Raw genomic sequence first — 1,153,433 nt, 5'->3', positions numbered from 1 at the left:
AGAATGTGCTTGTTTAATGTTGACATGACATACATAAATCACTTTTTAAAAGAAAATACAGGCCAAACTGTTTTTTCTGGTTAGATATAACGATACTTATTGTGTTCATTTTCACACAGATACCTAGAATGATCTTTTAGCTAGCAGCTATGTCATACTGGTGGTATTGTCCAAAGCCAGAAAGCAAACAAATAGGTCTGAATGTGCTATCTGTAGGCACTGAATCCTTTACTAGAGGGCATTTCTCCCCTTCTTCCTCCCCACATTTTGTGTGTGTGTGTGTGTGTGTGTGTGTGTGTGTGTATAAATATTTAGTACCACTTTGACATTGAACGAGGATGTAAACAATTAAAAACTAAGTAGATATGGCTCTTGAATGGCTTAGTAATATGGGGGCAGGGGATCAATATTTGCTAAACAGGAAAATCAGAACATTAGGTAGCAAAGAAGTTTTATCTTCAAACATCTAAAATGGTATGCAGCAATTCTGCTCTTGAATGCACACGGGGAATCTCTCTGCATTCAATGGAAACCCTGTGCATATCACGAAGAGCAGAATTTCACTGTAAACATTTAAGAACCATTTTCAAAAGTACTTAAGTTTGTCTGTTTAAAAGCTTTATTGTCTCTAAAGTGTCTTGGGTTTTTTTGTGTTTTTTGGGGGTTTTATTTTTTTGTTTTTACAGCAAGTGAAACAATTTCCTCCTATACTTTATATTTAATGTAAATACATTTCAAGGTTTCTTGACTGTGACTACAAATTTTCTCAGCCATTGATTTATTTGCTGCTTTAATTATCCTTTAACTAACTTGCTCTCTTTATATTTATAGTTTTCCCAATGCTCCTTTTCAAAAGTTCTTTCCTACTAACACCTTTTATTACTTTAATATTGTGTTTGAAAACTATAAAGGCTTTAATGTACTAGTTTTCAGAATGGTGCTGTCTAGTGGTTGGTTTGATTTACTCTTATTTTTTTTCAATTTGTTGCCTATTGCTAGACAATCCTCTACAATGGCCTCATATCTCTTTACCTGTGTTTACAGAACAAGGGCAAATTTCAGTCTGTGTCCTGTCCGCTACCCATAAAATATTTCCCACTATTCTAGATTAGATTCATGCAGCCCTGCTTGTATTAGCAATTCAGCAAATTGTAAAAAAGGAAAAAAGCAATCCTGTACTATTGTATCTTCCTTGAGAAACATGCTCCCCCTAGATTGTGCATAAATGTAATCCCAATCAATAACCAAGTAATTAAAGTCACCAATGTTTTGGCCTTTTTACAAGCCTCCCTTTATCTGTAAAATCGTTTCTTGCTCTACTTTCTCGAACTGTCTTGGAGGTAGAAACAAGAATTGTTGACCACCTTTTTGCCCTTAACCTCTGCATTAGCTACTTCTGTCGTGCCCGTGAAAGTTGTTTTGTTTCTCTCAGCAGACACAGTATTATTCTTTCCAAGTATTGCTACTCTCCTGCCTTCCTTATTTTGCCAGTTTATTACTGCATGCATTCCAATTCTGGAAATATCCCAACAGGTTTTATTGGGTTTATTGGAAGGAAGGAGGAAGAGAAGGTTTGTTCCACTAAATATATTTATCAAATAAGGACACACATGAAGTGATTAAGACAGTAGAGCCTTCGAAAGCAAACATCTGAGTCTGATATACATGCAATTCCCTACTACTCCGCCATGAGAGTAGATCAAGGGTGACATTCTGGCTCCACTGAAGTAAATTGGAGTTTTGCCATTAGCATCAAATTGAGGAATTTGAATTTATATAGATTTGAACTTTACTTTCTAACAAAACCAAAAGCATTAGTTTAAATGTATATTAAGAGTCAATTGTAGATGCTTCTCTACAGCTTACTTTTAAATTTTCTTGTGGATAGAAGTAAATAGGAGTTGAGTGCTAATGAAAATATGGTGCTAATATACTTACACTCACACACTCCACATTAAGCTATAACTCACATGATTTCAAATGCTTCTATACAATGTTTAACTACAAAGAGCATAAACTGTCAATGACAGCTGCATGTGCTTATCTATCTAAATAGGTACTTAGATAGCCAATATGCCCCATGTGATTAAGGGAATACTGTATATGGCCTACAATTTTAATTTTGAAGTTTAAGGAGCCTCACACATTATCCAACAAGAAAACAAAAAGCTCCTCTTCTCTGTTCCATTTAACACAGAAAAATGTTTAAGAAGTCTCTCTTTATTAAAAAGACAATATTTACTTAGCTTCTCAGTCTCTGACCCTGAATACATTTGTGCACGTGAGTAACTTTACATACATTTGTAGTATTTCATTACCATTCACTTTCAGCCAGGGACTAATAACATGATGAGTGTTTCCAGGATCAGGGCCTAAAACGTTAAACTCTTTGGTTCAGGATTATTTCCCTTTACATTTGTACAACTCCAAGCACAGTGATGCCAGATCCTACCACGCACCTCCTTCTAGGCAAAACTGCTATTAAAATAAATGAACACATTTCATCTCATTGAATCTATTTCTTACAATGACATGTGACATCAAAAAGTTTCTAAAAATGCTTTCTTCCAGAGAAGAAATCTCACTTTAATTATAGGACAAGTATCTCAGAATGCAAGCTGCTTCAAGCCAGAAACTGCTTCTCTATCACTGGTAGAGCATTGAGCTTGAAGGTCACATTCGATTTGTAACTTTTTTAGAAGTACTGGTCCTGTATGTATATTTTCATAACAGAAAAAAGAAAAGGAGTACTTGTGGCACCTTAGAGACTAACCAATTTATTTGAGAATAAGCTTTCGTGAGCTACAGCTCACTTCATCAGATGCATACTGTGGAAAATACAGAAGATGTTTTTATACACACAGACCATGGAAAAAATGGGTGTTTATCACTACAAAAGGTTTTCTCTCCCCTCACCCTACTCTCCTGCTGGTAATAGCTTATCTAAAGTGATTATCATAGAATATCAGGGTTGGAATGGACCACAGGAGGTCATCTGGTCCAACCCCCTGCTCAAAGCAGGACCAATCCCCAATTAAATCATCCCAGCCAGGGCTTTGTCAAGCCTGACCTTAAAAAATTCTAAGGAAGGAGATTCTACCACCTCCCTAGGTAACACATTCCAGTGTTTCACCACCCTCCTCGTGAAAAAGTTTTTCCTAAGGAGAGTAATCTCCTTACAATGTGTATGATAATCAAGGTGGGTCATTTCCAGCACAAATCCAGGTTTTCTTCCCTCCCCCCCCGCCCCCAAAACCCACTCTCCTGTTGGTAATAGCTTATCCTCAGCTCTCGTCCCCTAACGCCCCTACTCTACTTGCGCTATATTGATGACATCTTCATCATCTGGACCCATGGAAAAGAAGCCCTTGAGGAATTCCACCATGATTTCAACAATTTCCATGCCACCATCAACCTCAGCCTGGTCCAGTCCACACAAGAGATCCACTTCCTGGACACTACAGTGCTAATAAACGATGGTCACATAAACACCACCCTATACTGGAAACCTACTGACCGCTATTCCTACCTACATGCCTCCAGCTTTCACCCTGACCACACCACATGATCCATTGTCTACAGCCAAGCTCTGCGATACAACCGCATTTGCTCCAACCCCTCAGACAAACACCTACAAGATCTCTATCAAGCATTCTTACAACTACAACACCCACCTGCAGAAGTGAAGAAACAGATTGATAGAGCCAGAAGAGTTCCCAGAAGTCACCTACTACAGGACAGGCCCAACAAAGAAAATAACAGAACGCCACTAGCAGTCACCTTCAGCCCCCAACTAAAACCCCTCCAACGCATTATCAAGGATCTACAACCTATCCTGAAGGATGACCCAACACTCTCACAAATCTTGGGAGACAGGCCAGTCCTTGCCTATAGACAGCCCCCCAACCCAAAGCGAATACTCACCAGCAACCACATACCACACAACAGAACCACTAACCCAGGAACCTATCCTTGTAACAAAGCCCGTTGCCAACTGTGCCCACATATCTATTCAGGGAACACCATCACAGGGCCTAATAACATCTACCAATGTGATATGTGCCAGCAATGCCCCTCTGCCATGTACATTGGGCAAACTGGACAGTCTCTACGTAAAAGAATAAATGGACACAAATCAGATGTCAAGAATTATAACATTCAAAAACCAGTCGGAGAACACTTCAATCTCTCTGGTCACTCGATTTCTGATCTCAAAGTGACTATCCTTCAACAAAAAAACTTCGAAAACAGACTCCAACGAGAGACTGCTGAATTGGAATTAATTTGCAAATTGGATACAATTAACTTAGGTTACTTTTTATAATGAATCAACCATTCCCAGGCTCTATTCAAGCCTATTTCCCCTTGTTTATTCCTCCCCACCCCCCCCCCCCCGTTCCTCAGACGTTCTTGTTAAACCCTGGATTTGTGCTGGAAATGGCCCACCTTGATTATCATACACATTGTAAGGAGAGTGATCACTTTAGAGAAGCTATTACCAGCAGGAGAGTGGGGTTGGGGGAGAGAGAACCTTTTGTAGTGATAATCACCCATTTTTTCATGGTCTGTGTATATAAAAAGATCTTCCACACTTTCCACAGTATGCATCTGATGAAGTGAGCTGTAGCTCACAAAAGCTTATGCTCAAATAAATTGGTTAGTCTCTAAGGTGCCACAAGTATTCCTTTTCTTTTTGCGAATACAGACTAACACAGCTGTTACTCTGAAACCTTTCATAACAGAAAGAGGTTTATGGTGCCTCCATTGCTATTTATGTACATAGCAAATACATGATATTTGTTGCACAGTGGGCAGCTGTAAATTCCCCAGGATTAGCAGAATCCTCAGGTGGTGTAAAACCAGCACCTCCTCCAAACTGCTCTAAATTATGTTTAGGGACTGTTCTTTCTATCTGTTTCACACATTCATTTTCTTGGACTCCTTGCTAAGACAGCTGTGCTCAGAACCTATCAAGCCTGATTCTCCACTGCCTCTGTACCTTGTAAAGTCATTTAAACCTATGCAGTATGGGTGGGAAACATACCAAATCAGAATGGAGGTATGAATGGCTACAAAGTGCAAGACAACCAAGAAGCTGGCCCACGCGCTTCTAAACAAGGATCCCTGAACACCTAAAGACAGGTTTCAGAGTAACAGCCATGTTAGTCTGTATTCGCAAAAAGAAAAGGAGGACTTGTGGCACCTTAGAGACTAACCAATTTATTTGAGCATAAGCTTTCGTGAGCTACAGCTCACTTCATCAGATGCGTACTGTAATGAAGATTGCCAGCATTCCTGTGTGTCACATCTTCATTACAGTACGCATCTGATGAAGTGAGCCGTAGCTCACGAAAGCTTATGCTCAGATAAATTGGTTAGTCTCTAAGGTGCCACAAGTACTCCTTTTCTTTTTGTGAACACCTAAAAAGTCTCTGGTTCTCCTGTTACAGGGGCATTCCCTATTGTGATTGTCCCTTCCTCACTGCTGCAGATTCTTTAGTCGAAGGTACAATAGCCATAGCAATGAAATTAGAATAAAACAAACCATCTCTTTCTGGAGCTGAAGCAACCCTTAAGAAGCTCCACCGTTGAAAACCTGCCATCTTTCACCTGATAACTACTATATTCACAACTGTAAAAACTTAACACATTGCATGCACTTTCCATTAATACTTAGAAGAATGCTAGTTTCAAATATTCATCCACATTAGTATAAAGTTTGGAAAAGGAGAACAAAGGTATGTTATATCCTAATAAGATACTTGGATTGTCAATTTTAGAGACTGGTCATCTGAGCACCCATTTCCCAGTGAGCAAAAAGAAAATGGAAACACACATCATAAAATCATTCCATTATTAATACATGAAAGCATGTGTAATCCACACAGGGTGTGGTGCTCTGTTCCATCTAGTGGCACCGAGACCACTTATAGAGAGATTAATGAGTCTGCTCTGCAGCCTTAGCTAAGGGTCATATGGTTTTTGGCTCATGCATTTAGCTTCAGAGGTCCCAGGTTCGATCCCGCCCGCCAATGACCAGGGTCTTTCAACATTACAAGTGGCTGTACAACAGACTCATTAATCTCTAAGTGGTCTCGGTGCCATTAGATGGGACAGAGCACCCACACCAAGGAGGTCTGTGGGTTACACATGCAACAGATATGACTCACTGACAAATTGAGGCACCACTGCAGCATTGTCACACAAAAGGAACTTTCTGCAGAAAACATACCATTTTAAGCATTCTGTAAGCTGCTCACATGAACACATTTGTTGCCGAGCACCTATGCCCAAAGGGAAGGTATAACCAACTTTTAAGCAGGCACCATGCCATTCTAACAGATGGACTTGAGTGCTGACAGTCAAGAGACCACATATATGCATTAACTGTATTTGTGGAGGACATGACTCCCAGCCAAGAGTGGCAAAGCAGCTGTCCATTCTAAGTGTATGCACCTATGATTAAAAGGATGTGACTACGAATCCAACTCTGAATATTAATCCATCTTTCCAATTCAACCAACAACAACAAAAATAAACTCCAGTGGCTACATAAAACAGTCATTTAGCACTGCTTAATCAGGTGGAGATGACTCAGTTGGGAAAATCTGTACAGTTAGTTTGAGTGCAGAGGGGCTGTCAAACTTTTATGGAGAGAAGAGACAAAATAAACTAGAGAATATGATGACCTTTAATAAGTAAATTGGTTGCTGTAGCTCAGCATTTTAAATTGAATCAGGATTTGAATTTATATGTGCATCTAGTACAGTGGTTTTCAACCTGCGGTCCACAGAACCCTCATGGGTCCGCAAACTATGTCTAAGATTTCCAAAGGGATCTGCACCTCCATTGAAAAAAATTTTAGGGGGTCCGCAAATGAAAAAAAGGTTGAAAAACACTGGTCTAATACTTGGTGGGAAAACTGATGAAAGAAATAGCACTGAAATGCCTGTTAGTCCATTCCAAACCAACAGTAATTTGGAAAATGTACTCGAGCAAAGCCTGTCCTTTATTCTTCAGAGCGATTACTCCATATTAATATCCCATAATAAAACTAAACAACATATTTGCATAGTGGGTTGATCCTTCATTTGGATCCATGTGGATAGATACTACCTACTCTTATTATTGGCATCAGGCCTTGGAGAGGGTTATAGTTTGCAGCTGCCTTGGAGCCTAGCTTTCCTGTTTCACAAAAAGGAGGACTTGTGGCACCTTAGAGACTAACCAATTTATTTGAGCATAAGCTTTGGTGAGCTACAGCTCACTTCATAGGATGCATTCATTGGCTGTAGGGGAAGCAGCACCTGAAGAGGGAGACAGGCGCTCATCCACCCAGCCGGGAAGGGCTCTGTAGGAGCAGGTGTCAGGTCCTGCCAAGGCGATGCCTGGTTGCAGATTTGGCCGGGCGAGTGAATCCCCCTCCCCCAGATGTGTCCAGGCCCCGCTGTTCACCCCCAAGAGCAGAGCACACGTTAAGGGCCCAGGAAGCCCCTCGCTCGCTGCCCCCTCTCCCCTGAGCCGCTCTGGGCTCCGGACGAGGCCGTCCCGGGGGCGTTCCACTCCTCGCAGCCCCGAGCCAGCCTGCTGAAGCGCTCCCGGGAGAGCGCCCCGCGGACCGAGGCGGGGGGCCGGCCTGCCCCGGTGGCCGCGCTCCCCCCGAGGAATGCCCCCGGGGCGCCTTGCCCGAGCCGCGCGGAGCCGGGGGAACAGGTGCAAGGCTGCCGGGCCGGAGCACTGAGGCCGCAGCTCCACCTTCCTCGCCTTATTTACGGCGCGGCCACATGCCCGAGCTAAAAGCAGCAGCCATTCAAAGCACGGCCCCGCCGCTGGAGGGGACCCGGGGCCGCGGCGGCCAGCCGGCAGCTGCCGTGCATAAAAGTCATGGGGCTGGGGGGCCGGCGGGAGCGCCATGAAGGCCGGCGGGGGTGCCGCATCCGACCCGGAGAGCGGCGGCGGCAGCAGCAGCGAGAGCAGCTCGGACAAGACCCTGCCCCCCGCCGGGGGCCCGGGCAAGCGCAAGCGGAAGAGCCCCCGGCTGAGCGGGCTGAGCAAGCAGCGGCAGGCGGCCAACGCCCGGGAGAGGGACCGGACCCACAGCGTCAACTCCGCCTTCAGCGCGCTCCGCACGCTCATCCCCACCGAGCCCGCCGACCGCAAACTCTCCAAGATCGAGACGCTGCGCCTGGCCGCCAGCTACATCGCGCACCTGGCCAACGTGCTGCTCCTGCAGCAGGGCGAGGGGGCGGAGCAGCCTTGCCTGCAGTACCAGCCCCGCCTGCAGGGCGGCAGCACCGCCGCGGCTCCCCGGCCCATCTGCACCTTCTGCCTCAGTAACCAGAGGAAGCTGGTAAGGCTGGCACGCAGCAGGGGCTGAGTGCTGCCCCGGCCATCCCAGGGGCGGCTGGTAGAATGGAGGTTCCTCCCTGCCGCCAAGGGGCTGGCGTTGGTTTGCATCCTGGCACTGCCCCAGCGAGGCCTGTGTGTGTGGCAAGGAGAGTCCCCGTCTCACCCACCCCATACACCTTTAAAACTAATCTCCCAGCCACAGCAAGCACCTAGACTCCACTCTTCTGCTGCCCATATGTGCCCGGAGCCCATCTCCTGTTGGCTTCCTTGGGATAGCAGGGTAGACAAGGAGACCTGATATTATATGCTTAGCATCTACAGCGTGTTCAGTACTGTAAACATACCCGCTGCAAAGACTGTCCCTTCAGTGAAAAGCTGACAGCCTCACACATATCCACAAGCAGAACATTCTAAATCCCTCTGGGTACAGCTTTGATGCTTGTGTTAATTTATGATGAACTCACTTCTTGTAAGCATTGCTTATATGAGTAGAAATCTACTGTAAGCAAAAATTGTGCTCTATGACCTGTACATTCCAAGCTCCACAAAGTATATAAATCGGGGGAGGGGGGACACGCAAGAAAATCAGTTAACTATGACAAACTATTTACCTTGGTCTACCGTTTAGAGACTTGTGTGTCTTCACTTCACTCCCTAAATACAGTAGCAGTTTCAGAAATCTGTTCTACCCCAGCTATTTTCATTTAACTCCACTGTTGTATTTCCTGGTATATTTCATAGTTTGTAACAATTTAAATAGTTAAAATGTGATGTTCACTGTTTAATGACATAATTGCTAGGAAGGTAAAGGGTTAAATGTTTATGTTTAGTGTGACTGTGTGTGTGTTAAATTGGGTATAATATTAATAGATGCCAAGTTAAGGGAGAAAGTGATTTTCCTTCTTCTGTGTTCATGTTTCTAATATATATTTTCTGTCCCCTCTTACAGAACAGAGAAGGGGAGAAAAACTTGTCTATTTAAAGTTTAAGTGGACATTGAATCAGATGAGAAGCTTGCACAAATCTTGCACTGACTGTAGAACTGTTTTAGATAACATCTCTATTCACAATGTTTACACTGAAATTATGCAACAGTAAAAACTGCTTTTTAAACTATAAAAAACCCACTGCTGTGCACTTTGTTTTACATTGTGACAGGTTGGTTCATGGTGTTTTGCCAATGAAACTGAACACTGTGGGGACAGTTGCACCTGGTGTGGCTGCTATTTTAATGCAAGAAATGTTAACCTAAGCAGCCAAGCCCTGATCTTGATGGCTCCTCAACTTATGTCACATGATGAAACTTGAGCTTTGAAACCACACAGCATCTCCTGTCAATGGAAGCTGTCATAACATGCCATCCTCTATGCCTTGAACCAGTATTGGGCTGTACAGTTGTACACTCATCTGTGTGAGAGAAAGTGGCAGCTGACATGTTGAGGGTCTTTGAAATTACACTGAGATTATTTTAAGGTGCTCACCCAAAAGCCAGGATAATCACAATTAAAAGGGACATGTGCCTAGGTGTAGGGTGAGCTGCAGTACAACAGAATGCCTCTTAAAGAGACAGCTATGATGGGAGGAAGTCACTATCTCAGTCAGTACCCAGGAAAGCTGAGAAGTGCTGTGCCAGGGATGTATTTTTCATAATACACAGTGTGTGCTGTGCCAGTCCTCTAAATAGTGTGGGATCTTTCTAAATTTGTTCTTGTTAAGCCCACAGAATAGGGAGGGTTTCCCCCGGGCTCTCTAAATTTGTCAGCTAGGTTATTCCCAAGTTGTGCCTTTACATCACTGATGTCATTTATCACTGTTAGTTTATGAACTTGAAAACTTTATTTTAAATGGAGTCTAAAAAGCACAGGTCTGTCATGGTTCCCAATTTGGGCACAATGAGACCTGAAAAAGCAGCTAAAATATTAAATCTCCATATCCAGGTCAATTTACAATGGATGGTTTAGAAAACGGTAAGTTTTACCCACTTTTTGAATTTGGATACAAGTTTTAGCACCCAGTCTCTGTGGGACTTATTAAGCTTTTTTTAAAAAAAAAAAAAAAATCAGACATTGCTAGTGAAGCACAGAATGACTCCAAGGAGTTGGGGTTAACAGTCCCTAAATAAGCGTCTCCTGCCCTCCTAAACATTGTATGTACCTTAAAAATATCAACTGTGTGTGTGTTATATACCTCCCCTATGGAATTTTAAAGCAATAGAGTAATTTATGCCATCATGAGAAAGGCTTATGTTTGCTGCACAGAATAATTGTCTTCCCACCACTACCAGGTCACCACTTCTCCTGGTTGGTTACACCCTCTTGTAGCACTCTGCTGTTATGTCAAAGCCAATATGGTGGGATAAGGAAAGGTAGGCTGTAGCTGTTGAGATGTTTATCGTGTAGTTGACTTTCCTTCACCTCACTCCCCACCCAACACATACAGAGCAAATTCTGCAGATTTTTCCAATAGACACACCAAAAAACATATAGGAGACCTCATTACTTTGGTCTTGGAACTTTGAATTCCTGATGCTCCCCCCACCGGGCATTTTTCAGTGCCACTTTAAGACACGTTCTGTTGTACCTACAGGAGCTGTAGGAAATTTCTCCTCAAAGAGGCTGATCCACAAAATACTGATTCCAATGGGACTATTCATGTTCTTCAAGTTGCACACGTGCTTCAGTGCTTTCCGGAGTGAGGTCTGAATTTCCTGCTTTTAGTACGCTGTTATCTTTACTGCATCCTTAGCACTCTTTCAGTGTAGTAATTCAAACCGCTGCCAGATTAACTTTTTTGCTTTGATGTTGATCAATGTTTTCTGTAAAATGGGACTTATTCACATTTTTAGACTGTACATTTATTTTTGAGTGCAGATTTCTACAAATATGCCCTCTAAAGTTTTGCTTTGTTTTTCAAATGGTTTTGTAATTGCTTAAACTGGATGTGTAAATTTTTTAAAATTTACATTTTTATAGTTTTGAAAGCAGATCTTTATTTTAGATTGTACTGTAGATTATCTTGAAACATGATAAAACTATACCAAATGTTAGCTCCTTTAACAGAAATAAACAGATTCACTTATATAACAGTTGTATCTTCCATTAGGATACTGTAAGTGATAAAATGTTTAAAAAACTGCAATTTCAAACACTCTTTTTTACGGTTTGTTTTATATTACAAATATTTTCTAATTGCAGAAATTCATAAAGAAGTTGAACAAAATAGTAATTTTGGACTTTCATAAACATCTTAACTAATGTTCATTTAATTTTTAATAGAATCTCCTGGCAAATGTAGCATATTTACATTTAGTATGATTGCATTTCAAGTTTTTAAAGGCAATCAACATTGAAAGGTGTGGTCCACTATTTTTAATGTAGTGTTAACTTAAAGCTTATTACTTGAAGAAACTCATGAACAAGTGATTTGCTCAGTGCTACAGTATTTTTTAAAATGGGATCCCACATCCATGGTATTTATGTGCTATGTGTCAAACTTATACAGGATGGTTTTGCTCCTGCTTCCATTTAAGTCAATGACAAAATGGGAGCCCTCTGCTTAAAAAAAAAAAGGGGGGGAGGGGGCGTGGAAGGGACATACTCCACACTGAATAGGACTTAATGTGGCATTAAATGCTGCAGTCCTTGAAGTGAACAGTTTTAGTGAGTAAGAGGACTGGGCCAAGGGTTTAGATTATTAAATATTATTTGCATTGTTGCAACACCTATAGGTTCCAATCTGACCCCCAGTGCATTAGGCTCTGTTACATAAACAGTACCTGCCCTCTAAAGCCTATTCTGGTAAGATTTCATAGACACAGGCCCCGATTCTGCAGACAGGTGTGAATAACTTTATGCATGTGAGTACCATTGAACTCAGTGGGGCAGATGCTCAGCTGGTATAAACTGTCATAGTTCCATTAAAGTTCTTTGACAATTTGTTAACTGAGGATCTTCCCCAGTGTCTCTACTCATGTGCATACATGCATGCAGAACTGAGTTGTTATTGATAAACAGGTTCTCCGATCAGCATGAAAGATCTGGATGGTGGACAACGTAATGACACTTAGTTTTCAAGAGACATGTATGAATTTAACAATTCGGAGTCACAACTGAGGAGTGAAAATAATTAATTAGGATGCTTACTGTATTTACTCCATATGAACTTGTCTGTGTGCCTTATCAATTCTGTTTAAGTCAGTCACACATTGTTTGTAGCATGCACAGACTTGGATGTCTAAAACTGAATACTTTAAACTCACATTTAGGCACCTACATTAAATTTTTTTCAAGGGGTGCTGAACACCCTCACTCCCACTGAAAATATTGATTTTCTATATATATATTTGAGTATATTATTCATAATTTATTTAAGTGTACCTAATTTAAACCCCGATAATTATTTTCCCTGTGTCGACTTGGCTATTCAAGTTTAGATACATCTGTTTTATCCAGAGGCTCATTGGTAAGACACAGAAGCCGATCTCAATCAGATTTTATTAAATGACCATTTTAAAAATTAAACCCCCATACTCCACATTATCATAGCCACTGAATCTGTTGCAAACATACAAAAAGTGCCCGCAAAAAGGACAAATCAAAATATGATTTGACTAGGTTTATTAAACAAGTATTTGACCATACTATTTGATTACTTATAAACTAATCGGAATGTATGTCTGAATGTTCTTTAAGGTGTTTGTTACTATATTTTAAAGTAGTTGTTCTTCAAGGAGAAGTGTTTCCTTTCTAATTTGTACTTGAAAAAAATCTAGCTTCTGTATAAAATCCACATTTGTTTGCAAAATGTGCTATTTTGCTAAAATAAACTTTTTATAACTTGTATAAACAATAAAATGTTAAAATTCTGGAGGTATGCATCTTTTCTTTCTCTCTAGCAATCTCATTGTTGAAAATATGCACTGTTGAATACTGTATGTTAAAAGCAGATATTTCTTTGTACCTTTTAAAAGATTCTGTATGATAAACCTTGTATATTTATTGCAAATAGGATTTTAAAAAAAAAATAAAAATTCTACATTAGGGCCGGTAGAGGATTTTCATTAATCAGTGTTTCTCAGACTTGCCATGAGTCAATAGTGGTATGGTGCAGTCTCCCTTTACTTCCAACTGCTTAAAGTCATATTAAAAGATTTTTTTTTAAATATTTTGTTAATATTTTTTTCACATAAGCAATTGCTTTTGTTGCCACAGGAATGTTATGCAATCATGAATGGGAAGGTATATGCTTCATGTGACAGCAAATGAGATGGCGATCTCTTAACAAAAGAGATAAAGCATTCTCAGCCTAAGGGAGCTGAGCAGCTACGCAACAAATGTCCAGAGGAGACCAGGCAAATCTAGTCTTATTGTGTTTAGTGAATGCTGCAAAACCTTTGGAAGACCCTGTCCGCCATAGGAGTGACATATCACTAACATCCCTTCTGCTCTAAACCCCACCCAATCAAAAAGAAAATAAAAAACCCTACCCCCTAGCAGAGTTTTACATTGAAAAGGGAGAAGTACAATAGCTTCCTTGAAGTCCACTAGGGACTTCGCTTTGCTTTCATGTGGAAGATGCTCAGATCCTTAGGTCATGGGAAGCATTACAAAACTCTAAGGAGTTAGTCCTTGAGACAATTACCGCCTTCATCCCCCTCCCCACAAAACAAAACAAAAAAACGCTGAGACTCTCCTCCCCCTGCATTAAACAATTTCAAACTCAATCAGACTTCATGGATTTGAAGTTTATTCACAAATCTCAGTCTTTCCAAAATCACTGAGGTGGGCACCACTACTTTAATTTTTTCAGTAATAATAAAAATAACTATACACGTTTGCTAAGTTCATCTAACAGCGTCTGCTCTCATTGTGGGTTCTGGTGTCAGAATGAAGACAGGAAGGATGGTCCAAGTACTTAAAATGCTACCATGGGCCAAAGGAGGCCCTGTTCTACCGCAGATATCCTGTGTGACCATGGGAAAGTCACAGCCTCTCTATGTCCTGATTCCCTATCTGTAAAATGGGGAGAATAGCATTTACCTACCACCTCACAAGGGTGTTGAGAGGGTAAATACATTAAAGGTTAGGAACAGAGCTGGGAGGAAGCCAAATATTTGTTGTTTCAGTTCTTCTGAAACAGATTTTTAGACTTTCCATCTCATGAAAATTATGAGTTTTCAGCCTTTTTATCCCTATTCAGAATGATTTTCCCACCCCCCCAATTTTTTTTGAAGTTTTTCATGAGGGGAATTCAGTTTTCCAGCTAGTTCTAATTATGAGGTACTGAGATACAATGTGATGGGATCCTTAAGTAGACAGCTTAGCATGTACCATAAGAGCAGCAAAGTCTTAATTAGTAATAAGAGCGTAAAGGATCATGGAAGGATGTTGAGACAGACAGACAGAGACAAATGAAATAATACAGATGGCCTAGTGCCAGGGAAGAGACTTATACGGAGACAGAATATGCGTGGGAGCTTGCAGGAATGAAGAAAAATGTGTTTTGTAGTTTAAGTAAAATAAAAGGTTAAATTAGATTTAAAATAATATATGTTTGTGGAGGTCTTGCAAACTGCAGGTCCATTAACAGTTGTAGGAAGACCTTGAAAGAATATGGCTTATTCAAAAAACTGGATCTGAAAGGTAACTGACAAAACAGAAGAAAGAAGAAATCCCGGTTATCAGGGCTACTTAATAATAAAGGATTGTGGGCATTGAACCAGCAATGACTCCAAATCAAGCAAATTCTGGATTTTAGCTAAATGTAGCAATTGGCAATGGCATCTCTTTGTTAATGGGCATAAAAAGGGCAAACACTTAAAGGGTTCATTGATAATACCTGCCTGATCAAGATGGAACCAACCAACATGAGACTAAGCACCTCTAGGTTTAGTCCATTCATATCTTAAACACTTAAGAATGTCTGTTACTCTTTGGATGTAGTGATTGCTTATTATTTAGGCTTTTTAGACATGTTTAGAGCAATTGTAGAAATGCCATTTGGCCTTTGGATTTAATAAAGGAATTTATAGTTAGTATCTGGTGGTACCCTATATTACTACTAATTCTAACAGAACCTTTGAAGGTTGAGGAAATGGAGACTGGACTGTAGAACCAACAAGGAGGTTAGGAGAGAGAAACTTCCCATTGGGACAAGAGCATTTTGGGTATTACAAAATCTAAGAAAAAAGGAAATTCAAGATTCAGAGAGCATGCACCTAGGGCCCATTTATTAATAGGTGCTCAGCATATAGTGCTATCAAATGTTTTTAAAAGTGGTAGTGAATGTCTAGCCAAATCCAGTAACAGTTATAGCATATTATAGACTTAGCAATAGACTGTAGGTTTCCTATCTCTGCCACTACCTTTCAGAATCTGGATCTAAACTTCTGTCTCACTTTCCCCATCACACAGCATCGTGAGTCTTACTTAGTGTTTGTGAAGTGCTTTGAGATCCTCAAAGGAAAAATTCAATAGAAATAAAAACAACTTATTGATATGGGTGGTGACATTAATGATGGAAGTAATGTTACTTGTTAACAACAAACCTACATTCCTACCTCTCCAACCCATTTCCTCCCACCCCAACAGAATAAAAAAAGCTTAAGTGTACAAACATACACATGTTATTTACCAGTAGTTGATAGTAGATGATATAGAATCATAGAATCCTAGAATATCAGAGTTGGAAAGGACCTCAGGACGTCATCTACTCCAACCCCCTGCTCAAAGCAGGGCCAATCCCCAACTAAATCATCCCAGCCAGGGCTTTGTCAAGCCTGACCTTAAAAACTTCTAAGGAAGGAGATTCCACCACCTCCCTAGGTAACGCATTCCAGTGTGTCACCATCCTCCTAGTGAAAAAGTTTTTCCTAATATCCAACCTAAACCTCCCTCAATAGGAAAAGACAAATAGGATAGGAAAATAATTATGTCTGGCAGAAAGGTCAGGCATCTGTCAGGTCTAGATGGGATCAGGCAGCTGTGTTCTAACCTGAAAGGGTGTTTGAAGTTGAGCCTTTCTAGGAAAGCGACAACATGTTCAGTATGAAAAGCAGCAAAGTGGGCTCAAGGTCTCCAGCCAATAAAGTAAATCCTGAAAGAGGAAGCTCTTAAGCTCATACTTTTCTCATGAAATAGGTTTAGTAGTTGCCCTAAGGTATGGATATTCTTTAAACATATCATTGCTGTGGCAGATGATATGAAACAGCTGGTTTCAGACTAGATTGTCAGCTGGTGTAAATTGGTGTAACTCCAGTGAGTCAAGAGCCACGTCAGTTTATACCAGCTGAGAATCTAGCCCTTGCCTAGTAAATTGTAATCAGATGAAAATCAAAAGATTCTTCATATAGCTGAACCTAGTGATGTACAGTGGTGGTCTGAATCATGATGAAAACTTACATACTATCCATGCAGTTAAGCGTAAATTTTACCACCACTTTGTTATGTTGACCTATTCTTTCCAAAGGTTGACAATTTTCTAATTAATTTATTGAGGCATTTTCTCTATTTATATGACAAGCATGCTTCCTACCCACCTCCCTGCAACATTAAATAACTAGATGGCCTCACTGTGAAAAGTGCAAGTTCTACTAGATTTGTAGTGTAGTGTACGCACATTTAAAATGGATAGCACTAGAGTTTCCCTCACTAATCATGAGTGGCAGCACAGGCTGTGACTCACCCAAGCTTTGCCTCTCTTTAGTTCTGTGATCCAGCCTATCATAAACATAAGGACTGCTTGCCACCAGTTTTGTATAAAGTCCTCAGGGCTTGGCTACACTTACATTTTATAGCGCTCTGACTTGCTGGCTCAGGGGGGTGAAAGATCACCCCCCTGAGCGCAGCAAGTCAGAGCGCTTTAAAGCGCTAGTGTAAACAGGCTCCCAGCTAATCCCCTCGTGGAGGTGGATTACCAGGAGTGCTGGGAGAGCTCTCTCCCAGAGCTCGCGCGCGACCACACTGCCACTTCAAAGCGCTGCCATGGGAGCGCTTCGAAGTTTCCAGGGTAGCCATGCCCTCAAATATTTAGCCTTGTTGAGCATTCCATGGAACCTGATGCTCATACCTGAGCAGAGAACTTTGGATGTGACACACACAAAACATACAGCCCTTTTCAGAATCTCAAGGCTGCTGCTCCTGCTAGCTCTCTGCTGAGTGTTTCTAAATTGAATGTTACCCACTCAGTCTCACACGGTGAAATTCACCTCTGTGCTGAGTGCCAGAATACAGTCTAAAGCAGGGGTCGACAACCTTTCAGAAGTGGTGGGCCGAGTCTTCATTTATTCACTTTAAGGTTTCGCATGCCAGGAATACATTTTAACATTTTTTAGAAGGTCTCTCTCTCTAAGTCTATATATTATATAACTAAATTATTGTCATATGTAAACAAGGTTTTCAAAATGTTTAAGAAGCTTCATTTAAAATTAAATTAAAATGCTGATCTTACGCCGCCAGCCCACTCAGCCTGTCATCAGCATGGGGTTCCGTTCACCTAGGCCGGCAGCGGGCTGAGGGGGCCTGCGGCCGGGACCCCGGCTGGCAAGGGGCAGGCAGCCAGAACCCCAGACAGGCAGTGGGCTGAGTGGGGCTGGTGGCCGGGACCCCAGACTGGCAGTGGGCTGAGCGGCTCAGCCCACTGTCGGTCTGGGGTTCCATCCGCCGGCTCCTGCAAGCCAGGGTCCTGGCTGCCGGCCCCGCTCAGCCCGCTGCCGGTCTGGGATCCCAGCCCTGTCCACATAGAGTAGGTACCTACCTTCTCCCTGGTTCTAGCCATTCTCTTCCTCTCTCTGCACTGAGATGAGGGTGGGAGTGTGCTGAGAACAGGGCTGGGGGTGAAGGAACAGGCGGGGGGCTGGGGTGCAGGGGCTGGCCAGGAGCTAGAATGAGGGAGGGGGCTCAGGGTTGGAGCAGGAGGTTTGGGTGTGGAGCACTTACCTGGGAAGCTCCCATTTGGTGCAAGGGGTGCAGGTGGGAATGTGGGGGGAGAGGTGCAGGAGCTCCTGTTTGGTGCTCAGGGTGGGAGTGGGGATGTGGGGGGTGCAGGAGTCAGGGCAGAGGGCTAGGGGGGCTGGGTGTGTGGGGGGTGCTGGAGTCAGGGCTGGGGTTGTGGGGGGGTGCAGGGGTGAGGGCAGAGTGTGTGTGAGGGGGTGTAGGGGTCAGGGCAGTGGGCTGGGGGTGTGGGCTGGGGTTGTGGGGGTGCTCCCAGCCCCCTGCCCTGAGCAGCTCACAGCAGGGGGCTGGAGGGGATATGCCCTGATTCCACCCCTTCCCCAGGTTCCCCGGAGCAGAGAGCGCGCTGCGGCTCCGGTTTTTCCTCTCCCACTCCGTAGCAAGGGCTGTCAGCAGGAACCCAGCACGCCGGGGGAAGAGGCAGGGGGAGGGGGAAGCTTGCCTGCCCTGCAAAGAGAGAGCAGTGGGCGGAAAAGCATAGGCCGGGCAAGATTTTTAGTGCCCGGGTCCGACAGACAGCAGCGTGCCATTAAAAACTGGCTCGTGTGCCGACCCCTGGTCTAAAGAATGATGAGTACTTGTGGCACCTTAAGAGACTAAAAAATTCCACTCTGAAACCAGAATACAGTCTATGCACCACTTCAGTTACTATTTAAGTTCTCAAGATACAGCCTAAATTTTCCCAGCTACAGCTGAAAATTAACTGAGGCTGAAATTCACCCTTAGTGTCAAAAACTCAGAAGGTGGCCCTGTGTGCCACTTAATGCCTTTAGGACACGTACTACGCCCATTGACTTCAGTGACAGCAGGACTGGGCTTTTGATATGGGATTTAAATTATGCTCTGTGAGGGCCCCTGCTGTGTGACAAACTTCACCCTAACAGAACAATTGCATAATGGAACAAATTACCAAAGCAGGTTGTGGGAATCACCATCACTGGAGATAGTCAAGACACGACTTTTCGGAGAGAACACTAGTAATCCTAATGCCCGTGTAAAGAGGATGTTCTATAGGTCTCTTGCAACCCAAACTATGTTATGGTTTGTGAAGTGTGGGAACAGTTTTACATCATTTTAAAAGACGACAAGATTTTAAATAGTAAGATTTGTTCATTATCTTGATAATTAGAACATTACTTCTTTGACCTCATTGGCTAACAGACAATTATACAACCACTTAAATGGTATGATAGCATAAACAGATTTTTGCCTAGGTGTTTTGTAGCAGCTCTGAGGAATTAATATCACCAGAGAGAGAGAGAGAGTCCGTTTCCTAAAGGACAGATGCCTAAGAACACTATTTCACAAAAAGCCACCAACCAGTCATCAGACAACAATCCAAAACAATCCCCTTCTCTATAGTACCACATTCCAATTGGAAATTTAGAGGTATCTGTCATTACCAGTCCAAGAAAAAGTAGTTATAGTCTATGGCATATCTGGTGAGACAGGCAAACTCTCTGTAAAAGGGTCCACATTGTCCATGCTAATTCTATGCAGTATGTAGCTGGATCCAACTAGAATCAGAATGAAATCATAGACTACTTTTCTGCTACATAAAACATATTACTGCTTATTTTAGCTTCTGTAAAGAAATAATAGAAATAAAATGCATATGCTATGATCTGCCTCCATATTAAAAAAAAAGTGCCATAATATTGCAGTATACTTCTGTTAAATGAGATGATCCATTGGTTGGCACATTTTAGTTTCCACTGGTGTGTTGCAAATGAGTGGATTCTATTCTGTGCATAAAATAAATAGACTTCTAGATAAATATAAGTATGGTTGGTGCATATAATTGTCACCATCTCTGCTAGTTTGCAAACACTGATCTGTCACAACATTCCACAGGGAAAAAAGAAAAGGAGGGCTTGTGGCACCTTAGAGACTAACAAATTTATTTGAGCATAAGCTTTCGTGAGCTACAGCTACAGCTGCATGAGCTACAGCTGAATGCATCCGATGAAGTGAGCTGTAGCTCACAAAAGCTTATGCTGAAATAAACTTGTTAGTCTCTAAGGTGCCACAAGTACTCCTTTTCTTTTTGCGAATACAGACTAACACGGCTGCTACTCTGAACCCCATCTGGGAAGAGTACTTGAAAAACTGGTTTACACATCAATAAAAAAAACCCTCTTTAAATGTTTAATTTAGTCTTTTGAAGGAAGTTACAGGGCCTGATTCCTGTTTACACTGGGGCCTAGTCTACACCTAAAACTTCAGGTCAGCCTAGCTACATCACTCAAGGCTGTAAAAAGTTTCACACCCTGCGCAATTCAGAGAGCTCAGACTAGCCCCTGTTGTAGGGCACATGAAAGAATTCTTCCGTCAACCTAGCTACTACCTCTTGAGAGGGTAGATTTACTACAGCAATGGAACAGCCCCTTCTGTCGCTACAGTAAATGTCTACACTACAGAACTACAGTGGCATATCTGCAGCAGTGAAGCTGCAGCACTTGTAGTATAGACATACACTGGGTCCCTTTCATATTGCTCTGGGAATGTTAAAGAACCTTACAGGGATTTACGTTATATTTACAGCCACTTTACACCACTTAAGCCATGAAAAAGGTCCTCAAAGTAAATGAGAATTAAGCCCACTGACTTTATTTTCAAATTAGTGACATAGGCACTTCATGCTCTACTCACCAGTGGAGCTTCTTTCTGGCCATGTCTGGGGATTAGCTGGGGATTAACTCCTTCCTGAAGTTGCACTCCACCACTCTCTTAGTCTCTCTCTCTGAGGACTTGACTGCTACTGCTTTGTGGCTTGGCCCCCTGGCCAGGTCAGTGTAATTTTCCCCTTCCAGGGGCAGGGGACATTGCATGCCCCAAAGTCTCACAGCACCCACTATTCCATTACCAGTGCCATTTTCCCAGGGGCTGGTAGGGGAACCTAGGCCTGCCCTCTACACTGGGTTTCAGCCCAGGGACCCTACAACAAACAGTCATGGTCTGCACAGTCCTCAACCTTACTGCTGTACCCCAGGACTACTTTCTACCGTGCCTTTGGTCACCCTGAAAGGGACTACAGTTTTTCTCTCTCTACGGTGCCTCTTCTGCTCTCAAATGCTGGGCTTCATACAGATCACTCTGTCCTGTTCCTATCCAGCTGAGCCTCATTTCTAATTAGTCCTTGCTCCCCTGGCTCCTCCTCTAGGTGTAGCCTAGGTGGTTAATTGGCTCACCTGGCCACCTTAACCCCTTCAGGCCTTGTGTGGGGTAGATACTCCATCATAGGCATCCATTGAGTTTCAATAAAACGTAGGCTTCGAACTCACTTTTAAAGGGAAAAAACGTGGGTTCTTTTGAAAATGTTACCCAGATTCCATTTTTACATGTGTCGTGAAAAATGGCAACATCTCTGTAATGGCTACCAGCAGCATAACACAAGTATTTTTGTTTCTATGCTTCTAGGCTGAACTATGCTAACAGTGATGTTACAGACTGTGTCCCCTCTGTTCCCCTTCATTGCGCATCTCAGAAGGAGGGAAAACACCATGGCAATATTAGGTCACTTTGTGAGGGAAAGGCAGGTGAACAGAACGTTGCCTCTCTTCCTGTTACCACCAGCTCTTCGACATAATCTCCATGCAGCACAGCATTGAGGAGAAACAGGAGATGAGGCCAGGCCACAGGGAGAAGGAAACAGGAAATGAGCACCCTGCACAGTATGTTTGCTCCTTTCTGCCACTCAAAGATCGTGTAGACTGAAAGAAGAAAAAGTCTGGTTAATGCAGTTCAAAACACTCTCTCCTTCCCATGCCCAGTGAACCCACTGAAGAGGTCACAGAACACATAGTTGGTGTCTAAGAGCCAAATGTCAGCAGAGCAGCTGGGCCACCAACAATACCATGGCTGTGGGGTGAGAGGAAGAGGTCTGACAGCCTCCCAGAAGGAAAAACCTTCCTGGTGGCTATTTAAGGACCTATGGCAGTTGGCCCAGGTTTTCTGGATCCTTGACCTTGGATACAAATCAGGCTCTGATGCTGTGCAGAAGGAGGATAATGCATCAGAAACAGCATAAGTGTTTCCCTACACTCTGATTTTTTGCAGAGGGGAACCTTCAGCCCGGTTTACTTTAATATTTAAGGTGAAATTTCAGTCTTTAATGGTTAATACATATCATCATGTACCTTATTGAAAATATTTGGTATTCTGCTTTCATGTGAAAGCACATTAGAGAGTTCTTATATGGTAGTCAGTAAATGTTCCAGACATTAGAGCTTAGAATCCAGTCCTAAGCATTTTTCACTGTATCCCAATGTGAATCTGCCTCCACTGGTGTCTGTGCAGCAAGGGTCAGATCTGGGAAGTATAGAGGCATTGGACTTAGGCAGTTAGGAGTCCTTAAATGTCACAACATAACTAATGGGAAACTCCTGTCCTCAATATTCTGAGGGGCCTGATTCCTGTTTGACTTGTTGCTAATCTATCCAAAAGCAAGTACCACCAGCTTTTTCTGCCCTGCAATAGAGATCATTTGTATGCACATAATCTGAATAATATGGGCATTAACTTGCAACTACTACTTTAGGGGTTCAGCTGTAGACTGAATTAATCTAAGATTTAGCATAAAAATGCCATTTTATAGGAACTGACTTTCAAGTGCATGAGGTTCCTATACATTTCTGTGTTAATTAGGAGCTTTGCCTAATTTAATTCAAGGCTGCTGACAGAAAGACTTGTGATCAAGAGTATTTTAAACTTGTGACTGACAGTAACAGCAGTGCTACAATCTTCTGTCTCAGTTGGACTAAGTGTTCTGCTCATCTTCATACCCAAACCTTTTATTAAACAAGATTTACTGATTAACAACTAAGTTTAATATGTACATATCATATCTACATATGTTCCTATTAGTATAAATTTGCATTATAATTGACTATACAATTAAAGATATTACTATGTCCATTTATTTCTGTTTCTCTCTCCGGCAGGTACAGTTATGGAATAAGATGTATTTACGTCATCTGTAAGAGAGGACTGGACATATCCATACACTGTATAATCCATTTAAACTTTCACTTTCAAGAAATGAAGACAATATCAGAGGGTAACTGATCATTAGATTAAATTGGCATATGCACAAAGATAAACTTTAATCTGTTCCACTGCATGGGAAATACAGAGGTTCACTGTTTTAATTTAACTGCCCTGATTTTGGTTTAAATATGCACAGAGGTACTGCAATGCTGAAATAAAGTCTGAAGTTAAAGGAAGTCCCCATAGAATTGTATAGCTATATTTATTTCAGAGTTTGAAAGTCACATGGAAGTCATAGCAAGACATTCCTGGCTCTTTAACACAGAGAGCTTCCTGTCTTCAACAATACATCCTTCTGTTTGTGTGTTTTAAATAAAATGATCCTAAAATATATGGATTGTAGGTCTAACCATTCTAAAGTGCCAGCATTACTGTGTTAGAACAACAAATTGGCTATTACTCAGTAATCTACACAGGTGTCACCCAGCAAAGGTCAGTAGTCAAACACTTTGTTCAAGCATGGGAAGTTAAAAATAGATGTTGTAATGATATTTTTATAGTTTTTCAATTTGTAAAATGGATTACAAGTTCCTAAAATTGGATCAACATGTGTATGGAGAGACATGCAAAATACAAACAGCACTCTGTCTTTATGAAAGAAGTGAAATGATCATTTCCAAGGTTATTTCTGATTTTTGCGAATGTTATATTGTTTAGTTGTAAGATTACGTTTTTATTAATCTAAAGTGATCGAGGTTACTAGTCCATCACTGTCTGTCCCTTTTTAAAAAATGAAATGTAGTTTATCTATTTGAACACAATCTGGACACATCCTTAAATGAAATGATGTAATTCTTCATGGTAGCTTGACAAAGCAGGGGCAGATCCTGCATGCAGAGCTCATGCACATAGGCTGCCTCTCACTGTGTGCTGCACAGCTAGGCTCTGCTACATCTCTCAGTGCGGTGCATGTGTTAGAGATGTGATGGGGGCATAGCCAATGGCTTCTTGTACAGTGTGAATCCACGGGCCGCAAAACTGCAGAGGGTGAGATCAATTAGTTGTTTCCCTTAGTCTTCCCCTATTCTCAAGGAGGGACAAATGAAGGTAATATAGGGGCCTTTGGCACACTCCCACACTGGGCCCCCCGTCACCCCACTCATGTCCTGGTCCTGCCCATGCGAAAGCTGTCTGCTGGGCTAAAGAGAGTATACCACCAACCCTCTTTGGGAACTCCTTCTCCAGACCACTGCATCTTGTTTCACAAGTGGGCTGGGTCCATTCTGGAGAAATGATTCTGCCCTACCACTTGACAAGAGCTATAATAGGGTGACAGTAGCAAGAGCCCCTCCCCGCCAGGTCTTGCTGGGGTAGTGTTGGCTAGGACAGCCCACAGCAGGAGGATTCATAACAAGCCAGGGTACAATTCACAACTCTGAATGATGGTTTCAGACTGTCTGCAGGTTCGGGCAGATGTCAGTGTCTCCATTACACTTCAGTCAAATTTCAAGCTTTTCTTCACAACTATTAGGGTGAGATGCTTTTATTTTAATGAAAGCTTAGATGCAGATGTTATCACATTGCTCCAAGATCTGTGGCCCCAGGTGTGTACCTGTGCCCTAAACTGACCATGATCTCTGGAGGCAATGTCCTTTTACTCTGCCTTCGTTCATGGGATCAGGATTGGGCCCTTTATCTGGCTAGGAAAATAGATTAAGAAAGCCTCAGATCTATGCTGCTAAGAATCCAGTTTCCCTTCCCTATTAACAATAGGAATGAATTAGGGGATTTATTGTGATGGGGTTTGGGGTTACGGTTTGTTTTGTAATTTCCCTAACTCAAACAAGTGGATGTTACCCTTTTGCGAAATGTTAGTGCTATCTCATTTGTTTATCTTATTACTCAGATACAGCAAAACCTACTGTCATATTCTGTTCAAAATATATATACTGTTCAAAATGCCCCATTAACTATTTTACAAATATAAAAAACAGATATTTCTCCTTTAGTCCTGAAGCACAGTGGTTAATATGTATGTCTCTCCAAGCATTTAGAATAAAACATTCATTAAAAAGTGTTCCAATACATTCAGTCCTCCTGCAACTGAATGCTAGAATGTGTCATCATGGCTTTGCCTTTGCAGCTCAGCTTGTCTTGTTGTCATGAAGAGACACCTTTTGTGCATTTTGTAAATTGAAGTTTAACCTACCAGCAAAACTGAGCTACAAATTTAACATTTGCTTCTCATTAGAACCAGATTTTGGACTTTTTCTTTCACTTTACCCTGAGGCACAGACAGGAGCAAATAAGAAGTAAACTAGGTCAGAAAGGCCCCAACAGTAATGAAGGGATTGTAGCAAAACCAGTATGGTATGATATGTCCTTTCCTCTGAGCCAGTCAAGCCTTTCTTTGCCTGTTGTGCATGACTGGGACTCTATATGGTTCAGGAGGGTCTTGGGAAAGGGAGGGAATGGGGCAAGATAGCCACTCTCTATGGCATGCTTCCCTTCCAAACCAGTGATTATGTGCGCAGAAGAATATAATGGTATTCTGAGCAGTGTTAACTGAACTCTGCAGCTGTACCTCCCTAGAAGAGGTTGATTCTTCACAGGCCTGGACGGAGGGATCAATTGCAGTTCAGCCACGAGGGAGGAAAAGGAAGGTGGGCAGTATTATGAACGGTCCAGCACATCATGAGGCCTAGTGTGGCATTTGAAAGCCACACAGTGCTGCCTTCTTCACAGCCTCAAACTCTTTCCTCACAGAAGCAGTCACGAGATGCTTCATGAGGTCACCTTCTTGCAGGTTTTAACCCCAGGAGGGGTTCCTGTGGCCCTTAGTTCTGATAGTCCCACTATTGCAACCAATATCTCACAAGGGCATCAGCTTGTGATTCTCTGTACCACCATTCAAAAGTGAGAGAATGGCTCTTTGAAGGTTGAATATTATGACTAGAGCTAGACCAGAACCAAAATACTGTATCCAAACCCCACTAAATCTAGTTTCAGAATCCCAAACAGGACCTGAATTTTGTAGATGACCTGCCTCACAGTTCTATAATGGGTCGAACCAGAACAATGAATTGGAGAAGTGCAAACTTTGGGATGTTCAAAATCAGGGGTCAGATCTAAATTTCTGTGGTCCAGCTTCATTTCTAATTACTGTTCTAAATCTTGGCACCAATTCTGTGCAGCTAAATAATTTTAAAATACTAATTACCTTTCTCTCATTCGCTCTCTCTTTGACACCTTTCATATACTTGCAATTGTGGGACGCTCTCATTGTGTTGTACTCTACTGGAATTTTAATAGTGCTTTTTCTATTCTGAAAAAAATATTTGTAGTTGAGTGAACAAATGCAAGGAAAACATGGCCACCATTATGTTTCCTGTAATATTCCATGTGCAGCTGTGAATATTTTTATTAATGCCAATTAATCTGTAGTGCCATGAACTCAAAGAAGGAGTGTTGGCTAGCTGCAGTTTTCCACTACTTTTTTCAAATATTGCAACAAGATCTTTAACATCTTCCTATACACTACCAGAAATGAGCAGATGGGACTTCAGTAAGCTGTCTTATTCACACAAAAAAACCATAATGAGGCAGTAAACATTAGTGGTTTGACATACTCCCAATCACAGTTGCCAACTTTCACGGGGTAAATAAGCACCCCGACTTTCACAATAAACCAAAAATCAAGCTAATCCCATTTCAAAACAAGGCCAAAACAAGACAATCCCTATGAACCCTAACACTCTGTGTGACTAGATCCCCCCGGCATGCAGGACTGTGGTGGGCCCACTGTGCACCCCTGACTCTCTCCCCCCTTGCCCCTGTTTGTCCCCCATTGTCCCTGCTTGCCGGGAGCCAATAAAAAAAAAGAAGCAACAAGCTACGAGAAGCTACAGGCCAAATAAGCAAAAAGCTACAAGCCAAAAACTAGCCAACAGGCAACTCAAAAGCCAATTAAGCCAAAACCAAGCCCAATTTCTGCGTTTTTTTTTTTTTTTGCAGGTTTGGCATGTCTGCTACCAATACAGAGTTACATGAACAGTTTAACTTTTTTCACTTGTATCTTTGCTGTGTGGTATGTCCAATGGCGTGAAGAGTTCAAGGTTTAATGCAAGGCTGTGACTCCAGAGGTAATATATGTATATTTTCCATCCACACTGATCAGCACATTTAGTCTGAATGACTTATTTTCACTTAAGGGAAACAAACAAAAATAAAGTCTCCATGAGTCTGACTCCCTCCTAACATACTGCATCAACTCTGTCTCACAAAACAGCTTTCTACAAACAGCAGACTCTGAAATATTTAAAGATTCAGTACACAGAGAAAAATCATAAGAATCACATAGCCTTCTAGCCCACACTGAGCATGCTCTTTGATTGAATATGTTCCTTCATTGGACATTGCATTCTTGGGTTCTTGGAGGGATATATTTTATTTAATTGTTTGCATCCATATACAGACCATATATTACATTTTATAGTAATTATACCTTCTGAATTATGCACCAAATCTTTTAAGTCAATGAGACTTTTTCTAGTAACTTTCTTCTAACACATTTAGGAAAGTTCCAACTTCTACATCATTTGAGGCAGTTTCTGGAATCCAAGACTCAACAAGATAAATAGTAAGTAAAACATCCCCTACTCCCTAACTCCACATAGTTCTCCTTCACAAAGATGAGAAAACGGGGTTTGTGCCAGAGATCTACATGGAGAAAGAGAATATTTCCCTTCCTCTGAAACCACTTGATTCATTCTTACTCCATTTTTTTCCTGAAAAAACATCAGAAACCCTTTATTCTTGTGGGACAAGCAAGCTCAGACAAAACGCTCCTTTGTTTCCTGTGCTATGATTGACAAGAAATTGCTTGCACCACTGGATTATGACACTATTAAGAATGTCAATTTCAGATGAATGGAGAGTAAGAGACAGACAAGCTACGTAGAGATAGATGAAAAAGAGAAAAATTACAAAAGAAAGATGAATTTCTACAGACTTTTCTCCTAATTACCAGATGCTATATTCTAAACATGACATCCACCTCCTCCTTTTACAGCAATTCAACTTTGTAACCTTTTCCAAAGCAACCATGTTGGGTTTAGAAACACTTTTCAAGGATTATGCCCTCTGATGCATGTTTATTTGGAGTGTTGCATTCCATTATAAATGATTATATTGTGCTCCCCTCTCCTTTTCTTAGGCACCCAGGAGGGCAATATTAGCTGCAACAGAGTGAAGTTAGAAATAGGATCTGAGCTGCAGTCTTATTTCTGAATTCCCTGGCCAACCATGTCATTCAAACAGAAGGAAAGAGCGTGGGAGGAAACAAAACAGGAGAAGGAAATTGCAGCTTCCCGTGTTTATCCAAAGGATAAAGGCAACCCAAGGGAGCCAGCACATGAAAATGAAAGCTGTATAAAGGATGCCCTTAATAGGCCTAGTAAAGCTTCCTGAAGAAAAGAAAAAAAAAAAGGATGATAAGTAATGAATGCTAGGGACAAGTGCAACTTGCTAGAAGCAGTCCTGTTGAACTGAGTACACTGTTCACTCAATGCTGAGATCTGCAAATCCCTATCCATGACCCAGTTTGAAGTTCAGCAGAGATATTTAACCAGAATACACCTCTCCCATTGTGCACGCTGTGCTTACACTGATTATCAAGGAAATGGAAAACACAGCATACGTCTTCAAAGTGCATTTTAAGATATAACATTAGTTCATAACAGGATAATTTCTGCACTCTTTCCACTGTCATTGAGTTAGAATATCTGCAGTCTGGACGTTAAAGCAAAAGTTTCTCTTTTCTGTTATTTTCATTTCCAATTGCCCAGATGAGGCTATTGATATAAAGGGAGGTTGCTTTTTACTTTTTAAGAAGAAAAACAAAACAAAATAATAAGAGTCCAATCCCTGCTTGAGAAGAAAGAGAAATAAATTAGATCAGAATAACCACACTTCGCATGTGTACTCGACTACACAAGATGGAAGACAGTGGAGAGTCATGCCAGAGATCAGCAAGTCAAGTCTGAAATTTCACCTTAGTTGTCTGAACGCAATATGTATGATTGGAACAAATGAGGGTGAAGGGGAATGTTCCACACGCTGCTAATTTATAAATTGGTGATCTGATTTTGCTCAATTTACCACAACAGTTGCCCCTTTGCTGAGAGTGACCAAACATGGTACATACAGTCCCAATGGGATTTGGAAAAGTTATGAAAGAAAATGGGGGGGGAGGGTGCGAGGGAGGGCTAGTGAGTGAGTTAGAATGGAAGCTGGAGTTCAATTTAAGTATAGCACATTTTCTTCGGATGTGCTATTATATATAACAGAATATATATATATATTCATAGCACAGCAGTCTCATACATACAACAACCTACCTGCACTGGCAGTACAGCTCAAGTCTCATATTACACATGGATGTAGGTAGATTTTCAAGGACAAGTCTGAAAGTATTGAACAAGTTCCTTTGATCTGTACAAGCTGAGAGCTGTACACTTGAATGGTACTTATGTTTTCAAATATTTGCAGGTAATCCATATTTAATTTCAAGGATGCAGCCCTGCATAAGCAAGTGATTTGCATTTCAAGTGGCCATTCTTTTAATTTGTTAGTGTAATCAGATAAATCTTATAAATTTCAGCAGATGTCTATTATTAGCATATTTGAGTTAGTAAGTCAGTACTGGGGCCTCCAGTGCATCTGTACCAACAAAGTGTTACAAGCAATCAGAGGCTTTGAGTGAAATTCACCTCAGTACTGAGACCCTAAACAAGGCCTTCTATACCCCTCAGTGTTGTGTTAAGGATTTAAGTAGGTAATAATCCGGCAATGACATTTATTTTTACAGGAATTCTTGAATGACCACAGAGATAACTCTGAAATGCCTGATTTGCAAAGGAACTGCCCCCAGAAATCTAGGTCTTTTACGTAAGTAAGTAAGTAAGTAAGAAAGAAAGAAAGAGCCTTAATTTTTTCTGAATTTTTGTTCTATAGTGTTTGTTGATTTTATAGTTTAGGGGATTTTGCTTAGTATCAAAGTTTTAGACACTGACAGTTTAATTTTTACACAAATGGATTCTTTGTTTTTTTCCTCTGTCGATGTGCTCTGACACATGAATGTGCTGGTAGCAGAGGATGGTTTGATAGGCCTCTTCCATCTCTACAGGTTTTGAGGCCTATGGCAGCTGGACCAAGGAGTCCCACTTCCAAGGAGAACTAGATAGGGAGTCTGTATCCTGGGAGAAAGCCTAGGAGGCCAGAGACAGGGCCTGGTTGCTGCTCAGTGGACTTAGAAGTGTCATAAATATAAAGGGAAGGGTAACCACCTTTCTGTATACAGTGCTATAAAATCCCTCCTGGCCAGAGGCAAAACCCTTTCACCTGTAAAGGGTTAAGAAGCTAAGGTAACCTTGCTGGCACCTGACCCAAAATGACCAATGAGGGGACAAGATACTTTCAAATCTGGGGGACGGAGGACGGGGACAAAGGGTTTGGGCTGTCTGTGTGATGCTTTTGCCGGGAACAGATGAGGAATGCAAGCCTTCCAACTCCTGTAAAATTAGTAAATAATCTAGCTAGAAAATGCGTTAGATTTTCTTTTGTTTAATGGCTTGTAAAATAAGCTGTGCTGGAGGGAATGTGTATTCCTGTTTTTGTGTCTTTTTGTAACTTAAGGTTTTGCCTAGAGGGATTCTCTTTGTTTTGAATCTGATTACCCTGTAAAGTATTTACCATCCTGATTTTATAGAGGTGATTCTTTTACCTTTTCTTTAAATAAAATTCTTCTTTTAAGAACCTGATTGATTTTTCATTGTTCTTAAGATCCAAGGGTTTGGGTCTGTGTTCACCTGTACCAATTGGTGAGGATATTATCAAGCCTTCCCCAGGAAAGGGGGTGTAGGGTTTGGGGGGATATTTCGGGAGAAGAAGTCTCCAAGTGGTATCTTTCCCTGTTCTTTGTTTAAAACGCTTGGTGATGGCAGCATACTGTTCAAGGACAAGGCAAAGTTGTACCTTGGGGAAGTTTTTAACCTCAGCTGCTAAGAATAAGCTTAGGGGGTCTTTCATGCAGGTCCCCACATCTGTACCCTAGAGTTCAGAGTGGGGAAGGAACCTTGACAGAAGCATGCAGGATCCAGTGTTTGGATCCAAGCACAATAGCCAGGTGCATGTCTAGCCAATCATGCATTTTAAAAATACTTTACATAATGATTTCTTAAAAGTACTAAAGGCTACTTAAGGTCATGTGTTTTCCCTATATGATGATTTGTCAACTACATGTATCCAAACCCCAGTTCCTTAGGGACTGGTTCTACGGATTGAGTGATAGAGTTAAAAGCAGTAAAAAACATTACTCGTTCCAAGTATGTGAAGTTAGATCAGTTCATAGGGGTTTGACAATATCATTTATTCACTGAATCCCTTTCACACCGAGCACTGCTTACCACCTACATACATACAACTTTTCCCCATTGGCTACATATTGTTAGCTTTCAGAGCTGTAGAACCATTTCAACTTTATGTTTTGTATGTGAAATGCTGCAGATTGCTCTCTTTTTCAATGTGCTGGCAAAGAAATGTGGCTCGGTCATGAGAAGAGATTTAATTTTATTCCAGAATTCCACTCTAGCATGGAATGAAATCTTTATATACTGTGTTTTGATAGCACTTAGGTACAGTGATTTACAGCACTTCTTTATTAGTCTTCTTTGCAATTTGGGATTCTGTTCCAAAATATCCAAAATATTTCCCCCTTGTTACTTTTACCTTTTACTGACTGAGACTGAGAGATGTTCTGCAATGCCCTGCTTTTAAATACCCCTATTTTACTGTACAGTTAAATACATGTTATAACACCAGTGAACAATAGATGGCAGCATAGAGCTGCTTAGATAGTAAGTAATACTGTCTGTGCTGTGTGCAAAACAGTCCTAAGGAGGAAAAATAACTTCAGAGGCAACAAGAGAATTGTATGTTTAAACCCACAACCATCTCTGTTCTCCAACATAACAGCACAAGTGGTGATATACCTTACTATAATATTTCAGGGGGCCTCTAGAAGAATTTTTTTAATGAATTATGGAAAATAAAGACTCCTATATATATAGGTGGTCTGAACAACAACTATTGGTCCAAATGCCCCTGAAGTTTGGGAAACTTTCAGATCCAAACCCTATCTTTGCAACTGAGGCCCATCTCTACAATTAATAAATCAGCTAGTCCATTTCCCCACCACTTCAGAGTTCTTGACTACATTGTATATTTTCCTGGCCAACTAGCATAGGTGCTGGAACTAGGGGTGCTCCTGCACCCCCCGGCTTGAAGTGGTTTCAATTATATACAAGGTTTACAGTTTGGTTCAATGGCTCTCAGCACCCCCACTATAAAAACTGTTCCAGAGCCCTTGTACAATTTCCCAACCAATTTTTAGAGATCCCCCCCTATTATTGCTGGTATCAACATTTCCATGGTTGTAGACCAGTGGTTCTCAACCAGAGATATACTTACCTCTGTGGGTACACAGAGGTCTTCCAGGGGATACATCAACTCACCTAGATGTTTGCCTAGTTTTACAACAGGCTACATAAAAATCACTAGCAAAGTCATTACAAACTAAAATTTCATACAGACAATGACTTGTTTATACTGCTCTCTATACTATACACTGAAATGTAGGTACAATATTTATATTCCAATTGATTTATTTTATAATTGTATAGTAAAAATGAGAAAGTACGCAATTTTTCAGTAGTAGTGTGCTGTGACACTTTCGTATTTTTACATCTGATTTTGTAAGCAAGTAGTTTTTAAATGAGGAGAAACTTGGGGGTACGCAAGACAAGTCAGACTCCTAAAAGGAATAAAGTTGTCTGGAAAGGTTGAGAGCCACTGTTGTAGACCATATACATTCCAAAGACCAAGACACTGCAATTTTTCTATTCCCTCTTCTAACTGGTATAAATGTGATATTCTTTTGATAGCTTAGGTAAGTGTTTCCCAAGTTTGGGACGCCACTTGTTCAGGGAAAGTCCCTGGCAGGCCCGGCCGCTTTGTTTACCTGCCGCGTCCGCAGGTTCGGCCAATCACGGCTCCCACTGTCCGCGGTTCGTTGTGCCCGGCCAACGGGGGCTGTGGGAAGTGGCGGCCAGTACATCCCTCGGCCCGCACCACTTCCCACAGCCCCCATTGGCCAGGCACAGTGAACCACAGCCAATGGGAGCCGTGATTGACTGAACCTGAGGATGCGGCAGGTAAACAAACCGGACGGGCCCGCCAGGGGCTTTCCCTGAAGATGTGGCGTCCCAAGTTTGGGAAACACTGGCTTAGATGAAATCAAATGACTAAGTAGAAGCTAAAATTTGAAGTCACTCCAATTCCATAGTCCCCTGCTCTTTCAAAAAAAAAAAAAAAAAAGGCAGAAATGAAGTCAACATGGGAATTTTCAAATCTCACACAACAATCAACAGCTTACGAATATCAATACGGCAGCTGTAATAAATACCAAGGCCAATGTTACGAAATACCCAAGAATGCCTCCTGGGTGTGCAGGGTTTATTAAACTACGTGGGGGGCTCTTCAAAGTAACGAAATTTTAGGAAAATTTCTATAAGTAAGTTTTGATCTTGTATAGATGTCAGTCTTCCTGATAAAGCCTTTTATGGGCTTATTTATCAAATATTTTCAGCCCTTCTCTTATAGCTCCTCCTATTCCACTATAAAAGATAGCTAAATCATTTAATTTGTGGCCATATGGTATTAGGATGCTGAAAGGTGTGTGTGACAAGTAGCTGTATAGCGATGCAGAAATCAATACACAAGTTTCACAGTCTCTATGTCATATTGATACTGGGGTTGAAAACATTGCCAGAAAGCAGTAAATATGTTCAGTAGCCCAGTTCAAAATAGATGTTTAGAGAACCAAGTATCTAATGTTGATTGTTGATAAGGGGGTTTTATGCCTCAAAGAGCCTCTCCATCAATGTATGTCTAGTTCCCTCAGTCTACATCTTCAAGAAGTGGCTAACGTGCCTTTTCCATGAAGCAGATGGAAACTGATTTTTCTTCATCAGTGCCTCCCTACTAAAGACCTTAGTAGTAGGAACCAGCTGTACCAGTGTTCCTCGCAGAGTCCAGCTGTGAGCCTAAAAACCCCTGAATGCCAGCTGGCAAAGCGTTCTCTGTTCTGTAACAACTCTTATCAGGCCTGACAAACTCACTACACCTAACATACTGCTTTCATAGCATTTATCCAAAAAGGGTCATGTACGGTGTCTAATAAAAGTTTATGCCATATTACTCCTGGGGGGATTCTGCGTGACTGCACGCCTGCAGAAAATGGCCCCCCCAAAGAATTACTATGCTTCCCTGCAGAAAACGGCAGGGAAGCCACGCGAGGGGACGGGGAGTTCATGGGTGCAGTATTTTGGGGGGGATTGCTCCCCCCTAAACAGAGGTGAGGCATGGGGGGGCATATGGGGTTACGTGCCACTGCCCCCCCGACCCCCATTTCTGCAAGCACAGAGCTGCCCAGCTGAAGGAGGCTGCATCTGTCCTCTGCTGATTCTGCAGCTGAACACTGCCTCCTGGATCCTAGTGCCAGTCGTGCTCCTCTTCTGCGTGCTGGAAGCCTTTCTGTTTTCTGTGCAACAGTGAGCGCCCACGGTGGGGCTGGGTAAGGGTGGGGGGAATGAGGGAAGCAAGGGTGAGGGGTAGAATAGGGCGGGGGGAGGACTGTGGGAGTGAGAGGAGGGGGATGGAGAAGAAAAGGGGATAGGGGAATCATGGGAGGAAGCAGGAGCCCAGCATGTGGTGTTCCCCCGGCAGCATCTGGGGCTCCCCGTTAAGCAGGCCCATCAAACCCTTACCCTGACAAGCCCTACCCTACACCTGGATCCCTCCAATGAGCCCCCCACACACCCAACCCCCCCTGCTGAACCCCATCTCCCCACATCCAGACCCACCTGCTGAACCCCTACCATCTTCACCCGGATCCCCTGCAGAGTCCCATTGCCCCTGCACCCAGAGCCCCCCAAAGAGCCCCTGTCCAGATCTCCCACTGAGCCGTCCACACCCAGATTGCACCACACAAAAACCTCTCACCCCACACCTGGATCTCCCCACACTTGGATCCTGCTGGGCTGAGCCTGCCCACTCACACCTGATGCAGAGGGGCAGGGCCCCGGGGTGTTTCTGGGGCAGGCCCAACCCTTGCACTGTGTCAGGTATAGCCTCACTGCCAAGTCCCTATACCGGGAGAGGTGGGGGCTTTAGGGTGATCTCCCATCTCAATGCAGCCAGTGGCCTTTGCTCCCCACTGCCATGCTGGAGCCACATTTATTTGACAATTGACAAATAAAATTTGCAGAATTTTAAAATATCGTGCACATAATTTTTAAATTTTTGGAGCAGAATTCCCTCAGGAGTAGTCATATTGATCCTCATAATTGTTGAGAGATGTATGTATAGATTATATTTAAGGAGTTGTGTATACGTACTGAAATTATATTTTACAGTCTGTGTCCCAGGCTGGACTGACAAACAGGTTTCTCCAGAAAAAGGGATATATATTCACCTGTCTGCCTAGGTTCATATGTAGATTAAGCATTGTAAGCCAACACAGTGGAAGCTAATTCTGTATATGCAGTCAACACAAGTATGTGACGACAATTTGGAGCCATCCTGACTCTTGTTACCCAGCACTGAGGGAGCAAAAAGGACAGTGCTTTCTGCATTCACAAAAGTGGATCCCAGCCATGTTGGCTGGTGACACTGGGAAATTGCTTTAGGTAAGAAAATATTTTAGACGGGGATTTTAGTCTGTTAATATTAATTTCAAACTCTAAAAAGCATGTTGTATTTTTCTTTGATATGTAATCACTTCTGTTTCCATTATCCTTACTCAGTACCTCTCAAATCTCTGCCTTTCATAATAAAATTTATGATTGTCTCACTATCACTATTTCTCAGTGCTGTGATGTTATAAAGGACCTGATCCTTAGTTGTACCAGTCAAGCTGCGTGGATAGTTTTCCCCTCGGGACAGCAAACCTGGTCATTTCTATGAGTGTCCAGTGTCAGGGGCTGCTGGATACTGCAGTGGGATACTTTCAGAGAGGTTCGGGGGCTGGAATACACCTATTGCTACCTGCAAGACAAAGTAAGGGCTGGCAAAGCCCAGAGATTGTTTGAGTGGCTAACAGACTGGTGGTGTGTTGTAGCAACCAGGCAAGGTACTAACAAACTTCAACAGAACTTTATTGTTAAAGTGGAAACCTTTTTACCAAGCTGCTGCTGCACCCTCGATAGCTCTCACTCAGCCTCCTCAACTCCTCCCCCCTCCTTCCTGTTTCCTGTCCTTTCAGACTCCCAACAGCCAGTGCTCCCAGTTCTAATAATTACAAGCAGCATCTAAACACCACATGGTGTCAGGGAGCGGACATTCAGTTAAGGACAAACAAGTCTCTCTTGCACTGGCAGGGGTGTAACCAGCTGTCTCACAGTCCTGGGCACCCCAAGATAGCATCACAGCAGCATACTACAGTACCATGTACATTTATGGAAGCACATACACATGATTAATAGTAAAGGCCCCAGGAATGGTTTCTGATATGTAAAAATATAACACATTTGGCATGGACTTGCAACAGTCACGTAGGTGATTGGAACATCAGAGATAGCACCATTTTCTGCTCACCAGGCATGGCAGCACTAGTATCATGTGTTCTTAGGCCATAGTTCTACAGTGAACTCATACGCCTGAAACTGAGCCCACAGTCCAGAATTTCTGAATCTCTGTCACCGCTATTTCAATAGTGGCAGCTCCAGCTTCTTGTTCTTCCTGGATCATGGCTCTTCCCATAGTCAGTGATGGTTACTGCTTGGCAGATATCAAGTCATCTGGCAGAAAGAGCAACATTCCCTGAGGCTTTCCCTTGCAGTTCATTGGATTATTTCGTTTCTAAAAAGTCCATCTGTCAAGGAGCAGACGTCGGACGCAGCTGCTTGGTCACGAAGAGTGACGGTGAACTGCAACATAAAGTCACCAGGCAGTTATTGCTATTGTCTGTCTCGAAGAGTCAAATCTCAAAGTGCCTTAGAAGTTCACTGTGTTTTGAGTTGAAATGGGCAGCCAACTGGGTCAGTAATCTTTGACAAGAATCAACTGGACTGAAAGCTTGAAAATACTTTATCCTGCTAGGCAGAGGTAGCAGAGTAAAATGGTGGGGTTTCCAGAGAGCAAGATCCTGTGGAAAGGTTTTAGACACATCCAAGGAAGGGACAGACTGTGAGAGCAGCAATGCAGAGAACTCCAACATCTGTGCTAACCTAATGTTGTGAATGGGTTCAAACAAGTAGTTTTCCCCCCATCCATAATATAATCATAATCATGCACAATGCCTACTAGCTTCTTGAACTGCATCTCAAAATCTCTTGTAGGTGCTATATAATATCTTTGAATATTCAGTCTGGTAGCTGATCTCAACAGTTCTCTGGTCTCCTCAATCAATATCTCTTCTCCCCCGCTCCCACATTTTCTTTCCTCCGACCACTTCCTCTTTTCTTTCTTACATCTAATTTCCTTTCCGTCTCCTCTAAGCCTCCCTTTTAAAATCTCGTCTCTTAAAGCTCTTAATAAACTACTCATATCTCAATATCAAAAAAGCTTTCCAAAGTGAGCTTTCTATTTGACAGTTAAAAAGAAATAAAATAAAAAAATAAAAAAGGAGGTGCATCAGGCTGCATATATTTAAATACTACAAATAGTCAAAGTGCAGGAATGCCAGAACCTACCAGCTGTTACTAAGGTATAAACCTGATTTCTGTCTCCCCAGATTATACCCCATCTTAAACCTCAGTAATAATGTACTTCAGGACAAAAGTTTCAGAGTTTGTAATCTATCACTGGAGCTCTGCTTTCAAAAATATATTTGGTCCCCTGGAAATAGCTAAAAAGATACAAATTGGGCTCAGAGACCTAGCTAGCTAACAAAGCAAAAATCTAAAACCATTTGTCAATGAAGAATGGTTCAATTTTCATCACAGGATAAGATTGTGAAGAGATGCTATGTATGTGGATGAATCTGTAGTGCTATTTAAAAAAAACACAGATTTGGCTTAACTTTCAATCATCTGGGAGATAGCCCAGGACGAAGAACAGAAATATGCAAGAAATTAAACCATGGCTTAACCCAGGCAAAAGGATAATTGCACTGTCTCCAGCTAATATCACAGCCATTGAGCTGCAGTTAATATCTGATCTAGACAACACCAAATGGCCTAAATCAAGGCCTAAATGCAGCTAGAAAACATACAGCTGAAAATATATACACAGCCAAGATTGATTTTCACTGTTTAGAAGGAAAAACGGGCTCTGCACACTAGTACTTGGCAAATGGACCTGAACGTGTTTCCAAAACAGTGGGTGGCTATAAAGAATGTTGGTATTTATTTATAGTTATCTGCATTTGGCTTCGTGCAAGGGATGAGATTAGATGGCCTATGATTCCTCATGTATGCCTTCATCTTTTTCAGGCCATCACAGACCACATTTTACTTGATTTGATTATATATCTATAGAAGATCTAGGCTAGCCATGACTGCCCAACTGGGACAATATGTCCTCTGGCAGCCTGTTATGGCTATGGCGCTGCATCTTTGCTGCAGACCTTCAGCAAAAGCAGTTTTACATTGCAAATGAGAACTGCAAAAATCTTCTGAGGCAAGCAGTTGACAAGCTACTGGCAAACAGATTATGCGATTGTTGTTTCTGACAAAGCTTCAATTACGCTATGCTGGTGAATTTAACAGTATATACTGTACTGTATCTTAGGCAAAGCTTCTACACCTGTAGCAAATGCCCATCGGTGGAAGAATCTGGTAACATAACAAACCTCAGTGCAGCAATCAAACCAGCCTCAGTAATGAATGATGTTCTGCTGAAGTCATTGTCTGTTATAACCACAGAATCCTCTGGCAAACATTAATTGTGGCAAGTTATTGGAAACCTCATTTATGTGACAAGCTGCTGGAAGTAAAACATTTCAGACAATACACAATAAATAACACATCACCCCATCACCACAGCTAATACTTTAAAACTGTTACACAGGAACAGAAATTACTTCAATGATCTATTTAATTCTTCATGGTGGCAAATAAAGAACCTGGGACTTTATCGGACACTTTATATTATCCTGCATTTTACATGCCCTTTCTACTTCACACTTTTCTTTACTTGTAAAACCATTTCCTGTTGAAGGGACATACACAACTAGTTTTGTATAATTTTCCTTTCCATTGTTTGTAACACTGCCACAAGCTGTAGAATAACAGATTTCTCATTCTTTCCTTCTATGAACCCAATGCTATGATGGAAAATGAAGAAAGTATGTCCAGCAAACTTCTTTTTAACTCTCATAAAACTGCAGCTGTGTGTGTGTGTGTCACATTTTACTCCAGTGATGCCAAGTCACTAATTTCCCTCACAAGGCTCCCTCTCTCCCACCCCTAGCAGTGGAAGCAGGCATAGTGCCAACTCCACTGATCAGTTGTTTGGCAGCTGTGGGAGGGCGGAGACCAGCGGGCAGGCAGGAACCTCGGGGAGCAGGCAGAGCAGGGGCGGGAACAGGGGGAGCAAGGGCAGGGCCTCAGGGGAGGGGGCGGAGTAGGCTGGGGTCTCAGGGTGGAGTGGGGGTGGAAAAATAAAAGTCAGCACCTATGGAAGAAGGACTTTACTTCTTGAACGCCTCAAAAATGTGTGACAGGTCTTGGAGAGATTCAAGAAAACTTGGGTGTAACCAAGGTGTGACATTGCCTAGGGTATAATCTGGACTGTTGAACAGCTGTGTCCCCAACAGTTCTCCAACCTATGGTGCCTCTTTCACCACTTTATTGTGAGAACAGCCACTCCTGGCCAGTTAAAACACAGTCTCCAGCATGTAACTTGCTCCCAGTTCCACAGAACTGAGTGCTACTAGCTAGCCACCTGTGAATTAAACTACAAAGCAACACCAGCAAGCTCTCTAGTTCCAGACTTTCCCCCAGAAAGGTGCATCTTGTACTGTCCAACACACTGCTGAACGATGCAAGCTCATATAAAGTCTGTCATTTCATCAATGGAAAATGATATGCTCCAGCTTTGTTATCCCAAATGGAGTTTCCCCACATACTTTAATCCAAACATACTGGTTAGATAAAACAGTGAAACCCATTTGTTAACTACAGAAAGAAAAAGATTTTAAGTCGCTATAGGCAATGAAGCATAAAAATCAGGGTTGGTTACAAAAGAAATAAAATTATAAAACTCAAGCTAATTGCCTCACTTAATAAACTAAGTGAACTTAAAAGCAAAAGGTTTTTCTTACCATAAGCTTACAGCAGTCTATACTGGCTGAAGAGCCTCCCCAAATTCAGTTCTTTAGGAGTTGTTGATGTCATGAGCAGAGATGAAGAAGGAGAGTGAGGACAAGCGTTTTTATAACTTATAATATATATAATAATATAAACCTCTTTATAATTCAATTTCTTGTGCTAGAAAGATCCTTGCTGAGTCATGGTGACAAAATAATCTAGTGTGGACGTGAGGTTTGAACCGTCCTTGTGATGAACTGTAAATTTCTTGTTCACTCCTTCCCCCTGCCTGAGAACAGCCGCTTAACTAAGTGACAGCCCATTTGCCTTTGCTGATACCTGTCAGGGCGTGCCAGTATCTTTGTCTCTGAAGAACTGGTTTGGGCCCGCCTTTCTAACTTTGGAACATGTTACAGCAATGTTATACAATAGAATCTTATAACTTTACATACAACGTTGCCACATATATTTTACCAGGACAATAATGTTCAGCAGATTATGAGTTTTCAAATGATACCTCACAGGGCATATTGTGTACAAAATTTATAATAGTCTTGTAAAAAGGGTGAACATGGGGTACAGACAGTCACATAAGGGAAACTGGAGGACTCTGCAGGGTGGGGGTGGGGCAGGAGGGAATGTGCCTGGAGGGACACTGGAGTGAAAAAGGGGTGCAGGTGGAGTTGCTATGGGAAGGTTGTTCAAGGTAGGGGGAATGGGAATAGGAATAGGAGCTGATGGGAGGTGGGGGAGAGTTAGGAAACCTCCCTCATTCTGCCCTTGTTTCCCATTTGCTTCCCCTATTCAGTCAGACATGTTCTGCCCCTGCCCATATCAGCACCTAATCCCCACCTCCTCCCATTTTCACTATGTGGTTGCAACCAGATGCACTGAAATGCTGCTTTATAATGTAAATTAACTAGATGGCCAGGTCATCTCTTCTCCTTTCTCCTGTCCCCTCCCCACTTGCTTCTGCCCCACTCATCTAAATCACTCTCCTCCAGTCCATCCAAAACACAACTACTAAAATGACTTTCCTGGCCTGCCAAACCAGTCAAATCATTCTGTCTTCAAATCCCTCCATTGGTAGTTAAGCTGCACTTGTGTGCCGAGAAGCCAGAAGGTGTAAGAGAGCACAATCTGGCCCTATGTTAATCACTTCTTTGGGATCTCCCAGTGCATTTTGTCATGTTCCCTTTTAGCTCCTATGGGCAAGGTTTATTATATTATATTTATGCTTTGCACAGTGCCAAGCACATTGTCTGTGCTTACCACAACAACAGGCTGTTTGCTTGAATATTGGCTGCCCCAGCGAGTGAGATATTGTTATTGTCAGTCATGATGATTGTGGGGAACAAATGGCAATTTGTGTAAATTTCAGTTTACCACGGAGTTGTTATAAACTTCAGAAATTTATGGCAACTGCGATTAGCACAAAGTACTCCAAGTTTACAGCAATTAGAAGAAAAAAATATTTTTTATGAGGTAAAACTAGGAGCACGTAGAGATCCTGAGGAGGTACCCTGATGAGGTCAAATTACAAATGCTATTCAGAAGAGAAACATCAAAAACACTTTTTTTTAGTAAATTATTAAAATATGATAGATTTTTTAAAATATGTAATAGCTGAAAATATGTTGCCACTCACAGTGCTTGATCTCAGACTTCCTGTTGTCATAGAATCAAATATGAACTTTAAGGCTAATAAACAAAGAAACTCGGTAACATAATGGGTCAAATTCATCCCCAGTGTAATGCCACATGACTGTAATTGATGAAATTTAACCAGAGTATTTAAGTTTAGAAATTACAGACACCTTTAACATTCTAAAACAATATATCTGAAAGTCACCATCTACTTCACTTATCATCCAAGTTCTAAATTCATGTTCTGTATTTCTTTTAACAGATAATGATGGCATCACTGCCTAAAATAGTGCAGATAGTAATATCTGTTTGAATCTCTTTTCTTACCTACAGATTAACTCTAAAAGCACTAGTTCTGATGCAACATACTTCAAAATTATATTTCTACTTGCTGTATCCCTTTCTTGTATTATAATATAACATTGATGATCAGATGAAAAGTATGTTTAGTATTCTTGCTAGCTGGAACATATCTGCATAATTTAACATGCTATACCTGGATTCCAGACTACCTCTTACTTGAAAACCAACTGTCATTGACGTGATTTGTTTTAGACCTACAGGAGATATATATGGTATTAACCTTTTAGTGTATTCTGTTACTTTACTCACGATATCAGATGATGCACCAACTACCTGCCACTGCTCAGCTACTACATCAAAGGAATTTGTTAAGATGTTACAAGAAGAATCTTTTGTAGTTCTGACACCTAAGTCAGAAGCCTCATTTCCCAATCAATCCAGCTGGACAAAGCCTCACTCCATCTTCCCCAATCAAACTCACAAACAACTCCACCCACAAAACCTTGTGCTTTAATTCCTGGATTTTTGTAGATGGGGTGGATCTTCACAATCTGAATTTACAACAGCGAAACGCTACACAGAATTCCCTCAGGCAAGGTCCTTTCTTTTAAGATAGGATCAGGACAAGGCATAATTACCAGCCCCGCTAGAATGTGGCTATGCTTCCAATCCCTCCTTATAACCACAGACCAGAGAACTATTTTGGAGACCCCACCCAGAATCCTCCCTTGATCTCCCACTCACATCAGGTTTATGGCTGTCTCCACCCGTGGAGATGAGGATGGGATCTGTGATTTGTAGAAAGTCCAGCAATATCAGATAGACTCTAACTATGATTTGGGGACAACCCAAGTCTACCAGGCTAGACATTATTTTGCAGCAATGTGGAGACACCATGTAACCCCAGAAGTCCTGTCCATTGCACCCACCATAGGGCCTCTAATGAATGTATAACCTGAATAAATATCCCGTTCTTTGTGTCCAAGTCTTCCTCAAGTTGCAGGATGGTACTTTGTTAGTCTACCTCAAAGAGATATAGATATAAAGTCCTGACAGAGCATCCCCCCTACTAGCCACGCATAGGGAAGCTCTTCATAAGAGGCACGTTCAAGTTCTCCTCCTCAATTATCATCTCCAGGAGACCTTTAATATGTTTCTGCACCAGCAGCCAGACTAAATGTTCAGACCCACCTTTCCTATTCCTCCAGGACTATGGAACAGAATACGACAATTTCGTCAGTTACTTGGATGGCTGTATAGCCTCTATTAAGGTGCTTGTTCTCATAGGAAAAGTCTCCTCAAAGATCCCTATTCCAGTCTAGGATGCCTTATTTCTCCCCAGAGGTCAAAATTCTGGGCCAAATCTTAGTTCACACCCAGACAAGCCATCTGAGCTATTTGTTTCAGGAACAAAGCAAATCCCCATAGGCTACTATGGCAATCCTCTCAGAGGGAGCCAAATATACCTCAATATTATATAGTCAGATTGGCTCTAACTTCCAAACTGGCCAGCAGATTTAGATCTGTGAGTAGCCCAGAAATAGCAAGCTGTTGTCTGAGCTGCTCTAGGAGCTGTTCAAGGGCCTCTTGGCTGCTCTCATAAATTGTTGCTATTGTTCTTGCTTAGCCAACTGTCTCACTGCTACTCTTCTTGGTTGCTCCTGTTGAACCAGGGATTTTAGAACCTCCTCCATGTTTCCTTTTACTTAACAAGGGTTCGAGCTAAATTGTGCTGACTGTACTTGTTGTGGCAGACCAGACCAAACCAAACAAAGGTCCATACCTGTGGAGTTCTTTTCCAAAACAAACAAGACACTTCTCCTATCAGGGCTCTCTTGCCCTCAGTCTTTGTGAAGGTAGCCCAGCCTCTCCCCAGATAGGTCAGCCTCAAAGACTTTTCAAATAAAAGCTCAGTATATACAAAATGAAAAACAAACAAACAAGAATGAGTTACTTACCCCTTTTTCTGGAAGAGGCTCCTTTGCCCCTCTGGCTTCCTCTGCATCTCTTCCTGTTCTGAAAGACCCAACCCCTTTCTCAAAAGGCCTTGCCAGTGCCCTGGACTGTAGTCCTAACTGTCCTAGGGACTAAAATGCCCAACCTTCCCTTCTTGGTTCAGAGAGAGAGAAAGAGGCTGGCTGGAAGCACATAGCTCATTGACTCATGGCAGTTCAGAAAAATTGAAAAATATTTTTGATTCAATATGAAACAAATCCGAAAGCTGTGAAAAGATTTCATCAAAATGTTTGACCCAAAATGGAATTTTTTATCATTTTTATAGAGCTAGATTCACAAAACAGCCAGAGGATGAGGTAGTTAGCAGGTAGTTACATGGGCAGTTTATAAATCACAGTGGCAATTCAGAGTCATTCATAATGACAATGAATAGACATTGCACCAAGGAACTAAGAGCAATTCTACAGCATAGTGGGTTAGGCATTTGCCTGGAGTGTGGAAGATCTATGTTCAAATCCTTAGTCCAATGTATATTTATTTATACAAAGTGGAACAGCTTTAATAGGAGAGATTGAAAGTCATCTACCTGGGATTACCCCATGGTGCAATGACTGGGCCACTCTTTAGCCCAGTAGGATAATCAAGTTAAAATCAAAAAGAAAAGGAGTATTTGTGGCACCTTAGAGACTAACCAATTTATTTGAGCATAAACTTTTGTCTTTACATCAGGCAAAGGAGGGAATTTAACATCACGCTCCCTGTCCCAAGCCAGGGAAGCTAATGATCCAAACAGTGGACCAAATTTGGTGATGAATCCTGGTCCCGTGCCACCTGTGGCCAGTTGCGCATACGCTAAGAAGACTGGGTTAAAAATTATAAGGCAGTCTCCTCCTCTGACCGTTTTCTGACTAGTAGCAAAGTCCTGGAAAAGAAAAACAAAAGCAGGGAAGGCAAAAGTATTTGACAAATTTGTGAGTAGTTGTGGGTCAACTAAAGCTGCATTTTTCCATGAATAAACTATTTGTCAAAAAAAGTTTCACTCGGCTCTACTTTTCATAATTTCAAGTCAATTTTATTAACACAGTTAAGGATTTTTAATACATTTTACTTTTAACCCTGTGTCCCTTTAAATTACAAAACATTAGAGTCAACACAAAAGAAAATCTTAGATCTATGAAGTAAAAAAATCAATTAAAAAGTTGACACTAGTGAGTGAGTAACTACAAGCCTTAATGGCCTACAACTGCTATACCAAATTTAGCAGCTGCAAGGCTGTATTATTGACTATACTTTCATCTTATAATGGTAGCACTGAATATAGGAAATCAGTAGAACATATTATGCGGACTATCTATCTCAGCTTTCTCATGACAAGCCTACAGACAATAAGTGTAAAATACAGTATCTTTTATAGTCCAAGTTAAATTGTCATTAATAGCTCATGGAACTGAAAAGTAGACTTAGATTATATGCTTCCCTCACATGTAAAAAATATCTGTAAATAGTTGTTTTGGTATTGTAGGGAATGGAGAATTCTGTTTTCTTTACAGGAGAGACCAATTACTAGCTGAGCCCAGTGGTGTACATTTATTTTCCAGTTTAGAATAATTATCCTCAAAATGTAGAGGAAGCCCAAGAACTTGCATGTAGTCCATTATGTCATATGGCATAAAGAGGCATAGAACTATCAGCAAGTTAGAGGTTTGGGTATTATGAAAAACTTACCGTTCATCTACAGGTGATGGATGGAGTAATAAAATCTGACAGCTGATGATGATGCAGAAGATGAACAATTTGAAAACAGATACATAATACAAGTACCTGCATCTGTGACTCCAACCACCACTTATCCTGGAAAAGATACATTAATAAAGAAGTTTCTACTTTTGCCAACTTTTCACTTTATTAACCTCGATCAAGAAATAGTGCCTGTTATAAGACCACTTATGGGTTTTTTATACTCTGTAAATGATAATTATACTAGTTTTACTATACTGTATTTTTGGCAAAGTTTGTCTGTGTACCTTATTGTATCTACCTATTACTTTTACTCCTGACCAACTTGAAAGAATAAAGGAAAATATTACATTTGTATATCTGTTTATAACCATTCTAAAGACTGATCTTTATACCCCTCACTATTCTGTATTCAAATACAACAGATTTCTTTATCACTGCTAATGTCAGGTAGTTCACAATAAAAAATCATATTTGTTTTATCTGATAAATGCGTGGGTGATTCATTCTCAGCTGAGCTGGAAGTGGAGCCACTAGTGGAATCTAGGATTTTATTTTATGTATTTATTTAGTTTTAAGCAATGTCTGAAAGCAATCTTATTCTAATGTTGGCCTCTCAGACCACTGCTAAGGATTGTTTTGGTACAATGTGAAACCATTGGTATGATGTTATATGGAAATGTATTAGAAATATTTGCAGATCTCTTCAAAAAACAATTTCAGAACTTTCTTCTTTCAGTGTCTCCATCCTCGCCTCTTTCTAATTTCATTTGCCAGTTCTGCTTTTAACATTCCTTTTCTGAACTGAAGGCACACAGCCAGTCTGCATGACTCTCTGAACTGAAATGGTTTAGAACTGGACTCAGTACATCACTAATCTGCTTAGGACTTTATCTTTTCTTTCAAGCTGCATATTGCTTCCAGGACCCTTGTCTGTCAGACTTCTAATTGACTTTTATATTCAAAAATACAAGCTACTGGATCATCAGGCCTTGCTTGTTTATAGACATTTATACCCATGCAGAGTATAAAATGCTACTAGCTCAGAATGGAACTTGCACACAAAAAGGAGTGTAGCAATGAAAAACCAGCTCATCACGTTTTCTTTTAACTTAGGACTTTTAAAACAATTTAGTGCAGGACCCATGAAGGAATTTCATTTTGAGTCACTGAAACACCCCCAACATGAGTCTATTTTATAAAACTGAAATGGTCATTCTAAAACTTATCTAATACTCAAGTAGTTATAAACTCTCTCAGTGTATGTTTATAGAGTTATCATAAAGGCTGCAAAAACAGCCCATTCAGGGTACACAGCACAGGTATTCATGTAATATCAAGGTACATATTATAAACAGGTTCAAATACAGAATTAGATACACGTGACCGCATTAACATACAACAGTATCCAAGTAGTATGGATCAAACAGATACAGTGGCTGTAACGATATGTAAAGTAAAGGTATGTGTAAATATAGAGACACACAAATACCTCATAATGAACATGCAGAGTGGATCATTTCAAATCCAGGTAACAAGAACTGCATCAGCCCCACAGAGATTAAGAAAAAGGAAGTTTACAGACATAAGCAGAACCAGGTAGAGGGGGTCCCATTGCCCCTTATCAAGGAAGTGGACCAGCCATCCAGCCCATAAAAAGATTCCTCACTGGAAACGAGGAAAACAAGCTACACAGCCAATGGCCATCTCTGAAGGAAGCCCAAATGCCAAAGCAGGAGAGTGAACCGCTTGGTCACATATGAAGAAGAGACAGGTTGCTAAGGAAGGACAGCAGGTCACAAGGTCTCTGCCCACAGAAGTCCACAGTTAAGGGATAGGGCGATAGAGTAGAGGCTTTGTGATGGAAAGGCCATGCTGACACCTCCTCACTACCTTTCTTAACCAAACTATTCTGAGCCTCATAATGGCTTTGGTTACAGAGGTAAATTAATTTTTGCATAGGGAAGGACTTCTGTCAATCAAACAAGCTTTTCCCTGCATATATGGTCATTCCACTGTGATTCTTGTGCTAGTCTGAGGTCCCCTCCCTGTTTTCCCTTTCACAGCATCCAGCAATCTCTTAACAAAGAGTAACTGGAACTGCCTTATTAGTTTCCTATAATCCTGGTGAAAGGTGATAGTAACCCAGATGCTCCAGATCCAAGTTCTATAGAAATCTGTATTACAGGGGATGGCATGCAGTTGTTCTCTTTTACAGTTAAAGTGTGGCTCACGGAGCCCCCCGTGCCCCCCTGCCATTCTCTACCTACCAGACTGGGGGAGGGGAAGCTCAGAGCTTCTTCCCTGTGGCAGGGCTAGGGGCTTCTGCCAAGCGCGGAAGGAGTTCTCAGAGCTTCAGTCCTGCAGGAGGTGTCTGCAGTAGGAGCACGGCTGAAGCCCCGAGCCCTGGCAGGTGCCTCCAGCAGGGCTGAAGCCCTGAGTCCCAGCAGGCCTGCCCAGCTCTTGAACTTCTGAAGATTATCATATGCATCTCAGATGCTCAGTAAGTTTGGTCACCCCTGTTCTATTATAATAATAATGATTAACTATTAATATCAGTGCAATGGGGTCCCATGCTTTAATCCTTGATCCATATTGGGGTGAAAAGTAAACTTACGCATCTGGCAAAGTCCTATTCCTTCTCTCCCTTCCCCCATTTCTTGTCCTGGACCTTATAAGTAGAGTTCCACAGTTCAGAGATCCATGCAAGAGGAGGCAGGGTGTGAAAGGCTTGGCATGGAGCCACTGGACACATACATTATTTCCTCCACTTCCCACCAGCTCTTTTGTGTGGAATCTGCACTACAATCAGCTTCACTCAGATGAGTCCTTGACAGCACCTCTCCTGTTTGCTCCCACCGACCTCAAGGGGACTACTTGCTTATAAGTAAGCAAGGCAAGCTGGATTTGGCCTTCAGCATCCTGCCATATACTGTGTGCATTCCCCTGAAATATGCTGGAGCATTATATGACTGACATCTCTTTGAGACCTGCATAAACACAAGGGGCTAGGTTCTGCTGTCTGTTACACCATTATAAATCTGAAGTATTCACTGACTTCTGATAACTCTGGACGTACATTGGTGTTACTGAGGTCAGAACATAGCTCAAGCTGTATTATCTCATTAGTCTATTCCAGAAAACAAACTTTTAAATAAATACATAAATAACTACAAGGTCTCTGAGTCCATATGAATCGTTACAGCTTTTTAAAAGAACTACAAAGACTTCAGCTGCAGAAAATTTGTACTTAAATAATGAATGATATTGTGACAGCACAAAAATACAAAACTCCAAGGAGCTAATCCTTCTCCTTTTACGCAAATGGATGATGTGCCCTTTTTTCCTTAAACGTGTGTGTTAACAGTAGGGTGCCAGTCAGTTTCCTCACTTTTGTCAGTTTGTGTCTCAATTTTTATCCTATTTCAATATATATTTTTCTGCATTTAGTGTATCAAAGCGCTTACCTAGGTTTGATAAGTCGTAAAGATGTATGTTACAGGGAAAGTGTAGGCTCAGCAGGAATCAGTAAAGACCATGTCATTTTAAGATATCTTCTTCATTTCTGTAGCCAGGCCTATCTGGTAATTTGTTACATCCCCTGCTGGTAAAATACATCTTATAAACTTGCATGCTTCTGGGGTGAATGAAAGCTTAATTGGCTCCCAGTATGACAGCTAAGGAGGAACATAGGCTTTGTCTCCTATGATGAAAGAGGAACACCTTACCTCGGCATGCAAGACAAAGATGTACAGATGAACCAAAAATGGGAGTGGGGAAAACAAGGCATCCTCCATGGTGTGACAGTTGTTCCCGAAACTATCCCACGAAGAAATGTAATCTGGTGTCACTCCACCTGTGACCTGCATCAGAGGAAATAGGAGGAATGCTCGAGTGCAATAATTTTCTTAACTCTCCAGCCAAATGAAGAAAACAGAAACAGGAGAAAAGAAAAATACAATTAAAGTATAAATTGGGTAGCTGAAGCGCTAAAAGGATTCATATGAGGAATCCATTTTAGATTATAAAATTCACCTTTTCTAAGTAACTAACTGATGAGGAAGTCTCTCCCTTGTGGTTTATGCCTACGAATAAGTATAAGTTTGAGAAGAAGAGCTCTGTGCAGACATGCCAACTCTCGTGAATTGATCGCGAGAGATGCGATTTCTGGGTAAAATTAAGCCTCACTAAATTAAGCTGCGGCTGAAAAAAAAACAAACCCTGACATTTGAGAGTTCTAAAAGTGAGGCTTAAATTTACACAGAAATCTGTCAGCCTCAATACATGGAACATCCCTCATGTTAAAACCCCTTTTACCTCTGTACTAAATAAACCTGATATCTAACTTTTATTGCTATTACATGCAGAAACTACTTGAAAAGAACGTTATTGCGGTTGCAAAGTCAAGCACTTGAAAGTTAGGAAATGCCAGATTTATGGTTGCCTTTCCAACCTTAATTCTGCCCCCTCTTGTGCATCTGTCCTGTGCATTAAATGAGACAGGTGTCCTGTGGGGAAAAAAGTACATGATTACATAACCAAAGACTGTATTATAATGCATATGCACAAGGATAGAACTAAGATTACAAAGGCAACTATTGGTCTAGCATTTCCTAACTTCTGAGTGCTTGACTTCGCAACCTAAATAACATTTTTTTCATCATAGGGTTTTATATTAATGGAATTCCCCTTTTTTTAAAAAGGAAAAGGGTAAAAATAAGTTATTTTATGAACAACTAAAACAAACCACCCCTACATCAACAGCACTTGAACACTAAACCTTCAACACTGCAGCACAGACTCTATCATTAGAGCCATAGGACTGGCTATATTAGGGACAGCAGGAGAAGGCTGTTATTCCAAAAGGAGGGGAAATGGCAGGGAGGGGGAGAGAATAGGCCACTAGGGTCTTGTGCTGGGTCTGGGTGCCAGTGGTGGTCATGAGGAGCCTGGTTTGTCTCCCTCCTGCCCCCCTGAAAGGATGTCTCCTGTCACCCTCTGAGTTATCTATTGTCTGATGTCTATTTTATATCAACAGGTCCCAAACTATACACAATATTCTGAATTTGGCCTTATCCCCTATATACTTTTTTCTTTCTTACAACATCACATTGCAAGATCAAATTTACTTTGGCATCCATTATCATTTCAAACCCTTCTCAGCATGACGGTTATCAATAACAACAATCTTAGATTTTATATGTCTTTTCTCTAAATTAAAGCATATCCTATATGGATATTTTTCTAATCTCTCTAAATCATTTGGGAATTTCTTTCTCTCCTCCACTGTTGATTTATTCCCTCTAATGAGGTATTGCATGCAAATTTGATTGATGTTCAATATTCAGGTCATTTATGATGTTGTGAAATAGTACTAGTCCCAATATTGAAGTCATGGAATTTTGATATCTCTATACAATCTGGTTTATTGTTCTGTTTATGGTCTAACAGCCAATTTTGTACCCACCCTTCAGTATTTTTATTCTAATGACATTATCATAAAGTCTAAGTGCTGGTTTACACAGTTTTTGTACCAACAGTACAACACTGTGTGTAGAACAGCCCTTAGATTTGGACACATGGTAACATGCCACAATTATAGGCAAGATACTAAATCAGAAAGATCATGGTTATGACTTTATGTGGTAATTTCTAAATCCTCAATTCAGGAAGGCATCTGTATTCAGGAAAGCACTTAAATATGTGCTTAACTTGAAGCATATACATAAGTCCTACTGAAGCCAATAAAGGTAAGCACATACTTAACTGTTTTCTTGAATATGAAAGGACTTAAGCACATGCTTAAGTGCCTTCCCGAATTGGGGACTAAATTACTAAAATCCAGATACATTAGGGCCACTACTAAAATACACATAATACATAATAAATTTGGTTTGCCTGCAAATCCTTACTCACATGAGTAACCTCATTGATTTCAATAGTACTGATGAGGTGAATGAGGATTGCTCACATGAGTAAGGCTTTCAGGACTAGACTCTTGAAGCTATATTTGTAACAAAGACAACTATCAGGTTTCAGAATAACAGCCGTGTTAGTCTGTATTCGCAAAAAGAAAAGGAGTACTTGTGGCACCTTAGAGACTAACCAATTTATTTGAGCATGAGCTTTCGTGAGCTACAGCTCAATTCATCGGATGCATACCGTGGAAACTGCAGCAGACTTTATATACACACAGAGAATATGAAACAATACCTCCTCCCACCCCACTGTCCTGCTGGTAATAGCATTGTAGGGAGAATGGTCACTTTGGATGAGCTATTACCAGCAGGATAGTGAGTTTGTGTGTGTGGTTTTTGGGAGGGGGGTGAGGGGGTGAGAGAACCTGGATTTGTGCAGGAAATGGCCCAACTTGATTATCATGCACATTGTGTAAAGAGTTGTCACTTTGGATGGGCTATCACCAGCAGGAGAGTGAATTTGTGTGTGGGGGGTGGAGGGTGAGAAAATCTGGATTTGTGCTGGAAATGGCCCAACCTGATGATCACTTTAGATAAGCTATTACCAGCAGGACAGTGGGGTGGGAGGAGGTATTGTTTCATATTCTCTGTGTGTATATAAAGTCTGCTGCAGTTTCCACGGTATGCATCCGATGAAGTGAGCTGTAGCTCACGAAAGCTCATGCTCAAATAAATTGGTTAGTCTCTAAGGTGCCACAAGTACTCTTTTTCTTTCTAAAGACAACTATGAGACTAATCTGGCATGGTATGTTCTTTATTAAACTAGGCTGCATATTGGTCATCAGATTGTCTTTTAAGATCTTACATATCAATTCCTTTATTATTTGCTCAAGTGTTTTACTTGGTACTAAGCTTTGACTAACTAGTCACTAATTTCTTTGTTCCCCCTTTTTATTTTTCTTTCATGTTCATAAAAAGGCTTTAACTGTATTGATTACCATTATTGCAGGCATCCCACTTTTAACTAGCAAACTATTGTTACCACTCTACATAGAGCTGTGCCAGCACATCTATTATAAAGCTTGTTTTTTCAAAGGTTTTTATCTGCCATAAAAATTGACCTGGCTTGAATATTTTATTTACTCATAGATACCAGCTCACAGGTAAGTTTGATTTGCTTGCTTTAAAAAAAATCTTCGAACATATAAAAATTGTAGGAATGCAGAGTTAGAGATTTATATTTTATTTAAAGTATTTCTCAACTTCAAATTTGAAATTTTATACAAATTAAAGACTAAAGGTGCTAAGTACCCTCATCTCATGCTGAAGTAAAAGGGAGAAAAGGACATTTAATACCATCCAGGTGCCACTCAATACCTCAGGCTTTAAATTTGTAAGTGTAATGAACTCCTGCATTGGTCATCAGCAGGGTCTGAACCTGGTATCAGTATTACTGCAACAGCAACCTCTACTACTTGAGCCAAAACAGTGATTCTGTTAGCTCAGTAGGTCTCAACCGTGGTACACATACCCCTGGGGGGTACACAGCAGTCTTCAGGGGGTATATCAACTCATCTAGATATTTGCCTAGTTTTACAGCAGGCTACATAAAAAGCATTAGTGAAGCCAGTACAAACTAAAATTTCATATGGACAATGACTTGTTTATAGTGCTCTATATACTATGCATTGAAATGTAAGTACAATATTTATATTCCAATTGATTTATTTTATAATTATATGGAAAAATGAGAAATGAAGCAATTTTTCAATATATAGTGTGTTATGACACTTTTGTATTTTTATGACTGATTTTGTAAGCAAGTAGTTTTTAAGTGAAGTTAAACTTGGGGGTAAGCAAAACAAATCAGACTCCTGAAAGAGGGCCAGTACTCTAGAAAGGTTGAGAGCCACTGCATTAGCTGATAGCAGTAGACTGCTATTCTCTATTTGGACTAGCCACTAGAGGGAAACAACGCACACCCTCTAAGTCTTCACTAGATAAAATAAAACTGTGTTCTTAATTCAAGTGAGCTAACCCAATGTAAAATCCTAGGAAAGACAAGTCCGTTTCCACACGAGTTAGCAGGCTGAACTAAAGGCAGACTACTCTTTAATTTGACCTGCTAACACTTGTGAAAACTACAAACTATCTTCAGCAGGATTTTACCTAAAGTAAGCAAACTTGAGTTAAGCTTACATTGTTTTATTCCACTGAAGAGAAGGCCATGATGTAACTGAGTTACATAAACACTTGAGATCTGAATCCGTAAAGAAATGAGCCCAGTCCAGTACCCATTAAAGTAAATGGCAAAACACCCACTGATTTCAATGAATCAGGCTCATGTGTCCTGTTTTTTTCCTACAGAATCCCCCACAAATTGTTGGAAGCCCAGCTGTGAAACGTTCAAACTCAGGAATCTACAGCAAGAGCCCCACGGCAGCTCTTAACTGTCACACTGGGGTATAGGATGAGAGGTGATCCCCAGATACTTAAATCCCAAAACAATACAGACTTTTAAAGATCAACACCAACATCTTTAATTTCACTTGGAAAGTGGACTTCAAAGTACAATGCACTGTGGTTATCGATCCTTGAATCACAAAGTCACTGATGATCATTACAATGTCTACATGAGAGAGAAATGGCAGCAGCCTTACAGTCAGCCACAGAGAATGAAAGGTACACATCCCTATGTTTACCTACTTACTAATCCAGGACAAAAATGGATTCAGTAACACTCAGGAGACAAACCATTTTGATAAAAGGTGGGCACATACCCTCAACCAATTATATAAATGCCTCCACAGCCACACTTCTAACTAAACACGTTAAATCAGTTCATTTTCATCTAGTTTATTCATCCCATCCTCTATTCTTGTCAGACAGTGGGAAAATAATAAATATGTAGTGTGTGCAGTCACTAAAAATGAGATGTAGAACTGAGTAACATCAAAGTGTTAAGCAACCAGCAGGCTAAGTCACCCAAAATCCACCTGTAAGCACATATTAGAAAAGTATTGAAATGGTAATCAGGGCCATTCCTTGTAGATAGTTAGCAAAGCCATGTTAAATGACTGGAGTTCTTGAAATATAAGCCAGTATTTTCAGAGAATTAGAAGTAGATACTAATTGTATTTGTCTCTGTTAAACTTCTAATAAGATACAGGTAAACAATGTGATAAACTTCAGTTCCTGGCTGTTATGTTTCATTAAAATATTCTTTTAATTCAACGATCAACAGGGGATGTAAACATTTAGATTAAACTTGTGGTGTAATGATATCATTGTTTTTATTCCTCTTTGAAGTTTGTAGTAAACTTCCTATGAGCCATTTGAATGGTTAATTGTCTTATGCTAATGAAGGCAACTAGTTACTGGTGTGTGACTAAGAATAGAGATTTACTTCGAAGCCATTCTTCATCCAAAGAATACCTGCTGTGATCACTTGCTGCCAAGAGCTTTAACAGTTGAGCTTCAACTATAAAAGAACTTTGGGACCTGATCCTTACTAAGGAAGAACCTCAACGTTAAGAACACCAGAATTACAAGCTGACCAGTCAATCAGACACCTCATTTAGAACTGGAAATATGCAAACAGACAGCAGCAGAGACACACACACAAAAAAGCAAGTACAGTACAGTACCGTTTAAACATAAACTACTAAAAATATAAAGGGAAAGTTTTTTTTTAAAAAAAAGATTTGACAAGGTAAGGAAATATTTTCTGTGCTTGTTTCATTTAAATTAAGATGGTTAAAAGCAGCATTTTTCTTCTGCATAGTGAGGTTTCAAAGCTGTGTTAAGTCAATGTTCAGTTGTAAACTTTTGAAATAACAGGTTTCAGAGTAACAGCCGTGTCAGTCTGTATTCGCAAAAAGAAAAGGAGTACTTGTGGCACCTTAGAGACTAACTAATTTATTTGAGCATGAGCTTTCGTGAGCTACAGCTCACTTCATCGGATGCATACCGTGGAAACTGCAGCAGACTTTATATATACACAGAGAATATGAAACAATACCTCCTCCCACCCCACTGTCCTGCTGGTAATCACATCACAGGGCCTAATAACATCAGCCACACTATCAGAGGCTCGTTCACCTGCACATCCACCAATGTGATATATGCCATCATGTGCCAGCAATGCCCCTCTGCCATGTACATTGGTCAAACTGGACAGTCTCTACGTAAAAGAATAAATGGACACAAATCAGATGTCAAGAATTATAACATTCATAAACCAGTCGGAGAACACTTCAATCTCTCTGGTCACGCAATCACAGACATGAAGGTCGCTACCTTAAAACAAAAAAACTTCAAATCCAGACTCCAGTGAGAAACTGCTGAATTGGAATTCATTTGCAAATTGGATACTATTAATTTAGGCTTAAATAGAGACTGGGAGTGGCTAAGTCATTATGCAAGGTAGCCTGTTTCCTCTTGTTTTTTCCTACCCCCCCCCCCCCCGATGTTCTGGTTTAACTTGGATTTAAACTTGGAGAGTGGTCAGTTTGGGGTGAGCTATTACCAGCAGGAGAGTGAGTTTGTGTGTGTATGGGGGTGGGGGGGATGTGAGAAAACCTGGATTTGTGCAGGAAATAGCCAGACTTGATTATCATGCACATTGTGTAAAGAGTTGTCACTTTGGATGGGCTAACACCAGCAGGAGAGTGAATTTGTGTGGGGGGGTGGAGGGTGAGAAAACCTGGATTTGTGCTGGAAATGGCCCACCTGATGATCACTTTAGATAAGCTATTACCAGCAGGACAGTGGGGTGGGAGGAGGTATTGTTTCATATTCTCTGTGTATATATAAAGTCTGCTGCAGTTTCCACGGTATGCATCCGATGAAGTGAGCTGTAGCTCACGAAAGCTCATGCTCAAATAAATTGGTTAGTCTCTAAGGTGCCACAAGTACTCCTTTTCTTTTTTTGAAATAACAGCCATGTTTGTTCAGAGTTACGAACAATCTCCATTCCTGGGGTATTCGTAACTCTGAGGTTCTCAGATCTGCTTAAACTTTGTCAAGAAAAGTTCAAGTCTCAAGACTGTCTCCAAGTGTACCCTGGATTATCCCTGCAAATTCTCTCAAACTCTACACATGGACTGCCTATTGGACTATCACCTATTGAACTGATTCCGAAAGGACTTTTACAAATCAGCAGTCTTGCCATCTCTACTATTGAATTGATATAAGAACTTTACTCAGATCTGTATGTATAATGATCTTTAACCAGAGTAACTCTTTTCTTTTTTAATAAATCTTAGATTTAGTTAATAAGAATTGCCTGTGAGCATATATTTGAGTAAGATCTGAAATATTCATTGACCTGGTGAATAATGTGTCCAATCTCTTGAGATTGGTAGAACTTTATATATGGTTGTCATAAATATAAAGGGAAGGGTAAACCCCTTTGAAATCCTTCCTGGCCAGGGGAAAGCTCCTCTCACCTGTAAAGGGTTAAGAAGCTAAAGGTAACCTCGCTGGCACCTGACCAAAATGACCAATGAGGAGACAAGATACTTTCAAAAGCTGGGAGGAGGGAGAGAAACAAAGGGTCTGTGTGTCTGTCTATATGCTGGTCTTTACCGGGGATAGACCAGGAATGGAGTCTTAGAACTTTTAGTAAGTAATCTAGCTAGGTATGTGTTAGATCATGATTTCTTTAAATGGCTGAGAAAAGAATTTTGCTGAATAGAATAACTATTTCTGTCTGTGTATCTTTTTTGTAACTTAAGGTTTTGCCTAGAGGGGTTCTCTATGTTTTTGAATCTAATTACCCTGCAAGATATCTACCATCCTGATTTTACAGGGGGGATTTCTTTATTTCTATTTACTTCTATTTTTATTAAAAGTCTTCTTGTAAGAAAACTGAATGCTTTTTCATTGTTCTCAGATCCAAGGATTTGGGTCTGTGGTCACCTATGCAAATTGGTGAGGCTTTTTATCCAACATTTCCCAGGAAAGGGGGGGTGCAAGTGTTGGGAGGATTGTTCATTGTTCTTAAGATCCAAGGGTCTGGGTCTGTAGTCACCTAGGCAAATTGGTGAGGCTTTTTACCAAACCTTGTCCAGAAAGTGGGGTGCAAGGTTTTGGGAAGTATTTTGGGGGGAAGGACGCGTCCAAACAGCTCTTCCCCAGTAACCAGTATTAGTTTGGTGGTGGTAGCGGCCAGTCCAAGGACAACAGGTGGAATATTTTGTACCTTGGGGAAGTTTTGACCTAAGCTGGTAAAGATAAGCTTAGGAGGTTTTTCATGCAGGTCCCCACATCTGTACCCTAGAGTTCAGAGTGGGGGAGGAACCTTGACAATGGTGAATAAGCTTTAAATAACCCTCACTATATAGACCTGGCTGTCTGGGTGGGAGCCAAAAGCTGGATTGCTAACCAGTAAGGTATTACAGAAGCAGTTTTGTTACCGGCATGGTGAATCTAATTATAAGAGTAAATCACCAGTTTGGGGGATCATCTGACCTATTCTTTGCAGTTTGCCCCGATTAAGCAGTCTCTGTGACCCCTCCAGCGACCACGGTCACATGGGGATACTGCAGTCCAAAGTCTCAACCTCTCCCCTAATTACAGTTTTTCATAATGAATATAAGGGGTCACAAGATGGATGCTTGTTGAACCCCAGATGTAAGGGCCTTTGCCCAGCACTGCTGGAACCTCTTGGAAAAGAAAGTGAACCCATTTAACAGCTACTCCATCCATTATTGTTTTCTTTCTGGTGTGAGCCCCAGTTCTTCCCTCTACACTCAGTGGTGACCCTTGATATGTTCATTGTTGGGTATGTGCCTATTTTGTTCCTGTTAATTTGCTCTTTTAAAATTAGAGGACAGAATGGGGAGAAGGGTGAGGTGGAGGACACTCTTTAAGATTAACCAAAAGAAATGAGTTTGAACAGCAATTTGAAGAGTGAGACTGAATGCCACACTGGCACATGGATCAATAAAAGTTTTATTTGCTTGTGCTTGTATGTTATTTGATAGAGGAACAGAAGTTGCTGTTGACTGGATTCCCTAGCATTAAAAATCTGCTGTTAATCATCTTTGTCCTTAGTCTGTAGTTACAGGTAGTGATGATTTGGGACCATATTTGGCACTGAGGCCATACTGTGGGCATCCCAGTACTGGATCATCTAGTCCATCCCCCAGCCAGGGCAGCACTGTTCCTGCAGTTTATGTATTTTATAACCTTCGAGGGAAAGATTTTTTATTTTCTTAAAATTAAACCAGAAAATTAACACACCCAGATTCAAACAACATTTTAGGTTGACACCAACACAGCAAAATAAGGGAATGCAAAGTTTAGGCCTAACATTTCGTTCTTAATTGTGAATTCTCTAGGATGGAATACAACTAATAATACTTACCATTTACTGTACATAGCGCTTTTCATCTTCAAAGCGCTTTACAAACATTTTACTCTTAGTTAATCTGGGAAAAGTATGATTTAAGGCCAACTTTTGATAGTTTGTGTGACAACGTTAATGTCATTTAAATTGAGTCTGTTTGTATTTAATAGGATAGAACTAAAGTACTTTAGTTTAAATGCTATTGTTCCATTAAAAGCCAATTACAGAAATTCAGCTTTCCTGGAATTTATAGCATACAGCTTTTCATTTTAGAAAGATCTATCTAAATACTTCATCCGAATTTAGTCTTTATAATTATGACTAATTGCATAACAGTCTTTTCAAACTACTGCATAATCTAGCCCTGATTTGGAAATAAAATCTTTGCAGTGTGCTTGCATACGTCTCTATTTCTATGTTGGTAGTACTGCCTTTGTACAGCAGATAGCGCTCAAGATGTTTCCATTTATTAGAGGGAAGAGAGATTGTGTTGTTGCTACTGTGCTTAGTTTACCATTGAACAAATGCATTCCTATGTAGCTCAGCACAGAATAGGATGGTGTGTAGATGTCGCTGCCTTCATAGAAATGGGCACTCTCTCATTAATATATTAGCCGATTAAATAATTGTTTAACTTATATGTGGATAAATATAATTTCTTTTAATTGAAATTAACATACGTAATCCCCAAACAAATATGTTTGTAGAAGGCACCATTTATTTTTAACTCAGGATATGGAAGTAGCATTTAGATTCAAATTCTATTAGGTAAGTGTAAATCCATATGTCATTGAAATTGATTATTCTCTATTTTAAAAAAAAAAGTAAAAATGCAGCACTAAGCAAATCTGCTAAAAAGCACATAAGTGGGGCAAACTTTCAAAATATTAAATATTATAAAAATATCTGCACCAGTGCAGATTGAATTGTAATGGATGGTCTCAATGAGCATGTGTGTTTGTTCAAGGTATTTTCTGTATCTTCGGAGTGTGATGAAAATGAACTCATTTTAGAGTTTGCCTAGTTGAATTTTGTTTATTGTTATGGACCAAGTGTAATTTTTCAGACCCATATGAATACCTGAGATTTAAGACTATATCCCATGCACAGAATACAATTCCATATATAACACATACAGAAGAGGAACCTCAGTGGGAAACTAATGGATACGACTACATTATTGCAATCATCTGGTAAAATTGTGCCAGTTTTTCTGGACAGTTAAAGGATTTTTAAACATTTTTTTACTAGTGAGGCTTTGAGAAGTTTAAAATGAAATTGGAACATAGAGTTAGTAATGAGATGAGACATGGCAAGAGAAAACTAGAGGGAAACTAATCTGCAAATGACAGGCATGGTTTTGAAAAATGAAACAACTGCTGCTATCCCAATTTCAGCCTGGTGGTAGAGAGGTTGCATATCACTCACATGCAAATTACAGATTAGAAAGATGTGGCACTGCCAAGCTCAAAACAGTCACATCAATTAAAAATAAAAGCACTACCCTTTCACTTCCACAGAAAGCAGTAGGTGTGTGTGTTCAACGCAGCTATCTGCTCTATGAGCACATTGGAACTTCAGCTGAACAGTTTGCCTCATGAACACACCATGTTTTCAAAACTTTACTTCTCCTTTTTCAGGGTTTAACTAATCATCTGGCATTTAGGGGAAGGGGGGACAGAGAGTGAAAAGCATCAAGCTTCTTATCCTTTTCTCAAAAATTGGTCCAGGTGTGTGTGTTTTTGTTGTTTTTTTTTTTCTAGCCACTAAAAGAAAATCATTTCATCCTGGTTTGTTTTGCTTGGACTCGCCCCCCCACCCCTTCCCTGCATCTTTTCAAACATGTGTATCAACTGACTTGCCATGCCTGTATCTCATTACCTATGTGCTAGATTCTACTCTCTTCTGTAACATGAGCAATAACACTCTTTTTCCTGAATGTGAAAACAATCTGCTCTGAACTAAGAACTTTCCCTCCCCTTGTAGACACTGTTCTAACTCAGAGGGGTGAGTTAATTAATAGGGTCTGTGTGCTCTGATCCTCTGGAGAAAGTTGTAAGTGCCTCCAGAGTTATGGTGATGATGGACCCTGGCTTTGATGAAACAGCTGGTGCAGCCACCTGCATTCATGTCTCCCGGAAGAATCAATGGCCCTTGTTAAGGTATGTAACATGGAAAAGTGCATTTTATAAAGGATAGTCAGTCTTTCTGGCAACATTCTCGAGTCACATGGGAAGAAAGTGAAATCTCATTGTGTTGAACTCTAAATAGTTTCCTGTAACTAGCTCTAAATGCCTAAACCCTGTAACATAAACTGACTTTTGCAAGTCCTGTAGCTGGGTAGCCCTGCTTCTGCCATGCATCATTCTCCTATAGAACATCGCTGAAAACAAAACACACGCTTTCCCATACAGTGCTGGAGAGGGTATCTGAGTGCAAATAGAGATTTATAAGGGAACTATAAATGAGGCACTATAAATACAATGGGCTTTCCTAAAAATCAGGATAAAATGGGTAAATTAAGCCAAACCATCCTCCCTTTCCTTTTAGAGGGGAAAGCAGTGAGAACAGGGAGATTGTGGGGGCGGCAGGGGTTAAATAGTTGATCATTTTACATACTTTTCTTTAACCAGCAGGCCAAAGGAGATGGAAATGATGTTCAAGGTGATCCCCAGTGTGTCCTGTCCGGAGGTGAAAAATGCAAACTTGCTTTACTTGGTCAGCCCTGAACCTGCAGCGGAGCCGTGCATACCGGGCACGGACTAAGGGTTAGCAATAAAGGACAGTCCTGCTACCGCCAATCCTTAACCCGCCCTATGAATCCCCCCTTCCTCAAAGCGCAGAACGGGACGTTTCTCTCTCCCCCCCCCCCCCCGCCTGGTTACAGCAGCCCCACTCCCAGCGAGCTGCCTTTCTCCCCTTCCCGGCTGGTGGCTGGCGGGGGGGGCACCCAGGACACCGGCGCAGGAGCACCCGCGCTGGGGGGGGGGGTTGGTCCAGACCCCCGTGGCCCGCGCACATGATTACAACCCCCCCCCCCCGCTCCCGCGGGCCTGGAGAGAGCCCCCAGGCGGCGCGCGGCGCCCGCCCCCCTCAGCGTTACCCCCGGGGCCGCGGACTCGAAGCTCCTGCCTCAGTCAGAGCGATGCCGCCCGACGTGCCCCCGGGGACAGGCCGCCTCCCCGGCCGCGGCTCCCCCTCCTGCCTCAGCGCCTCCCCGGCCGTGGCGCCCCTGCCCGTCCTGTCTGCCCGGCGGAGCCCGCCCCGAGCGCCGCTCCCCCGGGCACGCCCCGGCCCCGCCACCGCACTTCCCCCCTCAAGCGCGCCTGGCTCCTCCGCCCCCCCCCCAGACCCCGGCTCCTCACTGCCACGCCACCCCCCCCCCCAACTCCCCGGCGGGACCCCGCGCTCCCAAGCTCCTCCCCGCCCGGCCTCGCGCAGCCCGCGAGCGGGGCGGGCAGCTGGAGAGCCGGCTGGCGTGCGCAGCGGGGACGCTGCCGCTGCGGCGGCGGCTGCTCGGCCCCCGGGGGGGCGGGGGGAGGTGACGGCCCCCCTGGATCTCAGGTCCGGTCCTGCAGCGGCGCGGCAGGGCTCTGCCGTGGCCAGTTCAGGTCGCCCCGCTGCCTGAGGAGCGGAGCGCTGCGCTGAGGATGTGTTGGGGGTTTGATTCTCCCGGTTTGCGTTTTGCTTAAGGTGATCACAGTGGTATGTCCCTGTACTCAGTCCTGCCCCCCAAAGTGGAGATGTGCAAGATCCAAGTAAGGGAAATCATCTCCTAGACTCCAAGCCAGAATGATGTACCTGCAGCCCCTGCCTCTTATTGTGGTACAGAGCTTCCTTCAGCTTGTAAGTCTGCTTCTTCTTCTTCTTCTTTTTTTTTTTTTTAAATAAATCTTTATGCTAGAAGTAACTGCAGAGCCCTTGGAAAGCTATAGCCAAGGCGCTTCTGAAAGGCGTTTGCATCTATCTCTGTGTCAAAGCAGCAGGCATTCCTTTGCAGGTTGTTATGTAGGCTAGAAATACCTGAAACCAGAGTCTTTGCAGAGGGTTTATTTAATTATCCAGGATGAGTTTAGTTTTTTGTAACCAGTTTCAGATATCCAAAGTAATGGAGCACATGCCCCTTCATCAAACATTTGTGCTCGGTGGTGATTATGCTGGATTGTGGTGCCTTTTTGCTGGGAGCATGGCATTTAACACTCTTTTTTCTCCCTGCTTGTTTCGTGCAACTTTAAGAGCAACTAAATACGAGTTCTTAACACACAATCTGTATATTCTCTCCCATTAAACTGCTGTCATGTTACTTGGGAAAGGTAATGATTGTTGTCTACCTGCATACTGTCTTTTGGAGATAAAATAGGGAGTAGACTTTAATCCAGTAAAGGCAGCCACAACTTGCAGCAAAACAACTGATTGTTACAGACCCATAAATTAAGATTCTCTTTTAAGAGTGCCATAGTTTTCTCTGTATTTTTTGTAATATTTTTCAGTAAGTTTAATTGGGATTTCAGATTTCTAAGGCCTGTATTTTAAATAATGCTCTCTAACAATAGAAGCTGTAACTGCCTGTAGGACATATCTGTGACTGTGGACATGTTGAATATCCTGAGCTACGCGGTGCTTCAGAGTACCACAATTCCACTTCTGAACCTTACTCTAGATCCACAGTTAGCATTGCGCAGTACCAATTTAGTTAACTATTTTAAGGAAGTGAATGACAAACACTGGCTTAAAATTATTATCCTTATGAACTTTTCTGTTTTCCTAACTGCATATTAAACAGTTATTGTAGAGTTTATGATTCTTTGTTGGACTCCACACAAGGATTTCTGTCCATTTGGATTCGATACAGGAACATGTGTCTGTGTAGTACTGTTTAATTATACGTTAAATGCAAAAGAATTTGAGTGACTGAAGTAGTAGGTTTCGGCAATATAGATTTAAAAAGCTGGAGCTACAAAATGAAATTAAAATGAGATGTTTATTTGAAATAGGTGTGTAAAGAGTGTAATCTTTAGCACACCTCTTTTAATGAGAAAATAAAATTGGGATATTCTTGGGATATTAGTGAAAAATAAACTGAATTTGAGGGGGGGGGATAAAGAACCTTAAAATGAGTTTGCCAGCCTTACCTGAAAGCAAAGAAAACGTAATTTTATTTCAAAATGCCTTTTTCCAGGAGCATGTTAATTATGTGAGCAGTTATCTCTGATTTATGCTGCAAAAGTTCTGCCTCTTTTCCTAGCTGTCTTGTATCTGAAAGTTTGTCACCATAGTCAATAGGGAATGTGTAATAACCCTTGAAAGGATTATTAAACACCCTCCTTAAGAACTGGATTCTAATATTAAAGCATGAGTTGATTGATTAGTTTTTGAGGAAGCTTATGTCAAATTCTAATCCGTTTTTGGATTGTGCTTGTCTTCTAATGTTTTTTGCTTCAGCACTTTATCATGGCAATGAAGTACGGAGCTGCAGTCTTGCGATAAGGCACACATTTCTTTCACACTGCTATCCTTTTGGACAATAAAAGGCTGTTTACATTCTTCACATTCTTACAACACGGTTTCTAGCTAACCAACACACAGGGGTTAGGGATGTGAATGGAAAGCAGTAAATGGATTACAAAGTTGCTGAGGAGAAGAGAACTAAATGGAAACGCTTTTTCTTTTTCTTTTTTTACTACCAGATATCAAAGGGACTGATTAAAACTTGTCCCAACAGGCATCAGTTGTGTTCCACATTTTTTATGGATGATGATGTGAACTTACTTGCTGTGGTCTTTAAAACTGTTTAGTGTGAACGCTGATCACTTTGAAGAACCAAAATATGTTTTCTTTGATGCTACAAAAATCACATGCAGTCAATACCTGTTCTCAGATGATACAAGCTGTATAACTCTCAGAGGGGGAGTCGTGATTATTCTGCCTTTTAACTATTTACATCATAAACAATTAAAGCTTTGGAGGCACTTAGTCCTGCAATGCTTATCATGAATTTAATCAAAAATAATTTGAAACAAAGCAACAGTGTCTTAGATTGTAGGGGTAGCTTTGTGGTACCAAGTAATGCTAATATTTTAAAAAGTTGTGTTTATACTTTTGTGGTGTACTGGATTATATCAGGACATTTATTTATCATTTGCCTTCTGTTAACCAAAGTTAAGCTATAGTTTTATTGTTATTTTGTTCTAAACAGAGAATACTAAATTGAATTTTGAACACTTGGTATCTATGGTGGTATATAGATTAGATTTTTCAAAGGAATAATTGCTTCTTGGAATCTAATTAGTAGAATTTTAGCAAGCTGATATTAGTGATATTTAAATATCAATTCTTGTCTTATCTTTTTAAACCATCAAAAATAAACATAGAAAATCTTAATATACTACAAGGGGTTCCGCATTTCAGCCAATTAAGAGAAAATTACCATTTTTAGAGTTGTGATAGAGCAAAATGCTTGTAACCCAGCAAACTTTGTATAATCAACAAGCCTTCATCTCAAAATTTCTTACAGGAATTGGGATGATGATTCTTTTAGGTTAATTTCTTCTTAAGTATATAATTTTCATGTTTAATGAAAAAAAGATGCTAAAATGCAAAAAATAAATACATCAGTAAGTGTGCCATATTTCTTAAGGCATTTAGAACTAAAAATAAAAAATACACTTTATCCAGTTTCAGTTCAAAATCAGTATATGCTTTTCAAATACAAATGAAAGTCTGTATAGACGTACACACTTTTTTACACTACTTTATATATTCAAGTATATTATACAATGAGAATGCATGCCATTATATTAGATTACAGAGGTGTGCTAACTCACTTTTCTAGGAGTATCTTCAATTTATAAATCAGTTTACTCCATACATCCCTAGTCAGTATACGTCAGAATGATAATTTGTGCACAGTCAATACTGATCTGGGCAGTTATTGGCTAAATGGCAACAAGACAAAATAAAAAGCTGCTACAATATTATAACCAGTAGTTACAATTGCTTGACATTTAATATTAGTTAAGATGTTCAATTGTCATTTAATTACTCAGTGTTGCATTAGTAATTATATTTTATGAATAATGGAATCACCCCCATTAGCAGTGGAAAAGAACTAAAGTACTAGGGTCATCTACTACATCCTCCATCAATACTGGATTATTTTCTACAGTACATTTGCCAGTGTTTTGTCAAATCTAATATTAAGAGTCTGAAGAGTTAGGGCTTCCTCCGCTCTCCTTGGGAGATTATTCCCCATTCTAATAAATCTTACTGTTAGCAAGTTTTCCTGATATTTAGCCTGCTTTTTTCTTAACTTCATTGTATTTCCCCTATTTATATTTTGCTGATGAAAAATGTCATGTTATTTACATAGGTCCCTAATTTAAAATGTGGGGAACTACTTAAACAAATAAACAAAAACAAACAACGCACCTTCACTTTCTTAATTCCAGGTAATATCAATGGTCATGTATTTTTGCATTTGATTCATGGGTGCAAGTCGGATTTTCCTTTAGCTCTGTAAGAATGGGCCAGTAGTTCTTTATCTCAGTGTTTTACATTATAGAAAATTGCTAGTGCAGTGCATTGTAATGGTTCTGTAACAGGGTAGTTTAACTGCTTGTTTGTTCTTCAAATTCTACTTCCTGAAGCTTTGCAGCATAAGATTTGAAATAAATAAATAAATAAATATATATATATATCAGCACTTTCTAGTGCCTATAGTTCAAGTTATGTCAGCATTCTCATGAAACTCAATTCTAACTTAGCCATCAACTTTCTCACTTGGCAAAGAGTTGTCAAACATGCTGTTCATCTAAGAGCCACTTGTTTTATAAATACTTTTTAAAAGCAGATGAGTTATTTTTAAGTTGCTTGTGATTGTGTGTGTGCGTGCACATGCAATGGAGAAGTTTATTTAAGAACTTTTCTCTCAGTAAGACTGGTTAATGTAGCTTTGGTTTAAGGGAAAATCAGTAAGAAATTAGTCCATTTGTGTTTAATTTTTTTAAAATAGCTGAAATAGTTACCTTTATTAAAAATTAGATTTGACAAAAAATCCAAAATTCTCATAGTCTTTGTTAAAACAGACAAGTCATTGATAAGAAGGGGAAAAGAACCTTACTGGAACACTGTAATATTAGAAGAAACACAAACATCTTGAAAGTTGGCATATCAACATATATCAAAGTTTGCAATTAATAGAAGTATGTGTTGAAAAGTCTGAAATGCAGTGCTAAGGTCCCCTCAAACCTGAATTGTGTCTCCTTATCCCTGCTAACCTGGGCCTCCTCTATGTAAGGATAATTTTGCCTGAAATAATCACAGCTGGTTGATATGGCAAATCCTGTATATTTTGCATTTCAAATAGAAAACCAAGACTCTCCAGTCACCTTAAATCCTGTGGGTGAAATCCTGTTCTTATTGAATTCAGTAGGAGTTGTGCTGCTGACTTTAATAGGGCCAAGATTTCACCTTGTTTATTTTGGTGTTTTGCTTGATGCTGCAGAAAATGTAAAACCAAATCTGTCTTGGCTTAATACAGCAGAGTATAGATAGTTTAAGGAGGATGGAAAGAGACTGAAGTTTAAAAGAGACCAACTGTTGTGGGTAATAGGATTAACAAAGTTGTGAAATTTCCATTGCATGACATGAAAGATGTATATTAAGAAGGTGGAATGAGAATTATATTTCAGTTTGTATTAATGAAATATAATGGTGATACTTTGCACCTTCCACATAAGGATCTAAACATGATTTTCAAACATCGGTGATCTAGTCCTGTGTGGTAGGTAAATATTAGTCACGTTTTACATGTAGCATAACTGAGGTATAGAGAAGTTAAGGATATTGTTAAAAAAAATCACACAGCAAGACAGTGTAGAAAACTGACACCTGGGTCTCCTGATGGTGATGCCCAGGCCTAATGTATTAGATCACAACACATCTCCCATCTTCCCAAGCAAGTCACTCAACCTCTGCATCTCAGTTTCCCAATCTGTAGAATGGGGATGATAATGTTTGCCTCACAGCCCCTGCTGAAATACACAATAAATATGTGCAATAATTTTTGCTAATTACTAGTAGCCTAATTTAACGGATGGGAAAAATGGAGATAGAGAGTCGATAATAGAGACAAGATCCCATTTTTAGAAGTGACTACGGTTATGTCTACAATACAGTAAAAGACCTGCGGCTGGCCCAGGTCAGTTGACTCAGGCTTGCGGGGCTTGGGTTAGAGGGCTATAAAATTGTAGCATAGATGTTTGGGCTTGGGCTGGAGCCTGAATGTCTACACTACAGTTTTATAGCCTCTCAGCCTGAGACCCACTAGCCTGAGTCAACTGACCTGGACCAGCTCTGGCTGTGCCGTGAGTCTTTTATCGCAGTGTAGATGTACCCGTAGGCACTTAGGAACCTAAGTCTTGTTGAAAGTAAATGGGACCTATGACTTAGGGCAAGATTTTTAAATGTATTTTGCTACCTAGAGATATAGCCAGAGAGATTTTATAAAGCACTTAAATAGGTGCCTAACTCTACCTAGATGCTTAAAGCTCTGTAGGCACCTGTCTGTATCTTTAGGCACCAAAATACCTTTGAAAATCTGTCCCTAAACAGCTAGGTCCCACTGACTTTCTCCTAAGTCACTTAGGTGCTCTTGAAAATTTTACTCTAAATGCTTGGCAGGGGTTTGGCAGCAGGAGATGCTGTGGTCTAGTGGCTTGGACGTGGGCCTAGAACTCATGAGATCCAGGCACTATTTCTGGTAACATTTATTCATGCATCATGAGCCCCTTAGACATAATAGGAAGTTGGTGCATACAGATTTTAAAATTGTGTCTAAATACTCATATATACTGAACACCAAGCCATAAAGGCTCCAGATAAGTCAGTATCTCTACTAGTTGAACAACAAGCTTTTTAAAAGATTTTTATTGTTGTTTTTATCAATATTACATGCTGACAAGATAAACTTTTATGGCTGCAGTTCAACTATCTTGGTCCATCAGATCAATAATACACATTTTTAAACAATTCCTTGTGTGTATGTATTTACAGCATAGATCTTAACATCTCAAGAATCATTAGGATATAGAGGGTCATTAAACTAACATTTTACATTTTCTTAAATATATTTTCACAGACCATTTTTTAAAAAAAGTCTTAGATTTGTATTTACACACTAGATGGGACCATTAAAGTCAATTATACCAATTCATTCTTGAGTACTTGTGAGAAGCATTGCCCTTTTCTTTTTTGCCAATCTAAGCTTCTTGATTTTAAGTATTGGTAAAAGTAAAGGCACTTCTACTGAACAGATACGGGGCAGGCTTCTTCCAGGTGCACGGGATGTATTTTTACATATCTTTTTATTTCTGTCTATCAAATTGCCATGTGGCCAAATTCTGCTACAGCGATGAGGTGTTTGCCTGGGAATTTCTAGTGGACCAATAAGTGGGAGATGTAAAAAAGAGGAGAAGGTTTGAAAGTTATCATCCCAACGTGGCCAACATATATCAAACATAGGTTTGACTTCAAACATCATATTCTCCTTCAACTCTTCTTCTCCTGAGTTCAAAGCCAAAGTGACCTATTTATGTTTTAGAATATTTCCCAAAATTCCTAAATTATGTCCTTTAGTTGTCTTTACATTTAATTTATACTCTCTTGATTTCCAATGAAGTCTAGTAGCTTAAATTACTGTCGAGCATCTTTAGGAAATTTATAGAATCATGCAACTTAAAGAAAAAGACCTGTTAGGTTATCTAATCTATACCCCTGACAGCACCGGATTGGTTCCTATGGTATATTTTCTATCATGGTGTCTAGTCTAATTTTTAATAACTCATGCAACATAGCTTTCACCACTTTCATTAGAAACCTATCCCAGTTCCACAATTTAACGGATCATACCATTTGCAAGTTTTAGTCTACCTTTTAGATATTTAGTCTACCTTTTTCTAATTTCATCTCATTGCTTTGTTCCACCCTGAATCATGCAAACAATTTCTCACCCTCTTTTGACCTTTATTTCAAGCACTGTTGTTATTTATATTGTAGTAGCACCCAAAATGCGCTAGACTCTGTGCAGATGTAACCCTTCTGCCAGAGTCGGCAGCAACAACGGCCAGGTTCAGTATATCGGAGTTTCTCAAAACAATGCAAAACAGAACCGGCTTGAGCACCCACCCAGTGATCTGGGAAAACTAACCACCACCTTTAACAGATCCTGGGTACCCAGGCCCGCCGACAGCAATTCTGGGTCCCAGGGCAGAACAGTCAATAGGCCCCCACACATGCACAAGCCGCGCGGATGCGGTCTGCCCAACATTTGGGCAGTGCTGCACCTGCGCTGGCTGGTGCCCAGCAAGCTGCTGGTTGCACTGCTGAGCGCACTCTTCCAGCACGGCCAGGGCTTCCACATGCCCGCCCAGTAGGGTTGCCAACTTTCTAATTACGCAAACCCAAAGACCCTTGCCCCGCTCCCTACTCCACCGCTTCCCTGAGGCCACGCCCTGTTCTGCCTCTTCTCAGACACCCCGCCCCCTGCTCACTCATCCCCCATCCCTCTGTTGCTTGCTGTCCCCCACCTTCACTCACTTTCACCAGGCTGGGGCAGGGGGCTGGGGTACAGGAGTGGTTGAGGGGTTCTGCTCTGGGAGGGAGTTTGGGTGCAGTAGGGAGTTTGGGTGTGGGAAGGGGTTCGGGGTCGGGCTCTGGGAGGGAGTTTGGCTGCGGGCTCTAGGCTGGGGCAGAGGGTTGGGGTGCAGGAGGTGGTCAGGGGGTCAGCGCATACATCGGGCAGCTCCTGAAAGTGACCAGCACACCCTCTGGCAGCGGCTCCTAGGCAGAGGGCCCTGGGGGTCTCCGTGTGCCGCTGTCCACAGGCACCACCCCGCAGCTCCCACTGGCCACAGTTCCCAGCCAATGGGAGCTGTGGAGTCGGCACTGGGGACAGAGGTCCCCCCAGGGGCTGTAGGGCCGTTCTGGCCGCTTCCAGAAGCAGTGCGGAGTGAGTACGGGCAGGAAGCCTGCCTTAGCTCTGCAGTGCTGCCAGTGGCGGCCAGGAGGCCCAGGGCCCTTTTACATCGCCCTGAGCCCTTGGCAATTACCCCCTTCCCCTCCTCGGCGGACCTGTGGGTACCTCTAAGAGGCAATACTTTCCCCCTTGCAAGCACCAAGTCTGTGTATAACAAAAGAAAACTTTTAACAGGGAAAGGAAACCAAGCATTAATTTGTGAAAACAACACAACCATGGTTCAAATGCATGTGACCACAAGCAAACACCCAACCCACAGTACATATGGGCAATGTCCTTTGCCTCATTTTCTCACCCTGCAGTGTGAAAGTCCAACAAATGAATGTCCCTTTAACATGTCACTCCCCTTTCCTTTCACTATACCCCATTGATAGTTGGTTGTCCTTAGTCAGCAAAGACCCAGAGCTCAAAGGTGGGTTCACCTTCCACCCTGGAAGTGGGGGTGCAGGTGTAGGGGGGCGCGCACGCAATGCCTCTGCTGCTGCTGAGCCACTCTGCAATTGGCTTATTGCAGCTGCAAACTCTGCTGCTGGTTGCTTGCCGCTGCTCTTTGCTGCTCACTACCGCTTCTGTGATGCCATGTGCTGAGGTTCCACCACTAAGGGCTTGGCTACACTTACATTTTATAGCGCTCTAACTTGCTGGCTCTGGGGTGTGAAAAATCACCCCCCTCCCCTGAGTGCAGCCAGTCAGAGCGCTTTAAAGCGCTAGTGTAAACAGGCTCCCAGCGCTCAGAGCAAATCCCCTCATGGAGGTGGATTACCAGGAATGCTGGGAGACCTCTCTCCCAGCACTCATGGGTGACCACACTCGCACTTCAAAGCGCTGCCCCAGGAGCACTCCCGCGACAGCACTTTGAAGTTTCCAGTGTAGCCATGCCCTCAGCCCAGCTCTCGGTGATTTCACTGTGTAGCAGGGAACCTCGCTGCTAGCATAGCCTCCACATTGCCTTTTTCTGCAACACTGTCCACACACAAGGTCAAAGGCTTAGCCCCTAGATCTGCTATCAGTGATTCAGCTCTGATAATCACTGAACAGAAACATTGGACTCTCAGCTGAATTTAATTAGCTCTGTCTGTAAACACTGGGGAGAAGAGCAGGTCAGATTGTGTCTAGGACTGTTTAAGCAAAGTCTATAAAGGTGGATAGAAACAACTATCCCTATCTCCTTAACTGGGCGTTGGCATCCCTACCTCTGCTTTGCAAGTGAGATTTCAGCTAGGGTGACCCCCCTCAGTCAAGACATACCAAGTAAAGTTTTGCTGTCCTTTACTCATGCAATAAGAATAATATTTCATTATCCCAGCCTTAAATGCAAAAATGAATGTTAACCCCAAACCAGCCAGAATTGATTACTTTGGCAACGTAGCTCCATCTGCGGAGTACCTAGGCAGAGTAGGTGTGTCTATGCAAATACAGTCCACTTCTGAAGTCTTTTTCTCCCAGTTCATCACTAGATACCAGGGGAGAGCTCACTTAGACTCTGCTTACTCAGACATAATCATGTTCTGAAAGGCATGCCATCAAAGGCTCTGATCCTGCAAGGAGCTCTGTGTGGGTGGATATTCTGTGCCTATGTAGTCCATTGCAATAAACACAGAGCTTCTTGCAGGACTGGGCCTAAAAAATCCAAAACAAATGAAGGGTGGAAGAGAGAGAGAGAACATTATGGAAGTGTTAGTCACAGATCCATAGTTAACAATGAATTGAGTTTTGCACATAAAGTAAGAGTTCAAGTACTTTTATGTACAAAGGTATCTATTGTTTATCCTTCCTAGAATTACAGCACTTTTGAGTATAGAATACAGTTTGAGAATTTACAAGTAATTAGTTAGATTTAGAATTAATTTTAAAAGGATCTTTCTGCTTCACCTCTACAAGCCCAGAGCGGTAGCATACTATCTGTAGGAGAATGGAGCCACACTGCCCTGGAGGAGGCTGACTTCCTCACTATATCTGGATCTGTGGTGTTAGGGGAAGTTATCCAGGCCAGTGAACACTGTGCCACCCCCTCTTGACAAATGTCCATTAACTTAATATGCTACTGTTTAACGCTACCTGTTTATAATCCAGTTTCTAGTTCATGTGATACTTTTCATATACTGTTTGAATTTACTTTTCTAGTAGAATTTGATGAGATGCTGAATCATTGGGTTTCCTAAAGCCAAGCTGTATTACAGCTACAGTGCATTCAAAACAACCCAAATGTTTTGATGTCATATTTTGAAGACAAAAAAATGTCATGGTTGAGAGTACATAGCAGTAATTTAGAGTAAAATACACTGTAGGAAGTTTGTAATTATTCCAAAATCAAGCACTAGAAACCCAGAAAGTTCAGAGTTATGGTTACACTTCAACAAAATTGAAATATTCTAAGCTATGGAAATGCACAGCAAAGGCACTCAAACAATCTTAAGTCTGCCTCTTAGTGACACCATGAAGAGAAAAATATAGAAAAAAACAAACTAAGCGTCTTTAAATATCCATTTAATCTTATGTGGGACCACAGATACTAAAATGCCTTAATTATATGTTTATGCATAGCATCACGACAGGGCAGAGTTAAGGTTGTTTGAGTGCTTTAACCGTGCATTTCCAAACCCCAACATGTTCTACATTTTTTTAAAGTGTAACCTTAATTCTTAATATCCTGGCTTTCTAATGCTTGGTTTTGGGATAATTACAACAGTTCTGTAATGTATCTTACTCTAAATTACTGATATGTCCTCTCAATCCCCATCTTAATTTTTCCCTCTTGGAATGTCCTTGTTTTTTTAAGAAAACTCTTAAAAATTTCATACACAGACACTAAGTAAGAAACTCAAAGACAATGGTGCTTGTGATATTTCTGAGTTGAAGATGTGATGTAGCAACCTTAAAACTTTTTTTTTTAAGGGCAGATATTCCAGAACATCATTTCAGCTGCTTTGTGCTGCTCCGTACTGATGAATCTGGCCGCTAGTTTGCAATTTACATAGAGGGTTACAGGGCTGTGCTATGGAGACTGGCACCATGTGAAAGGATGGGTAGGAGAAGCCCAGTTCATGAATTTCAATGTTTCTGCACTTTAAAATCAGCCCTTCTATTCCTGCCTCAGTTTCCCCAGCAATACTGCTACAGTGCTCAGTAGAACTGAGGCAGCAAAACCATGGGGAGCATTTCAGCCACTTTGTATGTGGTCAAACTCAGCTTGTGGAGAGAGGCTATCCAGTGAACCCTTTTAGTGTGTGAATCCCAGGTACACTTGGATGTTGCTTTCATTTATTTGCCCAGTTTGTTAATCAACTATAAGGATGCAGAAAACTTTCTGGCTTGTTTTCTACACAAAGGGTTTTTTTTACAAAAACCTCTTAGTGAGGCTATCCCCTATTGAGGCAAAAGTCCCATTGGCTTAAATGTGGATTTTGTTTTGTTCTGCGGTTTTGTTTAGCACTCAGCCAAGCATTCCAAAAACGCGGATGCCATAGAGATTGCACTATTTGTGTATACAGTATTTTTTTCTTCTGACACCTTCTCCCTGTCAAGGTCTCCTTGCTGTAGCAATGAGCTCTGGTGTGTAAAATTCACATCAAGACCAAACAGTACAGCAAGCTGCGCTTCCACTGCAGTGCACACATTAGCATTTTGGGGGCAGAGAAAGTTGGTTTTTTTGCCTCTCAAAACCCAGCTTTAGTTACAGCAAAAATACTACTGCTGACAGATTTTCCCACCAAGTTCCAAAAACAGTTAAATCCATTTTCATGTAATTCTTTCCCAATTTTTTTGTATTTTCCACTAGTTCAACTGTGAAAACTGAATGCACAATTGAAAGTGCACAAATCAAAATCAGCTTAAAATAATACTCATACATTTTGATTGTGTGTAATTATTATAGCTTTCAAAAATAAAATCTGTTTCCCCCGTTAGGACAGGAAAGCAAATTCACCAGTGTGCATCCATCTCCCAGCCCATTCTATTTAAAATAAAATGTGTTAGAAAGGAACACCAGTAAATATATGGGGGGAAAAGAAAAAAATTGACGTGTTTCATACTCAAATCCATTTTATTATACTAATTTCTTAAACCTTTTATGCAGATTTTCATGATGTGATATCCATTATCAGCAATGGAGAGCCTGAAATTGTTATGACTAGGGAATTTAAACCTGGTATCTTATTTAGGGATACTCTAGTATTTTGGAAGGGGAGTGGCTCTGTTACTATATACTTGCTTATTTTACTCAAGACTCATTTTATTGTTTTTAATCATCGCAATGTTCTATGTTGTTAACCATCAGGAAAAGAGAGAGAGAAATTCTGATGTAACCCACATAATAATCATGAAGATCAAGAATACTAGTGTACTGTTAAATTCAGCCTTTGATAACATTTTAATGCAATTCTAAATGAATGTAATAGTTTAATTTTTTGGTGGAGTAAAAAGATTAATGTGGTGAAAGCTACATATATAATAGTCAATATCTTAGTTTGGGTTTGATGGATTGGGTTGTCTTGTCCAGTTCAGACTCGCTACTAGATTTTTTAATTGGTGTTAATAAAGCTGATAACTGAGGAGACAACTTTAAATGGTATGTGAATTTTAAATATATAGTCCCCTGGGTGCAAACCAGTATCTGCTTTAATTAAACTCTCCTTTAATAATGGTTTAGATTTGGACCCAGACTTAACCAAAAAGTGGAATAGTCAGATCTGGGGTTTTGGTTCAGGCACATCTTCAACATAATATTCATTGGAAGAGGAATATAAGAACCTCTAATGGCATAACAAAGTACACACACGTAAATGGGCAAAATACCAAACAATTTACTGTTGAACTGTTCAATGAGTAGTTCAGTCAGTTGCGGAATAACATCCTCATATCACTGGTGCATGTTCTGCTCATAAGTCATTGAAATGCTAAGCCTGTCTTTTTATGTTCTCTCCTATACGCCCTGAGACATGAAAGCATGAATATTTTCATCAGTGAAAAAATGTCTCCCATTTCCCATTGTGACACAGAGGATGTGGCCTGGCCAAAAAGATCTGGCTGCTGCTACTGCTTTGGTGCCCTGGGCAACTGGGTGTAAAGTAGAGACCACACTGATTTATGCTGGGGACACCTTTACCCCGAGCCTTGGGCTGTGCTGATGCTGACGCAGTTCAGGATCTGGGCAAAGAGGTTTGTCACGTGCAAGACTTGTCTCTGAAGTGTATGGCGAATTCACTTAGGAGTGGATGGAGAGAGTGGTAGTGGTGACTTTTAATTACATTTTTATACCGTCAAAAGCTCTAGCGTAGATGCAGTTACACTGTCACAAGAATGCTTTTGTTGTTATGGCTTATTTTGTCCAGGGAACTGGTATAAGGTGTACTGGGAAAAAGCAGTCTTTTGCTGGTATAGTAGTATAGGCAGGTTTGTGAAGCAGGACCCAGGGAAGGAAGCGCTGGTAGATACCTTCCCTGAATGCAGACCTGCAAATCTGCCTGTGTGCAGGGCAGCAGCAGGGAGGGGGTCCGCAGCCCAGTTACCAGGGCTTTTCATGGGGACTGTCTGGGAATCAGGGTTCAGCATATCCCAGCACTTCCTTCCGTACATGCAATCCCATGGCAGTGCAGCCCCCAGAGAGCACAGGGAGAGTTACCCTGCAACTCCCCCCACCCCAGCCCATTACCTTTTATGTGGCCCCTGTCCACAGGCAGGTATGCAGGGCTGCAGCCCCAGCAGGAACTGCTAGGATGGTCTGAGCACTAGCTGCAGGCAGGTGTGCACAGCTGCAGCTAGGATAGGCAGGTCCCAGCACTTCCTGCCCTGCCTGCAGGGGGTGCTTGGCATGTCCCAGTGCTTCTCTCTGAGGCTGCAGCCCCACATACCTGCCTGCAGGTGGTGACTTTCTTCCAAAAATATTGCTAATAAGAAGCATGCTATTGCCAATATCCGAATCTCATTAACATTAAAGTCTTAGGGGATTGGTTCCCAGCAAAATGTTGCTATTAAACAGAAGTTGTTAATATCTGGGTTTCTATTAAGTGGGCTGTACTATAGGCTGTGTCTACCCTGTGTGGGGGTTGCTGCTATAAGTATACCAACATACCTTTTCTAATGTAAACTGGGCCCTAGTTACAGTCAGAAGAATGGAGGAATGATGTGGTGAATGCTTCCCTTTAATCTGTCCGTGCTTTGGTAGTGAAACAAACCAACATTATACCTAACAATGATGATGGTGGATCTCTCCTATTTCCATCTCCGAGCCTTCTTCCACATTGACCTAGGCTGGAATGCCCTTGCTATTTCAGTCTGGCACACCCGCACCATTCTTATCTTTCATATCCTTTCTTCAAGCAGGAGTCTTCTATGCAGCCTATTAGTCTTAATTCACCAATAGACATTGCTGCTGTTCTGCCCAACAAAACAAGACAAGACACTGTGCCACTGTTGTCTATTAGTTTGTCTTCTTCAATTGTGAGTTCTTCAGGGCAAAGCTGTCTTCTACACCGTGCTCTGCATAGGGGCTGAGCCCATGGGCAGTGCTCAGGAAGTGATTAAACACAATAATACAAAAGTGGCCCATCTAAAAGACCAATAATTCCAAGAATTATACATAAGCACCCTCAAACACCCAAACTGTTTATCTCACAGCTTCAGCAAATTTCTTAATCAAGAAGTGTCCCATCAGCTCCTGGGAGCTGTATTTCGTTGCAAATAATGACACCTCTGACAGCTGTCAATGTTATAAATGTAAAATCAATTAAAAGTCTTTTTTTTAGAGGTGCACTTGAAAGAGGCCATGTTTTCTGTTAGTATTAGTCAGATATTATTTCAGATATCCCATTCCTGAAGGAAATAAAGTTAGACAAGTCTGTAAAATAATCCTACTAGCTGGTGCTTCAACCAGCTTCCTTACAAATCATCACTGCTAAAAAGATAAACTTCCCATATAGAGCTTGGATAAAGCTGTTTTTCTGGTGTCGCTGGTAGTAACCAGAAATTAGAACAATAAATGTGTATGAGAGATTCATTAGTTTGGTTAGAAACATCAAATTTTATACCTACCTGGAACATACAGTATATGGAAGTGCAAATCCTTTGAAAGAAATAAAAGCATAAATGTAAAATGACTAACCCTGGAGGAGAAAGTACAGTAGGACCGTGGTAATGTGCACTTTGTTAAACTATACACTTTATAAATGGCATTAAAAATTGACAGTCTCTTCCCCCTTCCCAGCAAAGATTTAATAGCAGATTCTGTAGCAAGATCTATGACTAAATTAATTTCATAAAATATTCTTCAGTATATTACAGTTCATTTACTAATGTACCACAAACTGTTACAATTAAATACTAACCTACAATTGACATAAGTGATTAAAGTACGTTTTATAATGCATCATCTTTTCCCCCAGTTTCTTTACTCACTTTCTCGCTTTGGCTCCAGTTCTGCAGCACCTACTAGTGCAGACACTTGCGCCCATTCAGGGTGACACTACAGCCCCTGGAATCCATGTAGGACTGGGGGATCTGCACTAGCCGATCCCAGTGCAGGATCATGGTCTAATTCAGTAATTCACAACGGGTCTCTCTCCACCTCCATTGAGACAATGAAATTCTATTGTGTTTCTCCAAAAGCATCATTCTTCATGGCAAATTATTCTTCCTTCTTCATGATTCTGTCTATAGCTTTGAGCTCTGAATATAGGCACCAAAATCTTTCTCTCCTCCTGGAGACATAAAAAAGTAGAGTTCCCTGCTTTGTCTTCACTGTTGTTTCCAACATATGTCATCTATCTTTAATGTTACAGAAAGATCACCCGAATAGCAGATATAAATACCTTGCTCCCCAAAGGAAATGATCTAGATTCAAATGATTATATAAAATTTCCACTAGAATTAGTGTCTTAAAATTGCCCTAATTTTATTAGGGTCTTTTAAATTCCAGCTAGGCAAAGGAAGATCCCATATCTAAGATACTGCAGTTTAGACAGTGATTGAAGTCTGTCTCTCCAAGCGCTGTACTGTCCTCCGTACAACCCCAATATGATTTTTTTTAGATATATTAACAATTAACCAATGTCTAAATGGACAGATTACAATGTGAGGAAGAAGCATCACATTGCATGACACACTGTGTATCCACAAAACAGCTCCCTTGGAACTTAGCACCTGAAATCTATCCCAAAATTGAAGATGTTTGCTACAAATTCTGCAAACAGCTTTCATTTCAAGGAAAGACACATAAAATAAAAGGGTTATTTGCCTAAAAGGTTGTTGCCACTTTCACTCTCTGAATAAAATGGCCAACTTGGAGTCAGCCAGAGTTTTATACCAGGTCCAGAAGGGAACATCTCAGATGCTAAAGTGTTCAGTGATTTGAATGGACTTGCTATCCTGCCCAGTAGTAACTGCATCTCTAACTTATCACCTGGGCCTTAAAATTGTTGAACCCAAGTTTCTAAACATAAACAATCTTTAGAGACCCCATCTAAGATTTTAAAAAATTGGTGAGATCTTTACATTAAAACTGCACTTTCATCTGCTTTAGCCAAAACGAAATCATCATATTTGCCTTCGCTAAGGGTGTCATAGGCTTTGTTGACCTGAGGTCATTTTATGGGTCTTGAAGGGTGCACACAAAGATCCAGATACTGAGACCAAGATGGTAAAGTGCTCAGTACTCTTCATGTCAGTACAGCTTTGTTATTTTATCCCCTGGAATTGCATTTTACTAAGTTAAACTTTAATTAATGTAAAATCTCCCTGGTTTTGCAGAGTCCCTGATTAAGGTTCTTCAAAACCTGATACTAAGAACTTGTAGCTAAATACTTTGAAAGCAATTTCTTTAACGGCTTCAGAAATATTTTCCAAAGAAAATTACACTGTTTGAATATATTTCTTGGAATGATTCATTCCAATATTAATTTTGTATTTGTACATCATGCTTTTCATCCAACAGTCTTAAAGCATTTGATCAATAATAATTATTTAAGGTATTATTACATCAGTGTTATAGAATGACTGAATCCCTTAAGGGGAGATAGGGCCAGCTATACCTGTACCATAATTCATTAGCTGCTTCCCAGACTGTGAGGGTGAGACTAAGGAAATCAGGTGACAGCTTAAAGGGCTGAGGGAGGTCAGTCTCCCCGGTGGGTAGGCTCCTGTGGAAGGCCCTGAACCAGAGATTGCTGGAGGCTGAGTACTCCAGGGGAACCGGCCCAGGGGCCTAGTGCTCTATACTAGAGCAGTGAAGGATGCCAGGAACAGAGCCAGCGGGGGCTGGGAATGAGCCAAAAGTAGCCCAGAAAGGGGCTGGGAACAAATTCCAGAGGATGAGCTGAAGAGGTGCCCTGAAAGGCCAGGAAAAACGTTTTTGTTTGTTGGGAGTTTTTAGTTTGGCCTGTTGCTATCCTGTAAGGGGTTAAGTTTGCTTGTGATGTGGCTGGAGGGCTGAGTCACATCACTAGCACAGACTGGTGTGTGGAGAGCTGAGGAAATTGAGGCAGGAAGCACTGGCAGGAAGCACATCCTTGAGCAGCATGGGGCATTATGGAGTTTGCATGACCGTCAGTCTTGCAGAGAGGTTGGGTGAGGTTCTGTGGCCAGCAATGTACAGGTCAGACTAGATCAGCGATTCTCAAACTGGGGTCGCCAGGGCCAGCATTAGATTTGCTGGGACCCATGGCTGAAGCTGAAGCCCAAGCTTCACCCCCACCCAGGGTGGGGGTGGGGGGCTTGGGCTCCAGCCCTCTCTTCCGCCACCTGGGGTGGTGGGGCTTGGGCTCCCCCTCCCCCGGGTCATGTAATAACTTTGTTATCTGAAGGGGGTCGCAGTGCAATGAAGTTTGAGAACCCCTAGACTAGATCACAATGGTTCCTTCTGGCCTTAAAGTCCATGAGTCTATGAGAAGGGTAAACTGGGGCATAGAGAGGTTCAGTGACAACTCCGGTCTTACAGTAAGGCCCAGATCCTCAGAGGTATGTAAGTGCCTAACTTCCATTACAATCATAAGAGCTAGATGCCTAAATACCTTTGTGAATCTGGGCTGAAGTCAGTGATAGAAACAGGAATGGGATCTACGACCCCAAGCACTTCAAAAGAGTTGCACTGTCTTATACAAAGACCAGATTCCTCCCCCTGTTTATTACTGTACCAGTGAGCTAGATGTTTGGCTCAGTGGCAGATGGTATATAACCCTGGTCTTTGCAAAGCTAATTGTAAAGCTGAAGTTAACCTAGCCTGCTGCATAATGAAAAGTCATTATCTGCAAGTCTTGCTCTAAATGAGCTAAAAGTGCACAGTGATCCACAAAAGGTAGATCTCTAATAAGGTCTGGCACCTTTGCTGATGCACACTAAAAAGAAAGAAACATTTTGTTCCTTTAGAGAAATCTAATCTATACTTTCAGCAGTAGGTGATAAGTTTGGTCATTTAACATTGATGCAGAGAACAGCCCAAAGAGTGCTGGTCACACTGCCAGTGCTTCCTGCTCTAGTTGTCATGGGGTAAGAGGGAAGATCCTTTCGTGGATTGAGAACTGGTTAAAAGACAGGGAACAACAGGTAGGAATAAATGGTAAATTTTCAGAATGGAGAGGGGTATCTAGTGGTGTTCCCCAAGGGTCAGTCCCAGGACCAATCCTATTCAACCTGTTCATAAATGATCTGGAGAAAGGGGTAAACAGCGAGGTGGCAAAGTTTGCAGATGATACTAAACTGCTCAAGATAGTTAAAACCAAAGCAGACTGTGAAGAACTTCAAAAAGATCTCACAAAACTAAGTGATTGGGCAACAAATTGGCAAATGAAATTTAATGTGGATAAATGTAAAATAATGCACATTGGAAAAAATAACCCCAACTATACATACAATATGATGTGGCTAATTTAGCTACAACTAATCAGGAGAAAGATCTTGGAGTCGTCATGGATAGTTCTCTGAAGACGTCCATACAGTGTGCAGCGGCAGTCAAAAAAGCAAACGGGATGTTAGGAATCATTAAAAAAGGGATAGAGAATAAGACGGAGAATATCTTATTGCCCTTATATAAATCCATGGTACGCCCACATCTTAAATATTGCAAACAGATGTGGTCTCCGCATCTCAAAAAAGATATACTGGCATTAAAAAAGGTTCAGAAAAGGGCAACTAAAATGATTAGGGGTTTGGAACAGGTCCCATATGAGGAGAGATTAAAGAGGGTAGAACTTTTCAGCTTGGAAAAGAGGACACTAAGGGAGAATGTGATAGAGGTATATAAAATCATGAGTAGTGTGGAGAAAGTGAATAAGGAAAAGTTATTTACAGTACTTGTTCCCATAACATAAGAACTAGGGGACACCAAATGAAATTAATGGGTAGCAGGTTTAAAACAAATAAAAGGAAGTTCTTCTTCACTCAGTGCACAGTCAACCTGTGGAACTCCTTGCCTGAGGAGGTGGTGAAGGCTAGGACTATAACAGGGTTTAAAAGAGAACTGGATAAATTCATGGAGATTAAGTCCATTAATGGCTATTAGCCAGGATGGGTAAGGAATGGTGTCCCTAGCCTCTGTTTGTCAGAGGGTGGAGATGAATGGCAGCAGAGAGATCACTAGATCATTACCTGTTAGGTTCACTCCTTCTGGGGCACCAGGCATTGGCCACTGTCAGAAGACAGGATGCTGGACTGGATGGACATTTGGTCTGACCCACTATGGCCGTTCTTATGTTATGGTATGGTGTATTGACACAAGCTGCTTGGTAGCATGAAAAGGATTGGTTGAGCTAGTGGGGCACAGAGGGCATTCCCTGAGTAGGTGGTACCTTTGGAAGTAGGGCAGGCGGAGTGGCTTTGCAATAATGGCCCTGTAAGAATTGTTCCACTCTCGCTTGTCTCTCCAAGTCAGCATGTATATATCACTGGCCACACACCTTCCCAGGGACATGTCATGAATGTGTAAGATCTCCCCAGAAATTTCACAGCGTACCATGAATATGGGTTTCTGGTCCAAAAATGAACTAAAATGTTAAACAAAAAACTAATTTTTACTTCAGATACTGATTATTATATTCTTATCTACATTAGCTGCAGACATAGTGATGTAAACTTATTGAGTGCTTAGACCAGCCATAGGAAAAAGGTTTTGTAATTCTCAGTAACCTATTCAAGATCACACTGACTTTAACTGGTGGTTTGTTTACAGTGAACTCAAAAGTTAAACAAAGTAGCCAGCCTATCCTTCAGTCAGACAGCTGATTTTTATTTTCAAAAACAATGTCATTTTGACTTATGTATTAGTTTGCATTTGGTGTATCAAGGGGTTTTAGATTAAATTGAGAAATTCAAACAATAGACAGATTAGTCTCAACAGCTCAAAATTGATCTGGTATTGTAATATTTTGCAGATTTGGAAGAAAACTGTTGAGTAGCCATGTTTTCCTACTTAGCTTGACCTACTGTTTATTAACATATGTAGTGACGAGCTGGTTAGATAGAGGACAGCTTTACCAAAAGATTTGGCGTTTGAATACCTGTGAGATGATGTGCATTTTAAAAACAGAATGTTATAGCAAATGTAGTGTTCCTCAAATTTCCAAACAAACTGCTGTTGCTTTTTCTTGGTTACTATCCCAGAAGATGCCCCTCAATCATAATCCAAAGTAAATATATAAAGTAATGGTGTTTAGACAGAGTCCCAAAGTGAACATTATAAAGCAAGGTTTCAGAGTAACAGCCGTGTTAGTCTGTCTTCACAAAAAGAAAAGGAGTACTTGTGGCACCTTAGAGACTAACCAATTTATTTGAGCATAAGCTTTCGTGAGCTACAGCTCACTTCAGCGGATGAATACTGTGGAAAGTACAGAAGATCTTTTTATACTCACAAACCATGAAAAAATGGGTGTTTACCACTACAAAAGGTTTTCTCTCCCCACACCCCACTCTCCTGCTGGTAATAGCTTATCTAAAGTGATCACTCTCCTTACAATGTTTTCTTGTTAAACCCTGGATTTGTGCTGGAAATGGCCCACCTTGATTATCATACACATTGTAAGGAGAGAGATCACTTTAGAGAAGCTATTACCAGCAGGAGAGTGGGGTGGGGGGGAGAGAAAACCTTTTGTAGTGGTAAACACCCATTTTTTCATGGTTTGTGTGTATAAAAAGATCATCTGTACTTTCCACAGTATGCATCCGATGAAGTGAGATGCAGCTCACGAAAGCTCATGCTCAAATAAATTGGTTAGTCTCTAAGGTGCCACAAGTACTCCTTTTCTTATTATAAAGCAAGTCAGGCTTTAGTCACCCTGGCTGTAGCAACAGCAAGAAGAAATCCCTGCTTCTTTCTTAGTCTTCAGTATTTCCTCTCTCTGTCTCCTCCAGCTTAGTCCCTGATCGTCTGAATCCCTGAAGGGTGAAGGATATTAGTGTTTACTGACAATTTCTCTAAGAAACATTTGCCTTCCCATCCATGCTGTTTAACAGAGTGCAGAGCTGATTGTCTGAAGAAGGTTTTTAACTCCGTCCCTCCCAGACCTTGCGTAGGGCCTTTCCTTTATACTGAAGCCCCAGTAGTACTGCATTGGGATTTGCTAGCACAGATCTTTGTGCCACGGTCTGTATGAGTGGATCTTGATTAAATACCAGGTCCATTTCTGGTATAGTTGAAGAACTGTATTGCGAAGAAACAAATGCCTGAATCCACAAAGATTTCTTGCTCCAAGTTTTAAAATGCTCCTTATTCCACTCCACTGTGTCTCAGTATCGATTCACATACTGGTATAAGGACTATGCAAGATAAATGTTTTATGACACTATAAGTAGTACTCTGAATACTGAAATTATCTAAGTACAAATACTTAGTTACCTATGGCAAGTGGACTGATAGCAATTTGAAAGCTTTATAAGCCATGACTGTACAGGATGCAGCAAATATTTATTTCTCAGCTGCAAAAATATTTTTTTTAAAATAGTAATCTTTACATTAGGGATCAAACAACTCATTTTGCCTAATCTCAGGCGCACACAAATATCCTGAAAGTGTGAGAATAGCCTGAATAGTGTTGTTGTTATTGATAAGACAGTGGGTTTTTTTAAAAAGCAGGGAAAACAATGGAATTATGGAGTAAAAGATGAGCAGAGAGTGGCAGAGTCAAAAATACATACAGAAAGAATGGGAAAAGGAACAGAATGGTGTGGTGAAATTCTGAGTATACTCAGTATGTACCAAACAATAGATAGAGTTCGTCCCCTTGTGTTACCTTATCCTTGCATATTAAGGGATGATTCAGTTCCTAATATGTATCACAAAATTTCTTCATGTAAAAACCATGCTTGTTTTAATCTAAATCACCTTTAAACACACACCAGCTTATGCAAAAAAAAAAAAAAAAAAAGGCTGCAAACTACAATTTATTTTGCAGCCCCAAAAACAGTGAGATTTGCAAAACTGGAATTCTTCATGGTTCACCCATCCCCTTTATAAAGCTCTTCATAAACACTTTATCTTTTATTGTACAATCTTCACTTTGGTAGACAAAAGCTAAAAGCAAGGACAAAAACGGTAAAAACAACCCCTACTAGACTACTGTTTAATTCTGTGTTATATTTTCCTCCTAAGGAGTCCACATCACAGACACCCCAACTTTAAATTTCCTCCTCCTGTACCCAGTGAGACCTGAGTCTGAACTGCAGAACAGTTATCCTGTTTCCTAAAAGGGAGTAAGTGGAGATCCCTTTCCAGCCTCTAAATGCCACTGCTTATTCAGCCAGAGGAGTCACAGGTGACTGAGAGAGAGCACTCCCCTCTAGGGCTGAGTGCATTACTTGATAACTCCCCCAGCCTTGCGACTGTGACTAGGAAATGAACCTAGGTGAACCCCCATGCAGCAGTGTGAAGCACTAACCTCTAGCTAACATCTGGTCTTTCTTTAAACACATTTGTTTTCACGTATTGCATGTTGTGCCTTTATAGTAGGTGTAGTTAATTAGACATTATTTTACCTCTGTTGTTTTCTGTTACAATTTTTATCTCATAGATTTAAAAAAAAAAATCCTGGCAAAGCCCTGAATCAAATTCAGTTTTTCATGGCAATATTTATTTGTTTGAGTGGGTGGCAGGGAGCAGAGTGGGAGCAACATTTCAGCTCTTCTGCAACTTTCCCTCCCTACATGTTTGAGAAAGACAGAAAGCTACTTTTCATTGAGATAAGAACTAACATTTTAGATGCTAAAAGATATTACACATGAGTGGGTTGGTTCTTGAAATCAATGAAATAAATTAGGCTCCCTGCTTAGGAGCATCTGGCACCTTATAACCTCGTTCATATAATTGTAACTCTGTTTATTAAAAAGAATTATGTAAGAATATGGTTGGTTTATGCTGGTGTGATTGACTTAGCAACTTAATTGGACTATGCTACATACTAGAGCAAAAAAATTTAATGTAATTAACAGATTCATTTGAGGATGACTGGAAGCACTACACGTTATGCTTCACTTCTTTAAAGGTGTGCAATGGTTTGATCCTGCAAGGCGCTGAGCTTCTTCAAGTCTCAGAGAAGCACACCCAGCATCTCACAAAGATTGCTCAGCACCATGCAGAATCAAGCTCTTGGGCTCTGATCCAAAGATCACTGAAGCTAGTGAGAGTCTTCCCATTGACTTCAAAGTGCATTGAATCAATTCCCAAATGAGTGATGGGTCAAAAGAAACTAGATACTTCATGGATTCATACAATAATGGGACAAAACATAGGGAATACTTAGGTAGAAAACACTTAGGTGTTTCTCCTCTGAGCTAGCCCCCACAATATTTCCCTCTTTCAAACATGCCTTCCCTGCCAACATGCCAGAAAAGAAGCGTGTTTCATCCACATTTTAATTTGGGACTGCACTGATTTCAATGAAAGGTAGGAGCCTAAATCCCTCCAAGTATCTGGGCCTTAGTTCCTGTTTGAGAGAGACATTGGTTTCTCTTGTACTGCCTCTGTATGTTTACTTCCTGACTAAACAGAAGCTGTGTAAACTCCTTAATGCCTTACCATGGCTGCTGTATTTGGCAGTGGCTTGAATGGACTTTCTGGTTCTCTTCACTTTATGGGCCAGTTTAAAAGGCCGTTTATGGCACTGGCCAAGAGACTATTGCCTGCTGGCCAGATCCTCATGCTGTTTATGCTGGTATAACTAACTCCACTGAAGTTGGATGTACACCAATTTAAAAGAGATCAGAATCTGGCCACGGTTTCTCAAATTTTGCAGAATTACCAAAATCTCCCAGTTAGCCATTGCTGGTACTGTCTCCATTTCTCTAATGAAATGGAGGAAAAAACCCCTCAAAAACCTAAATTAAAGTCACTTTAGGATCCAATTTAAAACACAAAAGCAGAAATAAGGCTGAAACTCCAAATTTATTGAACCTAGATATTGCAGCACATCTGGTATAGGAGATAATGCCCTGTTTTGCAGCATTAGTGACAAGGCAGAAAAAGGGAAATGAAGGACAGAGTTCCAAATCTCAGTGTTATATTACTTTACTGCTGGGAGCAAACTCAGACCCTGTTTATCATGTTATTGTAGGATTTGTGGTTTGATTTCCTTTGTTTGTTATAAGAATATAATAATATACAGGAGATTAAAAAAAGAGTGGCTCTGTAATAAATATTTTACAAGTGTCACTCTCAGCTGTGCTTCACAAACTCCTGGTGTATGTCCTGAGTGTCTGATTGTAATATTCAGCCAAATATCAAAAAATGAAAATGGTATTCAGTTGAGGCAATGGATAAAGCAGTACGTGACAACCACATGTATTCTGTTTGATCATTTATCACAGCAGGATATTAGTAATTGAAAACGAAACCAATACTTACCCATTCTCATAACAGAATATAGTCACTAGATATTACCTCTCTGGTTCTGTTCTAATTTCTATGGTCACGGTCACACATCAGTTATTATTTACATGTCTGACTGGTATTTTACAGACATGAGGACAAGACAGGTTCCATGTCCTGAGGAATTTATAGTCTATATGGGCATGAGCCATCTCTTACTGAAGTCAATGGGAGTCCTAATGGGCCTGCTTCTGACGTCCTTAACTTGTGGTATGGGACATTTCCTCATGTATTCTGGTTGCAAATGCAGGCCTATTTTATTATGAAGACAGCACCACAAGGTGGACTTTTGTAATATTTAAAATGAACTGTAGTAGCTCTGAAAGCAGAATTAACTTTTTAAGTGTGCCCATTGCACTTCTGATTTAAAGAAGTGTATGGGAATTCCAGTATATCCCTGATAATCATTATTAGAGATTCTTATCTTAGTTTTTTACATTTGAGATTTTGGCAGTTAAAACTTTTCCAGAAAGAATTACTTTTTTGGGGGTAAACCAAGAAATTTGTGCCTCTAAAAATGAAAGCAGACTAATTCTCTGGGAAGGTTAGAGCCCTTCTTGTGAATGCTCCTTTGCGGGCTCTCTAGAACCAGAAAGCTGCAGTGACAAGCCAGTTTCCTTGACAGTAGTGGCAAAATGATGATTTTAAAGTGGAGATTGCAGAAGTGAAGCATGAGACAGGCAGGGTAGCCCGAGGCACACATCAAACCTTCAGTATGCCAGGTTTCTGAGTTTATTCCGGAGCAGGAGGAGATCTGATGCTGCAGAGGTGCCAGAAGGGAAACAGCAGTTGGAGGATCATGGTCTGGCCATGGGGAGGAGAGAAGCAGCAGCCACTGCCACAGAGGAGCAAGAAGGCAGCAAAGCCTCCTTTTAACCTCTCTTCCTCCCCACAATCTGTGCTGGGTCACAGTGTGTACTGACCTTGAAGAATAAGGGAGAAAAAGCAGCTAAGCCAATTATGCTGCAGGCACCATGGAGAAAGAACAACGCTTCCTCCCAAGTTTCAGAGTAACAGCCGTGTTAGTCTGTATTCACAAAAAGAAAAGGAGTACTTGTGGCACCTTAGAGACTAACCAATTTATTTGAGCATGAGCTTTTGTGAGCTACAGCTCACTTCATCGGATGCATACCGTGGAAACTGCAGAAGACATTATATACACAGAGAGACCATGAAACAATACCTCCTCCCACCCCACTGTCCTGCTGGTAATAGCTACCAATAGTCTCTGTGTATATAATGTCTTCTGCAGTTTCCACGGTATGCATCCGATGAAGTGAGCTGTAGCTCACGAAAGCTCATGCTCAAATAAATTGGTTAGTCTCTAAGGTGCCATAAGTACTCCTTTTCTTTTTGCTTCCTCCCAACTATTCAGCTGCAAACAGGTGCACTTGAAATAGTGTTCAAATAATTTTCAGCTATCAGAACTTTTGCTGAAATTCACTCAATATCTATGCAAAGTCAAACATGGGCCTTGGGTTCCTTGTGGACAGCAACTAGGTAGTGCCTCTTTGCAGACTGGAAAATTACTTTGGCGCTTTGTAGATCAGTTTCTGGGACTGCCAAGTGTCCAGTTTTCTACTGGAACGCCAGGTTGAAAAAGGACCCGAGCAGCTCTGGTCGGTACTGCTGACGAGGCCATTGAAAGTCCGGTCGGCGGCGCAGTGGGGCTAAGGCTCTTAGGCATGGGGCAACCAGAAGTCTCCGTGTGCTGCCTCTACCCCAAGTGCCAGCCCCACAGCTCCCATTGGCTGGGAACCATGGCCAATGAGAGCTGCGGGGACGGCACCCATGGACGGGGCAGCACACAGAGCCACCTGGCCGTGCCTCCGCAGAGGAGCCAGAGGGGGGACATGCCACTGCTTCTAGGAGCTGCCTGAGGTAAGTGCCACGCATAGCCTTCACCTCAACCCCCTGTCCCAGCCCTGGTCTCTCTCTCACCCTCCAAACCCCTTGATCCCAGCCCGGAACACCCCAAAACCCTCATCTCCAGCCCCAACCTTAGCCCACACCCCCAGCCGGAGCTTTAATCTTCTGCCGGGTATCTGGATGTAGCCCTTACCTCAGGGCCTTGTCCCAGCAGCTAGCCTAGAGTACCATCCACTCTCCTGCAGCTCTAGCAAGAAGCTGACCTCACGCTGGCCCTGCACCTCCTCTTATACTAGCCTGCTGGGCCCTGATTGGTTGCTTCCCATACAGCTGCTCTAGGCAACTTGGAGGACCTCTCTACTTCCCTTTTCTGGGGTGGGGTGTAGCAAGGCCACACAGCCTCCAGCAGGGGCATCCACACCTAGTGCACCCTGTCACACTTACCATCAGTTCTTCTTCCTGCCCACCAAATCTTTCATAACTCCTTCCTCCAAAATACCACCACCTTTCTCATCTATTCACAAGCCATGGCTTGTTTGGGTTTCTGTGTGTGTGTGTGTTTGTTTTTAAAAAACATAAAACCAAAGAAACCTCATGCCACTTCCTGTCGTATTGGTGCTGAGTCCCTTGTCATAAATTCAGTCCACTCTCTTGCCTGTATTGCTTGTGTAGTCACACCAGAAGTGTAGGTTGGTGAGCTAACCCATCTGATGAACGGTGAAGCAGCTGAGGCCCAAAAGGTAGAGTTAGACCACCTGAAGAGTGGACCACCAACAAAGTTCCCATCCAAAAAAATAATCCAAACATTCTATGTCAATACATACTTTCACCTATGAGCCAGAGTGGTGTGTGTATCCAGAGGAGGAATCAGAGTGTAGTAGAATCATGATAAAAATAATTAATGCTGCCATAGAATTCAGAGGATGTTGCTGCAGAAGTTGGTCCCAGTATGCTGTGATCTATGTGGGCCCTGCCTCTAGCACACTCACTCTGTTGCCAACTCTGGAGATTTTATTGTTACATTTCACATTTTCCTTAAAGCCTCAGCTCCTGGAGTCAAGTGGTGATGTGAAAATCTCAGTTTTCATTAAAAAAAAATAAAGGAAGTCTCTAGCCTTCATGGGTGTGGGGGAAAGCTTGGAAACTTGAACGGAGTGCACCCGTAAAGGCTAAGAGACGGCAAGGCACATAAAAAGAACCCAGTTTTTTTAATCATGATTTTTAAGACCTCATTTAATATTTTTAACTTAAAATGTTTAATTGAGACTCATTATACTAAATTATTAATTTTAATATATAGACATTGTATTTAATACTACATATGATATAATAAATATTTTATATTACAGTGTTTCAAGTTCAACATTATCAAAATGAAACAATTCAATGGTTCTGAATTGAAGTTTTCAGAATTTTCATTGTGCTGGAAATTTCTAAATGTTATCTTGTCATTCCAATTTGGAATGAAAACACATTTTGAAATGTCAGAATTTCCTGTGGAATAAAAATGTCATTGTCTGACCAGCTCTAACAGGGAGACTTTTGTCTCTCATGCAGCATGCTGTGGAGGTGATCTCCACAGCTCATGGCAGAGGGGAAGAGAATCCAGGCATATGCTGGAGGCTTGCTAGGGATTTGGCCAGTGGCTCCATAAGTGTATTTTTGGAGGGCAGTGGGGGAGGGAGGACATAGGAATAGGACTGAATCAGAGCTGGCCCAAGACCAAATGGGGCCCCAGGCAAGGAGCGTTTTCAGCGTCCTCCCCTCAATTTGTTAAGCTTTTGAATACCTTATTTTTTATTGCATTTGTAGCCCATTTCATGATTTTGATGCACAATCTGCATGCATGGTTCATCCCTGTTATATAAGATGATACATTTCCATGCTAGGATCTGTACATCTGTATTTATTCATGCCATACATAAGCAAATTAAAAAAAAAATTGTTTCCTTTAAACTTACAGGAACTTTTTAATTTTAAGAACTGAAATGTATTAAAGTAATTGAATTGTGCACCAGCATTGGGTGGACCAGTATTAAATAGTGTTACATTTGGTGACAGCCTTAGAATGTTAACCCTCGTCCTTTAGTTCAAAAGGTCCTTTTCTCACCTTTGCCCTTACTAACTGAAGCAGTGTCAGAGAGAGCCAAAGACTGGCCAACGGCATTTTCAAGCATCGGCCATAGAATCATAGAATCTCAGGGTTGGAAGGGACCTCAGAGGTCATCTAGTCCAACCCCCTGCTCAAAGCAGGGCCAATCCCCAATTTTTGCCCCATCCCTAAATGGCCCCCTCAAGGATTGAACTCACAACCCTGGGTTTAGCAGGCCAATGCTCAAACCACTGAGGGATAGCTCAAACCACTGAGCTATCCCTCCCCCCATCATCAATCAAAGCTGTGTTTTAATGAGCCTGGGCTTCAAAAACCTGCACTCACCACTCACAACTGAGACCGGCAGAGTGAGCAGAATCCTCAAAGCTATCCATACATTAGGAAAAGTGTCCTTCAACTCTACATCATGAGTAAATTGGAGAACTGGAGTGGAGAGTGCTTCCCGTGTTGCAGAATGTGACAATATTGTCCAATTCAACATAGAGGTCTTTATCATTGACATCCAAACATTCCCCATGTGTCAGCATCCAGTGAAGCCCCATACAATTGTTCAAGAGTGTCTTCCTGTCTGCCTACTGAAAACAGGACATATATTCTTTTCAGTACTCCAAAGAGAGATACTGAATCTAAAGAAGATGGCGCTGCATCTAAGACAACCAGGTGGAAGGGATTGGCAGCCACAAAGCACGAAGAAAGCTCTTGGATTCAGTGCAAGAATCCTTTCCTGGACACCAGTTTCTTCCCCTCATGTTCACTCTGTTGTTGTAGCCTTGGCCACAGCAATTCTGAAGCTTTATTTTATTCTCATTCAAAATGTTCATAAACAGTTCTGTTAGGCTTTTTTCAGTAAAGTCGTCCACAGACCGGAAACAGATAAAGTGTTCCTTTACTTGGATACAGCCATTCTCGTTGTCAACAAATCTTACTGTAAATGACATCTTTTCACTGTGACTAATGTCAGGAATTCAGTCCATTATTATAGAGTAGTGCTTCGCTTTGCTGAGGCACTTCAATACGTTATCAAGCACCTTCCTTGCCATAAGGACAATCAATTCATTTTGAATTGTTTTGCTTTACGAACTACTCGATGTATTTCCCAAGGAGCTCTACCAAATTGAGGAAATTACCATTATGTTCAGTGAACAACTTATTGGACGAGCCCCGGAAAGCCAAATTATTCTTTGCAGTGAAGAGGGTAATTGAGATCAGACTCTCTTCAGCTTGAGCCTGGACTAAACCTTCAACCATTTGGAGTAGGCCGTAAAATGGCCGGGTGACTTTTCATGTTGCTTCAGCGCATCTGCTAAGTTATGCCTGTAATTGTACCCAGAAAGCACAAGCAAGAATTTAGCATTCTTTTCAAATATTTTGCAACAAAAACAGAACACTTTGTCAATGATTCAGTTTCTCAGTATTCTTGAGCATTCTTTCACAGTGTGACTTTGAGAAGTGTCGCTTCTGCTCATTGACTGGAAATGTCATATCCTTGATTTTGTCTGGCCCATTCAAAATTGTATGACCAATATCAGCAGAATTTAGGATCACCAGCCAGGAAGCGGGATCTGATGTATCTATTTGGGTGTGCAATTTTTCTCACGGCTGTTTCCTGTGTGATGCGAAGCTAATTCTTCATTATCATTTCTTTCCTTTTCATGTAAACCAGATTTTTCTTTGTTCTTTATGCCACCAGGAAAACTGCACGATTCTCCATTACTTTCCTCACATTTTCATTCCTTATCTTCAGGTAAATCTTCTAATTCCTTAGTAATAGGACTTCCATTATTTACACTTTGCTCCTCAATTTCTCCTGCACTGGGATGATCACTACTGCCTAATACCATGTTGTTCTGTTTCAGATATTTTCCCATCAAATTTGTCCTTTGTGGCAAACTAGATTGCAATTGAGCTTTTTGTTTTCTACATTAAGCCCCTGAAGGCTTCTTTGGGGGCATCTTTTATTTTCTACAAAGGAAAACAGTATGAGGGAGAGCAAAAGTCTATGTTTCGCAGTCTAAGAAAGTCATCAAACATTACGTGTTAATCGTGGCAAAAGTAGTAACAGTATTGTTGCATAGATAGTGGTTTGATAGATCTCTCTGGTGTCTCTTTAAATAGATCCTTTATTAGTCACCGCTTACTCTCTTCAGGTCTTAAAACACAAGTACACTTTCACAATTACACAATAAAACAAGATTCACAATATCGCAGCTGGGCTTTCACTTCATTTTGTTCTTACCTCTCTCTGACTGACTGGCAATGCTCCACCCCTTATATACCCGCGAGGTCATGGTGGACAACATTCTAGGAAGTTCAAGGAAAACGTAGTTCTCAGAAAGTCTGGAAGGTTCCATGAGATCCTACAAAGATCCAGAACATTCTAGGAGGTTAGTGAAAAATGAATCCACATATGGAATACCTGAAACATTTTACTTCAAACTTCTATTTTCCCTTTTGTCTCTAACAACCAGCAACTCGGGTGCCCCCCCAAGCCGGCACCCCAGGCAGACGCCTGCCCCTAAATCCAGCCCTGGACTGAGTAGCATGCCTCATCCACTACTCCTCATGCCCAACGATAGCAGCAATGACCCTGCGGCACATGTGGCTCAGACCCTACTTTTGAATGGGAACTGACGATTCTTTCTCCCCTAGCTCCTTATAGTTCATATATACAAAGCTATTTTACTTTGGTTTGGCTTGTGGCTTAGGATTTGGCCATTTGAAAAAGAAAGCCCTTCCTCCTATCACCAACCTAATGGTAGTAAGTGGCATGTACTGAAGGTGGTCCATTAGGCAGTGAAATATAAATCTTGCTTGCAGCTATGGATTCCTCCAAACTGGTTCAATCTGTTTTTAAAAACACAAAACTTATTACTGCACAAGCAGCAGCTGCTTTTCAGATTAGCAAATTCCATGTCTGAAACAAGTACAGTACTTGCAAGAGAGCTCTACATGATGTTTGATAGAAAAAATCCAAAAGGAGACAGGAACCCCACATTGCTAGAGGGATCAAACTTCTTTTGTCATCAGAAAGCAGACAGGACTGGAACCTGTGGGAAGGTCATAGGAGCTATTGAAGGAGGAGAATTTGGATAATTCAGACAAGCATCTAAACTTTTGTGCTGAAAGCCTGACCCTATTGACTTCATTGGAACCAGGATTTCATCTTTTATGCGTATACAAAATGAACTCAAATTTGAGCCTTTGCAGGGTATGCAGTTATTAGTATAGATAGCACAGACACAGAGGTTATTGACCCACTAATGTGAGAATTTGTAGTCTATGTTGATACAGTAATGTTATTTGCAGTGCCCTAGCAGAGGGTTTGTGTATTTTACTTTTTTCTAGCCTTTTCTTTTAAACTTCTTTTTTCAGTACAAAATCTCAAATGATTGCTTCCTGCATTCTTGTGTCCAGGGTTACGCAATTTTTTCATTAAAACATAAATTTTAGTTCCCTGTGAGGTTAAAGCAACATGGTGGAGGATCTACCCTTTCTGATGTCTATCTGTTGTCTTTGACGCTTGTTTAACAAACTATAAACATATTGCTAATGTGGCTCTTCCACAGTTTGAAAGTGTTGTGCTCAATAGAAATAGTCCAGTAAAAACATGCCAATTGGAACAGAAATTAGTCCCTGGAAGAGATCAAATCAGTATCTGGGGAGTTAACAGTAATTCACACTAAAAATAGGAAGGTGTGATGATTAACCTCCTGGAGTCCCTTTTCTAGTTTGAGGCAGTTTATGCAGAACAACTAGATTTGAAATTATCTTCATGTAGTGCAGTACTGGTGTTTTGTCTCTGAATACTCTTGCAAGTTGAAAGTTATTCAAAGTGACCAAATTGTGTATGTATCTGATATATCATTCTCCTGGCTTAAGCCGGATGCCTATGCCATCTCTCCCCATCCCTTTCTTAAAGCAAAGTAATATGTTTGCTCCATCCGGCTACCCGATAGATGGTGAAAGGATTCTCATTCAAACCCTGATAAAATATGCACAGATTGGAATTTAAGTTTTGGGCCCACCACTTTGAAAATTACTTACTTTGTTGTTTGGGGATTAGCTCTAGCTGGCCCTGGTCCTAAACAAAAATCATCAAAGATTTGTGAACGTGCCAAAATTAAAAATTAGGTATAAGCACTAGTTTTTAATGGGACTAACAGTGTGTAATATTTGTTGTTTTTTAATCCAGAAACTGAGTTATGTTTAAATTGATAAGTGGGTCAAAAAATGTCTCCTTCAATTTTAGGAAACCGATCTAATTTCAAAATGCCTTACCCAATTTATCTCTAACCCCACTCCCCACATCCTCCTGGGACATAAGACTACAAATTTTCAGGCTTAAAGGAAGGGTTTTCCCCCATTTCAGTGGAATATGGGAGGGGGTGAACAAATTAAAAGGGATTAAAATTGGGTTTATAAGAGAAGCTCTCATACAGACTTAAGTACAGAGTCACTACTGCTGCTCCAGAACTCGGTTGAGAAAGATCAGCACATTGAGCAGTGCACAGGAGGTGCCAATGTAGCTGGCTGCTCCTAGTCAGAGGGTAATAGTGTTGCCTTTAAAAAAATAATAATAATAATAATCTCGATCAGTGGTTTCTCTTTTTTTTTTTTTTTTTTTTTTAAAAAAGCAATTTGTGTAAGAAGACAGCATGCATGCACATAGGTAGGCAGTCAATAAGAGTGCAAGAAGTGCCCCAGCATGCTACTTTATGCTAGTTGGTTTGAATGGGAAAGGATTTAAATTAAATTTTGAAAACTGTCATGGTCTTTCATGCATAACATGAGGAGAATAGTAACAGACACCACGCCATGCTGTTGCATGTGACGTCAGCATGAGAACACAAACAACATGTGTGCACATCGAATCATAGACTATTAGAGTAGAAAGAGACCTCAGGAGGTCATCTAGTCCAACCCCCTGCTCAAAGCAAGACCAATCCCCAACTAAATCATCCCAGCCAGGGCTTTATCAAGCCTGACCTTAAAAACCTCTAAGGAAGGAGATTCCACCACCTCCCTAGGTAACCCATTCCAGTGTTTCACCACCCTCCTAGGGAAAAAGTTTTTCCTAACATCCAACCTAAACCTCCCCCACTGCAACTTGAGACCATTACTCCTTGTTCTGTCATCTGGTACCACTGAGAACAGTCTAGATCCATCCTCTTTGGAACCCCCTTTCAGGTAATTGAAAGCTGGTATCAAATCCCCCCTCACTCTTCTCTTCTGCAGACTAAACTGCAAACAAAGGTAATAGTGTCTAGGTTGTTGCAAGTACTCCAGCGTGCCACCTCTTTAGACTCAACAGAAGGGGCAAGTGAAAGAGAAGTAGCATTTTTCAGCCCTTCCCTACTCCCAAGTAAATACAGCCGGTGCCATCTGCACTGGGGAGGATGAGAAAGGAGGGAAGTAGAACTCTGATTTTGTATGCCTAAGGAAAAAAGTGTGTATGACCATAGAATCATATAAATGTAGGGCTGGAAGGGACCTCGAGAGATCAAATCCAGCCTCCTGTGCTGAGGCAGGATCACACTCCATAATAATAATACATTGTTATTAAGAAGGAAGCATGTCTCACTCTCGTTTACAAGAGGACCCATGACCTAGCACTGGAGTTGAGCAAAACACTGCCAAAAATTCCCTCTACTTCCTTTTTTACATTTTTCAATAAATTGGCTGTGTCTCTGTTTACACCCTTTGGTGTTTCCTTTCAGTACATATTCTACTGAAGGTATTTGCTGGCAGCAGTGTTCCCTGGAACAGCAAATTTTATACAAACATTGGAGACTATTTGTTGAAAGTACATTTTGAATTTGGGAACAGCAGTAGACCCCCTCCCCACTACCACCACCTTTTCAGAAAGTTGGCACTATAGGTTAAAAACAGCACCAGGAGTAATTCAGTATTGAATAGCCCTAAGTTAACCTTAGTTAGCCCTAAGGAAACCTACTGACCGCTATTCCTACCTACATGCCTCCAGCTTTCACCCTGACCACACCACACGATCCATTGTCTACAGCCAAGCTCTGCGATACAACCACATTTGCTCCAACCCCTCAGACAGAGACAAACACCTACAAGATAGGTTTCAGAGTAACAGCCGTGTTAGTCTGTATTCGCAAAAAGAAAAGGAGTACTTGTGGCACCTTAGAGACTAACCAATTTATTTGAGCATAAGCTTCCGTGAGCTACAGCTCAAGATCTCTATGAAGCATTTTTACAACTACAATACACACCTGCGGAAGTGAAGAAACAGATTGATAGAGCCAGAAGAGTTCCCAGAAGTCACCTACTACAGGACAGGCCTAACAAAGAAAATAACAGAACACCACTAGCCGTCACCTTCAGCCCCCAACTAAAACCCCTCCAACGCATTATCAAGGATCTACAACCTATCCCGAAGGATGACCCAACACTCTCACAAATCTTGGGAGACAGGCCAGTCCTTGCCTACAGACAGCCCCCCAACCTGAAGCAAATACTCACCAGCAACCACATACCACACAACAGAACCACTAACCCAGGAACCTATCCTTGCAACAAAGCCTGTTGCCAACTGTGCCCACATATCTATTCAGGGGACACCATCACAGGGCCTAATAACATCAGGCACACTATCAAAGGCTCGTTCACCTGCACATCCACCAATGTGATATATGCCATCATGTGCCAGCAATGCCCCTCTGCCATGTACATTGGGCAAACTGGACAGTCTCTACGTAAAAGAATAAATGGACACAAATCAGATGTCAAGAATTATAACATTCATAAACCAGTCGGAGAACACTTCAATCTCTCTGGTCACTCGATTTCTGATCTCAAAGTTACTATCCTTCAACAAAAAAAAATTTGAAAACAGACTCCAACGAGAGGCTGCTGAATTGGAATTAATTTGCAAATTGGATACAATTAATTTAGGCTTGAATAGAGACTGGGAATGGTTGAGTCATTATAAAAAGTAACTTATTTCCCCTTTCTTATTCCTTCCCTCCCCCCCTCCCCACAGTTCCTCAGACGTTCTTGTTAAATCCTAGATTTGTGCTGGAAATGGCTCACCTTGATTATCATACACATTGTAAGGAGAGTGATCACTTTAGATAAGCTATTACCAGCAGGAGATTAGGACTGGGGGGGAGAGGGAGAGAAAACCTTTTGTAGTGATAAACACCTATTTTTTCATGGTTTGTGTATATAAAAAGATCTTCTGTATTTTCCACAGTATGCATCCGATGAAGTGAGCTGTAGCTTACGAAAGCTTATGCTCAAATAAATTGGTTAGTCTCTAAGGTGCCACAAGTACTCCTTTTCTTTTTGCGAATACAGACTAACAGGGCTGTTACTCTGAAACCTAAGTTAACAGATCCTCAGATGGTGTAAATTAGCTTAGTCCCAGCTGCTTGGATGACCAAAGTGTGGCCCATGGATTAAATGCAGAAAGTGCCTGGGACAGTTCAGCTCAAGATAAGCATTGCATGCTGGATTCTCTAGTGTTCCTAGCATAGTATAGCTACCTATTGTGTTACCTTAAGATGATGAATAAGAGTAATGCAAATTGAGCAGCACTGTTCTGCCATGGACACTACAGGGCCCAGCATGTTCCATCTTGATCCATTTTCCTAGGTGGATTCCAGTAATGGGAGTTGAAGACACTTAATACCTCATAGGACCAGATCCGTATGACCTTCTGTTTGAATCAGGAGTAAAATGCATAGGCTTTGAGGTTGTAAACATCTGCATTTTTATTTCATGTACATAATACTTATCCTCATACTGAACTATAAAGGTTACCCACTATCTAGTAAGACGCATGAATGCAAGTTGAAGCAAAGTGCAAGAAGTCTGTATTTCATGTTAGAGGTCTCTTGTCACCACCCTTATTGCCCAGTAGAGCCAACAGAGCTTGAAAGCACCCAGTACCTCATAGGAATGGGCTCTTAATTATCTCTCTCACTTTGGTAATGTGTTATGAGGCTCAGCCACCAATGAAGCAACAAAAAAAGCTTATGACTTAGTTAAATAATGGTGTTCGAAGCCTATTAAGATATAACTGCTTGTCTTAAAATAGGATTAATTAAAATGTACAAGAAAAATGCAATTCGCTTTCATTTTATACATCATCCCACTGTGAACTTTTCATAACACATCCCCAGAAGTAATATTCTGGGCAGCATGGTGTTCTCAATACTGCCATCAAAAGCAAAAATGAATATAAAACTTTTTCAAAATTTGGCTCAGGTACTATCACTGTTAGATATATCATAATCTATAACTCTGGTCATTGCTGTTTTGCAATATAATTGCATCAGTGATCTAAACTTTTGACAGTATCTAAAGTGCCTGGAAATAGTTTGCTCTAGCACCTTTGTCTTTTAAAGACCATTTGGGGCTTGTTATTTTAAATCCTTGTGCAGACTGATTTATCACTTCAAACATCTGTCAGCTGTGCTTTGTCTTGAAACTGATAGTAATAGTGTTGCTGATTTTTCAACAGCAGCTGTTAGAGGTTCATTAGTTAGACTCTCAGAGGGTGTAGATAACTAATATTTTTCTTTGTTAATGATCTCTTACGTGTTATAATACACATTCTGAAATCCACTCAAAATTTGCAGCTTCTCTCTGTACTTGTAGCTTGCTAAAATGATTAGGTTTTTTATATTAAAATTTTCTCCCATAAAGCAGTAAAATAAAAAGAGATGTCATGGTGCAGAGTTAAATAGGCATTCAAAGCAATCTTTGGTATTGTGTATTTATGGGCAAGGTGGACCACAGATTCCAAAATTCTAAGGGGCTCAGTCTGGATCCATGTACATTCAGGCCCATTTCTAGTTTAAATTTTTTAAGCTATGCAGACTTTAGCTGACTTCACTAATATCAGAAGATTTATTTATTGTGGATGCTACTGATTTCCATGAAAGTATCCCCCCCACACTCTATAAACTATTCTTAATTGTTAGCTTTGCTATTATTCTTAAAATACATTCTCAAATAGAAGCAACCTTGGAAGAGATTTAAAGTGCTATAGTTACTCTTGCTAGAAACTCCTGGGGACTGGAACATCTGTGAACTCTCCTGCAGTTAGGAGCATATTGGCACTACTGCTGGTTCAACCAGCAATGCTAACCAACAGATAATTACAGTTTGAAATTGGTATTTTAATTAACTGATCTTAGCAAATGTAAAGTGAAATCCCTCAGGCATTAAAGAAAGAAGCAGGAGAGAAAATTATTATCTATAAAGTTCAGCAGACGGATGGTCAGCAGGTGATAGCTTGGCAAAGAGTGTTACGTGTTCCCATTTTAATCTGCAATAAGAGAAAGCTAATTTAGGGCCTGGCTCTGTGAGGTGCTGAGCAGCTTCTGCAAGTTGCATTGTGACTTCAGTGTGGGATGAAGGCATCTCAGCATCTTGCAGGATTGAGCCATAAGAAAAGTGAGGTGGAACTTTTTCTAAAATTCAGCTAAATACGTTTAAGAAGTTGGTTTAGGCCCAAGTTTCTTCTGAAGCCACCAGTTCTGCCATCTGAACCACATGGGCTGATACGTAGAAGTCCCAGGCAGAACAGGTAGCAGGATCATGATATTAATCTGTAAGAGATGCAGCTGTGATGATGTAGGCTGACCTTCTGTATAACATAGGCCACAGAACATCCCCAAAATAACTCAGAGAGCAGATCTTTTAGAAAATATCCACTCTTGATTTGAAAATTGTCAGTGATGGAGACTCTCAACATGACCTTTGGTAACTCGTTCCAGTGGTTAATTACTTTCCAAATGTACACTTTATTCCCAGTCTGAATTTGTCTAGTTTCAGCTTCCAGCCATTGCATTGTGTTATACCTCTTTCTCTGCTAGAGCAAAGAACCCATTTTTAAACATTTGTTCCCTATGTAGCTATTTATAGAATGTAATCAGTTCACCCCATAACCTTCTCTTTGTTAAACTAAAGAAGTTTACACCTGGGGTTGCAAATTTTGGTTGGGCTTATTCTTGGAGGTTTCTTCACATGACAATCTTTAATTGAAGGTTAATTGTTAATTCCTGGAGACTCCAGGTCAATCCTGGAGGGTTGGCAACCGTATCACACTATCTAGAGCTATTGTTCCAGGTATTCTGCAGGCTCAGGCAGATATCACTGCATCTGTTACACTCACATCACGTTTTCAAGCTTTGTAGTTAGGAGGACTGAACACTTGCTTAAAAAGTAAGCTTGGGCCCAAGAGATGGACCCTTAGGCCTGGGCCCATGGTGCCTATGCCTTACCTGTCCCTGCCTTTGGGCAGGTTACACCTAGAACTGCCTAATACAGGATTTCTTTCTCTGAAGTAGCTGGTACTGGCCTCTGACAGATTGCCAGAGTAGATGGATTGCTGGTCTGATCTAGTATGCCAATTCCTATCCCAAATGGATTTTTTAAATTGTATTAAGGAATCATTTCAGTTCATATTTAAATTCTTTTCACAGAAAAATAAGATTTGACTGAACTAAAATTTCCATAATGGCCTCTAATTGCAAGAAACAATATGCAAAAAAGTGACTTCCTGAACAATATTTTGCATAGCACTTTTTATTCAGAAAGATCACAGGACATTTTATAACAATATAGAAATTGCTTTCCAGTGGTAGAGAAAGTAATCTCCACTGGCATGTTTTACGGAGCACAGCAACACTACACAAGAGTTTAGGACAAGAGTGTGAAGAACTGTTTTTATACTAAAAAGAAAAGGAGTACTTGTGGCACCTTAGAGACTAACCAGTTTATTTGAGCATGAGCTTTCGTGAGCTACAGCATCCGATGCTGTAGGATCCGATGCATCCGATGAAGTGAGCTGTAGCTCACGAAAGCTCATGCTCAAATAAATTGGTTAGTCTCTAAGGTGCCACAAGTACTCCTTTTCTTTTTGCGAATACAGACTAACACGGCTGTTACTCTGAAACCTGTTTTTATACTGACAAATGAGTAAAGCATGTACTTTAAATCCAAAGAGATTTATGTTAGATTAAGAAAAATAATAAGAACAAAAGTAAAGTCTCCCTGAGAAACTACAGTATGTGTTTTCTTTGAGAATAGGTGGGAGCAATTCAGAAAACAAAATGGCTGTTCTCAGCGAACAGGTAGATTAATTCAAAATATAGATCATACTATACATAGTATGCAAGCAGTTAAACATTTAGGATAGGCAAAACGCAATTACTAGAGCAGGTTGGGAAATACAAAGCATTTTTCACTAACAAATTTTGAAAGAAAACAATTTTTGTTTAATTTTTTCCCCAGAAATTTTCTTTTTTTTTTTTTAGAAAAGTTTGTGAAAAACCCATTTTTCACCAAAAAATAGACAATTTAAACAAAGTTAACATTTTTGCAAAAATGTTCATTTAGCGAAAAAAAGCCATTTTTCATTGAAAAAAGGTTTTGTTGGAAAAATGTTGACCATCTGTAATAATTATAGGGATCTAGATAGCACACTAAAGGTAATAAAAGATGCCATTAAATCTTTAATGACCCCTGACACTGGGATCTTCCATTTTCATGACATCTAAAAGGCAGTACCTCCAAAAGCAGCATCCCTTCTGCAACACTGATTCACTAATGACCCATAAGGGGAAAGAATGCTCTGTACCGAATAACTAACCCAGGTTCCTGAGACACATTGCATTTCCTTTGAGGTCTTTCATCCAAGCACTGAACAGGCCCAAATCTGCTTAGTTTAGAAGATATAGTGAGCTCACAGCCTAAATCGGAACATTTGCAAACATGGAGCCAGTATGTTTCTAAAAAGAAAAGGAGTACTTGTGGCACCTTAGAGACTAACCAATTTATTTGAGCATAAGCTTTCGTGAGCTACAGCTCACTTCATCGGATGCATACTGTGGAAAGTGTAGAAAATCTTTATATACACGCAAAGCATGAAAAAATACCTCCCCGCACCCCACTCTCCTGCTGGTAATAGCTTAGCTAAAGTGATCACTCTCCTTACAATGTGTATGATAATCAAGTTGGGCCATTTCCAGCACAAATCCAGGTTTTCTCACACACACACACACCCCACACACAAACCCACTCTCCTGCTGGTAATAGCTTATCTAAAGTGACCACTCTCCTTACAATGTGTGAGTTTTTTATGGTTATTTTGTTTGAAAATTACTTTGTGCTTTCAAAAATTTTCTATTTGATTCCTTAACCCTTTCCTGTATATTTCTTCTCTTAGAGCTTTGCATGAAAAAAAATGGCAACGTGTCTTTCAAAGTGCTCATGTTGTTCCCACATTACCAGCACCAACTTAAAGGAGGAATTTGCCATATTCAACATTAGCAGCAAAAACAGTGCTGAACCCATATATTTTCTTTTATATTTCCAATTTATATTTTGTGTGTCAGTCTGGCAACTTTTAAAAGGTATCTGAAAAAGGCTAAAAAGTTAAATAAATCTTCAGGCAAGCTGAGCAAAGTTTGCAATTGTTTTCATGCCTTCCTTCAGATGTTTGAGTTCCTATTCGTACTTATCGGTATTAATAGCTTTTCAGACAATGATGTATGATGTCAGGAAATATTAATATCCACAATTAATATACTGATATATAGTTTGAGTCTGTCATTCCTCATTCCCTTTCTGTCACTTTCCTATTAGACTGCTCTGACAATTCCCTAAAGATTCAGAAGAGATATGGTTTTGGGAGAACTCATACCACTAATCATTGATAGCAATATGTTGTGCTGCAGAGATTGTTTTCAGTTTTGTCAGCAGGGATGATACTATTGTGTGTCTTCTCTACAGGGAGGGAAGTTCTTTGTAAGATTCATTTACAAGCAGAAAATTTAAGGGGCTGCAAAGTTCGATCATGAGGGCGTTTTTTTTTTGCTGAAGCAGCTTGTCATTTTAGTTTTAACTACAGGAGACAAGACAGAATTGTTAAAGCAATCCAATTATATAATCTATTGAACAGGGGATTTCTGGCCACCTTTCATTAGTGCAGCAAAGTTGCAGTAGCTGTAGATGCTTTAAAACTCCCCAGCTGCAAAGCAATTTGCAAATCTCAAATATAGTAAAGGGCTGATTTTTAGAGGTGTTATGCACCCACAGTTTTCACAGACTTTTGATGGGATTCTGGATGCTCAGTGCTTCTGAATAATGAGGCCCTGTATTGCAATGTTCTGCTTTTGAATGTGTATCTTTGCTGAAATGGGAATATCCTAAAAAAGAGTGAAAATATTTTTAATATCTTTTAAAATGAGACTACTGATCAAGAAAATGAAAACCAAATTAGTGACTACTATTGGTTTTTAACTGGGCAAGAGCAGTAACACAAAGATTCCATAATCTCTAAATAGAGGTAGAAGGGCTGCCAGAGTGGCTGGCTGTTATTTACAATTTAAGAGGGTGAATTGCAAAATGAAAACTGCTTCAGTTTAGAAATGGGTGTTCAATGCCCTTGATAACCAGACTGTGAAGCAAAGGGCATTCCAAGGTATGTGTTTTAACCTCTCTTTTTAACTCCCACCTCCCATATCTCACTCTGATTAGCATGGTTGAACTGTGGCAGCAATGTGTGTGTGATCTTTTCATTTACACTGAGGAATAATTAATTCAAAGTTTTGGACAAATGTCTAACAAAACTCAGATTGCTCTGTTAATCAAAGTAAATAGGGAGGGTCTTTAGTATTGTTGGGGTATTATCGTTATCCGCTGTATTAGCCATAATTCTTCTCTCTTTAGTGTAGTTCTAGCAAATATAGGGCCTAATCCTGACATTACAGATTCTAGTTTGGGCCCCCGTTTTAATCCTAAACAACTCTTCCCACATTCAAACCACAGGTGTTTTGCATTTTACAGTGAAAATCTTCTCTCACAATGAATGGCAAGGTACTAGGAAACAGAGCATCAGGAAATAAGTGGCTGTGGATCACATTTTTATGGTTAGAACTGGGACTGGTATTGCTAAGTGGATAATAATAGCTTTGCCATAGCCAATGAGCAGTACACCTGAATTTTTTCTTTGTAAAATATACTTTAAACAGGAGAGCCTGAAACAAAGAAACATGCAGTTAAAAAGACAGATAAAGTGAGCACAAAATTGCTGAAAGTGAGATGCAGTGAAAGCGCGTGGCCAGTGAAACCTCTGTCCCTGTCCTGGCCACAGAACCAAACCTTATTCAACATTCAGAGTGCTTTCATAAGTGACCTCTTCCCTTCTCAGTCAACCCAACCCTCTGCAGCCTCTCAGGAGGCTCCCTTGGTAGAATTCTGAGGCCATGTCTACACTACCCGCTGGATCGGCGGGTAGTGATCATTCTATCGGGGATTGATTTATTGCGTCTAGTGTAGATGCAATAAATCGATCTCTGATCGCTCTGCTGTCAACTCCGGAGCTCCACCACGGTGAGAGGCGGAAGCGGAGTCGATGGGGGAGCGGCGGCCGTCAATCCCACGCCGTGAGGACACGAAGTAAGTGATTCTAAGTCGATCTAAGAAACGTCGACTTCAGCTATGCTGTTGTCGTATCTGAAGTTGCCTATCTTAGATCGATCTTCCCCCCTCCCCACCCCACAGTGTAGATGAGGCCTGAGTCAAAGCTCTGGAGCTCAAGCCACCCCTTCCCTGAGTTTCCCATCATTGCCAGCACAACTATTGGTAACTGTGCTCTGATTTGCTACTCAGGTAACAGCTGTGCTCTGTGACCACTCCACAGCATGCACAGGGGGACAAAATGCTGCCCAAACACTGGAGTCCACCCTGCCCAAGTCAAGCATAGGAGATAGAAAGATAAGTTAAAGCCAAGTTGCCGTGTTATCAATGATGTTTCAACCCGAGTTAAAAACACACTTGTTTTTATTGTGTCATACCATGTGTGTACTGCACTCCACTTTCCACAGGTTCTCCAGGCACAGCAGGGAGTTGGGTCTCCAGAACTTAGGAACTGAAGAATAAAGCACAAGAGGAAACAAAGGGGGAAACTGGGACTCCTGAAAGGGGGGAAGGAGGGAGGGAGGGAGAGAGAGAGAGAGAGAGAGTTTGGAGCCACCTCTCTGTGTTAGTAAGTTTTAAAAAAAATAGTAACCCCAGAAAGTGTCAGAGGTTGGAGAAAGTCATATAGGCTGAGGGTCCCTGAACTTTGTCTCTGGTGAAGAGGTGTTTGGTAAAATGTTGAAGCCCTGGAAAATTTATATCCATGTTTATTTCACTCCTATCTACTAATTTAGTACTCAGAGAATTCAAATAAGAGAGTTGGATGAGAGCGTCCATTTGAGAGTTTATGCTGACTGGCCCTTACGTCGCAAAACTGTCTCATTTTAGTCATTCTAATAGGTTCCCCACAACTTAAATCAAATTCAGAAGCCTGTTGTATTTTCCTAAAGCTTCCTCTTTTTTCCTAAGTATGGGAGCTACGTGATATTTACACGCCCCATTGACCTTTCAAAAATAATTTCCAGTAATCATCCGACATAATTGTCATTAAATAATCTGCATCTGTTTCACACAAAATGGACGAAGGGAGGGAAACACAGGGCACAATCCTGGCAAAAGGGTAAGTGCCTTCTGCAAGTCATTGCACACACTCAACTTCCACTGACTTCAGCTAAAGTTGTTTAGCTCACATTTGCCCGTGGTATATTATGCCCTTATACTCCAGTTCACCAGGTTTTTGTGGAAAACAACTTTAAGCACAGTAGTAGTTGTTTTTTCCACCAACGTTAGGAAAACAGCCCTTTATCAGTATCTTCTATAGCACATGCATAAAAAATACTGCTTAATTCTCCGAATATATCTTGCAAAATTGTCCTCTCTTTCATTAAATTGGAAATGGTTCATATTGCCATATATAGCCATTTTAGCTTTACATTTCTATTTTTAATACATCCTCATCACCAGTTTTCTCTATTATGTTTCACAGTGTGCACACAGAGTAGTTACATAAAAACAACTATTGTTGCTGGAAGGCTATAATGTAACACTTCTTGATTTCTTAGAATCCAGAGTTAACACACAACCACCCCAAATCAAAAAGAAACAAAACAGGCTGCTCCATAAAGAGAGAGCCACAACTCAGCCCCCATGCCTTATTCTAGGCTGGCTGCTGGCAAGCCCAGATTGCATGCTTCCCTACAGAGCCCCATACCTACAAGCAGGACAGGAAAGCCCATGAGAATCTAAAGTGACAGATCATAACTTTAACACAATTTTCAGAACACCACAGTATAAGTGTCTGGGAATCAAAGATGGTCAAAAATCAGAATGTCCATCACTTGGAAAATTCAGATATTTTAATATTTGCTTTTATCCAGAATTGGGGTGAAAAGTAGAAATACTGATTTTTTTCTTCGACCAACAAAGTTCTGAAAAATTTCCATTAAAAAATTAAAAAGCATTTCATTTTTGCTCTGTTCAACATTGAACTGCATCTGTTTGAGCTACTGCAATGCCTCATGGGAGTTTGTCGTTCAGGTTCTTCATGCCCCATTCTTCTCTTTAGGCTGGATGAGGACATCTCCCCACGATGTCACAGCAGTTCAACCAGAGGGGAGACCCCTGTGCATCCTGGGAAATGTAGTCCAGCCAGGAAGCCCCGCTTATAAAGGAGAACAAAGGCATAAGGCACCTGAACTGCACCCCCATGAAGCACTGGGTAGCTCAGACAGATCTGGTTCAATGATGAACCAAGCCAAAATGCAGTGTTTTATTCTGTTCAACAAACCAAAATGTTCTGATTCAGATTGACCCAAATTATATTTCATTTAGATTTTCCCAATGGAAAATGGAATCAGAAAAATCAAAGTTTTCCCCAGGTAAACTTTGATTTTATGGAAGCTGCATTGTCCACCAGAAACATTTAGATAGAAAATTTTTCATCAGCTGTATTGGTAACTACTCATTTAATCAATGTAAATGCTAGACACTTAAATTTGGTAATCTGTGTAATCCAGCAGCCTCATATTTGCCAGTTACCCAGTTGATGGGTCAGTTTTGGCAAAGTAGCCTCTTCTTTTAACTGGACAACACAGAAGAGCCATTAGTGATTTCACTCAGTCACTTGACATGTTTAACAGTTTAGGCTTTGATTCAACAAAGCACTTAATTATCCATTCATATGCTTTGCAGAATAGGGATGGACTTAAGCATGTCCTTAAGTGCTTTCCTGAATCAGGGCCTTCATTCCCAGCCAGTAATGCCCCTGGAATGTGAATTAAATCTTTATCATAATGAAAGCATATGGGCGCACAACAAATTCTGAAAAACATGTCTGTGACTAGATAGCATCAAATATGGCTCTTCTGTGTAGTCTGGTTAATAGAAGATGGTCCTTAATTCCTAAATTCCTTACAGCATTCCTGACAGCAATCACATCTGCTACCATAAAACCCATCACAGTCTCGGCCTTTGGGAGAAACACATTTAATTATCAATAAAATTCAAGCTCAGCCTGTTGTGATGAATTATTAGAATCTGTCATAATTTTCATACCAAAAAGGCTGTAATGGAATACAATTTTATATTTTTCTGTTTAATTGATGAAGGTCTGAGTTTTTATTAATCTTGTTGAGCTCAAGTGTAAGATGCTGAAAAAGCAGATATGATAGCATTGTATCTAGCTAATGTGTGTGCTTTGCAAAATTGATAAGCCCTGTCAAGGCATAAATTATTTAAAATTTGATAAATGTGTTGAAATCATTGAATGTTCAAACAGATAAAGCAGAGCAATTTCTCTCCCTCTCCCCTTTTTTCAAGCTCAGGTTTTTGTTCCACCAGTTCAGTGATTTTGCATTATTATTGCAATACACAGTATAAAAGACTGCAGACATACTGAAATTAGCATGAAGAAGCCAGAGAAGTACCATAAGAAGTTATAGTGTGAACATGAATATCTATTTTTCAAAATAAAACCATGGTACTGGTACAGCATTCGGAGGCCTGGGCTACAGCAGAAAATTCATTCAGCTTAACTGTGTTGCTCAGGGTGTGTGAAAAAGCCTGAGCAACGTAGTTAAGCTGACCTAGGTCCTCCTTTAGACAGCACTAGGTTGATGAAAGAATTCTTCCATTGACATAGCTACCGCCTCTCGGGGAGAACCGCTTTCCTAAGGCTATATCTATGCTAGCACTTTTGTCGGCAAAACTTGTCTGTCAGGTGAAACAAAAGTTTCACTGACAAAAGCACAGGTGTGAACAGCGCTATGTCGGCAGGAGAGCATCACTCGCCAGCATAGCTACTGCTACTCAGGGGTGGCTTAATTATGCCGGTGGGAGAGAGAGCTCTTCTGCCGGCATAGAGCAGCTACACAGGAGACCTTACCGCGGTGCAGCTGCAGCATTACAGCTGTGCTGCTGTAAGGTCCGTAGTACTGACATAGCCTAAGTAGCGCCCACACTGAATCGCTACAGAGGTGCAGCTGCAGTGATGTTGCTATAGCATTTCAAATGTAGACAAGTCCTGAGTGAGTTAGGAGCTACCTCCAGACTCTAGCTTCCCACGCAAGTGGAGCTCTGATAAGATACATTCAGGCAGCTGGAAGAGGTTGACAACAATCTTGGCCCTCTTAGGACCCCTCCCCCCCGCCCCGCCAGCTCAGTGATACGCTAGAAGGATCACAGCAGCATCACTAGTGGATGGAATAATGGTTCAGATCCATTTTATTCCGATAACTATTTCTTCCCCTTCCCCGATTCATCTGCACTCATTTCTGAGAGACTTGAAATGACCCTGGCAGGGATGAAGTTGGTGCCTCTCTCACTGATCAGCTGTAAAAACCATGTCCCAAGATTGACTGATAACTTGGAGCAAAACCCTGGAAACATCAGAACAATTCGACCCTTACAAGGATACAATTCTTATCATCTTCTGTTTATTTAATATGACATTTTAAAAAGTCACCCACATGAAAAGCTCTGGTGGCTGGGAGGATGTGCAAAACAAATGAAGTAAAAATATAAATAGGACCAGTGTCCAAAATATGGAATCAGCTTAAAACTCACCCAGACTAGGGCATTCTGCAGTTTAGCCTTCTTTCGCAGACAAAGCCTGGGAGGAAGAAAACCATGAGCAAGGGATGGACTTCATGGGGAGCTGCATAAGCGAGACCAGGCATGAAATCCTGTCTTCACTGAAGTCAGTGACAAAACTCTCATTGACTTAAATCGGGCAAGAATTTTACCCCATGTCTCTAATCAAGTAAACTTGGTTATGGTGTATAAGTGCCATCATGGGGAGAAAATAGCAGGTATGAAAGGGCTCCTCAATCTAGTGTAGAAGAAAGGCATCGCAGAAAGCAGTGACTAGAAATTAGAGCCACACAAATTCAAATTAGAAATAAGTCACATATGGAACAAACTACCAAGAGAAGTAGTGGATTCTCCATCTCTTGATACCTTCAGATCAAGACAAGGTGCGTTTCTGGAGGATATGCTGCGGTCAAACAAGCATATGGGCTCAAGACAGAGGTAACAGTGAATTCTAAGGTCTGTGTCAAACTAGAATGATCTAATGATCCTTTCCAGCCTCAAAATCTATGACTGGCTTTAGGGGAATGAGCAAAAGCAGGTGCAACGAGCGGGACCTACTGCTGAAGGCAAACAAATTAAAAGACACAAGTTCTCTCACTTTACTAAACAAGAGTTTTCAACTATTCAGACAACAATGATCTTCACTACAAGGAAGGCTACACAGCAAAATGTAGCTAGAATCTGGAGGTGAGATGCTGAGGAATTCAGTTTTCCAGCATGTGCTGCATTCTTTTAATACCGATTTTTTTATTTCCTGTAAATTGCTAACCAAAGTGAATAAACAACTTAACAAAAGGCACTGGGCTGTGCTCACTAATAACAAAAAGCTGTCATCAAATACGGAGCCTTTGAAATGTGGAGAGGAAAATGAACCCTTGGAGAGTTCTGTTCTTCTATTCTGTAAAACCTTTTGACTTGAAAATAAAAGAATCTGCACAAATAAAATAAAGTTATAGATAGAAAAGCACAGATAGAAATTCATATTTCTAACAATCTCACCATATTCCTCTCCCGGGTTCCTGTGGTACATTGCCCTGGCAGGTCCAAAGTCAAGTCTTTCTTTGTTAGCAACATTTTTAAACTAAACATTTTCAAAACAAAGCATTTCCCTAGTAAGAGCTGGTGTAGCCTCCTTTCAAGCAACTGATTCACCTCAACTTTTGCAGCTGCTGAGCCTTGTTCTCTCAATGGAATTAGTGTGACAAGATAACAATAGGAATGGAAGTGGAGTCCGATATTAAAAGTTTACGGTTTTATTCACCACTTCCAGCAATGTTTATTTCTTCCTTCTCCCCCTGAGTAAAATATTCCTTGCACCAGAATATTCATTCCCATAGCTCAATGATTTGTATAACCGGCTATTTGGATATTGTGCAAAAATAGACAGAAAATTGTCAGATGCAGTCATCTGTGTCACCTTTGTTACAGGAACATGTCAGATTATCCTTTGTGAATACAATCATGGGGGGTTTAATATACCGCATGCTCTTACGTAATGTGATGTGATCAGATGCCACTGGTTTAACACAATACGGTGTTGTGATCCCAGCACCTTGATTAATGATAGCTCACCCTCTAAAGCCCCATTGATGCCACAAATAGAGTTGTGTTTTTGTTAGCAGTTTGTGTCACGCATTTGACCCTGTTGCAGCACAAACAGCTGAGCGGTGTCCATACAGTTACATTTTTCACATCATAACCATGCAGTTTGTGTATCCACACCCACCATGCTGTAGCAGTGAATTCTGGGACAATGTGGTCAGCAGCCCCGTACTGTCTCATTGTGAGATAGAGCACCTTAACAAAATGCACAGAGCATCACCAGCAGTATGTTAGGCAACCCTTCTAGGATTTCTTACTACAAAGAGAACTGGGAGAAAAAAAGTCTGGTCAAACAGATGTCACAAGCACAGTTAGAGACTCCAATATAAGGTGCGCAAAAAAAAAGGGGGTGGGGGTGCTGAACTAGGCAGAGAAAGACAATTGTGTGCAAGCCTACACCCCTGGCAAAAGGCAAAACACTATGAGCTGCCCTGTTACTTTCCCAGTTTGAGTGTAGACACACAACATGTTCACGGCCAACCTCATCAATTTCTGTTCTACGCTTTGTTTCTTAGTTTCCTCCATTGCTCCCACCAGTGCAGCTGCCATTAAGAGTAGAGGCACAAGTGCAGACTGGGCACCTGCATTTTAACCAGGGAGTCATCAAACCTTGCTCAGAACAGTCCCAGAGATGAGTTTCCGGGAGCCCTCCTGTTTCCAGGCAGGCAGGAAACATGGTTTTAACAGCCTCCATCATGGTATTTCAACATTGCTACTTCTGGGCCCCAGTTGGAATCTGTAAGTGCAGCAAAAGAGTTACCTTTTTTCATTTTTCAGAAAAGGTTCGTGGCAGGTTTTGGACTGAGGGTTGGGTGAAAGTGTGGATCCATTCTTGTTTCATCCGAGCAATATGGCGTTTCTGTAACAAGGCAGCTGATAGTTATTTGCTTAGCAGTGGTTATGGCAAGTTGTGCTGGGAAAGTGCTATTCCCCAAACCATCCCGCTGCTCTTTAACTTGTGAGCAAGGTTGCGAGTGGCTAAAGAGCCATACATAAACATGCCATTTCTTCACCCAGGCCCTTTCATCATATTGACAGGTTTCCATCGTATCATTACAGCAGTCCTTTTCATGCTATTATAGATAACCATCTGTCAGTGTTTCCATTAGAATCCCCTATATTTATGAGTTGATAACTCAGCCATAAAAAATTAGTCCAGAGGCAGAAACTTGACATACAAGGTCTCTGCCTAGGAGTGATCTTTATTGTTTTTTTTTCCCCTTTCCTAACTGGAGTCTTAATGAAATGTGCTTATTCATTTTTAATTAGAGATAGGGTCTAGCTGGTAAATTTGGATCTAGATTTCAAAGCTGACAAGTTTTGGGCTAGTATGTTGTACAGAGAGGGAGTCAGCTGTAGATGTAAACGGAGATGCAGACTCGTATTCTGAACCCCCTTCAACATTCGACTGAAGGTTTTGATTCAGGTTCATCTCAATTTTTACATTATAAAAAGACTGTAAAAAGTAACTGTGTATGTTCAGATGCTGTTTTAGAGTCTTATTACTAGAAAACATGAGTGTTTGTAAAGAGAACATAACAGACTAGGGCCTTTTAGTTTTCTGTGTTTTGCAAGGTGAGAAGATGGGAGAAGTGAAACATTGAGAAGGATGGATTTCATTATACATTCAAGAAAGTGGATCCTGAAAAGTGCTAAAGATATGGCATGCCTATACAGTATCACTATAGAACATTTTTGTTTATACTGAGGCCTGCCCCAGAATTGTACAAAAATAACACATATTTCTATATTTTTGAAGGAAGTGTCATCTAAGCTATTCTGAAAGAGCACACACACTCACCGTATTTTATCAGCTTCAGATCAATGAGATTCACATATTTCTGAAGTTTGCACCCCTACTTTTTATACAATGAATGAGAGAGAGGCATCTCAGAATAGGATTCACAAAAGCCAGCATGCTAGCTTCTCACCTAACCTAGCCAGTAGCAGGTGCCAAACTAAGGGGTGTGTCCTAAACCCTGCCCCTCCAGGGAACTTGGTATCTAAACCCAGGATAAAGGGAGGTGCCGCCCTCTGCTTGGTATTCTCAGCTGCAAATATCTTCTTGGAGGTAGACACCTATGCCATTTTTGCAGGCAGCAGCAGTGTGGAGGACCTCTCTCATAACTTTTATCCCAATGGTTACATTATTCACCTGGAATGTGGGAGACTCACCATTCGTGTGCCCCTGCCTTGTTCAAATCCCTTCTCCCTCTCACATGGAATCTACCAGCCCTCAGGTGAGAGTCCTAGTCCCTTGGGTTCTGGACTAGTCTCATGTAGAGCTCCACCACAGCTTGTCTACACGCAGGATAATGCACTATTTGGGGGAGTGTGATTTCTGAAGCTCATTAATGTGCTATGCACTGATTGGCCCCATGTAGACCCTGCTGGTGTCCACTAATGCTTTCCTTGTGCACTTTAATATAGTACTATTTCAAACAGCACTACATTGAAGCGTACCAATAGAGTCTACACAGACCAATTTATGTCTAACACATGAATCTGCTTTAGAAATCATACCCCACCCCTCCATAGACATATTACCACACCATGTAGAAAAGTCCTCAGTCTTTCCTGTTGAAGCTCTGGCACTGTGGATAACTAATGAAAGAGTCATTGGGCCAGAGAGACAGAGTACGAGCACACATGTAAGCAAGCATGAGAATTGCTCTATAACCTGATTGCTAGAGCTCATACCTGGGAGACCTAGAATCCAGTCCCCCTGCTCCAATAACTTTTTAAAATTATTTATGCATAGTAGGAGAGACTGAAGGAGCCCCACATCAAAATACACTATAGTCCATATCCTGTGGCTAGGGCATTCAAAGGAACAGCCATACTGGGTCAGACCAAAGGTCCATTCTAGCCCAGTATCCTGTCTTCCGACAGTGACCAATGCCAGATGCCCCAGAGGGAATGAACAGAACAGGTAATCATCAAGTGATCCATCCCTTGTTGCCCATTCCCAGCTTCTGGCAAAACCGAGACTAGGGACACCATTCCTGCCCATCCTGGCTAATAGCCATTGATGGACCTATTCTCCATGAACCCATCTAGTTCTTTTTTGAACCCTAACTCAGAGGTGTCAGATCCCTGCTGAAATCCTTTATCCCTCTCAAGTGGAGTGAGGTACATGAACTGGGGTGTCCCACATCCCAGGTTAGTACCTAGCCACTGACCTAACAATTATGGAAGAGGTGGTCCTCCTCCTCCACACCCAGCTGTGTTGTGTGAGCTCATCTTGATCTGGTAGGCAAGGTCTGAGTACACTTACTGGATTGAGCCCTGCAGGCAAGTTAGGCGAAGGAACACCTATCTTCCCCTTGCTTTGTGCATCGCGTTAGGGCATAGGCATCCAGATACCTAGAGGGAGGCAGCAATATGCATGTGCAGAGACAGAAATGTAGGTGCCTAGAGAATGTTTACAGCAAAAATTTAGGTGCCGAGTGAGTGAGGTCAGTAGCAGGAGAGTGTGGATTTTAGGAATCACTTGGCCTCATTCTGGGATTTAGGTAGCTAAAATGTCAGTTAGATACCCATGTCTTTTTGTGAGTAGAGTGCTAACTTTACATGATGTTTGTGGTCAGATGTTGGCTGAGTGTGTGTTCTCTCTGCGTGCTGTACTGACTCTGGCCAGATAGCCTGTACAGCAGGCTCTGATCGAACTATCCAATAACCACAGACTAAGTTCTTAGCGATGGAACTTGATTAGGTTTATTGTCAACAGAGCACAGTATTGGTGCCTTATACTTGCTACTAAGAATGTAAATACCATTTTAAAAGTTAACTGTTTAAATGGTTAAAATATGTCATTTAAACGGTTAACCGATTAAGTGGCTGGGGCCAATCCAGCCAGTTGGCCCAGGATTAACTGTTAAGGCGGGTTAACCTGTAAGACTAAAGCATTAGTCTTACTAGTTAACCTTTTACATCCTTACTTGCTACAAGTACACTCAATGCGTGTATGCCCGGGACAATCGACGCAGCTTATTTAGTGGCAGGACTTTCCACTATCCTTCGGCTAGCCAAAGACACTCCCTCTTAGACTCCATTTTATACATCAAGACAAACAAGTTACATACTGCCCCTCTGACATAGTTAGTCGACACCCTCTGATGTAGCCGGTTATCATCCATCACCTTGTACATCTCTGTCCATCACACTGACCTTATTTTTAGGATGGGTCAGTGTGTTCCTGTTATCTTTAGGGAATGTGTTGGTATCAAGGTGTTCTGGTACCATCCTTCTGGAATGCGTTTGCGTGAGTGCTCTGTGCCTAGCACCTCTTAGGAATATGTGTTTTTGCAGTATCACCCCTATTCTTGACAGATTCTGTGAGCAGGGCCTGCCTCTCGTTCACAGCCTGATTTTGCTTTATATTAGCAAAGTTTTGACCACTACTTTAGCCGAGGCCTCAGGCCTCATACCAGGCCTCTGATACAAGGGCTTATGTTTCAGGGCCTCTTCCTACTACAGTGTATTGCACAAGGTAAGTTACTAGGCACAGACCAATATAAAAGGCATTAACAGGTACAGCACAACTAAAAGAAAGTTACGTATGGACATTATAAACAGACAGTCTTTAGAGAACAGGGTCTGAAGGGGATGGTGGGGAAGAGACACTAGGCAAATGAAAATAGTAACAGAAAATTCTGCTTTGCCATTTCACTCTACCTCTAAGACACTAATCTCTTGAGGTTAAGAAATCGGTCTTTTCCCTTTGAGCCCTAGTCCTGGAAATCCTTATTCATAGCAGTAGTATTTACTCAGAGTAGTCCTCTGAAATGGGATTACATGTAAAGGCTAGTCATGCAATTAAGGGCTTGGACCCTATTTATGTACAACTAAATATTAATAACCACCCCATCATCTTCACATTTTTATTTTCACTTTTTCTCTTTTGAAACAGATATTTTGTGACACTAAACAAATAGTCCATGCCACAGAAGTGCTGGATTGGGAAGACAAAGATGCTGCAGAGACATTGGTCAACAACGTTGTCCATTCCAGAATCATCAACCCTTTACGCCTATTTGTTAAGCCATCTCCAGTGTTGAAACATGGCCAGATGTCATACTCAGACAGCATAGAAAACTTTTGGGATTGGTTAGCCAACATCACTGAGGTTCAAGAATCTCTTGCACGGACTAAGCGCAGACCAATAGTAAAAACTGGGAAATTCAAGAAAATGTTTGGGTGGGGCGACTTCCATTCCAACATCAAAACTGTTAAACTAAACCTCCTCATCACAGGGAAAATTGTTGATCATGGCAATGGAACCTTCAGTGTTTATTTCCGACATAACTCAACAGGTCTTGGAAATGTTTCTGTAAGCCTGGTGCCGCCTTCCAAGGTGGTGGAATTTGAATCTTCTCCACAGTCAACGCTGGAGACCAAGGAATCCAAGTCCTTCAACTGCCGAATTGAGTATGAAAAAACAGATCGGGCTAAGAAAACTGCCTTGTGCAATTTTGACCCTTCAAAGATCTGCTACCAAGAGCAGACACAAAGCCATGTTTCTTGGTTGTGTTCTAAACCATTTAAAGTTATCTGCATTTACATCGCTTTTTACAGTGTAGATTACAAACTGGTGCAAAAGGTCTGCCCCGATTATAATTACCATAGTGAGACGCCCTATTTGTCCTCTGGCTGATGTAATTCATATTCTGAGTAACTGTAGAAATACAGCACTGGTCATAAATATGAGTTTCCTTTAATCGTCTGCAGAGGACAGTGCTTCCCTATCAGGTTAAATATGTCTTTAAAAAAATTGTAGATGTTTGTGCTGTTTCATAAATATTCAGCCTGTTTATGTAACAATCCTTTTCGTTTAACACAATTACATTCTGGCTATGTTGTTAATAAGAGAAATATCAGACATGAGCAAAATGTGGCAAAGAGGAACCAAATTATGTATGTGCTAAACACTGATCTGGAAAGTTATCTTTATTGAAGTAGGTTTAAAGGGCTGCTTTAGATAGCAGATGCAGCGAGATAGTTTACTTGGTATATACAGCACCTCGCATCCTAGGGTCCCAATCCTGATTGTATTTTGTTAGCACCTACAGTTCCCAAACAACAAACAATAAGAGGAAGACAACTGGGCCAGGCCTGCAAGCTCTCCACATGCAAAACTCAATTTCAACAACTCTTCAATTGATGTCAACAGGACTGTCACACACAGAGGATTTGATGAATTGAGTCCTAATATTTAAATAAAATGCTATTTCTATTAAAGAAATGAAAGAGAATTGAATTCCTACTCTGGGTTTCGGCAGTAATGCATAGTCACTGGAATGGAAGAGCAGTTTCTTCAAATTCTTACCTGTGAAAATGCAATGATCCTTAGTTTGTTAGACCCACCAAGTATACAGGTTTGGTGTACATTTTTCCCTATTGTGGTCACTATTGTTTTGATTTATACTCGGATGTTTACATCTATATTGGTACTAGTTTTAAGGTGGTAATAGAATATAAGTGTACCCTGGAAAAACATGGTCCATGTTCAATAAGTCCCAGAATAAATAAGAGTGTGGTTTCCATTTAAAGGAAAGTATTTGCCTTAACATCTTGCTATCCAGCACATCCTGATTTATTACCTTCCTGGAAATGGAAAAGTATCACAAGAGAAGGCCAATACCCCAATAACACATGCTTTTCTTTTTCATGAAACCCAGTTAAACTAGTTAGTATCTTTTAAGACAAGAAAACCACAATCCCTGAAAAATGAAAGGTCAACAAAAATCTAGACACCACATATAAGATTACAAACCACTGCCATTAGTACAGCACATTTCAACATATGGCCAGATCCTCAACTGGTATAAATGTATACCACCAGAGGATCTGGCCCTGTATGCTGCTTACGTAGGGACTGATACTGTTCCCCTGAAGTCAATGGCAAAATCAGTTTCAACAGTTCAGGATCAAGCAAAAATGACTTTTTTTTTTTTTGTTTGTTATTGTTTTTACCACCATTGCTGATTACCAAGACACGTGTGTAAAAAGAAGCAAACTTCTGCTTCTCTTTTCTGATGTCAAAGTTTAGTGTCTGATGTCACAGCTCTTTGCCAAGGTTTGGAAAGGGATTGGCTGGAAAGGAGAGAGCTGTTTGTTACATACGAACTGATGAGCACTGACAGAAAGGTACATGAATATAAGAAGTTTTGCTAAAGCATCTGTGCTTCTGGACCAACAACTAGATAGACTATATGTCAAATCAGAAAGGATGTCACTCACTAGATTATTTCTTTATTCTTATTTATTGCAAAGCCTCATACAGAAAAATCCTTTGTTAAAGAAAATGTTTAATTTGTTTTTGTCTTAAAGTTACAAGTTTAGAAATGTGGATTTGTTTATAAAAATCTAAAAGTTTCCTGTCACAGTTTATTCCATACAAATGGTCTTTGGGTTTCAGATGAGTTTTGGTTTGCTTACTGATACCTACATAATGTTCTGTTTTGTGTTCTGTATAGCGTGTCTTAGATTTAGCTGTATATATGCTAGTATTTATTCTATATTCTATATGTTCAGTGTTTGGTGCTTTTGTAACTTAGCTGTAAGCCACAATTTTATTGCCATGTAGTTTTACCCAGCTCTATAAACTATTTAAAAAACTACAAAGTATTTATTGTAGAGTATGTGGAAATCATATATGTATATATATAGTACTTAAATCTATGTGTACATATACAGAATATATGTGTATATGTATTTCCCTGTAAATAAAGAGAGTTTGCTAAATCTGTCACTTGTTTGTGGTATATTTAATTTTAAAAATGTTTTTGTTCTTCTTCTTACATATTTACTGGCTTAGTGATTCACTTGTATGAAAGTTTTTTCCTGTTCAGTACTGATTCTTATTCCAGATGTACAGTTGTCCATCAGAACTCATTGTGCTGCAGCACTCAGCAGAACAGAGCACTGTAAGATTCTATAGCATTTAAGTCTATAGGGCACAGATGACTGAGAAAAGAAATCTAAGTTTTGCATGAGAGGCAGAGTTCTTACCATGGGCTGTTTATTAAACGACTTGATTACTGAATAAGGATTTAAAAATAAAATAAAATAAAATGTTAGGTAAATTTTAAAAGATGTTTATAACACAGGAGCCAAATCCTAAGGTGATAACTCAGGCTACAATCCTGGAATGAAGTCCTCACAGGTAGACCTCCCAAGCATAAATCATTGAAGGATCAGGGGCCTCATTGATGCTTCTTCAATTGATGGTCCCTATTGCATTCCACTGAGGTTGTATGCATATGCCATGTGCCCAGAGCTGGAGCTTTTCAAAGTAGTAATGTCCATCATTCCATGCATGCACCCTAGCATTGCCTCATGGTTTAGCCCGAACCAATAAAGGGTGGGGCGGACCGACCATGTCTTCAGTCCCTTTTCATCAGCGCATGTTCCAAGTCAGAACTTCTGCTGTCCTCTCATCCTTGTTGGCAGATTTTCCAAACTTCCCAGAAAAACTCTTTTTATTTTCATACATAGGATTCTTGCTGTTTTTATAATAGTTGTCTTGTTTCTAGAAGTTTTGTAGGTTTAAGGGCTGGGGATGCCGCTTTGATGGTTTCCTGCCAAACAGTCCCCAACATCACCTATCCTCCAAACCCCTAGCACCCAGGTCTGGGTACTGTATATAGTCAAGATTTTTGCTCTCTTTGTAGTAATTATCTTGTTTCTAGAAGCTTTTTGTTCAGTTAAGGACTTGGGATGCCACTTCTGCAGATTCCCGCCAAACAGTCCCCCACCCTCCAGCACCCAGGTCTGGGTACTGGGTTACGTTGAAGAGGCCAGGATTCGAAGTCTGAGCTTCCTGCCCTTGCTTGTTTTTCCTCAGCGATGAGCACCAATGCTGTCTATCCTGTTTGGGGGAAGCCCACATCACGTTCAGGTGCAGTATCTGCCTCTCCTTCCCTGCTCACGTATGGGAAGGCAGAGCCTTCGGTCTTAAGTACCACCTCATGGAGGTTGCCAGGGGTCCTCCATCAGATCCTGGCCAGGGAACACCCCCCGAACAGCCCAAGAGTGCGCCTCCTACCGTGGAGCCGATACTACTGCTACAGATCGTGCACCGGGTCCTAGCCATGAGTCACAGAAGCCTGGCAATAAGTCTTCCTCCAGGTCCAAGAAAGTTGTCACGCCATCCATGAGTTCCGTCCACAGGGCAGTGCCACACTTCAAGGCCTACAAAAGAGACAAGATGTCACATCACTCGCCGGATCTCCTGGTCCCAGTTCCGGACACACATACCCCTTCTGCATTGGCTCTGCCAGCGTCCCATGAATCATCAGTTCAGAGACTGATCCCTGACTGGCCCTGGTTCCGTTGACTCCAGGGAGACTTGAAAGTGCCCCTTGAAAGGATGAGATCTCCATGTGTTCCCATACTTTCGCCTACAAAGAGCCCCATCCACTGTCTTGGAAGCGCCACCTTTTGGCCATGTTTCTACAGTACACCCCGTTCCATCGGCACTGCCATTTGTATTGGACTCCGGTTCCTCTGAGTCTGAGGATCTGGATGTTATGCATGGTCCGCTGCTTCCATTCCAAAGACATGACTATCAGAGGTTTATGACGGCACTGTGGCAATACCCTACTTTAGCTCAGCCCAGGAACCACTGGTATTTGACTCTTTGGGCACCACCACTGCAACAGCAGGATCAACCAGGTTGGCCATATTGGAGCTCGTGGCCCCAATATTCACCTTCAGAACTGTCCCGTTCAATGCAGGAGGGCTCCCCTGTATCACTGCCCCATTCTTCGTTGAGTAGATGTTCGGAACCAAAACTAGACAATGTGCTGATCAGCCTGGCCCCAACTATACCAATGGATCCAGAGAGATTTCCTTCGTAGTCCCCAGACATGGCTGTGTTGACGATGCCCTTCTCTCCTCCGGACTATTGTCAGTTTCAGGAGCTGTTACGAAGGATAGCACCTGCTCTCCAGCTCCCATTGAATGAGGTACAGGACAGTCAGCACCAATTACTAGACATTTTACGTGCATCGGTACTGGCCAAGGTGGTCTACTGATCAATGATGACTTTCTCCAACTGGCTCGCACTGCGTGGCATACACTGGCCACATACGCCCCCACCCCAGTAGGGACAGAAAGAGGTACTTTGACCCCCCCACACACAAGGGGTCTGCGTTTCTGTTCTCTCATCCTCTGCCCAATTCCCTGGTGATTCAGGCTGCTGCAGAACAGGCTAAACAGCAGCATACACTCCTTCACCCCCACTGACGAGGAGGGCAAGAGGCTAGACCTTATGGGTCACAAGGTTTTCTCTGACAGCCTCCAGTTCAGGATCTTGAACTACTTGGCACTGATAGCCAAATATGACTTTTTAAACTATGGACAGATGGCAGAATTTGTGGATAAGCTACCTCAACAGGATCATGCCCAATTTCAAGCTATTTTAGAGGAAGGCAAGTTGGTCGCTAGGTCCATACGTCAGACTGCAGTTGATTCAGCAGACATATCTTTGGGCATATTGGTGACTGGAATTGTCATGAGGAGCAAATCCTGATCACATACCTCAGGTTTCCCTAGGGAGGTATGGAAGAGTTGAGGACCTCCTTTTGATAAATCACACCTCTTCAATCAGAAGACGAATGATTCCTTGCACTCACTGAAAGACTCGAGTGCCACTTTGCAATCCTTAGGTCTATATACGCCAACACCAAAGCGAAAATTTTAACGCCCGCCACATATGCAATGCTACAGAACTCCCCAGTTCTACCACCTACAAGCCTTCACAGAACCGCCCAAAGGTCCCCAGATACTGTCTGCCTGCTCCAACAGTACTGTCCTCTTCCCAACACACTCAATGTTTGCATAAGCGATATGTCCAAATGCAACTAGAAAGCCATCAATCACTTTGCACCTCAATGCACTTGCCAGCCATCCCTTTCAGGGGCCATCTCAAACTCTTTCTGCCAGCATGGAGAGCAATAGCAATGGACAAGAAGATCCTGAATGTCATTCAACAAGGCTCTACCGTCGAGTTTGTGATGTTACCTCCTCCACATCCCCCGCCCTGATCCAATCCCAAGGATCACTCTCACAACACTATTCTTACTCTAGAGGTGGACTACCTCCTGCAGAGAGGAGCAGTGGAGCCAGTCCCTATAGCAGAGACTCTCAAACTAGGGGTCATGACCCCTCTGGTGGTTGCAAGGTGGTTAAATGGGGGTTGCGAGTTCTGGCTGAGCGCTCATTAAATTACCTTCCCCCATTTTTAATTTATAAGGGGGGGGGGTACACTCAGAGCTTGCTGTGTGAAAGAGGTCGTCAGTGGAGAAAGTTTGAAAACCACTGCCCTACTGCCTTTTAGAGCACAGGGTTCTATTCCAATTATTTTCTGATGCCCAAGAAAAACGGGGGATGGAGACCAATCTTGGATCTCCAACACCTCAACTGTTCTATTCGCAAGCCAAAGTTCAGCATAATCATGCTTTCGGTCATTATTCCCTCACTAAAAAAAAGGCATGTGGTTCACAGCTCTCAATATGCAAGATGCCTACTTCCATATCGACATTCACATGGCCCACAGGGGGTTCCTGAGATTCATGGTGGAGCCTCAGCACTTCCAATACAGGATACTCCTGTTTGGACTTACCACTGCCCCAGGGGTCTTCACAAATGTTTTGTTCATGGTAGCAGCAAACTTCTAATTACAAGGAGTCCTTGTCTTCTCTTACCTAGATGACTGGCTGCTGGTGGCACAGTCCAGAAAGGAAACTTGGAAGTTGATGTCCCAGCTCCTTCTACTCTTCTCCTCCCTAGGAGTGAGCGTCAACATAAAAAAAAAAATCAACTTTGCACACTACACAGTTCCTGGAATTCATAGGAGCACAGCCTCCACACACACTTATCTTCCAGTCACTCAGTCCCTGCCAGAACTTTCCTTTCCCTCTTCAGTCACATGGCAGAATGCATGTATGTCACAGTGTTTTCTTGCCTGCACTTCCACTGCCTGCAGCTATGGCTGCAGGGAGTCTATTCCTCTATGCACCAGCCCATGGACACCATTCTTACTATTCCACCAGAAGTCATCTCTTCCTTTTAATGGTGGACAGACCCGCTCCAAGTTTGCTCTGGAATGCTCTTCTTTCCATCCTCTCTGAGCATGACAATCATAACAAATGCGTCACTTGATGGCTGGGGTGCTTACATGGGAGATCACATGACACAAGGCACTTAGACTGCTCAGGAAGCCATGCTGCATATCAACATCCTGGAACTTCAGGCAGTATGCAAGGCATGCCATACATTTTTACCAGCTATCCATTCTCATCATGTTCTTGCCATGGAGGGCACCACCATTATGGTTTACTACATAAACAAGCAAGGGGACACAAGGTCCCCAATGCTGTGTGCAGAATTGGTACACCTCTGGAAATGGTGCATTGCATATCATATCCTTTTGTTGACAGCCTACCTACCAGGAACCCAGAACACGATTGCAAAATTTCTGCAGAGAACATTGACAATCAACCATGAATTAGAGTTGCACGACACGGTAGTCAGACATTTTTGGTCCCTGGAGAACTCTGATCAGGGGCCTCTTTGCATCTCATGCCAACACCAAGTGCATTCAGTACTGCTCAAGGGACGGACTAGGGTGACACGCTGGTCGTCGACTGCTCGGACCGAATCAAGTATGCCTTTCCTCCCCTCCTGCTCTTGCATCGCATCCTTCAAAAACTCCAGTGGGAGAGGGTGACAGTCATCCTGATCACTTCATTCTGGCCTTGCCAGTTATGGTTTCCTCTTCTTTGCCACACGTCGAAGCATCCTCCTCTCCCACTCCCAACTTTTCCAGAACTACTCACGCAACACAACGGCAGACGCTGGCACCCTAATCCGTGGACACTTCACCTGACAAGCTTGGTTTTTGGATGGACTCCTCCACTAGCATGGGAGTGTTCATTGGGAGTACAAGATGTCCTCTCCAATAGCAGAAAGGACTCCACAAGGTGATTGTACCAAGCAAAATGGGCATGTTTCTCTTCTTGGGCCCAACAGAACGGTTTTGCCCCTGAGGCTGTGGGCATTCCAATGCTTGTAGACTATTTCCTCCATCTGAAGGCCTTGGAGCTCACTCTTAACTCCAACAGGGTGCACACAGTGGCTATTAGTGCTTTCCACCCTCCAGTGGAGGGGCATTTGGTTTTTACCCATCCTTTGACTGCCCGATTCTGGAAGGGCCTAGTATGTAAATACAAACCCATTCAGACTGTCGCTTCCCAGTGGGACCTCAACCTACTCCTCACATCATTAATGAACTCTCCCTTTGAACCTCTGGCCTCCTGCTCTTTCCCTTTTTTCTATGAAGTTTGTTTTCCTGATTGCTATTGCCTCTGCAAGGAGGGTTGGCGAAATGGGGGCCATGATGGCAAACCCACCTTTCACCACGTTCAATAAGGACAAAGTTTCACTGTGTCACATCCCAAATTTCTACCAAAAGTGGTTTTCCACTTCCACCTCAACCAATCCATACATCTACCCACTTTCTTTCCTAAACCACATACCTCAGAGGATGAAGAGCAACTTCACTCCCTTGATGTACGTAGCCTTTTAACGACAAAAGACGAAGCCATTCAGGAAGTCTCCCAGCTATTTGTTGCCCTAGCAGAGAGACTTAAAGGGCAGGCCATCTCCACCCAAAGAATATCAAAATGGGTTTCAGGGAGCATTGCTCTCCGCTATCAATCATCAGGATGGTCCCCACCAGGTGGGATGTGGACCCATTCCCTGTGAGCACAACTACCTCACAACTACCTCTGCGCTCCATGATGTGCCCTTTGCAGGTGTATGTAAGATGGCCCTTTGGAGTTCGGTTGTTACCAGATGTGCCCGTTACTTTGGGGTATGTTCATTTATTAGGATTACTCTTCCTTGTCAGTGGAGGGGGGGGAAGGTTCTGTAATTCTATTAATGTACTGCTTATGTCACTTGTGTGTTCATATGGAGCTCTACTCCTTCCTTCTGCAAGTCCTCTCCCAATGGAGCTATCCTGCAGTACTTAGGTTCCCCAACCTGGGTTCCTCCAGCCCTAGAACCAGATGAACACGTGTACACACACACACACACACACACACAAAAAGAGCAAGTCTGAGCGGACTGGGTCAATCAGTACTCACAAGCTGATCCCCTTATATGCCCCTATACTCAATGGGCTGGTCAAGCAGCACCTTCAAGCTGTCACCTTTAAGTGCCCCTGGTCTCAATAGGCTGGGTCAAGCAGCACTTTCAGCTGCCCCCCTTCCCCCCACCCTTATATACCACAGGTTTAACACGTCCCTATCCCCACTTTCACGTCACAATTGTACTGGTAGTAACCCACTTGATGAGCAACCCCACGGTAATATTGGGCACTACAGGGCTCTTTAGCTTAGGTAAAAGAAGCTTTGCTGCAGAGTAACTGCGGGAAGCTAAAAATACAAAAAAGTAAAGTTCAGAGAGAGAGAGAGAGAGAGAGAGAGGCAACCAACTTAACCATAAAAGTTATTTATTGAATAATAGTGATAATTACTCAAGGAGGGCTAAACAAACATGACAGTTACATTTTTAAAGGTTAATACCTGAGGTAGAAAAGAAAAGAGAGAGAGATGGATCTCACCCATTCTATGAGGCTTGAGCTGGTCGGGGTTCCCAGGTGATGCTAGTAGCTCAGGGTCCTGAGTGCTGGAGACAGGCAAAGCCCCCAGCACGATCAGGCAGGAGACGGAGTCCCAGTGAACTGATACAGAGTTTGGATCCATGCATCAGAACACTGACTGGAGGGTGAGTTGGGATTTTTGTGGAGAAAATTCAGTGGTTCAAGGGAGAACACTAGATTTGTTTATAGATAAACTGATGACTCAAGGGTTTTCTTTAGGCTAGACAATGGGAGCTGATCACTCTTGGCTATGGGTGGTGTTTTCTTCCAGGGAGCTCACAATGTAACTAGGCTGCTTCAGTATTTTGGATATCAATCAAGGATTCATTACTAGAATTGGTCTGATAATTGCTGAGCTGGGTGTGTGCAGGTGTAGGTTCGTTAACATCTGGAGCAGAGATCCCCCATGATGCCGTTCTTCCCTGATTTTCTGGTCCCAGAGTTCAGTGCGGTTCTCTGTTCTCCATTTTGTATACAAATTGAGATGTCTCCCTGTCCCATCTTTCATGCAGGGGAGTTGTCTCTGTTTTCCATTGTGTATGCTAATGGAGATGTCTTAATCTTGTCACCCTTGTCAAGAGGGGTCTAGGTGTGTCTCCCATCCATCCCTCATCGCTCTCTGCAAGTTTTTTTCTCTGATGCATTTTGGTTTAAGGAGAGGCTGGTGGGGGGGGTGGTGTCTTTCATGAGTCAGACAGGCTGGATACTGCTCCCTGGTTCCCCAAGAACACAGAGCAGACTGGTATCACGGTACATACCTTTTCTTCTCATTATGCTCTAGTCCATGATTCTGCAACAGACACCTCATTCAGTGCAGCAGTTTGCCATGCCATGATCCTGTCATCTTCCTCGCATCCTCCTCCTAGCTAGATACTGCTTGTTAATCATTCTCAGTGGAATACAATAGGGACCATCACTTGAAGAAAAAGGGCAGGTCACTTACCTTTAACTGGAGGTTCTTCGAGATGTGTGGTCTCTATCTGTAGTCCAATCCCACCTTCCTTCCTCTCTGTTGCAAATCCAGTAGGTCTGCGATGGAGAAAGAACTAAAGATGTGGTCGGTCCAACCCGCCCTTTAATGCCTCGGGAGGAACCACAAGGCAGTACACAAGGATCCATGTGCATACCCATGGACATTATTACTTTGAAAAGCTCCAGGTCTGGGCGCATACACATAACCCCCAGTGGAATACAGATAGGGACCACACATCTTGAAGAACCTCCAGTTACAGGTAAGTCACTTCCCCGTATTCAGTTCTTCCTCGGGTACACTCCCATTAATGTCTGGATCACCTTCTCACACAAAACATCCTCATAACTGCCCTCCAGGCTGTGAATTCCAAATGGCACAGAAGAGACTACACAGGGACTGGGGCAGAAGAGCATTGCTACAGAAGCAGCTAAGCCTCTTTCAAACCTTGGCTGTGACATGTGAGGACCCACAATGAACATCCCTTCCACACAAATAATATTGGCCAGAGTATTCTGTTAAGACCTCAGTATCTGGCCCACATTTAGAAAATATCTCCCAGGTATTGGTCTAGATTATGACGACTTCCTATAATATCTAGAGGATGCTTTGTATGACACAGCACATTTAGTACTGTGCAAATGGTACTTCTTTCTTTCAAACGTTTCAGTTATTTACTGCCAGGGACATGCTGGGTTAGCGTGCTCCTGCTTTATCCTTTTTCCCTTGAGAAGTGAAGTTTTCAGCCACTGAAAATAGATTCTGCAACACAAAGAAAATAAAGTACATGTGCTTGTGAAGATAAGATTCCAAGCAGCACAGAAATGGATAACTGAAAGGAGAACTCCAGAAAAAGTTGCCCAACCAACATTAACTGCACAAGAGCTTTTGCCGTTGATGATGGAGATTGACAACGATGAGAACAATAGTAAAGGATGTTCTGTTAACGAAACAAATGCTGAAAGAATACTGGATTTATAAAAGGTTTGTTATATCAAAAAAACATTCAGCTAAAGAAACATTTAGAAGCATTATAATTATCCCCCGCCCATTACTGTGGCCTAGAGCTATTTGCCTTATGTGAGAAATCCGACATCTACGGGAACATTCACATAAAGCGAGCAGGATTTGACACATGGATCATTTTCCAATTAGTTAACTTTTACTCCATCTTCCCCCATTTGCGATGCATCATCATTCATAAAACTTTTCGTTTACAGTTTAAACAATCTCTAAGTCATATGCCTAGAACTTAAGGGCTTTTCTATGTGGGAAAATAGACTGGAATAGCTATTGCAGAAAGCTCCCTAAACAGACATGCAGGGAGCTATTCCAGAATGGCCATAGTGGAATAGCTATTCCAGTTATTTCCTCATGTAGACAAGCCCTAAGGATTACTAGAAGTGAGCTACAATTCTTATTTACTAGCTATATTCTAACAGTGTGCTAAGATAACTTGCAGATATATTTTGGCATTTCAGATATTTGCAGGACAAGCATTTAACCTGTATAGTGTGGGGGCAAGAACTCTGAGCTTGGCAATAACCACCATTTGGATCAAGACAAAGCGTTTGTTGCATACTGAAAACTGGACTGTACATGCTGCACACCTGCATTGCCAGATGAGGTCAGCTATGGGCTGCACAATTCAGTGAGATACATTTAGCCTGTGGAGCACCAGTTGACCATCTTGCTTTCAAATTGGTTACTTTTTTTTTGTAAAAATGTAACGAGAGAAAATACTTTACTCTTATTTTTTAAAATATTTTAAAATGGAATGAAAAGAAACATGTCTTTCTTAAACCCAGAAATGCAAACTGACTGCTGAGCCCCCTCCAATACCTACTTAACAGGGCAGCTCAATGACAGAGCTTCAAGCTTAACTCTGTATTTTCAGACTACGAGTGTAAACAATAGGAATTAATTCAATTATGATTATGTACTGGATCTGATAGCTTTGTAGGCTCAAATATACTGGTCACTCGCTACACTAGCAGATGTTTTAAAATTAATTTTGAGGCACGTTAGGGACTAATAATGGTCACTTTGTGTGAATTTGAATTATATTTAGAAATTGAAAGCAATTTACACCTTCACTTAAAATATGTTAACAAATGACATTTGGTAACAAAATAAATATGCAGGAAGTTGCAAATGTTTGTAGCAAACAGCTTTTACGTTAACCTTTTATTTTAAAACAATCCTAAAATGTACTTTTATTTTAACCAAAACACGTCTAACAAATCTTTTTTCTAGTTATATCATTACAATACTTTTTTTTTTTTTGCGTAATTGCCTTTGTTCTTCATTTTAAATTCTGTGGTTCAGATTCTACCTTTAGATGCATGGAAAAAGATGAATAATTGAAAAAACATCAGGATCCTAATGTGTGCATATGAGGATAGAATTATATTTTTCTTTAGCTAACAAAAAATCCTTTTGCTCTAGACAATAGGGCTCATTCAGTGGATTGGTTGATCTGTTTTAGCTTTTCTTCTATAAGAACTTTGATCATTTGGATCCAGAGAATTCTGTTTTATATTGATAGATATAACCGGCCTGAGCCTGTAGAGTGCAAAGTGCTGAAAAGGTGCTCAGCAGCTGGCAGGGTCACAATCATAATGTTGAAGATAAGGAAGGATAGCTTTGTATTCAAGGTATTAGACTAGACTCAGGAGATCAAGGTTCTGTGGCAGATTTCCAGTGTGACCTTGGATAAATTGCGTAATGTGTGCGCCTCGATTCCCTAACGTAACTAAGATACTATTTTTTTTCTCATAAGAGCATTGTGAGAACAGTTAGGCTGGGAGTGTGCAGAGACCACTGCTTATCATGCTAACCAATATTGTCCCTTTATTTACAAGTATTCTTGTACTTCCACATCTGTCTAGATCTTTCTGTTGTCTTTTGTCTTATACTTAGATTATAAACTCCTGGGGCAGGGACAATCCAGGTTTGTACAGCCTCTAGCACAATGGGGTCGTGGTTAGGGTGACCAGATAGCAAGTGTGAAAAACCGGGATGGGGGTGGAGGGTAATAGGTGCCTATATAAGAAAAAGCCCCAAATATCGGGACTGTCCCAATAAAATCGGGACATCTGGTCACCCTAGTCATGGTCCATGCCTAGGGCTACTAGGTGCTATCACAATACAAATAATAAATAAAGTGTGAGACGCTTGGGTACTAACGCGGTGAGTGCTATAGAAAAATCTATAAGGCCGGCAGAGCACCTTTCACTTGTGAGTTTATTGGGATTTGCTAGGTATGCACACTCTCCTTTAGTATGTGAATTCACCTACCAGAGTGATAAAAAGTGAACCCAAAAATGTAACCTCTATTCCAACTGTAAGAGCTGCCACAGCACCTGAGTGAAAGCGTTCAGCATGGGATCAGTGCATCATTGGCGCCCTGTGAATGGAATTTTATTATTATTAATTAAGGGGGGAGAGATAGCTCAGTGGTTTGAGCATTGACCTGCTAAACCCAGGGTTGTGAGTTCAATCCTTGAGGGGGCCATTTAGGGATCTGGGCCAAAAATTGGGGATTGGTCCTGCTTTGAGCAGGGGATTGGACTAGATGACCTCCTGAGGTCCCTTCCAACCCTGATATTCTATGATTCTATGTACAATGCAAGAATGTTAGACTTCTGTTCATCAGTGAGCTGCTGTTTTAGCCTTTCATTTAGTAGGTTTACTGTAGACCGGAATAATCTGGCTAATTTCTTATTTATATAATAATAATAATGTGGTTCCCCACCATTACTCTCCATATTCAGATATACGGAAAGATCTGCAATGACAAGTAATATATATCCCAGGCAGCTCAATGACAGGCATATCATCAAGTGGGTTTTTAGCTGTGGGATGCCTCATTCAAAAATCTAGACGATGTCATTCCCATCTCTATCTCTTCAGTGATCATCATCTCTTACATATATTTAGTATAAGTAGTTTCCATTCCATATTAAATAAAATGACATTTATATAATATATTGGCAAGCTTGCTTTGAATTATAATTGGAGAACATTGCCTGCACTGTACTTGTCACTGATAAAAATCTAGGGATTAGTGTAATCCATTCATGGGTTTATGGAAACACAGTCATTCAAGGAATGCCACAGATTCATATAATGTCCCTGAGTACTGGATTTAGGTCTCTGGAGTTAGCTGAAAGGGGTTAAATCCCATGTCACCAGACAGCTCCCTGTTGATTGTGCACCTGAAGCTGTTCAAGTGCATGGAATACACTGAGTTCATGAAATACGTTTCTGATATACTAGTTTTAGATAGAAGAACGTGAATTGCAAGGGGCTGAAACATCCCACTTTTGGTCAAACCACACCTTATTTTGGAAAGCTTCCAACACAGGCCTACTAGACCTGACTTGAAGACCTATACCTAGAGAGAACGTATTGGCCGCTACGTAGCAGTGTAGCATAGAAACATCATAGTGCAGAGACTGATGCTAGCTTCTCAGTCTCTCAGATTTTTGGCCCCTATATTTGCTACTCATCTGTACATTAAAAAAATCAGGATTAAATCCCAAATTCTAGCACCTCTTGTTGCGATTCCCAGCGTAACCTGGACTCAACATAAAAGCTTCAAGGGAAAAGCCAAGAAGAATAAACTATGCAAAGACATAAACCAGACACTAACTTGGCACAAATCCAGCACCAGCTGTAGCCCAATTAAAAAACAATAAGTTCACAGGAAAACAGTTTACTCAGAACAGATCTACCTACTTACCATTTGGAGTAATTTGACACAAGGGCTTAGTGGAATATCCTTTTGGGGTGCAGATCTTATAAAAAGGTACATGACATAAGCTTCTTTTCAATCTATCAAAAAACAGCAACAGTCAAACAGATCAAATGGAATAGTTTAAGAAAATTAAATATACTTTATATATAGAAGAAGAGGGCTTTAATTACAAGATGTTTAAGAAGTTGACCAATGGTATTTTATTTCCTGCAATTTATTGAAAGTCTTTATCCATGACTCCAGGGTGCTTTTACAATAGTTAAAATATGCAATAAAATACAAAATACCTGTAAATAAATTGGCCATAAAGTACTATCCAATCTAGATGGTCATATTCACCTGATGACTGAATAAATACGCACATGTGCAGCTAAACTGTCAGTGCGATGCTTAAAACCTGCAGTCAGGACTAACTGCTGAGATGCTCTGGGAGCAAAAGCAGATCATTTGGGGGCATGTGGAAACTAGAAGTGCCTGTTGCAAATTGACTGTGCATGAAACAGGGGCACCCTTTTGAAGAGTGAACAGATTTCCTGAGGTGAAGAAAGGTTTGGGTCCCATGTTGATGAGAGCATACAGGGGCCTTAATGCTTAGTCTGGTGTCCTGTTAAGGGCAACCCTGGTGGACAACTACTTAGGTTATGCCTGATTAGTTCATTTTCTTTATTAAAAATCTTTCAGATGATTTGAAATCAACTTCACCCATGTCAATCCTATCTAGTCTTTGAGACTCACCCTCTCTCCTCCCTGTCCCCTCCTATTGTTGCCACCAGGGCTGTCCCTAAAGGGCTGCGGGGTCCAGGGTGGAAGTGACATCACTTCCGGGACCAACTGCTCTGGGGCCGGGTACGGGAGTATAGTGGGGGCTGTGTGTTCCCAAACAGCCAGGCGTGGCCCTGCCCACACTCTGCCCCCTTAGGGCTCCAGGGGGCTGGGCTCACACCACCCGCCTTCCCGGGGCTGGGGAGGCTGCGGTGGTGTTCTCTCCCTCCCGGCGCGCTCTCCCACAGGTGGAAGGGGCGGGGCTGGGGGTAGCCTCTCCCAGCCAGTGGTTCACCCACTGCCCATGTGTTGCTGGCCAATCACACCAGCCCACGGGGCCCCACAAAGCGCGGGGCCCGGAATGGTCACCCCAATTCGCTGTCCCCTAGGGACGGCTCTGGTTGCCACACATCTTATTTCAAGTTATGTTGTAAACTCATCTGGGGTAGGTGTCTGTACAAAGTCCCACAAGATGAGGTCCTTGCTCAGAATTGGAACTTTGAGCCATACCACAATACAAATAATGCCTAAGGCTTCTCTTTCTGTTGTCGTTTCTGACGTCTTTTTTTTTTTTTTTTTTTTGGGTAGACATTCCATTATTTTCCCTACATTTGTTAGGTCAGCCACCTGAGAAAGCTGGGATAGATGCCTGTTTATTAGCATCCTGATCTGAGGCGACTGTACTGCACCCTTCAGTTCATCAACAGACCCTTCAATTCACTGACAACAATGTTTCAATCAGCATTTGAGTTACCTTATCTTAACAGCTCCAAATAAGCTGGTGATCTTCCTGAAAGGTGATACGTTGTAATTAGTTCCAAATTGGAAATAAAGAGAAAAGTGAAATATGAGATGCGGAGGCCATTGGCAGTTAGCCCTAGATTTAAAAATAGGCACAGAAGAAGTTAGCAGGTTATATGCCAAGATTTCAGTATTAGTCAGTTTGGATATAACAAATTATCACACTAATTACTTACCAAAAAGAAAAGGAGTACTTGTGGCACCTTAGAGACCCCTAGTGCTCCTTTTCTTTTTGCGAATACAGACTAACATGGCCGCTACTCGGAAACCTCTAATTACTTACCAGCGATCTTTTCTTTTTGAGATTTCATTAATAAGGCAGAAGCTGCCAGTTTCCAAAGTAGGTAACTTGCAACCAGATGCCTTGAACAACAGTGATTATGTTATCCAGAACTTTGTCTAAGAATTTGTTTTCATGTATTGTGGGAGTAGCAGTAGGAACTGCTGTAGTTACGGTTGCATAATGTTCTCTTTCCTAATCCCCTTTCTTTTCAGTGACCAAGCTTTTGGGATGTTTTTCAAACTTGGTCTCTGTCACGATCTTAGGGTTCATTAAACAGCAAACCAGTGAATGAGAAAGAAATAAAACAAACTGGAGAACGTTTCTGGTGAACTGCTGCACACAGCCAGGCAGTGTTTCCAAGCTCCGGCTTCAGGGCACACATCTCCAAACTCCCACACTCACAACACAGTCCCTTATGGGAGCATCAATCTTTCGTAAACATCTCTCTACATCTTCCCTGCTAAAGAAAAAAGAATTAACTCTTATATAAAGGAACAGTTAACTTGTTATACCCATAAAATAAAAATCAGCAGGGTCTTATTAAAAGGGTTACGGCAAAATGCCACGTTCATTGTGAATACAGAAAGAATCACAGTAAGCAGTCAGTTATAGCTATAACATTCTATTCAATTTCACATTCCTTCACACATTGATTTATACACACAAAGGTTCTGCAGGGTTATCATCATAGTTACCAGCCTAAGAGTTGCTCATGCCAAGCCACTGGCCAGGTGGCCTGGACACAAGGAGGGAGCAGAGCCTTGTCAGATGCGCATCTGATGCTCCTGAAACTTGGTTTGAAGAGTCAGACCCAAAGTCTTCAGGGTTTGTTCTGATAGGGATTTATCCTCATACAAGTTTATAGGGTTTGCTTCATCATGCTATTTTCATGTCTGAAGTGATCATCAATCACTGTTCTCATGTTTGAGGTAATAGTCAATCATGCAGATGGCACAGCAATGACGAAATGATGCTATGTTGTTATCTTGTTCTTCGGCCCTCCTGTCCTTGGGGCACGTATGCCCTCAGGGTTATTGGGCTATCTTGTCCACTGCTTTCTTCAGCCAGACGATCTTATTTTAAGGCTGGCATCTCAACCTTTAATCTTTCATTCCTCATTCAATCATAATACAATCACACTCCGCCATCTATCCTGTCACATCTGCATTTTAATCACCTTTAACATAACCATTCTAAAATCAGTGGGACATGGCAGACTTCAATAAGTCTATTCATCCCACTTGTTATATCTAAAAGGAAACAAACAAGATAAGCACACAAGAGTGGGGGGTTCACAAATCTTATTCTGGAGTTTAGGAAAACAAAGTTGTACCATCCATAAAGGACAGATGTTATCTTGTTGCTTTTAGAACAATCTCTTTGTCTCTGCATGTGCTTCTACAATTAACACTGACCTTGTAAAACTGACAGGCAATTTCAATCAACACAGACTCAGCAGGGTGGCTGAGAAACATTTTTTTTTCCTAATGGTCAGGCCAAATTCTGGGGTCTGCTGTGGAATCACTCTTTCTTATATTTCCCATAGCCGAAATATACCAGTTCTCAATCTAGTCCAGCAAACTATCTAACACCACACATTAAACTCTCAACCCATCTAGTACATTTCTATAAACCCGGTGTGTCAGAGGTTACCAACACACCACTCTGGAGTGAGTCTTTACTACTCACTTTCTTCAAATACTCCTTCTCGAGACAGATTAAGAAGTATCTATGAGTCTTTTGGGATGTTGAATCTCCAGCTCTGATCTTCTTAGTATCAGCCTTTCATTAGAGTCAGTTGTTCTCTTGATCTTTGACAGGTTTCTCCTTTGTGCATTAATGATAAAGGGTCAGATGGGAAATCCCTTCAATGAATTGAAATGTGTCACCCTGGTCTGTCTGGACTACAGAAGATCTTGGATGTAGCTGTTCTTTAATGGTACCCCTTTGGCCCCAAGTATTAGTGGTGTGATTCCTCAGGCACACTGTCACTTGGGTTAAGAGATGGGAGATCATTGGCCCTTTTGTTGAAATATTTCTGCTTCCACTTCTGATTTTCTTCCATCTTCCTCATGGTGTCATTGTTATGAGATTACAGGAGGTTATCAGTAATTGGTAAACTAGATCTGATCCTTCTTCCCATTAACAGCTGAGCTGGAGGAAAGCCATTCTTCAGGGTGTACTTTAGTTAATCAATAAAGGTTTATACAAATCACCCCCCCCCCCCAAATGTCTTTTCATAAGGCTCCTTACTGTCCGTATAGACTTCTCCACAAGTCCATTTGATTGGGCATCATTTGGACTGGAATTCCATGTCCGGAGAAGATTCCCTTCATTCGAGCTCTCACTGACTTACCATTAGTACTGTGCAGTGTGCACCTTTCTGGATACAGAGAATACTAATCTGTGACTATTAAATGATCCTTTGATTGCCAGGTAAATAAATTAGTGCTGACCTTCTCATAAGGTCTTTGTGGAACTGGATGAGGTCTCAGTGGTTCTGCTTGTTGGCATAGCTTGTGTTTCAAGCAGGAAAAGCAGTTTCCCATGACATTAGTGATGTCGTGATTGATCTGCAGCCAATACAGCACCTCTCATGCTTGTTGTTTGCACTTCTCAATTCCTAAATGAACCTCATAGAAAAGCTAAGGAAAATCCTTTTGGAGGTTTATTGGAATTACAACCTTACTGCCCTGGAAAAATCACCCCATCTATCACAGTAAATTCATGTCTGCAGTTCCAATAGTCTCTTATACTTGGACAGAAACTACTTATTTCTTCAGACCACCCTTTAATTGTCACTTCTTTAAGTATTTCCAATGATTCACCTTTCTCCATTTCCTCTCTTATTTGTCGTAGTTTCCTGTTAGTTATGGGAATTGACTTTACAGTCAGATCTACATAAGCTTGCATCTCTGTCTCTAAAGTCTTCTCTGGTTTCTTGGCAGCCACTGCTCTGGAAAATGCATCTGCAGTGAACATTAATTTACCAGGCATGTAGGTCACAACCAAATAATATTTTTGCAGCTTTGTCGTCATTCTTTGAATCCTTAAGGTACAGTCATTTAGCAATTTGCTAAATAACACAATTAGGGGCTTGTGGTCCATTTCAACTTCCACTGTCTGTCCATAGATATACTAATTGAATCTCTCACAGGCAAACAATATTCCTAAATGCTCCTTTTTGATTTGTGCATATCTGGTTTCTGCCTCAGTCAGTGATTTGGATGCCACTGGTTGCCAACAATCCTCATGCTTCTGTAAAATCACTGCCTCTAACCCAGACTGTGTAGTATCTCCTGAGATTTTAATAGGCCTTCTTGGTGCATAGAACTTCAACACTGGTTCTTGCACCAGTTATTTTAAACCTTCCTATGGTTCCTCCTGTTCTGCACCGCAATACCATTCATTTTTATTCTCTAGGAGTTTTCTCAGAGCTGCTGCTTTGGTAGATAGATTCGGTATGAATTTTCCAAGATAATTAATCATTCCCAGGAACTGTTGGACATCTTTCTTTGGGGATGTGGCATCATTTCAGTGGCTGAAATCTTCCTCTTATAGGGTTTTACTCCTTCGCTGGAAATAATGTCCCCGACAAAAATCAGTTCTGTAACCCCTAAAACACATTTCTCCCTGTTTAGTTTATTTGCAGTTCTAGTTGCATCCAGGACTTCCCAAAGTCTACAATGATGCTCCTTTTCACTGAGCCCGAGTTGATGTCATCCATTGAGGTGTCAACACCATTAATGTATTCATAGATCATTTGTATGGTTTGTGGTACACTTCTGGTGCTGAACCTATCCTGAAGGGTAAGCATGAGAATCTTCCAAATGTGGTATTAAATGAGCATAGTTTTGAGCATTCTTCCACTAATTTTAGCTCCCAAAAACCTGAGAATGCATCCAATTTACTGAAATATTGAGCATCTGCAAATTGAGCCATAATGTCTTATCTGGTTGGTAGTTTGAAATGTTCTCTTTTTATGCCCTTGTTGAGGTCTCTGCGATCTAAGCATATGCATAGCTGGCCATTACTTTTCTCCACAGTGACTAGGGAGCTCACCCATTCGGCTGGCTCCTCAATTTTTTGCATCACTTGCATTGGTTTCATCCTTGCAAGCTCAGCTTTGAGTTCAGCATGGAGTGCGAATGGTACCTTTGTATATGGATGGATAGCTGGAGGAACCTGCTTGTTTATCTAGATTGTATGTTCACCCTGCAAGCAATCCAATCCTTGAAACAGGTCATGATACACCTGAAAGAGTGCCTCAGAGCCAGGTTCAGTATGATCTTGTAGTGAGAGCACCTGTTCTACCAGATCGAGCTTCTCGCATGCAGCCACACCCAAAATTGGTGTCACCTCTTTTGGCACTACAATGAGCAGGAGCCGGTACGTGTTTTTATGGTTGACGCTAGGAACGCACCTCCCCTTCACTGGTATATTTGTTCCAGAATAACCAGTTACTTTTATTTTTTGTCACTCTCAGTTTTGGTCTTAATTTTTAGTCTCTCTCAAGCTTGTTCAGACAGAATATTAACCTGAGGTCTGGTGTCCCATTTCAGTGGAATAATAGTTCCATTCACTGTCATAGGCAGTATCCAGTCCCTCTTAACAGGCTTGCTAGATCCCAGTAATCTATGAAAAATTTCTCAACCAGATTGTCTTTAACTGAATGCACCTGACTTCTGCATTTGGGATTTGCAGCATTTTACAAAAAGTGATTATTTTCCCCACAGTTATGACAGATTTTCCCCATAGGCAATACACTGTTTGGGGCAATGCTATGATCTACACCTTCCACATGACTGTAGCCAGTCTTCCCCCTAGCAGTGGTTTTCATAGTGAGTGGTTCCACTCTTTGATTTGACCTGTTCTGGTTATATCCTTTTGTACTAAGTAAAAGGATAAACCCTCCTGGTGAATTCAGCTCTTTGGCTTATGCTTTCACACATTCTGCTGCCCTGCATATTTGGAGAGCTTTTTCTAAAGTTAAGTCTCCTTCACGAAGCAGTCTGTCTCTTAACACATTGTCTTTAAAGCCACAAATGATTCCATCTCTGACCACAGACTGTCAGCTCACCAAAGTCACAGGTTTTAATGAGTTTCCTTAATTCTGTGACGTATTGCTCTACAGCGTTATCCGGCTTTTTGCATGCATGTAAAAAATGTCTCTCTCTCTCAAGGGTTTCATTACTTTTTGGCCTGCAAAGTTCCTCAGATGTAGTCAGTATTTTACTTAACTTCATGCTTTCACCTTCTTCAGATTTGAAGTTGTTAATGCTTCCTCCCCACCAACATTCAAAAAGATTGATGATTTCACTTTATCATTTTTCTCCTCTGCCCCCCTGGCTGCTCAATATGATTCAGATCTGTGTCTACATTTTTTCCCAGTTCCCTGCAACTTTGCCTGACAATTGCAGACTGGATGGAGGTTGTAACACGTCCATTTTGGGCTTTTTTCCCCTTCTTAAGCTGGTCAAGCTACTACTGTGCTCAAATACATGCCAAAGCCTCTGTGCCTGGTACTCCACATGCTTTTCCGGTGACTCCCTTTGTCTCTGCTCTCAGATGTAAACACAGGAATTAATTTCAAAATGACGGCAGTTTGCTTCTCATTCAGTACTTCTGATACCATGCAACAATCTTGGGGTTCATTAAATAACAAATAAATAAATAAATAATAAATAATAAATAAATAATAATAATAAAATAAAAATAAATAAATAAATAAATAAATAAATTTCTGGTCAACTGCTGCACACAGCCATGCAGTGTTCCCAAACCCAGCCTCCATCTCCAAATTCCCACACTCACACCGCAGTCCCTTATGAGGGAGCATCTCCAAGTCTTTCGTAAACATATCTTTACATGGCAAAGTGGATTTATTTTTTATTTTCTTTTATTTCTGAGTTTGAGCAAAATCATTTCATCCATTTTTGAGTACTGAGAGAGTGTCTTTGCCTCCACACTTTCTCTTTCTCTCTCTCACTCTTTTTTTAAAGGAACTTAATTTTGAACATCTTTACAGCTGAAACAGTTGGGAGTAGAAAGCTGAAATTTGATGTGCACCTCATCTAGGAGAAGGCCTGCATTCCTAAGAAGCTGGCTTTGATTTGAATAGCTTGTGACCATCTGGAAAATTGTCTGTATGGTCGATTTTCAGCCAAAACAACTTGTGCTCCTAAATCCCATAGCACTTTTGGAAGTCTCCACCCCAAAGGTTTTTGTTTTTTTTTAAAGGGGTATTTGAAAAATATTCAATTAAGGAAGGCCAGACTGTGCATGCATGCTCTGCTAGTGTTGTGGTCTAGTGAGGAGTGTACTGAAGACACAAATTTGTTAGAGAAGGCAAATAGAAAAGGATGAAAAATATTGCAAGAAGCTACACTTGTGTATTTAAGATTATAGGACAAGACTGCATATTATATTGTATTTGTCGTCAGATGTTTAGCTGTGTGTATGTTCTCTCTGCACGCTGTACTGACTTGGGCCAGATAGCCCATACAGCAGGCTCCAGTCGAACTGCCCAAGAAATCCACAGACTCAGTTTTCGGCAAAGGAACTTGGTCAGGTTTATTGCCAACGAAGCACGATGCTAATGCTCTGGTTCAATGTTTACAGGTACACTAACACATGTATGCCCGTGACAATGGACCGGCTCAGTGAATGGCGGAACTTTCCATTCTCCCCTCTGCCAAACAAAGACATTGCCTCCGCAATACATCTTTATACACAGACACAAACAAATTACATATTACCCCGATGTATCAGGGTGCCACCCATTGCCTTGTACATGTTGGTTTGATCAAAACATCTCTATCCATCATGTTGTCATCCTGACCTTATCTTTAGGATGGGTCAGCGTGTTCCTGTTATGTTTGGGGAATGTGCTGGTATCAAGGCATTCTGGTACCACCTTTCTGGAATGTGTTTGCATATATATTCTTATGCCTAGTACTGCTTAGAAATGTGTGTTTTTGCAATATCAGCCCTGTTCTTGCCAGACTCTGTGAGTAGGGCCTGCCTCTTGCTCACAATTTAATATTGCTTTGTATTAGCAAGTTTTTACCATTACTTTAGCCCAGGCCTCATACCAGGCCTCTAATACAAGGCCTGATGTTTCAGGCCCTCATTTTACTACAGTATTATTTCATAAATGTGATGGTGTAATTAGTCTTAACACTTAACTGTGGCATTCCTGACTTGAGTGCTTAACTCCTGCAACCATTCCCTTAATACAGGATTTTTTAAATTTTATTTTAATTAACACAGTATCAATTCAGTGTTAGACACATGCAAGTTTTATTATTTCATTTTAAACTACTTTCTTTTTGACACTCAGGCATTATGTATTCAGTAAACTATAGGACTAGAATCCTCTTCCCTTTGAAATTCTTTTAAAATGTAAATATCAGAGTTTGAGGATGCCATCATCATCATCTCATACACGATACACAATTTGGTAAAAGATTCTGTTGTAAATCACAAGATGCTCAGATTAGCCAAATTATCCTGTATTACCATTCTTCACTCCTGAAAAATCTAGACTGCTGCTCACTTCAAGGGCTTGGTATTGACTGTCCTATAGTGGTGATAGCTCCAGCCTCAAAGAAAGTTCTTTTCATCTGGTTTTAAGATTAAGAGGGGGGAAAGTGGCCTCTAGAGTGAAGAAATTGGATATTGCAGGAATCCTGTTTCGACCATAGCTTTTGAGACATACTCAGGCACAATATAGCTATTCAGAAAGTAAAAGTGCCATCAGATTAAAATGGAGCACTAGGCAGTCTAGATTGATAAAGTCAGCAAAGCTGGTTGATGCTGTCAGGAAATTCAGGGAATCCTCACTCTGCTGGAGGAAGGGAATGGGAAGAAAAGATATTTGGTATCTAATGCTGTAAAGCACCTTTAAAAGCATACAGCCCATTATTAAAATACAAGTACTGCATCATCTTGCCAAAAGTAGATTAATTGGAGCTTCCAGTTTAGGAAAGAACTCAGAGCTTATTTCACATCCACTTTTATTCCCACTTGCATTAAGTTCCTTATGCTACACCGTCTCATTTGAATTTTTTGAATTGGTTTTATATAGTATCATTTACTGATGTACTATCTTTAATTACATAACACATATACACTCTCCAACTGCATTGTTAATGAAAGGGTTTTTAATTAAATGGCTCTCTGCATAATATTCAGTCATTAATTCCACATGCTCAGAATGTTCAGCTTCTATTCTTATGGTCTGGGAAAAGTTTTTTACTTTAGTTGAGGGATAATTCTAAAGTGATAGTTTTAAAATTGAAGTTGAAAATCATTATGAGTATTGAAATTACCCTCTCAGCAGCTGGCACCGCAGTTCCTTCCTACCATGCATTATTAATTCTTCAGCTCAGATACTCCTGCTCTTCCATGTGTAATAGGGTGGCTTGTCCCTTACAGACTAGGAGGCCTGGGGCCAGCCAACCCTGATTACGAAAGAGGCACCCCTGAGCAGGAATCCCCTGATTCCCCTTAGAACAACAGGAGGAAGTCAAGCTGCTGGCCTTCCAAAGAGAGAGATTATTCTCAGGGAGAACAGAGCAGAATATAGCTATTGCCGGGAGCGAGTAGGCTCCAGCAGAAAAACCTGGAAGTTGGGGAGTGAGAGACAGACAGGGAAGTCCTGGAAGTGACCTGATAAGGAGGTAAACGTATGGGCTTGAGGAAAGACGTGAGAACTTTATTTTGAATGTTTTGTTAATGTAATGATACATGTCTATTCCACAGCTAATACTGTGCTCATGTTCGTTATTTTTTAAGAAAATGAATGCTTTGAAAATCCCTGTGCGATGACATCCCTGATTGTATCATCGGTAGGGAGTGAACCAAGTACCTCTGGATAGAATAGCATGAACAGGGCAGGGGAAACTGGTATGTGGAATAGTGTGACGGGATAGGACTCACCCCTGCGGCACCTCCTGCTGGCCGTCCTGGGGATTAGCTCTATTTGCCAGTGCGCCCTCTTCTGGTGGTGCCTCACCACCGTAACTTCTGCTCCTGGACCCATGTCACTCCAAGGACTGCGACATCCTCTTCAGGACACAGCCTCCAGCTGTGTCACATTTGGTTCTCCCCCGTTCTGGGGGAACAGCAGTCCACTGTCCAGCCACTTCCTCAGTGGCGAGTTCGGGAGAGGGGGACCCAGGTCTACCCACTACTCCGGGTCCTGGCCCAAGGACCCTGTAGATGGCAGCCACGTGCTGCACCCCCTCCAACCCTCAGTCTACTTCCCTGGGCCACTTCCCCGTAGCCCCAGCACCTTCTCAGTCTTTGTCTCAGGGCCTCAGCATGCCAGTAGTCAGCGGGGAGCTCACTCTCACTTCCCTGATCCTGCCCAGCACTGCTCTGTCCAAGATGCTAGTTTTCTTCCTCCTACAAGGCAGTCAGGCCTCCCTCCTCAAGCTCTAGGGAGCCACTGAAGCTGCTCTGTTCTGCAGCCCTTCTTATATGGGCCAGCCTAGCCCTGATTGGCTGCCTCCTGTGTAGCCTCCCAAGGGCTCTATTGACCCCTTATGGGCCAGTGTGGGGCAGATGCCCCATCACAAAGAGCAATGGCAGTTTGGTTCTGCTGTGTATTTTTGAAAGTCTCTTTATAATATTACCACAGTATGTCAATTTTTTGGGTGTGAAAAACAGGCTGAGCAAACAGCGAGATAAGAAAACAATAACGTTTAATAAATTCAGCCATCTGAAAAAGATACTGTTCAGAGAGATCAGAGGCCTCAAATGCTTTTAATATGGATTTCATCAGAGAAGTGAAATAACTTGTATTTTTATACAACAAACCTAATTACAATATATGCCCATACTCCAAGCATTTAATGTCGACATAAAACATTGCACCATAATGAAGATAATTGAAAGTATGACTTTCATTACTATTTAATTAGCATTTGGTTCTAACTCATTATTTCGGTACAATTAATTTGACATCTTGCTGTGTGTCCTCCACAGATTTCATTCCAGAGGGCTGTTTTATTGGTGGGATATAACTAAAGCCAGACATATGCACCTTCCCTGAGGCTTCTGGAGGATACACTATGAAATATGGATAATATGATTGACATTGTAATCTATTCCAGAATATTAAAAGCATTATATATTGAAGACTAACATAAGCGGGTATATTTGTTTAATACATTTTTGAAATAAAAAATATTTTTACTAAAAAAACAAACATTCTCAGAGAAGAGATTGCACCATCATCCCTGACTAAAATCCCTGATTTTACACTGATGGTACTGGTGCGTTTATACTTGCGGTTATAACTCAATGAAGTAAAACAAGCAAAGATTTGGTAGTCATCCCAAATAATTAAATTTAAATATTCCTTTTCAACTAGCAGTTTTAAGATGGCTGCCAATAAACCTGATGACTCCTCCATGCCAGAAAGTAATGGAGAAAGGTATTTTTAAAAGCTATCACGGGACAATAAAACATCACTAATTCAAAGTAATGATTGGGAGACTGAGATATAGTGAGCAAGTGAATGGGAATGATAATCCATCTCAAAATGTACTTTCCTCATTTTGTCAGTTGTAGTTTAGTTTTAATGATTTATTATAGTATTTTATTACTATTGTTGCTTTCTACATATATAGAACGCCATTCCTTACTCAGAAGAGTTTGCATTCTGATGGTAAACAAGGCATTACAACAGCAAGGAATAGACGGAGATGTAGTTAGTGAGGAGAGTTATGTCGGTTTGATGAAAAACTTGGAAAATGCATCCTTCAGGTTCTCACATGCTAAGTACAGAGGGGCACACTTGGTAGCAGGTGGATGATTTCTCAGGAAAATCCAGAGTGCTACAAGTAATTAGGACCCTACCAAATTCACCTCCATGAAAAATGCATCACGGACTGTGAAATCTGTATGGTATAGGGTAAAAGCACACACGACCAGATTTCACAGGGGAGACCAGCATTTCTCAAATTGGGAGTCCTGACCCAAAAGGGATTTGCGAGGGGATCACAAAGTTATTTGTGGGGGGGCAGTCATGGTAGTGCCACCCTTATGTCTGTGCTGAGCAGCTGGAGAGAGGTGGCTCTTGGCCAGGCGCCCAACTCTGAAGGCAGCACAATGCCAGCAGCAGCGCAGAAGTACGGGTGGCAATACCATCCCAGGCCATCCTTACTTCTGCGCTGCTGCTGGCAGCAGCTCGGCCTTCAGAGCTGGGCTCCTGGCCAGCAGCTGCCGCTCTCTCTTCGCCCAGCTCTGAAGGCCGTGCCACCCGCAGCAATAGCACAGAAGTAAGGGTAGAAGTACCATAACCTTCCCTATAAATAACCTGTGACCCCCCCATTCCTTTTTGGGGTCATGAACCCTACAATTACACCACCCGGAAAATTCAGATTTAAATATCTAAAATCTTGAAATTTATGATTTTTAAAATCCTGCGACCGTGAAATTGACCAAAATGGATGTGAATTTGGTAGGGCCCTTCACATAACATTCTGAAGTCAGTAGCTACAAATCTACTTTCTGAGAGAATACTGAGGTAGTGCCCAGCGATACAAAGGACACAACCAGTGGAAGTGTTGCTTTTTAGATGGGAGATAAAACTAAGGCCCTGAATGTTTGCTGTACTTGGAGATTCCACTGCACTTTTCTCAGCACTATGAATAGATTAGTCCCAGCAAAGAAAATACCTACTTGGGTAATTATATTTTTATCTAAAATCCATCAGCTCCTCATCATACAGTTTAAAGCAGATATATTATTCTCCGGTCCATATCCTAAATTGTTGTGTAGCACAGACTTGTGCTGTTAAGCTGCTTTAAGCCCATCAGGGCACAGACCATCTTTTCTGTCTGTGTTTATACAATGCCTAGGGTCCGGTCCATGGCGGGCACTCCCACATGCTACTGTAATACAAATAATAAATGTTCCACACAACTGGCACCTGCATTTCATTGGTGGGGACGTACACGGAAGGCACACCAAATACTACAGCTTGCAGTGAGTTTTTAAAGTTATCTACCATTAAACTTAAGAGTATCTCAACAGGCCCTTTCCTTCCATCACACCTTTGTTGATGTTGTCTGGGTTAGTCCACGTAGTGCAGGCTCTCTTGTCAATTCTGAACCAGAGGGTCCAATACTGGGTAGTGAAATATTGCTGCCTTCTCTGCACTCTTACTAGCAAACACTGTTTTTGGAAGGGCATGGGGGTGGCAAGTGTTGTGCTAAATATAACATTCTGAATTCATAAAGGTGGCATTCAATGGCAGTCATTTCTCTTCAGAAAACACCTCCATCTTGCCTTGTGTCTTCTAAAAATGCATGATCACCATTCTGCAGCTTAAATACCAAGTATTAAAAAATTTCAACATTCTGTATTAAATACTTTTCACCTGTCTTCTGTAGATGTCAGAGCACTTCGCAAACACTAATAAGGGCCCACTGCCTTCAACATGACTCTGAAGTACACTACTGCTGTGGTACAACAGTGGCCAAAGGTCCCTCCCGCACACACACCAGCCCATCAGCATTAGGATCCCTGTGTGCTAGGAGTCAGATGAGCACATGAAAAGACACTGTCCTTATCACCAAAAGATCAGCCTATAAAAGAGTAGGAGCAACATACTGAGGGTGCTGAGGGAAGAAGTGCAAATTAACTATATACAGATTTATATACAAGTAAACATCAAACATATGTATTTTTCAATATACACATAGGCCACAGTTTTCAAGTGACCAGTGATTTTGGGTACTCAACCCAGGACACCCTGAAGTGACTGATTATCCGAAATTGCTGGGCAATTGCCATCTGAAAGGTAGAACTCCTAAAAGCAGTCTCAAACTGAGTATCCAAAAAATGGGGGCACCTAACATCACTAGACATTTTTAAAATATTTGTCCATATACTTTGGTAAACATTAGTAGAGTCAATAATTCTTATGTGACTTAGGTGTTATGAATGGCACTCCAACAGATACAACCTGGAAGTTTAAGATCTGCTGTACGAGCTGGTTTTTCTTTACTTTGTACATATTCACTTTTCCATAAAAGAAATCCCCTCTGCCTGATTGATTCTTGGAAATTTCCTCACTTCCAAAGATACTTTGAATAGTGTATTACTGCAATATTTAAGAAATGAAAATCTCTTCCGTTTCTTTAATGATGTTAAGTGAAGTCCAATAGCCCAATATGGATGGGATCTATAGCTTTCAAAAAGTGACAGAATGTATAAAGTTTAAATTAAATTCATGTATAGCAGTACATCTAAAGAAAAAACTAAATATATTGAGCTAGCTCTCCTTCAAATAGCATCTGTTGTTTTTCATTGATTGAAATAAGCATGTTGCTTAAACGGCTGTGGCCACTGTCATTTTTAACATTACAGATGCATGTGTATATTTTTTCAAATCCCATTCCAGGGATCCAAAGGGCTGGATTTACATTACAACAACAGGTATTACATTACCTGTCTCAAGTCCAAAGATAAATTGCTATTCCTATCCAGGACTCACCACTAAATGCATCCTTCTGATCCTCCTAAGGGTACTCCTACTCCCAATCCAAGCCCAGAGAAGAACAGCTATACGCTCGTTCTCTCATATCACATTTATGTGCATGATTACTACTCAGTTGTCCAATTCAGTGATTTACATTTGCCAAGGCACAATGGAAGCTGTTTGTACAATGTGCTAAACAAAATGACAAACTTGTGACTATGTTGTTGGTGTCTACTCTCTACCCTTTGGCTTTTTTTGCCCTCAAAAGAAATATGTACACAGCCACATGCAAATTAATATCAGAATTAAAACAGACCAAGGACAGAGTAGGCCTGTTATTCAATGAGGGGTGAAAGACAATAACAGAAAATGTGGAAATGTCAGAGGTGCTTAATGACTTCTTTATTTCGGTTTTCACCAAGGTTTGTGGTGATTGGACATCTAAAATAGTGGACGACAGTGAAAATAAGGTAGGATCAGAGTCTAAAATAGGGAAAGAACAAGTCAAAAATTACTTAGGCAAGTTAGATATCTTCAAATCACCAGGGCCTGATTAAATGCATCCTAAAATACTCAAGGAGCTGACTGAAGAGATATCTGAGCTATTAGCGATTACCTTCAAAAAGTCATGGAAGACGGGAGACATTCCAGAAGGACTGGAAAAGGGCAAATATCGTGCCTATCTATAAAAAGGGAAATAAGGACAACCCGGGGAATTACAGACCAGTCAGCTTAACTTCTGTACTCAGAAGGATAATGGAGCAAATTAAGAAATCAATTTACAAACACCTAGAAGATAATGAGGTGATAAGTAACAGTCAGCATGGATTTGTCAAGAACAAATCACGTCAAACCAACCAGACAGCTTTCTCTGACAGGGTAACAAGCCTTGTAGATGGGGGGAGAAGTGGTAGATGTGGTATATCTTGACTTTAGTAAGGCTTTTGATATTGTCTCGCATGACCTTCTTATAGAACAAACTAGGGAAATACAACCTAGATGGCGCTACTATTAGGTGGGTGCATAACTGGTTGGAAAATCGTTCCCAGAGAGTAATCATCAGTGGTTCACAGTCATGCTGGAAAGGCATAGCGAGAGGGGTCCTGCAGGAATCCGTTCTGGGTCTGGTTCTGTTCAGTATCTTCCATCAATGATTTAGATAATGGCATAGAGAGTACACTTATAAAGTTTGCGGACAATACCAAGCTGGGAGGGGTTGCAAGTGCTTTGGAGGATAGGATTAAAATTCAAAATGATCTGGACAAACTGGAGAAATGATCTGAAGTAAATAGGATGAAATTCAATAAGGACAAATGCAAAGTACTCCACTTAGGAACAATCAGTTGCACACATACAAAATGGGAAATGACTGCCTAGGAAGGAGTACTGCGGAAAGGGATCTGGGGGTCATAGTGGATCACAAGCTAAATACGAGTGAACAGTGTAACGCTGTTGCAAAAAAAGCAAACATCATTCTGGGATGTATTAGCAGGAGTGTTGTAAGCAAGACATGAGATTTAATTCTTCCGCTGTACTCCGTGCTGATTAGGCCTCAACTGGAGTACTGTGTCCAGTTCTGGGCACCACATTTCAGGAAAGATGTGGACAAATCGGAGAAAGTCCAGAGAAGAGCAACAAAAATCATTAAAGTTCTGGAAAACATGACAGATGAGAGAAGATTGAAAAAATTGGGTTTGTTTAGTCTGGAGAAGAGAAGACTGAGAGGGGACATAACCGTTTTCAAGTTCATAAAAGGTTGTTACAAGGAGGAGGGAGAAAAATTGTTCTTAATCTCCGAGGATAAGACAAGAAACAATGGGCTTAAAATTGCAGCAAGGGCAGTTTAGGTTGGACATTAGGAAAAACTTCCTAACTGCCAGAGTGGTTAAGCACTGGAATAAATTGCCTAGGGAGGTTGTGGAACCTCCATCATTGGTGATTTTTAAGAGCAGGTTGGACAAACCCCTGTCAGGGATGGTCTAGATAATACTTAGTCCAGCTGTGAGTGCAGGGGACTGGACTAGATGACCTTTTGAGGTCCCTTCCAGTTCTAGGATTCTGTCTCTCAATTCTATTACACAGCCATAGGAACATCCATTCATTCAATTCTTGCTTTGCATACGGCATAATTCAGAGACATTAACTCAATATTGGCGCACAAGCCAACAGTAGGCTAAACTAGAACTTTAATGACTTTTTACACAAATCTTTTCCTCCTGGTGCACACCAGAATGGTTTATCTTACAGCTTTTTTAAATTGTAAGCCAGTGTTATACCATTGGTGAAAGGTGCCACCATGACAGTTCTGGAGACTGAAGTCCATTCTTCTACTCAACAGGCACAGTGCAAAAGCTGCAGAAATACAATTTCCCCCTTATCTTATCAGTGTAAATTAAGCTCCCCTACCCCCGAAGAGTGAAAAGTGATTCAGTCTTTGTGACCATTCATAGTTTTTGGCTTGTAAAATGCCAACAAGGATGCTAACCAGTGCCAACTGTGATGATGCTTCTGTGGCAGGCATACTGTATATGACTAGATCATCAACGTATTTCACGTATTTGAAGCCTGACTTCAAATGGCATTGAATGTTAAGTTAATGAGCTGCCACAGATCTGAACAAATTATTTTTATTCTTTAATGAGTCAATTGAGAGGGAAAAATCGGTTCATCTCAGGAAAAGTTTGCTTTCTTCTTTGTTAAATTCCATTAAAAAAGAAGAATTATATTTTAAAGATAACTTCCGTGCACTAAGATTTACCTCTTTATACACTTTTATGAAGCAGCACCAGGAGGACGAGATTAGTGAGAACTCTGCAAACAAGTAAAGGGGGAATGTCACCGTTTTGCTGATAGCACCAACTTAAAGATAAGACAGTCTATGTCCTAAAAGGAATCAGAATGCAAAGATAATTATTTTTCCTCTAATTTACACAATACAGGCAACTGGCTTGGACTCACACTTGATCTTATCCCAAGCGGGCTATCTTAAACAGCTGATTGATCCACCAGTTTTCACAGCACTACCTTTACAATTCTTAAGAAGCAGTACATGACATTTAAGCTAGCACCAATTCCTAAATGGAACAGTCATCAGGATGAATCAATATTACCTCTTCATTTCTTTCCTAAACACCCAAAATATAACCTAACAGCCAGTGGACAGTGGTCTAGAACAGTAATATCAAGCTTTGTATTTCATGGTTAACTTAGCTGAAGCTATGCTTTTAATTCTCACAGTAACTCTGCCATTCAGGACTACAAAGAATATATTTACCCCAACCATATTTTAAATGGCTCTTAACACCAAAAGTTTCCAAAGTATAGGCTTCAAAACGTGAGACAAGAATGGACTAGCAAAGGGAATTCGAGAAAGAACAAGGCATTCAATATCAGCACTTCGGCTTCTAGAAATGTAAGTCACTCAAATGGAGAGCTACAATAATGGAAGACGGGAAAATATTACCAGATTTTCTTTGAGTTCACTCAGGCTGTGATTTTCAAAGTACCGTAAGGAATTAGGCACTTAGTTTCAGTTGCCTTTTCATGGAATATGGACAGGTAACTCCTTTAGTCTACTTTGAAAATCCCAACAGCACATTCGACTTATTCACATTCACCCCCTCTTTGTGTCTCCCCAAACATCCATATGAACAAATATTCCCCCTGCATAAATGTTTTTAGAAAGCAAATTTTAGCCTTTAAAAAAAATTGCACAAAGCATTCATGGAAGTAGTTGTACACTCACCCGTTCAGAGCACTGAAACTATAGCATGTGACTTAACTGACCAACCAAACGATCAACAGAACTGTAATGCGAACACTTGCAGAGATAAATTAGCTGAAAAATTAACAAAAATTGAAAATGAATGAATACATTGAAATCTGCTGGTAGAAATTCTAGGAGCAGAGAGGCTAAATTTGGATACATGATTCTTTCACAAGTCTTCGTGATTTTTACAAATTTCCTGAGCTCTCATAATGGTGGTCACAGACTCTCAACCTCCTGCCCATTCCCACGTCACCTTTTACCTTTTAGCAGTAGAGCCTCTTCCAGTCCACTCACCTCCTCCAGTGCAGCTAAGAGATCAGTCATCTCTACTTCAGTCTGGGGGCCAGATCCTTGGCTATGCAGAGGTGCACATACCAAGGGATGGGGGTTGGATGCAAAAAGAGATAAATATTTCACCTAGGTGCTTATGTGATCCTCAATACCATAATATCAAAGTGCTTCACGAGCTTTAGTGTATATCACCTCACAACACCCCATGAGGTAGGGGATTACTATTATCCCCATTTTACGGATGGGAACCGAGACACAGTGACTTGCGCAAAGTCACACAGGAAGTCTGTGGTGGAGCAGGAAATTGAACCAAGGTGCCAGCAACCAGGACATGGGGGTCTGAAGATAATGTTGGAGATGGGGTCAGGAACAAGCAGTCAGAGTCGAGGGTCAAAGCCAGATTCAGGAATTGAGAAGGGGAGCATGCCCAGAAGCAGGAACAAGGCTGGAGTAGGATTGAGCACAAGTCAAGCACAGGAGTGATCATGGGGGCTGGCATAAGCATTGAGCAGCCAGGGACCCGCTGCTGGGCTTAAGAGCACCCCTGCTGACTTCCTTCAGCCGAACAGGTGTGTTGGCGAATCAGGTGGTTCTGCTGTAGCTCATGTGCATTCATTAGTCTGTCTGGAGACTGAGTTAGTTAGTCCCAGGCTTACCTGCAGGCCTTGGTTTCTGATACCAGATCTCCCAAGTCCCAGGGTAGTGTCCTATCCACTGGACCATTCTTCCTCTCACACGAAGCTCACTTTCGCACTACCCAGATGCTGGGCCAGCTATAGACAGAACCTACTCCTCAGGCACAAGAATGGCCTGTTTCACCAGCCCTGAACAAACCTAGGTGATTGACAGGGAATACTGGAGCTGCAATTCTGCTCCCTATGCAGGCAGCAGGAAAAGTGAAGCAAAGGAGCCTCTGGAGAAGCCCCTCTGCACTGCAGTGATCCTCCCAAAACTACTTATGACAGCTTTACAGCCAGACCCGAATGATGGTATGGCACCACCCACAAGAATCTGGGCCAATGTCATCAAGTTTAGATCTTCTACACTCTGACTTCCTGGTCCTGTTTTTACTAGGATTACTGGTCTTTTTGCACCCTTTTCCTCCAGGGTTGTGCCAGAGGTTCTTTATTGCTATATATAGATTATGTAAGCAATAAGGATTCCCTTTACAACTTCCTGACGTTCTGTAGTTTCCCAGCTTATTGTTAACTACTGAAAAAGTGATAAAAATAATAACGATCCATTTGCTGCACTGATATATGGCATCTTGTTAGCTCTGTTTTTCTCCTGTGTTCATGTCACAGCACCGTAAATATTAGCTAAGACCAACTGGTAAGTTTTTGGCTTTACCATCATTTAACTTCCTAGTGAGCTAGGGTCTCTCTCTGGTGAGCTTCCAGCAAAAAGGAGCTAGCAAGTCCCAATGTCTGGGCACTGTGAAAGAGTACAAACATTTCTGGGAAAATACAGTTATCTACATTTTGTAACTGTTGTTCTTTGAGATGTGTTGCTCATGTCCATTCCAATTAGGTGTGTGCGTGCTGCGTGAAAAGTAGCCAGAAGGTTTTTCCCCAACAGTACCTGTCGGGTCGGGTCGGCTCAGACGCCCCCTCGAGTCACGCCTCCATGGTGCCATACATAGGACCCTGCCAACCCACCGCCACTTCAGTTCCTTCTTGCCGGCATTACTCCAACAAAGGGGTTGGGAGGGGGTAGGTCTTGGAATGGACATGAGCAAGACATCTCGAAGAACAGGTATGAAAGGTAGGTAACCGTTTTTTCTTCTTTGAGTGCTTGCTCATGTCAATTCCAATCAGGTGGCTTCCAAGCAGGAACTCTGAGGCGGGGTCAGAGCTCATGGGTTTGCTAATTGGAGCACCGCTCTGCCAAAGGTTGCATCATCTCTTGCCTGCTGGGTAATGGTGTAGGGTGAGGTACAAGTGTGGATTGGGGACCACATCACAGCCCAGAAAATTTCCTGGGTCAGACCTTGGGCCAGGAATGTCACTGAAGATGCCTGCAACCGAATGGAGTGCGCTGTCAGCGCAGGGACAGGTATTTTTGCCATATCGTAGCACGTCTGGACATGCCCTCAGCTCCCTGACATTGATGTGATGTAAAAGCTCTGCTTGGGACCAGAGACCCTGAGCTCCCCCAGATGTGCGCCTCATCCCATCACTGACGCATTTCTGACTAGGGAAAGAGAATGTTGAGGTCTGGAGAAGGGAATCCCCGCATGCATGGCTTGTGAGTTGAGCCACCATAGGAGAGATTCGAGAGCTGGCTGGGAACGAGTGACTACCTTGTCTAGACTGTCCCGGTTTGGTCGATACACTGAGGCTAGCCACACCTGAAGGGGCTGGAGCCTCAGTCTGGTATGCTGCACTACATAAGTACAGGCAGCCATTTGGCCGAGGAGCTTCAGGCAATTCCTCACTGTGGTGGTAGGGAATCATAGGAGATCTTTTATGGTATCATAAAAGGTCTGAAACCGTGACTCTGGTAAAAATGCTCTCACCTGTTTTGAGTCCAACACTGCCCCTATGAACTCTATCCGCTGAATGGGGGACAGGGTTGATTTCTACACATTTAGTAGAAGGCCAAGGTCATCAAAAGTTGCTCTTATCAGGCTTACATGCGCCTCCACTTGTGTTTTGGAGCGGCCCTTGATCAGCCAGTCGTTGAGGTATGGAAACACCCTCATTGGTGCTTCCATATGAAAGCGGACATAGCTGCCATGCACTTGGTGAACACCTGAGGTGCTGCTGACAGGCTGAAGGGGAGGACTGTGAAATGATAGTGATTGTGGTTTATCAATTCCTGCAGGGCTAAGAATCACCTGGTGGTTTGAAATCCAAAGCTGGAGCCCCCCGTTAGAATAGACTTTTCTCATGAAGAGGTTCAGCTTCTTCACATCTTGGGCTTTAGGTGATGGACCTTGGTGCCCTTGATGTTCTTGTTTGTTCGCCGCTGCCGCCATCACTAAAGAGTTTGGTGGCGGGTGTCAATAAAAGTATTCAAACCGTTTAGCAGGGACAAAATACTTCCTCTCTGTCCATTCGCCGGCAGGGGTCTGCCACAGAGTTTTGTCACCCTTATCTGAATCCTGCTATTCCTCCTGCTCCCCCATGCCCAAGGCAACAACATTTTGATACTGACGTGGTCTGGAAAAGACTGACAGACTTGCCTAAGTCGAGAGCTGAATCAGAGGGAATGTCACCTCCTCAGACTTTGGTGTGATGCCTCCATGTCTCATTGAATTGCATTGTCTTTTTTGCAAACTTTCATCTTGTGTTGTTCATTATCTCCTCTTGGCATTTTTCCTGCATTATTGGAATTGAAGTATCTCCCTTCCATTGAATCCATTTCAGTGAGCCATTCTGCCAAATATTAAGTAAGTTGAATCTCATTTTAATTTCGTCCATTACTCAGTCCCAGCTTTAATGTTGCCTTCCTGATCTTTTTGCTACAGGCTTTAACAGATTGTGGTTTTTTGTCTCAGTTTAGTTCAGCTGCAAGTATACGTGTCCGTATCAGAAAAGGCTCTCTTGATGACCATATCAGTAGAGATGGCAAGATTGAGTAGACACACAAACCAGACTACTTCACTAGATCTAGTGGGAATTTTTTAACAACTATCTTTTAATAAGAAAATTCAGATTTGTCAAAAGGAAACTTTTTTTTCTAGGAAGTTACCAGTTTCAACAAAACCTTTTGCTAAGAAAGGTTTCCCAGGTCCAAGATAGACTCTGGTCAAAACCGTATGGAGAGAGTGCTATCCCACCTGGTTATTCTAGGGGGCATATAAAACTGAAGGTCTGCCTCATTCAGACCCGGAACTTGAACTTGGATCTTCCACATGCAGGATAAAAATCCTAACCACGAAAGTGTTGGCTGTTCTGGGATGGCGGGGGGGGTTGGGGGGGGTGGGAGAGAGGGAGAGCAGTGTCTTTCAACATCTCCTGTTGGACCCATTGCACTTAAATATTCACTGGAGCAGGGTCTCAAACCAAGGTCTCCCATATCCTAGGTGAGTGCCCTAACCACCGGGCTGTTGGGTATTCTGGGATCTGTCTGGCTCTGGTTTTTCACAAACTTCATACAGTCTTGGTTTTGTCCTGATGCAGGACAGGAAAATCATTTCTGCCCAGCTGTACTACCCACTCCTAAAAGGTGGCCCTTCAGAGTCACAGTTGAGGCACACTGTCAGAGCCAACATAAAGAAGCTTGCACTCGTATTGACTTTTCTGTAACTTATGTGGACAGTTTTCTTCTGAATCTTGAACAAACTATTTTTGAACACTAAATTTAGCCTTCCTCTTGTGGGTGCACTAAATGGCCAAGTTGGTAGAGAGAGCCCTTCCCCTCTGCCCAAACAAAGTAAAGGGCAGCACCCAAGAGACAACAGATGCTTTACAGACCAAAAAACCCCCACCAAAAACACAAATGGGTCCATGCCTATACGCAATCTATTTCCCAGGAAAAAATAGGTTAAACTCATTCTAATCTAACTACTAGATTCCTGTTCATTTGAAAATATACTGCAGCAGTGCATTTAAAGTGTTTTGATCTCCCAAGAAAATACTTGGCTTGTCCTCACAACAAATCTGCATTTTTTCAGAAATACTGGAGCCTGAATATGCAAATGATAAGAATGTATTAATTATCATTAGTCATTCCTTCACAAAGACTAGAAGTAATTGGAGAAATAATTTGAGAAAATTGAAGTACGTGACAGAACGCATTAAGATTCATCAAGTTTCAATTCTCTTGTTCTGTCAGCTTGTCAAAAGTAGATGTCTGCTACTCCGGCATTATTGGTTTAAACATTTTGTTTCCCACCCCCTAAATGGGTGTACCATTTAGCTCTCCTTATAATTTGCTTTGAAGTTAACTAGATCTGGCATGGTACATTTTCTATTTAATGGGCAATATAACAAGATTAAGTTTCTTAAAGACAATGCTTTACAAGCCTCTCTGTTAATTAGGTGTGATCCTCACTCTTCCGGAGCTTTGAGGGACAAGGGGAGTGATACCTTTATTGGTGAGAGAGACAAGCTCTTGCTCACCAACAGAAGTTGGTCCAATAAAAGATATTGCCTCATCCACTTTGCCTCTCTAATATCCTGGGACCAACACTGCTACAAACACTGCATATTCGTTAACTTAACGAGTTTGCTAGATTAAGTATCCTGTATTGTTACAATTGACTTGGAAGGTGACATCATATAAATATGCCACATATGCAAGTGGAATAATTGGCCCATAAGGTCCATAACAAAGCATTTATGTTGCTCTATATCTACACCCTACACCAATTCACCTTGAATAGAGAGGTCTGTGAATATGCAGCACCTTTCAAATACCATTTACTCAAACAGCTAAGGAGAATTTGGATAACATCACTTCAATATTTAAAATTACAATAAAAAATTAGTTTACAAGCCTGCTCCTGCATATAATTAAAACAGTTCTGATAGCTTCTCAATATGGGACTTCAAAATCAGCACCACCAATTAAAACGGCCACTTAGTCAGGTCAGCAAATATTACACAACACCACCTAAATAGAACCCAAGGACATAATCCCCGAAGAAGCTCATTGGGCACTTTAAACTGTTCCAAGTATCATTAATGGTCTTTTAGAGTTGTGGTCTCAGACTTTTGCCTGAATTGGCAGGGGCTGTAATCTGCAAAGGCAGCATACTTATTTCCTGACATGGGATCTGACTCTCTTATTAAACAATAATAAAGGATTGGTGACTGATCTGATGGGAGTCTCATCCATTACTCCTCCTATAGTGTAAGGGTAAAGGTGATGTTATGAAAGCTTTTCTATAGTAGAGGACTTGCAGGAGGGGAGAGTAGAATTTTTAGATCTATTCTATACTATCCCTTCACAGCCTAATTCACAGACTTGTTTACGTTGAGCCTAGAATTTAATTTTGGACTTTCATTCCAATTCTCCTACTTCACATGCTTGTACCACCCAAAGCTCTTCCCCCTTTTCCCCCCACACCACACACTTTTCTGGCATTTGTATCTTCTCCCTATCCTCACGATAGCTTAGCCAAGCTCTACACACATTTACGTGCAGATCACCAGCTTCAGCCAAGAAACGCACAACACAACTCACGAGATGGCTATTCAAAATTACACTAGTTGTCAATGAACCTCCAGGAGCAGTTATGGCAGTCAGGGTCATGTTCCCTCTTTCTCCCAGCTGTGGGCCCTTATGCCAGTTGTAGGCAAAGGAATAAGAGGAGCCACTACTCCAGGCATATGCCACTGAAAGAGGCCCCCCTACACTTGGGTGATACTCTCATGGTTGGCTATCCTGGTTCTAAGGGCCAGTTTGAGCCAGCATAATCCATAGCAGGCCAAAGACAGGAGAGAATTGAGCCTCAGTACTTTCCATCTTTCCTCACAGGTTATTTCCTTCAGGCTTTTATTTTGTGTGCGAAGACATACAGACAACATAGCAGCATGAGATTAGCAACAATTAATGTACATCTTACTTTCTACAACGCATTGCATGGTGTGTCTGGAAACATCACTCAGGTCTTAAATTTGGTAGTGGTAGGGTGGTGGTGGCACAATGATGCTACAGACTAGTTCTTGTTGCCTGCTGTGGGCAGGCACTTAAATTGCATGCTTCAGTAGCAGGTAATTTGTTTTTGAATTTCAAGGTCCGATAAATATAACTGAACTGGGTTGGAAAATTATGTGCACCTAATACATACAAATTAACCTTAAAGCTTTCAGAGTTACCATTTTAAAAGTCAAAATGATTTACTTGGGAAAAAGGTCAAAATATCCTGGCTCCCAAAAACTTTTAGTTGTCAAGACATCTTAAACACACCAGTCTTCGCAAATACTTCTAAAATGTGCTTTTAGCTGTTATTAGTAATCAGTTAGCTACATGGAGTGATACGGTATTGCAAAAACATTTAGCAATGAAGTTACACAATATTCATATATGTAAATACACACAAGGAAAGAACTTCAAGTTCCAGGCCACAAGGTGCTGCATTGGGACATATGGGTGCTACTCCCAGTGCTGCCACCGACTTACTATGTGACCTTGGGAAAGTTTTTAGATATATCAGGATGAAAGATTTTGCAAGGGAACTTGCACAGTATCTGTCTATCCCATTACAGTCTAGACAGAACTATCAACAATGTGTTTTTGTGAGCCTAAAAATTATTCAACAATTGAAATTTAAAAATAACTGAACAATGATGTCGTCATGTCAGACGGCAAAATAACTGAGAATTTTAAACTCATCTTACACTATAGTTACCCTTTGAAGAAGGACTAAAAATGGCCTAGGTCCATATTCTCCAGAGTTACATATTTGCTTAACTTTATGAACTGTGAGTAGTCATATTAACTTCCCTGGGGCTGCTCTCGGTGCATAAAGTTAAGCACGTGCATATGTTTTTGCAGGATCAAGGCCATAAAAAGTGTGTGTGTCTTTCAAGGACTTCCACAAAATGTTCTAACTGCTGGGACAGCAAATTAAAAGTCAAGCTGTTTTTTTGGCTTGTTCTTCATCACTAGTAATAAGTAAATTCTGTTAGAGCAATCTAACAATTTTGTTGATTCACAATGCATAACAGAATCCAGCTCCCACACTTGTATGAGTGTGGACTCTGCAGAGTCAGTAGGAAGAAAGAGTAGTAACATACTTAAACTGCCACTGACTTAATTGACTGCCACCATTCTGATCAGTTGGTGCCATATTACAATTCATAGTTTATTGCAATAAAAATTAGCTACATAAAAATAGTTTGTTTCACTGTGTTCCAAAAGTCTAGCCAGAATCCAAAACAAATACCAGTGTCAGGCCCCTATACCTTATTTTGGAATAGAATCTTTCAAAGCAAGGTAAATTCTCTTTACTCCACAGGATTTAGAATGTATTTTGAAGGATACTAACCTAATCTGCAGTGGAATACTTTAGTACTGACTCAAAACCAAAAAGCCTTTCTACTCTTTGTATAAAGTCTTGCCAAAACAGAAATTTTGCAGTCTTGTTTTTCCCTCCCAGGAGTTCCAAATTGCAAAGTCACTTATCTGTCATTTTTAATATTTAAACAATGAAAAATTCAGTGGTACATTGTGCATTGGGTTGTCAACCCTCCAGGATTGTCCTGGAGTATCCAGGAATTAAAAATTAATCTTTAATTAAAGATTGTCATGTGAGAAAACCTCCAGAATATGTCCAACCAAAACTGGCAACCTTAATTGTGCATAACTGAAAACATGGCTTCACATAAACCTGTCAATTTAAAATATTGGATTGAGATAACTTGTTTGCCTGTAGTTGCAATGCCATCCCCTCTTTTCCAGAACACTCAGGAATATCGTCAGCAGAATCTGTCTTTTGTGGTAGCAGTAGAAAAGGAAGTCCCTTGCACAATAGATCTGAACTGCTTTATTCCATTTCTGTGCTTGTATTTCTTCCAGCTTTCTCTAGCAGAAGAATGAATCTTCAAAATAGATGATGCAACAATAAAATAAGCTACTCAGGGTAGACAGTGGAAAATTACAAAAGAGCCTACAAAAATCTGGTACAATTTGAGCAGTCTCCTCAATTCCTGCACGATCATAATTTTAAATATAAAGTCATTTCTGCATGATGCACAGTCAGTTTTATCTTTAATACAATCTGTTAGAAATAAACTCATCCAGTAATATTTGTATTGGAATTTAATTGTCCAATAACCTTGTGACATGCACTGCAAACAACTCCATCCTTTGTAATGGAAGTTCAGACTGACAGATAGAAAACCTCAAAATTAAATGTTTTCAATAAAGAGCATAACCGAGTGCACTGTATACTTGGTTTAAAATAAAGGCTACAATAAGTTACATTACAATCTAAAAACAAATCAACATTTTAGATAGTTAAATTAAGCTTCTAAAACCAGTGTAGGTTATCATGGCTATTAAACAACTACAAGAGCAAGTTATAAAATCCAAGGGAGTAGCATCAAAATATACTGCCACTTCCCATATCTAGCCAATTGTCTAGACTGTTGCACGCTTGGCATTCTGTGTAGTAGGGAAAGTGTCTTATTTCCATGACTTATCCTACCAGCCCCATCAAGATTTGCTACTCTATTTTTTCTCTGAAATTATGAAGTTGAAATAAACATGTTGAAACAAGTAAACTGTTCCCCAAAAGTTGCTGAAGACAATAAATGTTGCTAATGAGACTTGCACAGAGATAAGATCCTGTTATATCTTTACTGTAGAATATTTATGACCTAAAGTATTCGGTGAGGAAAAGCTTTCTTAGATGCCCATCAGTTTCCCAATATGAAACAGGAAGTGACTCACTAGACTTTAGAACAAGAAGAAAACAATTTTGTCTCAATGCTAAATTTAAATCTAGTAAGCTGCACAAAGCAAGGAATTATTGTGAGATGACAAAATAAATGCCTCATCTCCACAGAAGGAAAGATGACTTATAAGGTGCTCCTTGATAAAAATACAGTACGTCTCAAGCAGGCAGAGTCAGACGACTTAACCAGAAGAAAGAGTTTTCTTTATCAACTAAAATGTACTGCCTAGTTAAAGAATTTTTTTGTAATGACCTGCATAGTATAAGCTAAATTTCATGGTACGTTTGTTTTCTGTGCCAGATCAATAAGGGTTGCTTTGAAGTTAACTGGGTGGGGACATTGTTATTAACTGTTGGCATGGACCTCAGAAAGAAGGAAGTTAATTGAGCTCACTAGGTTGACTCCAGAGTGAGGTAACTGCTTAAGACCCTAGTCATAAGCAAAGGGGGTAAAAAGGGCATTCGGTGCTGACTGGTGTCAGGAAAACAGATGTATTTTAAGTTGCCTAGGCATTGCTACACAGGATCTTTCTTTTTGTTACACTGGTTTACTAGATTACCTTTTGGTCCTTGTTAATTGATGTAGTAACTTAGCTCAATAGTGTCCATTTCTGAAAGTTTATCTTTTTTTAAAAGTTTTATGTTTTCCTCCAGATCCAATGTGATTTATTTTCTTTAAATCAGCAATCCAAATAGTTGTATGCATTTTTGCAAATATTAAAAAAAAAAAAACAGGATACAAAATATCTACAATACATTAAATAAACAAGCTATCAATACAGGTTAAAACCAAACATTTTCTTGAAACAAACGTTAATGATGTCACCAGCACATCTGCCCCTCATATATCTATGTCCACTCATTAATTTTCTTAGGCTTTCAATGAGTCTCGTACTATTCTTTTAAGGTCTTGGTTCTGTGGTGGAAATGGAAGACACACAAGGGTATTTTATAGAGCCTCCACTACCCCCTCATTTTTAAACCAAAGGATTTTAGCTTGGATACCTCCCCCAATGATCACCACTTTGGAGGTATTGCATGGGGAGAAGTTGGTCTCTCAGGTAGGCAGGTATCAAAATATTTAGAGTTTTATAGGTCAAAACATTTAAACACCAGCCTGAAGACTAATCAAAAGCCAGTGAAGGTTGTGGAACAAGTTTGCAATATGCTCTCTACTGGAAAAGCCACCAACAACATTCTACACCATTTTAAATTTCTTAATCGTCTTATGTATATATGTCATTAAAATATTCTTATCTCAAGAGAAGAAGCATTGGTAACTACAGTGAGTTCCAAATCCAAAAGAAAATACAACTGGCACAGAAGAATTCTGTATAAGTAACAACTTTATTGTAACTTGATGTGCTGAAATGCAAAAAATATTTTCAGCAACAAGATACAAAAAGTATTTCACCATTAACATCAGCTGATAAAAATGCTGGATGGTTTGATGCAAGTGTTCACATATCTGAATTCTCTTAATCATTTCCACTTCAAAACAGGTCTAAATCATTTCATTTGTTTCATTTCTAAAATAGGACTCATTTATGTTAAGCCTTCTTTTTTGAAGTCTCAAAAACCAGGATTAGCTAGGTTACAGAGAATGATGAAGTCTACCAATGCAGACACTTAAAAAAATGAATTCCCCTTCCAAACTAAGTCCATTTACTGCAAACAAAAGCCAAGTTGCGAGACTAATTAAAATAGACTATAAACTACACACCTACCGTGAGATTAATGCCATTTGAGAGAAAAGTTAATAGTGAATTTTAGTGTAAATTAAAATTAAGAATATTTAATTTGGGCAAACTAGATTTTAACGTTAGTTTTGATAGCCATTAGTTGTATCTCAGCTTGCACGCTAGTATCTTCTATAACAGTAGTCTTATTCCATGAGGGTGGATTATTCTATGAGGGTAGGTGGTACGTAAGCCTTACACTGTCCCTAAACACAGTGGTGAGTTTCACTCTAAATATTTAAATCACTATGAGAATCAAATACTTGAAGTGTAAGACCCAAATCACCCTAGATAACTTAAACCTTCCTTTGTGTTTGCAATTTCCACATTTAAGAAATTACAAACAAAACAAAACAAAAAAATCAGTCTGTAATCATACAACCAGTATTATATTTTTGCAGGAGACCATTATCTAATACACAAGTCTGTAAACCTTGTTAAAAGTTTTAATATTTATTATCCAGACAGTAATCTGAATTTAAGAACCAAATAAGAACCAAGCAAAACATGGTGGAGTTCAAATCAGTATTCCATAACTTGTATCTACTCAACTCTAGTTATTTTTTGTACCAAACAGCATTCTCCTTAAGAGCTTGTGAAATACCTTTTTAAAAGATTTAATATCCTATTAATCTTGTATTCATTGCAAAGGTATACTAGAAAAGGCACGCTGTGTTCATACTTCAGAATGCAGTAAATGGACTATAAAACAAGGATTTTTTTAAAACTTCATTCAAAACACCTCCCCAGAAAAGGTCCAAATGGAAAAGTGATGTAATCAGCTCTACCATCATTCCAACAGTGAACTGAGTGCTTATTTTTAGAAAGTCATTTAAAAAAAAAAAAAGCACCACACACAATTGCAGATACACACACACACACACACATGCAGGGTTCTCCCTAAAAAAGTTTGAAAGTGGTAGCTATTGTATATTTAAGAGACTAGTGTTAGAAAGCAAAAACAAGACACCGTTACATTTTGTGCTCCAAATCCTTTAAACAGACTAAATTTTCAGGATTTCTGTATACTGGCCCGGAAAAACTGTACTTTTATACTAGAGAGAGTTTTACATCTGCTGAACTTAAAACTGGTCATTGTGTTTTTAAAGGACACACTCTTGAGATGTGGGGAATAAAAACAAGGGGCTGAATCTAAAGGAGAAAATTGTTCTGACCAGCTATTTATTTGGGTGAGAACACTGCATGTGGTTCAACCAAGAATGAGAAGGTGAATAATTAGTGCACACTGAAGAATACAGCAATTGTTTTACCTTTTTCTTAAGAGCTGACAAACTTAAAATTATACATAATAAATCAAATACAAGCAGATCAATTGTTGTGATTTTCCATTACTGTACATGGTGTGCACTGCCTTACTGGAAAAATGGATATTTCTACAAATGTAGATATACTTACAGCACAGTGTTTGACATTTTTTGGTACAAAGTGTGCCATTAAGCTTTTTAAAAAAATCTTCAGAACAAAATCCTTAAGCTTCGCATTAGATAGCTGTATGTATGATAGCTGTATGTAATTTAGAACAAGCTGAACTGGACAATCATAATTACAGTATTAAATATTCAAGTCACTTTGTATATTAGAGCTGCAAGTTTCAACAGTGAGCTTGTTCATGATGAGTACGAATATATTAGTTCTAATTTGTAATACGCACTGCAGCAAAAATGTCACTATTTTGGAGGGAACAAGGATCCTTATAAACCCTATTATGAAGAATGCTTACAAAATCTTAATTTAGATGAATATTTAAATAAAAAAAAGGTAAATTGCTCCATAAATAGAGTCAGGTAAGATGCCCCCTGTACCGTTCAGATACTTGTCTAAGAAGATTTTATATTTAAGCCACATTAAGATTTAGTTCAAACACAGTGTGTGCAAGCATTTGGAGGTTTGTTTTTTAAAAACTGGACTGGGCACTTATTTCTGCTTGGTCTATGCTAAAGGTTTACTTGGTAACAAAATATAAAAGCATATATACTTTACCCTCCTAAAACTTCATTAGCATTAATTCTGAGAAATCTTAAAGAACTTAGGAAGGAGATATCTTTTCAGAAGGTAAATCTTAAATTTCATTTTTCATGTAAGTCTATAGGCAAACTGAAGTCTTTATCTTAATATGTTTATAGATTACAGTGAGATCTCCTCTCATTTCCCACTGTTAAATGCAATCTTGCCAAACAAAAAATATAGCATATTACCACCCTTACAGTAAATTCAATGTTATAACTCAGGAAACATTTAGAATGTGCACTACTGCAGATTTCCCCCGCAATTGTAAACAAAGCTATCAAACACTGAAAATGTTGGTATTAAAGCTAAAGTTCATATAATAAAGAACTGGCCCATGATAAGCACTTTACAAATGTTTCATCCTTTTCACATTATGCAGAATTTCAATACCATCCACAATGCTAGTACAACAACTGAAATGCTAGAAAAAGCAAGTCTATGCTTGCAAATACCATCTGACATTTCAGGTACCTATTCTTCCTACTATACGTTACTTCCACTGGTATGAATGGAAATTGTGCACACATGTTGAGTGGAGAACAGACCCTCTTCCAAAGTTTTGTTTCGTCATTCACATGCCTTTCTCAAAAATGTGAAAATATTCAACATAGAACATGAGAGCTTACAATAGTCACGTTCAATTAAGTCTTCAAAGACATGCTTTTCTTGTTCGTAATAAGAAAACTAAATCCCATGTGGCTGTGGGCATCTTAAAATGTATTTAAAAAGTTACGCCACAATTACCGGTACCTCATTAATTCATCAAAAGCAAAATATATATGTACCACACAACATACAAAAGTTACGCATTAAAAGTGCATAATCAGAATCCATTTGGCCCATTTCTTAAATTTACATTTGGTCATTCTATGCATCCTTTACTTTTCTATGTAACCATACATGTGGGATATAAATAATTTTTCTTCAAATACAATACTATTCTTTCTTCACAGAAAAATCTTTAACCTCTCACCCTATTCTCCATTAAATGTAAACTAGTGATGGACCATGAAGAAACACAGGCAAAAGGTTTATTATGTGTTTCTTTTTTAACGTTCGTTGGACAGCTTTGACATACACACAATAGGCATTACAAACTATATTGAAAATACATTTTTGGGCCAAACCATTGCATATTTGCCCCCACAATGAAAAATAAATTATGTTCAAAGCAGTATATTGCCATTAATAGCCTGTTGGCATCCTCTGAAAGTAAACTGGTTCTCCCTATGTATTGTACTTGGATTGGGGGCACATTATGTGCCTCCAGTTCAAGTCCTTTTAAAGAGAGTCTAGTTGAAACCTTCCAGTTAGCACAGAACCAAACTATAATCTTCATTTTTTTTTTTTTTTTTGAAAATAATGGAAGATCCCTTTCAAAAGTTAATCTTCAGTTATCAGCTTTACTGCATTATGGAGCTAGTGCAATCCTGCATAGCCTAGTCAGAAAGACAAGGCACAATAAAAAAAAAAATCAAGATACATTAGACTATATGGACTAGAGAGTCATTGAAGATAATTTAAGGCCTTTCAGTGAATTAGAGAGCAATCAGTCTAATTTAAAGCTGAGGATTAAACCATAAATTATCCAACTGAAAAGCAAACAATAGGCTTTTTCAGCTTCTGTTCTGTGGACAAGGATAACGAAAATTCTTGTTATGGTTTGTGAAAACACCTCTGGACATGGAGGAGTAGAGTCATTTCAGTTTCTCTAAAGTTCATGGAAGATTTCATGACTGCTTTAGTCGTTTGCGTGGAATGCCAAACTGTGGACACTGTGCAGATGCTAATGCTCGAAAGGCCTCTGCCACTAAGTGAGGATGAGAGTGGATCATGGACTTCCAGCCTGCTGTTTCCATTATGTCTGTTGCTTGGCTGAAAACAAAAGGTTTAAGAATAATCACAGTTAAAATTATTTATGTCCATATAATGCTGAATCCTCTAAAAGCTGAAGCCGGAAAATACCTAGAATGATTTGACATGTGGAATATTGTATTTGAGTATAGTTGTATGTTATTTGTAACCAACACTGTATTCGCTTATACTTTAGTGAAACTACAGATTAACTGGAAGAAATATATTTAGCATTGTTCTGTAGCTGAAATTTTCCCCAGAGTGAAATGATCTATGCCATGCCTTCAGCCAAGACTATACACTAATTGTGTGGCAGTCTGTAAGAAGAGTATCAACATATTTTATATGCCAGTTATAAATCTTCACTACTGAGCTCACTGACACTGTGGCAGTACATGCTGTATCCTGAGAGACATATGGATATGAAAACCTTTTGTTGCAGGTGAGTAAAGGAAAGGTACCCTAAGAAACTGTTCAGAAGTTCCAGCTCCCCTGTGCACACTTTGGGAGAACGCAAGAATTGTCAGGCCAGGCCAACTCTCTCCTCAAGACGCACTTCAGTTACAACACTTACAGGAAAGCAGGCAACCACAGAGAGCTAGGTTGTACAACAGCAGAGGATAGCTGATTTTTAAATCTTTGTTTTTAAAAGTTAAAATGATTTGGAACAGTCAAACTATGTACCAGCTAACCTAGCTAACTGTGTGATCTTATCTATCTAGATTCTTATACGGATGCCCAGCACTGGAAATATGTTTGTCACCTTATTTCTACCTCCCCTTCCTGCTTGTCTCGCTTATTTGCTGCCTCTTCTTTCATATTAGAATGAGAACTCTGTCTGCCTGTGTATGTGCAGAGCGTCTAATACAAGAGAGTCCTGATCCTGGCTGGAGCCTTTGTACATTGTCATAATACAAAATAGTAGCCCCACTCCCCACATCTATGTTCCAGCCAGCCGTAGTTGCTCTCTGTTCCATCTGCTCTGGAGTAGGGCCTCTTACTTTGCTGCAGCCTTCATGGGCACAAAGAGAAACTTGGCAGGTTTATATATAAAGGGAGGAAAAGATGCATTTGCACAGTTTGCTGCTGCTCTCTCACTGCTCCCCGCAGCAGCAAACTGTACTGAAGTGAGTAAGTAAAAGCTAATGTTGGCTGCTGTTGTCATCTTCTGGCAGAGGACAGACTGGCTGCTGTTGTCATCTTCTGGCAGAGGACAGACTAGCCTCAGCTCTTCCCCTTTGTGGAAGGGAAAATAAAGTGGGGGAAGAACTGTGGGGAAGTATCCCCCAGAAAGCAAGGCTTCTGTTGCAGCAGCTTTACTTCACTTGCAATCAGCAATTGTCTCAATCATGAGAGAATGAAGGTGGCATTGACATTTACAAAGGATGCCTTCCACTGCTAAACAGACTATAACAGGTTTGTCTTTACTCCCATGGAAGTCAAAGCAGAGTGTTGCTCTCTTGTATTAGTGGGTAATTTGGGATATACTCTTGTGTAGGAAAAAGTAACTTTAAACTTTGTGAATCATTTTACTTACTTGCTATTCCAGTTTTTCCCATCTTTACACCCAAGTTGTCTAAGAACACTGCACCTATGACAGGGGAAGTTATACAAAAACATTTAGAAGGAAAGGATATTTAAGTACAGATATTTAAGGCATTATTTCAAGTGTAATAAAGGAACATTACTTGCCTGTTAATAAAATCTATTGCTTGTGCTTTCAACTGTTCTGCGCTGTGCAAATCTGCGAGGATAAGAATGTCAGCAACGTTTTCTACTGAGAGGTTGCTACAGAGTGCCTCCTCACACATGACCTTCAGCCGTTCCAGTGCATACTAATGAAAGAAAAAACTATACTAATCATTCTTCACACTTATTCTTTCTGCTGTAATCTGTAAAGTACAACAAATCTAAAACACAATTTGCCCCACTCCTGTGACGTGCTTAGCACCATTCCTGATGATTGACTAGTGTTCCTCACAGGAGAGACTTATTAAAACTGCTACCTTAAAATTAATTTATTCCCCCCCTCCCCCTGCACTAACGAAGAAAAGCTGAAGAGAAGCCATAAATAATAATATTATTTAAATATTAGGATTATAGGAACTGCAATATCAGATCAGACCAATGGCTCAATAATCCAGTAAAATATTTCACAGTGTCCAGTCTCAGAAATTTCAGATAAAAGTGCAAGAAGCCTCAGAGGAAAATTATATAAAATTCCACTGGAGGGGAAGGTTCTTCCTAACCCTTGCCAGTGATTTGCTTATTCCCTAGCTAGAACATCCATAATTGCATTATTAGACATAACTCTTTTAAACTCCTCCTAACCTTATTATTGCCACAATATACCATTGAAGGTAAATTCCAAAGGTATACATGAGTCCCCAAAAAACCCTGGTCAGTTATAAATTTGTTGTATTTCATTATATATGTTCAATAATTCTTGTACAAAGAAAAAGGGTGAATAATTTCCCCATTGAAAGCTTTTTTTGTATACCTTTATAATATCACCCACTCTTTCAGGGAGAAACTGATAGGTACTATGTAAATAAAGTATCACAATCTTTGTCCTTAATTTAAAGAATTCCAAACTTGAGTCACATAATACAGCATTTTTTCCATGCCTCAAATCATTTAGTTTTCCCATCTCTGCACCTCTCATATATCTGCTATATTATTGAGATAGGGTGACCAGAAGTGAACCCAGCAATCTAGGTAAAGGTATGCTATTGATATGTAAAGGAATCATTTTGTGTATTCTCTTTCATACAGTTTGCTTTTTGACCACTGCTGAACATTGAGCAGGTTTTCATTAAGCTGTACATACCACCACCCAGATCTTTTTTCTGTGTGGTTACTTACTTTAGAATCCATCATTTGTAAAAGTAATTCCAAAGTTTCCATGACAAATTTAGAAAGAATCGCTGCACAAAATAGCGAAGCTGCCACATGTATTTGTTACTTTTTATTTGCATTTTATTTATATTAATATTTATCTGCACAAAGGAAAACTCTACCACTTTATTTTATTTTAGATGTATTGTTGTACTGTTTTCTAGGGTGCTTCTATTTGGATTATATAAGTAAAAGCCAGTTATGATAAAGCCATCCCTAGCAGACAAGACAGAAGTTTAATAGAGTTGCTTTTGTAACATTGCAGAACTACTTTTTCAGACTATTATTTTTCATTCATGAGAAAGGCAGAGCAAGCAGCCTTTGGCAGTTTCTAGTTATTACATTCTCTGTATTTAGCAATCATGCCTTGGATAAAAGTCTTCATTCATACAGAAACACTACTTCTCCAGTTCTCTCCACACTTGAGTGCCTTTTACATCTGTCTCAGACTCAATGAGATCTTGAAGATGAGGCACTGTCAGAGAGAGTATGAGGAGAGAACTAAACTACTGCATCATCAAAGCCTGGATAGCACTAATCCAATAGTTCAGAAGGCATAAAGTTTTTGACAGATTTAGCCATGAAGGGGCAAATCAGTGCTGTGTGTATGTTAAAGAAGGTGCTAGGGTTGATCATGGGAGCTACAAACCTTACTTCAGTACCAGAAAAATTACTTCAAAATATAATTTCAGGTTACTATAATAAACAAACCAGTACAGATTCCATAAAAAAAATCTGCTTCTCTAACCTAGTAGGAGTCTATATGCAAAGTCAACTAAACAGCTGGAGAAGGACCTGGTAACACAGCTACACTATTGGGCATGATATCAGATAAAATGTAGACAAGTCTAAGGTAATGCACCTTGAAAGGAACAAAGCTAACAGTTCACATATGGCTGGCTTTTAAATTATTTATACCCACTTAGAAGAAGATAACTAAGCTCTGGTCTACACTACGGGGTTAGGTCGAATTTAGCCATGTTAGGTCGATTTTAAAATGAATGCGTCTACACAACCAAGCCCGTTCCGTCGACCTAAACGGCTCTTAAAATCAACTTCTGTACTCCTCCCTGGCGAGAAGAGTAGAGCCAAAATCAACCTTGCTGGGTCAGATTTAGGGTAGTACAGATGCAATTGGACAGTATTGGCCTCCGGAAGCTATCCCAGAGTGCTCCAATGTGACTGCTCTGGACAGTACTTTGAACTCCAATGCACTAGCCAGGTACAGAGTAAAAGACCCGGGAAATTTTGAATTTCATTTCCTATTTGGTTAGCGTGGAGAGCTCAGCAGCACAGGTGACGATGCAGTCCCCCCAGAATCACAAATGAGCTTCAGCATGGACCGAAAGGGAGACACTGGTTCTGACTGCTGTATGGGGAGAAGAATCTGTGCAGGCCAAACTCCGATCAAAAAGGAGAAATGCTAACATATATGCCAAAATCGCACAAGGCATGGTGGAGAGAGGCTACAACAGGGACACACAGCAGTGCCGCGTGAAAGTTTAGGAGCTCAGGCAAGCCTACCAAAAGACAAAGGAGGCAAATGGTCGCTCCGGGTCAGAGCCACATACATGCCGCTTCTATGATCAGCTGCATGGCATTCTAGGAGGGAGACCCTAGCACTACCCCACCACTGTCCGTGGACACCTGCAAGGGGGGAGTCTCACACAACAGGGAGGAGGATTTTGTGGATGAGGAAGAGGAGAATGCGCAGCAGGCAAGTGGTGAATCCGTTCTCCCCGGCAGCCAGGACCTTTTCATCACCTGGAGCCAATACCCTCCCAAGGCGGGATCCCCGTCCAGAAGCCGGAGAAGGCAGCTCAGGTGAGTGCACATTTGTAACTTCAGTACAGGGTTTAAAAGCAATATGTTTGCTGTTTAATGTTTGATTTGCCCTGAAGAATTGGGATGCATTCGGGGCCAGTACAGCTACTGGAAAAGTCTGTTAACGTGTCTGGGGATGGAGCGGGAATCCTCCAGGGACATCTCCATGAAGCTCTCCTGGAGGTACTCTGAAAGCCTTTGCAGAAGGTTTCCTGGGAGGACTGCTTTTTTTCGTCCTCCACGGTAGGACACTTTACCACTCCAAGCCAGTAGCAAGTAGTCTGGAATCATTGCAGCACAAAGCATGGCAGCGAATGGTCCTGGGTTTTGGTTGCATTCAAGCGACATTCGGTCCTTATCTTTCTGTGTTAGCCTCGGGAGAGTGATATCATTCATGGTCACCTGGTTGAAATAGGGGAATTTTTGTAAGGGAACAATAAAAGGACCCCGTTGTTGCTGGGTTGTTTGCACTTGACTAAAAGGGATCATCCCAGAGAACAGCCATGTGGTGGGGTGGGGGGAGGTGTGTGCTGCACATCCACACAAAAACCGCAGCCCCTCCTTTTAAAATGTGAAACCCAACCGGCATTGCTTGCTATGGGAAAGGATGGTGCTGCAGTTTGAAACCATTCCCACATGTTATGAAGACGGAAGAAGTCAACCCCGGGTACCAAAAGGCTTACCATGGCTGCCTGGAAACCAAATTCTGATGCCCAAATGTGTGTGATGTGTCACCACACCAGCAGGCGCTCAAATATAAAAGGCAAAATGTGACCTTATACCTAAAGCACATGTGCTGTGAATTGCTTGATTCACTGTGAAAGAGTCTCCCTTTTGTTCTCTGAAATGTATCTTAAATTTTACTCTCCCTTTTTATCTCCACTCCCCCCAGTGCAAATGTTTCTATGCTCCCCCTATCATCTGAGGTTATCGCAGATCAGAAGGCGAAAAAAAAACGCACTTGCGATGACATGTTTTCCGAGCTCCTGCAGTCCTCCCGCACTGATAGGGCACAGCTTAATGCATGGAGGCATTCAGTAGCAGAGGCCAGGAAAGCATTAAGTGAGCACGATGAGCAGAGGCAGGAGGTGATGCTGAGGCTAATGGGGGAGCAAACAGACATGATGAAATGTCCGTTGGAGCTGCAGGAAAGCCAACAAGAGCACAGACCCCCCGTTGCATCCATTGTACAACTGCCTGCCCTTCTCCCCAAGTTCCATATCCTCCTCACCCAGATGCCCAAGAATGCTGGGGGGGGGGGGGGAGAGCTCTAGGCACCCAGCCACTCCACTCCACTCCACAGAATGGCCCAAAGAACAGAAGGCTGTCATTCAAACAGTTTTGATTTGTAGTGTGGCTACAGTAAGCAATGGGGCCTTGTCCTTCGCTCCTCCTGCACCCCACCCCACCCCACCCGGGCTACCTTGTCAGTTATCTCACTTTTTTAAAATTAATAAAGAAAGAAGGCATGGTTTCAAAACAGTAGTTACTTAATTTCCTTTGCCAGCTGTGATTGAAAGAGGGGGGTGGTTAGCTTATAGGGAATTAAAATCAACAAAGGGGGTGGGTTTGCAGCAAGAACACACACACACACACACCTGTCACACCGTAGCCTGGCCAGTCATAAAACTGGTTTTCAAAGCCTCTCTAATGCGCAGCATACCTAGCCATGCTCTTCTAATCACCCGAGTGTCTGGCTGCTCAGAATCAGCTGCCAGGCGATTTGCCTCAACCTCCCACCCCGCCATAAACGTCTCCCCCTTACTCTCACAGATATTTTGGAGCACACAGCAAGTAGCAATAACAATGGGAATGCTGGTTGCGCTGAGGTTTAACCTAGTCAGCAAACAGCACCAGCGAGCTTTTAAACGTCCAAAGGCACATTTTACCACCGTTCTGCACTTGCTCAGACTGTAGTTGCACTGCTCCTTACTACTGTCCAGGCTGCCTGTGTACGGCTACATGAGACATGGGAGCAAGGGGTAAGCTGGGTCCCAAAGGGTAACTATTGGCATTTCAACATCCCTGACGGTAATTTTCTGGTCTGGGAAGTAAGCCCCTTCTTGCAACTGCTCGAACAGCCCCGAGTTCCTAAAGATGTGAGCGTCATGCACCTTTCCTGGCCATCCCACGTTGATGTTAGTGAAACGTCCCTTGTGATCCACTAGTGCTTGCAGCACCATTGAGAAGTACCCCTTGTGGTTTACGTACTGGTTGGCAAGGTGGTCCAGTGCCAAGATAGGGATATGTGTTCCGTCTATCGCCCCACCACAGTTAGGGAACCCCATTGCAGCAAAACCATCCAGTATGACCTGTGCATTTCCCAGAGTCACTACCCTTGATAGCAGAAGGTCAGTGATTGCACTGGCTACTTGGATCACAGCAGTCCCCACAGTAGACTTGCCCGCTCCAAATTGATTCCTGACTGATCGGTAGCAGTCAGGCGTTGCAAGCTTCCAAGAGCTATCGCTGCTTGCTTCTCAACAGTCAGGGCAGCTCTCATCTTGGTATTCCTACACTTCAGAGCAGGTGAAAGCAACTCACAAAGTTCAAGGAAAGTGGCCTTACGGATGCGAAAGTTTCGGAGCCACTGTGAATCATCCCGTATCTGCAACACTATGCAGTCCCCCCAGTCTATGCTTGTTTGCAGGACCCAGAATCGGCGTTCCACTGTAGCAACCAGCCGTACTGCCGCCATGATGTCCCAATTGCCGTAGCCCATGCTTCAGCAACGTCTGTGTCCATGTCCTCATCACAAGCATCATCGTGCTGGCATCTCTTAGCCCAGTTCTGCACATACGTCAGGATAATGTGAACATTGTAAACACCTTGCGCAACAGCAGTGGTGAGCTGAGCAGGCTCCATGCCTGCCAAGGTATGGCGTCTGCACAGGTAACCCAGGAAAAAAGGTGCGAAACTATTGTCTGTTGTTGCTTTCATGGAGGGAGGGAGGGAGGGAGGGAGGAAGGAAGGAAGGAAGGAAGGAAGGAAGGGGCGACTGACAACATGTACCCAAAACCACCCTCGACAATGCTTTTGCCCCATCAGGCATTGGGAGCTTAACCCAGAATTCCAATGGGCAGCGGAGACTGCGGGAACTGTGGGATAGCTACCCACAGTGCACTGCTCCATAAGTCAATGCTAGCCACAGTATTGAGGACACACTCCGCTGACTTAATGCACTTAGTGGGGACATACACAATTGACTGTATAAAATCGATTTCTAAAAACTGACTTCTATAAAATCAACCTAATTTCGTAGTGTAGACATACCCTTAGACTTCATAGTGGACAGCTAGATGAAATTTCAGCTCAATGTGCAACAGCAGTGGAAAGAGCAAAAGATATTACATTTGTACAGTATTTTTAAAAGATTTTGGAATAGTATGTTAAAATATGAAATGGAATTAGATCACCTTGAATACTGTGTTGTTGTTGTTGAAGTCCCCCTTTTCAAGAAGGGCAGAACAGAAGGAGGAACATTTCAGAGGAACAGTGAAAGTATTTAAAGGGTAAGCTTAAAGGGTAAATATTTAAAGGCAAGAATTAGGTACAAGAACAGATTTGAACTATTTAGGGTACTGAGGAGACAGAAAGATGACAAAGTTATAGAAGTAGTAATGGTTTAGAGAAGGCAGTCATTAAAGCCCTGTTATTTATCCTGTCTCATAATACAAAGATCAAGAACACACTTTTGTCATTACTGATCTTCTAAAGGATATTTAATGCTCCTCCAATTTCTTCAGAAAAATCTTGGTAGTACATACTCCCAGCAGCCATGGAAAGTTTTATATTTTTCTAATCTTCCCACCATTTAAAAAAAAAAAAATCTTTCTCCCTCCAAGCCACTCCATTTCTTATATCTGTTGGTGCATCTGTTTATTTTTCTTCGACATCAATTGTGTATTTAAACAACTGAAAATATATGTTTTTAGAACAGGGATTTCTAAAACAACAATTCTGAGGACTTTAAGAGCTAATTACTTACTTTGTCTGCAGCTGCCAACAGGTTGTCAGCCATTTTGTCAAGGTTTGGCGCTTTCCCTGTGTAAATGAATCTCATCATTTCTTTAAAAACCTCAGGGTCTACATCATTTATTTCTACACGATTCTATTGAATAAAAACAAAAAAAGGAAAACCATAACATCTATAAATTTTGGAGTAAAAATTTAAGATCACCTGGTTTGCTTATTACAAGTTTTTATTTCATATCCATCATATAGAACCTTACAAGGTTAAGTTGGCACTTCTAGATTCAACTATAGACCTAGAGTCAAGCTCCTCCTTTGCCAGCAGCTTTACAAGTTAGTCAGACGGACATCATAGCTCCTTTTAGACATGGCTGGATTTGTATGGAATCTGCAGTGCAAAAGTATATACAGAGAATCCTAAATATGGTCTATGGAATTTTTAAAAATACATCCTGGCCTGGATTTAAATCCATCAACATTTCTTTGAACAGAAGAGACTAAGTACTGGAGAGAGCAAAAAGTTAGCCAGCAGCAAACAAGAGAGTTAGCTTTAATTTGCTCAGTTTAATAGGGCCAATTTGTTCTGAAAGTGATTCTCAAAGGAGGCCCGGCAAAGACTGTATTTGTACCTCACCTGAATTCTACAGTTTAGGACTCTCCATTAAGAAATGCCTGGCCCTGGTCTTTGCAAGTTAGAACCTGAATTTCACCAGCATCCCTAAATACAGCTGTTGCAGTAGGATAGCGTGTTGAGACACAGGCCGTAAAAAGACAAGGACCAGGATCTTGAAATGCATACAGAATTGGAAGGCCATTATGCATTTTGAAGTAGCTGTAGTTTTTAGTACAGGGTCCTCCTCACCTATGGGATTCACTTACAAGAGGAAACATCATTGTACCCATCATTGGACTCCAACTGAGAACCTTCAGTGAAAATGAGAACTGTCCACTAAAAATCCTTTGGGATCTACCCAAGAGCAAAGTGTGAATCCACATTAATGAAATTCCACCTACTGCTGCTGCTGCACCAGGCAAGCTCTTAGCAGCACACTGTTAAGAACTGAGTTAATATATACACATATGTTTGAGCTCTGCATAGCCCTATAATCACAGACTCATGTTCACCAAGGCTCAATGGGACAAAATTCTTTTGCAAGCAATCCTAATATTGCCATAGAATTTAACTTGTATCTTCATGAAATGGACTTGATGTTCCATTTCTCACTCTCCAAACACACCCAATGATTGTTTAGTTGAAAATCCTCATGAACATTAAAGTTAGTCAGTGATATTCAACTATGGATTTTTATTTTGATTTATTTATTTATTTTTTTGCTAGGTTCTGCAGGTGATCCAGATCTATGGGCTTTCATAGTTGCATTGTTATCCAGGTGGCCTGCTTCAAAATCTTACTTCCTATGTATGCTAAGGAAGGAGGAAGCTTGCAACCAACTACACCAGCTCAGTTTCTGAGCTTCACAGGCTTGAGCTGCTGTGATTTTCACCAGACAATCCAGCTGCCCAGTCTACATTTATGGTTCCCTATACTCCTTGGCTGCAAGCTGGAGTCTATCTTGCTGCTGCCTAGCTACGTGGAACAGGATAGTGAGTAAGCCCTGTAATAGAGCTGCAGGAAGTCCCAACAGAGAGACAGAAAAAAGCCTTTCAGGCGCCTGAGTGCAGCAAAATGGTGAATTCCATGTCATCTTGGAAAAATACCAAACTTTAGACTCAATGATTTCATGGCCCATCGGTCACTAATTGTGATGAAGAGTACCTGCAAACCCAGGAAAAATATACTGCATCATTTAATGCTTTGTTCATATTTTCAATGTTATCTTCACACCCATAAAGGCTAGAAAGAGAACCAAGATTCCAAGGGCTGAAATCCATGGCAAGTTCTATAGCTTCAGAACTATGGAATACACAGATTCAGGCCTAGAACAATTCAGATGAATGTCATCTCCAGATCTAATAGGGGTTTACAAGGGCTCCAAGACGAGGAGTAATGGTCTCAAGTTGCGGTGGGGGAGGTTTAGGTTGGATATTAGGAAAAACTTTTTCACTAGGAGGGTGGTGAAACACTGGAATGGGTTACCTAGGGAGGTGGTGGAATCTCCTTCCTTAGAAGTTTTTAAGGTCAGGCTTGACAAAGCCCTGGCTGGGATGATTTAGTTGGGAATTGGTCCTGCTTTGAGCAGGGGGTTGGACTACATGACCTCCTGAGGTCCCTTCCAACCCTGATATTCTATGATTCTATGTTACAGCTAAAGTACAACTGGAATAGTTTAGCCATTGTCTATTGGATAACTGTGCCCAAGGAGGAGATATTAGAGATTTTGGGATAACTAGCATGTGATAGTTTCTTGAGACTGTATGTCCTTCCTAGAGTTTCAAAATTTGTTAGGTTGCCCCATCTCTCAAGGAGGTGATGACATTCATGTGGTGGCCCCAATCACTGAGAGCTAGCTTTCACTAACCAAGAGGAGAAAGAGTCAAGTTTGCATGAAGTGGCACTGATTTACTTCAATGCTTTTAGAACCAGGGCTTGCAAAGCTAGCCCAAATCCAGTCAGAGCAAGCAGTACAGTTACCTATTCTGCAGTAGCTCCCCAATTCTATAGTACTGGAGAAATTGCTAGAATTTGAAAGGTTTCGGAGTAACAGCCATGTTAGTCTGTATTCGCAAAAAGAAAAGGAGTACTTGTGGCACCTTAGAGACTAACCAATTTATCTGAGCATAAGCTTTCATGAGCTACAGTATGCATCCGATGAAGTGAGCTGTAGCTCACAAAAGCTTATGCTCAAATAAACTGGTTAGTCTCTAAGGTGCCACAAGTACTCCTTTTCTTTTTTTCTAGAATTTGAAGTATTCTTTTCCATTACATAGGTAGATGGCTCCTCACTGTAGGAGATATAAAGAGCATGAAGCAATCTGGACTTATTAAACTACTATCCCTGTAGACCAGTTGTATGCATGAAGTGTTTGTGGAATCTGTGGTTAAGAGAAGGATCTCAGTCTCCCCTCAAGGCTTCACTGCGAAGTTAATCTGAGTTACAACTCTAACCCTAACTCTAGACATGTACACATAAATCCCTTAACTCAAGTGGGGTGATGCTTTTAACTCTAGTTGGCTGGCTCATAAGAGGTATAGGCTACAGCTGATGTGAGTGCAACTTGCCAGCTGCTAATACAACTACTCTAGTGTGGACATGGCATAGCTCCACTTGAATGCCACTAGTTCTGCAGTATCTTACCACAATTCTCCTTGTGTGCTCAGAAACGACAGACAAATGTTCACAATTCACTGAAGCCTCCTTGGCTCATCTTACTGCAGCACAAAGAACCAGGGGATACACCCCAAAAGTCTTAGTGCCACACAAAGATGAGTGAACCATCAGCATGGACAGAGCAGCTCAAGTGTAATTTCACAATGTGGCCACTCTCATTTGAGCTACGCTAGTTTGAGAGAAGATAGCTTGAGTTACTGACATAGGGTGGCGTCAACTCAATGATATCTTGAGATATCTACCTGGTTGATATAACTTTTTCCATATTAAGTACTCCCTTTTATCTTTCTCAATCCATGAAGTACAATTGAGTTTTCTATAAATTTTTCCTTTTCTTTGGAATCAGAACGAGAATGGCACCTTAAACTTTCAGTCCCGCTTACCTTTTTGCTTTCCTCCATTTCATGTTCAAACATTGCATTAAAAACTGGTGAACGAGCTGTAGCAAAAGAATTAAGCATTAAATACAATTAAATAGCCGAATTTTAACATTTTTATTTAATAAAAAAAATATGTTACAATACAAAAGTAAAAAAGTACCTGCAAGGACAGACTTATGAGCTTTGAATTCTTGTCCTCCTACACAAAAACTGCAATCTGTAAATCTTGTGGTTTCCCAGAGATTCCCTAAATCTTCTGCTAGTCGACATTCAGGTACCTTCAGAGTGTTTGTATTAGACTGTCCTGATATATTTACTGAATCTTGGACCACGCTTACCTAACAGAAAATCACAGTAAGATAGAAACTCCTTCATAACTGATGCCAATGATCATTAAATTTTAGCACCTACACTAGAACTTGAGTAATTCTTAGACAAAGCAAGAATATGATTGGTGGTTCTGCCTCTCCCCCACAACCCTAAACCAGTCAAAATGCAATAGTGGAAAAGACTACATTTCAAAGAGGCTAGGTTTTATGGAACAATACTAGAGCCAAAGAAACAAACTTTTTAAGGCGTGTAAGAGAAATAAGCTTTTTCTTTTCAAGGATACAAACTCTGTTCATTTAGTGCAGTTATCTGACCAAGACAAAAATCAAGAGCATGATGCCACAAACAGCATGATAAAAAGGCCAGAGATTAAATGAAAGGCAGAAACTATTCTTGAGAGAGAAATGGAATCTCTAATTAAAAATTATTGCTATTTCGGAGACAATCAACAAAATATAAGACCCTCCACACACCTGAGAAACAGAACACATATCAGTAAGTGTTGTTGGTTTAAAGGCTCTACCTTTACTGAACCCAAACTGATTAAGTGAGCACAGAAGAAGCAGAGTTTCATAAAAGTGATCCTGGGTAGTTCTTATCAGTAAATTACCCCAATTAGTCAAAATGAACTTGTACAACTTTATTTAAAATGGTAGACTGATAAAGCAAATGAACTAGGTACCAGTAAAATACAGCTCTTTCATTATTCAGTTTGCCTTTGCCCCACAGGAGCACAAATTAAATGTGGATACTTTCCTCTTAAAGAGTTTTAAAGTGGTTCTTCTAGAAAAAATGAGTCTGTAATGTAGCATAGAGGCACCATATAAACTCAAATGTTTGTGCATAAGATGTTAAATTTGGTTTTAAATTAAATTAAACCAAGAAGATTGTGAAAGATGTGCATCTGAAGTGGTTCTTGACTTTTATTTCCCCTCCCTGTATTTTGCTAGCTTTTTCTGTCTTTGGGAAGGAATGGAAAGATGATAGTGGTGTTTTTGAGGGTATGTCTACACTGCAACTAAAAACCTGCGGCTGGCCCATGCCAGCTGACTCAGGCTTGCAGGGATCAGGCTATAGGGGCTGTTTAATTCCAGAGTAAACACTTGGGGTTGGGCTGCTACCCAGGCTCTAGGACCCTTTGAGGTGGGACAGCCTGAGAATGCAGGCTGCAGCCCAAGCCCCAACCTCTATACCACAATGAAACAGCCCCTTAGCCCATGCCTGAGCCACCTGGCATGGACCAGCGGCAAGTTTTTAATTTAAGTGTAGATATACCTTGCGAGTCTGCTCACAGACTGAACACCATCTTTTTGCTCTATGGTGATGGGGAAACAAATGAGGAACAGCTGAACAGGGGGCCTGATCTGGTGAAAATACCTGGAAATTCTACTCTCCTTTAGGGAGCTTAAAGTGAGCCAAAGCAGTCTTGAGAAACCATGGACTGCTGCCAGTCCCCGAAATCTCCTTGACACAGTTTAGGAAGGTAGCATGCTGGTCCCTGGTATCAAAGAGATTGAGAAACATTGAGCTAAAGGATCTTGATCTGTGATTCTCCAAATTAAGCTATAGAAATTTAGAAGTGGAATAGATAAGGTGAGAGCACTCAACTGACTGCTCTGTTTGGAGTTCCAGAGCCAGAGAACATGGTTCAAAGGCAGAAGGATGTGGCCAAGCCCCATGGACATGTCTGAGTTGAACAACCTAAACTTCATCTGAGCAGTCTAAATGTCAGATAAGGAAAGGAAGGATGGTCCAGTGGTTAAAACACTAATGTAGAACTTGGGTTCAATTCCCTGCCTCGCCACAGACTTCATGCGTGACTTTGGGCAATTCCTGAGGCCTAGGTCTGTACTACGAAATGCTGCCAGTTTAGTTGTCAATCTACGGGGGGGGGGGGGGGGGGGGCGCACACTTCACACATCCTAAGTGATAGGGTTATTCTGGCCACCTCGCTGTAGATGCAACGATACTAGCAGAGGTGTAAAAAGAAAAGGAGTACTTGTGGCACCTTAGGACGAACCAATTTATTTGAGCATAAGCTTTCGTGAGCTACAGCTCACTTCATCGGATGCTCATGAAAGCTTATGCTCAAATAAATTGGTTCGTCCTAAGGTGCCACAAGTACTCCTTTTCTTTTTGTGAATACAGACTAACACGGCTGCTACTCTGAAACCTAGCAGAGGTGTGTTTCTGTTGGCATAGCTAATGTCATTCAGGAAGGTGATGTAGCTATGCTAGCAGAACTCTTTCTGCTAGTTTACATTGTATCTACACAAGGGAGTTCTGTCAATATAGGGACAACAGCCACAGCTCTGTAGTGTATTCAAGACCCGAGCATGTCCTTCTGCTTCAGTTCCCCCTCTGTAAAATGGGGTACAATAGTACTTTCCTATCTCACAGGGATGTTGAGATGATAAAAACTTTAAAGACTGTGATACTCTGATATTATGATAAGAAAGGCCATACAAGTACCTAAGTGATCTAGATCACGATCCAGAAAAGGTCTATGACATTAGCTTAAGTTAACAGGATATTATATAATTTTTTTCATCTGCACAATTTTAATGTTAGGCTACACATTTTATTACAGTAAGGGATAATGAATTAGCTACTTAAATATTACATACTGACCCCAAAAGCTAAGTTTCACAATCTCTGCTACAGCCATAATGATTAGTGTCAGTTTTTGGATGCCTGTTACATTGGCATTTTTTTCTGTGGCTGTTTTAAAACAACCCTGAACTATGTTCTCACCCCCTCCCCCCGCTTATAAATCCTCATTATCACAAGTTTATAACTCAACCATTAAAAACTTCTCAGGGCAGAAATTTTCAACTACCACATATTTTCCTAGTGAAAACACAGCATATTGGGCTTTAGTAGTACTGAAAAGACCACCAATGGCAACATGCAACAAAGTGGAGGGCCACAGCTAATCTGCATGCTAATATGTACATAAATGGTGCAATTTGGTAACAGTCCACATAATCCCAAGCAATCTCACTCTACATTCCTTTCTCCAACGATCACACCATCCCCACTACGCCCCTCATTTCTTATGTTAGGTTTATCTTTGTCTTCTCCCACTCTTCCATCCTCCTGTCCCCTTTTCCTTAGTCCCTTTTTTATGAGCCTATAAGAATGAAGAAAGTTTAAGGCCAGAAAGTATCATCGTGATCATCTAGTCTGGCCTCCTGCACATTGAGACCACAGAACTCGCCCACCCACTCCTGTCATAGACCCATAACCTCTGGCTGAATTACTGAAGTCCTCAAATCATGATTTAAAGACTTCATGTTACAGAGATTCAACCATTTACTACAATAGAACCTCAGAGTTTTGAACACATGGGGAATGGAGGCTGTTCATAACTCTGAAATGTTCATAACTCCACGAAAGCTTATGCTCAAATGAATTTGTTAGTCTCGAAGTTGCCACAAGCACTCCTGTTCTTTTTTCTGAACAGAATTGTTATGGTTGTTCTTTCAAAAGTTTCCAACTGAACACTGACTTAATACAGCTTTGAAACTATTATGCAGAAGAAAAATGCTGCTTTTAACCATCTTAATTTAAATGAAACAAGCACAGAAACAGTTTTCTTATCTTGTCAAATCATTTTTTATAAACTTTCCCTTTATTTTTTTAGTGGTTTACTTTTAAACACAGTACTATACTGCATTTGCGTGCATGCACATGTGTTGCGGGAGCCGGAGGGGCGGTTTTGTTGCTGCCTGATTGTGTACTTCCAGTTCCAAATGAGGTGTGTGCTTGACCAGTCAGTTTGGTAACTCTGGTGTTTGTAATACTGAGGTTCTACTGTAGTTTAAACCTGCAAGTGACCCATTCCCTATGCTGCAGAGCAGTGTTTCTCAAACTTTTTGTGCTGGCGACCCCCTTTGGGCTCAAAAAATTGTACCACTTCCATCCCATACTAACACTTGAAAAAATGTCAACGCCCTACCCTAAATATCATTAAGAAAATTATTAATAATACTCAGGGACTGGCATGAGAGGGTGGCAAGCACGTCAACTGCCCAGGGCCCCATACCAAAGCGGGCCCTGCGAAGCTAAGTTACATGCCTCAGCTCTGGGCTGCAGGGCTTGGGCTTGAGCCCCGGGTGGCGAGGCTCAGGCTTTGACTTGAGCCTCACCGTCTGGGGCTGAAGCACGTAACTTAGTTTCAAGCGGCCCTCTGTGGCGTAGAGCTCTGCTTGCCACCCCCGAATGCCAGTCTTGCACTTATGACCCCCTAAACCCATCCCATGACCCCCTCAGGTTGAGAAACACTGCTGTAGAGGAAGGTAAAAATAACCCTAGGATCTCTGCCAATCTTGTAACATGGGAGACCGGAATTGCACACAAGTATTCCAGACGAGGTGTTACCAGTGCCTTGTATAATGGTACTAACACTTTCCTATCTCTATTGGAAATACCTCGCCTGATACATCCTAAGATCACATTAGGCTGTTTCATGGCTGCATCACATTGGTGGCTCAAAGTTATCCTGTGATCAACTAATACACCTAGGTATTTCTCCTCTCTGCTGCTTCCAACTGATAAATCCCCAGTTTATAGTAAAAATTCTTGTTGTTAGTCCCTAAGTGCATGACCTCGCACTTTGCACTATTTAATTTCATCCAATTTTTATCACTCCACTTTTCAAGGTCATCCAGATCTTCCTGTATGATATTCCGGTCCTCCTCCATTTTGGCAATACCTCCCAACTTTATTATTAGCAACCATAAATTTATATGAATTAAACTGTAAGAGTTTTTTTTTGTTTTGTTTGTTTTTTAAAATGCCACTGAAGGTTAAGTTTCCTATTTAAATTCTACAAAACTGGCATAGGCAAAAACCAAAATATTGAAAATATCCTGAATAGATTATTTTCTATTTGTGATAGAATATCCTGCAATAATGAAAACTAAGGCAATAATCCTGTAAACGCTTCAAAAGGTATATAAAATTACTCAGAGGAATAATCCCATTGACTTCAGTGGGCCTACTCTTGCTTAAGGTTAAGAATACACAAATATTTGCAATTTTTTTTTTCTTGAACTCAATGATAATATCGGTGTCATTTCCAAACAAAGTTGCTCCAATGTTAACAATGAAAAGTTATTTAGACTTTCAATATGTAAACAAAGTCACTATGACCTTTTTTATATGTACAGGCCAGGACTTTTTAAGATTCTCTCTCTCCTAAACGCATATTTAGGCAAATAGGATTTTCAAAAGCACCTGCACGACTCACTGGCACAAGTCCCATTGTGATCAAACTAAAATCCTGATGGATTCCTTGACTTGTGAAAAATCAATGTGTCAGAGGATGGTGTTGGTTGCACATATAGCACTGGCTATTTGTTGTGTTTGAGTTTTGTTGTTCTCACAGTAAGGATGTTAATGAGGCCCTGGACTTGCCTCTTTCACAACAGAGTCACAATTAAAATTCTAAACTTCTCAGGAGAAAAGAAAACTATACAAAATTAAAAATTATACTACTAATAAAGTAATAAATACAATATATCTACATTAGTACTTTAAGATTATAAAATGGGGAAAAAGTAAAGAACTAGCAACATGTAAATAAAAAGGTTAACCTTAAAAAATAAATTGAAATTGAAAATTGATTAAAAATCATGCTTTTTATCCATCCTGCTACTTCTCAGTGGTGACTCATCTTCTTAAGCAGCTGAGCATAACCCTGCTTGGCTGTTTGGCACTCCAGTCTTTGCTGTGACTGAAAGCATAACCATATCACCATATCCTGCTGGCCACAGGAACACTAGCAGCATATTACAAAAGACAGTCTCATGTGCAGCACTCTATATTAAATCTGAGGCAGACTGAATAATCCCCCTTCACCCTGCATAGAAGGAAAAAGAGTGCAAGGTTCTGCCTCCTTGACTTGGAGTTCTGGAACCCCATTAAGTGACTCCCCCTGAAAACCAGGGCTAGGTGTATCTACTTATTTTTTTTCCAAACTGTGCATACAGGTAGATTCACTTATTAGTAACCTCTTTGTTGCCAGCAAAAAAGTTGCCATTATTCAGCAGTTATTCATAAGCAGCAGGCAGGTTTGTGGGGTTCTAGCCAGGGAAGGAAGTGCTGGGAACGTGCCTTCTCTGGCTGCAGATTTGTAAAGGGAAATCATGCTTTACCAAAGCCATGTTGACACTTCCCCAACATATTGTGTTTAGCTAGGTGCCTGATAATTCTGTTCTTTACTATAGTTCCAACCAATTTGCCAGATATTGAAGTTATGCTTACTGGCCTTTAATTGCCAGGATCACCTCTAGAGCCTTTTTATTTTTTTAAAACAAAAAAATCAGCATTAGCTATCATCCAGTAATTTGGTACAGAGGCTGATTTAAGTGATAGGTTACATACCACAGTTAGCAGTTCTGCAATTTCATACTTGAGCTCCTTCAGAACTCTTGGGGGAATACCTTCTGACTTAATAACTGTTAAATTTATCAATTTGTTCCAAAACCCATTCTATTGACATCTCAATCTGGGACAGTTCCTCAGATTTGTCACCTCTCCCTGTGCGGTGGGAGGGGAGGTTGTGGGAGGCAGCAACAGGGGATCATGAGGGCCCATTGAGCCATGCAATATACTTGTCCCTGTGAGCTAGAGTGGGAGGCTGTGGGGAGGGCAACAGTGGGGAGAGAAACCATGTAGCTCGGCAGGCCCCAAAACACCCTTGCCTCCCTGAGGAAAGCCCTAGTACCTACACCGCAGCCTCCCTCCCCAATGCTGCTCTGCCCACAGCTTCCCCACCCAGCCACAGCACCAAGACTCCAGCAGGGGATGCGGGTTACCCAGCCCCTTAGTTCCTGTATGGTCACCAGGTGGAGGCAGGTTTGCAGGGCTGCAGTCAGGGAAGGAAGCACTGGGATGTGCCAAGCACTGGCACGTCTTTCCTTGACTGTAGCCCTGCTAATCTACCTAGGGCCAGGGGCTTCCTTCCCCCGAAAAAGTTCTCAATATATGGCATGCCATTTCCAATATCCAAATCCCACTAACATCAAAGTGAAAGGGATGGGATTGGTTCCTGGCAAAACATTGCTATTTACCAGAAGTTGTCAATATCAGGATTGCTACAAAGCAGCTTCCACAGTATAACATTATAATTTAAAAAAGCAGTAATTACTGATTTTTGGCTAGGAACTGTCTCCAGACCTGTGTATAAGTGATGTAAAAACAGGGATTCAGAATTAAAGCTGAAAAAATATTGTCATTTGTAGGTGGGTTCCTTTGTCATAGTGCCTCAAAACTGTGTAAAGTCTTTCACATAGCAGCCTAAAAGCTACAACAGAATAGTGGAATAAGTGCAGTTTAAGCAGGATTTCAACCTTAATTATATAGCCTTTGCTTGGGTGTTAAGCCAGAAGTTATTTTAACAAATTTATTGTAAACTACTAAATATAATGCTTCTTTCTGCCTTTAGAGGCAGAATATCTCTAACACTTAATATTAGCCAATGATATTTTGAAAATACAGAGAATTTTAATAGGAAAGAAATATTTGTTTTGAGATTGAATATGTTTGAATTAATTAGTAGGAATACTAATTTCTTAATAGAATAGATAAGTCTCCTATGTTCAAAATTATATATGTATTTTATCTTTAAACTTATGTAGTGCAAGTCATTTTCAAACATAAATGCTATCAGGTAAAGCTAGTTTGGTGTAAATTATTTGATGCTGGGCAGGTTTTAAAAAGAGCTCATGAGCATCCTCGCATAACCATCAAGTATTTTCTACATTTGCTTTTATCAACCAAATAATTGTATTCAGAATAAATTCATCATGCAACTAATTTAACTAGTTTGTCTAAGTGAAAATAAGATGCACTATATTTGCACCATCTTGTCTCAGGGGCCACATTTCAATTATTCTTCCTACACAGCATAATGACATATAATTAAGTTGTAATCTTGCCAAGACAATTTTACACATTTCCTGTAAATACGCAGATCAAAGCAAACTTATTAGCAGTTAAAGCATCTATCATCCCCCTAAGCCACTAATCAGTCCATGGCAGCAGTGATAACCTGCCAATGTCTATTTAATACCAGATGCACTAAGATCACAACTGTTCTCTGGGTTCCATTTTTAAAAAGTCATAAGCTGTCTTACTGGATTTTAGTATGACCGTTTAGGTTACTGGCATGATTTATTATGATTTACATTTTATTTCCTCATATATTTCTCCATGAGGCTAAAATTAACTCCATGATATACACTAAGTATACAGGTATTTATTCTGTTCTGCTTTAAGTAACCTGCATGTTTGTTCACACTGTAGGGTTATAAAGGTAATAAGTTATACAACTAGCCTTCAGGCTAAAATCCAAAATATAAGTCAGAGCAGTACACCTACAGTAGTTTGATTTTAAGAATTTAAATATATCAATTTTTAAATTCCCTCTCATGAGCAGAAGTTGCTGTAGGAATCTTGCCACTGGCTGAGAAATTAAGACAGCTATTTATTAAAGAACTGATGTCCATTTTACTTGAGAAACTTGCTCACTTGCTAAAATGTACTAGTTATGATTGTAGTATTCTTTCCTATAGACATTTAGCTTATTTTGTAATAGCAGTCTAGGATAAAAATGAATTCCTGAGCTAGTGGAGAACAGTTTGATTGTTCTTCTAAATAGATTTTTACTGAAAAGAGCAACCTCACTATACTTGAGTTTCCATCTATGGGATTTATCAACCACCATTTGTAAAAGAAGCTCTACAGCTCATTCCCTAGTCACTCGGAGAAGTCCAATAGGTTCACTGTCATAAGATCACACCCGTTTTGGTATTTAGTACACACACACATATATCAAGGAAGGAAATACTCAACACACCATATTCACATTATGGTTTTAAACTTGCTAATTTACTATATTTGCAAAAAAGTACATAATTTTATTAAACAGAATCTTTTTGCTTTGATTTTTAAAAGCTATCTTAATTAGTTAAAAACCCATACCTCACAAAATAATGTAAGCTTGTCATCTGGTAACAAACCATTAGCTTCATCAAGTAAAAAATCTCTTCGGATAAATTTTTTAAAACCCCAATCCTTGCCTTGCACAAATCGATATGCTCTTTGGCTTTCTGGTAAAAGACAAAAGAAACAGAATAGGTATGCTCAAGCAAAACATTTTGTTAAACAGAAAGATATGGGGTAACTGAGCTTAAAAAAAAACAATACTGAGAAAGCTTAACAGTTAAACTGACTTTAGTTAAATCAATTTAACAAACTTCATATATTGTGTCATTTCTTAGAAAATCCTAAACAATATTTACTTTGTTTTTAAAAGACTTGTCCAGAATAATTTTCTCTATATTGTTCTCTAGAATTGTCTAGGATAATCTTATTTGTACTAAATCAAGGACTATTCATTTAGATATTTCCTCTCTAGCTACAAGCTAATTTGTATAGTCACCCAAGCTGGTTGGGAAAAATTTTTTAACCAGACAACTCTGATTATTCAAAAGCAAAATTGTTTGTGAGAAAGGGTTGGTTCTGATTAATTTTTTGAAAAAAAGTTTTGAAATTGTCAATTTGTTTTGACAAAAAAAAAAACCCCCAAAGTCCTGTTTTTCAGGTCAAAATGACCTCTCTTTAGATATTTTAAAATTATTTTATGATAAAATATAAAACAATAAAAGCAGTTGTTTTGATTTTGATGTCTCAACTGATGTCATTTGAATTTTTTAGATTTTGGTTAATGAGTTTTCAAGATTTCAACTCAGTCCCTTTTGGGTCAGGAAATTTTTTCAAAATCTATTAATAAAAAACTAGGTCGGAGGAAGAGATGTACTAGTTCTAAAATCCTGAAGGACACCGTGACCAGAACAATCATATCACAATTGTCCCTTCTGGACTTACAGTCTAGGAGTTCTATTCAGTAACTACAGAAAATACTCCCTTTCTTTAGTAAATCAGTTAGTTTTAAATGCAAAATGTATTTTAATAAACTTTTTCTTGTATATCCAGCACATTTTAAAATAGCTTTATTTAACTAAAAGATTTTAAAATGCTGTTCTTGTGCATTTCAATGAATTTTCATACAAAGAGAGCTTGAACCATTCACCATAATAAAAAAATGTAAATATCAAAAATCTAAATGAGTATGTCAAGCTATAAAATTGCCTAAATAAGTTTATATAAATATCATATATCCTCCTGGTTAGCAAAAAGTACCAAGTTTAGTGTAATGGCTACATTTAGTCTAAGTCAACCATGTTTTAATGGATATCAACCAATGAAACTCACCCTCTCTTTAGGGAAATACAAAGAAATACAGATGAAAAATAAGATTAAAGTCATTTAAATCAAGGTTTGCTGCTTGCTGATTAAATAATTTAAATCAATAATGTTATATTGCTTTGATTAGAGTCAATCCACTCAACTTTAAGGCATCTAGGGGCATGTTTTTGATTCTTCTTGACCAACATCTCAAAACGCATAACACTGTAAAACTTCAATCACAAAATAACTTCCAGAAAAAGGAAACAAAACAATGGGTGTTCAAATTCACTATCTCTAGAATTAGCCTAGCAATAACCTCCACCTTCATGTGTTAAAATTAGAAAGCTATCTAGAAAAAAGCAGCAACCAAAATTAAACTGAAAACAACAGTTTGTTAGGGGTTTACAATACCAGAGAAGTGAAGCAACATGAAAATAGTTACTACACTAGAATTTAAACAATTAAAAGGATCAGTCTTTATCCATTCCACACACAACTCCCTTCACATCAAGGAGAACTGTGGACAGAGCTCTGCATCTTTAGTCAACATCCTAGAGCTTGGATAGCCATCCTTTTGTGTTGTATTTAAGTCTAAATAAAAATAAAGCAGCTCCAGATTCAGGAGTCAATAGGAACCTAAATAAAATAATTGGAAAGGCAATGAAAATAAGATTCAAGAGTACAGGTATTCAACCATAGGGCCCAAAAGTGACTCAAAACTTAAGAGTTGCCACTACAAAAACTGCAAGGTGTGATGTTTGCTTATTTGTGATTTCTGATTTTCAAACTAGAGTAAACAACCCAAAACACTGGTTTCAGCATTTCTTGCTAGTCAGTGTTTAAAATAAAAAATGAATGAAAAAGTAATAGCTCTCTCACAATATACGATCCCTCTTCACGTCTTATATGAAATGGACATGTATATTAGACATCATGCACCACACCTTTAATTAATTGCATGAATGGATAGGGAGATTGTATTAAACTAAATAAAGGATGTTTTCCTGTCAACACATACAGGAGTAAACGAGAAGGCTTAAAGGGATGGAATATGTTGTTTCCATCTATGGTAGACAGGAGAGGAAGAACTAATTTTGGCAGACATAGAATTTGCATATTATAATGTTAGCCCAAGACACATCTGTACAGGATTCTATATTGTATTATTTGGGACCTGTGTTCTGTTTATGGAAATAATTTAAGTAATGCACATAGGTGTAGTTATGTAAAGGGAGAAATTACAGGCGGTATACCCTGAGGAGTCTGGGTCATCCTGAGATAGAAAGCAATAAGGACCCAAAAACTCAAGGAAGCCCAGTGGTTCCTATGGTGTGCTCTGAATTTCCCATCCAGAGATCTGCCAACTTGTGCAGGCATCATTTTGAGTGTCTGAACATTTAAACAGTTAACTAACTGCATTGCTGTACAGTCTCATCATATTTGGTGTTTTTCTTAAGCACTCCAGCCCCTTGAATCATGTAGTTACAGGAGAATCTGAAATGTCATGTTAAAAAAAAAAGTTTCTAGACCTCATCCTGTGAGAGAAAAATTTGAAAACATGAAACCAAAGGCTCAAAAGCAAGAAGGCATATGTCAAGGTTCCTTCCCCACTCTGAACTCTAGGATACAGATGCGGGGACCTGCATGAAACCCCCCCTAAGCTTATTTTTACCAGCTTAGGTTAAAACTTCCCCAAGGTACAAACTATTTTACCTTTTGCCCCTGGACTTTATTGCTGCCACCACCAAGCGTCTAACAAATATATAACAGGGAAAGAGCCCGCTTGGAAACGTCTTTCCCCCCAAAATCCTCCCAAACCCGACACCTCCTTTCCTGGGGAAGGCTTGATAAAAATCCTCACCAATTTGCATAGGTGAACGCAGACCCAAACCCTTGGATCTTAAGAACATGAAAAAGCAATCAGGTTCTTAAAAGATCAGAAAAAAGTAAAAGAATCACCTCTGTAAAATCAGGAAGGTAAATACCTTACAGGGTAATCAGATTCAAAACACAGAGAATCCCTTTAGGCAAAACCTTAAGTTACAAAAAGACACAAAAACAGGAACATACATTCCATTCAGCACAACTTATTTTATCAGCCATTTAAACAAAACAGAATCTAACGCATATCTAACTAGATTGCTTATTAGCCCTTTACAGGAGTTCTGACCTGCATTCCTGCTCTGGTCCCCGCAAAAGCAACACACAGACAGAGAGAACCTTTGTTTCTCCCCCCCCCTCCAGCTTTGAAAGTATCTTGTCTCCTCATCAGTCATTTTGGTCAGGTGCCATCGAAGTTGTCTTAGCTTCTTAAGCCTTTACAGGTGAAAGGGTTTTTCCTCTGGCCAGGAAGGATTTAAAGGTGTTTACCCTTCCCTTTATTTTTATGACAGCATACATACAAAGAACCCGAACGTATATATGGATATATATATGGATTGACTGTACTGCAAACTGGGAAGAAGTAGATCAAAGTTTAGAGTTTTTACACATGTGTAAAGAGATGTCAATAAAAAGTATTTCAACTTAACGTAATTAATATGGCAATCAATCAGCAAGTATCAGCGTATGATCAACAATAAGTAAATAAATCCACTAAAAAATAAGCAAAATTGGGGTAACATAAAACAGAACCCACTGTAAGAGCCAGATAACAGAATAAAGATTGAATCTGAAATGACTATGGTTAGCAATTACAATTTATGAGATTAGCTCAATGTTCATAAAGGTGGAAAATATGAAATAAGATTTTTTTTTTAAATTGAATGAAGATCATATGAGGACCTTAAACATTAGATACTTTAAAGTTTGCCTCAGAGTTAAATCCTCTATTTTAAAAGTAAAAGTAAATTCATTTCAGAGTTTAATTTCATGGGGATTTCCTTAAAATCCTGCATTACACCATTTGTAATTCCACTTACCCATTGCTTTTGTTTCTTCTCTTTTAGCATTCAGAAGGGAAAATTTGAATTTTGCTCTGACTTCACTTTTTGGACAACTGACTAAAAGCAAATATAATGACAGGTAGTCTTTGCTTTCATCATCTAAACCCTTTGGGTTTACTCTCAGGCACCTGAAACAAAATGTAAAGGACTAAATTTTAAATTGGACAGAATAAATTTAGAAACATTTTGATAATACATCATGATGATGTACACCAACAAGTAAATGTTTCCCTTGTATTCCCCTCTCCCTCTATGATTGCTATAACCATGACTTATCCGAAAAACACTAGATACTTAGTATTATAAGCCTTTCAGAATCTTCTCTTGATTCAGTATGTTATTTAACTTTTCAACCCTTTAAGTTAAAAAGATCACAAACAACTGATAAAAAGAAGAGATCTTACCACTTCATTTTGTCATTTGGCCCTGATGAAAATGTAGAACTCTTTAAAACTTCACCCATTTCTTCTCGGCAAAAACTGAAGTTATTAATGGTCCACATGTAGGAAAATTTTACTACTTTCACCTGAACAAAAGATGTAGAAAATTACTTCAAATTGATACTTCAGTTTTTAAATCACTTGTCATATAGGTAACTGCTACCAATGAGAATAGTTCAATTGTCAGCACTGTTCAAATTGTTATCAGAAAAACATTTGCCTAGACTGATCTTGTGAAAAGAAAAACCCAGTCACTGACGTTTGTATAAGTTACCTGTGTGTAACACCAGCTTTCGGCCACAGGTCCACTGGACATCTCTCCAGGTGGTGGAGGGGTGGGGACTCTCGACATTGCCACCTTTATTGCAGATTTACAGTGTCACGGCAGCAGTCCACACTTCAGCAATTTTCCTACAAAAAATAAGATTATTATATTTAATAAAATGGAGTGACCAAAGAATAGTTCAATGGTGGTGGGGGGAGGAAATAAGCCTATTACTACATTTTGGTACCCCAGCTATTGTTTTAACGGTGTAGTTTTGAAATTCCATTCGGTAAATTACTGAAAGTATCAAAAGCAACACCTAGCAGAGAAGGCAATAGTTTGTGTTTAAATCTACATTAGCCCAAAATATTCTTGTTGTGGTTTACTCTTACATCTCAGTATCATGTTTTCTCCAACATACTAGAAGTTGAGACAAACTGGAATATTGTAAAGCATGTTCCTACAATAAAATATATTAGAAAAATTCCCAGCACACAAAGCCTCTTTTAACCAAGTCCCTAACTATCACTGAAACTAGAACGTGACCACCATACTATAGGTTTGATAACCACGGACAGTTTTGTTTCTATAAATACAAAAATTATTTAACTAAATACCACAAACAATATATAAGAATTCACATTTTCTGATAAAAGGGACTTAAATAAGACTACCATATTTTCCCCAGTATTTTATGAATCACACTAAATATGGATTTTTGCCTAACTTTAAGTATATTTTATCACTTTTGTCCCAAAGTCAATTTTTAAAAATTGTTTCAGTATGCTTTATATATGAAGCAACATAGCTAACTCTTAATGACAGAAAAAGCATACATATTTGTATTAAAATGGTAATGACTGGCTACAATCCAGATTAAGTTCTGAAATCTTATTTTACTCATGTTTGAGTCTAACAAGTAACTACACACACCTATATTGACAATTATTACACTGAATAAGGAAAAAACACAGTCTTGCAGATGGCACTGAAACAGGAAAAAAAATGCATGAAACTTTCTAAAATGAAAAAACCACCACCAATAAATATTACATTTTCCTTTGCCTCCCTCCATGGCCATTGTTCGCCTGCATTCCTACTAAATTTTAGTTTTGCCGATCCTTTCAACCAAATTAAAAAACACAAATTTGATTAGTTGCACCACTTGGTTAAACATACCAAAATAGCTTTTTTCCTTCTTCTCCTCCCCCCACCTCCAAGGTCTGTCCCCTTCTCTTTCTTCTTCCTACAGCTGTCTTCCTATAACTAAGCTTGTATGTTCTCTCCCAAGCCTCAAAGATACTCTCCTCACTGGTTTCTCCAAGAAGGTACTAGCCTGGAATTCAGAATGAAGTCTGCAGAAACTGAACCCTTCTCTACTACTTGGGAGCCACAAAAGCCAGAGGGCTCTGCATTTCCCCAGCAAGACCCAGCCTGAGATATCATAGAGAACCCCAGCAGGTTTGGTACAGAGATGGACTAGGGGGAGGGAGCTGGGCCAAAAGGCCTCTTACCACACTCTATGGTGGTGGCAGGTAGTCCATGCTGCATTGGCAGCCTGAGGGGAGACAGCGAGTGAGCAGTCAAGAGCATGGCTGCTGTTGCAGGCTCTATGGACTTATTATGAGCATGGTCCTCCCAGAGGCACACTGGCAGCACTCCTTCCATGGTGATGAGGAGAAGGAGCTGCTTGTCCTGGAGCCAGTTTTTCCCAATTCTGCCCAAGAGCAAAGAACTGGGTGACACGACTGAGACTGGGCTGTGAGGAGGAACTATGTCCTGTCCATAGAGCAGGCTGAGCTCCATTAAAGAGAGAGAGAGATTTTCTTTTTGCCTCTGGCCTTTTCCAGCCTAGTTCATTCCCTGAAGGGGCACCAGCTGCTGGAAATGCCTGAAAAGGGGAAGCAGTGCTGAGGAGACAGTCTTCCTTAAACACAAATGCTATCTTTGGGCACAACTAGGAATTAGATGGACAAATGTTTACCAAACTGTTAGAAATTTGAACAAAGTTTGGAATTTCCCCTCAGAAAAATTTCACAACAACAAGGTCTGGCTAGATCACCACAGGAGGTTGGTAAGACAGGGAAGAGGACATTCCACTCCCGCCAGCGGCAGATAGATCTGTCCTGTCCTCAAGCCAAAATCAGGCTGATGTACCCATTGTAACAGATCGGTGGACCTTTGAATGATTTCTTTCCTCTCAGCCTTAGCAATTTTCCTTAGCTGTGCTCTCTGACAAACTCTGGTCAAATAGTTACTCTGCTTCTAGAGCCAGAAATTTTTCCTTCACCACACAGAGGACAAGTGGTGGTAGAATCTTCATCCCCTTCACATTCTCCTAAGACCCCTGGCCTTGGTTTAATTTTCTCAGCCAGCAGTGCCATCAACAGAAGCCCCCCATACTACCCCACCCCCATCATCCTTTGCCACAGAGACAAAGCAGCTTTCCTATGTAATCCACTATAGGAAACTGGAGCCCCAGTATAATGGGGTGGAATATCTTCCACAAACACTCCTAGAATTTAAGATTCCAGGAAACATGTTGTTACCACCATGCCACCATGAGAGGAAAGTCAAAGTGCATTACATGCATATTCTTTGATCCAGTAACTAGCTTCCTGCCTGCATCAGTCTTGATTCAACAGTTTTAACCTCAAAAGCAGCAAAAAGTAAATGCTGCCGTGCTTTCCTGCAGCAACATAATCTTCACCTCCCTATCACAAAGCCAGACTTTCAGTTAACTTTTTCCAAATCAATGTGTTAATGAGATTTTTTTTTTTTTAAGTTGTACATGCAGCATACAATCTCAATTTTACTGCAGTACATATTTACTTGGGTTTTCCTCGGCTGCTGGTTGTAGCTCAGCTATCAGAGGATCATCTATGTCTGTCACTCATTTTAGATACTTTTTAACTCTCAAAACAAGTCTAGTTAGCATTTATAGGAGTCTAAAACCTAAAGTATCAGATGTAAATACCTTAAAAAGAGTCACAGCACACGTGAAATTTTTATGGGAAAGAGTTTTATTATACATAGTTCTAAATGTGATTACATGCTAGACCTTCTAAAGTTGTATTGCAATAGTATAACGTTTTAAAATAGATGTATGGATACCTATTTAAATAATGGGCCTCCAATAATTTATCCTTTAACTACACCTCTACCCTGATATAACATGATCCAATATAACGCGGGTTCGCATACAACTCGGTAAAGCTCCGACATGCTGCTCTGAGCAGCGTGTTAAGGGTGCTGGGCCAGGGCCAAGGGGTTGGATAAGAGGCAGAGGGTCTCGGGGGCAGTCAGGGGCTCCCCCCACAGAGTCTGGGACGCAGAAGCTCTGGGGGGGCACTTTTGGGGGGTCCCACAGTCCCAGAGTGGCCTGGGGGATTAGTGTGGGGCCAGGAGCAGCCCGCGTTATATTGGGGTAGAGGTGTATTCAGATCGTACGCCACTCCTAAGCACAGGATAAAGCTTACTGAATACCTATGATTTGAAGTTTACTTACGTTTTCTACTCAAAAGTTAAGCAGTGAAGAATGATTTAGGAAGCCTGCTGAGGACCACACCTGTTATGCTGTAAGATCTGTTCCAACACTCAGTGCAAAAAAATGTAGTCAATGAAAACTTACTCTATTCTAAATAAATTTTGAAGTATTTCATATCAGACCATTCCATCTTAAAGAAAAATGCTTCAGTTAAAGAAAATACACTTATACTCATAGCACCATTTTGCAATGTAGATTGCTAATGCTCAGTTCACTATCTTTGATAGCCTTTTCTCTGCCTAAGTTTCTTCAGTGGGCTGCAAACCCTGTTCTCCCATTCCACCATCATACAATTAAAACTATACTATTGGCAATTCTTACGTGTCTTCCGTAGTAAATGAATGAACAGACTCTGGAACAAATATCTGTGTGTAAGTTATAAAAAGCTTCTGGTCTGAAACCACTTGGGTGTGTCTCTCACCTATCAATACAACTAATATTTTAATTGCTTTTAGCTACTAATATTGACCTTAAGTATAGTGCTTCCATACTTTAGCTGTAGGAATAGTACAGTGAGAATAAATTTCCTTTTTTTTAATCTAAAAAAACCAATATAGAAAAGATTAGATAAATATTTAGCCAAAGGAAACAATGCCATTTTCCCAGACACTTTGAATGACTGTGGATTTAAATCAAAGCTATTTAAATTACCAATTTTAATTATGATTTAAAGTAGCGAGCAGGAAAGCATGATTTTAATCGAGTTTTTGCATTTGTACTTTTGAGTTATTTTCCTAAAGACAGGTATATTCTCATTGGTTGGTAAGCATTAAAATATCTGATTTGCACATTTAACACTAAATTTGGAGCTTCTTCTTGCTAACCAGGAGTATATACTCTATCAGTACACATTTCTTTAAGCAATTATATAGCTTAACTATTTACTAGATGGTAATTAATTTTTTTACTTGTGATTAGTGTCAAGCTGTGTTTGGATGAAAATTCAAATACAATTAAAAATGCACAATGCTTTTTATTTACTAAAACTATCTTAAATGTGCTAGATACGGAAGAAGAAAAGTTTATCAAAACATGTTTTGCATTTAAAATTGAATTTATTAAACAAAGGAAATTTATAATTAATTAACTGAACTGATTGTTTCCAGTCACTATTCCCTCAAGATTTTGGAACAAGCACACCTCATCCTCTTGCATCTAGTTTTTATTCAGATTGAAAGATGAAAACAAAAACTTTCCTGCTTTTTCAGCTACTAATTAGTTTCTTAATTTTGAATGAAATGAAGTAATAGAATAAATGGGAATGAAGAAAATCTTCTCTTCTGGTACCTGCAGAAGAAGCTAATGCAATCAAAAGCTGGTTTACCAGTTCAAACAACTCCATTTTCAGGTGCTTAAGCTCCAGACATCCACCAGTTCAGTGGTTTGACTCTCTTTGAAACTTGGCAGTAAACATGTACTGCTTAATTTTTATTTAATTTAAATGACTAATAGATAATACATTAAGGCCCTAACATAGGTCAGCTTTTTCAAATTTAATTTTAAGTAGTTTTTTTAAATGAACCTGGTTTTAGTTTAAATCAAAAATATTCAATTTAAGTAACACAAAATTTTTATTTAAAAATAACTGATTTTTATCCACACTGATTTGAATACATAGACAACCGTCAACTAATAACCAGAGCGATTCTTCTTTACATTAGCCTGGAAGCCTACCGAAATACAACAGGAGCAGTAACTTGGCAAGAGAAATTACCTAAAATAATACTGTAATATGCAATATTGTCTTTAGTCAACTGAGTCCCCAAGATAAGAGTCTTTAGATCTTAGTAACAATATTACCAATTGCAGTAAGAAAATATTAAGGAAAAGACTAATAATAAAAACAAAAGTACTGGCAACAGATATTAAATGTGTATTTTACAACATGTTTGAGTTGTCATAATATTTTTCTGCATTTAGATGCACTGAACATGCTTCAACTATCATCCTAAAGAAGCTGACAAACAAGTTAACCTTTTGTAGTTTAGATCTACCCAAATTTTGTCTGACAGAAATTTTAAAAATGCAGACTATTTCTCAAAGGTCAGCTAGTGTATATGAATCAATTCTAGTAATGCCTGCTTTCATTTCTATTACATATATAAATTTAGAAAGCAGATATGAAGTGGACTCCAATGTGCATGTTTACATGGATGAACATTTGATTTGTTAATCTGAAGTCAACACAATCCCCTCCCAAACAATGAAGTGAGTTTGCAAAGTAATTCAAATGAACGTGGTCTAGCTCCAGTGATACCATTCCAATCCCCATAATCAAAGCAGTTTCGCTGGATTTTAATTTATTCGTTTCCTGTGACGGGAATCAATGCAATAAATTTTTGACATTTACTATTTGGGAGAAGGAAGTATTAAGTTTTCAAATACCTGATTATTTAAAATCTCATTGACTCCCAATCCTGGGCTAAAGCACAGTGCAAAAACCCAACTCAGGATGAAGGATGTATCACAGTATCAAACCAGCACATAGCAAACCCAGAATGAGGGGCATGCAAAACTGTCTTAAATGTCCTCTTTCCCTTAATCACAGCGGCGTGCATGCAGGAGCAGTGTACCAGCTGTCATTAGATATAGGTCTCTTACACTAGGGCAATATACCTATGGCTGGTTAAAATGGGTTTAGCGTCACTTTATCAGGGCAATCTTCTTCCTCCCCAAATCCTACAGATATTTAAAAAAAAAAAATCCTCAGTCACGAGAAGTGTTATTTACTACGTTGTTCTGTCAAAATATTAGTCTCGTAAACTGACCATTTTGTTCTTTGAAATAGTTAATAAACCGTTATTGAAAAGAAAGTCTGAATTTGAGGACAAGACAAGACAGTCAAAAAGCTAATTAAAAGGAACAATCTGTTACCCTTATCCAGACTTCTGTCTGTAAATAACTACATTACATGATAAAAATAATATAATCATTACATCTAATTACAAAGATTAAGTACACTTTTGTTCCCAAGGTCAAACTGCATTCCCTGTATACCAAACTATGTGAGACTAAATTTCCTACTGGAGGATGCACAGCATTCACTCAATATGTATCTGCAAAGTAAAGGCTATGCAATTTGCCAATCTGTCCATTTGTTCCTTAGAAGAGGATGTTGAAAGTAACAGATAATTCTGAAAAGTGCATACAAAATAGCATTTACCTAACATTTACTAATTCTTATCACATCCACTACTCTGGCACTGGTATCTAAGCACCTAATATATGCTAATTCAATTACTGTACTTAAACTACTAAGCATTTTTTGTTAGATATGTTACTTTTCCATGCAGTTAGAAATATTCTGTGGCCAAGTATATCTTTAAATTAGATGTTTATACCTTAGAACTATTAGAAATATAAAGTCTTGCTTTCTTTATTTTTTTTGGAGGACTTGTTGGATAACTTGTATGAGGAGCAAGAGTGTCAGCTTCTTAAAAGGAGATTCTCTCTTAAGCACTTTAAAACAGATGTTGACAAGGACAATTTTCCAGTCTCTGTTTCTACATCACTCAAGTCCCACTCTCTCTCTTACCTACTTTTGCCTCCTTTCCATCATTGTAGTTTCTTTTTTGGTAGATTTAGAGCTACAGACTCCATACCACTCTGAACACCCAGATGTGTCCAATGACCCAGATCCTGATCAGAGCACCCACTGAAGCAGCAAGAAATTGACAAGATGGTTCACTTTCACTTCTGCTCTAAAATCAAAGCAGCAGAGCATGAGTTTTGTTAAATTTCTATGCACTTTAACAGTGAAACTGCTTTAGTCAAGACCCAGGTTATCCAGCAAAACCGTACAATAGCCTGATCTTCAATTTGTTGGTCTTACATGCAATATAACTCTTCATCTAAGTCACCTATCCTAGCTGTCTGTTGTCCAAGAAATAGGATTTTTTCAAGTCTGACTACACCAAGGGTAGTACAAATAGGGGAAAGCGAGCAAGTTCACATCAAGTTTTTGTACCTTTGGAAAACTGCCATTTCTGGACAATAAGCATATGAATAGTTAATCAAAAGGGTTACCAGAAACTGAGTGGGGCATATTAATCTAAAGACTCTTCGCATTGGAATCAGAAATACACACAGGAGTTTTAAAACCACCCCACAACTACATTTACCCTCCTTTTCAAACCAACAGTTTACAGTCATTATTTTAGTGACACTGAATGTGTATTATACCCATTAATACAAGAAGCTTTAAGCATGTGAATTTACTATAACAATTATATTCCATTTCTAATCCAGTATATTTCTAGCCTTAATATGAAGTTAGATCAAAAACAGCAGAACTGTTAATCGAGATGCAGTTCATTACAACTGGTTGATCGTAAGTTTCCCCTTTTATAAAATGTCATCTTCTCCATGTCTCTCTTTGCTACTAGTAAAACAAATGAACTTACATTTTGGGGGGTTTAAACTCACAATAACTCAGTTTTATGCTCCATAACATGCATTGGAGAATGAGGTCATCTATCCACTGAAGTCAATGACAATGAAAGGTGGGGAGGAGCCAGATAAAAATTCTCAGCTCTAAATAAATTATACTATAGCTATAGTGAGGGATTGCTAGAGGACAGGGAAAAATTACCACTTTCCTCCAACCATGCATGCATTTCAAATAAAGACAGGAAATCCAATATCCTAGTTATCTTAACCTATCTTATCAGTTCTTATTTTCCAATTATCATTTGTGCTGTCCCCTGAACTTTCTCTAATTTTTGTTATTTTTGAGGTGATCAAAACTAGATGCTGTACTTAGTGAATTTCCCTCAGTTGCTGCAAAAAGTATGGTAGTATCCTTTCTTGGTTCACATATATTCCGATTAGCAAAACTCAGAATTATCCTTGCATCAATTATTTCATAACACGATCGATAAAAATTCAATTAAAAATTAGTTTTATTTAAATTCAATATAGAAAAATACACCAATTTAAAATTAAATTTGAAATTGACAGCCGATGTTAAGGTCTAAGCTTATTATAATCATTTAAATGAAATACAAAAAATATTAAGCAGTACATGTTCAGTACCAATTTTTAAAGAAAGTCACTGGCTATGCAATGGGAATCAGAGTTTGCTGAAGTGCTAAACCAGCTTCTGACTGCAGTAGTGTCTTCTGCAAGTGCACAGAGAATAATCTTCTTCAGTTCAGTTTATTCAACTAGTTCAGTTCAATGGCTACTTCATTCACAATTAAGAACCCAATTGGAGTTGAAAAAGGAGTTTGTTTTCCTCTTCCAAACTATAAATAAAACTAGGTGTGAACATGTGAGAGGATGAGGTCTACCACTTCTAAAATCTTCAAAGAATGATGATCAGAAACAACTAGTTCAATTTGCTAATTAAGTACTTTCTTTAATAAGTTACTGAGTTTTAAATGCAAACATGTTCTGATAAACTTTTCTTCTTATGTATCCAGCACTTTGAAGAGTACTATTTAATAAAACTAAAATGCTGGTTTTGTGCATTTTTAATTATATTTTAATCTCCATTCAAGCTCAGTGGCCAATAGTTTGTGCCAGCCTAGGAAAATTCTACTTACTTGGTTAATGTATTTTTCCTCCCCTCATTATCAATATGGCAAACAGTGGGCAAATAAATTTGTGTACAGAGGCTAGTACACTTTCACGACAATTTTGCAAGGCTAATTTAACCTATGGTTCAATCTATGCCCGTTCTATAATTAGCTTCTCTGCCGAGACAGCAAACAAGAGTACCTCTCAGTGCCAAATGTGACTTTCCCTTATATACTAGGAAACTGAGAGAAACCGCTCAGAGGTAACATCCTGGTTTCAGAAATCAGGTTTATACAAACACAAAAGTAGCAGATCATGATGGAACAGCATTCGCTGCCAGCACCACCCGTCAAGTTTGGGATGTCAAGTGGAGAGCTAGACCCTGGATTGCTCACCCTGTCCCCAGTAACGGACCTATTTGCATCCAGGATCCCGCAAAGGTACTGAGATCTTATATCAGAAGAAGAGATTAATAGGCTGTAGTTAGTATCATGCACTGTCTCCCGTTGCCAAAAGCATGACTGCCTTCTCCTGTTCATAATGTTCTTGAGAATATAAAAACAATGTAATATCGGTCTGTTAAGAAGGTGATCCTGTCCTAATAGTATCCACCATCACCAGATAAAGAAACAGATCTTAAGATGGTTAAAGAAAACTTTGTTCGCTTGCCAGACAGAATGCCATCAATCACTTATCAAAAAGTTGTGGTAGTGAAATCCCTACTTCCTTATTGTTTTGTCTTTATGGTCTCCATTACTCTATTGTTTATCTGTATGGTTTCTGTTACACAATTAATTTTGCTAGCTGCAAATGAATGAATGTGGTGGGGTATGATTGGTTAAAGAATGGTTTTACAATAGGTTAGGACTGGTTAGAGAATTGTTTAATAATATTGTAGTAAAATGATTAGTTAAGGTATAGCTAAGCAGGACTCAAGTTTCACTATATAAACGGGGGGGGGGGGGGGGGAGAGAGAGAAGGAGAAGACGACAAACTCACCTCTAAGACACAGCCTAAGATCAGAGCTGCTAAGAATCCTCTGCACAACTGTGAATCCAGCAACCAGAATCCAGACGAGACTGACCTTGCCTGGCTAACAGTAAAGTCTGCCTGAATGATCAGGATTGGTGAGCATAGCATTGTATGCTTAGCTTGTGTATTTTGCTTGGTAATTGTTAATAAATAGAGGATAAGGATATTACTGTGTAAGGCTCTTTCACTGATAAAAGGTCCTACAAAGGACGCCCTGAGCTCCTAGGAATTGAGTAAGGATGGGTACTTAAATTTACAGGGTTAAGCCTTGAGCCCATGGAAGGCTAAATGTGGGTGCCCCTAGAGTATGCGGGTAACCGAAAATTTTGTGCAGGTAACACCTTGAGAAAGTATCCCAAAACTGGGCATATCCAGAGGCCTGGTGTACAATGCCTAAGGCCTAGACTACACCTAAAAATTAGATCACCTAGCTCCATCGCTCAGGGCTGTGAAAAATTTCATTTCTCAGCTACATCAAGAGAAAAACCCCTTCCCTCAACAGCACTGTAGCCGTACTACTGTAGAGTAGGCGACCGTTCTGTCACTAGCATGGATGGATTTGGTGAAGGTAAGGCAACTTCCCCCCTCACCCCCGAGGAGTGGGGAGATAAAAGTTCTTACAGTAAAGTCTCAACATTGGCCCCAAACCCAACACTCTGAAACCCAAGCGATGGACATTTCTAGCTCACTAGACAGCAAGCAGGTGCAGGATTGTCCTCTTACCGAGGCATAAGATTTCTTATAGCTGCCTACCTTTTCATTCATGTAGCGTTGCGAAGAACTCCCTCTGAGGACCTAGTTCTTGTACTAAACCCCTAGATTAAGCATCCTGTTGATCCTTTGATCAGAAGTGCCTTTAGGACTTTTCTATCTTTAAAGGCTGTCCTGGGTACAATCCCACCAGAAAGGAGTTTTTCAGAGTTAAGGTCTTATCGGGGAACAGAATTACTACACTTCTCCTGAGGACTAAGTTGTGCAAAGAACATACTGTTTCTATTATGATCACAAAAGGACTCATCTCCTTTTTTAGGATATTATAAAATATACATAGTTCAGATGTATAGCAGTTGTTCAAAGGGAAGAGACAATGAAACAGCATAAAGCATAATTTACAAGTATATTTTACAAAAGCAAAATGAATCCCATTCACTAGGGGTGGTATTTTGCAAATGACCACACTGACATGTTTCTGTGCAGAACCAAACACTATTAACCAAACAGACATTAGCTAGTCTATCACACTGCAAACAAAACGCTGTGGTTTACCAATATTGTGAAGCTTTGCCCCTGCCCCTTTCTTCTCCGATGCAGTATGAGGAGAGAGGCATAGAGAGGTAGGGAATGTTCCACCGCCTCATTATATCAGATCATAAAGTTCAGACAGTTATCTTGTTAGTGATTACTCCTGCAGAAATCTGTACAAAATGTGATAAAATCATATTTATGTAGCCCCCATATCTGAAATGTTTACAAATTTATATACAAACATGAGTAGAAGGGAGAGGGACTACATTATGCCATCTGAAAGATCACTGAGTTAAAGTGCATCAGATGTTTAACAGCATAACACAACAAATTAGCATGTCTTATCTCTGACCCAAGTACAAGACAAACCGCTGAATGTCAATCTAGTCTCTAACACAGACTTGTTCTGTGGTATTGGGAACCTTACTTCCGTCTCATTTTCCCTATCTGGAAGAGGGATCATAACTCACAGGTTTTGATGTTGAAGCTTAAGTGCTTTGAAGATGAAATGTGATTTAACACTGTTTGGCCAAGAAACTGACCTTATTTGAGCTAAAACTGCCGTAGGTCAGCAGTGTTACTTGTGTTGACATTATCCCTGGTGCTGCTGGCAGTGAATACTATTCTACCATGCTCTGCTGCTTTGTATAAAAACATGACTTCTGGATCCAGGATATAACCTGAGGGATGTGTCTCAGCTTTCTAGTCTATAAGTGTCTGTCAGGGTTCCTTTGCCTCTCTGAACTCTAGGGTACAGATGTGGGGACCCACAAGAAAGACCCCCTAAGCTTATTTCTACCAGCTTAGCTAAAACTTCCCCAAGGCACAAAGTCTTTGCCCTTGGATTAGGTAAACGCTGCCACTACCAAGTGATTTAACCAACAATCAGGGAAAGGACCACTTGGAGTTCCTATTTCCCCAAAATATCCCCCAAAGCCCTTACATCCCCTTTCCTGGGGAGGCTTGAGAATAAACAAGATGAGCACAAACCAGCCTTGGATTTTTAAGACCCAAAAAACCCAATCAGATTCTTAAAAATCAGAACTTTATTAGAAGAACAACAACAACAACAACAAAGATGAGAACAACTCTAAGATCAGAATGGAAGGTAATCTTACAGGCAGTCAGATTCAAAACATAGAGAATTCCTCTAGGCAAAACCTTAAGTTACAAAAAGACACAAAAACAGGAATACACATTTTCCCCAGCACAGCGAATTTCACAAGGCAAAACAAAGAAAACCTAACACATTTACTAGCTAGATTACTTACTAAATTTATAGGAGCTGGAGGGCTTGCATCCTTGATCTGTTCTTGGCAAAGGTATCACACAGACAGGCAAAAGCCTTTCCCCCCCCCCTCCAGATTTGAAAGTATCTTATCCCCACATTGGTCATTTTGGGTCAGGTGCCAGCCAGGTTACCTGAGCTTCTTAACCCTTTACAGGTAAAAGGACTTTGCCTCTGGCCAGGAGGGATTTTATAGCACTGTATATAGAAAGGTGGCTACCCTTCCCTTTATATTTATGACCGTGTCAATCACCACACATTTGGCTGAGAGGTACTCTTGTTGGCTGTCTTGGCAGAGAAGTTAATTATGGATTGGACACAGATTCAACTTAGGTTAAATCAACTTCGCAAAATTGTCATGAAAATACACCAGCTCAGGTGCACAAATTTATTTGCCCACTGTTTGCCATGTCAGGTGGGGTGGAGTGGTGAATTATCCAAGTAAGTAGAATTTTCCATTTTTCCAATGTAGTACTGATCCGACACTTTGAGATTCACTGCTACTTGATCCCTACATGGGGAGCACCACATCATAGAGTCATCCTGTAGTCATGCTTGCCCGATATAAGGGGCTTTCTGGAAACATCTCCTTTCTTCCTTATGCCAAGTGATATATTTGGTCAGCTCGTTGAATAGCCTTCCTATAATTATCTGGATGGTATGTGTGTCAAGACCTATAATAGGGTCTATATTTCCTTTTGCGCTCCAAGGTATCCTTTGATTTTTTTTGTTTGCTTAATTTAAAAGTGGTTTCCACGACAGTGCTATCTACAGACTTACAAGAGAGCCTACCTGACAGGATATTTAGAGGTACCTAGTACCTGATTGCCTATGGATTCGCTTTCCATGGTCTTAACCAGGTGGAGTTGGTGTTGTCACACAGAATCAAGTATTACATGCTACTCATACTGTAAATCTCAGGCTTTTTGGGGTTGGAGCATCTCCCACAACAGCCACTGTTATGAAATTCTTGCTTTAAAAAAATATCTGCTAGTCCAGAGGATCTTTTGATTTTGAATGGCACTAAGTAGTCACTAAGGAGTCTGACCATGCGTACATGGTTCTAGCACCAGACATGCAGGCAGCATGTCTACTAAAGGCTGCTGATGTAGCTTCACTTTCTTTTTCTTTATTGTCATTATTTTAAATGAGACTTTTGGGAGCATCAATCAGGAAAAGTTTACTTGTGGGTGGACTAACTCCTTTTCCAAGGGCTCCACTGGAGGAACACAGAGTCTGCAAAGTACTCCTGAGAATGGTTTCAAAACAACCTGCCTAAAAAATATCGTTTTTAAGGTTCCTCCTCCATAGGCTCTGGCTCCAAATCTAAAAGAGAGGTCCTTGCTCACAGGAAGATGAATATGAAGAACATTCTTTGTGCTCCCTTGGCCCTTTCTTGTCCCTTCTTAGAGCCTGTACAGTGGAAGGATTTATATTATGTTACTTTTGTTTGGGGGGGGGGGGGGATATTAAGCCTTAGTAACCTTCCTCTGTGGAGGAGTGGCCCCTACGGTCAGAATCTGTAGTGTCCTTCCCTGATGCCTCTGATTTTCTTTCCCAATTTCTCAGATTTTTTGGGGGCGGCAGAGAGAGAAATTAACCTCTCAGGATTCCAACACTGAATGCATCTTTTCTTTATAGGGTTTTTACCCCTTCTTTGTAATATAGAGGGAGAACGGCCTCTATGCCCTGAGAAAAAGGAATTGAAAGGGGGAACCATATCTGCCGCTGTGCTGTAGAAGTATGTGTTACACTTGAAAGATAACTTGAGATAACACTTGAGATAACTCCGTAAGTGGCCTTGAATTTTACATATGTTCCCTAACCACCTGCTCAAGGGAAGGGCAGGAACATGAAACAGCCCTTTTGTTTAATATCATCTCTCAGTGAGCAAGGTAGAGTTACATAAGAGCGGCATGAGAAATGGGGCCCCTTATTCCCTACTTGTTCTTCCATGTGTGGACTGCTCTCCCTCTCATCCCTCCAAAGCTGGCTGTTTGGAGAAGAGTGAGAAAGCAGTGGTGGTATAGTCAATGGATGGTTTGAGGCTCTGGTTAGCACAGCAGGTGTAGCATAGCTGATCCACACCAAGTTGTATCCAGTTAGGCCAGACATTTTTGTGCTCTGTTCTGCCAGCTTCTTTATATCTCTGGTCGCCTGAGAGATGTCCTTACCAAAGAAGCCCTCACAGATGAAAAATAAAAAGGATCCCTTTTTGGTTGTTTTGCCCTATTTTCTTATTGCTCTGAGCAGGAGGTCTGGTAAAGCCTCCCTGCAAATGTTGGAGGCAGAATGATCTGGCTGGGTCTTCATAGGAGTGACTATTGCCTTGATTGATAGGTCTGGTTCTGCCTCCAAGGTTTTGCATGCTGGGGTAAGACCCATCATAATGAATCTGCAAGCTTTAACTGCAAAGAAGAATGTCTATAGCATGGACAAAGAAACACAGCGTGGACGACTCCTAGAATGTCTCACGGAACACCACCCCGCCCACTGTGGATCATGTACTATCCCTGTGGCAACTACAGCAAATTGCTTTAATAAAAAAATATAGGGAAGTGTTTAACGTAATTTAGTAGTTGGAAACCAAGAGGAGAGCCAACATCATGTGACCAGCCGGCTCTCTGCAGACCACAGTTTAAAACTGCTGTATTACAGTATATTATTCTAAACACTTATAGATAAATCCAAACTACAGTTATCAGGTATCTGATAAAAGTATATTTGATGATGCAGCTATTTGAAATAACTTCCCTCACAAAATTCAATTAACTGCAGTGAGTGACTCATTATTTTGGGGGGTTGTTTCTTGCTGCAATTTTTGCTATGTGGTTTGCTTCAATTTCTTATTAATCTTTAGACAGGTTATTTGAATATTAACCTGATCCTGAATAAATATGGATTGTATGATGTATGTTAATATTTTATTGTAACTTTGCTTTAATAAAAAGATTTTTAATTGAATTGAATGTAGTACCCAAATTGAATGTAGTACCCAAACTGAGGACAAGCCACTACTGAGCAAGAATACAAGTTACCTTGCTTAAGTCACATGATAATCCTATTAACATAGCCCGACATAACATTTGGCTCTTTGTAAAGCTATACTGCTAACTCATCAACTTTACTCACCCTCTTCTGTAGTGTTACTAATGTAGTTTTCCTCCCACCTCTTATATTCATGCAGTTCTTACAGAGAGAACTCATCTCAATTAGTTACAGCCCCCAGGAGCAAGGGGTGTCTTTAGTAAGAATGCAGTGTAATTGTCCATGAAATTAGTAGCCATTTAGAGCGTCCAATGCTTTGACTGATTCTTCAAATGTCTTTATTGACTTTTTTTTTCATTTCAGCGATTTCTCCAATGTATTATTCAAAGAGTTTTTAAATTCTAACCTCCACAGCATTTGCAGTCTCTCCCAGCTATGAATCATCCACAAGTTTGATTACTATAAATACTGCCCCTTTCCACTACTACTACTTTCTTATCAAAAATCAGAAAGAAAAAAAGTTTTGTTAAATGTATGCATTCAGACAGATAGGAGAACCACCTCTGAGATATATATCCATCTTCCTACAGAATAAGTTCTATAAACGGAATTCTGTCCATTCTACTTCAGTTATAACTATATGCCAAATATGTCACAGCCCTAGTTGGGCTTCTCTTGCTGGCAGCCCACCAGACTGAAAGGAATCCCAGCCTCTGCTTTCATGGGTGTGTAAGCCTTCAAAGTCTGCACAGAACCCAGGCTCAGGCACTGTCTTAGTTCTTGAGTCATAGATGCACTGTCAGAGTGAAACCCTTCATCTAATACTCCCTCGTGAGAATGGTTACCACACCGCCCACATGCCTAGCCCATGGAACCATTACGGGCTCCTCAGACTCCCCTCATAATTTAAATAGTCCCTTTCTTAGAATTCCATCCAAATGTGAGCGTTCTGGTTTTATCTCTTCAAAGGGCACATAGTAGGTATAGAACGAACAGAGTTTGCACAGGATTCAAATATAGCATTGCCCTTTAATAATGAGAATCACAGAGAATACAAGGGAAAAAACCCAACTCTTATGTACATTTTCCCTCTCTAGCTCATCCTTCCCTTAGAAGTGCTTGCGGGACCATATGCTCACATAGATAAAAGCACATCTCCCCTTCACCCTCGACTCACTCGGCTCCTGCAACATGTTTCCTCATCTTAAGACAGTAAAAAAAATAGCCAAAGAGAAAACAAACAGAGCAGCCTCTTTATAACCTTCTAGTCAGTCTCCTCTGTCAGGTGACTCCCTGGTCAGCCATAATAGGTGACCCCCAGGTGATTTAATTGCTAGGTGACCTCTCCCCAGAAAACAGTTCCTCTGTGAAAGGAAGGGGTCAGCCTTTTTTCCAGAGTGCTTCCTGTTTGAATAGGACACCATCAAGGTTTATCAATCCTCTACTGTTACACCTTTGCCAGTACTCCTGTTGGAATTTCAGTCCAACATGGAGGTAAAAGGACAACAGTAAAGACAATGGGCTGCATGCACCTTCAAAGTGGAGTTTGCAACTTGGTAAAGATATATGCAGAGTTCAAAATCTAACAGAGTTCTTAAATTGTACAGACAGATTCAAACAAATCATTTGCAATTTTATTTTGTAGCGATATACACTTTTCTACAGTGAAAACAGTAAATGATTGCTTCAGGTTACAATTAATGGTCAAGCAAGCCAACTCCAGATTTTTTCGCAAGAATTTGTTTGTTTTTTAAAAAAACACAAAACAAAACTGTGTGACCTTATAAAAATCTTTAAAGGCATACAAAAATGGATTGTAAACTTAAATATAACTTCTGAACAGGGTGGATAAAAACAGGTTTTTTTAAAAAAGAAAGAAAAATCAGATTTTTAAAAAAATTTAAATCAGTTTAAGTTTAAAAAAAATCAGCCTGTATTTAATTTAAACTTATTGAAAATTAAAATAGAAATGGACTAATCCAAAAAAATGAAGTAATACATATTTGATGTCAAGTTTTAAAGGAAGAAGTCAAACCCCTGAGCTGCTGGCAGGCAGTGGCTAAGTACCTGGAACCAGAGTTTGTTGAAGTGCTAAATCTGTTTTAGATACCATTAGCCTTTTCTGCAGGCACAGAGAATATTTTCTTCCATTTCAGTTTACTCAACTATTTCAGTTCAATGACTAGTCCATTCAAAGTTAAGAAACTAAATGATTAAGCTGCAGCCACACTGGAACACAGCCTTTAAACTTTTCGGGACAGAAACAGTCATTTTATTTTATATTTGCACAGTGCCTAGCACAACGGGGTCCTCGGCTTTATCTCAATACAAAAGGAACAACTGGTGTACTGTCAACATCAAATGAACAATCTGTCTGCCCTGACAGCTGTCCATGTACAGAGTGACAATTTCTCTGCCTTGCCTGGCCCTTCAGTCCCCCTCATTATCCCAGAAATGTTCCCTAGCCATGATTCCCCTCCTCCCGTGCCCCAACGCTGTAAATCTTCAGCTAATGGTGGTTTACCAGCTGAAACCCTAACTCTGGAAAGAAGACATACGTGAGAGGGCATGACCAAGAGGTAAACAGTGCAGTCTCAGGCAGAGATCCTCTGCAGAAAAGGAGAGAGGGAAGGGGATATGGTGTCAGTAGTTCAGAGAGCGGATTCTCAGCCTGTAAACTATGGGTACATCTACACTAGAAAAAACAAATGTGGCAATGAGTCTTAGAGCCTGGGTCAACTGATGCAGGCTTGTGCTACAGAGCTAAAAATAGCAGTGTAGACTTCCTGCTCAGGCTGGAGCCTGGGCTGTGAAACCTAGAGAGGAGGACGGGTCTCAGAGCTCAGGCTCAAGCATCAGCAGGAACACCTGTACTTCTATTTTTAGCCCCATAGCGTTAGCCTGAATCAGTTGACCCAGGCTTGGAGTCTCGCTGTTGCAGGGAATTTTTTTGTTGTGTAGAGGTTTGCCAACTGAGGCAGCAATCTGATCTGTCAGAATTGACAGAGCCCTAGTTGTGTCAGCATGTTGCATAGTCAATTGAGCTGAGAGTTTACCTCTGTAAAAACGTTGGGTTAAATTGTATACCAGATGACAACCCACACCTCACATTGGTGTAGGGCAACCCAAGGATGGACGCAAAGACAAATGTTACACCAGTTGATGGTGGAAACACTCAGTTGTTGATATTTTGGTATATATGATGCTATTAACTGAAGCACAATTAATTGAGTGCTCTAGTGTAGACAAAGAGCAGAAACACTCAAAACTCCTGGCTTGGTTTTAACAAAACATAATTAGCTCATTGACAATGTCTGTTAAAAAGGATGCTTTTTAAAAAAGTTTAACATGTTCTAACCCTTCACGAGCTCACAATTTACATTCCCTAGAACTATCCACTCCAACACCAAAAACAGGGAAGAACACACTGATTACCCCCAATGTATCTGAGGCAACTCAGTTTGGCAATCCTTCTGTCCAGGTAACCGGAATTCAATTTGTGTAGAGTACACTTGAAATCAACACAGCCTTGCCTCAGCCTCTGGAAAAACAGCACAGGAAAGGAAGTAGTATTGATAAATTAAAATAAAGGTCAAATTATCAAACTGTGCATCTAGTTAACATGCTTTACACCACTTTACTTTGGCCACTTCTGCAACAAAGTATTTTTACAGAAATACAGAAAGGTAGCTGTTCATTTTGACAGGAAAGTGTAAGTCACTTTTTGAGAGAAACAAGCCAGTACAGTGATGTAGATAAGTAACTAGATTCACTAATCTCGTAGAGTCAATCTTTCTATAACCTGTAGTAGCAATGAGTTTCTGAATCAGCAAAGAGAAATGCATTACACTAGCTACTAAGTTTCCTAAGAGACACATGCCTACACAAATCCAAAGAACACTGGCAGTCAGTTAACAGATTACATAAAATAATTTACATACATTATATCTTGTACATTTTTAAGAGACTTTTACCAGGTCACTGAACATAGGGTCTTTTGCTCTGTCAAATGTTCTCAAAAATAGGCAAACCAAGTTAAAAAAATTTTAAAAGTTTGCTCCCAAACTGAGCATAAAACTGCAGTTAAAAAAATTGCCAAAGTTACAAATAACTGAAAATGACCCCTAAAAATATCATCTTCCATTTTTGTGTGCAGTGTTATTGTAGCTGGGTCAGTCCCAGGATATTTGAGAGACAAGGTGGGTGAGGTAATATCTTTTATTGGACCAACTTCTGTTGGTGACAGAGACAAGCCTTCAAGCTTACAGAGAGAGCCTGAAGAGCTTGAAAAGCTTGTCTCTCTCACCAACAAAAGTGAGTCCAAAAAAAGATGTTACCTAACCCACCTTGTCCCTAAAACAGACATTTCTGCATTATATACGCACAGCTTCACACTCTGCTTATATGCACATGCAAGCACAGTACTAAAAAAATCTACTAAGCTACAGTGAGTAGTCATCTTCTCAGGATGAAGAAAAATTTCTACCAAATTGAGGCTTTCATTTAAAAAATATTTCCAGCCTTTATGGTGCAAACATTACCTTCCAAACATGGATCAATGGAAATTAAAGCAGTGATGTCTGCCCCAATGTGTACACAACTAGCTGCGGCAGTGTGGTGTCACTGCCTCTGCTGAAGGGGACAGCCACTGCACAGGAAGTAAGGTGCCTTAAACGGACTGTTGTGAAAACAAAGTATTCTGGGAAACCCAGACAACTTAGCAATGGGATATGTGGGATAGGACAGGGGGAAAGGAGACGAGAGAGGTTTCTGTCACTCCAACATGCAGAGGAGTCTCCTGGGGTGGCAGTGAAAGGATCCAACAAAAAGAACTTGCCACAGAATCATTCGTTGGGTGGGATTAATTATTTTTATTGCAGCAGTGCTTAAGGAGGACTCAAAGAAGGCAGAAGATACTTTGAAAGGCCTCTTATAAAGATATGGGGAAAAGAAAAAAATAGGAAACAAGTGGAACAATGGTCATACAGTGAAGCTGCCAAAGAAAAGGACCTCAGTCAGTGTAAAAACTGGAGAGGCATTCAACTGCTGTCCATCCCAATTAAAATATTTACATGCATCATTCTAGACAGAACAAAGAAAGCTGTAGATTCAAGGCTATGACAACAACAGGCAGGGCTGAACAGGAGAAATCATGCATAGCTCAAATAGTAATCCTACATATCTCAGAACCGTTGATGATCAAATATCAGTCGCACTCTATGAATTTCATAGATTTCCAAAAAGCCTTTCACACAGTGGCTAGACATACCTTATGGAAGTAACTATGCCACTATGGAATTCCTCCAAAAATGACACTGATCATTCAGAGCTTCTATGAAAAATATGACACGTCAAGTAATACATAACAGCAAATCGACGAAGCCATTAGAAGTAACCACCAGAGTCAGACAAGGATGTCTTATGTCACCTAATTCAAGACCTTCATCTATTAGTAACGGATGGGGTACTGAGAAAACCACAGAACAACCGAGACAGATACAATGGACTTTCACAGAGAAGCCAGAAGACTTCGTCTTTGCAGATGACATCAATGTGATGTCCCATACCCACTGAGACAGGCAAGCTAAAACAAACGATCTCCAGGCTTATGCACAACTAATAGGGCTGAATCAACACCAAGAAAACAAAAATGATGAGAATCAACACAACAAAAATCACCAATGGCACTTACTGGAATTGACATAGATGAGGTCTGTTATATTAATTCTGAGAGACTATGGGCCCAAAGAGTCAAAAGTGTGAGCATGACCCTGAAACCGTAGTTTTAAACAGGGTTCAGGGTTTGGTAATAGAGACATCAATCTACTTAGAACCATAGAAACCACACTATTATTTTTTTAACCTTTTATTAAAGATACAGATAAAGGAAAACAGTTAAAGCATTTGAAACGAAAAATATTAAATAAGGTTTTCATTTTCTCTTTAGCTGGAGCGAGTTTTTAAAAAGAAACCCCTCTGGTCTGTCAGTCTCTTAGATCAGTGGTCCCCAACCTTTCTTGTGGAAATAGCATATTGCTATTCCCAGAAGACTGTGGAGGGCCCCAGACACCCCGCTGCCGAGAAGCGGCAACGGCAATAAGCGTTACTGCTGAAATGCCGCCAAGAAACAGCAACACTTCTCGGCAGCATTTCGGCACCGGGGTGTCCTGCGGGTGCACAAAAATGCCATGGCACCCGCGGGCACCACGTTGGGGACCCCTGTCTTAGATGGTATTAAAGATGGTAATAACTGTCCTTTTCTTTTCCCCAAAAAGAAGTTAGGGGAGATGGGCTGAAGTGGACATTTTTGCTGCTGCTGCTCAAGTCTGATCCTGTTTCCTAGAAGGCAAAACAAGACAAACACACAACAGGGGAAAGAAAAGAACAACAGAGATGGAAAATGCAGCTTCCGTCTCTAGTGTTGACTCTCACTTGCAACTTTGTTGACTGAAAAAATACAAGCAGAGCACATAGTCTTATCAGCCACTCCCAAAGCAGGCAAACTTGCACCAATATCTGGCTGTTCAGGGCATTGCCTTTAGCTGTCTCTTTGGTCACAGGCTTACTGCAGTGTTGCAAAATATAGTCTCGGCCAATTGAGCCAGATTCTTATCAAACAGAAGGCAAAAGAATAGGAAAAAAGAAATAAGGTGGGAAAGAAAAAGAACACACAGTGGGCAGGGAGGTTTGTGACAAAGTCTCACATCCTGGGATTTAGCCAGAGCCAGTGGAGATGTCATTGAGGTCCCTCGCTCTGGCCCAGATTGTTCTAGTTCTGAAAGATGTCCTGACCAAAGAAGGCCCGGGGTGGCAGTCACGATGGTGAAGCTTGCTCCTTCCCCTTCTCTTGTTTTTCAGTCAGCCAGAATTCACATCTGTCCCCAAAAATTCCCCTCTTAAGGATCTCAAAAGTGAGCGATGGGTGGAACATTCTTAATTATTTCAGCTACCAATTGGGCCTAATTTCCAACATACCAATTTTGGTTTATGGATTTCCAGTCCCCACTTTTCTTGTTTACCAGCCATTATTCTTAACACAGTCCTTGAATTATATCAGTAAACCTTTTCACTTGTACTAATTCAGTCTGTCTCCCCCCTTTTTCACCTTTTCCTTTCAACATTTATCATAGGTTATTAGAACACAAGAACAGCCATACTGGGTCAGACCAAAGGTCCATCTAGCCCAGTATCCTGTCTTCCGACAGTGGCCAATGCCAGGTACCCCAGAGGGAATGAACAGAACAGGTAATCATCAAGCGATCCATCCTGTGTTGCCCATTACCAGCTTCTGGCAAAGAGGGCTAGGGACACCATCCCTGTCCACTTTATGAACTTTCACTTTTCACAGCTGAGCTCACAATTAGGGTAAATTTGTAGGTTCAATTAGCACAACAGGTCTGACATCACGTCTTGGCAGCACTGTAAACGAAACATGTGGAACAGAAAGATATTAGAGCTAGAATAGGAAAAGCCAAACATGCCTTTGTAACCCTAAAGCCAATCTGGAGAAACAGAAATCTTGTCCTCCAAACTGAAGTTGAATATTTAATACCATTGTAAAAATCTGTTTTACTACAGGACAATGAAACTTGGAGGCTCATCAAGATGCTATGATCTAAACTCCCAATTTTTATAAGCGGCTGCCTTACACAATCCATAATATCAGACAGTTGAAGACAGAAAATTATGGAACAGAAATTGAGATAGCTAGGGCAAACATGGAGGAAGGAACCAAACAATATAATAAGACAGGCACTGGACTAGAATTCCCAGGGCAAGAGGCAACAAGACAGACCAAGCACAACTTGGAAATGCACAACAGAAGTAGAACTGAACATCATTAAGATTACACGAGGAGAAGCTAGGACTGCACCAAGAGATCACGAAAAGCAGTAGTGAAGGCCGTAAGTTCCGAGTGGAATAAAGAGGTATAAATCAGTAAGTCAAGCACTTACTTAGAAGCTCCCATCATGCACTAGGATTCCACTGTGCTAGATGCTGTACAAACATATAACAAAGACAGTTCTTGCCTCAAAGACCGTACAGTCCAAGATGCATAACATCTTTAAAATGGGGTGTTAGACACCTGCTAGTCTGGCAGTCCTCCAAGCTGATGCTCAGTTTTGGGTAGAATGGGGTCTGGTGTAGGAGCGACCCCCACTAGTGCCACACCAGCAGAAGACTCTTAATTTGAATGCAATCTGAATAAATTAATTTGAGGGGAGGGGGTAAATCCATCAATTTATTGTTGACACAACATCAGTAATTGATAGTGTGTGTGGAAGGGCAACATAATTGATTGGTGTATGTGGGGCTGGGCAGGAATAGCAGGATGCAGAGTTCAGCCAGTGGAAAGCCAGGGTCTAGAGCCCTGCAGCAACACTGGAATCCTGCAGGTCCAGCCAGATCCACTGCCATAATCACAGGAGCAGGTAAAATGTACTTTGCTGTGGATGGTATTGGGTGGGCAAAAAAACAAAAACTCACCAGAGGGCAGAAATTCGCAGAAAAACACTAAATCTCTCATCAGTTTGTCATAAATAGAATTTCAGCAATGTAAAGCAAGTTTGTTTGTTTTTTTTAAAATAAAGGTTTCAATACTTAAATTTAACCAAGGGATAGAAAGAGATGTGAAATTATAACAGGAGTTAGTATTTTTACATGGTTTAAGCAAGATTTGTTTTATTCTTTTACTAGTAAAAAATGTGCCTGAATTCCTTTTATATATTAACTGACTTTATTTTTTTTGTAGCATGTGGGATTTGCGGGATCTAAGGTTTTTGCAGGTGGGAATGGGATAAACTTGCAAGAAACAATGCGGGAGTGGATATTGCAGGACAGAAGCAGGATTTTAAAAAATAGGCTGTGTCTACAATGGCACTTCCATTGTTAAAACTTATCGCTCGGTGGTGTGAAAAAACACACCCCTGAACGACAAAAGTTTTAACGATGGAAAGTGCTGGTGTGGACAGCTTCATCAGCGGGAGCTGTGCTCCCGCTGACAAAGCTACCGCCCCTCGTTGGAGGTGATTTTATTTTGTCACTGGGAGAGCTCCCATCAATAAAGAGCAGCTTCACTGTGCACCTTACAACGGTGCAGCTACAGTGGCACAGCTGCACTGTTGTAAAGTGTTCAGTGTAGTCATAGTCCCACACAGGCCTCTACCAGGGTCTTCTGCCCATGTGGTGAGGGAGGGACTCAAGCAGCAGCAGAGGGCGTGGCTCCGGGCTCCATACGTTTTGATTGGCGATTAGACTTGGGTCATGGGTGTTGGGTAAAATTCCCAAGTAATTTATATACATATGAATAAATACATTTATATTTAGCTGCATATATAAAATTTTAAATAAGTTAAGAAGATACCCAGAAAGCAAAGAAGGATGGCTTAAAAAAAAGACATTGATTCTTAAAAATACTCCACAAAATCAGGGTATTTTACAAAAGCAATACTTAGTCTGACATTGCTTGCAATCAGTTACCTTAGTTTAACATCTAATGGCCTCAGTTAGAATGCCTTATTCTGGCAGAAAATCTTAACGTTATTGAAGTTTTGCCTAAGAATTTCCTTTTCCAAAAACACATGAATGCTTCTCAATAGCATGATCCAGTCAGAGAATGCTACTAGAGGAAAAGCCATCCCAAATCTACTTCTGACCAGTACAGTGGAAAAAAACAGAATGGGAAAATGATGAGGAATCTTGGTACTTGTAACTCGTGTTATTATATAGAGCCCATCACCATAGCATCTGAGCAGCTAGAACTCACTATGGTAAGAAACAGTTTCAGAATACGAAGTTCTGCAAGGGTGCAGGATGTAAAAAGAAAAGTGAAGTACAATACAAAAAGGCTGAGGTTTTAAAAAAGCTTGTAGCTCAAACAGGAGACAAAAAACAAAACAAAACAAAAACAAGCAAGAGTCAGTAGAAAGAGAAATCATCAACTTAAACGTTACTCAAAACTGAATCCAACGCCTATTATTTCAATAAACAAAACATATTTGAAAAAATATTTTTTAAAACATTTACTTTGTGCATTTGACAGTAACTGGTTTAACTATTCTCCCTGCATAAGTCAGTTTCTTTTATTTGCAGCTCAGAAAGTTCAGATACTCATAAAACCACAAAAATTAGCAAAGGGATTTACTTAACTGAAATTACTTTTATTGAATTTTCTGAAAATAACTAGCCTTCAAGCTGATATCCCTCTAAGAACTGTAATCAGTATGTATTGACTTTTAAAAGACAGACAAGCTTTTCCTATTTTTAATAATCAGGAGATTTTTGCCATTGTTTCTTCTTTTTTTTTTTTGCTGGCATATAAATTTATGGATAGCTACCGACAGGTTTAATTGACCATGGTCTTCATGGATAATCATGCATATGGCCCTACTTGAATTGCAGGATGATTATCAAAAAATTGCAGCTGAGTTGTAGACAAGAGATGGAAAATTGTGGAAAAGTAATAATGAACCTTATTATTTGCGGTAATAAAGTCCATTATTACTTTTCTGCACTTTTCCACTGTCGGCCACCTGGGGCTGAGAGTGGGGGCTCCCGCTGTTGGCAGCCCACGGCTGAGAGCGGGGTGCCCCGGGTCTCCCACCATCATAACTGCAGTGGAAGCCTAATATTGCAGAATCTACAATTTCTGCAATATCACAAGTTAAATAAGGCCTTGATTATGTAACTAAAAATTCAACAAGTTACATACTCTGAAATCAATTATTTGTTGTTGAAATTAAAATCTGGTAGAAGTCTGTTTAATGGCTATTCAGTGTGGCACGAAGACCAAAGAAGAATATTTCTGGATATTTTAAAAATATGTCAACTTGAGATCTAGTCAGTTTCAAAGGACTGAGTCAGAAGTAGTTTCAGATACTATACTTGTCCCTGCAGTGTTTTGTGGTTTTACAAATATTATTTTAAAATGTTTCTCTTTCCCCTATGGCTGTCTGAAAGATCCACACAAAGAGAAAAATGACTATGCAGCAGAAACAGTCATACAAACACGCTGTTAAATGCAAAGAACAAATCAAGAATTAGAGAAAAAATGTATTTCCCTACTCTCAGGTATAGGACTCCTAGGAGTTAGCTGTAAGAACATTAAGTAAATTTCAGGCATCTGTGTGATTTCTAAATTTCCTGTGCCCCCTTAACATGCTCACCCTGTTTTATTCCTTCAGAACAGTTAAGTAAAACAGATTGCTTTCCAGAATTATGAAAATAGGAACAAATCAATCTCAGAAAAGCCTTTAGAAATAGATGGTTTTGTCTGAAAACTTTAACTAAAAAAGCCCCATGTTATCCCACATGATACCTCAACTTCAATTCCAGCACCAGAAGAATTCCTTTGTACTGTTCAAACCACATGAAACACTGACTGCATAATTTATTCTGCAGAAGTGTTATAAAGAGTAGGAAAGAACCAGCTTAGATATCAGATCCCACATTGACTTTGCATGGCTGACAGCTAGAAACTCCATCTTTTGTTTCATGTAAACACATTTAATTTGAAAGCCACTGACCCTCAAACATCAGACAAATGATTTTTTTTAAATTAACCCTTGGATACGTATGGATGAACACCACCATATAAGAGCTAGGCATTAATAGGAATAAAAATATAAATACTCTTACAGAGCAAAACTGCACTTTAAAAGTAAACTAAGCTATCATGTTTCAGAGTAGCAGCTGTGTTACTCTGTATTCGTAAAAAGAAAAGGAGTAGTTGTGACACCTTAGAGACTATCCAATTTATTTGAGCATAAGCTTTCGTGAGCTACAGCTCACTTCATCGGATGCATTCAGTGGAAAATACAGTGGGGAGATTTATATACACAGAGAAAATGAAACAATGGGTGTTACCATACACACTGTAAGGAGAGTGATCACTTAAGATGAGCTAATACCAGTGTGTATGTGTGTGGTGGGGGTGAGGTGAGGGCTGGCAGAGAAAACCTTATGTAGCGATAGTCAAGGTGGGCCATTTCCACAGTTGACAAGAATGTCTGAGGAATTTTCTCAGCCGCCCTCCCCCCCCCCCCCCCCCCAGCGCTCTACCTCCTAGGTTAATGATCAGGTTGATACAACTTGTTTTGGGGGTAAGGAAGGACGCAGACCAGTGCTTTCTACAGTCACTATTCATTAAAAAAATTCCCAAAATTAACTCATCTGTTAGAATAGAACTCATTCACCAAATAGCTGCTGCAGCACTCAGGTGCACAAGTATCAAGAGCTCAGCAAAAGGAACCAAGGAACCTTCCTGCCCTGTTTCCAAGCTACTACCCCAATGTGAACAGAAGCTCCACATTTGAAACAAGGAGTCCACAGTTTTCATTGCCTATTCAGACCCCTAGATAAGAGGAGAAAAGGGTTGGGTATGTGATAGATTACAAGCAGAAAGAAATGTAAGAGGTATCTGAGGAAAAGCCAGAAGACCCTCTCCCCCGTGCTTTCCTTGGGGGACGTGTAAGTAATGGAAAAAGTAGGGGAACGGGGGGACACTGACCCTTCTCTATGACTCTACCCTGCATCACCCCCCCAGATAAGCTGAACTCCACACGCTTTCCTTGCACAATCCCCCCATCCTGGGGAGCAGCTGCTAGGGGAAGGGGAGTGGAGTCCCAGCCAGTGTGCAGGACTGGGGGCAAGGCCTCACTCCCCTGCCTGGCACCCCTACCCCTCTGGGGTCCAGCGTGCCAGGCCTCGCTATGAGAGAAGGGCCGAGATCGCGGCCCCTCCGCTGGGGCCTGGGGGCGGGACGGGGACAGTCAGAGCTCGCTGCCGCAGGAGCGCTGTCACGGGGAGGAAGGCTGCGGTCTCCGGGAGGGGGCGGTGCGTAGACCTGCCCCCGGCAGTCCCGGGCACGCCCCGGCGGAGGGGCGCGGAGAGCCACTGGCCCGGGACGCGGGGCCTCCCTACTGCCTGCGGAGCCCGTGTGCCCCGGCGGCCCGAGCGCGGGGGGGAGGGGGGGGGCGCGGGCGACAGAGCCCGGGCTGCTAGCAAAGGCCAAGGGCGGAGACCCCCCCCCCACCTCCCGGGTGCAGACTGAGGATCCCTGGGGCTCGGGAACTTACCGGAGCGCGGCGCGGGCTAAGCGGCTCGGCGGCGGGTCTCATGCTGGCGGGCGGTCACTGGTGCCCGGTGGGAGGGGGGAGCGGCGAGGCAGGGCGGTCACGGAGCCACATTTCCGCCCCCTCACAACCTTCCTTGCTACGAGCGCCGGGGACGAAGCCCAGACCCCCCGCCCCAACCCACCCCTGCCCGACACCTCCCGGCTCCCGTACAGCCCCAGCCGCCTCACTTCCGGGCAGGGAGGGGGTCACGCTGCGTGCAGGGATGATCTCACATCCGGGTTCTCGGGGGGACGGGCGCTGCCACGTGCTGCGCAGGCGAGGGCTCTGCTCCCCGCGCGCGCTCCGCCCGCCAGTCTAACGGCGGCGCCAGAGCCCGCAACGCGGCGTCCGCCCCGGGCCCGCAGGTGTGACGAGCGGGGGCTTTGTCACGAGCCTGGGGGTCGCGTTGCCTCTCGGCTTGGGGCGGTCTCTGCCCGGTTTCCTTGGCAACGCTGCCTAGGAAACCCAGTCAGAGCCGGGCATGCCCTGCCAGCCAGACGGCAGGAGAGGGGCCGGCCCAACGCGCCTGGTGCCGCTTGCGATTCTCCAGCCCCTGAGCTTTGTCCCACCCGCACACAGCCCGCCTGTTACGGCCTTCACCCTCTGTGGCTGAGGCCATGTCCAGGCAGCCGGCACCCCGCTCCCGTAACATCCACGGGGTGGGCGGCGTTGTGTCTCGGGGGCGCCTACCACTCAGCTTCCCACTCGGGCCCACCAGCCTCAGCTCGCTGAGGGGCCCTCCCCAGCCACAGGCGCTGGGGACTGCTTGTCATGCCCAGTCCAGCGTCAGTCCATGCAGGAGGTGACCTGTAACTTGAAGGCTCCTTAGCAAGACCCGGAGGCGCCCAGACCTCTCAAAAGTGCCACCTTAGAGAGGGTCGTTTTTACACCCTGTGGGTTAGCAAACACCAGAATTAAGGTTTCCCCTGTGACCTTAGCTCTGCCCCCTTGTGCAGACAGCCTTGAGTAATGAGATTATTCTGGTTTTTTCCTGCATGAGTAACTGGAGGATTTGAATGCAAGATCTTCCGCTCCACAGCGCAGGCCCCTGGGTGTTAGTCTGAGGCTGATACCTGACCCTGCTCCTAGAGGGGAGTACTGTCATATTAGAGACGTGTTCTAGGCCCAGCTCTGCGTGTAGTAAACCAGGCATAAGCTTTTAATTTGACCAGCCCAGGTTTTAATTTGATCAATTTTTCACACTGTAAAGGCTGCATGCCTAGTCTACAATAGACCTTGAGAGCACATTAGTTAACATTGCACCTTTAAATCCTAGTCAAGTTAAGGTCTGTGATGAGTAATACGAGTTGTGAGCTACACCAAAATATTAACAGCAGACAATAGAAGAGGTGAGACTACAATCTAGAGGCTCCTGGCTGTTAATACAGTGCACCTTCCCCCAAACTATAACTGGAAGTTCTCTCTCCCCACCCCATATGCATGATATTTTACCTGATATATGGGAAAATGTAACAAGATGGCCAAGAATGTCATGCAAGATTGAGGGTCTCTTATTGGTTTTAATGGGATCTTTAGCCACCATCCCATTTGCCTTCTCCAATTCCAGTTCAGATTTCCCAGTTTCTCTCTCATCTCAGTGCTACATCAAAGTGCATGACATCTCATCCGCTCATTATGTCCCTGGCACATCATCCCATTACATCATTGACATGGCATGTGTGGAAGTCCTCTGTGTATGCCAAAATATAGTCATTACATTGAAATGAAATATTGTTAGGATGTGTCAGGATGATGCCGACCCACGTCAATATTATTTGCATTACAGTAGCACTTAGAGGCCCTAGTCAAGATCAGTGCCCCTTTATGACATTGTGCAGAACACAAAATGGAGACAATCCCTTCCTCAAAGAGTTTACTGTCTAATTACATGAAACAGACCAATAGTGGGAGGGGAAACACAGAAAAAGGTGAAGTAATTTGCCCAGGGTCATTCAGCAGGTCAGGGGCAGAGTATGAACAGAAGCCAAGTCTCCTGCCTGCCAGTCTAGTGCCCTAAACCAGAGGTTCCAAGACTTATTTTGCTGCACCCCAACTTTAAAGATTCATGTCCCATGACCACCCCCTTCTTTCTCCCCTCCCAAGTCCAGCCCTGTCCCCAAACACCTGCTTTGACTCCTGCCACACCCTTGCTCTCACTCTCCCAGGATGCTGACCCCTCTTGCAGCCACAGCTAGCCCCTTTTTCCCCCTCCCCAGGCCACAGTCCCTACCAGGCTGCACCTGCTGACTTCACGGTCCAGCCACTTCCTCTGCATTGCTGCTGCCCAGGCCCTGCTCCTATGCCCAGAATCTGGGGCAGGGTGTGTGGGGCAAGGCTCAGGCTCCAACCCCTCCACACCAGACCAGAAACAGGTAGTGTGGTCTCCAACCTCTCCTCGTCGTGCACCTGCTCCTGCGCTTGGAGAGGTGCTGCCTCCTTGTCCTCAGAAAATAGCAAGGATACAGGACTGTTCTACTTCATCAGGTCCTCACATGCCCCTGCTAACCACCTTGTGTCCTCCCTCCTCAGAGGGGCTCCCCCCACAGTTTGTACACCTATTCCCAGGGCCTAGACCATACTGCAGGCCATCACAGTGCTTAAAATATTGTCTCATGGCATCAAGATTCAGTCATGCTCCATTGGGATATTTTCACATATGTAGTCAAATCTGTAGTCTAGGCTTCTGCCTTAGCTAGAAGATGTTTTACATCAACTGTTCTGTTTCAATTAGGTTTAAATTTGACTATCAAACACAATTGTATTTTTTAACCAAAGCTCTCAAGTGGATAAGGAACAGATTTCTTGCTACCAATATATGATTTGCAGGATTAGGGTGTAAGCAGCTGTCATTCTTTACCCCATAGCTATCTGCATTTCAGAGGTGAAACTATATGTATTAATTGTATACAGTAAGGCTCTTTGGGAGCCTGTTTGGTGAAAGGCAGTATCTAAAAAGGTAATATTACCAGTATAAAGAGTTGTTGCTATAATAACATTTTTCACATTCTGTTGCTAGATTTTATAAACTATAATCTAAAAAAGTCTCAGCCAAGTTTGAAAGTAGTCATTTCATCTCCTGTTTCTCAAGCAAATTATTTTTTAGCATTTTCAGTGAGTACCTGAGCAGTGGCAGTTACTAAATACCATAACGAACCTTTATCCCTTTTCCTGTGTTCTCCAAAAGAAGTATTTCATAGAAGCACTGTGGTACGTCATAAATGTCTTATTTTGTTGCACCCTATATACTTTCGAAAGAAAATGAATATAGTTAGCACAGACAGATCTATGCATGAGTTTGTCATTGTTGTGATTGAATGCAGAGCCTGATCTGTGCAAAAGAGGCCCAGAAAAATCCCAACCAAGTTTCCCTGTCTTATGAGCACTTTCAAAAGTCTAAGAAATTCCACTTGAACTACTTTCAGTTTTATATAATGATGCAGCTTTGCAGTGGGAGCAGAATTTTAGAGGCTAGGGTATCCTAATGATTTTTTTCCAGATCTGTGAAATTTAGTATGTTTCTTTATAAAGAAACTCGTGAATAAGGGAAATATTTATTCTAAATGCAGTCTTGAGAAAACAGAGTTGACAATTTGTATGCTATTAATATAAATTACATATAAAGAAATGTTAATATAAAGAAATGTTAATAAGGTTGCAAAGTCAAACACTCAAATTAGGCAATTTAACCTTTATTCACCTTGCTTGTTTGGCTGTATTTTGATTGTATTTGCATACTGTTTTCACAGGACCTCTGCCTTGCTGTACAGGATACACAGTGACAGTGCTGAAGGCATGAGATAGCTAGCTGTTCAATATTTCTTTTTAACCTCATCATTCTGGAAGTAGTCCTTTACCTTATTTACTGCACACCATCTACACAGAATTATTCATTTCCTCAGTAGATTTTCTGGGGCACTTATCTCCATAATATCTGAGTGCTTCACAAATACTTTATCCCCATATATCAGAGTGGAATTGTGAAGAAAAACTTCTTAACAGATAGATAACTCAGGCACACAGATGAAAGCCTAAACTTGTGAAAGTTTCCACTGAGTTTAGGCACCCAATGTGAGACACCTATGCCATTTTTTAGGATACATAGCATTTTATATATTCAAGTCACTGAACAGACATTAAAAAATTAATCCTCCCAACACCTCTGAGTAGTAGGTGGTTAAGTTTTAGTACTACAGTTTTATAGATGGGAAAATGGAGAGAGAAGGTGAAGTGATTTGCAAAAGGCCATCTAATGAGTTAGTGACAGAAACAGATTTAGAACTCAGGACCACCTGACTCCCAATTGCACATCCATTTTTCCAGACCACACTGCCTTACTGCAAGAAGAGCCACATCTGCCTTCAGTTGCAGCTACCTGGGGCATGAACATGAACATCCTATCAAGGCATTTCCCAACTTTCCGTGCTTGACTGTACAACCTGAATATTTTTCTTTTAAACAGTTTGTGGGTAATTTTCTAGGGTTTCTTCCTAAAAGAAAGGGAAAAAAGTTCTGCTGTAATGCGTGAGTTATTAGTTTGCATACAAGTTGCATTCAAATGCTGGGACTTCACCACTATAAAGAAATGTACCACTAGAGCGAATATGGGAACAGCATTAGCTAGCAGCAGGAATAGGCAGTTATCCTCTATGGCCCAGCCACTTTGTTTCAATGTGACTGACACATTGTAACAAAGGGTTACAGGGCAACTCCCCTCCCTTCCATTTTTGTGTTTGTTACTCACTGGTTATGTCTTAAATTATATAGCAGGTTCTTTGAAGCAGGGGTCGTTTCTTCTTACTGTACATGTATGGACAGTGCTTAGCACAATGGAGCCATAATCCTCACTGGGGACTTTGGCTGCTACAACAAATAACATGCATTCTTCAGCAATTCCACACCCTTCGCTCCCCCCAAAAAATTACAGGCTGTCTTTTGCTCCCCTCAAAATTTCTCTAATGGAGATGTACTCTACTGCCTCCCATCCCAAAATTGCACATGGTCTTTCCCTGTCACCACCCCTTGAAGTCTCGCATACCTTCCTTTCCCCTACATCCTATCAAGCAGATATTCAGACACATGCAAGTACCTCAGAATCTACTACAGCTCAGTCATCCACACCACAATCCATACAGCTGTGCTCTGTCATCCTCCTGCCCACACTCTCTCTACTCTCCCGCCCCTTTAGCGCTCCTAGTGCTATTAGCCGTTGGGAGGCATCGGCAGAGAATCTGTTGCAGGACACTCCTGCAATATTTTGCATCCTCTTCTGTCTAAAGGCTCTAAGCTAGGGTGGGAAAACAGAAAATGGTTTGGTTGAGGGAACATTAGAGATAAGCAGTCAGGCAACATCTTTTGAGAATATATACTAATTCCCCAGAAAGAGGAGGTGGAGGTTGGGGAGTATTGCCAGAAAACGAGATTTGTGGGGAGGTTGTCTTGTGACTCCCATCCCACCCCTCCTGTGTTTTGGGGCTATGGTTCCATGTGGTTATTTAGGAAAGTGCTAGGGAGGAAGCTTAACATGATAGGCTCCACGAGGAGACTCCCTAGGGATGGAGCATGCTCTGTGCAGTTTGAATGTTTAGTTTGTAGCAGCATAGTGCAGACTACACACAGCAATATTTGGCATCTTAAAGTTATAACTCAGCCAAGTCAGAACAAATTCACAGAAATAGGCAAGGGCAGTCCTTGATCACAGTGTTATCACTCTGCCAAATTTCAAATTGTTGCTGCAAACCATGGAGGTATTTCCAAAACAAACAAACAAACCACAAAAACAAAGAGTGGGGAAATTTTTCATCATGAAAAGTGGCAGGCAATCTAAATACAGGGGGTCAATACCACTCCCCCTAGATAAAGTTAAAAGAAAGACTTGCAAATCAGAACTATCAGAAGAAGAACAACAACCTCTTGATTCTTTAGGAAAGGAATCACCTGGTGGAAGTCACCTGAGACAGAATAAATTCCTGATTTTGGTGGGGAAGTCTAGAAAATTCTCTAGTGGACAGGAGACAAGGTCTATTGTTGGTCTTATAAACTCACTTCAACTTTCTCCTGTAGTTAAAGAGTGAGAAAGCCACATTTCAGTTTTAAGTTTGTTGTGATATCTATATCCTTCCAGTCCTAAAGAAAATGGAAATCAAGAGCTGATATTTTTAAATGTGAAAAACAAACAAACAAAAACCAAACACCACCCCTATATAAGCAGGGAAAAACTTTGTTTTAGAGAACACTTAAGCAGACTTCATACACCAGAAAGGAACAGTAAAGAGTGCAAGCTTTATTTAGTTTACAGTTAAAAGACTTGACACTGGAGCCCAAGTAAACAGAGCATATGCTCATCATATACTCTGCTAATTCAAACTTCATATTCATCACAATACAAGTGACAAGAGAGACTGGCTATAGCTATGAACAGTTTAAAGTCTGAGTCACATTCAGCCAAGAAAGCAAATGCAAAACTACCACAACAAAGCCTAAGTCATTTGTTGTGGGCACACAAGCTTCATCATTTACATGTCTAGAATTATGTTTAGACCTTCGTCTTATGAACGGCTTAGTGACATCACAAATAGCATTGATGACATCTAAGTATTAGGTCATTAAACAAAGATCCTATTGCCAGCTTTCATGTTGTACTCCAAAGTAATGTTTAGGGGAGACCAAAAATCCCCACATACATCTCACCTTAGAGGAAAGGATATGTATTTCAGCAGTAGGTTATTTTGAACATTGGGACTTCTGTCATGTTACCCCTTGAAATGGTTTTTAGCCCTAAGCAATATCCATAAGTGTGGTTGTACCAAAGTTGCTGTTCCAGCACACTTCCAGTGGCTGGATGTAACCTTGCATCATCTGTGCCTCAGTTTCCCTGCCATTCTTCAGCCTATTCTAGCCATAGGCATGGTCTGACCCTCTGGTCAAATCACCTGCAAGAGTCTGACCACTTCTAGGGCCACAGAGTCCTTTAATAAGCTCAACAAAAGTAGAAGGCCATTAAATCTTCAGCCCTTGTTTGGGTCAGCTGGCCAGCCCTCTCCCTCACAAGAGGATCCTCATCTCTAATGCAGTGTTCTCACATCTCTCTCGTCCTCAGCTCTCACTCTGCTGACCACGCACTCTCCCTTTCAGGCAAGCCTCAGGTACACCCCAATATCATCACCTCTATCTTGTGGCTCCTGTGCCTCACTCCATCCAGTGTCCTGGGCTGGCCCATTTCTCCACCTTGCCAGGTAATCAGGAAGGCCGTCACCCTTCAGTGGCCCTGATCTTTCCTCAGGCTTCAGGGTCATCTGGGGAGTAGACCTCTGCTTTTCTGCCCTTCCAGCCAGCCAGCCCCTTCACAGGCAACAGACACTCACTACATCCTCTCCTCTATGTCTCCTTCTCTAGTGACCTTCTCTCTCCTCTGTTAAATCCGTCCTCACCTGACCACCCCTTCTCCAGGTGCAATCAGTGAGGTGACTAGCACTTTCAAGCTCCCTTAACTCTTTCAATACTTGTGTGGGGTGGAAACACCCCCACACAGCACTTCTTTCAGGAGGAATCCTTTCTACCTTCTCATCAATAAGCCCCTCATTCACCTTATCTTGAACTTCTACACCATGTCTTGGCTAACTTTGGGCCCAGTCCTGAGAGACACAGTGTCCATTGATCACACAGGACTGGGCTCAAATTGTAAATTCTTTGGATTAGAAAAAAATTACTCTGTAAAGTACAATATAAGTGTAAAACAGTAAGACAATGCCAAGTGACAATGCCAAGTGACAATGCCAAGTTCTGTTAAGAATTCCTGAGTGTTTTGATTTAGGTATCTGACAGAAGAATATGTTGTCACAGACTAAAATTACTACTTTAAAAAGACATAGGGTACATTTTCAAAAACACTGAAGTGATTTAGGATCCTAAGTTACCTAAGTACTTTTGAAAGTTTTATCTATAAGTAGTTTATTTTGAGCCGAAGTTTTAAGAATGAAATTCACCCCATGTGGAAGGCCAGCACAGGTCCTATGCACTAATTTAGTCCCACATAAGCCCATAAAACAAATTCACATCCATGGAGAGGGTCTAATCCTCAAGAAATGCTTTCAGGATTTGAAATATCTATTTTTAAGTAAATACACTAATGTGTTGTTGAAATTCATTTTTAAATAGGGCTAACATTTCAAGGAGTCAATAAAATTGAAATTTCATGTGGAAAACCTTAGAATGCTGCTATGAAGTCATAAACAATGGAAATATCTCCCTAGTGTTTGATGCCTATCATAGACTGTTACTGCCACTAGTCCAGATTTAATATCTTTCTTACGGCTCAATGTTGTTGTAAGTTCTATATTTCTCATTAATAAGAGGTATCCCACTGCTTATGTTTTCTTGTAATTTTTGTCCTGTTGGTGACAAGCATTTTAAATCTCATGACATATTGTGATTCATAACTCTGGTAGTTTCCTTTAACTCTGGGGTTTGATAGATCAGAATGTGAACATTCAGATTCCTAGAACAACAGCATTAACTCAAGTAGCTTAAAGGAAAAATGTAATATAAGTAGAATTCATCATTCAATACTGTATATGCCATCGAGATAGAAAGTTTAAAACTAGTGGTCAGGAGAAATGAATTAAAACAGACACTGGCCTCTTGAGTCAGACTCTGTTCACAGACATAAAGTGTAATGATCTGACAGCTCCTGTTTGCCCCATGAATCATTCTATAATACTGTAATTGGATGAATGGTATATCTGATATTTTAGATATTTTATGTTCAACTGCTACATCAAATTTACATAACATAAATGCTAATTGGTGAGGAAAATTAAACAGTAAACTCTCATTCATGCTATGTTAAGATAAGGTAAAAAACACACTTTTATCAAAGGTGAAATTAATGAATATTTTTCTGAAGTAATCTACTGACACTTTTGATTTTTTTGGACAAAAGAAAGCCATGACTCTAGTAGTTGCACTGGATGGTATTGTATCTTCTCATATGCAAATTTCTCCCTGTATTTATTTTAGTGCTAGAATTACTAAGATTTCCATATTTAAGTCCATAAAAAGCCCCAGGTTCTTAAAATTCAAAGATAAATCATTTTTCTTGTTTTGACTGATTTCCGTCTTGATTGTCTTTCAACATTTTTCACTAAATACTAGGAGTTTAGGGTCTGAACTTCTCTCTTGCCAGTTTTGCACCTGAGTTACTCCACTGATTTCAAGAGAGTTAGACTGTGTAAATGAGAGAAAATCAGGCCTGCTGGTTCTACAATGGTCACATCTTAAAAAACCGAAGTTATCTATAAAACAATTAAACATAAAACACATTATTTTGTTCAAATAAATTACTTATAAATAATAGTTCAGTAGCATAACCTGGTTATGGGTGCCAGATAGATATCTTTGTCCATGAAAATGGTACTGAATTCTAATGAGTTAATTCGTGGTCTACGCTCAGCTGTTTTTAACTTCAGATCAACTCGAGAAACAATGCCAAGATATGATTTGAGCTATGCATTGAAGAAATATATTGTAGCCCTTTTGAACAAGAGGGTATTGCAAAATGAATTTTTGTATAATTTAAACAAAGATTAATAGTTTGAACCAATCTACACTAGCCTTATCCAGTTACCATCAAAGGATGAGTTTCTGTGATTCTGCTCAGTCAGATTAACCTATGTATGTTAAAAATATTTCCGTTCAAAATGATTTTGTAGGCCACCCTACCCTCTTCCCCCTAAATTATCAAAGTGCTATACTGTGCTTTTGTCGCTCTGCTGCTAGTGATGTTAATAGGAGTCATACAGCTAAATGGCCACATATTGCTTTGAGAACATACAAGACAGCTTAGTGCTGGGGCTGAGACTTCTCAACACTGTGACAGTCTTACAAAGAAGAATAAGTACTAGCCTTCGTCATGTTTACAGTTTAAAAGAATCATCCTAATAGGAAACTGGGTTCAGAAATATCATTAAGGGCTGAATTAAATCTAAATAACTCACAGATATTCATATTTAAGTATGAAAATCTTTCGTAACTCACTACGTTAAGCCTGGATATTCCAGCATATGGGGTGCTGTGTGCAAGATCACTCACTATTTGTGGGGGCCTCTAGAGTATGATTGTACCTATTATATTTGGTAAGACGAACTCTCTAACGAATAGGAGTACTTGTGGCACCTTAGAGACTAACAAATTTATTTGAGCATAAGCTTTCGTGAGCTACAGCTCACTTCATCGGATGCATGCAGTGGAAAATACAGTGGGGAGATTTTATATACACAGAGAACATGAAACAATGGGTGTTACCATACAGACTGTAAGAAGAGTGATCAGGTAAGGTGAGCTATTACCAGCAGGAGAGCGGGGGGACGGATGGATGGACGGGACGACCTTTTGTAGTGATAATCAAGGTGGGCCATTTCCAGCAGTTGACAAGAACCTGTGAGGAACAGTGGGGCGGGGAATAAACATAGGGAAATAGTTTTACTTTGTGTAATGACCCATCCACTCCCAGTCTTTATTCAAGCCTAAGTTAATTATATCCAGTTTGCAAATTAATTCCAATTCAGCCGTCTTTCGTTGGAGTCCCTTTTACTCTGAAACCCATCTCTAACGAATGATTCACGTTTCTGTTGTTGATTGATTACTTATACAGTTCAGATCTCACAGGTAACTAGCCTCAGAGGATAACGTAAATTAAAGAGGAGTGGTACAATGAGTAGACCCGGAGAAAGACGGTCAGAACAGAAGTTTCAGAAGAGACCTAGTTTGGTGTGACATCAGAGGCACGGGATTGTAGGTGGGGACGCAGCTGCTCTTGCTCTCTCTTTAACTGTAGAGCCTCAGCACATAATACCTGCCATTCAACATACTGAATAGAGATCTCTTCCCGGCAACTTAGCCTGCTGTATTACTTAGTACAAAGGAAACATCCCCTGCTTCCTTATCCCAGCTTGAGGGAGCCCTGCTCTCACAAAAAAAAAAGGAGGACTTGTGGCACCTTAAAGACTAACAAATTTATTTGAGGATAAGCTTTCGTGAGCTACAGCTCACTTCATCGGATGCTCACGAAAGCTTATGCTCAAATAAATTTGTTAGTCTCTAAGGTGCCACAAGTACTCCTTTTCTTTTTGCAAATACAGACTAACACGGCTGCTACTCTGAAAGCTGCTCTCACAGTATTCCCCTCCTCCTTGGCTGGTGAGGTGAAGACCCAATAGGCAAGGGAACCTGAAGTGGGAGCAGCTAGAGGATCTGATGCCTTGCTGAGGAGTTTCTGGGGCTCCAAGCCTTTCGAGCTAGTAGGTAGAGCAGCAGCTGCTGGGAGAAGTGAGGTCCCAATCAGGAGTCCTACATCCCTTTCTTTCTTTAAAGGACAATCTGTCCCTCTGATGGTTCTGCCTTCCCTCCAGGATGGACAAGGAAGAGAAATCCCTTGATGCTTCCCCTTCTTCTCTAGGACAAGAGTGGAAGACAGACCACACAGATACACACACACACCCCTTGGGGTCCCATTTGCAATGTGGAGACAGATAAATGATACAGAACAGAGTGTGACGGAATGAGAATTTTATGTAATATTTTGTATGAATACTGCAGTGCCTCAGATTCCCCTATATGCTACATTGTTTACTAGGTGCAAGGAAGAGGGCTTTTTATTCTTTGCAGAGGCCCAGAGAGGCAGGTGTGACTGACGCCTAGCTGTCTTGCATTTGAGGCCCAGGTCCATGAAGACAATGGAAAAGCCAAACATGGGGACATTTGCTACCTAGCAACTAATGACCAGGATGGCCCTTCCCTTCTGCAGGAAGCCCGCTGTGTTTGACCAGCTGGACAACAAAGGACTGAAGAGGGGCTAGATGGGACTGTCCCAGGAACTGCAGCAAAGAGGACAGAGAGGGAGACAGAGCCAAAGCAAAGGGTGCACACCACTTGGCTATGGCTCTGGGTAATCAGAATAGCCCAGGCTGTAACTTTCTTTTCTCTGTGCTAAGGACTTTCTACTCTGTGTTCCAGACATTGAATCAATCCTACTGTTTTTACAGCACTGGCTGAGAGTCACTGCAAATGCTGAAGGTGGGGGTATCTCTCAGGTGTCCAGATCAGGTGGACTTGCTGAAGGGAGCTCACGGTGTCATGCAGAGGTGCTGAAGGCTCCAAAGTTTGGTCCAAGGCAGTGAAGCCAAGTGGCTTACCTTAGTGAAAGAGTGAGACCCGAAGGGACAGTTCCAGAGCTGTTCCAGCTCACCGGACCTACAGATTCATGACACAAAATTTGTATAAAATCTCTTGAAATTTTTTAAATCTTCCAACATGCAGGAAATCCCACCAGATAATTCAAAACTTTCTGGGAAAGGACCCCTTGAGTTTTTTAAAGAGACATACAACCTTGAGGGGGCCATTTAGGGATATGGAGCAAAAATTGGGGATTGGTCCTGCTTTGAGCAGGGGTTTGGACTAGATGACCTCCTGAGGTCCCTTCCCACCCTGATATTCTATGATTCTATGTTCTCTAACCGAGTCACTTGTAAGTGGTAGTATTTATGAAAACAGGAGTGGGAAATGTGCCCCTATGTAACTAGACACGGGACACACATATACACACATACACTTTTGCTTGCTTGACAGTGAGCCTGCTTGGGAACACAAACTCTTTTTGAATACAATTCTTTTTTTCTCTCTCTCTAAGGGTATGTCTACACAAGGGTAAAAAAAACCCTGGCTGGCCGGGCTCAGCTGATTCGGGCTCCTGGGGCTCGGGCGGAAAAATTGCGGAAAAAAGTGTAGGCATTCGGGCTCAGGCTTCAGCTCAAGCTCTGGGACCCTGAAAGGTGGCAGGTTCTAGAGCTCAGGCGTGGGCTGCACAGCAATGTTTAGCCCCACAGCCCAAGTCCCACAACCCCAAGTCAGCTGACCCAGGTCAGCCACGGCCATGCCGAGGGCCTTTTATCCCTGTGCAGATGTCCCCTAGGTGCTCTGATACCATGGCAATGGTATTAAAAACCTAGATAAGATCGTCCCCATTCTCTTCCATTTGTTCTGCCTCTGTTTACCACAAGATGCAATGCCACATTGCTGAGATCTGTGAAACCAAAATTGGCACACTCCCCCTCCTCCTTTAACCACTAATTAGCCCATTTCCTATTGGCAGGAATGTGATTTACTAATTCACTTTTATAGGTGCAGCACTTACAACTGAACATAAATTCTTCATATTGCTGTTCAGCAAAGCTGCATATTTACATCGCTTAAAATCTACAATATGTTTGGGGCTTTTAATTAAAAAAAGAACGTTGTGTTTAGGTGAGGTGTTTATGCCTCGAAAAGGTGTACAGGGCGAATACTCTGCTATTTTTTTCTGCTTACATGGTGACTAAAAATGGCCGTACATATTTTTGTGAACATTTGTTTTAAAAAAATGCTCTCTGGCAGAGACCTTCAGCTTAGAGTGAGTTTTTATGATCAGTTATAAAAATCTGAAACTAGGCATTTATATTAAAAAGACTTTCAGGCCCTTCACTCTGTCAGTGATAGCAGGTGCCATCACATTTTGCTGTCTCCAGGAGGAATCCTTCTCTTTGTTGCTTCTATGATTACATTGCCTGACCCAGGAATTTCATTTCAGCTATGTGATCAGTTCGATATGTACCTCACACTCCACAAGTGCCAACTTACGATGAGGGGTTTTTTAATGAATTTTATAAAATAACTTTAAAAAATTAAAACATAGGTTAATTTGCAGGGACAATTGTGGGCCCCATATGGTTTACAGTAGTTTCTTACTGCTTGTGATAATCTTTTGTTATGTAATGAATAATGGACTCAGATAAAATTGTTTGGTAAATATGTTTGATAAAGAATTATTTCTCTTTCTCTCAAAGAGAGCCTGAGAAGTAGTTTTGGCTTAACGTTAGTTTTTATAATATATTATTATAAGTAATAAATATATTAGAATTAATTTCAAGAAAAACAGTTTTTGTTTGAATTTAAATCTTTCCCTGCAGTATTTGCAACCCAAACGATGAGAATGGGGCTAGCCAGGATGTCAAGCTGACTAGTGTATTTTTGTTGTATAAGCCTAATGAAGTATAAAAAGTAAATAACAGCCAGCAAAAATAGCAAAGAGGACATTATGGCCCTGATCCTGCAATTGGCTCCACACTAGTGAATGCTTGCTCTCACAGGGAGCCCCAACTAAGGGCTCCATGCAGATCCAAAGGTCTATCCAAACAGATCCAACTGCAGATCTGAGGCCCCAGGCCTGCACAGACTAATTGATTATTATTCTCATAGTGCAAAGCACCATAAAGTGGCATCACAACAAACAGTAAACGCAACACGTGGGAGTCATTAGCCAGTATTCACATAGGCTTGAGAAGTACACCATATCACATTCAGTCCAGTCAGCCACTTTGTTGAACCTTGCCCAATCCCCTGCAAAACTTGTTTCAGCAATCTTTCCCTGCTCATGTCACCCACATGTCCTGCAAACTCAGGGTTTGTACTTCTGATTGCCTCGATGATATGAAGTATCACTCCATGGTTTTGTTGTAAATTGAAGTGACTATCTTTTCAGTAGTCATGTGTGACATATAGCTAACACCCCGCAATCACCTGTAGTATTTCATTGCAACAGCAGAAAGCCTCTTACTCTCCTGTTTCTTTAGAGACCATGTCTTGCATGCGTATAGGAACATGCTCAAGACAAGAGACTGCAGCAATTTCATTTTAAACGTCATAGCAATACCCTTGCTTCTCCAAATGTGGCTGAGCATCACCAGAGCAACAGTTGCAAGTCCAATTCTCTGTCAGATCTCTAAGCAAAGATTTAGGCTTTGATAATACAAGTACTTAAGCATATGCTTAACTTTATGGCAATGAGAATGAAACTACTAACATGCATAAAACATGGTAAGTCTTTGCCCCATCAAGAGCTAACATATTATGTTATTTCAGCTTCAATACTCTATGCTGGTATTATTAACACAGATAAGGAAGTTAGTTAAAATAAAATCTACATTGATCCTGATAGTGTTCTTTTAGAGCAAGTGGAGTTTGGATAAATTTCCTTTAATCACTCCTGTTTTTCTCCCCCTAAAATTAAGATGGTTATGCTATTGTGTAAAGAACAGAATTGTCATTTGATCCTGAAAACAGTCTTGAAAATAAAGTGTGTTATCTCAAAGTCATTGACAGCCATGAATGAAACTTTTGAAAGATGCATTCAAACTGCACAGTGAAAAAGTAGGCTTGTAATCCAAAACATCTGTTTGGTATAACAAGGTCTAAGATAAAAAGAAAAGGAGTACTTGTGGCACCTTAGAGACTAACCAATTTATTTGAGCATAAGCTTTCGTGAGCTACAGCTCACTTCATCGGATGCATACTGTGGAAAGTGTAGAAGATCTTTTTATATACACACAAAGCATGAAAAAATACCTCCTCCCACACCACTCTCCTGCTGGTAATAGCTTATCTAAAGTGATCACTCTCCTTACAATGTGTATGATAATCAAGGTGGGCCATTTCCAGCACAAATCCAGGGCTTAACAAGAACGTCCGAGGAGGGGGTGGGTAGGAAAAAACAAGGGGAAATAGGTTACCTTGCATAATGACTTAGCCACTCCCAGTCTCTATTCAAGCCTAAGTTAATTGTATCCAATTTGCAAATAAATTCCAATTCAACAGTTTCTCCCTGGTGTATATAAAAAGATCTTCTACACTTTCCACAGTATGCATCCAATGAAGTGAGCTGTAGCTCACGAAAGCTTATGCTCAAATAAATTGGTTAGTCTCTAAGGTGCTGCAAATACTCCTTTTCTTTTTGCGAGTACAGACTAACACGGCTTTGTAACAGCCGTGTTAGTGTGTATTCGCAAAAAGAAAAGGAGTACTTGCGGCACCTTAGAGACTAACCAATTTATTTGAGCATAAGCTTTCATGAGCTACAGCTCACTTCATTGGATGCATACAATAACAACAGGTTGAAAATAAAGAGATGGAAAGGAAGCAATAGTCACAGATACATAGTATAGCTTGAGGCAATCCAAGGTTCTTTGAGTCATGTCTCGCTAATGATAATTTTAAGGACACTACTGAATATGATCAGTGTGTTTTGAGAGGCAAGGCATAGATCATCAGTGATACCTGGCAGAAAAGAAACTGAGATGAATTGGCACAAGAGAAAGCTTTAGTTCAGTTAATCAAAGTGTCTGTTTAAAATATTTTGATTTGTGGCTTTGGTATCTGACTGTTGTAGACATCTGCTTTTATTTTTCAGCCAATAGTCTATGAAAGAATAAATAATTTGGTAGTGACTGGAGTGATAGTAAAGATCACTGGTTTTAACACTTTGATCAGCCTCTCTTTTTTGACCAGTTGGGCTTTATCAACCATTAAGGACATTAATTTCTCTGATTTCAGAGTAGCAGCCGTGTTAGTCTGTATTCGCAAAAAGAAAAGGAGTACTTGTGTCACCTTAGAGACTAACAAATTTATTTGAGCATAAGCTTTCGTGAACTACAGCTCACTTCAGATGAATGCATCCGATGAAGTGAGCTGTGGTTCATGAAAGCTTATGCTCAAATAAATTTGTTAGTTTCTAAGGTGACACAAGTACTCCTTTTAATTTCTCTGACTTTTCTTCAATATGGTTTCTCTGCAACTGCTCTCAAGGAGCTGGGCACAGGTGGTCAGAGTGTATCAACAGAAAAATCACATCAACCAGCCTATAGTTTAAAGGGACTGTTAGGTCCCAATTTGCCTGTCTGCCATTCTGGCAACATAATCTATGGTTGTAAATTTTGATGGATATGGTGAGTCCTATAAAAAACGTGTGCCCATCCCCTAGTTCTCACTTCTGGCCTAAAGGAAGATGCATTTTTGATGAATATGCATAGACTTTAAGACCAGAAAGGGCCATGTGATCATCTAGTCTGACCTGCACAACATAGTCCATAGAATTTCACAGAGTAATAATACTTAACTCTTATATAGCACTTTTCATTACTAGATTTCAAAGTGTTTCACAATCTTTAGTGAGTTTATCTCTACTACACCCTTGTGAGGTAGGGAACTATTATCCCCATTTTACAGAGGGGGAGCTGAGACATAGACTAAGTGACTTGCTTAGGATCACACAGGAAGTCTGTGGCAGAGCAGACGAGAAGTAAACCTAAGTCTCCCAAGTGCTAGGCTAGTGCCCTAGCCACTAAACCAGTAATATCTGCATCAACATGACTAACTTCTGGTTGAGCTAGTGCACATCTTTTAGAAGGTGCGCCACTCTTGGCATAGAGACTTCAAGTGATGAAAAAGCCTCTTGTGAATGACCAACCCCCAGAATTTCCTGCAAAGATGTGCCTTCCTGAAGACATAACTTCATCTTTGTGATAATCCCTCAGCACTGATGCTCAGAGAACAGAGTAAATCCCTGACTGTGTTTGGGAAGGTGAAACATTCACTGAAACTGAAGACCAAAGGCAGAGAGGCTTCATTCAGGCTATACTTCCCCATTGCACAAGTGCACACACATTATGCATCTTCACAAGCAATGTTCTCAGGGTTGTTCACATGATCAGTTGAAAAAGACGGGTCCTTTATACAGATTTCAATTGTTTCCTTGACTAGAAAAAATAAGCCTCCACCTCTGAGTTGGTGAACAGAAAGGTCAACACAATCCAATTTCACTTTGTATACCCTATTATATTCAGCTGCTTCTTTTCTGCCATTAGATTCTATATAGCCTTGCCCAACTGAGGTCCTAATCTCTCCATTTGACAGCCCAGAAAACATCTTTGATTCCCTTCCTTCAGTCCAGTGAAGGAGTTTAATCCTTGACTTCCAAACCCTGAAAGAGGTTGTGGAAGTTCCAACACACTGTCCATTAAACAGCATCAATAGAGTGCCTTTAGGAGGATAAATTGTCACTTCTGAACCAGTCCAGGCTGACCAAACTTCTAACAAGCAGGCTTTCTCTAAAGCCAACTTAAAATAACTGTCATTTCCAATGCCAGTTTACATTAACCAACCCCATCATTAACCATGTGGTCTCTGACCTAGGCAAGAGGAAGAATTCCCAAATGTGTTTTAAACCCTAGTTAGCTATTCCAGTCATGTTTCTAGAGCATCATTTCTCCCTTTAGACATCCTTCTGTCATCTGAGGAGCAAGCCTTTATAGGAACTATAATTGTGCCCAAAGAGTAAGGGAGGTGTTAATGTGCTGCCAGAAGGACATCAGCTGGAAACAGAGGTATATAGGCCTTATCTCAAAAGCATATGTACCACACCTCAGGCCCTTTCACCTCAAGTTAAAGGTTTGGCTATTTTCTCTTCAAATGCACACAATCACACAATAGCAAATTGAAAGCAATTAGTGTGTGATGTTCTCTCAGCAGGGGCAGATGTTTCTACCTGTGAAAAGACTATGGTTCAAGGGCATTGTGTTTTTGTTGATTTATTTAAAAAGACAATTCTATAAAAATATCTACTTGAAATAACAAGTATTATTAATCATGGTACTTTGCATTTAAATAGTGCCTTTCATCAGAGGATCTCAGAGTGTTTTACAATCATTGAGACATATGCTATTATCTGTGTGGGAAAGTTTAGCAAAGTAGGCTGGAATGCAGTCATCCCACAGTAGCAAATGCTGGAGAAAAAAGGGCCCACAATGAGAGCTAAGGTTTGTGCAAAAAGAAAAGGAGTACTAGTGGCACCTTAGAGACTAACCAATCTAAGGTGCCACAAGTACTCCTTTTCTTTTTGCAAATACAGACTAACACGGCTACTACTCTGAAACCTGTCATTATGCAAGGTTTGTGCAGCTATTTTTGTACAGATGAGGGACTTTCTAGAAGATTTGACCTCATACCATTAGAATACACACAGGCCCTGAAAGGTTGACTGGTGCAGCATGGGACTGATCTGGAAGGATCAATTTGAGCCAATGTAGCTCATACAGCAGCATTTGTGGTTACAGTGATACTGCAACTATGTAGGTTTCAGAGTAGCAGCCGTGTTATTCGCAAAAAGAAAAGGAGGACTTGTGGCACCTTAGAGACTAACCAATTTATTTGAGCATAAGCTTTCGTGAGCTACAGCTTATGCTCAAATAAATTGGTTAGTCTCTAAGGTGCCACTAGTCCTCCTTTTCTTTTTGCAGCTATGTAGTGTGACATGCTGGTTAACACCACGCTTAGCACTAGGCCTTGACTTCCTTGCTAAAAAAAAAAACGTGTATTTTTTTTACTTTGGCAAAACTAATGCATGTGAGCTACCCCAAGTGACAAAACAATGAAGAAATGACACTTTAGTCTTACCGTAAGGTAAATTTGGTGAGATCAGTTCTGTATCCCTGCCACAAGGTAAACACCAGACCCGTAGCACTGACCTCACCAAGTCTGCCTCATGGTAAGATTAAAATGCCTCATATTCACTGTGTTTTTTGGTCTTGGGGCAGCTCATGTGTATTAATTATCCCAAGGTAAAAAATACATCTTTTTAGGGGCATGGCGACACTCGAAACTTCAAAGCACTCCTGCGGCAGCTCTCTCGCAGAGAGCTCTCCCAGCACTCCTGGTACTCCACCTCCATGAAGGTTTTTTCACACCCCTGAGCGAGAAAGTTGCAGTGCTGTAAAGTGACAGTGTAGCCATAGCCTAGCAGTGAAGACAAGGGCTTACTCAGAACAAGTGCAATCATAAGAGTTGTGCATGTTGTGTGCCACGGCTAACTTTTGTGTCTGGCTGCATGATGTATTAGAGGCAAGCTAGGAGAGGGAATAGTGCTGGCAGTGCCATAATGTTGCAATGTAGAGAAGGCTTAAGCTGGCAGTGAAGGAGAGCAGCAACTGTGCAGCATTTGCTCTTCTTTACCTTACACACTGTGAAGAAAGAAAAGGAGGACTTGTGACACCTTAGAGACTAACAAATTTATTTGAGCATGAGCTTTCATGAGCTACAGCTCACTTCATCGGATGCATGCAGTGGAAAATACAGTAGGGGGATTTTATATACACAGAGAACATGAAACAATGGTGTTACCATACACACTGTAACCAGAGTGATCAGGTAAGGTGAGCTATTACCAGCAGGAGAGCGCGGGGGACGGGACTGTAGTGATAATCAAGGTGGGCCATTTCCAGCAGTTGACAAGAACGTGTGAGGAACAGTGGTGGTGGTGGGGGAAATAGTTTTACTTTTTGTAATGACCCATCCACTCCCAGTCTTTATTCAAGCCTAAGTTAATTGTATCCAGTTTGCAAATTAATTCCAATTCAGCAGTCTCTCGTTGGAGTCCGTTTTTGAAGTTTTTTTGTTGAAGAATTGCCACTTTTAGATCTGTAATCGAGTGACCAAAGAGATTGAAGTGTTCTCCGACTGGTTTTTGAATGTTATAATTCTTGACGTCTGATTTCTGTGGAAAGTCTTTCATGAGCGTGGGGCTTTCCAATGCTGAGTGGGCAGGGCAGGAGTTGGAGAGAGAGCCAGAGAGCAGCTGCTGGACATGGCATGCTCTTTTTGGGTGTCGGATAATTTTCACACAGAATTTAATCCAGGATTTAATGTTGGTTCAGCCAGCAGCAACTCCCTCATGCGGTTACACTCCAAAGAGGAATTCTGCAGCAGTTACTGGAAGACACCACATAAGAAAAAAGTCCAGGCAGTTGCGTGGAAGCACTGGGCCTCTATTCTGACTCCTGAAAGTATCCTGAGATTCACAGATCACAGGACACCTGAAAATTTAGGGGGCAGAACCCCTTGCTACAGGGCTAGGGGGCAAATCCTATCTCCCAGATGGGAGAAATGGAGGAAACTCACAGTTTCCAAGACCCTCCATAGGAGAACTTACACAGGGATGGCTTGTGACCCATTGTTCAGTGATTACTGAAAGAAAATTCTCTTTAAATCGCTGCAAATGGCTTCCACATGTCACAGTTTTACAAACCAGCGTGATTCTGCTCACACAAAATGTCACAAATGACACAATTATAAAAGTAGTCCCAATGCCATTAAAACTGACAGGATATAAAATTTTCTCTGTTCTATAACTTGGATATAAACTGAAAGCTAAGAAGACAGCACACATTTCTGCACTTAAAAAATATCCACCAGAATCTTCTTTCAGGGACAGCTTGAAAAGACAAATTGTACTGGAGTCTCTCAATATGTCATAGTAGAGAACAGCTTCTAAGATGTTGAGAGAAGCTTCTGAATGAATCATATATCATTTTATCTTAGAATTCATAAATCCTGCTAGTTCAGGGTCCCCCCCCCCAATATCGGAAACACATCACCCAACCATGACCCAGTACATATTACCAAACTAACCATCCAAACAAACAAAGATGGAGTACCTCAAGTTGTACATTTATGTATTTTCCCATCTCAAACATCTCCTACTTCTCTCTCCACAACTGAAACATCCAGGGCTTAAAATCTCAGAGATTATTTTCCGGAACCACCCCCTCCCTGCCCCCGCAATTTGGGACTCGGGGCTTCAGTCCTGTGGGAGGTGCCAGTGCTCAGGGCTTCTGCCCCACGTGGGGGCCCGGGGCTCAGGACTTTCAGCCCTGCAGGAGGGGCCAGAGCTAGGGTGGGTTTGAAAATATTTAACGGAGCTCTGCTCCAGATGGCTCCAGCTGACTTTAAGCCCTGGAAACACCCCAATGGACTGGCGTGTAGAAATGTCCATGCTCCAGACTGAAGTGCAGGTGACCCAACCAAAATTTCTCTTCGGACTCTAGGGGACATATGCTGCACGGTAGAGCGGCAGGTGCAGCAAACGGTAAACTGGCTGCTGCAGAGGGAGGGGTAACGTGACTCCCCCCACCATAGAAGAACATGATAGGAGATAAGAACACACTAGGAGTCTGAACAGAGAGGCAGGGCTATTCTGCTGACTCATGCAAGCCCAATGGATCTCATTTGCTCCAACATGGATGGCAGGCATAAGCGGCCAGGGGAATCTAAGCCTCCTCAATCGGGATGCAGCGCATCTCCCTTCGGAGGCATGCCACCGGCCTGCTGCCTTTGGAGTGCTGCCGCTGAAAAGGCGCGCAGGCCGTGGCCCTGCCCACGCTCCGCCCCAAGGCCCCCCTCTTGCATCTTGCTCTTTCCCCGTGGCCCTGCCCATGCTGTTCTTCTTCCCGCCCCGGGTCTGCCTCTTTCCACGGAGGTCCCGCCCTCGCTCCACCTCTTCCCCTGAGGCCCCTCCCCCCTGCCATTCATGGGCCAGTGCCAGTTAAGCTGGGTGGCTGAGCAATACCAACTGCAATGGCCAGGACAATGTGATCCCCTGCCACCTCCATCTGGCCCAGAGCCATTCAGAGCATTCTGCTAAGCAGCAGGCAGCAATTAGGGGTGCCTGAGGGCAGTGAATCCTCCCCCAAACCCCCAGTTTTTGTACTTGCTCAAAGTTCTGTGAGGGATGGGGGAGGGTCTTCTCGGGGGCGTAGGCAAAGAGGTGCGAGTGTCGGGCAGGGGGCCCTTCGGGGTAGGGGGTGAAGAGGCATGAGCAGCGGGTAGGGAAGCCTCAGGGGAGGGGCGAAGAGATGCAAGTGGAGGGTGGGGGTGCTTGAGGGAGGGTGAAGAGGTGTGAGCGGCAGGCGGGGGGGCCTGGGAGGGAGGAGGCAAAGTAGGGTTACCAACTACCTGCCCATTCCCCCTACCCCGCCCCTTCCCCAAGGCCCCGCCCCCGCTCACTACATTCCCCCTCCCTTGGTGGCTCGCTGTCCCACACCCTCACTGACTTTCACTGGGCTGGGGCAAGGAGTTAAGGTGCGGGAGGGGTGAGAGCTCTAACTGGAGGTGTGGGCTCCAGGGTGGGGCCAGAAATGAGGGGTTCAGGGTGTGGGAGGGGCTCCAGACTGGGGCAGGAAGTTGGGGTGTGGGAGGGGGTGAGGGCTCCAGCTTGGGGTGCAGGCTCTGGGATGGGGCTGGGGATGAGGGGTTTGGGAGGCAGGAGGGGGTTGTGGATTGAGGCATGGGGTTGAGGTGCAGGGCGGTGAGGGCTCTGGGCTGGGGGTGCAGCCTCTGGGGTGGGGCCAGGGATGAGGAGTTTGTGGTGCAGGAGAGGGATCCGGGTTTTGGGGGTGGGAGCTCAGGGCTGGGGAAGGGGATTGGGGTTCGGGGTTGGGGCATGGGCTTACCTCAGGTAGCTCCCAGTCAGTGGTGCTACAGGGCTAAGGCAGGCTCCCTGTCTGTCCTGGCACCACACTGCACCCCGGAAGCGGCCAGCAGGTCCGGGTCCTAGGTGCAGGGGGTGAAGAGGCCAGTTACTGTTCAATGGGAGTGCGAAGCAGGTGCTCGGGGCAGTGCGCAGAACCCTGTGGCCCCCCCGCCTAGGAGCCAGACCTGCTGGCCGCTTCCTGCTGACCGCTTCCAGTGCAGTGCCAGGACAGGTAGGGACTAGCCTGCCTTAGCCCTGCAGCACCACCACCGACTGCACTTTTAATGACCCGGTCAGTGGTGCTGACTGGAGCCACCAGGGTCCCTTTTCAACCAGGTGTTCTGGTTGAAAACCAGACACCTCGTCACCTGAGAGCGAAGAGGCACGGGCAGGGAGGGCTCAGGAGAGAGGGCCAAGTGGGAGCAGGGCCTGGGGGTGAAGCGTGGGCGGGACCTTTGGGGGAGGAGGCTGAGTAGGGGTGGGCCTTGGGGTGGAGCAGGGTGCTGGGCCACTGTCCAGGCACCGGTGGCTCCCCCACATTTCTAGGGAGCTTCCGTGCTCATGCTCAGCCTCCCCAAATGCAGGAGTCATGTGCCATCCATGAGCTCTAATCTATGGTACAAATAAGGGTTTTGTGGTCTCTTTTTGGGAGGAATCCCTAAAAATAGCTAGATTAGGTATAATTAAACCTAAAGAAAACCCCAGTAAAAGAATTAGTTTTGACCTCTAACCTAGCATGTGTATGTGCAGTGTCTGAAGGGAGGCAGGGATTTTGCCTGTTCACAGGGAAGCTAGTTTAGTTCAGCACCCATGTTCCCCAGTTACGTTGTTATTGGCTCTTGGTTTTCAGCATGAGTTCAGTTATATAAGTCAACTAGTCCATGAAAAAAGTGACTTGTTGTAAATTGGTCATAGGCCAAAGGGACACCTACAGCCAACAGGAGGCAAAGGATTTGTTTTCGGTGCTGTGAGGTTGGCCATATAAAGAGGCATTCCCCTCTTAAAAAAGGGCAGAGTAGGAAAGAGGAAGGCATGGACCCCAGTGAGACAGGAAGAAGGGGGTTGCTAGATAAATTGATTAGGACAGAAGGGGCCCAGATTGAAATGGGAACGACAGTGGAGGTGAAACAGGCTACTGTGAGGACCCAGACCCTGGAGAAAAAGTGTAGAGATGCAATGGAGGAAGAGAACAGGCTGTGGCTCATGGTCAGGGACCTACAACATCAAAGGGGTGACCTGAGAGCCCAGCTGTGAGAGGTAAGGAGTAGGTGATTTAGAGAATACCTGCCCACCCCGGGTGCAGTCTTAAGGGGGAAGATGTGTGATGTGGTGGATTCCTCACCCTATCCCTGCAAGACCTGAATTAGGCCAGGTGGGCCCAATCAGCTAATTAGGCTGCAAGCAGGGGAGATTTAGGCTAGAGGCAGCTGATTAAGAACAGGCTCATCTGTGCTGGAACAGGCAGGACCTGTAAAAAGTGGAGTAGCTGGCCGCAGGGGGTGTTGCTGGGATGTAGGCTGCAGTCACTCCCTGAGTGAAGGAAGTTGGAAGCTGGCAAACCCAGAGAGGAGGAAAGCCAGGAAAACAGTAGCAAGAGGTAGGATTGTACAGGGACTGTGGCTGCTTGTTACAGGGTCTCCGAGCTGGAACCACAGGCACCAACTCCATGGGTGCTCTGGGGCTTGAAAACCACAGGGGAAAAATGGTGGGTGCTGAACACCAGCAGCCCCCCTATCAGCACCTTCCCCCAGCACCTCAGGTGGCCCTGATGATCAGTGCCTCCCCCTCCCTCCCAGTGCTTCTCACCTGCCACAATCAGCTGTTTTGTGGTGTGTAGGAGGCTGGGGGGAAGAGTGAGGATGTGGCATGCTTTGGGGAAGGGGTGGAACTGGGTGGGAAGAAGGGGGAGGGGTGGAACTGGGAGGGGAGAGGAGGTGGAGTGGGGGCAGGAAGAGGCAGAGTGGGGTGGGTTCTTGGGGGAAGGGGTGGAGTGTGAGTGGGATCTGGGGCAGAGCCAGGGGTCTAGCACCCCCCAGCACTTCTGAAAGTCGAGGCCTATGGCTGGAACCCAGTGTAAAGGGAAGACCTTGGCTCCCCTATCAGGCACTGGGGAGTGGCAAAGGATGTTGGAGGTGCCAGCCAGTCTGGAAAGTCTGAATTTCCTGGAAGGGGAGGACTTTAGCAACTTGGCAGGAGGGCCAAGCCATGGAGAGGAAGCTGCAGACCCGGGACTGAGCAGGGCGGCAGAGCGAGACAAGATGGGAGAAGAAAACACGGGAGGGAGAGCGCAATCTGGCAGAAGTAATCCCCAGGACAGCTGGCAGGAGGTGCCGCTCATGGTGAGTGGAACCTGTGACAGGGGGAAACAGAGGGAAGAGTGATAGTTTGCTATTTTAGCCATGTGCTTGGAAACTTTGAAGGATGATATCATGGAATTACCTTAGAAACTAGGTTTCAGAGTAGCAGCCATGTTAGTCTGTATTCGCAAAAAGAAAAGGCGTACTTGTGGCACCTTAGAGACTAACCAATTTATTTGAGCAAAAGCTTTCGTGAGCTACAGCTCACTTCATCGGATGCATACAGTGGAAAATACAGTGGGGAGATTTTATATACACAGAACATGAAACAATGGGTGTTACCATACACACTGTAACAAGAATGATCAGGTAAGGTGAGCTATTACAAGGGTGGGGGGGGACCCTTTTGTAGTGATAATCAGGGTGGGCCATTTCCAGCAGTTGACAAGAACGTGTGAGGAACGTTCCGGGGGGGGGGGGGTTAAATAACGTGGGGAAAGAGTTTTACTTTGTGTAATGACACATCCACTCCCCGTCTTTACTCAAGCCTAAGTTAATTGTATCCAGTTTTCAAATTAATTCCAATTCAGCAGTCTCTCCTTGGAGTCTGTTTTGGAAGGTTTTTTTGTTCAAGAATTGCTACTTTTAGGTCTGTAATTGAGGGACCAGGAGATTGAAGTGTTCTCTGACTGGTTTTTTAATGTTATAATTCTTGATTACGTAGAAACTGTCCAGTTTGACCAATGTACATAGCGGACGGGCATTGCTGGCACATGATGGCATATATCACATTGGTAGATGTGCAGGTGAACAAGCCTCTGATAGTGTGGCTGATGTGATTAGGCCCTATGATGGTGTCCCCTGAATAGATATGTGGACACAGTTGGCAACGGGCTTTGTTGCAAGGATAGGTTCCTGGGTTAGTGTTTTTGTTGTGTGGTTGCTGGTGAGCATTTGCTTCAGGTTGAGGGGCTGTCTGTAAGCAAGGACTGGCCTGTCTCCCAAGATTTGTGAGCGATGGGTTGTCCTTCAGGATAGGTTGTAGATCCTTGATGCGTTGGAGAAGTTTTAGTTGGGGTCTGAAGGTGATGGCTAGTGGTGTTCTGTTATTTTCTTTGTTAGGCCTGTCCTGTAGTAGGTGACTTCTGGGTACTCTGCTGGCTGTTGGCAGAAACAGTCTTAAAAAAACACAACATCACCAGAAGTTCTGTTTTGTTCCTGGATGTTCATATGCTCTTGGGAAGTGTTTTCACAGACTGCCTCTGAAGAATGAATCTTGGTTTTTGAAGTGTTTGTGAAATATGGAGACACAAAAATCTTCCCTCGCTTAATCACAGCTACATCTGCAAACATTATTTTCAGAAGATTTAGTTCCTCTACTCTAGAAACCATTGTTTCTGTCATGTATGTCCTTTCCATAACCTCTCTAAATGTGAGCAAGTTTTCCATTCAGAGGTCAGTTGCAGCAATAATATAGGAGGCTTTGTGCTGGATTTTAAAAAAATGCAACTTCATGACAGCTAAAAGTTGAACCATAAAAAAGGAAACAATTTCTATTTTTGTATTCCTGAATGTTTAGTTTTGTTTTTTATTTATTTGGGCCTATGTCAGTAGCAATTTCTATCATCCAATTTCCTTTCAATGGCCTATTGGAAATATGTTGGAGATTTCTGATCAGCTTCTATTGGACAGGTGCCGACTGCGCAAAAACTTCACTTTGAGATCCTGATTATTAGTCTCAGCAGAGAGGCCAAGAAGTGAAATGGAATAAAAACTGATCTGGCCTTACAGCCATAGTGCCATTGAATACAGTGGAGCACTAGTGAAGCACTAGCGATTTACACAAGCTGAGGATCTGGTCCCGGAAGAGCTCTGTGTCTTTCCAGGTAAGAGAACTGTGGGGAGATGCTTGTTCTGGCACTGGGGATGTGTTCTGAATTCTAGCTTCTTTATATGCACTAAATCCACTGGTTGTGTTTTTTTTTTTTTTCTTAAACGTTATTTATTCATTTGGATGACAACATTGAAAAATACCAGCAACTTAAAGGTTAATGAAACCACTGATACCACCTTAATTAGAATAGCGTAAATGCATCTCTATAATTACTGGTAACGCTTATCTTTGTTTCTCATACAACATTCAACCAATGAGGTAGGGCCTCCAGCATGAGAGGAAAAGTGGGCATCTGGATCTATTTGAATGAGTGACATCTGACAGTTATCACACTAATGCAGAATGAGTCATTTCAGAGCACTCCATCAATCTTCCGGCAACCCACCTCGGGACAATTAGATGCCAGAATACCAATAACAAGCACACCAGGAAAAATGTATTTTGTGAAGGTGGGATGGTGAGAGAGAAACTTTCGAGCTAACAGAATTTGGTCCAATAAAGACATTACTTCACCCACCTTGTCTCTCTAAGATCCTGGGACCAACACCGCTACAACACTGCATAAAAAAGAAGAATGAAATTCTAAACTGCATTCTGACCAACTAAATTACAGGGAGGACACTCATCTGAGATGTTTGTGATCTAAAGTTTTAGATTTCAGAGTAGCAGCCGTGTTAGTCTGTATTCACAAAATAAAAAGAGGAGCACTAGTGGCACCTTAGAGACTAACCAATTTATTTGAGCACAAGCTTTCAAGAGCTACAGCTCACTTCATCAGATGCTTATGCTCAGATAAATTGGTTAATCTCTAAGATGCCACTAGTACTCTTTTTTTTTTTTTTCTTTCTAAATTTTTAGAGTTAGCCAGTTGCCTACCACAACAGCTGTAAAAGGCCCCAAGCCAAAATCTTTTCTTACCAAATTGACTGAGCTCTCTATGTGAAATCTTTGAGCTGTAGAAGGCGCATAATGCAGTGGAACAGCAGTGTAATAGCCTCGTGTCAAAACACACTAGGAAGATATAGCTGTTACAAGAACTCTTCTCTTTCCATCTGTTTGTTGGTGTGCTCGTGACATGGAAGAAGGTAAGGACACCAGGGTGTGAGTTTTAACCAGGCTGCAACTTTACTAGTCAAATTATATCCAAGTTTCCCATAAGGGGACAGCCCCCTACAGTCACTCGCACTCCATTGATCCTTGGGGCACCAATCCTTTGACAATTCTTGGGGTGCCAGTCGTCATAATAGGAAATTCTCTAGGTTACTCTACCCATCCACTAGCATTCCTCTCCCTTTTTGGGACATTGAGGCAAGAGGGGACTTCAACCCCTGCCAGCACCACCGTAAACAACATCAGTAAGGTGTTCCTGCCCCCATCCCAGATAGCGTCCCAGCCCATGGTGTGCCTTAACCCCCAAGAAATTAGACACATTGCTGCCATAAGGAGATATCCTTGGAGCGTTCACTATGTTACCTTTTTTGGATAGGAAGCCTAAATCAGTTAATTCCTGCACTGGGCATGTCATAAATATAAAGGGAAGGGTAAACCCCTTTGAAATCCCTCCTGACCAGGGGAAAGCTCCTCTCACCTGTAAAGGGTTAAGAAGCTAAAGGTAACCTCGCTGGCACCTGACCAAAATGACCAATGAGGAGACAAGATACTTTCAAAAGCTGGGAGGAGGGAGAGAAACAAAGGGTCTGCGTCTGTCTGTATGCTGGGTCTTTGCCGGGGATAGACCAGGAATGGAGTCTTAGAACTTTTAGTAAGTAATCTAGCTAGGTATGTGTTAGATTATGATTTCTTTAAATGGCTGAGAAAAGAATTGTGCTGAATAGAATAACTATTTCTGTCTGTGTATCTTTTTTGTAACTTAAGGTTTTGCCTAGAGGGGTTCTCTATGTTTTTGAATCTAATTACCCTGTAAGATATCTACCATCCTGATTTTACAGGGGGGATTTCTTTATTTCCATTTACTTCTATTTTTTATTAAAAGTCTTCTTGTAAAACATTGAATGCTTTTTCATTGTTCTCAGATCCAAGGGTTTGGGTCTGTGGTCACCTATGCAAATTGGTGAGGCTTTTTATCCAACATTTCCCAAGAAAGGGGGAGTGCAAGTGTTGGGAGGATTGTTCATTGTTCTTAAGATCCAAGGGTCTGGGTCTGTAGTCACCTAGGCAAATTGGTGAGGCTTTTTACCAAACCTTGTCCAGGAAGTGGGGTGCAAGGTTTTGGGAAGTATTTTGGGGGGAAGGACGCGTCCAAACAGCTCTTCCCCAGTAACCAGTATTAGTTTGGTGGTGGTAGCGGCCAGTCCAAGGACAACGGGTGGAATATTTTGTACCTTGGGGAAGTTTTGACCTAAGCTGGTAAAGATAAGCTTAGGAGGTTTTTCATGCAGGTCCCCACATCTGTACCCTAGAGTTCAGAGTGGGGGAGGAACCTTGACAGGGCACCTGCCACAAGGAGATGCTTATGCAGCCAAGCTTATGCTGGCTATCTAGGAGTCTGGCCAATCCAATACCCAGATCATCCAGGAACAAATCAGGACCCATACCAGTGAGGTACTAGCCACCCTCTCAATAAAGCTTGGCTGCACTCTGGACTATGCAGTCATGCCAGATAACCAAGCCACCTCATGACTCCAGCCATGCTGATACCTTCTGTTCAATGGTGGGCAACGTGCGGCCCATCAGGGTAATCTGCTGGTGGGCCGTGAGACCGTGCTGGCTGCTGCTTCCCACAGCTCCCATTGGCTGGGAATGGAAACGGTGAACCGTGGCCACTGGGAGCTGCAGACAGCCGTGCGTGCGGATGGTCAATGTAAACAAACTGTCTTGTGGCCTGCCAGCGGATTACCTTGATGGGCCACTTGTGGTCCACGGGCTGCCAGTTGCCCACCACGTTCTGGTTGGACTTCCCCACCCCCACCCCCCGGCCCTATCCACCTTTTGTGGGTGGACTGCAGACCAGCATCTCCGACCAAACTGTCCCCACACCATGAAACACATCTGCCAGCAGTCCAATATTCCTCTGAATCATCTTGAATGCAGAGCATGTTCCCAGGTTGTTCTTGCCACAGTGGACAATGACAAAATCGCATCCCGCCCAAGACCAGGCTGCAAATGCCTAACTGAATTACATGCTCTCTTCTATGCCCCATGCAAATGCTGTGCCCACAAATCCATATTCTCAGCCTAGAGTGTACACTGTTATGTCCTATGATAGACATGGGGAAGGAAGCAGACATGGTTAAAAGCTGTGGTACTTACAGCCCATCACTAGTGTTGGCCTCCCATCAGGCAACTGAGTGTCGGACGTATAGGCCCTGGATTGCCAATGTTCTAGAGCCTGGAGCTCTCATGCATACAGACCCAATGGGGTAGTGACTCTTGCAGCTCCTATTTGGGAGTGGGAGCCATACTCTCTGGGTGGCAAGCTCCAAAATGACAGTCCCTTCCTAAACTCTCCCACAAACTGGAATTTGGTTAGGAAGAAACAGTTGCCATGCTGGAACAGGGGACCCCCACTGGGTGGCCATTGAGCCACATATGCCCACAGTGCCAGAACAGGTCACAGGTCCCCTTCACCACAGTGGAGTGAGCAATAGCCTTGCCAACCCCCAATTTGATCAGTTCTTGACCTGTGGACTGTGAGTCAGATGGTGTCTGCTTCCCACTTCATGCTCTTTAGTTTGAGAGCCCATCCAGAAGAGTGTCCCCTGGCTGAAGGGACCAGCTCACTGACCTGGAAGGCACTGGAGAAAGCCAACAGAAAAGCTGCCTTGAAGAGTCCAGCCTAAGGGTCCAGCCCCACCCCCAAACAGCAGATCTGAGGAAGAACCTTAACTAATTTCCTAAGAACGTGCAAGGTAATTAGCATCCTGACAGCCTGATCTGAATCCTCCAGAATCCTGCAGACCATGAATCCTTGACAGCGATCTGAAAGACCTGCAGTAAAGTCCTGGACGACTGGAAAAAGGCTAATGTAGTACCCATCTTTTAAAAAAGGGAAGAAGGAGGATCCTGGGAACTACAGATCAGTCAGCCTAACCTCAGTCCCTGGAAAAATCATGGAGCAGGTCCTCAAGGAATCAATTCTGAAGCACTTAAAGGAGAGGAAAGTGATCAGGAACAGTCAGAATGGATTCACCAAGGGCAAGTCGTGCCTGACTAAACTAATTGCCTTCTATGACAAGATAACTGGCTCCGTGGATGAGGGGAAGCGGTGGCTGTGTTGTTCCTTGACTTTAGCAAAGCTTTTGACACCGTCTCCCACAGTATTCTTGCCAGCAAGTTAAAGTAGTATGGGCTGGATGAATGGACTATAAGGTGGATAGAAAGTTGGCTAGATCGTCGGGCTCAACGGGTAGTGATCAATGGCTCCATGTCTAGTTGGCAGCCGGTATCAAGTGGAATGCCCCAGGGGTTGGTCCTGGGACCGGTTTTGTTCAATATCTTCATAAATGATCTGGAGGATGGTGTGGACTGCACCCTCAACAAGTTTGCAGATTACACTAAACTGGGAGGAGAGGTAGATACGCTGGAGGGTAGGGATAGGATACAGAGGGCCCTAGACAAATTAGAGGATTGGGCCAAAAGAAATCTGATGAGGTTCAACAAGAAGTGCAGAGTCCTGCACTTAGGACGGAAGAATCCCATGCACCACTACAGACTAGGGACCAAGTGGCTCGGCAGCAGTTCTGCAGAAAATGACCTAGGGGTGACTGGACGAGAAGCTGGATATGAGTCAGTGTACCCTTGTTGCCAAGAAGGCCAATGGCATTTTGGGATGTATATGTAGGGGCATTGCCAGCAGATCAAGGACATGATTGTTCCCCTCTGTTTGACATTGGTGAGGCCTCATCTGGAGTACTGGAGTTTTGGGCCCCACACTACAAGAAGGATGTGGAAAAATTGGAAAGAGTCCAGCGGAGGGCAACAAAAATGATTAGGGGACTGGAACACATGACTTATGAGGAGAGGCTGAGGGAACTGGGATTGTTTAGTCTGTGGAAGAGAAGAATGAGGGAGGATCTGATAGCTGCTTTCAACTACCTGAAAGGGGGTTCCAAAGAGGATGGCTCTAGACTGTTCTCAGTGGTAGCAGATGACAGAACAAGGAGTAATGGTCTCAAGTTGCAGTGGGGGAGGTTTAGGTTGGATATTAGGAAAAACTTTTTCACTAGGAGGGTGGTAAAGCACTGGAATGCGTTACCTAGGGAGGTGGTGGAATCTCCTTCTTTAGATATTTTTAAGGTCAGGCTTGACAAAGCCCTGACTGGGATGATTTAGTTGGGGATTGGCCCTGCTTTGAGCAGGGGGTTGGACTAGATGACCTCCTGAGGTCCCTTCCAACCTTGATATTCTACAAAAGGCACCCTGACTAACTGGTTAGCTATTGTCAGTGGTGCAAGCCCCTGCATAGGTAGTGAGATCGCAAACCAACAAATTGGGGGTATAGGCTAGGGCATGGATAGACCCACAACCTCCTGGAATATCTGAAACTCCTCACACACCATCATGTAAGCCAGAAAGGTGTGTGGTTTAAGTGGTCTCTTGGCCATGGATACTGCTTCTAGCAACCAAGATTCCATAGGGCTGCTGATATCTTTTTCAGGCACCTCTTCAGACTCCCGTGCTCAGAATCTGTCAACCTGCAAACGAGAAAAACCATAGGCGATGCTATTGTTCAGCCCAGGCACATGCTTTACAGTGAAATTAATATTAGAGAGACAAGGTAGGTGAGGTAATATCTTTTACTGGACCAGTGGAGAATGAAAGGCCTCACCAACCTCATTACCCTGGCAGCTTTAGCATATGGACAACCTCTAGATTGTGGCACCAAAACCTGATCATCTTGTCCCTGAACTCCCCACCCCAGAAGATGACTACCACCAGAATGAGGATGTTCCTCAAAATTGCAGCTTCCATGCACTCCCAGGCACTCTAGTGCCTCTGAAATAAAAAAGCTTTCACAGCTGTTGCGTCTGAGTGGACCTGCAGGTCAACCTCTAACATGTAAACATCCCTCCAGATGGACATCCCTTTACAGTGCGTGAGGAAATGGTGCCAGGTCACCAGGTCTTCCTTCATCTCCAGAATGACCCATAGCAAATGGTGTGGGACCTTTGCCCCAATTGTCACAGTAGCAAACCACATGCAGAAGGCATGCCTGGGCACTATGACTTTGTGTGGAAAATTCAAATGGCCCAACAGAGATTGGAGACTTCTCAGACAAACCGCTTTGGTCCTGCTGCTATGGCTAACCATATGGTTTTGTGCTGTGAGCTTGTCCCTAGAAAGGCGGGACTGCCATGGACTGTATCAAGCTCAGTGCCTAAGTATGTCATGTGGTTGCAAGGCTTTCAGTTTTTTTCATTCGGTCAGAGGACACCAAATTCTCCCAACAGCTCTTGAAAAACCCCAAACAGTTTTCATACTCATCTGATCTGGCCGTCCCCACAAACAAAAAATTATCCAGGTAGTGAATTACCTGTGGGTACTCTGGGTGCCTCCTGACCACCTAGTCCATTATTGTACTGAATTTTTCAAAGGCTACCCATAAAATAGCACAGCCCTTGGACATTTGTCTACATAAAACTGATGATCAGGGGAAAAAAGCCCAAGAGGTGAAAGTCTGTTGGATAGAGCAGGAGGCAGAAGGCCAACTTCATGTCGGTCTTTGATAGCAAAGTACAGGACCACATGAGTTGATCATGTGAATCAATGTGTTGAATGACACATAGCACATGGTGCACTGCTTGGGGTTAATATCATTGTTTACCGATCCACATTTAGGGTATGAGAGATGGTGAATGACGTGACCTTCACCAGCTACTTCCTTAAGAAAAAAGGAGATTTGGAGATTTGTCAGAAAGGCATTTGTCAAAAGGATCTGCATCCCTGCCCAATCTGGCCTCCTTTTTGGATCTTGTCCCTAGCTGGGCTCCTTATGCCTTTAACAGATCAGAGATTATTTGCCATGACGTACACCCTCTCCCCTTCATAGGGAATCCTATAATCATGAACAAAACCATCCTACAAGTATATCCCTTTCTCCTTTTTGGGACTATGCCTTAAAAGGGGGGCTAAAACATCCAAATTAGTTGGCTATAATCCCTTTTTCAGCCATGTTGCCTCAAGCCCCACTCTGCATGGGCTTGGGCTGCTGCCCACATTCCCTGGGGAAGATGCACTTAACATGCCAGAAACCTGAAGATGTGTGCCTACCTCCACAATGCCCACATTCATGCCGAAACCTACCATATGCACAGATTTTTTCCTCTCTCATTGTATTCCCAGCACAAAGGCCTGGGCTGGTCAGGTTTCAATGCCTTAAGCTAAAACTTGTCACCCTTCTCATGCCCTGACTTTATCGTATATGTCTACTATTGGTGCAGGGTCCTATTAAAGGGTGCCCTTGAGCCATGCACTCCTGTCATAGTTCCTGATCAATTTTATCCCAATGCAAGGAGGCATTCAGGGCGGCTCTCATTCTATCATGCTCATCATGCAAGAGCCCTGAAGTGCCTGAAAATGAATTATATGACCTACATGTAATAAGCAAATATTTTAGCACAGGCCCATAGACTACCATAACTACACCATCACCCACATGTAGGTGATGCAGGCTGCAGTTCCTCTCTATGTTGGGTGCCTCTTCCTATCTTTTTCCTTTTGGCCCTATTCCTCTCCTCCATTTATAGGTTCCCTGAACAGCAGGGAAAATATATCCATATACTCCCTCCACCATATCTTCTCATGTTTTGATTTGAGAAGATGTGCCACCAATGGCTCAGAAGCGGCTGCATATGAGCCCATATTCAGACCAACATTCGTAGACCCTCTGGGTTGCTGCAATAAAGGCTGTGGGACAGGGAGTGAGGATCCTGAGGCTTTAGGGCCAGGAACAAGGAAACCAGAGGCTGTGGGGCAAATGGCTGTGATGCTGGAAGCTGTAAGGCTGTCAAATGAGGAGTCATCAGATGGAGGGCTGTCAGCTAGAGTGCCTGGGCATTGGGTGCTCCCACACTGTATACCTGCAGGCAGCTGGCTTATTCTGTGACCCTCTGTTCATATGTACCCCCAGAGGCCTGAGCCTGAAGCCATCCGGAACCCCGCCCATTCCTCACATCAGAACTGCCTGTCTGATACCATGCAGCCACACTAGGGGAATATGCTGAACCCCAAATACCTGGACCACTGGATCTTTCCCATGCACTCCCACTGGACTGTGACTGATTGTGAACTCAACCTGCTGCAGGGGCCAGGGTATCTTCTGTTGCGCTTGACCCTTGTTTTCCAGTGCTCCAAACCGATCTGAAGTGGACTGCATCATCTTCACAAGTTGCCCCATCTCTGGCTGCTTAGGACATGGCTCCCTTCCTGGCCTCTTGCTCTTTTCTCTCTCCTTCCTGACCTTTCCAGCTGGTCCGGGATAGGCAACAAATGGCCCCCTGCATCAAGCAGCTGCAATGTGTCAGTTAGCCCATCCTGGTGCCCACCTGGTCTTGTAGCATCACAGGGTATCGCTGCCTTTCATGCTTACTTAGCCCTGGCACACATTGTGCTGCCCATGTGCCCAGCACAATCGAGCAGATTTAGGTTGTTGCCAGTCAGCTGCCTATGACCCATGCCGAACAGAGCTGCTCTGCATGCTCTGGTCCTCCTGACTGCTAGACAAACTGTCAAACAGAAAGTGGCCCTGACTGCAGGGTTCCTGTTATGGTTCCAAATCCTGCGAGATCTCGGGCTTGCCACCAAAGTCTTATGGGAGCTGGAAATCTTAAAGGGACTTGGCCTGTGCTGTCTTTAATGCGCTCTCCCAGCAGGGGAGCCACCCAACTTACCCCTCACTAGGTTGGATGCCCTTTTGACTCCAAACAGAAGTTTGCTTTACCGAAAGGATGTCACTGCCTCCCGCCCCCCAGCATGGAGCAGTTCAGGAGGCGTTCGTGTAAACCAAGCAATGAGATTAAGACTAGTTCATTGTATTGCGTAGGGTGGTTGTTCAGAGAACTGAGATATGAAAGGGCCTAGTGGAGGAACTCTAAAGTCTCCTCCTGTGTGCAATAGAGCCAGGCTCTACTGTATTCAACTCTGCAGGACCTCACAGGGGGAATTTGTAAGTGGGATGGGAGACTGGTAACAGCCAGATGCATGGGTTAAAATCCCTTTGTGGAGTGAGTATCAACTACAGCTATATAGCTTATGGCATTGTAGTCACTAATACTTGTGGTGTTGTGTTTGAAAATAGTTACTTTTTGAACCAAATTCCTTGCATCCTACGACCACATCTGCATGACAGAAACGTACATATATACAAAGCCCTTATGTAAATACACTGCATTGGCATAAAGTGGGATTTACACACCAGTTTTCCTTTAGCCAGCAACGTACAGAAGCATGTTTTTATACCAGTATATTTTTCTTAATATAGACAGGACTTAAATTTACCCTAGTGCAAATTTCCTTAATGTAGACAAAGCATGAAAATGAGAATAGTCTCTCCTCTACTGTGCTGTAGAAGTAGCTGTTTCAAGAAGCAATGTCTCAAGATGTTGAGAAATTGCTTCCCTAAACCTTTTCCCAACATAGGACCGTTATTGCTGCTTTATTAGATTTAGTTCCCTTCTTGATCTCATTCAACATTACACACTCAGTATATATATTTTTCCTGATCCGGAGGCAAAGTACCTTTGTTTATATGTATTTGATAGGTTGACATTCAAAATATGTGCTTAGCTACAAATATTAAAGTATTTTAAAATGTGTTTGCACCTTAGGTGAATAAAAACAAAAAGATTTTTGAAACTTCTGTGAAACATTTTTATTAAAAATCAAATACCAAACCCTCATTTAATTAAAATAATATTTTTATTCCTGTACTTTCTAGTATGAAAAAGCAATAAACAGATGTCAAGAGGAAGTGTTACACTGAAGCTCAGGTGTCTGATCAATCTCAAAACCTCTCTTACTACAAATGAAAAATAAGGGGAAAGCAGCCTAGGAGCTTGCGGAAACCAGCAGTGACGGATTAGCCACTGGGCCAGTGGGGCCCGTGCCCAGGAGCACTGGCTTTGTGGGAGGCCCCTGGAAAAATGGGTGCTGCCCCGACCTGCTCTGCCTCTCCCTACTCTTTCTACCTGACCTGCAGGCCCCTCTGCCCTCCCACTGGTGCTTCTGCTGGGGAAAAGTGGTCAGGGCATGGGGGCTTCCCCTGCCCTCCCAGCACTCCTGCCAGGGAGCAGGCACAGGGCGTGGGGGGCTTGCCCCGCTCTGCCCGCCTGCCCAGCACTCCTGCCGGGGAGCAGGGGAAGCCCCTGTGCCCCGACCCCACTCCCCAACAGGAGTGCCGGGCAGGCAGGGGAAGCCCCCGTGCCCTGACCACTTTTCCCCGGCAGGAGCGCCGGTGGGAGGGTGGAGGGGCCTGCAGGTCACATGGAAGGGGTAGGAAGGGGCCCCCACTTGCTCTGGCCCAGGGCCCCACAAACCCCTAATCTGCCTCTGGAAAATGAGTACCACAGTTCATGGCCTTCACATAGATAGCCATGTACATGAGTTTTTCTGACTTCAGTGGGAGTTGCATTCACACACCTCAGGGCAAAATTTGGCCCTCAATGGTTGTATGGACATAGATTCAATAATGTTGACAAATAACTTACTTTAAACATATACTTAACATTTTATTTACATACATATCATACCTGTGTGTACACACACACACTATAGTTTATAAATCTTTAAAGGTTTTAGATCTTAAGAAGCAAATCATTTTTAGCATAAACAATTAGTTAATCATGTAGTTCTGTATACAAGGATATTATTTCCTGAAAATAATCCCACATTCTATTTATATGTGAGGCTAACTCACTTACTCCTGTGCTTTATACATTCCGTGACATTCAGATCTTGTGTGGATTTCCTTTACTGCAATATGAGTTTTATAGCTACTTGTTCTGAGCAAACATTGTTTCTCTATCCTACAGATGTGTGTAGATCTCATAATACGCAGATCCTTAGGGCCTCTCTACACTTAAAATGCTACAGTGTTGCTGCTGTAATGCTTCAACGTAGACACTACCTATGCCGACAGGATGGGTTCTCCCATTGGTGTAGGTAATCCACTTCCCAAGAGGTGCTATCTAGCATTATCTATATGGGGACTTAGTTTGGCTTAACAACACTGCTCAGCGGTGGTGATTTTAAACGCCTCTGACTGAAGTTAAACCAACCTAATTTTCTAGTGTAGACCAGACCTCAGACCACTATTCCAAGTCATGTGCAGTAGATTTGTATTGCCTTTCTTTTCTTTCCAACACTTGCCATTTCTCATTCTTCCTGTAAAATACAGCATGAGCAGCAGCCATCTGGACAGCCACAGTCATACTGCAGGTATACTTCTAAGATTCGTACTATAGTCATGCCTATGGAGAGACATAGTCCTATAAACAGGTTTATGTTGAGCTAATTTTCATTGGTGGTACAATGTGCAGTTACAGGGCCTGGTTCTGCAAGCATGCATATGAGTACCTTTACTCACATGAAGAAAAGGAGTACTTGTGGCACCTTAGAGACTAACCAATTTATTTGAGCATGAGCTTTCGTGAGCTACAGCTCACTTCATCGGATGCATACCGTGGAAACTGCAGCAGACTTTATATATACACAGAGAATATGAAACAATACCTCCTCCCACCCCACTGTCCTGCTGGTAATAGCTTTTCTAAAGTGATCATCAGGTTGGGCAATTTCCAGCACAAATCCAGGTTTTCTCACTCTCCACCTCCCAACACAAATTCACTCTCCTGCTGGTGATAGCCCATCCAAAGTGACAACTCTTTACACAATGTGCATGATAATCAAGTTGGGCCATTTCCTGCACAAATCCAGGTTCTCTCACCCCCTCACCCCCCTCCCAAAAACCACACACACAAACTCACTATCCTGCTGGTAATAGCTCATCCAAAGCTCAGGTCACTTTGGAAGAGCTATTACCAGCAGGATAGTGAGTTTGTGTGGGGGAGAGGGGCGGAGGGTGAGAAAACCTGGATTTGTGCTGGAAATGGCCCAACCTGATGATCACTTTAGAAAAGCTATTACCAGCAGGACAGTGGGGTGGGAGGAGGTATTGTTTCATATTCTCTGTGTATATATAAAGTCTGCTGCAGTTTCCACGGTATGCATCCGATGAAGTGAGCTGTAGCTCACGAAAGCTCATGCTCAAATAAATTGGTTAGTCTCTAAGGTGCCACAAGTACTCCTTTTCTTTTTGCGAATACAGACTAACACGGCTGTTACTCTGAAACCTTTACTCACATGTGCAGTCCCATTGGCTTCATTGTGACTACTCACAGGCATGTTTGCAGATTTGGGCCTGTAAGTGCTAGGGCTCATCCATCTGAAAGGCTACTTGTTTTAATTTTGGAAGCTGCTGCTGCTGTTTTTCCAGTGCCAGCTACACTGTTTAATCACATAATATTATAGTGTTAAAGAGCCAATCCTCCTCTGCCAACCCATGGCATTGTTTCTTCCTTTTGGGCTTTTCTTTTGGGGGAGGCGGGGGAGGAGTAGAAGGAGTGAAGATGGAAAGGGACAAGATTTTGGTAAATTACGGCACATTGTTTACATTTTCTGAGACTGTGCAACATTTGCCTTGAGTTCTTTTGTACAATTACACATTCAAATCCCAATCCTGCAAATACACTCTCATGTGACATGAGCTATCTTGACTGATGTGAGAAGTCATTATTGTTCATTATTTCCATTAAGGTAGGGCCTACAATGTGCTAGGCATTGTCAGCCCATGTATAGTTAGACTCAGTCCTTTAACCCAAAGATGTTACAATCTGTTGGCCCAACCCTGCAAGCATTTGGTGCTTAATTCTAAAAGGTGCAAGTTAGGACAAGTGGGAGTTTAGGGCCCTAAGTAACGCCTAAGGAGTACTTAGCACTTCACAGGAGCAAGCCCTTAAACTCTTGAATGGGATTAGTCTCATGAGTAAAGTTAACTACATTCTTGAGCATTTGCAGATTTGGTCTCTAAGAATCATAGGACTGGAAGGGACCTTGAGAAGTCAGCTAGTCTAGTCCCCTGCATTCATGGCAGGACTCAGTATTCTAGGCAGGCAACATATGAATGGTGAGGGGAAGAGGAATAAGCCATACAAAGACTTTTTAAAAAATTGATATTTTTTTAATATGGAGTACTTGCTAGTTGCCCCTCTGTTGAGCCATTATTAGCTGGCTCATAGCTTGCAAGTGTCATGGTTAATGTGGACCTTGAGAAGCAATTTGAAGGGTGGTGGTTGTTAGGGATCAGTTCAGGGAGGGCATTTCAGGGAGGAGTGGAATGGAAGAAGTGGCAAATGGAAGTGGTTGAGGTTGATATCACTGGAGAAGTGCCAGATAATGGGATAAGAGACAAGAGCAGATAATAGTTAGAACTCCCATTACAAAGGGAGGAAGCGTGTTAGGCCAGGAAGAAGATAAATAGGTCTAAGACATTTTAGGAAATTTTAAATCTTTTTCTTGCCACTTTAGCAAATGAAAGTGAATTATGTTTGGCTGTGAATGGGTAGTTATGATTTTAAAATAGCTGGGTTCTTTCCTGACATTCACCTAGTTCAGTTTTTACTGAAATGCAAGCAGAATCTCATTATGTAATATGTACCCATGAAAAGACAATTCTTCCAGAGACTATATTATTATGGCAGCAAAAATTGCTCTCTTGTATTATTTCAATGATCAGGATAATTTATATGGATTCTTAGAACGCTCAACTAAGCTGGTCAATAGTATTTTTAATGATACAGAACTTACACAATTATAACATGGCTGTGCTAAATCAAACACAATATTAATGGATGTAGGTGCAGCATATACAGTAGTACTATGCTTCTGAGTCATCTAAAATGTTTGGTTTTTATAGGTCCAGGTCTTAAGCATATGTTTAAATAGTGATAGGTGGTTAGGATAAAAGAAGAACAGATCTGACCTTCAAAAACAGACCTAATCTGAATCAACCCAGTTCAAAAAAAACAAATGACAAACATTTTAGAATCTAATTGAATTTTATTATTTCCCATTCTTGTGTGCCTCTGCCCTTCCTGATTCTGACCTGGAGCCAGGTAATTCTTTCTCCCAGTTTTTGTAGACCAAGTAAAACCAGGAAGCATATGAAATCTCAAAAGAAAATAGGCTTTGGCTAGATTTATACCCCTGTTTGTTAGATGCAAGAAGTTCTGGCAGTTCAGCTATTGTCTGGATTAGAATATGAGAGTGTTTATCTTGACCAAGATAGGTCTTCAGAATCCAGTAAATCTTTCATGCCTTCGGTTAACTATAATGACTTTAAATGGATATGAATAACAACAACAACTGGATCAGGTTAACATGGGGGCAGGGGGATCATTATTTATAAGCTATCTCCGTCCACTTCATTCTAGGAATTGTGCAGGAAGCGCTACTGCAGCAGCAGGGGGACCACACAGAGCACCCCAATGCAGACACACAAAGGACCTGTGGGTTACTTACTTGCCTTTAATAGAGAAATGGACTGGAACAGGCACCTCTAGAACTAGGCCTGAGGAGCCCTACCCTCTTTTGGATGCCCCCAGGGGTCAAACTATGAACTGCTACTGTTTTATCTTGAAGAGTAACTGCTTAAGCCACTGTGCCCTGGGTTATTTGCAACCTTTCTCTTTCTTGCCAGTCCTACTAAAAAATTGATATTTTTTAATATGGAGTACTTACCAGTTGCCCCTCTGGGAATTAATATGGGGAAATAGTTTTACTTTGTGCAATGACACATCTACTCCCAGTCTTTATTCAAGCCTTAGTTAATTGTATCCAGTTTGCAAATTAATTCCAATTCAGCAGTCTCTCGTTGGAGTCTGTTTTGGAAGGTTTTTTGTTGAAGAATTGCCACTTTTAGGTCTGTAATCAAGTGACCAAAGAGATTGAAGTGTTCTCCGACTGGTTTTTGAATGTTATAATTCTTGACGTCTGATTTGTGTCCATTTATTCTTTTACGTAGAGACTGTCCAGTTTGGCCAACGTGCATGGCAGAGGGGCATTGTTTGCACACGATGGCATATATCACATTGGTAGATGTGCAGGTGAATGAGCCTCTGATAGTGTGGCTGATGTGATTAGGCCCTATGATGGTGTCCCCTCAATAGATATGTGGAGAGAGTTGGCAACGGGCTTTGTTGCAAGGATAGGTTCCTGGGTTAGTGTTTTTGTTGTGTGGTGTGTGGTTGCTGGTGAGTATTTGCTGCAGGTTGGGGGGCTGTCTGTAAGCGAGGACTGGCCTGTCACCCAAGATCTGTGAGAGTGATGGGTCGTCCTTCAGGATAGGTTGTAGATCCTTGATGATGCGTTGGAGAGGTTTTAGTTGGGGGATAAAGGTGATGGCTTGTGGTGGTCTGTTATTTTCTTTGTCGGGCCTGTCCTGTAGTAGGTAACTTCTGGGTACTCTTCTGGCTCTGTCAATCTGTTTCTTCACTTCAGCAGGTGGGTATTGTAGTTGTAAGAACGCTTAATAGAGATCTTGCAGGTGTTTCTCTGTCTGAGGGGTTGGAGCAAATGCAGTTGTATCGTAGAGCTTGGTTGTAGACAATGGATCGTGTGGTGTGGTCTGGATGAAAGCTGGAGGCATGTATGTAAGTATAGCGGTCAGTAGGTTTCCGGTATAGGGTGGTGTTTATGTGACCATCGCTTATTAGCACCGTAGTGTCTAGGAGGTGGATCTCTTGTGTGGACTGGTCCAGGCTGAGGTTGATGGTGGGATGGAAATTGTTGAAATCATAGTGGAATTCCTTAAGGGCTTCTTTTCCATGGGACCAGATGATGATGTCATCAATGTAGCGCAAGTAGAGTAGGGGCGTTAGGGGACGAGAGCTGAGGAAGCATTGTTCTAAGTCAGCCATAAAAATGTTGGCATACTGTGGGGCCATGTGGGTACCCATAGCAGTGCCGCTGATTTGAAGGTATACATTGTTCCCAAATGTGAAATAGTTATGGGTGAGGACAAAGTCACAAAGTTCAGCCACCAGGTTTGCTGTGGCATTATTGGGGATACTGTTCCTGACGGCTTGTAGTCCACCTTTGTGTGGAATGTTGATGTAGAGGGCTTCTACATCCATAGTGGCTAGGATGGTGTTTTCAATAAGATCACAGATGGATTGTAGTTTCCTCAGGAAGTCAGTGGTGTCTTGAAGATAGCTGGGAGTGCTGGTAGCGTAGGGCCTGAGGAGGGAGTCTACATAGCCAGACAATCCTGCTGTCAGGGTGCCAATGCCTGAGATGATGGGGCATCCAGGATTTCCAGGTTTATGGATCTTGGGTAGTAGATAGAATACCTCTGGTCGGGGTTCCAGGGGTGTGTCTGTGCAGATTTGTTCTTGTGCTTTTTCAGGGAGTTTCTTGAGCAGATGGTGTAGTTTCTTTTGGTAACTCTCAGTGGGATCAGAGGGTAACCCTCAGTGGGATTGGACGTGGTGGAGAGGCCCACCCCAATTGTGTCATTCCTACAAGAACCTACTCTAGAGTCCATCCTCTAGCACATAGCTGGGAGTTGTGGTCATTCAGAGCTCTGCAGGATCAGGCCCATGTTAATTTGGTTAGATTGAAATCCCTCTGTAGCCATAGAGCCCATTTAGCACCTTTATTTCAGGCTGTTTGCAAGCAATACATTGATGTTTTATACCTATTATGAAAGGTCTCATTTAAATTATTTGTGATGTGGAAAAAACAACAAGCCATATACATAATTGGGTTGACTGAAGTGAAGATCTTGGAAGTGAATTTGATATGTATTTAGTGCAAATATCGAAAAGTTGACAAGGAGAAATTAAACATCTCACAGACACAAACTCTCAACTAATATGGATATATTAATGGCATTTGAAACAATGAAACATTTTTGTAGAGTGAAATTGCATGAATTGAATCACCATACAACTTTAAGATCAGTAAACATTCATTTTTGTTCCTCCTGCACAGCTGCATAATTTACTTTCTTTTAACGTCTCAATTCTTAAAGGTCCATGCTGCAAGATGATTTTAATAGTTTTTAGCTAATAAATGGATATGTAATTTATATGCACAATCTTTTCAGCCTAATGCCTTGTCAGAACGGCAGTAAGGTTATAGGATTGCTGTTGCAGTTAAATATGAGTGATTTTTTAAAAAAAATTTGGTAGTCTTCTCAGTATGTACTGCACAGAAACACTTAAACAGAGCTAGATAATCGTTAGAAGAGCCTAAACTAGCTTTCAGAGTCAGACTACTAATAACAAAGAAGGAAAAAGAGGTAGTGTACATAATCTCCAGAATGCCTCTTTTAATAAGACTGTAATTAACATCTCAAGTGCTATGCAGAAGAAAGTTTCAAGATTGCCTATCCTCATACGTTTTTTTATAGAAGTCGTTGGTATACTTTGTAAAGACCCACTTATCCATCCCAGAGAGGCCAGCTGGAACCTAGTCTATCTGGGTCCTTCTTGTACCTATCGCCACGGTAGGTGAGCATCCACTATGTGCCAGCCTACACTTCTGGCTTCCGTTGCTCCCTGACTGCAAGCTGGACTCCAGCTTCAGCTCTGCAGCCATCCTGCTCTGTGGCTCAATGGAACACTGTAGTGAGCCTATATGCTGCACTCCAATGAACTCTACCTTGTTAGGAAATCTGGAGAACAAGGAGCAGCTGCAGGAAGATCCCAGCAGGTCAGGAAGAAGAAGAAAAAAATGCTGGGCACCGATTACAGCAAAATGTCAAATGGGAAACAGGAATGCTGAATTGCGTGGTCCTGCAGCCACAGGATCTCCCAGTGCATGTGGTGCTGACTGGGATGAATGGGAGCAGTTTACACCACTCGGAGCCATTGTGTCAGCTCTTTGGAGGCTTAGGCAGTGGGCACCACTGCATCAATTTACACTAGATTACTGTTTTCTTCATAACCATAAGGCCTCAAGGCTTATTTATTTTAACAAGTGAAAGCTGAGATTCCAAGGGAGAATTCTGAAACAAGGTGTGATTTCCATGGCAAATTTTTGCAGCTGTGTAATAGGTGGAACCTTGCTGTTAACAGCCAACCCGGAACAGGTGCTCAAGCTGGCTCAACCTGCATGTGTAAGGGGACTGTTGCCCCCTTACTAACAGTCAGTGGGGGTGTTTTGGTTGGCTAGCTCCCAGTACTAAAAGGGGAAGGGTCTATGGGAAATCAGGACCCTGAGACTGATAGTCCCCAGGAACAATGGGGAGAGGCCAATGCTCCAGGTCAGCCTGAATGACAGGGCGGGCAGGCTAATCAGGGAATCAGGAGGCCAGGGAGGTCCCATCCTCCGTGTGAGCTGGATTTGCCTGGGTCAGACAGAGTGGGGCCGAGGTAAGGGGAAAGCAGGGGCCCAAGCTAAGCTGGGGAGCAGAGCTGTGCCAGATCCAGAGAGAGCAGACTTGCCCTGGGAGCAGAGCTGCAGCAACCAGAGCCAGAGGGGCCAGAAAAGCAGCCCACGAAGCAGGTCAGTGCTGGGAGCAGAGTCACAGAAGCAGACTGCAGAGCAGACCTGTCCTGGGAGCAGAGCTGTAGCAACCAGAGGCAGAGGGGCTAAAGAAGCAGCCCAGGGCGCTGGAGGCAGAGCAGCAGCAGTGCAGAGACAGAGTGATGCAGCTGGGACTGGAGCAGTCCAGAGCTGGGGAGAGAGAGGGGGACCCTGGGCAGCGGGCCCAGTACAGGGAGACGCCTCAAGAGGCTCTGCAGGTCAGGCTTGGATTGTAACCCTGACAGGGCGGGGGCGACACTGGGCAGAAGGGTCCTACCACTTAGAGCCTGAAAGCGTGTGGCCACCACCAGAGCGAGTGTCCAACCCACAGCATCCCTGCAGCACAGCCAGGGCCTGAGAAGAAGGCCTGGGACTTGCAAGGAGCAGACTGTGAACTGCCCTGACATTCCAGAGACACTGTTTGTGATGTTCCCTGCCCCAGAGCGGGGTGATGTGTTTCCTTTAACCTTTCCCATTTTTCCTTATTCTTTTTAAAATTAATTGTTAATTAAATAACTTGCATTTGCTTTAACTTGTATGTAATGGTCAGTGGGTCAGAGAAGTGCCCAGTGCAGAGAGAGTACCCTGGAGTGGGGACACCCTAGCCCCATCCTAGGTGACCACAGCAGGGTTGGGGGTCGAGCCCCCCAGGAATCCTGGGCCCAGCCTTGTTGGGGTTCCGAGGACTCTGCCAGACAGGAGAGTAGAAGGGGAGTCCTCAAGGGCAGGGAGGCCACTGGGTAAAGGAAGTGGGAGCGAGGACTCAGATCCTTTCACTAGCCCACTTCACCAGGTTAGTACAGAAGCCAGGAAAGTTCCCCACAATAGGAGGACTATTTCCCCGCTTACACATGGAAATTAATTACACTACTGCACAGGCCTGTTCATACTCTGTGTTCCCTAACACTGCTAACATCAGCATAAAATGAATAGGGGGAAGTTTGGTGACTGGCACCCCTTTTTTATTAGCAGTAGAGTTCCTCAGCTCAGAATATTCCAGGTAACGTATTGGTGGTAAGAAACGGAGCATGTAAATGACATACTGTGTAATGGCTAAATCTGTGTGCTCCTCTCTCCCTCAATTCAATATCCATTCAGTACCCCTTTAATCAATGAGTCTTGTACTGGACTTGCCTGGCTGTACAGAACGAATGTGCAGCTATTTATTTAGAAAGTTAGCAAACTGGTAGGCAGCCCCTCATCTGGGTTTATTGACTGATATATAACACACTATGTGCCGTTGATCAAGAGCATTTCCCACTGGTTTAAAGACAGCCGATCGTTTTTTATAATCCTTTTACTTCCAGCTGTTCACATGGGTATCTGGACCTTCATTCTCTACAGGACATAGGGAAAGGTTAGGAGTTATTACTATGAATAGAGGTTCTTCATAATCAGCAAGAAATTGAGACATTTATTGCAGTACAATAAATATCATTCATTTCCCTAGAAAATAGGGCTATAAAATGCAACTACAATATTCATCAGAAGCTCACATCACAGCTCTATTGCCCCTACATTCACTGGCATTGGTATTGTGAACAGAAACACTGCTGTGTCTCAATCCCAATTTGAAGGAGATTTCCTGTAAACACAATGGATAGTAGTAGAAACAGTAAGTGCCCCCATTGTATTTGGAATATAGCATATTACTTCACTGCAAAATTTAAAGAAAAAATGTAAAGAGTTATATCGTATTTCAGTAGGTGCTACTTCTTATCCAGTCCCATACTGTTCATTCCACACACATGGTAGGTCTTCGTTTAGTCACATGAGAATGTGCTTATTCCTTCATTGTTTGGCAGAGTACTCTTGCAGTTTGTACAATTTCACTTCAGGAGTTGTCCTGATTCCTACATGACCAATGCACAGTGCATTCCATTAAATCCAAACCCCTTTGCCTTCCCCCTTTAGTGTACTTAGTGAAGGACAGATAAGCAGTTAGGAAGTGAATGACTCTTTTGTATGGATGTGTGGAGTCCACAAGTAATTGCAGCAGCCTGAAATACCTTAAATTCACAATCTGATCTCTCATGACTTGATTGCATTGTACGCAGCAAGCCCAAAAGGTTGCATTAGGTACACAACATGAGCAACCCCTGTATACCGTGGGCGCTCTTCTAATATCACTGCAGTAGAAAGGGGATGTCCTCATCAGACTGAACTGTTTACATCACACGAGGAGTCATATGTCGCCACTATGATCAATTATATTAGCATGGCTTCACACTGCAAACAACTTAAGCATATAAATAAAGATTCTTATAACTTAAGTATTACTTTCATGATTACAAGTATTACTCTCACTTTAAATGTACAAACAATATTTATTTTGCTTTCATAACATACCACTAAGTAAGAAAAGAGTTTATTTAAGGAAATCAGTTGTACACACAAGGATAGGGCTCTGCAACACCCCTTAATTTTAGAGACAAGTGTGTGGTTAATTTCCCATGCAACAAATATACTGTAACCTCCAAAAGGAGGTTTTCACCTGAATTCAAACTACTGATCATGTGTAGTTTTTCTTTAGCCATCTTTCATTCCATTCTTGGTTTTTGACTTGATAACAGTCAGTTACATTTGTCAGGAGGTATTTAACCTTCTGAAATTCACTGGAAATAGACTTGGGAGAAGACATTCACTGTTTCTACTACTATCCATTGTGTTTATAGGAAATCTCTTTCAAACTTAATGAGTTTCCCGGGCTTACAAACTCTGTGCAAGATTAATTTAAGGCATTTGAGGTTTAAAAATGAAATCGGGAAAAATCAGGTCAGCAAGAAATATAAATAAAATGATTAGATCAGTTGCTAACACTATGGTAGAAGACAGAGGGCTCCACGCTAGCTATAGATTGGGGGGCAAATGCTTTGATATAGCAAGCAGGGAGACAATCCTATGAAAAGTGGAGCAAGGTGTCAGTACACGTACAGTTGCCCTCTAATAGAATGGTTGGCTATATAATGGAAATGTTCGGTCACTTTCTTTTTGATAGGACTGCTGCAAATATTGGTCCCCTGCCCAGGAGTGTTTCTTGTAGCCCCTTTATTCCATTGTCCAACCAACCTGAAGCAAATACTCTCTAGCAACCACACACCACACAACAAAAACATTAACCCAGGAACCTATCCTTGCAACAAAGCCTGATGCCAACTCTGTCCACATATTTATTCAAGTGACACCATCATAGGACCTAATCAGATTAGCCACACCATCAGGGGCTCGTTCAGCTGCACATCTACCAATGCAATATATGCCATCATGTGCCAGCAATGCCCCTCTGCCATGTACATTGGTCAAACCAGACAGTCTTTACGCAAAAGAATAAATGGGCACAAATCTGACATCAGGAATCATAACATTCAAAAACCGGTAGGAGAACACTTCAACCTCTGTGGCCACTCAGTAAAAGATTTAAGAATGGCAATTTTGCAACAGAAAAGCTTCAAAAACAGACTCCAATGAGAAACTGCTGAGCTTGAATTAATATGCAAACTAGATACCATTAACTTGGGTTTGAATAGAGAGTGGGAGTGGCTGGGTCATTACACATATTGAATCTATTTCCACATGTTAAGTATTCTCACACCTTCTTGTCAACTGTCTAAATAGACCATCTTGATGATCACTACAAAAGTTTTTTTTTTCCTGCTGATAATAGCTCATCTTAATTAATTAGCCTCTTACAGTTTGTATGGCAACTTCCACCTTCTCTGTATGTATATAGATATCTTCTTACTATATGTTCCATCCAATAAAGTAGGCTGTAGTCCACGAAAGCTTATGCTCTAATAAATTTATTAGTTTCTAAGGTGCCACAAGTACTCCTGTTCTTTTTGCGGATACAGACTAACATGGCTACTACTCTGAAACATATCTAACCAGCTGTCCAGTTTCATGTGACTTTACAAGTCTTCCACCTTTTGTACCAGCAAAGCTGTACATTTGTGGATGGTGTCTGGCCAGGTAACAATAATCACTTCGTGGGTAGCCTTTGTTTACCTGTGGCAAGAGATAATGCCCGGGTAACAATGTACTGCCCCTTTCTGAAAATATCAGAGACTTGTACAGGATGGTTTATAGGAAAAGGAGTTTTTTGACCTGATGCTTCTCCGCTTTCCAAAGAGAACACACCAACAAAGCCTTCCCCCGCTCCCCAAGATTTGAAAGTATCTTCTTTCCCCACTGGTCCTTTTGGTCAGGTGCCAACCAGGTTATTTGAACTTCTTAATCCCTTACAGATAAGGAGGAACTCTAAGCTACGCTTAGCTGTACGGTTATGACAATAGTGTCAAGTGCAATGTGACCATGTACCCGGCTGGGAATCTGGACATTACCTAACTGTAACAGTAAAAGACAATAATAAAGCATTTCTATCTAGGGCATTACTAATGAACCCATCACCAGAGGATCCCCCCCCCCTTGGTTCTTAGATATTGCAGTTCCCTATAAAAATATGTAGACAGAAATGTGGATGACAGTATGCATGAGCCCCAGGTTGTGTAGAGGAGGAGCTTTAGGAAGTACCTAAAGAGGTAGAAGCAGCAAAATGAGGATTTTTCATGTTCTGTCTCTCTCTCGCACTCTCACTTTATTCTCTGGAGCATCAGACTTGCATCAATATGATTTGACATTTTAGAAGTTGGCACCAATAAGAAAAGAGGTTTCTGTGTTATCTCAGGTCGAGCACTAGGCTTAATAATAGGATTTTCTAGCATTTTAAATTGTAATGCAATCATTAAACTAAGTACAATGAAATCCAACCACATAGCTCACAGCAGAAGTAGCACCAGTTCTTGTCTGTCACCTTTCTGTGTAAGCTCAAAAGCTTGTCTCTTTAACCAACAGAAATTAGTCCTATAAAAGATATTAGTCCCCACAACCACCAGCTTTCAGTATATTTACCATCTTCTCTACTGGTCCAGTCCTACTTCCAAAGATTTAAAAAACTCCTATTACTTTATATGGGAACAGGAGTGGACGTAAGACCTACATCAAAGGTAAGTGTTTGTTTAGTGGTTAAAGATATTAAGCTCTAATAACCTGCTTAGCTCTGTAATAGAGACAGAAAAAGAGAGATTTTACACGATTTAGGATGGGGACTAACAATAGACAGACAAAAGTGCACTGGGAGCATAGGGAAAAGTTCTCCTTTAGAGAGATTTTCTTTTTAATAATGGGTGGGGGCCTGACAGTGTTTGTATTAATATGGGGGCTTCTTGGGACAAGGGAGTTTAGAGGCAGGATTTGACATTTCGTTTGCAGATTTCCTCCCGCCAGTTGCAGAGGGATCGGATCATTTTGCAATTGATGGCTGTGGTCATATGACCCCCTTCCTTTTGCTTTGTGGCATTTGGGCTACATTGTTGATCTGTATTCTGGATTTTTCATAGTGACTAATACGTACTCACTAATGTGGAGGAGTTTACTTTCTGCCAAATCTGTAATTAGCACAGTACTTGAAGCGCATCATTGTATCGGCAGAGGAAACGTCCTTGGTTACACTGATGTCAGATATCACTATATAAAAAAATAGTCTCCAAGGGAAATAAGCTTCTTTAGATTCTAAGTTTTAGTAAGTCCTTCAAAGTAAAATTGATATATTTGGGCTCATCCTTCCTCTTTCTTAGTCGTGTGGGATTAACAGATGCACTGCCATTTATTCCAGTACTTGTCTTATTTTTTCTGTGTAAAATTAAAATATCTTTTAAAAGAAGTAGTCAGATCTGTTATTAATCTGAAAACAGAAAATAATGCACCATTTTTTCAGATGCTATTATTTCAAGTCAAAATACCGACCACAGTGCAAAAAGATAAATTACCTTGGCCCCAGTTCAGGAAAGCAACCCCATCCAGGAAATCACTTGGGCATATGCTTGTCTTTAAGCATGTCATTCAGTCCCAAGGAGTTCAATGAGACTTTAGCCTAGGTTTAAATTAAGTATGTGCCCAAGTGATTTCTGGAGAAGAGATGGATTTAAATATGAGCGTACTGCTGTACTGAGTCAGGGCCACATAGTAGAAGCAAGCATGTCTGAATAAAGGCCTGATCCAATTCCTATTAAAGTTCAGTGTGAGCCATTACATGGACTTAAATGAGACTTAGATCTGGTTTTAAGAGAAGTCAGGAGAATATTGCTATTTTCAGAGAAGAGGAGTGGGTCATCAGCCACCTTCCCTCTTTTTAATTCTACCACTGTCATCAGAGAGAAGTAGCTAATTGCCCTGCCCTGGTCTACTGAGGTCAGGAGGCTGCCTGCTACTTCAATTTACAGATTAAATTAATCCCAGTAGTTCTGAAGGCACAAAAAGGAGCCTCTGTTTGGAGTAACAATGGCAATCCTTTTTTAACTTAATAGGACACATCCAACAACTTTTAAAAAGGTATTTGTTAATGTTCCTAAAGCGGTAACTATGGTTTTACATTTATTTCTTCTTAGATTGTAGTAACCCCCTTGCATAATTAGTGTTGCCATAGTTTGATTGTGATTAGTTTTGGGGAATATTAATCACACTTGATTTCTCCCCAGTCCATTAGCTGATAAAGTAGGCATTAACTGTTGATAATGATCAATTTCTCATGGATAGTTGCTCAGTGATACTGTATCTTTTTAGTTTTACGCTCCATATCTGCCTTAGAGAGTGAACTAATATTTGTATAACTATCAGGCTTGTTTAAATATGTTCTCATTTAGCAAACTGCCCTTCAGTTCTAATGTTGGTGGGCATCATGATTTTATTTAACAGCACATTATATGGTACTTGTTTTCATTTCCTATTAAAGCCTTTCTTTCAAAAGGGGGAAGTAGTTCTTAAATAGCTGCTTTATTTCTCATATACCTTATGTGTCTTCTGCTGAAAAAGCAAATTCAGGAATCGCAGGAAACAGTCAGTCCTGGAGGGCTGTGTTGTAATTATTTAGTTCTGGAAGCAGATGATCAGATGTAATTAAAGATAAATACAGTAGGATAAGGCATCCAAACTTTGAATGAGGCCCCACTGGCAACATACCAGAAACCCAAGGGAGGACATAATTTGAATGAAATGGAGTAGATTGGAGCCACACACATCTCTAATATGGTGGTCTGGTCTGCTAAGACAACAGATCCCAGCAAGGTCAGGCATCCTCTAATCAATATCACTTTGGAGCTCTGCAAGCTTGTCAGCTACAAGAGTTGCACCCCATGTTAACTATAGCTGAGGGCTGCTATGGGCCATACTCTGTAGACTGCATCTGTCTCAGGGGCTGCACCTTGACCAACATTGCAGCCAAACTCCTCTTGTGCATTCTAATGAGTGGGGGACACTGGGCAAAAAATATTGAACCTTGCTAACAAAATAAGTTCCATGCAAAAAATATGAACAAAATATTCAGGGTCTGGGCCAGAGTTCAGCTGTAGTACAATGCACCAGACACTCAAGCTCAGTCCTTCATTCTCAGGCTGGCAGGGGCTGCTATTTGAGAAAATGCATTCAGCTGCTGTGGGAAGAAAACATCTCCTCTTACTTTATATCAACTCCCTTTGGCTGACCCATTTGCAGTGCTCTTGCTGTTCAGAATGAGCCCCATCCAACCTCCGTTAGCTAGAGTGCTCATCCAACACAAGAGCTTAGCAGGTGATGAGAGGAGGAGTCAAGGGCTGGGGGAAAGGAGCAGGGATATTCAGTTTTTGTATGAGGGGTTTGGAGAAACAGTAGTGGAAACAGGAAAGTCATGTACAATTTTCTAGAAAACTTTTCCTTTATTTTAATGGAAGAAAATGACTTATCTAAGAGTCAGCCATGTTTGATAAAGAGCTCAGCTCTTTCTTTTTTGAAAGCCAGAGTAAATTCCCAGCTAACAGTTTCAATTGTTGTTAATTTACAGGTTAGCACAAAGTCATAATAAGATTATATTTTCTTTCATACAAACCCACATTTTATAAAGACACTGTCAAGTCATTTTGTATAATGTTCATTATTTGTACTTTCTGTTTATAACACTTTCTTAGAAATATCTGCCCAAACTCATGGCAAATGCAGTATCATCTTTGTTGGTGCACTGGTATCAGCATTGGGGAAGAGTGTTTGTTGGTAAATTTCTTCTGAATAGCCAGCAGAGGGAGCACAAAACTCTGATTTTCACGAAAAGTGTTTATTTTTTAAAATTTTCTAAATATTAGCTTCTCAGGTATTTTAAAATACATATAAACTAAGTCCCAATCCTGCAAATACTTAGGTACATGCTTAACAAAACATGTGAGTAGTTTTGTTGACTTAATGATTCTCATGAGAAAAGCTAAGCATGTGCATAACTGCAACATTTCAAGGTAAGTCATGTTCTAGACCTAAACTCCTCTTGCTTTTGCATTTCTCTCATTTCTTTATGGCCCGATTCTGCAACACCTTACCTGTGAACAGTAATTATATATGTGATTAGTCTCAATGAAGTCAAGGGAACTATTCTGAGTAATGATAATTTTGATTTTGGGCTTCAGTGCCCTGGACTTGAAATGGAATCTTTGCAATGATAGGAATCCATTGATACAGATCCCATTGCAGGATTGGGGCCTTTTTATTAGATGCCTTTTGGGATAGAATGTGCATGAAACATACTAGGCAAAATAGAGCCCCAATCTTCTGGACACAGACTTCCCATTGACTTGAGTGGAAAGTCTGTGTGTAGAGAGGTATTTTCCTTGTGCAGAGCACCAACTCAAGGTGTAAGTCCCATTTAAGCACTAAAATAAGGCTTAAGTTGTGCATCAGCCTTGCATTGACCTTCTGCAGAAGAGTGAATTTCAGCTGTAGCATCTTTGGAGGATCAGGCCCAAAAGCTGTATTGTGTTGAGTTCCATCGGAAATGTCAGGATTCCTATAAAAGAAAGATACAATCTAAATAAGCTCCTTTTACTAGTAAATGGAATGGAACAAAATAAAGCACAACACTTATAATTTGTTAGGGGCTTAATCCTGCAATGAAGTGATACCCTGTGCATCCGCAGTTGTCAGTGGGAGTTGAGTGCTCAGCACCTTGCAGGATCAAGCCCTAAAAAACCACGTGTACTTTATTTAGCAGAACATGTTTACTTTTAAACACTGTATTGTCTAGATGAAATCGGAATATGAGATCTTAACGGGTTTATTCATCAGAGCATAATGTAAAAGGGGAAGGTTCTGCATTTCTTTTTAGGAATGACCATAAATATGATGTGTTCTCCAAATTAGAGGTGTTGGCAGACTTAATTACTCAGACAATTGTTTTTAGAATATTTTAAAATAAAAAATAATATAAAATGGATTTCTAATATATTTTGTTTTATTGGAAAATACACTTTGACACACTACTGTAGCCTTTCTGTGTTGTTGGCAGCAACAAGAGTTGGGTTCTGTTAGGTAGAAAGGACCCTCTTAAAACTAACAAACAGCACTGGCTCAAGCCCCACTCATAATTTCTGGGATCACTAAATACCTTTCCTGGGCACCCTAATAGGCAATATTACCCCACTTGCAAGCACTGAGGCTGTGTATGAAAAAAGGAACACAATAACAATATATTTACATGAATGATAACTAAAACGTTCCCCTAGGATAACTCTGTTCCTCACCCGCAGGCAGATATTACTTTATCCCCATAAATTCTCTCTTACTCATCTGCTCAACCCCATTTACACTTTGGTATCAGTGGGTAGTATAGGGCCAGAATCCTGAGGTGCACAAAGTCAGGGCTGTCTCCAGCCCCTCAGGAAGGACTAAGTGCTCTCGTCCTGCAGGTCTGCCAGCTAATCCACCAACAGTGATTTCATCTTTATTTAGTGTATGGAAAAGAAGAATTTCACCAGAGTTCATTCAGCTTTACTGTTGTCCTCTGCGTTATCTCCCTACAGCATAAAATTTTCAGTGATAAGACACACCACTAGTTTATAGAGCCCTTATGTAAAATCCTTGTCACAAAGTAAGATCCCTTTTGCTTCTTGTTCACTTCCACTACCCAACCAATTCTGAGTCTGTGCACCCGTATGGTGACTCCCAAGATATTCTAGAGGAATTCTGGGTAGAAATCTTATGCAAATGTAGCCTTCTCTGTTAAGTAGCCATACTTCCCCTGTTAACTTCCTCTGTTAAGAGAGCTCCTTCCCCTGTGGAGCTGCTGACCATCTGGAGTTCTGGGTAAATTCCTTATGCAGATGAAGCAATTTTGTGGCTGTTCTTTCCCCTGTTCACCAACAGATGGGAGCAGAGAACTCTTTACCTTCTAGAGATTCAGACCACAGGGCTTACATTACTTTAAAATCAATACTTGTGAATAAGCCCTTTGGCTGTAACCTTGATTTGTTTTATGTACATCTATCTATCTATCTATCTATCTATCTATCTATCTATCTATCTATCTATCTATCTATCTATCTATCTATCTATCTATATTTTCTCCTACAAATAAGGGCTCTGTTGTGGATTGGGAACCTGTAAAAGCCTTTCTCTTTTAAGGGGTTCTATAGCACCCACCTCTGTAGTATCTAAGGCTTTGTCTACACTACCTCGCTTTTAGCGACACGGCTGTGGCAACACAGCTGTACCGCTGGAAGGCGTGCAGTATAGCTGCTGTTTGTCAGCAGGAGAAAGCTCTCTTGCTGACAAAAAACTTCCACCCCACCATGAATGGCAGCGGCTGTTCACACTGGTGCTTTTCGTTGGTAAAACGTCTGTCATTTTGGGGGGAGGTGGGTGTTATTTTAATACCCCTTAACGACAAAAGTTTTGCCAAGGAAATTCCAGTATAGACAAAGCCTTAGTGCTCCTGTTCTTGTTTCTTTTTCCTTTTTGTTTTGACTTTTATCTATGTTTGTGTCTTTGCTTGTCTATCTTTGAAATGGAGACATTGACCTGATAATTGTGCAGCTTTGCAAGCAAGGTGAGAATGTTTTGACTGTAACATCCATTCAAAGAAGGGATTAAGAAAACAAGTTGCTTTTTTTGGAGTAGCAGCCATGTTAATCTGTATCCGCAAAAAGAAAAGGAGTACTTGTGGCACCTTAGAGACTAAAACATTTATTTGAGCATAAGCTTTCGTGAGCTACAGCTTATGCTCAGATACATTTGTTAGTCTCTAAGGTGCCACAAGTACTCTTTTTCAAGTTGCTTTTTGTAACATGTAATTTTCTCTGCATTCACTAAATGGAAGTGGAAGCGTGAACATCTCATCTGATGATTGAGAAGTTAAGATTAAATCCTGCATCCTTTAAAGTCAGTGGCAAAACAATAGCTGGCTACCATTACCTTATGGGGTAGCTGGCTTCTGAAAATCCTGGTGGCTGAGTATGCAGTCATCTTTTGTGCCATGACTACAGGCTAAACTTTCAATACTTTAACACCATCTGCCCTTCCTTCCTTCCTTCCTTCCTTCCTTCCTTCCTTCCTTCCTTCCTTCCTTCCTTATTTAGGATTGGTCAAATTCCCTGCTGTATACCCAAACCCAAATTTGAAAATCCACTTGATACTGCAGAGATTGTATATTTCTGTATTATATATGAAGACTTACATATATGAAAGAGTGAGAGAAAGAAAGATTTTAAACAATTGTCATTATTAGTGTGGAAAAAATGAGGGTGCTTTCTTTACCTCATTAAGATACACTACTATATGGAGTGAAGGAAATCAGTGCGTGAAACTATGAAAAACTAGAAGTACAACAAAGGAATGATCCCAGAGCCTCTAGCAGCAACCGTGACATGACATGCAGAATGATGTACCAGTTGTCTGATCAATAGGTTTTACTTTTAGAGTTATTATTTCTTGGCAGCCAACCTAATGTAATTACGTATGTTTTTCTGCAACAAGCTAACACTTTATGTGACTGAGGCAACAGATGCAGTACAATAAAGAGCTTATTTGCATAAATATCAAAGTATAGTTGTCAGAATTCCAAAAATCTATACTTTGTGTAGGGTTACACTTTAATTGTAGACATTATATTAACTCTAGGTTTCAGAGTAACAGCCGTGTTAGTCTGTATTCGCAAAAAGAAAAGGAGTACTTGTGGCACCTTAGAGACTAACCAATTTATTTGAGCATAAGCTTTCGTGAGCTGCATGAATCCGATGAAGTGGGCTGTAGCTCACGAAAGCTTATGGTCAAATAAATTGGTTAGTCTCTAAGGTGCCACAAGTACTTCTTATATCAACTCTAAGCATCTTCCCACACATTTATTAAAAATGACATGGCATTCAGTCATTTTGGACAGTCAGAGGAAATTTATCTTTCAGTATTTGGAAATGTAGCAATTTAGCCTAAAAATACCAATTACTCCTCGTATGAACTACAAAGTAAGAAAAGGTGAGGACATATCTATTTTAAGAAAGTCTCTCTGGTGTCATCATGCTAGGGGGAAATTTTCAGCAAGAAATCCAAAACCAGGCAAATCTCACCTTATTTCATGTTTTACTAAATTACTGAAATTCCGTCAGACTTTGCTGTTGTTCCTCAACCTGGGGCTATGTTTGGAGTAAACCTGGGAAAAGATTCTTATGACTATGAGCTGTTAAGGTTTCAGGTGGAAACCATACGCAACTAGGGATTTTCCTTAGATCTCTGTGCGTACATTGCTCAGCATAATGGGTCCCCAGTCCTGACGGTGGCCTTTGGATGGTACAAAAATATAAATCTTTATTATTACTAATTACTGTTACTATTGTTTTTACTTATTCGGTGGCTTTCTTATGGATTTGGCTGACTCAAGTGGTTTCACCTGAAGGTAGCTTGAGTTTGGGGTTTGTTCATGTCTTAACATCAAAAGCAACACCAAAGGGGTAGACTGTATATAACCTTATGGTCTGAGGGAGGGACTGTTATTGTATCAAGAGGATTATCAGTTTCTAATTGTTCTCTTTCTTGCCCTCTTGTAGCTTGAGTACTGAAAAGGAAATATCAACTTTATTACTACTGCCAGCTAATAGAGTTTCCTTACATCAAAGGTGGAGATTTGACTGCATGCATGTGCGAGCACACACTTTTAGGAAGGGAATTTGGACAGGGTGAAGGGGATCCTGCAGCAACATCTGCACAGAAAAGAAATGTAGCAATGAAAATAAATCATATAAATTGGGAACTTTTGTTTGTAAATTAGAGACAATGGGTATTTTCTTGAGGGACTTATTAATCTTTATTCTTCAGCTTGAAGAATCTTTATTCTTCAAATGTACTTGTGAAACATCTATAGAAAAATATGAAAAAAAATATATCCCTTGTGTTTGAATGTCTGTTCCATGAAAATAAATTAGAGAGATTTATGGTGTCGTATGATCACATGTTTGAGCATGGTTATTAAGGGCAACAATAATGATGACAGATCATCCTTGTTCACTTCAAAGAGTAATGTTGCCTCCACTTGAACATTATGCCATCTAACCACATGACCAGATCCTAAGTGTCTAATAGCTTGAGCATTTTGAGTTTCTAAGAGTCAGGAAGATCATTTAGGTCACCTAGTAGATAGTGGATTTTTATATTAGAGCAGTATTTCCAACTGAGAATGTCCATAGATGACCTGATTTTCCTTAGGGACAGCTTCATCACCTGGGAGGGAATGGACTTTACTATTATGTTAAATGCTTGGGTCATAATGGAATTGTTGAAAAAGCAAAAATGGGATAGGTCTTTTAAAGCTGCTGGATAACATAAGGACTGACTCCTCTGGTGAGGATCCAAACACTGATGAAGAATAGGACCAGAAAATACCATCTGCTGAAACTTTTCTTAGTCCCCTCAGTGGAGTTTAAAAGATTGGGTTGTAACCTTTCTTTAACATCCTCCATCTTCTGTATCTGTGAATGGATAAACAATAATCTAAGAGTTTGTAAGTTAATTGCTAGTTATTATTTTGAAGTTGAAAGACTAGAAAATACTATCTTTTCTCTGAATTTACTAACATCTGACCTATCAGTGGCATGTACTTCCCTTACTCAAACAGATAATCCTTACTAACATGAATAGTTCCACAGACTTCAGTGTGACTACCTGCATGAATAAGGCTTGTTCATGGGAATATGGGTGGCAGGTTCAGGCCCATATTTTTATGATTATCTTACTGCTTATATGATTTTATTGTTGTGAGATTACATCAGCTTGTTTGTATTTTGATATTTGGAAATAACAGTTCCCCCTACACATCATTAGTGTTTAAAGTCTTAAAACATATAATCTTCTAAGTACATATGGAAGGCTCAATCTCCTTTTGTGTGCCCTTGAGCAGTAAAATGGGTGACAGTACTTAGCTACCTCATGGAGTGTTGAGAAGCTTCTCATTAGACTTCATAAAGTAGTTTGAGATCCACCTATAAAAGGCACTATGGAAATGCAAAGCATCATTCATGATTATGAGCTCTGACTGGAAGGAGCTAACAGAACAAGATGGGTTAAGTGTAGTACTATTTTGTTTGTTCGGATAGCTAGCTGGTCTGGTGAAGGATTAAGGCATGTCAAGATTTTCTACAAGGAAGATATAATGAAGAGAGTAAGTGTGGTCCTTTCACTGCAAGAAAAGTTGAAGGGAAGCCTCCAGTTGTATGCTTGAGCCCAACCAGAGCAATTTGTTGGGATGACCATGTATTGAATGCCTGCTTGCATTCTTTATTAAATATGTCATTCTGGAGCTGTCACTTGTCACTCTGTTAATACACATAACTCATTTTATTGTGATCACTGCAAAGAACAGGTGACTATAATTATGAATGACAGTTTTGTTCCTGTTCCCACTGAAATCAATGATATTTTTGCCACTGATTTCAGTGGGAACAAAGTCAAGATTGTAGAAAAAGCTAGAAGCAAGAATAAAATATCACAAAAATAAAAAGAATATAAAAAGAAGAAATGCTGAGTGTCCATGATTTCAGGAATGCTTGGACAAGGAAATACTGGCTGCTGAGAAGGATTGTGGGAGGCTAAATGAGGAAGACAGTAAACTAGTCATTGGGGGAGATAAAGAAAATGAATATTTCAATGAACTACTTAGCAACAGTGATTCCTGGACAGTGAAAACACTTCATGATATCGTCTAATTGTTCCAACTTCCAAGCCTAGACTGGAAGTTACAATTAGAGGTGAGTCAGACAGGTACCACAGTTGGGTATTTCCAAGCATTCCTGAGTTTTAAGAGCTAGGTCAACTATTTTGTTTAAAATACCTACAATGCCTCTGAACTTGCTTGTCTTGATTTTAGATGCTTTAGGACCTGATGGAATTCTATTAAAGTCAATGGAAATAACCCTACTGACTTCAATGGGCTTTGGACCACTTCATAATCCCTGGACATTCAATCAGAAACAATACTTCTGTGAGTGACATCATAAAAAAACCCAGTGCTGTGACATACTGGGTTCTAGTAGCTGGAAAATGTTTGGGCTTGTGAATGTTGAAAAGCCCTTGGCTTGGATCTGGCGAGTTGCAAGGCAAATACAAAAAGAAAAAAAAGTTAAGCTTTGGTGTCAGGTTAAAGATGGTGCCATACGAGATGATTTCTCTGTAATATTATTATTGAAGTGTATTCCCAATCTAAGTAACACTTCCTTTATAAAAGGAAAGCAAAGGTTCGGACTAATGAGAACCTCAGAAAGGGATATGATTTGCAGGAAGCAGAATAAGTGGTCAGGCAGAGGATGACCTGAAATAGCACATGGAGCTGTATGCGTGTGAAATGTCTAAATTATTTATAGACATAAAATAATGAAAAAACATCATAATATCTATATATTGTGGAGAAACAAGAAAAGTGATAGCAACTATCTTTTGCTGCATAAAAAAGGGAATAGGCATCTATATAGGAATTCAAAAGGCATTAATCTCTTTGTGTCTTCTGAGTACTCTTACAACTCTTAGGAGCTGCAGGAAACTGTGTCTGTCTACAGGAGAGAATGCATGTGCTTTGCTGAGATGAATAAACAAATAGGCTTGGAACTATGGAAATGGTAGGTTGATATGTTTTTTGGAATTTAAACAACTGTATTACTCAGTATGGAAAGATTGTGTCTGGAAATTGATGGAACTCTGTGGACTCACTAGAAGGATTGGATATATACAAAAGAATGATGAGTTGTATGAGAATTGATGCTGAAATGTTAGACTGGTTTAAAGTGAGGTTGGAAATGTATCAGGTTTGTGTCTTGTTCCCAAAGTTGTTCAACACTCTCAAGGATAAACTCCTTAACAATTTTATTGGAAGACAACACATTAAGATTATCTACCTGAAAGTATAAGGGTAGGCTAAGAATTAGGAATGATAATTACCATGGTATCATACGTAAAAAATAATAATAGACTTTATTTCTGAAACACCAAAGGTGTTCGTTCTTTTCATTGTAGAAGATACAAAAACAGATATTTCTTGCCCAGGAAGATTTTAACCTGGTAAACTATAGAGGGGAAGTTTAAAGACAGTTATAGGATTGTAAAAGAATGACAGCAAAGTTGAGTCAAATATGTGAGCATTGTAGGCAGTGATCCAAATTTTGCAAACCTGGATTTCCTCCTAGAAGTGGCTTGATTTTTAGGAATGCTGAGAAATGCCAACTCTCATGGGCTATCCAGGTTCTCAGCACCTTTGCAAATCAGCCTATTTCTGCTTGGGTTCTTAACTATGAATTTAGGATTGTAATAATATAAATTCGGGTTTGAAAAGTCTGGATTTATCTATAAAGATAATTTTTTTTAAAAGTCACCTGTTCTGTCCATCAGTGAGTCTCTTTCTCGGTTACTATTATTTAACTTTCTAAAATAAATAAAATCAGTTTTCTGGGTAGCCTCAAATTTATCTGTGTTTCCACATCCAAGGAAAAAACTGGGACATTTCCACCACATCCCCTCCTGGTTTCTATTTAGATACGTAGTAATTGCTAATTTCAGCATTCAACGTAACGGAAATTATTTTTCTACCTTTAGAATTTGCAATTTAATAGCTTATTTGGGGTTACAACAGGATTGTCCAAAAGTTCTCAGATAAACAAATCCGTAACTGAGCACAGTGAATTTACATAACATACAAAAAGTATACCTGAATTTTAATTTAAATGTAACTGTAGCAGCAACAGCTCTGAAATCATTAATCTGAAGAAAATGAAAAATCATGAGTGACATTAATTAGGTAGGAAATTTGGTCATAATTGGTTTCACTGTTTGCCATTAACATATGCAGCTTCATAGAAAAAATTCCTTTCTGCAAGTAGGCTCTAGGTCCTTGGTTCTAAGTGTAAATTCTTGTGCACTGGGATAGTTTTAAAAGAGCAATATGAATGTTCCATTGATACAAGAGTTGCATGGAAAATCCTTGCACATGATTCAAAATATTTTATAGTGGGCATTACTTTTAAAAAGCTAAATTCCAAAGAACTGCATGTAGGATATATATGATACTGGAAGAGTTGGATATGCCTTGTACCATTAAGAAAATGTGGCAATCAACATGCCCATATTGGAATTTTTCATCTTTCCTAACCCCTGCAAACATTACTCTGCCCTGGAGTTTAAAAGGGATTTCCTTGAGAGAGAGGAAGTTAAAGAACTAAAATAACCAAAAGTCCCCTCTTTAAAAAATGAACAAAAAGGCAAGCTCTGTTTCAAACTGGATATACTTTTCCATGTGTATATACTCCCCCCACTCCCCCCCAAGGTTGGGCATCGTCCTAAAGGTTGCAGATATCCTTGATAGGCATATTAAAAGGTTTTGTTCATAGATGTTTTATTCATTCAGCAGTTATTCACGTAAGTGAGTGTTATTGTATTAATGGAAAAGCTTAGGGGCCCGGATTAGGACCCCATGGGGCCAGCACCATACAACACATAACACTGTCCCCAGGAGCTTATACAACCTAAGTATGAAATGAGACGACAGGTGGATGCAACCATCCATTGTCAAGTGCTAGTAAAATATGCAAACTATACATGCGTTCCCTAGGTTCTCTGGCACTTTTAGAGCATTCTCATACTGTTCCATTGGAAATCATGGACATTGCTGAAAATGAGTTAAATTAATAAAACTAAGTGGAAATAGTTTTATTCTTTTTGGGCCAACTCCAGCAGTAATGACTATAATATTTGTCCCCTTAAGCTTTTCCACTGCCCTCTTACTTCTGATTATTACCAGGAAGTCATGAGGAGGCTTTAGAATGGCTCTGCTGTATTTTGCTTTCTTTTAAAGCTCAACCTGGTAATGGCTGCTTAGCATTGTTCTTGAATACTTTAGAGATGCCTTGCAGTAAAGTGAGCTTTTGAAAGGCTTACATTGCACCATTGTTTCCCATGAGTCCTTTAAGGATTATTTTGTATATTGAAATCAATCCTACTCAGAGTCCTCCACTGTTCACTGACCTTTCCAATTAGCGTCCACTTTTACTGAAGCCTATGAGAATTGGTTGCAACTTACAATGTCATGTTGAATGTAGTGATGATGAAGGCTGTTCTGTTGAGAAGATCCCAAGATCTTTTTCCAAATACATATATATCCCGGTATGCATTTTAGAAGGAAATAATACTTGATAAGAAACATTTTCCTGTTAGAATTTCTTCCAATTTACATTTTTCAGTTTTCTTTATTATTTTATTTCTGAGATCATAAATGTACGTGGTGCCCTGAGGGTTACTTTGTATTATAGGGCGTCTCATGAGCCATTCTGGTTCCAAGATATTGGACTGCAAAGCCAAGTGGAGTGGGAGTTCTATTTTATTGTTTTTTCTTTTCAACTGTCATTGATTCTATTTTTATCTTTACGGCCAGATTTTTCTTTCCTTCCTTTCCTTTCTTCTGCTTCTGTTTGTTAGTATCTTTGCATTTAGTATCTTTATATAGCTTGCACTTTCCTCATAAATGTAGATGAGCTTTAATATGTTTTGTGGGGGACAATATGGTCTTTCATTTCCTAAAGATCTCCTAAATGCTCTTGTGCCGTGATCCTGAGAGTAGCCAAGTGACCTTGACCCCTCTGAAAGTAAATGATTGGAGAGTATTTAGGGCTTTACAGAATCATGTCCGTGATGCCAAAAATGGTATGAGTGATATAGCTCATGACTCCATTGACTTCAGTGAGCATTGGATTGAGTCCTTAAGCCCTGCAATTTCATAGTTTATCTACAACTTCATATTTTGTTTTGCAGGGGTGGCGAGAGATTAGAGGTACCATATCATGTGACAGAGCGTGATATCAGAGTGAGTGTCATGCCTTCCCATCAGCCATGTCCTTGAGGTTGTTGGTCAATACAGGTGAGACAGTCAGCCCTCTCCTTCTTTTTCAATATGCTTCATGTAAACTGGCTTAAGCAGGAGTACTTGTGGCACCTTAGAGACTAACAAATTTGTTAGAGCATAAGCTTTCGTGAGCTACAGCCCACTTCATTGGATGCATAGAATGGAACATATAGTAGGAAGATATATATATACACACACACACATACAGAGAAGGTGGAAGTTGCCATACAAACTGTAAGAGGCTAATTAATTCTCTGTATGTATATATATATCTTCTTACTATAGGTTCCATTCTATGCATCCAATGAAGTGGGCTGTAGCCCACGAAAGCTTATGCTCTAATAAATTTGTTCATCTCTAAGGTGCCACAAGTACTCCTGTTCTTTTTGCGGCTACAGACTAACACGGCTGCTACTCTGAAACCTGGCTTAAGCATGGTTCCAGCTAAATCAGCTTCTAAAATTGTTTGGTCAATTTCTACTGGCAGGATTAAGTACTAATTTATTGTTTTATATAATTAGCTTTGGGAAGAAAAACTAATCATCCCCCACCCCTCCTTGCCATACTGCCATAGGTTTTGGTAATGATTCCAGCATGGCTTGGCCCTATTCACCCTGGCTGGTAAAAATCTTATTAGAGTGTTGCTTAGTTGGAGTCATATTTAACTTAAATCAAGTGTCAGCTTCATTCCTGTGGAAACTCCATCTAAATCAGCAGACTTACACCAGGATGAATTTGGCCCATTTTAAAAACTTCTAAAAACTGTCCTTAGCACAAATTCTAAACTTCTAAAAAAGTCCTTAGCACAAATTTCAGTCCTGGTGAAGTCAGTGGAGTAGCTCTTGCTTATGGTTGAACTAAATGTGGCCCTCCATGGGGCCAGGTCTAGAAGCAGTTTTTCACAGTCCCTCTCCCTTGGTCTAGCTGTGTTGTCATTATATACAGTATTGCCCCATCCCCTGAAATTACAATTACAATTTATTTTACAAAAAGAAAAGGAGTACTTGTGGCACCTTAGAGACTAACAAATATATTTGAGCATAAGCTTTTGTGAGCTACAGCTCACTTAATCGGATGCATTCAATTTATTTTACAGTTAGTACAATACTCAGCACTTATTGTGCCCAGGATTTTTCATCACTGGAGGCTGAGAAACTGCGTCTCTCTTTACGCCCTGAGTGAGAGCTGAAATCACGTGGAATACTCTAGTGTTCAGTGACTAGATTTGAATTTCTAGGGTTGGAGGCTGGATGTTCAAAGCTGAAGGTCCTTGACTCTAAAATTTGCTTCCCTTTTCGATTCAACTGGCTTTCAGGGCTTAGGGGAAACTCTATCAGTAGGTAATTGTTGATTAAGCTTAACACTTGATTTGAGGGGTTAAGTTTGTTTACATTTAGTTAACATTTTTGTTTTTGTAAATAATTTGTATTCATGCATTCAGACTTTAAAAAATAGAACAGTTTTTAGAAGTAAGAATGCTTTACAAGCATATTTTCAGTTTTACAAATCTGAACCTGAAACCCCAAGTGGATTTTTTCCCTTCTAAATTCAGGACATATTTGCAATACTGTAATAGCATTTTGTCTTTACTTGAGATTTAAACAGCAGCTATTGATGAGAAGATGTGTCAGAAATCAGAAAAGCAAGAATTGTTTTTGTTACCAATCAGCAATGTTTTAATTTAAGGTGATAATGTGTGGCTTATAAAATGCCTCAGCTATTATCCTTGATTGATGGAGGCTGTTTTAGAAGAACTGCAAAGAGAAATTGTTTTATGTATCAGAATGATATGGTAATTTCATTCAGTGATTCTGAAAAATTTTAAAAATAATACTGAAAAATACTCCAGCAAACAGAATTAATTCTGAACTCAGTAATTTCTGTGGAAATGAGGCAAAACTACTTAAGATATGTAGTATTAAAAAAAAATCATACTCGGATCCTGCAGCAATGCTAAAAACACAGTCACTTCATATGTCGGTGTAGTAATTTTTCAGTCTCAGTGGTTTTAATCAGATACACAAACCCTACTTGCCGTAAATTATTGTGCAAAAGAGATTTAAATTATAAACATATGCTGAAATGGAGCTCATTATACACCTTCAATTTTTTTTTTAAAGGATAGGTGAATATACCAAATGTTGTTACTTTTCTTTTCCACAACTGGATAAAAGACATTAGCTAGACATTTAATTGTCTATTTACTCATATATGGACACTTGACAATGGCGACTCAGTTGTTGTGTTGTGTTGGTGGGCAGTGACATACTAAACCTTCCCTTCTCCCTGTTTGTATCCACTTGGTGTCTCTTGTCCTGAGTTAAGATTAAAAAGGGTTTGAATCGGGGACTATTTCTGCTATTACTAGAGCTAGCTGGGAACTAGAAATTCTGTTCCATGGGAAATTCCAACATTGTAAAAGATTTTTAAAGATTTTTTTTTCTGAATCAGAATGAAATTTTGCACAAAACAAAAATTCTGAAAAATTTGATTTGGGACTGTATTTCATTTTGATAGTGTCAACACATTTTGTTTGGACTTTTATGTTATATTAAAATATAAATATATACTAACTATATAAACATAAATTATTAATTTTAATATGATGGTTAAATCTAAATGAAATGTTTTGACATTGTCAGAATGAAACATTTTGAGTTTTTCCTGTCAAAAAGTTTAATCACAATCTACAAGTTTCTGTGAAACATTTTGATTTTGACAAAACTGCATTTTTCGATGGATTTTTAAAAACCAGCTCTAGTTCTTACATGTGTACACACAATGGGGCCTTTAGAAACTACTCTACTACACACAACAATTTCAGTAGTGACTATTTTTTCTCTATACATAGCCAAATAGAGAAATGCCTCCTTCAGAGTGAATTAAAATAAATCAGATTGTGTTTTGCAGTTATAGCCTATTGTTCGCCCGAGTATCTCTCAGGAGGGTTCATTAAATCACGTGAGCCCTGTCTGCACTACAGCTTCCAGGATTGTTACTACTGGTGGAGCAGCACCGGTGCTGAGTTTTGGGTATGAAGACTGGTAGTGGAGAGGCAGCCCAAGAGAGGTCACTGAGATACCATCCTAGGAAACATTTACACAGAGGTTAGATGAAACACTCATGTGTGCAAATCTGGCCCTTGCCTCTGGCCATGCAGAGTCCCTTGACAGCGGAGCCACTGTAGACAGCATTCTGAGTGGCAGGGCAAGGGAAAGTCCGTGGCAAGTATCCTGTGTTGTGTGGGGCTTCCTGTCCTCTCACCCCTGCTGGGGCTGCAGAGTTTACTGCACCCATTGGGCTAGAATAGCTTCTCTCTGGCCTGGAGGGTGGAGTCCTCTTCCTCTTCCCCTCTACCGCTCTCCCCAACAACCTGGCCCAGCAACGTGGACTGAATGCAGGTCAGATGATTTGCCTCTAAGAGTTGGCATATCAGTTGGAGTAGACGGGGTAGTCTTGATATTAGATAATTCTGGCCCTAATCAAAATCACTTAGAAGGAGACTGCCTTTATCCACGCAGTATTGCAGACCCTGATTTTGCAGCTAAACCTGCATAGGACATTTGACCCAATAAAATCTCTCTCATATGCTGTAAATTCCATATCTAATTTTGTCACATTGCTATCAAATCCAAAATGACTTTGAAAACCATCTTTTTGCATGTGAAGGAGTATTACATAAAGTAGAAGTTTCACACCAAAACATTCCTTTTTATTCTGTCTCTTTTGACTCTCAAAGATGATTCAGAGGGTCCCTCACATGTACTTAAATCAGACTTCCTATATGTGAACAGCTACTGGAAATAAAGATTCCATGCTAGAGGCTGAGAAACTAGCCACATATCTGATTATGCTTGAGATCATTTCAATGGCTAATCAAAAAATGAATCCTCACTTGATTACATTTGTACAGATTACACTTCAGTTTTGTATCAGCTAATCATGAAACCAGAAAATATACTAAGGCATATGCCAGATTCTTTAATAACACCTGTTAAATGTACAGTATCTGTAAAGAATGGATAATAAGCGAAGGGTAGGGCTCCCCACTCTCAGATTTTCTCATCAACAGCTAAGATCTGGTACCAGCTACTGGAAAATATATGTGGAAAGACATAACAATAATCTGAAATAATGTTGTTTTCTGGTGACTCATTACCACTATTTTAGGAAGGGGCTCACAAAGTAATCTGCTGTTTCTTAGGTAAGATTTGAGTACATACACTAAGGAAATATTTCAGATGCTGCCTATACTGGAGGGTCAGTTTATCCAATCAAATGCTCTTTCAACTTCCACTGGAATTGCTACTGACCAACTGTCTAAAAAAAACCCCAACTGTAAGAATAACGCTGCTCCTATTCTTAGTGCCAGGGGAGGCCCGTGTCAGCAAATGGAACTGTTGCATTTCCACAACCTTGGGGTAAAGTAGCAGTAAAATGCTGGAAGCCCGCATAGCAAGTGCACACTCTCTGCACCTCTGTAAAGCTCTGCAGGGAATCATTTTGTATGCTATGGGGGAGGGGATGGAAGCCCATAGATTGAGGCAGGACCAGTGGAGCCACATCTATGTGGATTTACCAGCTCTTCTTTATTTGGAGGGAGAGAAGGAGCTGGCAAGATGTCAGAGATACAGGCTACAGCATCCCATAAGCTCCAGGACAGGCTACAGAGTAGCTCTGCTACTAGTCCATAATCAGGAGTGCAGAAGTAGATTCCTCCCTCCAGGATGCATGGGAACAGTTATTCAGGCTGAGCTCTGATACCCACGTTTAACCCAGATGCACATTAGGGAGGGGAGCAAGCTTTTAATTCATATGGTTAAACAGGACTTATGAAATATTAAGTTGAAGCACATAGACAGATAGCCACTCTTTTCTTTGAATGGGGTGTGTGGTGTGCGCCCAGCTGTGTACCTTTTCCTTTAGATGATAAATCGGATGTCCTACCTACACCAAATGTGCACACTGGGATGCCCGGTAGCGGTAGAAACCTGCAGGAGGTGTGGGTCCTAACACATCTGCACAAATGATCCAGTTTCAAAGTTCATTGCCTGTCAAACCATAGTAATAATCAGCAGTTAAAGAATGTGCTGCCTATGGATAGGGCCAGATTGTGGCTGGCTCCACATGTGCGCACCAAGGCATAAGAGGGGAAAGAGTTCACTGGGGACCTCACTGAGTTTGTGCATAGCTTGTCCTGTCTGTATGCTCCTGCTATGCAAGGACTGAAGGGATCTAGAGGCAGGGGCACTAGATTCCCCGAAGAGGATGACCTCACGCGCCTGCCATACTGGCTAGCAGACAGAAGCCAGGATGGGAGGAGGACATGCTGCCTCTAATTAAAGGATGTAGCAATGGTCATTGGGGGTGTGTGTTTACCAGCACTCCTAGAAGCTTTGGGCTTGCCTCAGACCCCATCAGGGTCGCTCCCTACTGAGTCTATGACTTAAGGCAGAATAAAAGCCTCTAAAATTATTATTATTAAATATTACTTATGTCATTGTTCAGGGCAACTGCACCTGGTCCACCAAGGGCACCCACCCTCAACACCTGGCTCCTCAACCATCACCTTTCTTGGGCAGAGACCTGACCGGCCTGACCAGGATTTTTTCAGGCTGCAAACTTCCCTGTGTGCACTGCAATATCTGCAGCAAGCCAAACAGGTCAGCATCTTTGCTTTCTCTTCCAAGGCTATGAACAATGTGATTGCCAGCAGTTACAAATTACCTTGCTAAGCAAGCACATTCATTCTTAATCATTAAAGAGAAAACATTTAAAAACAATAAAGGTTCCTATTTGCATACTAAAAGCTTACCACAGGTCACCCATCTGGGTTATGAAGCCCCTTTTTGCAAGGTGCTTTACAAACTTATAGACAATGACAGTCCCTTGTCCAAAATACTGTCAGTGTAAATATGTGCTGATCATTTAATTAGAAAGGGAAAAAGGGAGGAAGGCTGAAGAGAAAAAAGGAGGAGGTAAAAGAAGAGCACAATGCTCTGCAACAAAGTCTGGGGCTGATCCTTCTCTTTTTGAAGTTAATGGGAGTTTTGCCATTGACTTCTACAGGCATAGAGGGAGCAGGATCTTTGACGTCCTCTTCCAGCAATGAATCCCACAAAGGCAAAATGAATCATAAGGGTCCTCTACAATAACTCTGCTAAAATATTGTAATGAGAAATAGAACAGGATTGAAATAAGTCACTGAACTTGATTCCTGTAAAGTAGTTCCTACATTTTAATACGAGAGACCAGATCCCCAGCTGGTGTAAACCAGTGTAGCTTCATTTACTTCCACAGAGCTGTGCTGATTTATAGTAGTTGAGGATCTGGATTATCTTTTAGTTTTATTAAGCCACTGCTGGAGCTTTTGCCTGTAGAAGTATTTACAGGAATGGCATTAAAGCATCTGCCAACTAGCCTTGTCCAGATCTTTGTTATTCTCAAACACACTGTATGCTGCTACTGTACTGTGTGGTCAATTAGTACTATGCTGATCTTTGACATGTTCCTTAAGAAAATAGAGTGAATCCAAGAGCAGCCTGTTTAGGGGTCTTTAAACCATAACTGACCTAGTCTGTGCAGTCTAACAGGTATTACAAGAATCTGAGGACCAGATCCTCAGCAGGTGTAAATCAACATTGTGCCATTGAACTCAATGGAATTGTACTGATTTACTCCAATTGATGAGCAGTTTCTGGTTCTCCTACTGTTGCCATTTTAAATTGTTGGTTTTGATTTGAGTCCTTTAAAAACGGTAACAGTCATCAAATTTATTCCGTTTAAAATGTCATCTTTAACTCATACATATGTATAGTATACATAAGTCTCTCTATATATCTTCTCTTTTAAACACCAGCCAGCTGTACGTCCCTTGCTAGTTTTGAAATACATTCATTCTGAGCCTTCCTTTCAACCTTCAGTATAGGTTTATAAGCTGTAGCAAAGCTAATAGGTTTTAAAGGGGTAAACACAGTGGTAAACAACTCATTAAAAAGGAAGTGTCCTTCCATTTGTCATTTCATTGCTCTTATAAAATGTGCATCAAAATGAAAATGTAAAGATGCCATCTGAAGTGCTTAAAGTTATTTGAGGGAAAATAATTGAATTGCTAGAGTTACATAAACAAAAAGCAATCTGGCACTTTCTTCCTAGCTCCAGGCTAAAAGGAAGGAAATAAAGACCCAATCCTGTAGGGTGCTGAATACTTTCTATGGGCTGCTGAGTAATCCCAGATCTCATTCAGTGGGAGTGGAGTATGTTTAGTGCCTCATACTTGGTACTTAGCACCTCATAGGATCATCACTAAGAAGAATGGGAAGATTCAGAATAAAAGGTAGTGTTTCTCTTTGTGAAATGAGCTGGCCTTTATAGATGCACTGTATATTCTGCTGTGAAAACAGTACTATTCAACAGGAATTTGAAAATTCTAGGCATAGAAGAAATGACGCAGACAACCAGGTTATGTACAAATTTTGCCTTTTTTCTTCCATAACATTTCAACCCACACAGTTATAACTCATGGCCTGGCCTTCATTATTTCCTACCTTTGGTAACCTCCTCCTGTTTGGTCTTCCTGAGTCCCACAATGAACCTTCTGTTCCCTTCAAAAAGAAGCGGTGTGATTATCTGTTTTGCCCATTAATTTAACCAGGTCACCTTCCATTCCCCTCAGATCCCTTCACTAAGGGCTTGGCTACACTTGCAGATGTAGAGCATGTTGAGTTAAACCAGCCTTCGTAGAGCACAGTAGGGAAAGCACTGCAGTCTGTCCACACTGACAGCTTCAAGCGCACTGGTGTGGCCACATTTGCGGCTCTTGCAGCGGCATTGGGAGCGGTGCATTATGGGCAGCTATCCCAACATGCAAGTGACTGCAACGTGCTTTTCAAATGGGGGTGGGGTGGGGTGGAGTGTGACAGGGAGTGCATTGTGTGTAGGTGGGGGGAGAGAGAGTGTGTTTTGGGGGGGCTGAGAGCATGTCAGCATGCTGTCTTGTAAGTTCAGACAGCAGCAGACCCCTCCCTCCCCCCACCTCTCTCACACACACAGCATTCCACACTAATGGTTGCTTTGTCTCGGAGCAGATAAGCAGCAGGCTGCCAGAAATGGAGCTTTCAAAGGGCATATCCGCATTCCTGCAGCAATTCAAAAACAATGACAAGAGTGGCCACTTGACTTAAGGGGATTATGGGACGTTTCCGGAGGCTGATCAGAGCGCAGTAATGCAACACCTCGTTCACACCGATGCCCAGGGCTTGGCTACACTTGCAAGTTAGAGCGCATTAAAGCAGCTCCGTGCGCCCTAGCTCACTACCCATCCACACTGAGAAGGCATGTAGAGTGCTCTGACTCCATGGCTAGAGGGCTCCCGGTACTCCACCTAGGCGAGAAGATTAACACTTGGTGTGCCTTGGCTGAAACACCTGGGTGTCAGTGTGAACGAGCTGTTGCATTACTGCACTCTGATCAGCCTCCGGAAATGTCTCATTACCCCCTTAAGTCAAGTGGCCACTCTTGTCATTGTTTTGAACTCGCTGTAGGGATGCAGATATGCCCTTTCAAAGCTCCATTTCTGACAGCCCACTGCTTATCTGCTCCAAGACAAACCCCACCCCCTCCCATTTGAAAAGCACATTGCAGCCACTTGCATGCTGGGATAGCTACCACAATGCACTGCTCTGTGTGGCCATTGCAAGAGCTGCTAATGGGGCCATGCCAGTGCGCTTGTAGCTGTCAAGTGTGGACGGATTGCAGCACTTTCCCTATTGTGCTCTACGAAGGCTGGTTTAACTCAAAGCGCTCTACATATGCAAGTGTAGCCATGCCCCCAGGCATTTCAGCCAAGGCGCACCAAGCGTTGATCTTCTCGCCAAGGTGGAGTACCAGGAGCGCTCTAGCCATGGAGTCAGAGCGCTCTACGTGCCTTGCCAGTGTAGATGGCTAGTGAGCTAGGGCGCCCGGGGCTCCTTTAATGCACTCTAACTTGCAAGTGTAGCCAAGCCCGAAGTCTCACATTCATGCTTCTAGTTCTATCACACCCGTGCTCCACACAGCTTATCCACTCTTGTCTTTTACCACCCTCTGCCCATCGTGCTAGCGCTAATAGGTCACTTGTCCATTTCTCCCACCATTCTTTTCACACCCTCAGCCTCACATAGGAGACCTTCACCTAGATCACTTTCCTTGAACTGGTCTAGAAGGCCACTACCCTCTCCTCATTTAATCCTTTGTTCATGGCACCTATGATTCCCGTGGGGCTCCATACAGGCACAGGAGTCTTCCTATGACAGATTCATGGAAAACATTTTAAGAAGGGCTTTGCAGGAGAAGAATGAGGTGGCTTTGTAGATGTTTATGGGGAGCTCAGGGGGCCAATTGGAGGCTCCCAGCTGGGAGCTCTCAGACCCCGCACCTCCCACTGCCCCCTTCAGTCGGTGGAAGCACTCCTGGTGAGGATGCTCACCACCAACAGGAGGGGAGTGTGGCCATCAGCCACTACAGTAATTACTGAGGTGGCTATAAGTCGACCTAACATAGGTTGACTGAGCGCTCCAGTGTAGACATGCCCTTAGACATAGCCTGGGTGCGAGGTCTTAGAGAGAGGTACAAGTCAAAGATGACATACGGGTTACAGACCTGAATGACAGGTGGGATGATGTGTTGTCCATGGTGATTGATGAAGGATGTGGCGGGGAAGATTAGGACCTCTGTGTTTGCCATGTTTAGCTTGAGCTCACAGCTTGACATCCATGAGGAGATGTCAGAGAGGCAGGCAGAGATTATAGTTTGGATAGGAGACAGGTCTGGAAGTTGAATTTGTGCTTGCAGATGAGATTACCCAGAAATATTGTTTAGGGGGAAGAGAAGGGGAACAAGAACAGAGTCCTGTGGAGCCCACCATGGGCGACGTGTCAGTCGCCCATTGAGGGAGGCTAGCCTCTGGTCCCGCCCCACCCCCGCCCCAGAGGCACTGATGCCCCTCCCATGCTGGAGCCCTGAGCCCATGCCTCCTCCCTGCAGTCACCGCCCCGCCGCCCCAGTTCCATGTCGCCCTGCCTGAGCACCCCCAGCCCCAGAGGGCTGGGCCTCAGCACCTCCCACCCCATCAAGCACAAGGGTGCTGCGGCCCCAGCCCCAGATGCCACAGCCCCAGTGCTGGGAGGCCCGAGCACCAGGCAGGTGGCCCCAGCGCCCCCAGCCCTGGAGCACCAGTTGCCGTGACCCAAGCCCCCCAGCTGCTCTAGCCCCAGCATGAGCCCCAGACCCAGCACACTTCTGGGAAGAGGAGCAGCCTGCCTGGGCTGGGGCCAAGGGGGAAGCAGCAAGCAGAAGGGGGCCTCTGGGCAGAAAGTGAGTGGAGTGAGGGCTCTGGCTGGGGGTGCAGGAGGGTGCTCTGGGCTGGGATTGAGGGGTTCAGAGGCCAGGAGGAGGATCAGGGCTGGGGCAGGGGTGCAGGATCCAGACCGTGCTTACCTCAAGCAGCTCCTGGAAGCAGCAGCATGTCCCCCCTTCCAGCTCCTATGCAGAGGCTCGGCCAAGTGGCTCTGCGCCCTGCCATGTCTGCAGGCACCGTCCCTGCAGTTCCCATTATCTGTGGTTCCCAGCCAATGGGAGCTGCAGGGGTGGCACTTGGGGTGGGGGCAGTGTGCAGAGCCCCCTGTCTGCCCCTACGCATGGGAGCCAGAGGAGGGACATGTTGGCTGCTTCCCGGAGCCTCACGGTGCAAAGGCTAGCAGGGAGCTTGCCAGCCCTGCTGTGTGGTGCCGCCAACTGGACAGTCAATGGCCCGGTCAGCGGTGCTGACCAGAGCCGCCATGATCCCTTTTTGAGCAGGTGTTCTGGTCAAAAAACAGAGACCTGGTCACCCTCCCCCCCCGCCACCCCAAAGTAGCAGCTGGCCCATTTAACTGCAGGTACTTATACTGCACAAAGGTGTTTTTCAGGGTGGAATACATTAAAGATTTAAGAACTGATGATAGTGTTATTACCTGAAATGAGTAAAAATGACTACGGAAGTAATATTTATAGTACAAACACATTGGCCCTTGGGTGGATAAGTGGTTCATAAAATTCAGTGCAGCATAATGTGAAATAATGTAGCCAATTACCAAATAATAAATATAAAGATTACAGTATATATAGAAGCACAACACATTCATAGGCAGGAAGGGACTGTAGATAATAAAGTAAACCATTAGCACTATTTTCTGGTTACACCAAGAATAATGAAAAAAGAGCAAACAAGTTTGAAATATATCTCTAAGTGTCAAACCTGCAGAAATTATTCTGGCATGCTACTGGCCTCATTAAAACATACTATGCTCAGTTTTAGCCACCTTTCTATAGAAAGACATTGAAAAGATGCAGCAGAGGGCAATCCAAAATGATTTAGTAACAAGGATATGATTTATGAAGAAAGATTGGTCATATTTGTCCTCTATAGCTAAGGAACAGGAGATTAAAGGGTGATTTGTATATAGGTATATAAAATCCTGAACAAATGAAAATGGATTGGTGCCAACATACAGTTTCCATGTCATGAACTAATTTAAAACAAGAGATCATGGATTAATGTTAAGGAGGAAACAAGCCTATAAGTAATCCAGGCAGATTTTCTTTGTCCTGATGGTGAGAGAACATAAAATGAAAGGCAGAAACAGAAATAACTCTAAACCCAGCTGAGAAGAGAGTTAGAAATAATTCAGAAGGAGAGACTGATTGTAAATGTATACTGCAGTGAGAGAGATTATTGAAATTCTCCATCCTATTTAAAAAAAAAAAAAAAAGAACAAACAACAAGCAAGGTTTTGGTTCCTAAATTTTGTTTGCTGCACATTGATAAAGAAATTGCCGTACAATAGACAAATACAAACAGATACTTATCAGAGCACTTCAGATTGCAGAGAAACAAATTATCATAATCTGGAACCCAGAATTTTTACTCTCAGCTGCCAATGACTTGAAACAATTTTTGGTCATTGTCTGGATAGAAAAGGTAATAAAACTTGCAACAAAATGACAGGCTTTGGTTCTGATCTTACAGCTATGGGTTCCCAATGAAACCAGTGGGATGTGGGCCCTTTAATCAAATAAGGGATCCACACAGTTCAGGCTCTGCCTGAAGGGCACTCAAATATATATATATATATAGACACTGAAACTGGAGAATAACAAAATCAACCATACATGGCCCGTTTACTTCATTACCCAGATAGGAATTCCCCATTTTATCTTTGAGATCATACTGCACTGTTGGGCTCACCATTCATATCTATAGTAAACTGGGTAGACGAGATGTTATTTTATTCAAAACATTCACTTACATTTTTAATTGATTTGCTTACTGTGGGCCTGAATGTGCTCCTCTGAGCCACACATGGAGGGACCCACTGTGTATTCATCTGTCCCTTTGGTGCAGAATAATGACTCAGCTGATTCTTCCTCTTTGCCTAGATTAGGCAATACATAATCTTTGGGATTCAGTCAGAGCAGGGAAGATAGTCGGGAAAGGGGCGGAGAGGACAGGGCATCCTGGGGCTGTGGAATGAGGATGCAAATCATCCCCCCATAGAGCGTGGGGCAGAAATGCAGAGCAGCAATACCTCATTCCACTCGCAGGGATGTTGTAGGATAAATCCATTTATGCATGTGAGGCCCTAAGGTACTACAGTTAAGTGCCAAAGAAATGCCTATAAATAAAACAGATAACCACAGAGAGAACTGTCTGAACAATGCTCTGAGCAAAATGTGTGATTTTTTTAAAGGCCAAAGCATATTGGCAAATCTGATTAGGGTGGAAGACCCTCAAAATGTTCTGGATCTCCTAATTAATTTAATGGGTTGAGTAACAAGAAAGGCTCATATTCTGCTCTCACTTACACTGATGTAAAACTGGAGTAACTCCAATGAAATCGGTTATTTCTGGTTTACATTGGTGTGAGAGAAGAATCGGGCCCAATCAGCCTAATTCTGTAACTTCTTACTCATTTGGTTTGTCCCATTAATTTCAGCAGGACAACTCACACAAATAAAGGTTTGCAGGATCGGGCCCAATAGGATACCTTTACGTTTATAGCATAGACATGCCCTAAATTGAGTTAAGTTTGAATTTACTCGTCATCTGGCTTGTGGAAAAACACCTCTGAGGCTTCAAGCCTCTAAATAACAATAGCAATATAGTTATTTCTTAGTTACGAAATAAGTGTAATATCTTTTTTGCCATTAAATGTAAAAGTATGTTGTAAAGCTTCCTTGTTTTATGGCTGTCTTATCTGCAGTACAAGGCTGATTAATGAAACGTTAAATATACACTGAAACTACTTTTTCTTTTTACACATAGTTAAAACAAAGCGACATTAAATTACTCACAGGTCCAATTTTAAATTTAAATAAAAACTCATTTAATTTTACTTTGCAATCAGGTGAATTAATGAGAGGGAATCAAAACAATATGCTGTAATTGCATTTATAAATTATTCTTTCTGTCCTTCATGAGTGTTCTTTCTGTTTAAGATATTGAAATTTGGTGTCTAAATATAAAGTGCAGTAACATCTGGTTCTAATTGCTGGTTTGAATAATATAGACAAACCTTTAAGCATTTCATTCTTTTGAAAGGGGGCTTTTAGTGGGAGGTTCTGAGTCAAAGGTTGTAAAAATCTCATGCCACTAAAAATAGCTAATATCTCAAATACCTTCTGGAACTAAATGATCACTTTAATATAAGGGCCCCACTTGATAGACTATAGTTGCTCTGCTTTTATTATTTAGAAAGAAAATGTATTTGTGAACCAGTTAGATTTGCTATGATTTATGGGTTCATATTATTTGTTATTGAAAGTGTTAAGATACTTGCCTAGTAACTGAAAAAGAATTCATTCATCCTCAGACTCTCATGAATTTCAGCACAAAAGATTGTCCTTCCAAAACGGTGTACCGGAAGTGTGCCTTTGATTATTTGTTATTTATTATTCTCCTCTTATAAATGTTTGTCAGGCAATGAAGGTGCAGGACCAATAGCATATGACTCAGGTGACAGGCCACACAACTGAAAAAGCAAATAGTAAAAGTGAACCATTCACAAATAAACTATAATCTGAAAATTATTCAGACAAACTTTTTGCTAAATTCTTAAGAACAATGAGTATGTTTGAAAATAACCAAGATTGGATGGTCATGTTACTGTCAATGTAGCCCATCAGCTAAAATGGTTACTGAACTTTTTTCCTATGCTGTTAAATCAAGTGTGTAGAAAGAAAAAATGGGCCAGACTCTTTACTGCCTTACACCTTGTGTGGCCAATTACACCTGTGAAAAGTGGGTGGAAAACGTTACTATTCAGTTTTAGTAGCATTTTACCTCCAGTTGTGTACTCACTTTGCACAGGCATAAAGGATAACCAAGATGCAAGGATCTGATTCTTCATTGGCTAATATTCCCCTGAGACAGTAAATAGATAAGAAGCAGGGAAATGGTATTTAGTTGCCCCTGACCCCCATTTTCCAGCCTTTTTGTTTACATTGTAGCTACAGGGACTGTGCTCATTACTGTGATATCTGAGCCACTCACAAAACTACAGAGTTTGCAGACAGAGATATTTCTCCTTTCTCCTAATCTTCAGAAACAGAACCTAGTCCGCCTCTTTCACCTCTCAGTTGTACTGAGCTATGGCTACACTACAGAGTTTACAGCGGCACAGCTGCACCAATGCAGTTGTATCGCTGTAGTATGGCTTTGTGGAGATGCTCTAAGCACACGGGAGAGAGTTCTCCCATCGACTTAGTTACTCCAGCCCCCGTGAGCAGCGGAAGCTCTGTTAGTGGAAGAAGTTCTCCTGTTGACATAGTACTGTCCTCACCGGCCCTTAGGTTGGTGCAACTTATGTCGCTTGGGGGAGGAGGGTGGCTTATTCACACCCCTGAATGACATAACTTATACTGACTTAAGCTGTAGGGTGTACATAGCCCTAGATTTTTACTACTGTGAACCCCACGGACATTGGAAAATTTACTTCTGGTATTTAAGCACATGCCTAACTTTAACCATGTGAGTTGTCCTGTTGAAGCTGGTGCCTTGTGCTGGTGTCAGACGAGAACCAGGCCCATTGTGTGTTTGTGTGTATGTGTGTGTATTTAATTTACTTGGTTTTGTTTTTTATTTGTTTTAGTGGGAAGGCTTGGTTGAAGTGGGTTTGCATTTGCTCTGAAAGCATTCCCAACCTCTTCTAGGAGTGCATTAACTGGCATGTTGGCTTTTAATGTGTTCAGTGAGTGCAATGGCAATCTCAATAAAAGAACTCGAGTGATAGGGAATGCAATCTCATAGGACCCACTTCCATAGAAATGATAAATTGTTTCAGCCAGCAACATCTATTAACATTCCTGAATGGATCCCTCTAAATCCTCCCACCCACTCCTTAATTCCCCCCCACACAGGTTTTTCAGGACATCTTTATCGACACTTTTATCGACAGACATTTTGAAAAACAAATGTAAGCAAGCACAAGTTGTATCATAATCTCTGTTTGATCTCATCCAAATCATCTTTCCATTGTTGTGCAGGGAGAGGAGTCTGGGGAAGTCATAGATAATGGCCAAACACAATCACAGTGCCCTGTGTTTCAAAGGGCTGTCATCACTGCAGAGACAATATTTCAGCACTATTAAGAAAAATATACGCTGACCCAGTTTTAATATGCATGTTAACTTTAAAACTTGGATTGCCTTAGGCTGCTTGAGGATTTTTCCTTTGTGTGGAGAATCATTCCAAGCATGTCTGTCAGTAGCACTGATACAATATAATTCTCTTTCTGTACAGCCAAAATGTGCCATCTGATAGCTACAGGCTGATCATTCGAGAGAGAAGCTTTCGGTATCCATCATGAACATTCTGACATGTGGTATTTGTTGTGATGGTGGCAATAAAAGCTCACTGCATCCTACACAGCAGAGGGAGGCCTTCCACCTTCCAACAGAAAGTAGCCACCGTAGGTACCAGCCATCCCATGCTAGTTAGTTGATGTGCTACAAAGATAGCTATGTGATCAGCCTAGATTGTGCAAGAGCACCAAGCAGTAAACAAGAGTGCAGACATCTTACTAGTCCTTTATCCATCTATATGCACAGCCAAAAAAGGTTTGCAGTGAGCTGAAAAAAAATCCTTCTGATCAACCTGACTTCTTGTACTGAGCTCCTTTGTTTTTAACTGAGCAAAGGCAGATCAATTGCTACTGAATATGAATAGCCAACAATAATCCTCTCACCTTCCCCCTCACTTTCCATTGAGAGAGTGTCTGTTAGGTTAAAAGTAAAAATGAGCCCTTTCTACACACTTAGGATCTAAAGCCACATGTTTCCAATGTTCAGTGGAGGGGGGAATTCAGATCTGGGATGAAATCCTGGTCCCACTGAAGTCAATGGGAGTTTTGCTGTTGACTTCAATGGAGCAAGGATTTCACACCTGGGATTTTGGCTCAGCCCACGGTGGGTATGTCTACATTGCATTGTGAACATTGCAGCACAGATGGTAGCTTGGACTAGCCACCTGAGTACAGTCTTGCCTGATGCCATGGGTCTGAGCTTGGGTAGCTAGCCCAAGCTATTTTGAGCATGCTAGCTTGAGTGTAGCTAGTGCAAGTCTCTACGCGCGGGGAGGGATGCTTCCAGCTGCAGTGTAGCCATAGCCTGTGAAGCCAAGGGCACCCCTTGAAGGCTGGAGTTTTCAAAGAAGCCTAAAAGTGCCTCAGTCATGGAAGTTCAGATCCAGTTTCTAAAGTTCAGGGATGTTTGGAGCTGCATTTTTGTTTAGGCTTATCCCTGGTTAGACTCTCTTCCTTGTGGAAGTTCATTAGAAATAATAATAATTCTTTTTCGGCTGGAAGGGCAGGTATGTTTCTGTACAGACGTTGTTCATGTATGGAGGCCTCAGTAAGTTTGTTCAGGCTTATGATGTATCTGACAGTAATTGCTATGTAACTGCATCGTGCTGAATTTCAAATGTACATCCCAAATCAGTACTCACTCAACTGAGCATTTTAGTCTAAAGTCTAATTAATGTGTTGAGTCAATGTTCAGATTTGGATATCTAAAGCTAGGCACCAAGATCCATAATTAGGCATCTAAACAAAGTGGCCTGATTGTCAGTGGTGTTGAGCACCAGCAGCGAAAGCTGGTTGAATCAGGTCATTTTTCATGTAGGTGTCTGTGTGGTGGGGCATGCCCCCATCCCAATCAGGAGAAGGCTACGGAGCTCCTTTCGGCTCAAGCAGTTCTAAACTGGCACAACTGCAGAGTCCGCTCCACTTGGAGGAAGCAAGCTTAAAAGGGAGAACTTCCCACAGGAGGGGTGTGCACTGAGGGGAAGGCTGCTGTGTGGGCCATGTCTATACATACAGTGCTGCAGCGGCACAGCTGTACGGATGTCTGGGGAAGACGCTCTGTGCCGATGGGAGAGAGCACTCCCACCAGCATAAATAAACCACCTCCGCGAGCGGCAGAAGCTATGTTTGCAGGAAAAGTGCACTGTGTCACGGGGGCGTGGCGTGTCGAGCAGGGCCGCCCCCTTTTGCCCTCTGAGGGGTCGATACGCCCCATCACATGGTGGTTGGGATTCCCTGTTCAGACAAACAATCATGATCGGGGTATCTCAGGACCCCTGACGGGGCAGATCAACCAAGCAGTCCATAACCCCTGGGGTAGGACAGAGCAAGCGAACACTCAGTGTAGGGCTCCTGAGTCTCCTGGCTGGGGCAGGCAATAGCAGTTGGTGGGTTCTGGCCCCAAGGGCAAGGCAGAACAATCAGTCTGTAGCCCCTGGGGCAGGGCAGGGCAGAACAAACAATCAGTCTATGGTTGGAGCCCCTGATAGTCATGTTTAGTGGCAAGTGGGTGGGGGGTGAAGGGGAACCTGGGCCCACCCTACTCCACCAGTAAACTGCCTATTAAGGATTCAGGCATCGGCTCCTAACATCACCTGGGTCACTTCCTACCAAAAATCCCATCTTGGGCATCTACTTGGCTGGCAGTGGCTCGGCATCCCGGTCAGTCTCCATAGTTGGCTGCTTGTCCACACAGAAGTCTGGGTCAATGGTCCCTACAGCCTGCACAGTTGATGGTTCATTGTTAGGAGCCTGCAGCATGTGTCTTTCCTTCTCCTCTGCCGACTGAGCTGGGCTGCCTCCTTTTATCTCCTTTATTCATAACCCTGACCAACATAACTTATGTTGACACAGGCTGTAGTGTAGATATAGCTGCTGACTCTTGATGGGAGAAAGCTTGGAAACCTCTGCTGACCACAAAGACTCACCAGACCAGATCCAAGCTGATTGCCTCAGGGAAGTGTTGAAGGTAAACTCTGACCTGGGGTTTAACTGTACCTAACTGCTATAAACAAGCCAGACTGCTATAGATTCTCTTAATGGAAAATTCAGAGACTGAATGTCTGAAGTAAAGTTCCCAAAGGGAGAAAGGACTTTAGAAGGGAAAGCACTCTGAAAACACCCAAGTGGGGGCAAGTAAAGTCCCAGCCTATCACAGCACCTAAAAACATGGATTCTGGAGCAGCACAAAGCAACCTTAATTCAGGGCAGGATCAGGCCCATTGCATTCCATTGCTGGTGAGTCAGCCAGCTAGCAGAGGGAGCAATACTAGGAAACACTCCCAGAATTGCTCTGACATTGTTGACAACACAGCGCAGTACTGAGTTGGCCCATAGGCAGTTGCTATTAAGATTTCTCAGCTAGACTTGAAGGAAGGTTGGGTTTATTTCCCACCACCCACCCCATCTCTAATGAGTAAACTGAAAAGATAAGAGATGGTTGAATGTAAACTTACACTAGAAAAAAATGTCAGGTTTCAAAGTAGCAGCCATGTTAGTCCGTATTTGCAAAAAGAACAGGAGGACTTGTGGCACCTTAGAGACGAACAAATTTATTTGAGCATAAGCTTTCGTGTAACCTTTTTTGTCCTATCTAGGAAAGGGTGTTGCAAATACTTATAGGAATAATAATGGCAGCTACAGTTCTACCAGGGAGAGTGAAAATTATATTAGCCTTCAGGCTTCAGAGCAAAACCTGACCTGTCAGTTGGCTCAGGAAGAAATTCTTCTCGCCCATGGTGTAATATTGAATGGTCAGCAGTTTGACATTTCAGCCTATGGAGTTGGCCATGGTCAGATGGGACAGAGGACTAGAATGACAATTGCTCTGTTCCAGTAAAGTTCCAGTGTGGTAGGATAGGGGGAGGGATAGCTCAGTGGTTTGAGCATTGTCCTACTAAACCCAGGGTTGTGAGTTCAATCACTGAGGGGGCCATTTATGGATTTGGGGCTTGGCCAGAGGGTTGGACTAGATAACCTCCTGAGGTCCTTTCCTACACTGATATTCTATGAATCCATTTTTTCCTATTTAGTCATTTAAATTCAGAGACATGACAACTCCTGTTTAGGTGATACAAAAAATGTGATCGTGCCTTTTCTGTCTTGCTGAAGCTAGAAGGGGAGGTGCTACAAGAATTCATTGTCTGGCTGTGTTAGAGGTAGAAAGATAAAAGGCTATCTTAATTAGAGAGTAAATTACAGATAGTAAGTAAAAACACTGAAATCATAACTTTCCAAATTTTAACGAATCAAATACTGGTCACTTTGTTTCATATTTTTGCATGAATAAAAATATTCTGACAATATTACTACAACTATTACTAATTATCTAGCCATCCTTCATGCTGAATGCATGAGCTTCTCTATTTATTTTATTTTTTAATGCCTCATGCACTGTGCTGACACTGTATGATTTCAATAATTGGATTTTTTCCCCCACTTTAGCACAGGGAATACAGATTATTGTATTGCTTTGTTGGATGCTAGATGGGCCTGTCTTTCATGATTGCTGAAAATCAGTGTACAGGATAGGAAATGACATTACATATTTCAAAAGAGTAACTGTAGTCACTGAGGCTAGGGTAATGATTTTTGGTTTTGAATGCTCTGATAAAGATGATGATAGCGCTATTGAAAAATACACAAATCATCAGGCATTCACAAACAGCAGGTAAGGTACCAGGCAGTCTTGCCGAGAAGTGCAATGAGAATCCCAAAGCTTCAGACCTGTATGGCTTTAGAAGTCCAAAACTTTGGCCACAGTATAGCAAATCACTTGAGCATGTGTTTAAGCTGCCTTGAAACCAATGAAACTTAAGCATATGCTTAACTTTAAGTAAGTGCTTAACTTCTCTGTTGAATTGGTATCTTTGTGAGTAAATGAAGGCAGACTCAAAATAAATATGCATAAACTTAATGCTTAATTGCTGATTTACTTTCCTTCTGCCTGTGAACAAGATGATATGAAGTATTGTGTTTACTTCTCAGATGGACCAATCTATTTGCCTTTGATTAGTCAGGATCCTATGAAGATTTAGGACCCATTCAGGAAATCATTTAAGAATGTGCTTAAGTTTATGTCTATTCAACAAAACACTAAAGCATGTATTTAACTTTAAGTGCATTCTTTAGTGCCATTGACTTCAACAGAACTAAAGCATGTGCTTTACAGTTAAGAGCATTACTTAAGTAATTTCTTGAATTGGAGCCTTACAGCATTCTTTCTTACAAAGAGCAACATGAGACGTTAGTATTTACTGGTGGTGATAGCCCTGAGCTTCAAAATTTGGAATCTAGACTAGATTTGGATTTCCACAAAATTATGGGGTGAGGATCTGGATTGGGGGTTCATTTCAGCTGATTACAGACAGCAGGGTCAGCTGCAAAAATTGGATTTAGATGTGGATTCTGAAATTTTCCCAACAAATTTTAGGGCTCTTTGGATCCAGGGTTTTTGTCCAGATCCATCTTGAGTCAAAATAGTGAAGGATGGGTATTGTGTGATCTCTCTCACCAGAAGATTTTATTAGTAATATGATTCTTTGGAGTATTTTAAGATTTTAATAAAGCTTTTCACTTTATTTCATTTACTGACCTTGACCACCCTTGCCTCCCAAAAGAATTGTCTAGCGAACGCATTTTAAAGCCTTTTGAATGTGCATTTGGTCTGTGTGAAACCCATTTGAAACTTCGTGTTACCCTGGAAGCTGATTGAATTGTAGGTCAAGTCTGACATCAAGTGGTCAGATGTATTGTATTCCCGCAGGAATTATGGTGATTTTCTTTTACAGCCTCAAAAAATGTCCCCCTTCTCAATGTTTTCTTCTTATATCACCAGTTCTCCCTCTGGTGTCTGAGCCTTATCCCAAGTGTGGTTTCCACCAAGGCAATGGAGTGTCACCCACAAAACTAATCACACCAGACTGAAATACTGCAGCTGCTGAATCTTCCAACGGACTGATGTGCTGGTATAAATAAAGTCTTCACGCAGCCTTCCTTTTGCCAATAAATTCTAATGAGATCTACCCCTTTCAGTAATTTTCAAGAGACCTATCCACCATATATCAACATTTTGAGGCATGTCAATAATCCTAACAATACTTATCACTTACATTAGTGATACTCAGACCTCAGTGGTTTAGGAGACAAATTAGCAATCAATATTGCCCAAAAGAACCACAGTAGGGTGAACTCATTGTTTCATTTACTATACTACTATATATTCATATTTAAACAGTATGATGGGAAATAATTTAGTTTATATATAAATATATAATTCTCACAGCAAAATGACTGACCAAGTATAATTATTTTATCAACTACAATTGGTGAATAACATAGTAAAAGCATCCTGATTGGTTAGTAATTAAACCACACAGGGTTCTAATATCATGTGCTGCAAAGAGCCGCAGGAGACACGAGCCTCGGTCTGAGTGTCACTGACTTACGTAGCGCTTTACGTTATTGAAGCGCGTTGCCAGCAATAATTCATTAATCGTCACAATACCATGGTGAGGAAGGACCATAGTATTTATCTCCATTACAGATGATGAAATGGAGACACAGAGGTTAAGTGATTTGCCCAAAGCCACTGACAAACCTGAGATTAGACAACTGAATTTCCATGCGGCCATGCTCAAATTCACTCTGCTAGCCTATTGTTATGCTGCCTTTACATTTTAATTGATTGATTGCTTCCAGAGAGAACTCTTGGACTTACTCTTGTCTTTGTTACAAGCCCCACATTTGGAGCTGCAAGGAGATGCACTGGCCCAGCAGCAGACCAGGAATGCAATTGTGAATCAGGGTGACAATCTTAGGGCTTGACTGCACTGAGAAGTTAGTGTGCAGCAAGCTGGGGTGTGAATTTACAGCATATTACCTATGCCATATTTAATTGCTGATTTACTTTTTTGCTGCCTGTGCTCTTACTGCACTAAATGTGCCCTCGGGAGGTTTAGGTACACTTTACAATGTGTTAAGCTACAGTGCACAAAGGTACTTGTAGTGGTCAGTAAGAATGTCCACACAGGGAGGTAGTGCAGAGTAGCTAGCGTACTTTAAATTCATACCCTAGCTCGCTGCACATTAACTGCCCATGTAAACAAGTCCTGTAATCTAGTTTCTTTCTGCGCTGGGCCAGGGGAAGTATCCTGCATCAGCTGGGATGCACGTTACATCTCCTTACTCTCCTAGACGGTGTGCAAGGTGAACCACAATCTGGCTTGCTATTAGTTAAAAAAAAAAAAAAATTGACTGAAGATAGTAGTTTTACAAGGTAATTTTTATCAGCACACTTAAGATGCAGTTTCTTCACTGCAACATTAACTTGTCCACAAATCCTTTGCATAAAAACCAGCTGTGCGTGTCTCAGCGTTAGCCTCATGCGTACAGTCAGCTGCACAGGTTTACACTTCCGCATTCTTACAGAAAAGACACAAAGGGGTTGATAAGATGAACCACAGTTTTGTTTCTGCTCGGAGTTCTCTCGATTGACCTAACAGGCTTTCCTCAGATACACAGCACTGGCCAAATCTATTCCAGGCTTGGGTTCATTCACTCAGTGGCTTTATTCCTTTACTATCTGTCTGAGAAATTTTAATATTTTGACTTTTCATCCTGTTTGGGATGAAAACAAATATCAAATTACCTGAATTTCCTGCAGAACAGACATTTTGATTTTCACCTAGCTCTCTCGGTGTGTATTTGATGGATAAAGAGAGAACTGCAGTTTCCACTGTTATCAGTCCAGCTCTGTCTAATAGGTTGCTTCCATTCTAGTCTTCTATGATCCTGCTGCCTAGGTAGAACAGTGGTAACCTCATTAGATACATAAATGGACACATTATGCCAAGAGAGAGAAAGAGAGAGAGAGAGAGAGAGCTCCAATTAAAAAACCATGACTTGTGAAATAATCTAATATTGATTATCCTTTGGTATCATTATACCCCATTTTAAGATGATTTTATTTATGATTTATATTGCAATAGTACCAAAAGGCCCCAGTCTTGTTTGGGGGCCCTGTGGTCAGGTGCTATGCAAACATACAGAAAGACACAATCCTTGCCTCAAAGAACTTGCATTCTAAGACAGAAGCATAGAGTAAAGAGATACAATGCAAGTAATCAGGGTGACGGCAGGCAGACATCACGGTAGCTCCATGTTTATTGTTTCAAACCATATTTACTTTTGGTTGTTAGGGTCGTGTGCCGGTGCTAGGTGGTGTTGTTGGCTTGTGCTATATAGGTGGTCTTGTGTGGTCCCGTCTGGCCTTAAACTCAAGTTGCTGTAGGAAGGATAACCAATTTCATTGCCACAAATTCAGTTATCAATTAAATAAATTCAGACAACAAAGAGTTCTTACTTTACATAAAAATGTTACTTCCTAAAGCCTTCTATTAACATTTTTTCTGTGGAGTCACTAAAACACTCTGTAAGCTGGATATAGAATCTTCCAGAATCTTCCTACCCCTTTCTTCTGTAGAAAATGTTCCCAAGCTGCATCACGCTTTATGAGGACGTTTTTGTAAAGCACTCATTATTACAAGACTGGTGCGTACATTGAGGGTCACCATAGAAAACAAGCTCACTGGATAAATGGCAGTGCTGTATGGCATGAAGTACATCTCATGAGCTTTGAGAGGGATGATGGCCAGAGTTCACCACCTCAGAGTTTATTGCTGCTCCTACTGAATGTGCAGTAATAGTAGTAGAATCTGGCCACTTTTATACTGAACAGGATAATAATATTGAACACAATATTCAGCATAAGTAGGTGATTTTTAGCAAAGCGAATTATCCTCTTGTGAAACAAACAGCCACCCAACACAAGCCACTCTATATGTCGCTGCAATACACTCACATTTCTTTATTTTAAAGTCACTCACAAGGCTTGTTCTGCTCTGATTAGCTTATTAGTTAATGCTGGATCAGAAAGGCAGTTTTGGGGCATTGTTTGTCAACTTAGTGGAAATTAGGACACTGAATGCCTTCAATTGTCTTTGCTCATTACACATGTCTCTACAGATGTTCAGTGTTTTAATATTTCATTGCTTGTAAACCGGTCTTGATTTTTTTCAATTAATTAGATGTATAACTTGTTAATAACCTAAATTTGTAAACAGTATAAGATGCAAAAGAGATAGGTTTGCTACTCAAACGAATGTCACCTTGCACTGTAATATATTAGCAACCACAAGTGCTAAGATATATTTTCATGCCTCCAACTATAAGATGAATGTGTTAAAAGGAAAATTCTATGGATTGTCTCAAGAAAGGAACCATGAACCTACTCTTGCAAACCACGTAATCATCACTCACAAGTGATCCAAGTGAAGTCAATGGTTCCATTGGTTCCAATGGTTCCATGGTACTCATGTGAACAAAGGCATAACTAAATTATATTCATCTACTGCTTTATAAGTGCAAAAATATTGTGGTCAAAGAGTGGCAGAAGCATGGCTAAAACTGAGAGGCTCTCAGCTCTGTGCTTGAGACTCCAGCCCAAGCAAGCTTCTCCAGCTGAATAAGTGGGTTTTAATTTAGCTGGAAACTCACATTTGCAAACTCTTGCATGAAAGTGTTTTTTTTACCTTTTTTCACATGGCTTGATGTGAAGATGTACTGAAATTCCAGACCAAAGTTTTCATCAGTGTTGCCCAGCTCTGCTTAGCCCACTCTTCTTATCTTAGTGGCACAGATGGTCCCCCAATAGTAGGAAAAAAAGTAATTATTTCCTTCAAATAAATAAAATGTGTTCTGAAAATCAAAGACCATGGTATATACTACCCCACACAATCATGTACTTTTTATGTACATATATAGACATAAGAATGTATATTGTGATGAAAAAAGTAAAGTAACACTTTAATGATACGTAAAAATATTAGTAGAAGGTAATGTAACTGTCTATTTGGACAACTTATACTTATGGAAACATAAGATGGACAGACTTTGCTAGCAGAAAGCAAAGGGACAGTTTCAGTAGTTTGGTATATTAAAAATGTCAATTACACTAGCTCTCAATAGTTTGAAGAATACAGTCTAAAATTCAAGGAAGATTTATAACATTTGTGATTAGAGTGTAAAATATAACAGAGCCTATAACATTTACATGCCTGCTGGCATTTACTTTTACCTTACACAGCTCATATCAGTTATATGAAAATTTTATGTGCTGTATAACAGCACTGAAATAGAAATTTATTTATAAAGTAAAGGGAATCCAGCATTTTCAAAATGTAGTATTTGGTCTGCTTAATCAGACAAATCTCTAGAGAAAACTAACAATCTGATTAAATGTGTTTTGACACTATAGAGGCTAATCCTTAAAAATATAATATGATTTAGTAAAATATGCCATGGTATTGATATTAAGCTAGACATGTGCCATTTGGTATGTGATCTCTTAAAACCTACACTCTGATTGCCAGATTATTATATTGTCTGGGATCATGTGGCGAAACAATGGCATCCAGTGGCTAGCGAACAGAGATGCTGTATAATGGGTAAACTCTAGAAATCCATGCTACGAAATGCTTTCCCCACTTTACCATCCTTACCCATCCTGTCAGAAGGGAGGCATTGTGCGACAACTTCCTTTATACAATGTGTACCTTGTGTAACAGCCACCATAAAATGTTGCAGCCTTCATAAAGTTTCATTGACTTCATTGGTAGCTGCTCATGTATACTGATGGCGAAATCAGGCCCTAAATTAATGTATTTAATTATGTTAATAATGTCCCTTGGAGCAGGACTCCACTTGTCACCTCTTCCCAACATCATGCTGAATATATAATAATTATCTGTGTTCCAATTTTTGTAGTCAACTGTGTTTCCATTTTAAAGTATTTCCGTATTATCTACACTTTTTTAGTTTTTCTTAGAGTATATCATATAGAAACATAAGAATGGTCTGCCCCAGTATGGCCAATGGTCTGTATAGCCTAGTACCCTGTCTTCTAGCCAGTGCCAGATGCTTCAGAGGAAACGAACAGAACTGGGCAATTATGGAATGATCCATCCCCTGTCATCAAGTCCCAGGTTCTAGCAGTCAGAGGTTTAGAACAACTGGAGCATGGGGTTACATCCCCAACTATCTTGGCTAATACCCATCGATAGAGTTATGCTCCATGAACTTATCTAAATCTTTTTTGAATGCAGTTATACCTTTAGCCTTCACAACATCTCCTGGCAATGAGTTCCACAGGTTGTGTGAAGAAGTATTTCCTTATGTTTGTATTAAATCTGCTGCCTAGTAATTTCGTTGGGTGACTCCTGGTTCTTGAGTTAGTTGAAAGCGTAAATAACACTTTCTTATTCACTCTCTCCACACCATTCATGAGTTTATAGACCTCTATCATATTCCCCCTTGGTTGTCATCTCTTTCTAAACTGAACAGTCCCAGTCTTTTTAATCTCTCCTCATATGGAAGCTGCTCCATACCCTTAATCACTTTTGTTGCCCTTCCCTGTACCTTTTCCAGTTCTAATATCTATTTTGAGATGAGGTGATCAGAGCAGTACACAATATTCAAGGTGTGGGTGTATCATGGATTTGTATAGTAATATTATGATATTTTCTGCTTTATCTGTCCCTTTCCTAATGGCCCCTAACATTCTGCTGGCATTTTTGGCTGCCACTGCACATTGAGCAGATGGATAGTTCTCTGAAAACATGTTAACTTCAAGGTCTCTTTCTTGAGGGTAACAGCTAATTTAGACCTGCATCATTCTGTATGAATAGTTGTTGATATTATTTTTTCCAAGGTACATTACTTTTCACTTATCAACACTGAATTTCATCTTCCATTTTGTTGCCCAGTCACCCAGCTTTGTGAGATCTGTTTGTAACTCTTCACAGTCAGCTTTGGACTTAACTCCTTGAGTAGTTTTGTATCGTCTGCAAATGTTGTCACCTCATAGTTCACCCCCATTTTCCAGATCATTTATAAATATGTAGAACAGCACATGTCCCAATACAGATCCTTGGAAGACCCCACTATTTACCTGTGAAAACTGACCATTTATTCCTACCCTTTGTTTCCTGTCTTTTTAACCAGTTATTGATCCATGAGAGGACTTTCCCTCTTATCCCTGCTTACTTTGCTTAAGAGCCTTAGTATGGAACCTTGTCAAAGGCTTTCTGCAACTCCAGGTATGCTATATCAGCTGGATCACTCTTGTCCACATGCTTGTTGCCACCCTCAGAGAATTTTAATAGCGTGGTGAGGCATGTTTTCTCTTTACAAAAGCTGTGTTGACTCCTCCCCAACATAGTGTTCATCTTTGTGTCTGATAATTCTATTCTTTATTGCAGTTTCAGCCAATTTGGGAAGGAGACCAAAGCCCTGAGGTAAGTGGGGAAGTGGGATACTGGGAGGAGGCACGAGCAGGAGCGTGTGAGAGGGGAGGGCTCCTGCCTCATACTGAGAAAGAGGGGCGATCAGCGGGTTATCTCAAGTGCCTATACACAAATGCACGAAGCCTGGGAAAGAAGCAGGGAGAACTGGAAGTCCTGGCACAATCAAAGAATTATGATGTGATTGGAATAACAGAGACTTGTTGGGATAACTCACATGACTGGAGTACTGTCATGGATGGATATAAGCTGTTCAGGAAGGACAGGCAGGGCAGAAAAGGTGGGGGAGTTGCACTGAATGTAAGAGAGCAGTATGACCGCTCAGAGCTCAAGTATGAAACTGCAGCAAAACCTGAGAGTCTCTGGATTAAGTTTAGAAGTGTGAGCAACAAGGGTGATGTCGTGGTGGGAGTCTACTATAGACCACCAGACCAGGGGGATGAGGTGGACGAGGCTTTCTTCCAGCAGCTCGCAGAAGTTACTAGATCGCAGGCCCTGGTTCTCATGGGAGACTTCAATCACCCTGATATCTGCTGGGAGAGCAATACAGCGGTGCACAGGCAATCCAGGAACTTTTTGGAAAATGTAGGGGACAATTTCCTGGTGCAAGTGCTGGAGGAACCAACTAGGGGTAGAGCTCTTCTTGACCTGCTACTCACAAACTGGGAAGAATTAGTAGGGGAAGCAAAAATGGATGGGAACCTGGGAGGCAGTGACCATGAAATGGTCATCCTAACACAAGAAAGAAAGGAGAGCAGCAGAATACAGACCGTGGACTTCAGAAAAGCAGACTTTGACTCCCTCAGGGAACTGATGGGCAAGATCCCCTGGGAGAATAACATGAGGGGGAAAGGAGTCCAGGAGAGCTGGCTGTATTTTAAAGAATCCTTATTGAGGTTACAGGGACAAACCATCCTGATGTGTAGAAAGAATAGTAAATATTGCAGGCGACCAGCTTGGCTTAACAGTGAAATCCTTGCTGCTCTTAAATACAAAAAAGAAGCTTACAAGAAGTGGAAGATTGGACAAATGACCAGGGAAGAGTATAAAAATATTGCTCGGGCTTGCAGGAGTGAAATCACACCTGGAGTTGCAGCTAGCAAGAGATGTTAAGAGTAACAAGAAGGGTTTCTTCAGATATGTTAGCAACAAGAAGAAAGTCAAGGAAAGTGTGGGCCCCTTACTGAATGAGGGAGGCAACCTAGTGACAGAGGATGTGGAAGAAGCTAATGTACTCAATGCTTTTTTTGCCTCTGTCTTCACGAACAAGGTCAGCTCCCAGACTACTGCACTGGGCAGCACAGCATGGGGAGAAGGCGACCAGCCCTCTGTGGAGAAAGAAGTGGTTCGGGACTATTTAGAAAAGCTGGATGAGCACAAGTCCATGGGGCCAGATGCGTTGCATCCGAGAGTGCTAAAGGAGTTGGCGGATGTGATTGCAGAGCCATTGGCCATTATCTTTGAAAACTCAAGGCGATCGGGGGAGGTCCCAGATGACTGGAAAAAGGCTAATGTAGTACCCATCTTTAAAAAAGGGAAGAAGGAGGATCCTGGGAACTACACTCCAGTCAGCCTCACCTCAGTCCCTGGAAAAATCATGGAGCAGGTCCTCAAGGAATCAATTAGGAAGCACTTAGAGGAGAGGAAAGTGATCAGGAACAATCAGCATGGATTCACCAAGGGAAAGTCATGCCTGACTAATCTAATTGCCTTCTATGATGAGATAACTGGCTCTGTGGATGAAGGGAAAGTAGTGGATGTGTTGTTCCTTGACTTTAGCAAAGGTTTTGACACGGTCTCCCACAGTATTCTTGCCAGCAAGTTAAAGAAGTATGGGATGGATGAATGGACTATAAGGTGGATAGAAAGCTGGCTAGATCATCAGGCTCAATGGGTAGTGATCGATGGCTCCATGTCTAGTTGGCAGCTGGTATCAAGTGGAATGCCCCAGGGGTTGGTTCTGGGGCCGGTTTTGTTCAATATCTTCATAAATGACCTGGAGGATGGTGTGGATTGCACCCTCAGCAAGTTTGCAGATGACACTAAACTGGGAGGAGAGGTAGATACACTGGAGGGTAGGGATAGGATAGAGAGGGACCTAGACAAGTTGGAGGATTGGGTCAAAAGAAATCTGATGAGGTTCAACAAGGAGAAGTGCAGAGTCCTGCACTTAGGACGGAAGAATCCCATGCCCTGCTACAGACTAGGGACCGAATGGATCGTCAGCAGCTCTGCAGAAAAGGACCTAGGGGTTACAGTGGACAAGAAGTTGGATCTGAGTCAACAGTGTGCCCTTGTTGCCAAGAAGGCCAATGGCATTTTGGGATGTATAAGTAGGGGCATTGCCAGCAGTTCGAGGGATGTGATCGTTCCCCTCTATTCGACACTGGTGAGGCCTCATCTGGAGTACTGTGTCCAGTTTTTTGGGCCCCACACTACAAGAAGGATGTGGAAAAATTGGAAAGAGTCCAGCGGAGGGCAACAAAAATGATTAGGGGACTGGAACACATGACTTATGAGGAGAGGCTGAGGGAACTGGGGATGTTTAGTCTTCAGAAGAGAAGAATGAGGGGGGATTTGATAGCTGCTTTCAACTACCTGAAAGGGGGTTCCAAAGAAGATGGCTCTAGACTGTTCTCAGTGATAGCAGATGACAGAAGAAGGAGTAATGGTCTCAAGTTGCAGTGGGGGAGATTTAGGTTGGATATTAGGAAAAACTTTTTCACTAGGAGGGTGGTGAAACACTGGAATGCGTTACCTAGGGAGGTGGTGGAATCTCCTTCCTTAGAAGTTTTTAAAGTCAGGCTTGACAAAGCCCTGGCTGGGATGATTTAGTCGGGGATCGGTACTGCTTTGAGCAGGAGGTTGGACTAGATGACCTCCTGAGGTCCCTTCCAACCCTGATATTCTATGATTCTATGATTCTGTGAGTGAGTCTTCACATCAGAAATGTGATTTTCAGAATCCTGATTGCTCATGTTGGACAAGAGAAAGGGCAAGTCTACAGTATAAAATTAAGTTGAGCTAAAGTTATGTCGATGTACAGCTGCTGCAGTAATTAAATCACTTTTGCATGGCCACACTATACAACTTGTGTCAGCGGTGCACATCCTCACTAGTAGCGCTTGCATCGATGCAGAAAGCAGTGCACCCTGGGTAGCTATCCCACTGTGCAACTTGCCACCATCTAGTGCAGGGTATTTTGGGAAGGGTTTGCAATGCCTCATGGGAGCAAATGAGTCATGCAGGGGTGCCTGGGAACATGGTTTCGATGTTTTATGATGTAATTTTCTTCATCCCATAATTTTATCTGCATCCCATAATGTTCCACACCTCTCGTCAAAAGCCCTGCAAACCTGCACGGCCGCCATCTCTGTGAGAAGCCTGGATCCTGCACAGCTCTGCACTTTTGTGATAAGCATTACGAGCATGGGGCACCTGATCATGCAGTATTTGCAGAGCCACCAGAGGAGCCAGGTGGCAGAAGAAGCCGATTCCTTGGAGGCTGCCTTGCTGTTGGACCTAGAAAGAAACAATTCAGGGTTGTTGTTGGCATTCACGGAGCAGCTACAGATGGTGGAGCGCCAGTTCTGGGCCCAAAAAACAAACACTGACTGGTGGGATCGCATTGTTATGCAGGCATAGGATGAAGAGCAGTGGCTGCAGAGCTATTGGATGCATAAGGCCACATTCATGGAAGTGTGTGCTGAGCTCACCCCAGCCTTCCAGTGCAGCAAGCGACACCAAAATGAGAGCTGCACTGACAGTGGAGAAGTGAGTGGCAATCACTAGGTGGAAGCTTGCAACACCAGATTGCTACTGATCAGCTGGGAATCAGTTTGGAATTGGGAAATCCACTGGGTTTCTGTGATGCAAGTGTGCAGGACCATTAATCGTGTCCTGCTATGAAGGACACTGTCTCTGGTCAATGTGCAGGACATAATGGATGGTTTTTCAGCAATGGGGTTCCTGAACTGCAGTGGGGCAATAGATGTCATGCACATTCCTATTTTGCCACCAGATCACATTGCCACAGAGTACATCAACAGAAAGGGCTACTTTTCTATGGTATTGCAAGCACTGGTGGATCACCAGGAATGTTTTATCAACATCAGTGTGGGCTTGTCAGGGAAGGTGCATGACGCATACATCTTTAAGAATATAGGCCTGTTCAGAAAGCTGCAGGTGGGGACTTCCTTTCCAGAACAGAGGATCATTATTGGGGATGTTGAAATGCCAATAGTGATCCCGAAAAACCCAGCCTACCCCTTACTAATGGCTCATGAAGCTGTACACGGGCCACCTCAATAGCAGCAAGAAGCACTTCGAATACAGATTCAGCAGGTGCACGACAGCTGAATGTGCTTTTGGCCACTTGAAAGGCGGCTGGTGCTGTCTACTCACAAGAGCAGACCTCCGTGAAAAAAGTATCCCAATGGTTATAGCTGCGTGCTGTGCACTCTATAATATCTGTGGAACAAAGGGGGAAAAGTTTCCACCAGGGTGGAGGGCGAAGGTGGAACATCTGTCTGCTGATTTTGAGCATCCAGATACAAAGGCTATAAGAAAAGCTTAACAGGGAGCTATGCTTTGAAAGACCATTTTTTTAGGGAAACACAGTAATGTGCATGGCTGTGCTGCCTCTGCCTGGCTTTGGTTTTTGGGTGTTTTTGCACCCCGGTATGAATCTTGTAATGAGTGCTGTGAGTGTTGCTAGTATCTGTGAATGATGTCAGCCCCAGCCAGCATATGTTGTGAACTAATAAAGATGAATTGTTTCCATAAATAGACTTTTATTCCAGACACAGGCCAACAGACATATTTATAACTGAATGAAACTTTGAAGGGAAAGAACCTTTGAAGGAGAAAGAACAGTCATTTCCATTTCACAAACACATACACCAACCGTGTCTTTCACAGGTCAGTGTATGCATGGCTGTGATTGCGAGGTGGAGTGGTAGGAGCAGCCCTGGACGCCATGTGGAATGGGGGGTATAGGGAGGTCTGAGAATGCAGTTCTCTGTGGGCTGCAGAGGGAGGCAAACATGGATCTGTTGAACCTAAAGATCAACAAGAGTCTCCAGCAAGTCTGTTTGCTGCTGTTTGCTGCTCCTGTGGCATGTCTCTCTCCTTTTCCTGTGCCTTTCTCCTCTCTGTTCTATCCCTGTCCATTCTATCCACGAGGATGATCCTCCAACCCCTGTGATCGGTATCTGAAATGCCAGAGGCTTGCAGAATCTCTTGGAACATGTCATCCTGTGTCCACTTGTTTCTCCTCCTTACCTGGCTGAGCTGTTCCACTGGTGTGGATGGAGAGACCCTCAAGGCCGCATTTCCAGCTGCAAATGATACAATACACAGAGGTACTATTGTGAGTGTATTGACAAGATAAATGGAAATGTGGTATACTGAACTCATTCCCTTGAGCCACACAAGTGGCAAGCATTACAGTCTCACTTCTGCTTGGGATTCATAGAGCATGGCGTCAGTCTCAGCCATGGTGAGTACAGCCTGTTGGAGAGAGGGAGTGAGTTGGGACAGTAAGGAAGGGGTAGTTCACAGGCCTGAGTATTTGTAAATAGGGCCATTGAATTGAATACTGGCACTGTTTTCCACAGGCAGTGGTGATTTTTAGCTGATATCTCCCTCTTAAGGGTAATGGAGGCTGAAAGGGAACAGCTTCTGCATGTGTCAGCCTGAAGACTGGGTCCATATGCTGCTAGCTTGTGTGCTGCACTGGTACCTGCTGAAGTAATTGTTGAATGGCATGGGGAAGTGTCATACCGTGGCGGAAGAAATAAGGCAGCCCTCCCCAGAAACCTTTGGCAGAGGATTATAGACTACCTCCAGGAAAATTTCCTAGAGATCTCTCTGGAGAATTCAGGGGACATCTCAGTGCACATAAACTGTTCTGCAGGACCCCTCTGCTTAACTGTACAAGGGAATGAGAAGCAGATAGCGACTCCACCTCTATTCGTTATTTCACTACCTCTTCTAGCAGGATTAAAGAAGAGTAAATGAACTGATGTGTCCCTACAATATCAAACCAAACTGCATACTTGCCATGGGTTCCTTCCCCTGCATCAGGCTTGCCTGTGCTGGACTCTAGGGACTGGCTCAACTCCTCTGGAGTCAAAAACAGATCCTGGCTCCCTGTGCTACTGGAACACCTGGTCATCTGTCTCCCATTCTCTTCCTCCCCTTCCTGCTCGCTGTACACTCTGGGGGCCCGTGACTTCAGCTCCCGAAGTATCCACAGGGATCTTGCAGGTGGTGATGGGGTTTCTGCCGAGGATGGCATACCCTCTTTGCACCAGAATGACTGTTAGCCTCCCTTGTCTTCTGGTATGCCTGCCGCAGCTCCTTGGCTTCCACAAGGCAATGCTGCGGATCCCTCTTGTAGGCCTTCTCTCCCATGTCATGAGAGATCTGCTCATAGGTATCAACGTTCCTGTGCCTGGATCAAAGCTGTGCCTGCACAGACTCTTCTCCCCACAGGCCCAGGAGATTCACCACCCCCTGCATGCTCCAGGCAGGAGTGTGTCTGCAGTGTGGACAGTGCTTAATTTGTAATGAAAGAGGTGCCTGGACTCAAGCAAGTTTTTTTACATTCATAACTGACATGGCAAGCCCAGAGGTTCCAGTGCTATGAACTGCCAAACCTAGAGGTGCCGTGGCTCAGCCTTGGCACAAATTCAGCACTGAGTGTGGAGCTGGCATTGTCAGCTGGGCAGTTGCTAGGTTAGCTCTCCACACCGAGCAAAGAGGAAATGGAATTTCAATTATTCATGGGGCTTTAAAAGGGGAGAGGTGTGAACTTCTGTACCTGGCTGCTGGGCAGCAGAGTTCAAAACAGTGACCAGAGTGGTCACAATGGGGCATTATAGGACACCTTCTGGAGGCCACTAAAGTCAACGTAAATAATGCAGTGTCTACACTGATACTGCGTTGACCTAAGTGCTATGCCTCTCAAGGTGGTGGACTTAAGTCAGTGTAGCAAGCGAGTTACATGGGAGCATCATTTTAGTGCAGACTCTTACAGAGTTAGGTGGATGTAAGCTGCCTTGCATCCACCTAACTCTGTAGTTTAGATCAGGCCAAAGATATAAAACAAAATCTAACACATTTGAATTTTGAATACTGAATTCTTATCACTAACTATTAGAATACAATGTGCAGACCAAGAATCAGAACCCCAAATTGCTCAGGGAATAATTTCAAATAACAAATACAATGAACATTTTTTTTAATTGTAAGCTATTTGCTGTTAAACTGTGAATTGTAAATGGAAAATGGAAAAGAGTAGAAGCGAGGAGACCTAATTCCACAAGGGAAGTACAGACACGTGTCTATAGAATTATTTGTGAGTGCCACTCGTGCTCCACTGGGAACCGCTCTGGAAATGTAACAAATTAGTATTGTTGGCAGATGCACTATGCTTCTTAATGCAGAGTGAAAATCAGTTTCTGTCCCATGGGAAATTTTAATATTTGTTTATATCTTGAATTGGGACAAATACTCAAGATCAAAATTCTTAGCAAATGAAGTTCAGAGAAACTTCAATTTGGAAATGTCCAAGTGAAATGTTCTGACATTTTTGATCAAAATGAAACATTTTGACAGTCTTGAATCAAAGCCTTTCATTTTGATGTACAGAACCAATTTGAAAGATTTCATTTTGAGTCAGTTCGACATTAAACTGCATCTGCCAAAGGTGCTGTGGTAGTTGTTTCATAGACTTTAAGGCCAGAAGGGACCATCATGATCATCTAATCTGACTTCCTGCACATTGCAGGCCAGAGAACCTTGCCTACCCATTTCTTTAATAGATCCATAACCTCTGGCGGAGTTACTGAAGTCCTCAAATCACGATTTAAAGACTTCAAGTTACAGAGACTCCACCATTTATTCTAGTTTAAATCAGCAAGTGACCCATGCCCCATGCTGTAGAAGAAGGTAACTTCCCCCCCACTCCCTGGGTCTCTGCCAATTTGACCCAGGGGAAAATTCCTTCTTGGTGCCAAATATAGCAATCAGTTGTACCCTGAGCATGTTGGCAAGACCCACCAGCCAGACACCTGGGAAATTGTATTAACTCAGAGCCCTCCCCATCTAGTGTCCCATCACTGGCCATTGGGGATATTTGCTACTAGCAGATGCAGATCAGTTACATGCCATTGTAGGCATTTTCATGATAATTGTATGCCTCATGCCCTTATTCTTCCCTGTGGGATGGGTTCCCTGGATGGATTACATATCCCATGATGCACCACACTCAGGTGGCTCAGATGATGCATTAAGAACATAAGAATGGCCATATTGGGTCAGACCAAAGATCCATCCAGCCCAGAATCCTGTCTACTGACAGTGGCCAATGCCAGGTGCCCCAGGGAGAGTGAACCTAACAGGTAATGATCAAGTGATCTCTCTCCTGCCATCCATCTCTACCCTCTGACACACAGAGGCTAGGGACACCATTCCTTACCCATCCTGGCTAATAGCCATTAATGGACTTAACCTCCATGAATTTATCCAGTTCTCTTTTAAACCCTGTTATAGTCCTAGCCTTTACAACCTCCTCAGGCAAGGAGTTCCACAGGTTGATTGTGCACTGAGTGAAGAAGAACTTCCTTTTATTTGTTTTAAACCTGCTACCCATTAATTTCATTTGGTGTCCCCTAGTTCTTATGTTATGGGAACAATTACTGTAAATAACTTTTCCTTATTCGCTTTCTCCACACCGCTCATGATTTTATATACCTCTGTCGTATCCCCCCTTAGTGTCCTCTTTTCCAAGCTGAAAAGTCCTAGCCTCTTTAATCTCTCCTCATATGGGACCCGTTCCAAACCCCTAATCATTTTAGTTGCCCTTTTCTGAACCTTTTCTAATGCCAGTATATCTTTTTTGAGATGAGGGGACCACATCTGTTTGCAGTATTCAAGATGTGGGCGTACCATGGATTTATAGAAAGGTAATAAGATATTTTCCATCTTATTCTCTATCCCTTTTTTAATGATTCCTAACATCCTGTTTGCTTTTTTGACTGCCGCTGCACATTGCGTGGACATCTTCAGAGAACTATCCACGATGACTGCAAGATCTTTCTCCTGATTAGTTGTTGCTAAATTAGCCCCCATTATATTGTATATATTGTTGGGGTTATTTTTTCCAATGTGCATTACTTTACATTTATCCACATTAAATTTCATTTGCCATTTTGTTGCCCAATCACTTAGTTTTGTGAGATCTTTTTGAAGTTCTTCACAGTCTGCTTTGGTCTTAACTATCTTGAGCAGTTTAGTATCATCTGCATGCTTTGCCACCTCATTGTTTACCCCTTTCTCCAGATCATTTATGAATAGGTTGAATAGGATTGGTCCTGGGACTGACCCTTGGGGAACACCACTAGATACCCCTCTCCATTCTGAAAATTTACCATTTATTCCTACCTGTTGTTCCCTGTCTTTTAAACAGTTCTCAATCCATGAAAGGATCTTCCCTCTTATCCCATGGCAACTTAATTTACATAAGAGCCTTTGGTGAGGGACCTTGTCAAAATATACTATGTCCACTGGATCCCCCTTGTCCACATGTTTGCTGACCCCCTCCAAGATCTCTAATAGATTAGTAAGACATGATTTCCCTTTACAGTGTTACGAATTACACCTGGTAGGACACGCACACAAGTGCTACGAATTACACCTGGTAGGACACGCACACAAGTGCTACGAATTACACCTGATAGGACACGCACACAAATGCTGCGAATTATACCTGATAGGACACGCACACCAGTGCTGCGAATTATACCTGATAGGTCACGCACAGTTCGAATCTAGGCTGAGGCACAGAAACAAAGTCCACAACTGCAGAGTTCCCAAAAGACACTAAGTTTATTACGCTCGAGCGTGGTGCCCCCCTGCTAGCCAGGAGGGGACCCTGAATGCAGATTATACAAAGGTTATATACTTTTTAGCAAAGCATGTTGCCCTCGTGCATCGGAAACCTTAGCCAATAAACAAACCCTTGTCTTATCTACCACCTATCCCTGCTTGGTGCATACCTCGTGCTATACCAGTATGTTAATTACATAGCATGGTCCTAAAGCTATGCATCAGTAACTTTTATTATCAGGATGGGAGGCCTCACATCAAGGCCAAGAGACAGGGAGTTAGAGACTGACAAAAACCAGATACTGGGAGTCAAGGCAGGCTGGAGACAAGGAGGAGGATTTTCACAGGGATTCAATATCTAAGGATTACTCCTCCTGGTGTATGATGTGCTGGCATTTAAACAATGGTGGGCCCCAAACCAAAATGGAGTCACATGTGCTAACTTTTCCTTAACAGTCCTCCCTTTTTTTTTTGTACGTCAGTAAGCTATATCAGGGCTGAGTAACCGCGCTGCAGGGTTAGCAACTGCCGACAGCACATACTGCAGCATTGTCGGCATACAAAAAATAACGCAAAAACAATAACAGTCAAAAAAAGTAAATACAAAATACACCGTCCCCAAGTCCCCACATCTGGTAGCCATGAGGTGAGCCAGTCCCAGACCTCCTGGAATCCGGCTTTGGTAGTGTCGAGGCTGATGTGGTGGAATAGGGCTGCCTGTTGCCTGGTGTATGATGTGCTGGCATTTAAACAATGGTGGGCCCCAAACCAAAATGGAGTCACATGTGCTAACTTTTCCTTAACAACAGAAACCATGTTGACTTTTGCACAACAATTTATGTTCTTCTATGTGTCTGACAATTTTATTCTTTACTATTGTTTCAACTAATTTGCCCGGTAGTGACGTTAGACTTACCGGTCTGTAATTGCTAGGATCACCTCTAGAGCCATTCTTAAATATTGGTGTTACATTAGCTATCTTCCAGTCATTGGGTACAGTAGCTGATTTAAAGGACAGGTTACAAGCCCTAGTTAATAGTTCTGCAATTTCACATTTGAGTTCTTTCAGAACTCTTGGGTGAATGCCATCTGGTCCCGGTGACTTGTTACTGTTAAGTTTCTCAATTAATTCCAAAACCTCCTCTAGTGACACTTCAGTCTGTGACAATTCCTCAGAGTTTTCACTTACAAAAGATGGCTCAGGTTTGGGAATCTCCCTAACATCCTCAGCCGTGAAGACTGAAGCAAAGAATTCATTTAGTTTCTCTGGGATGACTTTATCGTCTTTAAGTGCTCCTTTTGTATCTCGATCGTCCAGGGGCCCCGCTGGTTGTTTAGCAGGCTTCCTGCATCTGATGTACTTAAAAAACATTTTGTTATTACCTTTTGAGTTTTTGGTTAGCTGTTCTTCAAACTCTTTTTTGGCATTTCTTATTACATTTTTACACAGGCTCAAGGCATGTCTACACTTACCTCTGGAGCTATTGATCCATCAGGGGTTGATTTATCGCATCTAGTGAAGACACGATAAATAGACCTCTGAGAGCTCTCCCGTTGACTCCAGTACTCCACCGGAGTGAGAAGTGTACGCGGAGTCAGCGGGGGAGTGTCAGCAGTCGACCTACTGCAGTGAAGACACCACGGTAAGTAGCTCTAAGTACGTCGACTTCAGCTACACTATTTTCGTAGCTGAAGTTGCATAACTTAGACTATCTTAGCTCCCCTCCCAACCCCCCGCCAGTGTAGACCAGGCCTCAGAGAGGAGACTGCATCTTCCATGATGCACTGCAATCTGGCCAACAAGCCCAGCCCAATGGAGCTAGGGAAAATTAATATTTTGTAGATATTGCATTTTTCCATTAAAAATCATTTTGCTGGAAAATTCCCAATTAGTGCTCATTCCCTTGGGACAGCCAATATCTCATGGATAGATTGATTAACTTCTAGCCAACAGATTAAGTCCTGTAACTCTAACCTGGGCCAAAGAAGCTCACTGTGACCTAGTGCTTTAAGGAAGTATGTTGGTGATGGGAGTACATTTTGTAGACTTTGATCATCCAAATTAACTTTGCACCTTAATGTTTTGTTTGCTGCCTTCAATTTTCTCTATTGTCTTCTTTTCTCTCCCTTCCCTCTACAATTATGAATTTGCTCCTGTCAGCAGGAATGAGGACTTTGCTATATGCCTTGAACTTTTCTTGGGCTTTTATGACCATCATTTTTCATTTCATTTTTCCTTTGCTCAGTTATTCTCCAAATGAAATCAATTCTTTATTGTCAGAGTTTTTCTTTTTATCGTGTAGTTTTAAGTTTCCCTTTAGAGGTGATGTCTGTCTCTACCAACTTGTAGAAATACAGTGAGTCAGTGAGTTTGTGAATGTGAGTGCTAAAGCTGTCATACTACGGCTTATGGATCAGTATTAATAATGACAGACATATGTTTTCATGTCTCCTTCAGGGAGGATTTCAGTGTAAAAGCTTTTATCTACCTCTTTACTGTTGCAGTTTCTCAAGTGTGATCTAATTACAATCTTGCAAACTCAGAGCATTCCTTGCAGTTTGCCACTGTGTTGTAGCATAAAAATGTTTTGGGAAGAAAACACCTTTGTAGCCAAGATAACTACATTCCCCCCACTTCCCATTGCCATAGTATCTGAGCGTATCAGTCTTTAATGTATTTATTCTCACAACACCTCCAGGAAGTAGGGAAATGCTATGATTCCCATTTTACAGATGAACAAACTGAGGCACAGAGAGAATAAGGCCTGGATCCATGAAGGGACTTACGTGTGGCAATGCTGAGTATCACAGCACCTATAAAATCATATATGCCAGCAACAAATTATTACACACAATGTGCCCTCCCCATGTTCCTTCCCTCTCTGTCACCAAAGGGAAATGGAGGAAATTGTGCATTGGAGGGGTGTCTCTGACATGCAAGGCCTCCTGGGCTATATCCTGGGCTAAGGGCACAATCTGGCCCCCAGTCACGACCAGAAATATACCATGTGTCCAGTCAAAACAATTCATATTTAGAAGATCTAATATTTGCTCATAAACAAGCTACAGACCAAGAGATTTTTCTATGAATGTGTTCAGATAATAAGCAGTTTGTGACCTGAGAAAAAGAGGTGGAATTAATTGGTAAATCATTTGTTATGAATGATTAAATCTTACATTATAAATCCTCAGCTCACATTTTTGGGAGCTGTCTCTATTCTAACAGACACAAGCAATTCTGGAGGCTACACTCTCATGTGCTACAAATGAATTATTTCAGCAGCAGACTTGTATGCTGCTGAGAAAATAGTTGTTAAGAAATAATATAAAGACCACTGTGGATCTCTAAAGGGGTTTGCTTCTCCCACTGGCTATTATCTAAATTGAATGTTTTCTTGAAAGACAGGCTGAATAAACAGAATAATGCTGGCAGTCCCAGTACTGTAAGGTTAAAGATTCAGAGGCTTTTTCTGATCTCACTTATACCAGTTTTACAGTGACTTACTCCAGATTTACATGTAAGCCCTGCGGCCTGAAGCTTTCAAGGGCATGGAGCTTTATGTGTCTATCTGTTGATGAACAGGGGTGCAGAATGGCCACAGAGCTGCTTCAGCTGCATAAGCTATTTACCCAGAATTCTTAGATGGACAGAGGCTCCATAGGTGAAGGAACTCTATGCCCCATCTGTTTGTGAATAGACAGGGAGAGGGGGAAAATACAACCTAAAGGGCCTAATTTGCGTAAGCTTTTTACCCAAAATTCTTCTGGAGACACTTTGAGAGTCACCATAACTGAACATAATCTCAGAATTCATCAGGTAGTGGAACTGAACTAAGGGAAGGGAAAATGGTTCTACTTTATGCTCACAAGTGTGTTGCTGAGTGGTTACAAGTCTGTTAAGGGCCTATGTGCTGCAGGGTCTTCTCTACTAGTGATTTTGTTCTACTGGGAGGACTTTTTGATGGGAGAGAACTGTAGCAGAGCTGAAAGAACTCTAGTAAGGCCCTAAATAAAGCTGAAATCACTGTAGCTGGGTTAGTTGGTAGAGCCTCAGAATAGGATCAGGTAGCACTTCCTAAGGGACTGGAGACAGGCCTGCTGGAGCACACTCCAGGACTCAGGTGCTCTATGCTGCCCCCTGCTACCAACCCATGAGTAGGGTTTAGCAGATGGAGTAAAGGAGATATCTGTTATATGCTCACACTGGCAGGTACAAAAGAGTGGGAACAGACTACTGCCAATGTTATTTTGGAAGGTGTCTTATTTATCATTCATATAGAGATTGTTGTATTTTCTCTAGATGATGCTGTTTCCTTTCCCCCCTATAAAGTTTTCCTGATCTCAGACACAGACTCAGTGTTTGGGGGTAGGGAAGCATTGCTTATGAGGGCAACTAAAGAAGGCATTTAGTGATCCCAGAAATTCTGGTTGGGGCTTGAGCTGGTGGTGATCGTTAGTTTGAAGCAGGACCCCTAGCTATTTGAACCAAACCCTTGTTGCTCTGACAACACCTGCCAGAAGGGTTATTTACACAGGGTGAGTTCAGAATCAGGCTCTTAAAGGAGACTATTGGTCAAATTCTGCTCTTACTTGCACTAGCAGAAACTCATTGAAACCACCCATTCCTAGAACTGAAATCCAGCATGGAGGTGCCAGTGCAACTGAGAGCAGAATTTGACCAGAAAGACTATGGATGAGGTTCTCTACAGCTCCACTAAGAGTGTGTCTACACAGCAGTTGGGAGGTGTGACTTCGAACTCGGGTAATACACTAGTTCTGCTCAAGTGAGTGTGTTAAAAATAGCAGCATGGCTGCAACAGCTCAAACTAGCTGCCTGAGAATGTGCCAAGAGGGTCGGGCAGGATTGTACTTGGGTGGCTACTTGTGCTGCTGTGTGTCTGTTTGCCCAGGCCGGGAATCACACCTCCCAGCTGCTGAGTAGCCATACTCTATGAGGCTCAGCACAAAACTTTCAGCCCAGGTGGAGGGAGACTAAGGATGCTTTAGGCTGGAACTGAGCTTTTATAGTCTCTTGAAGCCGTTTTGGCCCTCCAGCCTAAAGGGGCTAGAGCAGGAGTGAGAATCTCACAGTCTGATTTAGAACAGAATCTAGATCTTGACGTTAGCAGACCAAATTCCTCCAGTGTGACATCCCGCACCACCCCCACCCACAGTGACATCAGTGAGTTATGCCAGGAAAGAATTTGGCCTATTGGGTCCAAATACATGTGTTTAATAACTAGGATTTTCCACAAGTGGAAACCATTTTCAGTTCTGTGTTGGTGGGTTTGTTGGTCTTAAACGTATTTGTCAAGGCAGAGTACTTCAGCTCTCTGGAATATCTTGTATTTGAAAGAGACAGAGGATCAGTACATGGGATTTAGCCTTATTGCCGGTAAAATACAAGCTTAGAATTTGTATTGAGATCTCTTATGGATGTGGAGTAGGCAGAGGCAAGACAATTTAAATTCCATAAACAAGACGGAAATCTAGTAATACAGCAAGAGCATGTATATTGCAGCTATAAAATGTCTCTGATAGAATTGCAGCTGCATGTTGGGAACTGTAACAACATTTTCATTGCCTCTATAGTAATATCTATAATGCTAGGTTTATTTGATTTTTTTTCACTTAATAATGACACTATGTTAATCTAATTGGCTGTGAAAAGGAAAAACCTTTTGGAAAAACTTCACACACACCCCCCCCCCAAAAGGTAATTTTCTCTCTGTAGGGAAGCCATTATAGTGAGGACACTGACAGGATTTAGGGGGCTGACAGCTGACAGCAACTGATACTGTACTTCCCTTTTAAAGGGATAATGTTTATTTAAATTGAGCCCTGATTTTTTTGAGGTGTGTGTGTGTTAGTGTGGGGTGTGTGTGTGATAAGGGGAACAAGCTTTTTGCAATCTAATACCAGTAGAAATGTTTCCACAATTTTTTTTTCAATTCCATTGAAAACTGCTATTTTTAAACAAGTAAACAATGAGACCGAGGCATTGCAGCTCTGAGGGCCTGCAAATGAAACTGACTATAAATAAAAGTGAAACTGGAAGAGTTGATGTTCATGGAGCAAGCTAAGAAAAATGTTACTATGAACTGGGTTACTTACAAGTACTCTGGATTTTAACATTTCTCTCTACCTTTCAATACTCTAAGATGTCCCTAGTACCATACATAAAGAAGTGTCTATTTACAATCAATGATTTTTAAACTGACAGCACCCTTTCAGTAGAAATGGGCTCCAGCAATGTTTCAGTTTGAATCTGATCCATAGTTTTAGGGTGTTTTGATGTAGTTCTCTAGCTCAGGTCCATAAGATCATACGAATGGCCATCCTGGGTCAGACCAATGGCCCATCCTAGTATACTGTCTTTTGACAGTGGCCGATGCCAGATGCTTCAGAGGGAATGAACAGAACAGAGGGATTATCAAGTTACCCATCCTCTGTTGTCCAGTCCCAGCATCTGGCAATCAGAAGCTAGGGACACCCAAAACATGGAGTTGCATCCCTGACCATCTTATCTAATAGCCATTGATGGACTTATCCTCCAGGAACTTATCTAATTCTGTTTTGAACCAGTTATATTTTTGGCCTTCACAACATCCCCTGGCAATGAGTTCCACAGGTTGATTGTGCATTGTGTGAAGAAGTACTTCCTTTTGTTTGTTTTTAAACCTGCTACTTAGTAATTTCATTGGGTGATCCCTTGTTCTCATGTTAGGTGAGGGGGTAAATAACACTTCTTTATTTACGTTCTCCTCACCATTCATGATTTTATAGACCTCTAGCATATCCCCCTTAGCTGTTGTCTCTTTTCTACAATGAACAGTCCCAGTTGCTTTAATTTCTCCTCATATGGAAGCTGTTCCGTAACCTTAATAATTTTTGTTGCTTTTCTCTGTACCTTTTCCATATCTGTTTTGAGATGGGGTGACCAGAAATGCACACAATATTCAAGGTGCAGGTGTACTGTGGATTTATATAGTAGTATTATGATGTTTACTGCCTTATTTAACCCTTTCCTAATTGTTCCTAACATTCTGTTCGCTTTTTTGACTGCCACTGCATATTGAGTGGATGTTTTCAGAGAACGATCCACAATGACTCCAGGTTCTCTTTCTTTAGTGGTAACAACTAATTAAGACCCCATTAATTTGTACGTGTAGTTGGGGTTATATTTCCTAATGTGCATTTCTTTGCATTTATCAAAACCGAATTTCATCTGACATTTTGTTGTCCAGTCACCCATTTTTGCTTAACCCATCTCTGGGGTAAGAAAGATATTGTTGAGTGCCGGGGACAGGGTATCACAGGCGGAAGGTGCTGCCTGTGTGCAAACATGTATATTATGCTGCGATGGGCTCCTCCTAATGTTGGGACTCAATGGGCTGAAGCTGGGAGCCAGGCCTAGCCCCATGGGCAGGAACTGCCAACTGTCTGGGATGAGTGTAGGGCCGGCTTGCTCTGAATTCCTGGGCCCAGCCCCACAGGACCAGAGCCACCGCTGCCTGGGGTGAATGCAAGATGAACTTGCTTTCCGGTTGCCTCCTTTCCCCACATCCTCAAGGGCCTCGCCTCTGCACTGAGCTTGGATGCAGACTGCACAGCAACACCCCCGACCCCTGCATACACCAGAGAGCATGACCTGTCCCCACCCCGCATGCGGGTGGAGAGTGGTATTGCCCACTCCATGCACCTAGAGAGTCCTTCCCCACAGACCATGAAGCCTGGTCACTCAGCACTTCCCCTGTCTCCCATAGAATACTTTAACCCTCTGCCTATGGGCAGTGGATGTCAACTCCTCTTATCTCAGCACAGCTTTCAACAAAGATTTTCATAAGAAGTTAGTATGCAGATAAACTTACCAGTATTGGAGATGGGGCCTGAAAAATTGCCTGCAAGATCTGGATTAGGATTTCAAACACTCAAAAGTTCAGAGGTATTTGGATCCGTGGTTTTGGTTTGGACCATTAAACACTTGGCCAGCTGCAAAATTTGGTTCCTGGTTAGGATTCCAAAGCCCTCACAAAGGTTAGGGAATATAGGACCTGGTCCAGCAAAGCATTGAAATATAGGCATAACGTTTAGCATTTGTTTAAATGTTTTGGTTCAGCCTCACCTCTAAGTGCAATCAGTGAAAGATGATATAGGTAGGTCACTGATGAATGAAAAATTCAAAGGGTGATAGTAAAGCAGAACAAGTAAATTGGCAAAACAGAATTATTGAGTTTCCCTGGAGGTTGGACCAATCCTACTTGAGATATTTGTCTAAATGACCTGGAAACAGGAATAAATTGCCGAGTATCAAAATTTACTGACTCGGGGCCCATTCTAGGAGTGGGCTATCAGGATGGTTGCCCTGGGTGCCAACTTCCAGGGGGTGCTGTACCACTGTGATTCTTTTCTTTGCTCTGCTGGTTGACTGGCCTTTTGTTATTTTGCTTGGCCATTCCGGGGGTGTCACTGAAAATGTATTCTGCCCTGGCTGATAAAATGCCTAGTATCACTGATGTACTGAGTGATATTTCAAAGACTAGAGCACTAGGCATGAAAGCAACAAAGGAAAAGTGTTTGGAAAGTGTAAAGCGAGATGCTGCTAGTTGGGTCCATCTCTACGTGTCCAGAGAAGAGCAGCAGGCTCACTTGGGGTATTAAGGAATGGGGGTATTTTGGGGAGCGATGTGTTCAGAACTAGAAATAAGGAGGCTACTGTTGACAAATACAAAATTGAGAGACTCATTGATATGATTCAAGAGCTCCACAGACAGGTGCAACATGATCCCAGTCCCAGATGTTATAGTGTTTTGGGATAAATTCAGTGTTCCCAAGGTAGTCATGTTGGGTTGTGCCTGCAGAGTGTAGCCAAAGCAGTGGTGATTGGGGACATAGGCATTATTCTGCCCACAGAGGGCAACTAGAAGTAGAATACTGTTAGAGACACTGGGGACTATTGTAACCTATGAAAAGACGTAGCATGTTTCACTGGCCTTGTCCAAAGGCAGTGGTTCCCAAACTTTAACAACCTGTGAACCCTTTTCACGAAAATGTCAAGTCTCATGAACCCCCTCCTAAAAATGAATATTTCCAGGGATTTTCTCCTTTACCTGAGTATAAATTATAAAAGCTTTGATCTTGGAAATATAAAATTTATTTTTATGACATGTTTAGTACACACTATTTATTATTAATTATTATTTTTATTACATCATGAAAATGGCAACACTCTTCCAAGATCTCACTTTCATAGCTTGTATCACTTTCAATAAGCCTGTTATAAGACAAGACTCCTACGTTTCATCAGGGAGTATCAGGTGTGAAACAGCATGAAGGTATTTAAGAAGCCAGCTCAAAGAGCATTCAGGTCTTGAGCAGTCCAGGCAAACAATGCACGTTACAACAAAGCTTAAACTTGTTCTTCATAATAATTTTAAAAACAATACTAGCTGCCTATTTAATTTAAAAATAGCAAAAAATATCCACCTCCCTTTCCATTTCTTATGAGGAGTTTTCAAGTTTAAATCTCCTCAGTGTGATAGATATGCTTGTTCTGATGCTCTTAGAAGTCCAGGGGCTCTGGGCTGCTGGCCCCGTGGTGCCCGGGGTCCCTAGGGACAGCTCTGTCCGCCATTAGGGAATTTTTTCCGTAGAACTCCTGTAACATGTCGTGAACCCCCAGGGGTTCACGAATCCCAGTTTGGGAACCACTGTCCTAAGGACTAGCTGGTGTGTAGTTGTGGTATATTCACCCAACCAGGTCAGTCATGTTCTCTTTGCAGGGGGCTGCTGTAACTTAAGCCTGGGCTGCAAAAGGGCCACAAGAGACCACCTGGCAGTCCAGGGTAGTCACTCTAGTGTTCCAACCACACCACAGCACTCCTTCCCACCCCACCCCTGGGACTGCAAGGGGGAGAAGCTGCGTAGGGCTGTTATGCCAACTCTGTACCACCCTGTGAAACTCCCTGCACAATGGAAATTCAGAACCTGGACCACCTGCCTGCTTTGGGACCCCTTTAGTCTGCAGGAATCATGTAAAATGGTGAGAATTTGGCCCAGGGAGTGCAGGCTGCATCATCCTGGGTGCCTGCTAAGTGGGATTGCTGGGAGGAAAACTTGCTCCTATGTCCTCTCTCCCACCTAACATACTCGCTCCTGAAAACTAGACCCTAATCCTAAATTAACATGAAGAATAGGCTACCTGCTGTGACATAGCAGCAGCCACCTGTGTGAAAGAACAGTATTCTTAAGTTTACTTCTATGGAAACAAGAAACCAGAGGGCACTGCCTCAACTGCAAGTGGAAGAAAATGTGCATCTGAAATTCTTGATGATAATGGAAAATAAAGTCAGCATTATGTTTCCACCCTGAGGCCTTTTTCAGGAAGAAGCAATAAAGGACAAAAGTAGTTATGGGGAAAGATATTAAAGAAGTGTATAAAAATATAAGGAACATAAAATTTAGTCGCAATGCAATGTATTGTATTGATTTTACTTGCTTTGCTGCAATTACTGCACCACTTAAGCAGTAGTTTCACTGAAAGAATTAGCCTTCTCCTTATAATGCATTTCAAATGGTTGGTGTATGTCATACAGGGTTTTGTGGTACTTGTTAAGTTTGGTTCTCTTCTTGTATTTAGCTTGTATTTAGCTGACACTGAAAGAAGTTGGTCCAATAAAAGCTATTACATCACCCACCTTGTTTCTGTAATAGAGAAGGTAGTCAAGCAAATCCATTGTGGAAAGGATGCATCTCTCTGGTTGGCAGGCCAACTGCCTACTGGTTAGTTTCATGCTTAATTCACTGCTTCACTGTGTACTTCTCTCTAGCCTGCAATTACATTTCATTGGAGAAAGTCATGGTATAGATCCAAGGACTGGAGCTCTTTCTTTAGCTGCAAAATGATGTCTTGTACAGTATATTGCTTTTCAGTGTGCAGAATTAAGGAAACTAGTAAATTACCATTTAATTTCTAGAGAGTGATCGTATGTCATCTAAGGAAATATTTTATGAACTTCTGTAGTTGTGAATATGTCTCACTTTAATTTTTTTCAGAGAAAGACTTTTATCTGTAGAGGCCTGGCATGCCCTTATGTACTGTGCTAGGTAAGGCAAGAACACACCAGCTTTCCAAAATACTTGTATATTCTTTGCTGATCACTTTCTATTGCAGTGATACTGAGGAAACTCTAGCTGATAGTTTTCCAGAAAAAAGTATCATAGCAGTGCAGCAAAGCATCTAACAGTGTAAATCTCTAACGCCACACATTGAATTCCCATTGACTTCAGTGGGAGCAGGGTTGCATCCTAAGTGCACTGAAACTTACTGGAACCCACTACTTAAAAACTAAGGTGTGTGTGCGCGTGTATGCAAGCACCATTCCCTTTCAGGTAGAGTGGTCAACTTTAAAAACTTGCCCATTGCTATGGATAACACTACAACTGTGAATCTCTTCCTGCCTTGTTGAGATCTGGTCAGTTCCTGAGCCCCATATACAATTCTTTCTCCTTTATGTCTGATAGTGAACTAGTTCCTTCAGAGAGTGGCTACCCCATATGAAACACTCAGGTCTACTTTTGTTCACTTACACAGTTTACATTGCATAGCAACTCCTATAGGACATCCTATATAGGATATAGGGTTGCCAGATGTCTGGTTTTCGACCAGAATGCCCAGTCGAAAAGGAACGCTGGTGGCTCCAGTCAGCACTGCTGACTGGGCTGTTAAAAGTCCAGTCGGCGGTACAGTGGGGCTAAGGAAGGCTCCCTACCTGTCCTGGCTCTGCACGGCTCCCAGAAGCAGCAGCATGTCTCCCCTCCAGCTCCTAGATGCCACTGCTTCCAGGAGCTCCCTGAGGTAAGCGCCGCCCCAAGCCTGTACCCTGACCCTCTCCCATGCCCGTACCCCCTACCCCAGCTCTAATCCCCCTCCTGCCCTCCGAACCCCTCGATCCCAGCCTGGAGCTCCATCCTGTACCCCAAATCCCTCATCCCTGGCCCCACCCCAAAATCCACACCCCCACCTGGAGCCCTCACTTCCCTGCACCCCAGCCCAGAGCTCCCTCCCACATGCTGAACCCCTCATTTCTGGCCCCACCCCATAACCCACACCCCCAGCCCAGAGCCCATACCCAGAGCCCATCTGGGGAGGCTAGCTCCTGGCCCCTTCCCGGCCCCTCCCCTGCTGTCCCCCCTCCCCCGCAGCCACGCCGCCACACCACCAGCAGCATGGCGGCGTGGCTGGCTCCAGCATGGTAAGGGGGAGGGGAGCAGGAAGTCCCGGGGGGCAGGCAGGGGACAGGGAGTGGTTGGATGGGGCAGAGGTTCTGGGGGGAGCGGTCAGGAAACGGGGAATGGGGGGGTTGGATAGGCATGGGAGTCCCAGGGGGCCTGTCAGGGGGCAGGGGTGTGGATAGGGGTCGGGGCAGGGAGCGGGGGGGGTTGGAATAGGGGGTGGGGTCCCAGGGGCGGTTAGGGACAGGGGGTCCCGGGAGGGGGCGGTCAGGGGTCAAGGAGCAGGGACGGGTTGGATGGGTCGGGGTTCTGGGAGGGGGCGGATAGGGGGCAGGGCCCAGGCTGTTTGGGGAGGCACAGCTTTCCCTACCCGACACTCCATACAATGGCACAACCCCAATGTGGCCCTCGCAAAATGTTTGCCCACCCCTGGTCTAGGGCCTTTGGGAGATTCTCTGATTTAGTACTTCCCTGGAGCAGCATCTTCTGTGAAAGTCCAGGCAGAAAGCTTAAAAGTTGCCCTCCCCTCTTGGAATCACTGACAGAAGTTAGCAGTGGAAAGACATTCCTATGGAGTTCTTTCCCACCCAAGCGACTCTGGAGGGGTGTGTGTGGGGGGGTTATAATTGAGCCCCAAATGTGGAAGAAGGCAGTCACTGTTGCCATAAAGTGTGAACATTTTCCTTCCTATGGTATATTTTGCAGTGTAATTAGGTTACTATCCATATGCTGCTGTACTCAGTTCAAGGGAGAAATGATTTCTTGTTCATTGTGGAGCTTTTAGGAATATTTGTGTACGTGCTGTTGGAGAGGAGTCAGTGGTGTGTAGAAAGGAGCACTTATGAGAGCCAAGAACTAGTTTGGGAGCACAGAGAATACTAGGTTTCAGAGTAACAGCCATGTTAGTCTGCATTCGCAAAAAGAAAAGGAGTACTTGTGGCACCTTAGAGACTAACCAATTTATTTGAGCATGAGCTTTCGTGAGCTACAGCTCACTTCATCGGATGCATACCGTGGAAACTGCAGCAGACTTTATATATACACAGAGAATATGAAACAATACCTCCTCCCACCCCACTGTCCTGCTGGTAATAGCTTATCTAAAGTGATCATCAGGTGGGCCATTTCCAGCACAAATCCTAGAGAATACTAGGTGTGCCTGCCCCATAGCATCTCCTGCTGGCTGAGCATGATATTGCAGGCTCTCCCTTCTTCAGTCTCTTCCCTGGTTTTCTGTCTCTGCTGGGGAATTCATGTGGCTAAGCCCTCCAGTGGGGTCACTCTGAGTTCAGTCCCCTAGTAGGGTACCAAAAGTCCAAAAAAATAAAATTCTTTGCCCCATCTGGGCTCCTCTTCATCTTGCTTTCTGGGCTCCCTTTGAGTCTCTGCTCTGGGATAGAGCCCTGAGTTCCTGAGTCCGCTCACAGTCTCAGCCCTTCTGGGCTATGTTTATTTTTTCTGTGCTCCGGGGTGGAGCACTGATTTCCAAGCTACTTCCCGGGAGTCTTTCCAGATCAGGGCCTAGTAACAGGAGCCCAGCTTGCTCCCTGTGGTTCCTCCTCACTGAGTTCTGTGCCCTTTCATCAGGCCCTGATGTTTAACAGGCTGTCACCTGACCCCGATTAGTCCTGTCCCCTCAGGCTGGGACACAACTAATTAAGGTTTCAGAGTAGCAGCCGTGTTAGTCTGTATCCGCAAAAAGAACAGGACAACTTGTGGCACCTTAGAGACTAACAAATTTATTAGAGCATAAGCTTTCGTGGCCTACAGCCCACTTCATCGGATGCATTGAATGGAACATATCGTAAGAAGATATATATATATATACATACAGATAAGTTGGAAGTTACCTAAGAGGCTAATTAATTAAGATGAGCTATTATCAGCAGGAGAAAAAAAACTTTTTTAGTGATCATCAAGATGGCCCATTTAGACAGTTGGCAAGAAGGTGTGGGGATACTTAACATGTGGAAATAGATTCAATATGTGTAATGACCCAGCCACTCCCAGTCTCTATTCAAACCCAAGTTAATGGTATCTAGTTTGCATATTAATTCAAGCTCAGCAGTTTCTCTTTGGAGTCTGTTTCTGAAGCTTTTCTGTTGCAGAATTCTTCTTACTATACGTTCCATTCAATGCATCTGATGAAGTGGGCTGTAGCCCACGAAAGCTTATGCTCTAATAAATTTGTTAGTCTCTAAGGTAACTAATTAAGGGACAGGCAGGGCTGATTGAACAAGGTTGGCTAGCCCCAGGCCTCCTAGCCTTTTAAAGAGGCAGGCTGCCTGTTATAAGGAGAGTTTATGGAAACTGTTGGATGTTTTTTCAGGAAAAAAATGTTAAGGTATTCCTAGGAAAACTAAAAATCAAATCAATTTAAAGGACACATGTTAAGTAGCAATATAAAAGGCCTTATTTGAAATGTGTATTGTCTTCATTATTTTATTTAACATTTATAATATTAAAACATTCTTGTTTTAACTTCTCTAACTTGTCTGTTAACTTAGATGCTTCAAGGCCTTTACAGACACACCAAAGAAATAAATATAATTCTCAACCTTAACTAGCAGAGCTGGCAGTTCACTATAATGTGAATCAAATAAAAATTAAATATATTGCCTACTATTCCACCTGTGATTCCTGATAAACTATTTATTAAACACAATCATTTTTATTATTATTGATAAACTTCAGTGAACACATTGTAAATAGTTATAATTCTACAAATGTTTCTTAAAGAAATGTAAATTAATTTACATAATTTAAAGCACCATACAGGAGGTGTAACATGCAGTAAAGTAATTCACGTATCAGTTTAAGGGCTGCTGCACCTGTAAAGTCTCAGGTTAAGTAATCTGGATGCAGAAGCAGTTTATATCATCAAAGGACAGAGCTGGATAACAGGAATAAAATGACAAAATAAAAAGAAAATGGTTCAGCAAAAAGGGCTTTTGATAGATGCCACAACTTATTTGCCAGCACATGGTACAAAGTGTATTAATGTGACAAGCATAATCGCTTGGCTAAGAGTAGCAAATTGCCTGGTAAGTATAGTTAAATCTGATCTGCATTTATTATCACTGAAACATGGTGCAGCAGATAGGGCAGTCTCTGTTTCATTAGATGGGAGACGTTTGCTTGCTCATTGCTTGGTGGTCAGTGTGACTCTTTAAGGGTCTCTGCTGTACTTTTCAGCTAGTGGGAGTTCCATCAATCTCCCAGAATTTGGTCCTCATCTGTGGGAATGATTCAGACCTTCAGGAATTTGTTGGTAGCTCCTCCTGATCAGGAACCCTTTCAAGCCAGCGAGAGTGAGGTCCAGATTGGAGCTAGCTGGGAATTTTCAATCAATGAGTTTCTGACAGAAAATTCACTTTCCACAAAATTGAAGCTTTCCACTGGAAAATCATTTCCAGCTTGGTAGCTCCCCTGTTCTGCAGCAGTCCACATGGTAGGCTGCTGTGGAGCAGACTATAAGGCAGCCTTCCAGGAAGACTACCCTGGAACCAGGGCTCCCAGGACCAGAAAGAGTCATAATGATTCTACAGCCCACTGTTTAGGGTACTCAGGTGGGATGTGGCAGATCCAAGTTCAAGTGCTTGATTGAATTACTGCTTAATTATTTCTACATGGTGGAGCTGCTTCAACCGGAGAAAAAGAGGGAGCTTTGCTGCAGAATACACCATAACTCAGTGCTCAGGACACCACGAGACACAAGTTAAAATCCCTTTTCCACATCAGGTGTGTGTGTGTGTGTGTGTGTGTGTGGCGGGGGGGATATGGGGAATTGAACCTGAACCTCCCACATTCTGGGTGAGTGATGTAACCACTCAGCTAAAATGTATAAGGGCACCACCACCACCTGCTCCTCTTGCTGTTTTGGGGGTTAGATGTGCTCTGAGACTGCCTACTGGATTGGCCCTTGCAGGGAAATGCTTAATTTGAGGATCCCGCTGGGACATGGGCATCCTAGACGGGCATTGTGCGCATGCTCACTGGCGGAAGTGTAGGTGCCTAAGAGACTTTAATTGTGGAAATTTAAGTGCTCATAGTTTTAGTCACCTACAGAGTCAAGCAGCAGCAGAGAGGAGTTTTGAATCTCTCAAGTGCTTAAAAAGTGGACTTCAGAATCTAGCTGTCACTTTAGGTGCCTAAGTCCTTTTGTGGATCTAGCCCTTTAGTTTTTTCATTGAGAGAAAAAAAAAGTCCATAATCTTCTCTCCTTCTGTTACCCAAAGACATAGATCTTAGAGGTAATTGATATCACTGCAGAAATTGCCCTAATGGACTGTTGTTGATTTTATGGAAGTCTGTTTTAAGGAGGCTTGTGTTTAGATACTAGGAAGAATGAAGGCTTAATCTCCCAAGGCTTTAGTAGCTTCTAAGGCTTAACTTTCTCCTTCCAAAATGTGTACTATTAGTATATAGGCTGGTTTGTTAACCTGAGATAGAATTTTGGGTTTGACTTTTTGATACTCTTATATCTTATACTAATAGGTGTGAACAAAGGACAAAGGCACTGTGTGTGTTGCTTCTGCCTGGCCAGATGGGTTTGTTAGTATAATGGGAAGAGATAAGGGATAGAACTAAAATGTTACAGAGTACGGTGGGAGTGTAATATATGAGCATATACTGAAAGGCTGCCTGGCTCCTTTCTCAAGCCAAGGTCTGAAGCACTTAGAGGAGAGGAAAGTGATCAGGAACAGTCAGCATGGATTCACCAAGGGCAAGTCATGCCTGACTAATCTAATTGCTTTCTATGATGAGATAACTGGCTCTGTGGATGAAGGGAAAGCAGTGGATGTGTTGTTCCTTGACTTTAGCAAAGCGTTTGACACGGTCTCCCACAGTATTCTTGCCAGCAAGTTAAAGAAGTATGGGATGGATGAATGGACTATAAGGTGGATAAAAGCTGGCTAGATCATCAGGCTCAATGGGTAGTGATCGATGGCTCCATGTCTAGTTGGCAGCCGGTATCAAGTGGAATGCCCCAGGGGTCGGTCCTGGGACCGGTTTTGTTCAATATCTTCATAAGTGATCTGGAGGATGGTGTGGATTGCACTCTCAGCAAGTTTGCAGATGACACTAAACTGGGAGGAGAGGTAGATACACTGGAGGGTAGGGATAGGATACAGAGGGACCTAGACAAATTGGAGGATTGGGCCAAAAGAAATCTGATGAGGTTCAACAAGGACAAGTGCAGAGTCCTGCACTTAGGTCGGAAGAATTCCATGCACCGCTACAGACTAGGGACCGAATGGATCGTCAGCAGTTCTGCAGAAAAGGACCTAGGGGTTACAGTGGACGAGAAGTTGGATCTGAGTCAACAGTGTGCCCTTGTTGCCAAGAAGGCCAATGGCATTTTGGGATGTATGAGTAGGGACATTGCCAGCAGATCAAGGGACGTGATCGTTCCCCTCTAGTCGACATTGGTGAGGCCTCATCTGGAGTACTGTGTCCAGTTTTGGGCCCCACACTACAAGAAGGATGTGGAAAAATTGGAAAGAGTCCAGTGGAGGGCAACAAAAATGATTAGGGGACTGGAACACATGACTTATGAGGAGAGGCTGAGGGAACTGGGGATGTTTAGTCTTCAGAAGAGAATAATGAGAGGGGATTTGATAGCTGCTTTCAACTACCTGAAAGGGGGTTCCAAAGAAGATGGCTCTAGACTGTTCTCAGTGGTAGCAGATGACAGAAGAAGGAGTAATGGTCTCAAGTTGCAGTGGGGGAGATTTAGGTTGGATATTAGGAAAAACTTTTTCACTATGAGGGTGGTGAAACACTGGAATGCGTTACCTAGGGAGGTGGTGGAATCTCCTTCCCTAGAAGTTTTTAAGGTCAGGCTTGACAAAGCCCTGGCTGGGATGATTTAGTCGGGGATCAGTCCTGCTTTGATCAGGGGGTTGGACTAGATGACCTTCTGAGGTCCCTTCCAACCCTGATATTCTATATTCTATGATTCAATCAATCAATCAGGGAGAGGCATAAGAAACACTTAAAGCCAAAGAAAAGCCTGACCTTGGCCAGAACACAACCGCACTCCTTATCCCTCCCATGGGATACAAAAGAGGTGGGACAAAGACCCCAAACTCATGACCCTCCAAAACAGAACATGACTATAAGTTGTAAGGGGTGTGACTAGATGTGTGCAGTGCAGGTATATTTGGGCCTGCTAAGAAGGAGGAGGGGAATGGAGAATGGGGATACAGGCAAAGCTCTGTGGTGTCGGAGCTGGGAATGGCGACACAGGTTACATGCTCTGCGGCATCAAAGTTGGGAAGGGAACACTGGGAAACAGAATCTGCTGGCGTGTAGAGCTATGGATATGCTTGCTTGGAACTAACCCCAATAAACATTGCATTGCCTGCACTTTGGACTTCTGGTCTTCTGCTTTCTGTCTGCATGACAAGAACCAGGGGAGGTAGTGAAGGGAAAGCCCTCTAACATGTACAGTACATGTACTTAGTACATCTTTACTCAGCATTACTATTTTGACTGTGAAGTTAGGTCAGATGTCTGTTCCAGGAAAGAACTCTGTAAGACGATCAAAAGTCCATCTCTCAGCCCTCTTCCTCATGCAGGAATGTGTTGCTGCTTCACCAGTCCTTAAGACTGGGATTCTCTGGGGGCAGTTTCATGAAGGAGAGAGATTACTTAAGAATTGCCAAAATTGTATGAAAAAAATTTCCTCACAATCCCAAAGCAGCTGCAAATACTGTCTACCTCACACTTATGAATCTATTAGTTTTTTATTGCCAGATTTCACTTGCACTGAAATGAACATGTTTTACTTTATATCCTTGAATTTTCAAGAATCTGTTGTACCTTCATGTTGAGTAAGACCCTCAATAGAAGATCTTAGAAATGCTGCCTAATATTAGAAACAAACAAAAATTCAACATCATAAACCCAGCGCTTAATTTATAGTGAAAGAGGTGCTGGGTCTCAAGCAATTTTTTTACTTTCAGAACTGATGCAGCAAGCCCAGAGGTGCCGGGACTATGAACTGCCAAACCTAGACATGCCATGGCTCAGCCCTGGCACAAATTAAGCACTGAACAAACCCCAAAGACAGCAGAAATAGTGGTGCAGCTTCATGCCTCACACTGTGGATAGGAAACCACTATTTGTGGTAAGTTACCTACTACCCCACTTTCTGAGTATCTACATAGGTTTATAGCATTGGTAGGACCAGCAGCTTGGAAAAAACTTACAGAATTACCGATCCATTATAGAGTAAGGAACAGCAACGGTGCAAGCCATCTACTCTACAAATACAACCATGACAGGCAACCATGTTCCAGTATGTTTGTCCCCAGGCACAGTTAAAACACCATTCCATCTTACAGTGTAGCTGGGACCTTACATGTGTCCCCAAACTGTGCTAAAAATGTGGACTGGCCAGTTTAATTCTATTGTTGTGCTACTTTCCAGACAGTATGAAATCTTTGTACTAACATGAATACCCTATTTGCCACATGCTGCTGGTCTCTCAACAGCCATTACAGAAGCATGATACTATTTTAAATAAATATTCTTAAAGTGAGCAGGAATAATACCAAGGGGCCCCATAACAGGCACAGCTATGGTTCTACTGGCGTGGTGACCAGCAGGGCTATCATGTGTTATAAGCATCTTCTTGCCTTTGTCATTAGCCAGCAAACTAACACCCTCGTTGTGCCTTTGCTGTGATGGCTTAGGCCTCTTTGCCTCATGGATTGAACATTCTGGATCAAAGAACCTGATTAATGCCACTCACACTTTGTACTGTCTCTCAGGTGGCTAGTTTACATGCACAGTGCACAGTATACACTTTGAGAATTGAACTGGGCCCTGTGTCTTCTGTATTGCAAAACCAATGTGATCAAACAAATCAAACTTTAAACAGTGTAAAGCATTCTCTACGTCTTGGTAGATAAGGTGCTCAGATGCCATAATGGTGAGCACAAGATAACTACCTAGGTAGACAGATGATAAGTTGTTATCCAGATGGAGGTTGTTCCATTGTTAGTGTCAAGGTTCCTTCCCCAGTCTGAACTCTAGGGTACAGATGTGGGGACCTGCATGAAAGACCCCCTAAGCTTATTCTTACCAGCTTAGGTTAAAAACTTCCCCAAGGTACAAACTTTGCCTTGTCCTTTAAACAGTGTAAAGCATTCTCTACGTCTTGGTAGATAAGGTGCTCAGATGCCATAATGGTGAGCACAAGATAACTACCTAGGTAGACAGATGATAAGTTGTTATCCAGATGGAGGTTGTTCCATTGTTAGTGTCAAGGTTCCTTCCCCAGTCTGAACTCTAGGGTACAGATGTGGGGACCTGCATGAAAGACCCCCTAAGCTTATTCTTACCAGCTTAGGTTAAAAACTTCCCCAAGGTACAAACTTTGCCTTGTCCTTTAAACAGTGTAAAGCATTCTCTACGTCTTGGTAGATAAGGTGCTCAGATGCCATAATGGTGAGCACAAGATAACTACCTAGGTAGACAGATGATAAGTTGTTATCCAGATGGAGGTTGTTCCATTGTTAGTGTCAAGGTTCCTTCCCCACTCTGAACTCTAGGGTACAGATGTGGGGACCTGCATGAAAGACCCCCTAAGCTTATTCTTACCAGCTTAGGTTAAAAACTTCCCCAAGGTACAAACTTTGCCTTGTCCTTGAACAGTATGCTGCCACCGCCAAGCGTTTTAAACAAAGAACAGGGAAAGAGACCACTTGGAGACATCTTCCCGCAAAATATCCCCCCAAGCCCTACACCCCCTTTCCTGGGGAAGGCTTGATAATAATATCCCCACCAATTGGTACAGGTGAACACAGACCCAAACCCTTGGATCTTAAGAACAATGAAAAATCAATCAGGTTCTTAAAAGAAGAATTTTATTCAAAGAAAAGGTAAAACAATCACCTCTGTAAAATCAGGATGGTAAATACTTTACAGGGTAATCAGATTCAAAACATAGAGAATCCCTCTAGGCAAAACCTTAAATTACAAAAAGACACAAAAACAGGAATACACATTCCCTCCAGCAGAGCTTATTTTACAAGCCATTAAACAAAAGAAAATCTAACGCATTTTCTAGCTAGATTACTTACTAACTTTACAGGAGTTGGAAGGCTGCATTCCTGATCTGTTCCCGGCAAAAGCATCACACAGACAGCCCAAACCCTTTGTCGTCCCCCCTCCAGATTTGAAAGAATCTTGCCCCCTCATTGGCCATTTTGGGTCAGGTGCCAGTGAGGTTACCTTAGCTTCTTAACCCTTTACAGGTGAAAGGATTTTGCCTCTGGCCAGGAGGGATTTTATAGCACTGTATACAGAAAGGTGGTTACCCTTCCCTTTATATTTATGACAGGTAGTATACAGTTATATTAGTACAGCAACAGTATGAAAGTTAGATTGTGTAGAGTAAACCTGGATTGAAGAGTTTTTTGGAGCAATTTTTAAAAATGGAGACGTAAACGCTTTTGATCTTGCTGGTCCTTGTTTCTTATTCATTGATTTATTACTGTAGGAATTACATGTCGTGGGAATTATTGGCAGAATGTTTTGCCTTTAAAAAAAATTTTATTTGTACTTCAGGTGTCAGTGCCAAAATCTGCGTGTAGCTATTACTCCATATTGTGCTGGGGGAGGTGCTGACAGCATCTCTTTGGGGTCTATACATTTCTGTCTACAAATCAGAACTCACAAGCTGGCAGTGAACACCGCACAGTAATGATGTTTTCCTGTCCCTTTTTCCTTTTATCCCGTCTAATTTTTAATTTTTAAAATATATTTCATTATTGTTAAAAATGACAGATTCTTCCAAAACAAATATATGGAAAAAAAGGTCTAACAATATGGCTAGTCACAGTGTACTGCTCCAATTTAAAACACACACCATTGTTCATAAAAGGTCTGAGTCTGCCAGTCACTAAGTGCTTAGATGAGGTGTTCAGCACCTTCAACTCCTATTAAAGACAGTGGCAGTTGTCAGGGGCTCAACCCTTCTTGAAATCAAGGATCAAGTCCAAAATTGTTTGAACTACATTTCTCAAGTAGATTGGCATTCTCTTCTCCATTGATTTGCTTTAAATGAACAAATGCTCATTAACAAGAAATCCAAGGCAGTGTGTCATATGGTTAACTGCATAAAAACAAAAATATTTTGAATCATGAATTCTGTGACTAATACTGCACCTTACATAGGCTAGACATAAGATTTTTAAGTTTACAGGATGAGAGCTATTTTCATCTTTGTACTACTAGCCCTGAAAAATAATTTTATCTAACTGTTGAATCTAAAGTGGGTGTCTTTAGAAGGGATTATAAATGTAAGATTTTTTTTCAAATAGACCTTGCATTTCCCAGCATCTTATTTGGCCAATATTTGATGATGGTGATACAAGTCATATACAAGCTGGTTTGTTGTTTTTAATGAACTGAGTATGTTGTATAATTGATTTGCTAGGTTTGTGTTAAACTACAGCACTGGGAGTCATTACTTTGAGATGTTATCTACTTTGAAATGGCTTCTTTTACCATCTTAAGTAAATTCAATTTCTTCCTTTGTGATAAATGAAGTTTTGGGTTCTGGAGTTTTGTTCTGTTCTGGCTCCTTATCAAGCCGATAGCTTACCTGTTATAATTCATATACATATATATATATATATACATATACATGCGTGTGGCCGTACACATGTGCACACAGAGGTCAATGTCCATTTAGAAAAACAGGTCATACTGTGGAATTAGTCATTTCTTTGGTTGTTTTGGTGCCAAACTTTCAAATGTGTACACAAAAGTATACATGAACATTTGTGTATATTCAGCTTTAGCGTGCAAATATCCCAATGCATGTGCAAAAGTAGATTGTGCAGAAAAGTCATGGTTTCATTTGTCTATGTGGGGCAAATGGGGAGGAAAGCATATATCCTTTCTCTTGTATGCTTGAAAATTTGGCCTTTAGTTAGTTAGAAAGCTTTGGCCAGTGGATCATGACAAGAAAACCAACTAGCAAGGCCTCCACCATGCCCTGCTCCCAAGTAATTTGTGGTTATGCTGTGGAGCTCTACAGTGCATCTGAAATAGGTGTGTGGAGTCACACTACATAGCCCCAGCCAAATCATGATGATGCAGCTGCGTTTGCAGGACTGTCCGTTGCACTGTCCATTGCAGAGCAAGGACTATCTCCCTTAGATCTTACACATAATTTAGGAAAACAGAAATGTTGCAGTGTGTGAGTGACATTGCACATTGATAGCACTGCATACTCAATGCTCTACACACAGACATACCGCTCCCACCCCCAATTTGTTTCAGCCTTGTGGGAACACTAACTTAACTACTTCAGTTTGAAAACTGATGCCTTTTCAATCAATACAACTGAAGTCTACTAATGAACTGAAGGTTTAAGAATAGTAGGAGGATTCAGAGCGCGAACATCATTCTTAGGATGCACCTTGCAATACAGTAAAAATAACCTTTCCCAAACCCAAGCAAAATCAATAAGCAACAATAAATATTCTTTGAATAACCCTTTTATATGGTTCATCTAAACAATCTATGATCCAGTCTAACATGTAGTATAGGGGCAAGACATATTGGCTACTTGCTATCATGCATATCTTAGTATTTAGTGCTGATTGTAACAGTGAATGTGACATTGAACATAGAACAGTTGACTCCTTTGCTGAAATAATCTTTAAATTATCCTGGACCTTAAACAGAATATTTTTTTGCACAGAGTAGAGTCCTGTGCCCTATTTATATACTCTCACCTCACCTTAGCTACCATTGTTATATACTACAGGACATGAAATTTTACTTTGTTCCTTATTCTTCCTTAAGTTCAAATTTTCACATGACCTTGGTTCTCCAGGCCTTGATTTACACATATTAACAGCTTTATAAGTCAGGGTTTGTTTGCTTTATTGTCAATAAACAGAACAGTGTTACTGATATAATTACCAGTTGCTTTTTTCCTATTGTTTTTGGCATATGCTAATGTTTTGGATTCCAGATCACTGATACAACTAATTAACTTGCTTCCATTTTTTTCTTTACTAGACAATAAATGAGCTCCTCATATTTTTTTCTTCAGTAAAGACTGAGTAGATATGAGATATCTCTTACTATTGTGCGATTAATAGCATCATCATTGCAACATAATTTACTGAGAAGGGCTTGCACATGACACTCTAGCAGTTGTGTTTCTACTAAACTGCAATCTAAGTGAACTGTATTTCAGGTTTTATATCCTCATTTGTCTACTGTAAAGTTATTACTGTAAGAATCATCCGTTTCTTCAGTCATACACTATGATCTGTAAAAGTTAAATCAATTCTTTTTGCATGAAGAACAGTTTACATAAAAACAAGTAATTATATTTCTGAGAGAGGAGTAAATTAGTTCACCAAATAAATGTATTGCGGACTGAAGTTATGCCTATAAGAGACCTTTACTGCAATGAAAAAAAGTTCAGTTTCAAATGGAGATCTCTCCTCAAAAGGTCAAGGAGAGAAATTGTTCAATATTTACAGCAGGTATGATGCATCATTTGTGGGCATTAAAGGGACCATGGATTGTATGGATGAACTCAACAGAAAATCATTTTATTGGTTATGAAACAGTAAATAACTTTGCAAGTCAAAAGCAACTTTGTTTTCCCAAGTCATACATAATCGTGCCAGAAAAGTCCACTGGGGCTCTCCAATTTGATTGCCTGAATTTTGTAGAAATTTTTTTGCAGAAATACCTAATTATTTCCTTCTTTGTAGCTATCCCTGCTTTTCACAGAGGTGTAGAGCGCTAGAGTGGTGGCCTCTCCTGTCCTGAAAGAGCTTGGATAACTCAGTATCTGGCAGGTTTCAGAGTAACAGCCGTGTTAGTCTGTATTCGCAAAAAGAAAAGGAGTACTTGTGGCACCTTAGAGACTAACCAATTTATTTGAGCATGAGCTTTCGTGAGCTACAGCTCACTTCATCGGATGCATCGGATGAAGTGAGCTGTAGCTCACGAAAGCTCATGCTCAAATAAATTGGTTAGTCTCTAAGGTGCCACAAGTACTCCTTTTCTTTCAGTATCTGGCAGTCACATTTATAGTGTTTGATGTTTCAGTTTCACCTATTATTATTATTCATTAATACTACTGTCATGCCTAGGAGCCCTACTCATAGACTAGGACCCCATTGTGCTAGGCACTGTACAAACATAGAACAAAAAGGCAGTTCCTGCCCCAAGAGGCTTACAATCTAAGTTCAAGACAAAAGACAATGGATTGGTACAGACAGATAATATTCATCAGCATGATAGGCCATGGTGTCTGCACACTAGTAACCTAACTGTTGTCAAGTATTTTGTCGGCATCATGGCAAAGGAGAGCTTTGAGAAGGGATTTGAAGGTAAACATGGATTCGTATTGTGGATGTTGACGGACAGCGCTCCGAAGCATGAGGGGCAGCATGCAGGAAGAAAGAAGTACAGTGTGTGTTTGAAAATTTAACAAGTGGGCAAAATGGGGCTTAATGGAGGAAGAACCAAAACCAGACCTACTTGTAACTTTGCTCTCATCAGCACTCTCACAGTGCATGTGTGATCAGGTGTCCCACTGTGTAGCTGACAGGAGATTTCCCAAGCTAGGGAAGGGAATCACACTCCACACCCAAGTCCTTCTTAAGGTCCTGTGACAAAGTGACTCACCAGCTGGGGGCTGCCCCTTCACAGCTGGGTGTGGCATTGCAGGGTTTTTCTCTCCTATAATTCTGCTGATGTCATCCAGATCTGCTGGTGGCTTCCCTTTTTTATGATTTGCCCCTCCAGCCAGGACACTCTTGAGTCTTGCCCCCTTTCAGGGCAATTCGGAGTCAAATCCAAAAGACAGGAAAAACTCAGAGTCTAGTAGCCTCACTGCCAGGCCTTCAGCCCCCATCTGGGGCTTGTTGTTCTTGACCCCTTTCAGTCTGGAAGCCTGCTCTTCTCCCCTTGATGTGGGAGAGAGGTAGGGGAACCCAGGACCATCCTTTCCTTCTGGGTTCAGCGCTGTTTTAGGCAGCTAAAAATTGTTCACTCAATCCCCCCCCACCGCTTCCCTGGGCTGCTCCTGTCTTACTTTGCTTGCCAGCATCTTCCATAGGTCTGCGAATGCTGCTATTCCCGCCGTGGATTTGTTGAGCCTCCTCACAGCTTATTCCAGTTGCTTATTGAGAAGCTTCTGTAAAACTGCCCTCAGCCTCTCCAGCCGTAGCTGGGATGAATTTCAAACAATTTCTGGTCCCCTGCAGTACTCCTTGTGGAGCTGGGGTTGTGGTTCAAGGCAGTTCCTCAATCTCACTCTCCTCACGGCAGGTGTCCCCCAGAGTCCTCTGTGGAGCTGGGTTTGTAATTTCAGCCTGCTGTATGACCTCAGTCAGCTTCTTCAACTGGCCCCTTCCCTCCCAGTTAGTCCCTACATCAGAGGGTTCTGCAAGTCAGACCTCTCTTACTGGTGTTTGCCTCCTAGTAGCTAGTGGAGAGAGCTCTGTCTGTCTCCCAGGGCTGGGCCTTCTGATCCAGGCGTTGTCCTTTCAAGGCTCCTCCTCCAAGATTGGCATGTGCAGCAAGGCAGGGCTACCTGAGCCAAGAGCTGCCTTCCTCCCTGGTGTGGGATACACCCTGTCACAGTCCCTTTTCTCAAAGCGGCAATTCATGTTTACAGCAAAGTCACAAACAAAACAAAATAAAATAAAACAACTCCACTGAAAACCCTACTCACAATCTCTAGAGGCTTTTCCATGTTACAAACAGCAGGGGGACACATCCTTTCCATATGGCACTCCCACCTCCTGGAGCGACCTTCCTCTTCCTAATATATCACCCAGGTGGGTGATAAGCAGTGATATTTTGACCCTTTCCAGGTTGCTGCTTTACCTTGTCACACACTGGTATGCAAAATGCAATACCACTTTAGGGAGTAAAATATTTGGATAAACAATTTAAAATCATCATGTTATCTTGATGGACAGCACACCCAGCAGACAGGACATTGGACTGGGACTCAGGAGAGCTGGATACTATGCCAGTGAGTTGCTGTGAGACCTTCATCTCTATATTCCCTTCCATTCTATCTGTCTTGTCTATTTAGATGTAAACTCTTCAGTGTAAAGCCTTTTTGAACAGTGCCTAGCACAATGGGGCCCCGACCTTAGCTGGGGCCTCTATGCGCTACTGAAATAAAATCATAAATAATAAGAATAATAATGAAAGATTTCACTGTTACTAAATTAGATGATGGATTCTATTCCAGTCTCATTCTAATACCATCATCACTACTTATTCTAAATATTTCTTTAGAATAGCAACAAGGGACTGATATGAAAAATATAACAACCCAGCCCTCCAGGCTTCTTTTTTAGCCTACGCCTTTATTCTGATTTGGATACACAATTTCTTTACTCCTCCATCTCTATTTTATGAGCATGGTTCCCTCCTGACCTGGTATGGGTGCAAGGTTGTAACTTTTCCCATTGCGGGGTAAGGTCACCGGGGAGAAATACTCCTGCTTCATTTGCTATTGCTTCCGTTCATTTATTTTTGGGGGCCCCACTGGTTCGGACTTAGTCTTTGTGCTCTTTTATTTGTTTTTTTATGCCAACCAATAGGGGGCCCAAAGTAGGGAGCATGAGTCCAATTATGTGTGATGGCTGCCTCTGAGCATATTTAACCCAAATTCCAGTGTAGAATCTTGAATAACCATTTTCATATAGGCAAGCTCTGTCAAAGCAAAGCTCTCACAAAATGTCATGAACCTGCTATAGAAATTGGAGTGGGCTTAAAATTAAGACCCTTACATAATGGAAGCAATAATGAAGGATATGACTCATACACTTCAATTGCTAAGTTATCTCAGTGGGAAAGGTGACTTGACATTTTCCAGATTTTTAAGGATTTTAAATTCACACTCAACAATAATGACAGTTTCTTAATCAGCTTATATTAAGAGTCAAATATATGAGGGCATTTCCAGTCTTCTTTATGCGGGCCATGAGCCTCTGACCAAAGATTTCTTATGCTTACCAAGATTCAGGTTGTAAATATGATCTTGACATACAATTTATTTTTAAACTAGATGTCACCTTGCAAAAGTCTCATGATGTAGATGTAACCACTGTGAGAAATTGAACCAATGTATGCAATACTGTAAAATGAAGGGGAGGGGAAGCTAATGATTGTTAGAAAAGTTGAGAGAAGAACAATATCCTTCAGTGAACACGTTACAAGTGAGCCCTTCTAAAGAGAACTTCTGTAGATCATTAAATTGATAAGAAGATCAACTCATTCCAAAATCAATGCCCGAGGAATATCTTCAGAGTCCAGTGGAAAAAGTTTCTTGCAAATCAGAAATTCTAAATAGAGCAAATCAATCTAAAGCATCAGAAGAGAGTGATGGACACATTAAGGAAATGCTTTAAGGATGCCACCAACATGACTTCCAGGGCAAGTGATAATATGAACAGCAGCTGCAAGGAAAAAGAGGGCAACCTACAGAAACATTTACCCAGAATAGAGAAAGAAGTCAAATCCATCAACATGTCATTCAGAAGCTTGAACAGGCAGCACAAGACCAAAATACATGGCAGAAACTAGTGGCCCCTCTGATGTCAAAGCATTAAACATAAGAACACCAGTAAATGAACAAATGTTATAGTAATCAATTATTCAACAGAGGAATGACTATATCTTTATCTATTTCACTCAAAGTTTAAAAGGCCCTCTGTGACAGGAAGTCTCACCAGGCTCTGTTGAGTTGTGTACTCTTTGGGACAGAGTTTGTGTGTTACTCTGTATTTAGAAAGTACTGAGCTCATTTTTGGATGCTATTATAATATAAATAATAATGACAATAATAGTGTAGCATTGCAGAAAATGATTCTGTATTTGTAACCATTGCTGAAACAGTGGTACTGAGTGATGGCCATATTTAGACAGACTGCTAATGCAGGAGTACAGAAACTGGCAAGATATCAACCAGCCTGATTTAAGACTTGGAGAGAGTACAGAGCCATGAGATTGATAGTACAAAAGGAATCTTTTGGTTGAGGTCCATGGCGCACATCAGAGCTCTTAGGATTGATAACATGCAGAGCTATCAATCTCGTAGCAGCAAATGGGACGACTATTCTTTATTAAGAGTGGGTCATATTAAATACCCTGACATCGACTAGATTGAGAACTGCAAAATAACTAAGAGTACGTATTTGTAGCAATAATACAGTGCTGATTCTTTATGTAGTTTGTTGAACCACTTTTAAAAAATCATCAGCTATTCCAGTCTGAGCTTCAGAAAACAGCAGGTCATGTTTAGAATAAAAAACTAGATGGAACGTGGTGAACATCTACGCTGTGGTGGGCCTTTTTTAAAAATATTTTTTTTGTTGAAAATAAGAAATGAAATTCATTACACAGTCTGATATTATTTTCCATTGGTCACCCATTAAATAGCGTAACCTTTACAGCACAATCAGCTTAGGATGCATTTTCCATTTATAAGTGATGATTTCAGATAGGTCCTGCCTTTTCATCCTTTGGCCTCATTGCCACCAGTAGAATTTTGTGTCTGGACCCATGAACAGAGGCCCAGTAAACTAAATGAGGCTTGACCCAAGCATAGGGGTTTGTCTACACATTTGCTTACAGGTTCAGGGTCTTTGTTTTAATCATATAGTTTAGTTCCACTTTAACCATACTTCCTCCTTTGAAGCCTCTATATAGTCAGAGTATGAAGCAGAAGACTCTGACTTGGTCTCTCTCACATCAACTAAGGTGGGAATAATTTTTTTTGAAGGCACTGCTGCCCTGACAACCCGTACTCAAGGAAAATCCACTCAGACCAGGTTACCACCAAGACAGTCCTCCAGAGGCCTAGTAAGGCCAGGTGGAAATACTGGCCAATCATGAGCCAGCAGGCCAATTAAGAAGGCTTGCCTGCTTCTTCCCAGGCCAGGTAGGGTCAAAGTGGGTCAGAGCAGAACCCCCCTCAGTGATAGCTCAGGCCAAGGCCTTGCCCTGAGCCATTGCAGATAGGTGTTTTACTTGGAGTTTTTGTTTTGTTTGTGTATTTAAAGCCACAGACAGCCAAAGCTGAGTTTGTTATTGAATTGGGTGTAGAGTGATGCCAAAATAACAGCCACAACTTAATGGATTGGGGCAGGGAGCACCTGTAGTACCAGACTTGGGCCAGCAGCAGTGCTATAGAGCAGCCCTACCTGCCACATAAACAATATCTACCACTGGCTTGAAGATGAAAACTGCTAGTAACACGAAAACAACAAAGTCAAAGGACATCTGTATGAGTAGGAAAAAATGTGACTTTTTATCCAAAAAGCTGAGGGAAGAACCCAGGGAATTTGGGGATTTCCCACACCCCCCAAAATCTTCACAGTTTACCAGGAAGTTCAGTTGTTCAGCAAAACATTTCGGGGTAATGTAGAACTTTTCCCAAATATGTTGGTCTTTATCAGGGAATTTATTCAGAGTACAATAAAAACATATTTTCTGACTAATTGCACTTGGTCATAGTGTGTGATTGGAAGACATGTTAAAATGGGGTTGGAGAGGGAGGAGCTGTGACTTCTCCCTTTGCTGGGAGTTCCTTTCAATTATTTGTTACTGATCTTCAGACTTGGCTTTCTTGCTCTACGATGCTAGAGTCTCTTTTTTTCTCCTCTTACATTCCTTGTCTTTCTTTGACCCCTGCCTTGAATCTTTGCCTTTAGGAGAGATCTACAGAACACTCTCACATTGAATCTCCCTGTGTCTTTCTCCTTTAATGGCCCCATTTCTACCGCCTAAACCCCATTTCTGCCTCTGACATATCTGAAAATCACATTGCCTGTTGGTCACAGGAAGATCCCAAGACTGGGATACAAATAAAGAACAATAAATAATTTGAGATAACATTTTTTTCCGTGAGAAAGCAGTGTTTTCATAATCAGTAGAAAGAATTCCAGAAGATGCCACACACATTGATTAGTTTTTAGGGTTTTATATATACATGCTGGGCTGTTGGTATTTAATTTTGTTAGGAAAATCATCCTTTAAGCAATTGATTCTAAATATGTGTGTGTATGCATGCATAAAGAATTGAATGGGCTTTGAGCATACTTATTGCACATGACAAAAACAAAGCACAGTAGGCCTAATTTTGAGTGTATAAGTGTCTTTGGAGTGTCTTTAAGTGTTTCTTTTAGTAATATGGATTCCAGGGGATGGTATCTGCTAGCCCAGTAGCTCAATAAAAAATCTCAAGTTATTGCTGTCTCAGTCACTAGTGACTATACTTAGATTTTGAGAAGGAATTTCATGGTAGTCTACATGGGAATTTGATGTAAAAGGTGCAAACTAAAACTTAGATGAAAAGTAGTTATTGATCATTCTCCAGCTGTAAATCTAGATTTACTAATGACTGCTGGAAAAAGGTTTTTACTGAAATACAAATAACACATTAGTGTCAGATTCTGCTGCCCTTATTCCTCCACTAGTCCCACTGAAAATGTATGGAACTGATAGGAGAGGATGATTCTATTCAACATGAGCAGAATATGAGGCTTAATTAGTAGCTGACTCTCCAAGTCTCATGTCAACCCAGTGCATGAAAAAACCCAAAAAGAATACCAAATATACATAGAATAGTATATTGAGAACTTCTGTAAAAGAGCAAGAATAGTTCACTTGGGAAGAGATCAAGATAATTTAAATTATGCTTATTTCTGACAAATAAATTTCAGCCCTGGTAACTGAAGAACAAAGAATAAAAACAAAAGCTGTCTGTAAACAGGAGAAAGTGCTGATACAGATAATTAAAGCAATCTGGGAATTTCTGCATTAAAAGAATCCCTACAGTCTTCATTCCAGTGTGCAGTGGCAGTGAAAAACAAATCAAATAGTAGCCTGGATTGTTTTACTAGCCAAATATAATATAAATTGAAGTGGGATACAGGCAGTTTTATTGCTCCATCAAGTATAGTTGAGCATTACTTAGAGCATTGTTGATAGTACTAGTCATGGCAAAGTGGAAAATATATAATTGCTTTTTAGAAGGTGGATCACAAAAACAACCAGCTGTAAGAGAGGAGGGGAGCAAAATACAGGTTGATCTTATCTGCAGTGAAACAAAGGAAACCACAATGACAATATTCAAGTTATCCGTATGTGAAAAAAGAGTTAAATGAATCCAAGCAAATTCCCCACACTGAGCAAGAGAATACACTTAAAAAAAATTGAGGAAAGTGGAAAGCTAAAGAGAATTCTAGACAAATAAATAAGAACATTAAATAACACTCGTTATCCCCATATGTAAGCATATGAAAACAGCAGCCATACTCAAGCCACTTGCAGTGCCTACATTTCTAAACAGCAACAGAAAAAGCTAACTGGAAAACAGCAAAGAAAAAAATGACATGTTATGCTGTTATGAACTATCTAGATGCTAGCCAACAACATACAAATATTGCATTAACTTCACTACAACAGTTCATAAACAACTAACATTAACTCTGAATACCAGTCATCTATAGTGGTACTAATGGAGTGGTGAAGGAATGGAGGCCCTCTTGAGTCTGTTAATGATCATGCTCATAAAATAATCAATTGTTTCTGAAAAGTAGTGGTCATAGCAGTGCCTAGCAGTGAAAAAGGCATCAGAGCAATCTAAGAAATTATAGATAGTTGAGAAACTGAAACTATTATTAATTTCTTGACTGCTGCCAAACTTCCAGGCAGGATGTACTTGCTGTGCTGCTGAATATTATATCAGTTACATTTCTAAAGTATCATTGACGTCAGTGGGATGTTAATGAAAAGATGGCAGCACAACAAGTAACCTAGCGGGCCAACAGAGAAATAGTTAAGGACAGAGTAAATCACCTTGCCATATATCAGCTGATAGGGACAAACCAGCATAGCTTCTGCAAGGGTAAATTGTGTCTGTCAAGCTTGTTAGAGTTCTTACAATCAACAGAACAGTAAATAAAAGGAAACCAGTTGTTCCTCACAAAAGCAATTAAGGACACCATCAAACCTTGTTATCCAGAAGTGTTCTTGCTAGGAAGGTGCTAGGATAGTTGGTCTGTGTAAAGGGGGCTGAAGCTGAACTGAGGGGAGAAAGGAATCTACTTTATAGGCTATTCTGTAGTATATTTTTATAGTTCTAACCAAATGGTTATGAAGTCTCAGGCTCTAGGTTCCACTGAAAACAGGCAAAGGGCAGGAATTTCTCATTCCTTAGCAGTGGACCATTTAGGGTGTAATGCTTTGAGATGTTTACTTTACCTGGTTTATTCCTAATCTGCTTTTTGTATCCCCTCCCTTGATTAATATGCCTGGCATCCACTGTTCCAGCTTTCCCTCTCCATTCTTTGTACCAATGGGGATTGATCCCTTTTGCTGAGGGGTGGCTATTGAGTTTGCCTTTGTTTGAGTTCGTACTGGCTATGGACTAAATTATCTCATCAAAATGTGCATATGGAAGGCAGAAAACTCGTGCAAATACCACCTTACCTTCTTTTCCAGACAGGTGGATGCCATGAAGAGTGAGTTGAAATTTGTGGAGTTTTCAGATCACATGTTCTCTCTTGGAAAGGATGATTTGGTCTTGTATAAGCATCTTGGTAGCAAGAATAATTTTTAAACATATTCTACTGAATATAGTTTAAAAGGTAGTGTAGATAGGGTCTTAGAATCCATGATGGGAGAGGTGTAGTCCTGACCCGGATTAAAGACTGGATGGAATATAGGAAACTGAGGGGACTATATTGCGATTTGTCAGATTGGAGAGAAGTTAATGGTGGATGCCCTAGGGATCCATATTAAGACTGACTAATGTTCAATATACTTACTAATGAGCTGAAGATGCAAAATGAAAGGTCTAATTGTTAGCTGAAATTAAAACATTACAACACTGCTGAGAGATTGCAGTTAAAATAGCTACATGAAAATATAATATCATGACTCTTCCTGGAACCTGATGCTAACATGATAACTACAAATTTCTTTCTCTCATGTGCAGGACCACATGCATATAGTAGAATACTTGGACTTCTGTGGCTAAATGACACTGCGCGATACTAGAAAAGCACCTCTATTATCACATTTTATTGCCAGTCCTCATTGCAAAGGAGAATGGATCTCCCAGTCACTCTTATTTCTCATCTCTCGTTTCCTTCCCTGTATCTAACTATCTTCATATTTATGTTTATTCTTCCTCTGAGATTTTACTCCACACAGATTGATAAGGTGTTAACTAGAGCTGGTTGAAATTCTTTTAATCTGAACTTGGTAGAAAAAAGCCATTTTCTGTAAAATAAATAAATAAATAAAATCTTTTGTGGAAAGTGAACATTTGTCAGAATTTCAGGGTTTTGTCAAAATTAAAATGGAAAACATTTTTGGCTGCTGAAATTTTTTTGATTTTTCAGCAAAAACTCAAGTATCCTCAATGAAAAATTCAGGAAAAAAACAACAACAAAACTTTTTGCTGGGAAAAAAAAAATCCTGATCAGTTTAGAGTTAATTGAATATAGTTAAGTGGCTCTCTGGTCTCAGACACCTGTGGTGATGAGAACCATATAAGCACATAGACACTTAGACTCCAGTACAATTATACTGCCACTTTTTTTATTTGGTTAATTTTTACTTTTTTCCTAGTTAAGAACAGACATCGTGGACCAATTTAAAACTTTCAGTATTCCTCGTTAGTTTGCCACTCATCCTCGTTTTCTCATAGCACGTGAGGTTTACTTGTATATATAGTTAGAATTGCTCTTTTTTAGACATTTTTTCAGGAACAGACAATATTTAAAACAGAGGAGAGTGTCATACTAGACACAGTAAACTCTGTGTCTTGTTATGACATGGATACAGCTTAAAACCTTACTTTTTATATTTGTTAGCATGAGAGCATATGGAGTAATACTAACTTGTGTTTTTTGGTTTTTTTTTTTTTTTTTTCCTTGTGCATACATGCATTTCTCACATTTTGAGGGGAAAAAAAAATAAAATAGTTGTATAGGCCAAACCACTCTGATTTAAACTAAAGCTATGGGTCTGATCTTCAGCTGCTATGCAGCCTGCCCCGCTCCATTGAAGTCAGTGGTTTGGATTTGAAATTATGAAAACACATTTGAAAGGACAAGTTTTTAGACTACTGGAGTACAAAATCTTCTGGAGAGCCAACACCAACTCACATTCCTACAGCATTGTGCTTATACCATGAATTTATCCATCTTAGAAAACCCAGTGCAAACCTGCAGTTTTCCATGTAACACCACTGAAGTCAATGGATTTTCTTTTGATTTATACAGGATTGAATGAAATCAGAAGACTCTATTGAGTGTGTAGTAGTTTATATGGAAGGAATGTATTTCAAGGACTCATCAATTATTTTGCAAAATAATTTATTATTAATGTAGTATATAACAGTTTACTGACTGTATAAATACTGTAGATGTGAAAAGAGAGAGAAAGAGAAGCAGTGGTTCTTACGGCTGGTTCAAAAAGGATCGAACTATACTAACACTAACAACTGCAAGTGGGCATCAGTAGGCCCATGGGAGTGGGGCCTGGCCATGCTTTCAGTTGTCTGACTGTCATGGTTATGGGGTGAGCTGCACCTTAGATCCCTTTTAGACTCTCCTGTGTGTATCCCTTGGGCGATAGGCCTGACTCCCTGCACCTCATTCTGGGTGGAGCCATGGTCCGACTGCCCTTAGATTAGATTTCTGGGTGGCAATCCCAATCCCTGCTGTTTCCCAACCATTTTAACACAACAGGCCCAACAGTGTCTGGCACCTGGCAGCCCTTTCGCTCCAGGCTTCTATGACCTGCGAGCAGATTAAAGCAGTAAAGAGTTTTCAAAACACAGCATTGTTTGGTCCTTCCCCAAAAGCTATATATCATGCAGAACAAAGGGTTAAACAACAAAAGTCCCATAAACATGGCTGGGAAAAGCAGACCGTCCTGCTTGCAGCATGCTCTGGCTATCTTAAGATGACCAGGTGTCTGGTTTTCGACCAGCACACCAGGTCAAAAAGGGTTCCTGGCAGCTCTGGTCAGCAGTCTGACCAGGCTGTTGACTGTCCAGTTGGTGGCACCGTGCAGCGGGGCTGGCAGGCTCCCTGCTAGTCTCTGCACCGTGTGGCTCCAGGGAAGCAGCTGGCATGTATCTCCTCTGGCTCCTATGCATAGGGGATCCAGGGGGTTCTGCACGCTGCCCTGCCCCAAATGCTGCCACCGCAGCTCCCATTGGCCAGGAACTGTGGCCAATGGGAGCTGCGGGGGTGGCGCCTGAGGATGGGGCAGCATGTAGAGCTGCCTGGCTGCACCTCTGTGGAGGAGGTGGAGGAGGGACATGCTGCTGCTTCTGGGAGCTGCTTGAGGTAAGCACTGCCCGGAGCCTGCAATCCTGAACCCCTCCAAGGCCCCAACTCTCTGCCCCAACCCTGATCCCCCTCCTGCCCTCTGAACCCCTTGATCCCAGCCCAGAGCACCCTCCTGTACCCAAAACCCCTCATCCCCAGCCCAACCCCAGAGCCCACACCCCCAGCCGGAGCCCTCCTGCACCCCAGCCCCCTGAGCCAGCCTGGTGAAAATGAGCAAGTGAGTGAGGGTAGGAAGAGTGAGCAACGGAGCGGGGGGCGGGAGGGGAAATGGAGTGAGGGGGCAAAGCCTCGGAGAAGGGGCAGGCACGGGAGGGGCCTCGGACGAGAGGCGGGGCAGGGCAAGGGTGTTCCGTTTTTTGCGAGTAGAAAGTTGCCAATCCAATCTGTGTATTTCCTTGCCAGCCTGTCCACTTCCACTGACCCTTCCATTCATACAACCCCCTCTCTTTTCTAGGCGCTGGGGTCCTGTAGTGGCTTAGTGTAACTTTCGATCTCTCCCTCTTCCCAGCCGGGCCAAAATAGCTATCTTATCAGGATTGGGACCAAGGAATCTTCCCTTCGTGGCTATAACCCTGGCTATATGTATGTGTGTGTATGTCAGGATGCTCCGTACCTCAGCCATTGTTTCACTTTCCCTGCTTGGTTCCTTTAACAACCCCTTTTGATCTAACTCCATAGTAAGTAACACATCATAAACACACACACACACACAGGAGCCTGAACCAGATTAATAAAAAATACAGCTATTTCCCAATTCCTCAAACAGACCTTGCCCCCACTGGGGTTAAGAGGGTAGCCAGAAACATTAGACCTACCTCACTTAGGGTGAAATTCATCTCTGTGGAGAGGGCCAGCTCAAGGCCTATGCATCACTTCAGGTTCACATAAAGTCTTCAGAATACTCAATATTATTTTGCTTACAGTTTCTGTCCAGGTGTGTTGGGAGAAGGAAATTCTCTGCCTTCCATCCCCCACACCTCCATTGCATACTCTCACCTGATAAGCAGCAATACCCCTTTCTGTGGCACACATACTTCTATTACCAAGAGGACTAGCGGGAATGAAAATATAAGACAAAGCTATTAACAAATAACATTGTTCCATTAAGGTATGCAATGAATTGCACAGAGTAGAATATTGTCGCTGATTTAATATAGATTTCTATTTGGCACATGTTGTAGTACCTGTAGAGTATTTTGGTAAATTACTGATGTCAGTTGTATTTCTCTTGGAGACTAGGGAAATAGGTTATTGGCACAATAAAACATCTAGAGGCATTTAAAATGTCAGTCTAATAGCAAGAACCAGTAAGGCTTTTAATTACCTTCTGTGCAATTTTTTTAATTGCTTTGATGGCTGCAGTGCCTAGTGAGTTCCTGACAGAGCAGCTGCAACTGACTTAGTATAAACATTTTGTGAGGCTCTTAGAAAAAGTGCTAGGAGATGGAATAGAAAGAACTATTTGGTGTTACATGGGATGGGTATGTGGTGCATGCAGTGTCCGGAAATCTCATGCTCATTTAGTTACTCTACAGCTGGATCTCCCCTGCCTTTGCTGAAAGGGCTGTCAGCCACTGCCTGTGGGGAGCCTCCTCTGTGCTGCGGAGCTCCACTTTAAGAGGAGGAAAAGCCCAGTCATCATGGTCCCAGCACCTGGGGCAAGAATTACAGGGCTTCATGAGGCAGAGTGGAGGTCAGAGATGTCCTTGGCCTCTGGCAGATTCCCCAGGAGTTACGCAGGCTTGGTTTGCATTCTGGGGTCAAACCTGACTCTCTGTCTGGGGTCAAATATGACGCTCACCCTATTCCACTAGTAGAAAACTTCATGAACACCTTTCTCCTCACTTCTGTTTTAATAAGTGACTTTAAAATAAGTTGTAACACATCCTGGTTCACATCATGTGCACTGAATGAGGCAGAGATCTTGTGGAAGTAATATGTTATTATATAATTAAAGATCGCATAATAAAGTATACATATACATCCTCTAAATTCTTTCCTAATCCCCCCACATATACATGTGTTTTCTTGAAAAATGTATAATATGCTGCTAGCTTCTTCTAATAAAAGACCTTATACATAAAGATTTGGAAAAAATACTTTGCATTTCTATATTCTTCCATCTGATGACCTCAAAATATGAATGAGCTAATCCATACAACTCTTCTTTGAGTAACCCCACCATTATTATATTCTGGTGGGAAAACTGCACCAAAAAGAAGTTAACTGAAGGTAGCCCAGAGTCATTCAGCTGGTCATTGACAGGACTGGGAATAGAACCCACAATGCCTGAGTTTCTCCCCTGTGCTTTTCCTCTCCCCCTCAAATTTGGCTTGTTTTGTAGATCCCACTGAGATTTAAAAACAAAGCCCGTCTATGGACTGTATATTCAGCTGTGAAACATATAGAAGTAAGGTTGTATAAGAAATACCAATATGTTTTACATATTGTAATGTTGGACAAAGCATGTATAAAGATATACAGTGAGATTATAACACGTAAACACAAGGATCCGAATCATGGATAATTTCTTAACTATAATGTTTTGTGAACACTAGTGTGTGGCATGGAATTACATATATAGATAGATAGACACAGAGTTCCATGGCCTCTGAAAATCATGTATAAGCTAATTTACATTGACCTGTCTGCTTAATTAATGAGGGTCCATCTGATCAACTGTACATATCAATACAATTGATATCACAAGACTATAAATATGCAAAAATCTCTTGGCAGATAGTCCCTGAAACAAAGCCTAATTCTGTTTTTTAATGAGCCATTGAATTATTCCATACAGTAAGATCTCTTGTCACAATTGCATCTTAGGCTCTGTATCTGCTGTTATGCCACTAGAGATAAACAATCAGTAAGAATTATCAGACAGGCAATCAGTTAAATAACTTGAAGTATAAAAACACCGTTAGCTATGAAATATTTAGATATTTTGATCAAATTATATAACTAATGGAGATCTTTAGCTTGCTTTTGCTTACACTCTCAACTTATTTTATAGATTTCTTTTAAAAATATATGGAGGAAGGATGGTTGAGTGGCTGGGGTGGGGGCTAGTCTGGGAGTTTGGAGATCTAGATTAAATTCTCTATTCTGCCAGACTTCCTGTATGACCTTGAGAAAGTCATTTAGTCTCTCTCTGTGCCTCAGTTCCCCATCTGTAATTGTATTGAGCCTTATAAGAATATTAAAAGGTACATTTCCCAGGCTCTGGGCACTTTTCTTTCTTAAAAAGCACAAATCGATATGTAAAGAAAATCCATCTGTATACTCCACCATCCAGAGGCCATAAAACAGCTAATCCTTGAAAGCAATATCATAGTGTCACCCAAGGCAATGCTTCCCTCCCCAGGTGAGAGGCTGGTTCATCTTTTCAAAGGGAGACTTGGGAGAGCCAAGCTGCCATGTTGGCCAGTCTCTTCGAAGAGGCTCCATGTTCAGATATGTCAGATGTAAATTGCTTGGGAGGCCAACAGTGCATTAAGCATTAAGATATGGTCATGTGGCTATCCTTAACCAATCAGGCAGGGAGTATAGATGTGCAAGTCTCAATTAGATCATGTGTGTGGTGATGGCCACGTGATATATATAAATAACATTGAATCAGGCCTTTGATCAGTGGGCTGCTGCATTCTGCAGTAGCTTTAGTTTTGTGGAGCCATGTGACATATTGTATCTATCATGCACCTTTTGTTCCCTCACTTGCATTCCACCCACTAAATCATCTCCCTTAAGGCTTATACTCATATTCCACAGTCCAAGGCAGCTTCATACATCTGCTATTAAAAGAAAATCACCACCCCCATTTCCCTGTCCCCCAATTTCCTTTCTCTCCCAACCAAGTATTTGAAATGTTCTCCTGGTCTGATACCCAGGATGGAAAATATTCAGCATGAGACAATGGGAGATTGAAGGCACAATAGTGCATAACCCTGCTAGAAATTGGGTATTGACATGATCGGAAAGGAGAGGTGCCCAGCCTTTCAGGAGGATACACAGAATATATTTCTATCCCTGGAAGGTCCTGTGATACTAGCTTTCAAAGTGCTGACATTTTTATGAACAGAAAAACTATTTTAGGTTACTTTTAGAGGTTTTTATGGCTTCATCCTGAGCAGTTGAGGGGTAACTAAGACACTTGGCTTCATAGGCAGAGGGATACAAAAAATGGTCCTAATAAATGTATTTAAAGCTCTCCAAGACATTTCTAAAATAATTTTATCTGTGAAATATGTAACATGGACACAATGAATGAAAGTCTGGTGTCCTTTAAAACTTTTATTTACACTCATTTGCGCTGATCAGCATAATAGCCTTATGGCTTCACCAGTCAATTTTTCCAAACTCATGCTGATTTAAACCTTTTATACCATCACACCATCATGTATTCCTGCTATAAATGCTATGGTATTAATCCATTTCTAGTCATGGCATCCTTTGGTAAGGCTAAGCCACAATCACAGCCAGAAGTGGGTATGGCTGCAGGCATTTTTCTATTCTCTTTAACTAAGAAATCTATCCTTTAGCAGCACTCTGAAGAAGTAGCAAGTGTTCATGTGACTTCCTTTCATATTGCAATTTCTGGAATCCATGGATCTTTTCAGAAATTCTATAAAGTTTTAAGAACACTTAATCAGGAAACAAAACATATAGCTAGTTAACTTTAATTGAGAAACAGCCTAAAAGTGTTTGAGTGAAAACTTAGCTGTTTCGGTGGAAATGCAAAGTTGTGAGCTACTTCGCTGATGTTCAAAGTAATTTGTGATTAAGGTTATCTGTAATATCTAACCTTTTAGTAAATGCCAGCTGCATAATGACTGTTGGCTTTCTCCTCAGATATTACACTGCAGAAGGTTCTGTCTGACCATAAGAATCTATTTAATGAGACTCTAATGGGAAATGACCAGTATCTGAATACTACAGATTAAAAGTGACAATGCTAATTGACTGCAGAGGTATCTACATGAAGAGGGACCAGAAAAATCATTTAAGTCTAAATGAAATTGGACTGATTTGATATTTGAAAAAGCATTACATTCCTCTTGTGTTTGGCAGGGCGAATTAATTGCTTCATGTGTCGTAGAGAATAGGTTTCTGTGTAACAATGGGATACGGTTGTTGGGGAATGAAGAACATTAACTCAGGTTGGGGGATTATGGTTGGAGTTACTTACTGCAAATACAGATTATAGTACTGAAATTACTAATATAGATGGAGTTCTGTGTTAGTGATACTTGATATGCGTATTTTTTATGATTAGATATATCGGCGTGTGTTGTACACACACCCACACACACACACACACACACACACACACACAATCAAACTTTAGAAAGGTTTTAATAACTTGATCTCAGTCATTTGTGATTTCAGCTAGTAGAAACTGCAAATCTTCTTGCTTTCCTCTTAAGATCTAAATTTATTCTATTCTTTCCTTTATATGGTTCTGATTTTTACAGTGTATTTTGTAAAAAAAACCCCCAAAATAACAAAAACAAAACCTGTCAGCATATCTAGAGAAAAAAAGTAACTGTAATTATGCTTTAGAAAAGCAACTTGATAATATATTCATAACTGGAGAATAAATTAAATCTGGCATAAATCTGGCAATCTCATCTCAAAGACAGCTAGTTATCTTTTGTTTTCAGATAAGTGCTGCTAAACTGTTTTCTACACATGAGCACAAATTCTGCTCTCAGTTATCCTGGCTGAAATCACGATTACCTCCACTGAAGTATGCAGTGTTACACCAATGTAAGACTGGCATATTTGAGAGGAGAATCAGGCACATTGTATCTAATTCTAATGAAATATTATAGATGCACTGAAAAATGCAGTATTTTCCATATTTTAGTTTAATGAAAAAATCATGCTAATATTTCTTTAGATAAAAAATGGTGATAAACAACCTTCCAAACTACTCAGTGAACTTCTCTTCTGATAACTTCATGCACTTCAATGGAGTTATGCCAATAGAGAATTTGGCCAATTATATGCAAATAATTCTAACATTGTGACAAAAGCCTGGGAATTCAAAAAGAGACCCCAGAAACTTAAAATCTGGTCAGTTTTATTTTCAAACAGTTAAAAGTAGTTTCAGTTACTATAACTGCTACCGAGTTGCCTTTTCAATTTTTGTTGTTTTATAATCACCTGTTTTTGAAAATGTCTTTTGATTCCCTGTGGCTGTTTGAAAGACACACATGAACAAAGAGAAAATTGACAAGCTAAGGCCTCAGTCCTGCAAACACTTATGCATGTTCTAAACTTTCAGCAAATGGGCAATTTCATTGAAATCATTGGAACTACTCACATGCTATATGGTCTTTACAAAATAAGGACCTAAAAGAGCTTGTCATTCTTTTGCAGGGAAAGGGAGGATAAAAATGACAATTTGGCACTTTATTGCAAAAAGTGTATGTGGCTTTTTTGACCAACTCTTCTAAAAAGCAAATATACATGAGAAACTATGCAATTAGCTATAGAGAATGTGCTACCCATTGTACAAAGGAAACAAACAGGAAAATTAAAGAAATATTTCTCTAAACTTCTTTGATTATTGGAATCTTATGTGTTGCTTGTAATAGTAGTAGACAAGAATTAAGAGAGAGGTTATTTTAGAAACCTAATTTTTAAGGCAAAAGTTTATTTTCAACTTACATATTAGGCTGAGTTAAAGATAAGTTATTAACTGAATTCTTTCCATAACATTTCTGTATATAGGGTACCCTTACTGCCATACTATAGATGATATATCATTTTTGTCATTTCAGCAATATAAGATAACAATAATCCACAATTATTTGCACAGCATGGATTTGGGAAATGTATTAAAGTAATCAGCTTGAAACTGCAGGACAAGTTGCAGTTAAATATGGCCTGATTCTTTCCTTGCTTATTTTAGTTTTACACCAACATAGCTACTGTAACAATAGTAATATTTAATGTAATTCCATTGACTTCAGTGCATCTACTCCTGATTTATACCAGTATAAGTGAAAAGACTGTTGCCTTCATTCTATCATCTTTAGTTTCATAAAAAATATAGCATAGTTCTTGGTTTTGTATGTGTCTATGAATGTTAGCAATTACAAAAAATTCATGACTACAGCCATTTGAATATTAAAAGCAAAGGCATGTGAATACTATGGCTTTGGCTATATTTGACTATACTGGTCTTTGAGACTTTTATTATTCACAAAGTTTCAAAACTTCACTGCATAATTTAGTCAAATATATTAAGTATCAAATTACTCAAGCTTGTATTTTTGATTCAATATTTGAAGTGAAATAGGTGTATTTAACTCATTAGTGTCTTGGGTGATCAGTTCTGAAGCTTAAATACCAAGCCAACATTAGATGCTTCACAAGTAAACAATAAACTGCCATTTGTTTGTTTCTAATAGTTGATGAATATCTTTAAAGACAGAATAGATCTGCAAATAACTGGATTGATTTATAAGTATTTTGAGAAGGCCAAAAAAAAGGCCATTTGAGCTGACAAATATCATTTGACCAGCTCTGTACCTGATGGAAAGAATGAAGTCATTTAGCTTTCTCCAGAACAGGTACCGTGTTGATGTCAGCATGCATACATTGTCCTTAAACTCTGGCCTGAATATGGATGAGAATGTAGTTCAATATCCTAGTCCATTTAATGCTTGGTCTTTCTACTGACACAAGCAGCAAGGGGGCCAGTTAGTGCCAGTTGTGCTGTGGACACCTGTACATTGGGGCCAGCACTAAGACAGTCATCTGGTGACAACATTTGGTCACAACTGACTTGGGGTGGATTTGATGTGTTAAATATAGTCCATTACTATCCCGCCCCCGTCCCCTGCCAGACTCTGAGCTATTCTGTCCATCAAAATATAGCATATTTATGGAAGTATGTTGTGACACTATTCATAAAATGTTTTGGTCATAAAATAAATAGAAGAAAAACAATGTATTTTGAGATACAGATCAGAGTGGAGCTAATTTAAAGACCCATCATTTGGATACAGTGCCATTGCTGATAATTTCTGTGAAACACCTTCTCTCCTAGACACAAAACTGTTCCCATGTTTTGTCAGAGAGCAAAGCTGAGTGCATTCCCCACAAAAGAAACATGCCATCAGTGACAGGCTCTTACCAGATCCAACCCTGGACATCGCTTCTCTTTCTGTTTTCCCATTACAGGCTTCTCTAAAATGGTACTTAGCCAGTTTTGAGTCAAATAATGTCCCTTCTTGGGGTCTGGTTTATTGAAACAACACTACAATTCAAATGTCAGCGTACATCAAAACAAGTTTTCCCCTCATTCCACAATTTCTTCAGCCCCTTGCTGGGCTCAACAGCTTTTTCCCCAAAACCCAGGTTCTGATGACTCGTATTTCCTCAAGCTTCTTCCTCTTAATGCTTCTGTTGCTGCCCTCACTGCTGGTAGCTCCAGCCAGTCCTTTCCATCTGGCTGGTATGGAAAATCCAGTCATCTCTGGATTCCCAGCAGGTCACTCTCCCTCTCTATCTGAGCAGAATCCCTCTTCTAGGAAACACTGCCCTAGGCTACCGTCACATGATACCTGGTCAGCTGACCCACCCACCCACTCCAGCCAATTCTATCACCTTGGGCCAAATAACGAAGTCCAACACCCTAAAAGGGCCAGACCACTCGGTGATACTCTCCTTTCATGCAAACCCCCATCCTCATGCAATATTCATCTCTGGATATGCCTACCCTAATACATTTACTCGGTAGTGGGATGGTCACCCCGCTCCGGCTCTGAAGGGGTTAAAAGCAGCCCTGGAGAGGGCTGCGGCTGGGAAAACTGAGTGACTACCTGATCACAGGTGTGGCCAGCCCAATCAGAGTCCAGCTGGCCCTTATAAGAGGGCTGGGGGTCAGGAGATGAAGGAGTCTCACTCTAGTCCAGGAGTGGGAAAGGCTAGCTGCCTGATAGTGAGGTACCTTAAGTGGAGCAGTGCTGGGGAAGGGCAAAGGGAGCTGGGGAGCTCCAGCCTGGTAAAACCCCAGGCTGCAGGCCTTGGTAAAGGCCCAAAGGGTACTGGGGCTGCAGAGGGGCAGCCTGAGGATAGGCAGAGGCAGCTGGTCCAACCTCCCTGCCAGTGATGAGTGGCCATTACACTGCAGTCTGCCCAGTGAGCGGGAGCTAGATGATGACTGGCAGTAGCCACTGAGGCAAGGTGAGTTTAGAGGGAGGAGAGACCCAGACTGTGGGGTACTGCGGTGGGCAGAACCCCAGGGTAAGGGGCACTGGGGTCCAGGAGGGACACGGGGGCCCTAAGGCAGGTGAGACACCAGCCTGCAGAGGGCACTCCAGGCTGGAAGAGCTAATTCCCAAGACTACCAGCAGGAGGCACTGCACCGGTGAGTCATCACTTCACTACAACTCCCACCTACATTCTGCCCCCTTGCAGTAGACTATTTCCCCATCTATTCTACATTCACTTTGTTTGTAGGGACTTGTTTCCCCACTGTAAGAGAGAAATGTGCATGACCTCCTGCGCCTCCCCCCACACCAGAGCATTAGTGGGAGGAGTCAGCCACTCTCAGCACAACTTACCCTTCAAGATAAGAAAGGGAACAACTTCCTCTGCCCCCAGCTGAAGGCAAAGAGACAAAGTCTCTCAGGCTTCTGGAAAAACAAGATTGTTTGCCATGAGAGATCATAATAGCCAGAATTGGACAATACCTGTTAGAATGACTCAGCAAATCTGCCTGCAAGTGCAGGACATGATCCCTTAACCTGGGATATATTAGATGTTAAAGGGGAGATTTTAAAAAAATGCCTCAAGGATTTGGGAGCACAAGTCCTAAAAAACTAGGCTCCGAGGACCTTTTAGGCACTTTTGAAAATCTCCTAAACTGAATCAAAAGTTGATGCTTCATTTTTAATGTGCCCCCCCCCATAGCTTCAACAAAATAATATTTAATATGAAGGTAAGAAAAATTCTTTAGATGGACTACTTTTTTGAAAAGGTGGAAGAATATCAATATGGAATGAGTATACATAGTAATATATATATATAGCTCTAGCAGACAGTATAAGAATAACTTTGCCTTTAGTATCAGAGAGCTGAAGCAATAAAAAAAAATCTGTTAAAATTCTTTTTACCTTACCTATCCCCTTTTATACAGGGAAAAAATGCATTTATCCATTAAAATTTTGTTTATTTTTCACTTTTGAAAATGCCTCTATCATGCCAGAATCGTTTTTAACCTCACTACAGAATCTGTCACTGTCATTAGCTATAAGAATGGCTTCAATTTTTTTCTTTACACCAACTTTCCATTCTGACATGTAAAGAAGAGTCGTTTTGTAAAATTCTAAACTTTTACAAAGGTAAGAAATGGCAAAATAATAACAACATTTGTCTTGTCAGGAAATATTGACATGGTATTACTACAGCAAAATTGGTTTGTGTTGTGAAGTGTGTCTCACAGATAAATCAGATTTGAGACTTTTTTAAGCTAACTAAATTTTTCTTTAGTGCTTATATAAAAGAATCAGGACATATAAGTATGATACTAAATTCCATTTCCCCCCCCCAAAAGTTAGATAAGAACACATCAGTTTTTCAAGCAGCATTTTTTGCTACTTGATATTGTTTAGATTTCACTGGAATGTGATGCATAATGTCATAAGCAGACAATGTACAGACATGGTAATTTTAAAATCATTTTGTCATGCTGAGATACATAGGTATAGACATGCTCTTTCCTTGTCAGCTAGTAGACACCATCCAACATATTGAGAGGGGAATATGTGTGGAATTGAAAGGGATGTATGTTGATAAAACATAGATTGAGGCACAGATGATTAAGTGGATTGGGTGAGTACAAACGTTTTTATTTGTATATATCATCTAAGATATACATTGATGCCAATGAACATTCACTTCCAAATCTCCACAGTGAATTCTTCTGTCTTTAGAATTTTTGTAAAGACCTTATGGGAGATTTTGAAAGTGCTACTATTTGGAGTCATGCTTTACTAGTGGCTGTTAAAATAGCATCTGCCATGTATTTTCTTGCTTCAGGGTCTTTCCTATACCAGCACAGGAGACACTTGGTCACTTTGCCAAATGTACGATTTGAACCAGTTTCTTCGTGTCTTGCTCTGAAGAACACCAATGTTTTTTTTCCCCCATGAACTTGAGAGAAACAGCAGCAACCAATTAGGCAATTCTTTAATACTACGAGATATCCATCTGCTCTTGGCACAACTGACTGTTGCCATATAAATAGCAATGCTATCAGCAAATGAAGCAGTGCTCTACATCTGGAGAGTGATTCCTTTTCTAACCATGCGAGTGGCACTTGAAGCTGTACAAAAGAATTAATCTAGTCACAAAAATATCAATTATTTCTGGATTTTTTTAAGCAAAGACTTGGGCAAACACAATTCGACAATGGAAATACTGTGTTTTGATGAATTTGGGCTAACTTTTCTCATGGTCCTTTTCAAAACATGGGATAGGAAATATGTGATTGTCATGGGCTGTGTTTATGTAACACCAACAGACCCAGGTCATTGGCGGGTGGGATTGAACCGGGGACTTCTGGAGCATGACCCTCTACAGCATGAGCTAAAAGCCATTCTACTAGCTAAGGCTACAGAGCAGACTCAAGCTCTTTCTCTCTCTAAGTGGTCTCAGTGCCACTAGAATGGACAGAACACCACACCCAGAAGGTGTGTGGGTTACATTTAATTTTTGCTTTACCAGATACTTGCTGGAGTCTCCTCTTGGCTTTTTCAGTTCGATAGTGATTACCCCTAGCTAAGAAAGAAAAAAATAATGATATTTTTGGTCAGCCTTGCTCGCCAACTAGCTGATGACCATACATGGAATTTCTTTTTTATTGTTAGCAGCAAGGTTTTAAATTGCACATTACTGGATAAATGTGACTTCTCCTCCCATAGAATTGTGGTATAGTAAAATATGGACTGTCTTTGTAGTGGAAAAGCTTTCACACCAAGCACATACACAAGAGAAGGCTACATCTTCCATTGTTCTTTGCAGTATTGTTGTAGCTGTGTGGGCTCCAGGATAGTAGAGAGACAAAGTGGGTATGGTAATGTCTTTTTTTTTTTGGGACCAACTGAAGTCGGTCCAATAAAAGATATTACCTCACCCACCTTGTTTCTTTAAAAAGAGGATAGGCCCTTAGAAATTTGGTCACCTTTTTTAGCCAGGTTCTTTGAATACTAACTTGATCCTGAATAAGTAATGTACAATGTAGTATGTTAATGTTTTACTGAAACTTTGCCTTAATAAAGTTTCAAAGGGAACAAGTTGTGAGAAGTGAGCAATGGGATGAACCTACAGCCCAGGCTGCTACTAAACACTCCAAAAATGCACTTATTTTTATATATATTTCTCACGCTTATAAATAAATAGCTTCTTTTTGTTTTTTAATTGAAAACTATCTGTGATGATGGCCTCAAATGAGTTTGCTCAGGGAATCTGACAATGCCCAGATAACAGGGAGAGCTCTCAGAGTCTGACAAGCCGGTTGCTGAACTGGCCTGGAGAGATTTTAAAAAGTGAGGTTGTTTATCTTCAAAGTTTGAAAATATTAATCCACAGGCCTTGTGACCTTCATTAGAGAGATGAAGAATCAAATGGCAGGACAGTAGGTAATAAGAGAGAAGACAAATTACAGTTTGCTATCTGTGTTCTGATACCCAGCTTCTGTGCAGTGGTTTAGAAGAGGAATTAATAGAGATTTTAGTGAGATTTCACTTTATTAATATTAGGTGAAGATGTCGACAGCAGAGAAGCAGATACGGTAGTAGCCATTAAAAATAAACATTTGCCCTCTTTGTGATTTGTGAAAGAGTGCAGTTATTTCCTGTTCTAAGTAATGAGAAATACTGTTGTTTCTCAGATACCAACATATAGTAGCTGAAAGCAAATGTTGCTTTTTCAAGGGCACCGTAGTTTAGCAGAAAGTAGATTCATGTCATTTTGATGATGGTCACTTTGGAAGACACTAATATACTTCTGCAGAACTAATTCTATGACCTAGACAAGTCATGGATATCAAAGATAGATCTTTTAAGGGGAAGAAGTTCAAGTTTGAGTTTTCCTCTATTTTGGGGTACAAAGAAGGGATGATCTGCAAGTGACACTCATTTTAGCTGCCTACTGAATACCAAATCAGTGAATCTTACTCTGTTTTAATACTAAGTTCCATTTTCTAACTAAATTACAACATAGTTTCTCATTGCTAAATCAAGCCAAGAATGTTCCATGGGCGTTACACCTTTCATTCCAGGCTGCATTTATACGAATGGTCCTAATCCCCTATACTTTGGCCAGGATTTTGGTTTCATTTACACCAGTTTGATATCAGTGCAGTTTCTCTGGATATAATGTTCATTCCCACTGATGTAACTGAGATCAAAATCTCACCAAAGGGGTTTATGTAGGATGGGCAGGGGGGCCAGGGTCTGTGTTCCTTGCTTTGACTCCCTTGGTAATGAACTTAATACACAGGCTGACAGTGACATATGGATGAAATCTATTACAAATATAAAAACGTGGTGAAGGCTCCCAGGAAGAGTTCCAATTCCATTCCAGTTTATGATCTGGAATATGACCTCTCTTGAGCCCATGGGCCAAACCCTGCTTTCAGTTACACTTGAATAAATTTTGACTGACCCCAAAGGGCCTGATTCTGGTCTCTCAACAGTTTTATACAGATGTCAAGCCATTGATTTCAGTCGAGTTCCTCCTTTTTTAAATGGGTGTTCCTAAAGGTACATTCTGGTCTGAGAAACTAATATCATAACGCAATTTGGAAATGGAGCACATTTGAGGGTTTTCTTCAGTTTTTCAGGCTGACAGAGGTGTTTAGAGTTCTGAAGACAATGTGAATACTGAAGATAAATAATACAAACTTAGAGACAAGGTAGGTGAGAATATCTTTTATTGGGCCAACTTCTGCTGGTGAAAGAAACAAGCTTTTGAGCTTACACAGAGATCTTCTTCAGGTAATTTATAAATGGCATTTATTTCACTAGTGCAGCTCTGCATATCTGAGCACTCAGGATCAAACTCTTTGTTAACATTGGGAAGTATGTGAGGCGGGCCAGAAAGCCACCTTCTACCAATGACAATTCAAGGAGATTCCTAGCATTCACAAGGAAGAGTTCCTCACATTAGCCCCTAACCAATCTCTTTCTAAACTAGCATCCACAGTCTAGGGCATGAATGAAAAAATATAAACCTATCCTTGTTCTAACAAAAATAAACATTGCGGCTGGACTGGCTATATGCCAGCTATTTATGTCAATCGTCTGAAATCTATAGGCTGGGACCCAGAGGGCCTGAAGTTCATTTAAATAAGCTGGCAGCTTACTGGTTCTGCATAAGAACAAAATATGCACTTAGCAACTATATCAGGGTGCTGGCACCTGGCCAGTTTGCATACAAAAGTTCATCCTGCTCAAAATACACCTCCAGGGTTGGATGGCTTCCACTTTTCCTAATTTTTTCTGTGAATTTGGTGCTCATCAAAACAAGGGACTAAACATGCACCAGCTACTGTGCAGGCATGACTTTAGCAGGCATGATTTAAGCTCCACTCTAGGTCTATAAAAGCACCGCATTCCTGACCTGTGCAACCCTGCTGCTGTTCCATTTCTGTGTCTGTCATAGGGAGAGTGCCAGTCATGTTGAATGAAATAGTAGCATTATGTACTGGAGAAACAGTTTTTTGATGAAAGCTTCAAATTAATTTCCATTTAGGCCAAGGCTTTGCATTCAAGTCTCCAGAGATAAGACTTGGGTACTAGTCCACTACGCTTCCTGGCACCTAGTGTTTATAATAACCCTCATGGTTAGTAGAGATGAGTCTGAACTGCAGAGATTGCATATGGACCTTAAAACCCCCTGTAGCCCTTCTGCCAGATAGAGTCAGCAGCAACAAGGTCTGGGTTCAATATCCTGGGGTACTCTTAACAATACAAAACAGAACTGGCTTGAGTCAACACACAGTAATCTGGGAAAACCTACCACCACCCCTGGGTGCCTCTAAGAGGCAATGATGCCCATCTTGTGAGCACTGAGTTTGTGTATAACAAAGGAGAACTTTTATTGAAGGGGGAATCCAGCATTAATCTGAGAAAACACCACAACCACATTCAAAAGCATGTGACCATCAGCAAACGAAACCCCACTATGCATTGGGGAGTGTCCTTTCCCTTGCGGTGATAAAGTCTGAACTATTGTCCTTAACACACCTTCCACTCTCCCTCCACAGCACCCCAACCAGAGTTGATTGCCCTTGGTTAGCGAAGTCCCAGCATTCAGAGGTGCATTCCTGGGGGATCACCTCCCACCTGGGAGGGGGCAGCATTGAGCAATGCCTCTGCTGCTGCCACCTCTGTAACCGACTCACAGCTGCCGCTGTCTCTCTACCACCATCCCCCTGCTATTGCTGTCTCTCTGCTGCTGGTGCTGGCCGCTGCCAAAACATCACACTCTGAGGTTCCCACACTTAACACAACTCTCAATGACTTCAGGAGAAAGAGGGGAACCTCACTCCCAGTGCAGTGTGTGTTGCCTTTCACTGTTCCCACACAAGGTCTCAGATTTAGACGTGCTCAGCAGTGAGGACAGCTCCAGGAATCACTAACTGGAACAAAGACTCTCAATTGAGTCCAATCAGCTGTCATTAATTGCTGGAAGAGAGCAGGTCAAATGGTGTCTAGGACTCTTTAGGCAGCAGCCACACCACCAACTAGGAACATCTGTCCCCACCCCCACTTATCTTCACTGAGCTTTGGGATCCCTACCCCTTGCTTAGCAAGCAAGGTTCAGTTTAGGGTGAAACCATCAGTCAAGGCATGCTAAGCACAGTTCAGCTGCCCTTTACTCGTACAATAGGGATAATAACATTTCATGACTCCTGCATTCAAATATTAGAGTGATGTGTAACCCAAAATAGCCAAAATTGATCATTGTGGCAATGCAGCTCCATTTGCTGCACACCTACACAGAGTAGACATGTCTATACAAACGTGGTCTGCTCCTGAAGTCTTTTTTTCCTGTTCATCCCTAGATGTCAGGGGAGAGCTCATTCAGACCTTGCTTATGCCCCTAAAGATCAGAAGCATTTGGATCTAGTTTGGTTTATTATTAAAAGAGGGGCTGCTAAAAATTTTAGATCCAAATCTAGATGTACTGAGTTTGAACATGTTCAGCTTGAATCCAAAGCTTTAGTTCGGGAGCATCTCTAACAATTAAAGGAATATTCCTAACGTGATCTTTGTCACATGTAGGTCACTTCATTAATTTCTGTGGGAATCTGCCTTAGAGGACAAGTGGCCACTTTCTTATTGTTGGGATAACTGTGGTATGTTTTTGACATGTTTGCACTGTTTATTTTAGAAATATTTGTCTGTCCCAACTTACCATCTAGCGCTAGGACAAAATCAGAACCTTGTATCAGAAAATCCTAAAATCCCTGCCCTATTGTCTCATTGATAACTTGCACAGAGTGAGAGGGTCATGCCTCATTTGCATATTTTTACATACATTGTCATAACAATACACACACAATATTTCCTAGTACTCATGTGTCCCTTGAACTATTAGAAATTGCTTGTTTGAGTCATGAGCAGGAAAAACCTGAAGCTGATCCACTTTGTTATCATGTTCACTTACATCCAAAAGGTGGTTGAGAGCTGGATTTGGCCTCCATGCTGCATGGTGTACATTCCTGCCATGTACAATAGCATTATGCTGTTCAGAGAGCCAAAAGGTCTCTCTCTGCAGAACTTGTTTTGTTTAGCTCCCTCTATAGCAGCATATACGAACATTTTACATAGGCTAAAAAAACTAGATTAACACAATGCCCTTTTTCTTTGAAGAGTGAATCTAATGGATAGATTTCTTCAAATACCTTTCTTCAAACCCACCCTTATAGAAATAGTGACTCACATCTCTAACACTTATGTTTCTCAATAAGATTTCTAAATGCTGTTATAGAATATGGGATATTACAATATACAGGGGTCATACTGGGGCATATGGTAGATTATTAACCAGGATCCTTGCCTCTTAATGAAATGATCTTTAAAGCATTAGAGCTATGTAGTATTACCCTGGTGCAAAAATGTAATGGTCTTACCAGTTGACCTTCTAAAGAACAAGTGTTAAGTGCTTTGTGAAATTTCAGTATTTGTTGGTGCTTATAATACTCCTCTCAACTTATTTTCAAGAGGCTGTGGAGTGAGGTGCAAGTGAGAACATCTGTCTGTTTTTAATACAGTCTGCCTGTGCACAGCTGGTGGTGGGTCCTGTGTTTGCATAATTGTCTTTAAGAGTTTTCCCTCTTTCTTGCAATATTTGAATTCTGTGAACATTTTTACGGAAATAATTTACTGAAAAATTTTCTTTTATATGCTGTGGATGATAGAATGGGTAGTAAGTGCCATACTACAATGCAAAATCATAAAGTTAGTATTCCCAGGTTTTAAGTATAAAACAAAAGAGACTTAGATGATCCTGAGTACATTTCCAAGAGAGAAATTTGGCACTGATAACATATCCTAGCTATTCTGTTATGGAATGGATTTTGAGGGTATGTTAAGCAGCTGTTCAGTCTGTCACAGAGCAGCTTAACACCAAATTCATGGTGCTGGTAATGGTAGCTTCCAGATGAAGAAAAGTATTTGGTAAATGCTGATGCAACAGCAGAGAAGCAGAATTCAAACAGGAAGATCAAATTACCCCTTAAAAGGTCCCCTCACAATCTCAGCTCTCCTTCAAATGAACTAGTGGATGCAACACTGGTTCTAAGAGGGAGTCACGTACTCAAAGATTAATGGACATTTTCTAGCTTTTTCAGATGAATAGTTATGTACATGAAGATAACCCATCTATCAGCACATGTTTCTCAACACTGAAAGAGGGATGAAGCACAAAAGCTGTTTCTTGTTCGTCAGTAAATAAAACCCCTACAACCTGTATTACTAATGGTTCTAAAACAAAAGCAGGACTGACTGCATGAAAAATTATCACTTGTTAATTAGTGGGAACCTTCATTGTAATCAATGTCATCTAGCCTGACCTACAAGGAATAGCTTCCCCATTGCAATATTGAGTTTCTCATGTTTTCCTACTTTTTAAGTAACTGCCATTGTAAATGCTAGATCTATAAAATAACCTATCGAGACAAATTCTTCTCCTTTCATGAGTGGAAGCTGGGAGATGTGACAAAAGGCTGAAAATTGTCTAGAATTGTGCAGAGAACAGAAATGCCATTTTGCTGAGCATTTTGAGGTTTTGAAATTTTGTTTGGGTCCAGTTTGGAATGAAATATAATCTGAAACTTCCTCAGAAGAAAATTTAAAAAACAAAAATTTTCTTGAATCAACTGAAACATTTCACCTCAACAAAATTGGAATATTTTGTTTCAATTTTGGCTTTTATTTTATAGTACAACATAACATATAATACAAACAAACAAAATTGCAACCGGAAGTTGTTTTGAAACATAAAATCAAAACACGGTGTTCTGACAATGTCCTGAAACTCTTGATTTGAGTGGAACTACCTGATCTTAATAACCTTGGTCTGACTTCAATAGAACTACTCCCAGGAGAAATGGTTACAGGATTGGTGCTTACATAGTAAAATATCTGGCAAGCAGTACAAAAGAATTCAATGTGAGTTGAGGACACTTCGCATCACTCAGCACCTTGAAGGATTGGGCCCAATCTTTTGCTTTTAGAAATGTAGGCTTTTGTTAGGTGCACAGATCCTCTCCCATCTAATCGCGTTGGTGGGGAAGGAATCTGTGTGCCATCTAGTTCCACCATAAGGTTTCTCAGGTGTTTTATATTTCTTTTTGGAGGGTAGCAGCTCCACTTTTCATATTGATGGGTCACTATTTAGTTTCTCATTTAATAAAACTATAAGAGTTATTAGCTTTTCATTGGAATCAATTGAGCCCCTGCATATATGCATAAAGAATTTCTGTGGTTTTGCTTTGGATAAACTACCGTATGCACACACAGAGACCTATCCTACCAAGATGGCAATGAAAGCAAAACTCCACAGACAGTAGAACTAGCAAATGCTGACCTAAAACAAGTTTTCTGTTATTTTTTAAATATTCCAGTAGGTTTGTTTTCTGTTCTATTCTCTCCACTGATTTTTTACTGTTTCTGGGAAATAGAAGACAATAATAGTATCTTTTAAAAAAAAATGCAAATCCTTTTGTACACAAAGAATGAGGATCTGGATTGGCATATCCATATCCATAGAAGCAGCTGTGTTAGTCTGTATTCGCAAAAAGAAAAGGAGTACTCCGCACCTTAGAGACTAACCAATTTATTTGAGCATGAGTTTTCGTGACCTACAGGTCACTTCATCGGATGCATTTGGCATCCGATGAAGTGAACTGTAGGTCACGAAACCTTATGCTCAAATAAATTGGTTAGTCTCTAAGGTGCCATGAGTACTCCTTTTCTTTTTGCATATCCATAGAGTAATTTCACTTCCCTGGGAATTTAATTATATAGTATGTTTAAATTTGGGCAGTGTAAAATGTTCAAAAACATTATGAACTATTAAAAACTAGCCAAGTTGAAACCAGCTTCAGCAGACCAGAACCCTAGTGGCTCAGGTTCAAAGAATGACATCACTGTATTCCACCACCAGCCCTTCACATCCCATACTCTGTTAGCCTGTCCTCCAGAGAGGATAGATTCACAGATTTCAAGGCTAGACGGGATCAGTGTGATCATCTAGTTTGACCTCCTGTGTAACACAGGCCATAGAACTTTCCCAAAAGAATTCATAGAACATATATTTTAGACAAACATCTAATCTTGATTTAAAAAAATGCAGTGATGGAGAATCCACCATGACCCTTGTCACATTGTTTCAGTGGTTAATTACACTCACTGTTTTCAATTTAAGCCTTATTTCCAGTCTGAACTTGCCTAGCTTCAACTTCCAGCCACTGGATTGTTTTATACTTTTCTCTGCTAGAGTGAAGAGCAATATATGTTCCACATGTAGGTACTCATAAACTGTGATCAAGTGACCCCATTAATCTTCTGTTTGTTAAACTAAACAGATTGAGCTCCTTGAGACTATCATAGGAAGCAGCACCTTCTCTTGCCACCTCCATCCCCGAGTTCCATCCCAATGACCTCTTTTGAGTTGGTGTAATGACACAATCATGCCCATGTCATAACAATTCATCAAGAGGCTGCAATGTAATCATCATGACAGAATTTGAGTATAGATCCCTGTTTTCCAAACTTTGTGGTAGAATTTGCAGCTGTTTTTTTTTTATTTGATCCATCACTGGTTTAAATACACAGTTAATCTGATTCTCCTCTCACTTAACAATTTTACACTTCAGTGATGTTATTTCTCATTTACTCTAGTAACAATGAGAAACGAATGAGCCCCATTATTTTTTAAAGCTTGTGAGTCAGTCTGTTTTGGTTTTAGGTGGGCCTGATTTCGAAGTGATTGCTCCTTGGAGCATAATAAATCAGGAGTAAGTCCATTGAAGTTGATGAGAGTACAATAGTGTAAAACATTGTCATTTTCTATTGTGCATTTTATAAGTTCATAGAGTTTAAGGCCAGAAGATGCCACTAGATCATCTAGTCTGACCTCCTGTATATCACAGTCCCTTAATTTTCATTTAGACACACCAATATCAAGCCCAAAGACTTTAGTTAGACTGAAGCATTTCAATCCTCAGAAGGCTAAACTGTGTCAGTGCAGAAGCAGAGATCAGAAGTTACAGAAGTGCCACCAATGCCTTAGGCCCCTACAATGGCAGGGAATTCGTTAAATCAGATATGTCCGGATGATTTCAGTAGGTGAACAACACCCCATGTTGCAGAAGGAGGTATTTTCCCCCATCATGCTGCTAGGTTCCTGCCAAAATGACCTGGATGAAAATTCCTTCCCCAGATTTGGCATCTGGATCAGTATGACCCTGAACATATAAGTGAGACTCATGAGTTAAGCATCTGAGAAGAGGATTCTTTGTACCACCTCAGAGCACTGGTCTACCATGTCTGGTGTCCTGTCTCCAGCCTTAGTCAAGTTCTGATTCTTCAGAGGAAGGTCAAAAAACCCCACTCAAAATAGAATACATCTGGCTAGTGACCAATTGTGAATTGGGCAGGGACAGGCTGAAGTCCTGAACTAGGGATGGTTGACACTAAAAAAGGCCAGGATCAAATTAGAGAAGACAAAGATCCACAGTGTAATTTACATTTGAAATAAGTGAAAAATACATATTGATTTAATAAATCTATCTATACTTATAAGGCCGCCTTTACCAAGTATCTGAGGATCTCATAAGGTAGGAAAGTGCTATTATCTCCATTTTACAGATGGGGAAACAGTGGCATTAAAGTGTTTAAACCCCTCACTTCCGATTGAAATTAATGGAAGTTAGAAGCCTAAACACCTTTGTGGCTGTGGGACAGAGATTGAGTGACTTGCCCAAGCTCACGCAACAAGTCTTTAGCAGGGAATTGAACTGCGTGTTTTGAGTCCCAGGCTAACACCCTAACTGTTGAACAATCCTTCCTTTATAGGTATAGGCATGTGAAATATATGCATTAATGTTTTCATTTTTCAGACTGCAGCATTCAAGAAATTCATATTTACTTCTGGTGTTATTTGTTTTCTACATTATGCCAGTACTGACATAAGTAAAGGTTGGTTACTCTAAAGTTAAGTTACATAAGATTTTAAAAGATGTTCTTTCTTATTACCTAGTAAGAACAACCTTGATGTAGTTTGCCAAGCTTTGAATTATAATGTATGTCATCAGTAATGTAAGTTGTTATAATTTACTTCTGACATTAAGATGTTGCTTTTGGGCACACCGTTGCAAATGTATCCTGTTCGCTTTCTTGCCTTCTAAATGCCCTTCATGTTTCAGTAAAACAATCCAATCAAAACTAAAGACCAAAAGCCCAGTAAAACAAATCAAGCATACAAATAATTCCTAGGCATTCTTGTTCTACTTTAGCTTGTTTGCCCAAGGCTTTTAAATTTCTTAAGCTGGGTAATAGTATAACTCACTGAACTTTCAAAAGAAAATATCTATACTGTGTATTGTTTTCCATGTTACTTAGGCTAGAGTTCATAAAAGAAGAATTATTTATGCAGAAACTTTGCATAAATTTAAGCTGCAAAGTATAAATTTCCCGATGACAAACTATTGTAAGATTTCTTTTTATGATTTTCTTGTTTTATAATTTTTTAAAAAAGAAATATGGTAGTAATGTTGTTGTTTGTTGATTAATATGACAGATCCCAATGTTCCTAGTCAAGATCAGGACCCAGCTGAGCTGAATGTTATGCAAGCATGGAGAAACAGCCCTGCTCCTTGAGAGATGTTTCCATTCAATCTAAAAAGTTATGGTTTAAAAAATTCCTGATTTCCATTCCTTTTAGTAAGTTTAACTCCAGAAGGGACCATTAAGGGCTAAACTATACAGACGTGCTAAACTATGCATGTGGCTTCCACTGAAACTATTCCGTGCATGTGTATATGAGGTAGAATTTGGCCTTTGTCGTCTTTTGTTTGTTTGTTTTCCTTTTATGCACTCTCGCACAAATTTTTTTCCTGTGGCAGATGGCTAATTTTGATGTGTTTGGTCTAAACAAAAATTTGGCCACAATCCATCTCTCAGAGCAGAGACCATGGGCCATATTCTCAGTTGCTGCCAGTTGGCATAGTCCCAGTAACAATTGCTAGCTGTTATGGTTGTGAAGAAAACCTTGAGAAAGTGAATCAATGGTAATTGATGCAGAGGTGTCTGCCTGAGTTTGCAGGGAGCCTGAAACAAATGAATTACCCCAATAATTTCCAGGAAATGCTCATTCCGATGCCCAATAATGATACTCAAATGTTAACAAACTATTTCACTGCTGAGAAAAGTATGGAGGAAAGGCGAGGGAGGACCAGATAAGGAAGATTCGTACAGTTTCATTTTGGTGCCACAGATGATTGGGCTTGGGAAAATAACACCATTCTGTCCCCTCGCCCGAGTCTAGCAGAAGCCAGCCCCAGCAACTCCAATAGGGCATCTGAGTCCCACCAAGGGGGATCCAAGCTCAAGGAGCCCAGGTAAGCCGCATGGTATAGTCAAACCCCACTATGAGGAACTAAACTCAAGTAGCCCTGCAGAGGCCAGAAGGCATGTATAATCAGCACAGCCTATTATGAACAGCATCTCATTCTGGCATCCAAAGGGATTAATTTTCTGGGCAGAGTATGGTTTATGGAAGGAATTTGGAATAGTAGCGTTGTACTACTATCTTTTTATTCTTGCCAATCCAACTGTGAAAACTCTTAAATCAACTGATTGGGGGGGGGGAAAAAGGTCATTTCAGAATATGAGTTTGCAAAAATAAATAAATACGTAAAAAAGAATGTAACACATTCAGACGTTGCTCTGACCATGAAAAGAGATGTCTCCAGCGGGTGAGATTTTGTTTTTTTTAAATCATGCCTATTGACTTCCCTGGGCTTGGGAGCAGGCCCATAAAGCATAAGATTGGACTTTGTGGTAGCAAATGTGCTGCATTCCTCAGCTATGAATAGTTAAGTGAGACTCAGTGGATGTGATATAAGATCAGATCCCCCAGAGATTCTTCCAAAGAGAACTTATAAGACATGTATTAAAGAAAAGTTGAATTGCTTTGGACCAACAGCTGATTTCTTACAGAAGGGCTCCTTCCTTGGCATTTTGTTCAAGTTTTGCTGGAGAGAATAGATCACCCCCACTTAACTCAATAATGAAGAAATGATGGTGGTATCTGCAATTAATTCAAAGGTCACAATAAATTCTGTGCTTCATGAGAATCAATGTGTCCTACCTGAGAGAGAGCATGATTTTGCCTCATTAACAGATTTAAAATCAAGATGATATGAGATAAATCTGTCATAAAAAGCCTGATTTTAGTAATTAGCTAATTTAGTAATTTCACAAGGTCTTTACTCTCATCTGAATGTATATTGAAATCTATCCTCTGCTTATCAATATGTTTGGCTATCCAAGACACTGGCAGCTGTCAACACTCGTAACAGATACTGTATGAACTACTTCCTTGTTAACATTGTTAGTGCCTCTGAAATACCAATAGTTATGAAAGAACTTGCAGCATTTCTGCCTTAGATTACATTGAAATGATACAGCATGTCAGACAGATGTGTAATCATATCATTAATAGAATATTTGTGGGGAGGTGTCAGGGCCTCCATTTTGAGGGGGACGGAGGCATCCGTCTGATAACCTGACATCCCAGGAGGGGTGCTGCCCTCCTTCAGCCTGCCTCTGGGAGGTTACAGAAAGGTTGCTGAGACTTAGCCATCCCTCTGATCACTATCCTATGGTGCTCATCAACATGGGCAGTAATGATACTCCCAGTTCTGATTGTAAGCAGATCAGCAGTGACTACATGGTTCTGGGAGCAAAGATGAAGGGGCTGGGGACACAGGCAGTGTTTTGTCCATTCTTCCACTTGAAGGTACGGATAGGGACACACTCATTCTGGATATAAATGCATGGCTGTGCAAAAGGTGTCAACGGAAGGCCTTTCATTTCCTCGACCACAGGATGCTGTTCCATGAAGGAGGACACTTGAGAAGAGATGGGATCCACCTGACCAAGAAGGGGAAGAACTTATTCACACACCAACTCTCCAATCTAGTGAGGAGGGCTTTAAACAAGATTAAAGGAGGCAGCTGACAAAAGTCCACAGATAGGTAAGAAAAAGGTGAGCTTAACAGAGGTCTAGAAGTTGCAGGTGTGGGGAAGGATAAATTACAGTAGGGTCATAGGAGTGACAAGAGTGTAAATAGTGAGGGAATCTGTTCAATATCTTAGATGTCTATACACAAATAGAAGGAGTATGGGGAGTACATTGTGACAAAATGGCCAATGTTGGTATGGTAGGTTCCACGTTTTTCGTGGCCGGGGGCTAAGGCACCACTCCTTGCCCCTTATCCTGGGACACCGAGGGAAGGTGATAGAGGAGGGAAGCAGGGGAAGGGTCTGGGTTTGCTCCTCACTCTGAGCCCCAACCCCCCTCAACTCCTTGGGTAGGGTTATCCTCGGTCCTTGATACTGGGACAGGGTCTACCTTCCTTCAGTTCTCTGGTCTTTCAAGTCTCAGCAACACACCTCCAAACTCCACACCTCTCTCCTTCCTCACACACACCCATGTCTGCCTGAAGCAGGGGGTTTTATTAGGTTCTTGACAGGGCCTTAATTGACTACAGGTGCTCCAATTAACCTGTAGCAACCCTCCCTAGTCTACAGGAAACAAGGCCTTAATTAGCCTAGGGCTTATATATCTCCACTCTCCCACTGCTCTCTGGCCCTGCTGTATCACAACATGAAGAACTGGAAGTATTAATACTTAAACTAAGTTATGACTTAACTGGCATCACAGAGGCTTGGTGGGATAAATCTCATTACTACAATAGATCACCAAATCAGGTAAGGAGGTAGATGAGGCATTACTGGAACAAATAACAGAAATATCCAAAACACAAAACTTGATAGCAATGGGGAACTTTACCCAGACATCTGTTGGAAAAGCAATACTGTAAAACATAATGTAATGGAAGGAAAGAGTGAAGGGAGTAGCATATGGACAATGGACTTGAAAGCTGACTTTAACAAACTCAGAGAAGTAGAAGGAAAGGTTTCCTGGGAAGAAAAGGGGGGGAAAAAGGTGTTCAGGAGAGCTGGCAGTTTCTTAGAGAAACTAAAGGCACAACAGGTAACTATCTTGATGCAAAGGGAATACAAGAAAAATAGTAAGAGGCCAATATGGCTCCGCCGGGAGCTCTTTAATGACCCCAAAATCAAAAGTGGAAACATGAACAAGTTCCTAAGGGATGAATACAAAAGAAATGGCACAGACATGTAGGGACAAAATCCGAAAGGCTAAGGCACAAAAACACCTAACAAAGGATGTCAAAAGCAATAAGGAGAGGTTCTATACATACATTAGGAGGAAGAAAAAGATAAAGGAAAGCCTAGGTCCTCTACTTAGCATGGAAAGAGAACTAACAGCAAACAACATGAAGAAGGCCGAGGTGTTTAATGCCTAATTTGCTTCTCTCTTCACTAAAAAGATTAATTGCGGCCAGTTGCTTAACACAATATTAGCAAGGGGAAGGAACATAAGCTGGTATAGGGAAAGGACTAGTTAAAGAATATTTAGATAAGTTAAATGTATTCAAATTGCCAGGGCCTGATGAAAATTCAACTTAGGGTACTTAAGGAGCTACATGAAGCAGTGTTGGAACTGCAATTATCTTCAAGAACTCATGGAGGACAGGAAATTGGCAAATATAGAATCCATTTTAAATAGAGAAACAAAGAGGACCTGGGAATTATTGAACATTAAATTTCATTCTTTGAAGGATACTGTAACATTTTATTAAACAATCAGTTAGTAAGCACATAGAGGATAATAGGGTAATACATTATGGCAACATGGATTTGTCAAGAACAAATCATGCCAGACAAACTTAGTTTCCTTCTTTGATAGGGTTACTGGCTTTGTGGACGGGGGGAAGCAGTAGACCTGATATATCTTGATTTTAGTAAGACTTTTGAAACATCCCCATGTGACATTCTCATAAAAAAAACTAGGGAAATGTGGTCTAGGTGAATTACTCTAAGGTGGGTACAAAATTGGTTGAAAGACCGTATCTAATGAGTAGTTATCAATGGCTCGCTGTCAGATGGGGATAATGTATCTAATGGGGTCCCACGGGTGTCTGTACTAGGTCTGGTACTATTCAATATTTTAATGAATGAATGGGATAATGGAGTGGAGGGTGTGCTTACAGATTCTGTGGAGGACAGGATTAGAGTTCAAAATGGTTGTGACAAATTGGAGAATTAGTCTGAAATCAACAAGATGAAATTCAGTAGAGACAAGTGCAAAGTATCTCACTTAGGAAGGATAAATCAAGTGCACAACTACAAAATGGGAAATAACTGGCTAGGCAGTAGTACTGTAGAAAAGGATCTGGAGGTTCTGGTGGATCACAAATTGAATGTGAATTAACCATGCGCTGCAGTTGCGAGAAAGGCTAATATCATTCTGGGATTTATTAACAGGAGTGTTGTATAGAAGACATCCAAGACGTGTTCTGCTCAGCACTGGTGAGGCCTCAGCTGGAGAACTGTGCCCAGTTTTAGGCCCCACACCTTAGGAAAGATGTGGACAAATGAGAAATAGTCCAGAATAGAGCAACAATAATGATAAAAGTCTTAGAAAATCTGATCCACAAGGAAAGGTTTAAAAAAAGGGGGCATGTTTAGTTTTGAAAAAAGATGGCTGATGGGGAACCTGATAACCAGGTTTGGATTAAGCCACACTGGGCGCTAGTCAAGCAGACGCTTCTGGGTCTCTCTACTGGATGCATTTATATTAACACTATTCTGGACAGCACTAGAGATCTATTAATTCAAGCACCTCTGGTTCCTGCTGCACAGATGTTGCTTAAAGAAAAGGAGTACTTGTGGCACCTTAGAGACTAACCAATTTATTTGAGCATGAGCTTTCGTGAGCTACAGCTCACTTCATCAGATGTATCTTCATCAGATGTTGCTTAGTTAACACTCTCCTATCCAGGTCAGTCAGAGATTGGCTTGTGCTGTACAGACACTGCCCTATTTACTCCTTCATGTCCATTCCAGCCCAAGGGATCCTCGTCACCCCTCTCATGCCTTATGGGCATTTACAGCAGCTCCTTGTATTTATAACATATCTTGAGGCTGTTGCTGAATGAGTCCTGCAAGCAGAACAGAGGGGACATGGACTTGTTGGAAATGAGGCAAGGTTGGGCAGGTCCCGGGGGGAGCTCTGGTACAGGAGCTGGCCCCACAGCAGCAGCAAGGAGCAGGAGCCCTGGCTACCCTGCTGACCACTCAGGTTTGGACCAGCCACCCCTCTGTCATGTTTTGATGTGAGTGGGATTGTGAGCTGGTGCATGGGGTTGCAGTGCCATTCAGGTTTGGCCCGCTGCCCCCCTGCCATGACGGGGGATAGTTGCGGGGGTGGCCAGGCCAAATTTGTGTGAGTGGCATTGAACATAAACATAAGAACAGCCATACTGGGTCTAGTTTGCCTTTGCATTAATCCAGCCCTACAGATAAGTCTTCAAATGTGTAAAGGGCTGTTATAAAGAGGACGGTGATCAATTTTTCTCCATGTCCAGTGGAGGTAGGACAAGAAGTAGTGGGTTTAATCTGAAGCAAGGGAGATTTAGGTTAGATATTAGGAAAAGCTTTCTAACTATAAGGGCAGTAATGGTCTGGAATAGGTTTTCAAGGGAGGTTGTAGAATTTTCATTACTGGAAGCTTGTAAGAACAGGTTGGGCAAACACCTGTCAGAGATGGTCTATTGGTCCTGCCTCAGCATGGGGAGATGGAGTAGAAGACTTTTCAAGGTTCTTTACAGCACTATTTTTCTGTGACACTCAGATTCTATGATTTTAAAAATAATTATTATTCCTCCTTTTTTTTTTTAAATTATGGACCAGATGCTCCAATGGAACTATTTATATGGGATTTTTTGTCAATGAAATTGCATGCACAAATAAGAGCTACTTTTGGGTGTAAGGATTTGCAGTCCTATATTTACATTTATACAAGTACACTGTAGGGCCCAATTCTCTGTGCTCTAATAAATTAGAAATATTTTGGGCTAGAATTACTATTACACTTCTTTTACTTTACACTGTTCCAGCAATGCAAAGCAGCCATAAACCCATGATAACCAGCCAGTTATCTGCTTTGCATTACTGGAGCAGTGCAAAGCTGCTAGAGCTCCCAGAGAATCTGCTTATTGATTAGCTGACCAGGACCTGAAGATGCTTTCAGACTGAGTTTTATGTGGCAAGAGGGGAGATATTTTTTTCAGCCTAAAAAACTGAGGAAATTTCCTCCTTAATCCTCAAGCTGTGTGTTCCATACACATGGGAAGAGTAGATTAATGCCATCAAGATCCGCTGTATGGATTTACAAAAAGTTAAACCTAAAGTATTTTTTGGCAAACTATTTTTATAATTGTATACCAAAGTTGCTAATTTTAGTCGTGGTTTAGCCTATACTTTGTAGCCTCCCTGTTGTTAATATTTGAAGATTGCTCATAGTAAACCAATGAGCCAGGTAAACTAAAGGGGTAGATTAATTCAAAATAATACTACTTTGAGATTCAAGCTCAGCAGTTAGACATCTTATTCCTTTAGCACTAATCTAAGTTCTAATGGGTTCTTCCTTCAGCACAAATCTTATTTTAGCATCAGTGGGTGCCCCAGCCCCAGAAAGGACAGTTGTGTATGTTTATGGCACTAACCTATGACCTGGGAGACCCCATGTTCAAATCCCTGCTCCACTACAGGCTTCCTGTGTCATAACGGGCAAGCCTGTTAGCGTACATCTATGGTGCAGCAAATGGTGCAATTTCCATCTCAGATCGATCTACAGATGGTAGCTGTGATTGAGCTACTGATAGCATGGGCTAACCACCTAAGTACTTTCCTAGGGCCTCAGATAGGACTGCATTTGGGCAACTAGCCTGTGCTGAGGCTACCTTGCTATTTTTAGTGTGCTTGCTTGATCAAAGCCAGCCATCAAAGCTGAAAATTACATCTCGGTCTGCTGTATAGATGTACCCACAGTCTCTCTGTGCCCCATCAGTGAAGTCTCTGTGTACCTCACACGGATGTTATGAGGATAACTCCATTAAAGACTGTGAAGCATTCAGATACTATGGTAATGGGGGGGCCACATAAGTTCCTACAATAGAGGGCTTCTGGGATCAAACCCAGAAAGCTTTTTTCTCTGATTATTATAGCAGAATGGGAACTGGAATTTTTCCAGTGAGCCAGGGCTCTCATCCCATCACAGTAAAAATGTGTTATTGCTTTTCAACAAGATGGCTGCCCACAACAGAAGTCTGATAATGAAAATCGTAATTCAAACCTTGAAAGAAAACTACATCTCACAGTTTATTCATGGTGATAAGTGCTTCGTGGTTATCAGGGCTCAGTTTGTTGGACTGAGCAAAATAAGTACAGTTTCCTTATCAATTAAATTATTTTCCACCACAGCCAATACAGCCAAGTTTGGTACTGTGACTAACCTATTTCTGAGAGGATCACCTCACTGTGATGCCCTTCTATTGGTGTCATCAAAATTAATAGGAAAAACTTGCCTTAAGCTTAATTGATATATTTAAAGCCTAATTTTTAAATTTCTTGAACGTTTTCTTAATTAAACTGGAACATTCAAAAACACACCACTTTTTATTTTATACTGTTTTCTTAATATTGCAGTATTTCAAAGATAATTGCAAACAGTTTTGAAGGGATTTTTTAGATCCAGTGCTAAGTACAACATGTTAATTATAGGCAAGTAATAACACAGTGAAAATTATTTGAATTAGATATCAAAGTCCAGAAACGATTTCACTAGAATGATCGAGAATAGCAATTGTTTCCCTGCTGTTTATACCATAATCTCATTATTGATTTGTATTGGGTTCACTGACTGTATCTTTAATATCTACATGGACAGATGTTGTTGGAGTTGTTAATACAATTTGGGAAACTCCCATCTTCCATCACCATTGTCACAGAGGTCCAGAAACCTTAACCTGATGTTTCAAACTCATCTTGCCAATGAGACAGAGTCAAAGAAATGCATCTGTTTGTCTTCCTGGTGGTTTTAAGGAAAATGAAGGCAGTGATGACATTTTTCAGTAAAGTCATTCTCTCTTTCAGCTTGTAATGTTTGTGGGGTTTAATTTAAAACTTCTGACATGTTTCTAATCTTTAGACTGTGTATAGTGATGGTTAAAACAAAAAAAAAGAAAAATACCCAGAATATTCCTACATTTCTCTTGATACCATACTGAATTAAACCACATTCATCAAATAAGGTTATACATTTCTCTTCATAGCACAATATCACAACTGGGGTGTGGGGGAGGGTTGTTGTGAAGTTCAAGGTTTTGCAAACGTTCGTGAGATATTTTCAAGCATTTTGTCAACGTTTTTGGAGTTTTGTCAGAAACAAAAGACTTGGAAAATACACCCACTCCTAGCTACCTCAGATTTCTGACTGCACTTCTTGATCAATGCCCTGCCCCCAAAAGGCATGTCCAGCAGTGTTTTGTTTTGTTGACAGTGTTTTCCCCAGGAATTGAAATTAGGGGGAGGTGAGGGGGGGTTCAAATTTACAGGGGGGCAGTCAGGGCCGATGAGGGGTGAGACCATGAAGGTGGGCTGTATGGCACCATAGTAAAAATTGAAAAATGTTTCATGACCATTTTATTAGATTTTAAAATCATCACACAAATTAAAGTTGTCTACTCAAGCCTTCTGTGAAGCACTACATCTACATCCTTCTTGGTTTCTTGTTATAATTTTGCACAACACTGTTAATGAACTATTTGAATGCAATGCATTCATCTTTGGTGGCTTCTCGTGTGTCCGGTACTTCCATTCCTTCAATTGATATGCTCATTAGTTCATTCACATGATCAGGCAGAATGCGACTTCTTTCAAAACACAAAATTCTATTCAATGATGAAAAAGAACGCTTCAACTGTAGCTGTTGTGACTGAGGGTAGCAAGAGATGAATTCCTACTTCTTTCAGCCCAGGAAACATAGCATAAAGATCGGGTCGAGCCACTAGTGATGATAAAAGAAGAAGTTGAAGTCAAATCTTCATTCATTTGTCGTATGATATTCCACTCTGTGTTCAAATTCTCTATTCTGTCCTGAGCATATGGCATCCCCATTGCTGGGAGTGCCTCACTCCACTCAGCTGTTGGTGTTTCATAAGACAGGGATCTGTAAAAGCTACATAGAGGTTGAGTAGAATCTAGAAGTTGCTGTTGTATAGTTTTAAGAATCAAGTCTGTGTACTTTTTCAGTTGTCTTAACAAACATTTCTTGTTCTCTTCACTTAAGGATTCAATATAAATGCCTTCATTAGTCAACTTCTGGACTGAAGTCTTTGCTTCTTCCAGTACTTTTTCAATGGATAGCTCTCTGATTGATCCAAATGTAGATTCTATTGCTGGACAAAGATCTACGACTGCTGTAGCAGATGCCTGGATGGCGTTGTTTAATGACCCAAGTGGTTTCAACAGTAGACTTAAAAGAGAGAGAATGGCAATAGTCTTCTCTGAACGTAGTAGCAAAAGTAATCCACCAGTCTCACTACTTAGATCCATCCCATCTTGGTAGATACTTTCCAAAGCCAGTAATAATGGCTGGAGTAATTTTAAGACTACAGCCAAGGATCGCTCATGAGAAAGCCAGAGGGTTTTCCCAGGTTGGACTAATTTGAACTTCAGTCCTAGTATATCTTCTATAGTTTCCAAGATATTCAGTCTTTTTGGACTCTTGCTGAAAAAAGAATATAATGAAGACATTAAATTTATAGCTTTTTAATGTCTTTTGAAGAGTCTGCAGCTTGTACTAGCGCTAGTTGGAGTAGATGGCCTCTGTAGTGTGTATAGGAGAGATTAGGGTTACACTTTTCTCTGAGCAAAGCTTGTGCCCCACCATGTCTTCCAGAGAAGTTTGCAGCTCCATCAAATGCACAAACAGCCATCTGTTTGGGGTCCAATTGACAAGCATTTAACTCTTCTAAGATGTGGGTTGTCACAGATGCAGCCAATCTGTCTTCTATAACTTGAACTTCTAGAAATGCACGTACTGGCCTACCGCTGACATCAAGATAACGTACACAATAACTTAATACTTGATGACCATTTGCATTGGTGCATTCATTAGCCATGTATGAAAATTTTTTGAATGTGGTGAGAGAGTTCTTCACTTTTTCAACTGTTGAATCTTTCACTGTTGCACCACATGTGTCTAGCCAGTCTGTTGAGTTTCTTGCAGAAAGATAGTGAGCAGTTGCTGGTCTTGTTTGGAACCAGTGTTCAACTTCAGGATGAACAAGTGACAATGCACTTAACATTGGCCTCCAGTTTCTAGTGTATGATATCTCTTGCCTAAATAGAAAGTATGATGCCACAGCCATGTTTGTTCGCATGAACTGTGTTGTGTCTCCAGCATTCTTAACAGCCTCATTAACACTCACCGGTGTTGTCCTTGGTCAGTGGAGACTCAGAGTTCAGAGGTGCTTTCACATGAGTTCATCTACCAGGTGGGGGGCAAGAAGGCACCTTGCTCGTTCCTCCAGCTGCTCACTGTTCACTCTGGCCACTGTTCATTGTGCCACTGTTCACTCCATTGCTCTGTTGCCAATGGCTCTGTTGCCACCTGCCACTGTGACCTCTGTGAGTTGGTCTCTTGAGGTTCCACCCAGCTCTCAGTAATTTCAGCTGAGCTCTCAGTGGGGGAAACTCACTGCTAGGGCAAACTGGGCCGTCTCTTCTACAGAAACACTGTCCCACAGCAGGTCTAAGCACTTAGACCTGATTATCAGTGATTTCAACTGTAGTGGTCACTTAACACAACAAAAGACTATCTGTGGAGCCTAATCAGCTCTGTCTTTAAACAATGGAGAGAGGCAAATCAAATCGTACTTGTGACCCAGGCAGACCATTGAGCAAAACACCTGTCCCCACCCTCTCTCTTGCTGCCCTCAATCAGCAGAGGCTAAGCACAGTTCTACTGCCCTTTACTCATACAATAAGAATGACAACATTTCTTTACCCCCCGCATTCAAGTGATTTTTAACCCAACCCCACCAAAATCTATCACTTGGGCAACACAACTCTGTTTGCTGCATACCTAGATAAATTAGGTGTGAATATAAATACAATCTGGTCCTGAAGCCTTTCCCCCTAGCACCCAGCTCATCACTGGCTTCTCAGGGACAGCTCATTTAGACTTTGCTTACAAATCATAATTTGAAATTATTAGGTTGGCCAGTATCATTGAAATGAATGCACTGACATGGTCTTAAAAACAACAGCTGTATAAGGAAGCTAGTCTATATTCCTACTTTTCAAATCTATTATACTTTTTCAGATACACGTATTTTATCATACACTTTATATGCTTTTAAAGTGTGTATTAATGTTTCAATTTCAATTCAAATTTCCAAACAATCACTAAATTGGCAACACTGCATGTAACTAGTTCACATAACGGGGGGGGGGGTGTTGAGGAAATTCGGGGGGGTAAACACCCCCATGGGGGGGGTTGTAGGGAAATCCCTGCCCACAATTCCTCCTCCCAGTATAGGAGTATCCCTCTCATGAAAAGAAAGTGTCCCATTCAGTCTCTGCCAGAGGTGGAAAAAGTGAGGTTAGAAAACACAAATCTAATAAAAAGAAAAGGAGTACTTGTGGCACCTTAGAGACTAACCCATTTATTTGAGCATAAGCTTTCATGAGCTAGAGCTCACTAGCTCACGAAAGCTTATGCTCAAATAAATGGGTTAGTCTCTAAGGTGCCACAAGTACTCCTTTTCTTTTTGCGAATACAGACTAACACGGCTGTTAATCTGAAACAAATCTAATAATCTCCCAAATCAGATTGGACTCTCTCTCCACAGGAAAAAGAATCAGTAATGATAATGAGATGAGGGTTCGGGGGGGGGGATTTTTTTAATGAAACGAGGGAGTGCTGAGGGCTGAGCAGATGAGCAATACAAGTGCCCTTCAGTCAGAAGGGAGAGGTCAGTAGGCCTGATTCCAATCTCAGACTGGTTTTATGCCAGTGTAACCCCACTGACCTCAGTGGAGTCACTCTTGATTTACACTGGTGTAACTGAGGAGAGAATTGAAGATTGTGAAAGTAAATAGTTACTTCAGTAAAAAGTATATAATTTCTAGTGGTCATGGTTGTATGCTGCTTTGCAGTTGAACACGGTTCACATCATTTCAAGGCCATTTGAACATTGCGGGTTTAAAGTTATGCAGGAGACTAGAACAGCAATAATTCAGCATTCTGACAAGGCTTGGGGTCCATCCAAGTTGCTGGCAGATAGGAGTGCATCAATGCTTCTTAGCACTTTTCCCTCCAATAAATGCAAGTAAAAGATTCCCAATACCCTTCCTTCCTCAGAGATAGTGGGGAGAGGAAGAGAGCAATCCTCCTCTTGAGGAGCTGATGGGGAGTTTTGGAAGAGAATGAGCAAAGCCATTGGGGATTCTCCTTATTGCTTCCATCACCATCTTCAGGTTGGGTTGCCTAAAACGTGTCCCTGTTTTTCCCAACCACCGCTGGGAGCTTTTGTGCACCTTCACCTCATTCCTTCTGCCTGAGGGAGCACCCCAACTCCTTAGGGAACGGGTATGTGCCTTGCAAGTCAAAGACCCTTGGGGCTTGGGAGAGGAGGGCATGGCTTAGGGTTTACTGTCAGTGTAAGGAGAGGAATGAAGAATTCACTGTGCCTGTGCTATTGGCATCCAGTACCCTGAAGTGTAGGAGGCCCTCTGCCCCTAAACTGGATTGAATACAGTGGGCCAGATCCTAAACTGGTGCAAATCTGTGTAGTTCCGTTTATAGATTCATAGATAATAAGGTCAGAAGGGACCATTATGATCATCTAGTCTGACCTACTGCACAATGCAGGCCATAGAATCTCACCCACCCACTCCTGTGAAAAACCTCTCACCTATGTCTGAGGTACTGAAGTCCTCAAATCATGGTTTAAAGACTTCAAGGAGCAGAGAATCCTCCAGCAAGTGACCCGTGCCCCATGCATCAGAGGAAGGCGAAAAACCTCCAGGGCCTCTTCCAATCTGCCCTGGAGGAAAATTACTTCCTGACCCCAAATATGGCTATCAGCTGAACCCTGAGCATATGGGCCAGTGTGTCCCTCTTGTGTGTGAGGGTGGAATTAAGAGAGGAGTGGTGCTTTTGTACCAATCACCCTGCTGTGTTACAAAGTTGAGTGTGAACTTTGAGGCTCCACACTGGGTTGGCATTGGCGGTGCCAAAGCAGATAGCACTGGACCATCAACCTTTCAACGTTTGCCCATCAGTCCTTTATCATTTATTTAAATCAAGATTTTGCTTCAAGTTATGTCTTGTAGTATTATATTGTGGGTGCTAAATAACAAAAGAATTGTGAAATTAATAATTATTTACTTACAGGAATTACAACTTTTTCTTAAACAACCAAGGGCCCAATCTGCAAACCCTAACTCACGGTTGAGCAGTTCACATTAACGAAACTACTTGTGCAAAGTCTGCCCTGAAATTATAAATATCATTTGTGGGTTTTAGGCAGAACTTATTTTTTTGCTGCTAGGTGGAGTAAATGGAGTAGCTTGCCTACAGGTGACTGCTGGGTCTCAATAGTTAACTATACCTTTGACAGAGGATTTTAATATCAACATCTTGAATTTGAAAATGCTCATATTTCTTACGTTGCTGTTAATAGCTCCTGAGGCTTAAGTTTTACCTTGTCATTTATGATTATATTCATATTTAAATGCAACAGTTTAATTCAAAAATGACTGAATGGATTTGATAAAACAGACTGTACAGTAGATGAAATGAAAAGTTTCAATATACTGTATGTAGGAATTTTAAATTACCTTTAAATAATACACAAGGTAGGACATAGAAAATTCAACTGAAACAGATTATGAAGATACTTATTAATGCATGACTTCTTACAGACTTTAGGAAATGAAGCCCGAGATGCTATTCTGGAAAGCTTTCATGTCAGGACATTCAATTCAAGTGCCTTCTGCAAAGTTTCCAATGATGGTTACAACAATGTCTATCCCAGGCTCTTCTTTCTTCCATTCTGTTTCTGTAATTATTCTCTCTCTGTCACCCACACACACACATTTCACAACAAGGCCAAATCCTCTCCATGTTTAAAGGTTATAGATTCATAGATTACAAGGCCAGAAGGGACCAGTGTGATCATCTAGACTGACCTCCTGTATAATACAAGCTACAGAACTTCCCCAAAATACTTCCTAAACCAGATCTTTTAGAAAAACTCCAACCTTGATTTAAAAATGGTCAATGATGGAGAATTCACCACAACCCTTGGTAAATTGTTCCAATTGTTAATTACTTTCACCATTAAAACTTTATGCCTTCTTTCAAGTCTGAATTTATCTAGCTTCAACTTCCATCTGTTGGATTGTGTTATACTTTTCTCTGATAAATTGAAGAGACCATTATTAAATATTTGTTCCCAAGAAACTACTTATAGACTGTAATCAAGTCACCCCTTAACATCCTCTTTGTTAAGCTAAAAAGATTGAGCTCTTTGAGTTTCACTATAAGGCATGGTTTCTAATCCTTTAATCATTTTTACTGCTCTTCTCTGAATACTGTCTAATTTATCAATATCCTTCTTGAATTGTGGGCACCAGAACTGGACAGAGTATTTCAACAGCAATCACACCAGTGCCAAATATAGAGGTAAAATAACCTCTCTCCTCCTCCTTGAGATTCACCTGCTCATGCGAGCCTGTGATGCATAAACTTTTTTAGCTATAGCGTCACACTGGGAGCTCACGTTCAGCTGATTATTTGCTACAACCCCAAAATCTTTTTCAGAGTCACTGCTTCCCAGAATAGAGGCCCCCATCCTCTAAGTGTTGCCTCCATGCTTTATTCCTAGCTGTATACATTTACATTTAGCCATTTTACCAAGTGATCCAGGATCATTCTGAATCAGTACCCTGTCCTTTCATTACTTACTACTCCCCCAATTTTTGTGCGCTCTGCAAACTTTATCAGTGATAATTTTAAATTTTTTTTCCAGATAATTAATACAAATATTAAATAGCATAGGACCAAAACCAGATCCCTGCTGGACCCTACTGGAAACACACCCGCTCAATGATGATTCCCTGTTTACAATTAAATGCTCAGAAATATCAGTTAGCCAGTGTTTAATCCATTTCATGTGTGCCATGTTATTTTGATATTTTTCTAGTTTTTTTAATCAAAATGTTGTGTGCTACCAAGTCAAACACCTCAAAGAATTCTAAGTATATTTTATCAAGACTATTTGACTTTTATCAACCAATTACCTTGTAATCTATGTTTTTTAAGAGTCCATATTACAGCTCTTGAACAAAAAAGATAAGTGGAGGCTCCCTATGGTCTGATAGCCTGAGCAGACTATACCACCTTTATGGTGAGTTCGATGCAGTGTTATCTAGTGCTGGTCAGAGAAACTTGAACGGAATTATATTTCATCAGTATACAGGATTCTGGCTAAATTGAAATGCTTCTCAAAATCTGCCCAATATATCCAGAATTTCTTTTTATTTTGTTTATATTTTTCATTTGAAAATGACTTCTCATTTCAATTTTTAAATTTTGTATTGATATATTAGAATATAATAAAAAAATTCAAAGCTGTTTTGATTTTGTTGAAACAAAATATTTCAGATGACTCAAAGGGAAAGCATTTGGGAATTTTCCTTCACAGAGAATTTTGAAATTTTCAGTTTTCACTCCCGTTTGGAATGAAGCCAAACTTTGAAAACTCAAAATCCTTCACAAAATGGAACTTCTGTCCTCAGAACAGCTTTAGTGTTCTCTTTATCTTTCTTCTCTTGTAAATTGGCTTTGGGCACAGTTTCAAAAGGTGATTTTGCCGTCCTCCACCATCCTTTAAGGTCACCAGCCTCCATCATGGACTTCCTTGTGCAAGAGACAGCAAAAATAGCATAACTCAAGGATACAGGGGGCAAAGGTGGCTTTATGCTACAAGTCCATCATTTGGATTCTGATCCAGCTTGGGGCTGATGCAACACCCAGCAGAAATTAGAGCAGTCTTTCTTGGGTTGCCTATGTGCCATGTTGCAGTCCAGAGTAGCCTAGAATCACTGCAGTGCTGTGGGGACTTTCCCTTCTACCTGTGATGTGACCCTTCTCATCCATAGTTCTGTCACCTCCTCCAGCATGCCCCCTGCTCCATGGACTGGGAGGGGGCAGCAAAGAGTTGCATACAGCCACCCTACACTGGTCCTGGCTGGCGGAATTCTTCTTGTATGGTTGTGGCACCTTTACAGTCCACATATGTTGGAGTGGCATATAGGGGCCAGAATTGGAGCCAGACCCTCTGGTCTGAAACAATGGCCACACATTATTATGACCACAGTATGCTAATGGTTTATGTTACTGCTGTTCTGATATAAGCATAAGTGAAAGAGATTCTGCTGCCTTCATTACTTTGATAGGGACCCTGATTTTTTACTTAGTCTTTGTTTCCTCTTCTTCATCTATCCTTTATACATAGTAACTTTGGTGCTCGGAGCCCTTAGGAATGCCCACTCCTTTTCTCCCCATTAATTATGCAGTTTTGTTTGTGGTCTTTGATGTTGTTGCTGCAAACACTCTGATAAAGCTTGAGGAGCTTTAGAGCTTGAAGGTTGAAGCAACCAGCTTTTCTCATTGTTTGTGTGTCACTGCCCTACTGAGTCTTATAGCTCAGCAGCTTATTTTGCATTTGTTTCATGTTAATATAGCATAATAGAAAACTTTTCACTGATCACCATTTTAAGATCCTCCACAATACCCCTGTATACAAACAACTGTAAACATACAGGTAGATTTTCACAACAGCTTTGGATTTTACTGAGCAAAACCATTCTTTATTATTGCTATGGTAAAATGCCACAAAAACTTCAGATGATAGGAAAGAAAAGACTGACCAAACAGGAAAATTTGTTACCTGGAATGGTGTAATATTATTGACAATGTTTGTCATTCTACATGATAATTTGCCTTTTTGGATTTGCAATAATAAAGCTCTTTAACTCACTGGAAAATAGTTATGAATTTAAAAATTGTACGAATGACTCACAATAGAAAAGCCTAAATGAAAACTATTGCCATAAAGGGTAAAACCACTACGATTTTTCTTCTGTTGGGGAAGCAGGGGGCGGAAATTAAGATTCTTCTCACATTCTCTGCTTTCTTCTCTAATCACAATGCAGGCACTATCAGTGAACGTAGAATCTTTGTATTATTTCCAAGTTTCCTCTATTGTCAGTCACTGTGACAAAGTGCAGGACAATCTGACACAATGATGAATCACTCCAGACATTGAGTTTTCACATGACTGTCAAATGATCTCAGTAGGCTGTGTCACCTGAAAATGCCAAAAGACTAAAACCGTGTTTTGCTTTAGAACAAAGGCAGAGTTTGCTATAAACCCCATGGATTCAGATGAGAGTCTAAAGGGCCAATTCTGATCTCTCTTACCCTGTGTAAATCAGTGGAATTACACCAGTGTGAATGAAGTCAGAATCAGGCCCTTTGGATTTAATAAACGCTAAAAGTATACAATACAAGGATTTATTGTTTTAGTTTTTAAATTCCTTCATATCACAATTTTTATCATAATTATTATTAAATACCCATTTCTTGATGTACCACTTACCAAATTGCAGGGTATTCTATTCTAACTGTTTTTGGTTTCATATATAAAATTGAGTTTCTTTGTTTTTTCCCAGCATGGCAAGTTCTCCAGCAAGCTTTTCATTTTCCCTATGGAACAGGTAAGATGTAACAGAACTGGTGATAACTGATTGATGTATAGTCAAATGGAAATATGCTTGTTTAAATACATGCCTTAGTTTCATGTAGATTCCATTATTGATGCTACTGTAACTCCAGCTCATTTTCTCCATGAAAATGTTGTGTTCTCCCAGATTATTATTCACAAAGGCAGCTTTTTGAGTTATTTCTTCTCCTGCACAATATTCATGATAGCAATTTGATACCTTAGCAGTTTCAAGGTTATCAGGTGATTGAAAATCCTACTGCTTACTTCAAGGTGTAACATATAAAACTGTAGTGCCATCCATTATCACAGTATAATAGTTTTTCTTAATGCCTTTCATGAACTGCTGATTTAGAAGTGTAAGCTAACTTCAGAAAGGGCTTATAAGTTTCAGACTTTTTAGGCACTGTGTAACTATGGGATGCAGCCCCTTGATTTTGTATCACTGTATATACTGTTTAAGCAAGCAATATTTAATCTTTTTCACAGACATTGATACATCAGCTGCAGAAGGAAGACATTATGCTATATTTATAATGAGAAACAAAGAAGTGGTTATTTATCTCATGTTGAAGAGCTAATGCTGGTTTGATATGAATCTCATGAGTAAGAATTGGACACTGTAGATCTTAGAGATTAACATTATACCAAGAAGCAGCTACTAAGCCATAAGATACAGTAGAGTTTGCTAACTGATAAATGTAAGTGAGGACTTTGAAGAAAAAACCATCTTTTCTCAATCCGTTTTTGAGGCTCCCAACCACCCATTGAATTTCAGTTTCAGATGTAATTTGGGTAGTCTCTAATTGGCGAATAGTGTTGCTTGATTGAGTTTACATGGTGGCATCTGCTTAAGTAACAGATGTCTGTGCCACTAAGGTGCTATGTTCTCACTTTTTATATATGGGGAAATTGCTTCTAAAAGAGATTTTATTGTCTTTATGCAAATGAAAATACAATATTCCTATCCTTAAAGGATCCTCATTAAAACAGAATCTTAAATAATCATAGATGCATGTGCAACCTCATAAAATCTTTTGATATTTTGGATATTAAGGAAGTTCTTTATGCACTGTCAATTGTGCATGAAATGAGTTCTTATTTTAACTACCGGTATAAAGATATTAGCTCTTCTTCAATGAAGCCCCATTGGATTTCTAAACAAATAGTGCACAATAGTTGTTTGTGCCAAAGGTTTTCAAGTAAGAATTTCACATTCAGTTTCTTACACAGTATTGAAGGGGATGCGAGAGCTCTATATTTATTCAGTGGAAATATAGTAAATATATATATATATATATATATATATATATTCTATGTTTTCCTCCCTACAGTATTACGGTAGCAACGTACTTTGCTACGTTATCTCTTTAAGGATTTGTTTTTCTGACCTGTACTAACTGCGGTTCAGAGTACGAGGAGAGCAGCTTCCCTAGAAGATGTGTACTTCTCCACAGATGCTGACTTTAGTTCATCTGTAACTGATAGAAATTTGGCTGGGAAGAAAAATGGCCTCACAGTTAAAGCATAAGACTGAGCAGTAGGAGAGAGGGCTTCTATTCCTGTATTTGTCACATGTACCCTGTGTGACTGTGGGTATGTCTACACTGGCTTAAAAAACCCATGGCACAGCTGCGGCTGGCCCAGGGCAGCTGACTTGGTCTTATGGGGCTCAGTCTGTGGTGCTAAAAATAGCTGTGTGGACATTTGGGCTCGGGCTGGAGCTTGAGCTCTGGACTCAGGCCTTTTGTTTTGGACCAGGATGTAGATGGTCTGGCCTAGTAGTCAGAGCAGGAGTCAGGTCTAGTGCATGAAGCAGGCGTCCGGGTTGGGGAACGAAGCCAAGGGTCAGCCCCAGGGTCAGCTGCTAGTTACCAGAGCCAGGGCTCAAACCAGAGTCAGAACCAGGCATCAAAGCTGATAGTCAGAGCTGCAGTCAGATACCAAATGCTGATGCCAAAGGTCAAGCCAGAGTCAATGTCAGAAGCTGGAGGCTGGGGTTGGAGCCAGGACTGGTAACTGATGATTGGAGGCAAGGCATAAGGGTAGCAGGACAGGCGAGGATCAAGCATGGAGCGGGAACATGGTGGGAACAGGAGCAAAGGTGGGGTAAGGCAGGAGCTAGGAGCAGAGCAGGAATCAGGAACAGAGTTGGTTACAGGAAGCAGGCACAAGCAGGGCCCAATGCAGCCACAATAGGAAATAACCCTGTTGCTCAGACAAACTTCCTGTGCTGCCTCCTAGCTTACACACTGTGGTTGGACCAACTAGTGGAGCTGGGTGATCCTCCAATCAGGGCTCTCATATGTGTGCCTTGGCTAAGGCTATAGTCCTACTAGCTTCTTGGCCCACCAGGTTTCACCAGATATTGGGTGGAGGGTAGGATACAGCAGCAGTCTGGGGACTCCCAGGGCTATGGTTCAAAATCCGTAACATAACACCATTTATTCCCTCTGTGCTTAACAGTGAGTAAAGTTGTGAAGGACTTACAGCATGGTCTCCGACTGCTTTCAGGAGTCAGAATCTAGTACATGCAGCAGCTAGAGTATGGTCTTGTGGTTTTTTAAATATTTTGCATTTTGGAAAAATAAATCCAAGTACTGAGAGTGAAAGAGGGGTGAGCAGAAATATGATTCTTGATCCTCGTCTGTCAAGGACTGGTTCTTTAGGAAAAATGAAGCTTGCCACTGGTTTAAAGTTTCAATGGGAAATCTACTTTGGGTAGATATACAGGTATTAAACCCTTCAAACTATATTTATTTGCATATTTATTCAGTAAGTTAAGTAAGATGGTAGCTGAGATGCAATGAATTGTCGACCTGCTGGCAGGAATATTAATAATAGTGGCGTGTGCTTTATTCTACTGTTTGCATTCACATCTGCTTCACAAACATTACCAAGATAATCACATTCCTCCAGCAGCTGCTTTGCTTTAGCTCACAAAAATAATTCAAGGGTAATGCACCTTGTCTAAGTTAATTCCAAATACATGTCTCAAAGAAAACAAAAAGTGCATGGTGCATATTTTGACCCACGTGACCCACTGCACTACATCAAAGATACAAAACGACTGGAATAAAATTGGGCAAAAATCATCATTTGCTCAATAATGTTTCTGAACAGCAGTAGCTTGAGTTTGCTATTTTCTTTATATATGAATAAATATCAAACTACAACTTAAATTGTAGCTTGTTCAGGTCCTCAAACATCTCATATGATAAGAGGCAAAGAATACTATGTGAAATTGATATAGCTTATGAAAGTGTTGCCCATTAAAAGAGGAATCATGGTCTGGTGGTATGATCGTAGGCCAAGAAGCTTACTTCTCAGGTATCTGTAGTTCTTCAAGGAGACTGTCTGTCTGTATGGAGCCCTACTTCTGAGATGACGCATTTCCCAGTGAGTAAATTTGGGCCGCTCTGACTATCTGAGTCTGTTGAGGCTCTGAACATGCTCCCTAGTGCATCCAAACATCTTGACCAAGAATAGATACAGGCATACAGACTCAAATGCCCCTCAGTTCCTTTCCTGGAAAATAGAACCAAGCAGATATTTCTTAACTACCCTCTTTTCACTCTTATCTGTACGCCAACCTAGGCAGAACTACTCATTTATTGTAACAAACCATTTATTTTTGTTCATTGTTGATAAATTGTATAGTCAATTGCTTGACCACACTTTGGTTTGTTATGAAATATATTCAAGAGGTCCAATAACCAATATCAGTCAGGTTTCTTGCTCTAAGCCAATAATAATATAGTGCACCAAAAAGATTCTGTACAACACCAGTCTCTGGGAAGCCATCTCATGCAGTGGTGTTACAATCACCTTATGCAGAAGCTATGTTCCCAAAGTTAACACAATTCAATTGGTATTATTTATATGATGGTTTTACAAGTTACACATCACTAAAATCCAACCAATCGGTTTGTCTCAGTTCCCTATCTTGTTGCTCTGTTCCTTCCTTGTCTTTGTTTTGGATACTAGCATTTCAGATATTGGTCCATGAAGGTACTTCCCTAAGCTTGTACTAAGACACAGAATGAATGTATTTTGACAGATTTCCTATCTGTTAATGCCAAATGCTTACTTCAGCAAATGTAAGGAATCATGGGACACTTAGCATAAGTGAACAGGATTATGGTATAGGCCAGTTCAGGCTATCTTACTGTTACAATATTTGTGCTTAATGTTTTTGGTGCTTAATGTGTATATATATATATATATATATATATTAATATACTAAACAGCATATATTAGTCAACATCATGAATAATCTGCAAAAGGGCCACAATTTTTCCAGGATTTGTTCACTCTAACAATATAAATGTAGAAGACCTTTAGGTAGCCATCTGTTTCACTATGAGACTCCATCTTTGTTAAATTTTTCTTATGTTCCCTATATTTTTTTGTCCCCGTATTTTTTAGCTGGTGTGTTTATCAATAATATTGGCGGTTGCTGTATGATGTGTTGCTCAGATCTAAGGTTTCAAAAGGCTTAAAATCACTTCACTCCACTGAGGAAACAATGGATTTTATTGCAGAATTATTAGCATAATTTTTCAACCACATGCAGTTTTCTTGGGAGAACATATGTTGGGATGACACTAACACATATCAAAACAGAAATATATTGGCATATAGAACAGAATGAAGTCTTCTTCCCAGCATGACAAAGATCACACTGGCTACCATTTGTCACTTGCTGGCAGGTGTCCCATATGATATCTGGTGGCTAAAATTTAGTTTAATGTAATTTGGATTATAAAAAGTAAAGATTATTTTTAGGACTGCCCATGTTTGGAAACATACTTAGCCAAGCAAATATGACCAGTAAAATCTAGTCCAGTTACGAAAAAGGTTTAATTAAAATGTTTGTCAAGAACAATAAACAATGACTACTCCGCAATGTTGACCACCTCATTAAATTCTATAGGTACCAGAAACAACTCTGCTACTCCCTGAACTTGAAATTTGGCAGAGGAGTGGCCTTTGTGTCAGATATGTGCTTGTTGCTGTTCCCATTAAAATCTGCTCAAATTTGACCCAGTTATAATCCTTTTAGTCCATGTTCAGATGTCAGAGTTTAACAGCTAAAATTTTTGAAGATTCTATCCTCACTGAGCATGCTCCAGTATCTCCCAGCTCCTAATGTTGACCAGACTGTATGCATGCACCATCACCACAGAGAGACTGAGCATGTTCCATTCATCACAGCTCCTGCAAGTGACTGGACTGTGCATGCAGCATCCCTATGAATGACTTAGTATGCTCCAGCCTATAATGACTATAATTCAGATAATAACTTTCTCTGTAATGGCTCCTCCGAGCCAAGGTAGGGCTGGGCAATGGAACTGAGAGTAGGGACCCTGTCTCTTCTGTGCTCTCGATGCCCCCTCCCCTCCCATCGTCTAAACAAAGTGGAGGAGGAAGCCATCTGATTCAAATGCAGAGAGGAGCAGATTGGGAAACAGAGTCTGGTGAGATTGGGATGGAGGATGGGAGGAGAGAATCTGTGACTGAGAGTTGGAGGGGCTGATTGAACAATGAAACTGGGTGTTGAGGGGAAGAGCAGGCTGAGGCTGGTTGGTTGGAAAGGGTTGGACTAGAAGCCGTGATGGAGGAGGGCAGGCTGAGACTAGAAGGTGTGGGCTGGGGGAGGGGGACTCACTGCCACTGGCACTAACCAAGTAACTGGTAGCCATAGGAGGTTGTCCTACTCTGCTAGCTCAAATGGCAGAGGTCTTTGTGGTGGAACTAAAGGATCCAACCCTGCTGATGAACCATGTGGGTGTTGATATGACGCCACAGATGGCATTTCTGGGTTTTTTTCAGTTTGCTTTAAAAACAAACGAACAGGAAATTACACACAAAACACGATATTAAAAGAACATTACCACCCAGTTACAAAGTCAAGCGCTCCAAAGTTAGAAAATGGCAGAATTAAAGTTGCTTATGCAGCTGTTAAATTACCATGCACATAGTTGCTCTAATTATAACCATATAATATAATAATATAATAAACCTAATCTTGTCTCTTAACTATAGTTTTATAAATGATTAAGTAACATACAAAGAGAGGAACAGATTTATATGGAATGACCATCAATGGGTGGAACACATAAGCCCCATAAACCTTACACATTTGGAGCACCAAACATGCACATCAGAAAATATATCATTACAACACACACTCTTTGTGAATTACTCATGGGGGCATTTAATTTTCAAACCTGGCAGCCTATGTTAGAGGGTGCATTATAGATTTGGAAACCTGAAACAGGCATTTGGGCACATATTTCCATTCTGAGTGCCAAAATGCAGAACTGGATGCCCTCACTATAGTTTCACCTAAGCTTGAAAACTGGGCCAGCAGTCAAAAAACAGAGGAAATATGTATTTTTTCTCTAATGTTGAGATTGTTGTTTATTATTACTTCTGTGGGAGTGGCCTGGTAGCTACATTTTGATAAAACGAACAAAAAGGGCTACAATGAAAATTGCCGAAATTTGGTATGAAGATAGTCCTCACTGAGAACTAGCACCTTTACCTGGTATGCAGGAATATATAAAATGTAAGGATAATTGCACCAGGATTAAGAATATCTAAAGTATAAACACCTATTGGGTGTGATTGATCTCTGAGATCCATTTTACACTGGCATAATACCATTGACTAAAATGGAATCAGTCCTACTTTACAGCAATATAACTGTAAAGAAGCCCATAATATTTTTCCTCCAGTATTGGTTGTTGATTTCACTTTTATTCCTCGGCCCGTCTTTCCTCTGTTTTCCATCTCTTCTACTATTCTTGTCATTGTCGCTATTGCTATGTATTTTACTGAAGTGTTTTTATTGCCTTGTTGTTATTGTAATTCCTCTAAGAAAGCCAATAAAATGCCAGCACTAATTAACTAAACTGAAAAAGTTACAAGTGATTGGACAACTTTATTTCTGAGCATGCTCGGTGGTCTTCAGCTAAGATTTTAGCAGAGCCTTCCCCATATGTGATATTACTGAGCATCCTCCTGGCTTCGCTTCACCAGGGGGCTTTGAAACAGAATAAGGGGGCTAGAGTTTTGCAGTTTGTAGGAGGGAGGTTTTAAGTGTCTCAAAATGCTGCCTTGTCATTGGGAATAATAGGGAGCAAAATAATACAGTCATTTGGGGAACTGAAAATGAGAAGTACAGGAACACCAATTAAACAACTTCAAGCCTAAATCATAACAGCAGAAGAGTAATTCCCCACCCGCCTTTGTAGCCTTTCAAATAATCTCTGGACGAGTGTTGCTAGAAATAAAAACAGTAAAATCAATAAATACGGTCAAGAAAACACAAAACTACAAAACCAAATTAAGTTAGACAAATACACAGCACGCATATCCTCCCCCTACCCAATGCCAGGGTACATGGGCTGTGCATAGCAGAGCAGGGCAAAGGGGAGTGTGTGTTAGACAAGACAATGCAGCATCTATGCAGCAGCATGACCACATTTGCAGCCCTTGAGCTGTATTTGTGTCAGTAGCTGCTTCACACCCCTGCAGTGATGATTTGGGGAGTTTGTCTGGACAGCCTATGAATGCTAGTTGATGCTATGAAGTTGTTATGAAACTGCTGTATTTTTGAATACCTCCGTGTGTACGTGGCTTGTACTCTGGCTGACAAGGGATGTGTCACAGCCTCCCAGACCAAGTACAAGGGGGGTCATTAGAACTCAACTGTTGTAAATTCAGATGGCAGTACCTTAGAACAATGAGGTATCTCAGGCCTCACATCAGGGGGCTGGTGATAGGGAAAGAGTGGAAAATCCCTAAATGCAAAATAAAGACACTAAATTATTGATGCTAGCCATTAAAAATCACAGAGGCTGGATGAGTTAGGGGAAAACTCAAAGCCATGCAAGAAGTTACGGGCAGAGGAGGGGAAAAGACAAGCACGGTTTCACAGCTACAGAGACACTGGTTTAGCTGAGGCATCAGTTAAGGTCAGAGAGAACAAGCTGAACTAGAGAGAGAGGCTCCGTGGTTCAAAAATCAAGCCAGGGACTGTAGTAGAAGGATTCTGGGGACTCTAACCCTAGCCTTAAGAGTGCTCTCCAGTGGTGAGGAAACAGAAGCAGCGGAAAATGTGTGTAAGGTTTATTATTTTTTTGTCTCGATCTCTTCACTGGTTACCTAGTGAAGAGCAATGGTGTAAGAATCCTGTGCAAATACATGTGTGTGTTTGTTACACTTATCATGTGCTCCAGAAGAATTACCCTCTGGCTACTTGTCTGGAATTCTGGGGCTAGATCTCAGCTGGATCATAGGGTTACAGCTCTTGGAAGGGGGTGCTAGACAGGGGATCTGCACCCCAAGAGGCTGCCTAGAGACCCCAAGCGAGGGGCAGCACCTGGACTCTGTTCAGATTCAGTGTTTACAACAGTCTGCTGAGTGCCCAAGGTGGGGCATTCAACGAGATCTGTGACACTTGGGTTTTGGCAAGTGGCTCTGTGTGGTTGTGTAGCCACTGGTCATGCTCTTGCACCAACCCCAATCTCTGTGTGCTTGGTGCTGCCCATGGAGCAGTGCATCCTACTGTGCAGGTGGGTTTAGCTCCATGTGTGAACTCTGCAGATGCACCACCATGCACAGCGGATTCCCAGCAGTGCTGCTGGACCTGTGCTTCTGCAGCATGGGGAGCAGAATTAAGTCTTCGGGTTTAATTTGATATTCACAAAAACCCACGAGTCTTAAACATTTCTTGCTATGGCCCGGTATACAGACCAGCCTAAAATCTCTGCACCATTCAAACCTCAGAAAGCTGCAGATCCTGGCCCTATGGCAGGCTGAGAGGTTGGCCTGTAGCAGAAACCTCATAAACACTGACTTCATGGGTTTATGTTGCAGAGCTGCCTTGAAGGCTCAGATTTCATATACATGAGTTCTCCAATTTTTATTTGCCATAAATAATCATCTTCACTCCTGGCAATCCCTTAACTAAGTCTATGCTACAAATAGGAATTACTTTCTAGGTGACTGTGGATGGGTGCAGTAGTCCCTCATTAATAGAATCTCCAATATAGTGTAAGCAGAGTCAGGATGAGCTCCACCCTGACATCTGGTGGTGAGTTCTGGCAAGTTGTGGAAAAGAACTTCAGGGGCTGATCTCATTTGCATAGGCACACCCACCCCATCTATCATGAGCCCATAGCTGCCCAAATGGTCACTTTGGCTGCTGTGGGATCCCCAGTTTCTCTGTTATTGGGGCAGGAAGAATACATTGTTATTATCCTTATTATGTGAATCAAGGACAGTGGAACTGTACTTGGCCTTTTGTTATGATGGAGGGACTCACCATCAACTAAGTAGCACTCGCTAGGCAAGGGACATGGGTTCCAAAACTCAGTGAATTGAAAGAGGGGTATGGGTATGTTAATGGTACTGTCTTATTTCTCCATTGTGGAATATCAGTGTTAATTTTGATTCTATTAGGAGTCTAGTTACAGTCTGTTGAGCTGAATTTGCTTTGGGCTAATGGTGTACCAGCACTGAGGCTCCCCTACTATAAGCTGAAATCACAAAAGAGCTAAACTTATTAAGAGCTGAAATCACTGAGTGTTGTGTTAAGGGGGGGGGGGGCCTGAAGATATATTGCAGAGCAGTTTGTGGGGGCGGTTGGAGTGGCTCATGGGGGCAGCTGGTAGAGCAGAGCAATTCGTGGGATGGTTAGTGGAGCGGAGCAGAGCCCCATGGAGAGGTGGGGCAATCGGCTTTGAACCACGTAAGGTGCCCCTTAACCCCCCCCATCTCCACCCAGGTTGGGAGGTAAAACTGCAGATAAACTTTCAAACTCTGGCACTGCACTGACCAGGGGCAGAGACTTTTGGGTTGTGGGACTTTTGGGACTTTGGGTGACTTTGGGTTGCTGGACTCAAGAGCCAAAGGGAAAGGACATGCCCCAATTTGCTAGGGGTGGGTTTTTGCTCATGGGTTGTGTTATGAATCCTGTTGGTGGTGTTTCTCCAGCATAATGCCACATTGTTTCTCTCTGTTATTAAAAGGCTTTTGCAACATTCAGACTCTGTGCTTGTGAGAGGGGAAGTATTGCCTCTTGGAGGTGCCCAGCAGGGGAGGTATATATTTGTGCCAGGTCACTGGGTGGGGACTCGTGCCGGTTTTGCATTGTGTTATTGGAATAGAACCCCTAGATACTGAACCCGGCCCTTGTTGCTGCCAGCTCTGACGGGCAGAAGGGTTCCAATGGTTTGATTATTTGAGATGCTAAGGCTCTCCTTCCCCAGTGGTTGGAGCACTGCAGTTGGCCATCTTTAAGTTTTTCCTTTCTCTTTTCTGGCTGACGAGATCCGAGTACAACTCACAATCACTACGCCTTTAGTCAGCAAAGCACTTATGCCAGGGCTTATCTTTCAGCACATGAACAGTCCAACTGAGTAAAGTCCTAAAAAGAAAAACAGATGAACCTAATAGGAAATACAAAATACTGAGAAGCCACATCCTTTAACTCCAGATAGCACAATAATTTTAATATCTGTTTCTGCTCATATGCATGATTAATTGGCATCTTGTTAACTGCTCATTAGGGACACTGAAAATCATCACTGAACAAAATAAACACATTCCAATAGATGGGAGGGTTTCTAGCTGTGCATTGTACTGAAAACAAAACCAATTTATTTAAAAAATAAAAAAAAAATTTGAAGAGCCAACCTCTGTGTCAGGTGACAAAGAAGAAGTTGAAAAGTTTTAAAACACCTCTCTATTAAGCATATATAGGCCTGGTTTTGATCTCAGTTACACCAATATTACACTGGTAGAATTACATTGACTTTAGTGGAATTATCCCTGATTTACAGTGAGATCAGAATCAAATCCTTATGTATTTACTGTGTTTGATCAGCAGTCTGAATACTAAGCGATTGCATAAACAGAAAATTAGTTAAAATATTCACTCATGTACACATTAGTTTCTGATATACAGTGTTAATATATTTGTTCATTTTTAGGCATAGAACAGGTTATGTAGGTGCTTGTGTGCAAGTATAAATGTGCCATATATACATGGTATATCTAATCCATAACAGCATACACGCGTGATATTGGTATAGATCAAGGCAGGAGGTCTGCAGTGATGGGTCACACAGAATTTTAAGACTATAGTATCTTTTAGAATTCCCCCTGCTACATTTTCCCAGGATCTTTAACCAGTTTTCATTTACTTCAGTGGGGCTACTCATGCTTATAGTGAAGCACATGCACATAAACTGTGGATTGTTTTTAGGTTTTATTTTCTTTACCTTAGATTTGCCCTGGAATGCTTTGCTGGAACAAGGACAATGTTACTGGATAAATCCATTCCTTGACAGTGTAGATTTGGCAATGTAGATGGGCTTTTAACTAACAAATGTCTGTGAATCAGTTTGAGAGGGTGCTGGAGGTATACCAGGGATTATTTCTACTCATAGCTACATTTAATCTTTAGTACCCATTTAAGTATCACTGCCAAATTCTATTAACACAAACAGGCCTGAATTAGTTTTTCCTTTATTGCAAAGGTAACTAACTAATTAGCCTCTCACAGTTTGTATGTTAACTTCCAACTTATCTGTATGTATATATATATATATATATATATATCTTACTATACGTTCCATTCTATGCATCCGATGAAGTGGGCTGTAGCCCACGAAAGCTTATGCTCTAATACATTTGTTAGTCTGTAAGGTGCCACAAGTTCTGTTCTTTTTGTGGATACAGACTAGGATGGCTGCTACTCTGAAATATATCAAATGCAACAGTGCTGTAGGAAAAGTAACAGCCTATCTCTCACACCCACAGTGGCAGTGACACTGGTAGGTCTCCTGCCCACCCCGCAGTTACGAACTGGCAATTCTAGTGGGAATGCTGGGATAAAATGTCATTTGCCTTCCATGCATCATAGACTAATTTGTTTCCTTGCTTGCTTGTGTTGTATTGCTGTAGTGGGAAGGACAACAACTGATAAAGTGAGAAAGAAAGAGAGAGCCCCATAAGTGATTTCTCCCTTTATTTATGTTGACATCTTCTAGCAAAATATAAAAATAGATTTCAGTGTCTGACAGTTTTGTTGCTTCTTAATCTCAAGCTGGCACTTAGGAGTTCACTTCACTCGCATCTCTGATGTGCTCTGCCTTACTAGTGAGAGATCACGTAAAGGACAGAATCCACTGAGCAGGGAAATCTAAGGTAAAGAAAATAAAACCTAAAAACAATCCACAGTTTATTGCTCTTGGAGGAAACAGAGAGACATAATCCTGCTTTCCTGACACTGAAGTTAAAGGGACAGCTCATGTGAATGAAGAGAAATACGACCAGGAACTAGGGACAAAGATCTCTCCCCACCCCTAGCCCAGCAAAGGAGAGTACTTAATAGTATAGTTATAACTGAAAATAAAAGCTACTGGTTTCCACTATAGTTTTCCCAGATAATATCCCATTTGCACGAGAAATGGGTAGTGAATCCCCTTACCTGGGACTACTTGTGTGACTAAGAATTTGCAGGAGCGCACTCTTAATATTGGGCTATTTGAAATAAATGGTAGCAGGACGAGCAAGGTATCAGTCCTGGAAAACAAACAAAAGCATTACTTGGGTTAATTTCCCAACCTCTCTCCACCCCACCCTCCGACCCATCTCAAGCATTGGCATTCCTCTGTCCATATTCACCTGCTCTCCCAGTTGTGGGGCTAGTGGTTTGAGCTGGTTGTGAATTTTTCTAGGAAATGGGATTTAACTGGAAAATGCCGATTTGTGAAATCGAAAATCTTTTGTGAAAACAAGTCAGGTTTGTTGAACTTTCCACAAACCATAGGCAGGTTTCTGCCTATTTCCTGCCAGCTTTCCTGGAGGGCTTTTGGGGACTCTGAGCTTCCGGGCTCCAGAGCTCATAGGCAGCCCTGTCCTGCACCCTGCCCAGGCCTGGGGACCCCAGGCTTCCAGGCTCCCTTCTGCGGCTCTGGGCTTGCGCAGGGGCTCTCAGCATTTCCAGGCTTCCTGATGTGAAGCTGGGAACCTGGAAGCCCGGGAATGCCAATCTAAGATGGGATGGGCTTCCAGAGTCCTCAACAGCCACACTATGCAGACTGCTCTGGGACCAGGCACCCGATGGTTTCCAGACTTTTGGGGCAGCTGGCCCCCCAGGCTACAGCAGTCTGGCAGCTCAGAGAGTCAGGTGGTTTAGGACTTTGGAAGTCCTGGATTCCCCAGCGCCATGGCAGGGCTACCCTGGAGCCGCAGACCCCAGAATCTACAGCATCTGCTGAGTATCATTGATTCTCAGTTTCACTGCTGCTATTCAGTGGTGAGTAACCCTGAAACTGACAAGAATCATGTGAATTTCACACAGCTGCTGCAGGGAAAGGAGGGGAGCATATTTTGTTTCAAAACCACAATGTTTTGTTGTTTCCTAAATCAAATTTTTCAAACTGTCCGGTTTGCAGGAAATTTCAAAATTTCACACAAACTGGAAATTCAGAGTTTTGAGCTGCTCTTTTAGAGGGATCACTAACCTTTCTTGTGGACTCCTGTCTCAGAAAAAAGCACCCTAGTTCTCCCAGCTTTTGCATAATAGTGTCCTCACTCTCACAGAGTCATTGAAAAAATTAGACAAATAAACCCCTTCAAAACCTCTAAGCCTGCCTGTAAGTGTCAGGCAATGAAGAAAGAGAGAGAACACTCATCTTTTATAACTCACGGGAGGTGTTCAAATACTATGGTGATGAAGACCATGAAAATATCCATCATTTAATTGCACTGGTATGTCTGCCTTACTCTTATTTTTTATTGCATGCTGCTGTAGGGAGTACCTTAAACAGTTTCGTTAATACAACAGGTGCAATTCAATTTTGCCATGCTTGGTTAAACTTTTGATGTTCCCTAGGGATTGCACAGGAAATGACTTTGATGGATCACAGTTCCACTTGAAACAGAACTAGGAAAGATTAGTGTGTCTCAGGCACAGAGATTCCACACACCTAATTTTTTTTTGTTCTGATGAGATAATTTTTCTAATTAACCTTGATAACATTTCTCAGATATACAGGCCTATTCACACATAGATAGAAATGTATTCCTTGGGAAGGAATGTTTTGTATTCTCCTTTGAAAGTTTTGGATGCTGAATGTTAACACCTTGCTGACTGTTGTGTACATTTTTTGGATCAAAAACTGAAATTCTTTAACCCAGGATCATAGATCTGTATGGCATGCAAGAGCATATGACATACATTTATAGTTATCCAGCTTGTTAGATACACATTCATTGAGAAAGGAAAGAGGTAAGTTGCATTTAAAAAAATAATTTTAATAATTATTCTCCTTAAAGAAAGTCTTATACCTACTTCAGAACTGAAATGTTTGATGAAACCATCATTTATGAGGGAATATTTTATAGCATGCATGACGAGGGTAAAGATGCATTATTTTATGCTTTGCCTACTGGTCAGAAAATAATGTTAACAAAATGTGCATTTGTCAGTGCAAACCATTCTAAAGATTAAAGACCAGATTTTAAAGGACATTTAGGTGTTACTCAGCATTGCAACTGACTGATTTAGGAGCCTAAATCTCATTGTCAAAAGGGATTTTACACATTTAGAAATCTAAATACCATTTAGACTGTCAACGTGATTTTGGCTCCTAAATGTCTAAATCCCTTTTGAAAATGAGATGTAGGCTCCTAAATCAATTAGGTCTCACACCGGGGAGTGCAGCAATGCCTAAATACCTTTTAAAACCTGTGACTAAAGCAAAATGTAAGATACTGCAAACTGTTAGTATTAAATGTTAGAGGTGCTTGGCATTGGGCAAAACACAAATAAAGTCCCTATCTCAGAAACTTTGTACTCTAGATGATAGACTCAGAAGGATTTTCACAAGAGCATAAAACACATTGACTTTCAATGGGACTTAGGCTCCTAAATCTCTTAGGTATTTTTGCAGATTCCACCCAGAGAAGCCAAAATGCATTAGGAAATCCAGAGGAAGGTTTGATGATTTCCGATTTTTTGTGGGGGACAGGATTACTTTAATGTTGGCCTGGAGGTGGCAATTGACTGAAATGAGTTACTCTAGGCAGATCACATGGGAGTCAATTTTTAGCAGGATTTTGCAAAGTGCTGAGCATTCCTGTGAGGTGCTGAGTTCATTCAGCTCCCAGTGAGGTCGGTGGGAATAGAGCATTCAGTACCTTGCAGGATCAAACCATATGTAAAGAGACTATGGGGACTTAGTAGACTAGGATTGGGAAAGTATCATTTCAGGCCAAACTCTACCAGCCTTACTCATGTTGAGTAGTATCTTACTCACCAAGTGGTCCTGTTGATTTCAGTAGGGCTATTTGTACAATTAGATACTTCTCAACATTCTGGCCCTCTGTTCTGGCTAGTGGAAAATTTTCTACTAAAACTTTCCTCCCCCCCAATGGAAAACTGGGGTTTTGACTCAATGAAAATGTTTGTTTGTGGAACATGCCTGCTTTCCTCAAAATTTTGATTTTTTTTAAACCCAAAACCAGAAATTTGACAGTTTTGGACCACATTTTTCATATCTCTGCCATATCTCTCCTCCAAAAATAAATAAAATAAAATAAAAAATCCGTTTTTCAATGTTTCGATGAAGAAAAAATGTTAATTCTTTTCAAAATTTTCCATGGGGGGGAAAAATCCATTTTCTGACCAGCTCTGCCCTTCCATGGATAAGGGACAGCATGGAAGAAGATGCACAAAGAGGAATGGCAGAGTGGACATACAACAGTTGCCAAGGCTGGCTCACAGTGAATGCAAATTGGTTCATGACAATTGGTTCATGATTGTGCCAGTTCACGTTTCTGAACACCAGACTACAGCTCTTACCAGTTTACATGTGCCTAAAAGATTTCTAAATTTTTTAATAACTTTCTCTGTGTCATAAATATAAAGGGAAGGGTAAACCCCTTTAAAATCCCTCCTGGCCAGAGGAAAACTCCTCTCACCTGTAAAGGGTTAAGAAGCTAAAGGTAACCTCGCTGGCACCTGACCAAAATCACCAATGAGGAGACAAGATACTTTCAAAAGCTGGGAGGAGGGAGAGAAACAAAGGGTCTGTGTGTCTGTTGGTATGCCGCTTTGCTGGGGACAGAACAGGAATGGAGTCTTAGAACTTTTAGTAAGTAATCTAGCTAGGTATGCGTTAGATTATGATTTCTTTAAATGGCTGAGAAAAGAATTGTGCTGAATAGAATAACTATTTCTGTCTGTGTATCTTTTTTGTAACTTAAGGTTTTGCCTAGAGGGGTTCTCTATGTTTTGAATCTAATTACCCTGTAAGGTATCTACCATCCTGATTTTACAGAGGTGATTTCTTTACTTCTATTTACTTCTATTTCTATTAAAAGTCTTCTTGTAAGAAAACTGAATGCTTTTTCATTATTCTTAAGATCCAAGGGTCTGGGTCTGGGTCTGTAGTCACCTAGGCAAATTGGTGAGGCTTTTTATCAAAACTTGTCCAGGAAGTGGGGTGCAAGGTTTTGGGAAGTATTTTGGGGAGAAAGATGTTTCCAAACAGCTCTTCCCCAGTAACCAGTATTTGTTTGGTGGTGGTAGCGGCCAATCCAAGGACAAAGGGTAGAATATTTTGTACCTTGGGGAAGTTTTGACCTAAGCTGGTAAAGATAAGCTTAGGAGGTTTTTCATGCAGGTCCCCACATCTGTACCCTAGAGTTCAGAGTGGTGGAGGAACCTTGACACTCTGTCTCCCAGAAATCTTCTGCAACAGAAGCAGAACAAATCCAGAAACTCTAATAACACAATGCACAGCCATTTTCTGCTGAATTCTGTTTTTTAGCTTAATGAAAAGAAATATAGAAGACAATTTTCTGGACAAACTTTACAAAAGTTAAGGGAGAGGTGTTGTGTGTTTGCCTTTTGAAAATTAAAAAAAAAATCAGTCCTGGGGAATTGGCATAACTGCTTTTGACCTTCTCTGGGAAAACCTATTCCAACTCCCACTGAAGTCAGTGGAAGACAGGCTCATATCTAACCAGCTGTCCAGTTTCATGTGACTTTACAAGTCTTCCACCTTTTGTACCAGCAAAGCTGTACGTTTGTGGATGGTGTCTGGCCAGGTAACAATAATCACTTTGTGGGTAGCCTTTGTTTACCTGTGGCAAGACATAATGCCCTGGTAACAACGTGCTACCCCTTTCTGAAAATGACCCATGGTATCACAAAATAAATTCATGTTTCAATGATACAGTAGAGATGAAAGAGGAGACTACCTCTTCCTTTAAGGATCCACTAGGGCACTGACCTAGCAATGCCTTTCACTGCAGTGTGACCAGAAGATTGCCATTTCAGTTTATTCACCTGAGCCACAAATAAATTCTTCAAGATGATTCAGGGAATCAAAGGAAAAATCTCAGGCTCAGAGGTATGTACATTTCTCACAGTCACAGGAGGATGCTGTCTTGAGAATGTATTACATTCCTCCTTTTTTAAAATTCTGAAGCATATCGTCCTTCTGCCCTAGCAGCCTTTACCATACCTTTGTAAGAACATTGTTAGAGAGAGAACATTTGGAAATAATGATAACTACTTACAGAGAACATTGCAACAAATACACAACACATATAAGGTCTGATCCAAAGTCAATAGAAAAACTATCTATTGCACCTCAACTTCTTTTCTGTATTTGTCCTCACGATACCCTTGTGAGGTAGGAAAATACAATTAATCCCCATTTTATAGTTGGGGAACTGAGGCTCAGAAAGACTGTGTGCTCCAAAGTCACACAGTGATGGAGCAGGGGGAATGGAAGCTGGGTTTCCCAAGTTCCAGGCTATCATTCTAAACACAGTCCATCCTTCCTCTGGAACTGATTGGTCTTTGGATCAGGCCCATACTGACTGGCTTTAGCTATCTTTACTTGGCATACTTTTCAAGCTATATCTGGAACTTTACTTGGCATATATTTCAAGCTATATATGTGGCTGTGAAATGGTAACAATTATTCAAAATCTTGCATGCTTCAATAAGGCAAATGTAGGCTTCAAGAAGGTTGCCTTCAAAGTATTATTAAGGAAACATGTATCGTACTAAAGTTGATATTTTTTGTGAGAGTTCATTATATAAAACCTCACCCATTTCTTGCTCAAATAAAATGCATGCTCACTGATTAATATGATTTCAAAGGACAAACACCGACCAAGAAGCTTTACTGTCTATGAAGAACATTATCTGATTAATAGTCAATGTCTACCTAAAAGCAGAGAACTCCCAACACCTAACCTTCCAGAACATCACATACAAACTTCTCCTTGCCTCAAGGCCTTGCACGGTCTGCTTCCTATTTACCTCTCTTGTCTCATCTTTGTGCTTCCCTTGTTGCACCTTTGCTCCACCCAATCCACAGACCTAACTGTCTGCATTGTGTCTTTCTCCCATTCTAACCTACATGCCCTCTCCCATGCATTCCGCTATGATTGGAACACCACGCTAGCCTTTCCTCCTTCATGACCATTTCATTCTTCTAAAAGATACAGTAGCATTACAGTAGATACAGTACAGAGTACAAAATCACTCTCAGCCTTATGCTCCCATGGCACAAATGAAGCAAAAAGAAGCAGGGTGTCCCCTGCTGAGTATACCTTGCCATGGAGGAGTCCCCAGAAGGAAAGAGAGCAAGCATAGCTGACTACTGTCACTACTCCCTCACCACAGACCCTGTTGTAGAGTTCATGTTGTGGGGGTGAAGAATTTGCCTCAAACTATACCTGTAATTTGTTATAAAATTCTTTGTTAAAAACAATTGTGCACAGCAATTTAGAGATTGAGTTGTGACTATGTCTCCAGTGTTTCAGACTGTGTAGCTGTGATAATCACATCTGAAGTTCTCATTCTGTTAGTAGTATCAATACTTTGTGTAGGCACTAAGTGGCAGGTCTTACTTGTTGGGTTTCACTCCTAGACAAGGAAGAAAGCGGTGTATAGTTTCTTTGACAAGTGAGCCTGCAGCAGATAAAGTGTCACCACAGTTCAGGAGAGTGATTGTTTCTGAAGCAAAAGAAGAGAACGTTGGGACTGAAAAGAATGAATATTTTAAGCGGTGTAGAGGAAGAAAAATTAGATTTAATTTAACATGTTTTGTGTTAAAGGCTTGGCTCATTTTTATTGTAAAGAACTGAAAACAGGAATAATGAATAGAGCATACATCAGGCATCTATTTATCTGTCTAACTACTTGTCTGTGTATTGAATAATGTATACATCAGTGTAATTTTCTGGGCATCATATACTGTACACAAGGCATAATAGATATTAGTTTAAAGTTAGTGTATTATATAAAATGCTTATGACATTTGCAGGCACTGTATAAAAATATTATGAAAGCTTTAGCCATAGAGAGTGAAATAGTAAGGAAGATAAGGGAAATAGAGAGTTAAAGAAATTAAAAGAACATCTAAAAAGATGAACCTTCTGATAGGATTTAAACTTTCTGTGGGATTCACAGAGCTTAATGAAGAAAAGGAGCTTATTTCATCAATGTGGTGCGCAATAACGGAAAAGGCAGAAGAACGTTGTAGAAAACAATTTCTTCAGTTATAAAATAAATGTCAAGAGAGATCAAGAGACTCCTCCCATGTCTGATGGCCATCTGGATGGGGTTTCCAATAGAAACCTTACCATGAACTCTAAACACATAGAAATTCACTCACCAGGTAGGAAAAAAATAATACTCTTTGAGACATTCCAGAGCGACAAAATCTGTGCTGTCAATATATTTATTTAGTGTATAAAGATTCCTTTGTCTGCTTGTTTCTGTGACTCATCTTGCAAGGCACTTCTTCTCTACTAGCCTCCAGAGGGCCAAAATCTGTTGAAAATGTGCTTATCTTGTTCACCTATGATATCCGTTTCTGTAACACACACCTATTCTCAAAGGCTGTTACCATAAGGCTCTAGGAAAGTGTGTGCTTATTTTGTTCTGTACGACCAAACTCTGGTTACCTCCAACTACCATTAGCTGAAGCCCACTTAAATATCACCCTGAGCTGCACTAAGCTCTTCAGGTTATACTTAGTGCCAGATCCTCAGCTGATGTAGATTGGCATCTCTCCAGTGAAGTTCAGTGATTTGAATGGAGCCATGCAGATTTACACCTGTAAATGATCTGTCCCCTAGTCTCCAAATCACAGAGCACAATGAGGAGGTCCTGACTGGACTGGAAAGGGCTGACTGGCTTGTTAGTCTGCTGTCTGGGTTCATCTGCCCTGGGAGACAGTTAAGAAAATTCTAGCTAGTTTTAGAGAAGCCATGCTCCAACTAGTCTGGAAAGCCAGATGGCATTTCCTTCTCTGTGCTCTGAGGTTCCAAAACCAGACCGCAGACAGTTCAGACAACTGGCTAACTCACTGATCGACCACGACCCCAATTAGCTGAAAGTTTGGGGTGTGATCCAACCCCATAACTGGGAAAATAATATAAAGAGGCAGTAATGTTCATCTTAATTTTCTTTGCATGTGTTTGTTAGGATTTATGAATTCTGGTAACATGTTTTTGGATGGACTGAGGGCAGTTCTGTCTCTGTGTTGCAGCTAGCTGAGAATGTGAATCAATAATAGTAATAATAACAATGAATATATACATTATAAACTAAAATGCTAATTTAAAAGGCTGGCAGTAGAGCTGATGGATGTACTCAGTTTCAATCTATTTATCATTACTGGCTATTTCTGTGTTAACTGACATATCCAGTGTGTTGCAACCACTGGATCACTGGCTGCTGACACTGTACAAAGGTCTAAAAACCAGGCAACCACTAAACTTTTATGGCTGTTTACACTTCACAAGTGTCAGCGCTTGTTAGAACTCTGGACCTTTTTTCTCCAAAAAGACAAGCTTCTAGCCAAACCATTTAAACTTCCAAAGCCAAAATGAGGGTCCAATTTTTTTTTATCATGTGGGAAGCTTAAAATGTGGTGTCAATAATATTTTCTGCAAGTGATACAATGTGGGTGAGGTAATATCTTTTGCTAGACCAACTTCTGTGGTGAGAGAGATACGTTTTTGAGCTTTCATAGAGCTCTTGTTCAGGCCTGCAAAGTTTGTTATATGATTCTAAATTTCTGATATATAATATTCACAAACATATAAATGTGAGATCATCAAATTTCTGTGAAACATAACATTTAATCTGAAGTTAGTGATATCCATCTGTTATCATTCCTAAGGATTTTTTGGATGTAATTGTCATTTGCGTCAAATATTTATCAATGTGAGCATGCAAAATATTTAGGCTTACTAAATTTGCACCCAATTTTGCATGCACAGTCATTGTGCCTACAAAAAGTGGAAAACATTGTTTGTGTTATGCACATCCAATAGTTCAGTCCTACTCTGAAAGGGCACATTCTGAATGCTCTTGTGCATTCTTGCCATCATAAATAAATGCGTAAGCAAAATTGTGGTGGCCAGTTTAGAGACTAAGTTGAGATATATGTTTTGTGTTGCTAAATGACCGTTGTAACTTATCTCTCTTAAAAAATTACCTTAAAGTACAAAGGTCCCAGAGAGAAAATAAATGACAAAGTTTTAGAAAGGAAGAGTATACTTTAAAGTGCTTTTAATTCTAATAAAAGCTTCCTAAATTTTTTAAAGCAGATAGAGTGCACCTATGCTAGCAAATATTACCTCAATGCTGGCATTTCAGACCTTGGGGGCCAGATTATTAGAAAATCTCTTTTGCTGGATCTCAGACAAATCACTGTAATATGCCAAAATTGATTTGGCATGAAATCATCAATGGGATCACGAGAATACTAAAAACATTTAAAGACCTGGGTGTCTAAATAAAAGGACCTAAAAACAACACAATTAAATTTCTCTGCTTTTCAGTGGTGCAAAGAATCTGCAGCTCCCATTGAAGAAGCTGATATTATTTAAAGGATTCAACCTGGAGCTCAAACCTTTGCTTAGAGGCCTCACACAGACTAACTGGTCACTGCCAATGCTAGGCTCATCACTGCATCTTTCATGTGCATTCCCTTCTTAAAGAACCATAATTCATGTCTGGACTATGACCCCTTCGCCACACCTCAGTCCTACAGCCATTTCAGGAAACTTTCAAGACAGGCATGATCTAGTGGGCCAAACACAGAATTTAGAGCTAAGCACTCCTAATCTCTTATCCCAGGTTTGCCATGGATTCCCTTTGTGGCCTGGGAGAAAACCACCTCTCCGCCTCCATTTTTCTCATCTGTAAAATGGGAATGGCTATCTCTATTTAGCACATGCGCTGGAAGGATTAATTATATTCAGATAGTGTCTGTGAAGCACTTGGATGTTGTGCAAAAGGGCAATTCCCCCCAACTTTTCCATTAAGAAGTTAAATTCCACACCATTTTGTAAATATGTGAGTGTGAAAATCAGCATTTTGGACTGGTTTTTAAGGCAAAGAGATTTACATGATGTTTCTGTAATTAGAAACTTGGGGCCAGAGCCTCAGCTTCTCCAGCTTCAATGAATTGCATTGAGTTGAATGCAGCTACCCCAGCTGTGGACGTGAGGCGTGACCTTTTAGGTAGGAATGTTTCAAAAATGTTGGGAAAAGTATAGCAGTGAAGGGAATGTACAGCCAAACCACAACCCAAGGGACCTAAAAATGTCTGAAATGATTAATGAAATTGGAAGCTGCTTAGAAAAAAAAAAAGTAACTATGCATTTTTGGAGCAGAGGAATTAATTGAGAGAGGGATTCTCTTTATACTTACTTCAGTAGGTCAGATACTTTGTCCACTAAGATGTCTCTAAAGCTGCAAACACAAAGAATCAATCCAAAAGACATCACTTAAATGGTGGCCTTACCAATGAATCAAGACACTGTTCTACCAAACTGTAGGTGGACAGTGAGTTAACAGAATCCAGAGCAGACTATGGATCAATAATACCACTAACCAGAGAGTAAGGCAAGTAACATTTATGACAAGCAATCAGCTGGGTGTAATATGTAGCCTTTATTAACACACAAATACAGCTCATGATGAGAGAGTAGAAATTCTGACAGATTTTATTAGATGGCTAGTTTGGATTTCTGCCTCCTTCACCAGGCATGCAGTATTTGTACCTTTACTGTATAGCTCTACCAAAAACCCAGATGAATGAAGTCAAACTCAAAACAATGTACTCCCCTTTTTGGTGGTACAAACTGAACTAAGAGACAGACTGTGTGAAAGTTAAAATAGGGACATGATGGTTTAGTAAAGGCCTGATCAGATTCCACTGAAGTCAATAGATGTCTTTCCATTGACTTGCATCAGGTCCTATATGAGAAACTTCAATTAAGGACTGATTAGTGGAATTCAGATTATATATAGGGGAAAAGACAACCGCTCCAGTTCAAGTTAATGGGAGAAATAGAATGAACTGGAATTGAGATCCAAGAAAGTTTTCTGTTGAAAAACCTCAGATCCTGAGCAATGAAAATAAAGTGTCCAGTGTTTCTAGCCCATGACTGTTTGAAGATATTGACTATAGAGAAGTTTACATCTTAAAGCTGCTTCCCTTTTTAATAGACAGTCATTATGGGCTGTTTTTTCTGAAGAGACTAGAAAATAGAGGAGTATTAAGACTTAACACTCTTGCTTCACCTGACTGCAAAAGAATAGAGGCAAATTATGCAGTTTCCCTGTCTACAGCATGCAGACTGATGGTAAATAAGCGTTTGGAAACAGAAGAAAAGGGGAAGCAGTGGCAGACTATGTCATATTTGGAAAGTAAGTTGTGAAAACAGCATTTGTTTTGCCCATATTTTTCAGTACCTAAAGTTCCAAACCCAATAAAAGGAGCATTGTGTCACAATGCTGTATTATGTTGTACTTATTACTTTTTCCAGCCTGAACTGCTTTGTGTGTGAGATTAAAAAGCTGCAAGTCTCAGGCCATCTGGCCAACCAAATGGATTCAGTGTACAGGATCGTTGCCAGATGTATGCCAGTTGTAAGTTTAATTTTTGAACATATAAAATGCCTGGGGCTCTGTGTCTGTTATTCAGAGAAACCATGTTCCTGTTTTCCAGATGAATCTAGATATAATTTCAATCCAGTAATCTGGCCTTCTCTCCTTCACATGGTTTTAGGGCATATTCTTTGTCTCTCACCAGCAAAACCTGTTGGGAGAGGATTTTACATATATTTGATATGTCCCTGTGTATCTGATCACCTTTGTCTGACTTTACACAATGGCAGGAAGTGCATCAACATTTATAACCAACTTAAAGGGTAAATATGCCAACAGTATTGTCTCGTTTATAAGATGTTTATAGTGAAATCTAATTGATTTCATTTAGACTGAAAGTGGAAGTAATGAAAGATGTGCTGAATTTACATTTTGCAAATTATAAGGAAGATAAAGGGTGCTTTTTTATTTTTGCAACTACATTTACATAATGGGTCTATGATACATCTGGGATATATTTAGGCATTATAGAGCTCAACTGTGTGTCCCCTGAAAGAGTGAATGGCTGGGGGCATTGGAAATGGATAGTAGAAACCTTCACTTAAAAGTTATCAGTTGAAATTAAAACTAGATCAGGACGCCTGGTGAATTTCCTGTAGTGAAAAACAGGAAGCAAGAGCAATTCAAAGAGAGTATGATATGACCAGCACAGTGGGCAAAGAAAATAATCTCCTCATGAGATTTATCAAACTCTGAGTTCTGGCTCTAGGAAAAAATGGCTTAAAGTTGTTACAATCTGTAACATCAGCTTGTGTGCCAGGGGCTCTGCCATCTATATTTGCCCAGCACTGAGCATTCTGTTGGCACTCAGGAATCTGACTGGTGGCCTATGTGAAATGATGTGTTGAACTTATTCTAGTTCCTAATAGACAGGTGTCCACATCATCATCATCAGTGTCCTTGTTGGCAAGATATGGACACTGAATTACCTTTCTACACCTATTTGGGGGCCCTGTGAATCATAAATGAAACCATTTGGAAGGGATATAAACTCACATGCTTCAGCGCATAAGCCAACCTCTAACTAATGGAGGTTAGAATGAAACTATTCCTAAGCGGAAGTTATTCCATAACTACCCACAACAGGGTGACCAGACACCAAATGTGAAAAATTGGGATGGGGGTTGGGGGTAATAGGTGCCGATAATAGGTACCGATAAGACAAAGCCCCAAATATCGGGACTGTCCCTATAACCTACAACAAGATGTATTGCACCTTCCTCTGAAGCATCCGGTACTGGCCACTGTCAGACACAGGATACTGGACCTGATGGACCGCTGTTCAGATCTGTTATGGCAATTCATGTGTTCCCATTAGGCTTTATAAAACTTAACTATATGCAGGCTTAATATGGGCTCAAATGTTTGGTATGTCAGAATAACAATAATTGCTAGCATTTAAAGGACACTGTCAAGAGTAAAAGACTCTGATGACAGGGTAGCTGGTCCCAATCTAGTCAATTAAAGGGGGATGGGCCACACTGCCCCTATAAAGAGTGGCCAGAGGGCAGGAAATGGGGAGGTAAACGAGACCTCCAACTGGGGAAATTGCATGGCGTTTCAAGTTCTCCATTGCTAAAACCAAAGGATTGTCCTTTACTAAAAGGAAAGTTACGAAGGAATCCAGACTGTATCTGTATGGAGAACAAATAGATATAGTTAAAGGGTGTAAGTTCTTAGGGGTAATATTCGATACTAAATTACTTTGAAAAGATCATACAAACGACGTTAAGGGTAAATGTACAGGGATGATTAACCTGCTTAGAACTCTTGCTCGGGCTAATTGGGGGACAGATAAGAAAACAGAGCTGATAGTACACAGAGCCTCAATCAGACCAGTTATTGACTACGGCTGCCAAGCTTTGAAGTCAGCATCAAAATCAGAACCTAAAAAATTAGATTTAATACAAGCCCAGCCACTACAAATTGTGTGCGGTGCATTTATTACAATGCCTATATGCACTACACCTAGCTTCTAGTGAAACGCCAGTTACAGTACGAATGAGAATTCCGGACTTAACTTTCTGGGCCAGAGCTAACGGGAACTGCAACGACAAAAGGACCAACCAAATATATGAGAACTGTTGGGAATGCGGTAGGCAAGCTATAGCGACCGGTGTGAGAGTGCCACGGGCTGTCTGAAGTAAAGGGTGGATGCAGGAGTTGAAAGACAATGAAAAGCTGAATGAAGTTGAAAGTCTTAGTCATGGGAAAATTCGTTATGGATGGAAAGTTGAATGCCCAAACATGGATTTAGGTTAATTTTAGAAATTTAAGGGTAAAAAAGAGAATTAAAAATTAAGTGTACCAGTACCTAGTGAAAAGTGGAATTGGTTTGGTGAAATATATACAGATGGGATCACGAAAACAGGCAGAGTAGGGACAACATATTGCATACCAAAATTGAGAATTAGTACATCTAAAAGCATATCTGATTATGTAGCTCTCATGACAGCCGAACCAGTAGCAATAATGCTAGCATTAAATTGGATCTGGGATGGACACAGCTTTGCGGAGCCTCTGGCCCCTTGCTCTAGGGACGCACCACAAGAGTTACTTCATTCCATCATGGCTATTTTATAGCTTCTCACTGCAGTCATGTGAAATTCACAGGTTCTTATTGTTTTGACATGAAGCCAGGTGGTAGTGGTTTCAACTAGTTTTTACTTTGAGTTTTGGGGTTTCTCTGAACCTGAAAATCTAGTGACTCTCAGGGGGGTGCAAACTCAGGAAGTTCAAAACCAAACCAAAAATTCATACAAACCTCTCTGAACTAAAACTCCTGAATTGTACACAGTTGTATTCCTTTGCTGTGTCAGGCCAAGGAGCAAAGAGGATTTTTTTAGGGTGGGGTTGGGGTTGTTTTTTGGACACAGAGAGAGAGAGAGCACGCAGGTGGCTAGGCAAGTGAATATTAGAGTTTAGAGAATGTGCAACATTGTTCAGAGGAAAAGAGAAATTAAGAGAGGCAGACAAAAGCAAGCAGCAGTGCTGTCTAAGCCTTGGTCTACACTAGGACTTTAGGTCAAATTTAGCAGCGTTAAATCGATGTAAACCTGCACCCGTCCACACGATGAAGCCCTTTAGTTCGACTTAAAGGGGTCTTAAAATCGATTTCCGTACTCCACCCCTGACAAGTGGATGAGCGCTTAAATCGGCCTTGCCGGGTCGAATTTGGGGTACTGTGGACACAATTCGACGGTATTGGCCTCCGGGAGCTATCCCAGAGTGCTCCATTGTGACCGCTCTGGACAGCACTCTCAACTCAGATGCACTGGCCAGGTAGACAGGAAAAGAACTGCGAACTTTTGAATCTCATTTCCTGTTTGGGCAGCGTGGCAAGCTGCAGGTGACCATGCAGAGCTCATCAGCAGAGGTGAGCATAATGGAGTCCCAGAATCGCAAAAGAGCTCCAGCATGGACCGAACGGGAGGTACGGGATCTGATCGCTGTATGGGGAGAGGAATCCGTGCTATCAGAACTCCGTTCCAGTTTTTGAAATGCCAAAACCTTTGTCAAAATCTCCCAGGGCATGAAGGACAGAGGCCATAACAGGGATCCGAAGCAGTGCCGCGTGAAACTTAAGGAGCTGAGGCAAGCCTATCAGAAAACCAGAGGGGTGAACGGCCGCTCCGGGTCAGAGCCCCAAACATGCCGCTTCTATGATGAGCTGCATGCCATTTTAGGGGGTTCAGCCACCACTACCCCAGTCGTGTTGTTTGACTCCTTCAATGGAGATGGAGGCAGCACAGAAGCAGGTTTTGGGGGCGAGGAAGATAGCTCACAGCAAGCAAGCGGAGAAACCAGTTTTCCCGACAGCCAGGAACTGTTTCTCACCCTGGACCTGGAGCCAGTACCCCCCGAACCCACCCAAGGCTGCCTCCTGGACCCGGCAGGCGGAGAAGGGACCTCCGGTGAGTGTACCTTTTAAAATACTATACATGGTTTAAAAGCAAGCATGTGAAAGGATTAATTTGCCCTGGCATTCGCGGCTCTCCTGGATGTACTCCCAAAGCCTTTGCAAAAGGTTTCTGGGGAGGGCAGCCTTATTGCATCCTTCATGGTAGGACACTTTACAACTCCAGGCCCAGTAACATGTACTCGGGAATCATTGTACAACAAAGCATTGCAGTGTATGTTTGCTGGCGTTCAAACAACATCCGTTCTTTATCTCTCTGTGTTATCCTCAGGAGAGTGAGATATCATTCATGGTCTCCTGGTTGAAATAGAGTGCTTTTCTTCAGGGGACATTCAGAGGAGCCCGTTCCTGCTGAGTTGTTTGCCTGTGGCTGAACAGAAATGTTCCCCGCTGTTAGCCACGGGGAGGGGGAGGGTTGAGGGGGTAGCCATGCGGTGGGGGGAGGCAAAATGCGACCTTATAACGAAAGCACATGTGCTATGTATGTAATGTTAACAGCAAGGTTTACCCTGAAAGAGTGTAGTCACTGTTTTATAAAATGTGTCTTTTTAAATACCGCTGTCCCTTTTTTTTCTCCACCAGCTGCATGTATTTCAATGATCACAGGATCTTCTCCTTCCCAGAGGCTAGTGAAGATTAGAAAGAAAAAAAACCGCACTCGTGATGAAATGTTCTCTGAGCTCATGCTGTCCTCCCACACTGACAGAGCACAGACGAATGCGTGGAGGAAAATAATGTCAGAGTGCAGGAAAGCACAAAATGACCAGGAGGAGAGGTGGCGGGCTGAAGAGAGTAAGTGGCGGGCTGAAGAGAGGGCTGAAGCTCAAATGTGGCGGCCGCATGATGAGAGGAGGCAGGATTCAATGCTGAGGCTGCTGGAGGACCAAACCAGTATGCTCCAGTGTACGGTTGAGCTGCAGCAAAGGCAGCTGGAGCACAGATTGCCACTACAGCTCTTGTGTAACCAACCGCCCTCCTCCCCAAGTTCCATAGCCTCCACACCCAGACGCCCAAGAATGCGGTGGGGGGGCCACCAGCCACTCCACCACAGAGGATTGCCCCAAAAAAAAGAAGACTGGCATTCAATAAATTTTAAAGTTGTAAACTTTTAAAGTGCTGTGTGGCATTTTCCTTCCATCCTCTGCCACCCCTCCCGGGCTACCTTGGTAGTCATCCCCCTATTTGTGTGTTGAATGAATAAAGAATGCATGAATGTGAAGCAACAATGACTTTATTGCCTCTGCAAGCAATGATTAAAGGGAGGAGGGGAGGGTGGTTAGCTTGCAGGGAAGTAGAGTGAACCAAGGGGTGGGGGGTTTCATTAAGGAGAAACAAAGAGAACTTTCACACTGTAGCCTGGCCAGTCATGAAACTTGTTTTCAAAGCTTCTCTGATGCGTACCATGCCCTCCTGTGCTCTTCTAACTGCCCTGGTGTCTGGCTGCATGTAACCAGCAGCCAGGCGATTTGCCTCAACCTCCCACCCCACCATAAACGTCTCCCCCTTACTCTCACAGATATTGTGGAGCACATAGCAAGCAGTAATAACAGTGGGAATATTGGTTTCGCTGAGGTCTAAGCGAGTCAGTAAACTGCGCCAGCGCACCTTTAAACGTCCAAATGCACATTCTACCACCATTCTGCACTTGCTCAGCCTGTAGTTGAACAGCTCCTGACTACTGTCCAGGCTGCCTGTGTACGGCTTCATGAGCCATGGCATTAAGGGGTAGGCTGGGTCCCCAAGGATACATATAGGCATTTCAATGTCCCCAACAGTTATTTTCTGGTCTGGGAATAAAGTCCCTTCCTGCAGCTTTTGAAACAGACCAGAGTTCTTGAAGATGTGAGCGTCATGTCCCTTTCCCAGCCATCCCACGTTGATGTTGGTGAAACATCCCTTGTGATCCACCAGGGCTTGCAGCACTATTGAAAAGTAGCCCTTGCGGTTTATGTACTCGGCGGCTTGGTGCTCCGATGCCAAGATAGGGATATGGGTTCCGTCTATGGCCCCACCACAGTTAGGGAATCCCATTGCAGCAAAGCCATCCACTATGACCTGCACATTTCCCAGGGTCACTACCCTTGATATCAGCAGATCTTTGATTGCTTTGGCTACTTGCATCACAGCAGCCCCAACAGTAGTCTTGCCCACTCCAAATTGATTCCCAACTGACCGGTAGCTGTCTGGCGTTGCAAGCTTCCACAGGGCTATCACCACTCGCTTCTCAACTGTGAGGGCTGCTCTCATCTTGGTATTCATGCGCTTCAGGGCAGGGGACAGCAAGTCACAAAGTTCCATGAAAGTGCCCTTACGCATGCAAAAGTTTCGCAGCCACTGGGAATCGTCCCAGACTCGCAACACTATGCGGTCCCACCAGTCTGTGCTTGTTTCCCGAGCCCAGAATCGGCGTTCCACAGCATGAACCCCATTAGCACCATGATGCATGCATTGGCAGGGCCCATGCTTTCAGAGAAATCTGTGTCCATGTCCTGATCACTCACGTGACCGCGCTGACGTCGCCTCCTCGCCCGGTATCGCTCTGCCAGGTTCTGGTGCTGCATATACTGCTGGATAATGCGTGTGGTGTTTAATGTGCTCCTAATTGCCAAAGTGAGCTGAGCGGCCTCCATGCTTGCCTTGGTATGGCGTCCGCACAGAAAAAAGGTGCGGAACGATTGTCTGCCGTTGCTCTGACGGAGGGAGGGGCGACTGACGACATGGCTTACAAGGTTGGCTTACAGGGAATTAAAATCAACAAAGGGGGTGGCTTTACATCAAGGAGTATTTCAGGCAGGACTTCACAAAGGGTTCCAATAAGAAATGGTGCACCTAAGTTATTGTTCTTATTGGAACAAGGAGGTTAGTCTGGCCTCTGATTGATACATGGCTAGATTTACCTCACTGCACCTTCTCTGTGAGTGACTGCAGTGTGACCTAGAGGAATGAGTCCCCCGGGGGTGGGAGAGGGGAAGCAAATGAGTACAAAACAAATCTGGTCTGTTTCTTGTTTTGATCCACTCCATCTATCTTTTATATCTTTGGCTGGCAGCAGACGGTGCAGAAGGACTGCATGCCATCCACATCTCATGGCTGCTCGGCAGAAGATGGTGCAATATGACTGCTAGCCATCCTCATCTCTTGCCTGCCAGGCAGAAGATGGTACAGTACGACTGCTAGCAATCCATATCGCCTGCCTGCTCACCATAAGGCGGTTCAATAGGACTGACCGCAGGACTAAAGAGAATGACCTGGTCAAGTCACTCCAAATTTAGTCCCTGCGCCCATGTCTGCCCAGGCGCTCCCAGCCAACGTGGCCAGGAGCACCTTGGACACGACGTGAACGGCTACCAGTCGTATTGCACCGTCTGCTGCCAGAAGGCAATGGGTTGCTGCTACTGTGTAGCAATGCAGTACCACGTCTGCCAGCACCCAGGAAACATAGGGTGACGGTTACCTGAGCGGGCTCCATGCTTGCCGTGATATGGCGTCTGCACAGGTAACTCAGGAAAAAAGGCGTGAAACGATTGTCTGCCCTTGCTTTCACGGAGGGAAGGAGGGAACGGGGGCCTGACAATATGTACCCAGAACCACCTGCGACAATGTTTTAGCCCCATCAGGCATTGGGATCTCAACCCAGAATTCCAATGGGCAGCGGAGACTGCGGGAACTGTGGGATAGCTACCCACAGTGCAACACTCTGGAAGTCGACGCTTGCCTCGGTACTGTGGAAGCACTCCGTCGAGTTAATGCACTTAATGCACTTAGGGCATTTTCTGTGGGGACACACACACTCGAATATATAAAACCGATTTCTAAAAAACCGACTTCTATAAATTCGACCTTATTCCATAGTGTAGACATACCCTGAGGCAGTATTGAACACAGAAATGCATGGCAAGTGGCAGACAGGATAAGACCAAAATGAGACCCACAGCTAATAAAAACAGACTATAGTTATCTCACAAAGGCCAGGAGTAAGACCATTGCACTTGCATGTCCTTCCCCTGTCCCCTTATGGGGATTATAGAATTTGCAACTCAAACAAAATTAATACATAGGCCTCCTCCACATGTGGCTCATGAAGAAAACTATTTGCCTATCAGCCCTCTAATTACTTTGCTTTTAAGGGTGTGTCAGCCTACCTGGAACACTCACCATGGGACTTGTAGTAGCTAGGACATCTTGGATCATCCTTCTGATGGACCCAATCCTTGAGGCTGCAACTTTTTAATTATATATAGATTGATAGGGATATTTTCAAAGGTGCCCACCCACTACACTGTTTATTTAACAAAAATCCCCACAAAAATAAACTCTTGTCCCACCCAAAACCAGCAGCAAAGCTCCAACCTCAGTGTAGCTCAATAGGTGGGAATGTCCCCACAAGAATGCCCAATCTCCCCCTCTCCCAACAATTTGCCCCACCCTCTTGAAAAGCCCACCACAAAGACAGGCCTTGCAGCATGCCCTGCAGGCCAGTGCTCCTGGACTGTTTTCCAGCAAGGACAAAAGCCTGTTTCACAGCTGAGGGGGCTCCTTTTGGAGAACACTCTACCGCCAGGCTCCTCTCTATTATGTCAAGGGAGCTGCAGCTCAGGCAACTTTGCCAGCCGGAAGTGACACTAGTAGGAGTAGTGGTCTTTCAGGAAGCAGGTCCAAGCCATTTATAGGTTAGAATAAACATGTCCTAGAGCCCAGCAGCTTAAGATGCTCTTAAATCTCCCAGCACTTTGTCAATCCTCATTCATTCTGAATAGAATCTCTTCACATGATGAGAGCTCCTTGTCCATGCATAGAAAACCAGCATCCTCTTAACAGTTACTTCAGAATGTGAGATTATTTCCTTTTTTCTCCACCCTGAGTCTTGTTAGTCTTTAATACAAGAGATCATTGGCCTAAAGAAAGAAACCTTTTGATTAAAAATCAGAGACAAATGAGAGATGCTGAAGCTGCTCCCCACACTCTTAAATCTACAAAGGGAACGACTTGACTGGATAAGAAGACTTTGCATGGATATTACACCTATGTTACAGTCAGCTTACAAAAAATAATGCCAGAGAGAAGCTGTTTTTTTGGAGGGGAAGCATAGCTTTGTGTTTGTTAAAAAATCAAGGATGTTGGTTTTGTTTAAGCCTGCCAGCCTGCCTGTTATCTCAGCCAAGAAATATGTGACGCATGCCTGCTTCCTCCCCACCTCCACCCCCCGAAACCCACGATACCTTTGTTGTGAACTTTAATGGAAGTGGGAGCAAGTCTAAGCTTCTGAATGTCAAGCCACCCCTGGCTGAGTCATCATCCATCCTGTTTGTCCCATAATAAATTTAAAGGATGGGTAAAACAGGATGCAGTAATACTATATAAAGTGAACACGCTCACACCATTGCTACGTATGTCTGAAAAGACAGTATTTTCCAAATTCTTGGAAATTCCAAATTCATTGGGCCAAATCCTCAGCTGGTGTAAATCAGCCACAATTAACACCATCTCAGGATTTGGCCTCCTGCAGATAATGAGGTTGCACAGATGTATCTGAGGGAGGAATTTGGCCCTTAATATTTACAGAAATAGAAAAAAACCTTAGTGTTACAGATTCTGGTATTACAAAACTCCCTTTTATTGGAAATGCCTTTGTGTCCCCCTTTCTAGTTGCAGTTTACGGAATTTGTCCTCACACACAACCCCCAACCCAGAGACTTGCATACAATCAAGAGTTACATGGATTCACTGTGAGGAGAATTTGCCCTAGTGTGCACATAGAAGCATAATGGACTCAAGCCTAACTGGACATTTTAGCCCCAGGTCCTCTTACGGTATGTCTACACTGCATCTGGAAGTGAGCCTTCCAGCTCAGGTCCACGGACTCCTATTAGCAGGGCTCACACGAGTGTGCTAAAAATAGCTATGTAGATGTTGCTTTGATGCAAGGTGAGCTGGAGCTCAGTTTCTCAAGCTTCAGCGGTAGAGCGGGGGTGGGCTTTTAGCATGCTAGTGCGGTGGGCGTTGCATGCTCTGTAGACATGACCACAGAGTCTAAAGATTCCGGCAGTGGACCTTAGAATGTAGCGAATCTGTTCTTGCACTGTTCAGGAGAGAGAGCTTTGCAGTCCAGGGGATGTGCGTGGAATACTCACGGGGCCAGAACTGTGCATTGGGAAAAGCTTGGCTGGCAGTTTGTGACTAACTGCACAGATTTTCAGAGGTGCTGAGCCCACACAGCTCCAGTTAAAGTCAATGGGAACTGCAGGTACTAGGCATCTCTGAAAATCAGGCACTCACTGTGCATATTTAGAGGATAATTGAAAGGTTGGTACTTCAGAATTTTGAGACAGAAGGGCTGGCAGACAGTGTTCTCATTCAAACTAGCTTTAATCATTGTATGTTTTTCATTAGATAAATGCACAGTAACAGTACTTCAGTGCAATAAAGAATAACACAAGCACAGCAAGAGCATGCAGATTACACACTGAAAAAGACTACATGTGGTTTTGGCTTCTGCTTTCCAAAGAGGAACCCATATGAGGGAAGATGGCATTGCAAAAATGATGGCCCTTGAAAAATCATTTGTCCTGAGATATTAGCAATTTTTTTTCTTATGAAAACTCATTCAGAAAAAAACTAGGGAAATTAAACATAGTAGATTCCATATAAAGGACAAACAGCAAATTGAGCAAAAGGAGGATTATGAGAACTAAATCTTTTGTTCAGAAAGTGATTAAAAAGCATTAAGTTGGATGAAGTCAATCTAGAGCTTAACTGTCTGAACCTGCTGTCTTGTTTTACTGCTCTTTGGTTTGTCATATATTAAGAATCGACTAGAAGGCAGCTTGTTAGGCGGATTTGAACTGGGCAAGTTGTCCCACATTTAAAACAGTTACACTTGAGCAATACCAGTCAGACATAGGCTTTACCTTGCTGCTGTTCAGACAACATTTATTGTTGTCCATTAGTGATCACAATGGGCTAGGCACTGTACGCAAAGAAAGGAAGGCATTGTCTTTGCCTTGAAGAGCCAAAACTCTAAAATAGGTACTATGAGGGTTCCACAATGCAATGATACTCTGCTTCTTGTGGCAAATGGAGAGTTTTCATATAAATCACTTCCCCTGTCTATCCAAGAACAAATACAGCCATAGTTCACAATTGAAATAATGAAAGTATCAAGCTACTTGCTGTTTGCCTTGTATTTAGAATGCATTTTTCTTGCTGTGTACTTAGATTAGATCTGGACAATCCAAGGACCACCACTGTGGGTCACCTCTGCCTCATGTCAGAAGGTCTGTTTAAAGGAGCATCCTTGGTTTACAGTAGTGAGTAACAATATGAAATGAGAGTTGACAGTTGGCTTTAAATCATACGAGGAAGAGATGGAAAAGACCTATCATCCAAATGTTTGTTCCCCACTTGTCCGCTGCTCTCGCGAACATCTCCATGTTTTTTCCCAATGCTGCCATATATATTTAATTGACCTTCCTTTCACTAGTTTATATAATAAGTCCTTCCCTCACACTATTGTAATCTAATTAGACAAATTAGAGGCAGAGGGTGGCTAAAACGATGCAGCATTAAAACCAAGGTGTGCTTAGTGTGTTGTTTAGATCCACAATCTCTTTGTTGTTTACTGTCTCTACTTGGTTGTTTTGAATTGGGTTGAAGAGTTCAGAAATGTTGGGTATCTCTAACCAGAGTGGATACTTTATTTTTCCAGGCATTTTATGGTCTTCCATGTAATCTGGATTATTATCCAAACCTAATATCCCCACAAAACTACTTTTGCAAGGGTGAAGCTATTTGAATCATAAACGTTAGGAAAAAAGTCTAGTAGGTTATTTAGTCCATCCACCGGCTAACGGAGGATTGTTCCCTACAGGATATGCTCTAATGCTCTGCTGTAACCAAATATAGGAGAGATACTTGCTCACCTGTAAGAAGGTTTTACACCAATTTATAGTCCTATGAAACTTGGTATTTGTACTTTGTACTTTCCTATTCCTGTTGCAACACCCGATAACTCTCCTGTGTCCAAAATATCTTGGATAAGACTGATCAACAATTTATTTGTCCCCAAAACAACAAATGTAAAAGTCAGTGTGCAACTGCATCATGATATTGATGTGCTATGAGCTCAGAATATCATGGTATCCATTGCAATCACATTTTTGCTGCCCTAGAATGTCCCAGCATCTGATCAGCAAGCACTCGCTAATGAATAGGCTTGTAGAGCAAATGTGCTTGTGCCTTTAAAACGGCGAAGGAGAATTTCATGATCAGATCTTCTCCTTCTTCACCAGAAGCAGCAGACAATAAAATGGAAAGGAGAGAGAGAGCTCATGGCGTTCGTCGGCAAAAGTCACCCCTGCTTCAAAGGGGTTTGTTATAAATATTATATTAGAAGTATTAGTTAGGCCAGATTGGACTGCAGCTGGTCCAGAATGATGCAACCCTAAGGCCTGTAATAAAGATAGAAGAAGTGAAATGGTTTGGCATGAGAGATTTCTGCATGACTCAAGAAGTGAAGAGGAAAGAGAAAATCTCCTCTCTTGGCACAAGTCTCGGGTTCAAAGCAGCTTTTTAAAAGCCATCTTACCCACCTTTTAAAAATGTTGGTTTTTTATAAACAAAGAATAGAAGAAAAAGTACCTGGACAAACAAAATGACACAAGTGGTCAAAGGGATACTGCCAACTTGAAATTGAATTCATTTTTTAAAAATAATTAAGAATATTCACGTTCTATACCTGTCCCTGCCAATGTTTGGGCTTTTACAACGTGTTCTTTAAAAATATTTCTCTCTCCTCTGAGATGAAGGATCAGGCAGGTCTTAGGGTGTTAGCCTCGGATTCAGGAGATGTAGGTCCAGCTCCCTGTTCTGCCACAGACTTCCTGCCTAACCTTGGGCAAGTAACTGAGGGTATGTCTACACTGCCCTGCAGTCCAGACTACAGGGGTAGATAGCAGTGGGCCTGTTACTACCTCATGTGAACACTGCAGGTGAAAATGAAAAGGCTAAACAATTCCTAGTTTGTGTCAGCCTTTTAGTTTGCACCTGCAGCATCCACATGGGGGAGTTACCGTGAAGCATTCATGCCCCCACAGTGCAAACTGCAGGGCAGCGTAGACATGCGCAGAGACACTCAGGGAGGAAGAATGGGAATAGAAATATATTTTTCCTCTAATCTCTCTCATTATGGTGATCTTAGGTGTTACTTGTAACAACAGTAGGTAAAAAAATGTTCAGACAGAAGTGTGACTTTTAAGTTGACAGTGCCACTTTAAGAAAACGATCTTTAGCACTCTTCCTCCCACTAAGAGAGAACAACGCAAGCAAAAATAATTTAAAAGGAGGACATTTCTAAACCATTAAGTAAATCCTCTGCCTTGGTGTGCACAGAGGATTATGGAAGACAGATGCCAGAAACAGGCATAGGGTATATTTCCCCAGGGGCGGGAGGAAATATTGAGGGAAATCAAAATCATTCCAGAACATGTGATTAAGAAATTAGGATTTTTCTAAATCTTAAAAATTTGAAAGGCTGGATGGCATGCACCCGAGAAAGCTGAAGAAAACAGAAGAAACAACAACAAAGCACTTTCTAGTTAATATATCTGAAATATGACCTTGAATCATTTAATGAATGGCATTTTTATCATTGCGAGCCTCTGTTAGGGTCAAACAAAACTCTTTGTCCTTGAAACAAAACAATGCATTTTTAAGTGCCCCATTTTTGCTCTCTGGAACCCCCCTTCCATTCTGCAGCGGAGGTAGGTCTCACATGCTTGTTGATAAAAGCCACTTTTAGTTTTCTGTGAGTGGATGTGCAATGGCAGAGCCTCTTTGCACAGCCGGAAAATAAGCATTGTGAATTCTACATTAGAATAAATAAGTTGTGATACGGTTCGAACATTTTTTCATGCCTCAGATGGAAGCTCTCTGACCGTGATAGGAGCCGAACTCTTGGGCCATTAAGCAAACAGCACTGAAATTTTGCTGAGTGCTTTGCCCACGTTTTGCCATCTCTAGTGCTGAGATTGGCATATAAAATACACAGTTTGTTACAGGTTTCAGAGTAGCAGCCGTGTTAGTCTGTATTCGCAAAAAGAAAAGGAGTACTTGTGGCACCTTAGAGACTAACCAATTTATTTGAGCATGAGCTTTCGTGAGCTACAGCTCACTTCATCGGATGCATTCAGAGGCTGAGCTCAGTTTCTAATTCTGTAATCTCAGTATAAAAGTAATAAAATAATTGCCCTGTCCTGGTCATTCCCTCTGAAGCATTTGGCAGTGGCCTCTGTGGGCAGACAGGATACTGGGTTAGATGGACCGTTGGTCTGACCCACTATAGCCATTCTTCTGTTCTAAAGCAGAGGTGGGCAAACTGCAGCCCATGGGCCACATCCAGCCTGTGGGACCCTCCTGCCAGGCCCTTGAGCGCCTGGCCGGGGAGGCTAGACCCTGGCCCCTCCCCTGCTGTCCTCCCTCCCATGCAGTCTTAGGTCGCCGTGCCACCAGCGCTCTGGGCGGTGGGGCTGCGAGCTCCTGTCAGGCAGCAAAGCTGCAAGAGCCGCCAGCCTGCCCTGGTGCTCTGGACTGTGCGGTGGCATGGCTGGCACCAGCTGGGCGGCACAGCTGCCAGTCCTGGTGCTCTGAATGGCATGGTAAGGGGGCAAGGAGTGGAGGGGTTGGATAAGGGGCAGGGGGTCCAGGTGGGAACAGTCAGGGGACAGGGATCAGGGGGCGGTTAGATGGGGTGGAGGTTCGGGCGGGGGGGAATCTCTCAGGAGACAGGGAACAGGTGGGGTTGGATAGGCGTGGGAGTCCCGGGGGGCCTGTCTGGGGGTGAGGGTTTGGATAGGGGTCAGGGCAGTCAGGGGACAGAGAGCAGGGGGTGTTGGATGGGGGGCATGCTGGAGGGGCTGGTTAGGCGCGGGGGGGTCCCAGGAGTGGGCAGTCAGAGGACAAGGAGCAGGAGGGGTTGAATGAGTGGGGGGGTCTGAGGGGGGGCAGTCAGGGTGGCGGGAAGTGGGACAAGGTGGATAGGGGGTGGGGGCCAGGCTGTATGGGGAGGCACAGCCTTCTCTACCCGGCCCTCCATACAGTTTCAGAATCCCGATGTGGCCCTCAGGCCAAAATGTTTGCCCACGCCTGCTCTAAACCCAATGCAACCATTCACTCAGCACTTAATTTGCTGAAAACTCTCTAAGGCATTCTGCTTTATAGTCATTGTTGAATTTCCTCTGGCAGCCTGTTTGCTGCTTTCAAACACTTGGTTGCTGTCCCCTGCATTGTAACTTATTGTGACTCCAGCAGTTAATTGATCCCAAAATGTACTTACTTACGCATCTGTATTTTGAAGAGCGCTGAGCAGTTCTTACCCTGATCTTCCAAGATGACATAAACTTGCTGTTTCATACCCAGAGAGTCTTGTATGTTTGAAAGAATGCCTGCTTGAAACCTCCCTCATCTCCTGCCCAGTCCATTAAGTGATTTCCTGTCCTGGGTCTTGCTCCCATGTCATCCACAAGGTGAAGGTGGAAGTAAAGTGACCAAGTGTTAAACATGGACTTCCAGTTTGGGGAAGATGTGATTTCAACTGCTAGACCAACCCATTTGGCTGCATTGCCTCTTGCTAGCCCATTGATATAGATGGTTTCTATGACACTATTTATGTTCCTCTTGCTTTCCAGGGTATTCAAATTCCTTTCCCTTCTTTGACTTTTCCTTTCACCCTAGACATCTGTAATTGCTGCTTTGGCTCTATTCCTAATTACTATATTATTAGCTCTGTTTTCATCTATTCTCAGCTGCTTAGCTTTTATGGACTTATTTTGGCTACTCTACATATCACAAATAGGGAAGCTGAATTAAATCCACAAATGCTAAAATGAGAACCACATTTAATAGCACATTATCTGACCAACAGAATTTTAACTCCCCACACATCCTATGCCTCTTTGCATACCCTGTTGCAATCCAATTTGAGCCCTAGTACATTTCTGAATATACTGTAGCACAATTAACAGAGCGGCCATATGGCTTACAGCAGCTGGGCCATATGAATGTCCATTAGCAAAACGTAGACTGCACATTCTAAGACACAGAAGGTGTTTAATATGTTATGTGTCACTTTATAGGCTATTCCGCTCTTAATTGTAAAGTATAAAATGGCCCACACAAAGCTACCATATTGAATATGTTCATTGCTTGGGACCTTGACAAACAGCAGAAATTATTTTTTTCTCTGTTAGGGTATTCATTCATTTTTAATCCAAGCCATTTCTTAACAGAACTCAGCCAGCATAGGACGTGATGTTCACCACAACCAGGGTGGCTTGTCCTATGGTTCTCTTATTCCATTGAGTAGCCATTCCCTCCAACTAATCTATTCTCTATTTTCTATGCAATGATTGCTGATAAAGGGGAGTTTTTATGTAGGGAGCCCTGTTTTGGTTTCAGTTTTCTCTCCCTTTTCCTGAAAGCACAGGAGAACAAAAGGAGACCTGGAGGAGAAAAAGTGACCTCTTTAAATTGCTAGCTTCCCCCCAAAGACACCATTTCATCAGTGCTTTGGGGGCCTCTGGCCACTTGCAAACCACTTTCTAGAGAACTGAGAACCATTCAATGTTGCAAATTTAGTTTTTATATCACAAGGTGAGTTGAAAGTTGTGATTGGGTTACAAGCCAATTTTGAAAGGGCAGCTGGGCTCCATGTGATTGGTAGAGAGAAGGGTTTCAATTACTCAAGAAACCTAACAAAATTAGATAAAAAAACCCTATAAATAATAACAATAAATATATTCAAAATAATATTAAAATGTGTTAACAATTACGTCCCTATTATTTTCTCATATATTTTCTCATATCTACAAGATCAACCTCACCTGAGACATTCACTAAAGGCCAGATTCAAAGCTTATTAAAGGCAATGGAAAGACTCCCACTGACTTAAACAGGCTTTGCATCAGGTCAAGGTAGATATTAATACACCACTAGGCATGGGATATTTCCACACTGTGCACTCCTTGTCAGGTTTCTTATTTCTCCTAAAGACACTGGTGAAGTGGCCTTATCCATAGTTTGTTCAGACTGAGGCATTATGCTGATTTCTGCAAGTTGGTGTAGGCAAAAAGGAAAGATGTTTTCATCTTTTAAAAAAATTATTTCTAACTGTATCTCAATACGAAGCGAAAGGCTGTTTTAAATTTCCTAGGTTCTCTCTGGGATTCTAGCTAACTGATGTCAAGGCAGGGATTGTAATGCACAATTTAATCTGCAAATTCGTACATCTTGAAAGGAGTGTTTAATTTAATATTGTTTCTAATGCTATTGTCTTCATGCTTATTTTGTTTCTTTGGTGTTTTTCTCTTTTGTAATTACGTGAATGGGCATCTCCAGGTGCAGTGCATATATTAGCCACTGCATGCATTTTACTAATGAGTTGGGTGCTTCAGTCTTTCCTTCCTTGTTGCATTAGTAATTTTAAAAAGGCCCCAAATCTTTCAAGGAAAATCAGTTTTCATGAATTTCTGCTTCATTTCTCTGTTCTACCTCACTTCAGCCCTCTGAAAACATAAGTGTTAGAACACTTGCCTGAAGCAGTGGGCCAGAACTGACTGATCTAGAGAAGACTAGGACTAAGAAGGGACTGGACTACATTTAAAACCCACCTCTTTTTTAATAGATGTATTTCAGCACCAGGTGCTATACAATGCTTTAAAAGTATATTTTAATTTCATGAACAGTTAAAATAATCAATGAGGGCCGGTTCCAAAGCTCAATGAAATGAATCCCCATTGACTTACATGGGCTTGGGTTAAGGTCCTGATCCAAAAAGTTTAGGCACCTACCTGTCATTGAGTGTAACCAGTAGATAAGTGGTTAATCCGATATCCAGGATGCAGGAAATGTGGCATCAAATCCTACTCTGGCCAGACTGGAGCAGGGGTGTGAACTTGGGTCTCCTTGTCTCCAAGAAGGATAGCCAAGCAACTGGCAGAAGGGGTATTCTAGGACAATGCTCTCTCAAGCTCTCCTGTTGGAGCTGGTCCCTTTGATATAAATATAAGCAGAGTCAGGATGAGCTCTACCCTGACATCTGGTGGCGAGTCATGGTGGGTTGTGGAAAAGAACTTTAGGGGCTGATCTCATTTGCATAGGCACACACACCCTGCCTAGATGGTCACTTTGGCTGCTGTAGGAGCCCCAGTTTCTCTGTTATTGGGGCAGGAATAAACTCTTATTATCCTGATTATGTGAATCAAGGACAGTGTTATGATGGAGGGACTCACCATCAACTAAGCAGCACTCGCTAGGCAAGGGTCATGGATTCCAAAAACCCAGTGAATAGAGGGAGGCTGGGGATAGGTATTGATGCTTGGTGGTATGGGCCCCCCGGTAAGGGTCTTACATGCTAATTGCATTTCCTCCTCTCTCCACTGTGGAATGTCAGAGCTAATTTTGATTCCCTTAGGAGTCTAGTTACAGGCTGCTGACCTGAATTCCCTTTGGGCTAATGGTGCACCAGCACTAAGGCTCCCCTACTACAAGCTGAAATCACAAAAGAGCTGAACTTACTAAGAGCTGAAGTCACTGAGTGTTGTGTTAAATAGTGGGGGGGCCTGTAGATATATGGTAGAGCAGCTGGTGGAACAGAGCAGTTTGTTGGATGCCTGGAGCAGCTCCTGGGGGTGCCTGGCAGAGCAGAGCCCAGCCCCATGGAGAGGTGGGGCAATCAGCTGTGGACCACGTAAGGTGCCCCTTAACCCCCCCCCCATCTCCACCCAGGTTGGGAGGTAAAACTCTGCAGATAAACCTTTGAACTCTGGGGCTTCCCTGACCAGGGACAGAGACTTTTGGGACTTTGGGTGACTTTGGGTTGCTGGACTCAAGGACCAAAGGGAAAGGACATGCCCCAATTTGCTTGGGGTGGGTTTTTTGCTCATGGGTTGTGTTATGAATCCTGTTGGTGGTGTTTACCCAACATAATGCCACATTGTTTCTCTCTGTTATTAAAAGGCTTTTTGCGACACTCAGACTCTGTGCTTGCGAGAGGGGAAGTATTGCCTCTTGGAGGCACCCAGCAGGGGTGGTATATATTTGTCCCAGGTCACTGGGTGGGGGCTCAAGCCGGTTTTGCATTGTGTTATTGGAATGGAACCCCTAGATACTGAACCCAGCCCTCGTTGCTGACAGCTCTGACGGGCAGAAGGGTTACATAAATAATGAACTATTCATGAGAGTAGTGGGGAGTGGGACCTGGATCTCCCAGGGGAGGGCCCTCACCACTGGTCTGTAGAGTTACTCGCCCTTTCTCTTGTCCAATGTCCGTTTGATTATTTCTCCCCAACGGAACAGGAGAGAATGACAGAGCCCTGCCCTACAACACCCTCTAGTGCAGTGTCTGAGGCACCTGGATCGGAGACAGGCAGAATGGCGATTTGAGCCTAGGCCTCTCACAGCTGGGGTGTGTGTGCTAACCACTGGACTGCTGCTCCTTAGCTTTTCTTGAAAAGGGGCTGACGTGGCTTACATGCCTAACTCCTGGGGAGAGTTCAGGGCTATAATCCTGAGTGGAGTTAGGTGTTGTCCTCAGCCCAAATTTATGCACCTAACTCCGTTAGAGGGGCAGGGTGTAGGACACACCCATCTTGCACATTTCCTACTGGTTAGTTTAGGCAGCTCCTCACTCAGCAGGCTGGCTTTTGTGAATCCAAGTCTTCGGTTCCTAACTTTCCCCATGCATTGCATAGGGATCCTGGGAGAGTAACTCAGGGCTCTGGATTCCACTAAGCAGCAGAGCACCTAAAACGTAGGTGTTGCAATGCTGATCATTGTAGTTTAAATCCCACTTCTGAATCTCACTTTAAATGCTTATTCTTATCCTTGGGTAGGGATTTTCAGTTATGTATTGTTTTAAACTGAAAACATTCCTTGTCATCAGGGCCTCAGGGCTGTCCAAGGGGCCGTCTACCAACAGGGGATTGCTGGAGTTTAGGAGCACTCTAGCCAGGCTCCCTTACTTCAGAGGAGTATCCTTGGCCACATGCCTTGGGGTCAGGAATGAGGATGAGGTATATTAAAGCTAAGGGGCTGTAGCAGGGCTCAGGAACTAGCCCAAAGCATTATATCCTACAGCAGCTGGGTATAATTTGTTATATGTACATAATATCACTCTAAAACATGCTAGTCTAATCTTTAAATTAATTGTTTATTAACATTATTAAAAATATGGCTCTCCAGGAGCCATTAAAATGGTGCTGCTCACCATAATCTTTCATGAAGCCCATGAGGAAATGCCTGTTTCACTAAATTACATAGCAAATGTCAAACTTCCTCTGGATTATTAGATGCACATCTTACATGTTCTCTTTTGTATCTTGAGGGCACCCTAAGCCTATGGCATATAGGTTTTATAGGTGCAAACTAGTTCATTTGCCTATTTAAAGGAACATTTAATTAAACTGGATTCATTGCCTGCATGGGGCAAGTTAAATGAAAACTAAATAGATGGCCTATGATTACATATTATTAAGAAGAGAGACAGCTCTAGAGACCAAACTCTTTTAACACAACATTAAGCTGAACTCATTTCATATGCACAGTTTAGCACTGGCCTGTAAGGAGAACATATTTTGAGAAAATCAGCAGAATGGTTATAGGCACTAAACAGATTTTAACAATGTAATGTTTCAGAGAAGAAACCATTTCTAAGCTAGACTTAAATATGCTAATTAAGGTAATCAAAGTTTCCCAGTGATTCCAACTAACCTCTTTAATTAGCCACCATTTTTTATTGTCAAAATAAATGTAAATGATGAGATTGGTTTTATTTATTATTTTACTAGCTAGAAAGCAACAAAGTAAGAGTCACAGAAAATACTGACATATTAACTGGAGGATTTGCAAAGCTTTAGTTATATGATGGCATCATAACTTTTGATTGCTTTTAAGAAAGTATAAGAATATAAAAGAAATGAATAACTTTATAATACATATTCCTTCTCTTGGGTGGAAAAAAACTCCTATTTCATTACTTTATTTTCACATTATTGATCCCATTTGGAATAATTAGGCTTTTTAAAAAGATTCCTCTCTGGGCTTCTTCATTAGTATTCCTGAGATGGTTGTGAGTGTGCCGCACTACCCATCAAATCTCTGAGACTTGCCTCTGCCTACAAAACACTTGACAATGGCTAGGCAGCTGGCACACTGTGCCTGCTGCTTGTTACACCAGTCATATGAGCTCAATGTTTCTTTGTCTTTCACCGTATACTTAGATTGTAAACTCTTTTTCTGTGTTTGTACAGCACCTAACTCAGCGGAGCTATGATAATTCAAATAATAAGTTAGAGCTTGAGCCTGCTTCCTTTTAGGTCAGTGAGAGCCTTAGCTGTGCAAAGAATGCAGGAACAGCCCTCCTGTTTTAAGGCTCTTTAGTCTGTTTTCCATGCTACCGATAGCATCTGGCAGGGAGCCGTTCCTTGGGAGTGCTCAGCTGCAGCTTTAGCACTTCACCTACTCTGCCATCTCTTCCGTGAAGGCCCTGAGCAGTAACAGTCTTTTATATAATGATTTATAGATACAGTGTTGGTTTTGCTTTTTGTCAACTGCGTGCCTAACGCACGTCTCTTTCTCCCAGTACATCCCATCTCCTAACTGCCAGTTTTTAGTGTGGCAGGAACTGCCTACTTGTATGTATGGTTAACCAGCGAACACATATATGATATACAAATAATAAATAATGTGGTGGCATTACATTTATTTTATTAACTAAGCAAATGGAAATGAAAAGCTTATTTTCAGAAGAAGCTGCTCCTTCTGAATGCTGATGGAATTGTTCATATATTAAGCTTAACTATTAATAAATTTTGAGCTTTGAAAGAGGTTTTGTAAACTGAGGCCCTGCCTCTTTTTACAGCAGGTTATGTTATTTGTTGACACATTCCACCTTCAGAGCACATTGATGCATCTACAGCTTTGCAGATAGTTGTTGCCACGACAGTAACATGCCGGGAGGTAATGAGCAAACATTGGAAGGGCTAGTATGTGCAGATGGAACGGAAACGGTTGTGCCTCTTGTGATATCGGCTTTTACACTAGCTGGACTATAAACCCCTGACAAATGACCTCTCCTATCAATAAGCCATTTGAACAGTAAGCTGGGACATCTGTGTTCCCTTGTTTTGTTACAGAGCAATTTTACACTTTCCTGTAAATCAGAATGGAATGTGGTTTTGCTTAATGGTATGTGGATACATCTCAGAGAGAAGGTGGGTGAGGTAATAAGAACATAAGAACAGCTATACTGGGTCAGACCAAAGGTCCATCTAGCCCAGTATCCTGTCTTCCGACAGTGGCGAATGCCAGGTGCCCCAGAGGGAATGGACAGAACAGGTAATCATCAAGTGATCCATCCCCTGTCGCCCATTCCTAGCTTCTGGCAAACAGAGGCTAGGGACACCATCCCTGTCCGTCCTGGTTAATAGCCATTGATGGACCTATCCTCCATGGCTTTTACTGGACCAACTTCTATCAGTGAGAGGCATTCCAGTTTCCACAGGTGGCCAGAAGCAGCAGGAGGTGCAACTGGAGATATAGGAGCAACTAATCATGCTCGAGGAGCAGCAGCAGCTGGAGATCCTGTAGAGGAAAGGAATTGGTGGGTGAAGATAAGGAGGGAATGTTTTGCCTATGGGTGAGTGGGGCATATAAGGCGCATGTGTTCCTGTCAGGAATGAGGGCCTGCAGCTAGGCCTCGGATCAGCTAGCTGACTGCAGCTGAAACCCCCAACTGGCCAGATTGCCTGATTGGTTGAACGGTGTTGCCAGGACTGCTCTTAAGCCCAGCAGTAGCACTTGGCCAGTGGCTACTCAGTGATTTTGCCTACAGCTGTGATCGCTCCTGTGACTGCTTTGTTCCCTGCCCTGCCCTGCTCCAGTCCACTCCAGCCCTGCTCAGTTTCTGACTCCTGGTACCTGACCCTTGGCTCTGACTCCTGGATCTGGCTCTGACAGCTAGACCTGACCACCCACAACCTGGTTTGTGACAGTTTGAGCAGCTCAATCAAAAAGAAGGGGAGAAGGACTGAGTTGAATCCCACTAGGGTCAGCATCTTCCTGTCAGAGATAGTGGCTACCCTACAGGACCTACAGATGCAGGTAGATGCCCCGAAGGCACAGAGTGCTACACTGCAGGCAAAGGCCATGTCATCTGCAATTTCTCCCCCTTGGGAACCTAAAATTCTCCAGCTGGACAAGTTTGGTGGTGACCACAGCCAGTTCCACATTTTTATGAACCAGTGCTGGCTCCTATTCCTGCTCCCCCTGTAGTCCTTCCCAATTGACCAGTCTCAGATAGGACTTATCATTAGCCTGCTGACTAGGGAGACGTTGGCTTGGGGCTCCCCACTTCTTGGAAAAGTCTAGCCCTCTCCTGAACAATGTTCCCTCTAATTTTTGACAGGCCATGTGCACAAAAGATTTCTTCTGTGCAAATTTTTGACAGGTCATGTGTGCAAAAAAATTCTTGTGTGCAAATTATTGTGCTTCTGTGTACATTTTTGTGCACGTGGTGTTTAGCCATGTGCGCGGGGTTTAGGATCTGTGTACACGCACACAGGTTAAGGGGAACAATACTCCTGAATCAGTTTGAGGGCTTTGCTCAAGTCTTGGCGATAATTTTTGACGAGCCATGTGCACATGGCCGAGGCTGCACTCATGACCCTGTGGCTGGGATGCTGGTCAGTTGCTAAGTATGCCGCTGAGATTTGGTGCTTGGTAACTGATACTACACGTAATGAGGCTACCACTACCAGCTTGGCCTCAAAGATGAAATCAAAGATGAGCTGGTGCTAATAGAGACAGGGGCTGGCCTGGATGTTTTTACCGAGCTCAGTATTAAGATTGATGACTGCCTGACAGAACTCCACCTAAACAGAAGGTTGACATCCCAACCCCCACTGGTCTCATCAGGCTCAGTCCACCAACCCCCAGTGACTGGCATCTTTCCCCCCTCTTACTGGCACTTCACTCTGACACAGGTCCACAGGGAGTTGGGCAACACCTGACTGCAGTCTGACACCCCTCCAACTCCTACGCCTTCTCTGGCCCCCTCGTGTGTTGGAAGTTAACATAGAAGCTCTAGTGGACTCTGGTGCTTCAAGCAATTTCATGGATTTGTAGTTTGTCTGAGTGCATAATATCCCAACCCATCACAAAACCCCTCCAGACTTTGTGGAGGCCATTGACAGATTGCTCTTCTCTTTCAGCCCTGTCACACCCCCTACCCCGCCCACCAAACAGCCCTCTTAGAAGTAATGATCCTTAAAGGTCACTCTCCAGTACTGAAGGCTTGTGGGGGGAGCTTAAAAGGTGTTCACAAGGGTTGGTCTGCAAACCACACTCTCCAGTTGTTCTTGGCATCTCATGGTGCATCATCTACTACCCATGTATCTGCTGGTGGACTGTCATGGTTCTTTTTAAGTTTCCATACTGTTGGCATCTTGTACTGCAGAACCCAGCTGCAGGCCAGAGGTCCTCCAGAGGAACCTGAGGCTGAAGGAGTAAATTTGGAAGTAATCCTGGCAGTCTCCACTACTCTCCCAGCTGCCTTGGGAATTCCTGCCAAGTATCAGGCTTTCACAGAGATGTTCAGCAGCAACAACAATAAAAGGCTGACACACTGCATTGCAGCCTCAACTAGCCTGTTGACCTCCAGCCCGGAGGGAAGGTCCCTTTTGGGTGAATCTATTCTCTCTCAAAGCCAGAGCTATAGCTCTGAAGCTATCTCAAGGAGAACCTACAAAAGGGGTTCATCTGCCCCACCACATCCCCAGGCTGGGGCTCTGATCATCTTTGTGACTAAGAAAGATGGCTCCTGGCATCCTTGTGTGGACAAGTGGGCATTAAATAAGGTTATGATCTGGAACTGTACTCCTTGCCCCATATTAGTGAGTTCTTTGAAAGACTGCATCTACCATAGTCTTCACCAAACTGGATCTTTGCTCAGTTTGGTTCCTAATTCAGGCTACAGGATGGTATCCTCTATCACAGGGATTTATTTACGTTCCAGAGGGTCAACATAAACTTCAGGTCCTGAAACTATGCCACTTACTGGTCACTTTGGCAAATCCAAGACCCAGGGCCTGATATTGCAGAGTTTCTGGTGGCCTGGCCTATGCACATCCATCACAGAGTATGTAAGGTCCTGCAACCATCGTTTAGTGCTCACCCTCTAAATGCTCAGCTCTCTCCAGCCTTTGTCCATTAGCCCTAAACCCTAGTCTACGTATCTATAGAATTTATTGTGGAGTTGCTTTGCTTGCATGGGCACCCAGTAATCCTAGTCATGGTTGATCTCCTAACTAAAATGGAACATTTTGTTCCATGCCCTGCCATGCCTAGCATCCCAGAAATAGCACACCTCCTTGTGAAGAACATTTTCCACTATCATTGGTTATCAACTGGCATCACATCAGACTGCAAACCCATCCCCACCCCCGTTCATCTCCTGCTTTTGGCAGGAGTTTCTGTGACTTCTCAGGATAGAGTCCCTTACCTCGTCTGCTTACCACCTACAGACCAATGGGCAAACAGAATGAGTCAACCAGATTCTAGAACACTACCTGTGTTGTTTCTTGAATTACCACCAGGACAACTGGTTTTCTCTGTTCCACTATGTGGAATTCATCTGTAACAATACAACCCATGCCTCAGCCCAACAAAGCCCATTCTTTGAGAACTATGACAGGTTTCAGAGTAACAGCCGTGTTAGTCTGTATTTGCAAAAAGAAAAGGAGTACTTGTGGCACCTTAGAGACTAACCAATTTATTTGAGCATAAGCTTTCGTGAGCTACAGCTCACTTCATCGGATGCATGAGCTTATGCTCAAATAAATTGGTTAGTCTCTAAGGTGCCACAAGTACTCCTTTTCTTTTTGAGAACTATGATTTTCATCCTTGGTTCCATCCTGATGTACCCATGAACTCCCCAGTATCAGCAGCTGCAGACTAGGATGCCCACCTGTGCCAAATACACAGAGAGCTCAAGGAGCAATTAAGATATGCAAAGAAAACACCATGCTGACCGGGGCCCTCGGACCACCCCCAACCTAGGGGTAGGGGACAAGGTCTGAATTTCTCCCCAGAACTTCAAGCCAGCCCACCCATCAGCCAAACTTGATCACCAGTACCTGGGCCCATTCAAGATCTTGGAACAGGTCAATCCTGTAGCCTTCAAGCTGCAACTACCCACTTCCCTCAAGATCCATCTGGTATTTCCCATTTCCCTCCTTAAACCCCTCACCATAACCATTTGGAGGCAAGAAGACTACTTAGTCTGACCAATCATTGACTCCCAGAGGTTAGAGGAAATCCCCAGTACCCCGTGAACTGGGAAGGCTACAGTTTGGATGACTGATCTTGGGAACTGGTTGAAAGCATTCACTCTCTGGACCTGCTACAGGACCTCCACTGGGCTCATCCTGAGAAATCAGGCCCTAGAGTTCCTGGGAGGCATCCTTGAAGGGGTGGGTGAGATACTGTCAGGAAGAAGGGCCTGCAGCTGGGCCATGTGATCAGTTAGCTAGCTGCACCTGAAATCCCTGAGCTGCATTGCCAGTACTGTTCTTAAACCAGCCTTGGTACCTGCTAGCGGTTACTCAGTGCTTACACTCACAGCTGTGTTTGCTTCTGCCCCTGTTCTGCTCCCCTACTCGGTTCCTGACTCCTTATTTCTAACCAGTGTTGTGACTCCTGGTTCCTAGCTCTTGATTTCTAATCCTTACCTCTGATTCCTGGCTCTTGACTCTGGGTCCTACCTCTACCCCTGACTGCCACTGCTCTGACCACTAATCCTGGCTGCCCATATCCCACCACACTCTGGGTGGAATCCTGCCTGTTACGTTAGCTCAAGAAGGGGCAAAGATGGTGGGGGGGAGTTCTTGGGGGTTGAATGTTTTGGTTGTGGAGGGATGGGGCACATTATAGGCTATTGTCCCTTCAACAATGTAGACTGTGGGAAACCTGGATGCTGATGATTTGGGTGCTCCATGTGGCACTGCAACCCCTGAGGGAGGTTTGGACTGAGGTTTGGAGACGGCCTGAATGTTGCAGGTGTGGGAAAATGGCACACATCATGTAGCTGTGCACCTTGAAGAGAGAATGTGAGAGGAATGGTGACTGAGGCAGGGGAAGAGCCCTGCAAAGTGAGGGAAATAAATCCACAGGTAGAGGCACCAGGGCAGAAAAGGAAGCATGGGTGCTGGAAGCCGGAGTAAGGACAATGAAGAGGGAGCTCACAACCATCCTAAAGGCTTGTGGGAGGAGCGTAAAAGGTGTTTACAAGGGTTGGAGGAAATAAGCACCTCACAGGAAAAGTAAGCACCTCACAGAAAGGGAAACAGTGATGCTTAATCTGGAGCAAGAATTGACCTCACTCCAGATAGAGAAAAGAACAGGGAATGGAGGGTAGTGGGAACCCAAATCAAGTCTGAACCCAACAGGATACAGTGGAAACCCAACCGGAGGCTCAAACTCAACAGGGTACGATAGAAACCCATATTAGGCTTCCAATTAAACAGGGTAATTGGTCTCATGGTCTCACCAACAAGTAGAGGCCCAGATAAGCAGCCAGAGGTGAAAACAGGGCTCCAGTATGGGAAAGGAGAGAGCCTGTTTTATGGCTCCCATCCTTGAGGCTGGGGAGCTCACAGATTGATTAGAAGTGGAATTTCAGACATGGGAAATAGCAACTGGTAATGGACCTTTAGTTCACCCAGGAGAAAAGAGGATGTTTATTCCTCATGGTCAGTGAATTTGAATTAGAAACTGCACATGGAGACTCACAAGCCTACCGGTTTAGGGATCTTGATGTCCAGGTGGAGAAATTAGACCGTATATTAACTGTCCTGTGGCTGATTATGTGACCCTCACTGCGTATAATTCAGAAGAACTGGGATTAGGAATTTGTTCCTATGAGATTGGGACTTGGGGAACCTTCTGTGATGTGTCTGAGTTTGTGTAACGTGAAATATTTGATGGAATGTTTGTATTCCGATAAATAAGTTTGGGGGAACATTTTGGTTGGCATGGGAAAATTTGGGGGACCACTTTCAGAGAGGGGCTAGAGTATTATAAGGAATATTTTGTGAAATATGCCTGTGGACATGTATTTTGCCTTGGGAGCAGGTGAGAGTAGTCCCAGGAAGCACCTCACAGGTCAAAAGAGGAAAAAAAAGAATTGTTTTTGTTTTTTCTAGAAAGGGGGGGAGGCATGTCACAGGATAGCTGGTCCCTGTGAGAAGACCAAACCCGATGCCCCGTGTCAGAGCAGGTGGACCCAATTAAGCTCATTAAAGGGGCGGGTCTACACCTGGAATTATAGAAGTATTACAGAGGACTGGGTCTAACTCCTGTGTTGAAGGCCTAGAGGAAGGCACCAGGTGTCCAGGAAGGCTGCCCTGCTCTGCTATTCCAGCAAAGTAACAGATCTGGTGGACAGTGGAGCTGGCGGAATAAGGACTGAGAAGGGTGAGCTCAGGAACTGTTGTGTTGATTTTGCTTTTGTTTGGACAATAAAGCTATTTAAAAGAGACCAGATGGGGCAGTGTGTGTTTGCAGGCTGAGGAGAAGCCCTACCTTGTGACAGGTCATTTTGGTCAAAATTCAGTTAAGTTTTAAGGGGTGTGTGTGTGTGTGTGTGTGTCACAAAACATTATTATCCTTTTCAGGTAATGAAAGGATAAGAGAGCTGCAGCAAATGTGCCTGGGGTGAAGGGGTCACCCAAGCCAAAACTGCAGTCTGACATGGTTGGGTAGATGTGGCTGGACTGGGAGAGTGAAAGAGAGACTACTGTCTTCTGGGTAGGGTGCAGGCCTGGTGGCAAGGGCTTTGTTCAGGGGCGTATATGCCTTTTTTTTGACTTTGCGAAGAGGTGGTGAGTCTGTCACTATAAAGGATTAGAAAACATTCCTTAATCATTTTTGTGATTCTTCTCTGAATTCTCTCCGATTTATAATTGTGGACATCAGAACTGGACTCAGTATTCCAGCAATGGTCATACCAGGACCAAATAGAGGTAAAATAACCTCTCTTCTCCTACTTGAGATTCTCCTGTTTATGCATCCAAGGATCGCATTCACCCTTTTTGGCCACAGCTTCACACTGTGAAAGAAAGTGTGACTGTAGGCTGAATATCAAGAATATCAATATCAAGAAAAACTGTCTTCACACTCTAATATGTTGAGTGGAATAGCCTCTGTGACCCTAAGAGCATCCCAATTCCAGAGTGCAAGGGGCTCACTGGTATCTGGTAATGAGGTTCAGAGGGCCTCACCAGTTCAGTGAATCCCATTTAACTGATGTCATAATCTGTTTCTAATAAGGGTTGTGTAAGATATAATTGGAAAACCAATAACACACTGAGCATTAATTTTCTTGCATGGTGTATGTATAGTTAAACACACAAAGGGCTGTGCACATGTAAAGGAAATATGGACTTAAAATGTGTTTGAACCTGACAAGTCTAGGTAGTGGGTAAACAGATTTTTTTTCGAGACAAAGAAAAGGCAGACTTCTCCATCGTGATGCACTCACAGACAATTTGGCAACCACAGTCAAGCGGTCATTCACTGGCATGTCAGGTTGCAGGGACAGATCAACTTGCATTGCAGAAAGTACCAGGGGGAAGAAACCAGCATGGAGTCTTCTCCATCAGACCCCATGGCACCTTCCCTCACAGCAGGAGCATTAGTATCTTACAACTAAGGGCTTGTCTACATTGTCCGTTGGATCAGCAGGCAGCGATCGATCCAGCAGGGGTTGATTTATCGCATCTTGTATAAACGCGATACATCGACTGCTGAGCACTCTCCTGTCAACTCCGGTACTCCACCAGAACGAGAAGCGCAAGTGGAGTTGACAGGAGAGAGTCAGTTGTCGATATACCACAGTGAAGACACCAAGTAAGTAGATCTAAGTTCGTCGACTTCAGCTATGCTATTCATGTAGCTGCAGTTGCATATCTTAGATCGACCCTGCCCAGTAGTGTAGACAAGCCCTAAGATGCAGGGCCAGTGCAACCACTAGGTGAACTAGGCGATCGCCTAGGGCACCAAGTGGTTGGGGGGCGGCGGTGGAGCGGAAGTGAGCTGGGACAGGGCGGTGCGGGGAGGGCCGTCTGCAGCAAGTAACGGGTGGGGGGGCGGTGCACAGGGGAACCGCTCCCCGCCCCAGCTCACCTCTGCTCCACCTCCTCCCCTGAGCACTGCCCCACTCTGCTTCTCTCCCTTCCAGGCTTGCGCGCCAAACAGCTGATTGGCGCTGCAAGCCTGGGAAGCAGGAGAAGCGGCGGCGTGCTCGGGGAGGAGGCGGAGCAGAGGTGAACTGGGGCGGGGAGCTGCCGCAGGGGGGGCTCCCCAGGCCGAGGGGAGGGGGCTGTGGCGGCAGGGAGCTGCCGCAGAACGGGGCGGGGGCGGCACAAGGTGGAAGTTTTCCCTAGGGCGCGAAACCTCTTTGCACCGGCCCTACTAAGATGACAAAGGACTTGAGCACTTCAGACTTTGTGGGAGATCCTGACCCAGGGGATGATCAGCCATCTTCCTGGAAGTAGGTGCAGTGAGAATATTCCCTTGAATGAAGACTACAGATTGGTTAAGCCTTAGTCACTAGGAAGCATTTTTGACTTTTATTTGCTTGTAGGCATTTCTGGCTTTCTCTTTTATACTTGAACTCACTTCAAACCTCTCTCTCTCTCTCTCTCTCTTTCATTAAATAAATTCTGTTTTATTTTTATTTTAAATCAATCCAGTGCTAGATTTGATTTTTGAAGTGATTTAACTCCAGCTAAAGCAACAAGCTGCTGTGCTTTTGCCTCTTTAAAGGAACAATGGACCTTGTTACTCCTCTGAATGTTCTAGGAGAGGGCTGGACACTTCAGTTTTGGGAAAATTCAGGACTGGAAGTATGTTGGGGTCATTTGGTACAAGTGGAGACCAGAATGTGGCTGTGTTGTAACAAGCAAACTGCTAGAGTCGGAGCTGCTGAACTAGGGCTGGTTAACACAAAGACACTCAGTGCATGCTTGTTTGCTGGCTGGGAGCATCCACACAAGGAGCCACAGCAGGAGAGCATTTCCAGGCACTTAGATTGACTGGACAAACAGTGACACAACATCTTACTGGTCTGATTTGCACCCCAGAATGTGACTAATAGTAGTCCACTGTGTGGGCATTTAAATTTGGACTAGAACAAACTCTAAATTGTGTTATAGGGAACTCTTTTTTCTGATCCCTCTATAAATTTAACCTTGATTGATTGATTGATTTCCTCATCAGAGACTACTAACATGGGAAAGTTTTTTATTCATTTGTGGAACAAATTGTTAAGGATTTGCTGTTCATACACTTTTTGCTACCAAAGGTTATGCTTCTTTCCTAAGTATAAACACACTAATGGTATTCCTGTCCCAAGCATGGCAAAATCAGAGTTTGTCCCTGTTCATGTTTCTTAAAATCATGCTCCAATCTCCTTCACATACATGCGAAGAAAGAGATTTTCAGGTTCTACAACTAGGACAAGAAAAATGGTAGGGCAAGTAAGACACTTGGGGTTCAGTTTCCAAAAATGGGTGCTTACTTTCTGTATGCAATTCAAGAAACGTCATATGTAACAACCAGTGGGGAAAACAATTTTCTACCTAAGACGCACACACACAAAATAAGCACTTGAACAAATAAACTTTTGAATTCCTTAGCATCTTCGTCTGCAGTTACCTTGTCAAAATGCTGTAGCTCCTCATCCAGGGACATTCTTCCCTTAAATAATTTATTATTTGTTTTCCAGTAATGTCTAAAAGCACCAGCCAAGATTAGGGCCTCATTGTACTAGGAATTGTACAAACTCAGAGTAAGTGTCCCTGGCCCAAAGAGCTTGCAATGTAAATAACTGATTGGCTCTCATTGAAGGGGTGTTCACTTAGACTCTTCACAGATGTAGATGCATGAGAAACCCAAGATGGAAGTTCTTCTAGATAGCCTACATAAACCACCACACATACAAGTTAAGTGCATATTCTTAATTTGAATCCTTCCCAGATAAAATACATATGCAAGTAGTGCAGCATATTTCCATTTATTCTGAATCAGTGATTTCTTTCTAAAATGGGAATATGATATGCAGAATATTTCTCATTTTATATAGCAGAGTTGATGTCCGTGTCTAGAGTATGCCTATCCAAACTACCTAAAAATAAAAGCTTATTACTGTCTTCATAGATCTGTTCAAAGTAATAATTTTTAGTACAGCACGACTGCTTAGCTTACTTTGGTACATTCTGATGCAGTTTGTTCTTAACAGGTCATGTCCACTATTCTAATATGACATGAAGCCTGATAGAAAAATCTATGATCGATTATAGGAGCAGGACAAAGAGAGATGAGAAGAAAGCAATGCAGAAGAACAGATATCCATCACTGTTTAGCAAGGAGACTAAAGAAGGTAGCTAGTCATATTATAGAATTTGAAGTTAATGTAGCACATCTTTTTGCTATGTGTAGGTAAACACTCTGTGCACTAGACCGTTTGTCTTACAGACAGACCGATTTGGTATGAAAAGTGGATTCTGACGTATGAGTTTTGTTGGAAGTGAACAAAATAAACTATTGTTTTGTTAACTTGAAAATAACTTAGCACGTAATAAAGAATACTCTCCAGCGGTTTGACTGTTGCTTACTAAAATGATTTTTAAGCTCTTAAAACATTTGCTAGTTTACAACTTAAAAATAGCAGAATATTAAATATAGACGGGGAAATACCAAAATATATTGATTAGAACAAAATAGCAAAGCAAATCTACTGGCTTTTTAATGTCAAATTGAACTGTTTTTCATTCTTGGTTGGAAATTTGTATTTCAAAAGAAATTAATAATTGAAGGTCAAATTTTGTTATCCGTGATAGCCGTGGCTGTTTTGCTATCTGCCTCAGTGGAACTAAGTTCTAGCCTTTGAGCCTCATCCTTTCCATCTAATCACATATGTCTGTCCACCTTTGTCTATAAAATGTTTCTGTATAGCCAGGAGATAAATTACATTGCGCATGCACTTTTGGCTAGACCACCAAAATCTAACCACAAATCCATTTCCATGGGGATTTATTCTAACTTTCTAAATCCTTTGAAACAGCTTCCACAAGCTTCTCTCTATTTTTTTTCCTTTCAGAAAACACAGCTCAACCTATTAGAGAAACATTTTCATCCCCTCCCAAATTCTAGGATGGACAATACTAAATCCTTCATTAGTTGAAGATATGATTTTGCAGTAAAATGATATAAAAAGTGTAATAATGTATATGTGCCGTACTCAGCCACTATGAGCAAGATGGGCCCAAGGCCTCATCCTGGCTCCAGCTCCATTGCTGTGCATATGGGCAGAGGGGGAAAATGGGCAGAGTCAAAGTTTGTTTTGTCCCCTGTTGCATAAGAAGTAGGCTGCTACTCCCATAGATGTCTCAGCAGAGGGGAGCTGGAGGTGGGATGTCCTGCTCAGCAGAAGGCAGATGTTGGGGAGCCAGTTGTGGTTCCCTGATCCCATGGATTAGTCTGTGCCTGCCCCAGATGCAGCATTAGTCTGAGCATTCCAGAGGCTGCTCTGACATACACTCCTGGCAAATGGACCCTTTGGAACTGAATGCCAGTGGAGGATCAGTGTTATTTAACAGAACTTTGCCATGTCCTTTCCTCAAGGCAGTACAAATAGGCTGGTGCATAACTGTAAATCTGGCCTCAAGACTATTGAGTAGCTATAGAGACCTGTGCTTATGTCCTAATTTCTAGATATTTTGTAAAACCCCAGCTCTGCCATGTCAGGCTGTGACCTCATTAGCTTTGCCAATCTATGCAAGGACAAGATCTGCTGAGTACATTGTGTTAGCTTTTCTGGCTACTGCTGCACACTGAGCACATGTTTTTAGAGAACAGTCCATGATGACTCCAAGATCTCTTTCTTGAGGGTAACAGCTAATTTAGACCCCATCATTTTGTATGGAAAATTGAGATTATATTTTCCAATGTGCGTTACGTTGCACTTATCAGCAGTGAATTTCATCTAACATTTTTGTTGCCTGATCACCTAATTTGATGAGGTGCCTTTGCAACTCTTCACTGTCTGCTTTGGACTAAACTATCTAGAGTAATTTTGTATCATCTGCAAACTTTGCCACCTAACCATTCACCCCCTATTCCAGATCATGTTATTGAATAGCACTGCTCCCAGTACAGATCCTTGGGCCCCCCTCCCCAATTTACGTTTCTCCGCTATGAAAACTGACCTACCCTCTGTTTCCTGTCTTTTAACCAATTACTGATCCATGAGCGGACCTTCCCTCTTATCCCATGACAACTTACTTTGCTTAAGAGGCTTTAGTGAAGGACCTTGTCAAAGGCTTTCTGAAAGTCCAAATATGCTATATTAACTGGCTCATGATTGTTGTCACCCCCAAATAGATGGGTAAGGCATGAGGAGAGATGTTAGCTCTGATGTCCTGGCGAAATTCCAGTTTGAGTAATTACATTCTGTTTCTCTAAATTTCCTCACTTTCAACTGCTTACAGAATTCTTCACTTCCTGCCATGAATTGTTGTGTAATGGTGCTGTGAGCAATTAAACAGCTGCTAAATTTTACCTGAGAGATTGCTGCACCTCAGTGGTAGAGGAAGTGATTTTTTTTGCATCTAAAGATTTTAAAGCACTTTGGGACATTAAGATGCAAGATGCTCTATACAGGAAACATGATTATTTACTATTAGATCTGTTATGTAGCCCATCCAGACACACGTTGTACTTTAAGACTGAATACGTACTGTAGGTATGGGGTGAAATCCTAGCCTTATTGAAGTCGGGGACTTTGCCACTAATTTCAGTGGGGACAGTATTTCATCCTATAATATTCTAAGCATAACTGTCAATCTATCTAGTTAAACACATGGTTCTCCTGAAATATGTTAGATGCACTTAAATTGAAGTAATTTATTATGAAGCTAAATAAGGGCAGACTTGGACCCAATGTCATTTGTACTCTGGGCCATAAATAATATTTATACTTTGTAACTCCTTGGTAACTTTATTTTGAGCCTTATCACCTATATAGAGCTTTGCATGCTCAAAGCATTGTATAGACATAAAGGTGACTGCAGCTCAGCCAGGATTTCACCCTTTAATTATCAGTCTTTGCAACGCATGCAAGAAAACATTATTATCCCATTTTACAGATAGAAACAGAAGCACAGAGCTTGTCTAAGGCCTCATGGCATAGCTGGGTATGATTATTCATCTGGTCATGCTACAATCCTCTTCTTGCTTTATTTTTAATGCTAACAAAAGTTTTAGAAACAATACTGGCCACTTGCTTGTCAACTTTCATGTTTTCCGGTAGAATCAATTAAGATGTATTTTTTCCTTTTGTATTTCTAATTTAACTACTAGGTTTCTCCTTCTAAAACTTAAATGAACCAAGTCTTTCAACCACACACAAACACCCCCTATCTCTTGGTCTGAGACCTTGAAATCTATGTTTCAGCTTGTTGCAGATTTTTACGGTTCAGTCATAACTCCCTGAAAAACAGGGCTTTAAAACGGAAGTGCTGACAAAACTTTAAACTACAGCAGCACAAATGGCGCTGCAATAATTTATAATCTAGAGGCAGCTCTTGGGTTTATTATCACTATGACAAATGCACTGTCATTGTTAATAGGATATTTCCCAGCAAGGACTTCTTGTTATGCAAGCCAGGTTCAGTATGTCATGCAGCATGATAGCAATAAAGTCTACAAGAATTTGTAATGAACTTCAATTACTAATAGATTATGGTTAATGGGAAATATGTGCAGTAAAGATATGGGTTTTTATATGTGCCTTCTGGTACTCTACAAGGCTATGATTTATGATACAATTTATGTTAACATTCTCCAGTATGAAAAAAGCCTAAATTGGTGGAAAGCTGCTTCATCCATAACAAATATTTAAGATAATTTTGCACATCATGTAAATGAAGATATAAAATTAGATATTAATCCATTTCATTTTAGCATTTGTATTTTTATTAATATGAAGATGTTGCCCTACTGTGTAATGACATTAAAAATCCCATCATGAGCTGCAAGCATGAATTACGTGGACATTGTGAAAATGACGATAGCATCTGAGATGTAAACGTAATAGTTCAAATTGCTGCTGTAATTAACCAGCATGATTAAATTGTACATAAAAATATTCTAAAGTGACAGTCTTGAGGCTGCTCAGACAAATGGATTTGGCATGGAACCGAGCCAGTTTGTGAGAACTGGAGCCCTCTTAAGTAGGGGTAGGGTTTTGGAGGCCAAATACAGCAGGAAGGAAGGGTATTTTGGAACCAGCCTTTCTGCTCTCTGTGGCTATGCGCTTTCCCTATGTTTTGCATCACTCCAACAGTCCAGTCCTTACAAGTTCCTTTTGATCTACGTCCACCTAGTAACACTCTTCCTATAAACAAAACCTCTTGCAGGAGCCATTTCTGGGAATGATCACACAGCTCAAGAGCCATGAGCCCGCAGTTATTTGCAGGTGAGGCAGAAAGCTGGAAGTTTTGTCAATATTCTGACAAAGTCCCACTAACTCTCCCACTTCCTGTGATTAAACCCCATGCACCCTGAGTGCATGTGCTCATAAAGTAGAGAAATGAGGGGAGATCTACCCATTTAGCTGAAATGCTTCATCATAGCCAAAGCCAATGAGAGAGGCAACGCCAATTGTTAAACAGACAAACATTGCAGGACAGTGCAGGAGTCTTCCTCTGCAAAGCTGTTCTGGGAAAAACATACATGCCCTTTGGTACAATCTGTTCTATTCCTAAGGCAAACAATAATATATGGCACAGAAAGGGACTCAGCTAAGCTAACATTGCATAAATCTCAAGGGGAGAGGGGAAGTATGTGTATAACTGACTGTTCCTCTCTAAGTGGAGTACTTTGCATTTGTCCTTATTGAATGTCATCATATATATACTTCAGACCATTTCTCCAGTTTGTCCAGATCATTTTGAATTTTAATCCTATCCTCCAAAGCACTTGCAACCCATCCCAGCTTGGTATTATCCACAAACTTTATACGTGTACTGTCCATGCTATTATGTAAATCAATTAAGATATTGAACAGAACCAGACCCAGAACTGGTCCCTGCCCCTGGTACGGCCTTGCAACTTGCCTCTTAACCACTGATAGCTACACTCTGGAAATGGTTTTCCAGCCAGTTATGTACCCACCTTATAGTAGCTCCATCTAGGTTGTATTTTCATCATTTATTTATGAGAAGGCCATGCAAGACAGTATCAAAAGCCTTACTAAAGTCAAGTTATACCACATCTACCACCCCTCCCCCCCCATCCACAAGGCTTGTTACCCTCAATGGTGCCAACATTGCTTAAAATGGACATTCCAGATTCTGGAAACAGTACAGCTGGCTTCAGATTGTCTGGACTTGTCCCAGATTAGCTCCTGATTTGCTCCGTATTGCCTCAAAAACAGCACTAGATTATTGGTACCCAGAAGTTCATTTCTTGGGATACTTCAACCTTGCATTTGATAGATAGGCTGAAGTTGAGCACCTTTCTGTTGGCTGCTCAGTCAATTTATAAGAGATGGGAAAACCTTAACTCTCCCACCATGCTGGAATACACTCAACAGGCTTGGAACCTTGTTCCTTTGTATAAATCTGTGCTAACAGATCAGTTTACACATAAAGTAACTTCCAAAATAACCCTAGCAAAAAACAAACAAACAAACAACAGGAAAAGGCCATTTTCTGCAAAGAAGGGCAATGAAAATGTTTAGGAGAATGGAACAGATCCTATATGAGTAGAGATTAAAAAGATGGACTGTTCATCTTAGAAAAGAAATGACTAAGGAGGGCTTTGAAAGAGGTTATAAAATCAAGAATGTTGTGGAGAAAGTGAATAGGGAATTGTTATTTACTCCGTCATTTAACCCCAAAACTAGAGGTAACCTGCGGAAATTAATAGGCAGTAGGTTTAAAACAAACAAAAGGAAGTATTTCTTCACAAAACGCAGAGTCAACTTGTGGAACTCATTGCCATAAGCCATTGTGAAGGCCAAAAGTATAACTGGGTTCAGAAAAGATTTAGATAAGTTCATGGAAGATGGGTCCATCAATGGCTATTAGTCAAACTTATCAGGGATGCAACCTCATGCTCCAGGTGTCTCTAAACCTCCACGTGCCAGAAGCATCTTGTACTGGCCACTGTCAGACAGGATATTGGCTGATCCAGTATGATCATTCTTATGTTCCATCTAGTCATAAAGTTTTGTTTATACATTAATGTATTTCTGTAAGTTTCCAGGGTTCTATCCTCTGTGGTTGGGATTGAATTGGCACAGAATCCAGAGAGGGTGCTCTTGATGGGTTATATTCCCCACCCCTGCCTTTGATTTAGTGGCAACATGACAACACATGTTTCTCAAGAGTTCCACCTAATGTATCACTGAAGAGGACATACCACCAATAACAGCTGATGACTGGCTGAATTCTTTCTTCTGTTGTACATTAGCAATGCATACAGCACTGTGTCTGAAGGGGAGATTTTCCTTCCCTCCCCTTTTAGAATTTGTCAGAGTATTACAGGATATATTTAGGTCTGCTAATCCTTGAAACTGCACATGCTGCTGTATAAAAGTGGTGGTAGTTTCTGTTCAGTGCAGCAGCTGTGAAATATAGTGGGTACATTCGAAAGTACACTGGGATTAATGTTTGATTACTAGATATAGATATGTAAAACAATTCACACCAACATGACTGTAAATCGCTATTAATGCCAGGTGCGCTTCCTACTAAATCACCCATCACCTCAAATATTTAATACATCGATATTGAATTGGCTGTATATACAAAATTAAAGATCCCATTTTGCAGCTAAAGCATTATCTACAGTAAACCGTTCCAATATTGAATCAAGTTCACCTGCCTCACTGAATGAACTGAGTGTTCAAGCTATTCAATTCACTCATGCACCTACCTTGTATTCCACTAAGCACTGCATCTTGTATATAGCATAGTAGCTACTAAAACCATGAAATCATTTATTAAAACAAATTAATCAACTACTGAAGTCAAGACAGTGACGTTTAGGAAAGGGGTTTAGGATGAAGTCACTTCACCAGCATTGAGAAGCATGAAAAAGTCCTCCAAGGTATGTCTACACTACAGCTGGGAGTGTGCTCAAGATAGCACACAAAAATTAGCATGTAGCTGGGGGTAGGTTGGGCAGTAGCTTGGCCTAGACTCCCAAATACAAACCTGCCCAGATCCCCCCTAATATATACTTAGCCCCTGGCCCTGGGCTACCCCAGCTATGTGTCTATTTTTAGCCTGCTAGCTAGAGCAGAGCTAGTGCATGGTTTTTCTACCTGAGCTGGGAAGCATTTTCTTAGCTGTAATGCAGACGTACCCTGAGTCAGAAATGGGTCAATGTCCTTAGATAACTTCAGAAGAAGATGCTTCTTGCCGAATGGCTTATATTATAGATCAGTGGTTTTCAAACTGCGGGTCATGACCCAGTACTGGGTCGCGGAATGTAAGGCACTGGGTCGTGGCAGCTCTGGTCAGCGCCGCCGATCGGGCCGTTAAAAGTCCCTGCCTGGCTAAGGCAGGGTAGTTCCCACCTGTTCTGACACCGCGCTGTGCCCCAGAAGCATCCAGCAGCAGGTCCCATGCCTAGGTGAGGAGGCCATGTGGCTCCGTGCTCTGCCCCCACCCCAGTGCTGGCTCCGCACTCCGGAGCTGAGGGTGGTGCCAGCGGGCGAGAGCCACGTGGAGCTGCTTACGTACCTCTGCCTAGAAGCCAGACCTCCTGGCCGCTTCTGGGGCGCAGCGTGGTCCCCGGTGCCAGGGCAGACAGGAAGCTTGCCTTAGCACCCCTGCTGTGCCACTACCGGGAGCCGCTGCAGGTAAGCCTGTGCCTCTATCCCCTACCCCAGCCCTGAGCCTCCCCCAAACCCAGAGCCCCCTCCTGCACCCCAAAGCCCTCATCCCTGTCCCCACCCCAGGGCCTGCACCCCCTCTTGCACCCCAACCCCCCGCCTCAGCCCTGAGCCCCTCCCACACCCCTAACCCCTCATCCTCAGCTCCACTGGGTCACGGGGATCAACAATTTTCTTCAACTGGGTCGCCAGAAAAAAAGTTTGAAAACCACTGTTATAGATGACACTGGGCCCAATCCAGCCCTGGTGTAACTCTGTTGAAAACAAGAATCCCACTGATGCCATTTCTGTTTCATCCTTTAAGTTTTATTTTTATATCTTGTACATTATGGAGGCCACCAGACACATGTAGCCCTTGTTACACAAGAGTTAAGACAAATGAGGGAAAATACATATTTCTCTAACTGAAAATACAAACCTGAGACAACATTTTGGTTTAAAAGATCAGCAGCAACTCATTCCTACCAAGGACTTGCATGCTACCTTATTCTCTAATCCAGTGCTGCAGAGATCTGGGCACCTGATGTGAAGAGCCAATACATTCTGTGTGCATGGAAGTTATGATCACCATTGCCCAGGGAGTATGTTCATTTTGAGAAATGGTCTATGAGAGCTATAGCTTTATCTCTCCAGAGTCAGTTGTGTATATGAATCTGATTCATGGGGAAGGGAAGCTGTAGGTGAAACAAAATAAATTTGGAAATACGTGAACAGGGGAGCAGTGCTATGGGATGGTGTTGATTAGTAGGGCAGCAGATGTATGCAACTAATTCCTATAGAGGATAACCAGAAGTATGTTGTTTTGAAGGCAGTGTCGCAACAACTTCAAAACCACATCAGCAGCAGAGGAACCAACCCGAGGATCGGTAGTTATGGGGGAAGAGTTTTGTAAGCTAGGTTGAGGAGTTGTACTGGGGATTTCCAAACATACTTCATTTAAAAAAATATTTGGCTGGATAGCATATTTAAATTATAATGATATCTGTTCAAGGTCAATATTACTCCTTACCCATCCATCAGAAGTTCATTGTTTTGTATTTGTTGGGCTTTGATTAATGGTGCTAGTTATATGTACTCTGATTATAGAACTGTCATATAATAAAGTATAACTTGCTGAATAGCAAGTTATGTATTAATATATTTTTGAAGAATTAGTAATGTATTAACATGTATTTGTAACACCTATTAATATTAATTTCCTAACTGTTTATAAACTTTCTCAGACATACCCTAGTGAACTTAATTTGTAGCGTATAAAAGACACTCAGAAATGTAAGTGGTTAACTGTTTGTATATGATCATTTGTTTCTGGACTGAGAAATCCAGTAGATCTTAGTCATGGCTCAATCACTATTGCACTCAAGTTGTTGTTAAAAAAAACCTTTCCATCTTTCTCCTCGCTGCATTCAGGCTTTTTTAGTTCTTCCATTATTTCATTTTTTAGGTCAAGAGGAGCAGTTTTACTAAAATAGCAGGTTTCTGTCAAAAAATCCAGCAGCAGCTCCCCCTCTTTATTCCCTTTGATAAAACAATTAGTTATGTCCATAGTGGATGGAAGCTCATAGTCCTGATACTTCAGCCCTATTGTATTGAGTTGCTCTTTGATGTCAGCAGATGAAACATATAAGCAAAGATCGTTTAGAGGTAAGCGAGGTCCATATTTCTTCCACAGCCTAGCCCAGCCACTGGTTCCTGCCAGATTAAAATCATATTAAAAATAAGAGTGTATTTAAACAAAGTTTCAGATGGATTATTTTAAGCATTATGGCCCCAATTCTGAGCTGAACCGTTCAGGAGGCACAGCCCATGACATAGGAGCACAGAGGCTATATGCAAAATAATTGCTACACTAAATGGGTAAGACCCCTGAGTGCATGTGGGCCTGCACACAGTGGAATCAAGGCAGACGGGTGTGGCAGCAAAAGGGCATGATCCTCAGAATTTGCATAGGAGATCCACACACCCCTGCCTTTGCTTCCCTTGTACCAATACCCAGTGGGGTTTGGAGGAAGGGATAGGATGGATTCACCCACTGAACCCCACTCATAAGACAGCTTGTGCAGCATTAGTGGCCTCAGGGAGGATTCCGTCACAGACCCACCCCTTAACCTGGGAGCCCCGTTATGCACAGTTCATTAAAGGCCTGATCCTGTTGCTACTGCTGTCAATGACAAAACAACCACTGATTCAGGACTGGGCCCTTTATCCAGGACATATAGAAGCCTTGGCCCTGAAAGAATACAGGGATTATTCAGCAGTTTAAAGGTTTAAAGTTTAACGCTTGTTAATGATAAAACAAAGCACTTAGTTATATCTAATATTTATATAGGGTTAGGCTGTGCAAGTTGCCTAGAGCCCAGAGTAAAGGATGGTACAGAGCCACACCACTTTAAGGCTAGGGCAAAATTCTACCTCAAAGCTGCTTAGGGTACAAAGTGAGTATGTCTGCTGCTACACCCCTCAGTCCCATTACACAAGCTGGTGAGGGACAGTCTTGGGTAGATTCCTCCCTCTCTGCACCTCTGCAGAGCAATCAGGTCTTGCTATTTTGGCTGGCTCTTATTCAGGCTGTGCAAGGCAGTGGGCGGGGGGCTATGAGAATGCTCCTATAGCCTTCCCCAATCCTCCACATGCATGTAAGGACCAGCCACAATCTGCCCCATAGTGATCACAGGTTTGTACACAAGTACATATTCACAGCAGAGACATACTTCGAATTAATGAGGTACTGAGACAGTGGACATTCGAAAAAGAAGAGTCAGGGAAGCTGATGACAATGCAGGATTTATTTCTTTATTCTCTCTAATCTCAGTTCCATGATTCAGCATTTCCAGTGTAAATCATTTATAAGAAGGATGACACCACCCTGATTGGGTGGGCTGGAAGTAAATCCAGGCCTAATTGAGGACCTGCTGAGAGAGAGGACTCTAAATTCCCCTAACTAATAAACCATTCTCCAAAACTGGCTTTGTCTGTAAACAGTTACCTACAGTGTAATAAATACTTCAGTGGTTTAGAGGAGACTCTGATGCTATTTTTTTCTCACCTGGTTGAAAATGAATGCGGAGCACTAATTGCAGAAAAGTTGCTGGTGTCAGTGTTCAGTGACTTGGTGCCATTTCTGAGCTGAGCAATTACACACTACTTGAATGGAGTATTATTATAATAGCTCTCTGTGGGCGCAACATATGGCACTACTTTTGTTTTCAAGATGATGTGAACTTAATGGGGTTTTTTTTTTTGATTTGTGATTAAAAACACTACAACTTAACTCTTGTAGCTGTCCTGGCCTCTCGAAAGGTACAGAGTGACTGGGAGGGACTGAAACCTTCATAGAGGGACCACATATCCTTATCAATTCTTCTCTTTTTAGTCCCAGGGTTTTTTGTTTTGTTTTGTTTTGGAGGGAGCTATATTTTGAAACTGTTTTTGCCTATTTATTTTCTTGTAGTTTTCCCATCTTACCCTTCTCTTCCTGTTTCATTCTCTCTGTAGCTCTTCTCCTTCCCTTCTTTTTCCCCCTCTTCCCTTAGTTTTATTTATTTTTTATTCTTTGCTATTCTAAACTGCCTCTGATTCAGTTTTCCTTTCCCTTGTTGGTTCCATTGCTTTCTGCTCTTCTCTATTCCATTATCTTCCTCCTTTCCTTGTCACCAGTTCACCTCTCTGCAGGTTAAAGGCCACTCTAGGTCATTACAAAAACTAATATCTCCATACTAATTTCCCCCTACTGTTACTCACACCTTCTTGTCAACTGTTTGAAATGGGCCACCCTCATTACCACTACAAAAGTGATTTTTCCTGCCTTGGTATTCTACTTTTAATTGAATTGTCTTGTTAGCACTGACCCTGAACTTGGTAAGGCAACTCCCATCTTTTCATGTACTGTGTATATATACCTGCTACTGTATTTTCCACTCCATGCATCTGATGAAGTGGGTTTTAGCCCACAAAAGCTTATGCCCAAATAAATTTGTTAGTCTCTAAGGTGCCACAAGGACTCCTCGTTGTTTTCACTCTAGGTCAGAAATCCTACCCTAGAGACTCTTGTTCTGACTCGAGTGGGAGGGCTGGCCTATCAAAAATTGTGACACATAACTCAGACTTGCAGACACAGCAATCACTACTGTCCACATATGTTTTCTAATAGCCCTACTTGTAGATATAGATTGACTCATGCAATCGTGAATTATGAGTTGCATTTTCAGAGAGAAGTACAATAAGGAATAATACCATGCAAAAACTGTAACGCTGGGTGAGGACTACAAATATTTAATGCATTAGTTCAAATTTGTAAAAATTCCTTTTGACTGTGTTCATACCCTTTTTTATGTTTGCCTCCCATGAATATCCCAGTGAATACACTTACTGGTAGCTTGAAGGGAGTCAAGTGAATATCCCAGAACATTCATGGACAAGAAATTTCAAATTCAGATTTCCGGGTATCTGTGCCAGGAACCTGATTTCAAGAGTTATGCTCATACAATTAGGGAACTGAAACATGTCACCTGTGTGTCTAATGTAAACTATTGTAATTTTAAATATGGAATACTTGCACTGAACAGCTTACTAACAAGCTACCAGCCAAATATGATTCACAAACAATTCTGAATAGTACATCTATGAATTGCCTGCAAAAAGCACAATTTTCTCAAACACAAAAAGGGGTGAGCTTCATTATTTAAAATATACATTTTACATATACAATATATAATTTACAAATTTTCCCAAATCTAATAAAAACAAAATTTTTAAGCACTGAGGCCCTGTTCCTCCAAGGTATTTAGTTGCCTAAGGGCCTTGCCAAAACAATCATAGGTGAACGTTTATATATCTTAGCAACGATTACATGTTACTGTATCCTAGCGTCAGAAAATCCCTTATAACTGTATGAGAAATTTCCCAGAGGGTTATGTTAGACTTCAGTCATGGTAATGTTAATAAATCCATAGTCACCTGATGTCACAGTACTGTAGAATCCTAACGCATTTTGTTTTTCCATTTTGCTACTGAATCGATCATACAGTATCTCAATCAGATGTGAAACAGCCAATCTAATTCTGCAGATGAGATTTTCCACAAAATGATGATATTAAGGAAATGGGCAGTTAAAGGGGAAAATGGACCATATGTCCACCAACACCTGTTGTATGGCATAACAGAGCACCATTGCTGCTGTTTGCTTAATGCCACATGTGTCTAGGAGTTACAAGTCTTTGTGCCGTATCCTGAAACCTGTAATGCAAGAGTAGCTTCACTGATATCGATGGCACTGCTTAACTGAGTAAGGGTGTCAGGATCAAGCCTGTTTAGTTCATTGTCTGTCTATTATGAGTTTATCACTATCCTTGTTTACAAATGAAGTTGCCAAGATTCTGATTTGTGAATTTCACAAAGCTCTGTTTTTATTTTGTGGGCTTTGAGGCATACAGTCTACTGCATATAAAACATAGATCTCATACACACACACCATATAATACATGTCTGGTCGGCTGGCAATTCACTAAGCTAGGAGCTTAAGTTCTATAGTACAGCAATTAAGTTGAGAACTGGCTTATGATGAACTTATGATGAACCACATGCAGTCTTCATAGGTGCACATTCAGATCTGCACTGAGTGTGGAAAGAACCCACTTAAGATCACCTACCTGATACAAGAATAATAAGGAGCTTAGCCTTAGCTTCCAGCAGACTGTGAAAGTATTGAATAGTAGCAGGAAAATCTTTTACATAGTAGAGCATCTGGAAATGAAAAGAAATACTGTAAAATAAATACTCCAAGCCTGAGAGGTTCCTTGGAGATTGATGGCAAATGCAGGGGCGTGGGCAGCATCTGTCTGTGTGTAGCCAGAAAGCAGGCAGAAAATGAGCAGAGAGTGGGAGCAGCAGTGGAAGGGTATCCCTGAGAGGAAGCTGAGGTTACGGCTACACTAGAGAGCTCACAGAGTCACAGATGCACCAATGCAGCTACGCCTCTGTAAGCTTTCTAATGTAGCCACTCAAATGTAGCTGGGCAAGAGCTCTGTCAGCTTAATTATTCCAGCCCCTGCAAGCAGCAGTAGCTATGTCAGGGGGAGAAGCTTTCAGCAACTCCTGCTCTTGTTGTACAGAGATGAAAAAATAAGGGATGTCCCTTGTATTAAGGGACTGTTGGCAACCCTAAGGGTCAGCTCCTAAATACTGTATTTACTACAAGCCCTGAGTAAGAGGCATCAGGTAGTTGCTCAGAGCCACAATTTGGTCCTGGTTCCCCTTTTGCTCCAGTAAGTAAGTAAGCTGCAGCAGCCCTTGACCTGGAGCAGATAACTTCCTTCTCTGCACCAGCTCACCCCTGCAGACTGACACGCTGTGGGCAAGGGCAATGTATAAGCTCCGCCCACTTCCCACCCATCTGCATGAGAGGAGGTAGCTGCAACATGGCTACCCTGCACAGAGGAGTGAAGGGGTGTCTATGCCCACTTACACCTTGTCTGGGCGTGTTGGGCAAGTGATGATCTTGCCCTAAGTTTTTTGTCCAAGTTTGCATTGTATACCTTTTAAAAAAAATGAAACTAAGAACTTTTGTGTAATTGCTGAAAATTTTGCTGGTGATACCGTTTCTAGCCAATAAAAATAGGATGTGTCCAGAATAATGTAGGTTATGTACCATCAGGGGTGAAAGAAACTTACAGGACTTACTGGTACGCCAGAGACCTGAGCAGGGGGCGTGGCCTCAACCGGAAGAGGCGTGGCTTCAACCAGAAGAAGTGGGACCTTTAAAGGCGCCGTGGCTCCGGCTGCAGTAGCAGCAGCTGGGAGCCCCGGGGCCCTTTAAATCACCCCAAAGCTACCAGCTGCAGAGGCGGCTGGGAGCTCCAGGGCTCATTTAAAGGGTCCAGGGCTCCGGCCGCCACTCCCGCAGCGAATCCCCGGGCCCTTTAAATCGCCGATGAAGCCCCTGGGGCTCCTGGCTGCTGCCACTACCCTGGGGCTCGGGCAGAGATTTAAAGGTCCTGGGGCTCCGCTGTGGTAGCAGCAGCCGCGAGCCCCTGGCCCTTTAAATCACTGCCAGAGCCCTGCGGCCGCTACTCCAGGGCTGCGGCAGTGGGGCTCAGGTGGCAATTTAAAGGGCCCAAGGCTCCGGCCACTGCAGGGAGCCCCAGGCCCTTTAATTTGCTGGCCTGGGGAAGCCGGTATGGTCTGGCATGGCGTACTGGCTCTGAATGACAGCACTAACCAGGCTACGTGGTGATTTCAGCACGAAGTGTTTAATTTAATGTTTGTTAAAATTCTTCCCTTCCCCCTTCCCGAAATTCTTCTGGCAATGTCTGGTCCATGAATGTGCCTTTCTGTGACTGCACTAATCATTCTGATGCTTTGTCTTCACTGGACCCTTGTCTTTTTACCTTTTTTACCTCAGGGTAACTAATACAGTTGAGTTATTCCAAGGTAAAACCACAGTGGAGACACGCTACAGATAAGGTAGGCAAGGTCAAGCCCACGTGGGGATATAGTGCTCACCTCACCTAGTTTAACTGATGGTAAAACTGTAGTTGTTTTAAAACTACAGTTTTACCATCAGTTAAACTAGGTGAGGTGAGCACTATATCCCCACGTGGGCTTGACCTTGCCTACCTTATCTGTAGCGTGTCTCCACTGTGGTTTTACATTGGGTTAGCTCACCTGCATTAGTTACCCTGAGGGGAAAAAATACACAGATTTTTAGCAGTGAAGACATGGTCTGTGATAACTTCAGTGAACCTAAAAGTACAAAGAAAATTTCACAGAGAGGAAAAATTCAAAAAAACATCAGTTAACATTTATTTCTCAGCTGACTGCCACCTTTAGCCTGGTTAATGAGGATACTGAACCCTAAAGTTGCCTTGCTGTACCTCAGTTTTCATTTTTGCAGCTCACTTATATTTAAGTAGGTTGAGTTTATTTCTTTATAATTCTTTACCTTTCTTCTCATTAAAGTGCACAACGAGGTCACCGACCTTAGGTGTATTCTGTAGAGACAGACGTCAACAACATTTACTATGCATTGCTTTTACCTGAATCATGTGAATAAAGTCCCATTTCTTAAACTCTTTTTTCTCCTTCATTCGACTTTCATATTCAGATGACGTCTCCTTATACCAGGTAAACTTTATGTTCTCAAGGTTCGATGTCTTAGCTACACGTTCTAAAATACAGAGAGGATGGTGTTTAGTCTATCTCATTTGAGCAAATGTGGAAACAATTTCCATTCAAAATTGTAATGTAGCCAAAAGTTACATGTTGGCATCATTTTTAATGTAATAACAGAATATTAAAAATGAAGCCTATATGTTATAGTATGTGAACAAATAAAGGTAATAAATAGTAACGATAGGCCCAGTTCTGTGAGGGACTGACTGGTCAGGTCTTTGTGGGATGAAGTACAAATGGGATCTGATGCCTTTATCTTTGTCACTCTTAGCTGTAGAGACTTTTCAGTAGAAATGAGCAAAAATTTGAAAGTTAGGAACTTAATCTGGCTCCAGCTTCCTCAAAATCCTAGTGCCTGAACCCAAGCTTTGGTTTGGACCATAACAGAAAGGAGCAATGTTTAGATCCTTATCCCAACTTCTCCAAGTTTTGAGTGTGTTCAGAGCCAAGCCTTTCGTTCAGGGTCTTATACTGAAGAGTGGAAGAAAGGGAGGGTATTAGAGTGATGTTAATTATAGGAGTGTAATATGAGAAATATTTTCAGCATTGTTTTAATGTGTGTAAAAAGACTGAATATTAGGAAGAGGGAAGTGTGTTTAAAGTGGGTTCATTCTGAGTCAAGGGCCTGATTCACCACTGTACTACCAGTTTTATGTAGTATAACTACGTCGTTTCCAGTAGTTATATCAGCATAAAAACAGCAGCATGACAGTGGTAAATTCAGCCTAAAATGTGCAACACTTGTTCAGAAGAACATGCTTTGTTAAAATCAGCACTTTAACACTGCTAATCACAGGGTTTCTCTTCTTAGGGCTTTGATGATGATATAGCCCAGCAGAATAGATGAGAAATGCTCCATCAGTGCTTATGTTCTTTTCCTTTACTAGTGGAGATGGGTTACCATTTTTGGATGCTGCTGATGTTGCTCTGTTCTCTTCCATTAACCAGTCACTGGTCTCTGTGCCCACAGTTCAAATCTAATTTGCTATTTTAAACTCAGCCATCATTCAGCAGCAGTCCATATCACTATTGCAAATAATCTGGTACAATCTGATTCAATTTAATTGCTAGACAGTTTGTGAGAAGACATTAGGAAGAAAATCGGATCACTGACCAACCCAGACAGCATAGTTCCTTTATGTCAAAATCCAAACAAGGCAAACTGGTTTGGATAAAATAGGAGTCTCCACCTAAAAATTCATCTGAACCCCAAACTTTCCCTTTAGCAGTTCTGCAAAGTTCTACTAATTCTCTCCCCAGTTTATTCCAGATTTGCATGGCAGTTCTGTCTTCCAAGGTCCTCTCCCTGGTTTCAGAAGCCCCGAAATACTACAACAGATAACAGTTCTTTTGGCTTCAACTGAAACTGGAAATATAAGGCTCTTGGCAGTACAAAGGGGCTTTAATGTGTAAATGAGAATCAGACCCACCATGTTTAATGGCTGTATATCAGAGAATGTTCTGCTGGCCAGGAAACTCAGAGGGTGTTGCAATCTAGGTGGAGGCTTTATTTGGAGTCACAGCGTAGACCCAAGCTCATCTAGGGTCATGGACTGATGTGCTTAGTTTAGAGGATTAGTTTGTTCCTCCCAGAGAGTGAGTAGCAGATGAGACTGATAATTTGACTTCTGAATTACCAAACAGATTGTATTTCCAATTCTCCAGAAAGAGAAATTGGGGCTAAAAACCTAGGTTGATACTTTTTGTGAACATGGTTACAAATCAACAGAATTTTAGTTAGAAATTTAGTTTAGTATTTAATTTTTAGTTTAAGAACTCTTAAAATAAGGGAAACAACTTAATTTTTCCTACTTACCTTTTCCCGAAAAAATGCCCCAAATAGGATTATACAGCCAATTAACTGGCTAGAGATTAGAGGTGATCATAAAGTACACAAAGATTTCATGAGAGCCTTGTCTTGTGTGGTTTTAGAGTAGCAGCTGTGTTAGTCTGTATTCGCAAAAAGAAAAGGCATACTTGTGGCACCTTAGAGACTAACCAATTTATTTGAGCATAAGCTTTCGTGAGCTACAGCTCACTTCATCAGATGCATTCAGTGGAAATTCAGTATTTTCCACTGAATGCATCCGATGAAGTGAGCCGTAGCTCACGAAAGCTTATGCTCAAATAAATTAGTTAGTCTCTAAGGTGCCACAAGTCCTCCTTTTCTTTTTGTCTTGTGTGGTGTGCATATCCCATAAATTCAGACAGTTCTCAGAGAGAGAGAGTTTCCAGAAGGATCAGAACTATTGGATGCATACCCAAAGCAAACTGTCAAACTTTCTGATGTCCGACCATCAATAGTCTAAATCTGGGGCAATCTAAAAGTTAGTAGGGAAGCTTGCACTATAGCTCTGAGACAGACAATTTTTTTATTAATGGTTGCCTATGAACCCCCTTTTGTGCTCATCTCCTCACATGTCCTATGTACTACCTTTAAAATGAACAGAAAGGTGTGTGATGGAGGCAGCTAGTGAAAAAATGATGTGCTTCCTGCAAGTGTCTTGAGGTTTCCCCAGGTTTTGAACTTACTGTACAAAATAATGGTGATTTCTCTAGGATTTCCTGCAGAATATCTCAGACTGTGCAAGTTTGTGTATGCAAGTGTTGTTGTAGCCATGTTGGTCCCAGGATAAGAACACAAGAATGGCCACACTGGGTCAGACCAAAGGTCCATCTAGCCCAGTATCCCGTCTTCCGACAGCAGTCAGTGTCAAGTGCCCCAGACGGAATGAACAAAACAGGTAACCACCAAGTGATCCATCCCCTGTTGCCCATTCCCAGCTTCTGGCAAACAGAGGCTAGGGACACCATCCCTGTCCATCCTGGGTACTAGCCATTGATGGACCTATCTTCCATGAATTTATCTAGTTCTTTTTTGAACCCTGTTATAGTTTTGGCCTTCGCAACATCCTCTAGCAAAGAGTTCAACAGGTTGACTCTGCATTGTGTGAAGAAATACTTCCTTTTGTTTGTTTTAAACCTGCTGCCTAATAATTTCATTTGGTGACCCCTAGTTCTTGTGTTACAAGAAGGAGTAAATAACACTTCCTTATTTACTTTTGACACACCAGTCCTGATTTTATAGACCTCTATCATATCCCCCCTTAGTCGTCTCTTTTCCAAACTGAAAAGTCTCAATCTTATTAATCTCTCCTCATATGGAAACTGTTCCATTCCCCTAATAATGTTTGTTGTCCTTTTTTGGACCTTTTTCAGTTTCAATATATCTTTATTCCAATATATCTGTACGCAGTATTCAAGAGGTGGGAGTACTATGGATTTATCTAGAGGCAATATGTTATTTTCTGTTTTATTATCTATCCCTTTCTTAATGATTCCTAACATTGTGTTAGCTTTTTTGATTGCTGCTGCACATTGAGTGGATGTTTTCAGAGGACGATCCACAATGACCCAGAGCTCTTCTCTGGGTCACCTGCTTATTTGTCTGTCTGTCTCACCAACAGAAGCTGGTCCAATAAATTATATTATCTCACATACCTTGTCTCTCCAAGTTCTTTCATGTTAAGAATCCTGCATTTTTAAAGGTGTCCTCTAAACCTAAGGGTATATCTACATTGCAGTTAGACACCCGCGGCCGGCCCATGCCAGCTGACTCAGGCTTGCAGGGCTCAGGCTAAGGGGCTGTTTAATTGCAGTATAGAAATTCAGGCTCAGGCTGTAGGCGAACCTCTGGGACCTTTCCACCTCGCAAAGTCCTAAACTCTGGCCTCCAGCCCAAGCCCAAACATCTACACTGCAATTAAACAGTCCTGCAGCCCAAGTCTACAAGCCCAAGTTAGCTGGCACAGGCCAGCTGCAGGTTTTTAATTGCAGTGAGACATACACTTAGAAAGTTAGCATTTTTAGATGAGAGAAAATAGTGTATTATTTATAGTGTGAGGGCACCCAACACATTCCAGGCACTCTCCATAAAGAAGCTGCAGAGCCTGATTCTCCACTGCCTTATACTTTGTGTAGTCACTTGCACATTTTGATCTGGTACTGGTCTGCGCCCACGAGGTGCAAGGCTGGCCACAGTCCCTGCTTCCAAAAGAGTACAATCTATATGTAGAAATCAGTTCGCCCATCACCAGAATATGTATAGCCATGTACTGATCGAACCCAGTAGGTGTTTGACAGCACATAACTGGCTAAGATTGGCAATCAAAATGAATACATTTAGTTGAAACTTCAGTGAGAATTTGGCCAGGCGCAAAGGCTAAACACATACTTTATTAGATATGCCATGGCATTTCTCACAAAACAATCAGTGAGGATCTCTGATTTATGGAGAGAGGCATGTTCCAGACCTCTGAGCATAGGACTGAAAGCAAAGATCTTTTGAATGCCAGTTTGTACATTAACGCTGTCTGTATCTTGGACAAGCTAATTAACCTCTATACCTTGGTTACCTAATTTGTGAGGACTATACTTAACTCAGTAGGGTATTATGAGGATTAGGTAGTTAATATTTGCAGACCACTTAAAAATAGTTCTTGACATTTTTGTTAAACACAATTTCAAGCAGACCCCTCAATGCCATTCTGGGACACTGAGTCAGTGGGAAGAGGGAAGCACACCACACCACTGAAACACAAACACTACATCCTAAAACATCAGGGTTTTACTTATAGCTCTCTCATGCAGTTACTGAACCCTATCTAGTTTATAAAATCTGATCACCTAGCAATGTAAAGAGGCATGGCTGCAGATAGCAGTCCAACACTGCACATACTGATAAAAAGAGTGCCATGAAAAGCACTCTAAGAATGGGATACAGTAGAGGCATCTGTGTAGTTATAAGGTTTGTCCATACAGAGCTCTTTGCAAGATCAAGAACTAGGACCTTGCTAAGAAGGCAGGAGTCTGCAGTACAGTTGAAAAATTACTAATTACTAATAATTACTAATCCTAAATGAAGATAGTAATTTCCTCTTTTTGAGGCGAAATTGGAACAAAAAGCCTTATAAAGATGACATGTTAGCCAGTGGTCAACTTTGTTAAATGCATTTGCTAGTTCAAATACCTTTGTAGCTGAGGATTTGTTCACTGCTTGGTTCTATCACCTCATTGTTAATGGTAACTCCTGGATGTTTAGCTTGTACTTTTGAGAGAATCTGAAGGTCGATTTCACCTAGGATACAAATATGAAACAGAATGAAAAGGTCAGAGCAGGGATAAATGTGAGGGTTCTGCTAGCTATCATCCTTCCCAAAATCCCTCTTTTTAAAAAAAAATATAGGTCTCAGATCAATTGCCATGGCGATTAAATCCACTATTTATGTACTGGACAGGTATCACACAGGCATTGGCAGTGTAGTCTTCCACATATTGCTCTTACTGAACTTCTTCAACTCCTTTCTGGAAGATCTGTCTCTAGGGACTGACGATTAATTCCATCACTCCCTCATGAGTCTGACTTCTCTGACACTATCAGATGTATCAGATGTGATGTTCTGTAGTGATATGTGCACATGTCCTCTCAAAAATGGACTGAACCTCCTATTTTGTTTCACACATGCCACTAAATAGCTGTCATCTGGTTTTAACCACTGTTAGAGAGTGATCAATACCAAAACCCGGGATACAATCATCCCTGATCTTTGGCAAGTATAGATCTGGATCCAAACGGCAGATCTGCCCCATTTCTAGTCACTACCAACCCAGGCTGGTGTGGAACCAATGAACCAGAGGTAAAAAGCTCTCTGTTCTATTAGAAAATCCCTAAGCCATCACAGTATTCCCCCATTTGTATTTTACAAGGCTATTTGGAGAGTGTTTTGTGTTTATTTTTGAGAGTGAATTAGGGGTCTTTGTCCCAAAGGCTAATTGGCTAATGAGACACATGAGGAAGGGGAAAAAAAGAAAATTAATTTGAAAGCTGAAGCAAATCTCCATTTTTTCCTTTGGTCCTTAAAGTCCTTTGCTCTTTCTGTGACTGACTAAGCTCAATACTGTGTGTCTGTGTATAGAGCATAAAGCAAATATTACAGCACTGGCTGCTTCTTCTCTGTACACAAGGGATCATTCAGATCTGCTGCAGTGATTTTATTGATGAGTGTATTGATAGACCCAACATTTAAATTCCTAGTCCAATATGCAGCACCGGTAAAGCAAGTAAATAAGATGTTCATTTGTATGACGAAGGAAACCTAGGACACTGTGCTGTAATACTTTATAAAGGCATTGCTTGGACTGCATTGGCTGCATAGTTTTGGTGTCCAGTGTTGGTTACCTTATTTGTCTAAACATTCAGTTAAGATAGAGAGAGTGAAAACAGAGGGCAACTAAAATGAAAAATTGAATAGAGTGTCTTATTTACAAGGAGCAGGTGAATTTAGTCATGAAAGGTGACAAGATTGAAGCATTTAAACTATGTTAAAGTATAAAATTTTTGACACTCAATCAAAAGTAGAACTAGGGGCAGAGATTTAAGATAACAGAGAATGTATGCAAGAAGAATTTATGGAGGGATGGTGAATAATTGGAATGGACTTCCAGCTGAGTAGGTTGAGTGAAGCAGCATTAATGTACGTAGGCAAAAATGGATAACTGGAGTGAATTTGGTAAGTTGAAGAGATACAGATGTGTTTGAAAGGCTGGCTGACCTTCCTGGAGGCAAGCAGGCAACTTTTCACATGCTCATTCCCTCCTCCCCCTCTCCTCACCAGCTTGGTTTAATGGGACTTTTTTTGATACACATGGTACTTATGACTCCCATTATCTAAGCACCTTACAGTCTTCACTTATCTAGCCTCAACACCATGTGAGGTAGGGAAGTACTATTATGCCCATTTTACAGATGGGGATCTGAGGCACAGAGTTGCCCACGGTAACACAGGAAGTTGGCAATAGAATAGGAAATTGAATTCAGGTTGCCTACATCACAGGCTAGTGACCTAACCACTGGACCATCCTTCTTCTCATCATACCACTGCAGACATGAAGAGGTCCATGCCTTGCTTCTGGTCTTACTAAATGTCATGTGACAGGGTGCTGGGCAAAGGGCTTCTGATTCAGCCCTCTGTCACGCCAGCTTCTATTCAGGGTGATAGATTAGAGATGGCTGTAGATAACCTGGCCCTAATTGGGGATGCAGAGACAGCTGCCGCCTAATTAGCCTGGGGCTGTATAAAAGCCTCAGGGTGGGGAGGCAGAAAGGAAGGGAAAAGGCAAGCAGTGGAAGCAGGAAGGTAGTTCTCCCCTCCCTCCTGCCTGCAGATGATGAAGGACCAACTGTGAAACGGTGGTGGGAACAAGCCTGTGAATAAATTGCACCAGTGGCTATTGACCCCAGAGTCTCAGAGTGACTTTGTAGACTTAGCAGAGGCAGGAACCAAGAGGGCCCTGCCATGCTCTGCTACATATCATTACAGTTTGTAACTACACACTACAGTTGAAGGGTTCAAGTCTTGCACTGTATGTGTGTGAATAAGGCCCTATTAAAGGGACATAAAAACATAAGGAAGGGTTTAATCTTTTCAGAGCTAAGTATCTTTTTAAAAACAAATATTTACATGACATTTGTGTAAGCATGTTCTTTCAAGAAAGGGAAATTGAATTTCAGAAGTAACAAATAGCTGTGGTTTTGCGATCACAAAATTTCTTTTTATTGAAAATCAGAGCAAATTAATTTGTTCACAGTCTGCTGTGGGAAAATCTGGAAACGTGGAATTGTTAACTAACTACTACCGAGTTCATTTTCTGTATCAATCTTCTGTAAAGTGAATTATCCCCTTGGAGAGGCTGTGCCAGTCTCAGAAAAAAAATCTGAATTTCCCATCTCCATATGTTGATGGAAATTTCTACTCTTCCATGGCCACACCACCCTTACTTTATTTTGAAACAAAAAAACTTTGACTCATGACTTAATCTACAGCCTTAATTAACTTCAGTTAGTTCTTTTATATGCAAACAGGTGTCCTGAGGCATTTTATAGTCAAATATGCAGCAGCTTGCGTTATCAACAATTTGGCAATTAGACTTTTGGAAGTATTTAAACTCTCTAATACAATTACCTTTTAAAGGCTATCACTATGTTCACCATCAAGTTTCTAATTAAAAATTTTAAATAAAGGGATAGTTTACAGCACAGTTGATGCCTTTTATGTTTTTTACAGGTACAGCAACATTAGGATGCTGTGCACTGAAGTGGAAACTTAATAAGGCACAAGCTGTAGTCAACAGCAGACTCTCTCAGTCGTCTGCTATAATGGGCCCAAACAGCTACACTGGATGGCCAGATCGTGCCTGGCCTTAGTGTGGGTGCATTAGGGATGAGAGAAGCAGGATGAATGCATGGAGCTATCCATCCACCTGTACTCTCTGCACCAAGGACCAGCAACAATCATGCTCCTTGCATGCTGAAGGGACGAGACCCAGGAAGAATAATCTTTCCTGAGCTCTGACAGGATGTTACAGCTTCATACTGGCCTCAATATGGGCCTGAGGCTAAAGGCTACAGCCTACCTCTACATGAAACTGGTGTGAACCCATTAAAATAACAAACAGCTGAACCTTCCTTATTGACTCACAAACACTCAGGGTGTGAGGAGAAACCTCAGCAAATCAGAAAACAGCTTATTCTTAAAGTATAACTGTAGTTCAGCAAATGAGCTGTCCTGAGTGCAGCATATGACTTTAGTTCACTCTCAGAACCAATGAAAATCCCGCTTTTCAGTTACGGCAAAATGAGCAAGTGCCACTTTATTGAATCAGTGTCCGTCACGCTAAGCTGCGTCTCTCTGATTAGACAGTTAAACACCCCACTGACTGACTCAAATGATCCTGTGAGAAACACCACCTTCTTGGGCAGAAAATTATCCCCCTTGTTTAGAAATAAATCTCTCCACTCTGTCTCATTGTCAAAGTTATAACAAATGACTCGGCATTTACACGTGGCTATTCTTACTTATAAGGAAAGACTGAAAAAGAATGAGATTAGTTTTCAGAGATGACATGACTAAAGCATTTAAATTACTTTAAACTTGTTGCTCCAATAGAGTTTAATGGGCAGACTAGAACTAAGGGACATCGGTATTAAGGGCGGGGACTTATGTAAGCAGTATTTAGGAAGGTATTATATCATGTAGGGAGGCCACTCCCTTATTTATCTACATATATACCTTTAGGTTTTCAACAGCACCCAGACACAACAGTGGCTGAAAAGATGGCAGCTACCAATACCTTGTCTACCCTAGCATCACTGCCACTAGTGGACCAGAACTGGTGGCAACAATAGTGGGCAATGTTAGGGGGAAAATACCCTTATGTGACAAGCTCAAAGTGTCTGTCCCCTGCGCAGTATCCCTTCAGCAAATGGGGATTCAGAGATACATGTCTGATGGTGTTATAACTGTCTAAAGCATAGGGATTCTTGGGAATCAGTAATTTCTATAAGAGACCTTTGCAGTGAGCATGGTCAGTGGTTATTCATATGAACGTGTAATGTAATGTGACAGCACGAACAAAGCCAAAGCTAGAGATTTTAGGGTTCATACACAGAGGCCTTCATGTACGAGGAAGGAAATAGGTTTGTGGGTTGTTGTTTTTTTAAACTTTATTCGTGACCTGCTCCATCGTTGGAACCTAAAGATCCAGATCTGTATAGGCAGTGCACAGAAGTACAGTAAAACTGAACGAGTTACAGGAGAGACTGATTTATGTGAAGGCTCAAGGGATTTTATGAGCTTGGCAAGATGAAAACTGAAGGAAGATGGGACAGCCATGTGAACTGGTTTTGGGGTGTGAACACTGTGGGCTAACTTGAGCCAGCTAGGCACAGTAGAGAACAGTGCCACAGAGGGAGCGATTTCTTATGAGAGGTACACAAGGGGGCAGGAGGCGGTTCTTTGTACCCTGCTTGTACACACACACCTGGGACAGAAACACATACTAGGACCAAACACTGTGTCCCCCATTGTGTGCAGTGTCCTGGGTGGAATATGGAAGATTAAGAGAATTTACAGAATTAGTTTCTTTCCCTTTCCTTTGATTTCCTTTCCCTTTCTCTTCTTATCTAAAGATAATAATCAGTACCTGCCAGATCCATAGATGTGTATGGCAGGCATGGGGCTAAATCCCAAATCCTTGCTTGCTTTGTATTCACTCCTTACTCAGGCAATCAACAGGAGTTCTGCCTTATACAATACCGAGTAGTGCGCCCAGGCCCTCAGAATTTGGGGAGGTAGGGGAATACTTCAACTGCAGCATAATCCCCCTTCACTCCCCAGCCTCACAGAATCTCTGCAGGGCTCCAGCTGTGTGAAAATGAAGGTATTGGGTGTGTGAAGGCTACAAGTTGGGCTGCAGTGGATTTCCCAGTCCCTCAAACCAAAAAAACTATTATTCAAGTAAGTAAGGGTGAGCAGGAACAGGTCTCTAAGTAGTCACATGGAGTAGATGAGTCTTTGAGTCAAGTAATCAGCCAGTTTCTATAGATTACTTTATGAAGGTAACTCTAATAAGCCTGTTAGTTTGCTCTGCTATTCCCATGGATTTATTCTGAGTACAGAATGACAGCTGTGTGATGCTTTTGGTTGGTGGACAGTGGCCAATATCACCAGGCTTGTTTCTACTAGTGAGCCAAGTTTGGATTTGAACCCATATTTTTAAAGGAATGATGCATCCACCCAGGCCCATTGTGGTGTAGAGTCTCATCTGTGATTTGCCATCCAATGTTCCCCAAGAAAAAGAATAAATATACACAAAGCCTCAAGGTTTTACTCTACCTGAACCACCACCTACACTTAGAATGTTGATTGCAGACTTTCCATTTCCAATGCTGAAAACAAAAATAGATTTGCATATTTTAGGCTAGATATTTAATAGATTGTTTTCATTCGTGCAAAGATTTAACACCTTTAGGAAAACACACTCACCCCCCACAATAGGACTATGTACACAGATATGTGTAGCTTTATATTAACATAGAACCATAAATGTCCATGGCAGGCATAGAGCCAGGCTAAGGATTCATGCTCAGTGTTTATTCAGTCATTACTCAGGCAATCCATGGGAGTTCTGCATGTCTTAGGGCTGAAAGCAAACTGGGGCCACCACACGTTTTCTCCCATCTCTGTGCTTGGAGGGGATTGTGTCCTCAGACGTATACATAATTTATCCATATTAGAATTAGAATTAGAATATCTATCTATTTATGTATATGTTTGTATTGTACTTGATTGCACCTGATCATGGTTTTGGTTTATACGCTATTCAAAGCATAGACTTTGTTTTAATGTTTATTTAGTAGCACACACCATAGATCTTATTTATATCTGTGTAAATCCAGAGTAACTCTATTGAATAAAAACATTAATACCTAGATCTTGTACGGCATTCTTTATCTCTAGCTTTCAAAACCCTTTGCAAAGGAGGTCAGTATTATCCTTATTTTACAGATGGAGAAACTGAGGCACAGGAAAACAGCAGAGTCAGAGATGCCAAGAGAAAAGAAGGTAGAGCAGAGAATGATTTGCCGTGGTAAATGCAGCCGAGAGATCTAGACTAATAAAGCAGCACACCTTTACTTTAGCTAGAAGGAGGTCATTAATGCCTGGGGCGAAATCCTTTCTCTGTTAAAATCAATGGCAAAACTCGCATTGACTTCAGTGGGATCAGGATTTTACCTCTTTTTAGAGGGTTGTGGCTGTTCCTACTGCATTGTAGGAGGGGAGGTGTGACCTAAGAACCCTTTAATGATACCTGGTGAGGGAATAATAGGAATATATTTATCCTGGCTGGTACATTCTGGTTCAATGAAGAATGTCAGTGAGGTCTTAAATGAAAGCTGAGTCACAATGGTCGTTATCATCATTGCCAAATATACGTGTAGATACTATGTAAGGAGTTATGTGTGTATATAAATATACACACACTGAAAATATGTTCTTCGATTCTAAATCAAGGTATGTGTCACCAGAAGAGGTGTCATAAATATAAAGGGAAGGGTAAACCCCTTTGAAATCCCTCCTGGCCAGGGGAAAGCTCCTCTCACCTGTAAAGGGTTAAGAAGCTAAAGGTAACCTCGCTGGCACCTGACCAAAATGACCAATGAGGAGACAAGATACTTTCAAAAGCTGGGAGGAGGGAGAGAAACAAAGGGTCTGTGTGTCTGTCTATATGCTGGTCTTTACCGGGGATAGACCAGGAATGGAGTCTTAGAACTTTTAGTAAGTAATCTAGCTAGGTATGTGTTAGTTATTCTATTCAGCACAATTCTTTTCTCAGCCATTTAAAGAAATCATAATCTATTTCTGTCTGTGTATCTTTTTTGTAACTTAAGGTTTTGCCTAGAGGGGTTCTCTATGTTTTTGAATCTAATTACCCTGTAAGATATCTACCATCCTGATTTTACAGGGGGGATTTCTTTATTTCTATTTACTTCTATTTTTATTAAAAGTCTTCTTGTAAGAAAACTGAATGCTTTTTCATTGTTCTCAGATCCAAGGGTTTGGGTCTGTGGTCACCTATGCAAATTGGTGAGGCTTTTTATCCAACATTTCCCAGGAAAGGGGGGGGTGCAAGTGTTGGGAGGATTGTTCATTGTTCTTAAGATCCAAGGGTCTGGGTCTGTAGTCACCTAGGCAAATTGGTGAGGCTTTTTACCAAACCTTGTCCAGGAAGTGGGGTGCAAGGTTTTGGGAAGTATTTTGGGGGGAAAGACGCATCCAAACAGCTCTTCCCCAGTAACCAGTATTAGTTTGGTGGTGGTAGCGGCCAATCCAAGGACAACGGGTGGAATATTTTGTACCTTGGGGAAGTTTTGACCTAAGCTGGTAAAGATAAGCTTAGGAGGTTTTTCATGCAGGTCCCCACATCTGTACCCTAGAGTTCAGAGTGGGGGAGGAACCTTGACAAGAGGTGAAAAAACAGGCTGTCAGATAAGAGATGTTTATTCACCTCTCTCTCTGTCAGTATCTAAATTAAGCATGTTAAGAAACCCAATGGATGCCCACTTAGATACAAAGCCAATGAAGAGATGTGAAGTAAATAGGGAAGCAGCACACAAGAAAAACAAGCCACAGGAGGGCAGACATTGAACTTGGCAGTATAAATAGGAGGCAAAGAAGACACTCCCTCGTTCTTGAAGTAAACAGGCAGTGTATTCATTCATGAAAACGGGATCTCAACTAACCTTAGTTGTAAAGCTGCAAAAGTCCCTGGGTGAGAGAATGTCTTTAACAGGAGTTTAATCTGTTAGTCTCTAGAAAGCATGATATGATTGTTTTACATGTACCCTTTTGTTTCTAATACTTTACTCATTGTCACTTGAATCTTTGATAATAAACTTATTCTTGTTTACACTTCAAATATACCAAACTGCTGTGGTGTTACAAGTGCTGGACCAGAGCTGAATCTTACAGCCTGGTGTGTACATGGTTCACAGGGACAGCAGACCAGGTATTTCTGTGTGTAGCCAGTGATGGGGCTGGATATTACAGGCATACCCCAGAGGAGAGCACTTGAGTGGCTAGAAGGCTGGCAGTGTTGGGAAGCTGTTGCTGATCTCCGCACAGGCCAGGTTCCCTACCACAGGAGGCAGGGGGTAAGGAGGTGAGTCACAGCTCAGGGTACCCTGAGAACCATCACGACAGCACTCCCTTCTCTCTCAGGCTACAGGCCAGAGGACTTACACACAACTAAAAAAAAATTCTGAAGCACGAGCCCTGCAATTCCCTCTGTCTCTGGGAGAATGGATTTTGAGAATCAGAGCCCGGCCGGGGAAATGGAACTTCCATCCTGTGATAATTTTTGAGTTTTTGAAAATGAGATTTCCTAAATCAGGATGAAAACTAAATTGTTCCTGGGACTGAAATTCCAAAAGAATTGTTTCAGAAAGAATAAAATGTTCGCACTCCCTGGACTTGCCAGCTGCCTGCTGTGTGGGTGGCTGGGCTGTCCAGCTCCTTGGCCTGCTTGAGCAGCTGGGAAGCCAGCCTGCTGGCAAGCGTAGGTAGCCCCCCTGTGACAGGCAGGCAGCCATGGAGCTGAGGAGCCAGAGATCCCAGGGAGCGGGACAGGCTGGCAGGAAAGTTGATGGAATCAACACGTTCTTATGAAACATTTCCACTGGAAAATGCTGATTCAACAGAACTGAAAACTATTCTGTTGGGAAAATTTTAACTGGCTGTATATTGCATGTATAATATAAAAGTACTTTTAGCTTTTTTAAGTACTTTGCAAAAGTATTTATATTTTACAGATGGGGAAAATGAAGCATTGAGAGAGGTTAAATAACTTGCTCGAGATCCCATTACAAGGCATTGGCTGGGTTGGGAACAGAAACCAGGGGTGAAATCCTGCCCCATTGATTTCTGTGGATCCAGGATTTCACTCCAGGTCTTCAAGGGAAGGTAGTCCGTAAGCTTATTTGATTAGTAAATGGATTGTGTGAAAGCCAGAAAGAATTTTTAATTTCAGTTTAAATGCTATCTGTTTTTTTTAAAAAAAACATAAAAGCCTTAAATAAAATGATTAAAATCCTATGCAGTTTGTTAATATATTTTTCATACATTAGTGTTTATTAAATCTAATTTATATTTGCATACAAGGAAACAATTAAATCTAGCTATTTCCTGCTAGTCAGACCTCATCACAAAATGAGGCCTTTCAGTGGAGTGTCTAAATAAAATCTCTAACTAAAGCACTATCAAAGATCTACACAGCAGCATGGGGGGGGGGGGGAGGGCAATCTATAACTCTCAGGCAGCCCTTGCAAGCCCAGGCTCCTGTAGTCGGAAGCATACATTCATCACTCGTGCAGAATTGTACCAGGGGTTTGTCCTTTTGATAAAACATCTGACTCCATTACCTTGATATTATGCCCGGCAGCTTCTTCTCAATGAATTCCAGCATGCATTGGTGCTCTGTCGAATTCTCAAGGAACAGATGAAAAGATTCGACATATTGGTTGTGGTCTGAGATCAAGCTCCTCATAGAAGATGCCATGTTTGGTTTCCTATGGAATACACAAAAGAATGGGGTAGGTTTTTTCCTCCCCGTTTTAACTCTTTCTTCAGCCCTAGTAATGAATCAAACACACACAGACTACAGTTACAAGTTCCCCAATGTCTCAGACTGCTTCAGAATGCCATGCCAGTGCTATATCTGGTCTGAACACTGACAATGTGCATGTATAATTGGCATAGCTACATTATTGCTGGACTTTGTTCTGAGACCTTGGCCTGTTGCTTTAGATTAGAAACAGAGCTGTGAAAGGAGCTTCTCTTATAAAGTTCATGACACTATTCTACAATAAAAGCCCTAGTTCAGGTTTGAGTCACAGTTACAAATCAATCATATATAATCTCCACTGACAAAATGTCACCATTTTATCACAGTAGTCAGGTAGGATTCAATTAAAATCTACACAGGTTATTTGCAGGGGAGGGAAGGTATCTAAATAGAGGCACTTGAATGTGGGGATTGGAAGGAAGCTAGGTATAAATTCCCACAGAAGCTAGGAATTGCTATTTCTTGCTTTCAGCCATTTGGTATTTTTATAGAGGACTCTTAGTAGCGGTATTTTTGTAGATAGGTTGTTGAAAACTATAACAATCTAATAAACAATATTTGATTTATGTAGCACCTTTCATCTGAGAAGATTAAAATGCTTCACCAGCATTAGTTAGTTAAATCTCACAAAAGTCATGTGAGCTACTAGTAGAGTTTAACCCCATTTTACAGATGGACAAATGGAGGCACATAGAAAGTGGAGTAAGTGGCATGGCAAAGTCACACAGAGAGTCGGTGAAGAAGCTAGGAATTGAATCCAGAATGCTGAACCTTAGTCCTGTGCTCTAACCAACAAACACTGCTTTCTCTCTCTTCTTCTGCTACTGTGTATGGTGGGGAATATTGTGGCAAAATACACTGTATGAATAGGTTGTGCCTGTGAGCAAATAGACCCGAATAGATGCTTGACCCATTTTTCCCAGCTGGCCAGTAGTTCTTTGCTCCATTATCCCTGTGTGGAGTCATTTGCCTAAATGTTGTTTAAACCCCTCTCCAATCCCCTGAGCTGAATTCCCCCCAAAGGGAATGGTTAAACAGAGTCAAAGCAGTTACCTACCTTAGCCAACGAATTCTGGAATGAGAGCAGCCAGCTGAATAGAGCTACAGTGCCGTATTTCCTGGACTTGGTTGCCGTGCAACCACTATAGCAGCCCACTGGCTCCAACTCTGGTCTGTTATCTCCACTGAGCAAAAAGGGGAAAAACATAAAATGCCCATCACTCTCACAGATCTTGGGAGACAGGCCAGTCCTTGCTTACAGACAGCCCCCCAGCATGAAGCAAATACTTACCAGCAACCACACACCCCACAACAGAACCACTAACCTGGAACCTATCCTTGCAACAAAGCCCGTTGTCAACTGTGTCCACATATCTATTCAGGAGACACCATCATAGGGCCTAATCACATCAACCACACTATCAGAGGCTCGTTCACCTGCACATTTACCAATGTGATATATGCCATCGAGGGCCAGCAATGCCCCTCTGCCATGTACATTGGCCAAACCAGACAGTCTCTACTTAAAAGAATAAATGGACACAAATCAGATGTCAAGAATTATAACGTTCAAAAACCAGTCGGAGAACACTTCAATCTCCTTGGTCACTCAATTACAGACCTAAAAGTGGCAATTCTTCAACAAAAAAACTTCAAAAACAGACTCCAACGAGAGACTGCTGAATTGAAATTAATTTGCAAACTGGATACAATTAACTTAGGCTTGAATAGAGACTGGGAGTGGATGGGTCATTACACAAAGTAAAACTATTTCCCCATGTTTATTCCCCCACCCCGCTATTCCTCAGACATTCTTGTCAACTGCTGGAAATGGCCCACCTTGATTTTCACTACAAAAGGTATTTCCCCCCCACTCTCCTGCTGGTAATAGCTCACCTTACCTGATCACTCTCGTTACAGTGTGAATGGTTACATTCATGTTGTCTGTGTACATAAATCTCCCCACTGTATTTTCCACTGAATGCATCCGATGAAGTGATCTGCTCACGAAAGCTTATGCTCAAATAAATTTGTTAGTCTCTAAGGTGCCACAAGTACTCCTTTTCTTTTTGCGGATAAAATGCAAAGTTTTAGCTGGGTTTCTCTGTGTGTTGGGCCCCCTGTCTGCAGGCCGTTAGCTGAATTTGTATTCTTAGGCGAATCTTTGTTGGGTAAAGTAAAAGAGTTTCAGCTAGAGCATGTGCTATGGAACTGGGATGCCTCTTCCTTTCAGGGTGCTGCACCATTACATTTCCCAAAACTCTCTCAATGAGCAGTTCAGCAGCCATTTTGTTCTCAAAGTTGCCACAGCACATAACAAAGAAGAGCAACACTATACTTTCCTCCAGGATCTGTGTGGCCAGGAGCAACCCTGGAACTTCCTCAGGGAGACCCCACAGCACAGAGGGGAAAGCTGTGCTGTTGGTGCTTACCTGGTCTATAGCAGGGGTTCTCAAACGGGGGGTCGAGACCGCTCAGGCATTTGTGAGGTTATTATGTGGGGGGGGGTCATGAGCTGTCAGCCTCCACCCCAAACCCCAGAGACTTGCTATGTGAAAGGGGTCACCAGTACAAAAGTTTGAGAATCACCGGTCTATAGCAACTTGTGCCACTGTGCTCTGTGGGTATCCAGCAGAGCCCGTCTAAGAGAAGATAGCTCCACCCCCTCCTTCCAGCCTGTTGATATGGCACCCTGTGGAGAACTTTAGAGTAGTTTCCATAGGGTCCAAGAATGGGGGAGCATATCAACAAACCCCGCAACCATGCCCAGCTGGGATTCATGGGATAGGTGCTTACAGTGGCACTGTACTGTGCCTGCACTAGGGAATTGTCCCTGGCCCTTTATGATGCCTTCAGAGCCCCAGTACCCCACTAGAATGGGGCAAACTCTCTCCTTATTGCTCTCTTTGGGGCTTTCTCTTAGAGTTTGCCATGTCGCCCTCTCAGGCCTCATTCTGTGCACATTTCTAGTTCATCAACAGGAGTAGGAGACAATTTTTACATGTATCCAGATTTTTCTTGGAATGCTAAATTGTTGTTCCATGGGTAAACCAGTAACTGCCACAGACAGTGGGGTTTCTTTTAAAAAAATATTAAGTTCATTGGGTAGCCCAAAATCTGCCAGCTCCATCAGACTGTGGGCTGTCCCACAATTTCAATATACTTTTAGATATATTATTGCTGTTGAAAGAAAAGGAGGACTTGTGGCACCTTAGAGACTAACACATTTATTTGAGCATAAGCTTTTGTGAGTGCTCAAATAAATGTGTTAGTCTCTAAGATGCCACAAGTCCTCCTTTTCTTTTTGCGGATACAGACTAACATGGCTGCTACTCTGAAACCTATCATTATTGCTGTTGAGTGGCTGGGGTGAAATGGGCTTGGTGGTCTCACTTCAGTCCCCAGTGGACAGTACCCTACACTATGAAGACCATCACCATAAACAGCACTCACTGACAATCCCTAGCAAGTCATGGAGAAAACAGACAAAGGTCCTGATTTTCCATGCCTTACAGCTTGGATAGCCATATACACCAGTGTCAAGCAGGTGTAAAAAGCCATCTGATTGGGTAGCACCAGTGGGATTCCTGGAGTGCTGTGGGAAAGGTATCCTTTTCAGAAACAGTGACTGGTAGCACACAAGGTATAGATCAACTGCATGACAGGCATTTAAGGTCCTTAAACTGCAAGGCCCATTTGGCTTTAGCAGTTGGTGGGTCCCACCCAATAATCATTCAGGCACACAGCTCAAATGAAAGGATGATTCACTGGATCCCAAATACCTTAGGCTCATTAGCTTAAACAGTTTCAATTAACCATCATAATGTAATCTCTGGGGTAGTTTTAACCTTCAGGGGAAGTCCAAAAGAAAAATTATTAATCCTCAAGCCTAATATCCTGGGTGACAGCTCTTAGTCCATTCCTCCACTAGAGGTAATTAGGTATCCTCAAGGTCACATACTCAGTGTTCACTTCTGTGGTATGGGCGTCTCTGGGCACTGTTTATTCATGCTGAAACAGTGGTTCCCAAACAGTTCCTGCTCCACTTCCACTTGACTGGTAGCTAATTTAAAAAACAAAAACTCAGACAACTGTCCCAGCTCTTCATGATCTGGCTACCAGAACCCAACCACTTTCAAGTCCTGTGCTCCTCAAGATAGCTTACCTCACTGATCCACTCTTGACAAACCATCCTCCTAACTGGTGTGGAAACTTCTCCTTCCTACTGCCCTATGGCCACATTCATTCGCCTATATCAGATTCATCACTGCATTTTACACTTATTTTTGGAAACGATAGCCTTGCACCTTGTGTAGGAAAGGGAGGGTAACTACATTTCAGGTAACAATTCTGTGAGTGGCGTAAGAGCTGGGCCAACTCTACCAACACCTATAAATTTCAATGTACCTAGGTGGATACGGTATTGTGGGCTAGAGTCTGACCTCAGTTACACCTGGATAATTCCGCAGCAACTATTGAAAGTAACTGAGTTATACTCAGGGTCAAAGCAATCAGAATTTGGCCCTGCCCGTGAAAGTTACCTAGAGACAAGAAAAATGACTCAATCCAACTGAAATGGCCTTTAAATCTTTCAAGTACCCTAAAAGCACTCAGAGAAAAATGTTAAATAAGGATATTAAGTAGAGCTCTTACTCACCCTGATAAGCACTTACTCAGGCAAGCAGTCTCACAGAAAACAAAAGATCTGATCATGTGATTAAGGGGTCACCAGTAAATAGGGGCTCCAAAATCTGGACCTCACATAGTACACTACACGGGCTCAGGTAGCTGTGAAGCACCTAGTTTCTGTTCGTTGTTGCTGGGGATTGTTTTAATGAGCCCGTTTTTGTTAGATAAGAGCCGTAATCTTGTGTATGCATTAGAAAGACAGACTAACAAATTGCAGCTAAATTGACTCCATTATTTGAATTACCAGCCCTCAGGCCAACAATTCAGTAAGTATTTGGTGCACTCAAGTGAAATTTGCAGTGAATAAACACAGAATAAAATGCAGTTATGCATTAGGAACTACAAAACTGTTCAGGCTGCCACATAACCAGACGTAAAGACACGCATATGGATCAGTTTCACTTACAATTGTTTTCTTTCTTAGATGCTCAGCATTGAAATCCTCCAACAAAATCAGAGAACTAGGGGATATTTCAAAATAGACAAATTAAAATGTTGCCAGAATTGTACAGCTTAGTAAGAAAACAAAGTAATAGTTGAATGTCCAAAGGGGTTATGAAACACACTGTATACCACCCATAAAAAAGAATGGTACATTCCATGTTTACACATTCCTTTGCTCAGTCCAACAGTTTATTCTTTAGTGTAGATGAAATAACGCAGGCTTATACCATTTGGTATTAAAACATTTTACAACCTTCAATCTTCTAAAAATATTCTACAGTTATTAGTCTTTTGATAGTCAAGGTTTTTTATTTGTATAATAACCATACTAGTTGCTGTGATTTAATTTGCATGTTTATTTTGTACAACCACAGTGATAAGAACAGAATAAATTAATTTCATGTTAGATGCAGCTTAAGGAATTTTATCTTGTTCATTTTATTGATTGACGATTGATTGATTGATTGTAATTTGGCCTGCAATCAGTTAGCTTAGAAGTGGGGAAAGAGGAGGAGGAAATTAATTCTACAAACAGACCACTAATGATAGTAATGCTCATTTGGACAAGTTGCCCTAACTGATAATCAAATATTATCCTGGACACGTTTGGTTTTGTAAATTGTAGGCTTGAGTCTGATCTTACAATAGTGTAATTGATGTTACTCCTGATTTACACTGGTGTGAATTGGACCCTCACTGAACCATACAGCAAAACCTTTTAAACCCTTCAAATTAAATCAGAAAGCAAAGTGAGCACTCCTGAAGTAATTGTAAACTGGATTATTTCTTATTGCTGAATGCTACCAAAATATGGAAGACATTAGCCTTCCCTTTGAGAACTTTAGTGAAAAATACTTTGAAGCCTGTGCTTCTCCTGAAAGCATTTGTACTTACATGTATAAAGTCTGTGCCTTAAGAGAGCCAGCTCACTTCAGTTTCTCTGAGTGTTGCTACAATGTGCAGGAAATGGACTCTGAATCAAATCAGCTTGTTTGTTACAGACGGATTATATCCCCACCCATAGAATCAGGTTTTGGCATAAAGCCATTACAGTATTTCTGATCAGGAATAAGCAACACAACCTTTAATCTGGTTTACAACAGAGAGACAAATTCTGCTCAGTTTCACTGCTGTAAATCTGGAGTAATTCAGATTTTTATTAGTGTAACTGTAGAATTTGATTCTTATCATTTAAAGAGAAATATACGTAAGAGTGCTAGTTTTAATAAGAGACTGCACCTACTTTTTAAATGGAATAATGTATTTTATCACTGTAAGAATCTTGTACATACTGAGCATGCCAGAATATTAAGCAGCTAAACTATATGAGAGGTACTGACATCTCCTAGGACTACATCTTCAGAGCCTTAATCAGTCATACTCAACTTCCTGTTCACTTCCACACAAATTTGCCTGAATAAGTACTTGCAAAAATTGCATAAGGATGTGAATCACTGCCAGTTGTTTATACACTGTTGTCACAGACCCTAGCAAGTGCCCCTTCCTGGCCACCTGTCAGGACTGCTGTGAGGGGAATCCTAGCCTCTGTGCTCTGGGTCCCCTGGGTGTGTGATGCCTCTGGGGCCTGAACGGGGTCCCTAGGCCCTCTCAGGGTGCAGACCCTTCTCTGAGCATTGGAACTTGCTGTGCAGCCACCTACCCACCCTGGGGGCAACACTGACTCTTCAGGCTCCGCAGTACATAAAAACACCCCTCTCCCAGAACACTCCCCAAAAGGTGTGAAGCTGCTGGTTTACAGCTGAACTCTCTCAGGGACAACACGGTAGTTATGAATACTTAACATATACCAATAGGTGGGCTTTGCACATATTCTAGCACCTTTGCTCATAACAGATAAAGCACAAACAGCACAGATCATATAGAAAACAATACAACATCCTAAACACAATGTCACCCTCTCTTGGGGAATCATCTCTCTTTTTTTCAGGCAGGCAGGGTCTACCATGACATTGCCTACCCTGACCCTGCAGCAGCCCCCTTCATCTTAATCTGATGCAAAATGGCTCGCCATCCCCATCCTCCTCCTTTCCCCCGCAAATACTTTTAAAGATTCATGCTGGGAGTCACCTGCTTCTTTTGTTCTGCCTTTTGGTGCCTTTTCACTGCTCCCAAACCCAACAAGACAAGAGGAGGAGTTGTCTTCTCTCAGCTAAAGCCAGCTCATTGTCCCACGATGTTTTACTTTGACTAGACAATCATTGAGTGCTGGGGAATCACTCCCCATCATCTCTTTCTGGCCTGGCAGAGACATGACACAACACTGCTAATTCATGGGGGATCCACCGAGGCTTTCCATGTACTTTCATAAAATCATCCACAATTCAGAAATGGTACAGACAGAACTCTCAAATCATCACAACTGCAAAGGCTCAACATCTTTACTCAGGGCTCATTGTTTGCCTCCCTTTTTAGTTTTATTTTTGTACAGTTTTATTTGGAAGTGACCCAAATCAACCCCCCAAATCTTAACAGTCCAGAACTTCAGTAGAAGGTGGTGATGCTGAAATAGGGACTTAAGCCAGGACCTGACTTAGCACTGCTCCCCCTCTTCCCTCCCCCCCCCCGTCTAACCTCAGATTTGAACAGCCACACTTTGGGGGTGGGGGTGAGGTGAAGGGCAGGGGAAATAGGGGTTTTGAAATGAAGATCCAAACCCAATCCAGCATCATCTTCCCTTTAAATGAAAATAGTTACCACTTATAATTTTCCAAAGTCCCCAGATGTAGATGGGTGTGGTTTTAAACAGTTGAATGAACTCACCAGGGACACAGCACGGTCACCAGTTCAGGACCACATAGCAATTCCAAATCTGTACACACACTGTCCAATCCATTCCCTGCAATCCCTCAACCTAGCTTATGCATGTTGCCTCCCAAGACAGACATGGCATTGCACACAGAAACCACTACCACAGCAGGGGAGCTTAGCTGCAGCCAGTGTGCTCATAAAAGGGCAGATAAAAGACAGAAGAAACCTGCCAATAATAATATAAGAAATGTTGCCCCAGGGAAATTTAAAAGCAGTTTGCTGTGATATTTGTGGTGTATGCTCATGGTCCCATGCAACATTGTTTACCTTTTGCTTATATAAAACCTATTGTAGTAATGGTTACATTCTAGCATTTCTTTCCAGTATTATACTGTGTGCTGGTTTAAGGTTATAAACAGTGAGTAACATTTTCAAAGTGCCTTAGTCACAAGTTTAATTGACATTAGACTTCTAAGTGATTTAGAGTAGACAATGCTGTAAAAAATGCACCCTGTGTCAACTATCACTCTTGTGTTCAAGTGTTCATAAGTACAAAACATTTGCCTTTTCAGCTTAAATTTTCCATGTTTTCTCTACTGCAAGGTTAATTATTTTAAGAAGATTAATTAAAAACCTTTCAGCCACATTTAAAGTCTGAAAAAACTCTTTCCATTACAAAATGTACAATCATCATCATAGTAAGCAGGCTTTTAAAACAATTAAAAATGGCTGAAGTTTGAAACTTGGCCTGGACATAGTCCTCAATGAGAATTAATACATTTGCTTGATTTGGGGGATGGTACATATAATTCTTAGATTTTTAAAAGCAATTGAATAATCACTTCTGTGCATGTTCAGGGGGCACCTGCTAGATTTAGCAAAACTTTGACGACCAATGAAGATCTTTGACATCACAGCATATCCTCCCTTTTGGGCAAGGGAAGTATGTTAGGCAGTAATCAGGATTGGTGCTGAGACAACTAACATGAGGGAAAAGACTAAATGATCCTCCAACATTAACATCAAGGGAAAGGGAAAAAAATTACAGGCATGAAGAAAATTATAAATCCCACATTTTAAGATCTTAAAATTTAATTATTTGCTTCATTCTATCATACTTTCTAAATCCAAAAATGTCATTCCAGAGGTAAATTTCTATCTCCATCTGAATACTGACATTTATAATGCACAAGCAATTGCACACAAAAACCCACACAAAATACCCTCTGTTACAGAAACAAAGTTTGCACAGCTAAAATTAGTAATAGTGGAGAAATGATAGCTGTGATTGCTGGGAAGAAAACTGGTATATTTTTCCTATGTACTTACACATCATTCTTTGCAAAGTAGCTTTGTTTAATTTTTTAAAACTATTACGTATTTCACAATGAGCCTGTCAAACTACAATAATTTATAGATGTTATTGTAAATCCTCTAGTCAGACAAGAAAATGAAAGCAACAGAGGATGGTCCCAATAATATTTTTTGAACTTTCAACTGTTGAGTCTTAATATTAGTTTTTTGAATTCAACATGCATTATATTTGGCCCTTGTATCCATGCTCCCAACACAAAGTGAACCTTCTGTCTTAGCAAATAAAAAAAAATATTATGTGTAACATTTGGGTTGGCAGTTTTAACCCTGTAGTAGAAAAGTATGCAACACTGTAGCTTTGATTCATAAGTAGTGTGCAAGAAAATTTCTTTGGCTTCACTTGTCATTTCTCACACCCCTTAATTTTGCAGTGAGTCCAGGATTTAATCAAAACTCAACTTTAAATGCCAAATTCACTGATTTTAAATATTTATATAGTTTTAACTTGAAGCTGTAAATCTGCTCAGGTTCCCAAACTTTTCAGCAAGCACCTCAGAGGAAATCTTGGCCCTCCTGCAGTCAATAGAAGTTTTGCCACTTATTTGAATAGGGCAAGGATTTGACCCATGGATTATTACTAACCTTGTAAAAAACATTACACCAGGCAAGTTTCCTATGGTTTCAGGCTTCATAATCAAACTTTTCCCACAGCTCATTATGACTCTCACATATGATAGTTAAGGACAGCAATGCTTTCTAAGATACAGAGCCAAATTCTGCCTACAGTTACTGTTAGGGGGCTTATTCCTTCACCCGCTTACTTCCCTGGTCCTTGCATGAACAGAGAGCAACAATACCCAAAGTCCGAAGGTGCAAACAATTCAATGTTTATTGGGGTGAACTTCCAGCAAGCATGATTTCAGTTTCCTTCCTTAGTGTCCCCCTTCCCAGCTTTGACACCACAGAGCCTTACCTGTGTCCCTGTTCCCATTCCCACCCTTAGCAAAACATGATTCCAATTCCCCCAATCCCGTTCCCTGTTCCCATTTCCCCCCCACACACTTCCTGATTGACTACAGACTATATAGTAAAACTTGAGATCTGCTTAGCTATACCGTAACCAATTATTTTACTGAAATTTAACTAACCAATCCTAACATATTGTAACATGATTATTTAACCAATTATATCCCACCACTTTAATTAGTTTACACCCAGCAAAATTAATTATACAGCAGACAGGAACAATCACAGAACCAGACAGAGATTATACAGGCAAACAGTAGGAAAATGGGGACTACAGTGATAGAACAACACAGAAATGAGGATTTCACATGTCAGCTATTGATAAGTGAGTTTTTGCCAGACAGGATGCTATCAAACTAAGTTTCCTTTTACATTTTCTAGGCACTTCCCTTTCTCTGGAGGTGACAGGAATACAATCCTGTCCTAATAATGCCTAACAGCCCAATAGCACCTTAGTTCAATGTGACTAGTTTGGAATGTGAGGATGTGACCGGTCGCTTCCCAGCTTATGGCTGCCTCTGCTGCTTAGCCAAAGATCTTAGCCTAAGCACAGGGCCTCAGACTGTCACAATAAGAGAAGGCCCTTACAGTGGCAGACTGTGATTTTGATTCTTTCTTTTATACCTCTATAAAAAGCTAAATGATAAGAATACACTTAGAGTATAGGCCTTTACAGACAGGCCTGAATAGCTATATCCTAACAGTTACGCTGGTGTAACACCACCGGAAGCCAGCAGCCTTGCACCAGTGTAACTGCAAACACAAAGGATATGTCTACACAGCATTTTGGGGCGAGCTTTCTAGCCCAGGTCGACAGACTGGGGCTAGTGCGAGTGCTCTAAAAACAGCTGTACAGACAGCACTTTGAAGTTGTAGCTTGAGCTGGAACTCTGGGTCTGATGCCTGGGGAAGAGAGGTGGGCTTCAGAGCCCAAGCTCCAGCCAAACTTCAACTTCAAAGCACTGTCTATACAGCTGTTTTAGAGCGCTACCACAAGCCCTGCTAGCCTGAGTGTGTTGACCTGAGGCTCTAAAATGCTGTGTAGACATACCCAAAGTGCCATGTATTTAAGTAAAAAAAAGGTTTGGGCCAGCATTACCCATACAACCTGCTGTTTTGAGCCGCTCCAGAAACCCGGATTAGCTGGCATCACCAGAGCGACACAAGCCCGCCAAATTATATCAATGCATCTAGTCCTTCAACCCTCTGCCCTCCCCCCTACCCCCACTAAAAAGTCACAACAGACTACAATTGCATTCCAAGTAACAGATGCCATTTAGTGTAAGAGCAGAAGCTTAGCAAGTGAAAATAAAAATACATATTTGGTGTTTTGTGTGTCTCATAAAAGCAAAAGATGTTTGTGTTAATTTCTTTCTTTAATTACCCATGAGCCAGATTCTGTAGTCCTTGTTTAAGCGAAATTCTCATTCATTTCAATGGGAATTTGAGGCTAGCTTCTGTGCTGTGCTACCTAACAGGGCTGCTGCAGAGGTCAAAATGGCCCCCAGGCTTCAGTGGGCGGCCTATAGCTTGTGCAGCAGCCCAGAACACTCATCACTTTCACCACTACAGGCATGCCTCTGACCGGCTCCTGTGCCAGGAGAGGTCTCTCCTCGCCCCCTGCAGCTCCTGTACAGCCTCCCTACACGGCTGTAGTAGCGTATGGGACAGGTGTCAGGACCAGAATTGGTCCCCTTGTGTGCACCACCCCCTACAATTCCAAAACCATAGGAAACTTAGGGCTGAAGTCCTCTCTCTGAGAAAACTCTGTGATTTTACACAACTTACTGTCAATACTTAGCCCTTGCGAAGCTCTATAATTTTTCTAACTCTTAACAAATTTAACTAATTAGTCTTCACAACACCACTGCACGTCTGCTCCTACTCCCCTAGTCACACAAATATGTATTACAGCAGACTGCCAGGTCTGCTATAGTTAAGGGTTAGACCGGCTTTTTGTGTACAGCTGGACTCTTCTAAGGGCTCTAAAAGCTGCAGTTACTCAGATTTGCATACATATTAGACTGGAAGTGTTCATGTAGCTACCCTGAGAGCAGCATCAGGCCCAAAGTCAGCTGCCGGTAACCTGACCTCCTCCCCTGACATGCATTCCAGAGGGAGGCTACAGCAGGAGTTCAGGGATTTTCAGGGCCGGCCACAGTACAGCAGCCAGCCCTCCTTTCCGTACTTCTCTCTCTCAGGATGGGCTGTTGCACAGCTGCTTTCTCAACTCTTCTCATACAGTGAGATGCGGTGGCATTTCCTTTTTGGAATTGTGATGCAATGTCACCACACAGCATTACCATGCAAACCTCTAAAAAGATAGTAACTTCCCTTTTGTCAGACTGAAGCCCCTATTGCGCTGAACCACCAAAACACTTAAGCACATACTTAACTTTAATCTTGTCTGTAATCTGCTAAACTACAAGTTAAGCACATTCCTAAATCCTTTGCTGGAGCAGGCCCTGTGTTGACATTCTGTTTAATACATTTGAATAAAACTGTTTTGGACAGGTTGAGGTTTATACCAAAATTTGCCTTGCTTTCACCATAACCCACCGTGTCACTTAACTCCCAGTGCTTAGACCTCACACTGAGGAAGGCTGCATTAAAACATTTGTAAACTAGACTATGGGAGTTGCACATGTATGAACTTTTGAACAGTATTTACAGAGTTTTATTATTCACTATAACTTGGATGATACGTAGTGTAATAGCTACAGTAGATACTGAAAATAATCAACAGCCACATTCTCCTTTGCTCTGCACTATGCAGTGAGGAGCAAGGTGGGGCAGAAATGCCCTCAAACAAGTGGAAGGGGAAAGGACGCTCCCTCCCTGGAAATCCACTGTGTAAGAACGGGGTAGGAAGGGCTCCATGGAATTGGGTTGCTGGGTAGGGCACAACTGGAAAGCAGCCCACATCAGCAGCTTGCTCCTGTCTGTGCCACACTGACTTTTGCTGCAAATCTAGCAGCAGATCATACAAACTGAAGGTTTTTAGCTGTAGAAATTCCCTTCCATACATGTAATTTCTTTCCTGGGGATGGGGGGGATGCATAGCTACAGAAAATGAAGCCAATGGCCCCATGTTCTCAAAGGGTGTTGGGAATGGAGGGGGTTACCCTTTATTGGGATGGGCCAAGTTTCATGTCATTCTGTACAGTTTTTCCAGCAGATGCCCAAGAACCTCTGATTACACCATTCACACCTCTGCTTCAGCTGCATGCACCTTCATTCTGCACTAAAAGATGTACATTACATTCTGCTATAAATCGACCGAGTCCCAGTTAAATCGGTGGATTAATACTGAGCTGCACGAGCTGAGGATCCAACCTGGAAGAGGGTGAAGCACATATTATTTAACCTCATTGTTTCCACAATGTTAGTGCTGCATTGAGCCTAAAGTAAGGGACAGTGCCTATTCAGTAACACATACTCTGAGACAGTGTTGTAGTGACTGGAGCATAGAGCTGCTGATTATACTCACAGCTCTAATGATGAATCTTTCTGTACACCTGGGTCTGTCAATAACCTCTATGCCTTCCTACTCCCATTTGTAAAATGGAGATAATAGCACAAACTTATTTACCAGCTTTTTAGGAGTGTTCTGAGGATTGACTAATTAGTTAACATTGTAAAGTGCTTCAGAGAGGAAAAGTGCTATCCAAGTACTGAGCATGGTTAACGAAAAGCCAGAGTAGAGACAGGACATTTGGGATCAACTATTAGTTACAGGTGAAAAGGAGAGCAATTATAAGCAGAAAGAGGTGAATATTGAATTTATCGTGGAATTGCTCAGAGTCTTGGACTAGCCCACTGGATGTATGCATCAAGCTGAAGTGACACTTTGTCTTAGTTCGAGAAACATCCCATCAGTGCAGGAACTGAAGTCTGTAATCACTTCAGAGAAAAGATTGAGCTATGGGAGTAGGAAGAAGATGTCTTGTGCAATGTTTTGAGCACATTAATGAGGCCAAGAACACAAAAAAGCCCTGATCAGACATTACAAAAGGATAAAGATCTTCCAAGAGATGGTGTTTGTGGGGAGGGCTTTAGAACAAAGGCCAAATGGAGATATTTCTAAACTGTTGCCAAACTCAAAAGCATTCATAGATGGGACCAGACATCCATGCCCACAGTTAGATCAGTTTATTTGACTCCCCTTTGAATCTGATTTAATCTTATTCATTCAGTCTGATAAAAGGAAAAACTAGACCTTGTTTAATGTTTGCAGAATTACTTCTGCTGTCTTCTAATAAAGCATACTGATGTAAGCCACACTTGATAACAAGATTTCTGTATTAGGCTAGCAAAATCTCATTTTGCAGGACAACTGAACTGTCCATTGCAAAGAACAGACAAGTTATTGTTCATGTTTCTCCAAGGTTCTTGTTATTAAAATGGAAATTCTCCAAGCTTTGTACAGACGTGCCCACATACCCTCTCACAAGGCTAGAACTGTCCTCTCTAATTCCAGCAGCTCATTTATTAAATTGGTTCTCGCCATTATACTTTAGATAGCTTACTGAATAAGGCCAAGATAAACTTGGTATTTAGTGCAACCCTTCTGCCAGGGGGAGTCGGCAGCAACAAAGGTCAGGTTCAATGTCTAGGCATTCCTCCTAACAATACAAAACAGAGCCATCTCAAGCCCCTACCCAGGAATCTCAAAAAACCGAACATCACCCCGGCCACCTCTAAGGGGCAATACTTCCCCACTCACAAGCACTGAGTCTGTGTATAACAAAAGAGAACGCTTAATAAAAGGGAAAGGGAATCCAGCGTTAATGTGGGAAAACATCACATTCAAAAGCATGGGACCATAAGCAAACCAGACCCCATATAATGTTGGTCAGTTGCCCATCCTGTGGTGGGAAAGCCCAATGAATGAATGGCCTTTTAACACAGCACTCCCCTCTCCCTCCTCTGCACCTCACACACAGTTGGCTGTCCTTGGTTAGCAAAGACCCAGAGTTCAGAGGTGCATTCACAGGTTTCACCTCCCCTGCACCCGGGGTTGGGGGGACAATTGAGCAATGCCTCTGCTGCTGTTTCTGCAAATGGCTCGCAGCTACCACCGCTGGCCCCTTTGGCCGCCACCCCTCTGCTTGCTGCTCCCATGATGCCACATTCGGAGGTTCTACCACTTAACCCAGCCCTCGGTGATTTCAGCAAGTAGTGGGGAACCTCACAGCCAGTGTAGTCTCTGTGTTCACTGTCCTCACACAAGGTCTGAGCTTAGCTCTTAGACTAGCTCAGCAGTAATGTCAGCGCTAGGGATCACCAACTAGAAACAAAGACTGTCAGTTAAATCTAATCAGCTGTCACTAAACACTAGAAACAGGCAGGTCTAATGGTGTTTAGGATGCTTTGGGGAGAGTCCACATCACCAGGTAGGATGTCCCCCACCTACTCTCATCTTCACTTGGATTTGTCATCCCTATGCTCTGCTTAGCCAGTGAAGTTCAGTTGAGGGTGACCCTCCCCTCAGTCAGGGCATGCCAAGCACAATTCTGTGGCCCTTTACTCATACAATAACGATAACAACATTTTATTACCCCTGCATTCAAATACTAGAGTGATGTGTAACCCAACAAGCCAGAATTGATAATTTTGGCAATGCAGCTCCAGCTGCTGTGCACCTGGACAGAGTAGGCATGTCTATGCAAACATGGTCTGCTCCTGAAGTCTTTTCCCCCCGGCTCATCGCTAGATGTCAGAGAGAGCTCATTCAGACCCTGCTTACGTTAGTACAGTTAGCCCTATAGCAGATCAGCAGTACTATGCTATGTAATTACAGTCCATGTGTGAAAGATTTATGGCCTAATTTTTAAAAATCTCAATCTCATTTTTTGTCACCCACAAATAATTTTTGCAGATGCAGTACTTTATAGGTGCAAATAGGAACAATCTGCCTGTCTGATTGCACTTGCAGATGAGGTAGGTAGACTTCCAGATGCCTCAGCTGCACCCACAAATAACCATGCCCATAAAATTTCACATGCAATTATTTGTGGATCTCTTCCCTTCCGCACCCTCAAAAAGAGAGACCATGTCAAAGTTACTTTAAAAATTAGGCCCCTTAAACTCTTCATTGATCATCATTTTTACTGTTTTCTTTACAATATGTATCACTTTAATTTTGAACTCTGTTGTTTGATATATAAGAACGACCATACTGGGTCAGACCAAAGGTCCATCTAGCCCAGTATCCTGTCTTCTGACAGCGGTCAATGCCAGGAGCCCCAGACAGAATGAACAGAACAGATAATCATCAAGTGATCCATCCCCTGTTGCCCATTCCCAGCTTCTGGCAAACAGAGGCTTGGGACACCATCCCTGTCCATCCTGGCTACTAGCCATTGATGGACCTATCTTCCATGAATTTATCTAGTTCTTTTTTGAACCCTGTTATAGTTTTGGCCTTCACAACATCCTCTGCATTTATCAACATTGAATTTCATCTGCCATTTTGTTGCCCAGTCACTCAGTTTTGTGAGATCCTTTTGTAGCTCTTCGCAGTCTGCTTTGGACTTAACTATCTTGAGTAGTTTCGTATCATCTGAAAATTTTGCCACCTCACTGTTTACCCCCTTTTCCAGATAAATTATGAATATGTTGTATAGTCCCAGTCCCAGTCCAGACCCCTGTGCAACTGTTTAATGTTATGGATATATATCTTGCACTTAGGCAATGCCTTTCATTTGCAAGGATCCCAAAATGTTACAGAATATACTGTAACTTTCCCTCCTCCCCCCCCCCCCATGAAACATACGGCATATTTTGAGCACTTTTGTTTAAGTTGGTTTGTGCTTATTAATTTTTGTGCTTGTCAGCACTGAGGGAGGGCCCCAACTTCTTGTTGATCAACACACTCTCCTGCACTCATCCCAGCTGCTGCTGGTGTTGTACTTGCTCTGTAAGCATGTTGCTGAGCAACATGCTGAGGCCTCCCTCTGTGTGGGGGCCTCGGGGAGCATCACTGCTGACCTCAGCACAGAAGAAAATAAATACTGATTTCAATTTATTTCAGCAGATTTCAGATCCACTAACATAGTGGAAATAAATGTACAGCAATAGTTTCATATTTTACTGTCTCACCCGCACACCTCCAATCACTACGTCACTCACCACTGTAATAGAGCCACCTCCAGGATAAACTATAGCAACTGTTTAACAGCTCAACCCCATACAGCAGTTTAGATAGCACGTGAAAAAGCATCCTTTATCATGGGAAATTTAGGTTGATCAATTGTATTGCTTATCTTCAGAAAATTTCAATATGCCAGTGCTGACAGCCCTACTCTTACATAAAAGTGTCATGATATGTTGAATGACAACAAGTGGCCAGACTTAGAACTGACTAAATTTTTCATTGTGAACACTCTATTCAATGGCAGGTTTCAGAGTAACAGCCGTGTTAGTCTGTATTTGCAAAAAGAAAAGGAGTACTTGTGGCACCTTAGAGACTAACCAATTTATTTGAGCATGAGCTTTCGTGAGCTACAGCTCACTTCATCGGATGCATACTGTGGAAACTGCAGAAAACATTATATACAGAGAGACCATGAAACAATACCTCCTCCCACCCCACCCTCCTGCTGGTAATAGCTTATCTAAAGTGATCATCAAGTTGGGCCATTTCCAGCACAAATCCAGGTTTTCTCACCCTCCACCCCCCCCCCCCCAAACTCACTCTCCTGCTGGTAATAGCTTATCCAAAGTGACCACTTTCCTCACAATATGTATATTCCTACCTACATGCCTCCAGCTTTCACCCTGACCACACCACATGATCCATCGTCTACAGCCAAGCTCTGCAATACAACTGCATTTGCTCCAACCCCTCAGACAGAGATGTTAGGGGGCTTATTCCTTCACCCACTTACTTCCCTGGTCCTTCTCGCATGAACAGAGAGCAACAATACCCGAAGTCCAAAGGTGCAAACAATTCGATGTTTATTGGGGTGAACTTCCAGCAAGCATGATTCCAGTTTCCTTCCTTAGTATCCTCCTTCCCAGCTCTGACACCACAGAGCCTTACACCTGTGTCCCTGTTCCCATTCCTGCCCTTAGCCAAACATGATTCCAACTTCCTTACTCCCATTCCCTGTTCCCATCTCCCCCTTTAGCAAAACATGATTCCAATTTTCTTACTCCCATTCCCTGTTCCCATTTCCCCCTTTAGCAAAACATGATTCCAATTTTCTTACCCCCATTCCCTGTTCCCATCTCACACACCCACATGCCCATGCCCACCCCCACCCCCACCCACACCCCACCCCAGTCACTTCCTCATTGACTACAGATTATATAGTAAAACTTGAGTTCTGCTTAGCTATACCTTAACCAATCATTTTCCTGAAATTTAACTAACCAATCCTAACATATTGTAACATGATTATGTAACCAATTATATCCCACCACCTCAATTAGTTTACACCCAGCAAAATTAATTATACAGCAGACAGGAACAATCACAGAACCAGACAGAGATTATACAGACAAACAACAGCAAAGTGGGAACTATAATGACAAAACAATACAGAAGTGAGGATTTCACATCCCAGCTATTGATAAGTGAGTTCTTGCCAGACAGGATGCTATCAAACTAAGTTTCCTTTTACATTTTCTAGGCTCTTCCCTTTCTCTGGAGGTGATAGGAATACAATCCTGTCCTGATAGTGCCTAACAGCCCAATAGCCTAATTTCAATGTGACTAGTTTGGAATGTGAGGATGTGACCGTTCGCTTCCCAGCTTATGGCTGCCTCTGCTGCTTAGCCAAAGGCCTTAGCCTAAGAACAGGGCCTCAGACTGTCACAGTAAGAGAAGGCCCTTACACCAGCAGACAGTGATTTTGATTCTCTCTTTTACACCTCTATCACTAGCCAAGTGATAAGAATACACCTAAATTCTTAGAGTACAGGCCTTTGCAGACAGGCCTGAATATCTATATCCTAACAAGAGACAAACACCTACAAGATCTCTATCAAGCATTCTTACAACTACAGTACCCACCTGCGGAAGTGAAGAAACAGATTGATAGAGCCAGAAGAGTTCCCAAAAGTCACCTACTACAGGACAGGCCTAACAAAGAAAATAACAGAACGCCACTAGCCGTCACCTTCAGCCCCCAACTAAAACCCCTCCAACGCATTATTAAGGATCTACAACCTATCCTGAAGGATGACCCAGCACTCTCACAAATCTTGGGAGACAGGCCAGTCCTTGCCTACAGACAGCCCCCCAACCTGAAGCAAATACTCACCAACAACCACATACCACACAACAGAACCACTAACCCAGGAACCTATCCTTGCAACAAAGCCTGTTGCCAACTGTGCCCACATATCTATTCAAGGGACACCATCAAAGGGCCTAATAACATCAGCCACACTATCAGAGGCTCGTTCACCTGCACATCCACCAATGTGATCTATGCCATCATGTGCCAGCAATGCCCCTCTGCCATGTACATTGGTCAAACTGGACAGTCTCCACGTAAAAGAATAAATGGACACAAATCAGATGTCAAGAATTATAACATTCATAAACCAGTCGGAGAACACTTCAATCTCCCTGGTCACACAATCACAGACATAAAGGTCTCTATCTTACAACAAAAAAACTTCAAATCCAGACTCCAGCGAGAAACTGCTGAATTGGAATTCATTTGCAAATTGGATACTATTAATTTAGGCTTAAATAGAGACTGGGAGTGGCTAAGTCATTATGCAAGGTAGCCTATTTCCCCTTGTTTTTTTCTACCCCCCCCCCCCCGTCCCCGACGGTCTGGTTAAACTTGGATTTATGCTGGAAATGGCCCACCTTGATTATCATGCACATTGTAAGGAGAGTGGTCAGTTTGGATGAGCTATTGCCAGCAGGCGAGTGAGTTTGGGTGGGGGGGAGGCGGGTGAGAAAACCTGGATTTGTGCTGGAAATGGCCCACCTTGATTATCATGCACATTGTAGGGAGAGTGGTCACTTTGGATAAGCTATTACCAGCAGGAGAGTGAGTTTGTGTGTGTGGTTTTTGGAGGGGGGTGGGGGGGTGAGAAAACCTGGATTTGTGCTGGAAATGGCCCACCTTGATTATCATACACATTGTAAACGGAGTGGTCACTTTGGATGGGCTATTACCAGCAGGAGAGTGAGTTTGGGGGGGGGGGGGGGGGCAGAGGGGTGAGAAAACCTGGATTTGTGCTGGAAATGGCCCAACTTGATGATCACTTTAGATAAGCTATTACTAGCAGGAGAGTGGGATGGGAGGAGGTATTGTTTCATGGTCTCTGTGTATATAATGTCTTCTGCAGTTTCCACAGTATGCATCCGATGAAGTGAGCTGTAGCTCACGAAAGCTCATGCTCAAATAAATTGGTTAGTCTCTAAGGTGCCACAAGTACTCTATTCAATAAATGTATCACTCCGTCCCTTTATGTGTGTTACCCATGAATGGATCACAATTTTCATAAATCTGTTCCTTATTAAAAATCATTGTACAACTGGTTTTATGAGCCCATTTGAGCTAAGGATTGTTTGTGAACTGTTCTGTAAACAGCATTCAACATTTGTGATTTGTGACTGGCAAAGCACATCAAGTGCTCTATTCCCTATCTGATTGACCTAACTTCTATAAACTACTACCCACTTCCACCTAAAGCAGATGAAGACAAAAATTCTGTCTTGATTAAACTAATCTTGGCTACCAGCCTGATATTCACGTTTCAGAAATGTTTGCAACTGGCAACTAAAGGAGTATAAATACACTGAACTGAGTGAAACCTTTATGGAAAAGTCCTGCAGAATTTGATCGCTATGGACCCAACTGGTTTAAATGCTACTTTTCTACAGAATTTATGGCAGTGGTGAATCAGGCAAGATGGCCCAGATCTCCACCTTACAGCACACAATACAACTTCAGAAGCAACTTTAAGCCTACAGACCGCTCTAACCTATGCTGGAAAACTAGCCCTGGGATTGGGGGAGTGCAAAGGGAACAGCTGAAGATCTAGCCCACAATGTCTCATGGAGCATAAGGACTAGAAATGGCTCCTTTCTACCAGCGAAGAGGCGCTGAGAGTTTCCCTCTTTTCTAATGATACAAGACTTTAGTTTCTAGCCCGCGCTATCTCAGAGTAAAACAGCAACAGAAATTCTGCATAGAAAAAGATAGTTTAGATAATTTTAGGAGATTTCTACAAAGTATCTGTATAATTCTCTTCTTTTGGTGCCTGCATAGCTGAACTAATGGTACTAAAGCAACTGTTGCAGGCATATGTACACATGTATACAAAAGAACACTAATATAATATTTGTGAACTGCTCTAATAGTTTAGCAGTGAAATGTACATCTTATCAAAATAAATGAAAGTGCCCAATAGTTTAAAATTTCTATCCGCACGTGTGACTCACACGTGGCTTCATCATCTGCAAATAATTTGTGCAGCCCTCCCAAATTGATGCAACTAATGAATTTATACTACCATATCACCATGTACTCACTTTCTCTCAATCCAGTATATAGTATAGATTTATGCTAAAACATTTCACTTGGTGTGTATTCTAAATGCCTTTGTGTAAATGTGTTAACAGTCCTATTGCTGTGCCCATATCACTATCACTAACAGCTCTAGGCTAGATTCTTCAAGCCATTATCGGATTCAGTAAAAGTATATTATTTTGCTCAAGCTCTGTATATAACATCTGTTCTATTCTTTTACAGTTAGTAAATACCTTCTTCCCTTGACTCCTCAGGCTTCTATCTCTCCCACCTTGCATCGTGGGTAGTCAGTTGCACCGTAGCAACGTGAGTGTGAAGGTATACTGGATTAGAATGGCATCAGTTTGCACCCACTTTGACACGGCATACATGACTACTCCAGGTGGAAAGCGGGGCAGACCCATGAGCTTTGTACGTCAAAATCTTTTTCTTGCATAGGTTGTCACATCAGACATTGCCTGCAACAAATCTTTAAGGTTCAGAAAATCACTGACTTTCCAATGTCTATATAACATACATTCGCAACTAGTAAAGCCAGCATTATTAATTTTCCTTGCCTCGTATAATTACTGACTAATTAGATTACATGATTAGTAGAAGCCATATTTTAAAAAGGATATACAAGAATTTGAACACCTTCTTTCTAGGCCATATTCACTAGCTATTCGAAGAATGTTGCAGTGACATCTGCTGTCAGTTTGATTCCAGTCATTTCTCCTCTGCATTTTGCATTCACTCTAAATCTCTTTATTGGAAATGTAATATTTTGTGCCATTAGTACCTTCCCTAATATTTGAGAACTCCTTCTATAGTTATGTGTTGGCTTCTTTCTTATTATAGCACTATCATTCGTATGTGCACTTAATCTGATCATATCATAAGTGTCATTATAAAAGCACATACTAGGGGCATGTCCATTACTCATAACAATTCATTCAGGGCTGAATCTTAGCAAACAAGTTCTTTCAGCCTGGAATGGAGTTTGCTCTTGACAAAACTTGTTTAAATATTTTTAAGTTTACAGGAATAAACAGGATGAGAAGCTATTGGGCTTAGATATTATTGCTCTCTACAGTGATAGCACAATGTGTAAAGAGAACAAGTTACTATTGGGCGCAGTTTCCTCTCATTCTGGTTTTAGACTGTAGGTGTTACTTTGATTTAGACTGGTGTAAGAGGACAACTGCACCCATTTCGTTTAGAATACGCTGAGGAAGGTACTGAATTCATGTGATCGAGCTCTGCGCTAGGACGAAGCAGATCTGGGGTCCACTCCTGGTTCTAGCACAGTGTTCCTCTGTGACCTTGGGCAAGTCTCATAGTCTACCCCTCCCTTAGTGTTCCCCATCTGTGAAATGGAGCTAATACTACTTTGCTGGCCCACAGTAGAGTTGTGAAGCAAATTCATTCATATCTGTGAGATTCTCTTATGCTAGGAGGATTAAAAACCCTATAAATCAATAAGGCTGCTACTGAGTATGTGAACACAAGGAGCTCTTTTCTGATCTGTCCTCAGGGTCAGCATTGGTCAGGAACCGGCTGAGCTTTAGTCCCTCCCCCAAATTGTATTCACCATATGACATCTGGATTTTTAAGTGTTTGAGTCTACCCTGCTATCTTCAGAAGCTGCCTACAAAGCTGATTTTGCCTCATTTCCTCTGCAGAAAGCAATATACCAAGAGAGGAGGAGGAGGAAGAGGCACAGAAAATGTCTGGCTGTAGAAGGCCAAACTTCTTGGAGACCTCCACACATTTGCATGCACACGCACACATATACATGCTGCTGGATGATCCCTGTCCGAGTGCCCTCAATAGGGCTGCCAAGCTCTCCTGTCCCCTCTCCCATGTGGGTGGGGAGGATAAGAAAATTCACAGTTTATAGAATAGATAGATTATAAAGCTATTGTGATAATCTAGTCTGACCTCCTGTAGAACACAGGCCATAGGCCTTCCTGAATTAATTCCTGGTGGAACAAGACAATCTCTTTTAAAAAGCCATCCAGTCTTGATTTTAAAATATTCAGTGATGGAGAAACAATCTAAGCTCTTGGTAAATTATTCCAATGGTTAATTACCCTCACTGTTAAAAAATTGCACCTTATTTCTAGCCTACTTTGTCTAGCTTCAACTTTCAGCCATTGGATATTGTTATACCTTTGTCAACTAGATCAAAGAACCTTCTATTATCACATTTCTGTTCCCCATGTAGGTACTTACAGACTGATAAAATCAGTCCATAACCTTCTCTTTGATGAATTAAATAGATAGAGCTCCCTGAGTTTATTAGTCTCAAGCATGTTTTCCATCCTTTAATCACTCCATGGGAGCTGTACTGAAGATAGTGAATCACAGGAGGCTGGGAGATCAGGTTCAGTTTATCTAAGCATCCAAGAGCCTTATTTTTCTCCCTCTGACATTACTGACTTCATTGGAGTTAGAATACTTTTAAACCCATGTTAGAGGAGAATCGGGCCAGGCATTTGGAAATGTATCTGAAAACTGGGGAAGGCAGACCACAAGAATAGCCTCTCTCATGAGATTTCCATGAGGCCTGCCCCTCTGCTTCTGGGCATGGATGGAAATATGCGTGCAGTCTCTGATGATATTTCAGTACTTCTGCTTCCAGATTCGGCAAAGCATCAGGAAAAAAAAACAACCCCCCCCCCCCCCCCCCCGAAACCTCCAGAATCTTAATAAAGGCCTTAATTCAAGATCAGTTCTTGCAATGAAGAAAAGTTGAGAGAACTGTTACCTTCTCTGAACTAATTAACCCAGCCTATATCAATCCCAAGTCATTTGTTAAAATTAATATAATTCTGTAGCGTATCCTCCTTATTCTCCACTTCTACCAGTACGTCTCACAATGTTCAGAGGGAAATAAGTGAAATACTAGTAAAATTTAGTACCACAGATATTCATTCCACTCCAAGTTACAGCAGTGACTTGCATGGGAACAGTACCTACAGCCTTTGTACGTCATCATCATGAGCAACGGGCAACAGAGGATAATTAAACTGACACACTGTTTCTGAGTAGCTGAATGCACATAGCCCTGGTCTACACTAGGACTTTAGGTTGAATTTAGCAGCGTTAAATCGATTTAAACCTGCACCCGTCCACACAATGAAGTCCTTTATTTCGACTTAAAGGGCTCTTAAAATCGATTTCCTTACTCCACCCCTGACAAGTGGATTAGCGCTTAAATCGACATTGCCGGCTCGAATTTGGGGTACTGTGGACACAATTCGATGGTATTGGCCTCAGGGAGCTATCCCAGAGTGCTCCATTCTGACCGCTCTGGACAGCACTCTCAACTCAGATGCACTGGTCAGGTAGACAGGAAAAGAACCGCGAACTTTTGAATCTCATTTCCTGTTTGGCCAGCGTGGCAAGCTGCAGGTGACCATGCAGAGCTCATCAGCACAGGTGACCATGATGGAGTCCCAGAATTGCAAAAGAGCTCCAGCATGGACCGAACGGGAGGTACGGGGATCTGATCGCTGTTTGGGGAGAGGAATCCGTGCTATCAGAACTCCGTTCCAGTTTTCGAAATGCCAAAACCTTTGTCAAAATCTCCCAGGGCATGAAGGACAGAGGCCATAACAGGGACCCGAAGCAGTGCCGCGTGAAACTGAAGGAGCTGAGGCAAGCCTACCAGAAAACCAGAGAGGCAAATGGCCGCTGCGGGTCAGAGCCCCAAAAATGCTGCTTCTATGACGAGCTGCATGCCATTTTAGGGGGTTCAGCCACCACTACCCCAGCCATGTTGTTTGACTCCTTCAATGGAGATGGAGGCAATACGGAAGTAGGTTTTGGGGACGAAGAAGATGATGATGAGGAGGAGGTTGTAGATAGCTCACAGCAAGCAAGCGGAGAAACCGGTTTTCCCGACAGCCAGGAACTGTTTCTCACCCTAGACCTGGAGCCAGTACCCCCCGAACCCACCCAAGGCTGCCTCCTGGACCCAGCAGGCGGAGAAGGGACCTCTGGTGAGTGTACCTTTTAAAATGCTATACATGGTTTAAAAGCAAGCATGTGAAAGGATTACTTTGCCCTGGCATTTGCGGTTCTCCTAGATGTAGTCCTAAAGCCTTTGCAAAAGGTTTCTGGGGAGGGCAGCCTTATTTCGTCCTTCATGGTAGGACACTTTACCACTCCAGGCCAGTAACACGTACTCGGGAATCACTGTAGAACAAAGCATTGCAGTGTATGTTTGCTGGCATTCAACCAAAATCCGTTCTTTATCTCTCTGTGTTATCCTCAGGAGAGTGAGATATAATTCATGGTCACCTGGTTGAAATAGGGTGCTTTTCTTCAGGGGACACTCAGAGGAGCCCATTCCTGCAGGGCTGTTTGCCTGTGGCTAAATAGAAATGTTCCCCGCTGTTAGCCACAGGGAGGGGGGAAGGTTGAGGGGGTAGTCACGCGGTGGGAGGAGGCAAAATGCGACCTTGTAACGAAAGCACATGTGCTATGTATGTAATGTTAACAGCAAGGTTTACCCTGATCGAGTGTAGCGACTGTTTTATAAAATGTGTCTTTTTAAATACCGTTGTCCCTTTTTTTTTCTCCACCAGCTGCATGTGTTTCAATGATCACAGGATCTTCTCCTTCCCAGAGGCTAGTGAAGCTTAGAAAGAAAAAAAAACGCACTCGCGATGAAATGTTCTCCGAGCTCATGCTGTCCTCCCACACTGACAGAGCACAGACGAATGCGTGGAGGCAAATAATGTCAGAGTGCAGGAAAGCACAAAATGACCGGGAGGAGAGGTGGAGGGCTGAAGAGAGTAAGTGGCGAGCTGAAGAGAGTAAGTGGCGGGTTGAAGACAGGGCTGAAGCTCAAATGTGGTGGCAGCGTGATGAGAGGAGGCAGGATTCAATGCTGAGGCTGCTGCAGGACCAAACCGGTATGCTCCAGTGTATGGTTGAGGTGCAGCAAAGGAAGCTGGAGCACAGACTGCCACTGCTGCCCCTCTGTAACCAACCGCCCTCCTCCCCAAGTTCCATAGCCTCCACACCCAGACGCCCAAGAACGCGGTGGGGGGGCCTCCGGCCAACCAGCCACTCCACCACAGAGGATTGCCCAAAAAAAAGAAGGCTGTCATTCAATAAATTTTAAAGTTGTAAACTTTTAAAGTGCTGTGCTTAAAGTGCTGTGTGGCATTTTCCTTCCCTCCTCCACCACCCCTCCTGGGATACCTTGGTAGTCATCTCCCTATTTGTGTGATGAATGAATAACGAATGCATGACTGCGAAGCAGCAATGACTTTATTGCCTCTGCAAGCGGTGATTAAAGGGAGGAGGGGAGGGTGGTTAGCTTACAGGGAAGTAGAGTGAACCAAGGGGCGGGGGGGGTTTCATCAAGGAGAAACAAACAGAACTTTCACACCGTAGCCTGGCCAGTCATGAAACTGGTTTTCAAAGCTTCTCTGATGCGTACCGCGCCCTCCTGTGCTCTTCTAACCACCCTGGTGTCTGGCTGCGCGTAACCAGCAGCTAGGTGATTTGCCTCAACCTCCCACCCCGCCATAAACGTCTCCCCCTTACTCTCACAGATATTGTGGAGCACACAGCAAGCAGTAATAACAGTGGGAATATTGGTTTCGCTGAGGTCTAAGCGAGTCAGTAAACTGCGCCAGCGCGCCTTTAAACATCCAAATGCACATTCTACCACCATTCTGCACTTGCTCAGCCTGTAGTTGAACAGCTCCTGACTACTGTTCAGGCTGCCTGTGTACGGCTTCATGAGCCATGGCATTAAGGGGTAGGCTGGGTCCCCAAGGATACATATAGGCATTTCAACATCCCCAACAGTTATTTTCTGGTCTGGGAATAAAGTCCCTTCCTGCAGCTTTTGAAACAGACCAGAGTTCCTGAAGATGCGAGCATCATGCACCTTTCCCGGCCATCCCACGTTGATGTTGATGAAACGTCCCTTGTGATCCACCAGAGCTTGCAGCACTATTGAAAAGTACCCCTTGCGGTTTATGTACTCGGCGGCTTGGTGCTCCGGTGCCAAGATAGGGATATGGGTTCCGTCTATAGCCCCACCACAGTTAGGGAATCCCATTGCAGCAAAGCCATCCACTATGACCTGCACATTTCCCAGGGTCACTACCCTTGATATCAGCAGATCTTTGATTGCGTGAGCTACTTGCATCACAGCAGCCCCCACAGTAGATTTGCCCACTCGAAATTGATTCCCAACTGACCGGTAGCTGTCTGGCGTTGCAAGCTTCCACAGGGCTATCGCCACTCGCTTCTCAACTGTGAGGGCTGCTCTCATCTTGGTATTCATGCGCTTCAGGGCAGGGGAAAGCAAGTCACAAAGTTCCATGAAAGTGCCCCTACGCATGCGAAAGTTTCGCAGCCACTGGGAATCGTCCCAGACCTGCAACACTATGCGGTCCCACCAGTCTGTGCTTGTTTCCCGAGCCCAGAATCGGCGTTCCACAGCATGAACCTGCCCCATTAGCACCATGATGCATGCATTGTCAGGGCCCATGCTTTCAGAGAAATCTGTGTCCATGTCCTGATCACTCACGGGACCGCGCTGACGTCGCCTCCTCGCCCGGTATCACGTTGCCATGTTCTGGTGCTGCATATACTGCTGGATAATGCGTGTGGTGGTTAATGTGCTCCTAATTGCCAAAATGAGCTCAGCGGCCTCCATGCTTGCCTTGGTATGGCATCCGCACAGAAAAAAGGCGCGAAATGATTGTCTGCCCTTGCTTTCACGGGGGGAGGGAGGGAACGGGGGCCTGACAATATGTACCCAGAACCACCCGCGACAATGTTTTAGCCCCATCAGGCATTGGGATCTCAACCCAGAATTCCAATGGGCAGTGGAGACTGCGGGAACTGTGGGATAGCTACCCACAGTGCAACACTCCAGAAGTCGACGCTTGCCTCGGTACTGTGGAAGCGCTCCGCCGAGTTAATGCACTTAATGCACTTAGAGCATTTTCTGTGGGGACACACACACTCGAATATATAAAACCGATTTCTAAAAAACCGACTTCTATAAATTCGACCTAATTTCATAGTGTAGACATACCCATAGTATAGTTAGAAAGAAAAAAAAAAGATAATAGTTACTTCAACATGACTTACCACTATAGGCTCCAAAAGTGCCCTTCAGAGTGCTCGTGGGTCCACCTCATAGATGTGCACATGCCCCAGACTCTGTGGCAGCCTGTTGTCCATCTGGTGTGTCTCACTGCAGCCCTGTTTAACCCTCTGCCTCTCAAGAATGAGTGGGAGTTAGAGTCTATAAGAAACAAACTGCAGACTTTAATAGATTAAGATTTAAAGGGACACAGCCAAATTGAATGTGTGTGTGTGTGTGTTTGTGTGTGTGATATATGTAGTGTCAAACAAACAAATATATTTTTTTTGTCAAACAAACAAAAACAAGCTTTTATAAAATCCTGATATTACTAACATTTCCACAAACAATTAAAAAAAAATCTGGGGGGACAGATATTAAACAAATATTGCCATGTAGTGTTTGAAACTCCATGCTTGCCTGTTCTGTTCTATCCCTCTGAAGCACCTGGCATTGGCTATTGTTGGAAGACATGATTCCGGGCTAGATAGACCATTGGGCTGCCCTAGTTTGGCCATTCTTATGGAAACCCAAATGTTGCACTCCTAAGGACCTGAAAGTGAAATTGCCTGTCAAAAGAGAAAAACTCATCCCCAGTAATTTTCATTTTCCACAATAAGAGAAATACAAAGTGTAAACTTAGGGCCAGTCATCGAACAAGCTTAAATTGCTTCCCTAGATAAGGCCAGGCTACAATTAATTCCCTAAAACACTCATTTCACAATTGATTTCACTGTGTACTTCCATAAATGTGTGCACAAATATGGAATTTCACAGTGAAATATCAGCACAAACCCAAACCTCCATAGCTACTACTTATTGGTAGTATGTACATAGATCATCCCACCATCCCATCAGCAGTATTATAACTTAGCTGTAAAGTACAATAGCAGCTTTTCAGTTACATATAACTCCGTTATTTTTAATTGGAAGTGAGTCTGGAAACTACAGTAGCTTTAACTAGAAAGTTCCCACTTCCAAAGTTCACCCATTTTCACATGCATGCACAAAAGTCTTTAAAGCTTTTCTGGGACTGAAAAATGTTTTTTTCCCTTCTTTTTAACCAGGACTCAAAAAGAGTGAATGGAGTTTGCTCGAACATTAAACTAAAGGCACATATGGACTGAGGCCAGGCATGGAAGATTTCCTTTGAAAAGGAGAATTTTTCAGAAATCTATGAGCATGTAAAAACAGGGGCTGTAATGAATGTCTGAACATATTATAAACTATAGCATTGACTGCCAGCAAATGATACAATAAGAAAGTGGCTCTGTACTACCTATAGAAATTGGTATTTTCCAATGTGTCATTCTTTGAATTCCTATTCCTGTCAAAGTGTGGGTAACTGACAGTCTTATGATCAGCACTGTAGCCCTTTCACTCGCCTTTCTTATCTATAGGAATGTTTCCTGCTCTCCCTTGCCAGCCAACCCCTCACCTCAATCCAGTCAGTACCATTGCAGGCAGTCTGCTTGTATCATTGCTTTTTTCAAGCCTCATATCCTCCCAAGATATTCTCACACCCAGCTCCTCCTGTTCAGTCTCTCATTCATGCAGGCTTTGTATTGCAGTTAGTTAAAACCCCAGCTATTTTCCTGATTAAATAAATGGTGATCTGGTAATTTCAAAGATACCATGGTTTTATGAAATAGCTACACTACTATTTTGATTCTTATTCGTCTTTCGTTTACATAGAGACAAAGGCATCCCTGTTTCTTTATGTGTTTGTTTTTTTTTCTTAAGATGGAATCCTCTGTGCCATCTTTATACTTAAGTATTGCTCTTGTATGGGCCATAGCCTTAGGTTCTTTGTTAGCTTTAATTCAGTCGGTGCACAGGAAAACTCTTAGCAAAGTCATTGGGCATTTGCCTGAGTAAGAAATAAGGAAAAACTAAGCCAAGGACCAAGTCAAGGAGTTTGCTCCAGTTCCAGAGATAGGCAGCAACTGCAGCTGGAAATCTGTGTCGAGTTCTCACAATTCAAGAAGGTTGTTGATAAATTGGAGAGGGTTCAGAGAAGAGCCACAAGAACGATTAAAGGATTAGTGATTGACTCAAAAGAGCTCAGTCCTATTTAGCATAAAAAAGAGAACGCTAAAGGGCTAATTGAATACGGTCTATAAGTATCTACATGGGGAACAAATATTTAATAATGGGCTCTTCAATCTAGCAGAGAAAGGTATAACATGATCCAGTGGCTGGAAGTTGAAGATAAACAAATACAGACTGGAATTAAGGCGTGACATTTGTTTTAAAACAGAAGAGTAATTAACCATTGGAACAAATTTACCAAGGATTGTGGTGGATTCTCTACCACTAGCAATTTTTCAATCAAGATTGGTTGTTTTTCTAAAAGACATGCTCTAAGAATTATTTTGGGAAAGTTCTATGACCTTGTTTACAGGAGATCAGACTGATGATCACAATGGTCCCTTCTGGCTTTAGAATTTATGAATCAGTGAATCCCACCTGTTTTCTCTAGCTGCCCCAAGAGTAGAGATTCCTTCATTTTCAAATAGCAGCTGAATCCTTCAAATCAACCAAATTATGACTGTGTTCAAATAAGACACTCTCCATATTGGGGGGAGGGATAGCTCAGTGGTTTGAGCATTGGCCTGCTAAACCCAGGGTTGTGAGTTCAATCCTTGAGGGGGCAATTTAGGGATCTGGCCCAAAAACTGGGGATTGGTCCTGCTTTGAGCAGGGGGTTGGACTAGATGACCTCCTGAGGTCCCTTCCAACCCTGATATTCTATGATTCTATGTAATACAGAGAGAAAAGGCAAAAAAAAGTCATTCTCTTCTAGCCACAACCATGAAAAGTCAAACTGAAATGGGCTCTAAGAACTATGCAGGCTAAACATTAATAGGTATTTGACCTCACACAATAGAGCCCAAGTTCTCAGTTCATAAACCTTTGAGCCTTCACATTGTTTGTATCCCGCAGCTTGGTCTTTTCTTCTAAGAACCAACGTGGACTCTCTTACAAGTTCAGTCAAACTCCCTCGGCTCATCCTCATGGTCCTCCACAGGGAGCAGCAACAGCCACTTTATAACCCTTGATTAGTGTTCAGACCTCACGCACATCAGGAAATAGCCTTATAACCCCCCATCCCCTGGGCATCTCCATATTGCCTAATCTTTCATTAACTGTTTGTTCTCTTTCCTTTACCACCTAAATGGGACCTAGTAGGCACTGGGAATTGCAAAGGGGGGCTGGGTCATTTTTTTGATCTCGGATACTAATGGAACCTTTCTGAAGTAGGTAAAAGGGCCCTTTATAATTGTGTGCACCGACATCCTTTCTAGTGGAAAATCAATTAGAATTCTAGTTACTTCTTCTAAACTCTTAGAGGCAAAGCACTGTATGGGGTGGGGGTGGTGGAGGGGGATACCGGGTTCCCAGCTGGGGTGTGGGTATGTGGCTGGCTGCCTATAACAGAGGAGAATGTACGATCCCTAGAACAGTATCAGCCATGTCACAGCTAGTTAAAAATAAAAAATCAGTGCATTACTATTATTAATATATTTTAAAAGCCATCTAGTTAATTTGGTTTCAGAGTAACAGCCGTGTTAGTCTGTATTCGCAAAAAGAAAAGGAGTACTTGTGGCACCTTAGAGACTAACCAATTTATTTGAGCATGAGCTTTCGTGAGCTACAGCTCACTTCATCAGTAGCTCACGAAAGCTTATGCTCAAATAAATTGGTTAGTCTCTAAGGTGCCACAAGTACCCCTTTTCTAGTTAATTTGCTGAGGGGCAGTGTAACAAGAGACCTTCTTATCTTTTGAGACCAGCTTTTTTTTTTTCAAAAATGATTTTTGGGATACCCAAAGATTTCCATAGGATGGGTGCTCAGTGATTTCTGAAAATCAAGCCTATTTCAAAAGGCCTATATTTGGGCTCCCCAAAATTGAGACCTCCAGAATCACGAGTCACTTTTGAAAACCTGGACCATTACATTTAGTTTAACAAGCTACTTCAAATGAGGCTTGATGAGCCCCCAGCCAAAAGTTTGGAACTATTTTCTTGCAGACTAACAGAATGATGGAACTCGAGTGAGACAGCTTAGGTCAGAAGCAGGAGTTTGGGTTGGTATGGTTGATTTTTTTAACTTGTCTTTAGGATTTCATAGGGGTGAGGCTGGTAGTAAGAGAAATGTGGAACTAATAGCATTCACTGCCTAGAGCGAAGCATAGTGCTGGCTCGTACTTCTCTCTTCCCAAGCTATACAGTTCAGTTTGCATTCCTACTGCATTATTTCTAGGCTTCTCCTGAGCACAGACTATGAATCATGCCAGATTGTGTAGTCGTTTCATGATGTGGATAAGTATCCACTGGGGACAAAGATAAGGCTACCAAACTTATTAAGGATGTGATTCCAAATCTCCAGAGATCAAAAGTTACTATAGAAACCCTGTATCCATCTAGCTTGTTCTGATATAATACATCTATTTCATTAGACCATATTGTCACATTAAATTACATTACATGACATGGGAAACACACACAAAAATACATGAGACACTGCAAACATTTGACAGTTTTCCAGAGTCTGACACTAGAAAAATTGTTGCAAGTCAGATTGTGCATCTTACATCCTGCAGTGTTGTGTGCCCTAGACAGACATGATTAGACCAATCTACAAATAAAAGCAATAGCAAACTTGCAAAGTGAATTTCAGCCCCTAAAATTTAATTCCTACCTCTAGCCAGACAGCATTTAGGGCACATATTTATGTTGCAACGGTGCCAGTGTTGTCCCTCTAGTTTTGTCCGCATTTCATTCCAAAACCCTTTTTTCTCTGCTGTTTATCTCCCACCTATGAAAGTGCCCATCAGAGTGAGCTTGATGTACAGAGCATCAGCCTGGGATGGGTATTTTATTTTTACCACATTTTAGGGAATGGACCGGGGTGGGAGTGGATCCCACTGGTTTTAAATTACAGGGCTGGTGAAGGAATTGTTTATTTTTTCCTCACATTTCTAATTGTCAAAAATAGCATTGCTTATCAAGCTAAAATTAGGCAGGCAAATAGTCAATATGGTAGAGAAGTGCCCATGCTTCGCTCTAGGCAGTGAATGCTATTAGTTCCACATTTCTCTTACTACTACCTCTTGTGTCTAGATGTGGTATCACACTCTGATTTCAAGATAATTGCAACACCTCAGCTCCTCAGGCCAAGCTAAGCCTGTGATGTAACTTTTCCTCCACTTTTCCTTACCATTATCACTTTACAGCACAGCTTTCAAGTTACTCAGTCTTCCTTGTACTTTTTGTATTGGCATTTCCAGTGCACTTCTACCCCGATATAACATGACCCGATATAACACAAATTCGGATATAAACGTGGTAAAGCAGCGCTCTGCGGGGCGGGGCTGTGCACTCCAGGGGATCAGCGCGTCAGCATGTCTGGCTCCAACACGCTGCTCTGACCGGCATGTGTCATAAATATAAAGGGAAGGGTAAACCCCTTTGAAATCCCTCCTGGCCAGGGGAAAGCTCCTCTCACCTGTAAAGGGTTAAGAAGCTAAAGGTAACCTCGCTGGCACCTGACCAAAATGACCAATGAGGAGACAAGATACTTTCAAAAGCTGGGAGGAGGGAGAGAAACAAAGGGTCTGTGTCTGTCTATATGCTGGTCTTTACCGGGGATAGACCAGGAATGGAGTCTTAGAACTTTTAGTAAGTAATCTAGCTAGGTATGTGTTAGATTATGATTTCTTTAAATGGCTGAGAAAAGAATTGTGCTGAATAGAATAACTATTTCTGTCTATGTATCTTTTTTGTAACTTAAGGTTTTGCCTAGAGGGGTTCTCTATGTTTTTGAATCTAATTACCCTGTAAGATATCTACCATCCTGATTTTACAGGGGGGATTTCTTTATTTCTATTTACTTCTATTTTTTATTAAAAGTCTTCTTGTAAAAAAACTGAATGCTTTTTCATTGTTCTCAGATCCAAGGGTTTGGGTCTGTGGTCACCTATGCAAATTGGTGAGGCTTTTTATCCAACATTTCCCAGAAAAGGGGGGGGGTGCAAGTGTTGGGAGGATTGTTCGTTGTTCTTAAGATCCAAGGGTCTGGGTCTGTAGTCACCTAGGCAAATTGGTGAGGCTTTTTACCAAACCTTGTCCAGGAAGTGGGGTGCAAGGTTTTGGGAAGTATTTTGGGGGGAAGGACGCGTCCAAACAGCTCTTCCCCAGTAACCAGTATTAGTTTGGTGGTGGTAGCGGCCAGTCCAAGGACAACGGGTGTAATATTTTGTACCTTGGGGAAGTTTTGACCTAAGCTGGTAAAGATAAGCTTAGGAGGTTTTTCATGCAGGTCCCCACATCTGTACCCTAGAGTTCAGAGTGGGGGAGGAACCTTGACAGCATGTTATGTGTGCCGGGCCAGGGTCGAGGGTCTTGGGGGGCGGTCAGGGGACAGGGAGCCGGGGGGCGTGTTGGATGATTTGGAGTTTCTGGGGGCGGGGCAGTCAGGGGATGGGGAACGGGGAGTGGGGGTGTGGATAGGGGTCGGTGTAGTCAGGGGACAAGGAGCAGGGGGGCTTAGATGGGGGTGAGGGTCTTGAGGGGGTGGTTAGGGGTGGGGGTTCTCTGGAGGGGGTAGTCAGGGGACAAGGAGCGGGAGGGGTTGATGGGTCGGGGGTTCTGAGGGGTCAGTCAGGGGGCGGGAAGTGATTATTAATAACGGAAATGCTCAAGGCCAAAGCAAATTTGATATAATGTGGTTTCACCTATAACATGGTAAGATTTTTTGGCTCCCGAGGACCGCATTATATTGGGGTAGAGGTGTAATAACAATAGCCCTAAAAGAACTCTATGAAAGAAAAGTATTCAGCCCAGATGCCTGATTCCATCGAAACTGCTCCTGGCACTTCATGGGGGAGCGTGAAAACAAAGGTTGTGTAAAGCCACCTTTACATTTACCTCATCCCCAGTCCTAGGACTGGCCAGCTCCTGCTGGGCTACTCCCTGCCATAAACAGGAGAAGCCTCAAAGTTGCTTTAATTTTGCATTGGCTGCCAAACAGTCTCTGAGGGGCTTTTTGGCTGCCAGCGTTCACCAGTGCATAAGGGACAGTCCTGCCACATCCCATTTCTCCAAGCAATGCCTCCTGCACTGTGTCAGTGTCACAAAAGCCTCTGAGAGGGTTCTATGCTACTTGCAGATTCCCCCCAGGGAGAATCTTCAGATGGGGTTGGTCCACAAAGCAACCAGGAGGGGGGCCAGGACCTGGCCCATGAAAATAACGGTTGTATGTACATTCTAGTCATCCAGGATATGTACACGTTGGGTGTTATCCCAATATACCGTAACAGCAATGGATTACTGCATAAAACGTATTCAGGGGCTTATAAAAACACATATTATCCTTCTGAAAAGCCATAACCCCTTCAGGAGAGAGATGACAATCTGTGGTGCTAATTCATATTTGGGGACTTTTACGTTATGGTCTTTGTGCATTCTTGACCAGATGGACTTTAACAGCTGCCAACCATACACACACTATTTCTGTGTGAGAGGAACAAAATAGCTCATTTGTTTCAAATTGTTTTCCAAATATACTCAACACAAGGGCACTTCTCTACCATATTGACTATTTGCCTGCCTAATTTTAGCTTGATAAGCAATGCTATTTTTGACAATTAGAAATGTGAGGAAAAAATAAACAATTCCTTCACCAGCCCTGTAATTTAAAACCAGTGGGATCCACTCCCACCCCGGTCCATTCCCTAAAATGTGGTAAAAATAAAATACCCATCCCAGGCTGATGCTCTGTACATCAAGCTCACTCTGATGGGCACTTTCATAGGTGGGAGATAAACAGCAGAGAAAAAAGGGTTTTGGAATGAAATGCGGACAAAACTAGAGGGACAACACTGGCACCGTTGCAACATAAATATGTGCCCTAAATGCTGTCTGGCTGTTAATGATCAGGTCGGAACATCAAAAGCTATGTAAAGAGGGGCATTACTATGTGGGAGTTCTTAGCCCCCTTTCTGGAGATCAAATTAGGCATAGGGGGAGCAGCCAAAGGATTTTGATTTGAATGTGGCTGGGTTAAATATCCAAAAGCTGAGATGATTTTGGAAAGTTTATCTTGGTTCTTTGGATCTTATTTCTCTGTATTTTATAGCACTGAGGCTCAGATTCTTAGGGCTAGAGTCACAGGGTGGATTTAGGCACCTAAGTCCAACATTTAAGCACCACTGGCATTCACAAAACCACTGCTCAGCTGCCACCTAAACCAGTAGGTGTCTAAAGTCCCCAGGGTGTCAAAGTTTCCACCACTGAGCTTGTGCAAATCTGCCTTAGTCCTGACACTGCTGAGCTGCTCAGGACCATACTCATGTCTAAGCCCCGATGGGATTCACAGACTGGGTGTTCCTCTTCCTACTTTACCTGCAGGCCTTGATCTGTTGGCTATATTCTGAGCACACCTACCCCACACCAGAGGAGGTGGTAATGCTCCCCCTAATACCCAATAGCTCACCTCCCAGGGAGTGTCACATATAGGATCATCCCCTCTTTCTTTCGCTCTGTGGCCCACTGACTATTTAAGTATTTCATGCAAAGTGGAGGAGCTTCAATAGGAGAGACAGGCACCCCCCAATCCAGAATACCCTATAGCCCAGTGGTTAGGGACTCACCTGGGAGGTGGATGACCTGAGTTTTAGTCCTTGCCCCAAATCAGATAGGGAATTTGAACTTGGATCGCCCCTATTCCAGATGAGTGCTCTAAACACTGGGTTATTGGGAGGGTGGGGGCAGGAAAGCGACCCACCACTGCTTCACCTAACACCGGGAGCAAAAGGGCACATGACTGTCAATCGCAAATGGAAGGAGGTGCTTCCCCTGGCCTGGAGTTAGGCACCTATCTCCCTCTGAGGGCCTGTCTTATGTCATACCATTCTCCTTGGCATTGTCTACTGGCTAACTTAGGCAGCTCCCCATGCAGGGTGCTGGCTTTTGGGGATCCCATTTTTGGTGCTTACCTCTCCCCATGTGTCAGATAGAGAGTCTGGGCACCTAACTTGAGGCTGTGAAATCCATTAAACTGCAGGGCACTATTGTGAGAATTGGTCTATTACTTTTGCCTGCTTAGAAATTTACCATGGAAAATAGGTCAAGTTATTTTCAGTAAAGAATATTATAAAGAGGTGCAAAAGCACCAGACAGAGAAACTGGATTAGTCTACACCAAAAAGTCCCCGTTAATATAATCCAAGGACTGATGAAATTATGCTTGTCAAAAACAGTTGATGTGAAGACAAAAGTGAATGAAACAAAATGGTTGTGTAGAAAGTTAGGCCTAATTCATGGGCCAAACAATGAGGGGATGGGTTATTCTACCCCGTTGGGTCCTTAAAGAAAGATGGGCAGGAGGGGAGGAAACAGAAAGAACAGACAGAGTCTATTGGAATAAGTTTCACCCATTGCTGCCTCATCATTTTCTGGGACCCCAGACCTTCTTCATCCTAATCCTGAGGGATATCCTGACCAGCAGGGACCAAAGAGAGAGATCTACCCCTACCAACTTCAGATGAATCCCAAACACGCCTAGGGAAGAAATGGGATTGGACTTTAACAGCAGCAATGGCAACAGCTCTAGCCCCTCTCAACCAACTATCTTCTTCTCTTTTCCACAAAAGGAGCATTATACCATTTCGAATATCATCTAAGAAATTGTCAGGCAAGGGGGAGGTTCTCCTTCTAAAACTCTCCCCAGCTAAAGTGAAAAGGAACAAGGGACGTTGTTAAATCGAAACCCTGCTTTCATACTTTACATTTCAAACACTTTAACTGTTTCCCCTCTTTTTGTATCTTTGATAAAAGGTAAAGGGATTTTTAATGGTGTATCTGCATGGTACTGAGCAGGCTGAGGCCTTGTTTAACCCTGTTTAATGTTGGACAGTGACTGGTTATGTTAACACTGCCAACACATTTTCTCTATTTAAATTAATACAGCAGCACTTAACAGAGGCACAGCAATGCTGAGCATTGCAATGCCTAAGTCCCCCTTTTGAATCTAACCCGGGGTGCACAAAACCATTGAGAGCCAGAGTCAGTTATTCTTATGCACACTGAGCAATCCTATTAATTTCAGGAGTGCTATGTGAGGAGTAAAGTACTATGAACTATAAGGGGATTAGAATCTGTCCCTTAATAAACAGCTTCTACTCACGTATGCAGTGTAGCTGTAGCCATGTCAGTCCCAGGATATAAGACCTGAAGAAGAGCTCTGTGTGGCTCAAAAGCTTGTCTCTCTCACCAACAGAAGTTGGTCCAATAAAACATATTACCTCACCCATCTTGTCGCTCTTACTTCTCACTGTATTCAGGCCTCAAATCCTAACAATATGAACCAACTTGCTACATATGAATTCCCTGCTTAATCCCCAAATCCATCTCACCCACCCACACGCTGCCCATCAGACCCTCCCCCAAATGCCAAATGTGAACACTAAGGCACACCTGGAAGGGCAATAACTCCAGGTTCTGGTGGATTAAAGAGGAGGAGATGAACATGTTCCAAAGACGAGGGCCCTGCCAGTCACCGCCTGTAATCTGAAGTGGGGGACCTCCATCTCAAGTGCTTCTGCTTATTTGAATCGCTTGAATCAGTAAACAGAGCCAGGAATCTCTCTTAGCCCTGGTCTACACTAGGAGTTGAGGTCGAATTTAGCAGCGTTAAATCGATTTAACCCTGCACCTGTCCACACGATGAAGCCCTTTTTTACGACTTAAAGGGCTCTTAAAATCAATTTCCATACTCCACCCCTGACAAGGGGATTAGCGCTTAAATCGGCCTTGCCAGGTCAAATTTGGGGTACTGTGGACGCAATTAGACGGTATTGGCCTCCGGGAGCTATCCCAGAGTGCTCCATTGTGACCGCTCTGGACAGCACCCTCACCTCAGATGCACTGGCCAGGTAGACAGGAAAAGGCCCGTGAACTTTTGAATTTCAATTTCCTGTTTGGCCACCGTGGCAAGCTGAAGGTGACCATGCAGAGGTCATCAGCAGAGGTGACCATGATGGAGTCCCAGAATCGCAAAAAAGCTCCAGCATGGACTGAACGGGAGGTACGGGATCTGATCGCTGTATGGGGAGAGGAATCCGTGCTATCAGAACTACGTTCCAGTTTTCGAAATGCCAAAACATTTGTCAAAATCTCCCAGGGCATGAAGGACAGAGGCCATAACAGGGACCCGAAGCAGTGCCGTGTGAAACTTAAGGAGCTGAGGCAAGCCTACCAGAAAACCAGAGAGGCAAATGGCCGCTGCGGGTCAGAGCCCCAAAAATGCTGCTTCTATGACGAGCTGCATGCCATTTTAGGGGGTTCAGCCACCACTATCCCAGCCGTGTTGTTTGACTCCTTCAATGGAGATGGAGGCAGCACAGAAGCAGGATTTGGGGACGAAGAAGATGATGATGATGAAGTTGTAGATAGCTCACAGCAAGCAAGTGGAGAAACCGGTTTTCCCAACAGCCAGGAATTGTTTCTTACCCTGGTCCTGGAGCCAGTACCCCTCGACCCACCCAAGGCTGCCTCCCGGACCTGCCAAGCGGAGAAGGGATCTCTGGTGAATGTACCTTTTAAGATACTGTACATGGTTTAAAAGCAAGCATGTTTAATGATTAATTTGCCCTGGCATTTGCGGCTCTCTTGAATGTACTCCCAAAGCCTTTGCAAAAGTTTTCTGGGGAGGGCAGCCTTATTCCATCCACCATGGTAGGACACTTTACCACACCAGGCCAGTAGCACATATTCGGGAATCATTGTAGAACAAAGCATTGCAGTGTATGTTTGCTGGCATTCAAACAACATCCGTTCTTTATCTCTCTGTGTTATCCTCAGGAGAGTGATATCATTCATGGTCACCTGGTTGAAATAGGGTGCTTTTCTTCAGGGGACACTCAGAGGTGCCCGTTCCTGCTGGGCTGTTTGCCTGTGGCTGAACAGAAATGTTCCCCGCTGTTAGCCACGGGGAGGGGTGAGGGGCTAGTCACGTGCTGGGGGGGAGGCAAAATGCGACCTTGCAACGAAAGCACATGTGCTATGTATGTAATGTTAACAGCAAGGTTTACCATGAAAGAGTGTAGCCATTGTTCGAGAAAATGTGTCTTTTTAAATACCACTGTCTCTTTTTTCTTTCTCCACCAGCTGCATGTGTTTCAAGGATCACAGGATCTTCTCCTTCCCAGAGGCTACTGAAGATTAGAAGGCGAAAAAAAAGCACTCGTGATGAAATGTTCTCTGAGCTCATGCTGTCCGCCCACACTGACAGAGCACAGACGAATGCATGGAGGCAGACAATGTCAGAGTGCAGGAAAGCACAAAATGACCGGGAGGAGAGGTGGCGGGCTGAAGAGAGTAAGTGGCGGGCTGAAGAGAGTAAGTGGTGGGCTGAAGCTGAAAGGTGGAAGCAGCGTGATGAGAGGAGGCAGGACTCAATGCTGAGGCTGCGGGAGGATCAAACCAATATGCTCCAGCGTATGGTTGAGCTTCAGGAAAGGCAGCTGGAGCACAGACCGCCGCTACAGCCCCTGTGTAACCAACCACCCTCCTCCCCAAGTTCCATAGCCTCCTCACCCAGACACCCAAGAACGCGGTGGGGGGGCCTCCGGCCACCCAGCCACTCCACCACAGAGGATTGCCCAAGCAACAGAAGGCTGGCATTCAATAAGTTTTAAAATTGTAAACTTTTAAAGTGCTGTGTGGCCTTGTCCTTCCCTCCTCCACCACCCCTCCTGGGCTACCTTGGTAGTTATCCCCCTATTTGTGTGATGAATGAATAAAGAATGCATGAATGTCAAGCAACAATGACTTTATTGCCTCTGCAAGTGGTGATCGAAAGGAGGTGGGGAGGGTGGTTAGCTTACAGGGATGTAGAGTGAACCAAGAGGTGGTGGGTTTCATCAAGGAGAAACAAACAGAACTTTCACACCGTAGCCTGTCCAGACATGAAACTGGTTTTCAAAGCTTCTCTGATGCGCACCGTGCCCTCCTGTGCTCTTCTAACCGCCCTGGTGTATGGCTGAGTGAAACCAGCAGCCAGGCGATTTGCCTCAACCTCTCACCCCGCCATAAACGTCTCCCCCTTACTCTCACAGATATTGTGGAGCGCACAGCAAGCAGTGATAACAGTGGGAATATTGGTTTCGCCGAGGTCTAACCGAGTCAGTAAACTGCATCAGTGTGCTTTTAAACGTCCAAATGCACATTCTACCACCATTCTGCACTTGCTCAGCGTGTAGTTGAACAGCTCCTGACTACTGTCCAGGCTGCCTGTGTACGGCTTCATGAGCCATGGCATTAAGGGGTAGGCTGGGTCCCCAAGGATAACTATAGGCATTTCAACATTCCCAACTGTTATTTTCTGGTCTGGGAAGAAAGTCCCTTCCTGCAGCTTTTGAAACAGACCAGAGTTCCTGAAGATGCGAGTGTCATGTCCCTTTCCCAGCCATCCCACGTTGATGCTGGTGAAACGTCCCTTGTGATCCACCAGTGCTTGCAGCACTATTGAAAAGTACCCCTTGCGGTTTATGTACTTGCCGGCTTGGTGCTCCGGTGCCAAGATAGGGATATGGGTTCCGTCTATGGCCCCACCACAGTTAGGGAATCCCATTGCAGCAAAGCCATCCACTATGACCTGCACATTTCCCAGGGTCACTACCCTTGATATCAGCAGATCTTTGATTGCTTTGGCTACTTGCATCACAGCAGCCCCCACAGTAGATTTGCCCACTCGAAATTGATTCCCAACTGACCGGTAGCTGTCTGGCATTGCAAGCTTCCACAGGGCTATTGCCACTCGCTTCTCACCTGTGAGGGCTGCTCTCATCTTGGTATTCATGCGCTTCAGGGCAGGGGAAAGCAAGTTTCGCAGCCACTGGGAATCGTCCCAGACCTGCAACACTTTGCAGTCCCACCAGTCTGTGCTTGTTTCCCGAGCCCAGAATCGGCGTTCCACCACATGAACCTGCCCCATTAACACCATGGTGCCCACATTGGCAGGGCCCATGCTTTGAGAGAAGTCTGTGTCCATGTCCTCATCACTCATGTCACCGCGCTGACATCGTCTACTTGCCCGGTATCGCTTTGCCAGGTTCTGGTGCTGCATATACTGCTGGATAATGCGTGTGGTGTTTAATGTCCTTCTAATTGCCAAAGTGAGCTGAGCGGGCTCCATGCTTGCCATGATATGGCGTCCGCACAGAAAGAAGGCGCAGAACGATTGTCTGTCGTTGCTCTGACGGAGGGAGGGGCGCCTGATGACATGGCTTACAGGGTTGGCTCACAGGGAATTAAAATCAACAAAGGGGGTGGCTTTACATCAAGGAGTATTTCAGGCAGGACTTCACGGAGGGAGGGGGGAGCAAATGAGTACAAAACAAATCTGGTCTATTTCTTGTTTTGGTGCACTCCATCTATCTTTTACCTCTTTGGCTGGCAGCAGACGGTGCAGAAGGACTGCAAGCCATCCATATCTCTTGGCTGCTCGGCAGAAGATGGTACAATAGGACTGCTAGCCATCCTCATCTCCTGCCTGCTCACCAAAAGATGGTAGAATAGGACTGCCTGCAGGACTAAAGAGAGTGACCTGGTCGAGTCACTCCTAATGTAGTCCCTGCACCCATGTCTGCCCAGGCGCTCCTGGCTGACGTGGCCAGGAGCACCTCGGACATGACGATGACGGCTACCAGTCCTATTGTACCGTCTGCTGCCACAAGGCAATGGGTTGCTGCTGCTGTGTAGCAATGCAGTACCACATCTGCCAGCACCCAGGAGACATACGGTGACAGTGAGCTGAGCAGGCTCCATGCTTTCCGTGGTATGGCGTCTGCACAGGTAACTCAGGAAAAAAGGCGCAAATCGATTGTCTGCCGTTGCTTTCACAGAGGGAGGGAGGGAAGGAGGGCCTGATGACATGTACCCAGAACCACCCGCGACAATGTTTTTTGCCCCATCAGGCATTGGGATCCCAACCCAGAATTCCTGACAGCGGAGACTGCGGGAACTGTGGGATAGCTACCCACAATGCAAATCTCCGGAAGTTGACGCTAGCCTTGGTACTGTGGAGGCACTCCGCCGAGTTAATGCACTTCATGCACTTAGAGCATTTTGTGTGGGGGGACACACAATCGACTATTTAGAAATGATTTCTAAAAAAACGACTTCTATAAATTCAACCTAATTTCGTAGTGTAGACATACCCTTAAGAGCAGACTTCCTTTGATGACTTTGAGCACTTCTGTCTCTGTCCTGGTCACACTTGACATCAAGGACACATTTATAAAGGATTCATAAATGATTCATTAATGATTATAGAGTACAACACATTGTTTGTAGCCACCGGTGACACTAGCTACTATCTTATAAACCTCTATAACACATACTGCTCACAGTTGCAACTTACCCACAATGTACCCTTAACGTAAAAGTATGAAAGCATCCTTCCTGGACCTATTTATGCACTGGGAGCAGCATAAGAAGTTGATATAAACATTTAATCAAACAATACCAACCTCAAGAAGTCTGGTTCTGAAAACTTGCAAAGGGATTAGGAGGCAGTTTTTTTACCCAAACCATCCGTTTCTAGTTCTGATTAATATGCCAAATCATTAACGCTGCTCCCAAGTAGATGCTGTAGCTCAAAGGTGTGGACTGTGCTCATTTCACTGTAGTGAAACAGAAGAAGACATAATCTGTAATATTTATTCATTATTTTTAAATGGAAAAAATAAAAAATAATGGTACTTTTTAACTAATAGGCCAATACTGCCCTCTGGTGTCTAATAGTGAAATTGCTAGCTTGGCCCAGCATTAGTACCAATAATTTACCTTTCCAAAGTACTTTACAAAGTTCAGCTAATGCATGTGTATATATTTTAGAATGTGATTAATACTGCATCCTCGTCAGAACAGATTAATACTGCATCCTCGTCAGAACAGATCGTCCTGAAGAGCATGCCAACTCCAGACCAAGTGAGTAAGAATATTATTTCCATGTAGGTGAACCTGTGAGAACTTGGCTTATTGTTTCTATTACAATAGCACATGTTTTGATAGAGTCAGGAGTTATAACTTTAGGAAATTATTTTAAAACAAGTGGGTTACAAGCTCTAAACAGTTCCTATAGGAGTAGGATTAGTTGTAAGTATATGCAATTAGCCACTAACTGTGCAACCTGTATGAATGGATTCAGTGTTTTTATCAACTGGCTAGATTCCACCAAACAATTAAAGCCACAAAGCCAAAGTGTGGTGTTGTTTGTTTCCAAATTTCCATGGTAGAGAGAGGACAGTAGAGGAAGAAGAGATATTTAAATGAATCCAGTAGAAATATGTTTCTCCTGATCCTGTGCTGTATGTGGTTCTCTAGCCGGGCAACTAAGTCTTGCTTTGAATAATTAGAACTGTGTCAAACCAGAATTTTATAAAAATATGGATTGTTCTTGTTAAGAATTGTTTGTAGGTGTGCTGTGAACCTTTGCTAAATATCTACTGATCTTCTCTATCTGGTTTGGCTATCTGGTTATATTGACCAAATACCTAAAGGCCTGGTCCCATGGAAGAAGCAAAGCAGTTATCAAACTTAGGTGGATCCCACATCCACTTTCCTGCAGACCCCCAGAACAGGATGCATGTCAGAAGTCGGGTGGGGATGTGGTCACAGCATACTGCTTTCTGGGTCTAATTATTGGGGGTTGCTGACAGCTGGAGTGCACCAAATCATCAGAGTAACAGTAACGTGCCAGGTGTACTGCAACTTTCAGGCAAACACTGTAGGTGCTTCAGCAGTTAGGCCTTGTAGGCACTAGCTCTCTGGTGGGTTGTAATAAGCACTCAAACATATGGCTAAGTGAAAGGGTACTTTACCAGGGCTGTCAGAAAAGAGAGAGGTTACCAATACCTAGGTACACAGTCTTAACAGTTACAGTCCAAAGTGAGCAACTTCCTAGCCTTGAAGCAGAGTCCCATCCAGTTGGCAGCCTGGCTGGTGACATCAAGCACTTGTTTGAGACTATCGGGGTTATCTGTGATCAGGACTACATCATTTGCATAGGCTACAAGAGCGCTCCATCATATGGTAGAATTGCAAATCACTTTGTGCCAGGTCCACAAAGGTACTTAGGCACCTAAGTCCCAGTTTTAGGCTCCACTGTGATCCACAAAACTCCCACTTGGCTGCCATCAAACCCTGTAGGCTCGCTCAGTGCCTACGTTTTCAGGATAGAAGTTCCCGAGGCACCTAAGTTTCTGTATGTACATGTAAAGCTTAAATAATATTTCACATACAACACTTTTCATCCAAAAATGTCTTTGCAATCTATTACATCTCTCCGTACCTCTTGAGGTATATTACGCCCATCTTCTGTTGAGTAACCTCAGACAGAGAGCAATAAAGCCATCTGCCTACTATCATACGTGAAGTCAAAGATGGGAACAGAACACAAGATTCTTGACTTCCATTAGTGTCACACAGGCTAATTTAACCCTAATAATTAGTTTCTGTGCTTTAGAGCGTGGAGCACAAATAAGCATTTAACACCGATCTATAGCAACACTTCCCTTGATAAACAAATGGCTTTAGTGTTGCCTACCCATGCTGCATCAATGTCTGTTATGCTCATGGGAATCATTCAGACATTAGGTCAATTACAAACCAAAGTTAAGCTTTTAAACAGTTTCGTAAATAGGTCTTCTCTGCCCTGCTGCTGGTCTGGAAGATAAAAGAGCCATCACCGTTCGTTAGTCTTTGCTTCATAAACACAATTCTAAAGGACTCACAAAGTAATCAGAATAATTGCTTGTGCATGTCTGGCAAGAGCAGTGCAGGGGCTACATCAGGAATCCTTTTTCGGCAGAAAACGTTAACACAATCTGTTAGCCAACAAGGGTGCTTTATTAAGTAGTCATTAAGAAAAATCCTACTACATTACTCTGGTGCTTTCATCTATCATCCAGAAGGCATGGTCAGTTTGAACTAGATATTTCCTGGGTCAGATTGAGATGAGCAGCTGGTGCTGCTAATAAGTGTTGTGTCTTCTCCCCTTACAAACCTGACTCCGACGTGCTTACAAAACAGCCTTACATTATCAGAATTAACCACTCAGTAGCACAAGTGGTACATTATAGATTTTCCATTACCGATGACTCTCCCATTAAGGACCTTACTCTCCAATTCTTTAATCTCCTCAATCCACGCTCTACTGTCATATCAACAGGTGATACCTCTTTCCTCTTCCACCTAAACATCAATAACCTCACCAATCTTGTCATTGATTCCAGGTTTTGGCTGGGCCTGAAGTATCCTGGGCTAGGTTCTCAGCTGTTGTTAATCTACATAGCTCCATTGGCTTTCACTGGACCTATGTTAATTTACACAACCTAAGGATCTGGCTCCATGAGACTACCCTTTCCTATGATTTTTCAGCACGTCAGCAAGAATTGCAGCATCTTGAAAATTGGGGAAATATGTTAATCAAACTTTTTGGAACTTCACACATGATTTGATTTGAATTTTAGCATTGACTTCAATGGAAGTTAGGACCCTAAGTTGCTTTATGGATTCCACCCCTAGATGCCTACAATGAATGTGGAGAGGTAGGCACCTTAGACTGTGACAAAGCTGGCATCCTAGGTGAGGAACTGCCAGACTAGCCTATGGGAGCCGGCAATGGGAGAGATGTGTCTCTTTCTCAGAGATAGGCACCTGAGTCCAGGTTGCAGGGAGGCGCCTCTGTCTGCAAGTGATCCATGAACTGGGGCTATGGAGTCATTACCAGTGTCTCTCTGGAACAATTAATATGTAATTATTGAATTATTTAATTTAAAATAGAACTTCAATAGGAGAGTTAGAGAGCCCCACATCAATGTATTGCATAGAAGAGAGCACACACTTGAGAGATGGGAGGCCTCTGTTCAGATCCCATCTCCTCTTTAGGCAGAGGTGGGATTTGAACCAGTAGTCTCTCACATGCCATATGAGTGCTCTAATCACGGGGCTAAAGATCACAAGGGAGGGCCTCCTGGTCTTCCTCCCCACCCCATCCCCAGCTATTTTGTGTAGCTGTAGGCAGACTGTGCATGCCTGCCAAATCTGGCCCCAAAGGTGCCAATTAGGGAGCCCTGAGTTTCATACAGGAGGTGGGCTCCTAGGTGGAGCTCTTATAGAATCACAGAATCATAGATGATTAGGGTTGGAAGAGACCTCAGGAGGTCATCTAGTCCAACCCCCTGATCAAAGCAGGACCAACACCAGCTAAATTGTCCCAGCCACAGCTTTGTCAAGCAGGGCCTTAAAAACCTCTAAGGATGGAGATTTCACCACCTCCCTAGGTAACCCATTCCAGAGCTTCACCATCCTCCTAATGAAATAGTGTTTCCTAATATCCAACCTAGACCTCCCCCACTGCAACTTGAGACCATTTCTCCTTGTTCTGTCATCTGCCACCACTGAGAACAGTCGAGCTCCATCCTCTTTGGAACCCCCCCTTCAGATAGTTGAAGGCTGCTATCAAATCCCCCTTCACTCGTCTCTTCCGCAGATTAAACAAGCCTAGTTCAGCCTCTCCTCGTAAGTCATATGCCCCAGCCCCCTAATAATTTTTGTTGCCCTCCGCTGGACTCTCTCCAATTTGTCCACATCCTTTCCGTAGTGTCCCCCCGCCCCCCCAAAACTGGACTCAATACTCCAGATGTGGCCTTACCAGTGCCGAACAGAGGGGAATAATCACTTCCCTCAATCTGCTGGCAATGATCCTACTAATGCAGCCCAATATGCTGTTTGCCTTCTTGGCAACAAGGACGCACTGCTGACTCATATCCATCTTCTCATCCACTGTAATCCCCAGGTCCTTTTCTGCAGAACTGCTGCTTAGCCAGTCGGTCCCCAACCTGTAGTGGTGCATGGGATTCTTCCATCGCTGAGTGTCCAGTAGTTGGTCCCACGTAATTGTGAAGGATGTCATGGTTAATAGTATGAAAAGCAGCACAGAGGTCAGGAAGGATGAAGAAAGAAAGAGAATGAGAGTCAGATGAGAGGAGAGGACTTACTGACCCATGGGTGGTAGGTTCTGCCCCAGGCTGGGTTGTACAACAATGCCTGCTGCGCAATTCTAGATTTTAACTGAAAACCATTTTGTTTTGTTATTTCTTGTTCTGAGTTTGAGAAAAGGAAGGAATGACAAAGTGTCATATAAGTATCAGATGTGATTATACCTCAAATTCTTATTGTCTCAGCTGTATGCAGGCCAATTACAGAACAAAGAACAGAAATTGCATCCACAGAGTCCATAAAGTCGATAATTATTGTCATGATTTGTCTTAGTCACTGGGCACGATCTATGTGCTTAGCACTGTTAAGATATGCCAGTAAATGTAGTCTCTGAGCCAATGCATATAAGATGTGTAACTCTGGATAGGATGGCTCAGACATTTAAGTATGAAGTGTATAGTGACTGACCACACATGTTATCACATGGTCACTGTGATGTTAATATCTATGAGCGGAGGCACTGATGGCAATAGAAGTTTTTCTTGATTAAGGACTAGAAGATTTGACCCTCCAACTCTCTTTCAAGAGGAAGAGCTGCCCAGAGCTCCTGTGCCTATTTTCCTTTCCTGCCTGCAGTGGCCCTGATATATCTCAGAAGTCTCATTTTTCCCCCAGCTTTAAAATGTGGAATTTTCTAGGTGTTTGATTTAAAATAGTCTCCTGTGAAAACTGCAACTCAGTCGCTGTAGTGTTGTGTTTAAGACCCTTCTGGAAAGTAACTAGCCTTTAAACAGAAGTGAAAGCAGTGTTGCCAACTCCCATGATTTTGTTATGAATTTCTATTGTTTTCCTTAAAGCCCCAGCTCCTGGAGGCAAGTGATGTGATGATTTCAGCCTTCATTCTTAAAGAAAAATGACGTTTCTAGCCCTTGTGGCTGTTGCGAAAGCTTCAAAGTGTGACCCCAGTGCACCTTAAAGGCTCAAAAAGCAGAATGTAAAAAAAAATCAAAATCCCCCAATCTCATGATTTTTGGTGAGCCTGATTCATGATTTTTTAAACATTTGGAGTTGGCAATACTATGAAAGTGACTTGAAACTGTCAGTTTCAAGTCTATTATGTGTAGTGGGGTAACAACCCTAGAACCCCAGGCAGGTGCAGTATAAACTCACGGGGCCTTGCCCTAGTAGGATGTTTCCAAACATTAAATGATTTATTCCAAGCTTGATGAACTGCAGAAAAGTGATAGAAAGTAGTCTAGATTTTTCTACTATTGTTATAATTGTTGTATTCAAGAGTTAATAACAAAGTAAGAATATACATTGCATTTTTAAACCTAACCTTAAGTGAATAGATGCAAGATGCTAGTATTAGAGCTGAGCGGGTCTAATATTTATTTAATTTTCTTTCTTTATATAGGAATTAGAAATTATTATCTGACAGAAGCACTGTATCTAAGTTATTATCTGCAAAAAAACAAAGAGTTTTCAGGTGCTCAAGTAGCCTCTGGAATCATGGTTAAAGTTGCCCCCTCCAAATCTGAAATGGCACCCCTGTCTGGCCCCATACACAAGTTAAGTGGAGGAGTATCTATCTTTCCTTGGTTCATGGCTCATTCTAGGGCTTAGGCAGGAGGTAGGCCTCTGGACACCTAGAGTAAGGCAGCAGCATGCATTCCCAGAGGTGGGAAATTAGGCACCAAGGGAACTTTTACTGTGAACACTTAGACATCGAGTGACTTTAGGCATCTACAGGGTGGGCAGCAGCTGAGCAGGAGTTCTGTGGATCACAGAGACAGAGCCATCCCTTGGGTATGGTGAATCGGGGCGACTGCCCCAGGCCCCGCCCTTTGTGGGGGCCCCCGCACTTCGATAAAATTGTGAGGAGGCAGGTGGGGTCAAGAGGAGAATGGGAAGGTGAGCAGCAGGCAGGTCGGGGGGGGGGGTAAGGAGGCAAGCAGCGGCCACCGGCAGCCCCCCTACCAGAACCTTCCCCTCCTCATAGCGCCTCCTGCTCACCGGTAGGCCCCGCAGATCAGCACCTCCCCTCTCCCTGCCTCTCAGCTCCTACCACCTGCTGTGGATCAGATGTTTCGCAGCATCAGGAGGCGCTGGGGGGGAGGGGAAAGGAGCGAGGGTGCAGCATGCTCAAGGGGGCAGGGCAGAACTGGGTGGGAAGAGGTGGGGCAGAGTGGTGGTAGAAAGAAGCAGGGCAGGGGTGGGGCCTTGGGGAAAGGGGTGGAGTGGGGTGGGGCCTGGGTGGAGTCAGGGGGGAGCCCCCCCTGGCAGATTAGAAACTTGGCACCTATGTCCCAGGCCCTGCACCCCCCTAGGGATGGCCCTGCACAGAGACATCTAAAAGTGGGACTTAGACACCTAAGCACCTTTTGTGGAGCTGGGCCTAAGTCCCCTAATGACATAGCTATTCTATGCTAGAAATAATTATGGCAAAGCCATAGAACAGTAATATTCCATTTAAAATATTTTTATTAAGCCTTTGAAATAATTACAGATAAGATCTCTGCTTAGGGAACTTTACAAAAAATAACTCCACAAATACAGTCTTGTTAGAAAGAAAAGGACATTTTAAAATCAAGTGTTTATGAAAAAGAGCAAGATTTCAGAGTGCCTGATAGACAAAGAAAAATAAGAAAGACATATTATAAGGAAAACACAAAGCATAACAAAATGCTTATTAATATAATAAATTAAAAACAGTAAATGTTCTGTACCTAACTCTATTTTGTATTTCAGCAATATAAGGTAGAAAAGTGCTATTACAGAATTATTTCCTTAAAAGAGCTGTATGCTAATATCTACAATAGTGAAGCTAGAAATGGGTCATGAAGTGTTATTAGAATGCAAAGCATCTTCCAAGACGCTGTCATTCGGATGCACATAAGTCCGGTGCACTGTTTTTTTTGCAGCTGGATATTTCAATTCGATATTTAAAAGCTACTCTAAATGCTGTTATCTTAGAGTCAAGTTCAAATGAATAAATACTAAAGAAATCACTTGTACTAAAAAAAAAGAAATTACATTTTCTTATTTTTTTCAAACACAGTATAAGAGATTCTTCCTTTTTGTTTCTATTAGATATTGTGTGTATCAGTGTATTTCTTGTAACAAAATTAAAACCTGATTTGTAATCTATTAATATCTTCTGTTTACTTCAAGTTTTTCTAATGTGATACCTGAAAATCCTGCACATAGCAGGTCTATGTAAACTCTGTCCACTTTAAACTGGCCTCTTCTCCCATTATCTGCCACATTTTCCTGGATGTACGTTGTATTACTATAGACCCCCCTCCTACTAATGCTTAAGCACATACATAGCTTTATACATGGATAGTCCCATAAAAGTCAGCGGGAGTTAAGTTATACACTGGCTGAAGTACTTGTGATATTGGGTTCTAGGCTCTTTGTGGCTGGGATTATTTCACACTTAATGGCACTAATCCTGCAAAGGCCTGCTGGGGCCTAGCACAAAGATGACCCAATCCTGGCCAGAGCCTCTAGGAACAGTAATATACATAATAAATAAATAGACCTTTTTACATAGCTATTGTAGGCATTTTGGGTCATATTAGTAACAAAGGCCCCAACCCTGGTTTGGAACATGCTGTTGGAGACTCAGAGCTCATGCAGAGACCACAGGGTATGGGGTCAATGCTAAAGGGTCCCATTGCATGGTAGAGACTTAAAATAGTTTCTGGTTATTGCTGGAATGCCCCTTGATTTACAATACTTTATAGAAGTAGGTAATGAGCCACAGTGCAGTTTAAAAGGAACCTGGCAAAACGTTTCAAACATACACCAACCACTGCAAACATTAATGATGAAGGAATTGTACCTATTCCCATTGAAATCAGTAGAATTTTTGCCAGCCAGGGACTCCAGTGAGACAGGATCAACGCTTCTAATTTGTATCTAAACCATCTGTTGAGATTTATCATAAAGTTAATAGAAATGTGAGAAAGTGTACTCAATACTGAATTGTTAAATTAGAAATGGACAGGGAGATCACATTCAATGCTTTCCAGCTGGGTTAGCACAGGTGGGTGGTTTGTACTCAGCAGATTATATTTTTTCATTAGAATTTTTCTTTCCTCACCATTGTTCTTTTGTCCTGGCTTCTCTGCATTGTTTTTTTTTCACCATTCCACTCTAATAGTGCTGCATTCGCACTATTTTATTGGATCTTTTAGTATGGCCTTTCCTTGGTGCTTTTTTACACAATCTTACCAAAGCAGAATATAAACCCAGTAAGGGCTGAGTTAGCTGGATTTTCAAACCAATGATGTATTAATAGATTCAAATCAGTCAAAACAAGTTAGCCAATCAAAAGGCTATTTTTAGATTTAATTAATGAATAAAAAGTGCTTTTGAGATCCTTGAGAAAAGGGTCTGTTTAACTGCAAGTTATTATTATAGCACAAAAATCTCTTTCCTCAATGGAAATTTCTCAGATCCGTAAGGGCTTTCTCAAACTATTAGCAAACAGTCCTTCAACAAAGGTGATATCTTCAGTAGATGATATCTACATCAAATACAGAGGTTAACGAGTACAACCTCATTTCTATGTATTTCAAACGTGGAACCATCTGAGCTACCGATTCAACAGGAGAAATAACCATAGCAGCCTAAGTACCTTTCAAGCAGTTATCAAAGAAAGAAAATCCTCAAGACATCACATGATAGCAAAGATGAGCAAATAGTGCAAATCCTTTTTTGTGACTCTTCCCATTTTTTAATGAATTCACTTTGTCCATGTTCACACCATTTTGCATCAATATTTGACTTTTACTACCCCAAATGATCACAGGAAGCAAATGTCAGAGTTGCATGCATTCATGCTGGATGGGCTTGCACACACTTCCAAAGAGGGAGCTCAATAGGAATGCTTAGCTGGGTAAAGAAATTATCTCACTTGTTCGTGTTTGTTTCATATGAACATTTAACATGTTAATGCTGCTCTCCTGGTGGCTGGAATTTAGGTGTACCAAGATATCCAATGGCTGGAAGTTGAAACAAGACAAAATTCAGACTGGAAATAAGATGTAAATTAACCATTGGAACAATTTACCCAGGGTCATGGCAATTTTTAAATCAAGACTGGCTGTTTTTCTAAAAGATATACTCTAGTTCAAATGGAATTATTTCGAGGAAGTTCTAGGACCTGTGTCCTAGAGGAGATCAGACTAGACGATCACAGTAATGCAATCTGCCCTTGGAGTCTATGAAATTTACTTCCCTCTGCTTTCATGAATAGGCAAAGCACCAAAATCTGACACTGCACTGCTTTCATTTCTGCTGTAAGCAAAAACTGCCCTTTATAACAAAAGGGGACTTTGTGCCCCACCAGGAGAAAGAAAATGAGGAACCAGAAGTTCAAAGGATAAATTCTTTCTGCTGACATGACTAGCTGAACACACCCAAATGATCATCTTGACTCAGACTCACAGGGTGCAATTCACCCATGTGCAGTGGTCCAGTACAAAGCCTGTGCACACTTTGAATCCCACGTATGCCCCTTAACAAAGGGCTAATGTGGCTTATTGAACATTTGCCAGGCCTCTGCACAGAGTGAATTTCAGCCATAAGCTAGTCATTACCTGGCTCATGTGTTTGAAGTCACATTTTTTACAACATTTTCTTTTTTTACTGTAAGTTCCTATTCAGTTGATGTCATCTCATGCCAGCTGAGTTTAACACTAAGGACATTTGGGGTGTTTGCAATCAGTGCTGAAGAAAAAACAAAAAACTAATTTGCAACCTGTTTCCAAAAAATACTTGAAATACTTAAAGTGCCAGTACCATATTGTGGTTTGTCGTGCAACACCTACTATACATTTGAATTTTAGAGTTTGCTCTGCGTTTGGTTGCACAGGTGCTTGCTCTATATTTATCTAAGCATATTCAAATCCTGTTCTCCTGGCATTCAAGCACTTAGGGTGGAATCCACAAAGGGACTTACGTGATGCAATGCTAGGGTGACCAGATGAAACCAAGAAAATATCGGGACACATGGAGGAAGCAAAAAAAAAAAAAAGCCATGCATTGGTTGGGATGCGGGACAAATACCTAAAAATCGGGACAGTCCCAATTTTATTGGGACGTTTGGTAACTCTGTGCAATGCTGACTATCATGGGGCCTGACTTTCTGGCTCCTAGAAAATCACAGGAACCACACTGCGATCCACAAAGCCTGAGTTAGGCACCTGGTGTCCTTATACAAATACGGAGATATAGGGACCTAAGATTGCAATCCATAAAAACCAGCACACTAGGCCGCACCCCACCAAAGCTAACCAATGGGAGATGCCAATGTGCTAAGCCCTGGCCCTTTCTCAGAGATAGGCACCTAGCTCTGTTAATGATCCATGAATTGGAACCCCTGTCCTGGCATGGGTGCCTATGTAGTTTCCTGAAGGAATGAGTTAGGCACCTGCCTCACTCCACACAAAATGGCTAGAAGAGGAGGAGGACCAGTTGGTGGTGCCTAATTTTTAACTTTCAGCCAAATAGGTTCATTCTCACCCAGGTTCATTCTCTTCCCCACCTCAGGGGAAAAAAGGAATTGAACAGGGATCTTCCAGCCCTCTGGAGAATGGCCTAACCACTGGGCTATGACGTATGCTAATATGGGGGCTCCCTCAGTCTCGCCTATTGAAACTGTTCCAATGTGTGATGATTGGATCCCATGATCCCCTGCCCCCCATGTGGATCCCCTAACTGCTGGACTACAGAGTAATTCTGTAGTCCAATCACACTTTCATTTTTACTTTGAAAAAGGTTGGCACTGAGTGAGTTTAGACACCTACAGTGTTCGATGGGAGTTTTGTGGATCACAGGGGAAGTTTAAGTGCTGAAGTAGCTTTGTGAATTCCACCCATAAGCTATTTGGAGATACTATACATACAGTGTTCTTAAATCTAAAAATTAAATTGATACCAGAACTATTCTAGGAAGAAAATCCAATCACCTTTAAGGAACGTGGACTTGCAATTGTTCTAGATCAGACTGAATATTTTTATGAGCTATTATAATGGATTATTATAATAAAAGTAACTACTGTCATTAAGATTGCATAACAATTAATTGTGGCTAAAAATCAATGATTATTTTGAAAAAAAAATTGGATGTTCTGTACTTAAATTGGATTTTTTAATTTAAATTGGAATTTTTATTGTTATGTGAATTATAATACGTTTCTCTTTTTAAAAACACACCTGTTTAAATGTAAGTCAACATATATTAAGGCCTAAATTTATTATAATCTCTTAAAACATTTAAATAAAAAATAAATATGCTGAATCCATGAACATCTAGCAAAAATTTTGAGATAAAGGCTGCTTTTCTAAAGAAAGGATCAGGGGAAAAATCTAACTTTTGAGATCAAGTTTATAAATATAGCACACAAGGTCAGTATAAGTAACTTAGGAGACTGTCTCATTGTCAAGAGTCTTAGACCAATAGGAACGTAGGCTCCAGTCCCTTTCATTTAGGCATATTTGAAAAATTTCCCAGGCTGACCTCAAATAATCAGTTTAGTTAATGGACTACAGTTAATCCCTGTATTTAATAAATCATTTAGTTGTAAATGTGAAACATGTTTTGTTATGAGAAGTTTATGTATCCAAAAATAATTTAAATGTTGTTTTGTTGAATAAAAATAAATTGTATATGCTGTTTTGTGTGTTTTATTAAGTTCCAGTTACCAAGCTAATTATCTAGTAAATAAGTTATATATTATTCACCATCTTCTAACAGAGTAAATATGTACAATTTATAAAAACCTGAAAATATAAGCTATATAATTGCTTAAATAAATGTATATAGTTATAGTGCACCCTCTGAGGTAACAAAAAGATGTACCAAATCTCTATTTAGTTATAAATCAACAGGCTTTAATGGTTACATCATCCAATGTGAATGCACCTTTCTTTAGAAAATAACTGAAGTACAAACAGAAAAGTTGATTTAAATTGAGGCTTTCCACTTGGTAATTTAAATCGTTATTTAAATTATTGATTTAAATTGCCCTGCTTTAAATCAATCCACCCTGCAGTCTGTAATACCTTTCCGATCCCTTGATGAGGGGGCTACTCAGGGCGAACAGGAGTTTAAAAAGCCAGATCCCAAGTGAAAAGGACCAGCAAAGGGGAGTTTTGTGAGGGAGTTTAGAGAGGGAGAGCCAGATACACCTAACATTCTCTAAATTTAGGCCAATAAAAATCCCTCCCACCCCTCCGGGAATGATTTCTTTAGATAACGTATATGCCAAGGACATCTGCTCTTTGGTGGGGAGGGAAGGGCGGGAGGAGGAAGAGTTGTTGTGGGGTGGCAGACTTAGAGGAATGCATGCTATTGGGTCACCATAGGCTAAGGAGCTGAAATCCTGGATTAAGATCCAGCAGTAATACCTCCTGAGTTATGCCAAAAGGTGAGTCCAGTTTGGTCCAAAACAAGCTATAAAGCTTGATCCCTTGTTCATTTAAATCAATGGGAATCTTTCCATTAACTTCAATGGGTTTTGGGTTAGACTAGGAGATGGATTATCTCTTTATGCTGGAGGGAAATATAGAGTCAAGAGGGAGGAGGTCTTGGAGGGAAACCCTAGAAACAAGCAAACTCAGGGAAGAAGTTTAGGCTGAGATTGACATTTTGCCATTGCATTTTAGCTAATAAAGCCAAACCCTAGGGAAAAGGAGCAGGTATATTATTTGGGTGAATATTTTTCAGACTTTAGGTTGTTCACAATTTGTTTGCTTTGACTATTCAGTATTTGTTATTCCTATTGTATGGCTGGTTACCTAAGTCACATGATACTGTTTTCTGCTCCTGCACTGGATGATTGTAAGGAGTAAATAATGAAGAAAGCACTTGTAGTACAAATAATCATTTGTGCTTAAATTTGTAAAATGTTTGGTCTTTGCAGACCAGCTTTTCCCAGATACCTACCAGCTGTGCCAATATTCATTAATAACAAATAATGTGCCCCATAGAATCACAACAAACCATGCTTGACATTTATTCATACAAAAATGTTTGTGAACCAAGAGTGTTTTTGGAACTATTCATTCAGCACTATAAAGTAGATTAGAATTCCCACCCCCCAATAAATGTGTACCCTCTAGTTGATTGCATTAGACAACAAAACTGGCTTCAGTTATGAAAGCATTCAAAATGTTCATACAAGTAAAGGGCTCGATCTTGCTCACATTGAGCAAAATAAGTTAAAGAAGTTAAAGTTAAAAACAAGTAAAAAATTTTTTAAAACAGCCATGGCAGCCATACTCTTTATATTATCAGCTATTGATAGATTGCATACTGAATTACTGAATAGATTGCATACTGAATAGATTGCATAATCACACTGAATGTAACTATCTGTTAATAAAACAGTGGGGACCTAAAATGTGTCATGAATTTTTTTCTAGCATGTCTGTATAGTCACTAGATGTATCATTACAAAATATGACAGAACATATGTTTTCTCCCCAAACTTGCTAGCAGGTCTAACTGGAAGTGTTATCAGATTATCAGGCACTGACTAGTGGAAATGAAACTACTGTTATGATGTTTCCTGTTGTTTCTCAGAAAAAGCTCCCCTGGGATTCAACATCTTAGATTTTGTACAAACACTCTTCAGAAATGAAATATTTCCAGCACAAGTACTCTGCAGCTTGCACTCTGCAAATATATTTAGTGGAATAATTTTTGCTGCTACTTCTGCTCAAAGCAAAGGATAACAGGGGCTGAACAACATCTTTGCTGCAAATTGTGGCAGTTGCTGCCTTTGCCAAACTAGTGGCCTCAGGTAGTGTAGTGTGGGGTGGATGACCCAGAATCTCCTTTGTTGAGTGTCAAAGCTCAAACCTGAATTCCCATGCTGAGTTATATAAATATTTTATTACTAGAAGGATAGCCTCTGAATCCAATTACAGTTATCTTCTGTTTTAGGTTTGCCTGATGCAAGAGTATGTAAGGCAATAAAAAGATTATAAGAAGAGCCTTTTTAGAGACTAGGCATTACTTAATATGAGTGGCAGGAAGGGAAAGAAAGGGAGATTTAGGCTTTACCTTGTAAAATGACTTTTCTAGTACCCTACTGGACGTTGGGTTAGGCCCAGCAGAAATTGAGATAAACCCTGAGTAGGCTTACTGAGATAGGAGAAGCGTGACCACAACTCATGAGACACTGCATTCAAAGGGCTATGTCTTGTGACTGACTCTGAAATGCCAAGTAAAGGGTGTGTGGTACTTTTTCTCTCTATTTAACATTAAGAATATGCAGAACCCACACAGTCAGCGTGGGATTCCAAATAACCATGTAACATACAAGCCTTAGCAACATCCACTTCTACTCTTTTAGGTGCTGGTGGGCTTCTGCTATAGAAGACAGGGAGGCCCATTACAGTGCTCCCAAACAATTTAAAGGGATACTATCTAATTTCTATACATTTCAGCTCTCCCCAGGAACAGACATCACTCTAGGCAGGAAGCAGCCATGCCTCTTTGGGGAACTTGTTTCCCTGGTATCAAATTCTCCTTAATCATCTTGTCAAACAACACTGACTTTAGACTGGTTCCTTAGTGCTCTTGTTTAGTTCAATATCTGGGTCCTCATTTTGTAGCATGACTTAAGTTCATCAGGGTCATTCTTCTCAACATGGGATCCTGAAGGATTTGATCCAGTGCCTTCCTAAAAAAGCTTCTTGCCTTTAAAAGGAGTGACGAAGAGCCTCTTCTTGGTGTCATGACGCTAACCAAAGAGTCCTTCTCCCTGTGAGGTTATTTATGAGCAGCAGGGAGGCTTTCAGGGTAGTATCATACAAGAAGTTGGAAGCTACCTGGAGGTAAATCCAGGCCTGTCTCATTTACTTGTGATCCACCAGAGAGTCTGGATCCAGAGGATGTGGCCAATGGTTAACATTTTGGATAGCCGTGGTTGAACCCAACAAAACTGGCTTTGTAACCAGCTCATGATTTCTCCAGAGCTTCCTATCACAAGAATCTTTCAGGAAAGCCACCATTCCACTAGGAAAGCTGACTTCTTCTGTGCATGGTGGGGACACCCAAGGTCTAATAACATCTCATAGGCAGGTGATTTTAAAATGTGCATTTTAGGACCAGGCAATCATCTGGCTTTCCCAAGATTCCCTGAAATTCTCCTCAATGTCCATGTAGAAAGGAAAACAGATCGAGGACTTTTTCCTGGACTTGAACAGCCCCTTCAAGGTTTTCTTGGGAATTCTCCTGCGGCAAAATCCAGTACGGTGCAAGGTCATCCCCAAACCAAACCATGACTTGAAAATCAGCACAGGGATGAAGGAATGGTAGAAATTATTTCATTCTGAATTTCTTGCACAGCTTCTTTCCAAAGGGAGCACAAATTTGAGGAATGTTGCACTAAGCCTAGTACTCTTGGAGTACATATACATTGTACATATGTACAAGTAGTACATATACATTGGGGTTCAGGACCTTAGGATTTCTCTTTACAGCTTTCTATGTTTGTTTGATGTATTTATTTATGGAGAAAGGCGTGGATATCTAAAGATTTCCTGCATCCCTCATACAAACCCTTCCGGATTTCTGAATGCTCATCATTTTTATTTTTTCTTGTTTCCTGATTGCTGTTAGTTATAACTGTGTGTGTGTGCGTGTGTAGACAAATAGATACAGTCTGTTCCTGTTTTTTAAAATTTAATACTTGTTGCAAAGGAAAAGTATTTAACCACCAAAAGAGGGAAATGCAGCCCCAGGAAAAAATATACTGTTATATAAGAGCCATATTTCATAATTTCTCACAGGACAGTAATATACTTTCATAAACACTTAACTAGTGTAGTGCCATAAAATTGAAGGAATTACATTATGACCCAAAGCAAAGGGTAAAATGTACAAACTATTCAGTATTATGCAACCTGAAAACAACCACATTTTGCTTCTGTACCCTACAAGGCATTAATCCTACATGAAAGTAAGGAAGGCCTGTTACCAGGATCTCAGTAGCAGATGCGTTCACTTAAGGGCACGGAGAGATTGTAGCTATTTGTACAGTTGACAGAATGGCCATGCGCCTCACGAGTTTAACTCAGTAGGTCCAAATACTTTCTTATTTAATAAGAGCAGTTCAAGAAAATTACTGACATGCAATAGAAAAATCAAACCCTAAGTGATTCTGTCCTGGTGCAAATCAGAAGTAACTCCATTTTACTGGTGTAAAATTAGTGTAAGAGCAGAACAATGCCCAATACCTCTAAATACCTCCTGCTCTTTACACCAATAAAACTAGCCTTAGTTTTTGACCTATTCCGTTTTAGAAAATTGCTAGCTGTCTCAGGACATGTATTTGAGAAGCAATCAATCGTGTCTCTGAGCCAAAAGGGTTTAAAGTAAAATTATAGTTCTATATCATTGGCATCCATCCTGTATGAGAATTTTGCAGTGGATCATGATGTGATCTGGCAGCCTAAAGATCAATGTCAGATTGTGCCAAGAACAGGACTCTAGGGTAGACCAGAGCTTGGCTCCGGAACAGTTGATACCAAGATGCTCTGACCCAGCAAATCAAATCTGAACTAACTTCAGTCCAACAAGCTATATGTTTCAGTTACCTCATCTGTGTATCTGAAATGAATTAAAAGTGAGTTTTAAACTGCTGGGCTATGTGGCCCTCTAGTGACCATGATAACGTGTTGTACCGTAGCATTAATGCTCAGTTTGATTTGGAGAAGCAAAAATTAACAGCATTAGAAGTCTCCATGGAAGTACGGTATATTTTAGACAAGCATCTAATAATAAATAAAGTAAACAATTAAGTAATAAGCCAATAAACAGAACAATGCATGGCCTGATTAAACAACACAGAGGCAAGCACACCCTTTTGTTAAATGAGCTTCTTTCAAAAGCTTGAAATTGTCTTCTCTCCTTTGAGAATTGCCTCTCTATTTAGAAAGGGATGGGCAATTTCTGATTTAGTCCCAACCTCTAATTTAACTTCCTCCCAGCTGCCAAACTTCATCCCTGCCAATGCCAGGAACGAATCTCCTCTGCTAAACTCTTCCACTGCTGTCACCCAAACACCAAGCCTCCTCTAGTGGCACTCCATCAAATAAGCTCCAGACACATCCCTCTCTCAACAACTGAACCTACCTGGTACCCCCCATTGTAGTCCCCATCCAGCTCAATCCTTTTAACAGGGTGTCAAGGTTCCTTCCCCACTCTGAACGCTAGGGTACAGATGTGGGGACCTGCATAAAAATCTCCTAAGCTTACTTTTACCAGCTTAGTTTAAAACTTCCCCAAGGTACAAACTATTTTACCTTTTGCCCTTGGACTTTCGCTGCCACCACCAAACGTCTAACACCGGTTATGGGGAAAGAGTTCGTTTGGAAACGTCTTTCACCCCAAAATCCTCCCAAACCTTACCCCCCTTTCCTGGGGAAGGTTTGATAAAAATCCTCACCAGTTTGCATAGGTGATCACAGACCCAAACCCTTGGATCTTAAGGACAATGAAAAAGCATTCAGTTTCTTAAAAGAAGAATTTTAATAGAAGAAAAAGTAAAAAGAATCACCTCTGTAAAATCAGGATGGTAAATACCTTACAGGGGAATTAGATTCAAAATATAGAGAATCCCTCTAGGCAAAACCTTAAGTAAGACACAAAAACAGGAATCTACATTCCATTCAGCACAGCTTATTTTCTCAGCCATTTAAAGAAAACAGAATCTAACGCATATCTAGCTAGATTACTGACTAAGTTCTAAGACTCCATTCCTGTTCTGTCCCCGGCAAAAGCATCACACAGACCAAGAGAGAGGCTTTGTTTCTCTCTCCCTCCAGCTTTTGAAAGTATCTTGTCTCCTCATTGGTCATTTTGGTCAGGTGCCAGCGAGGTTATCCTAGCTTCTTAACCCTTTACAGGTGAAAGGGTTTTTCCTCCGGCCAGGAGGGACCCCAAAAGGTGTCTACCCTTCCCTTCACACCCATGACACAGGGTCCAATCCCTCTCCCAGCTGTTGAACTGTCCCATATGCCACAGGTGCTGGAACCAGGGGGCGGGGGCGGGGGTGGGGGAGGTGCTGCCTCTACATACAGTATTTGCTGCCTCTTCCATACAGACTCTGCAGCTCTCGATACCCAACACTATAAGTTACATTTAAAGTAACCCATCTGATAACTCCCTCAGGCTCCTCCTGTTACATAAGACCTTGCCTGTCCTCATCTGCCTGAGGCACCTGCCTTACTTGGAGCTGAGAGGCTACTGATGCCCTAGGGTTCCCCCTCCCTCTACTGCTGACAAGACAAAAGGGTGAATCTCTGCACATAAGAGCGTAAGAATGACCAGATGTCCCTGGGCATGCTCATGTGTTCAAGTGGCTCACATCTGGCACACCCCTAGACAGGAGACGCAGACTGCTACATGGAAGGGACGTTTGGGGGCATGCGTGCTGCTTGAACACACGAGCAGGGACAGCTGCCAGTGAGCCTGGTGCCCGCACCAGTGGGCGGGTCCGGGGTGGGGGGAACTGTGAGTGGTACAGCCACGCAGGAGGAGCAGGCAGTGCGGGGCACTGGGTCCTGGGAGCGGCGGCCCAATGTGCTGCTCCTTTCACTGCTGCAGTTCCTGGTAGAGCCCTGCAACTCCACGGATATCCACACCCACAGATATAAATTTGTATCCATGCAGGGCTCTAATTATCAAGTGATCCAACCCCTATTGTCCACCTTCTGGCTGTTAGAGTTTTATGGACACCCAGAGCATGGAGTAACGTCCCTAATGGCTAAGAGCCATTGATGGCCCTATCCTCCATGAACTTATCTCATTCTTTTCTAAACCAGTTATACTTTTGGCCTTCCCAACATCCCCTGGTAATAAGTTCCACAGGCTGACTTTGCATTTTGTGGAGAAAGACTTCGCTATATTACTTTTAAACCTGCTGCCTATTTATTTCATGGAGTGACCCCTGATTCTTGTGTTAGGCAAAGGGGTAAATAAGATTTCCCTATTCAGTTTCTCAACAACATTCATGATTTTATAGATCTCTACCATATCTCCTCTTAGTTGTCTCTTTTCTAAAATGAACAATCCCAGTCTTTTAATCTCTCCTCATATGGAAGCTGTTCCACATCCCTAATCATTTTTGTTGTCCTTCTCTGTACCATTTCCAATTCTAAAATATCTTTTCTGAGATGGGGTAACCAGAACTGCGGTATTCAGGTTGTGGGTGTACCATTGGTTTATACAGTGGCATTACAATATTGCCTGTCTTATTATCTATCCCATTCTGAATGGTTCCTACCATTATATTAGCTTTTTGAGTGCCATGGCACATTGAGAGATGTTTTCAGAGAACCATCCACAATGACTCCAAGATCTGTTTTGTGAGTGGTAGACCCCATCATTTTGGTTGGACAGTTGGAATTACATTTTTGAATGTGCATTACTTTGCACTTATCAACATTGAATTTCATCTGCCATTTTGTTGCCCAGTCACCCAGTTTTGTGAGCTCCCTTTGTAACTCTTTGCAGTCTGCTTTGGACTTAACTATCTTGAGTAATTTTGTATTGTCTGCAAATTTTGCCACCTCTCTGTTCACCATCTTTTCCAGACCATTTATGAATATGTTGAACAGCACAGGTCCCAGTACAGATCCTTGGAGGACCATGCTATTTACCTCTCTCCATTCTGAAAACTGACCATCTATTCCTACCCTTTGTTTCCTATCTTTTAACCAGTTATTGATCCATGCAAAGACCTTCTCTCTTATTCCATGACTGCTTACTTTGCTTAAGAGCTTTGGCGTGGGACCTTGTCAAAGGGTTTCTGAAAATCTAAGTACACTATATCTATTGGATCACCCTTCTCCACATGCTTATTGACATTCTCAAAGAATTTTAATAGATTGGTGAGGCACGATTTTCCTTTACAAAATCTGGGTTGACTCTTCCCCAACAAATTATGTTTAACTATGTGTCTGATAATTTTGTTCTTTACTAGAGTTTCAACCAATTTGCCTAGTAGGTTAGGTTTACCAACCCATAATTGCCAGGACTTCTTCTGGAGCCTTTTTAAAAATCAGCATTACATTAGCTATCCTCTAGTCATCTGGTACAGAGGCTGATTTTAGTGGTAGGTTACATACCAGAAATTGTAGTTCTGGAATTTCATATTTGAGTTCCTTCAGAACTCTTGAGTGAATACCTGGTGACTCATTACTGTTTAATTTATTAACTTGTTCAAAAAATCTCTTATTGACACCTCATTCTGGGCCAGTTCCTCAGATTTGCCACCTAAAAAGAATGGCTCAAGTGTGGGAATCTTCCTCACATGCTCTGTGGTGAAGACTGATGCAAATAATTAATTTAGCTTCTTTGCAATGGCCTTGTCTTCCTTGACTGCTCCTTTAGCACCCTGATTGTCCAATGGCCCCACTGATTGTTTGGCAGACTTCCTGCTTCTGGTGTACTTAAAAAAATTGCTGTTAGTTTTTGTGTCTTTTACTAGTTGCAGTTTGAATTTTTTTTTTGACCTGCCTAATTATACTTTTACAATTGACTTGCCGGAGTTTATGCTCCTTTCTATTTTCCTCAGTGGGATTTGACTTTTAGTCTGAAATAACAAATTTTAGAACAGGGAAAAACAATCAGAAGGTAACAAAACGAATGTCTCCATGAAAGAGCACAGTGTATGTATCTTGGGTACAGTCTGTAGCAACTCTGAGAACAAATGACTTCTAAATTCTCAGAAATGTAAAGGTGCCAAACTCAGAATCCCAGTTTCATATCTATGAACTCCATATTTATGATATATATTTTCCATGCAAGGTTTTGATTAAAAATGCAACCATTTTTCATTGTTTAACATTTCAATTTTTCCAACTTCAAATGTGTCCAAATACAGAGTAAAGCAAGATCGTGAAATTCATTTCATTTGTTAAATAAACTAGGATTTGAACCCAGGTTTCTAAAAATGAAAGGCCATTGCACTTGTGCATGGTGACGCCCATTACCACCGCTTTCCAGTTCAACACAAATTGGAGTTGTTAACATAACACTTCAGTAGTTTTTTGAAAGTGCTGACAGTTCTTTCTACAGCAAGACCAGCTCTTTAAAAATAGATGCACAAATGTAGGGAATTTGTTTTGCTGCAAGGTGCAAACACCTTACCCGTGCCACATCCAAGTCCCAGAACATTTATAGTGGATTTTCTATTTCCAAGATGAAATGATCAGGGCATACAATGCATTACTCAATCATACTGTTAAGCACAATTGTATGTATTAATTCTATTAGCTTGCATATTATCTATGCTAATGTAGCTAAAAAAGGTATATATTTAGTATATTTTTCTGCAGAATTACTTTAAACTTATCACACAAATTGGCCTAGAAATGTGACCATCTTCTTGAAGCCCTGCCTATAACATACTGTGACACATGAGCATGCCTGATATCCACTGCTAACCCATAAGTCAAAGTACAGTTCTACAGAGAAGCACAACTGGCATCAGAATATAGTATTTCTCTTCCGTTACCAGATATTTTTCTTGCAGCTGGGACGTTCTACAGTACCGTATTTCATTCATTGGCATTTATATATATACCTGTACAGCCATATACTCATGCCAAAGGGAGTGGAGTGCTGGGCTCTAGGGTACTATAGTGCCTTTAAAGCTATCAAGAATTTGATTCCTTTGGCAAATTTATGTTTTGCATGGGAAATAGTACAGAACAGCCTCATCCCCCAACAGAGACCCTCCCTCTAAAAATCCTGGCCATTCCTTTCTGATCTGCAGAAGTGGTTATCTTACATAGCGAAATTCCCTCTGCAGTTCAGCTACAGAAATTATCTATCACATCCCCTCCTTAAAATTGTTTTCAGAACCCCCCGCCCCCGATAGCCAGGTGCTTAGGCAAGTGTGTTGTGGAATGGCTGAGCAGCCATGAATCAACAGAGAGCAGTGAAATGAATCTACTCAAGCTCAGTGCTGACTTGAGGGAGATAATTTAGAAATTATTCTAGAAAAGCAGAGGAAAGAACAGTTCTGTGGCATATAGGGTGGCAGTTGGTGGGGAACTGGCCAGAGAGTCAGGCTATCTGGGAGGAATGTGGTGATTGGAGGCAGTTTGCGAGGTGTGATTTGGGACACACCCGGTGCTAGAGCCTTAGGTCCTTGTCGATGAAGCACCTACAGCCTGACCAGTGTTACATGCAGCCCACTATCTAGGACTGGTTGGGTACAAAGATTGTTGGGCCCAAGAACATCCCCGCACTCCCAAAAGGATATTGCCAGAAACTATGTAGTCATACCGTGCAGCATGGGCTGTGTTCCTTAGCCTGCATAAAAGAGAGCCAAGGCGCAATGGTGTCTAAGAGTGCCTAGCATCCTGAACAAAGAAACCCCTGTGTTCACTCCAATTGGCCCTGTCTCTCCCCTGCCATGAAGCACAGTTACACATGCCTGTTAACCAGGAAGCAATGAGCTGCAGGTGAAAAGGGGACATCCAGACCGTTCATTTAGCAAACCGAGACTGGATGTGTTCCCAGCTGAGGTTAGATAAGGTTAGGGAAGGAGGAGTGCAGGGACCAGCCAGCTTCACTTTTATTCAAGAGCTAATAAGCAGAACAGCCGCTTACATGCCACACGCTGAACAGAATAATATAACTGACTTCATGGGCCAGATCCTCAGTGGGTATATATTGAAATAGCTCTACCGTAGTCAGTGCGAACACTGTCAGTCACAGAGTGGTATGACACACTGTATGGGAGGCTCCTTGCAATGAGAATAACCTGAGATACATTATGTCTTTATACACTGCATCCTTTTTTATTATGACTTACTTTCCTGGGAATCTTATGACTGCCCCATTGCTATACTGTACCCTGCCATGCACAATTTATAAATCAAAGGAGCAAATTCTGATCTAACCTACATCCTTGCAAGGCTGGAGTAACTCCATTATTAGAGCTATTCCAGATTTACACCAATGTAAATCAAAATCACAGTGCTGTCGCAGGTATTATAACTGCAACATTTAATTAGAGTTATTAAGTAGAATTGCATGTTTCATTTTCCCCATGGATTAGGCGAATGGATGCTCAATGTGGCTCTCCAGTTGCAGAGAATACCTACCTGAACTTCATCAGCCTGCATGCACAAGTTTCTGATTGGCAGCTCGTCTTTTTATGTGGTCAATTAAATCCTATCTTCTGTATCCCTTTAAAATTCCACATTCGTCAGCAAATTTTGCCTTGCATTGTCACAGTTTTAAGCATTACAATGCCTGTAAATTTCACTTTATCTGCAGCATTTGTGACAACCGGTACAGCGGCAATTTCTGCAAGCTGACTGGGTGGTATGGCACAAACACATGAATCTGAAATGCTGCCTGGAAATGAAAAGCTTTACGATAAGTGAGAGGTCAGATAATGAGACGCATAATGCAGTAGTATAACTGGGAGCAACTGTTAACTAGGTGATTCACTGGGATTGCCAACTTTCTACTCACACAAAACTGAACACTCTTGCCCAGCCCCCTGCCCCACCCCTCATCTGAGGCCCCACCCAGCCCCACCCCTTCTCCTAGGCCCTGCCCCCACTCACTCCATCCCCTTGCCCTCTGTCGATCGCTCTCCCCACCCTCACTCATTTGCTCATTTTCACAGGGCTGGCTCAGGGGATTGGGGTGCAGGAGGGGGTGAGGGCTCCAGCTGGGGCTGCGGGCTCTGGGGTGGAGCCAGGGATGAGGAGTTTGGGGTGTAGGGGGAGTTCCGGGCTCAGGGGTGGAGCCAAGGGATTCAGAGTATGGGAGAGGGCTCCGGGCTGAGGCAGGAGGTTGGAGTGTGGGTGGGGATATGGGTTGGGGGTGCAGGTTCCAGGGTGGGGCCAGAAATTAGGGGTTCAGGGTGACTTGGGGCAGGGGGTTGGGGTGCGGGGGGATAAGGGCTCCGGCTGGGGTGCAGGGTCTGGTGTGGAGCCAGGGATGAGGGATCTGAGGTGCAGGAGGGGGCTCTGGTCTGGGGCTGAGGGGTTCAGAGTGTGTGAGGGGCCTCTGGGAGGGGACAGGGGGTTGTAGTGGTGGGGGGTATGAGGGCTCTGGCTTAGGGTGCAGAGTCTGGGGTGGGGCTAGGGCTGAGGGGTTTGGGGTGTAAGAAGGTGCTCCGGTCTGGGATTGAGGGGTGCGGAGGGTGGGAGGGGGATCAGGGCTGGGGCAAGGGGGGTAGGAGGGGGGTCAGGGGTGCAGGCTCCAGGTGGTGCTTACCTCAAGTAGTGCCCGGAAGCAGCGGCATGCCCCATCTCTGGCTCCTGTGCGGAGGTATGGCCAGGCGGCTCTGTGTGCTTCCCGATCTGCAGGTGCAGCCCACGCAGCTCCCATTGCCCATGGTTCTGGGCCAATGGAAGCTGCAGAGCCAGTGCTTGGGGCCGGGGCAGCATATAGAGCCCCCTGGCTGCCCCTATGCCTAGGAGTCAAAGGGGGGACATGCTGCTGCTTCCGGGAGCCACGCGGAACCATGGCAAGCAGGGAGTGTGCCTTAGCCCCACTGTACCGCCAACTGGACTTTCAATGGCCCAGTCAGTGGTGCTGACTGGAGTCACCAGGGTCCCTTTTCGCCTGGGCATCCCAGTTGAAAACCAGACACCTGGCACCAGAGAATGTATATTCAGGCCAGGTCTATACTACACACTTATATCAGTATCACTACATCGCTCAGGGAGAAATCCACACCCCTGAGCAATGTAGTTATACCGACATAACCCCGCATGCAGAAAGTGTAGAAGAAAAGGAGCCTGAAACATCAGCCCTTGTATCAGAGGCCTAGGGTGAGGTCTGCTAACTTTGCTTCATATCAACAAAGCTTGACCACTACTTTAGTTCAGGCCTCAGGCCTCACAAGAAAAAACAGAAAGCAGTATGTCAGCGGGACAGCTTCTCCCATCAACATTAACCACACCGACAGGAGAAGCTCTCCCATGAAACACAGAAGCATCTTCACTTGACAGCTACAGCAGTGCAGCTGCGCTGATGCAGTGTTTTAAGTGTAGACCTGCCCTTAGACAAGGCTTTTGGTTAAAAGAGATTAGGACAAATGGGGTTGTACTATAGATAAGTAATGTGTTCCCCAGTCTATTCCTGTTCTAGGGGTCATATGCCTTTTTTCTGTGGAAACAGCTGAAAGTTTTGCACACATCATTTATGGGCACAATGGACCAAATTTACCCCTGCGTCTCTCCAGTGTAGCCAATGAATTTAGTTTGCTCTCTATTAGATTCCACCACAGCCAGTAGTTTTGTTTTTAAACACATTTGTTACTTTGTTCTACCCTGTACAATCACGCAAATCCTTGATTTTTTAACTCCATAGAAAAGTACCTGGGCAATGGCAAGTTCCAGCAACAATGCATTTTCACAAACCCAGTCGTTTCTTTCTGCCTCCTCCTGTCTCGTGTCTGCCTATTCACCGTGCTCACTGCTACATGTTTTCAAGATAAGATAGTGCTGCTGTAGATGGAATTGTGTCAAATTAAAAAGACTAATAATTTGGCCCTTTCATCTTTGGAAGGATCTGGAATTTCAATGAGCCTATCTTCTAATGTATTCCAATAATCAATAGTTAGGATGGAGAAGAAGTCAAAAGGTTAGGCTGAGAAATCTCTACAGAGTTCTTCATACCTTTACAGAGATCATTATTCTACAAGCCCTTAACTATAATTACGATAATGGACTAGAGTTAAGGCTTGCATAAAATATTTATTCTGTTTTTGAGCCAAGCTTGTTAGTGCCAATGTATTATTAACCTTTCTTCTGTACCAGTGTCTTTTTTAATTTATGTTTTTGGTCAGTTAATTATTATTGGTCTTCTGGTCATACCTTTATCATTAGAAAAGGTAGCATCTATGTTCTATAGAGTGAAATATTTGGTACGAATATATTTTGACAAATTGTGGCCCAAGGAAGTCCTGGCAGGCCTTTGAAATTGCTGAATGTATTTAGCTGACCATTTTCCTGGCGGTTTAAAACAGGATTCCCAGGGCTGCCATAATGCAGACTGCATTCTCCACTAACCCCACAATCAATTAAGCTATTGTACCCATCCTGGATAGATTTGGATTTGGGAGTTTAAACAAAATTAAAGGGAGTTTGGGAGTTTAAACAAAATTAGAGGAATTAAGGAATTTTTATATTTAAATATTATTCTGTAGGAAAATGATTATTTTGAAAATCAAGACTGGAGAAAAAAATTCATAGGTTTTAAGGGACCATTATGATCCTATAGTGAGTCTGATCTCCTGCATAACACAGGCCAGAGATTTTTGCGCAGTAGTCCCTACATCAAGCCCACAACTTCTTAATTCCGGTTAAGCAAGAGCATATCTTTTAGAAAGCTTTTTATCCAGTCTTGTTTTAAAGTCTTCAAGTGATGGAGAACCTACATCCCTTAGTCAAGATTTCTATGGTTAATTACTATCACTGTAAAAAATTGCACCATATATGCTAGTCAAAACTTGTCCAACATCAGCTTCAGCTTCCGGGTTTTGTTATTCCCTTGCCTGCTAAATTAAGAGACCTTTATTGTCAGAAATCATAGCAGCAGCAATAGAAAGTCCTCCAAAGTATTGCAGCGGTGACCAAGACAACAAAAAGTGCTGTTTAGTTAGCAGGCAGGGATAGATTTTTGCACCCACGTATGATTTCTGTTAAAAAAACCCAAAAAACAAAAAACCAGTGTCAGACTGTGTTGCCCTTACTTATGCTCAGTAAGAAATCCTCTTGACTTTGATTGATTCCTCCAAATTAGCATTAAAATATGCGTGGAGAAGAACAGTACATGGATTTGGTTAATCACATATCCCTTTTTTTTAGGCACAGGATATGAAACTGAATGGGTAGGTACCATGATACAGCATATTGCCCGTATATTATCAAGAAACACAGCATGCCGCTTCTAGAAGCTATCTTGTTGAAAATAAAAGGCACATAATCATCTTAATTTGAAAGCAAAAGCAGAGCCCCCGACTCCACCAGCAGACGAACTGAAGAGCTTAATACTGCCTGCAGGGTTCAATGATTCCTTCCATCGAGTGAAAAGTAAGGCTATGTCTACACTAGAGACCTTACAGCAGCACAGCTGTACCAATGCGGCTTTGCCACTGTAAGAGCTCTTGTGTAGCTGCTCTATGCCGACAGGAGCAAGCTCTCCCACTGACATAATTAAACCACCCCCAACAAGTAGTGGTAGCTCTGTTGGCAGGAGAAGCTCTCCTGCCGACATAGGGCTGTGCACACCACCACTTACGCTGGCAAAACTTATGTCACTTGGGGGGTGTTTTTTCACACCCCTTAGTGACATAAGTTTTGCCGACATAAGTGGTAGTGTAGACATGGCCTAAGTCAGGCTGTGTGTGGTTGTGTGGGATCTTTATGTCTTCTAGTCTGCAGTAACCTCATGGTTTAAAATCAAAGAGATGGAAATACCTGCGCCTACATGTTCTGCAGTGCCTACTGATTTTAATTATCTCTGTTTTAAAATTGTCACAAGTTGAACTACCAAAAAAGGAGGCACACAGACCTAAAGGCCACTTTTGAAAATCAGCTCTTAGTGTTTACAATGTATTTTGCAGTGTTGTTGTAGCTATGTTGAACCCAGGATATTAGAGACACAAGGTGGGTGAGGTCATATCTTTTATTGGACCAACTTCTGTTGGTGAAAGAGACACATTTTTGACCTTACACAGAGCTCCTCTTCAGGTCTGGGAAATGTACTCAGAGTGTCACAGCTAAATACACGGTGGAACAGATTGTTTAGCATAAGTAATTCACACATATTTCAAGGGACCATTCAAGTGAAGTGGTCAGTTAGCACCTCTGCAGTCATGGGGTGGGGGAGGAAAAAAAAGATGGGGTGGGAGGATAGTGGATTATTGATTGTTATAATAAACCATAAATCCAACATCTCTGTTCAGTCACTGATTTTTTGTGTCGAGCAAAGGTCTGAGTTTAAGCTCCCAGGCTCATCTTTAGAAGGTGTTGTGTACATTTCCTTTGTGCATGAGGATTGAGACGTCAGATATGGAGTGATCGCTTTGTGAAAAGTGGTCGCCCATGGGCTATAGGGTGTTTTTGTCTTTTATTGTTTTTCTGTGTGAGTTCATTAGGCAGCCTAGTAATTGTCTTGTTTCACCCACATAGTCGCAAATGCCCCAATAACAACTATGTGGGTGAAGTGAGACAATAGTGTGCACTTACATAGTATAAAATATTTGCAAAGCACTTGTCAAACATTAATTAGCTAAACCTAATGAGACCCATTAAGATGGTAAGATACCAAGATACCATGTAAGATAGGCAAGTATTGTTGATATGTTACAGAGGGGGAAAGAGACTGACATCATACCCTGCCCAAAGTCATTGAGCAGAGGTCAATGGCAGAGCCAAGATTATTCTGACCTCAGGAGTCCTAAGCACCTGATCCAGTCCACTGATCACATAGGCAAAGACCATAATGACATGATCTCACACTACAGAATAATCAAATACCACCAATGTAACTATTATTATTACTAGTTGTGTTACAATTGTACCTAGAAACTGGGATCAGTGTCTAAACTTTTGAGAGCTTATACAAAAGAAAATCAAATGGAACCTTTGGAGTTCCAGCCCATCACTTACTGTGAGGTATTTTGTTACCACTTCATCCAAAGGAGAAGAAGGTTGGACATTTGCAGCAGACGGAGCCTTTGCAAGACAAGCTAACCTGCTTGGCAAACATTTACTGTCCAAGCTAGACAGCCCCGTATCTACCACATAAAATAAACAGGATTTTTTGTACTGATATTGGAAACAAGGTAGAGTTACACCTCTGTGTGAGGCAGATCCTCTTCCCTGTGCAGAGGGTTTGTATCAGAATGTTCTACAGTGGATCAAGCATCAGTACAACAGCTGTCTCAACAGCAGATGCTCACACACTGCACAGCGTTGGCTGGTGTATCTGCTAGCTCACCCTGCTCCTAAAATAACTTTTTTTGCTAAAACAGAAGGACCCCCCTTGAAAATTGTTTCAACGTTTTCTTCCCGCTCACTGTGTTCTACATGGTCCAGTTCTAGCTGTAGGCTAGAATTATTTATACCACACTGTCAATATAAGCCATTCTTTACAAATACTTGGAAGATAAAGTTCCTGCTGTATCTAACAGATATATTGTGTGTTGTACACCACGTAAATTCAAACAAAAATATATGACAGATAGATAAACTGACTTTGAAAGCCTTAAACATTACAGCTAAGAAACTTAGGGGTAAAATACCAGGCAGTTTCCCCTCAGCCCAAAGTCTGTACGTAGGACTATGAAATGCAGGTTGGAACCTATGGCTAGTTTATTACTAAGGAGATTGCAAAAAATTAAGATGCATAAGAGATGGAGTGGACCAAAACAAGAAAGAGACCAGATTTGTTCTGTATTCATTTGAAAAAATACTTGTTATTATTTTATCACTAGATGGTGCTGCAGGGTTACTTTCATGTTGGTCCTGTCACACTTGGAGACAAAGACTGAGACTTTTACTCAGTTTTGCTTAATTTATCATTAGTGTTGCAATAAGATGTTTTCTTCTTTTCAGCCTTTTATAGAATTCCCCGAGTCACTGACAGAAGTCTTTTTTTGAAGGGTCCCACTTCTCTACTGGACTTCTCATCCCACATGAAATACAGTTTAGCTGACTGTTAAAATGTAATTCATTGATGGGAGAATATATTCCAGGCACAGATCCTTTCCATCTAGAAGGGATAAGGACTCAGCTTTTATGTTTCTCATTAAGCTTCCTGTATAGGCTGGAAAAGTGCTCATATTGAACATATAGGAAAATGTATTCTGTAAACCAGTAATGTCTGATGATGTCCGTAGTTTGAAATAGTTACCTTGGGGAAAAGCTGGTAGATCTTCCTCATGCTCATCAGTTAAATCTCTGGCAGTTGTTTCTCTGAGATCAGCATTGTCTATGAGAATAAAGGGGAGATACATTCAGAAATAGTGTCTTTTCCTCACTTTCCCCCTTAGATTCTAGTGCAAGATCTGCAAACATATACACACTTTCCTGCTCTAAATTATGCTGAATATTATCCACTGGAATTATCTTGTAAACACAGTGTTGCCCATTCTTGCAATTTTATTGCACATCTTACAATATTTGGTGTTTTTCTTAAAGCGCCTGCTCCTGGAGTCATATGAACATGTGAGAATCTACACTTCTGTTTTGTTAAAAAAGTAATCTCCCAGCTCTTATGCCATGGCAGCAAAGCACAGCATGGATTATTTGCCCATTTATTTCTTTGTTATGCCTTTTCAGGCCTCTACCTGTCCAGGTGTTACATGGTTTTTCCCATCAAAAGTATTTTCAGTACCTAGGGCTAAGGTTTCAACTGAAGACCCATTGTATTTACTTTGTGCTTACTGTTTAGTAGTCTCCTTGTGGTGACCTCAGACTGTCAGTTTTCCATGAAGCTATTTGATCTTTATGGATTAGATATGATAGGCATTGCAGACTCCAGTAAAGAATGTTAACATTCTGAGCTGATAGGGCCCTGACTTCCTCTGCAATCTGGCTGTTTTGTACTGCTCTTGTGGTGCAAAGCAACCAGAAAATCAGCTTAGCCAGACCCAGGAAAAGGGTGTGTGCCTGGAGAACCACCATAGTGCAGCTCTAAATTGTGCCAGATGCCAACCTGTTCCCAAGATTCTGCGGCACAAAGATAGTGTCAAGCCACCTGTGCCACACACATGACCCTTCCCCATGCTGAGCACTGCTTAGCCAGTGAGTTGACCAAGGCGTTCAGTATTTTCATCACTGATTTGTTTCATATTTCCAGGAAAGGGAACCTAAAGCCAAATGAGCTTTCAGTAAAACAAGCATCCAGGCAGGAATGGCCAGTATGTGTTGTTTGCTCATGCTACCAGGGTGCTAGGGGTGTCAGGGCCTGAACCTCCCTTCCTTGTAGAGCAGCTGAGATCAGCATGTGGAATTTCCTCTCTGCATATGGATTGGGTGGCACAATCTGACCCCAAATCATGGGTCAACTAGTACAATACCCATGTCAGGGCTGAGGACATTTTTTTCCATCTTTTTCTCTGGTGCAGTCTGGGGAGCCAGCCAGGAGCTTTCAGGAGTTTTTTTCTCAGGTGGGGAAATGTTTAATAAGTTCAGTAGTTACTGCTCTACAGTTAATTACAAACTGAGAGCAAGCATGATGTAGTGTATGGGGCAATGGACTGGGACTCAAGACACCTGGGCTCTATCTCCAGCTCTGCCACTTACCAGCTGTGCAACCTTGGCCAAGTCCTTCCTCTCCTGCTCTTTGTTTGTATTGTCTATTTAGCTTGTAAGTGCCTTGGGACAGTGATTGTCCCCTGCTATGTATTTGTCCAGTGCCTCACACAAGGGACCCTGTCTTACTTAGGGTCGCCAGGAGCTACTGTAATACAAGTTACAACGATTCCATAATTCTGTATTCTGCCACAAAACACTCTCTTGTGTCCCAGTCTTATAGCAACATGTATTATTTGTATTTGTTCTTTATATTATGGTTGTACCTAGGAACCACAGTCATGGATCAGGGCCCCATTGTGCTAGGCACTATACTGATGAGACAGTCCCTGACATAACTTGCAATATAGGTGTCAGGCAGGATGCAAAATTGGTGCTGGGGTAGGGAGGCCTAATACTGAAGTCCTGTGATATCCAAAATGTCTTACACTATGATGCGACTTTGCTAAGATAGAGCAGATAGGCAGTCCCAGTCATTCTTCCACAAGTTAGCCAAGCTGTATTATCTATCAAAATCAGTTCAGTACCATTGATCAATAATTCATGCAAAAACACGACACACACTTAATGCAGCACTATAATCACCACATATAGGTAGGGCCCTACCAAATCCACGGTCCATTTTGGTCAATTTCACATAGGCTTTTAAAAATAGCAAATTTCATGATTTCAGCTATTTGAATCTGAAATTTCACAGTGCTGTAATTGTAGGGGTCCTGACTCAGTTGTGGGGGAGTCACAAGGTTATTGTACGGGGGGTTGCAGTACAGTTACTCTTACTTCTGTGCTGCTGCTTGCAGCGGCGGTGCCTTAAGAGCTGGGCATCTGGAGAGCGGTGGCGGCTGGCTGGGAGCCCAGCTCTGAAGGCAGAGCCGCCGCCAGCAGCAGCAGCTCAAAAGTAAGGATGGCCTGGTATGGTATTGCCACCCTTCCTTCTGCGCTGCTGCCTGCAGAGCTGGGCCCTCAGTCAGCTTCCGCCACTCTCTGGCCACCCAGCTTTGAAGGCAGCAGCGCAGAAGTAAGGGTGCCCTGGTATGGTATGGCCACCCTTCCTTCTGCGCTGCTGCTGGCGGGGCACTGCCTTCAGAGCTGGGCACCCGGCCAACAGCCGCCTCTCTCTAGCCATCCAGTTCTGACAGCAGCAGCATAGAAGTAAGGGTGGCAATCCTGTGACCCCCCCCAAATAATGTTGTGACCCCCCCCGCAACTCCCTTTTGGTTCAGGACCCCCAATTTGAGAAATGTTGTTCTCCCCCTGTGAAATCTGTATAGTACAGGGTAAAAGCACACAAAAGACTAGATTTCACGGCGGGGAGACCAGATTTCATGGCCCATGACGCGTTTTTCATGGCCACGAATTTGGTAGGGCCCTACATATAGAACAGTTTCTCTGCACTTCCATGTCTAGCAATGGGGACATTTTCCTCCCTTCTTTCCCCCCAAATAATGAAACATATATTGATTCACTGATTCACTTTGTTTCAGCTGCTTGGGTCATCATGCATTCTATACATCATGCTGTTTGTAACCTCCAGCATCTTCATTTAACTAGGGGTTTGAAAGAATACCATTTGTCATTAATTTTAAGGGCCCCAAAAGTGTCAAACGAGAACTGGTTCCACAGCCAAAAGGAGTTAATGTTAGGATTTTTGTTGTTGTTGCTGTTTTAGTGTGTCTCTGTGTATGCCTGCCCATGTGTATCTGTAGACTGATATTGACATAAGTAGTATTCAAAGAAATATAAATGAAAAGGCAGGTTTATTTTACCACAGGCATCTACCACACACAGCCTACTGTCTCCTCCAAGAATGCTGGCTGCTTTACAGTTCCAGAAGCTACATGCTATTGTTAACCTTTAATGTTTTATTTATTTGGACTTATACAACAATATAAAGTTGGGCATCCAAAAATGCTAGGCTCTCTGCCTTTTCTTCTATCCATTTACAATTTATAAAGACCACTTAAGAGAGCTGCACCTCCTAACAAGTGCAGCTGTCATCAAATCAAATGGAAAACCAATACCTTATTACATATCAGAACTTGCCCCTCTGTGCCTTTATCTTCCCTGCAAGCCCCAAAAAGAACTCAGATGAGCCTTGCCCTGAGCCATGAGAGTCAGCAGATTTGGGCTATGTCAGGCTCGGGGAGGGGAGTCCAGAATGAATGGGCCCTCCTAGGTAGTGCCCTGTCAGGAGTCTCTTCCATCTTATATCAAGAGGACTCCAGATTGACCATCTCCACTGACCACAGCTGGGCCAGAATGACTATGGGAAAGAGGCAGCATCTCAGGTAGGCAAGTCCCAACCTATTTCAGGCTTTAGGGGTTAGAACCAAGATCTTAAATTCTACTCAGACACTAAGGCTAATTAACATTCTTCTGGCTAATAGGACGAGCATGTATTTCTTGTCTTAATTTCAGTGACTGTGTAATACAACATTATTATTGACATATTTTCCTTTGTTGTAATATGAGTAATTATTGATTCTGATATTCCCATCTCTCTCTCCCTATCCCCTTCCTTTGCTTTCCACGTAACCATATGTGACGTTATATGATTAAAACATGACCAGGTAGATCATTGTTGCTACCACTGTTATATAATTGCCCCTCCCCTCTCGGATGGATCTTACCCATGGTTCAGCCCTCTCCTGTAGATTGCTTTATCCCCAGAAGTTGCAGACTGGCTGTAGTGTTGGGGAGAATCCATTCCATTCTCTGTGCTAATCCTTTATATATAGCATAGCAGTCGGTTAGCAGCCGGTTAGTTCACCTTGATCCATTCCAGGTTTTGGTTTTGACTAGAGTGCTGTTAGCTACAAATGGAGAGGTTGCATACTATGTTCTGCAAGCTGCAGGATTGAACCAATGGATCTGTGCAATCTTACTTTAAAACTACATACAGGAGCTGTGTGATTCGTTCCAGAAGCTCCTAACGAGCTAGGACACAACACTGGTGACAAGGACCAACAAGACCCAGAAAATGAAACATACAAAAAAAGTCGACAAAAAAAAGAAGGTATAAAGCTCTTTCTAGCTGCTGACATTTTAGACTGTACAATGCTGCCCATAGAAACAATAGCCCCTCTACCTGCAATTGCAGAAGCACTCTCCTGCCATGCTGTAATCGGCACTTTGCAGTGATTGTGCCTAGCTCTGTCCGACCAGAATCCTGGTGGCAGCCATTCTGTGTGTGGCACATCCTCCAGATTGCATCAGAAAGCCTGACCATGTCTGTCTTAAGTTAAAAAAAACACCAACCATGTACACAGAACACTGCTGATCAAGGTTTTGTGACAACAAATCTATCAAGGCTTACCTCATCTCCCACAGCCACACAGTACGCTTTGCTGTAACACAGACGTAACTACAAAACAAAAAAAAATGTTCCCGGAGTTCCCTGCCCATAATTCTTATTCCACTCTGGGACCCAGATGGGAACACTGGCTTGAGAGATTAGAAAATCTATTTCTTGCAATGAAGGAAGATGAGTACCACAAAACGTGCTATGCGCCTACACTTTGCAGGAAGTGAGGTGCACCATACGTTTAAAACATTGCCCGACACTGAGAAAGCTAAAACAGCACTCATGAGGCACTTTAACCAACATTGCCTATGAACAATATACATTCCGATAGTTAGAAGGGGAAAGTATGGATTAATCTCATGTCTGCCTACTGCGCCTTGTGCATACATGTGAGTTCACAAATGTGGATCACAGGTTAAGAGGGCAGATAATGCAAGTGAGCTAAGCTGAGAAGACAAATTCTCAGAGAACCCCAAATGACTCTCTTCAGAATATTGGACACTGAGTAAATGAGATATGCTCAGAACCAAATGCTCAACAAACAGAGCAAGGAAACCTGGCAACAAGTACAGAGACAGCAGACGCACTCCACACTAAGAACTCAATCAGGAATCAAGAGAGTGACCAACCTGGGAAAACTTAAGCTTCAGCCACAAAGGTGACAAACGTAAAATGCTACAAGTGTGGAGGCTCACACGCACGCCAAGGTGATTGCCCAGCAAAAAAGGTTCTCTGTTGTAGCTGTGGAAAAGGAAACCACTATGCAAACATCTGTAGATCTATTATTTCCCCACAGGTCAAGACAAATTTCCAAAAAGACGACAAGATCAAGTTAATGCACTTCAAGTTGATACCTCAGGAGCTGATAGCTCTTATGTCTTCACAGTGTTCTCCAAAAGAACATAAAAATACGTTTGTATAAAGAAATGCACATCAGTGACATAGTCATGTCATATTTTGATTCAGTAAAAGAACTGCACTTTTAGATACCAGCCCTTTTGGATTAGGAGCAGTCCTCAGAAAAGTTGTCCAATGTGGTTAAACTTACACCATTCCCTATGCCATCAAGGCTTTGTCACCCACTGAATAACAATACTCTCAGACAGACAGAGACACTCTTGCTGTAGCATGGGGATGTTCCTGTTTTCATTGATACATTTATGGATGTCATTTCATGATTCTGACTGATCACAAACCTCTTGAACCATTGTTCAATAATCCCTTCTTTTGCCCACCAGCTCTCACTGAGTGATGGATGCTCAAACTATCAGGTTATGAAAATCACTTAGGACACAACACTTGGACAGTCTCTCCTTCACTCAGCTCCCTGCTTGACCATCAGAGTCCCCTTTTGAGCATGTTCTCCATTTGGACCATGCTCAACAGCAGCTGAAAGGTGGGACCCTCCTGGCTCAGTATGGCTCCTTCATCCCCTTAGTCTCTGTATAAGGTCTGTAAACCCCCATCACAGTATGCCAAATACAATGGTATCTTATATAAATAACACCATAGAGCCAATTCAGAATACAACCCCATACAATTTATTGCTGTTTAAAGATGTCAAATAGACATGAAGTCTAGAGAGTGAAGCACTCTGTTTAACTACAGAATATGTGCATAATGGGCACTGGCAATGAAAGCATCTCCACAGTGCATGGCTAGCACATGGGTCCCCCACTTTGGGGAGCCTAGCCACACAGCCCCACCCCTTAGAATCATAGACTATCAGGGTTGGAAGGGACCTCAGGGACCCCCTCAGCAGGACCAATCACCAACTAAATCATCCCATCCAGGGCTTTGTCAAGCCTTCCGCCCAAGGCCCTGCCCCCCATTCACTGGAGCCCTGAGAGCCCACCCCGCCCTGCGGCCAGAGAAGCCCCAGCAGCCCCCAGCACCGGGCTGCCAGGCCACCCCCAATGCCAGGCTGCCAGCTGGCCTCAACGCCACTGCCAGTGCCGGCCCCCTGCACCAAGCCACCAGCTTGGCCTCAGCATTGGCCCCCGGTGCCGGGCTGCCCCCCAGCGCCAGGCTGCCCCCAGCACTGGGCTGCCATCTGGCCTCAGCGTTGCCACCAGGGCCAGGCCGCCCCCAGGGCCAGCCCCAGCAGTGGGCCACTAAGCTGGCACTAAGCTCCCAGTCCCGCTGACTTGGGCACTGGCTTGGGGGAGAGGATGCAGTATGGGCGGGGCCAGGGCTTGTTTTAGGGAAGGCATAGCCTCCCCTGGCCTATTATACACACCGCCCATGCCACAGTGCCTCACCCATGTGACACAGCCGGGGCCCGGAGGGACCCCCTCTATCAGCATGAGAGGGTAGTACAGCCTCCAAGCCTGCTCAGTCCTTTGGCCAGGTCCTCAGCTGTTGATAAATCAGCATAGGTCCACTGGTCCTCTAATAGGGTGACCAGATGTCCTGATATTATCAGGACCATTGCGATATTAGGGGGCCTTGTCTTGTATAGGCAACCTATTCCAACCCAACCTGATTTTTCACGCTTGCTATCTGGTCGCCCTATTTTATAATGGGATGAGCTGTGATGTTTCTAATTAGTGCCAATTGTGAGATGCACACCTGCCCTCTAGATTAGGGTTTACCAACTCATTTCACAGAGGGTCCAGACAGACAGCATTTGGCAAAACATTGCAGTCCTGACTGGGCTGGGCTGGTTTTCAACTGGCAAAGTAAAGTGAAAGATTGGATAACCCATTTCCAAGCTGTTTTCCTCCTCCCCACTCCAAATCATCCATCTTGCGAAGCCATCGTTTGCAGAATTTACAATTGTTCTCCGAAGTAACTTAATGCTGGATTTACACTTTCAGAATATTTTTAATCTTCTTTATATTTTCAGTAAATAATAAATGTGTGGATATGCTTCCCTAAATGAATGAAAATGTTTTCAATCTAGATTTGAATAATATTGTCTAGACCCTATCAGCTATATGGGGAAAATTAAAATTTAGATTTTGTTACTGACTCCTCAGTTATCTGGAGATATGAAGTTGTCAACAGACCTTTAATTATTTTTCAGTTTCTACCTAATTTTCCACACTCATTGCTTTACTGATGCTAAGATATGCCACCGTAAATAGAAAATGCCCCAAGCCTCTTATGATGCTATGGATTGGAAGTGACAATGTTAATAAAATGTACTAGTCTCTAGTGACGCTAACAGCTATCAATATACTTCTCATCTACAATTGACATGCCATTTAATCATTTACTTTTCGTTCCAATAAACACATCTAGTTAAATTGAATAAATAGGATATTAAGCTCTTGTTATTATGCATACACGGAGAGGTTTGAACCCATTTCTTTATTATACTAAAATGACCAGTCTTTCAAAGTGTGGTTCACAAATTTGAGACATCAAAACTATATTAAATTTATTTTGTTCATGTTGATGTACTTTGAGCCCAACCCTTCATTCCATGTGCAAACAAAGCTCCCAGTAGTACTCTGGGGATATATCCGTGTGGTGTGAATACATAGTTGGATAGAATGCAAGGTCCTTTGTGTGATAAAGATTGCCTACGGATATAGACCCAGATCCGCAAATGTATTTATGCACCTAACTCCCATCCATTACTACCCAATCTATGTAGCTTATCAAAAAAGGATGGCTTGATCACATTTATAACTACCTATATGGGGAACAAATACTTGACAATGGGCTCGTCAATCTAACAGACAACAGTATAACAAGATGCAGTGGCTGGAAGTTGAATCTAGACTAATTCAGACTGGAAATTAGGAATACATTTTTAACAGTGAGGATAATTAACCATTGGAACTATTTACCAAGGGTCATGGAGGATTTACCACCACTGGCAATTTTTAAAGCAAGATTGGATTATTTTGAACAAAGATAAGCTCTAGTCCAAAAAGATTTTTTGTGGGGGAAGTTCTATGGCCTGTGTTATACTGGAGGTCAGACTAGATGATCACAATAGTCCCTTCTGCCCTTTGAATCTGTGAATTCCAGGGCAGGAAACAAGTATGATGGGACTGAGGCTGGCAGTATTTGAGTACAGTTCACGCTACTGATTATCACCACGGGATTGGTCTGTAGGGACTATTCTAGCCTGCGTAATATGCTAGAGCAGCCCTGTAGCTGCAACCACAGGTCAGGGGAGGCATAGAAGTGGCCTGAAGTCACCTTCTCCCTGCCTCTCCCCAGCCCCCGGATGAATATGAGCTTGGCACAGTTGGAGATTGTACCCATTGTATCCCACGTACCAGTGTTTACTAGATGTCTGAAGCAGCCCGTTGCACATGGATTGCCAGGTATCACTTAATTAGGTCTCTTTTTCAGAAAGGGCTCCTCTATGTAGACAAAACAAGCCCACCATTCTCTCCTTAATCAGAATTCAGAACAAGTGAATATGTGTTTTAGGGGGCTATATACCCACCTTGAGATACAAAATCCCATGGAGGTTATGTGAGTCAAGGGCTCCAGATGGCACAAACTGCTTTTAGCTTTTCATGATTTGTTCTTTGCTGATGTTCCTCAAAGTAATATTTTTTTTTAAACTTGGAAAAATATTTAGCAGAAGTCCTGCTTAAACTACCTGCAATGCCATAAGTAATTAGAGAGCCTTGTCATTTCATTCGTACAGTTCCTCTAGCAATCACACATCAAAGCACAACATCAAACAGTCAGAGCCAGAGTCAAGTGTCAGTTGCATGCGGCTCAATGGCAGGATGTGGCATGTAATATGGTCACTCTGTGCTATGGAATACTTCCTCTCCATGGTCTTTAGCGTGTGTTGTTGCCTGTATGTGAATGATAAGCAGCCCTAGGTCAATGAAATGAGAGAGATTTCTTAGATTACTAATGGTGTAATCACAGGGGGTGAAATCCTGGCTCTATGGAAAATCAGTGGGAGTTTTGCCATTGATTTGAATAGAGCCAGGCTTTCAGTCAGGGAGTTTAGGAATGCAGCATTGTACATTTGTTACAATACAAGGCAATGCCATTTGTTATAATGAACTGGGTGGTACCAGCAGAGATTGTGTCAGTCCCCTGAATTTCTCTCTCCCGTCCTACAACTAGGGAGCGCTAGCAGCATTGGCAGTGGCCCCGGCCCCATGCTGTTGCAATCCTCTGTTTACTGTGTCAAAGCTGCAGAATCCTGTCACTTCAGCTAAGGGCTGCTTGCCTGCCACAAGTGCTGAACTGCAGGGAAGCAGGTGTGCGCACACACACTAGAGTTGTTTGTAAACATCACGTTGACTTTCTCACAGGGGAGGTGCAGGACTTGGCAGGAAGATTGAACCACTTCCCAGTGGGAGTCAGGCTCTGAAGGCCCACCCACTGCTGTCAAAATCCTGTCATTATTAAGGTAATTGGGGCCAAAAGATCATGCCTGCTGGTCTTAAGGGAAGGCAGCAGCAGAAGAGGGATCCTCTGGGAGCTGGAAGGGGGTAATATTGCTTAACACTGACAGAGCTCTTTTTCTCTCCTAAGTGTTTTTAAATGACTAAATAATCCTCCCAGTATCTCTGTACTGCAGGAAGTTGAGTATAATAATGGTACAGCCTGTTTTACAGATGGGAAAAAGGAGGAAGAGAGGTCAAGAGACTTATCCAAGCTACAGAGTGAGTGGTAGAGCCAGGATTAGAACTCAGGTAAGCGGAGAGGGCTAGGTCCCACCAGGGCTCAAGAGGGTAGGTCATAGTAGGAACTGGAGGGACCCAAAGTGGGGAGCATTGGGAGGAAAAGCCGCAGTGGGGACGTACAGAAATGTTGGAAGGCTCCTTTGCAGTGGCACCAATTTGGGGTGGGGGTGGACAAATCTCCCCCAGGTTTTTGCTCAAAGTTCCAGAGTCCACTGAGCCAGGGGCACCATGGACCAACCATTTTTAAGCAGAGGCCATGCTAAACTAGAATGGCTACTGCTGGCCCAGTCTGGAGCATTGCTCTGGCTATGAGGATGGAATGCCACTAAAATTTGACCAGCCACCCCTTTGTATGGATGGAGAGGCAGCCAGGCCAAATTTTAGTGAGTGGTGCTGCAACTTGATACAGGGGAGTCTGCTGAGAACTCAACTCCGGGAGGCACTGGCTCATGCACTGTGTGGGTAATAGAGAGAGGAGACTCCCTGGCTGAGGGAGACCTGGTGTCCCTCTTGGTGTGGGAAAAGGGCAGGATGAGCAGCGACTAGAACCGGGTCCCCGTCAGGGGAGCAGGGACCAGAATTTGCCCTCCAGCCCAATAAATATTTGAACTGGCACCACTGGAGAGTTGCAGGTCCCGCATGTGTCACAATAAAATGCCCACCCCCCCGCCGTGGCGTCCCCTGGATAAGCAAAATAGCATTGTATATTGCTAATGCGTTTACATGGAGTGTATTCTGGGAAGGGTTAAAGGTGTAAGTGTGGAGTGAAAGGTTCCTTTGCAGGTTGCAAGAGTCCAAAGACGGAGGAAGGGAGAAGGGAACGGGTTAACTCAACGCTTTAGCTAGGTTGGAAGATAAGATATACAAAAAATACCTCCAAAGGCTCTCCCTGGCTCGGGCTGCTGATGGGGCCCGAGCCACAGTGTGGCGCAAGGCTGGAGGGGAGGCAGCGCATAGTCCGAATAAACACAGTAGGGCCACAGCAAAATACTTGGTGGGTGGCCCCGGACCTCCCCTCGACTCCAGAGGGACAAACCCTGTTCCTCATGTGGTAGCCTAAAGTGGAATAAAAGGCCCTTTGGCAAGCAATAGCAATCCCTAATCCCTGAACGCAATATTGTTGTTGTAACCTCCTAAACAAGGCAAACGACATCCACAACGAAAACCAGGAAGGGCTGTAATGAAACAACTAGTAACTTAAATAGTTTTTGTATGTGCCTCAATTTCTCCAATAGGTGCATTTATGTTGTTCTTTTTTTTCCCTTTTGCTTTATTAACAAAACAAGCAGTAATAGCGAGAGCCCAAGGACACCCCAAACAGGAGTGGTGGGACCGCTCTTGCTGCTTCAGGTCGGCAAAATCCTTCATTGTAATACAATGTATGTATGGTGGCAAATTTTACCAGCCACGCAGTGGGTGGCAGCCACTCAACGCTGGATCCTCCTCAATGCCACCTTGGGAGCTTTAAACATTTACTTGCCTCTGAAGCACTTTTAAGTCTCAGCCTTCCTTCCCAATTGTATCAAGGGGGGCCACCCTCCAACTTACCCCTTTACGCAGGCATTGTTCCCCCCCCCCACCCAGGAAAAGCAGACCTTGGTGAGCTCTTTGGGAAGGCTGCCTCTGGGACTGGGTGGTCCATCGCGATATGTGGGAGGTGGCTCCCCCCCAATGACATGGCTAAGCGGCATGTGCTGACTGCATCCCCTGACTATCAGCACATATGAATTTCAAAGGGCAACACCTGGCAGCTATGGCCTATGCAGCCCCCTCAAATAATGTGTAAAAAAAAAAGGCAATGCCAGGCCACTTTTATAAGGTGGGTCAACACATCTGCTGGGAAGGGGAGGCATTGGAATATGGCCCCACCAAGGCACATTTGTTTATCAATACCTCTGCATGTGTTTGAAGGACCACCTACCCCAGAGTGCCCCTCGACTTGCTGTTACAATCTCAAGCACAAAATTTTTCAGTGCATTAGCCCGCTGTTATTCAAAGTATTGTTAATATTTCTAACTATATTGTGTTTAATTTTTCATGAATTACACCCAATGTTTTTCTCCCATTAATGCACACCCGGGAGCAACTAACTGTGTTCCAGACAGATGTCTCCTCCTTTACAGTGTTGCAGCACATCTTCAATCTGGAAAAATCTGCCTTTGCCACAGCCATTCGGATGGGGCATCTATGCCAACAAAAAAATGTGTTACGCTATGTTACTAATAAAGCCAGAAGCCACTACTAGCTGGTGTATGCAATTGTTGCCGCACTAATAATTTTGTTTGTGCTATATTGCTGTGTATGCAGGAGGCCAACAGTAACACTAGCCACAGTGTCAGAGGGAGGGTGGAAACCTAAATGGTGACCCCTTACAACAGGTTGTTGATTCGGAGCCAAGGGGGGGAATGTCACAATAACATGCCCCCCCCACCCCCGGGATCCCCTGGGTAATAAAATCAGCATTGTATGTTGCTGTCAAGGTTCCTTCCCCACTCTGAACTCTAGGGTACAGATGTGGGGACCTGCATGAAAACATCCTAAGCTTACTTTTACCAGCTTAGTTTAAAACTTCCCCAAGGTACAAACTATTTTACCCTTTGCCCTTGGACTTCCACTGCCACCACCAAACATTTATCTGGATTTATTTTTATTAGGAAACCGTCGTTTGGAAACGTCTTTCCCCCCAAAATCCTCCCAACCCTTGCACCCCACTTCCTGGGGAAGGTTTGGTAAAAATCCTCACCAATTTGCATAGGTGACCACAGACCCAAACCCTTGGATCTTAAGAACAATGAAAAAGCATTCAGTTTTCTTACAAGAAGACTTTTAATAGAAGTAAAAAAGAATCACCTCTGTAAAATCAGGAGAGTAAATACCTTACAGGGTAATTAGATTCAAAACATAGAGAATCCCTCTAGGCAAAACCTTAAGTTACAAAAAAGACACACAGACAGGAATATTCATTCTATACAGCACAGCTATTTTCTCAGCCATTTAACGAAATCATAATCTAACACATACCTAGCTAGATTACTTACTAAGTTCTAAGACTCCAATCCTGTTCTGTCCCCGGCAAAAGCATCACACAGACAGACACAGACCCTTTGTTTTTTCTCCCTCCTCCCAGCTTTTGAAAGTATCTTGTCTCCTCATTGGTCATTTTGGTCAGGTGCCAGCGAGGTTACCTTTAGCTTCTTAACCCTTTACAGGTTAAAGGATTTTTCCTCTGGCCAGGAGGGATTTTAAAGGTGATTACCCTTCCCTTTATATTTATGACAGTTGCTAACACTTCAACATGCATTGGAATGTATTTTGAGAAGAGTTAAAGGTGTAAATGTGGAGTGAAAGGTTGCTTTGGAGATTGCAAGAGGCCAAAGAGGGAGGAAGGGAGAAGGGAATGGGTTAAGTAGACCCTCCAGCTAGGTCCGAAGATAAGAAGCTAACTCCAGCTGCCCAAGGCCGATGCACACAAACAAACTCTTTAATGCTAAAAAGCTGAAAGCCTGTATTTCAACCCTGGCCATCCGTTAAAAAAAAAAAAAAAAAAAAAGAACTGAGCTGAACAGAACTGCAGGGGTTGCAAAAACTAGTAAGATTGCAAAGGTCAGTAAGTTAAAAAATAGCAGTCTCACGTCCCTGAAGCCAGTGTGTTTTTGGGAAACTAAGGGAGCTGCGGCCAGCCATTCTGGACTGGTACAAAGAGCACAGAGCACAGAGGTCCTTGGACGAAATGCCCCAGAAGAACCCAGGGATCAAAACTCTCCCGAGAGCTGAAGCAAGTCGGAAATCAAGTCGGAACCTGGATGGCCTGTGCACAGGACAGAACTCTGTTCCACCCTTCCCCCTCTTCTTCTTATGTTACACTCAGGCTTGGCCAGCCTCAGGTCGTGCATGTGTGAGTATGGAAGTGGGTTAGGGCTGGAGCACTAACGCTTTCTTTCCTCTTCCGAGTGACGTGGGAGCATTCCCAGCACTCACTGCTGTTATTTGCTTAATAAAGCTTTAAAATTTAGTCACTTGGTGTGCTCCTTCATCTCCTCCCCTAACGATCCTGTGGCCTCAGCCTGATCACCTGAAGCCTCAGGCAGATTGGTAACATAAATCTGTCACGCATGCCTCTCAGAATTTGGCCTTATGCTTGCAGCCACCATCTCTGAAAGAAGAGAAAAGAAGTAATAGAAAAATACAGAGAATAGAAATGATGAATGGCACACAGCAAACAGACACTGAGGAAGAACAAAGCCTGCTCTGCTGTTGCTCCAGGGATGCAGTCATAGCAAACACAAGTACACAGCATGGCCAGGGGATAAATTTTTCTTTTAGATGGTTTCAAAGTCTTTTGACAAGTCTGATCATTTGAGGTTTGGAAAGTCCCCAGTGTTCCCCAGTGCCATTCTCTAAACTGCCATTTTGGGTGAGGTGGTCTTTCCACTTAGGGCAATGGAGAACGGCAACCAGCACCTTCTACAATGGGTATTTTGTTCTTGGGCCACATGATAGAACTTGAGCCACATTGTTCTAGAACTTGCATACATTCCTGCTTATTCCTTTGTTTAGATAAAGCTAAGAAAGGACCTTACATTCTGGCTAATTCACAGTAACTCCGTGCTGACTTCAGCCTGCCACTACTTATAAAGATGAAGGAGTAAAATAGCTCTGCCACTGCATTGTCATGACTTGGGGCTATCAATGTCCCATAGAACTACCAAGGGAAGTGCCGAATTCTCCGTCACTTGATGTTTTCAGATCAAAACTGGATACCGCTCTGGAAGATATGATTTAGCCCAGCACAAGTTGTTGGGCTCAGTATAGGGATAAATGAGTGAAAGATGATAGCCTGCGACATACAGGAGGTCAGACTAGATGAACTCTATGACTTTACGTTCGTAGCAGAGGATAGTGATGTTGTGGGACCTTTAAGGGATATTGTCATGATGTGAATTACCTTGGAAGTTGGTGTTACAGCATATATAGGTCAGCATTAAAGAGTCAGCAAGTGCTGAGTGATACGGCACAGTTACCACAAAATTTCCTATTCCAAGTACAGGAGAAAATTGTAATAGCTCAGATCTGACTGTATGGCACCCCTTAGAAAGTCCTGACATTTTACTGGTATCCATTGTCTTTGTGCATCTGTTCTTCTGCTGATAGAATGCTCTTTACATTGCATAATCATGCTCTCGCTTTGTCAAAATTAAAGAATAATTGGTAATGATACTGCCCTTTAAACACCACCTAAATTTCTAACCTGCAATACCATTTACAAATATAGTCATATGTCTGAGACCTATATCTTTGCTATTATTAATAAGGATAACCTATGGCTAGGAAGTGAAGTTTGCTAATTAATTGTTTAAGTACTTAAAGCCAGTGTATATTTTATACATTTCCCCTTTCTGAACATTGACTTCCTACCACCGTTTTAGTTTCAAGTTTCTCTCACACCTAAAGGGAATGTGGTATTAGAAAGACTTTTACATGTCAACTGAGATAAGTCTGACAAGATGACTCAAGACTAGCTTGTGAAGAAACAGTCATGCCATGCATATATGAATGATTACTGACTGAGCCAGAACTAACTGCAGAAAATTGAACTTACTGCTAGACAAATTGAGTCCGATATGGCAGAGGCTAAAATAATGGCTTAGGAGACTATAGGCCCTATCCAGCAGCTAATTCATTACTTGTGTAATCTCTAACCCAGCACAGAAGCCGCTGACAAGATGGTGGCAAATAGGGTAGAATTCATACAGTTAGAAAGTACTATTTCGGGATCCATTGGATCAGAAAAGACCTCCTGCCATTGTTCATATTGCCAAGGACACAAAATAGCCTTACAAATTATTACAACTGCCATTACTGTAGAAAAAACAAAGCATTTCACTAGAGCTCCCACTCCCAAAATCAGCCAAGTGAATTCTCTGTTCCTGAGTTCCTGTCCTCAGGGCAGATAATGGTATTTCACCTCACCCTGTTCATAAATTGCTTTGCCACATTGAGATTTGCAACCTGTAGGTGGCTTCATAGGGCAATGACCTCTCTAGTTTTTGATGGTGAAGGGGGGGAAAATCTTGTCTTTGTAGTGGAAACAAGCTAGCAGAGAGTTACAAAGTCTCTTTCTTCGTGCTGAAGCTCTTCAGCCACTGTTGCTCATCTCAAGTCTCCAAAAAAATTGTATTCATTAGTCTGTGTTTGTGGTCCAGACTCCACCACATGCCCTCCATCCACCCATGCAGCACACAGCCATAGACTCAGCCGGAGGTGAGTACTTGACCATTGACTGATGAGCTCTGTGAGCTGCTTGCTTTGGGCTCTGGCTCACTGCAGGTATGCTGAACATTCTTCATTCCCTTGGCTTCACCTCCCAATGGCTTTTCAAAAGTTCTAGCAGAAACCTTTCTTACTGAGCAAGTAACATAAAAATAGTTTGGGAATGGTACTATTTGACTTGCAGGGTTCCCCAAGGGAATGATGGGAGTTTCCCAGCAGATTATGGTAGTTCGACTGCTCCCTCTATTCTCCTGGGCTACATTATATATCCTGTAAGACATTTCAAATTAGCTCAGAAACAACTGCTTCCGAGACTTGTGCTGGGATTGTGAAATACATACAAGAGCAATGCAATGGTGTAAATCAGTGTGAGGGTGGAGGTGAGGCAAAACTGCAACAGTTGATAATCCCAGATAGCACAGCTAGTGTGGATGCACTACACTGCTGATGCCTACACCCGTGCGAGCCTACTGGCTCAGTTGGCATTAGTGAAGTTCCCTGGTGCAAACACAACTTTCGAGCACATCCTTGGTCCACTGAACCAAGGCTTGCCCCTTGTTCAGCTGTGTCCATTTTCCATGCATCTACTTAAAAACATAAGAATGGCCCTACTGGGTCAGACCAAGGGTACCATCCAGCCCAGTATCCTGTCTTATGACAGTGGCCGGTGCCAGGTGCCCCAGAGGGAATGAACAGAACAGGTAATCCTCAAGTGATCCATCCCGTGTCACTCATTCCCTGCTTCTGGCAAACAGAGGCTAGGGACACCATTCCTGCCCATCATGGCTAATAGCCATTGATGGACCTATCCTCCATGAATTTATCTAGTTCTTTTTTGAACCTTGTTATGGTCTTGGCCTTCACAACGTCCTCTGGCAAGGAGTTCCACAGGTTGACTGTGCATTTTGTGAAGAAATACTTCCTTTTATTTGTTTTAAACTTTACCTGCAATGCCCTCAGTGTGTGCAGGTTACCAACCTAAACAGCATTGGGTGACTTGTTGGAAGAAGTCTTTGGGCTTTGCTGATTGAAAAGCAAACTGCAAAGCAGAAAAAGGTATTAAAGCATTCAGAGGACAGCTAGAAACATATTTACATATATATAATGTGTGTGACTTTTATTTACTTTTTGTGGCTCTCTGGAGAACTGGCTAAGAAGAATGGGACATTAGAATCATCATAGTCCAATTCCTGAGCTACAGCTTTGCTCTCACTGCAGGAGACAATATTGATGCTTTGACAGAAAAGAGCTTTTAGCCCAACTGTTTATGCAGAAAAGTTTGGGTTGAAAAGATTTTTAACAACAACAACAAACAAGCAAACCACCATCAACTACAAATAAAACAAAAAGCAACAAAAATAAAAGCAGAATCTAAGCCTCAGCAACCCCAGCCCTCCCAGATGACACCCAGAGACACTTGTTATGTACCTGCAGATTCTATATGGTGAATATGAACACCCCTATTTTTGGAATGAACCTTTTTGCTGATGTGAACATGTAAATTTTTAAAGCATGTGCGGGCGGGGCAGAGGGGGGGGTCCCATACCTGCACAGGCTGACCTCACTTTAACCCCAGTCTCCACTGTGACATATTGAACTGAGTCTCACATAGGGCTGTGTGCAATTGTATTTGTGCATTCAACTCTAATGGCATGCCGTTTTTTCACAATACTTGAATCAGCTGTTTATCTTTGTATGTGCGAAGTTGGGTCCCAGGAGTCACCAAAACCTAAGTGCGCTAAAAAGGCGAAACACAGCTCACCACTGTGGAATGTACAAAGTATAATTTGACAAAGACCAGTAGCAGCAAATGGTGCAAAGAGATATACCTTAATACCAGGAATTCAGAATTGCAGTGCAGATCTTCCACTGGCATTTTTAAACCCACATTTTAAAATATAAACAAAGACAATTCAGACTTCAGAGTGTGGAAGAGAGAGGCCCTTCTACATCCCACAAAGGAAAATATGGCATAGTATACACCTTGAACTTTTATATAACAACAGACCCACCCCCATAGGGTGACATCCTGGCCCATTGTAGGCAATAGCAACTCCTTTTGACTTCAGTGGGGATAAGATAGTTGTCTTGACGAATTGGAATATGCTGCTTTCTTACTGGGTCTGGGTATGCCCCTGCCACTTACTTTAGTAGTGGAACTTCTGCATAACTCATACATTTTATGAGTTGAGATATTACATCTGCATATGAATTGCTGCTTGTTCTGCTATATCCGTGTTGGTTTTGCTGCGACATGCTGTTTTAATACTAGAAAGTGTTATTTTGGATACCATTTATGTAGTACTTACATTCTTTACTAGTGCCAAAATCACAGAGTTATTGTGGAATTATTTTATTTATGCTAAATCAAATCTATATTTGGTAGAGGGAGCGATACCATTAATAGGGAAGTGAGCTCTCTTGGGTGCCAGAGCATATTTAAGTGTTGCTGCTAGAGACTGTCTGATGCTGTAAAGCTTTGAGCCATATCCACACTCAGGACTGTTTGTATATGGAGTTCTGGCTCCAGAGCCAAAAAAATCAGTATAGGATACTCAGCTGAACTTGAATTTCCCCAAAATTTGGGAAGGAGGAAGCAGCTCTGATCCAGGCTTTGGCCCAGGTTCATCTTTACCTCCTATTACGAATGTGATTGTCTGGCATACCTTCCTCGGTGGTTTGGGGAATATTTATTTGATTTAGTTCAGTTTATAAAATCCACCAATCAAAATAATCTCTAGTAGATTTTCGCTGTATGCTCCATGCTAATTATGTAGTGCAAATAATTAGTCTTTTCATGCTAAACTAACAAGTGACAATCATGCTGTCCATTGGGTCTAAACACATGTATATTCATGTATATTCCAGACACAATTATTCTTCTATTCACTGACAGTAAATATGCCAACACAAAAAAAGCACTCATCCATAAAGCTGGTCTGTTTTACCAAAAAAAGGTTACAGTGGTTTGCCTTATGTCATATTAACAAAACAATTTTACCTTCAGTGGATTTTTATGCTGTCAGATGCTTATACAAACAAATGGAGCTTGAGTTCATGGAATAACCCCTTCAACCTCAAAAAACTAAAATACACAAGAGACAGCAACACAATCTGCTTAAAACTAAAAAAAAAAGAAAGACCAGAGCTCCCTTCATTATAGATTTCAGCACAGAAAGGCCACTGCTGACATTTGCTGTTCATAAGATTACTCTTTTAAAAGAACAGTAGCATCTTTAATCATTCCACTACTAGTGTCTTTACAAACAAAGTTATGACAGGGAGTTCAAACTAAAAGATAAAAATGTGTCCGTGAGGTGGGTGGATGAGTCAATAGAGATAGACATAGATTTTATAGATTCCAAGGCCTGAAGGGACTAGAGCATATAGAAAAAAGATCCAATCTTGATTTAAAATCCGTCAATGATGGAGACTCCACAGTGACCCTTAGCAAGTTTTTCCAAAGGTTTATTAATCTCGCTGTTAAAAGTTTAGCCCTTTTTTCCAGTCTAAATTGTCTACCTTCACCTTCCAGCCATGGGATCCTGTTATACCTTTCTCTGCTAGATTGAAGATCCCATTATTAAATACTAGCTCCCCATGTAGGTATTTACAGAATGTGATCAAGTCACTCCTTAATCTTCTCTTTGTTAAACTAAATGGATTGAGCTGGTTGAGTGAATCACTCAATAAGGCAGGTTGTCTAATCCTTTAATCATTCTCGTGGCTTTTCTCTGAATCCTCTCAAATTTATCAGTACGAATTGTGAGCACCAGAACTGGACACAGTGATAGCAGCAGAGCCGTAGACAGGATAATCTGGCCTGCTTTGCATTTGTGGCAGAAAAGAAAAGCTATACACAGATGGGGAAACATATGTGGATAGAGTTAGGAGAATGTATAGCTGCTGGACAGAGTGGCAAGTCTTCTTGCACATGACAGATAGGCAATCCACCTTGAATATGGCAAAGAAGCTTATCCTAAGACAAAAAGATGAGGTCTGAGTCATTTAGTGCTTAAACCAAGAACTTTTCCTTTATAACAATGTTGTGGAATTTTGTTTTATTCTAACTTGTTTAACTGCATGGTGCTATTTCAGATTCTTAACTGTGATCAAACACAACAGCATAAAGTTGCAAACGCACATGTTTGCAAGGTTGGGCTGGTAGATGCCAATCCATGCAAGGATTTATGCTCACGCTCAACATTACACATAAGTAATCCCATTGACGTCAATGGGACTACTCCTATGTGTAAAGCATGGGTATAAGTTTTGGCAGGATCAGGGCCTTGTACTGTAATTTTAAAACACCTAAATGGATTTGTCTCTAACTTGATTTGCCACAGTATAATCCATCACAGTTTTGACAGTTAAGCTATAAAGTTCTTGGGGGCCGGGGGGCGGGAAGAGAAGAAAAACAAGGAGAACTTTTCAATGAAGATACAAATACAGCTTTAACTACTGTGTAACAATACAGGCAGAACCCCAGCTGTCCACAAACAATTGATTATACATAGCTCGATAGCTGGTACTGTGTGTCAGGAGTGCTAATACAAAATGCATTAGTGCTAAAACAGACAGCTGCCAACCTGCCCAGTGAAATGGGATTAAATACCTACATCCAACTTTAAAAACTTTATTATCATGCACATTGTGTAAAGAGTTGTCACTTTGGATGGGCTATCACCAGCAGGAGAGTGAATTTGTGTGGGGGGGTGGAGGGTGAGAAAACCTGGATTTGTGCTGGAAATGGCCCACTTGATGATCACTTTAGATAAGCTATTACCAGCTGGACAATGGGGTGGGAGGAGGTATTTTTTTCATATTCTCTGTGTATATATAAAGTCTGCTGCAGTTTCCATGGCATGCATCTGAGGAAGTGAGCTGTAGCTCACGAAAGCTCATGCTCAAATAAATTGGTTAGTCTCTAAGGTGCCACAAGTACTCCTTTTCTTTTTGCGAATACAGACTAACACGGCTGTTACTCTGAAACTTTAAAAATGTGAATAAATAATGAGTTATTTCCCATTTATTTTCCCTGTTATTTCCCATTTGTGGAGATTATGTACTATATTTATGGGTCAGGTTGCACACTTTCAGAAATTGCAGCATTATGGAGTTGGATGGATGGATTGATTTTTTATGAGTTATTTCCCATTATTTTCCCTGTTATTTCCCATTTGTGGTGATTATGTACTATATTTATGGGTCAGGTTGCACACTTTCAGAAATTGCAGCATTATGGAGTTGGATGGATGGATTGATTTTTTTTCATGTTGGAGGAAAAAAATATCTCTTGAAAAAGCAAATATAGAACATAGTGAAGAAAGCAGCTTTGGAAGACCTTAACCGCTCATGCAGTTAGCAAATGTGAATTCCAGTGCTTTAATTCTCTATAATATTAAATGTGGCTTTCTGACAGTATAGGCTGTCTCTCTCTCAGTTGGAGTGCAGCTAAGTGAAGTAAAATTTGCCCAAAGGGAATGTGGAAGTCTGCAGTGACAGCTCTAAGTGAGAAGAATGACTGACCATATTAAAGGTTAGGGAAGGTAACACTTCCAGGATTGTCCGTCTGAGTATGAGACTGAAAAAGGAATTGATTTGACCACCCCCTAAGATTCCTTTAAAAATAGGATGAGCAAAATATTTTGTCTTCTTTTTAGTGATTTTTAAAATCACATCAACTGACTGCTTTCTTTCCTGTAAAGTGGGAACATACAGTACGTAACATATGAGAATACATCCAAAGCCCCACTTTTAAATAAGTTGTCAGGAATTCCGAAGCCTGCATAACTGTTAGTGAGAGGCCAAAACATCATTTTATTTGAGTATTTGTGTGAAGCTGAAGTTAGGTGGAAAAAGTTCTACAGACAAGATCCTCAGATTTTCAGTGGCCTGAAACTCAAAAGAGGCATATAAAAGGTGGAAACTAGATCAAATTATGAAGGATTAATATAAAATAAACCAACACTACAAGTGTGCAGGGACAAAATTAGAAAGCCCAAGGTACAAAATGAGGTTAAAATACCTAGGGATATAGAGGGTAACAAGAAAATATTTTACAAATATATTAGGACCAAAAAATGAAGGCAGGGTTTGACTGACAAAATGTGGCAACTTCAACATGAATTTGTGAAATGTTTTGGTCACTCCAAATAGGAAATTTTGCCCCTCCCCCAAAAAAATTTTTGGTTGAAAAATTCCACCCAGTTGTATTTTTTGTTCATATAAAACTCTGGAGCTTGATCTGGTCATAAAGTTTTCTTCAGAAGTGTTGTTTTTTTCAACAAAATTCCATTTTCATTGAAAATGAAGCAATTCAGAAAAAGGTATCAATTTTGACAAAATTTCTTGTAGAAAAAACAAAATGAAGCATTTGTTATAATGTCAGAACATCCCATTTGGATATTTTTGGAAAGGAACATTTCATTGTTTTTGTTCTGGGGTGATTTTTCTAATCAAAATTGATTGTTTTTTATATTAAACTATTTAGAAAGTCAAAAGCAGAACACAATGTTTCTATCAAGCCAAAATGATTTTTTTTTAAATTTCATTTAATAGGAACTTTCATTTTCTATTTGTTTTCATTCAGTTTCCGATGGAAAAAAGAAATCAAAACTCACAGGATTTCCCAGGAAATGGAAAATTGAGGTTCCACACAGGTCTCCTTAGAAAAGGCTCATTGCTGCTCCAAGTTCTGCAGTGAGTAACGGTGCCCTTGAGACCATTTTGTTCGCTGTGGATCTGGAGTACAAGGTCATCCCTGGCCATGCCCCCTCTTGTCCCCTATGCCAGGAGGTCAAGAGCAGGTAGCATAGAGCTAACGGCTTTCTGCCACTTGGGAGTTTCTCTATGTCAGGCAAATCCCTAGCTGTCCCACTATGGCAGCTTTCTGGATGCTGTGCAGTGCAAAACAGCCAAAGGGGGTGGGGGGAATAATCTGGCCCTATATTTCCACACATCGCCTGCTTAGAGCAAAGTTGATTTTTGACGAAGCGGTGGAAAAGAAGGCACTCCAGATGGCAAACAGGAAACAGCAGCTGAAGACATTTGATGAAGCAAAGCTGAAGAAATTGATTTCTGGGTTTGACTGGAGCCACATGGAAAAATGTGATGAGGACTATAGTATCTTTGCCGACAAGGTGAGACGTTGCATAAAAGCAGCTGAAATTGAAAAGCCGAAGGAGGCAAAGGGAAGAATCTCAAATGAAACGAAAAGCTTGTTGGAGAAGTGGAGAAACATGAAAAGGAGCTCGGAGAACAACCACGAGTACTCCATTCTGTGCAAGCTTATACAGCGAAAACTGAAGGACGGCTTTGAGAACTTCCAGAAGGAAAAGCTCCTCAAAACAGCTGAATCACGCAAGAGCCTCAGGATATGCAAGCGGGAATTGACGCAGTACAGACTGAGCGTAACAGCATTGAAGAACAAGAACGGAGAGACAGTAATCAACAGAGCAGGGATGGAGGAGGTCTGCAGCAACTTCTATACAGAACTGTTCAAATCAAGAATTAATGTCCCTCTCCCAAAGCTCCAAGAGTCAGAAGAATGCATCCCCCCAATAACTGTCAGTGAAGTCCAAAGCACACTACACCAGATGAAGAAGGGAAAAGCTCCAGGCAAAGATGGAATAACGTCAGAAATGATTTCTGCAGGAGGCGAAGAACTTTGGAAGGCCCTCACTTTAAGATTCAGTCGATATCTTGAAGAAGGAAGAATACCATCAAGCTGGAAGGAGTCGAATACCATCTTCCTGCACAAAAAGGGCGATCGAGAAAATCTTAAGAACTACTGCCCTATATGCCTGCTCTCTCACATCTACAAGCTCTTTACAAAGGTGATAATGAACTGACTCTTGCAGAGCCTGGATGAACAACAGCCGAGAAAGCAGGCAGGATTCCGAAGAAATTTCAGCACGATCGACCATATATTTACCCTTAGCCAGCTCCTAGAAAGAGCGAGGGAATACAAACTGCCGCTGTGCATTGCTTTAGTCGACTATGAAAAAGCCTTTGATAGTATCGAGTTTAATGCAATATTAAAGGCGCTCATAGAGCAGGGCATTAACATGCAGTACATCAGTTTGTTGAAGAAAGCCAATACTGGATGTGCAACAGACATTACTCTCCTCAAAAATCCTCTCCGCATCCAATCGAGAATGGCGTGAAGAAAGGAGATACGATTTCACCAAAACTATTCACCGCCTGCCTTGAAATGGTTATGAACAAGATCAATTGGAGGAGTGGTGTTGACATAAATGGAGAACGATTATCTCATCTCAGATTCACAGACAACATCGTGCTTATTGCCAAAAGCACCAACCAACTGCAGAACATGCTACGAAGACTCGACAAGAAAAGCAGTCACGTTGGCCTGAAAATGAACCACTGTAAAACAAAATATATGCGATCAGACATCTTACGAAAAGCCCGAATAATGGTAGCAGGAGAAGAAATCGAAGAATTGGAACAGTACGTATATTTGGGCCAAGAAGTCAATATGCACCAAGATCTGAATGGAGAACTCTCGCGAAGGATTCAGGCAGGATGATGTGCATTCAATTCCATCAAAGATGTCCTCAAAGGAAAAATCGACAAGACCACATGCGCAAATACCTTTAATTCAACAGTGCTGCCAGCCATGTTGTATGGCAGTGAGATGTAGGCACTGACGAAGAGAGAAGAGCAGCGGCTGTCAGTAGCTGAAAGGGCAATGGAATTAGCTGTGTTGGGAATCTCCCTTCTAGATTCACGAAAGCTCATGCTCAAATAAATTGGTTAGTCTCTAAGGTGCCACAAGTACTCCTTCCCTTCTAGATCGCATCTCAAATGAAATGATTAGAGAACACAGCGGTGTGAAAGATATTGTCATGGAAAGCAGACATAAGATGCAATGGGCGGGCCACACAGCACGGCTCACGGACAATAGGTGGACCACAATCATTGCTGAGTGGTACCCGCAAGAACAGAAAAGACCACCCGGCCAGCCTCCAAGAAGATGGGAAGATGACATTGTTAAACGTTTCGGATGAATGTGGAGAAGAAAGTCGAGAGTGCAAGAAGAATGGCGGACGTGTTGCAATCGGCACAGTCTTAACGACAGCTGAAGACCAATCGATCCAGGTGTGTGATTTCCACACAAACACTTTGAGACTTGATATCCCATTCAGCAACAGGCATCCCATCTGCACTCTGCCCATCAGGTTCCCTTTTCAGCCATAACTACTTCCCTTCCACCATTCCACAGCTAAGTGTCTCCACACTCATCTTAGACAATCAGCAGGCACTAACGTTGACATATTTTGTCCCTCCTCCATCCACATTGCCACTTTCCCTTCTGCCCTCCTACAGATCAGCTCTTACACACTCGGTGTGTAATGGTCAGGGGGCCTATGTCTGAGGTGTCCTCAGAATGCTGGTGTGAGTTAGAGTTTGTGGAGACTGGTGGTTTAGCCACTGGAACCCAAGGAAATGTGAGAAAAACAAGCCCAAATTTCAACATTATAGGATGCTTACTAAAAAAAAAAGAGTGACACAGGAAATGCACGGCTGTCAACCGAAACATTGTTGGATGAAATTTGAACACTACATTCATTCATTCAAGTGTGAATCAGAAGAATTTTTGGTCCTGCTTTACGTGAAAATTTCAACACAAGCTTAACTTGGAATTTGCTACTGATGCCTCCATACCTGCCTTTCTTTTCACTTTTCACTGACAGGGGCAGGTGCTAACGCTGGCTCTTCTACAAATAGATTTTTGTCCCCTCATTTATCCTAATAACAAATTTATACTGGGCCAGATTCTGCCATGCTTACTCATACTCATCGTTTGCATTGAAGCTACCCATGGAGTAAGGGATTACTCAAGTGAGTAACTAAATCTGGTCCCTTATTTTCATGCAAGCTTTCCTTCAAGGTGAGATGGGCAGGGACTCCTGAAGCTAGCAGGAAACATTATCCCATAAGATGCACTTCCCTACAGTTTTGCAGATCTATATTGTGAGGTCAGTCATTTGATAAGAATGCAGTAAAATAGTCTTGCCTGCACTCACAGTTTAACACATCCCTGATGTTTCAGTTTTCTTCTCTATCTGTTATACTAAATGGATTTATCAGAGTGTCTCATTTCATTCTCATTCAAGCACCTACTTAATATTCATCATGTTGTTGGGTGACATTTTTATGTCTGGAGCAACACAAGTCTCCCATAAAATGACTCAAGGGCAATAAGGCATAAATTGTCTTTAAAACTGTATACAGGATTTTGAAGTCACAAACAAGTCATAAAACAACATTTAGTTAGAAAGTGCTCTTTCCTCACTGGGTTTATCAAAGTAGAACTGATCTGTCAAGCTTGTCTTATTAAGCAAATGGATGTGGAAAAAGCCAATGGAAATTCTGATATGTATTAATTTAGCATCAGAATTGGAACTGAGGAAGGGAGGAAAAAGTGGCCGGATGAACAGATTCCCTTAGATTTTTTTTCTTTTAAAAAGCTGATTGCAAGCTTTATGGAAAACAATCAAACTCAACAAAGGCACAGCAAAAGAAAAGCTAAATTAAACAATGATAGGCACTAAGAAAACAGGACAAAAGTATAAGACAAATTGCTAAAAAGAAAGCACAGGACTTACTTGTTTCTATTGTGCACTGTGTGAAGGCTTCAGGCGTTAAAGTCAATGGAGCTATGCTGATTTACATCACTCAAAGAACTTTTCCTTCCCCTTTAAAATCACCATAAAGGTTAAAAAGTTTATTAAAGATGGGTTCTTCACTCTGTTGCTAATAGAATTTCAGGTTATTACAACTGACAGCATTTTCAGGATGGCATTTTCCAAAGCTCTCAACATTGGCATAACTGCTGCTGTTGCAGCCAATGGCCAATTTAAGTCAACAGTAAAACCCCCATTGACTTCAATGGCAACAGATTTGAGCCAATATTGAGTGCTTTTGAAAACACCAAGCTACAACTCTCATTTACTTTTCAACATTTTATGCCTTTTGCATGTCACTCAGCCTTTCTCTGTCTAAATACTAAGTATTTAGATGGCCCCCATTATTGTAGTTTCAGAGCAGCTCACAATTCTTAATGTATTCATCCTCACAACAGGCCTGTGAGGTAGGGCAGGGTTATGACCACCATTTCATAGAGGGTGAAACAAGGCACTGAGAGACTAAGTCCCAAGGTCACACAGGATGTCTGAGGCAGAACAGTGAATTGATCCAGGTTTCCAGAATCTGAAGCTAATGGCCTAACCCCCAGACCAGCCTTCCCTTCCCCATCCCCATCCTGTCCTTCCAGTGGGTATAAAGTACAGCTACCTGTTTTGTGCAGCTCCATGCATGACATTTTATGCAAATTAAGTAATAAGCTAATTTGCATGTTGGCAGCTGCAAGCTGACTTTTAACTATTTTGTAGATTTAATGCTCATGAAGCCCTGGTGAATGAATCCCTCTTTTTATCTGCAAGGCCACAGAAGGGTAAGCAAGCTTCCCACATACACCCAATATGCCTTAGGTGTGCTCTGGGGAAAACTTTCTCCAGGGGTTGCAGGGCAGATCAAGCTCCATGGCCTATGCAGTTTTTGGCCTCTCTGTTGAGTTCAGTGCTGCCAGCTCTCGTGGTTTTATCACAAGTCACACAATATTTTATATTTTTCCATGTAGAAGGTATGGTAACAATTGGTCCTAAAAATTTACCCTAATTTTAGGATGAGCTCAATTGTGGGAAAGCAGACAAAAGTTTATAAAATGTCACAATAACATACAACAACAAATGCTGATTGGAAAAGATGCAAAAGGGAATCAGATGGACTGAATTAGTCCAAAAAAAAAAAAAGACCGACTGATATAACTCAAGATCTGTGGAAAAATCATGCCCAATAAACAAGAGAAGTGTAGGACTGAAAAAATCACTGAATCAAAATTAGTGTGTCAGAAATTAGGCCTAATTACTATAAAATAATGCAAGGACAGCTTACTCTGTCCACCACTCCCCCTTTTGGGAGTCTTAAAAGAAAACACTTTTTTGGGAAATTTGATAGGGGAAGGGAATGCAACAAATGCTGACAGAAAGAAGGGGCCAGAGCAAGCTTCACTGTCATGGCTGCCACCTCTGCCATTTTCTGAGCTCCTGGGATCTACTGTAACACCACTGGGCATTTGTTATCTTGCTCATCAGAGATGTCCTGACCAGACTAGGACAGAGAAAGGAACCCAGATAATATTGTCACCTCTACTGACTCCAGTTGAATCTCATGTAACTTTAGCGCCCTCGTGGCCAAGATGGAGTCTGCTCTGCAGGCAGCTCGGGCCAAGAGATGGCGCGTGCAGGAATGCAGCAGGAAAAATTCTTTCCACCCCAGGGGCATCTGTTCCAAACCCCCCAGAGTGAACACACCCACCCACAGGAAAAGTACAATGGATATAACAAAGGGAGATCTTTATTTACAGAGGGATGAGAGGAGAAAAACGACAAGGGGAAATGTAGGAGGAGCAGTAGAACAGGGTTGCATCCAAACCAAGGCCCCACAGGCCCCGTGGTAGCACAGTCTGAAAGGGCAGACACTGAGCAATGTGTCTGCACACAGAGTTCAGGAGTCCTGAGCAAAGTTCCAGTCCAGTGCTGAGTCTTGGGTGCTCCTGGTCGTCTTTGGCGCCAGTGAACTTTCCCCAACAAACCCCTCCGGTGCCCTCTTCTGCCGCTCTCTGGAAAGCCACACAGAGCGACAACCTCCCCACTTAACTAACTAGCAGCCTCCCTCCTTATTCCCAATGCAGAGTTACAAGCCCCAGTACTCACAGCCCCATGCAGCTCTGGGCGGCAGTGATACTGGGTCCAGCTCTGGCCTGTCCTTCTCGGGCAATTCCTCCCTGGCACACTGCTCCTCCTGGCTCCTGTCCTGGGGTGTCCCCGATCAGCTGCTCTGTCCTTCCCAGGCTTCAGGCAGGTTCTCCCTCCTTCACTTTGTCCAGGGCCTCCCTGCTGCAGCCCTTCTCTCCCTGGGCTCCAGAGACACCCCGACAAGTTTCCCTCCTTTCTCTCACTGCTCCCCCTCCCCAATAGGAAAAAGATTTAAAGGGGCCATGCTCTCTAAACCCCAAATAGTTACACTCAAATACCAGGTGGGATGTGAGACTTAGTACACACACACTTTTTGCATGTTCCTTATCTTTCCCACCTTATTTCTTCTCTTTCTTATTCCTCCTCCTTTTCCCCCTCCAGTCTTATAGTCTTGCCTAGCAGGCCAAGACTATATGTCATGTGATGCTGCTTTAAGCCTCTGATGAGGCAGACAACTAAAGCAATGCCTTAAACAGCCAGATCTCAGACTGGCTAATAAGAACAAGAGACATGCCTGTTTTTCCAGTAGTGGGACTGAAATGAGAATCAAAGCCAGAAACAGAAGCTGCATTTTCTATCTGTGCTGTTCTTTTCTCTCCTCTTTCGCATGTACTTGTCTTGTTTTGGAGGAAATGGGACCAGACTCTTAACAGCAACAATAACAGCTCAAGCACATCTCAACTAATTGTTTTCTCGTTTCCCAAAAAAGGATAGTTATTACTATGTAAGAGATTATATGCAGTGTTGTAGTCCTGTTTGTCCCAGGATATTAGAGAGACAAGGTGGGTGAGATAATATCTTTATTGGACCAACTTCTGTTGGTGAGGGAGGCAAACTTACAAGTTTACACAGAGCTTTGACCTGAAGAAGAGCTAAAAGCTTGTCTCTTTCAGCAACAGAAGTTGGTCCAATAAAAGATATTACCTCACCCACGTTGTCGCTCATCTAAAAGATTGTCAAATGTGGGGAGGTTCCCCCTAAAAACTCTTTCCAGCTAAAGGAAAAGGAACAAAAATGTTGTTAACATGAAAGTCTTACTTAATACTTTACATTTCAAGTTATTTAACTGGTTTGCCTGCTTTGTCTGTATCTTTAATAGAAGGTTAAAAAGGATTTTTAATGATGTGTTTTCCATTGTACTAAAGCAGGCAGAGGTCTCTGTTATACTAACTCCCGAACCTTGTTTAAAATTGTTTAATGTTGGACAGTTTCAGGGTCATGTTAACACCTTTGACTCTTTGGGCCCGTGTATTCCATTGAAATTAATATGACAAAGGGTAACTCACTGCTGGTGTAATCCACACACCTCCTGGGTGTGGTATTCTGTCCCATCTAGTGGTGCCGAGACCACATAGAGAGAGAGATTAATGAGTCTGCTCTACAGCCTTAGCTAACAGCACTAAGCACTTGTATCATGCACTAAGCTCCAGAGGTCCCAGGTTTGATCCTGCCCATCACTGACTGGGGTCTGTCAGCATTACTCTGGCACATCCCTTTGCTAGTAACCCCCGAGCCCCTCTAATTCTGAGGTGGTCTACTTCTTCTTGTGACTCAGCCCGATAGTTGGGACAAGTACAGTCCCACCCCATTTGGGATACAACAGGTTCAATACAACAGTGGTTCAGTGGCTTCAGACCAGATCTTCAGCCCAATTTCAGGCTTTTTTGGTTTTTCCACTCTTGTTACTGGAGGTCTTTGTATCACCATACTTGGTGGCTGATGGACAAGCTTGTGTTTCCCTTCTACTGTTGGTTCCAGATCAAGGTCCCTGTAGCAAGCAACTACAGTTTGTCTGTTCAGATCTGCTACTTCCTCCTGGGGCTACTTTTTACCTCAGCCTGTCTCAAGCCCTTTCTCTCAGTCCCTTCCTGGGCTCACTCCTCTGCAGATCCCAGGAAAAGTAGATCAGTTAGCTAAAGGGAGAAAAGAAAATGTAAAGGCCCTGTGCCAGCCCTACCTGCTCCAGGGAGGCTTTGCCATCTAGCAATCTCAAGATAGCCTCTGGCCCGAGCCCAGACTTTATCTAAGGAATTGTAGCTTTCCTTTGGCCCCAGCCAGGGCTCCCCTTCAAGGGACTAACGTGAATGCTCAGCTCCTTCTCCCCTGATGTTTTCCTCTTTTATCTCCTCCCTCCCAGCTTGACACCGCTCACAGGAGTAGCCAGGTGCGCCTGACTTTGTAAACAGGCTCTTGTTAACTCCTGCCTGGCCAGTGTGGCATCTGTATACCCCATCACATTCCTAAAACCCCCATTCGTGCATAATGCAAAACCCCCATTTGTGCATAATGCAAAACCCCCATTCGTGCATAATGCAAAACCCCCATTCGGGCATTCATGTGAGAATCTCAGCATTCCTTTTATTAAAATAGTAAGTTTTTAGCCCTCATGGGTGTGGGGAACATGCACTTCAAAAGCACCACACCAGAAGGCAAATTAGGTTTTTTTAAAATCACATAATTTTTGAAGCCAGTCTCCTGATTTTAGGAGCCTGACTCATGATTTTTGAATGCTTGGGGCTGGCAATTCTGTGAATCTTTTCTGAATCTTCCAGTGGTGGTAAGTTTGTTATGTGGTGCTGGAACTGAGACCCTTCAAACTAATTGCACATAGAGGCCACCATTCATATTTACATGATATTCTCTTAGCACTTTAAACCTACTGTGCAGCATAGTAAAGACAGAGATTGGGGGTTATTTTCATACAGCCACAAAGTCATGCATTTCATAGGTATGATTGAGGAATAAATAATGGAAATTCTAGTCCAGGGTCTGATCTGAAGCTCGTTGAAGTAAATGAATAGACTCCTAATAATCTCACTGGACTTTAGCTCAGGTCCTTAGAGCATATCATGCTAATTATTGAAGACAAAATTTGATAAAGATTGTGAACAGTTGCATGACCAAATTTATGTAGAAAAGTCTGAATTATGGTGGCACAATGTAAATGTATCCTGTCCTCTCAAATGAGGGTAGCAGTTTGTTTTAGTGAGAAATCTGACTAAAAGTTATTCAGCATGAAACCAATAAGTTAATAGATATTTTAATATGCAGTTTTATACTAATATACATTACGGTGAGAAATAATTGTTGCAAATCAGCATTACTTCAGAACGAGATAAATAGACAAAGCAAATTGGATGTGACACTTGCTACAAATGTCTTCATTAGAGCCTTTTATCTCAATTGAAACTGTCCTAGGCTTCATCAGCTGATTGCATTAACTATCTGAGTCTGACATTTTTTGTCATACAATGCAGTAGCTGTACCATACAGGAAATAATTTACAAACATATAACACTATTTATTTTACTGTTGGAAAAAAAAGTGGCAATATCCCATAGTACTTCAAAACAATGGGAAACCAGACCTAACTTAATTCTTATAGCCATAGAATAGACAAGTCAGTCAAGAGAGAGTCTGAAAGTAGCTTGTGACCTTGAGTGCCTACCTCAGGGCAGACTGGCAAAAACAAGGCAGACACCCCAAACTGGTAGAATGTCCCATAATTAGATTTCAGCAACCCAGCGACAAATGTGAATTCCTTGATCACTATAACAGTCTTACCATGGAGTCACAGACAGTCCCCTTAGACTCTCCAGTCTACGGCAAGCTGGGCTTAACGATATAGATGAGATACAGCAGTTTAAACCACAATCACCCCCAATTCTGTGTCTATGCTAGAGCTCTCACCATTCTTAGCTGGGTAGAAAATTTTAAGGAAAAACCAACTAGTGTAAACAAGGCTCCTGACACTTGTATTGTGTGTTACCCATTTCATGGTGAGGCCTTTGTGTAGAGAGAAGATCAATGTTGATAGTCAAGAAACTGTTCAAACATTCATTAAATGGGAAAAATACTTACTGAAGTCTATTCTGAATTATTTGCATGATATTTCTCAAAATTTGAAAGATGGTGAGAGGAAAGGTCCAGAAACTGAAGTCACCAGGCCACCTTCTGCCCTTATTTAGAGACACGAAACCCCACTGAAGTAAATTTGGGCATATCTGGCAAACTAACGGTTTGGCCTACAGAACATGTGAGTCACCAGCAGTCAAAACTCCACCACAACCTTTCTGCTGGAGAAGGGGCAGCAGTAGTAGCATAATTTCTCGCACTTTTGATCTTCAAGGTGCCCAAGTACCCATCACCACTTGTTTTCTACAGTGCAATCACAGAGTGGGAATGCACAAGGTAAATCCAAATTACTTAAATAATTAGGTCACATGACTTCAATCTCACGGGGGTGTTACAAGGCTTAATTAGTTACTGTTTGAAAAGAGCTTTCAAGATGAAAAGCTCTAAGTAAGTTAAACCCAAACACCTCCTGGATGTGATGCTCTGTCCCATATAGTGGCATGGAGACCACTTAGCGAGAGCAAAATGAGTCTGCTCTACAGCCTTAGCTAAGGGCCATATGGCTTTTAGCTCATGCAGCAGAGGCTCATGCATTTAGCTCCAGAGGTCCCAGGTTTGATCCCGCCCGCTGATGACCGGAGTCTGTCAGTATTACATAAGCAATAAATAGCAAGCCACAAAGGGCCTGATGCAAATTCCATTAAAGTCAAGCTACATATGAATTCTTCCCACACCCTCAAACATTGCTTAGGGCATGAACAAGGCTCCCCCCCACCCTGTCTATTTGGGGGCACTTTTTGCATGACCTCTATGTTGTTAAGTCCCATAAGTTTTTCTTCTCTAAATAGTGTTAGATGAAGAGATTCTTTCAGTCTGCCCCTTTTGATTGATCCTCCAACGGGACAATGGCATCAGTGGCATGCAGACAATCTGGCTTCATTCTTAACATATATCCAAGATATTTCCATCTTCTTTGCTGGTTAACTTTAAAGATAAAGGGTTATTGCACTCTTCGATGAACCTTAGCATTTGTTACAAATTCATTCCACTTAATATCTAGTATTTTTCTAAGACATTTGCTTTTGAAGGCATTTACATGTCTGTCTATACCTTACATGATATTTCCACCTTAACAGATAGATGTGAAAGCTGGAAATCCACCAGAGCTGAAGGTCATAAAGCTGGAAATAAACCAGAGCTGAAGGTCACAGTTTGTTCTTTGAGTTATAGATATTCAATAACCAAATCTTGTTTATGCTTGTGAATGCAGCTACCACAATGCGAGTTCATGAACTTATTTCCTTCTCGACATCCCCATTGGCTTGCACATTACTGCCAACGTACATGAATTGACTCAACTCTTGTATTCCATTTCTTTCCAATGGAAGGTTTGAATCGAGAGTTCCTGGAGTTCTCACCTCGCTCAGCTGTTGCAATAGCTTAGGTCACCTTTCTTGGGTAATTTGACTATGATGCCATTGTTTCTAATGACTTTTCTTGGTCCCGTACTTTGTTGAAGAGTTTGGTGATTTTATCAATGGGTCTCCTCATCAGAAGCTTTCATCATTTCCCCAGTGACTTGGTCTTCACCCACAGCTTTCCCAAGGTTAAACTTTGGTATTGTCTTTCATTTGTTTGTGTTGTGAGCTGTTACGATGTCTCGTTTTGGGTGTTTCATTTTTTTGTCAAAGTCAATAGTTTCTTGTGGTGTTGGTCTGTTTAGTACTCCTTGAAGGTGCTTCCCTCATTATTTTCTTTGTTGTTAAAGGCTTTCCTCATTTATCCTTGACTGGCCCTCCTTGCCCGTTAGTACCTTGTCAAATGTTTTATTATCCCCTGTTATAGCAGCTGCTTCAGTTTGTTTGGTGATATAATCCATATACTTGCTCTTGTTTCTTCTTTTATTGACTTTGGAACAGGCCCCAAATGAACACAATGGTGCCTGCTTTGGTATGCTGCCTGCCAATAGGCACTATCAGCATTGCAGCTAATTCAACATCCCATTTAGTATGAATTTCAGAGCTAACACAATGCTGGCTCCTATTGAAAAAAACTAAGCAATATCGTTATAATTGTGTTAAAACCTGCAACTTCAAGGCCATTGACTTGAAGACTAGAGTAATAGCCATGCTATAGCACCAAGGCTAGATTGTATTCATCCCTAGCCCTTGCAGGAAAGCCAGCTAAAACTTAATTACTTAGGCTTTCTGCAACGATTGAATTGCACCAACAGTAGCTTTTCAATTCCTACGTTCCTCCACCTGAACAATTAGTGCTTTGTGTTCCAATTAATTTGCTTGCCATTGAAAGAGTTGTTTTGCAGAATTTTTCAAAATGTGAACCTTCATAAAGCAAAGAACAACATTAACATTTTTTATCAGAAGGAAATTGAATCTTGATTTCTATTTTTATTCCATCAAAACATTGCCTTAAAGCCAAGCGAAATCCCATAAATTGCTTTAACTCACATCTGTCCACAGTCCACTTTGCATTCTATTACAACAAACCATGGAAATGATTGCAATTACTGGAGGAAGGGCAGGGGGGAAATATGCTTTTATAATTTTTTCCTAGGACATTTATTATGTCATAAGCAAGGGTTGCTTACATTTTAAAATAAGTATAAACTAGATTAGATTGGAAGATAAAAATTGGACATATTAAAATCTATACAGCAGACATACAGTAACTGTGATTAGCATTATGATTATTCATTCATTTTTTTCCCTCAAGTGTAAATAAAACTTGTATCCAGCATACAAAATACAAAAAACAGCAGATTGGCCCCCAAACCAATACTATAGCACATATATTTTAAGACTTTTGTTCATACCTACTGAGTATGAAAAAACAAAATTACACAATTTAATTCTTCCTTTAATTAAAAACCAGCCAAATCCTTCTAAGTCTTGCTTGTGGGTGTAGTCCAAGCAACAAATCCATGCATATGATACTGTAAGGCCTCGTTTACAAGTGTTACCATTTTAACTATTGTTAAAGCCCCCCAGCATGGATACTGGCATAGCTGCTTCTGTACAGGAAGAGGAATAAGCTATATTGATATAAGGCATGTTTATATTGGCATAACTGCATCCACACTAGAAGCAATTCCAGTATAACTATATCAGTAAAATATCACCACCCTAACCAAAATAATTGTACAAAAACTGAATATAGATCAGGCCTTCATTTTTGGCTCACATCTGGGGCGGGGGATGAATAGCAGTCACTTAGCCTAGGTCTTAGTACAAGAGTGGGTGAGGGAGGGTGGCTGCTTTGAGCCAAGCAAGAGAAGAACTGCACTTTAGTTCTGGATGAGCTTGGAGCCAAAGGGAAAAGAACAGTGAACACTGTGAGGCTTACTTTAGGTTTTATGATTGACTACAGCCAGGTCTTCACTAGACTACTGCTCACATAGTTCTATTGGTCATGGGTATAAGAGGTGTGATCTCTGACCAACACAGCTGTGCTGGCAGAAGCCCCTGGTATAGCTTGTTTTCTGTGTGGAGAGTGGTTTTACCATACTTAGCTGCGGCCCACATGAGGAGCATTTTGCTGGCATAGGATACTAGTATTCTTATACCAGTAAAGTGCTCCTATTATAGGCACAGCCTGAGCTTGGAACTGTAACCTACTAAAAGTGTTACAAATTCAAATCAAATTGCATTATCTTTATTGGCACGGCTAGTTGTACAAGCGATGCCAACACATAAATGAAAGTAACTAAGTATCTGTCAGGAGGTAGCTCAGTGCATCAAATAACATCAAGCACATTGTTGGCACTTGAATAAGTGATGTCTACCCAGAATACAGCTTCATAAAACTGGATATAAACCAAGTATCTGCCCAGGATAGGAGCATGCAGCTGTGAATGGGGTTTTATCCCTTGTGCCTCTACAGTATATTACTGTTAATTGCTGATTCTATGGTAGCTGAATAGCATGATGCCACTTCTGCTGTCTTTTGCTCTTGTCATAAATATAAAGGGAAGGGTAAACCACTTTAAAATCCCTCCTGGCCAGAGAAAAAATCCTCTCACCTGTAAAGGGTTAAGAAGCTAAAGGTAACCTCGCTGGCACCTGACCAAAATGACCAATGAGGAGACAAGATACTTTCAAAAGCTGGGAGGAGGGAAGGAAACAAAGGGTTTGTGTCTGTCTGTACGCTGCTTTTGCTGGGGATAGACCAGGAATGGAGTCTTAGAACTTTAGTAAGTAATCTAGCTAGGTATGTGTTAGATTATGATTTCTTTAAATCGCTGAGAAAAGAACTGTGCTCAATAGAATGACTATTCCTGTCTGTGTGTCTTTTTTGTAACTTAAGGTTTTGCCTAGAGGGATTCTCTATTTTTGAATCTAATTACCCTGTAAGGTATCTACCATCCTGATTTTACAGAGGTGATTTCTTTATTTCTATTAAAAGTCTTCTTGTAAGAAAACTGAATGCTTTTTCATTGTTCTCAATGACAGGTTTGGGTCTGTGGTCACCTATGCAAATTGGTGAGGATTTTTACCAAACCTTCCCCAGGAAGTGGGGTGCAAGGGTTGGGAGGATTTTGGGGGGAAAGACGTGGCCAAACTACGTTTCCCAGTAAACCCAGTTAGAGTTTGGTGGTGGCAGTGGAGATCCAGGGACAAAGGATAAAATTAATTTGTACCTTGGGGAAGTTTTAACCTAAGCTGGTGAAAGTAAGCTTAGGAGGTTTTCATGCAGGTCCCCACATCTGTACCCTAGAGTTCAGAGTGGGGGAGGAACCGTGACAGCTCTCAATAATGACTATGTGTAACTCTGACAGGAAGGAAAGTCTTTCATTAACTCTGCAACTTTGAGGAAGTATCTTGACTGTGCTCTTTGGACTTTGGAGTAGGAAATGTCTCTCAATTTCAATTCAAGATTAAACAACAAGCAATAACTGATTTAGAACCAGGTCAGCTGTGGTAAACCTAACTCTGTTTTAAACTGGGCAATTCCATTGAAATCATTGGTGTTGCCCCTCCTTATACCAGGGCCATGTTTGCCCTACTGCTTTATAGCTGCCCTGATTTTCAAAGGTATTGAGCATGTTTAGCTGCCATTGAATTTTATGGGCATGAGGTTCGTTCAACACCTCTGAAATATAGGCCATGCATGTTTAATTTCAAAGTATAATGTAATAGATTTCATTTATATATTTACACCAAGGTTTATATTTAAAGTCTTCCACTGGAATCACCTTCTGAGTTCTGTTTTCTCAGCACTAAAAATGCCCTAAGACAACGTCCAAGTTAAACATTGTAAATGAATGAAAACCAGACAATTATAAAGATAGGGTGAAATCCTGTTCAAATTGAAATAAATGGGAGCTTTCCATTCTTTTCAATGGGATAAGAATTTAATCCATACCACTTAAATGTAAATAGCCATAATTAGGATTCAGAATTAACACCCCACTGAGATGAATGGTGGCAGTTCACCTGTGTCTCAGAACTATGTTTTCCATATTGCATTGGGTTACATGTGAAAGGTCATTTTCACAGCCATAAGGCTAAACATTTAATTTTTTCAAATGAAATTTGAATCTGTTATAGGGGCCAGATTAATAAATCAAGCGGTCAGGAATAAGACCAATACACTAAAGGATCTGAACTACATTATTTTCTTTCTGAATTGTTGCTTCACAATTGAGAAGTAGAGTTAAAATTATATTTAAAATATCTCTCTCCTTTCCTTCCATTCATGTATGTAAACAAAGTTATATACTAAGCACAATTAAATGAGTGCACAAGTACCACATTTGTGCAAACACCCTATTTATGAGCACAATTCATGAGGTGCATGTGCATATGACTAACAGTTGCACAGCTAAGGTTCTTGACAATCTGGCTTTTGTATTCTACTGCATTTTGTGTGACTCACTTTTCCTATCCTGTGTTCTTTGAAAGGAACATGGTAGTACCATAGCTGAGAAAATGTGGATCTAAACACTTTTAGAGTGAGGTCTAAACCATGTATAACAGCTAAAAAATAGAGGGAGCTGCATCAACTGAGAGATAGACTAGAGATACGGTCTAGTCATGAATATGGGAATTGCCAGACTGGATTAGATCCAAGGTTCATCTAGTCCAGCATCTTGTCTCTGACAGTGGCCAGCAACAAGGTGCTTCAGAGAAAGGAGATGTGTGGTAATTTGCCACTCCATTCCCCACACTAGGTCTCATCCAGTATCTTAGAAGTTGGTGTAAATCCTAAAGCATGAGGTTTAACATCCCTTCCAAAATCATCACACATTTTGAAAACTCTGGATACCTGTATCTTTTTGAATCTTAAGTTCTTGGCCATGATGATTTCATGTGGCAGTGAGTTCCACAATCTAATTCCACAGTCTAGTTCAACCACAAATTGTTGGACTAGATGTAATATTCATTTAAAATTGTTGTGCAGGAGGTCAGACTAGATCATCATAACGGTCCTTTCTGGTCTTAAAATCTAGGAATCTATGTAATATTAGCAGTAACTGCTGTTTAATGTGGAAATGATTTGTTTCATTTTTGCTTGTCTCTGAAAGCAATGACCTCAACCACAGTGGTGCAGCACAGAAGGCCAAGGAGTTAATTGGTTATAAATCTCCTGAATATCTACTCTAACACTGTAAATAAGGAATGCCCAATCTAAAGAGAAGTTCTCTGTACAGATCTGTTTATTATACTGAAGAATAATAATCTTCCAATCCACAGGTTGTCTATAAATTGATATAACACCAGCTCTCACGGTATTTGTGAACTGAAGGCAAACCAATAATGACAAGCAACTGATCTCTTATTTAGACCTTTCCCTTTTTTGAGTAACATCTCAGTTCAATAAATACATTGATCATTTACAACAGATGCTACCAACGGTGGTTGAAAAACAAGGACCTATAACTGAAAAATATATATATTCATTGGCGAGCAGTGACCATGGGGAGAATGAAGCGTCACAGATGGGCTTGTAATTCAAAATGCATGTACTACAACGCTCCCGCTGAGAGCAGCAACCAATATCTGCAGTCGTTTTCTTTTTTACACTGACTTCCCCACTCCACTGGTTCTCTCATCAGCTTGTTTAATTGGGTTTGTTCCCTTACGCTCCTCTGTGAAGTATTCCGCCTGCATCTTTTCCCACAAAAAATTGTTGTCACATTTTGGCATTCTACTTCCTCTCTTGTAACATATTGCTCTGTATATCCCATTCAAAGTTCTACTTTATTGATAATATTGTCACAAAAATCTTGGGCTCCAACCATCACCAAGTAAGGGGCCTGTTTTCAACACGGCTAGTAGCTGTAGACTAGACAGTAGGGCCAGTTGAAAATTTTCTGTCAAAGTTGTTTTTCAGCAGAAACTGACTTTTCATGTTAATAAATTATTTTGCAGAAATTGTCTGCTCTCTGCTGAGAGTTGGATTTTTTTCATCAAAAACACAACGTATTTCTATCCGGAAGTGTCACTGCAGTATCTCCTGGGGAGCTCTGGTTTGCAACTCTTATTCCCCCATTCTCCTCTGTGGGTCAGGGTGCCCAGCCAAATGACATGTCCCACGATGCACCATGGCATATTTCTCTCTTGGTGCACTGGGACATTTCTGTGAGAAAGGAGCCTGGGTTGCATCATGGGAAATGTCGTCTGGCGAGAGTGGCTGAAGGGGCACGAGAGATCTGAATGACAGCTACCATGAGGCTTCACAGCATTATCTCCGAATCAAAATTTTCAATTTCCAATCAAAAACTTTAGCTTTTGGCTGAAAATTTTTGATTTCCAATTTTTCCCTGAAAAGATAATTTTTTTTACAAAAATTAGAATAATATCTTGTTGTTTTTTCACCATTTTCCACAGGAGAAAAACTCAATTTTCTGACCTGCACTAGTTACAGGATGGGACAATGTCCAAACCCACTCAGGTGAAAACTCTGGACTATCCAGGGTTTTCATCCGGTATAGAATATGATTTGAGGCATACTGAAAGGTCAGAATGAAAGTCTTTAACACACATTTAATTCAATATACTGGGAGCAAAATTCTTACTCTCTTTAACATTTTATTTGCTTATAAATACACATCAATACCACAAGATGGCACTTTCTTACTTGCAACACATACTATTACAAACACTTATCTTCTTCAAATGTTTCCAAGATGTTTACAATGGTAACTTTTCAGTATTTTTCAAACATTTAAAAAAGCAAGACCTTTTACAAACAGTAGTTGTGTCAGATGTATATTAAATGAGGTCAGATAATTAAATTCAAAAAAGAATTTATAAATATTTCAGTTAAGAAAATTTAAATTACAAAAGCAGAGTTTGTAGTAATTAAACTGAATTATAATTTAAAATGGCCAAAATGTATCTACGTGGTTTGATCTAATTTAAAATACATTTTTAAACAATCAAATTCTCTACCCATTCATCAAAACATCTATTTATTCATCTCTTTTAAAAAACATATTCAGTAAGAAACCACCTATATCACTTCTTGTGCTGTAAATTTAAACAATCCTTATTCTGTCCTATTGATGGAAATGGAGCAAAATCATATTCCAGGCTAGAAAACGGCATAAGAAAGCACTAACTTTAAAAACCCAGAGAATTCTAGTTATTTCAACACATTCTTCTTCTTTTTTTTTTGCATTTCTCAAAATACACAATTCAGCTTCAAAGTCTTTTGAACTAAACATAAACACTAGAAAACTCATTGTTGAAATAAGTGCAGAATAAAGAACTCTGCACTAATATAGTGCATAATGATGAAGTGTCAAACTTGTCATTTATATTGAATGTCACATTTTCCATAGGATTGTCATGCTTTTTTTTTAAAGTAAATGTTATTAAAAAAATCGTAATTTTTTTATTCCTATTGTCAAACAGGAAGAGATGCATTTTCACAAGAAACAATTTGGAAATTTTTTCACAAGATCTAAAGGTCTTTGACTCCATTTTTTAAATAAACCAGAGGCAAAATTCCACATTTGCAATATTTAATTTCTGCCTGGTATATTACAAGTCAAGAGATTCCTCAAAAAACTGAGGAATCTGAAAGGTATAAAAGAGTAAGCAGTTAAGGCAGTTGAAGTATACATTTGGATTTCTTTTATGTTACATGTCTATATCTCCATCATATGCGAAGGTCAGAGGCTTCTGTTGTGGAGGAGCACTTTGATGCTGTTTTGTTTTTTTGCTGCAAGAAAAATGAAAACATGCTTCAGAAATCAAAAATTTGAATTGAGATACCATTTGAAACCCTACAAATTTATAAAACTTTATGCTCAGCTATTTCCATTCGCAAATTACATTACACCTAACATACAATGGATACATTTGAGAAAACAAGTTATAGTACTGTTTCTGCACTTACTGAAATAAGATTCCTACTGAGTTCAATAGAATTATCACCTGGGTAAAGAGTGCAGGCTAAGGTGCTATTTGAAATGTAGATAATCTTTATTCTTAATCTGTACACAAGGCAAAAACAATAAAGAGCAACTATACCTCACAAAAAAACGGAAACAGGTCAATTTAGAAACAATTCTGCCTGTATCTCAGAAATCCTCATTTCTTTTTCCCCTTTTTATTGCAAAAAGGTAGAAATATTTTGTACACAGAACTTTATAGACTCCTCTTTATTTCTCAAGGGATATCATAAATTATACTTGTGATGTCATACTCCTAAACAACTCTATATTCTCAACCTGTGAGGTCACAAATAAAGCGTAGTTCTGGCTTTGATTTTAAAAAAAGTAGCTGGAACAAAAATTCCTAAAAAAACACACAAATCCTGTTTTAATACATACACTCCTGGAGTAAAAAAAGCAGAACAAGAGAAATATATATGGGCTAGATTTTGGATACAGCAGAATGGTCAAGCTGTCAGGGAGACAGTTATGGCTGCCTGATTCTCTACCCCATTGTGATGCAGCTTAGAGCAGCTTTTTGCAGAATTCGCATTACTCTAACACCTGGGCCAAAGTAATGGGCCAAATTTATATCCGCTTTAATCCAGTTACATCATTGTGACACTGATGCATTTGACTGTCATGCATTTCAAATGACTTAAATAAAAACAAACAACGCATTTAGAGTACTTACCAAACAAGATATGATGTAAAAATCAGGAAAAGTATGATGAGAAAACCACCAGCTGATGCTCCATACACCCAAATCTTAAGTCTACCATCTATTTTAAATTACATTGGAGTGGGGAAGGGGACAGGAGACAGAATACAAATCACATTTATTAAGCTTTATTTTACTAATACTTCTAATTCCCACCAGTCTAAATATAAAGAGAATGCATAATGTCTTAACACATAAGAATAATATTAAGATTACTGACAGAAAACTGGTACTAGGAGCTAACTAGAGCTGGTTGGTAATTTTGCGGAGAACTGTTTTTTTATTTAAAAAAAGTGTTTTCCGCAAAATCTAAATTTTCTACAAGAAAAATTTAATGTTGCTGATTTTTTTATTTTCTTTATGGAAAAATAAAAATGAAATATTTTATTTCAGGTCATCCCACACAGAAACAGTCTCCCCTCTTCCTGGCCTGCTGTGGTGTATCACAGGAGTCAGATGACCACAGTGCATCCTGGGAAAAGTAGTCAAGATGGGGAGTCCAGTCCATAGAAGATAATGGGGAAAAAAGGCAACCTAATTACAACTCTCATGATGCACCATGGCAGTTCTGGTGGACACAGTTCAATATTGAGCTGGCCCTAAGAGAAATGTTTTAATTTGAGAATGCTGAAACATTTCCTTTTGATTAACAAAACTGACTATTCTGAATGAAAATCTTTTGTTCTGAAAAACATTTCAGGATTTTGCTGTTTGGTATAAATTCCAGATGATGTCAACAAATGTCAGCATCTTGGATTTTCCCATGATAACAGACATTATGATTTCATTAAGCTCTGGAATCAATGTATTCCTTGCAAGATATCCAGATACCATGGCAACAGCTGATGCATGATACCCTCACACCCTCCCTCCTGTTTTTTTTTTTTAAATTTTTAAAAAACAGTCTATGAGACAGGCATACTTTCCTTGTGAGAGATTCTGTGCTGATTCATATGAACAGAATTGCTAACTCATGCTCCAGGGAAATGTACACAAGCCAGTGGGAATAACAGACCAGAGACCGTACAAAACTCAGTCTCATGTAAGAGTTGAACCATCACACAGGTGCAGCCAATTATTGCCTTTAAATCTGAATGATGAGATTTTTTTCAAAGATTACTGTTTTTTTAATTAGTTTCTTGAGGGAAGTGCAATTTACCTGGTACTACACTTTCCAATGCTACCAACACCTGGGATTTCAGTGGTGGTACAATTGTAGTTGGGGGCTCCTGATACAGTGGGTCTTCAGTACCCCCTTGGTATCACAGATGTTCCAAAAGGAGCATGGGGGAGTTACAAGAGGCAGACAGATGCAGCCTCCAAAAACCATAAAACACCAAGAAAAGAGGCTCTGATCTTATGGGAAAGCTGTCCCCCTGTGCTACACTTGAGGTATCTCTTCCCTGTATCATGATTCCTTCCCAACCCAACAGTTGCATTCTATCTCCCTCTATGGGAAGGCCTCATCATGGAGTGTCTGCTGACTTTGCTGCTGATATTTCTAATGGATTAGGAGAGAAGCATGCTGCACTTCTCAACCTGAGCAGTGCTAGCTAGAAACCAGAGAGCTAGAAAACACTCAGATGGTCACCCAAAAAGATCCCCCGACCTGATTTGTTTCTTTCATAGAATCATGGAATATCAGGGTTGGAAGGGACCTCAGGCCGTCATCTAGTCCAACCCCCTGCTCAAAGCTAGACCAATCCCCACCTAAATCATCCCAGCTAGGGCTTTCTCAAGCCAGGCCTTAAAAACCTCTAAGGAAGGAGATTCCATTAAGTCCCTAGGTAACTCATTCCAGTGCTTCTTTCTGCTCTCCTTTGCTGGTATAAATACAGGGGAGGATCCAGCCTTACATTTTAAACAATATTATTTAAATTACATCTTGACTTGAGGAATGTCTCTGTACTCTTGTTTTACAGAGTGTAGTTTAATAGTAATTAGATAAATTATTATTTGGTCCAAAACTAGTTCTGGATGGTCATGCAATACATCTTAGAGGACAAAAATGTTGCACTCACCAAGTGTTATGAAATGTAATTTTATATATATTTACAAATGTAACAAGCAAATGAACTCAAAAATCAACTGTCAAACTTTAGAGAAAGGCACGCAAACCACGCTTGCTGCATTGCCTCTCTTTCTGGACCATGTTCTGCTCTAAAAACCATTAACTGTATTATTAGCTCCGATATAGTAAATACAGAGATCGATTATTGTTTGCAAACCAAATAAGTTAATGTAACATTAAAGTTGAGCTGAAGTCACACAGATCAGGACACTCAGGCAGCCTTAACTCTGTCCCATATAATCTAATAGGATCTTTCATTACGTTTCCCAGTGTTGTGTGACCATCACAGACTAATTTGCAAACACAAGAAATATAATGCAATACAATACAAATAAACAGTCATTTTGTGTATTATAGAATTAATCTCCTTGTGGGAAACTTAACTTGTATGCCTGAGACTTCAGTCTATCAAAATGTCCATCTTGATGTTTCCTCATGATTGTTTTTTGCATATAATTACTCTTGTAAATATTGTTTCAAAATGGGGGAAAAGTAAAATAAAAATTTAACAACATTTGGGGTGGGGAAGAAAAGATCAATCAAAGCCAGAAGAGCAACCCAGTGTGTTTGTTTCTGTAGGATCCGTATTTTCTGAAGTTCTCCCATTGAAGAATTTTGCCAACCATACCTAGTTGTTATAGTTATGCTGTTCCCCAGAACTGTTGGTTAGGTTACTCAATAAAGTACGTTTCAGCTGGGTAGCCGTGTTAGTCTCTATCAACAAAAACAACAAAGAGTCCTTGTGGAACCTTAGAGACTAACAAATTTATTTGGGCATAAGCTTTCGTGGGCTATAACCCACTTCATCAGATGCCTGGAGTGGAAAATACAGTAGGCAGGTATAAATACGAAAAGATGGGAGTTGCCTTTAACGAGTGGGAGGCGGGGTGTCAGTGCTAACGAGGCCAATTCAGTTAGGGTGGATGTGGCCCATTTCCAACAGTTGACAAGAAGGTGTGGATATCTACAGAGGGAAAATTACTTTTTGTAGTGCTAACGAGGCCAATTCAATCATGCTAGATGTGGCCCATTCTCAACAGTTGACAAGAAGGTGTGAGTATCAACAGAGGGAAAATAATTTTTTGTAGTGACCCAGCCACAGCCAGTCTTTATTCAGGCCTAATTTGATGGTGTCAAGTTTGCAAATTAATTCCAGTTCTGCAGTTTCTTGCTGAAGTTTGTTTTTGAAGTTTTTTGTTGAAGAATTGCCACTTTTAAGTCTGTTATTGAGTGTCCAGGGAGACTGAAGTGCTCTCCTACTGGTTTCTGAATGTTACAATTTTTGATGTCTGATTTGTGTCTATTTATTCATTTGCGTAGACTGTCTGTGACAAAGCGGGACTGTTCTTAATGTTTCCTCTGAATAGTGTGAGAGTGCCTCAGTTTCCCCTATGCAGTTCTTAAGTATCTAGGTGGTGGGATAAGGATGTATGATGGTTGCAGAGCCCTAGAGTGGAAAAATTGGAAAGAGTCCAGCGGAGGGCAACAAAAATGATTACGGGACTGGAACACATGACTTATGAGGAGAGGCTGAGGGAAACGGGATTGTTTAGTCTGCGGAAGAGAAGAATGAGGGGGGATTTGATAGCTGCTTTCAACTACCAGAAAGGGGGTTCCAAAGAAGATGGATCTAGACTGTTCTCAGTGGCAGCAGATGACAGAAGAAGGAGTAATGGTCTCAAGTTGCAGTGGGGGAGGTTTAGGTTGGATATTAGGAAAAACTTTTTCACTAGGAGGGTGGTGAAACACTGGAATGCGTTACCTAGGGAGGTGGTGGAATCTCCTTCCTTAGAAGTTTTTAAGGTCAGGCTTGACAAAGCCTTGGCTGGGATGATTTAGTTGGGGATTGGTCCTGCTTTGATCGGGGGTTGGACTAGATGACCTTCTGAGGTCCCTTCCAACCCTGATATTCTATGATTCTATGATAGAGGGCAGGTGTGTGCAGGGGTCTGGACACAGAGAATGGCCAACACCCTGTTTTCTGGCAACTGATGGCCTGGGCCCTTCCCCCCTGCAAGGTGAGAGCTAAAGGGTTGGAGAACAAAGGAATCAGGTGACCTTCTGGCCTGGAAAGGGACAAAGCCCAGAGAAGGAGAGGCTGGAGGGGGAGTCAGTTTGGGGCTGGCTGGGGACATGGAGTGAAGTGCAGATGGGGTTGTCTGGCTCACTGCCCCCCAAAATGGACCCGGCTGAGGGGCCCTGTTCTCTGCACCTACAAGCTCTGTGTTAGACCATGTCCCTGTTGTCTAATAAACCTTCTGTTTTACTGGCTGGCTGACAGTCACGTCTGTCTGCGAAGTTGGGGTGCAGAACCCTCTGGCTTCCCCAGGACCCCGCCTGGGCGGACTCGCTGTGGGAAACGCACGGAGGGGCAGAGGATGCTGAATGCTCCGAGGTCAGACCCAGGAAGGTAGAAGCTGTGTGAGCTGTGTGTCCTAAAGACAGTCTGCTCACAGAAAGGAGACTTCTCCAGAGTTCTGACTGGCTATGTAGGGAGCAGTTCCAGAGCATCGCCCAGGGACTCCATGACACTGTCCGGTTTGTCCAATGTACATGGCAGAGGGGCATTGTTGGCACATGATGGAATATATGACTGAGAGTGATTGGGTCACAACAAAAAATAATTTTCCCTCTGTTGATACTCACACCTTCTTGTCAACTGTTGAGAATGGGCCACATCTACCATGATTGAATTGACCTCATTAGCTCCACAAAACAGTAATTTTCCTTCTGTTGATATTCACCCCTTCTTGTCAACAGTTGGAAATGGGCCACATCCACCCTAATTGAATTGGTCTGACACCCCAGTCAGTAAGGCAACTCCCATCTTTTCATGTGCTGTGTATTTATACCTGCTTACTGTATTTTCTACTCCATGCATCTGATGAAGTGGGTTATGGCCCATGAAAGCTTATGCCCAAATAAATTTGTTACTCTCTAAGGTGCCACAAGGACTCCTCTTTGTTTTTTTCAATAAAGAATAACATCCAAATTGGTAATCAGATACTATACCCATGGGTCAAATCCACCTTCTATTGAAGTAAATAGGAAGTCTGCCATTGATTTAAATGAGTAAGTACTAACTCAAGATATTACATCAAGTTGCAGTGGGGGAGGTTTAGATTGGATATTAGGAAAAACTTTTTCACTAAGAGGGTGGTGAAACACTGGAATGCGTTACCTAGGGAGGTGGTAGAATCTCCTTCCTTAGAGGTTTTTAAGGTCAGGCTTGACAAAGCCCTGGCTGGGATGATTTAACTGGGAATTGGTCCTGCTTTGAGCAGAGGGTTGGACTAGATGACCTTCTGGGGTCCCTTCCAACCCTGATATTCTATGATTCTATGATTCTATGATCAGTGCATAAATGCTAACTTCTGGCCAGATTGTGATACCCTAATTCACAGCTATTGTAGCACCTCAACTCCACAATGGGACTACTCAAGGAGCAAATTGCTACTCTCTCTAAAGGTATCACAACCTAATACATAATCTCTTTCTTCTGGTTAAACCCTTTTAAACTAAATCCAGTTTGTCTCTGTATTCATTAGCCTATTTTTTTTCACACCTTTCAAAACATAACAACACATGATTAATCAAACCTGTCTCCAGTCATGAAACCTGTAAGAAATCTTCTGCTTTAAGACCTTTTGAAATGCTAATGATGCAAGGTATCTTTCCCCGGTACCAAGCACAACATTTGTAGAACATCACTATTTAGTAGCTAGATGTGATTCCAAGTAACTCCAAGAATTCCATATGGGGGTGCTTTTGCCAAACATTATTGCTTCATTCAGTCTTTATTATCTCTCAGAATAATAAATTATGATTATGCTGGATATGACAGCGAAGGAATAAAAGAAGAGATACAAACTAGCATACTGGTCTCACAATTTAAACTCTCCTACACAATCTTTGATTTTAAGATTTACAAAGTATAACTTCTATAGAGAAACGGGCATTCTTTCTATTGAATTTTTTTTTACCTGGATTAAAAGGCTGAATAGACCATCCTTTGAAAATGTCATGCATTTTTGAGTTGACAGGTTTATTCTTTCCAGCACTGGTTTTAACATCAGCTTTCTTATCTTCCAAACCTGGTACCTTCATGCAGTAATCCAGGAAACCATTTGATCTCATTATTTCTGTATATCCTCTCTCACAACTGCAGACTCCGCTCTAAGCAACAAATATTTATTTATTATTAAACCACAAAGTACATTCTACTAAGCATATCAAGGAAATTTGTGATATTTTTCTGATCCCCCCACCCAAGTATTTTGTGACTTGCTTATATTTATATTCTCAGAAATGTCTTACGCTATGCATACAAACAGTGAAAGGCCCACGTATACAGTATATTTTCCCAATCATAGTGATAAAGTAAAGTCTTTTATTAATTTCAACAGCAGCCAAACTAGAATATCAGAGCTAGATAAAAGGAAAACCTACAGAGACAGGGCTTACAAAATACAACAGATGACACCAAAGATACCACTTGAAATTTGGCCCCAGCGAAGTCAATGGAAGGTTTGCTGTTGACTTCACTGAGCCCAGGATTTCACCCTTGAGCCCGCTTACAGAACTGTGTAACCAACCTGAGCTACACATTCTGAGACAAAAAGAGAGGTTGTTAATATGTGGTTAATGCTGAGAAACTATCATTAACTTAAAGGAAAAAAACAACAACATGGAACACTTTCAAAGAGCAATGTTTAAAGTTAGACACCTAGGGCTTGAGTCAAAGCCCACTGCAATTGGCTTCAGATCAGGACCCCACAGAAAAGGCCTGATTTCAGAGGTGCTCAGCCCCTGCTACTCCCGTTGACACTGACAGGTGTTGCAGATGCCCAGCATTTTTGTAAATCATGCCACTTTAGGTGTCTAAGACATCCAAGTTTGAAAATACTGCTCTTTGTTTATTAGCGACAAGGCGGGTGAGGTAATATCTTTTATTGGACCAACTTCTGTTGGTGAGAGAAATGATATTACCTCACCCACATTGTATCTCTAATATTCTGGGACCAACAGAGCTCTTTGCTTATGTCAGGCTAGGTCACGACCATTAGGCGTATCCCAGAGTAAGGGATGGCATGGAGATGAGCCTCCCCAGGGCAAACATCCAATCTCAGGGTGCCCTGCAGAGCCCCCAGTGGGAAGGGGGATGTGCCTACTACACCACCTCTATAGGGTTAGTTGTTTGCTTCCCTGTGCACCAGCCTGATTCTGTAAGGTTGGGGATGTGTCACTGCCTCCTCCTGGCTCTCTCTGTCCCCTCCGCCCCCAGGGAGTAGAAAGGGAGCAGTCTCTGAGCTCCCATCTTTAAAGAAGTCCCAGACCTCCCAGATCTATAGTCAACAGCTCATATAGGAGACCCAGAAGAGCTCTTAATTAAAAAGCAAACCAAAAATGTAACACTATCAACCCAGCTTGGATTTGCGCAAGTCACCTTTTCCTCTTAGGATCTAAATTCTAAACACAAATTCCCAGAATCGTCTCTAGGTGGAGTCTTGTATATACCATTGTTAGAGGGGTTAGAAAGCTTCTAAGATGTTGAAGATAAGATAATTCCTAAAATGTCTTCTGCAGCAGCAGCTTACCTGGGTGCAGTAGGTGAATGGTTTTTTGCACTCTGGATTGCAATGTCTGGTTTCATCAGGCTGGGTCTGAACAGAACAACCCCCTGTAAAAGAAATTCTCATCACCACGTACTTTCAAGAATACAAAGATTAATGCTTATCTTGCTGTTGTTGAAAAGCATTTTTCTGCTTATTTTTAAATTATTTCTATGCTTTTCTATGGAGCTTCATCATCATAGTAACTCTGTATGACTCGTTTCAGAGTAACAGCCGTGTTAGTCTGTATTCGCAAAAAGAAAAGGAGGACTTGTGGCACCTTAGAGACTAACCAATTTATTTGAGCATAAGCTTTCGTGAGCTACAGCTCACTTCATCGGATGCATACTGTGGAAAGTGTAGAAGATCTTTTTATATACACACAAAGCATGAAAAAATACCTCCTCCCACCCCACTCAGGATGTACAGGAGTGGGGTGGGAGGAGGTATTTTTTCATGCTTTTCATGCTTCTACATCTTTCCACAGTATGCATCCGATGAAAAGATCTTCTACACTTTCCACAGTATGCATCCGATGAAGTGAGCTGTAGCTCACGAAAGCTTATGCTCAAATAAATTGGTTAGTCTCTAAGGTGCCACAAGTACTCCTTTTCTGTATGATTCATTAGTTAAGTTAGCTTCACAAGACAGGGAATTTTTGTCCATTTTAGTGATGGGGAAAAGAGGTAGAGAGAGAATAAATGACTTTCTCGAGGCCACACAGGAAATCTGGAGGATTTCAGGCACCTCACACCAGTGTCTAATCCGCATGCCCACTACTCCTTGTACTGCTGTAAGCTTTCATGTGAATATGGAAAATGTGAACATAAGAACGGCCATACTGGGTCAGACCAAAGGTCCATCTAGCCCAGTGTCCTGACTTCTGACAGTGGCCAATGCCAGGTGCTTGAGAGGGAATGAACAGAACAGGTAATCATCCAGTGATCCATCCCCTGTTGCTCATCCCCAGCTCCTCACAAACAGAGGCTAGGGACACCATTCCCGCCCATCCTGGCTAATAGCCATTGCTGGACCTATCCTCCATGAGTTTATCTAGTTCTTTTTTGAACCCTGTTATATAGAATCAGCTCCTTTAACTACTTTGCAATCCTGGCAGTTAATGTTTGTTATATAACATTTAAAAAAATCATTATACATAGGAGTGGGGTGGGAAGATTTCTATTTTCATATCTACCTATTTCCTCATTTATATAACCAGAAAGAGATCCTAGGGACTTGCAAACCATGTGGACCCACTGGTGGCTTTGGCACTGGACCTGGAAGTGCTGACCATATAGTATGCTTTCCTATTGATAGAGGTGGAGAGGTGAGAGGAAGAAGCTTCCTGGTGCACAGAAGGGAAGAAGAACTGCAGAATCTGCAAGCACCCATGTGATTTCTCCTTTCTCTAAAATTATATAACACTCACACTGGTAACGTATATACAAACTGGCCCACTCAGGTCTTTTTAGTGAGTTCATACTTGTGTTTGAATCACCAACAAAACCTGTGCATAAATTGGGCAATCATCTCATTTACATCCTATTTGTTATAATGATCTGATATGAAGTTGGTGAATTCATATGTGTTTCCTAGCTAAATTCAAACACGAATATGTCATTATTAAAGGACCTAATCAGACCATCCAAACTGGACTTTGGGAAATCTATGTCCAAAATCAGCTAACAATGTTTTTTATTTCTTTCAAGTTTCACATAAATTTTAAAGTCTCTTTACATTTCCCTCCCATGCTAACCCTAATCATTCTCAGCTAAGCTTTCACACTGTGTCCCATGCTTTGTAGACATACCTGTGACATTTACCCCATCTGAACGTTGGCACCACACTGTACGTTCATTATCTCTCCAAAGGCTGGTTTTCCATGCATAGTTATAACATTTCCCTCCTACAATTTAAACAAGACAAAGCAATTAATCTTCATATAACTACAAAAACAGAAACCCATGAGTGGAATAAAGCCAAGGACTGTGGCTTCAATACCTGAACAAGGCCGTGTCTCCAAGACTTGCTCAGGACAGCTGTCTCGGTTTTCAAAAGACTGAATGATAAATGTTCTTGATCGAGACTGGCGACCAGTGGTCTCAAAGCTCCTGCCATCAATACATGTTAGCTCACATGAGCTCCACTCTGACCATCCTGTCAAATGGCAATCACCTACACGTCAAAAGAATAAAACACTGTTATCCGAAGGAGACAGCCTCAAAGGATAGTTTAAATGTACAGCTAGTCTTTTGGAAATAATGCCAATTATAACCCACTAGCATGGCTTCTTCTGTTATTTTTGTACCATACTGGATCTGTATCTGCAAAATAAAGGAAAAGCTCTTTCAAAAGATTTAAAGCCATCAGGTTGAACACACAGCTAATCTGTAGAATCACAAATTCTTATTACTGTCACCTTCATTTTCTCTCCCTCATGCCCTCCAGTTGCTTGGCAGAAAGTCTGCTGTGTCTTGTCTTGGATTACATTAGAAGCTGTTTGTGGGTTGTATCTTCCTGTGTACTTATATAAGAACAATGAGGCCCTAAGCCTGACTGAAGGATGTTACCACAATGCAGATAATTAATAACAGTTTGATTTATGATACAAGTTGTGATTGTTGAAACTAGAGAGGCATCCCTGCTCCTGAGTGCTTACCACACAATCTCAGAAGAATTTACCTGGGCAAGGCACAGAACATGGTAATTGTAGTGCATTGTCTTTTGATGGCAGTTCTCCACACAATGCATTTTCTACTTGCTTGGATGGAACAGACTTAGACGCATCATGAACCATACACGTGAGGCTGCGGATTTGGAATCCTTCACCGCATTGTCCACCCTGTGGGAGATACCAGAATCACATGTTGCTAACTTAAACAATAATCAAATAATAAATAATAAGTGAATTTATATAGCACTTTCACTGAAAGGATCTCAAAGTGCTATACAGACTCTGGTCCCGATCCACAAAGGTGTTAGATGCCTAACCCTACACTTAAGCACCTAAATCTGGTGTTTAGGCACATAAATTCCAGTTTTAGGCTCTACTGTGATCTGTAAAACTTCTGCCAAACCATATAGGTGCCTAAAGTCACTCAGTACCCAAGTTTTCAAGGTGAAAGGTCCCTCAGCACATAAGTTTCTGCCTCTGGGCATGCAAACTGCTGCCTCACTGTAGACATCTCCCGGATCAGGTTCCATTCCAAACCTGGAATGAGGTGGTGGTACCACTGCCCACCTTATGCTTTTCAGCCCAGTGGTCACAGCACTCAGGATACTTTGATATTTTCAATTCCTCTCTCAGGCAAAGGGTGGGGAGGGATTTAAACAGGCATCTCCCTACCTCCCCGAAGAGTGCTCTAACCACTGAGCTGTGGGATATTCTGATATGGGGCTCCTCAGTCTCTCCTGTTGAAGTTGTTCCCCAGTGGGTGAATAATGACATAGTGTTGGGAGTTGGGGGACTGGACCCTGCACCTAACTCATTCTCACAAGAAATGCCTTTGGCAGCTTTGCTGCCTGACTACAGGAGAAGGGTTCCTGTTCGGGGATCGCTAGCAGAGGTAGGTCACTTCCTGCAGGCCGGACTTAGGTACCTCTCTCTGATAGTGAGGCACAGTTTAGGTCACACCTCCTTGTCGACAACTCCCATTGGCTAGCTTAGACAGCACCTCGCCTGGCATGCTGGCTTTTGTGGATCACATTTCTTAGGTGACTCTCTCTCCTGATTCATTGTATAGGTTGTCTAGGTGCCTAACACAGGTTTTGCAGATTGCAGTGTTGTTCCTGTGATTTTCTAGATGCCCAGAAATCAGGCGCTGTGAAGTGATGCTGAGCATTGCATGCCTAAGACCCGCTGTGGATCCAGGCCTATGGAACTAGATTGTGCCCACCTCCTCTGCAGGTGTGCAACGTTGGGGGGAGGGTAAACCTCCTTCTTGCACTTTTATGAAACAGCTGTGATTGGGAAGGAGGGAAGTACCAGGTTTCTCCCCACATGCACTGATCAGCAGATCTTGCAGGACTATTAGGGGAGGTATGCTGGATGCCTGAAGGAACGGATCAGTACACTTGCCTCCCCTGCACACCAGAAGGATGCAGGATGATTTCTGTAGAGCTGAAGAACTGAGGAAGAAAACTCAGGAGCTTCTCGGGGTCAGGGTGGGTGGATGGTGGTAGGTACAGCTCCACACTGCCCTATCAGGGACTGGGCCTCAGTGACATGATCGAGCATGATGTATACAGAAATTACTTTAGCCAGCACTAAAATGTAATCACCTCTATAATTCTACAGGGTAGAATTGACCATAACTGTTAAATAGCTGCATAACTCTCTAAACAGTTTGGACAAGGAAGTGAAGAAGAGTATAATACCACAGTGACTCTGCAGGAGGAATTCAAGTTCACAAAGCACAATGACTAGAACAGGAATTTGGTCTGGATAACCAGTAAGTGTGAAATGCATAGAGCTTTGGAAAATATTTTCATGATATTCAGACCTTCCCCAATCAGCACTGGAAACTGAAATCCTCAGTTTCTCCACAGAATGGATACGTAATGGGTGGAAGGAATGAAGGCTTACATACATTCCCCTGACAATATACCGTAACTCTGATCTTAGTGGTTAAAAGATGGTCAGTCTTTATAACAATAAAATAAAACGAACAAGGTCAGCTCCCAGCCTACTGCACTGGGCAGCACGCTATGGGGAAGAGATGACCAGCCCTCTGTGGAGAAAGAAGTGGTTCAGGACTATTTAGAAAAGCTGGATGAGCACAAGTCCATGGGGCCGGATGTGCTGCATCCGAGCGTGCTAAAGGAGTTGGCTGATGTGACTGCAGGGCCATTGGCCATTATCTTTGAAAACTCGCGGCAATTGGGGGAGGTCCCAGATGACTGGAAAAAGGCTAATGTAGTGCCCATCTTTAAAAAAGGGAAGAAGGACAATCTGGGGAACTACAAGCCAGTCAGCCTCACCTCAGTCCCTGGAAAAATCATGGAGCAGGTCCTCAAGGAATCAATTCTGAAGCACTTAGAGGAGAGGAAAGTGATCAGGAACAGTCAGCATGGATTCACCAAGGGCAAGTCATGCCTGACTAACCTAATTGCCTTCTATGATGAGATAACTGGCTCTGTGGATGAGGGGAAAGCAGTGAACGTGTTATTGCTTGACTTTAGCAAAGCTTTTGATACGGTTTCCCACAGTATTCTTGCCAGCAAGTTAAAGAAGTATCGACTGGAGGAATGGACTATAAGGTGATAGAAAGCTGGCTAGATCATCAGGCTCAATGGGTAGTGATCGATGGCTCCATTTCTGGTTGGCAGCCAGTATCAAGTGCAGTGCTCCAAGCATCAGTCCTGGGGCCGGTTTTGTTCAATATCTTCATTAACGATCTGGAGGATGGTGTGGATTGCATCCTCAGCAAGTTTCCAGATGACACTAAGCTGGGAGGAGTGGTACATATGCTGGAGGGTAGGGATAGGATACAGAGGGCCCTAGACAAATTAGAGGATTGGGCCAAAAGAAATCTGATGAGGTTCAACAAGGACAAGTGCAGAGTCCTGCACTTAGGACAGAAGAATCCCATGCACTGCTACAGACTAGGGACCGAGCGGCTACGCAGCAGTTCTGCAGAAAAGGACCTAGGGGTTACAGTGGATGAGAAGCTGGATACAAGTCAACTGTGTGCCCTTGTTGCCAAGAAGACCAATGGCATTTTGGGATGTATAAGTAGGAGCATTGCCAGCAGATCGAGGGACGTGATCGTTCCCCTCTATTTGGCATTGGTGAGGCCTCATCTGCAGTACTATGTCCAGTTTTGGGCCCCACAGTCCAGCGGAGGGCAACAAAAATGATTAGGGGGCTGGAGCACATGATTTATGAGGAGAGGCTGAGGGAACTGGGATTATTTAGTCTGCAGAAGAGAAGAATGAGGGGGGATTTGATAGCTGCTTTCAACAACCTGAAAGGAGGTTCCAAAGAGGATGGATCCAGACTGTTCTCAGTGGTACCAGATGACAGAACAAGGAGTAATGGTCTTAAATTGCAGTGGGGGAGGTTTAGGTTGGATGTTAGGAAAAACTTTTTCACTAGGAGGGTGGTGAAGCACTGGAATGGGTTACCTAGGGAGGTGGTAGAATCTCCTTCCTTAGAGGTTTTTAAGGTCAGACTTGACAAAGTCCTGGTTGGGATGTTTTAGTTGGGGATTGGTCTTGCTTTGATCGGGGGGTTGGACTAGATGACCTCCTGAGGTCCCTTCCAACCCTGATATTCTATGATTCTATGATTCCATGAAAATCCTTGAACTCTTCAATGAGACTGCAGAGAATGGTGTCAACAGCGTATGTGTTTATTCTCTTTATTATGTGGACAATTAAAAAGTGGACAGAGATCATCAATTTATATCACACACTCTACTGATCTGTCATAAAAACTTAGCAACTTTCGGTTATCAAAAGTAGATCAGATCTGAACCCGTGCTGAAAGGCTCCATACCCTACTACAAGTCACCTGAGTCATACAGCCTTTCAGCGCTGCTCTGGAATACTTATTGAAAAGGACTAAATTTATTGGAAAATCAATACCTTTTTATTAAACAGATGATAAAATGACAATCACACCTTGAAGGATGCTGTAGGAAGGAGGGAAGATATGGCTGTTGTAGGTGATGGGGTTTGTTGTCCTCTCTTTAAAGATGTGAACCTGTGGTGATGTTATGTTTATTACATGTGTGGAACTTGAGCTTTACGGAAATGAGCATTTTCTAAAACCCCTTAAGTAAAAACTCTGCTTTTATTGGGCTACTCTGGATCACCTGGCAGTAGATTCTTTGAAAATAATGGACCTCATTCGCAGACCTAAAGGGTTACCGATCAAGTATATTTATTCAGCACTGGGCTTGGTAGCAGGAATCTCAAGACTGGCTTTCCCATATTCATGCAGTACCTTTCTCATTTTCTCTGACAGGTAGTGAAATACAAGTGGGGGTATAATGCAGAGCTTTGGAGCTGTGCTCCGGCTCCGCTCCAGCTCCAGGCAAAAACTTGCTGCTCCGTGCTCCAGCTCCGGGCTCCGCTCCAAAGCCCTGGTATAACAAGTTGGATTTAAAGCAGTTGGTAATCAAGTGTCTAAGGGAAGTATTAGTGGAGATTTATTGTATGCAGCTAGACATTAAGTTTTCAACATTGTGTTTCAATCTAACCTGTATGTAACTTATTATTCTAAATTACTATTTCACCACAGAAGCCTCTGTTGCAGACTTGGATTAATGGTGCGTGAATAGCTCATCCAGGTCCCAAACTGGGTTGGAGTTCTTAGAAATTACAGGTGGAGACAGAATATGATGTGGAAGGAACTCTCTGGGAAGACAGGGTCTAATCAAACTACAGTATTTTTCAAACTTAGAAGAAAAGCATAAGGAAATGACTAATCTGTATTGGAGAGGACTAAAATGATATGAAAAGACACTTATTCTAGCTGACAATAATACCTACCTCTAATACAGTGCTGTCCACTATAAAGTCAACCTTTTGTCAACACAGTTACTACACTGTGATACATCAGGGACATCTTTGGAATAGGAAATAGCTACTGTATCTCAGATATTATGCTGTGGTAAATGTTTACCCTTTAATGGTGACCTCTGTTTATTATTTAAAGCTGGCTTTACAAACAACCAAACCTAACGACATCCTTACATGGCAGGGATCATCAGACTTTTTGAAAATGGAAAGTCATGATGCTATTTACAGAGGACAGGGGAAGCCTGCTTTTTTACTATATATGTGGTACATAAATAACACAGAAGAAAAATAGTGGTCCCTATTTGCTTCCTAAAATTATATAGGACCCATTCCTGAAGTTCCAACCATCCAGTAGCATTTAGTGGGAATTTGCTAGAGTAAGGATATCAGTAATCAGCCCAAATTGAACAACAGGTGATAAACAGAGGAAGATCTCTGAGGAGGTTATTGGACATACATAGCTCCCAAGAGTAAGGCCTGCTTGGTAAATGTTCTCTCTCCTGAGGAAAAAGAGTTGTTAATTAAGGGCCCGATTGGGCAACACTTTCCCTCATCAGTGAGCATTTATTCGGGTATGCATTCTCCTTTGTGAGAAAGGGCTGCATGATCAGACTTTGAGGGCCAGACTTTTGATGGTATTAGGCACCAAATGATGCAGATAGGTGCTTAGTGGGATTTTCAAAAGTGTCTAGACACCCAACTCCCAATTAATGAAAGTTAGGCACTTTTCCAAATCCCATTGGGAGCCTATCTGTACCTTTAGGAGCCTAAATACCTTTGGAAATTTGGTGTTAAATACATATAATTGAAATGATATTGAGGCCCTGGACGAATGTTTTGTTAATGTCTAACTACATGTCTCATGTTCCTTTAGAATTCAAAAAATAAAAATTAGTAATACTTCATGTTGTTTATGTTTTTTATCCAGGTTATGATAGGCTGTCATAGAGGGAAACATTCAGACTCAGGTTTAATTTACTGCCATTTATGTACCTTATTGCTTTTGGACTGGTAATGTTCACTGCTTCTAAAAGGTTTTCCATCTCTTTGAAGACTGCAGGTTTGTTCCTTGCACAACTGGAAATGGCCTGTGATGCACGCAGGTCTATGGGCAGTGGTAATCAGGGCTTGAGTTGCACTGGAACCCTCTGCACTGTCTTTGGGAGCTGGAAAGGGGTTCCGGTACTATCACTACTGGAAGTGCGTTCCAACATATCTTTTTTAGGACACAAGGACCAACAGTCATACCTGGCTTAAATAATCTGAAAATCTGCAATGCAGGGCATCTGGTAGGCCAGGCTCTACTTCTAAGCATGCAAACAGCTCTAATCATTCACACCAAATCAACTAATTTAGGATTAAAATGGTTACTATTCTAAGACTGCAAAATATTTTCCAGGTATCCTATAATACAGAAAAGATAAATATTGTAGACTACTCATAATTAAGAATATTGTTTATTTAACCATGTCAGGCTACTTTCACAACAGATTTTTCTGGTGTCATGTTAGTCAAAGTCGATTCAACAGAACACCTGTGAAAAACAAGATTTTCTGATACTTTGGAAGGCGAATTTAGGATTCATTCCCTGAAAAAAATTGGAAGTAAATTGCCTTACATTTATATAACATGCCTCATTCTCAAGAGCTTTGCTAAAATACATTGTAAATGAACCACTCCTCCTTCCCCCCACCCACACTGAAGTGCAACCACCTCTGACAGCCATTTAATAGAGCACAGAAAGACAGCACAATAGTTTAGGAAGGAGAGAAGAATACTGTATCCTACTGAAAGTGCAGGGTGAAATCTGGGGTAGACAGGATGTAATTACTTTATCTCAGCTGAAATGTGGCCAGGCTCCAGATTTAACGTGTTTCTATTCTGCAAAAGGTGCTGTCGACTTAATAATCTTAGCAATCAAGTGTCGATTCAGTACCTAACTCACAGAGAAGTGTCCACTTCCTTATCACCAGCACTATTTCCTATAATTGAAAGCCTCCCATCTAGTACTCATCAGAACTAACTCTGTTTACCTGGACAAGATTAGATCCCAGGGTGTTAGGGCTACATAAAGATTACATTTACATGCATGGGGCACATTCTCAGTTGTACCTGGTTTGTATTTAGCTGAACTGAAAAGAGCAGGAGGAAAGGGTGTCCCTAAGTCATCTTTCTGCTTCCCTGATTGTGGGCTGGCCAAGGGTCAAAACAGTTCCTGTTACAATTTACAGTGGGCTAAGGTTGCTGTAGATCATGCCAGCTGCAGCAGTCATCACAGGCACACTTGCTGCATCCTCTCTGCCCTCTGTGGGAGAAGTGTGGGAGTAGAAGATGGCACAAAGCCTGCTACATTATGACAAGGGTAGATCAGAAGAGAGGTCATTTCACACACACATCTAATGGCCCTAGCTCTCTTTGCCCCAGTGTGGAAAAGCAGCCCTGGTGAGATCTGCACTGAGGTCATGTGCCCTGGGTGAAGGGAGTGGATTTCCTCTCGGCATTTCACCCATACTTCTTCCTCATAGAAGACAATTAGTATGGGTTAATGGAGGTGAAGCAAATTTCATCCTGTAGGAGTAACTTCTAAATTCACCAACAATTTAAATGAACTTGAGTTCGTGACTAACTAATATGCTTTAACATATGAACCATGATCGACCAGATTACTAAGGAGGGGGGGGAAAAGTGTAAGATAAATCAGTGCAAGCACAAAGCCACATGAAGATGTAAGAAAATGCAGATTCCCATTGCTAACGAAGCAAAGGGGGTATGTGTGCTATGCATTGCAATTTAAGAGTCTTTTACATTTTCAGGCCATTTTGATAACGTCACTAAGAAGAATATAGTAATCAACAAGCCAAAGAATAACTTTAAATTGAAGTGTTTAAGACATTTTAGATGTCTAGGGACATCAGTTATTCTCGGGGTCAGTGTTATTACTACTTCCAAAATAAAACACTTCCAAAATCTGCTACATACATTTTCTTGCTAGCATTGCTGTAAGTAATTAAATAACGGTTTGCCAGAGCTGCACTCTAGGAAGAGTTGGTGGAACTCACTTCAGTGCTGATATATGTGTACACAACTATGACCTGTTACACTGTTACAATTAGTTTCTAAAGGTGTGACTTCATTACAACCTGTAAGTACCTACGTGGGGAACACATATTTGATAATGGGCTCTTCCAATCTAGCAGAGAAAGGTATAACATGGTCCAATGATTGGAAGATGAAGCTAGATAAATTCAGACTGGAAATAAGGTGAAAGTCTGTAACAGTGAGAGTAATTAGCCATTGGAAAAATTTACCAAGGAAATAGATTCTCCATCATTGGCAATTTTTAAAACAAGATTGGATGTTTTTCTAAAACATATGTTCAAGGAGCTATTTTGGGGAAGTTCTATGGTCTGTGTTATACAGCAGGTCATACTAGATGATCACAATGGTTCTACTCATGATGAACTCACTTTGTTTTAAAGTGGATGTTAGCAAGGTCTTAATGGCAGCAAAAATACTTTAGATCTCTGAAAAGCTGTATAAATTAATTCTGTAACTTAATTGTGCCATTTGTTGTTGATGAAATGCACTTCTACGAGCATCACCTGAGAAGTGCCTCATACGAACAACAACAAGACATACCTCTACTTTGCATGGTGACCACGTCCCAAGAATCCAAGTGTAGCATGGCTTTACAGGACAGTTTCTGTACTGGGTGAGCTGTGTAGGGCATAGCCTTCCTTCTCCTTGTGCCTGCATAATTATGGACCGAGTACGTATCATCTGGCCTAAACAAATAGAAAAGATACCAGTACACAGGATTTGTACTAGAAACTGAGAATTTACTGTAAATGGAAAAGTTCCCAATATTATAGTAGTGTTCCAGTGAGTGGCGAATAATGAAGCAGACTACAATGCCTGGTAGTGGAAATACTTTGAGTAACATAATAAAAAGGGGAGAGCTTAGCAAACTCTGGTAGTTCCTTTCATGTAATTCCTGCAGGGTACTTGTGTTTGACTGCTATTCCATTAATTCTGCCAGACTACCTGATCACTATCGCAGAAGAGAGACATTTTACAGCAGTATGGGAGTGTTAGGAAAGATAGGGAATGAACTCACAACATGATAATATTGTATCTATGGGTGAGAACACTGCACCAAAATGCAATATCACCATATGCCAATGCAACAGTGGCTGAACGTGAGGCAGTGGGGCCTAGCAGAAAGAGAACTGAACTGGGACTCAGAAGACCTGGGTTCTATCCCTGGCTCTGCCATTGACCTCACACAAGTCTCTGTGCCTCACTTTCCCCAACTGTAAAACAGGAATAATGATGCTGACGTCCTCTGTAAAGCACTATGAATCTATTGAGTCTATTGACTATTGGGGGGTGGGAATTCTATTGACTATTGGGGGGTGGGAATTCTATTGACTATTGGGGGGTGGGATAGCTCAGTGGTTTGAGCATTGGCCTGCTAAACCCAAGGTTGTGAGTTCAATCCTTGAGGGGCCCATTTAGGGATCTGGGGCAAAAATTGGGGGTTGGTCCTGCTTTGAGCAGGGGGTAGGACTAGATGACCTCCTGAGATCCCTTCTGACCCAGATATTCTGTGATGAAACATGTTACATGAAAGCTAGGTATTATTATTGTTACAGGAGATCAACCTGTGATTTCTTTGTGGCTGTCAGCCAGACGACAGAGCAGCTTGTCAGTTAGTATTTCTTCTCTTTCTCTCCCCCCTACTCTGTCCCAGTGTTCTTTCCCTCCTTCTCTTTCAGTCTCTTTCCTTCTCTCTCCCTGATATTTTCTTCCCAAACCTCTTTATCCTCTCAATTGATTTCTCTTCTCTCCAGTGTCATTCTCTCTCTCTTCTTACCCAGTACCTCTCTCTCTCTCTCTCCTCTGTAAGTCTATTCCTCTTTTCTCCTTCACCCCTTTCTCCTTCTCTAAGCCACAGTCATTTCCTCTTTTCCACATCCTTCCTTCCTTAGAATCATTCTTTCTTCTGTACCTGTGAAGGCCAATCAAACTGAAGCATCAGCTCAGCTTAAGGTCGTGATCCTGCAACAGGACCTGCTAGTTTCCTGAAGTCAAAGGGACTCTGTACATGTGCAGGGATTCACCTTAACAGAGCCTCATGCAGGACTGAGATCTCTGGTGTACAGTAGAACCTCAGAGTTACGAACACCAGAGTTATGAACTGGCCAGTCAACCACACAAACCTCATTTGGAACCAGAGGTACACAATCAGGTAGAGACCAAAAAAAAATAAAATAAAATAAAATAAAATAAAATAAAAGGCAAATAGAGTACAGTACTGTGTTAAATGTACACTACTAAAAAATAAAGAGAAATCGGCATTTTTCTTCTGCATAGTAAAGTTTCAAAGCCGTATTAAGACAAGGTTCAGTTGTAAACTTTTGAAAGAACAGCTATAACATTTTGTTCAGAGTTACAAACATTTCAGAGTTACAAACAGCCTCCATTCCCAAGGTGTTCATAACTCTGAAGTTCTACTGTATTTTAATACAAAGTTTAATTCTTGATAATATAAGTTCTGTTATAGCAATGGGTTATTCTCTTCTGTGTTTGTTTTTTAATGTTGTTCGATACAGATATATATATATATATATATATATATATATATATATATATATATATATATTAATGGACAGAAGCCCATCATCTACTCCTTGTGACTTTACAACTGCTTATAGAAGTGTAGTGGAAAGTATTTTGATTTTTCTTTAATTAAAGCCATCTGACAGTTCCATCTCTTTCTATGAGGGCTTAGTGACACTGCTGACAAACTAACATACACTGCTGCTATGATGTGCCTCTTTATTGAGTTAATCAATAAAAATAAGGTAGAACATATAATGAATGTTTATATAGGTTTATCATTATTATTAGCTCATTTTGCACCAATAAGTTTTTTTGTATAACTATCTTGGCAAAATATTTGGAGAAAACACTTATCAAGTTGACCCTGAATATGTTTAGTAAATATTCAGTGCTATGGTTAAGTCAATCATATTACTTTAAAACATAATTTTCATATGTTTTCCAAATATATTCCTTGTGCATGTGAACCATTTAATGCAATACATGACTAAATCCTGATGAATTATTAAATATTACAAGCTACACAACTCAGAAGGCAGCATCATTTTTAACATTAAACATTCCAATATCGTTTCATTGCATTTTTAACAAAGGAAATTTGATTTTTATGACCAAATTACATGCAACTTGCTGGAAAATTGCAAGCACTTTAATAGCCATTACTGTCCATAACCACTTTTACGATGTTGATCAAGATCCTATTTATTTTCAATGAAAACTCCCTAACCCACTGAATGGAAAAGAAAAATTAGGTTACCATTTCAGAAATAATAGAACTGAATACCATTCATTAAAATAACAGCAATCCCATTTCTTACTCCTTTCCTTTCCATACAAAAGTCAGACTCACAGAAAACGGTTCCCTCACAAAATGTTCCAAGTAGAACCCTGGTTACAATTAAAGAGGAGGAAAAAGCCACATGCTGTGCAACCAAGTGACATTTAAAATCATATTATGGACAGAATTTCTGCCTTAGTTTTGAAGGAACTGAATCTGAGAAAAGTAAAAAAGGGTCTCCTTAAGTGATAGATTATGAACACCTGAAATGGACATAAGCAAGGCATGTCCAATGCTAACACTGCAAGTGAAGGAAACACTTAGGGTAAGGTTCGCCCATTAGGATCGCAGTACTGTAGATGTGCTCTGAAACGATGATGGGCCAACACAAATGCACGAAGCAAATGCTCCTGAAATCTGTGGAAGCTGGGAAATGGAGCTGACTCCTTGTTGTAGTTATTATGTATACAGAGCGGCTAATTTTTAACTGTTTGTCTTACAGCCATGCTTAAAAATACAAAAAGAAGTCAACCATTGCTAAGAACTGAAGTAATAAATGTCGAGTGAGTGTGATACCTAAAAGATTATGCTTTATTTTGCTGGCGAAAAGCAAACAGCTTTAAGAGCTGCCAATTGGCAACCTTGCAAAATGACTGTCTGTATGATCACAGTGCCGTTCTCCTGGTCTGAGCCCTTGTATGCCATTTTTAAACCCACTTTAAGACTATTTTTGGCTGAGTTGTTATCCCCTGGAATTAGGGGTTTGTAACAGAATTCCTCAAAAAGCTTTCGCCAACATCAGTGTATTCAGCTATCACAGAATCATATTTTGTGCAGTGACCCAACCCCATAAGTCCTTGTGGTTAAAAAGCAACTCACAATTTCAGTGGGTTGAAGCAAGGGTCTGCAGGTGGTTTGGGGTCCTGGCAGGATTATTCCCACCAGTACATTTCCTTTGTCCTCTCTAGTTTTGAAAGTATCAGGAAAGAGAGTTGCCACTAATTCTCTTGGAACTGAACATAAATTCAAGTGTCTAAAGACAAAGTGATCCTTTAGCTAACAAAATTTTAATGATTAAAAACCTTTAAACCCCTGAAAAGTACTTGTAACGGTACGGACATTAATGAAGTAATTCATAGATTGATAGATATTAAGGTCAGAAGGGACCATTATGATCATCTAGTCTGACCTCCTGCACAACGCAGGCAACACAATCTCACCCACCCACTCCTGCAATAAACCTCTCACCTATGTCTGAGCTACTGAAGTCTTCAGATCATGGTTTAAAGACTTCAAGGTGCAGAGAATCCTCCAGCAAGTGAACCGTGCGCCACGCTGCAGTGGAAGGCGAAAAACCCCCAAGGCCTCTACCAATCTGCCCTAGAGGAAAATTCCTTCCCGACCCCAAATATGGTGATCAGCTGAACCCTGAACATATGGGCAAGATTCACCAGCCAGGCACCCAGGAAAGAATTCTCTGTAGTAACTCAGATCCCACCCCATTTACCATCCCATCACAGGCCATTGGGCCTATTTACCACAAATAGTTAAAGATCAATTAATTGCCAATATCATGTTATCCCATCATACCATCTCCTTCATAAACTTATCGAGTTTAATCTTGAAGCCAGATAGGTCTTTTGCCCCCACTGCTTCCCTTGGAAGGCTATTCCAGAACTTCACTTCTCTGATGGTTAGAAACCTTCATCTAATTTCAAGTCTAAACTTCCTGATTGCCAGTTTATATCCATTTGTTCTTGTGTCCACATTGGTACTGAGCTTAAATAATTCCTCTCCCTCTCCAGTATTTATCCCTCTGATATATTTATAGAGAGCAATAATATCTCCCCTCAACCTTCTTTTGGTTAGGCTAAACAAGCCAAACTCCTTGAGTCTCCTTTTATAAGACAGGTTTTCCATTCCTCGGATCATCCTAGTAGCCCTTCTCTATACGTGTTCCAGTTTGAATTCATCCTTCTTAAACATGGGAGACCAGAACTGCACACAGTATTCAAGATGAGGTCTCACCAGTGCCTCGTATAACGGTACTAACACTTCCTTATCCCTACTGGAAATACCTCGCCTGATGCATCCCAAGACCGCATTAGCTTTTTTCATGGCCATATCACATTGGCGGCTCATAGTCATCCTGTGATCAACCAATACTCCAAGGTCCTCCTCCTCCTCCTCCATTACTTCTAATTGATGCATCCCCAGCTTATAACTAAAATTCTTGTTATTAATCCCTAAATGCATGACCTTACACTTCTCACTATTAAATTTCATCCTAGTACTATCACTCCAGTTTACAAGGTCATCTAGATCCTTCTGTATGATACCCCAGTCCGTCTCTAAATTGGCAATACCTCCCAGCTTTGTATCATCCGCAAACTTTATTAGCACACTTCCACTTTTTGTGCCGAGGTCAGTAATAAAAAGATTAAATAAGATTGGTCCCAAAACCGATCCCTGAAGAACTCCACTGGTAACCTCCCTCCAGCCTGACAGTTCACCGTTTCAGTATGACCCACTGTAGTCTCCCCTTCAACCAATTCCTTATCCACCTTTTAATTTTCATATTGATCCCCATCTTTTCCAATTTAACTAATAATTCCCCATGTGGCACCGTATCAAACACCTTACTGGAATCTAGGTAAATTAGATCCACTGTGTTTCCTTTGTCTAAAAAATCTGTTACTTTCTCAAAGAAGAAATTCAGGTTGGTTTGGCATGATCTACCTTTTGTAAAACCATGTTGTATTTTGTCGCATTTACCATTGACCTCAATGTCCTTAACTACTTTCTCCTTCAAAATTTTTTCCAAGACCTTGCATACTACAGATGTCAAACTAACAGGCCTGTAGTTACCCAGATCACTTTTTTCCCCATTCTTAAAAATAGGAACTATGTTAGCAAATCTCCAGTCATACGGTACAACCCCTGAGTTTACAGATTAATTAAAAATTCTTGCTAATGGGCTTGCAATTTCATGTGCCAGTTCCTTTAATATTCTTAGATGAAGATTATCTGGGCCCGCCGATTTAGTGCCATTAAGATGTTCGAGTTTGGCTTCTACCTCGGATGTGGTAATATCTACCTCCATATCCTCATTCCCATTTGTCATCCTACCATTATCCCTAAGCTCCTCATTAGCCTCATTAAAGACTGCGGCAAAGTATTTGTTTAGATATTGGGCCATGCCTAGGTTATCCTTAACCTCCACTCCATCCTCAGTGTTTAGCAGTCCCACTTCTTCTTTCTTTATTTTCTTCTTATTTATATGGCTATAGAAGCTTTTACTATTGGTTTTAATTCCCTTTGCAAGGTCCAACTCTACTTGACTTTTAGCCTTTCTCATTTTATCCCTACATGTTCTGACCTCAATAAGGTAGCTTTCCTTGCTGATCCCTCCCATCTTCCACTCCCTGTATACTTTCTGCTTTTTCTTAATCACCTCTCTGAGATGCTTGCTCATCCAGCTTGGTCCACAACTCCTGCCTATGAATTTTTTCCCCTTTCTTGGGATGCAGGCTTCCGATAGCTTCTGCAGCTTTGACCTAAAGTAATCCCAGGCCTCCTCTGCCTTTAGATCCATAAATTCTTCAGTCCAATCCACTTCCCTAACCATAGGGGGGAGGGATAACTCAGTGGTTTGAGCATTGGCCTGCTAAACCCAGGGTTGTGAGTTCAATCCTTGAGGGGGGCCATTTAGGGATTTGGGGATTGGTCCTGCTTTGAGCAGGGGGTTGGACTAGATCACCTCCTGAGGTCCCTTCTGACCCTTCTATTCTATTCTATGATAATTTCCTTAATTTTTGAAAGTCAGCCCTTTTGAAATAAAAAACTCTAGTCGCAGATTTATTTTTGTTTATCCTTATGTTCAGTTTGAACTGAATTAGCTCATGATCACTTGAACCAAGGTTGTCCCCTACAACCATTTCTTCTATGAGGTCCTCATTACTCACCAAAACCAAATCTAAAATGGCATCCCCTCTAGTCAGTTCAGCAACTACTTGATGAAGGAATCCATCAGCTATCGCATCTAGGAAAATCTGAGCCCTATTATTATTACTAGCACTTGTCCTCCAGTCTATATCTGGGAAGTTAAAGTCTCCCATGATAACGCAGTTTCCATTAGTATTTACTTCATTAAAAACATTAAAGAGGGCTCTATCCATATCTAAATTAGATCCCGGCGGTCTATAGCACACCCCAAGCACTATCCCAGGGGAGGCTCTAGTAGTTTTCTTCCCCAGTGTGATTTTTGCCCAGATGGACTCTGTCTTATCCATTCCATCGCTTCTAATTTCTTTACATTCTACCTCATCATTGATATAAAATGTGACTCCACCACCTTTGCCTTTATTTCGGTCTTTCCTAAACAGCACAGACCCTTCAATACCTGCAGCCCAGTCATGACGACTATTCCCCCATGTTTCTGTTACCCCTATAATATCTGGTTTCACTTCTTGCACCAGTAGCTCTAGTTCCTCCATTTTGTTACCTCGGCTCCTTGCACTGTGTACAATTTGGTGTAATTTGCTTTTTTCTGTGCTGAGATTGGCATTTTTTTTGGCAAAATTAAAATTGACTGGCAATTGAAAACTTTCATTTTTAAGAACAAAAATGTCAGATAGCCTAGTCGTTGCGTGACATGAAATATTTTATGCAAGACATTTAGCTCACCAATAAACTACAAAATCACAGGATCACCTGAACTTGATCCATAGTTGCTATCTCCTTTCTCATGATGCTGTAAATAAATCATTGCAAAATAAAAGGAGTAGCTCAGTGCTAAAAGGGCATTTTCCCCTGGGAGTATGCACTGAAGTGGATTCCTTAAAGCTCTGATTCTCTCTCTGTCTACATACACTAGTCAGGTGGTCAGCAGCAACTCAAGTGGAAGAAACTTTCAAAAAGTTATTTACTTTGTAGATATCTCATTGATAGAGACTGTTATCTTCATAGGTTTGAAATGAACTTTCTCCCTGTACAATCTCTGGACTGGAAGTGGCAGTTTAAAATCTCTATTGGTTCTTGTATCTCTGTGAACAAACTGAATTTCTCTTTCATCTTCTATATCCTATTAAATGATCTGAAAATGCAGAGATAAAGGCTGCTGAACACTGAAAGTGTGAAGTGCCTCTTCACTTCCCTCAAACCTGTCAAAAGTTCTGTAAGAGAAGATTGCTGGGCTTATTGTTGCTTATTACTGCAAATTTTCTTTTGGAACTATGACTTTATTTTTTCACCACAGGAGAATACTTTTACAATCAAAGAGTCTCCTCCCTTTCCTCGCCTTCCAACCCCACAGAGCAAAATATGACATCGGTGGAAACCAAGATGCCTAAAATATCTGCCAAAGTTAATTCTAGACCACCTTGCCAGAAATGTTGATATCTGTTTACTGAGGCCTTGAGCTATTGTCGACTTTTGTATTCCTTATCAAGCAAGTAGAGCAGAGCAGAGCAGTGAGAGGATGGCTTCACGCTTCACGTCAATTAATCTGGCTGAAATAGGATTAGGGAGACCAGGCTAAGCAAGAGAGAAGGGAAGAAGAATAAACCCATACAGCCTTGGTCCACTTAAAAAGCATTTGCACTTCCAATGACCCAGCATGACCTGCAGTTTAAATAGCATTGTTTAAACAAACAGCTAAGTCCCCATGACCTCATGTCAGAAAAGGTTGGTTTTAGTGTCTTCTTTTTCAGCACTTCTATCAGTCCAGGTCTTGGTTAGTTTTCTGACCTGGTAAGAAAACAATCCTTTTGCAACCTTATGAAAGGTTTGAGGCAAAACCACAAAGGGTTCATCAGATATTCATTTCCTTACCAAAGAGAATATGTATTTGCTGGAGTTTTCCCTTAAGAAGTGTCTTTCCAATACCTTTGGTAGGCCTTTGGGTCAGGACCTCAGAGCACTATCCATTAGCTATAGTATTATAAATCTTTGTACCTCAGTTCTGCAGTAAGTATGAGGACTTTCAGCATATAAAACAAAGTCAGCCTACAGCGCTAAACAGCATCCATAACAGAAACTGCTGAAAGCTATAGCTGTGACAGGCAAATATAATTTATTTCTATGCCTTACTAGGCTTGGCCAAGGCAGGAAAGAGAGATACACTCCATTGATCATCAGTTATAAAAATCAATATGCTCCCCTTTTGCTGCTGTACACCACAGCCACACTCGAAGCAACACACATGCCACATACATTAAAAATATGATTTGGTGTAGCTGTGTATTGTTTCATAACATCAAACCTGAACAGAATCCAATAGGGCACTCCTACAGTCCATTAAAATATATCACAGCAGAATAATTTACTGTAAGAGATGGGCAGAATAAAAGTGTTAGCGATGTTATTGAGTTAAGTGACATTAAACCATAAATCCATCAACAGTAAACGTTGATCTCATCAACAGTATTTCTGTTTTTCCCTTTTACAGTAACTTATGTTTCCTGAGCAGGCACTTCACTAACTCTGAGCTAAGTCAGAGAAACAGATTCTTGTTTTGACTCTCAGATACTAAATAGGAGTGAGAGAGCAGTTCTAGCAGCAGTATATGTGGTTTATCTGCCATTGATTATTTTTGAGGAGTGTGCAACTTATTATTTGGCAAATGAGACTCAGGACAATGGCAACAATAGTTTCCTTTGTTTATTGTTATCCTTTGCTGTTTTAAGTCTAATTTATGGCTCAGTCCTGTTCCCACTAAAGTCAATGCAAAACTTCCATTATTTTCAAAGGAACAAGATCATCTTACACTGTAAGATGCTCGGAATAGGGACATGCCATTTTATTTGTCCGAAAAATGAAATGAACAATTATGAAGCTATATAATGATCATTATTATAATACAGGACAAAGTAACTAAAATTGAGACGCCTCAAATTACACTGCTGGAGGCATATACAGGCAGAATTAGATAAGCACAGCATCTGTATCACAGCTGACCTTCAGCAATATACCAATTTACATACGATAGGATGGTCTTAGTTTTTAATCAAGATCTCAGACTGAATTTCATTTTGATAAACCTTTGCCCAGCACATTTCTGTAACCACAGCCCTTTGAAGAGGTTCTTCAGTTCTCAGAGGGCAAAACAGGCTAATGTCTACCTGCCCCGATTTTCTGTAACTGGAGTGGGGCCAAGGACAGGAAAGAGGATGGCTGCAGTGGAGACTGTACTCCACAGGGGTCTCCTCTAGTGGAATTTTGTGCAGGACTGGGGCTTAAAAGTTGAGTTACTATATAATAATTCTACCCTGGATCTTTGCAAGCCTCCTCCTGGTATCCATGGGAGAGCTGCTGTGGTTCAAGGAGACTATACAGCCCAAGTTTTAGACCCAGCCCGGACAACATATTTATCAGTGTAATTTGGCCTACTCTTCAGAATTAGTTTGAGACTCCTGCTGTAAGCGGAACACTTTAACCAATGCATGCAGCATTCCTACTTTTAGGATCAGATTTAGCAGTTGCACAGAGCCCTGTTATAAAATTGAAGGATAAGCCCCTTATATGATCCTAAATCCCTGATGGCTGTAAATGTAAGGACAGCTATCATGGGTTCTCACTGGGGACTGCATCCAGGATCTCCAGTTCTAAAACCATGATCCTCTACAGCTTGAGCTAAAGAAGTAAAACAATGGTTACTTACCGTGCAGTAACTGTTGTTCTTCGAGAGGTGTTGTGCACATGTACATTCTACTATAGGTGTGTGCATGCCCAGAGCCATAATGAGTAGAGAAAAGTATATGCAGATGACCAAGTTGCCAACTTGCACATATCAGCAACTGGGACTTTCCTGAAGAATCCTGATGTAATGAACTGAGCTCTGGTGGAATAAGGAATTACTCTTGATGGAGGAGAGATATTAGCAAGGTCATACCAGAGCTTGATACAGTCAGGGACCCAATATGAGATTTGCTGAGATGACACTGATTGACCCTTAATTCTTGCTGTATAGATTACAAAGAGCCATTTTGTAGTCCCAAAGGATCTACTACAGTCGAAGAAAAGCCACAGCTGAATGAACATCCAAGGTATGAAGAGCTCCACAGCCTTAGATGAATCAGGTTTTAGGAAAGACAAGTGAAGATTAATTGTTTAATTTAGGTGGAAAGCTGACACTACTTTGGGCATAAACATAGGATGTGGCCTAAGGGCAACATTGTCCTTATTAAAAAAAACAGTAAAAGGAGGGTCAGCAAAAGCAGCTTCAAGCTCTGAAATCCTCCACCAGAAGTGCTTTCCACCAAAAGTACTGTCTGCCTTGCCAATAAAGAAAATGCAGTTGTGGTTCAAATTAAGTTCCTATTAGTTTGAAGAGAACTAGATTCAAATCCCATACAGGTACCAGATCAGACACAGAAGGGTAAACATTGACCAGGCCCTTTAAAAACTTAAGAAACAGGAGGATGAGAAAATATGGCAAAACTATCTACTGGCAGATGTAATGCAGAAATAGAAGTGAACTAATACTGCCTGGACCATGCCTGTGCAATGAGGATTAGTGATGTTTTGTTTTGTTTCAGCTTCCTGAGGACCCTCGGAATGAGAGGAATTGGAAAGAATGTATATAAAAGCTGACTGAACCAGGGAAGTAGAAAAGCACCTGTGATGTAACCCAGGCTGCAATCCGCCCTCGAGCAAATCTCATATTTGCTGTTGAGGTTTGTTGCAAACATATCTATTGTTGGGTACCCCTAATGGTGGAAAACCTGGAGGAGAACATCCGACCTAACTGACTAATCATGTTGGTCTATGAAAACCCTGCTGAGGGAATCTGCTGGAGTGCTCCTCACTTCTGGAAGATGGAAGGCCTTCAGGGACACTTTGTGACAAACACACAGATGCTACAGGAGACTAGCCTTCTGGCACAATTTAGATGACCTTGCCCCTCCCTGCTTGTTCATTTGTTTAGATGACCTTGCCCCTCCCTGTATTGTCCATGAGAACTTGAATCATCTGATTCTTGATGGTGGGCATAAATATTTTTCAGGTATGACATATGGCCCTAAACTCCAGTATGGTTATATGGGGGAAAATTTCCTGAGATGGCCAATATCTTGAGCCTGAAATTGACTGAGATGGACCCCCAGCCTTTTTGTAGATGTATCTCTAGCCAGAGCCACTGATGGTTCTGGGGACACAAACACAATTCCCTTGTGTACATTTACCAATCAGAGACTGAAGCACCCATGCAGGTACACAAATCCACATGTCCAGAGGATGCCTACAATGTTGATATACCAAATGAAGCCAAGCCTGCAGACAGCAGAAGTGAAGTCTGGCATGTAGTGTTACATACATGCACAAGGCCATGTGTCTGAGAAGCTGAATGCAGGCTCATATGATAATTGTTGGATAGCTTTCTGAAAGGAAGGTTATAGATTGGAACTGTTCCTGTGGAAGATAAGCTGTGGCTGTTCCAGTGTAGAAATCTGCTCCTATAAAAATTATGCCCTGAGTTGATTGTAACTGTGATTTGTCCAATTTTATTTTCAGGCCAAGAAGGAAGAACATCAGCCTGATTACTAGGACACTGTTCTGGACATGATTGCTTAATACTGCTTGAACTGGCCAATTGTCCACATATATTTGAATCCCAAAAACCTGCTGTCATGTACTTGGTGAAAACTCTTGGGGCTCAAAACAAGCCGAAAGGAAGCACTGTGTACTGGCAGTGGTTGGTGTCTACCACAAATTGATGGTACTTCCTGGGGGAAGGAGGTATTGCCATGTGGAAGTGACTTGAACTTGATTTTCTTGATGAATTTGTTCAGCTTTCTTACATCTATGATGGGGCAGAAGCCACCAGATTTCTTTGGGACCAGGAAGTACCGGTAATAAAATCCTTTCCTTCTGTGTTGATAAGGAACTTCCTCTATTGTTCCCAAGTCTAGAAGAGACCATAGCTCTTGAAATAACAAGAGCTTCTTGTGAGAAGAGTCCAGAAAAGCGATGGGGAAGGTGAGTTGGGAAAAGGGAGTGAGACGAACTGGATTACATATCCCTCCTTTTCTGTACTAAGTATCCATTTGCCTAGCCTGATGTTCTGCAAAGCACATTAAAAAAGGGACAGGTGTAATCAAAAGGCAGGAGATACATCGGTGTGCCATCCTCAATTGTACAGTCAAAATGACTTTGAGATATCACTTGTCTTGTGGGAAGGGCCCACCTCAGTGGAAGATGGCTGGTGACATTGAGAACTTCTTGATCTTCTCTTAGGCCTGGTCTACACTGGGGAGGGTGGGGAATCGATCTAAGATACGCAACTTCAGCTACGAGAATAGCGTACCTGAAGTAGACGTATCCTAGATCGACTTAGAATCACTTACTTCGCGTCCTTGCAGCGCGGGATCAACAGCTGCCACTCCACCGTCGACTGCTTCCTCCTCTCGCCGTGGTGGAGTTCTGGAGTCGACGGCAGAGCGATCAGGGATCGATTTATCGCATCTACACTAGACGCGATGAATCGATCCCCGATACATCGATTACTACCCGCCGATCCGGCGGGTAGTGTAGACGTGGCCTTAGGTTCTCTGATGGAACAATGGTCTCAAGTAGAGGTGTGATTTAAATAGTTTTCTTTTAGTAGCAGGAACATAGCTCTCAAGAAGCGAAGTGTTGCACAAGAGTCCTTCACATGTCATCTGTCCTGGCGGAGAACACTTAGAGCCTTCAAAGGGTAAATCATCAATTGTATTCTGCAGCTCTTTTGGAATGCTGGAAGCCTGGAGACAGGATGAACATCTCATGGACACAGCAGTGGTGACAGAATGTGAGTCAGTGTCAGTGGCATGTATTGCTGCCTGAAGAGATATATAAGGATAAGATGATCCTCAGAAACTAAAGCTAGAAACTGTTCCCTATATTCTTCAGCAACTTATCAGCAAACTTTGAGATGGCTGAATAATTAAGAAAATTATATTTAGGGAAAATTGATGATTCTCATTTGAAATATGGCAGTGGAATAAGCTTTACATCCCAGGGGTGGCCTTAGATTGAGACTGTCAGGACTGCTCATTAGTGATTGCGACCGCTAGGGAATCAGGAAGTGGGTGGATAAAGAAATGACCAAAGTCTTGTGGAGGGATTTGGTAACATCTATCCACCTTCTTCACCATAAGAGGTATAGAGGCTGGAGTCTACTGTAAAATCATCACTGGATCTAGAAGTGCTTTATTGATAGGAATGGCAACACTTCCTGAAACAGTAGTCTGTAAAATGTCCAGGAAAGCTTGCGAGTTCTCTTGCAAAATTTCTGCTTGGACTCCTAGAGAAGTAGCCATCCTTCTCATAAGGTCTTGAAAAAAGACTTAAAGTCCTTTGGGGGAGGAGATGTCGACTATGGGCTAACTCCTTCATCTGGTGGAGATGAAGATATTTGAGAAGCAACATTAAGTGACCCCTCCAATAATTCTCCCTCCTTCATGGGATCCAGTACAGGACATTGAAGAATGTTAGCAGGATTTCTGAGCAGATGAGTCCTGCACTACACAAGCAGGAGATTTCCTTCTAGAAAATGTGTGAGATGAAGGACTAGAGTCTCTCACAGGCATCCCATAGAGGAAATGGCATAGACAGAGCCATCCACAGCGGAGGACACCATGTTGGAGAGTTCCTGTAAGGAACTCAATGCACTTTAAGACAGGTGCCTGAAGACCTGAAAGAAGATCTGAAACACCTGGATGGAGAAATAGTTTCCTCCTTTTCAGAGTCTGAAGAGAAAACGGGAATGTCCTCAGAATAGGGGGATGCAATTGTCGTCAGGGTTCTAGGTGGTCCAGTCATTGGAGAGAGACAATGTTCAAAACCACACATCTGTTGTGGTGGTTGGAAGTTGATGGTACTGGTGGTACCAGTAAAACCTCAGACTGTGGCAATGGCGCCAGGTGTATCGTCAGTGCCAGCAGTGCAGACACGATCTCTGCGTGCACTGCCAGTGTCCGACTGATCACTGAGTATGCTGACGACTCAGGCTGTGACAGGATAGTCTCGGTGACCGTGGTGCTGGGCACATCGATGGAGGAAGCAGTAGAATCAGCTGTATCAAGGGGAGAATTAGGTAAGAAAAAACAAAGTAGTTCTTCTATGGATAAGAAGGCCTGTGGAGCTGGAGGCACTGGAGGTGAGTGTACTGAGCTGACAGTGCTGATGCAGACTGAATTGGCTGACGAGAGGCAGAAGGACCCGGCACTGGTAAAGGCACCAGTCTCAATGGCCCCAAGAGAGCCAGAGTCCATGGTGCCTCCTCAGATGGAGTGGGTGAGTGCTTAGGTTTTTGGGGCTTCGAACCAGTACCAGAGGACATAGAAGATTTACTTGGAGACCAAGTCTTAGCGTTTCTGCCAGGGTCAGGATGTCTAGAACACTTTGAGTCTGAGGGATAAGATGACTTTTTTCACCCAGCTTGTGCTTCAAGTGAGAAGCAGCTGGAGGGGCACTTCAGAATGAATCATAGTTCTCTGTATCTCAGTCAGGGCCTGGTTCAGATGCAGGTCACATTGCCTCCATCATGAGGTGAATCTTCAGGCAACTGTCCCTCTGCTATTTAGTCCTGGTGAGGAAGGAGGTACAAATGGAACATCTGTCCCTCACATATCCCTCACTTAAACAACTGATGTGCTGTCTGTGACAATGAAAACAGTCCTGCACGTAGCACATTGTTTAAACCCCAGGGATTTTTTCATAATAAATCTCTCAGGGAAACTGCTAAACTACAGCTGCCTAAGTAAACTATTAAACATCAACTAAGTATATTCAGAAATGCTGTCTAACCTGGCTCACCAAAGCAAAGCTACAGGGAGCTCAAATCATCATTCTGGGTAGTGAGAAGGAACTGAGAAGGAGCTGGTGGACACGTCCCATTTATGCCCTCACACAAGAGCATGAGAGCAGAGATGTGTGCACTGGCTAGTGGCATTCCTGGCAAAAATCTCCGACAAGCGCACAGGGCGAACACACACCTGCAGAGGAATGTACATATGCACAGCCACTTGAAGGAGAACTTCTCTGTCTGGTAGCTATAGTAAACTTGTATCCTCTTGAATTAAAATGGGACTCATAACATATACTGAGATATATTGAATTCAGTTATACAAACTTGACAGTATGGCTCAACTAACCTTAACGAGACTTGGAATGTACAATATCTTACGCATGTAAGATATACTTGGTATATATACATACTGGGTCAGACCAATGGTCCAGTTTCCAATCTTTTGACAGTGGACAGTGCCAGATGCTTCAGAGTGAATGAACAGAAGAGGGCAATTTATCAAGTGATCATCCCCTGTCATCCAGTTCCAGCTTCTGGCAGACAGACATTTAGGGACACCCAGATCATGGGGTTGCATTCCTGGCCATCTTGGCTAATAGCCCTAGATGGACCAATCTACCATGAATATATCTAATTCTTTTTTTAATCCAGTTATACTTTTGGCCTTCACAACATCCCCTGGCAACAAATTCCACAGAATGACTATGCATTATGTGAAGTACTAACTTATGTTTGTTTTAAACATACAGCCTGCCTATTAATTTCATTGGGTGATCTCTGGTTCTTGCATTAGATGAAGAGGTAAACAACACTTCCCTATTTGCTTTCTCCTCAACATTCATGATTTTATAGCCCTCCTTAGTCACTTCTTTTCCAAGCTGAAAAGTCCTAGCCTTTTAATCTCTTCTCATATGGTAGCTGTTCCATACCTCTAATAATTTTTGTTGTCTTTCTTTAGTTGATCTAATAACATGAGAATTAAGTCTCAAAAAAGTTTTTTTTTTAAATACAGCTTGGAATTAATATTCTTAGCATGTTGGTTGTTAAATAATATATATGAATTGTTCATTTGTGTTACAGGAGTACTATTTTACTGAACTGATGAAAACTCAATAGACAAAGAACATGATTAATCCAAATATTAATCTTTGATCATTTCTATTACATGCTTTGATCTCTGCAATCCAGCTAAAAAAAAACCCTCCACAGAAGCTATCAATCTGTTTTGTCTTTGCCCTCACATAAATTGGACTATGGACAATTAGAAATTAACGCATACCAGAAGCTTTGAAAATTATGTTGCAGATCTATTTTAAATAAAACCTACAGTACTTCTCTTCAACTGACCTCTCCAAGGATTTGAAAAACTATGCAAGACTAGATAAGGCCCTAATCCTGTAACTTGTTTTGTGTGGGTGGACACCTATACCTGAAGTAACTGGGGCTCTACACAGATACAGGGACCTGTGCTCACATACTAAGCTACAGAACTGGGGTCTAAGGAAGTATCATAGAATCCTAGAATATTAGAGTTGGAAGAGACCTCAGGAGGTCATCTAGTCCAATCCCCTGCTCAAAGCAGGACCAACACCAACGAAATCATCCCAGCCAAGGCTTTGTTAAGCTGGGCCTTAAAAGCCTCTAAGGATGGAGATTCCACCACCTCCCTAGGTAATCCATTCCAGTGCTTCACCACCCTTCTAGTGAAATAGTGTTTCCTAATATCCAACCTAGACCTCCCCCACTGCAACGTGAGACCATTGCTTCTTGTTCTTCCATCTGCCACCACTGAACAGCTGAGCTCCATCTTTTTTGGAACCCTGCTTCAGGTAATTGAAGGCTGCTATCAAATCCCCCCTCACTCTTCTCTTCTGCAGACTAAATAACCCCAGTTCCCACGGTCTCTTCTCGTAAGTCATGTGCCCCAGCCACCTAATCATTTTCATTGCCCTCCGCTGGACTCTCCCCAATTTATCCACATCCCTTTTGTCATGGGGGGACCAAAGCTGGATGCAATACTCACCAGTGTCAAACAGTGAAGTACTATTTACATTTTTTTTTAATTCTTAAGATGATAAATAATTATTTTAATCATAGTAAGGTTAGCTGTGCTGAAATTTTGAATCCTGAAATATACAATAAAGCACAAGAGAGGAACTACATTAAAAAGATATCCTGAAAACTCTCACCAGCTTTCCTTTTCCACAACATAAATCCTACCAATAACTCTATGTAAAAGTTTATTTTCAACTATGACTGAATTTTCAGATTTTGGAATGAATTAGTTAGATGATCCTTTGTATACAAGTATGTTTTCTAAATTGCATTTTTCATGGGTGGGTAATTCAAAAACAGTCGGATGGATTTTAACCAAATGTAACAAAACAAAGAAAAGTCCTTACATCTATTAAAAAACCTGAAAAAATGTCAGCAGATCTCATTTTCTAATGATTTACTAGATGTTTAAGTGATTATCATGCTTTTAAAAGTGGCACAGAAATTTATGTTGCTCTTTATTATTATTTATATTACTGTCTTTACATGTCCTATGGATTGCATTAACATCTGCAGGATTGGGGATGTATTTGTGTTCTTTACCAAACATAAATATTCCAAGGATTGCAGATAAAATGTGACAATAGTCTTAGAAACAAACTTACCTCCAATGCCGCAAGTGTTTGAACATTCTGACCAGGTTGACCATTTGGAAAGCTGACAGTTCACAGCACATTCCACAAGGCAATGAATGCTCAATTTTTCAGGTTTTTCCAAGTTTAACTGTATATATATATATAAAAAAACAACCTAAAATGTCACTTTGTTATTGCTGGTCATAAAATTAGAAAACTGAAAATTCATAGTGACTAAAGTGATACTCCCAAGGTCACCATTTACAGGGAGATTTTTCAGCAGTAATAATAGCTTTCATTTTTATGACATTTTACATCTCAAAGGCTCCCCAGACCCTTGCAAACTTTGGGCCCCATTCTGCAAATCATTATTCACATGACTTCAAAAGGACATAATCCTTTACTCATTGACTGCTTGTAAATAGGGTCTGTAGGACTGAGTTCTACACACATACAGACATTACTCCATCATTGAAATCCTCCTTTAGGGTAGAAAGAAGAAGCTAGATGACTAATCAGTGCACATTATTATTCTGGTACTCTTGTTATATTTTGGTTCCTGAAAACTTCTGACCCTAGCTAAATCCAATATTGATCATAGCAACTTATCTATGCCAGGTGAATGGTAACTTCAAAGCTCCAGGTGACAGCTTGGTGTAGAGGTTAGAGTACCGTAATTTCCAAAAGAACTGAGTTGTATGTTAGACTTTAAGACTTTCTTTAGTGTATTTATAAACTTCACCTGCTCACAGTAGTTCATATTCACTGATTTTCCATCACTGCGCATACAGCTCAAAAGACGTCTCCGAATCCCTTGTCCACAGGTTGCATTTTCACTTAGCTGACATGTACTCCAATCTAAAGATATAGTGTAATTGCATTTAGTACAGCAAACCATCATTGTACTTCATTTTTATCTTGAATTACAAAGTGAGTTAGTTATCTTCATTTAACTGTGGGACTTTAGAAGGTGAAGAACAAGGCAGATAAAAGGAAGTTATTCTTAAAGAAAATAAGCAAGTCTGAATTGGGAAATTCACTATCATCTCTCTAATGTCCCTTAAAAAAAAGCAACACATCAGAGTATGTCAAAAACTGTTTAATACTGATTCAGTGTATCGTTTGAAAACAGTTGGCACATGCAGAAGGCCACCTCTTGCTTTTTTTAGCTGTCTTCAACTGTGTGTTAAGCTCCTACAGTCAGTCTTGATTGTCATTGCATCCTTCCAAAATTTTGTGAAAAAGGAAGTCACACAAAAGTGAGCTTTTAAAAAAATAAGGATGAAAGAAAAAAATAATGTTACACCCTTGAAAATCATGAACAATCCGAAGTGTGGTCCTGCTCTGTAAAGTGACCCTCCGAAAAAGGATATTATGAGGTTTCATGTCTGTCGCTCAATGGCTTCCAGTTCAAATGCATTTCGATGATATGAAGAAATGTCACCATTTCTAACTGGTAAACCTACAAACTTAGTCTAGGATCTGAAAGTTAAGATGGGTACTGTCCACATGTATCGGCACTAGCTGAATTGGCTAAAGAGAGGAAAACATTTGTCTGCAATTTTGTTTCCAAAACAGCTATAATCAGTTGTAATTAAGATTCTGAACAACAAATTTGACTCTCAAGTACACCTGTATCACCTATATTGTCTTCAAAGTATACTCTTGGTGTCATCTGGGTCTGACTGACTTCAATAATACTGACAATGCACAAAAAAGAATAGACTCCATTTCATTCTTGCTTATTTATGATGTTTTTGCAGTGATAATACAAGTAATAAAATCTTATCTTATCCGAATATGCACAGCTTTATACATGCGCTTAGCTCTAATGAATTCAGTGGAACTACTAACACATTTAAAGTTAAGCACCTGCAGGATTGGGATGTTAATCACTGCAGTAAAGAGACATAACTAAATACAAACAAAGAGCAGGTCTGCTAAGTAATAAGGTGTTTTTATACATAATTATTTTTAAAAGTAGAACTGCACTTTAATATTATACTTTAAAATTATCATGTCACATTCTTAACTTTGTAGCAAAGAGTATACTGAGAAATATGACACCTTGCATTTTTCTTGTGAATTACTGTTCCGCTTACCTGTTAGATTGTACTGATATTGAAAGCAATTTTGATTGAGGACACAAGGTTGCATTTGTGAATCTTTAGGACAAGTCTTGGTATTTAAAGGAGATCTTAACACATGTCGAGTCTGTGTTTGCATAATATTGGGGTCACATACCTAGATAAAACATTGAATAGGACAAAAGATCTTAGTAAATATTATAGATATGTATCAGCTGTAGCTGTTACATATATTTGCTATTCTGGCATCAGACCCCATTACTTTTACCTTTGTGTTGTTTAAGACATTTTAAAAGTCTTCAATGCTGGACCTGTTTTGAAGGCAGGATCAACAGTTAACAAATTCTGAACCCAGTTCTCCTAAGCCTTGGCATCTACTGTGCTCCTCTGTGAGATTATTGAAATATATATAACTTTTCTAAATATCAATCCCATCTCTTCATATCAGTCCAATCAGGGTAATGGGTTAAGGCAGATGGCCAAGAAATAATTTTAGTAGTTTTCTGCTTCACCCCCATGAGATCCCCAAGCAGAATTCTGTAGCAATAAACACAAAGAAAAATGAGTTACTACAATAATTTTTGTTTCCCTAGTTGTTATAGCTGAGCTAAAATGTGCCTTGCATCTGAGAGAGATGGAAGAGATGTCTGTCTGAGACACAGGACTTCACTGAGTGACACTTGCATCATATGATTAATGCTTAAACACTCCTTTCTCGTGACTCTCAAAAAATCATTAACCATCTGCCAGTCACGTTATTTGTAACTTAAAGACCCCCACTTAAACAGATAGCATCATCTGATAGGAATCTTTAATACCAGGACTGTATGAAACATTATCAAGGAATATAGGATGGCTGTTACCAAGTTGCAAGTTAGAAAGATTGTAAAGATTTAAAGCATATATTTTCTGCTAGAAAGGAAGAGAAGAAATTACAGCAGAGCATTCATTTATTTTATATTACTTTCAGCACATACTGTGTTTGACATTGTAGACAACATAGGGCCACATTTTCAAAAGCATGTGCTATATTATGTAGGTATCTGTGTGCACATGCAAATTTAAATGCAAATCTGTGTATCTGTGCATACAAACCAGTCCTGGCATCTGCAAATTTCAGTTTCACTGTACACGTCGGGTGCACCCAGAATTGTGTGTACAGTTAGCCTCCATGTTTTTGAAAAAATGGCAGCCAGAGAGATGTTTTCTTTTGCCTGTGCATCTGTTAACTTTTCTTTGTGGGCCAACTGAATGTCAATCAGGTGGGGGAAAAGTCTGGTCCCTCTTAGGTCAACAGTGTAAATACACTGAGCGTATTTAGTGCCTCCCCAAATATCAGCCAAATTGTCACAAACTCCCCCAACCCAGTACAGCTGCTTGAGCTCTTGTGTGATGCTACCCAGAAGGAACAATCTTAGTGGTCTAGTTTCAATGACTAAAGAGCCTGCGAGATTTGCAGAGGCTAATTAGGGTTGCACAGAGTTAGAGTTGTAAGTGTCCTCGCCTATAATACATTCTTATGAGTGGTTACTCATAGTTACTCTAGTAGTTACTCTAAAGACAATGGGATTATTTAAACAAGTAAGAATTACGCACAGGAAGAATGAGTGCAGGATTGGGCCATAAAACATACCCTATGAACAGAAGCTTTGCCATTGTCAATTAGAGCAGGACTGGACACACAGAAACAGGAGAACCAATAAAGCATGCTACTAAATGTTGGGGTACCACTGAAAGCACCAAACATCAAGTCCCCAAAACACAAACACCTCAAAATTTTTAAGAGAAAACACACACTGACAAGATTTGGCAAGATACAAATGTAAGGCTTTGGACTCTGAGTAATAAAAATTCGCCGACAAACCTATGTTTGCAAAAGATAAAGAAATGTTGAAGGATTATAGCATGCTTTGCCCCAATAATCATAGAGCGCTCTGCAACCCTCCACCCTACCCCTAACAGACTAAGGGGTAACATATACTGACTTATAACATAAATATAAAATGAAGGATTGCTAAATGGTAAAGTTAAGAGCTTGGTTAGTTATATTTTAATGATTTATAATTATGGACAGGGAATGAGTATAGATAAGGTAACACTACGACCAAGCTTTTGCTGGCATAAGTGTGGTTTTGCCACTTCTTTGACATAGAATCACTGGCTGGTCTGCTTAAAATTAGGTTACTGCTGAGAGAACAACAGTAGTAGGTTGTGCCGGAAGTTTTGAGGTGAAAACACACAGACCTATAACAACAAGAAACCTTTTACTGGGAAAACTCATGACAAAACCTACATAAACAACAACAAAACTGCAGAAATTATGTAAACCAAAGTTTTGCATACCTAATGTACAGGTTCCATAAAACCCAAAGGGGTCACATGCTAAAAACTGATTGGATAAAGATTAAGTAGTCTGAAATGTGGAAATGTATAAAAATCCAAGTGAACAAGGCCCAAACTGGAGAACACTGGACCAGAAACTGAAAGGTGGAACTGAAAGACCATGACATAGATCAGAAGAGGCAACGATCAACATGGAAGTTGAAAGGACTTCCCGCTGCCCCAGAATGTGGTAACTTGGGCCCTACCAATTCCACCTTGTCTGTTATTATTATCAGACAGAAACATGTGTCCAGACATTATAAGTGACAATAATTCTGTTTGAAACTGATTAAGCCTAAATTGGGTGGATTTATGACTCAGTTTCCCCACTTTAACCACCAACATAAATACCTGCTGAAAGCCTGTATTAAATGTATACAGTGGAAGCAGTTGAAAAATTGTTCATGAGTATACTTAATTCACGATAATATGTCGTTAGTTCTAAAGACTGCTCAAAAGAAGAACAATAAAGATACCAAGGAAACTCTGGACAGCAAGATGTAAGAAATCTTCTATTTTCACAAATGCTTGGAAATTTCAAATACCATTCTTCAATAAGTCATGCTGATATCAGTTTAAAAACCACAGCCTTATTGCTTTGCAGCTGCCTGTGAATACTGAACTGAATGTGGGAGAAAATATGAGTAATGCCCTTATTATGAATATTAAAAAGCAATGTCATTGCATTGCAGCACAAAATCTCACCTCAGTTAGACTGCTGTAAATCTAAAACATCTTCCCTGACATCAGTGGAGCTCCTCCCAATTTATACCAGTCTAAGTGAGAGCAGAGTCTGTCCCTATCTTGGAAAACAGCCAATGATGGCTCAGCTGAATGCGCTTGCCCAGTGTTCAGGGAATACTGTTATGTTCTGATAGTTATTATCACCTTGTCAAATAATTTTACATGGTAGTCTTATTGAAATGTACATTGTTATTCAGGAAACAGTCATCTACTCATCTAAAATAAGCAATTATTCTTAATTATCTGAAAACTAATCCCGTGATAAGTGTCTACCAGTAGTTTATTACCTTTCTTGCAATGAATGTGGTTGTTTGTTCTCACAGGAAAGAATAACTTAAATGATTTGCCAATAAAAATCAAAGAAGGTATTTCAGCAGACACTCCTAGTTAGTGTTCTTCTGCATAACTTTACTTTACAAAAATCAATAATTGTGCTCAAAGAAGCAGATATGTGCTGGCTCTGAAATACCTGCTTCTGTTTCCTTCAACAGGATAATATGCAGGCAGAAAATATGTACTCTTCGCAGGGATATAGCATCGTCCAGTTGTGCATGATTATAGGAGATTAACATAACTCAGCACAGCACATTGTATACTGTGGCAAAATACCTTGTTCGCCTCAGTAGGCTAAGTCCTTTTTAGCCTTGGAGACTCACGTTTGGGGTAAGGCGAATCCTTATAGGTGGCACAGGGTCCTGCTACTCCTCTCCTCAGTCAGTCCCTTGTGCTTGTTTTCCTTCCCTTCTGGGGAGCGAGTGCAGCCTCCCTACTGGGAAGGTCTGGTGTCTTGCTTCAAACAGCCCTACTGGCAGCTTCCCTGCTCCTCTCCCTCCCTCACTGTCTCCCTCCTACCACCCAGGGGAGGGCTTAAAAAGGTCCCAAGTAGTTGGAGTCAGCTGAACCTAATTGGTTCCCTAGCAACCCCTTTTCCAGCTGAACCCTATTGCCCCCTGGTTCTCTCTCCTCAGTGGATAGGGAGGAGCCTTTTAATCCCCTGGGATTTTTGAAAATGTGCACCCCTCTTTTGTAGCTGTTTGTCCTGGTTTACCACATATCCCATCCCCTCCCCCCCCCGCTCAACACTACGGGGTTGGGCTACTTGGGTCGGAAAACAGTGCACTCTCGACAGGCCATCTGCATTGCCATGTTGGATTCCAGACCTGAAGTGGAAGGGTTGAAGTGACAGGAACCATCTCGTCACTCTGGCATTTTTGTCTTTATTTTGGTGCATCCACTGCAAAGGGGCATGGTCCGTGTCGAGGGTAAACCTCCGTCCCAGTAGATAGTAGCGGAGGCTTTCTATGGCCCATTTTACCGCCAGGCATTCTTTTTCGACAATGACGTATTTCTGTTCCCTAGGCAGGAGCTTCCTACTGAGGAAGAGGATGGGGTGTTCATCATCCCCAACCATTTGTGGAAGTACCGCCCCCAACCCTACATCAGAGGCGTCGGTTTGTAGGATAAACTCCTTCCCCCAGTCTGGGGCCATGAGTATGGGGTCAGTGCAGAGGGCCGTCCATAATCTGAAAAAGCATCTTCAGCCGTGGTCGTCCATCTTACTATGTCTGGGCCCCGAGCTTTCATTAGGTCCATTAATGGGCATGCCCTGGTGGCAAAGTGGGGAATGAACCGTCTATAGTACCCCACTAGTCCCAGGAATGTCCTGACATGTTTTTTTCAGAGTGGTCGGAGCCACTTCTGTATAGCTTCTAACTTGTTGAGTTGGGGCCTCCCCACGAGCCTCCCCACTATATACCCGAGGTATTTGGCTTCAGCTAGCCCGAGCGAACACTTGGAGGGGTTTGCCATCAGCCCGCCTTCCTCAGGGTATCCAGCACTGCCTCCACCTTCTCCAAGTGTGTCTCCCAGTTGGGGCTATATATGATAACGTCGTCGAGATAGGCTGCCGTGTACTTCCCATGTGGTCGCAACAGTTTGTCCATGAGCCTTTGGAAAGTAGTGGGCACCCCATGCAACCCAAAGGGGAGGACGGTGTACTGATATAGTCCCTCTGGAGTTGCAAAGACCATCTTCTCTTTGTCGGCCTTGGCCAGGGGGATCCGGCAATAGCCCTTGGTCAGGTCATGGGTAGACATAAACCATACTTTTCCCAATCTGTCAATTAGCTCATCTACCCGGGGTATAGGGTACGCATCAAACGCATCATTCAGATTTCGGAAGTTGTTGCAGAACCTCACGCTGCCATCCAGCTTAGGCACTAAAACCATTGGGCTTGACCATTGGCTATGAGATTTTTCAATGACTCCTAAGGCCAGCATTTTCCTGACCTCTGTCCTGATCTCCTCTCTTTTGGCATCCGGGATCCAGTATGGCTTGACATTCACCTTCACTCCAGGCTCTGTGAGGATGTGATGGTGAACCTCAGTAGTCCTGGCTGGCTTTTCTGAGAACACATCCTGGTTGCGTTTAATCAGGCGGACCACTTCAGATCGTTGCTCCGGAGTCAACTCCAGGGATATTCCCACTTGGTCGGGCTGGTCGCTTTTAGGGGATGGTGCCCCTAGTGCAACCACATGCGCTTCTCTATCCTGCCATGGTTTCAGCAGGTTTATATGGTAGATCTCCTCCAGCTTCCGGCAACCTTATAGTCAAGTTCTCCTATGACTTCTATTATCTCATATGGCCCCGCCACCTGGCCAGGAGCTTGCTCTCTGCCGTGGGTATAAGCACCATTACCCGGTCTCCCACCTGGAACTTCCAAGTCGTTGCTTGGCGATTGTAGTATGTCCGTTGGGCCCCTTGGGCCTTCTCCAGGCGTTTGCGCACAAGGGGAGCGACCTGGGCTATCCTGTCTTTCATTTGCAATACATGTTCAATGATGTTTCTCCCGGTGTTCGGCTGTTCTTCCCAGCCCTCTTTGGCCATGTCCAATATGCCCCTGAGGTGGCGACCATATAATAGCTCGAATGGGGAGAATCCAGTGGAAGCTTGGGGAACCTCCCATACAGCAAACAGCAAGTAAGGCAGCAGGGTGCCCCAGTCTTTCCCGTCACGACTAACCACTTTCCGTAGCATGTTCTTCAATGTTCTATTGAAGCGTTCTACAAGACCATCAGTCTGGGGATGATAGACTGACGTCCTGAGGGTCCGTCCGTATATGGAGCATTGTACATAGGTCCTTCATTAACTTAGACACAAAGGGGGTCCCTTGGTCCATCAGGATCTCTTTAGGTATCCCTACTCTGGAAAAAATCCAGACTAATTCTTTGGCTATGGTCTTTGTCATAAATATAAAGGGAAGGGTAAACCCCTTTGAAATCCCTCCTGGCCAGGGGAAAGCTCCTCTCACCTGTAAAGGGTTAAGAAGCTAAAGGTAACCTCGCTGGCACCTGACCAAAATGACCAATGAGGAGACAAGATACTTTCAAAAGCTCGGAGGAGGGAGAGAAAAAAAGGGTCTGTGTCTGTCTGTATGCTGGGTCTTTGCTGGGGATAGACCAGGAATGGAGTCTTAGAACTTTTAGTAAGTAATCTAGCTAGGTATGTGTTAGATTATGATTTCTTTAAATGGCTGAGAAAAGAATTGTGCTGAATAGAATAACTATTTCTGTCTGTGTATCTTTTTTGTAACTTAAGGTTTTGCCTTGAGGGGTTCTCTATGTTTTTGAATCTAATTACCCTGTAAGATATCTACCATCCTGATTTTACAGGGGGGATTTCTTTATTTCTATTTACTTCTATTTTTTTATTAAAAGTCTTCTTGTAAAAACACTGAATGCTTTTTCATTGTTCTCAGATCCAAGGGTTTGGGTCTGTGGTCACCTATGCAAATTGGTGAGGCTTTTTATCCAACATTTCCCAGGAAAGGGGGGGTGCAAGTGTTGGGAGGATTGTTCATTGTTCTTAAGATCCAAGGGTCTGGGTCTGTAGTCACCTAGGCAAATTGGTGAGGCTTTTTACCAAACCTTGTCCAGGAAGTGGGGTGCAAGGTTTTGGGAAGTATTTTGGGGGGAAGGACGCGTCCAAACAGCTCTTCCCCAGTAACCAGTATTAGTTTGGTGGTGGTAGCGGCCAGTCCAAGGACAACGGGTGTAATATTTTGTACCTTGGGGAAGTTTTGACCTAAGCTGGTAAAGATAAGCTTAGGAGGTTTTTTCATGCAGGTCCCCACATCTGTACCCTAGAGTTCAGAGTGGGGGAGGAACCTTGACAGTCTTGGACATGGTGTTCCGTAGGAGTATGGCCTTGGGATATCAGATGGCATAATCTAGTACTACCAGAATGTACTGATGACCCCGGGCTGACTTCTCCAGTGGCCCTACTAGATCCATAGCTTTTCACTCGAATGGGATTTCAATAATTGGTAGAGGTACCAAAGGGGCCCTTAGGTGTGGTCGGGGTCCATGTAACTGACATTCTGGACAGGAGGTACAATATCGCCTGACAGCTGCATAAATGCCGGGCCAAAAAAACCTTTGAAGAATCTGATCAAGGGTCTTATCTACTCCTAGATGGCCCCCAAACAGATGGCTGTGGGCCAGATCCATCACGCCCCTCTGATGCTTCTGTGGGACCAAGAGTTGTTCTACAACTTGCTCTTGGACCTGGACTACTCTGCATAGCAGATCACCCTTAACCACATAATATGGCCCTGGGCCCTTGACTCACCCCTCCCGGGGGACCCCATTTACCCTGACTACTTCTTTACAAATATTTCTGTATATTGGATCATTGGCCTGATTCTGACCAAAATTCCCGAGTGAGGTCCCCATTTGTCTAAACTCAAGGGGATCGACCTCTGTCTCCCCCTCTGGGAAAACCCCCAGGGAACAAGGTCCAACTATTGGGTCATTGATCTCCTGCCCCGCCCCGCTGTCCATTGAGCCACCTCTTTCCCCTACAAGCATAGATTTCTGGTACTGGGTCAAGATCCCCATTCCTCTCCTTTTATCCGCCCTCCGTTCCCTCCGAGTCTTCCGGGGCTTTCCCAGAGGGGAAAACAAATCCTGGCCAAATTCCTGGAAGGCCGGGGTGGGGGGGAGGTTATTTATCTGGCCCACCCCCTGGGTCCCGGGTTCATTATTTTCTTCCACCTTCTCCCCAGGGAGTAGGCTAAATCAAATCCCAGGAAGTTTCATCCAATAAGGACTGGGTAGGGGAGTTTCGGAACTACTCCCACCGTCACCTTAGTGGGGCTTCCGAGAACTTCTATTTTTACGGGGATGGTTGGGTAGTAACTGACATCCCCATGCACACAGGATATTCCTGAGCGTTTGGCCCGGGATAGTTGGTCCGGCCCGACCAGCTTTCCCGAGACCAGCATGATTGCACTTTCCGAGTCTACTAACGTGGTGGTCTCTATACCATTCATCTTAACGGGTCTAGTGTATCTATGAGGGACCATCGCAACCCCTACTAGACTTATTAGATCACATGGTCCCCCTATTATCTCCCAGTTTGCATTGCATGGGCTCTTCTAGATTTGGGCATTGGGCAGCGATATGCCCCAATTCTCCACATGCATAACATTGGTATCCTGCTCGGGGCATCCCCCGATTTTTTGGGCTACTAGGCTCAGGGGATAAAGCCCTTCTCCCCCAGTCCTCAAGTCTCTCCGGGACATCTGGCTGCTCTTCGGCCTCCTTCCTCCCCTCCATAGTCTGGCCTCGTGCTAGGGCAAACCGGGGCCTCGGCGCAGAGACCTGTCTCCGATTCTGGTGCCTTCCTTCCCTGGTGGTCCGCAAAAGTTCTTGGGCTGCTAGGTGTCTCTCTATGAGGGCAACTAGTTCATCATAGGAGGAGGGATCGCTTTGGTGGATCCACCCCCGTATGTCCGGTGGCAACCACCTCATGTACCTGTCCAACATGAGGATTTCTACTATCTTCTCCGGCCCATGGGTCTCAGGGCAGAGCCACTTCCAGGTGAGGTGGATTAAATCAAATAGCTGGGACCTCAGCAGTTTGCTGTCCCAGTATTTCCACTCATGGAAGCGCTGGGCCCATATGGCTGACATCACACATGACCTTGCAAGGATATCCACCTTCAGCTGGGTGTAATCCATAGCTGTCTCTGCGGTCATGTCGAAATAGGCCTTCTGGGGCTCCCCACACAGAAATGGAGCCAGGATACCTGCCCACTGGTCTTGGGGCCAGGCCTCCCGCAGTGCTGTCTTCTCCAAGCCGAGGAGATATGCCTCTATATCGTCACCTGTAGTCATCTTCTGTAAATAGTTGCTTGCCCGCAGCAGCCGGATCCCCTGGGGCCCCTTGCGTCAGTGTGGTCAGGGCTTTTAACTGGTTCACTACTTCATTCAGGGTGGCTCGATCTTGGGTTGCCTGGTTCATCATTAATTGGTTCGTCTCCTGTTGGACGCATACTGACTCTTGCTGGGCAGCCATCTGCACCCTGGTAGCCTCTTGTTGGGCCGCAGTGGCCTGTACCAATGCCTTCACTACATCCTCCATTTTTTTTTGTGTGTGTGTGTGATTTACCCTGCTCTGAGATGGCTTGCCACAGAGCCTTACTCACTCACCACATCCCACTTCTCACACCAAGTGTGGCAAAATACCTTGTTCGCCTCAGTAGGCTCAGTCCTTTCTAGCCTTGGAGACTCACGTTTGGGGTAAGGCGAATCCTTATAGGTGGCACAGGGTCCTGCTACTCCTCTCCTCAGTCAGTCCCTTGTGCTTGTTTCCTTCCCTTCTGGGGAGCGAGTGCAGCCTCCCTACTGGGAGGGTCTGGTGTCTTGCTGCAAACAGCTTACTGGCAGCTTCCCTGCTCCTGTCCCTCCCTCACTGTCTCCCTCCTACCACCCAGGGGAGGGTTTAAAAAAGTCCCAAGTAGTTGGAGTCAGCTGAACCTAATTGGTTCCCTAGCTACCCCTTTTCCAGCAGAACCTTATTGTCCCATCGTTCTCTCTCCTCAGTGGATAGGGAGGGGCCTTTTAATTCCCTGGGACTAATTACTACCCCCCTTTTGTAGCTGTTTGTCCTGGGTTTACCACAATATGCTGTCAAATTGGAACACAGATTTACTGGAAAGCAGGGCTATTTTCCCTCTCAGGTATCTTCCTAGCCACAGCAGGTAGCAGAACAGCCATGATTCAAACAGGTCAGAGTGAATCTTGCATTTACTGATATCCAAATAAATAAGTAGCCTGCTGCAGCTCTGATAGCCATCGTTTTGATCAGTTGTGCTGATGAGCCATGATGTTTGGAAACAACAGTATGCTTCAACTGTCTCTGAAAAATAAAAGATCTCAAAGGAAAAGCGTTCAACTGATCAAGCTGTGTCCCTGGGAAATATGCAAAATGCAAGCTATACCAACTGTAACTAATATTTGGTAGCATTATTTGTTAAATTTCCCTTTACCTAAGTTGAAAAGTCAGTGTAGTGCTAGAATTGATTTTACTCTTTCATGTTATCTATTTAAAAAATTGAAGCAAATATTTTTGGACTGAGTAAGACACAGGAAGGGATGACTTGCAATTAAAGAAATTAAGGCTTGTATTTTCAAAGCTCCCTTTGGCACCTGAGCATCAAATCCAATGGAACTTCAGTGAGAATTGGATATGTAACTCTTTTAGGAACCTTTGAAAATCCAGCCTAGAAGAATAAAATATTTACAGTTTGGTTAATTGACTAAGAAGGTTATAACAGTGTGCGTGTAGTTGAGGGGTACAAACTTAGTGAACACCAAGGAGGAAGAGGGAATGGTGAGGGTGATACACAGCAGGCGTGAAGTAAACAAATATTTAGGTTGCGTACCAGGAAAAACTCTAAGTGGTGATATTATTAGTGGTGACATTATAATTGCTAGCTGTTTAGATCACTAGGTCCTGCATTGGGATCTGCTAGTGCAGACATCTGCACCTGTTAGTAGAGTCACAGCGATGTCAGTCGGACATTGCACTGCACATTAGCATGTTTGGAAGGGAGACTTAATCAGCTCTGCAAACGTATGAGTGTTTGTATGTATACCAACCTGTTACGAAATGTGTCCTCATCCCAAAGAGCTTGCAATCTAAACTAGACCATATACACAACTAGGCAAGATACAGTTTGGAGAAATAAGGGTGGGGAGAGATTATCTGAGGAAAACAAATTAGAAATAATTCCTGGAAGGAATGGATTTTGAAGAGGGATTTGTGGCAGGCTAGAGATACACATGAACAGAGAATGATGCAAGAGCAGGGGCCACAAAGCTGGGAGTGAAGAAGATGAAGGGAAAGAGTGACTATTGGGAGTATAGGGAGTGAGAGGAGAAGAGGGAGGTAGCTGTGAGCAAGGACAAGTTTTTGTATGGTCTTAAAGATGAAGAAGAGGCACTTGTGTTTGATCTCATAAAAGAAACAAAGGAAAGAATTCACTGTTGACTAGAGGTGACATGGTTGGAAGGACTGAGCAGGAAGGTGAGTACAGCAGCATTTCAGGTTGACTGGAGATAAGAGAGGAGGGTCAGGCAGGGGACTGTTCCAGTGATTAAGGTGAGTGAAGCCCAAGGCATGGGAAGAGATTTGGATAGTGCAGAAAGAGGGAAAAGGATAGTACTATAAAGGAAGAAATTACAAGATATCATGAGAGCTTTGCTCTGAAATGCTGTTCTGTGAGAAATGTTAGAGTCCTCATAATTTGAGACATCTGCCACTAGGCTGGAGAAAGCAGTAGGAAATATACCCAGGGAAAAACTCTGTTTTAGAAGGGGATGGATTAACAGTTCTCGTTCATTGCTAATGCATATGAATTTATATTTTTCATACAAAAGAATTACTGAGATTCAACTGCATCTTACAGAGTTTCTTCACTTCTGACAAATCTTAGTCCATTAAATAGATGTCATAACTGACTGTCTTTTCAAAGAGTTTGTTTTCTCTCCTAGTGTTCTAGTAATAACTATTATTTTCTTTGATCAAAGATTAATCTTCTTTTTACTAGTTAGGTAAGTGATAATCTCTTGGTAAGGTAGTCCCAGTTGGTTCTTGCCCTGCATGAGCTCATGTTTCTTGTAGAGGAAAAGAATTGTAACTTGAATCTACACTATAATTTGCATTATATTTGTACTGATAAACATTGGTTTCTTTCTACACTGTGGAAGCTGAAAGGTGGGGAAGGAAAAAATGTGATGCAACCAAAAGACTGCAGATTCAGGGTCTGAAAACAAGATATGTTGTTATTAAAGGACTTATGGGAGTTGAGTGCCTAACTACTCTATGTGCCTTTAAAAATCTCCTTTTGAATATCTATTTGTTTACACCATGTAGTTACATATCCCATGAATAATATTTGTACCCCAATTCATTGGGGGGGGGAAGGGAAGGGAATTATTTGTCGGTGAAACATTTAGCCTACAAAAATGAAGGCACAGCTGGGGCTTAATTGAAAACCATTTACAAACAAGTTCCAAGACAAAGCCCTTTCAATCCAGGCACCCAATCCTACTTTCACTGAAACAAATGGCAATTCTGGTCTTAACTTCAATGGTAATAGGCTCAGGCCCTAAATTAATATCTTAGAGTCTGAAGTCAGTAACACTTTCACTTGCACAAGTGTGTCAGACTCAGCTGCAAGGAGTTTCCTTAACCACATAACTTTACTGACATGAGCACCTTCCAGTTCCTATCTCTATATGACATGTATGGCGTTGAACTGGACTCAGAGATTAGTTTATACAAACTACCAAAATACAAAAACATGCCAGAAGCAAACCATTTCAAAACCAGACTGGATCAGCATGTGCCACAAGAGTGCAGTCACTTCAGAAGGGTGAAAGACATCATCTTAATTCCAACAGAGCAAATCTTCGTAAATATAACTACTGTATTTCTTGTAATCTGCTGTAACCACTTGGCCCCACTATAAACTAACACAAAAGGAAGTATAGGATATAATCAGCACAGATAATCCACCTTTGTTTTGACAAAGGGAAGACATTTATGTAACACAAGAAAAGTTTGTTATGGAAGAGGATGGTAAAAGATGAGGAATAAAATTGTAAGGCTATAAAATGCTAGGTTGCCAGGTATGAGTTTTACAGTGTTTCTAACATATATCTAACAGTCCCTAGTATATCACAATTTAAGCCTTGTTTATGATCCATAAATGAGTTATCTATCTATGTACCTAGGTTTTCATAACCATGCAGTACAAAAGTTGGAACACATTAGCCAAAGCGTTTAATTTATTGAAATGCTTGTGGATTGCACTATACATGGCTAGCTACATTATGTTTAACAAACTACTCAAAGAGATGCGCAACTCTTAAACTTGAGTACGTGCAGTCGTAGCAAGTGGGTTTGACCAATTTTAACTGTGTTATGAACCATTCATCATAATCTTCATGAAGATGTAAATGTTCTATACAATAACATGACCAGTCCATTATAAAGTAAATGTATTAGCCTATACTGTTCATGTGGGGCTTTCTGCACTCTGTAATTATTTAAAAGGAGCTGATACATTTATTCATCCTGTACTTATTAAAATAGTTATTCTTTCCTCACTGATTTCCAGGTAATCTTTAAAATAAAGCAAGAAACCTGGACTATACTGCACAGTTATATAAAACCAGACCTAGGAAATGTATTTAGCAATAATAATTAGCACTTATATGGTGCTTTACACCTTCAAAACACTGTACAACATCTCTTTCGGGTACATTTTCCTGATTTAACAGGTGGGAAAACAAAAAGTGAGAGCAAAACTTCTGACCTCATTTATATCTATGCAATTTCATTGATTTCAAGAGGGTGGCATGTGTGTAACTGTAGTCAGTATTTGGCCCAGACAGGCTAAGTGATATGCCCAAGGCATACATGGTTAGTGGCAGAGCTGAGGTTAGAAATCCAGTGTTTCTTGCTACCACTCCATTACTTAAACTGCAGAACTTTGCACTCATTTATCCACAGGTACACTGCCAACAGAAATAGCGTAAATTTTCCCCATAATGTCCCCTGACAAGAATACTTCCCACCCTGGACTTGGATAGCCCATCTCTAGTCTTGGAAATATAATTCCATGTCTATTTAATTCTTTACTCCAGTCTCCATGTCTTGAAGCCTCTGAAAAGACTACTGATAAAGGTATCAGTTGTGATGAAAATTTTAGTAATGTATACAGTTGTCTATCAAGTCTACAAGCCAACCACATCTCTTGCTCCCACTTTTAAAATCAGTCAGTATTTAAACATTATACAGATTTAAGAGAATAATAACTTAATTGTTACATATATAGGGCCACACATTGGTATTGATCCATGTGGAGAACAACCACTGAAGCAGGAACAGCTGCTCTCACTGAATATATATGTAACCTTGTATAATTAACTAATTCCAGTCTCTTTACTGTAAATGCCAACAGCTGAGGCAAACAAGGAGGTCGCTCAGATCTGATATGGGGGCTATGACTATGGCTATGATATGGGGAGCATGATAGCAGAAAGCTAATAAAATAAAATTGAGATAATTATTCCAGGGACTTTCAGCACAACTTGCATATTAACTCAGCTTAAGAATGCTTTAATGAATTCAACTGAAGTCAATTAATTACATTTCCAAGTCAGATGAATCCACAGTCAAGACACTGTAGGTACTGCATGTTATTTGATCACTGAATATTTAACAGAGATGGCAGAATTTCAGTTTCTGGACTGTTTAGCTGGTTCTTTGAGCAACCAGGTGATGTCTGAACACATTATTATAACTGGAACTCATATGAAATCTCTAATTTCCTAATGAATTTTCAAAACAGGCAAGCTTCAAACTGTTTTTATTTTGAAATGAATTAAAGCCTTCATGTTGAAACTACATGGATGTTCCTTAGTTACAAAAAAGAAAACTTTATGGGCCAGAAGAGGGTCTTCTACCAGTGGAAGCCATGTTGGATTTACTCCTTACTGATAGAGAATGTCAGAATAATAGGGAAGCTTAGAATAAGTAACCTTGAGCTCACTGAGTTCAGCAAAGAAAGGAATGGAATCACAGAAAGCAACATTCAGGTATTAGATTTCAGAAAGGCACATTTGGGGTAATTGAGAAAGGTAGTGTACAATGGGAAGAAGTATTAAAATCCGCCACTGAGCAGTAATGGTGGGAAATCCTAAAAGGCACAATAATCAAAGTACAGCAAGCTGCAGTTCAACTGGAAATAAAGAATCCAAGATGGAGCTGCAGAAAAATCTGAAATGAATCAAAACCATACTGGAAACAGAAAAGGGAGTGAGCAAACAAACACAAATTCTTAGAGTCAGAGGAAGTGTCCAAAAAAGAGAAGAGCAGGAAAAAAATAATAATCAAAGTTTACGATAACCAAAAAGGTATAACTAAGGCCTTTTTCAAATATATCAGGTGAAAGAAGAGGTGAGGAGTCCATTGTTTGAGCACTGACCTCTTTCAAGTCTGACTGATTTCAAGAGGAGTCAAGGGCACACAGCGTCTTGAAGGTTAGGAATCCACATGAGGAAGAGGATATATAAAACTATACCAAACAAGACGCTAAAAAGTACACCATGGGAAACAATCCTTCATTGACGAGGAATAGATTGGATGGTCTAAGAGGTCCGTGTCCAACTGCTATGATTCAGCGAATCTCCTACTGGAATGAGTTTATTATCAGTCATTATCCAAATCACTTAAATTAAGAAAACGCAGTACACGAAGGTGTCTGGGAAGGAATTCTAGCATGACAAGAATCATAATCAAGTATTTTTCAATCTAAGACTCACAGGAGTGGGTCATTTCAGAGATAGCTATGACATGGTGGCCATTTAGTCCTGTCAACTGCTAAGAAGTTTCATGAACACTGACTATTCTCAAGAGAGCTACAAATACCATGGGAATGGAGAAGCAAATCGGGTGAGTCTACAATTTTCCACAATGCATTCTGGCAACCTGTCTCACAAAAATCTATCGCTAAATGTGTGTGAAATATTTCAATCTATATATATATAGATATATATACTATATATATATATACACTATACTGTACTATATATATTGATCTTAATGGGACGAAGATCAGGCCACATATGTATAATTTTGACAATCATGCTTTGCCTTGAGAGTAATAGATCCATGATTAATAAATTTGCTGTCACCTATTTAAATGTGTCATAATCTAACTTAAAATTATTTAAAATAATTTCACAGTTCTACCACTGAAGTTTTTTAAAAAGAGCAATAAAATATAGGGGACGGATGGCTCAAAAACAGAACTTTAACCATTTGGATGATGCATTAATATCTACCAGGAAGTTGGTATCAACTAAATGTTGTTATTGTCCAATGTGTTTTTGGAGACCTAAATGGAATGAGAAATTGGTTCAGTTCATTTCTTTGTGGACAGCTGTCCAAACTACAAAAACAGCCATCATAAACAACAGTAACTGGCAGCCGTGTTGGCAGAGTCAGTAGGGTGCCATGGAATCGACATACTTTGAAATGATAATATGTTATCACTCCTAGAAGAAGATTGTTTGAAATATGTTGGCTGAAGTGTCACGAGGAAGCACGCACCACCATTGTCCATGCTGTGCTTATTCTGTGGGTAAATAAAGGTCACAATAACAAATGCCTGCGCTCTGTGCATACAAAATACTTGTGTTTTTTAAACATTCATATTTAACAAATGTAAACAAACGTATTTAAACATTTGAAAGCTATTCACGTGTAAATGTCTGCACCTGCAAGACTTGGGCACATGTATGTATACGTGCATATGCAAGAAGCATGGTAGAGGCCTTGCTGAAAACATACCCCTTAGTACCTCAATCTAATGTTTTTCAATGGCCACTCTGTGTACATATACTTCAACCACCTCCAATTTCTTCATGTCTGCTGTCAGCAACACCATTGTCAATATGAGCAACTATTCTAGAAATTCATAAAAGCAACAGTGATTTGCTTTTCACTCTTTGATAGAGCCTTGTTTACTCTGTAGTGTCCAAAATTATTTTATTCCAAAAGTGGTGCTGCTATAGAAAATGGTCAGATCCTACGTTTGTCTGTCAACTTGTGCTGTTAATAATAATTTGAATCCATATAGCAACTTTCATCAAAGGATATCAGTGCATTGTACAATCCCCATTTAATTAAACCTCCAAGCATCTTGTGAAGAAGGTATTATTAATTATTATACCCATTTTAGAAATGATTAAATTGAAATACAAGGAGGTTAAGTGATTTTCCCAAGATCACAAAGTGTGTCAGTGAACAGAAATGAGAACTGAGGCATCCTGATTCCCAGTTCTCTACTCGAATCATCATATTTCCTGTCTTCCTATAGTATTTGCCTTTACTGTAGTATCTGTGATACAGACCAAGCTATTCCAGTTCTACTCAGGATCCCCATCCCTTCAAAGTCTCCAAAGTGGTCTCATAGTTCTGTCTTGACTGGTGAGGCATAGAGCACTTCTTGCATGGCACGAAGGGCTTTGAACTCCCACTGGGCCAATGTCATTTGACTATGGGGCAAGTGACAAGTCCTGAGTTCTCATTTCAGTTCTCTGACTCAGTTTGACACTTTGGGAGTTGAGAGCATTCAGCCCCTTATGGGTTGAGTCTGTATCGCCTGAAATGCCTGATTTTTGCTTAATGAAATATAACAGTAGGGTATTCAAATGTGATCAGCATTGGCCTAGCTCTGTTCTCACTGAAGTTCTCACTTACTTGTATGAGAAGTGTGTTAGGCCAATAGTGAACCATTCTGAAAAATCTACCCATGAAGACCAGTGTTTTCTTTGCTGTTAAGAAACAGAGCTGTTAAATTATCTGTGTTACTCAAAATAGCATAGGAGTTGAATGTTTTGGTGACTCTCTAAAATGACTGAAGAAAAGGATCATCATTTTACAATTTACATCAAGTATTCAGAGTTCTCTGTGCACAGATTTCAGGCTGAGTTAAGCCCTCAGAATATACATGTTGTCAACTGGAGATACTGAAGTTACACCTCAAAGACCTGGATAACTCCTGAGACAGGATACCCATTGAACTGAAGTCAGGGTGGATATTTAACTACTGTAGTACAGCTGCCCTGGAACAGGTTTTGCTGGGTCAGTACTGGAAATTTTGATTCACTGGTGCTCTCATGTAATTTGTGTAGCAGTGTGGTCAGAAATGATATTTTATTACAATGGTTAAAAGTTGGAGGTTTTTTAACCTCTGAGTTTCAACATGCTCATCATTAAAGGTGATGTGCATTGCTTTTTCCTAAAATAATCCTTGTCCCCGTCTGAAAGAAAACCTGATGTCTATTTCTGTTCTTTTTTGCACATAGTTTAAGACCTCATGCATTTGGCAGTTCAAAATGTTATGACTAAGACTTGGTCCAGCTTTTATTCCTTAGAATCCAAAGTACCTTCTCTACCATGGGAATCTTCTTTCATGTCACCACTTGAATGGTTGGCTTAGTGATAGAGCTGAAAACTGAGTCTCTGTTTAATTCGTAGATTGTACTTGGAACATCATTTAATAAGTCTCAGACCCAAACAAGCTACTGCCTACACTTAATATTCCCAACACATTAGCTTGTTAAGCAAACTGTATATACAGCTCAGGAATATAAATCTAGAACATAATTTCCTAAAGCTAAACTCCCTGCTTTTCCTTCACTGAAGTGTATTTAAACTAACAGTATATTTCATCTAGTTTACATAGTGTCTTGGCCAAGGATCACAATGCAGGAGGACTAGCTGGCTCACCAGCCAGGAGGCTACACCACAATCACACTCCACAGTATTTCCTCTCCGGTGCAGATTTTCCCCAGCCTAGAACCAGACATCGTCCTCCTTACTACAGAGTCTCCTCACTCAGATCCTTGCGCTGGTCTTAGTTGTGGGTTGATAATATTCACAGGTGCAAACAAATCTGATCCTGTAATTCTTATTCACATGAGTAGCCCCACTGAGCACGTGGGACAACTTATAGTAGTAAGCACTGTGTTTGTTAGTTGCTTTTGCAAGATCAGACCCTCAGTTTGTAAACTCTTCAAGACAAAGACCTGTTATTTTATGTCTGTTAAGCATATATATATATGAATGTCCAGATGATAATCAATTGTCAATTTAAAATCAAACTGCAGCAGCACATAAAGGCCTCCCTTTCACAGCAAGTGGGTAGCATAACTTTTAAAAACAAACAGTCTGTTCAATAAACTGAATTGATGCTGACACTTCTAATGCCCTAAAATTTCTGGTTTAGCATCTTCCAATGGTGAGTCTGTTACACAAGATCCGACAAAGGGGAAACGTTTACAGAGTTGGTCATTTCATGATAGCATGAAGAACATCTATTTCCATTCCTGGAAAGACTCACTGGTGAAGAAAAAGACATTTCCCAAGACAAGCTGCTGCTATCACAGTGGGAGTCTGAAAAACTATCCAAGAAAGAGATATAGGTTTGGAACAAAGTGTTATACTGCATCAAAGCCCTGCCGCACTTGGGGTAAGTACAGGAATGAAAATACAATTTTTATTTGACATGTCCCCATGTGGAAGGAGAGAAGCTTGCCTGACTGTGCAAGGAAACTTTCTGTGCCTGCAATAATGGAAACACATGCCCAATAGCTGTTCACACTTTTGATAATGAACCCTATAATACAGGGACAATGTTTATCTGTCATTTAAGTACAGTGCTCTCATATAGGTAAATTACATAAGACAGGTGTGTTACAAAACCTGTCTTGATTTTTCTAAGTTAAAATAATAAAGTAAAGCTGGGCAATTAGTGTGTGAATCATAACACTAGCGAGTGAGAAACACTCTGCTATGTCATACCCACCAGGACCAGAAATCTGCACAAGATTCAGAGTTTCCCTCCATCCTTCTCTGTGAGGGAGTGTTTGGGGAATAACGTCATGGATGTAGGGACACTTACAAAGAGCACGGGCATTGGGATAAGTGGCCTGTGCCTTTGCACAACTCACAGTCCTCTCCTTTCCTCATGGCACTATAGCTCAATCATGCAACAATGGGATTCTCACTAATTGCTGTCCCAAACACTGCCTCAAGAGTGTTTCAAGGTGTGAAGAAGGAAGCAGTGCCAGATAACAATGCAATTCTGTGCAGGTTTGAGGGGGGGAAAGCAGTCATCGTCTCAGCCCCAATCTTGCTTTGCCCAGAGCCAGGTGGTTCTAGTGCTATGGTTGACCTGTAGATAGCTATGAGAGTTGTATAACTCCACTATAAAACAATTACCTGTGCCCGTATAGATGGCCTTTCCTGGGAGTCAGCAGGCGATATGCCATGGAGCTGCTGCTCTCTATCCTCTTTGTACCTGCTTTGGCACCAGTCCAAATGGAGCCCCAATCTGGTCATCTGTCATAAATAAGTACTATGTGTTTTTCGAATTAGTTTTTCTAAGGCAAAGTCTTTGGAGAAATAGGTGACATCTAAAATCATCAAGATTTAACCAGTCTGGACATAGAATCCATTGAGCTTGACTTCCCTTGGAAAGTCAGTTATCCTTGGTACTGAAACGTGTACTACAAAAAGGGAGCCTAAAGTGACTCAAGAAGAGGAAACTGAGAAGCAGGCATGAAAACATTCCCCTAAGAGACACTGTAAAATCCATTTACCTGTGGACACTGGCTCCATTGTCCCCAGTCAGACATTACACACTCATTAGGGCAGTAAAGATTACACTTTTGGGTTTCATTAGGGATTTCAGATTGATCACACAGCGTAATGGGCACAGTCTTGCCTTCACCATCCTCAGCAGTATTTACACATCTACAGGGAGAAAATTAATAATCTATTACATCTGGTAGTAACAGCTTAATGTATAGAACAACAGAGGTGCTTATTGACAACAGATCTGTATGTTTCCAAATGAGCCATTATATATACCCCATGGGTCTGCACAATAAAGCTGATCAAACTATTTGTTACAAATAATATTAATTATGAATTTATGCTAACTCAATGCTGACTTCCTATATGCATTTGTTATTTGTAAATATTCAATAATAATTGAATAATTTTAAACTATGAGATGCAAGCTTTAAATTTTGACGTCTTGCTTTGTGTGGTTACCATGTGAATATGAATAAATAATTGGTCACCTATGTCACATGATATTGTTTCTGCTTCCTGACTGGAAGACAGTGTTTTAAAGAGGAGACTGTGAAATAATAAACACACTTCCAGAACAAATTTTTGGAGGAATAATCACTAGTAATATTCATAAAAAGTTGGAGATAGAGGAATACTTTCCTGAATAATTAGTGGTTGTGTGAATACTTGCAAATAATTAATATTACTCAATAAATCACAGTGAACTGAACGCGGTGGTTTCATTTGAAAAAAATATTAGTGAATCCAAATTCTTCCTTATTGTTTTGTTATTTAGCCTGCTCTGCTATATAGCTGGAATGTCAAAGGAAGAGTTCCAATTTAGGCATTGTATGACTTCAAAGAAGTCATGATCATACCATTCTATAGGTGCTTGGCTGGCTGGTTTTTGCTCACATGCTCTGGGTCTAGCTAATTACCATATGCGGGGTCAGAAAGGAATGTTCTCCAGAACAGATTGGCAGTGATCTTGGGGAATTTTTGCCTTCCTCTACAGCATGTGGGTTAGGGTCACTTGCCAGGATTATCTGAGTATATTTCAGCTAATCATTTCCCAGCCATTCCAAGGGCCTCAGGCACTGGTGAACCTTGGTCCCTCCTATTCTGTCTGTGGCTCATAATAGCCTAGTCTCCTGCAGGTTGTAATACTTTGGTCTCATTTCAGTTGTTGGGTTAGTGTGCAGGTGCTGTGTGGCGTTGGTAACCTACGATGGATGTGCAGGTGGTCATATGAGGTGATCTAATAGGCCCTTCTGATCTTTAACTCTAGGACTATGAATAAAACTGCATCTGAGAGTGGTTTTGTCTGTAAACCTTTACATGTCAATGCACACCTTTTTCCACTTCAGAGATGCTGGACATTCACTTTCATAAGCCCAGTTATTTTTTCCTTATGGGAAAAAACGTTTTAGTTTCTTTATCTTTAAAATAATTATGCCTTTCTTTTCACGCACCTGATTTCTCTAGTTTGTATTCCATCTCCACAGTGGAGGGAATTTTGTTCGCTGTTGATTTTGCATGGAGACCATGGTTCTACTACCCAGGAATACTGATTACACTCAGTGTAACAGGGGACTGCCTCATACACCTGCCAGGGAAAAGAATCAAAATTATTCATTTGAACCACTGAATATCTCCACAGAAATGCCTTAGGAAAACAACAATAAAAAGGACACCACTTGAAAAACACCCTGGCTTACGTTTGTCATGCTAAAAATGGTATAATAGGTTTAAATTCATTGATTCATTATTGACTTGCTGAAGGATGTGCAAGTATGTAATGAATTATATGGATGTAGCATCTCTAGAAAAAAGAATAAATAAAAAGCTATTTTCTAAAGCCTGAACAAGAATTCCATTACAATTTCATTTGCTCAGACTCATCACACAACATCTATCAGGTGTCCCTTCCCACAATTATACAGCACATTGTATCTGTAGATGTCCTTTAAGACACTAACTGAAATATAAGAAGCATTTACTTTTTGCATTTAGTGTGTCGTTATAAGTCATTCGCTGTACAGAAATGAAATTTTATGCATTCTGAGCATTTTTTAAACAAAAAATTGTAAATAAGTTTTTCCCTAACAGTCACTTAACTTCCATATGTCTCCCAGGCAAACACTATTGTGAATTCATGTGAATTCTGTTTTCCTCATGTAAAGAATACACCTGAAAGCCTGAAAAATGTTTAAAACAGCTATTCAAGCTATTAGCAACACTGTACTGAAACACATTATATAAAAGTATTAACATTGTTTTCAAGGAATACTTTACAGGGCAGCTTCCTGTGCATTTATTTTGGTTGTATTTCACTGAACTTGGCCAATAAATCCAGCTTGCCTGCATAACTGAAGCTGAACTTTTAAGACACAGTGCTCTCCATTGCTCATTATGAAACACAATACACCATGCTGAAAAAAAAAGACTGCATGTAAGATATTGCTCTTCAGCACACCAAAATCTTCTTTGTCTTGCTGCTGGGGAACAGCTCTATGCTGACAATTACAATGACTGTAATTCATACCTTTTCTTACAAAATGAGAAACTTTTACCACACTGTTGTAGTTCATAATTTCATTAAAAAATGGCAGATGATGTCCATGCATGTTCTTGCATTAACTATAAGGAAGCCTTATTTGCAATATCTTTTTGAGGTGGGGGAAGGGTTAGAGATAAAGCACTGTATAATGGAAAACAATATTGGTGCAGTGTCTGCATGTTGGTTGCAAATCAAATGAAAAGGAGAATATTTATTTTCTATTCCTAATGTGCTTTTTAACAATGTCAGAAACTAATTTTAACTGTAGGCCTGTCTTCAGCTCTGTGTATACAGAGTTCAGGTTTAGCTGAAAGGGACATGAGATAAACTGAAAAGTGAAAATATGTGAGGACAAAATGAAAGAAGACAGAGGAATGGAAGCGAGGATTGGTGAAAGGAAAGTAAGGCTTTAACTAATAAAAGAATCATATTTCATGCCATGAAAGCTGAAATGGGAAACAGGAGGGTCAGAAGCCAATTGCTGTTAGAACAAGGAGGTGATAACTGCAACAAAGAAGTCAGCTTAGAAGGATGCGATAAGAGGAGAGAGATAAGAAGTGTAGCTTTTTAAAAATAATGGAAATGAATAAAAATGGAAGGAAATGCAACAAATCTCAGATTACTGAGCCTGTGGATCAAGTATGACAAGATATAACAAAGGCCCTACTTCAGGGACAATAAAAGTTTGTTCATGGGTGGGATGTGTTCTTTCTCCATATTTTTAAGCCTGAGTCATATTTTAAGCTCTGTGTGCACATAACAATGGGCCAGGTTCACTCGTGCTAATACACAGGACTGAAAATTACACTTCCATGTAATAACCTACGTGCCAGTACAGAGCCACCATAAATAAGGGCAAATGGCGTTACACTGGCACCCTTATCTTGGTGTTTCTTGAGATGGAGGAGGATAATTTTATGTTTCCAACTTCATCCCTCACCAGAGGGATGGGGGTCTTGCACAAAGTTCAATATCAGCTCACATTGCACAGCAACTAGTGAATCTGAGCTAATCATGTCTTTACACTGAGGCACTGTCATATATAAGGTTCAGAGATACTTACATCTGTGATTAGGGACCTAATATAAATACTAAGATATTCCTTCTTACACATGTAAGGAGTGGTCTGGCAGCAACAATACTGATATATTTTGCTGTACACTAACTCTAATTAATATTAATCTGAGTTACACAAGTGCAATGAAAAGAGAATATAGCCCTTTAATTATCATTTATTGGAGGGACTGCTAATTTCATTAACACACGGGAACGACAAATGTCTTTGCTGAAAAGTCTAGGGAGGCAGTGTGTTCCAGTGGTTACAGCAGGTGGCTTGGTGCCAAATTCCTTTCCTTCTATTCCTGATTCTGCACTGACTATTTGACCTTGAACTAGTTACTCCACCTTTGTGAATTAGTTTATCCAGCTGTGAAATAGACATATTAATTCTTTTCTGCTAAGTATAGTGATGCCTTTAATTAATATTTGCAAAGCATTAAGCATACAGGAGACTACATGTATAAATGTGAGGAATATTTGTTTTCTTGCTGAGGAAAAATCGACTATTGCCAAGTGAGGTTCTCTATCAAAATGTCCTCTATCATAAAAGAGCCATTGAAGATCAACAGTTACATTAAGGTGTTATTTCCCAAGATATGGGCTTGAAATGGGTGCTCTCTGTGTGAACAGAATGATCCTTGTCACAATGGGGAGGCAAATAATATAGACAGAAAAAGCAAAACCAAAACAAGACTTAGCCAGCAACATACCAAATGACCTGCAAACTGGTGCTAAACCTCTGTGGAGCCATTTCATTACAGAATGACAAGTCACAAAATATTAACGGAGTGACACTTCAGAATGGTGGTGTGATGCCTGACTCATCACCTCTTGGTGTTATCAAATGCTGACTGTGAGGACACATTGATGTCTCTTTAAATCCCTAGAAAGAATGGTGGGTCGAGGAAGATTCTAGTCAGAGGGCTCAGTTCTGTTCTGTACCTCCAGATAAAAACAGCCAGGGGTAGGGCAGGTGAGAGGAGGAACCATAAAGTCTTGATGTTACCTTTGTACTGCAGTTCAACCCCTGGTTTATGTTAACAACAATCTCCCCAGGTCAGTATATGGGCAGTGCAGCAGCTCAGAATCCCTGCAGTGCTCTGTGCAATACAAGGGCTTTCGGAGGAAAAGGAACATATGGCCACTTAAGCTGCTTCCGGGAGCTGCTTGAGGTAAGAGCCAACCGGAGCCTACGCCCCTGACCCCCTGACCCAGCCCTAATCCCCCTCCCACCCTCCAAACCCCTCAATCCCAGCCCAAAGCACCCTCCTGCGCCCCCAACCCCTCATCCCCAGCCCCACCCCAGAGTTGACACCCCCAGAAAGAGCCCTCACACCCCCCCACCCACACAAACCAAACCCCTTAGCCCCAGCTTGGTGCCCCCTCCTGCACCTGAATATCTCATCCCTGGCCCCACACCAGAGTCAGAGTCTGTACCCCAACTCCCTGCCCCAGCCCAGAGCCTGCTCCCTCACCCTGAACCTCTAATTTCTGGCCTCATCCAGAGCCCTCACCCCCCCTGCATCCCAACCCACTGCCTCAGCCTGGAACCCCCTCCTCCACCCTGAACTCCTCATTTATGGCCCCACCCTGACACCCGCACCCCCAGCCAGAGCCCTCCACCCCTTCCCACACCCCAATCCCCTGAGCCAGCCTGGTGAAAATGAGTGAGTGAGTGAGGGTGGGGAGAGTGAGTGACAGAGGGAGGGGGATGGAGTGAGCGGATTGGCGGGGCCTTGGAGGAGGGGCGGGGCAGGGCAAGTGTGTTCAGTTTTGTGTGAGTAGAAAATTGGCAACCCTAGTGAACAAACCAAAACAAGACCCATTCCCCCTGCAGCCCCGAGTTAGCATCCAAACGACGTCCCACAACTCCCTCAAGAACACTTTTTGCTACCACCTAGGGTAATCAACCGTCTTACTATTATCCATGATGGCTTCTTTGTCTAACTGACTGTCCCTCAGATTTAGGATGCAGCTGTGGCCTTGGTTCTCTCTCTGACATTTCTGATTCCAGGTGTTCCTCCATCTGCTGCCCAGCCTCCATCAGTGTGGATAACTCATGTTGGCACACCCAAATCTGCACCTCTGGTGTTCAGGCCGTGGGCTGAAGGCCGTGATTTGCCCAGTCCACTAAGCACAAGGCAAAAGTGCACAGCCATATCTGCAGGGGAAAGGGTTCACCGCTAAACTTGCTCCATTTCCCTTGTATCTAGGGTGGAGTTAAAGAGCTGCACCTGTCACAGTGAGTTAGGAGAACCCTCAGTGGATTTATGCAGGCTCCTAGCGTCTGCTAACAGGTGAGGTCAACAGAACAGTCTATACCCCATTTCAATACATACTTTATACTCAGTTATATGTTCTAGGGCCTGTTCTATAAACAGATGCAAGATTGACCTCAGTGGGATTCTGCAAGGGTCTGCACTCCGACATTTCTTTACAGGATGGGGGCTACTATTTGTAACTTTGATTCTGGCCTCACAAATGATGAAGTGTAACTTGGTCACAAGCTGTGCTCCTTGTCACAGTGGAACAGGATCATTTTCTAATTTCTCTCTCCTTGCTAGCAATGATATATTTTAATCAATGCTGATTTTTCTCTTTGTATCAGCAGGAGGGTCTCCAGGTCATATCTTCTGCTTATAGTTATATTGTTTAAGAAGATCAAGGGAATGAACCTCCTTATTTTGGGTTGCCCAGAGAGTGTGACTCAGCTGTATTACTCTGTATGACTTACTGCCAATTAAACTTCACAGAGTTTAATTGTATGTTCTCTGGTGCACTATAAAGCAGATAATAAAGTCTGCTCTCTGACAACCACCATCCACACTCCCTCTGTGAAGTACAACCAAAACCATTAAAATAGTTTACTTAAATTGTTTTTCTAAATTCCCAGAGTTGGCTGGATTTATGCAATCAAAGCACAGTGATAATATATTCACAAAAACCCACAGGTGTAGAAATATACAACACTGCACTAGCAACACAACCCACTACTCAAGGAAAGGAACAAAAAAAGACTTGACTGAATAGTTTCATGTCCCCTTTCCCTAAGTGTCCTCTTTAAATATTGGGAGTTAACTGGAGTAGGGTTTGTGATCTCCCTCCCCCCTTTTGCCTTCCTCTGTTGGTGGAGAGGAGCTACAAACCAGTGATAGCTGGACTAAAGATTTCCGGGTGGTGTAGAGCTCCCAGAATGGCCCAGTGCTGCTCCTCCTTGCAGAACTTGCTCAACACATTTGCCCTCTTCTAAAAATGAATCCAAACCAAACCTTTTGATGTTTCTAAAATATTTGCTTAAATATTTCCCTCAATTAATTATTTATTATTAATGTGTTTGGGCCAGAAATGCAAAATACCACAAGAAATTCTGTTTTCATGGAGTGAAACCATGTCTCACTGAAATCAATGGGAGTTTTCCCACTGCTTTAAATGGGATCAGGATTTCACTTATGGTCTTCACGTCAGAATTAGAAGCAGGAAGCACCATAAATCTTGTGAAAAATCATATACATTTGAGATCCTCATCACATTTTGAAGATTGACGAGAATAGTACAACTTGATTACAGATGAAGAAGAATATATGATGCTTTTATGATCAAACCTAAACTTTCTGAGGTTCACCTATAACTAAACTAAAGACACTTTTGGGTCTTAACTGTAAAATTGGTACCTGAGAGGTCCTACTTCAGTGAATAAAAGGACATAAAGACAAAAGCTGCCTTGATTTGTACAGAATGAGACTATTATACTAGGGTCTACCTTTGCCTAAGAAATGTGAGCCCAACTCCCATGGACCTCAGTTTTTCAAGTCTTAACTATTAAGTATTTTATTAGAATGCACAGAAACATTATTAATCAGTTTGTTTCTTCTTGAATAAATGGTGCCGGAGAAATGTCCTAATACATGAACATCTTGAAAATAATTATGTGATGAGTTGGTAGGATTCTCTTGTTTACTTCCTCAGAAGTTGGTGCAGTGCAGTGTTAACTTACTTATCAGATCACCTATAGAAATGGGTGTGCTTGTACAGGTGATCTGAATGATTAAAAGAAATAATGGCAATACTTGAGAGACAAAGGGCCTCGAGTTGCACGGGCTCAGTACTTCTGGAAATCATAGTGACTTCATATTTCAGTGAACATCAAGATTTATTGTCTGTCAAGGTAAATATCGACTCTGGCTTTGCCTTAGTCAATATTTTAGCTTTTCAGTCAGTAAATCTTGATGTTTACCTCAACGGAAGTCAATATCTGCTTATTATATTAGAACAACCAAACTGATCTCTGTAGCAGGTGACTGGAACCAGGAGGACATCCTTTTTGCTATTCATTTTTATCAAAATGGAAAAAATTCATCCCTGGTGTAAACTCATTTCATGTCAATGATCTTGGACCAGGGATACACTATACCAAATATGTTTAAATAGCCTGAACCCAAGAAATAAAAATGTATTTTTAAACTATGGAGACCACCAAGAATAAAACTAAAAAGCTGTATGTGCTACATAATCTTGTTCTGTAGGGGATCGAGCTGATTTGCTCTGATTTCCAAAGGCACTTGGTGGCAAGAAGTTTGAACTTAGATATTAAGCACCCCTATTGAGACTTTCCAGCAGGGTTTTCACTCTTTTTTATCCACTTTACTCTCTTTCCCCCAGTGCCCAGAGTTCAAGAGGAGGCAGCTGTTAGACTGAATTGTGTTGTAATTGTCTCTTCTTTTGTTACAGTAAAAGTCCAAGTAGAGCCCAAATGACTTTTTAAAATCTGAACTATGGTCAATGTAGCTTTCACAGACAACTTGACATGATTGAAACTATAGCAAATTTGGAACTACTGCTGCTGTGATGTTTTGTAACCTCAACAGGAACAGTCTGCCGGTCACAAAAGTGGGGGATTATAAAGTACAATGTGAGCTCAGCCACACAGTGATAACCTGCAGTTCTGATTTAGGTGCTGACCTTGAACAATCCCAGTTCATCCAAATTTCATGAGAATTTCCTTTTTGTTACATGCTGTTTTTACCAGTATGAGAAATAATTTTTGTCTCGCTTAGCACATATTTTGTCTTTTGGCTTCATTCAACTTCAGACAAGTTTTTTTTTTAAATCAATTTCTTAGGCTTAATTCATTAAGACCACAAATTAGCAAAGCACCCTTAGGTGCTACAGCAATACAAATACATAAATAATATTCAAGTAATTACTGGGCTTAACTGTTTTCCTGAACCGGGATGAATTTAATCACGTGTTTACATGATTATCTGAATTAGGGCTGAACTGGGGTATGCATTTGAAGGGAGAATATACCTTAACAACAAATGTTATATCATAGAATCATAGAATATCAGGGTTGGAAGGGACCCCAGAAGGTCATCTAGTCCAACCCCCTGCTTGAAGCAGGACCAATTCCCAGTTAAATCATCCCAGCCAGGGCTTTATCAAGCCTGACCTTAAAAACCTCTAAGGAAGGAGATTCTACCACCTCCCTAGGTAACGCATTCCAGTGTTTCACCACCCTCTTAGTGAAAAAGATTTTCCTAATATCCAATCTAAACCTCCCCCACTGCAACTTGAGACCATTACTCCTCGTTCTGTCATCTGCTACCATTGAGAACAGTCTAGAGCCATCCTCTTTGGAACCCCCTTTCAGGTAGTTGAAAGCAGCTATCAAATCCCCCCTCATTCTTCTCTTCTGCAGGCTAAACAAACCCAGCTCCCTCAGCCTCTCCTCATAAGTCATGTGTTCCAGACCCCTAATCATTTTTGTTGCCCTTCGCTGGACTCTCTCCAATTTATCCACATCCTTCTTGTAGTGTGGGGCCCAAAACTGGACACAGTACTCCAGATGAGGCCTCACCAATGTCGAATAGAGGGGAACGATCACGTCCCTCGATCTGCTCGCTATGCCCCTACTTATACATCCCAAAATGCCATTGGCCTTCTTGGCAACAAGGGCACACTGCTGACTCATATCCAGCTTCTCATCCACTGTCACCCCTAGGTCCTTTTCCGCAGAACTGCTGCCTAGCCATTCGGTCCCTAGTCTGTAGCTGTGCATTGGGTTCTTCTGTCCTAAGTGCAGGACCCTGCACTTACCCTTATTGAACCTCATCAGATTTCTTTTGGCCCAATCCTCCAATTTGTCTAGGTCCTTCTGTATCCTATCCCTCCCCTCCAGCGTATCTACCACTCCTCCCAGTTTAGTATCATCCGCAAATTTGCTGAGAGTGCAATCCACACCATCCTCCAGATCATTTATGAAGATATTGAACAAAACCGGCCCCAGGACCGACCCTTGGGGCACTCCACTTGATACCGGCTGCCAACTAGACATGGAGCCATTGATCACTACCCGTTGAGCCCGACAATCTAGCCAGCTTTCTACCCACCTTATAGTGCATTCATCCAGCCCATACTTCCTTAACTTTCTGACAAGAATACTGTGGGAGACCATGTCAAAAGCTTTGCTAAAGTCAAGAAACAATACAATACAATACAATTGTACAACAATACAAGAAATCATGTAATCCTGAATGACATCACTAAAAGTGTCAAACTTAAAATACCGTGTAAGGATAGTTTGCATACTGACCAGGATTTCTGCAAATATATTAGCCATTCATAAGTTTTCAAATTGTTTGAACAAATCATTTTTAGGCTATGGGTATTTGCAAACTACTAGTTTCAACCATTTGCTGTTTGTTATTCAGTATCTGGGTTGTATATGATTTGCCTCAATCATACGGTATTGTTTCTGCTCCCTGATTGGAGTCAGGATAAGAACGAACTAAAAGTAATGAATAATTCATGATATAGGATTTTGGAGAAATAATTGTATTAAAATTTGTGAAACTATTGAGATTCATGAACTTTTTCATATAAATGCTGGTGATTTGTCCCAATAATCCTACATAGCAAGTAATATGATCGCACGTATCAAAGCAAAACAAATAAAGCACATTCATTCATTAATATATACCTGCAGTAGGACCTGACTAGCCCTTATGGTAAGGATCAAAGAGGATCACTCATAAGCTTAATAAAGTTTACTAGAACCTCAGCTGCTGCCCAACTAAGTTTAGAGAAAACCCACAAAACCACTGTAGTGATCCTATAGGTGTCCAAAACATTATGGTGGATGAAAAGGAAATCAATGTTACCCTAAAATCTGTGTGCCATAATACAAACAACCAAGATCAAAGGCCAGTCTGATGTTTTCTTAGTATATATAACTACAGCGTGAGGGACCAGGTTAATTCCCAGTTCATTTCTCTAGTTCCCCTTGCTGTCTGGGAGCTTAGCAGTACGTTGCTCAGCCCTCCCAAAGGAGGGACATTTCAGGTTGGCCTGAAGCAACCTTTGTTGTCAAGTGGGTAGTACTGCTGATAGGCTTCAAAGAGATTCCTAGAGCAAGGAAGATTTTTGTGATGTCAGGGGGGAGAAACATTTATGAATCCACTCAGAATTCCCTCCATGCCAGACTATCTAATTATAATTCTCAAAGCAGCCTGGTTTGATTCTCAGTTTACAGATGAAGAAACTGAGGCTGGGAGGTTAAGTGATTTACCCAAGCTACAGAGAGTGCCAGTATGAGAACTGGCATTCGAATGCTGGACCGCCATATTCCCTGGCTCATGCTCTAACCACCGGCTCACCCTCATTTTACAAGCAAAACAATGGCAAGTCTGAGAAGCCATCAACAAAGGAAGTCCTGGTAATGCTACAATACAAAACTGTGGCTTTAAAGTGAGGGATTAGAAGTAAGGAGTAGAAATGAAGAAAGAGACAGTAGAATACTGTTAAAAAGACAGCTGAACTCTCAGTACTCCCTCAGCATATTCTTTAGGTGTTTTTTCCCCCCTCATTGTCTTCTTTCCTAACTTTAAAAGCCCTGGTCTGTTAGTAAGTCTCTCATTTTCTTCTAATAGATCATTAAATATGCAAAGACAGGTATCTCCGTAATTCAAATTGATAAGTGCAATGAATGGAAAATGTCTTGTTTAAAGAGTTAATTGAAGTGAGATCTACTAAACCACAGTTATTATGGTTGGTACTTACGGAAGTAACATCTCACTGACCAAGGTTTATTCATTCATATTTAGCAGTGCTAAATGTTTTTATTTTCTGTAAAGCTGGTACACACACTAAAAATGTCAAGCTGTATTATGCTAATGTGTAAGCATTCTTTACTGGAAATTAAAATAAGAAATTGGTGTAATTAAACGTGAAAATATGGGACAAAATATTCTCTAAGTGATTGTTCATTTCAATAAATTCCATCTCTCTAATTAGCAGCAGCAGGAGTTCTGAGACCCTAAAGCTCTGTCAGCACTTGTATGAACAGGCTCCCAGCCAGTAATCCCCACTGCCTCCCCCAGTAGATGTAACTAGAATTATAGCAGCTGGCACCTTTCCTGCAGTGCTGGACCCAGAGTGCACGACCTTCTCAACACACTCACTCTTTGCCTTCCAATGATCTGATATGTTAAAAAGTAGAACTCCCTCAGGGCAGTGCAAAACACTTTAACTGCACTTATTGGCTGACCCCAAAGGGCTAATATGAATTGCTTCTTCTAGAGTATCGATAGGTCTGAAAACACTAATGATTTTTGTATTTATTATATGACCAATAATACTTCAAACAAGAAGACAGACAGACAGGAATAGCATTAGTGATTTACTGTAATTATGAGCCTTATCATACAAGATGCTGAGCACAGATTGGAGTGCTCAGCACCTGGTAGGATCCGCTCCTAGATTTCTGAGAGTTGGTTAAACTACTGCTGGTTGCAATCCCAATGTAGTGCAATTTAATCTTATATTATTCTGAAGAAATTGAGATGGCAACATGTTACTTACACACACACACACACACACAGACTTAATTCACGATCAGAAAACTATTTCATCAGAAATGGTGGTTCTGGACCTCAGAAATGCATTATGCAATGGGGTACCCAATTCTCACCAGCATGTTCAGTGCTCAAATAAAATGTTACTGTGCTACCATCTATGAGGGCCAGAACTAAGGTGCAGACTCATTAGTGAGAATCTGTTGAATGTTTGAACATCTTCTGCTGATTCTAGAGTCTCTAGATAAGGTAGCTTTTGCTTTTCCCCTGTCTTAAAGCAAGGCAAGCATAGCAAATTTACGTAGATATGAATAAATTAACACTGTGGGTTTTGAAACAACAAATTTTGCTGAAGCAGAGGAATACGTTCAGCAATAACAAATGAATGTGGTGCCTTTCTGGATCATTCTTAGTTATGCAATAATAATGTTTGATTCGGCCTTAAAGAGAGGAGGTGGAAAAGCTGACTGATGGAGAACAAAGTCCCTTCTTTACTAAATGAGAACAATAAAGATCAAGACAGATTGCAACACCAACCTGAGCCTTTGTAGATGTCCGTGTTAGCAGGGCATGACAAGCAGAAAGGAGAGAAAATTGTATATTAATTAGTTCAGCTACTGTATTGAAATAAAGCAGAAATCCTGCTTATAAATAAAATTGCTGTAATGTAAGGTTGTATCAAATTCCTGGATTTCCCCATCTTCTGGGGGAAAAAACCCTCCAAGTAGAAATCAAACGTATATTTGTGGGTGAATGAAAAGCATAACTGTGCTGAAGAATGAAACAGATTTCATTCAAGTATCTTCAGGGTAGCATAATGGACTCTCAAGATTAAGGTTTTGGAGGTCAAAAACCCTATGAAATTTAACTGGAAACGTGATAAGAAACCCCCCAATTGCAGAATACCAATCACAATAGAAATTAAAGACTTGCAGACATGTAAATCTTAATTAGGTGATGCTGTGTTTTTTGAAGTAAATAGATTACGATAGAATATATATCAGGCAGAACACAGCCAGCTGTGCTTTATCAGATGGAGCTGGATCTCTATGAATACTAATCAATGACTACAAAATGGATGCCATTATGGAAAAATAACTGAACAATAAAAATTCAGCACCATGGATATAGTGTACACCAACACTCAAAAGGAATGCAATTGTGTGGGGAGAATTTACACCTACACTTGCAAGGAACACATTGGCAGTGCAGTTACAGAATTACTTAAGTGTCCATAAAAGTTGTTCTGTAGCCTGGAGGAAATCTCACTGTAACAGTATGCCAAAGTGAACAGCGCATAATCAACTCCTGTTAATACAATCTGGACAGCACAAAGTCCCCACTGCAATTATTGTAATGAACCTTCAAGAGGAATGCACATGTCGAAGTGTCCCAGAAGCCCAAAGCTGGTGCAGCTCCTTGGAAATCTCTCAACAACGCTGCAGCAGCCCTGAAAGCACCCATGCGAGCACAGTGTTGCTCCACATAGCAAATTCACTCCTTTAAACCAAAAAAAGTGCCTTTTCTGTAGGTGAAAAACCTGCCCCTGCTGGGATATGAGCCAGAGAGCTTTGGATCAAACAGCCAAGTCCTCTGTCCCATGAAATAAAATAAAAACAGTGAGCAGCAATAGCACCAGAGGAGCATCTTCTTTATGCATCTCTACACACTAGGAAATAAATGTACCACTGGACAGAAATTTATATCCCAGGAGCACACTTTCAGCTACTCTTCTTTTTTAGAAATATTTTGAATTAAGTTTCCACAGCAATCTAGAAGTCTTGGCACTAGGGGACGCAGTACTTGGCTGTGATATATTATTCCCAACATAATCGCAGCAGAACTAAGGAAAACTGACAACTGCGTTTACAGCATTAACAAAGTCTTGGTTTTAGGATGCTCTTGCAGTCTATTTATAGCATAGTAATTCACTTCATTTTGACTCCCCCATTTGGCTGAGGTCAGAATTTCACCTTCCTCATTCTGTTAGTGGAGAGCATTAAATGGTTTAGAAATTTAGGTTTTCTGTCTCCATCTCTGATTTAGTAAAGACACAACATGATCACATAAATAACATTCTAGGATATGGAACACAATCATATAAAACTTCTCCTAAAGAAGTCTACAAACTCATCATAAGTAGTTTATCAGCATTTTCTCTTCATGTCTTAAACCAGCTAAGGTATATGCTTGCTTCTTTCTTATCCTGATTTTAGTCTTGGACACAAGAGAGGCAAAGCTGGGGTTAGTTGGACTGATAACATTCCAGCCAAGAAGCACGAAAGACTGGTTAGTCATAGGATTGTTTTGTTTCTCAAATACATACTCAGGGGACTGTCAGAGAGGATACCTGACTGGCTATAAGCAGAAGCTGCACAAATGACTGATAGGGCTTCAGGTACCCTCAGCAACAAAAAGTCTGATTCCTTCTCTCCAGTAGCAGGAGCAGAAATGGGACCCAGCTCACAGTGTTATTCCCTCTTCCGTCAGAGGGCAGGAAGGGGTGGCTCACAGGGGCGCATTCTCTCCCGTTACCCTTGTCAGTGGGTACAGAGAAGGGAGGCAATATACTGTCTGATCCCTGCTCACTGGCAGTGAGATGTAAATGGCAGACAACTTGCAACAACATCACTAGCACTGGCATTAAAGCGAGTGTCATACAGGGCCGGATATCCCATGTCCCATCTGGCCTTAAAGTCTATGAGTCTAATCCATCCCTTCTAGCCACAGGACTAAAAAGGGGATGCAGCTCACAGTCTTAGTCTTGCTTGGAATCAGGAAATCTGTCTGAGAAGAGCAGGTGTCTCCAGACACCAGGGTATTTGATAGCCTGTAGGGTAGTGTAGCAAAGGTACCTGAGTTACTTCCAAAGTTGGCAGATGTTAGCACTGCCTCTAGAGATGCTATTAACATAAGTAATTTCTTCTGTGTAATTATAGGTAATACAGACCTCTTTGTGTTATTGGGGTGAGATCACATTCATGATAAACTAACTGAATGAAGGTTTTTTCATAGATTTGGAAGTATTTTTACAATCTGACAAATAATGGGGCTTCTTGGATAGTTCTGTTATCATATAAGTGGCTGCACCAGAGTAGGAGTTAAGCATGAAAGAGCCTAATTTTATTCACCAAATTATGTGCTATATGAGGCTGATGTGCTGCAGAGAAAAACGCTGTTTCTATTTGAACCTGCTCCCCAGCAAATAAATGCAATTAGTAAAATGAAGGCTCCCTGGAGCCAAAAAAGAAATCTTGGCATCTGACAGGGAATACATGGCATACATGCCAAAGCACATGTATATTGTCTCCTGAGACACTGGGTAATGGTAAACTGTCTCCCTTATCCAACACCCTGCAGCGCGAAACCTAGACTTTCCAAAACTGTTTGGATCTTTGCTCAGAACTTCCTACTCTTTCTGTTGGGAGCATTTTCTCATGGAGCATTTTTTTTACATGGGTTGAGGTGGAGTAGGTCAAAATCTGATCCATAAGCACCCTAACTCTGCTCTGTACCTTAAGGCAGGTAGACATCTTCTTGGATTTCCTTCTTTAGATCCAAATTCACTGGAGTCAATGGAAAGACTCCCACTGACTTCAACAGGCTCTGGGACTGAGTCCAAGGAGGTGATGCAGTGAAACTGTACCTCTCTTTGCCCAAGAGAACCACTTCCATGTTCAAGACATTTAGCTGAGGAAGACCGAAACAAAGCCAAAAGTTTATTTAATCAGGACAGGTAGAGAGGTGATTAGCAGGGAGTCATTACAGCCTTAACAGATATGGGCAGCTGAGGCTCATCGGCTTAAAAGTGATAGTTAAAGTTAAAAGGCAAAGCTAAAAGGACTGAGAGAAAGGAGATTAAAGAGACTTGTGGATCAGAAACTGTTGGTTCAGTCACTCTCCCATACGGAAAGATAGCTGTAATTTTATTGCTGTCCCAGACAAAATCATGGAAAGGCTGCTATGTATGCAACCAGTGAAGAATTAAAGGACAGTGGCATAATTAAGGCCAATCAACATTGTTTTATGAGAAACTGATCTTGCCAAAAAAGCTTGAACAACCTATATTTTTATATAGACAAATGCTAGGTCATACATCCAGGAACAGAGATGGGGACTTTATTTTGGAAACCAGTGATTGTGAGAGGGGCTTCAGGGTCATGATGCATAACCACCTGAAAAAGAGCGCAATGTGCAATGCGGTGGCTAACAGCGAACACAATCCTTGGATTTATAAGCAGGGGAATATTAACTAGAAGTCGGGAAGCATAATTACCACCATATACGGCACGCATGACACCTTTACTAGAATACCGTGCACAGCTCAGGTGTCTGCACTTTTAAAAAATGACGTTCATTCTTTTAAACTGTTCAGGAAGGACAGGCAGGTTAGAAAAGGTGGGGGAGTTGCATTTTATGTAAGGGAGCAGTATGACTGCTCAGAGCTCCGGTATGAAACTGCAGAAAAACCTGAGTGTCTCTGGATTAAGTTTAGAAGCGTGAGCAACAAGGGTGATGTCATAGTGGGAGTCTGATTTCGACCACCGGATCAGGGGGATGAGGTGGACGAGGCTATCTTCCGGCAAGTAAAGGAAGTTACTAGATCGCAGGCTCTGGTTCTCATGGGAGACTTCAATCACTCTGATATCTGCTGGGAGAGCAATACAGCAGTGCACAGACAATCCAGGAAGTTTTTGGAAAGTGTAGGGGACAATTTCCTGGTGCAAGTGCTGGAGGAACCAACTAGGGGCAGAGCTCTTCTTGACCTGCTGCTCACAAACCGGGAAGAATTAGTAGGGGAAGCAAAAGTGGATGGGAACCTGGGAGGCAGTGACCATGAGAAGGTCGACTTCAGGATTCTGACACAAGGAAGAAAGGAGAGCAGCAGAATACAGACCCTGGACTTCAGAAAAGCAGACTTTGACAACCTCAGGGAACTGATGGGCAGGATCCCCTGGGAGAATAATATGAGGGGGAAAGGAGTCCAGGAGAGCTGGCTGTATTTTAAAGAATCCTTATTGAGGTTACAAGGGACAAACCATCCCGATGTGTAGAAAGAATAGTAAATATGGCAGGCGACCAGCTTGGCTTAACAGAGAAATCCTTGCTGATCTTAAACACAAAAAAGAAGCTTACAAGAAGTGGAAGATTGGACAAATGACCAGGGAAGAGTATAAAAATATTGCTCGGGCATGCAGGAGTGAAATCAGGAAGGCCAAATCACACCTGGAGGTGCAGCTAGCAAGAGATGTTAAGAGTAACAAGAAGGGTTTCTTCAGGTATGTTAGCAACAAGAAGAAAGTCAAGGAAAGTGTGGGCCCTTTACTGAATGAGGGAGGCAACCTAGTGACAGAGGATGTGGAAAAAGCTAATGTACTCAATGCTTTTTTTGCCTCTGTCTTCACGAACAAGGTCAGCTCCCAGACTGCTGCACTGGGCAGCACAGCATGGGGAGAAGGCGACCAGCCCTCTGTGGAGAAAGAAGTGGTTTGGGACTATTTAGAAAAGCTGGATGAGCACAAGTCCATGGGGCTGGATGTGCTGCATCCGAAAGTGCTAAAGGAGTTGGCGGATGTGATTGCAGAGCCATTGGCCATTATCTTTGAAAGCTCATGGTGATCGGGGGAGGTCCTGGACAACTGGAAAAAGGCTAATATAGTGCCCATCTTTAAAAAAGGGAAGAAGGAGGATCCTGGGAACTACACTCCAGTCAGCCTCACCTCAGTCCCTGGAAAAATCATGGAGCAGGTCCTCAAGGAATGAATTTTGAAGCACTTAGAGGAGAGGAAAGTGATCAGAAACAGTCAGCATGGATTCACCAAGGGCAAGTCATGCCTGACTAATCTAATTAGCTTCTATGACGAGATAACTGGCTCTGTGGATAAGGGGAAAGCAGTGGATGTGTTGTTCCTTGACTTTAGCAAAGCTTTTGACACGGTCTCCCACAGTATTCTTGCCAGTAAGTTAAAGAATTATGGGCTGGATGAATGGACGACAAGGTGGATAGAAAGCTAGATGGATTGTCGGGCTCAATGGGTAGTGATCGATGGCTCCACGTCTAGTTGGCAGTGAGTATCAAGTGCAGTGCTCCGAGAGTTGGTCCTCGGGCCGGTTTTGTTCAATATCTTCATAAATGATCTGGAGGATGGTGTGGATTGCACCCTCAGCTAGTTTGCAGATGACACTAAACTGGGAGGAGAGGTAGATACACTGGACAGTAGGGATAGGATACAGAGGGCCCTAGACAAATTAGAGGATTGGGCCAAAAGAAATCTGATGAGGTTCAACAAGGACAAGTGCAGAGTCCTGCACTTAGGACGGAAGACTCCCATGCAGCGCTACAGATTAGGGACCGAATGGCTAGGTAGCAGTTCTGTAGAAAAGGACCTAGGGGTTACAGTGGACGAGAAGCTGGATATGAGTCAACAGTGTGCCCTTGTTGCCAAGAAGACCAATGGCATTTTGGAATGTATAAGTAGGGGCATTGCCAGCAGATCGAGGGACGTGATCGTTCCCCTCTATTTGACATTGGTGAGTCCTCATCTGGAGTACTGTGACCAGTTTTGGGCTACTACAAGAAGGATGTGGAAAAATTGGAAAACGTCCAGCAGAGGGCAACAAAAATGATTAGGGGACTGGAACACATGATTTATGAGGAGAGGCTGAGGGAACTGGGATTGTTTAGTCTGCGGAAGAGAAGAATGAGGGGGGATTTGATAGCTGCTTTCAATTACCTGAAAGGAGGTTCCAAAGAGGATGGATCTAGACTGTTCTCAGTGGTACCAAATGACAGAACGAGGAGTAATGGTCTCAAGTTGCAGTGGGGGAGGTTTAGGTTGGATATTAGGAAAAACTTTTTCACTAGGAGGGTGGTGAAACACTGGAATGCGTTTCCAAGGGAGGTGGTGGAATCTCCTTCCTCAGAAGTTTTTAAGGTCAGGCTTGACAAAGCCCTGGCTGGGATGATTTAGTTGGAGATTAGTCCTGCTTTGAGCAGCGGTTGGACTAGATGACCTCCTGAGGTCCCTTCCAGCCCTGATATTCTATGATTCTATGATTCCAGAAAAGGACAACAAAACTGATTCAAGGTCAAGAGAAGTTTAACAGATGACTTGATGATGATCTGTACATACCTACACGGGGAGAAGATGTCTGACAGTAGAGAGAAGGGCTCTTTAATCTAGCAGACAAAGACATGAGATCCTATGACTGGAAGCTGAAGCTAGACAAATTCAGTTTAAAAATAAGGGAAACATTTTTAACAGAGAGAGCAAGTAACCAGTGGCAGAAGTTCCTATGGATTCTCCATCACCTGAAGTATTTAAATCAAGATAGGGTGTCTTACTAAGATATGCTGTACCTGAGCCAAAAGTTATGGGCTTGATGCAGGGATTACGGAGTAAAATTTTATGGCCAGTGCTAACCAGGAGGTAAAAAGAGATGATTATAATGATCTGTTCTGGCCTTAGAGGGATAAATACCACAGAGGGAGAAGAATTATTTAAGCTCAGTACCAATGTGGACACAAGAACAAATGGATATAAACTGGCCATCAGGAGGTTGAGACTTGAAATTAGATGAAGGTTTCTAACCATCAGAGAAGTGAAGTTCTGGAACAGCCTTCCAAGCAAAGCAGTGGGGGCAAAAGACATATCTGGCTTCAAGACTAAGCTTGATAAGTTTATGGAAGGGATGATATGATGGGATAGCCTAATTTTGGCAATTAATTGATCTTCAACTATTAGTAGTAGATACACCCAATGGCCTGTGATGGGATGTTAAATGGGGTGGGATCTGAATTACTACAGAGAATTCTTTCCTGGGTGTCTGGCTGGTGAGTCTAGCCCACATGCTCAGGATTTAGCTGATTGCCATATTTGGGGTCGGGAAGGAATTTTCCCCCAGGGCAGATTGGCAGAGGCCCTGGGGGTTTTTCACCTTCCTCTGCAGCATGGGGCACGGGTCACTCGTTGGAGGATTCTCTGCACCTTGAAGTCTTTAAACCACGATTTGAGGACTTCAATAGCGCAGACATAAGTTAGAGGTTTGTTACAGGAGTGGGTGGGTGAGATTCTGTGGCCTGCGTTGTGCAGGAGGTCAGACTAGATGATCATAATGGTCCCTTCTGACCTTAAAGTCTATGATACTATCATTAGAATTTTTGAACCCATGAATCAATGTTTCTAATGCAGAATTATAAAATTATCTACTGAACATTATTATTGAAAATGCAAATGTCTTGACAGGCAGTGCAATTGAGGGGGTTAATTTACATACATGAATTGTATGGGGCCATCAACTAAGTATCTGGGCAACCTATACATGTGGATTAGAAACACATCAGGGTTCCACAAAAAGGACAACATTCTCTTCTACTACGTTATCTGAAAAGGTACTAAATTAACTACAGCTACTAAGCGATGACTGAGAAAGGATTTGGAACTGAACCGTGATAACCATATCTTATAGATTCTCCATGCTGTTATTTAGCCTGCCTATGCAGAATTGAAGAGGGCAGCAGAAAAAAAATCATTAAAAAATGAACAAGCCCTCTCTTTGCTGCAGCTCCCTTCCACTGGGTGGGGACTGCATCTTCTCTCTGCCTCTTCCTGACAATCTCTGCCCATTGCAGGGGTGGATATAATGGACAGCGTAATCAGCAAATGCCATTTGGGCTCCCCTGCCCTTGGGTAAATAATGGACTGTAGTGCTTTAATCTGCTTCACATCTGTCAGCACCAGCAACTCCTGCTTCTCTTCCCTTCTGTGGGTATTAACTCCACCCCCTGGATCAAGAACATGCCCCCTTCCATTCTGCCTCTCTCCTCAACGTGCCTCTGATATGTCTACACTGCAAATAAAAGCCTGCACCTGGCTTGAACCAGCTGACTTTGGTCCCAGGGGCTCGAGCTGAGGGGCTGTTTCATTGCAGTGTAAAATTCCAGGCTCGGGTCTGAAATCTGGGACCCTCCCACCTCAGAGGGTCCTAGAAACTGGGCTCCAGCCCAAGCGTGAAAGTCTACACTGCAATGAAACAGCCCCTGAGTCAAAGCCTTATGAGCCTGAGTCAGGTGGCAAGGGCCAGCCAATTGCAGTATAGATATATCCTGAGCTACAAAACGGCTTCCACCTGGCCCTGCTTCTGCACATGTGCAAAGAAAAAGAAAAGAGGCATTGTTACTACCACTGTAAGCGCGTAAGTCTGTGTGTGTGTGTCCACAGGGAGGAAGGACACCGGGGGAGAGAATAGGAGAGATGAGAGAGCACAGGAGAGATGAGGTCCCACAGGTCCAGGTTAGGGAAAATGAATGCATCCCCAAAGATGGGGAGAAGCTGAGAGAATGGATATGCATAGGGGCAATGACAAAGTTTTGAGGGTGTCTGGAGTGGCAAAAAAAGAGAGGGATGGATGGGGAAGAGAAGAGGAGAAAAACTAAAAACAATGGGAAGGAGAATGAGTGTGATTGAGTGAGAGAAAAGATGGAAAAATATTCACTATACTGAAATCAGCTTGAAGGAAAAACAGAACAAGAGTGAGAAAAAGTTAAACCAAAAAATACCATCAGTGGCAAAGAAAAGGAAAAGAGAAGATAAGAGAAGAGAAGATAAGAGAAGCAAAAACACTCACAAAGAAGACACGGTGAGCTGTAAAACAACAATTCAATAGAAAGTGTAATGCCTAAATGTTAAACAATGCAAAGCAAAACATGGCTAGGATTGGATAGGTTCCTAGGGCACCAATAGTGAAGTTAGCCTAGAGCAGCAAAATGCCCCGGGTTGGATCTGGCACCAGCCACTGCTCAGTTCTAATCCCAGCTCTATCAGTGACTCTCTGTGGCTCTGGGTAAATCATATAACATCTCTGCCTCCTCCTTTCCTTGACTGTAAAATACGGATAACAATTATCTACCTCGTCTGGGTGTGGGGAAGATTAATTTTATTTTTAGAGAACAATGAAAACGTCTGAGTAATTATTATTATTTTCATATTCATCACCAGTCAGATGGCTATTCAGATTATGCTTTCTTTTGCTCTTTTAAATTGTTAAGACAGCTAAAAAATTCCTAATTACACTACACCTGTTTCACAAAGTTATTTTTGGACATTCAGGCTTTGATAAACTGTGCAGGAGTTGGAGTCAAGCTTCATCAGCTTTACCTCAAAGCATCTTATCCTGCAGCTGAACAGCACTGTGCTAATTCCAGAAGCATACACATTTCTACAGTCACTTTTAGACCGACAAAGTGTAATTCACCACAAATACACCTTCTGTTTCAATATACACTGACCTAGGAAATGATCCACTGTGTTTCATTTTCCTTTCATTTAGACTTGATAAGTAACCAAACACTAAACATTGGCAAGAAATGTAACTGGTCACTTCATTCTTTAAAAAAAATGTTATTTAAATGGTGGCAGGGAATTCTTTCCAATATTTTCATACATGCATCAGACACATTTTGTAAATATCATTTTTCTAATGGTACACAATTGATGTGGAGAGGATGTAGATGGGGCAGGTTTACACAACAAAATGTAAATGGCATATTGGAGAAATATCCCTGTTAGATCACAGACAGATTGATCACATTTAGTAACAGCTACTGTAGATTTTTTTTACTCATTTTCAGTTAGGGTAATAGAATAATCAGGCTATTGCCTTCCATTATACCCATAAACATTGTCAGAGAGGAAAAATGCCAAAGGGCTGCTCTCCTGCATAAACTGGAGGAGAAGAAAAAACAACCAACCAACAACCACCACAGGAGAAAAATTGATATTTGTAGTTGTTTATGTTCAAATATGGAAGTATTATTCCTAATACAAATACAAAACATTACAACTCAGAGGAAAATATTAGTTTGCTGTAATGTGATTTCCTTAAATACAATAAAGTAAATTAATCAAGGATAAGGCCTGATTCTTATTTCACTGACAGACATTTGACACTGATGAAACTTCACTGGCTGCAATGAAATTTCTCCTGATTTACACCCATGCAAGAAAGATCAGAATCTGATCCTGCACTACATACTCAGGCAAAATCACAATGGGAGCCCATAGTAATCCGGATGCATGGTATCTGTGTGATACAAAGATTTCTATACTAAGACCTTATGACTTTGGGAATTTGCTCTGATTTCAGCAGTTCTTCTTACCTCCTGAAGAAACTCACACACATCATAGAGACTTTTCTAAATATAGATATGAGGCCTGATTCTGATGTCTCTTTTCCAGCATGAATCTGGAATGGGTCCATGGAAGTCACCCAGGTGTAAAACTGGGTCCACGAGCTCAGAGGCAGGCCCAGTAGGTTTATAATAGGTAAACAAGCATAATTATTGCAAACCATTAGATTTATGCAGCCCTCTTCTTATATAATTCTTCTGTGCAGCTGGGTGGATGTTTTGGATACAGCATGTATTATTAAACAAAAAGAACATGAAAAGTGTGTTGCCACGTCCTGCCATCTGGAAACGCCTCAGTGAATGTATCAGAGTATAGATTTCCTACACAAAAGGAGAGGGGATTTTCCTCCTCTGAACCGCACAGGGACTATACCTGCAGAGCAAAACCAAAGCAATCAAACAAAACCTCTTATTGCACAGTGCGCAGGAACTGCATGATTTTATGCAATATGCATAAAGGAAAACAGAGGTATCACTAAGGTTGGCACCTGACTACTGTAAAAAGTGGAACACACACTCGGAAATGTTTGCTATCATCGCCTCAATGGTGTATTGATGCTGACATCCTTAAAGTGGCTCTTTCTGATGCCTCCACTGCTTCTGCCGTCCTGTAGTCAGCTGTTAGTACAACAGTCATGGGGAAAGAGATCATGGGAAAAGAGGCTCACCAGATTTTCACATACTGAATTATTTCAGCTCTTAGGACAGAGAACTACTGGAAATATTGTCTTATTTTACACTACATTTTGAGTAAAGATTTAGGCACTTAGGAATCTAAGTCTTATTGAAAGTCAGAGGGATTTAGGGCCCTAATTATTATAATTTATATAGTGATAGCCGCAAGGAGCCCAAGTCATAAACCAGGACCCCACTGGCCTAGGCACTGAGCAAAAAGACGTTTTCTGCTGCCAGATGCTTACAGTCTAACTATAAGACAAAAGACAGACAAGCATACTGGGGAACATATGAGACAATATTGGTCAGCATGAGAGAAGGCCATCTCAGCTTTTGAAAATATTGCCATTTTTTCTTGAAATTTCCTTCCGTTAGTATCAGTGAGGCAGCTACACCAGTGAGAGCACTAGTGTAGACAAGGCATCATTGGCTGCCAGCATTTTGACCACTATGTTGTCAGTACTTGCTCTGAGTAGCTGCAGATGGCACAGACATGATGGTTAAAGGCCACCAGTCCTTTGTCCACATTAGCAGGTCCATTGGAGAGCTCACTGCTATAGCATCCTGGGAAATTTTAAGAGAATTAGGATAGAGTGGACAACTAAGGGGGAGACAAAAGATTCAGTACATGGACCAGACATCAACAGAGCTCAGAAAGCCCAATTTGAATGACAACCTGGTGTACGATCATGATTTTTAGAAGAAAGCTATAAGAGTTGCTGACCCTGAATAGGAAAGTGGTAAGAAAGAAGAAGAGGCTAGAGTAGACATTGACAGAAGGCCACTATATTCTATGGCAATGGACTATTTAATGGGAACCTAAACAAATATTTGGAAATAAATCTGTATTCCAGACCCTAGGAGACAATCAGACATATACAGTACGGAATTAAACAAATGTACAGTTGGACCTTACATGCATGGCAACAATATAGTGATTGAAAAAGGACAGACATTTGCCTGATATTGAAGGAAATAATGGGTCTGATACTGCACACTTCTACGCCCACTATGTGCTTTCTCCTGCATGTAGTCTGATTCCATTCAATGGAACTATACACAGCAATGACTTCAGAATCAGGACCCAAGATGGCACCTAATGAAGCTGAGAAATCATTCAAGGAATAGCTCAGACTTGTTCAAATACTAGCCCTTTTAGTCTGCAAAGGCATTTTTGTGTGGGCCAACTGGCTAGGAAGGATTTTTTTTCTTATACTCTGCCTGTATTTCCCATTTTAATTCCATCCCATTAGTCCTATTATGCCCCTGGGATCCACACTGTATAATTGCTTTCTCCCTTTGGTATTAACACACTTCAGGTATTCATGAAATGCATTGAATCCCCTTAGCTGTTGCTCAGCCATACAAACCCAATCATGTCTGCTCACTAATTCTACCTCCCCTCCACACACACACAATCCCAGCAGAAGACTCAGAGGAGTGCTAGTGGTGATCTGGCCAGTTAGAAATTCATTGCTATTTGAGCAGAGCCTGCTACATAGATTGGATGCATACCCTTCCCAAGCCCACAGAGCCCCTAAAGTAGAGTCAGAGGCTTCTGCCATCTCCCAGGGAAGGTAGGAGCATACCATTCCTCTTCCCAATAGTTATGGGTTCTTCAGGCCTCATCTGCCATCTGTGTGGAAGGGAAAGGAAGCACGGGGCTCTGTGTCCGTGCTTTCATTACTCCATTCTGTTTTACATCAGCAGCATATTTAACTTGTTTATAGCTAGCCCTGCTGCCTAGAACACTTCTGTTGATTAGAAACAGCAAAGAAACATGGAATTGAGTGTTTTGGGATTAAACTCAATACTCTCCATTAGTTGGACATACATGGGACATATATGGGACATGCTCTACATTCTTTTTAACTCATTCTTCATCCATTCTTATCATCCTTCTTAACTCCTTATAACTGAAGCAGAAGTTTGCAATGTGAATATTTAGTTCCCCCAAATTGAAATCGTACATTACAATATTATAAAACCATCTGGTATTCTTCTCACAAATAAACCTGAAGACATTAAACTGGCAGGCTTCTCTAGACTCATGCAGGTCATCGCCCAGGCATTACTACTATCCTGTGTACACACTCTTATCTTCCCCTCACACTTACCAATTTTTAATGTTGCTGATGACATGATAGGGTCTAATAAATAGCTGGTGCCCTCCCAATGCCTTCCTGCATATCAACGTATCAGTGCATTTTCTTTTTTCTCCTTTCCACCAGTCCTGCCTTGACATTCTGTCATCATAACATGAAAATGGTTAGGGAAATTTTAGTTGTCAATGTTTGCAGATTAATTTTCTGGTAATCCTACCTGTCTTTCAGTGCTGGTGGAGTGAAGGAACTCTGGGCTGGGAAGGCTCCAAAGGTTCTAAGGAGGTCAGGAGAGACATGGGAACCATTTTGTACTGTCATTGCACTGATGGCCACTCCCATCTAATGACAACAGTGCTGGAGCAAACTTCTTTGTACAGTTACAGTTTCTGTTGTAAGCAGTTATGGTTTGATGTATTTTAATAAGTTGTTAGGTTAAAATTCTCAAAAGCATGTAAGTGACTTAGAAGCCTACATCCCATTTTCAAAAGAGACTTTGGCACTTAGAAGCCTACATGTCAATGACATTTAAAGGGATTTAAGGTCCTAAGAGCTTGTGTAGACAAATAGTCATGGCATGTAAATCTACAGCACATTAGCATGCCATGCACTAATTGTGCATGTGGATGCTGCTACCACACACTAAAAATTCACTAGTGTGCAGTGACCTAGTTTCAGTTTGAAGTGGAATAGATCAGAGCACACTAGGGAAACTTTACTGCACAGTAGCAGGGTCCACACAGACAGTGAACGGCAAGCTAGTGTGCTGTAGATTTCCACCCCAGCTTGTCGCACATCAACTGTTCATCTTGATAAGCTGTAAGTCATTTAAGTGCCTTAAACATTTTTACCCTGGTCTTACTGCACTTTTCTGTATCAAGGAGGTCAGTTTGCTGTTGGATATTCTATATGTGTTGAACCTTTGTTCCAGGTTCACAACTTTGTAGGTGCAAGGAAGTTCAAATTAGAGTTCTTGCAGGGGAAATGTATCAATGAATTGGTATTTAGTTCAGTGGCAGGTGGTTTCTCAATTCTGATATTATTATTATGGATGTCTCAGGACAGTGAAATCCAATAGTACAGACTGCTGGGGTCAACCTAGGGCAACTACAACCCTTTTCACATGGGTATAATGCTTGTCAACTATGGATCCAAGGGCCAGGAAAGTTGAATGACCAAGTCAGTCCGAGATACATGGGGATCTAGGGGCTTCCTGAATTATTTATTTGATCCAAGAGGTTGGTTTACAATTATTAGGTTGGCGGTTTCTACCCCTTTCTACAACAACTATTTTTCTTGTTAGGATTGCGTTCTCGTTAACCTCATTCTTACAGTCAGACTGTAAGTGCTTTTCATTCTATGTGTTCTGTGCAAATGGCCACATGGTGGACCTTGGAGGGTATGCTCTTTGTCAATGGATGATACATATTGTTATTATTCCCAACATTAGAAACCAATAAAATCAAGGAAGAAATCAACATGCACAATTTAGAATCATAACCATTAGAGATGAACAATTCCCATGAGATTATTTTGTCCAACCTTCTACACCAATGTTCAATACAGTACAAAAAGAAAAGGAGTACTTGTGGCACCTTAGAGACTAACCAATTTATTTGAGCATGAGCTTTCATGAGCTACAGCCAGTTTCAGGTGCTTTGTAGAATCTAGTTTTTAAAGATGCACAATTGGGCTTTCACCACTTTCCTTAGGATACTATTCCAGTGTATAATGGATCTTACTACGAGATGTTTTTTCTCTTATATTCAGACTAAAATGTCTCTGAAATCTTAGCTGCAGAACTCTTGGTTTAATTCCTACTGTAAATGCTATCACCAGTACCAAACCAAGCAAAACAATCACAGATTGAAAGAACCATTCCACTCTACACCATGCCTTTCATTCCCTCATAGGTTTCTTTAAAATTTCCTTTGAGAATGAAATTTCTCAGGTTTAATTTCAGCCCAAAAATGAATTATTTTGGAAAGTTTCTATACAGTAAATTAAATTGTTTTTGACTTATATTGGGGATGGGGCAAAGCACCCTTCAAAGTAAGCTACTTGGCTCAAATAATTCAAAATGACTTTGGAAGCGTCAAGCGTTCCATGGAGTTAGCCTTCATGGTTAAGGACCTTTGATATGTTTGAAGCACTTTGGTTCAAAAATCAAAATCTTATGAGCAACTGGAAATGTTAAAAGTGACTGGAAATGACACGGTGGTCGTGAACAGTACCTCATTATTGTGCCGCAGGCTATGCCACTTCAGAGAGAGAAGGAAAGAAAGATCTTTTAAATCTGGCTGAAGGGACAAAAGCCCTTTCCCCTGAACGGTCACTGTATGAGTGTGGGGTTAGAGCACAGGTGGGCAAACTATGGCCCGCAGGACCCTCCTGCCCAGCCCCTGAGCTCCTGGCCTGAGAGGCTCGCCTCCGGCCCCTCCCCTGCTGTTCACCCTCCTGTGCAGCCTCAGCTCACTGCACTGCCGGCGCAGTTGCTCTGGGCGGTGGGGGTGCGAGCTCCGGGGGCAGTGCAGCTGCAAAGCCTGGCCTGACCCCGTGCTCTGTGCTGCACGGTGGCATGGCTGGCTCCAGCCGGGCGGTGTGGCTGCAACGCAGCCAGCCACCGGTGCTCCAGGCAGCATGGTAAGGGGGCAGGGAGTGGGGGGTTGGATAGAGGGCAAGGGAGTTCAGGGTGGTGGTCGGGGGTGGCAGTGTGGATATGGGTCAGGATGGTCAGAGGGCAGGGAACAGGGGGGTTGAATGGGGGCAGGGGTTCCCGGGGGCAGTCAGGAAGGAGAGGGGGGGTTGGATGGGGCGGCAGGGGGCAGTCAGAGGCAGGGGTTCCGGGGGCAGTCAAGGGACAGGGAGAAGGGGTGTTTGGATGGGACGGCAGGATTCCCGGGGGGCAGTCAGGAATGAAAGGAGGAGTTGGATGGGGCAGCAGGGGGCAGTCAGGGGTCAGGGAGAAGGGGTTGTTGGATGGGGCAGGGGTCCTGGGGGGCAGTCAGGAATGAGAGGGGGGGTTGGATGGGGCAGCAGGGGGCAGTCAGGGGCGGGGGTTGCAGAACAGGGGTTCCGGGGCGGTCAGGGGACAGGGAGCAGAGGGGAGGTGGATGGGGCAGGGGTCTCAGGGGGGCAGTGGAGGGCGAGAAGCAGGGGAGGGAGGATAGGGCCTGGGGGCCGGGCCATGCCTGGATGTTTGGGGAGGCACAGCCTCCCCTAACCGGCCCTCCATACAATTTCCAAAACTCGATGCGGCCCTCAGGCCAAAAAGTTTGCTCGCCCCTGGGTTAGAGAGTAATCAATAATGAGCAATCTGAGACTGTGTTTGTTTTGTAATTGTAAACAAACCATCTTAAGCGGAGTGGACTTCTTATACATTACTGAAGAAGACAGCTTTTCCCCTTGCACCCACTGTAAGGCCTGCCAAATTGACCAAACATAAATAATGCTGTCAAAAATTGCTTAGCGAGCATCTTTACCTAGCATCTATCGAGCAAGCCAGCTTGAGTTTCAGCCTGAAGAGATTTTAAAAAATGTGAAAGCAGTTTATGTCTTTGACAGGTTCTTACTGTAAAAGTTAAGAATATATATCATGATTGGAAAGAGACGCATGAACAGCTGATTATTACAGACTCCACACAATTATGTTTGGGCGGGAAGGGGAGGAGGGATCTATCAGTGACTCACATTGTTTAACATTTTGCAGAGAACAGTGGTAAGTCAAAAAGAAAAGGAGTACTTGTGGCACCTTAGAGACTAACCAATTTATTTGAGCATAAGCTTTTGTGAGCTACAGCTCACTTCATCGGATGCATAAAGTGGAAAATACAGTGAGGAGATTTATATACACACAGACCATGCAAAAATCGATGTTGACCATACACATTGTAAGGAGAGTGATCACTTAAGGTGAGCTATTACCAGCAGGAGAGTGGGGTGGGGGGAGAGAAAACCTTTCGAAGTGATAATCAAGGTGGGCCATTTCCAGCACATTTCCAGGAGTTAACAAGAACGTCTGAGGAACCGGGGGCGGGGGGGAATAAACAAGGGGAAATAGTTTTACTTTGTATATTGACTCAACCACTGCCAGTCTCTATTCAAGCCTAAGATAATTGTATCCAATTAATTAATTCCAATTCAGCAGTCTCTGGTTGGAGTCTGTTTTCGAAGTTTTTTTGTTGAAGAATAGTCACTTTTACATCAGAAATCGAGTGACCAGAGAGATTGAAGTGTTCTCCGACTGGTTTATGAATGTTATAATTCTTGACATCTGATTTGTGTCCATTTATTCTTTTAGGTAGAGACTGTCCAGTTTGACCAATGTACATGGCAGAGGGGCCATATATACCACAGTTGTGCTTCTCTGAATCTGAATTTATTTTCTGATATCTAGTGTTTTTACTTTTTTTCTGATACATATTTTTACTGTATTTTACTGCATTTATTGACCTATTACTTTAATGATTTGCAGTCTATCGGCTCTGATTTATTTACAGTAGACTTTTTTTATTTAAGTTCCTGAAGCTTATTCATTAGAGACTTTAAAATTTCAAAGAGCTGATTTTAAGTCTGCTGAACACAGGAGGTTTAAAACACTGTTTAATTCACTGAAAATGTCAGGGGTTCTGTTTCATCTTTTCAAACTGAAAGGGGCAGTTACATCTCCAATATTGCCATAACAGCAATACTGTATATTTAATGGAAGCTAATTTTATGGGACACTAAGTATCTGAACATTAAAAATCCAAGGGCATTCATAATTCATTTGGCATATTAAAGTATCACATGTATTTTTCAGGAGTCTCATTAAAATTCAAGCAATATTAGTTAATTGATATGAAAATAAACTGTTGCCAGATTATCTTTGGTTCATTTCTTTGAACAGTTCATTCCATGGAAAGAAGCATATAGTAGCTACAATATGACTTGATACAGCATTGTTCTTAAAACTATTATTCCAACATTGGTGACTGCTCACCTACAACAACTGGTCACATGACAGTACTATAACTTCAAGCTTCAAAGGATTCAATTTTTATTAATAAATGTCGGTAGTTGTCTATTTCACTGTACACACAAACCAATGAAAAAATATTTCTACCAATAATAATCTAAAGGTACGTCTACACTGGAATAAAAGATCTGTGGCACAGCCCAGATCAGCTGACTCAGGCTTGCGGGTTCAAGTTGCAGGGCTAAAAATTGCTGTGTAGACATTCAGGCGCGGGCTGGAGCCTGAGCTCTGGGACCCTCCACCATCGCATGTCTACACAGCAATTTTTGAGCCCCAGAGAGGAGCCACGTGAACCTAAGTCAGCTGACCTTGGCCAACTGTGGGTTTTTCATCCCTGTGTTGATATATCCTGAATTTACAGCTAGGCAAAGTAAGAAAAATGTTACTTGAGAACTTCGGAGAGTTTGATTTTAACTTCTGAGAGTTTGTATATTTTAACATATGTTGTTGAAAAATTGTGTTTTAACAGTTATAATGCTTTGACTTTTTGAATCTCTGCGTCTATTGTCATTAAATTGTCATTATTGTCTGACACTCTCCCATAATTTCCAGGAACTGTGAAAATTTAAATTGATAATGTTTAAAAATGTTTAAAAATAAACATCATTAGAAAAAGAAATACAAATCAAATTCAGCTAAGCCTATTTATAGGAGAGATTTTCAAAGGCACCTTTTCTGATTATGAAAATGTTCCTTCCTGCATGATAATGAAGAGCCTCTGTACCAGATCATAGCACAATGCCACTGTCCACCTCTCCATTATTTGCATATTAATTAAGCCATGCAAATCAGCCAGCCCATACCTGATTGTGGCTTACAGCATGCAGAGCTATATGGGAGAGCGTGGGCATTGGTCATATCTTACAGCTGTAGGTTTGTTTGGTCTAGAACTAACTCTGGCTCATCAAACGATACTTAGGAGCATTATTAAATGGGACAAATGTTAAAATAATACAAAAATCCAGAATGGCAATATTTTCTTAGTACTTATGAAATTTAGTAACAAAAAACATTTAAATACACCAGGATAAAAAAGAGGAATTGTGTGTGTGTGTGTGTGTGTGTAGCATTCCAGTACGATCACATTATTAATTTATTTGTATTATCATAGTGCCAAAAGCCATAGTCAAGGACCAGGACCACTTTGTATCAGATATTCTATAAACACAGGACAAAAAGATAATCCCTATGCCAAAGAGCATACATTCCACACTGTATCACATTGTACTGCACCAAAGAAAGAATATAAAAGCGCAAGCTGTAGCCATTTCCTTAGCATCTCTTTCAATAGGTCCCCCTCCTTTCTTATCCCATTCTCCATGAAGTTTCCACAGGACTCTGTCATGGCTTCTGTTTTTTTCTTTCTTTGCCCCTTGTGTATTGCTCAATTGCAGCATCTCACATGGCTTCAACTAACAGATTTAGGCTGATGACTAGCAAATCTCTCTCTCATTCCTGAATCATCCCCTTCAATGCAAAACCCTATTTCTGCCACTTTCTCTCTGACATCTCCTCTGCCTCCTTCACTCTGCCAATGATGCCTACCTTAAACACTTATTTCTCCACTTTTCCCACAAATGTACCAACATTTTCTTTCAGACACATTGAACACCTCCCTGGAAATAATATGTAAGACCACTGCCTCGTCCAGCTTTCAATGCTTTCTCAAGATTAATTTCTGCTGTAATGCCCACAGTCAACCAAAATCAGTCAACCATGATGTCTGGGTTGTGTGACATTTGGTATTATTTTATTTGTTTAAAAAAGCAACTGCTAAATGATTTGTAACCATCATGTCATGCATGTTGCCAGCTTACATAACCATGTGGTCTTATTACTGTTGCTATTGTCTTCCCTCCCCAACTAGTTCCTAATGTTTGTTACCCTCCTTTGTTGTACTTTATTTCAGGATAGGTAGATAATCTTTTTTTGGGTAGGAAACGTGCCTTCATATGTGTTTGTGGAGCATCTAGTATAATGGAGATTTTTAGGCTTTACTGTAATACTCTTACATAACTCATACATAACAGCTACTCTTTTAATCTATTTATCCTACTCTACCTTCCAATACTCAAAAAATCACAATAAGACATAAAATAGCTGCATCTGCAATTGTTTAAAGACTATTTAGCCCATTATCATATTCTGTGTTATGCTGCGGTTGACTGACAAGTGAAAATGTAACTGGATAATCTACTGAATAACTGGAAACAGTTTCTTTGCAGAAAAATTGTCATGAAGAATATAAGTAACCACAAATTAAAAAGAAAACTAGAACACAGCTGTTCAAGGGATTTGGACATTCAGAGCCTTTCTACTGGGCCAGAACAATTGTCTCTTTTAGTAACAATAAAAAACTATAATCACCATCCAGTATTTATATTACACTGTACATTTTCAAAGTAGCATACAAACTTTGGTCTCAAATCTCCAGTCCTTACTCAATCCAAATACTCATTAGCTTCACTGAAAGTGTTGCCTCCAATGCATTGTGTAAGCATCTTGAAAGCCTCTGATGGAAAGTTCTGCTGGAGTGCAAAGTATTACTAGGGCACTAATTATTTCACTGAGTTTATCTATCTATCTATCTATCTCTTATAGTTCCCTCCTTTGTAAATTCTACTCTGCCTATGAATTAGGTTTTCGCAGCTCAGTGCTATACAATAACCTATGGCACCCTTTTTTATGCATTCATTTACAATTTAGGGAGGAGGAGAGCTATAACAGCTCTAAGTATCTTTAAAGGAAGGAATAAAAACCATATTTCTTACACAGCACAACTAAGACCTAAAAAAAGCCCTATGTCACCATCTCTCCAGTTTAAACTTGGCAGCCAATTTCAAATGCTTTAACTACAGTACTGAGCAGTAAAGCCCTTCCTTAGGTGAAATAAACTGGGGGGTGAGAGTCTGTGGGTCAGTCCAATTCTTAGAAAACCCCACCACATCCGCTAGCTGGCCTTTCTGTTGGGAATCTCAGCAAGGAGGCCAAGGACTGAATAAGAGTATGATGGAGACTTAACTATCACCTCAGGCCCAAAGGTGGTGGCACCAAAACATTGGTGAGGCAATGCAGCTCTGATGCTGCTCATATTGTACTTGTTCTGTGGACAGAGACCTTCACAGTTTCCCAAATCTTTTATTCTGGTTTCCTTTCATGGACAGGGAAAGGTCAAAGGGACAGCACTTCACTCCCCCTAGAGCATCTTAGCAGATGTCTAACAACTATCCTTCAAAGCTATTTTTTAGTTCAATTATCTAAGTGGTTTTTTCCCCTCCAAGTTTAGATGACGCCCTATTCCAAGCACTATTCACACGTCAAGCTCCAAAGGTCAGCTACTTTTGAGCTGTCTGACAAATGTGTGGCAATAATATTTTACAGTAATTTCAGACTTGCCAAACTCATGAATGAATAACTAGATTTTTGTAAAGATTTTTTAATTACCTTTGAACTGACATCTAACAGCCCCAAGGGAGAAAGTTATTAGTGAATAAAGAGAGGGCTCTCTAAATGAAACAGTTTTGCAATCTGATCTGTAGCACCTGCTGGTTCTGTTAAATACAAACTTTGCTAAATAACATCATCAAGGGCATTGTCTTGTAAAGTTCAGTTTTCAATATTTTGTATAATGAAACTGTTTTCTTTTCACCTTGTCCATGACCTTATGACAAGAACTACACGTTCTTATGTATTTTTTCAACTGAATTAACCTTTAATTACTTTATCTAATTACAAAGTGTGAAAAATCACTCTCCAAATATCAGCTGTTAATAGCTTTGCATTTGTAGACCACAATAAATGCAATTGGATTCTGAAGCTTGTGTTAAATTTAAGGTTCAAGAGTAACAAGGTTGTACACAATGACTGTCTCCTTGTCGGAATGCATGTGAAACATTTGGTATATAACCTGTTGACTTTTATTAATCTGAGAATTTGGTACCTTGGTTTTAAAAAATACACAATAAAAATAAAGATGGAGAAAAATACATGACGGTGTGGTGAAGTGTAAAAATTTTACTGGCAAAATGTTTGGATGGTGCCACTAAAATTTTGCAGGTCATCTCAAATAGCTGCTAGTAAACTCTTTAAACCCCAGTATACTATCTTATGTTGTAAATAAGACTATTTTAAAAAACACACATGCACATTTTAGATGGTCTTCAAAACTTGGTTTGAAATTATATTTTCTCTTACTTCACTTGTAAGCCATACACCTTAGTCATCATACACCCACCCGACAGGCTTCATAGGAAATACCATGTTAATCTCTGCCTCTCTCTCCCTCAATCTCTCCTGTTGGAGATGTTCATTTTTGTATAAACAATTACATATTCATTGGGCAACAGAGAGTGTGAGATTGACTCTACAGCCTCTATAGAGCACTCACAGGACATTGGGAGACTCAGGTTTAAGACCCTGCTCTAACAAATATTTAATTATTTAAACCAGCTCCTGCAGGAGAGATTGAGGGAGACACCCCCACCCCAGAGCACCCAATAGCTTTGAGTCAGGGCACTCATCTGGGATGTGGGAGACTGACGTTCTTCATGGGCCTTCCATATCCCAGGTAAGTGCCCTAGGCACCAAGCTACTGGCTATTCTGGGGTGGGGTTTTCTCTCTTCTTTTGACCAGAAATTCTATCCTGGACCAGAGGAAACCTTCTTGATGAAAGTTGTGTTAAAAGAGCCCTTTCATAGGAAGGTTTGGTTTCAATGAATCAGCACCTTCTGATGAAAAATTGATGAACTGAAAATTCTCCAACCTGCTCTCAAGATTAGTACAAACAAACAAAAAATCCTTAGACGTTCTAGCAGTTCTTAGCTTTATAAAGCCTTATGGTTGAGTGATTTTCCTCTCACATTGGAATAACTTCACTGAAGTTGTGGTGGTTCACCAGTGTGAGAGGAGACTCAGAATCAAGGTTTTGAAAATACCATAAATATCTTTCAGAAGTAAACCTGAGTTACTTTAATAGAGCACTAAAGTACAACAGAGTGCACCTGTCCTGTGGGTGCTGAGATCTTCATTTTCTTGGAAACCCACAATTAAAGAGTGAATCACAGACAATTTTCTTGATGAAATCTTGAACTAAATGCAAATTAAATGTGCAACTACTGTAGGTGCAATTTTTTACAAAGGAAATAATGAACTATTTTTTGCCTTTAGCAACTGTAGCATGGTTTGTGCTACTCCAGTTATCTAAGTGAAGAGATCAGTAGATTTAAAACAATCTAAATATGATTAAGATCACTTGTTTTTCACAGTTTATCATAAAATGGGAACAAAATGAGAAAAAGCTGCAGGAATTGTCTTTTGCCTCCTTCTTTACAGTGAGCACTGTTTACAAAGCTGAGTGCGGATTACAGAGAACTGATACTGCAGTAGTTTTGATACCAAGAGGGAAAGGAACTGGTAGCTTGGTGGAGATGAAATATTAACATATTAGGCCATTCTGGCTCCCATACAAGTTAGTTAAGGGGAGTTTTAATCAAGTGACTTTAATTGGAGCAGGATGAGGCCCATTGGTTAATCCAACAGTTTCCCTTCATCTTTATTGTACATATTTAAAATTATTAAAAAGAAAAAAAGCAATAGGCAGGTAGTGTGTGTTATCAAAGAGCTGTTCACTTTCCATACTTTCATTATCCCCATAGGTTTGAAATGTAACAATAAAAACTAATATATGTTAACCTGGTAATTCTGTTAAATGGAGCTCTTTCAGAAGTGAAATCTAGGTACCTACATACTGTGTCCAGATACTGCAGTCATGCATGAACTAAAAATATCTAAACAATCATTTTTCCATGGAACTTAATGGAGGGAGACCACAATAACAACCGTGATAACTTGCACAGTGCAGTGCAACACAATACAAGAATTTGTGACTTTCATCCTAGTTCACTTTAAATGGAATGTTATTATCTTAGAATTTTATTGTGGGCTGATTTTGTTCCTCTGTAATTTCTTCTCGTGAGAAATATTCCTTTCCTTTTAAATTTCTAAGATGCAAAAGGAATTTGTCAAGCATGTAAGTAAACACTAAGCAACCAGTTGTGTTATCAGTGCATGTGTGACACCTGCAAATGATAAGTCTGCTCAGTAATTCTAAAAACTGATTTTCTGATATGAGGTCTCAGTTACAAAACACAGCATATATAATCATGCATGCCAGCTATAACCACACAATTTTAGGGCTGTGCATTCAAATAATTTGTATTTAATATTTCTCTCTTGGCATAGAAAACCTTTATAAGATACAATCTGTATTTCATAATTTAAAATCTACAATAAAATATTTGCAAAATATTATTGGGCAAGTTTAAGAGCAGCATGTGGAGATTTGGCTGTCTCTCTCATTAAAACAAATGGGTGTTTATAAACTAAAATCCCAGGAATCATGTTAAAAAAGGTAACTCAAATGTTTTCCACATTTAAGATGTAATAGAACATTCAAAGGTCATATTACGTTACAAAGATCAAAACATATTTTATGCTAAAAATCTTTCAATTTTTAGACATAAACTACTGATAAACCTGTCGTGTTATTTGAAAACCAGAACAAGACTCATGGCTATATGAGAATAGTTAGTATATCAAAATAATTGACCAGTATAACACTAACCACCTGTTCTTGCATGTTCTTCAAAGTCAGTTTGAATTTTCCCAATAGCTTTAATGAAAGCACAGACAGGCCAGATATTGTAGCGATAATTTCAGTAGACACTACCGTTTAGAAAGCTGTCTTTATAGAACAGGTCTCTGTGTGCACCTTTGACTATCATATCAGATATACTGATATGCGCCATTGCTGCAGATCGGCCATAAAAATCAATTTAATCAGCTGGTTAAACTGGGTTTATGACTTCCAGAACAGTGAAAAGTAACTGGAACATACTCATGAATCTAGCCCTATAACTGTACGTTAGTAACATTATTATAGTTATCCACAGACAATTGTTTGTCTAAAGGGCTAATCATGGTTTCAGGCATAGATGGCTTGTTGTTAGAGGTAAAAAGGAAATAGGTTATATAGTGCCCTGGATCCATACATGAAATTCCCATGAATGAAGTTTAATTGCAGATCAAAGCTAGCATATAGCCCTTTGTCATGAACTGTTGTAAGAAGAAATATATATAAAACATAAAAGGCCTGATACCAATATCACTTATCCTGTTGTAAATCAGAAGTAATTCCTTTAATATCACTAAAAACACACCAGTGTCAAACAGGAGTAAAAACACATTCAGACCCCATTTTTAAATGTTGCCTAATGATGATAAAAAAATTAAAGTATTCTATTGACAGGCACTGATTAGAGTTTTTGTTTTCATTTCATAGCCTAGGATAAATTTCAGAAAAATAGTTACAAAACTCATATTAACAACAAACTCCCAAAGCAGCAGGATGAAAATGTACCCATTTATGCGGTTTGGTTTACAATAGCAACAAACAATTACATTGACTTGTGCAGGGATATAGGAGTCTAATAACACAAAAATAAAGAGCTTTGTACATGTTGCTGCTTATGTTTACCAAGAACATAACCTATTAGAAAGGTTTATTTACATATCTTGTGGAGAAGTTACAGTCTATAAGAAATCAGAGTATTTCTGCCTAAAATTAGCATTTTAACTTTCCACAAAAGCAAATTTCCTTAAAGACCTTTCAATTTGCCAAACTATTTGTACTTGCTACCACCACTAGTGAATTTGGTAACGGCAAAAAATGTGGGAGGAGGCAGACAACCAGGTATAGTCAAAACTGTTTCTATATTTAGAATCTGGTTCTGTTACAAGAGAAATTGATGTGACTATATCACAACCATTTTGTGCACTCAGCCACCATTAACTGGAGTGAGAACAACACATTGTTAGAAATAATTTGAGCTTTGTATAAGCATACAAAATAGCTGCAGCTGCAGTTTTGCTGATAAGAATGGAAACTAAAATTGGAAGAATCATAAAAATGGGCAGAAGTTTGGATGGCTGAGCTTGGATCTGGGTGTTCCTGATTATGAGTTTTTGCTGATATTATGACTAGGACTTGCCTGATGATGTTAGGAAAACTGTTAGAGTGCAAGGAGTTACTATGAGTTATTAGCTTTGTTTTCAGTGACCTATAAAAAATTAGTCAGAATGTATAACTTGGAGAAGTTTGAAGAGGTTTTTCTATTAGCTAGGAGGCCAAGATCCAACTCTCCAGTGACTAGAAGGAAGGCTGGCCACCAGAAACCTACCACTGACCACGCAACTGCACCTCAAATTTTGGGTAACTATATCAGAGTTGCTGTAGACTATTGCTATTGTAGATGTGTGCTTTAGACCTAATAAAAAGGATTTTAGAGGAAAAGCACTCGTTTGTACCAATCATTTATCTGACGGAGGAGCTGTATCCCCCATCACTTTATTTGTTGAAACCTCCTAGAGATAGGAGAATATAAGTTATTGTAGTTTCGGGTTGAGAAAACCCTGTGTAACAGTTCTGTGGTTAAGAACTTCTCACCTGGATATAGTATATACCAAGGATTTATATATTTTTGAAAGTGAAAATGTTACAGATTTCACGCAGACATGGAGGGAATGCAAATTATGTACAAATGAATGTTGATGAAAATATTTGATGGGGGGAGCATCCCAGAGCCCAGGCTCTAGCCCAAGCCTGAACATCTACACTGCAATTAAACATATAACTGGAGCCCCATGAGTCCCACAAGCTGACATGGGCCTGTTGCGGGTATTTAATTGCAGTGCAGACATACCTGAATTGAATATGATAAATATATCCTTTATGCAAGTATTTAGCTTGATTGAATTTCATCATCATCTTTATAAACTTGACAGCTCAGGACTGATGAGCAATATGTGTACTTGATTCTATGGGGCACAGTCTTTCAGGCTTCACTCTCAAGAAACGAATGTTACGGGAACATAAGGACTATTTATTTTATTTTGCTCACCTGCAAGACTATCCATAAAATCTATGTTTTCTGCCCACCAGATGATTACTCAACTGATACCAAGTTTATACAGGAGAATATTTACATTCTCTTTCCACTAGACAAACTCAAATTATAATTGATTTCTCTGATGGATTTTCTAATGCATATCTATTGCTTCTCTAGCTACTAAAGTACCTATTTACTGATGTTTGTTTTATCTATGAAAAAACTCCCACAAATATAAATCCTATCCAATATCAGCTCTTAGCTACAGGAAAATGAGACACAGAAGACCCCCCCCAGAGATTCATGTTTTAGGAACATTATACTGAAAACAAGAGCCTGATCCTCACAAACACTGCTGGGTGTACTATTTACTTCTGACTTCAATATAACTACTTAAGGCAGCAAGCATTATGGCTTGTAAGTGTTTGCAGGATCTGGCCCTTAATAAAAATAAGATAGCTACATAGCCCTTATGTAGGACATTACATGTTTACACACTTTCCAAACATTAACTCATTGATTTTATAATGCTAAAGCAAAGAACTTCAAGTGCTATATTTAACAGTTATTCTGGCATAATTAAATATATAAATGATATTAATGAGAATTAAAATGTATTGCAATTATAGCAATGAATGTGGATCCAGATCTGGATCAGGACTTTCTCAGTATTCTTGAGCTTTGGGTTTGGCTCTTTTTAAAAGGGCCAGATAAGAATTTAGCATACAAATTTGAATCCAAATCTGGATTTCCTCAATTGCATTTGGTTTGGTGTCCATCTCTAATTCACTTATAATGAACTGCAAGTTTCCAAATTTTGGAGCATTTCAGTTTTTTTCAACTACCCTATAACGTTCTTTTACAGTAACTTCTTTTTAAGTGGGAAGTAACTAAGCAGCCTGAAAGTTACAGCATTTTTGTCTGGAAATTCTATGTGCTTTGGTGCAAGTTTGTCAAAGGGTGGTTACCCGAGAAAGCCGTTGTTGTGTGTACTCTCCTGCTTCTCTGCAGTTATAGTTATATAACTTCCAGATCACACACCAGCAGTATCACATTGTCCTTCTGACAGTCACAGAATTTATTAAGGATATTGCTTACTCTAATATTTTATCATGGATTGATATTAAGGGTCTGGTCCTCCCCTACTGAAGCCAATAGGAGTGTTCCCTCTGACTTGAATAGCAGTAGGATTCATTCCCAGATAATACTTTTCACACAGGGTAGCTTGCTGTAATGAGAAAGATGATAAGACAATTGGATAATAATTGGACGAGTGGCAGCAAAGATAATGCTTCTTAGACAGTGAAGGTGTTGGATCATATTAAAGAAGTTCTGTATTAAAATCACAAATGAGTTTGATTCCCCATAGTTCAAATTCCAGGGTATTACTAATTAAGAGGTCTCTTGGTTTTTGGTACTGTTTCTCTCCCTCTATGTGTGAAACTTGCAAGCTGCTAATTGTGTTAGTACATTCTAAGACAGAGTCTATTCTCAAAGCAATTCACAGAGAGAGAGACTCAAAGCAATACTCTAACAACAGAAACAGCACCCAGAGACTCCCCGCCCTTTTGTTGTATTAACAATTGTGATTAAAATAGAGATAGAGGATGTATGTGGATGGATGCTTGGTGTAGATGATAACTGAATGATCAGGGAGGTGCCAGCCTAAGAATCCAGTGTCCATCGGCTGAAGAAGGCGTCAAGTGGAAATAACCAGAGGACCCCCCCGGAGGGCAGACTGGAATCCACCCAACAGCCTCAAGAATGGGAGAACCAAAGAACAAGATAACATCTTGGAGCCGTCAGGAATGTGCTATCTGCTGATTGATTCAGCAACAGCATGATGAAGCAATTCCCATAGACTGCCATAGGAAGAAATTCCTATAAAAATAGACTCTAAAAAGTGAGAACTTTGGGGTCTGATTCTGCAAACCAACTTCCAGGAGCATCAGATGAGCATCTGACAAGGCCCTGCTCCCTCCTCATGTCCAGGCCACCTGGCCAGTGGCTTGGCATGAGCAACTCTAAGGCTGGTAACTATGATAACAACCTTGCAGAACCTGTGTGTGTGGGTGTGTATGTGTGTGTGTGTGTGTTTGTATGAATGAATGTGTGAATAAATATGAGATTGAATGGAATGTTATAGCTATAACTAACTGCTTACTATGATTCTCTCTGTATTCACAATAAATGTGGTGTTTTGCCTTTTTCCCTTTAATAAGATCCTGCTGGTTTTTATTTTATTGGTACAACAAAGGAATCATTTGAATAGATATTCCCAGACAGCCACAGATGACTTCTTATGAGACTACTGAATGTAGGTTAAGGAACAGATTGGACCTATACTGAGACATTTTGAAACCTTTTATAGATTAAGGGCCAGATTTTCAGAACTGCTCAACACCCAACAGATTCCATTGGACACAATGGGAGCTGCTAGCACTTACAGAAATCTAGCCATTTTATCTCGGTGCCTATATCTTTTGAAAGGTCTGTATCCTACTAGATCAGAGGTGGGCAAACTACAGCCCGCAGGCTGGATCCAGCGGCCAGCACCATGTCCCTGCAGCCTGGGGCGGGTGGGAGAGGGAGCAGAGGGCTCCGTGCATTGCCTTTGCCTCCAGGCACCGCCCCCTGCAGCTCCCATTGGCCAGGAACAGGGAACCACGGCCAATGGGTGCTTCGGGGGAGTTACCTGGAGGCGTGGCAAGGGCACCGCACCAAGCCCCTGTGCCCCCTCATCCCCAGGGGCCGTGCAGGGATGTGGTCTGACCACTTCCCGGAGCAGCATGGTGTGGGGCCAGGACAGGCAGCCTGCACCCTAAATTGCCATTCAAATCAAAGAGACTGAAGGATACTCAGCTCCTGGGGGGTTTGGGTCCCCATACTCATAAAGTGATGTTATTCCTTAGAAATCTTTCAACACCATTGTTCACCCTATTCTGAAGGTTAGGTTAGCATTCAGAGTAGGAAATTGGAGCGCCTTTCTGATATATACAATAACAGGAACAACTATGTATTCATTAACTACTTCCCCAGCCAAATGCACAGATCAAAAACAGGGCAAATTTTTAAAAATAGCATATTGACCAGGTTTTGTGCTTCTGAAAGTCCTACTTAGAAGAGACTCTGCTACTAAATCCATATACCATTGAATGTTACTCTTTTTTATTTAATAAAACTCAATTTTAGCCTCTTCAAAAAACCTCATGAAAATATCAGTTTGCGCAATAATTAATTGGCAAGTTCTTGAAACACAATTTTGTTTGATAAAAAATGAAAATTCTCTTCTCAATTAAGCCATAACTAATGAAAGTTTAGAATACTCTACATCTAAATTTAATAAAGTCACTCAGAACTACTTAGAAAACGCATTTTTGTTGCCAGCATTAATGAGATCCATGTAGGTGCTACAATAAATGGCTTAGTCTTTGTCAATAGTTAGAATTGCATACTGTAAATCCTATTTACTTGACTCTATTTCTTGAGCTGATATTCAAATCTCTGCAGGATATGGGTATTTTTTTCAGAAAGTATCTGAAAGACATTTATAATTGTTAAATAAAACAATGCCCGGGATATTTTTCTTACAGTATGACAAAAAATACAAGTATTTTCATACTTAATGGAAACACTTGTGTGCATTTTGGTAGAAAAACTCAAATGATGGGTTGTAGGATCTTTAATGCTGATTTTTAAACCTATGCTCAAATCACAAAGTTAAATAAACTCCAGAAACAAAACTTTGTTCCAGAAACCAGTTAAGGTAGCTCAATGACTTAACTATTACATCATTTACAAAATCCAAGAACAAGTAAATAAGGAAATCAGAAATCTTACACTGCCCACATCCTAAACTAGTATCACTCCTCTGATTTCAATGGAATTACACTGGTGTATAATTGGAGTACTACAATGATGAAAGAAAGTGAAAAGAAATGCATACTTCATCACAAACAACAGCTATAGCCAGCCAAGAGAGGGCACCTTGTTCACACATACATGTTCATACATGTTCACACGTAATGTTCATTGTTGTTCTTATTGAAGTCAATGCCAAAAAAACAAAAACAAAAAAACAAACATGACTTCCAATTCTAGTGACATCAACGGAATCAGAATTGGGACCATAAATCCATTTTAAATGAAGGAGGGCAGGATTGGGCCCCAAATATAGCCACAGCAAAAAAACAACAAAGTTCGCTAATCACAACCTATTTTCTTCAAATGAAACTGGCATGTGAGTTTTCACCTATATGGAAATTCTGAGGAGATAATAAAGAGCAATTTTTGAACTAGAAGGAGACAAATGTTATACAAACATCAATTTTCATATCAGAGTAATAGTCAATGACATGCAACTCGCAAACAGTTTGATAAATTTTCTTTGAACTGCTGAAATTTTCTATTTTGCTATCAGAGTAAAAAGGGCAATTTTCATGCCATGCCAGTTCTCCAATCTTAAATTATATGTAGACAAACAGTTTTATAGTGTAAGGTAGTGGAAACTTTAAGTATGGAGAGGCTACTTCCAGTACATACAAGTTAATATAAAGCATTCACCTAATTACCAAACAAAGTACCACAGAGTCAACTCCTTGTTCCCACTCTACATGTAAAGTTTATATTTATCACACTGTAGTATGTGGCCTAAATTCTGTCCTATTGGGGCTTCCACTGAAGTCAGTCTCTGTGAAGTTCACACAAACATTCAAGGTCAGAATCTAGAATGTATGTGAAAATACATTATTTGTAATGCATCATTATCACTAAACATCAGTTTATTGTATTACTTTAGAATTATCATGATTGCTTTTAAAACTAATCCATAACTCTAACAAATATGTCCATAAAATATTTAATTCGTCCTTTAATTAGTAATTTAATAAGTACTAATACACAAATTAAGTTCCATTGATTCTGAATCCGTACATTAGCTTTACACATCTAGTAGATATTTTAATTTAGGGAGATTCTACCCTGATAGCAAATTTGTTTTGCAATCCACTATCATAACTGTCTTGCAGAGTGCACTAAGGTATCAGACTCAGTATGCTTATTATACTAAGTATGCGAAAGGAGTCAATAGTTTTGAGAGAGAGGGACAAATTTATTACGAGTTGCTTGTGATGGCAGGGGGCAGGAGTCAACAGTGCTGGGGCTCACTTCTGATTTGTGTCTTAAGGGCTTTAGCTGGCCTCTGGCAGGGGTCAGGAGGGATTTTGCCTCATACCCTCCACCCCCCATATATCTTCTTCCACTGAAGCATCAGCGATGGCCATGGAAGCAGACAGAACATTGGATGGGGTGTGCCAGGGCTCTGAGGTCACACTGAGCGACCTTTTTCTCTCAGGTGCTTGACTGGCTGGTTCTTGCTCACATGCTCAGGGTGTGGGTTCAGGAAGAAATTTTCCCCCAAGACAGATTGGCAGTGACCTTGAGGAGGCGGGGGGAGATATGCCTTCATCTGCAGCATGTGGGTACATGTCTCTTGCCGGGATTATCTGGATATATTTCACTTAATCATTTCCCTTCTATTGCAAGGGCCTCAGGCATTCATGCACCTCGATCTCTCCAATTCTCAGTCTGTAGACATAATAGTCTAGTCTCCTGTGGGCTGTAATCCTTTGGTCTAATATTGGTTGTTGGTTTTAGTATGTAGGTGTATCGTGGCTGATAAACAGGAGGGAAGAACAGATAATCTGGTGGTCCTTTCTAGGCTTAAACTCTATGACTTTCTGGGCCATCATAAAATAATGCTCGACATGGCCCTATCATCTGAAGAATGCTCACAATTCATTAGACTCAGCTAGTCCTACTTGTGGGAGAAAGTTCACAGATTTCTGGAGTTAAGGATTTGAAATGCAGAAAATAAATCTTGTTCTTGTCATGTTCCATACAGCAATTTCCAACCTCTGTGACACTGGCTTGTGTAACATCTCCTGGAGAATAGAAAGGATTCAAGAAAGTGCTGCCTAAATATAATAATGCTCATATGGCTAAGACACAAACACTGGAAATAGCTGACTCAAGTAACATGAATCATAGAATGATTAAAAGCCCTCATAACTTCCTTTTAATTGAGCAATAAATCACAGACTGTGCGAAAGTGCTGATTTATGTACACAGTACATAAAATGAGACAAGGCAGAATACACATCTTATTATACAAGAAGATCTCTATTCATTCACATTTCATTAATCCATAAAAATCCACTTCTCTTTAGTTTCTCGACCTGTGGTTACACCCTGCAACATATTTGTCTATAAGACAAACCAATATCTAGCTATCTAATAGTAAATTAGTGTGGATTAACCTAATTTGTCCTCTTTGAACATGTGAATCTTTAATTGTAACCTTTTATATGAACAATAAAAGACCATCTAGGGACTGAACTCTGTTTGGCAAAATAGTAACTGCCTTTACTAAGAAGTAAAAGCCAAAAGAGGTTAATCTCACAATACATTTAAACAATAAGACACAACAGGTGGTTTATGTTGGATGATGATGATTATCCAGCAGAACAGCTCAGGTTAGGTTTCAAGCCTAAAGAACCACTGAGTAAAATTTTACTCTTCACTTCATCCAAACTGTATGGGAATAAATGAGTGCAACTGATGCAGAGATCCCATGACTGCTTTTCTAGTGTGAATGCTGAAATATCAGCTATGGGAGGGCTCTGAAGAAGTTCTGCATTCCACTGTAGTTTAGGGATGGATTTCACTTCCCCGTCTTCTCCAATTCACACCCTCACAGAAGCCAAGTACCTGGAATCTTTGCAACTGGAGTGGATTTCATCTATATAGAAGGATCTATGCATTTAATCAACGTCTTTGACACAGGAAAGACATTTGTCTAACCCTCAAAAAGCTGTAATTGGGCTTGCAGCTCCAAAATCATAATGCTGTTCTCTGTCTAGCAGCCTGTTAAGGCTGATGATCCTGATACTGTCATTGAAAAAGATGTCAGAGTTGAATATTCAGATGCTATCTTAACTGTGCATGCTTAGTTGATGGCAAGTGAGGAACAATCTATACAGTCACATGATGATATATCAAGAGATGGAAAGCGTTCAGTTTCACTTTATTTTATGCTGCAGTCTTGGGAAAAGAAATCAAAAGAACAACACAGAAGGAGAATAATACTGTGTAATAAATGGATAAGACAAAGAAAACTAAACAACATGAGTAGATTAATTTTTGGGTAATGAGCACAATAAATCTGTGTAAGATAAAAATATTAAAGGTATTAATTAGTACTAATGTACAGAGAATACAACAGCAACATTATCTTGAAATGACAAAACTGTAATCATTTTAATGTTGACAATGGAAGTAATTCAGATGCTGTACATGGGTGTATATGTGACTTGTAGTAAAAGTTCTAAGTGTTGGGTATTTGAATTAGCATAATTTATTTCTTCATGTTCATTCTCGTTATTTTGGACTAGTACAACTTAATTTCATATATATACACAGATTGTTAACAAGCTGACTATCAGAAAGTCTTGAGCTACATTGTTAGGAGAGATAGAACACAGACAGAACTTCTCTGCTCTGGAGAAGAGAGAGGAGAGAGAGATGTAGCCGTTGGGAGGGGCCAGAATGATAGCCACCGGTGAAGACGGGGAAGGTGACAGTGATGAGGAAGATAATGGCTAACATTTCAGGTTGTTCTGCAGGGGATGTTGTGAGTATGGATGTTCAGATGTACTTTCTGTGTTATCTCTGTCTACCTTACTGAGTTAGAGTGTGTGTGACTTTGCTAAATGTATTAATAAATTCTTTATTTGTAAATAAATGAGTTCCTATAGTGTGAGTGTTGCACCTGTTACATTGGGGTTCCCAGCTATATAATAATTTTAATAATACTGGGCCTGATCTTGGGACAAGAAGCTGTCAACCCTCAAAGTGATAACTGGGAATTTTTATTCATAATCTATAGATCAGGCTACAAGCCCCTTAATTTGAAAGATCCTCCAATTAAGGCAATTTAGGAGAAACAGTGAACAGAAAATATCTGAGTGTGTGTTTACATTGATTAATATAGAAAATATTAGAACAGTTTAACTCTAAAAATGGTTTAATCCATGTACATGGATATGTCTATGTGTCTATGTATACGGAGTATTTCTGCCAGTTTTGCTAATGTCGGTAAAGATGGGAAGAAGTACCACATGGCAGAACTTAAATTGGAGATTTCAAAGCAGTAGAGGGAATTTAGCCACACGTCTTCCATTAAAATGAATTAAAAAGATGTGATTAAGTCTCTTGCACTGTTCTACCAAATCTCAGCCCAAGTACTAACATACATATCTACAATATAATCATTGCAAAAACTAGGTTTATTTAGCATGGAAAGGAGAAAAGCTGGACAGACCTTAACTGAGGTTTTCAAATGAATAAAAGGCTGAATGAACACTTATGAGTTTCTCTTTTTATAAGAAGAGGATGGTTAGCAAATTTGGAATAAGTAAAAGGAAATACCAATACTACAGTACGCACGGGCCAGTTTTAAAAGTCAGTCTTTTTCTACAATTATCACTTACCACTTAGTGGCATGTGATATCCCAGAGTCTTCCTCTGTGCACGGGACAGAAGATAAATGTGATAGCTCAGATACCTTTGTGTGTACCTTGTGACTTTTGTTGCATTTTTAATAGTCACCACTGTACAATTAACTAGAAGTAATCGATGCCACAGGCGACAGTCAAAAACCTAGACTTTTTAGAAAAAAGGTTGGATAGTTTCCTGACTTCTTGGATAGCAGTAGTTGTGTAAGCTTAGTGCAATAACTCAAATTCTTCGGGGTAATTCCTGATCGCCTGCAGGGGCCTACTTCTTCACACTTGTCTCTTTCTTGCTTACACACACACTCATATGCCCACATACAACATTACACAATTGACTGTGTTCATCATGGGGCAGATCCTTGGCTGGTGTAAATTTTCATCACTCCATTGAAGTGAATGGAACTACCAACAATTGACTTCAGCTCACCAGTTGAGGATTTGTCACATGTTTGTGTGTTACGTCTTTCTCTGAAGCCTCTGGATATCAGACTAGATTGAATAATAATTGAACCTGACAAGGTAAATCATACTGCATGTTCATATTCTATATATATATTATATATAGAAGTCATTCCTTAAGAGATACCATATGTCATATTTGAGTCCAGAAGTCTTGCAAGGAACATTTAAGAGACTGAACAAAGAACCTCAACATGGTATTACAGACTACTACAAAAATCACCTTTTAATTATACTGAGACTTCTTACACAGTAAAATCTCAAGTCACAGTGGGAGGACTTGATTCAGGATTCAGGTATCCTGTAATGTGGAAAAGTTTCCTGAGAACATTATTTTGTTCAGGCTGTTTTATCCTTCCTGACATTATAAATGGCATTAGGTTTAAAAAGGTATAGTTTAAGGTCAGTTGTCATTTCTGTTAAATGCCTAGCTTGTCAGAAGTTTATTAATTTGCCATTTTAATTTAAATTTCATAGAAGTCAATTACCTTGCTGTAGAGATAGTTTATTTTTCCTTTAAAATATTGATCAGATTGATTACATTGTTTTGTAGCTATAGACTGGATAAGGTTTGAGGAGGGTTTATTAATATTTGATGCTTTCTTGATCGACAGTGTAATTTTAAAAATCTTCCCTAGCTACAATGGTCTTTCTGATATAGGTGTGAGGAGGTCATCCAGTGGCCATAAAATAAGTATCCTGCTGTATTTTAAAGAAAAGGGACTATTCCTGTGAGTAAGGATATAATCTAATGTAGAAGAAGCTTCATTACAGGGTAACATAACCATGTTTTTTCTGTATTGTACAAATATAGAAAATCTTATATAGGCAGTGTAATTAAAAGCCATGCTTTGTAATATAGAAGAATATTCGCTTTAAACATAAATACGTCATAGGTATTTATTTCTCACTGCAGACTGGCGCCTTTAACCAAAATTACTCCCTCTTCCTCACAGCTTGCATTCTTCCCCCATAAAAAAAAGACACTGCATTTTGAATACTGCAATACTTTTAACTGAGCAACATTCAGCTCTACAATGATACTGCACTGGCTCAATTGAATTGGTGCAGGGTCCACAGAACCAAGAGACTAGAATGTCAATAGGAACTTTAAATACCCTTGTATCTACACTGTATTTTGCCAAAGGAACAAATAGAATGGGACAAACTCTTACTTATTAACCAATGGTGAAATGTGTCCAAGGGCAGAGATGACGCAAATGGCCCTGAATGCAGGAGCACTCCACTAGTTCTCCTGAATGAAAGGATTGTGTGATATTCTTACCACAGAGAGAGCACTCATATTATAGCTCCTGGCTTCCTCAACTGGCTCAGTCAGGGCAGTGATGCATGTGACCTCAGCATACCCTGAGATCCCTCATACTAACTTCTTGCTGGTTTCTGAATTTAGCATCTGAGGAGCAGCCGGTATAACTACTGCTCCATTGTTTCTGAACAGCATCCATTTCATCCATGCTGGTTTATCTGACAATGTGAATGGGAGCACATTACATAAGCCCAGTCATGGTATAAAGATGTGTTCTTTCTGACTTAACTTGCTCTCCTTATTTCGTATCCTCATGAGCAAAAGTCTGGTGAGAATAAGTCTTGAAGTCAGTGAAACTTTCTCCACCAATATAGGAAAGCATGAATCATACCCATTCCAAAGATAACTTAGTGGTTCAAAAAACACTGAAGACCTGATAAATGTCAAAACAAAGATTTTTACCTAAATAAAATAATGTAACAATGTTTAAAAAATTGACAATGGACAGGAAAGATGGTATTGTCAAAAAAACAAAGTCCTGAGAATCAGGAGACCTTGGGAACATCACATGCCTTAGTTTCCTCCGCTATAAAGTGGGGATAATAGTTATCTGCCTCTCAGTACGGTTATGAAGCTTATTTCATTTATATGTGGAAAAAAATTGGAGTCCTTGGATGGAAGGTGTTACAGAACTGCAAAGAATTATAATTAATTTCTGTTATGTGCTGGTTGACTTAGAATATGGTCCAAAGGAATTGACACATCCCTATTTTGTAGCCATTACAAGACAAGCATGGTTACAGTGTCAATAAGAGAATCTTTAGACTTTTTTTGTTCTTTTACATATAACTATATGAGAAAGTAAAGACAAAGACAAAAAAATCCTACAATCTTAAATTAAATTTACCACCGTAAAGGACTTCATATATTTTCTCTCTCTTTGGCTCACCCTATTTCTAGATAATGCTATCACATCTGTTATAATATGTACAGAAGAGGTTACCCATGGTCCTCAGAGTTCTGTAACACCAACCTAGAATACAACGGGGTGAGTTATGGACAAACTGGCATCTTTAACTGTGCATGTTCTTGCTTTTGTCCAAATCATAATTGGACTCGCGTGATTTTAATGTGACATAATATTTACCTTTCAGAATGAGTGTGACTGTTTGTTCTCCAGAATGCAGAGACAAGGGGTATTGAATATTACACTGAAAAGACTTTGCAAAGAAGCATTAGAAAATTTTTTAAAGGAATGAACAGAAAAAAAGAAAAGACTAAATCTGCTGCCCAGGAATAACTAAGGCATCAATCCTATTATGCTCCTTTGCTCCTAATACAAAGACAAGCAAGAGTAAGTTCAGCCTCAGTCTTAGCCATTGTCACACTGATTTATGACACACAGTCTTGCAACATGACATACTGTCCACTAGAGATTTGGCACAAACCAAACTTCGTTCCTTAAAAATACTGCCCAAACTAATTTAACTTCAGTTCCTGAGGTAAAATGATAATACCTTGTCTATTGGGCAATTGTGACCTTCTATGGCTGCCTTTTCATTTAGTGGCATTTTGAATAAAACAATCTCGGTACATTTCCTACTCTGCTACTGTATTTTCTAGTGCATGGTCATAAAAGATACAGGACTTTTCCCCTTAAAAAAGCCAACACAGAATTTCAATCAGAAGATGTCATTACTGGCACATTTTCAATCCAACATAGAGAGAATTAAATACATAACTTCATTTTACAACAACAAAAACTCTTGGAATGCACATTTAATTAAAGACTTTATAGGGATTTTAATAAATGGAGGAATGCAGTCTGGTCAACAGGGCAAGAGGTTGCCAGTTAGTACCTTTAGGTTCTGTTCCTGGCTCGTCTACTGGTTCCCTGTGTAACACTGGGCCAGTCTATGCCTCTATCTAGTCCTTTGCAAGATGAAGATAGCTATTACTGTGAGGTAGATGAGTGTTAGGAGACATAACTAAGGTTTGTAAAGCCCCTTCAGATGCTCAGATAAAAGGCACTACAGAGCGTAAAAGTTAACCGGCATAATTATAGGGAAATGTGAAAAAACTGCATAGAGTATAAAGTGAAACAAGTGTACTTTCCAAGAAATTGCTGAGCTGGGCAATTTTTGCATGGAAAATTAGTTCTCATGAATGAAAATGGGCCTATGCAATAGAAAACTGTTAGACTCCCTGCTTTGAGAAAATGTGAAAGCAAACCTACACCAAGAACTTTGTACCATCCCATCAGATTCACCAGTTTCCAAGCAGACTGCAAAATTATGAAAATCGAGTCATAAGTAAAAAGGCAACATCCTTGGTGGGAACAAGCTGAAGTATCTTTATATCCTTGGATCCTTTCATTTAAAAATAGCTATTGAAGTTGAATGCAGAATTTGTGGCTGCTGGGAGTTAAAGCGCCTTACACGGACCACTGTCCAGACTTATCCAATCAAGGATAAGTCTGTAATCTTCATGGAAACTGGCGAATCTGATGGGGTGGTACAAGGTTCTTGATGTAGGTTTGCTTTCACATTTTCACAAGGCAGGGGGTCTAACTAGCAGCCTATAAAGGTCAGGCTTTGCTTTCTTTCTCCACTCAGAGAGTGGATGGTTATCCTGATGGAAAATATATTGTATTCACTTCAAAAACTCATTTTAGTTTTAGCAAAAAAAAGTCTGTATGGAATACAGGATTTTTCAGGTTTTTTTGCCACTGAGAATTTTTTCCACAGAGCTATACAAAAAAACACACAAATCATTTTTTCTATATTATTAAAAATGACTAAAATTGGAAAAAAAATAGTATCTGTACTATAGTTCTATCTTTTTACTTTGGAAATAAGAGAAAAACATCTCTTTTTCTGTAGGAGAAATTGAGGTTAAGAGCAGGATTTAGGTACCTGAAACTGAATTGGACATGAAGAAAATCAAAGAAAGTACAATGGCAGAGCCAGCATGGAAAAAACACAAGGTTTCTTTCCCCAGTTAAGCAAAGCCAGAACTTGCAGTTTTTATTTCTCCCATCTCAACAAGGTTCTCAGTATAGCGTTCTATCAATATCAATGATGGTTCTTTTACTTACTGGTCAGCAGTGTACTGCATTCCATATATACTACATATAGTAGATAAAAGAAGCATATAAATAACTGCGTAAGGTTATTGTTATTGATACAATATTCTATGATAGAGCACAGAAATGGCTCCATAGAACTCCTGTCCAATAAAAATGTAAGATCCACCTAATTGTGCTATTGGAAAGGAGTTGGGGAAGGGTGCAACCAGCAGAATTCTGGTTTACATTTCTGTTAGAGCAGAACTGATTGCAGAAGCCAAGCCAGTCAGGCTGTACTGCAGTGAGTGCTTTACTACAGATATTCTTGACATAGTTAAAGACCCTAATCATGCACTTACCTGAAAAAAAGAGTAAGCCTGAAACTGATCCCAGTTGCATGGAACACAGTCAAAATTAAGAGCATAAACATGAAATATATCTACTAGTCACAATCAACCAGTGAACAGATAGATACATGCAAGAGGTTTTAACCCAGGTCCTGCAAATAAGGATTTGTATACAGGATGATGGCAGAAAAAGAGGAAAATGTTGCAGTGCTATCTGTCTGCTTCTCAAATCTTTCATTGTGCATGAATGCCATTGTTCCCTGAGAATGCCTGATTATACCTAAGTATGCACCTTGTTCCATATGTTGACCTGAGATAAGACATGACATCTTGCTCCATTATAGTTACAGTTCTTACAACACCAGTTATATATCAAAGGGACTTCTGCCGTGAGATCAGGACTGCAGACAGTAGTACGCGGTAATGTCTATTATTTAAGGTTGCTCATTCCTTTGTCTCTTAGAAGTTGCTTTCAGAAACTGATAACTTTGGAATATTTTTATCTTTTGGGATGAAATTTGGCATATTTGTTGTTAGCTCAAAAACATTTTTTTCTAAAGTTTGAGTTAGAACAGTTCTATCATTTTCTAGAATGACAAGAGGATATAAAAATTCAAGCAGCCTTAACTTTGGCATATGCAAACTTCTGAGAGCTCTACTTCTAAACTGTAACATTTTCTTCATGTATTTTTTTTTTTTTTTTGGTATAGGATATATTTCAGAAGAAGCATATCTGTTGTAAAGTGTAAGGTACTTGTTCTTCTCATATTCTAATGTATCCACTGTCCTCTCTGGAGTGAACCCTTAAAAATGTCAGTGGTCCCTTCCAACCCTGATATTCTATGATTCAAAAAAAAAATAAAGCAGTAAATCTAAATTTCAACTACCAAAATATTTTCGTACTACATTTGGATCTAGTAAGACTACCTGTAAAGAATATGTAGTTACATATTCACAAGCAATATTAAAGAATGCAGGAAATAGTTATTTGTTCTCAGCAGGGAAAATTAACTTGCCAACAATATATTTCTGAGCAATCAACAAAGAGATGATCCTTAGAATTCATGAGTCTTTAAAATAAGATGTATTTCTGTAGTAATCCCCAAAATGTATAAAAATATTCAAGTTATGTACCTCCTCTAGTTTGTATTTAACCTTCCATCATGTAGAATTACATATTGAACAGCTTAGCAGCTGCATGCTGTGTAGCATATTTAAAGAAGAGCCAAAAATGTTAAAATGTAAATGCTATGCAACTTCTAACATGCACAGCATGGCAGAGACTATCTGGCAACTAACCCCATAATCCAATCATCTGTTTAGAAACAATTGGTATTGAACTTTTACATGCTGTGTCCATTTAGTGTTGAAGGTATTGCAAAAACAATTTTTAGCACTTTGGGTCCTAACACCAAAGTGATACAGTATATTGCATGCGTTTGGTGTTAATACACTGGCTGTACATTTCTTTAAAATGCCACAATTAATCTACTGATTTCACAGGGAAATATGTAGAGCAATTTAAGTGATAAAATACATAGATCAAATGATTAGATTAGAATACCTCACACACACAGCCCACAAGGATTTTGTTTTTTAATCTAACGTATTAGAAAGGAACACAAAATCATAGCAGAAATCCATGAGGATCTGATTCATTCCACTGAATCTGTAATTCTCAGTTGGTTCCATGAATGAGAGGCAGAGACTTATCACAGCAGAATTAATTCTATTAATTCTGAATTAGTTTATTATATGTATTAGAGAATTAGTTTACTGTGAGAAAGGGCTCCACACTTTGAAAAAATAAACAACTATGGAGCAGACAGATAGTTAGAAGTTATGGCAAAGACTAACGGCCAATACAATGAGCTACTGAATGCTTCCTGTAAAGTGCAGTGTCTCCTGGGGTCCTACAAGATTTAGTGGTACCCAATAACTTGAAGGGGCACAAAACATGTCATAGGATCACATGCTAAAATCCCTCCCTCTCCCCTAAAACTTTTTGGAACACCAAGGTTCTCCTGCAAACTCCACTGGGAAACCTGAGCCTAGAGGCCTGGTCAAAATATTCTGAAATAAAATCAGAGGAATATCAAGCAGGAGGAGGAAGGTGATATTACCTCTGTATAAAGTATTAGTGACACCATTACTGGATTGTTACATCAGTTCTGGTGTGTACACTTTTAAAATGATGTTGAAAAATTGGAAGACACTCAAGAGATACAAGAACCTTGTATTTAGTATGGTATGAAAAACATTCCTTATAATAAGAGAGTTAAGAAGCTTATTATATTTAGGTTATTGAAGAAAAAGTTAAGAGGCAAAATGATCAAAGTCTATCAGTAACCATTATCAGATACTAGATGGCTCTTTAAACTAGCAGACAAAGGCATAACAGGATCTCAGGGTTAGAAGTAGAAGCTAGAAAAACTGATCTCTAAAAATAATTGTAAATGAGGAATCATCATCCAATGGGGGTGTTCCTACTGGGGTCAAACAGGAAATTGTTCTGGCCCAATACTATTCAATATATTTATCGGTGATCTGAAAAACAATATAAAACCATTGCTGGTAAAGTTTGCATATGACAAAAAATTGGTAGAGTGGTAAATAATTATGTCAGGTCAGTCCTACAGAAGGACCTGGATTGGTTGGTAAACAGGCCTCACTTGAACAACATACATTTTAACACAGCTAAATGTAATCTAGGAACAGAAAATGTAGATCAGATTTATGGGAACTGTATAGAGCTGACTGGAAAATGTTTCGACTTTTTTTTTTTTTTGGTCTAAATTTTCTGATTAATCAAAATGGAAACTTTCCATGGAGAAATGTCAATTTCAATGAAATTATGATGAAAACCAAGCAGGTTTCCTGCCACCTTGCCTACCTAGCTCCTTAGCAATCCACATGGTTCTAAGGTTCTCAGCAGCCTGGGCTCCCATTCCATTCCCCAGAGAATTTTGGTATTTTGGAATATCTGAATTAAACCAAATGTTGAAAAGCGAAAAACCTCCACAAAATGAATTACAATTCTCTGCCCAGCTCTAGGACTTGATTTTGAAAAGCAATGACTCAGAAGAGGACTTGACGGATAATCACCTAAACATGACTACCCAGTGTGACGCTGTGGCTAAGACAGTTGTGATCCTTGGATGTATAAACAGGAGAATATTGAATAGAAGTGTATGGCATCAGAGAGATCATTACTGCAATATTTCTTATAGTTCTTGTGTCCACACTTCAAAAATGATGTTGGCATATTGGAGAGTTTGGAAAAGGGTTACAAGAATGATTTAATGATTAAAAATGTTTAACCTATATACCTAATGTAAAAGAAGGGTTAAGAGTTGTCTTGATCACAGTTTTCAGAGTAACAGCCGTGTTAGTCTGTATTCGCAAAAAGAAAAGGAGTACTGGTGGCACCTTAGAGACTAACCAATTTATTTGAGCATAAGCTTATGCTCAAATAAATTGGTTAGTCTCTAAGGTGCCACCAGTACTCCTTTTCTTCTTGATCACAGTGAAAGTTTCTACATGGGGAGAAAATGTCTGTGTGTAGAGGCCTCTTTAATTTAGCAGACATAGGCATAACAAGAGCCAATGACTGGAAACTGAAGTCTGACAAATCTAGATTAGACCACTGGAGTAACTTTCTTAGGGATGAGATGGCTTCTTCAGCTTTTACAGTCATTAAATCAAGATTAGAGGTTAAATCCTGGCTCCACTGAAGTCAATGGCCAAACTCCCAATAACTTCAATGGGACCAGGATTTCATCCTCAATGTGTTTCTAAAAGATATGCTCTAACTCACCGCAAGTTATTTGACTTGATGCAGGAATTACTGGGTGAAGTTCTAGAGCTGGTATTATAAATAAGGGCAAACTAAATGATCACAATGGTTCCTTCTGGCCCTAAAATCTGTGAATGTGTGAAATCCAAATGGTCTTCCTGAACCATCAGTTGGGAAATACAAATCCTATTTTGGGACTAGTCATTATCATCACGGATAGCAATCTAACCTCATGCCACCTTACAGGTGTGCCTATTATCCAAGTGAAAGCTAGAGAATTCAATGTGGTTCTACTGACATCAGGACCTTCCATTCATAGGTCTATTCCAATGCACATAGAAGTCAGTGGGAGTCTTTCTAGTGAATCCAATGGGCTTTAGATCATGTCTCAGATGCCTAGATAAGGAGGCAAAAAACTCAACCCCATTTAGCTAACTAACAGTCATGTTTCTTGGCAAGGATTATACACCAGTGAATCCGAAAAAGTCAGTAATTCTCAACTTTTGACTGTCTCTTTCCTTTAATTCCTTCTAAAAGGGGTTTGAAATTAGATAATCGAATAGGCAAGGGACCGGGAAAGGTTTATAAAAACATATTTATTTTTAATAGACATCATCTACTGTGTCTGTGGGTGACAAGAGTTCATATCCTTTCATTATGAAAGGAGCTTATTGTCGCTGTATGAGTTACTGTAGGATAACATTTTGCTTCTTTGGTGATCTGCCTGCTCTGTAAGTGAAAGCACTGAGGTATGGATATAATGAATCTTACCTGCATTCTCATATTATATTTCCTGGGACCCTACCGCTACAGTTAGACTGCCACCTTTGTATTTGGGTGTATAAAAAGCAATAAAAAGATTTAAAAGGTTGTCTATATCTAGAAGGAGAAAAGGATAAATTGTGAATAACATTAAGCCACTTCTGAATCCAGGCTTTCAAAACTGTCATACAGAATACAGTTACTGCAGCCACAGTTGCAATTTAAATGAGTGGTTCCTCTAGCTGTGGGACCTGCAAGGTATTAGATAAAGAAAGACCTACACAAATAACATTATTGCAAAGTTCCATATAATATATGTGTTTTTGTCCCTTTGCCAATTAATTTTGACAGACTGAACCTACTGAGATATGAGAGTAGGAAAAACTTTGAATAATGCTTGATCAATTTGATTTAGGGTAGAAGTGCGTAAAATCAATCAACATAGTTATGAAAACTCTATTAGTCTTGTTTCCACATATAACATTATTTAGGTAGCTGTTTCTAAAATGTTGAAGTTTTTTTAGGGTAATAATTCCCTAAATAACAATAATATAGTTCCCTAAATAACAATAATAGTTGAGGTATTTTTTCCTGTAAAGCCATTCTTGGACATTAAACATATGCAGATTAACAGTAAAGGGCATTTCCATACATTACAGCTTTAATCAATACTGTATTTATTTTAATAACACTCATGAAACAGTCATATTTTCAGAGTGAGGTGAAGGTTTGTGTACACCTTCCATTCACTTCAATGGGAGCTACTGAATGCAACTTTGGCCCAAAGTGAGGTTACAAAGATGACTTTCAGAGTGAAAAATGAAGACAATGAAATCCTGTGAACCTGATTTACAAATAAAATGAATTTAAAGTCTAATATTTAAAAGATAAATCTTGGTCTTACAACAAATGAGTAAATAGCAATTTGCTGGTGCAACATATGTAGTTAGATTGTATTTAGATTGTAAGCTGTTTGGGACAGGGACTGTCTTTTTGTTCTGTGTTTGTACAGCGGTCAGCACAATGGGGTCCTGGTCTGCAACGGGGCACCTAGGTTCTGCCGCTATTCAAATAATAAAGAACAACAGTGGCAGTTGGGGCAGAATCTCAGTAACATGCAAATTGGGATACCCCAGACAAATGGCCTAGGAATGCTATTACAGGGCCTGGATATGGACAGGAGTAATGGATGTGCTTTGTCGCTCTTCCCCACATACAGGTTTGTGGTCCATTGTATGTGCACTCTGTATAGATCCACCATGGCTCTGCTAGACACACATCTAACCCCTAGTGCAGACATGTGCCAGGATGTGCTGCTCCCTCCTGTTTAGAGGGGTACAGAGTCCAAATCATAGGATCTGAATTTGTGTTGGATATGATGGGCTCAAGAGTGTGAAATTCCAGGGAATAATGTCAGGTATGTATTTGATAGTACACAATTATAGTAAACTAAAGGACAGCAAAGGCACCTCTTACAAGAGATTTGTATTAACCTTGCCTTCTTAATTAGGTGGCTGCCTCCAGGGGTGAAATAGAGTAAAGGTGAACATTTACAAATACCTGACATGAAAATTAAGGGAGAATTTATATTGATACTGAATGATTTTGTTGTGGTTCTCTTTGGAAACAAATAAAAAATAAGAGATGTATTAGTTATATATTATGATGTCAGCTTTAATAGACAATATCCTTTTACTGTATTAAATTACCACATTATCTGAAGAAATGCTTTCCTCCTAATTTTCCATCTGAAATAGTTTAGTGTTATATTTACATGCATTAGTGCACATTCCTGAAAATTATCTTGTAATTGTATCATAGTAATTATAGTACCTTTAAAAATTATAGTACCTTTAAAAATAAATAATAATAATAGTTTGCACAATTCTAACCAGTAAGATTTAATTAGCAAAAAAATGTTATCTTTTGAAATATTTAAAAACAATTAAAGAAGACCAAGTTTTTAAATTATCAAGTCAGACATGATCAAAACCATTAAATTAAGATCAAAACTTAAGGCATGGAAGATTTTTTTTATCATACTTTGGAGTTTTTCTGAAGAGCATATCAAAATGAAATTTGAGGAGCTACCTCAGTGACTACGTTATGGAAACTACAAACTCTATCCATGAGCTATTTGGTTGAGAACAGTACTTATTTAATGACTCCTTATAGTACACTGATCAAAGCAAAGATATTTGATAATATTTTATTGGCTACTTGATACACCTCACCTGATTCTTCAGATCCAGTGTTGGGCATGGACGACCTCCATTGTAAGGCTTTTCTTTAAGCCATTTGGATCGAATTTTCATTCCAATTCCACAAGAAGAACTGCAAGTGGCCCAACTAGACCAGTCACTTAGTTTGCAATCAAATGGACAAGGAATTACACAAGATTCTTCAATGTATCCTAAAACAAAAATTCAGAAAGGACATCTTAGTCAAAGCGATATGATATAAACTGTATCTTTCTTCACAAACTTTTCAGAGTAATGTAAGGAACAGTTTGAGAATCATCTAACTAGAAATATTCTATAGGACTAACTAGAAATGTTCTATAGGACAGAAGAAAGTGAGAAGATATTATAGAAGTGTCACAAATAGTGAGGGGAGAATTAAAGATAAATCCAGTTAACAATAACAGTTGTTACACTGGTATCAAGAGAAGAATCAGTGTATGCTGAAGATACTTTTCTTGACACTTAATTATGGCAGTATTGGCTGGAGCTAACAGTGACTAGGATTTATTTTTAAAAAATGAACAATCTCGTGGAAGACTTGATAAACTTGAATAATACTGAAGAGAACGTCAGAAGAGAGTTACCCTGAAAATAAAAGACTACTGGAAGTAACCGCTAAGTGGCAGTTGCGTACCTTATAAGAAGCTGCACAAAAATAAGTTAACCCTAGGGGACTGCGTGCGCACCCTAGATCTAAACATACATAGTGTTCTCTGTCTTTGGCCACTGGGATGGAACTAGCTGTCCACATATGTTCTTGCTCATTTTACTGCAAACTGTATTCTTCCTCTACTTTTATTCACCTGTTTTCATGTCTGTGGATGTTATTTTGGTTTAAACATGAGATTTTGTATGGGGGAGGGGACCACAAGAGAATGGAACTGGCCACAACAATACACCACTGGCTGCAGGATCAGCCACTGTATCAGAAGGCCCACGCATGCTAACAGCAGAGAACATAGTGATGGAAATGGTGACGCAAACAGGTGAGTGACACCTCTGCTCTATTTCTGAGCCTTTGTTTTCCATACTTTCCCTTTCCCTTTAGTGTTTTCATCCTGCCTGTCCCCTCTGCACATTCTTTGCACTATACAATACTGGATTTTCTTACTTTACTGATTGTGCTAGTGCTAATTTAATGTGCTCCTATTGGCAGGCATCCCTGGCCAATAACAGAGACCAAGACAGCCAAATGGTCATGGAAACAGCTCATTTGTCCATTCAGGGACAAGTCTCTGTGCTCCAGGGGGGAAAGGGACTGCCAACTGTTGCAGAGGGATGCAAGAGAGTAAGTTCCTTGCACCCTCCCTGTCTTGCCTATATCTGGAACAGCCAGGCACAATCTGGTCTTAAGGAAATATTCATCTCCCAAAATAACTTTATTATAATGTACTAGAAAAATAATCCACTTGTCTGTCGAATCTGAATCCTATGGAGCTAGCATGACATCAGCTGAAATACTATCTACACTGTGAGCCAAAATGTACAAGCCAGAACCAATATCTGCCATTCTGTAAGTCTGGAGAAGATGGAAATAAATACACAGGTCATCCTTAGGAGGTGCCTTTTAGCCACTATCAGTGGCAAGGAAACACCAGTGACACAGAGCTGCACAAACTCTGTACTGATGTGGGAGAAACAGCTCATATGAGACACAACAATGTAAACGTCAATGGTCTCTGTTTTAAATGGATTTTATATTGAAATTGCAAAGCAAACTTTCTGCTTTGAGATGGAAAACACAAGTTGTGAACTCTCACACAGTAAAGGCCAGGAACAACTTTACCTAGTTAACCAGTCCCTTAATTCTTGTTTCTGAAAAAAACTAGGCTGACAGCTGTTATGAGATCGATTTGAATGTATTTTGAGAACTAGAGAAAGGACGTGTGTGAGAACAGTGGGTGAATGATTTATTAGGCAATTAATTATTTTTATGGATTGTTGAAGTCTACAACAGCTGCTGAGGCCATTTGATATAAGTTGGCTATTAATTCCAGAGGTGTAGGCAGGACAACTTCCCCAAGACTTGCCTCTTTTTTTTTTTTCTTCTTCACCCTTTTGATGTTTTTGAGGCCCATATAATCTGTGATTACAGCAATAGACAGTTGAAGGAAAGTGCTGGTTAAAGGGGAATTTTCAAAGCTAACCACAGGCTAGAGCTTCATGACTTTGAGGAGACTGGACCAGGTTGTCAGGGTCAGAGATGTGTTTTCTGCCTAATTTGTTCAGGGACCTCTTGTGAGAGAACTTGAGGTGGGGCAAGCTGGAATCACAGCTATGAAGACCAAAGTGAATGCAGAAGGTTGTATGCTCTTCTGTGTATTCCCTTTTGGAGTTTGACAGCTCCTGGAACACAGAACTGAGCCTTTAGGGGTCCTCCCCCAATACTACAGCAACCATGGCTCCAGAACCTCCAGATATAATTTCCCAGCCTGCTTAGGGTCCGGGTCGGGGACAGAATAGACTGGAAACTCCTAGAAAAGCCAATGAGGAGCTTTGGATGGAGTGATTTATAAAGACCCTTTGCTGGGCCAATGAGGAACCAGGACTGTGGAGTCCCTCAGTGGGAGGGAACAGGCTTCCTCAGAGACAAAGGGAATAGTTTTGTTTCATTTTTGGATTGAGTTTCTATCTGGGAGAGGAGCTGCACAGCCTTGGCTCCCACTACCTACACAAAGTGGGACTTCAAACTATTTTGAGATCTAGCATGTGATTGGGGAGTGCCAGCCCTGTGGAGCCTAGTGATAAATGGTGGCAGAGAACCAACCCAGTTCCGGCTACCTAGAGCCAGTTGAGACCTCCACATAGTCCCTGAGGGCATCACCTGTGACGGCCTGGTTCTTCCTGAGAGGTCTTTCACTATTCTGTATAGGTGCTTGAAGTCTCCAATTTGTGCTGCTGCTTCTGCCACAGCAGCCTTCTCTTTGAACCCACGGATTTCTATCTTGCCTGCATCTCTTCTGTATTTCTTTGTCCTTTTCTCTATATCTTACATCTGCCTCTGAAAGTGTTCCTGTGTCTTGCATTGTTCCTTTTTTGCCTTGAGATTTCTCCTTTCACTAATCGCTGCCCAGGGTCCAGATGTAATCCAGGCATCTTTCTTCTGCCCTCTTTGTCGGCCCACTACTTCCTCCACTAAAGCGACTAGAATCTTCTTCCAGACTTTCATCAGCCTGGACCTGTAAAACACTGGAAAGGCTGCTAAATGGCAGTCTGGAAGCTATCTGCTTTTCTTTGTCCTGGAACTGCTCTATTGCTATAATAATACTCTTTTTGTCTGACTTTGGGATCTTTTTAAATCTGAGTTGTAACGTTGTAACTAAAAGATGACTCTGACATCTCTCAAAGGAGATGCCAATCTCTCTGTGCTCACATAATCTATCTGGTTGACAGTCACTTCTGGTGATCTCCCTGGGAGCTTGTGAATCCTCTTGTACTGGAAGAGATGTAGCAACCTGGATAGGTTCCCTTTGGTTCTCACACTAACCATGCACTCCTCAGCAGCCCTCCCTTCTTCACTCCTTATGAGGTACCTGACTTAAGTTTCTACCTGCACTTACATACTGAGTTTTTATTAATCTCAGATTCCGCCTTCCTCAGAAGGGAACTTTTCAGAATTAGAATTCTTGTTTCTGCTTTTTGGTTGGCATAAAGCAATTATATTATTAATATCACAATTAATATCATACGCTAGCACTCTAACCCCTGAATCACCCTCTCTTTCCTGGTCAGAAAATGGAAAACAGTTTTATAGATTTTTCTTCTTTTTTTAATAAAAATGTTTTTCAGTGGAAATATGCCACTCAGATATAGTAGTGTAAAGCCAATGCATACAGCAAATATTGTATTCAAAGGATCTCACCGTAGACTTGATTATGCCTGAGTTTTTAACAAGAAGGATGTCCACATTCAACATCAGGGTGACAGTCACAGCAGTTGAAGGCCAGAGGTAGACTTTCTTCAAAAGCCCTGTATGACAGGATAGCTGACCCTGTGATAGACTAAGCCCAGCTCCCCTGAATCGGAGCAGGTGAGCGCAATCCAACTAATTAAAGAGGGCTGCGCTACACCTAGGCAGCTGGAGAGAGGAAGGTCTAAGACAGGTTGAGCCATGAAGACGGAAATCCACACTGGCACAGAGTTAGCTCCTATGCTGGGTCCCTGGAGCCATGAGCCTGGGGCTCAGGGAAGTAGCCCCATCCTGCTGCGCCAGGAAGCAAGTATAGCTGATTGCCAGAGATCTCTGGGAGGCGTGGCCTGAAACCTGGGGCTACGGACAGAGTTCAGACTATTTTCTGAATATTTGTTAACCTGTTAAGAGAGTAAACCTCCTTGTTTAGAACTGGGTGTGGCAGCACATGCTTTGGAGCCAGGGAGAAGCTTGACCCTATGATTTCATCAAACACTGCTTCTGAATACTCTACATTAAAGAGGGCTGCGCTACACCTAGGCAGCTGGAGAGAGGAACGTCTAAGACAGGTTGAGCCATGAGGACGGAAATCCACACTGGCACAGAGTTAGCTCCTATGCTGGGTCCCTGGAGCCATGAGCCTGGGGCTCAGGGAAGTAGCCCTATCCTGCTGCGCCAGGAAGCAAGTATAGCTGATTGCCAGAGATCTCTGGGAGGCGTGGCCTGAAGCCTGGGGCTACGGACAGAGTTCAGACTATTTTCTGAATATTTGTTAACCTGTTAAGAGAGTAAACCTCCTTGTTTAGAACTGGGTGTGGCAGCACATGCTTTGGAGCCAGGGAGAAGCTTGACCCTATGATATCATCAAACACTGCTTCTGAATACTCTACATATGCCACCGCTGAGCTACGCAAGGTACCCCACGCCAAAGATTGAACCTGCTGATTCTGCAGTGTTCCAATGATGTAAGCAGAGTCAGGAAGAGCTCCACCCTGACATCTGGTGGTGAGGTGTGGCAAGCTGTGGAAAAGAACTTCAGGGGCTGATCTCATTTGCATAGGCACACCCACTCCGCCTAGAATGAGGCCATAGCTGCCCAAATGGTCACTTTGGCTGCTGTGGGATCCCCATTGTCTCTGTTATTGGGGCAGGAAGAATACATTGTTATTACCCTGATTATGGGAACTGTGCTTGGAACTGTACTTGGCCTTTTGTTATGATGGAGGGACTCATCATCAACTAAGTAGCACTCGCTAGGCAAGGGTCATGGGTTCCAAAACTCTGTGAATTGAGAGAGACTGGAGACAAGTATTAATACTTGGTGGTATGGGCCTTACATGCTAACTGCACTTCCTCCTCTCTCCACTGTGGAATATCAGAGCTAATTTTGATTTCATTAGGAGTCTAGTTGCAGGCTGGTGAGCTCACTTTGGGCTAATGGTGCACCAGCACTGAGGCTCCCCTACTACAAGCTGAATTCACCAAAGAGCTGAACTGACTAAGAGCTGACATCACTGAGCCTTGTGTTAAGTAGTGGGGGAGCCTGAAGATATATTGTGGAGCAGTTTGCGGGACGGCTGGAGTGCCTTGTGGACAGGCTGGTGGAGCAGTTCATAGGATGGCGGGAGCTGCTTGTGGGACATGGAGCGGAGCAGTTCGTGGACCGGCTGGTGGAGCAGTTCGTGGGACGGCGGGAGCTGCTTGTGGGACGCGGAGCTGGTGGAGCGGAGCGGAGCCCTATGGAGCTGCGGGGCAATCAGCTTCAGATCATGTAAGATGCCCCTTACCTCTCTTCCCCCTCCCCCACCCCGATCTCCACCCAGGTTGGGAGGCAAAGCTCTGCAGATAAACTTTCGAACTCTGGGGCTGCCCTGACCAGGGACAGAGACTTTTGGGTCATTGGACTTTTGGGACTTTGGGTGATTTCGGGTTGCTGGACTCAAGAACCAAAGGGAAAGGACACGACCCAATTTACTTGGGGTGGGTTTTTGCTCATGGGTTGTGTTATGAATCCTGTTGGTGGTGTTTCCCCAACATAATGCCACATTGTTTCTCTCTGTTATTAAAAGGCTTTTAGCCACACTCAGACTCTGTGCTTGCAAGAGGGGAAGTATTGCCTCTTGGAGGTGCCCAGCAGGGGTGGTATATATTTGTGCCAGGTCACTGGGTGGGGGCTTGAGCCGGTTTTGCATTGCACTGTTGGAATGGATCCCCTAGATATTGAACCCGGCCCTTGTTGCTGCCAACTCTGACAGGCAGAAGGGTTACACAGTAATAGAAGTACCACTTCCTTTAATTGAAGTTTCCCTCTTTTTTATTTTTTAACTGGAGGCAGACAATAAGGGTGACAGCTGCAGTAATTTTTCTGCAATAGCTCCTACTGTAACTCTTACGTAAACCTGCATGACTGTTCCACTTAAAACATACACTATTTTAGTTTGTTACAGTCTGATCTATAGCTTTATATTTGCTTGTGTTGAGCAGCCTTTTCATTTATTATTCCAAAGCCATCTGAATTAGTCGTTGTTTTTCATCATTTGCTACTTGCTACTCATTTACTTTCGGTGTTAGTGGCAGATTTTGAGATCTTTGGATTTTGCATGCCCCTTATTCTTATATTATATAAACAATATAGGGGTTAAAATGGACCCCTGGGATATCTCACTACTATTATTGTACCAACTAAAGAGGCTGCCATTCAAAGCAATTTACAATGAATTATGAAAAGAAAAAGAAACTTTGCCTGTGACAGATTTTTGTAAATCACATTTTAAGCAGAACTGGAGCTCTTTTAAAATGATGTGAAATATCAATTTTATTGGCTGTGTGACAGCCCAGGTAATTAATTTTCAATAGAAACAAAAAGTGCTTTGTTTCAAAGTAGGATTAACCAGAAAGGTTATCAACTGATCTGTGGATGCAAAATGGACTAAGGCTTTAAACAGTATTTACAAGGTCTAGAGGTCTAGAGAAAGACCAATATTTATAACAGAAAGAGCTATCATGGCATTAGAGAGGAGTAGGGAATATGAATAGAACAAATAAAACTGAAGAAATCAATGGTATTTCTTTCTAATATAGCTAAATTGGGATCCTTCACAAGACCTCTGAACTGCGAAGGCTTCCTAGTGTTGAAAGTACAATTTATTCTATTTTGCTTTCAGTGATAAACTGATAATCCCGCCCCACAGATACTATGAATAAATCTTGATGGTGGTACCAGTAAAATAATGCCAAAGCAGAACCAGTTCTCAAGACTGAGCAATATTTCACCATCAAAGGAAGCAGAATGACAATTTTCTTTTCCTGCTCTTGTCCTTGCAGACAGTTGCTTTGTTAACCACTTACAGGTTCATATGCTGAGGTCCCTATGTTCAGAGATTGCAGTGGATACACATTTCTTTACAAAAATCTATATGTGATAAACAGCTATCCTCAGAGAGGCTTAAAAGTATAAAGACTTGTTTATGGGTGTCCCTTCACTGGAATTCAGTGAATTAAATGTTTCTAGCCAGATGGCTTCCCAAATGTCTCCAACCCCAAATGAATAAGCCAGGTTTTGCTGGCCCGGTTGACCACTAGACCAACTTCTTCAGGATGGGAGAATTGTGGAAGCTAGTTAGTCTCTCCTGTGTGTTACCTAGCAGCTCTGTGTTCTTGGGGAACCAGGCCACAGTACTCAGCCTGTCTGACTCACAAAAGACCTCCCCACACCAGCCTCTACTTGAGCCAAATCTGCATCAGAAGAAAGACTTATAAAAAGCAATAAAAAGGCAGTGGGAGATGCACCTAAACCGCTGGGATAAGGATGACAGGATTAAGAAAACTCCCTTAGCCTCATTTGCATCAAATAAGGGACAAAGAGGCAGCTCTATCAGCATATAGAATGGAGAACAGAGATTCCAAGGCAAGAAACCCACGGAACCCTGGGACCAGAAAAGCAGGGAAGCACTGCATGATAGGGGATCTCTGCCCCAGATGTTAATGAACCCATGCCTGCACACACCCAGCTCAGTAGTTATCAGACCAATTCTAGTAATAAATCCTTTATTGGTATCCAAAACAGTGAAGCTCCCTAATTATTTTGTGAGCTCCCTACAAAGAACACTGCCCAAAGCCAGGAATGATCAGCTCCCATGGTCTAGCCTGAACAAAACAACTTTGGTATACTCCCTTGTTTACACATAAACAAATCTAGTGTTCTCTCTTGAACTATTGTTGTTTCTCTACAAAAACCCCTACTATGCTCAAGTAAGTGTTCTGATGCCTGGATCTAAAATCTGCATCAGTTCCATTGGGACTTTATCTTCTCCTGACTGATCATGGTGGGGGATCTGCCTGTCTCCAGCACTCCGGACCCTCAGCTACCACCACCACCTGGGATCTCCTATCGATTCAAGCTTCACAGAGTGGTGAGAACCCAGCTCTCTCTCTCTCTAGGTATAGCCTTCTGACCCTGACTTGTGTGATCCGTTATAGTTTTCTAAACCTGACTTTAATAATCAAATTAAGTTAGATTTAATATTATAACTGTTTTGTTTGTTTGGCTCCTCTATGGTTATTACCTGGCAATAAATAACTTGCATGATTAAGCTGGTAGCTTCTCTCTCTCTCCCCCCAACTGCCCCCATAGGTGTTTTTTTGGTTTCCTCATTTGCTCTGCAGCAACGCTCCTCGTACCTAAGCTAAAAGATCCCTGCAGTGCCCAAAAATCCTGTGGAGTTTGCTCATCAAGTGGGTTACTACCAGAACAATTTAACATGAAAGTGGGGATAGAGATGTGCTGAACCTGGGACATATGAGGGTGGCAGCTTGGAAGTGCTACATGACATTTTGATTAAAAAACTATAAACACATACAATTAACATGATACATCTTAAATGGATTAAAAGCTGGTTAACTGATAAGTCTCAAAATGTAATTGTAAACAGGGAATCATGATCGAATGGGTATCTCTAGTGGGGTCCCATAAGGATTGGTTCTTGGCCCTACACTATTTAACATTTTTATTGATGACTGGGGAAAAAAAACATAAAATAATCACTTAAAAAGCTCACAAATGACCCACAAATAATGAAGCAGATGGGTCACTAACACAGAGTGAACTGGATCACTTGGTAAACTGGGTGCAAGTAAACAATATGCCTTTTAATTTAATGAAAATATATCCATCTAGGAACAAAGAATGTAGGACATATTTACAGGATGGGAGACCCTATCTTGGGAAGCAATGACTCTGAAAAAGATTTAGGGATCATGGTGGATAATCAGCTGACCAGGAGCTCCCTGCGTGACACTGTGGCTACAAGGACGAATGCAATCCTTGGATGTATAAACAGAGTAGGAGTGGAGAGGTTATTTTATTTCTGTATTTTGCACTAACGTGACCCCTGCTGGAATTCTGTGTCCCGTTCTGGTGTCACAATTCAAGAAGGATGTTGATAAATTGGAGTGTCTTTAGAGAAGAGCCACAAGAATGATTTTAATAGTGACAGACACTAGAGGATCAATCTATTTAGTTTAACAAAGAGAAGGGGTGATTTGGTTACAGAGTATAGGTACAATTCTGTATATCGCTTTAAGGGCCACTGATAACACCACCATTAATTTCCTTTGAACTATGTGGAACAAAATATCTCAGCTTAAATAAACAAGCAGCTCAGGGGACATCCAAATGGAGGAACCGTTTCTAATTATATAGCAGGGCTTTGGAGTGGAGCCCGGAGCTGGACGCAGAGCAGCGGAGCTGCAGGTTTTTGCCTGGAGCTGGAGCAGAGCTGGAGCACAGCTCCAAAGCCCTGTTATATAGACTAAATTTAGAAAAAAACAAGATCTATTAGTTTTACTCATGTAATTAATATTTACATTAGTTGGCAACTTGATGTGAACATATATGAATTAATACTAATGACGTAAATCTATATGGTTCCACAAATCTAACAGCAATAATTTTATTAACAAGTTCTGATGAAACATGCAACACACATCAGTTTTTTTGCTGCAGGATGGCTACCTTTAAATCTACGCAATAGCAGAAGGTGTGTAATACGTTGTATTAAAATGGAGGAAAAGTTCTTTAACAGATATGGCTCCAATTTCACAAAATTCAATGGCAGACGTAATTGTAATTAAGAATGCCACTTTATACTCAAAGTAACAACAAGAAATATCTGAGAGAGGTTGAAAAGGAGGGTCCAGTTGGGATTTCAGAGCTAAATTTAGAGCCCATTTAGCTCTTAGATAGACTGTTAGGCAAAAGTGACAACAGCTTTGAAGGATCACATCATGTGAGGATGTTGGACTAAAACAGATTGTTCTTGTACCTAAATATGGAGTTTCAGTACAAATTGAACCAGGCAAACCAATTAGCAGAAAATGGCACCAAAGTTACAAAAGGTGAATCCTTAGTTACATCCTTTCCCCTAGGAATGTCTTTTGATTGAAAGGTTTCTTTTCCCCTGACAATTACATGTAATTCTGTATATTTTGGTGTAAACTGCTAGTGATAGCGTATATATACATAATTTTTTAAATTTTATATATATATCTCACACACACACACCCCTACTAATATACATGATAAAATCAAAAATAGTAGCAGGAACACTGCAATATGTAATTAAACAAAAATACAGCATATATCCAACTCAAGAGAAGAGAATGTTCAACTTTAACATGGTGGAAAGTTGGTCTGAAACAGCATGACTAAGTTCGACCTTTAAGGCACACTGCAAAGACCATCCATTTTCTTGTACTTTCAGGGAAGGAGAGATGTGTTGAGGGCTAGTACATCTGGCTGGACTTTTGGGGCAAGGTTCTTCTTGGGGCTCATTGTTGGGTTTGGTTGGTTATTTTCTGGTTTACGGGGGGGAGCAGAGAGAAAGTTTCATTTTTGTTTGTATGATTCCACTTGTAATATGTCTGAAAATCACTTAAAACCTTGACTACACATTTCTTTCTTGTCCCATCATTATACACTGAAAGAAAAATAAATTATTTTTTCCTAATTGTGTACCAGTTTGGATAGCTTGTGTGCTCTGGGGAGTATAAAGGAATAATGCTGCTTCCCTGCTCCCTCATGAGAGAGCACAGGGTACTCCAAATTGGGCACAGAGGTGACAGACACCAGTCATCTGAAGAGGAGCAAGCTACTGGGCTCGGTGCATGTCTCCTCAAGAGCTCCAGAGGACACACTGCCTTTGCAAGGCCAAATGCCTCCCTGTGGTCCCCCTTGAGATGGTGCAGTTCTGCACTGTCCCTTACTATGACAAGACCTTTTTGATTATCCATCATGAACCAGATTCCTTCATTTGTTAAGGCCTCTGACACCGAGTGATCTGGCCGGAGACAGCTGGTAGAGAACTGTCCTTGCACAGCTGAAAGCCCACTTGCTCAAAGCTAAAGGAAACAGCTCTCTCACCTCCTGCACCAGCTGCCCTCCCAACGCCCAATGTCAAAGGAGGGAGAAGGTGGATCAGAGGCACTCTGGAGATAGGATGTGGGTGGAATGGAATTCTACTAGATCCTCCACTAGTGTCATGTCCGTGTTTGACCTTATGTCAGTGCAGGCCCCCTGCTGCTCCAATTTCTACTGAGGCCAGAGGCTGAGGATCAAGAAGTTAAAAACACTTCTGTGTGGCCATCACTCTCTACTACATTCAAGAGAGAACTGCAGCCATTATATTTCCATATGAATATAACTGAAAGAAAACCATGGCTCAAAATGGATTCAATCAGTTCAGGGAAGCCACACACAGTAAACTCCTTTTAATTAGTAGTCACACAAGCCCTGGGTTCCTCAAAAGAACAAATCACTACACAGAAAAATCCACCTCCCTAAGCACCAACTGCTCCCTTTTTGTAGAAAAGGGTTTTGAAGGAGTGTGAAAAAGCAATGCTCCTCTTCCCCTGCAGCACAGAATCATAATAAATTGTTACACGGCACACCAGGTGTCCCATGTGAGAACCATGGGGAGTTGGTACAGCACCATGGTGTTGGAAAACAAAAACATGGAAAAGCAGTGTTACGAATCTGTGCAGCTAACTGGAACAGTAATAAACAGCTGCACATGGAATTCAAATTAGGATTGAATCTCTTTGTTAGCTTTTTGACTCTTACCACAGCAAATTCAAGCTGCTTGTCTTCATCCTGCAGGCTCTCCACAATGTGGTCCCAGGTACCTCTATCATTTCCTCAGACGCATTCAATGGCTCCCTGTTTTACTCAATAACCACACCATTTGCCCTTCCCTCCACTCTCAGCTTCACACCTTCATTCATGCTACGCTGCCTGTCTTTTTTTTCAAAATTCCTCTTTAAAATTAAATTACTTCCTGTTCCTTGTGCCCCTCAACAAGAGTCACTCTACACTCTCCTTTATTTAAATTGTGCTGTCTCCTACCTTTCCCCACCCCATCCCATCCTGCAAACCATTCTATGTGAGCAGGCACCTGTGCCCACACATTAGTGATTTCAGAAGCGCTCAATGCAGGTGCAAGAGCTGCCCACACAGAGCTCATTGTAAGATCAGGATCTTAGACTGTGAACCCCTTCCGAGGAGTGATTATTTCTCACTCTATATTTGAGAAGAGCAGTTTAAATAACAATATTATAAAAATACATAGTTGTACCACATCAAACTAAGGGTGGGAGAAGGAACCTCAACTCTGTAGTTCCCAGCTCAATACATGCTCTTATAATGTTTTTAAACAAGCGGAAAAGAAATCTATCCCTGCATTGTGACTGTGTGCCCTACTTTACCTGCAACGTTTCCATTTAATTCACTTACAAATTCCAGTAGAGAAGGATTTTATGAAGGGAAATACCAACAGACCCTTGTAAAAAATGGTAACACAGGACACTGGACTAAGAGCTGTAAAAAGTGCACTGATATGTTAAGAAAGCAGAATCACATTAAGCATTTATGGGATCTATAACAGAGTTGCTCCACTCCAGCAAGTGAAAAGTTACCTATGTACTGAAGGGTGCAGAATGAATAACCTAGTAAGTAAGCATTGACTATCTGGATTGTTTACATTCATTACGCACTATTTTATCTCCTTACCAGAACTACTACAGTAGGATGGTTCCACAAGTTTGCCAGTCTTATCATAACAGGCAATAGCTCGGAGTCGCACACCTTCTCCACATTGTTTGATCTCTTCCTGGAATCTCGTTCCTAATTGCAGCTCGGTTTTTCCTTCTGCAATAATGCAGTCGGACCAATTTCCATGGGGCTGGGTGATAAACGTTTCACAGGGACATGCTTCTGTTTCAACTTGAGGATACACCACTGTATTCTGGCATTTGTCTCGTTTTCTGCTTCTCCCTGTTCCAACCAAAGAAATCTGCTTGTTAGCTTAACATCTGCTGCTTTTGATAACAGTGTGTCATATTATTTATACAGGAGTTTAATACATTAAAACCAAGACGATCTGAAATGTTAATATAGAGGAATATTTCAAAAGTATTTATTACTTGTTGCCAGTGCTTAAAAGTGCTAAGACAAGGTAGTTATCTCCAGGGGCAACCAGGGACCTTAGAGGAACATAGACAAATTTTCTTCTGTTGGCTAGAGCATTGAACACTATGAAAAGGCTTGCCGTCGTAATTGTATGGCTAGAAAATTATTTGTAATTGTATGCAATATCATTTCCCCCTAATTATCAGATGAAAACAAATTGATTATTCTGTCTCTATTCTTCCTGCAATCAATGGTTGCCAGGGAAACCTACAAAGGAGTCTAAGTAAGCTGCAACTCTTTCTTTGAGGCTACTTTACAAATTAGTTAAACGTGCACCCTACACACAGACTACTTTGAAGAAAACAGAAAAGGTAATCCCTGGTAAATTACTGAGTCTGGAACACATTTAAGTGGTATCTTTTTTTCCCCCTCTCTCTATGCTTCTGATATATTTTAAAGGAATATTACTTAAGGGTCTTTTCCCCTCAGTATCTATCTTAAGGAATACAACACATCTATTTATCTTTAAAGTATAGCCCCACATTGGAGGACAGCGTGGCGTTTCCCTAGCTGGTCCTCCCAGAGACTTTGTGCTTGAAGGACATGCCTCACTCCACACTGGCTATGAGCAGATCCCATATGGGGGGAGCAGACCTTGTTCTTTTTCAAAGGGTGTAGTAGAACCTCTGCTCCCTGGAACTCTGTGATTACCGGCTGGAATTCTAGAGCGTGAGGGGGTGAAATATCTGCTTCTCTTGCAAGGGGTTAATTCTGCTGGCCTGTCTGGAATGGGGTAGTCTTTGTGCTGCCCGAACATGTGATTGGGATTGTGTTTGGCTGCTATGTAGAAGTGTATGGAGCTGGAAAGAAGGAATCTTGGGTCCTCTCCCATAGTTGTCACAGACACTAGTAAGCACGCCCTACTCGCTGCCAGTTAGACTGCTGTGCAGGGAATCCAAACCTCTGCTGGGTGTTTCAAGTTCCTGTAGCCTGAATGGAGTCAAGCAACTAGCCCAATCTCGGGGTTCCTAGGTATCCTGTTAGGGAACAAACCTTCTAACTGGCACCCCTCTCTGAGTGTTGGAACTCACTGTCCAGCCCCCCACTAGCTCCTCTGCTTGCAGAGCTTCAGATTCTCCAGTACTTGAACACACCCTCCTCCAGAAATCCACCCCAAAAGTGTGAAACCTCTGGTTACAATTTAACTCTGTCGGGGCACGCCATAGTTGTGAAGCAGTCAACAACTTGGCACAGTCTAACATAGTTATGCTCTTTTATACATAATCATGTAAAGCATAGAGAGTATAGATCATAAAGAAAAGAAGCATCTGAAACTGTAATCTATCTCACTAGCTCACCCTTCTCTTGGAAGTCCTCGGGGAACCCTCTGGGTGCAGGCAGGCAGGGTGTCCCCTGCTACATGCAGGTTGTTACTTGGTGAGTGGTCTCTCCCTCGTGGACAGGAGAAAGTGGCTCCTGAGCAGGCCAGCTTCTGCTATTTAAAAACTTCAGCCCTTTGTGTCAAGTGACCCCTTTACCAGTTTCCTCACATGAGCACAGACTCCTGCCAGGTGACTTAATTGCCAGGGTGACCTCCCCCTTGCTCATTCTGTTCTGGGCAGGACCAGCGGTGCTTGAATTACAGGGTGTCTTGGGAGGGGAAGAGAGCTGGCTCCTTACTACTTTCAGTGGCTGGGCCCCTTCATCCCAGTAGGAAGTGAGGGGCACTGCCTGGCACCCTGGCCAACTGCTCAGCAGAGACTGGCTCAAGCCTGCCACGTCCCATCCCACCACTCCTCCTCCAACAACAAGTTGGGGAGAGAGACAGAAAAGGGGTAATATACCGAGGGAAGTGGAGGTCATGGACCAGGGGAGCTGGAAGGAAAGGGGTGTTGGAGATCTGGGGATCAGGGTGAGGTTGGGAGACCTAAAAGGGGGAAACAGGGAAGGCAACAGGAGCTGTCACTATAAATAATCTGGGAGATGAGTGGGGAAAAGGGTCGGGGGGCAGAGATCAGGGCAGGGCTAATGGAGGCAGAAGGGGTGTTAAATGCAGTGGGAGGCAGAAGGGGAGAGGGGGGTTGTTGGGTGGCAGCAGAAGGCCAGCAGGCAGGGAGGCTGGGTAGGGACAAGAGGCAGGTTAGAGGTGAGGCAGGGGCAAAAGGCAGATGGAGGGTAATGGTGGGTAGGACAGATGCTGTGGTGGGTGCAGAAGGGGGAGTTATGAATGGGGGAGGAGGTGGGGCAGAAGGGGTAGGGGAGGCAGGGCAGAATGAAGGGAAAACTGGGGTAGGTGTCACAAGTAAGGGAGGAGGAACAGTTAGGGGTAAGAGAGAAAGCAGGCAGATGGTGGGGAGTGGGGGGATAAGGACAAGGGGGAGAAGACAGTCTTGCTACAGCTGGGCTTGGCAGCACAGAAGATGCCAGCAGAGTATCCAGCCAAGACACACCCTGGCATCTTGCTGCACACTGTTTTCAAACCGCTTGCATTCGGTAAAGACTCTCCTACTCCTCCCCACCCCCCAATTTGACGTCTGGGGGCTAGTCTTTTGCCTAGAGTGAATAGATTTCCAATGATAAGCGTCAATTCCCTCTATTATTATTCTTTTGCCACCAGGTCTTGGAATTTTCAACCCTACTTGGAGGCAAACAGAGTAGAAGGCAAAAGGCCACACATTCAGAATGGAGTTTGCAGCCTGACAGACACATAGTACTTACAATCTCATGTACCATTAATAAACTGTACAGACATATTCACAATTCATCACAATAGTATGCCCCCAAGATGCCAATTCACAACCTCTGGAGCACTCATTGGTAAAATGGAGTTTGGTAAGTAATTATGTAACTATAAAGTCAGTAGACACGTTTTCTCTCCCAATATTGCACGCAGTAAGAAAATACAGAATACACACAGACAATCTACATACCAAAATGTCTAATTTTCTAATACTATACCCATTAAGGCAATGGGAATTTTGCCACCAGTTTCAGTGGGAACAAGACAAGGATTATAGCCATACTCTCTATTCATCTGTATTACTCCTCAAACATATACATATATTTCCAAAGAGAAATGTAGAAGTAGCAAGGCCTTAATTTTATTAGTTTCCAAAACCTAATTCTTTCAAAATGATGTGTTCTGGAGTTCTAAGGATAATTTTACTCGCAAATGGGAAACTTTGCAAATTAACAAACAGGAACAAAAACTAAAAAGAACAGGGAAATCATTTCCACATTTTTGCAGACAGGAGTTCAATGACATACAAATTATAATGTCTTACACTTAGATCAGACTCAGATAACAAACCAGTTATCGATTAAATACACTGTTCCATTAGATAGCAAAGTCACCACTTGGGATGTTTGTGAAAATGAGCTACCTTGAAATATTCAAAGGGAAAAAAAATCAAATTATTTAATGCCAACAATCATCCTATAACAAATATATAAGGACAAATTCAGATCGGGGGTAAGATGATACAACTCAACTGACTTCAGTGAAGTCCTGTACTGTATAGGAATTTGATAATATGTTTTTAAATAGTTGGAAAGTCTTCCAGTGGCGCTCATTCGTTCTGTGCTTTGCCTGCCACTTTATAGCTCAAGAAGCTAATACCTGTCAACCAAAGGCTGCCAGAGTGGACAAGCTGATCTATTAGCAAACCAAGAGGTAGAGCACTCTACCAATTAGTAGAGCAGATTTTCTTTGTGAACACCCACTCACCTGGAATTGGATGACACCCTGAACAAGGAATAGCTACAGGTACTTAGATGGTATAGTGATAGGCTCTATGTTTTTGTGCCGAGATGGCACATAGAAATCGGAGATGCTGCTTTGGTAATCTAGGCATGTATGGACAGTAAGGCCTTTTGTATAGGCCATCACTGAATATAAAGGTGCTTATATTTCAAGTGTAGCAGTGTTAAAGGACAGGAAAATTGGTGTTTGTATTTTATTTAAATACAGTAAGCTGGGCCTAATTCTCCACTCACTTATTGTGACAATTTGAAAAATCTGTCCAACATATGAATCATGTGTGAGATTATGAACTCTCTGTATATATCTTTACCACGCTACAAACTCCATTTTGAATGTGCAGCTTCTCTGTGGTCTCTTTATCTACATGCTGAACTGAAATTCCAGCTGCGGTAGTGGCAAAGGCCTAACAAAAAGAGTGTGGTTAAACGTTGATGATTGGCCATCTAAATAACAAATATATGGCTAATTCCCAGAGCAAGTCAGTTTTTCAAGTATAAGCTCTGGTAGGAGGTCACATTGGTAACAAAGTCACCTGGCAGGGGTCTGTGATCACGTGAGGAAGCTAAGCAGGACATCACCTGACAAAGGTGGATGAAGTTATAAGAGAGCAGGAGCTGATCCACTGAGGGGGGCATTTTTCTTCACCTCAAGGTGGGAGAAAAGCAATCCTTCTTGTAGTAGCCTAATGAAGCAGAGGACCTGCCTGTCATCCTGAGCACAGAGGTCCCTCAAGGACTCCGAAGGGAAAGATGAGGTAGTGAGTAACATTGTGTTTAGAATGTTTATTATTTTCTAAATGAACTGTATTTCCTTGTGCCTTTTCTGTTAAGTGAAAGAGCAATAATTTGTTAGACTTTGTGCAACGTGGTTGTGTGTTACATGTTTCACAATTATCACATGCCTGCTGGGAACCCAGAAGGCTCACACCTTTGCTGGGATTCTGGGAGAGGGAGTCACGACTTGACCTGAGGGCCTAGGCAAGTGGGCTGAGGAGCTCCAATTCCATAAAGGGATAACAGACAAAGTTAGTGCCCAAGAAATGTGCCAGAGAAGCCAAGGGAGGCACAGCCTACTGAGACACAAGGAAGCTTAAAACACTGGGGAATCCCTCACAACAATCTGGTGGACAGCTGCAGGGGGGTGCTGACCAGATCTGTGACACTTCCCTAAGGCAGCTTAAATGAATTTGCCTTGCTGCAGTACCCACAGCAAAGCCAATTCATTGCAATAAAGATTCCTCTCACACATGTCACTGGGAGCAAAGCAACTGATTTAAGCAACCGTAGGCGAACGTCAGTTTTACGCCCATTTAGGCCCACCGTCTTAGATGGGCCTACTCCTGATTTACACTGGAGTAAAAATGAGAGGAGATTTAGGCCCATGGTATAATATAGCATAACAAATAGAAGTCAACATAAAGAAAATACATAGCTAAACGTATCACAAAAGGGCTATTCACCTAATTCCTTATGATAACAGCTTAGCTACATGTCAGGCAGAGTAATCAGAGATGGATGGATAATTTTTATTTCTCTATAAGTGCAGAGATCACTAGGGAAGGCATTATACTATAAATCTTTTGACAGAAACAACTGAAAATTCTTAATAATGCCATTTATGTAAAAGGGTACCTTTATTCTTTAATGAGCTGAGCTCATGAATAAAACACTTTGATTCCATTACATTTGTATACGGAATTATGTTACTGAAAACCTGAATCACTCCAAACAATAACAAAATAATCTTGTAGTTGATTACAAGTTATTCCAGAAGAAAAGAAAAGTGATAGCCACCATACTTATGCTACTATTCGATTCCTAAACATTATTATGCTGTATATGTTTACTAAAGCCGTCATGTTTAATTTTTCACCCTGCTGTAAGCGCCTTTGATGTATCACCTCTACCAATGGAATAACAAAAAGTAACTAAACTATGGTCCTTTTAAATGCAAAATAGAAAATATGAAATGCTTTAATGCAAAGCAGTATACCTACTGTAAGTCTTACCCTCCCCGCCATTCAGTTCAATTTGGTTTAACAAAGTGCAGCGAAGAAAAGACTGTTATTAAAACAAATGTCCCTGAATTATTAATATTCTGAAATTTTAGAGCTTCTCAGTTTGTTCTGTGTTCAAATAACACATAATATTTTTCCAGTAGTTACTGCAGAATGGCTTGAACCAGGATGTTTTACTAATATCTGAAAATGACCAACTAAAACCAGTATAATGCTCTTGGCTAATTCCATAAACCCAGCATTACTTATATTATTAAAGTTATATGACTCCCACAACTTTAGATTTCCAACCAGATTTAAGCCCAACAGTTACAGGTAAGTAACCTTGATTTCTTCTTCAGATGCTGGTCCCTATGTTAGAAAATTGCTGACATCAGTGAATGAAACCTATTTTCTTCAGCAGAAGCATGGAGTTTCAGGAAGAGAACAGATACATGGATAGGTTGGTTGACATGGAATTCAGAAATAACTTTAGGAGGAATTTGGGATGAAAGCAGTGGGAAATCCATTCCTTGTGAAAAATGGTATATGGTGGATTGGCCATGAATGCCCCCATCTCACTGACCCTTCTGGCCAAAGTAATAGCAACTAAATATGCAACTTTTATGGGAAGGGAGGGGGGGACACAGAACATGTTGCCAGAGGTTCAAATGGTGGTCTGCTGATTACTAGTCCTGATTACTAAAAGGTCCTGACTAGGCATTTCATGAATTTAACTGTTGTTGAGTGAATTAAAATGGAGGAAGGGAGGTATTGCTGCATGACGGACACACAGTGAGCTAATGGAAAGACCAGAGTTCTTCAATGACAGGAGATAATCTAAAATGACTGGGATATCTGCAGAGTCTGAGGAAGACTGATTATGCCATGCCCAGAAACCTCTCCATTTAGCTAGGTAGCAGGTCCTAGTTGAATCTTTCCTATTTTGATTAAGAATGGCTTGGACGGCTAACAAATATGAGCATTCTAGATCTGATGCTCATCCAAGCACCAGGCCGTGAAGTGAAAAGGGTCTGGACTGAGGTGTCTGATTTGGCCATCTTCCTGAATTAGAAGATCTGGGAAGGCACAGATCCTGATAGGACAAGTTGACATTCTCAGAAGGTCTAGGAACCACAACTGTCTGGGCCAGGTGAGTGCTATAAAAATAATTCTGGTCCAGTTGTGGTGGATCTTTCTCAAGACCTTGGGTAGCAGGGGACTGGACAGAAAGGCATATATGAGTTTATCTGTGCATGACAGCAGGGGAGTGTCACCCTGGGAGTTGTGGCCAATAGCTGCTCTGGCTTGGATAAAGATGTGGTTTCCAATGCACCAATTCCAAAACCTGTCTGCTTCCTGGCAGTGGGGAAAGGAACTTGCTCCAACCTGCTTGTTTATATAAAATATTGTGGTGATGTTGTCTGCCATTACTTGGATATGGAGTGAATGTATGAACAGGAGGAAGGCCCTGCAGGCCAGGTGGACAGCTCTCAGTTCCAGCAGGTTAACGTGCAGCCTGACCTTCTATGGGATCCAAGTGCCCTGTTATGTGTGATTGTTCAGGTGAAAGCCTCAAACCAGAAGGGTTGTACTTGTTATACTGTGTCCTAATAGAGAAAGGAATACCCTGACCATAGTCTTTGGTCTGCGAGTAATCTGTGTTATCAGATTGCTCATTATCTGAAATATTTCTTTGGGGAGGAAATCTCTTACTGAAAGTAAGCCCACTGTCACTCCAATAAAGTTTGCCATCTGCATGTGGGTCAAAACTGGGTTCTTTGTTCACACAGACACCCAGTGCTGCTAGATGATGGAGTCGCCGAGCTGTCCTGCTAGGAGTCAATCATCCAAATATGGGGAAAATGTGTAACTGTGCTGTCTCGTTTAGGCTTCCCCCACAGAGAGAACCTTCATGAATACACTGGGCATTGTTGCTAGTCCAAAGGGAAGGACTCTGAACTGGTAGTGTTCCTGACCTACTAGGAACTAAACAAACTTTCTGTGGGACAGATGAATATCTCCATGAAAATAGGCACCCTTCATGGCAAGAGCCACAACCCAAATTCCCTCCTGTAGAAAGGGATTATGGATGCTAGTGTAACCATCCTGAATTTTGACTTTTAAATAAAGATGTTCCGTTGTCAAAGATCCATAATGGGTCTCCACCCTCTGTCTTTTTTGGGGACTAAGAAGTATGGGGTATAGAACCCTCTCCTTTCATAGATTCATAGATATTTAGATCAGAAGGGACCATTATGATCATCTAGTCTGACCTCCTGCACAAAGCAGGCCACAGAATTTCACCCACCACTCCTACAAAAAACCCCTCACACCTATATCTGTGCTATTGAAGTCCTCAAATCGTAGTTTAAAGACTTCAAGGAGCAGAGAATCCTCCAGCAAGTGACCTGTGCCCCATGCTACAGAGGAAGGCAAAAAACCTCCAGGGCCTCTTCCAATCTGCCCTGGAGGAAAATTCCTTCCTGACCCCAAATATGGCGATCAGCTAAACCCTGAGAATATGGGCAAGATTCATCAGCCAGATACTACAGAAAGTTCTTACCTGGGTAACTCGGATCTCACCCCATCTAATAGCCCACCTCCTTTGATACTGAGGTGTCACTTATTCTATTGCCCCTCATTGGAGAAGAGAATTTGTCTCCTGACAAAGAACGTCTGCCTTAGAATGTTCCATAAAGAGGAACCAGGAAGAGGCTTTGTGGGGAGGAAAGGAGAGAAATTAGATGGAGTAACCGTGCTGGATAATTTATAGAACCCACTTTTCCTTCATGATAGAGTCCCAATTGTGGGCCAAAAGTGAGAGATGATCCCCAAATATGGGGGAAGCAGGGTGATAGAAGTGGTTGGCTTAAATAATGTTGGGCAGTTCTCAACTGAGGCATCAAAAGTAGCCCTGAATGGATGGGTGGGAAAAGGTAGAGGCTGTGATAGAAGAGGATTCTGAACATCGAGGTCTCTGAACCCTCTGCCGCTTGCACAGAGGTATGACTGGCTGCTGGTGGTAGAATGTTTGTGGGGGCAGTGGTCTTGGCCACTGGTGTTTTCTCTTCAGGGTCAGGGTGTAAATTCTCAGGAAGTGGAGGTTCAATCCAAAATCTTTCAAAGAGTGTGGACTCGCATCAGTTTTCTTGTTAAACAAATTTGATTAATTGAATAGTAAGTTCTTTATGGTGTTCTGCACTTCCTTGTGGAATCCTCACCACTATACCAGTGGCTAACCCTCTAAGTACCATGTCCACTGCAACCACGGTAGCTGTAGGGATGTTTTTGCTACTAGTCTGCCTTCTTCAATGAAGGATTGAAATTGGGCTCTGTCCTCAAGTTTGTGATACAGAACTGTAGGCTCATAGAGGAGAACACCTTTCTTCCCAAAAGGTCCAACCTCTTGGAGCCCCTGAAAGCTGGGGTGATCTTAGGATGTTGTGACTTGCTCCCTCCATGACTGCCTGCTTCACTAGAAGTTGGGCACTGGATGGGTGAAAAGGAACTCAGCTCCTTTGGTTGGAACAAAATAGCATCTCTCAGCTCTTTTAGGCGTGGGAGAGCAGTAGGCTGAGATATGCCAGATCACTCTGGCTGGCTTCATGATGCCCTGTTTTACCAGGAGTGCCCCCTTGCTTGGACCTGTAGGTTACAGAATGTCATTGGACCTGTAGGTTACAGAATGTCAAGGAGATAGTGATAGGAATTCTGGACCTTCTCCAGTGGGATCTGAAGGTCATTTGCTATCCTCAAGAGGCAGTACCAAGAGCTGCTGCAGTTGTCTAGTGGAGATGGTGAGAACAGACTGATAGTTTCTTCTGGAGATGAGGATGAGATCCCTGTCAGTACCTGTGGATCTGGATCAATTTCCTCCTCATAATGATGGATCCAGTGGATGCAGAGTGGCAGAAGTGTGGTAGAACTCATTGATGGATCCAAGACATCTGCCATATGGTTCCACAGGTCCCAGTAGGGCAACTATGAGGGGTCAACCAGATGAGGGGGACCCCATGGCATCAAGTACTAGAGGTCCCTGGGAAATTCATATCTGGGAGGAGGGCATCCGGCTCTCCCTGAGTGCCTATCAGGACTCATCTCCCTTCGAGGGGATGAAGGACTGGCCTCAGCACCTGACTCGTCCAGGTTGAAGAACTGCTCTCGTTCCACTGGTGGGGATGATGGTACCAGAGGGTGAACACTCCTGCCTGAGCACTGGAGTGGAGATGGTTCCAGTGTTACTGAAGTAGTTTTGTCATCCAATGCAGAAATGTCCCTCAGGAGAACTGGGCCCAAGAGGATAGGGGACTGTGGATAAGAGAGAAGATATCCTGGGGGTATCTGGGGGTTTTTCGCCTTCCTCTGTAGCATGGGGCACGGGTCACTTGTTGGAGGATTCTCTGCACCTTGAAGTCTTTAAACCGTGATTTGAGGACTTCAATAGCTCAGACATAGGTGAGAGGTTTATTGCAGGAGTGAGTGGGTGAAGTACTGTGGCCTACATTGTCCAGGAGGTCAGACTAGATGATCATAATGGTCCCTTCTGACCTTAATATCTATGAATCTATGAATATCCTCTGGCAAGACATAAGTATCCATACATCCTGGTGTTTGGGGTGTTCCAGCGATTAGGCTCAACAGTTCTGATGCATCGCAAAATGTTGTGGGTGACCAGTCCTTCAAAGGATGGATCAGTACCATCCAAGATTCAGGTCCACTGCTCTTAGATGGAGCTGGTGGATGCCGATCTTTATGTTTAGGATTGAAGCCACCAACAAAATTGACTTATTCTTTTTCTTTTGCACTTTAATCTCCTCCCCTCCCTTAAGCAGTCCTGAGCCCTTAGGATCTGCATACAAAGGCTGACCCGACCTTGACAGGGTTGGGGAGGGATCTCTTCTCTTAGGAACAGACTTGGACAGGAATCTGTCCTTGTAACCAGGACAGTGCTCCTTACTCTCATGTGAAGCCCTGGATCATGAGTGCTTGGGCTTACCCAGCTCTAGGCTCCATTCCCAAGTTCATGCTCGGAGGGGCGCTGCTTGTTAGTTGGCATCAATGTACAGAGGGGGTTTCCCTGACTAGATCTGAGTGATAACTCATAGCCTTCTCCATAACCTGTTTCTTCACCTGAAGCTCATGACTTTTGCATGTTCACGGGGGAATACAAGTGGCAAATGCTCCACTTTGCAGAGATATGCATCTCACCCAAACAGTAGAGGTAGCATTGGTGGTCGTCACTCACAGAGAAGGAGCAAGAGAAGCAATTCTTGAACCCCAGGACCCCGGGCATAGTCCTAGACTTCAGGAAGGGACTCCCCCAGCAAGCGGAAAAACAAGCTATACTATAAAAACTCTATGCTAATATAAAAACGATTGTCAATATCTAGTTACAGGCTATAAAAAAGAAGCTGGAAAAATCTGTGGATGCTGAGGACTCCAACTCAGGCCATGCAGTGGTAAGAAGAAACTGAAGAGTTGTCAGCTTGCACTGCCTCTTATGCCCTTGGCCTGGAGCATGAGGAGAGCAATTGCACATGTGCAGGCCAATGGACACTGCCTGTTAAGAATCTCTGGACTCAGGGGTATGGTGCGCATGCATTCCCACATATAGAATACACATAGGGATGAGCACTAGAAGAAGAACCCGGTCTGCCAAAGACAAAGAAATGTGCATTTACCTGACTGACCTGCTTGGCTAGGTAGAGGACAATTAAAGTACATTTACATACAAGGTAAACAAAGCCATAAAGATAAACAAATGGGGTAGATGACCATTTAACAATCATGCCGGAGGACAGAATCTGCACCCCAGGAAGCCTTCCTGGCTCTTGAGGCTGAGAAGTGGTCTTTGAGTATCATAAGAGGAGCAAGAAGACCTTTTAGTTATCCATCACTGTGGTGACATAGGGTATAGTGCTCTTTGAGCCTGTGAAAGTTGGATCCCCTATTATGGAGGGCTAGGGATGCTGCTAACTTGATGTAAGAAAGAAAATTGTTTAGGCAAAGATTGAAACTTACTAAAATTAAGTTTTAGTCACTAGAAAACATGTTTTGTTTTGTTTTTTGTTATTTGTAATGACATCTGTCTCATTCTTGCTTAGTATCACTTAAATCTCTTTTCTTTGTTAGTAAACTTATTCTTGTTTTATTACAAAACCACCTCAGTGCTGTGCATTAAAATTAAGTGTAAGTCGTCAGCTAACCTCAAAGGCTGATGTGTGCGCCATCTCTTTGGAAGCAGCAAGATTTATAATTTCTGAGAATGTCCAGTGAAAAGGACTGGACACGGCAGGGAGATGTCTCTGGGGAACTCAGGAACTGGGGTTCCACTCCTTGTTATTTGCAGGGCAAGGTTCAAACTGACAGAGTCTTGAAGAGTTTGTGGGCAAGGTAGATGGGCTGGTGTGTCAGGGAACTGACACACATCTTAGCAGCAGCAAAGCTTTCACTCTTGCTAAGGCAAAATGGTAACACAGTTGGGCTCTGAGTTCTGGTGTCCTGAGCATGTCACAGTAAGTATCACTTTTGATCCATCTGCAGCCCATGTTGAACTAGTTTGGGTCAACTCCTGCACTGCTTTCACACATTCATGAGCCCTTTATATATACAAATGGACACATATTTGGTCAAAGATAAACAATATTCTATCTGAAATCTGACAAAAGTTCAAAGTCAACCCAGCAACATCGAAAAAGATAATTCAAATGTCTTGTCCATAAATCATAACATAAAAGATTGATTGTACCTGTGAGTGATCTTCTTCTACTTTTTGTTGATTCACAATCTGAAGAGCATGCTGTAAATTTAGACCAAGGGGTGAATGTGCAATCATCTTTGCAGGGAATTAGACACTCCTGTACTAGGGAAGGCATAGGTTCTGTCCACCTCATGCATTCAGTGACATCTGCAGCATGGTTATTATCTGAGAGGCACACAACAGCTACAAAGAAAAAAAACCTCTTTGTTAATGCTGTATACATTTGGTTTCTGCATTCTAACAAACCAGCTACCTATATATGCAAGATTTGCTGTTCTATACCAATAATATAAAAAAGTTATATTTAGTTATTATTCATAGTGCATTCAACAGTGTGCTAGGTGCTTCACAGACATGGTAAAAAACATATCCTTTCTTTTAAAAGCTTATGATGTAAATCAGATTCTGAAAGTTCAATATTCTCAAAGAGTCAATTGTTTTACACTTTGTGGGCAACATTCCAGCCAATTATATGCATAGGACCATCCAAAAACTATTTACTGCTACAGCTGGACAACCCATAACAGAAATGTGAGATAATTCATGATGTCCATCTTGCTTCAGAAATTAGAATATAACCCTTTGGTTGTACATGACAGCATTTGAAAAGGCAAATGCTTGTTTGTACTCATAAAGAATGACTACTTATCTTACAGTCAATTTCACAGTTTCATAGAGTTTAAGGTCAGAAGGGACCATTAGATCACCTAGTGTAACCTCCTATACACAACAGGCTGTTAAATTTCTCCTTAATATCCCTATATCAAGCTCAAAGACTTTACTTGCACTTAAGCATTTCAGTCCTCAGGAGATTCAACCATATTCTACAGGCACAGAACAGGAGAGACCAAAGCGTCACCAACGTCCAGAGCCCTTACAATGGCAGGGAATTGACAGGGTGCCCAAATGACCCTATCTAGTGAACCACACTCCATGCTCCAGGGGAAAGTGAAAACCCCCAAAGGTCCTCACCGATCTGGGAGTGGGTGGAATCATTCTCAACCCCAAATCAGTGTGACCCTGAGCATGAGAGCAAGATGCACCAGACTGGCACCTGAAGAGGATTTTCTGTACTACCTCAGAGCCCTGATCTACCCTGCCCAGTCTCCAATTGTGGTGAATCTCTGATGCTTCAGAGCAAGGCAGGGGAAAAAAAACAGAATACATCTAGCCAATTATGCATTAGGGGAAAAACGTTCCTTTCTGACTGACATTTTGGGGTTCACCCAGACCAGTCGGGGTTCTGTCACTGCCTTCCCTGTAAGCTGGGGGGCCCTTGTGCTGTGCAGCCATGGTTCAGATCCCTGATGCTAGTAGGCAGCACACAATCATAAACTCGCACCCTGCTTTCCACCAGCCCATTTACTCTTTGCAGGGTAATACCAACAGCCCTTCCAGTCCCGAGTCTCCCCAAATATTTCCTCCCTGAGTTCTTAATTATCAGCCTCTTGGACACCATTTTGGTTAGTCACCACCATTCCCCCACCCAAGATGTGAAACCAGCCCCCTACTCATCAGCTCATTTTGGCATACAAACTCCACACAGTTTGAACACCACAGACCTGCTTGGAATGAAAATAAACAAAAAATGGATTTCATAGGAAAACCACAGATTCTAATATGAAATAATAAAGGGGAAGCAAACATACACAAGTTTTTCAGGAAAGAAACAAAGGTGCAATCTCAGCCTTTATCCTTTCATATTAGAAAAGGAATTTCTAATTAGAAAAGGAATAATAAGAGTTACCCTACTGCCTTAAAAGAGTTTCCCACCATACCCCTAGCTATAGGAGGGATCCAGCATTCATGGACAGCCTCCTGCCTCATGATTGTCCCCCAGTTCTGAATGCTCTTCAGTTCAAACCCTTTCCATTTTAAAAGGGTGTGCAGTTTTGTTTTCCTTATCACTGTAGTTATTCAAAGTAGGGAAAATTCCTTCCTCTCTTTGTTTCCAAAGACTGAGGTTTTCTTTTCAGTTTCAAGCTTTTCCCCCTTTGCTTTGACAGTTCCTCATTGTTCCTTCCTGGGCTGGACAATGGCAAGGTGCTTGAAACAAGTCTTGTCTGGTTGAGGAGGTAGCCCCTCCCTACCTAGTTGCTTCACTGCCCTGTTGTGAAGCGAAGCTGAAGTCGCATGACAATTACAGTTTTCTTTATATACATAGATATACCTTCATAACCATAAACACTGTGTGTATGTGAGTGAAAGAGAGATAATGACTATTAAATTCAGTGCATTACAAGTTTTCACAATAGCTCTTACAGTCAAATAACCCAGTGTGCAAACAATTGGTTTAAATGCTTATTCTGAGGGTCTAAACCTGTTCTCCCCTTAGGGAGATTGTCACACTGTCCCCTGCAGGCTGAAGTCCTGAAGCATGAGATTTATTACAATCAGGCTTAATTCAGAGCTCCAAGTGTTATGAGCATGTTGAGGGTGATGCACGTGATCCTGTTCTCCCCACGTCCATGGAGAAAGGGGATAAAGAGGGAGAATCAGATTCCAAGGCCCGAAGGAACCAGTATGACCATCCAGCCTGACCTGCCATATACACAGGCCGGTGAATTTCTCCCAGAAGCTGGATTAAAGAGGATCTTTTAACAAGAGATTTAACCTTGTTTTAAAGATGCCAAGCAATGGTGAATCCACCACCTGCCCTGGGAAGCTGTTCCAATCTTTAATTACCCTCACAGCTAAGAAATTGCATCTTATGTCAGGGTTAACTCTAACTTCAACAGTTTGCAGCTCTTAAACCTGCTAAAAGACAAAGGGCTGTTGCCCTCAAATTGTCTGCTAATTCAGGAGACAGTCTGCTGTCCAACGGTATTATTTTTCAGCCCATTCTTTGGGGATCTTGTGTAGAGAGTCAGAGAGTTAAAGATTTCATTATAATGCCACTTCTTCCCCTACTGTTCCCCAGTGCATCGCTAATGCTGATTTACTGTTGTAGATTCAAATTTACACTACACTGCTATTTAAGAAATTTTACATTTTATTTTACTTCAATCTTAAAGCAGTTCTGAGCTTTCCTGGACATTTGACTACAGTGTGATGCTTAGAGCAAAGGCAAAAGTGTGTCTTTGCACATTGCTGCTTCTGTATGAGTTCCCATTCTCCTGTTATGCCTTAACTGCGCTTCTGATAGGTGAGGGTAAGAATGCAGCTAGGTCATCTTGGGGCAGGTTGTCTCTCTAGAATCCATACTCAGAGGGCCTCATCCATCTGCCCCTGCTTCTGTGGATGTGGGGAATTCCACCTCTGTGGTACTAATCCACAATCCTCATGATGAAGTCTCCACCAGTTCAGGTGGAATGGAGAGCCTTAGGGATGTGGGAAATGGCTCACTTAAAACGTCACACACACATATGCCTCTTTACCCTGAAAAGCAATGAAGAATCAACAGCAAACTTAATTCAGACTGGGGCTGTACTTTGTACTTAGTTTTGCATGCAATTCTTCCATGCCTTAGATCCACTCTCCTTGGGTTGTGCTGCTAGTGAGAAGAGGTATTTTGGAGGCACATTGTGACTGCATGGACAGATCTGAGAGATCTGCAAGACATGGGGGCTGAATCCTGTTCTGCAAGGAATGGCCAACCTCATTCTTCAGCCCCCATGGAACAATCAGGTGGCAGTTCTGTAAGGGGAATCTCACAGAAATTCCAGTCCCTCATGTGGGTTTCCCATGTTCGGGAATGATCTGAGCCCCTTGTTCTTAAAGTCTGACAATACTATAATGATAATGCTTAATGCAGAGCCTGGAAATGCCTCTTAGATGAGTCCTGACTGCCTGAATCTGAAGACACAATTCTATTTAAAGGCCTTTAGCTATGTGAGTACCAGTCAGCTCCAAATAGTTCTCTGCCATCTGGGGATATTGCTAGATTCACTTGGCATATAAAAGTTTCAGTCATTAGTGAATCATGTGTAGGTCACATCATCTAAGCCAGCACAAAGAGGGAGACGTCTTCATGTAATGATGTTGTTTGGGAATGGTGGCTAAGGGTAGCTAAAGGCTAAGTCTGAACTCTGCCAAATAAAAGATGAAAAGCTCTGTAGCAGCCAAACTCCATAACCTCATGGAGGCCCTGCTGCCAGAACTGTAGATATCAGAGACGGATGATCTGAGCCCTTGGCTATCAACTTAAGAGTCACGGAGGATATTTCACACAAAAAGAAAGGTAAAATGAATTGTTCCTTGTGGAAATATTGTGCTTTATAATTCAAATCAGGCACACTGTTTTGAGTCTCCAATCATAAACAATGGGCCAAATTCATTCACAGTGTAACTTCACTGAGAGCAATTTAGTCGGATTGAGTTGAATGTGGCTCAATATGCCTTGCCACTTCATTCTAAAGGTAGCAGTGTTAAGAGCTTATTTTATATAGACTGTGACCTTTTTCTGGAAATGATTTTTTTTTAAATAAGAAAACTTATAGCCATTTTAAAAAATGTTTTTCTCAACTGCTCTGTCTAGAAGATGAATGTTAATATTATTCTGATTCTGAAATGCTAATAATTTCTAGACAGCTGACATGAATGGCTGATATATCAACATATGGAAATATCCAGTGACAGGAAGGACAGTTTTGTGGTTATGATGCAGCAGTCAGACTCGGAAGAACTGGATACAAATCCTGTGTGACCTTGGGAGAGTCACAATCTCTAAATGCCACCATGAGGACGATGACACAACCCTACTTCACGGTTGTTTTGGGAAGATACATTTATTAATGTCTGTGTGCTGCCTACACACTAAGTTACAGGGGCAGTGTAAGAGGCCAGGACAGAGATTCAGTCTATTGATGACAAACACAACAAACCATAACAGCTTGCACTTGTATAGTGTCTTTCATTATAGGATCTAAAAGCTTCAATAATAATTAATTCTCATAATACTCTCGAGATTACTAAACACACACTACATATAAGTTAACCAAGGCTGGGACAGGTTGTGACTTGATTAAAGCAATCAGTCAGGGGCAGAATAGGAGCAAAACCCAGAAGACCCTTGCCTAGATACTAGATAATCTCTCTTTAAGGACCAGAGACACCACAATTTGGCCCCAGGAGCCTAGTTAAGACAAGTGCTCTGACATCATGTAAAGCCACAAACGATGCCATAAAGCTGTAATGGATAACATTATTTAATTTAGGTTTTATGTCGTCTTAATTTTAAAGATTTGCTCTATTATTTTATGGAGATTACGAATTAATCCACACTTTAGTGGCTATGCATAATTATTTTTTTCTATCACCTTATATAGCTGAGTGCACCAGAGAAAAGTAAAGGTAATTAGCTGTTTTCTTATATCAACTAGTCATTGAAGATACATAGGAAAGCTATGCCAGAATGAAGTTACAGTAGTTTTTTTAAAAGATACAAATATTTTCTGGGAGTAGGAGGTGACTTGGCAATAAATTGAGGAAAATAATGTATTAAAATGTAATTAGATTTCTCAGGAAAATTCAATATTTTAAAGAGCATATAAAATCGAGAGTTGCTGAAGTCTCTTTAGACTCAAGTGACAATAAATCAGCATATTAATAACTACCTCCAAATTGCTGATCCTTGCCTTTCACTTTCAATCTTTTTGATCCTTACCATCTCTCAGTACTAGCAGTCAAAAATGATACTGAGAGATTCCCATTCTGAATTGTCAAAGCAAACGGGCAGAGGTTGCTTTCCTCTATGATAAGGCATGGTAATTGTCCTCTGCTGGGAAGGTTAAACAAGTAATAGACTTTGATGCCTAAGGTTTGTACAGCCTCATTATCTTCATCAAGGACACTAAAAATTACTTATATAAAGTTGCCATACTGTCCCATCTTAAGTATAATTGAGGCAAAGTAAATATATAAAACTTCTCTTTAGATGTGTTATGACTGCTAGCGTCTCCAAGAGATGAAAAATATGCTATGCTACAGGAACTATACTCCAGCATTTACAATTGCATAATCGAAAGACATGCAGCAATATTTATTATTGTATGACAAAAAGTCACAATTAATGATATTAACACTGAAGTGATTTTCAAATAGAGACAGATTTTAAAATAGATATTCTATGTCCCAAAGCTCTTGTAGTTTAACTCCCTGATCCTACAAACATGTACACATACGCTTAATTTTAAGTACTTGATTAGTCCACTGAGCTACATGTGACCATTCACACGCTTAACTTTAAGCATGTATCTAAGTGTGCGTGGGATCAGGGCCTATATTAGACATAGAACATGGAGCTCAGAAAAGTTGATGATAAAGGTAAAGTGTGGGCAAAGGAAAATAAGGTAGTAAAATAAATAATAATGCAAATCATATTATACAGCATGCCTATCTAATAAGTGATAATATTTTAAAGAGAAACAAATGGCACAGGAGAGGAGGAGTACATAGCACAAGAGAAAGCTGCATGAAAAATGTGGGGTTTTAACAGAGACTTGGAGAAGGAGACAGGGAGACTTTGAGCACAAGAAGAGTGATGTCATTCCATGCATAGGGAGCAGAACAGAAAAAACCTGGAGACAAGAAGTGAAAGGGAACAAACAAGGGGGCCCATCCATAGGAGATAGCTTAGAAATTGGCCATGGAGGAGTGAGAGACAAAAGAAAAGGAATAGAGTGTCAAGGCTGATGTTATTTGCAGAGTGAAGAAAACAATAGGAAACAAAGTCAGCATGGCTGCATCCTGAATCCCATTATAAGGTAACTTATGGAAATATGCAACTCATTTTTGCACATTGCAAACATATTTCCTAGTTAAGTTATTGAAGTCCTCTAAGGTAAAAAAAACTTCCAAATGCAGATCAAACATGGTGAATAAAGCTAGATCAAGACATTTTAAACTGATACTCAAGGCAATGGGGAGCAAGTAAAAGATTAAAAGAAGAATGGGATGATACAGTCTAACAATTTAGGATGTGGACTCTGCTCCCTTTCTGTGCTTTAGGCACCTTTCTGTTTACACATCATGGAAAGAGAACTGTTCAGGAGGGGTTCTATGGTGGAAAGACAAAGACTGTCTGGAAATTCGTAAGGGGCGGAAGGAAGTTGCAGAAGGGAAGGGAAGTGTCCATCCAAGTATAATTTTTGGATGGTATTATTTAGACCACCCAATAAATTATATGTGGATGAACACTTCCCTACCCTTCTGTAACTTCCTTCCCCCTTTACAGACTCCCAGACAGTTTTTATTTATCCAGTTTAAATAATGTTTAAATACCACCCTTAAAGGCCAAATCTTCAGCTAACTTAAAAACATTCCTGAAATTTGTACGTATCAATGCTGATCATGCAGATACTAAGCTGGCATGCACAGACTCAGTAGCCTTACAGTTCTCTATCTGTGTCATAAATGTAAAGGGAAGGGTAAACTCCTTTAAAATCCCTCCTGGCCAGAGGAAAAATCCTCTCACCTGTAAAGGGTTAAGAAGCTAAAGGAACCTCGCTGGCACCTGACCAAAATGACCAATGAGGAGACAAAAAGAAAAGGAGTACTTGTGGCACCTTAGAGACTAACCAATTTATTTGAGCATGAGCTTTCGTGAGCTACAGCTCACTTCATCGGATGCATACTGTGGAAACTACAGAAGAACCTGGATTTGTGCTGGAAATGGCCCACCTTGATTATCATATACATTTTAAAGAGAGTGGTCACTTTGGATGGGCTATCACCAGCAGGAGAGTGAGTTTGTGTGGGGGCGCGGAGGGTGAGAAAACCTGGATTTGTGCTGGAAATGGCCCAACTTGATGATCACTTTAGATAAGCTATTACCAGCAGGAGAGTGGGGTGGGAGGAGGTATTGTTTCATGGTCTCTGTGTATATAATGTCTTCTGCAGTTTCCACAGTATGCATCCGATGAAGTGAGCTGTAGCTCACGAAAGCTCATGCTCAAATAAATTGGTTAGTCTCTAAGGTGCCACAAGTACTCCTTTTCTTTTTGCGAATACAGACTAACACGGCTGTTACTCTGAAACCTGTCATTAATGAGGAGACAAGATACTTTCAAAAGCTGGGAGGAGGGAGAGAAACAAAGGGTATGTGTCTGTTGGTATGCTGCTTTGCTGGGGATCAAACAGGAATGGAGTCTTAGAACTTTTAGTAAGTAATCTAGCTAGGTATGCGTTAGATTATGATTTCTTTAAATGGCTGAGAAAAGAATTGTGCTGAATAGAATGACTATTTCTGTCTGTGTGTCTTTTTTGTAACTTAAGGTTTTGCCTAGAGGGATTCTCTATGTTTTGAATCTAATTACCATGTAAGGTACCTACCATCCTGATTTTACAGGAGTGAGTCCTTTACTCCTATTTACTTCTATTTCTATTAAAAGTCTTCTTGTAAGAAAACTGAATGCTTTTTCATTGTTCTCAGATCCAAGGGTTTGGGTCTGTGGTCACCTATGCAAATTGGTGAGGATTTTTACCAAACCTTTCCCAGGAAGTGGGGTGCAAGGGTTGGGAGGATTTTGGGGGGAAAGACGTGTCCAAACTACGTTTCCCAGTAAACCCAGTTAGAGTTTGGTGGTGGCAGTGGTTATTCCAAGGACAAAAGATAAAATTAATTTGTACCTTGGGGAAGTTTTAACCTAAGCTGGTAAAAGTAAGCGTAGGAGGTTTTCATGCAGGTCCCCACATCTGTACCCTAGAGTTCAGAATGGGGGAGGAAACTTGACAACTTGTGGGACAAGGTGAGTGAAGTAATGGGAGCATGCAAAAGGCACTCTCAGTATTTTGGGAATGCAAAATGAAAGGTCACTTCTGAAAAACTGGTCCCAGTAAACTCCATTTGTATCTAGAAATCAGATTTTGTCCAAGTGCTTTGATTTAAGCGGAGTCTACTGGAATTCACACAATCGTAGTAGATAACTCATTTTCATTCACTGCTTCATATTTTCAAAAGCCACTGTCAGTGCATGTCATACCACAAATACATGACTTTTTCTTTAATTTTATTTGAATTGTCATCAAAAACATGAGTTGATTTATTTGATCTTCCAAGGCCTTGTTTTCAGCACTTCAGTCAAAGGCAACAATATGATTTGTGCTACATGCTGACTTATATATATGCAACTTTCGAGCAGAACAGCATGAGCCGCTAAAATAAATTAAACAATAAACCAGTAATTGCTTGTTAGGGCACTTTAATTGACTCATAAGTACCATATGTGAAGCAGGAAGGCTGCAGGAACCCAATTATAGGTTAGCTTATGGAAATAAGCAAGTCATTTTGGCACTTTGCATACATACTCCCTAGTTAACTTATTGGTGTCCTTTAAAGGAAAAGGATTTTCAAATCAAACACATCTTAGATGCCTTTGATAAACACAACTGATCAAATTTATTCCTAGTGCAACTCCAGTAAGGTTGATTAATACAAATATTTGTCTTCAATGGTGCTAAATTAGGATGTATTTGGCCCATGTGTGCTTTCCATTAGGTCAGAGATACATTTTTGCCATAATCCTCAGTTCTGTCATTAAGCTTCTAAATAAAATGTTCATATGAAGCAACTTCTGCTATATCAACACTCCACTTTTTATGAGTGGGACCAAAGGGCAGTTGTGGTCCATTTGTAGCCTCATGGATTGAGGAAGTATAAACAAAATATAAATTTCACCCAACAGTAATTTATGATTCTGTACTACATAGCATTTATAAATGGATATGAACATGTGAACAAAGACTGCTAATATTAAGACACTGCCAAACAAAGTGCAACAAATTATCACTTTGATTCCCATATCCCCAGCTACATCACTGGCTAGTAGGCCCTGTTTGAACTGCTGTGCAGGAGTCAAGTAAATCCCTCATAAGAATTATAGATAACCTGATTTCTTTCAGACTCACTAAGATCTCATAATGCAGTCCTATATATTTGAATATCATCTCTCACCAAAGTATAAATTATACTAACACTCCCATCTCACGTATTTTTAAAATAAATACCACAGAAGAGACAGCCTGCTTTATATTTGAACTTCTACTTAAAACTAAAGTTAGATGCTGTTTAGATGCTCCCAATCTACATTTTGAAGTAAAGCTCAAAGCAGTCCAGATGATTTTAAATTATTGTTGAATGAAGTGCTAGGGCTAAAAGAGAAATGAAGCATTTCCTTTTGAACTCTGGCTAGTCATTCTCATCACTGACACTGAACAGGACTGAATTGGAAACAGGGATGAGTTCAACATTCTGGAGCAAGTTCTATGCTGTCATAATTTAATGTACCTCTATCGACTTCAATATAAAACACAGTGACTGATACAGAAAAGGTAAACCAGGCACTCCCATATTTCTTCTCTCTTAACATTAGAACAAGATGATGGTCAATTAAACTAACAGGAAATGAAGTTAAAATTGATAAAAGAAAGTATTTTTTATAAAAGGTATTCACTGCTATAAGATATCAGTGGCCAAGAACACAGTAGGACTCCAAAAGGATCATACATTTATATGAATAATAAGAGTATCTACATTACAGTTACATTAGACAGAATATTAGCCCTTTGCTTCAGGGCATATACCAACCACTAACTGTGGTTAATAATAAAGTTAGAAATTTCCCTTATGCCCAGATTATTCCATGAAAGAGCACCTTGCCCCTTCCATCTGGTAATGGGCCAGTGTCAAGAGACAGGATACCAAACTACAGCAACTAATGGTTTGATTTAGTATGTGCCTGTGTTTTATTTACACATACAACTAAAATGTGTGCCATAATGTAAATTTGTGGCATCTGGAAACTATATTCTTTAAATAACAATTATCCCAATGTTAAATGTGAGTTTCAGAAATTCCTTCTATAAACTTTTATATGGTGGAATCAAGAGTTTTATGTATTTAACATACAGAGATGCTGAACGAATCTTTAGAGGAACATCACTGTTTTATATGGCTACTGCAAAAGCATATATTTTTCATATGTTAGGCTCAATCCGGGGCTCAAAAGCAGACTGCACACTGAAGCTCCATTGTGTCAGAGTTACACAAGTAGAGGCTTGCAGGATTAGGTCCACTGGCCCCAATTCAGGAAAGCAGCAAATGGAAATAAAAAAGCAATATATAACCAATAGAAGAGAAGAGGAAATGGCAATCAATATAGATTAGAAGTTATGAAGTGTAGAAAATTGATTAGGAAACCTAAAGACAATAGAGAAAAGTCTATGGCTGGCAGGGCTAAGAACAAGGAGATTGTAAAATGTTTTAGGAACAAAAGAAATCATGGCAATAAAATAGACCCTTACTAGATGGAGATTGTAAAACTATTAATGATGCAGGGGAAAAAGCAGAAGTGTTCAGTAAATATTTCTGTTCTGTATTTGGAAAGAAGGATGATGTACTTACATCACATGAGGATGAACAAGTACTTTCCAGTCCACTAGAAGCTAAGGAGAATGTTAAACATAATCTACTAGGGATAAACTTTTTAAAGTCTCCAAACCTGAATAACTCATACCCAAGAGTACCAACAGAATTGACTGAGGAGATCTCTGGCCCACTGGTATTAATGTTTAATAAATCTTGGAATAGTGAGGAAATTCCAGAAGGCTGTAAGAGTGTTAATATATTCAAAAAGGCCAAGTGGGATGACACGGATATAAACCAGTTAGCCTGACACCAATCCCAGGCAAAATAATGGAAAACCTGATATGAGATTCAATTGATAAAGAATTAAAGGATAGGAATAGAAATAATGCCAGCCAACATGGTTTTATTGAAAAATAGGTCTTGTCAAATAAACTGGATTTCATTCTTTGATGAAATTACAAGCTAGGTTGATAGAGGTAATTGCATAGATGTTATATTCCTAAACTCTTGTGAGGCCTTTGACTTAGTACCAAATAACATTCTGATTACAAAATTAGCGCTATACAATATCAAGAAAGCATATATTAAATAGATTAAGAAATGGCTAACTGACAGATCCCCTCCCCCCCCAGATGTTCTCGTTTAACTTGGATTTAAACTTGAAGAGTGGTCAGTTTGGATGAGCTATTACAAGCAGGAGAGTGAGTTTGTGTGTGTATGGGGGTGGGGGGGATGTGAGAAAACCTGGATTTGTGCAGGAAATAGCCCAACTTGATTGTCATGCACATTGTGTAAAGAGTTGTCACTTTGGATGGGCTATCACCAGCAGGAGAGTGAATTTGTGTGGGGGGGTGGAGGGTGAGAAAACCTGGATTTGTGCTGGAAATGGCCCACCTGATGATCACTTTAGATAAGCTATTACCAGCAGGACAGTGGGGTGGGAGGAGGTATTGGTTCATATTCTCTGTGTATATATAAAGTCTGCTGCAGTTTCCACGATATGCATCTGATGAAGTGAGCTGTAGCTCATGAAAGCTTATGCTCTAATAAATTGGTTAGTCTCTAAGGTGCCACAAGTACTCCTTTTCTTTTTGCGAATACAGACTAACACGGCTGTTACTCTGAAACATCTCAAAACATAGTTGTCAATACGGAATCATCATTCAGTGGGGCTTATAATGGAGTTCCACAGGGACTGGTACTAGGCCTTGTTCAACATTTTCATCAATCACTGCTCATCAAATGTGCAAGTAACACAAAGATTGGTGGAGTAGTAAATTTCAGTGAGGTCAGGGAAGTCAGAAAGAGAGATCTGGACAGCTTGGTAACTTGGGCCTGTTCAAACAAAATATGTTTTAATTTACCCAAGTGCAGAGCTTTTTACCTAGGAACAAGGAATACAGGCCATACCTGCAGAATGGGGGATGGTATCCTGGAAAGCAGTGACTGTGAAAAGGAATTAGAGGTCATAGTTGACAAGCAACTCAGAGAGATGCTGTGGCAATAAGGGCTAATGCGATCCTTGAATGCATAAGCTGGAGAAGTCAGTAGCAGTATGGGGGTGATTTTACCTCTGTATACAGCATCCGTGAGACCAATACTGGCATAATGCATATAGTTCTGTTGTCCGCAGTTTTAAAAGGGTGTTGAAAAATAGTAGAGCGTACAGAAAAGACCCACAGATATGATTCAAGGGCTGGAGAAAATATCTTACAGTGAGACACTTAAAAAGCTCAGCCTGTTAAATTTATCAAAATGCAGATTGAAAGGTGACTTGATTACCGTGGACAAATACTTTCATGGGGAGAAAATACTGGGTACTAGTGGGCTCTTTAATATAGAGGAGAAAGGCTTAACAAGAACCAATGGCTGGCAGCTGAAGCCAGATAAATTCAAATGAGAAATAAGACTTTAAAAAAAAATAGTGAAGGTGATTGACCATTGGAACAAACTACTAAGGGAAGTGGTGGATTCTCCATCTCTTGATGTCTTCAGCTCAAGGCAGGATGCCTTTCTAGAAGATGTGCTTTAGTTAAAACACAAGTGATGCTTTAGTCAAACACAAGTTATTGGGCTCAACACAGGGATAACCGGGGGAATTTTAATGACCTGTGATATAGAAATCAGATTAGATGATCCTTACTCTCTATGAATCTGTGAAAAATTAGAGCCAGCGCATAATGAGAATTGAACTATTTTTAACATGACTGCTTACTTTATTATTGTTCAGAAAAATCTATATTCCATGTTAGATAATTATTCTCATTATCTCTCAATGTAGCAGTAACTAGGTAACAAATGAGCTGTGAAAAAGAGAATTTATAGATAATTTGGCTTTTTTTAAAATTGAAAATAACTGTAAAGATCCACAATATTGACCATTTCTAAGAATAGATTCATAAATCATCATGATGATCTCATTTATTTTCCACAAAGAACTGCTTCCTTTTCTAGGTGTATTTTCTCTAGATTACCCAGATGGTAACACTTATTCTATTCCATTAGTTTAATGTGGGGGTACACAGTATTCTCAGGGTGCCATGCAACCTGCAGTCATGGAAGGCTTATTTGTAGACCACCAGTATAGGAAGGCTAAGGTCCCAATCTGGCAAAGATTTACATATGTGTTTAATTTTACTACTACTATTAGTCTTCCTGAACTCGATAGAACCACTCATGATAGAAAAGTTAAGCACATGTGTAAGTGTCTGCAGAATCATGACCTAGAGTAGGAAATTACAATACAAAGATAGAAGACAAGGAACAAATAGTGTTGGGATGGAGATTAGTGATGGAAGACAACTTAGAAATACTGAAGCAGGTTTTAAATTGACTCTGACATCACCAGTGTTTCCTACCCATTTTTAGATGTCACTGGCATCAATTGACTGTGAAGAAATAAAGGGTGATTTCTTGATGCACAGGTAGAACAGCTCTCCCAGGTGCAGAGGACAACATAAGAAATGTACACATCACACGTTTAGACTCTCCATACTTTTAAGATTCTGAGGGCTACAGCCACAAAAGGATTTATTTCAGAGTAACAGCCGTGTTAGTCTGTATTCGCAAAAAGAAAAGGAGTACTTGTGGCACCTTAGAGACTAACCAATTTATTTGAGCATAAGCTTTCGTGAGCTACAGCTCACTTCCTCAGATGCATATCGTGGAAACTGCAGCAGGCTTTATATATACACAGAGAATATGAAACAATACCTCCTCCCACCCCACAGTCCTGCTGGTAATAGCTTATCTAAAGTGATCATCAGGTGGGCCATTTCCAGCACAAATCCAGGTTTTCTCACCCTCCACACACAAATTCACTCTCCTGCTGGTGATAGCCCATCCAAAGTGACAACTCTTTACACAATGTGCATGACAATCAAGTTGGGCTATTTCCTGCACAAATCCAGGTTTTCTCACATCCCCCCCACCCCCATACACACACAAACTCACTCTCCTGCTGGTAATAGCTCATCCAAACTGACCACTCTTCAAGTTTAAATCCAAGTTAAACCAGAACATCTGGGGGGGGGGGGGTAGGAAAAAACAAGAGGAAACAGGCTACCTTGCATAATGACTTAGCCACTCCCAGTCTCTATTTCAGCCTAAATTAATAGTATCCAATTTGCAAATGAATTCCAATTCAGCAGTTTCTCGCTGGAGTCTGGATTTGAAGTTTTTTTGTTTTAAGATAGCGACCTTCATGTCTGTGATTGCGTGACCAGAGAGATTGAAGTGTTCTCCGACTGGTTTAGGAATGTTATAATTCTTGACATCTGATTTGTGTCCATTTATTCTTTTACGTAGAGACTGTCCAGTTTGACCAATGTACATGGCAGAGGGGCTTTGCTGGCACATGATGGCATATATCACATTGGTGGATGTGCAGGTGAACGAGCCTCTGATAGTGTGGCTGATGTTATTAGGCCCTGTGATGCTGTCCCCTGAATAGATATGTGGGCACAATTGGCAACGGGCTTTGTTGCAAGGATAAGTTCCTGGGTTAGTGGTTCTGTTGTGTGGTATGTGGTTGTTGGTGAGTATTTGCTTCAGGTTGCGGGGCTGTCTGTAGGCAAGGACTGGCCTGTCTCCCAAGATTTGTGAGAGTGTTGGGTCATCCTTTAAGATAGGTTGTAGATCCTTAATAATGCGTTGGAGGGGTTCTAACTGCCACTTTAGGCATCTAAGTCCAACATTCAGGTCCTCAAAATCCTGCTCAGCTGCCATCTAACCCTGTAGGCACCTAAAGGTCTCATAGCACCTAAATTTCTGCCATGGGGCATGCACACAGCTGCCTACATCCCAACACCCAGATGTCCAGTTAACACCTTAGCCTTAGTGGGATCCCCTCAAACTATCTTGCCTTCAGAGCCCGATCCAGTAGTTCTGCTCACCAGATTTGGGCCTCACACAAAATGCCACAGAAGGCAGTTCTACTCCTTTCCTCCCTATGGCTTTTAGCCCAGTGGTTAAAGCACTCACATAGGAGATAGGAGACCTGGGTTCAAATCCTTCCTCCGCCTGATGTGGACCAAGAACTTGAACCCAGCTCTCTCTCCTTTCAGATGAGTGCTCTGAGCTATTCTGGGATGGGTTGCTCTCAATCTCACCCATTAGGGAGAACAATACATTGTGTATAAATAATGTAATAGTCATTCAAATGGAGATATGAATTTGGGTAAGTGCCTGAGTCACTGGGGTTTGGAGCCATTTTCTCTCTCTCAATTACTGTATTTTATACAAAGTGGAACAGCTTCAACAAGAGATTGAGACACCCACTACAGAATACTCTTCTGGGTTACACAATCTATGGATGCTGTCTCATTCCCTTGCCCCACTTTTATTCTAGCTTTATGGTAGGATTTCAATTTTGTATTTATTTTCACTGTATATTAAAAGGAAAAATTAATGAAAATATGTAAGATGCTTAATGTTAGAAATCATAGTGCAGTCTTCTCAGAAAATGAATCTTTCTTTTTTCCTTTTTCTGTGATCTACCTTTGACAAAGAGCATTAGAGTTTAAATGACTAGCAGAACCAACCAGCATGTTAAATACCTATTTAGGACAGATTATTTATTGCAATACTTGAACATAAACAAAGACAGGCTCTCCCTCTTTCTCTCTCCCTCTCTCTCTCACACACTGATTGCATATGAGATTAAGAGGATTCAATATATCAAGTAACATGAGAGGCAGAAAATAATACACACTCACTGAGTCAAATTAAAAAATCAATTTGCACAATACTTTTGAAGGGACTGATCCTGGTCTGACTGAGGACAGTGGGAGTTTTGCCACTGATTTAGATGAGTAAAGAACCTGGCCTAAAAATATTACAGGCCTAATCCAGCTTCCATTAAAGTCAGTGGGAAGAGTCCCATTAATTTCCATGTTAATTGAACTGGAGTTTGATGAATGGCACCTTTCTCATAAATAGACCTAATTAAACAACTTGGTAAGAGATGTTTGGCAGCGGGTGAGAAGTACATAGCACATCAAAGGAAGGGCTGGGGGTTGCAGTCCTACCACTGGATTTACACTAACCTGGAGCCTCTGTGCGCTGTTCTGGTCTCCAGTCAGGACAAACTGTTTATTCCCTAACTAGCCTTTACAGCAGCTTGGTATAGCCAGGGTGCAGGGAAGTTTTGACCACAGTCCCCCACACTGCCACAGGAGGGAGAGAGAGACAGCATATGAATTGTTATTCTAGCTCTACAAGCTCCTGAGCATTCTCTTGACTAAGGAGGTCCTTGTGATTTTTACTCTGCTGGTTCTTATACAGTTAAGGACCAGGGCACTTATATCAATCACTTCGACAGCTACTTGAAATATTCACAACAAATCCCCACACCACATGAAAATTTTATTATATACCCTGAACATAGAGTCCTACAAAAGATTTGCTAAGGTCAAAACTCTTGAGTGAACCACAGGCTAATTTCTGGCTTTGCCTCAAAATTATCTACTATAATAAAGTTACCAGGTCTGATACAAAGGCTGGGCCAAATCTGAATGGTGCTGCAACCCCATACACCATGTCACAATGCCATTCATTCAGATTTGGCCTGGTCACCCCTGTCATGACGGAGGGGCAGCTGGGCTAAATTTGAGCAGCATGAGGGACGGAACACTGAAGTGTTGCCGAAGGCAGCAGATGGTCTTGAGCAGCCTCTGAGGAGGAGGAAAATAGGGGGAAGAAATTATGAGAGTGATCAAAGGAAATGAAAATCTCATAGGGAGGGAGGTATAAAAGTGAAAGGAGAGAGGAGGCGAATAGTCCACAATAGTCAGAGAGCATGAGCCTAGGGACCTGTGGGGTTACAATGTTGGAAGGGCGGGATGAGGATGAACCAAAAAAATCAACTGACAACACAAGAAATGAGGAAAAAATATGTATCCTGAAGCCAAGTTTAAAAATCAAGTGAATATGATGATGTCAAGAGGTTCTACAGGATTGATCCTTGGAGGTCCTTCAGATGCAGTAAAGGGCAATACATAGTGAAAGCCCTTGACTTGATCCCTGTGTCCTCGGTTGTTGCTGGTTGTGTTGTGCAAGAAGCTCTGAGAATAAATACTGAGGGTACTTTCCCCCTGGGTCTGGAGAAAGCAGTGAAAGGCCCTGATTTCCCCCTGCACGCTTGGCTGTAGTTGAATGTTCTCTTCAGGTAGAAATCTGAAATAATTCTCATTGAAGCCAACAGAATTACATCAGCATATAAATCAGAGAACCACGCCCCAAATGTTTACACTACGAGACCCGTGCTTCCTAACTGTTTTCACTTCAGTGATGAGACAGGATGGCAGACTCCAAAATCAGCACATCTGGATTGACTGAGTACTCAAGTGGGTATAATAGATGCCTTTGAACTTGATGGGCAGTAAATAGCGTACTTGAGCCTTTGTGAAGATCATTGAATACCAGCAAGTTTCCTTTCACTGTTATTAATCATAGCCTGTGCTCCCAAAAATAGACTGGGTGCTTCATAAAAACAAGTAAAGATACAGTCCCTACCCTGAAGAGTTTACAATTTAAATCTGACAGAACACAATAAACAAGGGAGCAGAACAGTCAAAAAGGGGCACAGGGAAACAGAAAGGAAGGACAATGGTGACAATACTATGATCACATAGTTATTCTCACACCTTGATGCTTCTGTTGGAGATGGACTGGATGGAGGAGTGAACACCTTTTTTACAGTGCAGAACCAAACCATATGGAGCACCCTTCCTGGCAGCATTCACTTGGGACAGGGGCCAAGTGGACAGGGGAGAGGCAGTCAGATAGTCCCTTGCTGCATGTACCTTCTCATTATCAAAAGAGCATGCATCCAGCTTGCACAGCAGTGTGATGCTTTGGGGTTCAACCCCGACCAGTAAGGGGTTGTGTCACTGCCTGCCCTGTAGCCCTGAATGTCTCTGCGCTGTGTAGCCATGGTTCAGAGCCCTGACACCAGCAACATGCTCACAGCACAATAGCCTCACACTGGCTTCCACCAGCCTGGGTTACTCATTGCAGGATGACCCCAACATACCCCCAGTCCCAAATCTCCCCAAAACGGTCTGTCCTGTAGTGCCTAGCCCTCTCACTGAACACTTACAGAAATTAAGTTAGCTGCTCCCTTAAAGAGAAAGTAGCCAGCAAAGCACTGAATTGGTTTATTGTAAAAGTAAAACAAGTTTATTAAACAAAAAGTCACAGGTTTAAATTATACCAAGTATAAGGAATATAGAAAGGGTTACAAGCAAACAAAAGTAAAAATACTCTTCTAAGACTAAAACCTGATTTAACAAACTAGAGCCTCTATTTGAGAAAAGTGTTTCTCACCAAGACTCTTTTCCTTTGGGGGTTGGACTAGATGACCTTCTGGGGTCCCTTCCAACCCTGATATTCTATGATTCCTGCACGGCTAACCAGACTCTCTGGCTAGGACCCTTCACAGAGCTCAAAGTGTTCGATTATTTTGTCTCCTCAGGTGAAGAATGCCAAAATGGCTTTTTTTCTCCTTATATCTTCTCAAAATTCATTGACCTTCCTTCAAGAGGCAGGAAGGCTTCCTGGAGATGAAATCTCCATCCCCCATTATGATTTTCCCCACTTGCTCCCCTGATGCCTTTGTTTACCTTGCATGTAAATGTGCGTTTCTTTGTCTTTGGTCACACTTTGCTTCATTTACACTCGAGACACATTCAAGCAGGCAGAACCACATTCCTTTCTCTGGAACAGCAACTTAGGCATTGCTTGCCAAACACATGTTAAGAACGTATTTCCACTTCATAGCTATAAAGTCATTTGTGGCTTTACCACACATACATACAATATTAATTATCTGTGAATTATTAGTTTTCCAGTGATGCATTACATGCCATCTTTTGGGTATCTATCATGACAACAGTTTGCCAACTGACACTGGGAACTCTTAGGGTCACAGGTACTTCTAATCATTAGACTGAAGTCTCAGGGGAGTTGGTACGTGGTTGCTTGTTGCCTGTGGAGGTGGATTCAGTCCATTTTCTCCTAATCTTCACATTTATTTGTCATCTGGTCCAGATGCCTGGTACTGACGGATGGGATAGGGAACTGGTCTGAAACTGATTAAACTCATCCTGCAGTACTAAGGAAAATTCTGCTCCAAGTTCCATTGTTTCTACCAGTTGACTAGAAAAAGAGTTACTCTGGAGTTTCACTTCTGTAACTGAGAGCAGAATTTGTCCCATTAGGGTTTTTTTGTTGTTGTTGCTGTTGTTGTAAACCAGTCAAGTTTCTCCCAAATTCTGACAACTCTTTATAGCACTGGGGCTTGTCATCTTTACCTTTGCATAATAAAGAATGTTTAAATGCTTTGCCATCTGAAACTTCCAGTCTAAAACTTATAAACAACTAAATCTGTTCTGACTGCCTGTAATAAAAATGCACATTCAAATAATTTATAACATTTAAATTAAATACCTTTCTCAGTCATTCCAGAATATTGTCCACTTTATGTGAGCCGAAATAGAGATACTGTTACTTGAGACTGGAAGGTCACATTGTACTTTGAAACGTATTTAAAAAAAAGAGAGAGATTGTGAAAAGGTTCTCAGGCAGAACTTGAGAAATCAAAAGTGTTATGCCTTTCAGCAGACTTGCCCAATGGGAAACTTTTAACTACACAGCTTTGAATTCCATTAAGAACAAAGTCTACTGTGATGTGCAGGAGATCCAAAAATAAAATAAAAAAATGTTTTACACATCTTCTTGAACATTCTTAGGTATTGTGGGGGGAAAATGTTTTACAGAAACTTTTCCTCGGGGTACAATAGCTTTGTTAAGCACGAAAAATCACCAACAAGAATGGACTAACAATAATGATGCTGAAGGATGAATTTTTAAATATTTTATTTTAAACTCTGATTCCCACTAAGAATAGGAACGAGTATTTTTCCTGAATCATGTAAAGTATTCACCCTTAATCCAACAGAGGAGCTGAAATAGGTTTCTCTTCTAGACAGAGATGAACACACTATTATTTTTATTGTTCTATTATGTTTATTGCTAAGGTCATCACTAACAGCACATTCATTTTTACTGTTATTAGAAGGCTGTACTATCTCAGTGGACTATTTCAGGGGTTGGCAACCTATGGCACGCGTGCCAAACATGGCACACGAGCCAATTTTTAATGGCACACTGCTGTCTGCCGGACCCAATAAAATGTATTATTGGCACACGAAACCTTAAATTAAAGTGAATAAATGAAGACTCGGCACACCACTTCTGAAAGGTTGCCGACCCCTGGACTATTTTCTTTTCCTTTTAGTTTAGTTAAGATGGGGATGAGGGAGTGGAGAAAAGACTGAAAAAATGTAAAGGGTAGTATATCTCCTGTAATGTGTTACTGTTCTTCCCACTTCCTATGCTTTGTCTTACCAATAAGAAAGAACATCTCAATTACGAACTATAATGAGGAGTCCTTGTGGCACCTTAGAGACTAACAAATTTATTTGGGCCAAGCTTTTGTGGGTTAGAATCCACTTCATCAGATGCATGGAGTGAAAATACAGGAGCAGGTATAAATACATGAAAGGATGGGGGTTGCTTTACCAGGTGTAAGGTCAGTCTAACAAGATAAATCAATTAACAGCAAGATACCAAGGGAGGAAAAATATCTTTTGAAGTGGTAAGAGAATGGCCCATTACAGACAGTTGACAAGAAGGTGTGAGTAACAGTAGGGAGAAATTAGTATTGGGGAAATTAAGTTTAGGTTTTGTAATGACCCAATAACTCCCAGTCTCTATTCAGTAATTAGTATTACTGTATTAATGTGTAATCAGTATTACACAATTAGTAACTGTAATTCAAGTGATCTTTATACCGTATTATTATAGTGAACGGAGATTATGGGGGTGATTGGCAAAACTTCTATTGATTGCAGTGGGAAGAAGAAGAGGCCCTGACAGACCTTCCTTTAATGTACATTTATAAGGAGCCAAATCCTGCAGCCCTTGAATATACCAAACCCCAACTGATTTCAAAGGGAATTATGAATGCATAAGAGCAACAATATTAGGCCACAAAAGTTTTCCATTAACTATTGCTTTCCTAATGGTTTTAACCAGATTATTATAATTATTTTCATCTATAGCAGGGGTTGGCAACCTTTCAGAAATGGTTTGCCGAGTCTTCATTTATTCACTTTAATTTAAGGTTTCACGTGCCAATAACACATTTTAACATTTTTTAGAAGGTCTCTCTCTAGAAGTCTATATATTATATAACTAAACTATTGTCGTATGTAAACAAGGTTTTCAAAATGTTTAAGAAGCTTCATTTAAAATTAAATTAAAATGCTGATCTTACGCCACCGGCCTGCTCAGCCCGTTGCTGGCCTGGAGTTTTGTTCACCTAGGCCGGCAGCAGGCTGAGAGTGGCCTGCAGCCGGGATCCCGGCTGGCAAGGGGCAGGCAGCCAGAACCCCAGACTGGCAGTGGGCTGAGCGGGGCTGGTGGCTGGGACCCCAGACCAGCAGTGGGTTGAGCGGCACAGCCCGCTGCCAGTCTGGGATCCTGACCCTGTCCACATAAAGTAGGTACCTACCTTCTCCCTCGTTCTAGCCATTCTCTTCCTCTCTCTGCACTGAGATGAGGGTGGGAGTGTGCTGAGAACAGGGCTGGAGGTGAAGGAGCAGGCTGGGGGTTGGGGTGCAGGGTCTGGCCAGGAGCTAGACTGAGGGAGAGGGCTCAGGGTTGGGGCAGGAGGTTTGGGTATGGAGCGCTTACCTAGGCAGCTCCCATTTGGTGTGAGGGGTGCAGGTGGGAATGTGGGGAGGGGGTGTGCAGGAGCTCCTGTTTGGTGTTCAGGGTGGGAGTGGGGATGTGAGGGGTGCAAGAGTCAGGGCATAGGGTGTTGCGGGGCTGGATATGTGTGGGGGGTGCAGGAGTCAGGGCAGGGGGCTGGCCATGTGTGAGGAGGGTGCAGGAGTCAGGGCAGGTGGCTGGAGGGGCTGGGTATGTGTGGGGGGTGCCGGAGTCAGGGCTGGGGTTGTGGGGGGCATGTGTGCAGGGGTCAGGGCACAGGGCTGGAGTGTGTGGGGGTGCAGGGGTGAGGGCAGAGGGCTCTGTGTGTGTGTGAGGAGGGATGAGGGCAGAGGGCTGGGGTCATTGGGGTGCTCCCAGCCCCCTGCCCAGAGCGGCTCACAGCAGGGGGCTGGAGGGGATATGCCCTGATTCCACCCCCTTCCCCAGGGTCCCCGGAGCAGAGAGCGCGCTGCGGCTCCGGTTTTATCTCTCCCACTCCGTAGCAAGGGCCGTCAGCTGATCAGGCGCAGGGAGGGAGAGGAGAAGGGGCAGGAACCCAGCACTCTGGGGGAAGAGGCGGAGGGAGGGGGAAGTTTGCCTGCCCTGCAAGGAGAGAGACAGCAGCATGCCATTAAAAATTGGCTCACGTGCCGTGTTTGGCACACGTGCCATAGGTTGCTGACCCCTGATCTATAGAAACTTCACAGTGATAAATGGATGCACAACTTGCTGGTTTACGTAAAAATTTAAATGTAGCAAAAAATAAATTAGACAACAAAAAAATTTCCATCAGTATTTGCCTTACTATACTCATTGCTAGAAGATCATTAACACTTTTAGGTCTTCTCTGTGTGTTCCACTCTATCTATACCTAGGGTATGACTGACTGTGATACCACTATAAGTTTTCTTATATTACAGTCCTTCCAGTGCAAATCTTTAATCTCAACAATAATGAATTGTCAGTCCGATTGTCATCTTATTCCCTCTTTTCACCTGTGTACTTCTGTTCACCTTTGCTAAAACTCTCAGCAGTTTTTGCCTTGAAATTGCTAAGTGCATGCTTCCTACTTGACGCGAAACGTTTTCACCAGTTGTCTCTTACAGCATTACTGGGGCATTTCAAACTTGTAATGAGGAGAGCATGAAGTCGGAAGAACGTGTGTGGGTGTCTTTGGAGAGTAAAGTGGAATAAAATAAATCTTATAAAAATGTTCTCATTTTTTGGTTCATGTTGTGTGACCTGTTTTTGAAACAAAAAAAAGTGTCTGTATTCTGAAATGCATCTAATGTCTGAAAAATATGACGCGTCAAAAATATAGAAAAAGGCACCAGAACAGATCAACAGCAAGAGAAGCTCCAACAGGCGATGGCAGCTCAGTCACAGGCTCCCAGTAATGTCGCCAGTGACATAGCAGTCAACCCCAATGTCCATTTCTGTACCCTCCCACATACCTTCACTGGCACTGGCCCAATTCTGCAAGGTGCTGAGCGCTTGAAAGGTGCTGAGCATCCTCAACTTCTGCTCACTTTAAAGGGGATTTGTGACAGGGCCTAAAACCCACGCACAAAACAGGAAGGGGCTAAGAACCCTCCCTGCCTGCAGACAGCAAAACCAACCCCAACCCAGCTCAGATGTGAGAAATGTCAGTGATGGAGCTGCCCCCCAGCTGCTTCAGAGAAAGTAAAAGAGGGAGAAATAGATAAAGGACTGACCCAGGCTTCTCAAACTCCTCAAACAGAAGTCATCTTAACTGACTTACACCCAATGCAACCACAAGGAAGTCAGTCCAGAGCAGGATCTGGCTCTATTAGCACTGCTAGCAATTCTTGTTAATGTCCACACACACACACACACACAGATGCATGAAGCTGGAGGGAAGGGAACAAAGATTAACACCAATTATGCTGATACTGCCATTACGCTTAAAACCAAGCAAACATAAAACGGGAGCTTCCAAAACTTCCTACAGTGATAATTATCTCTTTAATTTTAAGATAAGTTATTTAGGAAATAAAATTTAATGAGAAAACAATTCAATACTTTGAACACCCATTAAGATTCTCCTCATATCACTTTTCTAAGAAAGTACTGATGTTTGAAAAAAATTAAGTGTATATTTTAGACACACAGTAAATTATTTAGTCTTACTATTTCTAGTAGTCTATTTAGTCTTACTATCTCACAGAAAGAAAGAAAGAAAGAAAGAAAGAAAGAAAGAAAGAAAGAAAGAAAGAAAGAAAGAAAGAAAGAAAGAAAGAAAAATGAAAACGAAAGCATAAACATTCGTAGCATCCCATTAATTCACAACTCAAGAATTGTTGTGTTTGTAAACTTTCTGAACACGAAGTCTATCAAATTAAGATCCGTAAAGGTATTCAGAATTGATGGACGCACTAAATTTTATTCCTTTGTTTGCTTTTCTAGATCCTCTTCCCTTCACGGCCTGAAACCGTTGTTTCAGTTTCTCTTTAAACCTTTTTCCCATTCTATTCTCAGACTCACAATCTAGGGTTTACGTCTTATCAGTTAATTAATTTCCTTCAAAATGAAAACATACCATAAATATTATTAAGAAGAAACCTTGCTCACGTGTACGGTTGTCAATGTTGAGCGATGCAGCTCCTGATCAGAGTGTGACCCTAAAAGCCCCTTATGCTGACTGGCAAAGTGCACAAACAATATAACGCTGTTAGAATATCTAGCCAAACAGTGATGTAAAGAATCTCATAAAAACTGGCAACACACTGGCCATAAATATAATTGTGTGGCATATGTACAGATTGTGTATGTAGAGTTAGATGAGGCTGGAGGTATTTTCTTAAAAATATGTTTTCGAGACATTTGATCCACAAGCTTTCCTTAGACCAAAGAATGTTATTTTGCCTATTTGCCTGTGTCTCCAATGCAAATTGAGCAAGGTGAGGCCAAAGACAACGGAGGTACATGTACATCTAATGTAAATGAAGTGATCAAGCCAACCAGAGAAGCAAATTGGCCAGAGGAGGAGGGAGACCTAATGGCACCTGCACAAGCAGCAGTGAAGAAATGCTTTATCTGGGGATACACTTCAAAGGTTCACAGGACTATAAAAAGAAGGGGAGCGAACCCATCAGTTATCTATCACTTAGGGAACAGCACCCCCTGAGCCTGTGAATGGTGGATCCTCTTGGCTGAAGCTGCTGATAGCTTGCTGTAAGTGAGAAATTATTTTAGGTAAAGATATAGCTTGCTAGAATTAAGTTTTAGGTACTAGAAAGCCTATGTCATTGTTTTGTTTGCAATCCTTTGATATCTCTTATTTTTGCCTGGTATAACTTAAATCTATGTTCTTCATTAAGAAACTTGTTCTTGTTTTTTGGTTTTTTTTAACAAAACCATCTTAGTGCTTTTATATCTAAGTAAGTGTGAGTCCTCAGTTAAACCAATTTACTGGTGTGTCCTGTGCTCTTTGGAGGCACAGCAATTAAGTTTGCTGAGCATCCAGGGATTTGGCACTGCAGAGAGACGTCTCTGGGGAACTCAGGGTTCCCTGATTATTACATGCAAGGCAAGGTTAAGATTGGCAGAGTCTTGAGGAGTTTGGTGGCAAGGCAGACAGACTGCAGAGTCAGGGAGCTGGCATATGGTTCAGCAACAGCAAAGCTTGCATGTGCTGAGGCAGAGAGGCAAAGGCTTACGGTTCTGGGTTTCCAGAGGAGAGTGTCAGACCTAGTCTGAGGCCTGGTCTCCATAGAGCGGGAGGGCTCGATCTAAGTTACGCAACTTCAGCTACTTGAATAACGTAGCTGAAGTCGACATACTTAGATCTACTAACCGCGGTGTCTCCACTGTGGTAAATCAACGGCTGATGCTCCCCCGTCAACTCTGCCTGCGCCTCTCACTCCAGTGACTTGATAAATTGACCCCCGCTGGATCGATCGTTGCCCGTCAATCCAGCGGATAATGTAGACAAGCCCTAAGAGGTATGGATTTTAGCTTGTTTAAAATAAAGCTTCATATTGGGGTTATAATTTTAGGGGGTGGGTAGAGTGAGGATTCAGCAACAGCACACTTGTTTAAACAACATGTTGTGTGAAATCCTGGCTCCATTTGGCATTGACTTCAATGGAGCCAGGATTTCATCCATTATTTTTACTGCATTAACGTTACCCAGAATAATGCAGTGCTTATGTCATCATAGTTATAACCACCAGGAGTTCACTCCTCTCCAATGCGACAAGCCAGGAACTGGTGAGGAGAGGGTCACATCCTTAGCTGATAGCACATAACTGGGCAACTACATATCAAAGGTCAAATAAAACCAGCTTTTTCACCTAATCTCTGGCTGGCCAATGACGAAGTGGAATGAAGAAAAAAAAGAGAAATAAAAAACCCTGTAAAGTTTGAACTTTTGATTCAATCAAGGAGTGGATTAATTCTGTATCTGGCACCTACAGACCACAATGCAGGACACAGAAGAAATGCAGGTGGAGATGAACTGCACAAGAGTTCATAATTTGTATCATCTGAATAGAAATTACATCTAAGGTTTAAGATGGCAATGAAATGTCCGATAGAGAGGAGAAAATGGCAGAGCACGGAAGTCCTTCATAATGGAAGGAGCAAAGGAAAAATATACAAATCCTCCTCCAGAAATTGTAATGGGGAGATTAGATTGGTGGGGTTCAAATAGGGTAAGAGTATCGTGGATGCATTGGCCAAGAATCTATTCTCAGACACACCAGTGTGCATCCAGAGTAACTACTGCTCTCTGGCCCATCAATTTCCTGCTCATATTGCGTGATCAGTACTGTTTAAATCTACACTGAGATCAGCAGGATGAAAGAGAGAGGGATGTAGGATCAGCGACAAGGTGGGATTACTAACCACCCAGAGAAGGGCGTTGTTGGTACTGTGCAAGCAGTGAAGGTTTTGCTGGGATCAGTGCTCAGAGAGCTAAAAGAAGAGCATTTCTTCAAAAGCTTGCTGAGGAACGGAGTTTGAAATTGATGGCAGTGAGGGAGAGAAGGTCAAGTGAGGTTTTTATTCTATACCTTTTTTTTCCAGGCAGAAGCAATTTTGAGTATAAGGCTGGGAAAAATCTGTTTGTGTTATCTAAATACCACACCACTTGCTCCTTTTTATAGGGCTCAATAAAGGATAATATGTCCTACAGGTAAAATTTTTACAAAGGCTTTCTCCAGGCAAAATTTATGAACCATGCTAATTAGATCATTAGTGGGGAGAAGTTAAAACCAAAAAGATAATAAAAGCAGAAAATATGGACCCAGATCATAGCCCTCTACAGACAAATCTACTGGAGACCCAAATATAATCAGAAAAATCCATGTCCCTGGGGCTAGCGTTCTTAGAGCATACTGAGGTCAGTGAGAAGGAGATTTGGCCAGTGGAAGAGTGAGTACAGAGTCTACCAAGATCTGTGCACAGATCCTGTGAATGTTAACGTATCCTTGGAAACTCATGGCTGTTGCATGTGAACCCAGTCCCCTTCCTGCCAACATTTCTCAAGCCTCCCTATCCTTTCATGGCTGCCTGGCTCCCTGAAGAGGCTTGAGATGTCTACATGACAATCAGAGGTGTGACTGCTGCTTCGATCTAGCTACTTCAAACAACAATAGCAGTGAAGCCACAGTATAAGCCTGCCTGGGGCCCTTTGTATTACTCGGGTGGCTAGCCCTTGCTGACAGGGCTTCACTGTTATTGTTATTCAAGCTAGCTAGAACAAAACTGGCTCCAAATGTCTACATGTGCTGAAGTCACAACTCTGATTGCAGTTTAAATATACCCTTGGGCTCACCGCTCACGCCTGGTCCAAACCCTGTCCTTTCAGAGGGACTTGATCACAAACAGTGGGCGTTCATGGAAGTTTATCTACTAATATGTTACTTGGACAAGTCTGCCTCATAAGGCTCCCAAAGCATTGTACCAAGGTGTGTGCACCCTGTTTTACAGATGGGTAAATGGAGACAGAGAGAAATAAAATGACTTGGACTACGCTCAATGACAGCAATGTGTAACAGAACTCTGGTGTCCTGACTCATAGCCTGCTGTTCTCATCACTAGACAATGGTCTTTCCTTGACAGTGGCAGCATAAGCTTAGGAAGATTCCCACAGGAGGAGGATGCCATGGACATTACCTTCCCCCAGCTGTTACATCCTTGCCCAACCTCACCAATGTCTATAGAAGCATGACTTCATGGAGCTGACACAGAAGAGCAAATGATTGGATGATCACCGGGGACGGGGCGGGGAAGGGTGATGCTGTGTCTGGCAAATCTTGGTCCAAAAGACCAAGTACTTTGCCATTTGTCTTCTTTATCCCCTGTGGGATATATGGGAGCAGATGTTTCAGCCCATGGGGATGAAAATGTAAATTTGTCATTAGGAAGCAGAAGCATGCGTTTGTTAGATTTTTGTACTTGAAGTTGAAAAGCTTTTCAAAGATCAAGAACAAAGAGTGTGTTACCATGCTGAACATTTGCTCCTTCTGCATCTAAGAGAATTGTTCATTGACATGCTAAAAGGCAAACATTCATCTTCAGGGCTGGAATTCCTACACAAATACTGTAACTAAACCATTTACGCAAAAACTTCTATAAGGTTGGATTTCCTCCAAATGCTTTCCGGGCAGTTTGTGGTTCATTCAGTAACATGGATGTGTAAATAATCATATCACCTTTGTTAGAAATAATCAGCAAAGCAAGCACCCAGTAACTCCCATCAGTACCCAAACAGATATTCATCACTTAAGTAAAAAGTCTTTCTTAAAAGCACCCACCAAAAATTAATATGGTGGGTAATGGCAACATTAGAATAGTGGCAAATTGTAACTGGAATTATAGAATTTATAGAAAACATTAACAGGTCAGATAGATTTTGCCTACTGACAACGCTTTACAAAGCAATTATAAAGCTCATGAATTGAAGATTTATTTTCATAACCTATTAGAAAGGTATCTAGACATATCAAACTAAATTATTTCATAAACTGAAATGGATTTTTAGAAAATGTATTTTGGGCACATTCACTTCAATTCCTATAAACAGCAGAACAGGTCTGTTTTTCAGCCTCTTTTGCTCTGATGAAACAAAATGTAATCAATTTCACAAATTAAGATATTTCATTTCATGAATATTTTGTTCTATGAGAAAATTGTAAATTGGTGGTGAAAGAGGAGCATTGCTGACTGAAAGCCCCGCAAAGAATGGCCCACATAGGAAATGCATGTCAGTTTGATTTGAAGAGGTCTGTGATTGGTGTACATAAATATTAGTCCACTCCAGCAACAAAAAGAATATCTGCTAAAGCTTTGTGCCATTCCTTTGACAATCACAATTTCTCTTATTACTACAGGATTAAAAGTATAAAACAGGCTTATCTCAATCAGTGGAAAACATTCTGAAGAAAGTGTCATGAAGGGAACAGAGTTTTAAAAGGCCAGTAAAACTTATTATACCTTAGTTCAAATACCAAGCAAGCAAACATACTGTAGATTTAGATACCATCTCAGTACATTTGATTTACCTGTATTTTCAACAGGAAGACAAGTAATTCCAATATAAAACTTTATTCCAAAGCTGTGACCTTGACTTTTACCAGAAGTTCAACTGCAGGAATATTGTTTTGGAGAGGAGCTGAAGAAAGCAGAGAGTTCTCAAAGATTAGATAATGAACTGTCAAATATAGCTTGTGAAATACTGCTGCTGTTTCAAATAGACACTCTGATCTAATGTGTGACAGACAATTCAAAAACTATGACGAGGTCCATATGTGGCATCCGGAGACTATAAAGCTTGAATTACTCATTTATTTATCTCATAAAGCATTAGGCTTGTGTAGCAAAGACATCCCTAGCACATTCCATGTAGGAATCATTTGTAGAAGGTAAAAACGATAAAAGGCCAGGACTGTAAATTAAATACCATTTGTTAAAAGTACATGATTAACAGTGTATTTAAAACTGAAACTTAAAGGTCAGGAAAAGAAAGTGACAAAAGCTGGGCTTCCCATATGGATAATGTTACCAAATACTCATGGGTGAACAATTATTTCAGAACTGCTAAATCATTCTTAAGTTGTTGACAATATCCTGGGTGGCTACATCTGATGTCTATTTTAATCATTTAAAAATAACACACTGTGCTAAATATTCACATCAATGTAAACGTCTATAGGGGTTTTTTTTTCTTTCAAACATAGTGGCAAGGAAAATTGCACATTGCTTGGTACTTCACTTGCATGGAAACATGTTAAAACTTCAACTTAAATCTATTTCTTGCTTGGCCAGATGAGAGCATTGCCCATAAACAGATGGCCCTGAAACTGTAACAAACTGCTATCTTCACAATTTCTGGACATTTCTGAGAGATTCAGAGCACAGCTGGGATTACACAGAAGAAAAGAAATAATCAGGGCCTGATTCTGCTCTTACTTGCAACCTGTGTCATCATTTACACAGTGTGTATAAAATGCTATCATTCTGACCTGGTATCATTTTATATCAACCTTGCACAGGTATACGTGATGACTCAAGATGCAAGGCAGTGGAGAACCAAGACCTCAGTTTTCAATCCTTAAAACACAGACCTGCTGCTATGAATATGGCCCTACCAAATTCACCGCCACGAAAAATGCGTCATGGACCATGAAATCTGGTCTCCCACCGTGAAATATTGTGACGTTATTGACTTGAACTGGGACCGTACAGAACATTGTTGCAACCAAGGTCCTGCAGTGGCGCCAAATCTTGTATAAAGGGGGTCAAAAAGGTGTCTAAGATGAGGTTATGATTTGCTAGTTAGGATTATGCTATCTGTTTGCATGTATCATTTTTGTATTTAAAGATATAAGTATTGACTCTATACTGTCTGTATTCCAAACTTATGCTATGCTTCTGGGTGACACCCCAGCCAAGTTGGTGTCAGCTCTGCCTAGTCTGCTTGATGGCCCATTAAGGACCATCAGCTATACAAGTGACCCACTGAGAGAAGAAAAGGAGTACTTGTGGCACCTTAGAGACTAACCAATTTATTAGAGAATAAGCTTTCGTGAGCTACAGCTCACTTCATCAGATGCATATCGTGGAAACTGCAGCAGACTTTATATATACACAGAGAATATGAAACAATACCTCCTCCCACCCCACTGTCCTGCTGGTAATAGCTTATCTAAAGTGATCATCAGGTGGGCCATTTCCAGCACAAATCCAGGTTTTCTCACCCTCCACCCCCCCACACAAATTCACTCTCCTGCTTGTGATAGCCCATCCATGCCTCGTGACTCAGCAAGGTATGCGGGGGAAGGGGGGTAGCTCAGTAGTTTGAGCATTGCCCTGCTAAATCCAGGGTTGTGAGTTCAATCCTTCAAGGGGCCATTTAGGGATCTGGGGCAAAAATTGGAGAAACCCTTCATTGGTCCTGCTTTGAGCAGGGGGTTGGACTAGATGACCTCCTGAGGTCCCTTCCAACCCTGATATTCTATGATTCTATGACCTGCCTATGGACAGAACTCTGAGTTTTGCCAGGCCATGTGATGGACAGCTTGTCCTTGGGACAAAGAAAGAAAGACCACATGGCAAGAGAGTATAAAAAGCTGCTGCAGCTCCTCCATCTTGTCCTCAATCCTGCTTCTTATCTCTGGAGGAACTTTGCTACACTGAAGCTTTGAACCAAGGACTGAACGATCAAGACTCCAGAGACTTGATTTGAACCTGAAGTTTTTATTCCATCACTGCTGCAAGCCTGAACCAAGAACTTTGCCATTACTGTATGTAATTGATTCCATTTACCAATTCTAGCTCTCATCTATATCTTTTTCCTTTTATGAATAAACCTTTAGATTTTTAGATTCTAAAGGATTGGCAACAGCGTGATTTGTGGGTAAGATCTGATTTATATATTGACCTGGGTCTGGGGCTTGGTCCTTTGGGATCGAGGGAACCTTTTTTTCTTTACTGGGGTATTGGTTTTCATAACCATTCATCCCCATAACAAGTGGAACTGGTGGTGATACTGGGAAACTGAAGTGTCTAAAGGAATTGCTTGTGTGACTTGTGGTTAGCCAGTGGGGTAAAACCAAAGTCTTCTCTGTTTGGCTGGTTTGGTTTGCCTTGGTGTGCATAGAAACCCCAGCCTTGGGCTGTAACTGCCCTGCTTTAAGGAATTTGTCCTGAATTGGCACTCTCAGTTGGGTCACGCCAGAACCAGCCTCGTTACAACCCTGTACTATACAGATTTCACAAGGGAGACCAGCATTTCTCACGCTGGGGGTCCTGACCCAAAAGGGAGTTGCAGGACATTCACAGGTTATTTTAGAGGGATCATAGTATTACCACCCTTATTTGTGCGCTGCCTTCAGAGCTGGGCAGCCGGAGAACAGCGGCTGTTGGCTGCGCGCACAGCTCTGAAGGCAGCACCCTGCCACCAGCAGCGCAGAAGTCTGTATTGTCTAATAAATCAGCATTCATGACTGAATCAACCAAGAGCCATTGTAGTGCGGTAAACAAAAAACTATAGACATACATATGATGGGTTGGGCAGAGGCTGATACTGTAAATTGTCCAAGGTAACAAAAATCCAGCTCAACTTGTTATACAAAATTGTTTATAAAATAAGAACAGTTGGAGACAGGAACACTGGATGCATTTAAGTTAAAAGAACCATAATAAGGGGTCTTCAAGACTCCTAGAAAGTCACAGGATGGCATAACAACAAGCTGAAAGTTTTTAGAGAAATTTCTATAGCTGAAATCACTGAAATCTGTCTGATTTCAATCAGATGAGGTGGTTGCTCCTTTTCTGACTTTTTTGGGGGGAATCGGAGAAAACAGATCACTAAAAAAACAAAACAAGAGGAACAGAGGGCAGGGTAGACTGGAAGGAACAAGCTTCACCATCTTGTTTGCAGCTGCTCTCACCATTTTTGGGGACTCCAGGATCTATCATGATGCCACAGGGTCTTCACCATCCTGATCCTGAAAGATTTCCAGGACAGACCAAGACGAGAAATGGAACTTGACACCATCATCACTCCACTAGCTTTGGCTAAATCCTGAACAGCTAAAACATAAATCTGAGGTTCCTGCCATCATCCTCTACCTGAGATGTACGTTTCTCTCCCTGCTTTATTTCTCCTTTTCTATCCTTCTGTTTTTCCATTCTGCCTAAAAAGAGTCTCGTTTACTTGGCCAAAACAACAACACTTTTTGCAACACTGCTTTGAGACTGTAACCAGGTAGGCAAGCTAAAGGCAATGCTTTAAACAATCTAATGCTGTTAAAAGCTTCCCAAGTCTTGGAGTAGCTGAAAAAAATGCATGTCTGTAGTTTCGCAGCAGTCTAGCGTCAGGCTATCAGCATCAGAGACAGAACTTTCTATTTTTTGCTATCCTGATGTCTTCCTATGTGTGAGTTTGCCTTGTTTTGTCTGCAAGGAAACAGGATCAAACTTCTTCCACAACAGCAGCTGCTCATAACCACGTAAACTAACTTCTTCTCTTGCCCACCCCAACCAAAAGGCAAGATAATACTATATTTCACCACTTTTAAAACGGATTGTTAAACAAGGGTTTCCCCCATAACATACTTCATATAACGGAAGGGAAATGGAATAATGGAAATCATTAAAATGAAAGCCTTATTAAACTTTTAATTTCAAATGTTTTAACTTCAAATGTGTGCTTAATAAAAAGTTTTAAAGATTTTTAATTATGCTTATTACAATATGAGTCTCCAGCAATAATTTGACAGAAACTCCAGACCACACTTAACTGTTTTATGCTGTAACAACAAGAAGAGGTTACTCACTCAGTTCAGGGTTTTGAGCTGGGGGTGGGAAGGGGAGGAGCAGCGAGGGAAGGGGGGTTTGAACACTAGCTTCACTATTACTAGCAACAAGACACCCAGAGATCCATCTAGACAGTTGTTGGGTGGAGATAGCAGACCCTTTGGATCTGTCTATGATAGAAATGAATAGTCTAGGTGACTTCTGAAATTGTTTGATTCTATCTAGTTAGCAGACCAACACCCATCTGACATCTAAGGTATGAAAGGAGTTCTCCTGTTGAGACTTACATGGTTTTGGGGGACACACCAAGAGATGAATGGGCTTGTTAAGATGAAAGTCTGATAATACCTTAGGTAAGAAGTTAGGGTGTAGTCATAAAGAAACTTTGTCTTCGAAGAACACCATAAAAGAGAGGGGGATGTATGCCATTAAGGCCCCAATTTCTCTGTCTCTATGGGCTGATGTGATAGCCACTAAAAAGGCCATCTTCATGGAGTCATGGATGAGCAGACCCTCTGTCAAAGAGGTCCAAGGGCTTTTGGTCCTTGTCATACAGGGTAGTCTTAGAGTAGTGTTGCTTACCCTGTTTGTTCACTGCATCCATTCTACAGAACTAGGTGGGGGTGGAGGGAAGAAATAATAATTATTTGGAGTCTTTGGAGGAGACATAACATTTGTTATCCGCCTATTTGCAAGTTGGTGGAACTGTGGCAGCTGTTTGCCAAAGAGTCCTTGCTGAGTCCAGAAGCACTTCATTAATTGACAACGCAACTCTGAATGGTATTGCTGATTGTAAAATGTCAAGCAATTTGTGTTGCAAATTCTTGACCTTTTCAAGTGGTATTTGAAGAGCATCTGCCACCCATTTTATGAGATCCTGAAATTGCCAGAAATTGTGGGACATGATGGTGGAGGCATGACTGCCTTATCTGGAGATGATGATAAGACAAGAGTCTGAGGGGTGGCCTCTTTATTTGCCCTAACTTTCTGCTCCTGAAACATCTCCTCATGCTGGGGTCTCAGTTAAGGAGGGGATTGACTGTCTCTATCCTCCCAATGTGTTGTAGTCAGTGGTCTGGCAAATTGTTGTCTGTACACAGCCCAGGATCCCAGTATGGCCACTGTGGGAGCGGCACTCAGGGTTGGTCCCAACATCCATGGTGCCGACCACAAGAGTCTTCTCTGTGGGCACTGAAGAGTGGGTTCCTGTATGTTTGGGTAGGGAAACCCTGCCTGGAGATGGATGAGACTGAGGAGAGGTCTCCCTTCTCCTCCCGCGGGGAGGGCAGGGTACTAGCAGAAAATGGTGATGAACCAGGCAGAACCAGGAATGATGGTAGCCCAGAGATTGGGGTTGCAGTATGAAGAAGAGTTCAGCACCCACAAGCAATGGAGATTCAAGTCCATCTGTATCGAAATTCCTGTGGTGCCATATGTACGACTGGTACCCATGTAGCAGTGTGGTTGGTTCTTGAAGCAGATGGTACCATAGATTTAGAGTGTACCAAAGTAGGTGGTGATGGTATCTGATGCTTTGGTTTGCATAGTAACAAGAGCTACTGGGGAGGTACCAATAATGAGGCTGTGCTTGATGGTAGTAATCTGGAGGAGTTCTTATCTGTACCCTCCTTGTTGCACGTAAATGGTTCCCGAGGCTTGGCTGGAACTGTGTTTGTCTTTAGAGCTCCAGGACATTGCAGCCCTGCCAGTACCGGAGGAGTCTTTTGCTTCTACAGTACTGAGCTCAGAGGTTGAGGCTTCTGAGACTGTCATTCTAGTGGCAGACTGAGGTCTTTTGGAAGCAGGCTAGTTATGATGGAGGGTCAGAGCTTCTCTTCTTGGGAGTCATTGTTGAGGTCTCTAAAGTCTTCTCTTTCCTAGAAACCTGAGATGAGGTTGAAGTGGCACTAGATCAGGTGCCTGAGGGGCGGGAAGGGTGCCCTGACTATACTCTGATGTGGGGAACGCTCCATCAGCAGCAGCCTCAACTTGATCTCCTAGTTCCTTCTTGCTCTGGATTTGAGGGCCCGGCAAAAGTTATATTTCTGGGAAACTTAAGATGCTGCCAGGCAGCAGAAACACTTAGAATGGCCATCACTTACCAGGATACCCTCTGGAAAGAGAGGCAGTTTGAAACCTGGAAAGCCAGACATGCCCTGCTGGGAGAGGAACAAGGTAAATCCTCTCGCTACTTTACTATCTACTAACTACAAACTAAATAATACTAAATTAATAACAAACTAAAAACTATAAACAAGAACTATAGCTGAGGCACTCTCCAGGCAGACATACTAAGGCTCCGTCTCAGGCCGAGGCGGTTGAGAAGGAACTGAGGGCGGTTCACCTGCGCAGCCTTGTATAGCCTCATTGCACAACAAGAGGATGCAGAGACTGTATGCATGAGCCAAATGGACATTGCTAATGAAAATTCTCTGATCCAGGGCTCGAGAGGCACATGCACACCTGAAATGGAGCACCCATAGGGACATTGCTCAAAGAAGAATTAAAGGTTTTGTTGACTTCTTATTCCTTACTTAGCCTAACACCTCTGTATCAACACAACAAATGGTTTACAGGGTCTAAGTTCTGTACAAACATTAACGTATAAACAATTGTGAAAAACTATAATTGTTATAGTAATTTTTCCATGTAACTTACATGAAGTTTTTACGTCTGCAAAGAATAAATCATTTAGAAATAGAACCTGAACTGTTTGTTGCCTGAAGAGGTTGCCTAATGTACCTTAGCCTAGTATTGCCACAGACATTTTTCTACATGGCACTGACATTCCTGTCTCAATACATGACTGACTGCTGATTTATACATTCAATTCTTTCATATACTCTGCTAGACCTCTCTCCAGAAATCCAGCAAGATGGAAGAAAAAAAGGATGTTACTACTTGGTCTCATCTCTTTCTTACTTGCTATGTACAACAAACCCACCTGTTCACATTGCATGAGGTTTCCCTTGATGTTCACAGGTTAAACTACCTGAACATTTATTTTCTTTAATTAGTGCAGCATAACTGTGAAGTCTATAACACTTCACCATAATAATGCTACAAGACACACTCGGGCAGAAAGTTAGCGTCAGAAATAAAGTTTTCAAAGTTGCCTTTAAACACTTTTATCCACCCAAGCATCATTTTGTTGCAGATCAGATTTTTTTTTCCAAAATCCATTCCAAATCTATTGGAGATGCCTAAATTATGCAAGGTAGAGGTAAAGGGTTATTTCTATTTTATCTTATATTTCATCAAAGTTAGTTTACTGTACTTTCAGAATAAAATGCACTTGCCGAGTCAGGCAAAAAAGGGAATAACTATGCAGCCATCATGGCACAAAGGAAATGCAGCGATGCCAAACGGCCACAAAAGAAAACCTTAAAAAAAAATAAGTTGGAGATGTTTACACAACTATCACACCTTTTTCTTGAACGAATTTTCCCACATTCTACCTCCAGATCAATTAGTAGCAACAAATTTTAGGGAAATTTAGCAAAGAAATCATTTTAACATAACGAGCTACTCCAATCAATAATGCATGAACAATTGTTGTCATAAGTAAATGGAATGCCAAAAGGCAAAAGCCCAAATGAAGATTTCATCCTGCACTGCTTAACCATTAGAACTTTGCCATTTACTTCGATAGAATTCGTCTATTTAGGGTTGCATCCCACAACCTGTCCAACTCCCCTCCACACTTGCAAAAGGCCCCAAATGCACCAAAGCTGCCTCAGTTCTACTGCATGGGAAACCAGGAAACAGAAGAGGTATAGAGTTAGAAATACCTCAGATTGCAGCCAGAAGATTCCTCTCTCTCTCAGTTAGGCTGGTGAATTCCATCCCCTTCCCAAACACCCAGACTTGTGTACTTGGGCTTAGAAATGGAATGTGCATTTTCCCCTGAGAATCAGATCCCACAAGATGCTCCACACTTTGAACTCCAAATGTTGAACTCCAGAGTTAATATTTTTAAATCAATACATCACATTGTATCAAAATCACATACATTCAGCAGTTTCCTTTTCATTAGTAAATCCGGTGGTAGACAAAGAATGGGTGCAGTTATCCGAACAGCGTACAGTATACTTAGCATCCGGAAAACTCAGAAATGGAAAAAAGCTTCTTGTTCTATAATTCTCACTAGGCCTGATTCAACAGTGTTCTACATCAGTCTATGCCAATGTAACTCCATTGACTTCAGGGGAGTTAAACTGGTGTTACAGAGTGGAGAATCAGGCCTTCTATTCCCAGTTCAAACCAAGAGTTGACTCTTATTCACAAAAAGAATTTCCATATGTGAGAAATTTTAAAAGTCCCTCTGTTGTGTATCTAATCTAACACAAGGGTTTGCATCAACATTACTGACTTTTATCATTGTATTTGAATGCCATTTTATTCTATGAGACCTTAAATATTATCTTTATAAACACTTCATACAATGTTGGCTTTTTATCTGCAAATTGCTAATTATATATCTGTTCATTTATACCAGCTGCAATAGTTTAAATTAACATTAACGTATTTGTTGATTCTGGTTTGTCTACTGGGAAAATCCTGACACTTTGGATTTTTAATAAGAAGCACTTCAACAAAACAAAACAAAAATATGTGTGTATGTAACTGGCAAAGAGGTTTTTCCACATAGTGTTGATGTGTGCAGTGTAATTCAAACTAGGAGTTTCATGCCACCTCAAAGTTATAGTGAGATTTCACAGAGTATTTTATTGTGATTAACTTGCCCTTTTTTTTTTAAGCAACACTTGGCAGCATATATTTTGGTTCCAATAAAACATATGCTGGTTCCTGGAATTTACAATTTCTAATCCCAAGTCCCATGGAAACAAAATTTACAACCAGCCCCTGTTTATGAGATAGCAAAAAGTTAAGCAGCAAGGACACGCTTTTGCGGTAAAGTAGTAAAAATACCCCTGAAATACATAAATCAGTGCATCACTTTCTTGAGCTATTCTATACTTAGTGGGCTAAATTCTGCTCAGTCACAACACAACCTCACTACCTAGAGTGCCCAAACTTAGACACATTGAGGGCTCTACATAACATGCATCATTGTTAGCGCTTCCATCGCCCTAGGAGAAGTTTATTGCTTGAGCTCACCAGGAATGAAGACTTGCAGTTGATCAGCCTTTATTGTCCTCTTCACAGGGAGGGGAGGATGCAGGACCAATTTTAGAACTCCTTCAGCTGCATTTGGTCCTCCCTCGCACCGCACTCCGGGCACCCTTGCGTTTAAGGGTGCAACATGGTTAAATTAATTCTGGATATTCATGCTTGAGTTCAACAGCCATTATTTGGTGATAATGACATTTCGCTACCAAAGTCAGTAATGAATTAAAGAATTTGGGACCCTGTGGAAATTGGGGGCCTCACCTTCAGTCAAATTTGCCATAGATACCCACCATGATGGAGGTGCAGCTGATCTGAACTCGGGTGGTGCTGCAACCCCACTCTGGCTCTGCTCCAGCTGCCAGCCCTGTGCAGAATGAAGAAGGTCCACTCTGCAAAGCATTCCCATCCCATACACACCCACACAGACCTCTGAATGCCCCTTCCACCCCACGTATACCCCAACATCCCTCCACCAGCCCCCACTTATCCTGACAGCCCTCACAGGCATCCCAGCAGCCCTGACACTACATCTCTCTCACCCCAGTCTCCAACATGCCCCACTCACCACCAACATCCTGGCCCCCACTCCCATGCTTCCCTCATATCTCCCCCCCCCAATTCCCACAACTCACCTCACTTCTCCCCAATATCCCCCACTAACCATGAATCCCTCATCCCGCAGTCCCCCAACACTCCCCACTGACCCTCCCAGTTCCTTCCCACGGCCTGGGACCTTCCTACCCACTCACTGGTGCCTCCCCTGGCCACTCACATGACATGGATCAAATTTGAGTGGTACTGCCAAATTGCAACGCCACTCACTCCAATTTGACCCAAGCACTCCTCCATCAAGATAGCGTGGAGGGGAGCAGCTGAAGCATATTTGAGTGGGTGGAATTATTGAGCGGCTGGCAGCATCACTCAGGTTTGCCCTGTTGCAACACCACCCACCCAAATCCAGTGGTCAGAGGACCCCCTGATATGGGGGCCCTGTGCAAGTGCACCAAGTGCAAATTGGTTACTCTGGGCCTGACCAAAGTTACAGGGAGAGACTGTGTGTAAGGCAATGCAATGATTTTTACTCCTGATTGAAAAGAAACTGGGGTAAAAAAGAAAGTATTGCTTATCATACTGCTGATTTGGCAGGTGCTGAATCACTTGCAATACAGAAATGGAAGGAAGCAGGCCTCAAAATGCATAATGGAGCATCCAAAACATGGATATTCTAAATACTAAACTATCTACTGTTTTCACGCACTGGGGTCAGAAGATTACTGAACGGGGAGGAAGGGGAATAGGGTCATTTGGCTTCAGTAATGACACTATTCTAAAACTCTACTTGATAGGCTGTTCTGAAATGTCCAACACCTTTTCTACCACCACAGGTCCAAAAGCATGAATTCCACAAAATACGCTCAAATTTTACTAAACTAAAGCCCAAGAAATCAAGTACATTTAATTGCTGGAATGTACTCAGGTTATTATCAGTTTTATATTAAGCCTTTAATGCTTGCAGCTCCTCAAGACCAACCATAAACCGATAATGTGTTTCACTACTATTATTATAGTTGCTGTCAGAAATATTGACTGCCAGGGTCAAATTGAATTTCACACATCTTTCTGAATTTTCTCTATAGCTACTTTAATGTATATGCTCATCTGTGAAGTTCATGTAACTAGAAAAGGTAGACATCTTTCGAAGTCTGATGATAATACATTTTAAGCAAGGTGTGCTTACAGAAATACTTTGTTAGGTTTCTCATCAAATAACTTAAACTTGGTAAATTTATTCTTTCATTCTGAATGTGCAAAGAATTAGGTTTGAATAAGTTAATGAACAAGGCAAAAGCAAGCATGATACATAAACTAAAATCAAAAGTGAATTAAAAAGCAGGCACTTTCATATAAAGGCTACAATTAATCATTATGATGAGCAAATATGAAACAATATCTCTATTTGTACCACAGAGCTGACATAGCTTTTCTGTTCACCCACCACAGAAGTTAATTATGAACAGATGTGCTTAGATTATATCAAAATTTATATTCCATGAAACTAAGTACTGAACAAAGCCATATATTTTAATGAACAACTACATTTCCTATTTGTTTGGGTTTTTGTTGATGAGTAAGCTCAGCAGTAACCTAGACTGTTCAAACCCATTCATTTCCAATTCTGCTGCCTTCATCTTTCTTGCAGACAGTGATTTTTATGCTGCTCTATTAAGTAATTGTTTCAAAGGTGTATTGACAAAGCACCCGCTGATCAGGACAACCCCCCACGTATATGGCATGCCTGATTTCCAACAGCCAGGGAAACAAATGCCTCAAGGCTGCTCTTGCATATTTGAGTTCTCTCTATGGTAGATAGATAGCAATAGCAGCCTGTCAGAGGACAGAGAATTAAAAGTTCCCTTGGTGACCAGTTTGTCTCCCTGAAAATGCAGGTTTGTTCCCAATAGATTTTTTTCGAAGCATTTCCTACATCCTTTTTTAATTAAAAAAATATGTAGAAAACGAAGGAGTGGCTTAGACCCTGCCCAGAGTAAGACATATCTATTCAGCGACATGGACTTACCAATATTCCCTTTGATTTTCCTCACACATTTCTAAATGAGTACCTAACATTAGAGTGGAATAGTACCTTCACTTATAGTGGAAAAGAGAAAATAAATTGAATCTGAAGACTTATCCAAACTATGGGCAGCAGCTAAAAAAATCTTATTACACAACCATGGTTTGAAAATCTGGCCTCTCAGTTCTTCCTTGAGGATACATCAGACTGATTCACCCTAGATTAAACAAGTGCTGAAGTAGATGGCCTTTAAAAAGCCAATTATATTTTAATAGGCTGGAAGGATACCTTCATGTTGCATATCTTTAATTAAGAAGTTTGCTTTGCCGACAAAGGGTAGGATAGCAAGAAAAGAAAACTGAGTATCCAAGAGACACAGCTAGAATAAGGATTCAGCACCTTAACAGCTAGAGTACTATCAGAGAACATAAATATTGGATAGCAGGATTGAGACCCTTGGGAACTAGGTATGGGCAAGAACATACAGATGGTGGGATTTCCCAAAGAAGTGCGGGGTGGGGGTGTGACTGGATCCCCCCTGGATGCAGCCTGCGACTGTGCCTCCGGGGCTCTCTCTCACAGTGCCTTGCTAGTGACCAGCAGCAAGCCCCTCCAGGCACTGTGATCACTCAGCACAACCGCATGTGGAGCCCCCACACCCAGCTGGAGTGCATGAATGCTCCCAGAGACACTCATGAATCACACAGAGAAAGACACCAGAGTCAAGTCCCCTCAGCTCCTAGCACTGTACCCCAGAAATATACCATCTTGCACTGTTCAAAATGAGCAGTGCAAATCTATAGATTGGTTCACCACTTCAACTATGGAAAGTGGATATACACCAGCCATTGTCAAACCTGAGCAGATTTGCCCCATACTTCATACAAACTCACTGGTAAAGATAAACAATTAAACAAATGTATTGACTATAAAAGGTAGATTTTAAGTGATATAAAATGAGAGGCAAAAAGTCAGAGTGGTTACCAAAAGAAAAAAATACATAAGCATGTAGTCTAAACTCTCAACCCTATTAGACTGGGCAACATCTAGATTAAGCAGTTCTTCTCACCCCACTGGATATTGCATTCCTTAATACACAGGTTTGGCCCTTAAACCTGGGTCAATCTGCTCTGTTGGAGTCTTGTCTTCTTCTCAGCGTCTTAGCTGCTTGCAGCGAAGGTGGGGGCAGGAGAAGGGCCCAGCATGTGTCCACTCTGTCTTATACCCTAAGTCCATGTGCTTGGGGAGAGTAGCACTGTATGTAAGGGAGCAGTATGACTGCTCAGAGCTCCAGTACGAAACTGCAGAAAAACCTGAGTGTCTCTGGATTAAGTTTAGAAGTGTGTGCAACAAGAGTGATGTAGTGGTGGGAGTCTGCTATAGACCACCGGACCAGGGGGATGAGGTAGATGAGGCTTTCTTCCGGCAGCTCGCGGAAGCTACTAGATCGCATGCCCTGATTCTCATGGGTGACTTTAATTTTCCTGATATCTGCTGGGAGAGCAATACAGCGGTGCATAGACAATCCAGGAAGTTTTTGGAAAGCGTAGGGGACAATTTCCTGGCGCAAGTGCTAGAGGAGCCAACTAGGGGGGGCGCTTTTCTTGACCTGCTGCTCACAAACCGGGTAGAATTAGTGGGGGAAGCAAAAGTGGATGGGAATCTGGGAGGCAGTGACCATGAGTTGGTTGAGTTCAGGATCCTGACGCAGGGAAGAAAGGTAAGCAGCAGGATACGGACCCTGGACTTCAGGAAAGCAGACTTCGACTCCCTCAGAGAACGGATGGCCAGGATCCCCTGGGGGACTAACTTGAAGGGGAAAGGAGTCCAGGAGAGCTGGCTGTATTTCAAGGAATCCCTGTTGAGGTTACAGGGACAAACCATCCCGATGAGTCGAAAGAATAGTAAATATGGCAGGCGACCAGCTTGGCTTAATGGTGAAATCCTAGCGGATCTTAAACATAAAAAAGAAGCTTACAAGAAGTGGAAGGTTGGACATATGACCAGGGAAGAGTATAAAAATATTGCTCGGGCATGTAGGAATGTTATCAGGAGGGCCAAATCGCACCTGGAGCTGCAGCTAGCCAGAGATGTCAAGAGTAACAAGAAGGGTTTCTTCAGGTATGTTGGCAACAAGAAGAAAGCCAAGGAATGTGTGGGCCCCTTACTGAATGAGGGAGGCAACCTAGTGACAGAGGATGTGGAAAAAGCTAATGTACTCAATGCTTTTTTTGCCTCTGTTTTCACTAACAAGGTCAGCTCCCAGACTGCTGCGCTGGGCATCACAAAATGGGGAAGAGATGGCCAGCCCTCTGTGGAGATAGAGGTGGTTAGGGACTACTTAGAAAAGCTGGACGTGCACAAGTCCATGGGGCCGGACGAGTTGCATCCGAGAGTGCTGAAGGAATTGGCGGCTGTGATTGCAGAGCCATTGGCCATTATCTTTGAAAACTCGTGGCGAACGGGGGAAGTCCCGGATGACTGGAAAAAGGCTAATGTAGTGCCAATCTTTAAAAAAGGGAAGAAGGAGGATCCTGGGAACTACAGGCCAGTCAGCCTCACTTCAGTCCCTGGAAAAATCATGGAGCAGGTCCTCAAAGAATCAATCCTGAAGCACTTGCATGAGAGGAAAGTGATCAGGAACAGCCAGCATGGATTCACCAAGGGAAGGTCATGCCTGACTAATCTAATCGCCTTTTATGATGAGATTACTGGTTCTGTGGATGAAGGGAAAGCAGTGGATGTATTGTTTCTTGACTTTAGCAAAGCTTTTGACACGGTCTCCCACAGTATTCTTGTCAGCAAGTTAAGGAAGTATGGGCTGGATGAATGCACTACAAGGTGGGTAGAAAGCTGGCTAGATTGTCGGGCTCAACGGGTAGTGATCAATGGCTCCATATCTAGTTGGCAGCCAGTATCAAGTGGAGTACCCCAAGGGTCGGTCCTGGGGCCGGTTTTGTTCAATATCTTCATAAATGATCTGGAGGACGGTGTGGATTGCACTCTCAGCAAATTTGCGGATGATACTAAACTGGGAGGAGTGGTAGATACGCTGGAGGGGAGGGATAGGATACAGAAAGACCTAGACAAATTGGAGGATTGGGCCAAAAGAAATCTGATGAGGTTCAATAAGGATAAGTGCAGGGTCCTGCACTTGGGACGGAAGAACCCAATGCACAGCTACAGACTAGGGACCGAATGGCTAGGCAGCAGTTCTGCGGAAAAGGACCTAGGGGTGACAGTGGACGAGAAGCTGGATATGAGTCAGCAGTGTGCCCTTGTTGCCAAGAAGGCCAATGGCATTTTGGGATGTATAAGTAGGGGCATAGCGAGCAGATCGAGGGACGTGATCGTTCCCCTCTATTCGACATTGGTGAGGCCTCATCTGGAGTACTGTGTCCAGTTTTGGGCCCCACACTTCAAGAAGGATGTGGATAAATTGGAGAGAGTCCAGCGAAGGGCAACAAAAATGATTAGGGGACTGGAACACATGAGTTATGAGGAGAGGCTGAGGGAGCTGGGATTGTTTAGCCTGCAGAAGAGAAGAATGAGGGGGGATTTGATAGCTGCTTTCAATTACCTGAAAGGGGGTTCCAAAGAGGATGGCTCTAGACTGTTCTCAATGGTAGCAGATGACAGAACGAGGAGTAATGGTCTCAAGTTGCAGTGGGGGAGGTTTAGATTGGATATTAGGAAAAACTTTTTCACTAAGAGGGTGGTGAAACACTGGAATGCGGTACCTAGGGAGGTGGTAGAATCTCCTTCCTTAGAGGTTTTTAAGGTCAGGCTTGACAAAGCCCTGGCTGGGATGATTTAACTGGGAATTGGTCCTGCTTTGAGCAGGGGGTTGGACTAGATGACCTTCTGGGGTCCCTTCCAACCCTGATATTCTATGATTCTATGAAGTCCAGGCATGTCTGGGGAGCATTGCTGAGTCTCTCCAAGCAAGATTGAGCAATTCTCCTGGGGTGGCCTCATGCAGGTGAGTCATTGCATTGTAGCTCCCTTGCTGGACAATGTCTGTTGATGAGTTGTTTGACACCCCACCCGGGCGTTGATTACTTTCCTTGCTATTGCCTCTGGGGGGCTAATATCTGGCTGATTCCCCAATTTACAGCATGTTTTAGGAACCACCATACAACACAATTCTCTTAACTTCATATGCATTAATGATACACATATATGGATAGAGAAATGACTTTCAGCAGATCATAACCTTTCCTCTGATACCTTAGAAGGTATGCTTTATATGTAAGATCACAATTATATGAAAATGAGGAATATGGGGATCATAGTATGCTCCCTCAAGGTATAGAATGTCACAGGGGGTAAGAAGCTATGTTTTCTTAAAAACTAAGTATCCAAGACTCAAAACAGACAGAGAACATCCTATCTATTTTGGGAAGACCCTGTCTTATTACCAGAAATATTTTCTCCAAAAACTCCTCAACACACCCTGAAACTAACATTTAGAAAAGCAATCATTTGACAAGTAGTGCCTAATATATGAGACAAAGGCAGTAGCAGCCAGAACGATCAAGGATCTTTGCTGTAAAATGGACAAATAAGGTTCTTCTTATCACCACCTTTTGCAATTGAAGAATATGGGCTGGATTTTCCTCTCATATCAGTTTCACCCTGGTGCAACTCCATTTTCTTCTACGGAATTTACCCTGATTTACAAGATTTATCTTTTGGGGGAACTGAATCAACTCAAACACTTAGTGAACGTGGTAGGGATGCCACTCCCACAAAAAGAGAGCTCAAAATATTACTGTATAATAATTAGATCGTATTAGAAAATAGCCCACATGGATCAAACACCTCTATGTATTTCTGACCATAGAAGATAATTTCCATGCCACTGCTAAGTAAAGTATTTTGATTATACAACTGTCAAGTCCTATGGGTCTTGAACCTCAGTCCAACCCTCCATCCAGCAGCTTACAGACAGCAAGTGGGACCTAGGTCCCCAAAGCCCAACTGGGGCACAAGCCCTGCCACGACATTCTGATCAGGAGAACCCCACGCTTCATAATTGGGCTGCACATCCTATTTAAGCCAGAGAAGGAAGCAGGAAGTTGTCTGAACAACTGGGCTTCACCCTGACACAGACTACACGTTTGGTGTTACCTATTCTAGCCTTCTGATCCTGACTTTCTGGTGGCCTGACTCTTGATAACTGGAACCAGAGGGCAGGAACCTGGTGGCATTGCCCAAACCTGACCTTTTGGTTCAGGAACTCTGATTCCATTGCCTGATCCTGACCTCCTGGTATCCTAATTTGGCCTGACTCTGGATCCCTGCCCTCTCTTGATTCTGATCTCCTGTTATTCCACCCCATCCTGAATCCTGCTAATAGGCTCCTGGCCCCTAGACACTCTGCCCATGCCTGACACTAACGCTTAGGCCAGGCCGCTCATGCCCCAGCCCTGACAACAACCTACCTCCCAGATACCACAATGGTACCTTTTCTTCATCTCTCCCACAAATACAAATGCTAAAAAAGGTATTATCAATTAATTGTGTTGCCAGGCCAGACATGACAAACCTCTGTCATTGTAGGAATGGCACTTCCAAAAGTGGGATAACTAAAAAGAGCACCTTTGGATGCATACAGCAATTGCTGGTATTGCTACATGCTTTGGTGGCACCACTGATAACTTGCAAGATAAGGTCCCCATAACCATTCCACCTATCTCTCATCACTGTACAGTAGATCTAAAATGCCAATTCTAGAATAAACTCTCAGCATTTCTGAATGGCAGGTTGACTGTGGGTTGTTCATTTATTCTGAAATTGAAAACACTATTGTAAAACCTCAGCTTTAAACACGCTGCTGATGGAAACACGAAATGGGCTATTTCAAGAACATAAACGTACGATTTCATATTTTATGAATATGCTATCAAGAAACATTTAGCAACTTTGCGAGGGGTCACATTAAATAAATATTGTGGCTGAGGAATACCAGTTAGCAACACTAGAGTGATGCTGCCTATTATCTAGAGTGCTAGCAGTATTGTAGAGTAGCAGTATGTGCTTATCTGAAGAAAGCAAATTCAATAATTCCCTACCAAAAAACTGAATTGGCACTTAATGAACAGATGAAGAGCTTCAAAAATATGTCTATGCATTAAATTCAGTCTAATAATATCAGGTTATGTTCCCACTAAAACACTATTTTAAAAAATAGAAAACCCGTATAAATAAGTACATTACTTGCAAAGAAAGCATCCATGTAATTTTCACTTTGGTAATCTCTAAAAGGAAACTGGAAACTCTGCACAAAGAATACAGTTAAACCCAGAAGATAAAGGCAGCAATGGCCAAGTACCACCAATGTACAGATCTTTTCTCCTGTCCATCATCACACCCATCTCAAGAAATTGATCCTAACAGATGTTCCCTGATCAACGCTACAAAAGTAGGGAAAATACAAAAACAAATCTTTGTCAGGGCTCCCTGGAGGAAAATCCCTCCCCAGACCCTAGTTGTCAGCGTGCTGTGAACAAAATTATAGTGTTAAGAATCAAATCCCACATTTCCATAAAAGCTTCTGTGTTTATTTACCCCACAGTTTAAAAAAAAAGTGTAGGGGTGAAATCCCTAACACCCCACTGACTTCAACAGAGTCAGGATTTCACCATAGGAATATTCATGGTTTTTTTGCTGTTGCCTAGTTACCCTAATTTTGGTACTTCCACACTGCAACAATAAACCACCTATTGCATTTTGTTCTGAAGGTGCATAAATGCAAATTCTTCAACCTTTTCAGATAGCGAAAACCCTTCATATCTATGATTCGCATTTCTGGAATTTCCCAGAATTCGTACATCCTGTTTAAGTGAGATCATTATAAAAACAGAAAGAAAAATCATTCTGGCAACTTGTTGGAGCAAAAATCTCTACGGTTTCAAATCAGGAAAATGACAATTGTAGCAATCCTGTTACATAAACTTCCTCATCTGTGGCCAGGCTTAAGGTCTGCTGTTCTTAGTGGCCATTTTGAGGTAAAGTTTTGATTAAAGCCATTTTTCTAGGAAATACATGATAATGTAAATCGAAACGTAAACAAACATAAATGTGTGACAAATCTTATGATCAGTTAGAATTATTCTGGCATCAATTACCTCTGCTTTAGATATTAGACACATAACAAGGTTCCATTAAAATTCTAAAAAGCAAAATAAATGAATGACTACAGTACTGTACAATAATACACTAAAGAGGCTGGAACTGTTTAGAATACAGAGGAGATGAATAAGAGGGGAGAAGACAATGACATATGAAACACTGAAGAGTAGAGAGCGAGCAAATTGACCTCTCAATTTCTCATAGCAAAGGAACATTCAATTAAATTATGAGGCAGCAAAAATTTAAAACTGACACAAAATATTTGGTTTAACAATGCATAATTAACCTATGGAACTCACTGCTACCAAATATAATTGAGGTCAAGCACTTGGTAAAAAAACAAAAAGAAAGCGATCAGACATTCATACAGATAATATCTCATGTAACTGTCAGATGTTCTAATTAAGGGCTATATACCCTTACACTTCAGGTCCTAAGCCAACCAAAACCAGAAGGGGACTAGAAAGAAACATCCCCTATGTGTTGGTTATTGCATAACTGTTTCTAATGGGGTGTCTTCCACCTTCCTCTGAAGGATTTCGTATTGGCTTATTGTCAGAGACAGGATACTGGCCTAGTAGAATCATTGTTCTGACCTAGTATGGCAATTCCTCCGATCTTATACCAGTACTATCCACAGAAGTCATAGCGAGACCTGAAATGTTCATAGACTAGAAAACAGCCCAAGTAATATTCCATAAAAGTGTGTAAAACTCACATAACCAAAATTCTGCATTAAAATGGGCCCGATTCTCTAAGTGCTCTATGTGACAAAGTGGAATAGGTCTGTATCAAATTATGACCTGCATTTTGTATTATGTATTGAACATGTCTCAACTTGCCTGAGGGCAGCCTGTCCCACTGCATTCCAAACAGCTGCCTTGCCCAGCAAAGGTGCGTAACACCTCCTTTCAGGATTACCTAAGAAGCCATCAAGACTGACCTCTGGAGTCATCGGCTTCGACTGCATTTCAACTGCTGGCTCACCCCCATGGAACAATGGGTTTTCTCCACGGCAGCCCACAGGGGCCAGCACAACTGGTGAGACTGGAGCATCTCAGTTTGAGTACATGGCACTGAAACAGGGGCCTATTGAACAGTAGGGTTCTGCTGTATGCCGAGCATCACTACACCTATGAAGGACTTGCAGAAGGCAAGAGGGACTCAGCCCCACCTGAAAGACAGGTGACCCTCAGACTTCACAGACGGCGTAAGCTCAGACTAGGGTAGGGTGTGTCTCGGGACTTTTGTTTTCAAAGATCTGTAACTCTCCAGTGTTTTTAAGAGTAAAGTTTCTGTGGGTATGAAATTCCTTTTCTAAGCCTGTGTTCCTTTGCCCCAAGGGGTTAAATTACAAGTCCAGAATGACCCCAGCCTAGGTGAAGCTCTGGGGGAGCATTGAACATTGAGCATGGAACACGGGAGTGTATCGTAGAGACCCAGAGGTAAAAATCAATGGTCAGACTCTACCTAGACCCCGCTGGTTTGACAGGACATGGACCCCAGCAATTGGGTCCACTCCCAACTGATTGGCGTCCAAACAGTGGGGCACTGGGCCCAGTTATAACACTCTGCACACAGAGCTCCAACATCAGCTGCCAGAGGAGTTCCCGGTGGACAGTGCTTGCAGGATTGGTGCCAGGCTCTGTTTTATATAAGGTTTTAACTCTCTGTGAGCCAAAAGCATGTAGCTGTGATCTTTAAATCTTTGGAAGACAATGTGTCTCTGAACAACTGTAGAGGAAGTCAGAACTGGCAGCACCTGCCTTCAGTTTGGGGGGAAGGCATTGCTCTTCATTATGTTTCTCATTCTCCCAGTAAGTCCCAGAACAGTTTGGTCCTCCTCAGGCTTCTTTCATTGTTCTGTTACCTTCTGTTTAATGATGATCCATCATTTTTAAAAGGACCAAAAATATGGCATCCGTTATAGATAGTTGCTTAGCACACCTACACTACAGGTCAGATTAAAGAAACCCAGGGAGGACTAAAGAGAGATGAACTTAATCAGGGGGATGAAAGACAAAATGAAAATCTATCTCCCTTTAAATTTAAAGAGGAGTTTCCTTCAGCTAAGATGAGCTTTACTCTTTCTGCATCCTTGTTAAAGACAAGCTGTGCACTGTCAGACCATATTGGGCTTTTATGATTGAAATGCTCTAGTGGTTTTTATAAATTGTGCACTCTGGATAGCAAGGCTCTGTTGACTGAGGTGATTGAGCCATTTCCTATTGATCTAGCGCCTTCTCCTCCTCCCCTCTTCCTAATGAAGGCAGAAAGACATAGCCTGGAAATTTTTGATGTTCCATTGCTCTGCTCTTCATTATTTTGATCTTTTATCAATTCCCGTATTGGTACATGTCTTGTAATATATGTTTTCTGTGTTTAAGCCTTCTGGCTTCCAAAGACTTTTATACTTGATCAAGACTTTTCACATAGAAAATAAAAGTTGTACATAGTGCTAAGTTGGGTACGTGTGTTTTGTTTTCCAGATACAAGTAGTATTGTAAAACGTCATGTTAGAAAACCTGCTTGTTTGTTTGTCTGAGTGGAATAAATTGCCAGTTACTGCAGGAAATCAAATATGTATAATTTTATCTGACATGGCCTTATCTTTATTTTACAGAAAACCCCTTCAGATTGCTGAATTGCCTTTGGATAAAATGTAGCACTGTACAGATTACTGTCAGGATAAATTCTTATAAAGAGTCCTCTTGGTGATTTTAGTGGAGGCAGAAAGGGACAATGACTGGAATGAGCTGGGTTCTCTCTTGCTATTGGCTGGTACCTATAAAAGAGGGAGACACCAATTCCTTGACAGCCTCTGAAATACTGACACCACTATAACTATTTGAGGTGGAAGCTGGACTAAACACAGAAAGGCAAGGGAATTCTGACAGCACTACTAAATATCTTGCTTCTGATACCTGCTAAAGTTTCCTTTCTAAGAAAGAGCTCTTTTGTGAACAACGTGTCATGAGAAATCATAAATAATCTTTCTTCACTTTGATCAACCATCAACTAAAATCAAAGTGAAGAAAAAACTATTCTGCAAGAACACATCACTAGGAGATCAATAGCATGCACAGTAATGATGACGATTAATTTCTAGCCACAACTCCAACAACCTAACCTCAAACTGTAAATTTTATACATACACACATGCGTGTGCACCCCCTCTCCCACCAGTGCTATCTAGTACACAGAGTAAGGGAGACAGAAGTAAGATAGGCTTGGAAGAAAACTGCATAGGGCAAAACACAAGTGAGTTATGCTGGTGTGATTTGCAACTAGAGCTGATAAAACCCCTTTGTACCACATCATGCCACCATGTATGCTGTTTGTAACACATGCGTTACAGAAATATCACGTCAAATGTTTGGGTGAGTTTTAAGAAATTTTATTCGGGTAGGTTTTTTGTATCCCTTCCCCTGTAAAGCTAAGTGTTTTAGCTGCCAAAAATCTTAGAGGCAGCCATAAATCCCTCAGAACCATTTCATCCATTGTACCTTATATTGACTCACTTGCTTTCTATCCCCTAATCTATTTTCCCAGGACTGATTCTAACATTCCAAAACCCCAAGAAGTTTTTAATAGACATAATTACAAAACCAACTCTCTGCCTCAAAAATCTCTTTTTCTCTTCCCCCAAATGTGGAATTCCACAATTGAAGCTCAGTATGAGCAAAAGTGACAGCCTTTCTAGCAAGACCTCCTCCCTCTCCTTTCACTTCCAATACCCTCTCCTCTTTCTTCCTTGTTTTTTCCTCCTTGTGAGATTTTATCTCAAGGTTGCCAAAAACTAAGGAGATACTGGCAGAATTGAATCCAAATTAAAATTCATGCCTAGACTCTGTGTGTGTGTTGGTATTTTGAAAGGACTTGATTATAGATGCAGGATTATTTTATATTCTAAAGATTTGAAACTTATTTCCCATGAACAGATAATATAGAAATTTACAGAAAGAGCAGATCAGGCCTAGGGTCAAATTTTCAGCAGCATCTAAGTGACTTAGGGGCCTAAGTGTTATCAAAAGCCAATAAGACTTAGACTTCTAAATGCCTATGTCACTTTTGAAATGAAACTTAGGTACGTTGAAAATTCTATTCCAACTATGTATAAAGAAATTTCACACTCTATGGGTAAACAACAATGGATGGAAAACTTTTATGGGAAACATTTAAGGTTTCAATTGGGTCCAAGGTGCTCCTCATGATTTAGAGGGAAAAGTAGTACTAAGTAGCTAGATAAAAAAGTGGGAGTATCATTGGATGGAAGTGCAGGTTAATGATATCCAATTAACACTTAATTGATCTGCAGGAAATGAGAACTGAAAAGGAAGTAATGAAGAAGGTGGCTTCCTTTTCTTTCTGTCACTCAATAGCTATTCAGATAACTCCACTACAGTAGCTGAGTGCCTGACAAACTATCAAATTTACCCTCACTGCATGAAAAGAAGTAGTTAGAGAAATGAGAGAAGATAGTGGATTACAGAAGCACCGCTACTGGCACCTTGCTGGTAAGGATATGTCAGTATTTCTCGTCTTTCTCAACTGTAGACATTCATTTCAATTTCAACTTTGTTGTAACAGAGCAATATTACAGCCTTCCAATAAGAGATGGAATTTATTTCAAGCTTTTTTTTTTTTAGTACTTTTTAGTGCTTTTATAGCGCTTCTGTAGTTCAAACAGATGGTTGTTTTTTTCTGATGTGTATTAATGTCCTATGATGTTATACAACATTAGTCCACTACTCTGTCTTCCTATAAATGCTTCCTCAAGACCAACTCTGCTCTGACACCTACAAATCAATGCTCATTTTATTGTGCATCAGTCAGGGGTAGCTGATTTTTTGTTACTTACTAAATTGGAACTATCAGGAAACTTGTATAAACAACATGAGCTTATTACTGGTATCCTTGTCCTCCCTTCCCACGTGTTTGTCTGTTACAGTCGTTTGTTTCATTTGCATGGTCTTACAGAGAGTTTGGCTGCAGTGCTAGATTTGTAATTATTAATCATTTTGGATCAACATAGATATATACATAAATAAAATGTAATTTAACAAAATAATTATTTATTTGGTTAAAGTTTTGTTTCATTTTTTAAAAGGGGCCAATTTACCACATTTTCATTTACATGTGAGCCACTGGGTATAACTAGAGGGGTTTATGTTTAGGTGCAAAAAAAAAAGGATTTCTTTGTTGCAACTACATTGCAGGAAAAGAAAGGTGAAAGAAGAGACACTAGAAAGAAGGAGAGGTTGATAAACTGGGCAGGCGGGGATGATAGGGTTACTTGTGGCCTAATCGGGAAGAGCAGTTAAAAGGCACAGAATCCCAAGACATTCGTACAAATAAAAGATGGAAGGGAGATAAGGTCCAAGAGAGAATGATAGGAAAGGAGTAGTTAAGCATGGTATTATTAACAAACCAGCAAAAATATAAATTATACAAGTCTCTTGAATTTACAAACACATTAGAGCAGTTACCCTTGTAAAAATTCATTCAAATTTAACAAGTCACAAACTTTAATGAATAATTTGATGATGACATAAAACATAACCTTACCTTTCCTGTGTGGGAGAATTCAGACTAAACAAGATTCTCAGGCAGCAAATTTCAGGGCTGTCCCCCAAAGTGTTGATCCAGATCTTGGGTGGACTTTCACCCCTCCTCCCAAATATACACACATTAGACTCTACTCTTGACCTCACCCTGCAAACTTATTTTTTTCTCCAGTTTGTTTTTCAAGTCCTCATCACTGATGCTGTCACACACTAGATCAGTGTTTATGCGCTAGCTATCCTCCTCCTAAGGCAATGTGTACAGCAGAGGGAGTGGGACTCAAGCCCCACATGCTTGCCAATTGCCAGATACCGGAGCCCAATATTTTCCTGGTGGTGGGATTCAGGAAGTGGAATGATCCCCAAGAAGTGTTGCTATACGTTCTCCATCTTTCAAGACAGAAGAGATTCCCACATCCCTTCACCTAAACACAAAACACGCCCCCCCCACACACACCCCTTCATAGCAATGAGGGTCTCAACAGTGCTTTTCTCTTCCATTTTCTTGTGGTTTGCAGGAGTTTTGGCAGCACCTCCCTGTATTTCTCCTCTCAGTGATAGGAGACGGTTCAGTGGCTCCAAAATATCACTGAACCATTGTGCAGAGTCAGCTGGTCTGTGTACTGCATCTGTCTCTCTCAAACACACACATGCACAGCCAATTGCTGACCAGTTCAGATAACAGTGAAGCATACACATTTCTGATATTGTTCCACTCATGGCATATCTCTGAAGACCAAAAAAAAATTGGTGTTCTCAAACTGAGTGGCTCCCTGGTGTCCCTAGCATCCTATGTTAGCCCTGTTCTACACTACGAGTTTAGGTCAAATTTAGCAGTGTTAGATCGATTAAACCCCGCACCCATCTACACAACGAAGCCATTTTTGTTGACTTAAAGGGCTCTTAAAATCGATTTCTGCACTCCTCCCTGTCGAGGGCATTAGCACTGAAATCGACATCGCTGGGTCGAATTTGGGGTAGTGTGGACACAATTCGATGGTATTGGCCTCCAGGAGCTATCCCAGAGTGTTCCATTGTGACCGCTCTGGACAGCACTTTCAACTCAGATGCACTAGCCAGGTTCACAGGAAAAGTCCCGGGAACTTTTGAATTTCATTTCCTGTTTGGCCAGTGTGGCGAGCTCATCAGCACAGGTGACCATGCAGTCCCAGAATCACAAAAGAGCTCCAGCATGGACCGAACCGGAGATACTGGATCTGATCACTGTATGGGGAGACAAAGCCGTGCTATCAGAACTCCATTCCAAAAGATGAAATGCCAAAATATTTGCAAAAATCTCCAAGCGCATGATGGACATAGGCTACAACAGGGACCCGCAGCAGTGCCGCGTGAAAATTAAGGAGCTCAGGCAAGCCTACCAAAAAACCAAAGGGGCAAATGGCCACTCCAGGTCAAAGCCCCAGACATGCCGCTTCTATGATGAGCTGCATGCAATGCTGGGGGTGAGGGGGGGCCCTATCCATTATCCTACCCCTGTCCGTGGTCACCTGCAAGGGGGGAGTCTCATGCAACAGGGATGAGGATTTGGGGGACAAGGAAGATGAGGAGGAGGATAGTGCACAGCAGGCAAGGGGAGAAACCATTCTCCCCGACAGCCAGGAACTGTTTATCACCCTGGAGCCAATACCTTCCCAAGACTCCCAAGGCAGGCTCCTGGACCATGAAGCTGGAGAAGGCACCTCTGGTGAGTGTACCTCTGTAAATATAATACATGGTTTAAAAGCAAGTGTGTTTAATGATTAATTTGCCCTGAAGACTTGGGATGCATTCGCAGCCAGGCCCAGAATCGGCATACTACGGAATGAGCCTGCCCCATTGCCACCAGGATGTCCAAATTGCTGGGACGTGCTTTGAGAGAAGTCTGTGTCCATGTCCTCATCACTCTCGTCACCGCGTTGCCATCGCCTCCTCGCCTGCTTTTGCAGGTTTTGGTTCTGTACATACTTCAGGATAATGCGTGAGGTGTTTTCAATGCTCATAACTGCCGCAGTGATCTGAGCGGGCTCCATGCTTGCCATGGTATGGCGTCTGCAGGAGAGCAAAGTTGCAGCGGAAGCGGTTGCTGACAATGGATGCCACGAGAATAGATATTTATAGAGAATGACAAGAGGACCTGCAAGGTGGATTCATGAGAGCAGAGTTGCAGTGGGAGCGGCGGAGGGCGACGGTTAGCACCGCGCATATTTCCCGAGGAAGAACACACGTACCCGGGAGCCCATGACAGACAACATGGAGAAATTCGCTATTGAGACAATAGCAGCAGAGCAGAGTTGCAGCGGAAGCGGTGGATGATGACGGTTAGCAGTCCTACTGCACCATCTGCTGCCAGCAGCACCCAGGACACAACAGCAGCAGCGTCGGTGAGCTGAGCTAAGCTGAGCGGGCTGCATGCTTGCCGTGGTATGGTGTCTGCGCAGAAAAAAGGCGCAAAACGATTCTCTGCCGTTGCTTTCATGGAGGGAGGGGCAACTGACGACATGTACCCAAAACCATCTGCGACAATGTTTTTGCCCCATCAGGCATTGGGAGCTTAACCCAGAATTCCAATGGGTGGCGGAGATTGTGGGAACTGTGGGATAGCTACCGCTCTGTAAGTCGATGCTAGCCACGGTAGTGAGGACGCACTCCATCTACTTAATGCGCTGAGTGTGGACATACGCAATGGACTGTATAAAATCAATTTCTAAAAATCGACTTCTATAAAATCGACCTAATTTCGTAGTGTACACATACCCTTAGGGTTTGATCACTGAGTGGTGTTGGGAAACCTTAACACTCACTAAAGATTATGGGCACCATCTTAATGGCAAAACTCCAGCTGGAAACATGATCAGATCCAGTGACAGTTATGACACCCACTGAACAGCTCAAGATAAGGTCCTTATTGTACCAATGCTCTTATTTAAGAACTAAGGAGTTTTTAGACGGCACTAATCATTACAGGGAAGCCACTGACAACAGGAAAGAATTATACACAGGACTATATTATCAAATACCTATAATATCACTGTCAAATTTAATTAGGAGTCAGTATTTTTGCGGAATTTTCTGCCCTAAACTTATTCAATATAAACTTAAAACTATCACGTTGTCATTAACCAGCCAACTGTAAAGAATTCCAATATGTGCATCTTGAAATCAATGGTTCTGTGAGAAAACAGTCTGCAGTATTTCACAGCTTAAGTTTACAATTAATAAGTCTTTTCATTCAGGTAATCAGCAATTACATTAACCACATACCTAACCACTAATAAGCAGTGTCTGGTAATTATTTTACAAGCAAAACAAAAATGACAGTGTTGATGTATTGTAATGACACATCTCATTATAACTGGGTTACCACAAAATAATTCTAATAGAAACAATGGTAAGTTATATAGCCTTTACTATGCTACAACTTGATAATGCACTCGATAACTTTAAATTGTATATGGAATGTGAGCACATTTCTGAATGCTACGTTCATAGACAATACAATAATTCTTTCTTATTTAGTTTTAGAATACTGATTTACTTCAACGCTTTATTACAAACTATATCTCTAGAGACACTTCCGTATATGTTTTAAACCTATGAGATTTTCCTGAAACAATCACTACATTTAAACACACAGCCAATAGAAACTGAAATGCCAGATTGTTGGTCCGTCCCCCCGCATCCAATGATCAGTTTTTAATCTGTGCATCAGTCTAAAACAGCTGTGTATACAACATACTTGCAGGTATCACAAAAGTTACCAGCCGGAGCGTGAAACCTGCACTGAAAGAGACAGAATATTCTTATATTCTCTTCAGTGAGTCTGATGTTGCTTGGATTCTGATTTCTATATTATCCATTTAAACACCACCTTTTTATTGAAATGGCCTATATCTAACTCTTAACGTACTGGGTACCTAAAGGTGCTTCCAAAGTTAAAACAGTGGTTTGAAGAAAGTGAGGGGACAGATTCTAAACTCATCTTATGCATTATCGTACTCAAATAGGCTGCTATGGTGGGTGGGTAAGCAAACCATTAGAATTTCAGAGAGAGGGAAGACAGCCAAGCAGCCAATTGTCAACACATTGTCAACCACACAGAAGATCAAGAGTTTCTCTCTTGCTCCTCAGATGAAAAAGACTGGAAATGATGCAAGACAGACTGCTCAGTCCTTGAAGGGGAGGCACTACTTTGATTCTCTCTCAATCAACATTTTCTGCCTAGTGGCTACAACAGAAGCTATATATATGCAGGTTTCAGAGGAACAGCCGTGTTAGTCTGTATTCGCAAAAAGAAAAGGAGTACTTGTGGCACCTTAGAGACTAACCAATTTATTTGAGCATGAGCTTTCATGAGCTACAGCTCACTTCATCAGATGTTTACCGTGGAAAACATCTGATGAAGTGAGCTGTAGCTCACGAAAGCTCATGCTCAAATAAATTGGTTAGTCTCTAAGGTGCCACAAGTACTCCTTTTCTTTTTATATATATGCAGACCTCCTTGGCTCAGGGAGGTGGGATGCGAAGTACAGACCACTCTGAAACCCAACAGATGCCCTTCATGTGCCCCCCCCCCGTTATTATCCTTAATTAAGAGAAGCAGCAGCAATTTGGCCAATGAGATAGGAGAGCTTCACATGCAGGGAAGCAAGTAATTCAGCTGAGATGAGTTGAGAGTTTATAAATGGGTCCCACTACAGCATTCTCCACTAATGACTGCAACACTTCATTAATATTCAGGTCCCGTGGAGTCAGGGGGTAAAAAAGGGGGCAGTTTCTAGGGGAGGGGGAATGCCTGGGGAACTGTTTCCCTTGTCTGTAGGAGCTTGGAGCAGTTCTTTGTTTGTTGGTTTATTAAGGTTTCAGCAGCTAATCAAGGGTGGCTTCCGAATCCTGCACACTGGGTCCTTTTATTTTGCTAATATCTAAATCAATAAATGAGGCTTTTCTAAGGAGATGTTTTTGCTTTTCTTCAGAAGAGCCTCTGGTAATTGGTGGTGGAGGATCAGAATATGTGGTCTTCTCTCCAGAATATGGCAAACAAAACTGAGATTGGAAGTAAACAAGGGAGAAAAGTATGATGCTTCTAGAATATGACAATGTGTGAAATGCAGTAATAGGTATTATTTCCATGCAGGGAAAATGGTTTGTTTTTATTAAATTTGTTACCACTGTGTTTTCATGACTAGTTCTTTTAAGTGGAGCCTCATTACAGTCGGTCATACATGAATATTTACTTCATCCAATGGCTTTTGAAAAAAAGACTTCAAAGCAGCTTTCATAATATCGGTTATGCATCCACTAATTAAATACCACCAAATCCTTATAATGAGCAACACTCTGCCCGCTCCAATCTAAATTTCTAAGACAACTTGATTATGTCAGAGTTGAGGTAAGAGGTCATTTCTTGAGGATCCTCCATCACAGACATCAGAGAGCAGTAAAGTCATTGAAGGGCATCAAAAGCAGAAGCAATTTTCTCAGTCTTGACACTTTCTAGTAAATTAGTCACTTGTCGAGCGAAGTGACAGTTATACAGCAAAACAAAATCTTGTAGAGCTCTTCATTTATTCTTGGAAATGTTGTCTATGTCACTGTCAAGTAACAGTAAAGTCCCTAACCCATTTCCTTCTGAAATGCCCTATCTCAGGGGGCTTCTTGCAAATCATTTCTTAATGAAGTTTAAATGACAAGTACATTTTTTTTTAGCTTTAGGTATAGCAAATTGTTTTTCCCTACCTCCCTGACATTTTCTATTGTAACTAAATCACTCTATAGAAGGCAGTGTATGGGATATGAATAAAAGATTTGTTATTTAACAAAGCAATACCACATTATAGGTAGCTTAACCACACCTTATTATAAATTGTTATAACTACTAAATAAACAATCATTAAACGTGCAAATATATATAGGGTATAGAAGATTGCCAAATGTCTGGCTTTACTGTAAATTAATCAGAGCCAGATTCTAATGTTCTTACTCATGGTGAGTAGCATCTGTCTCCAGAAGTGATTTCACTGAGACCGTTCATGGAGTAAGGTGTTATACAACATATGTAAGAGTATCAGAATCTGGTCCAGAGATGGGAATGGAAGTTTGAGCGCTATAAAATACTGGGGCAGGGAAAGAGGAGTTAAAGAGGAGTTAAATATAAATATGTCTTTTTAAAATGATTTTTGCTTATTTTATTACACATAATTGGTATGCATTTATTGCTTCTGTAATTTGCCAGGTCTGACAGCCCTGAAGACTGAAATCCTCTTATCAAGGCAGGATATAGACAGCAGGGCCTGGGCAGCAAATTGGAAAGTTTTTGCAAACTGATGCTCTAATATGTGTTGAGACCGCTTCTCTCTACTGGCAAAAGGATAATTAGCGTTACTTAGACAGGAAAAGAGAGATGAAAGAAATTCAGATAAGCATTCTTTGGAGCATAAGTACATCTTGGCTAAATATGCTGCAATGTCATGCAAACTACTTCAACTTTAAAAATTTGGCCTCTCCTCTATAGCTGCTGTAAGGAACCTAATCAGTGGGAAGCGTGGTGCTGCTATTTGGTATGTGGACTCAGGCCTGGGGAATCTGAATGTAGCAGGTCAAGATATTCCTGTGCTCTACAACCCCTTGATGCTAGAGTTCGACAGCCTCCATGAATGTTGTTTGCTGAAGTGAGGCTGGGGTCAGACGTCTAAATACTTGTCCAAGTTCAACTTCAGGAGCTCCAAAACGGGTGACTTCCTTGCTGCTGAGGGAAGAGGTACAAATGAGGGGGCGTCCCCTTTCTGCAGCTGCGGCTGCCACCTGTACGTGTCCCTGCCGCTGTGGAAGTGAACAGGAAGCAGCAGAGTAAGGCAGCAGGACAGCAGCAGCAGCTTTTTCTAAAGGTTTTCCCACCAGAGAGAGACTTCCCACTGGGTTTCCCTTCCCTTTGGTAGCTAAGCTACAGGAGCACTGACAAGCTGGCGCCTTCCCTCTTAGCAGCAGTGGGAGCAGAAACCAGGGGAGAGGCCCAGTGTGACAGAGCACTGCACCCCAGGCATGCAGGAAACATGCAAAGATTCTCCTTACATTGATCCCACCCCAAAATTCACTTTCCTGCAAACCTCACTCATTCCCAATGGCTCTGCTAACCAGTAATGCATAACAGTTTGGCTCTAGCATATCACAGGATTAAGAAGCTGTTATGAAAACTAGAGATAAAAGAGCAAAGCTATGGAAAATTAGAGAAAATTAGATCTGATTGGATTCTGATATTTTATCAGCAACACTTTGCTTAACCCCACCATGTTATCAGATTCCTTCCCTGGGTTTAGGATTTTACTTCCTGAGGTACAAAGCAAAAAGCCCTCTATTTTAAAGTATGAGAGATTTTCCCAGAGCAAAAGCAAGTACTGTACATTTTTAATATGCTTTGAAATTTGGTAGTGAAGTTCACAGAAAGTTTGTGCACTGTTAGAATGCAAAGATTATCTTCAGTTCACACAGAGAATGGGAAATAAATATGGGGACGACACTTCAATTTATTGAGCCCTCTTTGGAAACCTCCCACCAAAGGTCACGTGGTCAAAACCTTGTAGTCAACTATATTTTCAGTTTTCAATACCAATTTAAAAAACACCACTTTTTCTTCCATTTGCAGCCCACACACTAGCAGGGCTTCACTTTCCTTTCCTTTGTTCCCAGATTATGCAACAAATGTAGTTTATCTTTAAAAAAAAATTCTAATCCTATAAAGGAGTAAATTGTTATGTCACATTACTTGTAGCTTAAGATACCCAAAGAATAAGGTTTTCCCAATAAAAATAATATTTAGTTAAATTTTTTATTGATTTCTCAGCTGACTGAGAACAGTCAAATCTCTTAGCCACTATGGAGGAATCATTCCAGATTTTGCACTCACACTCTCAATATAATTGGATCTTTATACTGTCCAAATGCTTAACCATCGACGGTCAGAGTCTGACACTCTCTCCCACATTGACCAGTACTTTACATCTCAAATAGTCCCATTGAAAATCCACCCCCATGTAAATTATTGATAATCAAAATAAGGTAAATGTATAAAAAGATGAGATTTTTCTCAATAAATGTCAGTAAAAGTTGATTTCACCATTCACTCACAACTGACAAAAAAAATTCCTTCAATAATCATCCAAATTTACAGATAGGCAAAGAAAAATGCCGCTAGAGAATGCAGAGTTTCATGTAAGGACGTTTACTCTGTACATTTTGACATGCGATGTTGACAACGTGTTTTAACAGCTGAAGCTTTATAACTTTTTGAATCTCAACATGTACTGTCATTAAATAATTACTGTCTTGTAATTTCCTGCAGCTATGAAAATTAAGTAGATACATTTTAAAATGCTTAAAACCCATAATTTTGCACAACTGTAAAAACTGTAAGATAAAACTAGAAATAAATGCTTAAAAATAAACATTGATACTTGAATCAGAAATTATTTTAAAAAAATAGATGGAAAATATCAAATGTTTTCTTCCAAGCCTAGATATAAGACAGCATTTCCTCTTCTGGCTTTTGTCACCCGCAGAAGAATGCTTTGAAGTGTACCTCTTTCCACAACACATCTATTTTACTTTTAACTAGCAAAAGAAGGTTACCTTAAAGATGTCATTTCCACCACCTCTGAAAGTTGAGTGTACTGCCCTTTTTGCACCCCAGACTCAGCAGGCCCCTCCTTCAAGCATTTTATTTTAAAACCTAGTAGCTCCAATCGCTTTGTTTCCAAATTGCCATGTGTAAAAGAGTACAGATTCTAACAAGTTCTACTCTCCACTGCACACATTTGATCAAATTAGTAATACCAACCATTTCTAGAGTCAGTACAATACAAAATACCCAGCAAATTCTGTTTATTTCTGCCCTAAACCACAAAGGTTAAACTTATTAGACATCTACATGGTCATGGAAAGCCTCACATGTAGCAAATGGCAACACAAGCCCAAGTGTTGAACTAGGAAGCAGAGAGGACATGAAGGGAGTTTCTACAGCTTCCTGGGTACCCTGGAGTACAGATCCACACCTGATTTGGAACGAGAGTGCCAGGGTGAGGAAGAAAGAGTGCTGAAGATGAAGCAAATTGTACCACTCACCCAAAACAATACATAGAGAAGGAACAATGGGCTGAAATGTCAACTCCCCTTTGGACAATGTAGTACTGGCTGTTAAGCAGCTCTTTGGGCATATACACCAGGTAGGCTCCGAGGATTCCATTCGTCTGCCCCAGGCCTTCTGAGCACAGAGCAAAGCTTTTTCATGTTGATATTTTTCTAGCCCAGGATTTCATTCTACGCTCTTTTAAACTCATCATCCCCACAGTGTTAAATCAGTATTCGAGGTACAGCCTGTTTCTGCAAAGGTTCCCAAGCCTGGGAAATGCTTTCTTGAAAAGCTGTAGTTAATATAATGCGTGCATACATTTTCTGAATGGTGTTACATCTATTTCCTTTGTTGAATCCAGAGACTTGTACTGTTTCAAAATCTGTCTCTGTGTTATGTGGCCAAGGGAAGTTACTATTGTATCATGTCGCAATCTCCTTCAGAATCTTTAAGCAAAACATGGGGATTTGACAGCTGGCAATTTACACTGTCTGCTCATCAACATCAGTAAAGCAAAGGATTCTCTATGAAAATAATGTGAATTTTCTGTATTAAATATACTTTTCAAACTATGGAAAGCACATAAAATATAGTACAGTCTATCAATAAGAGAGAATTAATGAAAATCTTAGATTCAACTTTCTGGGGGAGGGGAAAAAAAGGCTTACCTCTCGACTGCAAACCACGGCCACATGCTTCATTGATTCCCAATATGCCCTGTCTCACAGAATCTGGCACCAATACACAGTGACTCCATTTATGGGTCTTCCATCTATGATAATAAACAAAGAGTTATGGAGTGTTATGGTTGCTTGGAAGTGAAGACAGCATTGAAGCAAATTAATATTCCCTGACCCAAAAAAAAATTATGCTGGAGTGAAGGTTGATGGTACATATCAGTAATTTATGGGTAAAAAAAAATTTACATGAATGTTGTAATTTTCCCTCAAACAAACTTTACAAACTTAAGGTCCGATTTAAGATTAAACTCGTATGAAATCTACATGAGCCTCCAATCTTCCTTCTTTGTTCTTTTCTTATTTACAGTCTTAGTGCCTTTTTCAAAGTCTACTGAAATCAATGGGAATCTTATAATTGACATTAGTAACGTCTGGATCAGAGTCCTCTCCTGGAAACCCTTATTCATGCATTTAATACTTTGCAGAATCTGTCTTCTAGAATCTGTCTACTGTAGTGTGCAGCTTTGTCGCTACATGCATTTTTACTCTTTTTAAGTACATTGTAATGTTGTGATCTGAGAAGCAGAAGTTTGCACAAAAAGATATAATGGATCTCTATTTACTAATACTTGTATAAGACATGGTGTGATGTTGCACCCCATAATGCTTTATAGAAATATGCTTATGAGTGTAAATATGACATAAATGGATTATGTTTTATGCTAGATATGCCATGTAACATATCTTTGCAAAGGTTATGTTCTACCTAATGTATTCATCCTGTTTGTATGCATGTATCATTTTTATATCTGAAGTTATGAGCATTGGCTCTATGCTTGTATTTCAAGTGTTTGCTGTAGGAAGCACATAAGGCAGATTTGGTCAACACAGTGTGAAGGAGTTATGCGAAAAATTGGGAGTACTTAGCTAACAATGGACCGTGGGAGATGCCAATCCACATGAAAAGCTTTCCTAGGAATGTTCAAACTAACATGTAAACAATGGTGTCGGGCTGTAAAAAGCTGAATCATTCATAGACATGTGACTTGCCCAGGTGACTGCAAAACTCCATCTTGTGGAGGGGATTTTACAAAGGAGAAGAGAGGGGTTTCCACCCAGAAGAGAGACTATATAAGCCCCTGGAAACCCCTCCATTTTGTCTTCAGCCTATCCACCCCAAAGAGTTGCCGGAAAGAAACCGAAACCGGAACAAAGGGCAGTAACGAGGGGGGTGTGAGTGATTACTGGACTCAGACTAGGAAGGAGTCTAGTCTGTCAAAGAAGTTTATTGGAACATCTCTGAGGATGAGATTTACCTGCATTTAGTTTCCTACTGTATTAGGCTTAGACTTGTGTGTTTTTGTTTTATTTTGCTTGGTAATTTACCTTGTTCTGTCTGTTATTACTTGGAACCACTTAAATCCTACTTTTTATATTTAATAAAATCACTTTTTACTTATTAATTAACCCAGAGCAAGTATTAATACCTGGGGGAGCAAACAGCTGTGTATCTTTCTCTATCAGTGTTATAGAGGGTGAACAATTCATGAGTTTGCCCTGTATAAGCTTTATACAGAGTAAAAGGGATTTATTTGGGGTTTGGACCCCATTGGGAACTGGGTATCTGGGTGCTGGAGACAGGAGCACTTCTTAAGCTGTTTTCAGTTAAGCCTGCAGCTTTTGGGGGACATGGTTCAGACCTGGGTCTGCGTTTGTAGCAGGTTGGCGTGTCTGGCACAACCAGGCAGGGTCCTGAAGTCCCAAGCTGCCAGGGAAAATGGGCTTAGAGTAGTCTCAGCACATCAAGTGGCAGTCCCAAGGGGGTTTCTGTGACCCAACCCATCACACATGGCCACAGAATTTTACTGAACAGTGGTAAATACTTTCCTTCATTGTGCTAATTGTCTACTCAGAAACTAAAAACTACATAACAATCAGTGAGCTGTGTGCACCTGCAGAGAAGAAGGTGGAGTATCTGCAATAACCATTCAATTATCATTAAGTCAAAAACAGACTCCAACGAGAGACTCCTGAATTGGAATTAAGTTGCAAACTGGATACAATTAACTTAGGCTTGAATAAAGACTGGGAGTGGGTCATTACACAAAGTAAAACTATTTCCCCATGTTTATTCCCCCTCTTCCCCTCCCCCGCCACTGTTCCTCAGATGTTCTTGTCAGCTGCTGGAAATGGCCCACCTTGATTATCACTACAAAAGGTTCCCCACCCACCTCCGCTGGTAATAGATCACCTTACCTGATCACTCTCATTACAGTGTGTATGGTAACACACTGTATATAAATCTCTGTGTATATAAATCTCCCCACTGTATTTTCCACTGAATGCATCCGATGAAGTGAGCTGTAGCTCACGAAAGCTTATGCTCAAATAAATTTGTTAGTCTCTAAGGTGCCACAAATCCTCCTTTTCTTTTTAAGGTAGTTTAGTGGTTGTAATCCCACATTAGATTAAACTGATATTTAAAATACATTCAGGGTGTGTTTGTTTTCTCATGGCATCTTCACACATTTTTAAAACCAAAGGTTGCCTTTTTAGGATGGTGTTTACACTGAGGCTCATTTTGGTGAAATCACACATTAGTTCTACTAAAATGCATTTTTTGTTTATACAGAGCTAATATTTATTTGGTATTTTTTGTGATGAAAATTATTAAATAAATTGCACATGATTAAAATATAAAATGTATTTCTGGAGAACTAGAAACCCAATGTCAGAGATTCTTAGCTGACTATTTACAGAACCTGTAAACTGGACAGACAGGAATATCTTCACATTCTCTTTCTTCATACAAGGTGTCTGGGCAGTCCTGTCCCCCATTGGCAGCATTCTGAATGATAATCCTGTAGCGGAACTGTTTAATTGCTGTAGCATTGTCTGTAAGAAAAAAATGCAGCAAACATTTGTTTATCAGGCATAGTTGTTATCATCAATTAGTGCATTAGCTATCTGGGTTAAAATCCCGCCTGAGGTTACAACTAGGAATACATTGAATGCTTGATCCTGCAAAGCAGGGAGGGGTGCTGCTCTATATCAAAGATACCTTTATTTGAGTATCAACACATCAGAAGAACAGAACCCGGAATGCTTACGGATCAATTTTCTAAGTGATAAATCACAAGCTAGGGCAATGGGGGTGGATCTATTACAGATCATCAAATCAAACAAGAGAATAGGATGAGTAGCTCCTTAAACATCTATCTATAATGTGGAGAAACAAAACTTGTGTTATCATGGGGGGAGGGAGGTTTCAGGACACATACCAGAGGGCTCAGGCTGCCACTAGTAAAAGATACTCAGAGTTTCTAAAAATTTTAGACAATAAGTTTCTAACATAAAAATTATTGCAACCAACTAGTAGTGATTCTACATCGGCTCTCATTCTAACACAAGGTCATACTACCTAGTAATAAAGAATGTGTATCAAATTTACAAAATTGGAGGCAGCATGCTGGAATGCAGTGACCCTGAAAAGGCCTTAAGAAAATGGTAGTTTCTCCTGAAACAAGAGCTCCAGTGCAGTGCTGTAGCTAAGACGACAAATGGGATCCTTAGATGCCATATCCTTAGGAGGATATGAAGTAGGGAGTAGGGTGTTGAAATGCTTTCTGGAAAACCAAGTCCCATTCTAGAGTCTACACTCAAAAAGGATGTTGAAAAACTAGAAAGGGGTCAGAAAAGAGCTACAAGAATGATTCAAGATCTGGAAAACGTGCCTTATAATGAGAGAATGTAGGAAGCTCTATGTTGTTAGTTCATACAAGGAAAGTTTAAGAGGTAACTTGATTATGGTCTAAAAGTCGCTATATGTGAACGAGATTTCTGATAGCAGAGAATTCTTTAATCCAGCAGAAAAAGGGACAACAAGTCCAATGGTTGGATGCTGAGTAGAAACAAGGCACAATATTTTATTTTTATTTTTAAACAGCAAGGGTAATTAACCACTTGAACAACTTGCTTGGGATGTGGTGGATTTTTCATCACTTGAAGTCTTTAGATCAAGAGCCTGGAAGTCTTTCAAAAAGGATATACTATAGTTTAAACAAAAGGTAGGCACTTGATGAACAAATTTATGGATGCAGTTCACAGCCTATGTTAAGCAGAACATCAGACTATTTGATCACAATGGACCCTTCTGGACTTATAATCTATGAGTCTATGAATAAGCACTTAAATATGTATTTAAGTTAAAGATCACAAGTAGTCCACATTGAAGTCAATGGAATTACCCAAACACTTAAAGAAATGCTTCACTGGATCAGGGCAAGAGTGATCAGCATCCTGTAGGCTCAAATCCTTGCTGAGCTCTAATTTGTACACTTCAGAAAAAAATCACCATGCAGATTAGCCCAATTACAAAAGGAGTGTCTTTTTCTGTGAAACACAGCCAAAATTGAAACTCAGCAGTTTTCCAGGCCAGGACTGAGGTACATTACATTGGGAGGAATGTTCATATAGAACCTGGCCCTTAGCAGGCATGCATACACTCCGCTCTTATTAAATATCCCTCTGATCCTTACTGGATCAGATCCATAAGACTTGGTTCAAACCAGTGCTACTGAACCATCACCTCAAAGAACACAACATTATAAATGTGTCTGCTTCATTAAAGATAATGACATACTTAATGCTCTGATAATAAATATCATGTTTGACTAAAGAAGCCTGTCTGTTTTAATGAGTTACACACTATTTAAACAAAGAGTTTTGCAATTTGGAAAATGTATAGTACAATTTTTTGTGGAAAAGCATAACATGTATCATATCAGTGAACCCCTTCCCCAGTATAACGAATGCTGTCCACAACAGAGCACGCAGTCAGTTGAAGGTTATTATGCAGGCTCCAAGGCACCAAGCCTGAAGTCTTTACTCAAACTCCCATTGAAGTAGATAAGACATTTTTTTCTGAAACGATTGAGGAAGGATGTGGGCCTGCTATCAGTAAAATTAAAAACTAGGAAAAATAGAAGAATGCATAAAATCAAATGGGGTTTAACTTCAGAAATTACTTCGTTATTCAAATCTGCATATCATCATACAGCAGCATCTCCATTATCATAGTGTATATAGCTTACATACAAAAATCTACAGCAAAAGAACACTATTATGGGTGCAAGATGTTAGGAAATGCCACAATTAAGGTTACCCGTGAAACCTTAATTCAACCCTCCTGTACATATACATTATGATACAGTCTTCCATTATTTGATCACAAACTACTTTTCCCACAGGAACCCTGCCTCATTCAATGCACAGGTGGACCAGCTCTGGGGCTAAATCAGGATTATGTAGTACAGTTTTGTTTGTGTGTGATTTCCTATATTTTTTTTAAAAAAGCAAACTGAAAAACCAGATATTTCATCATGTGGCATCATACCAACACCCACATGGATCATCAACAGAGTTGGAACCTTTAGATCCTCCAACCAGTCTTCTGCACTGGAGGTAATGGTATAACTGATAGAAGTAGTATGTTGTCATCCTCTGTGTGAACTAGTACTAGAAGGGGATGAGGCATACACCTCACTAGTGGGTTTCAAAGATATTTGCTGTCAAAAAAAGAATGGTGAGACTCAGGAATCTTGGGTTCTGTTCCATCTCTAGACAGGAATGTTCTCTAGTAGGCACAGACTCTTTTGCCCATTCCCCCTAAACTGTCAACATCTCTTCCAATCTATCCCAGTCCTGTATCTTCCCCACCCCTGGCTCCTTGTTCCAGTCCTATTCTCCTTGCCTACCTAGTCCTAGTCTTCCCCTTTGGGTTTGGTGTCCAAGTCCCAATCTCCCCCTCCACTCCCAATCTCTCCCCTTTCCCACATGCAATCCCAGTCTCCTTGCCCACCCAGTCCCAGTTCCCCTTTCCTGCCTCCTGTCTCTCCCTCTCCCCCACTGATTCCCAGTCTTAATCTCTCTTTCTGAGACCCTCAATTAATCCTCCTCCCCCACCCAACTCCTTGCCCCAGTCTACCCCTTCCATGGCTCCTTGCCCAGTTTCTTTGCCTAGCCAGTTCCAGTTCTTCCCTCACACCCTGCTTCTCTCCTCCCTCTGCCTCCACTTCCCCACACTCTTTTCTAGTCTCAGTCTCCCCACACAGCTCCTCATCTAATTGCACTGATCCCTTCCCAAGCCAAATAGCTGCCTATTCTGTTCTCCATCCCCATTTCCCTCACCAGCTCCCAGTCCCAGTCTCTTTGCCCAACTACTTCCAGCCTCCCCTCCCTCTACCAGCTCCACCTATGAGAGCATAACTGCAGCACAAAAAAGCAGGCATAGTAGCCGAGAAAAAAAAATAATCTGCCAGGGACCAAGCTTTGTTCCATTTGGTCTTAAATCTGATGTAAATCACTTTAAAAATAAATGTGATTTTATGAACACTTGTCTAGGTGATCAAACTACAGTGAAATTGCGTCTTTACTCTAGACAGCCACAGACCGGAACAGCAGGGGTACTGCAGACTTAAATACATTGACACAGCCATAAAGGGGAGTTTGTGTATGCCCTTTGATATGTATGTATCACACACTTGATACCAGTCTTAACTTTCACAAGCAATACAATTCACCAAATCAAAAGCTCATGAAATAATCTTACCATGTTTTCTTATTAACATGAATATTAACAGCAGTGAAAAACATCTGACCTACACTAGCCATCTGAATATAGTTTAGGATGTGTATCATTGTCTTTCATTATTAAAAATCAGTGGACAAATACCCCTTCTCATTCCAACTTTACATCATATCAATTCACACAGATATTGTCAGTGTATCCAACACATTCAGGAATGATCTCCTCTCAAGAGGGAGACAAAAAATGTAAGGGCACTACAAGGTTCAAGAAACAGTAGATAGATCCTCCACTACCTGCTACAATATTTTTTTTAGGGATGTGACCTTCCCGTTCTAACAGACTTCCTTTTAGACTTCTAATCCCTGTCAGGGTTCCCTCCCAACTCTGAACTCTAGGGTACAGATGTGGGGACCCGCATGAAATATCCCCTAAGCTTATTCTTACCAGCTTAGGTTAAAAACTTCCCGAAGGCACAAATCTCTATTTGTCCTTGGACTGAGGTATGCTGCCACCACCGAGTGATTTAGACAAAGAATCAGGGAAAGGACGACTTGGAGTTCCTATTCCCACAAAATATCCCCCCAAGCCTACACCCCCTTTCCTGGGGAGGCTTGAAAAATAAACAAGGTGAGCACAAACCAGACCCTTGGGATTGTAAGACACTAAAAACCCAATCGGATTCTTAAAAAACAGAACTTTATTATAAAGAAAGAAAAAGTAAAAGAAGCACCTCCGTAAAATCAGGATGGAAGGTAATTTTATAGGACAATCAGATTCAAAACACAGAGGATTTCCCTCTAGGCCAAACTTTAAAGTTACAAAAAGAAAACCAGGAATACACCTTCCTCTCAGCACAGAGAAAATCACAAGCCAAAACAAAAATAAGCTAACGCATTGCCTTGCAAGTACTTTCTGATTCTAATGGAGTTGGATTGCTTGCTTCCTTGATCTGTGTCCGGCAAGCACTCAGAACAGACAGACCAAAACCTTCTCCCCTCTCCCCCTCCCGCCCAGATTTGAAAGTATCTTGTCCCCTTATTGGTCCTTTTGGTCAGGTGCCAGCCAGGTTACCTGAGCTTCTTAACCCTTTACAGGTAAAAGGATTTTGTGCCTCTGGCAACGAGGGATTTTATAGTACTGTGTACAGGAAGGTTGTTACCCTTCCCTTTATATTTATGACACCCCCTTTTAGACTTCTATTGACAGATCATTGAAGCACATCATCTCTGATAAAAGTAGCCATCTCCCATGTGCAAACACCATCCATTGCGTAGATTATTGAGTAACTCTAGAGGTGAACATTCTGCAATCTTCATTTTATTCCTTTTTGGTTATAATTTTCACTTTCATCCTCAGAGACCAATTACACTAATTATAGGAGACCAGGGTGAACAGAAGTCAACCTGGAGTATTTGAAATGGCAGAGAATCAATAAATGTACTTGTAACAAACTTTGTATTCTTGACTCGTCACAGGTATGTGATTCAATTGCAATTCGTTTTTGAATTATGTATTCCATGAGTCTGTGGTTGCCCTAGATGCTGCCTGCATTTCTGAGTTGTGTGATAATCCTTTGCCAAGAGGCTACCTGATTTGTGATAACATTAAATGGAGGGAAATACCCATTTTAATGTTAGAAAAGTTGGATGCAGCTTTATAAGATAAACCACAAACAGCTTAATTGGTAAATCTGAATTTTGCAAGTACAGATTCATCTAACCTCTGGTGTTATGCTGGTACACATTTCATTTTAAATCTGTAATGCAATATCTTCTCTTGCTTGAGCTGTAGCTTAGTCCTTTGCTATCTGCATATTATTTTCATTAAATAAAACTCTTCTACAAAAAACAAAAGCAGAAAAAACAAAAACAAAAAACCTAACAACCCATGTACATATAATGGCTTGTAAACTTCAGATCATGTTTGTTTTAACTGCACACTGCAAATGAAAATTTTTTTACAATGCAGCCATATCAATAACAAATCTGCAAGCAACAAACTCCCACAACTGAGAAGTTTTAATTTAGAATTATATTAAAATGATAACACCGCCAAGTAAATTACATAATTTATTTATTCTCATTTTAATTGTAAAGGATTATTTAATAAACAAAGTAATTTATAAGGTAATTTATTCTACTTCATTTTATACAGTTCATTTAAAATCTAAAAATAAACTGTTAAATAAAACAGGATTCACTTTTTAAAAGGCAACTCATTTACCAATAAAATCTAACCAGGACTGGGCTATGTAGTCCACTGACAATCTGCAAAGGGCAAGGAGGCTGGCAGCAAAAATGAAAGTATTTTGATAACAACAAGCACTTCAATCCAAACTACTTCTAAAGTACTGCATTGGTCATAAAAACTGACAACAGATCCCTGAAAACACAGGAGACTAAAGACCTGACATCAAAGTTCATCAGCTAAATGCAAGTGATAAAAAAGCTGGGAAGCTATTTATGCAACCCTGGTGTGCCTCTAAAAGTTTGGGCTGGACTCAAATAAATGTTGGCTAACGTACTGATTTCATAGATATCAGCACAATAGCAAGTAGGACTTTTGAAATTATAAGCATAAGAATGTTACAGGTTTCAAATAAAGACCACTTACATTTCAAATCTCTTTACTAGGGGGCCACTAACACTCTACAGGTCTCTATTAACCATCACTGCCCCCTCCCCGCCGTCCCTCTTCTGCAAGCCTCCGTTCACCCCACCGCCCCCTTCCAGCCAACAAGCCCCATAGTTGCCACTGCTGGTGGCAGCCAGAACTGCAGTCCAACACCAGCAGCTCAGGTTGACAACAGCAGCAGCCACTGGCTGATCAGTTCTAGCTCAGCCAGAAACCGTGAGCAACCCGGATCTCCAAGTGAGATCACAAGCATCTCTGCTTCACCTGTCACCCTGACTTCCACTCACCATTCTGCCTTGTGGGTGCAAGGGTTCCTGAGTTGCACTCCTACGTGTGATAGAGTCTCCAGGGTTTAATCTTGCAGCTTTCAGTGAGGCCATTCTGTCCCCCCACATTCCATTTAGGACTGTCACCTGACCAGACATAGTCGCTATATTCCAGATCCAAAAGCATACTCTAATCAGGAGCTGTGGCCCTGCACAGCACAGCTTCATGTACCCAAATCAGCCAGTGGAGTCCACTACATATCACAGAGCCCAATGGGTATAATTAGTGAGAGTTTTACTTGGATAAAGAATGTGGGATTGGACTAATAACAGATAGACATGGAAGTAATGATTTGAAAATCAATACAGGGGTAGATTTTCTGAAGCACCTCCACTTGGACTTGAACTCCTAAATCCTTTAGGCACTGTTGAAAATCTCCCTCTTAAACAGACATAATGCTATTTACTGGAAGATTTAAGGGATGAGCTGAAACTTTCAGGTAAGCCTGGTGGCAGGAGAAGAGGGGGAGCCTCACAACAAGTCTGAAAGTCTACACTTCAGATCTCACTTCTAATGCTGTGAGGCGATGCTGGCCAGCCAGGTTTGAAAACCTGGAGAATGTAACACAGCTTTGTTTTAACTAGGGCTTTGATTAAATAGGGCTAACCTGAAATTAGAATAAAATATAAACTACACCAAATGATTTTGTAATAATGAAGTCATTTAAAAACGTTAACAAGTTGCTTATACTTTTATTAGTATAGAGAGGCCTCTGATGCGCTGGCCATTCTGTAGTTTAATAATCACTGGGGATTAAGGGTACAATTATTTATCTGACCATGCATAAAAGTTGGAGACAAAACTTACCCATTTGCTTTCTCATGGACTCATTTATTCAAGGTAAGACATACTGTAAACACAAAGACCTGTGAAACTTTATTTGTCTTGAAAACCATTGCCTGGGTGGGCTGAGGTGAACAGGTTTGCTTAAAATCTTATGTATTCTCATTTTCAGGATCTTACCATGTTGGCATGTCGTAGGGCAGTGTGTCCACTCACTGAAAGGGGTAACAACACAATCTTTTTTACACGGGAGCAGACATGGACGCACAGTTTCAGGTCGGAGGGAATCTGGACACCTATCAATACAATTGTAAATACAACATATGAGAGTCCCTAAAATTAATTATATATATATATATATATATATACACACACATACACACACACACTCACTCTCAGGAATATGATCAGCTAAGCAATAAAAGAAGGATGCACATGGCTGTGGTTGAACTCCATAATGCATAGCCAACAAGTACAGCAATTCAGTTCTTTACATCTTGAAAATCCTCCAGGTTCACCATCTAGCTTGTTTCTAAGCTTATTTCTGTTCATACTAGGCCTGATATTACACCCCAGCCACCGCTGGCTCCCAGAACAGCCCTTGAGGTCTGTGTGCAGCTAGCACAACTTACAATTGGCCTTCAGGCTACTCTAAATTGTACGTAGGATTTGGCCCAGCATTCACCAACCTTTGCTTTGGGAAAGTTCAAAGATGGCTTAAAGCTTCATTTGCAATCCCCCTCCTGACCTGCACGTAGCACTCTTCAGGCATAACCCAGGATCTAGGCCTATATCTTTATGGGAATCTGTGTCTAATTTTCTCAGTACACTACAGTAAATAGATCTTTGTGATTTTGCAGTCAATTTCAGACTCCTAATTTAAAAATGAAATACATATTCTAATGAAAAAAATTGGATGCAAGAAGCTCTATGTTTGAATCATGGGCAGCAGGGGAAAGGGGCAGTTCTCTGTGATCAGGAACATCAGCTGTTCTAAGTGGGAGAATAAAAACAGAATTAGCCTTTCACAATCTTTATTAATTTCCAAGTAGAAAGACTGCTTGAGAAATACTCATCACCTATCTGAACACATCCAACCAATAACTAAATATCTATCTATATGTATATTACTGTACCACTAAAGGATATTAGAAACAAAAATAAATCTGAAAACCATAATTCAGCTAACTGAACTAATACATTTTTCTAATGCTTAAAAGTATCAAACAAGGTTTTCAAAAAAGAGATACCATGAAATGCATTAATTCAATGACCATGAATATTCAAGAGGGAAGAAAAAAAGAAAAGGAGTACTTGTGGCACCTTAGAGACTAACCAATTTATTTGAGCATGAGCTTTCGTGAGCTACAGCTCACTTCATCGGATGCATGCCGTGGAAACTGCAGCAGACTTTATTTATACACAGAGAATATGAAAAAATACCTCCTCCCACCCCACTGTCCTGCTGAATTCTCAGTGTGCAGTGATTTTTTTCCCTTTCATTACATCTAGATACAGTATATAAGCCACTGCAATCAATTTTTATTCAGTATTCTTTTTTATACCCCCTTTTCAGTGGCTTTCAGTTTCATAAGGTGGTGTGTTAAGTTTCAGCTTCCATTTCTTCAATAATTGCAGGGGGAGAAGGGAGAGAAGCATGAAGTAAAAAATTCAGTGTGCTAACACAAAGATTATTTCTTTGGATAAATTAATCCTCTTCCTGAAGTCACGTGGCTAGTTTACTACTGCTACAGTAGATTGAGTTAAAACCTAACTTGTTAGTCAATTTTAATAAATAATTATATACTGTAAAATAAATTAAAAACTAACAATTATTCTGTTATATTCCTATCATTATGGAATCAAAACTTACCATTTTACTGCCAGGAGCCCTAAGCCCGTAAAGAGCTTCCACACAGGTAAAGAGGTCCAAACATGTGGCGCTCATTGCAGGATCATGGCTCAAAGTCAATACGTTTAATAAAGTACTATTCTTTTCCTCTCTGGAAACACCAGGCTATTATGATCTCTTATCATCTCTCTTTTACACTTTTCTAACATTTTTGGAGTTCCACTAGTTACTTCTTTCCTTCTGAAATACTGGAAGTCCTTTCTTTAATTAAGAAATTGCTTTTGAGAGACTTCAGAGAGGTTTGGTTTTGCTTCTTTAATTTAATTATTTAAATTTATTTAAGTATTTAAATATTATTTAAATTATTTAAATAGTCCGCGGATCACTGCGGACTATGTGGCTCTAGGAAGAAGGATAAAGGAGTTGGAGGCGCAAGTGGTGTTCTTGTCCATCCTCCCCGTGGAAGGAAAAGGCCTAGGTAGGGACCGTCGAATCGTGGAAGTCAACGAATGGCTACGCAGGTGGTGTCGGAGAGAAGGCTTTGGATTCTTTGACCATGGGATGGTGTTCCATGAAGGAGGAGTGCTGGGCAGAGACGGGCTCCATCTTACGAAGAGATGGAAGAGCATCTTTGCCAGCAGGCTGGCTAACCTAGTGAGGAGGGCTTTAAACTAGGTTCACCGGGGGAAGGAGACCAAAGCCCTGAGGTAAGTGGGAAAGCGGGATACCGGGAGGAAGCACAGGCAGGAATGTCTGTGAGGGGAGGGCTCCTGCCTCATACTGGGAATGAGGGGCGATCAACAGGTTATCTCAAGTGCTTATATACAAATGCACAAAGCCTTGGAAACAAGCAGGGAGAACTGGAGGTCCTGGTGATGTCAAGGAACTATGACGTGATCGGAATAACAGAGACTTGGTGGGATAACTCACATGACTGGAGTACTGTCATGGATGGTTATAAACTGTTCAGGAAGGACAGGCAGGGCAGAAAAGGTGGGGGAGTAGCACTGTATGTAAGGGAGCAGTATGACTGCTCAGAGCTCCGGTACGAAACTGCAGAAAAACCTGAGTCTCTCTGGATTAAGTTTAGAAGTGTGTGCAACAAGAGTGATGTAGTGGTGGGAGTCTGCTATAGACCACCGGACCAGGGGGATGAGGTAGATGAGGCTTTCTTCCGGCAGCTCACGGAAGCTACTAGATCGCATGCTCTGATTCTCATGGGTGACTTTAATTTTCCTGATATCTGCAGGGAGAGCAATACAGCGGTGCATAGACAATCCAGGAAGTTTTTGGAAAGCATAGGGGACAATTTCCTGGCGCAAGTGCTAGAGAAGCCAACTAGGGGGGGCGCTTTTCTTGACCTGCTGCTCACAAACCGGGTAGAATTAGTGGGGGAAGCAAAAGTGGATGGGAATCTGGGAGGCAGTGACCATGAGTTGGTTGAGTTCAGGATCCTGACGCAGGGAAGAAAGGTAAGCAGCAGGATACGGACCCTGGACTTCAGGAATGCAGACTTCGACTCCCTCAGGGAACGGATGGCCAGGATCCCCTGGGGGACTAACTTGAAGGGGAAAGGAGTCCAGGAGAGCTGGCTGTATTTCAAGGAATCCCTGTTGAGGTTACAGGGACAAACCATCCCGATGAGTCGAAAGAATAGTAAATATGGCAGGCGACCAGCTTGGCTTAATGGTGAAATCCTAGCGGATCTTAAACATAAAAAAGAAGCTTACAAGAAGTGGAAGGTTGGACATATGACCAGGGAAGAGTATAAAAATATTGCTCGGGCATGTAGGAATGATATCAGGAGGGCCAAATTGCACCTGGAGCTGCAGCTAGCCAGAGATGTTAAGAGTAACAAGAAGGGTTTCTTCAGGTATATTGGCAACAAGAAGAAAGCCAAGGAAAGTGTGGGCCCCTTGCTGAATGAGGGAGGCAACCTAGTGACAGAGGATGTGGAAAAAGCTGATGTACTCAATGCTTTTTTTGCCTCTGTTTTCACTAACAAGGTCAGCTCCCAGACTGCTGCGCTGGGCATCACAAAATGGGGAAGAGATGGCCAGCCCTCTGTGGAGATAGAGGTGGTTAGGGACTATTTAGAAAAGCTGGACGTGCACAAGTCCATGGGGCCGGACGAGTTGCATCCGAGCGTGCTGAAGGAATTGGCGGCTGTGATTGCAGAGCCATTGGCCATTATCTTTGAAAACTCGTGGCGAACCGGGGAAGTCCCGGATGACTGGAAAAAGGCTAATGTAGTGCCAATCTTCAAAAAAGGGAAGAAGGAGGATCCAGGGAACTACAGGCCAGTCAGCCTCACCTCAGTCCCTGGAAAAATCATGGAGCAGGTCCTCAAAGAATCAATCCTGAAGCACTTGCATGAGAGGAAAGTGATCAGGAACAGCCAGCATGGATTCACCAAGGGAAGGTCATGCCTGACTAATCTAATCGCCTTTTATGATGAGATTACTGGTTCTGTGGATGAAGGGAAAGCAGTGGATGTATTGTTTCTTGACTTTAGCAAAGCTTTTGACATGGTCTCCCACAGTATTCTTGTCAGCAAGTTAAGGAAGTATGGGCTGGATGAATGCACTACAAGGTGGGTAGAAAGCTGGCTATATTGTCGGGCTCAACGGGTAGTGATCAATGGCTCCATGTCTAGTTGGCAGCCGGTATCAAGTGGAGTGCCCCAAGGGTCGGTCCTGGGGCCGGTTTTGTTCAATATCTTCATAAATGATCTGGAGGATGGTGTGGATTGCACTCTCAGCAAATCTGCGGATGATACTAAACTGGGAGGAGTGGTAGATACGCTGGAGGGGAGGGATAGGATACAGAAGGACCTAGACAAATTGGAGGATTGGGCCAAAAGAAATCTGATGAGGTTCAATAAGGATAAGTGCAGGGTCCTGCACTTAGGACGGAAGAACCCAATGCACAGCTACAGACTAGGGACCGAATGGCTAGGCAGCAGTTCTGCGGAAAAGGACCTAGGGGTGACAGTGGACGAGAAGCTGGATATGAGTCAGCAGTGTGCCCTTGTTGCCAAGAAGGCCAATGGCATTTTGGGATGTATAAGTAGGGGCATAGCGAGCAGATCGAGGGACGTGATCGTTCCCCTCTATTCGACATTGGTGAGGCCTCATCTGGAGTACTGTGTCCAGTTTTGGGCCCCACACTACAAGAAGGATGTGGATAAATTGGAGAGAGTCCAGCGAAGGGCAACAAAAATGATTAGGGGTCTAGAACACATGACTTATGAGGAGAGGCTGAGGGAACTGGGATTGTTTAGCCTGCAGAAGAGAAGAATGAGGGGGGATTTGATAGCTGCTTTCAATTACCTGAAAGGGGGTTCCAAAGAGGATGGCTCTAGACTGTTCTCAATGGTAGCAGATGACAGAACGAGGAGTAATGGTCTCAAGTTGCAGTGGGGGAGGTTTAGATTGGATATTAGGAAAAACTTTTTCACTAAGAGGGTGGTGAAACACTGGAATGTGTTACCTAGGGAGGTGGTAGAATCTCCTTCCTTAGAGGTTTTTAAGGTCAGGCTTGACAAAGCCCTGGCTGGGATGATTTAACTGGGAATTGGTCCTGCTTCGAGCGGGGGTTGGACTAGATGACCTTCTGGGGTCACTTCCAACCCTGATATTCTATGATTCTATGATTTGGGGAGAAGGGGGAGTGAAGGGGGTTGCCATTGTAAAACACAGTAAAGAGGAACAAAATCATCCCAATGGGATCCTCCCTAGTGGCTCAGTGGCTTCCACATTTTCTGATACAATTCATTCCATTACAATTCACAATGTAACTATACAATTACATTTGAACAAAACATTTCCATTGAAGCCTTAAAATGCAGGAGTGCTGAATTCTGAAGATCCCAGTGCATGCTATAATTTTCCATTTCTCTCATACTACAACCCAAGTATTTTCTCTGTAAAAACTCTCTCTTTCCTCATCTGTTAGTCCTAGATACATCCTCCGATTCTACCCAAGTGTTTACTTTCTCATTTCAGCTCCATTTCTGCTTGGCTAGTATGCAGAGGATGGGGACAAATAATTATTTTACACATTATATGGCACTACAAATGGTATAACTTAATGGTGATAAATTTACAGTATATTAGTGGGCACCAGACATTCTTTTCTTTGCTCAATTAATTTCATTAATCTCAAGAATTTTAATTAACTTTATTGAAGTGACCACAGTCTGCCCATATTTAGTATGATTGTTTTGAGATATGCAACAAGATTTAAAATGAGGCTGCAAGTAATGAGCAATGGCTTGATTTTTTTTTATATTGGGAAAATTATCTGTGCATCTCATTTCCTGGGTTAGTAAAACAAAGTAGAAGATCAGAATATACACAGTGCTAAATAAATGGTTTTAGTGTACTTATTGAAATAGCAATACAAATCAACTCTTCCAAGTGCAAACATGTAAACTGTTACCTCTTTTATTAAAAGGACTTTGCTAAAAATAGGTTGGTAACTGTTATGTTCAATTCCAGGTTGTATTTTCATCACAACTTCCTAGCAGCAAAAATATTTGCAAAAGTCAGAACAAGAATCATAGATTAGCCATTGCAAAATTTTTCAGCCACTGAAAAAAACCTGTTTTGTGACCCACCGACTACCACATTTACAAAAAAAACTGGTTTATCCATACATTTTTTGTTATATAAAAGGATCCTTTCTCGGCAGCTGGAAAATTAAGCTAGCAATAAAAATACCTTCATAGCTTCAATTTTCCCAAAACACACTTAAATATTTGCATTTTTAATGTACTGTAACTACAAATAATGACTCCAGCAATGCAGTCAAAGCTGCATCTGCAAGAACCTCTTTCTCCCAATACCTTTTATTTGTAACCTGGCCAAAATTATTCTTCACACAAAAGACCTTCCTTGTTTGCATGCCCACTCCACAAGTAGCTTCTCCATTCCAGCTAATGGTAGCATTGAGGGCAGTTACCAAAGTGTCTTCAGAACAAGGACCCCATGGAGATGTTTTCCAATAGAGCTGTGTGCAAATATGATCATTACATAAGCGATACTCCTGTAGGGCCCGGTGTGGAGGACAGGGTTTCCCACCTGAAAGTAGTGAAAAGAATAATATATTTATATTTGTAAACCAATTAATCAAGAGAACATTGTGGATACTACATGTGGAAATATAAACTTTGTTTTATGAGAAGAAAGAAAGAAAGAAAGAAAGAAAGAAAGAAAGAAAGAAAGAAAGAAAGAAAGAAAGAAAGAAAGAAAGAAAGAAAGAAAGAAAGAAAGAAAGAAAGAAAGAAAATGGTTGGTTGGTTGGTTGGTTGGTTGGTTGGTTTTTGACATTTATGGCAATAGTAACAGCCTTCCAAAATACTGCATCCCATTAAATGAGCCTTGCACAAAACTGAATTCTGAGGAACAAACAATGGAAACTGAGATGTGTGAAGTAGATTTCCAATTTCCCACGCTGCTACTACTATTCATAGACTAATTGATTCCATTTAAATGCCAGCATCACCCTGGTTTTCAAAAAACTATATTTGAGTATTACCTTTGTAATACGTTCACTCTGTGACAGATACAGCAATTCCTGCCATATCCTTGGAAGACTGTGACAGAATACACCCGTGTTCACACCACCACACTATTATAAGAACATTTGTACAAAGGTATGCCTGGTGAGGTATAATTTTAAAAAACTCATAACTGTCTGATCAATAATATCATGGAAAAAATGCATATAGCAACATAATATGTAAAGCTATGAACATAAGCTGAAATCACGACTGAAGTGTGTTTCCCAGATAAGTCTGGGGAGTGGCTAAACAAATTCCTCAGAGACAAAGGGCAAGCATATGCCTCAGCCAGGTGTCAACAAGGCTGATGGACCATTACCTGCGAAGTGGCCATTCTTTGAAAAGAAAGGGGGCAGGGACAAAAGTCTACATTTTAGCAAAGAAACAGCATGGAATTTCCTTTCTTCATTAAAGTGTCTGTCATATTCCCTCACTGGAAATGCTTCTCAAAGGGGGGACAGGACTATAAAATGAAGGGGGTAGAGCCCCCAAGACACCCCTCTCCCTACCCACCTCACTCTGCACCTGAGAAGACAAAAGGAAACAGCCACTTGACTCTAGGGAATGGATCCTATCCCAAGAGTTTGGTCAGCAATCTGCTGGAGCATGTGGTGAGAAAGTTTGCTTTGCAGTTAAGACTTTTGTAAATAGATATTACTAAATGTTTTATCTTTATTTTTCTTGTAACCATTTTTGACTTTATGCCTCATTACTTATACTCATTTAAAATCTCTCTTTGTAGTTAATAAAGTTGTTGTACTGTTTTAGCTAATCCAGTGTGTTTAAGTTGGAGTGTCAGGGTACTCTATTTAAAATAATAAAATGGCATATTATTCCCTTAAATAAATAACGGACTTAATATATTTGTACTGCCCAAGAGAGAGCTGGGCAGTACAGGATATACATTTCTGGGGGAAGATCCAGGATTGGGGTTGTGTTGGGGTCCTCTGTGGTACAACTAAGGCTGGTGAGAGCCAGGGTATAGCTGGAAGGCTGCATTTACACACAGACACTGAGGGCATGGATTGCATGATGGAAGGCTGTTTGTGAGCAGCCCAGGTGGGAGCTGCCACAGCAAGGCATTGCAAGGCATCCAAGGTTGCAGGGCAGGTGTGACATAGCCCCCCATTAGTCGGGACTGTGCCCTGGTATGTCACAGAGACCTTATTGAATTACGTTTAAGTATCTTTGATGTCTATTGTATTAAATGAATGGTTTATGTATTATTATGGACCAGGATTATATGTACCCTCTCAAGGTGAGAGATGGGACAGATGTGGGATCGGCGTTCGGGAAGGGGGCTTCAAAGGACTATATTGAACAATGTGCTAGACAAGAATGGACTTTCAGAACAAACAAATGTCAAGTTGTTTTCCTGGGGAATATCCAGGAGGGATGAACGCAAATTTACTACCCCCAGTTATGCAAAATCTCAGCCTTTTGAAGCTCCACCCGGAGGAGTAGGCCATTGACTGCCGATCGCCTGTTACATGAGGCCAAGATCAAAGGTCCAAAATATACAAAGGAAACACTGAAATATTCTTGATTGTTCCAGATCGGAATCTGACAGTTATGAACTTGTAACCATGGGGAAAACCCAGTAGCGGGTTTTGAAGAACTGACACCCACCAGAGCCCGAAGTGATCGCAAGATGCTCCATGAGATTAGAGAGGCTATACAAACAGAAAACTCAAACAGGATGCAGAGATAAAATTTCTAGACACTGTTAATCACTGCTTCTTGGAGCAGGTAGTCCTGAAACCCCCAAGGGGACAGACAATTCTAGATTAAGTCCTAAGTGGAGCACAGGATCTTGTCCAAGATGTGAATATAGCTGAATCATTTAGTAATAGAGACCGTAATATAATTAAATTTAACATCTTGGAGGGTGGGGGCCAGAAATACCAAAGAAACCTACTACAGTAGCATTTAACTTCAAAAAGGGGAATGACACAAAAATAAGGAAACCAGCTAAAATGAAATTAAAAGGAACAGTCACAAGACTGAAATGCCTGCAAGCTGCATGGAAACTTTTGAAAAAAACACCATAATAGAGGCTCAAATTAAATATACATCAAAAATTTTAAAAAATAGTAAGAGGACCAAAAAATGCCACCAGGCCTAACTGACATAGTGAAAGTGGCATTTAGAGGTAAAAAGGCATCCTTTAAAAATTAGAAATCAAATCCTCCTGAGGAGCATAAACTCTGGCAAGTCAAGTGTAAAAATAGAATTAAGCAGGCCAAAAAAGAATTTGAAGAACAATAGTAAAAGACACAAACTCTGAAAGTAAAAACATTTTTTAAGTAGCCTGCCAAACAATCAGTACGGCCACTGGTCTATCAAGGTGCTAAAGGAGCATTCCAGGAAGACTAGGCTGTTGTGAAGAAGCCAAATGAATTCTTTGCATTGGTCTTCATTGCAGAAGATGTGAGGGAGATTCACACACCTGAACCATTCTTTTTAGGTGACAAATCTGAGGAACTGTCCTGGATTGAAGTGTCAGTAGAGGTGGTTTTGGAACATATTGATAAACTAAACAGCAATAAGTCTCCAGGACCAGATGGTATTCACCCAAGAGTTCTTGAAGAAACTCAAATATGAAATTACAGAAGTTCTAAACGTGTTGTGTAACCTATTTCTTATATCAGCTTCTTTACCAGATGACTGGAGGATAGCTAATGTGACGCCAATTTTTTAAAAAGGCTACAGAGGCAATCCTGGCAATTACAGGCAGGTAAGCATACCTTCAATACCAGGCAAATTGGTTGAAACTATAGTGAAGAACTATGTATCTGATAATTCTGATTAACATGATTTGTTGGAGAAGAGTCAACACAGTTTTTGTAAAGGGAAATCATGCCTCAGCATTTTGCTAATTCTTTGAGGGGAACAACAAGCATGTGGACAAGGGTGATCTAGTGGATATAATGTACTTGGACTTTCAGAAAACTTTTGACAAGATCCTTCACCAAAGGCTCTTAAGCAAAGTAAGCTGTCAGTGGGATAAGAGGGAAGGTGCTCTCATGGAGCAGTAACTGGTTAAAAGATAGGAAACAAAGGGTAGGAATAAATGGAGAGAGGTAAATAGCGGGATCCCCCAAGGGTCTGTACTAGGACCAGGGCTGTTCAACATATTTATAAATTACCTAGACAAGGCATAAACAGTGAGGTGACAAAGTTTGCAGACAATACAAAATTTCTCAGGATAGTTAAGTCCAAAGCAGATTGCAAAGCATTACAAAGGGATCTCACAAACGCAGGTGACTGGGCAACAAAATGGCAGATGAAATTCAGTGGAACAGCCTCACAGCCTGAGCCCCTTGAGCCTGAGTCAGCTGGCATGGGCCAGCCGTGGGTTTTTCTTTGCTGTGTAAATACACCCGCTGAGTACATTTCTCAGACATGAAGGAAAGCTCTGTATAAGCTTGAAAGCTTGTCTCTCTTGCCAACAGATGTTGGTCCAATAAAAGATATTACCTCTCCCACCTTGTCTCACTAAAGTCCTTTTCTCCCTTTTTATCCTGATAGAAAGCAGTATTTATCTTTTCCTAGTGTTGTACAGCAGGCTGTTTTATTCATTGTTCAGAAGCTTTTGATTGTTATTCATGTTTTTTTTCCTTTTGAGAAATTCAAAGTTTTCAGTTCAAAGCATTTCACTTCTATTTTAAGTTTTCAGATCACATAGTCTTGAGATTATAGAGTGTGCATATTTGCACATGTATTTTCTTTCAAATTAACAATTCTGATTTTTATTTTGCTTTTGAAATTCTGCATCTATCTTGTTTGCATTTCAGAACATATTGCTACCTTCATGGAAAATATGCAGCTTACTTTAATTTTTTATTTTAATTATTTGCCACCTTTTAGTCTTTCTTAATAGCAGTTACCACTCTGTCAAAACTTATATAGCGGTTTTCATCCCAACGTTCTTTACAAACTTTAATGGGGCCATTTATGTGAATAAAGATAACTCACATGAGGAAGCGCTTGCAAGCTTAAGCTGACACACAAACACAACCTGTGGTTTTAATGACGATTTCTAAATGGTGTTTAACTGAATTTGTTCTTTACTTGTGGGGAAAGTATGGTTAAGCACCAGGTTAGCTGCACACATTGCTGACAATAAAGGTTATTTTTTAAAACATAGACAAGGCCTTAGAGATCTGACATCCAAATGCTGACCCAGCACTTCTTAGTCTGTCATATCTGATGGGATTGCCAGCATCAGATAGGATACAGACCATTTTAAAAATGATATTGGTATTTTCTGAATTTCTGTTGCATAGAGAACAGCAATGGCCCAATCCTGAACACAGGTCTGCACATGCTAAAACCAAGAAGTTGAATGAACTATGTGCTTGAGAAGAAGCCTTTGTACAAAACTGTGCCAGTAGAAGAACCACCATAATGTAGTTCACCAGGTATGTTACTGTAAGCCAGACACACATGCCTAATGCATGTGTCTATGAAGATCCAGAGAAAGGGACACAGCTATAAAGCTATTTACATATTCTTGTCTGAAATTAAAGAACCAGGAGCACATTTTATGCGTCCAATCTACATTACATGTTTTTGCTTTAAAAGTATCTGATTTTACACATATTTCTGTTCTCTTCTAGAACTAATATGCTTCTATACAGTAACATAGGTATTGAGAGTTTGTGCCATACATTTATTTTATTTGTGTGTGCGCGCACGTAATTTCTCTTTTAGGGGTGGCAGATCCTCACCTGGTGCAAACTGTGATAACTCTTTTGAAATCAATAGAGTTATGACAATTTCCACTAGCTGAGAACCTGCCCCTTAAAATCAAATAATTCACAGAATAAAATTTATTAAATATCTTTCATTGAAACATAGTTATATTGGCAATGGGTAGGATCTAGCAACACACAGATTAATTAATCTTTGCACAGACCTTTGTAAGTGCAAAGATTCATCTACGTGTGAGGTATTCTTAATTATTACTATAATATTGGTGTTTGGGTCTTATCGAAATGCAGTACTACTCACCCTCTCCTGGCAGTGCCAAGATAGATTTAGTTCTGCTTTGTTTCCCCTCTGCATTTTTACTGGAACATGAGTGAGAACAAGATGACCATTCTGACCAGTCATTAACGACACAGTCCATTGCACACGGTACTTCACAAACCATTGTTTCAGGATGGGGAAGCTCTGAGCAAAGGGTATGTGATACCTCTTCACCTGAAACAAACAAGACAAAATTAAGCATAAAAAAGTGGGGTGAGTTTGGGATCATTTTCAACAAATGTGTTCTACATTGCATATACAATCAGGCCTGATCTACACTTAGAAATTAGGCTGGTATAACTCCTTTGCTCAGCGATATGAAAAATCCAAACCCCTGAGCAACGCAGTTAAACCAATGTAACCCCCGGTGTTCACAGGGCTAGCTTGACAGGAGAATTCTCCCATTGACCTAGCTATCACGTCTGGTGATGTACCTCCATCAATGGGAGAACCCCTGCCATCAGCATAGGTAACGTCTTCACTGAAATGCTACAGCAGCACTGCTGCAGAGTTTTAAGTGTAGACAAGTCTTAAAATGTGTATACGTGTATAGAACAGTATGCAAAATACTGTTGAGCAGGATTTCAGGCTTGAAAAGAAAGCACTAAAAGCATTTGACATAGCTACACTTTGAAAAAACAAAACAAAAATTTGTTTTAAGTCTGATATTTGATCTACAAGCTTAGGCCGGCTTCACGGGAACTGAGAACACTGCTAATAACTAAGCCTTTTAGATTTGTAAAAATCTAGGAGACGGCAATCATGAGGGAATGAAATGAATAACCTTCAGATGGAACAACAGAAATCAGTTATTACCAAGGCCCCACATTTACCAGAATTCTGCAGCTATAGGATTTGTATCCAGCAATGCAAATTGTACATGCCCCTTTCTTGCTCACACAAACCAGTGAGCTAAAGTTTTACTAGCTCTGCGGGAGCCTAGGCAGAATGAGTGGAGTGCCAAATTCCTGGAGTACTTCTCACTTAGACCTTAAGAGACATAGGCTATGTCTACATTAGAAACCTTACAGCAGCACAGCTGTATCAATGCAGCTGCACCACTGTAAGGTCTCCTGTGTAGCCGCCCTAGGCTGATGGGAGAGAGCTTTCCCACTGGCATAATTAAACCACCCCCAATGAGTGGCAGGAGAGTGTCTCCCACTGACATAGCTCTGTTCACACCAGCTCTTCTGTCGGTGTAACTTATGTCGGTCAGGAGGTGCTTTTTTCCACAATCCTGAATGACTTAAGTTTTACCGACAAAAGTGCTAGTGTAGACATAGCCTAAGCAAACAGAGCTGCTAGAGCTCACATAGGAGAGGAGAGAGACTGCACCAGTGACTCCAAGGGAACATGAACAAATGAGGGACCCCTGATAGCAATGTCAAGCTTGTAATCCCTGTGGCAGGAGGCAGGCAGAGCAATGTAAAGAAAACACTGGAGGAATGAGAGTGAGAGGACATGGGTGAGAGAGCAGAAGGTTGAGGCCAGAGATGGTAGGCAGAGGAAGTTTATGGAGAGGTTTGAAAACCAAGAGGAGGGGGGCTCAGAGCACTGTACTATTAAGGCTAAGGGTGAAATCATGACCTCATTAAATTCAACAATAGTTTTGCCATATTCTTCAGTGGGGCTAGGATTTCACCCAAAACGTAAAACACACAGGCCATGAAAGTATGTGATTAGAAACCCCAAACAAAGCACACAATGAAAACATAGTGGAGAAGGAAACACGGCATTATGTTCAGTTAATTTATTTCTTGAACAAAGATTTTCATAACCTCACTATCAAGCAATAGCATTTCTGATGTAAAAAATTACAATTAAGAACAAAATGAAATAATAGCAAGTCTCTAAAACAGAAGTGAATTTAGGGTAATAATGCGAGATTTCCCTAGGAATAAGAGTCGAGGGGCAGATTGCCTGGTCCATTTAAGCTCAGTGCAAATCAAGAGGGTGGATTAAAGGTAGTTCTAGGCCACTTTTATGCCCCTTTCCCCAAATCCTGGGGCTTTCCAGGGTCATTAATGCCCAGTTGCCCTTGGCCTGACAGCTGGGTATAGCAGGAGCATGATGACACTCTAGCCACACCTCCTTTCTTTCCAGAATGCCTCCTACATCAGAGAAAGTGTGGGGGTGGAGTACAGCTGTTACAATCTTATTTAATCTTTTTATTATTGACCTCGGCACAAAAAGTGGGAGTGTGCTAATAAAGTCTGCGGATGATAAAAAGGTGGGAGGTATTGCCAATTTAGAGAAGGACAGGGATATCCTACAGGAGGATCTGGATGACCTTGTAAACTGGAGTAATAGTAATAGGATGAAATTTAATAGTGAGAAGTGTAAGGTCATGCATTTAGGGATTAATAACAAGAATTTTAGTTATAAGCTGGGGACACATCAATTAGAAGTAACGGAGGAGGAGAAGGACCTTGGAGTATTGGTTGATCATAGGATGACTATGAGCCGCCAACGTGATATGGCCGTGAAAAAAGCTAATGCGGTCTTGGGATGCATCAAGAGAGGTATTTCCAGTAGGGATAAGGAGGTTTTAGTACCCTTATACAAGGCACTGGTGAGACCTCACCTGGAATACTGTGTGCAGTTCTGGTCTCCCCTGTTTAAGAAGGATGAATTCAAACTGAAACAGGTACAGAGAAGGGCTACTAGGATGATCCGAGGAATGGAAAACCTGTCTTATGAAAGGAGACTCAAGGAGCTTGGCTTGTTTAGCCTAACTAAAAGAAGGCTGAGGGGAGATATGATTGCTCTCTATAAATATATCAGAGGGATAAATACTGGAGAGGGAGAGGAATTATTTAAGCTCAATACCAATGTGGACACAAGAACAAATGGATATAAACTGGCCACCAGGAAATTTCGACTAGAAATTAGACAAAGGTTTCTAACCATCAGAGGAGTGAAGTTTTGGAACAGCCTTCCAAGGGAAGCAGTGGGGCAAAAGATCTATCTGGCTTTAAGATTAAACTCGATAAGTTTATGGAGGAGATGGTATGCTCAGATAACATGGTTTTGGTAATTAAATATTCATGGTAAATAGGCCCAATGGCCTGTGATGGGATATTAGATAGGGTGGGATCTGAGTTACCCAGGAAAGAATTTTCTGTAGTATCTGGCTGACGAATCTTTCCCATATGCTCAGGGTTTAGCTGATTGCCATATTTGGGGTCAGGAAGGAATTTTCCTCCAGGGCAGATTGGAAGAGGCCCTGGAGGTTTTTCGCCTTCCTCTATAGCATGGGGCACGGGTCACTTGCTGGAGGATTCTCTGCTCCTTGAAGTCCTTAAGGACTTCAATAGCACAGACATAGGTGAGAGGTTTTTTGCAGGAGTGGTGCATGAAATTCTTTGGCCTGCGTTGTGCAGGAGGTCAGACTAGGTGATCATAATGGTCCCTTCTGACCTAAATATCGATGAATCTATGAACAGTTTATCACAATGAGGGATGACACAAAGAGGATCCCGAGGTAGCCAGTTAAGCTGGATTTCCAGCTACTTTATACTCCTGGTCTGATGCAAAGCACCTGGATCATAAAAGTCTACATTAAGACTACCACAAATCCCCTTTTCAATATGCATCTATTTACCAATTGTTGTTAGATCTATTGTTTTTTTTTCTAAAGCAAGGTAAAATAAATGAATAGCTTAATTTAAAAAATAATGGAGCAGAATTTCCTAATAATTTTATTTATAACTTTGTTACACCAACCATATAAGCATCTCCAACATTCCATATAACACTGAAATATACCTTTCTGCAGACATGATTTTGTTCTTGATGGAATTTTATCTCACAAACTATAACTGTAAATGGATTCAAAATAAATGTGGTTAGCTTTGTTGAATCATTCCCCTGTAAAAAATTTCCTGACCCTCCTGTTTAATGATATGAATGGATACGGCTGTGTATACAAAATATGTAGGCAGGCAGGAAGATTTGGTAACTTTGTTGAATCACTCTCATATCTGAATTCTTTAAAGCTCAACTCCAGCTCTTTATGAGTAACAATCTCACTCTGACTGTTACATCTTTCACCCTTAGGATAATTGCAAACCTTTCCTTTTATGTTTCTTTACCTCATATGAATCTAGGAAAAACACAAAGAAGTATCTATGCCTAATTAGAAGTAGAGAAAAATTAAAATTTAGAATGCCAGCTGCAAAAGAAAGCTAGCTTTTCCCCACTTCACACAGTATGGGAGTTGTGTCTCTCACAAGGCAGCTGAGGATGCAATTATAACTAAGAGGGTAGAAATCTCTATTGCTTTTGCAAGACAGCACATGTACCAGTGAGTAAATAAGACAGGTAGGGCTAGTAGTGAGATTGCTTAAAGCTGTCAATAGCACCACAGTAGCACATGCATTCACATCCCTCAGTAAGGACAGACTCGTAGCCCTTAAGGTACAAATAAAATTTTCTAAGGATATTATGAGAAGTAAGAGAGAATCTAGCAGACATATTAGGAGAGATGTATAAAATATTTTATTTTTGTCCTCTCCCTCAGACTTGACATCCCTGATCACGCTATTATTCTAGCCTGCTGAATAATAAAATCAAATCCAAAAACCTCTCTGAAAGAAAGCCTCTGGTCCTGTTGAATATAGGAGTATTTGTACATCACTTTTGGCAAGTTCTTTTCTCTCCACCTATAGACTATGTTTAATCATTCCCTCCAAAGTGTCCATTTTATCACCCTTGGTCTGGATGCTAACATCATGCCGATACCCAAGGTGGAAAAAACCAATACCTTAAACGACACTTCAATTATATACTTCTCTCCCTAAGTCATTTTGATACCCACGTCCTTACTAACATTTTGACAGCTTGCCTCCGCAGGAGTAACACACATGTGTACATCCAGGTGAGTCTGGATTTTAAGACGTCATTGGTGCTATAATTCTAGAGGATTACATAATTTAGGTGAGGTGAGCAGTAAACATCTATCCTCTCTTATTTATATTCATAGGAAGAAAGCATTCAAATAGTGACAGGTTTGTGAGCTGGAATGGACTAGCTGGGTTTCTCCTCTCACAGGGCAGGGAGTTATCTGCATTACATAGTGGACTTGAGGCTTGTGTGTGGTGCTCCTAGGGCTGCCGATGCTGGATGGAGATGCTGGGCCTCAGATCAAAAAGTGTTGGTTTTTGTTTCTGTGCTTGAACCCTCCTTGCCTTTGAAAGCATCTGTGCTGTTCTCCCTTGTACGGTCTGTCTAAAATGTTTCCAGACCAACTAAAACTGTTTGAACAAGACTTAATCTTCTTGATTCAGAACGTGGCGGTAAGTGGGGTCCTGTTTTTTTCTCAATTTTCCAAGGGGTACATTGTGGCACAAGAATTGAGGTATCTTGCATAAGGTCATAGACAGCCTGATCCTAGCCACTGGGCCACCACGCCCAGGGGCCCTGGTCAATTAGGGGGCTCCGGAAAAATGGGCGCCCCCACTCCCTGACCCAATCCGCCCATCTGGCACTCCTGCCGGGGAAGGGGAGCTTCTTCCACCCCAACCTTGCTCCCCAGTAGGAGTGCCAGGGGAGGGGAGGCTGCAGGCAGAAGAGGTGGGGAGGGGTCCCCACTTGCGCTGGCCCAGGGCCCCACAAAACGGTAATACACCTCTGCTAAGCCCACTGAAATCCATGGAAGTCTTTCTATTGACTTCAGCTCAGGCCTGTTGAGAGTATGTGCAGCTTCACTCAGATCATGGCACTGCTCTTATCAGGGATGAGTTATGGCAGGATTCTGCTCCCAGCTTGGAGGAGGGCGCTTGTACTCATTAATTCTGAATTCATGAGGGAAACAGCTATGATGTGCCATACATACTGGATGAGAGAGAGAGCCAGGAACACAACCACCTCTCCAATTCTTCACCCTGACTACTACGTCTGACTCCAGCCAAATACAGTGACAGCAGCAGCACCTTGAGTGCAAGTTCATGGCTCCCCCGCTTCAGCAGAAAGAGGCAGATTTCAATGGTTTGATAGATGACTTTGCCACTAAATAACATTTCATTAACTGATTAGCTTTATAGTCATATTCGCTGTGTCCACTTCTTAGACTGTTCGCAAAATAGATTCTGAGAAAGATAGCATATAAAGAAAAAATATATAATGGCCATTTTTTATTTTCCATGAAAAACTACAATAGGCTACATCTGAAAAGACGACTCCAAGTGTCATGATTTCCCTTGGATGCAGTAATTGCCCAGAGTTTGCAGACTGGACCCATGTTTACCATATGCCAACTGCTGTGATGTTTGTGTAAAGATAAATTATGGCTCATTAGTAAATAGAGCCACAAAAATATATATTGTTTTAAAAAGCTGATGTTTATGCATCAGAATCAGATAGGGGAAAAGGGACATGGACACTTTTGTGGGGGGAACCCTTTGGTTAATTGGGGCCCTTTAGTTGGCCTGGATTGGATCCAGGTTCCATTTAATCTAACCTACTACTCTTATCACTCCCTTCATTTGCTCTCTTGAAATCCCAAATACCTGATCAATTTAACAAAAGGTCTCTTGCTTTTATTTGGCATGGCAGACAGCCCAGAATTAGTCCCAAGAAATGATGTTTAAACTCTTTGAAGCGGATTTTCTCTGCAATTTACAGATATATAGTATGTAGTTGGTAGCATTTGGTCTGGGCAATGATTTTTTCTTTTTCCCAATTCTGAGGGTTTACAATGGGTTTAAACGTTACACCAGCCTCAAGAAGACCTGCTGCAAAAGGGTGAAATGCATATTTATTCCGTTTGTGGTGCAGATATCTGGTAGAAATGTGTGAGATATGTGGTACAAATATCTGAGATCCTGAAAAAGAGTATTATAATGTTTTGCATGCTATTACAAAAGAACAGCACCTAAATACTAGGTGATCAGAGCTATATAAATATGCTATAATCTATCAAAATACTATATCTTATCTTTCTAAAGACAACTATAACAGGCAATCAGTTCCAGTTTCCTAAATTCAGGGTCCAATAATCTGAAACAAAACTTAAGGATTGCCTAACGTCAAAACCACAGATGGAAAATGTGCATTACAAAAGCATCTGGCCACTGTTTTCAGAGCTCAGTGTCATTACAGAACTGAATAAACACTCCTGAAATCTAGGGAAATCCAATTCTGGATGTAAATTTTTCAGCTTGAGCCCATTTCTATTAATTGTAGGTGAAACTATTCCCAGCATAGAGGTGTAGCACAGGAACAATACATAGGCTTGGAAAGATTTGATTGTTATTGTTAAATGTGAGTGATTTTACTGTATACATACAAACAGGTGAAAAAATATTTTCAACGATAATAATAAAAATATACAGATAGGCAAAGTAAGAAAATGCTGCTTGACACATAACATTTGATTTAAGGGTATTTGCTTCGGAAATTTTGATATGTGATTTGACAATTTGTGTTTTAATGGTTATAAAATTTTAACTTTTTGAATCTCAATGTCTACCTGTCATTAAATAATTATTACATGACCCTTCCCCCATTGTCTGACCCTCCTACAATTTCCTTCAACTGTGAAATTTTTAAATCAATAAAAATTGAAAAAGGCTTATAATTTTGCACAACTGTGAAAATTTAAATCAAATAATTTAAAAAAATGCTTAAAAATAACATTGATATTATTAGTTGAAATTATTTAAAAAAAACAAATTCTGCCATGCCTAACTATACACGATTTATGTATAACTCAAAATTAGAGCTAAGTGGAAATCTGAATCTACATCGTACAAGAAATTGATATTTTAATTTTTTTCCCATCTGAAATATCAACATTTTACACAGAGTGAAAAGTTCCCATAAATTTCAGTTCTGAAATGTCTAAATATTTTGTTTTGACATTTTTGGTTAAAACTAAATATTTTGACATTCCCAAATCAAAACATTTGTTTCAGTTTGTTGAACGGAATTGAAAAGTTTCATTCTGAGTCAGTTCAACATTCAATGGTATCTGCCTATGGTGCTGCAATACCTCCTGGAAGTTGTAGTTCTGGTACATCCCTGTTCTGTTCATTCCCTCGGAAGCATCTGGCACTGGCCACTGTCAGAAGGCAGGATACTGGGCTAGATGGACCATTTTTATGTCCTCATTTTTCCTATGGGCTAGATCTCTGGCCAGACCACATCTCCCATGATGCACGTGTCCAAATGTAGTCTGGTCTAGGAGCTAGACCCACAGGGGAGAGCAAGGGCACGAAGCACCCAATGCACAGCTCCCATAAGGCACTATTGCAACAACAAGGAGATGCAGCTTAGTGTTGAATCAACCTGAAATGAAATATTTCATTTTTATTTCCTTGATGGAAAAATTAATTTTTATGGCAAAATTAAAATATTTCAGTGGAAATTCAGATTCTGCAAAAACTGCATTTTCCATCAAAAAGTCATTTTAATAAAATATTACTGACCATCTCTTCTTAAAATAAGGTTCCAGTTACACATAAATGGTGTAAGCGCTATAACTGTCAAATATGCCTTGGAAATATATTGATAACAACTACAGTTCTCTTTCTGCCCTTTCTGCCTATCTGTTGCAACTAAGAACACCAACAATTACCCCAATGCATATTCTAAAATTTGAGCTTCCTCTCAGAGTCAAAGACAATGAGAATCAAATGCACATACCATCACTACAGATGTGACATCTCGCCTGGGGAACATCAATAAAGTTGAAGTACATAATTTTGATTGATAAGAAGTCTTCCAATTATTGTTAGTCCATTAAACCACAGACTCCCATAATTTACATGCAGATAAAATTTCTCTCTCTCAGTCTAGCAAAGGAGAACCCCTACTGGGCGACAGACAAGAATAACTGCCCCTTTTCCTGTGCTAAGTGCTCTTTTGTCTCCTATACATCAGAAAAGAGCCAGAAATGACTATGAAAAATTTAAGTTTAAACCGCTAGGAACAGCTTGCTGATGACTCAGAAAGCTAAAAGTTCCAGAAATCAAACTCCCTGATACCCCAAGATGCCCAATATAGATTTTTCATCCCAAATTAGAAACTGTATATTTGTCTGCCTTATGAACCAGAAATACAATTTTCTATATATGAATAATCTGCTTTGTTCCTCCAATGTAATGTTGCATATCCCAGGACAAGCCCTGAAAGATGTGAAGAGAAGGTACTAGATATCTAATCTCTCTAGTAAAATGAGAGAATGTGCAGAGTAGGAACTATCACAGATGTTTGGTTTCTCTCTAAAGAATTGTTACACTCTAGACACTATATAAATTGTATGGCACCAAAAGTAAAAAGAATATTGAAAGATAGACACCTAACAGGTCATAAATTTGGAATATTAAAAGAAATTACTTAAAAGAGGGGCAATTCCAATTCATATCTGGGCTAATACTGAAAAACAATTTTGGAAATGAATCAAACATAAAAACCTTCCGATACGAAACAGATTGAAGAAATTTGTTGTATACCTACACCATCTACTGGATATCAACAGAAGTAGCAGAGAAACATGGGGCTTCTCTACACTTACTGGGGGATCAATGTGCGGCAATCGGTTCATTGGTGGTCGATTTAGTGGGTCAAGTGAAGACCCACTAAATCATAGAATCATAGAACTGGAAGGGACCTTGAGAGGTCATCTAGTCCAGTCCCCTGCACTCATGGCAGGAGTGAGTATTATCTAGACCATCCCTGACAGGTGTTTGTCCAACCTACTCTTAAAAATCCCCAGTGATGAAGATTCCTTAACCTCCCTCGGCAATTTTATTCCAGTGCTTAACTACTCTGCCAGTTAGGAAGTTTTTCCTAATGTCCAACCTAAACCGCCTTTGCTGCAATTTAAGCCAATTGCTTCTTGTCCTGTCCTCAGAGGTTAAGAACAACATTTTTCCTCCCTCCTCCCTGTAACAACCTTTTATGTACTTGAAAACTGTTATGTTCCCTCTCAGTCTTCTCTTTTCCAGACTAAACAAACCCATTTTTTTTTCAAACTTCCCTCACAGGTCATGTTTTCTAGACCTTTAAATATTTTTGTTGCTCTTCTCTGGACTTTCTCCAATTCGTCTATATCTTTCCTGAAATGTGGCACCCAGAACTGGACACAATACTCCAGTTGAGGCCTAATCGGCATGGAGACAGTATCAAAAGCCTTACTAAAGTCAAGATATAGAACATCTACCTCTTCCCCCTGTGACAGGGTCGGGCCAGATGGCTATAGGAGAGTAATAGAAGGCAGATATATTAGCCCCAGGATAAGTAGGTCCCTTTTCCCTGGGTAAGGTAACAGGGAAGGTTCCAGAACAATAAGGAACCTTCTGGAGACAATTAAGACAGGCTGATTAGAACACCTGCAGCCAATCAAGAAGCTGCTAGAATCAATTAAGGCAGGCTCATAAGGTTTTAAAAAGGAGCTCACTTCAGTTTGTGGTGTGCATGTGAGGAGCTGGGAGCAAGAGGCACTGGGAGCTGAAAGTGAGAACGCAGACTGTTGGAGGACTGAGGTGTACAAGCATTATCAGACACCAGGAGGAAGGTCCTATGGTGAGGATGAAGAAGGTGTTGGGAGGAGGCCATGGGGAAGTAGCCCAGGGAGTTGTAGCTGTCACACAGCTATTCCAGGAGGCACTCTAAACAGCTGAATTCCACAGGGCCCTGGGCTGGAACCTGGAGTAGAGGGCAGGCCCGGGTTCCCTCCAAATCCTCCCAACTCCTGGTCAGACACAGGAGGAGTCGACCTGGACTGTGGGTTCAGAAAAACGGCCAAGCTGAGGGCTGCCGTGAAGCTCCAAGGTGAGCAAATCCGCCAATAAGCGCAAGACCCACCAAGGTAGCGCAGAAACTTTGTCACACCCCCTATCCACAAGGCTTGTTACTCTGTCAAAGAAAGCTATCAGGTTGGTTTGACACAATTTGTTCTTGACAAATCCATGCTGACTGTTACTTATCACCTCATTATCTTCTAGGTGTTTGCAAATTGATTGCTTAATTATTTGCTTCATTCTCTTTCAGGGTACAGAAATTAAGCTGACTGGTCTGTAATTCCCCGGGTTGTCCTTATTTCCCTTTTTATAGATGGGCACTATATTTGCCCCTTTCCAGTCTTCTGGAATGTCTCCTGTCTTCCATGACTTTTCAAAGATAATTGCTAATGGCTCCAATATCTCCTCAGTCAGCTCCTTGAGTATTCTAGGATGTACTTCATCAGTCCCTGGTGATTTGAAGATATCTAACTTGTCTAAGTAATTTTAAATTGACCATAGATCGTTCTCCCGTCAACTCCTGTACTCCATCTGAACAAGAAGTGCAAGTTGAGTTGACAGGAGAGGGTCTCCCATTAACATAGTGTAGTGTGAACCCTGCGGTAAGTAGATTTAAGTACGGCAAATTCAGCTACATTGTTCACATAGCTGAAATTGCGTAACTTAGATCCATCTCCCCCCGTAGTGTAGACAAGGCCTAAGAAAACTGAAAGCTGAGAGTAATTTGGAAAGTGTCACTGTGTGGATCTTAGAGTTGACTGAACATACAAATAAACTTCAGAATCTAGAAGTGCTATTGGACACACAGATAACATTGATGAACAGCTCTCCCCCTTCTCCCAGGTTAACAGGACTAAGCAGCAGCAGTGAGATATCATGTCAAAGATTATATTTCTCTTTCTATCCTTCAATACAAACAAATGAAAGTTATCTTATTGAGTCTACAGTCTTTTTAATGAGTCCTCAAGTAACTACAGTTTGGATTTTAACTAACGCTATAAGCATGTTCTCCTTTGTAAGTCCAAAAAAATTGGCCTAAGAGATCTAATACTTTTAAGCAATTGCTTTTGATATTTAAAATTTGTCCCTTTCATACCAAACCATTCAAATAGCAGGGACCAAGCTCCTAGAAGTATCTTTAAGATACATACATCCTTACTCTTTGGAGAAGTACTGGAAGTGTGCTAAATGTATTAGAAGCACTAAAGAATTGATAACTGGTGGTGATAATGAAATGTAATAAGGATTCTTGGTGTAGTTGCTGGGCTCCAAGACTGGTCTATGTTAATTGCTTACATGAATTCACATGTATTTTGTGTTCAGTACGTTCCTAGAATGTTCACTAGATCTACACTTGACTGAAGAACTGTTGTACGATTAGGTGGTTCTGGGTGAATTAATAAATGTTTTGAATGGTTAAGAGCACCAAGCATCCTGGTTTGAGACATACTGTCCAGGGTAAAAGTTACGCTAAGAAACTAGCATTTAAAATAGTAAGCCAACACTCCCTGGGCTCTGTAAAAGGGTTTTTCCTAAGTAAGTTCCATTCCAATGTGAGCTATAACACTTATCAAATTGGCAAATCTAATTTGTTAGATTTCAGCTTCAACATTTAACTGGCACCCTGGAAAAGTCATAAAATTGAACCCCATTCCTGCTTATAGTGGTGCCTGGCTGTGTGCTGGCCCTCTCCATTGGAGGCAATTTCACCCTTTACAGTTTTTCAGCTGTACCTGGAAAAAAGGAAAATGACTCCTGCAAAAAATGTTGCATATTTTAATGACAATTACCAGTTCTCCATCAATAGTTATCCTTGTATCACTTCAAATTTTCCACTGAAAATAATGAAACAGTCTTCTAAAATACTCTGCATATCATAAAGTTTTATGTCCCATTTAAATCTCAGAAAAGAGTGCCAATAAACTTTGATTAAATGCTTGCCTATTACAGAGGAAAATGTCAGCAGACAGTAGTAAATTCTGAAAAATTCATAGTGACTTTATGCCAGTTCACTAACAGCAATTGCCTATCTCCTTCAGGGAAAAGCAGTTTGCTGGCAAAATCTTGGCCTAGCCACTTATCAGTTAATGGAAATATTACATTTAAAAGGAATAACAATAAAAGTGTAGCAATAAAAGATTGGATATAGGCAATTTTGGATATATTCAGCTCGTAATAACAATGCATGAATTTTTTCATGTGGCAACACCAAATTTAGACAAACACATCAGCTGATTTCTGAGCTAAGTTTTATTGCATACACTACCTCTCAATAGTGAAGGCCAATATCACACTTCACAGAAATTCTTACCTATTGGTTGATTTTTTCTAATGCCAGTCAACAGATAAGAACCTCTGTAAAAAGTGTTGTCAGTTTGTCACAGAAGGCAGCAGTGTGTGGAATAAGTCTAATTGCAATGGTCCATCACTATCATCAGGGACCAGTAATAGAACGAAAGAAAGAATAAATTAAGAGAAAATCTACCCATAAAAATGAAGTGGAAAATAAAAAATATTGCACAAGAGAGAAAGGAGGAAATCTACACTAATATGTTTAAAAAGATTCACAGAAAAAAAGCAATTAGGCAGGTGACAATCACAGATTTAAGAACAAAAGAAAAAATTCTTAGTTAAAAATGTGGCTATGGAAGAAAAAAGTGTGAAGAAAAATTCCACATAAAAGAGAAGAGAGAGGGAGAACGTGATGGGCTAAAAGAATAGGATGTTGAAATAGATCCTCATGTGAAAGAAAAAAATTATATTGGAAATGTAGAGTGTGTACTGTAGGAAGAAGAAAATGAATAATGGAAAAAAAGAAAAGTAAAGTATCAGGAGAACAAGCAAATGAGAACTAAAAACTACTGAGGAGAGTGTGAAAAAGCAGGGGGCTAAGGATATGTCTACACTGTCCTGCACACCACAGGGGTGTGAATAGCAGTACACACCGGAAGTGCAATTCTGTAACTCCCCATGTGGACAAAGATTCCTAGTGTATTCCTTTTCAACAGGATTACATTAGTGATAACTGGGAACCTTTTAGTTTGCACTTGGAGGAGTTAAAGTGCAGCACTTTGGTATACACTGCTATTCACACCCCCATAGTTTGAATTGCAGGTAGAGAAGCCCTAAGAGAAAGAGAAAAAAAAAGAAAAAAATGTATCTAGAAACGGATAATCACTGTAAAATATGAAAAGCAGTCTCCCTAATACCTACCCCACTCTCCCCGGCTATGCCCCCTCAGCTGTGCACAAGTGGGCTCCAACATAATCTCCGCATTAGTGTCTATGCACAAATGGCTTTGCAGTGTAGGGAATATTGGTGCAGCTGTTTTTCTTCTCTGTGCATCCCCCGCATGCAACTTAGGCCATTCACCCTAACTGTGCTCTGAGTAATCAAAGAAAAGATTATGGCCTGTAGTGTTTAATTTAGTGCATCAGCCCAAGGTGGCAGCAAATGAATCACTAAAAGAAGTTTACAATGCACTTTCTGAAGTAAAAACCAGCTGTGACCATGGTGCCTCGGGGCCCACACCGAGAATGCTTATTCAGGGCAAACTGCAAGGAACAGGGCAGACAATCCCCAAAACTGGTGGTTTATTATATAATTAGATTCACCAAGCAAATAACAAAAAACTCAGTAATACCATGCAGGTTACCAAGAAGCTAAAATACAGTCCCTTTAAAGCAATCCAACCTTTGGCTCCCACCTAAACAGGGGTTACTAAAACCGTTAGGGGTTACTAAAAACCTTATTCATCATATAGAAAGTTCTACCAATCCCAAGAAATCAAACTTATTGCCCACCAGGTCAATGAATATTTCAGATCTCACCCAAATACATATTTACAGCCAATCCTTATTAACTAAATCTAAGATTTATCAAGAAAAGAAAGAGTTGCTATGGTTAAAAGATCAATATACATACAGATACGAATAAAGTTCTCAGGTCAGTTTCATAACAGAGATGGTGAGGCTGCTAATTTGTAAAAGTCCTTTTGGAATCAATTTAAAAAGTTATAGTCGAATAGGCAGTCTGTGTGCAGAGTTTGTTCAAATTCTTCCATGAGAATTCCAGGGTGGGTCCAGAGTAAGCTTGGAGACCTAAGTATTGTGGGCTTCGACTTTTCCTGTGAAAGTTTAAGCAGATCTAAAATAAAAAGCAACCGGTCCGGGGTTTCCTTTATAGCTGAAGCATTTTGGGTGTTAACAGATAATCCTACCCCCTGGACTTTGATGAAAGCAAGCAGACAGTTTGATCTCTATTCAGTGAGTCCTTTCTCAGACAATACATTAAGTCATCCAAATGACTAAAACGGTTCACAGATAGTTTACTATGTAAAATTAGAAGAGTCAAAGAAAAATGAGGATAATAATATTATACCACAAGTCCCATCTAAACGATAATATCCCCTTTTGATCTCTGAATCAATAGAATACTGTAATGAATCATTGAAGACAGGAACAAAAGTTTAGCATCTACCAACTAATTAGATCACATTGTTAAACATCTAACAAGATAAACACAGACAAATACAATTAGTATCTACTCTTGATTCTCTAACAATACAGACCTACATATTCAAGATTCTAGTCTGTTTAACATGGCTTTCATAATGGCCCTGTTTATCACTTCAATACTCTTCTAATATGTCGCGAAGGGTTGCGTCCAGATCACCCAACCTGCTGATTGCTTAACCCTCACTGGCTCAGCGTCACACCAATCTTGTCTCTGTGGACAAACGTGTTAAAAAACTGGACCCTTCATTCGTATCCACAAGGGGGACATAAAGTCTACAGAGGAAAAAGCATAATATGTTGGTGTGAGATTTGTTTTCCATAGTCCTTGGTATGTTTAAAATACCATGCTTTCATGACTCGTTTTTTGGGGTTTAGTGGAATGATTATTATTAATATTTATTTCTAAATTATTTACTTTTTTGAAGTGTCCAAAAGCACGCTAAGCACTTCACACTACAGAGAAGTGTCACTCACACAGGCCCAAAACAGCCTACAATCTATGTTCAAACAAGACACAAGAAAATGGCAATGTAATAATGGGGGAGAAGGACAGGGGTTATATAAATAAGATCACATAGCTATTCAGCAAAGGCATGTGCACAGTATGGTGGAACAAGATATATTTTTTCTGTCTTCATTTAAATAAGTATATATGAGAAAATGTCCTGTTGACTTATGTCTTGTGCCAGCGCAATAAAAATGGGCCTTTGGGAGGGATTTAAATGTGGAGCAAACTAGTTTGGGAAGGACCTTCCATACACAGTGGGCGGTGGACATGAAACAATATTACAAAATGACCACTAGTCTCCAGGTTAAAAAAAATGACTGAAACGGATGAAATTGCATTAGTTACGTTATTTGAAACATGCTTATTTATTAGTAGCTGGCCCCTATATATTTATTGTTAGACTCAAACACAGCCAGGTGCTTAAATAATTTGCTATTCAAGTACATGCTGCTCTTTGGAGTGAAAACAAAGGGACTAATTCTGGCTTGCAGTATGCATACACAACTCCTCAGGTGCATCTGAAAACAAGCTTGAGCTCATTATATTCTTGGAGAAAAGTATGTAAGCTTAGGTAGTTGCTCCTAATAATTAATTAACATTGCATATCAATTTGAAAATGTAAAGCACCCTGTAAGTACTAATATTATCGGTATTAGGTTCTATTTCTTTTCCCTCTGTCTTTAGAGCTTTTCTTTTTCTACAACTGCCTCCTGCTTGATATAAATTGTGAAATTTATGCAGATGGGTTGATCAAATCTGATTAGGATTACGTTTTGTTGTTGAAAGAGCCACAGTAGTCTAACTGAAACAGGTGTACCTCTATTTTCTTCTCTGTATTGCTTCGTTTAAAATGTTAATCAACATAAAATAATGTAGGAACCTTTTATATGGACAAGCTGGATTAATAAAAGTATTGTGTGCTGTGAAGAAGTATATTCCTGAATATTTAACAGAAAATAATGGTTGTGAGTGGGTTGCTTTACCCAACTAAAGGCATGGTGCATTCACATTTTAATTTTCCCAGGTAGAGACTGAAGGAGTCCCAGTTCTGGCTGTGCCTTTTGAGCATTATTGCAAATAATAAATAATGACAATAGTGCTTTTTATTATCAGGGGACTACATCTTTAAATGTCTAAGTACTCTCCCTGTGTGCAGAGTTCATATACCATGTTAGGGGGCTTATTCCTTCACCCACTTACTTCCCTGGTCCTTCTCGCATGAACAGAGAGCAACGATACCCGAAGTCCAAAGGTGCAAACAATTCGATGTTTATTGGGGTGAACTTCCAGCAAGCATGATTCCAGTTTCCTTCCTTAGTATCCTCCTTCCCAGCTCTGACACCACAGAGCCTCACACCTGTGTCCCTGTTCCCATTCCTGCCCTTAGCCAAACATGATTCCAACTTCTTTACTCCCATTCCCTGTTCCCATTTCCCCCTTTAGCAAAACATGATTCCAATTTTCTTACCCCCATTCCCTATTCCCATCTCACACACCCACATGCCCACCCCCACCCCCACCCCAGTCACTTCCTCATTGACTACAGATTATATAGTAAAACTTGAGTTCTGCTTAGCTATACCTTAACCAATCATTTTCCTGAAATTTAACTAACCAATCCTAACATATTGTAACATGATTATGTAACCAATTATATTCCACCACCTCAATTAGTTTACACCCAGCAAAATTAATTATACTGCAGACAGGAACAATCACAGAACCAGACAGAGATTATACAGACAAACAGCAGCAAAGTGGGAACTATAATGACAAAATAATACAGAAGTGAGGATTTCACATCCCAGCTATTGATAAGTGAGTTCTTGCCAGACAGGATGCTATCAAATTAAGTTTCCTTTTACATTTTCTAGGCACTTCCCTTTCTCTGGAGGTGATAGGAATACAATCCTGTCCTGATAGTGCCTAACAGCCCAATAGCACCTTATTTCAATGTGACTAGTTTGGAATGTGAGGATGTGACCGTTCGCTTCCCAGCTTATGGCTGCCTCTGCTGCTTAGCCAAAGGCCTGAGCCTAAGCACAGGGCCACAAACTGTCACAGTAAGAGAAGGCCCTTACACTGGCAGACAGTGGTTTTGATTCTTTCTTTTATACCTCTATCACTAGCCAAGTGATAAGAATACACCTAAATTCTTAGAGTATAGGCCTTTACAGACAGGCCTGAATATCTATATCCTAACATACCATCTTGGTCCTCACAGGTACAGTGTTAGAAAGGATCCTCTTTGTGGTACATTCTCTCTCACAGGTACTTTACTTTTGTTCTTTCTTCTTTAGTTGCTCTCAATAAAAAGAATGCAAATCAGTCTAACTGAAAGCCTCTATGTGTAGAAAAGTGCGACAATGCCATTCATACTCACTGTATGGCCCTGATTATCAGAAGGAATAGTGTAATAACCAAAGATCCTGTGCAATTGTAATGCCGACAGACCCCCATCGCTGGCGGGTGGGATCAAACCTGGGACCTGTGGAGCTTAGTGCATGAGCCTCTACCACATGAGCTAAAAGCCAGCTGGCTCTTAGCTAAGGCTGTAGAGCAGATTCATTTAACTCTCTCTAAGTGGTCTCGGTGCCAAGCAATGCAACAGACCACCACTCCCAGAAGATGTGTGAGTTACATACTTCCCCTAGCTGAGGAAGCGTGTCCGGAGCTTCAGAGACTTCCCAATTGAAATCCCAGACAAGCTCCCACTTGTAACACCGACAGACCTCGGTCGTCAGCGGGATAGAATCTAGGACCTTTGGAGCTTAGTGCATGAGCATCTATTGCATGAGCTAAAAGCCAACTGGCTGTTAGCTAAAGCTGTAGAGCAGACTAATTTAATTCTCTCTAAGTGGTCTTGGTGCCACTAGATGGGACAGAACACCACACCTAGGTGTGTGGGTTACACAATGATACAGACTTGATGGATAGCTTTTCACAGGGCCTAAGTACTATTCAACCCCCCAAATATGTACCAAAAATGAGGCTTAGTATTTTGCCATTTCTTTAATGACACATAACCACCATAACCAACTGGGACGCCTTCTGTTTCTATCCAGGAAACTTAAAATTTGCATACACCATGCCTTTACTCAGATAAATCAGCCCACTCAAAACAACTAGATAATACTTAGTCCTTCCTTGAGTGCAGGGGCTGGACTAGAAGACTTCTTCCAGTACTACGATTCTATGATTCTATCATTTTTACTCATAAATGAATGCCCCAAAGAGGAAGCTGTAATTAGCATCAGAAACTGACCCATTTGTAAAGAACAGACTTGCACAAACAGCTTTAATGCATGTTAGCAAAACTCTTATTTTCACATATAGTGAATGCTAATGATGATAAATAATTATGAATATCTGGACTCTTTGAAATACATCCCACTCAAAGCTTGCAACTGAGTTTCTACAAAAAAAGAGGATCAACATAAAAGAAAATAAAAAGAGCAAATTAAAATTAGATTTATGCCTCCTGCTCAAAACTGAGAGCCGATTTAGAAGCAACTGACACAAAATGCATTATATTTTGTCATCACCTTGGGGCCTAATCTTGCAACAAGATTCTGAGAGTTTCCTACTGGGCATGCAGCACCTGCTAGGAAATGTTCTGCACTTGAAGGATTGAATTCTGAGGTAGTTTATGTATTTGTTTTCTTCTTCCACCATGTCTCTCTTCTACTGCCCAAAACACAGATAAAATTGAAGATAATGTAAGATGAGGTAAAGAATGAAATAATATTGAGGCACCATAATTCAATGCCATTGCATTCATTTAGCTTCAAATCAGACTCAAAGAAAAAAAGAAATGTAAGCAGTAAGCGAGAATGGCCACCAGATAGGAGTCCAAAAGAATGTCTGAAATCTATTCCCAGAAAAAGAGATACAAATGAAACTGTGATCTTGGGTTAACGAGTAAAATCTATGTATCAAAAATGCCAAGTATCAAAATATCAATCAAGATGACAAGGCAATTTTAAGTTGGTCTAAGTTACAGTTAGCTAACACACATTGACCTAGCCTCAACACATTTTCCTAATGAAGACAAATCCCCAATTTTAGCATGAAAGTGTTTAATTTATACTATATTTGGCATAGATTAAATATTAAACAGAAGGGGGGAAATCAAACAAGCTATACAGCACAATATAAATGTTATATTTTCAGTGTGCTTCCATTTTGCCTTTGAGGCTGGAAACTTAATTACATCATTAATAATTATGTCTACACGTATACCCTGTAGTGCATGATTCCTTTGGAGACATTTAAAGAATATTAAATATCTAAGATGCTCCATCTTCTATAACTGGTCCACTGGTTATACTGTAATAGTCTAATCCTACCCACAACTCAGCTATGATGGTATCAATAAAAGAATGTGTACTGAAAGGAATCATTTAGGATAGTCTACAATGGAGACTGTTCATTTAGAAAAGTTTCAAGTTATTTTATGAATCTAAAGGGTTAAAAAGATTTAAAATTTATTTTGTTCTTCAAAAAAATCTGGCATTCTATCGCCTCCTTTATTTAGAGACTGAGGTGTTTCACTGCCAGAGAAATAGAATATCTGGCAGCTGCTCCTGTACTCCATTCTCAGACAAAAAACTCATTGGCTTCAACAGGAAATTATATGGAGTAAGCAGTGCAGGAACAGAACCTAGTATGGATGGTGTAATTATTAGATAAAGAATATCAGATCTACACACCTACCAAAGAAAAATGATAAAGATCATATTGTGCTCTCTGTCCATGCATACCACCCTCATTACACCTCATTGGTATCATGGATATCAATGGCAGGTGCAAACATCTCTCAATGTACATTATCATCATCAGCCTTTAGATAAGGAAGAAGATTGTGATGTGACGATGTACAGTCTTCCTCTTAGTTCCTTGTTGCTCCAAGGAGGGAAGTATGCTGCACTGGGTGTATACTTGTCACAATGTAGTTATGTTGACACATCAGGAAGCATACATTGCTGGATGCTTTGGAGTGGGTTGAATCAAGGCTCTGCCCAATCCCCAGCCACCTGCATGAGCAGGAACATCACAAGTCTGTGAAATCTGTTTATCTTTGCACACAGGAAGTGGCAGCATGGAGCCCCAGCTCCAGGGACTAAGGGGATCCCTGATGTCCCTTACTCCAGCATGCAGGAAGAGCCGGGATTTGGCCCTTTATAACCAATCAGCCAGTGGTCCATTCACATAAAAGATCTAGAGTGCATATATGTTTGACAACCACTGACAAATTTCCTGTCAACCAACAGGGCTAAAATATGCAAACTACACTGTGAAGAGGGGGGTGGCTCACCTCTTACCAATGCCACCCTATACCATGAAGTTCTGCGCATACAGCAGCAACAGAAGGAGAAGTGAGAATAATGACATGGGGTGGAGGAGCAAACAAGAGAGTGGGAGTTCCCTATGATGTCATAATTGCACAAACCTGTAATTAACTATCTTAGGCACAAGCTAAAGTTAGAGTTACATGTCTACATATAAGTTGCTGAGCCTGAATGGCACACACTGGTAGATAACCTTCTTATCCAAGCCTCCATGCCACACGGGCACGGGCCTTTTACTATATTTGTGTAGGTCCCAAGTAAAATTTAAAATGTCTGAATTGCAAATGGTCTAGAAACGAACTAGTCAGTCTCTGTACAGGTTTTTTCCTGCTGTTGGTCAACTACCACTCTAACTTTGCTACTAGATTAAAGGAAAACATGGAATCGGCAAATGGAAACAGAAGGAAAAAAAACCCTCTTCAAACTCCATAATGTGTCAAGCTTGTCAGGCAGTATTTGGACACAATTTTCAAAAATAAGAAGTAAAACAGTAAAACTGGAGAATGTCTGATAAAATTTGGTTTCCTACCACTAAAAATTTCACACCAGAAAAAAGCAATAATCTCTCTGTAACTTAGAAAAAAAATTCCATTCTGATTATTCAGTTATTAAAATGGGGAAGTGTCATTTTATGACAACTGCTTTTGGCAGGAGATATTTCATACATACACACTCAGGAAATAAATAAGGAACAATATTAAAACCTTCAGCATTAATCTATATTTTCAAAGCTAAGCATATTCTGACAAACTTTCTAATAGATAGTGTTCAAAATTCATACTATATATATGATCATGATTACATTACTCTAATTTATTTTTTCTCCCTTCGTGCAAAGCAATAAAATTTTACCTTCGAACTTTCATTTATTACAACTTTTACTTGATTGAGCGCATGCAGGCACAAAAATGTAATAAACCTTTACTAATTCAATAAATTAGTGAAATCCTGACACTGCAAACAGAATCTCTCTATCTACATACCTATTTGAAAATGGAATTGAAAAATCATTTCGTTTAAAGTTCTAGTTAAGCAACAGGATTTGTTTGGGGTTTTTTTAATATTAATGTTATAGAATTACATATGATATGTTTGGTGAAAACTAGATAATATTTGTAGAGTTTAAATATAATTATATTGTTAGTTTAGGAGCTGTCATAACTGAGAACTCGACAGACACTAAATAATTAAGGGCTCAATCCACCAGGCTGCTGAGCACTGTCAAAGAAGTGCACAAAACCAAAGTGCCAGAACTGGATGCTCAGTGTTTGCTTGGCACCAGTTGTAAAACTGGACCCATTCCTGTTGCCATTAGAGTCAGTGGTAAAAGTCCCATTGAACAGGCCCATGCAGGGACATGTTCATGATGCTGAGCACTATGAGAACAGCTCTAAGCAAAACACAACTGAGCGCTGGTGAACAGGATGGAACATGGGGGTAATGGATGAGGGGGAGAAAGAGTATTTAGCCAGCTCATGGTTGTTGAAGTCCTGTGCCAGGAATACAGTTGAGGTATGCAGAGGCCAATTTTAGGATTTTCAGTTACTCTTAGTGTCAGCTGGGAGTAGTGTCTTGTTGAACATTTTTAAGAGCTGGTCTAGATGAAACAAACAGCAAGGGAAGCCATGAAGGTCAGAAACTGACCCTCTGTAGGATCAAGCCCTAAAATGGGTAAGAACCCCTATTTAATACTGATGAGACTTGACCATTCAAAATATCATAAGTAATCATGAACATGTATCTTAATCTGTGGGAATCATTAACTCCGTGAGTAGAATACGAAGAAGAAAACAAAGGAAAAAAGTAATATCTTATGCAGCCAAAAACATGATATACTGTAAATGTTGCACTGAACTGTAGGCATAACGTTGGCACAACCTCGGTTTTCTTCTGAAAGGTCACTTAGTACATTCACTTCAGTTTCATTGGTTAGATAACTGCCACTTTGATGGTTCTCAGAATAATTTAAATAAAACAGATAATTGCATGACTTTCTGCATACAATGTTCTCTCTCAATAATTGTCTGAGCAAAGGTAAGAGGGAAAGAAGAGGGAAACCATTAGATCAGACTATGCTGAGGCTGTAATATTTTAGTACTGTATTTTAGGATGGATGGAGGAATAGATAGATTTTCTACACAAAGGAAGGATAGTTGTGTGAATACAGTGCACAGGGATTCATAAGAACTGTTCCCAGTCTTAACACAAATTTCCTGTGATGAATAACTTTAGGAAAGAGAGTAACAGCCGTGTTAGGCTGTATTCGCAAAAAGAAAAGGAGTACTTGTGGCACCTTAGAGACTAACCAATTTATCTGAGCATAAGCTTTCGTGAGCTACAGCTCACTTCATCGGATGTAGCTCACGAAAGCTTATGCTCAAATAAATTGGTTAGTCTCTAAGGTGCCACAAGCACTCCTTAACTTTAGGAAAGTTTCTTATGGCCAGAAATTCAAAACCTAAATATGTGTACAACAAAGTACATAAGGCAATATTATGACTGGCTCCTACCTGGGTGCATGTGAGTAGGTAGAGAACGCCCACAAGGAGTCCTCCATCACTCTATACCTGATGCACAGATCTGTCACAGTTGCAGTCCCTAGACTCAGGAGTGTGCAGGGACGTCTCCAAAGTTCACATAACTCCACTGGGGAAACCCTATGGAATGGGTCTGGAGCACAGTGGGGAATATGCTGCACTGAATGGGTGTAATACAGGGTCTCCCAGAGCTTCATGTCTTCACTGCAGAAGTTAACTCGAGTTATAACTCTAGCGTTGCCCTCTGAGTACTGTCCACACACAAAAACCCTTAACTCGAGTGTTTGGAGCTTTTAACTTGAGTTGGCTGGCCCATCTGGGATACATGGTATAGTTCAAGTTGCCATAGCTAATCAGCTGCTAACCCAGTTGCTCTGTTCAGAACTCAAACCTCTATACTGCTCCAGTGTTATTTAGCAGTATGGCTACTCTCATACAAGCTAGGCTAAATTGAGAGGAGTTTATTCAAGTGTAGATAATTGCAGTGAAGATACAGCTTTGGATTGATGTAGCTCCTCACCACCTCCATCTGGAAGAAAGCCTAATAGGTCAGTTAATCACAAGTGGCTAATCAAACTAACCTGGTCAGTTGTCTGGTCATCTGCATGCATAACTACCTAGGCTGCCAGAACAACAGATGCAAAACCTGTGGACACATCTCCATCACTACAATGACCAACACCCCAACAACGCATCTTTCAACATGCATGGGTCCTTGTAGAGGGGTGGCCACCTGCTCGGGCCCAGAAGGGTTTAAAACAGTCCTGAGAGAGGGCTGTTTCAGGAGCAAGGCAGCAGGGCTGATTGGGGAAGCAGCCTCAGCTGGGGGCCATGCCCCAGTCAAGGTCCAGCTGGCTCTATAAAGGCTGTGAGCCAGAAGCCTAGAGAAAGTCTCTCTCTGCCTTGAGAGAGAGAAGGGCCTGGCTGCAGAGGCTTAACTAAGTATCTGAAGAGGGGCACGGCAGGGAATAGGCCAAGGGAGCCAGGGAGCTCTGGCCTAGGAAAGCACCAGGCTGCGGGCCTGGTAAGGCCTATTATATACTGGGGTTGCAGAGGGCAGCCCATGGGTAGCCAGAGGCAGCAGGTCCAACAACCCCCGTGCCTGTGATGAGTGGCTTATACTGCAGTCTGCCCCGGGGCACGGAGGCTAGCTGGTGACTGGAAGGAGCCTACAACTGAGATGAGGTAGGGATAGGGGGTGGGGGTTCCCCTGGGAGAGGGAGACCCAGAACTGTGGGGGTACTGCCAGGGGGCAGCACCCAGTAAAAGGGACACCGGGATCCTGGGAGGGACACGGGGGGCCAGCAGTGGCGGCGAGACACCATCCTGAAGAGGGTGCTCCGGGGGCTGGAACGCTAATTCCCTGAGACGACCAGCAGGAGGTGCCACCAGTGAGTTTGCGCCTGGCTACAGTCCTAGACATGCTTGTCACCACATAGGGTGTGCCTCATCTATTGCATTATATGCCCCAATAATAATTATGTGGTGAAAACAAGATAATCATTACACTGTTGAATGAACTCAGAGGAAAATGATAAAAGACAAGAATACCATATCACCTCTGGGTGAACATTTTTCGTAAAGCAGTCCTTCTATATATGACCTCTCAGTCCCCATCTGCAAAGAAAATCTGCACAACATCTTCAAAAGATGAGCCTAGGAGATTAAATTCATAACTCTGCGAGACCCTGAAAATCATGGACTGAATAGAGATGCTGGATTTAGGGGTTACTATTACAAATCTATAACCCCCACTTATTCTGCTGCCAGCACCCCCCTCCTTTTTTTCCCCCTAGGATTGGAGAGGTGTTAAGGGATCACTTCACCTTGAAAGGTCCTTTGAAATGTGTGTTAACTATGTATGCTAAACAATCTGTTCCACCAGGTATTTGGCTGTGACACTTTGAGGCCTGGTCTACACTAGGAAATTAGGTCAGTTTAACTATGACAGTCAGTAGCAGGATAGTTAAGCCAACCTAAGTCCCCGTGTAGACAGCACTATGTCAATGGAAGAATTCTTCCATTGATGTAGCTACTACCTGTTGGGGAGGTGGAGTACCTATGCCAGTGGGAGAATCCCTCCTGTTGGTGTAGGTAGTGTGTACAGTGAAGCGCTACAGTGGCACAGCTGCAGAACTGCAGTTGTGCCTGTTTAGCATTTTAAGTGTAGACAAGCCTGAGTACATTTCACAAGCCTGAGTCCCATGTAAGGCAGCTCTGGGGAATCTTCTCAGTAAAGGAGTTGTCACAGCTAAGCAATGAGCTGGCATATCCTCTATACTGATCAAAGCTAGGCTGATGAACAGCATGGGTCACAGCATGCCCAAATAGGACAGCGCAAAGGTCACCTTTACACGCACTTTTGGAGTGGTGTAGCCAAGCCCCCGCCATGCCCTACACTAAGGTGACTGTCCTGAAGCCAGTCACATCACTTGTAGTTCCAGAAGCTTCTACTGGCATTGCACAAAACAGCCAAGGTCTGGGCCTCTGTATTGTTATCATTAAGTGGCTACAAGAGAGTATTTTCAGCCAAATATGGAAGGTTGAAGAGAGTTCTCTGCTGATTTTGAGTGAAATATGTACTCGCTAAACTGAAACCGTAATGGAAAAGCCTTCTGTGAAGCCAGGGTAACAAACCCTCAAATACTCCATTCAAATGCACGTCAGAAGGAAGACACTTGTAAGGCATCTCACCAGCAACATACCTTATCTGAAGCTGAAAAGAGATTAAATTAGTCAGAAGACTATAATGAGCACCCCTACATCCATTTGAATACATAAGAATTTCATTTCATACAAACTGAGATTATACCCAGTTCTATGGCATGCCGTATAACCCTTGAGATATGGGGAGAACTAGAGTAAGACTATGACGAAGCAGGAAACCACAGAATAGCTTTTTTGGAGGAAAGAGGCTCTGGAGCAAACAATCCATTACCAGATTGTAGTCACTATGTGGTCAGAGCAACAGGCAAGAAAGATGGTCTTAACAGCTGTGTTTTGTGGACTAGGGTGTGTGTTTAGGAAGCAACATGATGTTAGGGAGGTCTACCGTACATTCAATCATGGGGTTACAATCAGATGATGTATAGTATATGCAGGTCCCAGCAGTACCTGACACACTTCCCTGTGTTATTGCTTACTTACTATATACATATAGATGCAAACAAAATGAGCTTTCATAAAGCATATGATCCCTGTCTGACTGCACAAGATAAATTATTCATACCAACAGACTGCTGGGAAAAGGGGCTTTTACTTACCTCTTGCGGTCTTGCCCATATATCTCAATGTTCCAGACCATGACAAATGGCCGGATAACAACTTTCACTCCCCCCGTCATCATCCATCTTCCTACCAGGCTTATTCCCTCAAATCCCGGTGATGAACCTCTGAAGTCACTTATCTGAGCAGTCAAAAAATGTATTGCCTCTAACAGGAAATGAAATTCTCCTCCAAGTGAAATGAAATGGACACAAAGGGCAAAATTCAACCGTGGAGTAGGTGAGTACTCTTTCCACTGTGTTTCGTGGGAGCTGCTTACACTTATTCCAAGTCTGAATTTGAACCAAAAAGCACAATCTGTTAATACTGGCCTAAAATAACCATGAATTTCTAAGGATGGTGTTTGGATTTTAGAGGTCCCCCTAAGACAACTAAATTCACGCCTCCTCCCCCATACTAATCCTGCTTTATCTCTACTGCCCCAATAGGGTTGGCTTCTTTGTATGTATTTTGTATGCCTCAGTGAGCACTGTGAAGTACTCACTAATCATGCTAGACTGGCTCTGGCCTTCAGCTGTCATTGGCAGGTTCATAGGCAAAGCTTGTCAGGAAAACAGCCCATCAGGGCCACAGGAGCTTTGGGGAGGCAGCATGGACACTGGACGGGGACTCAAGAAACCTGGGTTCTATTCCTGGCTCTGCTACCCACCTGCTGTGTTACCCTGGACTAGTTGTTTCCCCTTCATCTATGTTATCTATTTTGATCGTAATGTCTTCAGGGCAGGGACTGTCTCATACTTATATGTACAGATACTAGCACAATGGGGAATGACCTAACCTTAGTTGGGACCTTGAGGCACTGCTGTAACACATATAGAATAATGATGTAGGGTCACATCAGTGTCTCCACACACTTCCTGACTGTCCATGGGTTTGTTTACCAATCACTGAACTTTCTGGGACAGAAAGCTGAAAGTTCTCTTCCTGAAACCAAACTGTAAACAGGATAAGGCTGTTTCTGATTAGTCCCAGTCTATCTGGTCCCATTCTGACCTTTGATGTATGTGAATACTTCCAAAGTGACAATGTACATGTTGGATCCTTATTTGCCACGCATTCGTACTACTCTATGGTACAAATGCTTTTCAATAACCTGCAAGTCTAATGCAGGTGACTGTGATTCTGTTACACCCAGTCAAAGGTCTCTTCCTGCAGACAGTTTCTCCTCTGTGTATACTCAGTCTCTCACATAGAACCATGACTAAACTGAGTGTTTAATCAATAGTGAGATATGTTGAGTGTCTTCCTTATTACAATGAACACAAAGACATCATAAATGTCTCGTATTTTTTGTTTCAATATCACTGAAATGAACAATGAATGTTCAAGTAGTCAATTAGCTCAAAACTAACACCCTAAACATGCCTTCCCCAGAGTTTTTAATTTTCCCACTTGGTTGGTTTTCCTAATCTCTCCCTACTTTCTCCAACCTTCACTGTTAGTTTTGGACCAGACTATGTGGACTAGATGATACATCTGAGGGAAGGGAACAGAAGGAGACTCCGTCGATTAGAAGGCATGAGATACTATCCTAGGGTTGGGGGTTCCACAACCACTGCTCCCAAGAGAAGGACGTGGGTGGTGGTGGTTGAGGAGTCTCTCCTCAGGGGGGACTGAGTCATCTATCTGCCGCCCCGACCGGGAAAACCGAGAAATCTGCTGTTTGCCAGGAGCTAGGATTCATGACGTGACAGAGAGACTGCCGAGACTCATCAAGCCCTCAGATCGCTACCCCTTCCTGCTTCCCCACATGGGCACCAATGATACTGCCAAGACTGACCTTAAGCGGATCACTGCAGACTACGTGGCTCTGGGAACAAGGATAAAGGAGTTTGAGGCGCAAGTGGTCTTCACGTCCATCCTCCCCATGGAAGGAAAAGGCCTGGGTAGAGACAGTCGAATCATGGAAGTCAACGAATGACTACGCAGGTGGTGTCGGAGAGAAGGCTTTGGATTCTTTGACCATGGGATGGTGTTCCAAGAAGGAGGAGTGCTAGGCAGAGACGGGCTCCACCTAACGAAGAGAGGGAAGAGCATCTTCACAAGCAGGCTGGCTAACCTAGTGAGGAGGGCTTTAAACTAGATTCACCGGGGGAAGGAGACCAAAGCCCTGAGGTAAGTGGGGAAGTGGGATACCAGGAGGAAGCACGAGCAGGAGCGCGTGAAAGGGCAGGGCTCCTGCCTCATACTGAGAAAGAGGGACCATCAGCGAGTTATCTCAAGTGCCTATACACAAATGCAAGAAGCCTGGGAAACAAGCAGGGAGAACTGGAAGTCATGGCACAGTCAAGGAATTATGATGTGATTGGAATAACAGAGACTTGGTGGGATAACACGCATGTCATGGATGGATATAAACTGTTCAGGAAGGACAGGCAGGGCAGAAAAGGTGGGGGAGTTGCACTGTATGTAAGAGATCAGTATGATTGCTCAGAGCTCAAGTATGAAACTGCAGAAAAATCTGAGTGTCTCTGGATTAAGTTTAGAAGTGTGAGCAACAAGGGTGATGTCGTGGTGGGAGTCTGCTATTGACCACCGGATCAGGGGGATGAGGCTTTCTTCCTGCAACTCACGGAAGTTACTAGATCACAGGCCTGGTTCTCATGGGAGACTTCAATCACCCTGATATCTGCTGGGAGAGCAATACAGCAGTGCAAAGACAATCCAGGAAGTTTTTGGAAAGGATAGGGGACAATTTCCTGATGCAAGTGCTGCAGGAACCAACTAGGGGCAGAACTCTTCTTGACCTGCTGCTCACAAACCAGGAAGAATTAGTAGGGGAAGCTAAAGTGGATGGGAACCTGGGAAGCAGTGACCATGAGATGGTCGAGTTCAGGATCCTCACACAAGGAAGAAAGGAGAGCAGCAGAATACAGACCCTGGACTTCAGAAAAGCAGACTTTGACAACCTCAGGGAACTGATGGGCAGGATCCCCTGGGAGAATAATATGAGGGGGAAAGGAGTCCAGGAGAGCTGGCTGTATTTTAAAGAATCCTTATTGAGGTTACAAGGGACAAACCATCCCGATGTGTAGAAAGAATAGTAAATATGGCAGGCGACCAGCCTGGCTTAACAGTGAAATCCTTGCTGATCTTAAACACAAAAAAGAAGCTTACAAGAAGTGGAAGATTGGACAAATGACCAGGGAAGAGTATAAAAATATTGCTCAGGCTTGCAGGGGTGAAATCAGGAAGGCCAAATCACACCTGGAGGTGCAGCTAGCAAAAGATTTTAAGAGTAACAAGAAGGGTTTCTTCAGGTATGTTAGCAACAAGAAGAAAGTCAAGGAAAGTGTGGGCCCCTTACTGAATGAGGGAGGCACCCTAGTGACAGAGGATGTGGAAAAAGCTAAGGTACTCAATGCTTTTTTGCCTCTGTTTTCACGAACAAGGTCAGTTCCCAGATTGCTGCACTGGGCAGCACAGCATAAGGAGGAGCTGACCAGCCCTCTGTGGAGAAAGAAGTGGTTCCAGACTACTTAGAAAAGCTGGATGAGCATAAGTCCATGGGGCCGGATGCGCTGCATTCGAGAGTGCTAAAGGAGTTGGCGGATGTCATTGCAGAGCCATTGGCCATTATCTTTGAAAACTCATGGCGAACGGGGGAAGTCCCGGACTACTGGAAAAAGGCTAATGTAGTGCCCGATCTTTAAAAAAGGGAAGAAGGAAGATCCTGGGAACTACAGGCCAGTCAGCCTCACCTCAGTCCCTGGAAAAATCATGGAGCAGGTCCTCAAGGAATCAATTCTGAAGCACTTAGAGGAGAGGAAAGTGATCAGGAACAGTCAGCATGGATTCACCACGGGCAAGTCATGCCTGACTAATCTAATTGCCTTCTATGACGAGATAACTGGCTCTGTGGATGAGGGGAAAGCGGTGGACGTGTTGTTCCTTGACGTTAGCAAAGCTTTTGATACGGTCTCCCACCGTATTCTTGCCAGAAAGTTAAAGAAGGATAGGCTGGATGAATGGACTATAAGGTGGATAGAAAGTTGGCTAGATTGTCGGGCTCAACAGTTAGTGATCAATGGCTCCATATCTAGTTGGCAGCCGGTATCAAGTAGAGTGCCCCAAGGGTCGGTCCTCGGGTCAGTTTTGTTCAATATCTTCATTAATGATCTGGAGGATGGTGTGGATTGCACCCTCAGCTAGTTTGCAGATGACACTAAACTGGAAAGAGAGATAGATACGCTGGAGGATAGGGATAGGATACAGAGGGACCTAGACAAATTAGAGGATTGGGCCAAAAGAAATCTGATGAGGTTCAACAAGGACAAGTGCAAAGTCCTGCACTTAGGACGGAAGAATCCCATGCACCGCTACAGACTAGGGACCGAATGGCTCGGCAGCAGTTCTGCACAAAAGGACCTAGGGGTTACAGTGGACGAGAAGCTGCATGTGAGTCTATGTTGCCAAGAAGGCCAATGGCATTTTGGGATGTATATGTAGGGGCATTGCCAGCAGATCAAGGGACGTAATCGTTCACCTCTATTCGACATTGGTAAGGCCTCATCTGGAGTAGTGTGTCCAGATTTGGGCCCCACACTACAAGAAGGATGTGGAAAAATTTGGAAAGAGTCCAGCGGAGGGCAACAAAAATGATTAGGGAACTGGAACACATGACTTATGAGGAGAGGCTGAGGGAACTGGGATTGTTTAGTCTGCGGAAGAGAAGGATGAGGGGGGATTTGATAGCTGCTTTCAATTACCTGAAAGGGGGTTCCAAAGAGGATGGATCTAGACTGTTCTTAGTGGTAGCAGATGACAGAATGAGGAGTAATGGTCTCAAGCTGCAGTGGGGGAGGTTTAGGTTGGATATTAGGAAAAACCTTTTCACTAGGAGGATGGTGAAACACTGGAATGCATTACCTAGGGAGGTGGTGGAATCTCCTTCCTTAGATATTTTTATGGTCAGACTTGACAAAGCCCTGGCTGGGATGATTTAGTTGGGGATTGGTCCTGCTTTGAGCAGGGGGTTGGACTAGATGACCTCCTGAGGTCCCTTCCAACCCTGATATTCTATGATTCTGTGTGTTTAGGCACACTACAAAAGCACAAACTTCAGCAGTGACGAGCCCCTGCATGCAGGGCATGGAGGAGAGGATGACTCCTTAGACCCTCCTGTCTAGGTTTTTGCACCATGCCTTCTGTCTTGTCATAGAATCAATGAATGCCTTCCTGTCCCTCTTTCGCACCTGCACAAGTCACAACTGCAGTCTGGCCCTTTATGTCCTGAGGAGCTGGAGTCCATGTACATTGTAGTCACCACTGTGGGAGTGGCTGGGATGCAAATGAGGGGCACTTTGAATTTCTCTAGACTTCATGGTCAGCTATATCACAGAGTTACCTGGCTTGGCTGATAGCCATTCTGAACCTGCTGAGAGACAGGAGTCTAGAGAGGCACAAAACATGGACATTTTCCGCTGGCTTTGTCTTAACCTTTAGATTTGTGCTGTCAAAGAAATGCCAAGGAGCCGTAGAACCTGGAGTGGGTAACTCTTCGCCTTTACATGTCTAAATAATTAAACAGACCAGATGTGTGGTAGAGCTCTGTAGACTGCAACTAACGATAATTCAAAGGTCTTTTCTTTATATACTTTATGGCGAGAAATGGTAGAAGCGGTGTGACTGCCACCCACCAGTGAAGCTGGAGGTAGAGTTAAAACTAAAGTTGTCTGGAAAGAAGGGCAGTACTTGCGGATCCACAGGCATGACATCTCAAGGAACAACCTGGCTTTTGATGTATATTGAGAGCACACATTAATTGAAACCATTAAGACATTACTAAAAAAAAAAAAAAAAGTATCAGTTGGGCATCAAGTACGTTTGCATTAAAACCTTCACCATAGGTCAACTGAGACAAATGTACCTCACTAGAATGACATCATGAATATTGATCATAGTGTAGGCTCTAATTCATCAGTAATAAAGTGAGGAATTTTCCTCGGGGGTAGAGGAAAAACAGCTGATCCAATTCTAATCAAATTGCTGCACTGAAATATAACCCCAATGGAATATCATCTTTAAAAAGTTATGCTTCTCTGTAGTCATGCCTATTTCAGCCCATAAAAATGAATAGGTGAGTCTAGACAAAGTCAAAACCTTAATCTGCCAATAAACGTCTTAACCTTCAGAACACATGACTGGCAATGCTGTAGGTGAGGACATAATTGAAGAGGAATATTTAATGTTTTTCAATCAACGTGACAGAAAATGAAGATATGAATCTCAAATGAAACTCTGTGCATGGATGACTATTTTTCAAATATATTAGTCCAGCAGCTTCCCCAAATAATGTACGTGAAAACTGGAGAACTAGTTCAAAAGACATAGGGAAGGCTTGTGTTTAAATAGCTAAATTTTATCTACTGAAATAAAACATTTTACTTAGTTCCCCCTTACTTTAAACAGAACATAACCTCATTAAATGACATTGCGTGAAAAGAACATAAAAAGCAGTAAGAGACAAAATAAACACTTTCAGAAGAAATTAATGTTTATTGCTTTCAGACTTTAATACTAAGATCTTCTCTACTTAAATGCCGTTTAAATGTATTACTTGGCATACCCTTTACATTAAACCGAATAAGTCTGGTAACTTCTGATAAAATTCTGTATATCTTTCTTTCTGAACTTGCACAGAGATCCAAGGTTAATTTGCAGATATTATCTTATGAAATAAGTACCTTAGTCTAGAGTATTTAGAATACTTAAATTTGGAAAGGGATAATCAAAAAAATATATAGGAAGCTGTCACTGTTACCGGACTAGCTGCACCTCTGTCCCCTCTCTGGTCTCTGAGTGCACTCCATCATGCCTTTACCAATCTCGGGGTGGAATTTCTCAATTCCCCACTTTTGGATTAGTCCAGAGGTTTTCAAACTGTGGGGCATGCCCACCTAGAACATTTGTGGGGGACAAGCGGCAAAGCCAGGCTGCTCAGGCCAGCCAGACATGACAGGGCTCAGGGAGAGAGTGACACCTCCACCCCCTGACTCACCTCAGCAGGCCACCCAGCCTATGGGTCAGTGCTAACATCCACCGTGACTATGCCGATTTCTGCTCTCAGGCAGCCTCTGAGACAGAGATAGTCATACGTGCCTTACCTGACCCGGAAAACCTGAGTGGGAGGGGCAGGCATTGTGTCTATTTTTGTCTGGGGTGGGGAAGCCCAAATCAACCAAAAATTTTAACTCAAGTGGGGGCTCAACTCAAAAAGTTTGAAAACTGCTGGATTAGGCCTGTTTATCAACTGTGCTTAACCAGCATGTTCTGGCACCTTCCCTTTGGGAGTCTGGTTAGTGGTATACAGGGAGCAGGCAGCCTCCTTAAAACCAAAGTAGTGTTTAACAGTCGGAACAAAGCATTTTCAAACAAACAGTCCATACACATGTCTGCTTTACCTAAAGGCTTACCAAACCTTGATGTTAACATAGGAATTCCTAACTTCTTCAGACATTCCCTCCGCCCGCCTCCCGAGGGGTGTCGTGTCTTAGACTGGTTCCCCTGGACAACCACCGCCCTCTCCTGAAATACTGTTCCTGTTTAAACCTACCAGAGTTCTTTTATTCTTCTGCATTCCTGGGCCTTTTCCAGTCCTGACATTGTCTCTCAACTTCCAATTGTTTGCTGAGAAGTGGCTTATCTTGAACCAGTCTTTCCTTTACTGCTTGTTTTTGCCCCCAGCAGCCACTTATTAAACTAAAGCAATATATTCATAGACTAAACATCCCAATAACCAGGTCAAGATACAGAATTCATAAATTATTACAGAGCAGCTCCAAATCCACCCCAGAAACAATTATATAGTAGATAGTTGACTTTAATCTCAACACTTGGCTCAAGAAGTTCATCCAAAGGATTTATTCATTTCCAGGCTTTGTATACTATTTGTTTCTCCCTTATTTGCACTGCAGTCTCACATGATTGGATCTGTAAGCTTTGTAAACTATTGGAAAATGTGAGTTCACTTGTTTCTCCCTTTAACATAATTGTTCATTGAACCCAAGGGATACTACAAAATTGTTGCTGCTCCAGCATTCCTTACCCAGAAAAAACCTACCTGGGCTAGATATTCAGGATCCTGCCCAAAATTAATTTCTCTCTCAGGAAAAGAAGATTAATAGATGAAGAGCCTCTCAGAGCTATTAAAAAAAAGTAGAAGGCTATTGTGAAGAGAAGTGAAAGTAAGAGATTATGGGGATTTTACACTATTTCTATGGAAAATGAGTTATTTTTAATCAGATTTATTTCAATGCATTCATTTATTTAACAGCTTGGGAAAATAGGGTCACATTTTCCCAAGGGAAGGGAAAGCAGTGGATGTATTGTTTCTTGACTTTAGCAAAGCTTTTGACACGGTCTCCCATAGTATTCTTGTCAGCAAGTTAAGGAAGTATGGGCTGGATGAATGCACTATAAGGTGGGTAGAAAGCTGGCTAAATTGTCGGGCTCAACGGGTAGTGATCAATGGCTCCATGTCTAGTTGGCAGCCGGTATCAAGTGGAGTGCCCCAAGGGTCGGTCCTGGGGCCGGTTTTATTCAATATCTTCATAAATGATCTGGAGGATGGTGTGGATTGCACTCTCAGCAAATTTGCGGATGATACTAAACTGGGAGGAGTGGTAGATACGCTGGAGGGGAGGGATAGGATACAGAAGGACCTAGACCAATTGGAAGATTGGGCCAAAAGGAATCTGATGAGGTTCAATAAGGATAAGTGCAGGGTCCTGCACTTAGGACGGAAGAACCCAATGCACAGCTACAGACTAGGGACCGAATGGCTAGGCAGCAGTTCTGCAGAAAAGGACCTAGGGGTGACAGTGGACGAGAAGCTGGATATGAGTCAGCAGTGTACCCTTGTTGCCAAGAAGGCCAATGGCATTTTGGGATGTATAAGTAGGGGCATAGCGAGCAGATCGAGGGACGTGATCGTTCCCCTCTATTCGACATTGGTGAGGCCTCATCTGGAGTACTGTGTCCAGTTTTGGGCCCCACACTTCAAGAAGGATGTGGATAAATTGGAGAGAGTCCAGCGAAGGGCAACAAAAATGATTAGGGGACTGGAACACATGAGTTATGAGGAGAGGCTGAGGGAGCTGGGATTGTTTAGCCTGCAGAAGAGAAGAATGAGGGGGGATTTGATAGCTGCTTTCAACTACCTGAAAGGGGGTTCCAAAGAGGATGGCTCTAGACTGTTCTCAATGGTAGCAGATGACAGAACGAGGAGTAATGGTCTCAAGTTGCAGTGGGGGAGGTTTAGATTGGATATTAGGAAAAACTTTTTCACTAAGAGGGTGGTGAAACACTGGAATGCGTTACCTAGGGAGGTGGTAGAATCTCCTTCCTTAGAGGTTTTTAAGGTCAGGCTTGACAAAGCCCTGGCTGGGATGATTTAACTGGGAATTGGTCCTGCTTTGAGCAGGGGGTTGGACTAGATGACCTTCTGGGGTCCCTTCCAACCCTGATATTCTATGATTCTATGATTTACTCTTGATTTACAAAATAATGCTTGGTCAACCATATGCAGTACCACAAACACATTTCTTAATACCACAATAAATAATGTATCAGGAAACCTTGCACAGTCTGAATTAATGCAGACTACTATGAAATATATGAATAACCACTGTAGAACTATTTTCCTGGGAGTTAAATTGCATATAACATTAAAGTGAAAACCATAAGATATTTATTTACTGATAGCTAAGAAATTACCATCTTTACCTATGCAGGTCTAGAGATCTCTCTGCTAATGCTGCAGCTCAGTGAGTTTTCAAGATAGTCACCAAATCAGTCAGCCTGCCCTATTTAGATTCATAAACAAAAAGGACGCTCCCTGCCCCCAACCCCCTTTCAGGATCTAGTTGCCTTTGATGTAATACTAAATATACCATAAAAACACAGTGTTAACTGCATAGCAAAACTTTTAGGATGAAATCCTTGTTCCATTGAAAATAATAGAAGTTGTGCCATTGAGTTAGATGGAACCAGGATTTCAGCCTAAGAGATCATTTTGGTTTGTACCAGGTACTGTAGGTAGAAAATAATCCCATCTTTCATCTACTTCAACCCTCCCAACTAGTGATTTAAAGAGTGTTGCAAGAAATGTTTCCCCACATTGCATGAATTCTTTACTGGTCTCCTTTGCATAAAGCTTTTTACTACAAAATGGAAATTCTAGAGTGCATATAAATTTCCCATTAACAAACAGAAGCAGTCAGTCTGGGCTAGACTGAACCTTTAGGCTCAGCCCTGATCAAGGGAAAGTACATAGCTGCACTGTCCCAGAAGATCTGGAAAAGAAATTGTACTCTGAGATCACACTCGCTTCCTAGTCTTGAGGACGGTGTAAGTTACTTTACCCTCTTAGGGGAACAGCTTACTTTCTGGCCAGTTCTGCTGGCTGGCATATAGAGACACAGAGGCAGGGCTCAGACCACTCCCTGAGCCTTCCTCACCCACCTCCTTGTTGGGAACAATTATTATTATCATTCCTGGATGCATGTATAGGTGCTTTTCTCTTCCTTGTTCACTTAGATCCTGCTCCATTTGAACTCAATAGCAGAATTCCACTGACTTCAGAGGAGCAGGATCAAGCCCTGTCACTGATGTGTAATTTTTTCCCCCCATCCTGGTGATGTGAGAGGAGATGGGCCTGGTTTTATGTTTAGCTGTTGTTAGCCAAGTGTGGAAAACTTCTTTGACTCATCTTTCACATTTCTCATTTGTTCTGGCTGTGGGAGTGGCAGCCACTGGGTCGATATGACAGACATTTGAGAGTGCATGTGACAATTGCACTTTCACACAACTGGGTGGGAAAATACACATCACAGTTTACAGAAAAGAATCAAACAAATCAATATTTACAGTCCAGTTCCCACACTTCAGTAAAAGTTTGATAAAAAAGTATCAGAACTAAGGAGTGTTGGAAAGATTCATTGAAGCTATACAATATGGGAGGACTTTTGTTCAAACGATATTTCAACAAGTGGAAAAAGTGTCTCAGCAATACAGGGATGAGTCAATTTCTAAACAGACTTCTCCCCATATGTATGTTCTGCTACAAAAGTTTTGTATAGCCATTTGCCAACTGCCTAAAGCTATACATTGAACTGGCTGCTCGTCTGAAAAGAAGCTATGAAAAATCTTAACTTTTTTGCTTGTGTAACTCCTTTAAACATAGGCAATACCTAGTTTTAAACAATTACAGATGTCTCATACCGGCAGAATGAAAGAAAAATATAGAACAATAACATTTTAAATTGTCTAACTCTTTGAGAAGATTATAATGTTTCTCAGTTCACTCTATGTTTAGCACTTTGTCTAAACCTTCAGTTTCTTAAAATACAGGATTCAATCTACAGATAAAACATTTAAAATTAGAGTTTGGCTTAAAAAATGTGGCAGATGAAAGCGGTTTCTGTCTCTTTTTGTTGTTCTTACCCATGCTTCTTTTTGTCTTGACTTAAATTAGGGCTCAGTCCTGTAAGTGAATCCACTATCATGGATGCCTGTGTCTGTAATAGAGCCCTGGATCTATAAGAAGGTCTGAAACTGCTCCCATAGAAGTCAGTTTCCAAACTCCCATTGATTTGGCTGGGATAATTTAGTTGGGGATCAGTCCTGCTTTGAGCAGGGGGTTGGACTAGATGACCTCCTGAGGTCTCTTCCAAACCTGATATTCTATTCTAAGATACAGTCCAGGAAGTTCTTTCCCATACCCATCCTAGGTGCTTACCAATCTTCCTCTTGTCTCATATACAAGCCGTTTTCTGTCTATTATCATAGCATGACTAATCTCTTCTTGCGGCTCATAGAGAGAGAGAGAGAGACCTAATAAAGAGTCAGTGCATGTGAATATTGAAGCAGATTTAGTGGGGTGTTGTAATGGGGTATACTGGCCCTTTAAACCTAGAGGAGGCCAGAAGACACTGTTCTGGGAACATTGGGACAAAGACTCGGCAAATGGCCAAAGTCAGAAGAGAAGAAGAGGTTCTGGGGAATTAGTAGTTGGATGGGAAAAACCAAGGACACTGTCCGTTTAAGGGCCTGAGACCAGGAGCCAAATGCAGTATGATGAGGTTGGGCTCCTCTCCCTGCCAGCCAACTGAAGACCTCTCCAAAAGGAGGGCAGTAGATATGCTGCCTTCTCCCTCAGAACAGGGAGAGGCTGACAGAAGGAGGAAGGCTGAGCCAGAAGGCTGAGCTGTAACTAGAAAGGGCTGGGAGTGGCAGTTTCACAAGCAGCAGACTGGGACAGAAGCAGTGCTTCATGTGCAGTAAAGGAGCCAGAGCTGAGTCTGGTGGACTTTTATTTTGGGACTCTGACTATTGTTTTCAACTGTTAGTTATTAAACCAGCCCTGGGCGGGAGTACCATTCACCATAAAAAAGACTGTGTGGAGTTCTTAAGGGGCTGGGAAGAGAAGAAGCTGAGGCCAGGCAAAACCATCTCAGACCACAAGAGGAGTGCTCAGGAAGTGGCTGCCCTGTTACAGGAGTTCTGCCTGAAAACTGATGGCACAATACGGCCCCATCTTAAACCCTTCATGGTGGAGCTGGTCAGAAGTTTTGAAATTTTGATATAGTGCCCATGTTTGTGGGTTTTTTGACCCGATCTGCTTTACAGCTAGCTCATTAAAAGAACTCGGGGGAAATGTAATGTTTTCCTTCAGTTTTCACTCAATATCACTTAGCTACCATTGTGTAAAGGATAATGTAGAAATAACTTAGATCCCAATACTCCCCTGATCATGCATTTCAGGGGGGAATCCAACAACAGAAAACACAACTGTGGGGCCTCATAAAGGGGAAAGGGTTAACTTATATAAACACACTTCTGTTTCTGCTGCAGAAGAGGCAATGGTCAGGCCAACTGGAGGTTGTCTACTATAGTGCATGGTACTAGAATGATCCCCTTCAAGAACTTCAGAAGAAGTTTGTGAGACACCAGAAATTCATCCAGGGATTTCTGGGAACTAGGGGGTCAAGTTCCCACAGTCCCACTTTCTCCATCCCATAATGCTTATTCCATCCCATAATTTTCACATTATATTAAAAATTACCATGGTCCTGAACACCGCTTTTCAGTCTCTACCTTCTCTCTGTCAGAAGCATGGATCCTGCTCAGTTCAGTGCAGTTGTCATTAGCAACGGTCAATACAGGATACACAATTCACCTGTATCTGCGGACCTTCAGTGCTACTACTACAACTAATGATGAAGATGTGATGCCCGATGATGAAAACAGTGAATAAAAATGTCAGGTTGTTGCTGGAATTCATGGAGCAACTCCACATGGCGGACTTCTGGGTCCGAGAAACAAGCACTGAGTAATGGGATCACATAATAATGCAGATTTAGGATGATAAGCAGTGGCTGCAGAACTTTTGGCTGTGAAAGGCCATGTTCCTGGACCTGGGCGATGAGCTCTCCCCAGCCCTCCAGCACAGGGAGAGTAGGGGAAAAAATCAGAGGGTAGCACTGACAGTGGAAAAGCAAGTGTAGCTCACATTCCAGAAGCCTGCAATGCCAGATTGCTGTTGGGTCAGTGAGAAATTAATTCAAAACTGGAAAATCCACAGTGGAGTCCGTTGCCATTAAGTGGATCTTACTGCACAGGACTGGGACTTTGGTAATGTACAGGAAACAGTAGATGGATCTGAAGCACTAGGTTCCTAAGCTGTGGTGGCATGGTAGACAGGACACATCCCGATTCTTGCACCAGCCCTCCTTGCCAGTGACTACATATGCAGGAAGGGTTACTTTTCCATGGTTATGCAAGCACCAGTGGATCACTGAGAACACTTCACTGATATCTGTGTGAGCAGGTGAGGGAAGGTGAGTAACACTTGCCTCTTTAAGAACCCAGGACTTTTCCAGAGGATGCAATCAAGAACATTCTTCCCTAACTGGTGCATTCAGATGGATGATGTTGAAAAGCCATTAGTGATTCTAGGGGACTCAGCCTACCCCTTGCTCATGAAACCATATACAAACCAGCTCGACAGCACCAAAGAAAGATTTAGCTACTGGCTAAACAGGTGCAGGATGACCATTCAATGTGCATTTGGTAGACTGAAAGCTTGCTGGTGATGTTTAATGACTCGATTGGAACATTTGCCCTGCTGAGGTCCAATCATTATTGCTGCATATTGTTTATTACATTATATTTGTGAATCAAAGGGGGAGGGGGGAAGACTACTGGCAGGGTGGAAGGGTAAGGTGGAGCAGTGTCTGCTGATTTTGTCCAGACAGACACAAGGGCTAGGTGGAATTACATGGTTGAAGGCCTTAAAAGGTTGTTTTAATAGCCACAGTAGTACTATGTGATTCTTTTGGGAACTTGTGTGCCTATGTGTGTATAGACCCTAAATATGGGTTAGGGATTGACTACCATTATGAATTCTCCAATGTGGCATGTTTGCTTGGCACAAACTAATAGTTATATGCGGAGTTTCAAAAAAAATAAAACCTTATTGTGTGCAAATAAAACAGGAAACAAGTTAAAGTGCAAATAAATTAAAAACAATTATAGCAACACTTTGTATAAATATGGGTCACCCTTTAACAAACAAGTACAACATACATGTTTATATATTAAAAACATATTGCAATGTTTCATTCATGCTAAAAGCAAATAGTGCAGTGTGCTTTCTGACTGGTCCTGTAGTTATCACAGGTCAGCGTAAGTGTTATCGTGGTTCTCCTTGTTTTCCCCAGTGTGCAGTGGTAGGGGTAAGGGTTCATGCCTTACTGTTACATGCTATGCTGGGGATTTAAGAGTAGTGAGCACGGAGTTTTCCATGGACTGAAAAGGCAACTGTGTACAGGGTCTTTATGCATTGAATTCAATAATGTTCTGCAACATCTGAATTTGTTGCCTGAGCACAGCCATAGCATCCTGGTGCACTTCCTAGTGCACCTGTCTCTCCCTGTGCCTCTGCTCCAGCATCTGACCTCTCCATTTCTGGTCTTTCACCCTGCTTTTGGCCATCCAGCCCCTCTAATCACTTGCTCACGGTCAGCAGCTGTAGCAGACTGGAGGATCTCAGAGAACATATCCTCCTCTGTCCTCCACTTTCTTTGTCTGATCTGGGTCAGGCATTCAGCAAGCATGGAGGGGGCACCTCTCAGGGTCATCACAGCAGAGACTGCTGATGAAAACAGATACATTGTTAGATTGGCAGCTGGAAGAGAAAGATAAGTTTCAAAGCTCCCTTACATTATTCTCATAAAGACCTTCAATAAAAATTGCTAGTTGCCACTTCAGCTTTGGAGAAGCTTGTTACAGCATCACTCTGCAGCTCAAGCCATGGTGAGTATGGACTAGATGGGAGATGGGAGTGGAACTGTTCCACAGAAGGTTTATATGCTGGGTATCCCCAGGCAGGGTATAGGGAAAGTGCAGTGAAATTTCATAGGCAGTGATTTTGGCTGATATCTTACTCCTGAGGGTGACAAAGGTCCAGACAACCTAGCTACCACTGACATCCTGAAGCCACCATCACCCACTTGCTGCGAGCCCATTCACTGCAATGTGTAAGTGGAACTTCTCACAGGAGTATCTCCTATTGTGGGGAAAGAAACAAGGCCTCCATCCCTGGAAGCATTCAGGAGAGGACTGCAGAGTATCTCCATGAGAGTTTCATCGAGATTGTTCAAGAGGGTAAAACTGACATCCCAGTTCAGATAAAGTACTCTGGTACAAACTGTTGTGCCCCTGTGATAGAACAACAAGCCCCAAAAAGGAAAAAGTGATCGCCACCTCTACCTCTTTCTTCCACCTCTATCCGAGCACAGGACAGTAATCCGTTCCCGACTGTGTAAAGCAGACTGGTACACATCTTTTTGAATTCCTTTCTTAATCCATATTAGTTGACTGAAGTGGCAACTATATATGTATTCTAAAGCATTAACTTTAATTGTATTCCCAGTGCTGGTTTTAAAAAGGTGATGGCTTAGTTCTCTAAATGCAAGTCTGGGCACCATCTTTAAAGGGGGAAGAAGGGCAGAGAGAGGTGGGGGAAGGGAAGGTTTTGGCCACAAAAAAGGGAAACAAACCTGTTCATAAGGAATAATGCATCTATTTTCCTACCTGAGCTCCCTTCCCCTTCATCACCGGGCTCATCTGTGCTCTCCTAGAGGGACTGGCTCAATGCATCGTTTGTTTCTCCTGCCATGACCCCCTCCTCCTCCTCGCCCAGCTCTCAAGATGTCCACAGTCAGGGTGCTGGTGGGGTCCTTTCCAAGCTCGGCACGTAGTTCGCTATAGAAGCGGCAAGCCCACAAGGCAGCCCCAGATTTGTTGCTTCCCCCATTTGCCTTTTGATATCCACGCTGACGTTCCTTGGCTTTCACCTGGCTTTGATTCTTAGCCTTGTCATGTCTCAGGCTTAGCATTCCCTGCCCAATCTGCATGCAGATGTCTATATTCCTTAGCTGGGTTTGCACAGCCTCTTCACCTCCCAGGCTGAGGAGATTCAGGCAGGAGTATGTCTAGGTGTAGCTCTCAGTCTGCGCTGAGCTGGAATGGTTGGATGCTTGCAAAGATGGACTAGTAGGTGTGTTCACCCAGATGGGCAACCAGAAAAAGGCATTTCAAAAACATACTGAGTTTTTAAAGGGAAGGGGCAGGCTTCCGATATCTGTGACCCCCAGCCAGTGGAGTTCAAAATTGGGACCAGAGCTGCCACTGTCACATGCAATGTCTATTTCGATGGAAGTCGGTCAACTTTGGCTCTGTGTCATTTGGGGGAGTGGTGTTATTGCATCGATGTAACGGTTCCCACGGGCGTGGGGGGGGGGCAAATTTAGGTGTGAAGGCATGCAAAACTAAATTGAAAGAAGTCAATTTAGGTCAACTTAACTTTGAAGTGTAGGCCAAGCCCAGTAAAACAAAGTTACTGCTGGTCCAAGCAGAATTAATTCCCTGGCATGCTTTGTGACATCCCCGGCCCATGCCCAAGAGGGCACAGTGTACAACTGAAAGCTGGCAACAGAGCCATGGTCCTGCTTATGTTACTTGGTTGAGGATTGGCAGTTACAGAACAGGATGCAAAGAATCTCTCTGCATGGATGGACCTGTGGGCTTGGACCCCAAACTCTTCCCTACCCTCTCCATGTCCCATATGACTTCCTTACCTTCTCCATATCCATGCTATTTTGCAGACTGGGGTAAGAGGAATGCACTGACTCTGCATTCTCTTCCTACAGAGCTTTCATATTAAACCCTGATCCTGCAAACATGTATGCTTAACTTGAAGCCAACGGGACTATTCCAGTGCTGAAAGCTAAGCACGTGCAGAAATGTTTTTGCAGGATCAGGGCCTTAGTTTGCTCCCTTCAATATCTTCTGGTGTAGGACATGGATTGCACAGACCCTAAGCAATTCTATCACATGCAGAACGGAATTAACTCCCCCTGAAACTGCTTTTACTTCTGTGAGCCATATTTCCGCCTTAATATTTATATAAACTCCCAATGCCATCAGGATACCACTGGTCATTTATTTGTATGCTCTTCTGTTTCACATTTGTACCCTTTTTAGACTATTTAAAAGGCCAGTTCCATTGTGTGAAAACCTGTCAAAAGTTTACAAAGTTTTCGTTACTGGTGCCATTGTGGCATCCATATTAAACTAGTAATTTGACAATTTTCTGGCCATTAGAAACAGTAAAAATGTCACACGCTACAGGCTGACTTTTGGTATTGTATTTTTTAACACTGTAAATCACATACTTTAAAAGATAAATAATTGATCATTTTTCTCCCAGACATCGCTGTACTGCTGTCTATCACCAACCCCCTCATGTGAGCAAATTAAAAAACCTTCCTAAATGAATGATTCACCACACCACAACTTGCTGTGTGCTCCACTGTCTCTTGGTCACAGAGTCCTCCAAAAAAAGTGTTACATGTGATACCTACATGCAATGAGGTAAGTTAAGAATGGAGTTGATACTTAGCACTTATATAAAACTACCTATCTACATATCTCAAAGGGCTTTACAAAAGTGGATGAGCATTATCATCTCCATTCTACAAAAGGGAAAGTGAAAGAGGGAGGTAGTGTGATTTCTTCCAGGTCACAACAGTATACAAAGGCAATAAAAGCCCCATATCAAGCCAGAGGAGGATTTTCCGAATGCAGGCTATATGAATGACAGCAATATGACTGTCCTCAGAGGACCCCCTTTCAAGCCCTGCTGTGGGGGGGGGGGCTTGGGACATGAGAAGTGTGTCGGGGTGGAGCTAAAGCATGCAGCATCTGGAGATTCTGAACAATGCTGCTACCGATAGGACAGTCAGCTGTAACTTAAGCCCCAGAGTAGCCTAGGATTGGAAGGGTGCAAAAATGGCTTAATGCCAGCATATCCCCCATCCATTTGAGATGCAGGTTCTGTGCTGCAGCTCCAAGGGTACATCTACACATTGTTTTAGAAACCACGGCAGAGAGTCTCAGAGCCCGGGTTGACAGACTCTGGCTCGCAGGATTCGGACTACGGCACTAAAAACAGCAATTAAGACATTGCAGCTTGGGCTGAAGCTCAGGATCAAACCCACTCTGGGCTTCAGAGTCTGAGCTCCAGGCCGAGCTCAAACGTCTACACAGCTATTTTTAGCACTGTAGCCCAAGCCACGTGAACCTGAATCTGTTGACCCAGGCTCAGACTTGCTGCAGCAGGTTTTACAAGCAGTGTAGATACAGCCTATGAGGTTCAGCACAGAATCTCACCCCCCAGTGTTTTACACTATCTCCTGGATTACAAACTGGAAGAATACAATGCAGTCTTCATTGAATAGTTCTTTGCTTTTGAAGAAGGTGAAATACTTAACTATTTCTGAAACTTGTTTAGTGATGTCTAAATTGTATAAATTGTTCTGTGATGAGGTTCACTCAAGTTTCAATCTTCAGATTTTCTTCTCTTGGTAACCTTAATTCGATCTAGAGCTGCAGCTCCAGAAGAAGTCTGCTCCTAGAGCTTTTTTCCACATTAATCTGTTCAATCTCCTATCCCTTCTGAAAACTTTTCCAAAATCATTTCAGTACTTGTCATCTGTTCACAATTTAATCATTTTCGAGTAGAGCTCAAAAAAGTATAAAGCATCCAGTTTTGCTCATTTACATATCCCTCCTGTTTAATCAGTGTGTGTTGAGGAATAAAATCTCTGTAAAGAAAATAAACTGTGTTCATAAAATAAAAATGTGAAGTTATATTTAGTTTTAAAAGAGTTGAAAGTGTATTTTATGCTGCATGCTTTGTTTCACAGAGTAAAAAGGGCATTGCTATTGGCATTTATAGGTATTGTTCTTTAAGCTATGCATTACAGCAATACATATAGGATTGTATCTAGAATCCACTTAAAGAAGAGAAAAAAAAATCTATCCTAAGTTTTTTCAAATGAAAAAACTTAAGTGCACTGCTATAAGATACAGTAAGTGGAGAATTTTCTTAGTCTGGTAATTGAAAGAATAAAAAAGGTGGCTGACCTGAACAAAATTCTTCTCACCAGCTGTAGGCACCTCTTGAATGAACAGCTGAAAATTATGTATTTTGAACTAGACAGATAGATATATTTTAAAAAAAGAAAAGGAGTACTTGTGACACCTCAGAGCCACAAGTACTCCTTTTCTTTTTGCAAATACAGACTAACACGGCTGTTACTCTGAAACCTGTCAAGATACATTTTAATGATTCTACTCAGTAGACTCTAACCTACAGCTCCAATTTAACAGCCTGGCAGGTCACTCAGACTCACCATGCTCTTTAGATAACCTTTAGATCAACGGGTGTCAAACTCATTTCATAACATTTAAAATAAAAAAGGGCAGTACTCCAACTGGTTGTAATGTGCTGATGTTTGTCTTATACAAAATTGCTGCGATTCCCATATGCTCAAAGGTGCAACCCCAACTGTTTCAATTCTCCAAGTTCTAAGCAGCTTGGTTTTCAGATGGACTGAATACCTGCTGCTACTGTTGGAGTTGCTGGTGCTCAGCACCTGTGAGAACCAGACTTCTCTGTGGTCTGGAACATTACAATAAAATAGACTGCCTTTCTCCATATGCTCCATTTTTACAGTTGAGATCATCTGAGGATCTAGAAACTGTCTTTGAAGTGGTTGGGAGCCATTAACTACAGCAGAATATTAAGAAGGTCCAAATTATAACCTCGCTGCTCTCTGAAGAGCTAAGGGAATAGGAACTTCAGCTCTCATGCGACTGTGCGCTTAGGAAGAATACTTCAAGGGGCACTTGGTGAGGAGCACCTCACCAGCAGCCCTCATACCTGCTGGTATAGAGCACAGGGAGCATGGGCCTTGGCCTCATCCCTAATCAGCCTGCCTGTCCCTTCTGAATCAAAGATCACCGTCCACAACATCTGCCAGCCAAATAGCAGAGTACTAAAAAATAATGCGGGGTCTATATCCTGCCTGCCTTCTTTGTGGCTGACATAAAGGTGGAGGAAAGAGCCCCACCATCCCACACTGAAAGCATATACCACAACCGGAAGAAGCACAGCCATGCTTTAGTCTGAATTTTGCTGTGACATGCCTGACTTCAAGGTGTATATCTACCACCTGATATTTATGTTTGCAAGCATAATCACTGCATAACATTATTTAGACTTTCTGAACAGCTGTCTTCCTAAGCAAGTGAACCATGTGTGCCAGTCCTCTTATATGAGTAAAGATTATTAAAATGCTCACAAGATAGAAGTGTTTGTGTTAAAATGTTATACCACTGCCCTTACTTTACAGCAACTTGCCCACCCCTGAAAAGTTCTAAAACGGGTCTGAATTCTTTACATAAGCATCAGTTTCAGAATAGCGCTGTGAGGGCTTTGAATTTATCTGTTTACTTGAATTAATGATGGTTCTGTTCCCCATCTAAGGCAGTACACAATCTATGATCTGGCTCCTGGATGCTTGCAAAGACAACTACAAAATATATGCAATAGTAGTAATTTTACTGAGTTTGGGCTTGATGAGACCAATAATACCCATTAACTCAGAGCTATGCTAAATGTAATAGGATAGTCTCGTCAAAGGCAAGTCAGTCTGCCATGAATGCAAAAGCAGCTCACCTGTCATGTACTCCAACTCCTTATTCTAGGAACATTCAGAGCCCTTGTTGCCACAATGCAATAGATTACTCAGGTTATAATCTAGTATCCCAGGCGGCCATACGTGGAAAAAGAGATTTCCCTCCCTCTCGGAGCCAGGATATGAGAAGCATATTGGAGGGTGGGGCAGGCAGAAATAATTTTGTTTCCATACATTAGTTTGTGTTCCCTATTTAGAGCTTTGATATATACATTATTAGCTGTGATTTTAAAATGAATTAGCAAGTACAGTAACTGTTAAACAGAGCTGTAATCTAATATTTACAGACCCAGTTCCAGTTCATGGTTATTGAAAATTATTCAAAGTCGTTCAGAAACACTTTCAGGGTGTGTTAACTGGGCTAAAGGCATCAAGAATTTATGGTTGACTAAGTGGTTATATGCTGTTTGCTGTGTTTATTTTTGGAGAGCCTGGGGTCTCTCCAAATTATTTGGAGAGTCCAACTTAACACACCTTTGGTAGGTAAAGAAACTTGATCAATCAGAACCAAGGAGTCCCTCTATTTGGAGTCTGTCAGTAAAGTCTCGCTTTCAGGATCTTTGTTTCCAGTGGTTTATAAAATAGTGAGTGTTTCCCCTCTCCCCAAGAAGAATTCCAAATAATCTCCTATAGTTTAAATTCATAGAATCATAGAAGATTAGGGTTGGAAGAGACCTCAGGAGATCATCTTGTCCAACCCCCTGCTCAAAGCAGAACCAACCCCAATTAAATCATCCCAGCCAGGGCTTTGTCAAGCCAGGCCTTAAAAACCTCTAAGGATGGAGATTTCATCACCCTCCTAGTGAAATAGTTTTTCTTAATATCCAACCTAGACCTCCTCCACTGCAACTTGAGACCACTGCTCCTTGTTCTGTCATCTGCCACCACTGAGAACAGCCTAGCTCCATCTTCTTTGGAACTCCCCTCACTATCAAATACCCCCTCACTCTTCTCTTATGCAGACTAAGTAAGCCCAGTTCCCTCAGCCTCTCCTCATAAGTCATGTGTCCCAGCCCCCTAATAACTCTCTCCAATTTGTCCACATCCTTTCTGTAGTGGGGGCCCCAAACTGGACACAATAGTCCAGATGTGGCCTCACCAGTGCTGAATAGAGGCGAATAATCACTTCCCTCGATCTGCTGGCAATGCTCCTACTCATGCAGCCCAATATGTCATTAGCCTTCTTGGCAACAAGGGCACACTGTTGACTCATATCCAACTTCTCATTCACTGTAATCCCCAGGTCTGCAGAAATGCCACTTAGCCAGTCGGTCCCAGCCTGTAGCAATGCATGGGATTCTTCCATCCTAACTGCAGGACTCTGCACTTGTCCTTGTTGAACCTCATCAGATTTCTTGTGGCCCAATCCTCCAATTTGTCTAGGTCACTCTGGATCCCATCCCTACCCTCCAACATATCTACCTCTCCCCGCAGCTTAGTGCCATCCGCGAACTTGCTGAGGGTGCAATCCATCCCATCAACCAGACAATTAATAAAGAAGATGTTGAACAAAACCGGCCTGAGGACCGATCCTTGGGGCACTCCGCTTGATACCAGTTGCCAACTAGACATCGAGCTGTTGATCACTACCCATTAAGCCCAACAATCTAGCCAGCTTTCTAACCACCTTATAGTCCATTCATCCAATCCATATTTTTTAACTTGCTGGCAAGAATACTGGGGGAAACTATCAAAAGCTTTGCTGAAGTCAAGATATAACACATCCACCGCTTTCCCTATATCCACAGAGCCAGTTATCGCATCATAGAAGGCATCAGGTCGGTCAGGCATGACTTGCCCTTGGTGAATCAACATTGACTGTTCCTGATCACCTTCCTCTCCTCCAACTGCTTCAAAATGGATTTCTTGAGGACCTGCTCCATGATTTTTCCAGGGACTGAGATGAAGCTAAGCAGTCTGTGGTTCCTGGGATGATTCTTCTTCCCTTTTTAAAAGATGGACACTATATTTGCCTTTTTCCAATTGTCTGGGACCTCCCCATCACAAGGGCTCGGCTGTTCTACACTCGAATAACTCATGTAATGGATCATGAGGCTCTCAGTGTACGTCTACTCTTTGAGCTGGAGGTGTAATTCCCAGCTTGAGGAAACATACTCACACTAGCCCTAACTGAGCTAGCACGGTAAAAATAAGTATGGCTGTCGCAGCACAAGTGGTGGGAAGGTCTAGCTGCTTCAGTACATACCCATCAAAGATGCTAGCTATGTACTTACCCCCTCGTGCCACTCACACTGTCACTCTATTTTTATCACGCTGGCTCTGTTAACACTAGCACAGGTATGTCTCCTCAAGCTGGGAATCACACCCCAGCTCAAAGAATAGACATACCCACAGTTTTTCAGCCATCCTTATTGAGGCAAAACTCTCACTGAGTTAATGCTCATACAGTGCAAACAAGATCAATAAAGCTTAGAGGGCCCTTTTTGAGTCTCAGTGCTTTATGGAGTTCCTTTAACCAAAGACAATAGCTCCTAGTCCTTAACCATATAACTTTTATCTCTTAATTTTTTTCCCATTTATCACTGATCATTAGTGGTGCAGCACTTTATCTGTCCTCTTTTGTAAATTCAGTCCTCCCCCGTTGCTTAATATATATGTAGATCTGGAAATCTGATTTGCCCCATTCTCTGTTTTAAGGTTGTCCATGATTGGTTCATTTCCATGTTGCATCAAAAAATGAGCACATTATTTTACAACTAAATAATTTATTTCATGGTTCATTTTCTAAGAGGACAAATGATCAAAACGTGAGATTATGCTGCTCTTATTTATAGGATCAGCTGGAATCTAGGCGTACCACTCTTCCCTAAGATTTAAGAATGTACTTAGCCATAAGCCAGGAATGCAACAAATTTACAACACATACTCAATACGTTGAACAGAATAAACCAACTTCTCTGAGAAATGAAACAGAAACTGCAACTTTGTACCCTGCCAATAATCCATTAGGGATGGGAGAATTCAAAATTAATTCTTCAAAACATTAATAAGGGCTTGGGCTACGAAAAGGTTCATATTAAATCAGAACCCCAAGTAAAATTGTTAACTACATGCACCAAACAAGGAATAAATAAAATAAAATACTTTTATCAATAAAATACTTTGAACTTACAGCATCTTTTACCTGAGGATTTCAAAATTATTTTGAAAGCTTTGTAAGTATTTTTCCATTCACAAACACTTTTTTCTGTCTAAATGAATTATTTTAGATTAACCAGAGACAAGAAAGTAGCATAAAATCTCCTTGAGGGTGCACATCTTTTTGTGGCAGCCTATACTGAACTGAACACACGTGGCTGGCTGTCTCAATAGTTCTTAGAGGTTGAAAGTTGTGGCATACAGGAAAAAAGATATATAGTTATATAGCTAAGAACACCACAATTAGTATCCCTCCCCAAAGAGTCCACAGCCTTCCAGTGGCATAGATTAGAGCAGGGTGAAATTTTTTCAGTTAATAATAAATAAATCAGGCACCAAAACTATTTGCGAATTCAGTTCAAATGCAACAAATAATATCAGCTGAAAAAACCATCCCTCCCTCCCCTCAGAACACCAGCACTCAGCCAAAAATTATTTATTTACTCATTTCTGGTACAGTGTACTCCTTTTAAGCCCAGGCAGATCACAATATTGGATCTTAAAATGACATCACTCTGATTACCGTGCTTCCCTTCAGTCCCCACTTGAATTCCAACAGGATTTCAGCAACTGCTTTCTCAAGAACTGGTAGAGCTAATAGCAATTCGGAATCTCAGCTCTCAAATGGTACAGCCTTAACCCCGACTGTGGCAGTGTATGAGATTATTGGCTGCTAAAATCACCTCACAGTTAAATTGAGCATGTAAATATCTGATAAAGAGAACAAAAACAATAATTCACGGCTGCATTAGGGTATAACTACTATTGGTCCATACCTAGGGCAACAGATCCTGAATCTGAGCTCACATTTACATATTTCAAATTTATTTTTTCATGTTAAAAAAGAAAGTATGTTTTTATCCCTCATGATTATGAGTAAAAGATCCAAAATGTGACCTGAGTGTAACTAATATAGTGGAGTTTGCTTAAGTCTGTAGATAGCTTTAAAAAAAAAAAAAGTTCTGAGAGGGGCAAACTTCCCGATGCATATCAACAAAGTGCTGACTCCAAGACACACTGCACTGGGATGGGGCCCACCAATACATCTGAACAGAGGACTCTGTATGACAGGAGAATAAGAGTGCAGTAGGCCTGGACCACCTTAGCAAGATACCGGGGTGAGCCTCCCTTCTGCCAAACACTTGCCTCTCTGAGTGACAGAAGGGATCCTTGCTGCTGCTCCTCATGTTAGAAGGATGCCTCCACGCCACTGTCTGCCACTCCAAGTAAGGGGCAAGGTCACTGTTCAGGGCTACAGTAGTGGAGCCATAGGAGCCTGTCACATGGTGTGCCTGGAGCCCTGCATTGCCTTAATCCCACTGTGACAACGATGAAGTAGGGGAATGGGACAGAAATATCAAGATAGTAATCAGAATGTTGTGATTTGAAGGTCAAACTGCCTCGGGGGGGGGGGGGGATGGAGTGATGCAAATGCTTTCCAGTTCCAAGCACTGACTGTGTAAAACCCAAAGCATTGTTTCTAAAAGTAAACATGGTTAAATAAAAGGAAATCATCATATTTAACCTGTGTGTGACTGGAGCCATTAGAAGTATTAAATAGATTCCTTCTAAAAAGCAAACCTACCAATAGGATTAATACATTTAAAAATGGTCATTATGAAAACCAGAATCAATTCTTAACAAGTAAACAAACTCTAAAGAATATTCCTGTTTTGTATGCTTCTTGCATTCACCAGCCCTTGTAAAGACTCCTGAGCCTGTCTTTAAAATGCCAGTGTTAGAAGCACAAAAGTATTTAAATCAGCCCAAAGTAACACAGTTAAAATGATGATAATGATTCATTTTTCACACAGCAAGAATTGATTTTCATAAATGTTCTTTCCTGTTGCTTGTGCAGACCCATATCTATCACTGCTAAGGTTCCTTGGGTTGACATGAGGTATAATTACAGCTAGATCTACGTCTGCTAACTCCCTTTGCCTAAGTTATTATTGTAGCTTGCAGCCAATTGGTTTTTCATTCTATTATCAGCCTCAATGAGAATGCTTTACTAAAAAGTGTTCTGCTGCCAAGAGAGCTCCCACAATAAGGACAATAGTATGTTCTATTTCTAGGACTATAATCTTTACAAAGTCCCACACAGTTTAAAGAACTCCAATATCAGTAAGGGCCGCAACCTGCGGCGTGAAGAGGTGTTGAGAGTGCTCAGCACTGCATACGATCCGATCCTACATTTTTCATGTGCTCCATTCTCTTGTTTTACCCCTAACTAGAAATAAAACTTATTTGATTATAGTTAGTATTAGGATGACCAGATAGCAAATGTGAAAAATCGGGACAAGATGCCCCGGGGTAATAGGTGCCTATATAAGCAAAAGCACCAAATATAGGAACTGTCCCTATAAAATCGGGACATCTGGTCACCCTAGTTAGTATCTAGAAGCATGGTATGAAAATATTAAACCAGTGAAATCACAGAAAGATAGTGTTTGCTTTCTAGAGTACTATTGCAAGACTTACCAATTTTTGCTAATTTATTTCAAAATATTTCTTCTTCTGTTTGATCACATAGACATTTATTTTGGTTTATTAATTTGGTTTCTTGCTAGGTATTGGACCAGCAAAAAGCAAATAACAAATGGCTATATGGGTATTACAATAAAGCAGATTGCTGACTAGCGGAACACCACTGATCGACTTTAAAATAATAAAAACCCAAACATTTTATAATCAATTTACAGACATTGCCAATAGCTAAGATTCAGTCCATAGGACTGTAGAAACTATTTTAATTTACACCTCCTTATAATCATTTTTAAGATGACAGCATTTCTTAAATACTTGAAAAAACTGATAGATTATTTGCATGAGTCACACTAGTTATATTATGAAAGCTTTTTATTTCATTTCATATATTTTAAGTATGTAACAGAGAAACCAGAATGCACTACAAACCACAGCCCTTGTTTGTTCACAGCCAACATGTAACACACCATACATTTGTTAAAATCACACTCCAGAGCTCCTCTTTAGCATTTATATTGCTTCAATCTGTTTACAATTGCTTTAAAAAAAGCCATCTTTAATATGGATGGGGGAATATACTAATAATTAAGACAGTTCCCACATCTCTCCATCTGAACTTTAGACAATAACAGTGTTTCAACATTAATTTTTCTTTGCACCTAAATGAAAAATTGGGAAATTTCGTACACAGCCACGCAAATTTAACCTCCTAAATGGATTGACCTTTTTACATACAGATCTTGCTCTCAATGCTATTACAATCTCGAGTTTCCTTCTAGGTACAGTATGGAATATTCATTCTTGACATACAACCTTTAAGTGCACATGCCACTACAAAGTAGTACCTGGAGAGCCACCTAGAGCGATATGAATTTTTCAAAAAATACTGCTCCAATATTTATTTGTATTTTTAAAGAAGAGTTGTTCATGTCTTTGTATCCACTAATCAAGAATATTTTAGGAAAGCAAGTTTACTGGCAGGAACTGTTCACAGAAACAAGTGAAATTTAGGCAAATGGACCATATTTGTGCAAAGAAAAAATGAATAAATATTTCAAGAGTTACTCTCATCCAATCAGGGAACAGCAATACATGCTCTCACGTACGTGTCCAATCAAAAGAGCTCAACTATCAAATACTGGCAACAAACTTCCCAGGAAAATGTTAAAGATGGAGAATTATTCACAGAAATTATTTGTTGAGCAATTTCAAACAACAAATTAGAGAAAACCATGCTCAGCTCACAGATCATTTGTGAACAGAGAAAAGGTTGAGTTGTTATAGAAACTACTTGTTTTGAATTATACACCCAGATCTGCTAAGGATATAATTTAATAATCTAATCCATGATACTACCACATGCATCTTTTCTCAGATGGCTTTAAGCTTTCCTTGTCTTTCCCCTGCCTACCATTTTGCACACTGATCTTTCAAGTAATGTGTCTTGCTAATGAAGTAACTGCTAAGTAATTAAATAAAAACCCACTTATGGTAATATTTTATTTGGATGAGACATCTTGTATAAATCCCTCTCCATTATACAAATTATTTCCTTTTATCCATTTTATTATATTATTTGTATTTGTATTGTAGTACTGCTTCAGGGCATCAGTCAAGGATCCCTCCCGCCCTCGTTGTGCCAGGCATTGTTCTCACACACAGCAAAAAGATGGTCTGTCCCAACGCTTCCTCAGCTCTCATCCCCTAAAGCCCCTACTCTACTTGCGCTATATTGATGACATCTTCATCATCTGGACCCATGGAAAAGAAGCCCTTGAGGAATTCCACCATGATTTCAACAATTTCCATCCCACCACCAACCTCAGCCTGGTCCAGTCCACACAAGAGATCCACTTCCTGGACACTACAGTGCTAATAAACAATGGTCACATAAACACCACCCTATACCGGAAACCTACTGACCGCTATTCCTACCTGCATGCCTCCAGCTTTCACCCTGACCACACCACACGATCCATCGTCTACAGCCAAGCTCTGCGATACAACCGCATTTGCTCCAACCCCTCAGACAGAGACAAACACCTACAAGATCTCTGTCAAGCTTTCTTACAACTACAATACCCACCAGCAGAAGTAAAGAAACAGATTGATAGAGCCAGAAGAGTTCCCAGAAGTTACCTACTACAGGACAGGCCTAACAAAGAAAATAACAGAACGCCACTAGCCGTCACCTTCAGCCCCCAACTAAAACCCCTCCAACGCATTATTAAGGATCTACAACCTATCCTAAAGGATGACCCAACACTCTCACAAATCTTGGGAGACAGGCCAGTCCTTGCCTACAGACAGCCCCGCAACCTGAAGCAAATACTCACCAACAACCACATACCACACAACAGAACCACTAACCCAGGAACTTATCCTTGCAACAAAGCCCGTTGCCAACTGTGCCCACATATCTATTCAGGGGACACCATCACAGGGCCTAATAACATCAGCCACACTATCAGAGGCTCGTTCACCTGCACATCCACCAATGTGATATATGCCATCATGTGCCAGCAATGCCCCTCTGCCATGTACATTGGTCAAACTGGACAGTCTCTACGTAAAAGAATAAATGGACACAAATCAGATGTCAAGAATTATAACATTCATAAACCAGTCGGAGAACACTTCAATCTCTCTGGTCACGCGATCACAGACATGAAGGTCGCTATCTTAAAACTAAAAAACTTCAAATCCAGACTCCAGCGAGAAACTGCTGAATTGGAATTCATTTGCAAATTGGATACTATTAATTTAGGCTTAAATAGAGACTTGGAGTGGCTAAGTCATTATGCAAGGTAGCCTGTTTCCTCTTGTTTTTTCCTACCCCCCCCCCCCCAGATGTTCTGGTTTAACTTGGATTTTAACTTGAAGAGTGGTCAGTTTGGATGAGCTATTACCAGCAGGAGAGTGAGTTTGTGTGTGTATGGGGGTGGGGGGGATGTGAGAACCTGGATTTGTGCAGGAAATAGCCCAGCTTGATTGTCATGCACATTGTGTAAAGAGTTGTCACTTTGGATGGGCTATCACCAGCAGGAGAGTGAATTTGTGTGGGGGGGTGGAGGGTGAGAAAACCTGGATTTGTGCTGGAAATCACTTTAGATAAGCTATTACCAGCAGGACAGTGGGGTGGGAATAGGTATTGTTTCATATTCTCTGTGTATATATAAAGCCTGCTGCAGTTTCCACGATATGCATCTGAGGAAGTGAGCTGTAGCTCACGAAAGCTTATGCTCAAATAAATTGGTTAGTCTCTAAGGTGCCACAAGTACTCCTTTTCTTTTTGCGAATACAGACTAACACGGCTGTTACTCTGAAACCTGTCCCAAATAGTTTACAATCTAAGAATAAAATGAGAGTCCACAAATGCATGCAAGAAACTGACAGGCAGAGCACAAGGTAATTAGATGATTATCAATAGAGATTATGAACTCTGTAATCCTCCTGCACTCCCAACAACTCTAACCATAACTGAGCCATGAAAAAAGCTCCAGAGCAAATTATGAAGATATGGGCTCTGGCTTCTAGTTACAGAACCTCCTCGGACATCCTGAGCTATGGATCACTAAACAGCATTACATGGCCATCCTCTGTCTGGAACAGCAGATTTAAGAAACAAAAAACATCCTAGATATCTAGTCTAATAACATAGGAAGTACAATGAAATGGAATGTGATTGAAGTTGGTATGTATCCCTTAAGAAAAGATACTCCTTTGGCAAAGAAGTCTTATAAGAAACACTGGAATCTTTAGATACATCATTGAAATAACCCTCTGTTCTCATTCTGTCTAAATCTTGTGTACTCAAATAAATGGCCACTTAAGACAACTACGAGGATTCAAAGCTAAGCTTGACCTTCCTATACCAGAGTCCTTTAGAAGTGTCACAGAAAAAGGGAGATTTTTTTTTACCATTCCTAAAGAAAGAGCATTGCAAATTAATGTACAAAGATCACAAATGTAGCTGAAATCAAAATGAATTATTACTCTAATATTTTTAATCTATATTATAAAACCAAGAGAGGCAAATGACACGGGGGTTAGGTACATGGACACATTTGGAACTCCAGAAAATATTAATGGTTACTTTTGTGGTTTCTTCAAGATTAGTTACCAACAGGGCAAGGATTGATAGAACAGTGTCCCTGAAATGTTAAAAAAGATAAACTGACATACAGTAATAATTAAAAAGACAGCCATGAAGAAAAGGCTGGAACTAATATCAAGAGGAAGAAATCGGGTATGCAAGCATACACAGAACCACCAGAGTATTCTAAATTCAATGTACCTGTCACAACCTGAACTTTATTGTTAATGAGGTATTACTTTCATCAAGGAAATAGGGGTTGGTTTTGTAACATTCCACAGCCCAAATCATTTATTCTTTGTCTCTTCAGTAAGTCAGCAATCTTGAAGGTGTATGCAGTGCTGAATACTGACATGAATATTGGATAGCACACTGGCATCAGAGGACTAGACAAGTGACTGGATTTCAGGATGCAGCAGTAGACACCAAAAAGGCAGCTGAGACTAATGAACCTATCAGCATGTAAAGCAGCTATGCTAAAGCTTTACATCAGGACAATAGTTAATGCAGTGCTTTGAACATGCATCAACTGTGTAAGTTCTAAGTATTAGTACAGCTTTTATTCTATTGCAGCCATAGCTGGTGTGCCTTGTGATTTGTCACAACTTCCTCTTAAGAGGTCAATCATAGCTCAATTTAGTCACTAGTCCCACTGGAGACACTGCGCAATTTTGATGCTCAGTCCCAAAGTTCTTATTTAGGCAAATATCCCATTGATTTCTATGGCAATTTTGTCTAAGACAGCACTGTGTAAGGAGTGGAAACTATAGCCAAAGCAATTAATGGTATTAAGTAGAGTCATAGAAGGATGAACAAGACAAACAGCCCTTTTTTCAACTTTGATTTCTATGACTCTGCGGTAAGTAAATCCTGCTGCAATAGAGATTGAGAAAAGTTTTAAAAGAGCATCCATGAATGTTTCCAACATGTCAAATGAGCTATGGTATGTCTTGTGAAATCTCCCAAATTAGGATTGGACAAGCAAAACAAACATTCGGTTATAGTGACAATAAAGAAACTGTCCAAAATCCCCAGCTGAAATTCAAAGGGAGTTTTGTGCTACTCTTGCAATGCTAGAAGAAAGATTTCAATCACTCTCTCACTTCCAGTAGTCATTCAGAATATATATATTTTTTCCATTCTCAAGGAGACTAACTGAAAAGCACTCTGTAAATCTGAAAGCAAAACTGATAGAACCAAAAAAAAAAAAAAACCCTCCCACGTTGCTCATCATGAGCTGAATGGCTGAAAGTGAAAAAGCTACATAGAAAGTTCCAATTTCTTGTTGGATAGACCGGCAGAGAGATACCCCAATATTGGGATGTCTCAGCACATATAATTACTACAGAGCAACATGCTGCCATGATCAGAGATCACCCCAGGTTTGTGAGTTTGTGACCTTGCATGTTTTCTCTGAGTTTGAAGTTGACACAAGTTTAAGACCCCAATCCTGCCAAAAGATGCACACAGATGAACCCTTGCACCAGTGGGTAGCCTCAGTGGGGTTCCACACCAGCTCAAGGATCAACCTGCACATACGTCACTGCAGAATTCAGCCTAAATTATTATCACATCACCCCAGATATCACTTAGAAGACACTCAGATACCCCCTAACTCCACTGGAGCTATTTACAGCAGCTGAGAATTTGGCCCGCTAAGTCTAAGAACACAAGAAACCTACAAACATTAATACATATTTCAAAGGGATCTTTGCTCTTCAGCAGATTAGCAGCTGTTATTTAATTGTTGATCAGGTTCTAATGCACCATATCTCTCAACATATTCTTAAACACTTGCCAATTAACTCAACTTGTTATAGACTTGGAACTGTTTCCTGTTCAAACACCATGCAATGGAAGAATCATCTTCATCTCAGATATAGCATTAAACTGGCAAGTTCCAAACTTTGCCAGTTTTGACCTGATAGTACAACTCACTGTGATTAAGGGCTGCAAAATCATGCCTTACGTAATAGAATCTAGAGATCTGACAACATTGACCTTATCGAGAATGATGAAACTGTTGGCTGCATTTCAAATTGTATATGAGAAATAAGCTCTCATTGCTTGTTTGTAAACTTCCTATAAAATATATGCTTTATGCATTATTAACAAGTTGTAAACTGAACACAGGGTCAGTCTCAAACTGCTGGCAAGTAAATACAAAAGTATTACTCAGCACAAATCTTTTCATTTACATATCAGATTCTTGTAGCATAATTAATCTTGGCATCACAACTAGGCTTTCCTCAGTATGCGCTCTTAAACAGTTATGATGAGAAAAGTATTCCAAATTTGTTGTGAAAGAATTTAGTGCTACGTTCGTGGAAATGCAAAGAGCCTGATTCTGACACACTTACTCATGCTGAGTAATCGTATTCAAACAGTCCTATTGACCTCTATGAGAGTATTGGCATAAGTATTATAACATGAATGCAGGAAGTAAATGGGCAGAATCAGGCCATTAATATTACACTACTAATATATTAGTTTAGGGAGGGGTGCAATATAGGTCATAGCAGCAATAAATGACTTGTGGCAGTGAGTCATTTTGTTTTAATCAGGGATGGGCTCAATCCACAATCCCAGATAATAGCTCTATACTTTGGGGAAACTCAGATCCCATTCTAAAATCTGGTGTTTCACATTAAATTAAATATACTGCTATAATAAGTTTTTGCAATTGCCCTTTAACAAAAATAGATTTTAAAGGAACACACAAAACAATGTGCAAATTTAAAGGTGACCAACTTAAAATTAGCTGCACCTACCTTTATTATTCTTGCATATGGCTGTCAGTATGCTATTTCCATGCCCACATTTTCCATGATCAGGTACACATACTCCTTCAGAAATGACCCACTGGTAACAGATTGGGTCTTCACAAGGAATAGATTCTACTAAGTGTGGACAACCCTGAGATGTACCAATGGGTTCCATAATAACATGCCTTTGTCTCATTCTAAATCCTAAAAAGACAGAACAGAGACATTTTTTATCATCAGTATTAAGATATTTTGCCTGCAAAAGTTGATATATAGGGCATGTGGAATTCTATGGCATTTCAAACTATATTTTTAATTAAAAAACTGCATAGCAATGCTCATAAGTATAGGCTGCGAGTCTGTCACGGAGGTCACAGATTCCAGCCATAGTGCCTCCCACCCCGCCAGCAGTGGCAGTCCTGGGCCAGCACGGTCACCCCCAACCAGCAGTGGTGGCGGCAGCAGCCCCAGGCTACCCTCTGCACCTGTCTCCTTCCCCCCTCCCCCCACCGAGCACCAGTGAGTACCCCAGACCCCACTCCCCTCCAGACCAGCAGCTGTGCTCCCGGAGCCCCCCACAACACGGGGTATATAGTACAAGTCATGGACAGGTCACGGGGCCGTGGATTTTTGTTTATTGTCCAATACCTGTCCATGACTTTTACTAAGAATACCCATGGCTAAATCTTAGCCTTATTCATAAGGCCTTCTAGATATTTGCAACCCCACTGGCCTTGCACAGGCAATCCTGTTGTCTTCAAAAAAAGACAGACTGTATCTCTATATATTTACAGTGTTGTCACTGCAAACGTAATGTTGGTTGCAGAATTCCAGGAGTCGTGATTTCCACAATCCTGCAATTCCACTGCCATTTGATCCAATACATCCCTTTTCGTTGAACTTGGATGTAAAACATTTACATCAACATAAAGTAAGAACTATTGTATTGTCATCATGAGATAGATAGATAGATAGATAGATAGATAGATAGATAGATAGATAGATAGATAGATAGATAGATAGATAGATAGATATCTCATGATGACAATACAATTTGAAAAAGATAAAGACAACCAAACAAGTAATTCAAAATCTAAAGCACAGTTAACCTCTTTCTGGGAGTCAGATTTAAAAGTCTTGTTCTGAGATACAGAAGACCAATTTACTGAGAAATAATTACTCTGCTTTATGAAGATATATAATTCATATTGGACCCCTCAAAATAACATCCTCTAAAAGTGGGAGATTCAAATTTAAAATTGGGAACAAAAAGGTTACAAAAATAATTGAGTACATAATTTAATGCCATTTGAATGAAAACTATGTTATATTCAATAGTGGAGCTAGTATGCAAGTAAGTGTCTTTCAGCATGGGTTTGTTTTGGATATGATAGAACATAGACTAGCTATATCCATGGTTTGAGTTAGTGGATTTACCATGGTGCTCAGCCATTCTGCATCAAGCAATGTTCTCATTGACTCAGCAAAGCCCCCAGCACTGCCTGGAATCTCCGCACTGATACGTGCTGAAACTCTGAGCCTGACATTCTCCTCCCACCTTCAAGCTCCACACCCAGCATGCCCCCTACCTCAAGACTTTTGAGAAGGTTCTCAGAAGACTTTTAGAGCCCCTTTATGTCTCTGCAGACCTTTTACCGAACATAGAGGGGCTGGAGTAGGGATGAGGATCTCACCCGTATTTTTCAAGAACAATAGCCTACAACATCAAAGGCCACCTTCTACCCTAGGCTCCACCTGTGGGTTCTAACTTATATCAAATGAATTCAATAGGAAACCACATTTGGATCCAATTGCTTTTAAATTCCTATCCTAACATGCTGGCGTTTAGTTTAATTCAGATCTAATTACAGGCTGTAGCATATGAGAAAAACAGTTAAATGCACCTTTTCTTCCCTGGCGATCCTGGCAGTTTTCATGAACACAGGGTCCCCAGGCAGACCAGGAGGAAACCAAACAGTCAGAAGAACATGGAACATTGCACAGCTGGGAGGCAGAGGGAGAAGGGCCAACACATAACTTCTTGTCAACAGGCCTAGTGACTAAACAGAAAAAAAGTTATGGACTGTAGTTTCATTCATACAAACTTCACAGAGCTTCTGAATTTACTATTGGCATTTGTTCCCTGGAGCAAACCAAATCTGCTAGGCCCTAAATAAGCAGCAAAAAAGAATCTACCTGACCCAAAGAGTTTATGTTCTAAGGCAAAATATTTAAGCATTGCTTAAGTCCCCATCCCTGTTCAGAAAAGCAGTTAAATGCAGGCTTATGTTAAGCACATGCTTAAGGGCTTTCCAGTCTAGGACTGGACTGCTGAATCAGAGTACCAGCTGTATTCTCTCTGAAAAGTAACTATGTAAAAATGAAACACCTTACTCAGCAGATCCACGACCTGTGAATATTCAGGTCAGGTCTGCTTGCTATAGAGGAAAAAAATGTGTTTACCACATTTTTCTGCTATTAACAGAATTGGCAGAAACCAATGGTGATAAGGTGATTAATTAAATTCTCCTCTGGCTCAAACACCACATTGGTTTAACTAAATTCCAACTGTTGATCCAAATCTTGCCCCCATTCACACCATCAATTATGTAGATCTCCATGGCTGTGCATGATGGATAGATTCCAGCAGACTCTCTATCTTGGAAGACAATATGGCCCAGATCTATTTACATACAATATATTCAATGAAGGGACCATGGGACTGACTGGAAAAGTGTTTTCAAAAAGCTATATGCTATATGTATTAGCAAACATTTCTTTGTTTCTTCCTGATCTTCTACCATTTTATGCATGCAGGAATCTACGATCTTGAATTGCTTTTACAGAAGGCTTCGGTGCTTGTCTCAGCAAACATTAATGCACCAAGGTTCTCTCATGCCAGTGCTTCAAGTTCAGATGCAGGAACACTGAGCGGCAGCTTAGGTTCTAACTCATGGACTCAGAATTCATACCTCTTGCTCCTCAAGCACTCTATGATATAACTGTACTATTAAATGGCAATAGATTAAATTTAATTCAAAACTAATGAAAGATACTATTAATGTAAAAAGACTGCTTTCTGAATGATTTTTGAAAAACAATATTGCCTTTGACATATTCATTTAGAGACTACACCAAGCTGGCAGGAATCCAATTCGCCTTACTGCTAAAGTAAATAGACCTTTTCTACAGATTGCAAAAGTCAAATGACAGAAAGGGTAAGATAAATATTAGAATTTTAACCATAAGGCTATTTTTTTTAATGAAGAGCTTCCCACATTACTTAATATCCCTTCAGCACTAAGTTTAGCAAAATAATTTATCATTTTTTTAACTCACTGGGAGAAATGAAAACAAATCAGTTTTAGGGCACAGAGGTCAACTTTAAGAATTAAGTCACATCCCATTCTAGTACAACTATTTCATTTCAGCCATGTTGTGAATCTCCTGAAATTATTTTGAAATAAAATGGTAGTAATCATCCATACATTTAGAGCATGAATATATAATTTCTAAAAAATAACTCGATGAATTAGAAATATGCACATGGATATGGTCAAATGTCAAAAAGTCCTCCAAATTTCTGCCAGTAGTTACTGCATATTGCAGAGACGAAAACTTTTAATGAAATATTTCAGAAATAAGAACAAAAAGAAATAGGTTGCATTAATAAACACACGTTACAGTATTAATGAACTAAGTCATTTCGACTAGACATGGTGGCTGTAAAAGCACTCCTTCTGTTGCCACATGAAGGCGAGGTGAACTCTAATAGAGAACTGACCATCTGTAAAAGAGTTCCATCATTTGTCTAGCCATCTGATTGACAGACAACCCCAAACTCAAAGGTGGCTTCCACTAGTCCAAGGATGGAGTCCATTCATTGACCTGGTCTGAGTGCCAGCAGAGCTTTATTTGCTTTTATTCGTCTGACTGTATACGTATTTCTTTAAAACTGTAGCAGGATAACCAGTTGGAAGGAGATGGGTAAAGGTTCTGCAGTAAAGCAGAGAAGAAGAGGCTGAGTACCTTTATGGATAATGACAGGTTTCAGAGTAGCAGCCATGTTAGTCTGTATTCGCAAAAAGAACAGGAGTACTTGTGGCACCTTAGAGACTAACAAATTTATTAGAGCATAAGCTTTTGTGGGCTACAGCCCACTTCATCGGATGCATAGAATGGAACATATAGTAAGAAGATAGATAGAACATGAAAAGGTGGAAGTAGCCATACCAACGGTAAGAGGCTATTAATTATCTTTATATATATATCTTCTTACTATGTTCCATTCTATGCATCTGATGAAGTGGGCTGTAGTCCACAAAAGCTTATGCTCAAATAAATTTGTTAGTCTCTAAGGTGCCACAAGTACTCCCGTTCTTTTTATGGATAATGCTGTTTTTCTTATTCGAATAAAGTTCTTTGTTCATTGTTACAATAAAGTGTCTCTTTCTGTGATTCTTTTCATTGCCAGATAACAGAACTCAATCAAACATGCAAGGCAGAAATTGTTCATCCCAGATCAAGGATATGCTATTGCAAAGGGTCAGTGGGAGAGAATTCAGGGTATTGCTGTGATAAATGGACAGAACTGCTAGACCTCTGTCTATGTATTGGAAGGGTCAGGGTTTCTTGCACCTTCTAACTTGTTTGATAATTGCACTTATCCTGTAAATAAAGCATTTATGTTGTTTGGGAAAAAAATGTCACATTTTCAGCTTGATAACACTTGTGTTTCCTCTCAGAATTTCTGGGTCAATGCCCCTGAATCAAATAGCAGCCCATTTACTATAGATTATGTTTGTTCATATTTTTAAAAATCCTATGTTCCTCTGGATCTGTGGAATAAGCCTGAAAACTCAATTGAATGCAAATCTTGTAACTCTTTGAAACATTGCACAGTTCTATAGCAGTGACTTATATAAATTAATTCTGGGCTAATAAATATAGTCACACAGGGCAATACTGAGATAAAGAACAATGTTAACCAATCAGAGAGCGAATGCACATCCTGACTTCAGCAAGTCTTCCCAAAACTAATTTTCACTCCTCCCAGAAGGTAAATAATATTTTTTCCTGGACTTTTAACTTCATCTCTCTTAAGATTGTTAGTTTAAAATGAACACCTAAACATTTCAGAAATTCATGGCCAGAATGGAGAAGTTTCTAGGTATCTCTGGCAAGCCTATTTCAAACACATGTAACAATGTGATGTCGAGATTTATTGTCCCTTAAGGAGTATCTCAATTTTGCCTTCACCTTAGTTAGTATTCACCTTTCAGGGCAATACATCTTGATATTCACCACAGCAGAAGTCAATATATATTTAATGTTTGGCAGAACCATACAGAGTGAATTATTACCAGAGGCCAAGATAGGGATAGTACCCATGTTTAAAATTTGCTATTGGTGACGCTAGGAAATATAGGCCAGTGACTCTTATTTCAGTACTAGAGGAAATTAGTTGAGAAAATCATTGAAGACTGACTTATAATATAAAACACCTACATGAGTATACAATAGAAAAAAATGATCACAACTTCTGTAAAGACAAGTCACATGTCTCCTGCCTGAAAGACACTGTTTTGATAGTGATGACAAAACAGTGGGCAAAGGATAACTGGATCACCTTTTTTTAGCTTAGAAATGGCTCTGATACTAGCTTCTCACATGAGACTGTTAAGGAAACTTGCTGCTTCCTGTGTTTGATAGAAAGCGACTTTTTATGCATTTAAAAAAATTGGAAGCCACAAGGTGAGAAGTAAAGTCCCATTATCAACTGAAAACTATTTCATAGTCTAAATAAAAGGCTAATCTCAGAATGGAAAGACGTTAATAATACGTTGCCAGAAGCAACGGTGATTCAGTATATTAAGGAACTATCAAAAAGTCCTGCTACATGAATTAAGTGACATTATAAACTTTTCGGAGGAGAAAAGATGTCTTCCTGTGTTTGTTCACCTCTTAGTACAACATGGTCCCAATCCTGCTTGGTGCAACTCAGCACTGCCACAATAGAAATATATCTGGCAAACATTTACAATGGGGCATAGTGCTTATTATTGTAAGTACTATGACTGACCAGCAAAAGGTAGGAAGGATGTAGCTGAGAATCTATTGGAAGAGTTTTAAGGGAGATGGGGTACTGGGGACCAATGAAGGTGATCATGGGAAGAGAGGGTGTGCAGGTAGTTTGTTGATGATTGGTTACAAAAAAGCAAGGGTCATAGGATACTAGAAGGCTTTGAGAAAAGGCCACAATGTACTTGGAAGTCACATTGCCAGAGAAGTCATGAAGAAGAAAGGGAAGGGAATCCAAAAGTTTTGGATATGCTTCAGGAAAGGCTCTGAACCAAACCTTGGAACAGTGTGAGATTAACCCTCCACTAACGGTTTAAAATTAGGATATTTTTATTCTAAGTAAAACTTCAGTTTTTGTGACTGTCCTTTTCTTTGTGGATGTTCTAGTTTGGCCAACAAAGAGAAAGTAAGTCATTTTGTTTGTATAGTAAGCAAAAATATAATGCCCTTATCACTGGGCTGCGAATGACTTTTACATATTCCAGTGGCATAAATGGCCCTAAAATATAAATATGTACACTTGATTTTTGTTAGACTTCAAAGATAAGAAACTGAACTAAAATCTACAGTGTCCTGTAAATTGATTGGGCGAAGCAGGCTAACTACTTACCATATAATAAACAACCCTATAAATAAATGCACCAGTAATAATGGAATAAATATTGCATGTCATATCAAATACCTTTATGAGAAACAAGTCACATTTTTAAAAAAAGTTAGGTATTTTACATTCAAAATGTTTTCTATATAATCTGCTCATTTCACTTCAGCTAGCTCCCAGACATCTGGGAACTAAAAATGTTATACCTCTGTGATAAATAGGTTGCTTTCCCCCATGAATTTAAACCCTTAAGCTCCTGAATTACAAATTTAAAACATGCCAGCTTTACACCCCAACAATTTGCGTAAAATCGTTTTAAGTCTTGCTTCCAAAGGGTTTCCACTGAAGAAGCCAGCTGTTACATATTTATTATTCTATTATGTGACTTTAATCTTATAAATTCTGCTCACAGAATGTTAGAGCAATAGCTCAACATCCCAACAATGCAGATTTGACACAGGCATGCTTGCATATATTTCACACTGTGGAGGTACATTCTTCGTCATCTTCTCAAGCCAGGTCATTTTGAGAAGAAGGGGCCTGTTTCTTACCTGAGAAAAAGGTTACTCTGAATTGGATCCACTAATCCAGATGCTGGATTATCCAGCTTCAGCACCACCACTCAGTTAGTAAACAAAGATCCTTTAATGACGCTGCTGACCATCAGTTATCTTTCTCCCCGGGGTACCAGTCAAATTTTCCTATAGCCAATACATTCTAGCCTATTCTTTCCAAATACTTTCACAAACAAGACAGGAAGGTCGGGACTCAAATATCTGAGTCTCCAAAATCTAATTTCTTTGTCAAAAATTGATTTTTTTCTTCCTGCAGCTTTACCAATATAGGCATGAATTTGAAGAGCAGTGCACATTGAATATAGGACAGGGTTACTGCTAATTCAAATACAGTACAAGTCCTTTATATGTTCCAGCTGGCTAACAAGTCCAAAGTGGCTGCTAATACCCTTCCTCATTTGCACAAATATGTATTTATCCTGCTGCATGACACCCCCTTGGGCAACATTTACGGTTTTTAAAGAGAGCAAGAGCTGCCTAAACAGGGATATGATCTCCCAAAAGGTTTTGATGCTGCTCTGGAAAAATGTAAAGGCCCATATAACGTATAGGATATATTCTGTTTTGAACAAAGAAAAGCTTGAATAAGTTCAGAAACTGGAGCTAAAGGTCAAATTCTGTTCTAAACTATGTTTGTGAAAGTCCAGAGAAACTCCACTGAACTCAGTGTAATTAGTCTGAATTTACACTGTTGTAACTTAGAACAGAATTTGCCACCAAATTTCTTATACTATGTACCATAAGGGAAATAAATGACTTATGATATTTAAGAATTTAGTTTCTTTCATATGTGTATGGAGGACAGATGTTTAAGAAAATATACTATAGATGCCAAAGTCTTTGGAAACAAGACCTAGTAGTGTGTTGGCAAGATAGTTCAGTAGTGTTCTTTCTCTAAATAGGGGCAGAGACAGGTGGGGAGAGAGAGAAAGAGTATGGTCAGAAATAGAGCTAGTCAAACAATTTTTCACAAAACTTTTCTCAATTGAAACTGAAACGTTTTCCAGAAACATATTGGTTTTGAATAAATTTGTGTCAGGAAAGTTTCTCCAGACCAAGATGGTGTTTCTGACAGAGGACAAACAAGAGAGAAGCTCCTGGACGAGACAATAGGTCAGTGATTAGGGCACCCACCTGAGATGTGGGAGACCCAAGCAGGCACTTGAAACTGGTTCTTCCATATCCCCAGTGTCTGCCCTAAGCACCAGGCTATATAGGCTATTGTTGGATCTTGTGCTCTCAATTTTTCCATTAAAATTTCTAAATGTCTTGATTTTGTTCTGCTTTGGAATGAAAACAAGTTTCAAAACCTGACTTTTTTTGCAAAATGGATTTTTTCCAGCCAACCCTTGAAATGAAGTTGCATTCTGGTGATAAGTTGAATCAAGATGTTGTAGTTAAATAAATGGATTCATCTTTACATTTTCACTTAAAAAAAAAAGTCCTATGATAGAGACACGCAAAAAAACCACAATACATTTGACAGTTTTTAATTAAGTCTTCCCTCAAAAACTCTATGGTTGGTTACAGTGCCTGAGATAATCTTCTTCTCAGATGGCTGAATCTTTTCAGATCAAACATTGGATTCTTTGCACTGTGGAAACAAAGCCACAAACGTAGTCACAATCATCTCACAGAGCAGTTCACCACATCTGGAAGTTATGCAGAAAACATTGCTTCTAGTACCAATGCTGAGCACTTTTGGGGAAAGGCCTTAGCATATCACAATTATAAACTCTTTGGGGGCAGGAACCACCTTTTTGTTCTGTGTTTATATAGCATCTGGCAGAATGGGGTCCAGGTCCGAGAGTGGGCTCCTAGGTGCTACCAGAATACAAATCATAAAATTCAAGCACAATCACAGTTTTGAGGCTTATTGAATGTGGACATGCCCATTACGGTGGTTTTGTCAATGCAAGAAACTGTTGTGAGGGTAAGAAAGACAGCCAAAATGTTATGCTACTGTAGTCACTAAAACAGTTTCCTCACTTGATGTGACACATGCATTGCAAGATAATGAAGAACAAAGGAATCTTTGTGTGTTGGGAGAGCAAGGCTCCAGTCTCTTGGAACAAGAGAAGAAACAGTTGTATATGGACTAAACGAAGTCCTGTTTTTCTATAGTCAGAGGTATTTTTGCAGGCAGATAGGACATGCAATCTGCCATTAAAAAAGATTTGCTTTGGCTTTGTAAGTAAATAAGTCTAAACTGCAATGTTGTGTTGTTACTATCTTACCATCTCTGCTCAAAGCCATATTCTACAGGAGCAGTACACACTGCAGATAAGACGAGGATAAATTATTCATAATGCATCTTCATCTGCTCATTACTCTTCCAAAAGCAAAATAACTCACTCTCACCCCAACACCTGTCTGTCTGCTCAGAAGTTGTGACATTAATATTTTGGCTTTCCCCAACAAATCATAAGAAAGGTTGTGGATTGGTTTTGAGCAGAGGATTAAGCCACACGAGGAATGGGCTGACAAACTGTAGAACCTCGGAGTTACAAACACCAGAGGTACAAATCGAGCAGTCAATCACACGACTCATTTGGAACCGGAAGTACACAATCAGGCAGCAGCAGAGACCCAAAAATGCACATACAGGACTGTCCTGTGTTAAACAAACTATTAAAAAAATAATGGGAAGTTTAAAAAAAGATCTGACACGGTAAGGAAACGGTTTCTGTGTTTATTTCATTTAAATTAAAATGGTTAAAAGCAGCATTTTTCTTCCGCATAGTAAAGTTTCAAAGCTGTACTAAGACAAGGTTCAGTTGTAAATTTTTGAAAGAATGACCATAATGTTTCATTCAGAGTTAGGGACATTTCAGATTTACGAACAACCTCCATTCCCAAGGTGTTTGTAACTCTCAGGTTGGACTGTATTGATAAATAACTGAACCAACACCAAAAAATGGCCAAGTGGATTCAACAAATGGGGGTGGAAGGGTGAGGTGGGACTGCCGCTCTCCCTCCCCCCCACCCCCGACCTGTGAGACAGGAGGAAGACTAAGTTTTTCTGAACTCATTCCAAGGGAGACTGGAGAGTGGGAGACAGTGTGTCTCCGTCACCACACATGATGGGCAGTGGTTTCACACCCAGAACCCTTCAGATCATGGGGGGACCCATAGGAGGCAAGGAATCTCCACACAGATACCCTGTGCTGACTCTGGGGCCCTCTGACTCCCTCCTCCAGCTTCCAGGCAGCATGACTCCAATGGAATCTATTAGCAGGCCACTGAGACATTTTTATCCTTACCCACAAACATACTTCTCCAGCTCAGTGGCAGCAAAAAAGTACACAGCTTCATGCTACTGATGAGATTCACAATATTTCTTTACCTTTCCAATTTATAGATCCCTGTAATAGACATTTTAGGATAACCTCTAACAACGTACCTTCCTTCAATTTGTGTTTCCCAGATTCTATCATACTTTGGACACAGTACACTTCCCGGACTTGTATCCCACCTCCACAAAGGGCTGTGTACTTATGTCGGCGAGGGTCCTGTCCATCAAGGAGGAGAGTAACTTGGCATGCTTTCCATTCGGAAGTCCTCCATGAAAACCTTTGAAAGAAAAATAGTGTGTGTAAAACAAGGTTTTATAGAAGACCATGGGGCAGTGGGTGGTTCTTTATATTACAAATTTGTTATTCTTTAGAATATTCTCTAGACTTTAATCTTTGTCTTCCTACTTCAAGACTTACCTTCCAGTGCCAGGCAATATATTAATACAGTACTTATGTAGAATTTTTCACACCTATGTATCAACAGAGATTAAGTGATTTGCTCCATACAGGAAGTAAGTGTGAAAGCTGGCTGTTAATCCTGCCTTCAGATCACAAGGCCATAACTCTCTGTCAATAACTAAGGACCTAACTGTGAGAGGTACTGAACACTTGTAAAGTCAACAGAGTGCAGGAGGTCAGACTAGATGATCATAATGGTCCCTTCTGACATTAATATCTATGAATCTATGAGTACCCAGTGTTCAAAGACATGTTGGGATTTGGCCTCTGATTGATAGCTTCATAAAGTTTTAGGGTTTATTGGGTACCTACCAATTGCTTCTAGAAGAGGACTGCAATACTTGAGTTAATTTCTCTTTCTTGAAGTTGTGACACACATCAGATTTAGATAAAAAGTATTTTCTCAGTACAGTTAATTCGTGTATAATTAAGAACATAAATACTTTGGAATTTTCTGTTCAGGAAAGGTTTAAATTCTTACACACAAATATGTAAGTGCCCCATAGACAAGCACCCAAATTTGAATTGGATACATCTGAGGATTTGTGTATTAGAATACACGGTGGAATTAGAGGTTAAAAATGGCTGATATGCCAAAAAAGAATTAATTAAAACTATGGAAGAGAAACAAAAATCAGGTTTTTCCCATCTCGTCTACAAGTGTAAGGGATCCTTCAGAGGCACTGACAATCTGATCCAACGAACAGGACACCAGACTGTTCTGGTGAAACAATTGATTATCTGCAAAATGGAGAAAATACTTCCTTTCCTATGTGAAAAACTTTAACATCTACAGATAAAAAAGCCCTATATAAATACCAAGTATTGTAATGTTTCTGTTGATGCGTGTATTGTGTTATCTACCATTCTCCTTAGAGTCTTCTGCAATGTTTTCTATTTCTTTCCTTTCTCCATATTCCCTCAGTCTCCAGATGGTCTTAATTTCTTAAAATATATGCAAAATAAGTTTCATCCCTTCCTTTGCCCCCAAAACAAAACACTCTCTCCGGTTATCTCAATTTCACTGGTTGTTAAATTTGCATGATATGTTTATCTTGTCACATAAATCATAAGAGCATGTATCTTTGGATGTCTTTTGTGGAGAAAGATTTCCAGCTTGAAATTCTGTGTGTTGTCTTTAGAAAATATTTGTAGGTAGGGTACAGATATTACAAGGAAACAAACTGCAAATTATTTGCAAAAAATAATAAAATAAAATAATAATAATAATAAATTTTAAAAAAGTATCTGAGCACACTTCAACATTCTCTAAAAATTATATCTTGTTAATATCAGAGTCATTTCTAGCCTCAAAGCACTTATGAATTTTGTAATGTCTTCATGGAAGATGTTTGTGAATATTGCCAATTATTTCTAATTTACAGATTAGCTGTCTTGCTCTCTCTTAAATAATATGCAGTATATCTTGTGCACATTTGGATACATTCACAGGATTTATTACCATCAAAGAGGAATACAGTCTATACATGACATGCATGAAATAATTGTACTCCCATAATACACAAATTATAATGGAGAATTCTTCTGTACAGAAGTTCCTTTTGTAGGTTATCACAGCTTTTCTAATATTCAATATTAATGCAGGTCTCCAATTTTCATATGAAGACACTTAACTGAACAAGGTAATCTACCACATTTCTCCTCACAGCAGATTAAAATATATCTTTTAGAGTATACAGGACCCAGTTTTCAAAACTGGATGCCTAAAGATAGGTATATATAAGTCCTTATTTCATCATCTAAATACTTGTTTTAGGCACTTACGCACTGATTTAAATCAGGGTAATTTTAGGTTTTACCAAGTGTGAAGATTGGACACCTCCCCAACCCCCAGGGATTGGCCTTCAGAGGTGAGAGTACCTGCACCTCCCAGTCAGTATGAGCTCTGGATATTTGGACCTTCTGAAAATCAGGCCATTAGCATTCAGAATTATACAACATAATTAAATGTATCTCAGTTCAAACATAATTAAATCTCATCTGTCTACAAGGCTGAAAAATCCCCTTAGAATTGCAGTATACAGAATAAGTGGATATTCTGCTGCTGAGCAATTCTTAACTAACAGCAACCATGTGCTGTAGTCATTGCCTGTTTATCAACAGAAAAACCTTAAAGTAGAGGGTAAAAACATATCAATTCAATGGTCTTGTTTTTATCAGTCAGATAGGCCCTATGATGCAATAAGAGTTTACGAAAAGCAAAATCCTACTCGTGTATTAGTTGATTTAAATATACACACTGGCTGTCACTTAAAAAAAAACTATACAGAGAGATATTGGATACACTACAGTTATCTACTGTATCACCTACTGTACAGCAGAATTTCCCTGCACTTAATGTAGGGAGGGTCTGAATGAGCTCTCCCCTAACAACTAGCGATGAATGGGGGGGGGGAGGAGATTTCAGGAGAAGACCATTTTTGCATAGACACACATACTCTGCCCAGGTGAGCAGCAGATAAAGCTGCTGTGCCAAAATGATCATGTAACACAAAAACCAGGGGTCACCCAATGAAATTAATAGGTTTGTTTAGAACAAACAAAAGGAAATACTACTTCACACACCATCATTTGCACAGTCAACCTGTGGAACTCATTGCCAGGGGGTGTTATGAAGGCCAAAATTATAATTGGGTTCAAAAAAGAATTAGATAAGTTCCTAGAGGATAGGTCTAATAGCTATTAGACAAGATGAGTGGGGATGCAACATCAAACTCTGTGTGTCCCTAGCCTCTGATTGCCAGAAAGTGGGAGTGGATAACAGAGGTGGATCACTCAATGATTTCCTGTTCTGTTCATTCCCTCTGAAGCACTTATGGCCACTGTCGGAAGACAGGATACTGGACTAGATAGACTGTTGGTCTGACCCAGTGTGGCCGTCCTTATGTGGATCTCAACACACTTCAGTAGAAATAAAATATAAATACTTTAAATATGACATTGAATATTTTTGCAGCTCTAGTAACACTTGAATTAGGTCACTTAAAGACGATAAAGTCATTGCGGAGAAACTAAATGAATTCTTTGCTTCAGTCTTCACGGCTGAGGATGTTAGGGAGATTCCCAAATCTGAGTCATCTTTTGTAGGTGACAAATCTGAGGAATTGTCACAGATTGAAGTGTCACTAGAGGAGGTTTTGGAATTCATTGAGAAACTTAAAAGTAGCAAGTCACCGGAACCAGATGGCATTCACCCAAGAGTTCTGAAAGAACTCAAATGTGAAATTGTAGAACTATTAACTATGGTTTTGTAACCTGTCCTTTAAATCAGCTTCTGTACCCAAATGACTGGAAGATACGTAATGTAATGCCAATATTTAAAAAGGGCTCTAGAAGTGATCTTGGCAATTACAGACCGGTAAGTCTAATGTCAGTACCGGGCAAATTAGCTGAAACAATAGTAAAGAATAAAATTGTCAGACACATAGAAGAACATAAAATTGTTGGGAAAAAGTCAACCTGGTTTCTGTAAAGGGAAATCATGTCTTATTAGAGTTCTTTGATACAGTCTCCCAGTCTGACAACAAACTATTGATAACTACTCTGAGTATGTTTTTTTCACCTAGTTGTACACCCACCTTATAGTAATTTTACCTAGACCATATTTCCTTAGTTTGCTTATGGGAATATCAGGTGATACCATGTAAAAGCCTTATTAAAGTCCAGATATAACATGTCTACTGCTTTCCCCCATCCACGCTGCTGGTTATCCTATCAAAAAAGAAAATTAGGTTGATTTGGCATGATTTGTTTTGTTTTTGACAAATCCATGTTGGCTATTACTTGTCACCTTATTTTCCTCTAGGTTCTTACAAACTGATTGTTTAACAGTTTGTTCCACTCTCTTTTCAGGTATTGAAGTTAGGCTGACTGGTCCATAATTCCCTGGGTCCTATTTGTTCCCCTTTTTAGAGATAGGTACTATGTTTGCCCTTCTCTAGTCCTCTGGGACCTCACCAGTCGTCCATGAGTTCTCAAAGATAATTGCTAAAGGTTTAGCGATTGCTTCAGCTACTTCCTTAAATACTCTAGGGTAAATTTTGTCAGGCCCTGAGAACCCCTTCATCTCTTTAGCCGATCGGATTGATTCTCTTTGTATGTATAAACAGTTTTACAACGCTGTATTCCCTTTAATTGATTTATTCCTGATTTAAACCAGGTAAATGAAAGAAGAATCAGCTTGTGTGTTTAAATTTGCCAAGCATTTGAAAAAATCCTAAGGTATGAATAACTAATAGCAAAACAGAAAAGTACACACAAAGCTTTATAACACTTAACGCTGCTTTAATATTTTCCTTTTCACATTTAAACTATTGATTTTAGGAAGGTATTTTAAATTTTAACTGTAAAGTGAAAAGCTCTTCATACTTTAGTGTCCAGGGCATGTGTGGAAACTGGGGACCTATAACTTATAATGGTCTTACCAAAAAGTCTCCTTTAGAAAAACTAGTTTTCTGGAGCTGATGGTAGTGAGTTCTTTCCTCCAAGCTTTGCTCTAATTAGACAGATGGGGATTTACATAATAATGGCAGGGATGGGAAACTAGGCTACAGACACACCTCTCTTTAATTCCTCATCAACCAGCAGTTGGTGTATTTCAATCAGGTATCAACTGAAACAACTGTACACAGAGCATAAAATCAGCAGGACAATCTCTCATTTTTTTGACTTTGAAATTGATGTGCATTTAGGTGGAAGAGTAAAAATCAGTATATGAGAGCTTGTTTGTTGGATCCAATCAAGTAACTGAATTTTTTTTTCAATCCCCCCCTCTCCTGCTGGGGGCACAGAGCTGATCAGCAATTGGCTGACTTTGAAGGAACTCAATTGTGATCCTATTAATGACACTTGCACAGGTTTAGCCTTTCCAAGAGGATGAGCAGCTTGCAGAGTTCCCACTCACCACCCCATCCACCAGAGGCTTTTTGGCTGCAATATGGAGTCAGCAATTGTGGGGACAAAGTGTCTCCTTGTGGGAGGAGCTTGGAAGTCATTAAGGTCAAAGCCATGCTGTTCCCTCCCACCAGTCCCTATTTACCCATGAGGATGTTCTTTTCTACAGAGAGAGAAGAAACAGTCATCCAAGATGAGCTTGCACTGCTCTCTCCCTGTTGTGGACCCTTTCAGGTTTTCCGGAGCCAATTAACAGACAGCCATGGACACCTGCCCCCACCTCCATGAAGAAGTCAGAGAGGCTCTGTGTTGCACAGGAGCTCTCTTTCCTCACCCGCAAAGCCACGGATTCTGCCGCTAGTTCTGGCCTCTATGTGGCAACTAAGCCACAGTCCCTGAGTGGGGGAGCTTTCCATGGAGTCTAGCTGGGCCGTGGAGCACAGCAGCGTGAGGATTACCTTCAGGAGTCTATATAATAAGATTCCAGGATTGTCGTTGTCTAAGTCACTCTGAAGCCAAAGATGTCCGAGTCAGTGCGAAGCAATGGAAGTGGCTAAAGGCATGGTTGAATGAGCTTTCTGTTCAGTCATCACTGGGATTCAGAGTCTGGTACCACCCAATTTTTAAGTTCTCAGCCATTTTGACTTTACATATTATACCCAGGCAACAATGAGACATGTATCTATACCATTCCAAGAATCCTAGACCATTGTGATATCAGAGGTAATTCAACCAACCACCAGTCTCGCGCTCCAGCTAAGTTTCATTCAAGAGTTTCAGACAGTGGATTACTTGGTCCAGTTGCCACACCCGTGTGCCCAGCTGACACACCCACAAATCAACACAAATTGCCCAGCACAACTCCCTAGATACAAATCAACACAACCACCAACACAACAGACAAAATAATTCCTAACACATACTGTCCTTCAACATATCATGCCCCCTCATTCACCACCCGCACAAATCCATACAGTTCTCCCAGCATACCACACCCCCACATAAATCAACATAATCAGCACATACACAATAACCTTGAACATTACTCTGAAGACCAGAATGTCTGAGTCTGTGTGAAGCACTGGAAACAACTACAAGCATAGCTGAGAGCTTTTTTGTGTTTAGAGGATTACTGAGATTCATGGTGTGTTACCTTTCAATTTTTAAGATCTCAGCCATTTATGAATTACACCCATGCAGCAGCATGGGCTTCCAGCTACTAATACAGGAATAAGTTCACATTTATACTTAAAAAAAAAATCTTTGAATCACTAATCATCTTGCGAAAATAAGGAGAGAGGGTGCAGAGAGACAGGAATAAATTTGACCCTCATTATCAAAGAGCTCTGCTTGTTCCCAACAAATAGGCAAACAGGGCTTTGCATTCCACTTGAAAAGGTGCCGATAAAAGCATGTAATATACCTGGGGCATGGATGCAGAAGTTCTTTTCCTCCTATGTTGCAGGCCTCCTTCTCTTCTAGCTCAGGGCACTCCTTCCCAGTGCCTACTGCGATGTACTTTATGCTCCTGTGTCTGCTTCGGAATCCTGGTGAGAGATCCCCCGAGTGACAAGTCTTTGAGCAGGTGCTCCATACAGACCAAATTGATGTCTCGCAATCTTTAGGCATGACACATGACTGAAAGGTTGGTGGGATGGTTTCTTGCATACAAAGGCTGTGATGAGAAAATGGTAAAAAAGAGTAGAAGAGTTCTTGTTTGTTGCTGGATTTAAATTTTTCTACAGTCCCCTCCCACCTCACTGCCCTCCCTCCCCCCCCAAAATTATATACTATAAACCAGGTTCTGATCTCACTTCCACCAGTGCAAATCCAGAGTAATTTCAGTTAAGTTAATGGAGTTATACCAGGGCAAAAGTGGTGTAAATGAAAGGTGAATCAGGTGCAATAGCATAATTAATCTGCCATGTTTTAGGAAAGATTGTATTTAGATTTTTTTATGCTAAAATATCTTGCCCAGTATATGTCCAGCTCACCTCCTGAGTTAGAACAGATTCAAAAAGCAGTACAGTGACGATATACTCTGCAAACTTCTTTTTATGAGCTGGATCAAGCCAGTACTTCACAGTCTATCCAGGACAAAAAACAAAACAAAAAAAACACAGAATATTGCAGAATTGCTGTCACTATAAACAGCTCACGTCACCACATTCTTTCTGTTGGATATCCAAGAGTCCAAGTGAGTCAGGAGTCGTAATAGTTCCTGCTGAACAACACTTCTCTGAGAGACTGGAGGGAGCTCAACATCTTTAGGATGAAGCAATAAAATTAGGTTTTTAACCCTGTGATTCTGGGATCACACCAAGAAGTAGCGTGACATGCTAACCAAAAACATATTCGTTCTATTAGACATTCTAGCTTTGCCTTCTCTTGGCTAGATTAAAACCACTAAATTAAATATTTCTATATCCACAGAGTGATTCCAAAGCCAAATGAAAGTAAAAAGCTCCTGGAATTTTGCAGCTGGATTCTGTGGATCTGATTCTCCACTATTTTCTCCTTTTGTCATTTATACCTGTGCAAAATCATTGTGAAGTGCTTGCTCACTTTACAGAAGTGAGCATCGTTATGCCAGGTGACCGTGGAGAAGCAGGTCTTAAGAGTTTACAGCTGCAGACAGCTTTATGTTAGAATGACCCAGGAGTACCTGAACAAAAAAAACAAAAAGCAAATAATCCCTGAAGTACAGCATTAAAACAGATTTCCAAAAAATACCAAATTTCCAAAAAATAAGCTTGATTACTTCAGGCAAGTAACTTCTTACAGCAAAAACAACGAGGAGTCCTCATTACACCTTAGAGACTAACAAAATTTGTTTTTGCTGATACAGACTAATATGGCTACCACTATGAAACTTCTTACAGTAGGCAGACTCAAGTCAAGTGCCCATTTTCTCTCCGATTAAATATCCCAATGCTAGCTACAGGAGCACACGTATGCAGGTAGCTACCTGATCAATTTCCTTTTTTCTTCTGCTCAATGCCATATAGTAGAACTACAAAAAAGAACCTGCAGAAAACAACCATTCCTGCTCCACCCCTTTACAGTCTCACCTCCTCCACAGAAATCTGCAGTTCAGCCACAGAGCCATCAATGGCCCTCCAGAATAGAAGAAAACCCCTTTCCCACCCTCCAGGTCCCATAGCAACTGGTGCAATGGGAAGGTGGAAGGGGTAAAATGAAAAAGGATGTAGTGACTTAGGGACAGAGGTTTCACCCAGGAGACACCAAGGAAGTGGAGATGGGGGTGGAGAAGATAGAGCCAGCAGGGAAAGAAAATTGTCTGGGATGGGGAGTCCCAGGGAAAGAGAGAGTAAGCAGGTATTTGCCCAGACTTGTAAATGTCCATGACTAATTTGCAAGGTTGGTATGAAACTATTACAAATGTAGCGCAGCTAAGTGCAGACTTCTCCTTTGTAATTTTATTCTTTTTCAGCCCCCAATGGCTCACAGTCAGGATTTTACCAAATGCAAAGAGCAAAGTGTGTAACTCTTAAAAGGTGAGAAATGTCAAGGGATCAGTTATTGAATCTCTTTTAGATTACTTACTAACACAGTGAAACTAACCGTGGCCTACTGTACAGAAAATACATCAGGGCACATGCTTTCATTCAGGGCTCTTTACTAGAAACTGGATACTTATAAAACTAATATAGAAGTGATCCTTTAACATGATTCTTCCATCGTGATCTAAAATGTCCTAGGTGCCTGACAGTACACAAGAGACCCCTGTCCTGGAAACTTAGAGTCCAGTATCAGACATGTGACAACTAATGGGAAATAAAGCAGAAAGAAGGGCTTGTGAGAGGGAGGACAAGAGTTACATCAACAGCTATTTAGATTGCAAGCTGTTTAGGGCAAGGACCTTCTCTTTGTTTGTATAATGAGGTAGGTGCTATCATAATACAAGTAAATACTAAGATCATACAGTTACTCAGCAATGTATGGTGGACAATTTTAAAAAATATGTAACATCTCTTTTGAGTCTCCCAGTAGAAGTAGGTCTCAAGGAAGAATCCAATAAGAAGAAAGTAGTGGTTTGGTGGACCAGCTCAGGCCACAAAACAGGAAGTAGAATGGGAGAGAAAAAGAAGAGATGGTTGTGGGAGAAGGAGAGAAAGCAGGAGGACAGGGGGAGCATATAGGCTGTGACCTTTGGTGGAGTGGCTCAGTCCTGGGGGTGCGGGGGATTAGGCTCTGGCTCCTTGTTAATATACTTTCCGCCAACATACCCCAGTAAAAAATAATGTGACCTGTGGAACATTTTGGGGGCCAGCTGCACAGGCATTCCACGTGGAATGCCAGTGTGGAGAACAAGGAGAGCAGGATTTATTTTTTTTTTGCTCCCTACAAACTGCTTTCTACTTTCTTGCAAAACCCTTTTTCCCTTCAATATAAACCCATATTCTCCCCCATGGACCCCAAAGCATGATTCAATTGAATACATACATGAAAAATACTTTCTAGCCAAAGGTAAACCTGCGTTAACTATGGATAGTCAAATCCCTCCCTTACTGCAAAGCTGGCACAAACGAACACTCTGTGTTTATTTCACACACACACCCAAGAATTTTTACCCTGCCATACACATTTTTCTTTCTCTCTGAAGATTTCTTTACACTTCTAGTCACTCACTTCTCTTCATTTCCCACCCCCACCCCCTCTTTTTTCCCCCAGCTCTGCCCACTCTCTACACTTATTAAAGTAAGAATCTGAGATGGACTTTTGAACCCACCGTATTTAACTATGATGGTCAAGTGATTGAAGCATGGGACTGGGAACCACAGACTTGTGAATTCTAATTCCAGGTCTGATCCTCATTCCCTCTGTCATGGAGGGCAAGTCACTAACCACCTGTGTCACAGTCTCCCTATCTGTAAAATAGGGATACTACCCTCTTCAGTGAGGTGGGGGGAAGGGGGGTTAAACATGCTCAGAAAGCCATTTGAAGAGGCAGAGCACTTTAGCCAGAGCCCAGCTTTATGTAGCCATGAACACTACATTCCTAAAAATACTCTGAAAGCTGTATTAGTAACATTACAACACTTTAAATAAGCGTAGCACTTACATGGGCAGAGGTTTGTGCATTCCTGTCTGCAACTTTTGCCCTTACCAGCAAACATAATGCCTCTTTTCTACCTTTATTACTTGCTGCCAGTCAAAGGGCACACATAGCTATGCAGTTCTTGCACTATACTTAGATTTGACTCGTAACCAGGAGACAGTTTGAAGGACTTGATTGGTCCTGCTTCAAGCAGGGGGTTGGACTAGATGACCTCCTAAGGTCCCTTCCAATCCTAACCTTCTATGAATCTATGAATCTATGAAACAAACACAGGGGGGAAAGATGGATATGTAGGCTGTGCATTAGAACTACCAATTATTTTGCAGAATATAGGATAATTTAAAAACATTCAAAGAGCAGCTGGCTCCTGTAACCTATAGTTGCCATCCTGAGACAAACGAAGTTTGGAAGTGCCCTCACCACAATGGGGACAAATCCTGGTCCCATTGAAGTCAATAAGAGCACTGTCATTGTGAGTGCTCTGCACATTTGAAAATAGGGCCACTTAGAGGCTGACCTAGCTACCATTGAAGTCAATAGCAAAATTCCCATTGATTTTCTTGAATTTGATTTGGTCTTTATATATTGCCCAAATATGGCTTTAGGGGCCTAACTTTAAGCACCAACATTTGAAATTGTTTAATGTCAACCCTTCTGTGTCTTAGTTTCCTCACCTATAAAATTAGGAAACTACTTCCTTACCTCTGGGGTGTTGTGAGGGTGAATTAATTAGTGCGTAGAAACATTAAGTGCAACATATTGTTATCCTAAGCAAAGATTGTAAATGAGCTAAACATGCAAACTTAGGCACTCAGATATCAGGATGATTGCGGTATAAAAACCTGACTGGGAAGCGTTGACAACACTATGGGATAGTTCTTTCTTGTCCAATGGGGCCTAGGATGAGAACTCCATAACAATATTTAATTTTAGATATAGTAGGTGTTGGGATCTAAGTTATGGGAGGTGTAATATTTACTCACTAACCCCCTCCATCATGACCTTTAACCATCAGCACAGGTACAAAATGTCAATACATTTTAACCATGGATTGGCAAGTCATATCCAAACAGCTTCGGAGCTTATCCCCACCCTAACCATTTTTAATCTTTTTCTTTGTAGTATTAGGTTAGGCAGACTGCCTTATTTCCCTGTTACTAGTTTATCTATACATTGCTCAGGACATTAGTAAGACAGTGTGCAACATATTGTTTAAAAACCTTCCTAATTTCTAATAGATAAGGAGCTAGTGAAAGTAAATTACTGGCCAATCTGATTACACTGGGAAATTTCAGTGGATCTCAACATGGCTAATAGGGCACCTGATACCAACATTTTAAAGCGAGTGTCATCTGAAACTAGCCTTACATACAGCTGTGTACCCGCATTCTATTTTGGGGGGTTTATAGCTGTAACTGAGATTAGAATCTGCGGCAAAAACTGGATTGAACAAGTTAATGTAAAGCAAGTAAACAGCCCTGAATGGTGTCAAAGAACTGGATTTTCTTTTCATTTTAATATTGCGAGTGAGCAAAGGTAGTGAAAAATAGATACATACACATTCACATACTCTGGGCAATGTTACCTCATAACATCTACTCCCCAGCCGATTCCTATGTGCAACAACCCACTAAAATGTGAGTCTCACGGGTTTGTATCTGTTAGCTCAGAGACCTGAAGTCAAAATGATTGTGGCAGTGTCACCCAAAACCAAATGTAAAAACATGCTCTTTCCTCTTGGACAAAAGCTCAGACGCAGTCTTATGTATTCCAGATGTATCTGGGGCAAACTCACACAAGACTAGACATGCAAGGCTTTGCTGTTAAGTTTGCTGAGCCTGTGAGCCAAAGATGCGATTTCACTGCCCAAATGAAAAGGATGTTTGGGAGACCTAGGTTCAAATTCCAATCCTAGCTCACTCAGGGTTCCAAAATGGGAATAAGAAAATGGCTTGGGAAAAGACTGAGCACATAAAGCTTTGTCTAGGCTGAGACCACCTCCAGAAATGTTCACTGTTATGACAGCACAAGCATTGACCTGTTAAAATGAAAACTGTACTCACAATTCTATTTAAGCTATCTAGGCAGGCATTTATCTCACAGTCATAATCACTATGGTAGCTGGGACCAAGTTTTTCAAAAATGAGTTTCTAAAGTTGGGTTCTGAAATCCAGGTTAGCCTGCTAAAATTGTTTGGCCTGATTTTCAAAAGTGCTGAGTACATTCAGTAGGAACTGAGCATGTCCAGCACTTCTGAAAATTAGACCAGATCTACTTAGGAACCTAAAATGGATTTAGGAGCCTAACTTTAGGCACCAATTTTTGAAAATCTTGATTTAGGATTGTCTAAATCTGTCTGATCTACCTAACCCAACAGAATGAGTAGATCTTGGCCCAGTCTCCTATAGGTTTGCTCAGATGTGACAATGCAGAAACCACCAACATAAGAAGTGCCAGCATATACATTCTGGTGACTCACACAGAGGTTTCTATTTAAACACATAGCAAACTCTGCAGACTCTTTGGAAAAACAAAATGGAAATGCTCTTGAAATCCCTGAAATAAAAGAATGCATGATGTTTGATTTCAGAGTGATCCTTTTCAGGCCGTAATTATTAAAATGCTTCCACAAAAGATTGAGGTCTGGCCGCCCTTCCAACACCTTCAACTCCCCACAAAGTAATTCTAGCTTAGAGCTTTTCTTTTTTTGCAAGGGTGGTGCATTTTGCTCATGCACTTGTGGCTGAAACAGTCAAATGAATCCCTGTAGGGTGCAGGTTTTTTTAACTGAATACCTTATGCAGGGGATTCTTCTCACACAATGCTTCATGCTGGACAGAGGAGGTTCTTTCAGCTGGCTTCTGTTATGTTAGTTAACAACAATTAATGCAAAAATAAAAGCAGATTTGAGGCAAGTAAGTTTCATACCATTGCTAGCCATCTCAAAAGGGCAGGCAGCTTCTATTAGTATGAACCATAAGCTTATTGGCTAAGAAGCCAAAATGAATTCCCCTCAGTAATCCTGCAGCTGCAAAGAGATGACTGCTGTCTTCCGCCTCATAACACATGAAAGCAGTTTGTGGCCTTATCAACGAAATACACTTTTTTGGCCAGACAAGGAGAGTTCTTTTCTATTTACAGATACATTTGTTTCAGTCTTTGTAACTATCTAAAACAGAGAGTTTAATTTCCATCTGAGGCATCTTTGCAAATATAGGACTGGACTGTGTAATCCTCACTCACAAATATTTCCAATAACTATGGCTAGCAAACGAAAGTAATGGTTGCACAAACTACCGCACAAATTAAACAACTTCAATAATAGGGAAGGCACCATGACTAACACGATACAGTCATATGTGCTGTAACATTCTAAAATTTGAGATCAGACTCACAGGTATTTACCTTCCTGAACTACTCTCTGGCAGTCAATTGACCACTTTGATTATTTGGCATTTTTCTTTTATGATTAAGCAGACATAAAGTTAATGAGCATGGTGAAATTCTTAGGACATTTATCATAATAATTATTCAATGCTACGAGAGATTTCAGTACAGACATATTGTGTGGTACTTCCCATTTGCTTCAGTTTTTCTCATCTATAAAGACGTATGTCATCAGTACCTATTCAACACCTCAAAGAAGAAACCTGGGCCAGGAAAAAGAAAAGGCTCATTTTCTCTTTCCAGTTCCACAGCAGATTTTTGGCTGCCTAAGCTCAGCTCTGCTCAGGGTTATGCAAATGTGTTTGCTCTTCTTTGTCAGTGGCCAAAACTATCATTATTGTAAAGAGATGCTTCACAGGACCTGCAAGATCTGGTCCATTCTTCAACAGCAAGCTAGCAAATATGTCATGCAATGAAATGAGTTTGAAATTACTGAATGATTGTTTATGTTGTCTGGGACATGTTGCAGTGGTGACATTTTAGTTCCAGTATTCCAAGTGCAGTATGCTTTGGAGTTTAGGTTTCTAGTACCAAATCGCACAATTTCCACTAGCAACTGAGTAAAAAAAAAAAGATGCCCTTATAATGAAACGTGATAATCTGAGCACAATAAAATAACGCGATCTTTAACCCCCAACCAAATCACTAAAGGCAGCTTATTTTATTTATGCAATAATAGTAAATTATGAGCTAGATTAATAAGAATCTGTCATAAGAAAGTCTGCCAGAAGAAGGTTGCAGTAGTTATACCTGCCCTATAAAAAGGGACTAGCCCAAAAAAGGGGAAGGGACTGGGCAAGAAGGTGGCATGGCATCCCTTCAGCAGCTAATATCTCCATTGGCCAGTGATGGGACAATAGATGGGTAGGGCTCTGAGTTACTACAGAGAATTCTTTCCCAGGTGTCTGGCTGGTGGGTCTTGCCCACATGCTCAGGGTCTAAGTGCTCACCATATTTGAGGTCAGGAAGGAATTTTCCCGTAGGTCAGCTTGGCAGAGACCCTGGGGTGTTTTCACCTTCCTCTGCAGCATGGAGCATAGGTCACTTGCAGATTTAAACTAGTGTGAATGGTGGATTTTCCATAACTTGAAATCTTTAAGCCATGATTTGAGGACTTCAGTAATTCAGCTAGAGGTTAGGGGTCTATTTCAGGGGTGGACGGGTGAGGTTCTGTGACCTGCAGTGCACAGGAGGTCACACTAGATGATAATGATGGTCATTTCTGACCTTAAAGTCTATGAGTCTCTGACAGTGGGGCTCTATGGCACCTCAGCTATAAATTGAATCTGCACCTTTCCCCCGACATAGTGGAAGCCTGAATAGGGAATGCAGTGGTGGAAACACACTCTTCCTTTTCTTGGGGTGAATCTGCCAATGGATGCTTAGTGGCATGGAATGGTGTAACTTAACACAGAATTTTGTATGCATCATCTGTGGCGAAGCATGCATGGTAAGTGCCAGGAAATCAGTTAACTGGGTATAAGGGGATGTCTACACTGCACACTAAGCCCAGGCTCCGACTCCGGTTTCAGCCCAAGACCTGCTTCCATCCACATACAAATCAGTCTAATATGGGTCAGCAAGCACTCAGGATTCATGTCCTAGGACCCTCCTTGGGAGGGGTGGAAGTGAGAATCTGAGTTCTGTTGTGACTTAGGTCCAAGCCCTTTAATTTCGCAGTGTGAATCCAGCTCAAACTGCAGACTTGAGTCAGAAGTTCTGGGTAGTGCAGTATGGACATGTTAGCATGGCTCTGAGACCAGTGTCCTGTAACTATAAGCCCAAGTTTACAATGCAGTGTGGATGCTCAAGATCAGGCCTGATAACACCAAGTCCACAAGCTCAGAGCCCACAGACCTGAGTTTACAATGAAGTGTAGACATACCCTGAGAGCCCATGAGCCAAATTCTGATATCACCGGGATACTAATCAGAAATAGCTCCATTAAAGTCTATGAGGGTGAAAGTGGTGTAAACAAGATTAAATTCAGGCTACATATTTAGAGTCATGCAAAAAAGTAGAGCTGTCAGAAACTGCTGAAATAGTTTGCACTGACTCTTCTTCTGACCAATAAAAACATCTGTACTTTGCTGCAGATATAATAAAAGCAGATACAAAAAAGGCTACAGGGTATATTTCATCTCAGTATGTGAGCAAAGCATCGAACACAAAATAACCCCAGATCTCTCCAATCTGAATGTGAGCAGGTGCCAGGAGCTACAGATTAGTGAGAAATACACCGACTTCTGAAAAATTCAGGAGCAAGATTTCTGAAGAAGTTCTAATGTTATTGAAAAAAAAAGTTTGAATCCTAAATTAAATGGCAGTGTTAAGGTGTTTTAAATAAAAATCTGAGGAGAAATTGGAAGAATAAAAGGTTTTCACTGCTTGCTGTGACATTGAAATTATAGGAATCCATACCATATGGTCTAAAAAAATGATTAGGTAGCAAAAAGAGGAGGGCAGTCAACAACTGCTATCACAGAAAGAAATGTAAGACTTCATTCTCTCCAAGATACTCTCATACCTACCATTGGCATCAATAAGAGTTGCATATGCATATGGAGGCCCATAATTATGCTTAGATGAAAATATAACTATTGTATTACTGAACTTCCATTAGCTAAAGCAACATTACTGGAAATATCAATAGCTCAATTGTTACTGTGCCAAAATTCTTCACTAAGTTGCACCCATGTAATCAGTGAGAATATCAGGAGTTTAGGCTGGGGTAGATTTTGGCACATTCAGTCTAACAAAAGTAATATCATATTCTACGAGAATAATTTGTATCTGTAGCAAAAATTTTTTTAATTGGAATTGTTACTATTAGAAAGAAAGCAATATACTCTTCCATTTCCTTTAATGGCCAAACAAAAATCAGTTGAGACCTATGTAACGGCAACAGACCCCAGCCGTCAGCAGGCAGGATTGAACCGGGGACATCAGTGCATGAACCTCTACAGCATGAGCTAAAAGCCAACTGGCTGCTAGCTAAGACTGTAGACCAGACTCATTTAGCTCTCTCTCTCTTTAAGTGTTTCGGTGCCAGAAGATGGGACAGAACACCACACCCAGGAGGTATGTGGGTTACACTAGCACAAAAAGGAGCATTAAAAACAAAATTCATGTAAACATTCACAAATGGTAAAAGTATGCAAAACAGCCCACTTACACTGGCTTTGCAAGGAGGGTAAACAAAACAAAAAACAAAAAGTACATTAAAATGTGGTTTTAAAACTCAAAAACTACGTGCATTTGCATCATGTTACCAGGCAGAACCTGTTTGTTTGCCAGCTTTCTGCAAAACAAACCTATTTTGGATAAAATTAAAAGATGAATGTGAAGATACCCTTACCTCAGCATCGCATTTTTCCCATCACTCCTTGTACACCTAACCTGCCTTGTCTGATAACCTATCTCTACATCCCATGGCTTGGAATAGTGGTGGGATTTATAACTTTGCAGTTTGAATGTGCTTCGTTCTGCAGAATCTGAACTGAAATCCAGCATAGTTCTTCCATTAAGACTAACTTCTTTAAGGTGAGGCAACCTGCATTTACTCCAAGGTCCAACTTGAAGACTGTAAGTGTATTCCTCTTCCCCAAGAGAGCATGAGATAGGGACATCACAGATTCTTGATTCAGTAAGGTTTGGACAATTGGAACCACCATAGAGCGGAGGAGAGATAACAAAACGAGTTCTGTGTTGTAAACGCTTCACACAGTCTTTGATACACTCAGACCATTTGGAGAATTCTGATACAACACAATCCCGTGGACAAGGTATTAGACAAGCTTGTTCTACAGGTGGCTGTGGTATAAAATATTCACATATTTCACTTGCAACTGTAGTTCTATTCAGTTTCTGAATACAATGTACGCTTCTGTGTTGTAGCCCGTGCTGTGCAGTCACACAGTCTGTAGTCCTTGGTTTGACTTCACCATGAGCAAAAGGAACAAGCACACATATCTGCCATTCTGAAACTTCCCACTCAAAGAGTTCAAGGTGCCAGTCACATACTTGAAAGCAGCTCCTTTGGTTTTCAGGTTTGTCCCTCAGTACACAGTTTGAATGGTGGGTTGTCCAACCTTCTACATGGACACACCACACTGCACGACTCTGAATACCACCTGACCCGCAGTCACCGATACATCGCCCCCAAAGACCTATGAAAGAAAGAAAACATTGAGCAAATCGTTAGAATGCTCTTCTACAAGAAAAGTGAGATTTCAGAAAGACTAATTAGAATCCCTTGCTGCCATTAATCCATACTAAAAACCTCCTCCTGAAGTCAATGAGGGTTCTGCTGTGGAATAGTAGCAAGATCAAGCTATAGAACAGTATATCACAGTTTCTGTATACTAGTAAATAATTTTCATCTTGACACTGTAGTATACTGAATGCATCCTAAAAGCCAGACTTGACTCTCTGCCCATTCACATCGCTGGGAGCTAACCCCTTTCAGAGTTTTGAGGAAAGAAAGTCAGGTTAGACAAAAGAATAAATATTCTTAATCGGGGAAATTAGTCAATGGAATGAACTACATGGTAAGGCAGCTGAATCATCAGAGATGCCAAAAACCAGGATAGATTTAAAAAAACTAGAAAAATAAGATCGTGCTCTTTGCTGGAGGCTGAAGTGGAGGTTCTGACTTTTCTAACCTCATCTACTACTGTATGTACCGTATAGGCCAGGTTTTGTGAGGTGCTTCATTTGGGAGCAGAGGATGTTCAACAGCTAACAGAAAATGATCAGCACCTCACAAGCATTGAACTTTAAATTACTCAGGAGAGAATAAATTTAATATGTACTGCCACTGGAAACTGCATGGTACCATAGCTGACACATCAAGCACAGAGACCAAAAGGAAACTTATTATGAAATTTTGTAACTGCATATGCAAACACATCAGAACTGTTAAGCGTAGTTATACAAATCTTATCTAAAGAGTTGCTAGTACATTTGTTTTAAGCCAAAATTTTGCTGTTTCAGCTTTGTTTCATCAAAAAAGAATATTTCTATGGAATAACTGATATCAAGTTTATGCTGTATGAAATTACTGGCAACCTGGGGGAAAGAGAAACCTGGACTGAATTTGCTGTGTTAAAAAAGGAATACAGCCAACCTGACATGAGAGCTTAGTTATTAATATCATTCCTTACCTCAGAAAGTTTCCGAAGTCCAGTCAAAACACTATTTCACTGGGTAATATATTATGAATATAATGTACACTTGAAAATATACTGCAACCGTCCTAGAGTTTTAACAGACCTGGCTGATGAGCTTGCTGGACTGTTAATAGTGATTTTCAGTAAGTCTTGGTGCACTTTTTAAAAAGGGTAAATGGGATGAACCAGATAATTATAGGCCTTTCAACCTATCTTCAATCCAGGGCAACATGTTGAAGAGACAGATACAGGACTCGCTTAATAGAGGATGAAAGGAGGATAATGTACTTAGTACAAATTAGCTTGAGATTATGGAAAAATAGATCCTTCAAACGAATGAAGATTTTTTGATGAGATTACAAGTTTGGTTAATAAAGGTAATAGTGTTGATTTAATATACTTAGAGTTCTGTAAGGCATTTTGACTTGGTATTGCATGATATTTTGATTTAAAAAACCTAAGAAGATTTAAAATTAACATGGTTCATGTCACACTGTCAGGAGTGGCTCACTACCATGTGTGCCTACCTCAGGGCAGGCTACCAAAAGCACTCCAAACTGGTGATATGTTCAAAAATTAGATTTAACCAACCCAGCAACCAATGTGAATTCCTGGATCACTATAAAAGTCTTACCATGGAATGACAGACAGTCCCCTTAGACTTTCCAGTCTATCTTGCCATCGAGGCAAACTGGACTTAGTGATAAATGGTCACTTACACCAAAAATCACAACATAGGGTGCTTCCAATCCCAAGGAACTAGTCACTTACTTCAGATCAGTTGGTGCCCTAGATCCCACACCAAAGACCAGGCCTGCAGCCAATCCTGTAATAAACTATTCAAAGGTTTATTAACTTTCTTATTTCTTTTTCCTAGTTATTTACGGGTTAAAGCAAGCAAACACACACAAATGAGCTGCAATCTAAATCTTAAAAGTGACAGAGTGTCTTTCAGGGAAGACCCAGGAGGTAGCCCCTGGGGATCTCTGGCTTCAGTTTGGTGTCTCTGGCTCTGTGAGAGTTCAGATAGCAAAAGAGATGAAATATTATCCTGTGTCTTTGTTTTATTTCCTTCATTTGGCCTCCATGCCCATAGGACGAGCTTCCTTGCACATAGGGTTGGTCAATGGACCTACTGAACCTTGGAAATGCTTTGTATTGTGACATTCCTTGATAGACCATCTGATTTTGATAGTTCTTCTGGACAGGGTGGGGGACGCTTCCCATCTGGATTCACAAGTTTAGAGCTAACATTTTCAAAGTTATAAAGCAAACCTTGCATATTTCCGTATAGCATGGAATACAGACATTACAAATAAGATTAATGCATGCAGCAACTTACAAACATTCTACAGAGTCTAAACACCAAATACATTCTTATAAGATTAATACACTATCATAATTAAATGGTCTGGTCTCCAGCCATGAGTTTGTCAGTTCTTAGCTAATGCCTGCAGCCTTGGCAAGAGCTGACATCTGGGCTCACAGCACCACAGCCCACATGAAAAACTGGCTAACTGATAGCTCTCAAAATGTAATTGTAAAGGGGGAAATAGTCACCAAGCAGGTGTGTTTTCAGCAGGGGTTCATTCTTGGCCCTATACTATTCTTCCAGGTCATTGATAATGCTAAAAACATAAAAACATCACAGATAAAGTTTGCAGATGACATAAAAAATGGGTGAGTGGTAAGTAATGAAGGAAACAGGTCACTGATTCCAAGGAATCTGGATAGCTTGGTAAACTGTAAGCAAGCAAAAACATGAATTTTAATACAGCTAAATGTAAATGCATACATCTAGGAACAAAGACTGTATAAGACCATAATTACAGAATGAGACATTCTATCCTGGGAAGCAGTGACTCTGAAAAGTTTGGGGATACTGGTGGATAATCTCGCAAACATGAGCTCCCATATTAACACTGTGTCCAAAAGAACTGACATGATCCTAGAATGCATAAACAGGGGAATCTTGAGGAGGAGAAGAGAGGTTATGTTTCCTCTGTTTGGCTGTGGTTCGCCTGCTGCTGCAATCCTGTGTCAGTTTTGGTGCGCACAATTTAAAAGAAGGATATTGATAAACTGAAAAGGGTTTATAGAAGAGCTACTAGAATGATTAAAAGGTTAGAAAACACACAGTCTCGTGATAGAATCAAGGAGCTCACTCTATTTAGCTCAACAAAGAAAAGGTTAAGGGGTGACTTGACTACAGTTTATTAAATATTTGTTATCCATATAGATACTTACAATGGGGTTTTCATTCTAATAACAATCTAATTTTTTCAAACCCTTCAGAAAAAGGGTATAACGAGCCAATGGTTGGAAACTGAAACTAGACAAATTCAGACTACAAATAAGACAATTTTTTTTTAACAGTGACAGTAATTAACCTTTGGAACAATTTACTGAGGGTTGTGGTGGATTCTCCATCACTGACAACTTTTAAATCAAGATTGGATATTCTTCTAAAAGATATGCGCTAAGAATTCTTTTGGGGAAGTTCTATGTCCTTTGTTACATAGGAGGTCAGACTAGATAACAGAGTGGTTCCGCCTGGCCTTAAAAATCTATTAATCTATTCCTATAGGATTTTTAGAGCCAGAAGACAACTTGCAATAATAGGTGTATTTATAATAATATGTGGAACTCCACAATACTACGTTAATTTCTGTTTTATCAATTTTAAAATCTGTCATATGGTTACAAGTCTAAAAAACAAGACTTAATCACAATTATATTATAATGTAGTTCAATCAAAAATGCAAATACACACTCAGCATAGCATTGCAAAGTAGGCTATTTTTCAACATTTTTTTTTAACAGAGAGGATTAAGAAACTGCAAAAAAGGAGTCATCATAAAACAGACTCAGGTGCAAGCAGTATTCCCTGAGTGAAGACCTGTCTTGTGATGATCTTTGTATTTCTGTTGATTTCTTGATTACGCTCAGGTCTGGAGTATAGTCCAGGCTCAGCTGTACGATCCTGACTAGTAGCCTCCCACTGAAATCTGTACTGAGAGCAAAACTCCTGATAAATTAATAGCCATTTTGTCTGAGCAAGGAGTAGAGGTGCATATCTGAGCTGAACAGAGCATTAGGAGAGAACACAAGAACACAATATATTCAACATTCTGTCCCTAAACATTATTGCTACCCCTTCTCCTCCCCAGAGCTACAGCAAGTTGCTCTGGTGCTAAACCTGCCAAGACTATTGTTTCCTCTAATACGCAAGCACCGGGGGGGGGGGGGGGCGGCGTTGTTTGAAGAGAGATGGAACTGCATGTTAATTTGCATATTTGCTATGTTAAACTTCCTAGTGCTAGCATCCAAACTACTTGTAGGTGTGAAAGTTAGAATGTTTCATAAATATAACATTTAGTTGTTTGTGCCCTGGCTTTTAAGTAAAATCATTATAATGCTAGCTTTAGTAAGCCTCACCAGGTATTTGTATTGCATTATGAAATATAGAATACTAAGTATTATAAGACATGTAAGAATGTAATTTCTGACATCTTAGACCAAAGAAAAGGTTTTAGGTTTGGGATTTTCTGGGTTCCCTGTACCCTCAGACCTCAATCCTTCTCCTTCCACCATACATAACCAGTAAAGATAATTCACCTCAAAGCACCAGACAGTACTTGTCCTCTGTAGTACAAACAGCAGCCCATCCCCACACCCAGCTTTTAAAAGCCAATTAGACATTTAACAAGGAATTAAATCCCCGTATGCTGAAGGTGCCTCAAGCATATGGATCTAAGGAGAATGATCCCAAGCATGTTGCTACATTCATATATGGCTGTAGAAAAGATAGGAGCAGGCAAGCTAGTGGACAAGTGCAACCATGTTTTCAAGTTAACCACAAACCGCTAACAATTTTTTAAATTTTACTTGTGGCAAAACTGTGTTTCAAACCATCCTAGTTTAAACATGTTAGCATGTTTTTAACATGCTATATTTTCACAGTGTAGACAATTGGCAATTTCAGCAAAGAGGCAAAACAAGAATCAGACACAGGGATTCAACTAGACCAGTGGTTCTCAAACTGTGGGTTGGGACCCCAGAGTGGGTCACGACCCTATTCCTGAAGCCTGAGGGATTCGGCCCTGGGTGGCAGGGGTCAGGTTAGAGACTCCCTGGCTGGGACAGAAGCCCTTGGGCTTCAGCTTTGACCCCTTCCCCATCCAGGGCAGTATGACTCGGTCTTTGGCTCTCCGACCCTGGGCAGTGGGAGTCACGCAGACTCAGGCTTCAGCCCCCGCTCCTGGAGTCATGTAGTATTTTTTGTTGCCAGAAGGAGGTCGTGGTGCAATGAAGTTTGAGAACCCCTGCACTAGACCCCCAGTCCCCACCAGTTCAAGTTTAGTTATACTGATGGGGCAATACGGGAAAGCATTCTGCCACTGCCCCCACTACTCCTGCTTTATGGATAGCTAGAGGATCTCTGCAGAGCCACAATTTGACATAATTCATAAGCTAAAAATGTAAATACAGTAAAAATATTGTAAACTACACTAAAATGTAAATATTTTTGTCCAAGAGAACAAAGCATCGCAACCCCTTACTTTTAGGTGCTTTGCCAACCCCCACGTTAGAGGCCTAGGCTCCATGTATAATGCATGGGGACAGTCAGGTGCCTAAGAATGGGATCTGCAAAAGGCATCACACTGAGTGGCGAGCCAGTTAATCTAGCCAGTAGGAAATGCTGAAGAGATGGCTATTGACTAAGCCCTGCCTCTCAAGGGGAGTTAGGCACCTAACTCTGGGCTGGGGGGGGTGCCTATCTTTGCTTGGGATTCTCAGCCATAAACCTGAAATTCAGCTTCCTTAAATTAGGTTGCAAAACTGTTTCTTGCAAAAACACACCCAAGGGAAGTGCATCATCCTTATAACTTTTAGCCCCATCACTAGGACATTCATCTGGGATGTGGAAAACCCAGGTTCCAGTGAATATATGAATATATAACTACTGATACTTCTGTTGGAGTTCTTCCATTGGGTAATAGAGACCATTGTCCCAGAATATGCCATAGCCCAGGGATTAGAACCACCTCTGTGTGGGAGGGGGAGAGATCCAAGTTCAAATACCTTTGCCACATCAGGATAAGGGAGGAATGGAATCCAGGTCTCCTGCATGCTCTAACCCTAACTCCTGGGAAGTTACCTTTGCCTCCTCCTCCCATTTTGTGTGGGGTTAGGTGTGTGTGGAGGACTTTAACGACCCAGACATCTGTTGTAAAAGCAATATGGCAAAACACAAAATGTGCAATAAGTTCTTGGAACGTACTGGGGGCAACTTTTTATTTCAGAAAGTGGAGGAAATACCCAGCTATTTTAGACTTGATTCTGATCAACAGGATAGAATTGGTTGCAAATCTGAAGATGGAAGGCAATTTGGTCAAAAGTGAGCGGATAGATTTTGTGATTCTAAAGAAAGGAAGGAAAAGAGTAGCAGAATAAGGGGAATGAACTTCAAAAGAGCAGACTTCAACAAGTTCAGAAAACTGGTAGGAAAGGTCCAATGGAAAGAAAATCTAAGGGATAAAAGAGAACTGGCAGTTTCTCAGTGAGAAAATATTAAAGAAACGACAGCAAGCTATCCCAATACAAAGGAAAGATAGGAAGACTAGCAACAGGCCAATATGGCTCCATCAGGAGCCATTTAATCACCTAAAAAAACAAAAAGCAATCCTACAAAAAGCGGAAACATGGACATATCACTAAGGATGAGTACAAAAGAATAGTGCAAGCAACTAGGGACAAAATCAGAACTGCAAAGGTACAAAATGAGTTACTCCTAGCAAAGTACGTAAAAGGCAATAAGAAAAGGTTCTTTAAATGCATTAGGTTAGGAACAATAGAAAGACATAGAAAAGCATAGGTCCTCTACTTAGTGGGGAAGGAGAGCTAATAATAGATAACATCAAGGCGACTGAGATGTTTAATGCCTATTTTGCTTTAGTCTTCACAAAAAAAGGTGAATTGTGACCAGATACTTGGCACAATTAACAATAACCGCACAGAGGAAAGAATGCAACCAGAATAGGAAAAGAACAGGTTACAGAATATTTAGATGAAAGCTTAGATGAGTTCAAGTTGACAATTTAAGAACCGTTAGCGATTATCTCTGAAAATTTATGGAGCATGGGTGAGGGTCCAGGAAACTCAAGAAGGACAAACATTGTACCTATCTTTAAAAAGGGAACAAAGAGGACATGGAGAATTATAGACAAGCCAGCCTAATTTAGATACCTGGAAAGATACTGGAACAAATGATTAAACAATCAATTTGTAGCCACCTAGAGGATAATAATAGGGTGATAACTAAGGCTGCGTGTCTGTCACGGAGGTCATGGAAGTCACGGATTCCAGTGGGGGAGGTTTAGATTGGATATTAGGAAAAACTTTTTCACTATGAGGGTGGTGAAACACTGGAATGCGTTACCTAGGGAGGTGGTAGAATCTCCTTCCTTAGAGGTTTTTAAGGTCAGGCTTGGCAAAGCCCTGGCTGGGATGATTTAACTGGGAATTGGTCCTGCTTCGAGCAGGGGGTTGGACTAGATGACCTTCTGGGGTCCCTTCCAACCCTGATATTCTATGATTCTATGACTCTCAGTGACCTCTGTGACTTTTGCAGGGGCCAGTGAGGCTAGCTCCGGGGCTGCCTCAGCAGATCAGGCAACCCATCGGCCAGCAGCACTAGCCGCTGCTGGAGCAGTTTGGGTGTAGGAGGGGGCTCAGGGCTGGGGCAGGGGGTTGGAGTGCGGGGTGGCGCTTACCTCAGGGGTGGGGGGGAAGGGCTCCATGCACTGCCCGCACTCGCAGGCAGAGCTCCCACTGGCTGCAGTTCCTAGCCAATGTGAGCTGCAGAGCTGGAGCTCATGGTAGGGGCCGCACACAGAGCCCCCCAGCCTTCCCTCCCCCACAAGCCGCAGGGACACGCGGAGTTGGGTAGGGACCCTGCCAGCCCTCCCCGACAGCACCAGCAGGGGTCCCAGGCCGCCACCCGGTCCCTCTCCCCCAGCACCGTTCCCAGGCCGCATGCCAATGCCGCACACCACCACCACCCCCCAGCAACTCCCACCACCACCCCCCAGCGGGGATCCCAGGCCACCTCCCCAGCACTCGTGGCATCTTTACACCGCCCCCCTGTAGCCCTTAGAAAACTAAGTCTTCTTTTCAAGAGTGACAAACACTTCGGAGACTAATTCCCATTGATTCCTATGGCACTTAGGCACCTAAGTCTCTTTTGGAAAAGGGACCAAGGCACTTCTGAAAATTGTACTCCTTGTGCCTGTATTTTCCACAATTAGATTCAGTTGTTGAACAGAGGCACACAAATATTCTGGATAGGAAAAAGCTGCATTAAACTATATGATAAAGTTAAAATATGGCATATATCTCCAAGAGAACTATATAAGCATCTGCTAATAGATAAAAAATAGATTTTAAAGAGGATTTTTAAATCAAATCACGTATAATGATCCACGGGCACTTTAAATATACATTCTTGACATTTCTTGTAAAATATTCCACACTGAATCCCAAAAATTATCGAAATATATAACAACTGAATAATTAGATTCTGCCATCATATAACAGTAATAGGCAGTCATATCATTTAAGTATTATTGCACTGAATAGATTTATGAAATGTTGATCATTGAGGTGTTATTACTATAAAAAAGAAGAAGAATGCAGCTTTTCCAGGAGTTGATTATATTATATATTCATCCTAAGCAGTTTTAATAGATTCTATAAGATGTGTTTTGTTTGGTGCAGAAAAAGCTGCATTATTACTGATAAATTACAATCTGCTTAAGAAATATATTGGCTCAAGTATAATATTCAAGCTTCAACTTAGTTCATGAAAATAGCTTTTTAATTAAATTATTCATTTCACTGGATTAGTTTAAATGATACTCTGCAGCATATCCCACCATTGCTGTAAGACTTTTCTTAGGGATGAAAGATTTTCAGAGTTTAATTAGTGTGATGTACACAACGTTTACCATTTTTAGAGCTATACATCAAAGTAAAAAAACAAAGGAACGTAGGGTATAAAGGAGGGATGGCCAAAGTGCACTTGCCAAAATGCATTATTAGAATGAGTTTACACAATGCTGCAGTAGAATTGTTCTTCTCTGTAGGGTTTTGCTCACTAGCTAATCCATAAAATAGCTGCAACTTTAACAACAATTAAACGAGAAGAACGAGAAGAAGCCTGAGCACAAAGTGGAGATAGAACAATTTTATGTCAAATGCGAATTTAGGATAAAGAATTACTAAGCCCTGGTCTACACTAGGACTTTAGGTCGAATTTAGCAGCATTAAATCGATGTAAACCTGCACCCGTCCACACGATGAAGCCCTTTATTTCGACTTAAAGGGCTCTTAAAATCGATTTCCTTACTCCACCCCTGACAAGTGGATTAGCGCTTAAATCGGCCTTGCCAGCTCGAATTTGGCGTACTGTGGACACAATTCGACGGTATTGGCCTCCGGGAGCTATCCCAGAGTGCTCCATTCTGACCGCTCTGGACAGCACTCTCAACTCAGATGCACTGGCCAGGTAGACAGGAAAAGAACCGCGAACTTTTGAATCTCATTTCCTGTTTGGCCAGCGTGGCAAGCTGCAGGTGACCATGCACAGCTCATCAGCACAGGTGACCATGATGGAGTCCCAGAATCGCAAAAGAGCTCCAGCATGGACCGAACGGGAGGTACGGGATCTGATCGCTGTTTGGGGAGAGGAATCCGTGCTATCAGAACTACGTTCCAGTTTTCGAAATGCCAAAACCTTTGTCAAAATCTCCCACGGCATGAAGGACAGAGGCCATAACAGGGACCCGAAGCAGTGCCGCGTGAAACTGAAGGAGCTGAGGCAAGCCTACCAGAAAACCAGAGAGGCGAACGGCCGCTCTGGGTCAGAGCCCCAAACATGCCGCTTCTATGATGAGCTGCATGCCATTTTAGGGGGTTCAGCCACCACTACCCCAGCCGTGTTGTTTGACTCCTTCAATGGAGATGGAGGCAATACGGAAGCAGGTTTTGGGGACGAAGAAGATGAGGAGGAGGTTGTAGATAGCTCACAGCAAGCAAGCGGAGAAACCGGTTTTCCCGACAGCCAGGAACTGTTTCTCACCCTAGACCTGGAGCCAGTACCCCCCGAACCCACCCAAGGCTGCCTCCTGGACCCAGCAGGCGGAGAAGGGACCTCCGGTGAGTGTACCTTTTAAAATACTATACATGGTTTAAAAGCAAGCATGTGAAAGGATTACTTTGCCCTGGCATTCGCAGTTCTCCAGGATGTACTCCCAAAGCCTTTGCAAAAGGTTTCTGGGGAGGGCAGCCTTATTGCGTCCTTCATGGTAGGACACTTTACTACTCGGGAATCATTGTACAACAAAGCACTGCAGTGTATGTTTGCTGGAGTTCAAACAACATCCATTCTTTATCTCTCTGTGTTATCCTCAGGAGAGTGAGATATAATTCATGGTCACCTGGTTGAAATAGAGTGCTTTTCTTCAGGGGACACTCAGAGGAGCCCATTCCTGCTGGGCTGTTTGCCTGTGGCTAAACAGAAATGTTCCCCACTGTTAGCCACAGGGAGGGGGGAAGGTTGAGGGGATAGCCACGCGGTGGGGGGAGGCAAAATGCGACCTTGTAATGAAAGCACATGTGCTATGTATGTAATGTTAACAGCAAGGTTTACCATGAAAGAGTGTAGCCACTGTTTTATAAAATGTGTCTTTTTAAATACCACTGTCCCTTCTTTTTTCTCCACCAACTGCATGTGTTTCAATGATCACAGGATCTTCTCCTTCCCAGAGGCTAGTGAAGCTTAGAAAGAAAAAAAAATGCACTCGTGATGAAATGTTCTCCGAGCTCATGCTGTCCTCCAACACTGACAGAGAACAGACGAATGCGTGGAGGCAAATAATGTCAGAGTGCAGGAAAGCACAAAATGACCGGGAGGAGAGGTGGCAGGCTGAAGAGAGTAAGTGGCGGGCTGAAGACAGGGCTGAAGCTCAAATGTGGTGGCAGCGTGATGAGAGGAGGCAGGATTCAATGCTGAGGCTGCTGGAGGACCAAACCAGTATGCTCCATTGTATGGCTGAGCTGCAGCAAAGGCAGCTGGAGCAATGGCTGCCACTACAGCCCCTGTGTAACCAACCGCCCTCCTCCCCAAGTTCCATAGCCTCCACACCCAGACGCCCAAGAATGCGGTGGGGGGGCCTCCGGCCAACCAGCCACTCCACCACAGAGGATTGCCCAAAAAAAAGAAGGCTGTCATTCAATAAATTTTAAATTTGTAAACTTTTAAAGTGCTGTGTGGCATTTTCCTTCCCTCCTCCACCACCCCTCCTGGGCTACCTTGGTAGTCATCCCCCTATTTGTGTGATGAATGAATAAAGAATGCATGAATGTGAAGCAACAATGACTTTATTTTCTCTGCAAGTGGTGATTGAAGGGAGGAGGGGAGGGTGGTTAGCTTACAGGGAAGTAGAGTGAACCAAGGGGCGGGGGGTTTCATCAAGGAGAAACAAACAGAACTTTCACACCGTAGCCTGGCCAGTCATGAAACTGGTTTTCAAAGCTTCTCTGATGCGTACCGTGCCCTCCTGTGCTCTTCTAACCGCCCTGGTGTCTGGCTGCACGTAACCAGCAGCCAAGCGATTTGCCTCAACCTCCCACCCCGCCATAAACATCTCCCCCTTACTCTCACAGATATTGTGGAGCGCACAGCAAGCAGTAATAACAGTGGGAATATTGGTTTCGCTGAGGTCTAAGCGAGTCAGTAAACTGCGCCAGCGCGCCTTTAAACGTCCAAATGCACATTCTACCACCATTCTGCACTTGCTCAGCCTGTAGTTGAACAGCTCCTGACTACTGTCCAGGCTGCCTGTGTACGGCTTCATGAGCCATGGCATTAAGGGGTAGGCTGGGTCCCCAAGGATACATATAGGCATTTCAACATCCCCAACAGTTATTTTCTGGTCTGGGAATAAAGTCCCTTCCTGCAGCTTTTGAAACAGACCAGAGTTCCTGAAGATGCGAGCGTCATGTACCTTTCCCGGCCATCCCACGTTAATGTTGGTGAAACGTCCCTTGTGATCCACCAGAGCTTGCAGCACTATCGAAAAGTACCCCTTGCGGTTTATGTACTCGCCGGCTTGGTGCTCCGGTGCCAAGATAGGGATATGGGTTCCGTCTATGGCCCCACCACAGTTAGGGAATCCCATTGCAGCAAAGCCATCCACTATGACCTGCACATTTCCCAGGGTCACTACCCTTGATATCGGCAGATCTTTGATTGCTTGGGCTACTTGCATCACAGCAGCCCCAACAGTAGATTTGCCCACTCCAAATTGATTCCCAACTGACCGGTAGCTGTCTGGCGTTGCAAGCTTCCACAGGGCTATCACCACTCGTTTCTCAACTGTGAGGGCTGCTCTCATCTTGGTATTCATGTGCTTCAGGGCAGGGGACAGCAAGTCACAAAGTTCCATGAAAGTGCCCTTACGCATGCGAAAGTTTCGCAGCCACTGGGAATCGTCCCAGACCTGCAACACTATGCGGTCCCACCAGTCTGTGCTTGTTTCCCGAGCCCAGAATCGGCGTTCCACACCATGAACCTGCCCCATTAGCACCATGATGCATGCATTGGCAGGGCCCATGCTTTCAGAGAAATCTGTGTTCATGTCCTGATCACTCACGTGACCGCGCTGACATCGCCTCCTCGCCCGGTATCGCTTTGCCAGGTTCTGGTGCTGCATATACTGCTGGATAATGCGTGTGGTGTTTAATGTGCTCCTAATTGCTAAAGTGAGCTGAGCGGCCTCCATGCTTGCCTTGGTATGGCGCCCGCACTGAAAAAAGGCGCGGAATGATTGTCTGCCGTTGCTCTGACGGAGGGAGGGGCGACTGACGACACAGCTTACAGGGTTGGCTTCAGGGAGCTAAAATCAACAAAGGGGGTGTCTTTACATCAAGGAGTATTTCAGGCAGGACTTCACGGAGGGTTCCAATAAGAAATGGTGCACCTAAGTTATTGTTCTTATTGGAACAAGGAGGTTAGCCTGGCCTCTGATTGATACATGGCTAGATTTACCTCGCTGCACCTTCTCTGTGAGTGACTGCAGTGTGACCTAGAGGAATAAGTCCCCTAGACAGGGGAGGAGGCAAATGAGTACAAAACAAATCTAGTCTATTTCTTGTTTTGATCCACTCCATCTATCTTTTACATCTTTGGCTGGCAGCAGATGGTGCAGAAGGACTGCATAACATCCACATCTCATGGCTGCTCGGCAGAAGATGGTACAGTACGACTGCTAGCCATCCTCATCTCTTGCCTGCCCGGCAGAAGATGGTACAGTATGACTGCTAGCAATCCGTATCGCCTGCCTGCTCACCATAAGACGGTTCAATAGGACTGACTGCAGGACTAAAGAGAATGATCTGGTCAAGTCACTCCAAATTTAGTCCCTGCGCCCATGTCTGCCCAGGCGCTCCCAGCCGACGTGGCCAGGAGCAACTCGGACACGACGAGGACGGCTACCAATCGTATTGCACCGTCTGCTGCCAAAAGGCAATGGGTTGCTGCTACTGTGTAGCAATGCCGTACCGCGTCTGCCAGCACCCAGGAGTCATAGGGTGACGGTTACCTGAGCGGGCTCCATGCTTGCCGTGGTATGGCGTCTGCACAGGTAACTCAGGAAAAAAGGCGCGAAACGATTGTCTGCCCTTGCTTTCACGGAGGGAGGGAGGGAAGGGGGGGCCTGACGATATGTACCCAGAACCACCCGCGACAATGTTTTAGCCCCATCAGGCATTGGGATCTCAACCCAGAATTCCAATGGGCAGCGGAGACTGCGGGAACTGTGGGATAGCTACCCACAGTGCAACGCTCCGGAAGTCGACTCTAGCCTCGGTACTGTGGAAGCGCTCCGCCGAGTTAATGCACTTAATGCACTTAGAGCATTTTCTGTGGGGACACACACACTCGAATATATAAAACTGATTTCTAAAAAACCGACTTCTATAAATTCGACCTTATTCCATAGTGTAGACATACCCTAAGAAAACACAATCAAGCAAGACACAGCAGTAATGAGACTGTCACTGACCACAGCCTCGAATTGCAATGAGTCTGTGGTACACAAACCAGGAAATTTGCTGTATGCCAGAGATGTAGGGGGAAAATCTAAGTAAGTGTAAGAAAATCAGATGCAGGACTCATTAATATGGATTTGCTGCACCTCTTGATAATCTCTTTTGGACACGAGAGTAAACTAATCCACAATGCTTCATTGCTCAGCCAAATTTCCTGCTGTGTAGCTTAACAGAGTGGAAGGATGCAGATATTTTAACTCAGTAGTGTGCTCTGTAGTTAGTAGTTAATTATTTTTAGGAGCTATTTACACTTTTCCATAAATAAATCTAAGATCAACTAGAAATATCTGCAGAATATGAACAATACTTTATTAGAAACCCCATAAAATGATGACTCCAAAAAGGAAGCATTCTGAAACGATATGTTAGTTGTCCTGGCCTTACATAGAAGGCCACTCATAATTAAAGCTAAACAACAAATAAAGTGAACTTTATATGTGAGAGAAATCAGCCTATGAAAAGTGGTAAATCTCCATCCATCGCTACATAATGAAAAAACAATTTACTGCCCAAAATTTAAGCAAAGAAATTAATTCTTTTCTTACAGAGCAATTTATACTAGCAATAAAAGATATCACAGTGGTCCTTTATACCGTAGTTGAACGTCCATGGATTATATTGGCAAGAGGGGCTCAACTCAGATAACTAATTTACTTATTAACTTCTAGTCTGACTGATTTTTATTGCAGATAAATAATTCAATAGTTGTCAGCAAAAGAAGTATAAGTCTCAACAAACAATATATAGATGCCATGCTGGGATGGTCCATGTATACAATGCCTTTTCTAGCCAGAAATCACCCTTAATATATAAATTGTAGAGTAAACAATATTACATACCCCAGTCAGAAAACTAATGGGAGGTAAAGCAATAAAGAAAGAAGCTGAGAACAAGAGAAAAAGAGATAAGAAAAATTCCCACAAGAGAGACTTGAGAGTCAACAAATGATTCCTTTATAGAAGGGAAATTCACAGGAAATGAAACTCAGCAACAAGAAATGGTAAATGTGCTAGGGAAATATGGGATAGGTGCGTGTGTTACATTAAATTAAACATATTCAGAATGGCTTTGTAAGACCTCAAGGTCTAGAACGCAGGCCTGCAGCACTACCAGGCAGCAGACATCTCCAGACTGCCACCCAACAACAACTGTAACCAGCTTGAGCTCCACTTCCCATGACCCACTGTGGAAACAGACCATGGGAAGTTCCATCACAGGGTTTGAGAGACAGCAGCCTTATGCCTCTTGATTGGCTCCCTGCCTTATATAAATTCAACAGGCACTCCAAGAAGCATTCAGGAAAGAGTGCGGATCTCCTGTAGTTGCCATGACCATTCCTGCTCTTTGATCCTGCATTCCTGACTTTGATCTCAACTTGATTTGACTTCGCCACCTGACTCAAACTCAGCCTGGAATCCAACTACAAACTCCTCTGTTACTCCCAGTCCCAGGTTGGCTCCTGCTCTGGTCCTTGGCCCGGACTGTCCTTATTGGGATCCTGACAGGATGGGTGGAATTTAGCCTGCTGAAGTATGAACTGGACCAACGTGGAGTCGCAGAGCAGGTCTACACTACAGGGCTAAGTTGAACGTTGCTGGAGTTACGTAACTTAGGTCAACTTTTTGCGGTGTCTACACCACACTGGGTTGACAGGAGAAAGTCTCCCATTGACTTACTGTATGCTTCTTGTTCCAGTGGAGTACTGGAGTCAATAGAAGAGTGATCGGCTTTCGATTTAGTGGATCTTCAGTAGATCCGCTAAATCAACCCCCGTGGATCGATCGCCGCGCATCGATCCCCCAGTAAGTGGAGACAAGCCCTAAGAGTCTGCTAACATAAGCCAATGCTCTCAGCCTCACAGTGGTGCATCAAAATGCCTACTTGCCATCTGAGAAAATTTCTGTCCAAAAATTTAGACCAGTTCCAACAAATAAAGCACAATAAGTATTTATAAGGCCATACTGTGATTTACAATATGGCTCTTTTACACCACTCCAGCAATGTAAAAGAGCCTTACATCTTTTACACCTGTTTTATGCTCCTGGGGAAATTCTCCACAAGCAATGGAACAATTCACTAAGCAGGCAGGCTGCTACACTCTGCTCTGTTTGAGGGGACAGAGCCTGCCCACGCCTACCTCCTCAGAAACACCCCAAAGCCCTGCCACTCCATGCCAGGTATGCCACAATAGAGAAGCAAGAGACACAGAGTCTCGCTCACTCGACCCACTCTGGTCCCCCTGGTTGTCATGACATGTACCCACCTAAGTTCCCTGTAAGCTGCACAGCCGCGCAACAGCCTTCTTAGTGTCGTGCAGGCACTCAGGGAACCTGTCAGGGAACCTGCCCAACCTAGCCCAGACTGGACCCAGCTGTGGTCCAGGACAGCCCGAGCCGCGGCCAGTGCAGCACGGCACGGCTCGAACCCAGCCCCAGCCCTGGAGCTGCCGCAAGGGGGACTGGCACCTTTCCCCCGCAGCCCAGGTGCTGCTGTGTGGGAGAGAGAGCTAGGGGGAGTCCTCTCTCCCCACCATAGACCCGGAGCACCCTTCTGCACCCTAAACCCCTCATCCCCTATCCCAGCCAAGCCCCACCCCCAGCCAGAGCCCTCACCACCTGCACCCAACCCTCTACCCCAGCCCTGAGCCCCTCATCCCCGGCCCCACCCCAGAGCCCACACCCCCAGCTGGAGCCCACAAACCCCTGCACCCCAACCCTCTGCCCCAGTCCTGAGCCCCCTCCCACACTCCAAACTCCTCAGTCCTCCCCACTACATGAATTTTCTTATGTGCACTAATATGAAGGTGATATGTCACACATCACCTCCATATTGGTGCACATAAAATTAATTCCGCACATGGATGGGAAAAATTAGAGGGAACACTGCTCCCTATGCAGGCACTCCCAGCCCCTCCCCACCTCAGTGATGATTTGTCTCCCCGCTGACTTCTCAAACCAATGTGCCTGTACTGCTGGGGAGGGGCACATGACTGCTCTTGTGGCTTCCCTTTGCTTCCCCGTCAGATGTCATTTTTCTGTGGGGAAGCAAAGAAATCTGCAGGTACATGAATTCTGAGCATACTCAGTGGCACAGACTTCCCCCAGGAGTACTATATGTATACCATACTTGTGTGGTGTTCTGTCCCATCTAGTGGCACTGAGACTACTTAGAGAGAGATTAATGAGTCTGCTCTACAGCTTTAGCTAACAGCCATATGACTTTTAGCTCATGCATTTAGCTTCAGAGGTCCCAGGTTCGATCCCGCCCACCAACGATTGGGATCTGTCGGTGTTCCATGGGCAGTTTCTATTCAGTAAATTAGGGTATGTCTTCATTGCGCAATTAACCTGGTTTTAGCCCCAAACCACTACCACCACATAGAAAAACCTCTGACCTAGGTTTGGAGCTGCTTTAAAGCCTGGCTAGCTAACATAGTGGAGTGTATAGGTGAGAACCTGGCCTCTGGCTTAACTCAGGCTGGAACGTGTCACTGTTTCAAGGTAACTAGCTTTGAACACCACCCCTCTTCCTCAGTCCTCTCAAGGAATGCCCACTTAGTTCCCAGACCTCTAGCCTTTACTTGTGTCTGAGCCGAGATCCATCTCCCACTGTCTTCTAACTGGGGGTTTTCTGGCTGCAGTCCCCTTGTACTTCACTGTGACAATCCCAAGCAGGTCTGGCAAATGTCCAGCCCTTGCTCCTTAATTTCTGTCCAAGACAATGACAGAATTTTTATCAGTGAGCACACAGCTCTTACAAAGCAAAGTACTTTTATTTAGGGACAAAAGCATACAAAGAAAAGATCTAAGTCATGTGTAGCCCATCTGTCCTAAGATGACCCGGGGATGTTCAAGTCCTTCCAACTCTTCAGCAGGGTAGAGTCCTCCCTTGGACAAAAGGTCATTTCCATTTGTTGGATCAAAGGGAAGACCCCTGAGCCTATTTCCCAAAAGCCTTCATCTCCCGGCCTCCTGACAACAGGTAAAACCACTTACTGTCCCCTCCCACAGGGGGCCCAAGCTTCAAAGAGCAGGGTATCTGCATAACCAGCTTTTGGATTTTGTATTAAAATCATTCCCAAGTGATTTTAATTCCTGAAGACCTTGACAGCCCCCCACCCAACCAGCCAGCATACCATCCACGACTCCCAAAGATATACATAACTTTTATAAAATTGAATACAGTCAACTCAAGATACACCTGTGTTCATCATTCCTGTCTCAGAACCCACCCATTTTGTACAGTGAACACAAGCAAAATCATTCCAGTGCTAACAGTCCTCCAATGCCCATCCCATATTTCCCTCCAAAGGATAGACAAGTTCTCCCACAACTGATCAGAAAAGAATCCTAGAGTGTCTCAGCACAAAGACCAGGGGGATATGGTTCCAGACACACGCAGACAAGTGCAAAAAAAGTGAGGTGCTTTGCTGTGAAGATATTCACACTTGGGCTAACCGAGATGTCCAGACATGCCTGCCAATCATGCAGGTTAACTCTGCCGTGAAGACTATAGAAGTTGGAGTGAGTGCAGACTTGCTGGATCTGCCAAGGGTGAGAGTTCCAAAAACCTACAACAGTATGAAAAAAGTCCTTCTTAGTTCTCCTCTATAGTCATAGAAGAGGAGGAACTCAACCAATATAGAACATAAGAACAGCCATACTGGGTCAGACCTAAAGGTCCATCTAGCCCAGTATCCTGCCTTCCGACAGTGGCCAATGCCAGGTGCCCAGAGGGAATGAACAGAACAGGTAATCATCAAGTGATCTATCCCTTCACCCATTCCCAGCTTCTGGCAAAAGAGGCTAGGGACACCATCCCTGTCCATCCTGGCTAATAGCCATTGATGACCTATCCTCCATGAACTTATCTAGTTCTTTTTTGAACCCTGTTATATCTCATTATCATTCACTAAAATGAGAAAATTAAAAAGACACTCTCGAAAATTTTAATACAACAAAAACAAATAGATTCCACAGAATGTCTCAAACTGTCTAACACACTAGAGTAATAATGACGTAAGAGCAGTTACTAAATTAAATTAATCCAATATAAAAATCTATAGATCATTTTATTTACCAGCTTGTATCTGACAGAAAAAGTCCATATTGCTTATCTAATTCAGTTACCACCAAGTAATATAACACAGTAATTGTAGCTTGTAATCTGAATTGCTTTTCATGCCTACAGACTAAAAATTATGCAATAATTATGCTCGCAAGGACACAATGACATTTGGTCTTCCACTCTGACATGCAGGGCTCATGAACATCAGAAAAAACAAGCTATTTAGATAATGAGTCTATATTAGAAATAAACTGTTTCAGTACTAAATATCAACCCTAAAATGTACACTTTAATAAGGGTTGCTTAATAAGCGTGTTATTGCTTAATAAGGATGGCTATTATGATTAGTTTAATATGACATTTAGCTGACTTGCCATCAGTTCACCATCTGAGAGATCATCAACAAAAAATCTCTCTCAAAGTTTGTCCCTCTGGCTATGTACTCATTTATGAGCTCAGGGACAAAATTAGCAATTAATTAAATATTTGTGTTTGAAATTTCAAACAGATATTGTCCCAGTCACATTTAATATATAAAATAATGAAAGAACTCTGAAGAAAATGAACAGGCAATAACTCCAGCAGTCTTATTTTTCTTACGTTTGTTTTTATTTGTGTCTTTTGGCATAGATCATAAAAGAAGGGTTATATTTAGAAACCAAAAATATACCAAGGAGCATTTGTACATGGCCGAAACTAGGTTTCTTTAAAAATAATGTATTAATAATCACAGTAGACAAAAATCACCAAATATAACAGCAGCAAATCATGATTTTATTACTACCAGACTGAAGAATTACTTCAGGCAGCTTCTATCATAACTTGTCAAGATCATCACAGTGTACTTGGACTGAGTATTTGCAGTTGGCATAAATCCAGCATCTTTCCATGTGATCACATTTGAGTCTGACGCACTAGAAGGCTATAAGTTATTTTTATGTCTTCATGGATAGGTGCTGCTGACTCAAACAAAATGTCAGTTTTTTGTTTAGAATTTTTTTTAATTATGAATTATTGGTCACTAGTTGCAAGGAAAAATCAGTTAAAACTGGCTTCCTGGAAAACTCTACTAGAAATTTACCCATAAAATACTCTTTATCTAGTGGAAACAATATGAGAAAGAGAGCGTAAATGAAACACACATAAATTTCAATGAGAACTGAATATATGTTTTAAAATTTGCATTTTTGGAACTGAGCCGAAATCCTGAAGTACTAGTCAAACCTCTGTGAGCTTTGGTAGTTTAGATAAAAAGGAACCAGGGCCAAGTCACTGCGGATTTTATAGGATGTCTGTAATGATGTTTCGTAAAATTGAAACCCACTTGCTTGTCAGACACCCTGGACTTTGGTGCTTTTTATTTTTAATATGCATACATTGTTATAAGCCCCCCACACCTGCTTTGTGAAACTCTAGCAGCACAAAGCTGGCAAATTCTGTAAATCCAGGTACACCAGCACAGGGGTTGTGTTAGGGGTATGTCTCAGGGGAGAGAGTGGGTGGAAAGTTGTTAGTGATAGATAACAGTGTGGGGAAGAGGGGAAAGAAGAAAAAATGAGAAATTCAGTTTTAGACAAACTAAATTTGTGGAGGTGGCAGTACATCCAAGACATGACATTGGAAAAACAAATCTCAGTTGAAATATTGCTTTTTCGTCTTGGTTGTACTTAATTGTCTCAATTAGTTTGCTATTTATTATTAAACAACAATTCAGCAAAAGATCTTCTACTATAATTTCTATGAAAGATGCTATAAAAATAAAACTGTATTGTATTTGTAGTGTGTCATACGGAGCATATAAAATTCCTCTGATTTTTCTGATTAATTTTAAATATGTGCAGCACTATTTAAAAATTTCATGACACAGTATTAAGTAATTCAGAGCCTTAGTTATTCATCTTACTCTAGATTTGAATAAGGATGAAGTTTAGCGATTTACAGCAGTGCAGTGGTTCCCCCCCCACAATTTTACAATTAAAGTCTTCACATTATTACCCACATGGGGACACACCATAGACACACTCCACCAAATAAGATGTTCTGCAGTAATGGATAAAGAACAGCACTGCTTATGAAGATCCAACGATTTATTAACCTCTTGGCACTGGGAGGCAGAATTTCTCAACACTAAGCACTAATGTAAACTGCATTAGCTTAGCTGTTGGATCGTGTGCCCACATCAAGGAGACAGCCTAGGAAAACATACTCCCTCTCTCCACTCCCTAGTTTTGAAAGCAGGAAAACACCTCCCAACCAAAGCTGTTTCTACAATACCGATACAGCCGTTTTTGAGAGAAAGTTTCTCCTAATTCACTGTCTTGATAACTTTGACAATTAGAAAGACAGGTCACACTTTATAGTAAGGTTCAATTCCTAAATGTTTTTAGCTGGTTAATAAATGATTAATAGACATCATCAGCATGCTACAGAAATAAGTAGTGAGTGCTATAGACAGTTATCTACATCAGTAGAAGGTGTTATAGGTGGTTATAAGCAAGCTCTTACTTTCTCTAACAATCTATAAGAATTCATTAACCATTTATTTAAACACTTATTAATCCCTTATCAGCTATTTATAAATGCAACCTTTATACAAAGCCTGACCAAAAAAATATTTTTTTAATCATTTTGCTTTGACTGAGGATTTTGCACTCTGATCAGAATCATCAGGTCCTCAGTGAAAAAGGCAAGGAGAACTCAATACAAAGCCCCTTGGAGTACTTATTTCTAGGTTTCCCTTGCTTGGAGTCAAATCCATGACTGACTGAGGCCTCCTTCCACTCTGACAACACAAGGTCCATCCACACATGATCTCAGGTGCATAATCCTATAGTTTGATAGTTGCTACGTCAGCAAAAGCCTTTTTTTCCCTCCCTGTTCCTTTCACAGACCTAGCTCCATCTGGCTTTTATGTCCATAAGAGAATTGTTCCAGTTTATTCTTCCGCCATGCATAAGGTCCAGATTTGACGTCTGGACCTGCCTGCTCACTAATCAGGCCTGCAAAGGGTAAAACTGCTGCAGAGGCGTTATACTTAGCCAGAAAGAGAGCGACCCACACATCTCTCAGCAGTGAACTATACCAGATGATTTATGGAGCAGCATTAATGGATTCCAAAGGGAGCCATAACCAGGCCATCTCTACTAGAGGTTGATTTTCCTGACACAGGGCCACAGTAGGAAAGTTAAAGAGGAAACCCTGGCAGGTGGTTCAACATCTATTGGGAATTCAAGCTCCATATCATAAGGAGAAATTCTTACTCTGATTCAGAAACAATGAAATATACTCGGCTTAAATCACAAAGAATTGCCATGTGTTGTTTTAGGCCCCTGAGTGAAACCTCAGGAATGAGGCTGATTTGTTTATAAAACGTAAATGCTTAGAATTAAAGATAAATCTCTGCACCTCATCATGTAGTCCCTTTTCTCAAACAAAATTCCCATTAATTTCAATGGGTATTTCACATGAGAAAGGAGTGCAAGCCTAGACCTTATATCTGACTTTTGATAAGCAAACGCATTTCCTCAAAGAAGACCAGTCATCTGGATTTTCTTACCCTTTTGTGAAGCTAGAGTTATAATATTTGCCCATCTCTGTGTTTTCAGTTGTCCGGGTTTTTTCAAAGCAATTTTGACAGGCAAGAAATTAAGCGTGTCCGACATTGAAAGCAAGTGTGAACACTGTACTACTCTGACAGATGGACTATGCACCTCAGATAGAAAAACCTTCGGCACCTGGAGTAATAGTAGTTACTGATTGAGACACTGAAGTTCAGTTGTCCCAGAGTTGCAATTCCCTCCCACACAAACATCCCAACACATTGTGCTGCTTCTTGCCACTGACGTTCATCTGTCCAGCCATCGTAGTCACTTTTAGGGAAAACCATTAATGACTTTCAGTAATCAACAGTTGAAAGTATTTCATAGCTTGTGGTGCAGAGTGTCAAATCTGGGATGCTTCAGAGCAAGTGTCACTCCAAAAAACATTAAGAAGGTTCACCACAAGAATCTGTCAGTTTCAGTAAGAATTGAAAACAACGGTTTAGACTCTCAGATGCGTTGTGGCCACTTTGCACCAAGCCACAGACACAAACCCACTAACCTCATGTGATCTGACCAGCGGAGTATTTTTATCCTATGCCACACATCCCTAATGTAGGGTGATGGCAGGAACAAGGGAATATGGCCAGGCATACCTGCTCCTTGGTGAATTCTGTTAGCTGCAACAGCTCTACGAGTGCTTTGCTTTTGACCAGGAACTGTATCAGCAACTGAACAGTCTCAGGACTGACGGGATTGGGTGCCGCCACCATAAAGCCATCTTTTCCCTCCCACATCTTCTACACCTTAGCTATACCAACCACAGTCCAGGATCCAGCCCGTTGGCTTCATATTAAGTCAGTTTTAAGTACCTCATTCTTCCAGTGAAGAAATTTTCATTAAGTTTCAATAAGATTTAAAATAGCACTCTGAATTTTATTAAATCTTTGTCATTGACACAGCTTGGCAAAATTGAAACAGTTTTAAAAAACTCAAACATTTTATAATAAAATGCAGCTCTATGGATTCTTAGGTAGCAAACAGTCCATTCTGGAATCAAACATACAGGACTGAGTCTCACATTCAGCAAAGCACCTAACCAGATGATTAAGTTAAGTGCTTAGAAGAGTAAGAATTAAGTGCTACCTAAAATTAACTGCTTAAGCGCTTTGCTGAATCAGGGCTATAACTCCTACAGTTATATGAGAGTTTGGAATAGGCATCTTTTCATCACACATGATCAGTAACACAGCAGTTCTGTCAATGCTTCCATGCTATAGGTTTCTATCCTGTTTATACAAAATAAAGTTATGAAAAGCATAAAAAATCCTAACAGAAGATTTGTTAAACAGTAAAACAAGTAAAATCCTGTTTATTAAATCCATATTTCTCTTCTTGTGATAAAAGATGCAATTATTGTTTTCCCATGGCAAGACAGAAGAAAATCAGAGTTTTATTAAAGACACCAAAGTGAGAAGTAGTCATATTTAAATACCTTGTGTATACATTAACAAACAATATCATGAACATGCTGTGACAATCAGGGTCTACCCCGGGGAGAACAGAAGGTTTTAAACCCCAGTAACGAGCAGCTGAACCAACTGATTGCACACTATATTATTGTACTATAAAAGTATATCAAGTAAGATATTTTATGAAAGCTTGTAATGTTCTGAACTTGACAATCATTATGAAATACGTTTACAGACTGTGGTTATTAATCTATGTATTTATGTATATAAAAACTCTGCTCATAACCTGTACTACAACTTCAACTACAGCTAAACAGTAGGGAAGGGCACCTCCCAAGCCAGTTGTTTACCAGAAGCCAATTTCAAGTACTCCTCCATTGTCCAGCCCAAGAAAAGACAATGATGGAGAGTTAATGAGAAGACAGCGAGACATCCTGGCTAGAATTTCCCCACTCTGAATAACCATGAGTCACCATGCCAGGAGAGGAAGAAGAAGAAGAAAAAAAGAGAGAGAGAGAGAGAGAGAGAGAGAGGAAAAAGCCTTTTAAAAACAGGCTTGGAACTGAGAGTTGTCATCCAGAAACTGAGGCAGAGGTGGATTAAGATTTATTGTGGCCCTGGGCACAAAGAACATTTGGGCCTCTCACACTCCGGGGGCTCAGGGGCACCAGAACCGGGGAGGCAGGGGGGCATGCCCTCCCCGACTTTTTAACATGGGCGTAGTAGCCTCGGGTAGGTGTGGAGCAGTGGCGGCCTGGGCGTAATTTGTAGGGTGCAGGAGTTGTTGTCCTTCCAGACTGCAAACCTTGGGCCAAAGGCAACAGGAGGAGCAGTGCCACACGTAGTTGCTGCCTCGGGCACAAAGCCCAGTGGGGGCACCCTGTCACTGGGAGCAGGAGGGGCCCAGCAGGGCATCCTGGCAGCAGCAGGACCTGGTGGAAGCAGCCTGGCAGCAGCAGGAGCTGGGCACAGGTACTGAGTGAGCCCAGGTGGAGTGTGACCTCTCTGAGGCTCCCTGCTGTCTCCCAGCGGAGGCAAGGCCTCCTCTCCTCGCAGAGCATGTCTGCATGTGCCGGGCAGGGGGGCATGAGGCCAGACCGGAGCCCCTGCCCCTGGCAGTGGCATGCCCCAGGGGGCAGGAACACGGGCCGAGGGCTGCTCTTGGGCACTCCAGTCCCCAACCAGAACAGGTGGAGGATCCGGGGCTCCCTGGCCAATTCTTACCACTGCCCAGCTCCAGCTTCTGGCCTGGCCTCAGGAGAAGGAGGATGAGCCGGGGGCAGGGCCACAGTTCTGGTACCGGTGCCTCCCCCCACTCCCACTTCTACCTAGGTCCCAGTGCCTAGGGGCACCCAAATTGGCCTGGGCCCTTGGGCCCAGGCCCCATGCATTTATCTGCCACTGAACTGAGGGACAGCATCTAGGCAGGAAGCTGAATCTCTCCTAGAGATGGAATATGCTGGGAAACTGTTCAAAGGCAATAGGTAACTTGTACCAGAAAAGGGATTTTAACTGATATGGAAGTGTAAAGCCTGAGGTTGCATCTTTACATTTATTTTCTGTGTAACTCATATATATTTGCTTTTTCTTACTATTTCACCTTTGAATCTGTTTTCCCCCCCATTAAATAAGTTTTTAGTTTATTTTTACTCCAAGCAGTCTCTGGTGTGCGAACTGTGTGGAGCGTGTATACAAAGGTGAACTGGTAACAGGGTAACTTTCAGGGTGTGATGAACCACAGAGGAATGGTCCGAGTACTTGGTACTTAAGAACAAGGAAAGTATGGATTTGGCAAGACTCGGGATTGGAGGAGCTGTTGGTGTTATCCTGTAAGGAGTGTAGACTGGTGAAGCCAGGGTGATACCTTGGCTTTTGGGAAGGGCTACTGGTGTCAGGGAATTGAACCCTTGCTGCACAGCCTAACCGCCCACAAGGTTACGGGGCAGTAGGTGACAGAACCCTGTACTGATGGATCCCCCAAAACATCACAGGTGCACATCTATTCTTACACGTCTATTCTTCCCTCAGTGCATGCGTACAATTTTCATTAACATTAATGGAAGTTATATGAGAATGCTGAGTGGAAAAGGATGTCAACATGGCTACTAATTAGCATTCAAGGCATTCACAAAGTGCACCAGAGCTAGCAGGCCTATTTATTGTGCAAGTGTAAGAAATTAAAGTGAAGAGTAGAAATTTTGAATATGTACACAATACATTAAAAATGTGCATGCAATGCATTTTAGATGAGAAGCTTCTTTCGATCTATTACTATATTGAGCAGATTTTCATTTTTTAATTTACAGTCTTTGTCTGTAAAGTAAGATTACATTTTCATGGTTCCAAATTCTGGAAAAGGAAATGCTGCTAAATGAATCTAGAAGAGAGTGCATTGATCTACAGAACTTGGAAACAGATATGTAGAAGTAAACATTATAAATTGCTATGCCATGATTTCAGAATGATGTCTTTTAAATGTTCTTCAGTAGTAAATCAACCTGCTTGTTTAAAAGATTCTTAGAGAAAAGGCTGCCATCAAAAAGAATAGATGAATTTTGAGTAGAGTCCAATCAATCTGAATCTAAGAGGGAGAGATAAGCAACTTTCTAAACAATGTAATGCAGAAGGTTGGACTTTATGATCCAGGTGCTTCCTTCCAAACCCTATTGTGTCTGATCCTTTTATCATTTACTAAAAGGGAACATTAATTTTTACTGCAGAATTCCCATTTCCCTGATCTATGATAAAAGGGCTTAAATAAATTGATCACTTTAGGAAAGAGCAAAAAAGGTGAGGCAACTGCTCATTCCCCCAAATTGAATGGTGGTGCTGTAAACTCACTTTTCTTTGAAGATGAGATGCTAGAAGAATCTAATAGTTAGAATTGTGTAGTTATCTTTTCAGACTTCAAACTTGATCTTGGAGAGTGTGACCATAAAAACTCCCTTGTATTCATAAATTTTAAGGCCAGAAGAGACCACCATTCTTCTGATTATTTAGTATTTGTTTTACCATAGCATCTCAAAGCCACAGTCATAGACCAGCATCCCATTATGCTAGGTGCTGTACAAACAGACAAAAAGGATGATCCTTACCCCAAGAAGCTTACAATCTACATATAAGACTGATGGACACAGACAGACAAGGGAGTACCAGGACACAAAGACAATACTGGCCAGGATGATAGGCCAGTGGTATCAGCTCACCAGCACTGTCATGTTTTGTTTTGTTTTTTGTAGGCATCACAGCAAAGGAAAGTTTTAAGGAGGATTTTGGGAAGGAAGATTAGTTTTGTGGATTTTTATGAGGAGCTCCTCCTAAGCAAGAGTGGCAGCATGGGAGAAAATACAAAGGTGCTTGTTTGAACAAGTAACATGTGGATACTGGAGGCTGACATCACAGGATAATCAGAGGCTGGAGTTGATATCTCAACAGCAAATGAGAGATGATAGGTTGCATGGGGATAGGCCATAAAAGACTTGAAAGTGAAGACAAAATCTGTTATGTTTGGTAAGATCCAGGAAGGGGAACTAATGGAAGGAAGCAAAGAGGTGGTAACGTGGTCAAAGTGGCAGGCTAGGAAAATGAGGACCGAGTCCTGTGGAATCCCAGAGAAAGGTGGAGGAAGGATAAGGAGAGTCCTCAAAGGATGTGCTGAAGGAGCAATCAGAGAGGCAGAAGGAGCACCAGGAAAGGACAGAATCACAGAATCCAAGGGAGGAGCATGGTCAACAGCGTGAATGGTAACTGACGGGTTAAAAAGAATGAGGATGGAACAGTGGTTCTGAGCTTTGGCTAGTAGAAGGTTGTTAGAGACTTTGGTGAGAGCTGTTCAGTGCAGCATAAGGGGTAGAAGCTGGATTGAAAAGGGTCTGGGATGTAATTGGAGGACTGGAATTTAAGACAGATTATAAACAGCACATTCAATGTGCTTAGAAATGAAAGGGAGTAGGGGCAGTTTTTGGAGAGAGAAATGGGGTCAAGGATGAGGGTTTTTTCTAAGATGGGAGAGCTACAGCATGCTTGTATTGTGAAGTGAAAGAGCCAGAGCAGAGTGAGAGGTTAAAAAGAAGCGTAAGGGAGAGATGAGAGTGGGTGCAAGGTAAGATCAATGACATGGACACAGACAGACAAGGGAGTACCAGGACACAAAGACAATATTGGCCAGCATGATAGGCCAGTGGTATCAGCTCACCAGCACTGTCATGTTTTGTTTTGTTTTTTGTAGGCATCACAGCAAAGGAAAGTTTTAAGGAGGATTTTGGGAAGGAAGATTAGTTCTGTGGATTTTTATGAGGAGCTCCTCCTAAGCATGAGTGGCAGCATGGGGTTAGAGGAGGAGAGCAAGCAAGAAACTTCTGCATCTGACACAGAGGAAAAGGAGGAGAGAGCTGTGGAAAGGGAAGGGTGAGCCAAGGAGAAAGGGAAGATCAGCTAATAGTTAGTCAGTTCTCTCTTGGAAGAAATCAGTGAGATCCTGTGCAGAGAGAGAAGTGAAGGCAGGAGGAGGGAAGGTTTAAGGAGTGAGTCAATGGTGGTGAAAATGCAGCTGGGATTGCAGAGGTGAGATTCAATTAAGCTGGAGAAGTATAGTTGTGTAGCCAGAAAGATGGCAGAACTGCAGAAAGAAAGAATGAATTTGTAGTGGAGGAAGTCAGCCTGGCCACATGATTTCCACCTGATAAACTCTGCAGCATGACAGCAGAACAGGAGGAAGCAGACTTTACAGGTGAGCCAGAGTGTTATGGTTGACATGGTAGACCTTGCAGTAGGAAAGGGGGAAACAGTCAAAGACAGAGAAGAGTGAATAAGAAAAAAATCAGTGGAAGAAAGGGAAGAGGGCTGAGAAGTTTTCAGCACTGATGCATGGGAGTCACAGAACGGCCAAAATGATAGGGCATAAAGAGGGGGCTAATAAAGCAATGCTGAAAAAGGCCAGATGATAGTCAGAAGTGGGGAGAGGCTCAGCAAGAGAGAGCAGTGCTTGGTGAACAGCCATGTTGGTGAATGGGTGAACTGAACCAGGGCTGCAGAGTGAACGAAGAGGAGAGATCACAGAAATGTGAAGCTAAGGGTTGGGATGGGTCATCAACATGGAAGTTGAAGTCCTCACGGATAAGTGTGGGAGATTGTGAGGAGTGGAAGAGAGAGAGAGAGAGAGAGAGAGGAGCCCAAATCAAAGAGGAAGCTGACGAGGAGGAGTTGGGTGGATAGTGAATTACAGCAGCATGAAGAGCAGAGGACAGAATAGTCAGATGCAGAGCTGTTCAAAAGATGAGAGAGTGGGAAGGGGGAGAAGGGGTTGGAAGAGGCAGGAACAAGAGAGTAGGAGCCCAACACCCCAATCATTCTAGAGATGCCAAGAGAATGGGAACAGGGAGGCAGGAAGAAGGGGGATGGTTGTGAGGTTAGGAATGGTGGCATAAAGGGGGCAGAGGTGGTGGTGAGGATGAGTGTGGGGGCTGAATGTGGGGAGAAGGAGAAAGGGCCAGGGCAAAGGAGGGTATGAATGTGGGATTTGGATTTGTGTTGGTGGGAGGAGGGGGAAGATTGGGATGGAGAAGGGACGTAGACCTTCTTTGTGAACACAGTTCCCAAATTAGAACAAAGAAAAGAGAAAAAAACCAGAAAGACTCAATAATACTGGGCTGTAGAGAATTACTACATAAAGAGCATTTTCTTCCTCTGGGTGTTTTCTTTTCAGTTTGTTCCTGTGAGCAAAGCCCAGAGAAAAGCTAAGGAAAAATGGGGAACACAGTCATAAATTCGTTGTCAGTAAATCAGCAAGAGCACAAGTACCGTGACTTTTGCAGGGATCAGAATATCAACTGACAGTTCTGAGCAATGAAAAAGCACAAACTTCTCTTTTTTATTTGCTGCACCATAGAAATTTGAATGAAGAAAAAAGAAAAACAGATTTTCCTTTAGTTCCATCTTACAGATCCACAGTTTAAAACTGATGTTTTTTCCTTCAACGATTTCACGTAATTTCTTGATCTCAAGCCACATTTTAAAAATAAATGGAAAGACCATTTTAAACGATGTTTAGTTTACCTTTCACAGGCTTTTTACTGGTAACTGTATACCTTATAGAGAGAGGATGTCTTTTTAGTTATCCTAATATTGTAGTAGTCATACATTTCTGAATATGCAGTAGTCAGGGCCAGATTAACTCTCCTGTGGGCCCAGGGCTATTAGATTTTGTGGGGCCCCTGTATACAAGTCTTTTTCCTGGGAGGGAGTTTGTTGCAGGAGAGGGCTGCGGGGTCTGGGAGGGAGTTTGGGTGCAGGAGGGGATTCTGACCTGGGACAGGGAATTGGGGTACTGGAAGGGGTGTGAGGTGCAGGCTCCAGCCGGGAGGCGCTTACCATAGGTGGCTCCCAGCCGGTGGTGCAGCAGGGCTCAAGCTGCCTGCCTGCTTGCCATAGCCCCATGCTGCTCCCGGAAGCGGCTGGCTGCTAGCACATCTCTGCGGCCCCTCGGGGGAGGGGAGCAGCAGGTCTCTGTGCGCTGCCCGCCTCACAAGCGCCGCCCCCCGAGCTGCAGGGACAGTGCTGGGAGCAGTGCGCCTCCTCCACCCCGCTCCTCGCCGGGGGCCACAGAGACACGATAGCAGCCAGTCACTTCCGGGAGTGGCGTGGGGCCACAGCATGCAGGCAGCCTGCCTGAGCGCCCCTTTTAGGGGCCCGGAGATCGCTGCCTGTGATCTATTTTTGCGGGGGTCCTGGGCTGCAACCCTTAAAGCCCCTGCCTTAATCCAGCTCTGGCAGTAGTTACTACTGAAGGATTGAATACAAAGGCTAAACTTTACATGTACATCCACAAACCACTTTTTAGCAACAGTTTAAAAGCTTGATCTTTATAGGTCCTAAGAAACCTACTGAGTGATATGCTTTCATTATACCCAAGATTCCATTGTTTAGGACAGATCCATTTTTCCCACGGCCATCACAGATGCAGCAGGATGTACAGAATGAAGAACAATACTATAATAGTGTTTGTTGAACATATACATCGGCAAATTTTTCCCATGTGGGAGTTTAAACTGCACGTTGAAAAATACATGTGCGATCAGAAATCAGATAGTTGTGTAAACAAAGGATACCACATCCACATTTTTTTAAACTAAAAGCACAATTCCATGCACAAATGCAGAATCTGCAGGCATATATGTTGCGTGCATATTGTACGGCTGAACTTAGGCATTTGTATTTGAAATTTTGGTCCACACTGCACCTGAGGATTTTTAGAGTCAAATTTTCATATGCATGAGTAATCACTTAATGAGACTCACCCCTCACACAGGCCTTGGAAAATGTAGCTCTTAACAAGTTAAATTAACAGGTTAATAGTGTGTAATGCATGCATGTTCCCAAAAGCAGACTTTCACATTCAACTTGTTTCTAGTTCCTAGAAGTAGCTTCTTGTAATGTATCTGTACTAATGTAATTATAGGTCCAGTACCACTGTTGCCTCCAAATTGCAAAGATATTCACACATAGTATCACCAATTTGCACAAAAGATTGAAAAACTAGAACAGTTTTTCACATTACAAATAGATATTTGCATGAAAATTTCATTTTTAAAAGAGCTTTCCTATATAACCCCACGTGCTTTAAATGAAGCATGCATTGATTTCTAAATTACACCTTTTATAAAGGGGTCAAGTATAAATCTTTAGACTGTTTTGAATTAAACATTAGCACTGGTAATCTTTCTGCAGCATCTTTGTTCTGCTATGCCACCAACACAGAAAATCAAATGTTTTCAAATATCATTTCAGAGAGATGTTCATTTATCATCTTCATTTTAACTAGGAAAAGATAGATAACTGGGTCTGAAAAATAGAAATCTCATTATCTTTACCAGTATTGTCAAGAAAATGTAGTGGTTATTAATTTAAATATGCTTCAAAGAACTATTACAACTTTTCAAATATGATTTTAAAAAGATAAAAAGGCGTACCTGTCACAAGCTGGTTTCAACTCAAATAGGGTCATTTTTAGGTTCATCATGACTGGACATGAAGTCCCTCAACTTGCTAAATACTGACAGTCGAACAGTGTTACTACAAGTGTAATCAGAGCAGTGTATGAATTCAACTGATAAAGTGGGGTCACTGAAAGTATATAGCTATCACAAGGTAATCTTTAAGCACTTAATGATCAACTAGAAATGGACTGCATATATAATAAGATTAACCTAGATACATGTTCTTTTGGTTAGCATTTTTAATGTACACCTATTCTACTAAAACAAAAACTCATTTACCAATTGTTAACACCATAGTTTTGTCTAGATTTCATTTATAATGTTGCTAAACATTAATCCATTAAATTGTCACATTCCAGAGAGGTATCTGACTCAATTATTTACTGTTACACCTTTTGTAGTGGCAGGGAACTGTGTGCAACTGTAAATTCAATGTTCTAATCCATCACATACTGTGACTGAAATTTAGAATGGGGAGAAAATGCATTAAAACTAAATACAAGGGCATCATCTAAAAATTCCACTGTTGTCATTCTGACGTATTGTGTTTGTGTCTCTTTTCTATTCATAGTGTAAGAATAACTGCAGTATCTCCAAGGCCATGATATGGTAGCTGAAGGTGTATGTGAACTTTTGATGATGACCACCAGTGGACAGCAAGTTCCTTCCCACCCATTTATTTACTTCAAGCCTTCCTATACCAGTCCAAGAAAGTAGAAAGAGGAGCAATCAATGCTGTGTTGATAATAATACTTAGCATTTAGATAACACTTTTCATCCACAGACCTCTCAGCACTTTGGTGTCACTGCCCCTTCATTAGTGGCCAGCTGATTGACACACGTCTGTTGGTTCATCAAGCAGCAAAAGAAAATTCAACAGCACCATAATTAACAGTAAACTGTATTTAGCAAGAACATTTTAATTATAAAGACAGATGGGCTATGCGAGCAGTTGAGAAGACTGCAGAAATCAAACTACCTGACTCTTCTTTAAAGCTCCATTTGCAAGTCCAAACTGCAGCAATGACCAACAAACTGATGAACGTAGGGTATTAATAGAACTTAGTCTACCCTGCACTTAAACACATTCAGCTCGCCCATGCCAGCTGACTGGGGCTCCTGGAGCTCAGGCTAAGGATCTAGTTAATCGCAGTGTAGACATTCCAGCTCAGTCTGCAGCCCAAACTCTGGGACTCTCCCACTGCACAGGGTCCGAGAGCCCAGGCTCCAGCCCAAGCTGTAATGTCTGCACCGCAGTTAACTAGCCCCTTAGCCTGAGCCCCATGAGCTCGAGTCAGCTGGCACGGCCTGCTGTAGATTTTTAATTGCAGGTAGACATACCGTTAGAGATTAGCATACCCATCTACCTGGCAAAAATTTTAAGATGAAACTTTTTGTCACCAAAGAAATGCACATTTGGGTCAACCTAAACATTTAAGTGAATTTGCATCAAATTCACCAATTTGTTTTGCCAGCCAAAAACACTGAATGTTTTATTTTGAGGTTTTCAAAAGGAAAAACATTTTGATGCAAAACAACTGCTTGTTTATAAGTTTACTTCCATTTTATTTTTAGGAGTGGTAAAAATCCCTCAAAATTAAACTAAACAATTTGTTTCAAAATCAAACATGTTTCATTTGACCCAAAACATTTTTTCAACCTTAGTTTCACTGAAAAATTCATTTCAGGTTGACCCAAAACTAGTTATTTTTAGTTTAACCACTCAACCAAAAAAAAAAAATCAGTTATTTACACAGCCACATCAAACTACAAAAACAGAGTGCAGAGTGGTCCTGAGGGTTGCCCTATTTTGTCCAATATGAAAGATCTGTTCTCTCTAGCCAAAAGGTTGAAATAACTTTACCAACTGAGCTTTCATTCCAGCAGGCACTCTTACGCAGTTCATTGATCCACTGAAAAATAGCATTCTAGAGACTCTCATTCCTTCCTTTTGAACCCCAAAAAAACAAACAAAAGGCACAAGACTAGTAAAGTTAATTTAATTTGAAATAGATCCTAATAACCCTCTTAATCATTAATTACATATTTTGAACCTATGGATAGAAGAGATTGGATGACTACCAAGTAAAATCATGTTAGAGCTGAGTTGAGCCATAGGCTATGAAGATAATACTATTTGACTCAAGTTATTTTTAAGTGAATTGATGGACACTTATCTGGGACTTCCGAAGAATTTTAATGTGTATCATTAACATTCTCTTACACTTGAGTAGCTTACTCATTAAACCCAAGCTGATTTGAGCTCTAGCTCATTTGGATTTAGTTACTATAGTTAATGCAAAAAAGTCAACATTTAGGCGTGATCAAGAAATATTTACATAGGCAAAACTCCCATTCTTTGGCTTTAAATGGGAATTTTGTCTGGATAAAGATTGCAGGATAGGGTCTCAACAATGCTAAGAAATGTAACTCAGAAATGTCAGGAGGAAGAGTCTCAGCTATGCATGCATAACTTCAAAATCTGCCCTTAGAATACAATGTAAAGGATTAATTTTCTGTAAAAGAGTTATGAGTTTTGGTGTTCAAATCAACCAGCTAAAGAGAGACATAAGGCATGTTGAATCACATATTAACTTCTTATTTAAAACAATTTAGGGCCCGCTTTTCAGAGTGGCTGAGTACTCATGCTTCCAACTGAAGTCCATGGGAGCTGGAAATCCTCAGCACCTCTGAAACTCAGCCCTTAATGACTTCAAATTTTCCACATGATTTTAATTTGTACTGGATCTTTATATCCATAGTGAGGACAACAACAAAAAAGAGTTCCTGAAAATTCGTGTGTCTGATAATGTACATTGCTTCCTAGAGCAGGAAGCAATCTAAAATACTAACATATTCACTTGTCTTCTTTAAAATGTTATTTACTGATCATTAATATTACTTATTGCTCACAGGGCTATGACAGTAATGTTCTGTCACACAATGGAAGCATAACTCCTGTATGTTAAGTCTTCAGATAATATATGGATCAAAAGTTTCAGATTTCTCTAACATTTCTTCCTGTGCGACTTCTCAAAATGAATTCCTGCTGCTTTGTATAATTCCTCTTCTCAACCACTACAGGATATTGTCGTCTTATTCTTCTAAATATTCTGATTTAAATCCATAATATCATTTTGGCAGCTAAAATAAGCAACTAAATGTTTTCCTGTTTTAATTTTTACATATGCAAGTACACAATATTAATAATTACTTAGGCAAGGTTTTCATACATCTAAATGTGTCTTTGTATAATGATTGCCACCCAAAGAATTTCCCACTGATGACAAATATTTGATTACGTTGCATTTCTATTCATTCTCCACATATACGTTTCTAGCAAGTTTATAAAGACTGCATGCGGTCAAACTTCCCAATAAAACCAAATCCCAGAAAGGGGGAAATACAACAATATCATAACAGAATATCAGTCCCCAGCCTTAGCTTTCCCACTCAGCCTGGCTGTGCTCAGGATTTCTTTCAGGATCTCACTCTTCTACCCCTAGATCTCTCTGATCAGAGTAACATCCACGTCCCATATCACCAATGGAATTAGGTCAGACCTGGACAATGAGTCAGTAGAGTTTACTTAGCAGCTACATGCAAATTTCTAACTCCTGCTAACAGAGTGAGTCAAAAGAAGTATTTTCCACTGAATGCATCCGATGAAGTGAGCTGTAGCTCACGAAAGCTTATGCTCAAATAAATTTGTTAGTCTCTAAGGTGCCACAAGTACTCCTTTTCTTTTTACATTCTTAAGTGGCATTGTAGATCCTGCCAGGCTGTTACAACCAGTGTTGTAATGAAACTGCAGATCCCAATGGCTGACTTGCTGAATATTGGTTAGCATGTGCACTTCCATAGGCATGCGATTGGGGGGTGGGGGGGTGGAAGTTAATAATTCAGTCCAATGCCTACATTTTGGACCACAAAGACACTTCAGGATTTCTGAAATTTTATTTCTCTCAAATATTGTCTGTTATTTACTCTTGATTAGAAGTATACATTGCACAATGGTATATAGACAATGTGATTTTTCCAAAACAATCAGATCTTGCCTCCTGTCTGACAAAAAATTTGAATTAGAAACTGAATTTCATTGAGCCATGTTTTCAATTGCTTTTTTGCAAGTACTCGTGAACATGAAGCTTTGTTCATGGAAATGAGTTTCAGGCTAATGGTTATATCCATGTCATGTCTAAATGAAATTCATTTTGGATGGAGTAGCATAGCAAACAAACGTTTATCAGATTAGCAGAGATGGAAGATAGGTAGCCATGCAGAGAGGTAGAAAATGAAGGGGAGGCAGAGTAGGGTGGAAAAATAGGAGAGTTAGGGCTGGAAGGATCCACTCATCACCTGTGTGGACCCAGTGTGCAGGGGATAAGCCCCCTGCAGCCTCTGTGAAAGGCAGGCAAACCAAGGTGCAGGTGGGGACACGATGGGCACTTTGACACAACAGAGAGGAGTTGAAGACCTTGACAGGTGGAATAGTATCTCCTCAATGCACCTTCACCAATGTACCTGGAACCCACTGCCTAAGAGAGCAAAATCCATCCTAGAAGAAGAAACAACAAAAGGTAGAGCAGCTACTAGGACTCCACCTTCAAGACGCTATATCTGCACAAGACCAACTGGTTCTCCTTCCTTGAAGGACTTCCTCTGGTATCTGCTCCTCCATCCACAGCCAAGCTGTAGAGGAGAGAGAGCTGGGCCTTGGAGAAAGGGAAGAGGGAATTTGCTATGAGAGTTATTTTCACTTCTGTGAGAGAGGTGAAAGCTAGCTTCTCCCAGACAGTGCCCCGCTCCTCACTCCATATACCTCCATGGGTTCAGTGTTGCCAAAACTCCAGTCACTAACACAATTAAAAGACAGATAAATTCAGGACCACACCTCTCACAAAATGGACTGTGCAAAATTCCTGTGCAGAGTCCCTAGCACAGAGCCAATTTAATAAACCAGCCGAGGATCCAGCTGCACCGTTACATGTACGCACCACACACAAATACTTTATGCAACAGAAAATTAATTCTACATATGCCCTTACCCACAATAAGAAAAGGAGTACTTGTGGCACCTTAGAGACTAAAGATATAATAGTTTAATTTTTATAGCAGCGATTCTGGCCAGGCCAGACTCAAGCAGTTACAAAGGAAAAAGCTTCCTAAAAACAGGAAGTCTGCATGGGCAAAGGGACAGGGCACTAGACTGGGACTTAGGAGAGCTGGGTTCTATTGCCAGCCTCTACTTCTAGACTGCTGCATGACCTCATGCAAATCACTTCCCCGCGTCTCTGACTGTTTTTCTCCTCTAACCCCATATCTATTAGTTCTGATTTGGCTGTAAGGTCTTCAAGGCAGAGACTGTATCTTACTGTGCATCTGTATAGTTCCTAGCACAACAGGGCCCCAATCTGTGTGGAACTAGGATTGCCCACCCTCCAGGATTGTCCTGGACTCTCCAGGAATAAAAGATTAACCCTTAATTAAATATTATGTCATGTGATGAAACCTCCAGGAATATATCCAACCAGAACTGGCAATCCTAGGGGAACCTTCACACCAACTGCTTGGCCATCTGCCCGAGTAAAACAAAGGCTGGGGACATTATCGCACTCTCCCCATACCAATTATAGTTATACTCTTCGAGCCAGGAAAGAAAGATAATCCCATGGGGCTAATCACAAGGCATTTAATAATGAATATGCGTACAGTGAGAATAGCTGAAAATCTGCCTGCAAAGTTTTGCAAAAAACTCCGCTTTAATACTCTCCCAACTACGATTTTATATTGGAAGCTATAATCTAGCTTTCCCTTAGGAAAGGAACAAAAAGACGTCTAGCCCAGATTTCAAAGCTCAGAATCAATGTTCATCATAAAAAAATAACTACTGCAATATGCTAATGTTGAGGACAAATCATTTCAAAGGATTTCATTTCAGACACAAGCATTGTTTGAAGTACGTTACCTTACACTACAAAGATAATTATAGTGTTTTCAAATATTTTCCGGTTTTTTTTCAAAATACCAAAATTGATTAGTCTGTTTTAGAAACGGTTTGTTAAATTACATTTACATCAAAGCCCCCTTTGATTTTTACAAGTACATGAAACCATGCAGATCAATGAGCTTCTACATTTTATATTCAGAACTTAAATATGGGCAATCAGTTTATTTGTTTTTCCTGAAAAGTGTTTTTGAAAAACTTTAGTTAGGCTGGGAAGTAAAATTGCATGACCACCTAAAAAACTCCTGAATCTTGTAATTGTAATGAAAATGCTGATAGCAGCTACTGTAAAATATGCATTCAATGCTATTATGTTTAAATGGTTCAGTGCAGAAACACCAACATACATAGTCTGACTCTCTAGGATTACAATGTCTAACAGCTAAACTGATACAACAAGTCATCAGGTATCTTTTACCTTGTTTGACTGATAAGTGGTTTCGCTGATCACGACACCTGTCTCTTGCCCTGGGGAAGAACAGATGCCACTTCCTGTCGAGTTTTGTGTATTTCCTTTCTTTAAGGAATTCAAGATCCAGGCAACTGAATCGCTTTTGCTGGCAGCTGACCTTTTTAATGTCTCCAGTACACTTTGTTCATAAAACACTTGCTGGTTCTAGAAGGAAAATATCTGAACAAGGAGGTCCAAATGTTTTATATTTTAAATCCAAATTCTCAAATCAAGGGATTAGCCATGTTAAAAAATCCCAATCTACACCTATTACTCACATATTCTAATGCCAACAGCTAAAGTTCCAAAGCCAGAACAAAGATGCAGGGCCAAATTCTGTTCTCAGTTATACCGGTGTAGCTTCATTGAAGTAAATGGCAGGAAGCCCTGACAGCCCATGGGATTCCCGGGATCCTTGCAGTGGAATCAGAGACTGAGCCACAGTTAGAGCTATAGGGGAAGCAACCAAGCTAACTGACTGTTTGGGGAAGGACTAGCAGCCCAGAGCCAGCATAACAAAGCAATGCCTTAGAGAAGGAACAGAGAACAGTATTCCCTTTTTGCATTATGAATTTTTTGCTTTGGTTTGGCTGAAGAGAGTGTTGCTTGGACCTACTCTGAGGCCCACCTTGTAAGATATTGAAAAATAAAACCCAAGTGTGGAATAAAAACACTCTGGAGTGGGACTAATTTACTCCAGCCACCCCCCTTTGCCAGAGGAGGAAGTGCTGAGCGCAGCAAGGCGAAGGAGTTGCATTGCCACGGACCCCATCTTCCTATTTGTTTTGGAAATTGCTATGTACAGTTATAGCCCTATGAAAATAATCAGCATCATTTTCACAGCATCATTTTCACATATATGAGAGGAAACAAACTCAGAACGTAAGTATTTGCAGTAGATAAGATACAGATTATAAATAAATAGTCACAAGTGAAAGTTACTGCCAAAACTCACGTTTAAATATATAATAGTTGCTGTGATCAGATTTAACTCTGTCAAACTAAAATAACTAACATCTACAGTGATGATAGTTCATTAATTAATTATCAGAAAAGCATTTGCTTCAAAATAATTGTATGCTTGTATGTGGATATCTTATTTGATTATAATTATCACAGACTTCAGAAGTTAATTAGGGATAATTATTTCTTAATGTGATTAAAATACTGGAGAACAATATAAACTATTTTTATGGGTAGTAGTGATTGGAATAACAACAATTCCAAAATAGAAGATAACAATCACAGATATTTTACAGTGGATTTTCTCAAGTAATCAGGCTACAATATAATTAGTGAAATGTTAAGTCTCAGTTACATGGCATGCTTTATTTTGGACTACTTTTAGTCCGTCTCAAGTGTACCCCTTTGTGGGACTGATTTTGCTGCCTTCTCCTTACTGGATCACTGGGCTGCATTTCCAAACAGCTTTAACACAACAACGCAGCTGGGTTTAGCCCTGGTAAGCCTTTTTACTCCGTGAGTCTGTGACTGTTAAAGTGAATGAAAAATAGTTTCTTCAGAGCAAAGCATTATTTCTAGAGCTGAGGGAATAACTGCTTTGTGAGTTCAGGGTCTGAACCAAAAAAAGTCTCCAAAAATTTAGTTTGGACTAAAACTTATTTTTCTTTGCTTGCCAAAATAAAGAGAAAAAATCATTTGCAGTCAAATGAAATGTTTTTAATGAAACAAATTAAGTATTTCCGGTTCTTAGTTTCTCCTTGGTTTGTTCGGGAATGTTTTGCACTTCTTTTTAATTAGCTACATTTCAAATCAGTGTGTTGTTTTGAGAAGTTGAGCCATTTTGTTTCAAAGTGATCAAAACAATTTTTTCCCCCAATGAAACTATTTGCCAAATTCAACCAGAATTTGCAAATAATTTTAGTGCTCTGGAAAAAATGTTTTTGCCTAATTTTCTATTTGCTGAAAAAATTCACTCTGTTCTAATTATTTATTCCTTCATTCAAAGGCACACACTATGCAGACCAAAGGGTAATACCAATAAAAGCTCTGTATGCATGGGTCTTACCTACACCTTAACCTTTCCTTGCAAACTTTTTGAGAGTTCCCCTCACCTCCATCTCTAGGCTGAGTGAAGCAGACTGCTCTCCTGCAGCTTCTGCCTCACTCTGTGTCTGTCAGCATGTTGACAGCCAACCCACTCACCACCCCTACTTCCTGCCTGGATAGCATCTTTAAGGTTATAAAAATGTTAACCTTTGATCCTAGGTTCGACCTAGGAAGAGTAAACTTTGCCAGCCTAGTAGGCACCAGGCTGGAGGATATTTGCTACTTAATAACTTCCCCATTGTTTTCCCAAGGATCCTTGGTATTCCCTATGATAACACCTTATTGTTGCCATTGTTTTATTTCCTGTTCCTTACAGCCTCCTTCGATTTATCTCTGTGCATCCAAGCAGGATAATAATCACAAGATAACCTAAGTGTAATATCCTATTTATAAAAACTGTTCCTCATAACTCCCTCACTCTCCACAGTATTTATACAGGACCACAGGATTCCTTTTGCAGTGCTATCGTTGATTTGAGAGACAGGTTATGAGGAACATCCATGCCCAAGAGGAATTCCTTGAGAGTACTCATATGGAGTCATCCAAGGCTGAGTAAGCTATCCAGCTACAGAGGATTGCTATCACGCCACTGGGGGAGGAGGCGGCTATGGCTCTCTCACAGGGAGGACACTGGCAGCTGGTTACTTCTGGCAGCAGGGAGTGCTCCACCCCTATTCCCCACCCACCCACCATGGTGATGGAAAACCAATATGCTGCCCAATAAGAGATGAGGAATCACCCCCAAAGGTGGAGGAGAAGAAGCCATGTACCCCCAAGGCTTGGAGGATCTCAGCCACCACACCCAGGAGGAAACGTAGTGATGGTTGGTGACTCTCTTCTGAGGAGGACTGAGGCACGCATCTGTCACCCTGACATGGCATCCCAGGAGGTATGCTGCATCTCAGGGGCCCATATCCGAGACAGTACGGACAGATTGTCAAGGATCATCGGCCCTCTGACTACTATCCCATTCTACTCATCCATGTGAGCACTAATGATACTGCAAGGTATGACCCTCAGCAGATCAGAAGTGACTACAGGGATATCGGAGTAAGGGTGAAGGAGTTGGGAGTGCAGATAGTGTTCTCTTCAAGCCTTCTGGTCAAGGGTAGGGGCCCAGGCAGAGACAGATGCATCCTGGAGGTGAATACCTGGCTGCGAAGATGGTGTCGCCAGGAGGGCTTCAGCTTCCTTGACCACGGGATGCTGTTACAGGAGGAAGGACTGCTAAGCAGAGATGGGTTCCACCTATCGAGCTGGCATCACAGAGACCTGGTAGGATAGTATTCTTGTCAGCAAGTTAAGGAAGTATGGGCTGGATGAATGCACTATAAGGTGGGTAGAAAGCTGGCTAAATTGTCGGGCTCAACAGGTAGTGATCAATGGCTCCATGTCTAGTTGGCAGCCGGTATCAAGTGGAGTGCCCCAAGGGTCGGTCCTGGGGCCGGTTTTATTCAATATCTTCATAAATGATCTGGAGGATGGTGTGGATTGCACTCTCAGCAAATTTGCGGATGATACTAAACTGGGAGGAGTGGTAGATACGCTGGAGGGGAGGGATAGGATACAGAAGGACCTAGACCAATTGGAAGATTGGGCCAAAAGGAATCTGATGAGGTTCAATAAGGATAAGTGCAGGGTCCTGCACTTAGGACGGAAGAACCCAATGCACAGCTACAGACTAGGGACCGAATGGCTAGGCAGCAGTTCTGCAGAAAAGGACCTAGGGGTGACAGTGGACGAGAAGCTGGATATGAGTCAGCAGTGTGCCCTTGTTGCCAAGAAGGCCAATGGCATTTTGGGATGTATAAGTAGGGGCATAGCGAGCAGATCGAGGGACGTGATCGTTCCCCTCTATTCGACATTGGTGAGGCCTCATCTGGAGTACTGTGTCCAGTTTTGGGCCCCACACTTCAAGAAGGATGTGGATAAATTGGAGAGAGTCCAGCGAAGGGCAACAAAAATGATTAGGGGACTGGAACACATGAGTTATGAGGAGAGGCTGAGGGAGCTGGGATTGTTTAGCCTGCAGAAGAGAAGAATGAGGGGGGATTTGATAGCTGCTTTCAACTACCTGAAAGGGGGTTCCAAAGAGGATGGCTCTAGACTGTTCTCAATGGTAGCAGATGACAGAACGAGGAGTAATGGTCTCAAGTTGCAGTGGGGGAGGTTTAGATTGGATATTAGGAAAAACTTCTTCACTAAGAGGGTGGTGAAACACTGGAATGCGTTACCTAGGGAGGTGGTAGAATCTCCTTCCTTAGAGGTTTTTAAGGTCAGGCTTGACAAAGCCCTGGCTGGGATGATTTAACTGGGAATTGGTCCTGCTTTGAGCAGGGGGTTGGACTAGATGACCTTCTGGGGTCCCTTCCAACCCTGATATTCTATGATTCTATGATTCTATGATAATATGCATGACTGGAATATTGGTATAGACAGGTACAGCTTGCTCAGGAAGGACAGATAGGGAAAAAAGGGAGGAGTTGTTGCCTTATATATTAAAAACGTATACACTTGGACTGAGATTAAGATGGAAATAGTAGACCAATTTATTGAAAGTCTCTGGGAAAGGATAAAAGGGGTAAAAACAAGGGTGATGTCATGGTAGGGGTCTACTACAGACCACCTAACCAGGAAGAAGAGGTAGATGAGGCTTTTTTAAAATAACAAACAAAATCATCCAAAGCACAAGACTAGGTGGTGATGGAAGACTCCAATTACTCAGACATCTGTTGGGAAAACAACACAGCAGGGCACAGATTATCCAATAAATTCTTGGAATGTATGGGAGACAATTTTTTATTTCAGAAGGTGGAGACAGCTACTAGGGGAGACGATGTTCTAGATTTGATTTTGACAAATAGGGAGGAACTGGCTGAGAATTTGAAAGCAGAAGGCAGCTTGGGTGAAAGTGATCATGAAATGATAGGAGAGTTCATGATTCTAAGGAATGGTAGGAGGGAGAACAGCACAAAAAAAGACAGTGGATTTCAAGAAGGCAAAGTCAGGGAGTTGGTAGGTAAGATCCCATGGGAAGTAAGTCTAAGGGGAAAAACACTTGAATACAGTTGGCAGTTTTTCAAAAAGACATTAAAGGCACAAGAGCAAACTATCCCATTGCGTAGGAAAGATAGGAAGTATGGCAAGAGACCACGCTGGCTTAACCAGGAGATCTTCAATGATCTAAAAATCAAAAAAAGAGTCCTACAAAAAGTGAAAACTAGGGCAAATTACAAAGGATGAATATCAACAAATAGCACAAGTATGTAGAAACAAAATTAGAAAGGACAAGGCACAAAACAAGATCAAACTAGCTAGAGACATAAAGGGTAACAAGAAAACATTCTACAAATACATTAGGAAGCAAGAGGAAGACCAAGGACAGGGTAGGGCTGTTACTCAGCATGGGGGGGGGGAAATAACAGAAAATGTGGAAATGGCAGAGATGCTAAATGACTTTTTTGTTTCGGTTTTCACCAAGAAGGTTAGTGGTGATTGGACGTCTAATATAACGAATACCAGTGAAAATGAGGTTGGAGCAGAAGAGGGAATACGGAAAGAACAAATTAAAAATTACTTAAACAAATTAGATGTCTTCAAATCACCAGGGCCTGATGAAATACATCCTAGAATATTCAAGGAGCTGACTGAGGCGATATGAGAGCCATTAGCAATTATCTTTGAAAAGTCATGGAAGATGGGAGAGATTCCAGAAGAGTGGAAAAGGGCAAATATAGTGCCAATCTATAAAAAGGGAAATAAGGACAACCCGGGGAATTACAGACCAGTCAGCTTAATTTCTGTACCAGGAAACATAATTGAGCAAATAGTCAAGCAATCAATTTGCAAACATCTAGAAGACAATAAGGTGATAAGTAACAGTCAGCATGGATTTATCAAGAAGAAATCATGTCAAACCAACCTGATAGCTTTCTTTGACAGGGTAACAAGCCTCGTGGATATGGGGGAAGTGGTAGATATGGTATATCTTGACTTTAGTAAAGCTTTTGATACCGTCTCGCATGACTGTCTCATAAACAAACTAGTGAAATGCAACCTAGATGGAGCTACTATTAGGTGGGTGCAAAACTGGTTGAAAAACCGTTCCCAGAGAGTAATCAGTGGTTCACAGTCATGCTGGAAGGACGTAACGAGTGGGGTCCCGCAGGGATCAGTTCTGGGTCCGGTTGTGTTCAATATCTTCATCAATGATTTACATAATGGCATACAGAGTACACTTACAAAGTTTGTGGATGATACCAAGCTGGGAGGGGTTGCAAATGCTTTGGAGGATAGGATTAAAATTCAAATTGATCTGGACAAACTGGAGAAATGGTCTGAAGTAAATAGGATGAAATTCAATAAAGATAAATGCAAAGTAATCCATTTAGGAAGGAACAATCAGTTGCACACATACAAAATGGGAAATGACTGCCTAGGAAGGAGTACTGCAGAAAGGGATCTGGGAGTCATAGTGGACCACAAGCTAAATATGAGTCAACAGCATAACACTGTTGCAAAAAAAGCGAACATCATTCTGGGATGTATTAGCAGGAGCGTTGTAAGCAAGACAATAGAAGTAATTCTTCCACTCTACTCCGCACTGATTAGGCCTCAACTGGAGTATTGTGTCCAGTTCTGGGCACCACATTTCAAGAAAGATGTGGGCAAATTGGAGAGAGTCCAGAGAAGACCGACAAAAATGATTAAAGGTCTAGAAAAAATTATCTGTAAGGGAAGATGAAACAAACCCAATTTTTTCAGTCTGAAAAAGAAGACTGAGGGGGGACATGATAACAGTTTTCAAGTACATAAAAGGTTGTTACAAGGAGGAAAGAAAAAATGTTTTTTCTTAACCTCTGAGGATAGGACAAGAAGCAATGGGCTGAAATTGCAGCAAGGGAGGTTTAGGTTGGATATTAGGAAAAATTTCGTAACTGTCAGGGTGGTTAAGCACTGGAATAAATTGCCTAGGGAGGTTGTGGAACCTCCATCATTGGAAATTTTTAAGAAGAGGTTAGACAAACACCTGTCAAGAATGGTCTAGATAATAGTCCTGCCATGAGGCCGGGGACTGGACTAGATGACCTCTCAAGGTCCCTTCCCGTCCTATGATTTGGTAACCCATCACACGACAAAGCTTCAAAACAACTTCCCCAAAGTTGCATTTTCAGCAATATCCACATTACTGCCTACACAGAATAATTTTTCTTTAGAAAAATTTAGAACATGTCTGCAGACTGGAGCCCTGATTCATTTTAAAAAAAAAAGTTGTTTTACAATTCCATTAAATTCAAAGAAGTTGCTCCTGATTTTGTGTGGGTGTAACTGAGAGCAGAGTCAGACACAGTATCTTACATGCCAGACAAAACTCTAGATGGAATGTAAACAAAAACAGGGCCCAATGCCCAGTGAAACCACCCATCCCTTCAAATAAAACAGAAGAAAACAGTTCATAAAGAAAAAACTAGTGAGGTGTCGAGGAAAGAGACCAAAATTATCACAGATGAACTGATCTAAATTAAAAGGTCTTTCTATCTAGACAGACACTTATACCAAGTTCATCAGGAAGATACCCAAGTGTATAAAAACAAGAGACCAAGTGCAATTGTATTTCAACTAAAGATGCCCCTGCACCAACCCCTGAAGGCAGTGAGAGAGACTCTGGAAGACATCATCTGGGAAGGAGTGCTCCAGTAGGGGTTCCAGAGTCAAGATAACTCTGCCCTTGAACTTCCGGACAGAAAGCAACTTCCTTTGCCAAGGAGGGGCATAGGGGAGAGGAATCAATAGAGGCAGCACTGCAGAAAGAGTTAAGAAATTAGGTTGTGATCATTTTAAATTCTGAAAGTTTAAGCAGAGGACCTTTCTAGCACAGTAACCAGAAAAGGTTTTATTGCTAGTAAAATGTTCCGCTCTGTATGCTTCAAACCACAGATGGTACCATTTGATTTTGTGTTGATATGCCACTATGGAGTCTTGCCTCCTGAGACTTGTAAGATTCTTCCTTTTATAATCCTATGCCCTAGAGAAATCTCAGCTGCTAATGTGGGCAATAAATAGATTTCCTGTGCCAATTCATGAAATGGGAAGAAGATTAATTTCTTTTATTCATCATTGTATTTGGCTGACTCAGTGGCACTCAGCACAGATCCTGGAACAAAGGTGATTTCATGTAATCTTTTCAGTGTCCTGATCCTGGGAATAGTAGTAGCAACTAAATCAGCCAATCATGCAACTTAGAGCATCTTCAAGACTATTTTAAATTGCACCTGGCTGTCTGCATCACCAACAGGCCATTCTGGCAGCCTGAGATAGCTGGAGTGCAGTAGAGCTCTAGGCACACTCCATTTTCCCCAGCTACCTCCCTGTGCTGGTTTCAAGCAGTGAAGGAGGCATAGAGCCAGCTATGACACAAGGCCACCCAGGGCTCCATTCTAACATTAGGGGAATCCTCAGGAAGCCATTTAAGATGGCTTCATAGTCCCTTTACACCACCGAAAGATTAGCCCCTTGGTCTTAAAACCTCATTAGTTCCTTTCCTGCTACACTCCTGCCTTAACCTTCTCAGCACACACACTCATTCTGCAAAGTTTGTGAAAGAATCAGAGGATCAGAAGGGACTGCATGGTCACCTAGATGCGGGATTTGTTGGGTCTAAACCATACAAGGCAGATCAGTATCCAGCCTCCTTTTGAAAAACTCCCGTGAAGGAGCTTTCACAACCTCCCGAGGCAGTCTGTTCCATTGTCCTACTGTTCTTACAGGTAGGAAGATTTTCCTGAGATTTAATTTAAATCTGCTATGCTGTAGTTTGAACCCATTGCATCTTGTCCTGCCCTCTGTGGCAAGAGAGAACAACTTCTCCATCTTTTTTATGGCAGCTTTTCAAGTATTTGAAGTCCACTATCATGTACCCCTTCAATCTCCTCTTTTCTAAAGTAAACGTACCCAGTTCCTTCAGCCTTTGCTCATATGGCTTGCATTCCATCCTTTTGATTATCTTTGTCACTCACCTCTGTATCCTTCCAGTTTCTCCACATCCTTTCTATACATTGGTGACCAAAATTGGACACAGTACTCCAACTGAGACCTAGCCAGCATCTAACCTAGTGCAAGTTGTATTAGTTTCCCACTGATAGGCCCTGAATCTGTTCTCACTTATCCTGGTGTAAGTCAGGCATTATTCCATTAAAAGTCAATGGATTAACAGGAATGTAAAAGTGATGCAACATTATCAGAATTAAACCCAAAGTGTAACTTATGTGGTCAATTATGTCACTGCAGAATTTGGCCTGCTTATTGTGAACAGGGAGTTCCTGCTCTCTCTCTTTTCAAACTGAATATATTAAAGCAAAACATGAAAGTTACCTTACATGAAACATTTAGGATCACAGATAAATAGATAACTCAGCATCCCTTTTTAAATTGTTCTGTGTAATAACAAGAAGCCAATCTGAGTAAAAGGGATGGTATGAGGCGGAAAAGGGTCAGGGGGCAGAGATCCAGCAAGCATGTATGATAACTGCCTCTAAGAACTTATTCAAACGGTTAAGAATTGACCACAGTTTGTAAAATGCAGAGGACTCTGCACGTGGAAGAGAGTGCTTCTAAGCAAAGGCTGTCCTGGACCACACTCTGAGGCATCTGTTAAGGTAGTCCCGGTAGTAGTAACCTCACAAGCTTGTATATACAAAAGTATCTGACACAATTTTCAATGGAATATTAATTTCACCATTTCTCCACAATAAACAGAAACAAAACATAACATTTTTGTTGAGAAGCCCAGCAGCAACACATCCATAACTATTTATATATTTAGGAACAGATTACAGACCAGATTCAGATTTGATACAGACCAGGTGCGGATTTGGCTCTGTATGCCTCATATTGGCAAACACAATGGCACAGATCAGATTTTTTTTTTAAAACGAACACTGATACCATCACCAAGAGTAAAGTCACCATAGGGGCTAATCCAATGACTGAAGTCAGTGGCAGTCTTGTGAACATTTGGGGTATACTTCTTGAAGATAAAAAAAAAAAAACAGGGAAGATCATTGGCATAGAAGTGTATAGCTGGCATGAAATTAAGTTTACAGTTGTAGGCATTTTTGTATCTGCCTTTGTATTCAATTTCACACATGTAAGTTCAAAGAAGATGGCTTCCTTAAGCCTTCATGCTGGCAAAGAATTTGATCCATATGAAATGGAAATCACCACTTCACATCCAGTGGCTAGACTAGTGTCTAAATGAACTTGTACTTTCAAATACATAACAAATATTGGGTCTAAATTTATTAAAGTAATGAACAGAGGTAAAGGAATTTATGTCCAACGGGCAGCTTATAGTTATACAATATGTCTTCCAGTCACACCCCATGGACCTGCTTCTATGGGATCCTGAAGCCAGGGCAGATAAATGGGGAGGGAAAACGTTACACAGGACTCTGAAGGTGGTAATATATAATTGCTGCTTTGCTAATCAAAAAGCGATGTACTCGAAGGCCAGGCTTACACTAGAAACTTTTGCTAGGATAGCAGCTTCCATTGGAGGTGAAATTTGTGTGACATTTTCCATGCCAGCAAAAGCTCTAGTGCAGATGCAATGCTTTTGCCAGCGTAGCTTATTTTGCTTGCCGAACCAGTACAAGCAAAACATTTCACACAAAAATAACGTAATTTGAGGAAGGTCACTTATGTACAGAGACATTTTTCTGCGCCCAATCACCTCCTCCAGCAGATAAACACAAACTCCGTGGGAAAGTTCTCACAAGTTGCTGTTGCAAGGGCAAATGGGCTTACATGGGCACAATGTGCCCGTGGTTCAGCAGATGCAAAGGAGTAAAAAGAAATAGAAAGAGTCTGTATACTCCTTGCTATAACTATTTTATTCATCCTTCTCCTGTGAACTACTACAGTGGCAGGGTGTAGTGGTGCTAGATTGGATTTCACTTCTGCAGCCCCAGTCCCAGCTAGAACCTTAGTATTGTGGCTGTATGTGGGAGGAATGCATTTCACGCACAGTCCTTTCCTTGTACTGATCTCAACTGCTCTTTGCCCCACAAAAATAAAGGTTCATATGGACTCATTCCATGTAATGTGGTCTTTAAAGCTGTACTAAACTTTTTTGTATGCAGTACCATGTACACGCCAGAGCTAAACTACAGTACATAACTTCCTTGCCTTTCTCCAAAAGGCCTGCCGTAGTATGCATGATTTTTAAATATATTGGGGACCACAACTCCCAAGGACTAGGGCCCTACCAAATTCATGGTCCACTTTGGTCAATTTCACAGTCAGGATTTTTTAAATCATAAATTTTATGATTCCAGCTATTTTAATCTGAAAATTCACAGCATTGTAATTGTAAGGGGTCCTGACTCAAAAAGGGGTATGGGGGGGCGCAAGTTTATTGTAGGGGGGGTCGCGGTACTGCTACCCTTACTTCTGCACCGCTGCTAGTGGCGGTGCTGCCTTCAGAGCTGGGCAGCTGGAGAGCGGCGGCTGCTGGCTGGGAGCCCAGCTCCGAAGGCAGAGCCGCCGCCAGCAGCAGCGCAGAAGTAAGGATGGCAATACCATATCATGCCACCCTTACTTCTGTACTGCTTCCAGCAGAGCTGGACCCACAGTCAGCAGCCGCCACTCTCTGGCTGCCCAGCTACGAAGACAGCAGCACAGAAGTAAGAGTGGCATGGTATGGTATTGCCACCCTTACTTCTACACTGCTGCTGGCGGGCACTGCCTTCAGAGCTGGGCACCTGGCTAATAGCCACCACTTTCTGGTCACCCATTTCTGAAGGTAGCAGTGCAAAAGTGAGGATGGCAACACCACAACCCCCCTAAAATAATCTTGTGGCCCCCCCTGCAACTCTCTTTGGGTCAGGACATCCAATTTGAGAAACACTAGTCTCCCCCATGAAATCTGTATAGTATAAGGTAAAAAGCACACAAAAGACCAGATTTCATGCTGCGGAGACCAGATTTCACGGTCCATGGTGCATTTTTCACGGCCGTGAATTTGGTAGGGTCCTACCAATGACTAACTGAAGTGCCGAAAGCTCAGCACTACTGAAATTATGGCCCTAGCAATCAAGATATTTTGCCATCTTTTATGGCCATTATATTTGGAAAAAAACAAAAAAGCTCAATCCCATACCTTCTGACTTCGATGTTTATCATTTCCTTACCTCACATAAAGAGTGAGCCTCCCTCTGCTGTTCTCTGACAAATCAACTACACTATATAACCACAATAATAAATTGGTTAGTCTCTAAGGTGCCACAAGTACTCCTTTTCTTTTTGCGAATACAGACTAACACGGCTGTTACTCTGAAACCACAATAATAGAGTTTGAAGTGAAACCCCAATCCTGCAGAGCTTTATTGACTTTGGTGGGGTTTTACACCAGCACAGGGCTATCCCACATGGATCCAATTGCAGACTCAGGGCACCATGTTCCTGTTCTCTTATCAGTGTACCAGATTTCAGTACAAATGAAACACTAATGGGACAAAAAATTCCCATCGGAGTAACAGGATTTGGTCTATATTCTACAACATACATCATGCCTCTAGTTTAAATTAAATAGCAATATCTTAGAAATACCCCTCTTGCAGTTATGACCAAAATAATTACATCAGTCACCTGAATTTACAATTGTATTGAATCAAGAGAATGCATGATATTGAGTAGGTTTTCCATTGCTGCTAGATTCCTTCCCAACATTTCACAAAAGTAAGAGCGGATGGCTAATGCAACCTTTAAAATTAAAATTGCAAAACAGTAACAAAATTAACATTACAAAGCAGTAAATGCATGTATTCAGAAGGGGATAACATGCCTTTATGTTCATTTTCTGCAGACATCGCTTGATTCCAATCTCTCACACAATGAGCTGTGCCACAGTACAAAACAGGAACTTTTTTTAAAAAAAATTGGCCTGTTCTTGTGCTAGAAAGAATTTTCAATCTGCTGTGAGTTTTTCCAAATAGCATATTTTATACGCTATACTTTTGTCATCTAAGGAGGTCTTGAAATGTGAAGAAGCATTATTATGTGACAAACCCTGTTCAGCAAAGCTTTTTATCTTGTTTGCTATTAAATGTCATTTTACTGCTATATCATTCAACGAAATGATTTTCAATGTCTGCAAAATTGTATATTGGTATAGTGGGCAAAGGAGACAGTGAAGAAAGTTTTAATTTGTTTACATCTTTGGCCTTGAAAGTTTATGTGACTGTTAAGGCAATTTTTGAAACTTTCATTACTGTAGTGATTAGAAGCCAGAGTAAAAATGAATAAAAGAATATGTTTAACATCCACATGAGATCCTGAATGTTTTGAAAACCAAATATATAGTGTGGGAAGGGAGCCCATAAACCATGAGTGCCAAAGGACCGTTGGCCATCTTAATTTAGACATGGCAATGAGGAGGTGGCCAGAAAAAGGTAAGAAGAGAGAAACAACTAAATGGGAACAAAATGAAAAGGGAGAGGGGAGTAAAATAGGAGAGGAAACGGAAAAGGAAAAGGGAAGGGGGGGGGGGAAGGTTTGATTTATTATATCAACCCCATGCTCTTGTTTTCCCTAAACCACTAACTGCCACAAACTGGGACTGGACAACAGGGGATGGATCATTCAGTAATTGCCTTGTTTTGTTAATTTCCTCTGAAGGATCTGGCATTCGCTACTGTCAGAAGACAGGATACGGGCTAGATTGACCATTGGTCTGACCCAGTATGGCCATTCTTATATCATTAAATTACTGGCTTGAAAAGATTACTTCTTCTCTGATCCTGCACTAGTGCGACTATGTATATTACTGCCCAGTCACATTCATCTGGATTCCCCCTACACTTCTGCTAAATTAACTGAGGAAAATTGATAATTTTGAGTTACTCAGCCTCGGCATTTACCTTGCCCAAATCTCAAATTCGGATACTATAGTTATAAATCTTTCAGCCTAATATCATTGTCTCACTCCTGCACCTTTTGAAGTCATTGAAGTCAGTAGCAAAAGTTCCAAACAGGAACATGATTAGGCCCCCATATTTTGACATGGTTACTTTCTTTCCCAAAAGCCATGTTATCAGCAACAAGTAAAAGGAGCTATTCGCCAAACACCATTTAACAATACACACTCAGTGAAACATTACAATTCAGAGAAATATTTTAAACACGGGAACTCACGTGTATTTTTTAAATAAACTTAATTATGCAAAACATTGAATTCATGAATGTGCTAGCAAAACAGCAGTTTGAAACAGATGGGTCATAATTTATAATAGTTTGCTACAGATGGGAGGATAGTACAAACTATTTGCCACATTAGGTTTTGATCAAAACATTGCATAAAAGAAAAATTACATTTCTCCTGGCGTGTACTGCTCAGCATATAGAAAGGGGAAAAAAAGGTATGGAGTTATGCCACACTTTTTGCAGTGTATGTTGGAAAATTCCTGAATTTTAAGTCTCCAGGAGGTGGTCTCCTATATCCATATAAACCTAAACTCCCATCAAATGTTCCTCTTTCCTTGAAGCCTTTTTGCCAACAAAGGCTATCAATACTTTCCCCTAATTTTAGCAGGGGTGGGATAACCAATATTTTAACCAAGGGGTTCTAACACAAAACATCCCTTTCGTATGTAACAAACCCCATGCATTAGAGTTTGTGCTTTTAAAACCTTCCGTAAATTCTTCTAGCCTCTCATGTCATGGACCAGACCCTAAAGCAATTTACTCCAGTGAAGTCAACGCAGTTACACTGATGTAAAACTGGTCTGCTTTTACTAACTAACAAACAAACAGTTTACTATACTAAACAGGATCATTTCGTGTACCTTCTACCTGGCTTGTTTACACTATTGAGCTGTTTCATCTTATGGTAAGATTGTAAACTTCATGGGTCAGAGACTATTTACATGCTATTTACATTACTCTTAGCACAATAGGGTCCTGATTAGGGCCCTCAGGTGCTACTCCATTACAAACAATATCCATTTTAGATTCATTTAAAATGACTGTTTAAAGCCCAGTCCCACAATCCTTTGTGCACATTGCTACCTTTATGCACATGAGCACTCCCATTGGTTTCAATAAAGCTAATGATGTTGGTAAGGTGAGGCACATGTGTAAGCCCAGGCCTACGTTTGCTAGTAATACTAGAATAGCTAATAGAGTTTGTACTAGCAAAAAAGTCCTTTTTCCAGTATATCTCATACTAGCTCCCCGGCATAACAACTATGTCTACACTAGGGCTTTTGCCAGCACAACTACATCCGTTGTGGGTGTGCTTTAGGTCTTTATTGGGTGGTAACTAGGACAGAATTTATTTTGGTCAGTAACCACAAAGGAGGTAAAAACCAAAGAGTCTCTGCCAAAAAGTTTAATATAGAAGACGACAAAATAGACATATGAAGAGAGGGAGGAAAGTGGCACACGAATAGTGGTCAATGCAGAGATTATTAAACATGGGGGTAACAAAATGTTGGTTAACACAATGTAGGGATTTTTGCCACTTTTTCAAAACACATTATATACACACACAATATATGGAAGATATCCACAGCTACCTCACAGCCCTACCATTTTTAGTCAGCTAGTTTCTTCAGGGTACTATGGTAGAAATGGGCCTTCAAAGGCCAGTAGAATGTGGATAGTGTAGTGGCCTTGCAGACCAGCTCAGGAAAAGTGTTCACATGCCTTAGGGACAGTGTGGAAGAAAGCACAGAGATAGTAATGGGAGAAGTGATCAGTCTGTCAACGCTGACATGGCTGATGAAGCAAAGGGGAGGACCACACAGAAAGACACGGGCAGATGAGCAGGGTGGGGCAAGAATTATGCAGGATCTTGAAAGCAAGGACAAACTACTTGAAAGTGATTCAGTGGAGGAGGGGAAGCCAGTGAAAGAACTCAGAGTTGAGTGCTAGAAACATAAAAGATAGTAATCTGACAGCACTACGGAATCACAAAACCAGGGGATTCAGCCCCCAGAGGAGATCTTCAGGTGGCATCAGGACACTATATTGTCCCCTAGATCACCCCTTTCAGTTCAGGGTGCATGTCTGAAGTGGCAGTAGTTAAGCTTGTGCATCTTCAGCTGCTGAAACAAATGACTGTGACAATAGGAAGCGAGACATAAGTTAGAGCAGTCCTAAAGCTGCTCTGAACTTATGCCCAGTGCTGCTATAGGCCTTGGACAACTCGACAATTATAGGACAGGATCATAAAATCAGGACAAAGGGTGGGGGGTAATAGCACTATATAACACTAAGCCCCAAATATTGGGACTGTCCCTATAAAATCGGGACATCTGGTCACCCTATGAGGATCTAGCCTTAAGTTGCTTTCCCCCCACCCCAACCCCCGAAGATGACATATCGTTGGCATAGGAGAAAAATCAGCTTGTTAAATTGTGTTGAGAAAATAAGTATTTTGCACTTCTCCAAATTCATTTGGAAATAATTTGTTTATGCAGTGATAAAGCAGTAAAGATATTCATGTTTAAGTGTAAAACAATGAGAGACATAAATTTATCTTCACTGGAAATGAGAGCGTGTTCCACTTTTCTGCACAACCCATTAGCTAACTATACCTAAACCAAGTCTTTATAATGTTATGTTTCTCATTTCATGAATTTTTATAGCTAATGTGTTTTCAGCCAAGAATAATGTGGTGATTAGAAAAAGAGTTCAATAAGAATGTGACAATGTAATAAGTATAGGAGTTAATGAATTTCTCTGACTAAAAAACAATTATTGATCAAATTTTTTAAAGCTTTAGATCAATTATTATTATGTCATTTACTACAAAAGTTTCTAAAATGAATTAATGACAAGTTACAGATAAAAGGCTTTGAAAGTAACAAGTTATTGATTTTTGCAAACTTTCTATGCAATTTAAGGGTTTGATAGCACCTAATTTAATTAGACTAATGCTTTTCTTTTTAAATGCATCAAGATGACTTGAAGATTCCCTTTCATAATAGTGTCTGGATTCCTCATAGTTCTCCCCAAAAAATAATTCGGAGAACCTATATTTTGACTTACCTGACTTATATAACCTTGTTTATCTACCAAATTATTATTTGGGCTGTTCTAAATGTAATTGAGGCAAAAGTGCCTCTTTTTTTAAATCAGTGCACCAAAAACACATTCAGCATTTTAAGTATAAATGTAGACACCCTTCAAATACTAAAACAGTTGGTTTTATTATTTGATTCTTTCATGTTCCAGCAGTTACTTCAACTATTACTACGTTTTGTACAAAACAGAACGTGTCATTTCAAAAATTAAAAAATTCTAACCGATGGCTTTGCAGATTGTCAATGCCCATGGTTTGGCACTATTACTCTACTTACAGAAGAAGCTACCGAGCTGGACTTCATACTTGCATAGGGATTTGAAAAAAAAAAAAAATACTTCCTGACTGAGGGCAGTGAGTATTTTGCAGCTAAATTAAATAAAATATAGAAACCATCTGTTTTACACACTTAAATGATTAATTTTTGGTAGACGTTATAAAAATGGGTTATTTTTTGGCATAACATTTATTTATAAGACACTATAACTGGCAATCCAGCATTCTTCAAAGCAGGGTTATAACTACATTTTCCAGTTATCCATCTGGGCTTTTTCAATTCAGTGGTTTAATTAAAACTCAATGGTATTATCAATCTGTTGCATTTTTCATTTTGATGGTTATTACATTTACAGTACAGCAGGAGTACAAATTAAAGGAGGATGATGAATCTGATCTTAAAATTTTATTTCTGGTTCTTTAGTAATGTACATTGTTGTAATATTTTCTATCTCATTCATGTTTATAAAACAGTTTTCATGAGCTATTTCTTTATGATTACAAAAATAAAAAGACAGAAAAAATATATTTTTGGAATAGCTTTTCACATCTCACAAGGCTTCTTTCATCATTTATTCCATCAATCTGGTATATAACTTGGCACACATCCATTGACAAGATTTAGGATACAGCTGTTGATGGTATTTGCTTTTTCCTTCTTAAGTCTAAGGTTTTCAACAATAAAGTACACAGCTAAGAGACAAACACATAGGAAGAAAATATTAATAGACTCCTAGGAGATGATTATTGTAAATTTCAATTAATGTTTAAAGTTACACAGTGGTAAGATGATGACAATTAGAAGTGAAGCATGATTGTAGATGTTTCATTAAGCAATACAGTCTAATCTATGCAGAGATGTTGCCATGTTGGTGATCTAAGTTTGGGTCACAATCTTAATTCCTGACTCACTGGTCTATAAAACAGGAAATAGCGTTTATTGTGCAACAGCATGCTCAGTCCTGATCCAGAAGAGTGGAGAAGAAAGAAACAGAAGGCAAATGGACTCCGTGCATACTTACTTCTGTAATATGGCAGAAGTAAAAAACAAGCAAACATACCAACCAACTTTTTGTAACTTTGGGTAACAAGGGACAAGCAATTATATTCAATCTGTTACCAATGCTCCTGACACTAGGCTTCCTTCCAAAATAGGACATTTTTAACATACTGGAGCATGTGCCCATTTTGATTTTTGATATTTAATTTTATTTCATTGAAAAGGTGTTAAACTTTATTTGCAACATTAATAAAATGTACAACCTACAGGTGAATACAAAGTATTAATTACTGAGTAATAGCAGAGGCAAGAAAGTACAAAACTATTAACTTCAAATATAATACCGTAAATGTAAACTAGATTCTTTCCCTTTTAATGATAAAATTATTTAAATCATTACAAAATGTTCAGCTAAAAGGAGGGAAAACATATTTTCATATTTGTGCTTTATGTCTTTAGAAAATGAGCACCGTGGAGTTTATTATAATTATGAAGATACCACAGTATTAGTTCTTAACAGCACAGCATATTAAAAAATAGCGGTCTCCCAAAGAAGGGATCAAACAAAGACCATAATGGTGATACGTTATAAAATGAGGACACTAGGACTTGGGCTGCATGAAATATAACAGCTCTTTTGGAACGTATAACTAGTTTGGCTGGGGTGGGAGTTGGTTTTGGTTTGGGGTGAAGACAAAGATAAAATGAAAGTGAAAGAGGAAAAGTGGGATAGGACACACATTTTGCTTACAACTTGAGAAAGTTAAGTAAAATAGAGTGAGCTTTGTGTAGTCAACAGGAAAGCAAAAAGCTAGCATTTCATATGCACCCTCAATAAGAAGTGAAACAAGAGTTTCTGTCACACATTCAAACATTCTCCATTTTCTTACTACAAAAGAAAATACATAACATATTCATGACTTGATGGTTTCTCAGAATCCATGGATGGGATTCTCATTCTGATAATGAAGTAGCTATATCATGTCACCATACCACACTGACATTTTATTGTCCTGCAGTAGGGGGTCCAATATATAGAGCTCAAAAATGAATTGCAAAGCATAACATTGTTTACAGTATTCCCAAAAAATTGTTTTGGGTGTTTTCTGTTTGTTCATTTCTTTTGGTTACCATCTTTACTTTACCAGCAGAAAATGACCAAAGGATAAAGTACTTTTTAAAACTCCATGAAATTCTAACCACATCAAGAAAAGACAGAATCTTACAAGATAGAAATGGGAAAGACCTATTAGGTCATCTAGCCATTCCCAGACAGCACAGAGTTGTTCCTTATAGCCTGTTGTATTTCTAGTGCTTTGTCCATTATCAGTCTAGTTTGTTTGAAAGGTCTCAAGCACCCCGAGGTTCTCAGTTTCCTTTAGGAAATTTATTCCAGAGTCTAATACATCTGGCTATTATACATCCTTTAACACAGCCTCTAGTAGTTTCATTGGTTCAGGTGACAGGGCATTTTGGGCAGCACCATTTAAGGAAGGCCGATTTGGTTTAATTAGCCTTCCTTAAATTGTGCTGCCTCAAATGAGCTGTTTCTCCTGCTTGGTTTGCAACCTCAGCTAAACATAAGGGCAAAAAATCTCCCTCTGGCATCACAAAGGTATTCTAAAAGCTTCAGGCTTTCAGGAACAAACACACTTCAAATATTCCCTATAGAAACAACAAAACAAGGTTATCTCCAGAAGATATTAACACAAGTCCAGAGACGCTTTAGTTACTTTTATTTATTAAATGGTAAACGGATCTGTTGACAGTCAAAGTTATTTGCTTTCAAAGGCAGTAAGAAAAAGAGGGTCAGATACTCAATGTTACTGAATAAATCAGAGTTGAGCCAGGGTGTACTGTAGGTTTCATATGAATAGAACAGATCAAGCACAGTTTGAGGGAAGGAATATTTTCATAGCACTTGTGCTGTCCTAAAGAGGAAGGCATATCCTACTTATCTACCTACCTACCATTCCCTCCTTCCCTCGCTGGCATTTTCCAGATATTTGGCAGATGAAGATTCGCAATGAAAGATCCGATTCTCCCATCAGTTTTCAAGGGTTTGCAGAAACTCAGTTAGTCTTAACTGAAGTTAAATCTCCTATTTACATCCTCAGTTTACACAAAGGGAGCAGAACCCATAATTTAATTTAAATATGCAAGAACGGCCATACTGGGTCAGACCAAAGGTCCATCCAGCCCAGTATCCCGTCTACCGACAGTGGCCAATGCCAGGTGCCACAGAGGGAGTGAAATTTAGAATTTCACTAAATTCTAGTGAAAAGTTGATGAATTTTTCAGTTAAAAACCCACATTCGAATGAACACTAGAGATCTGGCAAACCTAGTAAGCCATGGAAATGTTAAACATGGGTGCCTACCAGTCTGTTATTCAATTAAACATTTTTACCAGGTGTTGAAATGACCTCAGAACCGAGCAATAGCTCACATGCAAACTACAGGGTACAATACCTGACAGCATAAATTAAATGCAGAGTAGAAGATATACCTTTTAAAAATCACTTGTTTTCCCCCCTCTTTATACATTAAGCCTTTATTGTTATTTTATCTTGTTGGCACCAATTCATTTATAGTTTAACTCCACTGACTGCAACAGAAACTGTGTTGAGAATTAATTCACCTTAATTGCTCCCTGTAACAGCATTGGCACCTGACTCTTGTGAGCACCCACTCTGTTCTGGCTGATACACGCTTGCAATCACTCAGTTTTGAATGGGGTGACACCCACCTCTCACAGATGTCCCCTATCTGGTCAGGTGTGAGCCTGCTTTTCCTTCAGTTCTTACAACCTAGTGGCACCTACCTCTTGAGAGCACCCCTCTTCCCCCCGCCCCCCAGCCAATGGTTGTTCAGCAGGTCTTCAGTGACTCAGCCTTCCAACCAAGTCACATACACGGTCCCCCTTCCAGGGTCTACAGTCTCTAGCTCACAGCCTGGTATGGGGCCGTAGCACCAAGGCTTCCTCCCCGGAGGCACTGTCTTCTTTAACAGCCCAACAGGGATCCCTCTCTGTACCCTTGGTTGGTTTCCTTTCAGTAGCCCTCACCTGGGTTCAGTCTTCAGACCAGAAGGGCACATCACAGTACCCTCGCCTAGTCTGGCTAGGTTCTGGGCTCAGCCTGCCTGCACTGAGCTGTCCATGGTCCTGATACTCTTCCCACCAGCCAGCAACCCAGTCTTCAGCAACCTTCCCTAGGCTGAGTCCTGCCTGCAGTGAGCTGTCCACGGTCCTGCTGCCAGGATCAGGACCTTTGAAGGTCCTGTTGATCCTTCCAACCAGCCAGGCACCCAGTCCTCCCCCTCTTCAGGCAGCAACTGACAGCTCTGCCTCTGCTGCTTCCTTTTATATGGCCCTTCTGGTCGTTCCAGCAGCCCCTCTGATTGGTTACTCCATTGCAGCCACTCTAGACTGTCTCAAGGACTTTTCCTCTGCTTTTTCCTAGGACAGGGTAATGCAGGGCCATGAGATCTCCAGCAGGGGGCCTCCAGACCTACTCTGCCCCGTCACACACTCAATAATGGCATTTGCCAAAGTTGTGAATTTAAAAAAGAAAAACAGATGGACATTGCATCAGGTCATACAGAAACCAATACAATATAAATTACAAATAGTCGTCTTTTATTGACAATGCTCCAACTTATTACAACCTATGTAAGCTCACGAAAGCTCATGCTCAAATAAATTGGTTAGTCTCTAAGGTGCCACAAGTATTCCTTTTCTTTTTGCGAATACAGACTAACACGGCTGTTACTCTGAAACCTAACAAAATACGGTCACTCATGTTGCATCGGATCCAAATGACATGACAATCACCTGACGTTCTCTACTCTGTTCATATTTTTATACCATGAAATCACCATGGTATCTGAGCACCTCTCAGAGTGTACTAAGCGACATGACTGGAAACATTCATTTGTGATTCTCTCCCTTCCTCTCACTTGGAGAAATATAAAGTAAGATTTTTGTTTTAAGTTTATGTATGTTGTACTATTGAAGGTGACTTCAAACACATGCACTTAAATTTGGAATGGGAAACGGGAAAGTATGAGGTGGTTCTTAGATCCTACGGAAGATAATCCACAATACAGGACTGGCACCTGAGAAACGTCTGTTTTCTGCGTAAAAGTGGCTCACCCTCCCGGCAGACAGCTCCATTGCTACTGAGGAGCAGAGATCCCCATCCCACACACAAGAGACAAAAATCCAAGAATCATCCAGATCAGAGACTCGCAGAGTTTAATAGTATAATCATGTTTATTACGGTAATGCCTAGGGCCCAACCAAGAATGGGGCCCTATTGTCCTAGATACAGTACAAACACAGAGTAGCAGGCAGTCTTGAAGACCTTACAATCTAAATAGACACCACAGACAAGAGGGAAGAGCAGAACACACAAGCAGAGTGAACAATATGATGGCAGCAAATGGCATGTTAGGTCGTCCCCCCCACCCCCACCACTTTTTTTTAAGGGAGTTTCCTCAGGAGGGGATTAGGTAAATGGAAAGAAAAGGATAGGGAAGGGACAGGAGAGGGGACACTGAAAAGAAGAGGACTAAGTGGTCAGGGCAGGTCTGGAGAGAAGCTAAGGAGAAGAGACTGAAGCAGAGGAATACTGGAGCAAGCAGCCAATCAGGACAGGGTAGGGAAAGTCCAATTAAAACTATAGGAAGTTCTCAATGTCCAGAGGTCTCTGCTTTGGCTCCTTCTGCAGCTGTTCCTCCTGCAGCTAGAGTCTCTGGGTGATTCCTCTCTGCAGTTTTTGTCCAAAGCCACAGAGTGGTAGGGAGGGGAGGCATCAATTGGCATAGGTGCTGGAACTATGGGTGCTGTAGTAATAACAACCCAAATACACAGTTTCTGCCTTCAGCACAGCCAGTATAAAAAGTTGTTCCAGCAACATCAATTTGTCCCTTCCCCAGCACAGTTCTGGGTTGAGGTACTCGGGGGGGGGGGAGGCTGGCCCCAGGGGAGCCCCATTTTACCCCTCCCATTGCACCACTCCTTGCTTTGGCTGCTGCTGCTGCTCCTACCAGCTGGAATGTGTATTTAATTTGGTGTGCATTGGGGAAGGCATAGGAGTCTGTTGCAAATGTCAAAGAATGGGAGATCACTAGTAAAAGAAACAGAGGACATGGAAGCCACATCTAGAGAGAGAGACTGACTCTCTTACTGGAAAAGAGATTCAGGTGGGAGCATGCATACTCAAGGCAGTGGAGCCCAATCTGAAGGGAGAGAAGTTTGCTAGTAAAGATATTCAGTGAAAGGCAAATGTATTTATTCACTGTGGTCTTTCTGCCTTTGTTAAATTTATGAGATTATATTTTCTGCTTTCCAGCTCAAAAAAGCACAGTAGAGGCACAGAAGGTAGAAACCCCACAAAGTTTGAATGCACAAAGATTTGACTGTGTCCGCAATTTCTCTCTCCTTTGTGGTTCATTAGCAAAGAGCCACTCTGAATGAAGGTTAATTTGAACAAGGGAAACTTTAACCCCATGCACTGCTCTGTCCATGTGGCTGCATTGCTTCCAGCACATCTCCTCACATCCCTGTTTTCCTGGTATTCCATCAACACTTCCGGCCTCCCCACCACCACCAAGTGACTACCGGCCCTCTGCCTCCAGTTCCACTGATCATCTCTCTTCCCTATTTTACAAATATTTCACTATAAAAACATTCAAAACAAGTAAGTGATGCCCAGACCCCTGCCCATTGTCCCTTTGGCCAGGTTTGCGAATACGTAGCCAAATTGGAGTCGTGTCTTTACCATAGATTCAGCTGGTTAGAGTAATTTGTCTCTGTAATTTGGTCTCAACAGGCGTCCGCACCAGAAGTGATCCATCTCCATCTCCCTGTCACCTGTATGAGTCTCACAAACTCTCTCTGTGGAGTCTCCTTCCTCCCTGTGAGGTTGGCTGCTGGATGGCTCTCTCTCTCTGCATTCTGTAAGGATCTCTGTATGCTATCTGGGTGTTGTGTCTGCTGTCTTGTAAGTGCCCCCTTTTCCTTTAGATCACTTGTTCCTCTTCTATAGTCACCTTGTATGGCCTTGGTGCCACTGCATCCCTTAAGGGTCCTTTAGTTCACACTTTCTGGTGTCTCTCTAATAGCTGGACTGTCACCGGAATGCCCATCACCAGGGCTGGTATGTCTTTGGTTGGTCTGTCATACTCTAGCATCTGCTTTCTCTGATTATTGGACATCTCCTCTCAGCCGTGTCTCCATTCTTCTTGCGGCAACAGGTCTCCCCTCATTGGTAGCAGGGTTTTGATCCTTTGTCCCATCAATGCCTGCACTAGACTGTTTTGGCACCCTTGTTATGGGGTATTCCTGCGTGCCAGAAATGCTAACAAGAGGTCTGAACCACAAGAAACAGCCTAGTGTAGCAGTCTTAGTGTTTTCACAGTTGATTCCATCTTACAATTACACTGTCAGTCTGCTGGGGAGGAGATGTGGTTGTCAAACTCCCATTTGCATGCAAATTCCTTGAACTCTTCTGAGGCAAGTTGCGGTCCATTGTCAGTGAATAATATCCAGAATGTCGTATCTTGCAAAGTGTGCCTTCAGTTTGCCAATCACTGACTTGCTCCTTGTGTCAGCAGGGCACTGGCCTCCCAAAAGATTTAAACAGTCCAGGGCGATCAATTATTGCTTTCACTTCAGGTAACTAAGGCTGCTCCCACCTTTTCCCATAGTGCAGTGGGCAACACATGAGGTAACAGTCTCTTCCTGCTGGCAGTTATTATGTGATGAACAGGTGTCACACCCTACCTTTATATCAAGGAGTGGAGTTACGACTTCATGCCCAGCCAGTAAACACACTCTTGAGCCCATTTAAGGCAGCTGTCAATGCCCAGATGCAAAGCATGCATTTTTTGCATGACATCCTTACATAATGAGGTGGGGAGAAGAGCTCTCTGATCTTGAAATAGGATTTTATCCTGCAAACACAGCTTTTCTTCACTTTGAAAATATGGTTATGCTTCTACCCATACTTGGCTTACATCTTGTGGCCACCCTGTTAGTATCGCTCTCTTGACTGATTGTAGTCGGATGTCTTTTTCTATAGTTCCTTTGATTTCTATCAGCTTTGCTGCTGAAACTGGGAGACTGAAACCAATGTAGCATGGTAATATGTCCTGATCCTCTTTCTCCAACTCACTGATGCTAGGTATACATGCTCTGCTCAGGATGTCCGCTAACACCAGCAGCCATCCTGAATAATATCTGCTCTCCATCTGGTAGCACTGGAGTTACAGCAGCAGGTGCTACAATCTCTTCAGAACACTAAGGAGGGGCTTTGCCATGATTGTCTCAGCGGGTTTGTGGTCTGACTGCTCTATTCCCAGAATGGACAAAAGATAATACCACAGTCAGAAGTTCTTTTTCTATTTGGATGTATCCCTATTCAGTCTGACAGGGTTCTGCTAGCATAAGCAACTGGCTGCTCCAGCAAAAGAAAACTACATCCAGTCCCTTCTCTGTTGCATCACACTGGAGTATTAGTGGCTCTCCTAGCTGGTGGTACTTCATGACAGGGGCATCAGTTAACATTTGTTCAGCACGTCAAATGCTTGCTGTTGGGAACCTGCCTAGACCCACTCAACAACCTGTCTTGTAAGCTGATATATGGGTTCCACTACTGCAGCCAGGTGTGGCCAGAACTTGACGGTTTATCTCTCTGATCCCTAAATCCACCCCCTGTACACTAGGCTTCCCTTGGGAGCAGAGATCAGTAGGGTAGCCAAATCTCTGTTCTGTAGCAGAAATGCATCAGTTCCATTGGATTAGGCCCCTCCATGGCTGCAGAGGAAAGGGCAAGACTAAGCCCTAAAAGATTGAACTACCTTATGCGATCATATATGGTGGCTACACTTATTCCACTTTTGGGCAATTACACAAAAATAAATAAAGCTCTTGGTGAACACTGGAAATGCCAAACAGTAACTGAGTAAAATTGTCTAGATTCACAGAAAAGCACCGTGCTCTTGACTTTGCCCTCTGTTTTCATTCAGTCAAAAGCTCTGAGTTATATACTAGTCTGAAACACAGCATTAATACAATCACTAACTCCTCTAACTTCAGTGGTGCTGTCAGCTGACATCATATTAGTTGTTAAGGTCTTTATTGTATTCTTCCAGAAAAAGAAGAGTAGAAATGTTGTTTTTGATCTCTTCTTTTGTACCAGAAGAAGGTAAGAACATACCATAATAACTATATTTGACACAGTGATAGAAGAGAAATTCAGTAGGTATTTAATTCCTCCCCACCCCCACCATATTGTCATATTTCTACCTCAAGTGAAATCACTCAAACCCTCATATAAGTCTTTTAGGCTTATACATTGAAGGGTTGTAAGGGTGCAAATAAGGGCAGAATTAAGCTTTAAAATTTATTTTGTTTTAGGGGACTAAACTGCAATGCTGCCAACTCATGATTTTTTTTTGCAAGTGCTGTGACATTTTGGGGTTTTCCCTTAATGCTTCAGCTCAAGGAGTCATGGTATTTTGTGTGCATCTCAGCTTTCATTTAAAGAAATAGTTTCTAGCCCTCATGATTGTGAAGAAAAGCCTGTAAACAGGACTGAACTGCACTCTAAAGGCTCAGATGCCTGACTCAGAACTTTTGATTGCCTAGGTTGGGCAATGATGAAACTAGCAATAAAAATAAATAAATCCATATGAAGTAAAATGTTAAACTTCAGGGCCTGATTCTTATTTCTCTTACTCTATTATAGACATGGAGTAACTCCTCTGCCTTCATGATTTACATCAGTGTTCCAGGAAAAATTAGGCCGCCCTAGCCATTAGAACTGACTGTACAATGCCAAGCACACTGATAATACTACATGAATTAACAATAAGCTTTTCATGCAAAATACTAACTTAAGCTAAACAAATGGGACAAAATATGCACAGTACTTTCTAGAAACAAAAGTTGATTAGGTCTTGCCCTCAAATTACTATACAGCTATATACGAAGAACCTGTCAGATCTCCTAATGTAGCATTTTTCCTCTACAATAGGTGTAGTCTAGTTCTAGTTGGTACCAAATTCATCCTTGGTGGAACTCAGCTGAAGCCAGTGCAGTTCCACCAGGGATGCATTTGGCATATGATGTTGCAATTAGGCCTTTCCACTACAGTGAGGCAACAGCTCAAGGCATATTTGAATTTTCTTGACTCTAATGCTGTCAGCCAGCAAGACAGACTATTTCCTTTGAAAATAAAGAGTCCTTAGGGGTGGCAGAACAGACGGAGCCCTAACCTTTACTTGTGGCTCCGGTAACAGATACTGCACCTTAAATAATTTATATGATGTGATCATCTGGTAGCTTCAGCTGCAAGAACAAACCATGCTGAAACAAGATCCATCCCAATCTGTTCAATAACCACTGTTCAAAGACTGGGTAAAGTGGACAGTCTATTAGGCAGGCCAAAGCCTTCAGGAACCTTAAGCACTGAACAAATGTTTATTACTGTTTAAAACATCTTATACCACAAAGCTTAGCTTTATGATACACCACACAGACTTCAACTTTATTCCAATTTTGCTATAAAACAAAGCAGTAAACGCCTTCAAATTACAGGTCAGATTCGCTGCAGGTGTAAATAAGTTAGACAATTGCTCATGGTACACTACAAATATTTGAGCTGCACAGGAATAGTCTGCATTTAAAATAAGATGCAGAAAAACCCTTAAAAGCCAGTAACAGTGTATCAGCATGATCAGAAATGGTTAACTGGAGGATGATTTCAGAAGCAGTGAGATGCAGCATGTTCCAATCCCCTCCAGAGAAGTGTTAGACTCCTAGTCACTTGCTTGGTTAAGATAAAAAAATCCAAATAAAATATAGTGTTGAACAAGATGCATGCTTACATTCACCATTCAGTCACACCATTATTCTTTGCATCCCAACCTCTAGTCTTCATTTGTACGCTACCTGTTTAGACTGTAATATCTTCAGACTCAAACTTCATATTTGTCTATAAAGCACAGGTCATGTCATTGCTGCTATGCAAATAATATGCATCCCAAAGGCATCACTACATGACTGAAACAGAAGGGCACTTTACAGAATGAAGACAGTAATAATTCCAACCCCAAAACACAATGACACCAACAGAAAGGATCTAGGATTTAAATCTGTGATTATGTCCTGTCCTTGTAGGATACACAAACAGCAATAGCATTTCAAGCAGACTGTGGGAAATAAATTTGCTCTTGGCTGAGAATCTGCCAAGCTTCAGCTCTGAGTACATTTTACTTGGTCATTAAACTTTTAATAAAAGGAGTTTATAATGAAAACATTGACAGACTTATAACTGCAAAATACTGCTAGAATAGTGCTAATAATGTGTAATAATTTTTTTTTAAAATACAGAAATTGACAGAGAAAGATGTATAGTATGTAGGTCCACAGTTTCCAAAGATTTTTCTTCTCTGTGCACACTAGATATGAGCTCCACTATCCACACAGGATGGTTTCCATTGTCAAAGATTTGTGTGTGTGCCTCGTCAAGCTGAAAATTAGGTTTGTATTGTGTGCAGCCAAGGTCTGGATGGACATACAGATTTTGATTGGGTGCACAATAGGAATTTTGGGAAGTGGATTCCTGTGGACTCCACTGCCCACCAGATCTGCAACTCAGAGTGTCACCACAGCAAGGTAAAAGAGACTGGCATCTGGGCAGCTCACCGCCAAGAGACAAGTGAAAAGATACCAGAGTATTATTTCAGACCCTTTTTCCCAGTTCTTGAACATCTGGATGGTCAAATGTGATGGAACATACATGTTATAAATGGGCTCTCTGGATCTTTTCCTGAACACTTACAATTTCACCAGGGATTACATTCTCCTTTTCCAGACTAGATAATAGGTCAACATATTCAAAACACTGGGAAGCTCATCCAAATATAGTAGATGTGCTTTCTGGTCATTATTACAAGATTTTCTAAAGGTGTTGGGAGGAGATTGAGTGAATCAGGACCAGGGAAGCATTTACACCAACTGGAGAAACAATGTTTTGAATGGCTAGCTGCTGCCAGACACCAGGTAGCGTTCAACATTCTATCCCCTTCTCACCTTCTGGGGTGCAATCCAGACAAGTGAGGAGTTGCATCGTCACCTGCTCTGCAACCTTGGGTGCCTCACAATGCTTTGCTGTTGTAGATCCCAACCTGGGCAGCTCACAAACAGCATGCAGGTTACACCCTGAGTGTCCATGTCTATGCCCTGGTCCAGCAACTCTGACCCCAGCAACCTGTCAGCAAACACCAGCCAAGCTCTTGCTTCCAGCAGCCTTGGTTACTACTTGCAGGGTGACCCCAACACACCCAGTCCTGAATTTTCCCCAAAAACATGTGTTCTGCCCTCTCCTGGACAGTTCAGATATTATATTTCCATTGCTCCGTAAGGGGTCAATATCCAACAGCCTGCTACTTTAAACAGAGTTACTAAACAGCTCAGTTTAAACACAACACTGGAGTAGTTTTGATTTTAAAAAAATAAATTTATTTAACTACAAAGAGAGAGAGATTAGGTGAGTACAATGCATTAAAGTCAAAAATAGTTACAAGATAAAACACTAGTAGCTTGAGACTTGGTTCAAGGTAAAAGCCTTAAGACACGTTCCCAGCAGCAGGACTGACCAAATTCTCAAGTCAGGATGCCTCAAATTCGAAATACTGTTTCTTTTGTTTTTTTATGTGAAAGGGGGGAGGAGAAAGAGATCCTAGGGTGCTTTTGACCCTCACTTTTATAGTCCAGTCACCCTTTGAAATGCATTTTCATTAGGGTCACCCCTAGATAAAGTTCCTTCCTGCTGTGAGGACAGAGAGATGAAGTCTTGTGGTGAGAGAGGTTCCATGTTGATGTTAGCTAAAACGAAAAATCAATCTGCTCCTGTCCTCCTTTTTTGCAAAAGCTTGACCATTTGACAGGTGATTGCCAATCAACTTTGATGACTCCTGCTAAAAGTGCTGTCTCGTCCTTTGCCTTTGAGGAACAGATTTACCCCTTCACAGACTTGTCTGGTAAACATATTTCAGCCATAATTTCAGCTTATGTTCATCACACTACATACATTTCTATATATTTCACATTACACATATTTCACCATGATATTATTGACCATTGAGTTATTAGTTTTCAGACGTTACCTCACAAGGCATATTTTGCACAAAGATTATTACAATAGTGTGTAGGGTGTGAATACAGGGGTGCATTCGGTCAGACCTCTGCATATAAGTCCTGGCCCACGTATGCCTGGATAAATTTGCACTGCAGCTTTTCAAATACGATGGACAGATACAACAGTGGCTATGGTGAAACTGAGCTGCTAGGAACCTTGTGACTAAACTAGAGGAGTGACCTATTGAGCCTCTCACAATTCTGATTTGGGGAAAGAGCCATGTTCTCTCTACCAGATAGGGAGAAATTTACCAATAAGTTCCAATAAAAATTTTTCCATGCTACCTGCCCTCACAACACACCAGTACCTTCAGGGAGCAATATTTAGTATGGGATAGACCCCTGGTGCTTGAAGAATAGTTGCTACACAGCAATGAACAGCCATTTGCATATAATTTAAAAAACTATGCCTGGAGAAAAATGGGTTTCTTCTCATACAACTTTGAAATTAGCTTTCTGGGAACATTCATACCAGTAAAACTGAATTGACAAATGTTTGTAGAAAGCAAACATAAAAGGCGTGCATATGTGACAGGAGCTAATAATTTTAAGATCTGAACAAATGCTCACAGAAACATTGTGTCCCTATTCACCCCACCATACCAACTTCATTAACACCTCTTCAGTTCCTAGTCTTAACCTCCATCTCAAACCCCTGTCCCAGTTCAAACACTGCAGACTAGTACACACAGCCCAGCGAAGCAGCTTTCTGAGGAGTACTCTAGGCAGACAGTTCACATGGCACGTCTTCAAAAGGTAATTCTGCTTCTAGCAGAAGCCGGGTATATGGAGGAAGGGGAAGGCATGAGACAGAAGAACAGGAGCATAAATCCCAAAGAGTTGGTAGGGTAAGTGGGTGGGGAGACAGGAAAGATTGTTTGCTGGGAAGATAGAGTAAAAGGCTGCCAGGTTGCGTGTAGGATTATGTCCATGCTTCAAAACAGCCATATCAGTACTATGACTCATTTCTAAGACTACAGCAGAATAAAATGGTCAATGACTGTTCCCTTTCCTTCCATATGAAAAGCAAAGAGCATGTCTAAAAACTTTCCTTCCTTCCTTAATGAAAATATTATTGATTTTTCATCCTTGTGAATCATTGCCTTGGAGCAATTTCTTTTAGCTGCAGGTTCTCATCTGATTTGTACGCATGCTTAAGGAACAGTTTATCAATAGTCTCTCCAGAGATACACTGAAAGGATTTTTTAGAAAGCTAAGAAATAGTACATCCATCATCTACCATTTTGGTTAAACAAAGAGAAAAAACAGAATTATTCATTAAGTGAATTAAGCATCATCATTTCCATGTAATATCCTGTGTCACATCAGGATTGCTGTCAGGGTAAAGACAAAGTAATCCACATGCAGAGGAAGTCAGATCAAAAGGAAGAAAACTAGCATCAGCAAATTGAAACCCCTCATTTCACCACACAAAGTATGTTTACATTACCATGGAGCCTGTTTACATATGTGGGCATTGAAACACATCAACCACCTCCATATTAGTGGAGGGAGCTATCAGAAATGACATAATTTGCCTGCATCGTTAAATACCTGCATTGCTTTTGCTGAGTGATTTAACAATTCCCAAGAAAAAAAGTATTGATAAGTAATTCTTAATAAACAAAGTTGTTATTTCACCTGGTAGAAGTAATTCAAATTTACTGAGTAATTTCTTATGAAAGTTAAGTAATTCTAAGTACTGATACCAGTACATTACAAGCAATTTTATTTGCTTATAGTCAATATTTTTCTGTTTTCTGAAGAACTCGTTCATGCCTTACAGTATGGATGCAACTACTAACAAACAAAGAGGAATGAATTAAACATGCAAAAGTTTAAAACATATTTTTACTATGATTATTTACTTTGAGGATATAATTCATACCTCTAGTCTATGCTTGTGTCGGTGATTTTTAAAACTACCATATGTGATGAATGAGAACCTAGTTTTCTAACTAGCTGTAAACCAAAAAATAAAATGTGCAATCATTTTCATGCATGGTTTCCATTATCCATCAAAATTTCATTTTGGACTAATCTTTCCCACGAGCTCTAACCTAGACATATTGCACTAGTGAAAGTAAGTAAGTAAAGAAAGAAAGTTCTGAATCATGATTCAGAACTCATCCTGTTTACCCACTTGGATACTGCGCTTGCTTAGTTTCCATCTTGTTTTTCTAGCCTTATCTTGCCTGTAGCAGACGGAGAACTCACTGCCATGGCGCTTCCTGCTGGTCAGTCTGGGAATTAGCTCTTTCCAGTCTCAGAGCGCCCCCTGCAGGCTGGCGTCTCACCTGCTGCAGGCCCCGTGTCCCTCCCGGACCCTGGTGCCCTCTTATCTTGGGGTTCCGCCCACAGCAGCACCACCACACTCTGGGTTTCCACCACACTCTGGGTTTCCCCTCCCGGGGAACCCCCTCCCCCTATGCCCACCTTGCCTCAGTGGCTACTGCCAGTCATCATCTAGCCCCCCTTTCTCTGGGGCAGCCTGCAATCTATAATGGCCATTCATAATTGGCAAGGCGATTGGACCAGCTGCCTCTGCCTATCCCCGGGCTGCACCTCTGCAGCCCCAGTACCTCCTTAGGCCTTAACAAGGCCTCAGCCTTGGGGAGTTGTCAGGCTGGAGCTCCCCAGTTCCTCATGCCCCTCCCCAGCACTGCTCTGCTTCAGGTACCCTGCTCCCAGGCAGCTAGGTCCTTCCCACTCCAAGGCTGGAGTGAGACTGACCCACTTCCTCCCTTAGCCCATCTTATACTGGCCCAGCCGAGCCCTGATTGGCTGCCTCAAGGCTTACTCATGATTGGCTCCCCAAGGCAGCCCTTACCCAGGGTCGTTTTTAACCCCTCCAAACTAGAGCAGGGTGACCGCACCGCCACATTGCCATCTTTACTTTATGGAGTAAATCCCACAACTTTAATAAAAAAATGTATCCTATGTTTCTCTTGGACTAACACAGCCCTTGGACTAACACAGCCCATGAAGCACACTACAAAGAAAAAAGGAACACAACATAAGGAATTCTCAGTCAAGGTGATTTGACTGTGGAACAAACTTCCAGAAGAAGTTAGACTAAATAAACCAGCACAATGACAGACTATGGTCTGAAGTATTCCAAAGAAAAGAACCTTAAACTGAACAGGAACAAATCCCAGATCAAGCTGAATGAGATTAGTTATGTAGGACACATTCAATGACAAAGAAAAGTGGAGAAAATTATACATATGGACAGGAGACCTTAGAGATTCATTGGCAAATTCATCCCAAGTTAGTCACAATTAAGTCCTTCACTCAGACTGCCTCTTCAGGAAAAAACAGGGATTATTGGCAAGATAAAGAGCTTCAGTATTTGCATTTAAAAAGCTGTTACAAAAAAAAACAGTGCTCAAATATTTTGAGATTAACAAAGTCCAAAATCTTATGTGATGCAAACTCACAGTACCTGGGGACTGGGAGCCCACAAGATAATCACATTTTGTAGCATAAACTTCCAGAGCAGTTACTAAAACATAACTGAACTGCGCCCAGATTCAAAGAGAATTGATCATAGCTAGTTTTGGTTGCAGGTGATTTCATTTGTGTATACGGTCAGAAATCTGTTGAAGCAGAAACAGACCATAAGCCATTGGAAAGCATGTTACAGAAAACCACTGTGCATTACACACTTAGACTTCAGAAAATAATCAAGTTTTGAGAGTACTCAATAAATGTAAAAAGAAAAGGAGTACTTGTGGCACCTTAGAGACTAACCAATTTATTTGAGCATAAGCTTTCGTGAGCTACAGCTCACTTCATCAGCCACAAGTACTCCTTTTCTTTTTGCGAATACAGACTAACACGGCTGTTACTCTGAAACCTCTCAATAAATGTGACATACATGCCTGGTAATTTCTTAGAGTTAATATTTTCAAGAGGGTCTATTAAAAAAAACCTAAAGCAAAAACACGCAGGAAAAGGAACCTGAAGTAAATGGGATCAGAGTATTACACATTTTCAAAGCAAAATCTGGTATACTCAGAATGTGAAAACACAAAATGACCCAATGTTACAAGAGCTACAGAGAGAGAATTACTCTAGGTGAATGACCAACAGATAAAGCACAAGTATAGAAACTTAAGACAAAAGAGATGAAAGTGCTGATTAGGATAAGAGATCTGTAGAAAGGGTATCGATCCCATCATAATGGCACAGCATGTTAAACATACTACACAGTGCCCCTTCAAGTATTGAGATGTGTAAAAAAAAAAAAGCCTGAAGTGTCCTCTTCTCATTATCATGAAAAATGCCATCAAAGACAAGTTATCCATATGTTGCCATACAGTAAGATACCCAACTAGTTGTTATACAGTAAGTGCTCAGTCATGAGGGATAAATCCCATCCCTTTCTGCTATTATATGATTTGGAGGAAGCTCTGTGATTTGATCCTCAAATATTTCCTCCCCCACAAAGCCCCCTTTAATTGTCTTACCATGAGAGGAGATAATTTAGTCTCCACTTAGGTCCCATCTACTTCCCACTGAACCAATGGGAAAGTCTTTCCCTACATACAGAGAGCAACAATTTTAATATTGTTTAATAATAATTCTAAAGAAAGTAAAATATCTAGGACTAAAATTGTGGACTTTTATGAAGGTCTGTCCCAGTTAAGACAAAGAGATCCACATTTACATATTCTTGCCTCCTCTTATCGCCTTACTTATTTCTGTTACTGTAGCACCCACAGTTGGTTTGTCACTGTCCACAGAAAGACGGACAGTCCCTACCCTAAACAGTCATGATCTAAGAAATGGGATTTTGATACTTGTGGGGCTCAAAGTTGGAGATGTGTGCGCATTTTAAATGCCTTGGGAAAAGAGTTAATTCAGTTCACTTGGGACCTGTAACTTTAAGGGTGATGCATTGCACATTTTATATTGGATATATTAGTGGATTCAACATAGAATTAAGAAAAGGAGTACTTGTGGCACCTTAGAGACTAACCAATTTATTTGAGCATACGCTTTCGTGAGCTACAGCTCACTTCATCAGATGCATCCGATGAAGTGAGCTGTGGCTCTCGAAAGCTTACGCTCAAATAAATTGGTTAGTCTCTAAGGTGCCACAAGTACTCCTTTTCTTTTTGCGAATACAGACTAACACAGCTGTTACTCTGAAACCTAACATAGAATTACTTCTTAGTGTTTCACTATTTTATTTCATTTTAAGCCAAATATTTGGCTATAACTCTCTGGCTGACTGGGGCTAGTGATCAACGCTGCTAATATTGGAATAGCATTTGAATTTTATACTCAGTTTAATCAATCTGTTAATTTAATTTTCTTGTGTAATATATTCAATAAATTGTGAAGTTACCACCTCAGACTCCTTTGCTTTTGAAACACAAATTTATTTATGTGCATATACGTGAAATATATACACACTCTCTCTGAATCTCTTTTACAAGATACCAATGTATTTATCCCAAAAGATAGCAGATGAAGTGGAACAATTAAAGTCAGCCTCCTGATGTACAGGCCTATAAGTCAATATGGTGGTATCCAGTATCAGCAACTTCATATCCTCTGCATCTGTTCACTAGTTTGTTCTGCACACTATCAATATACTGCAAATCTGATTTGGTGCCTTGTGTGCTGTAATTAAATAATTTTGAGGGCTTTGAAAGCTGGCTCATCTATTTCAAAACCCATCAAGGACAAACAAATCAGAGAGTAACGAAGGTGAAATAGTGATGACAAATTTTACTTTTCTTTGACCATTACACTGTCACATCAATTGATGAAATTAAAATATAGAAACCAGCAAAAAATAATCCAAGTTCCAACCTTGCTTGTAACTAGGGATTCTACATTTCAGGTACTGGTGTCCTAATATTTCAAAGACACTTTTTATTCTTTTAAGAATGCAATGTCTTCAAGAAGTGCACACATTTCTTCAAAGCAAAAGTTAGTTGTGTTTTTTTTCTTCAAACACTGTTTAAAAGTTAGCTATCTGTGTGAGGAGTGCTTAAATCCATGAAATTCCTTTCATACCCAGTTTATTCCAATGATTTAGCGTTGTAATCCTCCACTGGCATTCATCCACACAGTTTGTCTTTTTGGACGGTATTTTAGAAAAAGGTCAGCAGTCAAATTGCCATCAATAAATACCAAATGTGAAAGTGTCTCAGTATTGGAGCTGCCCAACTTGAAGTCCCATCACTAAATCAAATAGCATGTTGGGCTTGTTCTAAAAACCTACCTGAGGTGAGCCTTAACAAGAGTATGTTAGAGAAACGTGTATGAAAAAAAATTAAAGAAAGAGTAAGGCTCAGTTCTGCCATCTACTTTACACACACATTGACTTAACTGGAAGATACAAATTCAAGTGAAAACAAAAATCCGCTCTGAGCAGCGCATTTCATAAGATCATTAGGACACAAAAACATTACTGTAATCATTTCCTCCAACTTCCCTGACTCACATTTGCCTCCCTTCAATCTATCCAAAAGGTCACAACTCAATAAGTTTCCCTTTCTGTGACTATACCTATATCACTACCTATTTGTGGCTTGGAAAAAGGCTAATGTGGTGCCCATCTTTAAAAAAGGGAAGAAGAAGGATCCTGGGAACTACAGGCCAGTCAGCCTCACTTCGGTCCCTGGAAAAACCATGGAGCAGGTCCTCAAGGAATCAATTCTGAAGCACTAATGGGAGAGGAAAGTGATCAGGAACAGACAGCATGGATTCAACAAGGGCCAGTCATGCCTGACTAATCTAATTGCCTTCTATGACGAAATAGCTGGTTCTGTGGATGAGGGGAAAGCAGTGGATGTGTTATTCCTTGACTTTAGCAAAGCTTTTGATATGCTCTTCTTGTTAGCAAGTTAAAGAAGTATGGGCTGGCGAAATGAACTATAAGGTGGATAGAAAGCTGGCTAGATCATCAGGCTCAATGGGTAGTGATCAATGGCTCCACGGTATCAAGTGGAGTGCACCAAGGGTCGGTTCAATATCTTCATTAATGATCTGGAGGATGGTGTGGACTGCACCCTCAGCAAGTTTGCAGATAACACTAAACTGGGAGAAGTGGTAGATACGCTGGAGGGTAGGGATAGGATATAGAGGGACCTAGACAAATTAGAGGATTGAGCCAAAAGAAATCGGATGAGGTTCAACAAGGACAAGTGAAGAGTCCTGCATTTAGGACGGAAGAATCCCATGCACCGCTAGAGACAAGGCAGCAGTTCTGCAGACGAATGGATAGGCAGCAGTTCTGCAGAAAAGGACCTAGGGGTTACAGTGGACGAGAAGCTGGATATGAGTCAACAGTGTGCCCTTGTTGCCAAGAAGGCTAACGGCATTTTGGGCTGTATAAGTAGGGGTATTGCCAGCAGATCGATGGATGTGATCCTTCCCCTCTATTTGACATTGGTGAGGCCTCATCTGGAGTACTGTGTCCAGTTTTGGGCCCCACACTACGGGAAGGATGTGAAAAAATTGGAAAGAGTCCAGCTGAGGGCAACAAAAATGATTAGGGGACTGGAGCACATGACTTATGAGGAGAGGCTGAGGGAACTGGGACTGTTTAGTCTGCAGAAGAGAAGAATGAGGGGGGATTTGATAGCTGCTTTTAACTACCTGAAAGAGGGTTCCAAAGAGGATGGATCTAGACTATTCTCAGTGGTACCAGATGACAGAAAATGGAGTAATGGTCTCAAGTTGCAGTGGGGGAGGTTTACGTTGGATGTTAGGAAAAACTTTTTCACTAGGAGGGTGGTGAAGCACTGGAATGGGTTACCTATGGAGGTGGTGGAATCTCCTTCCTTAGAGGTTTTCAAGGTCAGGCTTGACAAAGCCCTTGCTGGGATGATTTAGTTGGGGATTGGTCCTGCTTTGAGCCGGGGTTGGACTAGATGACCTCCCAAGGTCCTTTCCAATATGATCTAGTCCTTAGATTATAAGATCATAAAGACAGCAATCACCACTTTTAATTTTGATAGAGCAGCATGTGAAGTTATAGCCCTATATAATAGTTAAATATATTTTTCTAATGTATGCAGATCAATGCCAAACCCCCCCCCCCCCCCCGGAATTTCATTTTAAAAAAGTATTTTTGTTTATTTGGGAGAAAATTCTGGAAGCAATATATTTTTATAATCCTTTCTTTTTGTAAGAAGAACTGTAATGGTAGATGGGTCATATTTGTTTAAGAGAAAAGTGTGATCTCTACTGATTAAAATGTTTTCACGGATTATTATAACTGTCATGGGGTGCACCACTCACCGCTGGGCTGGCGGCTCCTCCTGCTCACTTTGGGGATTAGCTCAAGGCCGACACCCTCGTCTATGGTTTACACACCACCACTCTGACTCTCCCTCCAGTCTGAGGCCCCTCTCTCAGCCTCATGAACTGCCACATCCTCCAGCTAAGTTGCTCTGTTTCCCCCTTCCAGGGGGGAGAGGTAATCACTGTCCAATAGTCTGGCCACTTCACCAGTGGCTAATGGAGTGGTGGGGACCCAGGCCCACTCACTACTCTGGGTCCCAACCCAGGAACCCGATAGATAGCAGCCTCTGGCTGCAACTCTTTAGCTTCTCCCAATGCTGCTACACCTCCCTGGACCACTTCCCCATAGCCCCGCCATCTTCTTCACCCTTACCTCAGGGCATTCAACTACCCAGTCTCAGCAGCCAGCCAGGAGCTTCCTCTTGCTCTCCCGGTCCCTGCCAACAATTGCTCTGTTCAAGGTGCCGCAGGTCTCAGCCTATTAAAGACACAGTCCTCACATCTTGAGCTCCTAGCAGCAACTGACCCTTCTCTGAACTACAGCTCCTCTTATATGGGCCTGCTGGGCGTGGATTGGCTGGTCCCTGCAGCCCTTCTCTAATTGGCTGCAGTCCATGCAGCCTCTCTATGCTGCTCGGAGGATTCATCTCCACTGTTCCTTTCTGGGGACAGGATATGGTAGGACCCTGGCCCCCCTTAACACTTTCCACTCCTGTGTTGGATGGACACCCCATCATAATAACCAAGATCAGATTTCTTAAGACAGTTTAACATTCAGAGCTTTGAAAATAAGTACCACAATTCCACTGCATTATGCACAATGTTTAGGTCCCAATCCTGCAATGATTAGTGCACATTCTTCAGTTTACACACTGAGTAATCCTACTGAACTCGGACTTCACATGCACAGTGTGTGTGTAAAGTTAATCTCTTGCAAATGTGTTTGTAGAATCAGGGTTTTAGTTATATTATCTTAATTTCAATCAAAGAAATTAAAATACAGTTATGCTAACGGAGATCTAATGTCACTTGAAATGTATGAGCACTGAATTAGAGTTCAACTGGAAATACTGTATTGTAGTGTTAATGCAGCAGTATATTGCCATTTTCAAGTGTATATAATTAATACATGAAGTGGTATAAAAATTATGCTGTAATTAATTTGGTATTTCAGCATGAATTCATTGCTCACAAACACAGATATTTAAAATGTGTTACGCTGGTCATCTTGAACGAGTACCACATCATTATACATTCTGTGTAAGGTACATATTTAATAGAAAAACTATTTTTAGAAACATTAAGAACGATTTTTTTTAAGAACACTGTGCCTGTAAAATGAATCAGACTTTGTATCATAAGTTCACCTGTAAAATCTAAGCAACAGAAAAAAAATGTAATTAATATCTTTTAATATCTGCTAAAATTTACCTAAAGTCACTTTTCTATACATAGAAGTGTAGACCTACAGGGATTAGAAGCAAGTACTGTATCATTAAAAAGCATTCAAATGATATATATATCACTATATCTAATGGTTCAAAAGAGATCAAACCCTAAATCTGAGATGGATTAGTGGGCAGAGTTCAGGTGAGATGTCAATGGATCATAATAAACACAAGTTATCACAAAAAGAAAAGGAATGCTTGTGGCACCTTAGAGATTAACAAATTTTTGAGCATAAGCTTTCGTGAGCTACAGCTTACTTCATCCGATGCATTCAGTGGAAAATACAGTGGGGAGATTTATATACATAGAGAACATGAAACAGTGGGTGTTACCATACACACTGTAACCAGAGTGATCACTTAAGGTGAGCTATTACCAGCAGGAGAGCGGGGGTGGGGAAGTGGGACCTTTTGTAGTGATAATCAAGGTGGGCCATTTCCAGCAGTTGACAAGAACGTCTGAGGAATAGTGAGGAGGGCGGGGGATAAACATGGGGAAATAGTTTTACTTTGTGTAACAACCCATCCACTCCCAGTCTCTATTCAAGCCTAAGTTAATTGTATCCAGTTTGCAAATTAAGTTATCATGTAGCTCTGCATTTATTATTTGCCTATCACCACCATGAGTATTTTACATATTTGAACTGTATTTAAATTATCTCTCTTGATACAATAAATCAAAACTTTTCTACTAGTTAGCGCAAAAAGTGAGCAAACTATTCAAATACAATAAGGTCTCATCTGGAGTACTGTGTCCAGTTTTGGGCCCCACACTATGAGAAGGATGTGGAAAAATTGGAAAGAGTCCAGCTGAGGGCAACAAAAATTATTAGGGGGCTGGAGCACATGACTTATGAGGAGAGGCTGAGGGAACTGGGATTATTTAGTCTGCAGAAGAGAAGAATGAGGGGGGGTTTGACAACCTGAAAGGGGGTTCCAAAGAGGATGGATATAGACTATTCTCAGTGGTACCAGATGACAGAACAAGGAGTAATGGTCTCAAGTTGCAGTGGGGGAGGTTAACGTTGGATGTTAGGAAAAACTTTTTCACTAGGAGGGTGGTGAAGCACTGGAATGCATTACCTAGGGAGATGGTAGAATCTCCTTCCTTAGACGTTTTTAAGGTTAGGCTTGACAAAGCCCTGGCTGGGATGATTTAGTTGGGAATTTGACCTGCTTTGAGCAGGGGGTTGGACTAGATGACCTCCTGAGGTCCCTTCCAACCCTGATATTCTATAATTCTATGAATCAGAATGTACATTACACTGAATCCTAGGGGATCTCCCAGTCAATCGCGATCTCCGGTGGCACTGTAATGTGGCTGATGCTAAGGCAGGCTCCCTGCCTACCCCGGCCCCACATTGCTCCCAGAAGCGGCCACTGCAGCCCTGTGGCCCCGGGGGCAGGGGTCTCCTTCCATGCGCAGTTCCTGCCTGCAAGAACTGCCTTCTTTGTCTGGGAGAGCGGTGGGGGTGGTGCTTGCAGAGAAGCAGCACGCGGAGCCACGTGCTCCTTGCCCCCACCCCCGACCCCAGGGGCCGCAGGGGCACATTGGCCCCTTCCAGGAGCAGTGTGGGGCCAGGGTAGACAGGGAGCCTGCCTTAGCCTCGCTGCACCCGCCGCCGACTGGGAGCCACTGGAGGTAAGTGCTGCCCGGTGGGAGGCCGCACTCAAACCCTCATCCGTGAGCCCCCTCCCAGAGCATCCCATACCCCTTCCTGCTCCCTGAACCCCCTCCTGCATCCCAAGCCCCACCCTGAACCCCCTCCCAGAGCCAGCACCCTGTACCCCCTCCTGCACCCCAACACTCTGCCCCAGGCCAGAGCCCCCTCCCAAACTCAAACTCCCTCCTAGAGCTTGCATCCCTCACCCCCTCCTGAACCCCAACCTCCTGCCCCAGGCTCAGCCCAGAACCCACTCTCACACTGCAAACCTCTCAGCCCCAGCCCAGAGACCACACCCCCTCCCAAACTCCAACCCCTGCCCCAGTCCAGTGAAAGTGAGTGAGGGTGGGGTAGAGCGAGAGACAGGGTGGCGGGGGGGTGGAGTGAGTGGGGCAGGGTAGATCCTGGGCTGCCCTTCAATTCAAAAAGTGATGTTGAGGGTAAGAAGGTTGGAGACCACTCCTTTAATATATCAAGCTTTTGTTCATAAGTAATACATTTAGGGGAATCATTGCAAATTTAATTGGAGTATAATTCTTCAGCTGATAGCCACTAATTTATATTGTTTTATCATATCTTTGTTACTATAGTATGTAAGCCAAACTCTGAATGTATTTACTATTAAAAAAATGCAACACTGGTACCAGTCGCCTTTTTAAAGTGTCCAGTAGAGTGAAAATGGTGGTGTCTTACATAGCATCATCCTAAAAGGCTTCTGAAGAGTAGTCACTGTAGAAAAAAAATAGTCGAAAAAATTGTGCAATGAATGGGTAGAACCAAATGTTTAATGTATTGACTAGATAAATTACATTGGTTTGTCAGTACTTTTCTCAGGAACAGTTGGTTACCAAGTCATGTAAGCCTCAGTGCTGCAAGGATGTCAGATCCTCGTTCGTGGTGTTCCGACTGGATTCTCTTTGAACACATGCCCTTTCAAGTGAAATTAATCAATCTCTTTATCACTCGCACAGCATCTGGAGCCATAATCATTACCCAACTGCTGAGAAAGAAATGAAACCACTAATCGCACAGGGAGTAGGGCTTAGTGTTCTGAACAGGAAAGTTTGTATTAAGTTCTAATTTGAAAAGTGATTTTTCATGGCTAGCCTTCCAGGACACACTGCACAAAAGGAGGCTGTGTTTCAGCAACTGTCTACTACTTATACCCCCCAGCACACAGAACCAATATATTTAGAACTGCGGTCATTAGCTTTTTATCGTGCTTTTCTAAATTTAATACCATAATTCTAAATCACTGGAATACTAAAGTATGACAGTTTCTTCATGCATTTCACGATGAAACTTCACAGTCTCTGAATGAAGGAATAGCCAGAAAAGAAAACGAAAAAAAACCCACTACATCAGGAAAAATTGGCAGACAGTGGATTAAATATCATGTCATGGACATTAGGGACCATACACTGCCTCTAGTCTCGATAAAAGTACATCACTCCCATTGATCTCAATGGGAACTCTCTATGCAAATGAAGGACAACCTATTTGGCCCCAAAACATTAAGAAGAAACTTTGGATACCAACCAGCTACTGGAATAAATTTAAAATGCACAGTACAGCCACCACCACCAAAATGTTAGACTGCCACACAGTATGCTTTACACATTCCCATTTTCTCATTCTCATTTTCAGTCTAATCCTGCTCAAAGTGAAGCCAATAGCAACACTGCCAATAACTTCCATTTCAAAAGGAATGAGATTGGACCGCAAATGTATTAGAAATCTAGAGAAATTCTAAAATCAGTGGAAAGGTCTATTTAACAACTGCTGGCCCCTAGAAACCATCATGATCCATGTTATGTGCGTACAGATAACATTCTTGCATATTCTTTAGTGTTTTGCAATTAGAGGGAGAGTGTCCTCATACTAATTTTGTGTTCCAAATAGATACCAGTTGTCTGGATGCGCCATTATCCCCAATATATTGAAATAGTTCATTTAAATTGTTGAGTAAAACCCTTGCTGAAGCTAACTTGAGATATAAATTATTACAAAAATACTATGTAGTACTGAAGTGCAGCAGAGTAATTAAGCCAAGCACTCCACTGAAATGTGACTATCCATTTTTAATGTTGTGCTCTTACCTAGCAACAGAAATCTTTTCAACAGCTACATTCAATTAAAAAAATATTAACCCCAAGGAAAAAGTATAAAAACATCCCCATCTGTTTTTCTTACCGCTCACTGTGCTTCTTTTGTGAGTGAAATATGCACAACAATGGAATCCAACAAAGCTGAATGAAAAGTACTAAAATTCCAATAATAAAGTACCTTTAAAAAAAAAGAATTTAAAAGAAACCACATTTGCAGATTTTCCTGTGTGACCCACAGTTCTGTTCCCATAGTAACTATAAAGAAAAGAAAAGGATAAGATAGCTAACTCATACTTTTCCCTATACTAACAACAAAAAAGCAGCCCTATTTTCATAACCTATTATTGTAAGGGAGGGAAGTGGGACATTAAAAGATTAGTGTAAGAATCTCCTATGTAATCTAGTTTAAAACACCACCTATTGTGCACTTAAAGTTTGCTAGAAAAACATATTGAAAGGTATATAGACTTTGGGTAAAAACTACTGAAATAGTTTCACAAGCACAGGAATACCAATATTAACAGATATATGCAATAAAGTTTTCTTTCTGCAACTAGTCTAACCAGTATGGTCCTTACGCTAGCAGCTGTAGCAGTGGATACAGAATTCGATTTCCTGGATTCTCCTGTATTACTAGTATTTTGTACATTATCTTCCAATATATAAGGAGAAAATCTTTTAGAATATTTCTACTCCCACCCCCCACACACACACGCTTCCTTAATGGATTTTTTTTCTGTGCCTAGTACCCCAATACTTGGATGATAGTTTGGCAACCTCTTTTTGAGGAGAGTACAGCATCTAACAAGTTTTGGTTTTGGTTTGTTTTTTGTTGTTGTTTTTTATCAGCAATGCCGCCTCCACGACCACAGAGGGCTCCTTGGCAGGACACCCAGTACAGTTCTGCTGCAAGAGGGGGAGGTGTGAAAGGGGTATATGCTTCCTGTGTAGCATGGAACCCAGCTGAGCTGTTGTGACCAGAAGGGCAGCACTTAGAGGAGAAACGGAGACAGGGCTAGTAGAGAGCAGGGGGAGGTCAGAGGATCTGCCACTTTGCAGTTCCTCTGGTCTTCCTCCCTACATCAGGAGAGAGACAGCACATGCACTCATTACATATACAATTGACACCATTACAACATTAGTGGAATGCCTTGCTAACAACAACAAAAATCTCTGTACAAGCTGTATCTTTTTCATAGCACTCAAAATCACACCAGATACTTCAGATGTACCATGACATGATCTGGTCCCTGCCACAAGAACTTCCAATCTAAAGTTATACAAGAAGCAACAAGAAATAGTAATAGATATATGATATGAGCAGAGGTACGAGGCAGGGAGCCCAAGGGTCACAAAGGTAATGGATTATTATCCTTGATTATTCCAAGAATATTTTTTTTTAAAAATTGTTAATAAGCTAGTATATTTGTGGAGTTACAAAAGTGTTAGAAGAACTGAATTGATAAGGATGAGGGTGATAGGAGGGTTGGTGTAGCAGCCCAGGGAAGTGAAGTGGAGTAGTGAAACAGAGAGAGTGTGCAAGAAAGGGCCAGGAGCCACAGGGATGCAGACCAGTTAGCAGCATGAGAGAAGGCACAATCCTGTAATTAAGAAAATGTCCATTATATTACCCTGAAATCTCCTTGAAGATAGTTGACTATGATAGGCAGGAAGTGGGGAGGAGGAGGAGGAAGATAAAATTGGGAAGCAAGGGGAAAGAGATGGGATGTGAACAATGTGAGAAAGAGATAGGGAAAAAAATAGGTATGCCATCTGGAGATAGGGATGTGGGGAAGAGACAAGAAGTAACAGAAAAGGATAAAAAGGTGATACAAAGAAGAAAGTGAAAAAAGAAGAGAAGGAAAAGTGGAAGAAAAAAGGAGCAAGAAATCCTGCACAATCTGAGGTCAGAAATGATTTTGTTTACCTCTCCCCCCCACCCCTCTGAAATTCCACACCAACCACTACCATTGGGCACCTTATTTATTTCCCTATTGGAGCCTTAAATCCACCCCAGAGTCTGCTAAGTGACTTATATGGTGACTATGTACATTCTCCCTCTGCCAATACAATCTAGCTTTCAACCCAGTGCAAGCTACAGAAAAAATGAAGGCATTGATTCTTTTATATTTTTAAATAATAATACCCAAATCCTTTTTCTGATCAGTGTGCTGGATGATCGTTCCATGCAGCATATGTTCCCCACGTTAGTTCCTTATTTCCAGACTAAATTTTTTTTTCTATTTGTTATTTAGCACTCAACAGCATCAGTCATCTGCTGGCCCTAACATATCAGCAGATTATCTAGTGAAGTTGTATTTAAACTATATTGAAAAGTTGACAGAATATTTTATTTCCCTCTTAATCAGTTTTCCAACTGGCTTTTTAGCTGGTTGCAAAAATGGGGGGCGGGAGGAGGAAAATCAAATTTTCATTTGTTTAATCAACATTTTGTTGCTATTGAAATTTTGCAAACAACTCTCCTGAGGCCTCGTTCCTGAAAAGATGTACACAATAACTTTACTTGGCACACGTGTAGTCCCATTGACTTGGAAAGATTCTTACAAAAACCGTAAGTGAGGCGTGGTTTCTCGTGTTCTCATTAGATGTGTTTGCTGGTTATTTAATACAAATGTATAAATACAGCTCAAAGACAGCTCAACTACTTTCGGTCAAACCTTCCATAGGTTTCTGGCTTACAGAATAGCATAGAAACTTTCAGTCCAAAAGAAATATGGGTGAAGATTATGAGTGACCGAAAAATGGGATTCACGGCTTAATTTCACCCTTAAATAGTGATACAACTGACACCATTACAACATACTATTCAACATAACCTACTGAATTCAAACTGCAAATAAGAAACATTGCTCTGTTTTATTCCAATGTGTGTAGCATTAAAGGGGTACCTACATTAAAAAAAGGGTTGGGGGTTAGAAAAGTAGGAGACCAGCAAGAATTCAGCAACTGCTTCAAGAATCCAGTGGTCAAAAGCAGAAGTTGGTAAAAAGCACACTGACTTAGCTGAGTCTCAAGTGCCATGAAACTCCCACATAGGCACTATATAAAGGTAATTTAAAGTATTTATTTCCCTCATGTAGTTAGCCCTAATAATCTTAGATGGATTTTCATTCTCATCTTGTGGAAGACTATTACTTGTCTCTCAATAATCCCTAAGAAGATAGGTGGTTCTCTGATTTTCATAAGGAATGAACCCCTTATCAGTAGGTTCGTGATCCAGTCTTTCGAAGATAAAGATTTAGACCCGTTTTAACATTTGGTGTATTTAGATGAAAAAGTGTCTTTTAACAAATAGGTCAAAAGGACTTTCAAACTAGCACCTGATCTTCCTGAAATTAAGACACTGGGAAATTGAGGCAGAATCATCTGAAAATGAAACAAAAAAAAAAGGTTCTTTTTGGTCTTGTCCATAACTGCGTCACCGATATTCACTAATAGTTCAAAGGCTCCTCTTTCATTAGAAGAGCATTACCTATAAAGTGGATATCATAACTTTTCCATTATAGTTTATTCCTGAAGGACTAATGATCAAAATAAGGTTAGCAGGGTTTTGTGTGTGTGTGTTCCACTCAGATGTTGGTAACAACTAAAATAAAGGTTTTTAGTTACCTTTGACAATCAAATTTATGTCTCACGAACCCTGGCTTCCTGCAACCTACAAATACTTGCAAATGAACAGTATATTCTTCAGGATTAAATGTGTTTTCTGAGATTACCTACAACTCAAACTATTCTTCCAGCATGATGGCTCACTCTTAAAGTTCCTCCATTCAGAAAAGCAAGTATTTCTCTCTTGATATGATGAGGAATTATATCCTGATGAGGAATGCAATGGGCCTAACTGTCTAAGGTCTACATTTGTTAGAATTGCATTACCTGGCACATCCCTCAAGTTTTTGTCAGACCACTCTCTCCCAGAATGTTAATATAGTTTGTTTTCTTCTTTTGTCCATATTTCTATTTTTATTTTCTCACTGAAGTGGGTTTCCCATTCAAAGAGTTTTGGCTCAGTAGTGATAGTCTTTGATTTAAATTGCTGAAGAATTCTCCAACTATATTAGTCTCTTTCAGCTGCCCTCTTCATGTTAGTGCACTAATTTCAGCTGCCAGATATTTTTGTCCTGATCTTCTAGCAATAAGACTCCCTGGGTGATATCCTGGTCCATTGAACTCAATGGCAAACCTCCCATTGGCATCACCCCTTGATTCTAGAGAAATAATAGGAACTGAGCAAATTGTCACCAGGCCAATGGGATGGTCTTCACAAAAGGGGATTACGACTAGTAGATGTAATCGGTTTTGTACAACAGATTTTGAATTCTGGATTAATTCTGACACAAAACCCTTCCTTGATTTTTGGCAGCTCTCTTTCCTTTTAGGCTAGAGAGAAAAACCATTCCCAAGTGCACTGAACATTTAACCAGAAAGAGAGAACTCATTCCTAAAATCACTATTGGTTCTATGTTGTAAAAAGATACGACTTCTTCGAATTGTCAGCTGAAAAGGGTGCCTCTACTATCCCTTCCCCCAATTTCCACAAATTGGCAGACCCAGATTACATGTTACAAATATGAGGATTACATGGGGAGTCAAAGGCACCACCAGTGACATTTCCTGATGGCCATAAGAATGCACCCTTAAGTTCCAGAAACACATGGCAATCCCCAGGAAATACAGAGGAGTATTGTGAACTAGCATTGATCCCTGAATTTTGTCAGCCGTTTTAAACCCATAATTGGCTATTCCCATTACTTGTAAATCACTAAAAATATATCCCTATTTTTAACATTTTTAGACCAAGATCTTCATACCACAGTCTCAAATACCAAGTAAAAACTGCACTGTAGATTCATAAGGGTATGAATATTTAAACTTAATAAAATGTTTCATTTGTCACTGTTAAAACAACAGCCATATTTGCATTAAAGAAATTATATATACAGTTTTGGACTGTTCAAGAGATGAAGAAAGTTAACATGATGAAATATGGAAATCACTAATTGGATATCACAAGGAACACTATTAATTTACGAGCATTTAAAGACAATAAGATTTTTGCCAGATTCTATCACTAACAGTGCTTTGTTAACAATTGATAAGCTTTAGAGAATTATTCAACCATTAAAATTTGCAGAGTAATTTAATTGGTATAATTAGTGCTTTTATGCATAGGCTTGTGGTCACATTACAAGTATGGTGACAAGCAGCATCCTGAAACCAACAGATATCCTCAGTGCAATGCTATATTAATGTATCGTCTCCAGAGCTCAAAAAAATTCATTCTGAATAAGAAAGTTCAGCAACCTGTATTAAATTTAAGTGTGGAAGTCTTGACTAGTTAAGAGAAGAGTATTGTATAATCCTCATGAAAGTCATACTTTCAGGTTCCTACAGTTTAAGAATATGGGGCCCAATTTAGTTGCAATTGTATAAATTTGAATGGAGATGCACTCACTTACACCAGGGCTCAGTTTGGCCCACAAAGTCCAGTTTTACAATGTCTGGACTTTCATAAGACACTCAACCTAGCACCTAGGCAAGGAAACCGCTATTTTATCCCCTTTAGTGTTTATTTCATTCAGGTTTCTGACATCCTGTAAGGAGCTCATGTGTGTCCCCATGACTTTAGAGGATACAAACATTCTCTTTAGAAAAACAATTTTACACTAAAGGTTCTATTTTGAAAGAAAATGGTCAGAATGATCAAAATCAAAATTACAAACCATGACAGTTAAATCCAAGTTATGAAAATCTCTTTTAGTGTAAGAATTAATTTACCAAGTAGACCACAGTTGATATGCATGTACACACAAATGGATGCATATTATTATTCAAGTGTATACATAACATTGTCTGAGGGTTGCATTATTGTCTACTCGCACAAAACTAAACACCCATGCCCCGCCTCTTCTCCAAGGCCCCACCTCTTGCGCACTCCATCCCTCCTCCCTCTGTTGCTCACTCTTCCCACCCTCACTCACTCGCTCATTTTCACCAGGCTGGCTCAGGAGATTGGGGTGTGGGAGGTGATGAGGGCCCCGGCTGGGGATGCAGGCTCCAGGGTGGGGCCATAAATGAGTTCAGGGTGCGGGAGGGGGCTCTGGGCTGCGGCAGTGGGTTGGGATGTGGGAGGGAGTGAAGGCTCCGGCTGGGACTGCGGGCTCTGGGTGGGGCCAGGGATGAGGGCTTTAGGGTGCAGAAAGGGGCTCTGGGCTGTGGGTGGAGCCGAGGGGTTCAGAGTATGGAAGGGGGCTCCAGGCTGAGGCAGGGGGTTGGGGTGTGGGAGAAGGTATGGGCTCTGGGCTGGGGCCAGGGATGAGGGATTTGGAGGTGCAGGAGGGGGCTTCAGGCTGGGGCCAAGGGGATTGAAGTGTGGGAGGGGGCTTCAGATGAGGGTGTGGGCTCTACGGTGGGGCTATAAATGAGGAGTTCAGGGTGCAGGAAGGGGCTCTGGGCTGAGGCAGTGGGTTGGAATGCGGGAGGGCTCTGGCTGGGAGTGCAGACTCTGGGGTTGGGCTGGAGATGAGGGCTTTGGGGTGTAAGAGAGTGCTCCGGGCTGGGACTGAGGCGTTCGGAGGGTGGGAGGGGGATCAGGGCTGGGGATGAGTGATTTGGGGTGCAAGAGGGGGCTCTGAGCTGGGACTGAGGGGTTCAGAGGGCAGGAGGGGGATCAGGGTTGGGGCTGGTGGGAGGGGGTCAGGGGTGCAGGCTCCAGGTGGCGCTTACCTCAGGCAGCTCTCGGAAGCAGTGGTATGTCTCCCCTCTGGCTCCTACGCGGAGACATGGCGAGGCAGCACCACCCCTGCAGCTCCCATTGGCCACAGTTCCTGGCCAATGAGAGCTGCGGAGCTGGCACTTGGGGTGGAGGCAGCGTGCGGACCCCCCTGGCTGCCCCTAGGGATAAGAGCCAGAGAGGAGACATGCCGCTGCTTCTGGGAGCCACGCAAAGCGTGCCTTTGCCCCACTGCGCCACCGACCGGACTTTTAACAGAGCCGCCAGAGTCCCTTTTCGACCAGGCATTACATTCGAAAACCGACACTTGGCAACCCTAGTTGCATATGGGTGTCCACGCTCCACAACCACACTCCACAAAGTCAAGTAAGCTAAAGCTACATTGTAGCTGAAATTTGGGATTTACAACAGTAAAGAAATTCAAAGTTGTGAGTCCACAGATACCTAAACTAGGCCATACTACAGAAAGGGGTCATGATAACAGTCTGGGACCAATGATTTAACTCCAGTAAAATTATTCAAGTCCCCAAGTCTTACAATTTCCTTATTTTTCTGCATTTTACGTTGCATGAAAGCAAGTTCTCTTCCTTCCCTCCTCTTGCCAAATATTTCCTTGGAGTCCTTAAATTAGAATATAAGGGGAAAAAAGAAATGTGATTCATTGTACATATACATAAATGCATGTAAAGCTAAATATACCAATTAGAGATACACACAAAGGACAGCCATGTGCGCTCTCATGAGGGCAGAATTTAGGTGTGTTTATTCTAATTCCCTTTTTCCTATTTCTTTTTCAACCTTATTGCGTTTAATTTTAATGTCCAATGCTTTAAAACCATATCTTTTGAAAGGTTTTCAGCATTAAAAAAAAAGTGTCTGAAAATGTAATCAGTGAAAACACTAGGGTATTTTTCCATACTCTGTTTTGTTTTTTTTAATTTAAACATCAGTTGGACTACTACTATAAGACAGTTCAGCCTATGGGGCAGGATTTATTTTCCCCACACAATTTTAAAAGCCTGAAAATACAGGCTTATAACTTAAATGCCTCTTTCTTAGCCATAAACACCACAAGAGCATCACAATATATATCTTACAGTATTGTTACTGCAACACTGCAGCTAAGGATTGACTGTATCAAACCAGCCCTAGGATCTTACATATTTGACTGCTAAAAAAATTTTTTTACTTCTCTCGGGAAAGGATATATTTATCAATCACTGGGGCACATGCACCCTGACAAGAACAGTTCTATTGTTTTCATTGGAGTTTCATGACAGAAGTGCATGTTCATGAAAACCACTGAATCATCCTTTTGCTAGTTCTAGAACATATTTTCTAAGGCCCTCAAGGGTTTAATAATTCTGTGTCAACTGGAATCAAGTGAAGTTGACATTTTCAGAACATTTTATGTACACCTCTAAAGACTTACAGTACAATGCATTTCAGAACTGGACAGAAATAAAATAAAAACTTGAAGGACTTCTTTTGTTCTTATATAAACTACCTTCCAAAGTATAGTGGGGTTGTCTGTTCAGTCAGCAGGCTTAGTTCTCAGGGCCTGCCACTTGTCTCTCTCTTTTGGTTCAGTATGTTCAGGACCACCAAAAATGGGGTTCAGCTGGGTCAGCTTTCTTATTGGTAACCTCCTAGTCCTGCATATGCTGGGGCTAGGTGTAGTGGAATGTGGGGTGGGTAGGGAGACCTGGGGGCCTTTACTCCACTAGGTCCCAGCCTATCCCACATCCTGCTCACCTTCCCCAGGCCACTTCATACCATACCCAATGCCTCAGACTTATAGACTTGAATGCCAGAAAGGACCACTGATCACCTACTCTGTCCTACTGCACATCGCAAGCTACAGAACCTCACCCAGTCACTCCTCCATAACCACTGGCTGAGTTACTAAAATATCCAAATCATGATTTAAAGACTTCTAGTTACAGAGAACCCATCATTTACTCTAGTTCAAACTAGCAAGTGCCCCATGGCTCCACACTGCAAAAGTTGAGAAAGGGGTCTGCCAGTCTGACCTGGGGAAAGATTCCTTCCTGACCAAATATGTCAATCAGTTAGATCCTGCGTATGTCAGCACGACCTGCCAGCCAGTCACCTGGGAGAGAATTCACAGTAGTAACTCAGAGCCTTCCCCATCTAGTGTCCTATCTCTGGCCACTGGAGATATTTGCTAATAGCAGTCAGAGATGGGCCACATGCCATTGTAGGCAGTCCCATCATACCATCCCCTCCATAAACTTATCAAGCTCAGTCTTGAAACCAGTTAGGTTTTTTGCCCCCACTGCTCTCCTTGGAAGGCTGTTCCAGAACATCACTCTTCTGGTGGTTAGAAACCTTCATCTATTTTCAAGCCTAAACTTGAAGCCAGTTTGTATCCATTTGTTCTTATGCCAACATTAGCCCTTAATATTAATAACTCCTCTCTCTCCTTTTGTGTTTATCCGTCTAATGTATTTATACAGAGCAATCATGTTTTCCCTCAGCCTTCGTTTGGATAGTGAAAAGAAGCCAAGCTCCGTGAGTCTCCTCTCAAGAGACAGGTTCTCCATTTCTCTGATCATCCTTCTCTTTACCTGTTTCAGTTTGAATTAATCTTTCTTAAATATGGGAGACCAGGCTGTACGCAATATCCCAGATGAGGTTTCACCAGTGCCTTGTGTAATGGTAGTAATACCCTATCTCTACTGGAAATACTTCACCTGATGTATCATATGATTGCATTAGCCTTTTTCATGGCTGCATCACATTGATGGCTCAGTCTTCCTGTGATTGACCATTACACTAGGTCTTTCTCCTCCATCTCTTCCAACTGATATATCCCCAGCTTATAGCAAAAATTCTTGTTGTTTGTCCCTAAGTGTATGACCTTGCACTTTGCATTATTAAATTTAATCACATTTCTATTACTCCAGTTTTCAAGGTGATCCAAACCTTCTTGTATGATATTATGGTCCTCCTCTGTACTGTCAACACCTCCCAGCTTTGTGTCACCTGCAAATGTTATTAGCACTGTGACACATGGCCAGAAAGGGTTAAATATCCTTCAAAATAAATAACCCTCAAAAGACATATGGAGAGATAATGTTTGTGTTTTTGTGTATTTACGTATATACAAGTAGGGTCAGCAATGTAATCAGCAGTCCCTGTCTATGCTGTATTCTGATAGTTCAGAGATCAAAAGAACATCCTAGCATTTAAATGAATTACAAACACAGGATATCTCGGTATTCATCTCTCTTTGAAATGTATTGTGAATGGTGGAGGAACAAGTAAATTGCCTTCTGTTAATTCGTATAGCTAAGTACCAGTGATGGACTACCTTCAAAGTCATCCTAAATTACCTTTTGTTCCCCGACGAACTCCAACTTGTCAAAGAGGACATTAAATTGTATAAAAGATCCTTGGGTCCTGATTCTGTCATCCCAGATCTGCAATAGGTATCATGCAGGGGAGGCCTAAGACACAAAGCCTGAGATCCCAGTTCTAACTGGATTGCCCTGAAATATGAACAGTGGACTATAACCTATGAACTATTTCTGAAAGAACTCTTTGCAACTACGAAGCTCAACATCTCTGCTGTAAATCTGAACCTCAATGAATTGAACTCATGTCTGTATATATATTGATCTTTTAACCATACTCTCTCTCTCTTTTTTATTTTATTAATAAATTTTAGTTTAGTTAATAAGATTTAGTTGTAGCATCATTTGGGTAAAATCTGGAATATTCAATAACCTGGGAGGTAATGTGTCCGATCCTTTAGGATTGGTAGAATCTTTTCTTTTATATGATGAAGTAAGATTTTCAGAAATCATCATATTTGACTTAGATTTACCAAACCATCATAAAACAGCTTCTTTATTAACTTACTGGTTACTCAGAAGTCCCTTAAAGTGATCCAGCCTCAGATCTCCATCCAGGTACCCAAGTATTGGAATATCCACCAGCTTTTTGGGGATTGTCTGCCCCATTCTTTGCAATTCACCCTAATTGAGTGACCACAATTCGCCCCCACTGGGATCTCGGTCACAAGCACACTCTCACTTTTTGTGCTAAGGTCAGTAATAAATATGTTAAATAAGATTGGTCCCAAGACCGATCCCTGAGGAACTCCACTAGTAACCTCCCTCAAGCCTGTCAGTTCACCTTACAGTATGGCCCATTGTAGTATCCCCTTTATGCAGTTCCTTTCAATTCTGGTATTAATCCCCATGTGGAACTGTATCAGATGCTTTACTGAAATCCAGATAGGCTAGCTTTGCTGCATTTCCTTTGTCTAGAAAATTGGTAATCACTGGTCTGGCACGATTTACCTTTTGTAAAACCATGTTGTATCTTATCCCAGTTACGTTTACCTCTGTGTCCTTAAGTACTTTCTCTTTCAAAATTTGTTCCAAGACCTTGCATACAATTGAGGTCAAACTAACGGGCCTGTAGTTTCCCAGATCAGCTGTCCCCCACACCCCTTTTTAAAAATAGGTACTATATTAGTAATTTTCCAGTCACAAGGTAGGACCCCCAAAATTATGGATTAATGAAAAAAACCATTCCTATTGGGCTTGCAATTTCACAGGCCATCTTTTTTAATATTCTTGGATTGAGATTACAGGGGCCCCCCAGTTGGGTCCCCTTAAATTGTTTATATTTGACTTCCATTTCAGATGTGGTAATTTCTACTTCCATATCCTCATTCCCATTAGCAACACTGCACTAACCCTAACCTCCTTGTTACCCTTATTAAAAACTGAGGCAAAGTATTTCTTTAGGTGTTGGGCCATGCCTAGCTTATCTTTAATCTCCACCCTATCCTCAGTGCTTAATGGTCCTCTTCTTTCCTTTTTTGTTTTTATTTATATGGCTAAAACAAAGTAAAAGTTCTTCAATTTCCTTTGCAAGGTCCAACTCTGCATGGTTTTTGGCGGTTCTCACTTTTTCCCCTACACTTTCTCACCTCCAAGAGATAGCTTTCCTTGCTGATCCATCCCTTCTTTCATTCCTTGTAGGCTTTCTGCTTTCTCCAATAACCTGTCTGAGGTTCTTGTTCATCCAGTTTGGTCTGCATGAATGAATTTTTCTGTCTTGCTTGGGGATACAGCGTTTAGATTGTTTCTTGCAATTTTGCCAAAGTAATTCCAAGCCTCCCTACATTCAGACCCTTGAGTTTTTCAAACCAGTCTTCTTCCCTAACTATTCGCCTTAATTTTTTAAAGTTTTCCCTTTTGAAATCAAGTACGCTACTTGCAGACCTGTTTGTGTTTATCCTTCCATTTAGTTTAATCTGAATTAGCTATTACTCAGTCCAAGGCTGTCCTCTACACCCAGTTATTCTACGAGGTCCTCACTTTGAAGCACGGCAGCTGTTTAATTATAGTCCCTTTCTTCAAACCCCAGAGTCTTAGAGCTGATACAAGAGGACCTTCTGCTGCCCGCACTCAGGATTCTCCCTACCTGTTGGGTGATGTATCAAAGGAGAGGAGGAAGACTCACAGCCAGACCGCCTCAGTCAGAGCTTCTCCTATTGTGACAGGGCAGTGCTCCTCCAGGGAAATGGCTTCTCTCCTTTTCCCTGGGCTGCTGGACCTTTCTTTATATTGCTGCATTCCTCAGGATCAAGCTCAGCAGTGCCTGAGGTGCGGAGCTTACCTGACCCTGTACTGCTCCAAGCCTTTCCCCTGCCTCAGCCCCGGGCTGGGATTTGCAAACCCCATCACACAAAGCTAATTCAAAAACCATTTGTACAACATTACACAGGAACCAGAGGATTTTTGTTTTGTTTTTCAAATGTAACACTTCTGAGATTTTGTGAATCTCTCGGAGAAACACATTATGAAGAAACATAGGATACTGGATCAGACCTGTTGTCCACTGAGTGCAATATCCTCTCTCTAGCAGTGGCCAGCACCAGAAGCTTCCAGAGAAGATGCAATAAACCCTGCAATAGGTAGATGTGCGATATTCTCCACCACCACCCTGCCCCTCCACAAAGCATGTCTCATCCTAATGTTTAGTTGTTAGGGATTGGTTTAAACCCTGAAGCATGAAGTTTCTTTTCTATAAAAAACATTGTTTTGACTCACTAAAATTCCGTAGAATTGTGAACTAGATGGAAAGACATTTGAACTTTGGCTCTATATAGTCTGAGTAGACACTTATGGCACAAGTTAGCTGAAAGAGGTCAACAAGACCCTCGATAGGCAATCGTGAATAACAAAAGGATGAAATATTTCACAGAAAGCAGCAAAGGTGACAATCATCTGTATCCAATGAAATTATGACCCTTCACAGATTCCAGGGCCAGAAGAGACCATCGTGATCATCTAGGTCAGACCTCTTGTATAACGCAAGCCATAGAACTTCCCCCAGAGAATCTTGATTTTAAAATTCTCAGTGATGAAAAATCCACCACAAACCTGGCTAAATTGTTCCAATGGGTAACTACTCTCACTGTTAAAAATTTACATCTTATTTCCAGTCTGAATTTGTTTAGCATCAAGATTCAGCCATTGGATGATGTTATACCTTTCTCTGCTAGATTGAAAAACCCACTATTAAATATTTATTCCCCTTGTAGGTTCTTATAGACTAATCAAGTCAACCCTTAACTTTCTCTTTGTTAAGCTAAATATACTCAAGTAGCTCAATCTATCACAGGGGTAGGCAACTGGAGGCACGCGAGCTGATTTTCAGTGGCACTCACGCTGCCTGGGTCCTGGCCACCAGTCCGGGGGGCTCTGCATTTTAAATGAAGCTTCTTAAACATTTTAAAAACCTTATTTACTTTACATACAACAATAATTTAGTTATATATTATAGATTTATAGAAAGAGACCTTCTAAAAATGTTAAAATGTATTACTGGCACACGAAACCTTAAATTAGAGTGAATAAATGAAGACTCGGCACACCACTTCTGAAAGGTTGCCGACCCCTGATCTATCACTATAGGGCAGAGACTACTTCCCAGGACAGACTTCCTCAATCAGATAAGTATGGCCTACATATTTTTTCCTAGATGTATACATGTACATTTAGCCGTTTTAAAACACATATTGCTTGCTTGCACCCAACATACCAAACGTTTCAATTCACTCTGAATCAGTGACCTGTCCACTCTTCATAATTTACCACTCCCCCAATTTGTGTCATCTGCAAAACTTTATCTGTGATTATTTCAGGTTTTTTCCATGTCATTGATAAAAATGTTAAAAAGCATACAGCCAAGAACAGATTCCTGTGGGACTCCTCTAGAAATGCACACCGTGATTTCCAGTTTACAATTACACTGAGACCTATCAGTTAGCCAACTTTTAATTCATTTAATGTGTGCCATGTTAATTTCATTTTGTTATAGTTTTTTTAATCAAAATGTCATGCAGTACCAAATCAAATGCCTAACAGAAGTCTAAGTATGCAATAGCAACACTATTACTTTTATCAACCAAATGTGTAATCTCATATCAAATTAGTTTGACAAGATCTATTTTCCATAAACCCGCATTGATTAACAAAAAAAATAAAGGAAAGTAATATAATTAGTGCCAATCAAGTGTGACAAATGTGGCAATTTCCTGAACAAATCTTATTGAATTAAGCTAAACTTTATTGAATTAAGTCGACATATAATTGAGGGCCAGGGATTGTTTGTAATTCCATGGGGGTAGGGGAGGATGACCAGATGTCCCCATTTTATAGGGACAGTCCCGATATTTGGGACTTTGTCTTATATAGGCGCCTATTACTCCCCACCCCCATATGGATTTTTCACACTTGCTCTCTGGTCACCCTATGGAGGGGGATCACAGCCCTCCAGGAACAAAAAACAGGGTGGTGGGATTAGGGAGATTCACTCATGTGGTAACACCTCCAAAGATGTACCACCACCTGGAGATACTTGCATATACTGGTTCAAATTGGATTCTCTAGAGACCAACAGACAAAGAAAGGGCTTTTGGATAAATAACCTGAGTTTAAACTGACTCAGGGCCTGATTTCTGAGCCATAAAATGGATAGGACTTTCTGTCCAAGGCAGGGCTCCAGTTCATGGGCTTACATATTCTGAGCAAAAGGTGTTATGAACTTGTAACCACAGAAAAACCTGTGTGGGGTTTGAAGAACTGTTCACCTGCCAGAGACCTTATTGGCACTGGGGTGATCTCTGGCAACCTTTTAGCATGCATGTACATTCTTTTATTACTTTTAATGTGTTTTCTATCTTGCTTTTACCTTAAGAATGCACATGCTTATTTAGAAAGACCTAAGTGGTAATTTAACTGTGGGCAATTACACTGTTCACAGGCTCTGAGAAGAAGGCAAAGCAGGCCTGCTTAGACAATCTGACTTGCTGGGGAATTCAGTCCAGGCAGAAACTGTGCAGCCTGGAAATACCCTGGTCAGGAGGGAAGAGAGACATGTCTCCGCCCAATAAAGGTGACTGCTGGGAAGCTGAAAGCCTAAGAGTGGCGCCCTTGCTGGACCACAAAGGTGGAATACAGATGAAATTGCTCAGAACTGTGACATAACTAATTATATTACCCTCCTTTAATTCTTTGTTAAATCGAGTCCTGTATCAACCTCTCCATTATCTTGTCCAGGCTTGATGTCAGGCTGACAGGCCTACAGTTACCCAGGTCATCCCATTTACACTTTTTAAATATTGGCACATTAGCTTTTTTCCACTCTTCTGGAAATTCTCCAGCATCACACAATTTAGTGAAAATCAATAGGTGTGATTCACATCTTCCTGAGATACTACTGGAATGGAAAGAGTAATTTTACCCTATGAGGAGACTACACCTATTTGTCCCCCAAATACAGAGATATTTGTTGAACACTTCTGCCTTTTCTGCATTAGTATTGATAATTCTACACCATTTCAACCTAGTAATGGACCAATATTATCTTTTTTGTCACAATTCTTTTTTGTTCCTAAAATACTTAAAAGCTCCTTCTTATTGTCTTTAATTATGCTGGTCATAGATTTCTCCTTGAGTCTCTCTGCTTTCCTTATCAATTTTCTACGATACCTAGCTTCGTATTTATAGTCACTACTATCAACTTCTCACTTTCTCCATTTGTTATTTACAGTTTTATTTTTTGTAGCTGCCTTCATTTCCCTTCTAAACCAGGTCATATTTTAAAACCAATACAGCCTCCTTCCTCAATTGCTAGATTGTGCCTTTTTGGGCATCTATTAAGTCCTTAAACAATTCCCAATTATTCACATTCTTCTGATTAAATTCTTCTCCCAGCTGATTTGACTCAATTGTTTTCAGCTTTGTGAAATAAGCCCTGTCAAAGCACTAAGTGTGTATGTGTATACACACACACACACACACACAGTGCTTTGACAGGGCTTTTATATATATATAAAAACTGGTCTGGACTTTATTCCGTTTACACAATATAAATGTGATTAGTCATGATCACTTGCACCTAAGCTACCATTAATTTTTATTTCTCTAATCAGTCCCTCTTGCTATTGATATACAGGCATATGCTAAACAAGGTACAGGTATGGATTAATTCAGTAATGCAAAAGTCTACAGGTCCCAAAACTGTAAAACAATAGCTTAGGCAAACTACCTAAGGCCCAAGGCTTAAAGACTTGACATAAGTAACTAACCAGTAAATGACCCTACATCGCAAGATAGAGAGCTGTAACAGACAAGTGTTGCTAAACTGCTGACTGGTAACCACAAAATGACACTGTATATCAGCTTTAGATATTTTAAGTTAACCACAGCAGCATTTGTCGAACCATGAGAATACCATGACAACTAACTGATTAATACTAATAAACTTGAAGTAAAAGGCCTATTCACTGATGGGTAAAGGGCACCCCAACGTTAGCAGGGTAAGGAAAAACAGATAAGGAAAAAGAGCTGATGCACATACTGAATATGCATTAGCCTTAGTTAGTATTAGCATAACCTCTAATATAGGGTGGCACTTGGCCCATGGACCTGGAGCCTACCAAGTGAAGGACCACTCCTGGGTCATCTTTCTACTACAAGGTTCCCTGGAAAGGATGGTATGAGTAGGCAAATTCTGGATGCTTGTATTATCTCTGTCTGCTTTGCTACGTCATAGTGTTTGTGATATTGCTGACTGTGCTAATAAAACTATTGCAGATTCAATAGGTCTTGCCTAAGTGTAGGTGTCTGTCTTGCATACCTGGGGGTCCTCAATCCCAAATTAACTGTGATGCTGTGGCCGATCTAGAGGCAAATAAACCCTGCCAAACCACGGAATGTTAAATTGGAAACTCTAAATAATACCTGATTACACATTACTTGTCTATACTAGGTGGAATCCCCCTGTGTCGGTTGCAATCAGCTTTTTAGTTTGGAAATGGTCATCTACAATATTTAGAAATTCTAAGGATGTTTTACTACTGGCAATACAAGACCTCCTGTATATGTAATTGAAATTGAAGTCCCCCATTATCACACAGCTTCCGCTGCCCGTCCCCCCATCTATGCATTATAGTTAGGGGTATAAAAAACCAGTCATCCTGTTTCCTACTGTGATTTGGTGGTCTGTAGCAGACACAACTAATACCCCATTTTGTGTTTTATCTGTTAGAAGGTTCATCCATAACATTCAAGGTAAATATTTTCCCAAATCATCAGTGACTCAGAAACAGGTAATGCCATTTTTCAGAGTGCCACTCTTCCTCCCTTTTTGTCCACTGAGTCCTTCCTAGACAGGTTATAACATTTATTTTAACGTTCCAAATGTGTGAATCATCCCACCATGTTTCAGTAATATCAACTAGATTGAATTTATACTCACAAATGAACAATGCCAAATCCTCTTGTTTGCTACTGAGGCTCCTAGCATTGGTGTACAGGAAATTAAAGAATCTCTTCTCTTCACATCCTTTGGTTCCCTGGTTAATTTTGTTCTCAACTTCTTGATTCTGCACTAAATGAGTTCTCATATCTTTCCTCTTTTTACCCTCCCATTGTGTTATTTTAGTTTAATACCCTCCTTACTACTCAAGCCAGCTTGTTCTTGAGGTGATTGGTTCCGTTTCTACTGAGTTCCCTCTTCCCATAGAATAGACTGGAACAATGTTCCACAAAACCAAATCCTATACCGCTTACCTAACCAGTGGTTCATTTTAATAATCTTCTGCCTTCTGTCTCCCTTTGCTCTCGAGACAGGAAGATAGCAGAGAAGATTGCTTGGACATTGTCCTTCAGCATGCTTCTGAGTTCTCTGAAGTCATCTTTTATCCGTGATATATCCTGTGATGCAGTGTCATTAATGCCCATAAATGGATCCTTGCCCATTAACTTCAGAAATTCCTCCAATATCGTGTGAGCGATGTCTTGTGTCTTGGTTCTGAGAAGACAGCACACCATCCTGTTGTCTGCTTATCCTTTGCAGAATGTTGTTTTGATTCTTCTGAGTGTTGAACCTCCAGCAAGGATGGACAGACTTTCTTGGACAGTTTGAGGAAACTCTTTATGGGCAAAACTGATTCTTTGAGGTTGGGCTTAGCTACCATCCACAGGCATGTCTCATACATCTTTCCTTTCCCTTAGACCCCCTGGTTCTTAAGAGGTATCTTCCACAGTTTAAACACTGAGGACCTAGTATCAACCTGAAGCAGTGGCAATCCTGGAGCCTCTGCCAGTCAATCTTGATCTCTGGGCCATTAAAAGTCTGGCGGCACAGCAGGGATCAGGCAGGCTTCCTACCTGCTATGGCCCCTGCTGTGGCCGCTCCCGGAAGCAGTTAGCAGCTGGCACATCTCTGCGGCCCCTGGGTGAGGGCAGTGGCTTTGCACGCTGCCCCCGCCCCCAGCACTGCCCCTCCAATGGGAGGGAGGGACGGCCAATGGGAGCTGTGGGGGCGATGCTTGCAGAAGCGGGCAGCGCACAGAGACCCACTGCCCCCCTTTCTCCCAGGGGCTGCAGAGACGTGCCAGCAGCCCAGCTGCTTCCAGGAGTGGCGTGGGGCCACGGCAGGCAGGCAGCCTGCCTGAGCCCCACTGCACCGTTGGCCGGGAGCTGCCTGCAGTAAGAGCCTCCCAGCCAGATCCTCCACCTTGCACCCCCACACACACATCCCAACCCCCTGTCCCAGCCTGGCGTCCCCTCCTGCACCAAAACTCCCTCCCAGAACCCACACCCGTCACCCCCTCCTGCACCAGCTCGGAGCCCCCTCCTGCACCCAAACTCCCTCCCAGAGCTTGCACTCCTCACTCCTGCACCCCAACCCCATGCCTGAGGCTCAGCCAATGCACACCCCACAGTTGAGAATGTTATGCTAATTTGTGCAATTCCTGAAGGATTTTGGATCTATAAACCACAAATGACACTAATAAAAAGTAACATTCATGAAATGTCCAGTGGATTCTATGAGATTAGGTGCAGTGTGACCATCTGACCCCTGCACCCAAAGTGCCTCCCAGAGCTTGTACCCCTCACTCCTACACACCAACCTCCTGCCCCAGGCTCAGCCCAGAGCCCCCTCCCACACCCCGAATCCCTTGGCCCCAGCCCAGACCCTGTACCCCCTCCCAAACCCCAACCCCCTGCCCAGCCCAGTGAAAGTGAGTAAGGGTGGGGGAGAGCGAACAATGGAGGGAGGGGGGAATGGAGGGAGTGTGGCGAGGCCTCGGGGAAGGGGCGGGGTAGATCCTGGGTTGATCTTAAATTCAAAAAGTGATCTTGTGCATAAAAAGGTTGGAGACCACGGACTTGAAGCTTTTAGCTGTATGGAATTCCTCCTGGTTCTCTTATCTCTAGAAACCACAGTCCACCCATCCTCCTCTGTCTCCAGCTGTGAAAAATGCAGATCTGACCTCTTGCCTCTGATAGTTTTGAATGGCCAGACCTCCTTTCTGACTTCCTGTCTCCCCAACTCCTTGGTGGCCAGCTTCTTTCCTCCTTGAACCTGGTGTACTTCATGTTTTCTGCACTGGGCTGTCTAGGAACTCCTCAACTTCTCTGGTTCTCAATAATGTCTCTATTTGCCTGTCCAATCCAAGAAGCTTCTCCAGCACGAGCTTTCACTTCATGCGTAGTAAGTCCCTTCTGGCTTCAGGCAGGAAAGGAAACAAGGCACATCCATTGCAGGACATCCACAGTTCCATCGCTGGCCATTTTGAAACTGCATGTAGGAGCTGAACCTGGAAGCAAAGCTTTTCACACTCCTGCTCTCAACAATCTCTGAAACTCTATTAGCTGCCTCTGTTTGTGGTTCTCAAATTCACCCAGCAAGATGCTCTTTATTCCAAGTCTCTCTCTTTAGCTATGCAGCCTGTCCAGAGAGAACCCACAGATGAAGCAAAAGCACCACTCACTACGCACCACTGCCTCCCAGGACAGAGCCCAGGCTATGCCCTCCAAAACTCTCCTATTAGCTGCCTCTGTTCAAGTGATAGCATTGTGAAAACCCAGACTATACCAAGTGTCACTGCAGGGTACAGCATTTCAGTGAACAAGAAGATGGATTAAACTAAAGGAGAGGGGAAAATATATGTATACACACAGACACACATATATACACACAAATAAATGAAACTACATGAAAACACTATTAGGACATTTTTCTTTGGGAATTTCTTATAGTGCTAAATCAGAGTAGGAATAGGTAGCAGACTTCTTAAATCACAGGAATTAGAAAGTAAATAAATAACAATATGTTTATTCCTACCTGTTTTCCAGACAAATTGATGATCTTTCCTGGCTTCCAAATCAGTTGTTTGTAACATTGAGAGCACAAGTAAAAGCAAGATATTCCTCATGCCCCATGCCCAATGAGCAGAAACCCAGAGATCCCTCAGAAACATAATTCAGTCTCGTCGTCTTCTCTAGTCCTAGATTTGAAAGAAAAAGCAAATTAGTTTGCTAAAAATACATAGTAATAAAGCAAAGCAATCAGTCTCAGATTCAGTGCTACTCAGTGTACATTACACATCCTCTTCTGTGGTGCAGAGTCAGTTACATGGGTACTTTAGAGATGGTACTTGTAGAGATGTGTACTTTTAGCTCTGGAGGCCCCTGGTTCAATTCTAGGTGTCAGTCAAAATGGTGGCCATTACCAAAGCCCTCAGTGAGTTCCTAAAAAGCAATTTGCTAGTGTCTCTGCCTTGAATTTTAAAGCTTTCACCACAATATGCCATGCGAGAGATTTATGCAACACTTTTTTCTCTCTTCAATCTATTTATCTTTAACATGCCCATCACCATGATATCTGGTATTTTATAGTTAAACAAACCATGAATGGTGACAGATTCAAGCTGCAAAGTTCAGCTCTGGATATGAATCCCAATTTCCAAAAAGTCAAGGGCATTGAGACACAAGATCTGGGTTGCCAGTTCATCTCTGCATACTGTATGTAGATGATATACTTTAAAAATGGCATTAGAACTAAGAACTGAATTTTGATGTGAAATTGAATGTTCGAGTTTATACTATGGGTATTTGTCCTATAAGATTGGCTTTTGCATTAATATTTCCTGAATTCCTACATTTGTAACCGGTCATTAGTTCCACATTTCATATGTCAAAGTTTCCCTTCTGGGACAGGGCGAGCAGACTGATAAGGTTCTTCTGCAGCATGTTATTGTCATCATTTATGTTATTGGCATCATTTGGTGCCTTTCATTAAAGTTATCAGATATTAGAAGTTTAGTTCTGAAATTCCATTACATTTCCAGCCTTATAAAAAGCAGCATTATTACAATACATAATACAAGTATGGTTCTTGATAAGAAGTCAAAGATAAATCTGAAAATAGTGGATAGTGGATATGCACTAAAACTTTTAATTTGGAGTTTATTGAAATTACTCAAACAGTTTCTATCATGATAAACTCATGTAATTATAGTTAATCAGATATTTACTAACAGCTGTGGAAGATACAGTGTTATATCTGTTTAGCTTAATTCATTTTTATATTTAGCTGCATTACAAAACCTGTAAAGATATCAAATTGAGCTTTTACACAGGCAAAGTAATGCAGGCAATGTAAGACACTTGCATTCATGGACTCTTCCCAATGTTTTCGGGTTAACTTTAGGACCTAGACTTTCAAGTTCAAGAACAAACACTGCACCCTGAATTGAAGGAAAAAAAAGCAAATCCTAGTCCCTCGTCTACAGCTAAATCCTAAAGTTTACAGGGTCAAAGGACCATAAGTGGCCTTGTAAGCAAGTCTGCACTGGGCTAATCAAGAAGCCAGCCAGGCTTGGTACAGAAGTGAGGCATAGGGGCTCTTCACCCTGCTCTTTGGAAGGATGTGGATCAAGTGCATTGCAAATGGGATGACTTCAAGAGAGAGTGACACACAAACACACACACATCCCCCTCAATTCCATGCCAGTGGAAGCTCCAAAAAAGTTTTTGTTACATTTCAGAATGAAAACTGCAAGTTTCAGCCAAAAAGAAATTCAAAGGGAAAAAAAAATAAGAAACCAAAAGTGAGAGGTGGGGCTCTCAGGATTTCCAGGCTCCCAGCTGCTGAGTCAGAAGCCAAGCATTGGTTGGACCTGGGGTTCCCAGGGCTTTCAGGCTCCCAGCTCCAAGGCAGAGTCTCAGAGCTGTGAATGTTGGATCCCTTGTCCTGGAGCTCTGCACCATGGAGCTGCCCCAAAGCCACAGACCCTGGAAGCTGCAAGAGACCCTGAGCTCACTAGGCAGCTTTCCAGCATAAACTTGCCTGTGATTGGACTAAAGTTCATTAAACCCACACTGTTCTTGTGAAACATTTCGGGTTTGGCAAACCAGCATTGTCTGGTGAAGCTCTGCTTCACAGGAAAATTTTTGGCCAGCTCTAACACTAGGCCATGCTGTAATTAACTCTATGCAACTATCACTCATCTGGACTAATCCTCACTTCACAACAAATATCGAGGGGCACCGCTTCCCCTAAGGTCATTCCCAGCATCACAATCACCATGACTGATACTATGTATGACAGATGTCCGGGAGTGGGAAGGGGGGGTGGGGAATTGGCAGGGTTTGGCAACATTGGTTCTGTGACATTCTGTACCTTGGGGGGAGCACCCTGTAACCCCCATATTCCTCATTTCTTTATGATTGTGAAGCATGACTTGTAAGGTATCAGGGGAAAGGTTACGATCTGCTGAAAGTAAATTTCTCTATCCATATATGTGTATCATTAACACATATGAAGTTATGAGAATTATGTTGTATGGTTGTCACTAAAACATATTGTATTGTATGGGGATTCAGCCAGATATTAGCTCCCCAGAGACAACAGCAAGGAAAGTAACCAACTCCTGGGTGGGGTGTCAAACAACCCATCAACCACCATTGTCCAGCCAGGGAGCTACAATGCAATGACTCACCTGCATGAGGCCACACCAGGGGAATTACTCACCCTGACCTGGAGACTCAGCAATGCACTCAGACATGCCTGGACTTGTGTTTTCCAAGCACATGGACTGAGGGTATAAAACCAAACACAGGGGGCCCATACTGGGCCTTTCTCCTTCACTCATCTACACTGCAAGCAACAAGGACATTCTGAAGACTCCAACTGAGGGGACTGACCCATGTGTACTATGAACTGCAATATCCAGTAGTGTGATAAAAACTGCTTAGTCTAGTTGTTGCCCAGTCTAATAGGGCTGAGAGTTTAGACTACATGCTTTTATTTTATTTCTTTTGGTAACTAACTCTGACTTTTTTGCCTATCACTTAAAATCTATCTTTTGTAGTCAATAAATTTGTTTTTTTGTTTGTCTTTACCAGTGAGTTTGTTTGAAGTGTGTGGCAAATCTCCTCTGGTTTTTCAAAGGCTCGTATATGTTCACTTTCAATTGATGAAGTGGCGAACCAATTAATATATCTGCATTGTCCCTCTTGAGCCATCCAAGATGGCATATTCTGGAGGTACAGTGCTGGGAGGGATTTGGCTCTGGTGCCTCTCTGTGTGATTCATGAGTGGCTCTGAGAGCATTCATGTAATCTAGCTGGGCGTGGAGCATCTACATGCGGTTGTGCTGAGTGATAACAGCACCTGGAGGGGTTTGCTGCTGGTCATTAGCAAGGCATTGTGAGAGACGGCCCAGGCTGGAGAGAGTTCAGGGGGCACAGCAGTCCCACAGTCCCAGGCTGCACTCCGGGGATCTCATCACAGGTTCCAATCCTACAAGGAACTTAAGCATGTGCTTAAGTTCAAGAATGTAAAACATCTCTCTGAATGCAACGGGACTGCTCAAACTTAAATTTAAGTAAGTGCTAAAGAGCTTTACTGGATCAGGGCCAGAGTGCTCAGCACTTTGCAGGATCATGCCCTGTGCGGGCACTCTTCTACTGATCCTCATGAGACCTCTATAGGTCCAAGTAGGGCTCTATACACCTGGGACCCAGCCAGCTCTCTACACTGTGGAGCTGAATAAGGCCAGGATAGGGACTTTAGTGAAATATCTTCTAGTGGAAAGATAAAGACCCTAATGCGCAAATCCAAAGAAACCTCAGACAACACTCACTGCCAGTTGTGTTTTATTTTTTTAAACGAAAACTCAGGGAGCACTCATCAGCAGCCTTTTGAACATACTTTCTCCAGCTCAGAATTGGAAGGGTTAGTGGGTAGCAGTAACTCCCCAAGGGTAGGAGACTCCTGCCCTAGTCAGGAGGCTTGGCATCTGTTAGTTCCTTGAGAAAGACTACAAAAATAACAGCCTGCTGTTGTCTGAGTACAGAGATTACATTAAGTCTGAAAAAAAAAAAGACCCCACAGGAATAAATTAAAGACCCTGAAAATGATTCCCATCTCGCCTACACCAATGTAACTCCACTGAGTTCACTGATTTACACCGATGCAAGTAAAATCAGAATTTGTCCCTATATCTCAGTTTGTATAACACAATTTGAAACACTAGCAGTTCTGTGCAGATATGATAAAAAGTTACCACACAGGCAACATATGCCATCCACACTAGCATGAATAAATTACATTATGAAGGCCACCAAGATTTCACATCAAATTTAGTTACTGAATATCTCAAACTTCCAAATGTGAAGGCATAGTTAACTGTGAATTGGCAAATACAGAGGGGAAAAAATCTTTAGTTCACATTTAAAAAAAATAATTTACAGATTATTCAAACTATTAACTCTGATCAGCACTTCATGTTCATGATTTATTTTCCTTATAATTATTTTTTCCCCAGATGAGGAATTTAAACTTCAAATCACAACTGAAATTTTAAAAAAATATTTTTTTTTCTCTCCCCCAAAATTCTATTACTGTATTTTCTTTTCTGGTCACTTCTAGGTTTCTCTCTCCACTTACTCCAAAATTTAAAAAGTGGCCCATTAGGAGAGGTAACAATGATTTATACAGTCCACAGTTATCCAAGATACCTCATTACCTAAAATAATTTCATGCCCCAACACTACATGTGCATTGATCCTACAAACACTTATGCATGTGCTTACATTTTAAGCACAAGAAGTCCCACTGACTTCAGTTGGACTATTCACATGTTTAAAATTACACATGTGCATAATGCTTGCAGGATAGGGGCATCACATTAAACATTCCCTTGATTTTTCCAGCTTATTCAATGTCTTTTATGAAATCCTTATATCTATCTGAGTATCCCACCCATACTATATTTTCACACCACGACAACAGCGACATAGAGCCCAATCCTGCAAATACCCACATTGGTACATTTCTCAGAACATTAAAATCAGGTCTTCTCCCAGTCCTACACTAGTATGTTTGAAGGATCAGGCCCACAGTGTTTACGTTATATTTTGACCAGGTGTTAAAGATCAACCAGAATGTGAATAAAATAGTTCTCATGCACATGTGAAAGTAAAGGTTCAAAATTTCATTTTCTTTTAAATACCTTCCACAAATGGAAACTACATTGTAACATGTATTATCATAAACACTAATGTCATCTGATTAGTGAGCATGTATTTAAAAAACAGTACAGTAAAGATGGCTAACTAGTAGGAAGTTTATTTTTGTTTTTTAATTCTTTCCTACCCACCTACCTCAGATAAAAAATGAAAATTTACCCAACAGAATGCAAGCTGCAGAAGCCACCAAGTACAACAAAACTACCAGTCCCTTTACAGGTGAGCAGCTATAGAGCACATCAAGAGACTCTGTTCTCTCTGTATATTAAAAATTCTCATTTGGTTATCAGACTCCTGGATTTTCTAGTGAGAAATCAGTGAACGTTGTCAACCAGATTGGCTTTCCCTGCACAGATGAACAGCAAGATGGAGAGGCTGTAATGAAACTTGCTGCCCGCTCCCACTCAGATAACCAGAATGCTAGTGCTTGCACACCTACAGCACAAGAACCAGAGTCCCAGCAGTGCTAGACACTCTTAAAGCAGCAGGGTATCTGGCACTGCTGAGTACCCAAGGCTATGCCTCTTCCTGTTCTCAACACCAGCCAGCCATCAGTGACCAGCACTGGAGGAAATACACAATGAATGCACCCTGTTACAATAGTGTAGTTATTAATGTTTCTGCATGTACCCCAAAGAGAAAATAGCTGAGATCACTACCACTTGTGCAGTATCCCTTCACACTCCTTGCAGTGGCTTCTGAAGTCATAAATCTAGCCCTGTTCTGGATGAATTTGCACAGTATTTGTTACTGAACCTGAAAATGAACTGGCTGAAGTCTGAAAACCCAAGTCAAAGAACTTAATTCACCTTTGTCATAAGGAAGTAAAATTCCCTTTGAATTCAGCAGGAGTTGTGCCCACTTCAGCCATGGTTGAATTTGCCCTAGTATTTTTCTTTTACAATGAGAATACTTATGAAGAGAGCTGGTAAAACTACTACATTCAAAAAACATTATGTAACTAAAATAAATCAGCACAATTTTAACAACAATAGAAAAAGCACTTGCAGGTCTCATATCTGACCTGAAAATCATTTGGCAACTGTCTAGCACAAAACACTTTAATGATTATTCAATTCTCTTAACAGAAAAAACAAAATTAAAAACAGTAATAACAGTTTGCCTGAAATGCAGGGAAGAAACTCATCACTTATTTATCCTAAGATTTATAGATTCTCACTTATCTTGACCTTTCTGAAATGTTAACACCCTGTACTATTAAACTCCGCCCTGCCTTCTGCAAAAGGTATTATCCAAAGACTAATCCTATTTGATTCCTCATCAGCAGATCATAGCTTGAAATAGTTCCTGTCAAACCACCCTTTACATGTGCCACAGATAACCTGTGGTGATCAGCGGATCAAAAGTCTTCAGATAAAGTTATTCTAAATTTTACAAACACTGAGATTTACAGAAAAACTAAAGACAAAATAATGAGCTAGACTGTGAATTTACACCAGCCCTGAGTAAGCTCTGTACAGACATGTCCACGGAGCCAGGATCTGGTCCTTCACTATTAGCTATTGTTTTGTGTACATGCACGCACACAATTTTTAATATCATGAGAAAATACTAAGCTAAACCGGAAAAAAGGTTTTAAGCCCATATGATTTATACACACATCATCAATTCTTCCACTGCTGACATATTTTAGAGGAAGATAGTCTTGTGGTTGAAGTGCAGTGACCTAGATTCTATTCTCAGCTTTGCCACAGACTTCCGATGTGACCTAAGACAAGTCACTCAGGGCCAGATTCTGCCACTTGTGGAGTAAAGTACTAGTAATCCCACTGACTTCAATAGAACTACTCAGCAAGAGTAAGAATGGCAGTCTGGACCTTTGTGCCTCCCCTTTTCCATTTCTACAATGCTGTTAAGGATATTTACCCTCCTTTGTGAAGCACTTTGAGATCTATGGATTAAAATGCACTGTGTAAAAGTGCCAGATTTATAGATCTACAACATTAGTTGGCAATTACTTCTAAATGTTGCTTCTTAATTGGTTATTTATATAAATCAGAACATTAAACTGCAGAATACTTAATGTAGTTTGCTACAATAATTGTGAGGGTGAAATATTCTTAAAAGAACACACAGTGCTAATAATATATCTGCATCTGGAAGAGAACTTTTGCAAACAATTAGGGGATATATAGTCTAAGTCAGTCTACTCTGGGGTATTACCCAGAGTAAGTCATACCACTGCACTGTGTCTACCCAAGGGTTTGCATCCATGCAATTACAGTGAGACAGCTATACCAGTAGCTGGTAACTCCAATGTAGACAAGGCCCAATACAAACTACAGTATTTGGTTCTTTTTCCATTTTATAACATAGAATCATAGAATATCAGGGTTGGAAGGGACCTCATGAGATCATCTTGTCCAACCCCCTGCTCAAAGCAGGACCAATCCTCAATCTTTGCCCCAGATCCCTAAATGGCCCCCTCAAGGATTGAACTCACAACCCTGGCTTTAGAAGGCCAATGCTCAAACCACTGAGCTATCCCTCCCCCCCAATCAGTGACTCCTTTTTAAGAATAGATGTTTAGCTGCCAAAAAAAGCACCACTATAAAAGTTTTCGCTACCTTTATTATTTCTAAATTATATCTGTAAATTCAATAGTGCCTGCTTCTTGTTCTGCAACTATGGAGGAGACTGAAGGATTACATAAAGTAATGCTTAAAGTACCAACAGTAAAGGCCATTGTTGCACTGTCACTGAAATGCTTCTGAAATTATATTGACCTAATTGGGAGAAACATATAAACCCAAAAATCTTCCTGTTTTCTGTCATGAACTTTGGTTTCAGAGTGCATCCTGGCAACTTAATAAAGATTTACATGTAGAAAGTTTATAATTAAACTTAGATGAGTGGGTTTTAATAAAAGATATCTCTAGCAAGAGACCCCAAACAGATGCATTACGAATACGTTAAACACCAGAGAACGAACTTTCCATGAGCAGAATGGTTTTAATTAAAACAACGATAGAACACAACACTTCTGTGAAATGATACTGCTGTTACATCCAGTTCATTGTAAGTACTTACAATACATACTATGAAAAAATACTTGACTGTCAATAATAGACAGTATATATGATTTTAAACTTCCCTAAGCAGTCCAGATCAACAGGTCATTTAAAGAAACGCAACTGGAGCAAAACTTAATTCATCTGTATGCAAGTGTATATATTATATTACATTACATCAACAACAACAAAACCCTAATTTAAAAGAATATTAAGGCTGCAAAGTCAAGAATTCAGAAGTTTTATCAAAATGCTGGCATTTCCTGTTTTAATTACACAATCTTATAGTATTTTATCCACAGGAACGTTGCCTTATTCTGCACACAGAATGTTTGGTGCTCACTGAATGGTTACCAATTTAATATTTTTTTATCCTCGCCATTTAACGCATGGCCACATGCATTATTTACTGCACGCCATCCAAACCCTGCACTGAATACAGATTTATTTCCTCATGGACTTTTCTATGGTGTTATCATTGTTGTATCTTAGTGCTTTACAAGCATTCATGAATTTATCTTCACAACATCTCTGTGGTATTATCCTTCCCATTTTACACACAAGGCAACAGTAATTAAGGCCAGAATTGTCAAAAGAGTGTCCAGTTTGAGAAACATAGGGACTCATTTTTCTGACTGAAATTGAAAACAGGGTCTTATAATAGAAAGTGTCAGAGAATACTATTTGCACTGTCTTTACTTTGCACACTGTACTTAAATTCCTGAACTGTTTGTTTAGTACAGTGATAATTAAATTTTCCCTGAAGTTTCCTCAGATTATAGCAAAATTAATAGACATAGAACGTGTAATAAAAATATTCTGAAGATGCCAAGACAAGCAAAATTTTGCATTCAAGTACAAACATTAGGATTTCTTTACGAAGTGATGCTTTGATGTACAAAAAAAAAAATTTCAACAGGCTAGTGCCCAGACTGGGTCTGTTATCAGTTTAATATCTGACACACCTTTTAGCACTGGCAGTCTTATGGACTGGATGATCCAGTAAGTCTTCCCCATCTCTAACCCATTGATTTATAATAAGAATAGTGCCCATAATTGTGCTGATTCTGGAATGCTGTTAAAATTCGATTAACAGGACAAAGGGAAATATATCTAGTTAACACTACCCTTCCATCTCTATTTAACTAATAGGTTGTGATTTGCAAAGCTTTTGCTGAAACAATGTTGGGTCTCATTTCATTAACAAAACCCTACATATAATGCAGATTTAACAATTACAAATAAATTTTAAAACTAAATATTTGAAAGAGTTTTGCCTTTCCAGCTGAACCTGGAATTCAGAATTCAGTACAGCACAGGTCCCCTTATAAAGGGTCATAATCCCACACCATGAAACACACCAAAAGTTTCAAAGTCATCAGTTACAAGGCAGCTCAATCTTCCTGCCCAAATTTTGCCTCTACAACAGCAACCCTATTAAATCACTTTTAGTTCATAAAAGTTCCGTTGTTTTACTGCAATAATTTGTGCTTGCTTTCTGACATTTTATTGGATGTTAATATGGGTAATACTGGTCATAGGAAATTCCCCCCCCCCTCCACTGTAGCATGCTCACCACAGAGTTTGCTAGTCTTAAATACGAGTAGCAAGCACAGCGGTTGATTTCAACCTTATTTAAAAAGGGGAGAACCATCCACTTTCCCCCTAGTCTTTAAGAGCTTTGCAGGATAGCTGAATCAGAAGAAGTCCTCCCCCAACCATTTGATAACTAAAGGAGGGTGGTTTGAGCCACCCATTTCAGAGATAGTTGGTGTCAGTTGCAATGACAAGTCCCGCAGCCCACCTGCAAAAGACTTGGCTCTAATATACTGTTAAAAGGACAGAAACACACAAGGCAATCTAAAATGTTATGTTCTACATGGGTGTGGACAACAGCCAGAACAAATGACTGCATGTACATGCCCAGCTACCTGATTCAGGAGATCAGATACAGAGATCCAGGAAAATTTTCAGCAGCACTGGAACAATTATTATAGTGGCGGTGCTGAAAGCCACTGAACAAGCCTGTAAGTCACTTCAAGCCAGGGGGTTCCTGCCACACTCCCAGCACCACCATAGTTCTAGCACCCCTGAAAATGCAACCATTTTTACTTGCAATTAATTGCAGGTGAAAACATTTGTGGGTGTAAAACTGTATCCCCAAAATTGGGAGATAACTGGAAAAAAATCTTATCCATAATGTGCTACTGCAGAGTTATAAATGGCATAGGCCATCTTCAATTCTTTTTTAAGCTATAAAAATACTCAATTTTGCTGCAATGCCTACATTTTAAAGAATAATATGGTCTCCACAGTGTTGGTACCTATGAATTTTGCCCTTATTACTCTTTCCTTTCCCACTACCTAGTTTTAGGCCAGACACAAATTGGGTAATATAAACAGACACAAACACATCCACATGATAAATTCTATTGTTTCAACCACTCATTTCTGAAGAGCTGAAATAAACATTTGTTCCAACGCATGCTGTGTCATCAGATGTTTACCTCACTACATTTAAGTATCAACCTTCAAAAAGGGCAAGGATTGGAAAACCTGAGTAGCGCTCTGTAGGACTCAAGAAATTGATAGGTTCTAGAATAGACCCATGCTAATCCACACACTAAAACAAGAGTCCCAGCAAATAGCCAAGTGTTGTAACAAAGCTCTCATATAATTAAGGCTTCATTACTTCTACAAAATATACTTTACAGTAATAAGTACATTTACTACCACATTCTGACATTTTACTCTAAATAATTAAAGCTAGAGGTGTCAAAATAAATGAACAAAGGATATTCTGTGACTTACATTGGTTCATGCCCTTTCTTTTCAATTCCCCACCCCTAAAAACTTAGCAATTTGCAATAGGTCTTCCAGTCATTAGAGACAACTGGTAATGGTATACTGCACTAAGACAAATGTGTAAAGAGGATTCTACTGTGAAGTGTAACAGTACTAGTAACAAAAAAGTCCAGAAAAGATATTGGAACACACACACACACACACACAAACTCAGAGAAGTTGACAGACAGGGGTGTGAGCATATGAGTGTGTTAGGAGCCTAGAGCGGACCCAGCATTCTGGCCACTAAGGGTGTTTCTACACTGCGATGAAATACCTGTGGATAGGTCAGTCAGTAGACTAGGCTCTCAGGTTACAGGCTGCAGGGCTATAAAATTGCAGTGTAAACATGCGGGCTCAGCCTGGATTCTAGACGCTTCCCCTTCGCAGCTCATATCATTCTGGGGTCTATTAACTAGAATGTTATGTCAGGCATGGGAGGCAACTTTCCTGCTCTACTCGATACTGGTGACTTTAGGAAAGATGTGGACAAATGGAGCAAGACAAGGAGAGCAACAAAAATTATAAAAGATTTAGAAAATCTGATCTATGAGGAAAGGTTAAAAAAAAGGGCATGTTTAGTCTTGAGAAAAGACGACAGAGGGGGACCAGATAATAATCTTCAAATATGTTATGGGCTACTATAAAGAAGCTGGTGATCAAAAGAAATTGATCACGTCCACTGAAGTGAGGACAAGAAGTAATGGGCTTAATCTGTAGAACAAGAGATTTAGGTTAGATATTAGGAAAATTTCTAACTATTGGTATAGTCAAGTACTAGAATAGATTATGAAGGGAGATCATGGAATCTCAGTCTGGGGACGGGGAGTGGGGAGAGGGTAAAAACAGATTAGACAAATACTTATCAGGAATTATCTAGATCAGCGTTTGTCAAATGCAGCCACCATAGCCATGCGGCCACCAGCAGATTTTTTTTGCGGTCACCTGCGCCTCCAAAGTAGGGTTGGAGATTGGGGGCAGGGTGGAGGGGAGAAGCACCACCTCCCTGCAGCACCCAGCTATTGCTCCTGAATAACTGCTATCACGGGCTGAGAGATGTGCCACCTTGGTGTTGGCACCGGCGCCTCCAGCAGGGATCAGCACCCTGCACCACGCAGCCTCCTTGGGGTCTCCGGGCAGTGCCTCTGGAGACATGCAGGCCAATGTGCACGACACCAGAGGTGGATTGTGACAGTGGAGGTAGCTGCAGTGTTCAGTCGGCAAGGCACCACGTAGGCAGCTCCCCCAGCCAAGGCATGGCCAGCCTGGGACTCCATAGGCGATTGGTGAATCCCTGACCCACCTTCCCTGGGACAGGCACTAGATGAAGGGCTACAGAAGTCAGGGACAGAGAGACGGGTTCATCAAAGCAGCCACCAGCAAGAGTCGGTGGCTGCACTCTGAGGCCACAAAAAAAATTGTTGTCAGAACCCCATCTAGGTATACTTGGTCCTGTCTCAGCTCTAGAGGGTGGACTAGATAACCTCTTCAAAACAACGAGGAATCTGGTGGCACCTTAAGGACTAACAGATTTATTTGGGCATAAGCTTTCATGGGTAAAAAACCCCACTTCTTCAGATGCATGAAGTGAAAATTACAGATACAAGCGTAAATATATATTGCACATGAAGAGAAGGCAGTTACCTTACAAGTGGAGAACCAATGTTGATGGCCAATTTAGTCAGGGTGGATGTAGTCCACTCTAAATAACTGATGTCAATACCAAGAGAAGGAAAATTGCTTTTGTAGTGAGACAGCCACCTCTGAAGGATACTTCCAGTGCTACATTTCTATGATTCTATCTCATTCAAATGATTTGGAAATCACCCCAGTTGTGCTAAACCACAACCCTACATGAACTGCATGATTTCATCTTTATTACCCTTGTCCTCCTTCCCTTTTCTTCTCTTCTGGAGTTTTTTAAACTCACTTGTATGTTGGTTCATATTGGAGCGTAAACTCTTCCGGGCAGGGATCAGGTTTGTTTGGAGCTTTCACAACCGAGCCCCAATCTTGAGTGGGGCTACGGGCACTACCAGAATACAAGTAATTAAAAAAAAATAATCATAATAAGGCTGTGGACTTATAAAAACTAATATGATAACATTATCTAAGTAAGGTCAATTATCTGTTCAGCTTGTAGGAGACCAGAGTTCCTGTTACATCATTGGTCTTATCATTTTGACCTTCCCTGCTGTCATCCCCATTATAGTTCAATTAACAGAGGAGTCCTACAGTGGCCTGATGAGCATCTGCTGCATCTACCTGGCAATAATTCAATAAGGAAGCGCCACAGGAAGAAATAATGAGAAGTCAACCCAGTTGTGCCATTTCCCCTTGGGAGCGCAGAGCAGTTTGGTTTATGGGGAAGAGCATGACCTTCGGAAATTATCAGTTCATTTCACATTTCAGAGCTTCAACATATTATTGCTGACTGAAAAACAAAACACATCAGTTTGCTTTTTAACTATGCAGTCAAGAACTTTCTGAAATCCGTTTTTCTGACACGTGTGTACTATTAGTATCCCTTTCCAGATTGTAAACAAAAAAAGTAATTGCAGCTATATTCTGCATCTCGGTTCTCCCAAAAGAATGGTGGGTTTCACTCACTCTTCCCTGAGTTAAATATTAAAGCTTAGAATGCAGCAAAACTGTATGTATACAACCACACACACACACATCATTGATGCCAGCTAGCAATTGGGTTCACTGTTCTGTAACAGCAACTCCTAATAGGCCTGACATACTCACTACACCTAGCACACTGTTTTCATAGTATTTATCCATAAAGAATATCATCTGAAGTCTTAAATGAAAGCCAGGATCATTAATATCACTGTGAAATGTACATACACACAGTATGTAAGAAGTTATGTATATTAATACTGAAAATATGTTCCCAAAAGTCTGAATCAAGGCAGGGTTGACAAACATGTTTCTCCGAGACAAAGGAAATATATTTACCTGTCTTCCTCAGTGCATAAGTAAATTAAGCATTGTAAGCCAACACAATGGAAGCCTCATTTCCATACGATGTCAACATGAGGATGTGATAGCAACATGGAATCAGCACATCAGGAAAGAAACCATGAGGTCATCGTGACTCTGGGGACAAAACAATGACCTTTGAGGTATATAAGGAGAAGGCAAAAGGGCACCATTTTATCCTGCACCTGAGGAAGTACTCAGGCAAAGCAACTACATTCATGAAAATGGAATTCCAACTAGCCTTTTGGAAATGCTGTAAAAGACATACGGAGTATGGCACGATTGCTTTTAGACAGCCTGTTAAAGTTAAGTTTAGTTAAAGTTATGGTTTTGTTTTATATGTAACCTCTCTGTTTCCATTTTCCTTATTCACCATCTTTTAAATATTAACCTTTGATAATAATCTTACGATTGTTTTGACAATAAATATATTTCAGTGCTGTGGTGTTGTGTAGGAATTGATCCTCATTTGAATCAAATGAGCTGTGTACACTGTCCCCTTGGGCATAACAAACCTGGTATGTCTATCAGTAGCCAGTAACAGAGGCTGGATATCACAGGTGAATGCTTCAAAGGGGCTCAGAGACTGAGGTTCACCAATTTATAAGCTGCAAAGCAAAGCAAGGGCTAGCATTACCCTGAGGAGATTGAATGGCTAGCAGGCTGGCATTGTCCGAGTGCTGACACCCAGTTAAGCACCCGCAAGTCTCTCTTGCGGTGAAGGCAGAGGGTAACAAGGTGGCTCTCAGTCCTGGGCACACTGAGAAAAAGTGTCACAACTACTTGTTGACCACAGAAGAAAGCAGAGACTCAAAAATCCTAGGTTCAATTCCAGGTTTTGAAGGGATCTGTGTACTAATGATTATAGACTGTTCTGCCCATGTCCCCAGTGTTTGCCCCTTTGGTCCCATCCACCCCCAATCCCATCCTGGCTGCTGCCCCCCGCCAACCTCCCCACTACTTATTGCCACCATCCCCCAGCACACAGCTCCTGCCCTCCTCCCCACCCCACCCCTGGCTCACACACACAGACACACACACCCCATCACACTTCTGCATTAGAATAAGGTGCTTCCTTTCTTCTCCTCCTCACTGCCAGGGTACTAATAGGGGATCATTGAAAGAACAAAGGAATCTCCCTTTTCTCAGTTCTGGAGACTGGAGCCACAACAGCCCCTTAAAGCCAGGCAGAACAACAGGGAAAGTTATACTCAGCCCTGAAGTGTAACTCAGTCACATTCTGTGGGGAGGGTCCATACACAGTGTGGTCGGCATATAGGAGCTGTAAGGGGATGGAGCATGCTCAGTGCACACTGAATCTTCAAAGCATTTAGCTGCCAAACTAACAAGTTTCTACAGAGCATATGTAAACTCATTTTCTCAGAGAGGCTTATAACTTCTCCAAGCTTGGATAGATTTTCATTAGGTTAACAAAAGACATACCTGACATCAGGAGGACACCTCTGCTAGATTTCAAGTCCGAGCTCCAAAGCATGGTGGCATTGGAACGTCTCAACAGAACAGTTGCAAATTTTAAAACATGGGCAAAATATTTTTCTGTAAGGACATTCTCAGAAACAATGAATTAATTTAGCTCAAGCTTTCCAAAAAAAGAATTCAGACAGACACACAATATGGAACATACCAGCCCAAATCGTAGATTGGTAAAGTTGTAATTGAAAGAGAATCTTATAAGGGGAAACATTGGGCAGCTTTAACTACAGGCAACGCTACTAACTCTGCCTCCACACACACACACACACACACACACACACAAGCACTCATAATTAAGGGAACTATACAATAGAATATATATTACTTTAAACTGATTAAAAATTTCTTTAAACCAAGTAAGGTCTAGCTTGATTTTGGCTCAAGATCAGTATCTGAGGTATACACCAAATACTGTAGTGGCCAATTTTGCTTTAAAGCTATATTACAATATTAATAACCTTTACAGGAACAAATATCTGTTTACACATATTTGGCCCAATTCAAAGCTTCATTAAAGGGGCAGGGTGAAGGACAGGGAATAGGATATAATATGTATTTTGAGAATGTATTAGCCTAAGAGGGTGGGGGGAGCTAGACTTCAAGACTTCAATTCAACCAGCTAGGACATGCTGAAGTGCAACCTGCCTTGTCCACATTTTAGAGTTTTAATCAATTTTAGTTAGAATATGCTAGCTAACTCAGAGTTTAAGGTCAAAAGAGACCACCAGCTTATCTAGTCTAACCTCCCATATACCACAGGTACCAACACCATCAAGCACTTGCACAGTAAAACCAACACCCAAAATTAGACCAAAAGTATCACAAGCCACAGGAGACTAAACTATTATGTGCTTCAGGGAGACAATACGAGGGAACAAAGTGCACCAATTCTCAAGCCCCCTGCAATGACAGGAAAAGGATTAAATGAGATGTACCCAGATAATCCTGGCAAGTGATCTGCATCCACATGCTGCAAAGGAAGTTGAGAAAACCCCAAGGTCACTGCAAATCTGGCCTGGGTGAAATTCCTTCCTGACCCAATATATGACAATCAGTTAGACCCAGAGCATTAAATAAGAACCAGCCAGTCAAGCACCTGAGAGAGAAAATGATGAGTGCCATCTCAGAGCACGGGCCAACCCTGTCCAGTGTTCCATCTCTAGCCATGGTCATCTCTGATGCTTCAGAGGAAAGAGGAAAAAAAATACACTGGGGAACAGGGGAGGAGAATCCCTTCCTGACCATTGCAAGTGACTAGGTAAAGCCCTGGAGTTTTTAGAAGCATAAGACAAACCAGTATTGAGCTCCTGTAGGTCTGAGCCTATGCTTTAAGCTCTCGGCAGGGTATAGGTGGGGTGCCATTATTTGAGCAGGTAACACCCCAGGACTGCTAAGCCCTGCTTTCGACCATCAGAAGCAACCCTCTCATACAATCGTACATATATTTGTTCCACTCTCTATCAAAACCAATTCAGGTGTTTGCCCCATAACATGAACTACAAGGTTGTTTTATTCCTGTGATGGTTACAAACCACATTCTAATTTCCAGCCTGAATTTGCTCATGGCCAGTTTATACCTATTTGTTCCTGTGCCAATATTGTCCTTTAGCTTAAATAGCTTTTTACCCTCCTTGGTGTTTACCCCTGATTTAGAGAGACCAATCATCTCCTCTCCACCCCCCCATCCTTCTTTTTGCTAGACTAAACAAGGTCTTCTAGTCTCCTCTCATAAGATAGAGCTACTGGAATGACCTTCTTTGCACCTGTTCCAGTTTAAATTCATCTTTCTTGAACATGGGTGACCAGAACTGTATACCGTATTCTAAATGAAGTATACTAGTGCCTTGTACAATTACAATAATACTTCTCTATCTGATACATTCTAAGATTGCATTTGCCTTTTTCACAGCTGCATCACATTCGTGGTTCATTCTGTGATGGACCCACACTCCCAGGTTTCTCTCCTCCGCCGTCAATTCCAACCGATGATCCTCCAGCGTGTAGCATAAATTCCTATTAGGCTGTAATTACATGGCCTTGCACTTTGTACAATTGAATTTTTTCCCATTTCTGTCACTGCAGTTTTTAAGGTCATACAGATCTTCCTGTGTAATATTCTGATCATCTTCTGTATTGACAATGCCCCCGAACTTTATATCAGCAGGAAGTTTCATTAGCACATTCCTACTTTTTGCATTTCCCTTACCTTAAAAAAGGTTATTTTCTCAAAAGAAAGAAATCAGGTTAGTCTGGCATGATCTATCTTTGGTAAACCAATGTTGCATTATATCCTTTTTACAGTTTACCTCCATAAATTTAATTATTTTTTCCTTCATAATTTGTTTGAAAGCCTTGCATACTATTCAAATCAGATTAACAGGTCTGTAACTGCGTGGGTCACTTCTCCCCCCTTTCTTATATAGAAGTAAGACAGTAGCTATTCTCTAGGTCATATGATACTACCCTCCTAGGTAAATGTATTAAGAATCCATGCTACCAGACTAGTAATCTCCTGTCACAGTACTCAGTAGTCTGGGATTTAAATTATCCGGTTCCCCCTGATTAGAGTGCATTAAACTCTAAGTTTTTCCTTCTACCTCAGAGATGGTAAATTTTCATTTCTATACACTCATTTTCACCTGTTGTCCCCCCTTCATGCACATTTCCATATTATCATCCTTATTGATAACCATGGCCCATTTAGTTATGGGGCCAGATTATCTTTCATCTCCTTCCCATTCACACCACATAGCAACTCAACCTCATCCTTACTTTTTTTATTTATTTATAAAAGTACAAAACCTCTTATTTTCATTTGCTTGGCAAGAACTAATTTAGCTTGACTTTTAGAAATGCACGTTATTCCTACATTTTCTAACCTCCTCAAAGTACCTGTCTCTTCTGATCAAACCATTTTTCCATCTCCTGTTGGCGCTCTGTTTTCTCCTAATGTCTTCTTTGAGGTGGTTATTCGTTCAGCTGGATCTGGAGCCTTCCCCTACAAGTTTTTTCCCTTGTTTGGGATGCAAGTCTCAGGTGCTTTTTGAATAGTTGATTTGAAGAAATTCCAAGCTTCCTCCACAGTTATGTCCTTGAGCAATTCAATCCAGATGACTTCTTTACCAAATTCCCTTAATTTCCCAAAGTCTACCCTTTTGAAATAGCTGATGATTCGAAACAGCTGTTTTTGATTATTTTTCCATTTAATTTAAATGGAATCAACTCACGATCACTCAATCCAAGGTTATTTCCTACAACCAGCTCGTCTATGATGTCTTCACTGCTTACCAAAACCAAGTCTAAAACTGCATCCCCTCTTGTTGGTTCGGTGACAATCTATCATGTCCAGGAATCACTGGGCCTTACCCATATTAGTAGCATTTATTCTCCAGTCTATATCTGGGAAGTTAAAGTGTCCATTTATAACATAATTCCCAACAGTATTTCTCTCTAATAAATATCAGAGATCTCCATCCATACCTGAGTCCACCCCTGGAGGTCTATAGCAGACTCAATAGAACCTCTTTTACAATCCTTCCACAAAATGATTTTTGACCTAAACAGATTTTGCTTTGTTTACTGTCACTTCTCATTTCTTCACAGTTTATAGCTTCATTGATGAACAACACTACTTCACCACCTCTATCATTATTCCTCTCTCTCCTAAACAGAAAATTATCTTCAATGCCTGTATTCCAGTCAAGAATACTATTCTGCCATGTTTCTATAATCCCTATAATATCCAGTTCGATCTCCTGCACCAGTAGGGCCAGTTCCTCCATTTTATTTCCCAGTCTCATTTCATTTGTGTACAATCATCTCAGTTGTCTCACCCAAACCTCACTCAGTTTTCTAGATGGATTAGGTATAATTCTTTTACTAAGTGCAACATCTCCCTGACTCCTACTCCAATCAATATGTGTACTTTCTTTTGCTTTGCTGTCCACACTGTTACCTTGTAGTTGTCCACTATCCCATAGTAGATCTTCATTTAGCTGATTTTCTTCTTCATGTGTATTGAACCCAGGCATGGAGATTTCATGAATCTCTCCCAAACTTCTCCCCTCATTTCCTAGGTTAAAGAAAATACTAATTATTCCAGCCTTTACCCCAGAAGGTTAAATTTCCCAGGGACTCAAATGAAGTCCATCAGCCAAGCAGAGTTTTCTTTCTGTGAATGCCACTCAATGGCCGGTCATCTCAAAACCTTCCTCACAGCACAAATCCTTGAGCCTTCTGTTGATCTGAATTATCTTGTCACACCTTCACCCTCCTTCTCTAGGGACCAGAAGCATTCCACTAACTTTTAACTGAGCTTCCACTTCTTTAAACATTTTTCCTAACCAAGCGTAGTCATCCTTGAACCATTCCTTAGGGAATCTAGCAGGGTCATTCATCCCAACATGCAGCTCAGTCAATGGATTTTTCCCCATTCCCATCCTTTTTCAGCCTCATGTCCATATCTGATATCCTTGTTCCTGGCAGACAGCCCACTATTCTGTCCTCTGGATCTGGCCTGGGGACAGACCTGTTATTTCTTCTCAGTATGGAATCCCCAGTCACACAGACCTGTCTCTTTCTGGTATGAATTAGTTTTATGTTCTCTCTCACAATCCCCTGTACATCATCCTCATTATTCTTCTGGTTCCGGTCCCTGGCTATCTCCATTATCTCTTCCTCTCTTCTGCAGGGATGGCTTCCCTTCTTTTCTTCCTCCCCTCCCCAGCTTCTACCTGTTTCTCTTCTCCTTGTTCCCCAGTGCAGCAAGCTTGTTACCCAATTCAATTTCACAACAACTAGCTGGTCTTTTTCTCTGCTTTGTTTCCATGGGCATGTTCTTTCATGGATCATGTTCTTTTGACAGTCTGTCTCCCCCACCCAGGTCCTTTTGTTGATCAGGTGTCTGCAAATCTTCTCTTCTCTCACGCACTATATCTTCAAATCCACATCTGAATCCTATCATCATCATCTCCTCCAGCTGCATCTCCAATCCCTGAATCTTTTCTGCCATGAACTCTGTCAAATGACAATTCATGCATAAGTGACTTATATCAGATACCCACTCAAGGGGTGATGTACATCCTGCAGCTTCGGCATCTGATCACATTCCTTGTCTCCTCTGTTCCTTGGGTCACTTCTAGTGCTGCCTCAGTAGCCATTGTTGTCTTCTCTTCCTAGACCCTATTGTTAGAAAAAGAAAAAAAGGAAAGGGGGGTGTGGGGGAGCACACACACACAGACTCTCTCCAAATTCCCACTTACAAACTTCCACAGAAACTCTGCTTTTAGCTGCTTGCTGCTCCAGTGTTCACTACTGACAGGCTTTTGAACCTAGCAAAATTAAATCAGCACCGTTCCCTCATTAAGGAATATCAGCAAGCACTGAATCAAGCCATGCACCTGGAATAAATCGCTTGCACACATAAAAAATCAAGACTAAACCTCCAGAACACAAAATCACCACTCTCCTCTCAGGCCAAACTCCCTCACCCTCTTCCCCAGAAACTCCAGTGTTAGTTGTTCACACATGCTAAACAAAAACACCTTATTGTAAATAATCTTTCACAAATGGCACTCTTTCCAATCTACATGCATTAATCAGAAGAGCAGAGTAATCCAATGCTAAAGACATTTTTATAAGGGAACATTCACTGATCAGTGTTTTGCCAAATTTAAGCCTTCGTTCTGCCATCTGTAACAATGCTGAAATACAAACTGATGCAACATCCTTTAAAACTGGGAGGAATGGATATTGGCAGAAATTCTCTCTCATGTGGATTTATATCTGGAAGGATTACCAGCTTCCTCTGCAAAATGGCTTTACTTGAAATTACATGAAATCTCTGTTGTTGATTGCCGACCAAGTTAACTGAATTCCTGCTTGCCTACCATCCGAGACAACTCCTACAACTCTTTTAAATATTAAAAACTTAATTTTTCCTCCCAGTTACGCTCAAAATTGTCTGCCATGTTATTTTGCTGTTTTACCCAACTTGTGCATTTCAATCTCTCAGAGATGGGAATGAGTGTTAAATACCTGCCTTGATGGTAAAAACAGTCAAATATATTGACTATGCTACAATTTAGACAAGCAACTCTAAAATGAAGTTACAATTTAAAATCATGCAAATAATTTATTGACATCCTGTACATTTCTTCAAAGCTTGGTCTATCGGACAATATTTGCAGGCAGTATGGGAATCTGAGCCCTATTAGACATTTTTTGTTCAAATGGTAAAGATAGTATGGAATCATAAGTTACCAAGAGCCAAAACTATATCTGCTACATAATTTTTCTTCAATATACGAGACTAAAAAAAAAGTCTTTTAATAACATACCATAATTGCCCTGGGTTCTACAGAGATTGATCCTTAGAAAGTGTAAAATCTTGTGTCTTACATTTAAAAAGATTGGGATGTTGATGTGCCAGAAATTGCTTTTTATCAGCATCTTATTTATAAGAATAATGGCAAAACTCAAGATTTTCTTGTGTTGAGGGAGGACTATCTTTCTTACCTAAAGGAAGACACACATGTGCAGTGAGAAGTGCATAAGATCACTAGGCAAGATTTAAGTTACCGCATTTGCTACTTTTCTTACTACCACAACATTGACAGTAATTTGGGTTAGTCATTCTGTTACGAAGGATTTCAATTTGCTATATACAAGACAGTCTTTAACATTTTTAACCACACACAAATTAAAAATAAAATGAAAACCCAGGACATTTAAATTGAAAAGCTCAAAAAAATCTTCATTTTAACAATCCCCCAAGCAGCAAATCGGGGGGGAGGGGTGGAAGGGGGAGAGAGAGAGACACACACACACATACCCGCCCTTGCGAGACAAGAATAAAAAACACAGAAAAATGCAGCTTTTGTCTCTGGATTGCAACTCACTCCTGGATCCTGGCTGTACCTACTCTGGCAAACATAAGAATCCTAAATTTTAGAAGAGTGCTCAATATTCAGCACCCTCTCCTAAACAGTGAGTTTTAGGCACATCACAAAAGTTAGTCAGCTTCTGAGTGCACTACTCACTTACAGGTAGCAACAGTGGTGAACAAATGGGAATGTATTTACAGCCAACATTCCGCAAAACAAGGAGAGAGCATTCTAAACACCCATCAAATATGTGCTGTTCTTTATAAATGAGCCACTAATCTCTCCAAGTGCTATGTAAATTGACCACGAATTGACCACGATTAAGAACTACATTTAGAACTAGCATGGGCATTCCTTACACACACAAAAAAGCTCCTTTGCTCTCTCTCCGTTCAGATATTGCTGATTGTAATAGTTATGTGTGGGACTGAAAAAGCCAGGAGAAAATAACTTCTATCAATAAAACTGGTAACTAATTTTCTAGAAAAATGTAAGGTTCTCCAAGATGTGAGTCAGAGAAGATAAAAAGTCAGTATGAATTGTGACATAGGCAATGTCTAAGCTTACAGTGGCACCGCTGTAAGAGCACTTGTGTAGCTGATTTATGCCGATGACATAATAAAACTAGCCTAATAAGCAGCGGCAGCTATGTTGGCAGGAGAGCGTCTCCCACCAACAGAGTGCTGTGCACACAAGCGCTTATGCCGGAAAAAAAATTGTCATTCAGGGGGTGTGAACGAACACACCCCTGAGCGACTTACGTTTTGCCAGCATAAGTGCTAGTGTAGACATGGCCTTAGAATATCTAAAACCAGTATTTCAGCATATTTCTGTATCTTTAGAAGCACCTTGCTGATTATCATCCATGTATCTATATAGGGGTTTTCTTAGTATGGAAGACCTGACCAGTCAATTGTGAACTCACAAACAATAAATTAGTAAGAAAAAGAAAGGGCGGGGTGGGGAAACTAATGCCCATTTGTTCCAGGATAGTATCTTAAAAATAAATAAAAAGCTTTGTACTTCCTATTATATAACTGTGCATAAGCTCATGTTGATCCTATTTGACTATATTTATGGACATCATCATCAATTCTATTTAATAAGTTTTGTAAACGTCACCTATTAGGTATTAACTTCAAGATTTCTTTTTAAATTATAACGTAAATACAACTGTTTTATTCAGTCCCTTCTCTCTCCTTCGCTCCACATGTTCACACTGCACACTCACCCACACCTAGAAGCATGCTTAGATTCATCCAAGATTTGTAATGGGTTCTGATGATGTAAACTGTAGCACAGTGCTCTGGTAGTCTGCCAGGGAGGAGGCCATAGCTCAGTAAAGCAGCCACAACTACTCCACCACAAGAGGGAATGGAAGAGGCTTGGCCAGGATACGCATCAATTCATTATATCCCCCTCAGTAGCCTCTAACGCCCTGGTATAAAAATCAAGCTGCACCACCTAGCAGAAACCTTAGGAGAGGGAAATCAGTAGTGGCAGAGGCCTACATTCCCATGGGGTAAATCCCCCGCAAACACAGGGAAGTGTAATGTATACCTCCATGCACCAGCTTCAGTGAATATAGCCCGCAGTTAGTTATTCACCTTTTTATGTATTTATTACCAAAGTTATTTATCATCCCATCTTAAAATCCCCAGGTGAAGTTGCTGCACATACCATAAACATTTTGTTCTAAAACAGTTATTCTGGAAGCTTCAGAACATAAACTTTTGATATTTTAATTTCAGAGATATATTTAAATTGGTGCTGCTTAGACACTGCAAGCACTTCAGACAGCATAAGAAACAACACCGAAATGGTGAAAGAATAGTTTACGAGTCCACTTCACTTGTTTTACATTGCTTAACTGAATTTCACAGCCTATTACTATATGACAGCATTTGTAGAGAAGTCAGCCAGAAATTTTACTCTTTCCACATTTTCCCCTTTTCTCCTTCCATGAACTGTCAGCTGTTAACACACCCTAACTCTATCCAGAGGAGGATTAAGCCCTAGTCTACATTAGGACTTTAGGTCGAATTTAGCAGCGTTAAATCGATGTAAACCTGCACCCGTCCACACAATGAAGCCCTTTATTTCGACTTAAAGGGCTCTTAAAATCGATTTCCTTACTCCACCCCTGACAAGTGGATTAGCACTTAAATCGACGTTGCCGGCTCGAATTTGGGGTACTGTGGACACAATTCGATGGTATTGGCCTCCGGGAGCTATCCCAGAGTGCTCCATTGTGACCGCTCTGGACAGCACTCTCAACTCAGATGCACTGGCCAGGTAGACAGGAAAAGAACCGCGAACTTTTGAATCTCATTTCCTGTTTGGCCAGCGTGGCAAGCTGAAGGTGACCATGCACAGCTCATCAGCACAGGTGACCATGATGGAGTCCCAGAATCGCAAAAGAGCTCCAGCATGGACCGAACGGGAGGTACGGGATCTGATCGCTGTTTGGGGAGAGGAATCCGTGCTATCAGAACTACGTTCCAGTTTTCGAAATGCCAAAACCTTTGTCAAAATCTCCCAGGGCATGAAGAACAAAGGCCATAACAGGGACCCAAAGCAGTGCCGCGTGAAACTGAAGGAGCTGAGGCAAGCCTACCAGAAAACCAGAGAGGCGAACGGCCGCTCCGGGTCAGAGCCCCAAACATGCCGCTTCTATGATGAGCTGCATGCCATTTTAGGGGGTTCAGCCACCACTACCCCAGCCGTGTTGTTTGACTCCTTCAATGGAGATGGAGGCAATACGGAAGCAGGTTTTGGGGACGAAGAAGATGATGATGAGGAGGAGGAGGTTGTAGATAGCTCACAGCAAGCAAGCGGAGAAACCGGTTTTCCCGACAGCCAGGAACTGTTTCTCACCCTGGACCTGGAGCCAGTACCCCCCGAACCCACCCAAGGCTGCCTCCTGGACCCAGCAGGCGGAGAAGGGACCTCTGGTGAGTGTACCTTTTAAAATACTATACATAATTTAAAAGCAAGCATGTGAAAGGATTACTTTGCCCTGGCATTCGTGGTTCTCCTAGATGTAGTCCTAAAGCCTTTGCAAAAGGTTTCTGGGGAGGGCAGCCTTCTTGCGTCCTTCATGGTAGGACACTTTACCACTCCAGGCCAGTAACACGTACTCGGGAATCATTGTAGAACAAAGCATTGCAGTGTATGTTTCCTGGCATTCAAACAACATCCGTTCTTTATCTCTCTGTGTTATCCTCAGGAGAGTGATATCATTCATGGTCACCTGGTTGAAATAGAGTGCTTTTCTTCAGGGGACACTCAGAGGAGCCTATTCCTGCTGGGCTGTTTGCCTGTGGCTAAACAGAAATGTTCCCCGCTGTACGCCACAGGGAGGGGGGAAGGTTGAGGGGATAGCCACGCGGTGGGGGGAGGCAAAATGCAACCTTGTAACGAAAGCACATACGCTATGTATGTAATGTTAACAGCAAGGTTTACCCTGAAAGACTGTAGCCACTGTTTTATAAAATATGTCTTTTTAAATACCGCTGTCCCTTCTTTTTTCTCCACCAGCTGCATGTGTTTCAATGATCACAGGATCTTCTCCTTCCCAGAGGCTAGTGAAGCTTAGAAAGAAAAAAAAACGCACTCGCGATGAAATGTTCTCCGAGCTCATGCTGTCCTCCCACACTGACAGAGCACAGACGAATGCGTGGAGGCAAATAATGTCAGAGTGCAGGAAAGCACAAAATGACCGGGAGGAGAGGTGGCAGGCTGAAGAGAGTAAGTGGCGGGCTGAAGACAGGGCAGAAGCTAAAATGTGGCGGCAGTGTGATGAGAGGAGGCAGGATTCAATGCTGAGGCTGCTGCAGGACCAAACCAGTTTGCTCCAGTGTACAGTTGAGCTGCAGCAAAGGCAGCTGGAGCACAGACTGCCACTGCAGCCCCTCTGTAACCAACCGCCCTCCTCCCCAAGTTCCATAGCCTCCACACCCAGACGCCCAAGAACGTGGTGGGGGGGCCTCCGGCCAACCAGCCACTCCACCACAGAGGATTGCCCAAAAAAAAGAAGGATGTCATTCAATAAATTTTAAAGTTGTAAACTTTTAAAGTGCTGTGCTTAAAGTGCTGTGTGGCATTTTCCTTCCCTCCTCCACCACCCCTCCTGGGCCACCTTGGTAGTCATCCCCCTATTTGTGTGATGAATGAATAAAGAATGCATGAATGTGAAGCAACAATGACTTTATTGCCTTTGCAAGCGGTGATTGAAGGGAGGAGGGGCGGGTGGTTAGCTTACAGGGAAGTAGAGTGAACCAAGGGGCGGGGGGTTTCATCAAGGAGAAACAAACAGAACTTTCACACCGTAGCCTGGCCAGTCATGAAACTGGTTTTCAAAGCTTCTCTGATGCGTACCGCGCCCTCCTGTGTTCTTCTAACCGCCCTGGTATCTGGCTGCGCGTAACCAGCAGCCAAGCGATTTGCCTCAACCTCCCACCCACCATAAACGTCTCCCCCTTACTCTCACAGATATTGTGGAGCACACAGCAAACAGTAATAACAGTGGGAATATTGGTTTCGCTGAGGTCTAAGCGAGTCAGTAAACTGCGCCAGCGCGCCTTTAAACGTCCAAATGCACATTCTACCACCATTCTGCACTTGCTCAGCCTGCAGTTGAACAGCTCCTGACTACTGTCCAGGCTGCCTGTGTACAGCTTCATAAGCCATGGCATTAAGGGGTAGGCTGGGTCCCCAAGGATACATATAGGCATTTCAACATCCCCAACAGTTATTTTCTGGTCTGGAAAGAAAGTCCCTTCCTGCAGCTTTTGAAACAGACCAGAGTTCCTGAAGATGCGAGCATCATGCACCTTTCCCGGCCATCCCACGTTGATGTTGGTGAAACGTCCCTTGTGATCCACCAGAGCTTGCAGCACTATCGAAAAGTACCCCTTGTGGTTTATGTACTCGCCGGCTTGGTGCTCCGGTGCCAATATAGGGATATGGGTTCCATCTATGGCCCCACCACAGTTAGGGAATCCCATTGCAGCAAAGCCATCCACTATGACCTGCACATTTCCCAGGTTCACTACCCTTGATATCAGCAGATCTTTGATTGCGTGGGCTACTTGCATCACAGCAGCCCCCACAGTAGATTTGCCCAATCCAAATTGATTCCCAACTGACCGGTAGCTGTCTGGCGTTGCAAGCTTCCACAGGGCTATCGCCACTCGCTTCTCAACTGTGAGGGCTGCTCTCATCTTGGTATTCATGCGCCTCAGGGCAGGGGAAAGCAAGTCACAAAGTTCCATGAAAGTGCCCTTACGCATGCGAAAGTTTCGCAGCCACTGGGAATCGTCCCAGACCTGCAACACTATGCGGTCCCACCAGTCTGTGCTTGTTTCCCAAGCCCAGAATCGGCATTCCACAGCATGAACCTGCCCCATTAGCACCATGATGCATGCATTGGCAGGGCCCATGCTTTCAGAGAAATCTGTGTCCATGTCCTGATCACTCATGTGACCGCGCTGACGTCGCCTCCTCGCCCGGTATCGCTTTGCCAGGTTCCGGTGCTGCATATATATATATTATCCATATATATATATGGATAATGCGTGTGGTGTTTAATGTGCTCCTAATTGCCAAAGTGAGCTGAGCGGCCTCCATGCTTGCCTTGGTATGGCGTCCGCACAGAAAAAAGGCGCGGAACGATTGTCTGCCGTTGCTCTGACGGAGGGAGGGGCGACTGACGACCCGGCTTACAGGGTTGGCTTCAGGGAGCTAAAATCAACAAAGGGGGTGTCTTTACATCAAGGAGTATTTCAGGCAGGACTTCACGGAGTGTTCCAATAAGAAATGGTGCGCCTAAGTTATCGTTCTTATTGGAACAAGGAGATTGATACATGGCTCTGATTGATACATGGCTAGATTTACCTCGCTGCACCTTCTCTGTGAGTGACTGCAGTGTGACCTAGAGGAATGAGTCCCCTAGACAGGGGAGGAGGCAAATGAGTACAAAACAAATCTGGTCTATTTCTTGTTTTGACCCACTCCATCTATCTTTTACATCTTTGGCTGGCAGCAGATGGTGCAGAAGGACTGCATAACATCCACATCTCATGGCTGCTCGGCAGAAGATGGTACAGTACGACTGCTAGCCATCCTCATCTCCTGCCTGCCTGGCAGAAGATGGTACAGTACGACTGCTAGCAGTCCGTATCGCCTGCCCGCTCACCATAAGACGGTTCAATAGGACTGACTGCAGGACTAAAGAGAATGACCTGGTCAAGTCACTCCAAATTTAGCCCCTGCGCCCATGTCTGTCCAGGCGCTCCCCGCCGACTTGGCCAGGAGCACCTCGGACATGACGATGACGGCTACCAGTTGTACTGTACCGTCTGCTGCCACAAGGCATGGGGTTGCTGCTACTGTGTAGCAATGCCGTACCGCGTCTGCCAGCACCCAGGAGTCATAGGGTGACGGTTACCTGAGCGGGCTCCATGCTTGCCGTGGTATGGCGTCTGCACAGGTAACTCAGGAAAAAAGGCGCGAAACGATTGTCTGCCCTTGCTTTCACGGAGGGAGGGAGGGAACGGGGGCCTGACGATATGTACCCAGAACCACCCGCGACAATGTTTTAGCCCCATTAGGCATTGGGATCTCAACCCAGAATTCCAATGGGCAGCGGAGACTGCGGGAACTGTGGGATAGCTACCCACAGTGCATCACTCCGGAAGTCGACTCTAGCCTCGGTACTGTGGAAGCACTCCGCTGAGTTAATGCACTTAATGCCACTTAGAGCATTTTCTGTGGGGACACACACACTCGAATATATAAAACCGATTTCTAAAAAAACGACTTCTATAAATTCGACCTTATTCCGTAGTGTAGACATACCCTAAGAGTTCCTGCCAGAGCTAAAAAATGTTATTCCATGGACCATCCATTGGATATGGAGTTTTGATGCAGTAATACAATTCTTTTCCCTCACTTCTCTATCAATTCACTTTTAAGTGCACTTATACTGCACTAGACTAAGGGACCATTCAAGGTGAAGTAGCCCTTCAGTAATGGGGAAAGGGGAGAGGAGCTAGTACTGTGTAATCTGCAGTTGAACCTCTGCATTTCCATTCCAACGTAGCTAAATTGTTTCTAAATCCATATTCCATTCATTCAATTTTTTTAAAACATTTTTCCCCTTAAATGAGTGCACTACCAAAAATTGCCAGTTCTTATTAGGTTGGATATTTTATTTCCTTTCAACCAAACAAAAGCAATTCTATTTTCCATAAAATATTTTAATTAGTAGTTTTATTGTAATAAAGATTCCCAGATTTTACAGCCAGAAGTACCATTATGATAATCTAATCTGCCCTCCTGTACAACACCGGCCAAAGAACCTCACCCAATAATTTTAGCATCAAGCCCATAATTTCTGCTTGAGCTATAGTATCTTTTTAAATCAAGATGCGATTTTTTTAAGACTTCAAGTGATGAAGAATTCACCCTATTCCTAGGTAAATTGTCCTAAAGGTTAATTACCTTCACTTTATTTGTGCTTTAACGAAAAAAATAAAGAAAATTAAATATATGCACTCCAGCCACCCAACCCCATACTTCTCCCCTTCATTTTAATAAAAGGGGCTAGTGATTTTGGGTACCCATCATGAAACACCTGAAAGAGGCTTAACTTTCAGAGAATGCATGCACAGCATATTCTAAAAATCAGGCCCCTTTTAAGGTGTCTTAGGTTGGGCATGAAAAAATGAGGAACCCCAAATTAGCCCTCATATTACATATCTTTGTTGAAAGTCCTTTCTTGTGATGATCTCATGGCCCATGAAAAATAGTCACCCATTGGTTTCCTTATTCAGAAAGATATTGCATTCATATTTAACTCTGACATGCCAGAGTATTGTTGTCACATTAAAAATCAGACTCTTTATAGTGTCTTAATAGAAGCAGATATGTCACCATGGGGTGGGGGAGGGGAGGGAAAAAACAGAAAATCTGAATATTTTAAAGTCATGAACACAAAAAAGAAAAAATACTACTTTTCTTTTAGGCCTGATTTTCTCTAAACTTTAGATCGGACTCAATTAAGTGAACACAACAAAGTGAAAGGGAGAGATGGAGCGGGTAGAGAGAGAGAGAAGGAAACAGGAAACAGACATTGAAGAAGTATGTGTTGGTAAATTTCAAGCCATGTCTATGTATGTAATTTTTAAACAAAAATGGGTGGATTTTCCATGGAAAAAAAATGAACTACATGACTGATAGAAGCATTTTTGAAGACTCAAGGCTACTTCAGACAAAAAAAATAAATCAAGGTGAAAATAAAAAGGTTTGCCTAAACTAGAGCTGTCAAGCAAGAAAAAAAAATTAATCGCAATTAATAATAGAATACTATTTATATAAATAGATTTGGATGTTTTCCACATTTTCAAATACACTGATTTCAATTACAACACAGAAAACAAAGTGTACAGTGCTCACTTTTTTTTATTACAAATATTTGCATTGTAAAAAAGAAACTATTTCAATTCACTTAATACAAGTAATGTAGTGCAATCTCTTTATCATGAAAGTTGAACTTACAAATGTAGAATTATGTACAAAAAAATAACTGCATTCAAAAATAAAACAATGTAAAACTTTAGAGACTACAAGTCCACTCAGTCCTACTTCAGTCAATTGCTCAGACAAACAAGCGTGGTTACAATTTGCAGGAGATAATGCTGCCTGCTTCTTGTTTACAATATCATCTGAAAGTGAGAACAGGCCTTTGTACAGCACTGTTTTAACTGGTGTTTCAAGATATTTACATGCCAGATGCACTAAAGATTCATATGTCCATTCATGCTTCAACCACCTTTCCAGAGGACAGGCGTCCATCCTGATGATGGGTTCTGCTCGATGAGTATCCAAACCAGTGTAGACCAACGCATGTCCATTTTCATCATCTGAATCAGATGCCACCATCAGAAGGTTGATTTTCTTTTTTGGTGGTTCGGTTTCTGTAGTTTCCGTATTGGAGTGTTGCTCTTTTAAGACTTCTGAAAGCATGCTCGACACCTCATCCCTTTCAGATTTTGGAAGGCACTTCTGATTCTTAAACCTTGGGTTGAGTGCTGTAGCTATTTCTAGAAATCTCACATTGGTACCTTTTTTGCGTTTTGTCAAATCTGTAGTGAAAGTGTTCTTAAAATGAACGAAATGCTGGGTCATCATCTGAGACTGCTGTAACATGAAATATATGGCAGAATGCGGGCAAAACAGAGCAGGAGACATACAATTCCCCCCCAAAGAGTTCAGTCACAAATTTAATTAACACATTTTTTTTAAAACGATCATCATCGGCATAGAAGCATGGTGGAATGGTGACTGAAGCATGAAGGGGCATATGAATGTTTAGCATATCTTGCATTTAAATACCTTGCAATGTTGGCTACAAAAGTGCCATGCAGATGTCTATTCTCACTTTCAGGTGACATTGTAAATAAGAAGCGGGCAACATTATCTCCTGTAAATGTAAACAAACTTGTTTGTCTTAGCAATTGGCTGCACAGGAAGTAGGACCAAGTGGACTTGTAGGCTCTAAAGTTTTACATGGTTTTGTTTTTGAGTTTGAGTTATGTAACAACAACAATCATCTACATTTGTAAGTTGTGCTTTCATGACAAAGATTGCACTACAGTAGTTGTATGAGGTGAATTGAAAAATACTATTTCTTTTGCTTATCATTTTTACAATGCAAATATTTGTAATAAGAATAATATAAGGTGAGAACTGTACACTTTGTATTCTGTATTATAATTGAAACCAATATATTTGAAAATGTAGAAAAACATCCAAAATATTTAATAAATGTTAATTGGTATTCTATTGTTTAACTGTGCGATTAAAACTGTGATTAATTTTTTTAATTGTGATTAATTGTTTTGAGTTAATTGTGTGAGTTAACTGCGATTAATCAATGGCCCTAGCCTAAACCCTTTCAAGAAATAACTGTAGTAATTAGAAGGCCACTGACTGTACTTGACAGGCAGGTAAATTAAACATCCCTTGTAATCTTTGGACCTGATCCGGTTTTCACTGAAGTGGGTAAGCATTTGCCATTGGTTTTTCTCAGCTCTAGGAATGGGCTCGGAGTCCCATTCTGTGTGACTTGGGGTGGGGGCGGGCAATTTGTCAGAGTGAAGTTCCAGGACATACACATGGAAAAAAATGTCACTGAGCAGTTCTACATACACAACAAGCTACAATGATTTTTTAAAAGTACATCTCACCCAACCTCTTAGAAATAGTCCTTAAAAAAAAAAATGTATCACGAATTAGGGGACATTCAGCATCAATGAGAAAAAGGATTTACATTTTCTACATCCAGTTCACCCAAACTAGAAGCATTTGGCCATCTTCTGTAATCTAAATTCAATTACAACTGATATAATGTAAGCATTTATTTTGGATCGGAAATCCTTTAAGAACGCCTGATGTGTGATAAGATTTTTGCTGACAATGGTGGCTGCACAGAGAAAGCAATTTGGACTGTCAGTGTGGCTCCGTCCTAAAACCATGTTGTAACAAAATTGTGACATGTAAAGTGGTTAAGGAAAAAATACCAGAAAATGTTCCACAGGTCTTTGATCCATACATCTTCCAAGCTCTACCCTGAATTACAATAAATTCCTGCTCACAAATAAATCAAGACTAATATACAAGAAAGTGGCAATAAATGAAGCATCTTGTCCTACATATGCTATGTTCTTACAGCAAGCCACCCAGTCGTTTAATGTCACTTCACTCATTCATTCATTGCTTTTCACAATTTCTAATGTAAAACAAAGTCATCATAATAGAATCTAAACAATATCTTCCTGTTAAGTCTTTGATTCAAAATTCTGGTCTTGTTTAAAAGGTAAGATTTTTACTGAAAATATATCAGGCAAAATATCTGCATATTTTAATTTATTTTATTATTTTCCCTTATTAAACAACCGATGATACAATTTGTAAAATAATATTACGTGCCCCGATTACTTGATGCAAACTTGACTATGAACAGCTGGCATGCTAAAAGAACTTTGGCTAAAAATAAACATTAAAAGTATGCTAGAAATAAAAACTCAGTATTGCTAACTCTCATATTTTATCATGACCCATGCAATAGTTGGTGTTTTTCTTAAAGCCGCAGCTCCTGAAGTCATGTTATGCAAGAATCTCAACTTTTTTCTTTTAAAAAATATAAAAGTATCTAGCCCTTATGGCTGTGGAGAAAAGCTTGAAAACATGAATCTTAAGAGGCTCAAAAACAAGAAGGCAAATAAAAAGACCCCAAAATTTATTATGCTTTAAAATATGATTGTGGGGGGACCTCACTTGCAATTTTGAGCTTGAGATTGGCAATACTGACTAAATATTAGGCCTTATCACAAGCTCTCTCACCGAAAGCCAGATTGTAATATCCTTTTCCACACTACAGTAGGACCTTACTCCCCAAAGGGTCCCATTAAAATCAATTACGAGTACTTGTGGAGTAAACAGCTATTCAGCATGAGTAACAGCAACACAACTTTGCTCTGAGTGAATTTATAGTCTAGCAGATGGTTTGGAATGATTTAGCCTTCTTTCTTTACCGGTCTCCTCATGCAAATATCTAAAAACCAACTAGAATGCTTAAAAATGGAATCCAAGTGCTGCAGGAAGTGATCCAGCAAGCGGAACTCTTCCCTATGGGTCTATATCAGCCCTCTGTCTGTGTAACGTTTTCCATCACTAGTGGCTTTCAACATGGAAGACTTTGTAATTTAGAGTAATAGAAATAAAACAAATCTCCATGAGAGAGACTGTGTTAGACTTGCTATGTAACAGCAGCCACCCTAAATTGCCTCACAACACTGCCCCTTCTCTCCCCTCATGAGAGAGAAGCAACACTAAGGCCAAGTCTACACTGCAACTCACTTAGGTACAACTTACGTTGCTCAGAGGTGTGAATAAGCCACCCCCTAAGCACCAGTGTGGACAGTATTAGGTCAGTGGGAGAGCTTCTCCTGACTACTTAGCTATCACCTCTCATGGAGGTGGATTTATTATGCAGCTGCACCGATGTAGCACTTCTAGCGTAAACTAGCCCACAGAAAATTGCACGATAAACACACATAGCTACATATAACCATGCCCCAACACACTGGGGAAATATACGGTCTTTTGAAAGCGACTGAGGGCTGGTCTACACTAACGCTGTAAGTTGACCTAAGTTACGCTACTTCAGTTATGTAAGTTACTTAACTGAAGTCGATGTAATTTAAGTCAATTTACAGCGATGTCTACACCAGACTATGTCAATGGGAGATGTTCTCCTGCCAACTTACCTTCCGCCTCTCAGAGAGGTGAAGTACAAACATCAATGGGAGAGTGCTCTACCATCAACTTAGCTTGTCTTCACCAGACCCACTAAATCAACACCGCTGCATCTATGGCAGCAGTGCCAATTTAGCCAGAAGTATATACAAGCCTTTAGAACTGGGCCCTTATTTGTGAGCATCAAAGGCCCAATAGCAGTTTTATTAAGAGGAGGGATCCTGCTTACCTAAATCCCCCCACTACTGTCCTGGTGGAGTTCCTCCTTCCAGACAGTCACCAGTCTTCTGAATTAGACCCAATTTTTGCATCCCATCTCCTTCCAGCCAGCTGGGTCTGAACAGAGTCAAGATAGACACTGTCTCTAATTCTGCATCCCAGAGTGCAGGCTCCCACTCTCTGGCACCTCTCCTTCCTAGATTCTTTGGGTTTTTGGTCAGTGTCTTGAGGTGGAAAGCAAGTTCCTTCTGCCCCACTTCTCCAGAGGCATCTTCTCTTTCTGGTGAAGGCATGGTTCCCTTGCTCAGACAGCATGTCTCTTTTTAAAAGCAGTCTAATGCTTTTCTCTTTATGTCCTTCCACTGGGGAAGTTGCATGAACCACCATCTTCCCCCCACCCATGGGATTCCTGGGCAAAGAGTTATTAAAAAAAACCACCAATGGTTCTGCCAAGAGCAATCCCATTGTTATACCAAAGTAGAGCTATTCAGTTAATACTCCTGTTTCATCTTCCCAGATATTACCTTAAAGACTAACAGATTTATTTGGACATAAACTTTCATGTGTAAAAAACCCACTTCTTCAGATGCATGGAGTGCATACATCTGAAGAAGTGGGTTTTTTACCCATGAAAGCTTATGCCCAAATAAATCTGTTAGTCTTTAAGGTGTCACCAGACTCCTCATTGTTTTTGTGGATACAGACTAACATGGCTACCCCTCTGATACTTGTCTGTTCACTATGTACCAAGTGCCCACTACCAAAACGATTATCTAATTCATGACTGTCACAACCAAACAATATTTCACAAAATGTAATTCATAATTTGACACAGGCATATTCCTCAAACTGCTACTATTGTTTAAATTAGATAAGGTATTCTTTTCCCACTTCTTGTTCTAAACAGTGTTACAATGATGTGCAGTGTTATGCTGCCAGTTATATCCCATCCAAAGGCAGCTGGATTTCAGTGCCAGTTTAAGTGAAGTGAGTCAGTTATTAACAATTACAATGATTTATTAATTATTATAGTAAACACCAGACCTCACCTGGAAGTACCAACCAGTAAGTTGCTCTTCAAGTAACAGCATGGCAATGTTGTCAAGAAGCACAAAAGTATTTATTTACTTATAATTAAAATGTAGAGAGACTGTTGGGCATTACCTGTAATGCAGAAAGTATCAATAAAGCTGTACAAGAAAACAGCTTTACAAAGTAACGTTTTATATATTTGAGACAATTCTTAAAAGAATATTTTTGAAATAACTTTTGCCTCTTCCTCCTGTGAATTTTCTGGAAGCTGAAAGTTTCTCTCACCTGTGGATGACAACTTCTCATCCAGTGGCAATATGGACGTTTGACAGGGTTATGTTACAAGTTAATCTTATCTAAACTGCAAAATGTTGCAGAACATTGCTTTAGCAGAGGTCAGAGTGCCTGATTTCACACTACTTGTTGACAGCACATGAGCACTGCTTAGTAGTAGATATTCAGTGTAGTACTTGGAACACCAGAAAAACTACCCTGCGTTCCAGAATTTATAAAAAGAAAAGGAGTACTTGTGGCACCTTCGAGACTAACAAATTTATTTGAGCTATAGCTCACGAAAGCTTATGCTCAAATAAATTTGTTAGTCTCCAAGGTGCCACAAGTACTCCTTTTCTTATTGCGGATACAGACTAACACGGCTGCTACTCTGAAACCAGAATTTATAGTTTTCTGTCTATCTCTGATAGCATTTAGATTCCCAGTCATAATATGATAGTGTTGTTCAGGATGACTTACCTACTTGCAGCGAGCAACAGAGGCAGTATAATTTTACTATCTCGGAAGTAGGAATATTCTGACAAGACTTCTCTGTGCCATAAAAGGAAATGAAAGGTTCTTCTTTAAATTGCAGTAAGACATAGAGACCTCAGTCAGGGTCAGAGTCCCATTGTGCAGGATGCTGTATACGCACATACGGAGACAGTCCTGGCCCAGAAGAGCTTATTATAGTTTATGAAGGGTAATGTAATGTGATATGAAGAAGCAAAACAGGAAGTATGCATAGAGTTTGTGTGCACAATTTTTTGGCTATATATCCAATAAATATTCTATGTACAAGCCAGGAAGAGTGAAGTACTGCTACTAATCTAACCTAATGATCATAAACAAAAATGTGAGGTAAACTAGGATCGTTCACTTGTTCAACTAGGGAAGGATGTAATTCTGCTTGTCCACATCTACACCTTTTTCCAGAAAGTTTGTGCTACATAATCAGAGCATCCATCAGTCTGACCCATTTGTATCAATGGCATCACTAAGACATCCCATGCCCTCTGATACCAATTGGTGATAAAATGTGAGATTACTTTAATATTCTGGTTAATATATGTTTAGCTGAGAACACTTTTTTAAAAATGGGAGACATCAATGTTCTTGGAACAAGGAAACTGTGAAAGAACACTATACAATATCCTTTTGACAGCTGACTGATGCCATTGTGTATATGGAGAGAGAAATCCATCCTCCTAAAAAGAATAGCCTTGAAGAATCCTTTATACGGCCTCAAACTTTCTTTGTATCCTTGTTGGTTCAAAACTTTTAATCCTATTCTTTCTGGGGGCTTGGCTTCTTGGACAAGTGTCTGGAATTCAAGGATTTGTACCAAAAGCAACTTGAGGATATTCTAAATGGGGTCTTATTTTTAGAGGGGGTATTTAACTGAAGTGTCACCTTTTAATTTCCCAGTAAGGATGTTTTCCAACTAATGTTTTAAAGCTATATCCTCCCCTTCTCCTGCACAGCATCTGCCCTTTAAACCGGAATCCAATTAAGCAAAGTTAAGAAGTGAAATCCAGGGGGCATAGTTTTTACTTAAAGATTTCTCTGCCAGATAGCAAATTAAATGTTACATTCTGAAGCAAGAATGATATTCTGATCCACACATTCATCGTGTATGCACACACACACACACACCCCAATCTGCTACAATAGCTCTAGTTAGTTCTTCATTCTATGCCAATGTTTCTCAACAACCAGATGTGGACTCGCACCAGTCCCAGAGATCTCCCTGATACAGTGTAGGAAAGCAGCAAGCCAGTTCCTGGTATCAAAAAGGTTGAGAAACACTGTTCTGTGCCACTAATCTGAGCAAGCTTCATTAGTGCCGGACCTGAGGCTATGTCTACACTAGAGACCTTACCAATGCAATGTGCTTCTGTAAGGTCTCTAGTGTAACCACTCTATGCCGACAGGAGAGACCTCTCCCATCGACACAGCGCTTGCACACTACTACTTATGCCGGTGAAACTTATGTCACTCAGGAGAGAGTTTTTTTCACACCCCTGAGTGAAACAGTTTTGCCGACATAAGTGGCAGTGTAAGCATGGCATTAGGCTCTACCGGATCATTTAAAGCCACAAAAAAAGCTCAAAGAGAACATGTGCTGTAGTTTGTATTGGCTAGATTGTGCCAAATGGTGCATCTTCAGGGTGGTAATTTCAAAAGTGCTCTGTGTTGGCCTCCGTTGCCACTGAAATGAATAGAAGCAGAGCTAGCAAAATGCTGAGCACTTTTGAGAATCCTGCCATTAAAAACTTAAGGCAAGACTCTAATGTGTGTAAGAGCCTAGTTGAACAACACTAGATGAAGATTTCAGTGGACTTTGGGGCATATCTTCTAATATTTCTGTCTGTTATTTTTTCAGTTATAAGAGCATTTGAAAATGGCTATACAAGATGAACTCCAGCAAGTACCATGGCATGCATAGAGTCCCATACAGCATCATCATGACAACCAAACTACAGAATGCTTATTTTGGGAGGGGCTGATTCTGTCTGAAAAAGCAAGGCCAAGACTGGAATCCACTTTGGGTGGAGAGAGAATTAAATGTCTGCTTACAGAAGAAGTGGATCTCCAAATGTATGGGTGAATAACTGACCCAAAAGAATGTATTCCTAAAAATGCACTGAACTGTGCACAGGTTATTGAATAACACACAACCAAGTAAAATGAAAGTGAGGGAGGGGTTAGGGAAGAAAAATAATCTTGATTGTTTTTTCTCCCTCATTTGACTTCTGGATTTTGCCCCTCATTTACTGGTTCCCAAAACCTTGCCCCATGAGGGGCTAGAAATTGAGGTGCAGTATGTTTTGATCTCAAGCCATAGCCTTTTCCATCTCACTCTTCTTTCCTTCATAAATTATTTGTAAAAGTATTAGTAAGTTTTCATGGGACAGAAATAACTGTCAGATATGAGCTGTAAACCGACACATATCTACCTATGAGAATCAACCTACATTTGACCCTCATACTATGACCAGGTTGATATGGCTAAGATTAATGAGTCAATTATTTCTGGACAAGGTACAAGGCACACAAACTGCTTCACTGTTTTCATACAAACTAGTATGCTCTTTGAACAGCTTTTCATACCCATACAATAATTCTCTGCAATTTTTCATTAAGAGGGTTAGTCTGAAAATACAGAAATCACTGAGATGAAAAGGAAAGGGGCATAATGGTATAGTTCAAGCAATTCTTAAAAAACACTGCCCTTAATTCTTTTTGTTTGACAAATTTAAGCTCCTACAAGATTCAACATAATACAGCATAACAAAGTGTTCACAGTTCCATTGACCTCACATAAGAGCTAAAAGCCAGTGCCTAACACCACCACTTTGGGCACTGAATCCCCACAAACTTAAATAAAGCACACACACAAGACACTAAGTAAGTAAGAAATTAAATATATTTTAATTAACTGGGATTCTAAGATAAATCACCATTTCAAGCTATGGGTTGAATCAGTATAATCCAAATATTTGTTATTTTGCAATAAGCAACATTACAACATTTAACTAGTTGCTTAAAATGGTCTTAGTGTTGGACTATTACCCCAGGGCCAGTTCTGCACCACAACAGCACAGGATGGAAGATGAGCCAAAGCTGCTGTAATGTCTTCAGTGATACATTCTTGCTTCCTCCTCAACATTTGGCATAATCTAGCCATTATGGGCTATGGTACAGATGCAACCAGAGCAGTAATGCTGCACTGACCCCTCTTGAACCTGTAATGTAAGCTCCATGACTTCCCCACCCATTACTTCCTGTAATGTAAGCTCCATGACTTCCCCACCCATTAAGGAAGAAGTTAGGGAATCCATGTGTCAAGGTTCCTTCCCCACTCTGAACTCTAGGGTACAGATGTGGGGACCTGCATGAAAACATCCTAAGCTTACTTTTACCAACTTAGGTTAAAACTTCCCTAGGGTACAAACTATTTTACCCTTTTGCCCCTGGACTTCCACTGCCACCACCAAACTTTATCTGGGTTCCTGAAAAAACGTAGTTTGGACACGTCTTTCCCCCCAAAATCGTCCCAAACTTTGCACCCCACTTCCTGGGGAAGGTTTGGTAAAAATCCTCATCAAGTTGCATAGGTGACCATAGACCCAAAACCTTGGATCTTAGAACAATGAAAAAGCATTCAGTTTTCTTACAAGAAGACTTTTAATAGAAGTAAAAAGAAATCACCTCTGTAAAATCAGGACGGTAGATACCTTACAGGGTAATTAGATTCAAAACATAGAGAATCCCTCTAGGCAAAACCTTAAGTTACAAACAAGACACACAGACAGGACTAGTCATTCTATTCAATACAGCTCTTTTCTCAGCCATTTAAAGAAATCATAATCTAACACATACCTAGCTAGATTACTTACTAAGTTCTAAGACTCCATTCCTGTTCTGTCCCCAGCAAAAGCATCATACAGACAGACACAGACCCTTTGTTTTTCTCCCTCCTCCCAGCTTTTGAAAGTATCTTGTCTCCTCATTGGTCATTTTGGCCAGGTGCCAGCGAGGTTACCTTTAGCTTCTTAACCCTTTACAGGTGAGATGATTTTTCCTCTGGCCAGGAGGGATTTTAAAGGGGTTTACCCTTCGCTTTATATTTATGACACCATGTCTAGCTACAAGCCCTAATTATGGGAATCCATTCCTACCCTGAGGGCTGGACTGCACTTTAAGACATGGCTCCAAATAAAAGGCAGAGTAGAGCCACTCCATGAGGAACTCTGCACCAGAACTTTGTACAACCTCTGCCAGAGCCTCCTGGTGCAGAAAGAGTGGAGCTCACATGCAGCGTTATCTTGCATCCTTTGAGGTGATGTACATCCCTGGGATGCACACAATGGAGCAGTCCTCATGGTCTCCAGAGCTCAGAAAATTGCATTTGGCCTCAGGCCATACACACATAAGGAACAGCTGGAGGGAGAGGGCTCCTCACAAAGGCCAGTCAGAATCTGGCCCTTAGCCTCGGTCTAGGTTTTAATTTGACAGTCCTTGACGTTCTGTACTATTAATTCAGCTGTTACCATATCATGCATGCAGTCTCCTGCCCACGCTCAAAATTCCTAAAGTGTCAAATGTCATGAGCATTTAAACAGAAATATTGCAAATCACAGAACTCCTGACTTTAAGGACAACAATGAAGGGTTAGTCGTAGCATGCACTGCTTTACTGAATTAGACACTGCAGAAAAGGGGACTACGCACATCTCTAGTGTCTTTTCTGTATTTGTTCAATGAACGAATGGATGTATATATGTGTGTGTACTCACACACACACACCCCGCTGTTCCACTTGTGCACCCATACCCCAAGAGAGAATGTACTCTCTCTCATAATGGAGAATGGTAGACACTAATTCCATTCCCTTGTTTGGGTTATTCTCACTATTAAAATAGTTCCTTGCATAAAAGGAAAAATGGGTGTTAAGTAATTAGCCAAAGTATTCTACTTGGCCTTCTGCATCTTTTCTCCGAGCATAAGAAACACTGAATCTTCTTTATAGACTGGGGTTTAAATCAGAAGTTTTTAAAATATGTGTTTGAATCCAGAGGAAAGTAGCAAAGGAAGATATGTCTAACTAAGTTCATTACAAACCGCTTTAAACTACTTTACCTACACTTGAACTTCCATAGCTCATATGGCAGAGTTTGCTTCAATTATTCTCATAATCAAAAAGAAAGAAAAATCATAAAACAAAGTTACTTGAAAAAAGCAAGAAGCTAAAAATAGGACCTACCAAAGTTAACAAGGTGCTAATTGGGATTTGATCATATATCCCCTTCATTCATATCAGAGAGAGAGAGCACATGTGCAAGCCTTCAGAAGATCGTATACAATGACGTATGTAAACACACTCGGGTCTCAGTGTGTAATCTTCCTAAAAGCATTTTAATTTTAACTGTATTTTTAATATGTTTATGTGGGAGTAGGATTTGTATAGGCAGTCTAGCTCTTGCCATCTACCTCACGATAGCCGCCTCCGTTATGAGAGAGATATTCTGTATCCATTACAACAATGCCTCTCATAGAATCCTAGACTATCAGGGCTGGAAGGGACCTCAGGAGGTCATCTAGTCCAACCCCCTGCTCAAAGCAGGACCAATCACCAACTAAATCATCCCAGCCACGGCTTTATCAAGTCTGACCTTAAAAACCTCAAAGGAAGGAGGTTCCACCACCTCCCTAGGTAACACATTCCAGTGCTTCACCACCCTCCTAGTGAAAAAGTTTTTCCTAATATCCAACCTAAAACCTCTAGGTGTTTTATTTTCCAAAGTCAGGCATAAACTCATCAAATAGAATAATAGAGAAATTAGAAATGAAGGAGCCTTTTTGTGTCATCTAGTCCAACCTCTTGTCAGTGTGGGATTGTTCCCAAGTGTATCTTCTCTAGTGCCCTGTCTAATCTAGTTTTAAGAATCCCATAGACCCTCTCCTGGAAGTCAATTTCACTAACAGCTTTCACTATTGGGAAGTTTTTCCTGATTACCTACATTTTCCTATTCTTAATTTCATCCCATTACTCTTAGTTTTGCCCCTTATCTGGCTACCCTAAAGTTTCCTCTATACCTGGTATTTACACGCCCCAAAAATTGATAGGCTGCCCTAGTAATAGTAAAGAGGAACAATGCTAGTTTAGATTTGCTTATTTTGCAATACCCTTCTTGCAATCTGTTTCCATGGGGGGTAAGGAAGAGATCACTTGCTGTGAAGCTCCAAGAGTTTTCCACCATTTAACTGAATCACTAAGACTGTTTTACATGCTAAATCTAATTTATCAAATATCAACACCTGCACTTACCTCAGGCCTTATAGTCAATTCCAGTTTTGTAAAGTACCAGATGTTGCTTATTCTTTGTTTATTAACTTGATATATAAGGAATAAATTGGCTGTACCATTTCATCTTGCTCTCTAATTAAAGTTCTTGAAAACTTTAGAATGACTGGAAAAGACATAGCTGAAAATGGTTAGGAATAACTATAGACCTAACGCTTCCCTATAGGAGCTATTTTCTTCATTTCAAGTGATTTTGAGCACGCTTGAGAAGACAAGAAAATGTAGTCTCTAAATTAATTTTCTCTCTCTTTCATTTTATGAATGTTAAGTAAATGTAATTTGCTTGTAAAAGTTTCTGGAGTAAAAACCTTGGAGATATGTCGGATGCCTCTAAAAATAACAGCACCACAAACAGCAGCAGAAGCGTCCCCGCGACACATGTATGTTTCACCTCTCCTCTGGAGAGCACAAATCCAGAAAGGAAAGGATTATTCAGTTTCCATATCCATTTCAATCTTGATAACCTATGCTGAAACTATAATACAAGCACCACCTGAAATGGTGGGTTTTGTGGCATGAGATTGGGATTAATGATGTTTGAAATAGCATGTTAACTAAGCGGTAACTTTTGCTCCATCTGCAGATTGCAGAGATGCAATAAAACTGATAAAATTCCACTGTGAGGAAGGGCAGGATTTAGGGACCTGGTGCAGGGCTCCATAGGCCTAGTGGTCCAGCTCTGCATGTTACCGTGTATTGGGATTTCAACGCATAGCTGGACCAAGGAAAGTCCATAGACCATTACCGGATGGAGGAGATATGGAGAAGCCCTGATGCTGCTCTGACTGCTACTGCAGCTGCACTGCCGGGGTGGGGGGGGAAGGATTCCTTCCCTCACTATTCCCACAAAGGTAACACTAGCACATAGTCCCTCATGCTGCCTATGAGCAGGGGTGCCTCAGTTAGTTTCAGGTAGCTTAGTTATTGAGCCAAATTCTGCTCGCTTTATTCACTTGAATGGTACCAAATGGGTTCCATGGAAGCTTTGCCATTTACTTGAGCAGAAAAAGGCTCCGTCACTAGATTTTAACACTCCTCTGAATACCTGTAATCACAAGGGCACTTTCTAATTTGAGATGTACAAAGCATTTGGGGTTTCCAGTGATCTTACGTATGTGAAGGAGTGAAAGAAAGAATACAACCAACACTTAAAATACTCATAACAGGAGGGGAAAGAGGACTTTAAAAAAAAACAAAAACAGCCGCCCCTAAAAAAAATACTTTGAAATTTTTAACAAATAAAAAGCCAAATACACCTACTACAAAAATAGGTTAGTTTGTTCTGGTTATAACATTTTCTTGCTGAAAAGGGTATTTACACACAAACACACACACTCTTTCTCTCTCTCTTTGAATCCCAAATGTAATGTTGAAAACAATTAGAAAATAAACTGCAAATTCCCTATACCTATTACTTTCCTGAAAGCTTTGGTTGCACAGAAGCAATCTTAAACATTTAAAAGAACATAATGTGAGCTAAGCTACACAGACACATCTTGTCAGTGCTTGAGCAAAATATTTCATTACTGCATTTTCCTAAGCCTGTTTGCCTGTCACGAAGCGCGTGGCAGTTAATGAGATGCCTTCCCAAGGATTTAGCATGCAGCTGCAGCACAGGCGCTGCATAGCAAACACAGCTGATTCTGATCTCATCGCCTTATCCATTTCTACAGAAACAACGATCAGGAAAACAGAAGGGACAATGTATTAAACCTTTCCTCAGTCTCCTTAAACTACCAGAATTAGAGAGTTTGCAAATCTAATAATATATTTTGCAGGTACAATATTTAATCAGAACATTGTTGTATTTGGCATAGCCAGGAGATTGAGCTCTGGCTACACAATAATGTGTTTTGGCAACAATATGAAAAGTCTTCGGAGACAGGTATTTGTTTAAATTCTGCTTCTTTTCTTAGACTAACTAAACATGTGAATTTTTATATATAAAGTTGGGTCAAAATCAGATCTGATGTAAACAAGTGCAACTCCTATAGAAGTATCTGGGAAAAATACAAATGACAACAGATGATTGCGCAGTTTGGTCAGAAAATAAATATATGTAGTGCAACTCACACTGATCTAGTGTTATAGCTGATGTACAAAACAAGTGTAACTTACACAGCAGTGGGGGAGAGAGGGCACACAGGGCAAGAACAGCACAATAAAGCAAACAGCAGGGTATAAGAAGAAGTTCTCAGAAGACAAGTTTACCCTCCATTATTGCTTGTCCTTCTAAAGCCTCCTCTCAGCCCCCTTTCTTCTACTGTCCTTTTGGCCCTGTTGACAGGTAAACCTATATTAATGTTAAACAATATCCACTGTTTATAGCACTGCTGAGTTCAGCCCAAGGGGGCCACGTCCTAGGTAGAAATCACAGAGTAACTCCATCCAGTATCAAGGGAGTTACTCCAGATTTACTCAAGCATAACCAAGATGAGAAATTGGCACAAAACATCTACATTACCACTTTGGTGTTTATGCCTCTTGTATTTCTAGTTGACAAAACACTTTCTAGAATTCTAGCTTTTCAAAAAATCATACTCTTGAATCAACACTTTGGAATTGTATAGTCTGTAACCCGCTGATTTAACGTGTGGGAACAACAAATATAGAGAAACCTTAATATGCTGGCCAGCCATTTGCTTACATAATATTGAAAAAAAAACCTTCCTTACAAATCTTCCTCCCCAGAAAAAGAAGTACTTTAGGGCCTGCTGCTGACCTCATTTATACAAGTTTTACACTTCAATGAAGTTACTCCCAATTTACTGTGATGTAAGTGAAATCAGAATCAGGAGCTAATACTTTTCTATGGCAGGAAAGTATTGCAGTGGGTGAAAACCATCATCATGCCCCTCATTCCTTAAATTACCTTATAACCCACCCCTGAAACATATGTTCTCCTTCAGTGCTTCTGCTACTGGCACGCTATCAATCAACAGAGAGAAGTAATAGAGAATAGTTGACATATTCCTTTCTTTTGCCCTAGAGAAGGGTATTGTCTGTCCAACATGCTTGATATCTAGTGATCAGACAAGCTGGAGTCCTGTGGTTCCCTCAAAAATCAGGTCCGAGCGTAAAGTCCTACTGATTGGTATCATATTGTAGTATACAGCAAAATCATATTGTACAATAGCCCACAGTTTATTCTTTTTTCACAGTAATCCTCTATAGCAGATAAATGGAAAAACAGATTAAAAACCCTACTGTTCACAGCATCCTTTTGTTCCCAACAAAATTGTTTCCAACAACAATGTGGGACAAAAATTAGATATACTAGGCCTTCAGGCATAAGTTATGAATACATATCATATGTTATTGGGTTACTCCTCACTGTCTTCAACAGGTCATCTGGAAAGTAAAACTGAACTCGTCTCCTCTCAGACAAGACCGAACAGCACCATTTCGTGTGTTATACATTTAGTTGATGTATCTGCACTGAAATCAGTCACACGCAGAGTAAGTACAACTTGCCCAAATCATATAAAATACAGTAGCCAGCAAACTTTCCCATCAAAGACTTAGCAGGGACAAAAAGTTAATCAGTCATTCTCAAAGCCTAGGCAATTCAAAAACAAAATATTGGCATACTTTACAATAATATTGTACTTGGTTTTTTGCTTTTTTTAAAAGTTATTCTATCTAAAACCACTGAAAGGCACAGCTTCTGGAGATTTTCATTACCATTTTTCAAAGCTTGGCTCTGATTTTGGTCATTTGGCTCCAATTTCTATGCTGAAAAGTTGAGAGCTTCCAAAAGGAATAGGCACACAGAGCTACTAATGCATTTTGGGGGGGGGGGGAGACTTCATTTGGGAAAGAAAAGAGTGTAGAAAGCCCAAAATGAGTAAAGATAGTAGTTTCCCCATTCATTAAACCTCTCTTCATCCATGCATAAACACCTAATTCTCTACTGAGCTTCCTGGAGTATTAAGCTCATTTGAAAAAAACCAAGACAGTGTCTTGACAGTTTTGCTTTACAAAATACCATTTTGTTTCTGCAATAGGACAGTAGCAAAATAGAAACTACCATTCCACTACTCAGAAATGAAGGTCATGAGCTGTAACCAGAGTGAAGGTATGGCCTATGGAGCAAAGAGAAGGCGCATTAACTTCCACCAAGCAGGACAAATACCACGTGTGGCAAAAGCAGGAAAAAGGGCAGGGCAAGAGGTGAACCTCTTGAAGCTTGGTTTCTTTGACTTTGGTTCCAACATATCAGAACCAAGGACCTACATTAGGACACTAAGAACCTTAGTCAAAAAAAAAAATAAAAAAATAGAAATAAAGAACAGACTAACTAACTAAATCAAAAATGTGGTGGCACTGGAAACAATCTGGTCTGATGAACTGGGGTCCAAGTGTCCAAAGAGGCTCCTGGTCTGCTTCTATGATGGAAGGAACTGAAATTGTCAATATACCACACCCCTTTTTATAGTTCTACTCCTGGGCACTACTCCTAGAAGCTTCCACTCGTCCAAGCTCTGCCATCGGTGCATCCCTAGAATGGGAATGTGTAGAGGCCACTTGAAGAATTTAGACTACCAAGAACTAGCGAGCTCCACAACAAAGCTCAGCTAAATATTTTTCCATCTTCACAAAAAAACACCACCAGTTTTGCATCTACATAAAATTAACTTTTGGATACAATTGTTTCAGTCTGTTATATTTACCTTTGTCTTTTGTTAATCCTCACCCCTGCATGAATTTATTATTCTTATTATTTGCACTGCAGCAGTACCTAGCAGCTCCATAGGATCAGCCCCCCACCATGCTAGACACTGTAGAAACACCATAAATTGCCCCAAAATAAAGTGTTTGTTAATGGATCAGAAGCCTTAAAATTGGACCCTCATTTTTTTGTTCTTTTCAATTCTTTAGCGCCTTCCATCTGAGAATCTTAAAGCAATTATTCCCACTGAGTTGCTGTAGAGATGTTTCTCCCCATTTTACTCATGGTGAAATGAAGGCAGAGACACGTTACCTGGCTTGCTTCTGGTCACACAGCATGCCTGTGATACTCCAGGAAATGATATCTACATCTCCTGACTATCAGATATATTAATTACTAGACTTTGCTTAATTTCTAATTTTTGTAATTTTGTTCTGTAAAGCCCTTCTGGGATCTTGGTACCTTAAAAATTTGCCTCTCTCTATGTACAATTACAAATGCTATGGTTAGTTGAAGTATGTTGGTAAAGAACCCCCCACCCCCAAGCTTTTGGGTTACCACATACATAAGTAATTGTGATTTCAAATATTAAAGCGGAACTCTAGCTTTACCATTTTATTTGGGATATATTACAACTTAAAAACACTCATTGACTCAGATCTACCTAACTCAGTATAGAGACTCATACAGGACAATTCAGAGTTCAAATTCACAGTATAATCAAGTATTAAAACACATGTGGATTGAAAAACAAATATACATGTGTTGCATATTTATTTTTCTCTACTTGTGTTGATTTCTACAGTCAGTTATACAATGGCAAAATTAACATTTTCATTAGAAAACGTTAAATTAGGTAATTTCAAAAAATGTGTGTGAGTGAGTGAGTGCTGACAGGCAATACAAACAAATGCAGTAAGTCTTCATTGTTTCCACTGATACTGAAAGTAAAAGGTAAGTGGGAAACACATCTCAATGTCAAAAGAAGATTGAGATTAAATATGTCAAATATATCCCATTCGTTATCTCTGTGTTTGTTTTCAGAACAGAGTTTTTACAAGATACCCGAATATCTACAACAAGCAAGTTTAGCTACTTATTGTAAATGCTGGCAATTCTAAGAGCCATCAGCTAAACTGTCCTGTAAATTTTTCTCTTGTTGCAAACTATGAAAACAACAGAACACTAAATGCAAAGATCTTGCCACCGTTCTGAATGTGCAAAACTGCCCCTCTCCAAAAGACTGTATACTGGAATAAATAAAAATTAAATCTTCCAGCAAACACCAAGAAATAGGTACTGACATGTAGCAAAACATTTAATACTCAGAAAATGGAAATCTAAGACACCTCCATACAATTATGGTTGAAAGAATTGCCAAACAGTTTTGATGGAGAAAACAACACTGGTAACAAAATAGGGAAAAAATATATTAAGACTTGTTACCTCAAAGCAGTTGTGATATAACATGGCTCATACATGTTGTTATCTAAGAGCCTGATCCAAACCACACTGTAGTCAATTTGAGTCTTTCCATTCCCTTACTGGGCTTTGGATCATAGAATCATAGAATATCAGGGTTGGAAGGGACCCCTGAAGGTCATCTAGTCCAACCCCCTGCTCGAAGCAGGACTAATTCCCAGTTAAATCATCCCAGCCAGGGCTTTGTCAAGCCTGACCTTAAAAACCTCTAAGGAAGGAGATTCTACCACCTCCCTAGGTAACGCATTCCAGTGTTTCACCACCCTCTTAGTGAAAAAGTTTTTCCTAATACCCAATCTAAACCTCCCCCACTGCAACTTGAGACCATTACTCCTCGTTCTGTCATCTGCTACCATTGAGAACAGTCTAGAGCCATCCTCTTTGGAACCCCATTTCAGGTAGTTGAAAGCAGCAATCAAATCCCCCCTCATTCTTCTCTTCTGCAGGCTAAACAATCCCAGCTTCCTCAGCCTCTCCTCATAACTCATGTGTTCTAGACCCCTAATCATTTTTGTTGCCCTTCGCTGGACTCTCTCCAATTTATCCACATCCTTCTTGTAGTGTGGGGCCCAAAACTGGACACAGTAGTCCAGATGAGGCCTCACCAATGTCGAATAGAGGGGAACGATCACGTCCCTCGATCTGCTCGCTATGCCCCTACTTATACATCCCAAAATGCCATTGGCCTTCTTGGCAACAAGGGCACACTGTTGACTCATATCCAGCTTCTCGTCCACTGTCACCCCTAGGTCCTTTTCCGCAGAACTGCTGCCGAGCCATTCGGTCCCTAGTCTGTAGCGGTGCATTGGATTCTTCCATCCTAAGTGCAGGACCCTGCACTTATCCTTATTGAACCTCATCAGATTTCTTTTGGCCCAATCCTCCAATTTGTCTAGGTCCTTCTGTATCCTATCCCTCCCCTCCAGCGTATCTACCACTCCTCCCAGTTTAGTATCATCCGCAAATTTGCTGAGAGTGCAATTCACACCATCCTCCAGATCATTTATGAAGATATTGAAGAAAACCGGCCCCAGGACCGACCCCTGGGGCACTCCACTTGACACCGGCTGCCAACTAGACATGGAGCCATTGATCATGCCCTACAATATTTCTTAAATTACATTTATAACTATACTTTTCGGTCTCCAGTAAAAGAAGATTATGAGTATAAAGCAATAGGAATGTGTTTGTATTCTGTTGTCCTGATTGCTAGATGTGGTTCTATTAATTGTCACAGTACATCAGCTTTGCAAAGCTATCATAAAAATTTACCAGCCCAGACCAGAATTTACTCATCTGTTTTTTAACAATATTTATGCACAACATAAAGACTAGGGTGAGAATAATTTTGAAGGAACATGTATGCTATAAAAATATTTAACTTGCGAATATAGCTTCTTGTACTATAGAAGATCATTTGCATAACAATGTTTTGAATAGAAAGTCAGTTGATTTACCCACGGATTCTGAACCTGAATCTTTGGCTTTGCCACTACTGAAATTCAATTATTTGCATAGTTAAATAAGCTACATTTAGTATAATGATGTATCTAGCTAAAACCTGGAATTTCACAACTAAGGTTACTATGTGTTGCATCTGATGTAGAATGCATGATAGAAACGTTTATCATTTCTAGATGCAAGAATAAGGACTTAGGTTTGGCAATTGTTCACAGCTTTCATACTTTGTTAAGATATATAAAAATTAATTGTTACACTAAATCCACACAGAGAAATCACAATTCATGGCTGTGACCTTACACAATTCAATCAATATCTTACGCTATTTATTCCTTGGCTATAAACAGCTGACATAGCAAGAGATCATAGCCACTCCCCAGAAGCGCAGGTCAGATCAGTGGGCAAGGAGTAGAACAGTAACTCCATGCATGGTCAAGCCAGAAGTTAGAACTATCTAACTATTATAGGCTTTCTATATAGCACCCAACACCATAGTATCTAAACACTTCCCAGATAAATCTGATCTGCAGGATAACATTCCTAGCTTCCCATTTATGGGAGAATGGAGAAAGAAGAGGGGAAGAAGCAGGGCAGCTCACGTTCGAAGAGGAAGGGATCAATATCCCATGCAGAGCATGTAGTCTGATCCATGTGATATATAAAATAGACAGTGCAGTTTGAGTTTTGGGACTATAACTCCATCTCAGGGTTCTGGTAACTGCATAAAAATCACTCGAGCTTTGCTCTTGTGGTTTATGATATCTCCAGAGCACCTAGATTGAATTATAGCCTTATCATTCAGAGTTGCCTATTCATATAAGCTTAATATGATTTCAGTGTAGATTCTGTAATCTAAATTCTATTTAAGACCAGAAGTTAAAAAACAAGGAAATTTTAGTTGTCTCAGAGCTTGCACTCAGATCTGTACTTAAATAATGATAGATCAGTGTTTCCCCTCTCCTAAGGATCAATCATTAACCTTCCCACCAACAGCTCAGTATTCACTCTGCATGGCTAACATAAGATGTTAGCAGTTATAGTAGTATTGTTTTCTTAGGTTAAAGGTTAACCACTTTCATTTTTTTTAAAAAAGAACAACATTCTACTGGACTGTTCACTGCACTGCCCAATCTCTCTCAAAATAGCAGTGAAGCACTGGGGGAGAGGGGAAATCTTTGCTTCATCAGCAGAAGTAAATCTTGGTGTTTTGTATTATTAATAAGAATCTAGGTAATTAGAGAAGTAATAGCTGCCTTCCATCCCATAATACAGTTAAAGTTGCTTGAGTCAAGACTGTCTGGAAGATGACATTCCCAGACAGTTTAAGCAACCTTTCCAATTATAACAACTTCTATTCTCTGCAGGGTTCCATGTGTAAGGGGGGGAATAGTCCCGCTATTGTGGGGAACTTTCCTGGCTTCTGCACTACCCCGGTGAAGTGGGCTAGCGAAAGGATCTGAGTCCTCGCTCCCACTTCCTTTACCCAGCGGCCCTCCTGCCCTTGAGGACTCCCCTTCCACTCTCCTGTCTGGCAGAGTCCTCTTAACCCCAACAAGGCTGGGCCCAGGATTTCTGGAGGGCTCCATCCCCAACCCTGCTGTAGTCACCTAAGACAGGGGCTAGGGTGTCCCTACTCCGGAGCTCTCTCTGCACTGGGCACTTCTCTGACCCACTGACCATTACATACAAGTTAAAGCAAATGCAAGTTATTTAATCAACAATTAATTTTAAAAAGAATAAGGGAAAATGGGAAAGGTTAAAGGAAACACATCACCCCGCTCTGTGGCAGGGAACATCACAAACAGTGTCTCTGGAATGTCAGAGCAGTTCACAGTCTGTTCCTTGTAAGTCCCAGGCCTTCTTCTCAGGCCCTGGCTGTGCTGCAGGGATGCTGTGGGTTGGACACTTGCTCTGGTGGTGGCCACACGCTCTCAGGCTCTAAGTGGTAGGACCCTTCTGCCCAGTGTCGTCCCCGCCCTGTAAGGGTTATGATCCAAGCCTAGCCTGCAGAGCCTCTTGGCTGAGGCGTCTGCCTGTGCAGGGCCTGCTGCCCAGGGTCCCCCTTGGTCTCCCCAGCCACTCACCGCACCCAGCTCCAGACTGCTCCAGCCCCAGCTGCACCACTCTGTCTCTTCACTACTGCTGCTCTGCCTCCAGCTCCCTGGGCTGCTTCTTTGGCCCCTCTGCCTCTGGTTGCTACAGCTCTGCTCCCAGGACAGGTCTGCTCTGCAGGCTGCTTCTGTGACTCTGCTCCCAGCACTGACCTGCTTCGTGGGCTGCTTTTCTGGCCCCTCTGGCTCTGGTTGCTGCAGCTCTCCTCCCAGGGCAACTCTGCTCTCTCTGGGCTGTGCCTCTGGCTTTGGGGCTGCAGCTCTGCTCCCAGGACAGGGTCTGATCCCTTTGGGCTGCTTTTCTGGTCCCTCTGGATCTGGCACAGCTCTGCTCCCCAGCTTAGCTTGGGCCCCTGCTTTCCCCTTAGCTCAGCCCCACTCTGTCTGACCCAGGCAAATCCAGCTCACACGGAGGACGGGACCTCCCTGGCCTCCTGACTCCCTGATTAGCCTGCTCGCCCTGTCATTCAGGCTGACCTGGAGCATTGGCCTCTCCCCACTGATCCCAGGGACTATCAGTCTCAGGGTCCTGGTTTCCCATAGACCCTTTCCCTTTTAGTACTGGGAGGTAGCCAACCAAAACACCCCCACTGAATGTTAGTAAGGGGGCAACAGTCCCCTTACACATGCCTATTTCTGTATGAGATGGAATCACTACAGAAACTTGAAACTCTTTGGACCTTCAAACACCCATGCCTGTCTCCGAAAAGGTTCTAAAGTCAGTAGAGACACACACAGTTCAGAAGCTCTACAGAGAATAATCAGGAATTTTGATTGAAATTCGAAGGGAAAAGCTGCAGCTTGTATTCCAATAAAGTGACATTAAAACCCTCATTAAGTGACAGCTCTCTCTGCTGAGTATTTTGGAAATCAACTTGGTTCCTTGAGAATCTTCCCCCATTAGGTGGATTTCAGAGTTATCTATGTTAGGACTGAGCATATTAAGTTACAGTTCAGGGTCTTTCCTTCCTCCCAGGTGTATCACGGTCTCAACTGCAATAGAATCAGAGCTCTTCCAACCACGGGATACAGACTTTGTACCATGAACAGCTATCAGAAGTTATCATTAAGCTCAAGCAATGGGGGTTTGCACTATTAGAGCAAGGGAATCTGTGAAGTTAGAAATATCTTTGGTAAAAGTGTTAAGCGTGGAGTCCAGTGGTATGTCTACACTGCAAAAAGCAGTCATGCCAGGCTGCATCTGGCTATATCTGCTTATGCAGGCTTGCAGGACTTAAAATTGCAGTGTAGCCATTTGGGCTCGGGCTGGAGCCTGGACTCAGACCCACACCGTGGCTACAGCACAAGTGTGTGCAATGCATTTTTTAGCCCTGCAGCCTGAGCCCCATGTGCTGAGTCAGCTGACCCAGACTCAGTGTCATGGGTTTTTTATTGCTGTGTAGACATACCCCTAGATAACTGGATTCATAATCTAACAAAGCCTGATCCATAGGAACACATCCAATGTTGTGCCCTGATATGTTGCATACCCCTGGATGTAAAAAACCCACACATGCACCCACACACCTCCCCCAGTTAGGATATATACAAACTGACAATACTCAAATGCTGGGGGGAAATGCATAATATAGCAAGTGTTGTGCTAAACTTCAGAATATTTGCATCCAAAACCAAAATGGCAAAAGTGCCTGAGGTTCATTGGTTTTTAATTTACTTAAGAAAAAAATATGCAGCTCCAATTTGCACTCTGTGCTCAGGAGAGGCCAATAATTGGAATAGCAGGATTAAATATCAGGAATCAGGTGTACTGGCAGAATTTAGCATGCAGGGAAACTTGCACAGTGCTACAGCTTTTCTAGTTAATGTGTTAGTTTCTTACATTTAAGAGTGCAGAATGGGAAGGTTTTTTAAAAAGTGGGTTTCTACAACACTGCTTGCTCAGCAGTGCTCCCAGTGAATTTGGCCCAGAGCATACTGTGCATTTTTGTTTTTGCCTTAACCCTTTCTCCTCAGTGTACAACTACGGTTTCATGCATCCTTAACAAGTCACCGCTTTATCTTTTATTATCCAGCCTCTTCAAAAATTCAACAATATCGAAATACTGTTTCAACCTGCACCATTTTATTCTGCATCATTTTAATGCCAGTATGGATGAAGGTTGTTTGAACTGTTCACACTATTATAGCAGCAGACTGCTGACTGTGGTGGCCTTTTCAAGTCTCCCAGAAGCAGAGCCAGAAAATGTGAAATAGAGACCCAGAAGGCATTGCAAATGAAATGGTTTAGAACAACACTAGTGTGGCCACAGGACAAAACTGTAGCAGTTCAGAACATGAGTTAGCAAAGCTAGCAGCGACACACTGAATTGTTTGTGCTTAAATCTCTCCTATCCCACTGGTTCAATTAGGAACAGTTCAGTTCTCCAGCACAGACATGGTCTGCACATGAAAAGGCAGTTTTTATATTTCTTCACTACTCAGTGCAGTACAGCTGGCCAATTAAATATTTAGTGTCTGATATGTTAATATTTAATTAGATACAAATAGTCTTGGCTTTGCACTTTCCCTGGATTTAAAAAAATGTTCTGCAACACGGCTGCACATGAACATTTAAGAGTATATCATAATTTACTCAACTGACAAACTATGAGAAGCATTTTTGTTGTAATTCAATCAACTGGTAAAAAGGAGAATCTCAGTGTTCATGCCTCAAATGACTGGCACCCAGCACATGATGAAAGACTCATATTTGTATCCAGTGAATGGATAAAATCAATGCTATTTATCACCAAATAAAGGAGACTAAATATACAGTTATATAATAAGTTTCAAGAAATTATGTAGAGTAATTTTCACAGACAAAACCTTGAAGGTATCGTTTAATGTGTAAAAATACAGAGCAAGATAGTACTTTATATTTTGAGTAAAAATTGAAAAGCCTGAACCGTTAAAATAATTTGGGTAATGTTATGGCTAACAGCAGTCTCCATCCTGAAACTTCAACTTCCATTGACGTCAATGGTAGTTGCAGGCACTCAGTGCCTTGCAAAATTGGACCCACCAGTTGTAGATCTGCACCCTCAAGTCATCAAATGTTTATTTTATGCCCTGAAATATGTCATTTGCAGGGATCAGGACAGACCATTCTCCCCACATACAGCACTGTGCAAGGTACTGAGTGCCTGCAACTACCATTGTCCAGAGGACAAGAGCTGAAAAGTGCACAAACCACTTAGTTTCTTATTTTGGGGGCTTTTATCTCATTTACTGGGGATGCCTCAGTTCTTTTTTTTTTTTTTTTTTAGGGTGTGATAGTGTGAAAGTGAATGAATGAAGGTATGAGCATTAATGGAAGTTCACACAGTGAAGACACCCAGAGAAAATATTCCACACATACTCCTACACAGTATTTCAACAAAGCTGGCAACTTTAAGAAATCCTGGCTTTTAGGCATGAGCATAGTGTGGTGGGGAGAGAGGGGTGTTGTCCCCTCAAACCGCAAGCCTTTGGCAGGCAGGGAATTTTCCCCACAAACACACACACACAGCCCTGTTGGCCTGACTGGAGCTGCCTCCCAAATATAGAAATCAAACTACGCCCATGCTTTTAGGTGTAAAGAAAAGAAACACACTCAGGTGTTTGCCATCTGAGTGCTTTAATGATATTTTGAATTTGTAACAGTTTATCTGCCTTGCTGGGAAGTTGCTTTGTAACTGTGATGATAGCTCAGCTAAATTTGCACTCTGAATTGTAAACTAGGTTGGCTGTTCTAGATCAAGGCTCAGTTATCTTTTCCCCCTGAATTCAACCTTCACATCAACAAAGCAGATATCAATTTCACACAAAAAAAGACATGTTAAAACAACATTAATGAACACATTTAAACCATAAAAACAAGAACATTCAGCATTAACAATATGATCCTTGGAACAGGTGTTCATCTCATGCTGCCCTCAATACTGTACCTAGGTACGGTCATTGATATGTTAGATCACCTAATCTTTTCTTTTGTTTGTACTTCGCATTAAGTTTTCTTTATCTCAACAATGATTTAACATTTGTGGGAAATTTTTTGCTAGAAAACACTGAGCAAAAACTTGCTTTTACTATATGAGGGGAAAGGGGGAGAAAGGAAGAAATGCTAGTGACAGCACAGGTCAGGATGGCATACAGTGGCTGGGGGCAAACAGCATATACTACAGTAGTAGCATATACTACAGTGCACATGGGGCCAGGCACCTCAGTTCCTCAAGACACCAGACCACATCTCTTGTGGCTGTGATGTTCCAGCACATATGGTAGCCAGTCCCCCAACATAGCTCTCTTGGGGACTAAATTTTGACCGGGGTTGCTCTTCCCTCATTACTACACTTTGCCACCCAAAGGCAATATTTCTGGCTGGAGTGGTAGAAATGTGCACAGTTGCCAAGTTTTCATGTATCAGGGGGTAGCCGTGTTAGTCTGTATCCACAAAAACAACAAGGAGCCTGGTGGCACCTTACAGACTATACCAGAAACTTACTGACCACTATACTTACCTACATGCCTCCAGCTTCCATCCAGGACACATCACACGATCCATTGTCTACAGCCAAGCCCTACAATACAACCGAATTTTCTCCAATCCCTCGGACAAACACCTACAAGATCTTTATAAAGCATTCTTAAAACTACAATACCTACCTTGGGAAGTGAAGAAACAGATTGACAGAGCGAGATGGGTACCCAGAAATCACCTACTACAGGACAGGCCCAACAAGGAAAATAACAGAACACTACTGGCCATCACGTACAGCCCCCAGCTAAAACCTCTCCAGCACATTATCAACAATCTACAACCTATCCTGGAAAACGATCCCTCACTCTTCCAGACCTTGGGAGGCAGGCCAGTCCTCGCTTACAGACAGCCCCCCATCCTGAAGCAAATACTTACCAGCAACTACACACCACACCACAGAAACATTAACCCAGGAACCAATCCCTGTAGCAAACCTCGTTGCCTACTCTGTTCCCATATCTACTCTAGCAACACCATCAGAGGACCCAACCACATCAGCCACACCATCAGAGGCGCATTCACCTGCACGTCTACTAATGTGATATATGCCATCAAGTGCCAGCAATGCCGCTCTGCCATGTACATTGGCCAAACCGGATGGTCCCTTCGTAAAAAAATAAATGGACACAAATTGGACATCAGGAATGGTAACATACAAAAGCCAGTTGGAGAACACTTTAATCTTCCTGGCCATATAACAGATTTGAAAGTATCTATACTTGAACAAAAAAAACTTCAGAAACAGACTTCAAAGAGAAACAGCAGAACTAAAATTCATTTGCAAATTTAACACCATTAATTTGGGCTTGAATAGGGACTGGGAGTGGCTGGCTCATTACAAAAGCAGCTTTGCCTCTCCTGGAATTGACACCTCCTCATCTATTGTTGGGAGTGGACTACATCCACCCTGATCGAACTGGCCCTGTCAACACTGGTTCTCCACTTGTGAGGTAACTCCCTTCTCTTCATGTGCCAGTATATTTATGTCTGCATCTGTAATTTTCACTCCATGCATCTGAAAAAGTGGGCGTTTTACCCACGAAAGCTTATGCTCAAATAAACCTGTTAGTCTTTAAGGTGCCCCGGACGCCTTGTTGTTTTCAAGTTTTCATGTTCTCACAATCAGGGGCAAGTCACTTTTTTCATCCTCACTCCCAGAAGAGTAAGGGAAAGTGTGGGAGGCTCATGCCCCTCCCTCCTTTTCCCTCTCCAGAAGCACTGGGAGCAAGTGTGGGTGAGAAGGAAATGCCTTTTCCCACACACTTGCCAGAACTACACCTAGAGGCATACAGTGCCTCTTGTTCGGCTCACATCGAGGGAACTATTGTTGGAGTTTAGCTCCACCAGCTCCTAAAGACATACTGCCATTGTGGCAGTATACTAATTTTCTAGAGTGATCATGGAAAGTGAACACAAAAACAGAATGCATCATTTAAATCGTTCAATATTGGTAGAAAGTTTTCCCTTTAAAATAAAATTAAAAATGGAGAAATCTTAACTAATCAGTGAGAAAAATCCTGCAAGAATAGAACGTAAAAGTGAAGTGCTTGAGTGTGATCCGTTTATATTGGATTTATACCAGCATATATGCAGTCACTCTGGATTGCCACTGGTGCCAAGAAGATTCAAAACTCAAAGCATGTCGGTGTGTAGAGTTCATTGTACCTTTGTCCATTTTTAACAAAACAAAACAGTGTTTGTGCCAACTGTTCCTGAACTAGAAGACTGATTCAGAAATATAACATTCTGGTTTTGAATGAAATCAAACAGATGTAATTGCCCTACAAGTGAGAATGTTGTTTACATGAGTATTTACATGATTAAGCTTTTCTTCCCCATTCTGTACTTTGCAAGTTAATCAATGTTTTTCCTTCTGTAATTTGTCATTTTAATAAACCTTAGCATTTACAGAGGCATATCTGGCTTCTGTCTATGACTACCTGCAGTCTAATTAATTGATCTGATCCCAATCTTACATGGTGCTGCTGAGTACCCCTTGTTCTCACTGGTTTCAGGCAAATGGAGGCTTCTCAGCCCATTACATGATTAGGCTCAAAAGTCCATAGGACTTTCATACGCTTCTTTCTATTTCTAAGGTCCCTGCAATCTCAAGTTTGACAACCTGTCTAAACTGAATCTCTTAAGAAATATAGGTGGAAATTGTATTTAACCTATAGTTATGAAAGTTCTATTTGGAAAGTTTGTAAACAATTTTTCTTCCCCTTGGTTAATCCTAATATTATCATCCATATTTACAATTAAGTTCATAGGAACATAAGAACAGGGTCAGACCAAACGTCCGCTAGCCCACTATCTAGTCTTCCGACAGTGGCCAATGCCTGGTGCCCCAGAGGGAATGAACAGAACAGGCAATCAGAAAATCACAGCCTTAGCTTCAAAACTATGTGCTTGTTTATGAAAAGTATCTGTAGATTGCTTCGCAGGTGGTGTCAGAGAGAAGACTTTAGATTCTTTGACCATGGGATGGTTTTCCAAGAAGGATGAGTGCTAGGCAGAGACGGGCTCCCCCTAATGAAGAGAGGGAAGAGCATCTTCGCAAGCAGGCTGGCTACCCTAGTGAGGAGGGCTTTAAACTAGGTTCACCGGGGGAAGGAGACCAAAGCCCTGAGGTAAGTGGGGACGTGGGATACCGGGAGGAAGCACAAGCAGGAGAGCGCGAAAGGGGAGGGTTCCTGCCTCATACTAAGAGAGCAGGACAAACAGCAAGTTATCTCAAGTGCCTATAAGCAAAGGCAAGAAGCCTGGGAAACAAGCAGGGAGAACTGGAAGTCCTGGCACAGTCAAGCAATTATGATGTGATTGGAATAACAGAGACTTGGTGGGATAACTCGCATGTCATGGATGGATATAAACTGTTCAGGAAGGACAGGCAGGGCAGAAAGGTGGGGGAATTGCATTGTATGTAAGAGAGCAGTATGACTGCTCAGAGCTCTGGTATGAAACTGCAGAAAAACCTGAGTGTCTCTGGATTAAGTTTAGAAGCGTGAGCAACAAGGGTGATGTCGTGGTGAGGAATCCACCACGACAATCCAGGAAGTTTTTGGAAAGGGTAGGGGATTGTTTTTGGAAACAATCCAGGAAGTTTTTGGAAAGGGTAGGGGACCAATTCCCTGTGCACGTGCTGGAGGAATCAACTAGGGGCAGAGCTCTTCTTCAGTTCTGCTGCTCACAAACCGGGAACAATTTGTAGGGGAAGCAAAAGTGGATGGGAACCTGGGAAGCAGTGACCATGAGATGGTCGAGTTCAGGATCCTGACACAAGGAAGAAAGGAGAGCAGCAGAATACGGACCCTGGACTTCAGAAAAGCAGACTTTGACAACCTCAGGGAACCGATAGGCAGGATCCCCTGGGAGAATAACCTGAGGGGAAAAGGAGTCCAGGAGAGCTGGCTGTATTTTAAAGAATCCTTATTGAGGTTACAGGGACAAACCATCCCGATGTGTAGAAAGAATAGTAAATATGGCAGGCGACCAGCTTGGCTTAACAGTGAAATCCTTGCTGATCTTAAACACAAAAAAGAAGCTAACAAGAAGTGGAAGATTGGACAAATGACCAGGGAAGAGTATAAAAATATTGCCCGGGCATGCAGGAGTGAAATCAGGAAGGCCAAATCACACCTGGAGGTGCAGCTAGCAAGAGATGTTAAGAGTAACAAGAAGGGTTTCTTCAGGTATGTTAGAAACAAGAAGAAAGTCAAGGAAAGTGTGGGCCCCTTACTGAATGAGGGAGGCACCCTAGTGACAGAGGATGTGGAAAAAGCTAAGGTACTCAATGCTTTTTTTTGCCTCTGTCTTCACGAACAAGGTCAGCTCCCAGAGTGCTGCACTGGGCAGCACAGCATGGGGAGGAGGTGACCAGCCCTCTGTGGAGAAAGAAGTGGTTCGGGACTATTTAGAAAAGCTGGACGTGCACAAGTCCATGGGGCTGGATGAGCTGCATCCAAGAGTGCTAAAGGAGTTGGCGGCTGTGAATGCAGAGCCATTGGCCATTATCTTTGAAAACTCATGGCGATCGGGGGAGGTCCCGGACGACTGGAAAAAGGCTAATGTAGTGCCCATCTTTAAAAAAGGGAAGAAGGAGGATCCTGGGAACTACACTCCAGTCAGCCTCACCTCAGTCCCTGGAAAAATCATGGAGCAGGTCCTCAAGGAATCAATTCTGAAGCACTTAGAGGAGAGGAAAGTGATCAGGAACAGTCAGCATGGATTCACCAAGGGCAAGTCATGCCTGACTAATCTAATTGCCTTCTATGACGAGATAACTGGCTCTGTGGATGAGGGGAAAGCAGTGGCTGTGTTGTTCCTTGACTTTAGCAAAGCTTTTGACACGGTCTCCCACAGTATTCTTGCCAGCAAGTTAAAGAAGTATGGGCTGGATGGACTATAAGGTTGACAGAAAACTGGCTAGATCGTCGGGCTCAATGGGTAGCGATCAATGGCTCCATGTCTAGTTGGCAGCCGGTATCAAGTGGAGTGCCCCAAGGGTCGGTCCTGGGGCCGGTTTTGTTCAATATCTTCATTAATGATCTGGAGGATGCTGTGGATTGTACCCTCAGCAAGTTTGCAGATGACACTAAACTGGGAGGAGTGGTAGATATGCTGGAGGGTAGGGATAGGATACAGAGGGACCTAGACAAATGAGAGGCATGGGTCAAAAGAAATCTGATGAGGTTCAACAAGGACAAGTGCAGAATCCTGCACTTAGGACGGAAGAATCCCATGCACTGCTAGAGACTTGGGGCCGAATGGCTCGGCAGCAGTTCTGCAGAAAAGGACCTAGGGGTGACAGTGGACGAGAAGCTGGATATGAGTCAACAGTGTGCCCCTGTTGCCAAGAAGGCCAAGGCATTTTGGGCTGTATAAGTAGGGGCATTGCCAGCAGATCGAGGGACATGATCGTTCCCCTCTATTCGACATTGGTGAGGCCTCATCTGGACTACTGTGTCCAGTTTTGGGCCCCACGCTACAAGAAGAATGTGGAAAAATTGGAAAACGTCCAGCGGAGGGCAGCAAAAATGATTAGGGGACTGGAACACATGATTTATGAGGAGAGGCTGAGGGAACTGGGATTGTTTAGTCTGCAGAAGAGAAGAATAAGGGGGGATTTGATAGCTGCTTTCAACTACCTGAAAGGGGGTTCCAAAGAGGATGGATCTAGACTGTTCTCAGTGGTAGCAGATGACAGAACGAGGAGTAATGGTCTCAAGTTGCAGTGGGGGAGGTTTAGGTTGGATGTCAGGAAAAACTTTTTCACTACGAGGGTGGTGAAACACTGGAATGGGTTACCTATGGAGGTGGTGGAATCTCCTTCTTTTGAAGTTTTTAAGGTCAGGCTTGAGAAAGTCCTGGCTGGGATGATTTAGTTGGGGATTGGTCCTGCTTTGAGCAGGGGGTTGGACTAGATGACCTCCTGAGGTCCCTTCCAACCCTGATATTCTATGATACATACCTAGAATACCCTTATAAATATATTATTAACTCACTGCCCTACAAGTTCTGGCTTGAGGCTCATTCTCATTTCTAAGGCTGTTGCCTATCTAATGAGTTCAGAAATAAATCATTTGACTGTGCAACAGGAAGTGGAAGGGGTAAACTCTAGTGACACATGTGGTGGTAGCTAAGGGCCTCATTCTGTGAGCAGAGCTCCCTATGAAGTCCATGTCTCTGTGCAAGAAGGGCAGGTCTACTTGCAGGATTAGGCTTTTGTCTTCTACAGTACTACTATTGTGATCTGCACCCAAGCTCTCCTTAGTTCAAGCTTAGCCAAATCCTACCATGAGCTATTCAGATGGATAGCAAGCGATGAGTCGTGGGGGGGAAATAGTCCCTGTTTATTCCCCTCAACTTTTAAACAAATGTACTTTCACTATTCTTGTTTCCCTTTTGTGTTCACTTGCTTCAAATAGTCACACAACTGAGTTTTGTTGGAACGATTACTCAACAAATTTCAAAAGACATGCACATATTTAGAGAAAATGAATGTGCATGGTGAGTATTTTACTCCTGAGGGAAAAATAAATGTGGAGGCTCCAGGATGGTATTGGAAAGCACAGGCCACTGCTGCACAGCGGTGGGAGATGACTGTACATCTCCCCTCTGGGACACGGACTCAGCAGTGAGGCTGTACCCGCCCTGACACAGTGCAAGGACCGGATCTACCCCAGAAACACACCAGGGCCCTGCCCCTCCATGCCAGGTGTGGACAGGCAGGCTCAGCAAAGCAGAATCCAAGTGTATAGGGGGGGCTTAGTGTGGGGGATCCAGATGTAGGTTGAAAGGGTTCTGTGTGGGGCAATCTAGGTACCAGTGGCTTAGTGGGGGATCCGCGTGTTGGGGGGATCGGGCTGCACAGGGGCTTGTTGGAGGGTTCTAGGTGTAACCGTAAGGGGACTCTGCAGGGTGGTCAGGTGAAGGTGGTTGGGGCTCAGTGGGGGGGGTCTGGGTATGAGGGGGTCTGGATAAACAGAGTTTTGGGGAGGGGAGGGGAAGATGTAGGAGCTCCCTGTAGAGGGATCCTTCCCCCTGCAGCTGAGGAATGATGCGTGCGCAGGAAGCGGGGCGTTGGGGTGGAGATTGCAGAGCTTCCTGCAGCTGAGGAAGAAATCTGGGGATGGATCTGACTTGGCCCCTGGTGCCGTACGGGGAAGAGGAAGTCTGTCCTCCCCAGCCCAGCCAGGACTAGCAGCTGAGCCTGTCGCAGAGTAGGAGCCACCAGTTGGGTCTTCCCTAGTCCCACCCCTTGCCCTGCAGTGATTTACCTCTCTAGTGGCTGCCCTGGGCACCCGAAACATACTTCTGGGGAGGGTCGCATGACCGTTCTTGTGGCTTCCCTTTCTGAAGAGGAAGCAAAGTCATTTTTCTGCAAGGAAGCTAAGAAATCTGTGGGGGACATAAATTCTGTACATGTGCAGTGGTGCAGAATTCCCCCAGGAGTAGTATTTGAATATTCATCACAGCCATGCCTTCCAACTTTACCAATGAGAAAACAACCACCATTACGCAGATCCCTCAAGTGGTGTAAACTGCCCTAGCTCCATTGATGGAGTCAGATCTTCAGCTCCATGTGACTTATCTGACCACTCCCATCTACACACAGCTCAAAGAGTGAACAAAGATTTGCAGATGTTGGTAATCAATTTGTAGTTCCAAAAATTGCAGAAACCTTAAACCAATAATTTTGAATAATATCTGCAGAAGATGCAATCAATTCACAGATATAAAAGTGCTAAATTAATCAGAGCGATTATGCCGAAAATTATTTTCTTAGCTCTAATTGAAGGTAACTCCAGGGGCCAGAATGTTATCTGCTGTATATCCAAAGTAATTCTACCATTTTCCTTGGAATTACTCCAGATTTATAGTAGAGTAACTGAGATCAGAATCTGCACTGTTTACATGAAATAAAAAAATGTGAAAGACTTCCAGTCATTCAGCTAAGTGAAATGTATTGAGTAAAGGAGGAAATATATTTCTTTGATCTCCTAACTAGCCTGATCCCAGCCCACGCTGGATGATGTTCTCCCCTTGTTTCTAATAGTAACTCCCATTTCAAAACCTAGCAAATAATACATTTTTTCTCATGAAAAGACTTTTTTTTCCCCCTCATAGCAACAATAACTTCAGAACAACCTAACTGGGGCAATTTCAAAGTGAGCAGGAGAATGCCATAGCTACAGAAACAAAAAAAGGAAGGACGGATAAAAGTACCTTGACTTTCCTTTCGTTTGCTATCAGTTATCTTTGTAGTACAATCTGCTTCAGGAAAATACTGATACTAATTTATCATTTAAAAGCATATTGAATTCACAGCTAAGTTTGAACATTGTTCCATGTTTAAAAAAAAAAAGCTAGGGTTTTGAAACTCTTTTTTATTTTTTAATTAAAGCAATATGTTGAAGGATTTAGGATCTTCAGGTCAACCATGATTTAAGTTATTTTAAATTAACTGGAAATGTTTACTTTATCACAAATACACACACACACACATTCTACCATCCGATGAAGTGAGCTGTAGCTCACAAAAGCTTATGCTCAAATAAATTTGTTAGTCCCTAAGGTGCCACAAGTACTCCTTTTCTTTTTGCGAATACAGACTAACACGGCTGCTACTCTGAATTCTACCATCTTGTTACCGAGACACATGGATATACATACACACAGACTTGTCCTTTCCCAGAGATATTGATATTCAAGGGTGATGTCACTAAGCACTCTTAAATTCTCTCTCAAAGATTTATGCACAAAGCTTCCAACTTCAGTAAGATTGCTTCTCCATTCCTGCCTAGTTTGTAATGCCATCAAGTGGGGTTCAATATTGTGTGTGCAGAGCATGCACACTCCCACCTGAAGACCATCAGAGTCAAAGGCAGTTGTTACCTTGCAGGAACCAGCCCTTCCTCAGTGATGTTCTAACATGATCCAAAGCAGTAGACTTGGAAGAGCCCCATATAAGTTGTATAAAATCATACAAACGTAGGGCTGGAAGGGACCTCAAGAGGTCATCTAGTCCATCCCCCATGCTCAGGCAGGATTAATCCTATAAAAACAAGATTCTGAGATGGCTTGCCTCCATGCAGGCAAAAATGAATTTAAGGCATGATCCAGAATAGTGCTAAGTACTTCCTGTGATATGCTGGGTGTCCTTAAATCCTTGAGCCTGGGAAGTTTTTCAAACTTAGCACTGAGCAAAATCAGGTCCTTAGAAGGGTTGTTTGATTTTCTGTAGAAAATGCAACTATGTTCAAATATGCCTTTAATAATTTTCAGAATGACTCTTCTAGGCAGTCTGCAGCCGCCATTTTGGAAATAATGGCATGATGGGATTTTATTACTTCCTTGATTTAGGATTTGGCTAAAAATTTACACTTTCTACACTTTTAAAGTGACATTTTATTATACATGAATTTTAGATCTTTTCAAAAGGCTTTGTGAACATTTCTCAGACAACACCCTTTTCGGGAAAGTAGGTACAGTAAGTACTAGTATCCACAATTTTCAAATGGAGAAACCAACCCAAACAATTAATCTACTTGTTTTTAAAGAGTCAATTTTGTTTACCTCCATTTCTGGATACCCAATTTGAAATACCTCTCATTAGGCCTGGTTTTTTAGAGGCTCTGACCACATGCAGGTTCCACTGAAGTGGAAGGTGGTCATGACCTCTGAAACTTTGGCCCTTTGGGGTCTCAGGTTGGGCACGTAAAATGAAGACACCTAAAATTAGTGAACTCTTGAAATTAAGCCCAAGTGATTTGCCCAAGGCCACACAGCACGTTAATAGCAGACCTGAGTCTAGAATTCATAAATGTCTAGCTCTGTGCTCAATCCACTTCAACCACATTAACTTAGCTTTAACAAGGAAAGAGTGCCTTAGAATTTCGAGCAATCGAACCAATCAGTGACTGACCAGTGAGAAGGTAATAACGTATAATGTGCTAAAGCTGAAACTCCAGATTAGAACACTTGGACAAAATCAGAATCTGAAGATTAAGCTGTTTTTCAATAGAATCATAGAATCATAGAATATCAGGGTTGGAAGGGACCTCAGGAGGTCATTTAGTCCAACCCCCTGCTCAAAGCAGGACCAATCCCCAACTAAATCATCCCAGCCAGGACTTTGTCAAGCCTGACCTTAAAAACTTCAAAAGAAGGAGATTCCACCACCTCCCGAGGTAATGCATTCCAGTGTTTCACCACCCTCCTAGTGAAAAAGTTTTTCCTAATATCCAACCTAAACCTCCCCCACTGCAACTTGAGACCATTACTCCTCATTCTGTCATCTGCTACCACTGAGTCTAGATCCATCCTCTTTGGAACTCCCTTTCAGGTAGTTGAAAGCAGCTATCAAATCCGCCCTCATTCTTCTCTCCTCCCAGTTTAGTGTCATCTGCAAACTTGCTGAGGGTACAATCCACAGCATCCTCCAGATCATTAATGAAGATATTGAACAAAACCGGCCCCAGGACCGACCCTTGGGGCACTCCACTTGATACCGGCTGCCAACTAGACATGGAGCCATTGATCGCTACCCATTGAGCCCGACGATCTAGCCAGTTTTCTGTCAACCTTATAGTCCATCCAGCCCATACTTCTTTAACTTGCTGGCAAGAATACTGTGGGAGACCGTGTCAAAAGCTTTGCTAAAGTCAAGGAACAACACAGCCACTGCTTTCCCCTCATCCACAGAGCCAGTTATCTCGTCATAGAAGGCAATTAGATTAGTCAGGCATGACTTGCCCTTGGTGAATCCATGCTGACTGTTCCTGATCACTTTCCTCTCCTCTAAGTGCTTCAGAATTGATTCCTTGAGGACCTGCTCCATGATTTTTCCAGGGACTGAGGTGAGGCTGACTGGAGTGTAGTTCCCAGGATCCTCCTTCTTCCCTTTTTTAAAGATGGGCACTACATTAGCCTTTTTCCAGTCGTCCGGGACCTCCCCCGATCGCCATGAGTTTTCAAAGATAATGGCCAATGGCTCTGCATTCACAGCCGCCAACTCCTTTAGCACTCTTGGATGCAGCTCATCCAGCCCCATGGACTTGTGCACGTCCAGCTTTTCTAAATAGTCCCGAACCACTTCTTTCTCCACAGAGGGCTGGTCACCTCCTCCCCATGCTGTGCTGCCCAGTGCAGCACTCTGGGAGCTGACCTTGTTCGTGAAGACAGAGGCAAAAAAAAGCATTGAGTACCTTAGCTTTTTCCACATCCTCTGTCACTAGGGTGCCTCCCTCATTCAGTAAGGGGCCCACACTTTCCTTGACTTTCTTCTTGTTTCTAACATACCTGAAGAAACCCTTCTTGTTACTCTTAACATCTCTTGCTAGCTGCACCTCCAGGTGTGATTTGGCCTTCCTGATTTCACTCCTGCATGCCCGGGCAATATTTTTATACTCTTCCCTGGTCATTTGTCCAATCTTCCACTTCTTGTTAGCTTCTTTTTTGTGTTTAAGATCAGCAAGGATTTCACTGTTAAGCCAAGCTGGTCGCCTGCCATATTTACTATTCTTTCTACACATCGGGATGGTTTGTCCCTGTAACCTCAATAAGGATTCTTTAAAATACAGCCAGCTCTCCTGGACTCCTTTTCCCCTCAGGTTATTCTCCCAGGGGATCCTGCCTATCGGTTCCCTGAGGTTGTCAAAGTCTGCTTTTCTGAAGTCCAGGGTCCGTATTCTGCTGCTCTCCTTTCTTCCTTGTGTCAGGATCCTGAACTCGACCATCTCATGGTCACTGCTTCCCAGGTTCCCATCCACTTTTGCTTCCCCTACAAATTGTTCCCGGTTTGTGAGCAGCAGAACTGAAGAAGAGCTCTGCCCCTAGTTGATTCCTCCAGCACGTGCACAGGGAATTGGTCCCCTACCCTTTCCAAAAACTTCCTGGATTGTTTCCAAAAACAATCCCCTACCCTTTCCAAAAACTTCCTGGATTGTCGTGGTGGATTCCTCACCACGACATCACCCTTGTTGCTCACGCTTCTAAACTTAATCCAGAGACACTCAGGTTTTTCTGCAGTTTCATACCAGAGCTCTGAGCAGTCATACTGCTCTCTTACATACAATGCAATTCCCCCACCTTTCTGCCCTGCCTGTCCTTCCTGAACAGTTTATATCCATCCATGACATGCGAGTTATCCCACCAAGTCTCTGTTATTCCAATCACATCATAATTGCTTGACTGTGCCAGGACTTCCAGTTCTCCCTGCTTGTTTCCCAGGCTTCTTGCCTTTGCTTATAGGCACTTGAGATAACTTGCTGTTTGTCCTGCTCTCTTAGTATGAGGCAGGAACCCTCCCCTTTCGCGCTCTCCTGCTTGTGCTTCCTCCCGGTATCCCACGTCCCCACTTACCTCAGGGCTTTGGTCTCCTTCCCCCGGTGAACCTAGTTTAAAGCCCTCCTCACTAGGGTAGCCAGCCTGCTTGCGAAGATGCTCTTCCCTCTCTTCATTAGGGGGAGCCCGTCTCTGCCTAGCACTCATCCTTCTTGGAAAACCATCCCATGGTCAAAGAATCTAAAGTCTTCTCTCTGACACCACCTGCGAAGCAATCTACAGATACTTTTCATAAACAAGCACATAGTTTTGAAGCTAAGGCTGTGATTTTCTGATTGCCTGTTCTGTTCATTCCCTCTGGGGCACCAGGCATTGGCCACTGTCGGAAGACTAGATAGTGGGCTAGCGGACGTTTGGTCTGACATCAGACGCTAGCTGGATGTTTGGTCTGACATCATTTCCTCTGAATTCTTTCTGCAGACAGAAGTGTGATGAATGGTCACATAAAATCGAAGTATGTTGCTACTACATCTGAGAGAGAAATAGATATGAAGGTAACATCAGAAGTGCACTTTAACAAGAAAAAATAAGAGGAAAGTCTAACATTTAATTCTAGGGGAAAAAGCAAGGACTCAAGACATTCAGGATCACTTCTGAACAGTAAATAAGGACCTAATCTTCCCTCCATGGGCAAAAGGAAAACAAGAGACTGGAAAACAGGAGTTTCAAGTGATCGTGTTGGCAACAGGTAGGGTCAGAGTCATGGGACAGCCCATTCTAAACACTCACCCAGAGGATGAGGGTTTCTGTATAATATAATGCTGACAGGCTCAATTCTTCTACTTTTCAGGGGGAAGGAAGCCCAACAGACAGATATACATCTCCACACAGCCATTATTTGAGAATCCACAGAGTTGAAAACATGGGGAGGGGCTTCCTCTGGTTCCAAAGGCAAGGAGATGAAGCCTTTGTCACACATCTCCCTTTTTTCATATGTGTCTACTGGTTATAGCTAGTAATCAGGGTTGGATATGCCCAGAGGTGTAGAGGGAACTCATCCAGAAGGCCCTTACCCCCCCAGAAGCCTGACCCACAGATTTCAAGTATAGTTCTGCAATATTTTACTGCTTCTCCACTGAGTAACTTTTAAAGTCTTTTAAATCTAATTTTAAGAGAAAACAATGAGATGCAGCACCACTTCACATTACATCATAGATTCATAGATTCATAGAAGGTTAGGGTTGGAAGGGACCTCAGGAGGTCATCTAGTCCAACCCCCTGCTTGAAGCAGGACCAATCCCCAATTTTTGCTCCAGATCCCTAAACGGCCCCCTCAAGGATTGAACTCACAACCCTGGGTTTAGCAGGCCAATGCTCAAACCACTGAGCTATCCCTCCCCCCCCAATCAGCCATCCAGGAGACAGACAGACACTAACAGTCCACCCCGAAAACATCCACCTCCACAATTCTTAGGGCCTAATTTTTCCATAGTTTAGCCCCAAATGATTTTAAGCACTCTGTGGTTTGGGGTGGAGCCAGTCCATGCGGGATGTCCCTCCCTACAGCCTTTTTCCTGGGAGCCCTTCTGCCTACGCAGTCTCCAGCCCCCTATACATACTTGCAGATACTGGATGACTGGGATTTAAATCCATAATAGGATTTCTAGCCTCATTTTCTGAAGGGGAAGTGGGAGGAGGAGAAGAGTGGAGAATCCTCAAAGTCTAGCAGAGATACCAATACAACTTACAGCATCTAGCACAATGAGGCCCCAGTCAGGTTGGCCTCTAAGTTCTAGAAGACGACAAATGTTAAATTATAAATCCACAAATGAATTAGGATCACCTGGAAGATTTCAGATCTTCATTCCCAAGAGACATCATCCTGAAGATTTCTGGTTCTCTCACACCAGAGCATTACTAGCAGTAGTGCAGGAAATGTTAAGCTCTGCACAGCAGCACTAGGAATGCTTTCAGGACATTAAAGAGACCAAAAATCCCTGTGTAAACACAGCTACACCTGGCTGCAAATTTGGGGCAAAATTCTCCTCTGAGAGCCACATGGCAGATCTTGACTCTGCTCACCATTCAATGCACAACTCCCAAAGTTTATTTGGAAACAAATGCTAGAAATAAAACAAATTAAAACAAACTAAAATTAAAGACAAGGAACAAGAAAAACCCAGAAGCTAAAATGTAAAAAAAAAAAAAAAAAAAAAGCACTGCATGCCAGCCTATGTTCTTATTACCTCCTCAGGTTTGGCCATATTGATTGCTACAACACACCCTATATGCAAGGGCAGTGCAGAATCCAATCCACCTGCAAAATCCTTGCCTTGCCTTGCCCAGCCCTCCCCTTCCCAACCCCACTAAATACCATGAGTACCTGGCTTTTGTATCAGACAGGATGCTGAGTTCAGAGCCTGCTGCCATACATTACACTATTCCTTAAACAAGTTAGCCTTTATCAGTAGATCCAGATTTGTTTGGGTGGGAAAGTTGTTTTAATTTAAGTGAACAATTAAGTTCTCCAAACTCTACATGGAATCTGCACTGCTTTCCTAATGACCCTGCAATGCCACAGAGCTGATAACCAGGTCAATGAGAACGACTCACCCAGTGAAAAGAAGGTGCTCAAGTCTGGGTAGACTGCTCATAGCTAAAACCAATCATCTGTAAAAGCACCTTTCTGATTACTTTTGTTTTGCCCTAGAGAATACCTTGATGTTTTATGGTAAAATAATTTCTGGATGGCCATATTGTCTTGCCTATAAAAGCACAAGAAAAGAAAGGAAATAAGGTGAAAGATTGGAAAAACAGTATTGTTGTTATTAAGCCTTTAAATTACAGGCTTAATTTCAACTAAACATTTGCTGTCTTTTGTACTGTTTATATTAACCTGATTTTTTTCTGAAAAAGAAAATCTCATTACTGCAACACAGTGTCAAACACCTATATGGTTAACTACATCTGTGATGACTACACTTCAGCTACAAGTAATCTGTTAAACAGCACATCCCCAGCTGGGGACCCTAATTAGGGTGCAAACTGCCATACAATCCCCTTGACAGATTGATGAAGGAGACCTCTCACAAGGTGATCCAGAAGGCAGCATAGATACCATTAATCATTTACCTGTTGATGAGAATACAAAAAATTCTACCCTTTAGAGTTTTATACTAGAAGGTACCTTGAGAAAACTAATGCCAAGAACACTAATTAAGTATAATGAGAAGGCAGACTTTAGTCCTTAAATTTTAAGCTAAACTTAAAATCTAAAAAGACATGCTCAGACTTTAAAGAAATTTGACATTTATGCTTCTGTAACTTTTCTGAAAAGTAGAAAAAAACAGACAGGTCACAGAGTTTTGTTACAAGGGGAATAAAGGTAGTTAGGAACCTAAGCCCAGATTTAGCCACATAAATCTCATGTTTAGGTGCATCAATCCCAATTTTAGGCTCCACTGAGATCCACAAAACTCCCACCAAACCCTGAAGGGGCTTCAACTCACTTGTCACCTAAGTTTGAAAGATAAAAGTTCCCCTAGCGCCTCCGGTCATGCACACTGCTGTCTCACTCCAGCTGTCTGGAAGCCTATCTACCATATAAATCCCAGATTTCAGAGTAGCAGCCGTCTTAGTCTGTATTCGCAAAAAGAAAAGGAGTACTAGTGGCACATTAGAGACTAACCAATTTATTTGAGCATAAGCTTTCGTGAGCTGTAGCTGTAAGCTGTAGCTCACGAAAGCTTATGCTCAAATAAATTGGTTAGTCTCTAAGGTGCCACTAGTACTCCTTTTCTTTTTATAAATCCCAGAGTGATCCCTGGATCAGGGGAAGGCAGGCAGGCAGACAAATACCTATATCACATGCAGACCCAACTAGTAGGTGTGCTCACAGACTATCTACGTGATCAGGTCCCATTCAAACTCTGACTGGAGGAGGAGGTGGTCCTGATGCTGCCATCCCTTATAACTTTTAGCCCAAAGATTAGAGCACTTGCCTGGGCTGTGGGAGACCCAGGTTCAATTCCCCCTGGTGTTGGGTGGGGAAGGAATTTGAACAGGGGTCTCCCACGTGTCAGGAAATTGTTCTAACCACTGAACTATGAGATATAGGGTCCTTTCAATCTCTCCTGCTGAAGCTGTTCCACTGTAGATTTAAATAATGAAAGAGCAATTGGAAAAGGAGGACTGGACACTGGGTCTCCCACCTCCCTTGTAAATGCCCTAACCACTGGGCTACAGAGTCATCCCCCCTTTCAATCTCTCTCTCTCCCACCCCCCACTCTGGGTGATTAAGTCTTTATCCACAGTGGACAGCCATTGGGCCAGAGGGAATGAGAATGACGCTTCTGAGAAGCAGGAGACCCCTATTCAAATCCTTTCTCCCCCTCCAGCAGAAAGGGGAATTGAACCTGGGTGTCCCACATCCCAGGTGAATGCTTTAACCCTGGGCTAAGAGTTATAAAATGGGCCCCACTTTCACCTTCTTCTCTGGTGGCAGCCATTTTGTGTGGAGTGAGGCAGGCACCTAACTCACTCCTGCAATAAACTACTTTGGCTCCTAAGCCACCTGACTCATTCCTGTTCATAGATCGCTAAGCCAAGATAAGCACCTCCATTCAGTCCAGTTTGGGACACAAACCTATATACCTTCCCTGCCTCTGTATCAGTCCACACCCCCTGAAACTGAATGGGCAGCTGGGCCCATTGAAAATTTAATTTAAAATGTAAATGCTCACGTTTTCTACAATATGTAACTGTAGAATTTTTTAAAATACAAAAATCAATATAAAATCTACACAACAAACATTAAGTATTGAATAGCTGTATTACACAAAGGCCTGTCTGCCCTAAACATAAAGGCCTTGAGCTAGCCGAACAAGCATGTGCTTAACTTTAAAAATCACACAAATAGTTCCATTCGCTTCAATGAGACTACTCCCATACTTAAACTTGTGTGCATGCTTAAGTGCTTTTCTGGATTAGAGCCTGAATGAGTAGCCTGCGGAAGACCAGTATATGATCATATAATTAAAGACACTATTGTAGTGCATAGGCACAAAGGGGCAGAAATAAGATTGCATGAGCTGCCTTAATTTTGGCATTTCCTGACTTTGAAGTGCTTTTCTTTGCATATACGTTTTCATCTTCCTCATTTAGTGTATAACCCCATGCCTCAGACACTCATATCATTCAAACCTCGCAACAAGGCACTCCAGAGGTCAGCCGTATTGGCCACACAAACCTTCTCACTCACATCTAACCATCACACTGATTGGGCAGGGATCTTGTGGCAGGGGAGAACAGTATGCCATATAATTAAGACATATGTGCAAAGACCAGAGACAGGATTAACTGGGCAACCTCAACTCAGGTGTTTTCTGACCTGAGTGCTTTGCTTTACACATGTAGCATTCTCTTCATGTAATTTTGTTATGGAATTTCCTAAGATTCTTTTTTTTTTTTTTACAAAAATGAAAAAAGAAAGAAATTCTATCATATGCAATTATTTGCCTGGCAGAAATAAAAGAAGACATTGTCCTGTCCACATAGTACAGGGGTGGCCAACCTGAGCCTGAGAAGGAGCCAGAATTTACCAATGTACATTGCCAAAGAGCCACAGTAATACATCAGCAGCCCCCCATCAGCTCCGCCCTCACCCCTGCTCCCAGCGCATCCCACCCACTGGCAGCCCCGCCAATTAGTGCCTCCCCTTCTCTCCCCACACCTCCCTATCAGCTGTTTTGTGGTGTGCAGGAGGCTCTGGGGAGAAGTGGGGCGGAGCAAGGTCACAGCAGGCTCCAGGGAGGGGGCAGGAAGGGGTGGAGTGGGGGCAGGGCCTGGGGCAGAGCCAGGGGTTGAGCAGTGAGCATCCCCCCAGCACATTGGAAAGTTGGCTCCTGTAGCTCCACCCCTAGAGTCGGTGCCTATACAAGGAGCCACATATTAACTTCTGAAGAGCCACATGTGGCTCCGGAGCCACAGGGTGGCCACCCTGACATAGTATATAATGGGGCAAGAACCTATTCTATACACAGCATTATATATCATACAGAATGATACAGGGCTCTTTCCCAAACCTGTCTTGTTCCATTCACACCCTCCCAAAATCACACTCCACAATCACCTACACATTACAAATAAAATTGTCCATGTAAACGGAATGCCCACAGTACGTTCAGAGATATTTCCATCAGCTCACATACGCATTACTGGTGGAACAATCGTAAATCATTAATTTTACAAAAAGCTGCACATATCGGAGAAGTTCATTTTTCTGAACATTTATAACTTAGCCAAATCAAAATTATTTTCACCAGACCAATGAAAGGAAAATCTGAGACACGAGAGCCAAATTTCACGTTTCTGCCATGTGCTATTGAGGAACTAAAGCAATTTTAAAAGAGTTTCAGTAAATACCCATGATTGCAGAAGTGCATATTTTCTCCACTCACTTCACTACCACAGTCGGCCAACTCATTTTTTGCTTAAATTAAAAAAAAAGAAAAAAAATCTCCTGGCATGAGAAAAGGTAAAAGTCTGGCAACGTTATAAACATTCACAAATTGCCTTTAGAATGAAAACTCTTGAGCAATCTTAACTATGGGAGTTAGTACACGCTCAGCTTATAAGTCTTTTCTGCAACAAGGGCATTAAAGCAAAGTACCTTTAGTTCACAGAGTCCTAATATCTGCATGGGCAGTGCATGAACCACCAGCTGTGGGAAGGCTAGCCCCAACCCCGCCCCTTCTGCCGAAGACCACACCCCTTCCACACCCCCTGCTGGAGCCCAGAGGGCCCCGCCCCCGTGGCTGCCGGCCTCCACCCCAGGTTATTGCCCCCAGCCCCGGAGCACCGGGAGGGCAAGCGGTGCAACCCCAGTGTGCCAGGAGGGCAGGTGGCACAGCCCCAGCCCTCCCAGCCCCAGAGCACCAGGAGGGCAGTGTGGCCCTAGCACCAGCCCTAGCCGGGGCCACGATGCAGAGGGGAACTGGCAGGAGGGGGGCTAGGGGCGGAGCAACGGAGGGGCCAGGCCTGGCTGTTTTGAGAGTCACAGCCTCCTCCAGCCTATGATATCCACCACCCATGACTATCTGCTAAACCTTCCAGGCCAGTTCTGCAACCATTGCTCATTCACTTACTCATGCAAACAGTCCTACTGACTACTTTGTGTGAGCAAAGATCGCAGAGTCAGGTTTACAGTAATTCTATGGAACTGTAGTTTTATATCTGGTTTCAGAGTAGCAGCTGTGTTGGTCTGTATTCGCAAAAAGAAAAGGAGGACTTGTGGCACCTTAGAGACTAACCAATTTATTTGAGCATAAGCTTTCGTGAGCTACAGCTCACTTCATCTGAATGCATCAGATGCAGTTTTATATCTGTAGTTCTGAAAAAAAATTCACATTTCTTATAATATTAGCCCCATAAATGCCACCATCAACTGGGGACAGCATATGTATCATTAGCTCAATAAGCATGTGTATTTTTTCATTTCTCAGTATAATCTAAAGTAACGGGAACTCAGCAACAAAGTAGAAACTAGTTACTCCTTGCAATGTGACATCAACAGTCCTTCCAGTCCTAAATGTCCCCAGCACTGTCCTCCTTGAGTTCTTAAGGGCCAGACACTCAAACCATTCCCCTCTGGTTTGTCACCCCCAAATGTGTGAAAACAGCTCTCCAGTTATCAGCTCATTTTAGCGCACACACTCCATGCAGTTTGCACATCAGAGACCTGCTTGGGATAAAAATAAACCAAAGTTTATTCTATAGGAAAACCACAGATTCAAAAATGAAATAGTAAGGGAAGGCAAACTGTCACGGTTCCTCCCCCACTCTGAACTCTAGGGTACAGATGTGGGGACCTGCATGAAAAACCTCCTAAGCTTATCTTTACCAGCTTAGGTCAAAACTTCCCCAAGGTACAAAATATTACGCCCGTTATCCTTGGACTGGCCGCTACCACCACCAAACTAATACTGGTTACTGGGGAAGAGCTGTTTGGACGCGTCCTTCCCCCCAAAATATTTCCCAAAACCTTGCACCCCACTTCCTGGACAAGGTTTGGTAAAAAGCCTCACCAATTTGCCTAGGTGACTACAGACCCAGACCCTTGGATCTTAAGAACAATGAACAATCCTCCCAACACTTGCACCCCCCCTTTCCTGGGAAATGTTGGATAAAAAGCCTCACCAATTTGCATAGGTGACCACAGACCCAAACCCTTGGATCTGAGAACAATGAAAAAGCATTCAGTGTTTTACAAGAAGACTTTTAATAAAAAATAGAAGTAAATAGAAATAAAGAAATCCCCCCTGTAAAATCAGGATGGTAGATATCTTACAGGGTAATTAGATTCAGAAACATAGAGAACCCCTCTAGGCAAAACCTTAAGTTACAAAAAAGATACACAGACAGAAATAGTTATTCTATTCAGCACAATTCTTTTCTCAGCCATTTAAAGAAATCATAATCTAACACATACCTAGCTAGATTACTTACTAAAAGTTCTAAGACTCCATTCCTGTTCTGTCCCTGGCCAAGACGACTACAGACAGACCCAGACCCTTTGTTTCTCTCCCTCCTCCCAGCTTTTGAAAGTATCTTGTCTCCTCATTGGTCATTTTGGTCAGGTGCCAGCGAGGTTACCTTTAGCTTCTTAACCCTTTACAGGTGAGAGGAGCTTTCCCCTGGCCAGGAGGGATTTCAAAGGGGTTTACCCTTCCCTTTATATTTATGACACAAACATATACAAGTTACACAGAAAGCAAACAAAGACAACCTCAGGCTTTACACTTTCATATTAGATAAAATCCCTTGTCTAATATAAGTTACCTTTTGCCTTTGAACAATTTTCCTGTGTTCATGGACATCTTCCTGAATAGAGGCTGTCCCTTGGTTTCTGGATGAAAACCTCAGTTTCAAGCCTCCTTTTTAAAAACACTTTTTCCTTTCCCCCTGCCCTTTCCTGGCATGTAACTTATGGTTATTCAGAGTGGGGGAAATTCCCTCTTGGCTTGATAGCCAGGATGTCTCAAACTTCCCATCATTGGCTTTTACTGGTCCGGACTATGGATGGTTACTTGGAGCTGGTTTTCTGTAAACACTTGGCTAAGCAGGGGCCCCTTCTTGCTGTGAAGTTCTAGTTGAAGTTCTATTATAGATTATTAACACAATTTTCTATATGCATAAATACATAAATTTATAACTGCAGTCTGTATACATATATAATAATGACCATCAAGTGCAGACTATTACAAGCTTTCACAAAAGATGTCACCTAATATACTTTTATAGTACAATAACATAGTATGCAATCAGCTTATTCAACTGCTCATTTTGGGGGTTTAAACCTTCTGTTCTCCCCTTGGGGTGTCTGAACCCTGATTGTCACAGATGGGTTCTAGTATAGGGTAATTTGATTAAAACTGAATGCTTCTGGGGGGGGAAATAATGTGCTCTTCAGATACTATTTAAAATGCAGAGGGATGGCCCAGGGCAGTGGCTGACGTGTGAACATGCAAGATCCAAACCCTAGAAAATATCACAGCAAAAGCATGATCATCCATCAATCCAAGGTATGATTCGGTAGGCAGATGGTGTTAGAACACAGGACAAGGCTAAAGGAGGTGTTCTTGGGCACAGCCATAGTACTTAAGGTATCTGATTCACAACACAAAACAAGTGATTAACATGCTTACCTTGTTTAGTGTAGAAAGTAATAGACAATTTGGCAAGTGAAGCATTTCAGATATGGCCGTTAGGTCAATTTTTCTGTTATTGTTTTACTGGTCATTAATATTACTTTCTCTGTTACACTTAATTGAGTCCTTTAATGTTTTGATCCTTTTTCCTTTAGAGGGAAGAATTAAAGTTGTTATTGAACGTTTCTGACCCTAAGCTATTGGTCCCAGCAGGATTATTCTGATTTTACTTTTGCAAGTGTAGCAGAGAACAGCAGGTATGCAAATCCCCATAAAAGACAGATCGTATCAATTCTAACCATGCAGATGCGGTCATCATTTTGGTTGGAAAAATAGTTGTATCTTCATTTTCAAATCTTGATTTGCAAAATACTCTCTTAAATTCATCTCTTCAGGGCTTGACTCGACATCCAGACCTTTTGAAACAGAGCCAACCTTACTGAACAATTCTATCTAGCTGCACCAGCATCTAAAGCTATTCCGGCAAATACCTTCCAAAGCACTTTTAGCAGCTTTATAAACAGGGCCTTACATCCCTTACTGCACTCCCTTATGCTCCTTTACAGGGGAAGATTATTACTATCATTATTAGTGAGGCAATAGGGCTAAGAAGTTCAGCTTGGGTACGCCCAAAAGAATTTTAGATGCACAGCCACAACTTACCTAAACCTCTTGGGTTCTCCTGTATTTCTAGCACCTGCCTGCCCTCTTCCAGTTCCCCTCTCTTCCTACATCTCAGAATTGACACTGTCTAGTACTGCCCTATTTCAAATTTATTCGTTCTAATTTAAATTTTAAAAAAATTCTATCTTGGTGTTTGAGGCAGTTTTAATTAAACAAAATGCACATCATCTTCAGACAAACTCCCAAATACAAGCATCTTCCTTTTGATTTTTGAATATAAAAATGAAAGTAATTAATATTCCGACTTCTAGAGGCGCCAGATATCCAAACAAACAAACTCATTCGGCTTAACCACATTGATCAGATCCCCCACCTCCCTCCCAAACAATAATCAAACCCTATCACCTCAGCTCATCAATCTTCTTTCACCCTCAACATCTGAGACAAAAAGGATGACCTTTGCAACATGCCTGGAAGCTAACAAATTCAGGCTGTTTTGGACCCGGGTGAAAGAAAGTTCCAGAATTGAGAATCTTTCAAGAACATCACCCTGGTGGAAAGCTCCTCCGATCTCTGCTGGAGTAGTGTCACTTGGGGAAGAGGCCATCAGGTTGATCATGGATGTATTTAAGGGATCCTCTTTAGTTTGTTATGAGTTGTTTTGTTTTTCCACATTTCTTGCCAAAATTAGACCTGGTATAGGTAGATGCATCAGAAAGATTTAGCCTGATGTATTTAGCACATCAGTGGTATAGTGCATAAAACTGGGTGGGTATTTGTTTGTTTCTTATACTTTCTGTTGAGCCGTTTCTCTCTCCATCGTTTGTTTGCTCTTTAAAGTTTCTCTTCCTCTCCTTTCTAGCTTTGACTCATGTCATGATCTGAGTGGCATAAGCTGCTCTCCCCACCCCACCCCCAATCTTTTTTCTCTCTGTTGCAGATAACTAAAACCAGAGCTATATCATGTCTTTTTTCTTGCCTTTTCTTCCATCTTTGTCATTCCATGGTTTCAATCCAGTGATCTTTCTGAACACATTTACAGTCCCAGTTTTTTGTTATCAGCTTCCTTGTTTGCCTCCTCTCTTTCCTGTTTTCATTCACCAGAACTCTTTCTTGTCATTTCTCTTCTTAGTTCTGAGTTACCACCATCTTTCCATTTCTCACTCATGCATCTCTCTTTTTATTCACATACCAAATTTTAATAGTCTTTCTACACCTCCCTTAGCATAAGTAATTTTCTGCTATTTTAAATACATAAGCTGTTTTCTTTTCTATGAACCACATATTTATCTTACTGGTACCTGTAGACATTTTAAAGCCTCTCTACATTTGTTTAGTCTTCAGCCAGATTAGACCATGGAGCAACCATTGTCCAATTACACTTTTTTGCTTGATCGTTTCAGTACACTGTCCAAATACTTAGGGCTCAACTGGATCTGAAAGTACAAATTGCTTAGCACCAAAAAGTCAAATAATTTAAGTATTTGAAGAGCCTACAGTAATTTCTGCACTAAACCTTTTCTCCAAACGGATACAGTTAAATATACCTGTGCTCAAGATAGTGAAATTGGGACACAGTGTGATCAAAAATTGAGAAGTTTTAATGCAAGTTTTATATGATTCTGTTTGAAAACAACATATCAGGAGTGTAAGTGCAACATACTTAGAAAAGTAACACAGACAAGTTTAAGGAAGCAGGAAAAAACATCACTGAACAAACAACATCTTAGAATGACAATCCATTTTCACATATACACACACAAAACAATACATGTATATAGAGTTTGCAAACTCCTCCCTCAGAATCATGGGGCCATGTGACTGCAGATTGTATAGCATGTCTGAATTTGCCCAATAAAGTAACTTGGGCTGATAAAGTTTAAGCCAAATTCAGATATTTATCATTCTGGGAAGTTGTACTTATTCCTCTACCCAGTCCCAAAGGTTTAACCCTAGAAGTACTGCTTCTTGAATGCCTCTGAGTAGGCTTGTCTGTATTATTCCAGAAAATATAGAATATATTGCACTTAGATTCCTGGATAAATTTATTCTCCAAGAAAATATAAATCAGGTATGTTGAAATTCAGAAGTGCTTGGAAATTGGGTTTTGGTTTCATAAGAATGGCCACACTGGGTCAGACCAGTGGTCTTCCGACAAAAAGGAAAAGGAGTACTTGTGGCACCTTAGAGACTAACCAATTTATTTGAGCATAAGCTTTCGTGAGCTACAGCTCACTTCATCGGATGCATTCAGTGGAAAATACAGAAGATGTTTTTATACACACAGACAATGAAAAAATGGGTGTTTATCACTACAAAAGTTTTTCTCTCCCCCCACCCCACTCCCCTGCTGGTAATAGCTTATCTAAAGTGATCACTCTCCTTACAATGTGTATGATAATCAAGGTGGGCCATTTCCAGCACAAATCCGGGGGGGGGGGGGGCGGGGAGGGGCAGAAAACCTGGATTTGTGCTGGAAATGGCCCACCTTGATTATCATACACATTGTAAGGAGAGTGATCACTTTAGATAAGCTATTACCAGCAGGGGAGTGGGGTGGGGGGAGAGAAAAACTTTTGTAGTGATAAACACCCATTTTTTCATGGTCTGTGTGTATAAAAACATCTTCTGTATTTTCCACAGTATGCATCCGATGAAGTGAGCTGTAGCTCACGAAAGCTTATGCTCAAATAAATTGGTTAGTCTCTAAGGTGCCACAAGTACTCCTTTTCTTTTTGCAAATACAGACTAACATGGCTGTTACTCTGAAACCAGTTTTCCGACAGTGGCCAATGCCAGGTGCTTCAAAAGGAATGAACAGGGCAATCATCATGCAATCCATCCCCTGTCATCCTGTCCCAGCATCTGTCAGTCAGAAGTTTACGGACACCCAGAGCACGGGGTTACATCCCTGACCATCTGGTCTAAGAGACATTGATGGACCTTCCTCCTTGAATATATCTAATTCTTTTTTTAATCCAGTTATAGTTTGGCCTTCACAACATCCCCTGGCAATGAGGTCCACTGTGTGTTGTGTGAAGAAGTACTTCCTTTTGTTTTGTTTTAAACCTGCTGACCATTAATTTCATTGGGTGACCCCTGGTTTCAGCCCATTAGAGAGAAAGAGGTCGAGCTTTAATTTCATAAATTAATGACTATTCACCATATCTGACAGACAGACAGGCAGTCCATGTTGTGGGCAACAGTCATGTTATAAATAATCATAGTGTAACTGAATACACGTTGAACAGGTAAATAGGTTAGAAATATTCTTTTTTCTGTATCTGTTTCAGCATATTTTATGACATAGCACACAACCGAGTGGCAATTACCAATATAAAAAAAGTGAGAGCAAGGAATCTAGGCCTGGGTTTTTGTTGCTGTTTGTTTTTATTTAGAATGAGGTGTGCCACAGTCTAGGTAGTATGTCAGGCAACCTGCCCTCTCCCTCCCCCTCACCGCCCAAAAAATATAAGCTATGTTTCACTGAAAGTAAGTCATGCACTACAAAATGCTGCCACATAAACTGCAAATTGTTGCAGTACATATCCTTTTAGTATTAGTAGATGCACTGGAATTTGTTGCAACAGTGACACAAGATATGATAAGTAAGGATAAGTTATGTTTACTGTTTATACCTGTACCGAACTGCTCAAGCCTTTAGTTGTCACAGTATCTTAGAGATCCTGTGTTATGCCCAGGTATAGGTGCTGGAACCAGGGGTGCTGATGGTGCTGCCGCATCCCCTGGCTTGAAATGGTTTCCATCAGATACAGGGTTAACAGCTTGGTTCAATGGTTCTCAGCAACCCCACTATACAAATTGTTCCAGCACGTCTATGCCCAGGAATTATTTCTCTCACATAATGTAAATCTCAGATCCTATTCTGGTCTCTGCTATTTCTGGTAAAAAGAAAATGGCTAGGAAACCAGTTCTGAGTACCACAGCCAAAACAAAGAACACTCAAGTTATCAAATGCCCAAGCAGAGACCCTAAAGTACTCCTAGGTAGAGATTATCCACTGGCCATGTTTTCTGGGATTACATCAGGGCTTCTTCTGCCCACCATGATCTGACAAAACAGAAGCATACAGAAGACTGTGTGCTTCCCTTATACAGTACGGAAATACAGCTGTTTGTGTTATTGCCTGTTGTTGAAGAAATATAGATCAGAAACTGCCAAAATTACAGTTAATTTCTACAGCTATTATGTGAGTTGATGTTTCTTTATTCTGAAAGGTTGAACTGATCAGAAAATGAGCCAGCCCATGGATAAAACCTACGTACTCACCGTTACCATTATGCTGCTGTACTGGTGATGATATTTTACTTGCCCATTAACAAAAAAAAAAGTTATTCATTCCAAGCCAGAATGGAAGTAGACTATTGCTACTCTGCTTTAGAATCCAGATCATCTCATTCATTTTAATATTACCCAATATTCACTGTTTTCAGACTATTTCTTTTTTTGAAGTCCTTTTCACATTTTCTGTTTAGGTCTCCTTCTATCATTCCCCCCCCCACCCCCATTACTACATTTAAATAATGTAAAATGTTCATTATTTGGAAACTGTTTATCTCTGCATGATCATTGCTCCTTTACTTGCCTTCCCCTACTCTTCTTTTCATACTACACTTCCTAGTCAAGCTGTATGCACTTGAGTTTTAATAGCTTTCATGTTCTTTGTACCATAATTGTGTTTCTATATTTGTTTACAGCCTCATACTGTCATATCTCTTTTTCCTCATTTCCAGTACCTTGGTCAAGGGCATCTTACATACATTTCTGTACACACACAGGAACAGAGGAATTGCCATAGTGGATCAGGCCAGTGGCCCATCTTGTGCAGTATCCTGTCTCTGATATTGACATATACCAAATACTTCACCAGACGGGGCAAGAAACCCTGAATAGGGAGTTATGAATTAACCTGCCTGCATGGAAGTTTCTTCCTACCCTCCCCCAATTAGTTTATGCTGTGAGCATGAGGATTCCCAGACTCTTGAATTTTTGGTTTTAAAAAAAACCACAGACTACACCCCTCTTTTCTCTCACTATAGCTTCCACACTACGGGCTTGTTTAGGTGTGGTCTACACCTAAAAACTTTGGTCAACCTAGCTACATCGCTCACGGCAGTGAAAAATGTCATGCCCTGTGCAATATAACTAGGTCAACGTAACTCCCATTGTAGGCACAGCTAGGTCAACAGAAGAATTATTCCATTAACCTAGATACCACCTCTCAAGGGGGTAGATTTACTACAGTAATAGAAAAACCCTTTCTGTCACTGTAGTAAATGTCTATACTACACTAGTAGCATAGACATACCCTTAAACTAGAAAGTTTTGCTGCTTTAGTTATACTAAGATAGTTAAAGCAGCCACCCATGCCACCCCCCATCCCATCCCCAAGTGTGAATGCAATTATACTGGGATAAAAGTGCTTATACTGACATAGTTGATTTTGGTTCAGGAAGCAAAATAAGCTATACCAGTATAACTATATCTACACTAGGAGCAGGTCTACACTACAAACTTGCATTGGTGCAGCTGCGCCACTGTAGTGCTTCTGGTGAAGATGCTCAAAGCCAATGGGAGCAAGCTCTCCCATCCGCTTAATAACTTCACTTCTGTGACAGGTGGTAGCTATGTCAGTGGGAGAAGTTCTCCCGCCGACATAGCGCTGTCTACACGTAGGGTGACCAGACAGCAAATGTGAAAAATCGGGATGGGGGTGGGGGATAATAGGAGCCTATATGAGAAAAAGACCCAAAAATCAGGACTGTCCCTATAAAATCAGGACATCTGGTCACCCTATCTACATGGGGCAGCGGAGAGTGGGGTTAAAGTTGGTATAACTATGTCACTCAGGGCGACCTAGTTGTACCAAAATAAGTGTGTAGTATAGACCTGGCCTAAGAATTATACTAGTATCATGATATCAGTAAAAAGTCACAGCCCCTACCCATGGTGAAACTTTTCTAGTATGGACTAGGCCTAAGTAACTACTAAACTCGTGCAAACTCAAACTTTGAGACAAGTTTGCCAATTTCAAGCAATACAGTATTATAAAAGTCCTGTTTCTTGAGCACTTGTCAACAATACATGTGTATACAAAGAAGTTAAGAAAGCTTGAAGAAGAAACATCCCATTCCTCAATTCAGACTCCCTGAGCATCAGAGACACAACTTAAAAAGCAGCCACCACAACAAGTAGAGAGTTTTCCTGAATGTTGTTACTGATCCAGAAGTAATGAAGTAGGAGGTAACATGACCCCAGAGCACAAATCACCTCTTTCCCCTAGTGCATACATATGGAGCTCAGCAGCTACCATCTGTCTGGTCTTCCATTTACAACCTATTGAAACATGATCACTGAAAGAAGATCATGTTAAACCAAAATATATAGGTTTAACCCTTAAATATGAGGTTTATTGTATTTTAGTATCTTCGGAGGATTACAAAAAGTTTTTTTAAAATCACATAATAAAATCCGACCAAATTACAAATTACAAATTATTAATATAGATAGATTAGATAAATTAGATAGCTATTCCTCACAGAAACATAGTAAAAAAACAAACAAACAGATCTCTGGTCAGATTGTGAGGAAAGACTTTTTAGATAGTCTTTAGTAGGAAGAGCTACTTACTTGTAAACAATAATCAGGTAATCATACACGTTCCTCAACCCCATTGAAGTAAATGTCAAAACTACCATTGACTTAGAGAAGGATCAGGCTCCTCATATTAATATTCACACAAGTTAAAATATTAAACACTAGGCTAATTGAAAGCCCACATTAGCGCTTTTAAAAGGTAATATGTGGGTACAGAATCCCTCTGCTTTTGAATTTTAAGAACTTTAAATGATCACATAATTACTAAGTGCCTGATCCTGCAAAGACTCGTGCACATGTTTAATTAATGCTCTTTGATGGGTCCCATTGAAATGAATGAGACTACCCACAGCGCGCAGGATTAAACTCACGGACAAATGTACACACAGACACTTTTTCAGGATCAGGGCCCAATTCTTTTAAGAGCCCCAAACAAAGAGATACCGCTGTATTTAGACTAGTAGTGCAACATTAAGAAGTATAAAATTCCATTCTTTTGGCATGTACCCCACTGGAAAATATTTTCTTCAGTATCTGTTATATAATGTGAATGCTGTACACCACCTACATGTAGCCAATGGAGGCCTGATGATGATTAGGGCTTTTGGGTGATAATCAAATGCAAATAATCACTAATAATGTAGCTAAGAGTGTAATTCTTTACCATTAATTAGTACTGTAAATTAGCATTAATTGTACATTTTTATCTCATTATGAGAAGTTTCTTTCAAGCATCAAAATACCCCTTTATTGCTTATCTACTTGTTAAAGAGTATACATGTCTGAAAGCTCTAATTTTTAAAAGTTCATTGTACTGTATCTATCTCAGAAGCATTATAATTTCTGAAGATCCTCATAAATGTTATTATAAGGTTACCTTTCTCATCTTTGAGGTATTACTTACACAGCATTTTAGTGCTTTCAAACATTAAAAAGTTTGCCCATTCTGTTCAAACTTCTGAAAAGATTTTATTCCCTCAGCGCTTAACTTGTGGAAGCATCAGACACCTGTAAAAGCACAGCCTGTGCAAACCGCAAAAAATATTACCAGGTCCCTTCTCAAATACGCTGATTGAAATTCACGTATATCAGATGCACTGTACTAGCTCTCATGATTTATAAATTCTCCTCCGCCCCCACTTCTACCCCTCACCACACTTCTTTATTGCTCATAGCAGATATAAAAATATGAATAGTTGTCTTCCATCTTCTGCACAGCTTCTTTCACAAACTTCAAAGACAATTTACTACCAAGAAATATAAAATTAAAAATCTCATTATTTAAGATGCATAATGTTTTTCTGTTTATTAGAAAAATGAAATATTGAAAATGCTAGTTTCATGTCAATAAAGGTTTAAATCATGTGCGACAACTGGAGACGATGGACAACAAGTACTCCTTATGGCCATACATCCTTTTAAAACACCCTCCACAAATGGTTAGCTCATCATTACAGGTTTATTGCGGGACATCATTCTTTATTGTCTCTAACACAGATATAGAACAGGTTTCTACATGGTTTGACCTTTGCTGAGTAGTAAGACATGGAGTAAATTGAAATATGAAGATGGCTAAGTCAAAACCTGAGAACCCAGTGGTTAAGGAAATAAGGCACATATAAAAGTCCATTGTTTCAATCACTAACTGAAGTGTTAATGTAGAAAAAAGACAAAACAGATGTGCTGCATTATTAACATTCAAAGTACAACTTCAGAAGTTATGTAGCCATCGAGCACTGGACATAGGAGATGAGGTGCATGTAAACCAAAAATGACAACTGAGTACAAGCTATGCTACTTTTAAAAGCCTTTAAACAAGTGCTGAGTTTACAATGTATCTCCTCAAACCCATTTTTTCCACATGCAGGTAAAAATGTAATTATATTTTGCCCTGATTAATTTCATATTTAATAGCACTTTTGGATCTTTTAAAGACAGTTTTAAAACAGCTATTACAGCCATATACCAGGGGACACAAAGGGATATCTCTGAAGATTAGCTGCCTTCTAGTTACCCAACAAACCTGTACCATCCCTGACACTCTTCCTGAAAGATAAATTTATCATTTTGACATTCAGCTATTGCTTGAACAAAGAAAACCTCAAAAAATGGGGACATGTTTTATCATATCCTGTACTATGATTATTTAATACAACATATTCAGGATATTTAAACACTGCAGAGACTACCTGTATAATTCTGAAAAATACTACTTGAGCTCCTCCAGAGACAGTTCATCGCCTGCAGCAGGACAGATGCTATGTACATTCACGAACTGCATGATAGTATCCCTCACTTTTCCAATCAAAAGATGCTTTTAGCTTTGGTGATGCAAGAACCGGTGTTTACAGTTGACCAGTGCAGCAATGAACTATTTCCCACCATTTTTACAGAAAGTGTATTTCAAAAGAAATGAAAAGCAACTGATACCATCCCAAAGCTCTTTGAAGGAAGAAGAAGAAAAAAGTACTGAAGACAGTGCAGAAACTAGACAGCAAAAAAAAAATCCGCTGTTTTGCTTTCACAGATGTAGCTAAATCCCAGTTTTACACAGGATCGCAGGGTATTTAAAATCAGGACATTTACTGCAGAGAGTTCTGCTAGGAGACGTAGATATTTCTTCAACGAAGTATATACATTTTAATCGCAGCTTTAATCTGCTTCGTTTAAACACTGTTGCAACGTTTGTTTAATGCCACAGAAGCGGCACTTTCACAGCAAGCGTTTCAACTCCGATTCCAAGTAGTTGATATTAGTCAAACAAGACCGTCAATTAGACTACAGGATCCTACTATAAAACCAGTTTAACCATGTTATAGTCTAGCGGATTACAGAACCCCGCGAATTTCTTCCTTGTTTTAAGGCATGCACAGACTTTGGGGGAATCGCAATGCAGATTAACAACCCTACCGAGAAGAAATCAACTCTCGTTTTTTAACAGGTTGACGCGCTCCTCGCCCTAGCGGCTCCATTCCGTCTCAAGTTTACAGTGCGGAACAGGGTTTGTTGGGCTTCAAAGGTTTCCATAACAATCTGAGAACATGGTGAGGCTGAAATCAGATCAGAGTTTGTGGAGGTTTTTTTCAGAAAATAACCAGCTGGGGGGGGAGGAAAAGTCAGTTGTGTGAGAGATTCAACCCTCCTGCGAGCAGCTGCCGCCTAGGTCCCGAAATCACTGACAAGGTTTAAGGTGACCGTTTACACTGGCCTCCCAAATCTGCCTGCTCCCGGATCAGCGTCCTCTTAGGAGCTGCAAAGTCAGCACGGGGAGGCTGGCTCCCCGAGGAGCGCAGGCGGCAAGCGCAGGAGCCGAGGCCGCTGCTGCTCCCTGCTCAGGGACGGGCACTTACCAGCCTTGCCTCAGTCTGCCACGGGGGCTGGGAGCAGCAGCGCGCTTCCCCGAGCGCAGGAAAGATGGTGGTTTCGCAGCGGGCCACCCATCCCAGCGCGCGGGCAGGCAGCAGCCGAGAGGGGTTCGGCGCTGGAGGCGGAACAAGCGCTTTCGAACGCCACCTGCTGTACGGCGCGGCAGCCTCATTGGCTGCTAGGTGACTCCCCGAGGCAAGCGGGGGAGCCAGCCCCAGCCTCCTCCTCCCCGCCCTCTCCCGAGCATTACAGCAGCTCCTCGCGGCAGCCTGGGCTTGTCCTGTTGCGGGGGGGGGGGAGCATCCTTCGCCCCCATTCTCCGACCTCAGGTGCCTGCTGGATGCGCTACACCTGCCGCGCGCTGGGCAGCTCCAGGGGCGAGAAAGTCTCAAATATCCCCAGCCCCTGCACAGAGGTGGGGGCCAGAGAGCCCAGACTCTTTCCCTGGCCAGGAAGGGGGGGAGGCTAGAGGGTTCAGACCTAATCCCCCCCCCCTCCCCAGCAGAGGTGGGGGAGAATGATGGAAGACAGAAGGCTCAGACCTCACAGAGGGCAAAGTTGGAGGCAAGAGGGTCTCTCATTTCCACTGGCTGGTTCTCCACTCCCTCTGCTCCTCCAGAGCAGCAGCAAGTCTGCCTGTCACCCGCCCCTGGAGCACCCGGGTGCCCAGTGCAGGATGCACACAGGGGAAGAGCAAGTTGCACCTTTTATCTAGGGGCAGCAACACTTAAGAAAGAACTTTGAATTTAGAACAAGTAAAGGCTTCTCTTAGAAGTGGCATAAAAACCAAGGAAAAGGATCCCCACTACACTGCAAGTGGGACTAGCATTTAGAAAAGATTTTGGCCAAAGCCAGTCGTTTGCACCAAAGCACCGAAATGCTGTCAGTAATTTGTAACTAAAAATAAATAAATAAATAAATAAATAAAGAGGCTTTCCACACTCTTTGCAAAATAGCCATGATGGTAAAAGCAAGAGTGAATGATTGTCCCACAGACTATCTCGTCCCACTGGGATGAGATGGAGATGCAGTAACACGCACCTTTTCCAGGTCTACCAGTACTGGCTTCACGCTATGCGGCCCGAGACCTTGAGTCTCTCACAGTGACTTCCTTCACCTCAGGTAGCTAGGTGCTGCCCTGCATCTTCACCGCCTGTGTTGGCTATGATTTCACGGTTCTTGTTGGACCTGTCCACCTCACATAATGCCCAAGGTGATATTTTGGACAAGCCTTCATTGCTGATGGCATAGCTCAAACAAGCAATCCTCTACTTCAGATGTTACAGCCCTCCACCACGATGAGGTACAGGTCTGTCACAGGGAGGGGGGAGTCAGCATCATCTCAGCATAACAACCAAGTTCAGGATCTATTCAAGCTGTAACCTCTCCATACTGTTGTACACCTGTGAAACCTGGACACTATGCTGCTCAGACTGGGCAAAGCTGGAGCCTTTCCACACACAATGCCAACGTCATATATTGGGCATTAAGTGAAATGACTTCATTAGTAATGCAGATGTTTACGGTCACTCCGGTCTACAGGCTCCCAGGGCCGTTGTCCACAGATGGCATCTTACGCTTTTTGGACATGTGGCGTTCTCGTGACAAGACGTTCCAGCGAACATTGAGGGGTGGAGGTGGCCCAGAGGCAGACCCCCTATTACATGGGTTCATCAAGTCTGTTCCAGTGTTGGACTCTCAGGCTGTCAAGCCCTTGCGGTCGCACAGGAACAGACCAAATGGTGAATGATCACTACAGCCAACCATTCGGCTAAGCGTTGAAGAAGAAGAAGAAAATAGCCATCCCAGTGCTCATTAGTTTTAATTTTGAGATTAAACAAAGTGTGCAAGTCAGTTGTTAGGCAGGTGAGTAGGACTGAATTACAAAGGGCCAAGTGATCTGAAATGACATGGGATGTGGGAGCCTGCACTTCCAGTCACCATTTTAATTGTGGGGAGGCATAGACATCACAATGGCAGTTCTACCTAGCACGCAGGCACTGTTATTACCAGTGCTAGAACAATGGTGAAAAAGTTAAGGAAAATGACAGTGTACTCTGTCAGAACAGAATCTGGCCCATATTTAAGTAGATATTTTATATTGACGCTTGGGGGAGTGCGGGAACTGTTTTGATAGAGTGGGAAAGGGCTCAGTGGTAAATGACCTCCTTTTTACCCAAGGAATAGAGGCACTGTCTTTGCACCCCTTGGTATAGCTGAGGCAGTACCTTTGAAGAGGTCTGATTATATCTTCACTCCAACAGGGAGCAGCTTCTCTTGCACTCCTCATTAGGAGCAGCTGCACCAAGAGAAGAAACCTCCTAAGCCTTCTTCCTATGAGACATCTTCTCCTCAACTCACTTTATCTCTTCAGCAAGTACAAGAAGAGGAAGTAGATGATAATCCCTTTGGAACACAGCACTTAACACTTATCTGGTAGGTGATAAATGCTGCACTCTAAAGGGATTAGCATGGAAACTTCACTATAAACAGAGGAAAAATCCACTAAAATGCATTGAATCAACTGAGGACTTTTACTTCTCTATGGGCATGTCCATATTAGCTCTTTCTCTCTAAAAGTTTCCACTATTGCTACCGTAGTTTCATAGATTCATAGTTTTTTATAGCCAGAAGGGATGATTATGTTCATCTGGTCTGACCTTTGGCATAATAGTCCATAGATCCACAGACAATTTCTGCATCAGGCCCATAACTTCTGATTGAACTACAGTGACCTGAAGAAGAGCTCTGTAAACTCAAAAGCTTGTCTCTCTCATCAATAGAAGTTAGTCAGATAAAACATATTACCTCACCCATCTTCTTTCTCTGAGCTACAACATATCTTTCAGACAGACACACAGTCTTGATCTGCAGATTTCGAATGACAGAGAATCCATCATACCAGTAGGTAATTTGTTGAAATGATAATTATTCTCACTGTTAACAATTTGTGCCTTATTTCTAGTCTGAATTGTCTACCTTCAGTTGGATCCTGTTATGCCTTTTTCTGCTACACACAAGAAGAGGCATCTACTGTCAGAATCTCTTTCCTAGGTAGGTACTTGTAGACCATGATAAAGTAAACTCTTACCTTTTTTCTTAATGACAGGTTTCAGAGTAGCAGCCGTGTTAGTCTGTATTCACAAAAAGAAAAGAAGTACTTGTGGCACCTTAGAGACTAACAAATTTATTTGAGCATAAGCTTTCGTGAGCTACAGCATCCGATGCATCCGATGAAGTGGGCTGTAGCTCACGAAAGCTTATGCTCAAATAAATTTGTTAGTCTCTAAGGTGCCACAAGTACTGCTTTTCTTTTTTCTTAAATAAATTAACTAGATTATTGAACTTTGTAAATTTCTTACTACATATTTAATAATAATCCCAAGAAATAACTCAATATTGAGTGAACTCTTTATATTTAGCACAATAAAATCACAATATTGTATTTTCTTCAGCATTACAATTGTATTCACCATGAAATATTTAAGGCACTTCCATAATGACTCGTATGGGTGAGATTTTCAAAAGCACTGAAATGGCTCAAGAGCACAAATTATATTGACTTTCAAAGTCACTTAAATGCTTCTGAAAATCTTATCCTGTATTTTCAAGAATTGAATTATTAGTACAAGAGAACTCCAAACTGGTTGAAGTTCTCAAATAAAGGGGGAATATTGATTTTTTGAGCGAAGTCTGTCACTTTTTAAGAAAAGAAAAGAAATATTCTTCTCATTCTTCACTGATACTTTTTGAAGGTTTCAAAAAAGCTATCTTCAGTGCAGTCAACCAATTTTTATACTTAATAACCCTTTTTCCTATATCAGGATATTTTAATGCTCACATCCAATTAACCAAGTACCAAATGACTGTATACATAATGAAATTATTCCAGCATGTATTCAGCTATTTCTCATGGCTTTTTTCTGCATTGTTGCTGATGGTTTATCCTTATACTCCATATACTGTGAACCTAATTATGAGCAGTGTGGATCAAGAAAAATTCCACTGACTTCGGTGGTATAAATCTGGCATTAATGAATGACAATCAGGCCCTTTACGTCTAATATATGACCTTTGTGATATGACTGTACACCAGGGACAACCTCTTTAGGCACCAAAAATTAGTTCACTAGACATGTTTCCCAATTTCCCATTCAGCAATCTACAGCTAATAACAGAACGCCGCTAGCCATCACCTTCGGCCCCCAACTAAAACCTCTCCAACGCATCTCAAGGATCTACAACCTATCCTGAAGGACGACCCATCACTCTCACAGATCTTGGGAGACAGGCCAGTCCTTGCTTACAGACAGACCCCCAACCTGAAGCAAATACTCACCAGCAACCACACACCTCACAACAGAACCACTAACCCAGGAACCTATCCTTGCAACAAAGCCCGTTGCCAACTGTGTCCACATATCTATTCAGGGGACACCGTCATAGGGCCTAATCACATCAGCGACACTATCAGAGGCTCGTTCATCTGCACATCTACCAATGTGATATATGCCATCATGTGCCAGCAATGCCCCTCTGCCATGTACATTGGTCAAACTGGACAGTCTCTACGTAAAAGAATAAATGCACACAAATCAGACGTCAAGAATTATAACATTCAAAAACCAGTCGGAGAACACTTCAGTCTCTTTGGTCACTTGATTACAGACCTGAAAGTGGCAATTCTTCAACAAAAAAACTTCAAAAACAGACTCCAGTGAGAGACTGCTGAATTGGAATTAATTTGCAAACTGGATACAATTAACTTAGGCTTGAATAGAGACTGGGAGTGGATGGGTCATTACACAAAGTAAAACTATTTCCCCTTGTTTATTCCTCCCCCCTACATTGTTCCTCAAATGTTCTTGTCAACTCCTAGAAATGGCCCACCTTGGTTATCACTACAAAAGTTCCCCACTCCCCCCCGCTCTCCTGCTGGTGATAGCTCACCTTAAGTGATCACTCTCGTTACAATGTGTATGGTAACACCCATTGTTTCATGTTCTCTATGTATATAAATCTCCCCACTGTATTTTCCACTGAATGCATCCGATGAAGTAAGGTGTAGCTCACGAAAGCTTATGCTCAAATAAATTTGTTAGTCTCTAAGGTGCCACAAGTACTCTTTTTCTTTTTGCGAATACAGACTAACACGGCTGCTACTCTGAAACCTACTATTTAAACAGAGAAGACAGGCAAAGTGTAGGAGGGGAAATAGAGGCACAGAGAAGTGAAGTGATTTGCTGAAGACCGCCCCAATCAGTAGCAGAGCCAGGAATAGAACCCAGGCCTCCTGACTTCTAAGCATGTGTCCTATCCACTTGGGAACACATATTTCCTTCTGGTTTTCAGATATCTTCCTGAGAAGTTCCCTGGAAAGAAAAACGTACTAGAGTACATACGCAGTTAATTTCACCTAGTAGCAGTTCTGGAGATTTCCCAGTCCAGCTGCTAAGCTAGTTGCCAGTCCTCAGTGTAGCAGCACTGATACTGTGTATAGAGAGGCAAAGGTACAGTTTGCACCAGTGCAGTTTACCCTGAGTTGAAGCAGGGGGCTGTCTACGCTGGTGCAAGTTGCTTCTTGTATCAGCTTTGCCTACCTACATTAGGAGTTTGCACCAGAGCAGCTACGCTGGTGCTTGGCCACCGATGGCTGAAATCCGCAGAGGAGACAGGGCCTTAGGTGTAAAGCAAGCCCACCAAAGAGCAGTAATGCATGCAGAAGGATGGGAGATGGTCATTCCAAATGAGTGACAATTCCTTCCCCAGCATATATTTTGGCTCAGCTCCTAATCCCTCAAGAGTTAAAATTTCCTCAAAGCCTTTTGGAAGAATAGATCTTCCAAAAGAAGTGCATGAAGTAAACAAGGAGGCATATCTGCACTGGTCAATTTGAATTGCAGAGCCTCAGTAGAGAGAGAGAGAGAGAGAGAGACAATGAGGAGATGATAAACAGACTGTACAGTGAGAGGATTTTAGAAATCTAATCAGTTTCCCACCTTTCAACCCAGTTCATTGTTTCCTCATCTAGGAATTGGATGATCTTCCTGTCATTCCTGCTCATCTTGTTAGATGGGTCCTGTAGATCTACTCGTCTCAAGTAAAGGAGAATGAAACCTGCAATAGAGTATTGGAAGTGCTAAAATAATTCTCTTTTATGGATTACTAGGTCAGATTAAAATGGGAATACCAAAGCCACTTGAATGACAGTTTGGATAAAGCTCATAATAATCTAGTTTGTGTAGGCCAGGTGTTATGTAGATTGTAGCTTGTTATTGTGCAAAATTTTGGCAACTCACACTTCAGCAGCCAGTTCCAAGGAAATTGGGCAGAAAGTCACTTACTACAGACAGATCTATTTTCAGCAAGATAGGCAGAGAAGCCTTCCTCTTCTGATGCCCTGTGCTTTGGGGGTCTCAGCCAGCCTGCTATATCCTGGGCTGCTTTACAGGCTAATAAAAGGATGGGGTTTCAAGAAACATGAGAGAGAAAAACAGCTCAAATATAATACCTTGTATTTAAGAGTCACATCTCTAAGTATGCTTTTTCCTTTCCATAAGTAGTAAAAAATTAAGTGCAAAATTATCTAGGAAACAAAACCTTCAATTTTTTGTCTTAAAGATGGTCAAACTATTCATTACAAATTATATTAGTTACAAGTTTAGTCTCTTTTCTGTTAGAAAATCTTTCACAAACTGATCCACCTATTCTTTGAATGTTTGCAAGTAATCACTGAATAGTTTGAACCAATAATTCTCAAGACTAGGGCTTGTGTACGACCTGTTTACCTCAGCTTTTTTTTGCTATTCTTTTATTCATATTGCAGGACTGGTTATATAACCCATGGTACTTTTTCTGCTCCCTGTATGGATAACTAAAACATTTTAATTACACATGGCAGAATTCAATTTTTTTTTATTTCAACAGATTATCAATGTTTATTTTAAGCATTTTTAAATCAATTTAAATTTTCACAACTGTGGGAAATATGGAGGGGGTCAAACAACGTTATTTAATGACAATAGATGTCTGCACACTTAAAGCTTTATAACCATTAAAACACAAACTGTCAAAACTACATGTCAAAATATACAACGTAAATATCCTTAAACCAAACTCTAAGATGTTCTCAAGCAGCATTTTTCTTATTTTGCTTATCTGTAAATTTTGGTCATCAGCCATAGAAATTTTTTTTCTGTTCCTGTGTGTACAACATGAAATCAACATTTACCAATATTGACTAATAAAAATCTAATCCTTACAAGCCTAATTTTAATACAAGGAAATAATGACATGCAAAATGTCAAAGTCAGATTCAGGACTCACATAATTTGTCAGACCACTCTGTTTATTAGCAAAGCGCTTTGCTAATGCACCCAGATGTGAGCCCCTCTCTGAGGCTCAAGATAACTTATTTATACAGCTAAGCCAAAGCCAGTTTAACATAAGAGACAAAAGAAAGCAGAAACTGACAAATATACATACATATCTTATTTGCATACTAACGTTTACCAATCTCCTAGCTCAGTAGGAGCTCTAAGTTAATTAGTTTGAGGACCCATTGTCTCACACTCCTTAATGTTTCTCTTCCTGACAACTATATTTCAACAAACCCTTCAAGTAGCATTTCTTTAATGAATTATAATTTCAATATAATTCATTCTACTTTCACAAAAACAAGAAATTAAGTATTTTTGGTACGGATTTTTGTAAGAATAATTATTTATTCTGAAGTCTGATATACTTTCAGGATATGTGAACATTTTCACAAATACCCAGCATTTATTCATATATTCACAAATAAGTAAAGATGACTCCACAAATCAGAGCAAACCAAGTTAGTTATTGTTATTCATGAATCAGATTTATACTTCTTGTTAAGCGGTAGTGGATTTTTGTTGGTGATGGTGTTTTTACAGTATTCTACCAATGCTGGTCTTACTCCCATGCCTTTTTTTTTTTTAAAGGAAATTTATGGAAGAGAACAACTTTGGACCGTATGAATCCTACTAGTGTACTGAAACTGCAAAACCATGGCGGATTTTTCAAGTACTAAATACCATACATTTTCTGTTGCAATAATAGTAAAGTAGTGAAGTCAACATACATGGCACTGTAAACAGTAAGAAAAAAAGCCAAACAGATAATGAATCCCAACCCCAAAGGTTTTACAGTCTAGAGGCACAGAAGGAGGCAAATCTTACAAACAAGACAAGCAGAGGGTAGCTGTAGTTATTGGGGATTTAATACTTCCCGGGAAAGTGGGTTCTGAAAACTGTCTTGAATCTGTTTGTTTCAGAGTTCTATCAATGGTCAGAAGCTATTTTTAATAGTCTCTTCTGTGCTTGGATTATGAGAATTTGAAAAAAAAAAAACCAACTACCCTGTCACCCCTAGAGATGGCCCTTCAGAAATCAATGCTAATGAACAAAGTGCAGCATTGGGAGCTTGCATCTCCTTTGCAGTATCAGTTCTGTGCATTCACAGGGGACTCTATTTATTTATAATTAGAGGGGGGATAGAAGAAAGAGATGAAGTCATTCATTCATGCTTCATAAGGGGTCATATCTCCCTGGCAGATTTAACAGGGATTAACAAATATTCAATTTAATAATATTCCTATTTGGGGGGCAGAAATCAATTATCCTACATAATGGAGGGATTTATCAAGACACCAATCATAATTTGGTAGCAGTGCTGACTTCAACATACACTTGGGCAGTGAGCTCCTTAAGAGGTAGGAAAGAGACAGGATATGTAGCTAGAATATTAACAGTGGTTCTGGATCAGATAGTGGCGGCATGGCTACCCTGTAGAGAAGCAGCCTATTCCAACTGGTCCCCTCATTATCTGCACATACCACATTGGGTAACAATTGTTGTCCATTAAATCTAGGGTATTGGAAAAACTAGATTAGTCAAAAGAGCCTTTTGGATAGCGGACATGTAAGTAAATAAACTGTTTACTCTGAAAGTTACTGATCTCAGCCAATTTCTCTTTTTGTGGGGGAGGTGCTAAGAACTAAAATGTTTGAGGCGGGGTGGGTCTGCTTTTTCTTCCGAATACGAAACTTGCAAAAAGGCAAAATCCAACAGCAGGAAGAGCCCCTTTTAGAACTTTATACATTATAAAGTTATCAAAGTGCAAATTAACTTTTACTCTGGGGGAAGAAAAAAAGTAAATATTTTACATGCATAATTACCACTCTGGACACTGGATATAATCCAACACAGAGCTGGTTAATGTAGAGGATTATCTGCAGTCATAAAATATTTACATTTATGGGCCTGGTCCTGCATTCCTTTAATTAAGGACTGGTTCGTTTGTGCCAGACTGTACAAAGATGGCAAACTCTCACCTGGGGAAAAGCTCACAGCCCATGTTTTATGTATACTTCAAAGGAGCTTCCCAATTTTTATTTTTGTACACAGTATTCTCAGTGATTCTGGAATTCATTTCCCACCCCTTTGATTGACAAACTTGGGTTCTGTTGACCTTCAAAGCAATGTTGCAAGACAAGTCTATTCTCACTTCAAACCGGGAGAAGCCTGAGTTGTGGAGAGTTCTAGGTTAGTTTTAGTTGACATTGGTTCATTAGGTAACATTGGCTCATTGATGAATTCATATTTTTCCTTTTAATTATTTTTTGAACACACATCTACAGGCTGCAATAAGTGTCTTCAAGAAATACAAAGCTAATAAATCAACAATTGGTATCCATAGGCTATTATACCTGGAATGCAAAAACTGAAGGGTTTGATAAGGACGCATTTATTTAATATTGAATTTTTGCCTTAGTTGTCTCACACACTATGCAACTTACTATTTTGCTATTATTTGAAATACTCTTGTTTATGTATGCGTACAGTGAACAAATGCATAGGGGACTGGGGGGAGAAAAGCTTGAAAGCTCTGTAAGTAGGAAACCAATACGGATATTTTAATCATACTTGCAGCGAGTCTTTTTTAAAACTGAGTGGCTGGGAGACAAAATGACACAATGACAGTTAATTATAACTGATCCTGCAACACTTCAACACAGACTAATAAGTTCAGAGAGCTCTGCCATCAGTTGGCTATCTCCTCAGGAAGCACTGAGCCTTTGCCTAAAATAGGTGCATTTGTTTCTTGGTGCAAAAACAAGTATAATGATTTGCTTTGTAAATACATCTTACAAGGTGCTGTGGAGTCTTTAGAAAAATGAAGACTGTAGTGAGAGGAACTATGTGCTCCAGCATATGTACGGTTTAGGATTACAAAGTCTTTTTTAAAAACAGATTTGACAATATGTACAGAAAGGCCATTAAGACATTAAATCTATGAATCAGTAAAACCGCTGTTTGTCTAAGTTGTTTGTCTTTATTGTGTGTGCATTCTGAGACTGAGCATAAATTACTGTGGAGCTGTAGGAAATAAGGTGGTGAGGATTATGGAACGACAAGTATGGTGTTAGTATGTGAACGACTGCCTTGATCACTTAGTAATAGTGATGCATGCTACCGCACAAGATGGCTATCTTTAGGAAAGGCTTTGGGTCTGTCACTACCCAGGCTGCTGATGCTCCTGCATGTCACGCTTGTGACAAGCTTGTGATCTAGGAAAGTGGGAGAGGGTGGCAGTTTGCTTCACAGGTACCATGTCTTATCTGATTCATGGAATGGCATTAATTGTGACCTCAGCAAAGACAAATATGTTATAGGAAACAGAGACGATGGACAAACTGACCTAATCTCTAAATTTTGCGAGGAGTCTGCCAGTTTTCTTCAAGTATTTGCAAGGAAGGAGTTTACAATTTAGATGTAAAACTGTGTATTATGTATTTATTAGGTTATATATGATACTTATACACAGACACACAAACTCTTATATTTGTGAGGACACTGGCAGATGTATACAAAGCACCAGAAGTGGTATAATATTTAGATACCAACACAACAGGCACCTTTATAAAAATGATAGATAGCTGGGACAAAGACAAGGGTGCAAATTCTTCAGCAGCCTATATTCTGTGCAATGTCACAGGACTTCAGTGGGATTGCATGGGATGTAGTTTACGCCTGAGCAAAATTTAACATAAGGCTTTCCAGTCAGAAACGAGCAGTGCATCCAGTGATTAGACCTGGCTGATACAACTAGCCCAATCATCTCTATGAGCTTGGGTTCTTTGGGTGGAAAGTGTTGCCTCATTTCTGTGTCTAAATGGCATACACAACTGTGACAGTCTGTACCCTTATGTTCACCCTTTCACAAAACTATAATAAATTTGGTACAAAGAATGCCTTGTGAGGTATCATTTGAAAGCTCATAAGCCACTGAATATTACTGTCCTAGTAAAATATGAGTGGCAACAGTGTATGTAAAGTTATAAAATTCTTCTAAGACATGTTCCAAGTCCAGGGAACAGCTTCAAATCAGTTCCCCAGAGACAAAAGGCCAGCCAACACCTCAGGCAGGTGTCAGCATAATCAAATGGACCACCATCTGGTTAAGTGGCCATTCTTTGGCAGGAAAAAGGGTGTGAGCGAGAAATTTACATGTTGGCAAAGAAACAGCTGGAAGTTCCCATCCCACAGACTGCTATCACCTGAACCTCAGCTGTAAATGATTTTCAAAAGGGAAAATAACTATAAGTGAGGGCAGAGGACACAAATTATCTCTCCCTTCATCTCTACTCACGGCATCGACAACACTTGAAAAACAAAGGAAGCATCATTGAACTGGGAAGTGATCCTGGTGGAAGGATTCAGCCAGTAAGACTGCTAGAACATGTAGTGAAAGAGATCCTTTTCTTTGAATTCACTTTAGTTTGTTAAGTTAGCTATTAGTTGCATTCTTGTAAAGAAATTCTGACTTTTATGCCTCACTTGTAATCACTTAAAATCTATCTTTCTATAGTTAACAAACTTGTTTTATCTAAGCCAGTGGGTTTGGATTGGCATGTTTGGGGAACTCCATTTGAGATAACAAGGTCTGTGCATATCATTTTCTATTAATGAAATGACAGAGTTTATATGAGCTTGTATTGTCTAGGAAGGTACTGGGCAGTTTGCCCAGATGCAAGTTTCTGGAGGAAAGTCTTGGACTGGGTATTTGCTAGTGTTGCTCTGCAGTATAATTCAAGGGTGGCAGGCTGTCTTGCTGAAGCACTCTTGCAGTATAGCTGGAGGTAAAGTACATGCTGAAGGCTGTGAGAGAGCAAGCCAGGAGTGGTTGCTCTCACAGCAAAGTAGTGTAGAAGGTATACCAGGTTGGAGAACTGAGAGGACACAGCTGTCCAACAGTCCAGATTGTACCCTGGGTAACATCACAACAACTTCTGGAAGATATGAAAGAATATTACGTTACTGATTGAATTCCCAATCACTCCACAACAGAAACCGAGTGGATGGAATCTGAAATCCTATTTGTTTTGTCTTTAAATTGCAGAGGCCAAGATATTGTCTGAGCACATCTTATATCAAATTGATGTGAAATTTAACAGGAATTAGCTACGGTAATAAGTTGTGCTGTGGTATCATTCCACAGTCTAGTGAGGAGACGAATCTCCTCAGATAAAATATTGTTAGAAGTGTTTTTGTGTACAGAGAAACTGGCCATAGATTAAAGAGGCAGGCAAATCCAGCTCAGGCTGGCAGTGAGTGAAAGCTTTTTTAAAAGTCTGGTGGCTGGGTACGGGGCTCTGTAATAGGAGTTTGATCAAACTAGATTCCTGTGGGCACTTGTCTGCATCAAAAACTCATCAACATCCTCGTTGGGACCCTCACTGAAGTGACCAGGGGTTGAATGGACATGGATGGTGTCACACGGTCTAAAGTGAGTGGCAATCATGAATGCCACCTTCAGGGCAGACTGTCAAAAAGCAGGACAGACATCCCAAACTGGTGGTATGTCTATAATTAGATTTCACCAACCAAGTGACAAATGTGAACTCCTGGATCACGGTAACAATCTTACCATGCAATCACAGACAGTCTCTCGGGCACTCCAGTCTATCTTGCCACGAAAGCAAGCTGGATGCTGGAACGCCCAGTCGAAAAGGGACCCTGGCGGCTGTGGTCATCCTGTTGGTGACGCAGCGTTGGCCCAGGACTAAGGCAGGCTCCCTGCCTGCCCTAGCCCCGCACGGCTCCCGGAAGCAGCCGCCAGGTCCCCGTAGCCTCTAGATGCATGGGCAGCCAGGAAGGCTCTGAGTGCTGTCCCTGTCCCGAGGGCTAGCTCCACAGCTCCCATTGGCCAGTAACTGTGACCACTGGGAGCTGCAGGGGCGGTGCCTGAGGGCGCGAGAGCAGCACACAGAGTCTCCCTGGCTGCCCATGTGTCTAGGGGCTGCAGGGACCTGGCAGCCGCTTCCCGGGAACTGCGGTAAGCACTCACGGGATCCTGCACCCCAACCCCCTACCCCAGGCCAGAGTCTGCTCCCCCATCCCTGCCCCAGTCTGGTGAAAGTGAGTGAGGGTGGGGGAGAGTGAGCAACAGAGGGAAGGGGAATGGAGTGAGTGGGGGCAGGACCTTAGAGAAGGGGTGGGGCAGGGCAGGGCCTCGGGGCAGGGCAGCACGGGGCAGGTTTTGTGCAATTAGAAAGATATCAACCAACCCCAGGTCAATTTGTACCTTAGATCTCACATCAAAGACAACACAATACCCAATCCTATAGTCAACTAACTAAGGATTTATTTACTAGGAAAAATAAACGAGAGTTATTTACAGGTTAAAGCAGGTAACACATAAGCACAGATGAGTTATAGTCTATGGTTCTTCCTTTCTGTAGACCCACACTAGAGGGGGATGGGACACACTCTGTCAGTGGATTTCATAGTTATTTGGTGACAGCAGAGGAATGGTGAGACTCTGGAATCTTGGGTTCCATTCCAGGCTATGGAGGGCTGTGTGCTCTAGTGAACATAGACTCTTGCCCATTCTCAGAAACTTGACCCCTACCCCTACCCTTACCCGATCCCCTCCAGCCTCTCCCAGTCTCAGTCCTGTCTCCCTGGCATACTCACAGTTCCTTTTCCCAATTCCATTTTCTTTGCCTACCCAGTCGCAGTTTCCACTCCTCTAGCTTCTCATCCCCATCCCAATCTCCTTGCCCAGCCAATCCCAGTTCCCACTCTCCTACCTCAACTCCTTGTCTCCATCTCCTTGCTCAGACAATCTAACCCCCCCACTTCCTGGCTCCTCATCTGATTTTTCTCTCCCCTCTCTCTCTGTCTCACCACCACCACCACCCTGGCTTCCAGTCCTAGTCCCTCTCCCCAGGTTTCTCATCAAGTCTCAATTTTCTGCACTTGGCTCCTTGTCCTTACTTTCCAACACCCCACCCTCAGATTTCTAATCCAGTCCCTCCCCATCCATTCCCCCTAATCCAGTTTTTTGGCCCCTCTGCATTTGAATTATACGGCTTCCTCCGTGCTGCCTGGGTGCCACAGGGAAGACACTGCCTGTCACTGAGAAGTCAGTGAGAAGTCACTGAGAGCACGGGAGAGTCAGGTCCACACTAAGAGCTGAGAGAGGTTCAAGCATGCTTAGTGAGTACTAAATCTAAGGAGATTTTAGCTGCTTAAATTAAAGTCTCTACTGAGCACGTGCAAACTGGGGCCGGGGGTGGGGGGGTTGGGGTATTCCTGAGGCTTGTAACTTGGCTAAATGTGGGTGGATTTTTCACTGGGATGGCAAAAGGCACATGCCTGACACCAAGGCTGCCTCTTGTCAAATTTCAAGTCCTCGCCCCAGAGTAATAGAGCTTTTCAAAGAAAAGGTCACCAAGAATTTTATAACATTAGCAAAACTACATATTTTTTCCCTAGTCTTTGTCTCAGAAATGGCTAAACTGTTTTAGCTGAAACTTACCAAAAAAATTCAGCCTGAGGAAGATATGCAGCATGTAGAATTTAAGCCCACTCAGTTAAAGCACTATGGCAGTCAAAAAAAACCTAACAATGTTAGGAACCATTAGGAAAGGGATAGATAATAAGACAGAAAATATAATAATACCTCTATGTAAATCCATAGTATGCCACATGTTGAATACTGCATGCAGATCTGGTCGTCCCATTTCAAAAAAGATGTTTTTGAATTAGAAAAGGTACAGAGAAGGGCAACAAAAATGATTAGGGATATGAAGCAGCTTCCGTGTAAGGAGAGATTAAAAAGACTGGACTTTTCAGCTTGGAAAAGAGACAACTAAGGATGGATATGATAGAGGTCTATAAAATCTTGGCTGTTATGTAGAAAGTGATTAAGAAAATGTTATTTACTCCTTCACAGAACACAAGAATTAGAGGTCACCCTCTGAAATTAATAGGCAGCAGGTATAAAACAAACCAAAGGAAGTACTTCTTCATACAACACTGTCAACTGTGGAACTCTTTGCTAGGGGATGTTGTGAAGGCCAAAACTCTCACAGGGTTCAAAAAGGAACTAGATATATTCATGGAGGATAGCTCCATCAATGGCTATTAGCCCAGATGGTTAGGGATGCAACACCATGAGAGTGTCCCTAACCTCTTTGTCAGAAGCTGGGAGTGAACGGCAGGATGGATCACTTGATGATTACCTGTTCTGTGCGTTCCCTCTGAAGCACATGTCATTGGCCACTGTCGGAAGAGAGGACACTGGGCTAGATGGACCATTGGTCTGACCCACTATGTCCATTCTTTTGTTCAAAAAGGTGAGAGAGATGTAATAATCTGTCCACTGAATGTCTTTTAGAACAGTTTTCAGAGTAGCAGCCATGCTAGTCTGTATCCGCAAAAAGAGCAGGAGTACTTGTGGCACCTTAGAGACTAACGAATTTATTAGAATGGAACATATAAGAAGATACATATATACATACAGAGAAGGTGGAAGTTGCCATACAAACTGTAAGAGGCTAATTAATTAAGGTGAGCTATTATCAGCAGGAGAAAAAAAACTTTTGTAGTGATAATCAAGATGGCCCATTTAGACAGTTGACAAGAAGGTATGAGGATACTTAACTTAGGGAAATTGAATCCTCACACCTTCTTGTCAACTGTCTAAATGGACCATCTTGATTATAAGTGTTTTTAATTTATAACACCATTATAAATGCTGGAGGCAAAGCGGGGTTTGGGGTGGAGGCTGACCCCTGACCCCCAGTTTGAGAACCCCTATTTTAGAACTAATTCAGGTTGACCCTGGGGATCATTGTGATTGTTTCTTAGCTCCAGCCCTATAAGAGTTCAAACAGCAAAGAGATAAAGATGCTCACAAGAAGAAATGGTTATTGCCCTTCTCCCAGAGTTCAGACCCATGGGACAAAGGCTAGTAACTTCTTCATGGATGGATAGGGCAATCAAGAAAGTTTTTGTCCTACTGTCAAGGTTTTTGTCCTACTGTCAAGAACTCTAGGGTACAGCTGTGGGGACCTGCATGAAAACCTCCTAAGTTTACTTTTACCAGCTTAGGTTAAAATTTCCCCAAGGTACAAACTATTTTACCTTTTGCCCGTGGACTTTCACTACCACCACCAAACGTCTAACTGGATTTATTATTGGGAAAGAGTCATTTGGACATGTCTTTCCCCCCAAAATCCTCACCAAAACCTTGCACCCCCCTTCCTGGGGAAGATTTGATAAAAATCCTCACCAACTTGCATAGGTGACCACAGACCCAAACCCTTGGATCTTAAGAACAATGAAAAAAGCATTCAGTTTCTTACAAGAAGAATTTTAATAGAAGAAAAAGTAAAAAGAATCACCTCTGTAAAATCAGGATGGTAAATACCTTACAGGGTAATTAGATTCAAAACATAGAGAATCCCTCCAGGCAAAACCTTAAGTTACAAAAAGACGCAAAGACAGGAATATCCATTCCATTCAGCACAGCTTATTTTCTCAGCCATTTAAAGAAATCATAATCTAATGCATATCTAGCTAGATTATTTACTAAATTCTAAGACTCCATTCCTGTTCTGTCCCCAGCAAAAGCATCACACAGACAGACCCAGACCCTTTGTTTCTCCCCCCCTCCAGCTTTGAAAATATCTTGTCTCCTCATTGGTCATTTTGGTCAGGTGCCAGCGAGCTTATCCTAGCTTCTTAATCCTTTACAGGTGAAAGGTCTTTTCCTCTGGCCAGGAGGGATTTTAAAGGTGTTTACCCTTCCGTTTATATTTATGACACCTACAATGGCCCATTTAGTCTTGATTGTCCTTCTTGATGGGTGAGGGAACCACTCTTGCTGCCTAGGTTCACAAGTTCAGAGCAGGCCTTTTTTCAGTTATAAAGCAAAAAACTTACATATTACCTGATAGCATGGGAAACAGATGTTACAAGTAAGATTAATGCATGCAGAAACTTACAAGCATTTTATAGCGTCTAAACACATCTTTACAGGCCTAACACCTATCCTGAACAATACTAACATACAGGTGGGCTAGGCTGGTTTCCACTTATGAATTTGTCAGTGCTCAGCTGATGCCTACAGCCTTGGCAAGAGCTTGCACCTGGTTTTCCAGCACCACCACAGATGGTGACTGTCGTTGTCTCTAAAGCTGGTTCCCTCCTCTTGCCCCCACATCAGGCTTGAAGCACATGAGTGAGGTAGTGCACCACTTCCTGTATTGTACCCATAACGTGGCCAGTCAGTAGACTTTGGTTTCCAGGAAAGTCCCCTCTGCACAGCCTGCAGGATGTGTTGGATAGCAACAGTGTTTACCATACCAAAAGATGATGCAGCTTGAGCATCCTCTTGAATACTTGCATCCTCTTGAATGGTCGGGACCTCCTTGAGGCATAGTCTTTCACTAGACTTATGGGATCTTCCACTTTCCAGACAGATCCCATATCAAATAATTAGTCCACAGCCACTCCTGAGCCCTATTATCTCTTGTCATCACCTTCATAACAGAATACCTGAAGTAGTCCCAGAGAAGTCCCAGAGTAGTCCCACACAAAAATTTATCACTACAAGTAGCACACAGTTTCCCTGGTACTGAATCACATTCATGATATTCTTCTGCAGCAAAACCCAGCTTTACAACAGCATGCCTGCCTCTCTTTCTGCACAGCAAGACTCCAATCAGGAAAGGTTAATAGCTTGCGAAACACATCCATGATGCTCCTATTGTTTTACACAGCAGGTGGAATTCTTTCCCTGTCATGATTGTTGAACAGGTGGCAGATACATTACATTTTGCAGCACTTTACACATGTTTTCCTTTCACCAGCATCCTACAATACTTCCACGGCATGTAGGCCAAATTGTCTTCAGTACACTAGTATCATTATCAAGTTATCCAGCCAGACCAACAAGACCATTGTGTTCTTAGTTCCCAGGGACCACAACTATGACAATAATAACTGGATGGTCTTTTCTTGAGATTTCTGTCCTATCATTTGTTGTAATAAAATGTTTCTTAAATATTTCTTCTTCATAGGAGCCATAAGGTCTGATTCTGCATTCGTTTCACACTCAAAACTACCTCTGAAGTCAATAATCTCAAACAAGTTTCAGAGTAGCAGGCGTGTTAGTCTGTATTTGCAAAAAGCAAAGGAGGACTTGTGGCACCTTAGAGACTAACCAATTTATTTGAGCATGAGCTTTTGTGAGCTACAGATACTGCCTGGGAAAATCTCCCACTGGCTTAGGTAGCTCCATTGGTGGTAGCAATGGAAGCAGTGCTCCTGTAGAAAGGGCTTAGGCATGACCCTATCATCTAGGTTTAGCAGATTTAGACAACAGCATAGGGAAACCATCATTTACCCTCATACACTTTCTCAGCCATAGACAGTGATCTCTCACTATCAGGAGGCCTGAGCAGGGCAGCCAGTATGCCTGCTCAATTTCCAGAAAGGAATCCTGAACCAAGGACTAAGGAATTCATAGAATAGAGTTTGCAAAAAGAGTGTCATATGTTGAGCTTCATCCCACAGCACCCTGATGAACTGATAACCATACCTACGTGCCCTGTTCACCAAGTCATCGGGCACATCAAGGATACATGACTGTTTCTCCACTGGTTTCAGAGTAGCAGCCGTGTTAGTCTGTATCCGCAAAAAGAACAGGAATACTTGTGGTACCTTAGAGACTAACAAATTTGTTTGAGCATGAGCTTCGTGGGCTAAAACCCACTTCTCTAAGGTGCCACAAGTACTCCTGCTTCTCCACTGTTTGTCTGGTGGAACAGGCATCTATTCTTGCTATTGCCTCTGCAGTTATGCTCTATGAGCAGATTCAGAGGCATTCCCATGTTTCATCTGATCCCTATACAAATTTTAGCAGTAACTTCTACTACTTCTGCAATTCTACTTTGACCATCTTTGATGACCCTTAAGCAGATGTGCATTGCTGGTAGTCCATCCTGCTCCAACATGGCTAAGGGTAGGAGATCAGTAGCAAGAGATAGGTTATTCCATGCGTATCTAAAGACAGATGAGCAGCTGGAGCAGAAAAAAGTCACAGATTTTTAGCTTGTTTATGCAATTCTTTCTAGGCATAATATAAAATAGCACCAAATAGTAGAAAAGTGTTTTTAAAGGTTTGGCAAATAGCATTATATGGGGCTAAAGAGGGAATAAATAGAGATCTTCAAGGCCATGCTCACATGAAATCCAGTGCTAGCCTAACCCCTAAAATAAGTACAGTGGAGTCTAGAAGATTTCACAAAAAGAACAGGAGTACTTGTGGCAGATACAGACTTACACGGTTGCTACTCTGAAACCTGTCACGATAGAATATTTCAGTTCTATTGTAAATCTTGGAGTGGTATATAGGCTTTGTTCTTTCAGTCAATCAGGAAAAAGTTCTGGGTTGGTGAGGAGAGGGAAGAGGAACTAATAAAGTGGTTGAGTTCAACTTATTACTGAGAGTAGCTCCCTTTCATTGGTCCAGTACTAAAAAAAAAATTTTTTCTGGATCATTCCATGTTAATCTTAATTCAAAGTCTGATTGGTGGTAAGCATCCATGATTTGATTGATGTTTTCCCATCCATCTAGAAATCTGAAAACAATCCTTGTAAATGATAAATATTGATTATCTAGCAACAAAAAGAACGGAAGAAATAAACATGGATGAAAATTGTAAATATATTGGGCTAGACCCATGCCAGAGTTCTTTTTTTCCCCACTAAGAAGAGAGCAAAGACAGCTCTATATCACCTTTGTGCTCCCACAATCCTTGGGGCAGTAAGGGCCATTTTTGACCCAAGCATAATTTAGAGTAGCTTCATAGCAGCTCTAAATTATTACCAGCTGCAACAGCCACTAAGGGCCATGAGATAGCCAGGATCAGCCAGGAACATGGCATGCTATAGCTACACTTCTTCTAGCTATGCTATTTCTACACAAACTAATGGCTTCCTTGTGCCAGGAGGTTCCTTACATGCCCGGAAAGGCACACAGGATATGTCTTCATTGCAGCTGGGAGTGAGCCTCCCAGCCAGGGTAGATAGACTTGTGCTAGCAGGGCTCAAGCTAGCAAACTAAAAATAGCAAAGTTTACATTCCAGCTCAAGGTCTCAAGACCACTTGACCCCCTCGGCTTGAGAGCCTGAGCCAGAATGTCCACATAGCTATTCTGAATATGGTTGCTCAAGCCCCGTGTTGCCTGATCTATGGATTAGATTATTGATTTAGAATCCCCAGTGAAAACTCTGAAATTTGGTAGCTTCAAATCAGGCCCAGTATTATCAGAATTACTGCTTTGGGAGTCCTGTGGGGCACACCCATGACAACAACCCTCACACTCAGGGAAGACCATCTGTCACTGTAAAATTTTTATTATTAAAATAATTAGTCCAATAAGTAAACCAATCCAGACAAGTAAAGCGAGGTACATGGGCGCCAGGTTTGTATAATTTTTGGTGTTGCCCAGAACAGGTCCAAGTCCCTCCCCACACATGTGCCGAGTAAGTGATATAATGGATTGGAAACAGTAAGTGTTTAACAGTTTCTCTGAATTGCACAATATCACTATTGTAAGAAAAATTTATTTAACTAAGAATATTAACTTTATTACTACTACTTATGTACGACATACTGTGTTTGAGTACATTCTTCCTGTCTATACATGATCATGACACAGCCCTTTTGAATATGGAAATAACCAAGCACTCTTGGATCAATAATCGTCAAAAGCAAATACTTTCTAAAATTAAAACAAAATGTAGCTCCTTCTTTTGTGCCACAAGATTACAAGGGCCATTTAAAAGGGGAGCGTCAGAATCAGCACTTGCCTGCTTCAATACATTATATTTTGTTGCACGCTTATACAACCAATTATATGCTTTACTTTAAAGAGTACAAAATAATCAAGTATTGTGCTAAACACGATCATACCCCAAACTGACCACCGAATTTAAATTGCATATTTTTTCCCTCAGGCACTCAGACAATATACAGCACTGTTCCCTCTAATTTTTCCCACTCAAGTGCGGAATGAATTTTGTTATGTGCACCAATATGAAGGTGATGTGTGACAAACCACCTCAATATTCCTGCACATAACAAAATTAATGGGGTGGGGCTGAGGGGTTCAGAGTGTGGGAGGGGGCTCAGGATAGGGCAGAGAGTTGGAGTGTGGGGGAGATGAGGGCTCTGGGGTGGGGCTGGGGATGAGGGTTTGCAGTGAGGGAGGAGGCTCAGGGCTACAAAAGAGGGTTGAGGTGCAGGGGGGGGTGAGGGCTCTGGCTTGGGGTGAAGGCTCTGGGGTGTGGGAGGGGGCTCAGGGCTAGGGTAGAGGGTTGGGATGTGGGGATGAGGGCTGTGGGGGTAGGGCCGAGGATGAGCTCAGGGTACAGGAGAGGGCTCAGGGCCGGAGCAGAGGGTTAGGGTGCGGGGGGTGAGGGCTCTGGCTGGGGGTGTGGGCTCTGGGTTGGGGCCAGGGATGAAGAGTTTGGGGTGCAGACTGCCCTGGGGTTGGGGCCAGAGGACTCCCCCCAGCCCTTTCCCCGCCAGCAGCAGCGAAATCCAGGGGAAGAGCCCCTTCCTCCCCACGGCAGCAGTGAGCTCCGGGGCTGGGGGAGAGGCCCACAGCAGCCCTACATTGGTGGAGCTGGGCCCACGTTCTTGAGTATTGCTGGAGCACGGGCATCACAGGCCCATATAACTCACTGCCTATGGCGATGTAGTACAGCTCTAAGGATGGCCAGCACCAGAACAGGCCTATACTCACTCTATCCTTGGGGAGACCGCTAAAGGTTGAGACAGATCCTGGTCTGACTCTGGTATCCCAACGAAAAACTCCAATGGCTGTACCTGAGATCTGATGTTTTATAGACCTTGATAGTCCTCATGCATATGTATGTATAGCTTTTCTCTCCTTTACCATATCTTAACTTCCACACTCTCATAATTTTGGGATGCCTTTATTCTATAGGTTAGTAAATTAATTAAGCAAAGCTCATTAATGTATACAATACATCAATTGAATTACTATGATTACCTGTGGTTAAGTATCTGCTAATATTCCCTCCAAAACTACTCTAAAACTGGTACAAACTGCCTTCTTTCACCACTTGGTACTATTTTAAAACAATAAATAGAGTCTTTACCTGATCACTCTTGTTACAGTGTGTATGGTAACACCCATTGTTTCATGTTCTCTGTGTATATAAATCTCCCCACTGTATTTTCCACTGCATGCACCCGATGAAGTGAGCTGTAGCTCACAAAAGCTTATGCTCATATAAATTTGTTAGTCTCTAAGGTGCCACAAGTACTCCTTTTCTTTGTTACTTAAGGCCATCTTGTTACTTAAGGTCACTGTTAATTTACTTACTTATGCTAACTTTTTGAGCAACTATTCCTAGACAGACTATAACGCACTATACTTATGCACACTTTTGCTTAAGCTATTCTTATAGGTCAAAGGCTACAGGTCTCTTGCATTTCTACTACCAACTCCTTACCCTTTTTCTTAAGTTTAATGTTATAGTTACTACATGGCTACGCCTGCTACTGTAAGTCTGTCTACCTGGGCTGGGAGATTCGCTCCCAGCTACAGTGTAGACATACCCAAAGAGCCTTAATGTGGGGCAGGAGCTGGCCTTTATCAACATGGGTTATATGGCTCCATTTAATCAAAGCCTAACACTGAATAATAGAAATGGTCATATAGACTTTCTGAGGGGAAAGCTTTGCCCCTGAAATCTGACAAAGGTGAGAATAAGTAAAAACACTATTTAAAGCACTGTCTTTTTAACAAAAGAATACTGAGACATCTACAAAAGCCTACTTCCCTCCATCCAGTGATTGATTAGATATGAAATAACTGGGAAATCAGAATTCACAAAATCCCAGACAGTCTTCCATTTCATGTAAAGTTGCTGTCTTAACCTGCCAAAAGAAATCAAGTATAAAAATGTAATAAAAGGAATGGCACCTCCCCCTTGGACTTCAAGTTACTGTTTGACTTTAAAAAAGTCCTTAAGAAATAAGTATGGTGGTTCATTAACCTTGTTGCATTTACATGCTTTTCAGAATGGCAAATATCCATTTAATAGATCTATTCCCTATTATCTATTTGACAGAGAATAAATCTATTATCCAGTGGAAAAAGAAATTTAAGATGAATCAGGTACTCCTTATAAACAGATGAAAATAAAAGACATCTGGGAGCTGAGTGACATGCTCGATCTGTATGCTGTTAAACTGAACTTTTACTTACAAATCCCCAAGACTGCACATGCCAAACAGCCTCAGGTTATTGAGGTACAACAATGCTTAACAGCAAACCAGGAAATAATGTAATACTCACAGGGAATGGGTGTTTCTAACTACTGTAGCACAAAGGTGTGATGCAATAAGTGTTCTAATTACTTATGGCCAGATTGTGTAAGCCTTACAGTGAGTAGCACTTATTCACTAGAGTCACGCTGATCTCAGTGAGACAACTCACTGAAGAGCTACTCTGTGCATAAGGTTTGCACTACTGGGCTCTTTCTAACTGCAGTCTATCTGGAGGTAAAGAGCTTCCATCCACTCAAATGATAAATAGTAAACATTTATTGGTACCAACATAAATAATTCTGAAAATCCTCACTGGCTTGAATTGTATTCAACAGCATCTAGAGACTTCTCTGCAATGAATAATAGCAGCTACAAATTCAACACAGTCATCATATTCAGGAATCCACAAAAGGAAAAATGAAAGTGTTCACTGCACCTATTTCCTCCAGAGTTTTAAAGTAAGACTAATAAGCATTTAGGGCAGATCATCAAAGGTTAAATCATCATTTTAACTCCCACTGAAATCAGTGTTGTTAAGAACCTAAATACTTTTGATGATCTGGGTCTTAGATACCCAATGCTGGAGAAGCTTGTGTAATACACTAGTTTAGTTATATACTTGCAAGATTTTTCAATCATAGGAAATCAGCATTTAATTTTTTTTATGTTTTATTAAAAACAAAACAAAAAATATTTTCAACATTTTGGGGTGGTAATACAGTTATTAATCAGGATATACCAGCCCAAACTTTTACACTCTGAAACTCAAAGGACTACACACACCGTTGGTACTCAACTAATAAAATAATAATGATGCACAAACACCACACCAGATCATGCACCATAGAACCAAAGGCAGTAGTGACTCTTCACACATAGAGCTGCCCACGCTGCAAGGAAAGGGGTGCATGAGCTGTCACTGTGGCAGTGTTTCTACCTACTCCAAATCTAGACACATTGCCTTTAGAGGAACCTCACGATGTTTCTCTCTCTTCCCCCAATGCAGATTTTTCCCCTACAGGGAAACATGACTTGGCCAGAGAAAATTCTTCCCACAGACGGTTGAATAATATGAACTAGCTATTTGGTGAAAAATTGGGTTTGGAACTTACATTTACCAAAAAATGTGCTATGAATTAAGCAAAAATGATCATCCTAGAAAATGACTTTTCACTCAATAAGTGGGTTAACTGGAAAACAGAAAGAACGCTCCTTGGTCCAGGAGTTCTTCTTTATAATTGATCATATTGTTGCATTTCACAGACAGTACCATGACATTCCCCAAATCAAGCTAAGGCCAAAAAGACTGAAAATCATTCTAATCTAATTGCAGAGTTCAGCAGTAGCAAGAATTCTGTAGTCATGTCCCAATAAAACAAAAGAGGCTTTTGCCAGAAATGTACCATCCCAGCTTGGAAACTGTCTTGATATCCTTCATGTGCAATCTCCAGAAGTACTCAAATTCCTAACAAAATATAATGTACCCAATAGGAAGGAATACTTATAAAGAGTTTTCGCTTCATCAGTTTACTTACATATAAAAACATTAGGGAGCAATAACTTTTTTCCACTAAAACTGAGCATGTGTCCAGTGTCTGTTTTCCTTCTAAGGGGAAATGCTACAGTAGGGTGACCAGATGTCCCAATTTTATAGGGACAGTCCCAATTTTGGGGTCTTTTTCTTATATAGGCTCCGATTACCCCCCATCCCCTGTCCTGATTTTTCACACTTGCTGTCTGGTCACCTCATGCTACAGTCTAGAGAATAAGAACTTGTCTACACTAAGGAAACTTGCAAAAATTTCCACAGCTAGTAACACCATTCAGCTCCACTAGTGGCAGCAATTATTAGAGCCCCGGGGTAGACCTGCCCCAGGAATTTTAAGTACTGTATCATCTACTCTGAGCAGTGTTAGATGACATGATGCTTACTATTCTGCAGCAACCAGTGACCTTGTCACAATTTCAGGGTAACTACTCCTATATTCCCCCTCCATGGTCCCTTGAGGTCACCCACTTAAAGGTTTCCAGCTCCCAGGTGTCACCTTTCCTGGGTGGAGACTCACGTCTCATGCCCTCCTGACCGGGGTTTTTAAGACTGCACAACTCCCTGTTCAATACATTGATAATCCCAGCAAGCCAGTCTGCCTAAAAGGCCAGTGCCCGTGCCGTACTTTCTCTCATAGGGCTCGGACCAGTGTATTGCCAGCAGCTACAAATGTACCACACAGCTCTTTCTAAGCAAGAACATTTTTTCTTCAGATGAAAGCATTGCAGAGCACATAATAAAAAAAAACCCCAATAAACATTCCAATGTGCCTGCTAAAAGCTCACCACAAGTTACTCATCAGTCTTATGGGCCCCTAGCAGGCTAAAGTCTTCCCAAACCTTCTGCAAGGGTGATAGAAAATAGAAATAGAAAATCCATCTGCTGGATCTGACGGAAGAGCCCTGAGTCAGTTTAATCTCAGGCTATTTATCTAAAAGTCCTTTCTTTAGCTCTTCGTCTCTGAGGAATCCAATCTGAACTAGTATATGCGAGCCTTCCCAGGAGGTAGTACCTCTCTAGGGTATTACAATCTGGGTGATTTGCCATAGTCACCTCCCACAATTTTAGGTTCCTGAAGGAACTGTGGCAGCCATAAAGCAGAAACCATTCATTTAATACAATGGACCCAAAAGATTAATAATTCAATAAGGTCTCCCAAGAATACGGCAGAAAGTTGCCCTCTCTGCCACAGACCATGCTACACTAGGGTTTCCAACATTGCTACCACAAGTGGCGCTAACTGGCATTAAACAATAGTGAGAAATTTCTGGAAAGACAAACAATATGCAAAGGGTTAATGTACAAACCTTTCAGCCCAAAGGCTGAGGGCAAATCCTGTTCAAATCATAAAGTGAAATGACTTGGTCTTCATCTAAGAGATTGATCCTGTGAATTGCTAAGTGCCCACAACTCCCACTGAATCCATTGGTACAACCATGGGGGTCACCTGGGGGAAACCAAAGGAACAATATGGCCTTGGAACCAATCACATCACTAGTTTTACCCACACTGGTCACTCCCTCTCACAGTTATACATGTTAAAGAACTGATTTTGTCCAGCAATTTCCTCTTTAAGCTTCCCCTCTGGGTTTATCCTATTTAGGAACACATTGCACATGTTTGTCTCTTATGAAGAGTTTCAAAGATTCAGTTTTTTAGAATATTATTATTATTTTATAATTGTGCAAACTTTGCACGTGCCCAGTGAATAAGGCTTGGCTAGGTAGTAATAAAAAAAGGAACCTTCAGATATTGGACAAATTCCTCATTTTAGGCCATTATTATCATGTGTCACAGATCCTAGCAAGCTCCCCCTCCTGGCCACCCACTAGGACTACTGTGAGGGGAATCCAAGCCTCTGTGCCCTGGATCCCCTGTAGTGTTTCAAGCCTGAACAGAGTCCAGCCACTGCCCAGTTCTTGAAACCCCTAGGCATACTCTCCGGGTGCAGATCTTCTATCCATCCCCCCACACCCGAGTGTTGGAACACTCTATTCAGCCACCACGCATCATTGGGCGCAGTGCTAACCCTTCAGCCTCCCCGGCACATAAACACACTCTTTCCCAGGACTCCACCCCCACAAGGCTTCTGGTTACATCCAGCACTTTGACATCACCTGAATTCTGAGAGATTCACTTTGCAGCCTAAACGTTCTTTTAACATTGTTTTCTGGGGTGGAATTTTATGATTACCAATTACTGTCTATGAAATATGAAACATTTGCACTACTGTTACATTTACAATTCAACCATAAAACAAACATTTAAATGTATTCTGCCAAGTGTCTGAACTCAAATACAGCAGTCAAAACAAAGGCAAAAGGTACAAATAAAGAGGTTACAATTAGTCAGATGAAATCAAAATTATCTTGCATTTTGTCACTTAAATGCTCATCTGCTTTGAACAATTTTACAATTTATGAATTTAAACACAGAATTTCTCCTTTTTTTCTACACAGTAATGAAGAGGTGTTATAGGATTTGTAACAAGTGAATGGCTTTCAGAAGTGGCACTTGCAAAAAACTGATGTTTATTTGCAGTTAGACAATTAAAAATGTTAGTTTCTCAATGGATCTGTTTACCCAAGCTATGCAATGTGTTATAATTATGATCACTCATCCAGAGAGCTGCTCAGCTAGCACAGCTAATAAAATCAATATGATCAAGAGGCACAAAAACACAGTAAAAAAGAAAAAAAAGTTGCAAGGAAAACTATTTAGAATGACACGCCTGCCCTCAACTTCCATACTCTGTTACTCACAATCTTTAGTGGACACTTGCTCATTATTTAGACAAGGCAAGACAAGAATGGCTATACTGGGTCACACCAATGGTGCATCTGGCTCAGTTTCCTGTCTTCCAAAAGTACCAAGGCTAGGTGCTTCAGAACAGAACAGGGCAATCATCGAGTTATCCATCCCATCGTCTACTTCCAGCAATCAGAGGTTTAGGGACACCAAGAGCATGGGGTTGTGTCCCTAATCATTTTGGTTCTAATAGCCATTGATGAACCTCCATGATCTTACATAATTCTTTTTTGAATCCAGTTATACTTTTGGCCTTCACAACATCCCCTGGCAATGAGTTCCACAGGTTGACTGCGCATTGTGAAGAAGTACGTCCTTTTGTTTGATTTAAACCTGCTGCCTATGAATTTAATTGGATGAACCCTAGTTCTTGTGTTATGTGAAGGAGTAAATAACACTTCCTTGTTCACTTTCTCCAAACTATTCATGATTTTATAAACCTCTACATAACCTCCCTTTAGTTATTTCTTTTCCAAGCTCCAAAGTCCTAATCTTTTTAATTGTGCCTCACATGGAAGCTGTTCCATAACCTCCATCATTTTGGTTGCTCTTCTCTGTACCTTTTCCAATTCTAATATATCTTTTTTGAGATGAAGTATTGAAGGTGCAAGTATACCATGGATTTATATAATGTCATAATACTTTCTCATGGTTCCTAACATTCTGTTAGTTTTTTTAACTGCTTCTGCACATGGAGCGGATGTTTTCAGGGAACTATCCACAATGACTCCAAGATCTCTTTGTTGAGTGGTAATAACTAATTTAGATCCATCATTTTGTGTGGATAGTTGGAATTATGTTTTCCAATGTGCATTACTTTGCATTTATCAACATTTAATTTCATCTGCCTTTTTTTGTCAAGTCACACCATTTTATGAGATCCCTTTGTAACTCTTCTCAGTTGGATTTGGACTTAATTATCTTCAGTAATTTTGTATCATCTGCAAATTTTGCCACCTCACTGTTTATTTATGACAGATAAAGGAGATGACACTGAAAGCCCCAGGTCAGAGAAGATTTTTTATTTATACCTCTATTAAGAGGTCTCTGCCTGTTGGGTTTCTACACTGG

At 41.5% G+C, this 1,153,433-nt stretch overlaps 5 protein-coding genes and 1 long non-coding RNA gene across 16 annotated transcripts; 2 read left to right on the top strand and 4 right to left on the bottom strand.

Moving 5' to 3' along the window:
* Positions 1-7,912: 7,912 nt before the first annotated feature.
* LOC140895285 (transcription factor 15-like) lies at positions 7,913-9,380 on the top strand. The gene is made up of 2 exons (XM_073304728.1): positions 7,913-8,350; positions 9,299-9,380. The coding sequence occupies exons 1-2, from the start codon at positions 7,913-7,915 to the stop codon at positions 9,329-9,331; spliced, it is 471 nt and encodes a 156-aa protein (XP_073160829.1). The 3' UTR covers positions 9,332-9,380.
* A 27,161-nt stretch (positions 9,381-36,541) lies between these two features.
* On the bottom strand, positions 36,542-62,749 carry LOC140895519 (uncharacterized). 4 transcript variants are annotated; one of them, XR_012154224.1, is made up of 8 exons: positions 62,676-62,749; positions 62,192-62,253; positions 50,029-50,163; positions 46,289-46,414; positions 44,566-44,623; positions 40,672-40,722; positions 39,199-39,332; positions 36,542-37,333 (listed from the first exon to the last, which is right to left on the bottom strand). It is a non-coding gene; the product is annotated as an uncharacterized lncRNA (long non-coding RNA). The 4 variants fall into 4 exon arrangements; XR_012154225.1 differs by lacking the exon at positions 62,676-62,749 and having other exon boundaries at positions 50,029-50,212; positions 62,192-62,393; XR_012154222.1 differs by lacking the exon at positions 62,676-62,749 and having other exon boundaries at positions 62,192-62,393.
* A 386-nt stretch (positions 62,750-63,135) lies between these two features.
* Positions 63,136-145,416, top strand: NXPH2 (neurexophilin 2). Of its 2 annotated transcripts, none has more exons than XM_073304727.1 (2): positions 63,136-63,418; positions 117,936-120,618. In XM_073304727.1, exons 1-2 carry the CDS (start codon positions 63,365-63,367, stop codon positions 118,677-118,679), a joined length of 798 nt encoding a protein of 265 aa, XP_073160828.1. In that variant the 5' UTR covers positions 63,136-63,364; the 3' UTR covers positions 118,680-120,618. The 2 variants fall into 2 exon arrangements, 1 of the variants encoding a protein (XP_073160828.1); XR_012154158.1 differs by lacking the exon at positions 117,936-120,618 and adding an exon at positions 145,269-145,416 and having other exon boundaries at positions 63,345-63,418.
* Positions 145,417-160,907: 15,491 nt separating this feature from the next.
* SPOPL (speckle type BTB/POZ protein like) lies at positions 160,908-223,303 on the bottom strand. 3 transcript variants are annotated; one of them, XM_073305372.1, is made up of 11 exons: positions 223,107-223,302; positions 194,420-194,556; positions 194,110-194,231; positions 193,682-193,833; positions 189,492-189,619; positions 180,331-180,508; positions 180,174-180,229; positions 176,517-176,639; positions 169,499-169,641; positions 169,344-169,397; positions 160,908-167,827 (listed from the first exon to the last, which is right to left on the bottom strand). In XM_073305372.1, exons 2-11 carry the CDS (start codon positions 194,495-194,497, stop codon positions 167,683-167,685), a joined length of 1,179 nt encoding a protein of 392 aa, XP_073161473.1. In that variant the 5' UTR covers positions 194,498-194,556; positions 223,107-223,302; the 3' UTR covers positions 160,908-167,682. The 3 variants fall into 3 exon arrangements, with proteins under 3 accessions (XP_073161473.1, XP_073161474.1, XP_073161475.1); XM_073305373.1 differs by lacking the exon at positions 223,107-223,302 and adding an exon at positions 205,776-205,828; XM_073305374.1 differs by lacking the exons at positions 180,174-180,229; positions 180,331-180,508 and having other exon boundaries at positions 223,107-223,303.
* Positions 223,304-467,308: 244,005 nt separating this feature from the next.
* On the bottom strand, positions 467,309-519,213 carry HNMT (histamine N-methyltransferase). Of its 4 annotated transcripts, XM_073305367.1 has the most exons (9): positions 496,242-496,329; positions 495,310-495,364; positions 491,272-491,398; positions 490,012-490,158; positions 485,927-485,979; positions 480,223-480,330; positions 475,058-475,188; positions 472,673-472,766; positions 467,309-468,716 (listed from the first exon to the last, which is right to left on the bottom strand). In XM_073305367.1, exons 4-9 carry the CDS (start codon positions 490,146-490,148, stop codon positions 468,361-468,363), a joined length of 879 nt encoding a protein of 292 aa, XP_073161468.1. In that variant the 5' UTR covers positions 490,149-490,158; positions 491,272-491,398; positions 495,310-495,364; positions 496,242-496,329; the 3' UTR covers positions 467,309-468,360. The 4 variants fall into 4 exon arrangements, with proteins under 4 accessions (XP_073161468.1, XP_073161470.1, XP_073161469.1 ...); XM_073305369.1 differs by lacking the exons at positions 495,310-495,364; positions 496,242-496,329 and adding an exon at positions 519,077-519,213; XM_073305368.1 differs by lacking the exon at positions 495,310-495,364 and having other exon boundaries at positions 496,242-496,315.
* Positions 519,214-607,204: 87,991 nt separating this feature from the next.
* Positions 607,205-1,124,390, bottom strand: THSD7B (thrombospondin type 1 domain containing 7B). Of its 2 annotated transcripts, none has more exons than XM_073305365.1 (28): positions 1,124,299-1,124,390; positions 1,034,816-1,034,978; positions 930,728-931,538; positions 920,263-920,514; positions 913,574-913,743; positions 904,818-904,973; positions 902,920-903,117; positions 842,336-842,527; positions 836,603-836,837; positions 830,082-830,197; positions 822,331-822,463; positions 819,557-819,660; positions 754,978-755,172; positions 742,069-742,332; positions 729,086-729,264; positions 669,654-669,787; positions 668,205-668,358; positions 647,566-647,707; positions 646,206-646,321; positions 645,494-645,611; positions 627,283-627,428; positions 618,799-618,958; positions 618,118-618,291; positions 617,927-618,022; positions 616,102-616,184; positions 614,488-614,680; positions 608,407-608,494; positions 607,205-607,498 (listed from the first exon to the last, which is right to left on the bottom strand). In XM_073305365.1, the coding sequence occupies exons 2-28, from the start codon at positions 1,034,949-1,034,951 to the stop codon at positions 607,417-607,419; spliced, it is 4,827 nt and encodes a 1,608-aa protein (XP_073161466.1). In that variant the 5' UTR covers positions 1,034,952-1,034,978; positions 1,124,299-1,124,390; the 3' UTR covers positions 607,205-607,416. The 2 variants fall into 2 exon arrangements, with proteins under 2 accessions (XP_073161466.1, XP_073161467.1); XM_073305366.1 differs by lacking the exon at positions 1,124,299-1,124,390 and adding an exon at positions 1,048,848-1,048,977.
* Between the last annotated feature and the right edge of the window lie 29,043 nt (positions 1,124,391-1,153,433).

Source organism: Lepidochelys kempii, chromosome 11, assembly GCF_965140265.1.
Source record: "Lepidochelys kempii isolate rLepKem1 chromosome 11, rLepKem1.hap2, whole genome shotgun sequence".
Taxonomy (NCBI): Eukaryota; Metazoa; Chordata; order Testudines; family Cheloniidae; genus Lepidochelys; species Lepidochelys kempii.
The sequence above is the reverse complement of the archived record's forward strand: the minus strand, read 5'-3'. Positions and strand labels throughout refer to the sequence as shown.

Excerpts from the sequence above, each read along its gene's own strand:
- LOC140895285 (XM_073304728.1), top strand. The coding sequence starts at position 7,913 with ATGAAGGCCGGCGGGGGTGCCGCATCCGACCCGGAGAGCGGCGGCGGC. Across the intron at positions 8,351-9,298 it reads TCAGTAACCAGAGGAAGCTG|AACAGAGAAGGGGAGAAAAA; the intron begins GTAAGGCTGGCA and ends CCCCTCTTACAG.
- NXPH2 (XM_073304727.1), top strand. The coding sequence starts at position 63,365 with ATGATGTACCTGCAGCCCCTGCCTCTTATTGTGGTACAGAGCTTCCTT. Across the intron at positions 63,419-117,935 it reads TACAGAGCTTCCTTCAGCTT|ATATTTTGTGACACTAAACA; the intron begins GTAAGTCTGCTT and ends CTTTTGAAACAG.
- SPOPL (XM_073305372.1), bottom strand. The coding sequence starts at position 194,497 with ATGTCGAGAGTCCCCACCCCTCCACCACCTGGAGAGATGTCCAGTGGA. Across the intron at positions 169,398-169,498 it reads GCAATAGATTTTATTAACAG|GTGCAGTGTTCTTAGACAAC; the intron begins GCAAGTAATGTT and ends CCCCTGTCATAG. Across the intron at positions 167,828-169,343 it reads GGGAAAAACTGGAATAGCAA|CCAAGCAACAGACATAATGG; the intron begins GTAAGTAAAATG and ends TTTTGTTTTCAG.
- HNMT (XM_073305369.1), bottom strand. The coding sequence starts at position 490,148 with ATGGCATCTTCTATGAGGAGCTTGATCTCAGACCACAACCAATATGTC. Across the intron at positions 485,980-490,011 it reads CTGCCGGGCATAATATCAAG|CATTGGAAATGGAAAGTCTG; the intron begins GTAATGGAGTCA and ends TTTTGTTTTCAG. Across the intron at positions 468,717-472,672 it reads CCTTATTATTCTTGTATCAG|GAACCAGTGGCTGGGCTAGG; the intron begins GTAGGTGATCTT and ends TTAATCTGGCAG.
- THSD7B (XM_073305365.1), bottom strand. The coding sequence starts at position 1,034,951 with ATGTTTCTGAGGGATCTCTGGGTTTCTGCTCATTGGGCATGGGGCATG. Across the intron at positions 842,528-902,919 it reads CATATGCAAGAATAATAAAG|GTGAAGAGGTATCACATACC; the intron begins GTAGGTGCAGCT and ends TGTTTGTTTCAG. Across the intron at positions 755,173-819,556 it reads CCGTGGTTTGCAGTCGAGAG|CTGTTGTGTGCCTCTCAGAT; the intron begins GTAAGCCTTTTT and ends TTTTCTTTGTAG.